Source organism: Fringilla coelebs (genome assembly GCF_963513975.1).
Source record: "Fringilla coelebs genome assembly, chromosome: 17".
In the NCBI taxonomy this organism is placed as follows: Eukaryota; Metazoa; Chordata; class Aves; order Passeriformes; family Fringillidae; genus Fringilla; species Fringilla coelebs.
In genome coordinates, this window is record NC_140043.1 from 8,531,046 (window position 1) to 9,684,478 (window position 1,153,433).

At 46.1% G+C, this 1,153,433-nt stretch overlaps 7 protein-coding genes across 24 annotated transcripts; 3 read left to right on the forward strand and 4 right to left on the reverse strand.

Moving 5' to 3' along the window:
* Positions 1-2,404: 2,404 nt before the first annotated feature.
* ZDHHC8 (zDHHC palmitoyltransferase 8) lies at positions 2,405-113,049 on the forward strand. Of its 3 annotated transcripts, XR_014616584.1 has the most exons (12): positions 2,405-2,595; positions 87,593-87,714; positions 91,037-91,194; positions 94,564-94,736; positions 95,929-96,031; positions 99,280-99,371; positions 101,015-101,147; positions 102,013-102,130; positions 102,850-102,959; positions 105,809-106,845; positions 108,197-111,605; positions 112,273-113,049. XR_014616584.1 is itself a non-coding variant. In XM_084217213.1 (11 exons), exons 1-11 carry the CDS (start codon positions 2,492-2,494, stop codon positions 108,366-108,368), a joined length of 2,385 nt encoding a protein of 794 aa, XP_084073339.1. In that variant the 5' UTR covers positions 2,405-2,491; the 3' UTR covers positions 108,369-113,049. The 3 variants fall into 3 exon arrangements, 2 of the variants coding, with proteins under 2 accessions (XP_084073339.1, XP_084073338.1); XM_084217213.1 differs by having other exon boundaries at positions 100,952-101,147; positions 108,197-113,049; XM_084217212.1 differs by having other exon boundaries at positions 108,197-113,049.
* Positions 113,050-242,050: 129,001 nt separating this feature from the next.
* On the forward strand, positions 242,051-251,197 carry PGAM5 (PGAM family member 5, mitochondrial serine/threonine protein phosphatase). Of its 2 annotated transcripts, none has more exons than XM_084217241.1 (6): positions 242,051-242,344; positions 245,331-245,509; positions 246,734-246,859; positions 247,254-247,342; positions 247,645-247,778; positions 249,579-251,197. In XM_084217241.1, exons 1-6 carry the CDS (start codon positions 242,088-242,090, stop codon positions 249,727-249,729), a joined length of 936 nt encoding a protein of 311 aa, XP_084073367.1. In that variant the 5' UTR covers positions 242,051-242,087; the 3' UTR covers positions 249,730-251,197. The 2 variants fall into 2 exon arrangements, with proteins under 2 accessions (XP_084073367.1, XP_084073368.1); XM_084217242.1 differs by having other exon boundaries at positions 247,648-247,778.
* A 521-nt stretch (positions 251,198-251,718) lies between these two features.
* ANKLE2 (ankyrin repeat and LEM domain containing 2) lies at positions 251,719-268,686 on the reverse strand. Of its 2 annotated transcripts, none has more exons than XM_084217614.1 (13): positions 268,382-268,686; positions 264,525-264,956; positions 263,435-263,575; positions 262,338-262,531; positions 261,319-261,507; positions 260,892-261,014; positions 260,486-260,552; positions 259,674-259,855; positions 258,168-258,274; positions 257,134-257,327; positions 255,895-256,543; positions 255,637-255,768; positions 251,719-254,836 (listed from the first exon to the last, which is right to left on the reverse strand). In XM_084217614.1, the coding sequence occupies exons 1-13, from the start codon at positions 268,644-268,646 to the stop codon at positions 254,617-254,619; spliced, it is 2,895 nt and encodes a 964-aa protein (XP_084073740.1). In that variant the 5' UTR covers positions 268,647-268,686; the 3' UTR covers positions 251,719-254,616. The 2 variants fall into 2 exon arrangements, with proteins under 2 accessions (XP_084073740.1, XP_084073739.1); XM_084217613.1 differs by having other exon boundaries at positions 263,384-263,575.
* A 938-nt stretch (positions 268,687-269,624) lies between these two features.
* Positions 269,625-294,260, reverse strand: GOLGA3 (golgin A3). 3 transcript variants are annotated; one of them, XM_084217415.1, is made up of 24 exons: positions 294,126-294,260; positions 292,095-292,447; positions 289,186-289,344; positions 288,081-288,193; positions 286,922-287,613; positions 285,608-285,719; positions 284,894-285,200; positions 284,094-284,296; positions 283,704-283,841; positions 282,591-282,752; positions 281,439-281,807; positions 281,026-281,103; positions 279,830-280,093; positions 279,254-279,348; positions 278,878-279,094; positions 278,149-278,292; positions 277,321-277,518; positions 276,728-276,844; positions 276,351-276,490; positions 275,434-275,566; positions 275,120-275,242; positions 274,580-274,744; positions 274,213-274,373; positions 269,625-273,754 (listed from the first exon to the last, which is right to left on the reverse strand). In XM_084217415.1, the coding sequence occupies exons 2-24, from the start codon at positions 292,222-292,224 to the stop codon at positions 273,547-273,549; spliced, it is 4,428 nt and encodes a 1,475-aa protein (XP_084073541.1). In that variant the 5' UTR covers positions 292,225-292,447; positions 294,126-294,260; the 3' UTR covers positions 269,625-273,546. The 3 variants fall into 3 exon arrangements, with proteins under 3 accessions (XP_084073541.1, XP_084073540.1, XP_084073542.1); XM_084217414.1 differs by having other exon boundaries at positions 289,063-289,344; XM_084217416.1 differs by lacking the exon at positions 289,186-289,344.
* Positions 294,261-300,545: 6,285 nt separating this feature from the next.
* Positions 300,546-331,791, forward strand: LOC311160491 (uncharacterized protein). 2 transcript variants are annotated; one of them, XM_084217317.1, is made up of 8 exons: positions 300,546-300,679; positions 317,876-318,870; positions 322,762-322,786; positions 322,916-322,963; positions 323,064-323,166; positions 324,379-324,542; positions 328,306-328,545; positions 329,160-331,791. In XM_084217317.1, the coding sequence occupies exons 1-8, from the start codon at positions 300,602-300,604 to the stop codon at positions 329,898-329,900; spliced, it is 2,394 nt and encodes a 797-aa protein (XP_084073443.1). In that variant the 5' UTR covers positions 300,546-300,601; the 3' UTR covers positions 329,901-331,791. The 2 variants fall into 2 exon arrangements, with proteins under 2 accessions (XP_084073443.1, XP_084073444.1); XM_084217318.1 differs by lacking the exon at positions 322,762-322,786 and having other exon boundaries at positions 322,912-322,963.
* Positions 331,792-335,410: 3,619 nt separating this feature from the next.
* On the reverse strand, positions 335,411-356,574 carry CHFR (checkpoint with forkhead and ring finger domains). Of its 5 annotated transcripts, none has more exons than XM_084217150.1 (18): positions 356,531-356,574; positions 355,999-356,146; positions 354,102-354,201; positions 349,302-349,411; positions 347,674-347,733; positions 347,306-347,518; positions 346,395-346,562; positions 345,946-346,102; positions 345,565-345,719; positions 344,905-345,067; positions 343,987-344,129; positions 343,372-343,491; positions 342,985-343,068; positions 342,200-342,270; positions 341,506-341,593; positions 341,231-341,338; positions 340,251-340,323; positions 335,411-338,139 (listed from the first exon to the last, which is right to left on the reverse strand). In XM_084217150.1, exons 2-18 carry the CDS (start codon positions 356,132-356,134, stop codon positions 338,097-338,099), a joined length of 1,992 nt encoding a protein of 663 aa, XP_084073276.1. In that variant the 5' UTR covers positions 356,135-356,146; positions 356,531-356,574; the 3' UTR covers positions 335,411-338,096. The 5 variants fall into 5 exon arrangements, with proteins under 5 accessions (XP_084073276.1, XP_084073273.1, XP_084073275.1 ...); XM_084217147.1 differs by having other exon boundaries at positions 346,395-346,610; XM_084217149.1 differs by lacking the exon at positions 356,531-356,574 and adding an exon at positions 356,436-356,530 and having other exon boundaries at positions 346,395-346,610.
* Positions 356,575-388,691: 32,117 nt separating this feature from the next.
* FBRSL1 (fibrosin like 1) lies at positions 388,692-888,149 on the reverse strand. Of its 7 annotated transcripts, none has more exons than XM_084216904.1 (20): positions 887,473-888,149; positions 753,678-753,878; positions 669,976-670,077; positions 659,196-659,231; positions 557,818-557,847; positions 483,104-483,157; positions 443,826-443,871; positions 415,510-415,906; positions 413,671-413,924; positions 408,915-409,129; positions 406,761-406,811; positions 405,737-405,832; positions 402,493-402,564; positions 401,912-401,941; positions 400,994-401,065; positions 399,600-399,732; positions 396,404-396,481; positions 394,896-394,979; positions 393,641-393,881; positions 388,692-391,660 (listed from the first exon to the last, which is right to left on the reverse strand). In XM_084216904.1, exons 1-20 carry the CDS (start codon positions 887,764-887,766, stop codon positions 390,427-390,429), a joined length of 3,720 nt encoding a protein of 1,239 aa, XP_084073030.1. In that variant the 5' UTR covers positions 887,767-888,149; the 3' UTR covers positions 388,692-390,426. The 7 variants fall into 7 exon arrangements, with proteins under 7 accessions (XP_084073030.1, XP_084073029.1, XP_084073032.1 ...); XM_084216903.1 differs by having other exon boundaries at positions 408,894-409,129; XM_084216906.1 differs by lacking the exon at positions 408,915-409,129 and adding an exon at positions 409,221-409,381.
* Between the last annotated feature and the right edge of the window lie 265,284 nt (positions 888,150-1,153,433).

Genomic DNA, 1,153,433 nt, shown 5'->3' on the forward strand with positions numbered 1-1,153,433 from the left:
GGGTTGATACAGAAAGATTGGATCAGCATCAGTGTGTCAGAGTGATGAAGGGAAAACCATTCTGAGGAGTGGAATGAGCAGAAGTGCTGAATCCTCCCGACTTGCAAAGCTGTCTTTGAGAAGCAGACTTTCTAGAGAGGAAAGAGTCCTTAGGGGAAAATGCAATTGAAAATAATGAGGTGCAGAGGAGGCATAGTCTCCTTAAGAATAACTCCATAATTCACATGAGAGAATGTTACTGTCCCAGAAAGGCTTCGTCTTTAAAAAGAATGAAATTTAAATAAATCATCAGACTCCACATATGTATCTTAAAATGAACTTGTGCCTGTTGCTTCCCAGCTCATGCTAGAAATTTGACAGGATGCTTTTGTGGCTCACCTAGAAAGGAAACTTGGAGGTCTGTGCTAGAAATGCAGGTATGACTGTCACTTGGGAGAGAACTTTTTAACTATTTTTCAAGACCTAAGAAATGCATTTGAGTAAATCTCATGCTGTCCATTACAGAACATTCATCCAACTTCATGAACAGTCTATAATGCTGCTTAGGATAACATTTTCTAGATTAAAATAAAAGTATCACTAGAAAATTGTCTAGAGTTCTGTTTGCAACTTAAATTCTTTACCCAGACAGTTGCTTGAGTGGGAAGGAGGAAGATGATTAAAGTGATGTAAGTGATGAAGTCTCTGCTTTTGTCAAGTAAGTGGTGCTAAATTTGTGGCCCAGAGCATTAGGTGTGCTCCTGAATGGATCTTCCAGCCCAGTTTTGTTGAAAAGAGACCCAGTTGATTCCTGGGAGACCACTCAGGAATACACATCAAACCTGGTAAGTGGAGGTGATGAGATTTGCTCCCAGGTGTGCCTTTGATCAGATTTAACATGCTCATGCAGCTGCACCTGAAGCCTTTCAGCTTTGTACAGAGAGCCTGGTTCGGCATAAAATTGTTGACCTTTTGGTTAGTTACAGGGGATTTGAGAATAAATAATTCCAATAAGCTGGGATGACAAGGAGTAGTGAAGCATAGGAAAGAAACATTCAGTCCCCAAGCATGCAAAAATTAACTAACTTTAGGTAGATGTTTTCTTTCCTGTTCCTTTTGGATTAGACTTTTTTTTTTTTTTTTTTTTTGTGAAGCAGGGCAGTTGTTAGCAAAAGCTGGGATTTCACATAGCCATATATCCTCAGGCTGGAACTTGCTGGCTTTGCTTTCTGCTAAAGCTGATGCTCAAAATTTGGGGTTTTGTTTGGTTTGCGGTTATGGGGGTATTTTTTTGCAAACTGCAAAGTTGGGGACCCTTACAGATTTTTGGTCACGTTTTACTTGTTCTGCTCTTAAGAGTTTTAGGGCTGTGAAACTAATCAAGTCTCTTAAAATGAGAAATGATAAATGTCCTTTCTGAACAGCACTGCAGTGTATGCCTTCTAGGGCAAGCTTGCTTTTAACAACACCCAGCAGATGCTGCAAATGTGGCTTTTGTGTTAGGCAGGGGTTGCTTTATCTGCATGTTGGCAGTTGCAGAAAAGGGATTAGCTGAGAAAGAAAGCAGGAGGGAGGGAGGAGGATGTATGCAGCTCCTGGTCTTGATTTCTAAACTTCCAAGTGGCCTTGAACCCTTCTTCCCATCTGAGGGTTTCCTTGAGACAGGCGAGCTGCTGGGTGGTGTCCCCGAGTGAACACAGGAGCCATTCTCACTGCTCTTGGGAAAGCTGATTCGGTGAACTGTCTGTTGTTACCTTAAATTACCTCTTCTGTCTGCCTCCTGATGCTAACGCATAGATTTTAAAAGAACAGAGTATAGTGTAATTTCAGTTATTTTTGCACTCAGTTATGGATCTTGGAATCAGCTAGATTTGGCAGAGCACAGCAGTTCTGCTGTGACTCTGGATGTAGCAGAATGAAAAGTAGGGGTTATTCCCTGATCGAACACGGCAGGATTCGTCTGCAGCTGGCCCTGTCCTGCAGGGCCGCGCTCGGAGCCGCTCCCTGCGCGGACCCCGCAGCGCTCCGCGGGTGCTGCGGCGGTGCCGCGTCCGCAGCCCCCTCTAGAGCCCCGCTGTTCAGGGAGCTGCTACAGGAGCTTCGGCGTCCCACACAGCGCACTGTGGAGCTCACTGCATTGCCATTTTTCTTTCGGGGGGGGTGGGGGGGTGGGGTGGTGTTTGTCTTGCAGAAATAATAGAATTGGGGCCCCCCCGTCCGCAGGGGCTGCCCCGCTGCGAGCGGCCCGAGCAGCAGCGACTCGGCCGCCCTTCCGCGGGGCTATGCGCCCCGCTCCCGTCTCCCCGCAGCGCTACCTTAAGGGGCTGGTTGACATCAGCCGAGTGGGCTGGGCGGTGTGGGTGGGATTTCCTGTGCTGGAGGTCAGCTGCTCCCGTCCCTCTCCCGTCCCTCCCAGCCGCCCGGGTCCCGCTCTCCCCGCGCCGGAGGGACCCGCATCCTCCCGGCTCCCTCCTCTCGGGTTGGATTTACATAGTGATGTGTAAACTACAGGATGCCCAGCAGCACTGGAAAGAGGTTTAAACCTACGAAATACATCCCGGTCTCCACAGCAGCTGCCTTATTAGTGGGTTCGACTACTTTATTTTTTGTTTTCACGTAAGTACCGCTCTGGCGGAGGGGGGGCCCGGGCTGGGGCCGCCCGGCCCGGCGGGGGGAGGCGGCTGGGCTTGACAGTCCTCCAGGCCCTGCCACTGCTGGTCCTGCTCCCTCCTGCTGTCCCTGCCCGGCTTTGCTTTGCAGAGGCTCAAGATCTCTCCCTATCATAAAATGTGCCTGATAGTCAGATCCACCATTTCATGGCACGTAAAGCCCCGTCAGCCTCCCGCAGCTGCCGGCTGTGGGCATCAGAGATGCCAGAGCCCCGCAGCCCCTCTGCCCGTTTGTGCAGGGCTGGTGTACGGGAGGGAAATGCAGCCCCAGCCGCCCCGCTGCCGGCAGGCGTGAATCCAGCCTGTGTCTCAGCTGGCCGGAGTCTCTGTGCTCCAGGAGGGAGAGCTGGCCTCTCCGTCAGTCTCTTAGTGTCTCAGGGTTTATCCGGCACAGCCTTTTGAAGTGGAAGGAATCCTATTCTGAGCATTACCGATTTTACATATTTTTATGTAACTGTTCCTGAAAGCTTGAGGACCTAATGAACAAATTTACATTTGCTCGGAGGAAAGAAGAGGAAACTTTTCCCCTCTCTGTTTCTTCTTCTCTCATCCCCTTCTCCTTTAATTGCGGAATGGAGCTGTGGCTGTCGGCTTGCAGCTCTCCTGTAGTTATATTAATATGTGAGTGCTGTAGTGCTTCGGCTGTTTCCCTCTCCATACACTCGAGTTCTGTAGCTCGCTAACCGTTCCTGTGTGGGGGTAGCGGCACCCTCCCTGCAGAAGTGTCCGTGTTTCTAGAGATGCTACAAAACTGTGTTCTGAAAGGAGCTTAGACTAAGCTGCCTTTGGGAAGGTGAAAACATGGCTAAAACATATAAAGATTTATTGTTTCACTTATTTTGGAACTCTGTTTTCCTTGTTTTGCCGTTGCTATTTTTTAACTGAGCTTAGTGAAGCTGTTGGAAGCAGAAGGTTCTATAAGAGTGGGAGTATGTGTCTGTGTCATTATCTTTTGTGGTTTGGCTGTGATATGATTCTCGATGTTTCAAAATGCTTGTCACTGGTATGGTAATCTCAATGTAGGATTTCAGAATAAAACGTAAATGTTGTTTTGTCTAACAGTTTCTTAAATCAGAACGGATTTTGACACTGAGTTTTGCTCTTGATTTAATGTGCGTTGATTTTTTTTCCTTGCTTGTTTTCCGTGCATTTGATATAGTTTGGTGCTCACAGGCAAACACAGGACAGAAGTTCGCTTTTGTGATGAACTTGGTTGACACTGGAGTGGTGAATATTAAATGGGGAAAAAAAAAAGGTGCCTTTATGCCAGCATTTATTTTTCCGGCTCCTTGAGGAATGGATGTATGCTAAGGTTGTTTTGGAAGCTGTATGTTTGTTTTCATATGATACTTCCAGTGTAGAGCTGCAATAGTGATGTAAGACTTTCCTGGTAACATAGTTGTTGTTGAAACATCCTTTTGGCAGCAGGACATCAACTGAGATGTTAGTTTTACAATTTGTACAGAAGAAACAATTGCCTCTAATCTATTACCGAATCTGAAACTTCACTCTGCTCCCTCTGTTATCAGTGAATAATTACATGCAAAATGAAGTATTTTAAGGATCTCTCCATATTGTAACTTGGCCTGTGTATCTTGAAGTGCTAGTAAATTTTTCGAGGATTGTCCCAAACATACGTTCTCTGCTGCTGCCAAGTCTTGTGTGTAATAAAAGTAACACATAATTGAGCAACTGTTGTCAGGCAGAGTCTGAAGTCCTGTCCATTCAAAAATACTCAGATGAATTTGTATGGGATTGGTGCTGTTTTTCATGCTGAGCAGTGTTAGTAAAATCTATCTTTGTTGTGAAATCAAAGCAAGCCATATGCATGCGATTAGTTTCTTTTGTGTGGCAGTGGGTTTTTTTCCCCTTTCCTGAGAATTTCCATTTTTTATCTTTTTCCACAGGCAATGTTTTATCTCCTGAAGATCTTTTTGTGGTAATATGTTATTAAAGGCTGAAATAGACCTGAATTTTCAGGTGTGTTGATTTGTTCAACTCGTTTGGTGTTGGATAGAGCTCTGATATGCAGCGGTTGAAACACTGGCCTAAAATTGTTTTAGCAATTTTAGCAGTGCTTTTGATACAATCCATGCTTACTTGTCATAGCACAAGAACTTAATCAGATGAAGATTTACATGTGTGTTTATTAATTACTTATTTGTGTCATTAAGCTCTAAGGCTGCTGTGTCTGTTAATGAAGTAACCTGTGTATAAGCACATGAATCTGATGGGATTCCTGTCAAATTTTGGGTGCAGATCACCTCAGCGGGATGTCAGGGATTAGAGCAACTTCAGCACAGTGGAATTGAATAATAGAGGATAATATATGTGGAAAAATTTGATAATAACTATTTTTAAACCACTTACTGAATAGAAGAAATAAGCTTTTTAGGGCACTGGAAATATTTCTGAGTAACACGTACAAAAACAGCCTCTGACTTGGTTTTTTCTTTAGACACGTTTGTGGTCTCATGCCACACATTATGAGTGTCTTCTGCTGGATGAAAAGCTCTTTGAACTTGAAGGCCAGGGTTAGCTTTTTAGCAATGTGGTCTTTATTTTTAGCTTTTTTTCCAAACACCTTTGCTAAAAAGCAGCGCATAAAGAGTGTTTGAAGTACACAGTGTCTGCTATTAGTTCATCATGGTACTGATCACTGGTACTGTTATGCTTTAGAAAAATTCCATTTTAGATTCTCCTTTTTTTTCTTTTTTCCCCTTAGCTGACTATTTAGGATTCCCTGTATCACTGCTATATTTCTTCTGGTTTCATGAGGGGGAACTAAACTACTTAGCTATCAAGATTATTGCCTGGAAAAGCAACTAAATATTGGAGTTGTATTATTGCAGGCTTTTAGCACTCCATGTGTGTTCCTTCACTAATAAATACAGTGTTTGAGTAGGTGGTCTAATTTGTCACAGTGGGAGAGTAAATAAGCATTAACTCTAAGCATTATGAAGGAACTTATCAATAATGTTGTATAGAATGATTAAGTTAATTTACTTATATGAGCAAATCAAATGGTGTAATGAAGGAAGAACTAATTCTTCTTAACATAGAACAAATCCAGTGATTCAGTTCTAGCAAACCTGAACTTATTTCTACTAAAATAATTTTTTCTTCATAGTTCTCATAAGACGTTTGGTTAGAGGTAGCAATTTTACCTATTTCAGTGAAGTCTGGGCTCTTATGCCTTGGACTACAAAGTGCTGTGATGTAAACCTAATTATGTTCATTCAAAGACCCTGAGTTTCAAGAACTTCTCACCTTATTTTTGGCTGTACAACTCTAGTGTTAGTAGAGAATGCAGCTTAATTATCAGCAAGCAGAATGTCACCTGTGAACAGTTGCAATCAGTGATCTAAAAGGACTCTTCCAACATAAATGAGTCTATAATTATTCTGGAGCTAATAATTCTCTTCACCTGCTTAAATTGGCTACTTGCAGTAGGTGTTGGTGCTGAGAACTTCTGAGGTAGTTCAGCAGCTGCAATGCTTGTGTCTGGAGATTACATAGCCAGCTGAAAGCATATGGTTTTAAGGGGAAACTGTGGCTCATTTTAGTAAGGAGAAAAATGCTCATCATTCTCTCACTGAATATTGTAGGCCTGAAGTTTCTCATAAAATACCCATTTTCAGACTATTTTCTGTAGCATGCAGCCTCTTGAGCATCTTTGAAATACAGTGGAAACATGTAATTCATAACAAAGGTCTAGGTGCCACTACTTCTTTGATATAATGGTAGCAACACTGCTGTATATTATTTCTTTAAATGGGATAATAAAATGGGTAATTTTCTGGGTGAAGCGAAAGCACAAATAAGGTGAAAACTCATTCAGTCAGTACTGAAAATATGAACAACTTTGTTCTTAAGAGTCATAATGGGAGATAATCATGGATATACACCACAGACATCTGCAGTTGGCACTCTGATGCAGTCTGTAGCACAGGGAGTCTAATACTAATAACCTGCAGGTAACAATTGAGCAGTGATAAGTTGGTGTAGAAGAGCAACTGAATTTGAAGTCGCAGTAGGGATAGGGAGAAAATAGAGAACTAGCCTAAACCTGTGCTGTTCAGGTGTCAGAAGGAGGAAGAATGTCTGGCAGACTGTGCTCCATAGCAGGGCTGCTGGATTTACCTTAACAGGGCGGAAAGCTTGGCTTTGGTTGATGAATATTTAAAGAAAAATTGGTGCTCCCCCTACATTTGTATATCATATTACTGCATTTCATGAACTAGAAAGACTCAGCATTTCTGTAGTTAGACATGTATGAATCCAGATGCACTTATGATGCATTCACCCCTTAAATCATAAGCACTACCCCCTTCCTGCAGTTATTTGATCCTGCACTGGAACAGCCTTAAAATAAACAGGTAACAGCACTTAAAGTTTAAAACTATCATAACCAACCTGGATTATTTAATGAAAATATGGTGATATGTGTACCTAGAGTTCTTGAACTATCTGCTAGATCTTTTCCTCCCATGACTTGCATATATTCACAAAGGGAAAAACACAGTCTGCTGTTTTCACTTGGGTTTGTTAAGTCACTAGCAAAGGCCAAGCTAATAGAAGATCATCTTTGCTTTAGTGAATTTGATTTGTATCCAAAGATGTTTTCCTTGCCTAAAGTATTTAGTTCCAGATGTGCAGATGTTCTCTTCTGCCAGTTCAGTGTTCTGATTTCAGTTAGATCAAATGATAAAATGTGATTTAAAATGTATATTGCAGATGTTATGGAGCTTCATCTGTAACACAGGTGTGTTTTATACCAGCCTAGAGGAAATAGAACTGAATGCTGAGAAGTAGATGCACAATAAAGAAAATAAAGATAAAACAATCTGAGCTACAATTTTATCTTGATATGCTGGTGGTCAGCATGAATTCTGCCTTAGAGTGTGGTCTTACATCCATCTTACAGTTTGGCTTCTGCCCAATAACTTGCTGAAGGCTGCTTGTGGATTTGGGAGAGCTCTGGTGGCAGTTGCTTGTGCTGTGTGATGCCAGAAGCTCCAGGTGCTGTGGTCTGTATGAGAGCACATGGAAACACTGCCACTCCACAAATCCACTTCCCCCATCCTAACCAGATAGTCATATCAGATATCCTTGGCATTCTGAAAACTTTGGAGCACAAAGCTCCTCTACCTTGTCTGTTTCTAGCTAGGAGTCCATATGATAGTGGTAATGCTAATTATGAAACAGAACAAATTCCCCCCTCCTTGAGTATTCTCTCCACACCATTCTTCACTATTTGTAATATTAATGTATTTCTGATTTTTCTTTTTTGCTTTCCATATGGCAAACAAAGAAATCACTGGAACTAGTAGGGAACAACTTCACTGACAGCCATGCAGGTGACACTGTACAGGGGAAAAAGAATGTGCAAAAAAGTGTGGATTGGTTTAAGCAGGTGAATTTTAAAACTGACTTCACAGTCACATACTGATTTCAAGCAGTGCAGTTTGGCCTCCTGAGATACCTTAACATTTTCCATGTTAAATGCATTTTTAATGGCAGGTTTTTCCTGTCCCCTCTGCCTGCAGTCCAAAAGAGGCAATGCTTGCCTGTTTGACCTGAGTCATCTCAGTTGTCATGTCTGTAATCTTCTGAAAAATATTTACTTAGGTTATGACAAAGAAATGTCCTTTTAATCCATGGCAATTTCATCTTGCTATAAAATTTTTAGAAATAGAATCTAGACAAACTTGTCAGTCTAGATAAGACGGGCAGTCTCAACAGGAAAATATATTTAACTGAAGTGTGAAAAGTTTGTTTTTTTTTTTCAATGCCATAAGAAGCCTCAGTTTTACTACTTTTTCGCTAGATAATTTTATGATCTTTGCTTCCAAGGGCAGTGATCTTTGCTTCCAACAGCAAAGTTGGCAATACAGGGCCTTTCTGAAAGCTATTAAAATTCATTCCTTTAGGAAAAAACTTGATATTTCGTATTTTATTCTTCCTGTAGTTTGAGAAAGTAAAAAGGAGAATCATGTTTGTTGAGGGCAGTAAATGGCTACCCATGTTCAGCTGTGGATGCAGAGCTTTCTGCAGCCACTGCAGTGGCATTTCAGTGCTCACTGTAGATCCACTTTGAAAAAGGCAGAAGAGCTACTGGAATGGAAGTTATTGCTGTACATGGGCTACAGCTGTAGTCAGTGTGTGATTTATGCCAGCAGCAACCTCCTTTCTATTTTTCCTAATAAGCAGAGATTAAGGTCATATGGAAATAGGAATGAGAGTGTCTCAGTTAGATTAGTGTGGGCCTCTCAGCCTTTGTACAAGAATATACAAGCAATTTTTCTTTTTTGTCTAAAGTCCTTTTCAAGATGCTAATTTAAATACTGTCCTTGTTTGTCCAATATGCTACATGTGTATCCTTTTATAAATAGAAACAATCTCTACAAGATTGTTCAAGCTCAATTGGTTTGTTAGTAATGGCAACTAAGGAATGTTATTGCCAAAACCACAAAACTTAAACTGAGAGATAAATACATGTGGCGACCTTGGAGATCTGATTTTTGAGATTCATTACCTGGGATAGTCACTAATTATACACATAACATTATTGTGTAAACAACTTATTCTGCTACTACCTTCTTCTCAGCTGAAATCAGCTGTAGGGCCCTGTGGTGTGGGCATCTCTGGGGGACCTGTGAGAGATGACCTGGAGCGGGGTTTCTGTGCTCATGTAGTGTATAAGCTACAAGGAAACTTTTCAAGGCCATGAGCTTTATTCAGTTTGCATTGGAAGACGTCTGAAATACTGCAGTAAAGTGGTGTAAGCCAATTTAGAGCATGAAGGAGATGCACACTGGAGTGGGAGAGAAGTATTGTAAAGCTACATGAGGTACACTTGTGTAATCAGTGCAGAAGTAGAACACTGATTTACTGTCCTTTGGTTCAAGCCAGTAGATACAACACTTATTTCTCTATAATCCAAGAGTAATGTTCAATTTGGCTGCACTGCTACAGAGGTACTATTAGTTGATCATTTGTCACTGGGAGCAGCTAATGAAATTGAGAGAAAGAGGCATGGAGGTCGAGACAGTTTTTAATGGAAATTCTGTATTGTTTTTTTACAAAGAATACCATAGATTGGAAAAACCTACTCAGCCTTGATCTTATTTTACCATGGAGAGGCAATTTTAGAAATCCTTGTTTGGTGATTGGAAAAATTAATTCCAGTGAGTACACCACAGTGTAGTGTCTACTACATAAATCTTCAGCCAGTAATCTGTATCCAGAAAGAGGATTTAATTAGTCACTGATTGGTTTTTCGCAGTTACTAATGCAATTTAGCTAGACTAGCTTCAAAGCTGTCCAAAGTGCCTAAAATTCTGCACTCTAAACTATTGTGCAAACACTAGTGAGTAACCTGATTCTTTGTTTTTCTCAGGATGGATATTATGGAATAAACTGTACAGTAACCCATATTTAGATATTGCAGTGTTGCCATGGTTCTTTGTGGAAGTGTAAACACAGAATTTGTGCACTTCAAATGTGAAATCCTTATGAAATACCTGTACTCTGCTGCTGTGTGTTGAGATCATCCAGCAACAGAAGACAGGGGTGCCAGGTGCAAGAAAAATCTCTCTTGAATTTGAAATGCAAACACCAAAGCAGTTGCTTCCAGTGTACGTGTGCACCATGAAATGACTGCTCTCCAGAAAAGTTTGGTACACTCTTAGACTAAAGTAATTGCAGAATATTCTTAAATGAACAAATTACTTTTTAAGTTGGAGCCCAACAAAGCAAACTTGAGACTGCTTAAATATATAAGGACCTTCATAAATAAAGCCAGACAAAGCATTACTCTCCAAGGATTCTTAAAACTAAATTGGCATTTACATTAGCTCTTATTCATGTCTTCAGGGAAATAATGTAATGTAATATCTATATCAACACAATTTAAGTACAGTTCTGGGAATAAGGAAAGCTTGGACATTTCTATAAACAAGCATAATTTTAATTTAAACTTGGGTCAATCATAGAAATGCTTCAAAATTGAAAAGTTCAGCTTAAAAGTTTTCTGCTAACTATGATCCCAGTCAGCAAGGAGAGGTAGGTATTTTGTTATGGAAAAACAATTCCTCTCCCCCTTTTCAGCCAGTTCAGTTTCAAAAGTTATTTAGGATTATTTTCATTGTGTAGAACTTTCAGTTCTTCCTTATGAGTGAGATCTCATTTTGCATGTTTAGCTTTCTCTGAAGATTAATGTTTGCCCCAGCAATAAGACTCTCCAGATGTGTTATGATCTAATAATGCTGTGGTTAACCCTTGTCTGCTGTCAGCAGCTTGCTGAACCACCTCCTGTGTTTTACCAAGCCCCAGCATTTGATGATGCAGTTTCCTGGCTCCAAGCAGCAGGAGCCATGAATTGTGTAGGTGGGCAGCTCTCCCTCCATGGGGCTTGTCTGGGCTGAGAGCCACTGCCTTAAGACTTCCCTGTGGAACCACACTGTTAACTTGGCTTATCCTCCAATATTCCAAGGCACAATGATGGAGCAGGGTCTTGAGGCTGTCTTTATGGTCACCTTCATGTTCTCAGACAAGTGGCTTTGACCAGGAACTCTAGATCTCTAGGTTCTTGTCTAATTTCTCTGCTGTGTGCTGCCTAAGTCTCACATCTTTCTTTTCTATTTGAAGCTGGCTTTGCACATACTGTATCTTGTGTAAATGGCTAATGAGTCTTTGTGGTGAAAACAGTAAGAGCATCAAGAGGCGCTAGATTTTTTTTTTAGTTACTAGGTTTTGAGAATTCTGTACAAAGAAGTATATAAAATGGCTGTGTTCAGATACACAGTACAAGTCAAACAGAAGGAGGTATGAAGCCTCTGAATCTGATGACTTCTAAATCATGTATGGAAGTTGTAGTATCTGCAGCAACAAAGGAAATTAATATCTGCTACGGAAATTTCAGTACAAAGAGACAATGCAGGATTAAAATAACAGGACTTTCTGGGTGCAGCCATTGAGTCAATGTGATTTTTTTTTTTTTTTTTTTTAGTTGTGAAGCAAAACTTCAATCCATGTATAGATAGTTTTGTATCAGACATGAAATACCAGGTCCACCTCAGCTCCTCTTGGCAGAGCTCTGCTGAGAATGTTCCCTCATCTTACGAAATCTATTAATTTTGAAATCAAAGCCAGTCTGTATGAGCAGTGCTCTCAAGAATCTGGTGGACAGTGGAGGAGGACAGGCAGATTCAGGTTTTTATAATATTGGAAGGGTTGGTTCCTTGAAATTAAATGGTTCTCGTTGTGTCGTCTTTGTGTATTTTTAGAATAAGGCATTTGACAAATAGATTGCAATGATAATAAGATACAAGGTCTTTACATGTGGCATTGAAATTTGGTCTGATGATGATAACAAAAAATCAGGTTGGAAAAAATCTGCTTTCCTTCTCTGCTTCAGTTGAGAAGACTTTGCTGGGGCAAAGCTGTGTTACTCCTTAGGAAGTCTCCATCCCTACTGGTCTCTAGTAGTGCAACTTTTGAATAAGGTCATCAGTGCTATGATCCCTGTTCACTTCTTAAACTGAGGCAGAGAGGCACTGTACAACTGGAGTGCTGGTGCTTAGCAAGTTTTGCACAGATGTGCCCACTCCAGGATGAAGCCCAGGACTGAATGGAGATCATTCTTTCAGAGAGGACTTCTGAAGGTTTGCTTAATTCTACAGTTTCTACTCTATCTAATGTCATTTTGGGCCATCCATCAAGACTGTTTTGTTTCTTGAACACTGCATGAATGTATGAATAGAGAAATACATGTACTAAAGCTTTGTTGTCTCTCTTTAAAAGTTTAATAGTAACTTTGTAGTCTTTAAATTTTTATTTGTATGTGAGTCCAAAATGACTAGTTACTTTTGCGAGTAGTTTTTCTTGCATTGTATTACAATGACTAGTGGGAGAGAGCTAAACATGATATCTATGGTTTGAGAACTGAAAAATTAATGATTTCTCCTCTAGCCTGTTGTGTTTGATTTATAATTCATATCTGATAAGAGACATTCTCTTCTGAGCCAGCTATCATCTCTCCTTTTACATTTAGGTGGGGTATTTTTTAATTCTTCCTGTTGTGGGTGCTGGGGGGTTGTGAATTTTGTGCCCTAGAGTGCTCCTGAAGAAGGTTTCCAGACACACATTTTCTCCACCTCTCATTTCCCATGAGACTCTTTATCCTCTGTAGGATCTGGCCCCAGGGCTTGTGTTGACCCCAGACGTCACAGCTGCTGTCACAGCCCACTGCCATGACCCATGACTTTTAGCATAACTCAAGTACATGGTTTACCTTTCAGAGGCACTTGACAGCAGAAGGAAATGGAGAACTATGGGGGTTTTAAGTGTCCTGAGTAGCTGCTTCCAGCCACTCCACCTCTCAGGGAGAGGCATGGCTGAGGACTAAGCTATGAGCCCTTTACAGAACACATCTCTCACTTCCTGTGTTTGCTCCTTGCCATCACTCGGGATCTTCCTGGGCTTATCTGGCTGCATCTTGTCTGTCTCTTGTACTGTTGTGTTTTTTTTGCTGTTCTCTCTCTTGACTGGTGACCTCCGGTTCAGTCTGCTCAGGTGGATAGGGGCCTTTTGCCCAGTAGACACACAAAGGGTGATCCACTGCTTGTTTACCCTCTGAAATGCCAGAGTAGAGGGCTTACAAGATGCAATTCAAAATCTAACCCCATCTGTTGAGCTGGGATGACTTTTAGGGGTTGATGAAACAACTCTTCTGTATTGAAACTGTAAGTGCTCTCAGTGGGCCACTGTCTTTATTGTGACTCACGCATATTTGGCATCCTCTCAAGAAGCTGACCAATATTTCTATCTTCTTCCCCACTAAGAAGTTCTGTATTCTTTGTGAATTTATTTGCTCCAGAGCAGTAAGCTGAGTCGCTGGCTGGTCAAAAGGGAAAGAAATGTGTAGCAATTTGCCAGTTACATTGTCCTCCTCTGAACACAAGAGAGCCCTGTTTAGTGGAGTGAGGCACTGATCCTGCATTTTTGTGATTAATATGTTTCATGCTTTTGTTTGTGTCTTTGAGAGTGACGTTATTTATTTTTGTTGCTTCAACTGTTTTGGAAATGAGAAAAAGCTATTTTGAGTGTAATATCGACTTGGCATCATTAGAAAAGTATCTCTTCTTGCCAGTTTTTTTCTTGGTTCCCCTAGAAATACATTTCTTTTGGGCTGCTTCTGCCATTGTGTATGTTGTGATAAGTCTCCAAAGCAGCACACTATGCATGTGTGATGGATGGATGCTTGCATGTCTGATGAGGGATTGATTCCCCTGGGCATGTGAGTCCTGCCAACTCCTCAGTTAGAAAACTTGAGGTTTTAATATACATTCTGTCTTTTAGTCCCAGTTTGGCCTCTTCTTTTGGAAGGCATTTCTTTTCCTTTTAAATAAAAAAAGCTTAGAGTTATATTGAGCTAGTTAATTAAACAGCCTGCATCTAATTCAGATTTCTCCTCTTTGTTTCCTTCTCACTTTTTCTTAACTGTGCCTACTTAAATAACCTGATGAAGCTGTGTAAAAATTGCTGAGATGGGTTGAAGCCCATCTAAAGCTAGAACTTGAATCTGATCTCCTGACCTGCCCATTAAAATCTCACTGCAAAGTGACTACTCCAGGATTTTCAAGGGACTGCATGCTTGGTTTAGATCCCTTGGAGGGCTCTCGGTCCTCCTGGTTTGGCTGATTGTGTTCCTTCAGCAGCCTTTAGCATGCACATGTCCTGGGCTTTACCCTTCTGAAAGATGTCTGTGGCCCAAGGACAAGATCCTGTTCTGTAGCTCTGAAGGGATGAGTTTTTCAACAGGAGAAAAGAATAACATTCGTCAGCTTCCTCTTGGAAACATCTGAATCGTTTTGGTTAAAACTGTAATTGGGACAAATACTTTGCATGAAGGGCAGAGGTAGTAGAAAGGTTGTAGCCTAACAGTTAATTTGGCAAAGTGATTCAGAATGGAAAATATGCAATATTGCTTTATACCTGTGCCTTTTCAGTTCCATCAACAGATATTTAAACACATCCCATCAGCTTTTCCAGTGGCTGCTAGTCTTCAGATGCTTCTCTTTACTCCTTAGTTTTCAAGTTGGTCCTTCTAAATTTCAGGAAATACTGAGCTTTCCCTTTGAAAGCCAGCCCTCTTAAATCTGCTTCTTTCATGGGGTGGCAGTCTTAAAAATGTATTGTTTACTCTTTTTGTTCTTCTGAGTTCAGAAAACAGTGATTTTAAGCTAAATTATCTCTTTTAGAAGACATTTCAGACAATTTGCAGTCTGCACCCATTTAAGTGGTAGGGGGCTGGATGGAAAGACAGGAGAATATAAAATAGTGCTATTATGAATTATTGTGCAGTAGGCAAGGATTTCTTTCATTCCCTGCCCACCCCCCCTCCCCCCCGACCCCCCATCTTACGTATCTAAGGAAGAAGTTGCAGGGTGAGCAGGGATATTCTGATTTCCATGGCAGTGACACAGAAGGAATTTTCCATTTTCTCCAAGAGTACACAAACACTTCACTATCACTTTCCTGACATTACCTGTGATATTTTGAAGGCTATTGGAGGGAAGGTACATCAAGGGAGGCTTAGACTGCTGATTTTTACTCTGTATTTGCCTAGCCTTGACTGGGCCCATGTTTAGAAAGCAGAAACCTGTCAAAAGTCAATACATCTACACTGAATTTCCAAATTACTGTTAGTATTCTACATGCAGACTAGCTTTCTTTTTGTGCTTATTTACCTGTATCTTGGAAATAGCCTTCTAAAAATATTAGCAATAGATGAATACAGGATGAGTGCTGTGCTAGGCACACTTAAAATGCTCTCATGGATATCGAATCTAAAATTCTTTATTTTAAACTAAAGAGAAGGGAAACAAGTCAGAATCCCTAAGGGGAAAGTACTGCATGTTCAGGTCTCTTGTCATGGCCTATTTGATTTATAAATATAAAAAAATGTATGTGTTCTAGATCTGTGGCTGGTCCAATGTTCTTTGTTGTTCTCCCACAATGTGACAATCATCCAAAAAGCTTCTGTCCATGTGGATACCATGGGGCTTTAGGTGCATTATGATAGAAATGCTTATCTGGATATAAACTGTCAATCTCCATATTTGGGTGAGCCTTAAAGAAGGTTCAGGCACAATAAAATAGACTTGTTTAGTGACAGTTCAGCATCACTTCACTTGCCATGTATGATCACCCTATCAAGAGCTGCATCCTGCTGCGATGACAGTTTGCTGGAAACTCTCCACAGATTCATTGGAAGTTGGCTGAGCCCCAGCTCCACAAATTACTGGTCAGAAGAGACTGTTTGTAGGGCACAAATCTATCCAATTTGTAGTGTTGATTTGATTCTTTTTTTAATTAACACTTTAGAAGTGTGTCAACCGAGTGCCAAAAAGACAAAAAATGATCAGCTAAAACATTTTATTGCAGCATATGATGCTGTTCCATATTATTATGGAAACATGGCACTTAGATACAGCAATATTTTATTTCCTGTTACTTTTGTTCACTTTTTGGTCAGCAGTAATTTTAAATAAACAGTCTTCAAAACAGATGCTGGGGTTTTGCCCTTTTTCCTTTTTATTTCTTGCTTCTTATCCCCTTTCCCTGTATTCTCATTAAGGCCAGTATCTTATTGAATCTAAAGCTAAAAAGTTGAATTTTCCCTCGTTTAATTTTTTTTTTTTTGTAAGACTGCATTTTGTCTGGTGTTTCTGGCTCGATGAGGTGATTGACAGGAATAACATAAAGAGTACACTAGTCTGTAGTCCTTTGGAGATCCTGCAAGTACAGTCAGCATTAATAAAATCTGGCTGGCTGTTTTTTGATTAAATCATCTTTCTCTTTTTTTTTTTTTTCTTTGAAGTATAATTTTTTCCTTTTTTTTTTTTAAGCTGTTGTTTCCTCAGTGCTCTGTGTGAGACCTGTCACTCCTCCATGCATTCCTTGAGTCTTGGATTGTGAGGATAGTGAATGTCAGCATGAAAGATCAGAGCTGGTGTTGACAGCAGCTTCAATGCACCCTTGCTTATGTTTCCTATAGCATCACTGGTTTATAGTACAGATGCTGGAAATATTCTGTGCAGGGAGTCTGTTGCAGGTGCTGGAGCCATGGCTCCAGAGCAGAGTTAGTGCTGTGTGAGGGCGTCATGCTGCTCGCAGCCCAGCATGGAGCCCCCCGGGCCGGTTCCCATTCCGAGCTCTCCCTCTGCCCTGCCCTTCCCGGATGGCCTCGGCTGGCTGCGTGCCCACCCAGCCACTCTGGCACTCTCCCGCTCACAGGATAGAGAAAATGGGATGAAAAACCTCGTGGGTTGAGATAAAGACAGGGACGTCACTTACCAGTTGCCATCTCAGACAAAACAAACTCAGCTCAGGGAGAATTTATTTAATAATTTTTAAATTACATTTGGATGATAAAAAGCAAAGATAAAATCTAAACACCTTCCCCTCATACCCTGTTTTTTGCAAGCTCAGCTTCATTCCTCTATTCCCAACTCCTTTACCTCCTCCAGCCCCCGAGCGGGGCTGAAGGGAGGGGGAATGTGGGCTGTGGTCAGTCCGTCTCAGCCCCTCTCTTGCTCCAGGGTGGGCTCTCCATGGGCTGCGGTTCCCCTCAGGAAATACCCCCGGCTTCAGCACAGCCTCTGCCACAGGCTGCAGTGTGGATCTGCTCTGTGCTGGCTGCCAGGGAATCCAGCACAGCCACTCCCAGGGACATTCCTCACACTTTTCCCCTCACTCCAGGGACGTTCCTCACACTTTTCCCCTCACTCCATGCAGGTTTTGGCCTTTCCCGAGATGCCGCGGCCTGGCTGAGGGCTCCCCTCGCAGAGCCCCATCAGCCCTCAGCGTCTGGGAACAGGCACCCAAACCCCAAAGAGTAAACATTTCTACATACATGTTCCAGCAGTTCTACATTTAATGAGTCTTTATATACAGGAGAAGGAGACTGTTACCAAAAACTACGGATTTGACCTTCATCATCCCCACCTGTTCCTCAAGGTCAGTCAAACAAGTTGGGAGGAAAATGGATTTGCCCGTTTTTTCTGCCTGTGAATGACTTGTTTTTCAGTAGTGCTTAACAATCTCTCTTCAGGAAAATTGCTGAATGTCAGAGTGCAGCAATGGCTCACTCTGATTTATGAAATTCCTCAGAATTTCCATTGTGATTGTGTGAGTCATGTAAACGTGGCTTCTTTAGCTTGAGGATCCTCCATTTGCGTGTTCCGCTGTAGTTTCTCTGTCATGGTCTGGGCGTTGTTGGAGGCCAAGCACAGGACACAAAGCCCATCTGTTCTTGTGCTCTACAAGTTGCTGGTGAAGAGAGTTCACTGGTAGGAGGCTGTGGCTGAAAATGTCCCCCACCAGTGGAATTACACCAGGGGCTGGCAACAGGTAATTAATTCTGTGTAGCCTCACGAGCCAACTGCATTGCTGCTGAAAAGCCTTGTCTCTCCTGCTAATCCCAGAGAAAACTTGATGGGGTTAATTTTAACCCCTCTGAAATACTGGGGTTTGGTTATAGGGCTGAGATTTTTAGAGGAAACTTTCCAGAAAATAGCTGCCTCTTCTCTGGGGACTAAAAAAGGTTTTAAGATGTGGAAATTTCCCACACTAATATCTATGTAGTAGAAGGACAAAATGTGAAACATTTACCACAGGTTTACAGGGATATGTTGGATAACTTTGGCAGCTGTACCCTATTATTGGAGACTACATAGGAAGAGCCAAGGAGCAGTAATCATCTTCTGTCAATGTCAGGAAAAGTGACTAGGTCAGAAATTCTGAGAAATGAAGTTTCCAGAGCAGAAACACTAAAGCTTCAGCCCAGTTCGCAGTTGTCTCTTTTCCTGTCCTGAAGTACTCCATCATAATTGCCTTTGCTCATAATCCACCTGTCAAGAGATGACACTGTTATGCATTTAGCTCGGTAGTGTGACAGCAGTGCATTTTGCCCTGCCAGAGCAGAGGTGGCTTGTGCCCGTCTTCTAGTACTTGCTCAGGTCTACCAGTTTATTTCCCCCTAATTAAGAAATAATGCCAAACAGTAACACATTGTGTGTATACCAGATTGACTGTCCTTCCTGGGCCCCTTTAAAAATACTGGAGAACTGGTTTTAATGCCACTGTTTATTTTGGTACAGCATCTAGACTGCTGGAAGTATGTTTATAGCACAGCCTAACAGGCTGAGGCTCCTCTCTAAGATTTCAGTGCCTCATGGCTGGGTAGAAGAAGCCCGTGCACTCTAAATATGTATTTATGTCAGACTCTGGCTTGCAGTAATAGTTAATGCCACCTAAGCTAAGTTTGAGCAGCAGTTTTTCCTTAGCACATGATAGAGTGATCCTTGTTACTGTGGTACTCGTTAGTCAGACTTATCAACACCTGTGGTTGTGAACATCACCAGTTGCATTAGGTCATCTGTATTTAAGCTTGATGACTTGATGAGAAACCATTTTAACTTGCTTACTACCTGTACAGCATGAATTCCAAGTTAACTTTGAAATCTGCTTAATGTTTTAGATGTAAGAAATACAAGTATATTAAAATAGTGTTATCTACATTGAACTGAAGTTATAACTCTGCTGTGAGTGCCTGGAGTGAATATAAGTGAGATATAAGCTGCTCTTTACTGTGCTGGTGGCCTTTCAATCCACATTAATGCAGCGGGTTTAATCTCCTACTCTTCGCACTTTCTTTCTGAAAGGAAGTGCCTTTAGCTTGATGCACAAAGACTTCATTAACTTGAAGACAGTTTTGAAAATGTCTTATTTCTGATAGAAATATCTTCCACACAGGGAGAAAGATTGAAACATAAAATAAATTAAAAGTTTGCTTTGAAACTCAAGAATTATTCTCAACATTGAACAGATAATCCTGCAAAAGTGCAAGATTGGAGTTGTTTAAATCAAACTTGTTGCTTAAAGTCACAATTTGTTTCCAAATGGTTTAAAAGCCAGTTTGCCACATCTGCTCTCCCTGCCTATGTGAATATCCTCCTGCCCCAGTTACTCATGGCTGGCAAGGAGTTGGTGCTCACTATCACTTTTTTGTCCAGGCTCAGATCACTGAACTTGTCAACTCTTTCTCACAGCCTGGATGATACAGAAGAATGATCATCCTTTTCCCTTGCTGTCCCAAATTTAAAGCCACTGCAAAAGCTTTGCTGCAGCTGGTAGTTCACCGACATAGTATGGAGAATTTTGCTTCAGTGCCTGTTGGAACGAACCAAACTTTTCCAGTGTGCCTCTGAAAAGTGCCTCTCTTGTGTTCACTTTTAAAATCTCATCCAGTCCCAAAGCTAATATTAGCAATGAGCTTTAAAGGCTGACTGGAGAAGAAAATTGATTTGGAGTATAGAATAGCTCTTCTGTCAGTGTTTTGGCCAGCCCTCTGTACTATGGGCAGGAGTTAAATCTTTCTGAATTTCAAAAGAATGTAGGCATTTAAATGATTTACAGGTTATTAAAAACATTGTTATCATACCATGACAGCATTTTAATGAATTACTTTTTAAAATTACAACTGGAACTAATATCTGCTGGAGTAGGAGCTCCTTCAGTAAGTAGCAGAGTTGTTGCCAGGAATATATTGAGTATCTGAAGCCCAAATTGTATGTAGTGAGCCTAGTTGGCTCATTCAATAAGTTATTAGCATAAAAATCCTCCTGTAGCAGACTCATCCCGGGCTTTCGAAGAACATCCCTGTTCCTTATTGACAGAGTGAAGATTTTTTAAGCAGTTTGGGGGTTTGGGCAGAAATGTCCTTGTGCATGCTTTAGCAGCCCACTGTCTGTCTGGGGGTTTACAGTGCTCAGCTGTGTGCTGCAAAGTGCTCATCTTCCTCACCACGCTCCTTCCCCTTTCCTGTGCTGAAACTCAGAGAGGAGCAGCTTCTCGGAGGCACAGCCCTGGCTGGCACCTGCAGCACCTGCTGAAAGGAAGGACAATATTGCTAAGGGATGACTCACAGGAACCTTATACCTACTCTGTTACAAGCAGGAATTGCAGCTTCCTGAGGCAGACAAACATGATCCCTGTGTACCAAGTTGCATCTCAGGCTTCTGGCCTTTTCTGAGCACCTGGCAGTGCCCCAACCCTGTTGTCTCATTCTGGGGTGCACTGGACTATCCCTGCTTCACCTGAGTGGGCTTAAGCAGGTGAGACCCAAATGAATACATTTTGGGGAGGAGTGACTGGGAACCGGTGGATGTTTAATCTGTGCTTTTTCAACAGTACTGTTCCTCACAACAGTGGTTTTTGCTGGCTTATAGAACAAACCTGCACAGGAGAGAGGAGGGAGTGAGAGGTAAGGTAAATCTGAATGCTTTGGTCACTGTTGTGGATTTTCATTTAGCATTGGCAGTTTCAGAAAGGTGCTCAGGGGCTGGCAGGGAGACTTTGCTCCTCAGGAATGAGGCATGAGAGACCTTCATTTGAAGTCTTCGGGCAGGAAGAAAGCAAGTCTATCCTGCTGCCTCCTGTTTTGTTTCTGGAGTGAAATGTGATCCAGAGTGACCAGAGACAGGTGGGCAGTGTCAGAAGCCCAAAAGAAGGGGCTAATAAAAAATCAGATCCTAAGGCTTAAACATTTTTTTACACACATGCCAAGCTTTATAAAAAGCCTGTCCTTCATTAGCTATTTTAAAACACATTAGAAAAATGAAGTGACTCTCATGTGCCTGTTGGTGACTTCAATTCTTTCTGTATACAAGCAATTTCATTGATTTAAGGTAGTGCAAAAGACTATTTGAAATTTTAGTGGAACTGATGTGTCTCTTTGTGTCATACTGAAAGAATTATGAATACTTGAATGAGCAAGTAATGCAAAGGACTGAAGTTGTCATGGTATTTAACACAAGAAAGGAGGCCTAGTTACAATATGGGTATTTTGCATACCTGGTCTGTTACTAAACAGCAAATATGTACACAGAAGAAGTTAATTTTTTTTATTTGGCTCATTTTCTTTCACCTGCAAATAAAAGTGATAAACTGCACTACAATGATTACCAGTCCCATTCCTGTAGCTGTGTGAACAACTAATCTTTGTAAGGGGGTGCTAGCATGGATGGAGAGCAGTACTGGAAATTCTGTGTTGTAATCTGCAGCTTCTTTGATCACTGGTGTTTACCGCATGATTTTTATATTCTAGTTACAAAACTTGAAAATGCAAGTTCTCAAAAAGTTATGTTCTTAATGAAAAGTGCAATTCACTTGTTGGAAGTTTGTCCGTTCTTTTTATCTCCTCTGTGGTGAAAGGGAGTAAGTACTTGGCCTTGATAAACTCTTGTGCCAAACGTTCTTTTGAAAACAAAAAAGATATTATGGCCCATAGTTATTTTCAGCATAGCCTTGTTTGGAAAGCAAACAGAACTTCAAATTAAGTAATTCCTCTTCATAGATTAAAGACATGTGTGTCTTCTTCTCCCCTGTATATTGCTTTCTTGTTCAGTGCTTTAGCTTATACTAAACTCTCCAGAGCCAGGATGCTGTTGGGCTACTTAATGAAAATGGTTTTCATTGATTGCTGTGGAAAGAAAAGAACTAACTGGTTTAATTAACTCAAGACAATGCATATCTAGAAGAGTGACTATTGATCTGCATGTGTTTAATTAAAATAAAGGACTTGCAATTTTTGCAGACCTTGTCACCTCACTCTTTGAGTAGGACTTGAGAATCTGGGTGTGCCCTTTCACAGCAGCTCCATTTGCAGACCCTCAAACTGCAGCAGCTGGGACTGGCACCTGGGCATGAGGGAGCAGAGCACACAGCTCCAGAGAATCACAGCAGTGTGAAGTGATGCTGTAATTTCTGCTCTTTGTCCTCCCATTTGAGCAGCAAGCTTGTTTGGAAATGAGATGACTAAAGCTATAGGAAGCCGCTGTTTGTGCTATGTACTGCTTCTAAAATAGAACACTTTCAGAGGGGGAACCCTTCTGCCTGACATTCCCAGGTTTCTCATAGGTTAATGAGACAGGAGATCCAAGGTATTATTTAATGTCTATTTTTACTGGTTTTTAGCTTCTGTATTTATTTAGCTCTGTCAAAGTAGTGCAGATCACTTATCCAAATCAGAGCTTTCTGTGTTGCCACCAAGGCTTGCATTGGATCAAAAACTGCCCAGCTTTCTACTGCTGGACTAAAAATAGTTGTTGTAATGTAGTCCTCTTAAAAGCAAGTACTTTCAGATGCTTCTTAAGCCTTTGGTCAGTATTCCCTGTCTCTAAAACTTGCTTTCCTGCCTTCCATCTGGAAAGCTTCCAAAAGTAAGGAAACTGAACAAATAAAATATGTAGGCTATGATTCTAACTTTTGCTGGCCACTTTGGGTACTATGTCAATAGGAGGGAAAATACGGGAAAGCAAGACTTCAAGCAGTGAAATGGATTCTGACATGAGTGGAAGACAGAAGGAACCAGTGGAATTACTAAAAGCTGTGATAGTTTTTGGGACATTGTTTATGATTGTAGAAGGTGAGTTATCCTGTGCTGCTTCTGAAAAAGTTACCAGACCATACACCCTATGGCATTCCTTTACACCCATTGTGTGCCAGCACTGATGGTGGCTTTCATCAGCTGTGCTGTTGTGGTTCAGTTCCTGTGTAGCCAATAGCAGAGAGGGTTGGTTCTGTGCTCACTCTGCTCTTGGCATCAATTTTTTGTGAAACTGTGCCCTTAGTTTCCCTTGTGCATGAAATCACTGCTTTGAAATTTAAATTGCAGGTTGCAGTGTACCTTAATTGTAATTATCCCCAACATTTGCACTATGAGACCTTAGGTTTAGTTCTGTGAAATTTGCTGTTTGGGTGAAGAAATACACTTCACACCAAGGGGTTTTTGTGTGCTTCGGCTAAACCAGAATGATTAAAAAAAAAACCCGTTTTGCCTCTCAGAATCTTCAAGTTCAGCAGGACTAAACCTTAGAGACTTGAAATGGGACAGGATTGCTTTTGTGGTTGGACTTTTTCTGCCTCTACAAGAGCAGTGGGGTTTGTGTTCATGGGCAGAGTGCTACAGTCTCTTGATGTTCCCCCTCACAGAGCATGATCTGGTGCCTAGGGCCTCTGCCCTGCCCTGAGGAGGCAACTCTGCTCACTGAGGAGGAGACGTGGGACTCTTTACCCAGGTTTTGGATGCTGCAAGCAGCAGAAATGAGGGCAGAAGCAGATGTTTCAGAAATAGTTCTGTGTTTTCTCAGTGCTTCTAAGGTGGGCAGTGAGGGAGCTGGGTAGGGGAAGGCAAAGAGCCTGTGAGCTCCTGGGTGAACTGGTTTCAGTCATCTCACAGTGACTGCAGCCTTGTTTTGTTTGCAGAGCAGTGTCATCTTGACCTTCTAGCTCTGAGCAATGCCAAGTTCATGTTATGTTGGCAGTGCCCCTTTCACTGCCAATGTCCCTGAAAAGTCACGTTCTGGGGGACACGCAGGATCCCAGGTACCCATCTACGAAATCCAGCTGAGATGGAGAGATGATACTCCTGGGGTGTTAAAATGATAAATGCTGATGTTAGCAAAGCACTCATATGAGGTTAATTATAACAGAACATCCCAGAAGGAGAACAATTCTATATTGAGTACAGGATGTGCACGGCATGCAGTGAGGATGGCCCGAGGCCACATGTTGGCGGGGTACAGTGATCCTGAGCAGTACCTGCTCAGCCAGCATGCAGAGCAGCAGCAGCCCTCTAGGGAATACAGGCAATAAAGAGATTAAATTTGGCCCTCTTGTTAACATGCAAGTGGCTTTAAAGATTCATGGGCAGTTTTATTCCAGCAGTCCAATTTTCTGAACACTTGTCTTTATGCCAGCGTTGTCACTTTAATGTTTTTTAAAAATATGATGGTGAATATGAACTTCAGTGTCAAGTTGCAAAAGAAGTGTTGGGCTTGGGGCTGGTTTTTTCCTCACTCAGTTATTAGTCTGAGGAAGGTGAGAAAGACAATATTATATCTATAAAGTGGGAAAGCTTAAAGGTTATAAATAACTTGGGTTCCCTTGGATTGATCTGGATTGTTTCAATGCATTTTTCTTCTTTATTGTCAAAATCATCACAGCTGATCTTGGAGCAAGTAAAAGATGTTACTGCATGCAGAAATATTTGGAAAAACGCTTGCTTCCCCAGGAATTACAGTAAAGTCTATTAATCTTAGCCTACAGCCTATTTTTACAGATAGAATTATGGGTTTCAGTTTGTTGTGGTCACATTTCTGCAAGACTATCTTGGATGCTTCCATCTCCCACTTCTAAAAAGGGATCGTATGCTGTATTAAGCAGTATCATAAATACAAGTTTTATTTTTAAGAACAAAACCTTAGGCCTCCTTGCATTCTCCATGATGTTTAATATTTCACAAGTTTGACTCTTTTGCAATCCTTTATGAGTTTACAAGTTGTGGTTTTATGGATTAGAGTTCAAAAACTGGTGGATTTTTATAACTTCAAATAGATTGGGTGAAAGTAATTATTATTCTTTGAAATAATTACAAGCATGGCAACTATTTGAGGCAGAAATAACTGGGATTTCAAATTCTTATAGGCAAAGCTATTAATCCATCAAATAGATCAGTCCCTGATGGGAAGGGGAGAAGGAGTAATCACGATGTTTTTGTGGCACAATAAAACAAGGAAGATATTGTGTCCTAAAAGTCCTACTGCACAGATTTAAGATACCTTTTTTCCTCTACTACTTTTAAGGATTAGGGAAAAAGAAAAAGCCAAACTCTATGTCTCTCAGGCTTTGAGATAAGTATAAATAATTTCTTGTCTAAATGTAATTCCTACATTCTCTAAAAATCTTCAGAATTGTTTTTAGAATAAAAAAATGTAGTGTGTATGAGAAGATTAAACAGGCTAAAAATCTGGTAACATTCTGGGTTCCATGAAATTGCAATCTTTAAAAATGGCTAGGAAAGGAACTTTATTCCCACAGGGATCAAACTGGGCTTAGTAGCAGCAGTGGGAAGGGTGTACAGGAGTAGAGTGGGAGGACTTGCCTGCTGGGAAAGTGGTTACAATTTCAGTCTGGAATAGTATAATCAAAATTTCTTTATTCTATAGCAAGAAAGAAGCTTGGGAAGAAAAGAAATCAAATTGGTTTATATTTAGACTTCTTTATATCCTAATGTTTGTTGGTTTGCATTATGAGAGTTGTGGGTTTCTGTCTGTATTGACAGCTGTCGCCTCCGTGTCTCCTGGCCGCTTGAGCAACCAACCATCTTCTTAAAGCTTGTTCATTTCCCAGAGGGCAGGAGAAAATATTTGGACCATTTATTTTGAAAGATAATTATTGCTCTAAGCAACCGCTTAAAATTGACACTATTACATTGATTCGAGTGTAAACATATGAAAAATGTTATGATACTGAAAAAGAACATTTAGACTGAGAACGTCTGTTGTGAAACAGTCACAAGTTTTAAATCACTGTTGCTCTAGTAGGAGTCCTGTTTCTTTTCTCTGTAGGATTATGGGTAAAGAGTTCAAATTTTGATTGTTAGAACTTGAGCTAGAGGAACAGTTCAGGGAAGGATAATGTGGGATGACTTTTCTTGGAAATAAAAGTTCCAGAATGAAGCACAATATTCTGTAAGATGCCAAGCCACCCTTTCCATAGTTGTGGGATTTTTCAGTTCAACTTCTGTCAGGAGTTTGTTGTTAATCTACATTTCATATAAATGTTAAACCTGATTTGGCTTTAGCAAAAAAAAGCACGATGAGTTTTGGTCAATGTCAAGATGATCTCCAATACCAAGTTAAGCATGGCTTTGACTTCAGGAGGGTTTGTAATTGTTTCATGTGTTTATTGCTCATCCTCCTCCCTCTCATGTAATTTGTTTGTTGAAATGTAAAAGCCCTGTAAGTGTTGAATCATCTCACCAGAAAAAAAGCTATTCTAACCTCTTTCGACAGGGGAAGAGGAGGAAAAAGGAGGAAAAAGTCTGCATAGTCTACACTTAGGAAAGGATTTTTTTGGCAGACTTTGCAAATGGAAATTATGCACATGGATCCTTCTGTCTGCTTCCTTGTCTTTCCATGCTGGGTACTGTATGTGTAGAGTTGTTTTAAAGTTCAGCACTGCTTAACCCTCCCTGCCCCCAGTTATGCTTCTTTTCATTAAGTAATAATTTACAACAGGATACGATGAGGTTGTCCAGTCTGGCCACACCTAATCTGTGCAGGACACTGACTTCATTCACGGGTAGGTGTGGTGCTTGTTAGACAGTTTGTCACCGCACCCTGGAGTGTTTTATTGCAAACGTTAAGTGGTTCAGCTAAAGGAAACATCCCTTTTTCTAGCGGAAACAAATGGCAACTTTCTACCTCTAAAAGAACACATTCCAGGAATGTGTAGTGTAAAAATTTCACAGCCTGGAATAATCATTGGCCTTGTACCAAATATACAAAGAATTACATGGCTTTTTCCATTGAGTAACAGTATACTGCAATATTTTAAAATAATTATCTTGGTTTGTATGGTTGCAAATTTTAATCAGATCTTGTGTGGAATGGCTGAAAGGAGGGCTCATACTTATTTTCTTCGGCTGGCATGCAGAAAGGCTTATTTTATTGTGTGAACTTCTTTGTGGGCAATCCAGAAGGGAAACTGCAGAGCTTTAGAAGTGGAGATACTGTACTTTTTTAGCTGGTGGGTTGTTCATGACACAGAGCAACATTGGAGGGTAAAAACAAATAAAGCTTATGTGTATTTCTGGTGAATATCAATGTTAATTGGGGTTTGAGCATCAGTTCAGTTTACAACACTCTTTTGCTTGCTGTTAAAAGAAGCCTCTAACTTAATAAAAAATGATAAAAAGAAACCATTGTGCCTTGTAGAGCAACAGAAATGCCACTGATGAATGACCAGTCTGAGGTATTTTTAAATTCAGGCTTGCTGGAGGGAACTGAACTTGGAGTCACTTCCAAGTAATTAAATTAGAAGGAAAGACTTCTTTAAAAATCATGTAAGGGATGAACCATATTAAGATGTGCTAGTTTCTTACTGTGAATGCAGCTACGCTACTGAAATTATTTCCCCAGTTTATAACTAGGGGAATTGCTTAATACTAACCAGCTGGAGGTGTGATTTCCTGTAAAAGTAGGAGAGGACAGAAAATCTAGTTTAAAGCTGATTTGTGACCTTGAGGAAAACAAGATGAGACAAATGATAGAATTTCAGGAAGTGATGAGCTGCTCAGTCCAAGCACGTGGCCACCCACAGGAGGTGTTTTCCTCTGTCTTTTACTCGGTGCTTCATCCTGTCTTGTTGTAAGCCAATGCTGAGGTTCCAGAACAGTGCAGGGTAGCTGGGCAGCAAGAGTTTCAGTCTCCCTAAAGCAAACTCGCTGATCTCTATCTGAACTGAGTTTAAAGCATGATAGGTCGTTGGGGATAGAGGCACAACTAATAAAATTCCGTGAACTTGATAGTCCTGTGTTTGGAAAGAGGAATGAGAAGGGAATGACACTGTCTCACAAAGCTGAGCTGTGATGATGGTTGTCCTGGAAAATGTTGTGTCTTTGTAATAATTTTTAGAAGGGGCTGACAGCTTTGATGGCAGGGAAATCTTTCATTTCATTTATTGCTGTCATCAAAAATCTTTTGTTGATGCTATGCTAAAATATCCTTTCCCAAGTCCTTACATCTGTAGTCTCCTTTCCCCAAAAAAATTTGCACTGAAGAGAGAACATGCTAAACTGGACTGTCTTGCTGTTTGTCACAGATCAGTCCCATTTCCTAATTTTTTGCTTATAAAATGAGATGTAGAAGCCAAATATGTTTGCCATGCACATTTGGCATATTGAAGAGGCTATTTTTGTTCTGAGTGGAGGAGTATTAAGAAATCGTGATGGAAAATGTAGAGAGGCAGCAACACTGCAACTGCTTTGAGGCTCACTAGTAGCATCTATGTGCTGTTGATTTCTCTGCATTTATCTACGTAGTGATTGTGGTCACCACCATTCTAAAGCCTCCCTTTTCCTTGCAGTTAGTTTTTCCCAGCTGCCAAGCTATTTCATGTGTCCCTATCAATGGGAAATCCCTTTTCCTATGCAGAGAATATAAAAGAAGCCAAAGTCTCCTCCCCTTTCTTGCAGCCATGGGGTGATGTCCAGCTCTTATGCTTCACTTCTTCCGTCAGAGGAAGGAGGTCTCCTTCTCTGTGTGAGTCTGCCAGGCAGAGTCTGGGGAGGAGTACAGCAGAGGATCCTGAGAGGCATTCCCCTGGCCAGTTTTCTTTTCAGGAATCTTGAGGCTGGAGGAACTAAGCAAAAGATGATTGCATACACCTGGAAGATAAGATCTCTTGGGTGCTGTGTAGTATTTTGGATTACTGACATTTTTTTAATGCTGGAGGTCCTGTAATGCCTGAGTTTAGGGCAGTTTGATTAAAAAATGGACTCTTGACAAAGGTGTCTGTCTCCACATCACGTGTTTGGGCTGCCTACTTGTAAATCACAGACATTTCCTGAGCTACCAGTATTTAGGATAATTCATATCTTTCCCTTCTCTTTTTATTTTTATTTTTTTTTAAAAATCACTTTGTACATATTATTTTTCCATAAATTTAAAAATATTGTCTGGAGAGCAATAAACAAATTAGGGGCTTCTCTGTGCTTGTATACAGTAAGGCAGGAAATGAACCGCCTAAATGTGTGTGCAGGTGTGACCATAAAAATGCTAGAATGCTATTGTTCATTGGAAATGAGTTATTCTGGTGAAAACCCCGGAGTGCTGGAGTGGTTTGGAACCAAGAAAAAGCTGAACTTGGCAGGGCTGTGTTTTACAGACCCTATAGCCCTCCTTGCCCCTTCTCTGGCTTGTTTCTCATCTCTGGGTTACTGATGAAGATTTTTTCCCCTTGAGTTACTGAAAGTGGCATGGGCCAGAGAGCTCATCTTTCCTCTTCACTTGTGAATTTGCCTTATTAGGAGGTAGTCAGACAATTTTGTACAAGTGTGTGATTAACTTTGGACTCCCTTTTGTAATGCTTTTGTCTATAGAAACAATTAAACAATTCCTCAGGCACAAAAGAAGGAGAAGGACAGATGTGCTGTTTTCCTTTAGTCCTTTCCAGTGTGTGCCTAATTAAGAGTGTGACCAAAGCATTTTGCATTGCTGTTACACAGCCTAATTGTGGTAAGGGTCTGATTCTGGTTGCAGTGAAATGATCCCCCTAAAAAGCTGGCAAAAGCAGGCTGGCAGCATCTCCCGTTTAGACTTCAGGATTCTCTAGAAGACATTGCTGCTGGGCATGCTTCATTTTGCTTTGAGATCCTGCTGCCAGGCTGTTTCACCTTGCATCTTTCAATGGGAGAGCTTTAAACTGGTTTTAATACCTGCACAAATTGTGCAGGTAAGAAACTCTCCCTCTTTTTGAGGCTAAGACTGAATATTTTGTCCAAGGGAACAAGAGCTTTATAGCCAGAGCGGTTTCTCTGGCAGAGCTGTAGAAATAAGACAGCTTAGCAGCACTTTTTTTTTTTTTTTAAGTATGCTTTATAAAACATTTTGTGGAGGGAAACTTCACATCAGCAGAGATTTATCTTCCTCTAGGGGAAGGACTAGAGGCAGTGAAATATTTTGCTGCTTAATATCCAGTGGAAGAAATGGCTTCACTCTCATACTAATGATGTTGTGTTAGTATCACTGAGGTCATATACCTCTGTGCCAGCCAGTCCACTGGGCAAAGTTCATTGTGGGTTCTTATGGAAGCTAAACAGTGTTTTCTCTTTTGGGAGGATATTTTGTCTAGTCTTTGGCACTTGACTTTGTATTGGAAACATAACAGTTCCTTCCTAGTGCACACGTGTTTTACAGTAATATCCTATTCTTTAGGTATGGAGCACAAGAGTGTGTTTGCAGGAAAAGGCCCTGCTTCAGTAGGACTGTAAATTATGTGTAAAGGTTCATATGGGGAGGCTGCTTTTTCAAGATTTCTAACAGACCAATAGTTGTAAAGCTTTCTAAACAAATAAAAAGAAAGCCACTCTATATAAAGTGGAGCCTTTTGTCCAAGTTACTGCTTGGAGAAATGTTTCATTGGGATACTAATTTTAAAGGATTTTTACAATTCTAAGTTTTCAAAAATTTTATTTGTATTAATAAGTTCTTATTTATTGCTTCAATTTAATGGCAATGGTGCAGTCAATAGGCTTATAACAGTCCTGAAGAACAGATACACAAATATTTTTTTGTGTATTCCCAAGCTACAGTGAGGAGACACCAATGAATCACCCAGCAATTGCCTTGGTTGTTGCTTTTTCAGTAGGAACTTTGAGAATTTAGAAGCTGTCTGCCCTTACCAAGGAAAATATGTACTTTGAAAGCTCTTTTTGATCAGCAAATGGTGAGTTTGCTTTTGGCCCAATTAAAGGTCTGATCCAAAACCTACTGAATTTAGGTGGAATGATTCCAGTCATTTTGAAAGAGTTCTGGATCTGACCCATATTTTTAGCAAAGAGATGATGAAGGGTGGTGCCTCAGCATCTGTCAGTTCTATCTAGCAAGGCCACATCTGGGTTCTTTTGTAGCTTGCTTCTGCTTTATCTTGGTTCCACTCCTGTGGGCCAGGAGCCCAAGCTTCTGTTGTTTTTTATACTCACGTCCTTCCCCTCTTCTTGAACACCCATCATGAAGCAAGCAGGACAAAGTGCCGGTGTAAAAACCGTAAGATCTTCCAGACTCTGCATGTTTTGGCTTTCTTTGTGTGTTTTTCTTAAGTTTGTTTTTGCCAACATCTCCCTCCTGTGTCTCTCACATATTTACTGTTTTTCTGAGATACTGGAGGAGTGTTTCTAACAAAGAACAGCATAGATGTAGCTACAAAACTGGCAATATATTCCCTTGCTGGGGAAAAAAAACTATGAAATGGTTTGCCCAGATAGGATGTTAAGGGAATGATTTTTCCTTTTCCTTCATATCAGATTGTTTTGCAAGTATATTGTAAGTAGGAGGATGTGTTTAGGACACATGTTTTAGGAAACTGTTTTTGTACCCATGTAGGCCTGACTGACCAGGCCGATTTCATACTCTTGATATGCAGTCAAGTAGGTTTGGGTATGAATTTAGTGCATGTCTTCAATGTACATCTGAGAATTACAATTTCATAAGGTTTGAGTTGTATCACAGGTGGTGCTGGAACACTGGTGTATATTCTCACACATGTCATAACTATTTAAACAGTGTTGGGTGTAAAATTAGCTTACAGATGTGTTGGACTGGGGAATCAAGAGCTGCTGATGCCTCACTCTTCTGGCAGCCCTTGTGATCACTGTGCTTATATAATGCTCTTTGAGGGAGACACTGTTGCATAAACACCTCGGCATTGCCTTACTGAAGGTTGCTGCTTTTGAGCCACTCATTCTTAGTACCCTGCTCAAGAGTCTATTAGGCAGGATTAAGATGTGGCTTTGTACACTTGCCGTTCAGCTGCTGGGATGTTTGGAGGAGTCAGGTGGGAAGGAGGGGGACAGAATGCAGAAAAGATCAGAAAATAGCTGCAGGGAGAAATTACTGCAAATTCATAACTGTCAAAAACTGTCAAAACCTTTAAATAGCTTGCTGGGCCAATAAAACATCAGTAGAAATGCATTGCTGCAGAGCTCAGTTCCAGGCAGCCTCAGTATTACTAAGAATGAGGAGTGATCCTGTCTCTCATGTCTCTCTGTGACTTAAAAAAGATTGCTAGATCCATTGGTTGAGGTCTGAATGGGCTGTGAATAGGACACTGTTTCTTGTGGTGATGTTTCTGGAATTAAAACACTTAAGAAAATGTAATTTTGGATGCCTTTTGGCTTCCTGGGACTTGCTGCTATGCTTCAGTAAGGGTTTGAGGTAATTGGGTAGGGAGCTAGGAAAATGAACTTCTCTCTATAGTGTTTTCAATGGTTTATGCAGCATTAACATATATACATATACACATGCATATATATATGAAATATGTACATACGCACATATATATGTAAATAAAAACCTACCCATTATAGAAGTAGGACAATTATACTTAGTTCAGAAGAGTCAGCAGTTCAATTTTTTCCTCATCCTGTGCAGTTTCAAACCCATTAAGCAGGACCTGCATTTCTCTCTACTTTGTTTCTTCATTGCTGTGTTTGATCCAGCACAGTTTGTTGTTCCCTCCTTCTGCTGCACCTAAATGGTTTTTTAAAATAATTTGTGTATGAGGGATGTGTGAGTGAAAGCCATGTCCAAACAGGAGATAATGTTTTGAACTTTTCAGGTGTTGGACTAGTACATTGAAACTACTCCAGGATTTTGTTTGGTTTGGAAAAGGAAACTGTGGGGTTTTTTGCTCTTAGTAATAAAATCGCCAGGGTGAATTTTGATGGCTGAGGTCTGTTTTTCTGAGTTTAAGCATTCAGCCTGCGTAACTGAGATTTTTGCCAAGGCAGCTGGAGCTACTGTGTTGATCCTATGGAAAATTTTAAAGTGAGGCTGTACCAGCGTGTTACAGGTGTGTTCAGGGGCTCATCCTTTTGTAGTTTGACTTTGGTCCAGAGAGGCACAAGAAGATGTGGTGTCTGGACAATATGTTGGATAGGACTGAAAAAGCTCTAACACAATCATTATGTTACTGGACATAGCCAGTAAATGTTTCCAATATCTTTATTTTGGATTGTGCTACAAATTACTTGTTCTTTATGAGTGGAGCTAATTGGATCACTGAATGAGAAGGATGCAGAGAGAAAAGAGGAGTAACTAACAATACCCAAGTTGGCATGTGCTGTGGACTTGCTGTCTGGTCGAGGAAAGGAATGGAATCCATTGAATGGATGTGCACAAAGCTGTCTACCAGTGGCTGGGAGCTGGTTAACTGCTAATCCAGGAGCTGCATGCTGCTGGCTCTGAAGCTGCAGGCTTTGCTCGGCAAGCAGATTTTGAAAAGAATGGGACTCTTCTTGTGTCTTTGAGGATGGACACATGCTCTTTATCATGGCTATTCTGTACCAAGACTGAGAAGTCAATTCTGAAGGAGGAGAAGGAAATTTGAGCAGACTTGAACAGTGGTAGAAATGTAGGAGCTCTACCTGTGTAAAAGAAAGATTAGAGGACAGCATGCACCTGGAGCACTGCTTGGTGGTGTTCTTGATGAGGTAATTTATGGCTCTCCAGTCTATCAGCACATGCAATGGCCTTAGGGTTTAATTGTGCTCTACCTGGGGAAAAGGCAGGGCTTTGGTCAGACACTCAGCACAACCATAGTGAGAGGTCTGGGCTGTGCTGCTGGGGTCTACTGTCCTGTTCAGCTCTACTCTGAAATGGGCTGCTTGTAGCTGTAGAGGGAATAATTCATAGTGAGAGGGGATCTGGGAACAAGTTAGTTTAAACTCCTAAGCCATTCTTGTCCTATCCATGAGAAAGTGCTATTCAAGCTTCTGCAAGAATTGAAATTATTTATAAATAATAGGATAGAGTGGCTTAAATCAGAACATGTATTTCTGTGCTGACAATGCACAGCATCTGCTTCTGCTTTAAGCAGGGACTGAAGAGACTTGGCAAAAAAAAGCCTTTGGCATCACATGCAGGGGGAGCTAATAAAAGGCTATAAATCGAGCAAATATATGGGCCTCTTCACATTGACAGTTGCCTTTGAGAAAGTAATTAAGGATGGGGATGAAATTTTAAAGAAAACACATGCACTGGGAGACTGAGTGGATCTCAAACAACAGAAGAGCAAAGAATGTATCAGTACTTTCTTGTGGAGTATAAAATAACCAGCCTTTAGAGGTTGAGCTGGAAGTCAGAAATTTTGCCCCAGACTCTGGTGCCTAATTGAGGAATGGCTTAGCCTATGGTATGTCTTCCATTTCTGATGAATCTTTGAAGTGAACAGTGTTTCTGGATAAAACACATGGCATTTATGTTTCGACAGCAAAACAAATACCATGTATTCATATGCTTGGACACTAATCTTTTGAAGAGAAAAACAAAACCCAAACTCAGCCGTGATAAAATCTTGGCAGCAAAGTAGACCCAGATGAACTGCATTTTGTATGCAATACAAAAAAGCTTCAGTTTTTTCTTCCCCTTCCCTGGCTGACTGGCCTTAACACTTTCCAGTAGATAGTTTGCAGTTGCTTCCAGGTTATTTCACAGGCTGTAGTTATCTTTGTGATTACATTCAATATTTTGTCTGTGATAAAATTCCCCTGGTGATTTAAGGAGAGTCCATGAATGTGAGATGTTGCAGGACAACTAAGCAATAGAATTTTTAAAGAATCACTCTTGACTATGATTCAGCTTGTTTGCAATCTGTCCTAAAATACACCAGGACTGTATATGCTTCTGCGGTGGCTCAAAAGGGTATTGTTTCATGGGTAGTAATTTCAGGTGTGACTGCAATGAAGATGGTTGTACCAGACAAAGTTATAGTTAGAGAAAAATCTGCAAGATTGATTTCTCTTTTCTGCTTTGGCAAGAGTGTTTTTATTCAAGCAATAACTGAAATATTGTTGAGCAAATGTGAACTTCTCAGGATCAGTGAGAAGAAACGGTGATAGAGTGGGAAATGGCTCAAAGCCACCTCATGTTCTTTCCTGTATATCCCTGATACAATCAAGGCTTTGAGCTGAAGTCTTGGTTTCTAGAGGCAGGAGTTCTTCTAGAGGTCTTTTTCTGTAGTGAGCTTTTTCTCAGACTGCTGTGCAAGGCTGATGACATTCCAAGAAAAAAACCTGCGTTAAAAGAAGGCATCAACAACACTCATGCTTCTTTTAAAGTCTGGGTTCTGTTTCCTCAACTCTGCCATGTTTTAGCCCCATTATTTCCAGTGGGATTTAAATAGACTCTTCACTCTAACACAGGGCAGACTTGCTGGCCTTTGGTTAGCAAAAAGCAGGAGTTGAATTAATATCTTTTCTGACAGTACCTTGAGAATTTGAATAGCCATTAGCAATAAATGATTGGTAATTACTCTGGCTTCCTAACCTAGCAGAAACCCTGCTGCTGTATTAATCTCCTGGCTGTGGAATGCAGCAGAAAGGTGTTAGGCTGTGAAGGCTGCCCTGTGCAAACTTGAACCAAATCTCAGTCAATAGATGAGCATAACCAGCTGCTGCCTTTTGATCTGGAGAAATACAGGACTTCAGTGGCTCAATAGCATGTTATGCTCTCATTAGGTACCAAGTAATGTTATTTCTTCATCAGATTTCTGAAGAAGTTTCTAGTTTACACTGCTTAGTACCGGTCTAGGGAGAGATTTTGCAGGACTCCTGTATTTTCACACAGCTCTAGCCTGGGAGCTGCCACTCCAGAGATGTTTCAAAAGGAGCTCTTTTCAAAATGTGCCTTTATTGTGGTGGCAAGGTTCTGCAGAAGAGCTCAGGAAGGTGTATTAGTGGGAAGGATTTGGTTTAGAACTGCTGACCAGCTTCCCACTGTTTCAGATCTTAGTGTTCAGGAAATCAAATGTATGCTTTATGAGTTAGCACAATTGAAGCTGTATATAATTTTATAATGAACCATGTAATAAAGGAATGAAAGGTTTCATCTACAAGGAGTGCTATATTTAAAAGAAGGGCTTTTAGTCCATTTTAGTACATTGAAACAAACCTGTGGATACTTTTTAAATCTGCAAGCTTCATGCAAACATGCAGTTATGCTCTGTAGATCATTTGCTGGCCGGGGGTGTTTTTGCTAACACATTCAAGATGGGTGTTTGGCGGTGTTTACTTTGAACTGCCCGCACGGCTGAAAGGCCGAGTGCTTTGTTACACATCTCATACTGGGACTGCTCTCAGTGCTACCAGAGCCGTGTCAGCGTGTCAGTTTTTCTCTTGGTAAAGTTGCTAGTAAAAGTCTTGGAGCATGTTTTGGCCAACTAGAAAGTATTTGAAAATCTCATCCAAAAAACAGAATAGTGCAATCTGTTATTTTTGTGGGATGGTGGGTGGATTTACGATGCAGTTGAACCAAGTAAGATCATGCATAGGCTTCTGAGTCTCTGTAGTAATTCTGCTTCCCTCAGAGCTCAGCTTCTGTTTTGTCTTTTTGTAAACCTTCTCAAACAGTATGGATTTAAACCTGTTTCTGGAATTGAAATTATCAATTTAGATCTGGGAAAAGCTGATCTAACAGTAAATTGGTGTCAGTCACAGCCAATGTGTTCAGACCAAAGGCTCTGACTTATTTGCCTGCTGAGACCTGGACCATAGGGAATCCCAAGCACTGCAGAGCTGAATCAGTGATACACTGGAGTCATAACTCCAGAATTACTGCTTGCTTAGGTATCTGTATATAAAAATAAAGAGATTTAAACTTTTGAAGCAGATTAGAGTGAACTTTTAGGCTGTTTTTCGGTCATACTTACCAAGATGTCTGGGTAAGATTCTACAGAACATTTTATGTGCGTTTGGGCGATGGCAGAATAAATTCTTATAGTTCCATACTTTCTCCCCCCTCTCCCTACTCTCTGGACTTGAAATCTTGAAAAGTGCTCAATAAATTCTTATTAACATCTGAGATGTTCTAAAACTTAGTCCCAATTTCTGTGCTTCAGTCTTGTGGAGTACCCACAGCATGCATCAGTTTCTCCAGAGAGAATCTGTATCTCTGTACTCCATTCCTAAAAGAGTGTAAATCTGTTTCTGAATTCCATAAAATACCCAATGGGCTTTCCTTGACACTAAATATCGATCATACACGTAATTAAATATTCTATTTCTGGAGTTTAGATCTGAAACAGTATAGAACAGACTGCCTTAGTTTAGCATTCAAGTATTGAAAACTTGGCCTACATTTTGAAGCTGCAGGCCTTATTTCCCTAATATTTCCCACAAAATAATGCGATAACTTGGGCTTTTGAAGCATGTGATATAAGGTGTGATCAGATGCAGTCTGCCTAATGTTTGCTTACTTACCCCAGCTGTTTCCTTTCAGGGACAGGACACTGGTGGACCTAATTTCTCCTTCCCAAGAAGTGTGCCTACAAAATACAAAACTTCCTGCATTAGGTGATCTGCACAAAGTCTCTTGCCAGCAATGTCTAAATGTAAATGTAGAAATTGAGAATTCAGTAAGTCTTATTAGCTGAAAGCTGAAGTTTGTTATCCTATCAATAAAATAGGTTATACTCAACATAAAATTAGCTGTTACCAAGTGTGCCATGGTGCCACTTTTGAAGGAAATGCTTGTGGTAATTGACTGTTGATGTTCTGAATCAATCCTCTCCTTGTACCCCTCTTAAAGCACAAGAGAGAAAGGTCTGAAAAGGGAGGCAGCATTTAGTCAGGTGGACAGAGTTTACAGGATAGATACTGAAAATGGAACCAAAAATGAGAGACAAACACCTGAGAGATTTTCAGATGTTTATGTGGGTCCAGTAGGTGTTAGCACATTGTCCTGCTAAGCACAGATGAGTAGTAAACCCCATTCTTTCTACTCGCCACCTGTTTCTTTGAGGTTTCTTTTCTTCCTTCCTCCCTCCACTACAGGAAAAACCCAACTCTTTGTTGATGGAAGTACAGCAAATAGGAAGCATTATTTCCCCATTTTCCCAGGAGGTGATTTACTCATGAGCAGTAAAACCCCAAAGTGTCTGAACTGCAGGTTTACCCAGATCCCAGGGTTCAGTTCAGTCCTCATTTTGATTTGTAAAGAAAAGCAGTCTCTCGTGGAGAGGGTTAGGAGACATCCTGCCTTGCATGATCTTTCATAAGAATTGAGCTGCATTTGAAATACAAAACAGATGCATTTGAAATACAAAACATTCTCTCTTCAAAGTATCTTTTCAACTATGGATAAAAGTCAGCCCTGATGGGGTGGATTAGCTTTATCTAGAGTGAGATTCACTCTTCAGCTTAAATACTGGTTTTCATCTTCTCTGGACTTCCTGGGCTTCAAACTGAACTCAGAAGAAGAAGGATTTTGTATGGGTGGCTGCTGATTTATTTTACCTCCTCTTCAGAGCAAAGTGCCACCCTGTAAATTCAAGTGGATAGAAAGTGCATGGTGAATTGATTGTAATGGGGTGTTTTTCTGCTCTCTACTCTTTCTTCTGTGCCTGTGCAATCCAGCCAGGGTTGCAAGTGGTTCAGAACATGTCAGTTCCTAGATTCCATGGGGCATGAGGCAGCCAAGCAGATAGTACTTAAACCTACCCAGTGATTTGTATCCCCACTTAAACTGAAATTCTGAGTGTCAGGCCTTTAAGCTGGAAGTTGATCAAAAACACCTTTGTTTTCGTGTTAAGTTACAGTGTCAGTCTTACAGAGCTAAGTTTTTTCACCCCTAAAATGCAGGTGCTATGCATATAGACTTATATTTGAATTAATTGCTTCCATTTGTCATGTATTGGCTGTATGAGTCAACAACAAAAAAATAAAAGGACCTGTCCAAAGCCTTTAGGGAGCTCATTTAATGTCTAACATAAATATTGACTTACAGAAAGGCTTATCATTTACATTAAAGGGTGAGTATAAAATAACCAATAAACCATTTTCTAGAATTGTGATTCAGTGGCCAGCTAAAAGAACATAAGATTTTCATGGAGCTTGATGTTCTGCATCACAGGAACTAGAGGTCCCAGGGGTGGATTACATCTTTAATATGTGGGTCTGTGTTTGGTGCTGTTGGATATTGAGAGGGTAAAACAGTGAAAGAATGCAAAAGAAATATCACTAGTTCATGATCATTTGAAAATGGTCTAAAGTTTTGAGGGCCTGAATTTGACATTGTCCCTTTTTAAATCCTTTTATCCTCTATACAACAGGATAATTATCAATTATCCTGTGCCTAATAAGAGGTAGAATATGCTAAGCAGTACATAATCCTTGCTCTAAAGAATTGTTCTATGCTCAGTGGATGTAAGGCACCAAAGAGAGCCATGGGGGTGTCATTATGGATGCAAGAGGTGCAGTAGGTGGGATTTGAAGATGCACAAAGCACTGCAGATATAATGCAGAATAAGAAGCAATGCAATACGAGTAATTTGCACTAACAGATACCAATGGTCAGAATGTGCTGGTTTAGAGGCTCCAGAGTCATGGTGACACTGGCACAGAGGGTACCAACGTTTCAAGGTTCAGGGTACAAGAGGAGTGGAAGAAAAAAACCCTGTCTTTATAGGGGGAGCAAAAGTAGCTTAGTAAGCAAAACAGCTGCCAAGAAAAAATCCGTGACCGTCTCCTGCACGCTTGACTGCAGGTAAGAGGCAGCTCTGAGATTCCTTCAGAGAACAGGAATATCTCTGTATATTTTTAGCTGTCATAAATGGTGTTCAGGTGTGGTAGAACTGAAGGGGAAACAGCCAAAACAAAGAGATATTACAGACAGTTTTGAGCAATATGTAAATGGTTAAGCTGAGGGATAGACACTTAGAGAGGCTGTAAGGAACGAAGGCTTTGTAGTGGCTTGAGTGCTTTAAAACCATGGGGGAAAGAAGCAGCTGTGTTGTAATTGTTTATTAAGTAGAAACTGGCTGTTTGTAGTTACTACCTCTCAATTGAACTCTGCTTCCCAAAGACCTAAAAGCCATTGGAGCTTAGAGCACATGTCCTTCTGAGAGTTGGGAGCATTAGAGAGCAGTTGGAAGACAGTTTTGTCTGGGAGTCTGGGCAGAAGGAGGTCAGACTTGTGTTAGTCCCTGTCAGTGTGATACAGCTGCAATTGCTGTCTCTGCTGCACTTTTCAAATGGATCCCATCCCTGGGCTGTGTGGCCCAAGGTTGTGCACACAGTGCTTTTCCATTTGTGGTTCCACGAACAGCACTCTTTTTTAAAGCTGAAGGCAGAGATGAGTGAATGCAGCTCCAGATGGGAACTGACAAGTTTGAAAACATGTCAGCATGTGTATATTTTTAATTTCAAAGGCATCACGCTAGCATTAGAGTTGCTTTAATTCTAGAAGTAACTCTGTAGAACTATACAATTCCTAAACATCTCTGCCATAGAACAGGCATGTTGGCAAAAACACAAGCTCCTGTGAGCCAATTAATCTGTAATGAAGGTGAAATATTCTTATTCTGGTCTTTTGGACTGATCAGCCACTTATTGAGGATGTTGTTGTTTGGACTTACTCTGACATTACGTACATCAGTTGCAGAGAACTGAGGAGGAAAAATTTGTTATGGATACCTAAATAATCTTGGCTTTTGGAATTCAGTCCACAGAGTTCGGTAAGGTTGAAACTGAAGATTAATCTAAACAGATTCTATTAATAGTGGTGCTGCTAGGAGACTGAGCCTGAATTCTCTGTACAACAGCTGATGTGTGCTCTGAAATATGTTTGGTGTTGGTGCTTGAGATGTAGATTTGGAGGTGGGAAAGATTCTTAATGCAGGCTTTCCTCACATGGGGATTATTTTATTTCCTAATTGACTCTACAAAATGACATTGCTCTCCAAGGCCATTTTTTTGCCAGCAAGGATGCTCGAAGGGAATGGAGGGTGTGCCTTCACTTTTGATAATGGAAGTCAACATATTGGACTATTTACGGCTGCTTCTCACTTCCACTGTGCAAGACTGACACAATGAGCAGCAGCTCTGGAGGTCATATCTGCTGCGCCTTGTGTGTTGGCAGGAAGGCAGTGAAAGGCAAGATTGAGTGCCCAGTGTCTGTGGGTATTTGAGACCTTTGGGAATGCCAAAATGTAGGTTAGAGAGAGTTATGTAAACAAATAGACATCTGAGTTCAAACTTCCCTCCACACCTACACCCAACTTGCTGAGCTGTAAGCTAAAGTGGAATCTGAGTGCCTGATTCCTACACAACTTCTCTCCTGAGCTGGAAAATATTTGGTTAAATAAATTGTTAAATAGTGTCCTATTTCACAACAGAAAAAAGGATTTTTTTTTTAAATTTACATACCTAGAAAAATAGCTGATGCTGCTTCATCATGGCCTTCACTAACAATGGGTTTTGTTTCTTTGGTATAGTTTGTCAATGTCTCTGTATTGCTGCTCATGTGCCATAAATCTTATAACAGCAACCTGTGATAGTAACTGGTACAAAATGTCTGTGGGCTTAATCAGTGTCTCCATCAACTGCTTTCATCTCAGTGAAAAGAATAGAAGAGAAGAACAGAAATAGCCTCTGCTGTAGTGATAACCTGAGGTCCTGAGGCAGCCATTGCTTTCTGACCTGCTTGCACAGTTTCCTCCATAAGGAGACCCATTTCCAGAGCACAGCTTTGTTTAAGGTGTGTGGAAAGCCTGGAGGTGCTTGGTTAGTGGCCCCTGGCAATTGACCCTGGAGGTCTTTGCCTTTTCTGCTGGGATCATTTTATTGCCTTCCTGCCTGAGAACAACTGAGCTTTTAGTTCTGACACTTAAAGTGAGATTAGATGTTATATAAATGGCCCTTATATAAAATGCAATAGAATGGTAAAATTGCCTAATTACTAACACACAAAACAGACTACATAATTGCATAAGAAGTGAAAACTACAGATGTGAATACCTGGGCATGCTGTGTGGTGTTATTGTCGGAAGCCTAGTTAGAGTTTCTGGTCTTTTTTCATGGAAAATGTTTATTGAGCAAGTTCTAATCATCTAACTGTAGAAGAGATTAAACCAAAATTGACCTTAAAAGATAATAGAAACTACTAATATACTGTTAGGCCAGGTTTGAAATGACTTACTAAGGGCACGCTGTATCCAGGTGGGTTCTCTCTGATGGCAGGAACTAACCTGCCAGAGGTGTGGGGCTGGAAACCGCTGAATATTACAGTTAGAGCTTGCATGCTGCTGGGATGATTCAGATGTTGGTATTTCCCAACTTCGCAGATATCTGCAAATGTTACATTTTTACTTTCTGCTTTTAAAGAGACATTTCTATTGAGCAACTTCTTATCTCTCCTTACTATTTTTGGTATTCCAACCAATGATGCCCAGATTGAATTTGAATACTGTATAAGGCTGTTTACTCTATTTTGACTGCTTCCTAAGAAAATGCCAGGATTTTGCAATTGCCCTGTCAGCTGAATCATTTCTGAATTCATTGGTCAGCTTTCACGTTTGAGAAGAGAGCTGGAAGCCTGGAACAGCATTGCTCTTTCTGAAATGGAAGGGTGACACTAGTGAACATTTCTGCTCAGGAGGAAGCAGCAGCATTTACCTGTTGCACATCATTTGGCAGGAGCTGACCAGTGAGTTCATCAGTGTGGACAGGTCATCTTTACTTAGATTTGTCTCTTTATATATGAACTATATATACATATATCTCTAAAACAATGGGAAGAGCTGTAAGAAATACCTGAGCATGTCAAATGAGACCAAATGACAGAGAGGAGGCTACCTCAAACCTGAAACACATTTCTTCTGAAATATAGCTGTGATTCTTGGGTTGTTTTTCTTTGGGGCTCATCTCACTGCTTGAAGTCAAAGAAAACAAAGTGCTGTTTGATTTGATATTATTGCTAGGAGGAACTTCATGGGTCATCAAATCCAGCACTGTGAAAAACATGCATTCAACCAAAAGCACAGTTGATAGATGTACCTGCCCTTCATCTTGTGTCTTGAACTGCTTCAAATTTCTGGTAGCTCAGATGTCTTGCTTTGAATGAGAATGGAACATTTTACTGTTGGTGCTAAATTATGAGCTTGCTGGCTCTGTCTGCCCTGAGCTTTACTGTCAATGGCACAAGAATGCTGGAATGGATAAGAAGTGATGAATGAGTAGTTCTTAGGGGTTTTTTCCTAAGCATCTGCTGTTGGCTGCTGTCAGAGACAGGAGCCTGTGCCTGCTGAACTCATGCTCTGGTATCAAACAAGTGTTATTTTCTTAAGAATTTTGAAAATCCTCTCTCCCTCTGAAGCAGAAGAGGGGAAGGAGGGGGGTCTTGCATGACTGGGCTGCTGTAATGCATCATGCTCGGGCCAAGGAGGAGGAGGGCTACAATTCCAAACAAAGCATTCATGTTGGTTCATGCTGGCTGCCTTCACCCAAGGACTGATGGCTGCACATCGTTCCTGTCAGCCACGCTCCACTATCCCTTGGACTTTCTCAGGGAAGCAGCTTGGGCAAATGGTTTTTTCCTCCATCATGCTCAAGTGTCAGAGAATATCTGTGGAAATGGGAGGCTGGTCCATCACACTCATATTTTGAAGGAGACCTGGAAGATGTGCAGAGAGATGATCAGAGGTTCATTACACACCACCTTGGAAACAAAATGTTTGGTTTTATCTTTAACTTTGCAAAGCTGTCTCTGTCTTAGCCAGAGATTCTGTTGTTTTGTTTGAAAAGCATGACTGAATGTGAAAAAGACTGAATTGGGACTTGTGTATACAAGGTTTAAGACTGTAAATGATTGACTCTACCATCTAATATCTGAGTTTCTAGGGGGATCTCTAGATTTCACTTGTGCAAACGTGACCGGTTTGAACATCTGAAATTGCAAATAAACAAGTTAAGCTTGGTGCTATGAATAATAGTGTTTTCACCAGAAATCGTTTCTGAGTTTGCTGATTTATTGGTTCACTGCTCTTCCTCCCTCCTTGATTAATTTGAATGTCTGAAATTTCCTGACTTTAACATTCATGAATTTAAAAAACCTGATCTTACATACACTTGCACAGACACACACATGGGGTCACTTTATCTTTTGACATTAGAGCTTTGTGAGCAGTAAAAACATTGACATAATCCTGGTGCATCTGTTTCTAACTGGATGATGAGTCCACTGCTGATTTAATAAGGAAATAAAGGGAAGCAGTGTTTTGTATCTAATATCCAGAGTAGAGATGAGTAGAATAACCTCTCAATTAAACTTTTAATTTTTTTCCTTTGTAAATATTCCAGTTTAGTAGGTTTGGGTCTTAAACTTTTCCATTGCTCCTTAGGGGATTGCATTGGATGAGCCTTGGACAAGGAACATGTGATGCTTTTTAATATTGACAGGTCTTGAAAGCTCCTGAATAGATTAAATGTCTTTTTGCCTTCTTAGAGATGGCCTGCTTGCCCTTTTTAGAGTTTGGATTTAATCCAAGAAAAGGCTAGGACTTAGCTCAGCTGCAAACAAAACCTGACTACTGGCTCCTGAATTATGAATTGAAACTTCACATAATGGAAATTTGAGGCCCAGTAGTCTAAACATAAAAGTTGCCTTGCAGTATTGTTTTTGAATGAGTGCAGGTAGTTTTGCTGGGTTCTTTTCTGCATAGCTTTTGCTTCCCTTCCTGTTTCATTCTTACTTGTTTTAATACCTAATTGTAGGCATACAATATGTAATTAAGAGGCTCTGGTACAGGAAACTTTCAAAATGCATGTGAAATTTGGAAAACATAGCTCTTTAACTTAATGTTTAAAGATACAGTGTGATAAGGGTCTAAGGGAATGACTGCTAGATTAAGTAAATGTGTATATAAAATCCAGCTAGCTTTAATACCTTCTTGTCCCCTATAATGTTCAGGGGAGATTTTAATATTGATTTGGTATTCCCAAGTGCTAATTTTGGCTAGAAAATGTCAATATTAATTTAATTACTTAATGTTTCTATCCCTGTCATCATCATGGCCTTGAATTACTTCCTTTTCTTTCTCCACTCTCAAATTTAATATTGAAGTAACTCAATGCTTACTTCCTATTCAACCCTTACTAGAATGATACAGGTGTGCATGCCCACAAGTATACCTGAAAGTCTGTGCAGGATCTGGCACAGATGTAAACAAGGTACAGCTAAAAAGAACAATTATCTTATTTCACCATCTCTCACCCATGGGCATTCCCATATCCTTGTTGATTAAGTACATTTTTCTGAAAAGCTGATAGTTTTGATCTAAAGCCACCAAGTGAAGGATTTGATGTTTTACTTCTTGTTTTCTTCCAGTAATTAATTGGCCTCACCCATAAATTGATATCATATTTCTAATTTGTATTGCTTGAACTGTGCAGCAGCTTCTGGGACTGAGCTGTGTCAAGAGTCCTTTAGCATTCCTCAGGATTACTTCTTGCTGTTTATAATTGTCACTTCCCAAGAGAAAGCATGTTTAAAGCCTCCTGTAGAAACCTTTAGTTTCAACACAGATTTTTTTTCATGGTGGCTTCTTTTCTGCTACCTTCAATTTTCCAATGTAAATTTAAAAATTTGGATACTAAGACTTGAATGTAATACATCAGTGGTGCCACGGAATCACATCCTGACTTTCTGTTCCCTTATTTCAGAAAGCTGAAGGCTCTGTGAGTCATTTATTCATTGTGCTGAGGCAGTGGCTGCTCCTGAGTCACTCACCTGCCAGGATGCTGAAGTTCTTTAAGACATCCTCTTTCCTGGAGCAGTTGCCTCTGCTCTGTGTTACTAGAGGAGTAGCTCTGTCTCTGGCTTTGCCTGTTTTAACTGATATCGACTGAATATGTGCACATTTTTCTTTCTTCTTTATACTTTTATTTTTTTATTTCATTCTGCCAATTTCTGTGTTAGCAGAACATTTCTTCCAAGGAGTTGCTTATATCTAGACTTCAGCATTTTTATATATCTGCATGAGCATTTGACTAACTCTGATAAATGCAAAACCAAACTAAAGCAATTTCATTCCCCAGTGACTTTGTACTGTCAACTACTTTGAGATCTGTCAGTTAGCCAACCCTTAATCCATTTAACATGTGCTTTATTGACACGAGCCAAATTTGTAGTCAGAATATCATGTGGTGTAATTCATGTGCCTTGAAAGTCTTAAGTACTCAATCAACTCTACCAGCCAAACGTGTGATTTCAAATTCTGAAATCAGGTTTGTTTGAATATTGGTATCATAAACCCCTTGAGATTGCCATTAGTTGCATTCCTGTCCTTCATAGAAACCTATGCAAATTTTTCAGTTTCTGTCCATCACTGGTTTTGGACAAATGAGGTTCCAGTGGCCAAGGCATGAAGTTATCAGTCATTTCTTCTGGGAGCTGTGGAGAATTGTATCCAGTGAGATTTACATTTAAAAAGGTACTCATTACAGGCTGAGTATTGGTTAATGCTTTAAAAACTGCAAACAGACTGGAAAATTTGGAGCTGATATATTAAGTGTTGGGTGAGGAAAGTGTTTCAAATAGATCACAGGCTGCTGGCTTCCTTGGTGACTCTTGTAATTGTGCTTCTGTGTTCCAAGTGCCTGTCAGAGGTCAGCATCTCTGGGAACGACAGTGTTTGTACTTCATGTCTTTGTTTATACTTTGATTCACAAGTCTAGTTTCTTCTTGTTTTTTTTTCAGTGGAAAGGGATGTTGTTAATTAATGTTCCCAGATAGGAATGCCCATCATAGTTTAGCTAAATGTAGCATGCACTTCTTAATAGGAATGCTCATCACAGTTCAGCTAAAATTAATGTGCATTTCTTAAGTCTTAGAGCTTCTTGAGTGGACAAACTGGCCTGGCCTCGTGCCCAAAAAATTAAACTGGGGTTACTGCAGATTTCAGCTTGATCTCTTGCTTTAGATTCTCAAGTTCAGTGGCTGTTGCAGCAGCTTCCCAGGACCCAGTATCTTGGGAAGAGGATCTCACTGTTAACATCACACACTGAGGGTTTGGGAGGAGAAGCAGAGCTGATGTGATGAGAACTTTTCTGCTTGAAAAATAACATTGAGGAAGTTTCAGAATATTCAAGGGCTTCCCTCTTTGCAAATTTATATCACTTTACTGTAATTTCCAAAGAAGAATCTGTTACATTGTGGGAAGAACGTCATGGAGTTTAAAATCAAGTCTATTTTAGTTTTGCATAAATCCATCCCTACTAATCTTAATCTGCCTTTACTAATCTTGCTAACCTTCTGCACAATTGGAAAAGGCTGGTTTGAAATCAAAATTGTGCAAACTTGAGTCAAAACCCGCTTTCTGAAGCCAGCTGGTGTGCAGTCAGCACCCTTTACGTGCTTCTGATGGAGCTTCCGATAACTTGAATTATCCATGACTGATGTCTTTATCACAGCCTCCATGCTGTAAGGTGAGGGAGAGCCATCTGCTCACAGCAGGGTTAATCCAATTGATGGCCCATGAACACAAGCTGCTGCTTCATGGATCTGCCTCTCTGAGTGATGGGAGAGGCCGTTGCTGTCATATCACTGTAGAGACAGGCATGTGGCTCACTGCACTTGAAAAAAGTCCCCCAGGATCCCCAAGCTTTGTTTTCTACATCAGCAGCAAAAGAAACACTTGTTCAGGGTGTTCTCACCTACAGCTTGTACCTCAAGAAAACAAGGCTGGAACTAAAACCCATAGAATATGCTCAGTATTGAACCGTGGATTAAATCTGTTTTTGCTTAAGGAGTACAATAAATATTTATTTTGGGGAAATGGCAATGTCAGCAGAAGACTTAAATGCAAAAAAACAGTTTGAGATTTTTTTTTTCTTTTTCCTTTTAGTTCCTTTAAGCTTTTCCTTTAGGCTTTCGTTATTAACAATGAAATAGCAAACCTGCTCAAGGGCAGAATTGTGCTCTGAGAATCGTAAGTGTGGTTATAAAAACAATTTTTTTCCTCCATAGTATACCAGATAGCTTAAATTTTAACCCTGTAAAGCAGGATCCATGAACTGGGCCATATGAATTTTTGCTGATAAGGTTTTGAATTAATCCCATTTTGTAGAGACCTGTGGTTGCAGAAGCTTAAGGAAATTCATCACAGTTGCAGATTGTTTTCCAAGTAATATCCTCATGGACTATGAAGCCTATCATTTTATGATAAATGCATGAAGGTTTTGCTTAACTTCATTTTTGAGCCACTCCATCTCTAATCTCCCTTGCTCAGTTTTTAAGCAGGCTTTGGCAGTCTGGCTGAACTACAGTAGTGCTGACATTGAAATTGCACAGTACCAGTGGGGGGAGGGATGTTAGAGGAGGTTCACTGTAGACACAGCTTGGATTTTTCCTCCCCTTTGATACAGCTGAAACTCTTACTTCCTGCACAGACAAAGCAGTCAGCATGATTTTTGAATATTTGGGTGGAGGATAATATACAACGAAGTAATTCCGCTGTAATCCCTAAAGATGGGATAACAAATAACATCCCTGCTGTACAGGCAGCTAGAATTATTCAGAAGGTGTAAAAGGGCTTTAATGTTGTGAGGAGCTGCCTGTAAAGGGTGCTTTTGAGTAGGCACATTTGTAACTTTGCACATGAAGTCAGAGGCAGGCACAGACGAGGCTGCGGAGTTGTTTGCTGTGCTGAGGAGGTGACTAAGCATCTGCAGCTGCTGGCAGGTGAGCTCAGAGCTGCAGGTGGGGCTTCCAAGACCGCTCTGCAAAACAGGCATTTGCTCCCAGTGATGGGGCATTGTTAGCACTGCTAACAGTGTTCCAGTACAATCACTGTTTGAGATTACAGTATTAAGTAAATATTTTCCTTTATATTAGTGCTGTTATCTTTAATCTGCCTGGGTAAGGGGGAATGACAGTAGTTCTGGGAAGAGCTGTAGTGGGGAACTGGCTCTCGGGTATTCGGCTCAGGGCTGTTCTGCTCTGTGGGGCTGTGCCAGGGCTGAAACAGGGGCAGCAGGGGGATATTTGGGGCAGGATTTAAGCTGCCACTGCCAAAATCTGGGCCAAAGCATGAATGGCTTTGATAATCACCATTTGCATTTTAGGCATGGTTCCCCCTTGCTTATGTAGCAGCAGATACTAAAGTTTGAATTTCTGCAGGTTGAACTATTTTGAGATAACTGCAAAGGGGAGGGATTGTGTGAAGAGATACTGATATACTGTTCTTGTTTGTGAGTACACCTGAAGAGAGAACTGTCCAAACATTTTTTGTTATCTGTGGTCTGTGACATGAATTTGCATTACATATCTGTCTCTGAGGCAGATGACAAGCTTTTACTAAAAAAATTCCTAAAACCCCCCCCTCTGATTGTAACATGCATCCAAGTTAATGTTTGTTAAAAGTGATTGTTAGTTGTACAGAAATGTATTGGCCTGTTCCTCTTTTCCCAGTTTGGGTTTTACAGCCTGTGGTGTGGTGTTAAGCTGTGGCAGCGTGGGAAGCGAGCAGGGTGTTGGCAGGCAGGAGATCCATTCCCCATCCATTCAGAATCAGATGGCCCAAACCCACCCCAGGTTTATTCATCTTTTTACAGGCTTGTTCATATTTTTACAGGTTTCTTCCAATTCCTTACTTCTTACTGTCATCTAAGTTATTGCAGTTACAGTATGTAGGCTTATATGACAAATAGCAATGAAATGAAGTTATGCACAAGTGGGTGCTGTTAATTTCAGTAATAGTCGTTGAAAGGCTTTGAAAAAATTAAAAGGCTTGGGCTTTGTTTGTTTGGGTTTTTTTTTCCCTAAGAAGGTATAAATGAAAAGTGCACCTTCTAAACGATGGATGTGTGAATGATAAGAAGGTAATCTGATCTATAAATATAAATGGAATTTTGTCTACTGGCTTCAGTCCAAAAAGCAATAGGTTTAAAAATAATTTTAAATCAAAAACCCCTGCTTTAACTTGAAAGTAGTTTTTCCTCTGAACAGAATATTTCACAATGAATGACCAGAGAGGCTCTTGATGAGAATTGCTGTTTGACTGAGGAGCTCTGTGAGGCATGCAGATCTGGAAGTCGCAGCATACTATTCAACCCTTGTTGCCAAAGTTCTGCAGGCCAAATTATTCCCAGTATGACACCTAAAAACTTAATCTGTGTTGATGTGTATTTCCTCTTACAAGGCTCTTTTGCAGATATGAGTTCAGCTGTGCTGGGTCCACCTAGCCCTGTATCCTGTCTGTGACTGTAGCCAGTAGCAGTTGCCTGAAAAGGAGTGTTGGAACAAGCCAGATGAGATGCTTGGCCAAAATACTGTCCCTGATTCCAACAACTGCAGTCCAGAGTGCTCTTAAATCAGCAGTGGTGCCTTCTTTGCACAGTGCCAGCAAGGATCACAGAGTGTGTTGCAGAGAGTGCCCTGGCAGCACAGCTCATGCCAGGGCTGGGGCTGCCAGCTTTTGGCTCCTTGTGGGGAGGAGTCGGGAGATCCAGCCCCAGCTGTCTCCATGGAGAAGCTGTGCTGGTCCCCAGGTTGGGAGGGACAGTCTGCTCAGGTGAGCATATGGCTCCTTCCTCACCAGCAGGTCCTGGGCAGCAGTCCCACACCACAGCTACTCGGAGCAGGCCTGGGAAGGGAGTTTGCTTTCCTGAGCTCAAGCAATATTATGTTTTGGGCATAACTGAAGAATAATGGGTTCTTAGGCTAAATATTTTTTGTAATAAAGCTAAATAAGTTAAGAACACCTTCTGTAGTCAAAAACTATTCAGCTAAAGCAGAGAGTTTAAATATGCAGAGGAAAGCCTCCTCAAATAAAGTAAAGGGCAGCAGATGTTATTAGGACCTGTTTTACTATCACAGAAGTGCTGATCCCAACTCTCCATTGCATTTCTATGCTGGTGCTTTTCTTCCTGGGAAGGCTGTGAGGGTCATATGAACTGTGCTTCCTGCTAACAGCCCCACTGTTGAAAACTTAAGAGAGCTTTTCAATTTGCCAGACTTCTGGTGAAAGCCTCTGATCTGCGTTACACAATCGAGCCTCAGTTCGTGCCTGTCGGAGGCCGGTAGCTGGTAACATGTGGGCAGCTCCAGCCTGCCTCTGAAAGGTTTTGTTCAGTGTGTGCCTCTGCTCGGCCCCATCAGGCCCTTGTACTTTTCAAAATGTTAAGTACTCAGCTTTGCTCCAGTACATTATCTCACAAATCTTCTATTGTTTGGCCCTTTTCTGAAGAGCACATTATGTGTGGTGGCACGAACCAGGCCAAGTTGTGACTGCAATGCATGCAAAGGTGCTCTGGGCTGCAGCTGGTACCACCCACCATTGGGTGGTTTGGGACTGTCTGGGTTTGGGGGTGCTTTGAACTTGTTTTTCTTGGCCTAAACTTGTCAATGAAAGCATGAAGTACTTTGGCTTTTTTCAATGGGGACAAGCAGTGACAGGTACATAATGTTCTATTCTTAGAATTGTCAGATGGAAGGGAGCTAATATGATAGCCCATAATACTTCTGTGATCTTGAGAGATAGCTGTGCTTACGCATCTGATTTCCACTGGAGAGGGTTGGAGGAAAGTAAAACAATCCCTGTTAAGGCTCAAATCCAGTCTAGCTAAGCTGCAGAGTTTTCATCAAAGGCAGGAAACAGATGGATGGGCACAGCTGCAGGAGGAGCTGCAACTTCTCTGGAAAAACTACCCAGGCATATGCTGCAAGCAGGGACACCAGGCCAGCACTGCTGTTCTGCACAGGGCCTCAGCTCCGTGCCAGTGGATGGATGGTGCCACAGCCCCTGCAGCTCAGGGAGATGCCATTTTGGGGAGGAGCCTGCCTGGTGTTTCTCCCAGCGCTGTACACGCGCCTGTTTCCAGGATTTGCTTGCTGTAGTGGAGGAAAAGTGCATCAAAGACTTATTTATGTTTCCAAGTCTTACATCTCTGGAGTGCTGCAGGCCCAGTCCTAAGGAGCTCAGCCTTACCTCCTTTGCTGGAGCATCTCATTGCCCTGTGTCCCTGCTGGAGTGGACAGTTGCGTGATAAAGAGTTCTTGTACCTTGGTGGGCTCACAGAGACAACCAGAGAAGCCTCTGGGGTGAGCTGAGGTGTTGTTTCTTATGTTCTTTGTGAGACAGAAAAGAAAAGAAAGTCCAGCACCGTGTCCCTGGTGTGTGCCCAGCCACTCACCCAGAGCCAGTCTGACAGTCAGTCATCGCTCCTGTGAAAGATGACTCTGTGCATGTTCTTCATCTGGCACCTTCAGGCCTTGACTCCTCCTATTTACTTGGAAGGTGAAAATATTTAGATCTCTTCCAGAGCAGATCTGTCTTATTGTTATTTAGGAGCTTTCCTTTCTTAAGCAGTTTAGGTTTTTTCTTCTTTTGTGTCGTTTTTGCCAAAATCAAAGATTTTTCCAAGCAAGAAGCCTATGTAAGCACAACTGTGTAGTGGGGAGAACTTTTCTTAGCTTGCTTTCCCTTTTCTAAAGACAAAAGAGCCTTATTGAAATGTGCTTCCTTTCTGACTGCTAATGGCTTTTCCTTCCTTCCTCCTTGAAATGATCTTAACATTCTCCCATCCTGTTGGGTATAAATTTCAGCCTGGACTGTTTTCCCTGTTGAGGTGTTGAGTCACTGGCCTTGAATGGGAACCTGTGATGCATTAGGGAGAAGAGAGGGCTTGGGAAGAAAGAGTTTTTCCAGCAGTTTGGTGGTACATGGGATGAATTTTTTAAAAAACGAGGGTAAGGTGCTATTCATTTTAGCTTGGGGCTGCCCATATAGTCTTTTCCTGGTTTTATTTCTGCATGCTTTCTAATGATGGATCTGGATAAATTCCAGGACATAATACACAAAATACATAAAGGAAGAGCTGGTTCCTGCTCAATAACAAGGTTCCATTTTCATCTGTCTCAGGTTAAAGGAAAAAAATATGATGCCATATCACTCAAATCCATTTGTCTCCTGGAGGAATGATGCTGAAATCTTGTTTCAAAGGCTCTGTGTGGGAATTATGTCCTGGAGCCTGGATATTCTCCAAGGCTTAATTAAGCTTATTCATAGAAACCCTAAACTTTATGAACTGGACAGCAGACCTCTAAATTTGGCTCTAATTGCAGAGAGGGTATTGTTTCTGCACACTCTGATTAGCAACACTGAGCACAGACATACACTTTGGAATAATTAGTAAAATGGACAGGAATTAAATACAGCTTCCTATCTGTATTTTTCTCCCTTAAGTAAGGTTGTATTTTGTGTGGTGTTGCGTTGTGTCATGTGGGATGGATCTTCTCTCTCTGTCTTCCATCCAGAAATTCTTTCTGATCTAAAGTCCACAGTGGCAGATTTGAGACAAAAATCTGCATCTCCTCCCATATCTTATTGCTCTGCAAGATGTAGAAAACAAGGATGAGCAATGCCATTAAACCAGCAAGAGTAAGGTTAGGTTAGTGCCTCACATACACTTTTGATAATCTCAGAGAAATCTGAATCCAAATATCTTGTTTCTACTATTATCTATGCTTTGGAGGTTTCTTTTGCCCTTTTTTCCTTCCTTAAGCAATATGGATGAGAAATTGACTTCTAAAATCAAGACTCAAATTATTGTTGTAATTATTGTAAGGTATCTGAGCTTGTGTGAAAGCAAATTATTGTTCAGTTGGCTTAAGAAAAAAGGGTGGTTTTCTTCTTTGGTAAAAAAAGAGGTGAGACTTCAAAACCAGCTGAAACCAATGTGTACTGCTGCTTTCATGGATTTGCTTAGTTTGCAGTCCTCTCTCTGGAGAGCCAGCAGTGAAAAGGGTCACAAAAGTGGTTTAGAGGACTTTTTTGATGGTGTTTGAGGGGTTTTTTAATTGTTCTGCTTTAATTGCAGATCAGTTTATAAGAGATAAGACTCTTCAGTAATACTTCCTTTTTAGAAAGCTCCCATATAGGTGAAACTGAAGGGTTTGCTTGGGGTTTTTTAAGAACTCTACTTTGAAGGAATGTTTCCTTATTTTTGGTATAACTTAGGATTTATGTATCAGGAAATTTTTTTACAAATTTTCTCAGAGCATCTTAAATAAGTGTGAAAAAAAGGCTGAACAGAAGTATCATTTGGACAGAGTGAGTTGTATGCTTTGCTGTTGTCACAGTTTTGTCAGTGTTGGGGCAAATAGCAAAATGTCTTCTGTTCAGAATTTTGTCCACCCAGAATTCCACTCAGATTAGTTTTGAAACTTGCTGCTCAAAGGAATTTAAGAAAAAATATCCTATGTAAAATTTAAAAAAAATTTTGTAGTGTTAACAGATAGAAATGTTGATTGACTTTATTTTTTTCATGTAAGTCATAACATTTAGACATGTAAAAATATAAGTGCTTTTTAAAATGTAAAATAGCTCCATGAGACTGCCTAACTCTCTGTGCATGACATCTCCAGGCTGCTTAAGTACTGTTTGCTTTGTTAGTGAGATGAAACAAGGATTTGAGAATGAAAGACAGTCATGGTCTGGAGAAGAAATTGTTATCAGTGAAATTTGTCTCTTGGAGAATGAGGCTCTTAGAGCTGGAAACTTTGGCTTTGACATATTGGACATGTTTCCCACAGATGTGCAGGTCCTGTTCTGTTGACAAGGAGTCACTGTGGATTTCAGTGAGCTATTTCAGCTTCCATCCTGCTTGAAATTGTGCACCTTCCTCCTGTCTTGCTTGAATAATGAGGAAAGAACCACAGGCTGGAAAGCAGCTTAACTAATCCAGGTTAAAAAGGCTGCAGTTTGGGATAGCTGAGGTCTCCTTACTATGGCAATTGCCTACCCAATGTGTAAAGTGTCATTACAGCCTTCCCAAATCTTGTGGCTGCTGACCTGATACTGGAAGATTTTAAACATAGAACAAATATCATCATCATCTTTCATATCTCTGAAAGCAGCACTATGCTCTGTATCTTTTATGTTTGATCCTTGCAGGCACTTTGAATGTGTATCTTTTGCCCAGTATCCTGCTTTTGAATTTGCAGTGCAGTATCATAACACTCCATCATTCAGTGAAAGAGCCAGCTGTAGGATGAAGCCTAGGAAAAACCTCGGGGTTACACTCTCTGTCTGAGCTGCTTTAGAGATCAACCCAGCTGAATTCTAATGGAGAGAAGAAAGCTTCCCATGCTACATTTGTACTGTAAACATTTAGGGAGGTTTGTAAGAGTTGAAGTGTCCTTTAGGCTGGTGGTTCTGTTTTTATGAAAATTTTGTTTGTGAGAGCCCTTGAATACACACTAGGGAGGAAAGAGGTGAATAGAAGTAGACCATGGAATTCTGAATCTAGATAACATCATATATCAGGAGACTAAACTTTGTAATTAAATATTGAACAATTCTATCCAAGCCTTTTCACAGCTTACATTTGAAGTTCAGTAGTGTAGTGCTAGCCCATCTTGAATCATATGTCCATCAAAAAATTCAAGGTCAAGAAGGCTCAGATCTACCAATCAGTTCCTTTTTGGTTGAGAATGCTTGTAAGAAGGCTCTTATTTTTAGCGTCTGACATTGGAGATTGGAACTGGAGTGGATGGAGGGATGGAGGTCCTTACAAAAAACATCAGAACGAGCAACAAGGCTGCTTCCCTGAGGAAGGACACGATGGTCTTTGGCTGCCAGAGTCCTGGACAGCTGCTGGCTGAGCAGTGTCTGAGTGGAGTTCAATGCAGGTGCATTCCCATTCTTTTCTATGGGCAGAAGTAATTTCACCAAATCTAGGGTGATCTGGGTTCTTTCTCTGCCTTTTGGCTTAAGGCTGTAGTTATCTGTAAACTGAAAACACCATTGTAAAAATCCAAAATCACAATCCTCTGTAAGACGTCACCAACCTGTCTGTAAGGAGTGGCCATGTATGAGAGGGACAGGTCTGTCACCTGGGCAGGCAGCAGGGAAGTCTCACTGACTCCTTGGTTAACGGCAGCATCCTGAGATGTTGGGCTCATTAGGGACTCACTGCTAATTTGGTCAGGCCAGGGCTGCCAGGCTGCATTGTGTGGGGTTAAGCAGCGTGAATAGAGCCCCTAAGCAAAGCTGCTGGAATCTGCTTTTGTGCTCCCTCTGGATGCCTGTCCTCTGCTGTTGGCTTCTTTTCCAAGTGGCCACGTGGAGTTTTGGCACAGTGAGTGCTGTCCGTGGATGAGTTACAGATTGCAGAAGCAATCCAACTTGTGCTGAGAGGAGTTACCCAGCTTCTCTTCTCAGCTGCTTTTGCAGACATACACTTAAAATGTCAATTCACTACTTTGTGGGACTTAATTAAAAATGGATTAAGCCCTTTCTCTTTAAAACCCAATTTGAACTGCTATAGGTATTTTCCTTATCATCCCCGCTCACATGTGCTGGGCACTGCCTATATAGCAATTAAAGTTTGCATTTCTTTTCTACTGTCAAATGATAACCTTCCTCCCCTTCCCACATGCCATGGAGTGCTGCAGGTGGGTTTGCAGGTCTGACAGTTGTGCCTTCCAGTCCCTGGAGGAGCTGGGAGGTTGTGGACTGACCCTTTGGACCCAGGAGACTGGTGGTGGGGAAAACCTGCCCCATGCAGCCTGGCTGGGTGGGTGTGCTGGTTCTGTGTGTGCCTGGCTGGAGTGATTCCTCATGGGATTGTTGTGGAAGGTTGAGCAAGGAGAAGAGATTGTTTTCATCTCATAAAGGGAACAACCGGATTGTCTCACTGCTGCCTTTCGCCAGCGTGCGTCAGAATATTGTTAATTTAGGAGTTGGAACCCAGTGGAGGATTTTCTGATTCTCTACCATGTGTTTGCCTTTGTGACTCCAGTTTCTCTCTCATCCTTTGGGGATGTTTTCCCCTGACATCTTCAGCCTTACCAGAACTTATTTTTGTTTCTGCCAGAGAAAACACTGACATTAATAGTTTTTGGTAACCATTTTCTACATCTTCATCTGATCGATCTGATTATGTTAAGGCTGAGTCGAATACTCCCATTAAGAGTTTCAAATGCTCTCAGAACTGAAGCAGGAAGAGGTTTCCCAGGAGACTGACTGTGTGTGCCTGTGTGGAACAGTCTTGGTGGGGAACTGGCCCGCACAGTTCCCTGGCAGAGCAGCACAGCTCCAGCACTTTTGTCACCAGATACCTGGGCTGGGAATAGACACTTGCTGGGTCAGGCTTTTTTATCACACTGGAGGCTGCCCTGCCCTCCAGAAACAAGGGGAATTTATGCCTCTGCCTGTTCATGTACAGGGATATTGATATAATGCAGTGCCCCATTTTGGGAAGCAGTGTTTTTCCAAGGGTGGAAAAATGCTGGCTCTGTGGGAGGGAATACTTCTTGCAAACAAGCACTGAAATTCCTCATTTTACTTTAGTAGGGATTTCTATTAGAAAATAAGGCTGGAGGGGGGAAGTTTGGAATGATTCTGGGAAGCTTTGACTCAGAAAGGGGAGAATGATTCATATTATTACTGTTATTTATTAAGGAGAACAGACCATGAGCCTGATCTTTTACTTATCTTTGGAAACTTAAAGCACTTATGCAGTGACCCCAAAAGAGTTTGTGGGTTTGAACCAAGGTCTTTCAACATAAAAGCTAAATCCCAGCTGTGGGAGCTGGCCCACAACATTTTAAGAAGATTTATTTGTATTACCTCCATACTTGATAAGTATTTTAATATCCTCAGTGCATCCCTTCTCTGTTTGTGAAATGGGGTAGTAAATAAGGCTTGAAACCTGACCCTTTCTGGGCTGTGACAATGGTCAGTTTATCTCTGGTTATTGCTGGAGTCTTGATGGAAGGGGTCATTCATTTGAGAGTCAGTCTAGTTTTGATGGGGAGAATTTGATTACTGAGAAAAGCAATTTGTTTAGTAGCAACGTTTTTTGCCTTTTTAATTTGGAAATAAACATTTACTTCTCCAAAAATAACTTTGCTGTTAATAATCAAAACGTAAGATAATCAAAGGTATACGTTAGAAAGAAGGTTTTAAGCTCCATCTTAAGATAATATTGGGAACTGTGAGAAAATTTATATTTGTGCTTGTATTCTGGTACGATGAAAAAAAGATAAGTGCAACCTAAACAATGTTTTTATTATATTTGGCAAGAGGATTTAAATAAGGAAAAATCAAAACTTGACACAGTCTATGTCCTACTTGTAACTTCATTCTTGTACTTCAGAAGGTGGCATAACTTAATCTTCTAGCTAATTCCTTAGGTCAGTTCTTTAAAGAATCAATCAGACAAGGTTCTGTCTACTTTATGAAAATGGAAAGGCACTTGACTGTGGCCACACAGTTTTATCTTCTCCACTTCTCGTAACATACTGTACACCCCTAATACTTCTGGTTGTGCTGTCACTGGCTGAGAAGTTAAGAGAAAGTTTAAACTTGTAGGTTTTAACTTTTAGAGTTTGAGACTGGAACAAATATCTCCATTATCCTCCTGAAAAATCCTGTTAGCAAAGCAGTCCCATCATATCTGTTACTGGCTTGAATATTGCTTGTATTGTCTGTTAAAGTATAGCAGCTTAATCTCAGCAGAGATTGCGAAAGGATGCAGACTCTGCTAGCAAGAAAAAATGGATAGAAAGGACAAATTGTCACAGCAAGTATAGAAACTTGAACTTAGACTATTTTACTGTCTTGGGGAAGGCAGATATCCTCAGCTTCCACAACTGAATCAAACACTTCTGACCAACTCAGCATCAATCCCAGAAGGATTTCCTTACAGGCTCAAGAAAACTGACTTATGTCAATTGGAATAAACACACTGTGCAAAGTTAAGAGGTCTCCAAGGCTTTGGATAATCAACAGAAATCTTAATTATGTTCAACCCCAGATAAGAATTTATCAGTAATTACAGACATTTAGTTGACATGTAGGCAGTCCTGTGAGGTCATCAAAAAACATTTCTTGGCTCATATCTATTAGTGGAGTTGAAAGTTTTTTTTGCTTAAAGGTCCAAAGTAATGCCAGCCCCATGGCCGTGGAAGAGATGTGATAAGGCATTGAAAATCCATTAGTGTTTTCTTCATAAAGCTGCAAAATAAACACATTGAACTCTCCTGTAGTCAGTTTATGCCTGACATCATCTTGTCCTGTGTCCTGTCAGAGAGTCTGAGTAACTGCTGTGGTAGAAATAAGATCCTCAGTCAGGATTGTAAATACCTTCCAAAAGTGAACTCAAACAGAGAGCCATGCACTGGAGTACTGGAGTCTCTGGGTGCCATTACAGGGAGGGGCTGTGTGAGAACAAACATATGTCAGACATATTGTAGAGGCTTCCTCCTACTGGCCTTGGACTTTGTAGCTCCCTCAGGTTGCCAGAATTGAACACGGTGCAAAGTTTGTGGCTTTTGTGTCAGGTTTCTTAATGCAGTGCCTGATGTACAAAAACTGCAGCAAAATACAGGGATCTATAGTTACCCTACCACGTGGCCTGACTCCTGTCCTTGATTTGACCTCTGGAGCTCTCCTTGGCTATCCTCATCTCCCTCCCCAAATTAGCAATCTCTGCATAAAGAAAATGAGCATCAAGATCATTCCCAGCAAGAAGTATCCTCATAATAAGACCAAAGGCTCCATTTCATGGAAACATTTTGTGAGTCAGCATGCTGACTGAATCCACAGTTCAGGCAGTACATCCCAAAGATCATTATTAAGTAGTGTGGCTAAGAACTGTTTTCCTGGGAGTGATTTTGCTGCTTGGGCAAATCTCTCACAGGTGCAGCCTATTAGGAAGTCCAGACTGTTTCCTATAAACAAGCAAGAAAAACAATCCAAAGGACAGCAACGATCTCTTGCCTTGCCAGCAGGGAAAGTTCAAGAGAAGACTTGGACTTCAGTAGAAGTAGAATCTGGGGAGGGGGGGAATCCATAGTCTATAATGGGATTTTTGGAAGGAACCATTTATTCTGTACAAAATTGTCCAGTCAAAAGAGCTGATAAGTTTAAGAAACAAGCAGAAATACCCAAGGAAAAGCTCAGGCAACCCAGCCTGGTTATTGAATGGAATGCAGCCCTCTCTTTGTATGGTACAGGTGGGCCTGAGAAGAGATTTAAGTCATCTGCTGTGCAACATGCATACTTTGCCATAGCCAATTTCATCTGCAGGAGCCAACACTTATTGTTCAAGTGGGTTAACTCCAGCATTTGCAGTCTGTGAATGCAGCCCCGTTTTTCCTTTTTTTCCTTTTTTTTTTTTTTAATTGAAGATGACCAAAAGAACACAAATTATAGGGATCTTCCTCAACTGAGAGGCACAGAGTTTGGTAAGTAGATCTTTTTGAAAATTCCCTTAAGAACACCCCCAGCTTCAGCCCAGTGATACAACACTGATATGTTCCTCTTTTCTCCTAGGAATGAGAATTCAAGTACCAGCAAGAAGGTAAGCTGTGAGTTATTACAAATTTCACATCCATTCTAAAAAGATTCTTCCTAGAAACCCTTTGAATATGAAATTCAAGTACTGTTTGAAGTCACTTGTCTTGGAAAATTTTCTGGTCCTCTTTTCTACCCAGTTAATGTAGAATGTGATAATTTATTCTTTTGTTTCCTTGGCTGAGGGGAATTCAGTGTGTATTTTTGCTTCACCCCACTAGTTTGAGTGATTCATCTTGCCTTCCAAAGTGATTACATGTCCATCAATCCAACCACAAACCCCTTTTTGAAAACTCCTTGCTGCTGTTTTATGTACTGAATAAATCCCAGCCAGACTACCTCAAATATATGTTTCTGTGACACAATAAAATGATTGCAGGGATTATAGCTTTCTGTAGCTGCAACTGAGAGCTATTTCAGCATTGAGCAAATAAACCAAACAACCTTCCCATTCCCCACCCCACTCAGTAAAACCACTGCAGAGTGTGTATAATCTGTATTTCATCTTTTTCTGCAGCATCCAGAAGAGTCTGTGGAAGCAGCTACCTGGAGCAGCCCTCTCACTGTTTTCCACCTGCAGTCTCATGAGCCTTGTCTCCAAATAGCTGCACTGGGGCCCTTTCTCCTGGCACTGAGTACTCTGCGTGTTGTTAAACATTTTCCCATCTGGTTTGGCTCTACAAGGAATTTCTCCTGAACCCTGAAAGCAGTGAATTCTTTTGAATGAAAATGACCTGACTGAAGCAGAATGCAATTTCAAGAGTATTCCACATGTTAGTGCTATATCCTGGAAGCCTCCCTTCAGGATTAGTGGTTCCTCAAATGCTTCAATGGCCGGGGCTGGCAGGGCTCTCACAGGCAGAGCACCTCTCAGGTGGCCTCCTTAGCTCTCATTTTGCCTCAGGTTATTTTCCCTTCTCTTTTCTCAGAGCTGTCTTTCCTCATCAGCTCCTCTTCTTCCTCTTTTACTCGTGGGTGTTGCTCTTCAAGAGCAAATTCTCATTAACTTAAATCATGGTTGCTTTGGCTCCACATTCCGCTCTTTGTATTTCAGTATTACATTTCACTTGTTATGGTTTATTTTTAATCAAACCATTTCACATTACTTTTTGGGGCCACAGAAGTGTGTTTGACATGTTTAAGTCGCCACTGTGAGGTTCTTCTCCAAACAGAATTTAAACCATTATGTTGCAATCTGTACCAGAGCCTTTCTAGCAGCTGTGTTTATACAGTTTCTAGTAAAATGGGTCCCTGATTAGGATTTTTGAATAGCTCATTCACTGAAAAAATGGTGTTTTGAACTAGCTAAAGCTATTTTAAAAATGGGGATAATATATGATTAAAAGTTTTAGTTTGAAGGAATCAGTGGCAACACCCTGTCAAATTTTAGGCCCCAAACATCATCATCATTAGTATAATAAAGATTAAGTTACTGGATTTTAACTGGGCAAGAACAGGTTTTCTTTTGCTTGTTAAAAAAATTAACTGAAAAAGACATTTGTCACAGATTGAAATTTGTATGGTCAGTCACCCCAAAATTGTTGAAGTTTGGTACATTAGATGAAACTGAAGACAGGTTCTTTTTTTTGGAATTGTCAAGCAACAGTGATTTGAGGGCAACTTGATGCAGAATAGAAGCTGAACATGAGGCAGTTCTGGGGTTGCTCCACAGTTATCAAGACGAGCTGTCTGAAAAACCAAACCCCATCCTCAGCTGAGTGACACTGACACACAGAACAGACTCTGTGTGTTGGGCAGGTAGGTTTTCAGGAGCCTGTCTGCTCTTTCCGTGCCAGGCAACCTTCTCAGGAGGATGGAGAAGCAATGGCTGCTGTGGCAGCAGCAGTTTTCTGCAGGGAACCCTGCAGGCTCTTCCTCCCACTGGTGAGGCTGGGGGGAAGAGGTTCCTCATCTTTGTTATTCTCCACGGTGGAGGTGGCAGCTGCATTCCCACAATTCTGCAGGTTTGGTTGCTTGTGTTCATGCTGCAGACAGTGGCACTGTACAAAACCAGTAAGTGCACATTAGACAGGGAAACACAAGTGCTGCTTCTGCTCCATTAAACTGGAGCTCAGGATTAAAGGACAAAAAGCTACTTCGACTGACAAACTCCATATTTTAAATGTTTTTTAAATCGTAAACTAAGAGCAAAGATTTATAAGTTTGTGTCATGATCCATAAATCTAAATCTTGTCCTTTGACTCTAGACAAATGGCTTGTAGAGGAATTTGTAGTGGTTTGGATAAGTCTAGGTTTCAGCAGTCAGCCCTCTTAAGTCAGACATATATGAAACATCTGTGATTGTTTGAGGAATTTGGCAGACAATCATGTACTTAAATCACATTTTCCCCTTTGAAAGTTGGAAATGTCCATGTATAAATTAGACACACAAGCCACATAACTCTGCACTTGTGAATTAGACAAGGTATCAACCTGCTGTTATCTTGCAAATCCTACTGCAAGATAAGAGCAAGTTGATACCTTGCTATAGTGAAAGAGATCAGCTTAAAGTTCCTTAAAACTGTGTACCTTTTTTGTGCCCCAGAATAAAATCTAAGAGTTTTAAGGGAAGTTGCTGCTAAATGGCAGGCTACTTTAGTGTTCAGAATTTGCCAGTTAGCCAGAAGACTAAGACTGAAATCAAAAGGTTCTTTGAGTAAAATTATACAAACCCTCCTTTGCAGGCAGAATTGCTGAGTTATGTGTGTAGCTGTCACATGCTGGGCCCCTGAGTATATTCACCATGCAGTTGTGCAGAGTCTGTCTAGAATCATCTCGTCCTGTAATGAGATCATGTGAATTCAAAGCATATTAAACTTAATCCTAGTTTTCAGGATTATACCCTGTAAATTTAAAATTTAAAAAAGAGTATAAAAAACACATAATGTTCTTGACTGCTTACTATAAAAAATGGGGCCCAGCTCATTGTGAACCAGCTTTGGTTCTGCCACTGAAAGCAGAATTTGGTGAAGGGACTTCAGTGGGAGATTCAAGCTGATGTCTGGTGACCTTTGTCAAGCAGAACAAGTGATTGCTATGTTTGCTAGAATTGTATTAGTGCTGGATGCTTCTGGTACAGCCTGAGCAAACGAAGTTTAAAAGTCTGGCTGTCTATCAGCAAACTTTGCCTTTTGATTGAGTCTATGCTGCAGCATGGACCCTCCAGGCAGGAGTTGAGGCTCTGCTTTATTTGATGCCAGGTCCTTCAATAGTTCCAGAAAGTAATTTTGCTTGTAATAGAAACATATGATGAAAACAGACATAATCCTAAATAATGCGTTAAAATCAATTCCTGTGTGTCAGATTCCTGCATAGCAAATGTCCTTTGGTACACACAGGAATTGCCTGAACAACCCAAGGAAGAGGCTGTCACACACATACAGGCTGCACCTCTGTGAACTCCAGCTCTGGAATGACAAAGCAGAGCTATCAACTATTTAAGCTTAACCCAGCTCACAGTGGACACAGAGCCAAAACTAGGCAAGAGATCAGCCCCAAAAAAGAGAAGCCAAAATTTGCAGCTCATCATTGAATAACCTCGAAGAGCTAAAGGCTGCATGATTCTGATTTGACCACTTAAATGCTGTACATTTACTGTGGAAGTGCCCTTGGAAGCTTTGAGCTTGAGGATGTACAAGATTTCTTAGCAGCATTCAATGACCTGTCTTGTGTGATGCCAAGTCCTTCCATGTTCAGCTCCCTGCTTTATTCTAAGGATAAGCTTAGTTGGTTGCCAGTAGTCCTTCTGAGGCAAAGGTTTTTACTGTGCCTGATTGAGCAGCATCACACTGGAAGGAAAGAAGATGGAAGGATTGTCTTTCCCAAAACCATTGCTGGAACAAAAATTACCCACACTGGCTTCTGTATGTCATTGCTGTGGAAAACAGGCTTATTGTTTTCTTGCAGCTCTTTCTGCCACCTCCTTTACCCTTCTTTCCTTTCTGTCTTCTGTACTTTAGCCTCACTGTTCTCTCCTCTACATCTCTCCCAGTTTTCACCTACTGCTCCTTTACACATTTAATCCAAGGCAGTCAGTTTTAACTGGGGTTTTTGCTTTATTCCCTGGGAAACATCTGTATCCTTTCTGTTCCCTTCCCAAGGCCTTTTTTTAATGCCAGCACTGGTGCATCTCAGCCAGCTGCAAACTTCCTCCTCCTCCAGCTGAGCAAGAAGCTGACAGCAACAGACTGGGTGCCTGACTGGACTCAGCTGAGCATCTCCCTTTGGATATTCTTTGGTGGCTGCTGCCACGCACCCCACACCATGGCCCAGTTTCTCTCTCTGTGGTGGAGGTGGCAGGGAGGGTTGGCACAGAAAGTGCAAACCAACCTGGCATCTCCCACAACTGTATTTTTTTCCCCCCTGAAGAATATAGGTTTCCTTTTTTACCTGTTTGGAAGGTATTCTTGACATCTATGGGGTAATGCAGTGTAGTATTTCTCTTGCCAGCCTATCTGAACCATTTCAGGAGGTTGTGGCTGATTGGCAGCTGTCAGTCACTGGGTGTACATTGTCAGTGTTCTGCTTAGGCAGGCTGAATTGCCTGATACAGCTCTCTGGAATGTAGCAGGAGGCAGTGCAGCATTTTCATTTAATTGCTTGTGGAGATAGCTGCAGGATTGTGGTGTCAGAAAATATTGCTAAATCTCTGGGGATTTGGCATTTTGTTGCCACAATGAAGTCATAGTTGTCACAGTGGCTTAGTACAGCCACCAATATATATTCACTTATTTATGCAGCCTGACAATGTAGTGCAATAATAAAACACTCTATTTACATTTCTACAATTTGCATCCGTCTTCTAATGCTACTTTTATTATTCACTGTATTGTCTAAATGCATATTTCTTATATATGAAATTTATAAAGATGGTAAGAAGAGTTGTCAGTGAAGTCACATTTTGCAACCAGTCTTAAACATGATCCTACTTGTGGGTTTGTGTCTCTGCTGTTTTTATTACCTAAGCATTTCAGTTTTGGAAATCCATATTTATAAGGAATTTGTTCCACAGCTGAATTGCCATGGCATTGTTAATACCAAGATGACAAGTGGCCTGAAAATGAAGTGTTGAGCAAACACAAGCAGTTTCCACTTGAGCTCTTTTTGACTGTCCTGAAGCCCAGCCAGTCCATGTTGTGGAGCGTTTGCAAAGTAAGATTGATGCAGTGCAGAGCTGCTGCTGAGTTACCAGAAGGCAGTCATTTGAGACCAAAAAATGAGGTTCCTGTGTCTCCAACTCTCTCCCAGCCATCAGAAGTTTGCTTGCTTTGAGAATGTAAAGGTATCTGTTTTTCTGTGTGTCATGATTGAAGCCTCCATGTTCAGGGTTATGTTCACTATATGTAAAATATTAGCCTGCAGGAGGGATGGATTTTTCCAGTAGAAATTACCTTAGTTGCACAAGTGTGAAAAACACTTGCTCTGTATGGTGCTTTTGAAGATCCTTTTCTCACCCTGTATTTGTGTCTGTCTCTCTTGTCTCCAGTTAGATGTTTCACTTAAAGCATTATGGATGTCAGAAGAGCATCCATCCTGTGAGCAAGATGGAGAATATTCTAATTCCCCATGGTTTAGTCCCCATGTCTGTGGGACTAAACCATGAACTGAGCATCCCTGCCAGGTTGCTCAGTCATTCTGGCCCAAGCAGGACTGCTTACATGAGTAAAAAAATTCAATGTGATCTTGCAGTGCTGTTTAACAAAGTCCTGGGCACACTGGTCATGGTAGGGTGTTATTGGAGGAGATTTCCTCATGCTTATCTGTGCTTTTACTCCTTCCATTTGTCATTGCCTTGGTGCCTCTCACTTGTGGGTTTTTCTTTAGGAGGAGCTTTATGTCTCTGTTAGGATATATTTGTGAATTTACTGCTTTTTCTCACAGAACTTAAACTGGAGAGAGATTTTGAGTATGTCTTACAGAACAGATGTGAAATCCAAGCTAATCAAGCTAATCTGATAAAATAGGTTTTAGAATTAATCTAACATCAATCTGCTGGTCTGTAAAAAGCACACAGCAGCAATGCTTATTGTCCGTAGCCATAAGAGAGGGAGAAAAAAAGTCCACATGCATTCAGCTACTGCAGCAGCAAAGACTTTCCTTAGAACAGTGAACATGATAATCACAGTGCAGTGTGTTAGCCTAAACTTGCTAATAAAGGTTTGTGCTCAGACCCAGCCTCTCTGAGAGAGACTGAGCTGAAAATCATCCCTGGAAACCTGGCAGATTTGTGAGTTGGGTGAAGAGGAGATAAAATATGATTTTCAGGCTGTAATGAAAGATGGCTTTGGAGGACATGTGCATGTGCAAGGAGCCTGAGGGAGGAAGTGGAAGATAGGAAATTCTGCGTCTTTGAACACTGACAAATCACCTGGCTGTGCTTAATGATCTGACAGCATCTTCTCACCAGCTGCATCAACATTTGGGCTATTCATCACCTTTATAGATTCGCAGTATTAGGTAGCACAACTCTTCTATCAACACATGATTTTTCCTGCCTGGTGAGCTGCAGAAAAGCTTCTTACAGTTCCTTTGGTAGGGGAAGCACAGAAACAGGCAGGTAGTACTCCATGTCAGATTATGGGATTTATGTCTCTGAACCATTTCTGTCTGCCGCAACCATTTCAAGTTTGAGACATTGATTCCAGGAACTGGTATTTTGCTATTCAACATCAAAGATTTGGTCCAAGTTTTCTTCTTTGATCAAATTATTTATGTCTTCATAAACTTTCCTCTCAGTAAGACTTCCCAGTGTCCCCTGTGATGAGTTTAGGAATGACTGAAGATCATTAAAAAAACAAATGGAGAGGTTTTCATAGAGATAGCATTCGTTTGGGGAAGCAGTGATATCTTTACCATTTATTACTGGGAAGCAACTTTGTCATCACATTTGCTGGGAGACAGCTGTGTACAGCTGCTGGATGGAACTGGTTTTTGGAAAGCTGGTTTATGAGAAGTGACATTCGTCACTGATCCACTGAAGGGCATTGGTGCTGCCAAGACTAATGGGTACACTAATGGGTGAGATCAGCAACCCTATTGAAATAAAAAAGGAGAGGTCTTACAGTGTTTGGGGGTTGGATTTAATAACATTTTAAATGTTTTTGTATGAAGATGGTGTTGATGGTTCTGGTGGTGATGTTATATTGGTCCTAGATAGAAACGTAGATCATAGAATTTGGGAAAGATCTTCCAGCTCAAACAACAGACCCAGCCCCTGCTGTTTATAGTATGGAGTTTCTGTCCTGTTTCTCTAGCACAGCAATGATGAGAAGCCATTCAGGAGCATGTTCTGATTTGACTGTGCTTATGAGCTCTTTTGTTTCATTAATTTTATTTGCATATCTGAATTTGCCTAAGAGAGACCTACTAAGCAGTGTTTAAGTTAAACTTTAGCATTTGCCAGAATAAAAAGGAACATTGTACAACTGTTGACAAAAACTACCGTTTATGCGAGTATTAAAGAGGATTTTGGCATAACTAACACAGTACCCTATGCAAATATTCTTAGTTGAAAAGGAATTAATCCCTTTCCAAAGGGCCAGCACAAATCTTTCAATGGCACATAAGCTTGCTTTTGAAAGAGCAGGTGCTTAGCAAGCCCTGAGAATTCTGATTTCTGAACTGTACACTGCATTGACACATGCAAATACCTTAAAAACAAATTTCCAAACTCTTATTCTCTTACAAGTTTGCTATAAATTCTGTGTTTTGTGAATTTAGATGAAACTTATATGGCATTCAGAAATTCTGCAAGAGCAGGATCATGTCATTTTGGGACTGAGCAAAATCATCTTTAAGCTGGGGTCAAACCAAGCTGTAATTGAGGATTGGCCAGGTTCATTTGCCAGGATGCTCATTTTGATCATTCATAACAAGACACCCTTATTTTCTAAAAATCCTTTTGTTGGTGAAGAAGGCAGGTTCTGTTCTGTCCTCGAAGAAGGTGGCTTGGTGCCAGCGTTAGCAGCCAGCAATCCAAAGTGTTTTGTTTAATCACAAGATTAATTTTTCCTTTTATTGGCTTTTCCTTTCAATATCACCAAGCATGACATGTTGTAAAACAGAAACAGTGGTTGAACAAGGGTTGGCGAGCATCTCTAAGCCCCCTGGCTATGTTGATAGCAAAGTGAACATTTGGCTTGGTGTGCAGCCATTAGAGACTCCCAGGAAACCAAACTGGGAGAACTCTCCTGTCAAGGCATGGGCTGTGTGCCTGCTGAGGAAGGAGTGAAGGGGAAGCAAGAGCTATGCTGGGGCTCACATGCTTTTCCTCCTTTCACACTTCAAGCATCTGCAGTTTCAGTAGCACATCAGACACCTGAGTTTTTGTGCTGTAGATCCAGTCCATGGTTGGTCTGTGGTTCCATTAGAATGTATTTAGTTTAGCCTTAGTGTGACCATATGCAAGTTAACTTCTAAAAGGAAACGGCAGAGGATCCAAATCAAGTTAAAGATTTGTACTCATCCCACTGAATACCAGGACTTGTGCCTTGCATTGAATCATATAGGAAAAGAATTACTTTTTTTTTTTTCAGAAGGATGATGTTAGATTCAAAACTTCTTTATCCTCAGAGTTTTCAGCAGTGACTGGATTAGTGTATATTTGGTGTTCTGAGCCATCATGCAGAAATCTGGTCATGGGTGGGAATGCTTATGGTGGACAGGCTCTGTCTGTCTGCTCCTGTATCTGCAAACAACCATGTCTGTTCATCTTGATTCAGAGGACGCTGGTGGTCTTGGAATGGAAAATTTAGCACAGTTTGGTGTGAGTACAAGATTGGATAACTGCTTGGCAAAGAGCTGTGAGCTTCCAGAACCCTGCATTTTGAGGGTTATTAAATATTTTAAAACTTACATGCTCTGTCTTTCTATAGTCTGTATTATAACCTATGAATGAATATTGTGTCCCCAGTGGTCAAAGAGAGATGATAGAACTTTACTGAGTTTAGAGGAAGGTAAGTGTACCTTCAGGGTAGTGTCCCTTTCAATTAAGATTTCTGGTTTTGGATTTGACTTGCTTTACTGACATCTTCAGTATAATACCATGGATTTGCATGTACCTTTTCCAGCCAAATTTGATTTATTAGCTTTTCACAATCAAACAACAGGGCAAACAATAATGTTAATCTCCTGTATGAATAATACAGTGCTAAAGGATCAGGGATCACTTCATGGTACAGTCAGATGCTGCTGGTAATTTGTCGAGGTCAGGTTCTCCTGAAACAAAGGTTAAAGATTGCTGCCCTGACCTATGTCTGTTCCAAGTTCCTGTGCCACAAGAGCTGCTCCTGTCAGTTTTTTCTTCTGCTAGAGATCCTTCTGCAGTGAAGCTGTTCTGTGATTGATAATCTTGTGAAAAGATTTCAATAACTCTCAAGTAAAAATTTACAAATGTCCCTTTTTGGAACAGACACCATGTGGCAGCTCTCAAGGAAGAGACCTAATTTTTTGTTTCACGGATTAAACTTCTAAGCCCCAGTTTCCACTCTTTTGCCTGCTTTCTCCAGGAGCTGAGACTTGAGGGTGGGGGGATTATGTACTGTTAAGCATTTGTGTAAATATGAAACATTGACTGGAAATTGCAGGAGGAGACTGCAACCAAACAGCTGTCTTTGCAAATTTAATATTTATTGCAGAGTTAAACAAAATGCCTTATTGTTTAGAGCATTATTTGCCTTGGGCATTGGCTTAGACAGACGCGTTGGCTGAAAAGAATTTCCTAACTCCCTTTTCCACACAACAGAAGATTAAGTAGATAATAGCAACAATTGGCTGTTTTGATCTGGCCTTGACATATGTTCCAAGCATCTACTTCATGATTCAACTACATTATTTTTCTCTTTCATGGCTGCAGCATTTTACTCCTACTTTACCATTGCTGCCGCCTATGAGCCATCAGGGGCTTCTTTCTGAGCCTTATTTCTGGTCAGAAGTAAACAATTACAAAAGATTCTTGCTGCACAGTATGTAAATTCTTTATGCACAGGGAGTATTCCTGACACATTATTAGTATGCAAAGTTTTTCAGAGTTAAGAAAAAGCTCGATTGAATGAAACAAGTTCAAAAGTTAGAGGAATTGCACAAGGAAAAAGGCCCAGAAGAGTTGTGATGCTCCATGGTGATGGTAATGAAAGTTGGAGACAATGAACGGCAGAATATTTCTGTACAGAGCTTTTCCCTGAAGTTTCTCTGGCTGTCCTCATGCACCATCTCACTGTGTGCTAGGAGGAGGCTTCTGATCAGCAATATAAGTGGGTCACATAAGTTTCCTGCATCTTGCCAGGCCCCCAGGCAGCTGTATTCAAACCTTTTTCAAAATGCTTACTTGGTTTCTGAACAGAATTTATCAGCTGGCACAGAGCAGTGGTTTAACTAGTTCACTCCTTGATGCAAATGGAAGGTGTAGGAAAAGGTGCAGAAGTCCTGCTTTCCTTTCTGTGTGCTGCTCTGTAGACAGGTCCAGCTGGTACAGCAGGATGTTGGTGACAGTGCTGGTGCCCATCATCTCTAGAAGGCAAAGGTTTGAGACTTCTGCCCATCCTTTTGACCAGGCTCATGGCTGGCTCCAGCTGGTACTCAGCTCCAGCTGTGCTGGAAGGTAGTTTTTTAAATCCTGTGCTTGTACTACTTGGATCAGAAGGAAGGGATGCACTTATACCTAGGAAAAATTGTCTTCCTGTGTGCTTAGGCACCGTGTTAGTCTCTTAGTCTGTTTTATGTTATCAATGAATTGCAAAGTCCACATTGTAATTGGCTTAAATGTGAATATGGAGTAGAGTCGGACACAGTGGAGTTGCAGTGAGTGGTTGCCAAAGCTTTGAGGGGCCAGAGTTTGCAGCCACATTAAGACAGGACATAACTGGAAATATCTGAAAGTTGAGGGTGTATCTTTCCTTGACCCATTTTCCTCTCATACAGCTGTAGTGGCAGGAGATGGGGGAGCACTAAATGATTGTAATAGCCACAGCACTGTGTTTCTTTATGCTTATTTAGTTGCTCTGTCTGAGTCTCTGAGCAGTCTGCACACACTGCAGGCACTGCCCCTGTTTCAAACATGGTGTTTCAACACAGAGCACTCCGTGACCAAGAATTAAGGTCAGTTTTGCAGAATCTGCCACAGTGTGGAAGATGCTGAGCAGCAAACTAGTAGTGTTGCTTCAGTTACTGAAATTAAAATACTTAAGCAAACTGACTAAATAGGCTTCTGCATCTGCATTGCAGATTTGCACTGACCTGGTAGATCGATGTTGGGCTTGGCTGTGCTAATACAATTTTTCTACCAGACTGCAGTTAATTACCCAATACTGGCTGGCAGTGTCCACTTGTGAGGGTGTATCCACTCTGCAGAGATGGGATGCTTAAGGAGCAAAACGTTTCAAGGTGACTCTCACAGCCTGGCCTCCACTTGAGAGTGTTACAGTACAGGAGAGTCCATATAGCACTGGAGACAACAACATTGATTGGCTAAAATGTGACTGTATGGAACTGAAAATCGAGGGGAAGGTACAGTAACACAGTATTGTAGTGCTGGGTTCATGAGTATATAGAAAATGCCATCATAAAAGACAAAGGTAAAACATGTTTTTCCTATTCACTAGAAAAAGGACTTTGTGCCTACTGAAAAGTCCAGAAATTTCCAAACCTCAGAAGTTTCCAGAGAAATAATGAGCAAATTTATGTGTCCTTTGTGAAAACAGTTTTTGATCCAGGAGATGCTGTTCTTATTAAGCCTGTTAGTCTCTGTGAACTTCTGTGAAGTCACACTGCAGTTAGACTAGGTGTCAAGCCAAACACAACTGTTTGTAATATTGTTTGCACACAAAGCAAGGTGTGGTGCTAGAAGTAGTTTTCAGCACAAAAGCAAATAACAAACAATAGATTTCACTGGTAGAAAAAAAAGAATTTGATTGGTTCAGCCAACAACTTTGCTAGTTATTAAAAAAATAGCCTGAACAAACCCTGCCCTTTCCAATGGAGGTTATCCAACAAATCTTGTTATCAGTCTGCAAATCAACTTGACACAGTCATTGGTTCCTATAATTTGAGATCAGGTGGTAACTGCTGGATTTTAACTGGCTTAGGACCCACTAGCAGGGCCCCTTGGGACTGGCACTTTCACCATTTGCCATGGCTCCGAGAGGCAGCTGCAGGTCATTTACTCTGCCTCCTGAGTCACAGTCAGGGAACCCTTAATCCAAAACGAATGCTGGAAATTGTCCCCTGTGGACCTGGCAAAGTCATCCAAGCTGAAGACAGATGGGAAATTACAACAATTTGCAAGAGAGATGTTCCAGAGAGGTTCTGCTTTTCATGCTTTGTGCTCCTAACTCGGGGAGGGGGTGCTGGAGGTTTAACTCTCTTGCAGACACAGTGAGCCTGTGTGCAGAGTTTTCTGGAGCGTCCCGAGCTCCATGTGGTGTGTGTGTGCATCGTGGGGTGGTGGAAAAACAAGTCACACATTCTCTAGCCTGTCACCACGGGCTTTCTTCCTGTTTGAAGGGCGCTGAGCACTTCAAGTTCTTTTCTTTGTCACTGGATGTGCTGTTGTAAATGAGCAACACAAGGCTGTGTAATTTGAACAATTCAACGCCCGCGTGTTTGTGCAGGCGAGGGCTCGCAGTCAGATCAAACACGTAGGAAACAAAATCCTGGTAGAAAGGGAATCTGTTCTCCTTGGCTGCTCCTCCCCTCTGCCCAGGCAGCCCTTCTGCCAGAAGTGCACACCCAGGTTGGCTTTTCCGAAGGGCAGAGCTTTGCTGGGATGGTTTAACTGCATGGATACAGTTAAACCATCACTGAGAGGCCCCTCAGTGTCTGGAGCACTGGCACAGGGGCTCCAGTGGGAGCACACCCTCTGCACACGCTCTGCTTTTTCTACCTCTGTTAGGATGTTCTGAATTCACTTTAACCCCTTTTTTGTTTTGCTGGCACAAATTGTGAATAACTGAAAACATTTCCAGTTCAAGGCAGGGTTCTGCTGTCTTGGCATCTGTTCCTATTCAGAATGAGGATACTTGCGTTTTCTTGCTGGCTGTATTTACTGTATCTTTAGCATAACCATATCATTCTCTCTAGCTGTTATTTTTTTCCAACATCCACAAAAAGTCCCTGGTTAAACAAAGCCATGGTTATGTGAATTTGAGAGAAGCAAGGAATACCAAAGGAGCTGCTGCATAGCAGTTACTAAAGAAACAAGGCAGATGCATTTTCTTATCTTGCACACTTAAGACAACTAACATGGAGCTTTTATTTTCTTTCCTATAACCTTCTGAAGGAGGGCTGTGTTCTCTACAGCCTTTGCAAGCATGGAGTTTTGCAATTCAGAAATACTAACAATTCCTAAATAATTGTTAATTCAGCAAAGCTGATTGCTTTTGTTCATGGCAGGAAGGGATGCAGTCAGACCCCAACCTCCACATGTCCCAGGGACTGTGGTTTGCCTTGAGCTGTTGTGGGGAAGGAGAAGAGAAAATATGATGCTTTAGAAGTTAAATACAGAGTTAAACTGCTGTATGGCAGTGCTCCATTTTGAGGGAAAATACAAGATCCAAACAATCTTATGTTTAATTACAAAAAAATCAAAGCAAAGCACCATGAAAAGCAAGCACATTTGTTAACTTGTCAATGACTTGATGGATCTGGTATTGTAAAAAAAAATAAAACCTGCTGATATCTCTGTTTATTGTTGAACAGCAGGTGTTGAAGAGCTGATAAAATGAGTGTGTCAGTCATGTCCAAGGAATAAACAATGTTAAAGGCTCTTTTCCTCTCTGTAGTGTCTGGAAGCAGGCCTGTAAGCATAGCAGGATTATCACAGGCAAGAAGCTTTGGGAGGGCTATTGTGACAGAAGATGAGGAAGAGGATGGGCCCCACTCCTCACCTGCATCTCCATGCCCAGCCTGCAGCAGTGTGAATCTCTTGTTTAAGGATGTACCAGTCTCTTGCTGAGAGTCATTCATTTCAGCCATTCTTTTAGTAAATCTCTGTCCCTAGTAGGTGAACTTCTCTTGGGACAGGCTGTAATACTTTCCAGTTAATTTTTATTGACATATCTTTGTATTGTTTTAAATGGAAAACTTCCCAAAATTGCTGAAGTTAATGTGAAAAGTGAGGTGTTTCCAGAGGAAAAAAAAGTGCTGAATTTTTGAATATATAAACAAACTGGTGAAAAAAAAAAACCTCCCCACCCCCCACCAGGTCACTCAAAATACCTGACTGTGCTTCTTAAGGTAAATAAGCTTGCTTTTAGTCCATTGGGTGAGTGAGAAAAATATTATCTGGATGACTCAAATGTGCATCCTAGAATTAAAACATAAAAAGGCCACTCTTCTGGCTCTGAAAAAGAAATTGCTTTTCGTATTCACCAAAGGGTACTTCAGGGATTTAACTCCCCAGAACATGGTTCATTTCTACCTTGTTCTTGACCTGTGGAATCAGGTGCACTGTACTACAGTTTCAGAAATTACAAGTTTTCTTCAAAGTTTTTCTTACAGTATGAATTGCAGCTCTGTGCTTGTGTTTTCTAATTACTCTGATTTTCTTTTTTTTTTTATTTTGTCTCCCCAGTCAAAGGAGGTGATGGGGAAATTTCATCTTAGCAAGCTTTGCTTATGTCTCTGTGGCTGTTCTCCTGTGATGTGCTGTTCCACACTTCTCCTATCCACTGTGGCAGACTCATCTGCTTTTAAAGAGGAATGCAAAGGACAGTGAGGTATCCCAGAGTTAAAGAAGTTTTCTAGGATAAGCCAAAATTAATTTGCTGCTTGTTTATGACTTTCAGAAAATATTCAAGGAAGAAGGGACAGGAGGGATGAGGGATTCATTCAGAAAAACTGAACAATAAATTATTTTCATTGCACTGTGACAGCTGTTCAACAAGAAGTAAATGTTCATTTTTTTTCTGAAAAGCAGAATGATGTTCCCTACTCTTTAAGTTAAATCAAGGGAAAAAAACATTATGTAAGAACTTAACAAAGTTCAGGAGCAGCTGGTTATTTTAAAAGTACACATATTAATGCAAGCTATTGCCACTGGAAGCAAGGCTAGAACTCCAAAGACAAAGCATCCCACAGTTCAGATCTGTAGCCAGACCTCTTGCTCGAAAATTTGGCCTGGAAATTTCTCAACAGTTAAATCATAAGATGCTTGACACTCCTCATTCTGGTCCCAGCTGGGAATCTGGAAAGTGTAATGTTTAAGCTGAATATTCACTTTGATTCTTGGAAATGGGAACAAGTTTCATCAAGAAACTGCTTCTTTTTTTTATTTTTCTTTTCTTTTCCATCCCTGAATTGGTTGCCTATTGCATATCATTAGCAGATGGTGGCACATATGTAATTTCCATAGGCTTCTATTTTGGTATGGCATGGCTTCTATTTGGTATGCTAATTGTCCCATTTTGACTTGGGAGTATTAAGCTTTGTTAATGCATCTCAGGTAATTGCAATTAGCTCATGTTCCTGAATTATGGCCACAGAGTTGGAAGGGTCTTCATTCATCACATCCAGTGCATAACTGTACCTTTTTGGGTTACTCTGTGATTCTGCCGCAGAAACGCACCCCAAAATGACAGAACCCATGGGCTTTTAGTGAACACTGAGGGATTAATAGGGAAAACAGCTACCCTGTGTCCACTGCACTTTGTGAGCAAGCTATTCTTCTGCCTTTAAAAGTTCTGAGTTTGGGGGTATAGTCAATAATACAAAAGTGAAGCAGTGACACTTCCCCACCTTTGTGGCTGCTGGGGGGGATCCTTGCCTTGTGCACTTTGGAGTGGGATTGACAAGAAACAAATCTATATACCAGCCTGAATCCCATTTCCCTGTCTCTATACCAGCCTGAATCCCATTTCCCTGTCTCTGTAATTAAGATGCTATCCCCTCATAGGATGTTTGCTAAGAAAGTAATTTTGTTTTCTGTCAACCTGAATTGAATACCTGTGCTCCAGCACAAATATTGGAAGACTGGCTTTATATTTTGTCTAAGCTGACAGAGACACTTAGACCTAAGGTGGTGATACTGCTAGGTTTCATCATGTAAATGAAAAAAATTACTGTTAATGTGACAGTCACCGTGGTCTGTTTTAGGTTTTTATTGCTCCCCAAAAGCATTTTGGTTTTTGATGGGTTCTGTAATAAGATTTTCCCTGCAGGAGAAGCTGCCTCCAGAAGCCTGCCCTAATCCTGTTAGATGGTGAGCAGAGATGTTTCAGTCATTGATGTGCAGGCAGGGGAGTCTTGGGACAGTGATTTAATAGTTTGAGAAGGCTGTGACTGTTCTCCCTTAGTTATTCTTCTTGGTGTCTGTTGAGAGAATGCATGGAAGAGCCACAAGTCCTCTGCATGTGTCCTCTTTGCTGTGAGCCTGGGACATCTGTGTGCAGCTCTGCCCGTGGGCTTCCAGACCCGTGGAGGCACCTGAGAATGCCTTTGAGTGGCCGCACACCCAGGCTAAAGCAGCAGCTGCATCGTGCTGCTCTGCTGCAGGAGGGCGTGTGGGACTGCTCAGTCATTTGATTTAGAACAGGACAAAGAGGGAGAGAAGATGAAACAGTGTCTGAAAGTCAAGGAGATCCAAGGAGAGGAGAATAGTTCCACAGAGGGAAGGAAAAGGCAGATTTCTAGTAGGGATGTTTAGAAAAAGGCTCTTTTGACTCTGCTGCTGCCTGGGGGTGTCCTTCCCAAAATTAGAAAGGGGAATGAAGATGATGTTGTTACTGGGGGAGGGTGGAGATTGTGAGAACAAGCTGAGTTTGATGTGTTTCTTCATTTGATGAAAACAAATGAAGAAATGTGTTTAGTTTTGTAACATTTCCACCATGTTAGGCAGTGGAGTTGTGGTTTTGCACCCTTGGTTTGGTTTGAACTGCATATGTATTTCTCACTTGCAATATAATCTTACACATTTGCATGCAGGCTTGTGTGTCCCACTACCCTCTGCTGGAAGAAATGAAGATTTTTCAGCTCTGTCCTTGAGCCCCAAAACAGTCCCAGACCTCCAGCAGAAATGGGCTGGGAAGCAGTTGGGAAGACCCCTGTTCTGCCCTGCTGTTGCTGGCATGCACCCTGCAGGGAAGAGGTGTGGGGTATAAAAATGTGTAGCTGTGTTTCAGAACAGTGCATGGCCAGGAGAGGTGTGCACGTGGTGTCTGTGTAGCAAGGGGCTGAATGGATGGTGTGTCCTGGTCAGTTTTGTTACCTTGGCCATAAATGTTAGGTCTGTTCCAGTTCATGATTAAAGATGTTGCCAAAATAGGCTGAATCACTGATGATTCTCCTCTGATGTCCAGTTTCAAAAGGTGACTGGTACCTTCAAGCTGGTGGCTTGAAGAATGGGTTAAACATCCCAAAGCAGGTGGCCACAGGAGCACGTTCTTCCCAAATGCAAAGTTTTATATGTTGAAATGTGACAGTCTCTTATATTTTTTTTTCTTAAATCAGCTAAAATAATTTTGATTTTTCATTCCCTGCTTAAAATCTTAATATATTAAGGCTTTATACCTGCTGTGCAAATGTTCTTTTTCAGTGTAATGAGAATGAGGTATAAAAATGTCATGCTTCCAGTTCAGGTTTCCATAAAACCCCTTCAAGCTGATATTCCAGAGGGAAATTAAAGATGGGATTCTAAGAGAGACTTTTGTTTTATTATTATATATTTGCTTCAGTTCTTGATATATGAGAATGTTTACACTTTCTACCCTGTATTCTGTATCTATTTGCAATAGAGGTGCCTTTATCTCTTTGTTTTGTTCATCTCTTCTGTAAAACATGAAGTCCCTAATCATTTTGGTTCACACAGGGGAAGGCTGCAATAACTGGAGTAATTTTGCTGTTCCATGTGCCTAGAAATCTCAAAACAAGAGAGTTCAGATTGGAACTGGTTTCCTTTCCCCACATGGGCAAGTGACTGCATAGGTGAATGACCTCATGTAGCAGCTCTGAAGTATGTTATTCAGGCCATGGACAGGTATTGTTTCCAGATTTCAAAGGCAGTACAAGATCCAGACAGGTCTGCAAGAACCTCTGGTCTCAATTAGTTGTAAATTTCCTGAACAGCATTTTCCAGTCATGGAAGAAATGTAACTGTTATCACCCACCTGACAGGATTTTCCTGCCCCTCCATTGTCCAAGGCTCTGTAGTGCCCCAGCCCTGCAAAGAGCAGCTGGCAGATCTGCCAGAGCCAGCTGGGTTTGGGGTGCATTGGTACATTGGTACATTTGCCCTGCCAGTCTCCTGGGTGGTGGGGGCAGTGTCAGACCTCCCCTGCAGTGGATGGTCTGTCCTGTCCTTCCAGGGCTCGTCATGCAACATCCCTGGCAGGGCCAGCTGGGCTCTCACTGCTGGCTTTTGGAGGAGTGGCCCCTGTGGAGGAGGGATGGGATCCTCCAGTGAGGTATTCCCTGGCAGTGCCCACTGCCCCAGGCAGCCCTGTGACTGCACCCAGGACACCCAGCCTGCCCAGGATCAGCCTCAGACACCTGGGCTGGCGCTGCTGGTGTTCCTGCTTTTCTTCTTTTGCCCTGCATCTTTGAAAGCACATTGTGTTACTCTGTTCTCTGCTAATCCACCAAGGACATGATCACAGAGTTCAGAGCTCACACTGAATGCTTCTTATGCATATTGGCTGTTGTTAATTTAAGTGGCACATACTTTAATCTAATAGATGCTGTCTTTTAGTTAGGTAATTGCTCCAGTAGCTGTGAAGGGATGGTATCTTGTGAAGTTTAATTTCTTTCTACTGAGCTCATATGGAAAAGGAATATCTAAAAAATCAAATTAACTTTTCAACAAGGGTAATATAGACTGCCTTTTCACTGATGTCACCACCTCCCTCCTTATATCATAATATTTCTTGTTTTTCTCTCTCTCATCACCACATACTTAAAATGAGCTGCCTTGTTTCCCCCCCACTATCTCATGAATTCAAACACTGAATGTGTACTAGAAGTTCTGCCAGTCTGTGGTTGAGGAATACAGTGAGCAAGTGTACAAATCCTTTAGTGCCAGTAGCTGGGGTCACCTCAAGTGTGACTGAATTAGGCTGCTGGTAATTTAAATTTGTTTTAAAAAGCAACTGTGTAGCAGCAGCCCACCTCAGCTTTCCACATTGCTGGATTCATGTGTGTGTTGACAGGGATGAAGACAATAGAGAAACAGGAGAACGTCCTTCAGCCAGGGAGGAGCTATCCTGTGCCTTTTTTCCATCTTGGGGTCTGGCAAATGCAATTCCTTCTATCCACCAAAAAACTGTGTTACTGATTGCTGAGAGGTCTGGAAGGTCACGAGAGTCACTTGTGGTGACCAAATAAACCATGTTCTTCATTACTCAGGGAAATGGGATCTGGAGGACTCAGGATGAGGGGCTGTCCTTTTTAGCACTGCTGTAGTCAATGTGACATTCATTTCATAGTTCTGATGTTTACAAATTGGAAGCACAGGTTTACATTCCAAATGGTGTTTTCAAAAATGCTCAGAAAAACTCAGCTTGTGTAGTGTTGTGTGTCCCTTTCAGACACTGTCAGGTATTTTCTCCCCTCTCTGGACACTGGCCTGGGCAGCTGGACTGTCATTATTGCTGAAGTGGTGCACATGGGAACATAGGGCAGTGCAGCCTCATGCACTGAGAACTCTGCTGTGTTACAAATTACTGGTTCATACAGCATCTTGGAGATAATTCTCTGATTTCCCATTTAGCAAGATTTCCATGGCTTGATGACTCCTGTGACCTTTGGAATGGGCTGGAAGTCATTCAGCTCTTGCACTGCATCGATGCCTGTGGCCAGCCCCGTGCAGACAGGACAGCACAGGACTGTTACTGAGCTCCTTCTTTTGCTAACCAAGTGGATTTAAAACTTTCAGCGTGACAGGGCAACTAGTGTCTCTCCTGCTGTGGCTGTTTTGCAGTTAGTCCTTATTGCCTTTCTCTTCTGTCATGACCCAGCATCACCCATGTACTCAGCTCTCTTACTGGCTGCTGGAAAAAGCAGAGTTCATTTCCAGCTGCCCAGCATGGTATTAATAAAAGGTTGCTGCACGTCTGAGAAGCCCTGGATTACACTTGTCCTTGCCTCTTCCAGCTTATGTGGCATTTTAGCCTTTGCAAAGTCCAGGATTGAAAAAGCAAACAAAATGTGTTAGACTCTGGATTTGTGCGCTCCGTGTGCCTGCACCCAGAATCTGCTCTGATTTGCCCAAGCACTGGCAATTGGCTCCTTTCCTGAGGCACCAGAGCATTCTCTGCTGCTTGGAGTGATGCTGCTCACAGCCCATTAGACACTTGAAGTGCCATGAAGACCTACTGCCTCACTTTGCTGTGAGCATCATCCTTCTCCTCAGACAAAAATGTTCCTGTGTGCTCTGAAATGCAGCCTGGCTGTGCCCCAGATCAGTGTGCAGTGGATGCCTTCCATTTGAGGTGCAAACCAAGAGCTGGGCATTTCAAGTGCTGCTGCACTATTACAGCATATTCCTTTACAGGTACATCAAAACCTCTGTCCTGGACCTTCCTGTATGTCAGTAAGTGCAAACTGACTCTGAGTAGGGCCTTAGCTGCCTGCAGGACCGTGCACATTTCAAGCAGTGTGTAGAGCAGGATTTTGCTGGGTTGCTGTGTATTTGCAGGTGAGCCCAGCCCCTGCCTGCCCAAGCCCTGCTCTGAGCAGTGTGAGAGCAGCTCCTGGCAGTAGCCAATGGCTTGGCTACAACTGAAGTGGCTCTTTCAGGTTCCTGGACTCACTGAGTGTGCAGAGAGCATCTCTGCAAGGCCTGAGCACTGAGTCCAGCCCAGCCCAGGCCTATCTGCTGGCCATGCACACCATGTGAAGTCACACAGTGTCACACAGCACCTGCTGCCCACTGGCTGCAGGGTCAGCCTGTACCTGGACAATAGGTCTGGGGTGGCTGGACAGCTTCTGAATGTGAAGGTGATGGGTGAGTTTGCACCTGTGGTGGTCTCACTCAGATTGGGTTGTTGGTATTCTTGTTCCTTCTCTGTGTTTCTCCCACATTAGTTCACATGACAATACTGGCTTTTCTCAGATATTTGAAGACTGTTAAAAAAGGTAGGAAGGGAACAGGATCCAGAGCTTTCAGGCAGCTTTGTGAAAAGGGTAGATTGTGTTTTACTTTGGGGGTGATGTATAGCCCGGATAAGATTTTTCACCAAGGACCATTACATCTCAAGTTGGCTTTTTAATTGATTTAGCTCCTCTGATCTGTAAGTTGCCAGACATGAACCACTGGCCTTCGGATGGAGTCCAGAGTGTAATGGAAAGTTCACTGAAACCCCATCAGCTCTTGTTAAACCTGAGTGAATTCCAGCCCAGCACATTTCTGGTGAATAATTAAACACAGTTAAGCAGGTGATGGATTTGAACCTCTCTCTCTAGTGTTCATCTGTATTTCAGTGAGCAAGGGACTCATGAAATTAATGAGGTTTTTGGTGGTGGGATTTGGGGTGATTTTTTGCCTCTTCTGCTGGATAGCTGTACCTGAAAGCTCAGGGTAGATGTTTTGGTAGGTCCTGTTTATCACCAGTGTGAGCTGTTCTTTGTAGCAGTCAGCTCTCATCATTTACTGCTTTTCAGTAATAAATTTTCCAGTATTTACTTGTCCTTTTCCCATTTTTTGGTAACATTTGGATTTGTTATCCTTTACTTTGATATCACTTTCTGTCAGTAGAACTGCCATACTCACAGTGAGAGTGTAGTGCTATGGCAACGATGTATTATCTGCAGTCTTGCCAATGAGTAAGATATGGTGCAGAAATTAGTTCACTTATCAAAATCTGATGTGCAGAGCTGAGCAAAGAACCTGGCAGTCCAGAACCTCCTGCTATTTTCACAAGACCTGCTGTTCTGTTTCACATTGGTTATGACACTCACATAAATTCTCTCCTGACTGTTTCCAGTGATGCCTTGTTAAACCTACAGATGTCTCAGCACCTTGGAAAATATTTTTAGATGTACAATAATCTTCATGCTATCTTTGATAGTGACAAAAAATGGAAAATGAGCAATTTTTTTTTCTTCTGTAACTATTCCAGAAAGGTACTTTTCTGTAATGTCAGGGTAGGAAAAAATCATATAAATAGAAAAATCTCACCCAGACTGGGAAATGTGAGAAACGTTTTAGATTAACACCGCTAAAGACTAAGAGAGCTCTGCCCTTTTCTGCTCTGTGGTGCAGACTGGGCCATGCACAGCCTTCAGGATGTGTCTTGCACCTTCTCTGTTCCACATACAAACTGGTGGAATGGTCTTTAAAGTACAGTGTTTACATCCAACTCCAAACCCTTCTACAGTGTGGGTGTTCAGAATCAGACAGTTGACAGCCCTTTCATTTATGTTCCAGCGGGTGCAGTGCTGGTTGAGGGGGACTTTTGCCTCTGTGGACCTGTCCCTGCTCTAGTGGGTCCTCTCAGCCTTCCTGACTGCTTTGCCTTACAGGATAGGGCAGCTTTTGGAAAACCCAGGATATTGGTTCCAGCTCCTAGGGTTGATATTAGAAATGTTAAATCTTTGGTTAGATGATTAGGAATTGTTTATATGGATTTTACAGTGCAAACATCTTCTTAGCAGTCAGGGTTTGGCTAGAAACTCTTGGAAAGGAGTCAGGGACAGGCTTCTATGGTCTTTGGACATTGTTTGAAAGTTTCCAGTGTAATTAGTATTTGTTCTTAGTCAAATTATGTTTGCTTGTTGACCCCTCTTATCTAATTAGTCCCTACTTTGCTGAGCTGCTTCTACTTGCATGCACTGAATCAGCTATTCCACATTACTCTTTTACTACTGTAGTGGCAGAAGTACATTTGAGCTAAGAGATGCTTTCTTTTCTGTGTTGTCACCCCATGCCTTGTGATTCATGGAAAAATAAATTGTTTTGTTGTGCATCAGCCATCTGTTTGAGGCTGAGGGGAAGGATGTGTGGTAATCTCAGATCAAATATTAGGTGCAGCTGAGCAGCCATTTAAAACATCCTTGAGAGTCTTCTTGTTAGGGGTGGCTAAGTGTCCAAACTTGGATGCCCATCTCTTGAGGTTCCCACATCTCTGTGCACTGCACAAGCAGCTTCAGGAGAGGGCAGGGTTGTGACCTCCTGCCCCATGTCCTTCTCCTTGTCTCTGGCCTCCAAACATGCTCACAAGTGCTTGTGGTGCTGCAGGCAGATGTAAAATGAACCAGCCCCATTTGCTGGCTAAATCACAGACCCATCCTCACACCACTGCCCCATTCAGGGGAGGCTGCTGGGTGCCCAGAGCTGCCTCCAGGAAGACAAACACCACAGCCACCAGCCTGGCCCTGACAGAGATCTTTAAGACTTTCAGACTCTCTGCCCTGCCGTGGGGAAGGTGGTCTGACAGGGGTTTGGTCTCATTTGCAGAATATGTAACTGGGGTGGCTGGGGGGAGTAGGTGACTTTTGATGGCTTGTGGGCCAGTGTCAGAGCCAAGACTAGAACCTGGTTCTTAAAGTCCCAGGCTCCATTCTCTGTGGCCTACTGTCTCTCTAACAATGTTTTAATGAAAAATGCAAAATATTAATTTAGAGCAGGATTCAAGAAAAGTGTCGTATTCAATTATTTAATCATAGGTGAACTATAATTGTAAGACATAAACATGTCTTGCTACAAGCACCAGGCAAAAAAGCAGAAAGGATTATTTGTTGTTTAATTTAGCAGGGGAAGGCAGCTGATCATGCTAAGTCTATCTGACACCTAGCAAGTTGTGTGATCCTATTTGTTAATCTTTTTAACTTTCCGTTTTATTAGGATAGGGTTTCAAGAGCAAATAGGATAAATGAGATTAAATCTGTCGCCCTGAATTACTCTCCACTGAGTTATGAACAGAATCACTCTGTGTCAGAGAAGTATAATTATGAGGGAAATGTTGCCTGTGTAATTGTGTGCTTTGTTTGGGAAAATTTGAGATCTGTAATTATCCCCATGGTGGCATGTGCTGGCTCTGAACCTCTGCAGTAAACAAAGCCAAGGGAAGTTTCTCTTTGGAGCAGTCCTTGATGCAGTATGGCTGGTACCTGCAACATTACCCTGCAGGTCATCTGGTTCAAGGGAGGGATCCAAATTAACTTGGAATAGGACACACATTGTACAATTACTTTGTCTCAGAGAAAAATCTGGTGGTGCTCCATTAGGGGATTATACACTGGTCCTGGCTCTATGTAATTGATGTAGCCCTATAAAAGTTGTGGTACCTTTCTTGATATATAATTCTACTGTGAGATGAGTTGAAGACACAAAACTGTAGCCTCTTGAAATTTTGGGTTCACCAGCCAAAGAAAGTTTTACATCCCATGTGCTGTTTTCTGGATTCACAACAACTTCTGTTAGGAAAAAGAAAAGGTACAGTTCAACAATAATTATTCATATATAATAGGCACACTTGCTGCTGGAAGTAGATCTCCTGGAGAGAGAATATGCACAAAGTAAAAAGAAACTTGCTACAGGTCCTGCTTCAACACTTCTGCAGCTTTCTTCTTGAGGCAGAGGGGCAGAAGCCAGGCTTTCACATGATGGATTAGTGATAAAACAACCTGCAAGGCTCAGATCAGAATTTCTGTTCTTTTGCCCAGAATCATACTTGCATTAGTGTGGTGCAGGAAGGCTGCATCATTTTGGTGAATCCAATTGGAATTTTTTTTTTTCAGACCTCTTTACAGTTATGAGCCAGGATTGGATCTCCACATCTGTTTTTATTGGCCAGCCTAGTTTACAAATGAGGCCCCTTTTGTCCCATCTAATTTTATGTAATCTGTGATGCTGCATAACAATTCTGGGAAGAAGAAATGGAAGGATTGTGAACTGACCTTGTGGCTAGTATGTACAGTGACTCACTCTTTTCTTTATTTCAACTTCCGTGAAGTCTTTTCAGATACACTGTTTACCCATTGAATGAGCTGTGCAGTTTATCTTATGGCTAAAATTCTTCCTAATATTTTGATATATTTGTTGGGAACATGACAAAATAAATCACAGATGAGAATGTTAAAAAATGCTTGCATTAATCATCTGAGACAGTCTCTCTCATTATAATCTCGTTCAGAGTAACTAGTTATCTGTAAGAAAGGGTTTCCTGTCCCTTGATTTGCCAACCTACGTGACTTTACTGCCAAGGACATCTCTCCTCCATGCTTGACAAGCAATGGGTAACTTCATAATCTTTCTCTGTGTAGGCAATTTCTTCATGGGAAGAAATTAAGTCAGTCATGCCCATTACTGAATCTAATTTTACTATAATTTAGAGGGAAGAACTCTTCCCTGAGTAGAATTGATTTTATAACCGCTTACTTCAGGACTTATTTTGCTTTTCTCCGGAGGATGTGGCAGAAGCCGTTGTTAGTGGCAGGCCTGCAGTTTGCTTGGCAAGGTCACTGCAGCAGCACCTTTCCTGGCAAGTGAGAAACTTGTGCCTTGCTTTGGTTTGCAGTCATCAGCAGCTGCTCTGAGGCAAACTAAGCAAGGCAGCAAGTCAGTAGGAGCTCACTACTTGCTGAAATTCACCCTTTTGGGAAACAAGAGGTTCCTAGGGTAGGTACCTCCTGGAGTCAAGCTGTCTTTGGCTGTTTTTTTTACCTTCTCCCTCCAAGCCTGGAGGTTTGGCCCTGGCCACAGATGTGTCTTGCTCATGGCTTTACAATTCATTCACCCTGGGTAGGACTTGTCCATCTTCTCCTCAGTCCAGGCTAGGCTGAGTGGAGCACACACAAGGAAAGGTCCTTTTAAAACCTGTTTGCAGCAGTGCAGTGATAAAAGCCCAGCTGTGAAGAGGTGGGGAGTGCAAAACAATCTCCTTTTGCCTGCCCACAAAGAAACAGGAGAAGAAAACGTGGTGACTTCCTAACACTGGTCACAAGAGGATGTTTGACAGTGTCCTTCAAGGTCAGTAACACCATTGTCAGCTGTTCAGAACAGCCTCTTAGCAGCAAACCCAGTGCAAATTCGTGGAAGAAGGCTGCTTGCTTGTTGTTTTCTCCTTGTTTGCTCAGGCTTCAGCCTGGCAGACAATCAGACCCAACTGTAGATGTAATGCAGGCAAAATACCAGAAGACATGGGCCAGAGTGTGCTTTATGCTAATGGCAGCAGGCATTGCTGAATGTCTGCCTGCTCAGCAGCCTTGGAAGAGTCCTTGGCTGTCAAGACAAGTGGAAATCTAAGGAGCAACTCAGTGAGGGGTCTTTTTTTCAATTACATACTTTGACCCACATTCTTCCTTACTTATATTTGCAAGTATCATGAGATTGATCAGATTTTTCTCTTCAGTGGCCCTGTAACACCAAGCCTCCTCCTGCAGACAGGAGAAATGCATTTGGTGGGGTGTTCAGGGGTTGTGAATGGCTGAGTGAATGCACACTGCTTTTTATTTGGTGAAGCTGCCTGTAAGGCAGGCTCTTTTCTGCCTCATCATGCCCTTCTCTGCTGGTGGGAAGTGTTCTTTGCAGTTTGAACAATTTTCCTCTAATTAACAGGCATTTTCCAAACCCCTTCCCAAAGTCTCCTACTCCTTTACCCTTTATCCTCAATTCCTCTCAGTTACACTCACTGGGTAAGCAACAAATCTTTCTGGTGCTTCTGAACATTGTTCACATGGCATATGCCATCTACTTTCTTTTTGATATTGCATTTTCTGCTGACACCTGCAAAGCCTGGTCTGACAAAACTTTCCCTCAAGGAGAAGTTTTGTAGTGTTGGTTCTGAGTGTTAAAAACCATGGAAGCTTAGTGAGAAGCAAATGTGATTCTCTTTGCCCCTGCTTCGGGGATCAATAGTTTGAATCCTATTGTGCTTTACACCAGGGAAAATTGAAAGTAACCCGAGCTGCAACAAGGCAGTAGAGAAGGTAAAAGAATTGCAACAATGGGATGAAGCTGCTGCACAGAGTGGTAAAACGCCAGGTTGCAGATAAAGCAATAGGGTGGCAAAGCCCTGTGAGCCCTGTGAACAATCAGGGCTTTCTGTGCTCTGGCACAAAGCAGCTTTACAGAGGGTGTTGCAGTGATCACTGAAACTGGCTCTGTGGAAATTTCTGTTACATTGCAAATTCAGCCTTGCTGCATGGCTGGGCTGGCCCAGAGTACTTCTCTGTGTCATGGTAGTGAGTGGGAAGAAACCATAGGTTACAGCTGAAAGAGCCTTACCCATAACTCTTCTTCTCCACAGGTGCCCCTGGTTGACAAAAGCCATCTCCCCAGCCATCCCAGTGTACAATGGACTCGTCTTCTTGTTTGTGCTGGCAAACTTCAGCATGGCAACTTTCATGGACCCTGGAGTTTTCCCACGAGGTAACAGAAATGGAATGGTTGCAGGGGTGGGGGGAGGGGGGACATTGAAAGTCCAAGCCAAAGGAGGTGCCAGGTATCCAAACACACAAGTTGCTGATTAATCTTGTAGACTTTATTTATTTATTTACTATACTTGACTGTCATTAGGGGGTGGGATGGCAGTGAAATGCTGGGCACCCTCCAGCTCCCTTCTGAGCTCCTGGGTGTCCTCACACTTGCTCAGACTGGCGCTCGAGGGCACAGGGTTGTGTAGAATGGTTCTCCTTGGACAGCTCTCCTGAGTGATGTGATTTTGATTGCTATCCCCTCTGTCATGCTGGCACACTGGATTTAAGTCAATGTCTTCACAATAGGTAGCAGAGCATGGCAGAGGGGAGAGGCTAAACTTCCTGCAAGTTTCATCAAAGCAGTCCTTCCAGAATACCTTAAAAGAAATGCAGAAGCATTGAATGCTAGAACAGATAATGATTAAGGCTTGCCTTAGAGTGTCTAAAAATGTATACATTTAGAAAGATATTCCTGCTTAAATTAGTACTGATTCACAGCTGATTAAATAGGATAGAGATCACTCAGCTTTTGTAATGGGAACCACAGTGCAGCTATCTTTTTTAACACATCCTAATGAGAGAATTATCACCTCATTTTATCTGTCTTCCAATAATTATTCACATGCAGTTTGCAGCAGAGACTGCTCTAGGCAGTCTGTCTAAACCAATGGATCTGTGCTGTCTGCAAGCTGTGCTTCTTCACCTCTATTCACCAAGTTCAGTGTCTGTTTTGAATTGCTACCTGACAAGAGCAAGGTACCAGTCCTGCTGGTTTCCCTGAATAGCAAGGCCGGGCTTCTCCAGGTACCATGGTCTAATAATGAGCATCTCTCTGCCATTCCTCTCAGCTGAAGCTTCTGAACCCCTGATTAAGTGTTGCAGCACTCCAGTTAAGGAAATTATTGTGTGTAAAGGTGATCTAAGGCAGAGGCAAGATTCAATCACTTGTGTAAGATCAACTGATACACTATATAGGTACTTAAAGCTACAAAGGCTAGTGACTTTCAAAAGAACTTTTGCAGGTGGAGTTTTAAGGAGTTTCCTGGACTTGTTAGTTTCTTTATCTCAGCAGAGATAGCAGTGGTTAATTAAACATTAAATATTACCAGTCTGAGAATCCAGTGTTTGTGCAGGGCAGTTCCCTCAGAGCAGAGGTGGACATCACCAGGCCCTGCGAGTGATCAGTGCTGAGTGTATTGTCAGTTCATACCTCCCTCTGGGCTTCTCTAACTTCCTTTTGCAAACAAGTTCTTCATTTTGGACTTTGCATTTAAGGAAGAAACACATGGGGAGACCAAACAGAAACTTTCTCACCACCTTCCCTCCCATCCTATCTCCCTTTATACAAGGGAGTCAGAAGCAAACAGGAGTTCCTAAAGTTCACCCCTCTACTGTCTCTCACTTCATTTGTGGCCTTGGCCTTGCATCTCTGTGCCTGTTCCTTGTCAAGAAGATGCTGGGAGCAAGGGGAGAGAAAAGACATGGAATTCATCCTGGGAGGAGGCAATGGAGTAGGAGTTTAGATATGTGAAGGAAGCAAACTGATAAGGGAAAAAGATGGAAAAGACTATAAATACCAGTGCTGGGAGGAAAGAAGAGCAGATGTTATTTCAGATCACAAGTGTGCATGTGAAAAAAAGCTTATCACCACCCCACGCCACCCGCAGAGCTGCCAGCGCAAGGAGTTCAGGAATTGTAGGAGTGACTTAAAATGAATACACAATCACTCTATTTGCTTTCTGCTGTTGAAATTAGGTTCAGTCTTCTTGGTTTTCAAGCTTCTTAGCACATTTCTGATAGTTAGGAATTTACTTCAAAACCAAAACAACAAATAAGTAGTACAAAAGCTGAGACTCTAATGAAATCACACCATTCCTTAAGGAAGCCATCAAAAATCTGTTAGAAAAATATGAGACCTGGCTGCTCCATGTCAGTGGATCAGTGTATGAGAATCTGTGTAGTAAGATACATTCCTTTGTTAATGTATTCTTCTGCTCAGGTCTGTGGAAACTGGAAATAAGCACATTTCTAGCTATATTATATGAGCTTGCAGGTCTGGTAGATAGAACTTGGCCTGTGGGGGGAAATGATAAAAGTTGGGCTGCAGAAACCCAGCTTGTTGAAGAGGAACTTAATCAAACTCACAGCTCTGTTACTCATTTTTAATTTATTTTTTTTCTTAAATTTGTTGGCTCTCTGAATCTTTCTGGTATGAATCAGTATTGGCTCTGTGTGAGTGAATTTCTGGTAATACACCAGAATGAATGAGTAGGAAAGGAAGTATCAAGTAACTGAAATTGGGGCTGCCTTGAAAAATCTGATTTACAGTCTAGGCTGAGACTGGCAGTGTTTTTTGCTGGCTAATTATACCAACTACAATCAGCTTTCAGTATTTTTGATGTGGATCTGTTTTGTACAAACTCTGTTTGAATTTTGCAAAAGGAACATGTTTAAATGCATGTAGGTATATATAATATGCAGACTTTTTGTCAGCATAGTCAGATTTTTTATGAGAGCTTAAATGGTTTGACTGTTCTGACTGTTTTCATCTGCCTACATGTATTACACAGCTTGGGCAGGTTTATAATGGTATTGGAGAACCTAAAGACTGTATTTATAGAAGTGCCTAAGGGATTTAGAGTCTGGCTCTCTCTAAGAGTCCCACTGACTAGTTAGGAAGGAAAATTATAGGGAATGGTGCCAGTACAGCACTCAGCTTCCACACACAAACATTAATCCAGAGAATACTCTTGCAGATAAATACTGCAGCTGAGCCAGATCCTAAGCTCATCTAGGTGAAGGGAGAAATTCCCTCTGAAGTCAATGGAAATTGGATCATGATAACACATCTAGAGAAGATTTAATATAGAACTGCATGACACTAATTGATGCTCCTCTGGGACAACATTATCAAATTCCACCTAATTTGGAGCCAGTCAACCAATGCCAGCTGCACTATAATGTTTAACCAGGTGTTAAATAGATGTGAACTTCTTAGATTTTCTGTCAGGAGGAAACAAATAAAGATCACAGGAATCTAAAATAATATTTTTTCTTCCCAGTATATGTCTGTTATAGTTTGGGGTTCTTTTTGTGCGTTTATTTTTAAATGGACTCTTTTCTTAAACAGAGCAGAGGTGATAAACCATCTGTCCTCTGCACTGTCCCCAGTAAGGGCACTGTGCAGTGTCCCTGTGTCCCAGGCACTGACAGGATTAGCTCTTTTCTCCTTGCCCTGTGCTCCCTGCACTAACTCTGAGTTTTGCGTTGAGCAGCAGACGAGGATGAGGATAAGGACGACGACTTCCGCGCGCCGCTGTACAAGAACGTGGAGATCAAAGGAATCCAAGTACGGATGAAGTGGTGCGCCACCTGCCACTTCTACCGCCCGCCCCGCTGCTCCCACTGCAGCGTCTGCGACAACTGCGTGGAGGTAACGCGCCTGGGCTGCCCCACGGGCTCGGGGCTTGCCCCTGCTGCTGGGAACAGGCTGCTGGGCTGCCCCAGAGTTCCAGTTCTGGGCAGTTCACAGCTGGACTCCTGTCACCGGCCGGGGGTCCATGTACCAATCACAAACGGGACGGGACTGCTGAGGAGCGTGTCTTGAGCTGTTTTATTTCCTATCATCAGTCTCCTTACATGGTTATGACAATGGGAAGATGCCATCAGCTCATATTCTAGGCAGCAGACTAAGAACTTAATGTTACAACTTGCTTTATAAGTTTTTTGACTAATCACACGAAGCAAAAGCATATTGGGGAGTTCTGGGGAGTTCGCAGCTGGACTCCCACTGAGCGGTGCCATTCGAAGCACAGCCCTCAGTTCTGTGTGCTTGTTGTCAGCCCTGTCGCCAGTGGTGATTAAAATAAAAATTTATAATGCTGGCTGCATCTTCCTTGAAGTAGCTAAGGGATTTTGAATGTAAAAAAAGGAGTGAATGGGAGAGTTGGTGGAGAGTTCAAGAGAGCAAGAAATTCAGGGTGAACCATTTCAACTTGTCATGTATGAGTTTAAGGTTCATCATTTAATTTGGTGCAAACTGGTGACAGCATTAGTGGACAAGCAGAGAAGCCACAGTGGTGTGTGAGTTCAGGAGAGCAAAACTCAGAGTTCAGCAAATGGTTCTCCAGTCCATAGAAGGAGCCCATGACTTTGTCAACACCCCAGCTCAGAGCATGAGCTCATTCATGTTTCTAATGTTGATTGCTCTGAATTAGGGGACTTTCTTGATTCTTGTTACCCTTGGGGTCTTGGTGAGTCACACAGGATTTTTAAAAAATAACCCTAAACAGTAAGATGTGCTTTTGGGCTATAAGCATCTCCCAGACATGTAGGTACAGAGCACTGTATTCACAGCAGTGTATTGCCAGGGGACTTTTTATTGCTGAGCTAAAAATTCTACTTCTAAAGGATCGTTTCTGCTGCAAGGTCTATTTTTTTTTTTTAATAGAAAGATGAAATCTTAATATGTCTAAAATGTATTCAGCTGTGCCATTAAAATGAAAGAAATTACTAATCAGAAGGGGAAAAAATACCAGAGTCAGCTGGAACACTGTATACACTACCTTTGTCCTAATCCTCTTTGCCATAAGCAAGGGAATAGTCCCAAAGAGAGCAGCACAGTTAGTGAGAGAAAGGCTGCCTGGATTTATCTTGTGTCAGTCATATATCTAAGTTATAATTATCTGGAAGCAGTGCTAGTAACCATTGATAAATAGGACAAAGCTGTCCTGTTTTGGAAGGCTTTAGAAGGATGTGGGATTTTAGAAGCCTGAGAGTGAGGAGCTGCTAAGGTCCCTGGGTAGAGGGACGTAGCCACAGCTATTTGTAAGTTGTGACACACAGTTTGTTTAGACTGCTGTGAATTGTTGCATAGAGCTGGATTTTTGGTAGAAAACCTGAATCGTACGTTACAAGTTTTAAAACATAAATGTTTTCACTAATTCTAGGTTCTGAGGATTGTTTAGATGATGGTAAATTCTCAGTTGTCCCATGGAGTTTCTTTCTTCTGCCTTCCCCGGTGGCTCAGCATAAAAATTCATTTTCAGGAAATGAAGTTTTCTCAGAAAAAGATTGCTCAAAACTCAGTGGTATAAATGCTTGAAGTTTCATGCTGATGCAAGGCTTCCATGGGAGTCAGTTCTGCAGCAGAAATGAAAATGGGAGGGAATCCAAACTGAACCTGCATAAAATAGCAGAAGGCAAGGTGACTCTGGCTAGCTCTTCATAAGTTCTATTGATAGGTCAGTTGAATGTTCCCTGCTATTCTGGTGCACAAGTAAAGAGCTCTGCTTGTAATTAAATTACTACTGCTGTGGAGGAATGTAGGCAAAAAAATATTAATGACTTCTGAATCAATAAATCATGGCCTTAAACATGTTTTATTGATTCTTGTGATGCTTATTTCGCACTCACCTGTCATATTCTAGAAGAGCTTTGAGACAGTAACAGGAGTGACTCTTCTGGCTTTCCAGGTAGGATCCACTCAGGGTTGTAGTTCACATATTTTCACTGTCAGTCTAGAATGTACAATCAAAATTATTTTCCCAAATATAAAATTTTTGAACGAATTTGATAAAAATGAATAAACAGCAAAGCAGACAGCACTTGCAGAAATAAAACAAAACTTAAAGCATGCTGTTACCAGAGAGATCCAAAATGAATTTGTGACAAAAGTAGTCAGATTTTTGTTTCCTTGAGAAATGTTTGCAGTGAGTACTTACATAGTTTTGTAATTCATAGGTATTTTGGGCTGCATACAGCCAGATTTGCATAACAGACAGATGTTATGTCAGCATTTCAGATATAGCCTGAAATATTTATTCTTAATATATATTTATTCTTAATAATTCTTAATATTTAAGTTGCCCCTGTCATTTTCTAATGTGCTTTGAAAAAGCTCTAATCAGTTTTTTTGTATTTTGTAAATTTTTGGTAAATGCGTTGTACAAAACTGAGAAATACAAAACCCCCTGTGTCATCATTGAGCAGTGCTTAAAAATAGCATTGCCACAAAGTGAAGAATAAACAGTTCATTTGTCAGTGCAATGAATGTGTAATATCTGCTCTGAAGAACACAGAGGTAAGAAGGGTTTATTTCTTGCACCTGATCTTGTCTTCACGTCAGGAATAATCCCATTGGAGACAGTGGATTTACATGCTTACAAAACTGTGTAAAGGCTCTTGGAGGGTGTCTGTGGCTTGCCCTCATTATTAAATCTCCTGTTAAAAGGGATCTGACTTTGTGAGGGACTTTGGACTTGTGTCTGAGACAAATAGTTAGGTTTGGATTCATAACTTAATGGACCTGTGCATAACTTTGCCTCTGTCTGTTCCTGCTGTTCTTTTTCTTTGTGACCTGCTTGGTAAAAAGGTACTTTTGTGTTCAAAAAGGACTCATTGTTGAAAGTGGACTCATTCAGTGATAAATACTGAAACATGGGACAGGGCATTCTGCAGCACTATTGCATCTTCAAACCATTCTAGGCTATAATAACTTCATTGTAATTGACTCATGCTAAGGATGATAAAAATGAGGGCTCCTGCTGCTAGCAGATAAATGGCCTGTCCTTTATGTTTGATATATCCTCTCTTCAAACCCTATAAACACTCAAGTACCTCTCCATGGATAGAGAAACAACTCGGCCCTTAAAAGTCTTATAAAAGACAGTCAAGCATTTTGTAAAGCTGCAGAACTAGTCTGATGTAATTTTACATGACAGTGGTTCAGATTCATCTCTGAGGCAATGTATTTTCTTTCACTGTTTGGATATTTTTCCCTATCTCTCCCTTTCTTTACAAGGATTTTGACCATCACTGCCCATGGGTCAACAATTGCATAGGACGGAGGAACTACCGCTATTTTTTTCTCTTCTTGCTGTCCCTAAGTACACACATGGTTGGAGTGTTCACCTTTGGGCTCATCTTCGTCCTGAACCACATGGAAAAGCTGGGAGCAGCTCACACTACCATTACGTATCCTTCCTGCTGGTCTTTCCAGACTCAGGGTGAACTGAGGAAAATGGGCAAGAATGAATCTGAGTATTTGTCCTCCGGGAGCTGGTGGAGCCTCTCCTGATCCCCCACTGCTCTCCTCCTGTAAATGCTCAGTGCAGGTTTTCCTCTGTTCCCATTGTACCTGTGGGAGCATGGATTGCTCCAGAAACTGTAGGTGACCCTTTGTCTTTCTCAATCTTTGTCATGACAGCCCAGCAGAAGGATGAGCTGCCTCCCTGAATTTAACTTACAAGCAGGTGTAGCTCTCAACTGCTGCTTGCTGTATTTAAAATTCTGTTGCTGTGCTTTGGAGCAGAGTGTGCTTCTGGAAGTGTGTGCTTCTGGAAGTGTGTGCTCCTGGAAGTGTATGCTAGTGTAACACATGAATTGCTGGCTCTGATGGGGTGATACTACTCTTGATAGGTCAGTGCAGAATATTCTTTACAAGGTAGAAAGGTAGAGCCAGAATCACTGAGTTCACATTACTTTTTAACCATCTCAAGGGTGAGGACCCAGACTAGGAGCAGATGGACTTAACTTTGAGATGAAATTTAATTAGACCTTGCTAAAGGTGAGGAATACTCTGCACTCATGAGACCACATCTGGAGTGCTGTACCAACATCAGAAGGATGTGGAACTGCTGGAGCAAGTCTAGAGGAGGCCACGGAGGTGCTCAGAGAGTCCCTCTGCCCTGGAGACAGGCTAGGAGAGTTGATGTTGTTCAGGCTGGAGAAGAGAAGGCTGTAGGGAGTCCTGAGAGCCCTTTCCAGTGCCTAAAGGTGCTCCAGGGGAGCTGGAGAGGGACTTTGGACAAGGGTCTGGAGTGAAAGGAGGGGGAGCAGCTTCAACCTGAAAGAGGGCAGGTTTAGATGAGGTATTAGCGTGAAGTTCTTCACTATGAGGCCCTGGCACAGGTTGCCCAGAGAAGCTGTGGCTGCCCCTGCATCCCTAGAAGTGTCCAAGGCCAGGTTGGACAGGGCTTGGAGCAGCCTGGGATAATGAAATATGTCCTGACAACAGGGGAGTTGGAACTAGGTGATCTTTAGGGTCCCTTCTAACCCACACCATTCTATGACACTCCCCTCTTTTTTTTTCTCCTTTTCCTCTCCCTGTCTTTCACAGACCCTTTTTCCCTTCCCTCATCTCAGTTTCTTTAACTCTTGCATACAGAATGGCTGTCATGTGTGTGGCTGGGTTGTTCTTTATCCCAGTCATTGGTCTCACTGGCTTCCACATTGTCCTAGTGGCCCGAGGGCGCACCACCAATGAACAGGTAAGAAGCAATCCTTTCTATGGTGCTGAGGTGGGAAGTCAGCTTGGGTAAAGCTAAAGATGGTCCAAATCTTACCAGTAATGCTTTTATTGGAGCTTCTCTGAAGATCTAGGAAGGTTGCTTCTTTTTTTATTTTCAGATTTTTTTTTTTAATACACTGCAGGCAAAGATTTCCCTTTTTTGGCCACAGAGCATCACCCCAGGCTTATTTATTATTTAAAATCTACTCATGACCTTGAAATAGATTTTATGTGGTAAGTACCATCAACCCCAGAAGTTCAAACTTTATGAGTCAGACTGAACAACCCATAAGATTGTGTGAAACAGAAGGGAAAAGATTGAATCACTTGCCCTCTCTCCTGGTATTTTGAACTACCCCAGCAAGCCCTCACTGCCCATGATAGGGTCTGAGTTAGCTCTTTGTCTCCCTCTGGGTCTCTTGTTCTCATGCATATGAATTCACACACACAGAGTGCTGCTGGACCCAGCTTGCTCTGCTTCTCCAAACCAAGTGCCAACATGACACCTTGTGCCAAAAAGCCTGGAAAACTCCAGTTCCCCTGCAGTTGCTCAAATGTCCATGACCCACAGTCCCTGTGATTGATGCAGACCTGCATTCATGTGCACATTAATGGTGTGGCTGATAGAGATCAATGTGATGGGATCAATAACAGTTCACTGCCACCCCAAGGGACAGTTTGCAGGTGTGGCACTGGTCTCAGCCTTCATCCCAAGGCTCATGAATTCTGTGCATTCCAGTGCTTTATCCTTCTGCAGCTCCAGCTCCAAAGTGCCCCTCACATCTGGGGTTTTTTTTCACATTTTTCCCCACCACACTTCTTTTCCCCTGTGGTTTGGGGTTTTTTTTTCAGATGGGTTTTTGCTGCCCTTGCTCCCATGGGTGCCCTGCAGCTCCCACTGAGCTGTTTTAGCTGTCCTGGGGGCTGATGGCTCCATGCTGTGGAGCTGTCTGGCTCCTGGGCAGGCTGTGAATGATGAAAACATCTGTCTGAGGCCAGGCCCTCGTAAACTGAGATGACATTGTCTCCATCCCACAAGAGACAATAAAAACTCTTATCCAGAAGAGTGTGGGAGGTTTACATAAGCAAGGATTCTGAAGTCATCCTGAACAGTTGCCTAACATGGCCTTTGAACAAAGCAAGCTTCCATAGCTGCCATCTTCAAATGCTTTTCTCTGTCCTGCTCAGAATCATCTGCTCTTCATTTTAAAATTAATTTTGGCCAAGTATTAGATTTGATAGTGCTAACAATAGTAGCATGAAACACAGGGCATTTTGGTCTCATAGCCCAAATCGTGGTTTGCCTTAGGCTTGTCTTTGTGCAGTTATATAAACTCTCCATGAAAATTTTAGGCTCAAAAAGAAGGAAATCTTTAACTTTAAAAAATGTAAAATTTAACTTCATGTGTTTGTGGCTGCACTAGAATTTAGAAAGGTTGAGGATTTTTCTGTGATCAAAATAACCATTGGAAAATGTATCCTAGCTTGGTTTGGTTTCCTGAGCTACCAAGCCACTTGAGATTTATTACATCTTTCCATGCCATTTTGAAAATTAAATATAATCTGGTCTTAATTTCTGCTTAGTCATATGTAGGGGTTATCTGTAACTGAAGGATGGATGTTCCCAGCCCTGAGGTCCTTGCAGAGGAAGCATATCTATGTAATTAGGGCACCAGACCAGGAGAGATGCATGTGAGATCTGTTCCTGGCTTTGCCACTGTTCTAAAACATTCTCTTTTCTCCTGCAGTCTCAGTGCTGATTCTCTTTTCTCACACTGGTAGTTATCTACTGTCATCTTTGCAGTTGCAGACTTTCTTGTTCTCTTTCCCCAGTACATTTTATAGGCCAGTGGTGCAGACATTTTGGGATTTTTACTGTAAATTTTCAGTATTTACTTGTTCTGGAGTTTGTAAGTTCTGAGCATTCATAGTAGGCAGACTGTGATTGAAAAGTGCATAGTGGCTGGGTTTAGATGTTTACTGAGCTTTCTGAATGCCTCTGAAATTCTTTTATGGAATGAAAATAACCCATAACCCAACATCTGCTCATATCCTGGTATTTTTAGTTTCTGAATAGAGTAAATAAATACCCTTCCTTCTTAGACTGCTTTCTAGCAGTGATTTTCAAACTACTTTAGAAACCAAACTGATATAATTAGTACTGTAATCTGTGAGTTGGAGAAATTTTATTTTCATACTGTGTTTGAGAAAATGGGCACAGAGATCTGAAATGCTTTGCCAGCATCTGGCACAAGTCAGTGTGAGCCTAGGATTGAATGCAGACATGCCAAATGTCCCAGGCCAATGTTTTCATCAAAAGGTTGCTCTTTCAAATCTCAGAATTTTCAGCCTTTCTCTCTTGGCCTCTTAAAGAGCTTTATGTTATATCAACAAGGCCAGCATAATATATTGCAGAATCATTTAATTGTTGTTATTTTATGTGCAAGTTATTAAAGTATTTCTGGTGCTCTGTATACTTGTTGCTAGATCAGAACTATGAGCTGATTAAAATGCTTTACTTGCAAACAACAATAACAGTAATGCTTTTAATGGCAACTACTATTAATCTCCCTGGCTTTATTGGTATTTATCCCCATATGGTGACTTTTGAGCATGTGCCTGTAGAGTACAAACTCTTTATGATGCTTATGAAGCCTTGAATGGATCCTGCCAGTCTAATGAGGCTTGGCTTTTATTAAACCTGCTCATTTACAAGCAAACATTGTAATCACCAGGGAGTTCCTGGCACCCTCCCACATAAAGCAGTGGTTTGTACTGATTGCTGCTCAGGATGGGATCTGAGAGAGAGGAAACATTGCTCTCATCCAGCATTTGGGAACGGTGATTCGACTTTGCTGTTGGTTTGGAGGGGACTCACAAAGGCAGAGGAGGGGAAGTGATGGGAGTGAAAGAGACCAAAACAGGATGTCTGGCTGGGAGCAGACACAAATCCAGTGAAGGAGCAGCATGGAGAGGTGAACACATCACTTGGAACCCAGTCACATTCAGCAGTGTCCTTTTGGGAAGGATCTTGAATTGAGTGCCTCCTAGCTGGAATTAGCTGACAGAGGTGGTGTATTAGAGCTGGAGAGAAAAAGTGCAGCATTCAAAGAAAAACGATCTGTTTCGGAAGGACAGAAGGGTCAGACTTGTTCTTGGCTTTCTGAGGCTTGGATGATGACTTTTATATAACCAGAGGTTTGAGCACTGTCCTGAACATGTTTCCAGGTGACAGGGAAATTCCGTGGGGGAGTGAATCCTTTTACCCGCGGATGCTGTGGAAATGTGGAACATGTGCTCTGCAGCCCCTTGGCTCCCAGGTAAGAGAAATGCTCTCAGCTGGAATGAGGGAGCAAGAGTCCCTCTTGGGCCAGGGGAAGAAATGTGCTTGGCTGGGCTCACAAGCCAAGAATCATTGATGGAATAAGAGGAAAGCAAAGCAAAACAGTCCTGAAGGTAGAGCTCTGTGATAGCTGCTTTCCTGTTGCATGGCTGTAACCTGTAATTTACCACCCTTATCCCAGAAATATTTTTTTGGAATGAGCTTGTCAAATTATGTTGAGCTCATACCCCTTGTCTTCACCAGCTTGTTTATCCAGTGGATTTCAGTAACAAGGTAAATATCCATGTGTTATCATATTGCCCACACTACTTCTTACACTGTACAGGCAATGTCCAGTCTGCTGGGGAAAAGGAAGGAAGCTAAAATCAGCCTTTCTCCTTAAGACTTATCCTTCTGCAGCTCCAGCTCTAATTTAAGGCTGCTGTGGTTTTCAATCTCACTGGCACTTTCATTATCATAAAACAGATTATCAATGAGATCTACATCACGAAACTTGAGATTTTATTTATGGCTTTCTATTTTTGGGGAAATGGATTTATCATTTCACATTTTGAAATCAGGGTCTTAATGCAGTAGATCAGATGGACTATAAATAATTCTAGGTGCTGAGCTGTTCAGCCTGCAAACATGGTCATAATCTTACTACAAGACTTATTAGAGCCTTTTTAGGGTGTTGAACAATTCCAGACCCTGACGCTGTTATCTGCCTTTCCCCCCCCCTTTGTTATACAACAAATAATTCCTAAAGGACTGTTACATGTGTTAAAGACATTGGAGTAGCTGCTTCTCAAACCTTCCAAACATGAAAGTCAGGTCAAGGTGGATGAGAAGAGCTGGGTATTAAATACTGTGAGACACTTGTGTTAAGAGAGGGGTTGTGAGTGCCATCATCATGGCTATTCAGAGAATTGTAACAAACAGAACATTTGTGTTTTGTGATGACCTGTTCAGACTGTTCTCTATATTAAAGGCCCCTGAGCCATCACTACTAGAATGTCCTGTTCACTACATAAAACAGAGAAAGCTGGTGTGTGTATTGATATTTAGGCATTGTACAGACACTGGCTAATTGCACTTAGAGAATTCTATTCCACTGGAAGGAAATTAGATATCTAAAATCAGCCATTTCCTCTTAGATTTTTTGCTTCCTATAGACTTGGCAGTCTCTTTTGCCTCCATTTATTTGAACACTAAACATGCTACAGAAACAAGTCACCATGTGGTAAGTTAGAACTGGCAGCACATCATCTTCTCCATGGTAACTCCCCATGTGCTGGGTCTGGTTCCCCAGTCACTGACTCCCACCACAGGGCAGCTGTTTCATGTTAACTGGGATGATGTAGTCAGTCACTTCTGTTGGTGGCAGGCCTCTCTTGCTCTCTTCATGCTCTTGTCCATTAGTGCTTAAAAAATTGCAGATTTTTTTAATGCATCTTCTCCTTTCGCTCACTAATTTATTTTTTTTTATTGCTGCTTAATTATTACATACACTGAAATAAATGGAGATTCTTACCTAGATTCTGACACATTCTTAAATCATAACCTGGAAGTGGGAAGATTTTTAAGCCTTGTTCTTAAGTTACTGTTTATTTTAATGATGACTGTTGCACAATTCATTAGGTATGTGGTTGAGCCCAAGAAGAAGCAAGCTGTGAGTGTGAAGCCTCCTTTCCTGAGACCGGACTTGTCCGAGCGACAGATCACAGTGAAGATCAGCGACAACGGCATCCAGGCCAACCTCAACCGCAGCAAGGTGAGGGAATGTCCAAGCTCTGCTTTTGGTGGGCATGGATTGAGCATTATCAAGCCTGGGAATGAGTCTGTCATTGACAAATCTCTTTGAGATGATGCAGAAACTAGAGTCTGGGTCCTTGTCATATACTTCATGCTCTGAAAGTAGCCCAGGTTCAGTAACAGCAGCTCTTGATCCAGTAACAGGCAGCTCTGGCATGGAATCCCTCTGGGCTTCTTTTGGAAGAGTTGCCTGTTCTTTGCAGTAGTTATTTTCTGTCCCAAGAGCTGTCACCTCTTGGTGTTCAAATTAATTTTAATGAACCCTTGTACCCCCAGACCAGGTTAGCTGTTCTACTTCAGAGAATGCTCTGAGCTTCTAGGCTGCAGAAAGGCTTGTGGTCCAGGGCAAGGAATATTGACTCAGAAGCTGAGTTCTCTTCTCTTTTCAGTTTCTCCTGGCATGAATAACAGAGAAGGATTTATTTTGTCCCACAAAAAGTGGTGGATTCAAACGAAGCCAACTTGCAAGATTTTTGTGGATAGCTACTTCCTTTGGAAGTAACTTTGGATAGTTACCTGCTAAGAGCTACCTGGAAAGTTGCTGAAAAATGCTAGAAAGCACTATTGTCTTCTACCACGCACTAATTAGCATGATGATTATGGTACTTTGCCTGCCAAGCAGACCAGGATAGTGCATTTTAAATTCTACTGGCTATGACAATGCTAATTTTACACGTGACAGTCCTTGCCTGCAGTGGATGCTAAATCCTGTTTGTCATTATAGGTATAGTTAGTCCTGGTTCTTTGGTACCTCCAGCACTCTACCACACGCTGTTATTTAACCAAGTTTCATGTAATGATTGATTTTTTTGGATCTTTTTCAGTCTAAAATCAGCCTGGAAGGTCTGGAGGATAAGAGTATGGATGTGCAACCACCTCTCCCACCCAAAGGGGATCCAAGCAAGTACTCTGAGCTAAAAGGGCAGCTGGGCACCAGTGAAGGTATAGTTACATGATCAGTGTTTTATTTTTATTTATAAGAAACTCTTTTAGCCTTTTTAAAATGTTTCTTATATTCTTTCAAAACATGGGATCTGGGTGAAGGATTTTTTTCTATTTATAAGATTTGCAGACTAGGGGAACTAACAGCAGGAAAGGAAGAGAAACGCCAGCTTGAAGTGGTTTATTCAAGCCTAGTTTTAATTTTTCATGTCAGTTTGGCAGAGTTTATAAACTCTTTTAAACCCCTTCTTAAATCAAGTAAAAAAATAAAAACGTCTAAGGAATCTAAAGAACCAGAAATATTAGCATGACATTCTTAGGCATTGCAAACTGAATTATTTCATTCATAAAAATGTGAACTTTATGCTTGATACTATTAAAAAACCTTTTTTTTTTCAGACAGAACTAGTAGCTGAATTCATTACAAACATTCAGTATTTCAAATTAGGCAAAATTTCTACTCACCAAAACATGTCACCCCATTCAATATATTGTGTCTTGTTTCTTTTTCTCTGTAGATGGCTGATCTGGCAGCAATGTGCTGTTACTGCCATAGGGACCCCATTGATTTTGGTGGAATGCTACACAAAAGTACTGCAAGTTCTATTCTCTCCTGAACAGATCTGCTTGCAGAGCATGATGGATGGCAAGGAATTATGGCTGACAGATTTCTGTCCACACACATTTTAATAGAAAGTTGTTTTTCTTTTCTTTTGCAGAAGGTGGCCTCTCACCCAAACTTATCAGCCCTCCCACTCCTGCTATGTACAAATACCGACCAGCTTTCAGCAACAACCCCAAAGTCCACTACCACGCCACGGCCGAGCAGGTGAGCGAGCCCGCGAGTTTCTGCTCCCAGCTAGCACCAGGCAGTGTGGGGCTGAGGAGGAATTCACTGCAGGGCTCCAGTGAGTGTAAAAGTAAATAACAAAGCTTGGCACTGTTGTGTGACAGTGTATTATTTTCACTGTGCTCCTTATGGAAGCATGTCTGGTTTCACAGCTTCCCCCTGCTGACACGTCTGTCCCTCTGCCAGGCGTGCGCTGCCGCTGCTCCGGTGTCTCGGCCTGATCCTGGGGTGCTGAGAAGTGTCACCTCCCGTTGGCTTCTCCTGGCAGAGGTGCCAACTCACATTTCCTTTAGAGGGAGCTGGGCATGCTGAGTGCTTCTCTGGATCAGACCCTTTGGCCAACACTCAGTGTACTCACTGATTCCTTAAGATGTCAGCTTGCAGAATAGAAAGAACTTTTAAAGCATCCCGAGAGATATTTTAGTGAAAATTAACAGAGGACTCCTCATGTTGGATCTTCCTTAGCACCTATTCAGTGCATTTGGGTTATATGGAAAAAAACACCTTCCTAACTCTTGGCATCATTTTCACCTATCAAGAAAACTGAGGTCCAAACAATTAGACAGATTTGCTGTGGAATTTTGACAGTTTACTCTTTTGCTTAGAAGTTATGAAACTTATTTCTCATGGATTTATTGCAAATATTCCTTGGCCCCCCTGACCTGAAAACAGTATTTGGAAAATCACTGGTCTAACTTGTATATTTTCAATATATATCCAAGTCTTCCCACACCAGTGGAGACACCCTTAAAAAACACATACCACACACAGTGCAGTTTTCTTAAAATTAATTTATCAGGTCCTTCAGTATCACTCCTGGAATTACAAGAAGGGGGTTATAGGAAGGAGTATTATGAAAGAAGTAAGGAAAGGGAAATATGGTAGATAAAAATAGCAACACTGTAGTAAGACAGAATGTTCCTTATATGATGAGGAAAGCTTTTCTTGAATCCTTCTCATTTTGAAAAGAAAGATGGTGATGGATAGTGGAATTGCAGCTATGACCAAGTTTAAGTTTCAGTCTTGCTGCAGTAATGGTAAATCTTGTGCTCTGGATTTGTCCACTTAATGAAGAAATGAGTGGCTTATGAGAGGGAACACAAGAAAACAGTGTGTTCACTGTATCCAAAAAGTTTAATATCCTATCATTTTCATTTTATTGCATGAAAAATGGCTTGACATCCAGTTCAAAATAGTCTATTTACAGGCATCATCTAGCAATTTTGAGCTGTGGAAGCCACAGCATTCTGAGTCATAATGCCAAAAGTCAGAGAGCCAAGGAAGGTAGGCTTGTTGTGTTCATTCAGGGCACAGCCAGAGATGCAATATAGATACAGGGCAGCTTCTGATTAGGCCAGGGGACTGGGCAGTGCTGTGAAGTGATAACAGGGAACAGCACCTTCACTCTGAGGGTTGCTGTTTCAGTCTAACCCAGAAGAGTGCTGTTTGCTGTTGCTGACTGGTGTGCAAGCTCTGGGGCCTTGTTCAGTTTTATAGTAGTCACAACTCTCTAGTAGTCAGCTGGGAGTATCATAAAATGGGGTTCACGTGGTGAGCTGATAGGAGGGCATGGATTTGTCTGCCATGCCTAAGTGGGAGGTACAGGGGGAAAGAGACTGGGCTGTGTGAGGAATGCCATGCTGTCTGTTCTGTATCAGTTCTTCGGCCTGTCAGTGCAATTCTGCTTTTGAGCAGTGAAAGCTGCTAGGAAAGAGGCATTGGGACACAAGGAGAAGTGGCACAAATATACTTAAAAGCTACGTCATTGCTCTCATCCTCCTTTGCAGGCTGTCACTTGGTCTCCTTTTTCCAGAGAAGGCCAAATTTAGCACCAAGCTCTAGAAGAGAGTGAGCTGTTTTGCATATTTCTCTATCTTCTAGCTGAAAGGAAAAAGCTTTTTAAAAACATCCACAATAAATCAGGGGTTTGTCATTCAGTTTATTTTTTTCAATAGTTTTTCTTTAAAAGAAACTAAAGAACAAACTGTGCCAACTGCATTTCTGATTAAATATGTGACTGATAATAACTCTTTGTTTGCAGAGCCAGTGTAGCCAATTTATTGTGCATTATGGCAAACTCTTCCTTAAAAAGAACAGTGAAAACTATTTGCTTAGCACAGAATGGCATTTTAAGTGAACAGAACTCTGAGCAATTTTCACAGAGTAAAACAAAGTGAAGTCCTATCTGTTTTCAGAGCACATAAATAAACTATGGGCTTTGTTTCCTTTTCTGATGTGGCCACTTTCTCCTACACAGGCAATAAAAAAGAGAAAATTGCTTCATTTCATTGTCTAAATGGTGGGAAGGAGCCTCTCTGCTTTAATTAAGGTTAAGTGCCTAATTTTGAAGGCCTATGACCAGAAATTCAGAATTACTGAATATTCATAGTGCAGAGTAGAGTGGATAAGAGTGTGCAGGTCCCCAGCATGTTGAAATGAAGCTCAAAATATTTCTGTCTCAGCACACAAGACCAGGCATCCCACAACTCAAGAGCTATTTGTAGAAAATGTGAAGTGCAGTGCTTTTTCCAAGGACAGTATTATGAGATAACAATCTGATTTACCTTGACTGAGACTTGAGTCTCAGCTTGGGTCTCATTCAGTGTCCATGTATTAACTTATTTCTACTCAATATTATTTAGCAACTCCTTGGTTCCAAGGTGCTAATCCATATGTTGAACAGGAGTCAGGAGATTTTCTTGTAATGAACCTGGGCTGACAGTCAGAGGGAAGACCTTTAGCTCTGTCCTTCCCATGCACTCACTGAGAGACAAAACCTGTACTTACGTGTCACTGGCTTCTGTTTCTCACATTCACCTCTGTTTTAGATCACCTTGCAGGAGGGACACAGTCAAGGGGCTCTGATAGAAGAGGATGGCAGGAGCCTTGATTACCAGTCTGAACCCAGCTTGGACATCCCCAGCTACCGGAAGAGCTCCCTCCACAAGACCTATCAGTCTTCCCCACTCCAGATGGATTCCTTTGCCATCAATTCGCGATCCCTGAGCCTGAAATCTGCTGGCAGGAGAGGGACAGACAAAGTGCCCCTTCATCCAATAAAGTCCGAAGGAGCGGCTTCCACCCCTTACAAAAGCATCTTTTCTCCCAATTCCCTGTCAAACAGAAATGGGAGTCTTTCGTATGACAGTTTGCTGAACCCCATGTCTCCCTCGGGGAGGAAGTGCATTGCCCATTCTGCAGTCAGCTCTGTTGGGTACCACTCCCCATATTTGTCAGCCAAAATGTGCCACCTCCGGGGCAGCGAGCTGCAGCGCCAGCCCCCGCAGAGCTTCAGCCCGGTGCTGGGCAGCCCGGCCCCGCATCAGCGAGACCCCTCCCCGGTGCGCTATGATAACCTTTCCAAGACAATTATGGCATCCATCCAGGAAAGGAAAGAGATGGAAGAGAGGGAGAAGCTCCTCCACTCGCACCCTGACTCGGTGTTTGCAGACTCAGGTGTCTATGACACGCCCAGCTCCTACAGCCTTCAGCAAGTGAGCACACTCTCGGAAGACCCGCGCAGCATGGCCATGAGATACGGATCCAGGGACAATCTGATGGCTGCCACCAGCTTTAGCACAAGGAACCCTATACTGCAGTCCTCAGTGTCTTCACTCTCAAGTGCAATGACAAGAGCCCCAAGGACTTCCACAACCTCTCTGCAAGCTGACTTAGCCAATAATAATGTGCAGTCCCATCAAGCACTACAGGGCAGGGTGAGCAATGGCTCCTACAAATCCCCAGGCCACCAGGTCCCATCGTCCCCCACAGGGATGCCTAGGTCACCCTCTTACGGAGGCCCGAAGGCTGTGTCATTTGTAAACACTGTGGAAATTACAGAGGTGCAGTCAGTGGGAGCACAGAGGTATGTACTGCTTGAGGGGCTGAGAGCACTGGGAATCTGCTTGTGAGCAAGGGCTGGAGCTGGAGCTGTGCTGGAGGCACACCCTGATGAGGTGTTTGCTGTGGGCCATGATGGTGGGAGGTTTGTGGGCGCTCTTCAGTTCTGTCACACCCCCACAGTACCCTCATCATGACAAAATGTTTGCACTTCTGCTGTACCTTGAACTGCAGGTGGTCAGTTTTGCTGTAAATTCATAGTGATATGGTCATAGTCATAGCTGAACTAGGGAATTATTTCCAAGGTGTGAGGAAGATTATTCCTTCCCTTATGCACAAAAGGGTGTGACTGTTCTACTTTGTAGCCTGAAGGGAGGCTGACCCAGACATTGCGTGGATACAGAGGCAGAGCTGGGATCCTACTTGTGCAACATACTCTGCACTGAGGGAAACAGGCTGAGATCCTGGTCCTTGGCATTGACAGCTCTGTATTGAGCAGTGTTGAGTATCTGTAGTACAGAACTGCTGATAAAAGCACAGAGCTTCATGACATTACCTTAAGGCCTTGCTGCTTCCTTTCTTTCTATGAGAAAGCATGGAGAGAAAGGATTTGCTGTGCTGAAAGCCTCAGTAACTGCCACCTGAGCAAGATGCTCAGCTGCAGCTACTGCATGTGCTTCTGTTTTCCTTCTGGAAGCCATGGAGCTTGCAAAGCGTGAAGAGATCATGATCCTGCTGAGGATGCAGTATTTCAGCTTAGTTGGAACCTCAAGGGTGGCTCTTCAGAAATATCTAAGTTTCCTTTGTATCTGGTACTTACTGTGCTGTGCTGGCCTCTGGTTTAGATCCCAGGTTTCTCTCCCCTGTTATCCAACAGTTTTGGAAAACTTACTGAAATGTGGAAGAACTATTATTGTAGATCTCCTGAAGTTAAGTGCAAACAAGTTGTTTCAGAGATGAGCAATAAAGTTTTGTTTACCTGGATATTTAACTGGGAAATGTTTTTTCTGAGAATTTATTTCTGATTTTAAAACACAGTTTGGCTTAAGGTCAGTGGTGAGCAGTGGTAACAGTTAAACTCTCCTGCATCCTACATATGTCTATGCAATTAGTTTGGAACAACAAAGCATTTAAGCAAGTAATTAAATTTACAAATATTACTCAGGCGTGGTCCACTAACCTAATGGCCAAATTAATTCTCTCATTTCAGTGGCTTTTCATCAAATGCACTGGCTTCAACCAGCTTGCTCCCAGGCTTGAATATTTTGCAATGCTGGGAACTCAGGGTGACGGGGTAATTGTTTATTCTGAATGAAGCCATTCTGTATCACACTTTGTCACTAATATTGCATCTTTTCCTATTTCTTTTGATGCAGGGATGACATGCAGTTGAAGACACCTCACAGTAAAATAAATGGACAGCCAAAAGGAATAGCCAGGTTGGGTTCAACATCAAGTTCCCAGGGGACGCCAGTCAGCCCTGCTAGACACTCTAATGTTAAGAAGGTGTCTGGAGTTGGTGGAACAACCTATGAAATTTCAGTGTAAAATAAAATGAATTAAAAACAAAGAGCCATCCACTCAGCCAGCCATGAAGCTAGGAGCACTGTGAAGACTCAAACAACAACAAAGAAGGAGCAGCAGCAGTCGGCCACTCTCCTTTTCTTGTTTTGGGTTTGTTCTGTTTTCATCTTTCTCTTTTGGCCAAAAACCAGCTGCAGCCTTATTCTTGAGGGAATAATAAATTGTACAGTCTATCAGACTCTTCCTGAACCGACAGGCGGGAACTGGCTACGACCTAAGACCACACCGAGCGGAATTCCTTCCTGCAAGAGAGCGCTAAAGCCATTGTGCACGTGTCTGTCCAACCACTCTGTTGTGTACCAGTTGTGCTGTGAAACAGTTCAGTCAGTCCAGGATCAGTCAGTTATCCCATGCCCCTTCCCAGTTCTTCTGGCCAGCGATGTGTCTGGCAGGAGCCAGAGGACCAACTGCTGTTTTCCTGCTGACATGGAAAGTAGGGTTCCTGCGCTGGGCAGGAGCTTCTCCTCGTCCCCCGCGTGCTGCAGCTCAGGTTCCTCCTCCTGGGAAGGAACAAGGCAAGGCCACTTGGGCTGCAGACACCGTGTCTTCTTTAAAAGCCTCCCTGGTCCCAGATGGGGACAGGAGAAAGGATGGCAACAGCTTCTCCCTGTCTGCCATTGGCCTCCCTGTGTGTGAAGTTGTGTGTGTGTGTGTGCGTGTTTGTCTCCATGGAAAAGGACCGCAACACCGGCGAGGATCTGCCACTCTGACCTCCTGCTCCCTCTGGGTTTGAAAGGCTTCTCTGACCCAGCAACAAAACCAAGCAGATAAAAAAGGAAATGTTCAGATGGAAACATATTTTAAACAGCCATCAGCTGCTTTCCCTGCACCCTTCTTACCTGTTGGATTTAGGCAATAACAGAGTTTACTGCCTTGCCCTGGTGCCGTCAGTGTAATCCTGCAGCAAGGTTATCATAAGCTGTCGAATTTGCAGTGTGTGTAACTGAGCCAAGCGTGCATCTAAAGGATATAAATTTTCTGTCTGCCTAATTACTAGCACATTCCCTCTGGTCTTCAATACTGTTAGACAAAGGATTTTCAATTTGGGTATTTCCCCCCTGGGGAACAACTTTTTAAAATAATATCAATCAAATCTATTTAACATTCTGAGGTTTCTTTTTCCTGTCTCCAGAAAACACATTTACTTTGTTGGATTTAAAGACAACTTTACCATAAAAAACAAGAAAGGGGTGCATTACTTTTGTCAAAAATATGAGGACTCTGGAAAAGCTAATTTTGGGACAAATGGATTTTTATTTCTCTATTCCTTATCTCCTTTTCTTTACCATTCAGTTACCACCTCAGAAGTCAAAAGTACTGAGATCTGGACCAATGCTAACTTGCCAGATCATGTGTGCAATTAAGAATATCCTGAGCAACTGTTGCCAAAGTCACTAAAAATTATTATTTATCACTAAGCCAGTCAGCGTACAGGACCTCGACTTCCCACCTGGTTCTCTTGGTGAATAGTTTTGATTAGAGATCTAAATCCATCATTTTTCAGGATATTCGTTTCAAGGGTTAAATCCTCTTTAGTCCTTGACTATAATGGAAAGCTCTCCAGGTATTTGGTAGCAATTCAGAATGTGTTCATATTATCTTATTTGTTTTTGTGTATGTTAAGATTAATTATTCCAGAAGGCAAATATTGACCTTAATTTTGCCTGGTTACAATTTATATTTTGATTTGATGAATCTTGACATCTGCTGCAATACATGGTTATTATGTCCCTTGTATATCACATTATTTTTTGGAGACAAAGGTTGAAGAGAACAAGAAAGTTAATCATCTCTCTGTGTAAAGCTCTATGTTGCCTGAAGGAAGAAACGTGTAAAGCAATGCATCTGCAATAGGCTAAAGTTCTGAGAGAGTGAAGTAGAAGTCAGTGTGCATTTTATTGCCTTGGTGATATTTTAAATGCCTGGTGTAGGGATATTGCAGAGCAGAGAAGCAATAGTCTTTCTGTGCAGAATTGCTCACTGGCATGTAGAACATTGTCTTTAGTTGCAGGCACCATGGTACCAGAAGGATGCTGGCAAAATGGATCAGGTATAGATGGAGCAATATATATTAAAGAACTGGATGGGCTGGCTAATGAGAAGATTTAAAGGGCTAAAACATGCCACTGGCTAAGCAATGAAGTGGAAATTGAGTATCATCATTTTACAAATATTTAACTTAAAAGTTGTAAAACCAAAGGTAAATCCAAGGGTTGTCACTGGTAACCAATGGTCTACATTTAGAATGGGGCAGAAAAGAGGGAGAGGAAGGGGCAGTGAATAGTCTTCCAAGCAGAGTTTTGGACAAACTGTTTAGGACAGTCAAATTGCATTTGGACAAGTCATTAAAAAATTTCTGTGAGAGGTGAGTCTGTAGGGACAAGGGGTAGACCAGATGGCCTTACAGATTTCTTCCATCTTTAACTGTTATTAATCTGCAGTCTACCCTGATGTTAACTCCTCAGGAAGATGCAGTACTTCTTTAAGGACTGGAATTCACTCTGGTGCATAGAGTATCATAAAATTACTTGTTTTTAAAGTATCATGTATGCCATATGTAAGCCCTGAAAAAGAGGGGGTAGGAAACACATGGGATTAGGGAGTGAGACAAGGGCACATTTTATCATGTATCTTTGAATACGTACATGAAATTCATGCAAGCAAGGCTGAAAATTTGCACCAATGTAATATTTGAGATTTGCATCCCAGTGATGCTCCACTTTGATCGTTCTTTCTCTTGCATTTATAAATGAAAAAGCTACTGAGGAACTTGAAGGGCCAAAGAGCCTTTGAAGTTAACTACATTAGTTCATGAGAGAATTTCTCAGTAAGACTAAACACAGTATTGTGTGTATAAAGCACTAATATCCAGGGTTATTTTGACATAGTTCACAAGGGGTAAGGAGAAAAAAAGGATGCACTGTGTCAGTACAGGTTCAGCAGTAAGGATTATGTATTTTGTGAGTAGTTTTGCCCACAGTTGAGAGACATTCAACTTTTTCATAGGTTTACAATGGTACCAAAGTATTTTTTTTTTTCCTTTTGAGGTTTGCATTTAATTCAGTGCACATAGCCTGGAGTAAATGATTCAGATTTTCTGAAAGAATAATCTAAGCAGAACTGTTAACAGGAGATTGCATGCAGCAAATCCAGCCTCATTTCCATCCAAGGCACTGAACCTGCAGCTATTTACTCATAAATGTAAGTGTCTGTTCCATAGTTCCTGTTGTGGGACTGGGGAGCTATTTATTAAATCTAATTTTTGAGCAGAATCCAGCCCATATTAAAGCATAGTTCTTTAAGCAGTTTACAGATCAGCAGTAAGGTTCTTCTGTCAAGATACCCTGTTTTTACAGACACTGCAGGCCAAATCTTCAGCTTGTATAAATTAGTGTGGCTCCATGAAAGCTCATTTAATTGATGCTAATTTATAGTAGGTGGGGATCAGCCATGAAAATCCAGCACGAGTTAACACATCCTGTAAAGTAGCTTCTTTATTTTTGTCATGCTTATTTCATGTTTCAGAAGTCTTAAATATTTTCAACATGTTTTTATTTGTAGCTGTGGATTGTATTACTTATTTAAAAAAAAGCAATAGGTTTTTTTTTAGTTTACGCATCAGTTTTCATTGCATATTGCATTTTATTATTCATTTGTTCCCTGTTCATATGCTCCCATTTAGCCTCCAGGTTTTCATTGTAGTACTTTTCTGCCTTGAAAAGTTGGATCTCTATATCTTTAGTTGTATAATATATTGAGTATTATGGAATTAAATGTACCTTACTACATGGGTGGGAGAGAGAGAAAATATTTTTACTTGAAGCCTTAATATTTTCTTTTTTTACTACTTTGTTTGTTGACCTCATAGGAAAGTCTGAATAGCAAAGACTTTGAAACTCCGGGCCAAATACTGCACTGACAGACAACCAGCATTTGGCCCCCCTGTCAAAACTGGATGCAGACATAACCTGAAGTGAACAAGGGAAAAAGCCTCAGGGTGGCATATTTTCCTGAAGATCATTAATACAGCTTCTAAGCATGTCTGTAAGCAAGTACATTAAAGAAGTCTTCAAGTCTTGAATTTTTAAGGAAGGTGATAGCAGGAACTGCCCTAATATCTTACATCTGCTTTTTTGTTTTTTTTGGTTTTGTTTTGTTTTTTCTTTTTTTTTTCTTTTTTTTTTTTTTTTAATTAAGCAAAACAAATGTATTTACTCAGTTTGGTTCAGCCAGCTCGGGGGGTTGCACAGAGCTCTGTGTTGGTAGCCATGTGCAGCACATGAGCTGTGGGGTGTTGCTGTTCTCATTCTAACCAAGCGTGATGTTGTGTCAACTCAGCCCACGAGGATCCCTCCCGGGCCTTACAGTGGACGTTCCTCAGATGATGCCTACTCTCCTACAAGCCTAATATGGAAATTGCAATGTGGTTTTCTTTGGACTATATCTGTGGTCCAGACTAGAGATATATAGAGAGATATATATATAGTCAATATTTTTTTGTGTGTGCGGGAAAGATGGGGTCAAGCTTTTCTGTCTCTGACAGTCTGGAAAGTTAATGTTGAACCGTTTTTATGGTCTGTATTTCACCTGTTCTGCCACCTTGAATTGTTGGAATGTATCCGTGCAGGCTTTGTGGAGCTCTGTCTGTAACCTTTTTTGTGGCTCTCGTAATACATATATATTTTTTAAACCTTTGAGTCACTTCAGTATTTTCAAGTGTGTGTTTCTGCCTCAGCTGCATTCGTTTGCTGAGATGGTTCACGGTGCACTGCCATTTCTCACTTCCACTTGTGCAGAACCTGAACTGGAAGAGCAGAACTGGAAAGGCCAGTTCCAGTGCAAAGGAAGAAACTGACAAAATATTAAAAGAAGTGACTGCACGTTAAATCTCGTTTTCAAGATGCCTATGGTAGAGTAGGAGATATGGTGAGTCTTTAAAAGAGTGTCTCCCAGTTGTGACCAATGAATCATGTTTGGGAGGTCACAGCAAGTGATCCATGAAACAGCACTAAATGAAGTTTTCTGTACTGTTTGTTTAAGTTGTGGGGTTAGTAGGGGTCCTGTGGACCAGCACAGTTTTGAATCACTGCCACAGAGTAACTGGAAAAATTTTTATATTGGTATTTGTTGAATACATTCTGTCCAGGTCATGTGGGTTTAGAAATCCCAAACACGCGCAATTCTTAATCTGTCTTCATCTGTCTGTCTGTTTCTAGTCTTTGGAAATATGTCCATTTGATCTGTCAGACTGTCTTACAACACACACAGCTGCCAAGCCCTGCAGCTGCTGCAGGATTTCTGATGCCATAATTTGCATATATAGGCTAATTGCATTAAGCAAGGATCCATTCGAGCATGTTCATTATAAATGCCAGTCATATTTGTGTTCTGTTGTGTCTTCACGTGGCAGAGATTACCTTTTATATAAAATGGCCCAAACTGTAATCACCAGCCTCCCTGGATGTTGGCTACATCAAGCAGGATTATATAAGGCCATGATCTGTTTCAATACATTTTATTTAAAGATATCTTGCTTTACTGCAATCTCAGCTTTCCTCTCTCTAAGTAATGTGTAAATTATCCAAGTTTGGATTTCATTTTTTCATTGTTGCTATTTTTCATTCTGCAGGACAAGTTTAGGTTCACATTTTGGAACGTAATAAGGAGAGACAAAGGAAACCATTTATACAGGTGAATGTGTCTTTTAAAAAGAGAGAATCAGTTTTACAATAAATAGATTAGAATTACTGTCAAAATTGGTTTTGTTCATCTTGTCACAATAACTTGAAATTTAACATAAGGCTTATTTCACAGCTGATATCTCTAACCCTGAAACATTTTTTAAATGTTTAAAAACATTTCAAATTATATGAGGAAATATGATCTACTTTTACAGATTGAAACAGTCTTGGAGAAGTGATGGTACATTTTACAGTGCCTTATATATATGTGTATATATTTATATGTATATATATAATGCCTATATGTATATAATGTGTATGTAATTGTGTACATAGAGTCAGGTAAAACTAGTTACAGGTGTCTCTCTCTGATATATTTTAAATGGAACTGATCTGTCTTGATAGAAAAAAAATGGTTGTAGCAGCACCAAAATACAAAACCAAAATTACTTTTAAAAAATGTAAGCAAATAAAGTAGACTGGAAACAGTGTTTCTGCCAGCGGTTATGTTCCAGGCTATGGAAGACTGGTAGACAGACACACCATTTTAAGGGATATTCAGAGAGAAGGGAGGCAGTGCTAGAAGCTTGGAGAAAGTAGGGAATATATAAGAGCAACTTGCCTTAGAAGTTGTGTTGCCATCCTGTTCACCTTTTACATGTGTGGATTTTTCAGACAGTAATTTATAAAGCACTGACATAGCCTGTCCATTTGATATTGGATGTAGAATACCCCTGGCCTGGGATGGACAGTGAGCGCTGTGGGCAGTGCTGAGGTTTAATAACCTGTCTAGTCTGTGTTAAGAGATTCTGTCAATCTGCTCCTCATTAATGGAAGTAATTTCTGCCTTTGTGGGCCTGGGCCAGTTTGATCAGACTACATGGCAGAAGTGCACAACATGGGATAGGCAGCAGATTCTACCAGACCAGGAGCTTTTCTAGGGGTTTAGTTGCATTGTAGAAAAAAAGGAGAACCACAGGTAAGTCTTTTATTTTAAAAAATATCCCCTTTCTGAAATAAAATTCTTTTATGAACATTAGTAATTCAAAAACCTTTCTTTCAGCAGACTTGGTTTAGTATCTGCCATGTAAAAGCCATAAAGGCTGTGTGCTACCTTCTGAGATTTATTTCACACCTTTTAACTTCCAGCCTCCACATGAGGCTTGGACTATCCATCTATCTCTTCAATATGGGTAAGAGCACGATTTTCAAGGATTTATTTGAGCATTGTCTGTGTGTGTGTGTGTGAAACCCTCCCACTGAGTTCAGTGGTAACTGAAAGAAATAACGGGAAGAATATGTGTGGTTAGCCAGAGAAATGGCAATGCCTAGAACTCTAAGGGAAAAGTTGCTTTCCATACAAGTGAAGAACTGTCCTTTAGTTAGCACTGTTGTTTTGGAACTAAAGCATGCTCGTGGGTTTGGCTTGAATAGACCTTATCATGGCACACAGTCAGCCATGAGGACTCGAAGTAGGGCTTTCAGCATCAAAATCACAAGATTTGATACCCCAAATGAACACCTAAAATGAGAATTCCCAATTTCAGAATATCAATAACTTATCAAGCTCATGAGTGCCATGCCTAGTTCACACTGAAATCTTACTTCCCTGAAATCAGTGATAGTTTTTCCGTTAAGATTAATGGTCCCTCATTATACTTTACATGCCATTAGGAGTGGCACCCACAGGAATTTGCTCTCTGCTGTAGTTCATTGACATTAGGACGTCTTCAAGCCTCTGACTTGGAGCGAATCAAATACTTGCCATCTTTTTTTTTCTCACAACAGCACAAAGGGAAAAGTGGAATTTCATGAACACATCCCATTCTGGGATCAACTCTATTTTTAATGGAACTTCTGTCCCTACTCTACAGAACAGAGACAGTCTTCATAGAGGGATGTTGGAGTAGCATGCAGCAAGGAGGAATTTGGGATTAGTGATGGAGCAGCAGTGGGGGCTCTTCTGCCTTCTGGCTTGTCCTTGCCTGCAGTGTGCAGGGGAGTGGCTCCTGGGCAGTGCTTTCCTCCTACATTCACTGTTTCCATGGGTATCAGGTGGATGGCTCCTGGTGTGCCAGTTGCACACTTATATATCTTGAAAGCCTCTTGCAGTTATATAGGAGCAGAGCACATGGGGATCTTTGGGTCAGAGCTGACTGTGGAAGTTCATAAATTTGCATTATATTCTGGTTCTAGTCACGGGCCCAGGTGGTTTAGCAGAATACAGCTTTGCTGTCAGTTTTTTCTCTTGTACAATCATTGGAACAGATGGTGAAAGGATTGTTGAGGGTCTGTTTTAAATACAAGCAATGCTGCTTTTTCTTAGGAAAAGCTCTTGTAGAAATTGCAGTGTCTGAGTAAATTCAGTGAGTAACAGCATAATCCATTTTTTGCAGCCCGTATATTATGGATCCATCTGGCCTTGGGATCAGCCCTTAGTGTCTCATTGACAGATACCTAAAACAACAGACTTAAAAACAGAGAAGTGAGTAGTTATAAATAGCTGGTACTTGGTTATGACTGTGACATAGTGGAGACAAACTGCTCTGTTGTTGGCCACAATCTCCTCCATCAGAACTCACATGCTTTGCACGGCTGTTGTTGGGAACTTCTCAGCTTCCAGCTGTGACTCACAGTGACAGAGGTACCAGCCAGATGTTCTTTTCCAAACATGGGCTGCACGTGAGGCACAGGAATGGGCTTTGGGCCTTCTGGCAGCAGTTCCTGACTCCACTGCAGATTCCTGCTGCCTCTTTTGTCTTTCTGTGCCTCTTGGCTCCATGTTGGATGGGGATGTGACTTCCTGACTCACAAATGTGTTGTGTTTGTGAGAGGCTCAAGCCCTACTGTTCTGCAATCAGCTCTGTAACTGAAGACAGGCAGATGCCTCCCATAGGTATCCTGGAGCAGTAGGGCATATTTGGGGCACATTTAGCCTCAAATGAAAGCATCACTTAGGTAGTGTACTTGAGGAGGAAGTTTCTGGGTGTTTGTGATGGGTGTTTTTGACAATAATCTTGGTACTTTATGGTGATTGTGGCAAGCTGTTTTAGTAAACAGATAAAGACATTTCTGCCTTGATCCTTCCATTGACTCCCTGCATATTTCCCTATAATCCAAAGCCTCTGCACATTACCCACACAGCACAATCCTCATTCCAAGAGACCATATGCTTCATTGCCTTAAGCAATTCTGCTCTCCCCTGCCTGCTTCTTGGAGCAGTTGTACATATAATAATATCCAAAATGACTGAGCAGAAATGCAGTAAAAGAAATGGCTGTAGCTTGGGAGTGACCTCGAGAAGGGGGGACACTGTGATGTGCTGGTGAGGCACAGAACACATCAAGAGCTGAGTTCCACAGCCATTGACTTGTCGTGGGCAGCTGAGGAAACCCAGGCTTTCACATCTCTTGAGGGCAAGGACTGAGCTGCTGTGTTGCCGTATGAAAAATGTTACTAATTTTTTGTGTCTGTTTTAGTGTTGTACAGAAGTACTTATCCATTTATCTACACTGCCAGATTAACAGCACATAAAGCTTGTCAAAGAAGGAATAATGTCTATTAGTGTACAAAATTATTCCTTTTCTAGTATGGTCTTTCATTCAAGAAGCAGGAATAAGATGGAAATTATTAATTCCTGAGATTTTAATACAGGAAAGCACATCCTGATTTAGGGAATAGGAAAAAACAGGTGTGTCCAGGTATAAACAGAAGTCACATGAGTTTATTCTACTTTAAAGGCAAAAAAAAAATGTTTCCACTTATATTGAACCATAAAATAGCTACATTTTTTAAAACATGTAAAAACCTTCATATGAATCGATAGCATCGAAATTTAGTATATTTCTCCCTCAGTTTTAACAGAATTTTTAATATGGTTCCCTATGAATATTTTAATTTCTTTTTGATAATAATATTTTTATTATATGTACTCAAATTCTAGGGATGTTTATACAGCTTCTTTTTATGTATCTCTGAAGCCCTGGATGCTGCAGGACTGCATTTCAGCACTGTGACACAAATGAAGGTAATAGTCTTTTTTGGGTATAACAGACTTGAGGTGTGCTCTCTGCTTTTGGTTCAGTTCTATATGTATAAAAATATATATACACTCTGCTGCTATTATTAGCAATCCCCTGCATGGGTTGGGAAAGCAATGCTCTCCTTAGCCTGGGTTGACATTACTTGATTTTTGAAGCTGAGTTCCTTGGATGCTCCATGACTGCCTAATCTTAGGCTTAAGGATAAATTAATCACTTGAATCCTACAACTAGTGACTTGAATAACTTACACTAACGTGGTGGTCAGACTGGCTCAGTGCAGCAGGCTGATTTTCACCTGAGGGTCCTTAACATTTCCCTAGAAAATGCATGAATATATTAATGGAAATTCGATGGAATAAGTTCAGTAACATAATTTGGAAGAGAGGAAGAGCCACAATGCCATTTTTTCTGATCTATACCTATAGCAATTTCCAAGTTGTTACACTCACACACACACACACATAAATATACACATACATTTACATATATATGTATGTGCCCAGATATTTATAAAACCAACCACAGCCTTTCAATTGTGTGTGCTGTGATTCATCAGCAGCAATAGTTTTTGGCAGGGACATAATTTCAAATCTTCTGCTGAGGATGCCTGCCAAGACATTGTTGGACAGAGATAGGATGAGGAAAGTTATTTATAAATGGGGATAATTAGGTCCTGTGCTTATTAGTGTTGAGGATGAGACAGAAAGACGGCATGTGTAGTAATGAGTATTGTAATATGAGAAGATGCTCTCCATGATTTTCTAATTGTTGAGAGAAAAATTTTTTTTAAAAACCCTCTCAGGTGAAATAACATCATTATGTGCTGCTCCCAGCTATGAGATTCAGACTGGGAGTTTGGGTACTATGCTGTAGGAGAGGTCTCAGACTAATGGAAGCTTGGAATACTTCCACAGGATCCAGGTGCTGACTGTCATAACTGAAATGAGATTCTGTTTCCTCGGTCCTGGACTTCACAGTTTGTGTTCAGGCAAAAACAAACCCTGCTCAGACATAGGAACTGCATTAACTCCTTTTATGTGGAAGCAGTGCTCACAACCACACCATCAGGAGAGAGCACTGTGCTGCCTGGTGCTCTGCTCGTCACCTGTCAGCAGAGGCAAGGCTCTTGCTGTGTTCCAGCAGTCATGTAGATGTGTGTTACATCCCTTTTTTTCTTCAAGAGATACTGTCACTGGGACAAATTCACCTTTCCACCTCTCCCTAGAGGTATAAATCCAGTGAGCACACTGTGAAATTCCTCCCTGCAGGGTCTGGAGGGCACCTGTGCTCACACAGACTGCACAGCAGGCAGGACAATGCTCTCAGCCAGTTACTACAGAGAGTGGTCACACGGGGAGTCAGGAGAATAGCCATGAATATTAAAGATTTCTTAGCTCCTGGCTTTGCACCAAGCTTACTAGATAGCGTGACTAATGTGTAGGAGACACCTAAGCACACATATGTGTTGAAACAGTTGAATATCCCATTAACTTTTCTTACTTCCATTGGTCTCACAATGCTTGGGATTTTTATGGCCTGAAGTTCCTGCAGTCTCAAGTATATGGTTGCTTTGGGGGTTTCTGAGTTTTTCATTAGATGTGAGGGGAAGAAATAGTCTTCAGCATTGCAGAGAGAAACTTGAAATACAAAAATGGAGTCTCTCCAAAGGTCATTGTTTCCCTGCACAGTGTGGGTTTTTTTAAAATTCTGGCACAATACTGACAAGGTCCAGTGCCTTCAGAAAGATTATTCATGTATTTAAAGCTGGGTGCAGTGTAAGAAGTGCCTGGCTTGGCCTGGGCCTTGGTCTCTCTGAAGGGGGTGTGTTGGGAGAGCTTGTCTGGCTCGATCATTCTGCCCTGTGGCCAGCACAGAATGTCACCTCTGTGGCTGAGTATCTCCCAGGCTCTCCAGACCTGGAGCTAGCATTGCTTCCCCCAAAACTATTTCATCCCAGGGTTTTGCCTACACATCCTCAATGCAGCCTGTATGTGAAAACACTGCATTTAAATGCTGTTGCCAAAAAAAGAATCAGCAGGGTTTAGACAGCCTGTGCCAAGCTCATCCCTAGGGTGATTTTTTTGAAGTAAAGCAGGGAATATCTAAAACAGCTCCTGGCAGAGAGATAGGAAAGAATATTTGAGGGAGCTAGAATTTTGCCTTTGTATTTCTTGTAAAGCATTAAAAGGATCCTTAGAACTGGAAATCTCTTAAAGTGTGTAATTATGTACGTCATGGTGTCTCAGAAGGTTCTGCAGGCAGAGGACTCTCTTTCCTGCTAAGGAAATTTTGCAGAGCAGGCTTTTTTGTGGTTTGCAAGGGCACCTAAAAGCAGTGCTGGGTTTACAGACTGCAGGGCCTAAATATTAAATGCTCAGTAGTGACAGTTACTATCAAACACAATAGAAGCCAACACTGTCAAGACCATAACAGCTATTTATTTTTCTTTCTAAAACAGAGAAATAAAGGAAAACTGTGCAAAGGGAGATCAGTTGAACTCTGCAAAAGCAGCATGTGCTGTTGCAAAAGCAAATTCTTACTTGCTAATCAGGATTAGAAGAAATGCCTGAGTTGTTGCATTGTTGGGAGCTATCAGCAGCACCTGTGCTTCATTAGCAAAATCAAAGTTTACTGTTGTCTTAGATAAAAACATTGGGGGGGCAGGTGGTCCTTGAGGCAATAATATAAAATCCCCTTTTGTTTCGTGGAGAATGATTACAGTGAAATACTTTGCTTATGTTTCCATTCTTTAGACCATCTGTTTCAAATTAAACCCTTCTGGCAGGATACATCATCATTTATTAGAGCGTTACATTAGATAATGCAGTGTTAGTACGGCTGCTATAAACCCTCAGCTTCATGAGTGTGACTACAGGGACAGAACTGAGGTGTTTACTTAATGAAAGGGCCAGAGACTGTTAATAAAACTGGGTTTCCAGTTCAGAAATGCCTTTTTTTATAGGTCTTTCAGAATTACATTTCTGATGTGTCTTGATCTGCAACTCTGAATGCAGAGTGAAAACTTGTGGATTTAGATGACTGAAAGCAAAGGTACTGAGAAGGACTTGCCAGGAAGAAACTGTGAGACACCTAAGGCTGGAAACACAGTCCCTGCACATGATGGGGTGACAGCCATTTCCAGAAATCTCCAATGCCCTGTAGCATTCAAGGCACACCCCATGTGACTCTAGAGCACACAAAGATCTGGCAGGTAATACCCCCACATCTGAAGGAATTTTCCACATTTTAATTCTTGTTCTCTGTAGAAACTCTTTTTTTAAGCTTTCTGTCAGAGGCAAAGCTTTACATGCCCATAGACAGAAGACTGGCCTTGGTCCCACAACTGTCCTGTCCCTGCAGTCTCAACCATTTGGGGACAGTTTAAAAAAGACAAGACCTTGCAAGGAGACTTTTTTTTTAATTCTCAGTGCTAGTGTACTGAAGAGGCTCACTCACTCCTTACTAAAGGAGTAGGGAAAAGGATTCTGTCCCAGGAAATAAGAGCAGTTCTTTCTAGGTGTATTTAAGATATTTCAGTTTATGATGATGCCCACTGTTACTAAAAAAAATTGTTTCAATCTACTTCAGTTAGAAAGATGGTGACTCAGAGCAAAATTAAGAAATAGATTAATCATTCATGATATAAAGACTTTGTATGCTTTAGCTAAGGCAAAGCCTGCTTTTAAATATGCTTATAGAGAGTGTGCCTGGGGAAGAGGACATATCTTTCATCTTAAATGTGCTTCTCATTTATTTTTCCTGGTCAAAGTAAATCTGAAGAATCCTCTAGTAGATGATTCATACCACCTAGATTAAATTCAAGATCTGAATCACTGCTACAATATATATATGTAGAGTTTCTTTCATGCCACAATCTCCCAGAACTGCTGTATTTAATCAACACAGTATTTGTCCTGGTTACCCTTCAGCAATGCAGTCAGACACAGTCAGGAAGCCAGCATCTGCTTCAAAAATTATTTTTTTTTTATTTAATCAAATCATACTAACCAAAGTTGCTTAAAACTGATATTTTCTCTTGCTCCATTTAAAAAAAAAAAAAAGTGAACTTAAGTAGCATCATTTTATAACCCAAAAGTTTGGTGTATCATTTAAATGTTGCAGGATCTGAAGCAGGCCAGGATGACATCAGTATTTCCTTTAAGAAGGCCAGCAGTAAGAGTAAGTCCACAGTGTATGTCTGAATACATGTGGTTCAAGTGACATAATGTTAACTTTTTCCCTTTCTCTGTTGTTCTTTCGAGAATAAATTTACACTTTTTTGTTTTGTTTTTTTTTAATAGTGGGAAGGTGATACATGGTGAGTAAAAATTTTTGAGGTCACAGAAGAGGCTTTTCAAAACCACATTTTCCTTGTTTCAGATGTCCTTTTTATTACTCTGTTTTGTCTAAAAAAAATAAGCCTGAAAGTTCATAAACTTTGCTTGCCAGTTGTAGGCTAGAGACCTGCCCTTGCTCTCCCTGTAGCTAATGGTAAAACATCCAAACACTGACTCATCCCTGTGCTGATCCAAGTCCCATCCAGAGATGGATTGTTTGTATTCCTGGTGAAGTTAACCCCCAGGGCTGCTGTGGGCCTGCTTTAGCCACAGGGATTTTCTGTCTGCCAGGGGAAACCATTTATTTGGCCCCACCTGTGTTGACCTTTCTGAAACCTTTTTCTGGCTTTCTGACTTCTCTTTTCTTTGTTCTGGTCACAGCACAGTTCAGAGGCTGCCCTAACCTTGGGCATCCTCCTTGAAGGTATGTCTGCATCAAACCACAGAAATGGGATAAACCCCTGGGAATCATCCCTGAGGATTGGACCTATGGCATCAGTAGAACAAGCATTTACTGTTTTCACTAACAGAATAATTCCATTAGTGGGCATCAGTAGGTTGTTATCCTCTTAAATGGATTTTCTACTTACAGATGAAATACAACACAATAAAACTAGATTGAAATAGCAGCAATATAAATACATATAAAAAGAACAAAGAGCAAGAAGCTGGGTAGTTATTGATAGAACACAGGACTGTATATTCAAGCTAGTGGTAATCTTCAACAAATTATTTTTTAGGGTTTTTTTACCTAATTGATTTGCAAGTTTAAAAAAGTGGTAAACATAATGTAATTAATAACATTTTTGGACATACTGAGGAAAATCTAAGGTAATCTCAAAAGACTTTTGAACATAAATTGTCTAAGTGTTTAGTACCTAACCCAAGCAAAAATGAACTGCAGAATGGAGCCCAGGCACAGGAGATTCCTGATGGTGAAGTGTTAGTGCAGAAGAATGACAGCCAAAATACAGCACTGAGGCAAACAATCCATATTATCCATTTTCATTTTCTAGCATAATGAGATTGCCCAGATTTTCAGCAATACTTTTTTTTTCTGCTGGGGAAACAGTTTTGACTATTGCTTAATAGTCTGAAACTTTTCTATTGGTGAGCAGAGCTCAGCCCTGGTGCATTTGGTGACACTGTCATGCAGAAACTTGCCTGTGTTTGTTACTGACATTTTACCTCAAATGGCAGGTACCTGTGTGAGCAATGCACCTCGAATAGCACTGAAATTTCAAATGGAACCATATGATTTTAGAATTCAGTTCAAGCTACTGAGGGATTTATCAGGAATAGTTTTATTTGTCTGATCCAGCTTCAGCCTGTCCCAGTCCCCAAGTGAGCAATGGTGTCTGGTGCAGCCTTTTCCTTCTTTTGTGAGATGCTGGAGGTCAAATGGGATTCCAGGTAAAGGGTAGGATGGAGAGGAAGAGGTAGGACACAAGTAAGAGCATTTAATGGAGAATAAGTATTACTAGGGATAAAAGAGAAAAGGCATTATGAGAGAAAAAGATTTTGAAAGCATTTGTAGGACTTTGGGAGACTGAGACCTGGGACCATGATACTTTAGGAGGAATTGGATGTGAGGTTTTGAAACCAAACTTTTTTCTTCTGAGGTCTTGGTAAGAAAGAACATGCACAGTATAAATACACACACCTGCCTATATAATAAGATAAACTGAAGAAAAAAAATTAAATTACCATTTTAAAGCTATACAAGAAGAAACAGAAAGATGAGTATCTTAAATACAGAGAATGAGCAGGCAAGAAGGATAAAGGAGGGTGTGTAGCAGATTTTCATCATGGTCTGATTTACTTATGTGACCCCTGGGAGCCACTGTCGGTCTGTAAAGTACCCCAGAGCCAAAGGACCTGTGCTCCAGTCAGCACACTGCAGCTGCAAAGGGCATCCCAGGGGCATCGCAAAACTGCCACAACCTGGCCTCCTCGAGGGCTTTCTCCTTGGCCCCTGCCCTAACCCTAGGCTGATTGGCTGCCCTGCCTAGGGTTAGGGTTAGGGTTAGGGTTACGCCTAGGGGTCAGGCTTCCGCAAACTAAAAGGCCCAGGGCTCCGGGCACACTGCAGCTGCAAAGGGCATCCCAGGGGCATCGCAAAACTGCCACAACCTGGCCTCCTCGAGGGCTTTCTCCTTGGCCCCTGCCCTAACCCTAGGCTGATTGGCTGCCCTGCCTAGGGTTAGGGTTAGGGTTAGGGTTAGGGTTACGCCTAGGGGTCAGGCTTCCAGAAACTAAAAGGCCCAGGGCTCCGGGCACACTGCAGCTGCAAAGGGCATCCCAGGGGCATCGCAAAACTGCCACAACCTGGCCTCCTCGAGGGCTTTCTCCTTGGCCCCTGCCCTAACCCTAGGCTGATTGGCTGCCCTGCCTAGGGTTAGGGTTAGGGTTAGGGTTAGGGTTACGCCTAGGGGTCAGGCTTCCGCAAACTAAAAGGCCCAGGGCTCTGGGCACACTGCAGCTGCAAAGGGCATCCCAGGGGCATTGCAAAACTGCCACAACCTGGCCTCCTCGAGGGCTTTCTCTTTGGCCCCTGTCCTAACCCTAGGCTGATTGGCTGCCCTGCCTAGGGTTAGGGTTAGGGTTAGGGTTAGGGTTACGCCTAGGGGTCAGGCTTCCGCAAACTAAAAGGCCCAGGGCTCCGGGCACACTGCAGCTGCAAAGGGCATCCCAGGGGCATCGCAAAACTGCCACAACCTGGCCTCCTCGAGGGCTTTCTCCTTGGCCCCTGCCCTAACTAGGCTGATTGGCTGCCCTGCCTAGGGTTAGGGTTAGGGTTAGGGTTAGGGTTACGCCTAGGGGTCAGGCTTTTGCAAACTAAAAGGCCCAGGGCTCCGGGCACACTGCAGCTGCAAAGGGCATCCCAGGGGCATCGCAAAACTGCCACAACCTGGCCCCCTCGAGGGCTTTCTCCTTAGCCCCTGCCCTAACCCTAGGCTGATTGGCTGCCCTGCCTAGGGTTAGGGTTAGGGTTAGGGTTAGGGTTACGCCTAGGGGTCAGGCTTCCGCAAACTAAAAGGCCCAGGGCTCTGGGCACACTGCAGCTGCAAAGGGCATCCCAGGGGCATCGCAAAACTGCCACAACCTGGCCTCCTCGAGGGCTTTCTCCTTGGCCCCTGCCCTAACCCTAGGCTGATTGGCTGCCCTGCCTAGGGTTAGGGTTAGGGTTAGGGTTAGGGTTACGCCTAGGGGTCAGGCTTCCAGAAACTAAAAGGCCCAGGGCTCCGGGCACACTGCAGCTGCAAAGGGCATCCCAGGGGCATCGCAAAACTGCCACAACCTGGCCTCCTCGAGGGCTTTCTCCTTGGCCCCTGCCCTAACCCTAGGCTGATTGGCTGCCCTGCCTAGGGTTAGGGTTAGGGTTAGGGTTACGCCTAGGGGTCAGGCTTCCGCAAACTAAAAGGCCCAGGGCTCCGGGCACACTGCAGCTGCAAAAGGCATCCCAGGGGCATCGCAAAACTGCCACAACCTGGCCTCCTCGAGGGCTTTCTCCTTGGCCCCTGCCCTAACCCTAGGCTGATTGGCTGCCCTGCCTAGGGTTAGGGTTAGGGTTAGGGTTAGGGTTATGCCTAGGGGTCAGGCTTCCGCAAACTAAAAGGCCCAGGCCTCCGGGCACACTGCAGCTGCAAAGGGCATCCCAGGGGCATTGCAAAACTGCCACAACCTGGCCTCCTCGAGGGCTTTCTCTTTGGCCCCTGTCCTAACCCTAGGCTGATTGGCTGCCCTGCCTAGGGTTAGGGTTAGGGTTAGGGTTAGGGTTACGCCTAGGGGTCAGGCTTCCGCAAACTAAAAGGCCCAGGGCTCTGGGCACACTGCAGCTGCAAAGGGCATCCCAGGGGCATCGCAAAACTGCCACAACCTGGTCTCCTCGAGGGCTTTCTCCTTGGCCCCTGCCCTAACCCTAGGCTGATTGGCTGCCCTGCCTAGGGTTAGGGTTAGGGTTAGGGTTAGGGTTACGCCTAGGGGTCAGGCTTTTGCAAACTAAAAGGCCCAGGGCTCCGGGCACACTGCAGCTGCAAAGGGCATCCCAGGGGCATCGCAAAACTGCCACAACCTGGCCTCCTCGAGGGCTTTCTCCTTGGCCCCTGCCCTAACCCTAGGCTGATTGGCTGCCCTGCCTAGGGTTAGGGTTAGGGTTAGGGTTAGGGTTAGGGTTACGCCTAGGGGTCAGGCTTCCAGAAACTAAAAGGCCCAGGGCTCCGGGCACACTGCAGCTGCAAAGGGCATCCCAGGGGCATCGCAAAACTGCCACAACCTGGCCTCCTCGAGGGCTTTCTCCTTGGCCCCTGCCCTAACCCTAGGCTTATTGGCTGCCCTGCCTAGGGTTAGGGTTAGGGTTAGGGTTAGGGTTACACCTAGGGGTCAGGCTTCCAGAAACTAAAAGGCCCAGGGCTCCGGGCACACTGCAGCTGCAAAGGGCATCCCAGGGGCATTGCAAAACTGCCACAACCTGGCCTCCTCGAGGGCTTTCTCCTTGGCCCCCGCCCTAACCCTAGGCTGATTGGCTGCCCTGCCTAGGGTTAGGGTTAGGGTTAGGGTTAGGGTTACGCCTAGGGGTCAGGCTTCCAGAAACTAAAAGGCCCAGGGCTCCGGGCACACTGCAGCTGCAAAGGGCATCCCAGGGGCATTGCAAAACTGCCACAACCTGGCCTCCTCGAGGGCTTTCTCCTTGGCCCCTGCCCTAACCCTAGGCTGACTGGCTGCCCTGCCTAGGGTTAGGGTTAGGGTTAGGGTTACGCCTAGGGGTCAGGCTTCCGCAAACTAAAAGGCCCAGGGCTCCGGGCACACTGCAGCTGCAAAGGGCATCCCAGGGGCATCGCAAAACTGCCACAACCTGGCCTCCTCGAGGGCTTTCTCTTTGGCCCCTGCCCTAACCCTAGGCTGATTGGCTGCCCTGCCTAGGGTTAGGGTTAGGGTTAGGGTTAGGGTTAGGGTTAGGGTTACGCCTAGGGGTCAGGCTTCCGCAAACTAAAAGGCCCAGGGCTCTGGGCACACTGCAGCTGCAAAGGGCATCCCAGGGGCATCGCAAAACTGCCACAACCTGGCCTCCTTGAGGGCTTTCTCCTTGGCCCCTGCCCTAACCCTAGGCTGATTGGCTGCCCTGCCTAGGGTTAGGGTTAGGGTTACGCCTAGGGGTCAGGCTTCCAGAAACTAAAAGGCCCAGGGCTCCGGGCACACTGCAGCTGCAAAGGGCATCCCAGGGGCATCGCAAAACTGCCACAACCTGGCCTCCTCGAGGGCTTTCTCCTTGGCCCCTGCCCTAACCCTAGGCTGATTGGCTGCCCTGCCTAGGGTTAGGGTTAGGGTTAGGGTTACGCCTAGGGGTCAGGCTTCCGCAAACTAAAAGGCCCAGGGCTCCGGGCACACTGCAGCTGCAAAGGGCATCCCAGGGGCATCGCAAAACTGCCACAACCTGGCCTCCTCGAGGGCTTTCTCCTTGGCCCCTGCCCTAACCCTAGGCTGATTGGCTGCCCTGCCTAGGGTTAGGGTTAGGGTTAGGGTTAGGGTTACGCCTAGGGGTCAGGCTTCCGCAAACTAAAAGGCCCAGGGCTCCAGGCACACTGCAGCTGGAAATGGCATCCCAGGGGCATCGCAAAACTGCCACAACCTGGTCTCCTCGAGGGCTTTCTCCTTGGCCCCTGCCCTAACCCTAGGCTGATTGGCTGCCCTGCCTAGGGTTAGGGTTAGGGTTAGGGTCACGCCTAGGGGTCAGGCTTCCGCAAACTAAAAGGCCCAGGGCTCCGGGCACACTGCAGCTGCAAAGGGCATCCCAGGGGCATCGCAAAACTGCCACAACCTGGCCTCCTCGAGGGCTTTCTCCTTGGCCCCTGCCCTAACCCTAGGCTGATTGGCTGCCCTGCCTAGGGTTAGGGTTAGGGTTAGGGTTAGGGTTACGCCTAGGGGTCAGGCTTCCGCAAACTAAAAGGCCCAGGGCTCCGGGCACACTTCAGCTGCAAAGGGCATCCCAGGGGCATTGCAAAACTGCCACAACCTGGCCTCCTCGAGGGCTTTCTCTTTGGCCCCTTTCCTAACCCTAGGCTGATTGGCTGCCCTGCCTAGGGTTAGGGTTAGGGTTAGGGTTAGGGTTACGCCTAGGGGTCAGGCTTCCGCAAACTAAAAGGCCCAGGGCTCTGGGCACACTGCAGCTGCAAAGGGCATCCCAGGGGCATCGCAAAACTGCCACAACCTGGTCTCCTCGAGGGCTTTCTCCTTGGCCCCTGCCCTAACCCTAGGCTGATTGGCTGCCCTGCCTAGGGTTAGGGTTAGGGTTAGGGTTAGGGTTACGCCTAGGGGTCAGGCTTTTGCAAACTAAAAGGCCCAGGGCTCCGGGCACACTGCAGCTGCAAAGGGCATCCCAGGGGCATCGCAAAACTGCCACAACCTGGCCTCCTCGAGGGCTTTCTCCTTGGCCCCTGCCCTAACCCTAGGCTGATTGGCTGCCCTGCCTAGGGTTAGGGTTAGGGTTAGGGTTAGGGTTACGCCTAGGGGTCAGGCTTCCGCAAACTAAAAGGCCCAGGGCTCCGGGCACACTGCAGCTGCAAAGGGCATCCCAGGGGCATCGCAAAACTGCCACAACCTGGCCTCCTCGAGGGCTTTCTCCTTGGCCCCTGCCCTAACCCTAGGCTGATTGGCTGCCCTGCCTAGGGTTAGGGTTAGGGTTAGGGTTACGCCTAGGGGTCAGGCTTCCAGAAACTAAAAGGCCCAGGGCTCCGGGCACACTGCAGCTGCAAAGGGCATCCCAGGGGCATCGCAAAACTGCCACAACCTGGCCTCCTCGAGGGCTTTCTCCTTGGCCCCTGCCCTAACCCTAGGCTGATTGGCTGCCCTGCCTAGGGTTAGGGTTAGGGTTAGGGTTACGCCTAGGGGTCAGGCTTCCGCAAACTAAAAGGCCCAGGGCTCCGGGCACACTGCAGCTGCAAAAGGCATCCCAGGGGCATCGCAAAACTGCCACAACCTGGCCTCCTCGAGGGCTTTCTCCTTGGCCCCTGCCCTAACCCTAGGCTGATTGGCTGCCCTGCCTAGGGTTAGGGTTAGGGTTAGGGTTAGGGTTAGGGTTACGCCTAGGTGTCAGGCTTCCAGAAACTAAAAGGCCCAGGGCTCCGGGCACACTGCAGCTGCAAAGGGCATCCCAGGGGCATCGCAAACCTGCCACAACCTGGCCTCCTCGAGGGCTTTCTCCTTGGCCCCTGCCCTAACCCTAGGCTGATTGGCTGCCCTGCCTAGGGTTAGGGTTAGGGTTAGGGTTACGCCTAGGGGTCAGGCTTTTGCAAACTAAAAGGCCCAGGGCTCCGGGCACACTGCAGCTGCAAAGGGCATCCCAGGGGCATCGCAAAACTGCCACAACCTGGCCCCCTCGAGGGCTTTCTCCTTAGCCCCTGCCCTAACCCTAGGCTGATTGGCTGCCCTGCCTAGGGTTAGGGTTAGGGTTAGGGTTAGGGTTACGCCTAGGGGTCAGGCTTCCGCAAACTAAAAGGCCCAGGGCTCTGGGCACACTGCAGCTGCAAAGGGCATCCCAGGGGCATCGCAAAACTGCCACAACCTGGCCTCCTCGAGGGCTTTCTCCTTGGCCCCTGCCCTAACCCTAGGCTGATTGGCTGCCCTGCCTAGGGTTAGGGTTAGGGTTAGGGTTAGGGTTACGCCTAGGGGTCAGGCTTCCAGAAACTAAAAGGCCCAGGGCTCCGGGCACACTGCAGCTGCAAAGGGCATCCCAGGGGCATCGCAAAACTGCCACAACCTGGCCTCCTCGAGGGCTTTCTCCTTGGCCCCTGCCCTAACCCTAGGCTGATTGGCTGCCCTGCCTAGGGTTAGGGTTAGGGTTAGGGTTACGCCTAGGGGTCAGGCTTCCGCAAACTAAAAGGCCCAGGGCTCCGGGCACACTGCAGCTGCAAAAGGCATCCCAGGGGCATCGCAAAACTGCCACAACCTGGCCTCCTCGAGGGCTTTCTCCTTGGCCCCTGCCCTAACCCTAGGCTGATTGGCTGCCCTGCCTAGGGTTAGGGTTAGGGTTAGGGTTAGGGTTACGCCTAGGGGTCAGGCTTCCGCAAACTAAAAGGCCCAGGCCTCCGGGCACACTGCAGCTGCAAAGGGCATCCCAGGGGCATTGCAAAACTGCCACAACCTGGCCTCCTCGAGGGCTTTCTCTTTGGCCCCTGTCCTAACCCTAGGCTGATTGGCTGCCCTGCCTAGGGTTAGGGTTAGGGTTAGGGTTAGGGTTACGCCTAGGGGTCAGGCTTCCGCAAACTAAAAGGCCCAGGGCTCTGGGCACACTGCAGCTGCAAAGGGCATCCCAGGGGCATCGCAAAACTGCCACAACCTGGTCTCCTCGAGGGCTTTCTCCTTGGCCCCTGCCCTAACCCTAGGCTGATTGGCTGCCCTGCCTAGGGTTAGGGTTAGGGTTAGGGTTAGGGTTACGCCTAGGGGTCAGGCTTTTGCAAACTAAAAGGCCCAGGGCTCCGGGCACACTGCAGCTGCAAAGGGCATCCCAGGGGCATCGCAAAACTGCCACAACCTGGCCTCCTCGAGGGCTTTCTCCTTGGCCCCTGCCCTAACCCTAGGCTGATTGGCTGCCCTGCCTAGGGTTAGGGTTAGGGTTAGGGTTAGGGTTAGGGTTACGCCTAGGGGTCAGGCTTCCAGAAACTAAAAGGCCCAGGGCTCCGGGCACACTGCAGCTGCAAAGGGCATCCCAGGGGCATCGCAAAACTGCCACAACCTGGCCTCCTCGAGGGCTTTCTCCTTGGCCCCTGCCCTAACCCTAGGCTTATTGGCTGCCCTGCCTAGGGTTAGGGTTAGGGTTAGGGTTAGGGTTACACCTAGGGGTCAGGCTTCCAGAAACTAAAAGGCCCAGGGCTCCGGGCACACTGCAGCTGCAAAGGGCATCCCAGGGGCATTGCAAAACTGCCACAACCTGGCCTCCTCGAGGGCTTTCTCCTTGGCCCCCGCCCTAACCCTAGGCTGATTGGCTGCCCTGCCTAGGGTTAGGGTTAGGGTTAGGGTTAGGGTTACGCCTAGGGGTCAGGCTTCCGCAAACTAAAAGGCCCAGGGCTCCGGGCACACTGCAGCTGCAAAGGGCATCCCAGGGGCATCGCAAAACTGCCACAACCTGGCCTCCTCGAGGGCTTTCTCCTTGGCCCCTGCCCTAACCCTAGGCTGACTGGCTGCCCTGCCTAGGGTTAGGGTTAGGGTTAGGGTTACGCCTAGGGGTCAGGCTTCCGCAAACTAAAAGGCCCAGGGCTCCGGGCACACTGCAGCTGCAAAGGGCATCCCAGGGGCATCGCAAAACTGCCACAACCTGGCCTCCTCGAGGGCTTTCTCTTTGGCCCCTGCCCTAACCCTAGGCTGATTGGCTGCCCTGCCTAGGGTTAGGGTTAGGGTTAGGGTTAGGGTTAGGGTTAGGGTTACGCCTAGGGGTCAGGCTTCCGCAAACTAAAAGGCCCAGGGCTCTGGGCACACTGCAGCTGCAAAGGGCATCCCAGGGGCATCGCAAAACTGCCACAACCTGGCCTCCTCGAGGGCTTTCTCCTTGGCCCCTGCCCTAACCCTAGGCTGATTGGCTGCCCTGCCTAGGGTTAGGGTTAGGGTTACGCCTAGGGGTCAGGCTTCCAGAAACTAAAAGGCCCAGGGCTCCGGGCACACTGCAGCTGCAAAGGGCATCCCAGGGGCATCGCAAAACTGCCACAACCTGGCCTCCTCGAGGGCTTTCTCCTTGGCCCCTGCCCTAACCCTAGGCTGATTGGCTGCCCTGCCTAGGGTTAGGGTTAGGGTTAGGGTTACGCCTAGGGGTCAGGCTTCCGCAAACTAAAAGGCCCAGGGCTCCGGGCACACTGCAGCTGCAAAGGGCATCCCAGGGGCATCGCAAAACTGCCACAACCTGGCCTCCTCGAGGGCTTTCTCCTTGGCCCCTGCCCTAACCCTAGGCTGATTGGCTGCCCTGCCTAGGGTTAGGGTTAGGGTTAGGGTTAGGGTTACGCCTAGGGGTCAGGCTTCCGCAAACTAAAAGGCCCAGGGCTCCAGGCACACTGCAGCTGGAAATGGCATCCCAGGGGCATCGCAAAACTGCCACAACCTGGTCTCCTCGAGGGCTTTCTCCTTGGCCCCTGCCCTAACCCTAGGCTGATTGGCTGCCCTGCCTAGGGTTAGGGTTAGGGTTAGGGTCACGCCTAGGGGTCAGGCTTCCGCAAACTAAAAGGCCCAGGGCTCCGGGCACACTGCAGCTGCAAAGGGCATCCCAGGGGCATCGCAAAACTGCCACAACCTGGCCTCCTCGAGGGCTTTCTCCTTGGCCCCTGCCCTAACCCTAGGCTGATTGGCTGCCCTGCCTAGGGTTAGGGTTAGGGTTAGGGTTAGGGTTACGCCTAGGGGTCAGGCTTCCGCAAACTAAAAGGCCCAGGGCTCCGGGCACACTTCAGCTGCAAAGGGCATCCCAGGGGCATTGCAAAACTGCCACAACCTGGCCTCCTCGAGGGCTTTCTCTTTGGCCCCTGTCCTAACCCTAGGCTGATTGGCTGCCCTGCCTAGGGTTAGGGTTAGGGTTAGGGTTAGGGTTACGCCTAGGGGTCAGGCTTCCGCAAACTAAAAGGCCCAGGGCTCTGGGCACACTGCAGCTGCAAAGGGCATCCCAGGGGCATCGCAAAACTGCCACAACCTGGTCTCCTCGAGGGCTTTCTCCTTGGCCCCTGCCCTAACCCTAGGCTGATTGGCTGCCCTGCCTAGGGTTAGGGTTAGGGTTAGGGTTAGGGTTACGCCTAGGGGTCAGGCTTTTGCAAACTAAAAGGCCCAGGGCTCCGGGCACACTGCAGCTGCAAAGGGCATCCCAGGGGCATCGCAAAACTGCCACAACCTGGCCTCCTCGAGGGCTTTCTCCTTGGCCCCTGCCCTAACCCTAGGCTGATTGGCTGCCCTGCCTAGGGTTAGGGTTAGGGTTAGGGTTAGGGTTAGGGTTACGCCTAGGGGTCAGGCTTCCAGAAACTAAAAGGCCCAGGGCTCCGGGCACACTGCAGCTGCAAAGGGCATCCCAGGGGCATCGCAAAACTGCCACAACCTGGCCTCCTCGAGGGCTTTCTCCTTGGCCCCTGCCCTAACCCTAGGCTTATTGGCTGCCCTGCCTAGGGTTAGGGTTAGGGTTAGGGTTAGGGTTACACCTAGGGGTCAGGCTTCCAGAAACTAAAAGGCCCAGGGCTCCGGGCACACTGCAGCTGCAAAGGGCATCCCAGGGGCATTGCAAAACTGCCACAACCTGGCCTCCTCGAGGGCTTTCTCCTTGGCCCCCGCCCTAACCCTAGGCTGATTGGCTGCCCTGCCTAGGGTTAGGGTTAGGGTTAGGGTTAGGGTTACGCCTAGGGGTCAGGCTTCCGCAAACTAAAAGGCCCAGGGCTCCGGGCACACTGCAGCTGCAAAGGGCATCCCAGGGGCATCGCAAAACTGCCACAACCTGGCCTCCTCGAGGGCTTTCTCCTTGGCCCCTGCCCTAACCCTAGGCTGACTGGTTGCCCTGCCTAGGGTTAGGGTTAGGGTTAGGGTTACGCCTAGGGGTCAGGCTTCCGCAAACTAAAAGGCCCAGGGCTCCGGGCACACTGCAGCTGCAAAGGGCATCCCAGGGGCATCGCAAAACTGCCACAACCTGGCCTCCTCGAGGGCTTTCTCCTTGGCCCCTGCCCTAACCCTAGGCTGATTGGCTGCCCTGCCTAGGGTTAGGGTTAGGGTTAGGGTTAGGGTTAGGGTTACGCCTAGGGGTCAGGCTTCCGCAAACTAAAAGGCCCAGGGCTCCGGGCACACTGCAGCTGCAAAGGGCATCCCAGGGGCATCGCAAAACTGCCACAACCTGGCCTCCTCGAGGGCTTTCTCTTTGGCCCCTGCCCTAACCCTAGGCTGATTGGCTGCCCTGCCTAGGGTTAGGGTTAGGGTTAGGGTTAGGGTTAGGGTTAGGGTTACGCCTAGGGGTCAGGCTTCCGCAAACTAAAAGGCCCAGGGCTCTGGGCACACTGCAGCTGCAAAGGGCATCCCAGGGGCATCGCAAAACTGCCACAACCTGGCCTCCTCGAGGGCTTTCTCCTTGGCCCCTGCCCTAACCCTAGGCTGATTGGCTGCCCTGCCTAGGGTTACGGTTAGGGTTACGCCTAGGGGTCAGGCTTCCAGAAACTAAAAGGCCCAGGGCTCCGGGCACACTGCAGCTGCAAAGGGCATCCCAGGGGCATCGCAAAACTGCCACAACCTGGCCTCCTCGAGGGCTTTCTCCTTGGCCCCTGCCCTAACCCTAGGCTGATTGGCTGCCCTGCCTAGGGTTAGGGTTAGGGTTAGGGTTACGCCTAGGGGTCAGGCTTCCGCAAACTAAAAGGCCCAGGGCTCCGGGCACACTGCAGCTGCAAAGGGCATCCCAGGGGCATCGCAAAACTGCCACAACCTGGCCTCCTCGAGGGCTTTCTCCTTGGCCCCTGCCCTAACCCTAGGCTGATTGGCTGCCCTGCCTAGGGTTAGGGTTAGGGTTAGGGTTACGCCTAGGGGTCAGGCTTCCGCAAACTAAAAGGCCCAGGGCTCCAGGCACACTGCAGCTGGAAATGGCATCCCAGGGGCATCGCAAAACTGCCACAACCTGGTCTCCTCGAGGGCTTTCTCCTTGGCCCCTGCCCTAACCCTAGACTGATTGGCTGCCCTGCCTAGGGTTAGGGTTAGGGTTAGGGTTAGGGTCACGCCTAGGGGTCAGGCTTCCGCAAACTAAAAGGCCCAGGGCTCCGGGCACACTGCAGCTGCAAAGGGCATCCCAGGGGCATCGCAAAACTGCCACAACCTGGCCTCCTCGAGGGCTTTCTCCTTGGCCCCTGCCCTAACCCTAGGCTGATTGGCTGCCCTGCCTAGGGTTAGGGTTAGGGTTAGGGTTAGGGTTAGGGTTACGCCTAGGGGTCAGGCTTCCGCAAACTAAAAGGCCCAGGGCTCCGGGCACAATGCAGCTGCAAAGGGCATCCCAGGGGCATCGCAAAACTGCCACAACCTGGCCTCCTCGAGGGCTTTCTCCTTGGCCCCTGCCCTAACCCTAGGCTGATTGGCTGCCCTGCCTAGGGTTAGGGTTAGGGTTAGGGTTAGGGTTACGCCTAGGGGTCAGGCTTCCGCAAACTAAAAGGCCCAGGGCTCTGGGCACACTGCAGCTGCAAAGGGCATCCCAGGGGCATCGCAAAACTGCCACAACCTGGTCTCCTCGAGGGCTTTCTCCTTGGCCCCTGCCCTAACCCTAGGCTGATTGGCTGCCCTGCCTAGGGTTAGGGTTAGGGTTAGGGTTAGGGTTACGCCTAGGGGTCAGGCTTTTGCAAACTAAAAGGCCCAGGGCTCCGGGCACACTGCAGCTGCAAAGGGCATCCCAGGGGCATCGCAAAACTGCCACAACCTGGCCTCCTCGAGGGCTTTCTCCTTGGCCCCTGCCCTAACCCTAGGCTGATTGGCTGCCCTGCCTAGGGTTAGGGTTAGGGTTAGGGTTAGGGTTAGGGTTACGCCTAGGGGTCAGGCTTCCAGAAACTAAAAGGCCCAGGGCTCCGGGCACACTGCAGCTGCAAAGGGCATCCCAGGGGCATCGCAAAACTGCCACAACCTGGCCTCCTCGAGGGCTTTCTCCTTGGCCCCTGCCCTAACCCTAGGCTTATTGGCTGCCCTGCCTAGGGTTAGGGTTAGGGTTAGGGTTAGGGTTACACCTAGGGGTCAGGCTTCCAGAAACTAAAAGGCCCAGGGCTCCGGGCACACTGCAGCTGCAAAGGGCATCCCAGGGGCATTGCAAAACTGCCACAACCTGGCCTCCTCGAGGGCTTTCTCCTTGGCCCCTGCCCTAACCCTAGGCTGATTGGCTGCCCTGCCTAGGGTTAGGGTTAGGGTTAGGGTTAGGGTTACGCCTAGGGGTCAGGCTTCCGCAAACTAAAAGGCCCAGGGCTCCGGGCACACTGCAGCTGCAAAGGGCATCCCAGGGGCATCGCAAAACTGCCACAACCTGGCCTCCTCGAGGGCTTTCTCCTTGGCCCCTGCCCTAACCCTAGGCTGACTGGCTGCCCTGCCTAGGGTTAGGGTTAGGGTTAGGGTTACGCCTAGGGGTCAGGCTTCCGCAAACTAAAAGGCCCAGGGCTCCGGGCACACTGCAGCTGCAAAGGGCATCCCAGGGGCATCGCAAAACTGCCACAACCTGGCCTCCTCGAGGGCTTTCTCCTTGGCCCCTGCCCTAACCCTAGGCTGATTGGCTGCCCTGCCTAGGGTTAGGGTTAGGGTTAGGGTTAGGGTTACGCCTAGGGGTCAGGCTTCCGCAAACTAAAAGGCCCAGGGCTCCGGGCACACTGCAGCTGCAAAGGGCATCCCAGGGGCATCGCAAAACTGCCACAACCTGGCCTCCTCGAGGGCTTTCTCTTTGGCCCCTGCCCTAACCCTAGGCTGATTGGCTGCCCTGCCTAGGGTTAGGGTTAGGGTTAGGGTTAGGGTTAGGGTTACGCCTAGGGGTCAGGCTTCCGCAAACTAAAAGGCCCAGGGCTCTGGGCACACTGCAGCTGCAAAGGGCATCCCAGGGGCATCGCAAAACTGCCACAACCTGGCCTCCTCGAGGGCTTTCTCCTTGGCCCCTGCCCTAACCCTAGGCTGATTGGCTGCCCTGCCTAGGGTTAGGGTTAGGGTTACGCCTAGGGGTCAGGCTTCCAGAAACTAAAAGGCCCAGGGCTCCGGGCACACTGCAGCTGCAAAGGGCATCCCAGGGGCATCGCAAAACTGCCACAACCTGGCCTCCTCGAGGGCTTTCTCCTTGGCCCCTGCCCTAACCCTAGGCTGATTGGCTGCCCTGCCTAGGGTTAGGGTTAGGGTTAGGGTTACGCCTAGGGGTCAGGCTTCCGCAAACTAAAAGGCCCAGGGCTCCGGGCACACTGCAGCTGCAAAGGGCATCCCAGGGGCATCGCAAAACTGCCACAACCTGGCCTCCTCGAGGGCTTTCTCCTTGGCCCCTGCCCTAACCCTAGGCTGATTGGCTGCCCTGCCTAGGGTTAGGGTTAGGGTTAGGGTTAGGGTTACGCCTAGGGGTCAGGCTTCCGCAAACTAAAAGGCCCAGGGCTCCAGGCACACTGCAGCTGGAAATGGCATCCCAGGGGCATCGCAAAACTGCCACAACCTGGTCTCCTCGAGGGCTTTCTCCTTGGCCCCTGCCCTAACCCTAGGCTGATTGGCTGCCCTGCCTAGGGTTAGGGTTAGGGTTAGGGTTAGGGTTACACCTAGGGGTCAGGCTTCCAGAAACTAAAAGGCCCAGGGCTCCGGGCACACTGCAGCTGCAAAGGGCATCCCAGGGGCATCGCAAAACTGCCACAACCTGGCCTCCTCGAGGGCTTTCTCCTTGGCCCCTGCCCTAACCCTAGGCTGACTGGCTGCCCTGCCTAGGGTTAGGGTTAGGGTTAGGGTTACGCCTAGGGGTCAGGCTTCCGCAAACTAAAAGGCCCAGGGCTCCGGGCACACTGCAGCTGCAAAGGGCATCCCAGGGGCATTGCAAAACTGCCACAACCTGGCCTCCTCGAGGGCTTTCTCCTTGGCCCCTGCCCTAACCCTAGGCTGATTGGCTGCCCTGCCTAGGGTTAGGGTTAGGGTTAGGGTTAGGGTTACGCCTAGGGGTCAGGCTTCCGCAAACTAAAAGGCCCAGGGCTCCGGGCACACTGCAGCTGCAAAGGGCATCCCAGGGGCATTGCAAAACTGCCACAACCTGGCCTCCTCGAGGGCTTTCTCCTTGGCCCCCGCCCTAACCCTAGGCTGATTGGCTGCCCTGCCTAGGGTTAGGGTTAGGGTTAGGGTTAGGGTTACGCCTAGGGGTCAGGCTTCCGCAAACTAAAAGGCCCAGGGCTCCGGGCACACTGCAGCTGCAAAGGGCATCCCAGGGGCATCGCAAAACTGCCACAACCTGGCCTCCTCGAGGGCTTTCTCCTTGGCCCCTGCCCTAACCCTAGGCTGACTGGCTGCCCTGCCTAGGGTTAGGGTTAGGGTTAGGGTTACGCCTAGGGGTCAGGCTTCCGCAAACTAAAAGGCCCAGGGCTCCGGGCACACTGCAGCTGCAAAGGGCATCCCAGGGGCATCGCAAAACTGCCACAACCTGGCCTCCTCGAGGGCTTTCTCCTTGGCCCCTGCCCTAACCCTAGGCTGATTGGCTGCCCTGCCTAGGGTTAGGGTTAGGGTTAGGGTTAGGGTTACGCCTAGGGGGTCAGGCTTCCGCAAACTAAAAGGCCCAGGGCTCCGGGCACACTGCAGCTGCAAAGGGCATCCCAGGGGCATCGCAAAACTGCCACAACCTGGCCTCCTCGAGGGCTTTCTCTTTGGCCCCTGCCCTAACCCTAGGCTGATTGGCTGCCCTGCCTAGGGTTAGGGTTAGGGTTAGGGTTAGGGTTACGCCTAGGGGTCAGGCTTCCGCAAACTAAAAGGCCCAGGGCTCTGGGCACACTGCAGCTGCAAAGGGCATCCCAGGGGCATCGCAAAACTGCCACAACCTGGCCTCCTCGAGGGCTTTCTCCTTGGCCCCTGCCCTAACCCTAGGCTGATTGGCTGCCCTGCCTAGGGTTAGGGTTAGGGTTACGCCTAGGGGTCAGGCTTCCGCAAACTAAAAGGCCCAGGGCTCCGGGCACACTGCAGCTGCAAAGGGCATCCCAGGGGCATCGCAAAACTGCCACAACCTGGCCTCCTCGAGGGCTTTCTCCTTGGCCCCTGCCCTAACCCTAGGCTGATTGGCTGCCCTGCCTAGGGTTAGGGTTAGGGTTAGGGTTAGGGTTACGCCTAGGGGTCAGGCTTCCGCAAACTAAAAGGCCCAGGGCTCCAGGCACACTGCAGCTGGAAATGGCATCCCAGGGGCATCGCAAAACTGCCACAACCTGGTTTCCTCGAGGGCTTTCTCCTTGGCCCCTGCCCTAACCCTAGGCTGATTGGCTGCCCTGCCTAGGGTTAGGGTTAGGGTTAGGGTTAGGGTTAGGGTTACGCCTAGGGGTCAGGCTTCCGCAAACTAAAAGGCCCAGGGCTCTGGGCACACTGCAGCTGCAAAGGGCATCCCAGGGGCATTGCAAAACTGCCACAACCTGGCCTCCTCGAGGGCTTTCTCTTTGGCCCCTGTCCTAACCCTAGGCTGATTGGCTGCCCTGCCTAGGGTTAGGGTTAGGGTTAGGGTTACGCCTAGGGGTCAGGCTTGCAGAAACTAAAAGGCCCAGGGCTCCGGGCACACTGCAGCTGCAAAGGGCATCCCAGGGGCATTGCAAAACTGCCACAACCTGGCCTCCTCGAGGGCTTTCTCCTTGGCCCCTGCCCTAACCCTAGGCTGATTGGCTGCCCTGCCTAGGGTTAGGGTTAGGGTTAGGGTTAGGGTTAGGGTTACGCCTAGGGGTCAGGCTTCCGCAAACTAAAAGGCCCAGGGCTCCGGGCACACTGCAGCTGCAAAGGGCATCCCAGGGGCATCGCAAAACTGCCACAACCTGGCCTCCTCGAGGGCTTTCTCCTTGGCCCCTGCCCTAACCCTAGGCTGACTGGCTGCCCTGCCTAGGGTTAGGGTTAGGGTTAGGGTTACGCCTAGGGGTCAGGCTTCCGCAAACTAAAAGGCCCAGGGCTCCGGGCACACTGCAGCTGCAAAGGGCATCCCAGGGGCATCGCAAAACTGCCACAACCTGGCCTCCTCGAGGGCTTTCTCCTTGGCCCCTGCCCTAACCCTAGGCTGATTGGCTGCCCTGCCATGGTTAGGGTTAGGGTTAGGGTTAGGGTTACGCCTAGGGGTCAGGCTTCCGCAAACTAAAAGGCCCAGGGCTCCGGGCACACTGCAGCTGCAAAGGGCATCCCAGGGGCATCGCAAAACTGCCACAACCTGGCCTCCTCGAGGGCTTTCTCCTTGGCCCCTGCCCTAACCCTAGGCTGATTGGCTGCCCTGCCTAGGGTTAGGGTTAGGGTTAGGGTTACGCCTAGGGGTCAGGCTTCCGCAAACTAAAAGGCCCAGGGCTCTGGGCACACTGCAGCTGCAAAGGGCATCCCAGGGGCATCGCAAAACTGCCACAACCTGGTCTCCTCGAGGGCTTTCTCCTTGGCCCCTGCCCTAACCCTAGGCTGATTGGCTGCCCTGCCTAGGGTTAGGGTTAGGGTTAGGGTTAGGGTTACGCCTAGGGGTCAGGCTTCCGCAAACTAAAAGGCCCAGGGCTCCGGGCACACTGCAGCTGCAAAGGGCATCCCAGGGGCATCGCAAAACTGCCACAACCTGGCCTCCTTGAGGGCTTTCTCCTTGGCCCCTGCCCTAACCCTAGGCTGATTGGCTGCCCTGCCTAGGGTTAGGGTTAGGGTTAGGGTTAGGGTTAGGGTTAGGGTTACGCCTAGGGGTCAGGCTTCCAGAAACTAAAAGGCCCAGGGCTCCGGGCACACTGCAGCTGCAAAGGGCATCCCAGGGGCATCGCAAAACTGCCACAACCTGGCCTCCTTGAGGGCTTTCTCCTTGGCCCCTGCCCTAACCCTAGGCTGATTGTCTGCCCTGCCTAGGGTTAGGGTTAGGGTTAGGGTTAGGGTTACGCCTAGGGGTCAGGCTTCCAGAAACTAAAAGGCCCAGGGCTCCGGGCACACTGCAGCTGCAAAGGGCATCCCAGGGGCATTGCAAAACTGCCACAACCTGGCCTCCTCGAGGGCTTTCTCCTTGGCCCCTGCCCTAACCCTAGGCTGATTGGCTGCCCTGCCTAGGGTTAGGGTTAGGGTTAGGGTTACGCCTAAGGGTCAGGCTTCCGCAAACTAAAAGGCCCAGGACTCCGGGCACACTGCAGCTGCAAAGGGCATCCCAGGGGCATCGCAAAACTGCCACAACCTGGCCTCCTCGAGGGCTTTCTCCTTGGCCGCTGCCCTAACCCTAGGCTGATTGGCTGCCCTGCCTAGGGTTAGGGTTAGGGTTAGGGTTAGGGTTACGCCTAGGGGTCAGGCTTCCGTAAACTAAAAGGCCCAGGGCTCCGGGCACACTGCAGCTGCAAAGGGCATCCCAGGGGCATCGCAAAACTGCCACAACCTGGCCTCCTCGAGGGCTTTCTCCTTGGCCCCTGCCCTAACCCTAGGCTGATTGGCTGCCCTGCCTAGGGTTAGGGTTAGGGTTAGGGTTAGGGTTAGGGTTACGCCTAGGGGTCAGGCTTCCAGAAACTAAAAGGCCCAGGGCTCCGGGCACACTGCAGCTGCAAAGGGCATCCCAGGGGCATCACAAAACTGCCACAACCTGGCCCCCTCGAGGGCTTTCTCCTTAGCCCCTGCCCTAACCCTAGGCTGATTGGCTGCCCTGCCTAGGGTTAGGGTTAGGGTTAGGGTTACGCCTAGGGGTCAGGCTTCCGCAAACTAAAAGGCCCAGGGCTCTGGGCACACTGCAGCTGCAAAGGGCATCCCAGGGGCATCGCAAAACTGCCACAACCTGGTCTCCTCGAGGGCTTTCTCCTTGGCCCCTGCCCTAACCCTAGGCTGATTGGCTGCCCTGCCTAGGGTTAGGGTTAGGGTTAGGGTTAGGGTTACGCCTAGGGGTCAGGCTTTTGCAAACTAAAAGGCCCAGGGCTCCGGGCACACTGCAGCTGCAAAGGGCATCCCAGGGGCATCGCAAAACTGCCACAACCTGGCCTCCTCGAGGGCTTTCTCCTTGGCCCCTGCCCTAACCCTAGGCTGATTGGCTGCCCTGCCTAGGGTTAGGGTTAGGGTTAGGGTTAGGGTTACGCCTAGGGGTCAGGCTTCCAGAAACTAAAAGGCCCAGGGCTCCGGGCACACTGCAGCTGCAAAGGGCATCCCAGGGGCATCGCAAAACTGCCACAACCTGGCCTCCTCGAGGGCTTTCTCCTTGGCCCCTGCCCTAACCCTAGGCTGATTGGCTGCCCTGCCTAGGGTTAGGGTTAGGGTTAGGGTTACGCCTAGGGGTCAGGCTTCCGCAAACTAAAAGGCCCAGGGCTCCGGGCACACTGCAGCTGCAAAGGGCATCCCAGGGGCATTGCAAAACTGCCACAACCTGGCCTCCTCGAGGGCTTTCTCTTTGGCCCCTGTCCTAACCCTAGGCTGATTGGCTGCCCTGCCTAGGGTTAGGGTTAGGGTTAGGGTTACGCCTAGGGGTCAGGCTTCCGCAAACTAAAAGGCCCAGGGCTCCGGGCACACTGCAGCTGCAAAGGGCATCCCAGGGGCATCGCAAAACTGCCACAACCTGGCCTCCTTGAGGGCTTTCTCCTTGGCCCCTGCCCTAACCCTAGGCTGATTGGCTGCCCTGCCTAGGGTTAGGGTTAGGGTTAGGGTTACGCCTAAGCGTCAGGCTTCCGCAAACTAAAAGGCCCAGGGCTCCGGGCACACTGCAGCTGCAAAGGGCATCCCAGGGGCATTGCAAAACTGCCACAACCTGGCCTCCTCGAGGGCTTTCTCCTTGGCCCCTGCCCTAACCCTAGGCTGATTGGCTGCCCTGCCTAGGGTTAGGGTTAGGGTTAGGGTTAGGGTTACGCCTAGGGGTCAGGCTTCCGCAAACTAAAAGGCCCAGGGCTCCGGGCACACTGCAGCTGCAAAGGGCATCCCAGGGGCATCGCAAAACTGCCACAACCTGGCCTCCTCGAGGGCTTTCTCCTTGGCCCCTGCCCTAACCCTAGGCTGATTGGCTGCCCTGCCTAGGGTTAGGGTTAGGGTTACGCCTAGGGGTCAGGCTTCCGCAAACTAAAAGGCCCAGGGCTCTGGGCACACTGCAGCTGCAAAGGGCATCCCAGGGGCATCGCAAAACTGCCACAACCTGGCCTCCTCGAGGGCTTTCTCCTTGGCCCCTGCCCTAACCCTAGGCTGATTGGCTGCCCTGCCTAGGGTTAGGGTTAGGGTTACGCCTAGGGGTCAGGCTTCCGCAAACTAAAAGGCCCAGGGCTCCGGGCACACTGCAGCTGGAAATGGCATCCCAGGGGCATCGCAAAACTGCCACAACCTGGCCTCCTCGAGGGCTTTCTCCTTGGCCCCTGCCCTAACCCTAGGCTGATTGGCTGCCCTGCCTAGGGTTAGGGTTAGGGTTAGGGTTACGCCTAGGGGTCAGGCTTCCGCAAACTAAAAGGCCCAGGGCTCCAGGCACACTGCAGCTGGAAATGGCATCCCAGGGGCATCGCAAAACTGCCACAACCTGGTTTCCTCGAGGGCTTTCTCCTTGGCCCCTGCCCTAACCCTAGGCTGATTGGCTGCCCTGCCTAGGGTTAGGGTTAGGGTTAGGGTTAGGGTTAGGGTTAGGGTTACGCCTAGGGGTCAGGCTTCCGCAAACTAAAAGGCCCAGGGCTCTGGGCACACTGCAGCTGCAAAGGGCATCCCAGGGGCATTGCAAAACTGCCACAACCTGGCCTCCTCGAGGGCTTTCTCTTTGGCCCCTGTCCTAACCCTAGGCTGATTGGCTGCCCTGCCTAGGGTTAGGGTTAGGGTTAGGGTTACGCCTAGGGGTCAGGCTTGCAGAAACTAAAAGGCCCAGGGCTCCGGGCACACTGCAGCTGCAAAGGGCATCCCAGGGGCATTGCAAAACTGCCACAACCTGGCCTCCTCGAGGGCTTTCTCCTTGGCCCCTGCCCTAACCCTAGGCTGATTGGCTGCCCTGCCTAGGGTTAGGGTTAGGGTTAGGGTTAGGGTTACGCCTAGGGGTCAGGCTTCCGCAAACTAAAAGGCCCAGGGCTCCGGGCACACTGCAGCTGCAAAGGGCATCCCAGGGGCATCGCAAAACTGCCACAACCTGGCCTCCTCGAGGGCTTTCTCCTTGGCCCCTGCCCTAACCCTAGGCTGACTGGCTGCCCTGCCTAGGGTTAGGGTTAGGGTTAGGGTTACGCCTAGGGGTCAGGCTTCCGCAAACTAAAAGGCCCAGGGCTCCGGGCACACTGCAGCTGCAAAGGGCATCCCAGGGGCATCGCAAAACTGCCACAACCTGGCCTCCTCGAGGGCTTTCTCCTTGGCCCCTGCCCTAACCCTAGGCTGATTGGCTGCCCTGCCTAGGGTTAGGGTTAGGGTTAGGGTTACGCCTAGGGGTCAGGCTTCCGCAAACTAAAAGGCCCAGGGCTCTGGGCACACTGCAGCTGCAAAGGGCATCCCAGGGGCATCGCAAAACTGCCACAACCTGGTCTCCTCGAGGGCTTTCTCCTTGGCCCCTGCCCTAACCCTAGGCTGATTGGCTGCCCTGCCTAGGGTTAGGGTTAGGGTTAGGGTTAGGGTTACGCCTAGGGGTCAGGCTTCCGCAAACTAAAAGGCCCAGGGCTCCGGGCACACTGCAGCTGCAAAGGGCATCCCAGGGGCATCGCAAAACTGCCACAACCTGGCCTCCTTGAGGGCTTTCTCCTTGGCCCCTGCCCTAACCCTAGGCTGATTGGCTGCCCTGCCTAGGGTTAGGGTTAGGGTTAGGGTTAGGGTTAGGGTTAGGGTTACGCCTAGGGGTCAGGCTTCCAGAAACTAAAAGGCCCAGGGCTCCGGGCACACTGCAGCTGCAAAGGGCATCCCAGGGGCATTGCAAAACTGCCACAACCTGGCCTCCTCGAGGGCTTTCTCCTTGGCCCCTGCCCTAACCCTAGGCTGATTGGCTGCCCTGCCTAGGGTTAGGGTTAGGGTTAGGGTTACGCCTAAGGGTCAGGCTTCCGCAAACTAAAAGGCCCAGGGCTCCGGGCACACTGCAGCTGCAAAGGGCATCCCAGGGGCATTGCAAAACTGCCACAACCTGGCCTCCTCGAGGGCTTTCTCCTTGGCCCCTGCCCTAACCCTAGGCTGATTGGCTGCCCTGCCTAGGGTTAGGGTTAGGGTTAGGGTTAGGGTTACGCCTAGGGGTCAGGCTTCCGTAAACTAAAAGGCCCAGGGCTCCGGGCACACTGCAGCTGCAAAGGGCATCCCAGGGGCATCGCAAAACTGCCACAACCTGGCCTCCTCGAGGGCTTTCTCCTTGGCCCCTGCCCTAACCCTAGGCTGATTGGCTGCCCTGCCTAGGGTTAGGGTTAGGGTTAGGGTTAGGGTTACGCCTAGGGGTCAGGCTTCCAGAAACTAAAAGGCCCAGGGCTCCGGGCACACTGCAGCTGCAAAGGGCATCCCAGGGGCATCGCAAAACTGCCACAACCTGGCCTCCTCGAGGGCTTTCTCCTTGGCCCCTGCCCTAACCCTAGGCTGATTGGCTGCCCTGCCTAGGGTTAGGGTTAGGGTTAGGGTTACGCCTAGGGGTCAGGCTTCCGCAAACTAAAAGGCCCAGGGCTCCGGGCACACTGCAGCTGCAAAGGGCATCCCAGGGGCATTGCAAAACTGCCACAACCTGGCCTCCTCGAGGGCTTTCTCTTTGGCCCCTGTCCTAACCCTAGGCTGATTGGCTGCCCTGCCTAGGGTTAGGGTTAGGGTTAGGGTTACGCCTAGGGGTCAGGCTTCCGCAAACTAAAAGGCCCAGGGCTCCGGGCACACTGCAGCTGCAAAGGGCATCCCAGGGGCATCGCAAAACTGCCACAACCTGGCCTCCTTGAGGGCTTTCTCCTTGGCCCCTGCCCTAACCCTAGGCTGATTGGCTGCCCTGCCTAGGGTTAGGGTTAGGGTTAGGGTTACGCCTAAGGGTCAGGCTTCCGCAAACTAAAAGGCCCAGGGCTCCGGGCACACTGCAGCTGCAAAGGGCATCCCAGGGGCATTGCAAAACTGCCACAACCTGGCCTCCTCGAGGGCTTTCTCCTTGGCCCCTGCCCTAACCCTAGGCTGATTGGCTGCCCTGCCTAGGGTTAGGGTTAGGGTTAGGGTTAGGGTTAGGGTTACGCCTAGGGGTCAGGCTTCCAGAAACTAAAAGGCCCAGGGCTCCGGGCACACTGCAGCTGCAAAGGGCATCCCAGGGGCATCACAAAACTGCCACAACCTGGCCCCCTCGAGTGCTTTCTCCTTAGCCCCTGCCCTAACCCTAGGCTGATTGGCTGCCCTGCCTAGGGTTAGGGTTAGGGTTAGGGTTAGGGTTACGCCTTGGGGTCAGGCTTCCGCAAACTAAAAGGCCCAGGGCTCCGGGCACACTGCAGCTGCAAAGGGCATCCCAGGGGCATCGCAAAACTGCCACAACCTGGCCTCCTCGAGGGCTTTCTCCTTGGCCCCTGCCCTAACCCTAGGCTGATTGGCTGCCCTGCCTAGGGTTAGGGTTAGGGTTAGGGTTAGGGTTACGCCTAGGGGTCAGGCTTCCAGAAACTAAAAGGCCCAGGGCTCCGGGCACACTGCAGCTGCAAAGGGCATCCCAGGGGCATTGCAAAACTGCCACAACCTGGCCTCCTCGAGGGCTTTCTCCTTGGCCCCTGCCCTAACCCTAGGCTGATTGGCTGCCCTGCCTAGGGTTAGGGTTAGGGTTAGGGTTACGCCTAGGGGTCAGGCTTCCGTAAACTAAAAGGCCCAGGGCTCCGGGCACACTGCAGCTGCAAAGGGCATCCCAGGGGCATCGCAAAACTGCCACAACCTGGCCTCCTCGAGGGCTTTCTCCTTGGCCCCTGCCCTAACCCTAGGCTGATTGGCTGCCCTGCCTAGGGTTAGGGTTAGGGTTAGGGTTAGGGTTAGGGTTACGCCTAGGGGTCAGGCTTCCAGAAACTAAAAGGCCCAGGGCTCCGGGCACACTGCAGCTGCAAAGGGCATCCCAGGGGCATCACAAAACTGCCACAACCTGGCCCCCTCGAGGGCTTTCTCCTTAGCCCCTGCCCTAACCCTAGGCTGATTGGCTGCCCTGCCTAGGGTTAGGGTTAGGGTTAGGGTTAGGGTTACGCCTAGGGGTCAGGCTTCCGCAAACTAAAAGGCCCAGGGCTCCGGGCACACTGCAGCTGCAAAGGGCATCCCAGGGGCATCGCAAAACTGCCACAACCTGGCCTCCTCGAGGGCTTTCTCCTTGGCCCCTGCCCTAACCCTAGGCTGATTGGCTGCCCTGCCTGGGGTTAGGGTTAGGGTTAGGGTTACGCCTAGGGGTCAGGCTTCCGCAAACTAAAAGGCCCAGGGCTCCGGGCACACTGCAGCTGCAAAGGGCATCCCAGGGGCATTGCAAAACTGCCACAACCTGGCCTCCTCGAGGGCTTTCTCTTTGGCCCCTGTCCTAACCCTAGGCTGATTGGCTGCCCTGCCTAGGGTTAGGGTTAGGGTTAGGGTTACGCCTAGGGGTCAGGCTTCCGCAAACTAAAAGGCCCAGGGCTCCGGGCACACTGCAGCTGCAAAGGGCATCCCAGGGGCATCGCAAAACTGCCACAACCTGGCCTCCTTGAGGGCTTTCTCCTTGGCCCCTGCCCTAACCCTAGGCTGATTGGCTGCCCTGCCTAGGGTTAGGGTTAGGGTTAGGGTTACGCCTAGGGGTCAGGCTTCCGCAAACTAAAAGGCCCAGGGCTCCGGGCACACTGCAGCTGCAAAGGGCATCCCAGGGGCATCGCAAAACTGCCACAACCTGGCCTCCTCGAGGGCTTTCTCCTTGGCCCCTGCCCTAACCCTAGGCTGATTGTCTGCCCTGCCTAGGGTTAGGGTTAGGGTTAGGGTTAGGGTTACGCCTAGGGGTCAGGCTTCCAGAAACTAAAAGGCCCAGGGCTCCGGGCACACTGCAGCTGCAAAGGGCATCCCAGGGGCATTGCAAAACTGCCACAACCTGGCCTCCTCGAGGGCTTTCTCCTTGGCCCCTGCCCTAACCCTAGGCTGATTGGCTGCCCTGCCTAGGGTTAGGGTTAGGGTTAGGGTTACGCCTAAGGGTCAGGCTTCCGCAAACTAAAAGGCCCAGGGCTCCGGGCACACTGCAGCTGCAAAGGGCATCCCAGGGGCATCGCAAAACTGCCACAACCTGGCCTCCTCGAGGGCTTTCTCCTTGGCCCCTGCCCTAACCCTAGGCTGATTGGCTGCCCTGCCTAGGGTTAGGGTTAGGGTTAGGGTTAGGGTTACGCCTAGGGGTCAGGCTTCCGTAAACTAAAAGGCCCAGGGCTCCGGGCACACTGCAGCTGCAAAGGGCATCCCAGGGGCATCGCAAAACTGCCACAACCTGGCCTCCTCGAGGGCTTTCTCCTTGGCCCCTGCCCTAACCCTAGGCTGATTGGCTGCCCTGCCTAGGGTTAGGGTTAGGGTTAGGGTTAGGGTTAGGGTTACGCCTAGGGGTCAGGCTTCCAGAAACTAAAAGGCCCAGGGCTCCGGGCACACTGCAGCTGCAAAGGGCATCCCAGGGGCATCACAAAACTGCCACAACCTGGCCCCCTCGAGGGCTTTCTCCTTAGCCCCTGCCCTAACCCTAGGCTGATTGGCTGCCCTGCCTAGGGTTAGGGTTAGGGTTAGGGTTACGCCTAGGGGTCAGGCTTCCGCAAACTAAAAGGCCCAGGGCTCTGGGCACACTGCAGCTGCAAAGGGCATCCCAGGGGCATCGCAAAACTGCCACAACCTGGTCTCCTCGAGGGCTTTCTCCTTGGCCCCTGCCCTAACCCTAGGCTGATTGGCTGCCCTGCCTAGGGTTAGGGTTAGGGTTAGGGTTAGGGTTACGCCTAGGGGTCAGGCTTCCGCAAACTAAAAGGCCCAGGGCTCCGGGCACACTGCAGCTGCAAAGGGCATCCCAGGGGCATTGCAAAACTGCCACAACCTGGCCTCCTCGAGGGCTTTCTCTTTGGCCCCTGTCCTAACCCTAGGCTGATTGGCTGCCCTGCCTAGGGTTAGGGTTAGGGTTAGGGTTACGCCTAGGGGTCAGGCTTCCGCAAACTAAAAGGCCCAGGGCTCCGGGCACACTGCAGCTGCAAAGGGCATCCCAGGGGCATCGCAAAACTGCCACAACCTGGCCTCCTTGAGGGCTTTCTCCTTGGCCCCTGCCCTAACCCTAGGCTGATTGGCTGCCCTGCCTAGGGTTAGGGTTAGGGTTAGGGTTACGCCTAAGCGTCAGGCTTCCGCAAACTAAAAGGCCCAGGGCTCCGGGCACACTGCAGCTGCAAAGGGCATCCCAGGGGCATTGCAAAACTGCCACAACCTGGCCTCCTCGAGGGCTTTCTCCTTGGCCCCTGCCCTAACCCTAGGCTGATTGGCTGCCCTGCCTAGGGTTAGGGTTAGGGTTAGGGTTAGGGTTACGCCTAGGGGTCAGGCTTCCGCAAACTAAAAGGCCCAGGGCTCCGGGCACACTGCAGCTGCAAAGGGCATCCCAGGGGCATCGCAAAACTGCCACAACCTGGCCTCCTCGAGGGCTTTCTCCTTGGCCCCTGCCCTAACCCTAGGCTGATTGGCTGCCCTGCCTAGGGTTAGGGTTAGGGTTACGCCTAGGGGTCAGGCTTCCGCAAACTAAAAGGCCCAGGGCTCTGGGCACACTGCAGCTGCAAAGGGCATCCCAGGGGCATCGCAAAACTGCCACAACCTGGCCTCCTCGAGGGCTTTCTCCTTGGCCCCTGCCCTAACCCTAGGCTGATTGGCTGCCCTGCCTAGGGTTAGGGTTAGGGTTACGCCTAGGGGTCAGGCTTCCGCAAACTAAAAGGCCCAGGGCTCCGGGCACACTGCAGCTGCAAAGGGCATCCCAGGGGCATCGCAAAACTGCCACAACCTGGCCTCCTCGAGGGCTTTCTCCTTGGCCCCTGCCCTAACCCTAGGCTGATTGGCTGCCCTGCCTAGGGTTAGGGTTAGGGTTAGGGTTAGGGTTACGCCTAGGGGTCAGGCTTCCGCAAACTAAAAGGCCCAGGGCTCCAGGCACACTGCAGCTGGAAATGGCATCCCAGGGGCATCGCAAAACTGCCACAACCTGGTTTCCTCGAGGGCTTTCTCCTTGGCCCCTGCCCTAACCCTAGGCTGATTGGCTGCCCTGCCTAGGGTTAGGGTTAGGGTTAGGGTTAGGGTTAGGGTTACGCCTAGGGGTCAGGCTTCCGCAAACTAAAAGGCCCAGGGCTCTGGGCACACTGCAGCTGCAAAGGGCATCCCAGGGGCATTGCAAAACTGCCACAACCTGGCCTCCTCGAGGGCTTTCTCTTTGGCCCCTGTCCTAACCCTAGGCTGATTGGCTGCCCTGCCTAGGGTTAGGGTTAGGGTTAGGGTTACGCCTAGGGGTCAGGCTTGCAGAAACTAAAAGGCCCAGGGCTCCGGGCACACTGCAGCTGCAAAGGGCATCCCAGGGGCATTGCAAAACTGCCACAACCTGGCCTCCTCGAGGGCTTTCTCCTTGGCCCCTGCCCTAACCCTAGGCTGATTGGCTGCCCTGCCTAGGGTTAGGGTTAGGGTTAGGGTTAGGGTTAGGGTTACGCCTAGGGGTCAGGCTTCCGCAAACTAAAAGGCCCAGGGCTCCGGGCACACTGCAGCTGCAAAGGGCATCCCAGGGGCATCGCAAAACTGCCACAACCTGGCCTCCTCGAGGGCTTTCTCCTTGGCCCCTGCCCTAACCCTAGGCTGACTGGCTGCCCTGCCTAGGGTTAGGGTTAGGGTTAGGGTTACGCCTAGGGGTCAGGCTTCCGCAAACTAAAAGGCCCAGGGCTCCGGGCACACTGCAGCTGCAAAGGGCATCCCAGGGGCATCGCAAAACTGCCACAACCTGGCCTCCTCGAGGGCTTTCTCCTTGGCCCCTGCCCTAACCCTAGGCTGATTGGCTGCCCTGCCTAGGGTTAGGGTTAGGGTTAGGGTTACGCCTAGGGGTCAGGCTTCCGCAAACTAAAAGGCCCAGGGCTCCGGGCACACTGCAGCTGCAAAGGGCATCCCAGGGGCATCGCAAAACTGCCACAACCTGGCCTCCTTGAGGGCTTTCTCCTTGGCCCCTGCCCTAACCCTAGGCTGATTGGCTGCCCTGCCTAGGGTTAGGGTTAGGGTTAGGGTTAGGGTTAGGGTTAGGGTTACGCCTAGGGGTCAGGCTTCCAGAAACTAAAAGGCCCAGGGCTCCGGGCACACTGCAGCTGCAAAGGGCATCCCAGGGGCATCGCAAAACTGCCACAACCTGGCCTCCTTGAGGGCTTTCTCCTTGGCCCCTGCCCTAACCCTAGGCTGATTGTCTGCCCTGCCTAGGGTTAGGGTTAGGGTTAGGGTTAGGGTTAGGGTTACGCCTAGGGGTCAGGCTTCCAGAAACTAAAAGGCCCAGGGCTCCGGGCACACTGCAGCTGCAAAGGGCATCCCAGGGGCATTGCAAAACTGCCACAACCTGGCCTCCTCGAGGGCTTTCTCCTTGGCCCCTGCCCTAACCCTAGGCTGATTGGCTGCCCTGCCTAGGGTTAGGGTTAGGGTTAGGGTTACGCCTAAGGGTCAGGCTTCCGCAAACTAAAAGGCCCAGGGCTCCGGGCACACTGCAGCTGCAAAGGGCATCCCAGGGGCATCGCAAAACTGCCACAACCTGGCCTCCTCGAGGGCTTTCTCCTTGGCCCCTGCCCTAACCCTAGGCTGATTGGCTGCCCTGCCTAGGGTTAGGGTTAGGGTTAGGGTTAGGGTTACGCCTAGGGGTCAGGCTTCCGTAAACTAAAAGGCCCAGGGCTCCGGGCACACTGCAGCTGCAAAGGGCATCCCAGGGGCATTGCAAAACTGCCACAACCTGGCCTCCTCGAGGGCTTTCTCCTTGGCCCCTGCCCTAACCCTAGGCTGATTGGCTGCCCTGCCTAGGGTTAGGGTTAGGGTTAGGGTTAGGGTTAGGGTTAGGGTTACGCCTAGGGGTCAGGCTTCCAGAAACTAAAAGGCCCAGGGCTCCGGGCACACTGCAGCTGCAAAGGGCATCCCAGGGGCATCACAAAACTGCCACAACCTGGCCCCCTCGAGGGCTTTCTCCTTAGCCCCTGCCCTAACCCTAGGCTGATTGGCTGCCCTGCCTAGGGTTAGGGTTAGGGTTAGGGTTAGGGTTACGCCTAGGGGTCAGGCTTCCGCAAACTAAAAGGCCCAGGGCTCCGGGCACACTGCAGCTGCAAAGGGCATCCCAGGGGCATCGCAAAACTGCCACAACCTGGCCTCCTCGAGGGCTTTCTCCTTGGCCCCTGCCCTAACCCTAGGCTGATTGGCTGCCCTGCCTAGGGTTAGGGTTAGGGTTAGGGTTACGCCTAGGGGTCAGGCTTCCGCAAACTAAAAGGCCCAGGGCTCTGGGCACACTGCAGCTGCAAAGGGCATCCCAGGGGCATCGCAAAACTGCCACAACCTGGTCTCCTCGAGGGCTTTCTCCTTGGCCCCTGCCCTAACCCTAGGCTGATTGGCTGCCCTGCCTAGGGTTAGGGTTAGGGTTAGGGTTAGGGTTACGCCTAGGGGTCAGGCTTTTGCAAACTAAAAGGCCCAGGGCTCCGGGCACACTGCAGCTGCAAAGGGCATCCCAGGGGCATCGCAAAACTGCCACAACCTGGCCTCCTCGAGGGCTTTCTCCTTGGCCCCTGCCCTAACCCTAGGCTGATTGGCTGCCCTGCCTAGGGTTAGGGTTAGGGTTAGGGTTAGGGTTACGCCTAGGGGTCAGGCTTCCAGAAACTAAAAGGCCCAGGGCTCCGGGCACACTGCAGCTGCAAAGGGCATCCCAGGGGCATCGCAAAACTGCCACAACCTGGCCTCCTCGAGGGCTTTCTCTTTGGCCCCTGTCCTAACCCTAGGCTGATTGGCTGCCCTGCCTAGGGTTAGGGTTAGGGTTAGGGTTACGCCTAGGGGTCAGGCTTCCGCAAACTAAAAGGCCCAGGGCTCCGGGCACACTGCAGCTGCAAAGGGCATCCCAGGGGCATCGCAAAACTGCCACAACCTGGCCTCCTCGAGGGCTTTCTCCTTGGCCCCTGCCCTAACCCTAGGCTGATTGGCTGCCCTGCCTAGGGTTAGGGTTAGGGTTAGGGTTAGGGTTACGCCTAGGGGTCAGGCTTCCAGAAACTAAAAGGCCCAGGGCTCCGGGCACACTGCAGCTGCAAAGGGCATCCCAGGGGCATCGCAAAACTGCCACAACCTGGCCTCCTCGAGGGCTTTCTCCTTGGCTCCTGCCCTAACCCTAGGCTGATTGGCTGCCCTGCCTAGGGTTAGGGATAGGGTTAGGGTTAGGGTTACGCCTAGGGGTCAGGCTTCCAGAAACTAAAAGGCCCAGGGCTCCGGGCACACTGCAGCTGCAAAGGGCATCCCAGGGGCATTGCAAAACTGCCACAACCTGGCCTCCTCGAGGGCTTTCTCCTTGGCCCCTGCCCTAACCCTAGGCTGATTGGCTGCCCTGCCTAGGGTTAGGGTTAGGGTTAGGGTTACGCCTAGGGGTCAGGCTTCCGCAAAATAAAAGGCCCAGGGCTCCGGGCACACTGCAGCTGCAAAGGGCATCCCAGGGGCATTGCAAAACTGCCACAACCTGGCCTCCTCGAGGGCTTTCTCTTTGGCCCCTGTCCTAACCCTAGGCTGATTGGCTGCCCTGCCTAGGGTTAGGGTTAGGGTTAGGGTTAGGGTTAGGGTTACGCCTAGGGGTCAGGCTTCCGCAAACTAAAAGGCCCAGGGCTCCGGGCACACTGCAGCTGCAAAGGGCATCCCAGGGGCATCGCAAAACTGCCACAACCTGGCCTCCTTGAGGGCTTTCTCCTTGGCCCCTGCCCTAACCCTAGGCTGATTGGCTGCCCTGCCTAGGGTTAGGGTTAGGGTTAGGGTTACGCCTAGGGGTCAGGCTTCCAGAAACTAAAAGGCCCAGGGCTCCGGGCACACTGCAGCTGCAAAGGGCATCCCAGGGGCATCGCAAAACTGCCACAACCTGGCCTCCTCGAGGGCTTTCTCCTTGGCCCCTGCCCTAACCCTAGGCTGATTGGCTGCCCTGCCTAGGGTTAGGGTTAGGGTTAGGGTTAGGGTTACGCCTAGGGGTCAGGCTTCCAGAAACTAAAAGGCCCAGGGCTCCGGGCACACTGCAGCTGCAAAGGGCATCCCAGGGGCATCGCAAAACTGCCACAACCTGGCCTCCTCGAGGGCTTTCTCCTTGGCCCCTGCCCTAACCCTAGGCTGATTGGCTGCCCTGCCTAGGGTTAGGGTTAGGGTTAGGGTTACGCCTAGGGGTCAGGCTTCCGCAAACTAAAAGGCCCAGGGCTCCGGGCACACTGCAGCTGCAAAGGGCATCCCAGGGGCATTGCAAAACTGCCACAACCTGGCCTCCTCGAGGGCTTTCTCTTTGGCCCCTGTCCTAACCCTAGGCTGATTGGCTGCCCTGCCTAGGGTTAGGGTTAGGGTTAGGGTTAGGGTTACGCCTAGGGGTCAGGCTTCCGCAAACTAAAAGGCCCAGGGCTCCGGGCACACTGCAGCTGCAAAGGGCATCCCAGGGGCATCACAAAACTGCCACAACCTGGCCTCCTTGAGGGCTTTCTCCTTGGCCCCTGCCCTAACCCTAGGCTGATTGGCTGCCCTGCCTAGGGTTAGGGTTAGGGTTAGGGTTAGGGTTACGCCTAGGGGTCAGGCTTCCGCAAACTAAAAGGCCCAGGGCTCCGGGCACACTGCAGCTGCAAAGGGCATCCCAGGGGCATCGCAAAACTGCCACAACCTGGTCTCCTCGAGGGCTTTCTCCTTGGCCCCTGCCCTAACCCTAGGCTGATTGGCTGCCCTGCCTAGGGTTAGGGTTAGGGTTAGGGTTACGCCTAGGGGTCAGGCTTCCGCAAACTAAAAGGCCCAGGGCTCCGGGCACACTTCAGCTGCAAAGGGCATCCCAGGGGCATTGCAAAACTGCCACAACCTGGCCTCCTCGAGGGCTTTCTCTTTGGCCCCTGTCCTAACCCTAGGCTGATTGGCTGCCCTGCCTAGGGTTAGGGTTAGGGTTAGGGTTAGGGTTACGCCTAGGGGTCAGGCTTCCAGAAACTAAAAGGCCCAGGGCTCCGGGCACACTGCAGCTGCAAAGGGCATCCCAGGGGCATTGCAAAACTGCCACAACCTGGCCTCCTCGAGGGCTTTCTCCTTGGCCCCTGCCCTAACCCTAGGCTGATTGGCTGCCCTGCCTAGGGTTAGGGTTAGGGTTAGGGTTACGCCTAGGGGTCAGGCTTCCGCAAAATAAAAGGCCCAGGGCTCCGGGCACACTGCAGCTGCAAAGGGCATCCCAGGGGCATTGCAAAACTGCCACAACCTGGCCTCCTCGAGGGCTTTCTCTTTGGCCCCTGTCCTAACCCTAGGCTGATTGGCTGCCCTGCCTAGGGTTAGGGTTAGGGTTAGGGTTAGGGTTACGCCTAGGGGTCAGGCTTCCGCAAACTAAAAGGCCCAGGGCTCCGGGCACACTGCAGCTGCAAAGGGCATCCCAGGGGCATCGCAAAACTGCCACAACCTGGCCTCCTTGAGGGCTTTCTCCTTGGCCCCTGCCCTAACCCTAGGCTGATTGGCTGCCCTGCCTAGGGTTAGGGTTAGGGTTAGGGTTACGCCTAGGGGTCAGGCTTCCAGAAACTAAAAGGCCCAGGGCTCCGGGCACACTGCAGCTGCAAAGGGCATCCCAGGGGCATCGCAAAACTGCCACAACCTGGCCTCCTCGAGGGCTTTCTCCTTGGCCCCTGCCCTAACCCTAGGCTGATTGGCTGCCCTGCCTAGGGTTAGGGTTAGGGTTAGGGTTAGGGTTACGCCTAGGGGTCAGGCTTCCAGAAACTAAAAGGCCCAGGGCTCCGGGCACACTGCAGCTGCAAAGGGCATCCCAGGGGCATTGCAAAACTGCCACAACCTGGCCTCCTCGAGGGCTTTCTCCTTGGCCCCTGCCCTAACCCTAGGCTGATTGGCTGCCCTGCCTAGGGTTAGGGTTAGGGTTAGGGTTACGCCTAGGGGTCAGGCTTCCGCAAACTAAAAGGCCCAGGGCTCCGGGCACACTGCAGCTGCAAAGGGCATCCCAGGGGCATTGCAAAACTGCCACAACCTGGCCTCCTCGAGGGCTTTCTCTTTGGCCCCTGTCCTAACCCTAGGCTGATTGGCTGCCCTGCCTAGGGTTAGGGTTAGGGTTAGGGTTAGGGTTACGCCTAGGGGTCAGGCTTCCGCAAACTAAAAGGCCCAGGGCTCCGGGCACACTGCAGCTGCAAAGGGCATCCCAGGGGCATCACAAAACTGCCACAACCTGGCCTCCTTGAGGGCTTTCTCCTTGGCCCCTGCCCTAACCCTAGGCTGATTGGCTGCCCTGCCTAGGGTTAGGGTTAGGGTTAGGGTTAGGGTTACGCCTAGGGGTCAGGCTTCCGCAAACTAAAAGGCCCAGGGCTCCGGGCACACTGCAGCTGCAAAGGGCATCCCAGGGGCATCGCAAAACTGCCACAACCTGGTCTCCTCGAGGGCTTTCTCCTTGGCCCCTGCCCTAACCCTAGGCTGATTGGCTGCCCTGCCTAGGGTTAGGGTTAGGGTTAGGGTTACGCCTAGGGGTCAGGCTTCCGCAAACTAAAAGGCCCAGGGCTCCGGGCACACTTCAGCTGCAAAGGGCATCCCAGGGGCATTGCAAAACTGCCACAACCTGGCCTCCTCGAGGGCTTTCTCTTTGGCCCCTGTCCTAACCCTAGGCTGATTGGCTGCCCTGCCTAGGGTTAGGGTTAGGGTTAGGGTTAGGGTTACGCCTAGGGGTCAGGCTTCCAGAAACTAAAAGGCCCAGGGCTCCGGGCACACTGCAGCTGCAAAGGGCATCCCAGGGGCATCGCAAAACTGCCACAACCTGGCCTCCTCGAGGGCTTTCTCCTTGGCCCCTGTCCTAACCCTAGGCTGATTGGCTGCCCTGCCTAGGGTTAGGGTTAGGGTTAGGGTTAGGGTTACGCCTAGGGGTCAGGCTTCCGCAAACTAAAAGGCCCAGGGCTCCGGGCACACTGCAGCTGCAAAGGGCATCCCAGGGGCATCGCAAAACTGCCACAACCTGGCCTCCTTGAGGGCTTTCTCCTTGGCCCCTGCCCTAACCCTAGGCTGATTGGCTGCCCTGCCTAGGGTTAGGGTTAGGGTTAGGGTTACGCCTAGGGGTCAGGCTTCCGCAAACTAAAAGGCCCAGGGCTCCGGGCACACTGCAGCTGCAAAGGGCATCCCAGGGGCATCGCAAAACTGCCACAACCTGGCCTCCTCGAGGGCTTTCTCCTTGGCCCCTGCCCTAACCCTAGGCTGATTGGCTGCCCTGCCTAGGGTTAGGGTTAGGGTTAGGGTTACGCCTAGGGGTCAGGCTTCCGCAAACTAAAAGGCCCAGGGCTCCGGGCACACTGCAGCTGCAAAGGGCATCCCAGGGGCATCGCAAAACTGCCACAACCTGGCCTCCTCGAGGGCTTTCTCCTTGGCCCCTGCCCTAACCCTAGGCTGATTGGCTGCCCTGCCTAGGGTTAGGGTTAGGGTTAGGGTTACGCCTAGGTGTCAGGCTTCCAGAAACTAAAAGGCCCAGGGCTCCGGGCACACTGCAGCTGCAAAGGGCATCCCAGGGGCATCGCAAAACTGCCACAACCTGGCCTCCTCGAGGGCTTTCTCCTTGGCCCCTGTCCTAACCCTAGGCTGATTGGCTGCCCTGCCTAGGGTTAGGGTTAGGGTTAGGGTTACGCCTAGGGGTCAGGCTTCCAGAAACTAAAAGGCCCAGGGCTCCGGGCACACTGCAGCTGCAAAGGGCATCCCAGGGGCATCGCAAAACTGCCACAACCTGGTCTCCTCGAGGGCTTTCTCCTTGGCCCCTGCCCTAACCCTAGGCTGATTGGCTGCCCTGCCTAGGGTTAGGGTTAGGGTTAGGGTTAGGGTTACGCCTAGGGGTCAGGCTTCCGCAAACTAAAAGGCCCAGGGCTCCGGGCACACTTCAGCTGCAAAGGGCATCCCAGGGGCATCGCAAAACTGCCACAACCTGGCCTCCTCGAGGGCTTTCTCCTTGGCCACTGCCCTAACCCTAGGCTGACTGGCTGCCCTGCCTTGGGTTAGGATTAGGGTTAGGGTTACGCCTAGGGGTCAGGCTTCCGCAAACTAAAAGGCCCAGGGCTCCGGGCACACTGCAGCTGCAAAGGGCATCCCAGGGGCATTGCAAAACTGCCACAACCTGGCCTCCTCTGGGCTTTCTCCTTGGCCCCTGCCCTAACCCTAGGCTGATTGGCTGCCCTGCCTAGGGTTAGGGTTAGGGTTAGGGTTAGGGTTACGCCTAGGGGTCAGGCTTCCGCAAACTAAAAGGCCCAGGGCTCCGGGCACACTGCAGCTGGAAATGGCATCCCAGGGGCATCGCAAAACTGCCACAACCTGGCCTCCTCGAGGGCTTTCTCCTTGGCCCCTGCCCTAACCCTAGGCTGATTGGCTGCCCTGCCTAGGGTTAGGGTTAGGGTTAGGGTTACGCCTAGGGGTCAGGCTTCCGCAAACTAAAAGGCCCAGGGCTCCGGGCACACTTCAGCTGCAAAGGGCATCCCAGGGGCATTGCAAAACTGCCACAACCTGGCCTCCTCGAGGGCTTTCTCTTTGGCCCCTGTCCTAACCCTAGGCTGATTGGCTGCCCTGCCTAGGGTTAGGGTTAGGGTTAGGGTTAGGGTTACGCCTAGGGGTCAGGCTTCCAGAAACTAAAAGGCCCAGGGCTCCGGGCACACTGCAGCTGCAAAGGGCATCCCAGGGGCATCGCAAAACTGCCACAACCTGGCCTCCTCGAGGGCTTTCTCCTTGGCCCCTGTCCTAACCCTAGGCTGATTGGCTGCCCTGCCTAGGGTTAGGGTTAGGGTTAGGGTTAGGGTTAGGGTTACGCCTAGGGGTCAGGCTTCCGCAAACTAAAAGGCCCAGGGCTCCGGGCACACTGCAGCTGCAAAGGGCATCCCAGGGGCATCGCAAAACTGCCACAACCTGGCCTCCTTGAGGGCTTTCTCCTTGGCCCCTGCCCTAACCCTAGGCTTATTGGCTGCCCTGCCTAGGGTTAGGGTTAGGGTTAGGGTTACGCCTAGGGGTCAGGCTTCCGCAAACTAAAAGGCCCAGGGCTCCGGGCACACTGCAGCTGCAAAGGGCATCCCAGGGGCATCGCAAAACTGCCACAACCTGGCCTCCTCGAGGGCTTTCTCCTTGGCCCCTGCCCTAACCCTAGGCTGATTGGCTGCCCTGCCTAGCGTTAGGGTTAGGGTTAGGGTTACGCCTAGGTGTCAGGCTTCCAGAAACTAAAAGGCCCAGGGCTCCGGGCACACTGCAGCTGCAAAGGGCATCCCAGGGGCATCGCAAAACTGCCACAACCTGGCCTCCTCGAGGGCTTTCTCCTTGGCCCCTGCCCTAACCCTAGGCTGATTGGCTGCCCTGCCTAGGGTTAGGGTTAGGGTTAGGGTTACGCCTAGGTGTCAGGCTTCCAGAAACTAAAAGGCCCAGGGCTCCGGGCACACTGCAGCTGGAAATGGCATCCCAGGGGCATCGCAAAACTGCCACAACCTGGTTTCCTCGAGGGCTTTCTCCTTGGCCCCTGCCCTAACCCTAGGCTGATTGGCTGCCCTGCCTAGGGTTAGGGTTAGGGTTAGGGTTAGGGTTAGGGTTAGGGTTAGGGTTACGCCTAGGGGTCAGGCTTCCGCAAACTAAAAGGCCCAGGGCTCCGGGCACACTTCAGCTGCAAAGGGCATCCCAGGGGCATTGCAAAACTGCCACAACCTGGCCTCCTCGAGGGCTTTCTCTTTGGCCCCTGCCCTAACCCTAGGCTGATTGGCTGCCCTGCCTAGGGTTAGGGTTAGGGTTAGGGTTAGGGTTACGCCTAGGGGTCAGGCTTCCAGAAACTAAAAGGCCCAGGGCTCCGGGCACACTGCAGCTGCAAAGGGCATCCCAGGGGCATTGCAAAACTGCCACAACCTGGCCTCCTCGAGGGCTTTCTCCTTGGCCCCTGCCCTAACCCTAGGCTGATTGGCTGCCCTGCCTAGGGTTAGGGTTAGGGTTAGGGTTAGGGTTACGCCTAGGGGTCAGGCTTCCGCAAACTAAAAGGCCCAGGGCTCCGGGCACACTGCAGCTGCAAAGGGCATCCCAGGGGCATCGCAAAACTGCCACAACCTGGCCTCCTCGAGGGCTTTCTCCTTGGCCCCTGCCCTAACCCTAGGCTGACTGGCTGCCCTGCCTAGGGTTAGGGTTAGGGTTAGGGTTACGCCTAGGGGTCAGGCTTCCGCAAACTAAAAGGCCCAGGGCTCCGGGCACACTGCAGCTGCAAAGGGCATCCCAGGGGCATTGCAAAACTGCCACAACCTGGCCTCCTCGAGGGCTTTCTCCTTGGCCCCTGCCCTAACCCTAGGCTGATTGGCTGCCCTGCCTAGGGTTAGGGTTAGGGTTAGGGTTAGGGTTACGCCTAGGGGTCAGGCTTCCGCAAACTAAAAGGCCCAGGGCTCCGGGCACACTGCAGCTGCAAAGGGCATCCCAGGGGCATCGCAAAACTGCCACAACCTGGCCTCCTCGAGGGCTTTCTCCTTGGCCCCTGCCCTAACCCTAGGCTGATTGGCTGCCCTGCCTAGGGTTAGGGTTAGGGTTAGGGTTACGCCTAGGGGTCAGGCTTCCGCAAACTAAAAGGCCCAGGGCTCCGGGCACACTGCAGCTGCAAAGGGCATCCCAGGGGCATCGCAAAACTGCCACAACCTGGTCTCCTCGAGGGCTTTCTCCTTGGCCCCTGCCCTAACCCTAGGCTGATTGGCTGCCCTGCCTAGGGTTAGGGTTAGGGTTAGGGTTACGCCTAGGGGTCAGGCTTCCGTAAACTAAAAGGCCCAGGGCTCCGGGCACACTGCAGCTGCAAAGGGCATCCCAGGGGCATCGCAAAACTGCCACAACCTGGCCTCCTCGAGGGCTTTCTCCTTGGCCCCTGCCCTAACCCTAGGCTGATTGGCTGCCCTGCCTAGGGTTAGGGTTAGGGTTAGGGTTAGGGTTAGGGTTAGGGTTACGCCTAGGGGTCAGGCTTCCAGAAACTAAAAGGCCCAGGGCTCCGGGCACACTGCAGCTGCAAAGGGCATCCCAGGGGCATCACAAAACTGCCACAACCTGGCCCCCTCAAGGGCTTTCTCCTTAGCCCCTGCCCTAACCCTAGGCTGATTGGCTGCCCTGCCTAGGGTTAGGGTTAGGGTTAGGGTTAGGGTTACGCCTAGGGGTCAGGCTTCCAGAAACTAAAAGGCCCAGGGCTCCGGGCACACTGCAGCTGCAAAGGGCATCCCAGGGGCATTGCAAAACTGCCACAACCTGGCCTCCTCGAGGGCTTTCTCCTTGGCCCCTGCCCTAACCCTAGGCTGATTGGCTGCCCTGCCTAGGGTTAGGGTTAGGGTTAGGGTTACGCCTAGGGGTCAGGCTTCCGTAAACTAAAAGGCCCAGGGCTCCGGGCACACTGCAGCTGCAAAGGGCATCCCAGGGGCATCGCAAAACTGCCACAACCTGGCCTCCTCGAGGGCTTTCTCCTTGGCCCCTGCCCTAACCCTAGGCTGATTGGCTGCCCTGCCTAGGGTTAGGGTTAGGGTTAGGGTTAGGGTTAGGGTTAGGGTTACGCCTAGGGGTCAGGCTTCCGCAAACTAAAAGGCCCAGGGCTCCGGGCACACTGCAGCTGCAAAGGGCATCCCAGGGGCATCGCAAAACTGCCACAACCTGGCCTCCTCGAGGGCTTTCTCCTTGGCCCCTGCCCTAACCCTAGGCTGATTGGCTGCCCTGCCTAGGGTTAGGGTTAGGGTTAGGGTTAGGGTTACGCCTAGGGGTCAGGCTTCCAGAAACTAAAAGGCCCAGGGCTCCGGGCACACTGCAGCTGGAAATGGCATCCCAGGGGCATCGCAAAACTGCCACAACCTGGTTTCCTCGAGGGCTTTCTCCTTGGCCCCTGCCCTAACCCTAGGCTGATTGGCTGCCCTGCCTAGGGTTAGGGTTAGGGTTAGGGTTAGGGTTAGGGTTACGCCTAGGGGTCAGGCTTCCAGAAACTAAAAGGCCCAGGGCTCCGGGCACACTGCAGCTGCAAAGGGCATCCCAGGGGCATTGCAAAACTGCCACAACCTGGCCTCCTCGAGGGCTTTCTCCTTGGCCCCTGCCCTAACCCTAGGCTGATTGGCTGCCCTGCCTAGGGTTAGGGTTAGGGTTAGGGTTAGGGTTACGCCTAGGGGTCAGGCTTCCAGAAACTAAAAGGCCCAGGGCTCCGGGCACACTTCAGCTGCAAAGGGCATCCCAGGGGCATTGCAAAACTGCCACAACCTGGCCTCCTCGAGGGCTTTCTCTTTGGCCCCTGTCCTAACCCTAGGCTGATTGGCTGCCCTGCCTAGGGTTAGGGTTAGGGTTAGGGTTAGGGTTACGCCTAGGGGTCAGGCTTCCAGAAACTAAAAGGCCCAGGGCTCCGGGCACACTGCAGCTGCAAAGGGCATCCCAGGGGCATTGCAAAACTGCCACAACGTGGCCTCCTCGAGGGCTTTCTCCTTGGCCCCTGCCCTAACCCTAGGCTGATTGGCTGCCCTGCCTATGGTTAGGGTTAGGGTTAGGGTTAGGGTTACGCCTAGGGGTCAGGCTTCCGCAAACTAAAAGGCCCAGGGCTCCGGGCACACTGCAGCTGCAAAGGGCATCCCAGGGGCATCGCAAAACTGCCACAACCTGGCCTCCTCGAGGGCTTTCTCCTTGGCCCCTGCCCTAACCCTAGGCTGATTGGCTGCCCTGCCTAGGGTTAGGGTTAGGGTTAGGGTTAGGGTTAGGGTTACGCCTAGGGGTCAGGCTTCCGCAAACTAAAAGGCCCAGGGCTCCGGGCACACTGCAGCTGCAAAGGGCATCCCAGGGGCATTGCAAAACTGCCACAACCTGGCCTCCTCGAGGGCTTTCTCCTTGGCCCCTGCCCTAACCCTAGGCTGATTGGCTGCCCTGCCTAGGGTTAGGGTTAGGGTTAGGGTTAGGGTTAGGGTTACGCCTAGGGGTCAGGCTTCCAGAAACTAAAAGGCCCAGGGCTCCGGGCACACTGCAGCTGGAAATGGCATCCCAGGGGCATCGCAAAACTGCCACAACCTGGTTTCCTCGAGGGCTTTCTCCTTGGCCCCTGCCCTAACCCTAGGCTGATTGGCTGCCCTGCCTAGGGTTAGGGTTAGGGTTAGGGTTAGGGTTAGGGTTAGGGTTACGCCTAGGGGTCAGGCTTCCGCAAACTAAAAGGCCCAGGGCTCCGGGCACACTTCAGCTGCAAAGGGCATCCCAGGGGCATTGCAAAACTGCCACAACCTGGCCTCCTCGAGGGCTTTCTCTTTGGCCCCTGTCCTAACCCTAGGCTGATTGGCTGCCCTGCCTAGGGTTAGGGTTAGGGTTAGGGTTAGGGTTACGCCTAGGGGTCAGGCTTCCAGAAACTAAAAGGCCCAGGGCTCCGGGCACACTGCAGCTGCAAAGGGCATCCCAGGGGCATTGCAAAACTGCCACAACCTGGCCTCCTCGAGGGCTTTCTCCTTGGCCCCTGCCCTAACCCTAGGCTGATTGGCTGCCCTGCCTAGGGTTAGGGTTAGGGTTAGGGTTAGGGTTACGCCTAGGGGTCAGGCTTCCGCAAACTAAAAGGCCCAGGGCTCCGGGCACACTGCAGCTGCAAAGGGCATCCCAGGGGCATCGCAAAACTGCCACAACCTGGCCTCCTCGAGGGCTTTCTCCTTGGCCCCTGCCCTAACCCTAGGCTGACTGGCTGCCCTGCCTAGGGTTAGGGTTAGGGTTAGGGTTACGCCTAGGGGTCAGGCTTCCGCAAACTAAAAGGCCCAGGGCTCCGGGCACACTGCAGCTGCAAAGGGCATCCCAGGGGCATTGCAAAACTGCCACAACCTGGCCTCCTCGAGGGCTTTCTCCTTGGCCCCTGCCCTAACCCTAGGCTGATTGGCTGCCCTGCCATGGTTAGGGTTAGGGTTAGGGTTAGGGTTACGCCTAGGGGTCAGGCTTCCGCAAACTAAAAGGCCCAGGGCTCCGGGCACACTGCAGCTGCAAAGGGCATCCCAGGGGCATCGCAAAACTGCCACAACCTGGCCTCCTCGAGGGCTTTCTCCTTGGCCCCTGCCCTAACCCTAGGCTGATTGGCTGCCCTGCCTAGGGTTAGGGTTAGGGTTAGGGTTACGCCTAGGGGTCAGGCTTCCGCAAACTAAAAGGCCCAGGGCTCTGGGCACACTGCAGCTGCAAAGGGCATCCCAGGGGCATCGCAAAACTGCCACAACCTGGTCTCCTCGAGGGCTTTCTCCTTGGCCCCTGCCCTAACCCTAGGCTGATTGGCTGCCCTGCCTAGGGTTAGGGTTAGGGTTAGGGTTACGCCTAGGGGTCAGGCTTCCGTAAACTAAAAGGCCCAGGGCTCCGGGCACACTGCAGCTGCAAAGGGCATCCCAGGGGCATCGCAAAACTGCCACAACCTGGCCTCCTCGAGGGCTTTCTCCTTGGCCCCTGCCCTAACCCTAGGCTGATTGGCTGCCCTGCCTAGGGTTAGGGTTAGGGTTAGGGTTAGGGTTAGGGTTAGGGTTAGGGTTACGCCTAGGGGTCAGGCTTCCGCAAACTAAAAGGCCCAGGGCTCCGGGCACACTTCAGCTGCAAAGGGCATCCCAGGGGCATTGCAAAACTGCCACAACCTGGCCTCCTCGAGGGCTTTCTCCTTGGCCCCTGCCCTAACCCTAGGCTGATTGGCTGCCCTGCCTAGGGTTAGGGTTAGGGTTAGGGTTAGGGTTACGCCTAGGGGTCAGGCTTCCGCAAACTAAAAGGCCCAGGGCTCCGGGCACACTGCAGCTGCAAAGGGCATCCCAGGGGCATCGCAAAACTGCCACAACCTGGCCTCCTCGAGGGCTTTCTCCTTGGCCCCTGCCCTAACCCTAGGCTGACTGGCTGCCCTGCCTAGGGTTAGGGTTAGGGTTAGGGTTACGCCTAGGGGTCAGGCTTCCGCAAACTAAAAGGCCCAGGGCTCCGGGCACACTGCAGCTGCAAAGGGCATCCCAGGGGCATTGCAAAACTGCCACAACCTGGCCTCCTCGAGGGCTTTCTCCTTGGCCCCTGCCCTAACCCTAGGCTGATTGGCTGCCCTGCCATGGTTAGGGTTAGGGTTAGGGTTAGGGTTACGCCTAGGGGTCAGGCTTCCGCAAACTAAAAGGCCCAGGGCTCCGGGCACACTGCAGCTGCAAAGGGCATCCCAGGGGCATCGCAAAACTGCCACAACCTGGCCTCCTCGAGGGCTTTCTCCTTGGCCCCTGCCCTAACCCTAGGCTGATTGGCTGCCCTGCCTAGGGTTAGGGTTAGGGTTAGGGTTACGCCTAGGGGTCAGGCTTCCGTAAACTAAAAGGCCCAGGGCTCCGGGCACACTGCAGCTGCAAAGGGCATCCCAGGGGCATCGCAAAACTGCCACAACCTGGCCTCCTCGAGGGCTTTCTCCTTGGCCCCTGCCCTAACCCTAGGCTGATTGGCTGCCCTGCCTAGGGTTAGGGTTAGGGTTAGGGTTAGGGTTAGGGTTACGCCTAGGGGTCAGGCTTCCAGAAACTAAAAGGCCCAGGGCTCCGGGCACACTGCAGCTGCAAAGGGCATCCCAGGGGCATCACAAAACTGCCACAACCTGGCCCCCTCAAGGGCTTTCTCCTTAGCCCCTGCCCTAACCCTAGGCTGATTGGCTGCCCTGCCTAGGGTTAGGGTTAGGGTTAGGGTTAGGGTTACGCCTAGGGGTCAGGCTTCCGCAAACTAAAAGGCCCAGGGCTCCGGGCACACTGCAGCTGCAAAGGGCATCCCAGGGGCATTGCAAAACTGCCACAACCTGGCCTCCTCGAGGGCTTTCTCCTTGGCCCCTGCCCTAACCCTAGGCTGATTGGCTGCCCTGCCTAGGGTTAGGGTTAGGGTTAGGGTTACGCCTAGGGGTCAGGCTTCCAGAAACTAAAAGGCCCAGGGCTCCGGGCACACTGCAGCTGCAAAGGGCATCCCAGGGGCATCGCAAAACTGCCACAACCTGGCCTCCTCGAGGGCTTTCTCCTTGGCCCCTGCCCTAACCCTAGGCTGATTGGCTGCCCTGCCTAGGGTTAGGGTTAGGGTTAGGGTTAGGGTTAGGGTTACGCCTAGGGGTCAGGCTTCCAGAAACTAAAAGGCCCAGGGCTCCGGGCACACTGCAGCTGCAAAGGGCATCCCAGGGGCATCACAAAACTGCCACAACCTGGCCCCCTCAAGGGCTTTCTCCTTAGCCCCTGCCCTAACCCTAGGCTGATTGGCTGCCCTGCCTAGGGTTAGGGTTAGGGTTAGGGTTAGGGTTACGCCTAGGGGTCAGGCTTCCAGAAACTAAAAGGCCCAGGGCTCCGGGCACACTGCAGCTGCAAAGGGCATCCCAGGGGCATTGCAAAACTGCCACAAGCTGGCCTCCTCGAGGGCTTTCTCCTTGGCCCCTGCCCTAACCCTAGGCTGATTGGCTGCCCTGCCTAGGGTTAGGGTTAGGGTTAGGGTTAGGGTTAGGGTTAGGGTTAGGGTTACGCCTAGGGGTCAGGCTTCCGTAAACTAAAAGGCCCAGGGCTCCGGGCACACTGCAGCTGCAAAGGGCATCCCAGGGGCATCGCAAAACTGCCACAACCTGGCCTCCTCGAGGGCTTTCTCCTTGGCCCCTGCCCTAACCCTAGGCTGATTGGCTGCCCTGCCTAGGGTTAGGGTTAGGGTTAGGGTTAGGGTTACGCCTAGGGGTCAGGCTTCCAGAAACTAAAAGGCCCAGGGCTCCGGGCACACTGCAGCTGCAAAGTGCATCCCAGGGGCATCGCAAAACTGCCACAACCTGGCCTCCTCGAGGGCTTTCTCCTTGGCCCCTGCCCTAACCCTAGGCTGATTGGCTGCCCTGCCTAGGGTTAGGGTTAGGGTTAGGGTTACGCCTAGGGGTCAGGCTTCCGCAAACTAAAAGGCCCAGGGCTCTGGGCACACTGCAGCTGCAAAGGGCATCCCAGGGGCATCGCAAAACTGCCACAACCTGGCCTCCTCGAGGGCTTTCTCCTTGGCCCCTGCCCTAACCCTAGGCTGATTGGCTGCCCTGCCTAGGGTTAGGGTTAGGGTTAGGGTTAGGGTTAGGGTTACGCCTAGGGGTCAGGCTTCCAGAAACTAAAAGGCCCAGGGCTCCGGGCACACTGCAGCTGCAAAGGGCATCCCAGGGGCATCGCAAAACTGCCACAACCTGGCCTCCTCGAGGGCTTTCTCCTTGGCCCCTGCCCTAACCCTAGGCTGATTGGCTGCCCTGCCTAGGGTTAGGGTTAGGGTTAGGGTTAGGGTTACGCCTAGGGGTCAGGCTTCCAGAAACTAAAAGGCCCAGGGCTCCGGGCACACTGCAGCTGCAAAGGGCATCCCAGGGGCATCGCAAAACTGCCACAACCTGGCCTCCTCGAGGGCTTTCTCCTTGGCCCCTGCCCTAACCCTAGGCTGATTGGCTGCCCTGCCTAGGGTTAGGGTTAGGGTTAGGGTTAGGGTTACGCCTAGGGGTCAGGCTTCCAGAAACTAAAAGGCCCAGGGCTCCGGGCACACTGCAGCTGCAAAGGGCATCCCAGGGGCATTGCAAAACTGCCACAACCTGGCCTCCTTGAGGGCTTTCTCCTTGGCCCCTGCCCTAACCCTAGGCTGATTGGCTGCCCTGCCTAGGGTTAGGGTTAGGGTTAGGGTTAGGGTTACGCCTAGGGGTCAGGCTTCCGCAAACTAAAAGGCCCAGGGCTCCGGGCACACTGCAGCTGCAAAGGGCATCCCAGGGGCATTGCAAAACTGCCACAACCTGGCCTCCTCGAGGGCTTTCTCTTTGGCCCCTGTCCTAACCCTAGGCTGATTGGCTGCCCTGCCTAGGGTTAGGGTTAGGGTTAGGGTTAGGGTTACGCCTAGGGGTCAGGCTTCCGCAAACTAAAAGGCCCAGGGCTCCGGGCACACTGCAGCTGCAAAGGGCATCCCAGGGGCATCGCAAAACTGCCACAACCTGGCCTCCTCGAGGGCTTTCTCCTTGGCCCCTGCCCTAACCCTAGGCTGATTGGCTGCCCTGCCTAGGGTTAGGGTTAGGGTTAGGGTTAGGGTTACGCCTAGGGGTCAGGCTTCCGCAAACTAAAAGGCCCAGGGCTCCGGGCACACTGCAGCTGCAAAGGGCATCCCAGGGGCATAGCAAAACTGCCACAACCTGGCCTCCTCGAGGGCTTTCTCCTTGGCCCCTGCCCTAACCCTAGGCTGATTGGCTGCCCTGCCTAGGGTTAGGGTTAGGGTTAGGGTTACGCCTAGGGGTCAGGCTTCCGCAAACTAAAAGGCCCAGGGCTCCGGGCACACTGCAGCTGCAAAGGGCATCCCAGGGGCATCGCAAAACTGCCACAACCTGGCCTCCTTGAGGGCTTTCTCCTTGGCCCCTGCCCTAACCCTAGGCTGATTGGCTGCCCTGCCTAGGGTTAGGGTTAGGGTTAGGGTTACGCCTAAGGGTCAGGCTTCCGCAAACTAAAAGGCCCAGGGCTCCGGGCACACTGCAGCTGCAAAGGGCATCCCAGGGGCATCGCAAAACTGCCACAACCTGGCCTCCTCGAGGGCTTTCTCCTTGGCCCCTGCCCTAACCCTAGGCTGATTGGCTGCCCTGCCTAGGGTTAGGGTTAGGGTTAGGGTTAGGGTTACGCCTAGGGGTCAGGCTTCCGCAAACTAAAAGGCCCAGGGCTCCGGGCACACTGCAGCTGCAAAGGGCATCCCAGGGGCATCGCAAAACTGCCACAACCTGGCCTCCTCGAGGGCTTTCTCCTTGGCCCCTGCCCTAACCCTAGGCTGATTGGCTGCCCTGCCTAGGGTTAGGGTTAGGGTTAGGGTTAGGGTTACGCCTAGGGGTCAGGCTACCAGAAACTAAAAGGCCCAGGGCTCCGGGCACACTGCAGCTGCAAAGGGCATCCCAGGGGCATCGCAAAACTGCCACAACCTGGCCTCCTCGAGGGCTTTCTCCTTGGCCCCTGCCCTAACCCTAGGCTGATTGGCTGCCCTGCCTAGGGTTAGGGTTAGGGTTAGGGTTACGCCTAGGGGTCAGGCTTCCAGAAACTAAAAGGCCCAGGGCTCCGGGCACACTGCAGCTGCAAAGGGCATCCCAGGGGCATTGCAAAACTGCCACAACCTGGCCTCCTCGAGGGCTTTCTCCTTGGCCCCTGCCCTAACCCTAGGCTGATTGGCTGCCCTGCCTAGGGTTAGGGTTAGGGTTAGGGTTACGCCTAGGGGTCAGGCTTCCGCAAACTAAAAGGCCCAGGGCTCTGGGCACACTGCAGCTGCAAAGGGCATCCCAGGGGCATCGCAAAACTGCCACAACCTGGCCTCCTCGAGGGCTTTCTCCTTGGCCCCTGCCCTAACCCTAGGCTGATTGGCTGCCCTGCCTAGGGTTAGGGTTAGGGTTAGGGTTAGGGTTAGGGTTACGCCTAGGGGTCAGGCTTCCAGAAACTAAAAGGCCCAGGGCTCCGGGCACACTGCAGCTGCAAAGGGCATCCCAGGGGCATCGCAAAACTGCCACAACCTGGCCTCCTCGAGGGCTTTCTCCTTGGCCCCTGCCCTAACCCTAGGCTGATTGGCTGCCCTGCCTAGGGTTAGGGTTAGGGTTAGGGTTAGGGTTACGCCTAGGGGTCAGGCTTCCAGAAACTAAAAGGCCCAGGGCTCCGGGCACACTGCAGCTGCAAAGGGCATCCCAGGGGCATCGCAAAACTGCCACAACCTGGCCTCCTCGAGGGCTTTCTCCTTGGCCCCTGCCCTAACCCTAGGCTGATTGGCTGCCCTGCCTAGGGTTAGGGTTAGGGTTAGGGTTAGGGTTACGCCTAGGGGTCAGGCTTCCAGAAACTAAAAGGCCCAGGGCTCCGGGCACACTGCAGCTGCAAAGGGCATCCCAGGGGCATTGCAAAACTGCCACAACCTGGCCTCCTTGAGGGCTTTCTCCTTGGCCCCTGCCCTAACCCTAGGCTGATTGGCTGCCCTGCCTAGGGTTAGGGTTAGGGTTAGGGTTAGGGTTACGCCTAGGGGTCAGGCTTCCGCAAACTAAAAGGCCCAGGGCTCCGGGCACACTGCAGCTGCAAAGGGCATCCCAGGGGCATTGCAAAACTGCCACAACCTGGCCTCCTCGAGGGCTTTCTCTTTGGCCCCTGTCCTAACCCTAGGCTGATTGGCTGCCCTGCCTAGGGTTAGGGTTAGGGTTAGGGTTAGGGTTACGCCTAGGGGTCAGGCTTCCGCAAACTAAAAGGCCCAGGGCTCCGGGCACACTGCAGCTGCAAAGGGCATCCCAGGGGCATCGCAAAACTGCCACAACCTGGCCTCCTTGAGGGCTTTCTCCTTGGCCCCTGCCCTAACCCTAGGCTGATTGGCTGCCCTGCCTAGGGTTAGGGTTAGGGTTAGGGTTAGGGTTACGCCTAGGGGTCAGGCTTCCAGAAACTAAAAGGCCCAGGGCTCCGGGCACACTGCAGCTGCAAAGGGCATCCCAGGGGCATCGCAAAACTGCCACAACCTGGCCTCCTCGAGGGCTTTCTCCTTGGCCCCTGCCCTAACCCTAGGCTGATTGGCTGCCCTGCCTAGGGTTAGGGTTAGGGTTAGGGTTAGGGTTACGCCTAGGGGTCAGGCTTCCAGAAACTAAAAGGCCCAGGGCTCCGGGCACACTTCAGCTGCAAAGGGCATCCCAGGGGCATAGCAAAACTGCCACAACCTGGCCTCCTCGAGGGCTTTCTCCTTGGCCCCTGCCCTAACCCTAGGCTGATTGGCTGCCCTGCCTAGGGTTAGGGTTAGGGTTAGGGTTACGCCTAGGGGTCAGGCTTCCGCAAACTAAAAGGCCCAGGGCTCCGGGCACACTGCAGCTGCAAAGGGCATCCCAGGGGCATCGCAAAACTGCCACAACCTGGCCTCCTTGAGGGCTTTCTCCTTGGCCCCTGCCCTAACCCTAGGCTGATTGGCTGCCCTGCCTAGGGTTAGGGTTAGGGTTAGGGTTACGCCTAAGGGTCAGGCTTCCGCAAACTAAAAGGCCCAGGGCTCCGGGCACACTGCAGCTGCAAAGGGCATCCCAGGGGCATCGCAAAACTGCCACAACCTGGCCTCCTCGAGGGCTTTCTCCTTGGCCCCTGCCCTAACCCTAGGCTGATTGGCTGCCCTGCCTAGGGTTAGGGTTAGGGTTAGGGTTAGGGTTACGCCTAGGGGTCAGGCTTCCGCAAACTAAAAGGCCCAGGGCTCCGGGCACACTGCAGCTGCAAAGGGCATCCCAGGGGCATCGCAAAACTGCCACAACCTGGCCTCCTCGAGGGCTTTCTCCTTGGCCCCTGCCCTAACCCTAGGCTGATTGGCTGCCCTGCCTAGGGTTAGGGTTAGGGTTAGGGTTAGGGTTACGCCTAGGGGTCAGGCTACCAGAAACTAAAAGGCCCAGGGCTCCGGGCACACTGCAGCTGCAAAGGGCATCCCAGGGGCATCGCAAAACTGCCACAACCTGGCCTCCTCGAGGGCTTTCTCCTTGGCCCCTGCCCTAACCCTAGGCTGATTGGCTGCCCTGCCTAGGGTTAGGGTTAGGGTTAGGGTTACGCCTAGGGGTCAGGCTTCCAGAAACTAAAAGGCCCAGGGCTCCGGGCACACTGCAGCTGCAAAGGGCATCCCAGGGGCATTGCAAAACTGCCACAACCTGGCCTCCTCGAGGGCTTTCTCCTTGGCCCCTGCCCTAACCCTAGGCTGATTGGCTGCCCTGCCTAGGGTTAGGGTTAGGGTTAGGGTTACGCCTAGGGGTCAGGCTTCCGCAAACTAAAAGGCCCAGGGCTCTGGGCACACTGCAGCTGCAAAGGGCATCCCAGGGGCATCGCAAAACTGCCACAACCTGGCCTCCTCGAGGGCTTTCTCCTTGGCCCCTGCCCTAACCCTAGGCTGATTGGCTGCCCTGCCTAGGGTTAGGGTTAGGGTTAGGGTTAGGGTTAGGGTTACGCCTAGGGGTCAGGCTTCCAGAAACTAAAAGGCCCAGGGCTCCGGGCACACTGCAGCTGCAAAGGGCATCCCAGGGGCATCGCAAAACTGCCACAACCTGGCCTCCTCGAGGGCTTTCTCCTTGGCCCCTGCCCTAACCCTAGGCTGATTGGCTGCCCTGCCTAGGGTTAGGGTTAGGGTTAGGGTTAGGGTTACGCCTAGGGGTCAGGCTTCCAGAAACTAAAAGGCCCAGGGCTCCGGGCACACTGCAGCTGCAAAGGGCATCCCAGGGGCATCGCAAAACTGCCACAACCTGGCCTCCTCGAGGGCTTTCTCCTTGGCCCCTGCCCTAACCCTAGGCTGATTGGCTGCCCTGCCTAGGGTTAGGGTTAGGGTTAGGGTTAGGGTTACGCCTAGGGGTCAGGCTTCCAGAAACTAAAAGGCCCAGGGCTCCGGGCACACTGCAGCTGCAAAGGGCATCCCAGGGGCATTGCAAAACTGCCACAACCTGGCCTCCTTGAGGGCTTTCTCCTTGGCCCCTGCCCTAACCCTAGGCTGATTGGCTGCCCTGCCTAGGGTTAGGGTTAGGGTTAGGGTTAGGGTTACGCCTAGGGGTCAGGCTTCCGCAAACTAAAAGGCCCAGGGCTCCGGGCACACTGCAGCTGCAAAGGGCATCCCAGGGGCATTGCAAAACTGCCACAACCTGGCCTCCTCGAGGGCTTTCTCTTTGGCCCCTGTCCTAACCCTAGGCTGATTGGCTGCCCTGCCTAGGGTTAGGGTTAGGGTTAGGGTTAGGGTTACGCCTAGGGGTCAGGCTTCCGCAAACTAAAAGGCCCAGGGCTCCGGGCACACTGCAGCTGCAAAGGGCATCCCAGGGGCATCGCAAAACTGCCACAACCTGGCCTCCTTGAGGGCTTTCTCCTTGGCCCCTGCCCTAACCCTAGGCTGATTGGCTGCCCTGCCTAGGGTTAGGGTTAGGGTTAGGGTTAGGGTTACGCCTAGGGGTCAGGCTTCCAGAAACTAAAAGGCCCAGGGCTCCGGGCACACTGCAGCTGCAAAGGGCATCCCAGGGGCATCGCAAAACTGCCACAACCTGGCCTCCTCGAGGGCTTTCTCCTTGGCCCCTGCCCTAACCCTAGGCTGATTGGCTGCCCTGCCTAGGGTTAGGGTTAGGGTTAGGGTTAGGGTTACGCCTAGGGGTCAGGCTTCCAGAAACTAAAAGGCCCAGGGCTCCGGGCACACTTCAGCTGCAAAGGGCATCCCAGGGGCATTGCAAAACTGCCACAACCTGGCCTCCTCGAGGGCTTTCTCCTTGGCCCCTGCCCTAACCCTAGGCTGATTGGCTGCCCTGCCTAGGGTTAGGGTTAGGGTTACGCCTAGGGGTCAGGCTTCCGCAAACTAAAAGGCCCAGGGCTCCGGGCACACTGCAGCTGCAAAGGGCATCCCAGGGGCATCGCAAAACTGCCACAACCTGGCCTCCTCGAGGGCTTTCTCCTTGGCCCCTGCCCTAACCCTAGGCTGATTGGCTGCCCTGCCTAGGGTTAGGGTTAGGGTTAGGGTTAGGGTTACGCCTAGGGGTCAGGCTTCCAGAAACTAAAAGGCCCAGGGCTCCGGGCACACTGCAGCTGCAAAGGGCATCCCAGGGGCATCGCAAAACTGCCACAACCTGGCCTCCTCGAGGGCTTTCTCCTTGGCCCCTGCCCTAACCCTAGGCTGATTGGCTGCCCTGCCTAGGGTTAGGGTTAGGGTTAGGGTTACGCCTAGGGGTCAGGCTTCCAGAAACTAAAAGGCCCAGGGCTCCGGGCACACTGCAGCTGCAAAGGGCATCCCAGGGGCATTGCAAAACTGCCACAACCTGGCCTCCTCGAGGGCTTTCTCCTTGGCCCCTGCCCTAACCCTAGGCTGATTGGCTGCCCTGCCTAGGGTTAGGGTTAGGGTTAGGGTTACGCCTAGGGGTCAGGCTTCCGCAAACTAAAAGGCCCAGGGCTCCGGGCACACTGCAGCTGCAAAGGGCATCCCAGGGGCATTGCAAAACTGCCACAACCTGGCCTCCTCGAGGGCTTTCTCTTTGGCCCCTGTCCTAACCCTAGGCTGATTGGCTGCCCTGCCTAGGGTTAGGGTTAGGGTTAGGGTTAGGGTTACGCCTAGGGGTCAGGCTTCCGCAAACTAAAAGGCCCAGGGCTCCGGGCACACTGCAGCTGCAAAGGGCATCCCAGGGGCATCGCAAAACTGCCACAACCTGGCCTCCTTGAGGGCTTTCTCCTTGGCCCCTGCCCTAACCCTAGGCTGATTGGCTGCCCTCCCTAGGGTTAGGGTTAGGGTTAGGGTTAGGGTTACGCCTAGGTGTCAGGCTTCCAGAAACTAAAAGGCCCAGGGCTCCGGGCACACTGCAGCTGCAAAGGGCATCCCAGGGGCATCGCAAAACTGCCACAACCTGGCCTCCTCGAGGGCTTTCTCCTTGGCCCCTGCCCTAACCCTAGGCTGATTGGCTGCCCTGCCTAGGGTTAGGGTTAGGGTTAGGGTTACGCCTAGGGGTCAGGCTTCCAGAAACTAAAAGGCCCAGGGCTCCGGGCACACTTCAGCTGCAAAGGGCATCCCAGGGGCATTGCAAAACTGCCACAACCTGGCCTCCTCGAGGGCTTTCTCCTTGGCCCCTGCCCTAACCCTAGGCTGATTGGCTGCCCTGCCTAGGGTTAGGGTTAGGGTTAGGGTTACGCCTAGGGGTCAGGCTTCCGCAAACTAAAAGGCCCAGGGCTCCGGGCACACTGCAGCTGCAAAGGGCATCCCAGGGGCATCGCAAAACTGCCACAACCTGGCCTCCTTGAGGGCTTTCTCCTTGGCCCCTGCCCTAACCCTAGGCTGATTGGCTGCCCTGCCTAGGGTTAGGGTTAGGTTTAGGGTTACGCCTAAGGGTCAGGCTTCCGCAAACTAAAAGGCCCAGGGCTCCGGGCACACTGCAGCTGCAAAGGGCATCCCAGGGGCATCGCAAAACTGCCACAACCTGGCCTCCTCGAGGGCTTTCTCCTTGGCCCCTGCCCTAACCCTAGGCTGATTGGCTGCCCTGCCTAGGGTTAGGGTTAGGGTTAGGGTTAGGGTTACGCCTAGGGGTCAGGCTTCCGCAAACTAAAAGGCCCAGGGCTCCGGGCACACTGCAGCTGCAAAGGGCATCCCAGGGGCATCGCAAAACTGCCACAACCTGGCCTCCTCGAGGGCTTTCTCCTTGGCCCCTGCCCTAACCCTAGGCTGATTGGCTGCCCTGCCTAGGGTTAGGGTTAGGGTTAGGGTTAGGGTTAGGGTTACGCCTAGGGGTCAGGCTTCCAGAAACTAAAAGGCCCAGGGCTCCGGGCACACTGCAGCTGCAAAGGGCATCCCAGGGGCATCGCAAAACTGCCACAACCTGGCCTCCTCGAGGGCTTTCTCCTTGGCCCCTGCCCTAACCCTAGGCTGATTGGCTGCCCTGCCTAGTCTTAGGGTTAGGGTTAGGGTTACGCCTAGGGGTCAGGCTTCCAGAAACTAAAAGGCCCAGGGCTCCGGGCACACTGCAGCTGCAAAGGGCATCCCAGGGGCATTGCAAAACTGCCACAACCTGGCCTCCTCGAGGGCTTTCTCCTTGGCCCCTGCCCTAACCCTAGGCTGATTGGCTGCCCTGCCTAGGGTTAGGGTTAGGGTTAGGGTTACGCCTAGGGGTCAGGCTTCCGCAAACTAAAAGGCCCAGGGCTCCGGGCACACTGCAGCTGCAAAGGGCATCCCAGGGGCATCGCAAAACTGCCACAACCTGGCCTCCTTGAGGGCTTTCTCCTTGGCCCCTGCCCTAACCCTAGGCTGATTGGCTGCCCTGCCTAGGGTTAGGGTTAGGGTTAGGGTTAGGGTTACGCCTAAGGGTCAGGCTTCCGCAAACTAAAAGGCCCAGGGCTCCGGGCACACTGCAGCTGCAAAGGGCATCCCAGGGGCATCGCAAAACTGCCACAACCTGGCCTCCTCGAGGGCTTTCTCTTTGGCCCCTGCCCTAACCCTAGGCTGATTGGCTGCCCTGCCTAGGGTTAGGGTTAGGGTTAGGGTTAGGGTTAGGGTTACGCCTAGGGGTCAGGCTTCCGCAAACTAAAAGGCCCAGGGCTCCGGGCACACTGCAGCTGCAAAGGGCATCCCAGGGGCATCGCAAAACTGCCACAACCTGGCCTCCTCGAGGGCTTTCTCCTTGGCCCCTGCCCTAACCCTAGGCTGATTGGCTGCCCTGCCTAGAGTTAGGGTTAGGGTTAGGGTTAGGGTTACGCCTAGGGGTCAGGCTTCCAGAAACTAAAAGGCCCAGGGCTCCGGGCACACTGCAGCTGCAAAGGGCATCCCAGGGGCATCGCAAAACTGCCACAACCTGGCCTCCTCGAGGGCTTTCTCCTTGGCCCCTGCCCTAACCCTAGGCTGATTGGCTGCCCTGCCTAGGGTTAGGGTTAGGGTTAGGGTTAGGGTTACGCCTAGGGGTCAGGCTTCCGCAAACTAAAAGGCCCAGGGCTCCGGGCACACTGCAGCTGCAAAGGGCATCCCAGGGGCATCGCAAAACTGCCACAACCTGGCCTCCTCGAGGGCTTTCTCCTTGGCCCCTGCCCTAACCCTAGGCTGATTGGCTGCCCTGCCTAGGGTTAGGGTTAGGGTTAGGGTTAGGGTTACGCCTAGGGGTCAGGCTTCCGCAAACTAAAAGGCCCAGGGCTCCGGGCACACTGCAGCTGCAAAGGGCATCCCAGGGGCATCGCAAAACTGCCACAACCTGGCCTCCTCGAGGGCTTTCTCCTTGGCCCCTGCCCTAACCCTAGGCTGATTGGCTGCCCTGCCTAGGGTTAGGGTTAGGGTTAGGGTTACGCCTAAGGGTCAGGCTTCCGCAAACTAAAAGGCCCAGGGCTCCGGGCACACTGCAGCTGCAAAGGGCATCCCAGGGGCATCGCAAAACTGCCACAACCTGGCCTCCTCGAGGGCTTTCTCCTTGGCCCCTGCCCTAACCCTAGGCTGATTGGCTGCCCTGCCTAGGGTTAGGGTTAGGGTTAGGGTTAGGGTTACGCCTAGGGGTCAGGCTTCCGCAAACTAAAAGGCCCAGGGCTCCGGGCACACTGCAGCTGCAAAGGGCATCCCAGGGGCATTGCAAAACTGCCACAACCTGGCCTCCTCGAGGGCTTTCTCCTTGGCCCCTGCCCTAACCCTAGGCTGATTGGCTGCCCTGCCTAGGGTTAGGGTTAGGGTTAGGGTTACGCCTAGGGGTCAGGCTTCCAGAAACTAAAAGGCCCAGGGCTCCGGGCACACTGCAGCTGCAAAGGGCATCCCAGGGGCATCGCAAAACTGCCACAACCTGGCCTCCTCGAGGGCTTTCTCCTTGGCCCCTGCCCTAACCCTAGGCTGATTGGCTGCCCTGCCTAGGGTTAGGGTTAGGGTTAGGGTTAGGTTTACGCCTAGGGGTCAGGCTTCCGCAAACTAAAAGGCCCAGGGCTCCGGGCACACTGCAGCTGCAAAGGGCATCCCAGGGGCATCGCAAAACTGCCACAACCTGGCCTCCTCGAGGGCTTTCTCCTTGGCCCCTGCCCTAACCCTAGGCTGATTGGCTGCCCTGCCTAGGGTTAGGGTTAGGGTTAGGGTTACGCCTAGGGGTCAGGCTTCCGCAAACTAAAAGGCCCAGGGCTCCGGGCACACTGCAGCTGCAAAGGGCATCCCAGGGGCATCGCAAAACTGCCACAACCTGGCCTCCTCGAGGGCTTTCTCCTTGGCCCCTGCCCTAACCCTAGGCTGATTGGCTGCCCTGCCTAGGGTTAGGGTTAGGGTTAGGGTTAGGGTTACGCCTAGGGGTCAGGCTTCCAGAAACTAAAAGGCCCAGGGCTCCGGGCACACTGCAGCTGCAAAGGGCATCCCAGGGGCATTGCAAAACTGCCACAACCTGGCCTCCTCGAGGGCTTTCTCCTTGGCCCCTGCCCTAACCCTAGGCTGATTGGCTGCCCTGCCTAGGGTTAGGGTTAGGGTTAGGGTTAGGGTTACGCCTAGGGGTCAGGCTTCCAGAAACTAAAAGGCCCAGGGCTCCGGGCACACTGCAGCTGCAAAGGGCATCCCAGGGGCATTGCAAAACTGCCACAACCTGGCCTCCTCGAGGGCTTTCTCCTTGGCCCCTGCCCTAACCCTAGGCTGATTGGCTGCCCTGCCTAGGGTTAGGGTTAGGGTTAGGGTTACGCCTAGGGGTCAGGCTTCCAGAAACTAAAAGGCCCAGGGCTCCGGGCACACTGCAGCTGCAAAGGGCATCCCAGGGGCATCGCAAAACTGCCACAACCTGGCCTCCTCGAGGGCTTTCTCCTTGGCCCCTGCCCTAACCCTAGGCTGATTGGCTGCCCTGCCTAGGGTTAGGGTTAGGGTTAGGGTTAGGGTTACGCCTAGGGGTCAGGCTTCCGCAAACTAAAAGGCCCAGGGCTCTGGGCACACTGCAGCTGCAAAGGGCATCCCAGGGGCATCGCAAAACTGCCACAACCTGGCCTCCTCGAGGGCTTTCTCCTTGGCCCCTGCCCTAACCCTAGGCTGATTGGCTGCCCTGCCTAGGGTTAGGGTTAGGGTTAGGGTTACGCCTAGGGGTCAGGCTTCCGCAAACTAAAAGGCCCAGGGCTCCGGGCACACTGCAGCTGCAAAGGGCATCCCAGGGGCATCGCAAAACTGCCACAACCTGGCCTCCTCGAGGGCTTTCTCCTTGGCCCCTGCCCTAACCCTAGGCTGATTGGCTGCCCTGCCTAGGGTTAGGGTTAGGGTTAGGGTTAGGGTTACGCCTAGGGGTCAGGCTTCCAGAAACTAAAAGGCCCAGGGCTCCGGGCACACTGCAGCTGCAAAGGGCATCCCAGGGGCATCGCAAAACTGCCACAACCTGGCCTCCTCGAGGGCTTTCTCCTTGGCCCCTGCCCTAACCCTAGGCTGATTGGCTGCCCTGCCTAGGGTTAGGGTTAGGGTTAGGGTTAGGGTTACGCCTAGGGGTCAGGCTTCCAGAAACTAAAAGGCCCAGGGCTCCGGGCACACTTCAGCTGCAAAGGGCATCCCAGGGGCATTGCAAAACTGCCACAACCTGGCCTCCTCGAGGGCTTTCTCCTTGGCCCCTGCCCTAACCCTAGGCTGATTGGCTGCCCTGCCTAGGGTTAGGGTTAGGGTTAGGGTTACGCCTAGGGGTCAGGCTTCCGCAAACTAAAAGGCCCAGGGCTCCGGGCACACTGCAGCTGCAAAGGGCATCCCAGGGGCATCGCAAAACTGCCACAACCTGGCCTCCTCGAGGGCTTTCTCCTTGGCCCCTGCCCTAACCCTAGGCTGATTGGCTGCCCTGCCTAGGGTTAGGGTTAGGGTTAGGGTTAGGGTTACGCCTAGGGGTCAGGCTTCCAGAAACTAAAAGGCCCAGGGCTCCGGGCACACTGCAGCTGCAAAGGGCATCCCAGGGGCATAGCAAAACTGCCACAACCTGGCCTCCTCGAGGGCTTTCTCCTTGGCCCCTGCCCTAACCCTAGGCTGATTAGCTGCCCTGCCTAGGGTTAGGGTTAGGGTTAGGGTTACGCCTAGGGGTCAGGCTTCCGCAAACTAAAAGGCCCAGGGCTCCGGGCACACTGCAGCTGCAAAGGGCATCCCAGGGGCATTGCAAAACTGCCACAACCTGGCCTCCTCGAGGGCTTTCTCTTTGGCCCCTGTCCTAACCCTAGGCTGATTGGCTGCCCTGCCTAGGGTTAGGGTTAGGGTTAGGGTTACGCCTAGGGGTCAGGCTTCCGCAAACTAAAAGGCCCAGGGCTCCGGGCACACTTCAGCTGCAAAGGGCATCCCAGGGGCATTGCAAAACTGCCACAACCTGGCCTCCTCGAGGGCTTTCTCTTTGGCCCCTGTCCTAACCCTAGGCTGATTGGCTGCCCTGCCTAGGGTTAGGGTTAGGGTTAGGGTTAGGGTTACGCCTAGGGGTCAGGCTTCCAGAAACTAAAAGGCCCAGGGCTCCGGGCACACTGCAGCTGCAAAGGGCATCCCAGGGGCATTGCAAAACTGCCACAACCTGGCCTCCTCGAGGGCTTTCTCCTTGGCCCCTGCCCTAACCCTAGGCTGATTGGCTGCCCTGCCTAGGGTTAGGGTTAGGGTTAGGGTTAGGGTTACACCTAGGGGTCAGGCTTCCGCAAACTAAAAGGCCCAGGGCTCCGGGCACACTGCAGCTGCAAAGGGCATCCCAGGGGCATCGCAAAACTGCCACAACCTGGCCTCCTCGAGGGCTTTCTCCTTGGCCCCTGCCCTAACCCTAGGCTGACTGGCTGCCCTGCCTAGGGTTAGGGTTAGGGTTAGGGTTACGCCTAGGGGTCAGGCTTCCGCAAACTAAAAGGCCCAGGGCTCCGGGCACACTGCAGCTGCAAAGGGCATCCCAGGGGCATTGCAAAACTGCCACAACCTGGCCTCCTCGAGGGCTTTCTCCTTGGCCCCTGCCCTAACCCTAGGCTGATTGGCTGCCCTGCCATGGTTAGGGTTAGGGTTAGGGTTAGGGTTACGCCTAGGGGTCAGGCTTCCGCAAACTAAAAGGCCCAGGGCTCCGGGCACACTGCAGCTGCAAAGGGCATCCCAGGGGCATCGCAAAACTGCCACAACCTGGCCTCCTTGAGGGCTTTCTCCTTGGCCCCTGCCCTAACCCTAGGCTGATTGGCTGCCCTGCCTAGGGTTAGGGTTAGGGTTAGGGTTACGCCTAGGGGTCAGGCTTCCGCAAACTAAAAGGCCCAGGGCTCTGGGCACACTGCAGCTGCAAAGGGCATCCCAGGGGCATCGCAAAACTGCCACAACCTGGCCTCCTCGAGGGCTTTCTCCTTGGCCCCTGCCCTAACCCTAGGCTGATTGGCTGCCCTGCCTAGGGTTAGGGTTAGGGTTAGGGTTACGCCTAGGGGTCAGGCTTCCGTAAACTAAAAGGCCCAGGGCTCCGGGCACACTGCAGCTGCAAAGGGCATCCCAGGGGCATCGCAAAACTGCCACAACCTGGCCTCCTCGAGGGCTTTCTCCTTGGCCCCTGCCCTAACCCTAGGCTGATTGGCTGCCCTGCCTAGGGTTAGGGTTAGGGTTAGGGTTAGGGTTAGGGTTAGGGTTACGCCTAGGGGTCAGGCTTCCAGAAACTAAAAGGCCCAGGGCTCCGGGCACACTGCAGCTGCAAAGGGCATCCCAGGGGCATTGCAAAACTGCCACAACCTGGCCTCCTCGAGGGCTTTCTCCTTGGCCCCTGCCCTAACCCTAGGCTGATTGGCTGCCCTGCCTAGGGTTAGGGTTAGGGTTAGGGTTACGCCTAGGGGTCAGGCTTCCGTAAACTAAAAGGCCCAGGGCTCCGGGCACACTGCAGCTGCAAAGGGCATCCCAGGGGCATCGCAAAACTGCCACAACCTGGCCTCCTCGAGGGCTTTCTCCTTGGCCCCTGCCCTAACCCTAGGCTGATTGGCTGCCCTGCCTAGGGTTAGGGTTAGGGTTAGGGTTAGGGTTAGGGTTACGCCTAGGGGTCAGGCTTCCAGAAACTAAAAGGCCCAGGGCTCCGGGCACACTGCAGCTGCAAAGGGCATCCCAGGGGCATCGCAAAACTGCCACAACCTGGCCTCCTCGAGGGCTTTCTCCTTGGCCCCTGCCCTAACCCTAGGCTGATTGGCTGCCCTGCCTAGGGTTAGGGTTAGGGTTAGGGTTAGGGTTACGCCTAGGGGTCAGGCTTCCAGAAACTAAAAGGCCCAGGGCTCCGGGCACACTGCAGCTGCAAAGTGCATCCCAGGGGCATCGCAAAACTGCCACAACCTGGCCTCCTCGAGGGCTTTCTCCTTGGCCCCTGCCCTAACCCTAGGCTGATTGGCTGCCCTGCCTAGGGTTAGGGTTAGGGTTAGGGTTACGCCTAGGGGTCAGGCTTCCGCAAACTAAAAGGCCCAGGGCTCTGGGCACACTGCAGCTGCAAAGGGCATCCCAGGGGCATCGCAAAACTGCCACAACCTGGCCTCCTCGAGGGCTTTCTCCTTGGCCCCTGCCCTAACCCTAGGCTGATTGGCTGCCCTGCCTAGGGTTAGGGTTAGGGTTAGGGTTAGGGTTAGGGTTACGCCTAGGGGTCAGGCTTCCAGAAACTAAAAGGCCCAGGGCTCCGGGCACACTGCAGCTGCAAAGGGCATCCCAGGGGCATCGCAAAACTGCCACAACCTGGCCTCCTCGAGGGCTTTCTCCTTGGCCCCTGCCCTAACCCTAGGCTGATTGGCTGCCCTGCCTAGGGTTAGGGTTAGGGTTAGGGTTAGGGTTACGCCTAGGGGTCAGGCTTCCAGAAACTAAAAGGCCCAGGGCTCCGGGCACACTGCAGCTGCAAAGGGCATCCCAGGGGCATCGCAAAACTGCCACAACCTGGCCTCCTCGAGGGCTTTCTCCTTGGCCCCTGCCCTAACCCTAGGCTGATTGGCTGCCCTGCCTAGGGTTAGGGTTAGGGTTAGGGTTAGGGTTACGCCTAGGGGTCAGGCTTCCAGAAACTAAAAGGCCCAGGGCTCCGGGCACACTGCAGCTGCAAAGGGCATCCCAGGGGCATTGCAAAACTGCCACAACCTGGCCTCCTCGAGGGCTTTCTCCTTGGCCCCTGCCCTAACCCTAGGCTGATTGGCTGCCCTGCCTAGGGTTAGGGTTAGGGTTAGGGTTACGCCTAGGGGTCAGGCTTCCGCAAACTAAAAGGCCCAGGGCTCCGGGCACACTGCAGCTGCAAAGGGCATCCCAGGGGCATTGCAAAACTGCCACAACCTGGCCTCCTCGAGGGCTTTCTCTTTGGCCCCTGTCCTAACCCTAGGCTGATTGGCTGCCCTGCCTAGGGTTAGGGTTAGGGTTAGGGTTAGGGTTACGCCTAGGGGTCAGGCTTCCGCAAACTAAAAGGCCCAGGGCTCCGGGCACACTGCAGCTGCAAAGGGCATCCCAGGGGCATCGCAAAACTGCCACAACCTGGCCTCCTTGAGGGCTTTCTCCTTGGCCCCTGCCCTAACCCTAGGCTGATTGGCTGCCCTGCCTAGGGTTAGGGTTAGGGTTAGGGTTAGGGTTACGCCTAGGGGTCAGGCTTCCAGAAACTAAAAGGCCCAGGGCTCCGGGCACACTGCAGCTGCAAAGGGCATCCCAGGGGCATTGCAAAACTGCCACAACCTGGCCTCCTCGAGGGCTTTCTCCTTGGCCCCTGCCCTAACCCTAGGCTGATTGGCTGCCCTGCCTAGGGTTAGGGTTAGGGTTAGGGTTAGGGTTACGCCTAGGGGTCAGGCTTCCAGAAACTAAAAGGCCCAGGGCTCCGGGCACACTTCAGCTGCAAAGGGCATCCCAGGGGCATTGCAAAACTGCCACAACCTGGCCTCCTCGAGGGCTTTCTCCTTGGCCCCTGCCCTAACCCTAGGCTGATTGGCTGCCCTGCCTAGGGTTAGGGTTAGGGTTAGGGTTACGCCTAGGGGTCAGGCTTCCGCAAACTAAAAGGCCCAGGGCTCCGGGCACACTGCAGCTGCAAAGGGCATCCCAGGGGCATCGCAAAACTGCCACAACCTGGCCTCCTCGAGGGCTTTCTCCTTGGCCCCTGCCCTAACCCTAGGCTGATTGGCTGCCCTGCCTAGGGTTAGGGTTAGGGTTAGGGTTAGGGTTACGCCTAGGGGTCAGGCTTCCAGAAACTAAAAGGCCCAGGGCTCCGGGCACACTGCAGCTGCAAAGGGCATCCCAGGGGCATCGCAAAACTGCCACAACCTGGCCTCCTCGAGGGCTTTCTCCTTGGCCCCTGCCCTAACCCTAGGCTGATTGGCTGCCCTGCCTAGGGTTAGGGTTAGGGTTAGGGTTACGCCTAGGGGTCAGGCTTCCGCAAACTAAAAGGCCCAGGGCTCCGGGCACACTGCAGCTGCAAAGGGCATCCCAGGGGCATCGCAAAACTGCCACAACCTGGCCTCCTTGAGGGCTTTCTCCTTGGCCCCTGCCCTAACCCTAGGCTGATTGGCTGCCCTGCCTAGGGTTAGGGTTAGGGTTAGGGTTAGGGTTACGCCTAGGGGTCAGGCTTCCAGAAACTAAAAGGCCCAGGGCTCCGGGCACACTGCAGCTGCAAAGGGCATCCCAGGGGCATCGCAAAACTGCCACAACCTGGCCTCCTCGAGGGCTTTCTCCTTGGCCCCTGCCCTAACCCTAGGCTGATTGGCTGCCCTGCCTAGGGTTAGGGTTAGGGTTAGGGTTAGGGTTACGCCTAGGGGTCAGGCTTCCAGAAACTAAAAGGCCCAGGGCTCCGGGCACACTTCAGCTGCAAAGGGCATCCCAGGGGCATTGCAAAACTGCCACAACCTGGCCTCCTCGAGGGCTTTCTCCTTGGCCCCTGCCCTAACCCTAGGCTGATTGGCTGCCCTGCCTAGGGTTAGGGTTAGGGTTAGGGTTACGCCTAGGGGTCAGGCTTCCGCAAACTAAAAGGCCCAGGGCTCCGGGCACACTGCAGCTGCAAAGGGCATCCCAGGGGCATCGCAAAACTGCCACAACCTGGCCTCCTCAAGGGCTTTCTCCTTGGCCCCTGCCCTAACCCTAGGCTGATTGGCTGCCCTGCCTAGGGTTAGGGTTAGGGTTAGGGTTAGGGTTACGCCTAGGGGTCAGGCTTCCAGAAACTAAAAGGCCCAGGGCTCCGGGCACACTGCAGCTGCAAAGGGCATCCCAGGGGCATCGCAAAACTGCCACAACCTGGCCTCCTCGAGGGCTTTCTCCTTGGCCCCTGCCCTAACCCTAGGCTGATTGGCTGCCCTGCCTAGGGTTAGGGTTAGGGTTAGGGTTAGGGTTACGCCTAGGGGTCAGGCTTCCGCAAACTAAAAGGCCCAGGGCTCCGGGCACACTGCAGCTGCAAAGGGCATCCCAGGGGCATAGCAAAACTGCCACAACCTGGCCTCCTCGAGGGCTTTCTCCTTGGCCCCTGCCCTAACCCTAGGCTGATTGGCTGCCCTGCCTAGGGTTAGGGTTAGGGTTAGGGTTACGCCTAGGGGTCAGGCTTCCGCAAACTAAAAGGCCCAGGGCTCCGGGCACACTGCAGCTGCAAAGGGCATCCCAGGGGCATCGCAAAACTGCCACAACCTGGCCTCCTTGAGGGCTTTCTCCTTGGCCCCTGCCCTAACCCTAGGCTGATTGGCTGCCCTGCCTAGGGTTAGGGTTAGGGTTAGGGTTACGCCTAAGGGTCAGGCTTCCGCAAACTAAAAGGCCCAGGGCTCCGGGCACACTGCAGCTGCAAAGGGCATCCCAGGGGCATCGCAAAACTGCCACAACCTGGCCTCCTCGAGGGCTTTCTCCTTGGCCCCTGCCCTAACCCTAGGCTGATTGGCTGCCCTGCCTAGGGTTAGGGTTAGGGTTAGGGTTAGGGTTACGCCTAGGGGTCAGGCTTCCGCAAACTAAAAGGCCCAGGGCTCCGGGCACACTGCAGCTGCAAAGGGCATCCCAGGGGCATCGCAAAACTGCCACAACCTGGCCTCCTCGAGGGCTTTCTCCTTGGCCCCTGCCCTAACCCTAGGCTGATTGGCTGCCCTGCCTAGGGTTAGGGTTAGGGTTAGGGTTAGGGTTACGCCTAGGGGTCAGGCTACCAGAAACTAAAAGGCCCAGGGCTCCGGGCACACTGCAGCTGCAAAGGGCATCCCAGGGGCATCGCAAAACTGCCACAACCTGGCCTCCTCGAGGGCTTTCTCCTTGGCCCCTGCCCTAACCCTAGGCTGATTGGCTGCCCTGCCTAGGGTTAGGGTTAGGGTTAGGGTTACGCCTAGGGGTCAGGCTTCCAGAAACTAAAAGGCCCAGGGCTCCGGGCACACTGCAGCTGCAAAGGGCATCCCAGGGGCATTGCAAAACTGCCACAACCTGGCCTCCTCGAGGGCTTTCTCCTTGGCCCCTGCCCTAACCCTAGGCTGATTGGCTGCCCTGCCTAGGGTTAGGGTTAGGGTTAGGGTTACGCCTAGGGGTCAGGCTTCCGCAAACTAAAAGGCCCAGGGCTCCGGGCACACTGCAGCTGCAAAGGGCATCCCAGGGGCATTGCAAAACTGCCACAACCTGGCCTCCTCGAGGGCTTTCTCTTTGGCCCCTGTCCTAACCCTAGGCTGATTGGCTGCCCTGCCTAGGGTTAGGGTTAGGGTTAGGGTTAGGGTTACGCCTAGGGGTCAGGCTTCCGCAAACTAAAAGGCCCAGGGCTCCGGGCACACTGCAGCTGCAAAGGGCATCCCAGGGGCATCGCAAAACTGCCACAACCTGGCCTCCTTGAGGGCTTTCTCCTTGGCCCCTGCCCTAACCCTAGGCTGATTGGCTGCCCTGCCTAGGGTTATGGTTAGGGTTAGGGTTAGGGTTACGCCTAGGTGTCAGGCTTCCGCAAACTAAAAGGCCCAGGGCTCCGGGCACACTGCAGCTGCAAAGGGCATCCCAGGGGCATCGCAAAACTGCCACAACCTGGCCTCCTCGAGGGCTTTCTCCTTGGCCCCTGCCCTAACCCTAGGCTGATTGGCTGCCCTGCCTAGGGTTAGGGTTAGGGTTAGGGTTACGCCTAGGGGTCAGGCTTCCGCAAACTAAAAGGCCCAGGGCTCCGGGCACACTGCAGCTGCAAAGGGCATCCCAGGGGCATCGCAAAACTGCCACAACCTGGCCTCCTTGAGGGCTTTCTCCTTGGCCCCTGCCCTAACCCTAGGCTGATTGGCTGCCCTGCCTAGGGTTAGGGTTAGGTTTAGGGTTACGCCTAAGGGTCAGGCTTCCGCAAACTAAAAGGCCCAGGGCTCCGGGCACACTGCAGCTGCAAAGGGCATCCCAGGGGCATCGCAAAACTGCCACAACCTGGCCTCCTCGAGGGCTTTCTCCTTGGCCCCTGCCCTAACCCTAGGCTGATTGGCTGCCCTGCCTAGGGTTAGGGTTAGGGTTAGGGTTAGGGTTACGCCTAGGGGTCAGGCTTCCGCAAACTAAAAGGCCCAGGGCTCCGGGCACACTGCAGCTGCAAAGGGCATCCCAGGGGCATCGCAAAACTGCCACAACCTGGCCTCCTCGAGGGCTTTCTCCTTGGCCCCTGCCCTAACCCTAGGCTGATTGGCTGCCCTGCCTAGGGTTAGGGTTAGGGTTAGGGTTAGGGTTAGGGTTACGCCTAGGGGTCAGGCTTCCAGAAACTAAAAGGCCCAGGGCTCCGGGCACACTGCAGCTGCAAAGGGCATCCCAGGGGCATCGCAAAACTGCCACAACCTGGCCTCCTCGAGGGCTTTCTCCTTGGCCCCTGCCCTAACCCTAGGCTGATTGGCTGCCCTGCCTAGTCTTAGGGTTAGGGTTAGGGTTACGCCTAGGGGTCAGGCTTCCAGAAACTAAAAGGCCCAGGGCTCCGGGCACACTGCAGCTGCAAAGGGCATCCCAGGGGCATTGCAAAACTGCCACAACCTGGCCTCCTCGAGGGCTTTCTCCTTGGCCCCTGCCCTAACCCTAGGCTGATTGGCTGCCCTGCCTAGGGTTAGGGTTAGGGTTAGGGTTACGCCTAGGGGTCAGGCTTCCGCAAACTAAAAGGCCCAGGGCTCCGGGCACACTGCAGCTGCAAAGGGCATCCCAGGGGCATCGCAAAACTGCCACAACCTGGCCTCCTTGAGGGCTTTCTCCTTGGCCCCTGCCCTAACCCTAGGCTGATTGGCTGCCCTGCCTAGGGTTAGGGTTAGGGTTAGGGTTAGGGTTACGCCTAAGGGTCAGGCTTCCGCAAACTAAAAGGCCCAGGGCTCCGGGCACACTGCAGCTGCAAAGGGCATCCCAGGGGCATCGCAAAACTGCCACAACCTGGCCTCCTCGAGGGCTTTCTCTTTGGCCCCTGCCCTAACCCTAGGCTGATTGGCTGCCCTGCCTAGGGTTAGGGTTAGGGTTAGGGTTAGGGTTAGGGTTACGCCTAGGGGTCAGGCTTCCGCAAACTAAAAGGCCCAGGGCTCCGGGCACACTGCAGCTGCAAAGGGCATCCCAGGGGCATCGCAAAACTGCCACAACCTGGCCTCCTCGAGGGCTTTCTCCTTGGCCCCTGCCCTAACCCTAGGCTGATTGGCTGCCCTGCCTAGAGTTAGGGTTAGGGTTAGGGTTAGGGTTACGCCTAGGGGTCAGGCTTCCAGAAACTAAAAGGCCCAGGGCTCCGGGCACACTGCAGCTGCAAAGGGCATCCCAGGGGCATCGCAAAACTGCCACAACCTGGCCTCCTCGAGGGCTTTCTCCTTGGCCCCTGCCCTAACCCTAGGCTGATTGGCTGCCCTGCCTAGGGTTAGGGTTAGGGTTAGGGTTAGGGTTACGCCTAGGGGTCAGGCTTCCGCAAACTAAAAGGCCCAGGGCTCCGGGCACACTGCAGCTGCAAAGGGCATCCCAGGGGCATCGCAAAACTGCCACAACCTGGCCTCCTCGAGGGCTTTCTCCTTGGCCCCTGCCCTAACCCTAGGCTGATTGGCTGCCCTGCCTAGGGTTAGGGTTAGGGTTAGGGTTAGGGTTACGCCTAGGGGTCAGGCTTCCGCAAACTAAAAGGCCCAGGGCTCCGGGCACACTGCAGCTGCAAAGGGCATCCCAGGGGCATCGCAAAACTGCCACAACCTGGCCTCCTCGAGGGCTTTCTCCTTGGCCCCTGCCCTAACCCTAGGCTGATTGGCTGCCCTGCCTAGGGTTAGGGTTAGGGTTAGGGTTACGCCTAAGGGTCAGGCTTCCGCAAACTAAAAGGCCCAGGGCTCCGGGCACACTGCAGCTGCAAAGGGCATCCCAGGGGCATCGCAAAACTGCCACAACCTGGCCTCCTCGAGGGCTTTCTCCTTGGCCCCTGCCCTAACCCTAGGCTGATTGGCTGCCCTGCCTAGGGTTAGGGTTAGGGTTAGGGTTAGGGTTACGCCTAGGGGTCAGGCTTCCGCAAACTAAAAGGCCCAGGGCTCCGGGCACACTGCAGCTGCAAAGGGCATCCCAGGGGCATTGCAAAACTGCCACAACCTGGCCTCCTCGAGGGCTTTCTCCTTGGCCCCTGCCCTAACCCTAGGCTGATTGGCTGCCCTGCCTAGGGTTAGGGTTAGGGTTAGGGTTACGCCTAGGGGTCAGGCTTCCAGAAACTAAAAGGCCCAGGGCTCCGGGCACACTGCAGCTGCAAAGGGCATCCCAGGGGCATCGCAAAACTGCCACAACCTGGCCTCCTCGAGGGCTTTCTCCTTGGCCCCTGCCCTAACCCTAGGCTGATTGGCTGCCCTGCCTAGGGTTAGGGTTAGGGTTAGGGCTAGGTTTACGCCTAGGGGTCAGGCTTCCGCAAACTAAAAGGCCCAGGGCTCCGGGCACACTGCAGCTGCAAAGGGCATCCCAGGGGCATCGCAAAACTGCCACAACCTGGCCTCCTCGAGGGCTTTCTCCTTGGCCCCTGCCCTAACCCTAGGCTGATTGGCTGCCCTGCCTAGGGTTAGGGTTAGGGTTAGGGTTACGCCTAGGGGTCAGGCTTCCGCAAACTAAAAGGCCCAGGGCTCCGGGCACACTGCAGCTGCAAAGGGCATCCCAGGGGCATCGCAAAACTGCCACAACCTGGCCTCCTCGAGGGCTTTCTCCTTGGCCCCTGCCCTAACCCTAGGCTGATTGGCTGCCCTGCCTAGGGTTAGGGTTAGGGTTAGGGTTAGGGTTACGCCTAGGGGTCAGGCTTCCAGAAACTAAAAGGCCCAGGGCTCCGGGCACACTGCAGCTGCAAAGGGCATCCCAGGGGCATTGCAAAACTGCCACAACCTGGCCTCCTCGAGGGCTTTCTCCTTGGCCCCTGCCCTAACCCTAGGCTGATTGGCTGCCCTGCCTAGGGTTAGGGTTAGGGTTAGGGTTAGGGTTACGCCTAGGGGTCAGGCTTCCAGAAACTAAAAGGCCCAGGGCTCCGGGCACACTGCAGCTGCAAAGGGCATCCCAGGGGCATTGCAAAACTGCCACAACCTGGCCTCCTCGAGGGCTTTCTCCTTGGCCCCTGCCCTAACCCTAGGCTGATTGGCTGCCCTGCCTAGGGTTAGGGTTAGGGTTAGGGTTAGGGTTACGCCTAGGGGTCAGGCTTCCGCAAACTAAAAGGCCCAGGGCTCCGGGCACACTGCAGCTGCAAAGGGCATCCCAGGGGCATCGCAAAACTGCCACAACCTGGCCTCCTCGAGGGCTTTCTCCTTGGCCCCTGCCCTAACCCTAGGCTGATTGGCTGCCCTGCCTAGGGTTAGGGTTAGGGTTAGGGTTACGCCTAGGGGTCAGGCTTCCAGAAACTAAAAGGCCCAGGGCTCCGGGCACACTGCAGCTGCAAAGGGCATCCCAGGGGCATCGCAAAACTGCCACAACCTGGCCTCCTCGAGGGCTTTCTCCTTGGCCCCTGCCCTAACCCTAGGCTGATTGGCTGCCCTGCCTAGGGTTAGGGTTAGGGTTAGGGTTAGGGTTACGCCTAGGGGTCAGGCTTCCGCAAACTAAAAGGCCCAGGGCTCTGGGCACACTGCAGCTGCAAAGGGCATCCCAGGGGCATCGCAAAACTGCCACAACCTGGCCTCCTCGAGGGCTTTCTCCTTGGCCCCTGCCCTAACCCTAGGCTGATTGGCTGCCCTGCCTAGGGTTAGGGTTAGGGTTAGGGTTACGCCTAGGGGTCAGGCTTCCGCAAACTAAAAGGCCCAGGGCTCCGGGCACACTGCAGCTGCAAAGGGCATCCCAGGGGCATCGCAAAACTGCCACAACCTGGCCTCCTCGAGGGCTTTCTCCTTGGCCCCTGCCCTAACCCTAGGCTGATTGGCTGCCCTGCCTAGGGTTAGGGTTAGGGTTAGGGTTAGGGTTACGCCTAGGGGTCAGGCTTCCAGAAACTAAAAGGCCCAGGGCTCCGGGCACACTGCAGCTGCAAAGGGCATCCCAGGGGCATCGCAAAACTGCCACAACCTGGCCTCCTCGAGGGCTTTCTCCTTGGCCCCTGCCCTAACCCTAGGCTGATTGGCTGCCCTGCCTAGGGTTAGGGTTAGGGTTAGGGTTAGGGTTACGCCTAGGGGTCAGGCTTCCAGAAACTAAAAGGCCCAGGGCTCCGGGCACACTTCAGCTGCAAAGGGCATCCCAGGGGCATTGCAAAACTGCCACAACCTGGCCTCCTCGAGGGCTTTCTCCTTGGCCCCTGCCCTAACCCTAGGCTGATTGGCTGCCCTGCCTAGGGTTAGGGTTAGGGTTAGGGTTACGCCTAGGGGTCAGGCTTCCGCAAACTAAAAGGCCCAGGGCTCCGGGCACACTGCAGCTGCAAAGGGCATCCCAGGGGCATCGCAAAACTGCCACAACCTGGCCTCCTCGAGGGCTTTCTCCTTGGCCCCTGCCCTAACCCTAGGCTGATTGGCTGCCCTGCCTAGGGTTAGGGTTAGGGTTAGGGTTAGGGTTACGCCTAGGGGTCAGGCTTCCAGAAACTAAAAGGCCCAGGGCTCCGGGCACACTGCAGCTGCAAAGGGCATCCCAGGGGCATCGCAAAACTGCCACAACCTGGCCTCCTCGAGGGCTTTCTCCTTGGCCCCTGCCCTAACCCTAGGCTGATTGGCTGCCCTGCCTAGGGTTAGGGTTAGGGTTAGGGTTAGGGTTACGCCTAGGGGTCAGGCTTCCAGAAACTAAAAGGCCCAGGGCTCCGGGCACACTGCAGCTGCAAAGGGCATCCCAGGGGCATAGCAAAACTGCCACAACCTGGCCTCCTCGAGGGCTTTCTCCTTGGCCCCTGCCCTAACCCTAGGCTGATTGGCTGCCCTGCCTAGGGTTAGGGTTAGGGTTAGGGTTACGCCTAGGGGTCAGGCTTCCGCAAACTAAAAGGCCCAGGGCTCCGGGCACACTGCAGCTGCAAAGGGCATCCCAGGGGCATTGCAAAACTGCCACAACCTGGCCTCCTCGAGGGCTTTCTCTTTGGCCCCTGTCCTAACCCTAGGCTGATTGGCTGCCCTGCCTAGGGTTAGGGTTAGGGTTAGGGTTACGCCTAGGGGTCAGGCTTCCGCAAACTAAAAGGCCCAGGGCTCCGGGCACACTTCAGCTGCAAAGGGCATCCCAGGGGCATTGCAAAACTGCCACAACCTGGCCTCCTCGAGGGCTTTCTCTTTGGCCCCTGTCCTAACCCTAGGCTGATTGGCTGCCCTGCCTAGGGTTAGGGTTAGGGTTAGGGTTAGGGTTACGCCTAGGGGTCAGGCTTCCAGAAACTAAAAGGCCCAGGGCTCCGGGCACACTGCAGCTGCAAAGGGCATCCCAGGGGCATTGCAAAACTGCCACAACCTGGCCTCCTCGAGGGCTTTCTCCTTGGCCCCTGCCCTAACCCTAGGCTGATTGGCTGCCCTGCCTAGGGTTAGGGTTAGGGTTAGGGTTAGGGTTACGCCTAGGGGTCAGGCTTCCGCAAACTAAAAGGCCCAGGGCTCCGGGCACACTGCAGCTGCAAAGGGCATCCCAGGGGCATCGCAAAACTGCCACAACCTGGCCTCCTCGAGGGCTTTCTCCTTGGCCCCTGCCCTAACCCTAGGCTGACTGGCTGCCCTGCCTAGGGTTAGGGTTAGGGTTAGGGTTACGCCTAGGGGTCAGGCTTCCGCAAACTAAAAGGCCCAGGGCTCCGGGCACACTGCAGCTGCAAAGGGCATCCCAGGGGCATTGCAAAACTGCCACAACCTGGCCTCCTCGAGGGCTTTCTCCTTGGCCCCTGCCCTAACCCTAGGCTGATTGGCTGCCCTGCCATGGTTAGGGTTAGGGTTAGGGTTAGGGTTACGCCTAGGGGTCAGGCTTCCGCAAACTAAAAGGCCCAGGGCTCCGGGCACACTGCAGCTGCAAAGGGCATCCCAGGGGCATCGCAAAACTGCCACAACCTGGCCTCCTTGAGGGCTTTCTCCTTGGCCCCTGCCCTAACCCTAGGCTGATTGGCTGCCCTGCCTAGGGTTAGGGTTAGGGTTAGGGTTACGCCTAGGGGTCAGGCTTCCGCAAACTAAAAGGCCCAGGGCTCTGGGCACACTGCAGCTGCAAAGGGCATCCCAGGGGCATCGCAAAACTGCCACAACCTGGTCTCCTCGAGGGCTTTCTCCTTGGCCCCTGCCCTAACCCTAGGCTGATTGGCTGCCCTGCCTAGGGTTAGGGTTAGGGTTAGGGTTACGCCTAGGGGTCAGGCTTCCGTAAACTAAAAGGCCCAGGGCTCCGGGCACACTGCAGCTGCAAAGGGCATCCCAGGGGCATCGCAAAACTGCCACAACCTGGCCTCCTCGAGGGCTTTCTCCTTGGCCCCTGCCCTAACCCTAGGCTGATTGGCTGCCCTGCCTAGGGTTAGGGTTAGGGTTAGGGTTAGGGTTAGGGTTAGGGTTACGCCTAGGGGTCAGGCTTCCAGAAACTAAAAGGCCCAGGGCTCCGGGCACACTGCAGCTGCAAAGGGCATCCCAGGGGCATCACAAAACTGCCACAACCTGGCCCCCTCAAGGGCTTTCTCCTTAGCCCCTGCCCTAACCCTAGGCTGATTGGCTGCCCTGCCTAGGGTTAGGGTTAGGGTTAGGGTTAGGGTTACGCCTAGGGGTCAGGCTTCCAGAAACTAAAAGGCCCAGGGCTCCGGGCACACTGCAGCTGCAAAGGGCATCCCAGGGGCATTGCAAAACTGCCACAACCTGGCCTCCTCGAGGGCTTTCTCCTTGGCCCCTGCCCTAACCCTAGGCTGATTGGCTGCCCTGCCTAGGGTTAGGGTTAGGGTTAGGGTTACGCCTAGGGGTCAGGCTTCCGCAAACTAAAAGGCCCAGGGCTCCGGGCACACTGCAGCTGCAAAGGGCATCCCAGGGGCATCGCAAAACTGCCACAACCTGGCCTCCTCGAGGGCTTTCTCCTTGGCCCCTGCCCTAACCCTAGGCTGATTGGCTGCCCTGCCTAGGGTTAGGGTTAGGGTTAGGGTTAGGGTTAGGGTTACGCCTAGGGGTCAGGCTTCCAGAAACTAAAAGGCCCAGGGCTCCGGGCACACTGCAGCTGCAAAGGGCATCCCAGGGGCATCACAAAACTGCCACAACCTGGCCCCCTCAAGGGCTTTCTCCTTAGCCCCTGCCCTAACCCTAGGCTGATTGGCTGCCCTGCCTAGGGTTAGGGTTAGGGTTAGGGTTAGGGTTACGCCTAGGGGTCAGGCTTCCGCAAACTAAAAGGCCCAGGGCTCCGGGCACACTGCAGCTGCAAAGGGCATCCCAGGGGCATCGCAAAACTGCCACAACCTGGCCTCCTTGAGGGCTTTCTCCTTGGCCCCTGCCCTAACCCTAGGCTGATTGGCTGCCCTGCCTAGGGTTAGGGTTAAGGTTAGGGTTAGGGTTACGCCTAGGGGTCAGGCTTCCAGAAACTAAAAGGCCCAGGGCTCCGGGCACACTGCAGCTGCAAAGGGCATCCCAGGGGCATCGCAAAACTGCCACAACCTGGCCTCCTCGAGGGCTTTCTCCTTGGCCCCTGCCCTAACCCTAGGCTGATTGGCTGCCCTGCCTAGGGTTAGGGTTAGGGTTAGGGTTAGGGTTACGCCTAGGGGTCAGGCTTCCAGAAACTAAAAGGCCCAGGGCTCCGGGCACACTTCAGCTGCAAAGGGCATCCCAGGGGCATTGCAAAACTGCCACAACCTGGCCTCCTCGAGGGCTTTCTCCTTGGCCCCTGCCCTAACCCTAGGCTGATTGGCTGCCCTGCCTAGGGTTAGGGTTAGGGTTAGGGTTACGCCTAGGGGTCAGGCTTCCGCAAACTAAAAGGCCCAGGGCTCCGGGCACACTGCAGCTGCAAAGGGCATCCCAGGGGCATCGCAAAACTGCCACAACCTGGCCTCCTCGAGGGCTTTCTCCTTGGCCCCTGCCCTAACCCTAGGCTGATTGGCTGCCCTGCCTAGGGTTAGGGTTAGGGTTAGGGTTAGGGTTACGCCTAGGGGTCAGGCTTCCAGAAACTAAAAGGCCCAGGGCTCCGGGCACACTGCAGCTGCAAAGGGCATCCCAGGGGCATTGCAAAACTGCCACAACCTGGCCTCCTCGAGGGCTTTCTCCTTGGCCCCTGCCCTAACCCTAGGCTGATTGGCTGCCCTGCCTAGGGTTAGGGTTAGGGTTAGGGTTAGGGTTACGCCTAGGGGTCAGGCTTCCGCAAACTAAAAGGCCCAGGGCTCCGGGCACACTGCAGCTGCAAAGGGCATCCCAGGGGCATCGCAAAACTGCCACAACCTGGCCTCCTTGAGGGCTTTCTCCTTGGCCCCTGCCCTAACCCTAGGCTGATTGGCTGCCCTGCCTAGGGTTAGGGTTAGGGTTAGGGTTAGGGTTACGCCTAGGGGTCAGGCTTCCAGAAACTAAAAGGCCCAGGGCTCCGGGCACACTGCAGCTGCAAAGGGCATCCCAGGGGCATCGCAAAACTGCCACAACCTGGCCTCCTCGAGGGCTTTCTCCTTGGCCCCTGCCCTAACCCTAGGCTGATTGGCTGCCCTGCCTAGGGTTAGGGTTAGGGTTAGGGTTAGGGTTAGGGTTACGCCTAGGGGTCAGGCTTCCAGAAACTAAAAGGCCCAGGGCTCCGGGCACACTTCAGCTGCAAAGGGCATCCCAGGGGCATTGCAAAACTGCCACAACCTGGCCTCCTCGAGGGCTTTCTCCTTGGCCCCTGCCCTAACCCTAGGCTGATTGGCTGCCCTGCCTAGGGTTAGGGTTAGGGTTAGGGTTACGCCTAGGGGTCAGGCTTCCGCAAACTAAAAGGCCCAGGGCTCCGGGCACACTGCAGCTGCAAAGGGCATCCCAGGGGCATCGCAAAACTGCCACAACCTGGCCTCCTCGAGGGCTTTCTCCTTGGCCCCTGCCCTAACCCTAGGCTGATTGGCTGCCCTGCCTAGGGTTAGGGTTAGGGTTAGGGTTACGCCTAAGGGTCAGGCTTCCGCAAACTAAAAGGCCCAGGGCTCCGGGCACACTGCAGCTGCAAAGGGCATCCCAGGGGCATCGCAAAACTGCCACAACCTGGCCTCCTCGAGGGCTTTCTCCTTGGCCCCTGCCCTAACCCTAGGCTGATTGGCTGCCCTGCCTAGGGTTAGGGTTAGGGTTAGGGTTAGGGTTACGCCTAGGGGTCAGGCTTCCAGAAACTAAAAGGCCCAGGGCTCCGGGCACACTGCAGCTGCAAAGGGCATCCCAGGGGCATCGCAAAACTGCCACAACCTGGCCTCCTCGAGGGCTTTCTCCTTGGCCCCTGCCCTAACCCTAGGCTGATTGGCTGCCCTGCCTAGGGTTAGGGTTAGGGTTAGGGTTACGCCTAGGGGTCAGGCTTCCGCAAACTAAAAGGCCCAGGGCTCCGGGCACACTGCAGCTGCAAAGGGCATCCCAGGGGCATCGCAAAACTGCCACAACCTGGCCTCCTTGAGGGCTTTCTCCTTGGCCCCTGCCCTAACCCTAGGCTGATTGGCTGCCCTGCCTAGGGTTAGGGTTAGGGTTAGGGTTACGCCTAAGGGTCAGGCTTCCGCAAACTAAAAGGCCCAGGGCTCCGGGCACACTGCAGCTGCAAAGGGCATCCCAGGGGCATCGCAAAACTGCCACAACCTGGCCTCCTCGAGGGCTTTCTCCTTGGCCCCTGCCCTAACCCTAGGCTGATTGGCTGCCCTGCCTAGGGTTAGGGTTAGGGTTAGGGTTAGGGTTACGCCTAGGGGTCAGGCTTCCGCAAACTAAAAGGCCCAGGGCTCCGGGCACACTGCAGCTGCAAAGGGCATCCCAGGGGCATCGCAAAACTGCCACAACCTGGCCTCCTCGAGGGCTTTCTCCTTGGCCCCTGCCCTAACCCTAGGCTGATTGGCTGCCCTGCCTAGGGTTAGGGTTAGGGTTAGGGTTAGGGTTACGCCTAGGGGTCAGGCTTCCAGAAACTAAAAGGCCCAGGGCTCCGGGCACACTGCAGCTGCAAAGGGCATCCCAGGGGCATCGCAAAACTGCCACAACCTGGCCTCCTCGAGGGCTTTCTCCTTGGCCCCTGCCCTAACCCTAGGCTGATTGGCTGCCCTGCCTAGGGTTAGGGTTAGGGTTAGGGTTACGCCTAGGGGTCAGGCTTCCAGAAACTAAAAGGCCCAGGGCTCCGGGCACACTGCAGCTGCAAAGGGCATCCCAGGGGCATTGCAAAACTGCCACAACCTGGCCTCCTCGAGGGCTTTCTCCTTGGCCCCTGCCCTAACCCTAGGCTGATTGGCTGCCCTGCCTAGGGTTAGGGTTAGGGTTAGGGTTACGCCTAGGGGTCAGGCTTCCGCAAACTAAAAGGCCCAGGGCTCCGGGCACACTGCAGCTGCAAAGGGCATCCCAGGGGCATTGCAAAACTGCCACAACCTGGCCTCCTCGAGGGCTTTCTCTTTGGCCCCTGTCCTAACCCTAGGCTGATTGGCTGCCCTGCCTAGGGTTAGGGTTAGGGTTAGGGTTAGGGTTACGCCTAGGGGTCAGGCTTCCGCAAACTAAAAGGCCCAGGGCTCCGGGCACACTGCAGCTGCAAAGGGCATCCCAGGGGCATCGCAAAACTGCCACAACCTGGCCTCCTTGAGGGCTTTCTCCTTGGCCCCTGCCCTAACCCTAGGCTGATTGGCTGCCCTGCCTAGGGTTAGGGTTAGGGTTAGGGTTACGCCTAGGTGTCAGGCTTCCAGAAACTAAAAGGCCCAGGGCTCCAGGCACACTGCAGCTGCAAAGGGCATCCCAGGGGCATCGCAAAACTGCCACAACCTGGCCTCCTCGAGGGCTTTCTCCTTGGCCCCTGCCCTAACCCTAGGCTGATTGGCTGCCCTGCCTAGGGTTAGGGTTAGGATTAGGGTTACGCCTAGGGGTCAGGCTTCCAGAAACTAAAAGGCCCAGGGCTCCGGGCACACTTCAGCTGCAAAGGGCATCCCAGGGGCATTGCAAAACTGCCACAACCTGGCCTCCTCGAGGGCTTTCTCCTTGGCCCCTGCCCTAACCCTAGGCTGATTGGCTGCCCTGCCTAGGGTTAGGGTTAGGGTTAGGGTTACGCCTAGGGGTCAGGCTTCCGCAAACTAAAAGGCCCAGGGCTCCGGGCACACTGCAGCTGCAAAGGGCATCCCAGGGGCATCGCAAAACTGCCACAACCTGGCCTCCTCGAGGGCTTTCTCCTTGGCCCCTGCCCTAACCCTAGGCTGATTGGCTGCCCTGCCTAGGGTTAGGGTTAGGGTTAGGGTTAGGGTTACGCCTAGGGGTAAGGCTTCCGCAAACTAAAAGGCCCAGGGCTCCGGGCACACTGCAGCTGCAAAGGGCATCCCAGGGGCATCGCAAAACTGCCACAACCTGGCCTCCTCGAGGGCTTTCTCCTTGGCCCCTGCCCTAACCCTAGGCTGATTGGCTGCCCTGCCTAGGGTTAGGGTTAGGGTTAGGGTTAGGGTTAGGGTTACGCCTAGGGGTCAGGCTTCCAGAAACTAAAAGGCCCAGGGCTCCGGGCACACTGCAGCTGCAAAGGGCATCCCAGGGGCATCGCAAAACTGCCACAACCTGGCCTCCTCGAGGGCTTTCTCCTTGGCCCCTGCCCTAACCCTAGGCTGATTGGCTGCCCTGCCTAGTCTTAGGGTTAGGGTTAGGGTTACGCCTAGGGGTCAGGCTTCCAGAAACTAAAAGGCCCAGGGCTCCGGGCACACTGCAGCTGCAAAGGGCATCCCAGGGGCATTGCAAAACTGCCACAACCTGGCCTCCTCGAGGGCTTTCTCCTTGGCCCCTGCCCTAACCCTAGGCTGATTGGCTGCCCTGCCTAGGGTTAGGGTTAGGGTTAGGGTTACGCCTAGGGGTCAGGCTTCCGCAAACTAAAAGGCCCAGGGCTCCGGGCACACTGCAGCTGCAAAGGGCATCCCAGGGGCATCGCAAAACTGCCACAACCTGGCCTCCTTGAGGGCTTTCTCCTTGGCCCCTGCCCTAACCCTAGGCTGATTGGCTGCCCTGCCTAGGGTTAGGGTTAGGGTTAGGGTTAGGGTTACGCCTAAGGGTCAGGCTTCCGCAAACTAAAAGGCCCAGGGCTCCGGGCACACTGCAGCTGCAAAGGGCATCCCAGGGGCATCGCAAAACTGCCACAACCTGGCCTCCTCGAGGGCTTTCTCTTTGGCCCCTGCCCTAACCCTAGGCTGATTGGCTGCCCTGCCTAGGGTTAGGGTTAGGGTTAGGGTTAGGGTTAGGGTTACGCCTAGGGGTCAGGCTTCCGCAAACTAAAAGGCCCAGGGCTCCGGGCACACTGCAGCTGCAAAGGGCATCCCAGGGGCATCGCAAAACTGCCACAACCTGGCCTCCTCGAGGGCTTTCTCCTTGGCCCCTGCCCTAACCCTAGGCTGATTGGCTGCCCTGCCTAGAGTTAGGGTTAGGGTTAGGGTTAGGGTTACGCCTAGGGGTCAGGCTTCCAGAAACTAAAAGGCCCAGGGCTCCGGGCACACTGCAGCTGCAAAGGGCATCCCAGGGGCATCGCAAAACTGCCACAACCTGGCCTCCTCGAGGGCTTTCTCCTTGGCCCCTGCCCTAACCCTAGGCTGATTGGCTGCCCTGCCTAGGGTTAGGGTTAGGGTTAGGGTTAGGGTTAGGGTTACGCCTAGGGGTCAGGCTTCCGCAAACTAAAAGGCCCAGGGCTCCGGGCACACTGCAGCTGCAAAGGGCATCCCAGGGGCATCGCAAAACTGCCACAACCTGGCCTCCTCGAGGGCTTTCTCCTTGGCCCCTGCCCTAACCCTAGGCTGATTGGCTGCCCTGCCTAGGGTTAGGGTTAGGGTTAGGGTTAGGGTTACGCCTAGGGGTCAGGCTTCCGCAAACTAAAAGGCCCAGGGCTCCGGGCACACTGCAGCTGCAAAGGGCATCCCAGGGGCATCGCAAAACTGCCACAACCTGGCCTCCTCGAGGGCTTTCTCCTTGGCCCCTGCCCTAACCCTAGGCTGATTGGCTGCCCTGCCTAGGGTTAGGGTAAGGGTTAGGGTTACGCCTAAGGGTCAGGCTTCCGCAAACTAAAAGGCCCAGGGCTCCGGGCACACTGCAGCTGCAAAGGGCATCCCAGGGGCATCGCAAAACTGCCACAACCTGGCCTCCTCGAGGGCTTTCTCCTTGGCCCCTGCCCTAACCCTAGGCTGATTGGCTGCCCTGCCTAGGGTTAGGGTTAGGGTTAGGGTTAGGGTTACGCCTAGGGGTCAGGCTTCCGCAAACTAAAAGGCCCAGGGCTCCGGGCACACTGCAGCTGCAAAGGGCATCCCAGGGGCATCGCAAAACTGCCACAACCTGGCCTCCTCGAGGGCTTTCTCCTTGGCCCCTGCCCTAACCCTAGGCTGATTGGCTGCCCTGCCTAGGGTTAGGGTTAGGGTTAGGGTTACGCCTAGGGGTCAGGCTTCCAGAAACTAAAAGGCCCAGGGCTCCGGGCACACTGCAGCTGCAAAGGGCATCCCAGGGGCATCGCAAAACTGCCACAACCTGGCCTCCTCGAGGGCTTTCTCCTTGGCCCCTGCCCTAACCCTAGGCTGATTGGCTGCCCTGCCTAGGGTTAGGGTTAGGGTTAGGGTTAGGTTTACGCCTAGGGGTCAGGCTTCCGCAAACTAAAAGGCCCAGGGCTCCGGGCACACTGCAGCTGCAAAGGGCATCCCAGGGGCATCGCAAAACTGCCACAACCTGGCCTCCTCGAGGGCTTTCTCCTTGGCCCCTGCCCTAACCCTAGGCTGATTGGCTGCCCTGCCTAGGGTTAGGGTTAGGGTTAGGGTTACGCCTAGGGGTCAGGCTTCCGCAAACTAAAAGGCCCAGGGCTCCGGGCACACTGCAGCTGCAAAGGGCATCCCAGGGGCATCGCAAAACTGCCACAACCTGGCCTCCTCGAGGGCTTTCTCCTTGGCCCCTGCCCTAACCCTAGGCTGATTGGCTGCCCTGCCTACGGTTAGGGTTAGGGTTAGGGTTAGGGTTACGCCTAGGGGTCAGGCTTCCAGAAACTAAAAGGCCCAGGGCTCCGGGCACACTGCAGCTGCAAAGGGCATCCCAGGGGCATTGCAAAACTGCCACAACCTGGCCTCCTCGAGGGCTTTCTCCTTGGCCCCTGCCCTAACCCTAGGCTGATTGGCTGCCCTGCCTAGGGTTAGGGTTAGGGTTAGGGTTAGGGTTACGCCTAGGGGTCAGGCTTCCGCAAACTAAAAGGCCCAGGGCTCCGGGCACACTGCAGCTGCAAAGGGCATCCCAGGGGCATCGCAAAACTGCCACAACCTGGCCTCCTCGAGGGCTTTCTCCTTGGCCCCTGCCCTAACCCTAGGCTGATTGGCTGCCCTGCCTAGGGTTAGGGTTAGGGTTAGGGTTACGCCTAGGGGTCAGGCTTCCAGAAACTAAAAGGCCCAGGGCTCCGGGCACACTGCAGCTGCAAAGGGCATCCCAGGGGCATCGCAAAACTGCCACAACCTGGCCTCCTCGAGGGCTTTCTCCTTGGCCCCTGCCCTAACCCTAGGCTGATTGGCTGCCCTGCCTAGGGTTAGGGTTAGGGTTAGGGTTAGGGTTACGCCTAGGGGTCAGGCTTCCGCAAACTAAAAGGCCCAGGGCTCCGGGCACACTGCAGCTGCAAAGGGCATCCCAGGGGCATCGCAAAACTGCCACAACCTGGCCTCCTCGAGGGCTTTCTCCTTGGCCCCTGCCCTAACCCTAGGCTGATTGGCTGCCCTGCCTAGGGTTAGGGTTAGGGTTAGGGTTACGCCTAGGGGTCAGGCTTCCGCAAACTAAAAGGCCCAGGGCTCCGGGCACACTGCAGCTGCAAAGGGCATCCCAGGGGCATCGCAAAACTGCCACAACCTGGCCTCCTTGAGGGCTTTCTCCTTGGCCCCTGCCCTAACCCTAGGCTGATTGGCTGCCCTGCCTAGGGTTAGGGTTAGGGTTAGGGTTAGGGTTACGCCTAGGGGTCAGGCTTCCAGAAACTAAAAGGCCCAGGGCTCCGGGCACACTGCAGCTGCAAAGGGCATCCCAGGGGCATCGCAAAACTGCCACAACCTGGCCTCCTCGAGGGCTTTCTCCTTGGCCCCTGCCCTAACCCTAGGCTGATTGGCTGCCCTGCCTAGGGTTAGGATTAGGGTTAGGGTTAGGGTTACGCCTAGGGGTCAGGCTTCCAGAAACTAAAAGGCCCAGGGCTCCGGGCACACTTCAGCTGCAAAGGGCATCCCAGGGGCATTGCAAAACTGCCACAACCTGGCCTCCTCGAGGGCTTTCTCCTTGGCCCCTGCCCTAACCCTAGGCTGATTGGCTGCCCTGCCTAGGGTTAGGGTTAGGGTTAGGGTTACGCCTAGGGGTCAGGCTTCCAGAAACTAAAAGGCCCAGGGCTCCGGGCACACTGCAGCTGCAAAGGGCATCCCAGGGGCATCGCAAAACTGCCACAACCTGGCCTCCTCGAGGGCTTTCTCCTTGGCCCCTGCCCTAACCCTAGGGCTGATTGGCTGCCCTGCCTAGGGTTAGGGTTAGGGTTAGGGTTAGGGTTACGCCTAGGGGTCAGGCTTCCAGAAACTAAAAGGCCCAGGGCTCCGGGCACACTGCAGCTGCAAAGGGCATCCCAGGGGCATCGCAAAACTGCCACAACCTGGCCTCCTCGAGGGCTTTCTCCTTGGCCCCTGCCCTAACCCTAGGCTGATTGGCTGCCCTGCCTAGGGTTAGGGTTAGGGTTAGGGTTAGGGTTACGCCTAGGGGTCAGGCTTCCAGAAACTAAAAGGCCCAGGGCTCCGGGCACACTGCAGCTGCAAAGGGCATCCCAGGGGCATAGCAAAACTGCCACAACCTGGCCTCCTCGAGGGCTTTCTCCTTGGCCCCTGCCCTAACCCTAGGCTGATTAGCTGCCCTGCCTAGGGTTAGGGTTAGGGTTAGGGTTACGCCTAGGGGTCAGGCTTCCGCAAACTAAAAGGCCCAGGGCTCCGGGCACACTGCAGCTGCAAAGGGCATCCCAGGGGCATTGCAAAACTGCCACAACCTGGCCTCCTCGAGGGCTTTCTCTTTGGCCCCTGTCCTAACCCTAGGCTGATTGGCTGCCCTGCCTAGGGTTAGGGTTAGGGTTAGGGTTACGCCTAGGGGTCAGGCTTCCGCAAACTAAAAGGCCCAGGGCTCCGGGCACACTGCAGCTGCAAAGGGCATCCCAGGGGCATCGCAAAACTGCCACAACCTGGCCTCCTCGAGGGCTTTCTCCTTGGCCCCTGCCCTAACCCTAGGCTGATTGGCTGCCCTGCCTAGGGTTAGGGTTAGGGTTAGGGTTACGCCTAAGGGTCAGGCTTCCGCAAACTAAAAGGCCCAGGGCTCCGGGCACACTGCAGCTGCAAAGGGCATCCCAGGGGCATCGCAAAACTGCCACAACCTGGCCTCCTCGAGGGCTTTCTCCTTGGCCCCTGCCCTAACCCTAGGCTGATTGGCTGCCCTGCCTAGGGTTAGGGTTAGGGTTAGGGTTAGGGTTAGGGTTAGGGTTAGGGTTACGCCTAGGGGTCAGGCTTCCGCAAACTAAAAGGCCCAGGGCTCCGGGCACACTGCAGCTGCAAAGGGCATCCCAGGGGCATCGCAAAACTGCCACAACCTGGCCTCCTCGAGGGCTTTCTCCTTGGCCCCTGCCCTAACCCTAGGCTGATTGGCTGCCCTGCCTAGAGTTAGGGTTAGGGTTAGGGTTAGGGTTACGCCTAGGGGTCAGGCTTCCAGAAACTAAAAGGCCCAGGGCTCCGGGCACACTGCAGCTGCAAAGGGCATCCCAGGGGCATCGCAAAACTGCCACAACCTGGCCTCCTCGAGGGCTTTCTCCTTGGCCCCTGCCCTAACCCTAGGCTGATTGGCTGCCCTGCCTAGGGTTAGGGTTAGGGTTAGGGTTAGGGTTACGCCTAGGGGTCAGGCTTCCGCAAACTAAAAGGCCCAGGGCTCCGGGCACACTGCAGCTGCAAAGGGCATCCCAGGGGCATCGCAAAACTGCCACAACCTGGCCTCCTCGAGGGCTTTCTCCTTGGCCCCTGCCCTAACCCTAGGCTGATTGGCTGCCCTGCCTAGGGTTAGGGTTAGGGTTAGGGTTAGGGTTAGGGTTACGCCTAGGGGTCAGGCTTCCGCAAACTAAAAGGCCCAGGGCTCCGGGCACACTGCAGCTGCAAAGGGCATCCCAGGGGCATCGCAAAACTGCCACAACCTGGCCTCCTCGAGGGCTTTCTCCTTGGCCCCTGCCCTAACCCTAGGCTGATTGGCTGCCCTGCCTAGGGTTAGGGTTAGGGTTAGGGTTACGCCTAAGGGTCAGGCTTCCGCAAACTAAAAGGCCCAGGGCTCCGGGCACACTGCAGCTGCAAAGGGCATCCCAGGGGCATCGCAAAACTGCCACAACCTGGCCTCCTCGAGGGCTTTCTCCTTGGCCCCTGCCCTAACCCTAGGCTGATTGGCTGCCCTGCCTAGGGTTAGGGTTAGGGTTAGGGTTAGGGTTACGCCTAGGGGTCAGGCTTCCGCAAACTAAAAGGCCCAGGGCTCCGGGCACACTGCAGCTGCAAAGGGCATCCCAGGGGCATTGCAAAACTGCCACAACCTGGCCTCCTCGAGGGCTTTCTCCTTGGCCCCTGCCCTAACCCTAGGCTGATTGGCTGCCCTGCCTAGGGTTAGGGTTAGGGTTAGGGTTACGCCTAGGGGTCAGGCTTCCAGAAACTAAAAGGCCCAGGGCTCCGGGCACACTGCAGCTGCAAAGGGCATCCCAGGGGCATCGCAAAACTGCCACAACCTGGCCTCCTCGAGGGCTTTCTCCTTGGCCCCTGCCCTAACCCTAGGCTGATTGGCTGCCCTGCCTAGGGTTAGGGTTAGGGTTAGGGTTAGGTTTACGCCTAGGGGTCAGGCTTCCGCAAACTAAAAGGCCCAGGGCTCCGGGCACACTGCAGCTGCAAAGGGCATCCCAGGGGCATCGCAAAACTGCCACAACCTGGCCTCCTCGAGGGCTTTCTCCTTGGCCCCTGCCCTAACCCTAGGCTGATTGGCTGCCCTGCCTAGGGTTAGGGTTAGGGTTAGGGTTACGCCTAGGGGTCAGGCTTCCGCAAACTAAAAGGCCCAGGGCTCCGGGCACACTGCAGCTGCAAAGGGCATCCCAGGGGCATCGCAAAACTGCCACAACCTGGCCTCCTCGAGGGCTTTCTCCTTGGCCCCTGCCCTAACCCTAGGCTGATTGGCTGCCCTGCCTAGGGTTAGGGTTAGGGTTAGGGTTAGGGTTACGCCTAGGGGTCAGGCTTCCAGAAACTAAAAGGCCCAGGGCTCCGGGCACACTGCAGCTGCAAAGGGCATCCCAGGGGCATTGCAAAACTGCCACAACCTGGCCTCCTCGAGGGCTTTCTCCTTGGCCCCTGCCCTAACCCTAGGCTGATTGGCTGCCCTGCCTAGGGTTAGGGTTAGGGTTAGGGTTAGGGTTACGCCTAGGGGTCAGGCTTCCAGAAACTAAAAGGCCCAGGGCTCCGGGCACACTGCAGCTGCAAAGGGCATCCCAGGGGCATCGCAAAACTGCCACAACCTGGCCTCCTCGAGGGCTTTCTCCTTGGCCGCTGTCCTAACCCTAGGCTGATTGGCTGCCCTGCCTAGGGTTAGGGTTAGGGTTAGGGTTAGGGTTACGCCTAGGGGTCAGGCTTCCGCAAACTAAAAGGCCCAGGGCTCCGGGCACACTGCAGCTGCAAAGGGCATCCCAGGGGCATCGCAAAACTGCCACAACCTGGCCTCCTCGAGGGCTTTCTCCTTGGCCCCTGCCCTAACCCTAGGCTGATTGGCTGCCCTGCCTAGGGTTAGGGTTAGGGTTAGGGTTACGCCTAGGGGTCAGGCTTCCAGAAACTAAAAGGCCCAGGGCTCCGGGCACACTGCAGCTGCAAAGGGCATCCCAGGGGCATCGCAAAACTGCCACAACCTGGCCTCCTCGAGGGCTTTCTCCTTGGCCCCTGCCCTAACCCTAGGGCTGATTGGCTGCCCTGCCTAGGGTTAGGGTTAGGGTTAGGGTTAGGGTTACGCCTAGGGGTCAGGCTTCCAGAAACTAAAAGGCCCAGGGCTCCGGGCACACTGCAGCTGCAAAGGGCATCCCAGGGGCATCGCAAAACTGCCACAACCTGGCCTCCTCGAGGGCTTTCTCCTTGGCCCCTGCCCTAACCCTAGGCTGATTGGCTGCCCTGCCTAGGGTTAGGGTTAGGGTTAGGGTTAGGGTTACGCCTAGGGGTCAGGCTTCCAGAAACTAAAAGGCCCAGGGCTCCGGGCACACTGCAGCTGCAAAGGGCATCCCAGGGGCATAGCAAAACTGCCACAACCTGGCCTCCTCGAGGGCTTTCTCCTTGGCCCCTGCCCTAACCCTAGGCTGATTAGCTGCCCTGCCTAGGGTTAGGGTTAGGGTTAGGGTTACGCCTAGGGGTCAGGCTTCCGCAAACTAAAAGGCCCAGGGCTCCGGGCACACTGCAGCTGCAAAGGGCATCCCAGGGGCATTGCAAAACTGCCACAACCTGGCCTCCTCGAGGGCTTTCTCCTTGGCCCCTGCCCTAACCCTAGGCTGATTGGCTGCCCTGCCTAGGGTTAGGGTTAGGGTTAGGGTTAGGGTTACGCCTAGGGGTCAGGCTTCCGCAAACTAAAAGGCCCAGGGCTCCGGGCACACTGCAGCTGCAAAGGGCATCCCAGGGGCATCGCAAAACTGCCACAACCTGGCCTCCTCGAGGGCTTTCTCCTTGGCCCCTGCCCTAACCCTAGGCTGATTGGCTGCCCTGCCTAGGGTTAGGGTTAGGGTTAGGGTTACGCCTAAGGGTCAGGCTTCCGCAAACTAAAAGGCCCAGGGCTCCGGGCACACTGCAGCTGCAAAGGGCATCCCAGGGGCATCGCAAAACTGCCACAACCTGGCCTCCTCGAGGGCTTTCTCCTTGGCCCCTGCCCTAACCCTAGGCTGATTGGCTGCCCTGCCTAGGGTTAGGGTTAGGGTTAGGGTTAGGGTTACGCCTAGGGGTCAGGCTTCCGCAAACTAAAAGGCCCAGGGCTCCGGGCACACTGCAGCTGCAAAGGGCATCCCAGGGGCATTGCAAAACTGCCACAACCTGGCCTCCTCGAGGGCTTTCTCCTTGGCCCCTGCCCTAACCCTAGGCTGATTGGCTGCCCTGCCTAGGGTTAGGGTTAGGGTTAGGGTTACGCCTAGGGGTCAGGCTTCCAGAAACTAAAAGGCCCAGGGCTCCGGGCACACTGCAGCTGCAAAGGGCATCCCAGGGGCATCGCAAAACTGCCACAACCTGGCCTCCTCGAGGGCTTTCTCCTTGGCCCCTGCCCTAACCCTAGGCTGATTGGCTGCCCTGCCTAGGGTTAGGGTTAGGGTTAGGGTTAGGGTTAGGGTTACGCCTAGGGGTCAGGCTTCCAGAAACTAAAAGGCCCAGGGCTCCGGGCACACTGCAGCTGCAAAGGGCATCCCAGGGGCATCGCAAAACTGCCACAACCTGGCCTCCTCGAGGGCTTTCTCCTTGGCCCCTGCCCTAACCCTAGGCTGATTGGCTGCCCTGCCTAGGGTTAGGGTTAGGGTTAGGGTTACGCCTAGGGGTCAGGCTTCCGCAAACTAAAAGGCCCAGGGCTCCGGGCACACTGCAGCTGCAAAGGGCATCCCAGGGGCATCGCAAAACTGCCACAACCTGGCCTCCTCGAGGGCTTTCTCCTTGGCCCCTGCCCTAACCCTAGGCTGATTGGCTGCCCTGCCTAGGGTTAGGGTTAGGGTTAGGGTTAGGGTTACGCCTAGGGGTCAGGCTTCCAGAAACTAAAAGGCCCAGGGCTCCGGGCACACTGCAGCTGCAAAGGGCATCCCAGGGGCATTGCAAAACTGCCACAACCTGGCCTCCTCGAGGGCTTTCTCCTTGGCCCCTGCCCTAACCCTAGGCTGATTGGCTGCCCTGCCTAGGGTTAGGGTTAGGGTTAGGGTTAGGGTTACGCCTAGGGGTCAGGCTTCCAGAAACTAAAAGGCCCAGGGCTCCGGGCACACTGCAGCTGCAAAGGGCATCCCAGGGGCATTGCAAAACTGCCACAACCTGGCCTCCTCGAGGGCTTTCTCCTTGGCCGCTGTCCTAACCCTAGGCTGATTGGCTGCCCTGCCTAGGGTTAGGGTTAGGGTTAGGGTTAGGGTTACGCCTAGGGGTCAGGCTTCCGCAAACTAAAAGGCCCAGGGCTCCGGGCACACTGCAGCTGCAAAGGGCATCCCAGGGGCATCGCAAAACTGCCACAACCTGGCCTCCTCGAGGGCTTTCTCCTTGGCCCCTGCCCTAACCCTAGGCTGATTGGCTGCCCTGCCTAGGGTTAGGGTTAGGGTTAGGGTTACGCCTAGGGGTCAGGCTTCCAGAAACTAAAAGGCCCAGGGCTCCGGGCACACTGCAGCTGCAAAGGGCATCCCAGGGGCATCGCAAAACTGCCACAACCTGGCCTCCTCGAGGGCTTTCTCCTTGGCCCCTGCCCTAACCCTAGGCTGATTGGCTGCCCTGCCTAGGGTTAGGGTTAGGGTTAGGGTTAGGGTTACGCCTAGGGGTCAGGCTTCCGCAAACTAAAAGGCCCAGGGCTCCGGGCACACTGCAGCTGCAAAGGGCATCCCAGGGGCATCGCAAAACTGCCACAACCTGGCCTCCTCGAGGGCTTTCTCCTTGGCCCCTGCCCTAACCCTAGGCTGATTGGCTGCCCTGCCTAGGGTTAGGGTTAGGGTTAGGGTTACGCCTAGGGGTCAGGCTTCCGCAAACTAAAAGGCCCAGGGCTCCGGGCACACTGCAGCTGCAAAGGGCATCCCAGGGGCATCGCAAAACTGCCACAACCTGGCCTCCTTGAGGGCTTTCTCCTTGGCCCCTGCCCTAACCCTAGGCTGATTGGCTGCCCTGCCTAGGGTTAGGGTTAGGGTTAGGGTTAGGGTTACGCCTAGGGGTCAGGCTTCCAGAAACTAAAAGGCCCAGGGCTCCGGGCACACTGCAGCTGCAAAGGGCATCCCAGGGGCATCGCAAAACTGCCACAACCTGGCCTCCTCGAGGGCTTTCTCCTTGGCCCCTGCCCTAACCCTAGGGCTGATTGGCTGCCCTGCCTAGGGTTAGGGTTAGGGTTAGGGTTAGGGTTACGCCTAGGGGTCAGGCTTCCAGAAACTAAAAGGCCCAGGGCTCCGGGCACACTGCAGCTGCAAAGGGCATCCCAGGGGCATCGCAAAACTGCCACAACCTGGCCTCCTCGAGGGCTTTCTCCTTGGCCCCTGCCCTAACCCTAGGCTGATTGGCTGCCCTGCCTAGGGTTAGGGTTAGGGTTAGGGTTAGGGTTACGCCTAGGGGTCAGGCTTCCAGAAACTAAAAGGCCCAGGGCTCCGGGCACACTGCAGCTGCAAAGGGCATCCCAGGGGCATAGCAAAACTGCCACAACCTGGCCTCCTCGAGGGCTTTCTCCTTGGCCCCTGCCCTAACCCTAGGCTGATTAGCTGCCCTGCCTAGGGTTAGGGTTAGGGTTAGGGTTACGCCTAGGGGTCAGGCTTCCGCAAACTAAAAGGCCCAGGGCTCCGGGCACACTGCAGCTGCAAAGGGCATCCCAGGGGCATTGCAAAACTGCCACAACCTGGCCTCCTCGAGGGCTTTCTCTTTGGCCCCTGTCCTAACCCTAGGCTGATTGGCTGCCCTGCCTAGGGTTAGGGTTAGGGTTAGGGTTACGCCTAGGGGTCAGGCTTCCGCAAACTAAAAGGCCCAGGGCTCCGGGCACACTGCAGCTGCAAAGGGCATCCCAGGGGCATCGCAAAACTGCCACAACCTGGCCTCCTCGAGGGCTTTCTCCTTGGCCCCTGCCCTAACCCTAGGCTGATTGGCTGCCCTGCCTAGGGTTAGGGTTAGGGTTAGGGTTACGCCTAAGGGTCAGGCTTCCGCAAACTAAAAGGCCCAGGGCTCCGGGCACACTGCAGCTGCAAAGGGCATCCCAGGGGCATCGCAAAACTGCCACAACCTGGCCTCCTCGAGGGCTTTCTCCTTGGCCCCTGCCCTAACCCTAGGCTGATTGGCTGCCCTGCCTAGGGTTAGGGTTAGGGTTAGGGTTAGGGTTACGCCTAGGGGTCAGGCTTCCAGAAACTAAAAGGCCCAGGGCTCCGGGCACACTGCAGCTGCAAAGGGCATCCCAGGGGCATCGCAAAACTGCCACAACCTGGCCTCCTCGAGGGCTTTCTCCTTGGCCCCTGCCCTAACCCTAGGCTGATTGGCTGCCCTGCCTAGGGTTAGGGTTAGGGTTAGGGTTACGCCTAGGGGTCAGGCTTCCAGAAACTAAAAGGCCCAGGGCTCCGGGCACACTGCAGCTGCAAAGGGCATCCCAGGGGCATTGCAAAACTGCCACAACCTGGCCTCCTCGAGGGCTTTCTCCTTGGCCCCTGCCCTAACCCTAGGCTGATTGGCTGCCCTGCCTAGGGTTAGGGTTAGGGTTAGGGTTACGCCTAGGGGTCAGGCTTCTGCAAACTAAAAGGCCCAGGGCTCCGGGCACACTGCAGCTGCAAAGGGCATCCCAGGGGCATTGCAAAACTGCCACAACCTGGCCTCCTCGAGGGCTTTCTCTTTGGCCCCTGTCCTAACCCTAGGCTGATTGGCTGCCCTGCCTAGGGTTAGGGTTAGGGTTAGGGTTAGGGTTAGGGTTACGCCTAGGGGTCAGGCTTCTGCAAACTAAAAGGCCCAGGGCTCCGGGCACACTGCAGCTGCAAAGGGCATCCCAGGGGCATCGCAAAACTGCCACAACCTGGCCTCCTTGAGGGCTTTCTCCTTGGCCCCTGCCCTAACCCTAGGCTGATTGGCTGCCCTGCCTAGGGTTAGGGTTAGGGTTAGGGTTAGGGTTACGCCTAGGGGTCAGGCTTCCAGAAACTAAAAGGCCCAGGGCTCCGGGCACACTGCAGCTGCAAAGGGCATCCCAGGGGCATCGCAAAACTGCCACAACCTGGCCTCCTCGAGGGCTTTCTCCTTGGCCCCTGCCCTAACCCTAGGCTGATTGGCTGCCCTGCCTAGGGTTAGGGTTAGGGTTAGGGTTAGGGTTACGCCTAGGGGTCAGGCTTCCGCAAACTAAAAGGCCCAGGGCTCCGGGCTCACTTCAGCTGCAAAGGGCATCCCAGGGGCATTGCAAAACTGCCACAACCTGGCCTCCTCGAGGGCTTTCTCCTTGGCCCCTGCCCTAACCCTAGGCTGATTGGCTGCCCTGCCTAGGGTTAGGGTTAGGGTTAGGGTTACGCCTAGGGGTCAGGCTTCCGCAAACTAAAAGGCCCAGGGCTCCGGGCACACTGCAGCTGCAAAGGGCATCCCAGGGGCATCGCAAAACTGCCACAACCTGGCCTCCTCGAGGGCTTTCTCCTTGGCCCCTGCCCTAACCCTAGGCTGATTGGCTGCCCTGCCTAGGGTTAGGGTTAGGGTTAGGGTTAGGGTTACGCCTAGGGGTCAGGCTTCCAGAAACTAAAAGGCCCAGGGCTCCGGGCACACTGCAGCTGCAAAGGGCATCCCAGGGGCATTGCAAAACTGCCACAACCTGGCCTCCTCGAGGGCTTTCTCCTTGGCCCCTGCCCTAACCCTAGGCTGATTGGCTGCCCTGCCTACGGTTAGGGTTAGGGTTAGGGTTAGGGTTACGCCTAGGGGTCAGGCTTCCAGAAACTAAAAGGCCCAGGGCTCCGGGCACACTGCAGCTGCAAAGGGCATCCCAGGGGCATTGCAAAACTGCCACAACCTGGCCTCCTCGAGGGCTTTCTCCTTGGCCCCTGCCCTAACCCTAGGCTGATTGGCTGCCCTGCCTAGGGTTAGGGTTAGGGTTAGGGTTACGCCTAGGGGTCAGGCTTACGCAAACTAAAAGGCCCAGGGCTCCGGGCACACTGCAGCTGCAAAGGGCATCCCAGGGGCATCGCAAAACTGCCACAACCTGGCCTCCTCGAGGGCTTTCTCTTTGGCCCCTGTCCTAACCCTAGGCTGATTGGCTGCCCTGCCTAGGGTTAGGGTTAGGGTTAGGGTTAGGGTTAGGGTTACGCCTAGGGGTCAGGCTTCCGCAAACTAAAAGGCCCAGGGCTCCGGGCACACTGCAGCTGCAAAGGGCATCCCAGGGGCATCGCAAAACTGCCACAACCTGGCCTCCTTGAGGGCTTTCTCCTTGGCCCCTGCCCTAACCCTAGGCTGATTGGCTGCCCTGCCTAGGGTTAGGGTTAGGGTTAGGGTTAGGGTTACGCCTAGGGGTCAGGCTTCCAGAAACTAAAAGGCCCAGGGCTCCGGGCACACTGCAGCTGCAAAGGGCATCCCAGGGGCATCGCAAAACTGCCACAACCTGGCCTCCTCGAGGGCTTTCTCCTTGGCCCCTGCCCTAACCCTAGGCTGATTGGCTGCCCTGCCTAGGGTTAGGGTTAGGGTTAGGGTTACGCCTAGGGGTCAGGCTTCCAGAAACTAAAAGGCCCAGGGCTCCGGGCACACTGCAGCTGCAAAGGGCATCCCAGGGGCATTGCAAAACTGCCACAACCTGGTCTCCTCGAGGGCTTTCTCCTTGGCCCCTGCCCTAACCCTAGGCTGATTGGCTGCCCTGCCTAGGGTTAGGGTTAGGGTTAGGGTTACGCCTAGGGGTCAGGCTTCCGCAAACTAAAAGGCCCAGGGCTCCGGGCACACTGCAGCTGCAAAGGGCATCCCAGGGGCATCGCAAAACTGCCACAACCTGGCCTCCTTGAGGGCTTTCTCCTTGGCCCCTGCCCTAACCCTAGGCTGATTGGCTGCCCTGCCTAGGGTTAGGGTTAGGGTTAGGGTTAGGGTTACGCCTAGGGGTCAGGCTTCCGCAAACTAAAAGGCCCAGGGCTCCGGGCACACTGCAGCTGCAAAGGGCATCCCAGGGGCATCGCAAAACTGCCACAACCTGGCCTCCTCGAGGGCTTTCTCTTTGGCCCCTGCCCTAACCCTAGGCTGATTGGCTGCCCTGCCTAGGGTTAGGGTTAGGGTTAGGGTTAGGGTTAGGGTTACGCCTAGGGGTCAGGCTTCCGCAAACTAAAAGACCCAGGGCTCCGGGCACACTGCAGCTGCAAAGGGCATCCCAGGGGCATCGCAAAACTGCCACAACCTGGCCTCCTCGAGGGCTTTCTCCTTGGCCCCTGCCCTAACCCTAGGCTGATTGGCTGCCCTGCCTAGAGTTAGGGTTAGGGTTAGGGTTAGGGTTACGCCTAGGGGTCAGGCTTCCAGAAACTAAAAGGCCCAGGGCTCCGGGCACACTGCAGCTGCAAAGGGCATCCCAGGGGCATCGCAAAACTGCCACAACCTGGCCTCCTCGAGGGCTTTCTCCTTGGCCCCTGCCCTAACCCTAGGCTGATTGGCTGCCCTGCCTAGGGTTAGGGTTAGGGTTAGGGTTAGGGTTACGCCTAGGGGTCAGGCTTCCGCAAACTAAAAGGCCCAGGGCTCCGGGCACACTGCAGCTGCAAAGGGCATCCCAGGGGCATCGCAAAACTGCCACAACCTGGCCTCCTCGAGGGCTTTCTCCTTGGCCCCTGCCCTAACCCTAGGCTGATTGGCTGCCCTGCCTAGGGTTAGGGTTAGGGTTAGGGTTACGCCTAAGGGTCAGGCTTCCGCAAACTAAAAGGCCCAGGGCTCCGGGCACACTGCAGCTGCAAAGGGCATCCCAGGGGCATCGCAAAACTGCCACAACCTGGCCTCCTCGAGGGCTTTCTCCTTGGCCCCTGCCCTAACCCTAGGCTGATTGGCTGCCCTGCCTAGGGTTAGGGTTAGGGTTAGGGTTAGGGTTAGGGTTACGCCTAGGGGTCAGGCTTCCGCAAACTAAAAGGCCCAGGGCTCCGGGCACACTGCAGCTGCAAAGGGCATCCCAGGGGCATCGCAAAACTGCCACAACCTGGCCTCCTCGAGGGCTTTCTCCTTGGCCCCTGCCCTAACCCTAGGCTGATTGGCTGCCCTGCCTAGGGTTAGGGTTAGGGTTAGGGTTACGCCTAGGGGTCAGGCTTCCGCAAACTAAAAGGCCCAGGGCTCCGGGCACACTGCAGCTGCAAAGGGCATCCCAGGGGCATCGCAAAACTGCCACAACCTGGCCTCCTCGAGGGCTTTCTCCTTGGCCCCTGCCCTAACCCTAGGCTGATTGGCTGCCCTGCCTAGGGTTAGGGTTAGGGTTAGGGTTAGGGTTACGCCTAGGGGTCAGGCTTCCGCAAACTAAAAGGCCCAGGGCTCCGGGCACACTGCAGCTGCAAAGGGCATCCCAGGGGCATCGCAAAACTGCCACAACCTGGCCTCCTCGAGGGCTTTCTCCTTGGCCCCTGCCCTAACCCTAGGCTGATTGGCTGCCCTGCCTAGGGTTAGGGTTAGGGTTAGGGTTACGCCTAGGGGTCAGGCTTCCGCAAACTAAAAGGCCCAGGGCTCCGGGCACACTGCAGCTGCAAAGGGCATCCCAGGGGCATCGCAAAACTGCCACAACCTGGCCTCCTCGAGGGCTTTCTCCTTGGCCCCTGCCCTAACCCTAGGCTGATTGGCTGCCCTGCCTAGGGTTAGGGTTAGGGTTAGGGTTACGCCTAAGGGTCAGGCTTCCGCAAACTAAAAGGCCCAGGGCTCCGGGCACACTGCAGCTGCAAAGGGCATCCCAGGGGCATCGCAAAACTGCCACAACCTGGCCTCCTCGAGGGCTTTCTCCTTGGCCCCTGCCCTAACCCTAGGCTGATTGGCTGCCCTGCCTAGGGTTAGGGTTAGGGTTAGGGTTACGCCTAGGGGTCAGGCTTCCGCAAACTAAAAGGCCCAGGGCTCCGGGCACACTGCAGCTGCAAAGGGCATCCCAGGGGCATCGCAAAACTGCCACAACCTGGCCTCCTCGAGGGCTTTCTCCTTGGCCCCTGCCCTAACCCTAGGCTGATTGGCTGCCCTGCCTAGGGTTAGGGTTAGGGTTACGCCTAGGGGTCAGGCTTCCAGAAACTAAAAGGCCCAGGGCTCCGGGCACACTGCAGCTGCAAAGGGCATCCCAGGGGCATCGCAAAACTGCCACAACCTGGCCTCCTCGAGGGCTTTCTCCTTGGCCCCTGCCCTAACCCTAGGCTGATTGGCTGCCCTGCCTAGGGTTAGGGTTAGGGTTAGGGTTACGCCTAGGGGTCAGGCTTCCAGAAACTAAAAGGCCCAGGGCTCCGGGCACACTGCAGCTGCAAAGGGCATCCCAGGGGCATCGCAAAACTGCCACAACCTGGCCTCCTCGAGGGCTTTCTCCTTGGCCCCTGCCCTAACCCTAGGCTGATTGGCTGCCCTGCCTAGGGTTAGGGTTAGGGTTAGGGTTAGGGTTACGCCTAGGGGTCAGGCTTCCGCAAACTAAAAGGCCCAGGGCTCCGGGCACACTGCAGCTGGAAATGGCATCCCAGGGGCATCGCAAAACTGCCACAACCTGGTCTCCTCGAGGGCTTTCTCCTTGGCCCCTGCCCTAACCCTAGGCTGATTGGCTGCCCTGCCTAGGGTTAGGGTTAGGGTTAGGGTTAGGGTTACGCCTAGGGGTCAGGCTTCCGCAAACTAAAAGGCCCAGGGCTCCGGGCACACTTCAGCTGCAAAGGGCATCCCAGGGGCATCGCAAAACTGCCACAACCTGGCCTCCTCGAGGGCTTTCTCTTTGGCCCCTGTCCTAACCCTAGGCTGATTGGCTGCCCTGCCTAGGGTTAGGGTTAGGGTTAGGGTTACGCCTAGGGGTCAGGCTTCCGCAAACTAAAAGGCCCAGGGCTCCGGGCACACTGCAGCTGCAAAGGGCATCCCAGGGGCATCGCAAAACTGCCACAACCTGGCCTCCTCGAGGGCTTTCTCCTTGGCCCCTGCCCTAACCCTAGGCTGATTGGCTGCCCTGCCTAGGGTTAGGGTTAGGGTTAGGGTTAGGGTTACGCCTAGGGGTCAGGCTTCCAGAAACTAAAAGGCCCAGGGCTCCGGGCACACTGCAGCTGCAAAGGGCATCCCAGGGGCATCGCAAAACTGCCACAACCTGGCCTCCTCGAGGGCTTTCTCCTTGGCCCCTGCCCTAACCCTAGGCTGATTGGCTGCCCTGCCTACGGTTAGGGTTAGGGTTAGGGTTACGCCTAGGGGTCAGGCTTCCAGAAACTAAAAGGCCCAGGGCTCCGGGCACACTGCAGCTGCAAAGGGCATCCCAGGGGCATCGCAAAACTGCCACAACCTGGCCTCCTCGAGGGCTTTCTCCTTGGCCCCTGCCCTAACCCTAGGCTGATTGGCTGCCCTGCCTAGGGTTAGGGTTAGGGTTAGGGTTACGCCTAGGGGTCAGGCTTCCGCAAACTAAAAGGCCCAGGGCTCCGGGCACACTTCAGCTGCAAAGGGCATCCCAGGGGCATCGCAAAACTGCCACAACCTGGCCTCCTCGAGGGCTTTCTCCTTGGCCCCTGCCCTAACCCTAGGCTGATTGGCTGCCCTGCCTAGGGTTAGGGTTAGGGTTAGGGTTAGGGTTACGCCTAGGGGTCAGGCTTCCGCAAACTAAAAGGCCCAGGGCTCCGGGCACACTGCAGCTGCAAAGGGCATCCCAGGGGCATCGCAAAACTGCCACAACCTGGCCTCCTCGAGGGCTTTCTCCTTGGCCCCTGCCCTAACCCTAGGCTGATTGGCTGCCCTGCCTAGGGTTAGGGTTAGGGTTAGGGTTAGGGTTACGCCTAGGGGTCAGGCTTCCAGAAACTAAAAGGCCCAGGGCTCCGGGCACACTGCAGCTGCAAAGGGCATCCCAGGGGCATCGCAAAACTGCCACAACCTGGCCTCCTCGAGGGCTTTCTCCTTGGCCCCTGCCCTAACCCTAGGCTGATTGGCTGCCCTGCCTACGGTTAGGGTTAGGGTTAGGGTTACGCCTAGGGGTCAGGCTTCCAGAAACTAAAAGGCCCAGGGCTCCGGGCACACTGCAGCTGCAAAGGGCATCCCAGGGGCATCGCAAAACTGCCACAACCTGGCCTCCTCGAGGGCTTTCTCCTTGGCCCCTGCCCTAACCCTAGGCTGATTGGCTGCCCTGCCTAGGGTTAGGGTTAGGGTTAGGGTTAGGGTTACGCCTAGGGGTCAGGCTTCCGCAAACTAAAAGGCCCAGGGCTCCGGGCACACTGCAGCTGCAAAGGGCATCCCAGGGGCATCGCAAAACTGCCACAACCTGGCCTCCTCGAGGGCTTTCTCCTTGGCCCCTGCCCTAACCCTAGGCTGATTGGCTGCCCTGCCTAGGGTTAGGGTTAGGGTTAGGGTTAGGGTTACGCCTAGGGGTCAGGCTTCCGCAAACTAAAAGGCCCAGGGCTCCGGGCACACTTCAGCTGCAAAGGGCATCCCAGGGGCATCGCAAAACTGCCACAACCTGGCCTCCTCGAGGGCTTTCTCCTTGGCCCCTGCCCTAACCCTAGGCTGATTGGCTGCCCTGCCTAGGGTTAGGGTTAGGGTTAGGGTTAGGGTTACGCCTAGGGGTCAGGCTTCCGCAAACTAAAAGGCCCAGGGCTCCGGGCACACTGCAGCTGCAAAGGGCATCCCAGGGGCATCGCAAAACTGCCACAACCTGGCCTCCTCGAGGGCTTTCTCCTTGGCCCCTGCCCTAACCCTAGGCTGATTGGCTGCCCTGCCTAGGGTTAGGGTTAGGGTTAGGGTTAGGGTTACGCCTAGGGGTCAGGCTTCCAGAAACTAAAAGGCCCAGGGCTCCGGGCACACTGCAGCTGCAAAGGGCATCCCAGGGGCATCGCAAAACTGCCACAACCTGGCCTCCTCGAGGGCTTTCTCCTTGGCCCCTGCCCTAACCCTAGGCTGATTGGCTGCCCTGCCTACGGTTAGGGTTAGGGTTAGGGTTACGCCTAGGGGTCAGGCTTCCAGAAACTAAAAGGCCCAGGGCTCCGGGCACACTGCAGCTGCAAAGGGCATCCCAGGGGCATCGCAAAACTGCCACAACCTGGCCTCCTCGAGGGCTTTCTCCTTGGCCCCTGCCCTAACCCTAGGCTGATTGGCTGCCCTGCCTAGGGTTAGGGTTAGGGTTAGGGTTAGGGTTACGCCTAGGGGTCAGGCTTCCGCAAACTAAAAGGCCCAGGGCTCCGGGCACACTGCAGCTGCAAAGGGCATCCCAGGGGCATCGCAAAACTGCCACAACCTGGCCTCCTCGAGGGCTTTCTCCTTGGCCCCTGCCCTAACCCTAGGCTGATTGGCTGCCCTGCCTAGGGTTAGGGTTAGGGTTGGGGTTAGGGTTACGCCTAGGGGTCAGGCTTCCGCAAACTAAAAGGCCCAGGGCTCCGGGCACACTGCAGCTGCAAAGGGCATCCCAGGGGCATCGCAAAACTGCCACAACCTGGCCTCCTCGAGAGCTTTCTCCTTGGCCCCTGCCCTAACCCTAGGCTGATTGGCTGCCCTGCCTAGGGTTAGGGTTAGGGTTAGGGTTAGGGTTACGCCTAGGGGTCAGGCTTCCGCAAACTAAAAGGCCCAGGGCTCCGGGCACACTGCAGCTGGAAATGGCATCCCAGGGGCATCGCAAAACTGCCACAACCTGGTCTCCTCGAGGGCTTTCTCCTTGGCCCCTGCCCTAACCCTAGGCTGATTGGCTGCCCTGCCTAGGGTTAGGGTTAGGGTTAGGGTTACGCCTAGGGGTCAGGCTTCCGCAAACTAAAAGGCCCAGGGCTCCGGGCACACTGCAGCTGCAAAGGGCATCCCAGGGGCATTGCAAAACTGCCACAACCTGGCCTCCTCGAGGGCTTTCTCCTTGGCCCCTGTCCTAACCCTAGGCTGATTGGCTGCCCTGCCTAGGGTTAGGGTTAGGGTTAGGGTTAGGGTTACGCCTAGGGGTCAGGCTTCCAGAAACTAAAAGGCCCAGGGCTCCGGGCACACTGCAGCTGCAAAGGGCATCCCAGGGGCATTGCAAAACTGCCACAACCTGGCCTCCTCGAGGGCTTTCTCCTTGGCCCCTGTCCTAACCCTAGGCTGATTGGCTGCCCTGCCTAGGGTTAGGGTTAGGGTTAGGGTTAGGGTTACGCCTAGGGGTCAGGCTTCCGCAAACTAAAAGGCCCAGGGCTCCGGGCACACTGCAGCTGCAAAGGGCATCCCAGGGGCATCGCAAAACTGCCACAACCTGGCCTCCTCGAGGGCTTTCTCCTTGGCCCCTGCCCTAACCCTAGGCTGATTGGCTGCCCTGCCTAGGGTTAGGGTTAGGGTTAGGGTTACGCCTAGGGGTCAGGCTTCCGCAAACTAAAAGGCCCAGGGCTCCGGGCACACTGCAGCTGCAAAGGGCATCCCAGGGGCATCGCAAAACTGCCACAACCTGGCCTCCTCGAGGGCTTTCTCCTTGGCCCCTGCCCTAACCCTAGGCTGATTGGCTGCCCTGCCTAGGGTTAGGGTTAGGGTTAGGGTTAGGGTTACGCCTAGGGGTCAGGCTTCCAGAAACTAAAAGGCCCAGGGCTCCGGGCACACTGCAGCTGCAAAGGGCATCCCAGGGGCATCGCAAAACTGCCACAACCTGGCCTCCTCGAGGGCTTTCTCCTTGGCCCCTGCCCTAACCCTAGGCTGATTGGCTGCCCTGCCTACGGTTAGGGTTAGGGTTAGGGTTACGCCTAGGGGTCAGGCTTCCAGAAACTAAAAGGCCCAGGGCTCCGGGCACACTGCAGCTGCAAAGGGCATCCCAGGGGCATCGCAAAACTGCCACAACCTGGCCTCCTCGAGGGCTTTCTCCTTGGCCCCTGCCCTAACCCTAGGCTGATTGGCTGCCCTGCCTAGGGTTAGGGTTAGGGTTAGGGTTAGGGTTACGCCTAGGGGTCAGGCTTCCGCAAACTAAAAGGCCCAGGGCTCCGGGCACACTGCAGCTGCAAAGGGCATCCCAGGGGCATCGCAAAACTGCCACAACCTGGCCTCCTCGAGGGCTTTCTCCTTGGCCCCTGCCCTAACCCTAGGCTGATTGGCTGCCCTGCCTAGGGTTAGGGTTAGGATTAGGGTTAGGGTTACGCCTAGGGGTCAGGCTTGCAGAAACTAAAAGGCCCAGGGCTCCGGGCACACTGCAGCTGCAAAGGGCATCCCAGGGGCATCGCAAAACTGCCACAACCTGGCCTCCTCGAGAGCTTTCTCCTTGGCCCCTGCCCTAACCCTAGGCTGATTGGCTGCCCTGCCTAGGGTTAGGGTTAGGGTTAGGGTTAGGGTTACGCCTAGGGGTCAGGCTTCCGCAAACTAAAAGGCCCAGGGCTCCGGGCACACTGCAGCTGGAAATGGCATCCCAGGGGCATCGCAAAACTGCCACAACCTGGTCTCCTCGAGGGCTTTCTCCTTGGCCCCTGCCCTAACCCTAGGCTGATTGGCTGCCATGGTTAGGGTTAGGGTTAGGGTTAGGGTTACGCCTAGGGGTCAGGCTTCCGCAAACTAAAAGGCCCAGGGCTCCGGGCACACTGCAGCTGCAAAGGGCATCCCAGGGGCATTGCAAAACTGCCACAACCTGGCCTCCTCGAGGGCTTTCTCCTTGGCCCCTGCCCTAACCCTAGGCTGATTGGCTGCCCTGCCTAGGGTTAGGGTTAGGGTTAGGGTTAGGGTTACGCCTAGGGGTCAGGCTTCCGCAAACTAAAAGGCCCAGGGCTCCGGGCACACTGCAGCTGCAAAGGGCATCCCAGGGGCATCGCAAAACTGCCACAACCTGGCCTCCTCGAGGGCTTTCTCCTTGGCCCCTGCCCTAACCCTAGGCTGATTGGCTGCCCTGCCTAGGGTTAGGGTTAGGGTTAGGGTTACGCCTAGGGGTCAGGCTTCCGCAAACTAAAAGGCCCAGGGCTCCGGGCACACTGCAGCTGCAAAGGGCATCCCAGGGGCATTGCAAAACTGCCACAACCTGGCCTCCTCGAGGGCTTTCTCCTTGGCCCCTGTCCTAACCCTAGGCTGATTGGCTGCCCTGCCTAGGGTTAGGGTTAGGGTTAGGGTTAGGGTTACGCCTAGGGGTCAGGCTTCCAGAAACTAAAAGGCCCAGGGCTCCGGGCACACTGCAGCTGCAAAGGGCATCCCAGGGGCATTGCAAAACTGCCACAACCTGGCCTCCTCGAGGGCTTTCTCCTTGGCCCCTGTCCTAACCCTAGGCTGATTGGCTGCCCTGCCTAGGGTTAGGGTTAGGGTTAGGGTTAGGGTTACGCCTAGGGGTCAGGCTTCCGCAAACTAAAAGGCCCAGGGCTCCGGGCACACTGCAGCTGCAAAGGGCATCCCAGGGGCATCGCAAAACTGCCACAACCTGGCCTCCTCGAGGGCTTTCTCCTTGGCCCCTGCCCTAACCCTAGGCTGATTGGCTGCCCTGCCTAGGGTTAGGGTTAGGGTTAGGGTTACGCCTAGGGGTCAGGCTTCCGCAAACTAAAAGGCCCAGGGCTCCGGGCACACTGCAGCTGCAAAGGGCATCCCAGGGGCATCGCAAAACTGCCACAACCTGGCCTCCTCGAGGGCTTTCTCCTTGGCCCCTGCCCTAACCCTAGGCTGATTGGCTGCCCTGCCTAGGGTTAGGGTTAGGGTTAGGGTTAGGGTTACGCCTAGGGGTCAGGCTTCCAGAAACTAAAAGGCCCAGGGCTCCGGGCACACTGCAGCTGCAGAGGGCATCCCAGGGTCATCGCAAAACTGCCACAACCTGGCCTCCTCGAGGGCTTTCTCCTTGGCCCCTGCCCTAACCCTAGGCTGATTGGCTGCCCTGCCTACGGTTAGGGTTAGGGTTAGGGTTACGCCTAGGGGTCAGGCTTCCAGAAACTAAAAGGCCCAGGGCTCCGGGCACACTGCAGCTGCAAAGGGCATCCCAGGGGCATCGCAAAACTGCCACAACCTGGCCTCCTCGAGGGCTTTCTCCTTGGCCCCTGCCCTAACCCTAGGCTGATTGGCTGCCCTGCCTAGGGTTAGGGTTAGGGTTAGGGTTAGGGTTACGCCTAGGGGTCAGGCTTCCGCAAACTAAAAGGCCCAGGGCTCCGGGCACACTGCAGCTGCAAAGGGCATCCCAGGGGCATCGCAAAACTGCCACAACCTGGCCTCCTCGAGGGCTTTCTCCTTGGCCCCTGCCCTAACCCTAGGCTGATTGGCTGCCCTGCCTAGGGTTAGGGTTAGGATTAGGGTTAGGGTTACGCCTAGGGGTCAGGCTTGCAGAAACTAAAAGGCCCAGGGCTCCGGGCACACTGCAGCTGCAAAGGGCATCCCAGGGGCATCGCAAAACTGCCACAACCTGGCCTCCTCGAGAGCTTTCTCCTTGGCCCCTGCCCTAACCCTAGGCTGATTGGCTGCCCTGCCTAGGGTTAGGGTTAGGGTTAGGGTTAGGGTTACGCCTAGGGGTCAGGCTTCCGCAAACTAAAAGGCCCAGGGCTCCGGGCACACTGCAGCTGGAAATGGCATCCCAGGGGCATCGCAAAACTGCCACAACCTGGTCTCCTCGAGGGCTTTCTCCTTGGCCCCTGCCCTAACCCTAGGCTGATTGGCTGCCCTGCCTAGGGTTAGGGTTAGGGTTAGGGTTACGCCTAGGGGTCAGGCTTCCGCAAACTAAAAGGCCCAGGGCTCCGGGCACACTGCAGCTGCAAAGGGCATCCCAGGGGCATTGCAAAACTGCCACAACCTGGCCTCCTCGAGGGCTTTCTCCTTGGCCCCTGTCCTAACCCTAGGCTGATTGGCTGCCCTGCCTAGGGTTAGGGTTAGGGTTAGGGTTAGGGTTACGCCTAGGGGTCAGGCTTCCAGAAACTAAAAGGCCCAGGGCTCCGGGCACACTGCAGCTGCAAAGGGCATCCCAGGGGCATTGCAAAACTGCCACAACCTGGCCTCCTCGAGGGCTTTCTCCTTGGCCCCTGTCCTAACCCTAGGCTGATTGGCTGCCCTGCCTAGGGTTAGGGTTAGGGTTAGGGTTAGGGTTAGGGTTACGCCTAGGGGTCAGGCTTCCGCAAACTAAAAGGCCCAGGGCTCCGGGCACACTGCAGCTGCAAAGGGCATCCCAGGGGCATCGCAAAACTGCCACAACCTGGCCTCCTCGAGGGCTTTCTCCTTGGCCCCTGCCCTAACCCTAGGCTGATTGGCTGCCCTGCCTACGGTTAGGGTTAGGGTTAGGGTTACGCCTAGGGGTCAGGCTTCCAGAAACTAAAAGGCCCAGGGCTCCGGGCACACTGCAGCTGCAAAGGGCATCCCAGGGGCATCGCAAAACTGCCACAACCTGGCCTCCTCGAGGGCTTTCTCCTTGGCCCCTGCCCTAACCCTAGGCTGATTGGCTGCCCTGCCTAGGGTTAGGGTTAGGGTTAGGGTTAGGGTTACGCCTAGGGGTCAGGCTTCCGCAAACTAAAAGGCCCAGGGCTCCGGGCACACTGCAGCTGCAAAGGGCATCCCAGGGGCATCGCAAAACTGCCACAACCTGGCCTCCTCGAGGGCTTTCTCCTTGGCCCCTGCCCTAACCCTAGGCTGATTGGCTGCCCTGCCTAGGGTTAGGGTTAGGATTAGGGTTAGGGTTACGCCTAGGGGTCAGGCTTGCAGAAACTAAAAGGCCCAGGGCTCCGGGCACACTGCAGCTGCAAAGGGCATCCCAGGGGCATCGCAAAACTGCCACAACCTGGCCTCCTCGAGAGCTTTCTCCTTGGCCCCTGCCCTAACCCTAGGCTGATTGGCTGCCCTGCCTAGGGTTAGGGTTAGGGTTAGGGTTAGGGTTACGCCTAGGGGTCAGGCTTCCGCAAACTAAAAGGCCCAGGGCTCCGGGCACACTGCAGCTGGAAATGGCATCCCAGGGGCATCGCAAAACTGCCACAACCTGGTCTCCTCGAGGGCTTTCTCCTTGGCCCCTGCCCTAACCCTAGGCTGATTGGCTGCCATGGTTAGGGTTAGGGTTAGGGTTAGGGTTACGCCTAGGGGTCAGGCTTCCGCAAACTAAAAGGCCCAGGGCTCCGGGCACACTGCAGCTGCAAAGGGCATCCCAGGGGCATTGCAAAACTGCCACAACCTGGCCTCCTCGAGGGCTTTCTCCTTGGCCCCTGCCCTAACCCTAGGCTGATTGGCTGCCCTGCCTAGGGTTAGGGTTAGGGTTAGGGTTAGGGTTACGCCTAGGGGTCAGGCTTCCAGAAACTAAAAGGCCCAGGGCTCCGGGCACACTGCAGCTGCAAAGGGCATCCCAGGGGCATCGCAAAACTGCCACAACCTGGCCTCCTCGAGGGCTTTCTCCTTGGCCCCTGCCCTAACCCTAGGCTGATTGGCTGCCCTGCCTAGGGTTAGGGTTAGGGTTAGGGTTACGCCTAGGGGTCAGGCTTCCGCAAACTAAAAGGCCCAGGGCTCCGGGCACACTGCAGCTGCAAAGGGCATCCCAGGGGCATTGCAAAACTGCCACAACCTGGCCTCCTCGAGGGCTTTCTCCTTGGCCCCTGTCCTAACCCTAGGCTGATTGGCTGCCCTGCCTAGGGTTAGGGTTAGGGTTAGGGTTAGGGTTACGCCTAGGGGTCAGGCTTCCAGAAACTAAAAGGCCCAGGGCTCCGGGCACACTGCAGCTGCAAAGGGCATCCCAGGGGCATCGCAAAACTGCCACAACCTGGCCTCCTCGAGGGCTTTCTCCTTGGCCCCTGTCCTAACCCTAGGCTGATTGGCTGCCCTGCCTAGGGTTAGGGTTAGGGTTAGGGTTAGGGTTACGCCTAGGGGTCAGGCTTCCGCAAACTAAAAGGCCCAGGGCTCCGGGCACACTGCAGCTGCAAAGGGCATCCCAGGGGCATCGCAAAACTGCCACAACCTGGCCTCCTCGAGGGCTTTCTCCTTGGCCCCTGCCCTAACCCTAGGCTGATTGGCTGCCCTGCCTAGGGTTAGGGTTAGGGTTAGGGTTACGCCTAGGGGTCAGGCTTCCGCAAACTAAAAGGCCCAGGGCTCCGGGCACACTGCAGCTGCAAAGGGCATCCCAGGGGCATCGCAAAACTGCCACAACCTGGCCTCCTCGAGGGCTTTCTCCTTGGCCCCTGCCCTAACCCTAGGCTGATTGGCTGCCCTGCCTAGGGTTAGGGTTAGGGTTAGGGTTAGGGTTACGCCTAGGGGTCAGGCTTCCAGAAACTAAAAGGCCCAGGGCTCCGGGCACACTGCAGCTGCAGAGGGCATCCCAGGGGCATCGCAAAACTGCCACAACCTGGCCTCCTCGAGGGCTTTCTCCTTGGCCCCTGCCCTAACCCTAGGCTGATTGGCTGCCCTGCCTACGGTTAGGGTTAGGGTTAGGGTTACGCCTAGGGGTCAGGCTTCCAGAAACTAAAAGGCCCAGGGCTCCGGGCACACTGCAGCTGCAAAGGGCATCCCAGGGGCATCGCAAAACTGCCACAACCTGGCCTCCTCGAGGGCTTTCTCCTTGGCCCCTGCCCTAACCCTAGGCTGATTGGCTGCCCTGCCTAGGGTTAGGGTTAGGGTTAGGGTTAGGGTTACGCCTAGGGGTCAGGCTTCCGCAAACTAAAAGGCCCAGGGCTCCGGGCACACTGCAGCTGCAAAGGGCATCCCAGGGGCATCGCAAAACTGCCACAACCTGGCCTCCTCGAGGGCTTTCTCCTTGGCCCCTGCCCTAACCCTAGGCTGATTGGCTGCCCTGCCTAGGGTTAGGGTTAGGATTAGGGTTAGGGTTACGCCTAGGGGTCAGGCTTGCAGAAACTAAAAGGCCCAGGGCTCCGGGCACACTGCAGCTGCAAAGGGCATCCCAGGGGCATCGCAAAACTGCCACAACCTGGCCTCCTCGAGAGCTTTCTCCTTGGCCCCTGCCCTAACCCTAGGCTGATTGGCTGCCCTGCCTAGGGTTAGGGTTAGGGTTAGGGTTAGGGTTACGCCTAGGGGTCAGGCTTCCGCAAACTAAAAGGCCCAGGGCTCCGGGCACACTGCAGCTGGAAATGGCATCCCAGGGGCATCGCAAAACTGCCACAACCTGGTCTCCTCGAGGGCTTTCTCCTTGGCCCCTGCCCTAACCCTAGGCTGATTGGCTGCCCTGCCTAGGGTTAGGGTTAGGGTTAGGGTTACGCCTAGGGGTCAGGCTTCCGCAAACTAAAAGGCCCAGGGCTCCGGGCACACTGCAGCTGCAAAGGGCATCCCAGGGGCATTGCAAAACTGCCACAACCTGGCCTCCTCGAGGGCTTTCTCCTTGGCCCCTGTCCTAACCCTAGGCTGATTGGCTGCCCTGCCTAGGGTTAGGGTTAGGGTTAGGGTTAGGGTTACGCCTAGGGGTCAGGCTTCCAGAAACTAAAAGGCCCAGGGCTCCGGGCACACTGCAGCTGCAAAGGGCATCCCAGGGGCATTGCAAAACTGCCACAACCTGGCCTCCTCGAGGGCTTTCTCCTTGGCCCCTGCCCTAACCCTAGGCTGATTGGCTGCCCTGCCTAGGGTTAGGGTTAGGGTTAGGGTTACGCCTAGGGGTCAGGCTTCCAGAAACTAAAAGGCCCAGGGCTCCGGGCACACTGCAGCTGCAAAGGGCATCCCAGGGGCATCGCAAAACTGCCACAACCTGGCCTCCTCGAGGGCTTTCTCCTTGGCCCCTGCCCTAACCCTAGGCTGATTGGCTGCCCTGCCTAGGGTTAGGGTTAGGGTTAGGGTTAGGGTTACGCCTAGGGGTCAGGCTTCCGCAAACTAAAAGGCCCAGGGCTCCGGGCACACTGCAGCTGCAAAGGGCATCCCAGGGGCATCGCAAAACTGCCACAACCTGGCCTCCTCGAGGGCTTTCTCCTTGGCCCCTGCCCTAACCCTAGGCTGATTGGCTGCCCTGCCTAGGGTTAGGGTTAGGGTTAGGGTTACGCCTAGGGGTCAGGCTTCCGCAAACTAAAAGGCCCAGGGCTCCGGGCACACTTCAGCTGCAAAGGGCATCCCAGGGGCATTGCAAAACTGCCACAACCTGGCCTCCTCGAGGGCTTTCTCTTTGGCCCCTGTCCTAACCCTAGGCTGATTAGCTGCCCTGCCTAGGGTTAGGGTTAGGGTTACGCCTAGGGGTCAGGCTTCCAGAAACTAAAAGGCCCAGGGCTCCGGGCACACTGCAGCTGCAAACGGCATCCCAGGGCCATTGCAAAACTGCCACAACCTGGCCTCCTCGAGGGCTTTCTCCTTGGCCCCTGCCCTAACCCTAGGCTGATTGGCTGCCCTGCCTAGGGTTAGGGTTAGGGTTAGGGTTAGGGTTACGCCTAGGGGTCAGGCTTCCGCAAACTAAAAGGCCCAGGGCTCCGGGCACACTGCAGCTGCAAAGGGCATCCCAGGGGCATCGCAAAACTGCCACAACCTGGCCTCCTCGAGGGCTTTCTCCTTGGCCCCTGCCCTAACCCTAGGCTGATTGGCTGCCCTGCCTAGGGTTAGGGTTAGGGTTAGGGTTAGGGTTACGCCTAGGGGTCAGGCTTCCGCAAACTAAAAGGCCCAGGGCTCCGGGCACACTGCAGCTGCAAAGGGCATCCCAGGGGCATCGCAAAACTGCCACAACCTGGCCTCCTCGAGGGCTTTCTCCTTGGCCCCTGCCCTAACCCTAGGCTGATTGGCTGCCCTGCCTAGGGTTAGGGTTAGGGTTAGGGTTAGGGTTACGCCTAGGGGTCAGGCTTCCACAAACTAAAAGGCCTAGGGCTCCGGGCACACTGCAGCTGCAAAGGGCATCCCAGGGGCATCGCAAAACTGCCACAACCTGGCCTCCTCGAGGGCTTTCTCCTTGGCCCCTGCCCTAACCCTAGGCTGATTGGCTGCCCTGCCTAGGGTTAGGGTTAGGGTTAGGGTTAGGGTTACGCCTAGGGGTCAGGCTTCCGCAAACTAAAAGGCCCAGGGCTCCGGGCACACTGCAGCTGCAAAGGGCATCCCAGGGGCATTGCAAAACTGCCACAACCTGGCCTCCTCGAGGGCTTTCTCCTTGGCCCCTGCCCTAACCCTAGGCTGATTGGCTGCCCTGCCTAGGGTTAGGGTTAGGGTTAGGGTTAGGGTTACGCCTAGGGGTCAGGCTTCCAGAAACTAAAAGGCCCAGGGCTCCGGGCACACTGCAGCTGCAAAGGGCATCCCAGGGGCATTGCAAAACTGCCACAACCTGGCCTCCTCGAGGGCTTTCTCCTTGGCCCCTGTCCTAACCCTAGGCTGATTGGCTGCCCTGCCTAGGGTTAGGGTTAGGGTTAGGGTTAGGGTTAGGGTTAGGGTTACGCCTAGGGGTCAGGCTTCCGCAAACTAAAAGGCCCAGGGCTCCGGGCACACTGCAGCTGCAAAGGGCATCCCAGGGGCATCGCAAAACTGCCACAACCTGGCCTCCTCGAGGGCTTTCTCCTTGGCCCCTGCCCTAACCCTAGGCTGATTGGCTGCCCTGCCTACGGTTAGGGTTAGGGTTAGGGTTACGCCTAGGGGTCAGGCTTCCAGAAACTAAAAGGCCCAGGGCTCCGGGCACACTGCAGCTGCAAAGGGCATCCCAGGGGCATCGCAAAACTGCCACAACCTGGCCTCCTCGAGGGCTTTCTCCTTGGCCCCTGCCCTAACCCTAGGCTGATTGGCTGCCCTGCCTAGGGTTAGGGTTAGGGTTAGGGTTAGGGTTACGCCTAGGGGTCAGGCTTCCGCAAACTAAAAGGCCCAGGGCTCCGGGCACACTGCAGCTGCAAAGGGCATCCCAGGGGCATCGCAAAACTGCCACAACCTGGCCTCCTCGAGGGCTTTCTCCTTGGCCCCTGCCCTAACCCTAGGCTGATTGGCTGCCCTGCCTAGGGTTAGGGTTAGGATTAGGGTTAGGGTTACGCCTAGGGGTCAGGCTTGCAGAAACTAAAAGGCCCAGGGCTCCGGGCACACTGCAGCTGCAAAGGGCATCCCAGGGGCATCGCAAAACTGCCACAACCTGGCCTCCTCGAGAGCTTTCTCCTTGGCCCCTGCCCTAACCCTAGGCTGATTGGCTGCCCTGCCTAGGGTTAGGGTTAGGGTTAGGGTTAGGGTTACGCCTAGGGGTCAGGCTTCCGCAAACTAAAAGGCCCAGGGCTCCGGGCACACTGCAGCTGGAAATGGCATCCCAGGGGCATCGCAAAACTGCCACAACCTGGTCTCCTCGAGGGCTTTCTCCTTGGCCCCTGCCCTAACCCTAGGCTGATTGGCTGCCATGGTTAGGGTTAGGGTTAGGGTTAGGGTTACGCCTAGGGGTCAGGCTTCCGCAAACTAAAAGGCCCAGGGCTCCGGGCACACTGCAGCTGCAAAGGGCATCCCAGGGGCATTGCAAAACTGCCACAACCTGGCCTCCTCGAGGGCTTTCTCCTTGGCCCCTGCCCTAACCCTAGGCTGATTGGCTGCCCTGCCTAGGGTTAGGGTTAGGGTTAGGGTTAGGGTTACGCCTAGGGGTCAGGCTTCCAGAAACTAAAAGGCCCAGGGCTCCGGGCACACTGCAGCTGCAAAGGGCATCCCAGGGGCATCGCAAAACTGCCACAACCTGGCCTCCTCGAGGGCTTTCTCCTTGGCCCCTGCCCTAACCCTAGGCTGATTGGCTGCCCTGCCTAGGGTTAGGGTTAGGGTTAGGGTTACGCCTAGGGGTCAGGCTTCCGCAAACTAAAAGGCCCAGGGCTCCGGGCACACTGCAGCTGCAAAGGGCATCCCAGGGGCATTGCAAAACTGCCACAACCTGGCCTCCTCGAGGGCTTTCTCCTTGGCCCCTGTCCTAACCCTAGGCTGATTGGCTGCCCTGCCTAGGGTTAGGGTTAGGGTTAGGGTTAGGGTTACGCCTAGGGGTCAGGCTTCCAGAAACTAAAAGGCCCAGGGCTCCGGGCACACTGCAGCTGCAAAGGGCATCCCAGGGGCATTGCAAAACTGCCACAACCTGGCCTCCTCGAGGGCTTTCTCCTTGGCCCCTGTCCTAACCCTAGGCTGATTGGCTGCCCTGCCTAGGGTTAGGGTTAGGGTTAGGGTTAGGGTTACGCCTAGGGGTCAGGCTTCCGCAAACTAAAAGGCCCAGGGCTCCGGGCACACTGCAGCTGCAAAGGGCATCCCAGGGGCATCGCAAAACTGCCACAACCTGGCCTCCTCGAGGGCTTTCTCCTTGGCCCCTGCCCTAACCCTAGGCTGATTGGCTGCCCTGCCTAGGGTTAGGGTTAGGGTTAGGGTTACGCCTAGGGGTCAGGCTTCCGCAAACTAAAAGGCCCAGGGCTCCGGGCACACTGCAGCTGCAAAGGGCATCCCAGGGGCATCGCAAAACTGCCACAACCTGGCCTCCTCGAGGGCTTTCTCCTTGGCCCCTGCCCTAACCCTAGGCTGATTGGCTGCCCTGCCTAGGGTTAGGGTTAGGGTTAGGGTTAGGGTTACGCCTAGGGGTCAGGCTTCCAGAAACTAAAAGGCCCAGGGCTCCGGGCACACTGCAGCTGCAGAGGGCATCCCAGGGGCATCGCAAAACTGCCACAACCTGGCCTCCTCGAGGGCTTTCTCCTTGGCCCCTGCCCTAACCCTAGGCTGATTGGCTGCCCTGCCTAGGGTTAGGGTTAGGGTTAGGGTTACGCCTAGGGGTCAGGCTTCCAGAAACTAAAAGGCCCAGGGCTCCGGGCACACTGCAGCTGCAAAGGGCATCCCAGGGGCATCGCAAAACTGCCACAACCTGGCCTCCTCGAGGGCTTTCTCCTTGGCCCCTGCCCTAACCCTAGGCTGATTGGCTGCCCTGCCTAGGGTTAGGGTTAGGGTTAGGGTTAGGGTTACGCCTAGGGGTCAGGCTTCCGCAAACTAAAAGGCCCAGGGCTCCGGGCACACTGCAGCTGCAAAGGGCATCCCAGGGGCATCGCAAAACTGCCACAACCTGGCCTCCTCGAGGGCTTTCTCCTTGGCCCCTGCCCTAACCCTAGGCTGATTGGCTGCCCTGCCTAGGGTTAGGGTTAGGATTAGGGTTAGGGTTACGCCTAGGGGTCAGGCTTGCAGAAACTAAAAGGCCCAGGGCTCCGGGCACACTGCAGCTGCAAAGGGCATCCCAGGGGCATCGCAAAACTGCCACAACCTGGCCTCCTCGAGAGCTTTCTCCTTGGCCCCTGCCCTAACCCTAGGCTGATTGGCTGCCCTGCCTAGGGTTAGGGTTAGGGTTAGGGTTAGGGTTACGCCTAGGGGTCAGGCTTCCGCAAACTAAAAGGCCCAGGGCTCCGGGCACACTGCAGCTGGAAATGGCATCCCAGGGGCATCGCAAAACTGCCACAACCTGGTCTCCTCGAGGGCTTTCTCCTTGGCCCCTGCCCTAACCCTAGGCTGATTGGCTGCCCTGCCTAGGGTTAGGGTTAGGGTTAGGGTTACGCCTAGGGGTCAGGCTTCCGCAAACTAAAAGGCCCAGGGCTCCGGGCACACTGCAGCTGCAAAGGGCATCCCAGGGGCATTGCAAAACTGCCACAACCTGGCCTCCTCGAGGGCTTTCTCCTTGGCCCCTGTCCTAACCCTAGGCTGATTGGCTGCCCTGCCTAGGGTTAGGGTTAGGGTTAGGGTTAGGGTTACGCCTAGGGGTCAGGCTTCCAGAAACTAAAAGGCCCAGGGCTCCGGGCACACTGCAGCTGCAAAGGGCATCCCAGGGGCATTGCAAAACTGCCACAACCTGGCCTCCTCGAGGGCTTTCTCCTTGGCCCCTGTCCTAACCCTAGGCTGATTGGCTGCCCTGCCTAGGGTTAGGGTTAGGGTTAGGGTTAGGGTTAGGGTTACGCCTAGGGGTCAGGCTTCCGCAAACTAAAAGGCCCAGGGCTCCGGGCACACTGCAGCTGCAAAGGGCATCCCAGGGGCATCGCAAAACTGCCACAACCTGGCCTCCTCGAGGGCTTTCTCCTTGGCCCCTGCCCTAACCCTAGGCTGATTGGCTGCCCTGCCTAGGGTTAGGGTTAGGGTTAGGGTTACGCCTAGGGGTCAGGCTTCCAGAAACTAAAAGGCCCAGGGCTCCGGGCACACTGCAGCTGCAAAGGGCATCCCAGGGGCATCGCAAAACTGCCACAACCTGGCCTCCTCGAGGGCTTTCTCCTTGGCCCCTGCCCTAACCCTAGGCTGATTGGCTGCCCTGCCTAGGGTTAGGGTTAGGGTTAGGGTTAGGGTTACGCCTAGGGGTCAGGCTTCCGCAAACTAAAAGGCCCAGGGCTCCGGGCACACTGCAGCTGCAAAGGGCATCCCAGGGGCATCGCAAAACTGCCACAACCTGGCCTCCTCGAGGGCTTTCTCCTTGGCCCCTGCCCTAACCCTAGGCTGATTGGCTGCCCTGCCTAGGGTTAGGGTTAGGGTTAGGGTTACGCCTAGGGGTCAGGCTTCCGCAAACTAAAAGGCCCAGGGCTCCGGGCACACTTCAGCTGCAAAGGGCATCCCAGGGGCATTGCAAAACTGCCACAACCTGGCCTCCTCGAGGGCTTTCTCTTTGGCCCCTGTCCTAACCCTAGGCTGATTAGCTGCCCTGCCTAGGGTTAGGGTTAGGGTTACGCCTAGGGGTCAGGCTTCCAGAAACTAAAAGGCCCAGGGCTCCGGGCACACTGCAGCTGCAAACGGCATCCCAGGGCCATTGCAAAACTGCCACAACCTGGCCTCCTCGAGGGCTTTCTCCTTGGCCCCTGCCCTAACCCTAGGCTGATTGGCTGCCCTGCCTAGGGTTAGGGTTAGGGTTAGGGTTAGGGTTACGCCTAGGGGTCAGGCTTCCGCAAACTAAAAGGCCCAGGGCTCCGGGCACACTGCAGCTGCAAAGGGCATCCCAGGGGCATCGCAAAACTGCCACAACCTGGCCTCCTCGAGGGCTTTCTCCTTGGCCCCTGCCCTAACCCTAGGCTGATTGGCTGCCCTGCCTAGGGTTAGGGTTAGGGTTAGGGTTAGGGTTACGCCTAGGGGTCAGGCTTCCGCAAACTAAAAGGCCCAGGGCTCCGGGCACACTGCAGCTGCAAAGGGCATCCCAGGGGCATCGCAAAACTGCCACAACCTGGCCTCCTCGAGGGCTTTCTCCTTGGCCCCTGCCCTAACCCTAGGCTGATTGGCTGCCCTGCCTAGGGTTAGGGTTAGGGTTAGGGTTAGGGTTACGCCTAGGGGTCAGGCTTCCACAAACTAAAAGGCCTAGGGCTCCGGGCACACTGCAGCTGCAAAGGGCATCCCAGGGGCATCGCAAAACTGCCACAACCTGGCCTCCTCGAGGGCTTTCTCCTTGGCCCCTGCCCTAACCCTAGGCTGATTGGCTGCCCTGCCTAGGGTTAGGGTTAGGGTTAGGGTTAGGGTTACGCCTAGGGGTCAGGCTTCCGCAAACTAAAAGGCCCAGGGCTCCGGGCACACTGCAGCTGCAAAGGGCATCCCAGGGGCATTGCAAAACTGCCACAACCTGGCCTCCTCGAGGGCTTTCTCCTTGGCCCCTGCCCTAACCCTAGGCTGATTGGCTGCCCTGCCTAGGGTTAGGGTTAGGGTTAGGGTTAGGGTTACGCCTAGGGGTCAGGCTTCCAGAAACTAAAAGGCCCAGGGCTCCGGGCACACTGCAGCTGCAAAGGGCATCCCAGGGGCATTGCAAAACTGCCACAACCTGGCCTCCTCGAGGGCTTTCTCCTTGGCCCCTGTCCTAACCCTAGGCTGATTGGCTGCCCTGCCTAGGGTTAGGGTTAGGGTTAGGGTTAGGGTTACGCCTAGGGGTCAGGCTTCCAGAAACTAAAAGGCCCAGGGCTCCGGGCACACTGCAGCTGCAAAGGGCATCCCAGGGGCATCGCAAAACTGCCACAACCTGGCCTCCTCGAGGGCTTTCTCCTTGGCCCCTGCCCTAACCCTAGGCTGATTGGCTGCCCTGCCTAGGGTTAGGGTTAGGGTTAGGGTTAGGGTTACGCCTAGGGGTCAGGCTTCCAGAAACTAAAAGGCCCAGGGCTCCGGGCACACTGCAGCTGCAAAGGGCATCCCAGGGGCATCGCAAAACTGCCACAACCTGGCCTCCTCGAGGGCTTTCTCCTTGGCCCCTGCCCTAACCCTAGGCTGATTGGCTGCCCTGCCTAGGGTTAGGGTTAGGGTTAGGGTTAGGGTTACGCCTAGGGGTCAGGCTTCCGCAAACTAAAAGGCCCAGGGCTCCGGGCACACTGCAGCTGGAAATGGCATCCCAGGGGCATCGCAAAACTGCCACAACCTGGTCTCCTCGAGGGCTTTCTCCTTGGCCCCTGCCCTAACCCTAGGCTGATTGGCTGCCCTGCCTAGGGTTAGGGTTAGGGTTAGGGTTACGCCTAGGGGTCAGGCTTCCGCAAACTAAAAGGCCCAGGGCTCCGGGCACACTTCAGCTGCAAAGGGCATCCCAGGGGCATTGCAAAACTGCCACAACCTGGCCTCCTCGAGGGCTTTCTCTTTGGCCCCTGTCCTAACCCTAGGCTGATTAGCTGCCCTGCCTAGGGTTAGGGTTAGGGTTACGCCTAGGGGTCAGGCTTCCAGAAACTAAAAGGCCCAGGGCTCCAGGCACACTGCAGCTGCAAAGGGCATCCCAGGGGCATCGCAAAACTGCCACAACCTGGCCTCCTCGAGGGCTTTCTCCTTGGCCCCTGCCCTAACCCTAGGCTGATTGGCTGCCCTGCCTAGGGTTAGGGTTAGGGTTAGGGTTAGGGTTACGCCTAGGGGTCAGGCTTCCGCAAACTAAAAGGCCCAGGGCTCCGGGCACACTGCAGCTGGAAATGGCATCCCAGGGGCATCGCAAAACTGCCACAACCTGGCCTCCTCGAGGGCTTTCTCCTTGGCCCCTGCCCTAACCCTAGGCTGATTGGCTGCCCTGCCTAGGGTTAGGGTTAGGGTTAGGGTTAGGGTTACGCCTAGGGGTCAGGCTTCCGCAAACTAAAAGGCCCAGGGCTCCGGGCACACTGCAGCTGCAAAGGGCATCCCAGGGGCATCGCAAAACTGCCACAACCTGGCCTCCTCGAGGGCTTTCTCCTTGGCCACTGCCCTAACCCTAGGCTGACTGGCTGCCCTGCCTAGGGTTAGGATTAGGGTTAGGGTTACGCCTAGGGGTCAGGCTTCCGCAAACTAAAAGGCCCAGGGCTCCGGGCACACTGCAGCTGCAAAGGGCATCCCAGGGGCATCGCAAAACTGCCACAACCTGGCCTCCTCGAGGGCTTTCTCCTTGGCCCCTGCCCTAACCCTAGGCTGATTGGCTGCCCTGCCTAGGGTTAGGGTTAGGGTTAGGGTTAGGGTTACGCCTAGGGGTCAGGCTTCCGCAAACTAAAAGGCCCAGGGCTCCGAGCACACTGTAGCTGCAAAGGGCATCCCAGGGGCATCGCAAAACTGCCACAACCTGGCCTCCTCGAGGGCTTTCTCCTTGGCCCCTGCCCTAACCCTAGGCTGATTGGCTGCCCTGCCTAGGGTTAGGGTTAGGGTTAGGGTTAGGGTTACGCCTAGGGTTCAGGCTTCCGCAAACTAAAAGGCCCAGGGCTCCGGGCACACTGCAGCTGCAAAGGGCATCCCAGGGGCATTGCAAAACTGCCACAACCTGGCCTCCTCGAGGGCTTTCTCCTTGGCCCCTGCCCTAACCCTAGGCTGATTGGTTGCCCTGCCATGGTTAGGGTTAGGGTTAGGGTTAGGGTTACGCCTAGGGGTCAGGCTTCCGCAAACTAAAAGGCCCAGGGCTCCGGGCACACTGCAGCTGCAAAGGGCATCCCAGGGGCATTGCAAAACTGCCACAACCTGGCCTCCTCGAGGGCTTTCTCTTTGGCCCCTGTCCTAACCCTAGGCTGATTGGCTGCCCTGCCTAGGGTTAGGGTTAGGGTTAGGGTTAGGGTTACGCCTAGGGGTCAGGCTTCCAGAAACTAAAAGGCCCAGGGCTCCGGGCACACTGCAGCTGCAAAGGGCATCCCAGGGGCATCGCAAAACTGCCACAACCTGGCCTCCTCGAGGGCTTTCTCCTTGGCCCCTGCCCTAACCCTAGGCTGATTGGCTGCCCTGCCTAGGGTTAGGGTTAGGGTTAGGGTTAGGGTTACGCCTAGGGGTCAGGCTTCCGCAAACTAAAAGGCCTAGGGCTCCGGGCACACTGCAGCTGCAAAGGGCATCCCAGGGGCATCGCAAAACTGCCACAACCTGGCCTCCTCGAGGGCTTTCTCCTTAGCCCCTGCCCTAACCCTAGGCTGATTGGCTGCCCTGCCTAGGGTTAGGGTTAGGGTTAGGGTTAGGGTTACGCCTAGGGGTCAGGCTTCCGCAAACTAAAAGGCCCAGGGCTCCGGGCACACTGCAGCTGCAAAGGGCATCCCAGGGGCATTGCAAAACTGCCACAACCTGGCCTCCTCGAGGGCTTTCTCCTTGGCCCCTGCCCTAACCCTAGGCTGATTGGCTGCCCTGCCTAGGGTTAGGGTTAGGGTTAGGGTTACGCCTAGGGGTCAGGCTTCCAGAAACTAAAAGGCCCAGGGCTCCGGGCACACTGCAGCTGCAAAGGGCATCCCAGGGGCATTGCAAAACTGCCACAACCTGGCCTCCTCGAGGGCTTTCTCCTTGGCCCCTGCCCTAACCCTAGGCTGATTGGCTGCCCTGCCTAGGGTTAGGGTTAGGGTTAGGGTTAGGGTTAGGGTTACGCCTAGGGGTCAGGCTTCCGCAAACTAAAAGGCCCAGGGCTCCGGGCACACTGCAGCTGCAAAGGGCATCCCAGGGGCATTGCAAAACTGCCACAACCTGGCCTCCTCGAGGGCTTTCTCTTTGGCCCCTGTCCTAACCCTAGGCTGATTGGCTGCCCTGCCTAGGGTTAGGGTTAGGGTTAGGGTTACGCCTAGGGGTCAGGCTTCCAGAAACTAAAAGGCCCAGGGCTCCGGGCACACTGCAGCTGCAAAGGGCATCCCAGGGGCATCGCAAAACTGCCACAACCTGGCCTCCTCGAGGGCTTTCTCCTTGGCCCCTGCCCTAACCCTAGGCTGATTGGCTGCCCTGCCTACGGTTAGGGTTAGGGTTAGGGTTAGGGTTACGCCTAGGGGTCAGGCTTCCGCAAACTAAAAGGCCCAGGGCTCCGGGCACACTGCAGCTGCAAAGGGCATCCCAGGGGCATCGCAAAACTGCCACAACCTGGCCTCCTCGAGGGCTTTCTCCTTGGCCCCTGCCCTAACCCTAGGCTGATTGGCTGCCCTGCCTAGGGTTAGGGTTAGGGTTAGGGTTAGGGTTAGGGTTACGCCTAGGGGTCAGGCTTCCGCAAACTAAAAGGCCCAGGGCTCCGGGCACACTGCAGCTGCAAAGGGCATCCCAGGGGCATTGCAAAACTGCCACAACCTGGCCTCCTCGAGGGCTTTCTCCTTGGCCCCTGCCCTAACCCTAGGCTGATTGGCTGCCCTGCCTAGGGTTAGGGTTAGGGTTAGGGTTAGGGTTAGGGTTACGCCTAGGGGTCAGGCTTCCGCAAACTAAAAGGCCCAGGGCTCCGGGCACACTGCAGCTGCAAAGGGCATCCCAGGGGCATCGCAAAACTGCCACAACCTGGCCTCCTCGAGGGCTTTCTCCTTGGCCCCTGCCCTAACCCTAGGCTGATTGGCTGCCCTGCCTAGGGTTAGGGTTAGGGTTAGGGTTAGGGTCACGCCTAGGGGTCAGGCTTCCAGAAATTAAAAGGCCCAGGGCTCCGGGCACACTGCAGCTGCAAAGGGCATCCCAGGGGCATCGCAAAACTGCCACAACCTGGCCTCCTCGAGGGCTTTCTCCTTGGCCCCTGCCCTAACCCTAGGCTGATTGGCTGCCCTGCCTAGGGTTAGGGTTAGGGTTAGGGTTAGGGTTAGGGTTAGGGTTAGGGTTACGCCTAGGGGTCAGGCTTCCAGAAACTAAAAGGCCCAGGGCTCCGGGCACACTGCAGCTGCAAAGGGCATCCCAGGGGCATCGCAAAACTGCCACAACCTGGCCTCCTCGAGGGCTTTCTCCTTGGCCCCTGCCCTAACCCTAGGCTGATTGGCTGCCCTGCCTAGGGTTAGGGTTAGGGTTAGGGTTAGGGTTACGCCTAGGGGTCAGGCTTCCGCAAACTAAAAGGCCCAGGGCTCCGGGCACACTGCAGCTGGAAATGGCATCCCAGGGGCATCGCAAAACTGCCACAACCTGGTCTCCTCGAGGGCTTTCTCCTTGGCCCCTGCCCTAACCCTAGGCTGATTGGCTGCCCTGCCTAGGGTTAGGGTTAGGGTTAGGGTTACGCCTAGGGGTCAGGCTTCCGCAAACTAAAAGGCCCAGGGCTCCGGGCACACTTCAGCTGCAAAGGGCATCCCAGGGGCATTGCAAAACTGCCACAACCTGGCCTCCTCGAGGGCTTTCTCTTTGGCCCCTGTCCTAACCCTAGGCTGATTGGCTGCCCTGCCTAGGGTTAGGGTTAGGGTTAGGGTTACGCCTAGGGGTCAGGCTTCCAGAAACTAAAAGGCCCAGGGATCCGGGCACACTGCAGCTGCAAAGGGCATCCCAGGGGCATCGCAAAACTGCCACAACCTGGCCTCCTCGAGGGCTTTCTCCTTGGCCCCTGCCCTAACCCTAGGCTGATTGGCTGCCCTGCCTAGGGTTAGGGTTAGGGTTAGGGTTAGGGTTACGCCTAGGGGTCAGGCTTCCGCAAACTAAAAGGCCCAGGGCTCCGGGCACACTGCAGCTGCAAAGGGCATCCCAGGGGCATCGCAAAACTGCCACAACCTGGCCTCCTCGAGGGCTTTCTCCTTGGCCCCTGCCCTAACCCTAGGCTGATTGGCTGCCCTGCCTAGGGTTAGGGTTAGGGTTAGGGTTAGGGTTACGCCTAGGGGTCAGGCTTCCGCAAACTAAAAGGCCCAGGGCTCCGGGCACACTGCAGCTGCAAAGGGCATCCCAGGGGCATTGCAAAACTGCCACAACCTGGCCTCCTCGAGGGCTTTCTCTTTGGCCCCTGTCCTAACCCTAGGCTGATTGGCTGCCCTGCCTAGGGTTAGGGTTAGGGTTAGGGTTACGCCTAGGGGTCAGGCTTCCAGAAACTAAAAGGCCCAGGGCTCCGGGCACACTGCAGCTGCAAAGGGCATCCCAGGGGCATTGCAAAACTGCCACAACCTGGCCTCCTCGAGGGCTTTCTCCTTGGCCCCTGCCCTAACCCTAGGCTGATTGGCTGCCCTGCCTAGGGTTAGGGTTAGGGTTAGGGTTACGCCTAGGGGTCAGGCTTCCAGAAACTAAAAGGCCCAGGGCTCCGGGCACACTGCAGCTGCAAAGGGCATCCCAGGGGCATCGCAAAACTGCCACAACCTGGCCTCCTCGAGGGCTTTCTCCTTGGCCCCTGCCCTAACCCTAGGCTGATTGGCTGCCCTGCCTAGGGTTAGGGTTAGGGTTAGGGTTAGGGTTACGCCTAGGGGTCAGGCTTCCGCAAACTAAAAGGCCCAGGGCTCCGGGCACACTGCAGCTGCAAAGGGCATCCCAGGGGCATCGCAAAACTGCCACAACCTGGCCTCCTCGAGGGCTTTCTCCTTGGCCCCTGCCCTAACCCTAGGCTGATTGGCTGCCCTGCCTAGGGTTAGGGTTAGGGTTAGGGTTAGGGTTACGCCTAGGGATCAGGCTTCCGCAAACTAAAAGGCCCAGGGCTCCGGGCACACTGCAGCTGCAAAGGGCATCCCAGGGGCATCGCAAAACTGCCACAACCTGGCCTCCTCGAGGGCTTTCTCCTTGGCCCCTGCCCTAACCCTAGGCTGATTGGCTGCCCTGCCTAGGGTTAGGGTTAGGGTTAGGGTTAGGGTCACGCCTAGGGGTCAGGCTTCCAGAAACTAAAAGGCCCAGGGCTCCGGGCACACTGCAGCTGCAAAGGGCATCCCAGGGGCATCGCAAAACTGCCACAACCTGGCCTCCTCGAGGGTTTTCTCCTTGGCCCCTGCCCTAACCCTAGGCTGATTGGCTGCCCTGCCTAGGGTTAGGGTTAGGGTTAGGGTTAGGGTTAGGGTTACGCCTAGGGGTCAGGCTTCCAGAAACTAAAAGGCCCAGGGCTCCGGGCACACGGCAGCTGCAAAGGGCATCCCAGGGGCATCGCAAAACTGCCACAACCTGGCCTCCTCGAGGGCTTTCTCCTTGGCCCCTGCCCTAACCCTAGGCTGATTGGCTGCCCTGCCTAGGGTTAGGGTTAGGGTTAGGGTTACGCCTAGGGGTCAGGCTTCCGCAAACTAAAAGGCCCAGGGCTCCGGGCACACTGCAGCTGCAAAGGGCATCCCAGGGGCATCGCAAAACTGCCACAACCTGGCCTCCTCGAGGGCTTTCTCTTTGGCCCCTGCCCTAACCCTAGGCTGATTGGCTGCCCTGCCTAGGGTTAGGGTTAGGGTTAGGGTTAGGGTTACGCCTAGGGGTCAGGCTTCCGCAAACTAAAAGGCCCAGGGCTCTGGGCACACTGCAGCTGCAAAGGGCATCCCAGGGGCATCGCAAAACTGCCACAACCTGGTCTCCTCGAGGGCTTTCTCCTTGGCCCCTGCCCTAACCCTAGGCTGATTGGCTGCCCTGCCTAGGGTTAGGGTTAGGGTTAGGGTTAGGGTTAGGGTTACGCCTAGGGGTCAGGCTTCCGCAAACTAAAAGGCCCAGGGCTCCGGGCACACTGCAGCTGCAAAGGGCATCCCAGGGGCATCGCAAAACTGCCACAACCTGGCCTCCTCGAGGGCTTTCTCTTTGGCCCCTGCCCTAACCCTAGGCTGACTGGCTTCCCTGCCTAGGGTTAGGGTTAGGGTTAGGGTTACGCCTAGGGGTCAGGCTTCTGCAAACTAAAAGGCCCAGGGCTCCAGGCACACTACAGCTGCAAAGGGCATCCCAGGGGCATCGCAAAACTGCCACAACCTGGCCTCCTCGAGGGCTTTCTCTTTGGCCCCTGCCCTAACCCTAGGCTGATTGGCTGCCCTGCCTAGGGTTAGGGTTAGGGTTAGGGTTAGGGTTAGGGTTAGGGTTAGGGTTGCGCCTAGGGGTCAGGCTTCCGCAAACTAAAAGGCCCAGGGCTCTGGGCACACTGCAGCTGCAAAGGGCATCCCAGAGGCATTGCAAAACTGCCACAACCTGGTCTCCTCGAGGGCTTTCTCCTTGGCCCCTGCCCTAACCCTAGGCTGATTGGCTGCCCTGCCTAGGGTTAGGGTTAGGGTTAGGGTTACGCCTAGGGGTCAGGCTTCCGCAAACTAAAAGGCCCAGGGCTCCGGGCACACTGCAGCTGCAAAGGGCATCCCAGGGGCATCGCAAAACTGCCACAACCTGGCCTCCTCGAGGGCTTTCTCCTTGGCCCCTGCCCTAACCCTAGGCTGATTGGCTGCCCTGCCTAGGGTTAGGGTTAGGGTTACGCCTAGGGGTCAGGCTTCTGCAAACTAAAAGGCCCAGGGCTCCGGGCACACTGCAGCTGCAAAGGGCATCCCAGGGGCATCGCAAAACTGCCACAACCTGGCCTCCTCGAGGGCTTTCTCCTTGGCCCCTGCCCTAACCCTAGGCTGATTGGCTGCCCTGCCTAGGGTTAGGGTTAGGGTTAGGGTTACGCCTAGGGGTCAGGCTTCCGCAAACTAAAAGGCCCAGGGCTCCGGGCACACTGCAGCTGCAAAGGGCATCCCAGGGGCATTGCAAAACTGCCACAACCTGGCCTCCTCGAGGGCTTTCTCTTTGGCCCCTGCCCTAACCCTAGGCTGATTGGCTGCCCTGCCTAGGGTTAGGGTTAGGGTTAGGGTTAGGGTTACGCCTAGGGGTCAGGCTTCCGCAAACTAAAAGGCCCAGGGCTCCGGGCACACTGCAGCTGCAAAGGGCATCCCAGGGGCATCGCAAAACTGCCACAACCTGGCCTCCTCGAGGGCTTTCTCCTTGGCCCCTGCCCTAACCCTAGGCTGATTGGCTGCCCTGCCTAGGGTTAGGGTTAGGGTTAGGGTTACGCCTAGGGGTCAGGCTTCCGCAAACTAAAAGGCCCAGGGCTCCGGGCACACTGCAGCTGCAAAGGGCATCCCAGGGGCATCGCAAAACTGCCACAACCTGGTCTCCTCGAGGGCTTTCTCCTTGGCCCCTGCCCTAACCCTAGGCTGATAGGCCCAGCTCCCACCGTCTGCCCTCGTAAGAGAAGCTCCAGACCCCTCATCAACCTTGCGGCCTGTGCTGGACCCTCCTCAGCACTCCTGGTCTTTGTTGTACTGAGGAGCAGCTGGGCAGAGTTATAAGGCTGAGGGCTTAGAATTAAATATGACGGACTCGGCAGTGCCGGGTTAATGGTTGAACTCAACGTACAGGTCTTTTCCACCCTGAAGGATTGATTGATCACGGCATCAGGCGATTAAACCAGGCAGAGCTGGCGGGAATCCCCTGCCGAGCCCTACACGGTGACCCGCCTGGGGTGGAAACCGGTTTGGGAGCGGCCAGGCAGGACCAGCCCCTGAGCCCGGCCTGAGGCGGGTGCAGCTCCACGGGCACCGCGGCTGGGGCAGAGAGGGACGGGTCCGGGAGGGTCTGTGAGGGCCGGGGGTCGGTGGGCTCCGTGCCGCCCCGTACGCCCCGCTCGCGGAGGAATCTTGCCCCGCACCGCGCTCCGTCCGGGGCGGGGCGCAGCAGGGCGGGCTCGCCGGTGAGGGGCACGCGGCCGCCCCGCCATGTCGGTCCGCCGCGCCTTGGCGCTCGCCGCCTGCGGGCTGGCGGGCGGCTCCGTCCTGCTCTCCGCCGTCGTCGTGGGCAAGCAGCCGGCCCGCGGCGGTGGCGATAGCGAGCCGCGCCCGGGGGGCTCCGCCGTGCCCTCCGCCGCGCCGCCCGGCTTGCTGCTGCTGCCGCCCACCGCCTCCTGCCCGCCGACCGCCGGCTGGATCGAGAGACCCGCGGGCACCGGCAGCTACTGGGACAGCAACTGGGACAGGTGGGCGCGGCCGGGCTGCCGTGGCGGGGCCGCCTCCTCGCCCGGGGAGGTTGCGGCTGTGGTGAGGGGCCGGGGGGGATCCGGGGGGCGGCGGCAGCTGCCCTAAACCCCTCTCCGGAACCCCGGGGGGAGCGGGCTCGGGGCGGGGCAGGGTCCTTCAGGGGCCGGGAGGCCCCGGGTCCCCGCGGGAGCAGCCCCCGGCTCGACGGGACTCGTTTCCCGGTGAAATTCCGTGTGGTGACCCGCTCAGAGCAGAATCCAGCTGAAGTTCGTGAACACCCGTGGAGCGCTGGAGCTCTGGAGGGATGAGCGGGCGCTGGGTTTTGTTCAGACAGCTCGGAGATTTCCCCTGTGCAGATCCCTTTATTCTGATGCTTTCCGCCAGCAAGACTGCCAAGTCTCAGGCTTGTGATAAATGTAAGCTGGGCAGAAGCTTGCCTTTTTTATTTATTTTCCAGCCATGCCTCGATGCTGCTGTGTGTCTGCACCAGGGCTTTTCAGCAGCACTCCCTGTGGATGCCAGGCGTTCTCACGTGCTGGGCAGGCACGGGGCCTACTGCTCATGAAGCTGCCTGGGCTTAAATCCTTGTAAAGGCACTGTGGCTTTGAGCCTAACTCACTCGTGTTCTTCAGCGTTGAAACACATCCACACAAGGGTTGGCTACATCTTTTCTGAATCTTTAATTAGAACGTGCAGATATCTGCATGGAGCTTTGGCTCATTTGGCTTCAGTCTGGTAGAATTATCTCCCAGGGGAGACTTATGTCAGGCTTCAGTTTAATCATAGTAAATTCAAACCTAAGCACTAACAGATTTTTATTGTATAATGCATCATTTTGATTTTTGAGAGGCTGCAGGATTAAATGCTCATGTAAATATGGCTATGTACACTCCAGTGATAAAAATACCTTCATTAAATAAGGTTACAGCTGGTTACACAATTATACTGAGGGAGGTACTAAAGCTGCTTGTTTAACTGCAACTCCAGGCCTTCCTGGTTCTGCTAAATGGTTGATTTTCTTCAAGGATTCTACAGTACTTTCAGACTCGATTAATTTTTTTTAAACCAATCCAGGAAGTAGAGATTGTGCTTTAGCTTACAGAGCTGTCACCGCTGCCTGAGCAAACATGGCCAGATAATACTTCCTAGCAGGCCAGGATAGCCAATCACCATTTGTCACAGTGTGCAGACAGTGGCAGTGGAATATATTACTTACCACAGATCAATTTGTTTTCTGCTGCTTGTGGTCTACCAGTTGTGGCTTAGGTTGTGCCTGCTTGAAATCTTAATCTTGACTTTTGGATATTATTGGCAGAAGCATAGTTGTTAAATGGCTTATAAATATAATGAATATGTGACTACTGTTCTTTGGGGGCAGGGAATGTTTAGAAAATCAAGTCTTGAGCAGATAACTTGACACTACAATATTCTTAAAAACCAATGGCTTTTCAAGTTTGAAACAAACAAATGCAAATATCAAACTTGTTATTGGTCTGACAGGATATCACACGTGGAATGTTGGTCTGCCACTTGCACAGGAATTGTGCAGCTCAGTTCTCAGAGAGGACAGATCTGGTTTCATTCATGTGGAATATGTAATGGAATATGGCAGACACCAGATGATTTATTCCCCTTGCTGCTTTACTAATGTGCTTGAATTGATTTTAAAGATTTTTTTTTTTTGTTTTTGTATTGTATCTTGCCAGCAGTATAGTTTCCAGTGAATCAAAAGTATCCTGTGAAGTAGCAATAGAACTTCTTGTTACTGGCCTGTTGTTTCATTTTTAATGCCTTCCTGAGGAATTAACAGCTTGAGGACTGTGTAGAGCCTCATTGTCTGATGGAAATCACGTGTTCAGTAAAGCAAAATGGAGGCAGGAGGGCTTTGCACAGCCAGTCTTGCTGTGAGAAGTAGGTGTGGGAAACAATAATTTTCTGTGAACAAATTACTTTTTTCCAAACTGAATAAAAATTATTTTCCATTAAAAAAAATCTATCATCAAAGAAACAAGTTTAATACTGGAAGAAGTGAGTTGTGGTATGAATAAAATACACTCTGAGGTGGAGTGACATAGAAAAGGATTTGCATTAATGGGTGGAGGATCAGTGCAGAGAGGGGCCCAGACTAAGGTGGGAAGGTTTGGGCAGGGTTGGTGCTGATGGTGCAGGGTTGGTACTGGAGGTGGGAGATCTGTAGCACTAAACCTGTGATAGCAGAGAGAGGGGGAGATCCCTGTCCTCAGGAAGAACCAGGTCAGCTGTCTGGGTGATGTGCAGAGCAGGGTGCTTGTGTGCACTGTGACAAGTGGAAGAGAGATTAAAGTGGCATGAGGGGAGAGAGTGCTGAAAAGATGAAAGGATAAATAAATAAAACACTCCAGGCTGAAAAATATAAATTTTACTGGAGAGACCTGATGTGACCTAGTTTAAAGCAGAAAATAATTCTCAGTGTGCACTGAAGAAGGTTGGAGTCTTTCTAGGATGTTGTTGGGGGGGGTGATTTTTTAGTCATTTCATGTAAATGCGATTGATAAAGTACAAATTTTTTAGGTGTTATCACAGGGCTTTTTAGATATGAAGCATTTCTCTTCTTTAATGGTCAGCCAGCACCTTTTCCTCTTCTTGAGTATCCTTCCTGGTTAGTTTTTCTTGTCAAAAACCATCCTGTTACACCCTACAAGTTTTTCTGTTGCTCATTGCTTTTTTTTCCCCCAATAGTTAATTCAGGTGGTTAGCACTAAGTGACAAATTTACTTTTGTCAAGTTACACCGTTTAACCCATGATAATAACTTTTTTTTTCCATGCAGACATTTATTTTTACTTTTCACACAAGCGTTTGAATCAGTTTCATGATACAAGTGGCTAAACTGTCAGTTTTACTTCTTCAGCTATGTCTGGAATTAAGGCAAGACTACATATCTGTAAAAATCCTCTGCCTCTCAGTCTCCCCTATCTGAAATGACTCTTTAAATGTGTTTGTTTAGACGTGAACCACTGGCTCTTATCAACCTCAAAAAGAAAAATGAAGAAACCGGGGAAGAGGAGCTCGCCTCTCGCTTGGATCACTGCAGAGCAAAAGCCACCAGGCACATATTCCTGATCCGGCACTCCCAGTACCACCTGGATGGCCGGGCTGACAAGGACAGGACTCTGACCCCACTGGGTAGGTATCACCAGCAGCATCATGCTTTGCATCTTGAGGAAATGATTTTTTACCTGGTGTCAGTAACTTAGCACTGTTCTGGGTCTTGCTGCCAAACCTCAGTCTTACTTTCTATATTCTTTTGTGGCAGAAAGATGTCATGAATCAGTGTGTTTTCTTCAGTTTTGATCCAGACATTAAGATGTGATTTAGAGAGTTCTGAACACATTCCGTGGTAAAGAAGCTTGTCAAAGGAAATTCCAAATTATCTTAAGGTTGCTTTAGCAAACTTTCGTGCCAGCTGATGTAATTCCTAAGGGCTGTGGCTTTTAAACTTTATTTAGATGGATTTTCCTTGTGTTTCTCTTAACTTAATCTGCTGATTTATTAAAAAGAAAACGCCTCTGACTTTCAGCCGGATCGTTTATAATTAAATACATTGCACTTTTGTCACTGTTTCTGGGAGTACTGCTAATCACTTACATGAATTGAGGATAACCTTTGTCTGTGTTAATCTTAACTCACTGATCCTGTGACTAGGTCTCAGATGCTAATTAGTATTACTTTTAATAATGTACTTAAAAAGCAGCGAACACTTCCTTGATTATATATTTGCCAACACTGTTTTCAGAGGGGGAAAAATTATTACTGTGGACTTTTTTCCCACCCACATCTCAATTACTGGTGTGCAAACAGGAGTGAAATGCTAATTGCAGGCCTTAAGTGCTGTGGTAAACTGGTAACAAAGCATAATGTTAATCCTGTCTCATCCTGTGCCTTAAGTAAGTGACTTAACCTGTCTGTTGTCTTTTCACCTGCCTGCCTGAAAGGTGGGCTGAACCCTCCTGAGGCTGCCCATGTGCTGTGAACTGTGCCAAGCTGGTGTTGCCTTTATGAACAACAGCACATTCAGGCCTCAGGGGGATTGTTGCTTCCTGGGGATGGGGCTAGCAGTGATACTGAGTACTGAAGTGAACATTGCTGAGTAAGTGTTGGGTTTTGGGTTTTTTCCTAATTAAAACCAATAATTTTTTTCCTACTGATACAAGTAGGACTTGAAATTGTCCAACCAGTAAGCTTGGCCTGAGTAGTGGCTCTTCTGAAAATGTTTTCCAGTTGCTTTTTGAAAGGAAAAAGCCCAGCATCGATGTAGATCTTTTATGTCTGCTGGACAGCTCTCTTGGTAGTTTGTGTGAGTTCTAATGGGAGTGTCAACCAATTTATATAATGAATGTGCTTTTTAAGGTCGAGAGCAGGCTGAACTGACTGGACGCAGGCTGGCAAGCTTGGGATTAAAATTTGATCAGATTATCCACTCCTCTATGACTAGAGCAACTGAAACAACTGAAATTATAAGCAAACATCTCCCAGGTAAGAGACTTCCCTTAATTTTTCATTGTCTTCTGATTCTTAAAACTGCTTCCAGTAGAATTCTAAGCTTTTCCTTAAGGATGAGATGTTATTTTGCCATTTCCCAGCCCTGTGTCAATGTCTGTATTTATAAAGAAACCTACAGCTGTAATTCTGCTTGTTTCCAGTTTATCTTTAAAATACAAATACATTTTTTCAAAGTGTAACAGGCTGTTCTGTTCGGTTGGAATAAGTTCTCTTGCTGATGGCAAAACAGTTTTGTTGGAGAGTATCATGTTGGAGAGTAAACCTTCCTCAAAGAAAGACTGTGAAAAATGTATTGATTCTAGAGTTGTGGGGCTGTTTGTAATGGCACGTGAACAACTTGTTTCTGAATGTGTATCTAATATTTCAGGAGTTAAAAAAATCAGTACTGATCTGCTGAGAGAGGGAGCACCTATAGAACCAGACCCTCCAGTCTCCCACTGGAAACCAGAAGCTGTGGTAAGTTTTCCTTTAAAGTTTTTTTTTAATTTATGGTTTGGAGGTTTTTTCAGTATACTCTGTATGGGCAGTAGCAATAACTTGCAGTGTTTGAGCTGATGTTTGTTATCACAGCCCTTAGATAATTGCCTTCTTTCCTCCTCCTCAGTAAGTGTGCAGAACAGTTAAAATAACCTGCAGTCCTTGAGCATTAGTTCAGCCCCAAGTGTGCACCCAGTGACCAGGAGCTCTTGAGGAGGAGGCCCAGGGATGCAGGCAGTGCTGCTCTGAGCTGTGTGTAACTGTGAGCTCGGTGCCCTCAGCAGTATTACGAAGATGGTGCTCGGATTGAGGCTGCCTTTCGAAACTTCATCCATCGAGCTGACGCCAAGCAGGAGGAGGACAGCTACGAGATCTTCGTGTGCCACGCCAACGTCATCCGCTACATCGTCTGCAGGTACGGGCTGCCTGCTCGCTGGGGCTGCTCCAGGGAGGGCTCACTCCAGCTGGGCTGGCTTGTGCCACCACTGAGGGAGGAGATGAGTTGATTTCACTTCTTTGAAGTGTTGGAGATCAGTGCCTGCATTGTGAGCAGCTGCTTCTGCAACTTCATCAAGGTACATTTGATAGTTAGAACACTTTCATTCTAATTCTAAAGCAAAAGTGGCTAAGTTAGTGAAACTTCACCTTTTTTGTACATCTGGACAATTACTTTAATTACTATATGCTTCTGCTTCCATAAACTGAGGGTAGTGCCTGTTGGAAAGGATTACAAATAGATGCATTACTGAATGCATCTCTTTGAGGTGACATGAATTTGAGCTTACATAATTAAAGATTGATTCTGTTTTGGGAATTCTTTACGAATGGATATTTTTGAGTTATGTTGAAGTTGCATTAGTGTGTTTTTGCAGTACTGCATTAAAGGGAGAGAGGGAGAGTGGATCTTTCCGATAACATCAAGGTTGTTCGTAAAGGAGAAAACATTCTGGATCTTTGCCTGTCTCTGTATCCAGTCAGCTGAGTCTATTTTATTCCTCTTCCCCATCCACAAAGCACTGTCTGTAAGATAATTTGTCGTGAGCAGGACAGATGTGATTAAACTTTAATCTGATCAATACCTACAACAGTTTCAGTTAGCTTTATTTAGCTGAGCTAGGTAAATTCTAGCCTGTCTGCTCTGTGGGCTGCTTTAGAGCTTTTCAGAATTGCTATACTTGAAATTATTGATCAGGTAAACAGGCTATTCTTTCCTGTGCTAAAAAATACCACGTTGTTCTTGCCAAGGCTTTATCTGAAATACTTACATACCTTTTTTCTCTTTGCTGCTGCCTTCCTCTCCATTTTAATGTCTCTTCTGTGCCTTCGATTGCAGTCAATCTGATAGTACAATTTAACACAATCCATGTAATATTTCCTTCAAATCTAGCTTGGCTGTAGCTGGTATTTAATTTTTTGAGCTTTCTACAACTGTCATAAGAGCCAAAACGAAGTTATTGCTCAGTATCAGAGGCAAAAGCTGTTTGATGCAGCATGGTATTTTTTCCAGCTGTTTAATACAATTGATGGAGCTCCTGAGGTGGCTGAGTTAGGAAATTCAGAATGGCTGCAGACCAGCTGTGATGCTGTGTTTCTGTGGAAGGCACAATGTACATGTCCTTGTCCTTCCTGGGGAATGATGTAGCCCATTGAAAGTAATTCCAGTGAATTTCTTCCCTAGGCAGGTGCAGGCCACTGGAGGGAATCCTGTGTCACTGCCTTTGCTGTGGGGGTGTGGCCAAAATGGAGTGTGACAGTCACTGTTTGCCACACCCAGGTCCTCTCTGCTCAGGCAGCCCTTGGGTGCTGAGCCAGCTCTGCCTGTCCCACCTGCACAGGTGTTGTGGTGCTGCAGCCTCGCTGGGCCATCCCCTGCCCTGGCTGTGATGGGGCTGCTCAGAGCACTCCTGGCAGCCTCACTGTGTTGGAGCTGCTGCCTTCTGTCCACTTGAACTAATCCTGTCAGCAGTAATCACAGCCATCTGCTGGACTCTGCTTAGCCAAGGGCACTCTTGGCCCCAGTCCAGTTACCAAGCTGCAGTTTTACAAGGCTTTTTTTCCGAGGCTGACTGGGGGCATTGGTATGCAAGCTGTACAGTGCTCACCAATTTTGAGTTTCCCCCTCCGTCTCACCCTTATCTGGGACAGATGATGATGCTCTGAGGGCTTGTTAATCTAGCTGTTCATGAATTACTAATGTATGTGTTTTTGTCACCAGAGCACTGCAGTTCCCCCCAGAAGGTTGGCTGCGACTGTCTCTCAACAACGGCAGCATCACTCACTTGGTGATCCGGCCCAACGGCAGAGTGGCCCTTCGAACACTGGGTGACACAGGTTTCATGCCTCCAGACAAAATCACACGCACCTGAGTGAGCCAAATGGATGGAAGGCTGTCCAGGAGCTGCCTCTAGTCTCTTTGCACTAGCACATTCTGCTACAGTACCACTAGATTTTTATTACATTGGGGTGTGATGCTGTCTTAAAAATGTCCTTTAGCCCCATTCCTCCTTCATATTCATATCTGCCTTTCAGTCCGGAAATGAAGAAACCTTTGTAAGCCTGAACATGTCCAGTCCTTAAGTATTCCCCAAAACTCAAAGCTGAGCTGTGGAATACAGGTTGAATGTCTGCTCAGCAGTTGCAAGAGCACTGACTTTTCCCTCACCCCGCTGTGAATTTCTCTAACCAAAGCTTGCTCCTGTGGGTATTTTTCTTGTGCAGGAAAGCGACTGGTGTGGGAACAGCCTTGTATCACACTGCAGCTAAAAGAAAAGGTGAGCCAGCTTGTTCCAGCTCCTGCAGAAGTGACAAACAGGGAATTCTGCTGTCCAAAGGACAAAGGGATAAAGCTTCAGTTTTTGTAAGCTGTTGAGTGTGTATGTTGATGTTGTGTCATTGTTCCCCTCTGCCCCCAAAAAGCCCATGTAAACTGTGCCTGGAGGTTATGAGCATAAAGGAAAGAGGGTAAAAAAAACCATTTGCCTCAGAGCTGTGGTGCTAGAACTAACTGCTGCTTTTCTATTAAGTGTTCCACCATCCTCAGGATGTCCTTTAAGATGTTTTAAAGAATATTTTTCAGTCTTGTAAAGCCTTTAACCAAAACATGGTCTGGAGAAGTCTGTAGGGGTGAGGCCGTAGCAGTAAGATGGGAGGAAAGGAAAGCAGCAATCTTCTGTTACTGACATATTTTTGAGTGCTCTTTCCCATTGATTTGTCTTTGTTGATCCCTTACCTTCAGAGTAGAGCAATACCACCACTGAGTTCAGGGTAGTGATGCTGCAGGTCAGAGGTGCTGCAGCACTGAAGCAAACTGCTGTTGCCAGAATGGTGAGCAGGTGGCCATGGGGTGGCTGGTCTAGGGCGAGTGTGTAGGACAGGCATTGGGCAGAATGCTTCAAGGGCCTCCTTCATACAGCTCTGATGCTGCTGGGCTTCTGGGAGGGGAGGGCTCAGAAGCATTCTGAAGCTGGCTACCCTGAGCTGCTGTAGAAACTTGGCTCAGTTTATAGTAGGACAGCAGACATAACTACCTTGTTTGACAGATTCTCTGATCAATAAGGATGTTGATGAGATGCTGAGCTTACTCCTGTCAGAGCTGTATGAAGCATAATCAAGGCACACAGCCCATGGAGAAAAGGATTTAAGGTCTTAATACTGAACTGCTGCTACATCAGGAGAAGGTCAAGGGAACAGGGTAGGGAACTGATTACTGTGTAGTGTAAGGTGTGGGGGGCAAGAGGAAACCATCATGGATGTCTCTCATTGATGCAATGAGAATAATTTATCAGTTTTTGTCTATTAACTTTTTTTAAGGTTTTGAATAAAATACTTGGTTTGTCTGTCTTTCCTGTCTCTTCAGCTGAATGGCTGCATGGGCAGCTGTAGCAGGTGTGGCTGGAGCTCTGCAGGGACTGCTTGTGCAGAACCTGGTGTGTCCCACACTGCTCAGGGCAACAGCTCTTTCACCAACCACCTGAAAGGTAAAGTGGAGGTGGGAGCCAGAGCAGTTAATTGTCATCAGCCACAGAGCTGCCCAAGAGGGGAACTGCTGTAGCCAAAGCACAGCTAGTTGCAGGACTGTGTCACCACCATGAGGAACCAGCACCTGTAAGATGAAAATTCTGTGATTTTTTTAGTGTTGTGGGTGCACATGTACCCTCTCACACACATCCCCTGTGTGTGAATGAGCTCTCGGTGGGCAACCAGAGGACACAGCACCTCTTTGCACAGGTACAGAAATTAACAAGAGTTTCAGTGGCACTTAAGGTGGAAAGTGTGAAATTTAAAATTATGTCTTTTTTACCATAGTCTGAGTTCCTGTCTCTTCAACACTGTCATTCTCTTCTTTTAAGTCTTTGGTGGTGTGGTCCATTGTCACTGTGCACACACAAAAGCTGCAGGTATTGTACAAGCAAGGCCTGGACAAGCCAGTGAGTTGCCCTGTCATGCCCAGCTCCTGCTCCCCACATCCCATATTCAACACACCTATTCATTTCAGCTATTCATTTGATTTTAATAGAAAGTAGGATACTTCTGTATTTTTTACATGACACTTTACTAATTAAAAAACAACCAACAAAACCACAGCTATTTTGCACCTTTAAAAGTGAACTTTTGGCCAAGAAAACACAATTCAAGCACTATCACTCTGATTTAAAGTGTCTCCACAGGCTCAGTGTTGAAGGGCTTTCTTCACAAAATCACAAATGATCAAATTGCTGCATAAATTGCTATTTTTGTCATAGCTGAAGTAACACATTGTTAGAAAAATGACCTCTTAAGTGAAGTACAACTGGAGACTAATGCACATTATATAACACAGTTAAAAAAATACTCTTCCTGACTGCACCAAAACAACATTACAAAGTGGAAGGCAAGGGTGTGGTGGGTGTGTGGGGGGTGTCTGGCTACATGTACATACCACTAACATACATTTAAATATTAAAAAAAAAAAGCAAAGCATAATAAAAGTAAAAAGGACAAAGAATTACAGTGTTAGTATCAGTCTCCTGGCTCAGTAACAAACTCTTAGCAAAAGGGCAAGGCTGCTGTACCATAGCTGTGAAGGACCAGGGTGGAGAACAGCAGCTGCACCCACAGCAACTTACCCCAGCAGTTTGGCTCTAACATGGTATTAGGCAATTACATCAGCTGATCAATTTCTCCAGAATGATAAAGATGTAATTCACATTAAATTATTGAAAAAGCCCAACCACCCAGCAAAACAAAAAAAAAAGCCAATCAATCCTTTTGGAGTAAAACTCTTTGCATGTGGGATCTTAAAATATTTTGAAACCATGGAGCCTGCTACATAAAAATAAAAAATTAAAAAAACAACCCCACAAAAAACCCTTATTAAATAAGTCAGTTAACATACTTATTAGCAGAAGGTTATGTTTTTGGTTCTGGGTTTTTTTTTTTAAACACGTTTCCTAAAGTATGACACCCCCCAGGCCCCTGGTACTTGTCTGGAATATGACTGAATGAGAGGCATTTATGTAAAGTTTTTTTAAAGAATAATTTCTAAAAGAGGAGTCTCTCCCCCATGGAGAGCTGTTGCACCAAATAATCCAACTTAGAGACATTAAAAGACATCCTGTTCAGAAAGCCCAGAGAAAAACTTTTTTATCTGCCCATAGTAAGTGGATGCCACTTTTTTAAAAAACTTCCAAAAAAACCAAAAAATTTAATTAAAAAAATATATTACAAAAGGCACTACTGAGCTTGCAAAAGCATTAAGTGCAGTGTTTAGGTTTGTACCAATCACGAAGCTGTGAGGGTGCACAGTTTGTGTAGAACAGTCACTGCCGTGTGAGAGCCGCGGCTCTGGAATGGCCCCGAGGGGTGGGTGGGACCCCGGGGGAGGCCGGGCCGGCCCTCCCGCCTCCCACCCGTGTTTGCTCATCTTGGTGCCCTTCTCTTCCAGCCCTGCCAGTTGGCTCTGAGCTCTCACTGACTGGGAGGCACCAGCCCCTCCTAATCCATCCCTTCTCACCAGCACAGTCCTGCAGAACTTCATTTTCTGATCAGATTTATCTTGTAACAGTAGATAGGTCTTTTTTCTTTTTTTTCCTTTTTTTTTTTAACCTAGAGAGCTGTTTCTGGAAGCCTTTCATGCAACATTACAAGCACTAGGCTTGATATGGAAAACTCTCTGGAGTTTTGAAAAGCTTTCTTATTCTCAGCATCACGCTGTCAAAACAAGTCATTCTTACAGAAGGCTGCAGAATAAAATTATTGACTGCTGTAACAAAAACTCATTACCACATCAACACTAGAGACACAGTAAAAGCTCCGACTTCATAAAAATATTTTGTCCTTAGTCCTCTCTCTTTACAGCTGGGAAATAGCCACCTCCTGGGCCACTGGCTACCATGCTAATATATTACAAACCAGACCATTAAGATAAAGTATCTTGCTGGTAAATTTGCTGAGATTATTGCTGATGTGCTTTTGTGTAATAGCTATTCAAATCTGCTAGTGTTAATAGCTTCTCTGGGGAAAAAATAACCAGCTAATTTTTAAGGTTTTCCTTAAATCTTCCCACTACCACTAAAGGAATCCCAATAGTTTCTACAGTGCCCTGTTTTTAAAGCACTCAGTAGATCTCAGTGTCTGAAACGGCCTCAGAACAAGCAGAGACTCGAGGGTCTCTGTGCAGATCTGTGCACACACACACGGACAGACAGGTGAGGGTGGGTGTGGGTATCAACTGCCCAGCCCAGCTGGCTGGAAACACTCTGCTTCTGCACAGGGTCTCACATCCCTGCTCCACACTGCAAAGCTATCCTCGCATTCCCAGACATGTTTTAGGCTTTTCCCCCTGCAAGCAGGAGAACGTTTCACTTCCATCAATCTCCTCCCCCACATTCTATGCATTGCTGATGATGCATTTCCTCGACTATCCAAGGTCAAGAAAGGCAGTTGAGGGCTGTGTGTTCATTACAACGAGGATAAGTAGTGATAGCAATTACCACCATTGCTAAGGACAGTTCAGCCCACTGTGGTACTGGCAACAAGGGTTAATTCAGCTACTGGACAACTGCACTCACAAACTTCTTGCTTATCACCAGTAATAATCTACCTCGTACGTGGCATTAAGACATATACTCCAATGTTTAAACATACAGTTGTCCTCAACTGAGGAAAAATAAAATAGCTGAGTACAAACCTCATGTCACCTCAGTAACATTGTAGTTTTTCCTCCACTCTAACAATGAGAACAGAACTGAAGTCGCAGGATGAGGAGTTGCACTCTAGTGGGCAGGAGGCTCTGCGAAGTAGCGCAGGACGCAGGCGGGGCTGTAGCGCCCGGGGCTGCCGGGCTCCGGAGGGAAGGAGGCAGCGCTGCCGTGTTTCCCCGGACTTCCTGGGATGGGACTGTTTCTTCCTGAACTAGGATACACTGAAGCATTTGGAAGACCAGCAGCCATGGACTGGGACTGGAATCTTGCCTTCAACGCTGGACTTGGCCAACTGAAAGAAACCAGAAGTCATTGCACACGTTTTAAAGGAAACTGCAATAATGAGAGCAGCACTTTTAACTCAGAAACACTTTCGATCTCAGAACCAATGCACCAGCTGAGAAAGATCCTGTCTGGTAAGAGACAGGTCTGGAAGAAAAGAAGGAACAGGAAGAGCACGAAATATTTTTTATAGATTGTTGCCCAATATTCTATATATTCTAGATTCTATATAGATTGTGTTGCCCAAATCAGTAAGACATCGTCTCTTTCAAAATGGCCATGATGACAATGCCATCCTTCACATGAACAATTCTTTTGGACTGGGGTAAAAAAGGATAAAAATAAAAACACTAATAAAAAGATGCATAAAGATATTAAATTCACCTTAATATCCCTCAGCACAATCTAAGTACCACAAGGCAGCAAACAACATTCCTGCACTGCATCAACAACAGGGATGAATTACAAACCAACAGTACAAATATCACTGAGTCCAGTGAAGGATCCAAGTACCAAATCAGTAAAATGAGACACTGGCCAAGTGGAAAACAGTCAAGTCTGATTTTTCTGTGGAGACATGCTCAAGTTACTTGGGACAGCAGTAGAATGGAAAGAACATGACTGCAGCACCAGGAAACTCCTTATCAATAGACACCAGTCAAAAAAGGCTTTAATGATTAACTTCAGAACACAGTTAATTCTGCTGAATTTAAAATATGGGTTTAAGGGCAACAAGGCCTGAAATTCTGCTATTCAAACTGACCCACTAAAAATGTACTTAAGCTCCTGTGACTGAGTTTGCAGCAATACCTTTGCCTGTCAGATGAGGAGTAGGATTGCACTGCGTGTTTCCATTTGTAAATCATTGGGAATTTCTGGGGATCAATCTCCGCTCCTTCTATAGCTGCTAAGACATCACCATCCAGCTTCGAGGGCTGCTCCCTAGAATGGAAACAGAACTAGATGAAAAGAGAACCATGTATTTGTTAAGGCAATGAAACACCCCAGTTCCAAAACACAGCAAAGAGATTGTCTGTACAAGTAAGAGTTAAAAAAGACAATTCTTACCCAAGAAGAAATAACTTTAAATTGTCATTTGTGGGTGAACTCTTTGAAAGAAACTTCTGGGAAGAAAGTTCTTGACGTTGCTGTGGCTCCTTAGTCTGAATTCCAGATTCTCTGGACACTCTTTCCTTTTCTAATGATATTCTGTGGTCTGTCCTTAACTTGGTCTCTCCATGTTTTCCTGCAACACTTGGTTCAGCAGAGCACGTCTTGTCCAGAATTCCCTCATTGTCAGTTTTTTCAGTGATTTTATGAGATACTCCTGCAACCTCTTGTTCTTGGAATGACAGGCCTTCAAATTCTGACATCAAATTGGAAACAGGTGCCATGAGGCATTCTGACCCATCGTGCAGCTGCTTTCTGTCACTGATGAGCCTTTTACTGGACACAGGACTGCAAAACCCATTTTTGCTGGCAGCAGCCCCCTTCTCATAGTGCCGAGGGTGAGCTGAGGTCTCTATGATGTTTCCTGCACACTCCATAGACAGGATATCACACTCAGCATCTCCAATGGGCTCCTTGGACACCAGAGAGGGGCTGATATTTCGTGCTGCATTTTGTCTGTTTTTAATTTCTTCTAAGCTCATGTCATCATCATCCTCATCCAAAAATGCTCCAACAGAAATGGAATTGCAGGACTTTTTGCTTTTGCCTGTAAATAATTTTAACAAGAGCAACACATAAGAAGACATTAAACAGAATGTCAAGTACATAAGCTAGGAAAAACTGCACAATCCTTATGCCTTACTCTATTTCCTGAAGACACCTCTGACTATATGTAACAGCATGAACTAACCTGACTAAAGCTACAAAGGCAATATACACACATGGCAAGCAGTGGTTCAGAGTACAAAAGCTTTCCTGGGTTTTGCTTCTTGTGTCTTTTCAGGCTCAAAGTTGTAAAGAACTATTATTTTTAAAATGTTATTTATTCCATATCTGTGGATTACAAAATTCTATAAGATGAATGCCCAAATACTCTGAGTGAAAACATACTGAAGATAGAGGTTTTCTTACAGGGATTTCATCTGGGGACTACACTCAAACTACTTCACATGAAAGATAAAGTCTGTACTTCTACATTCACAGTTGGCTTTTTTTTTTTGATGCTGTACTCTCTGGATAACAGATGAATAATAGCAACCACACAGGTGAACACTGCTTCCCCTGAGCGCCAAGCTTTTTCTGCCTCTCTTCTCCCCAGGTACAACCCATTGTTCGCAGCATTTGCCCTGTTCTTACCAGAGGGATGTGGAGTTTTATATCTATTGCAGGTTTCATTTTCCCCTGTTTCTGGCTGAGCCTTTTCGCTCATTTCACGATGACTCAGGTACTCTTCTAATTTTCGCAGCCCCTCCTGGGAAGACAGATCAACAAAACAGCCCAGAAATTCCCAGTATTCAACCCACGGGAACCCCAGTTCATGAGCTAACTCCCTGCAATAAATAAAATAAAACGAATCATTTGTGAAGACATAAATATCAGTTTGACAACAACTTTTCTGATCACATTTTAACAGCTACAAACAGGAGCACAAACGAGCAACCAGGCAACACAATCCCACCACAACCAACAGTCTGCAAAAGCACGCACACATCCTTAGCAATCACAGTATCACCTCATTTGTTCTAGAGCATTTTTCACATTTCATCGACTATTTTTACAGTTGGCAGCATAAACATTGCTATCTTTAAGCTGATTTTATCTAGACATCAGACAGAGAAGAATCCCCACTGATACTGCATGCACCAGCTTTTTCTATTTGGGAATGGGAGAGGGAGGAGGGAGGGATTATTTTAAAGAATGAAATGCAGTCAGCTTTTAACAAAGTATTTTTTCATATGTTGCTGATAGAAGGTATTTTAGCTGCAAGAACACACCACACACACACAGCCTTTATAAAACAGCAAATTTGTATTTTTCATTCTGGTCCCTTTTAAGAATCCCTCACTTTCACAGAAGAAACAGGCTATGCATAATTTTTAAGTCTGACAAATGAGGCAAGTAAATGTCTGTGAAAAACATTCCATACATACCATCAATACCAGCTAAAATATCTCTATTGCCAAAGCTAAGAAAGCCAGATCTCACATTTTAACTATCTTATTTACACAAAAATACAGTAAATATCCAACTGCAAAATATTTCATTTAATATTTCTGCAGTAGCTTTTGCCCCAAGATATTGTGCAGTGAGTAATAACTGTACTCTCAGCACAGTCTTTTGCTTATACATGCTCTATTACGAAGTTTTTATATTGATAATCTTTTAGATACCTGCCAACTCTTTCAACACCTCTCTCCAGATCAGATTTCCTGACATTGTGAAAGAAGCCAGCTCTCTCTCGAGGTGGAGTCTTCCACAGCCTGCGAAATTCTTCAGCCTTTAAAAAACAGAAAGAAATTCAAAAACTATCCCTCACAGTGTGAACTCACTCAGTGCTGGCTACACATCTACCTACAGGCCTGGAAGATGTTCAGCTGTTTGCTGTCCACAAGTGCTGCTCAACTCCAGCCATGAAGGATCTCACACTGGATCTAAAGTTACTCCTTTCACTACTGGTGGTTACTCTGATCTCTTAACTGCTCATGAAGGAGAAGGACCATAATGTACAATCATCTAAAAATCAACTGCCCAGACACCACATCTGCCGGTTTTAATGTGTGTGCAGCAGGAAACAGAAGTGTCTTCTGATTTTGCCATGTCATTCTATTTAATTACAAATGCCTCCTGGTCATTGTTTTCTAGGATGCAAAGGGGATATATTTTATGTACAGACTTGCTACAATTATTAGAATAATTCTTGCTGTCTATTTTGAAGTTGGAATGCCTCAGGGGAAATTTTTTGCAAAATCCTGCACTTCACTTTATATGACAAAGATCACAACAATGACTAAGAATTACATTTAGACATTAAAAATAAATGTCAGCAATCAAAATTATGAACTGTTTACGCCCTAGATAATATTTTCTGGTGTATAAATTATATTTAAATTTCTGTCAGTTGAACAGAAAATTGATCAAGAACACTTAGGAGAAAAAGCATTAAGCATTTTGGCAGAACTCAGTCTTAAAGAATGCAACCATCAGTCCTCCACTGTATGTATTCACTGTTTCTATAGCTGTTATATCTGCAATATGTTCACATTAAATAAATGAGTCAAATAAACACCTGTAAGTTTGGAATATATTTAACAGATTTCTAAGTATTCCTTCTGAAAACTGAAGATTTTGCTTTTCCACTATACAGTCAATACATTTCCAAAACCATCCCAACACCTACTACTTAGTTGTCAGTTTTTCCATCTAGAAAAATATATTTAGGTTGATTCAACAAGCAGAGGTTAAAATCCAGTGGTAACTTCTAGAAATGAGATAACAAGGTTTTTAAACAGTTAAGTTTTTTAACAGTTAAGGTTTTTAAAACTGATTCATAGCTGCTCTGAAAGGCTTCGCTTCAGGTTCGAAAGTTACAGCAATTATCTATAAGAAATGAAAGGTTTGCCAAAGGTGTTCTTTGAATAGATTTCAAGAGGAAAAAGAAAACAATTTTTTACTGAACTTCTACTCTTCTTATTTACACCACATTTCTGTTTTCAGCAATAAAAAAAATATTTACATATTCTGTGCTTCTCCATGGAAGAAGATCCATCTCCTCAGCAAAGAGAGAGCCACAATCTGTACCAGTAGCAAGCTGCATCACGCAAGAACCCTGTGGGGATCTTCTTTATTCATAAAAAGGAGAAGCATAAGCATTGGAGTCCCAGGAGTTCTCTCCTTACCTTTGAGGGGCTCATGGGGCCTGCAAAAGCCCTGATGGACAGCACTGGGTCTTTGGGGCTGCCAGGATATTTAGGCCAAGTTCTCTGGGGGCCATCGTCCGTCTGGTCGGGCGACCACGGTGCCCCAATGACCGGAGCTGAGGAATTGTCTTCTGCCCTCAGGAGTGGGACATAATAGTGACCTAAAATAAATCATACAAATCAATCAGTTTGTTACTGCCTGCTGTTTCTCCCTGGACTACCAATGCACCCGCACACTGAACCATCTGACTTCACTTCATTCGTAAAACTACTTGTAATTCAGACTCACTGCTTCAGTGATTACAGATCACATTTTAGTGTAGGTTCCCTTTCCTTTCAAACACAGAAACACCTGCAATAATCCATAAAGCCCTTCCCTCAGGATCTTTAACATTTTTCACAACCTCCTTTTAGAAACACCCACATGACAAAACAGAGAAAGTTCTGTGCCAAGGAAATTATAAAATGACAGGACTCCTAAGCATGACAGATACACCTCTTGCCCTGCAAAAGGTTTTTGTTTCTTTTAGATTGAACACTCTGCTCCAGGCTTACTGAATCAGGGCCTGGCCTCCATTACAGAGCCATGAGGGCAACCTTGTGATCCATACATTCAGAGTTCTGGCTGTCATTTAAAAGACAAAAAGTTCACTGTCCCTGCTCAATGTTAGAATTTCCCTTCGGTTTTCAGAGCACTGTACAGCAGCATCATTTATGATACAGAACGCAAACAGGAGACAGCCAAGAGCCAAAATACATGCCTGATATAGTACAAAACTCTGCATACAGACCTTTCAAGTACTCTCTTATCTTTTCTTTCAATTCAGCAGATTTGTTCTTGCTTCTTTCACAAACTACCTGTTAACATAATTGTACTTGTTAGGGCAGTATAATAACCTCATTGCACACTGCTGTGTGTGCTCTTCCTGAACAATCACATTAATGGCTCCATCCCATCTCACCCAGTACTTTGAATTCATAGCAGACCAACTAAAATACATTCAACTCCATAAATTCTAAAACTTTTCCACAAACACAATCAACATAAAATATTCTTAATGTTATACAGAATTTATTCTTTTATTATTACACTAGCACCTTACTACAAGTCTTCCTTCTATGGTAGTCAGTAATGTCTGAATATGAAAAATGCTGATCAGGATAACAATTCTGGATTTGCTGTGGACATGGACTTACTTCTGCTGGAGTTTGATCATATTTGTTTCTTGGATTTTTTACAATGGCTGGGTGCGAGGTGAGCACGTTAACCACATCCACATTCCCAAACTTGCAAGCAAAATGCAATGGAGTATCAAACCACTGCAGTGGGAAAAAGGGAAAAATTCACAGGCACTTAGAAAAATTATAAAGTCAATACCACACATTTAATTTTGAGACTAAGGAAAGTAAATACATGTCATGACTAATTATCTCAGCTCTTAACAAATCTGTTCCCACCATAGTGCAGAATAATGATTACCAACCCCCACAGAACCCAGGGACAGCTCCCCTTCTGTTCTCTTTCAGTCTCCCTTACACATCCTTAACCCCTTCCAGTAATAATAACAATAACAATAATAATAATCATCATCATCATAAACAGGTAACCCCCCCCAAATCTTACCATTTTATCTGGGGTGTTCAGGTAAAGATCAACAATATAGTGGATGCGTTTCTTCAACATGACATCGTTATCATCTGGGTACATCAGCCGCATAAATTCTGGATTTTCCAGAGTGTCCAGCAATAACTGGCAGATAGCAGGCTGATTCTCCTTGGCAGCAACATGCATGACATTGTACCTACATCCTTCCTGAAAAAAAAGAGCAGTATTAAAATGAACCTCAGTCTAAATAGCTTTCTTACACCCAGAGATGTAACTGATTTAACTGTGAAAATACATGGGTTCCTACACTGAGTTTTATCTGGATATTTTTGTAAAGACTTATCTTTACACCCATATTATTCTCATAATTAATGAAATTATTCTTACACTCAGAGGCTTTATTTAAGGAAAAAATGTGTCAAAAAAGGTACACTGAGGTATTACACAATAAAGTAAGGTAGGAAGTTCAGTTTAGATACAGAGCAGGAAAATGGGTATAGACATAAAAAATTCAGCTGCTTTGCTATATTACATAAAGAATTCCAACAACTTCACAAAGCTGGTGCGATATAAGTTGAAGTAAGATAGTCAGTGTTTGCTAAATGGCACCTTATACATGGTTTTGGAATTTAATAGAGGTGCTTAGGTAAGCAATGCTGTAGGAACACCTAATTACAGCCTAGGCCCTACGCTGGTCCTTAAATTTAGTCTGTTTTAAAAAGATTGCAATAACTTGGAGGAGACCAAAGAATAAGAAGACAAGACTATTCTTGCACTACTGAATACAACTATTCCTCCCCTGAAGAACTGCACACTCAGTTCCTTTAGCTCTGCTGGAGCAAAGGGAGCTCTCAGGGTGACTTACAGAGAAGTGCCCCAGCAGCTGTCAATGAACAGAGAAACCCTGCACCGGGTGGAACAAGGTGTCCTGAAGGAGGAGCAGGAAACATCACTCCTTCCATTTCTGCTTTCGGGCCCCAAAGGCTACATCACTAAACCAGAACCCGGATTTGCCTGTTTTGTTGCTGGCTTTTCACCTGTACAATAGTTGGGTTGTCTCCTGACCCGATCAGGTAACGAGGGTTACTCCAAATAAGGTCTGAAAACGTTGCTGTGTCTCCCTTCTCCACAGCTTTCCGAAGTTTAGCTGTGAGATCTTGAGTCCGGGGACTTTTGTAGCTGTTGGCTCTCTCCTTATTCGCAGTGTCGCTCTCAGGGGAGCACAAACCATCTATCAAAACACAAATCACTCCTTTCTAGATACATTCTTCCCAGTGATCACCATCTGCACACCCAGGCCATGAAAATTATGCTTTTAATCTAAACCATGTATTAATTTGGCATCTTTAATATACAGGAGTAAGGAAACAACTCAATAACAAGACATTTAAATACACTAGTAGTTAGTAATAGGGAGGGAGAGGAAAATGATGAATCAACTTGTAAAACTGTTTCAGACTTTAATAGGGACTGGTAAACTCTGTAATTACCAGTCTTCTCTAATCCAAATTTAAAAGCAAAATTCAAAAAGAAACAACAATTTTCTGATTATTAAAATTGCTTCTGCAGTTCTGTAACTCCTAAATCACTTTAATCTAGCAACCGGGAACACTGTGAAATATGATCAGCGCTTACCATTTTATTTCTGCACTCACAAATTTACTTAAGAATTGAGTACAGTTTTAATATACTGTGCAATTTTATCAGCGTCTTACTAAACCTGAAAATCCTGAAGTCCATGAGTAAAATTAAATCCTAACAAATATGACCATGAATACTAAGTAAGGTATCCATGCAGACCATTACCTACATTTCAGCTTTGGAAGAGTAGCAATGGTATTTTACATTTAAAACATCTTCCACATTTTCAACATTTCTACACTTAAAATAAAAGTTATTTTAAACTTCAATTTATTCAGTTATTAGTGCATTGGTGTAAAAGTTACTAGTGTAGAAGTTATTTTAAACTTCAAATTTTTCTGTTATTAGTGTATTGGTAAGGCAGTTGTTGCTTCTCTCACAAAAAAAAAAAATCAATGCTGTCTATTGAATCTACTGTAGAGAGATGAAGTTCCTCACTTACCTCTGTTAAATGATCCCATTTTCACTGGAGACAAACATAAAGAGGACTTGCCTGGAGATGGGAAATAATCACAGATTCCTTTAGCAAATTTCTCAGCATCCTCTCTGTTTGTAAAAGCTTTAAAACGGGAACCCTTAATCATCTTAACAGCCTGGAGAGCTTCCTTTCTATCTTCATAAACATGTATTCTCTCTGCAACAAAGAACCACCAAAGTTACATTGTTTCAATAATCTCAGATTTCAATTCCTAGACAGATTACAGAATTCTTAAAACTATCATTCCAGCTTTGGTCTCAGATCATTTCTCTTCCAAACATGACATAAAGGTCAAAAGTTCTTTTCAATTCTGTCTCTTGGAAACTGAGTAGGAGCCTCCCACACTCTCCAGGTAATGTCAGGTGATCCCTGTACAGGGCTCAGCCATTCCCAACAATAAACACCCTTTTAAAGGATGGGCCACCTTCAACAAAGCATTTCACTTCCAGATGGAAAAGCAAACTCAGAACTTATTCACCCTGAATTACTTTTGATGCTGCCTTGTTCAGAAAGACCAACTTTGTAACTGATCCACAACTTTAAGATCTCTATAGAGAATCTCAGATAATAAACAAATTCATCTTCTCCTTTAAATGATATTGTTCAAATAAGGATATCTTAATGTATCTTTTCTTAGTAAGTATTCTTACTACTGTCTCAGAGGAAATAATCCTGTGCACTACTCTACTCCTGTCAGGAACAGAAAGGAAGATGTAAAAACTTTTAGAAGGGATCATTTAAGCTTCAACTGATGACAAAATCAATAGTTTTTTGATTGTTTATTTACAGGATTACTTTTTATTCTTGAGAGAGATTAAAGGCACAGGATGGATCCAAGAGTAACATTGACAAATAATTTTCTCCATCTGAGCTACACAGGGTAGAGGATCCTCACATGTAGGAACTGTAAGGGCAAACACCTGGAATGCCTTGAACTGTTGTTTCTTTGCCTCAGAATAAATACTATTTATAGGAACAAAGAAATACTTCAAACAATGCTTACAATACCAATGCAGTGGTGTTCAGAACACCTGTTACATAAAAGAACTCTATTCAGACATGACTAAAATGCCTATCCCTGGAAATAAGGGAAGTGAGTATTTACCATTCCTGGCCAATATGTCGTCATAAACTGGGCAAACACCATAGAACAGTGGAGGATCTCTGGATGGTGTCTGAGCAGTGATTTGTGACTCAGCACCACAGGCTGGAGCTGAACAGTTCATGTGTGTCACAGCATCTTCTTCTGGAGGGTTTAGGCCCACACAGTACCCAAAGTCTACCTCCTCAGAAGCACTCCCATGGCTGTTGTGATTCACTGGGACATTTCCAGCAGCCTCCTCTGACACAGCAGACCCTTCCTCCTCCAATGCTCCTTGCTGCTCCAACAGTGCCTGAGCCAATTTTTTTTCAAAAATAAACCTTGTAGTTGCAGTAATGGGCCCACATTTCAGTCCTGCTCTCACAATCTCTTCTCTAAGCTCATCGTGGCTGAGCTTCTTTAATCGGGATAATATTGTATCCATTGTTATTCCACCTACAGGAAAGGCAAAAAAGAGGAGAAAAACTGTAAAAACCAAAACTTCTGCTACTTAAATGCTGTATTAAAGCAAAGAAAAACATGCCTCTTAGCAATTTCTTACAATTCTGAAGAGATTCTTGCAGTGCAGAAAAAACAAAATATTTTTCAATTCAATGTTTTTAAGCTACCAGACCCATAGCAAGTTTACTTCCTCATCTCTTGACCACCTAAAAGAATATTTATGGCTTACATTTTGTTCTTGGTAGTCTTTTTTCAATTTCTTCTAGAGTGAAAATTCAATCTAGAGCATTTATTCATTAAAATTTACGACAGACTGAGAAATATTTGATTCCTGACAAGAAGGCACAAACTATTTGTGCAGTGCAATACAAGGACAGGAGCACCAGTCAGCCCCAAGACAAGAGGCTGCACCTCCAGCTAAAGGCACAGAACTATTTCTAGTATTTCCTCAGGACTTTCTGGCTGACACAAGTCATGGGGACAAGCACAACGCAGCAACCAGGGCAGGCTTTCTCTGGCTGTGATGCAAGGCTGGAAATATGTACACAGCATGTTGTTTCCCAGGCCTGTTTTGAGAGCAAACAGCCAGAAGACAAAAACAACTGATCTTTTCAGATCTCCCTCTCCAACAGAAAACAGAAGCTGGGAGAATTTCTCAATTTCCAAAGGAACATCCTTCTCTCTGCTATGATACAATTCCCCAGGCTCATGTCCCTCCATGTAATGCACACTGACAGCTTCCACACTGGTCAGCAAGAAGACACTAAAACCAAGCTGATGCCAACACAAAAACACAGCTGAAAAATACAGGATTTGGGCAGCTCAAAAACGTAAGAAGCTTTCACATTGTTTCATCAGTCCTGCAGCCATGTACCTGCAGGCAGGCTGTGACTCCCCTGGCACACACTGCTCAGGAAGGGAAGCTCCAGACAGGAATGATTCAGCTGTGCTATTCCCTCAGCTTGCCTTCACTCCTGCCTTGCACTGCCCCCTCCTCCACTGCTGAGCCATTTCATGAGCCTTGTTCTGCTTTGGACAGGGTGTATGGCCATTTTAGTCCTTTATTTTCAATTTTAGGTTTCATCCTCAGTTAGTGAAACTTAAGACTACTTTTCATGTATTAAAAAAAAAGCAAATGCACACAGCAAGTTTTTGTAGTTTTCAGAAGCAATCGATACAGCACCACATTAAGTTTCACTGACATCTGAGCTAGAACAAACACATTCCTAGTATTAAGAAACACTATGAAAATGTACTATATTCCAAACTTCAATAGTCCTTCAATTATTACAAGTCAACAGTCATGTGAGTTTGAGGGCTGTTTCCTTGGAGGGACATTTCCTTTGAGAGCTGTGTCTTTTTTTATGAAAATCTTATTTTGAATGCCTGTGGTTAGAGAGAAACATAACCTCAGCCCTGAACATTTCACAAGTAGTAACTGGAATCTCACTGAAACAATGGGAAATGAGAGTATTTCCAATTTAAAACCCCATCAAAGAGCAGCAGAGCCACAGCTGATGCTGCTGAGCCATTTCCCAAATGTATTGTAGCTCCCCTGTGACGCCTCAGCCTCCAAGCAACCTCACTGGTTCGATTATCTGACTTGTCTACAAGACTTCAACAACAGATATGAAAGATCCTCCTACTAGTTTTCAATTCTTAATCCTCTATTTTTTAAAATAAAATTTGATACTAGTATGTTTTAAGTAAGGGATGTGCCCCTAAGGTCAATTAAAATATCCAAACTTGCCATTCTGAGGATTTTCCTTTTGAGACTGCATAACTGTAAAATCACAAAAAAGATGAAAACTCAGCAGTGAGAAAGTTCATGGCAAAAACAGCTCAGTGAAAACACTCTGAGCAGTCAACATAATGCCTTAAAAGAATTAGCTGAGAAATACTCCTATTTTTAGGGTTCAGAACTAGCACACTCATTCTGCAGAAGAGCAGACCTGTAGATATATATAATTCATGTATGGAGAGCAAACAGGAACATGCAAAAATCCTTCCTGCCTTGTGGTTAAGCAAAAAAAAAATGCTGTGAGGGAGTGATTGCTCTGCTTTCTCATGTTTTGACAGAACCTGGTACCTAAATCTTAGTGCTCAAAATTTTGTCTGTTAAAAAAAACAAAGTTATTTATTTTGTGTGCCTATTACAACTCTGGCACAACTGAATCAAAATGAGATGGCAAAGCAAACCAGCAGCGAAGAATCAGGTTTAAGATTTGCTGTTAGTATGAAGAGTTTTCTACAGGGCATTTGGGGTGGAAAAGGGAAAACATTGTTGGAGTGAAAATACAGAACTCTCACAAAATCCATTTGTGTTCTGACAATAAGATTTCAGCTAATTTAGATAAGCATTATTGGTTTTTAATTTCATTACCTATTTTAATCTGTCCAAAACAAAATGTGTCACTTGCAAACCTTAGAAACAACAATTGCTCATATTGAGACAATCCTTCAACTGTTACGTGCAGGTGCAAAATGAGATTATTTGAACTGTAAAATGTATTATATAACTACAAATGATCCAGAGCACAGCCAGCACTGAGGTTGCTACCTCTTATAGTTCAGCATGTAAGGCCTTGCGAGTTACCTTTGCAAATATGAATAACTGCTTTAACAACATGTTCTAGGGTTCTTCCAAATCAATCAAAACCTGGAAGAATGGGCAAGAATTGTATTTTCCTTTATCTCACCGTGTCAGAATGAAACAGCAGAATCTGCTTCCAAAAAAAAAAATAAGACTAGACCCAAGACAGAATGAACGACTGACTTCTAAGGATGGCAGTATTATTTTACTCTACTACTCTCATTAAATCTTTTAATAAATGAGTAATATAAAAAAAGTACTCTTTGTGGCTGAGGTTGGTTTTTTTTATCTTTTTCCGAGGCAGGAATAGAGAACCATATCCTGTCTTCGGCTGTATTCGGCTGATAGGATTTGCATATGTTAGAGCAACCGTGGATCCGCGGTGGGGTGATTTGTCTGTACCGCCTGTGGGCAAATGAGCCACCACTCATGAACTACGTGGCTGAAAGGGAACTGCTAAACAAACTTGAAATAAGCCACGGGAAAAGAAAAAAGGGAGGGGGAAAAGGGACAACTTTTCAGGGAGGAGAAACGCACACCTAAGTCTAGACCCGGACGGGCAGGGCGCGGGAGGGGATGCGGGAGCAGCCGCAGCAGGGCCGCGGGAGCGGGGCCGGGCGGAGCCGCCTCTGCCGGAGCCGGCGGGGCCCGGCCGTGACAAAGCGGGAAGGGGAGCGGGGCGGCGAGCCGGGCCCGGCGGGGCCCGCGGACGCTGGGGAGGCGGGCAGGGCCGCGCGGCCTCCCCGGGCGGTGCCCGGTGCCCGCTCCCGGCCCTCCCGCGGGGCGAGGGCCAGCACCATCCCCCGGCCTCCCCCGAGTCTCTCACCTGGGCGGCTCCCGCTGCAGCGCTGGCTCCCCGCGGCGAGCGGCGCCGGGGCCGAGTGGGAAGCCGGGGACGCGATGGGGGTCGGGGAGGAGATGGCGGCCGCTGCCGCCCGGCGGCCGCCCGGCCTCCTGTCCCGCAGCCGCAGCAGCCAGCCCACGGCGCCGATGACGGCGCAGGCAGCCAGGAGCTCCCAGCACGGCCATCGGCCCCAGCCGGCTCCCCACAGCGAATCCCAGCCCCCGGCGGCCCCGACCCACCGCTCCATGCCCGGCCCGCGGCCCGCCCGCCGGCCGTGCCCGCACGCCCTCAGGGACGGTACCTCCGCGGCCTCGCGGCTTCCACCTCCTCCGCCCCGCGCCCGCCCCCCAACAGACGCGGCGGCGGCTCCGCCCGGCGCTGACGGGGCTCCGCCGCCTGCCTGGGCCTCGCCGTGGCCGCGGCTCCGCTCGGCCGCCGCTGCCGGGGAAGGGCGGGGAGGCCGGGGGAGCGCGGCGCCGCTGCTCCGGCCGAACACGCGGCGGGGCAGCCGCAGCTGCCGGGCGGGCGCCGCCCAAGGCCGGGACAGGCGGCTGGGTTTGAACTGCACCGGCCCTGGGGACTGGGAACACACGGGCACTTCCAGAGGCCGCCGTGGAAAGGTTCCGTCCGGGTATTAACGTTAAAATGCTGCGGCAGTCTCGTATGAGCCATGAGAGGTGGAAAACCAAGGAGCAGGAGGCCTCTAGTCCATGAGAACAGTTCCCTGCACAGATGAGAACCAGCCCTCCCAGCGAGTACAACATTCCTGCCTTGGGGGTACGGGCACCTGCACTATGTGCACTGCAGGCACTTGGTGGTTTTAAGTTGCTGTCCTTAGGAAAATAGTATTGCTTAACTCACACTGTTTAATATTGCAAGGAAGGTACAGGAATTTCTCTCTTCGTCGTTTTAATTGGGTAAATTAGAATGAAGATGACATTTCTGCATTGTTCCATTTTGTACACTCAAATTTCACAGGCTGACAAATTCAGGCCAAGGAATTGTGTTTCCTCCCTGATGAGTTCAGCTAACTGAGAAAAAGAAAATATAATGGAAATACAACACAATGAAGTTTAGATGTGTGAAAAATCAATACACAATAATAATGTCTTACAAAATAAGATCTTTTTTGTGGCTACACAGCATATTCAGGATCCCAACACAAAAATTACTGTCCAAAATTGAAGAGAAAATGGCAACTCTTTCGAAGCAGAAACAACATGGAGCCCTTTAGCAAAAATAGTTTATTGCACAAAACTTTTAAAGGAATCCCTATGCACATAATTTTTATAATCAACATGCTTTGTATGATCATAAACATTAATTGTACATAGTGTAACTCCTCCAGCCCCTGGGTTATCCATTCTTCAAGAACATGGAATTATTAACTTCTATCTTCACAAATACAGCCTAAGCAGACATTACTGAATGTCATACATGAAATAGAACCATTTCATTTACAATATCCAGAACATCTTTCCCTCCCCTAGAAATCTGTGCATCTGTATTGGAAATGAGGCTGCCCAAGATCCAAGTGTTGCTCATTAGTAGGAGGCAGAGTGATCAGATGACAGTTGATGAACATTAGTAATTCCTCTGGACAGCAATTGTTTTCACAGGAAAATACTTAAAGGCTCTGATCACAGCAACTCACATGCAACTATCCCACTTTCCCCACAAAGTTAATAAAATGTACATCACAAGCTTCTGCATCACCAGGAGTGAATTTGTCATCTTTAAGGTAAATTTATACTGGTAATACCACCTGTCCCCAGCACACCTTTGATGTTGTCACAGCTAACACTAAAATAGCTGTGCCTCTGCAGTTCTCTCCCCTAAGGAGGAAAATATAATCCATGACAATATGAACAGTAGAACATTCATCCTGGATATTACTTTACACATATCCCATAGATTTCTGCTAGGATAATGCCTGAATAAACACAATGGGATCAAATCCTCCTGCTGCATGAGTGGATAGGGGGCTCAGCTGATCCCAATACACTGCACAAATATTTCCAAGAAATCTGGAAGACAACAGAATGGAGCATTATGCAATATTCAGCAATGCCAGAGACTCAGTAACATTTTATTCTATTGTAGGGTTTGCTGGTCTTTGTTGTGATATTTATTTTAAATGCACAGTTATTCAAGAGCCCTCAAAAACTCAACAGCATGTGAAAAAATAATGCTGCACCATTTACCAGCTTTCAGCACTGGGGGAACATTCTCACATTGCAGTGACATTTCTCCTTCATTAACTAGATTTGGTTTAGTACGTAGCAACCACTGAAGAAACAGAAAATACATTCTATTGCAGTGCTTGAAAAAGTAAAATAAAATTTTAAGAGATTATTCTTCAGATTCTCCTGATTATTTGGCAGTGCTGTGACAGGCAGAGGGGAGACAATTTTCGTTCCTACAGCTAAGTTATTTTATTGCCTAGACAGCAGAGACCCAAAGCTTTGCAGACTGAGCATGCTCAGCCTCAGGGTGAGGCTTTTTAATAAAGCAGCAACTATTTCTCTCGGTCATGAAAATATAGCTGATGAGCTCCAAAGAAGTGGCCTTGCCTGTATCACACACTGCATGCTCCTTCTAGAAGACCTCCCAGTGACTTCTGTAACTTGACTTGGTACCTCACCAGATTGAGACCCACTAAATCTCCCTGTCCTTCATTTAAGTAAATGATATGGTGTTTGTAGAAAAAGCACATGGTGACTGTAACAGGACAATACCCAGAGTCTGGGTACTGCCAGCAGCAGTTGGGCCAATGCAGGAATCTGATCCACAACAGCTCCCTCATCCTTGGAAAGGGAAACACACATCTAAGGCTACTTGGTTGTGCAAGCTCAGATGTCTTCAGGAGCTAGTGAGAAACTGCAGCAGGAGGCAGAATGGACACAAAAAGGAGAGCTGACATTCAGAACAACTTCAAAAGTTTCTAAGAATTCTGGCTTCTTTAATACCAGATAAAACCTTTATCCATACAACCACTGCTGAACTAACAGATTAGAACATAGTGGATTCTGAACTGTAGGCAATGTATTTAATAAAGTGAACAGCAACATTAATGCTGCACAAGTAGTAGTTTAAATCCTGGACGTTTGGTAGTTTTCTTGTACTGAATATATTATTCATTACAGTTTATTTTCTTTCTTTAACAATACTGTGGTTTGGTTTTTTTCTTCTTTGAACTTAATATATAGGCAACTTCAAGAACATGACAAGAGCAAGATAATCAGTACCATTTACTCTACAAAGCAGACTGCAACAGTGTGCAGACATGTCTTAAGCTAGTTTGTAAAACTTTTGATTTTGAATTGTTTGGTAAATCCACCTGATGGGCATCTAATGCCGCATCAATGCATTTCTTCCTTTACCACCTGCAAAACCTTGACTGTCAGCATCACTTGACTTTGATCCCAATAAAATCTAAGTTAAAATCCAGTAGCTGCAGGACATGAAATCATTGAGTAAAAACATTTATAGTGCAAAGTGTTCAACTGGACTAGAGCTTGAAGTGGTAGCTATGAGAAATCAGACTTTGGATCAATATAGATGGGTTTGGGAGTTTTGGTTTTTTATTTTTCGCCTTACTGCTAAACAAAATGCAATATCCTTCCCTATCCTCTGCAACAACCAAACCCAAAAACAGTGACAGCCTATTTGGAAAACTACATGAACTAGAATTTTTTTTTCCAGCCTTTTAACCCACTTGTACTTCATAGGGTTTTGTTGGTTTTTTTTTTTGTGAAAACCAAACTACAATGGATATAACTGAACTTGTTTTAAGGACAAAAATATTCTAGTACATGAGTAACCACTAAATCTTCCAAATACCCCAACACTGAATTTTAGAGTGAGGAGAGGGCTGGCTTGTCACTGCACTATGAGCCACATGGGGCAACGGGACCAAAGATGAAGGAAACTAAAGTGAGCTGCCTTAAAAATAACTTAGTCAAGGTGCTCTGCAGAGGGACTGCCACAGTACCAACACTTCCATTCACTTTGGACACCTTGGAATAGAGGGTGAAAAAGTAGAGGGAGTGTGTGGGAGAAGATAAAGCTATTAAAAATAATAATTTTATAGGCATTATAATTATGTCTTTTAAAGTAAAAATAATTACATTTCTAAAAGCTCTGGCTTTAGGGGCTGATTTCCCTAAGCCATTTGTACAGTAAGTCAAAGAAAAGCAAACTTAAACATAACATTAAAACAATGACAGTAATAAAACCCCTCATTGTAGCCTTAACTTACAGTATATAAGCATATTAAACCAGATCTTCAAAGTCAGAAAATTATGATTTTTTTCTTATGTATATATATATATATATTTTACACACATACTTTCAAATGGGTGTCTACTTCAAAACTTGAAATAAAAAGGTGCAAAGTATTTGTGCAGTGAAGCAAAGCTCACTACTGGCCTGTGACTGTAAGAGAAAAACATCAGCAAATGTGCCAGGCAAATCTGCCAAAGATACCAACTGCTCTGTGTTGCTTGTCTTTACAGTCTTGTTTCTTCAGCTATAGGTCAGAGGTCATCTTCAAAACTGGAAATGGTTTACATTAACTTATTTTCCTTCAAATACAGATATCTATAACTTGCATTTCAAAAATAAGAGATTATAGGAGGGACAAGAGAATACTCAGCATATCCAGTTCTCAACCACTGCTAATGGCTGAACATGAGAACTTATTTTTCTCTGTAGTTTGGCTACAATCCAAGATGAGGGAAAAAAATACATCCTACTCCCACAAATTAAAAAAAAACAAAAACAAGAAAACCTAGATGTTACATAATTAACAGTAATTCCTTAACAAACTCATCCAGATTGAACAATTACATACTTGAAACTTGCTCCTCCTGACCTCATTTTAAATCTTCATCTCAATCTCTTACTAAACCCTCAAATGAGCTAGATTCACAACTTGGCAGTACTCAACATGACAGAATTGTTTCAAACCCTTAGAATAGCACATTCTGCATTTACTATTCCATCAGTTTCTCAAATCAGTGCCCTTTGCTTCTATAGGCAAAAGCACAACTCTGAACACCATTTAAAAAAATGAAATAAATAATTTTTATAAAGATTTGTTTATATACTTAAAGCAATAGGAAGAAAGACAACTGATAAGGAGGTTATAGTGTCAAAGCTTCCTTGTCACTAACACTACAATTCTCTTTCTTTTCATCTGCAGTAGGAGTCTCCTGCTGGTCTGATGCAGTTGTAGGACTTGTAGAAGTAAGGTCCATTAGCTTGCCCTCAATCTGAGTCCATGAAGACATTGATTCATGTACTGTGATGGTGTGTTCCTCCATCTGGCGCTGAAGGCTGTCCATTTCTTGCCTTTGGATGTATTGAGAACAAAAAAAGCCAAAATTAGCAAGCAGAAAACTGACTGCTAAAGGCAAGACCAAAAAATTACTTTTCTAATTCTTGATACCTACTCCAAGGCTACCTAAGATATAGCTGTATACTAGAGAGAGAAATCCATAAGCAGCTTAGGAACTGTCTTAAGAGCAAAACAAATACAATGTGCTTAATTAAAAAATATGAATAGCTGGTTTTGATTTTTTTTCTGCTGTGTACAATTCTGGATGGAAATTTTGTTTAGTTTATTGTAAAGTCTTCTTTCACTATGGCAGTGAGCATATAAGCAAGCACTTACAAAGAATATCCTACTGTCCTAAATATAGTCCCAATAAATAATTAATTTTACAAATCCTTTTTTCCTCATGGTGACAGCTGGTTTCCTGAAAACATTTTTGAGATTCCTTACTATGGTTTAAAACAACAGGCCATACTTTAGCTGCCGGAGACAGCTGTTCAGGTTCTTTAGAGGCTCCTTGCTCACAGCTGTTGGTTTCAGCAGTTCTTCCAGCAAGGCAGCAGGCACTGGACAATCAGGAATCTTGACTGGAGTCACTGGATTGGAAGAGTTATTCTCGCCTTTCAGTTCTTTCCTCTGGTTAAAGGAAAAAAAGGAGTCAGAAACACAATTTTATTTCATCAATATAATTTTTCCCACCTAGAAAGAGTCTCACATCACACTACTGGTGCACATCTGCACTAAGGAGCAGGAATCACAGGCACATTCATGTTAGGTTATTTAAGAGCATTAGCAGAGAACTTTCCTGTACTTTACGAAAATTATTCTTTCTATTTAAATACCTTCTTCATCTTGCCATGCTTCAGGTCCAACTTCAGCTGCTGGTTTTGCTGCAGCAGTGACTTCATGCTGTTCTTCAGTTCAGTCACTTTAGCCTGCAGCATAAACTTATCCTTCTGAGTCACTGACAGGTCTTCCCTCACCATCTCTAACTCAGTCTTGATGTTCTAAATGGGAAGAGAATCAATGTGATGTAGAGAAACAGCATAAAAATTCCAGCCAACTCATGTTTTTATAATCTTTTCAGTTTCCAGAGGAAACTAGAAGAAAAAAACAACCCACAACACTGTATGAAACTGTCTGCTGTTTGGAACAAATTTGCCAGATTTGGCAAATGGCAGAAAATCAGAGGTTAGGTTAAAAGAAAAGTCAGTAGCCTATTTTAATGGCATAGAGGTTGAAGAACTACAAAGGTAACAGCACAGTCAAAATACAAATTCAGAAAAAATTGTAATATGCTTTTAAAAAATAAAAATATAGTTTTAATTATTCCCCTACAGCAATCAAAATTTCCATCCATCAGAACTGGCCCGATTAAATACCTGCAAGACAACTTGTATCCCTTCTAACTCCTTGTGGCTGCGTTGTTCAGTCATGTCCAGCTGCTGCTTAAGTGTTTCAATTTCTCTTTCTTTTCGTTCTACTTCCCACTTCAGGTCTTCCACCTACCAGGGAAAAAAAAAAGATAATTGGAATTATCTACAGGTACAATCAACCACAAAATCCTAAATATTTATGTCTCATGAAAACCTTCTTAAGAAAACCTAGCAAAACCTTATTAAACATGCTGAATTAAAGACAAAATCATACAATGCAACAGAAATACAGATAAACACAGTAAGTGTTCACTTTTTACCTCTTGGCTTACTAGAGGCTGTTCACCAAGTTTGTCGGCCAGGTTTTTCTGCAGAACTTGGAGCTGAGATGTGGCTTCTGCCAGCTCTTGCTGGAACTGAGATACCTCCTGGGAATGTTTTTCATCCTCTATCCTGCACAGCAAGATTAACAGACACAGCAGTTACTCAATCTGTTCTTTAAAACACGAACTTCACTGGGTTAGCCAGTTAACTATAAATGACATGACTGTGCATGGAACCTGGTTAATCACAGCTTTGACTGAGGGCTTTGCCAACACATTCATAGAGCAAGAGTTAAATCACAAGAAGATTTTATGAAAGATATGTCTAAATATTAAATATTGAAAAAAATTTATGAAATTCTTGAGCACCAGTAATAGTCCAATTACAAACAACAGATTACACAGCAAAAAAAATAAAACCCTGTCAGCAATTTTGCTTTGCTTCTGGAGGAACAGACTTAAGCCTATATCCATTTTCATCTAGGTCTGTAATTTCTTATAATTTAAGAGAAAATTTTATATATGAGCAAACTGAATTTTAATACAATGTGGAACATAGAGAACTGATTTGATTTTTCACTATGTAGTTCCTCAGGGACGTAAAAGAGAAGAATAACAGTCTATATATAAAATGTTAATCCTTTCTAGCAATGTGAAATTGTAGAAGTGTATGGTGAAAGTGAAAAAAAAGCAGTTAGTGAAGCCTAAAAACAGTGTACCTCAGGTCTAACTGAATTATAAAGAGAGAAAAATGCAGGTATTTGCTCAGAGTCCAAACAAGCATCCATGGTCAGGTTCTGCTGAGGAACATTCACCATAATCCACCCCAAAGGGGCAAACCCAAAAATTCACTGATATATGGCTTTTTCAGAGGATTTGTTTTAATTACTGTTCTTTTTGAGACATTTACTTACTGCAGCTTGTCCACCTCAGCCTGCAGGGCCTGGACCAGCAGCTCTTTGGCCTGGAGCTCCTTCTTGATCTCACTGAGCTCCAGCATCGCTGCCCGGTGGTGTCGCCGGTTATGGGCTGCATCCGCTTTGGCTGCTGCTTCCTAACAAAAAGATGGACAAAAAGATGCAGATTTACTTTGTTTTTTCTCTGTGGGTGAATCAAAAAGGGAGCTTGACACAGGACAGAACAGAGGAGACATCAACTGATCTTTCAGCCACTAGCCATCCTGACAGACCCCCTTCAGGAAGCAGTATGTTACAAAGCATAGATTTCATTTCATGATACTTTTTAAATACTTTTAAATCACTTTGTAAGTAAATAAAAGATGAGCCATTACCTGCTTCTGAAGGTCTTTAACTTTTAACTTTTCCTTCTCTAGGGAAGCCTGTAAAGCTTGAATAAGTTGTTGCATTTGCTGATCCTCTTCCTCTTTCCGCTTTAGGACTGCCTGAACCTGTAACACATCACAAAAACAAATGCATGCTTTGTGTGGGCTCACTGGAAGCAGAGGAAATATAAACACAAGCCAATGCAGAGATTGCAGAAAAACTCTCTGTTGTTCACTGACCACTCTTTCTACACAGGACCTTCAACCTTACCAGTAGCTATGGTTAAAAGGTAGCCCATTGCCTATGTCTACATGAATGTACTGGAATGAAAAACTGTTTATCTCAATGAATTCATATGTAACACATAAGGATTTGGTATGTTCCAAATACCTACACTTTGCAAATATTGTAATGCAATTTTATTAATTTTTTTTTTAAAGAAAACTCTGTTTAGTGCCAAGTCCCACTTCTGCTCTCTTGTTCGACCCCCATATTGATGCTGTCACAACACACAGGGGACCCAGAGCTGGAGAAAATACAGCAACTTTGTATCACATGAGCCAATTCTCTTCTGAAGTTTGTACATCAAAAAGTGAAATACCTGTAGATTCAGTTGTACCAAGTCTGCCTCTCTTTTCGCTAATGCTGTCTCGAGGATATTATTGTGTTCCCGCAAAGCAGCGTTGGACTGGCTGAGACCTGTGAGCTTTCCACGTTCATGTTCCAGTTCAAGGGCCAACTTCTTATTCATTTCTTCTAAACGTTTTATCTTCTTCCTGAAGCCTCTAGATTCCTGAAGCTATAGTCAAAGAAAAACACAAATCAAACGAACATAACCAAACAGCTTCGCGCTACTATGATAAAAAATTGTGAGTTAAACTCATTAAATGTGTTGTTTTTCTAGAGTGGGATTTCTTTTTTCTTTTCTTTATTTCTTTTTTAAATGAACATTAAAAAATAAGTTCACTTTGGTATTTTTTCCTGTTGGAAGACTAAAATGCTTGCTAGAAACAAGAATCCAGGAGTACTGTTCAGGTGCAGACCCAGAGCAGTTGATATATGTAATTTTTTTGTGCCAATCTACAACTGAACCCTCAGCGTCACTGGGGACCCATGACTCCCAGCAGTTCCAAAAGCTAATGGTTTATGTATCCTCACTGTCTCATGACCAGACACAGCTGATATCTAATACAGGAGCCACTCTTCTCTTTCATCCTCTTTCCCTATAGGACAGGACAATGACTCATGAAACCACAAAGAACCAGCACAAGGCAACAAAATTTGCAAGTACCACTGACGTGATTTTTCCTATCCATGATTCTGATTTTCTCCACCATTGGAATAAAATTTTGGTACTAAAATTTTTCCCTGTTTTGCATGCACTTTTTACTGTCATATGCCCATCTACCAAGCAAATTCAAGCAATCACCTCATCCTCAAGTTCTAGCACTTTCTCTCTGTATTCTTCAAGCTCCTGGCCGGTCAGTGAAATCACTTCTTGCAACTCTTTTTCCAGCATCAACTTACTGCTGCTCACAGCTCGCAGTTCTGTCTTCAGAGCTTGGATCTTCTCCTAAAGACAAGGAGGTCACATGTGATTAGTGCATCACCCACCTTCAGGAGTCACTTCTGCTTTGGTTAAAAACCCTGCTTCTCTAGCAAATATGAAACAAGGTGCTAGTGTTTAATTTAAAGGTCTTGCTCAGAGTTTTCCACCTCTGTATCCAGTTACTGCTGCAGGTGTATTTGATATCTTGCTCCATTGGTTCAAGAAATTGGAGCTTCCCTTAGTAAATTAATTTTCTTGTTACAGGTCTAACATATATAAATAAGCTATGGCTATCTTGAAAAACTTTTAGCTGTCAATGAGAAAATAGCAGTAAGAGCTAGAATCTTGGAAAACTTTTAGATACTAACCCTTAAAAAAAAATCAAACAATTCCAGCAAAAAACCAACCAACAATAAAAATTTCATCAGTAAATCTAGCTTGCCAAATCACTTCTCTCAAACATAGTTAAAGAAGTTCTCAGTGCTCAGAACCCTGACACCATGCTCTTATCTAGCTTTATTTTCCAAGTATTTTCATGATTTCAGGGTGAAACAGTATTTCAAGACTTATAGCTCTGTCTTTGTACAATGTCAAAGGACATCTGCATACCTGAGCAATCTGGTCATTCCCGCCATCAGTAATTTGTGCTTTTAGTTTGCTCAGCTCTGCCTCAGCAGATTCCTTGGCAGTAAGAGATTCCTGCAGCCTCCGACTGAGAATGCTGACTGCATTCTCATAGGCTTTGTGTTTTGCTTTCATCTCTTTCTGAGCACTCGTCAGATCTGACCCGAGACGCTTCATTTTCTGTTTCTGCTCTGTAATGGCCCTGGTGTGAAAGGAAAAGAAAACACCAGGTAAAAACAAAAGCTGCTTGACAAATAGTACTACAAGATTTTTCACATGACCCAACGAAACCCAGCATCTGAAAGCCAAATATGAAAACCAAATGCTGTAGTTCTTTTGTCTGTGCTAGAAGAACACTTACTTTTTTGCTTCTTCTTGCATTTGTTCTACTTGTTGTTTTAATGCCTGATTTGCCTCAGCAAGAGATTCCATTTGTTCCTTATCAAACTGCAAAGACTTAACAGGAAGGAAAAGAAGAGTGTAAGAACAAAAGCATGTTTGCTGTGTATGTTTGATTATAAAAGAAAAATCATGAAATTTCAAAATTACTTCCATCTCTAAATATTCCAGTCCTCCATATTCTCTTTCCCTTTTATTTCCTCTTTAACTCTTTCCTTTGAGGCCACCACTGTTAACACATATGAAGAGTGTTTGGATCTTGTTCTCAGATGGAGTTCACTCTAGGACCAAGGAAACTGCTTCCACATCACTCTTCTACCACTCCTATAGTGCTTCTCCCCAGTTACTTACACGAGATGTTAGTGAGCACTCATGCATTTACAGAATTTTGGTAGGTATGTGTTGAACCTCTAGACTATTTTAAATATATAACCAAGAACATTAACTTGCAGGTGGTCATTCTGTTTCTTTACAAAGGTACCAGAAACAGCAGTGTATCCTGGATGCAACACTCTCCACAGCCTTACACCTTCCATACCTGCAGGCGTGTTTCCATATCATCTCGTTCTTTCTGCACTGACTGGAGGTGATTTTCTAATTCCACCATCTGCTGGTGAACCTGAGATACTTCCTTCTGTAGTTTTGAATGCTCAGATTCCAGTGACTGTTTCTCAATTTGGATTTTCAGCAGCTCTTGTTTTATCTCCTTCAGCTCCGAGTCCAGCCGCTTCTTTGTAGCTTTCAGCTCACTGATGAGCTGGTCCTTGGAACTCGCATCTCTTCGATAAGCTTCCACCATGACCTTGCACACAAGAGGAAAATGTCACCTCTGTTTCAGCTTTGCAAATTTCTGACTAATTTACTAGAAAGTATTTACTGATATTCTTTTAGTTTGAGGAGGTGGGGGTGTCATACAAACCAGCACCAGCTTCTGTAAGATATTTACTCTGGTTCAAAGGCTCAGATATCAAATAACAGTTCATATTAGCAGTTTATTAAATTAAATACCTCAGTGTTCTCTGCAGTAAGGGACACTCTTCTTCACATTCTTTGTGGAAACTGCATTATGTGCCACTTTTAAAAACCAAACTAATTGTAAAAAATTAACCATCCTACACACACAATTAGTAACTTTTGCCACGAGAAGAGAGCTTAACTATGACTGACAGTTCAAAAAGTCTTCCCAAACTTAAAAATAACCAGCTAAAACAAACTTTGACATTAGGTTAATAAGCAATCAAGCAGCAAATTAATGGTGCCACCTTATAAATAATGTGCAACACTAATGACATATCCATTTCAAATTATTGTTTCAAAACTGTGTAAATTCAGAATAAAATTTGCAGTAAAGCAGTTATTTACCATCGAATTACGGAAGCAACTGTTATTTTTCAAAGCTGCAAGGAAATGACAACACTTGAAGATTTACATGAGTGCTTTTGCAAAAGCAAACCTAACCAACAAATCAAAGACAGATTTTCTATGGTGGATCACTTGGCAAAGGCCGAAGCCCTATCAGAGCATGCATTTGTTGGTGGATCAGCTTTCACATCAGTTACAGATAGAAATTCAACTGAAAGTTACACATTTTCTGTATTTTAATGTCACAAAGTTCTGTGATACTAAAAATAGATTTAAATATCCCCAAAACCTTCCCAGAAGTACATGCCTTCACTGTAAAAAAAAGTGTATTCCTTGGGTTTATGTATCTGAAATTTCTTTGGTTTTACTTACCTTCTCCTTCAGGAACTGTTCCTTCACTTTTTGAAGCTGTTTTTTGAGGCTGGCATTTTCTTGTTGCAGATTTTCCACCTGCCAGAGGGGAAAAAAGCAAACATTGCTTTATGTGCCAAATGTCATATTATACCTGATTTCTTTGGTGAGCTTATTTGTCTGATTTGTAACAATTGCCTAATCTAACAAGGATCCTGTTTCTGACTAAGCGTCTCAGTGGTTAGATAACACAACATTTTATACAGAAATACACTCACCATGTCACCACACTATGAACCAAAGTACTGCATAAGAAAGATGTTTGGCCCACAGTGCCACAGAAAAGAGCACGCTACAAAATTACTACCCAAACTGTGACCTGTACTCCAAATTATTGTGTTTTAAAACTGGTAAGATTTCAGAAAGATCATTACCTGGCTTGACTTGACTGCCATTTCTTGCTTCAGCTGCTCCAAGATTTGTGATGTTACCTCTGTACCTTCTCCAAGGCGTGCTGCCCCTTCATCAAGTTGCTCTTTACTTGCTTTTGCTGTCTGCAGAGCCACCTCCAACACAATCTTCTCGTTCTGCAAATACTGGATTGTGTCATCTTTAGAAGCAGCATCACTCTGGAGCTCTTCTAGGCTGGCCTTCAGTTCATCATACTGTGTTTGCAGGTCATCCAGGGACTGCTCTTTGGTGTGCAGTGTCTCCTGGGTTAGAGTCAATTGCTTCATCAGGTCGAGGTGTTCTTGCTGCAAGGATTCAAGCTGCAGATCTCGCTGATGCAAAGTCAACTTGACCTGACAGGAAATATTTTAAAATTAAATTAATATAAAACAAAGGTTATCTTTGCAAAAGCACTTTAGTCAAAATCAAGTATTATAATTAATATTTCAGCCTGTAGGAGAAAATAGCAGAAGGTGAAAATATTTTTAACTTTCCAAGGCCCCTTGTATTTGCTCTGTTAATTGTATCGACTGCCTTGAGCAGCATCTGTTAGCTTACAGGCTAAGTAATGACCAGAATGACAAATCTAAAATATTCATAATATTCATTGTATTCAAAAGTTTTACTTGTTTTACTTGAAAAATGTGTCCACAGCAAATTCAGGTAAATTCAGCATTATTAATAATACCATATCATTACATGGAATATAGTACTGAGCTATCACATAACTCATGTCACTGCAGCCCTTGAGATGCTGCCTGCAGAAGGTTACAAGGTTAAAGCAGGGCTCTGTAAGTGTAAATGTATGTAATGATATCCTGACTACCTAACAACTTTGAACATGGATCTGTGGTTTTTGTCTATGCTTACAATAATCATATACTGAATTCACTAAAAAAAAAACAGGAACTGGCAAGACAGTAGTGATGAAATTTTTAAAAAGTATTATTACTGACATGGTCGGAAAAAAGACCTTTTCACCTGGAACAGAATGACTTCAGTAAGCACTTCATTTTTGCAGCAATCTTTCAGGTTTCAAAAAGAAGTTTAGAGGTCAGTATCAATTTACTACTGCTTTTTCTGCCAAATCAGTATTTCCCTTGGAATTCCTGGGAAGTTGATTAACAACAGTCTACCTGTTCCAATTCTTGCTCCAATGTCGCTGCAGAATCAGCCATTTTCTGGAGCTGTTCTTTCTCATCCTCAAATTCCTCTAGTTTTCTCTGCAAGTCTTCTTCCACCATGGTTTTAGCTTCCTGGATCTGCATGAAGGCAGCTTCCTGATCTAACATGTCAGCCTGCATAGAAAAAGCATGGAATCAACTACTACACTTTCAGTGGAGGGGAAGGAGTGGGAAAAAAATAGGAAAAGAGAAAAATAAGTTATCAAGAAAATTTGTAGAGAAAAAACACAAAAATAATTCTGATGTCTGCCTTACACACCTGTATGCCTTTACAGAAATCACTCATTCCTATACTTAAAACACCTTAGAATAATAGTGAATGTCTTGCATACTTGTGACAATCTGAATTCCAATTAAATAACACCTTGTCCTTTCTCTGTTGATGAGCAAGACATGAAGAAAAAGAATCTTTATTAAAATTAAGCTGTCTGGGAAAATTCTAAACCAGAAGGGACTCCCTGGATGCTGTAGCTACTCAGGAAACAGTCCTGTCATTTATACAAGCTGTCAGTACCACTGCAGATGGGTGCTTCCACTAACCTGCTGCTGCACTCTCCTTTGAGACTCAGAAGCAGGAACGTCACTGAAAATCAAGGGATTTTAAGGCTCTAAGAGCTTTGGAAGTCACTGTACTGCACTTCAGATTTTACCCAACTTTTCTTATTGGAGGGAAGGAAGGACAAACCTGGTTACCGAGCAATTTCGCACACTTAAAAATCACATTACTGATTTAGATTAACTTCCAATTAAGTTTTCTCTTGAACAAGTTCATGGATGGGCAAAGGACAACATTTAAATTTGCCTTCAAAGTTCAATTAAAAACAAATACCAGAACTGAAAATGCAAGTATCACCTTTGAATGAGAAATATATGGTCTTGTTCCCTCTTATTGGTCATAATGCCACGCAAATTTATTTGCTCTGAAATATTTACTGCTTTATAATGCAGGATTTGAACCAATTGGTGAGAATTCTATGTTACTTTGCCAGAATAACCTTGATTTTTCAAAATATAAATACACAACCTAGCCAGATCATAACTCATGAAAACCCTTTACAACCATACCTCAATATTTTGTAGTTGTGCTGCAATACGTTCCTTTTCTTTAATGGACCTGTGCTGGGTTTCAGTCAGCTGCTGAGACAGGGCCACATTCTCTAGTTTGAGATGTTCCAACATCCCTGCTTGAGTCATTTGCCCAGCCTAAAGGAAGGAAAAAAAATCACAGATAATGCCAACAGAATTTAAGAGTTTCAGGAAAAAAAACCAAACAAAAAAACAACAACATGTTGAAACTGTGTGTGCCTTATTTCAGCTACTACTTTCATAAAGTTGCACTGCAACTGAACTGCACTGGTGCAGTCAGGCCAGTGTAGAAGGCCACTAGGTTGTGTTGTGGATAAAACTGACAAAAACCAGATTCTCAGTTCTCCCATATGCCATAAATCACAATACCTGTATATTGGCCATCTCACTCTGCAGCCTGACACGGGCCTCCTGTGCCAGGACCAGCTGCTGCTGGTACCACTGCCTCACATTTTGGAGAGATGTGATTTCTGTTTCAGATGCCTTCAGCTTGTTGGTCAGTGTGGTCCGTTCCAGCTGCACCTTCTGAAGCTGGGTCTGCAAGGAAGCCAACTGCTGTCGCAGGTCATGAACTAGAAAAACAAAAATAAAGAGCTTGAACTAACACACCCCATTGTGCTATTTTGATGCACCCTTTTTCAAGGATTACTGCTGTATTTGTAATTTTATCTATTTTTCCTTAATTGTTGAACAAAAGCACATATGCCTAATTATAGATAGATTGGCTTTTCCTGCCAAAGTGCTAGAATCCAAAGTATCAGGTCATAAGCAGAATAAAATTAAACTAAATGAATCACTTCTGTAAGCATTCACAGTTCCTTAGAGGCAGAAAATATGAACTAACTGAAAATCAGGAAGTAGGTGACCTGGCACATAGAGTCATCATTACAAATCAGCATTTGTATAATTTTCCAAAAAAACAACTAGGCCCCTGTCTGGACTAAATATTTATGCCTCCCTCTCCAGGCTGGCAGTGGCAGCTTGCAAACTGTGACACTTCTGTGACACAAAATCAAAACCAAACATCTAGAATTGAGACCATTTTATTAGTATTATATCAAATAAACACAAGCTTAAATTTCTTCTTCTTCTTAGACTTCAGAATCAAGTTGAAATAAAATGACTTATGGAACAACAAATTTTAAAGACTAGCATTTTCATCATCCCACCTGTACTGTCTCTGGTGAGAACATTTTTTTGCATATCTTCAACCTTCTGCAGGAGTCTCTGGTACTGCTCCTCTGCTAACTGCAAATCATTGTTTGAAGAAGCCAAACTGGCATTCTTTGCTTCCAAGGCATTTTGCAGGTCAGCCATTGCTCGTTCCAGATCCCAGCAAGACTGCTTTAATGTGGCCACTTCTGAGCTCAGGGATTCCTGCTTCTGCTGGCTGTTTTGGCTGTGTTCCATCTGTGCCTGAAGCTTCATGTTCAAAGCTGCAAGTTGGGCTTGTAGCTCAGTCTTCTCTTTGAGAGCCTGAATGTGTCCAGAAAATCAAAATGCAGGAGTCTCATGAGAAAATATATTAGTGGCTGACTAAAAAAGATGCCCAGCAAAGTGGCTTTGATAAGGCAAAGACCAAAGGAGGTGCCTCATGCTCTGGAGCTGAGATACCCCATCTCTCTGTCCTTATCTCAACCCATGAGCCTTTCATTGCTGTTTCTTCTCTTCCCTGGCCAGCTGAGAAGGAGAGGGACTGAGCAGCTTTGGTGGACACCTGGCATCCAGCCAAGGTCAGCCCACCATGGCATTTTTGTAAGGTACCTCATTCAATAATGTTTTTACAAAACACAATTCCACAAGTAATGAGCAAGAGGTTCTTGAAAATTAATTAAAATCTCATTTTGATTTGCTGAATACAGAATTCCAAATTATTTTTCTACCTGATTAGCTTCTAGTGAGAGCGCTTCTAGTTGCCCTTCAAGTCTCATCTTCTCCTTCATAACCTGCAGCATCTCATCATGAGTTCCTGCGATAGAGCTTTCCATAGAAACACTGGAGAGAGAGAGACAGCACAAGCAGAGTTACAGGGATGGAATACAACACTTGTCTAGTTGAAGAAAAGTGACTCTGAAATTAAGAGGCACTCAGAATCCATGTGGATTAGACTGTAGGACATTTTTCTGATTTATGATAGATCCAGAACACAGTGTAATAACCTCTGTTAAAAAGAGAAAGAAATTATATTCATGTTAAGGTTTTATACTTTAGTCTCCTGTACTTGCAGCAACCAGAATCTAGTGCGGCACCATATATTTGTTATTTTTCAGAACTGCAATCATTGACTTCATCATATTCTGTATTTACAGATCCCATTTTAACCAGACAACTGGACATGATGCAATCACAAAACCTTTACAATTGTTCTCATAACTGTCTGCTTTAATGTGCCTGAGAAATGCCATCAGCTGCTGCAAAAGAAGGAATAACAGGTATTTGGCATAAGGAATTCTTTATGCTGATTCCTTGCTGTACAGCCAAGGCATCTGGAGAAAAAGATCTTTTCTCATTACCATAAGAAATAAATCTAAGCCAGAATAATCATTAACAACTGATTGTACACCTCAACATATCTGGGCATAACACTTCATTCCAATAATGTTGGGGGAAGTAATTTCAAAAGTAGGACATATAAAATATGCATCTGCAGACAACTGATAAAAAGCACACATTGTTAAGGGCTTCATCAGTTATGCACTTGCTTTCTGAATCAGTTTAATACCTGTCATATACACATAAGCTTGGGAAACTAAATCTCATTCTCAAAGGACTGAAGAGGATAAGATATCTAGGACACGACTCTTGGCATTTCTTAACTATGTGAGGTCTGAAAGGTACATGGATAGGTTAGGAAAAAAACAATACTAAATATCAATGGGACAGTCAAGTCTATACTTTCAGACTTTGTAGACAAAGGCTCATGAGTGATTCAGTGAATGAAGTCCTTCTATACAGACAGAAACAACTGCTTGCAGTACATTTAACACAGCCAGCGGCAAAAATACCTTTCTCTAAAGATACACTTAGTAAATAGGTACTCAAGTGAAATGACCTCTCAGATTCTTTTAGAATTCGTTAAGCTACTAACAGACTCAATAACTGTGTAAGTTAAAATTAGATCTAAAGTTAGTAGGAGAGAAAAGTAATAGACGGCCTATTCCAAGAAAATATCATTAACTAACAACAGATATCCTTACCTGCTAGAAATACTGTCTCTCCTGCTCCGTACCTCTCCATTAACTTCTTGCTCTTGGGCCTGGTGCTCCACTGCTGCAGCCTGCAGCACCTCACTGATGGAAGGAAACTGCCCCATTGCTTCAGGATGTATCTTCTGGCCATTGATTGTATATGGAGTGTCCTGTTTGCCTTCTCTATTCTGCAAACTGCTATACAGCCCTTTCCCTGACACACTGCTGTAGGTAGAGCTGTCACTCTCATTTCCATCCAGCCTCATTCCCACTTCACTCCCATCAATCTCTGAAATGCTGTCTCCTGCCAAGGAGGAATTCTCTACTCGATCATCCATGTCAGAGGGCAGACTGATCTCAGACACAACTGATGTTGGGCCACTTCTGCTTTGCATCAGAGCCCCCCCAGGTAAGTCAGTAGCCACAGAATTCCCAGTAGCATTTCGAGCATCTGAATCTTCAGTTCTGTAGTCAGCCAAGGACCGGATCTTGCTGGCCTTAGATTTTGAGCTTCTTCTTTCTTTTGAGGATGCTGGAAGTCCCAGGCTACCCAGCTTTGGCCCCCTGGGGACGCTGGTCCGCAAAAAGGAATATTCTTTAGTCATTGCTACAGTGCTGGCTCTTGGCAGGATTTCTGGATTTAACATCAGCTCAGGATCCAGGGTGCTGGAGGGACGGGTTTTGGATGTAGACTGACTCGACTAAAAGAAGCAGAGTCAACAATAAATTCCAGAATGTTAATTCTGAAATAGCATCAAAGACTTATTTTGCTGTAACTTAAGATATAAAGCTCTACACTTTTACACAGATATTAAACATATGTCCTTTCATAAACAAGGTAAATTATACCAGCAATGAACCCTATCACACTTCAGTATATAGATGTTGAAAATGTTCACATGAGACTCCAAAAGATAACTGAAAAATATAGGCGAAATTAACATTTAGGTTGCTTTAAGTTTGGTGTCTGTTTTGTCCTCCCCTATTTTAAGTAGCACAAAATGGTACATTACTGATAACAGAATCAAATTTTGCCTGTCCAGACGACAAAACTGCTTTCTCTCATTTGAGAACACTACTGAATGTTTTAATTCAGGGAACAGAAATGGTAAGCTTTTCAAGCTTCTCAACAAAACACAATCTAGAAGATGTGTTGTGTGGTACTCACTCTTTCTTGGTGTCTCTTCACTCGATATTGTTTGAGCTGCTCTTCCAGACGCCTTCTTGCCTGAAGTCTGATTTGTTCTTCATTTTCCAGGGGCAGTGAAGACTCTACTGAGCCTGTAAGGGAAAGACATCTTCACAGTCAAACAGAAAACTCCAACACAGGTAAAAGGGATGCAAAAGGTAAAAGCTCCTTCTACCATCAGCAACATGCTTCATGCTTAAGCAAGGAACAAAAGGAAAGCCCACTGACATGCACCTCAAATGACCCTCTTCAGTTACATCCTTGTGTAAGCACTGATAAAGCCTGTGGACTTCCACTGCTCAGTTTGCAAATGCTACTGTTCCTCCACAGATGGAGGAGATGACAAGAGATTATACAGCAAGAAAAAAAATATTGTTGGCACTTAATCTCACCTGTCCTGCATTTCTGACAGGACTAAAATTATAAAACTAAGCAGGGCCTACACAGTCCACTCATTCCCTACAAGTAGTGGAAAATGGTTCCCTAGATATATTTTCTTACCTTTTATTAACTCACATTAAACTTTAACTCACATTAAACCTTTCCCGTAGTAAGACTTTTAGACACCTTAATATAAAGGCTTTGCCTTCTCCCCCCCACTTCGTTGCTCTTCTCTCCTTTCCTTTTTTTCTTATCTTAAAATCACCTGGTTCTGCTGTTCTTTTTTTTTAATGTCACCTGTTACTCCTAAAAATCAAGAAGATTAGAATAGCTTCAGCCCCAGAAAGCATGAATTCCCCTCCAGTGAAGAGCCAGTTTTAAATGGTAAGGCACGTGCCTTAGCTGTAGCAGAGGGTGGTTTACTGAAAGAAAATGAATTGCAGTTCTAAGTAAAAGTTTACTGCAAAAATGAAGTTTAGTTCAAGCTTAAATGATGTTACAGAAGTCCAGAGCCAGGCTCAGAGTAAAAAGCTTTATGCAGCAAGAGAAAGCAGGGGCACCATCATAAACAGATGCTTACACAATTCAGTTTCTTGCATGGGAAGACTTAGTTTGAGAGACTGCAAAGCTTCTTTTCTAAGAGCTATGCCCTCAGCACTAGTTCCCTGAGACTTCCTTAGGCTGTCATGGAAACCAGTCACACCTGGGGATGACTCTTCACCCTGCTCACTGCTGGTAGGATCAAAAGACCCAGGAGAGTCAAGGCAGAGCGACTCTGGCCCATTCTGGCAGGCATCCACTTTGCTGTTTATCTCCAGACTTCCTTCTTCATTTGGCACTTCATTGATGTTATTACTGGTAGCTGGAAAAGAAAGTTTTACTGAGCTGCAACTTCAAGCCACTTAATTAATCTTCACAGCTCCTCCCAAATACAATACCAGCACTACTGCCTTTACACTGTATGAACATAGAAACTGCTATTGACAGCAACTGGCAGGAGACATTTCCTAGTGGATTTTTGATTCTTTATTTTAAAAGACCAGAACAAGTACTTTTCATTTGCTGTACTTGTTGCCCTCAAGCAGGACCTTAAAAGTCATCATAAAACATATCTTCAAAACTTCACAGAGGTTTTTAAATCTTGTTATGTTTAGAAGCATGAAGAGTGTAAGGAACTCTGAGGGACAATCTACTACAAGTAAGCCTCAGCAGCTGCAGGCCTGTGCTGAATGATTCAGCTCTTTGATGTGCAGCTGGGCACTGGGGAGGAAGCATCCACCATCCCCATTTCCAGCCTGGCCCAAGCAGTTTCTCTATTTTAAACTGAGCTTTTGTTTTTTCAAATAGGGTATCTTCATCAAAAGCACAGTAGCAAAGCTCATATGTATCAAAATAACAAACCTACCAATTAAAATGCAATTCAAGAACCACTTCAACACCAATTTTATGCCCACTTACTAGTATTTTTCTTTTCCAGCAGGAAAAATGCATATTCAAAACCAGATAAATGTTTCACAGGTTTATAGTCTGGATTTCTCATTTCTATTTAACTTTGCTGGGCACTACTAACATTTATGAACCTGCTGTTGCAAAAAAAACCATGTATCTAACTTTAATTACTATACACTTCAAATGAACAGAGCACTGAAACAGCCACTGCCTTTCTGTTCATTCTCCCACCATGTTATCACTGAAGTAACTGCAACTCTCTAGAATAATATGCAATATTTATATTTTTTTTCCTAAAGATGGTGGAAAATATTTAACATTTATGATGACAAAGTATTTGCAAGTGCAAAAAATTAAGTTCCCACCTCTGCAGTGCATCTTCCCTCAAGCCAGCTCAGTGTGAACCAGCATAGAGGAAACTGAATGAGATAACTGAATTTGGGTAGAAATAAAAAGTTTTTAGACTCAGGATGCCAGAACCCACCAGCCCTAAGATTTGAATAAAATACTTTTGAGAATCTTATTTGTCATGCAGACAACATTTCAGGCCATTTAGCCTAAATCACTTCTCTGATTTAGATCATCATGTTGTCACAAGAACAGTTGCAGACATGATGGAAGAGGTGAGTTCAACAAGGATGTAAAGGTGGACAGAGGGAAAGACTGCTTTTTAATGACTAACATTTTAAAACTAAACTATTAGCAAAACTGAAGTTGAAATAGGTGTCAGTGCTAAGAATAGCCACAAGAAGCCAAAAATAACAAGACAGCTCATACATTCAGAAATATTGTTTCTGCCCATCTCAGAAACTGCATCAGGTTTATACTTGATTCACATTTTTTCTTCCCAGCAGTGAGTGGTAAACATATACCAAAGTGATGCTGGAGCAAAATTCTGGATGAATGGTTTTCTGGTGACTTCCTGAGGCAAGGAGACACAATCTAAACACTCCTTGAACTAAAGAAATTTAAAGGCAGTAGTGTCAATACAGCTGCAGTCTTTTTATAACAATGGGCAAGGAGATGCAATTAGAATAGAAACAGTATAAAGACACACTGTCTAATTCTAAGTCACAATTTGATTGTCCAACACAGGAGATGACAGGAACGTGTGATCTCCAGCCTCAGAAAAGAGGAATGAATCATCACGCTCTGCCACTCTGTATCAGGCAGAGTAAGAAAAGCAAATTAAGTGTCAGGGCCTCCTCCCTGCTGCCTGTGACAAGGTGACAAACCTGTGGTACCCAACCTCACTACGTCACCTCCTTTTACACAAGGAACCACTGTGGTTTGGTGTATCTAGGCAGCCACAATGTACACACCTCTCCACCCAGCCACCCCCACATCCTTATACACCAACATATCCTTGGACTCCTGCCAGGAAAACATGGAGATTTCAATTCAGGGCAGGGAAAACACTTTCACAATGAAAGCAGTTAAATACTGGAATGGGCAGGGAGGCTGATGAACCTCCCTCTATAGACACTTTCAGAATTCAATAGGATGAGGGCCTGAGCAACCTGATCTTGCTCCAGAACTAGGTGTGCTCAGTGCAGCAGGTTGAACTAGATAGCCTGCACAGCTCTCTTCCAACTCAAGTTTGATTCTATAATCTACTCAGATAATGGACTCTAAATAGTTTCTCATAAACAGCTGCATGATTATTTTATTATAGAGCTTGTCTGCACATAAAAGTTACTTAGAGATAAACTGGAGAGTACACGCCAGCATCTCTTTCATAAAGGGAAGCAGAGCCAGACATTTTGGGTTTTGCCTGAGTGATTTAATTTATTAGGAAGATTTCTTCTGCCAGAATAAAGTACTCCAGTCATAAGTTTACTCTGGAACAGTCATTTCAGATCTGCTCATTCTAGAGAGCTTCAGGTGTACACTCTTGGAAACATTATCTGAAGACAGACTGATACCCTGAACAATAAATACTCACCTGATAGCTGATAGTATTTAAGCTAATAGTTTTGTTTTGCTTCCAGAAGAACAAGTTCTACAGCTAAAAATACAGTTCTACATGCACACAGAGCTATAGATTTCACCAAACGTGCTTAAAACTGCTGTACAAAAACTTCACTTGAACAACAAGACAGATGATTATATAAAAGCCTGGGTAAGACTAGGAGATTATTTGGTGCATATTAAAGAACTTACTGTTAATTTCATCTGTAGTAACTAGCTGTGACTTGGCTTTACAATCTGAAAGTTCTTCAGAGCTGCTGGGAGCCCCATTACTGCTTCTGCTCTCCAAGTTAACATCCTGCTGGTCAGATGAGGAGTCCATGGTAAAAATGATCCAGATCCCTGGAAAGTTCTTCTTCTCAACAATTTGCCACCAAGTGAACTACCAAGTCCTGTTTCTCTCCATCAGCAAGGACAGCATCAAGGTGTCACACAAGAGCACAGTTGTGAGCTGTAGAGCTGCTGGTGTGCAGCAGGCAGCTGCTAACTCCACATCATGGAAACAGCTGGCAGCCAAAGTCGCAATCACCAAGGAGCTGCATCCTCTAAAAACAAAATGTAGTGAATTTACAAACATTTACTGGAGCTCTGAAAAGATGAGTTAAAAATAACGTAGTGCCCACAGAGAACCAGGACATGCAGTAACAACAGAGACAATGAAATACAACCAGGTATCCATCTCTGGGGATAAAAAGTGATCTCTTTATGCTCACTGTTTTAGTAGCACTGATACACTGCAGAAGGATGCAACAGATATTTAGCAAGACAGCTGATTTAGAATCCTTGTCCCTTTTAATGGAAAGATCTCTTTGGCCTCTGCTTTAAGAACAAAGACAGTAACAGAGTAGTATTCTCCTCTGTAAATTACAGTATATATATGTAAACATACCATATATTTAATTTAAATATATATTTTGTTAAAATGAAGTATGGAATTCAGATTTAACTTTTTAAAAATTAAATTACATCATTACTGTTTACTTGTCTGCAGAATAACAAGTGTGAATCACTGTACAGACTCTGAACTATTCATTACAGCACAAGCTGGCAGTCAGAACATGGCCTGGACTGCAGCTAAACATTGCCTTCTCCTGTGACCAGCCAAGAAAAGGCTTTCAAAACACAGTTTATGGAATTTGCAAATGATTCTTGAGGTATTTAGATCTAACTTCTGAATACCTAATCTAACCTCTGGGGGTTGGAGAATGTCAAATCAGGAATATTTTGACTGCATTTTTACATGAACACAAACATTATGAACAACATTCCTTCCATATCTCCAGGGAGCACTTGTGTAACTGCTACTGTGCCACACTGCCGTGGTCACCCTGCAACACCACCATCACCTCCAAAATTAAACTGAAACAGCAAACAGCTCAGGACACACAGGAAAACACGGTTATGTAGGTGATCCTTACAGAAGTGAGCTGTGAAGGAGCCAGAAACCTGCAGCACCTTTCCAAAAGGGAAACCTCCCCCAAACAAAAAAATTAATACCTTCACTGTGATTAGTTACTAATTTTTTAAGATTTTCAGTATAATAAAGCTGTCAATAAAACTCCTAGAACTGCCACGGTACAGCAAACAGATGCTGTGTGACAGGTTACCAAGTGGAATCACAGACAAAAGGCAAGCAAGATTTTGGCTCCTTACACCTTGGCAAAATCCAGCCAACACGAGATGGTTTGTTGTCCTTGTCATAAAATGCGTTTAAATGATCAAGGTGATGAAGAATGGCTTTCTCCTGCGCAACCCATTCACAGTATTAAACGGAAGAGTATTCTGGCCTCCGAGTGCTTTTGTATCCCTGTGCTGTGCACAAGCAGACACACACACATATAAATGTTGGCACGCCACGGGAACACAGCAATAAGCTCCTATGGAGAGAGCTATATCAAAGTGACCGATTTTGCTTCAAACACGAACAGTAAGAACGACAGCGGGTCCCGGTCACAGACCGGGAGGCACCGGCAGACACGGCCGCGGGGTCTCTGTGCCGGGCACGTTCCTGGGCGCCAGTAGAAGCAGCGGGAGGCCCGGGGCCGCAGCCCATGGGGCCGGGCCGAGCCGGGCCGGGCCGGGCCGAGCCGAGCCGAGCCGGGCCGGGCCGGGCGGTTCCCCGGTCCCCCGGGCAGCCCCGAGTGCCCCGCGGCCTGCAGCGGCCCCCGCGCCCCCGCCCCGAGCCGCCCCCGCCGCCCCCCATCCCGGCCAGCCCCCGCAGACCTGAGGCCGCCCGCCCGGCGCCGGCTCCTGCCCGAGACGTGGCGCTGCCTGCGCCGGGAAGGGGCGGGCGGGGCGGTGCAGCGCGGTTCTCGCTCCGCCGCCGGCCCGGCGCTGCCGCCGCTGCCGAGCGCGGCCCCGCGCGGGCCCCACGGTTCTGCCCCCGTGCGCCGCCGGCCGCGGCCCCCGCCGGGCACAGTCGCGGCCGAGGCTAGGGCGCTCCGAGGCGGCGGCGGGGCCGCCGGGCCCGTGGAGAAGCGGCGGCTTTTCCGGACGGACCCTTCCGGCAGCGCACGGAGGGGACGGAGGCGCGGAGGGGGAGCGGCTCTCGGGCCGGGCCGCCTCAGTGCCCGCCCCGGGCCGTGCCAGGGCTCTCTGAGGGGCGGGGGCCTGACCGGCTGCTCCGTCGGGACCCTGGGGCCGGCACGTACGTGCGTAAATTAAGTTGTGCATGAATTAAAAATTAAAATTTCTTTGTGAAGGTGATGCGCCCCTCGCAGCTTTGTCTATCTGCATCATTCCTGTTCGTACATTAGCGTTGCCTTTTACGGGGTCTGAGTCTGGAGAATCCCGTAACATGTGTGTAAATGTCAGGTTTTCAGCGTTCCCGATGGTCCTTTCCTCATAAATCAGTCCTTAGAGTTTCCAGCGTCTTCCTGGAGCCGGGCATCCCACAAGTCCTTTGGGGTATTGGGAGCTGGAGCATCGGAGCACATAATTTCATAATGAAAACTACTGCTAACGTCATACTGCCGCCCTTAATATAATTGCCAGGTAAACAGTGTTCGCTTTGCCAGATATTCCTCTGTTATCAGCCTTTCCAAACTATCCTTATTATGAGCATGAATCCTCTGAGCTGTTTATCTAGGAAGAGGGGAGGCTGTTCCACAAGTCCAGAGAGTTGATAAACCAAAGCACCAGCATGTTGTTTGAACTGCAAACCTGTTAACCGAGCTCCTGGATCCTGCCAGCGACTGGGTGTTTTCCTGCACACATTACACAGCCCTCTAGGCATTATTTGGAAGAGACCATTACTTTAGGAAGTCAGGAAGAGGACTGTTCTCAAGTGCAAATGCGTGGATGTAAGAGAGGCTCCCAGCGTGATGATCAGAGGTATCAGATAAGTGGATCTGGATTCACAGGACAGCCTCCTGCTGTTCTGCTGCCAGATGCTGGTATGAAGGGGCAATCCCAGGCTGTGTCTCAACACCACTACTGAAGTTTGACCTTGGCTGCATGCACGTTTGGCGCTGAGCTCATAAACCATATGTGGGATTTGAATGTGTGTGAAGGGGAGCTGAGTGAAGGAGGCTCTGCTGAGATGTGAGAGGAAACCCTGAGAATTGCGTGCATGAACAAGTGTTCCAAAGCTTTAGCAGTGACCTTCACTGGGTACTCTTACACAGAAGATGTCAAAAACAATATGGTGAGGAAGACTTGAATGCTTGATCTTCATTTGATCTGGTTTTGATTTTCTTGTAAGAATGTAAAAGCTTGGAGTTTTGCCTCTCACAGAGAACTCAAAACCAGAAAACAATAACTAACAGAGAGCTCAATTGTTGAGTCACTGAAGTAGCTTTTCTCTTCAGTTGGAATATTTGTCTATGTTTGCTTCTTGACTTTGATCCCATCTCTCTAGAGCAATGTAATGCTTGGGTAAAGCTCCAAAGTATCTCTTTTTTACTTGCTACTCTGCCACATAGCACCAAAGCTCCAGCTACAGGAATAGCCTCTTGTTTGAAGACTATTGTCCAAGAATGGCACAAAGCTGCAACAGGCTTAACCAGTCTGCCTGAAAGAGAATCCTTCATACTGAAATCATCAGTAATGTAATTTTTAGGACAACAGAGGAATGTAGCGGTTTAAAAAGCCAGAAAAAATGTCAAACACTATCACAAATGAGGCCTTTAAGGGAGAGAATTCCTGTAAATTTGCAGGAGACAACTTGTATGAAGTGCAGTCTCTGTCTCCAACAGTGAAAGAGCCCATGGCTTATCCCAAAGCCTGTTAGAGTTCTTGTTGCTGAGCACTCTTTAATTCTTCAGGAAGAAAGATCAGAAGGTGCCACAACAAATTCTTTAACCACAGCCAGCTGCAGCATTCTCTCATCCTTCAACTATATTGCATACAGGAGCTGCCATGCTGCCTTCTCTCCAAGTGAGCTCTGTCACACCTTAATAGAAATTGTCTTTTTCAGGGCCTTGTTCCTAAAAGGGGAAGGGAAATTTATTCATCTTTCCTCTGAGGGAAAAAAAAAAAAAAGTGCAATTAAAGAGATGACCTAACAAAATTACCAGGGAATACTGGCCGCTTGTAGAGTTCCTGTCCAGCTGGCTAATTTTGTAACTCACTGCAGGAGAATTGCGCTATGAAAGAAGAGTCAGGAAGGAGAGAAAGGCTCCATACTCTGCAGGAGCAGAGGGTGGCACTCTCTGCACAGCACAAAGCCCATGGGTGCTGCTTTCCACTTACAGCTTTTATAGCTACAAACACGTTTTTCTAAATATTTCCTTAGAGAAGTTCTTGCTCTCTAGCCACTGGCAACACAATGTTCCAATTCCCTGTACTTACTGCATGTTTTTCTGCTTACATATTTCTGTTATTTGGTGTCACTCAGTCTGCAAAAAATTCATCAAAAAAGAAACCTGTGCTAACCACATATAAATAGCTCTATTACTGGCAGATTGCAATCAGACTCAGGCATCCAACTCGCCTCTCACACCCACTGAGGAAAAAGATGGTTTTATATTAAATACAGACAATGGAACTAGAATGCAGGTCTTCAGAAATATGCTTTATTAGACATTGCCTTAATATTTAATTTATGTATTTTATTTACCCATAAATTTTATTTATATGTGTGAAACATTTTTACAGCATTATACCTAAGCAATTTTTAGCATGTCTTTTCTAGCATGGATAAGTATTTAAAATGTTGCTTTCCTGACTCATTGCTATAAACAATGAAGACAGATGCAACTGTGGTATGTCTGATAAAACAAGAGAGCTCAGAATGGATTTAATCAACCTTTACTATACCTAAGAGAAGGCTGGGAAATCATAAAAAGCCATGTTGTGTAACCATAAGGTTTGCATATGGGAGCTCTTGCGTACAGAGAATAAACTAAGATTTAAGGACTTGTTACTGAAAGTATCTTGCCAATGCCCTCCTCCTGTTTAAATCTGGATTCAGTTTTGTCACACCAGCTGTTTTGAAAAACAGAAACTGCTAAGAACTGCATTCATTTCTGTGGGACATTCTACAATAGTCTCTCTGGGCGAGGAAAGTTACTTTTGGTATCAGGATGCCTTAATTTTCCTGGAAATTAATTCAGAAAGTTCTTTCCATGTATCTCTGTGTGTGTGGTGTAGAGAGAGTTGATGGAAATTACTGGGGTTTATTCCAAGCTTAGATTTCCCACAATAAATGATTTTTTGCTGCCAGTCTGGAAGCAGTAAATTTCTAGTTATTTTTTTTCCTGGAAATTACTTTCCCAGCCGGGAGCTACTGGTTAGGAAAGTGCTGCCATTACACACACAAGTCCTATCCACTAACTTCATAAATGTCACTATTCTACTGAAATTGGTGCTTGCTTCAGCATTTCAGGAGCTCTCAAAATGGCATGGTACAATAGGAAACATTATCCTTGGAAGGACTTTTCATGCTAAAAGAGCATGAAGACCTTGAAGTTTTCAATGGGGAGTCCAACACAGAGACATTTGCTTTCTTAAAGATGACTGTGGAAGAGGCTTGTTCAGGGATGTGAACAGTTGTTGCCCCTGTATCTCCCCTTCCCTGATATGTGGTGAGAATGGACTACAGCTCTGATCTGGGCTGTGTGGCAGCTCTGTGAGGTGTGGGGCTGTAGGGAGTGGGAGATGGGGAATAAAGATTAGGCAGGAAACAAAGCACCTTTTACCCTTCTGTCCTTTCTTGATCCTCCCAGTAAATCCTCCAGCTGCCTGCCACATCTGTCTAACAGGCAGCTGTGACACTGGGGGAAGGCAGCTCACCTGGAAGAGGTTGGCAGGTACCACTTGCAAGCCTGGCTTCGTGGTCATTGCCTCCAGTGGGCAGTCAGACACCTTTTGGACCCAGTCTTCTGTGCTGCCTGCTGTGGGAAGTTGTTCAAGCCCATAGAGAGTCCTCCTGCCTGCTCACAGAAGGAGATCATAAATATAAAACATAATCCTCATTAAAATATGGTTTGAAAGGGTCAACAACTTGAGCTGAAGATACTTTATGAGCAGACTACTGTACGTTTGATCCTTAATTCTAGATGCTAAGTCATTGCTGAGCCGTAGTGATGAAAAGTGGTGTGGACAGGTTCTGCTAGCAGAGGGATGCTGAGATAAGGGAACAAAGACATACTGACAGAGTTTGTGAGGCCAACAACAGGGCAAACACGAACATGAGAAATCAGCATACAGTTGTGTTTGTGCTACATGCCCAAGGTCTACAGCTTGGAATAGTAGTGTGGCCCACAGAGCACCTTCTTTGCCTCCAAAGGATTACGGGTGCATGCACTCAGATGACCCCTGAAAAGGAATCCAAATAACAGGGGTGTAAGATCCTTAAAAAGAGAGCTGCTAGACTTGGACTTGTTCTTTCCCTTTCATTTAGATATTTTTATATTATTATTCCAGCAGTGTCTGAGCAAAGAAGGGTTTTGAATGTACTTTTCTACCAGCTAGTCTTTTACTTACATCCTCAATAACTGTGCATCAGCATAAGGAAACAGGACATGGAATCTCTGCCTTTACTTCTTGTCACACTGAGCCTCATGTGGAAAAAAAGTAGATTTCTTGTTTCAGGGATTTTTCAAAGCTTAACAAACATTTGTGGTGACATTGCCCTGAGATTTAACCGTAAGTGTTGAGAAAAGCAATGTGCCTCAGTGCTATGCTACAGAGACCAGACTGCCCTTCAGGCAGAAGTGTTCTGCTCAGAAAAACCCTCCTGCCAAGGATGCCAAGTGTCCTGGGTTTTGTGTTTATTCAGAACAGATAAAATGTAGTTATAAATTCTCTGATATATGCTTTTTCATCTGACAGGTAAGTCAAAGAAATATTACCCGGGAGGAGCAAAATGTAAATTCAAGCGCAGGCAGTCACAGTAAATAACTGACAAGGTCAGAGCCCAGGAACGCCCTTTACAGGAGTTTGCCCTGAAAAAAGAAGGGTAAAATAAGAATTGGTCACGCAAAGAATTATTTGCATCTTCTGCTTTCAGTGCAAGAAGTATAAACAAGCCAATTAAACTATTGAGACATTCCTTATGTGTCTTTCCTTCTAAATGAGATATGTACATTTCCCAGGGAGGCAGCCTGGTCCTGGTGGGCAGTGAGCAGTCCTGTCCCTGAGCCTCCCTCAGCCTTAGGCTAATCACGTTGTTACTTTTTGTAGGTGCCTAGTAAAGGCTAACAGGCAGCTTCATCTCACGAGCACTGGAAGGATTAGGTGGAGATCTGTTTCACTTCTTTGGGATTCAGGCATTGTCTCCTACAATCAGGACATCAAACCCACGGAGCAGGTGAATGGCCTGGACTAGACATGGGGTCAGGGCTGGGATGCATTCAACACAAGACTGCATTTATGAAAACAGAAAGTTTTCTTTGACACCAGCCCTCTAACTTCATGCTTGTTATATGCATCCACTTGGACACCAACTGAAGGTGTTATCCATTTCTTCCCATTGAGTAAATTGTTGTCTGACACTCACTGCAGGATGTGGTGTGAATCAATGGGGTACAGAAGAGTGTAAACCAGAAAGCTGCAACGGAAGCAAGAAGTGTCCCTTGCCCTCCCATCACCCTCAGAAAGGTTAAGTGGCTGCTGTACCCTGACTCCTGGTTTTTGTGCAGGTCCTGTGCTTTGGGCTCCCCAGGATGCTCGTGAATATTCCTTTCCCGTCCCTTGCTTCGTGCTCAGATGAAGCCGGGGTGCTTTTAGCTAGGAAAGACCTGAGCCCTTTTCCTGTTTCCCATTCCTCTGTCCCTTCACTCCCCTGACTGGGCTGCAGGGTAGGGCAGGGGACTGGAGCAGCGGCCGGGTGCGCTGCCCAGGGCAGCCGCCCTCTCCAGTGCCTGCACCGCAGCCCCTCCATCTCCCACGGCCCCGGGGGCGAAACTTTTCCCGCAGGATCCGCTCCCGCCGCCGCTCGCAGGGGCTGAGGTGCCTCCAGCTCGGCGGTTCCCGAGCCCGCCGAGGATACAGCACCCCGGGGAGGGCTGCTCGGACCGCGCTACCCCCGCTGCCCCCCAGCCCGCTCCCCGCCCGGTCCCCGCCGAGCTCCGCGCCGCAGGTGACCCCCCGGGGGAGGGCAGGGGCCGGGAGCGGCCGGGGGAGGGGGCGAGGGGCGGGGAGGCCGGGCTCGGGGGGTCGCTGTCAGCGGCGCCGCTCGGGGCACGGCTCGGCGCGGCAGCTGCGCTGGCTGAGCGCGGCGCGGCACGGCTCGGCACGGCTCGGCACGGCGCGCCATGCTCCGCAGCGGCCCCGGCGCGGGGCTCGTCCTGGCGGCGGCCGCGGCGCTCTGCCTCGGCGGGGCGGGAGCCAAGGTAACCCCCGGCACCGGCGGCACCGGTCCCCGCCCGCACCGGGCAGGGCAGCGCGGCAGCGGCGAGCCCGACGGGGAGGGGGAGCCCCGGGAGCCCCGCCGGGAGGAGGGGAGGGACCGGCAGTCCCGGGGCGAGGGGTGCAGCAGAGCTGCCGGCAGCGCGGGTGAGGGGCGCGCCGGTGCTCCCGGGACCAGGGATGCGCCGCCGACACCGGCAGGAGAGATGCAGCGGGGCGGGCGCGGCTGTGGGTCCCTTCGGCTCCTGTCTCTCGGGGTTTGGGGTGTGGGGCTGGCCGGGGACTCGCCTCGGAGTGCGAGAGGCACCGCGAGACGGGATGCTCCGGGACTCCGGATCGGCCCCGCCGCTTCGGTACAGCCGGACCCGAAATCCGGTGAAAGCCCAGTGACGACGGATTCCCAGCAGAAATGAGAACACTTGCCCAAAGGCATCCCTGCCACGGGCACAGCCTGGCTCGGGGAGTCCAAACCAAATACCTCGCGCTGTTTTACTGTCACCGCTCATGTGCACCTCGGCTGTAGCAGGGGGAACAGGTAAACTCTGCGAGTGACAGGTACAGCTCCCAGGGCAGGGATCCGCGCAGAGCTGGGAGCAAGTGGGCACGGGGAGCTGAGAGAGCGGCGCCCGAGCTGCGGTGGAAAGGCAGAGGAGGAAACACGGAGCGCCCCACAACCAGGAGCAGCTGCAGAGCAGTCGCTCTGAGATTTGGGAAGGATGAGCAGTCCTGGTCCCGCTAAAGGGAGTGGGACTTTTCTATGGACCCTGACAGAGCCATGGTTTGACACCTCTAGTAGAGATTCTCAATTTTATAAAACATGAGCCACTAGAGTATAAGAAAATATTATTCCATACATTTATGTCTTGCTACATATTCATGTATATATAAAGAAAAAAAGTGTGGGGTTGCTTTCTTTGGTGGCAAACAGCATTATAATTCTGCCTGATAAAGTAATTCCCTGCCACAGCACACAAACACGCAGCAATGACTGTGGTTGAAATGAAGATGTTTTATCTCACTTTGGTATCCTAGTGAAGATAGCTACAGTGAGAACTTAATTAAGCCACATTTCTGGCTCTGAAACACTAACTTTACCAAGATCTATTGAATTCTATGGTTGTGGGGCTTTGTATTTTGTTTCTCTTTCAAGTCAGGATTGCATTGCAGAATGCAAGCTTACCCTCATCCAGTTGCATACCTCTCTTATTAAACTACATAACTTGCTTGCTTCCCTGAATTATTGCATCCTTCCTGTGCTGCTTTTCTTCTACCTTTGCCTGTACAGTTGTGAGGAGCAAGTACTGGCTGTGTGCTGTGCATTTGGGGGTGAAAGGCAATGGTGGGACTCTGAATGCATCAGCAAACTCTCTAATTTTTGCTAATTTTTCTCTAATGTTTCCTAGTCAACTTCAATTGTTCTCTAACTCTGAAATCAGGAGTCTTTGATTTCACACCAGGCAGTAACTGAACTAAAGTATTGACCAACAGCACCACAGAAAAGAAATTGCCTCTTCAATGAAGAAGCAGCAGTCTCCTGCCTGCTTTCCCCAACTTGACTTCTTGCTGTGTCAATTATTGTTTTGATCACGTTGTTTATAGGCTCTTAACATACTGGACAATTCCTTTTGCAGAATGAAAAGCATTTTCTATTGCTTATCTTCCTCAATGTGACGGGGAATTCTGTGTCCAAACAGACGTGTGTGTACATCTCTTGCTCCCTGTTTTTATTATTTCTTGGAGTAAGTTGCACTTGCTCTTCACTCATCAAGGACTGCACTGTGCTGCGTAGGCGTCACTATTTTTATCTTTTTGGCTACACTGATAGTGTTGCTATGCTAGTAAAGAAATATACATCCCACTCTAAGTTAGTGGTTCAAATGTAGTTCAGTTTATCAGTTGAAAAAAGGTATTCAACGATTTATGAGAAATTTTTTGTCTTCTGGCTTAGAGTTAGCAATGTAAACACATAACAGAAACTCCCCTGGCAAGGGCAAAGTCTGAATGAGATACAGGGAACTGAATTGTTCTTTTCATCCAAGAAGGTGGTCTCTGCCAGTAAGAGCTGAGAAAATTTGTGATGCTGTGAGGTAGCGTGGATGTTTGCAACATGTTTTGTGGCAAAGTAGAGCTCTCTCTGGAATCCTTCACCAAGTATTCCAGCAATTTAAAAGTAGGAGTTAGATCAAATGAAAGAAAATTTGAAGATAAGGTGCATGATGTTTCCTCCTTCGTGTCTGTATCAAATGGAACAAGATGTGCAGATAAGCGGCTTGTTTATCCTGAAGGAAGAATGTAAGCCTGATGAAAGAGTAACACAGTCAAAATTATGTCTCTGTATGTCCATTAAATATTATCTGTTTAATCAAATCCCTGTGGAGGAGTTCTCTATGCCAGTGCCATCCTTCATCTGGTATTCTTCTGTTCACTTGCGGGCTTAAAGAAAAAAAATCAAGCCTTTCTTGTTCTGTTTAAGAGAAGAAATCTTAGCAATCCTAGACCCTCCAGTGAAAGTCTTAGTCCTTTACCCAGCAAGAACTATGGCAAAATTCCTGCTGGTTTCAGAGGGAGCAGGATCCTTCCCAAGATCAGTGAAAGATTAAAAAAAAAATCAACTACTAAAATATGCACCTCAATTAGCAAAGAATGTGGCCTGATTAGTAAAGTGTATGAAATTTCAGCTATTAAATTCTACAGCCCTGATCAACAAAGCACGCTGCACATTTGGCAATGTATCCAGAATCTCAACTACTGTACTAGTCTCCTACCAGATCAACCAAGCATGCAGCTGAATCAGTAAATTATGCAACTGGAGCAGCAAAATATGCACTTCTGATTGGGGCAGGAGGATAGGGAAGGTCTCAAATGTTTTAAATTGGCGCACAATAGGTCTGTCAGTGGTCAGCATCTGCCTTGAGAAAAGTAGGGGCAAAATAAGTAACTTTTGCTAAGTCATTCTGGACCCTTGCTGGACTGGAAAAATATATTCCTCAAATAGCTCAGTGTTTGTTAGCAGCAGTCCCATTCTTTACCAGATGTACTGCACATCTGGTTCCAATCCCAGCAGCTGCCAGGTGTGGGGGTTATTTTAGTAACACTCTAATGGGATTTTTAGGTCCAGGTAGCTTTTGCTTTATTCCTCACTGTAAAGCACTGAGTATGCACACCAGGCTGTATTTCTGTCTCAAGAAATGAAGCCAGTCAAGACAAATAAGGCACCTTCAAAGAACCTGAAAGTTTTGTTGGCAGTGGACTTAATATCTATTAATCTCTTCACTGTTTGTGAAAGTACTTTGTGCTTGAGGAGCAGAGAAATGATAGGTCTTTCCTGTTTTCTTTGTATCTTGATTAATTGCCATAACTGCATCCTATTGTGTTTACAATGTGTTTTGGCAGATCAGATGTTTACCGTGCACAGAGTTTGGATGTTTGGCCAGTTTGGGGAGCAGCTACCTTTATATATTCTGAAGCAGTAGAGCTGTTTCTCCCTAGCCTGTGTGTATGTACTTTAAAAATCCAGTCACAGTGGTTGGTTCTGAACTTCAGAAGCTGTTTTTTCTTTAAATTATTAACTTTTCTTTATACAGAAGACCTGCAGGTTGTCATATTTTAATAAAGATGCAGTTTCAGGGTTTCTATAAACCACTTTTTGTTTTTTTTTTTTTTTTTTAATGTCTGGAAGTAAACAGTGTTAAACTGACTGGGCTCAAGGAAGGCGTGAGAATTGCTTTGTTTTATTGCACTGTTCACTTTAGTACCCAGGAGCCTGAAACATTATTTGAGTCTAAAAATTATCTGGACTTGGGGTTTTTTTTGTTGTTTTGGTTCATTTTTTTCTGACTTTGGTTCGGTTTTTCTTTTTTGTTGTTGATTTGCTGGGTTTTTTTAATCCACTAAATTTGGTTCATAAAGCTGGCTTGCATTGGATTTCTTACTTACCAAATTTCTGCCTCATTTCCAAGTCAGTTCAATGAATGATCCTATTTAGTTCTTTTTCCTGTTTAAAATATTTCCTACTGAGTCCAGAGCAGTGCCCTTAAAACATAATTGATTTGGGTCATTGAACCCTTATTTTTCATGCATGTTAGTTTACATCCCGCCACTGGTCTGACTGGTATTTAAATTAGAAAATTGCAGGCGGATTTCTTCTAGAGGCTAAAGTTCACATGGAGTCTCTGGCAAAATAAGATCCTGGAGTACATATCCCTGGAACTGGGCAATGATTTGTAACTCTTTTTTTAATTCTGTCTGGCCAGAGTGTTATAAATCTGGCGCTCGCTTGTTAGCGTCACGCTAAGCAGCAATAATGTCCACAGTGTTTTAGTCCTGATAATTCTAATTATGGAAGCACTGGAGGAGCTGAAAGCTGAGAAGATGGACAAGGCTGGCCTCAAGTCCTGCACAGCACAGGGGATTCTCTCTTTGTAGAGCTGAACCACAATTCTCTCATTCACCAAGGCCAGCAATGGAAGCAGCTGCCAAGGTAAGAGAAACAAGACAGTGGCAGAAGATTTCTGGAATTATGTGGGTAATCTTTGTGCAGAAGGAGCTAAAAGACTGTAGTGCTGGTAGAGATACCAACCATCCTTGGGGTGAAAACGCTGAAATATTTTTTTTTCCTTACTATCTAAGAGGCTGGAGCAAACAATCCTGTTGCACTGGTTTGCAAAGACCCAGCAAACAAACTTTCCTGTGGTAGCCAATAATTACTATTCTCTCCTCTGCTTTTTTTTTGTGTGACAGACCAGGAATGGTGGTAAAATATTCAGGTCTCTTTCTTCCTGCCTCCCTTTCTTCATTAAAAAAAAAGGAACTCATGGCATATTTTGTACCAGAGAGTGGCTCCCCAGCAGTAGTGTAGCTAGACCAGGTCTGGTACAGCAGTTCTTGCCAGTACACACTGTCCTCTGTATGCACTGATATCCCAGACCTATAAATGATAAATATTCAGCATGGTGCTTAGATACTTGCATGAGTATGGGATGTACTAAATAGAAAAGTCATCCTCTTGTACAAATTCATGGCAGGAGAAGGGTGGAGCAGGGACAAGGCACATTTCATTAATATGTGTAACAACTTTACAGCAGTAGGGAGAAGCCTGACTGTCAGCCTTGGTTTTCAAACTCACTGTAAGAACATTATCATTCCTCTCACAAGCTCTCAGCAGCAAATGGCCCCGTGGTCCATTCTGAATATCCTTACTCATGTCATTGCCAATAGAAAGGAGGTTCTAATTTTGAGAAGAGCAAAGGCTAATTTGCCTGTATTTCCTTTCTAGAGTTCTTGGAGCCCTACTGGAGCTCACAGAAGTCATCTGAGACTTCAGGAGGATGTAAATCAGGCCATAAGTACTGCTGGCTTGGATTAGTAATGATGTGCATTGAGGACAACATCTGTATTTGGGTTTGGGTGGAGCCCTTTCATGGTGGAAGAGTTGGTAATACTTTTACAGTACCTTTCATCAGAGCATTTCAGAGTTTCACAAATATCTAATTACAGAAACTATTAAACTAAGTGAAATCCTTGTTCCTGGGGGAGTACAGGCAGTACCATTATGCTTCAATAGAAAGCAGGGGTGGGTGGTGTTCAAAGTGGCAAAACAAAAGCAATTTTTCACATGCAAGCCATAACCTGCTACACTATCTCATTTTCATCCTGTGTTTTACTCCTCTCATTTCTTTATATTAGCAGCCAGGTTTCAACACCAAATGAGCTCAACAAAATGAGCTGCCACAAGCCTTCATTCAGAACTACTGTCAGCTCTTAGGAAGGGATTCTGGAAGTTCATCCATCTCTTACTGATCTGTTTTCAAAGTATTTATATTTCTTTATTCTGCTAAGGTGTAGCAGGACTTAGCTGGGGTCAGGTGACAAGGAGGCCAATAATGACAGATTCCTGGGCACAGGAGCTCTGGGATGATGTGCCTCTGAAAGTCCAGCCTGATCCAAATCCCAAGGAGTTGGTCATTTCCAAGGACAGCGTGCCTGCTGTGAACTGTGCTTCATTTGGGATTAGCAGTGGGAGATCTAATCCATTTATACTACTTAAGTCCATCTCTCTCCTGGTCTTGGTTAGTAAATATTCCAGTGTTTAGAGACTGAGTTTTTATTAAAGGGATTTTTTGACTGAAAATGTGAAGCCTTTACTGGTAGCACTGAGACTCAAAGCCCAGGCTGCCCATGCCCTTGGCTTCCTCCTGTGCTCCAGATCTGCATGGGTGGGCACTTCAGGTAAATCTGAGCCTTCACTATTTGAATATGAGGGCCCCAAGGAGCTGCTCATCAAGACTAACCTTAAATGAGAGCTTAGCAGGCTGAACACTTTGATTTGCCTCTAAAATCAACAGTAACTTATTCCAGGTTTCCTGGTTGGAATGTGAATGGGAAGAAGAAAGGATGTCTGCAAAGCAGATTTATTTAGGAAAACAAACTGCTCACTGGTTGGGACCCTGTAACAACAAACCCAGGCTAAGTTTTCCTCTGTCTGCAGTATCTGTGATACTTTTTTCAGCTTTCTCCCAACCCTCCCTGCTGTGCCCTCATGGTCTCTCCTTATGTGTAAGCAATAAAGTAAAATTTACAAGCATCCTCCTCTCTGAAATCCTGGCAAAGACAGAGTCTTGGAAATTTCCCTTTCCAGAGTGCACGAGAGGAGACTAATCCTGGGAGGAGAAGGTGGGGAGAAGTGCTGCTGTTTGTATTCCATCCAAAGCTAAGGATGAGCACTCAGATCATAGCAGACCCATGGATGCTCCAGCTCCAGCTGCAGCAATGGCTCATGTGGAAGCCCAGCTTAAAAGATTGCATGAAAGGGAGAAGGTTTTTCTTTGCTTGCATTTGAAAGATCCCTACCCATGTCTTCTGCAACCCCCCCCCCACCTGCTAGTGACATTTAGTGACACAACAACCTGGTTCCCAAAAGGCTGGGATAACAGCTCTGCAGCAGTAATGGTCACACAGAATATTTGCAGGTTTGGCATTCTCATATGGAATGTTTCTTTCTCCATATGTTTGTACAATAGGCTTCCAGCATGTGAAACATCTGAAGTGTCTGAATGAAACAACAGGGTCATGTGGCTGGAAGTGCAAACACAAACAGCTCTTCTTTTGCCAGGCCTGTTTACATGTACATGTGTGTGTTTTATTTGCTTTTAAAAATACAAGTTTATTTCCCAGGAAGTGGCCAGCAAATTTTGCCTGGGATTGCCTTTCAATTCTCCTTTCTCCTGTTTGTCCTTTCAAAATTAAACAGAGCAGCTCTGGGCACCTAAGGTGCATATGGATTTCATTATTTATATCTCCCCCAGGTATTTGGGAGGTGATATATATGAATTTGGGAACATTCATTTCACAGATTCCTATGGATATACATAACTTGTTCAAGGGTGTACAATTTTTATACTGAACTCCACAAATAAACTTTTGCTGCAGGACTATAGCTTTTGTTTTGTTATATATTCCATCTGGTTACCAAGCAGTAGAAAACAATCTGACCATGTTTTCTACTCTTTAATTTGAGCTGCTTTAAACGGCTCAATTTATAGAAAATGAAAACCAGATTGATCTTCTGGAAATTGCCCCATCACCCCTGCCAGTTCCCACCAACCCTATCATTTACTATTAATTTTTCTATGGTGTGTTGTGTACCCTTTGTTAATGAGAACTTGCTCCAGTAGAGAATAGACCTATGTGACCTATTAAAGCCCTGAAGCAAATGGCCATGGCATCTTGAACTCTTCATTACACTGCCTTACTTTTATTTACCATGGTCCCATCATATTCAGGATTATTTGCCTGAGGAGACACTCTAAATGATGCCTTTGTTTCTCTTTCTAAGGCTTTACATTTTTTTGTATGTTTGAATGAGGGTATTTTCTGAAAAAGGAACCCAACAAACTAGAACATGGATAGCAGCTTTGTGTAGATGAAGGATCTTATTTGATAGGGCATCTTGCATCTTTGTTGGAGAATCTCTATTTGTTTGCTGAGTGTCCAGTCACACGAGTTTGCTTTGTTTCCCCCCCCTGCAAGGATTAGTCTGAAAGGTCTACAAGAAAAGGCTGGGAATTCCAGCACTCCCTGGTGGATGTTATGTCAGATATGTTGTATGCTTCCTTGGGCATAAAAGCTGATGTTGTGATGAAAGGGGAGAGCCAATGTTCAGACTGCTCTCCTAGGGACATGGATCATATTTGTTGCAGGAGGAGAGCACAATAAATTTATGAGGCAGTTATGAGAGGTTTCTGCTTAAAATAGTTCTGCTTTATGGGTGTAATGGTTACAGTCCCCAAGGGAGCACTGCCTAACCAGGTGGGTCTTTCCAAGCACTGGATTTGCACATTTTTAATAGATTTTTCAAATCATTTGATAGAAAAACAATCTGGCTTTTGTCCTTTCAGACTGAAATGAGAAGAATGAAATTAATATTGTAATGTGGGACTGCAGTCAAGATAGAGAAATATTCAGAATAAGACCTGGCACTTAGTTTCTAGTAAAAGCACCTGATGTAAATGAAATTAAACAAAAAAAATGTCCTGTGCCTTGGCCTAGGTCTCTTCCAGAGCACTTCTATCTGTATTTCACACTCTACCAACATTTTATCCACTTCATAAGCATGTCTGCACCTTGACATGCAACAACTATTGAGTAATCAGTGAATGCTAGGATTACTCCTGTATGGCAACTTCAGTCTGAGAATCTGACAGGTGAAAAATGTACCCATGAGCTGCCAAGCCCAGAGAAAAACTATTCACCATAAGCATTTCTAGCTCTAAAAATATAGATCATAGCTGTAACTTGTGAGAGGTCTTGTAGGTGAATCCAACTCCATCCTAACTAGAGAATTGAAAGGGGAGAACTAAAACTTCTCCCTATTTGTGATCTGGTGGAAGAGAACAAGAATTCTTTTCAGTGTTCTGAGGCTTCACCTCTGAGCCCTTAGGTAGCTGAGTTAGCAATGAGCCTCCTGCAGTCCCACCTTTGCTGAGAGGGGACATCCTCTTCCAGAGGGCTCTTATGACCATCTCTAACTATTGCTCTGAATTTCCCTCTGTAGGAAAGAACTCTGGCTTCTGCCTGCAGAAGGAAATGAGCTAAATTAGCCAGCATTCCTTGCACCCAGGGCCGGGTGTTCCTCATCTAATACAGGAATCTTGCAGCAGATACTCAAAAAGGTCTGTGGCTGCTGCAGAAAAATCTTCCCACTGCTCATAACTGTGGTGTAGGTTGGCATCTCTGGCCTAATGAGGATGAACTGGTTTTCCTTCTCACCAGAGCCTCCCAAAAGCAGCAGAGCATTCTGCTGCCTTTACTCAGCATGCTCTGAAGGCAAGCACGAAATGTCAATGTATGCTCAGAGTGCATACATGCTGATCATGCTATGGAAAGCTGGGCTGTTCCATGGGTGATTGTTCACAAAACAGCCCCTGCTTGTGTCCCTGGGAACAAGCATTTTTTTGTTGTTTGGGAGCAAGCATCTCTGGAGTTAAATGAGGAGGGCTGTTGTTCTCCACAGTGCCTGGTGGTTGTCGGAGTGCCCGTGTTTGTTTTTTTGTATTTTTCCTTTTCCCCACCTCCTGCTCTGAGCGAGGATCAAGGAGGAGGGATGGTGACCTCATGGTGCAGTTATGCAATCTGCCAGAGCCAGGTATCAAAACACACTGCAGCTGTGGAGCTGGGACCTCGCTGTGGCTGGGGGCCCTGGCCTCCTGGCTCTAATGAGATCACTGACCTTCTCCTGCCACTTCTTCTGCAGCTGCTTTGATTCCCAGGGAGTTGTTGTGGCCATGCCTGCCTAACGGTTTGGAAAGCTGCTGCAGGGAATGCTGCATCCCCAGGCAGGCTCTGGGAGCTGGCCCTGGAGACCTGCAGCAGGTGAGGGTACCCTGAGCCCTGCCAGCCTCTTTCCATCCCAGCAGAGCTCATTTGCCTCCATCCAAGGGTATGAAAACATTCCTTCCCCCCTGATTATTCTTTTTTTGGTAGGAAGTGAGGAGAAGGTTGCCTGTTCTCCAGTGAAATAAAGCAGTGCCTTCCCAGCAGTCTTCTTGTGATGCTTGAGCTGCAGCAGAGTCACATATGGGAAGAATAAGAGAGAATAGCATGTCTGCAGTCTGAGGCATATTTGGGCCTCCAAGTCCTCAAGTCTCATTCAGACTTTGCATTCTTTGCTCTAATTGCTGAACTGCATTCCTGCTTCCCTCCCCTACTCTTCTAGCAGTATTTTTGTTTTCCTTGTCTCCTTCAGTAAGAGGCTTTCACAGCTTCCTTTCCTTCCTACCTGCATATTTGTTCTTTCCAAACGTCCTGCAAATTATTAAAACCAATATAAAACCCAGAGATAATTGTGAAAACAGGGCCCTGTGAAGCTGTCTGATATGTGCCAAGAAGAAATACAAGACAAGTCCATTTCCTGAAAATGGGATTTGCAGAGTGGAAATGTCACATCCATAATCACTTTCATGTGGTGGAACTGCTGCTGCCCACCACTAAAATAACAGAGCATCTGTTAAAAAATGTGGGTTTGGTTTTGCTTAAATCCAGCAGGTTGCACTCATTTAAAGAAGTATTAGGTCCTCATTTAAAAACAGGAGTGCAACTGCTCTGGTACCATAAATATATTAAAATGTATTATGGCACTCTGGTACCATAAATGTATTAAAGCAAATGTGTGCTCAGCCCAGCTTGAGCCCTGTTCAGAGCTTGTTTGTGTGAATGGCCCCAGGGAGCAAGGAGAACACACATGTGTGCAGGAGGTGGGTTTGTGTTGGCAGGGCAAGACCCCTCAGCAAGCAGGGTACTCTCAAAATTGATAGAAACTCTTTTGGAGATCAAGCTGGAAAATAATTACAAATAAAGACAAAAAAAAGGAGACAGGGGAAGCTAATAACCAAGCACAGTGTCAGCAATTTTTGTTGTGCTCTGTCCATGCCATGTCTGATCTGCTTGTGCTAACTCTGCTACTTTCCATCACCCAGAGACACTTGAGGAGCTGCCCTAACGTGGGATGAGAGAGTCTCCTTTTGCTGTTGCCTCTGCTTCAAACAGCAATTTGGCTTTTGGCAGGGAGGGAAGTGGTGATTCCAAGGCATTTCTAGGAACTCTTGTACTGCCAGGTGGAAAAAATAGGTTAGATGTGCTGCAGCTGTATCTAGTTCATTCTAATGGAAGAAAATAAACCTTGCATGCAATGATGAGCTGAAAATGCAAAATTAAATAGAGCACTAATTTTCCAAAGTCTCTGGTTTACTTTGTCCTGTGCTTGGAAAAGGTCCTGCCAGCTTTGCTACCAGCTTTGATCTCTAGATCAGTCAGCTAGCGAAGGAAATGTGGTCACTTCTTAAACCAACAGACTGGAGTTTTCTATCTCACTCTTGGGATAGTCTTTCCTCAGATCCTGCATTTGATGAGCATCCAAAAAGCTCAGACTTCCCTAGCTTGGAAATACTGTGAGAGGAAAACTTGGGGCTGTTGCTGGGAACCACAAGAATCGTATTTCTGGTACCTTGCAGGGAGTTCCAGCCATGTCAGCAAGTAAAGACTTGTCTTTATTTTGTTTTTCCCTTGCAAACTGGGATTGTGGAATGACAACTTTCCCTTTTTCCTTCTCATTTTCTTTTTAAAACCCCAAGTTTAGCATTTTCTCTCTGCTCTGGCTGAATGTTTGGGCCACTTCATATTTCATCCCAGGTGGCTGGCTCTGTTCAAATGTCCTCGGGAGCCCGAGTGATCTTTAACTTGGAATGAGCTTCCTATGTTTGCAGGGAAGAAGGGGGAAGTAGCTGGGATACCACACCTCTCCCTCTGTGTTTTGAGCAAAGATGTTGGTGTAGTCAGAGTTTTAAAGTTTGGGCAGGATAAATGTGAAGGAGCTGGTGAAGGAGCCTTGAGGCATTTCCAGCTCTTTGAAAGAAGCACACGTGTGTGTGCATGTGTGCACATAAGATGTTTTTAATTTTGGAGGGGTGAGTGATCCCAAATAAAGCTTGTTGAATTTTCATCCCACTGATGCTATGTTGAGCTCGGATGGCTAAATTTAATCATCTAGGCTGAACAATCTTGGATTCTAAGACTGCATCCATCTCTGTGCAGAAACAATTTGCTTACCCCTGTGGCTTCAGTGCAATCAGCTGCAGGCTGACCAGATAAGGCTGCTGTGGGATGCCCATACATTGTCCTGTTCTGGCTCTAGGATGTGCAGTGGATTTTGATTTTTAAATTAAGCAAAAAAAACCCTCTACCTGTAGAGGAGTTCTTTCTTTTCTATCTTAGAAGTGTTTAAGTAGTGGGGCTATTTTACAGGAAGGGACAAAACATAAAATAATCTTCTGATTCAAATCATGGGATCATAACCAAATATCCTGTCTTCACAAGGAGTTTTTAAAGGGCCTAAGGTCTGCATGAAAAGCTTCTGTCCTCACCTTACTCCAGTACTAGTTTATTTTTCCTTTCAAGCAAAGACCAAAAAGCCCTTTTATTTGGACAAGGAGTTAATACACATCTGTGCTTGAAAAGGCTAAGAAATGCAGCACTTCTTAATGTTCAGTCAGTTTGAAATATAGTGGATTATTCCTACGCTTGTTTCTAAAAAGAAGAGGAAGTGACATTTTTAAATCTGCCTGGAACTCGAAATACATGTGAGAAATGCAGAGAAGTTGAGATGTGCATAAAGCATTAATGAGGGCAAAGTGGGTTATGAACTTTGCACATCATTTCCTTGCAAGCCTGCAGCTGGGTACCTCTATTAGGTGAGTGTTTTGGCCCCAGGCATGTAGTGGAAATTCAGTGGCTCAGCTGTGTGTCTTCAGTTCCCTTTGCTGAGCTTTGACTCAGGGTATGCACCCCAAGAACTTGCTATTTCTTGGGTATTTTATAAAAGAAAACAAGCTACATTGAAACCCAGCCATGCCTGCTTGCTGTGGCTCAGGCAGAGGCTGGCACCCATCACTGAGGAGGCTGGGGGCCAGCTAGAGGCTGCCACAACTTGCCATTCATGGCTTTTTGTAAGACCTCTGCAGGTTCTGAGCATGAGCTGCTGCAAGAACTTATCCTGTCCTGGCAAAGTGAGGAGCTTGCTTCTGAGCATGCCTCTGGTCCTGCTTGTTTGGGAGTAATTGTGACTAAAGGGTGGTAATTATATTATTAAATTAAATTAATCTTGTAGAGAGTGGGATTCCCTTAGAATGTGTTGATCCCCTGACAGTATTCCTACAGGAAGAATGCAGAGGCTCCAGGCCTACATTTGTAGGTGTGGTGTGAGTGGAGAGCAGATTTAAGAGTTTTATTATATATCAGATGATGATAACTACTCTTCCCAGTGCATATTCTTGGGTGGGCCTTATGGTAAAATCCCATCTGGCCAAAACAATAATTTTCTCCTTTTTATGCATGGGAATTCTGCTTTTCATCAGTGCCTCCTACTTCTTAAGAGCTCTTTGATGCACAGAATCCAGTTTGAAGCAGGGACACAGTGGCTCTGTACTGCACTCCTCTATAACACAGCAGGGTCTTGGGGAGCTGGTGCTGCTCAGGAAGCAGCCCAGATCTGGTGTCTGCAGTGAGATTCCTGAGCAGTGTCCTGCAGTCACTTCTGGCCACATCTGTTCATGTGTAAGAAAACCTCCCTACAGCGGCATCACATGTGGGTTTGCTGCAGATGTGCTCCTCAGAGGGGAGCAGAGCATTCTCAGCTTCACTTCCACTGTCCCCTTTGAGGGACAGCCTCAAGGTCCTCCTTGTGCTCCTTAGCCCTGTGTTTCCTGGTGCCTTATGACTCCTTACACATGTGTATCTCAAAGAGCTCAAAGCTGATGCCAATATTAACTTCTCAGTCCAAACACCAGCACAGGAGGAGGTAAGTACATGACAATGGGGCATTTTTTAGTAATGGCACGAGATTTAAGCTTTTCAGAGGGCTGTGTAGTGTCAAAGGGGGAAATGCAACATCTTGGCATGTTCTGAAATGGCCAACCATTGTGTCTATGGCTGAGCAGCAGTAGCTGAGATTTGAGTCACTTCTAAACATACTAAATGCAGTTCCCCAGTTCCCCCAGTACAGAAAGCATTTGTCTGACCACGATGGACTGGAGATTCAGTTCAACACAACTGTTGGAAGTATTTGGAATCACTGGCCAGAGAGGAAAGTACTGGAAAGCAGAAAAACAGGACTGGTGATCTGGTTCTCCCTGCTCATAATTCACCTGATTGGTGTGGGCATATTTCAAGTGTTGTTTTTAAAAAGACAACAACATATCATTTGCAAAGATTAAAAATGTGCCAATTTTTTTTTTTTGCATGCATCTGTCAAAAGCCCACAAGTCTGTAGCTTGCTGCAGAAGGGAACATCTGTGTCTAATTGGCAGAACCCAGGGTTTATAATGGGTGATTCAAATGAACAAAACCATTTTGTCATTCAGTCAGTTGGGGATTATAAACTAATCAGAAATCCTTCCCCCTCCCCTTCCCTCAGATCTATCTTGCATTTCTGTCCCTTGTGGATTTTTTTTTTCCTGATCTCAGAGCAAGTCTTGAATCTTTTTGGTCTCACAAGCCATAATAAATCAAAAATTCCCCCACTGCCACAACCTTTCAGCCCTGTTTCTGGAATTCACACATTGCAGTTCCCTCTCTGCCCAGATTCGAGGGTGCAGGGCAGCTTTGGGGGTTTTTATTGTAGCCAGCTGGTGGCTCAAGAGGCACCTTGCATCTGAGACTCCTTGGATGTACAGAGAATGTGCAAGATATTCCTGCTCAGATGCTGACAGTTTGACAGATCTGAGTGAAAGGCAAGGCAGGAAAGGGAGCTTATCCTGAGGGTGGGGGCGAGGGATTTGGGGGGGATGCACTTCCCCATTCAGCACTCTGCTGCTGAATCCCACAGGACCCTCTGATCTGGTGGCTGCAGCTCTGGGGTGTTAACAAAGTCTCCTGGTAGTAGAGGAGGGGCTGTGAACGCCTCCAAGCGCCTTCTCAGTGTCTGAAAAAAGGCAACTGGATCGGTTCCCATATTCCCCAAAACAAAATCTCAGCCCTCAATCACTGCTAATTTAAGGAGGCTTGAGCCAATCTGTGATCCTCCCACATCCAGGAGTGCCACCCTGCCAGAGCAGCAGTGCTGGTGCACACTCTGCCTCCTAAACTGGGCACATATTGGAGTGCAAAAGTTGGGTGGTGTTTACTGTTTCTTGCTATGCAAATGCTTGTTTAAAAGTGAGCTCAGAAGATTCGTGTGGAACAAAGGCAAGACTGCACCAATATGCTGGGATGAAGGAAAGGAATACAAGAGAAGTAACAGAAAATCCCTCTATTCTTCTTCCAAGTGGAAGAGGCATCCTCTCCCTGAGGAAAGAGGAGCATATTCCCGGGAAATCAGCAAGTTTTCAGTAAAATCCAAGTGGCAACGACTGTGTCTATATTTCTGATGGGAATTAGTAAATGGATCTAACTGTTAGGACCTGTAGCCTCTTAAATTGACATAAAGTTTTGCTTGTTTCCCCTGGATTTTTACAATGAATTAACTAATACAGACTGAGCCCCAACATTTTGCCTCCTGGAGAAAAGATCAGTAAATTTCTATTAATATGTTTTGGTTTTACATGTGGGACTCCTAAGGCATTAGAGAGAGAATAATATGTGTGTGGCAATGATTGTGGTTTCTTTTCCACTTGAGACTTCCAGCCATAATCCAGCCCAGGTGCCTTAAATGAGCAGCCTGTAGTTTATGCCACTATAATTAACGTGGGCTTTGATTTAGATGACACTTTTACAAGTCAAATATTGGATTCCAAGTTGAATACAGAACAAAGTTTCCACCCATGTTGCTGTTTTGGTCCTTTTCTGTGGCCATCCTGCATCCACCCTGAAATCCCCCAGAGTATGAGCAGCACCTGCTGGAAAACAAAGGCTGTGCCTTGTAGAACAGGTCGGGCTTTTTGTTTCTATTTAGGAGCTTTTAACATTTGGCATTGCATTTTTTTCCTTTCCATTTCAATATGAGCCAAGGGGAGGGACCAAGAGAAAAAAAAATCTGGAGTATTTTGATCTTTGTGGCTTTATATGGACTTCATAATCTTCGTTTGTTCTACTGCCAAGTTCCTTTGTGTTTAAATAGATAACAGACCAAGACAACTAATCATTTCCAATAAAAAAACCACACCAAACCCAAACCCAAATTCTTTTCCAATTAATGCTCGTAAACCCATGCTCCTAGACCAGGCTTGTGACCTAAGCACTTCTGGGTTTTTTTCTTTCCCTTTTCAAAAGCAATTGCCTAAGGCACAGACTGGGCTCTGTGCTCTGCAAATTTATGAAAGAATCTTGAAAAAAGGCTCTGAGAGTGGCTTTGGAAGAAGATAGTTGTAAATATGATGTGCAAAAGCAGCCTGATGCACCTTTAGAAAAGCGCAGAATGGTGGTTTGGTGGTTTTTATGGCCACCATTTATGGACTTCCTTCCTCCTTGGAGGCTGGAGGCTATTTGTGGAGAAGGAAGAAATAGCAGATTTACATGGAACTGTCACTGTGTTATGTAAAATGCATGTCGGTTGCTGGTTTACTGGTGAGAGCTGATATCTGCTGTCACTATTTTGAGAGGCTTTGCACTTGAAAAAGAGACAATTTGCCCAATGAAAAGCAGCTACATTTTACTGAAGTAAATAAGGCTGAATGCCCTTGAAACAGAAGATGAGTTGGTTGGATGAATCATGGGTGATCATCAATGCAAAGGTTCTTTTTTTACATGAAAATGTTTTTGTAATGAAAATAACACAGAGTTTTAAATGCTGTGACACATTTTCCCTTTAGCTTCTTAAGATTTTTCTCACACAACCAAATGTTTAGGGCAATATATTTGTGTGGTCAAAAAGTTGTACGTTTGCCAACAGCACAAATTATCAGTAGTAGGAAGTGAGAATTATGTGAATTACTTATGTGGGTTATATTTCTCTTGGAGGTTGACCATCCAATATACACTTCCATAGTCTCTAAGAGTGGCTTCCCATATTAGATTGATGCACCACAAAGTAGGAGCTAAGACTTGCACAAGCTTAATGAATTTCCCTGTCTTGGGGGTATCTTAAACCAGTCTCTGAAGGGAAAAGAAAAGAGCTGGACCTTCCATTGGTCTGGCAGACTACATCCTGGGTGTAATCTGTGGCAAGATGTAAGATTCTTTGTTTTATCTCCCAGGTGTATTACTCCTGTGGTGCAGTGGTGGAATCAATGGAAAGAGGCCTGATTTTGTCACCAGGTTTTCCAAACAACTACTACCCAGGGACACACTGCGTCTGGCAGTTTTTCATTCCCATGAGGACCCATCTCATCTTGGAAATATTTGACTTTGACATTTTTGAGAGCTCTAGTGAAACTCCAACCCCCTGGGATGGCTTTTCAGCCCCTGCTACAACAGAAAATAAGGACATGCCTTCTCTTGAGGAAAACCTGGACTTTGCTGTCCACACCACAAAAGCCTCTCTCCGGAGCTCGGCGCCGAAGGTGGCTCAGAACCTGAGCAGCGCTGGAGACCAGTCAAAGGACCTTGCTGGCCACCTGGATGAACTTCCAGGAACCATCTCAAAAAAAAACGAAGCCAAACAAGCAGCTGAAGAAAACCAGTGGAAGCAGATGAAGGAACCCAAAGCGATTACCAAGGCTCAGCCAGAGGAGCTGCCATTCCCTGTGGCTGGAAGTGCCTCAATGCAGAGGCCAAACACCAGCGGCCTGGAAACACGAGGGGATTTGGAAGGGAAGATGTTGCTTGCCCACCTAGGTGCTGGTGAGAGAGATGAAGTCACAGCAGGGAGCTGGACTCTTCCCTCAACAGCACTGCCCATGGAAATCTCCTCCAGCCCTCAGCCAGCAGGGGATGTCTGTCCCCATGATGTGTTATACGTTTCTGATCTCATCACGTTTTCCTCTCGCTTCTGCGGCCCAAACTCCCCCGTGAACAAGACCATGGTGTTCGGGTCACCCCTGGAGATGGTCGAGGTCATCATGGAGCTGATCACCACCACGGACCGGGGCCGGGGCTTCGCGCTGCTCTTCGAGTACAGGAACATCAGCGAGCCCAGCCCCGTGGGGGCTGTCAGGCAGGAGAGGAAGGAGAACGTGATGCTGCTGGCAATTGGCACAGGGATTGTTGTCTTTGCTCTTGCCTTGCTCTCTGCCCTCTGCGTAGCTTGCAGGTAAGGTGATGCCAGAGCCTTGGAAGCATGTGATATTAGCCACGGGGAAATGACCACAAAAGGGATACAGTCACAGAGAAGAGTTACTGTCCTTTGCTCTGCTAACTCCTGCTGTCCTCCAAAGGTGGTGAAGTGGGTACAGAGGGAGTCAGTGCCCCCCACTGCTCCTGCCCTAGGCTCCTCAGTTTTCTTTCCTACTTCTACAACTCCTGTACCTTGGATTTATTTTCTTTTTCCTGCAGAAATGCCTGAATAGTCAGGACTTTCCTGGGCATTTTTTGTTTCAATGGCAGTGGTGTCTTTGAATCTCAGCTTTTGGCTGGTGGACAAAATCAGCAGAGAAAGATCACCCTCCCCTGAGTCTCCTGAGGACTGTGAGCTGACAGTCACTTCATCTTTTCACAGAGATCCCACAGTTTGGCTCTAACCAACCATCACTAGCACTCTGTAGAAAAGTAAATAACAACCAAAGTATTGCCACATAGAATTAAGATTTAAAAATATTTTCCCATCTGTAGCATATTTTATCCAAGAGACTGTGCAGAAATTCTAAATGCAGTGCATTCAGTGTGTTAGGAAGTCATCTGCACATCCCTTTGATGCTGGGGAAGAGCCCAGAGCCATGCTGCAGTAGCTCTCATTGTTCCCAAATGCAATCCAAAACAATCCAGTCAAATGAGCTGATGGTCAGGCTGGGTTGTGGATTTCCAGGTCCTGATGCTAACTAGTTAAATGCTAACAGTTACACAAGCATGCCTCTCTAGTCAATTGCTTTTCCTTTATGTATTTCTTTTCTCTATATCTATCCAAGGAACACTTCTCCGCCCCCCAGCATATGTTTGCATTTTTCTAACTCCCTAGTGAAAACATTTTTGTAGAAACCATGATTTATTTCTCTCCCTTCCAACAAATTCAAAACAGAGCCCTTTCTTCCCAGGTTTTTGTCAAAATAAACACCATTTTCCAAATGATAAAACATCAGGTAAACTGAAACAAGCAGTGCCCCTTGCAGGGCTCTGCTCTGGGTAGTGGCAGGAGTGTTCATTTCCCAGAGCCATCCAGCAGCTGCTCTGGTTTCTCCCTTCCTGCATCCCCTGCCTCATCCCGTGTGGATCCTCCAACCCCAGAGCTCAGCACTGCCCAGACACCCTCCACACTGGGGCTGGTTTGGCAGAGCACTTTGGTTTTCCTTGTCCTGATGGAGGCTGCACTTTAGCTCTGGCAGAATAAACACCAAGGGCAGGCCAATCACACTGGGCACCAGAGAACATGGGCACAGTGGTAAAGCTTAAATATCATCTCTGTTCTGTACATATAGAAATTCCTGCTTTAAGGGTCTGAGCTTTTTGTAGCTGCAAGAGTTAAATTTGCATGTACTACATTTAACTAACCTTTTTGTTTTTAAAGAGCTTGCAGAGCACTAATTTAGACCACAATTTTTTTGCTAGCTCTAAAGGAAAAAGTCTGGTGGAAAATGTCTTCCAGATACCAAATACTTTATTTTTATATCCTTGCCAATCTCCAAAAGAGACAGAAACAGGCTCCCTTTGCTATGGCAGCAGTCTGGGCTGATACACATGTTGAGTAGGCTGTTCTTGCTCCAATACCCCTATTTAATTTCACTGTAATGATCCATGAGCAGAGTATTATTCAACCCAAAAAGTGCACCAGCAATCTGAGGCTCCACTGGCTAAGGTTTCCCCGGCAAAACCTGTTTAGAAAGTCAGGCCATGCTGCTCACATTCACAGTCTGGCTTTCTATTTGTTAGATGTTTACAAAATAATGTTCTGCTCTTGCTGACCAACAGAAAAAACAGTCCACAGGCTGCAGCCCCACACAGCAATGTTTGTGTGTTCTGGTCGCTGGGAACACATCCTACAGGGGTCCCTATGGCACAGGATTAGGCTTGCTTCTTTTAACTCTGGCATTTATGCCTCTTCATTGCTATACAATTCTTTTTTTTTCTTTTTAAGAAGATATCTATACCTCAGCCAGCTATTGACTGAATATAAATAGAGTCTACCCCTACTCCTTTAGCCTCTTAACAGGGTGTTTTCTATCCCAGCCTCCTAGATTCCCTGCATGCTGTCCTTGGGAAGCTTTGATTACACCACTCTGTTTTTTATCAGACTTAGAGCTCTTAAGTGAGACCAGGTGAAAGTGATGCCATGACCTGTGCTGAGTTACCTCACCTGTGTTGCACTGGAAGAGTCTTTTCTCCCTCTTTACTGTGCTAACTGCTGCAAGGGTGTTGGTCTGTGGCCCCAGAACCACTGGCCCTGGCTGGAGCTTGCCTACAACGGGCAGCTGTGGGTTTTTAATGCAGCTCAGAATAAGACTGCTGAGGCCATTAAGCTCTAAGCATTAAACTTCTTTTAGATTGAGCCCATCAAGCTCTATTTTATGCTTCTTGTCCTAAATAGGGGCTTGAAATGAGGTGTCAAATGTGTATTAGCTGCAGTCTGTCCTCACTGCAGAAAATGTCAGGGTGGCACGGGGTGGGCTGAGGGGAGATGATGCTGCTTTACCAGTGCAGCACACTCAGAACTGGGACCAGCCCCCCGAGGCACAGGGACACTGTCCTGGCTGCACTGGGCACTGCAGAGGATGCCAAGAGGAACCTGGAAGCTCTTGGCCTTGTAAACTTGCCTTCAACTTTCTTTTCTCTTCATACTTTATTTATTCCTCTGGTACCAGGTTCAGCTGTTGATTTTTTTTTTTTCTTTCATTTCTATCTGCTGCTCTTGCTTAGCTAAAAGTAGCAGGCTCAGCCTTGCCAGGAGTAGAAATGGCCTGGGATGGGCTTGGCACCCACTGCCACTCCAGTGCACCAAGTCATCAGCAGTATCTGCTCAGGCTCATTGCATTGAGCAGGGCAAAGCTCTCTGGGGAAACTCCAAGTCTCTGCCACACTGCAGCTTTTGTTTTCTACTTGGGGAGGGAATGAAAGCTTCAGTTGTTAGTTGGCCAATAATTCTAATTACTTTTGGCCATGAAGCCTGGCTCGAGTAATGGGGGATTTTTTATTTTCTTTCCCAAGCCCCAGGAACAACAGATATGTCCATCTTATTTAATTTTAATCCTGTCCCATGCAGTCAAACTTTTGCTGTATGGTTGCAACCCATGAATTGCAGCTGCACTTTAGGTCTGCACAGCCTCCCAACCCTTGGGTGTGCAGTGACTCCATCAAGCCTTCAGTGTTGCCATCTCTCCCCACCCAAGCTGCCCTGCCAGTCACTGCCTGCTGCCCATCCATCACCTGGGGCAAGGATTTGCCTTTTCAATAACCTGGGTTGCATCCCATCAGTCAGTGCTTAATGCTCCCCTGAGCCCGCCCTGTCCCCTGGAGAACCATTGGGCACTTGTTTCAGTCATTATCAGGTCCACCACTGCTAGCCTTTCTTTGTGATGTCTTTAAGTCTTATTCGTCCAAAAGTTTATAACACTAGTTGTTTTGTAATCTCAGTTTGAGTAAAAATGTGAAAAAATGGCGAAGAACAGGCATGTGTCTCCCTTCAGCCAAGAGGCACGTTCATCCCATCATCATCTGCCACAGCACTGCCTTTCACTGAAACAGTCACACAAATGAGCAGCATCTGATGCTCTCTGCTTGCTAAATATAACCCAGTGTGCAGTATTAGCTGTGCAGATGAAATATTCTGTCTAGCAGGATAGGAGGGATGTCACTGCCCAGACTGAAGGATCTCAGTCCTGCTGTTCAGTCACTGATGTGAAAGAGCAGCTGCCAGGGGGGAGCCTGGTGGGACTTGGCACAGGTCTGAGCTCTGCTCCTGCTTTTGCAGTGAGCAGAGGAAGAAGATGACAGCTTCATCTCTACTTCAGCTGACTTTCCACCACATGAGCATATCATTTTCTCCCCTTGTTTACAGGCCTTGCTGCCTTGAGTCTTGGCAAGTATTTTGGATGCTCATAACCTGCCGGGTTCCCCTCGCAGGATGAGCAGAGCCGAGAACTTTCCTGCTGTGGATCTTTAACTCACTCCAGGGCTTGTTGTTGTTGTTGCTGTCTCTCCTTTCCAGGCAGAGAACGTGCCCCAAAAGGAGCTCATCCAACGCATGCAGTGACCAGGAGGTTAGTGCTAATGGCTTCAGCAATTTCTGTTTCTCTCTTTCATGTTGGCTGTTGCACTGTTTGTCTGACGATGTTTACTGGGGCATGTTCTGAGTTGTAGAACAGGATCCAGAACTCCACTGTCGATATCAATGAGCTCCAGCTGGTGGTGCCAAGCCGGGAGAATGAAAACAACAACCACTCTGTGAGCCGGGAGCAGGCGGGTGAGTGCGGGGCGTGGGCCAGGGCAGCCCCGGGCAGCTCCATCAGACCCTCCCTCCCGCAGCCCTGCCGCTGTCTGGCCCGGGCACAGCTGGAGAGCCGCTCCTCGGCAGAAAGGCTTTGTTGTGGGCACTGTCCCTTGCTGCCCCCCCCTCCCTGCTAGGGTAATTCCCCTGGCAAGGAGCTCATGGAAGCACAGCTCCAGCACGCTGCCAGCACAAGCTGTCACAGCACATGGCGCTGCAGAGACACTGGGTTAGCAGAGCAAACGCGTTGGGTTCAGGCTGCTACACACAACCTACACAGACCCATAAACTGGGGAGGAGATGCACCTGCCCTGGGCCTAACTCTGTCCAGAAAGGATGGGCTTTGCAGTGCTCAGTTGGTCTCTGGCCAAATCCAGCTCCCAGAGCTCCCTGTTTCTGTGGGTCTGTATGGATGGAGGGGCTTTGGGTGGTATTTACCTCACAGTGTCCTTCCAGGAAAAAGCATCCCAGCCAAGCTGCAGAGAATGTCACGTGCTGCAATTTTGAGTGACAACACATGAACTGTCCCAGTGCCCCTTTTGGTTAGTGGAGGCCAACGGGGAGGAACTTTCTGCCGTGTTGTGACACACCATCAGTTTCCCAGTGAGCCATCAGCCACTCCACACTCAGCTCTCACAAGGGTACCTCCACAAACAGCCAATTCTGTACTCCCAGCCATGACAGCTTTCCATCTCCTTCTTGAGGAGGTTGTGGGCAGAGTTCTCCTTGCCTGGACCAGAGGACAGGCCTTGGGGGCACATGCAGACACGCATCCCCCTCCATGGCAGTCCCTGGAGCATCAGGCTGCCTGTAGGAGCAGATTCACTGGGGTTTAACCAAAAACTACAGCTCCCAGTATTAGCAGGTAGGAGTAAATAAAAAAGAAATAATGAGTTGAGTGACTTTGTAAGTTTCTGATCTGCAGCACAACCTCATGTGTTTAACACAAGGAATTTCAGGTAATGACTGTTTTTATTAGAAAGCAGACCCAAGGGTGTTTCTCCTCTTTTGTTTTGTTTTTAAAAGCTTGCAGTTTCAGGAGAGCAAACTGTTGACTGGAACTTTGTTCTGGCTGGTGCAACAGCCAGCCAAAGGCTGTTCTAGATTGTCTGGTGAGGGAGGGAGAAGTTGGAAACAGATGTCTTGGACTCTTGCAGGCAATCTTTATTGATTTTCTTCCTTTCTCAGTCCCTTCCTGCAGAGGCAGCACAGAACGGTCTCCTCAGGACACTGACCCAGATGTGCCCTCCTCCATCTCTGCAGTGACCACGGAGACTGGGAGTGATGAAGTGTTTATCATTTCTGCTGGACCTGGGACCAGTGGGCTGAGCTTTACCACCTACAGGATACAGGTACATCCCCCAGCATCTCCAGCAGGCTGCAGGGTGTCCCTCTTGGACAGCAATGTCATACCTGTCCATTTTTGCCTAATGCCCATTTTCTAGAAAGGCAGACACTGAACCTCAAGCTGAGCTGCCATCAAATGAAGTGCACTGTGATCCCCTGAGCCAGCATCTCCCAAGCTTTGGGAAGAGCAAATGCAGAATCCTACTAGCAAATAATGGAGATGTTTGCCAGCAGACAGTAGGACCAACCTGCAGAAATGTTAATTGGCAAAGCTGATGTTCCATTAAAATTACCACCTGTAGCAACTGAGAGGTCTGAGAGTCAGACCTACCCCTGCCCACCACTCCAAGTGATCAGGGAAGTTACTGAGCTCCTCAGCTCTGCAGAAAGTGTCTCACCAAGCTGATGGCTCCAAAAAAATCAAATACTTCAAGTGAAAGCACTGAGGACCTCACAGATTCTCAGACAGAAACTTGGATTGATTTAACAGGTTGTCTCTTATTTTAGCTCTTTCCACTGGGCTCCTGGACCTTTATTTGTTCAGAAAGAGATGATGGCTCAGAAGCCTCAGGTCTGGCTGCCACCTCTTCAGCCTGGAGCGGGTGCAGACAGAGCACATCCATTGCAGGTGTCTGCTGAAGCCTTCCCCAGGTCAATACTCTCTTCTCCAGTGCCCTGTCTCTTTTTCCCACAAGAGGATAAACAACCAGCACAAGGAACTCACATGCCCAGGACAGGCTGTGTAATACTTCTGTCACAGTTTACAAAACAAAAGCATTCTGTATCCCTGCACTTGATTAGGAAATTAGCCAGGAGGCCAGGCTGGTCAGGATTTTCCTACACTGCTGTAAGACACGTGCTGAGCTTTGCCTCCAGCTGGCCACCCTGATGAAGAGAAAGAGGGAAAGAAGGGAAAACAACTCTGGAGCCTTCCCTTGCCTGAATGTGACCTTCTGTGGAGCAGGGCACTGGGAGTTATAGCCAGACTGGGCACCCTTGAACAAACCTGGTCCTTTCCAGAGCAGAGGGCTTCACCTGATGGCTGCCCCCCACACATCCAGCTTCCAGGCAGGAGGGAAAACCATTTTCCTGCCCCTTTTCCCCACTTTAGTCAGAAGGAACAAATACACATAACCACCCATTTCTATTCTGACACTGCTTCTGCAAGCAACCTTCAGAGGGCATTTATACATAAAAAAATAAAAGAGCATTAAAACAGTGAAAGTAACCCAAAGAATTAAACACATTATTAAGTCAGAAAGCATCCTCAGTGATGCCCATGCAGTGAGGCAATACTCCCAACCAAATTCCTCAAGGAACCGAGGGTGGAACCATGGCAGGACCTTTCTAAAGCCTGGGGTCTTTCCCCACAGCTGAAGACCATCCTCTCCAGGGCTGTGGAAATTGAGCACAGCAGACTAATTACAAACCTGCACTCACAGGGGTTCTCATCAGGCCACTTGATACTGAGGGCTCCTGGATGTCAGACGTGTTTACAGCTGCATTTTTAGGTGTGTATTTTTAGGGTGTGAAATGCTGCTGGCCAGCCAGGCTCCAGGCCCCACAGGGGATGTGGTGTGTGGCTTTGTGGCCAGCACTAGGCAGTGGGATGAGATATCTGCTGGAGCCCAGCCCGTTCCTTGGCAGGAGCTGAGCAGTTATCCCCTTGTGAAAACATGTGTGAAATCCTGAGCCTTCACAGTGCAGAAAATAATGCCAGCAGACTCACCTCATGCAAAATGCTTGACTAGAATTTGTTAAATTATAAGGAGCTTTCATTAAAAAAATTATCTCGACCTTTTCCCTGAGAAATTGCGTCTGGCTGCTTGGTCCTGTGCTGCCCACCGAGTGTGAGCTGAGCTCAGCTGGGCCTGAGCCAGAGATTAACTGGGTTCTGCTCTGCAGCTTTTCAAACCTATTTGAAGACATCAGTCCTGTGTTATGAGGGAAGAACTGGGAGAGCAAAGAACCCCTCTGCTTGTGACTGCTGTGAGGAAACAGAGGGTGGGCTGGCTTTTGGGGAGATTCCAGGTGTCCTCCAGGGGTCATGACTTGCTAAATCCCCTTTGGTTTAAGGCATCCTTCACCCTTTGGCTGACTTATGACCATGACTTCTGATTTCTGATCAGGCACTGCAAGTTTCAGATGCAAAGGTTGGAGTAAAGAGTATGATCATGGAAGTTTAACAAAAATTTCTTGCCAAAACATTTTCCAAAGTCTAGAAAATGCACTGTTCATCTTCCCAGTTACTTCCAGTGTACCCATCTCAAAACCAGAGGCTAATTTTTTCATCAGTTTGGAGGTAATTATAATAATATTAGAATAATAAATCCAAAAACAGCCTTAAGAGGCCACTAAGGAGAAGACAGCCAGCTTAAAAGTTATAAATAAAGATTGTCCCTTTAATAAAATCTTAGACTAGGAGCTTAATATTGAAATCAACTTATCCAGAGCCTGATGCCTCTCCTGGCTTCCTACTGAGTTTCTTTTTCTGATCTAGTGCTAATTTCTTGCCTCTCTGCCCATCCATTTCCAATATGACACATTCACTAAATAGTTTCTTTGATTTGCAGAAACTTGGGAGATTCAGATTCTCAGAAATAACAAATTACATGTTTCTGGTTTCTCAGGATTTTAAAATCCAGGACACTGTGGGATTTATTTCAGACACTCTTTAAGGACTGTGTAAACTTTGGAAATATGGATTTTGCATTCTTCTCGTGACAACCATATTCACACAGCTGAAAATTAAAAATATGCATAGAGTTGTGTAACAGGAGGCTTAAATAACAGGTGAAGTATTAGTAAGAAAGAAAGGAGATTCGTAGGAATGTCAGGAATGCTCTAACTTTCCTGGCTCTAAGCTTATATCAATATTAAGGACAAAAATTGTGATTTCAAATGCAACATCAGAACTTATAAAGTATGGAAGAGATGTTTGTCTATACTTTATTCCCATGTCTGATCAACTCTGCTCATTCACAGGGCTGGTGACAGCAGTTTAATGTAGTCTCACCTTCTGATGATGCCAATTTTACAGCTGTCTGGATGCCTTGTTCTACTCCTAAAGCATGTTGTCCACCTGAAGAGCATTTTTTATGTGAAATGCAAATCCCCTTGGCTCCAATCCAGGTCTTGTGCTTCTTGTTCTATTCAGCACAGACACTGAGAACAGATTATTTCCTTTCTCTTTATTTTTGATTATTTTTAATTCTTCCCTTACATAGGATAAAGAGCACCACTTACTTCAGTCTTTTCTCCAAAACTGTGAATTTCTGAGACTTCTGATTCTCCTCTTGCTTGCTTCTGGATTTCTTTCAGTAGGCTCCATCCTCCTTAAGTTTTATTTTCCCAGACAGACGCACCTGGAGCCTTCCAAGAGCCAAGCAGAGTGGAAGAATTCTGTTTTACACAGCGAAGTTTATGACTCTGATTTGTCAAATACTTCCAGTAAAATCAAGCTGTAGATATTTCATATATTTAGTGAGGGTTGTAGGACTATATCTTACATAACTGAAATTCCCCACTTCAGCTTTAAACCCAAAACTGGGGGAGCAAGGTAAAACTTTCCTCCAGGGAAGCCAGCGAGCTTCAGGCAGCACACAGGAAGAGAAATGATGAGAAGTTGCATTCCTGAGTCCTCTGAGAACGACTGAATCTGACTTGACTGTTAGCGCAAGTCTCTTGCACCAACAGCCTGCTTCCAAAGTGTTTTAAAAATGTTCTGATGAAAGACGCCTATAAATTATCTTTATTTACTCTTTTCAGGACAAAAACCTGAAAAGAAGCGTCACAAGCCCGGGCTCTGTGTCTGACTGGCTGAGCTCCCACCCTGCAGCTGCAGGGGCTGCAGAGAAGGGGAACGTGCAGCTGGAGAATCCCTGTCCGCGGCAGCGCACCTGGAGCGCCCGCACCTTCCACGACCTCCTGGCTCCAATACCGCAGCTGCAGAAGAAATGGTGCAGCTGGAGCACCAACAGCCCCTTCACAAAGCTGGTTGACAGCAGTGTGAGTCCTGCAGGGAGGGGAGGATGTCGGGGTCTCAGCTCCGGTATTTCCCACTGCTCACTGATGGAACACCGTTTCCCCTTGGCCAGGGCCTCGCCTCTCTGTCCTGCAGTGCAAACACATCTCAGTCCATCTCCCTCCGTGCATGGGAAAGTCTCTGGCCTGATTATATTGTAATTTAGCCAGGCTTTCCTAAAATATTTAGCAGCTGTATTTTCCAGCAGTTGGCACCTGGTTAAGAAATTATCCCCAGTCCAGAAGAACATTAAAAAAATGCCTTCAGACAAGATTATCTCGTTGAGTGTTCTGACATGTGTTTTTTTCCTCTGGTTATGCCTTGAATTTATTATAATTACTGTATTATTATTGCACTGCAAGGAATCCATAGGTGTGGCAGGGATATCTGGTCTCACTGACTGTAGTCATCAAACCAACAGCTTGTTACGAAGCTAATAAAGGATGTTTCTTCCTTTTTAAGGTAATAACGTAGGTTTTTGCTAAAGAATGCATCTTACCTCTAAAATAACCAGGAATTTTTAGTTCTCTCGGGATCAAAGTTTCGAGACAGAGCTGCTTTTCATGCATGTCTGCTAATTTTGTACTATTTTGTGCAGGGTTTTTCTACAGCTGCAAAACCCCAAGGTGTGCCAACCAGAAAGGTAATCTCAGCCACTGAGATAGAGGGAGCATCAGAGACTGTTTACTCTGATTCATCTGCCAGTAATGCCTCCTATCCCCTCACTCTGTCTGCACAGAGGCAGCGAAAGTTAACCGCCAGCAATTTGAAGAAATCCAGATTTGGGAACCCTTATTTTGGATTTTTAGCCAGTTCCCCTGACAGCAAACATATGAGGTCCTTGGATCCCTCAAGACATCTAGGGGCAGCATCTCCAGTTAACAGCCAAAGCCCCAAAAATCTTCTAGAGAGCTCAAACCCACTGAAAATCAACTTGGTCAACGGTTCAAAAACAAAGGAGCTTATGGTAGAAACAGATAAAAACAAACCAGTTTTTGTTATTTCTGAAGAAGGAGATGATCAGCAGCCTCTGGTCCTGGCAGAACACCTTAGTCAGTGTGGAGATCACCTGTCAGAGCAAAATGCTGTGTATGCTCCAGCTGTGCCAGAGAAACAGCCGGCGGTTCTGGCTGCGGAGAGGAACAGCTCTGCCCCCTTCCCACCGAGCCTTCCCCTGTGGGCTAAATCCCCCACGTCATACAAAGGTCATGGGAAGGCCCCCAGCTCCTCCAGGGACCAGCAGAGCTCAGCAGGTGGAGATGCCAACACTTCTGAGCCCTCACAGAACTGCGACACCCCCACCGCTCCCACGCTGTGCCAAGCTTCGGTCCAGCGATGAAGGTGGAAAGATTGAAACATCAGTTCCCAGAGCCAGAGGGAGCAGGGACATGAGCAGAGCAGAAGCTGTGCCCAGCAGCTGAGTGTGGCAGTCACATGTGGCAGCTTTGCTGAGAGCAGTCTTTGCTTCCCACACGTTGGGACTGAGATTACAAGGATACAAACCACAGCACATCACAGATGCCATCTCCCCTTCAGCTCACTAACCTCATCTCTCTTCTCCTGCATGAGACTTGGGTGTAGTTTGTACAAGAAAGCATCCTCTGAAAAGGTACTTCAGACTGCAGAACCCCTTTTCTGGGATGGGAATGAAAGTAGCCTGGGGCAGTCACACCATAGTTGATATCTGAAATGTAAATCAGTCCCCTGTCCCTGTGGCATCACTTGAGTCTTTCTGTTGGGAGCTCTGAGTTAGCTTCTGTTTATAGCTCTGCCTGTGCAATCCAAGCCTTGCCAAGCCAAGGGTAAGAATTCAATCATGCATGTTTGCATACAGTTTTGTAAACTTCATTTTAAGTATTTCATAACTTCTGCAGTCTAGCACAAAGCTTACCAAGCATTAGCAGCTCTAATATTAAAGAGCAAGATTATCTCCTCTCCTAACTCTTTAGAGAAGTGTACAGACAAGCTGAGCAACCCATAGCAGTTGCTTGTTCTATTAAAGTCTGATGTAGCTGTATCTTTGTTAGGTCTACATAGGCTTAGAACACCTCAGTCCACTACATTAAATGACTCCTCATGGCAACAGGAGCATGTGTACAAAAACACTGAAATACTAGGGATAGTCTTGGATATTTGCAGCTGCTCTGATCCTATATTCACCAGCTATTTATTGCTGGTAACGCACATTGACTAGAGAACTATTCCCCTTCCTTTAGCAGGCAAGACTTGAAAGACAAAATTAAGGTGGGGCAAACTTTGAGTGCTCACTTTCTTTAGAAATGAACCCTACGTGGCTGTGCCTCCCTGAGTAAAAATCCAGGGCATTCAATGGAACACTGAACCAAAGGGAAGCCTGCTAGTCCTATTGCCTTTAATAACTCCATCAGTACTTTAATTTCCTCCTGGTGATATTTTCCTATCTTTGCAAGAGACTCCTGCATGTTTGTCCCACAATTCAGAATTTTCTTTCTTAAATGAAACAATTCCCTCTGAAGCTGCATTTTGCAGCTGAGACAGCACATTGTTTTAAAGCAATAGTATGTCATAAAACAGGTGCCAGAAAGAAATCTCCTGCACAAGTCTTCCCCTGTATTAGCTGCAGTGTGCATCCAGTTATCTTAATCCTTCTCTGTGAAGGCATTTAAGACTGATTGCTGAAATATTTAACTGAATTATTTATGATTTCACCTGCTGTTACAGCTTCCATTTGCCACCATTAATGTCTGAGATATGCAACACAAGACTATAGGTTTTGCCTTATATTTTCTCTGAGTGTTTTCATGTCTACCTAGACATAGAAGCTGTGCAGCTGGTAGCAGTGGAAGCAAAAACACATTTGCCCTTTAGCAGTTGACTCAAACATGAACAGCAAACAAGTCTCTGCATTTATTATTTCCAGACTCTGTTCAGTGCCAAAGTCTGGCTCCATGTTGGTTGGTTCTTTTTTGGTGGGTATTTTTTGTTGTTGTCGTTTAAATTAATTCTACTTGATTCAAAGGGAAGAGATTAATATATTTATGGTTTTAAAAATATTTAGAAGTCTTCAGTACTCTAACAATAACTTCCACTGCATTAAATTCATATGCATCGTAATTTAATGTTCTGTTACTTATTACATTTCTAAAGTTTGAAATACTAGAATCTACTTTTGAAAAGTACTTGTGTTCAATTATTGACAATAGTTACATTTGAAGGGCTGGAAAAAGTGGCTTTTTCAATAAAAGCATGTTTAACCACTCATTTCTATGGTGTAACAACACTTAATTTGTTTTGCTGAAAGCCTGAGTCGTGCCTCAGAGCACCAGGAGAGCGTGTGGGTTACCCCAGTGGTGGCAGAAGAGCAGAAAAGCAAACAATCCTTTTTAGACCCTTCCCAATTTCTCCAAGACTGAAGATGAGGTGGTTGTTTACACCGACTCCTCCACTACCCGTTGTGTAACCAAGACCAGACTTTGCTCACCAGGTTTGTCTAACTGCTGCCAGAGGAGGTTTCTGTGGGAGTTTGTGTTTCCTTTCAGGTCCATCAGTGCCTGCTGCAGCAGCATATGGGCAAATTATTCACAGGACTGCACCAGACATCCTGGCTGCAGCATGGACTGTACACACACACACACACACACACATATATATACATACACACACATATATGTGGTGAGAGAGGCCCTGCTCCTGATGAACACGAAATATTGAACAGTGCTGCTTATTCTCAGAACAGAGATGATTTACCAGCTATTTAAAGGTGATGCCTTCTGGCACTAGAAGATGCTGAAGCCCAGTGCCTGCAGGTGGGTGCTGCAGGTACCCAGGGCAGACTTCAGTTCCTGACCTGCCTTTTGAAGTTTTTTTTGTTTGATTAGGGGTTTTTTGGATTTTTTTTTTTTTTTAGGCAGCTCACTAAAATTAACTGCTAAAAAGGTATTTGTGTTATATTTTGTACCTTTAAAGAATGTATAAAATATTTCCCTCCTCTTACAGCTAAAGCAACAGTTTTGAAGTTCTCATATTTTCATTTTTTCCCCCCCAGGAACACAAACACCTTCTACCTAAACTCTTCCAAAAAGTCACAGTGCAGAGTTAAGAAATTCTGAAAGCTCTGGGTGGAATAAAGCGCTTTAATACTCTCAGCTGTAAATATTGACTGGGATTAGTTTTTAAATAGTATTACTTATGGCATTTATTTTGTTCCTAACAGCTATTATTACTTTGGAGAGCTATGCTGCCACTTTTAGTGACAGAAAACCTCATCCCTCATGCATGGGCTTGGACTCAGTTTTACCCTTGTGCAGTGCAGGTTTGCTGCTGTGATTCTGTGTTCTGTTACCAAGCAGTGGGATGGGATGGGATGGGATAAGCACTCGAAACACTCACTGAAGAGGGGGGAAAAAATGTAAAAAAAACATTTCAGCCTAATTGAGTAATAGTCACCTTTATTTTTTTTTAAATTAATTATTCTCGCGTATACTAGTCAAACACTCTAGCCAATGTGTTAGGTAGGCTAAATGGGACAAAAATATGTGGGTATTCTCTATTTTTTCACTGTACAAACAGTGCTTCAAAATAAAAGCTTGAAGATCTACAAGCTGACAAGAATCTGGTGTGCTGAGGTTCTTACTGTCAGGTACTTGAACTGCTTGGGAACGGAGGCTCAAAGGGAAAACAACAGATTTAACATCCAGGTAATGCATCCTAACTTGGAAGATTCAGAATAGCATTTAGCAAGAAAAATCCACTTATAACTTCGTAGAAAAACATGAACTGAGGTTTCCTTTCAGAACTCTAACTTTTTGTTAAGAGCAGCTGGTTGCAATTCTTTCTACTCAGACCTGTTTTGTTGGGGTTTTTTCCCCTCAGGAGGGCGGCACATGAGCCCTAACAAAACACATTTGACTCAAACAGTCCAGTCAGTAGATTTTATTCTAAACAATTAAAGATTAATTTGAATTGCAAGGGAAAAGAAAAGGTAAGTCCTAAGCCAACACTTACCTAATGAAAGCAAGTGAAACTCAGCAGCACTGAAAAGAATACCCAACAGAGACTAAATACAGCTTTAACATATATTCATGGTCTGTCTAGAAATGTCTTTGATGTTAAACCTCATATGGCACACTTAGCATTTTTTATAATTCATTTCCTATGGAAACTAATGAGCTTAAGGGTGAAATTACCTCATTGAAAGTCAAAATGGAAGTGTGAAGAAAAGAAGGATGACCTGGAAAGCAGATTTAGAAGCAATCTTTGCATATTAAGCATTGCTGTGGGAAATAGTATAATTAGTTTTCTTCAGAACTTATTCCTTGGAATTGTATAAGTGGTATTTCAGCTCCCAAACATCATGCAGAAGGAATGTTAGATAAAATAGGTAGAAAAAATGCAAAATCCTCACATGTTCTTCAAATCAAGATGTTTTTTTCCTAACTTTCAGTGATTGTTGACTTATTTTTAAGTGGGCAGACCATAAAAAATAAGGCTCCTTTCCAGCAGACTTCTAAGGGGCCATAAGAAACCAGATTTTCAGAGCATAACTTGGAATAAGCATTTACTTCCCAAATTCCTAACTCCTTTTACTTGAACCAGCTTATTTCCCTAAGCTCCTGCTGCAGGCTAAACCATCTGCCCTACAGTTCTACCAAAGACCAGAAATTGGTACCAAATGCATGTGTTTTGTTTGGTGACTGAAAGAGCTAATGATTAACCTTGGACTGTAAAATACCAAGTTTCTCCTGTTCAATACAATGAAAAGTTTCAGAGTTTAAGCACAAATTATCCTGTAGAGTTTGAGTACCTGAGCCACTCCAGTGGCCATATGTTTGTTCCCTTCAATCCCACCAACAATTTTCTTTTTTCTTTATGCAGTAAGTGCTTGGAAGAGCTTTGGCTGTGCCAGACCTGATCTCTCAATAGTGCATTAATCCCAAAGCAGCAGCTTCCTCAAAATAAATTCGTTACAAGTCATTTGTGGACATAATGGAGTGTAAAACATTTAAATCCACCACTGCAAGTGCAAGGCCAGCCAAAATTTCCAGTTTTAAAGGCTATCAGCTCATCTTTCTGGTGCACAGAACGACACTATGTTTTCACTTTGACAATACTTAACCTGAGTTTGGGTTTCACTTAAATTTAGCCTGACAGCTGGTTGAAGAACATAGATTAGCTACAACATTAAAGGGAATCCAGCTTCAAGTACAGGAATGGCAGCAGCACAAAAATCCTGGGATGCTAAACTGCAACTTGAAGCTTAGCAACTCTGGCATCGCTGTCTTCCACCTCAGATACAACAGGGTGCAGGAAAATCCTCCTAATTACTCAGCAAGGCTAAAGTCCTGTGCAGAAAAAGTTGTACTAACAGTAGTCATTTGAAACCTTGTAATTTATAAGAATTAAATTGTAATAAAGATGAACACAGTATTACAGTAATTTTATCCAGGCTGCTGTTAAAAAGGTGGTAAAATACTTGTCACTTCAGTGTTTATGGTGCTGCAAGAAACTGAAATAGTACCTGCTTTTTAAAAAGTAGCAAGCTTTTTAATTTGTAAGCATCTTGAAGCCCTCTCACTTCCATTTAATGATCTTTTGCTCATACAATTTATTATACATCCTGTAGGGATACTGATGATCCTTTGCAGTATTATCTGACACTTTTAAGGAAGTTTGAGAATTATATAAAAACTCTTGTCATTTTCAGTTACTCCAAGTTCAGGGACGGTATTTGCTTGTAAAACCTCAACATTCAAATAACTAAAAGCTTCACTGAGTATTAGCAAGTGTTGCATACATCCATTTCTGTGGTGACACTAAGTGCCACAGAAGAAACACAAACAGACAACTTCAGTAGCTTTTTTTACTTTTTTTAATTAATAACTTCTTAGTTCAGGAAAAAAAAAATAAACCACAAAAGAGAACTGGAAGAACTACTCTCCACCTTCTTTATAAAAGAACTTTTCTCAAAGAGAGAGACTATATACCTTGGTCACCACTATGTCAAATCCTATCATCATCACCTTGGTTTCCACATCTATTCTACCACATTTCATGCTCAGCTTCCAAACATCTCTTATAAAGGAGGTGGGGATGTGCTTTAGACAGGTTAAAAATATGCTGCACCTTTAAAGTATTTAAACAATTACACCAAGCATAGTTCATACATTTATCACATTAACTATCACCTGGTAACCATACATTTAAAAAGGTCTAATGTAGAGTATGTAATACCCATGACAGATACTCTTACTTACTTAAGAGCATATAAAGATCAGGATTTATTCACCCTCCCCATCTGCAAGCCAATTTCTGATCTCTTCCTGGTACAATATAAATGACAAAAAAATCCCTTCATTCCATTGCACTACTGCAACCCTATATGCATAGAAAGGCAGATTAATTACCTGTGACAGGGAGAAGGAAGAGGGGTTTAGAAAAAGAATTTGAAGAACATCTACTGCACAGGTACTTTTGTTGTTAAGCACATAACTTCTGCTGTTGGGGTTTTTTTCCCCCATTTTTTTTTCTTATGGTCACACAATACACCCCTACACAAACATAACTTGAGTAAGTGCAAGTTACTCCTGACCAACAAAACAACTTCAGCACAAGAGGCTTGAACACCAGCACAGTGACAAGGCTGTGCTGAAAGCCCATCTGGGGTGTGGGAGTGGTGAATGAGAATGTAAAGCACATTTCTGCATATAATGTGCAAAGGCTTGATCTCCACAACTGCACTCAATTTGCTACATGCACAGCCAGAGATGAAATGAGATCAAAACCAGCTGGGAATGGTTGTCCTGAGAAGATCCAATAACCATTAAAAAATCTAAACATAAAATACAAATACAGAAGCAACAGAACATTGTTAATACTAAAAGACAGAAACACACTGTTGTTGTTAAAAGAAGTTTCAAGTAATATTCCAGATCCAATTTCAATCCTACTCACAGGAGAAAATGCCCAGAGATTAGGAAAAGAAGTCCACACCAAAGTGTATTTTTAATAGCATAAGGGCATGGTCAACAGACCCATCCTTGCAACAGGTATTTTTAAAAATAAAAAATCTAAACAGAAAGACATCATTCTAATTAGCATTCTTATTAAGATGTGCATTACTGGAAATAGTTGCTTAATTCACTGCAACCAGTAGACACGATGTGCTGCATCATTGTGCTCCATTATATCACAAGATACTGTGTGTACACTTTTTAACATCCAAGTATAAATCCTGCTCAGAAAATAAGGCATACTTAAAACAACATGGTCTCTACAGAGGTAACTTTGTAGGCTTTCTTCTCATTCTGCTTCACTCTTCTAGGTAGGATGAGAACAAAATTGGTCCCAGTCGAGGTTTGTCAACATTAGCAACCAGATTATGATGATATCAATTTGTAGGGAAGGGGGAAAGTTGGGATTGCTTTGTTTCTAATGACACTTGGGACAACTCCTGAATGAGCTCTGCAGAAGGCATGAAAATAAAATCTACATTTCCTATGTCAGTGACACCAGTGTGCCCCTTCATGATCCCTCTCTCCATCCCTATCCAGAAATGCCTCCATATTGCTACGATTTGTCCAAATTCACTCATTTTCTCTAAGATTGTTCCTTCCAGTAAAGCTGCTATATTCTGTTTTAAATTATAGCTTTTTCTACATTTTTACCAGTGTATGCATGCTAGAGAACAGCTGCATTGCAGAGGTACATATTTAGCACATGGTATCAAACCAAAAAAGAAATACAAAAAAAAAATGAACCAGTGTGTCCTACTGGCTGCTCTATGTCAAAAGCACTGTTTGGTCTTCTGATATAAAACACTACAGAAGTAATATTAGCAGATGTCTGTTCTGCTTCAAGTATTACCCCACCTTTAAACGTGATCTTCAAATTTTTGTGCAATTCTTTTTGTAATTTCACGTGAATAAAAACATCAACATGTCTAAACTAAGAAAGGAAACTGTACTACCTCCACTGTAACACTGCACATATGGTAGAAGCTTTAAGTTGAAACAGCTGTTTATTGGATGGATTTTTAAAAATGGAATATTAATGTGGTTTCTAGCCCAAATGCAATGGGTAGCAACAAAATATCGGACTACCGCAAAATGCAGTTACAAATATACACTGACAATATCCTTCTTAAATATTAATGGCTCTTGAAATACCCATCAGATACTTTTACAAAACTTCTCTATTTTAAGTCTAACGATTTTTCTTAGTTTCTTCACAAGTAGTGCAAATACACTCCTTATTCTTAGGTCATCCCAAGATATGGCTGGTTTTAGTGAGTGTGATTTGTTTGTGTTCTTCACTGAAGTGACACAGGGACACTGTAGGCATGAGCATGGAATGCAATGCTTGCTGGATTACCTTGAAAAAAAAAATCTACCTTATTCATGTACAGCTGTAAAATTCTACAAATTAAAACTTTCACATCAGGTACCTGATGGAAAAGTGATGATTCCCTGCTATGGGGGAACTGAGCAGATCCCCTGAAACCTTAAACTGTACAAGCAGTGTAACAGGTTTTTGTCCCCTCTCTACAGACTACAAGTTTTCAGTTCTTGAATCTTGTTTGCTCACAAATGTGATTGAATTTCCTAAAATAAAGAAAAACATAAGAATATTAAAATGTAACAAAGTTCTCACAAGTCAGGCAACAAAAGCAAGTCAGCATTTTGCACAGGGTATTTTAAATGTTAAACAGTCTAAAGCAGACCATTTACACACTAAAATCTCTTTTTCAGAACCTGTTTAGGTCATACTTTACTGTCATTTTGCACATAACAGGATTTTCAACATCTCTCCTGCCCAACCCTCATTAGTTTTATTATGCACACACAAAACCTGTTACTAAAAAGCATTCCTCTATACTTCTGCATACTTCAAACCCAGAAGGCAATTAAAACAGGAATTGGTGATTTAACTTTCCCCTGCAAGGTATTAGTAACTTTTAGTAGACAGCATTACACAAGTCATTAAGAACTAGAATTAACTAAGCTAATTTTATATTTCAACATAAACACATTCTCTTAGTGGCTTAGAATCTTCTGGAAAGAAAAAAGTTTTTCTCAGCCCATATTATGTAAGTTTTATGGGAATGGCAAATCTATCTTCATGGATTAAACAGATAACATAATTTAGTACCAAGCACTTCTTCCCACTTTTTAAAAACATTTCACTGTTCACTCCTTGTTTTTCTCTTGCTTGGACCATGTGGCCTCTCACACACAACTGAAACAGAAGTTGGGGTATTGAGCGTGTCCCTACATGTGGAGGAAATGGTGCAAAGGAGACCCTGAATTTCCCCCTCAGCTGGATTAGATCAAAGATCAGAAAAACCTTGCTCACATAATCTACCTACTTAGTAGAACAATTTAGCTCAATTTAAAAAATTAAAATATTATCTGGATATAAAGGAGTGGTATGACAGGACTGTTTGCTTTATGGATTTTGGGAACTAAGAGTAGCAGCCACTAAAGTTCTAGGAAGGATTAATGCTTGGGGGGAAAAAAGAAAGAAGGAAAAAAAGAAGGGAAAAAAGCCCTGAGTCATTTTTATTCTAGATGAAATTATCCACAACATGAACAAAGATGACTGGTGAGTACTTTGATATTGAATTAACGCTAACATTTCAAAACAAAATCTCCTCTGGGAACACAGCCTGTCCTATAATGTGAAGTTACAGATAGCAGTGGTACTTCAAATTACATCTGCAACTTAAATCCAGAATTATTTTTGAAAGCTATTTGGTAAAACCCTTGAATTTGTAAGAGACTGCAGATGAATATTTTACAAGTCTGTCTTATGATCTGCTTGCCTGAGCTGCACAGACTGGTTATTTTCAACCCACAGTACCTGAAATATTAAAGGAATTATGCTAAGCGGGTATGTACATTGCAACATTAGAAAGATACTGCAGAATCTTCTATTCATTAAGGCAATTTCTCAATAAGGGGTAACAGCTCCTCTATCTTAAATTACACTGAGAATTTAGAGAATTATTCATAAGGCAAGAAGGATTTTTCAACCCTCCCTGAAACCAGTTAGTTCTTAGGGAGAAAATTTTTGTTTTGTTTTATGAGTCTTTAATATTTGTCTTACTACATGTGCATCTTTTTATAAGAATAAAACTGCACTGGTGATCAGAGGCCTTGATATTTTTACTCAAGAAGCTTGATTTACTTTGGAAGGACATTTCTCACCAGATACCAGGAGTCCAAGGCTGGTATTAAAACTCTTGACAAGTAGAGGGTTAATCTCTTTTCAGGCTCAATATTTAATTTTTGAGGCATGCCAGATTCCTTGGGTCAGAGATGTAAGACCTAGAAACTCCTCAGGAACCTGCTGTGGCTTATGTTACATACTTCAAGCTGCTCCTGTTGCTAATTATTCCCACCAATTGATCCCTTCAATGGAAGCTGCACTTCACTAAAAGAATCCTTCCACCCCAGTGGGTGGAAAACCAGACTCAAGACGTGTCAGCCATGGGTTACATGAACTTACAAGTGCTGGCAGTGCCCTTGAGATGCACGGAGGGCTCATTTCAAAGTTGTGTTAAGAACAAAAATAACAGAAAATTCTCCAACGTTCACCCAATCCTGCTTTATGCTGCAAGTTCTGGCACTTGAAAGGCTGCATTTAGATTGTTGTTGGCTTGTTTTTTTTAGGGAACACAAAGCAAAACCACCTTCTAAAGTGTACAACTTACATGGCGTGGTGTGCTTTGACCTGAGTTCGACAGTTGCGTCCCCAGTAGCAATCAGGACGTGATGTGACAGTCACTACAAGAAGAGCAAATGAAATGCTGTATTTATTACAAAAGTCATTAAAGTGACCCAGATTATTAAGCCACTGCTAATGGTGGTTACTCATCAGAAACAACACATAATTGGCAAGAAATGACTGTAGAACTGTATTGTTTCACCGTTCTGGAAACAAAACAAACACTCTGTGAAGGACAAAAAACCATCAGGTTTTGATGTTAATGCAGACTTATGATGAAAGTATTTGGTTCTCAGTGCTGTCAACTGAAGTTTTACCATTTATTTTAATAGAGATAGACTTGATTAGACACTCAGCATTTGCCTAGATATATTTGCATACAAAAGAAACATGATTAATTTGGGTAGAGTTTGCTGCTTTCCCCCACCTTCACATACATTACAACTCAGCTGGCCAGCAGCTAAACTGAAAACCAATGCTTAGGGCAAACCAGGTACACAATTTTTTGCTCATTGTGCACAGCAGCACAAGCAGATTTCTCAACTTAAAACTGGGAAGCTGTTGCTAACAGCAAGAACTAAGTAATATTTAAAAGCAAACTTTTGGAACGGCTTCTGTCCCAAACAAAAATTTAATTACAGCAATTGGTTCCGATATTGCTAATTGGTTTATTATATTCTGATTTTACTGAATTCCTCTTTTCACTCTGCAGATATACTTATTCTACAGATGAGAAATGATACTGAAGGAAAAAGGTTCCATTAGGTAGTCTGAAAATAACTATACACAAGCTTAGCAGCCGACAAGTAAAGCAAGGAGCTAAGACATTAACCCTGCAACAAGATTTGCACTGGGCTACATGAAAGTACCAAAAGAACACCAATACAAAGATAAAACTCATGTTAACTCTTTAAATTACTTTTCCCTTCCTTACTGAGGGGAAAAGTAATTTAAAACAATCCCCACCTGGCAATTCAGCAACAGGAATATTCTGCCTGTACTGGTAGGCAAGTTCTCGAAAGCTGCGAAGGCCACAACAGTAGCAAAGCACTGTGTTCCCAGTAATTCTGTAATCTGGGGAGAAAACCAGTTTGTAAAAATGTAAGGCTTAATAAATCAGGTTTAACTAAAGAGCCAGGACTGCACTGGTTCTGGACACAGAACTCCAAACTTCTTGATAACATTGCTGAGTTATATCCAGACAAGGAGTCATGCACGTGCAAACTGAACACAACACATACCTGACAACATAAAAACTCCTCTTTGAAGAGCTAAGAGACTTTCATTTAACATATTTTTCCATGTCAGACCCCTGGATGCCAGGTAATCCTGAAAAGAGCAATTTAAGTGTTTAATCTAGAAAAATCTCCAATCTTAAAGAGTAAGCAAGCCATTTATTCTCAAATATTTCCAAATCTATCAGTAACCATATTTGCAGAATGGGTTTATGCTGATGACAAGTAAAAATTAAATACCTGTACATTAATTATCACAATACATTCAGACCACCTTCCACTAAGTATTTTTTTTTTCAGATCTCCACTTTTGCCAAAAGTTGTCAAATAGATTCATTCCAGTCACATTCTCATTTACATCAAATCCAGATTTCAGCCAGTTGACCTAATTTAGGCAACCCTGTTATAGTATGGGCAAAATATTTTCCATACGAGTTATTGTGAAATTTAACTTGTCTGGGACAAAATATTTAACAAGCATTGCTTTCCTGGCATGTTTTGATTGCATGACTTTTCTCTTAAATAGTATTTTGGATGGTCATTTGGAGCTCATTTAATCAGCCTTTTAGAATCAGGTTCTGCAAGTGACACAGTGCTGTCACTGTAACTATTAGGCAGCACATCACTTCCATTTCATCAGTGAGTACATCTTAAACTTTGTGCATTTGTTATTATCACACACAATGATTTTTAAACATACCTTTAGGATATCTGATTCATAGTGGTTGTTATTCAGGACGCCATCTAAACACTTATCACCAAGATTTATTTCTAAACAGAACAACAACAAGAAGAAAAGTTACTATTTCTTGCCCAAACCCTGTGGCCCTCACACATTTTCTGAAGGTTCTTCTTGTTTCCTGAAATAACATGCACAGGCTCATGTGAGCACCAAGTACATGACTGCATTCAACATGTGCTAATGCATGTGATTTGTAACTTCTAGTGGCACAGACAAGATACTGAGATTTTAAAATTTCAGCTTCAGTCCACAAACACTACCAAGCTGCACAAACCACCAGTGCTAATAAAGCATATTCTATTAGCTCCAAACTGCAGCCAAGCCGTTCCAACTGTTCTAATTTACTTTTTTAAATGTCAAAAACCTTGAGTTTCAGAAGTCTGCATGTTTAAGAGGGCAAGATTCTTTTCTAATCTAATACCATCAGATGTTCCGTGCTTTTGCACTGGTTTCTAAGATTCTCTTACTAGACTGAAATACACCATGGTTTTTTTATATTGGAAAAAATTGTGTTCAGCAAGTTCTAACCCCCATATTGTATGAAGACACAAAGTTAAATCCTCTCAAAGTTAAGACACATGACAGTTAAATTTTTTGTGTTTGTGATGTGAGGACACAGGCCTTGCTTTTTTTTGTATGACTGTGCTACAAACTAATCTGTCTCCTTAAGTAACCTAAAGTTCAAGACAGGCAGACATATGCAAAGTGAACAGGCTGATAAGCAAAAAACTACTCCACAGTACCACAGAATGGTGCCAAGCAGCCAAAACACGCCATGCGAGTGCAGCCCCAGTACAAGTGACAGAAGGGCTGCAGACAAACTGTGCCTGCAAAATAACAAAGAAAACCCTTGTAAGGACCTGAATAAAACAAAACTCAACAGTTACCATTCTCATAAATCAGCAACAACAGAGCCCTAATAAACTTGTTTTAAAAAAGGTACAACTTTCTCATTTATAATACGTTCTTTAAAGGACTAATAAATTCTTTACAGGAAGATTCTTGGATACTGTCACTACAAGCATCCAAATAAAGAAGATTCATACAAAAACCAGTCTTCCAAGTAAATTTAGGTTTAATAATAAATAAGGAGAGAGTTCTGTAGAAAATAAAATAAAAAGTGTACACACATTGCTGAGGAGCAACATGAGGATTCTGTTCACGCTCTGCTCTACGGTCAGGCATTGGCTGAAAGCAGCAGGTGCATATGACATGACTTCCTTGAGCAGGACACACATATTCCTGAACAGCTGGATGAGTTAAAAAGGAAAAAAAAAAAGATTGAACAGTTTACACAAGTGCAATTTGGATGAGGAATCTTAGTGAATATGAACAACATAAAAATCTTGAATTAAAAGCAACATTTTTACAAAGACTCTATGAAGCAGCAGAAAAATAGCATTCAGACTTCTGAACTGCACAGGTGTGTAAAATATTTCCATATATAGAACAGGTTAAGAACTTTTCAACCACCTCATCAACCATCAGCAACACATTTTGGACAATCACAGCCAAATGTTGTATTTGCAAAGACATTGGTGTGGAGTTGCTCTCACAGTCCTGTGAGAGGGAACTTGCTCAGGTCTAGCTTAGTTTATTGTTGTAGCACAGCTCATTGCTTAGCTCAGGGGAGGTGGAAATGATATTCAAGGGTCCCTTCCAACCCCAACCATTCTGTGATGCTGCCCTGAGTGTCTGAGTTGCAGTATTTTAGTGCTGCACTGCTGGGGCAATGTGACACTGACCTGCAGGGAAGTTGGCAGAGGTTGATGGAGCATCTCCCAGAGCCTGCATTCCTCCTGCCTCTGTCTCCTGGCCTGTGCCAGGCACAGTTGGAACAGAGTGTCTTCGGTACCCTGGGCACTGTCTGCATACTATATATGGTTGACTGAAAGAACAATATAAAATTATACCATACAAATGCAAATACAACTTAGGTCACTATGCTAGACAAGGTTGGTCAGACTCAAAGTTTAAATTTAGGATTTCCTCATTCAGTAACAGATGAAAGCTTATGTAACTCAGTACCTAGCTCTGCTGTAGCTGTGACAGATAAAAACTTTGGGTTTTGTAGTATTCCTCAAGAAGTTTTAAACAAAAGGTAAAGGGAAAAAAGAGCAATGTGACTGAGAGAGAGAGGAACAAAGCTGGAATAATTATCTACAAGAATTCTTCTGTTCCTCTGTAGACATTCAGCAAAAAATGTTTGCTGTTGAAAAGAAATAGGAGGTATTTTGGTACTTGGGAATTCCTAGAGTCAAGCATCAGCTGCTTTGGTACCATACACCAAGTGAAAGCAGCCACATAAGAAAGCACAATAATTGCAAACACATTCACAGGATCATGGACTGCTTTATCTCCCAGCCAGAAACCTGTCTTTTTTTATTGCACAATTCAACACAGAACTGTTGGTCACAAACTGAATCTTGCTGGATTTCCAGGAAGGTCTTATTTCTGCTGATTGCTCAAGGTTCAAAAGGATGGCCAGCAAACTACCAAGTTAATTACTGTCAAGAGTGAACTTAATCTGCAAACAGATTCTGACAATGACCATGGAAATACTATCAGGAATAAGAGCACTTGTGAAACTAGCTCACTTTGTGGGTCTGTGCATTCAAACATAGGCACATCTAATTCAGGACACAACTTAAAAACAGACATACCTGATATCTGAGGATTCACTATCTACATCAGACAACTCCAGTAAATCTTCAGAACTCCCCTCCTCATCTGAAAAGGATCTCCGCACCTTAGGCTGCAACATGTCTTGAGTAATTTTGTTTCTGGCATCCATGCTCCGAACATCCTCTTCATTGCGACATTTATCTGCCAGGAGAACCAAACTCAAATTTCAAAAGAGAAAATAACACCTCACATCCCTTATCTGCACTCTACTTTCTTAATGCAGTCACCATTATTGTGTTTTCATTTCCATAAGACTTGTTTTTAGATGAGAGAGTTGTAAATCATCTTAGTTAAATTTCACTCTCTATTAAAGAGGTCCAGTAGCAGGCAACTTAAGTTTTGTTTTCAAGAGGTCATAATCAAAGTTAATTAAATCTACATTCAAGTATGTTTTCAAAAGTATCCTTCCCATGATTAAGCAACAAATTAAAATGAAGCATTCTTAGCACATTATTAAATCACCTTCCACAGCTTATTATGTCATGTTAAATGCACTTGCTTTTCTGACAAGCCATGTCAGAGAAAACAGCAAGGCAAAAACCCACACAGGTATTTTATAGACAACAGTGTGTCCTGACATCAGTTATGCAGCTCATGTGAAATCCATTGGATTCTGCCACAGACACTGTTCAACTTGCCTGGATGCTGAATCAGATAAGCTTCAACCAAGTTGTTCAAAATGTGATTTTTACAAATACGTTCTACTGGACAACGACAAGTTGGACACAAAGAAGATCTTTCCATCCATCCTGAGTAGCAGGCAGCACAAAAAGTATGCATACAAGGCTGCAAGCTGGAAAACAAAGAAATGGAGTCAAAATACAAATCTTTATTTTTTTTCAGATACATCCACAACCCTGAAATACTATTTAGCATTGATTTGACTATCTACACAGGGTAGGAAAAGGAAAATCAAGAGGGCTTGTGAAAATGCTGATTATCCTGACCTCCTCAAACAGCTGTCACTGAATGTCTTGCATTATTACCACATGATTAAAGCTTTTGTCACTCTTACATACCTTACACAGTCATGCAGCAGTTCTTGGCAGATAATGCAAGTTAACGTCTCTTCCATCTTATCTGGTTTTACATTTGATGTTTTTGCATCTTCAGAGCCAATTTTAATTATACATTCACTTGGAGCTGCTGGTGAAAGATTTGGACAAGTATCTTCATCTACAAAGACAGAAGGAGATAGTTTTTAAAGCCTTTTTTAACTTATTTTTATTCAAGTATTAAAAAAATCCCTGAAAGATCTGCACTGATTGACTGTTTACTGGCAACAGTCCCAAAAGAGGTTCTTGCTTTACACACTACAGCTTCTGCTACTGAAGACATTATTTTCATGGGACAGAAATCAAGTAAGCGAGACATAAGAAACAAGCTGAAGGACTGATGACAGCTGTTGTACTTCAGTTTGGAGGGGTGGGGATAAGGGTTAAGATGCAGAATACTCTAGTATACTAGCCTCCTTTTAGTTTCTTCTTAGCAGGTTCCAAACCTTCCTCCTCCCCTGTTCTTTGAAAATCTGATTCTGCATTTTCTTTGTCAGTGATTTCTGGAGCAATTGCAGAAGCTTCAGCATTCACATCCACCTTTTCATGCTTGTTGTGCAGTGCTCTTACACACATGGATTCTAAGATGGGGAAAGCAGGCACAGGAGTGACAACTGAGGACTGTGACCCTGTAAAACAAAACCAGAAATATGAACATGGCTGCACACTGCTATGGGATGTATAAAAACAAAAGGTACTCAAACTGATGTGGCACACACATCAATCCAAACATCCAAATAGGAAAAAGTGGAGCAGAAAAGCAAAGTCTGCATAACTTACTAAACACACTCTGAACCAAATCTGCTAATTGGAAAACCTGGGGGAAAAAGCAACCCATTAGTTGTGTAACCCTACTTAAAATCCCCATTCCTATTTGAATTGGGAAGTATTTATTCTTAAGACTATTATCCACCCCAGGTCTTCCTGACAAAGATGCCAGGCCGGGGTTATGCAATACTGATCATACGTAACAGGTCGGGATCACAGCAAAGGGAAAGCTTTGTGTCCATAGGAGCCAAGGAGGTCCCAATGAACTGCTGACAAATGCATATAGGAATTCTCATAATTCCTTCACTTATCCATCAAGATTTATCCTGCCTGCCCATAGAGAGAAAGTTAAACTGCACATATCCACCTGATATTTTTACTAGAACTTTACAAAGCCAATTCTAGACTGAGATAGGGGTAAGAGATCAATCTGTTTAAGCTAAAATCTGTAGTAACAGTTGACGAGCTGGACTCAGTCATCCTGATGGATCCCCACCAAACTGAGCATACTCTATGATTGTATGATCAAACTTTAACTACTTGACCCAAGCCTCACCAGATGTAGACGGATTATCCTGCTGAACAGACGCAGACTCAACTGGAGAGGTAGGAGAAGCATTAAAGAGGTTTGATGTAGAAGTAGATGGCTGTGGTTCCTCATAGCAAGACTGAGTAGCTGACAGTGATGAGGTAATTTGGGTCTCATCATTACTTCTTCCTGTACTTGAGGTATCTTTGGTCACATGGCATTGGTTTTCTACATTAACTTCTACAGTTGGAAGGGGGGGAAAGGAAAGAAAAATATCTTTGTGACAGTCACCACATCATGGCTTCAAAATTCCAAGCAATCAAACTCTCTCAAGAGGGTTACATTAGTCATTGGAGCTTAAGCTCCTCACCATGGATCTCGAATTACTTCCTTACCTACTGGTTCTTGAGTTGCATCATATTTTGTGTTTAAGGATTCATAAAGATAAGCAACATCTGAAAGAGATTTAAAAATATTAATAATGCTCTTTAAACAAAAATTCACTTAATCCCACATAAACAACTTCTATTCACAAGTGGCTGCATCCCTAAAGTGTTTGACAATGGAAGAGGCAAATGAGGGGTCACCTCAATAGCACCATGTTAATACTCCTACTTAGGAGGCAATTAGGAGCAGCACAGCAAGATCTTTTCTTCCCAGGAAACCAGGCAGAGCAGCTTTTGTGTGACGTTTAACTTGTGCCAGCCATGGAACCAGAGGCTTAATCATTTCTTAAACCTGAAATCTGCTCTGTCAGAACAGACTGTATTTTTACTGATACTTGAATTAAAGTTCTTCGAAGAAGCTTATTATTTCTGAGCTCACTTCTCAACCTCTTCAATCAATATTATTTCATTTCTTCGTGAGATACATGAACTCTCAAAAACACACACTGGGACATGCCATAAGTTTCAGCCAGAAACTAATTTAAAATCTATTAATAAAACCAATTGGATAATATCCTTTTCTTTTAAATCTTACTTGAATTTAATATTGTTCCAAAAATTCCTCTACCTTGCTACCTTTTTGTCACCTCCAACCACCTACAAGCAAATAGGACTGTCTTAGTTTGCAGCAATCATTTTTCTGACCAGAAGTAAAAATATTGTCCCCTTCAGTAGGACTTAGAATGGCCAAACAGGCATGCCCTATCTAAATTTTTATCTGTGTTTGAAGATGGAAAAGCTGAAAAAGCAAATCTGGAGGCTTGGTAATTTAACTACTTATTAACCCAAATGAAAATCAGTGATTCAGTTCATTGCCTGGAAAATTCACCCAAGTGATTCATCTAAGTAGCACCAAGTGCAATAGTGCCAACTCAGAAAGGATTTGTGAGATAAACTCCACAGACAAAAAAATACAGTTTATCACTGCTTCATGTAGCATTTACACCAGACAGCATAAATCTGTCTGTATATAAATTAACAGCAATTTCATAAAGGAAGTATTTGAAGTGTGAGTATGTATCTAGAATTTTTAAATTAACAGTTTATATGTTTATTACTGTATGAAAACTGTAAATAAAGCATTGTTCCAGGTTTACCAATTCTACTTTTACTGTAGGGCTTTCCCCATCTCCCCCCCATTTTGCCTCTTCCCTCTTTAAAACAAAAAAAGCCAACCTACACACACAAAAAACCTACACACACAAAACAAAAAGCTTTTGCAGCCTTTCCTACTGGTGCTAAAAACTGCTTGACTGGGATATATAAAGTATCACTAACTACCCCAGCAATTTGACTTCTAAAAGAAGCACTGGACATGTGATTAGAACCTCATTACTTACCATTCCGAGCATTAGTTCTACCAAAATTACTTCTAGGCACATTTAAATTTCAGACAGTTGCTCAGATTCGTCTCTTTAAAAACTGCCACACCCATGACCTCTTCTCTAGAGACTTGTTTTTAAACACATGTCTCTTTAAAGCAGAACTACTCAATTTTATTATACTGATATTTCTTTTTCCTCATGACTCAAAAGAAAATGACTAAGCACACCATTTAAAAAATATTATTCACTTACTGTTCTCTGGCTCATTTTTTCTGTAAACAACATAGATCACATCCCCAGTCTGTAATGGGTATGTCTGCTTCTTAACCACTTTCAGTTTATTAATTACTGTTCCATTAGTACTGTAAAGAGAAAGAAAAGATAACTTAGCATAAATGCTTTCATAATTACACAGAAGAAGGGAGGGAAAACACAAGATACATTTAAAGAAAAAAAAACTATTGGCTGCCCCTAAAAATGTAAGTGGACTAAAAAATATTAAAAAAAAAAAAAAAGGAAGTGAAAAAAAGGAACTCTAGAAACAAAAAAATTCTGCCAAAGACCGAAATGCAGAGCTACGGGAACTTCAAAGCTCATTTGCACTATTGGTAAAGAGATGGCAGCTGACAGACAAAAGACCCCTGATATTTGGTTAATGTCTCCAAATAATCAGATGATTGTTTCTGTACAATAGTCTCTACCCTTTAAGTATAAAAGCAAAAGGCCAATACGAGTTCTATTCAAGAAGTCCCAGGCTGTGTTTTCCATTTAATACTGGAAATCCCCTGAGATGTTCTATGACAAAGGAACTTCCCCTGTACAGTCAGGGATGTCATGCAGCGTTAATTCTTTCGCCCCCTCCCTTCAAAAAGGAAAAGAACTGAAAATTGTGAGGTTACTTGGACTGTTTGGAATTTGAAAGTGAGAAGTTAACAAGGTGAAAAAAAGCGATAAATAACGAAAGATGAATTGGAATGAATTATTTTGATATTGATAAAATTTTCAATACTTGTATAAGAAATTAAACTAGGGAAAATGAACATGCAGAGCATTGCTGATTAATTTCTTAATACCCTTAACTATGGGTAATGTTGTATACACAAGCCATTAATGTTTTATAACCAAGTCAAGTTATTCAAGTACTGAATAATTCCAGCTCACTTGCAGTAAGCATCCTTCAGGGCTGCAGCCCTCTCGAATTTTAGACTTCTGCTACTCAAAATCTCAGCAATTGGTACCAAATATGAATGAACAGAAAATATCTGCTTTTCATCCTCTGCAGAGCAGCTGCAAGAAATAACAGCAAAGCTGTGCTGCCACCTCCTGGAGGCACGGCCCATGCCTAGGGCACCGCTGACTGTCCCTCACTGCAGGGGAGTTATTTGGAAATAAGAACCTTCCCCCTTCTCTTTTCTAACAGAAAAGTATGAATTCAAAGTCCAAAAGGAAAACCAAGCCCTTTGGAAGCACTACAGCAAGTCGTGATCAAGTTATTAGTTCTTGGTCTTGCTGCTGCAGCTGCTTCCACAGTCTATGTGGTTGAATCCAGCATAAATGAGGTGCTACTTTAAACTTTCAAGAAATAATAAAAAAAAAAATTTGGGCCACATTGATGAAACGTCAAGCTTCTTCTACAAGCAAGAAAACTCCTCATAGCTTATCCTTTTCCCCTCAGGCATACAGATGCTGACTAGGCTGAAAGACATAAGCACTGAAGAACCAGCAGAACAGAGGAATCATTAAATGATAGCCAAAGGTTAGCAATTAAGAGGAAAACAGAATTTTAGTCACTCTGTTAAAAGCAACACTGATTTTTTTACTTCATACTAATGGTAGTGGTAACACAATTTTTGCTTCAACATAATCTTTTTATCTCCTTCAATTGCCAAATAAATAGGTAAGTTTACACCAACCTCTGAAACCTGTCAGAGGTCCTTTAACAAACTACGAAATATCAAATTTGACCTCCTCAGTTTTCCAGAAGGCATCTCCCATCTGCCCCAAGTGTTCTAGACCTTCTTTTATAATAAATCAGCCAAATTCAAGTCAAACAAGACTTGTCTTTGACTGAACTTTAACTTCTACAGGCAATTCCTCACCCCAACATTTCACTAAACAAAGGGGGCAAATAATGTATTTTATGAAGTAACTCTGTCATGACTGCCAAGTTCCAAGATTATTCTGCAGGACAATAACACAAGGTATTTTTGGGGAAAGGAAAAAGCCCCAAACATCACACATCTAGTAACCACTCAGGCTTGGATTTACAAAGCAAGATGCAGAAATAGCTATGCAAGATCCTTTTCATCAAATTGACCACAGACAGCCAAATCTTTTCAGCTCTGTAGTTACACAGCCTTCAATGAGTGCTGACTAATGAATTATTTGGCACACATGGACCCAAATGAAATAGGAATAAATGGATATCACTTAACACAGAAAATCATAAGCTTTTCTTCAATGCATTAGTAAATGAAAGCAGTTGTATTTATCTCTTAACCAACAACCAAAGGGAAAAAATTATTCAGCTATCCCAGATAATTGTATCAGCGTTTCACTTCCAATTCCAGGCTTTATCATGAGGCTTTTAACAGATATGGTGACATTCCAGATTAATGTTGTGGGCAGACACACATGATAAATTATGACATTTATACATTCTTCTGATGGTTCAAATTAAGCTCCCCATAAAATAAGCAGAAAGTACAATGAGAATCCCAAATATGAAGGCCATTCATTAGGACTAGATATTAAATTGATGCCAACTGGCTGTACTATTTTTCAAGTAGAGAAGAAAAACAGCACTATCAGATATAAAATGTGTTGTGAAACTATGTCACAAAATGTTCCAATGTCACTTTTTTAATCAGTGAACGAAAAAAGTCAGGCCTTGACTCAATTCCAATGTGGTTGATGACTCTACAGTTTCATTAATGAACCATAAATTCTGTTTACTTCCCAATCCCATCTGCTGTGCAGAATTGATATGAACAGCTTCACTCAGAACAGGGCTACTTTTGAAGTAGATGAATGATCTATGTCTTGTAAGAAAGTTTCATATCCTTCCAAGAAAAATGCCAGTCTAATAATTCCTAATATTTATTTGCATCCATCCAGGAAAAGAATGTAGTTTATTTTGAAGCTTCTGGGTTAACAGTTATCTGATATTAAAGTGCATATAATCCTGAACACAATGTAAACTGAAATGAGTTTTGAATTCTATTAAGGTACAGAATCCCTTCTGTACTGTAATTCTCCACTCTCTTAATGCTGATAGACATAGTTTTGACTGGAGGGTGAGGAGAATTCAGTAGCAGAAGGGACACCAGCACCAACTGCAGATCAATCTCTGATCTACCCACAAAAAAGGAATATCTGCCTGCCTGTCATATGAGTATCAGCCTTGTCTAAAGAGTTTCCCAATCAGAAACATCACCTACTACTCAGAATCTTAAATGGAAAAAGCCTACAAAACAACAAGAAATTACACTAGTGGCCTTTAAAATTTCTTTTTCAAAATGGAGAATCTTACAACTGCTTTTACTGGGAGAAACCCAACTGCTGCCTGTGTGTTAGGTCAGCTTGTACAATTTGTTTTCTTTCAAGCAGTATAAAGCAACCACTGCATGGTTTGGAAAATAAAGCAGGAGCATATCCCAAAGAGGGTGAATCTGAGTATTTTATTTTACTATTTGCTAACTCTTGGCTTTTGTTACTTCCAAACTTTTATTTACTCAATAATTTTGAATGCTCTACACATTTTCTTTCACTTGCAAATTCTGGGTAATTCTTTTAAAGTACATTCAAGAACTCATTATGCTATCAGAAGACAAAGTGTTGGCTGTCTACATATATTTGATTATATTCTTTGGATCAGACACAACAGAGAAACAAAGTCCACTCAGTTTGACTGTCCCACACTCACTGCCTCCTTCAATGCATTCCTCTTCACCAGAAAAATCTGAGCTTGACCACAGCAATGCTTCCAAATTATTTTCCACTTCAGAGAAGAAAAAGCTGACCTTGCAGTATTTTTCTGTGACTCTGAGCATCTGTACTGCCAACTCAAACATTCAAGAACCATCTTCTTTCAGCCTGGTATTTTGGGACTCATCTGCTATTTGGCACAAACATTGGAAGACCCAGAAGAACCAGAAGGGTTTTCTGCAAGCAGTCATATCAAACCTGTTTGGTTTCTTGCTTCAGCAACTGGAGCCACACTTCAACTCAAAACAGGAAGAGCACTCCAGGGATTTACTCTTTGTTAGATACACAGAAGTGTAACAGGCACAAGCAGCCCCCTGGCAATGCTCCATGGTGGAGCCTTTCTGTTACACTACCTTGTTAGAAGCCACACCTTTTCATGAAAATACCATACACAAAATTAACATTAATTTGGCTTTGCTAGTTTTCAGCTGGCTGCACCTTCTGCCTCAGGGGGTGGGTAAGGGAAAAAATGTTTCTGCATCATGTACAATTTATTTAGCTTGTTCTATCATAACATTGGTCTAAACCAATTCTGCCATGGACAGTTGCTCAAGTGAGATTTATAGCTACACTCTGAGACTGCCAAGTTAGGCAAACATGGCTTGGTTTGTTGTCTGGAACATCCTGAAATTTAGGATTATACTGGAGAATGACAACTATAAACCTTTCCCAGACATCCCAGAGAATCTTTTTTCCCCAAAATTTTAGCATTCTGTCCCACAGCTTCTGGGAGTATAAACCCTGCAGGAATCTATCCTGGATATCCTGGATCAATCTCTAATTACAACCTTGAGGACGAGAGGGCATACACCCTTATCAGGTTTGCAGATGACAACAAAGCAGGGGTAGAGCTGCCATCAGGGGCACTTTGGCAGGCCAGCAGAACGTGCCCATGATGTACAAAGATAAAGAGAAAAGTCTCACACTTGAGGTTGTGAAGGATATCATGTTCAATCCCTGTTTCAACCCTGAAGGCAATTAAATATGTTATTATGGTGTCTCAGGGTTAGTATTACTTGCTGAGCTTTTGACAAAGTCCCTCCAAGAATATTCTGAGAAACCAACCTTGTATCTTCCAATGACACTTGACCAGACTCTTCATCCACTATGATTTTACAGTGATCTCCAGACACCAACTTGTTGCCAGGGAAAGATAAGTCACAGCCTTAAAAAGAAAGATTTTCCAGCAAGCTTAAGAATACACATTACACAGTCAGATCAGGATTCTACATGGCTATAAATGCAGCATAAACTGACTCATGTACATCTGCAGTAGTTAAAAACTTCTGCTGTCACACAGGCAGCAACACAGCCTAGTGTGAGACACAAGCGGTGACATAGCCCCATGTAACCATTTCAGCCATGTGAAGATGTTCCAGTTCCCTTTTTCCCACCAATCCTAGCCTTCAAAGATGGAAATCAAATCCAAATCACTCTGTTCTATAGTGCTACAGAAACATCCACACATCTGAGGTGCTCAATTTAACTCCTAAAGGCACACATATCACAGCACTCGGCTCTTTTTCCACATCATTGCTGTTTAATTGAATTTAACTTCTGTTTTATTCTGGTGTATTGGGAAGAAGTAGTAGGAGCAATTAACTGATTAAAAAAATATGTAAAAATTATTATCACTGTTCTATCTTACAGTCTTTTGTTTGTTTTGAAACAGGAAAGTTTTTCTCATCTCTACTGACAACATTATTATGTTAACAAAGCTGAAGAGAATTACAAATCCAGGACCAAGATTTAGGAATACACAAGAGAAGTCATGATGATGTGATTAAAACCTTCCTACCTCCAACTCAAAGGCTCTGAGAAAATCTTGTCTTTTTCCTCACTTTAACATTAAATATTCAAAGCAACACTCAAGGCTCTCCACTGATCTCTCACAAAGGACTCAAAGCACTAGCTTACACCAAAGTTCTAATTAACAACCATGATTCCCCTCCACCTATTCACACTGTGAATGAACTGATCTCAACAACAGATCCAGCAGGAAAGCAGCAAGCACTTCCTCATATTGCTTATAAAGTGACAATTTGAAATTCTAGTAACCATCAATTTAACTAATCCCTTAGCAAACAGCTATTGAAAGCTGTTTGCTACTGAACAAGAAAGATTTTACCTTTTTTTCTACCAGACAACACTCAAACAGACATCAGCTTGAAGAATGTGCCCACAGCTTAATGATAAGCAATCTCAATAGATATCACCAACTGTAAATTTGTAAAACATTTTTCCTACAAGACACGGCCTTTCTCAGAGAGCTATAGCATCTGGTGTTTGTTCACAACGATTTACAGGAAGTGACTGATCAGCCAAACAGCTTGAACTGACGAACAGGAAAAAGAAAATTAGCACTGTCAAGGCAGTGTAAAAGAAAGTTAAAATACTTCAGTCCTTGTCTCAAATACAGTGACCAGGAAATCCTTTAAAATAAAGCAAGCAGTACAAGTCCTAGACTCTGGGAATATAGCTTTCAAATCGAATCTCAGAGAAACTTTGAGTACTTGTTGGCAGTCTTTATAAGGCCAGAAGAATTAAGGGCTTTTATGTGGGTGTTTTCTTCTCTGTGAAGCCGAAGCGTTTTGCATTGCAGTTCCAACTTATTTTAACCACAGAAACGAAACTAGAATGTAAACAAGACTGAAGCACAGAAACTTCTGAATCAACAGTCGGGTTTCCTTATTTACAGAAACTGCCACAAACTACCTAAAAAGGCACACTGACTTTAAAACGTGTCACAAGTTACTGAAAAAGAAAAGGTCAGCATAAAACTACTTATTCACACAGCTAAGCGGTAAATTGGGAATACGGGGGTCTGGCAAGCACCTCCAACCGCTGGAAGCACCAAACCCAACTAGTTTCAGTCCACCTCCCAGCGCTGCCAAGGCCAGGAGGGGGGATGCTGCTGTCCCCGAACACCGCCCCAGGCCGGCGCAGCGCGTCCCAGTCCCACCTTTCTTCCGCCCAATGGTCCATTCTCTTTTCAGCAGCAGGACGTGCGGCTCTGCCTCATCAGCACCCAGCCGGATCAGCTTCCCCCAGGGCTGCGGCTGCTGCTGGCTCTGCTCGCCTCCTTCCGACCGCTCCATTTGGATTCACATCTGACAAAAACAAACAAAGCGAACCCAAACCCCATCACCACACGGCGCCCAGGGCGGAACAGCGCTCCCTGGCACCCCCGGGGCCGGGCCGGCGCTCCGCTGCCCCACAGCCCCTTCGCACCCCCGGGGCTGCCCCGGCCCCGCCGCTCCCTTTTGTGCGGCGCCGCAAAACCCTCCCTCCCCCTCGGCCCCCCGCAGCCAGCCCACCCCCTTCCCTGCGCCCCGACCCCGCAGGGCCGTTCCCCGCCCCACGGCGATCGAGCCGGGGGAGCCAGCGGACGCGGCCTACGTCCGTCCGCTGCCTTCCCTGGAGAGGGGCGGGGGCGGCCGACGACGCCCGGGGGAGCGGCAGCCCCGCGGCGCGGCCCGTCCCGGGCCCCTCACCCCAGCGCCGCGGCCCGGGCGGCTCCTGTCAACAGACATTGCCCCATCAGCTGATGCGGCCGGGGCGGGCCCGCGCGCCCATTGGCCGCCGTGCCGTGCGGGGCGGGCCTTCCGCCGCCCACAACCGAGCCGCGCCGCGCCGGCCGGAGCGCCGCCGATGCTGGTGAGGCCAGGCTGCGCGCCGCCCGTAGGAAAAAGCGAGGCTGCGAGGAATCTAAGGCGGCGGTGACGCCCCGGCGGCCATGTTGGGTTTGGGCGAACCCTTGGGTGTGGGCTAGTCCGCCGGCAGGAAAGGCCGTGCGCCGCCATCTTTATTACGGGCAGATCGGTCTCCTCACCACGACAGTCTCTGTGCTGGAAGCCGCCTGCGGTCGTTTCAACAGTGTCATCCACTAAAAAATTGTTATAGCTTAACTCTTGGATGTTGAGCACGCATTGGATTGCCAGCAGCAGTTAAATAAACAACACAACGTTATGTTCCAGGGCCAGGCTTTCAAAAGCCAACTCCGACTGAAGAAGGATCAGTGTCCACTGATGAAGGGGTCAGGCGTGCCGGGAGCGCCACCACATTTCCTCAGAGGACTCCTATAAAGTAATCCCTGGAGTTATCGGGGATACGAGCAGGGGTAATTTTGACTTGTCTCTGTCTTATCACATCGACTACCTCATTGCCATGTCCTACATTTGGGGGTCGTTTGTGTAAAACACTCTCACTGCTGTGCACTTGTAGATCTAGTCGTTTCTATGGGTTCTGTTCCTTTTCGTGGGACTATTGCACAGAGCTCCAGGCACACTGCAGCTGCCAAAGGCATCCCAAGGGGAACACAAAAGTGCCACAGCATGGCTTCCTCCACAGCTTTTTCCTCGGAATCAGCCTTAGCCCTAGCCTGCTTTTACTGCTTGACATTTCAGATTTTGATGTTTTTGGTGTCTTTTTCCCTTAGCATACTCAAGTTTCACAGTATTGCCACCCTGTTCAAATGTTCTGTGGCCAGTGCTAGAGGCAAAATTATTCAAATGTAGCAATGTTTGAATCTGAACTTTTAACTGATACCTACCAAAATATTTTTCTGCTGTCCCCATCACATGATCCCTGGGTCAGGAAAAATATATAATCCCACTTGAGTCGAAATCGATGCATGTACTTAAGAGCTTTGTGTTATTGACCTTAGTGTTTAACCCTTCCCTTAGTTAATATATTATGAAAAAAGTGTTCTTTCCCACCTGATTGTGTACATCCCTCCAAAAGTATTTGTCTGTCAAATATCCTGCTTTCAATATTGTCCTCACTTAGGAATAGAGCCTTTTATACGTTTTAAGAGAGGCACTTCAATGGAAGTTACAATCACTCAAAAGCATTTTCATGCTGCTTCTTTTTTATTACTGTTCTCAGTGACTGCTAATTGTTATCTCTGAGTGGCAGAGGAAAATACCAGCACACGGGAGATGCAACTAAACAACCCAACAACCAAATCTTTTTTGTAAACTGTAGCATTAGCTAAGAGAAGAAGTTGTTTTTTTATATTGTGGCAATGAGAAGACGTATTTTCCAAATATTCCTGCCAAGAGATCCCTCTGCAATCATACCAAGGAATTACTGCACCTTGGTGATAGCACAAAGCAAGCACACGATTGGTTCAGCTCCTGCAGCTCTCCCATAGTATCCATGTAAAAAGACAGCAAGTGAAACATACAGCTAGCTTAACGAGTCCTGTGTGGATAGGAGACTCAATTAAAATTAAATTATACAACAAATTAGGTTTTAAATGCTGCACTGCTTAGCCAGCCAGACAAATAATAATTAGAGATGTACTGATCTGCTGTGTGCAGTTGACTGCTGTAACTCCTCTCCATGTACACTCACCACACTTCCCTCCCAGCTCAGGGTAGTTTTATAGCACATTCCAAATAATCCATCTCTCAACAGCCCCATTTTGTATTTGTCAGCCTCGAGAGCTGGGCAGAATGGAGAGGATCTCTTTCTAGAGATCACCTTCCCCATCTGTTCCCTCAGTTAATATTTCTTTAGCAATATACCTCCTTCTCTTCTTTGTTCCTAGCTTTGTTCAAGCTCATTCTAGATGGAATTAATTTTCAGGTTCTGAACTGTGTAGGTACACATATACCAGGAGAAAAAGAAGCTACAAATATTATTTCTTTTTTCTCTACAAGTAGTGATACACAAGCCAGCAGTGTGAAAATACCCCATCATGGATGGAGGGGTACAAGCTAGAAACTCTGATACTCGTATCACCTCTGATACTGGTTCTAGCAAAAGAAATTTAGGACATCCTTACAAAGTACAATATAAAAAGGAGTTCACTTGAAAAGGACCTGAAGGCAGCTACTCAAATCCTACTCTAAATGTTCAAATGCATTTGTATTGCATTAATGTTTGAAGCTCTCTATCACCCTGTAGATAACATTCAGAAAGACTGGTGCTATTTCATTTTCTCCTCTTTTTTTTTTTTTCACCTCTGGAGAAAGCAATATCAAATTCTTAATATCAGAACTGGAAAAAGCAACTTGGAAAACATATTTCATTATTAAACTAATAACTATGTGTTCAGTATGGAAAATAAAATATTTAATATCATCCTAAGCCAGCAAGAGTAATGCTATCCCACAGCCGTCTTCAGCTATGTTTTCTGACCACTGGCCGCTTGTCTGTAGGTAAGGAAAAAACAATTTTGTAGTGCAAAAGAAAACATACCAAGGACATGCTTTTACTCAAGCATTTTCCCAAATACTGATAGCCCAGTCCTGCAGATAATCTATGTTCCTGCTATACTGTAAATGAGAATACACTATTAACATGAAGGGTTTTCCAAGTCAGGCAGCCAGCCCCAGATTGCTTCCTTATTATGTGGTAGAGAAAGGAAGGCAGCCAAAGACATCACATGAAAAGGACAGAAGAAAAGTGTCACTTATGTCCTTTTTCTTATGCTTTTCATCCAGATATCCATTACTGACCAGATATCCATTACTGCTAGTGTTTGGGACACTTTCAGAGTAAGGAAAACCAGCATTGAATTATCCATGAATTTCAAAGTTAAGCAGCAATGAGTCTAAGTACCTCCAAAGGAAGGACTGCCTGGGAAAATAAGAGGACCTTCCAGGAAAGCAAACAAAACCAACACACCAAAATCATGCATGGCTAATGAAGGAAGCAGGATGCAGTGCAGTTCCCAGGGAGAAGATACTCTCAGCAGGGACCACAGGTGAGTTTTGTTGCTGGGGCAGAAGGAGCTATGAGGAGAAGCTGGTCTGTGCTCAACTGGCAAACAGAGATCAAGAATAATGCAACTCTTGTTCACACTTCCCCAGTGAGCTTCACTGGATGCAGCGCTGATCAACAACACTCCCAGTTGTCTTTGAAACCACTTTGTAAATGCAGCCAGGCATTTCCCAAAGAGAAATAATAATAATAATAATTTAAAAGAAACCTTATTGACACTTAGAAATTGCTAACAACTATTTTGTTATATGTAGATGGAATTTTTAAGCTGTATGAATACACCTTTTGGCATTATTAACTCCCTTCTTCTCCCCAGGCTGGTGAGGGAAGGCAGTTCAAATTCTTGCCTTTGGCACTGTTTAGTTTCCAAACATCAAACTCTGAAGGTAGCTTGCAAGCCCCAGCAGATGGTCTATTCTGTCTAATAAAGAAAGCAATTCAACTTGATTTGAGCCTTAGGATTTCCAAGACACAGGTTTGGGTTTTTTTGCAGATCCAGGCTCAGCCCTACAGTAAAGTCTTCCCCCACCTTACCTGGCAGGACCCCACCCTAGCCACAAGAATATGGACTTACACTGACTCTCACTTTTCTTGGACCAGACTCACACAGACCTTTTGATTGGTTCTTCTTGTCATTTATCGGTGACAGTCCAAGTTTTCTTTTTGATCACGTAATTCAAGAAGTTTGAGAAATCCTCCAGCACTTCATCGGTAAATCTTAGACTGACATGTTTAGTCTAAGGAAGAAAAAAATTGCATGCATTATCTCAGGATGAAAACCTGCCTACAGAAAAATTACATTAGTATTTCTGCAAAGAATCCATAGAAAATTGGGAAAAAATTATGGTCTGGTTGCAGAATTGATTGCATCAAAGGGGGTTTTCAAAATATTTCTTTCCTTTGAGTGTTTTGAAATATACTTCCTCCAGGGGGTGCCAGATTAACACCACTGGAAAATAAAGTGTGAGTTATCCACACCAATGACAGAACTGTCCATCCTGCACATTTCAAAGTACCTCGTGAGTGATGCAGCCCTCCAGTCTGAGCCAAAGGTTTTAGTGTCCAGAGTGAAATTTTTCAGCTGTTCACTTGTAAAACTCTCTTGAAGTCAGAAACTGCTGACTGGTCCTACAATTAATGTCACACACATGTTCTGCCGAGTTCAGACAGGCTTCATCCCTCAGAAAAGAGCTTTAAGAGTGACTGAGTGGAGAAATACATCCATCTTAGCCTTTGAAAAAAAGAGACCTTGGGGAAGGAAGAAGTAACAAATGCAGTGGCAGCTGTATGTAGCTTCAACCAGGTTATGAATAAGGACAGAAACCTGGACGCAAGAACTGAAATGACACAGAAAAGCTGGAGAAAACATGGTCAGGAGTGTCATCAGGTTTTCTATAGGTCTGAAGGGAATGTCAGCTATGAGTAGGATGTCTGTAAATGTCATTAGAGCAGTGAAGAAGTTTCACTGGCTCAGAAAATAGAAATCTGTCACTTAAAACAGAAACTTTGCCTTGAACAGGCGAGTGCTTTACTCTTAGGGAAATTGATCTAATCACTATTTCCAGACAAAGGAGCAAGAAAAAAAGAAAAATTTTGAGAAGTCATATAATAATTTCAAAACCTTTTCAACATTTCACTGCTCATGTGTTTCTTTTATCCACACAGCAGCTAAAATAATCACATAGTCAAGCCATTCTGGTTCCCACATAAATATTACTGGAAAAGTGCCTGGTTATCTTGTACTTGACAGTAAAATCTCTGCTGAATAAGTATTTAAGGAGACAATTTCTGTGAGACTCCGATACTAAAAGACAAAATCTCTGATATATCCTTAATTTGACCTCTTGCAGTTTTACTTTTCTTACTTTGAGATTAGCAACAACAGTCAATGCTAGCAGTGAAAACCAACATAATTAATCCATAATATCATATAAGAGTGGACATTGTCAGAATGAAAGAAGACCCTGAATATTATATTAATCCATTATTAGAGGGATATTGGACCCAGGGCTGTCAGTTAACACCCTACTGAGATGCAGAAGAGATGCTTATTATTCCAAAAAATCACCTCTCTCAACTCTCAGCTGCTTTTGACAGTGGAGCTCCAGTGCAGTCAGTGATTGGCAACTTTGCATCAGCGAAAAATATAATCACTTGTGTAGACTTTGAATTGCTGTGGAAGCACAGCAAATTCATGAACCAAAGCCTTGAGTGCTGGGAGTGATTTCTGTGACTGTGCAGGGAGCTGTGCCTGGTGTAGGCACTGAAACAGAGACAACAGAAAATTAAAAATCACTTGCAGTACGTACCTGGAAGTCTAGTAATGGTTTTGGTAAATGATAACATGCCCTAAATAGCATGATCTTCAGACTAGACACTGTGATTAATGGAATATTTTACTTTATTCCTCATTTTCTCTCCATGCTATATTCTAGAGACACGTTTATATTTTTTGTTTGGCATTACCTTTGTAGATGCAGACTGATGTAGTTGGTTGTAAACTAACCTGGTTTACACTGAACTGAGACAGGGAAGGCTCTCTCTTCTATGTTCTGTACAGAAACAAAAGGTCCCATAACATCTTGTCTGGCTTATTATTGGCAGGGAGTCAACCCTGGGGGACGTGGCAACATTTTTTATTTGTTATTTGATTTCTTAAAAATCCCTGCTGTGGATATTAAGAGGAAATCGGCCATAATTCAGGAGCAGTAGTTCTGATGGACAGTGAGATGGAAGGCTTCATATTAAAGCCTTAGGAGGCCAAAAAGAAAATTGAAAATCTGGAAGTATTGGCTGATGGGCACTATACTTTCATTATAAAGAACACCAAGTTCTATAAACCTCTTGGCGGGAGGGATAAGAGCAGAATGAAAGCAGTGACCTTGAGATCAGTGTCAGGCTAGAGAATAGTAGGTTTACAACAAAGGCCAAGTAAAGGAGAGGAAGAGGAAATGCAGGTCAAGACATCATCTTCAACGTGGACCTCGTTCTTGGCCCTCCTGGTCAAAAGATGCCCGCATCTATAGTTTCTTTCTGTAAACCAAATTAGATACATACCTTCTCTCCATCCATGAAGCTAGAACCCATAATTTTGTTTTTTATGTTTATGTTTCTCTGTGCTTTGCATCTCCACTGCTGCATTATTCTCTCTGTTTTTGTCATTTGGTTTTTTGCCCCATTCCTTTTCCTAGCCAGTGGCCTGCTTTGACCAAATCACTTTCTATTTACAACCCTCCTTTGATTCACCATTCTTTAGTGCAGCACGGAAAAATTGAATTATCTTAATTTTCCAAGACCTGTTTTGACCCAAGTCTGTCCAGCCTATCATTTTAACTTCTAAGAGTCAAATCTCACCTCTTACCTGCTACCTTGTCAGTCTGTATCACCTCTTTGTTCCATTTTTCCACATTTCCTCCTAAGTCTGGTCTCAGTGTAAAGAAATGAAATTGTAGACCATTATTTGGGGTAGGCTTTGAGAAGCCAAAAAGCCTGTATTATCTGCTGGCTAAGTCTGAGGGCAACTGGCTGTGATTTATGGGGGTGTTGGAACACCCATAGCTCAACATCCACAGGCGCAGAGAGCATGGGACAACGTGTGTGTTGGCATACCATCACCATGTGGTTTTTCATATGTGAGCCCTGGCTACTTAAATAGCCTGCATTCAGCTTTGACAGACTGTAAAGTACTGGAAGTCACAATCCCAAAACATTGGTCTTGTTACTCGTTTTATGGCATTCTCATCTTTTACAGCAGTGTGTTTGTGGAGAAGCAATGGTTCAAGAGCTCACCTAAATCATTGGTTTGCAGTTTATGGTCTGCAGAGCCTGGCAAGCCCATGAAAAACTTCTAAATAATCTGAAAAAAAAGAAGTGATTGAGAAAAAGAAAATTCATATGCGCCAGACAGCAATCTACATATGTGAAATTCCTAAAGGAGTCTGCACTACTGCTGGAAATTTTTTAGGGGTCCACAAATCAAAAAAGGTTGAAAAACCACTGACCTAAATCTTCTCCTGCAACAGCAAATGGCCTAGAACTGCAGCAATATGAGAACTTGGCACTAAGAAATGGCATGACAGCTAAGCAGCACAAAATTGCTGCAGCTTCTCACAGATATAAGTGGAAGGGAATAGGACAGGCACATATCTGTTTTGCCTTTGTATTTGTTCAGGGATTAGTGTTAAAACAGACACAGAGAATAAAAAGGGCAGTCTGTCTTAATGCTAACTAAGTAATCTTAACTACAGATTATGGCATGCAACAAATTTGGAGATGGATATATTCCTTATATAGATTGGTCATTTCAAAGGGTGCACTTTCACTAATTTAAAAAATAAAATCAGACAAGCACAATCCCTATTAAGGCATCATGTCATTATTTCAGTGGATTCTCTGGAAATAAGCTTGTTTCTGTGCTAATTTTTCTTCTGGCAGAACCAATTCATTCTTGGCCTTTACAAGCTGGTCTTTTACATTTGATTCAAAATTGGATTTGGGCCTCTGGAGATATCTGATGTCAGCCTTCCTAATGTAGTGTCAACATGAAGACACAAAGAGATAAAAAGTCAGTTTCACTTAGAGTTTCCTTTTTCCAGGGTCTAATCTGGATTTTTCACTCTCTTTCACATTTGCAATGTGGATCATTGCATCTTCTTGTTGTGAGTCACATTAAGCAAGAGGGCAAGAGAGTGCTTAGCCAACCTCCCTGGTTTATAGGCAGGGTCACTAACACAGCTGGAACACATACTTATGCTTCATGATATCACCTCATAAAACGATCACATAGCAGACAAATTTTAAGTGCATATTGGAAAAGCAGAAACTCTGGGGTCAGGGTGGTGCAGAGTGGAGGAAGGGTAAATGTAGGCTACAATGAGAAATAATGAGACTCACTTTGCTGGAGGAAATGGTCAAACATTAGCATTTCAATAGAAGGGGTCAAACCATTTCATCCAATACAGGATGTCATTCCCTGCAGACCAAGCTAATACAACCCATAACATCTGTACTCTGTATCATACTTTTAAAATATGACATCCAAACTGTAGGTTACTCCCCACAAAGGCTTCTATTATCCGTCCTGCCTCCCTCCCTGGCCCAGCATGCAGTCTGTCCTCATTTGGATCATATGAATTAAACAACTAAAAAGGGGACAAAAAGGAAAAAGTGCAAGAACACAGAATATCTCAGAGGTGTTAAGGAAAACTGTGTAGGCACACAGCTCAGGTCTATCATAACACACACAGAGAAAGATTGAATTACAATTCTTTGGACAACCTTAGGTCTATCCCATCCAGGTAGGTTCATTTACTCTTTTCTTGGAAGGGCAAAAATGTTGTGACCAAAAAAAAAAAAACCACCCAACAAAAACCCCTAATAAAACCAGAACAAAAAACCCCAAACAAACCAGGACAAACCCCTCAAAATATAAAAAGCCAACCAAAAAGAACCCCAAGAAAACAAACAGAAAAACCAACCAAACCCTCTTCCCCCTACATTTCCCAATCTGCAGCACATTCATGGTTCCAAACAACTAGAGACTCAAATTTTGCTACCACCACCACCATTGCAGAGCAGAAAGTAGAGTTGCTTTTGCAGTGTCTTGCTTAGCATGCTATATTTCACAAAAGCAGTAGAGGAGATACTGTGTTCCAGGTCTCACATATGGCAATTGCAACAGAATTTTAGGCCACAGGTAGAACATCAACTTTCTACCATATTACCTGCCTCTTACCAAGGTAAGGGAAATCCTCATGTTCAGATGAGTTATACAGCTGTTCAGTTTTGCAGAAGCCTTGTGAATTTTCCTTGATGCTGTTTTCTCCTTTGCTTACACCAATGGATAATTTAACACCTTCTATTTCACTGTTTTCCCAGCAGTCGCTGCCCAACAGCACATCCTCCCATCAGCCTAGCAGTGTAAACCAGCCAAGAGCACATTAAACATTTGATTGGATTCAGCTGGATCTTTCTGCATTGTGGGAAGAGCAGAGAAGCATTTGAATAGAGTTTCTGGGTGTTGGTCTGGACATCCACATCAATCCCTTGCCAGAAAGAGAAAAAGCAGCATCACATTTTTCATAGTGCTTTTCTTTAGTGACATTTCCTTCCTTCCATTAAGCAAATGTCCAGGGGAGATAAATGAATTGCTTTGTATATCTAGAGGATCTTTGAAACCCTTGATCTAGCAAGAATGAAAAAAATAACAGGGTGTTGCCACATTTCTCTTCACAGCGAAAAGCAAGGCACAATTCTTCCCAAGAATATTTCTGGGTTTCACATTCTCTGAACCTCAGAGAAAGAAAAAAACAATTGTCTCATTTACTGCTCCTGTGTTGTTCACAAGTGGAATGCATGGTGGAAGATTGTTTACCTGAAGAGAATTGGTAGTTGGATTCTGGTGTGAGTGTTTCGATTCACTGACCAGTTGGATCCAGGTGTGTGTGTGTGTAAGGACTGTGGGCTGGCAGTCACGAGATTCTGGGCAGGGGAGTGCAGTTGAGTGCTTGGCAGATTCAGTTTAGATGTAATGTAATATAGTATAAAAAAGTAATTAATTAGCCTTCTGATAAGATGGAGTCCTCCCCATCATTCCTCTCCTTCATCAGGGGCAAAAATATCTACTGTAACAGGGAGCTGAATGGAGGAAGGAGATTTAAACACACAAATTCTCAGACAGAAAAAAAATAATAAAGAGCTAGAAAATGGAGGCATGCCACAAGAAAATAACTCAGACACAGGGATACTCCAAAATAACACAGTTGCTAGAGGAGAAAAAAACCAACACAAAGGGACCTCATGCAGCAAAGGAGAGTTGAGGTTCGGCAATGCTCAGAAATTTTAATACTGATGTGTAAAATTAAACCATGACAGCAGAACAGGCTTATCTGCAAGCGTCACGTTACTTCCCCTGGGATCACTACCTTCCCACTGGTGCTTCTGTCATCTTCTCCTCCCCCCTCCAAATCTCACTTGACCTGAATTCTCATGATTTGACTCCATAATCCTCTGGTTTCCACTGTATGCACACAAAAGATTATTGTACAAAAGCGAATTCCCAGGGCCTTGGGCTTTGCTTTCCATTTAGTTAAAGAATTATCCTACAGTAGTTTAGATGCTGGGAAACTTGTCCTGTAGATTATTGCCTACAGGGCAAATGCTGAGGAGGCTGCTAACGAGAGAACAGATGTTCAGTGGCTTATGAGCCTTGCTGAATGTAAATATCTTCAGCACACTGCCTGTCAATAAGCCTCTGCCTGAGAATCACAAACCTTATGGACAAAATTCACCCCCTCTTGTAAATGTATGGGCTTAGGCAGAATTACACTGAGGAAGAAGCTGTTCCTTCATCTGCACCAGAGAGCCAAAGTTTAAAAGCTTGTGTAGACATTGAGACTGAATGTCATGAAAAGTTAATATTTTTAAACAAAACGTTGTCTCTTTCCAAGAGAAAATGCAGCTCTTGGATCTGTTATGACACAGCAGGCCTAAAATAAACAGATTTTAGTGAAAAATTGATATGAGGGGTGAAAGATTTTACAGTGACTGGATTTCTAAAAGTTTGCCTGTCTCCATAAAAGGATTTTCTGCTTACAAGGCTTCAGTAGGTGATGTTTTTCCAGAGAGTAGTAACTTAAGGAGAGGTGGCTACCTCTGGACTCTCCTGAGCATCACTGTTCATCCCTGCATAGCCCTCTGTCTCCCCCTGTGACACCTGTAAGACCTTAGACAGACTTCGAGGCAAAATGTGGAAAGAGTTTAAGCCCCCTCTTCCCCCCAATCTTCAGAACACCTGCAAACATTCAGCTACCAAAACAGTACTGTTTTCTCCCTTTCATTGCCTGATGAGTGACCCTCAGAGCACATACACTCCTGTGAGGGCTGAATAACTGATCACAATCAGTTGATGCTTCTGAGCGGCTTTTTCTTTATGAGGTTTCCTGGCAGAAGACCAAGATATACAAGGAGGACTTTTGCCCTCAAGCTTCACCCCTTCCAGCCATCCTTCCTGGGCCAAGAGCAGGCTGATCTTGCTCTGCACCTCATCCATTGTACCTGCAGTGCTGCTGCCAGGACAGACACACAGGATCTGCACGAGGAGCAGGGTGGGACCCAACCTGCTCAGCCTGTCCTTCCCCTCACCTCCTCCCTGCAGGCAAACCACAGCTGGATCCTGGCTATTGAGGTGAACACCCCAATTCTCACCAGAACTGTCACCATTTATTGTTACTGGCCAAAGTCCTCTGCACCACCTCAATGCTCCTGCGGGCGCTAAACCTGCACCCACCCAGCCCTGCTTGGCACTGGGGCAGAGCAGGGCCACAGCAGCTAGGCTGGGGGTGGGTAGGTTAGAGGCACATGACCATGTAATACTCCATGAAAATACAGAAATATTCAGTACTTCAAACACTGCTGAACCTTACTTCAGTTGCTCCATTGTTAGGGTGAGCTTGTTAGTAGCTGTAACATTTTGCTCTGAAGCAAAGCTATTTGCACGTCTCTTAAGCCCTTCAGTGTCCGCGGGACAAAGCAGAATCTGTGGCAGGGCTGCACATGACTTGCTGAGTTTTGGCAGAGCAGCCTCAGATTTACGGGCCCGCCTTGCGCTTCCGCAGCCAAGGGAGTTACGGGCTTCGGGGCGAGCGGCCCGGGGCCACCTGTGCGATGCCTGCCGGCTGTCCTTGTGCTCCGGCGGCGCTAGATGGCAATGTGGGTCTTCAGCAGCCCTGGAACGGCAGCCTTGGGGGGGTGGGTACCCCTGGGCACCCCTGAGCATCACCGCGCATCCCTGCACGCTCCTCTGCATCCCGCCCTGTAACCCCCGCGAGAGCTCAGGCAAAACGTGGAAAGAAATGCTGCCTGGGTGGCTGTCATTGTCCTGTGCCTCCAACAGCTGCTTCACTTCCCAAATGAGATTTTATCCTTCTCTATCTCCGGAAAGAAAAGCTGCAGCAGGGCCCTTCAGCGCTGGCCGTGTGCCCGCCGAGGGGAGCAGCATCTCGCTGCCCCAACCTTACTGCTGGGGCCCACGGTGCCCATGGAAGACAGGATGGGGCACAAAACCCATGTGCCAGCATTGCATTTGTGCCCAAGTTGTCACCAGGACACAGATCTGCAGCTCTGGGGCCCCAGATAGGTGTCTGGGGCACACCAGCCTAGGCACCACCAAGCACTGCCACCACTAGCTTCCTTCTGCAGATTTTTCTGCCCAGAAAGGGTTAACATTTCCTTTCCTGAGTCCAGAATAACATTTCTGAGAGTTGATTTCTGGACATTTTATTAATCACCCTTAATCCAGTGAATTTTTCTTTAAAAGGAAAGCATTTTTCTTAATAAAAAGTCACAGACAAAGCCTTTTCTATTGTTGCCTTTGGATGGAGTTTTATGTCAGTCATGGGCAGGTTTTTAAGAGGAAATTTTCAGATGAATGATAAAGGACACCCTGAACTCTGCAAAACAGAGATGATCTGCCACTGGGTTTCTAGTTTCTCTTTAGTTTTTAGATCTGCCATGCCAAGGAACATTTCAGTTTCAGAATTAATGGGCTTATCCCTTACTTCTTAGGGTTGCCTTCCCTCTGAGTTCTCTCTGTGCCCATGGCACAGCTAGAATTAGCATTTCACAGCAAGAGCTGTGCTCTGCAGGAGTATGGGATGAACACTGGGCTGTCAGTCCATGCAGACAAACTCCCCAGCCTAATTTGTGCTGCCTGTTGCACCAGGGACTTACCATTAACTCCGTTGTCATTCCTTGTCTGCTTTAACATGATTGCTTTCAAGATTTCTCTCTCCAGGAAAACATCTGTGTTTTGGATTAGTTTTCCCTAGACAGATTTACTTACAGTTTTCCACATTAAATCTCCCTATTTTGTTGCTTTCTAGTCTATCTAGGTCCTTTTTTTGTTATTACTCCTCCAGGTGCATTAAAAAACCTCCCCATTTAGTGGAGTCAACAGAGTGCTCTGGTATCCCAATTTACTCTTTGTATTCAGCTATGAATGAATCACACATTCCTGGATGTCCTTCTTTAACACAGTGCATTCACTTCCTGCAGTCCTTTGTTTACAGTTCATGCTTTTGTCATCTGCATGACTGTGCCAATACCCAAAAGGATTTAAATTACTGTTTCCATCAGTCACATATGAAAAAGCTATAAAAACCAGAATAACTCCCCCAATTGTTCTGCTTATTAGCCATAATTACATTATCTTTTGAATGTTAAAAGATTTTCCTCTTAGTATCTGCATTATTTTACTAAATATAAGCTTACAGTAACTTCCAGATTACTTTTGATTCCTGTTTGAAAATTGTTTGGATATTTAATTTTCACCCTTTTTTCTGCCAGTATAATATCAATTGTCCGTTGCTTAGTGGTACCTAGCAAAAAAATATTATTTTGTCCTTTAATTCATGGATATAACATTATAAATTCGTGTGCCAGCATTGCTTACAGCCAGAGCTGCTTCCATTTCCCTCTGCTCTTTTTGTAATGGAGACAGACCCTACATCTTATGTTCACTCTTATCCCTGGTAGGTTTGCAATTTGAGCACTGCACTGTGATTTTTCTCCAAGGCCTCATTCTCTCAAGGCATTTCACTGCTCTTTCTTTTGAAAGCACTTGAGAGACAGGACACAGGTACTGTGTCCTTCTGATGAGTCACAGGAAGAGGATTTTTACCTCTTCTACAACTGGCTTCTTGGCCTATCAGGTTGTCATGAAAACCACAACAAGACTCCCCAGTTTGCAATACTTCTCCCCAAATTCAAGTACTCCATTGCTTTAATATCACCATGACACGATCCACTTCCTTCTGCAGGACTTTTAAATGTTCCCAAGATTCCTTTGTTCATTATTATTTTAAAGCTGAGCATGGGGTCAAGTAGCTCAGTTCCCAGCGTGCTTTCTGGATGATGTGGCCAAGACACTGGTGCCTTCTGCTGCCTACCACAGAGTGTGAATTCATCCTTCATGAGAGGGAGGATGGCAGTGCTCACCTAAAGACCTTGCTTACCCTGGTACTGATCTTGGAGGCTGTTGTGCTTTGCCTTATGCCCATTTTCTAGATGCTCCCACTCTTGCCCCCTTTATTTTCACTGTGGATGACAGTGAAGTGTGGGCACAGTGGAAGTTGAAGGTTCACTGTGATCATTTGCAAGAGCAATTAGCAAAAGCCTGTGCTAGTGCAGAGCCTGCACGGCATGACAGAGTGTAGGGCATGTTCTCCAAATCCCATCCCTGCTCCAGGCTGTGCAAAGTCCTGTAGGATCAGAACTCCCAGCTTAGCATTGCTGACAGGCAGACAAAGGCAGAGACAGACAGTCCTCATCCCTCATCCTTATTCAGCTGTCCCTCCTCCTCCTCCTCCCACCTGCGAGGCTTTTGCTGTTAGATCTTAGAGCATTCAGCTGTCTTCCACCTCCATCATTGCTTTGATAACTGATAGCAGGGAAGGTATTACTTAAAGAATCTGGGTGACTGTTAGCAAAATAAGCAGGAGATGAAAGATAAGGCAGTCTCCTTGGTGCGTAATTACCTTAAAGGAAGGTCTGTTTGCTAATACTGTTGTTTTGATGTGCTAAATAGCTTGGGCTTAACGCCCCAGCAGATACTAAAACTAACTAACTAATTCCCAGTGATGTCATCCCAAGATTACAGAGACTGGGGAGGTAAGGGAGGAGTATCCACACGGCAGTGGTGTGTAAGGAGTGCTCCCAAATCACCCGACGTGGCAGACAGGAGTCTCGTCTTCACAGACAGCTCTGCTGTCAGCACAGCAAAACCCCACCAAGCAATGCCTCCAGGGTGCCTCTCTCAGTCACCTACTCCCTTCCCACCAGCCTGCTCTTGAGGAGATACTCTCAGGTGTGCAGCAAGGAGAGCATTCACTCTGCAGTGCTCTGCCAGGGAGCTCTTCCTCCCCAGTTCTCCCCATAAGGGGGATTCTCTCCCTCTGCTCTGAACTGGGTTGGAAGGAGCTGCAGCTGGCTTGTAGGCAGCTGGGTTACCTGTGTGTGTGCATCATCTGAACTGTGTGTGATTGCAGGGTTCCTCTCTTTTTATTTAATTGTCTGCCTGGAAGGATCTTCTGACCTAATTATGCCCGCAGTTGTGTCACTTGGCTTGTCCTGCGTGCCGAGTGGCACCGCATGAGCGGGGCCCGCTGTGCACATGCTGGCACACAGCTGAGCTAATAGACACTGACAGTGGGTATCGGGCTTTTTAAGACTAAGAAGTCTCCTGGGGTGTCAGTAATCCCCTAGAGGTGCCATTAGCTTATGATAACCACACCTTTGAAATTGTTTTATTGCTTTAATAATGCGGTGGTGATGGAAAATGGGGAACATGCCACATTTATTATTTATGCTGGTAAAAGATGAAAGTTAGCAATTAGAAGCTTTAAACCACAGGTTCAGCAGAACTACATGACTTACATTTATTCCTTTTTGGACTGTGCACTCCAGCACTGGGATGCCCTTACTGTCCAGGTTAGTTATGTTGAGCTGCCTACAGAAACCACGGCAAATTGGCAGGGCCAGCACAATTAACATTGTAAGATGGATACACATCTCACTGCAGGGATGGGTGGAGATTTCCTGGTGGGGAGCTGTTGGAACAGTGCTTTATGATATCTGAACTAATCTTGTGCTATGATAATTCTGTCTTGCTTAAGTGCTTGCAGCCTCTCTGTGCTGCGCAGTCATGCTGTGGCAGCTGCTGTGTGCATCTGATCCAAACTCGCTGCTTCCCCACACACTTAATTGGTAAAATTGCCACATATTGTTTATAAAAAAGTGTGGAAAGAGTGAGCAGAATCTTGGTCCCAGGACTGTAGAGCAGTGGCTCTGCTGCCACACAGCTGGGAATCACACTCTGTCAGCTCAAAGCAACACAGAGAGGATGTATGTTGTACCATATGTGTCATGACACCTACATCTGGGTAGAGCAGCTCTACTGAAGTAAAAGAAGCTGGTGCAGTGCAGCTGATGACAGAATATAACATCAGGCCCTTCAAGGCTGCCATGCTTCCCAGGTGTGGCATTTTAACCTCAGCACCCAGAGAAAGGAACGCCAATACCACAGCAGAACTGAAGGGAAAGGTAGGAAAAGTTAGGCTTGTCATAAAAGAAACGTGCCAAGACAGCAACTGTCCGTGCCTGGAGCTGTAATGGAAGTGATTTCACTAATCTGCCTTGCAGGCCACTTTCTCATTCTGTGTGATCCTTCAGCGAGGCTGCAAGCGTGTTTGATCGCTTCACCTTAGGATCAAACAAGCAGAGGGCTGCCTGCGTGTTTTATCTGCAGCTGGCAGAAAATGGAGGTGAGAGAGAGCAAGCAAGTGAGTTTCTATTAAGAATAGAGAGATTAATGCACCCAAATTTAATTGGAATTGCACGAACAGGCAAGAGGTGTCAAGCTCTGAGTTCATGCATAGATTGTGTGGGTGTCCTATGTACTATATTTTCAACATCTGCAGCATGATTCTCTCTGCCTTGTACTTTGGTCCTTGCTGTGAGCTTTCATGTTGGTTGCTGATGTTGTACATCCTTATTTCTGTTGTACACCCTGGTGCCCTTTGCCTCGTTGCACTGCACCACTCCCACTGATGGGCTGTGTGCAGACAGAGGTGAGCCACGACCTTGTCCGTGACTTGGTTTCTTCTTGGCCCCAACAGCTTCAAAGTTATCAGTGTCACAGTCAGCCAGGACCTTGTCCATGACTTGGTTTCTTCTTGGCCCCAACAGCCTCAAAGTTATCAGTGTCACACCTATGCCCTTACCCCTTCCCTGAAGCAAACCCTGAAGCAAACTTAGGCCAGCAATAGGCTACGTCCAGAGCCTGGTATCGTGAGTGAGCAACACTGGAGTGCAGCACCTGGCTGTGCAGGGCAAAGCAGGACCCCTGAAGTCATTAACATCCTTCTATTAATTAGAATCCATGTTGCTCCTTTTGAAGGCTGATCCCACGGCCTAACACAGGAAGATTGCATTAGCAGCAGTCACTGGCGCCCACATTACTCAGGCAAGAAAAAACCGCTTATGCAGCCTGGGGTCCCAGCCTGCATCCCACACCTGACAAGCTCTCACTTTGCAGGACCAAATTCACTTTGTGTGTGCGTCTTTTTCTCCAAGCAAAGTCCTTAGGGCTGAACATCCCTTCCTAAAGAAAGTGCAGATGATTCCAGGCAGGCTGGTGAAGGGCTGGAGTTGGTGCAGTCAACACTGCAAGTGTGGGCTACTGCCACTTACAGAGGGAATTGGGTTTAGGCCCATCCACTACCCTCTCACATGAGCATCACCCTCTGACAAACCCCATGGTTCAGGTTATTCCTGTGAGGCTGGAGCTCAGCAATCCCCTTGGGCAAAGCTCAGCCGGGAAACAGGTTTTGTTTCTTTTCCTCAAGGTTGTTGTCAGCCTTGGCCACGCTCAGGGACCTTCCCTGGCAGCACCAGTGGGACAAGTAGCCCACCCTCACTCAGAGGATTGTGCTGTGCAAGGAAAAAATGTTTCTGGCTCTTCTCATGTGTATTTGGGGCAGAAAGAAGGTGTAGTTTAGATTAGAGCACTGCAGCTTTATCAGTGTTTATCAGTGTAGGAGTTCTGCTCCGTGTAGCATAACAGCCTCAAGTCCTTTTAAACCCTGACATCAATATGTGGTGATAAGATAACACTGGTTATCCTGTACTGGTTGCTCTAGATAAGATAAACCCTTTTATGCTTTAAAACTGGACTCAAAGTTTCTGCTATGTTTTCTTTTCCTTTTAATGTAGCAAACTCCAGAAACATTTTATTTCTAAGGGAGTTGTATTTGTTAAGAGCAGATAAAAATAGTACATATCATAAATGAGACTTTCCAAACTTGCCTGAGGAGCATGAAACATTTTCTTTCAAAGACTAAATAGAAATGAGCTAGTAGGAGGTAGATTTCAATGTCTTAGAAAATTGTTGGATTAATTAGAAGCTAAAATTATTCCAAGTAAATGGTCATGCCTACATTTATTTTGTCAGAAGTATGTCCACACAGTGATATTTCAGCAACAGTGGATGTTAATTTTAATTAACATGAAATAACTTTGGTAGTATTGCTTGAGACAGCAGTAGTTTGCATTTAAAGCTGGGACTGAATATCTCTGTGCAAGCTGGCATATCCATAAATCTACAGCACTGACTCTTCAAGTAGAGACAATATCTTCAGAGAATTTAGAGATACATCCATTCATTAGTGAGTTAAAATTAATAACTAGGTCCTCTATGAAATTTAGCACTTTAGTCTTGTTTGTCCCAAATGATTTTAACAATGGAATAACAGACTATTCACATTTTCCGTATAATTAAAATTAATTGAAATGACGTGCATTAGTTGTAATTAAGCTATGCAGCTAAGAGTGGTTGTATGTAATTGCTATGATTATATAGGCTACAAATAACCTCAAGGAATGAAAGTGGAGTTGTTATGACAGAAGAACTCAGCCTCTCAGCACCTTCCCATGACTGATGGTCTGCACAAGGGCAAGGATGTCTCTGGGACCAGGCAGTGCTCCATCAGGAGGGGATGCTCTGGGAGATGAGCTGGCTCAGCTGCCTCTGTTTTTAAGTTCATGTGAGTGCCCCAGTGGAGGGGGATAGAATATAAGAAAATAAAGATAGTATAGAAAGTAGTCTTACCCCTAAGGAGTTGCAGCTGGGCCAATTAGCGAAGATTAGGAACAGGCCTGACTTTACCAGGCCACAGCTGTAAGCAATGAGAAGAAGAGTGTTCTAGAAGACTGGGTTGGCTGGGTGAGAAGGGAACTGGAGTTGGTTGGCTGCTTGGTGAAGGTGAAAGTCAGTGCTCTGAGGAGCTGCCCATGAGAAACACCAAGAAGGTGTGGAACTTTTGCAATAAGGAGACAACAGAATGGAGCCCCTGCAATAAGAGGACAGTGCCCCAAACCTGAGCATTAAGGGCTGCCCCTTTCCTCAGCTTTAGGGTAGTACTAGTGAGGGGGATAAACTGAAGTGGGAATACAACCCCTGTAAAGCACTGCAGCCTTTGGCACAGGGTCTGGCATGGTCTATAAATCACTGAATTAGCTCCAAATTCAGCTCCACATTCACCAATCCGTCCCAGTTACATCAGGCATGCCCTTACCCCAGCACCAGGTGCACTGCAGGAGCTGTACAGCTCTCAGAGGGTGACCTGTGGCGGCAAACTCCTGGTTTTAGCTCCAGCGATTTCTTTGTCCCTCTGGAAATGTTCTGTGGCTGCAAAGCACCTCCAGTCCACTTTGTCCACCTGCTTCACACCAAAGCTGCCCACAGCAGGGCCAAAAAGGGTCAAGGAAACAAAACCCAACGTCCCCCACCATTCCATTGCTTGGAAAGCTCAGTCTGAAGTGATCAAGCCTAAACCACAATTCTGTAGGTCACTGCAGGGGGAGGCTGAGGTTGCTGGGGATGTCATACCCATAAAATCACCTTTTTGTTTGTTTGTTTGTGCTCTGCTTAGGCTTTTAGAGCAGTGTCTTTAAGATGTGGCTCAAATTGTGGGTTCCTACATTTTTAATGATTGTTTGGGGAATAACAATTCCCTTATATTTATTTTAGTTGTTTGTTTGAGTTTTTTCACTGCCTTGGAAATATTGAGCTTCATTTCATGGAAAACCCAGGGGGAAAAATATTTGTAGGGTTTTTGGTATGGGGATAAGCCCAAAGATTTGAAACAATGCTGCTGTAGTCTGCCCTCTTGCCACCTGTGCATGACAGGCCCCAGAATGCAGGGCTGTGTCATGTCTTGCAGGGTGTTAGAAAAATGAACATTTCAGCAAGGTTTTGGCCTCTACAGCACATGGGAGAGGGAGGGATTTGACTCTGCTCTGCCAGCTGTTCACGTGCCCCATCCCAAGGCAAAGCATCCCCCCCTAAAGCATTTGCCTGCTACAGCAGCAGGGCAGGTGCAAAAGTCTGTGCTCAACACACAGCAGGCAGCAGAGAATTATGAACTGCCCAAATTTCCCTTCTCAGAGTGCATTGGGAATGATTGACAGGGCTGCCAAGCAAAGCCTCTTGGAATGTGCAGCACATGGAAACATTCCTGGTAATTAATGGGGGATTGTGCTTTGGGCAAGTGGCTCCTGGAGCCTCTCCCACCCTGGGTCTGTCCCTAACTCGGGGCTGGCCTCTGCCAAGGAAGCTCTGTTTATTCCCAAACTCCAAACACTCCAGAGGAGGATGTAACCTTCAGGCAGCCACTTTGGCTAAAACCTCCTGGCATGCTTCAGCCTGCTCCATCATGAGATCCCAAGAATTCACTTCACAGCCCAACGCTGCAATATCAGTTTTATCCTTGAAAGACTCAGCTGTCTACCTTCAGGCTTAGCAACATGACTGCAAGGAAATATTTATTTACACATGGGTGTAAATTAGTGACAAGTGTGGCAATCTGGCTGATTTCCCTCTTATAATTTCTTTGATAATCTGCATCCTGTGAAGATTAGGGTACAGATTTGGACAGCCTAGGGGTAACCACATGGCCCATGTGTGCTTGCACTAGCATTGTTACCATGGGGAAGTAAAGTCTTTTAAAAAAAGAAAAAACAACCCAAAAAACCCACTTAAGATGGGCAGACCATGATATTGGTTGGGGGGTGGGTGAAAGAGTGCAGGAAAGTGAGAGAAACCATTAACATTTTGCACCATTAGTCAGGAGCCTGGAGACCTGCTGTAGCAAATAAAAACCCCATATAATTTAGTCAAGGGAATTCAGCCAAAAAAATTAGAAGTTCTTTTTTTTTAAATGTAATAACTTTTTACTCCATTTAATTTCTAGTTTAGCCATCTGAATAGATAATAGAAAAGTACTGTGAGCTAGGGAATAATCTGAACTGAGGGAGAGAAAAAAAAATGCTGAGAAACTTTCAGGCATGTTCACAAACAAGAGTCATCCAAGATACCAGAGAAACCAGGAGGCAAGTAAATCAGGAGAAAACCAGATCTTCCTTCCCATCCCAAGAAACACAAGGAACCTGCTGTGCATTTCCATCTGGCAGGAATGCAGACCAGCACAGGATCTGTGTACACAAGATCCCATCAGCAACCCCTGGGCTTGCAGGTTCGGTAACTCCCAGTCTCCAGCTATTGCTGCTGGAGAGATCAAGTCACAAACATGACAACGGGTTTTATTTTTATTTATTTATTCTGTTTAAAAGATAAAACACTAGCTTTTGTACAAGCTATTGTGTGGCTATACTCCCATCATTTTTGCTAATAAATATCTTGGAATGGATAATGATATCCTCATGATACTTTCTTATCCTCCTCAAAACATTGAATACTTAAGAGTAATCAAGAAGCCACAGCAACTGCTCCTGGCAGGAAGCTGCCAAGCTGTTATCCAGAAGCCTGACCAGCATTATTTGGAACAGATGCTCTTTCAGCTTTGTAATTTTCAGCCAAAAACAATGGCAGTAAGTGAAAGTAAAGCTGTGGGTCAAAGGAAGGCTAAACTGTATGAGAATCATGTGAAAATATTTTTGATTTCACACATCCTCTCATTTACAGCACATGCTTCTGAATGGTCCGTGGATGTTAACGTGCTGCTGCAGGTTTGACCTTCGTGTCCATGGCCTGGCTGTGCCAACAGCTGAGGAAGCACAGGGTCACTGTCCTGCTGGAGCCCTGGCACAGCCTGTGCCACAGGAGCAGCTCCTGTGCCTCCCCAGGCTGGGGATGGGCCACACCTGAGGCTGTTGCCACCTGCAACCCCGGCCAGCCCCTGGGAAGGGCACTGCCCGGCACTGTGTGCCAGGCAGGGGAATCTCCAGCCCTGCCTGTGAGGATGCAGGCACACAGGAGGGAGCTGCTGCCCCACGCAGCCTCTCAGCACCAGGAGCTCACCTGGCTCCAGGGAGGCAGCTCCCATCCTCAGGAGCTCCCAGGGACAGGGCACAGCACAGCCAAGCAGGATGGAGCTGTCGGTTGTTACGGCCAGGCAGGCAAAGCCTGGTCTCCCCAGCTGGATGAAGGCTCTGCTGGGCTCGTGCCGCTCCCTTCCTTTGCTAGGCAAGCTCAGTTTAACAGAGCTCAAGAAACAAGCAGGTCTCAGGAAATAAATGCTTTCAGTCTCTCTTTTTTATTGCCTGTAAAATAGCAGGAGGCTTTCAAAGCAACAGCAAATCCTGTTAAAAAAAGTAGAGAAAATTAAAGAAATGTTTCTTGTCTCAGATCCAGCCCTTTTCACCTTAACTTTCCATCATGGTACATAAAATTTTGTATATTTTGGCAGAGCAGAGAAATAACTTTTCCCCTTTCTCTTCCTTGCACAGCCCAGGAGCTCTGAGTGAGCTTTAAACCAGTTTTGCACAAACAGAGAACGGCCAAATAATAGAGCAAGAAAACAGCATTAAACTTTGTAGACAATCAACTTTATTCTGTGCACAGCAGCTAGTTTCTCCTGCTCTCAGCAGAAATAAAAAATTTACAAGTGTTCTGGGAAAGCATTAAAAACCAAACACATCCAGACAAAGTCTAGTGCAAACTACTTGGAAATAGATCTGTGCATCACCTCCTGAAAGGCTCATTCCAGCTGTGCTGGTGTAGCCAAGCTGACGGCAGCCAAAACAAATACACCCTGTGAGTTCAGGACGGGATTGGAGGGTTGAGATTTGGGTACCAGTCATCCTTGTCTCCCAGAGAGGCAGTCACAGTCCTCTGCTTGTGAGAATCTCCCCATGAAAGAAGTTTTCCACTTCATTCCTTGCACACTGGCACAGAGTAAGGACGCCCATATATTTGGGAGAAAGTGGAACCTCCTAGCTGCAGGAGGAAAAACCCAGCTACTGCAGAGAAGTGATCAAAGATAAGAGGGCAGGATGCATTCCCAGGCCCACACCCCAGCCCTTTCCACAGGGACCATATTAGGTTTGCTGTACGCTCTTATTGCACTGAATGTCATCTTCCAAGCATAGCAAATAACATTTTCATAAAGCACTGCTTTTAATCAAGCACAACCCTCACGTCCCCAAAGGAGCTATCTGGAGTCTATCCCTTTTCTCTACTGTTCTTTTTTGCCCCCTTTTAACTCCCTCCCTTAGAGGCTTGTGCCTGCAGCAAGGAGGGCTCCATGTGGTTCCCTTCGGAGCTCATTAACTCGGGTCCATCCATCAGGCCAGGAGTGTGAGCGGGAGCCGCACGGAGCCGGGGCCCCGCGGGGCTGTGGCACAGCCAGGCACGGGGCTGTCACACAGAGAGCTTTAATAACCCTGCTGAGATGGGGAAATGCAGCCTGGTGCCTGATTACACAGCCCCACGCAGGCTGGGACACTCGAGCAGGATGCCAGTCGTGATGGAGCAGTGGGATCCAGAGAGCCCCGTGCTTTCGCGGTAGATTAAAAACACTAAATTCAGTGCCATCCAGGCAGAGTGGGTTATTTGCATTCCCAGACACTGTTGCAGCTGGGGTTGGGTTTGAAACCACCTAAAATGCATTTCAGAACATCAGCCCAAAACAATGCTCTCATTACAGCAGTAATGGAGCCCTTCCCAAACCCCAGTCCATGACCTCCTGTGTGATCAGGAGTTGACTGGAAAGCAGCTTGTGTGGCTGAGGGTGAGACCAGCTCCCCAGAGTCAGACAGTGATTTCTTGCAGGCCAGATGCTTCCTATTCAACACAAAGAAAAAGCCTTCCCAATATGTTTGTTTCTTTATCAAGAACTAATGCTTGGAGTGAGGGGTTGAATCCCTTTTCATGGGCAGTTTGCAGCCTGTGAGTGCTCCTGAGCAGAAAGGCAGTGAGCCTGTACAGAGGATACACTGATGGCTGATGAGCACAGCCAGGCAGCACTGATATAAGCACACTCTTAGCTAAACACAGAGGGTTGCTGGCCAGATTTACCTGCCCTCCTGGCTGGCTCTGGGCAGAGCCCATCATCTCTGAATCTCCGAGCACAAGGATGGATCAGGAATGAAGTAGACTGAAGGCTTGTGCTCTTAGGTGCAAATGGTTCATTATGACCTTTTTCAGACTGTGCTGATGAGAGGAATCATTCTTCATTGATGAGAAATCCTGCATTTTCTTCTCTGGGAGAACACAGCTTTGTTCCCTTCCCCCATTTAATAATGCACAATTTATCAGGCTAAATTGGTGAGCCTGGTAGCAAGTGATTCAAATCAACTTCAGTGGCTATGAGCAATCACATGTACTTGAAGAAACCCACTTATGCCACTTTCAGTAAAACCTGAGGAAAGCTTGCTATGAATGCACTACCATATCCTATTAATGCTCAAGAAAACCCATTTAAATGAACCTCTAATGGCTGATTGAGACTTCTATAATGAAACTCCATAAAAAGTCAGCTCCTTCCTTCGGGCTGGGCATTCCAAGTGCCTCCATGGCTCTCTTGTTAGCTGTGGGTAGGAAAAACAAATGGATGGAAGCACAACTGTACTGTGGGCACAGAAAGGAGGGAAGGCTCCCTGCTTTTCCAGGGTTGACACTCTGAGCCTCACCAAGGAAGGCACAAGGTACTGTCTCACCTGCATCTCCTGATACTACAACAATCAATTTACCAGACTGTGATCACTGTGCTCTGAAGAGCTGCTCAGACCTTCCCCCTACACAAAGCACAAACTGCCTCCAGTCTATAAACCCCAATATTTCTCTGCTGGAAGAAAATTTTCTGTGTCTCCCCATATCCTATGTTAGCCCAGTGTTTTAAGCCTGCCCAAAATTGGAGAGGTTGCACAGGCTGAGGATGTGGAAAGAGAGGGGAAGACAGTCCCTGCCAACCCTTGTGTCCTGCTCCTTCCTGTCTTAGGGAGCATCCAGCAGGGATGGTCAGCAGGGACTGCTGTTACCCATAGCCTGGTCAGCATGCAGCAGGCTCCCCCACTCAGCAAAACAGGAAATAAATGGCCACAAACCTTTCCAAAGCATTTACATGCCATCCACACACCTCCCCTTCAGGGCAAGAAGACCCTAATGGGGAAACACCTACTTGTTCTAAGAAGGGGAGCTACTGTTCCCTCTCCATCCCTACAGACCCACCAGGCTTCTGATGCCTTCCAGGTGCCCCTGTTCTGGGCAGACTGGCCTTGCCAGCACCTGGGGGGGGGTTGGTTTGCCAGGCACTGTGCCTGCAGGCAGCTGGCAGAGGATCTGGAAAGCCTGGGCTGCAGCGTGAGCCTCCTCCAGAGCCTGGTCTGCCCGAGCCCTCCCTGGGCAGCAGCCACCAGCCCTGGTGTTCCTGAGGACTTGCACGGCCCTGCTGGAGTGTGGGTGGTCATCAGGACGGGGATGGGTCTTGCTGGGGCCCTCGAGCTGGAAAGGCCATGGGTGCCTCTGGAAAATGGGGACCGTCCTTCCATTGCTGCTTTTGTAGTAGCAACTGCTGTGCTGAGATAAAAGCTTTTGTTTGCCTTTTCTCTCCTACATTCCTAATCTCCCTCTGTGCTGGTCTCCCCTATAGTCCATCAAGCACTTTTAATCTCTAATTGCATATGACTGATGAGCCTGAACTCCATACACAGCGTTGCCAAGAACCACTTTTTCGGAGCCTGCTTTAGCTCTTTAGGCCAGTCATAACACACTGCAGGACCATTAAGAGTTTATAGTTTGTATACATAACACCCTGGGAGTACCAAAGGGTGGTTTATCCAAACAGAAAAGAATTGAGATGAATGAATGCAGAAATGACTTTTGGCCAGGAAATACTTTAATTTTAATTAGGGGGGAAGGGGGTGAGAGAGGAATGAAGAGGCTTTCTTCTCTCACAAAAGACAAGACTAATGAGTTTACAGCTGCAGGCGCTGACCTTGGAGCATCCCGTATAATGCTAGTGCTGAAATGTTTGGATGTGATGTTAGACCCGATAACCTTGCTTCTAAAAGGAAGAAATAAAGGGAAATGGCTGAATGGGGAGGGATTCATTTCATGGGGATGTACGGACATATTTATTTATTTTTCCCCCTCTTGCATTCCCGCTCAACAGCCTTTGGCGACACAGCCGTTCACCCAGCTGCTGAGCTTCATATGGGCCTCATCTCTTCTGAAGGAAAAAGAAGTCAGTTGTGGCAATTTTCCCATATTTAGGACTGTCCCTCATCCCAGAGCCTGTCTCACAAGTCCTCCCCTCTGGGGCCTGTGGCTGGAATGAATGGGGTGTCAGAGCCCGGGGGAACCCCACGCTCAGCAACCTGTGCACGAGGGAAGGTGCAGCCAGGGCTTCTGATGCAGTGGCTTGAAAAAGGCTGAGAGCCTGAGCCTATCCTTGGGCAGGGATGTTGTCACCTGCTTCAGCTGGTCACTGCTCTGTGGTGTGGGGGCCTGTGCTGGTGCCTGCAGTGCTGGGCTCACGGCTGTCTCCAGCCCAGGAGGCTCCTGCTCCTGCCTTGGCAGTGTCCCCGCTCTGCTGCCCTGTCCTGGAGAGCAGCAGGAGCAGAGCTTCTGCCACGGGGCTGAGCTGACACCAGCTGCCCATGGGGTGCTCCTGGGGCGGGTGCCAGGGCGGCAGGGATGTGTCCCTGGGCCTGCTGGGCTCTCCCTCCGTGGCTCACACATCTTCCAAAAGCTGCAGAGCTGCTGCTCCCACCCTCCCTGCCCAGCCTGCTCCTTCTGGGCTGGGGACCTCGGCTGTATTCTCCCTGCAGCTTCCAGGCATCCTGGCATCTCCTTCCTTCTTTCCCCAGAGCTCTTTCCATGGCCCTGTGAAGCATCATCTGGCCCTGTGGATCCTCCCATGGGTGCTCCCGTGCTACAGCCAGAGAGATTATTAAACTCTGAGTGTGAAGCTGCTGTGGCTGTGGAGCCAGCTTGGCCTCCAGGGAATCAACACCCCCTGCCCTGGGAGCTGGCAGCCAGACGGGCTGGAACAATAGCACAAGCTAACGGAGCAAAACAACCGTCGGTGTTTCCTATTAAAAGTATTTTTATGATGCTGATTATTATTAATATTATATAGGGGCTGTAATTTTCTCCCGACTCACTCCAACATCTCACAAAATAAACAGTTGCTGTATTATCCCCTTGTAAATGAGACCACAGGATTGTAAACTTTAATTTGTTACTTTTGGCTGCTCTCAGGTTTGGCAGACAATTAAACCAATTCATTAGTTCACAGAGGCACATTTTTGGCCGTGTCTGGCTGACTGTGAAGTCATCCAGTGAACACATTGAAGGCAGGGTGTAAAAAAACCTCGCTGTGCCTCTGCCACAAGATCTGTCAGTAATGGTCCAAACAGGCCACTGTGGGCTTTGCAGACCCAGGTGGGAGAGGGTGTCCCTGCTCCTGTGGCTCTGCTGGGCCCTGGGCATGGGCCATTAGCAGCCCAGTGCCCCTGTGTGCTGGCCACAGAATTCTGTATCTGACAGCAAAGTAGCTGCATCGTGCCTGAGGCTTAACCTTTAAATTCTGCAGAGCTGGACAAGTGAAACTCCACAGGACATGGCAGAAAATGCTGAGCTCTTGGAAAGGCTAATCTGGCCATGTGTGATCTCCAGAGCCAGCCCCAGCAGCTGAATTAATTCCTTCAATAGCTGGGCTGCTTTGGGTCCCTGCTTTCCCAGCTGCAGACACATGGCTAACCTGCAGAGCCCCACGACAGCAGAGCACAGCTTTTGGCCTTTTCAGGTATGTGCTGGGAGTTAAGGTGGGTTTCTTTTAAATGGAAGCTGTTACAGTGTTTTATGGTACTACCACCACCCCTGTCCAGAGTGGCTTAGTGCAAATCACCCCTCAGATGAGGTTCCCTTGTCAGACATTTTTCACTCTCTGTAGTTTCTTAGATGTCCATTAACAAACCAAAAATCCTGAACCATCTTAGTTTTGAAAAAAGCCTCATAAAATTAATCCCTTTTCCTTTGTTCCCTCCACAGGAGGAGGCTTTTTAATAGCATTCAAAAAGGAAGGAAAGATTTTTGAATACTGAAACCTAAAAGCTTCCCCAAACTAGTTCCTCACCATTGTGTTTTTCTCTGGCCAGCACTTTGAATCTGGATTTGCAGAATTCTTCTGCTTTGCAATTTCCTCTGAGTGATCCCACCACCACCAGTGTGTCTGGAGAACATCGCTGGGCTCTGGCCCTCCATCAGCTGGAAACGCTGGAGGGAAGGGAACGGAGCATTTTTGAAAAGCTGGTCACTTCCTTCAGTGTCTTGGCTGGTTTTTCCTGAAATAATAATAATAATAATAATAATAATAATAATAATAGTAGTAAATAATGTTTTTGATAAAACAGTGAGCAAATGCTGCAGAAGAGCTAATGATGACTTCGTATGTGATGGCAACTCCTCTGGAAAGCAGCTGCACAAACCTGCCCGCCCCGCTGAGCCGCAGTTGTTTTCTTCCAGGGTTCCTCCTGCCGCTGGTGTGTGACCAGATGTGGGTGTGAGCCGGGCCCCATCTCCTTTGGGTGTCACACACATCCTCTGCTCCTCAGACTGCTCTGGGGGGAGATGAAGGGCTTCACCCTGCTGCGGGCAGCTGCACCTCACTGCGTGAATTCCAATCAGGAGCCAGAGGAGGAGGAGGAGGACGAAGCTGGCTGGGTTTTGAGTCAAAAAAGAAGCCCTGTATTTTTCTCCTTTCAGCTATTTATCAAGGCTCAGTGCAAAGGGCCTGACACCCGGCCAGCAGAGCCCGGCTGCTGTGATGTGTGTGACACACGAGCGAGTAATGAGGGACCTTCTGCGGAACGGCCAATTGAGCAGCCGGTGCCTCCAACAGCTTCATCTCCCAGGGACGGCGGGTGGATCTCTATTTTGACACATCCTCGCTGAATGAGGAAGAGAACAAGCAGAAAATGGCTGATGATAAATGCAGCAATTAGGGAAGCTTAATGGAGCAGAAGGTTTTTTGTGAGAAGACAAAGGAATTGCCGTGCCGACACCTGCAAGGAGGTCCCAGCCGCTGCGCAGGGAGCCTCCAGCTGTGCCGCAGCAGCAGGGGCTGGGATGAGGGGAGCCGACCTTTTTACTTCACACACACATCCCTCAAAGGCTTTGGAAAAATATTTTCCAAGTTAAACTTCAAAACATCATTTGATTTTTCTTTCTCTCCATTATGTTCAGAAACGGGAGCCTGTAATTTAGGCCTGGTGTAGCCTTCCCCCACTCCTTGCTTTTTATTCAGTTTCACATAATACAGTGCGCTCCTAGGAAAGGCATTTTCCTGACAAAGTATTGATCTCGGTGCTGTGAGAGAGCCGTGGCCTCAGCAGGAGGATGTGTGCCATCTTGCTGGACACAAGTGGACAAGAAGTGGCTCCCTGGACAATGCTGCTTGCCCGCAGTGATGCCCAGCTTGAGGTGAGCCCATGACCTGCCCTGCTCTTCCCAAAGCAGCAGGCTAACCTCCTGAGTTAAGCCCTGGGCTACCAGCTCCCCCACATTTCAGCAAAAGTGCTAAATTTATTTACCCAAGCCCCCTTTCTCTATATTTCCTTAGCTGTTGGCTTTCTCCCCAGAGCCAGCTGCCTGTGCAAAGGGGCACCAGCAAGTACTGGGAGAGCTCTGCAAGGGGTGTTGGCATGGGGACACCCAGGTTTTGGTGACCAGTTTGGCCTCTCACAAGACCATTACCAAAATCCCCCAACACTGCAACACAACTATTTTCTTAAGACTTTGGCAAAAAGGAAAGGAATTTCCTGAGGTCCTGAGGGAGGTAAGGAAAAGTTTCCTTTTTTTTTTTTTGCTTGGCACACGCTAAGGAAAACACAAAAACACACATCTTGTTTTCCCCTCTGCTGACGGTTTCTCGGCTCCAGCCTGAGCTGCACAGCACTGATCTCTAGCCCTGCTCTCTCTCACTCTGGCACTTGCTGGGCTGCCCGAAGCACAGCTGGTGTGTCTCCCTCTTCCCTAAGCTCTCAGGACATTGCATTCCTGACCAGTTGGCTCCTTTTGCTTTCCCTCCTCTGGGCCCGGGCGGGGCTGGCGTTGCAGCCCTGACCCGAGTCCTTGGGCTCCCCTGCATCAACCCTCTGTTTGTCTGACTCCAGGTCACCAACAGCTAACTACATATTTATGGTATCTATATAGGCTGGAAAGGACAATTCCCATATGCTTATTTTAGGCAATAAAGCTGGGTTTTTAGGGAAGCACTAGATCTTTTTTGTCAAGGAACAGTTAATATTTTTGACAAGTGATCTGATGTGTTACAGCTTTACAGATTGGCTTCTTCCCTCACTCCCTGATATCCTGGTGGTCTATTTATTGACTGGGCCAAGAGTGACCCCCATTAATTGAAGCTGGTGCACCCATTTTCCATGGAGCCCCAACGGGCACGTGGCATTTTGGACAAAAGGTAATGTAAGTGCAACCACTGGTCTGCCTCCTTATGCCTTCCTGAGTATCTTTTTAAACACAGGTTGCCTGAGGCAAGCAATGAACCTTCCAAATCCCATCTTTTTCCTCCCACCCACTGTCATTTGTTTGCTAAATTCCACCCTTTTTTGGTGACTGAGGGAAGTCTTTAGGGAGAGAGCCAAAAGTAGAATAAAAATGGTGAAAACGGCACAAAATGAAAGCTGAACAGTGGCAGAAATGCATAAAGCCCAGGAAGTCCTTCTGTACCAGTTCTTTTAGCAGAAGGCAGCTCAGCTGGGGTGGCTTAAAGGAATAAGGCTGAATTAATTAGTTTCTCTGTTTAGGTAATAATACCATTAATCATGATGAACCATTTTGTGAGAAGGCTGATACTCAACACTGTGTAATTCTACAGGAATCCCACTGTAGTGCAGCATTATTGATGGGTCATCCTCCGAAGGCGTGAGAGCAATGCCTCCTAATACAGTAAATGGCAAACCACTGATTTTCTTTTAATATTCAGACCACCACAACATCAGTCATGATGAATTCTTCTGGCACCAGGGTGGCTGCAATAAGCAATGCTTCAGGAATGCCAGGGGAGCATAGCATTGATTTAATGCTCACTTTTAAAGTCATACACAGACCAAATGCTTCCAAAGGGTATGGCCCATTTCTGTATTTCTTTCTGAAGTTTGCAGTAACAACCTCCTTGCTCACAGGTACCTGCATTAGGAACATGCAGCTATGGACTCTAGCAGAGGTTAAGGGGGCTCATTGATGCAGATCCATGTCAGAAGTGGTGTCAAACAAGATCCCATGTTGGACACTGGCACCAGGAGAACTGCAATCCCCCTGAGCCAGCATTATGAATCTTTATGCTGAGTCCAACACACTTTTCACATCCACCATGTGTTCTATGTTCCTGCAATTTCAGCTGGGAGAGCAGGTGCTGATTTTTAATGCCTATTTTTGTTTTAAGCCTCCTTTCATCAGATTAAGGACCCTGCTATTTTATTTCATTTTATTTTTTCACGCTCAGTAATTTAGTCACACGCAGACTTAAGCCCAGGAGCTGTACCGTGCTGCTAAAGCCCCGTCAGCCGCGGAGCGCGAGGGGCACGGCTCCATCCCCCGCAGACAGCTCAGCCCAGGGAAAGGGTTGGGAAGCAAATGGGAGGTGCAGAGCAGCGCTGGAGGCGATAACCTTCCCGTGGTGATGCTGGCAGCAGGGTCCCTCCACAGGAGCTGCTGCACACCGGCCGTGCTTCCTTTGCTTGTCCTTCCTTCCCCCGGCAGGAGATGCTGGGTGAGCCCCGGGGACGCAGAGCCCGAGGTGCCCCTGGGCTGTGGGGTGGAGATGCTGCAGGGCTGGGGGCACTGCTCTGCTCTCCTCCCCAAACCCCCAAACCCCGACCTCTGTTCCTTCTGCTGGGAAGGATTCACGGGCAGAAGCAAATCCCTGTCCCAGCACCAGCCCCTTCCGCCAGCTGCCTCCTCCCAGCCGTCAATAAACCATTAGCCTCGAGTCAACAGCGCTGGCTACGACACACAAACACTCAACTGCCTTTTTCATCCAAAATCAATGTTGTATTTATCTTCATTGATCTACAAGGAAACTGAATGTTTAAAATTACAGGGGGTGCAGGGGGGAGGACGGGGAGGGGGGGGAAACAAGAGTTACAGAGCCAAGAAAATAGTAGCGGATGGCTGAATTAACTAGAGAGAAAAAGCCCAGGATATATAAAACATGGACACTGAAAAATAAAATAAGGGAAGGGGGGATGGTACAGCAAGTAAAACATGGCAAAATTTACATATGGATGAAAAGTAAAATTGGAAATAAAAAATAAATCATGCCAAAAAGCAGTTCAAGGCAGAACCACACTGAAACAAACATTTGCTTATGGTCTTCATGTACTATAGATAATATATCAGAATTTCTTTTTTTTTTTTTTAATCAACCATTAGACTTTTTTTTTTTGCACTCCTAAAATTCTACTTTGTCTTGTATACAGATTCCAATAAGAACACTGCACAATTAGCACAAGGGGTCCACGGAAAATTGTCCTTGCTTGCCAGCGATCCTGCCCACAACACAAAAAAAGAGAAAAAAAAAAGGAAAAAAAAATAAGGAAAGGGTCTGCCGCATGGTACTGTGCCAGTTCCATCTGCTTTTGCCAGCTTGAAAAGTAGGAAACCAAAATTCCCTTCCAGGAGCGTGTGTCTTTCTCTTTCCTTGACGAACTGTCCCTTGTGTTTGTACAAAAAAATTCAGTCTCTCTTTTTTTTTTTTTTTTTTTTGTTAAACACAAGCATCCTTCTTCCTGTTCACATGCCATTGCCATTCTGTCTCCAGAGTTGCGAGTTGGTTGTTTTTGGGTTGTTTTTTTTTTTTTTTAAATTTTTTTTTTTTAAAACCTTCCTCCCCCCAACATCCACTAAGACCTGCCTCCGAGTTCTTGCATAGTTGAAGTATATATGCCGTACTGAGCTTTCTGAGTGTGAATTTCTGACTGTGACAAGAGTATGAGTTGTAACCATGTTAACAAATAACCAGAGTGGTTCTAGAAACCATTTTTATAAAGTCTACCTATGTTAAGAATTTAATATTGGTGTACATTTATATTAACAGAATATTTACAGTTTGTTTTTTTTTTTTGTTTAAAACAAGAAGTCAAAAAAAATTCCTCTTAAATTTCTGCATAATATAATAAGGCAAAAAACAAACAGTTTTGTACATTATTATTATTATTAATATTTTAATATATATCTGTAACTTCGGTTCCAAAGTACCAAGGTAAGTGATCAATTGGCCTCAGAAGGGAACCTCACAGTGGACTGTAAAACTACAGTATTTCCATAAATAATACTTTTAAGAAACCCTGGGTATTTTTTTCTTAAGGATCTGAGGCCTTTAAAATGCAAATTTAACTAAAAACAAAAGCAAAATTTCTTCTTTTTTTAAGTGAATAAAGAGCACAAAATTAAAAAAAATACAAATCCATTAAAAATGTTTCTCACATTTGGGAAAAAATGTACAAACTTGATATTCTTAACTCATTTTTTTTTTTAGCACAGAAACAAAAAACAAAACCAAAAATCAATACCTATATATTAAATTCCCATTCTCAGCAACCTTCTTGTTGGAAAGTCCCCAACCCCGTTATTTATGGAAATGTGCTTAACTTCTACAAATTTTACATTAAAAAAAAAAAGTTTACAGCAGTGCATTTTGTAAAAGGTTTGTCGTTTTCTTTTTTTGTTGTTTTTTTTTCTTTTCCTGTTTGTGTTTTTTTTTGTTGTTGTTGTTTGCTTGTTTGTTTGCTTGCTTGTTTTTTTTTATGTACAGGTGAGTTTAAAATTCAATGTCGGGGACTATCGTGCCTCTACTTCTTTGGGGTTCCTAGAGGGGGAATAGTCCCTGGACTCTGAGTTTGTGAGTGGGGTAGTCCTGCGAGGGGAGGCAGGTCTGGTGCTGCTGGCTGGTACGAGAGGCGGCGGCGCGCTCAGCGCTGCGGTCGGCGGGTTCCTGTTCAAAATCCCGTTGTGCATGGCAGTGGATGGGCTCAGTCTGGGGTAATGCATCCCGCTCAAGTGAGGCATGAAGGATGGCACGTGTGCCAGGTGGCTTTCGATGGGGGACGAGTGCAAGTGGTGCATTCTGGCACGCTCAAGTTCTTCCCGTAAGTGCAAGCGCTCGCGCTCCTCCACTTGCCGCAACCGCTCCTGCTCTCGGCGGGCTTCCAGAAGGTTCTCGTGGTTGTAGTCGTGTGGTTCCCTGTCTCTGTAGGAACGCTCGTGGTCATAAAAGCCAGAGGTGGTAGGAAACCTATGGATAGGATCTGTCCGGAGCTGGAAGTCCATCCGACGGTGCAGGTCTAAGCTCCGGTAGGCATCTCGCAAGGGGTCCCTCATGGGGTCCCAGGAGAATCCGGGATGCGGCAGCCTCTCTCTTCCTGACAAAGGGTTCATGCCTATGAGCGGGGTCATCATCCTGCTGCGGTCCAGGACATTCATGTTGTTCATCTGGTGCACGCTGCCCATGGAGATGGGCATGGAGGCAGCCATCGAGTGAGGCAATGATAATCCATGGAGAGTGGGCGGTGGGGGATGCTCCACTGACCGGGAGTGCTGGGAAGGCTCAGACCCAACCACCAGCACATCGCTGTCTTCCTTCCTCTCCTCCTTGACTTTGATGTCATTCTTAATCTTCTGGAGGTCGCTGGGAAGCTCTGTCTTTCTCTCCATGTCCTTGCTCATTAGATTGGTAAGCTTCAGGCTCTCACTTAGTGCAGGTTTGCTGTATGGGGATACAGACTGGATTACTGGCTTTGTGTTGTCCTCAGAGGGTCTCTTATCATGGCTTGGAGTTTCCTTCACTGGGGAACGGCTCTCTTTGATCTTGTGTTCAGCTATGGGCGGCTCTCTCAGCCGGTCAGGGTGCTCCCTCTCGGGCTCCTTGGACCTCTCCCTGTCCCCGAGGCTGACCTGCCTGATGGGCTCGCTGGAGCTCTGGCTGTTGCTGCGGATGAGATTGCTGATCTGGTGCGTCACTGGGGCGGATGCCGGCGAGGATCTGTTCGAATGTCTGTTTTTATCCATGAGGTCTCTGTAAAAAGATAGAAGGCACATCCTTGGTTATGTGTGATGTTGGGCATGCTCAGTGCTGTGCCCAGTTGTACACTTTGAGATTGCTCAGGAAAGGATTTGGAAAGCTTTACAAACATCAGCTACAGCTGAATGCTATGGTAAGCAATATGCACAATCTGCCTTTACATACTTTAAAGACAAAAAAAGTTCAATGTTCACAAATGTAGGACTAAACTGGGGATGTGGCTGGAAGAATGCTATATTCACCCTAAGACCATTTCACTGAGAAATGTAAGGAAAGAAGAATTCTAGACAGCTTATTTTTCTTTTAAAAAAGCTTATTGTGTGCTCACGTATACATCTTGCTGCCAGGCAATGACCTTCTCAGCTGTAAAACTTGGGTTCCTTTCCTGAAACATGGATCCAGGCACACAAAACAGAAGCCTACAGAAATGTATGCATTCCAGTCTCATTGTCTGGAAGCAGCCATAAGGCGAAGCTGATTTTCCTACAGAACTGCAAGACTTCTTGTTGTCGGCAGTTCCTGTAGGTAAGCCAGATGCTTCAGGAGAAACACCCTTGAATCAGCCATGAACTGAGCAACTGAGCTGTGTTTCAAGAGGACCTGCTGCAATAAACAAGGGGTCTGATGACAACATCCATGGTTTAGAAAGAGAGGCACAAAGGTTTACATTTCCAATTGCACCTCTGCCTCTGAGCGAGCCAATTAGTCACAGTTAATCCCACCTTTTTAACGGGGGAATAAATAATGCTCACCTTCTAAAAGCACTTTGCTCTGAATGAGAGACACTTTAAATGCAAAATATGATCGTGTGATTGAGAGAACTGCATTATGCAGCTGAGAGACTCACTTTGCCTAAGTTTTATGTTGTGTTTGTTTTTGAGAGCTGTAAGACCTGAGTGCTGAAAGCTGGAGATGTTTTGGGGAGCTGTGTAGGTATTTATCCCTTATGATTACATTTGCTAACTGAGCTTTCTTCCTCTGTGGTATTCCTGATTGCTGGTCAAGGATGTGGTTTATTAAAACCATGGCCAAATAGGGATGCTGGGGACAGCTTAAGCTAAATTAATAGAAGTGTAATAGAGCTGTTAACCCCTGTGTGAACACTCCTGAGAGTAAAGTAACCTTGGTCTGCAAATGAATTCCATTAGAGCCAAGAAGGGATACCTTCCCTACCTGAAGGAAATCTGTGCAAGGATGTCAGACAATTTAACATGTAAAGCAAGAAGATTTTCAGCCTATTGCTTCCATATAATCTTGTTCACAGGTACTGCCTGAAGATCTCATTAAAAGCACTCCAGCAAACTATGAACCTCTATCACTAGTCAAGCACGCACATCTAAGCTTGCAGGTGGTTACTGCCTACAAAGAAGTAGCCTGTTGGAGACAACTGGGCTCTGAAATATAAAGGGCTTCACAGCTTCAAAATCATATAACTGGGAGCTAATGAAGTAGCTATAGCCCAGGTGATACAGGCCTGTCATCCTTAATCAGGATTTGCCCACAATGCAATTTTTTAAAATCAGTTTTGCTAATGGATTCCTGCACACTGCTCCAGATACAGGCATTTGCATTGTTATCTCCTTAATGTCCAGCTAACATTTGAATTCATCAGCATATCTGTACACTAATGAGAACTATGACTGCCTCCAAAGGACCCGTCACAATTCCAGAATACACGGCAATCCTAAAGCAGCTGCACTGAAAACAACCAAGTTTTCAGTGCACTGAAAACACAGCAACAGACTCAATTTCTCAGCCTGGTGTGATTTGTTAACTGACCAGCAGGGACTGGGTTACTGTATTTCCACAGAAGATAAGTCCTAAAAGGCAAAGAGGAATTTTTTTTGGTGTTGCCAGCACTTGTGCTTATCTGACGAAAAGACCTTTAAGGATCAGCAACATTTTAGGGAAACAGAAAAAACACAGAGGAAAAGCAGTCCCAGGAGGAAGTGGCCAGGAGCCCACAGTGCTCACCTCTCTTTGTCTCTGTCGTCCTTGCTCAGAGAAAGGTCCCTCTTGTCGGGCTCCCGCTCCCTGTCCCTGTCCCTGTCGTGGTTTGTCACCGAGGAGCTCCGCTCCGAATCCGAGGGCTTGGGCCACTGGGGAGGGGTTGGGAAGGACGGCGGGGTCCGGTGCAGTCTGTTCCATGGCTCGTGGGGGTTATTGAAATTCTGCAGGTTTGGGCCATCTTTGTGAGTAAAAATGTTGTTGTGAGCTAGAATAATGGCAGGGGGAGGAAGAGTTAAAAATAATTCAAAGCCAATCATTATACAGACATTTTTCACAATATTAGTCACAACCAGAGCTCTCCTTTTAAGGCTTTTTAATGGTGAGGGGGAGCCACTAGTGAGTGGAGACAGATAATTCCAACACTGGGTGTAAGATCCACCAGCTCTTTAAAGGCTGTTGTTGGAGGAAGCTTTATACATTTCAATAACTCGGAGACTAATGAAAATGCCCAGCTTCTCTTCTCCCCCCACCCCAGGCAAGGGCTCCAGCACAAAAGCAGTATTTTTCCTCAGCTCCTCTCTCTGGCAGAAACTTTAATTTGTGGTTAGTTACAAGCAATCAGCTGCCTGCAACTGAGGCTTCAGGGACTTTTTTTGTTGAAGAACCCAGACTATTTGGTGGTATGTATGTGTGTGTATAAACACAGAGCTTGGCTGTAGGCTTTTCAGAACAGTCACTCGATTTTCCTCCATCCATCTTCAGCTGATTCCTGTTGCACCATGAGATGCACAAGCATGCTCTCTTATGTGCTCTCTTATGTGTGGCTCTCAAGCATGTTTCACCTACAGGTAACATGTTTTTGAGGTAGAATTATTTTACACAGGTAATTTAAACTTCAGCCAACAGTTACAGATGACGTCTACACAATTTAGAAGTATCAATAGCTGCTCCACTGTGCATCTTCGCTGGTGAAGGGTGTTACTTCAGGTGCCCACAGGGTCCCAGAGCTCAGTGGGGTTTTGCAGCTCCAGTGCCTCTCTGAGCACTCAAGGTACCAACCCTCAGCAGTGAGGAGGCACAGGGCACAGCTACTGATCTCTGTGACATGCAGAAAAGCTCCCACCGCAGAGACCTGGAAATCTTAGGTGCAGTGTTTTCAGATAGGAGAATGGAGGTTAGGAATTAAACTTCTTTAAAAACTACCACCAGCTGCTGTAAATATTAGCATGTGGCTTTTCTGGAAGGGATGTTTGTCTGCAGTAACCCAGCCAGTACTTACTCAGAGCATGACTGCCTAATCCTCCAAAGGCATTGCTGCCTAAGTTCCCAAGGCCGCTGAAGGTGCTTGACCTGCTAAATGGATCTGGAAAGGCAAACAGGGATTTAGCAGGCATTTAGCCAAGAATGTTGGAGAATGAAACACACCCCTCCCCTTCTTAACGGTTTGAATCCAAGTAGGATTAGGCCAGACTTTAAGCTGATCCTTCTCATTGCAAGGTTCTTTGCACAGAAAATTCCCATCATGTTAAAATGGAGAAGGGATTCAGTGCTCACTCTGCAAACAGGTGCTGTAATAAACTTTTGTATGGGAGTCAGAAGTGAGTTAGAAATTAAGGTCTAATAGCTGAAATTAGGGTGGCTGCTGAGCTATAACTCTCTTTCCTTATCAGTACTAATAGTAGAAACATTGCAATTGCCTTGAAAGAAGAATCTCAGCAGGCCCCTAGGCCAGCACTGAGGAGATGACTGTCTTGTTTCTGCACTTTTTTTCCAGTAAAGGCACCCATCACCAGAAGAGGTTCCTCTCTGAGAGCACATAGCCCATCTCAGGTTTCCACACTCCAGAGACAGCTATGGGTTAAATCCTACCAGTGTACCTGTTTTCTTTCCTACTGGTCATCTCTAAACAACTCCTCCTCCTGCCCACTGGCTTTTTCACTGTCCCCTTCAAGCCTTTAACTTGCCATGTTACAGGAGGTAATGCTGCTCTCCACTTCCTCACAGATATCACATTTAAAATATCAAGGCAAATGGCACAAATAGCTTGTATCTTAAAGCAAACACTTATTTGCTTATTTAATTATTTAAAACAGTTCTTGCCCTTCCTCTTTGATCTGAAGTGGCTGAGTGACTCAGTAGAGATAGTTAATTTTGACAGAATGTTCAGGAATTGATGTAAATCTGGCTATTTGCAAGAGAAAAAAGTCTACTAGGTCATGTGGCATGCCACATTTACTGATTGGATGAATGTTACTAAAACATTAATCAACAGAGCTTGAACTTTAATTGGCAATGAGCTGCTTGTGAGCTTCTAAAATGAGGAAATTTGACAGAATCAGGCTCTACTTACTGCCAATTAGGAAACTGAAAGTCTGGCAAAATGTGAAGAACATCTACTTGCCAGGAACTGTTCCCTGAACTCTTTTAAAGAACCTAGTCAAGACCTTTCATAGGTGGAAAATGGTACAGGAGGAGCCCATTTTAAGCTGAGGCTTGTCTGAGGTATCTTTGCATAAATTTCCCCCATTTCTTCAGGCACATTCAGGAGCACAGGACTCTACAGGTCACATTTTGGCTCTGGTGCAGTGACAGATGTGACAGCTCTGCACTGCCCTCTCCTTTGGGGGACAGGGAGGGCCCGTGCTGGGAGCTGGCAGGGATGAGAAGCTGGCCAGCTTTGGGATCCTCGGGCACTTTAAGCCTTTTCTCTCCCCTAGTGCAGGACCACACTGAGAGCCAGGAAGGGGGCAGAGGTACAGAGGTGAAGGCAGGGCTCCTTACACTTACCTGCCAAGTGGTTTGTAGGCAGGAAGCTGCTGTGGTGAGGTGAGGGACCAAAAGGGGTGGTGGCTGGATGCGTCGCACCTGTGAGAACAAGGTCCCTTTTTAGTTCAGGGCAGGTGACTCCTTGTGTGCACAGAGCTCCTGGGCATCACACTCAAGAGTGATGGCCACATCACCACACTTAGACAACAAAGGCAGGGGAAGACCCCAAACCTTGGCTGAGTGAGCAACATGGATCTCCCTGAGAGCCCTACCAAGGAGTCCAACAGGGCACTGGGGGCAGGAGCAGACCTTGCACTGAGAGCTGCTGCTCACCTGCAGGGACAGGGAAGCCAAGCTCTTTGTGTGACATTTTCAGTCATTACTCCATGTTTACATGAAAAAGGGCCAGCCCAGGTTATGGGCCCAGCCAGAAGGTGCTCAGAGGTGACTGATCAGTCTGTGTGAACACCACTTAATGACAGACACACAGGGAACATCAGTCATGCTTCTCCCATGAGAGCTGCAGCTACACTCTCACCTCTGTCTCTGCATCCACAGGCTCCCCCCTGGTATTTTTTTCCCTTTTCTAGACACTGCTCATTGCCATGGTGCCACACTTCCTCGTGGGAAAGAACACCACTGCTGAGTATGCTGGATTACACCAGGCTGAGGAGATGGGAAGGAAGGGCTGAAACAAGCAGGTCTGCCCTGTATTTCAAGGAGGACCAGGCTCATGCAGGAAACTCTGCTCTCTTTTCAGAGCAGAAAATGAGTTTTTCTTCCTTGGCAGGCAGGCATGTGTGAATGTGAACAGGCTCACAACTTCAGAGTGAGAAGCACTGGTGTCACCTGTCACTGGGGTACTTGGTCAGCCTCTGACCTGGCCTTGCTTGGAGACAGAGCCCAACCCCTGATGGCTGCTGTGAAACACACTGCTGTGTCCAGAACATGAGCAAACTGTGAAAGCTGAGAGGGAGACAGAGCTCTGTGTCCCTCACCAGCCTGGGCACCTCAAACCCAAGCAGCCAGAAAATGAGTTGAAGAAACTTAAGAGAGACCACGGCAACGAGACCTATCCAGTACCTCTCTATAAACATTCTGACTGCTCCAATGCTTCAAGATGGATGGAGACTGTCATCTTTCTAATCCTTTAAGATTTCAGAAGGTGTATAATGGATGGGAGATTTCTTCAAAGGAGACGGCTTACAAACTCCACTACATGGGCTGATAATAAAAAATCCTCTGGAGGAAGCCAGGAGCAGCATTGCAGGCTGTCAGGCTGTTATTAAATAGACTGTCTGCCAGGCAGCACAGCATCCCTCCTGGAGACAGGTGGCCCTAAGATAACTTATGTCTCCCCCAGTAACCAGGCAATGCAGCAGAACCAATGATTCACACCCACTGCACACGTGCTCAGTAAGGTGAAAAGAATGCCTCAGATATTCCAGAGTAAAAGCTTTATTCCTCCAAGTATTCCAGCTGCAGTGTTTGCTCACACTGACAGCACTCTTTACCTGGATTTACTGTGTGATGGCTCTTGTGATTAATATACTCACAGACAAGTTGTTGTAAGGTTGTTTCTCTCTACTGAAAGTTTTCTATTAGTTTGCCTTCTTTAATGTTTCTATTTCATACTATTTTCCCTCTTGCTTTTACAAATACAAAGCAAGCCATGCTTGCATCTTTTAAGGGAAGATACTCCAGATACCAACTGGACTGGTGCTTTTCTGTCTGTTAGGGTAATTCTGTCCAGAACAGCCTACAGTAGCAAAACCAGATATGAAACAAGATTCTTGTGATGACAACACAGGACAGTGATAAGGAAACACCTGCCACAGGAAAACAGCCAGAGGTTTGTAAATAAGCAATGCTTATTTACAAGTAAATGCAATAAGTATCTTGGCTTTGTACTATCAAAACACCTTTCTAGAGACCAAAATACAGGGTAGCACCCTCCTATGTAGAGCTGGTAACAGCACTGATTACATGGGGTAGAAATGTGCATTTGATGCTTTCATTTCCATCCACAGACAGAGCAGAAAGACAGACTGAAGCACTGGTGGAGTTCCTGAAGGCTATTTGGCATCTGCATTTGAAACTCAGTTCTTAGAGAAATTTCAGCTCAATTGTCATCTGTGGCTTTTCTGTCATTTTTGGGACTGAGTTCAAAACTAAAGTCATTAATTTCCACAGGGTTGAACCAAGGCTGAATATGACCATGTCTGCACTGAGTTAAGGTGATTGTGCAATACTGCATCATAAAACCAGAGTAACATTAGGGAAGAAAATGACATTATTTTCCAATTAATTACATACATAAAGAGCTAAGTTACATCTCGTCAACTGATGCAGCTCATTCAGAATGCAGACTTTGGCATCTCAAACACAGACAGAAAACGTGAAGAAGTTGAGAAGAAAGTTAAGTTTGAGAATAAGAACAACATTTAGCATTTGGTAGACAGATGTCCACAGGAATCCATGCTGGCATCCTAGACCAGAATGGGAGAGCTGCAGTCTGCCATGGTCAGAGCCATCCTCAACAACACAGTGAAGGTTACTGTCCTTTGGTAATTGTGTAATTGTAATTACTCCTCCAACAGATTGGAAAACAATTGATCAGTGTAAACTGCATGTAATTATTTGGGGCTCTTTGTAAATTCAATATATGATTTTAAGCCCTGGACTTTGTTTAACTTTGTAGCACATAGAGGAATTTTCTATTTAAAGAACAAACACTTTTCAAATACACCTTCTGTGATATTTTCAATGCTGTTATTGAAGTTTTCCTTTTACAAAAACCCCTTGTTTTCAGAAAACAAACAGACACTTGGTGAGTGGAGGAGCTGAGAAGAATAACATGGCAAATATAAAAGCAAGAAAGAGACTGGGGCCACTTCCAATCCTGTGCAATGGAAACATTTTCAAGTGTTTTGTCAAAATCGCTTTAAAAAAAATCACTCTATAGCCTACCAATCAGGCAGATAAGAACCAGCTGCACACACAGGACTGTGAGCCAACTGCTGCAGCTCAGTGATGTGCAGAGGATCCTGCACTGGAGGGGGTGGCAGAGCCCTGGTCACAGCAGTGTCTTTGCACCCCTTGAACCAACCTTGCTTTTGTTTTTGAGGCATATGTAGCTGTAAAGTCATGCATGACATACACTGACTGTTTTTTGTTTTGTTTTATTTTTAATGAAGAAGGAATAATCTTCCCTTACCTGTGGTAGAAAACAGAGGCCTGGCAAGATCTTGTGGATAATGGAAGCCTGGAAACACTCCAGGGGCGGGAGGTCTGCTGAACAGGTCAAGTTTACCACCTATCTCTAGCTTGTGGGGATCCAGCTGCATTTGCTGTCAAATGATATAAAACAAATCTCATTACACACTTCCTTTTTGATGGGAAAACGAGAGAGGGAGTTAAAGCTCATTGCTCCTTAGCCCTGCCAGGAGCGTTAGTGACAGTGACAGCAGCGTCCCCGCTCACGCAGCGCAGCGTGGCCGTGCTCTGCCAGGCTCTGCAGGGCCACCCCACCCTGCAGCCTCTCAGCTGCTGCCCCATGCCAGGCTGAGGCCAGCAGGGAGCACCCAGCCTGCAGCAGGAACAGGACACCTGAGTGCATGGCACCCCAGGAGCAGCCGTGCTCTCCGCCTGACAAAAATGCTCTGCAGGCACAAAACTGCCGAGAGAAGCCTCGAGAGCTGGGTGATGGGCTCTGGGTGATGGGCTCTGGGTGATGGGCTGTCTGTTCTGCCTCTCCAGTTTGAGAGAGATGTGCCCATCCTGTGCCCTTCCTGCAGCCAGGACAGCTCAGTGTGCAGGCAAGGGGCAAAGGATGAAGGAAGCTATGAGGCTCCTGCAGAGACTGTTTTTATCCTTGCCCTGTAGAAGTGAGCATGGCCAGAACTGCACTCAGTCAGAGAAGCCTATGAATAGCTTACAGATTATGTATTTGCTTATAAAAATATATGGACATACACCCCTTTCAGAGGCACCTACTTAAGCAGAGAATAGCCTTCATTAATGGGAAAAAAAAAACTACTCTAGGAGCTGTGAAAAAATAAAATCTACACAAGTCCTTTTATCAGCTATTCTACCTGCCATAGGGAGTCTAAAGCCTGCAGCAGCACCCCAGGGTACCTACATCCTGTTACCTCTCGAGTGTTAAACCCCCTCCCTCTGCCCCCCATCACAGCAGCACAGGAAGCCCCACAACTTTTAACACTGATGTTATCAATCTACTCTGCTGCTCTCTGCTCTGTAATGTTCTTCACTGCATTGGCCATTTCATTACCTCCTCCACAGGAGGTACTAATGCAGATGGGAAGTGACATTAAATGTGCATGCTTTGTGAAAAAAAAAGATTGACTTGGGGAAATTACTCTGCCCTCACTTTCTTCCCCTCTTCCTGGCTGTACACCCTTCCACCCAGCTCCTCTGCCCTCAGATAAACTTTACAGTTGCTACAATAAATGTTAAAGGAGTGTAAGTATTAGTTAATCAATACAGGCAAGCTTGAGAATCACCACAGTAACTGCTTCCTGCCCATTGCTCACTCAAATACAATCTGTAAGCTGAAAGACCTGGCTTTGTTCCAGAAGCCATCTGAATTACCTTTATCTTTTGCTGGTGATGGTAGATCTGCCAGGCGATCTGTACATGAACCGCACACCACTTCCCGGGTTTCTGTAGTGGAAAGCACAAGAATTTAGATTAATTTATACGTTAGCAATCTACATCAGATAGAACATTTCATTTCCCTTGCTGTCAGCCAGGCAGCTAAGCAATGAGAAAGGCTGATTACTAAAACGGCACAATGGGTGATCAACATTTTCTGCTGTACTGCAGCAGATGATGTTTAAATTAAGAAGGAAACAGGAAGAATGTGGGATATCTTCCCCATCTCATGGACATCTGAGATCCTGCCTTGTTCTTTCCTACTTGCACTCCCCCCTTCCCAAACTGAAATGAATGGCAGCAAAGAACAGTATGCCATGCTTAAGAGAAAGCAACTAATGGCTGAGAGTTCTGTTTCTGAAAAGAGCCCTGTTCATTCACCCCTGCTGCACTGCAGGCTAAGTCATGCGTGGTTATTATGGCTACTGGCTTTTGGGGAGGGGAAGGGTAGGGACAAACAATCCCCAGGATGAGCAGTGCCACAGCTGAACAAGTCCCTATTTTCAGCTGAGCCATGGTACTCACTGTTCCACTGTTTATGTGGAACATCAGCACATTGACCTAAGCCACCACGAATCTGTTGGCTGGTGAATGTCTGCCCATGCTCCCAGTCATTTCTTTCTGTGACCCTCATTTCATACTGTGAACTATTAATGCACATAAATGGATGCAAAATAAGGCCGGGATTCAACCTAAATGCTATTAATCAGAAGTGGCAGAGAGCTAACTGACATTTTGCTTGAAGTAAAAGATGAGATTTTCTGCTGGACGTATTAAATTTCAAAAGCACATGCACAATATTCCAAGTGTCTGTGTATAAATATGTATATAAAATCCCCCACAAACCTTACTTACTCTTACTGGAGGCCTATAAGGGTCTGACACCTATGGAAAAAGCAGAAATAAAACAATCAGTCTTTCTAAAACTAGCCAATATACAGAAAGGTGGGGAACTTCCTTCCTCTGAACAAGTGAAAGTATTTAGAAAGCAACGTTCCAGAGAAGTCCCCTGTGACACAGGAAACCTAAAAGGCTTAAAGAAGGCTTAAAACTTCTCTTTCATTCCTTGAACCAAACTCAGCAGAATTTTATGATAAACAAAGCAGCTTGAACAGTGCCAGTGCTTTTCTGAACCTTGTAATTATTCTGAAATGGAGCGATGAAAGTACTCTCCAAGCAATACCTAGAGGAAATACATGGAAGGGGTTTCCTGCCCCATTTTCCTCTGACTTTTGAAAGAAGCCAATACATCCCTTTGAATTCATGACTGGTGGAGATTGCTGTCCCACCAGACAAAGACAACTTCTCTCCTCACTGCATGTTCCCAGTCTAGAAGGGCCAACTGACTCACCAGCTACTCTCGTTGTTTATCAGCAATCACTGTGTTTACTGTGCACCCAGATAAGCTGAAAAGAAGTTTATATATGGTTGCCTACCCCTGGAGTCTTCTGCAGCAGCGTATGGTGGACTGTGCCTGGTCTACCTGCTACATCAATAGGGTTTGAAGTCTGAAAGACAAGAAGAGAGCGTGAATAATACTGTATCACACCAGCAGTACATTTAACATCTTTATCTGATGTTAACAGCATTAATTAGTCCATGTTTGCACTGTGCTTCGAGCACGCATATTGCTACATTAGTGCTAAATGTTATCTCTTACTGACAGCCAACAGCATTTAACCACCATGTCATTTATTATTATTGAGCAGCAGTAACAGTGTTCCAGTAGCACCCTAAGCCCACTGAGATCACACCCCCTTGTGCAGTGCATGTGCATGGGAAGAGACAGTCCCTGCCCCCCCAGCTTATTCTTTAGCCAAAACAGGCCAGAGGTAGGAGAGAGAACAAGAGAGGTGGCCTGACTCCCTCCATTTTCCAGGCTTCAGACAGGAACAGAATAACCTGAGCATCCCAGTCCCACATTCCACACACTGGACCACGGCCCCTCTCTGACTGGGGCCGGGTAACACAATGCCTGAACCAACAACAGCCCATCCATTTGCTTCCACAAGGCAAAAAGGAGAAACCTTAGAAGGTGCTTGTGGGTCTTTCATAGCTTTGCATTGTTTACCCCATCATCTTCCAGCAAGAATTAAACACCTCATTGAAGGAATCCCTTCAATCTGTGGATCCCACCTGTTGTCCTGTCCTAATGATCCCCAAGAACTCATCCATCTCCTCACTCTGGCATTCTTCCATCTCCCACTCCCAGAGCAACTGCACCTGGTGTCTCTGCACAGCTAAGTGCAGAGGGGTTAAACCTCATTCCCCAAGAGATTATTTCACTCATGTTTTAGGTCAAATTATAGCAGATTTCAAACAGTACGAGTCATGAGTATAATCCTGGGTGTAGGAGGGAAGGTATGTTTTTTGTCTAAGGCTATGTAACTACCAGACTCATTAAAAAGTGAATTCTCATGAGTGTGTGTGTGTATGTGTAGGTAAGTCACTGCACTCCCCAGGCAGATTGGAGCTCTCAGGGCCTGTCTGACAGCTGAGGTAGATATAAGGTGGCAAATAAGTTACAGCTTTCATACAGGCAAGAGCTGAAAGATCACAACATGTTAACAGTATGGTGTCATCCTGTCCCTTCGTCCCCTGGAGAAAGACGTGGATGCTTCCTCCAGCAAAGTAAACTGAATACTTCTGACCTTTTCAAGTTCTTAGCTTGTGAGAAATGGCCTTGGGGAAACTCACTGAGAAATTTACCGTCAGCCTGGATTTATGTGCAGTGGACTCACACGCACAGCTGTAGGCAAATGACATGGGAAGGGGAAAAACAAAACCAAGATCTCTGCTTTGGAAAGCAAGAAGTGCAGGAGTCAGAGTGCTAAAGCCAAATCATCAGGTCTGTAGTGATTATGCAAGCTTTAGTCAAACAGCTTGGGAGGGAGAGACCATGGAAGAACGATGCAGTAAGGATGACTGGAGTGGCTTTGCCTAGAGTTCAGCTCTGCCTCCTCTGGGAAACTGGAAAGTAACTTGCCAAAGCAGCAGATACATTTTTCAACCTATCCCTCTCTTTTTCAGACGTTAGATTGCATGTAAATACTGCACTGTGCAAAGATCAAATTATGTCAGTGATTAACCACAGCACCAGAGTGTGACCTTGCACTGGTTAAACTCAAGCCAGCAAATGCTGGATGTATCTAAAATGAATTAAAAGGTAGTTATAACAACATTAAATACTGCTTAAAAATGTAAAGGGTCTGTGCTCACTTTTTCTTTCTCACAATATTCCCACAGCTCCTTTTCTTGGAAAATCAAGTTCACACCCTGAGTACCCAGGGTCTGTAGGGACTCCCTGTCATCCCTTGCAAGAGTAAGAACAATTAACACTGGCAGACAAATTCCATCAAGGGATGCCCATGTTCTGCCCATCTTGCTCCCTCTGCTTCCATGAACTGCTCCTTCTCTAGGCCTGCAGCCACCACATACAAAACTGCCTCTGAACAAAGCCATTTTAGAGACTTTGCTATTTGTAATGTATCCCTAAAACAAAATAATGCCAAGGATTCAGTGGGCACTGAGGAAATCCTCTGGCTTCCATTAAAAGCATTAAGTTAAGGGGGAAGGTTGCAAAAGGCCTTATTTGCAGTTGCTAATTACTGACTTCCACTGACATCAGTGAGACCCTCAGACCTGCCTGGTGTGGATATGGAAATCACCTTCCAAATGCAAACAGGAATGGCCTGGCTACAGTGCTGCTCCTTCAAGCCTTCTTACACACTAGCAGAGTTCTATGGAAATGCAGTTCAAGATAAGAAATCTCTAAAATCACAGCATGTGAGGAAGCTGAACATGTCACCTTACAAATAGAGTATGTGCTCCATTTTCAGACAAATGCTATATAGATACAATCCATTATTTCTTGTTTGGAGAGATTTAACAGTTTTGGTACATTTAAAAATAGTTAATAAAAATAAACACGTCTGGGAGGGGAAAAAAAAGGCAGTGCACACCACAGAATTTGCCAAAAAATGGGGGTTATGATGGCAACATTTCCAAATGCCAATCAGTGCTAGTTGTAATGACATGTTACAGCTGCAGTGCACCTTTCAAACACATTATCTCAAAGAAGCTTGCAGGCATTAATCAACCCGTATAAAACCCACTGCAAGATAACTTTATAGATGAGGAAGCTGAGGAACAGAAGGTTTAAGCAACTTGCCCAAGGTCAGACAGTGCTGGAGCTGGGAATAAAAATTCAGCTCCTTCAAATTGCTCTACCCATTTCCAGCAGTCTCTCCCTATTGTTCCCACACTTGTGCAGTCAAATTCTCTTTGTTTTTTCTGGGACTAAACACAGTTTATCTTTTGCAATCTCAGACCATTAGATTTATAAAATGATTTGGGACTCATCGGTCTATTATGAGCTGTAAATATTTCGATCAAAATAATGCACTTCACTGCATGTGTCTCCTCCAGTTTCAGCAGACCTCCCAAGTGAGCCACCACATCCTTTCCAAGGAAGGATCTGCAGTGCCAAGAGAAAATTTCTGCTAAAGTGTTGGCTGCTTTGTGCAGAGGATGCTCACAGTTCTGCGGGGTGATCCTTTCCAACCCTGTGCTGCACTTCTGCTAGTCAAATCATGTGCTGCAAAATCACCAGAGACAAGACTCTGAACACAGTTTCTCTCCCAGCAAAAGAACAAAGCCTTCAGAAGAAGAAGTTTGTACCTTCGGTTGAAATGCTCCCTGAAGTGACCCAAAGGGACCTGAATGTGGAAGCATGGGTGGCATTCCAGGCATTGCTGGAGGATAGGTTGGAAAGAACTACAAAAGAAAAAGAGATGCTTATGTCACAGGATGACTTGAACAATAATGGAGGTAGGTGCCAAGCCTGGCACATACAAAAATAGTACTGTGCTGAACAAATGCCACAGTGAAAATACACGATAAATTTGCTTTCAAAATTTTTAAGAGCAAAGCCAAAACTTGAAAAATGCACTCATCTGATAAATTTTCTAGATAGTGCTGAATGAGTGTGCCTTTAAAAATTGTGGACTATTGCAGGAAGCACAGAGCATAATTTGGAGTTTATGTTCACTTTCCATTAACTTTGCATTTTTCTGCCGTTGCAAACAAATCGATCCTGTTTTGAAATGTGACCTGCTTTAATTTTTAAAGCAGAAGGAACCACAAGATGCTGCACTGCACTCTAACCACAGGCACACCACCTTGTAAGTTGTGTAGGCTGGGTGAAATTTTGCTTAGGCCTCTCCTGAGCACACACAGAGCAGTTTTACAAGTCCCAAAACATGTAGTTTTTTTGTGCTTTGGAGCAGTGGGGAGCACCAGGAAGAAACCACCAGTCTGACTTACTCCTGTGACCTGAGCAAAACCTTGTGAAAGAGCCATGCACTCCGGGCTGCTGCACTGGGAGAAGCACCAGCTGCAAAGGTACTGCAGTGACCACTGACTGAGCAATTCCTGCGCATTCCCTGCCATCCCAGGCACAGCCATACAGAGCCGCAGCAGCAAAAATGCAGGAGACAGAGAATTAAAAAAAAAAAAATAAAGAAAAAAAGAAAAAAAAAAAAGCCCAAAGAAAACTTGGTACCTTAAAAACATAAAAAATCAAGAAGGAAAAAAGAGCTTTAGAAATGAATGGATCAAACCACTACTCATCAATTGAAAACAAGCAAAAGAAGAGCAAGCAGAACCATTAACAAAGAAACCAAGGAGGAAGGCGAGCACTCACGTTGGAATGTCGAAAGTAAGGGTTGTCTAATTTGGGAGCGTACTTGTCAAACTGGAAAGAAAAGAGAAAAAAAAAGGAAACAGGTGAGTTTGGTTTTGGCAGGAGCAGACACATCAGGATTTCAACACAGACAAATAATCATGGCCCGTGTGTAAGCGTTTAACAGAGCAGAACTGACTGGTTATTCCATACTCTCCCATCAGGGAGATGACTGATTTCCCCAGGATGACAGAGAGGAGCCCCCAGGCCACGCTGGGCACTGCCAAGGCTCACTGCAGAACCCTGTCCCAGGCACTGCATGACCAGGCTCCTGCTCTGGGAAGAGAGCAGTCCTGATACTGCAGCTCAGTGAAACACAGGGAAGTTCAGCTCCAGGTCCACAACTGGGATCTGCCCCTGGATTGCTGAACTAGATCACAGACTAGCAGGTAAGAAACATTTTCCATAAGACCCCAACATCTACCGTGGGGCAGCCAATTCCAATTCCCAGTTTCCTGGGTTCCTGTAAGCACTGAAATTCTTTGGAAAAGGGCTGATTTACTTTAGATACACAAATCTCGATATATTCGCCCTCCCCTGCAAAAGGGGGAGCTCCCCAGAGAAAAGGTGACTGTAAACTTTTTCCATTCCAGCACGGGGTTTTAACACCTCCATGTCTGTAGTCTGTGCCCTGTTTGTCCTGTACCATCTTGGAAGAAAACCCAAAGCACACACACATTGCATTTCTGAACAGTATGTACATTCTGCTGGGGAGGAGGGAATGGGAAGGAAGGCAGGGAAGGGAGCTGTAGGACCCCAGGAAAAGCTGCTTATTTGGCAAGTCAGCTGCTGTTTCACACTCCTCTATGTGCAGGAGAGTAGATTTGTAATTTCATTAATTACAGTTATTACTGGAGCCATGTCCCCTCCAGTGTAAATACCGTAAATTACCAAACACATGCAGCTGTAATTTCAACACTCTTCTCTGGTGTTAGGATTAGCAGACCTGATCTGGTGGAATATAAGATGTGACTGAAATATAACAAAAGAGCCTTGCAAGTTGGCTGTCATCAATGGCCATGGGTGGGAGGAGAGAGAGCTGTTCACAAGCTTGGGTATCACGGTTCTTAAATAACACAGGAGACTTCTGAGAAAAGATTCAGGATTGTTTTACACAGACCAAGCATAGAAGGGAAGGTGTTTACATGCAAGTACACTGAGCAAACACCTGGGGCTGGATTTTGGGGGGATGATATTGCTTTTAATTGTCTTGCTGCTAAGCAGATTACAACCCAGTAATGTCACTGAGCAGCCAGCAGTGGGAAAAAAAAGTGGGAAGCATTATGCTCCTTGAGTCCTTGGTAGTTCTTCCCAAAGGCTGCTTTTGCTAGCCTTAAACAGGGTTGCTTCTGCATTTTGGACACAGTGTGAAACTGAGAGGGGGAAAAAAGCTCAATCTTGTGCTTTCAATCTCACAAAGTAATTGCCAGAAATGGGGAGAGAGTGCATTTTAAAGTACTGACAAAATCCATTTGTAGCAGATCCCTAACAATTTTGTAACAGCTGCAGCAAAGTCCCATTGTGTTACAAGCAAATTCAATGACCAAATGCTTATTATGTGGCCAGGAGGATCTCTCCCAGCAGAACCAGCCACACACAAATTAGTTCTTGTTGATGTAATCAAGTAATAAAATGCCTAAATCAATACAGATCAGGTATTAGGAGGGAGGGACAGAACTGGTAACAGATGAGATGCTGTGCTGTGGTGAGAGCTCTGGGTAAGCCAGCGAGGTCTGCCCTTCACCCAGCAGTTGTGGAGACAGTGTCTGGGGCTGGCAGCCACCCATCCTGGTCGGTGTCATCTTTTGATGTGTCAAGGCGGGTGGCTCTGGGAAAGGGGAATAGAAATACACAGCAGGACACACAAAAAGGAAAATAAAGGGATTCTGGACTTGTCTCGTGGGTGCTGTATCTGCTCATGGGTGGCAGCACGGGGGACCAGGGGGCTCTGGGTGGAAAGGGGTCCCTCCGGGAGCGCTGGCCTCCAGGTGGGAAGGGCAGGGACAGCACCCCTGGCTGAAATGAAGAGGGCTGGGTTTTGTTTGACAAGAGCGGGTTAGGCTTTTTGACCAGAGATGCTCTACTTATCCTCACATTTTGGGCTGGGGTACGCACCATGGGAGGTGCAGAGGGCGGCATGAGCGGCGTCTGGGGCAAGCTGGATGGAAAAGGAGTGAATGTGTGCTGGTGGGTGTGTTGGTGCTGATGCGTGTGTTGGTGCTGGTGAAACTCCGCTCTCAGCAGCGGCACCGGGCCAAGTGAGGCAGCGGCCCGGTCCGAACTCTGAACCAAAAACCGGTTGTTCAGCTCTTGCCTGAGCAGTTCGTGATCTAGAGGAGAGAGAGAGAGAAAAAAAAAAGACACAGAGGCCCGTGGGCCTGTGAGTACCACAAAGACGGAGGAGAAAGAGTCAATATTCACCTGGCATTCCCTGTTTCTGCAGGTCATGCTGTGGTGGTTTTCTACGTGAGGACTCATTGGTGGAGGTAAGAGAGATGCCTGTGACAAAGTACCAATCAGAATCCCCGAATGAGGCTGGCAATACATGATTGGTTGGTTGAATGATATCAACAGGCTGGTATCTAAAGACAAGAGAGAACACCATGAGTCATCACAGCAGAAAACATCATCGGGGCTCGCTCGCCTCCGCCCCGCCGCCCGCCCGCCCGCGCCACCCGCCTCTCCTCCCCGGCTGCTGAGCCAGGCGTGTCTGGGAGCACGCCCCAGGGATCCAGCCTCACCCCTGGGTCACAGCCCAGGGATCCAGCCTCACCCCCGGGTCACAGCCCAGGGATCCAGCCTCACCCCTGGGAGCACGCCCCAGGGATCCAGCCTCACCTCTGGGAGCACGCCCCAGGGATCCAGCCTCACCCCTGGGAGCACGCCCCAGGGATCCAGCCTCACCACCCCTGGGTCACAGCCCAGGGATCCAGCCTCACCTCTGGGGTCACAGCCCAGGGATCCAGCCTCTCCCCTGGGAGCACAGCCCAGGGATCCAGCCTCACCCCTGGGGTCACAGCCCAGGGATCCAGCCTCACCCCTGGGTCACAGCCCAGGGATCCAGCCTCACCCCTGGGGTCACAGCCCAGGGATCCAGCCTCACCTCTGGGAGCACGCCCCAGGGATCCAGCCTCACCTCTGGGGTCACAGCCCAGGGATCCAGCCTCACCCCTGGGTCACAGCCCAGGGATCCAGCCTCACCTCTGGGGTCACAGCCCAAATTCATGGGAGCTGCACCTTCCCGCAGCACCGAGGTGCTGAGGAGTGCTCTGGAGGCTCACTTTGAAATGAGCAGTACTGATCTTCATCCTCTGGGTGTGTGACAGTCAGAGGCACACACACACACTGAGAACTGATGTGTGTTAAGCTCTGACATACAAGCACTTCACAGGTAAAATGTTGATAAGATCTGCAGTACAATGAGATAACTGTGTGTTTGGGTGGCTGGAAACTGTCTGCTCGGACATCCATCCCTGTGCCATCCATCCCTGTGCCATCCCCCCTCTTCTCAGCCCCAGGACATGCATGCAGAGACCAGAAACATCTGTCCTATAGATCAAGGCCTTCTCTGCAGTAAGGGTGTTTTGTGAGATCTTAAATAGCAAGCAGTCCTTTCCTCAATTTGTAACAAGCTGTGATTCTTGTTTCTTGTCGCTGCCTCCAGGCTTTTCTCCTCTGACAAAATACAGAGGAGGAATCAGTGGGGAGGGGGACAAACAGTGAAGTGGCTCACGATCTCATCAAGGTTGCAATGACTGCTGAAACAAAATGTTCCACCATATGATGTGGCCTCTTCTCAGCATCTTCCTCTGGAATAGCAACTTGCATTGAATGTGAATTGGTTCAGGGCAGGGGAAGACACCAGTGCTTTAGAAATGATGTTACTGAGGACAATAAGGACCAATGTCCACTTCTCCACAATGTCTGCTGGTGTAACAATTAAATCTATCTCTGGCTTTGCTTAAGAACTTCAAACAGGGATTAGCATCTAACATGTTATATATATATTTTTTAAGTGAAGACCAACCTGTGTCCCCAGCTGTGGATGACACACACCCAGTCCTGACTGATCTACTGGCTTCTGAATTTACATGAATCCAATTCTTTCACTGTAACAACCCCTTTAAACTACAGCTCTGAATATAAAGGGGCAAAAGAACACCTGCACTTTAAAGTTTTATTTCATGTTCTGCAGGGATTTCTTTCACTTCAATTTTTTACAGTAACATTAGAAATGTCTAAATCAATCACTTTCTGAAGTGACATGGTTAAGATCTTTAAAAACAGGCACTCTGATGGGGAACTTCAAGGTCTCTACTACCACTTAGAAGCCTACAATTGAAAGTCACATTTGAAAGCAAATTTTGGGTGCCTAAGTCATTTGCTTTTCAGTAATAAATGTACTGCTAAGAGCAGGTACTGTGTACTGCTATAATCCATATAATAATTAATACAAAAGCAGAAAGTATAGATATTTGTGATACTGAAGTCTAAGGCTCTGGAGCAAAAGAGTATATAATGGGTTCTCCTTGGATTGAGCAAATAAGAAAAAAAAAAACCATGGGCTGGAAGCACTTAGATCCAAAACCTAACCTCTTTAGAGAATATGAGCATGATTTCACGTGTGTGTGTGTGTGTTTACACTTTTAAATCTGGCATGGCTTAAGGAAACTGAATCCTTCTGTTAGCATCAAGATAATCCACTTTTCTGGAGGGAGAGATAAAAGCAAGTTGGCAGTTGTAAGTGCTCTGATATCCAATTTCTTTAAGAGACTGGAAGTCAGACTGATAGATTTGCAGCTGGCTCCAGCCCATAGCCCTCTACCACAACTTTGGCCTCCATCAGGAAAAGAAAAGGCCTGGAGATGTTTGGAGAAGCTGAGTGGCACTTGGAGGAGTGGCTGCTTCATAGTGAGGATGGAATTGCAAAGGAATAGCCAGCTCTGTGAGGGGCTCTGAGCAAGGTCTGGATCAGAACTAAGTTCTTGTACCTGCCAGCGATGTCAGGTGCAGTCACACAGTAACACACCCAGGGGCAGGGTGCTGACAGCCCCTGGGACCTGCCAACACTGTCCTGGGTGCACACACGAGCTGGGCAAGGCACAAAAACGTCACTCCTGCTCATGGTGCCCTCACCTTCAGGAGAGGAGAGACACAGACCACTGTCTCCTCTGGGTATCCCACATCAGGGCAGCCCTTGAGCAGACAGCAGAAGCCCAGCAAGGGTTGCTCCTAAGTTACTTGTATTAGCTTTAGGTTTCAAAAGGAAGAAATGCCACCAGAAGTGCATTCTTGTCTCACTCTTCAGGGCTGCTCAGCAAAATTGTTTGCTTTTAAGGAAGTTTTATGTGAATGACAACAGAAGCTCCTGGCTCTGCAGCACTCTGTATTGATTTTATGATGTGCCATTTTGCAGGCATTTCATATAGTGCAGACAAGAGGCATTTCACTGTCTGCAGGGTTAGACACCCAGACCTTTCCCTCCACTAACTTCGGCTTCTTCTACTTAAATTGCAGGAGAAATCCTTTTAGTAGGAGCAAGACTCTTACTGTTTCCTGGCAAGCTGCTGAATGTGAATAGGTCACTTGATCTTGCATCTCCTGAAGTTAATGGTGAAAACATACTTGCTTTCAGTGGCTGCAATATCATGCTTTTAGTGAGAGCTCTGCTATTTCCTTTTGCTATGCTTTCAAAGTCTCCATCACAGTAGTGCTTTGCCTTAAACAGGGGAAGCAATGAATAGGTCTCCCACAGCGCTGCCAACATCTTCCCAGCCATGTGGTTGAAATTCTAGATGGTGCCAGGGCTGGTGACAGCTGCCAGCTTTGGCCTATGTGGTCCTGTCTCTGGCAGGGAACCCAGAGCACTATCGTGGTTCTCAGAGCTCACTTTGGACCCATTCGTACTTTTGTTTTTTTCACTTAGAGAAGCAGTAATAAATAATGAGACATTATTTAGCTCCTGGAAGCAAAAAAGGGAGATGGAAGACCATCAGATTTTTCCACAGCAAATCTGTCATTTCCTTATTCCTTTAACTGACTTCATAGGAAACAGAGAGTGTGTTTTTTGCAAAATGCTTGTCCTGTTTAATCCCTGCTGAGTTAGTTGTGGATTCAAATGCCAGATCAAAAGGCGGCCCCAGCAAGTGAAAGTTGCTGGGAAGTCTCCAGCTGCCAGGGTCTCTTCCAGGGACAGCTGTAGGCTAATGGATAAGCTATAAACAGGGCATTTAGGGCAGAAGTGACAATAGAACGGGGGCCAGGGTGAACAAAGGAAACTTTTTAAAAGGATGCAAAGATAGTGAGAGTAGAACAGCAGAGCTTGTCAGCTGAGCTGTCTCTGACTCAGACTGAAAGGCCACGGAGCCATGGGCACAGAGCAGCTGCTGCAGGCAGAGGATCCTGCTCTGCCAGCAGGATGTGCTGCTGGTTGAAGGATCAGGCAGGGGATTCCGTGAGATTCAAGTGCTTGGTTAGAACAATTGTAGAAACAGTATTTCCTCATCAGTTCTAACAGCAGCACTTTTCTTCGGAGAGGGGAGAAGAGAAGGACAGAATGGCAAACTGTGCATCACTTCTCTGTTAATCTAAAAAATGTCTGATGACTGTGGAATGCCACACTGGACAACTCATGCCCTGAACAGGATTTTTTTTTTTTAAGCATTTGTTTTGAAGACTTCCTATAGTAAGTGATGCACCTACAATCTCTCATCTGGTAAAGCACGTCGAGGTCTCCCTCCTGTTCCACAAGCACTGTCACAGTTCCAGCACACACTGAGGGGTCTGTGCCAAGGGATTTCACCTGCCCACCAGCCAGCCCATGTCTGAACACCCTGCAGAGCATGCACGGCCTGGAGGAGGAGGCACCTACCGGCGGGGTGCCCTGGTATCACGAGGCTGTTGGTGGGTAGCGCTGGTGGAGGTGGCAGCGTGGGAGGGGTGGCGAACATGGCCGGATGGTGCTGGTGCTGGGCCTGCGATCTGAGAGAGAAGTGCGAGGTAGCAAGATTAGAGATGGAGAGGGGCAGAGCTGGGCCGGAGGAATGGTGTGCTGGGATCTGGGGAGACAGGGGCAGGTGCTTCGGGAGGCTGATGCTCGTTGCACTGCTAGCACTGCTGCTCCGGCTGCAGAGAGAGAGACGGGAGGGAGGGGAGACAGACAGACAGACAAAGAGTGTGTTACAATACAGGACTGAAAAGGTGCAAGAAATACACTACCAGAAACAACACAACTATGGAACATTGATCTCCCCAGGCTCATCCTTTGCTGGTCTTAATGGCAGTGGAGATAGTTAGTGATTCTTAATGAACGACTCCAACAGGGCAGAACGGGCCCTGGGCTCTCTGGAGGGACATCTCCTCCAGTGCTGCAATCCTCAGAGCTAGCTGTAAGTACTGATGAGGGCCACAGAGGCAGCTGGATCGTGCACCTTTATGGAGCCTCTGATGACCTTGCAGTGTCCATGTGGATCCCTGTGACCAGAGGACACAATGACACAAATTCCTTTTTCTGCTGCTCTGAATGTGCAGAGCTGCACAGTGACTGGGACCCTGCTGGATGTGCTGCACATGTGCTGTGCAGTTGTAGTCACACAAGCATGCAAATGCACACCGTGTTAATAATTTTTCTCATAGTAATTTGTAATTTACATCTTCTTCTATTCTTATTACTCCATTGCAAGTGATCTAAGTTTTGTGGGCTGAAACACACTATCACTGCAGATTAGTTTTGTAATTCCCACAATACTGAATATCTGTTGCAAGCTAAACCTCAGAGAGATCTTGAATAGCTTGAAATATTATTCACCATTTATACTATGGTGGCATTTACAAGATAAAACCACAACAGAGCTTAAGTATGCAGGATACTATGAAATACACATTAATGGCAGCTCTCTGTATTCATATTCTGACCTTTGTGCAGTCAAATATTATGCTTTAAATCAGTTTTCTCATCCTGTTTAAATTAGTCTAGCCCTTGCTTGGGAGGCAAGGCATGTTTTCTGTACCAGCAAAAAGACTATACAGGTTCCAGTTGACTGACTAAACTCTTTTCTCTAGAAACATTTTATCCGTATCATTTTCAACCACCCTCCTGACTGGATGGAGGCAATTTAAACAGCAGAGCTGAGCCTCCTGCAAGATCTGAACAGGTCAGATTGAAGAAGATTTTTCAGCCCACACGGGAGCCCTGGTCTCCAGGGACAGAGCATTTTCCAGTACAGATCACATGATATTCTGAGCTGGAAGGGACCCACAAGGACCAGAGTCCAAGACAGATATCCCTCTTTTGATGCTGGTGAGCCAAAAAACCTGAGAACCATGAGCAACGGAAGGATTTCTGAATATGGAACAAAGGTGTTGCTCAAACTCAAACCACCTTAAATTTCTGAGTCAACAACTAGCCAGCTCAGACAAGAGCAGGCAAAATTTTACTTGAAACTGGACTGAAAGGAACAGGTGCCTTTTTCCAGAAGGTGTGCATTTATCCCCTCAAATTGCAAATGCACTGCAATATTCAAATGCACTGATCCACCCCAGCTGGAAAAGCCAGCCTGGAGTCAGCCCATGAAGTCCAACACCCAAAGCTCAGACCATCCCACCCCAGGTGAGCGCTCACCTTGCCTCCCAGCAACTCCCACCCTCTGGAAACGAGCTTTAGCCCCGCAGCAGCCCGAAGATGACGCGAGCACCCCTTCCCCCTCCTAACCTGATGTTGTTGAGTCCGTTGTGGGCCACCTGGTGATGCACTTGGTAGTTGAGAGGCGGAGGGATGTGGCTCGGGGGCTGGCTGCGCAGCTCCGGGATCAGCTGGGGCTGCGACTGCGGCCGGGGCTGCGGCTGGGACTGCGGCCGGGGCTGCGGCTGGGGCGTGAGCCTGGGTGGTGCTGGTGCTGAAATCACTGGCTCCTTCTTCAGCAGGGGGCTCGCTCTGGCACTTGACGTGGGCGCTGAGGAAGTCGAGGTGACGACGGCAGCGACGGGCTGGGGGCTGGGGATGGACAGGGCGAAGGGCACCTCGGTGCTCAGCTCCCGGCTCCGCTCTAGCCCAGACACCTTTGGGACATTGGCTGCTTTCGCTTCTGGCTTGTCATTCAAGGTGGGACCTTGTGGAGCGACAAGAGAAAGAACAAAGCGCGTGCTGAAAGGTTTGTGTTTCTGTCTGTGCTGGGTAGAACATGTGCCTGGGAAAACACAAGTCATGTTTCAGCTCGTGGGAGCGCCGTGGGAGCGCTGCTGCTACAAGATGGATGTGTGTGTGAGTCTGTCCTTCCGCTGTCCTTGACTGGCCGGTCCACAGGACTTCCAGCATGTGTGCAAGAGACTTGGCTGTCGTTAAATGAATACATGCTAGAGAGAACACTTTGTGCTCTTCTTTGTGACTTCTTCAGGGGCCCGAGGTTATGTACAACAGGAGTGTGAACGTGTCTCCAGTTACTGCTACGGTATTTCCTGCTCAATGTAAGTTTCATGTTCATGCGACACAGACCTCATCATTAAGACATTTCATTTTCTCAATGCTCTTTCAAGGTAACCCACATTGGGTTTAGGCTCAACTCCAGCTCCAATGCACCAGGAGCCAAGCATCAATCCTTAATGATAACCCTACCTGTCTTCTAGGATGGAGACTACCTCTGTAGCCAAGGATGGGACAGCTCTGCAGACAGGCTGGGATGCAGCTGTACCCTGGCCACACACTTGTGTGGAAGAACAGAACAGAGAATGCTGGAAAAATCTGGTCAGAAGTTCAGTGGGCACCCAAATGTACTTCTGCTCACCCTGAACAGCACACATCTGTATGCTCAGCATGCTGAAACTATCAGGAATGCTACAACCTGGCAAAATGCACCTACAGAGAGAACTCCATGTGGAATTACTCCTTCTGTGGTGCCAAACCCTGCCATTTTTCATAATTAAGCTAAACAAAGCATCCCAAAGAGTTAAAAGGCTGGAAAGGAAAGAGGGAGGAAAGATGAGATATTTCAGATCAAGCAGTATCCAAAAGGCTGAAGACAACTGAAAAGACCAACATGAAAGCAACTCAACTCCCACTGTAACTCCCTTTTCACCCTCATCTGTGTATCCTTAAGTGCACACATACCCACAGCTACAAGAAAGGCTCTTCGTGGGCTACGAGGTGGTTGGTGTGTTTCACACACATCCCACTGTGCACACACAGCACCTCTGACTCTCAGGAGACACTTTTGTTACCCACCAAAACGTGCTGGCGGCTGCTGGCATTTCGCTGCCTTGCAGACACGCAGGAGATGCTACCTACACTCATTAACATGCTCCCACCATCCTCAGAAACAAATTCCACCTTTGAAATTCTCCCGTCTCATCAAAGGACCCAGCCAGTTCCTGATGTAGGAGGGTGTGGAAATAACACACAGCACACCCCACGAGCTAATTCTGGCCGTGCAGCAGCTCTGCCCCGTGTCTGTGAGCCAGGACAGAGCCCCCAGTGCCACCTGCACAGCCTGAGTGGTGCCACCGTGCTGGCATCAGGTGGGAGGAGGACGGCACTGAGTCAGAGCCTGCAGCACCCCAGCTCATGCTCTGTACCCAGAGTGCCCACGTGGGGATGGCATCTCCTCCCCTGAGATGAAAGGCAGCTTCCTTCCCACACTGCTTATGGCTCTGCCTGCGCTCTCACCACTGCACCATTCCCCTCAGCCATCACTCACTCAGCCCATCACTGTGTGTGCATAAATTCAGAATGCAAGGAGAGGGCGAATGGAAACATATGAGCTGTATTTATCAGCTGAAAATGTCTTGAGGTCTTGGGGCCTCAAACCCACAAGCAACAGGAACAGAAGCCTTTCCAAACACCAGTGTTTTGGCTGGCAACAAGTACTATCAACACTGTACTTTCCAGCACCTTATATATCTTTACAGGTTTGACACAATGTCTGGAGATCCTAAATTAATCTCTACAATAAATACAAGCCTCTCATTTCAGTGAATTTCTTTACCAAATATGAATTCATGCATCACAGGTAACCTGGTTGTGTGCTGTAGCTAGGCTTGGTTCCAATGCTATTCAGAATTTATTTTTGAAGTAAAATTCTCAATGCTTTTGCGCAACATTATTTTTTATAATATATTGGTAAATTTTCCTCAGTTTTTACTGCTAACAGTTGAAAAATTGTCATTGCCTAGTCAAGCCAGGGCTCCCCACACTGCATTTCGGAGCAAGTGTGTTCACAGCTGTAGATTCCACTATTTTTCAGGAGCTACCCATTAAAAGCAATTGGGTTTCATTCCTGAGCATAGGTTTCCTTCGAGCCCATTAGCTCTTTGCTTCCAACAGGCCTCCTCCTACAGAGTTAAACTTCATATTGTGTAATTATAGCAATGCAGACTAATGGTGTATATTCAAAACACACTGGCACCACGAAAGTTAGTTGAGTAAAAAGTCAATTAGATCCAAAACAAATCAATAAAGTCCCACATTAAAACCAGCTGTTTGACCAGTTTTATGTGCAACTATTGATTCCCTGTGGTTTCAGCATTAGTTCTCATTTGCAATTTTCTCAAAGCAAAAGCTCAGTCTCCCTTGCTGACTGAATTGACCAGCCAAGCCTGGTTGTGCTAGTTAGTACCAGGGGTACACAACTAATTCCTGCTGCCAACTTCCATCTCTCAGGATGTGGTACCACAATGTTTTTGCATTTCATTCTCCACAGCAATGAAAATATCCACATGCCAGTTTCCCCCTCGCCAGAAAACTACAGGCACGAGTGGGAGTATCTTCTCTCCTTTTGCAGCCATGTTGCACAAAAGCAGAATCACTGAGAAGGGAAAGATGTGATGTGAATACAAGGGCAAGAGAGGAAAAACATCTGAGAGAGCAGTCCCAAGCCTTCTCAGCCATACACAGGAAGGGGAGGATCCTGGTGTTTGGTGACTTTGTCATTTTTCCTCCTGATGGCTGCAATGCACGCATGGAAGTCTCTGAGCTGTCTTTCCTGAAATCCCTCAGAAAGTTCATCTCAATGATTTCATGAGGGATGTTGCCCATTCTGATCAGGATCCTGAACTCTGTAGTTTCTCTGCAGGATACTTGAATATGCCCCCTAAGAGAACTACACTCCTGCATGCCCAAGCTCTGACCAGCCTGACTGCTGCTCACATATGGAAATAACCCAAGGAAAGCAACCAAATACTCCCTTTTGTGCAAGCTGGATCAGGTTGCATTGAGATCCTTTCAGAAATTTCTGTTCTTGGGCTGCTAATCCAGCCCTCCTGAGCAGATGGACCCAGGGAGCTGAGCACAACTGCCCCAACAAAAACAAAGATCCACCCAACCACACCACAACGTTCTAGAGGCAAAAATGTGTTTATTTTTACCAAGTCCTAGAGTAATTTTCATGCTTAATGATAACAGGCTGAGCCAATTTGCCTAAGACTTGACAGTCAGCTCCAATAATTCAACCTTAATTAAACCTGAACGCATGTCAGTTCAGCTTGTCCCTTCACAGGAAATCTGACATTTGTAATGATTCATGTTCCAGCCATGCTATGGGAAGGCTGGATCACATCTGCCACTCTCCACTGTGCACAGCACTACCCCTTCTGAGCATGCCAACTTTTGTTTATTTTCTAACCAAACACCTTGGACTTCTTCCATTCAGAGGTTTTCTTAAATGAACAGACAGTGAAACATTGTCTTGATCTCACAGGGATGAATGATGACTGAGTGTGAGAGACAGGGAAGAAAAGGCTGAAACTGCTCTAACAAGAAAAAACCCCCAACAACCTGGGATTAGTAATTCTTGCCTCCCTGATGGACTAATTTGTTCATTTGGAGTGTTGCAGAAGGTTAAACCTCCCTACGTCCTGGGCTACATCCAATTCCAACTTCAACCGGTAAAGAAGAAAACGTAACAATTTTTAAAAGCACAGAGAGCTTTAGCTCCCGCTGTGTAAATCTGCAGAAACCAGAGGTAAAGTTTCAGGGAAACCCCGAAGTCACCAACAGCTTAAATTACTGCATAAATCCCCAAAGCTGAGAGACCATCAGCCAAGGTCCCCATCTAAAAGTTCCCTGAACTCTGGATCTGAGGCTGGAATAACCATGCATGCTGGAATAACCATCTGAGGCTGGAATCCCTCTGCCCATCCCCAAGGCTGCAGAGGGTGACATGCCTGCCAGTGTGTAACTACACGGCACTGCAGCCTAGGCACAATACAGAAAGTCCCAGACACAAATTAAACCTTTCTGTTACAGGAATTTGCTTTCAAGCTGATTAAGAGTAGCTCAAGTGCAAGGGATTAAACATGTAAAGGCTGCTTTGAGAACTCCAATAAGCAGTTACTGTGTTATACAAACAGTACTTAGGGCAACAGCAGTTCCAGCCCTGCCTCTTGCTCTTTGCAAGCTGCTGGTTGCTGCTGAAAGGGGACTGTCAACACACGTACAATGTGATTGGAAATAATCTAATCTTGCTTGCACGCCTTTCCTTTGTCTCTTGAAAAAAAGAAAAGTGGAGTCATTCAGACGTCTTTCTGCAGCCCCCCTCTGCAGTCTCCCTTGTTGCATTCAAACAGCAAGGGTGATGGGATGATGTGAGAAAGAAATTCCTCTCCTACATCCATCAATGACATCTTTACCAATGGCAATTTCCCAAGAAACACAACAACCACCATCTGTAGCCCATCTATCCGCCCTGTACATATCCTTGAAAACAGACACAGGCCAGACTGGCTATGGTGAACCCTGCTCCATATTCCAGCAAGAAATGCTAGAAAAGCAGCACCACAGGAATTACACATGGCAAGAAGCTGAGAATTTCAGAGCGAGCTGATGAGTCCCAGAGAAGAGTTTTGAAACATCAGCAAGGGGAAAGAGTAAAGAAGAGCAGGACTTTCCAGAAGGAGGTCAAAAAGAAGAAATAACTAAATAAATACTTTTTGTGGGTTTTGGGTTTTTTTTTAAAAAATAATTCTAAATTGAACTTTTAGGCTGCTGCATAATGTATTGTGGATATTGAACATATAATAAGCAGAAGAGAGAATAAAGCATTTTGCTTTGACAATGATAACACTGATGCTGGTAGAGTGCTTACAAGTGAAAATCAATATTTAAGTGCTATTTCTTTATCCCTGGATGGCTTTTGCTTTTATATAAATGGCTTTTTCATTGCATTTTAGGAGAGTAGCACTACTTAAGACTTTAAGAGATTAGGCTGTTTGCAAAGGTAAGGCAAGCAGAACTGCAGCACAGAAGCTCCCCAACAAAGGGAGCACAGAGTTCCTCCACCTATTCTAATGCAAATCAGCTCGAGATAAGACATAAAGACATGGGACTTGCACATAAAACTACCGTCTGGAAGGGTCCGTGGTGTGCAACACGATGATTTTTAACATTACTGAGAATCAAAGGCCAAGTTTCCATCACAACAGCAGTACGACACGTTAGGCTGTGTCAAAACAATGTTCTCCTCTGCCATGGGCTCCTGGTGGATTTTTCAGAAAAAATTCCAGTGTTTTCTCACAGAGAAAAGCAAACTGAGCGTGAGCACAAGCCCCTGTGCGCGGCTCTGAACCCGGGTGCTGAAGAGCTGGCCTTTGTTCCCGGTGTGGCTCCCACAGCATTCCCAAGAACAAGCGGGGAGCTCTTCCCAGCCGGCCGGGGCTCGTCCCCTATCGCTCAGCTCATTTGTCCAGAGCTGTCTGTCAGGGCACGTCGCCCGCTGCAATCTGAAACACCCTCCCAACAGCTGCCACTATCAATTACTCTCCCCGGCAGCCCTGACTATCAGGAAGAGAACTGGAGCGAGCACTTGCCAGTTTTAATAAACTGTGTTGCCCAAGTCATTTAACCTGCTAGATTGCTGTATGCTGGGGCTGTAACAAGCCTTCAGCTCTTCAACCTAGAAGAAAGCAACAGTGGCAAAAAGCTGTCAGCTCGGTCCTCAGAATTAACTTCCAAGGGTATCTTCCCCCACTCTCCCTCCCGAAGCACCCAAGTTTAAAAAGTGAAATATCTTCGAGTCATTTTCATAATGTCACGACACGGAGAGCAGCTCTCATTTTTATCACAGAGCCAGCAGCTCCCAAGAACGAAGGGCTGATGTGCTCCTCGATTTCCACATGTGGGGCACAGCTGGGCAGAGGGTTCCTCTCCCCTGCACAGGGACACATCCAGTGGGCACTCCCCAGAGCCAGCTCCAGGTCACCAACACCCAATGCTGATGAAACCCAAGGGCTTCAGGGTACCCCGACCACCTCCAGGGCTTTGCAGTCCCCCACTCTCAGTATAATTAAAGTTTCTCCCATGACCAAAACCTCAAGCACGGCAAATTTACATTTACTTTGATTCTTCCAGAACAGGTAGGAAAGATTCCTTAAAGAAATACCTATTTAAAATTAAAACACTTCCATCCAGATCAGTGTTTTCAGTCTGTGGCTCACATATATACCAAGATGTGTGTGAGTGTTAATCAAAAAGAAAAGGTCTGCCATGACTAGAATTTATTTGAACATAGGAATCTGCCGTCCAGCAGAAAGCTCACTGGACTCTACAAATCCAAAAGAAAATGCAAACACACCACACTGCATGCTTTCCTCAGCCAGCTCTGTAGATAAGAGCCTTTGTTGAGAAAGCTTGAAGCACAGAAAGCTTCCACCCCCTCCTGCAGAAGCTGAGGAGCAGCAGCAATAAGATCTATGGACTTGATGCCTATTTGCTGCTCTATGGTTCTTTAATGGGATGTTTTATTCCTAGAGATTTGGGAGCTTTCCATGCTCTATCGAGGCATGTTAGCTGTAAGCATGCATGATGACACACCAAAGCTGCAGGAGCTGAATGAAAATGGGTGCCAAACACAAGGATTGGGGCCACAGCACAAAGAAGAAGGATCACCATTCAAATCCCCCCAAAGTAAGTCACACTGCATTTTCCTAGCAATGCTGCTTCTGGCAATATCTCAATGCAAAGCTGGAACTGGATTTGCAGCTAAATCACCTACTGTGGATGCTGCCGTTGTAATGAGATTGAAAGTTTCATACAGGCTTTTTAATCCAGGGCTATAATGCTGGATGAAATGGGTTAAATCTCTTCAGCAATGCTCCTAAGCAGATGCTGAATGCCTACAAACCAGTGACGTAGGAGCCACTCTGCTTCTCTGGCCAGAAAACATTACTAAAGCTTCTTGTAGTTGTATACTAAAGGTGTGTTTGTCTTGTTCTGTTTTTAATGTGTGATGGCCCCTTGTACACCTGAGTGACAGACAGCAGCAAGGCAAGTCAATTATTCAGAAAGACACTCCCCCAATATGAAAGCAAGCAAGCACACATCCTCAACTCCAGCTGTAAGCTTTTTAACAGACAGAACTGTTATAAACCAAGGAATCTTTTGATTTTAATTAGGCAAACAAGGGCAAATAATAAACCATCAACTACTACATTACCAGAGAAAATGTACTACTTTTGCTGTTTGAAATCCATATCGATTCCCATCTAGCCTGTGAGTGAGTTATTAATCACTCCAATTAAATCATGAACACAGGTCTTTACACTGAAATTGAACCCCCACCAATAGATCGATAACTCAAACCTCCAAGAGCAATTACTGCTCAGCATAATAGAGCAGCTTGTAACACAGAGCTCCATGCAGACCACAATTCTCTCTGTCATATCCTTCACAGGCAGCGCAAACAAACTGGGAAAAGAAAGATTTTATAACTATTATTTTCAAAATAAACAGACATCTGCTTAGAGTTACCTAATCTCTCACATCACAGAGGCAGATCTGCCAAGGTCACATTGGAGACATGATTACATTTTTTCACAATTTGTTATTCTAGCAAAGCCCTGATAAGATTGAACTATTGAAGTTCACACTCTGGTTTAATTTCAAGAGGTTAAATGCCAAATCCTTTTCTTATTGCTACAAGGAAGGGATCTGCCAGGCTGCATAATACCCTGTGTGGGCTAAGACAACAATTTTGTTTCATCTGCACAGTCTTATGAAGGTTTTGATTCTTTTTTTAAAATGACATCAGAGAGCTCCAAGCTCCCAAAGAATGATTTAAAGTAAAATCAGAAAGCGAGACTGTTCCGGAGGAGCGTCAGTGACCTTTCGGATCTTCCAGCCTGGAGAAGTTAAGTCAACGTCTGGCTGAGAAAGCACACTTGCTAACCAAAACCAGAAAAAGGCAAGAAAGAACATTCTGAAAAACCAGATCATCTCTGCTGGGAACAGATGATTGTCCTAACCAGCCAAGCATATGCAGGGTCACAGAAATCCCCATCTCTGCCTTGGAAGACAACTGATGCCTGTCCTGATGCAAGGAAAGAACTGTCTGTGCTCAAGCTCTTGGCTCTCCGTCCTTTCCAGGTGAGATATGTTTTCCTGAGCATCCTTGCTTCTGACAGGCTGGCCCCTTCCCACAGCCCTGGAGCCCAATCCATCACCCTTCATTAGGGGAGCTATTGGCAGCCAGTTAGGTGGTGATGGACCCACACCACAGAGCTAATCAAGATGAGTTCATACCTCACCCTTCAGACCCTGCCTACCTGCTGCCCCTTGCTGCTGGCATGGAAAAATGGCACCAGACCAGGCACCACAAGAAAAGCAGCAGGCAGAGGGGCAGTGTTACTACTGGGGTCTCACCATGGCTTCCCACCACCAGGCAGATTTTACCAAAGGAAGGCAGAGGGATTATCTATTCCCCACTGCAGCAGAGCCAGAAAGAGCCCAAAAACTTTTCTTCCTCCCTAAAGGGCAGCAAACAGACCTGTTTAGAAGCAGTCCCAGTGAGAGTGATTTGAGTGAGGTCCATACCTGATGTTATGGCTGGAGCTGTGAGAATGCAAAGCTGTGCTGCAAGGAGACAGAGCCTCTGCTAAGCAGGAGCCAAGAGGAGAGACCGACCACGCACAAATTGGCAAAATCCCATCTTGTTTATTTGTTATGTCCAGCCCTCACAGCTCAGTAGCTGCTGTCACATTAGCACTAATATGATCATAATTTGTGAAAACAACACTTGAGGTCGAGTGCTTGTCAAGTGGGGCCACTGCTTTCCAGCCAGCAGCTCCCCATACCCTGCATTCTCCCACTGCCCTCCCTCTTCATTCCCAGGCACAAGGAGGCCCCTTTCAGGCAGGATCCCTCCATGGATTCTGAATCCATGCTGCTGCTAAATCCCTCCCATGGATCCAGTAGCAGCACATTACTGCCCTAAACCAACATGTTACCCATTTGCCTCCATTCTAACAGCAGCTGTGAAGTAACACCTCTTTCCATTAACTTGGTTGAGGATGTAGGGTCAAGATGAAGAGAAACTGGAAGAATTTTTCTGCAAGTCTAAAAGCAATTCTCTTTGCATGGTCAAAATCCAGCTACTGACCTGCTGGAATGGCATCTTACAAAAAAATTGAGATATTGAAACTAACAGACTAAATACATTCAAGAACATTTCCAGTTGCATCATGGATAATTAAAATATTTAAGGGACAAGCTGCAAGTTGTTAATCAGGGAACATTTATTTGAATGGTGTGTGCCCTTTGGATTTGGTCCCTATGGCAACCAAAAATTCACTCCAAAAGGATATGCTGTAAGAAGCATGTCAGGAGCTGCCTCAACATTTTAATTCACAGAGTGAGCAATGAATAAATCCAGCTACTGACAGCACAGCACAGGCAAAAAAAAATGTTTGTAAACAGCACCAGGAAGTCACAGATGGCCTTTTGCTTTTTAAGATTGAAAAAGTTCACTTCACCTTTAAACATGCCCACTATCAAGAAAACTGGACTGTGTTGCACATGAATCACAATTATTGACTGCTGATAACAGAAGTTCTAGAACAGAGGAGCTTTTCTTTAATTCAGTTCTCAATCCTTGGCTTTTTGTGATAGCGTTTGCACTCCTCACATTGGAAGGTGTTGCATCCTCTGAAAAATCTTTCTGTCCCACCTGGTTCAACAGGAACCACACTTAAGAGAACTCCACAGCATCTGAGGGATGGCTTTGCAGAATGCTCAAGAAGGAAAATGTGAGGGATGATTGGTTTTTCCTTCTAAACAGGAAAGAGTGGTTTGGTATGCAATAAGGGAAAGAAAAGAACACTTCACTGCACTGCAGAAGGCAAACTCCTTCAGCATGATCTCAGTGTGTGAAGTGCAGCTGCAAAGCTCCTTCCAGCTTTCTCCTTTGATGAAGTGTGAATTCTTCAATGGGCAGTAGAAATTCTGGAAATATTTTAGTGCTGGATATGCTGGAGGATAATGTATGATCTGGCATCTAGTGAGACCTAACAGAGGAACACTGTGCCGTGCACTGCAATGGAATCACACCCTATTAATGAAAAGGTACTCTTGAATCTCTTCTTGTGTGAGGCTTTATGGCTGTGGAAAAAAGTCTAATGAGGCTGGAGGGTGCAAGGCAGCACGGGTTGCTGCAATGCCAGCCTGGATGTGCAAAAAGCCTGGAACAGCCACTCAGCACTTGCCAAGCCAAATGTGTGCTCTACACTCCCCTTCCCACTGACTCCTTGAGGTCCCTTTACATCCACTGCAGTGGCCCTGCAAAGATCATCAAGCACAACAATTTCCAGAAGGCTGCTGGATGGAATCTGCTGCAGGTTGTCAAGGCCATGGAAAACCCTTGTGATCCTGACATGCACGAGACTGCTCACTGTAGTGAGGGAAGTTGTTCAGGAGAGTATTCACTGCCCTACTGACTGAGGCATTTGGCTTTCTTGGTGCCTGGGGTCTGCAGGAGCACAGCAGCACACAGCTCTGAGCTCTGCCACTTCCCAGGCAGAGCCACAGCTCTCACAATGCCCACGTTACCCTCTGAGCTGGAATTGGGCAGGCACTGCCACATCCACCCTCTGTGCCAGGACACAAACAGGTACAGGCTCAGACTTCTGCAAAGATAATCACAGGAACAGTCTGCTCTGAAACTGCTGCACAAATGAAAATTCATTTCAATATTGGGTGAAAGAAAAGAGACAAGTAAGTATGTGGGCTTAGCCTGCAGATACTTTTCCGAGACAGTAATTGCTGCATAATTCGTAATCTTGTTTTTACATGTTTGCCATGTGTACCAACAATCCCACTGAAATCACTCTAAATTTTTCCTTCAAGTCCTCTCCATGTCACAGTTTTTCCAAACTGCACACACACAAACATGCCTACAGTCCAGTACTAAGCAGTTACTTGGGTTTGGCAAATTCCTGTATTCCCAGATTCTTGCACATTAGAGAGGAAAGTGGGGTCTAAGCTAATTCTTGGGAGTTCCCACGAACTCCCCATTAGCACAGCAGACAACATCATTCACTCATTATATCTGTATTTCCTTTCAAGCAGTTCTTTGTGCAGTCAGAATTGAGAGTTGCATCTCTACCCAGAGCCACCTGGCTCCCCATCAGCCCCAGATCCCACAGGCTGGAGGAGTGCTGCCCTCTGCACGAGGCAGGGCTCAGAAATAGAAGTATTTGCAACTGACAGGAAATCTCAGCCCAGTAAGAAGCAATTCATAGCTCCTGTACCAAAGAGGCTCACAGGGAAGTGCAGTGATGCAGCTCCTCATCTCAGCCCTGCAGCAATGGTTTGAGGTATTTTTGCTCATATTAAACTAACTGGAGATGACATCCTAGATCCTTGCAGGGAGGGGAAATGCATTCCTTCTAATGGACCTCAAAATGGTTAATCAATTCAACGATTACAAATGAAATGCCTCATCTCCCAAGGGGCAGAATCCAAGGGCTGGTGCCACTGGTTTTGGTTTTGAGGACACAATATGGTTTTGTTTTTGAGGACAACACTCCAAAGTGCCAGCAGTTGGTTTCAGGGAAAACCACCTCCTCCCACATTAACATATTCATTTGCAAAATCCATCACATATGTTGCGTGCAAACTGGCTGAGAGTTGATTCAGCTCTGACAGCATGAGAGCCTCCAGCCCAAATATCTGAAAGTAATAAAATCCACACCATCCTCCTGATTCCTCACCCTACCAGAGAAGTGACCTATATTTGCTTTGCACTGTCAGTGCTCCCAGAAGACAGAAAATAGTAGCACTGGTCCATGCTGGGGTTGTGGACCTCAAAGTGGGGTAATTGTCACAAGAAAAACACAAACAACAGGGATTTTGTTACAGGTTATGCTCATGGCTAATGGCAATGGCTGGGGTGTCACATTCTACCTTATGGTCACTCCACAAACAGGAATTAGGCCAGGAGGGACAGAGCACCCATTATTGTATATATAGAGATGGGAAGCAGGGGAAATGATGCAACAATCTCTCACAGACAGCAAGTACTCCTGTGTTTTTAAGAGGGCTCTCCTCAGCCCTTTGTTTTGCAGGCAGCCTGGCTCTGAGCTGGGCTGTTCCCAACGAGCTCTCAGCCTGCCAGAGGCTCAGAGAACATGCTCTGAATGAGTATGTTTCTTCCCATGAATTTGTTAAAACCAAAGCCAGATTCTTCTTATGCTGGGTGCTGCATGTTTCTGAAAAATCCTGTCCTCTTTTAAGGCTGAACACAACCACGAGGGGTAGGAAAGAAGCAAAGATATTCCCCATTATGAAAGGAGGAAAAAGACACTGAGGGAGCAGTCAGCCTCTCCAATGCCACACCACATCTCTGGGGATTTAAAATTTTCTGCATCCACCAGATAAATCCACCTTCTCCCCCTGTTCCCACAGCAGCAGAGAACAACTCCCCAGTTACCAGAGCTGGATGCCAGTAAAGGTCTCCCTTTTCTTCCTTGTGTAAGGCATTTCCCTCCCCTTCATTTTATAAATTACCAGAACAGACATTTAAATGTTCAAGAATAATCTTAACAGAGTATTCATGCCTTGGGCATTTTCATGCTCTACAAGGAGTGAAACAAAAGGGCCTCATTTAATACCTCCCTACAGCATTCCCTATTCCTGCTCTTCCCTTGTGAATCTCTAAAGGCAAACTCTCAGTGGTTCAAGGCTCCCTGAATACCCCATCCCTCCCTTCTCCCTTTTTAAGATGAGCTTCTAAAGCAAATCTTGCTGGCTGACAGGAACAGGTGGTAGGAATCCTTCAAAAGGAGAGAAAAACCATTTGCAACCAATAAAAGGAGAGGAAAAGTCTGATCCCCGTGGTTTTACTGAGCAGCCCTGGGAGCTGCTCGGATGGCAGGCACATCCTGCTGCCCTGTGTGCTCTGTGCCCCCCTGGCACCCCAGCCCTGCAGCTGCAGGACAGGCAGGATGGACATCCCTGGGATGCCAGGGAGCAGGGTGGCTCTGCCTGCTTTACGGGGGATTTCAGGCACACTGCACAGTTCCAGAGCCTGATGGGACAGGCTAAGGGCTGAGCCTGTCTTCTGCCCAGGATTTGAGATCTAGCTTTACAAAACCAGCAAAAGCCTCTATCCTTTTCAAACATATAGAAACCATCCCAAGCTTGAAGAAAGTTTTGTGCTAGATCAAAAAGCCAGACCTGCAAAGCCCTCCTTGGGGCTTTGCTTTTATTCTTTAGCAAAACCCCTCTACAGTAACTTTCTGATCTTCAGCCTTGGAGAGAAACATCCCAATACACCTTAATCTCTTGCCTTATACTTGACAGGTAAAGAAGTCTGACTTGGAAAGGACCCCAGGACGTGGCTGGCAAAGGCTGGGCTCGCTGTGTGGCACTTGGAGACAGCAGCTCTCCTGGAAAGAACTGCAGCCCAGGACAGCAGCTCGCTCCCAGCTCCCCTCTCCAGCCCTGCCATCCGCCTTTCTCCTTCCCTTATTGTCAAAACGGATGAAGGGAGAGGCGACAAGCTGGAAAGGCTTGGCCAAGACTGGAGAGCAAGCTTTCAAAGCACCCCTGCTGTGCTCCAAAGTGCTGTTATGGCTGCTCCCTGTGTGCAGGGAATTAGGATACGGTCTCCAATCCAGCTAACAGCAAAGGAGGCAGAGGAATAGATGTGCTTTCTGCAGAGACCTCAGGTATTGCTTCTTTCCTGTATGTGCTGGCAAGCACAGGGTGCAAAAACATCCATGACCAGGAGCAAATGCTGGAATCCAGGTTTGTCTAGATGGGATCTAAGGGATACTTCACTATGGATGTGGCCAATGCAGTTGTTTGTTCAAGAGTTAAAAGGAAGGGGTATTTCTTCCTATGGAGGAAGATCAGGAAATTAAACCTGGACTTGACTCAGCTCTTCCTCCTTTCTCATATGGGTTTCTCTCCACAAAGAGGGGGTGGCAGTGGGTTTGAACGTTCTCCAGATTTGATTTCCCGTTCCTCCACAAGAAATGTATAGAGAAAAAGGTCTGAAGTCCTTGCAGTCTTCTACAGATATGTCACATTTAGAAGCTCTGGACTTCTCCCCGTACCTTTGGTTCTCCATACCAACTTTGCCTGTTCACAGCCTGGAGTTATGCCCACCCCACCCCATGCACTGCACATACATTTGGAGAAACTCCATCACTGACCAGCCTTTCAGCAGCCAGCCCCACAGCAGTGCCAGAAAGTCCATTGAGTTTTTAAGACTACAGAACCCAACACACTCCTTTTCACAGCCCAGAACAGCACTGCAGTATTTACATCCCTTCCAAAGAACCACAGAAACATTTATCACTGTATGGTCACGCTCTACTTGTCACACACCAGCGCTGGCATCCTGGAGAGGACTGCATTACAAACAAGCGCCCACCTCAAGTACCTTTGGGATATTCAGCATGTTGTGGCTGCACTGAATTGGTTTCTGACCAGAAAAGAGAACACTTTCTTCAATCACCCTGGAGAAATGTTTTCCTTATGGGCGAACTTCAGAAATATCCACCGCCTGATATCGAGGTTGGTTTTTCTAAGAGCTAAGGGTCGTAAAGTAGCCACGTGTTTAAACAAGAGGTCATTATCCACCAGCACCAGGGTTCAGTGCAAGCTTCTAAGCAAGAAGCAATTTGAAAATAGAGCTGTTAAAGCAGTAACAGTAATTTAGTGTAATTTAAGTTTCTGTTTTACTGATTTTTCTGGCTAAGATTCATAGTGCTATCAAATTAGCATCTGGTTATCTTGTTGAGGGGAGTGAAGTCAATAGTCTAACAGGCCCATTTTGCTTCTCTTTACTGCTGCAATTGTGTGACTTCATCAATACTAAGACCCAAAGGCAAAGGACAAGGACAGTGCCCTATGGCAGATGCCAAGCTCCTATTTTGTGTGTGATACAGCAGTCCAACAGATGAGATTTCAGACACAGCAATCAGAAGAAAATATTTCTACTCAAGATGCCATAATACCAATGGCTTAACAATAAACTTATTAGCTACCACCCAGTTAGGAAGTGAGATTTTTCAAAGGCATGAAGTCACCAAGAGATTGAGAGTTTGACCCAACCCTTTAAAAGCTTTGTAGCAGTTCACCTCCACCAAAACCTGGCAGCATTTCAGGACCAACAGTAGCATATAGCAACATTTGTTATTTGAGCAAACCTGCTCTCCTAACTCTTTGCAGAGAAATCTGCTTTACCCAGTACCAACCTCCTCAGTCTCTCCAGCTTCATCAACCCAGTGTGGTAAGAAGAGAAGCTCCTCCACACCCTTCCTTCCTCTCCCTCTCCTCCACCTCTGGACAGCACATTATTTTCAGTGTTGGTTTGTGCTGCCCTCGGCGTTCCACACTGCCAGACCGGTCAAACCCACAGATGGAAGGAAAGATGCCTTTCCAAGCCCACCTCTGGAAAGATGCAGATGTGGTAGGAAAAGCCCTGCAAGCTCCCCTTATTCCCTTTGAAACCCGAGGAGAAGAGATGAGCAGCACATTTGAAATTAATTACAGCAAAACCTACTGCATTGTTCTCTCCTCCCCTTCCTTTTCCCCTGACCCCCCCTCCTCGCAGAGCTTTCACTGGAACCTCTGTGGCCTGTATATTTTCCTAAAGTTGCCAGGGCCAAAATGGTACAGCTGAGACATTCACAGGAGTCAAAGAAAGTGCAGGCCCAGGTTAGTGCACAGGGGTACAATAGTTCCTTAAGAGCGAGCGTCTCCCCCGCCGCCGCCCCCCTCCTCCCAAACCTTCCGTCTCTAATGAACCTTTGGTGTCTGTCCACAAAAAACAAACATCAATCAGGCAACAGGCTGTTCCTTTTCCCCTGTTGCTAGTCTGAAATAACAGGCATCCCCCGCTGGGCTGGGAACGCCACTTCCCTCTCCAGCACACATACGGGATAATAAGGGGGAGGCGAAGGAGGGAGGAAAACCCGCTCCGAGGTGCCAGAATACACAGCGAGACGTGCCTCCCAGAGCCAGAGAAAACTTGGGAACACAACAGCTTTTGATTCCTCCTGCCCCACTGGGTACGTTAATTATTTAATAGTTGGCTTGTGAATTGGTGGTGGTGGTAGAAACAGGGGGGAAGGGAAATCAGCTTTTCCCCCCCGCCCCCAGTCGCCTGTGCTGGCAGAATTGTGCGCACACACAGACACACAGACACACAGACACACAGACACACGTGTGTGTGAGGCTTTGGGCACGCCTAGCAGCCTCCTCTGCACCCTGTCCTCTCTCCCCACCCACACAAGACCCTCCTTGTTGGCCTGTGACCACAATGGCCATAGAGAGCATGGGACAGCATCTGGATCAAATGATGCTCGGGGCAAAGAAAACCCATCTGCTCTCCCTTTGGAAGCAGATATTTTTCACTTATTATGCTTGGGGGAAGGGCACTTCGTAGTTTATATTGGATTTCGACAGAGTTGGAAATGGAGCTGCAAATCAAACAGAGATCAGCTTATGATTTGCAACCAGGGCTTTCTAGGTGTCTGAAGCAACACTTTGGAAGGAGCGTAGGGAAAAGGAGAATGTAACTACATCTCATTTGGATGGAGAGGACTCACAGATGTTAGGAATATTTTTGATCAACAGCTTTCCTGGCACTGATTGTGGTGGAATCCACAACCTTGACGGCTAGCTGAGTAAGAAAGTGCTGGCAAGCTCCTGACTGCATGCAGGCAATTTGCAATGCTGCCAGTCAATATTTCAGTGAAAACAAAATTGCAGGGATCATATTAAAAGAGAAGAAAACAGAAAATAAAACAAAACAAAATCCAGCCTTTCCTTTTAAAAGAAACTCTGACACAAACTGATGGGAAAGTCCCTTCCAAATCAAAATGCAGTCTTTGTTTGTTTAAAATTAACACGCTGTGATGGGAGCCCTGCCGTGAGCACGCAAAGGCAAGTCTGCCAGCAGCAACAGAAGCAGACACAGCAAGAAGTGGCTTTACACGGGGACACCTGGGTGGCATGTTTAGTACAGGCCTGCAGGAAATGATGCAGAAAGAGGTTTATAGTTGTGTCCATTTGGTGGAGGAAATGTATGCAGCAGGCAGGGGTCTGAGCCAAAACCCTAGACCCAGTTCTCTTCAATCTTTGGGAGGAGGGAATTGATGAGAGAAAAGGAGAGAGCTTCTCTGGCAGTGTTTTCAAGCTCTGGCTCTTCATGTAGCCATGATGGCCTATTAGTGTGAAGCAGTGGTATGACTGTGAGAGACTGCAAGCAGGGTAGCCTGGGCAGCATCTCTCACTGGGCAGCCTTGAGATGACTGACACGGACTCTCGGGGGCATCTGAACTCCTGGCACAGCTCACAGAGCCATCTGGAGTACCTTCAGAGGGCTCTGAATTACTCCCACCTGCGTGGCTGGCAAAAGGGTGCTCTGCTGCTCACAACCACTGAGTCAGGCCCTTTTCTGCCCTGGCCTCAGGACTAAGCTTGGCTGAGCGTGCTGCCAGTCAGTGGGGAGTCCCCAGATGTCTGCTGAAGGCAGCTTTACAGCACATACTGCTAGAATGACATAAAGAGCCCAGAGACTGGCCTGTAACACAAAAATATTTCAGGCCAAAAGGTACATTACACTCAGAGAACATTTTTGTTGATACAATGAAAGGCATACAATAATCTGCTCTAGTCTGGTTACTAAATTGATCAGTACAGAATGCAATGAACATATTCTAGTTGTTGGTTGCATATCTCTAGCTCAGTTTCAAAGGCTGGTTCAATAACAAAAATAATGACATGTTCATTAATGTATAAGCATTCAGTGCTCACCCTGTAAATTTCTTCCTCCAGCCATTAAGCCTGTATTAGATCAGGTTGTCTCTGCAGAGCTTGCACTGTGAGCACCTCTCCTGTGCCCAGAGAAGGCCAGCCATGCACCAAAGCAAGTGGCTGGGGACAGCTCAGCTGCTTGGAAGCCAAATCACACAATACTGAGAAACATTAAAATGCTGGCTGCTTCACCCAACAAGGCTGGCCCTTTTCTGCCACCCTGCCTTGCACGGAGCTTCCCAGGGAGCAGCTCTGGCTTTGCAAGCCAACACAGCTTGGGGTGGGTTTGCAAACTCTGATGTAAGCTTTGGTGATGCTGCCTGGTCCTGCACTTCCCAAGGTGTCCCAAGGATGAGGACTCATGGGACTGAAGGGACAAAGTAATCTTCCACAGTTTCACAGCATGGGACACGGAGCGTTCAGGCAGATCTCTCCCAAAACTGGATCATCAATAAATATGGAAATACAGAACAAACCTAGCAGACACCAGCAGCAGATGCAGGTTCATAGATGTCTGCTTATTACCAAGCCTCACTCCAGCTGAGACTTAAATAGGCTCCTTTATGCACAACGGGAGAGGGAGTGGAATTGAAGGAAACTGGCAATTACACAATTTTATTTCCCTGCTAGCCCGTTTGCGGTGCATCAGGTGGCTCTGCACTCACACACCAAAGGGGCTTGTGAGCACTAAGTGAAGCACAAAGCCAGCTTGATGCTCTGCTTTCACTGGGAGGAAGTTTCTGTGTGCTTTTCTGGATGTGGTGTGAAAGCACAGTGAACACATTATTTTGCATTATTTTGAAAGCACCACGAGTGCCTGAGACACAGGGACTTCCAGGCTTCACTGTGTCCCTTTCTGAGAAGGCTGCAAGCTCCCTTGAACGTGAGGATGCTCAGAAACAGATGCCAGGGTCTAAGTTTAACACCACACCACGATTTATCTGTATAGATGCATCTGCAATCTTCTTCCTTACCTTTTCTTACAAACAAACTTCCACTTTCTAAAATCTCCACCCTAACTCCAGTGGGGTTGACTGGCAAAGCACTGAACACATGACGTAGTGCTTGCTGATGAGCTTGGGTGCAATCACGCTCCCTCAGCTCTGCCACTCACTTTGCTGACATTTTTTAAGAATATATCTCCAAGAGGGCAAAACATCAATGTCCACTTCACTGGAGAGAGATCTGGAACTCTGACTATTCCCCTATGGATAGGCCTTTAAGAATTTATTAGTGATGAAACCAGTGTGTTTCTTCAGAAACTTAATAGGGTTCCATAAAATTACTTCAATAACTTTAAAAATTTAATGGTGAACAAGAACCTTTCCAAAGGCTTTTTGAACTGTCCGACAGAATCCCAGAGTGGGGATATAATTCTGCAATAAATTTTGCAGGATGGTTAAAAGATTTTAATTTCCTATTACCTCCTGCAGGTCTTTGCCATCCATTTAAAGCAAATACATTAAAAGCACTGTAGTCACTTTTCTCTCCCAGCGATTTACAAGAAAATATTTACTGTTTGGGGAAAAAACCCAACAAACTAGAACAAGTATCCTTTTCAGAAACACAGACACGCAAACACAAACACTCTGCCAAGTCCTGCTCTTATACACTGGTGTAAACCCAAATAAACACGGGGAAGTCAATGGAGTCAGTATGGCTTTACGTGGCTGAGCCGAGGCCGGGAGCCGGGGCCGAGTGCCCGGAGCAGCAGAGATGGAAGGAAAGCCTCATGCTGTGAGTCCCCAGGCAGCTCAGCAGCAACATTAACAGGCTCCACGGGGAATGTGTTCAGCCCTTGTTAGCAGGAAGGATGGCCAGAGAAGCGGGGAGGTGAGGGAAGCAGCGAGCACATGCGTGCACGGCTCACACGGTTATTAAAGAAGAAAACGGCAGGAACCCCATGGCTGAAAGCAAACCCCGAACCTGGCCTCCCTCCTCCCCTCCCACAGGACAGGAACAGAGAGCACCATCCCTCACAGCACTGCTTTCAAATGAAGCTAATACAGAAAAATCAAGCCCAAAGCAGAAACAGCATGAACTGCTAGAGGCTGATCAGGACAGCGGAGTCCTGTCTCAGCCCCAGCCCTGCCCCAGGAGGAAGGAAGGAAGGACTCAGCCTCCAGAGGGGCAGGAGAAGCAGTGACATGCTGACAGCATCCTCTGTTCCTGAGGTCTCTTGCTGGGACTTACAGACCTCGCCAGCGCTGCACACAAAAGAGTAGCCAGATCCATTTGCAATTAAACAGCACGCCCTGCTCTCATTGATCACTCCCACTGATTGCCCAGAAGGAAACACCAGCTGACCCGGGGTCAGACCCAGCTCCCCCCTCACCAGCACTGCCTTGTCAACCCCTGGTGGATGGCCAGGCTGCCCTGCTCTGTGCTGGTGACCTGCAGGGCGAGGGGCTGTCACAGAGCCCAGCACACGGTACCCTGTCATGGTACCCTGGGCTCCTGCAGCACAGGAACAGAGCTCAGGCTGCAGAGCAGCTGGGAAAGGGGCAGCACAGAGCACAAGCCCGGGCTGAGCAGTCTCAGGCTGGGCAGCTGAAGAGAGCAAGGACTCTCCTCTGCAAGGAGCAAGGCTGAGTTAAATCCTGGGGATGTGCTCAGACCCACACCAGACACCTCCCCTCATCCTGCACTGCTCGCCCCTTGGAAGGGCGAATCAGGTTTATACCCAGCGTTTAACTTTCTCAGAAACTGAAGCTTTACAAAATCTCCCATGAATAAAACATGTCTCTGAGGTATTTTAAAAGCAGAATTGAGAAGACCCAATGGTTTTGTGGGGGTTGCAACTGCTGCTCTTAACATCACCCCCCTACAGCATCCTTCTGTGCTGAAATGCAACCAGGGACCACAGCTGGAGACAGCACTGGGGCTTTACCCATTGGCTTTTGCTACTCGAGAAAAAAGAAAAACAAACTACAAACAAGGAGTAAAAAGATGGTATCTTTCAAACGACCTTTAAAAGCCCAGGCAATGTAAACTACTACAGGCACTTGGAGGGAATTTCTATCTTTTTCTTCTGATTTACAGTTTGATGGTCCTTTTATCTACTTTTACATGAACTGAGAAAAGCTAGAATGTGCCTACTCAATCAATATGAGCTTGTGCTGGCCCGTTCAGGATATATAATATTTTGCTTTTATAGTTTATTTTAAATAAAAAGTATAATTAAAGAAAATAAACCACCCACTTCATAACATTTATACAACGAAGACTTTATTTATTTTATTTACATTTTGGTGGGCAAGGCACAGCATGCTGTTAGCTTTCTGTGATACTTAACAAAGCCGCATTTGAAATTTCAAATCTTTAAGGAAATTAACAAATTCTGGGGAGGAAGGGCAGTTGAGCAAAGAGACTTCTTACATTACCCTAGATAATTGTGCATATATATGTTTCTGTGAGCCTCTCTCTACTCCAAAAACATATCCACGACTTGGAAGCTTTAAATCAAAAAGCAATTTCAGTCTGTAATTCTCAAATAAATAATTAAACACATTTTATCTCCTACAGTATTGCTTCTATTCATTCTAATCCCACTGACAGGAATGCAGCAACATACTCCACCACATCCTTAAAGTAAGAAAACAAAACACAAGATACCAACCAGAAGGCCTGGAAATGTTTATAATTCAACTTTTCAACTCTCCTGGATGCAGCCTGAAGCTACAAAGAAAGCTCTATGCTGGCTCAGTGCAAGGGGAGAAGCCTGGAGATGGCTGTGCAAACCATATGGCCACGGGTGCAAGCAGAGCCTGCTGGCCTGCACGAGGCAGCTCTCACTCTGGGAGGCACACAACACTCAGTTTGTGTCAAAGTTAATAAATTATCCACTTTTGCAGTCTGAGTTTTACCAAACTAACCGGACAGTGTGGTTACGGTGAACGGTCTCTTGCTTGTCCGTCATAATTTCACAGACAGCTGCTGCAGATAGGGATGGCTATAGCCAGCACTAATAAATACACACAAAATAGCTAACAGGGGAGACACAGAGTGCATTCCCAATCCCAAAGAGAAGGCTGAGCTCTGCAAAACTGGAAAACTACAGTACTAAAAGACTGCACTATTTTCTGTGTTTAGTTTTGATTTTAAATGTGGGCAACTGGCTGCGACTTGGGTGATTGTCTTGGTTGCCCATGCTTTTTGAAAATCAAAGTCCTCCTTCTCAGACCATTGTATAATTATGTTTATACACATGCAAGAAAGCTAATTCGCTTATCCTGGTGGCAAAATTAGATAGAACTTTCCAAAAGGGGATGCTGGGATGGGCTCACATACTGGATTTATCATTAAACTCAGGGTATCCAGTACTGTCAACTCCAGAAGCATTTACAGAACACAAACTATCTTTAAAACAAGGTTGCAACCAAATTATTTGGACTTCTTTATGACTGCCTGCTGGCTCTGAAGCACAGAAGAATCAAAAATTCTAGGCTTTTCTCTGTAGTTAGGAAGACTGAAGTCCTGCCTAAATAACGAAATTAAATCTTAGATTTTGGTACAATCCTCTGAGGGACTGTTTTTCATGAAAAAAACAGAGTCCTGTAAGCTTGTGATAAAATCACCAGAGATGCAGCATGGGGAGCAGGGCAGCTGCAGAGCATCCTGAGCACTGTATAAATCATAGCAATATGGTTGCTATCTAAATAAATGCATTACTTATTTATTATTACAGATGCTGCTGTGGAAATTTTTGCATGCCTGTAATCATGGTGGACTCTTGTCCAAAGCTTCAGCTGTAAATTATCATCCCCCTTAAGCTCCCTGGCTGCGCAGGTAATCAAGCACAAGATGGTGACCTCATCAAAATCTAAGCAGAACATGGGGATAAAACTGAGATCAAGAGACAGGATGCAGCTCAGATCCCACTGTGGACCCCACACAAGAAAACTGGGAAAATTTATGACATCTCTTTCCTGACCTCCATTCATGTAAAGCACAGCTGACTGCCTGGCGGGTGTGGTGAGACTCCGTTGCTCTGCCTGTGCAGACCTTGCAGTGGTGGAAAGCCCTCTCTCCTGGCACAGTAAGGCAAAGCCCCGAAGGAGAGGTGGACTTGATTACAGGAGATGCTGTCCCAGCCCAGACAGGGAGTCTCTGACCCTGACAACTGGAGACAGAGGGCCGGGGGACAGGACCAAGGCGTGCAGGCAAGCCCGGGAGACACTGGGCTCCTGACTGCCCTGTCAGTGCTGAGCATCCTCTGAGCTGTGCTGCTGCAAACCTGTGCCAAGCACGGTATTCTGAGCTCAGCTGCATTCAGGTTGTTTTCTGCTTCACCAGGCACTCACAGGTTCCTCCTGGAGAGCTGACTTGCTGCTCTCCCGTCCTGCTCCTGCCCCCCTTGCCCCTCCTCTCCCCTCTCACCCCATCTCACAGTAATAACCATCAGTTTTTAACAGCATGTCCTACACTGGAGGTTTTGTAGTTCCAGCTTTTAAAATGATTTAGTGTGACAGTTTAGTGCTGAATTAAAGAGAAAAAAAAAAAAAGAATAAGAAAAAGGAAGAGAAGAAGCAGAGAGAAAAAGGAGAGACAGTCCCCTTAAGGCAACAACATTATGGAGCAGTGATCTCAGAGGAACAAGGGTTTCTTCTCTGGTTCAGATGTGCTTGTCAGAGCTCAGTGTCGTCTCTGAACAAGAAATCTCTCTTGCTGGCCCAAGGCACAGTTTTGTGGTCAAGAGGACAGAAAATAAAGGGAGGGAACTTCAAAGAAGCATAAGCTGCATTAGCCCGCTGGGGCGGGTGGCTGCGGCACATCCCATGGCTGACAATTATGACCTGCATGCCGAGAAAGCTTGCCTCCCTCTTGTCAGAGGGATAAGACACAGGCTGTGAGCTTTAGAGCTTTGAGGATGTGTACAGTTCATGATGAAAGATAGCACTTCAAAGCCCTTTGCCTAGAAACCCAGGGAGAAGTAAGAGCGGAGGGTAAGCAATCTTTTTTCCTGGGGGGTGCATATGCGGGGGAAGGATAAGACTTACTTTCACTGTCATTTATTATTGCCATGAAAATGAAGCCTTGCACTGTTTATGGAATCTCTCATTAAAAGGATCTCTTGATAAATCGCTTGACAAACATTCATTAATTAAGTCTCTGAGCGCACTTGGCTGACAAGCATTAGTCTTCATTTTGCAGGAGAGGGAAATTGAGGCATGAAGCTCAGCGAGCCCCCAGCAGCCAGGGCAGGGCTGGGTCCTGGCCAGCCACTCTGTGCCACCAGACAGATGGATTACACTGCTCCCTCCGTGCCCAGCTTGGTTTGGATCCAAAGATAGGAGCGACATACTGTTCTCAGAAGACTTCAAAGCTCTTTTTCCCCTCACTGCTGCCCAGTGCCTCCCAGGGCTGCAGGGCAGACGGGGCTGTGCAGGTCTGGCTCCTCCATGGGCATCTCGTGCCCCAGGGGCTCCTGGACACCTCCTTCATCTCACAGGCACCTCCCCACCCACAGCCTGCCCGGGGTTATGAATGGAGAAACCCTGGCTGCTGCCCAGGCTCCACTTTTCGATGGAGGTTTTCCTCCCTGGAGCCTCTGACCCATCAAAGCAAGAAGAGAACAGCTCCTTTAACACATCCATTTCACTCTCACTGCTGCAGTGGCCTTGTGTTCAAACACTGGGGACTCAGCAGGTCACCTGGGCTGCAGCTGCAAGGCTACTGTGGTACAAACCTCTCCTGCTTTCCCTGGCATTCAGCAGCTCTGGAGCAAGGACTGGTGCAAGGAAGCTCGACTGCCTCCGGCCAGAGCCACGAGGGAAGCCCACAGCTGCAGGGAGCCAGCAGTGAGGACCCAACACTCAAGTCCAGCAAATACCAACTATCCTACCCCACACATTGAAAATATGATCACAGCAGGCAGGAAAAGGTCCTTGCAGTGACTTAGGGGTGTCTGTCCCTCTCACCTCCTCAGCCCCACAACTCATCTGACTATCAGCCCTCTGCCTCAGGCTCCTACCTGGAGACAGAGGGACAGATCTGGCTTTCACCTATGCTTCCCCTGGCTTTCCTGGTACTTGCCCTTCAGAAAAAGGAAGGGCTGGCTGGCAGATTCCTGTGAGAAAGGAGCTGCATGAGAGAGCAAACAGACCTTTATTATTTGTTTATTGATTTATTCTCCAGGAGGATGTAACACCCGGCCCTCGGCAGCAAATGCCCTTGTAACTCCGTACTGCAGCGACAAGTTGGCCAAACAAACACTTTTCGGCGTCAGAAAACAAAGACTGTCAGCAGAGCGGATCAGGGCTTCTCCGCTCTTACTTTTAATTATTATTTCCTCACACAGAGGATTTAATCTCCTCTTCTGCTGGAAGCTCAAAGTGCCCCATTCAGCCTATTTCACAGCTGTGACTCCTGAGGTCACCCCGGGTCAGGACACCTCTCTCTGCAGCATAATAGCGCCCGGTCCCCGAAGTGGACATGCCTGCCGTGCATCTGCTGCTGCAGATGAGCCGGTGTCAGCAGGAGGAGCACGGCCACCACCGTGGCCCCACCGGGGAGGGGGCAAAGGCAAACGTTACCCAGAGAGCCCCAGACAAAAGACGCTGCTCCTCCGGCCCTTTGTGGAGCTCTCAAATGTGGTCAAAGGTCACATTTTACAGCTGTTCCAGCCTCAAATAAGCGTAACCCGCCTATCTTAATACTTAATTGCATTGCTAAGCTGCTGATAAACTAGGACGGCATAAAACAAACACGCAGGGCCAAACACATCCCCAGGGAAAGTTTGTGGGAACAGAGGGACTTGCACCGAACAATGGGCCGGGAACACGGGGAGTTGCACCAGACAATGAATCCACTTTACGTGTTTTAGAAGCCTGGTTGCCCTCAATAAAAGCTGCAGCATGGATGCTGCACGTTTGCTAGCTAATATCTCCCCAAAAAGGCCGCCAGTGTTGACAAAAGAAGGGCACGGCGCGAATGCCCACGGGAGAGGATGAGCGCGTGCCGCGCCATGCGTGTGCCCATCAGGAAACTGCGCTGAGCTAATCCCCTCCCCACAGAGCCACCAGGGCTCCAGCCCTGCAGAACACGGCCTTAAATCAACGCTCTTATCTCACAAAAGGAATTTAAGTGCAATGCTTTGAAAGTCACTTTCTCCCGGCCATATGGCATCCCCGAGCCTGGTCGTGTAGGAGCGGCGTTCATTTGCATGTGCAAGAGACAAATCTGGCTCTTGCATTGCGGGAGTGATAACAGGGCGAGGGGTAAAATTTAGCACTGTTTGGGTTTCCGCACAGTATCTTTGCCGAGGAGTATTTCTCTCACCTATCAAGCCAAGTGCCAAATGCTGAGGTAGCCCCAGGAGAGCTTGCCCATGATGGCAGGCCGTGCCATAAGCATGGTACAGGGCCAGGGTAAAAGAGAAAACGAGATAAAACCCATGATCTGAACCCAAAGCTGGCAATGTCTACACCCACATTAAAGCAAACAGGAACAGGCTGAAATTATAGGGATATAAACAGCACTGAACACAAACTTCAAGACAGCAAATTCACAGGCATTCGCACATTTAACTTCCTGATAGGGAGGTATTTTGAAAACTCATGTTGCTGAGCTGCTCCGTGATATGAAGGGGTGGGGGATCTTGGGCTTCAGCACAAGGAGGAGCCAACAAAGCTGCTAACGCTTCAACATAAGCCTCTCCAGCAGATCTCTGTGCCAGGCATTATGCAGGATGGCAAGATTTTTGTTTTGCCGAGGCAGTGCCATATGGGCAATCTGGTTTGCCTTATCAGCAAGCCAAGTGAGAGAAGAGAAATGTTCTTCCCCACCATTTGTTTAAATTTCCCTCTTTCCCCCAGATAAAGCTGCATACTTTTGTAAAAATATCTACAAATGTAATAACATAATGGGCTTGTCATCGGTTTCCACATTTGGCATTGAAAATCTGCAAAGCTTGGAAAGAAAGAGAATTCCTAATAGTTACTGCTGCTGAAGAGCCCAGCTAAAAACTAGGCCTGGATCCAGGTGATGGAGCACACAACCACCAAAACGCCTTTCCATGTCCAGCACCTACTCCTACACAACTGCAAATTGTTCCTTTCTTGGCCCCACTGAAATAATGCAAGAAGTTTATTTCATCACTTCTTGTTGATGGGCCTCATCTCCCCTCTTTGGGGTATTTGCGTGCCCCTAACATCCACTACTGCTGTGAACTGATTTTATTTTGCAGCTCAGTGCAGAGGACGCTGCAGACAGCCACAAGCCCTGGCAATTAATTTGGAGCCAGGCAAACCTCCTAGCATGGCAGAGTGGAACCATTCCCAGCACAACATTTTCCACCGTGTAGCACAGTTTGCCTGTTTCTTTGGCATTTCTGCCCGGTATCCATCTCAGTGAGATTATCCCTGGGAACACACAGAGCAGAGCAGCCTGGTTTTATGGCTCTGCCGAGCCCTCAGAGGAGGGCTGGGCGTATTTAGAGATCTGTGGCTGTGCCCCCAAGGGGCTGTGGAAGGAGGCAGTCTCTTAGCAACACCCAGTGCCTCTCACAGGTGACTGTCATTAACAGCAGGAGCGGAGCTGCGCCGTGCTGAGCACCCTCCACCGTGTCCTGGAGAACCAACATGTACAGGCACAAATGCTCCGTGGGCACTGGCAGGGGAGGGATGTGCAAGCCCTTGTCAGGATGACACAGACAGCATTGAAATACTGATTTGTTTAAAAGAAACGAGGATTTGATTGTATTAGAGGGAGAAGCACATCCCCTACAGTAAGGAGTCCTTTGTCAGTAATCTCTCTCTCCTCCAAGACTCTTAATACAAATCTTACTGGAAGGGAAGAAGTCCCACCCCACACTGAGACAATGCAGCTCTAAATTTTAACTTAAATCATCACAAGCCTGTAAAGCTGATCTTTATGACAATGTGTGTGGCCGAGCTACAGGCTCTGGCAAAACTGATGTCCTGCTATTCGCACGACACGGGTTCGCAACCCAAATCTCTCGCTGTAAGATAAGGAAAGCATTTCTCCAGATCACTTACCTTTATTTGCTGCAGGGGAGAACAGCTTCTCAGAGCCTACAGAAGCCTGAAAAAGGAAGAGAAAGAGCGGGTGAATAATCGTGGGGGAGAAATTGGGAAGGCTTGCTCACAAAAACACAGCTCATAAAACAAGTGGGTTATCTGGAGACCTGCAGTTGCGCATTGCACCTGGAGGGTGCAATGTTGTGCCATTAAAGAACGAGCATGCATCCTGAGGAGATGAAAGCCAAGCAAGAGGACTGTCCTGATCTCACCCAACTACATCCTCCTGTCTCGTTTGTTTAAGGCAGCCATGCAATGCACAGCTATTTTATCCATGATTCCTCGTATAAAAACAAAACCAGTGAAACTGCTATCAAGCTGAAGGAAAAAAAAAAAAAAAGAAACCGAACCAAAACACATTTCAAAGGCTCTCTCACTGAAAATAAGCTCAATTCTTGCTGAACATGCAAAATGTAATTTGTGTATTGGAAACACAAGTTGCAACTGAACACATCTGTATGAAGGAGGGTGTTGTTCAATATTATGCCAAATGATAGGTACATGCTGCTATGCACTTAGTTGAGTATGAAACAAAACGACTTCCTCTTGGAAGAAGCCTGTATCCTTGCAGACTGGGTTGCACTATGCTGTCTGAACTTCACAGCAGTGTATTTGTGCTCCTCACAGCTCTGGGAAACAGTTAAAGAAATCCAATTAACCTAAACCTTGTAAACAGCTTCATGACAATCAGGGTCACTGGGTTACAGACAAGATGATAACGACAGACAGGGAAAAAAGTCCATTCATCGTAACTAAAGCTTTTATGAGTTAATTTGATGGCTTCCTTTCCTCCCCCCACTGATATCAAGCAGTCAACCGATTTCAGCATAAGCTTTTCCTCCTCGCTATCTGATAAAATAGCAAGCAGCCTCTCCAGAATCAAAGCTGGTCTGGGAGCAGGAGCACGATCAACATTACTACCATCTACAAGAAAGTACCATCAACGTGTAGGCACTGACTGCTGCATGAATAAAATGGGTGAAGTACAAAGCTGACAAGCAAAAGATACTGAGAGTGAAAAAAGCCTTTTTCCCCTGGCTCTGCTTTAAAAACAATTAATTAATTCAACACATGGCTGAAGTAAGTTGATTTTAGTTTTGATTTTATTGATTTTTATTCTAAGGTGCCTTGGGAGATTTGCATGATAAAGAGCACTACAAATTGTATCACATTGCTATATATTTTAAATGACGACTCAGAAGGAAAAAAACAAATAGTAAAATGCAAGAAGTTCTGCATGAGATATAGTAAGAAGCAAGAGTGATCCATTAATGTTACTTCTAAGAAAAGTGGCACTGCAAGCACTGAATGTCTTACTTAATGCAAATGTATAAAAAAGAGAGGGAAAACAACATGAAAAATAGGTTGAGGCTGAGACACATAAGAAAAAAATTCTGAATTATGTCCACGACAAAGCTGCACGTGTAGCTGTGGCATGTATGATCATTACACAGCTCAGCAAAAAGATCCTAAAATCTTAGGGAAAATCAGTTACCTGCACGATCCCTTCACTGCATGGATTAAAAAGAGGAAGAACCAGGATTAAACAACGTTTTGCCTAGGCTGGTTTGCAAAGAAAGTGTAACAGAGTCACAGAGCAGCAACAACAGTGGTGCATAAAATGTTTGACAGCCAACTCTGAATTTACAACCCATTGTTAGGAGATTTTTCACTTACAATCAACACCAAGTCACCACGGACGCAGAACACATCTGCAGGCTCTGGGAGCTCACCCGTGCTAGCAGCTCACACAAAGCCAGGGCTACTCTCAAAGCACTCCACGAGCCCTGGGACACGTGGCAGGTGGATAAATAAGATACCCCCATTTTACAGGCCATGAAACTTCGGCGTGGCTTGCACTAAAGCCCCGGCAGTAAATCGGCTGCTGAGCCACAAATCCTAAGTGCCGGGTCCAGATGCTGGGGTGTGCAGCCCTCCAGAGGAGCCTGCTTGGGAAGAACCCTTCCTGGGGAGCCAGCCACGGCCAGAGGCAGCCACCCCAGCTGGGAGAAGCTTTGTGCTTCCCCTGGTCTGGAGAGTCTGGGCTCACGGCCACCACTCTGTGTCGGCCACCAGCTCACTGCCGCCCGTGCCCCTCGGTACCGCGGGCTCGGCGCTCAGCCGGGAGCCAAAGATCTCAGAGCTACAGGTCCAGACTGTATAAAAACAACGTTTAAGGCAGTCAAGCCAGAAAATTCACTTTAAAGACCGAGTAAAGCAGTCGGATTACTGCTCAGTCTTCTGCTATCAGCATGTGCCGCCGCCTTCCACAATCAGAGTCAACATTTACAGAGCAGCGTTTTCAACATCGCAGCTTCAGTTCACAGACACAAACCTTCACACCTAGAGTTTACAGTAACTTTTGCTCTCACTTCTGGTGATTTCTAGCTCCAGATCTGAGCAGTTTTTGGCACGAGCACCATTCTGAAACAGTGAACGCCTGTGCTATAGGATATTCTGCGAGCTGCTGCAAAGGCAGGAGGGAAGCTGGGGGAGGAAGAGCCTGAATACATCATTCAGCCCTATCAGTCACCCTTTAAAGAAAGCGTACAATAAAACCTATGTGTCTGAGGGAGCCCACTAATGAGGGAAAAAATCCAGCAAACCGACACATCTGCTAAAACAAGTCCCCTCCCAAATAATTTGCATATGTTTAACAAGGGTTTTAAAAATAATATTAATAAAGTGGAAATCTTCCCTTGTGAACAAAACCAGGCATTTGGAGTCTTTTATGCTGAGTTCAAGCCATCACAGGAAATCACATGTTCTTTGATTGCAAAATGAAACTAAAAATTTCCTTTTTTCCCCCTCCTGTCGCCTCCTGCCTGTCTCCATCTGAAGGACCATTTCACAAACCCCTCAAGTTCCTTTTTGCTGCTGCACAAGGCAGCGAGACCTGCCCAGCCTGAAGCTCACAGACACGAGACACCTCCACCCTTCCCAGTTCACTGGCTGCTCATCTCCTTTGCCCCGGAGCACAGCCCCCAGCCACAGAACCCACCACGGGCTTGTGCTCGTAAAAATGCTGCTTGCACAGTCCCACCCTGTCCCCAGTAACATCTGTGGCACTTGAGGCATATCTGACATCTGTCCCCAGAGCAGCAGTTCCTGAGGTAATCCCATGTTGCTGAAATCCCCAAGACTCAGCACCCTTTAGATGACACCAAGCCTTCCAGCTCCCCTTTGTGGCCTATTCAATGAAGTTACCTATCCTTTGTCACCTTTTGATTTTCTTTCTTTTCTGCTCTAGACCTAAATGGGAAAATGCCTCCACCCAGTTCTGTGACAGCTTGAAACCAGGCTGAATGCACTGCAGAGGAAAATAACATTTCTGCCCTTTTCTGCTTTGTGGAGAGCAAGCAGAGGAGTGGTGCTGCAGTCCCTCCCCCTTCCTCCCCTTGAACCCAGCACATATAAACACTGATTCAATTTTCAGCACTAAAAGCTCAGCAAAGGCAGCTTTTTCCTCAAATGTGAGGTGGTAACCACAAAGGATGTAGCACACCCTCTCCAGTGAAGGTGAGCAGTGAGGCATAATGAAGTCCATGCCTCATCCATCCTGGTTCCCACCAACCCAAGGCAGCTGAAAGGTGCGAGAGCTCTTGCAGATTAATAATTGAATAGTTACATATAACAGAACAACATCATCTGACAAAGACAGCATTATAAATTATGTGGGGCCTCACAGCAATTACTTCTTTTTGTCCCCTTTATCTGTAGCCTATAAATGGCTAACAGGGACTAGAACTGCTCCTTATCACCAACAACAGAGGCTCTGTGGACCATCATGCCATCTCCTGGAGCACCAAATGCCAGATCCAAGCCTGAAACTCCAGGAGCCTGATAGCAAGACACTGGGAAACTGCTAATAAGCAGTTGTGGTTCACAAGGAACAAGCAAAGGAGTGTTAGGGACCTGGTATGTATGTCATGCACAGGGCAAAAGCCAAGCATTCCCTCCAAGTGAGTCCAGTACAGTAGGCAGAAGAAGGAGACACTAAAATCCAGTTTAAATTTTAGATCTGGATGGCTGCCTATCTACTAGACAGCCAAGAGCCAGCCTCAAGAGAGACTGTTTGCACAATTACTGAACTTAGCAAGCACTAAAAAGCTCACAAGAAAACCCTTCTCTGGGAGATTTCCAAACTAGAAGTGCTGGATACGCTCCAAGAAAGTTTTAGCATAAAGCATGGACAATACCTGAAAATTTTGGATCGATTTTCATTCTTTCCTTTGATCTGTATCCCTCGCTTTTACCAACCACTCCAATGCCACTTGATCGCTTGTCCAGCAGAGAATTTCAGCACGTCAGTACTGCTTCACTACTCTGCAGTTCACCCTGCAAGTCATTCATACCAGAACCCTCATCCAGTAATATGAGAACAATAACTAAAACAGGAAGGTATTGTTTGGGTTGTGATTCTTCTGTAGGAAATGGAAATTGATACATATGGAAAGGTGCAAGAGAAGCCTAGAAATAGCACACATGCACACAAAAACCCAAAGTAAAAAGTCCCCCTTAAGACCTACAAAGTACTCTACACATTTCAGGATATAGAAGCAGCCCATGGGTAACACTGCCTGCATTGTGAGGGGATGTTTCAAGGTAGCCTACAGTCTTTCCAAAACCTGCATTAGTTTTGGAGAGAAGCTCAGTCAGGAAGACAAAAGAAAAGTTAGACCTGCAATTCAGTAATTTTTGTGAACCTACTAGGAATATCCAGCTTTGTGGTACACAGCTGGCTGGGACACAGCACAGCCCAGCTGTGTGAGGGATTAAGCAAGAGGGAGCAGGACTTCTACAAATCCACACTGTGATTATCTTCCCACAGAATTTAGAGACTGGGCTTTCAAGAGGGCTCAGCACTCAGCAGCCGTCTTTGGGGCATCAGCCTGACTGGAGCTACTGGGTATAGAGCATTTCCAAAAACCCATTTAGAAACCTGAATGATGAAAAATCTGGTTACACCTGATAGTTGGGATCATTTATGAAATTCTGTCTGTTGACCTCCAGTGCAAATAAGGACTAATAATAAGTAAAGCAAGAGTATTCCCAAAGCAAGAGTCTCCACCTTTCCAGCAATCCTAAAGACACACTTGTACCTTCAGTTACACCATAACACATCACAGTGAAACACACAGCACAAACACCCCAAACCAGCAATTACTTATTGATATGGCAATGCCTTAAATGCCACAGATACCTCTAGTTCAATTATGATTCAAGGCCATCTCTGAGAGGTAGTGATGGTCTTCTGTATCTTTCATGAGTTTACTCTGTAGAAAGCTCACCAGAAACAAAATGTTTCTTGGATTGTACTTCCATACAGCAACACACGTCTTTAGGTTCCCACCTACATCCATTTAGCACAGACATATTCAGTAGTGCTCTGCTCCTGGAAGGGACTGTCACCGTGCACTCGCCTCTTTGTCACTTTTTCTTCCAAGCATGCTCATTTCTCTCGGCAGTTTATATAACCATGACTGTTTTTTCCAACAGCCCCTTTGAGAAGGTAGCACAGGTCTGGGAACACAGATTAAATGAGGCCATAGAGAGCCTAGAAGCAGAGCTCACTGGTCCTAACTCACCCCTGAATTACACTGACTTTACTCAATGGCAAGTGGAACAGGAGGCACTGAAGGAAACGCTGCATGGAGCCTGACTCAGCGCAGGGCAGTGAGGAACCCAGCTCATTGCTCCTCCACAAGTTCGACATCTTGTTTTGGTCCTCTTTGGCAAGACAGTGGTAAGCTTAAATTGACAATGCTTTGAACCCTGAGCGTGTTCCTCATCATTTTACAACCATTGTGGGACTGTACAAACCAGTTTCAATCGAGCAGCAGCAGCAGTAATTCCTAAACATGCTGCTGTGGGGTGTTATTGCACAGATGTGCCTCTTCCCTGACAAAGGGTGACTGAATCCTGACACAGAGGGACATCTGACCTACAGCATGTCTGCCATCAGAGCCTCGGGGCACAGGCCTGCTAACTCCTCTTCCCTCTCCCCTCAAAGCATCCTCCCCAGCCCCTGGGGAACGGCTGGAGCCCAGAGTTCTCCCCTTCCCATCCCCTCCATTAGCGATGCTTTATGATTCATCTTCCTCTGAGCAGTTGCTGTCTCCCAAAGGAAAAGATCAAACTCCCTCTCCTTCCCAGCTCAGCTCCAATAAATAAATAAATAGATACATGTACTGAAAAAAAAATTAGTGAAGGAGGAGAAGGGAGGAAGCTGGGGAGTTCCTGGACCTCACCTCGTCAGACAGCTGCAGAAGGTTCCTCAGTTGTTTCCAGAGACACCAAGAAGGAAAGAAAATTTCCAGCTGTCCCTCATTAAAACCAGCCAAAATACTTGCTTAATGTTAGTGTGCCTGTGTGTCCTAATTTAAATTAGGGTGCACTTGGTCTTTATCTCATGGTCTTCCTCCTGCAAACCTCAGCTCCCCAACCACTACCAAATCTACCTTTGCTTTACACTCTTGCTATTTTCCACTTTAACCAGCACTGATTTCCCCATAACACATGCTCATATGCTCTTGGGTCTATGAATGGCATCCAGAGGACAGTCCTTTCCCTGTGCCACTGGGTGAGGCTGCAGCTCTCAGTGTAAGCTGGAGGCAGTGATGTGTCTGTGTTCAAGGCAACTGATACACACCACAGCCAGGGAAACACAGTTCTCCATCACACACTGAGAAAAGGGCTTTGTGTGGTCTGCTTTAAAACACCCCAAACACCAGAGCCCTCATGCCTTTCTCAGAGAGCTGACTCCTTCCCAAAACAGACTTCAGCCTACACTTCCACATTCAAATTTTTTTCATTACCCAGACACTCACTTAGGCAAGCAGAGATTTGATTTATCTTTTGCTACAAATGTAAGGGAAAACCTACCTTCAGGTAGGAAAGGTTGGGAATGCTGTGTAACACACTGCTCCAGCAGTTTGTATTATTGTCATTACAGCTTGATCCTATCTAGTCAGCCCATCTATTTGGCGGGGATATGGCTTTTTATTTGCACTAAATCAGGGGGAACGGCGAGTGCTCTTTGCAGAACTATCTAAAACTTCTTATAATTCAAAGGCTGCACTGTGGGAAGAGCGATGGGGGAGAGCAGGGACTGTGCTGAGAATGACAGGTGGCAGACTGTTGTTTGGTACCTACCAAATTACTCTGCTGCTCCCAGGGCTGCCTTGGCATTTCATTATCCCAACTCTCTCCTGGAAGGATGCGGACATAAATTCACACCTCATGTCCTGGTTTCCGTCAAACTGAGTAAGAGTGCAAATGCTGGCACCAACTGGGAATGCCAAGCAGGGCTTGGCATGCTAGAACAAACTCTCAGCTGTGGTCTTTGCCAGCTACCTGCATTTATCATTGTAATGGCCTGCCAGACAGGACTTGGCAAGCGACGGAGGAGGGCGGGAGGAGGAGGGCCAGGCTCTGCACTGCCAAGCAATTCATTCCTGTAGCTCCTGCCATCACTGTACCAGCAGGGCAACCTTCATTTTATTTTATCTTTTAACCAATTATGTGTCACCCAAATCCCACCTGCAGCTTTCTCCAACACAAATGGCTATAAATCACAGTTCAGAGACCAAGAGGGTTTTGCAAGACATTTGATTTCATAAAAAGGTCACTGTCTGTCTGAGGATTGCTGCAGTTCAAAAATGAACTGAATAACAACCTGCATTGGCAGACAGGGAAGGAACTGCTTCCATCGTCTGTTGCATGTTGTCAGATAATGTTAGAACAATTAGGGAGGCCAACAATGGCAGGATCATTAGGATTCAGCTGAACCAAAGCACTGATAAAAATTCAGTGAAATATCTCCTCCTTTCAATTTTTGAAGAAAACATAATCAAATCAATAAAAAAGGGAAAATTGCATGAGCACACCAGAAACATTCAACATAACCTCCTCGAGCAGACAAATAGAATACATGCCTGTCATCACTGCAGCCTTCTCCAATCTGCCTGGGTATTCCAGAGCTTAACCCCCAGCTTTGCTATTTCTCAGAGCACTCAGCATGGTCTGCTCTCTCAGGAAAATGCTGTATTCTTGTTTTAAATCCATACACTGGATACATAGTGAACTCTGTATAGACTTTTATGTGAACCATACACACAGAGCAAACATTTAAGGGTGCTCAGAAATCGTCTGACACTAATGCTGTTCTGGACACCCTCAGTGTCCATCCCTTTCTTGCAGGTGACATGTCATACCAGGCAGCCCTGACAAACCAGCATCACATTCTCTGAAAAGCATCAGGTTAACTGCAGTGAGTACATGGCATTGTCCTCCTAGCCCAGACCATGGCACGTGACACACGGACATCCCTCTGTGACACACGGACATCCCTCTGACACAATTTCCCACTGTGGATGCAATCCTGACGTGGCCCTTTCCTGGGCCTGGGGGGTCAGGGAGCTTATCAGGAAAGCAGCTCTTGTCTGCTGCCATTGAAACTTGCTGTCTTACCCACAGCAACCTCAAAGGAGTGCCTCTGCAGAAGGCTCTTTTGTTGTTGTTGTTTCTAATTCACTGCTCCAAAATATTTCTTGGCTGCATCCCAGGGCTGAAGCCTTATCTGCCCATCCCCCCGGCAGACACACAGCAGCTGCAGAGGCTTATCACAGTTGCCTGTCCACTGAGTTTACAAATTAACACCCTATCGAGGCTGCACGAGGGCTGATTAATCAGAGAGAGGCAGTCTGAGGGCCTTTATCACCGTAAGCGGCTGCTGGGAGAGAAGTCACAAATCTCTCAGGAGGCCGGAGATGCCTTACAAATGAAAGAGCAGGAGGCCAGAGAGGAGGAGGGCCCAGTGGTAGGGGAAGCAGATATTTTAGAGATAGTGGTGGTGGAGGTAATGGAGCAGTGGGAAGGGGGGAGCTGCAGGCAAGTGCCAGTACATTATGACAGCTAAAAAAAAAAAAGATAATTAACAGCCTATACCTCATGATTCTAGCTTTCCCTCCCCGGGCTATAATTTAGCCTATTGCTCCTTTGCTCCAGAGGACAATAAACATTTATTATGTTAAACACATAACTGTGCTGCACAAAAGCACCGTTCTTTCCCAGGTCCACTCCTTGCACAGCTGTGCAACCCAGGAGGATGGGGCTGCTCAAGTGGGCTCCCCTTTCATGCAGAAGATCACTCAGCTTGGACACAAAGCACATCCCTGGCTTCACCCACAGCTGCAGCGTGCTGGATGTGTTCACAGTGAGTGTGAAGGCAAATCCCACGAGACTCAGAGCTCTTGGATGGGGCCACTGGCCCACCAGCAGCTGACAGCAGCGTCAGGATGTGCCCGGGCACGGGAGCACTGGCAGGCAGGAGCAGCTCCTGCAGAGATTGTGTGATTCAGGCAGGCTTCACCACCTAAGAAGTATCTCCTCTTTTTAATTCAGCAACCTTGCTAAGAGGTTCACTGGGAAATTTTCATTCCCACCAGAATTATGTGTAGGAGAGATTCCTGTTACAAGATGAATATTACAGTCATGTGAGCCATAGCAGAGCAGTGCCCTGCCCCCTCCGAGCACCTCGGCTGCTGTACGAGCACAGAGATTTAGGAGATTTGCCTCTGCTGGTGGGCTGTGCTTCAGGGATTGCTCTCCTCTGCTTCACTGCCAGTACCCCCTGCAGCCCTCCAGCTTTATTTTGCAGGACAATGCAAAATAATTATATAAGAACCAAGGGGACTCACACTAAAAAGATTTAAAATCTAATGCAACTTTAAAGGAAACCAATTTGGACATCTGTCTACATTTGTCAACATTAATTTCTAAATTAAAATTTTCAAGTTTAATCTTCGAGACCAAGGCACACAGCTGGATTTTTCCTTTGAAGTGTAAAATGTGTGGAAGCTGAGATTCCCATGCAGCAACACGACTCCGGAAGGTAAAATTTTAATAAAAATGTCAGCAACATGAAGACATTCATAAGCATACAGTGCAATCACCTCTTCTCCAGCACTTTCTGTTATCACACCAGTAAAGAATTAAACAAATACCCTCTGGATAAAAGTGTCATTCACTGCAGCTTTGCCACCAACAGTGCTGGGTGTGTGCATGATTTTGGGAAATGGCCATTCCCATTTTGCCCATGGAAACTGCAGAAATAGAGGGCTGCCACCTCCTAACTCAACATCTTCAGGCTAGCTCTTTTCAGACAGCACAGGAAAGCAAAATCAAACAGAAATGAATGATCATCTGCCTTCTCCTCCTCTCTTGATCCAATGAGGAAACTATTTCCCAAACCACCTGGATTATTGGTCTACGAACCCTTGCAGATGCCCAGTTTTAACACCATCCATTAGGTTAATTAGAACTGGGCAAGTAGATGCTGAGTATGAGTCCAGGAAAGGAACGACAGCTTTTTTATTTGAGAACTCCCTGCCAGGTTCTGTGAAGCAGACAGCTGCCCAAGGTCTCCTCGTGGCTCTCCTTCGCCAACAGACACCAGATTAATTTGAGCTGGACTGGACCCCCACTCATTATGCTCAGCAGACCCTGGGTAATCAGATGGAGAAGCTACAGGACTACAACACCTCCTGTCACCCCCATCACGTAACAGCAACTCTATCCATGAAGGAAGCATCAAACATTCATTAGGTAAACAATACCAATGCGGTAATCCCAAAACATGGTGAAATTCTAGCAGCTGTCTCTCTGGTCTTTATTAGATTGACTCTTTTAACCTCATTATCCAGTCTGCCCATCAACCCTTCTCCCTCTGTCTCAGGTCTTGTGTTTCTACATTTTAGGGGAAAAAAGTCCCAGTTGGACTGGCTGTTCCCACAGCTCTGTTCCCGCTGCTGGACACCCTCACCTACCACAGAAGGCACACCACAGGGCCACGTATTTAAAGACCCAAAAGAAGGGATTAGGAACACCTTAGAAAAGGACAGCATATAAATTTCCCTACAAATGGAGGCTTCAGAGGAAAAAAATATGGAAGGAAGCCTGTGGTTCACATCTGCAGAGCATCTGGCTTCCTATCCCTCACTCATTCAAGGGCAGTGAAGTGCACTCACCTACTTTCTACAGGAAAGGGTCACCAAGCTTTTCTCCTGTGCAAGTCAAGAAAGAAGCTCTCATTGTTGTACCTTGATTAAATATGGCATTAACTGACCTCATCTTCTGTATAAGAAGGTGGTGAATGGGGCAGTCCCCCATTTGCAGCCAACATATAATCTGTCTTCTCCAATTAGATACGCTTTGCAACAAGTGTGGTGGATCCATTTATTTCCATACTGCAATAATGCAGATAAATCCAACTTTGGCTCCAGTCCCACTGCTTTCAAAGCTGGGGCTCTGCATTTCCAATTGCTGCCCTTTCTTTTTTTTTTTTTTTCCCTTTTTCTCCCCCTTTCTGCTGCAAAATGTCACCAATTTACTTTAGCCTGGGGGCCCATTTCGAATTTTACCACCAATATACGAGAAATGCATTTTTCAAGCTGTTACCACTTAACTGTACTGATATCAGCCACTCAGGGGACACAATATTGTTTACACATCCTGCTCTATGGAATAAGCACGGATGCCAAAACTCTGCCTGGGTTGTGAAGGAGACGTTTACTCTCTGTTTTATGAGATTTCCTCGATTTGTGGCTGCCTCAATGGTCGTAAAAACAGCTGTAAATCAAAAGAGCACCACAAAATTGCAATAACAACTGTCGAACTCGGCTCTAAAAAGCATAACTCCCAGCACCAGAAGGTGGAAGGCTTTTCTCTGATTTAATACCAGGTGTGGGGGAGCCTGATGGAGCCTGTGTGCAGCCCTGTGTCTGCCCCCAGCCACCCCCACGAGCTCACCCAAACCCCTCTATTTTGGCTGCCCCCCTATCGCTCACCCCTCCTCTGCCCCACGGAGTTCCTTCCGGCCCCTTTCCTCCTCTTCTCTGGAAAACAGAAGTCTCTTTCAAATGCCTGGAGAACGCTTATACAAATACCTGCTGCATGCACAGCCCTGTTTAAAGCACTAAAACAGACAGAAAGGGAGCACGATGGCTTTAGCAGGTGACCTCAGCCTGTCACCTCGCTGCTGGCCTGCCCCCGAGAGCCCGAATTCCTGCACAGCATCCCAGCCCAGTTTTTAGGGAGTGGAGTGAAGGAGGAGAGGGCTGATGAGACATGAGTTATTAACGAGCTTCTTCTGGGAGCTGATTCGAGCTAAAATGGTTCCAGAACAGGCAGCTCCATTCGAGCCTCCAGCCAGGACTGGCCAAGCAGCAGATGCATGAATTCAAAGGTTTCTGTTACTCTGTGCCACTGGCTACAGTCCAAACCAAAGAGAGAGTTTCACCCGTGGGTAAAACAGCCTTCCTGGATTTTTCCATGCCCCATTCCAGTTGCTTTCACAAACAATCTTCTCATCCTTGTCTCCAAGAATCCTAAAAGACTCTCAGTTCCTGCATCTTGCCACCCCCCGCCATCTAAGACTAACTTGGCCAACAACAGACTCCCTTCAGCACCTCCCAGCTCTGAGAAACCAGCTGTGGCACCAACAGCCACACTGTAAACCCTGGGCCAACAGAGCTACCCAGGCTCTTTGTGCCCTCTGTCCAAAGCACAAAAAGCTTCCCTGGCCTCACCAGCCAGGCCTTCACTCTCTTTTTAAAACTTCCTCTTAAATCAAACTTCTTTCATGGCATTTAAACAACCCAACTTTCCCCATTACAGAAAGAGGTCTGTATGTGAGTAAGCCAAAGTATGTGAAGAAATGATGAGAGAAAGTCCATGGGAAGTAAGTTTAGCCAGTGCTCATCTCAGTTTTTATCGTCTGCAGCAGACTAAAATACACTCGAATTCCAGTGTGTTACTGTATCTCTGTCTGCCTGTGTGTTTTTTCAGATGCACATCCTAATTATGCTCTTCCAGCAAATGCCCTGTGGAGCAGCGTAGTAGAAGAGAAACCCTCTTTACAGTCACCACCATGCTGTGATCCATTCTGGACAGGAACTCCCCCCTGCATTTAGAGGACAATTTAATTTCCATGGCCCACTTGATGCAAAGGCAAAAGGATCTATATTCTTTTGTCTGAGCCCCACAAAGTGTCAGCCCTTCTTTCCCCATTCTTCTAGTAGATGTGTACTTTCACATTCTTGAGAAAATTCCCCATAGATGGGAACAGTCATTCACTTCCAATACATTATGCCTCCCTGCTATAATCTTTTCCTTCTTGTACAATGCCTCCTGACTTCCCTTTGACTCTTTTCTTTGCAATTTTTCCTTTATGAACACAATCAGAGAGACAAAACAAAAAAATGCCCCAAACCTAAATGGACAAAAAATGTCATTCAGAGCCTTTGCCAATGATGTTACTGGCAATTCCAGTTGAGAAACCATCTGTGCAGACATGAACCGATCTGACATAGGGAACAGCTAGTTTTATTTCAAAAAGCTGTGTGTTCCTAATGTTCTGGGTACAAGGACTCTACAGGCCAGCTGAAGCTAACAGGGTGAATATGTGATCAGCTACACCCAAGCAGCTCTTCCAAATTTATTTCTTTTGTATTACAGTGAGTATTTGGGTGGGGTTGCAAAAACTATTAAAGCAGTCAAATGCATACCATGCCAACTGCTGACCACAAAAACAGGCCATTTCCTCACGCACAAACTATAAGAAACATCTCCAGTAACTGGCCTGTATCAGGAACCAGCTATTTCCAACAAAAACATGGCTCTGCTCCACTTGGAGTCTGGTGGTTCTCAAGAAGGATGGAAGGCTGTAAGTGTAGATGCATGACTCGTACTGGGAAGGTGGTGTAGCAGGACATGCCATCTAACAGCAGCTGCTTTGATGAGGCATAATTGCAGGGCAATTACTAGGTTAATTTTCCATATATACCAGTACAATTTCACCCATAAAGTTTCATTTGCCCGCGGCGAGCGATAGATGTCTGTCTGTTTTGTGTTCTAAAACTCTCCACTGTGTTTGCTCACGGAGCTGGGAATGTGCACAGCACCACTGGTCAGGCTTTGCTCTTCTCCCTTCATGGTGATGTCTGAGGGGCAAATGTCTTTTCAGTCACTGACTAATGCTCGCCCTGCTCAGCCGCCAGCTGGAGAGCTTCCAGCACACTCACAGACGTGGCTTGCCTTGCTGATGCCACAAGCACGGCCATGGCTCTGGGCTCAAAAGCTGTCCAGTTGGAGGAGGAACATCAGTGCTGTGTGTTCAGCCATCTCTTTGCATGGGAGATGCTTTTGGAAGGAACAGGAGAGCAAGCTGTGCTCGACCCTTCCCTGGCTGACCATCTGCTCCTTGGCCAAGGCACCCACAGCTCCCTTCAGCTGTCAGGTCATTTACCCCCAGACATCTGCACCTCCAGGAGCTGAGTGCTGGGCTCCTGTGCCCTGGTCCTGCCTCATCTCCCTTTGGACTCTCTGTGGCTGAAGCCACTGCCCTTTCCCTGCCTCTCTTCCCAAGTCCCACAACCACTAACAGCTCATTTTACCAGAGTTTATTTCTAAACTGGAAGCACAAACGGAGCATTGTAAGAAACCTTTGTGATTTTAGCCCAGACATGACTGTGCTTGCTTAGTAAGGAGATGAAAAGCTTACAGTGAAGAAAGAGGCAGAATAATCCTGCATGTTAATACACAGTGACTAACACTTTCCTGGTGACAATCTCCTTGTAGTCTCTGCAGAGGGATGTGTGTAATGATCCTCCAGAGACACTATCTTGAAAATGCACAAAAGGCTCCCATCAGACCTCAGCATCTCCCGATTAACTTAGCAAGAGCAGTGGAAGGGACATCAATTTTCTAGAAAGTGCATTCAGAAAAGCACTTGATCAAATGCTTAGCTCCATGTATGTGCTTAATCTCACTGTAGCTGAAGCACTGTCCTAAACCAAAGCTTTGTTTATTCCTCCTGTGAAAGATAAAATGGTGGAAAGACCTCCAAAAAACAAAAATGTAGACCTGAACAGTCAACAGCTTAGAAAATTTCTGAATTTTTGTGGCTTTCAGCTTATCTGTAAAACAATTTGGAAGTGCTGACTCTGGCAAATTGGAGGAGGAAATAAATAGAAAATAAAGAAAAATAGCCAGAATGGATGAGGGTATGTTAACATAAACAAAGCCTAGGTTTGTGCAAAGCAAATATCTCTGTTGTTGAGTATAACCTTCCTGGGATTTCACTGTTTTTTTCCCTTTGCTCAAACAATACCAGATACACCTCGACGAATCTGGCATGCTGCAGCCAATCCATCAGCTTCTCTACATTGAGCAGACTGCAGAAAATGGAATTTTGCTTTCCCACTTGCCACCCATTTGTCTCACTGCTGCTGCTCCCCACGAACACGGTTGCAAGCCCTTGCCCTGTGCCCTGGCTGGTGCAGGCTCCTGGACGGGGAGCAGATGGCTGATGGAGCTGGGATGCTGCTGCCGGCGCACTCAGCGCTTCCCATCAGAGCCGGGTGCCTCCTGCCTAGCCCTGCAAGAGCACAAAGCAAACCCTGCAGCAGCGCTACGCCCACTCAGCCAAAGCCACTTTTTAAGCTCATTTAAAATATCTGTTTGACTAGGTACTTCTCAGAATAGGCACCTTTATGCACAAGTTAAATGAGAATAGCAAAAAATAATCTAAGGCACCTAAATAGTTTGGATTTTTAATTTCCCCCCCAAACATGGCTGTTGCAACTTCATCATTTTGGACAGCACAATTTTGTGCAAGACCATAAGCTCAATTCTACCCGATGAAGCTCCCCTCTGGCACAACCAAGGAAATGTTTGGTTTTCTACATCCAGCCCAAAGCTTTCAGGTCCCAAGACTTGCTGCTGTATGCAAGTAATGCAAGAAGTCAATCCCTATGCTTCTACCTTAATCTCCAGACATGTAATTCCAGAGCCCCAAGTCCTCCTCCTGCAACAGAGAGCAGCCTGAAGCATGTTCTGAGCTGGGTACTCACAAAGAACCACTGTGGGTTTTGTTGTCTTTATTATGAATACTTCAGGGCAATGACCACCTTTAATTTGCGCCTTCCAGAACATCAAACATGATATTAAAACCTCAGAAATAGTTGTGCTTGTGCATGATATCCTGAAGGCTTTTTTTCTCTAAACCACTTCCAGCATGTACAGACAAAAGAAATAATGTCATCCTGCTTCCAACACTCCCAGCCATCAGAGGCAACATTAACCATAACTTTGCTTCTGTTCCTCATGAGCGTTTCAGTGCATTACAAATAAGCACCTTATTCAAAGCTCTCTCCCCAATTTATTTCACTCCAAAAAAGGAGACAGATGGTAGAAGACAGAGGGTTTTACAGTAAGAGGGGTTGGATTTTTTTTTCCTCTTCATTTGTTCCCTGTGCTGTTTCTCATCCTTGGGGACCTGGAGTTTCTTTTGATAGCACTGTGCTGCCTAATAAACACGCATACAAGCACAGTCACAAGTATACATCTATCATCAAAGAGCCCTTCTTGTCTCCACTCCCCACAAAGTTGATTAATGATTACGTGTTTAACACATACATTATACATGGGAGGGGGAGACGAAGAGGGTAAATCCAAGCCCCTGTATACATTTACATATATTTACATACTCACATATAAAAAGCAGAGGAAAGCAAAAGAGGGCTATTCCCATTGGGACAAAAATCCATTTTGGTAAACAAACCTCCTAGCTCCCATTTTTCAAAATACAAAGGCAAAGGAAAGGCTTTACCTGGTCTAAGGGAGAAACTGAAGCTTGAGCAAGCAGCCTTGTTTGGTTCCTGCAGTTGAATCCCAACATGGAACTGATAACTGTGTTATCAGCAGTTGCATTACTTATGGTTTGTAAATGGGATCTAACAGCTGCAACCCAGTTTGAGAGAAAGGAAAGGGGTTTAAGTTTTAAACTATTAATTCATACAGTGAAAATCCAGTTCCTCTAGCAATAGATTAGGTAATTAATTCAATGAAACGGCACCTTTATGTACAAAGAAAAAACAGTCTGTCCTGGCAGAGCAGTCAATATCTAGAGATACTGGGAGCATTAATGGACTCAACACGGGGTGACCACAGATCAGCCACAAAGCCAGGCCTGACCCTCAAACACAGATGAAGAAGAGACATGGAAGGGTACAACACAGCAAACTTCTTTCTGCATCCTTCCAGGCCGAGCCAATCCCTGGACCTGGATAGCTGCCCTTGTAAAATAAAGCTGCCTGAAGGCTGCTTTAATCATGCTGACTGCCAGTGGTCTCAAGCAATTGTTCCAGCAGCTGGGGGAGCAGTGCCATGGTAAAGGACTCCCCTGACAAAGTCCCTTCTGGCAGCTGGGACAAAGCTGGCACTGAAGCTGCTATTGTGGCTCTCTGCTCCCCAAAGTGTCCCTGTGCAGAGTTAATCTCCCAGCCACCCGCTCTGCTGGCTTTCAGACATCTTTGCAAGGTTCAGATTTAAATGGGGCTCTCGTGGCACACCAGTGGCATTAACCTCTGCTGAACTGATCCATCCCAGCTTTCTGCTCCCCCAGCTGCAGCCACAGTGTAAGTGCTGGGGAAGACAAGGCGAGAGCAGCGGCCACTGACAATGTTTCTAAAACATATTTGACTAGTATCCATCCTAAAGAGTGGGAGGGATAAACTGAGGGATCAACTGGAAAAGAAAAGAAAACCTTCCATACACAAGGCTGGTCACAGTCCTAAGGCTGTGGCAGCTGGCCAGACAGAAAACACAACTACTTAGAAGGCACAAATAAGGAACCCTTTTTTTTTTTAAACTTCTTTTTTACTCTGTAACCTTTTGACTCTGAATCATGACCACTGACTCTATGACTTTACACTTTCTATTACAGTAAGGCTCAGGGCTGGCACTTACAGAGTCAGTTTCTTTCACCTGCTCATCCCTTACTCCAAATATAAACATTTTCTTTAGCTGTACAAGAGCGGAAGAGATTTGTCTTCAGTTTTTCAAACAGAAAAATTCACAACTCTTCTGGAAGTCCCAGCTAAGACACTCCATTGAAATTCAGGTAATTGCCAGCATTCATTGCCTCATCTGTATCCCTTCCTTTGCTCCCTGATCTCTCCAAGTCCTTGCAGACCAGGGTCTTTCAATACACTTCACCACACCACAAACTGAAGTGGATGCAGAGAATTGCCACAAACACATCCTAACACAAATCTGCAGCAACCACTGTAAAATATTCAGTTCTTTTGTGCTGAATTGAAGAGTCCAGGGTGGAACTGGAGTCATAAAGCATGGCAGCAAATCCTTCTGGTGTGCAAGGTCACCAAGCATGAACGTCAGCTATAGGGCCAGGGCTTGCATCAGGCACATGTGTTTTTAAGGGCCCATTTTATCACTGTCTCATAAACCTAAATATACTTCTTTTGCATTACTACTGCAGCATTTTGTGGTGGATATGTCACATCTACCGGGGCTGCAGCCAGGAGATCTAACCTTTATAACAGGGAAGTAATTAATGAAGAAATACAGCTCTATCAAAGCACTCTTTGTTCACCTCCACTAGTACAAACATACACCTGATCTCATCCAGTGCTTATCTGTTTCCCAAAACCATTTTCACACAATGGAAAGAAAAGCATGGTAAAACATAAAAAATACTAAGCTATCCTTTCCCAGAGGGAGTGAGCCATATCTGGCTTGTCTGAGTTCATATCCAGGTGGCCTCTGAACCAAAGCCAGACTTCTGAGATGACAGGTAAGAATTTAGACACTTTTGATTCTGAGACAGGGAAATGATCACATTAAAGGTGTCTCAAGCAAAATACCAGGTTCCTTCTGCCCCTCCTTGGCAGGTGGAAATCAGAGTGCTGCGTTCCAAAAGCAGCAGCCATGACCATGGGTTATGGCATCAAACATGAGTTAAGTGACCTATGGCTGAACACACTGCCTGCTTCATTATCTTGCCTATGCAAAGGGTTTGAAAAGCACTATAATCAAATTCACTTTTATCTTCCTTGCTTCTAGATTTCAAGTTCTTTTACTTCAAACCGACACTCACTCTGGAGGCTGTTCAACAATACATGGCTGAAGCCTCAAGACTCTCTGCTGTCTCCAGAGGCAAACCTCTTGCACAACTCTGGCAGCAGAAAAATGACTCAACTTGTAGACTCTGGGGACTTTGGGGTTGAAGAAACGACAAACCATGCATGAAAACACAGTGATCGCTCTTTGCACCTTTTAAAGCAGGGAGATATCACAGAACAAAACTGAGAGGCCAACAAGAGCCTCACTGAAGAGTGTGCAGGGCAAGGAAAGGACCACAGCTACCAAACAGGTACCAGCACTGCTGCACCTGGCCTGAAAACAGGGTCACACCTCCAGCCCAAACAAAATGACATTTTAAAATCAACGATACAGATTAAGGCACAGATGTCATGAAAATACGAGGCATGACTCCAAGATCTCCAAACACTGTTTGAAACAAAGATTTTGCTCTCTAGAGTAACTTTAGGGAGCTCTGTTGTACCATCTTGCTAAAACATAAAAACCATATAAAGCTGCAGGTGGGATAAGTGCCACATTCATCCTGCTGTTGGGTAGGTAGCCAGGAATGATGCCCCACAGCTAAGACATGTTTCAAGAGGCAGCAGTGAAAAGCAGGGCACTAGCAAGCAAAAGGGGTACATCAAGTTGATGCAGAGGAAAAAAATGGGTTTATCAGATTCAGGGTTTGGGATTATTTCACATTGTGCACAGAGGGAGGCTTGTGAGTTCACATCAAACACAAGGAAGTGATCCTTCCATGGTTTGGGATCTCCCCTTGGAGGGAGCGATGTGGGTGAGCCCAAGGTGACCAAGAGAAGTGTGTTCAACCCTTCCCCGGTGCCTGAGCCCAGCTTTGCAGGGAATGCCAGCAAAGGCATGGGAACAATGTGGTGTGCTGCCAGCGTGGCTGCACCTCTGCTCTCTTTAGCCATGAGAACCCCAGAGACTGCACAGGGACCTTCCTCACTACACAGAGACAAACGGAACGCACGAAAACACTGGCAGAGAAAAAAAACAACTGCCTCATGAGACAGCAGTTCCCCTGCTGTTAGTGCCTTGGGTGGGCAGTGAATCCAGTGCTCTGCACCAGAATGAAATGAAGCCAAGCCCGTAAGAAACACGGAGCATACAACGGAGCACTGCTGCTGAGATATCCAAGAGACCGAGCAAGGTTTAAAGCTCACAGATTAGAGCACAGTACAACAGTCAGCAAGGTACTCCAGTGCAGAAGTGACTCCAACCTTGACATTTTGACTTTGAAATTCCTGTTCAAATATGAGTTTCTCTACAGCTACAGAAGCAATGAAAAATGTCATAGCCATGTCTCAAAAAACCTCTAATCTGCAGCACAGAATCCTTTTTTCCCCACCATGTTTGTACAGAACCTAGTGTGGTGAAATCCTGGTCTGCCACTCAGGCCTTCAGGTACAACTAGAATGCAGAGAGTAATAAAAACACCCACCCTTGAAACAACAATCTGAAAAAAACATTGCCCTTGGTACTGCAGATACCCCTGTAATAATCTCCACCATAATCTGAAAATGTTACCATTGCACCAGGAAGTGCTGGAAATATTTAGTGCTACTGTTATCAACCTGGGTTTAGTTTCATTAGCAGCCCCGAGATGTGGCAATGAAGAACTCATTCAATTCTCTGTCTCTGCCAGTGGTACCCTTCATGGGCTCATGGAAAGCACACATAAACCCGTTATCTCTGACAGGAGTGGACACATGTGTGCATGTCCCAGATTTGCAAATTGCATTGCAGCGAATGCAGCCCTTCATGTCACTCAACTGCATGGCTTAGAATTTTACATTTTAATTTTTTTGATGTCTGGGGAGATTAAAATGAGAACTGGCAGCATGTGCAAGGGATACTGCACTTTGAATGCCTTATCTATAGCGATTCAGGCTTCCCGGAGCTCCAGATGAAGCAGGTTTTTCACGATGGAAGAAACCACATTACATCGCTCCCTAGGAAGTGAAACAAAACAATAAAGGACGGTTAATCTCTTCTCTAATTCTGCTCTGTGGGACAACTCCTTCAGCAAGCAGCGCCTGGCTGTATCTACCTGGGAGGGGGTCATTTCACTTCGGCTTCCTCTTCTGCTTCCCTCTGTCCCTGGGAGCGCTCTGTCTCCCCGCTGCATCTTTCAATGGCTTTATCAGAGCTTGCACCAACTCAAGCGTGAGAAGTAGCTCTGGGCCCAGCAGGGAGAGGTGGGGGAGTGTGTCTGTGTGTGCCGCGGGGGGGTGGGGGGAGAGAGGGGAAGACGAGGGAGGAAATGTTATTCTGTCCTTTGTCTTTTCAACAATTTCTTTTTAATGCAACTTGCAGAGCAGCATATAATTAGGGGTCTTGCAGAGCAGGCTTAAACTCAGGAGTAACCCTTCTAACGACCTCGGGAAGGGATAATCAGGTGCGCGGCTGCGGGGCGCAGCACGGCTCCCCACCCGCCGCGCCGCTCGGCCTCGTAATTAGAAGCCTCCACACTCCGCTGCATAAAGGCAGATTGCAAGGACAGCGTGAAGCCCTTGTTTGAAGCTGGGGGCACAAAGATTGCAGTGCCTCTGATGGATGGAGACAAAGACTCCGGTACTGGAACGCTTCCAGCAGCCTCCGAACGCTCGCTGCGTTTCTGATGGACATTTTCAGGATTTCTTAGAGCGGCGAGGTTTATTCTCCCGCTCCCCGCCGACCCCCCCCTCGCCTCAGAATTCCTCCACAGCTCCCTAAGCCAGGGATGTGGATGTGCCACTGCGTCTGCACATGTCTCCAGAGATGCTTCCGTGGTTGTGTTATGAGAAAAATGCATTGCCCCCTTTCCTCCATCTATTTTTGTTAGTTCTCATTCCTGAGACTCTTTAAGAATGCTCAGAACATGGGGCTCCATCCAATCCCCCCCAAAAAAATTCCCAAGCTGGAATGGTGTTTTAGCCAAGTTCACACTGATTTGAAACTGTGGTAGCAAGTACTATGTTTAAGTTGTAGCTGATGTTAGCGTAATTCCCCTCAACACTCTAGCATGAATAAAAAAAAAAAAACCCTTCTTAAAATCACTTTTCTCTTTGCTGATCACAACTTGCTTTTCTCTGTTTACATAACTTTAAGCACGGGACTAAATGAAAATTGACACTGCAGTGTATCCTAGCTACAAGAAGGAAAGAGGAGGAGGATGAAAAGGATGGAGGACAAGACCTTTGGGTGAGAAGAATCTAAGAGAGTGAGGGCAGTGTCAGTCTGTGTCATGTAGCCTGTTATAAAACAGTCACTGACTTCTATTTTACCCCTATTTCACCACCTTTTTGCATCTTCTGAGCTGCTGCCATGGCTTGTTTGTGGGTTCCTCTGCACCTGACCCTCCCCAGCAACGCTGCAGCAGCAAAGCAAACGAGAGAAAACCAAACAGCTCAGGCAACTTGAACACAGCACAGCAACAGACTGACAAAAAGCAGCAAAGCCAAAAGTACTTGAATAACAAAACTGAGGGAAAAAACCCCAGTAGAGCCACTCAGAAATTGTGAATTGCCAGACAAGCTCCCTTGGAAATCCAAGAGTATAAGAGGCAGGTTCAGGGAAAAGCAATATCCATAAGGCAACACAGTGCCAGTGGTTTTTTCCCTCTATTTATAATGACAAGTTAACAGGGGCTGGGATAGAACAAAACATGGAAGATTTTCATAGGAAAAATCAGGACACTGTGCCAAGGATGGCTGCCCTGAACTCGAGTTAGCCATGAACTCACATTTGTAGGCACTTAAAACCTAGCAGGATCATTAACAAGCTAACAAGAACCACCAGCAAAAGGAACATAACCTGGATTCACTAAAGTGTTTCATTCTGAAGGATGAAAGGGCAAAGGCATTCAGACACTGAGTTGCCACAGCTAAAAAAATCTAACAAAAGATGCTGCGATGCACACTACCCTACCTTTTCCATACCAGCACAAATGCTGCTACATCAAAGTGGTCTCCATCCTATTGCCAGTCTGCCTGTCTTGTGCTCTCCCCTCTGTTCAAAAAGCACAGTAATTTCCTCAGTGCTACAACATCCCCCCAAAAACCAGACTGGAACAAACACTGTACAGCTCAGCTCAAGAATTTCCTTTGTCCCTCTGCACAGACTCATTGAACCCCTGAGCTCCATGATCAGCCCACTGCTCTTTGGAAATCAGCAGTTTCAAGGCAGCAAGGCAACTTTAGAGTGTGGGATCTGCAAGGACATCTCGACTCGTGACTGTTTCTCATTCACCAGGGTTTGAGGAGATACACTATGGGTAATCCTGATTTGGCAGTTCATGCCAACCTTGAACTCTGCACTGGTTTTGCTTTGGTTGGCAGCACACAGGGACAAACCTGTTTACGCCTTCTCTCTGAAACGAACTGACAAGCTTCAAATCCACTTTTATGCTGGTTGTATCACGTATTTCAGCAGAGAGGAGCATGGTTTCATCACACGGCAGATCTGCTCTACTTTTTCCACAGCAAGATGCGTCGTCACCTGAACAAATCCTTTCACCAGATCTTTCTGGGGAACTGATGATGAATACAAATTTGAGGAACTACAAAGAGGCAAGCTGTGGAGAGCTTTTGAATGTTTACGAGCTGATCCAGATCTGTGGCATTCAGAAACTGCGTAAAACCACCTTCACTTCTTCCAACTTCCCATGCTACAAACAGTTTGCATAAACTGCTTCATAGATGTTAAATTTACCTAAGAAAGCACCTCTGCCAGCACCTTTCTTCCAGCCCAGCTCACCCTCCCTGCAGCTCTGTTCCCAGGAGGACATGCAGTGAATCCCATCAAAGCAGAGGGAGAGCCCAGCCTGGCCATGGAGCGCACAGCCCATTTTGGCACGGTCACAGGAAAGGCTCCTGCCCGCTGCAGAGGGGCAGGGGAGCAGTCCTTCTCTCCTAAGCCCTGGCTTGTGGGCTCCCAGAAGAGCAGGCCTGCCCGTGCTGCCAGCAGTGAAGCCATGCAGACGGAGCTGGCACGGCTCCTGGTGGCCTTGGAGATGCGGCTCCTCGGCATCAGGCGGAGCTGGACCAGATCAGGCACGGAGGAGAACAGAGAGGGAACAAGAGATTCCAGAGGGCTCTTCTGCCTCTGAATCTCGTTACTGTTGACTCCTTTACTGTGATTAACTCCTTGACATCCTCCTCCTGTGACAAGTGGGGGAGGACAGGCTGAACTCAGTGATTAATTTATCAGTGAATTGCCTCCTTCCCTTTCAAACCTCGCCCCCACTGATGATCTTTATGATTTAGCACTACCTCATGAGGGGTTTACAGCCTGATACAGGTTTGGCAGTTGTCACTTCACCACTGAGAAACTCCATTTGGGACACTGTATGTTCCTTCAACAGACCTGGTGGCAATAGTTTGCAAGCTTCAGCTACCCCACAAGCTCTGCATGAGGAAAAGAAATCCTCTCCTCCTGAACCTCTTGCTCAAATGACAGTAATTAGGGAATCTCATCACTCTAGACCTGGAGAGGGAGGGGACTTTCATGGTAATTGGAGACATTATATGAAGCCACACTGTGCTTATAAAAAAAAGAAGAGTAAAACCACACACAGAGGAAACCAGCCCCCTTCTCCCAACCTGGCTGGCATTTCCTGAATAAACTGCCTTTTTTCAGGCACATCGTGTGCTTTTTAATACTGGAGACTACTGGAAGGACTCCTGCAGCCTGATTAAGTGTAATGCAGTGTAAAAAAATAGGAAGGAGGGGGAAAACCCTTGGAAAGGCAATCGAAGTGAAAAATCTATCAACAGCACAGGGGCTCCAGTGGAGCCAGGAGTCCTGTTCTGAACATGCTCTGACTTCCCAGTCGTTTGCTCTGCCGGACACTCCGGGGACCCCAGCACAGCAAACTACAATTTCTAGTAAATATATCCCAGGGACACAATTAGTTTTTCAGCTGGGGGCATGATAAATTGGTCATGCATAATTCAAGGCCAGCACAGGCTGAGTATAAACTGCTCGGTGGCGGATTCCAGCTCCCTGACAGGAGAATGCAAATGCGCTGCTGCCTGCACCTCCCTGCCTGCTCCCCTGCCCAAAGACCACTCCAGCCCTTCCTCTGTGCATCTCTGGGTGATTCTAATTTCACAGCCATGTATCCATCACTGTCCAGGGGCCTTTTGGGACCCAATGCACATTGTTATCACAACAAGTACCACTCTCTGCTCGATCTACTCTGTTTTTTCCATATGCAGACACAAGAGAATGGTTTTGGCACAGAAAGAGGCCGAGGGACTGTGTGGTCTATTGTCAGCACTAGATGGCCTGGGGCAAGTAATTTCCAATCTGCTTCAGTGTTCCCATCTACACAATGGAGATAATTCCAACCACGCAACTGCAGAGTTAGGGAGACACGCTCAGTTTGGAGGCTGATAAAGGTCTGAGAGATCCTGAGGATGTGCAGCCTCACAAACAACAGTGCCGAGTTCTCTGAGCTTGTTTCAGGTATCTAAATAAATACATCTGCCTGCTCAAAGCAGGAACACAGGAGAACTTGCTTCACGGAAGCTGGCTTAGTGATACATGAAGTGAAAACTCCAAAGAAACTTTGGGAGGCCTTCAGAATGATGTCCTCAAATTTATCACTGCATTCCAGTGCACACTGGAAAATTCTGCTAGAAAAATGATTACACATACATTCTCAGATACAGCTACGTAACTGAAGGCTGACAGACACATTTCACCAGCTGCAGTTTTCCCATCTACCAAAATCATGAAACCACTTCTCTGGATTCATTGCCATTTTCTGGCATTTTAAGTCCAGCTTGTGGAAAATATTCTCAAAAAGCAGGGTTGAAATGGAACAGGGCATTAATAAAGAAAAATTTTGTTTAATTTTGGCTGTGTGTCTGCAGATACAAAAGCCCTTTAGTTTCATAGTCAGTTGCACATACCCAAAGAGGTGAGTTTGATTTATCTAATAGTGAAAATAATCCAGGTCTGTCTGTTTATTTTAACAGAAATACTCTTTAGGTTTTTTTCTGAGCATGACTCTCTTGCATAGAGCTGGGTTTTCCTTGAATGAGAGAAATAAAATGCAAGCAGAGATACAGAGGGTACAAATCCATGGAGCATAAACATTAACCATGGTTAAGAGTGAACATCCTCGTGAACTTCAGTCACACTATTCTGCCAGTATCAAAGTAACCCTATTATTGAGACCAGGAAAAAACCAAACAGTAACAGTAAGGATACCTTGTTCTTCCAATTTATTTTTAAACAAGCACTTCTTATCCAAGGACCCTTTTGGCAAGACCACCACAGAGGCAATCTCAGTGCTCAGTTCACTGCAACCCTGCTTTGAAAGGGCTTGTGCCCTCTGTCATCCTCTTGTAAGAGATGCTCTCTGAGCTCTGGTGACCAAGCAACATGCCACCTCCTGACATCCTTTGTGGAGAGGGTAAGAAGTCTAATGCAGCTGAACATTTCACTCAGTTTTTCCCTTCCTAACTAAACCAGTGTGCACATATACACACATAATTATCTGAAAAGCTATTACAAAAGTAGGTTGGCCAGACTAAATTTTATTTTGGACTAGATTAACTAAATTAGTGCTTCAGAAATAAATCACATATTTTACTGAATTTCCAGAGTTTTGATTCAGCAAGCCTGTCTTGTCTGGACACCTTAAGCCCAGAAAGAGATCCTTCAGTGACAAACCATTTATGAGGCTGAATTACAGGACAAGGGCAGGACTGAATGTGAAGACTGGATTTTGGTCCCAGAAGGTTTTTTAGTCACTAAGAATATGAAGCTCTGACAGCTTCTGATGTTTGCCAGCAGACTTTTGAGGAGCTGGTGAGTGCAACAATTTCACCAACAATTTCAAGTGATGCCAAACTAAATTCTGGGCTGGAGTTTAAGCCATTACAGAGCAGGAGCTCAGGGTGAACTGAAGGATCAAATCCCTCACTCTTGGTAAGAAAAACACTTCCTGCAAGACACCAAGCCCTTCCTTTCCCAATTAAACAAAAAAATATACAAACCTTTTAAAATTTAAATAGTGTTTCAAAGGTCAGCTCTGTTCACATCAGCCCACAGGGATTACATTAACAAAAAACTCCACTATGAACAAATTTTTTTTACTTAGTGAAAACAGCAAGAACAAAATAGTGCTAATGAGGATTGTTCTTTTTACACACATTGGTAGGCTTTTTATCTTCACACACCAAAGTCTTTTCCATCAAAATTTCCTGGCACACATGGCACACTAATTGTTGTCCCAGCTATAAGGGCTGTGCATCTCACAGCAACTCATTGAAACACAGAATGGTTTGGGTTGGAAGGGACTTGAAAGCCCATTTAGTTCCAACCCCTTTGCCATGGGCAGGGACATCTTCCACTAGACCACACTGTTCCAAGCCCCATCCAGCCTGGCTTTGAACACTTAATTCCACCTGTAGAAAAAATGTGTGCTCTCAGCTGGGCAAGGTAAAAAGAGCAAGGAGGAAGCTTCGAGATGCCACAGCAACACAACACTCCTCTGGGATAACCACTGCAGAAGAGTGTCCATAAATATATATGGTAATCCAGGGAGCAGCAATACCTGTGTAGTCACCATCCTGCAGACAGAATTCTGCATTTCATTTACACAGCTCATATCTACAACACACAGTAAGCGGAGCCTCCCAGGCATTTACAAGGCTAGAAAATTAAAACTGCAGTTTGGTCCGAAATACTAAAGAACCCTTGGTAGTTTCATGGAGCCAAGAGCCTCTGAGAGAGGCTGAACCAGCAATTCCTTCCTGAGCTTCCACTGGAAAAAGATTAGAAGAACATTACATATAATATACCCATATGCTTTGTTTTGCTTGCTTTTTGTTTTGCCTTTTAAGAAACTTCCCCTCCAGAATATTAAAAGTAACAAATTTTAAAATTTTTTAACAAACACTAACCTCAGATCATTAGCCAACCTGGCAACAGACCAGAGAAAATTTATAGCCGACGTGCAACATCAGCTTTCATCCAGAAATGCTAATTTCAGTAAAATGAATAGTGTGTGGGCTTTTCATACTGCTTTGCATTTGGCTCCTCACAGCCCTGTTTAAAGCCTGGGAACCGGCCATATAGTTAAACTGCACAGATGTTCAACAATCTGTACTTGTGTTAATTACCCTAATGTGAGCAGAAACTCAACAGATCCCTGCTAATGAAGGAGAAAGTTTTCCAGTGTGACTACCGTATGTTTCATTGTCACTGTATTACCAAGCTTCTCCCCCTCCTTCCCCTGCCCCCCCAGCTCCCATTCTCTGCAGCTCCTTTGCATTCACATCACCCTCCTACCTCAGCATGCATGAATTGGACCAACTAATGACTGTGTATTCGCAACATGGCAGACACCATTAGGCTGATCGGAGGTGCGGCTGCTGAATTTTAACAGGCGCTTTTAAACAAGGTAAGAAAAACAGATTCATCACGCTCCCCCCACTCTCTCATCCCCACCCATCTGCCATTCTTCTGCCCTTGCCACGGCTCAGAAACACTCACGAAGCGCAAACACGCTTCCCCCTCCATAAAACACGGCGGGCGTAAAAAGCAATGCAAATAGATGTTGCTGGGCAATTACTGGGGGTGGGAGCCCGGAGCTGGGTGCATCTGGGAGGCCAGGCTGACGAGGAGGAAGGCTGGCAGCAGGGACTGGAGGGAGCAGCAGAAGGAGCCCAGCGGCTGCTCCTGCCAGGGAGGGAGAGCAGCAAGGAGAATGTTCATCTGCGCCCAGGAGGTAAGGCAGGGCTCTAAAGGGCAGGATGGGAAGGGTAAGGCAACGCTCAAGTGATCAGTGCTGCCAGCAGCAATGAGCCAATACTGCTGTGCAACTTAACCCAGCATTCAAACGTACTCGACCTCCGAAGAACTGCCTTTCCCACTGAGGTTCTCACTTTCTCCTCCAGCGTCTGTCTGCTCCGCTCCCTGCTGCCAATCATCACCTCCAGCCACCTCTCTCAAAGCAATCTGCTCAGCAAGCAGCAGGCAAAGGGGGCTGGGGAAGGGCAACTGACTTGTCCCAGTGAGCCCCAGGTGACCCCTGAATGATACCAGCCCTGGCCTGAGCAGGGGTTGGCATCTCCCAGGTGCCACCACTTCACAGCCAGGCCAGCAAATTGTGTTACAATGACCCCCACGGGAACAAATGTACTCGCCGTGCTTGACTTGACTGGCAGACTCCCACCACAGAGGAGGGGGGCAGGCAGTCAACTTTGCTCATTTATTAGATCCACCCTGCTAGGTCAGCCTCTTTGTTGTGCACAGAGCCAACGACTGCAGGCTCGGAGATGGGGCAGCAGCTGCCATCCAGAGAGCTCAGCATGTTTCACCCACGCCGTTCCAGCCCTCTGCTCAGGACGGGGCACTCGCTGCCAGCTCTCCACCCCACAGAGCTCCAGCTCCTCTCTAAAACCTTGTTCTTCGTGAATTGAGGAGACGGAGGAGAAACGGCGCACAAAAAGGTGGGGAGGGGATCCAGCATCACCCAGAAAGAGGTGAAAATTATTTAGAGAGCACTTGGCTCCTTTCTCCTACCTCTTCATCATTAGCACTGGAAGCAACACAGCTGTCTAATGGCAACTTCAGACACCCATGGGCCAGCAAAGCGACATTTTCCACACTTAAATAACACTGAGCTGATTTAATTACTGCACTTAATAGTAACAAAAGATGTCTCAATTTAATCTTCAAATGGCCCTCCAAGATCAAAACACAGCTGGCTGGATAACAAGATGGCCTAGGCCAGCAAACAAGTAGGTCCAATTTGTTCAAGAGCTGCATCCACTCCTGGGTATGAAAGGCCAAGGAACACTTGTGTGTCGAACGAATCAAAGGAAGCAGAGCTCCCATCGCCCCCTCCCTCCCTCCCCGACTTCTGCTACACAGAGGAAAAATAAAAAGGCAGCTGATTCACGGGCAAAGAAATGCAACATGATAAAAGAACAAATGATTATGTTTGGGAGAGGAAGAAAAGAAGGAAGAATCAAGATTTAACAGGTTTTGCTTTTATAATCCTTCAAGATGATTAGGAATGAATGAATCAGATTAAAATCACATGGAGACAAAGGGAGGTCTCTAACTCTTTTGTTTTTCTTTCCATACTGGACAGAAGGAGATGGCTCATTAAGGAAAGCCCTCAAGACAAAGCTACAGTGAGGAACAACCAATCTTCTTTTTTGAACAAGAAAAGTAGGGAAAAATTAACCATTTACTTCTAATATTCTCTGATGGTCCATACTGGGCTGTGATTGTTACTTTTTGCAAACTATTCTAAGAAATATCCCTCTCTTGGGCAGCTTTCAATGCATACTCCTGCTGAGACAAGGGCCAGGCCTCTCCAGGCACCTCCCAGAAATTTTCAAGCTTTTTTGCACGTTCCATTACAGCTAAACACAGAAAGGTTACGGCCAATCTTTCTGCCACTGCAACATTTCTGTGATCCTGAGTGGCAGGGAAGTCTAAATAAGCTCTCATCATACACCTGGGATGTAGCTTTGCAACACCCCCTTCCAGCTACTGAGAGCAACACCACTGGTACACAGCTCACATTTTGGACCTAATTTTAGCACTAATTAAAAACAAGTTTGCTATAAACCAGGCTGTTGAGCTTTGTGGGGGTACTCTGGATGACCAACAGACTGTGGGATATTGTTGCTGAAAGCTTAGAAAGTTTTCTCTAGCAATTTTTCCTTAACTTTTTCTCTTGATGGAGAACTAGGATGAGGCAACTAAAGTGTAACAATTTTCTTGGAGCCCTGGATCATGTTTCTGGGGAATATGGTTTCCTTGGGTTTTGCTTTTCATTAAATACAGAGCTTATTTCATTAACAGCAGTTCTTGAGCAACAGATGATGTCATTGGCCACTGCACCATGAATGTGGAAGATGGGATATGGGGAAATTCCCTCCAGCTCTGGTAACTCCCCCCTCCTCTTGCTGGACTGTGACATGACAGAGGAAGATAACACCCATTTTACAGCAATCAGAGCCAGACAAACCACTGGTTTGCTCGAACACCCTGGCAGGGATGAGACATCTGATCAGAGTCACTGATGCAGAAGGGGCTGGGAGAGGTCCTGTGGCTCTGTCTCCTCCTCAACAGGGCTAAATCTATGTTCAGTCGGGTTTTAAAGGGCCTGGGTTATCTGAGTCTGCATGCAAAAAATTTCAGACTAACTCCCTCACTGTTTATTTAACTACCTTTCTTTCCCAGTGACTTTGACCCTGGACAGCCCTGTATTTTCAAGACCCCGTTATTTTGCAATAAACTACTGAAGAAATATTCATTGCTTCAATTTACAACCTCCCTACTGATCTCTGTTCGAACCTTCATACTTCAAACTAGCTGGGTTCAGACACCTGAATGGCAAGTACGAGTAAAATTTCTCATCTCTCTGCCCAATTGGTTTCATTTAAGCATGACTGAATCTCATCTTAAAGCCACTTTCCCAATCAGTTTAAGTTCTAGATCAGTAGCAAGAGATCTCGAGGAGGCACTCGCTGCTCAAGCTTGAGCAAGTGCATGTTTCCAGTTTGCATGTTTGTTTAAGTAAGTGACAAAGATGGAGGGACCAAAAGCAATTCCCTTAACTAGAATTCACAAGTGCAACCAAGTAGAAAATCTCCCGCCTGCCCGTGAGGAGGGAGTCAGAGCTTCTCAAAGGCTGAAAGACGGCTCCGCTCAATGCCCGGCACAAAGCGCCAAGCGCGGAATCCTGACCCCGCTGGAGTCAGCAGCGAAATTCCCAGAGATTTCCTCAGGGCCAGGATGCTCAAACCTGTTCAGACAATTCACAAACCACCATTTCAAGGGCACACCTTCGCACGAGATTCCCAAGGGCCTTTTGAGTTTTGACTTAAATGCTTGGATTATTTTTACAATTCCAGTTATGGGTTCTTTGTTCGCAGGGAGTTAAGCAATACAAAGAACACAGCGAGAGAACAATGAAGGCATTACCATGCATGATTTGTCTTAAAAAAAATTCTTCTTCTTTTCATGAAGTTATAGATCCAATTTCAGTCTTTATTATCACTTTGCCATGTGAGAAAGTGGTTCTTAATTTTAATAAAGGAAGGGAGCTTCATATTTCAACAAGAGCTTAAATGCTTCCTGCAATACAGGAGGTGGAAAGCTCTTTTGCTAACAGTTACCGCAGGCCAGATTTATGGAGGGAAAGGGAAATAATCTGCCTACCCCAAGTAAATAAACCCTGTCTAGGACATACCTAACAGTGGGCAGTAGCCCAAAGACATCTTGTCCGATGAGATCATTTCTGCCCCCTCCATTTTAAGGGAAATTAAGAGCTTGCTCTGCCAAGCACATATTAACATTTCACTTATCGCTAAACTCGGGGTCCAAGCAAGTACATATGCTACTGCAGACTGTGGTGCACAACTGGGCTGATAAAGATCTTTCCACCATGTTAACCCATCTGGAGAAAGAACCATATATGCAGCTTTCACTGAGATTAATAGATAATTATCTTCCTCAAATCTACTTTGCCCTCAGAAAGGAGCCTGCAGTATATCTAAGGAGGTTCTCATCTAAAACTTAAATGTATTCTATTTCATGTGAAGAATGACAAGTTTAACCCAATTCACAAAGGCTTGTGTAGTTTACCTTTGAAAAAATGCTGCTAGTGGCCCACTGTTCCACTGCATGCTACCATAGCAATTTTAAATCAGAAATGCTAGTTGGGTTTGGCCAGCCAAACCTTCAGAGCTATTCCAGTTTGAAATCTACTATGGAAATTTCTTTCTCCCCAAACATGACCAATAGCCCTATTATTTTACAGCCTTTCCCATCAGACCCTGTTTACGTTAGCACTGGAGCCATAATACCAAAATCCGTCTTTAAATATGGTCCTCACTGGTAAAAAGTAAATATAGCTTTGCAAAATTGTTTTTAAATTTTGTTCCATCTCTGATCTGGCAAACTAAATGAAGCCAGTTGTAACCTCAGTACCAAAAATCTGGTTTAAACACAGCCCATGCTGGAAGTGAAATAAAAATTTGATGCAACACACATTACTTAGATGATCTATGACTCAACTTGGGCCGTGACCAAAAGACCTGACCTGGGCTGCAGCTACACGTTCATCCAAACCAACAGGACTGTGGACAGTGCCAATACTCCCATTTTCCACTCGAGAACCTCCAGATGCACAGCCAGGTGAGGTGCCTTGCCCATCAAGGGCATGCTGGAGAGGAGCACACAGCACAGATGGGTGACCTGGCCACGGGGACACCCCATCTGGGTGCTTTTCATACTGCATCAGCACAGAGGGGCAATATGGTATTTGTTTCATGTGTTATTCATTATTAATTCCACACTCTGAATCTCTGTACAAGGGGAAAAGCAAACCCTAAGAAACTGGGCCATGTATGGAACACAGTCCTACTCAGAGAGGACTAACAAGAAAGTCAGTAAGACACCTCCTAGCAAATTTCAAGCCAGAGCCAAAGAGAGGAATGGAGAAAAAGCAGCAACAACTAGCATTTTTATCTTCCAACCTGCTTGCATACAACTCCCAGCAAAGGGATTTAGCTGTGATAAAAAGGGCTGCAAGACACCAAAGGGAGATATGGTGGTTTACGATTCTTTCCAGGTAGCTGAGTACGAAATCCCTGCCCCTTCTTCTCCTGGGGCCATTCATCTTCCCCAGGTGATGGAAAGCCAATCTCCCAGCAGGTGGGCCTGCTCTCACAGACCTTAATGCCTAATTGCCACAAATCAATTCCAACCTTGATGCTCAGGCTGCTGCTACCCCATCCCCATTTCCAACCCTTTCTCCTCACACTGACTGCAGCCTGGGATCCTCTCGTGTTACTAAATCCACCTTTGGACGCAGCACCCAGGAAAAGCAAAGCTCCAGACACTGCTGACTGTGTCCAGTGCCGTGAGCTGACCTTACACAAGAACAGTCTCAAAAAAAAAAAAAAAATCTCTGTGTCCCTGTGCACGTGTGCACACACACATGCCTTCTATTTTATTTTTTTGTTCAACTGGAATTAATCAGGAATGATAAACACTGTTTGTTTCCTGAAAGCAGCAGTGGGGGGATGAAATACGCCTCTTAAGCTTATCAGCTTCAGCACCACTGAAGAGAAAGCTGGCTTCTAAGCCCAGGGATAATGGGCTGTCCTTTCAGGAAGGTATCAGAGGTCTCAGGAGAGGGAGGCAGCACAATGGTGTGACCTTCAGCTAATAAAGCCCACCCTAGAGTCCAAAGAAGCTTGGGGAATATTGACAAAAGTTCATATTTACAACAGCCTGGACCCTTTCCAGATACCATTACCAGTCTAGAGAGCAGCAGCCTCTGTATGTACACTCACACAGGCTTTTATTCTGCCTCCTCCTTTCTTTCTTTGTTCCCATGCTGGCAAAAAAAAAAAAAAATTAGTCAGAAGATGGCAATTCTTCTGCTAACAAGGCTCCAGCAGCATCCTTCTTAAAGAAGAGAATTATTTAAAACTTCAGTTTCAACCTCAGCCCTACCCTCTACTTGAAGGAAACTCAAGGCCTCTTGCAAGGATTCTTGGTGCATCATCATGCTCATCAGGAAGAAAGCATATGTGTTTTTGTGGAAAATCTGCTGATTTATTTATAATTCTTTAAACAAAAAGGCAGCCAACATATTGTAAAATGAGAATGTTGTAGGGTTTTTCTTCAAATAGGCACTGGCAATCAATGCAGCCCGTCAGAAATACACGCCCAAAGCATTTTCAGGCAGAAACTGATCCCCCCCAGTCTGCCTTGTGGTTGGCAAAATGACGTTCAGCCCATAACTAGAGTGCACAGGCATGACTGGAATACAAATAACAATAATATTTTAAAAATTGTTCATACAGTGAAAAAAGCCCATTTCAAAACATAAGAACTGTTTGAAGCTGGAGTTTCATTTTTCTGCCTCCTAAAATAGTTCCAAAACAAATATATAAAAAAAAAGGTTTGGAGGAAATCTGTTTTCAAGGGTAATTTCACTGAAATCAATATTAAATCTCAAAACATTTAATGGAAATAACATCTTCAGTGACAGAACTATTCTGACCGCACTTTCCAGTCCAGCTATATGCCAGGCTGCCATTTTTATTTATCTGCTTCATAATTCATCTTTGCCATCCTGAAACTAATCCTGTTAGGGATCAAAAGGGATCCAAAAACTGGAACAGGTTAGAACTTACCCCAATAACATCTTCTAAAAGATGCCTCTGTATCGTGGTGGTCTCGTTTGCCATGCCAGTATTTGACAGGCAGGAAGAGGGCTGAACAAACATCTCTGAAGACCACACACTTCTCACTTTTGCAGCTTTTTTCCCCAATGAAGAACATGCTCCCACCAAGTGCTACAGTTACATCAGCCACACAGGCTCACAAGCAGTTTTCCAATTTCCCAGAGTTATGGCCAAGCAGGCATTTTATCCTTTCTCCTTAATCCCATCCAACCATATTTGCTATCAGGAGAGTTCAGGTGATGGATTGCAGCCTGTCTGAATCCAAAGTAGTCAAATTAGCTATTAATGTTGTGCTTAATGTGCTCACACAAACAAGGTCATTGGTTGCATCGAGACTAATAGAAGATGACACACACTGGGACTGCACAGCCCAGGGGGCTGCAAACAGGATGAAAAAGTCTTTGGTTTATTGCCACTACTTCAAAATCAAGCCTGATGCTACAGACATCCTGCCCGTGCTCAGCAGTGCAGCTGGGATCCACTCACAGCACAAACCCAGGGCAGGAGCACTCGGTCCTCCATCACCTCAGACAGAGGTGCTGTTGGCTCAGCTGCAGCCACATTTTGATCCCTGTCAATATTAACCATCCTTCCTCCTGGCCCCCAAACACTGCTCCAAATTACATTCACCCTCCCCCTTGAGATGAGCTGACAAAATCCATCAGCAGCGAGCAGCACCGACCTCAGGAAGTGGTGTGACATACCCAAAGAAAAACAGAAAGAGTTAACAGTGCCATCAAAAAGATGAAGCCATGTTCATCTTGGAAAAATACCAGCTAATTCACCTGTGGGGAAATACTCCTCAGAACAAGTAGGAAAAGTGAAAGGTATTGGGCTCCTCCAGCAGCAACCTGGAGCCCACTAGGGCAAAACACCCATTACCAGCCCACCTGAGGGCACAGGGACACAGAGGAGACTGCTCAAGCAAAGTAAAACACCATTTTCTATGAAGAAGAGAAGGTGCTACACATGATACCATGAAACACTTGGAATCAGTTTCTATTTCTCTACACACGATTTCAAAGATGAGAGGTGACATCTCCTGGCTGCCACCAGAGCCCTCTCTCAGGGCTTTTCATTGCCTAAACCTCTACACCAGCACTGTTTTAATAACTATAACAGTGAGTTCCTATTGAGAAGCTCCAGAAACAACTATGTCTGGTAGTAATCATTATACCTGTTTTCCATGGCAGAACCCCCTGGCTCTCAGGAAACCATGGGATATTAAGTGTATCCCAGAGAAACAGACAGATCCAGGACACGTCTTCTGCTGCAGTGGATGGGCAGCTGCTCTGAACTGCTGCCCTCTCTACTTCCAAACCACAAATGCTCAGAAAATGCCTTGCTTTTAGGGTATAATTTTAATAATGAATATTGGAGTTATAAGGCTGAAAAAGCAAGCTCCATTCTGAGAGGGTGTAATAATCCCACCTGTGCCTGTTCCCAGCACGCTCTCCTTGAAGCACAAAAATGGGAAGCATAAATGGCCTGCTTGTGATGCTACATTATATGGCACAAGGCTTTGTCTTCCTTGAGTGAAGAGGTGAAAGACAAAAAAAGAAAAAAAACAGGGCTTGAAACAGCAAAGAATTAAGCCTTAATATCAGCCAAGCTGGTGACTGGATCTCGGTAGCCTGTTTCCCTCTGAATTTCTCCTTGCTGCTGTGACGTGCTCACACTTAAAATTTTCCCCTGAGCAACTGCCTGACTAAAATACAGCACACCCTTACCATAAAGCCCTTTGTTAAAACATCTTTGCCATAAAGCTGCAAAACCTTGGCTCCCAAGTACATTAAATCGTTATAAACCTGCCTTCGTTTTAACCGCGCAGTATTTCAAAACACAAAGCGCTTCTTCTGAGAGACAGCACTTTAATGAGGAGAGGGGTAAAATATATAAACCAAACCTCATTATAGCATAATTTCCAGGAGACAAGCATGCTGTTATAAAAGGAATCCATGGCAATAGCATTTCACATAGCTTGAAGATTTAATACTTTTAAACAGCCACCGCTACTTTCAGCCTTTGGTGGTGTTTTGTTTTGAACGCAAGAGAAACAACCAAAATTATGGGTCCGCTGTCAGCTATGTATTTTATATTCTGTAAATTGTTGCAAATGGTGAATTCAACTCTAAGGCACACTCAAAAAATGTAACTGAGTCAGTAAGAGACTCACTACAAGTTACTGTGTATACTTTTTCCTTTAAACTTCTGCATTCTTAAAGGTTGTTGCTTTAAACACCATGATGCATACCCATGGACAGGGTAAATTACCCAAACCAGATCCAATCCATACTGGATTGAAAGTATTTATAATGACACAGTTTGCTCATGTGTTTAACAGTGAAGCCAAAGAAACCTATCACAGTACAAGAAAAATCTGGAGTATTAACAGACAAATGAAAGTAATGGATATAACGCCATTTAATACCACCTGTCAGATAAATCAGGGTAACTGGCACATCAAAGGGACTGCAATTAGTTTCCAAAAATGAGAATACTCATTTTTCTTGAAATCTGAAACTTGATTGCTTTCTACAAAATGACAAGTGGATCAGCCTCCCTCAGCCAACGAGAAAAATGTTACTGGAGAAAACTGTTCTTCCTAAGAACAAATTATCTATCAAAGGAGCCTCCTGAATTACACTGGTCTACAAGACTTTTAAACTTAATCTAATAAGAATTGCCATTATTGATTACAGTTCTTCCGCATTAGTCTTCCAGTTGTAACTTCTGAAATGAAAGCTTAGCAATGATTAGGTATTTACTACAGTCAGTAGAGAAAAATAGTGAAGAAAAAGATGACTGTAAAGGCCATCAAAGGAACAATGTACCTCCTTTTTTTTTTTTTTTTTTTGAGAGAAGGAAAAGAAAACAAGCAAAAAACTCCAACCCCCGCCCCCCAAATAATCCCATCCCAAACCCAACAACAAGCAAGGGGAGATGCACTTCATGGCAGCTTTGACTTAAAGCACATGTAACACTGATTGATGGATACTGAAAGCAGAGACACCTGTGGAAAATTAAAACCCAAGCAAGCACCAAAATTGGGACAGGTTTTTTTATGTTTCTGGCTCCTACTTTAGAAAACTACTCAAGAAGGATCAGAATTTCAGGAAATGATAATTCTAGCTACTGTCACAGATCTGGGTCAACAGCAGGGTAAAAGTTGACCTGTAATTGATGCCTATAACCTGGTTAGGATAAGCATTTCCTCTTATCTCTTTGCTGCGGCTTATGACGAATGATGTTCTGGACTGAAGGGTGCTTATGCTCCCTGATTACCAGAAGGTTCAACACTTACTACATGGCTACAGAGATGGAGTGGCACTTCTGACTGCAGCTCTCAGAGAGGCATCTGAACAGAACACAACACACCAACCCTTTTCCTAAATCCAACATCAATGATTTTTCCACTGAAGTCCTGTTTCTGAGGTACTTCTTACAATTTTCATTTTTACTGATGTGACTCTTGTTTCCAGGTTTAGAGCAAAAGGATAATAGATTCCTCCTTCACCATCATCACTCTCTTGTAAATCACTAGAGATGTCTGCAGCTCTTACCAACTTTAGCATGGCAGAAGACAGCAGGCTGGACAAGTCTGAGGCAGCATGTCAGGACACAAATGGTAACAGGATGTTTGGTGTTAAGGTAACCCAGCCTAGCACGTGCCTTCCCCTAGCTCAACTTTAATATTTTTCTGCTTGGCTGTGCAACTAAACCTCGAGGAAGAAGACAGCTGCAAGCAACTGCACATGCTACTTCTGTTCTACAATCTTCCCACTTCCTCCATTGACAGCTGAGGGTTTGGGGTGCTAGAAACAAGAAGACTTATCACAAATGTGCAATGAGACCCTGAGCTAACGGGTTAGCTGACATGGAACTGTTAACAGTGAATTGGCTTGGAGACAGTGGGGAAAAAAAAAAGGGGGGGGAAAAAAAGGGAGACAGAGTGAGAGAGACAGAGACAGCAACCAATTCAGCTGCAAGAAATCAAGCTAAATCAGTCCCAAGTGCCCATGTTGGAGAGACTTGATCTCATACCTTGCTTGTTATCAAGGCACTCCTGATACGAGTCAGCTCCAGTTCCGTTGCGGTCTACAGACAAAACAAAAAGTTTCATTCATATCGAACATAAATATTAGAAACGTCTCAAATGGCAGCCCTGCTGGAGCAACACGTTAGGTGCAAACAGCACTGCTGCCTTCGGAGGCCACGCTGGCTGGCTGACAGAACCTGTGAGTGCTCACAGACAAGGTACAACAGACTGACACCAACCCACTGGGAGGAACGTAACTTCTTCCAGTCCTGGCAGGAGGGGCTCCCAGCCCTGCCCTGCCCGTCTGTCTGCACACTGCTGATGGCAAAGGGAAGGGGGTTACAGCTCCAGCTGCTCTGAGTTCCTTAAGCACATGGAGGATGGAATACTTGGAGTTAAATCCATCACTGCAGTGTTCTCCGTAGGCCCTATTAAAGCACTGGTTTGAACCAGCAGAACTCAAACTACAGTCTGGAACAGACTTCTCTGTGGCTGGTGGTGCTGTGGTCCTTCTTGGGTTTTGGCTGCTACATCACATTAAAGACAGCTGAAGATACAAGAGCACGCTTTCCAAACGCTACTGTTCCATGGATGCAATGTTACTGTAGGTACCACTGGGGTTATCTGACCCAGCAGCAGCAGAGGAGCTGGTCTGTGCCGTGAAAACAGAGAGAAGCTAAGACTCTGGTGCTCTTGTGTGCTCCACACAGAGAAGAAAACAGACAGCTCCCAAACACAAGTGTGGTCACATGTCTCACATCCAGCATGGATATCACCCAACAAAGCCCTTCATCTGCATTAGAGGTGCAGTTAGATCTCAGCACCTGTGTATAAAAATGTAACCTGCAGGTTAGCAGAATCAGGTTACAACGTGGTTTGACCTCAAATGCAAACCAAAGAATTTTCCATCACAGTTTCTGCTCCTGCTTTACAATTCAGTTCAATCACAAAAAATGCCTGGATGGTCCTTGAAAAAAAAAATTAAATACATCTGTAAACCCAGGTAAACGAATGCTCTTTCAGCAGCTTACATGCACCTTACACACCGTGTTACACATGAGGACTAAAGCCACTGAGCCCATGAGGTGTCTGCACAACCTCAAAAAGTGAGGTTTTCTACACCACACGTCTAAGAATGCACCTGGTGCTAAAATCAGTCCTGTGTATAATTACCAAAACACTGGATCAGGTCACCCATGGCACATGCTCCTACCATAGCAACCCCAATGGCACTGGAGACAGCTCCTCTCCTAGAACAGATCCAAGAGGTGACCACCATTAATGAAGGAGCCACTCCACCAGGCTGGCCAGCTATCCATAGCAGTATTTCAGCATCACCATCCAGGGAAGCAGCACAACAACATGTTAATTTCTTTCTAAATATGCTGTTTAGGGCCAGAAGTTTACAAATATTGTTCATAAGAGAAAAAAAAGACAGTTAGGAGAACCCTGCCACCCAGGCACCTACAAACAACTGCATTTCTATACCTCCAACAAGCACTGGTCCCTGAGTATGAGGGCTTGCTGGCACTGCCCCTGTGTGCCAAACACATTCCCTCATCAGCTGCCCCTCTTATCTTTGCTCAACCATCAACTGGTGATGGCTCCTTGAAGAGGAAGAGATCCAGATCCCAGTTAAAAGGCTTCACATTCAGCAATAGTATTTAATGAACAAAGAAGCAAAAATTGAAGTTGTCCCACTGTTTGTGTTGTGTAAATCGCAGATAATAGATCTCCCTAATCCTAATGAGGCCTTCCTATTAAAATCTTTATTAGCTTTCAGTTCTGCAGATTGCCCAAAGGCTCATCAGTTTCCCTATCTCTCAGTACCAAGATCTGCTTTAACTTTTACAAATAGCTCTAAGATATTTCTCAGCTTATCAGCATTGCCAAGCAGTCTGTCTTATCATTACTATTGCAGATAAAATAAATGAGCTCACGATGATATGAATAATGGCATTTTCTGTAGGCTGGTTTCCCATTACATTTTCAACAGATTGTAAACTTAAGCACAAAAGAGAGAAAAAATAAAAAAGAACACAGTATGTGTGTATGGGGGGTGAAGAGCGGCTTTTTTTTTTTCCTTGCCATTTTACCTTCAGTGCCTTAGAGCACAGGCTGCATTTTTAAGCTCACCTGATGAGAGCTAGTAATTAATTTTGAAAGGGAGCAGAAACACCTCAGCTCTGCTTTCTCTGAAGACCAAAACCCCAGTTACTTCTGGGATGTTTTTTCAGCTGCATTTATTGGAGAGAAGCAAGGGCTAAACCACGCTCTGCCTAATGAAGCCATCTTCATTAGCTCGCTCCTTTCCCTCGCAGCCTAGGAATACCAGTCAGATTGGGAATTGAAATCATGAAAAGCAACAGAACTGCATGTGAATTAAAAGCCTAAGCTACAAAGGTCTCCGACGGCTGCTGGGGGCTGATTAGCGGGAGGCGCGCGTGGCAGCGCTGCGGCACAGAGCGAATTTCGGATGGAGGCGAAGCGTCCGCGGGCGAGCCCGGAGCTCGCACGGCTCTGCCTTCCCCGACAGCCAGCAGGGAGGTCATGGCTCTGGCAACCATTTTCTGCCTGGTCCCTGCAGCAAGCACTACAGGGTTAAACGCTTTTCCGCTCTCCCCCCCCCCAAATTCCTCGCCCTGTCACTGTATCAAGGTTATCTATTATTGGCAGTGACAGGTGAAAATTAATCTCCTAATTATTTCTTGCTGCGTAATCTGCACTGGAGGAGTAACGTAAAAGGATTACAGTACACCCTCTACGGAAGGCTTTGCTAGAAAGCCAATCATCCAGGGAGATAGAGGGGATGTGGGAAAGAGATATTTATGACGGATTTCCAACCATTTTGAAGGTGGAATGCGCTGTAACTTTATAACCGACAGCTCTGGAGTGAGGATATTCTTGCAGGTATCTTAATAGCCTAAACACTTCTTATTGTTGATTCCTCCAGGAAAAAAACCCCTAAGATTTATATCCATTATTGTCCCTGATTCTCCTCTGGAATAGCAGTAACTGCAGGAACAGCATCCATGTACAGATGTTTTTTACCCCCCACAGAAACATTATGGCAAACAATGCACCCAGACTGCTTCAACCCAATATTAAAAATCTTGCAGCTACCTTCCACAGCAATTTAACTGTAACACTTTTTCCACAGGAACAAAAGCTAGACTGTGTAGTTGCAAAAATAAAAGCATCTTTTAAAAAAATCTCATTTTGTAAGCAAGCTAGAAATATCTTTGGTAACAACACAAACAGCCACCTTGAAATGCTGGCTTCGTGTAAACTCCAGCTCTCCTCTTACCACCCACCAGAAAAGAAGGTTTATTTTTATAGTATTCAAGATCACACATTTATCTTTAACCCTTCCCATGCAGCCATACAAGGCACAAATGGGTGTTTTCAAGAACCTATTTGTCTATGTCCATGCCAACAGCACCATTCTAGTTGAAGTTTCCAAGAACAATCAATCACAGGTTGTGCTCAAAATTACATTAGCTACCTTGAGAGATGCTGTCACTACCTGTGCCTCTGAGATGGTTAATGCAGGGGTCCCTGTCTGTGAAGCCCTAACAGGACAGGCAGCAAGGAAAATCACCACTTGCAATCAAGTCCTGACATCACGCTTATCTTCCATTTCCTTGATGGCAATGGTGCAGAAACAGTTTCTACGTGGTGCAGAAACATCACTATTTCCTTTATGCAAACTCTCAGTGATTAAATCCAGCACCATGCTCCTAATTCTTGGAAAGCCAAGCCCTGACACAAGCCTAGACAGTAAGACACATGTCAGTAGTGAGTGGCCAGTGCTGTGGTTTGTGCTTCCATGGACCAGGATCTCACAGCTGAGGACAGGTAAGTGACACAGGTGAGAACAGGTAAGCGACACAGGTGACAGTGTCCCGAACCAGGGCAGGGTCTCATGGCTGAGGACAGGTAAATGACACAGGTGACAGTGCCCCGAGCCGGGGCAGGGTCTCGCAGCTGAGGACAGGTAAGTGTCGCAGCTGAGGACAGGTAAGTGACACAGCTGAGGACAGGTAAGTGACACAGGTGCCACCGCCCCGAGCTGGCGCAGCCCCCGCGGCCGGGGCGGTGCTGGGGGCGCACCTGGGCGCAGTGCGCGCCCGCGGCCACACGGTGGCGCAGCCGCGCTCCGAGCGCGCCCGGCCCCGCACCTGAACCCCCAAAAACCCCAAAAACCCCAAAAACCCCAAACCCCCGCAGCCCGGGCTGCGTCCACCAGGGACCCACCCCCGACACCGCCAGGGCTCACTGCGCCCCCACAACCCGACTGCTAGAGGGAGCCGCCGAGCTGGAACGCATTTGCAACTCCAGGGAGAGAAGCTGGCCGAGCCATCTGAAAGGCGGGTAAAATCACCACCGCTCGAGGTTTTAAATGAGCAGCTCAAATTAGGCAAATTCCCCAGCAGTGACAGAGGTGCTAAGGTTGTTCACCTTTTCCTCTGTTGGTTTTAACACCTCTGGGCCAGGCTGTGGCTCCTGGAGCCTCCCTGGACTCCGAGCATCAACAGTGCTGAAGGGCAGGTGTGTGGAAATGGATTATTTACCTCCTTAAGGCAGCTGCTACTAAAAGAGTGAGACTCTATTGAAGTAACTTTTAACAAACGCTTGCTTCTCCATCTGAAAGACAACTCCTAGGTGATCCTGAGGATATCACAAAGACTCTGAAAATATGTGTTTTGCTGAATCCACACATCACCTATACATGTTTCTATATATTTCATTTTCATCAGCATGAGGGTAAGGCAATTTGAGTTTCCCCCATTAGGCTAGCGATTTACTTCTCCTCAGGACCTATTTTCAATAGACAAACAGAAATAATTTAACAAAGCCTAGAACAAAACATAAGCCCTTAATGGTTTACCCTTGGTGTTAAGTAAATGAGGAAATTATTCACTGGCATCTCTCATTCTGCGGATGTTTCAATCTTAGAGTTACCTAATCTCTTACACAGTAGTTATGAGAACAAAAGAAATGTGTATAGAGGCAAAGCAACCCACCTACTAACATATCAGTACTACTTCTAACAAGCCTGTTTCCCAGTAATATGTTTTCCTGATGGAAATCTGAAGAACAAATTCCTATCCATAGGCATTTTCCCCAAATGCTCCATCATCAACCTCATTATGCGATACAGAAATTCTCCCAAGGGATATTATGTAATGGCAATCCCTCCTTCCTCCCCCTAAGGAGTATATTTCTCATTACATCTCCTAGTAATTGATCAGTCTAGGAAATCATTTCTGGTAAAACCATATGTTTCTTTACCTAGTTTAGAATTTCCATCTTTATTCAGAAGGGAAAAAAAAACCAACTTCCAGGAGATCCTAAAATTTCCATTTCTGATGAGTGATGCCAATCCCTCCTCAAACATGCTATTAAGCAAGGAGTAACACATTCTTATACCTGCCTGACCTCAGATCTTGCAAATTCATAAAGTCATTAAAATTAAGCATCTTGTATTTCCTAACTTGATGATACAAATAATTTTATTTGAATGGATTTTAAAAGATTGTTTCATATTCCAGTGTATCCAGACACCATAAGCCCAAGATATTGTGGGTAATTCAACATAAGGATGCAGGGAATCGAGGAATAAAAAAGAAAAAAAAGAAAGAAAGAAAATATTTAAGGCAGAAAATGACACACACATCTAGGCTCTCCAAAAGTGCCCTGCAGCACAGACCAGCCAGCTGAAGAATGCAGCCCTTTTCCCTGCCACTTCTGTGAACATATCACCACCAAACATCCCACCAGGTTTTACTTTAAAAAGCAACAGCAAACACTAATATTTATACCCCTTGTTCAGAGTTAACACTTCAAGATGGCACATTCTTGAAAATCAGAGGAAAATAAGTATCAACTTCTGCTAAATATCTGTAGTTTGTCACTGGAACCAGAGACACACTCCAATCCCTTTTTAAACTTCAAAATACCAGAGCTACGTGTGACACTGCTATTTGATTTAGCCAGCCCAGGCCACAAGGTCCAGCAGATGACTGCATGTCCTGATAGAATAACACTGGGATATATTTTACTGCTTCGTTTGTTTATGAGAACAGACTGCCCCTCTCAGATAAACAAGGCTTAAGGTTTCACTCAGAATAGCCCACCTTCCAAACAAAATAAAATTTAAAAAAAACCTCACTGTATACTAGTGAAAACTTGGTATCCAGCTAAATAAAATACTGCCTGCCTTGTCTTATAGCATTAATCTCCACTGGAAAAGAAAATCAGGCATCTCAAGCTGGTGCCTTTTGGCTTTAGCACAGGGCAGTTTTAGCGAACTGCTGTCAGCAAAGAAGGAAATTCTTGAAGAGAGCATTAGGAGCCTGCCACTTGTGGGAAGTTAATGCCGTGTGTATAATTCAAGCAGCTCACCCTTGTAAGTCTGTATGTGGGGAAAATCGGATTTATACATAAACATAAACCTCTGAAGTAAATTCTGATCAGGGATGACCAAAGATTTAACTCGCTAGAAAGAAGAATGGTAAGACTCTGTTTTCCTGTAATACCTTGGCAGCCTTTTCCAGTTGAGCAAGGCTTTCTTTCAAGAATTGATAACGAAGTAAATAATTCCACTTTCTGCGGCACAGGGGAGACCAGTTAAGGACGCTCTCCAAGACCCAAAGCAATCATTCAGAACAGTAACTTACATAACAAGAAATTATCTTTGTTACAAAATTAGGTTAAAAGGACCTCAGATACTGTAACGTTACAAAAAATCAGGACATGCCTTGAGAAGATTAGCTGCCAAGCAGCCTCCTGAGATAAATTCGCAACTTCAAGAAGATTTTACAAGCCTAAAAACCAGTTTGAATTCCAGAGAGAAAAACAAGCCTTTGCCATTTAAAAAGGTCCTTCTTTCCTTCCCTCTGCCCTCACCTTATTCCCGAGCTCTTTCTCCAAACCATCTTTAGTAAACCAGTGACCTGGAAATCTTATTTCGCCTCCCCCTCCCCTTCTCAAATTTGTCACTTTAAACATACAAGGTTTAATTTCTTAATTGGATTAAATTTTTCATTCAAGCTAAGCAGAGGGGCCCCGCAGCAGGCGCGGGGAGGGGAGAGGAGCCCGGCAGCCCCGCACCCCGCGATCCAGCCTGGCCCGCACAACCTGCCCGGTCCGGGAGCGGCGGCCAAAAGACACAGGAGGAAAAAAAAAAAAAATCCACGACGACCATTTTCAGACTTGCTATTCCTTGCGAGTAGAGGGGCTGTGGCCGCACCGAAGGGGTTAAACCGCCGGGCACGGATTTTTGAGTTTGTTACCGTTTTCAACAGCCAGAAATCCCAGACCAACACCGGCCTCATCCGGCAGCCGGCTACAGCGCCAGCCAGCCAGCAACACCCGACAGAGCCAAGTCGCGATATTCCGCTCAAGGGGACCACGGAGAGGCGCAGGGAGCCGCGCTGCGGGGCCGGCACGGCCACGGCCACCCGCGGGTGGGTGCGAGCAGCCGCGTCCGCCGGGTCACCCGCGCTGCCCCGGCTCCGGAGCTGCCGCCCGGAGAAGGCAGAGCTTCAATATTTGTTATTCACCCTCCCCGCTCCCGCGAGGGTGGGAAGGGGGATGCGGTCGCACTGGAGGAATGTGCGAAATGGGGTGAAAGAAAGGAAAAGAAAAAAAAAAAAAAAAAAAAAAAAAGCAGCTCGGGAGCGCATCGCATCCAAGCAGCTCCGCGCTGCTGCGCCTCTTTCTTGTCTTCCGTTTTATTTAAACACACCCAGTTTCTCCCGCAAAAAAACCTCCACAATTCTGCTCGGAGAGCTCCTCGGTTCGCCTCCGGGAATGGGCAACGAGCGGCTCCTGCTCCTGCTCCTCCGCATCCCGCCCCCCGCTCGGGAGAACGCGGAGCGAACCACCCCAAGGAAGCCACCGGGGCTGGCGGGGGCCGGCAGCGCGGCCGGGAAAACCGAAGCAACCTCTCCGGCTGCACCGAAAACGGCGCAAGAGGGAAAGAAGAAAAAGAGAAACACACAGAGACCGCACGCACGGAGCCACCACCACACCGGCGGGAAGCACGGCGATTTCCTCCCCTCGGCTGACCGCAAAGCCGCCAGCTCCCCGGCTGGAAAACACTTCCCCCGCCGAGGAACGGGGCTCGGGGAGGGGACCAGAAGTCCCCGGGGTGGGGGGTCCCCGGCCCGGAGGGCTCCCACCCGCCCGCCGCTACTCACCGCGCGGCGCGCAGACCATGGCGAGCCCCGCCGGCCCGCCGGGCCCCCGCGGGATGATCCTCCGGGCGCGGCCGGGCGGGCGCGGCGCGGAGCGGAGCCGCTCGGGGCCCCCCCGCAGCGGCACAACGCGGCTCCCGGCCCGGAGGTGCCCCGGGGGTCCCGCCGGCCCCCGCCTCCTCCTCCCGCCGCGGTCCTCCGCCACTCGCTCCTTCCCTCCGCTCTTCCTGGGGCTGCAGGCACAGCGTCTCCTCGCTTTTTTTCCTTCTTATTATTTTTTTACCCCTTGTTTGTGTTTTTTTTTTTTTTCTTCTCTCCCCCCGGTCGAACCCGAGGCTCAAAGTTTGCGCCCCCGCGCCCGCTCAGCTCCGGAGCCGCCGCGCAGACGGCGCTACGGGTCCATCACCCGCGGGGCCAAAAACACACGAAGGGGTGAAAAGCCCACAGACGCACCAAAAAAAGGCAAAAACACAGCAAAAAAAAAAAAAAAAAAAAAAGCAAGCGACCCAGGCAGCGGCTCCGGCCGGCATCCGAGGAGGGGAACAGAGAAACGCTCAGCTCCGCATGCAGCGCCAGCCCGGCCCCATCCAGGGGCTTCCCCCGGCGGCGGGTTTCTTTCTTTCTTTCTTTCTTTTCGTGGTTCACGCCTCGGTAGCCATTATTCCCAAGCATGGACGGGGAGGCACCGCGCCGAGCCCGCTCCGCTCCGCGGCGGCGGTGCCGCTCCCCGGGCGCTCCGCGGCGCGACTGCTCCGCGCGGCCGCAGCCGCCGCGCCCCGCCCCGCGCCCGCCCGCCCGCGCCGCGGGGCCAATCCGCCCGCGAGACGCGCGGCCCCGCGCCGCGCCCGCGCGCGCGCCCGCCGCGCCCCGGCCCCGCCCCGCCCCGCCGCGGGGGCGCGCGGGACCCGCCGTCGGGGCAGCGGGCGCGGGGCGCGCGCCGCGGGAGCGCGCGGGCGGGGGACGCGAGAGGGGAGAGAGTGAGCCCGAGTTCAGCGCGGGTGCGCGAACGGCGGTGACCGTGAGCGTGTGCAGCAGCGCCCGCTCCGTGCCCCGCGGCTGTCTGGGCGCGCACACGTGCGCAGGTGTGCAGGGGCCGTGCGGACACGGCCCACGTCCAGGTGCACGGGGTGTGTCTGCGTGGCAGGTGTGCGTGAGCCGTGGATGCGATCTCTGTATGTGCGCCGTCCTTGTGTGCACTGTAGGCGTGCACAGTCTGTGTCCATGTGTGCACAGTCTGTGTCCGTGTGTGCACAGTCTGTGTCCTTGTGTGCAGTGTGTCCGTGTGCACAGTCTGTGTCCGTGTGTGCACAGTCTGTGTCCGTGTGTGCACTGTAGGCGTGCACAGTCTGTGTCCGTGTGTGCAGTCTGTGTCCGTGTGTGCAGTCTGTGTCTGTGTGCACAGTCTGTGTCCATGTGTGCACAGTCTGTGTCCGTGTGTGCAGTCTCTGTGTGTGCATGGTCTGTGGCTCCTGCAGTGTGTGTGCCGTGTCTGTGCGCGCAGCCAGTGTGTGCACACCTGTGTGTGTGTGTGTGTGTGTGCACACAGCGCTGTCTGGGTGTGTGCACACTCCACTGTCTGTGTGTGTGTGTGTACTCCGCTGTCTGGGTGTGTGCACAGTCTCTGAGCTTTCTGCCTGTGTGCGCACGGTCGAAGGGTGCGTGAAGCGTGTCAGCGCTCTCTGAATGCCCTGGTGTGTGCATCCCTCGTGTGCGTGTGTGTGCACGCTCCCTCCCCCCCACCAGCCTGTGGATGGGCTGAGGTTGGGCTCCTTTCCCTCTGTTTTCCATGTTAGTTGCAGTCTCCTGTGTCCCTGAGCTGCATTTGGACCCCGAGGGGATTTGGTTCCGGGCAGAGGGAGAAGAGAAAAGCAAAGGAAATGTTTAATCGTGATTAACCTTCCCCATTGCAAAACAGTTGTTAGTAGGTATATTTAAAATATAATTACTATTGCCGTGATTCACAGGTGCTTTAATAAATGGTTAATCAATGGCCACAGGGCCGGCAATCCCCGCTGCCTGACACGCCTGGTTAGCACCTGCTGCAGTAAACGTGATCCATGGGGATGGGGACAGCCCCTGCCCTCCTGTACCCGTGTGGGATGGGGGTGTCACACCCATGAACGTCCAGCACAGCCCCTGCTCACTCAGCCTGCACCCCAACAGCCTGTTCTGCACCCTAACACCCTGCCCTGCCCTGCTGGCCCTCACTCAGCAGGAATGTGGGGTGTCCCCAAATGGCCCCAGCACTGTGACTGCCTCTGGGGTCGGGGAAAGGAGCTGCCCGAGCCTGGTCTTCAGCTGGCCAGAGAAATTATCTGAAAATCTTCAGGGAGAAAGGCGGTAAACATCTGTATACTATTAAATCCATTAGATGTGTTCATTATTTTATATTGATTGGTATATCACTACACAAAGTTAATATATTATGATTATTAGTATATTGTTAAATCATTAAATACGACAGCAGACGCAATAAATAATTTCCAGGGGATCTCAGCTGACATTTAGAAATTGATGGGTATGTTTTTCCCTTTGCATCCTGGCTGGCTGCAGGACTGCAGCGACGCTCTGGCTGCTCTGACTGATCTCATTCCCCGGCTTTCCTCTGCAAGTGAAGGCAGCAGAAAGAGCCTGCTCTGCCATGCCCAAGTTTGCATTTTAAAAGATGAAGCTGAATTAATACGAGCCCCAAAGAAACCTGTTGGACGAGGATATTCAAACCGCTTGCGTGAAACAGGGAGCAACAAGAAGGATCCACACTGGAGGCTGTACCTCGGTGTTGCTCATGGTGAAGAACACCCTCTTGCAACACCAACAGGATTTTCATGTGAAAACGCAAGGATGGAGCTGCCCTTGTGTCAGGAGAGCTGCCACCTGCCTCCTGCAGGTACCCACCCTGACTGGGGAGCACAGGAGCGTCCCCAAACCATCAGCCCAGACTGCAGGTCACGGGGGGGTTGTGGATTTATGGCACAGCTCCTCACGAAGCAGCAGATGTTGGAGAGCATGCACATCTGTATCTTTACAGCAGGGGAGCTGGATGCCAATCAGGGTTAATTCGGGATAAATTTACAAGAGCTCACAGCATGACCCAAGGTACCTCTTTATTGGCCTACTGCAGGCCTGCTAAATGCATTGGCCGACTACCACGCATTAAAGCCACATGAGCTTGTATGTTCAAAATGTATTTTACAGGAAGACACAGGGATAGAAGAAGGAGGAGAGCCTGTGTCACAAATGACATCCAGATGTGAAAACACTGTAAATACAAACATCAAAAGGCTCACCCCTCCACATTCTGCAAAGACAACATTGGAGAAAGGACTTGCTGCATTTAAACAAATATTCTCGGCAAGGAAGCCAAGGAGCCTGCTGTCCCTGGTGCACAGCAAACCCCCACGGATCCGAGTGGGAATTAGCCATTTGTCAAGGCAAATATGCAGCAAATATTATGCCATCCTCCAGACAGTTCAACCTTGGATCAGGGGCAAGAAACAGGATGGAAGGGAAGGTGTTTTGCTAAGAGGACCAGAAGTTTAAATCTAATGACTCAAATCTGAAAACTGCACTCGGGAAAGCTGTGATTATTTAGACAAAGTCTCCAGGGCTATGACATACTTCTTACTAGAATTGATACCATTCAGGGACACGACTTAAGCCTTGCAGTTGCATGAAATAACTAAATAAACAGGTGCCTTTTTAAGCCTCCTTATTTGCTTCAGTGAAGATACAACTGGAGTGATAGCCTAGAAAATCAGGGATATCTGGTAAACCACTCAGTAACATTGTTTTAAGAAGATGTGAGAAATGAAACCCTTGAGAGGGTTCTGAAGAGCTCCAAATCTCTGTTTGCATGGACCTATAGAGGAACTGGCAGTGAGTCCCCACCAGTGAAGGACAAGTGTTCCTGGAGCCAAGGACTCATCCCATCACTCACCTGCCACACCATCCCTTCCCCTTCTTGCCTGCTTCTGACTGCAGTAGAACACAATGGGGAGCAGAGGTGGCTTGAAGCAGCACAGAATTAACCTAAAGTAGCATCAATGGCAGGGGAAACCACTTAACACCCTTCCAGAAAGGCGGGGATTGGTGGCTAAGTGCACAAAGGGTGCAATATCAGATGCTCATTCTGTGTTCTCGGTTCAGCCCTCGAATGTGCAAACCACGATGACAACATTGGGTGTTACTTGCTTGAACTCTGAGAGCACCACGGCCAGGCACGGGGCTGGGGTGATGTGAAAGCCACGCTGAGATGGGGTGTATTCTTGTTTTCTCGGGTTTTCAAGATGCTATCTTGAGCACCAACACCTTACACACAGCGTGAGCAGACCACACGAGGGACTCCACACCGAGCTGGTGCTGCGTGCTGGGACGCCAGGGTGTGGGGCCAGCGTGATTGTTCTCAGAGATGAGATGGGATGAGATAGGCTGGGGCTATTGTTTTCACTCAGGCCTGACTCAAGGCTGCAGGATCACAGCCATCCACTCCACCAGCATATCTGTCTCAAGTGGAGAGCTCTCCCTAGAGACAGGATCCATCAGACCAGACCGATGCTTGAAGAGAGCACGGAAGACTCTCACCCCGAGACAGAGCACACTTCTTATTTTGGAGCTAAAAGCTTCAAGCAGTTTGATACTGGCAGTGCTGACAACAGAGAAAGCACTTAACCATTGTGTTGCATAAAGATATCATGAGGAAATCAGGATTATACAGCAGAGAGAGTAGAAAAACACTCAGGAAGAGCTTGGATAAACTCCGGGCGAGATTCAATAACAGATGCTGCCTCCTCCTGCATTGTGTGTCCCCACCTGGGCTTCTGCTGGGAGGCAGCCGGAGAGGAGCTTTATTGAATCTGTTATTGAGCCTGCTCCCAGGCTGGGGCTGTGCTAGGTACCCTCACAGGGCCTACAGCACAAGTGAAGTTACACAGGAATTTGCAGTGCAACTGTTCAAATGTGCTCTGATTTGCCTCAAAGCCGCTGTGTGAGGGGTGAGGGGGTGCGGCGGGGCTGAGGAGTGCCGGGGCTGTGCAGACAACACCGGGGCAGGACTGCAGCTCTCCATCCATCCATCCATCCATCCATCCATCCATCCATCCATCCATCCATCCATCCATCCATCCATCCACCCATCCATCTATCCATCCATCCATCCCAGAGCCTGCCGATGACACACAGCTCCTCTCCCAGGCCCAGCAACACTCCAGAACTATTTAGCCATTGGAGGATCACATTACATGCAAAATCTATAGCTGCTCAAGAGCTTAACTTTGACATACAGTTTTTGCTGAACAGAAGAGGGAGGGGAAGTCTGAAACTGTCTAAACAAAAGAATGTTTTTTTCCATTGCACTTTCAAATGTTCATAAACTGAACAGAATACATTTAGAGACGGCCCTTCGCCTCGGGGCATCCAAGGCTATGGCTCCAATTAAAGAGAACAAGGATACAGGAGGTGGTACCTCCAGTCTGATTGCTCTCGCCTGGGGCAGCTAAGCCTCATGAATAAACACTGTTGACTCTAACTCTCAACAAAACAATTACACGTTTGTTTTTAGAATACATTTTCTTAGCCTTTCCACTTGCAATTTTTGCTACTATAAACTAGCCAGGACAAGAATAAATACCTTTGTGATTCTCTAAACATCCTTGTAATTGCAGTGCTTCACTCATGAATGTGTATTTCGACATCAGAAAAGATCCTGAGCGATAAGACAAAATGTTTCTTTGAAGTAACCTTTCAGAATTAGATGCAAAATATTTACAGCTAATTATTATTACAAGAACTCCTGTACACACACTGCCAGCCACAGGAGTGAAAACCTTATGTGCAAATCCAGTTACCTTTGAAGAACAAAACCACAAGGAGACGGGTGAGACTTGTATTTTTCTGGACTCTTGCCAAGCATGGTGCAGCCCCCGGGGTTCCCCATCTCCCCATGGATCTGCCAGCCCTCACAGACCTCCCTCCTGGCAAACCATCCCCAAAGGGATGCTCCTGAGACACTGGGGTGCTTCCACACCTACAAAGTGCTGGCTCAGCTACCTCCTGGATGCAAATGAAAGGAGTGGCAGGGTTTCTACTGCTGGGAGAGTCTAAACAGAACAGGTAGTGGATGGGTCGTCACTGGAGACCCTACACAGCTGCCAGAGCAGCCAGGACAGAACCTGGAGCTTTCACAAGGACAGAAGAAGACAGCTCCAGCCAGCCCTTCCTTGGCTCAGATTACTTGTAAAGATGGGTGCAGAAGCAAGCAGAACTCTGGTTTCCTGCTGAGGATAGTGATGGAAGGGGAATAATTATTGACTCAACTTTTAGAGGATTTTTTTCCAGAAAGCCAACCTATTGCTGCAAAGGAACAACCAACCACCAACCACCATTTCAAAATGTTAAACTTCTTAGCACAAAAAATTTTGGCCAATAAATAACACTTTTGTGTTTTTTTCTTTAGAAATGCTTCCAAACTGGGTTATTATCCTCCTTCTCACTGCTAGTGTGAGGATGTGAGAACACGGAATGGGAAAGAAAGGGAGAGCCTGCTACCCTGTGGATTTGGGAGAGACTCAAGCTATCCTTCACAATGCTTGTTCCACGTTCCAAGGCAGACTACAAGAGATGTTGCCTGCTCCTATATGTTATTTATACATTGTGTTAAGCAACAATGTGCAAATGAGCTGGAGTACAACACGTCAGACACGGCAAGATGTTGCAGTGCAGTACAACAGAGCAGAACACAGGGAAGTGACTCTCCCTATGAGGTCCTGGATCCTAGGAGTGTTTATACTCCATTGGATAATTGGGAGCACAGCCAGCTCATCCTAAAATATACAGCATGAGTATGGTTAGGCATCGCATCTGTAACATATACAACTTTAGATGTCAAAGCATCTTTGTTTGAAGTCAACAGCAATAAAAACTACATTTGTACGAGAGCTTAGCATGTGGGAATACATATTGCTAAACCAGGATGTTAACACATGGCCCTCCCCAGTTGGCTGCTGCCAAAAGTATGCCTTTCAAAATTGGGATCAGCATGCCAATAATCTGTAGGATATTTTAAAACTTGGAGACATCTAAAGCTATCATCCTGTATTGGAGAAAACTCTTTTTTGGGCACATTTACCTTTGGTAGAAACTGGCATAACTCCCTCTGCTTGGAAAGATTTGGGTCCTTAGCATATATGGACATGTTATGTGTAAAAAAACACAGAAGGATTTTTCTATCCTGTTTCATTTTGCAGAAACTTTGCTCAGTCACTTAGTGTCAAATTATTCACTCGTGTATGTGAAACTTTCAAATGTACACAAACTTTCAAATTAATACAAACCTATCTTTCAAGGTTGCTATCTTGCTATTATTTCATTAAAGCACACCAAAATTACACTAGAACTCTGTAAGCTTATGGGATTTCTATGAATTTCCTTTCTGTATATTAAACTTTAAACAAATATTATGATTGTATTCCAAAGGCTTGAATGGGCTGATGATTTTGAAAGTGCTACTTTGGCATCACTGTACAGCTCCATTCTTTCATGTATGTTTTGTTGTAACACAAAGAAGCTCTATTTATGAAAAGCCAGTCTTAAATCTATAGTTTGTGAAGCCATAATTTGTGGTTGCAATTGTGGTTAATTTAACAAAGCAAGCCTTTTGGTTCACAGTGCACCATACTTACTATTTTTCATAAACTATCAGAGCAAAAAAAAACCCCTTCAACATGTCAGATATATGATGATCCAGCAATGTTGCAATTTTCCAACTCCTATTTTGTGGTATACCATATTATATGCACAGGAATGCTACATAATTTATTCTGGAGCACAGCCCTGTAATTATTGCTGGCAAACTACTAATTACATACCGCCATCAAATCTAACCATTTTCCCAATAAAAAAAACCCTACTTTCGTGTGGAATACAGCAAATCCAGCCCTGAGTGTACGCATGTTTTTATTTTAACACGCATGCCATATGGTATTGATCCTCCACTCACATATACTTCACCTAAAAAATCTGTACTGGCTACGGGATTCTGCAGGCTTTGTGCTGTGGCACGATGCCATGCAGCAGAAAAGGTCTCAGCTCTGGTTCTGCACCAGCATCTTCCCCCTTCTGAGGGCCAAACCTCTCAGCTCACACGATTTCTGGCTTGGTCTAAGTCAAATTCAGGCTCTGCTACAAAATGGGAGTCTAGAGCTTGAGTTCCCCAGACTACAGGACTGGGGTGTTTGGAATTTTAGCACCAGTTCATCTTTTAAAGCTACAATATGGCTCTGCTTGTGGGTCCCCCCCACGAGTACAGTGGCTAGCCCTGTCAGCTGGCCACAAACCCGCTCTCTGCATCCCAAGGAGCTCTATGAGCCGTGGCACATTTCAATTGCAGAACTGCACAGCTTTGAGATGCTTCTGGGGAAAAAAGGGAGGGATTGTGGGGAAGAGGGAGCACGCAACAAAATTCCCCAAAGATACTGCCCTACATACACTGACATTTCCAGAAATTGGCCAGCCTGCAGAAGCCCCAGTGCTCCCATGCAGCACGGGCAGAGAAGCAGCAGGGACATATTGAAATTTGGATTTCAGCGTTTCTGCTCGAGTCTGTGCGTGCCCGGCACGCTCAGGGGGCTCAGGGCACGGCTGTCCCGAGCCCAGGCTGCCGTGGGCTGCCAGAGCAGCTGGGAAGAGTGGTGCTGCAGCTTCCCAGGAAAACACAGGGCGAGGTGGGAGCTGCCTGCAGCGCTGCAGGGAGCCAATTACGGATGGGAGGCTCCAGGCTGCTCTGCTCGCCCGCAGCATCTGCCCGAGCGGCTGCGGGGCTCCTGCGCTCACAGACGGCAGCAGGGTCACCTGCAGGGACGTGGCGAGGCCAGCACAGCTCAGCAGCACGGGGCAGATGGGGCCGTGGCTGCAGGAGCTGCTCTCCCCAAGCAGCATTCCCTGGAGGGCATCCCAAAAGCTCTGGGCAGCCAAGGGCAGGGGGAGAAGCCCAACTGGCATCAGCTTCTACTGCATCATTTTCATTTGTTCACAGAACCCCCTCCCAGCTTGGGGGGCTATTCTGTCCCCCAACATGACTTCCCTGGGCTCCATCCTCCTGAGCAGTGCCTTTCTGACTTGGCAATCAAAACACCTGTGAGACTTGCTCCTTTTTTAAAAACATGACAAACGGCGTAGGTATGTGAGACAATTTTCTTAGTCTTTCTCCATTTTCTCCTATTCTCCAAACTGCAGTCAGAACTGGCTGTGGAGCAAACCCCCTCTCTCACTTGTCTGAAGGTCTGGAGCGCTGCAAGGAGCTTGTTGCACACTTTGATGATAATGTGTGAAATGAAGCAGCCAGGGGCGCTTGTGAAGGATGTCAGAAAAATCCCACTGGAGCACAGTAACCCCAGCGCCTCCGTGGCAGCACAGGGCACGGGCTGCCAGCACAGGGCTGCAAAGAGCTGCAAAATCTGGCCCAGTTCTGGTAAAACATGGACTATTTGCTTAAGTTTCTGGCATTTGCTCCGCAGTATCCTTAGCAGCTTTAACAAGAATAAAGCGTGCTTTGCATGCCAAGCAAGTTGGCTGATCTTAGTCGTGGCCTTGGTCAAACACAAGGAGTTGCTTGACAAGAAAGAACTGCCACTAAAAACATTAAAAAATGTTAACAGAACTCGGAGCTTGCAAGCTTAGTGTTGCACCTGAAGCCTGAAGGTCTTTGGGAACTACCCTCAACATTCATCTCAGCAGTTTCCAGGCACCAACACTCCTTTTTCCTCTTTATATCTCTGTTCTTATTTATTTCACAGCTACAGAAATGGTCTGTTTAAAAGAAAAAAAAAAAAAAAGTGACAGGTATAAGACTCAGCTCATATGGATAACTCTGGAAAAAGAGATTTTCTTCCCTGAGACTACTTTCAGGTTTGCTGCTATCAGCCGAGGATTAGTCAGCTAACATGGCATCTCTGTTGACATACATTTTCTCCCCACAGCTAAGACAGCTTAACTACTTTATGCTCCAGAATACTGCAATGGTTAACCAGATATTTTCCAAAAAAATAAAAGCATCTCGTACTTATTAAATTGTAATTCTGCTTTTAGTATTGAACTGGGATCCACAGACAAAGAAATAAGCACCTGAACACCCTTTTGCCTCTAAAATATGCACAACTGAAAAGCTTGAAATATGGTTAAATAAATAAATGAACAGAAGAAGTTGTTTGGCCATTCTCACAAGAGCACAGAATCCATTTAAAATCTTGCATAAGTTTTCTTCTTCAGCACATACACATTACAAGGATTAAACAGAAAGGGAAACTCAGAGCTTTAGACACACTTTGTGTCTCAATACCAACTGCAGCACCAGCTTCTCTGTAAGGATTATCAAGGCTACAGCCCCATGCAGCTGTCAGTCCCTGGGGCTGTAATTCAGCTATCCTGCTCTCACTCTATCCATCACATTTACACAAATCCCCAAGGTGGACTGCCTTCTAAATGTCTTTACCTTGTGCATTATCCTGGGGCTTAACAATCCAATATTGGTGCAGCCAAGGATAATTACTCTCCATTGATGATAAAACACCCTGAATCCTGTCAGGCATGGCAATTTGCATCTTACAGTGCTGAGGATCAATAGATACAACAAAGGAGTGAAACCTGATTAGATACTGCTGCCTCTCAATGGAAAGGGAAGAGCTGATTGTTTTGCAGGGTTGAAGTCCTGGTTAAAAGGGAAACAGAGGTCTCCCATTACAACACAGTCCCCAAGCCTGCTGTTCACCTAGAAACTGCTGCAGGGAGTTTGAGACTCCAGGAGAAAGTAGTTGAATGAACAACCAGGTCTTAGAGACTCCTGGTAAAAAAGGAGAGTTATTTACTTGGGCCAGCAGGGCTCATGCAGCTTCACTGGAAGCCAAGAGAATACAGAGGGTGTGGATTGTCTGGAGCTCCAAGAGGTTCTGCTTCCAGCCTGGTTTTATAGATTCACAGCATAAAGAGGACAAGTAACTTGTTCACACACTGCTTCAATAATGAGCCTGGAAATTGGCTACTGGCTCTGCAGACAGATCTCTTTCTGAGGAATCCTCTAGGAGTGTGGGCTCAGCCAAGAGCTCCTCCCCTGTCGAGGCAACAGAAATGTCATATATATTTAAAATAAGGGATTGCTGGATTTTCCAACCACAATTAACCAGGTAAGCAGATGCATGAAGGTGGAGGTGGAATAAAAAATTATCCCAACAGTCTTCATTCTTCTGACACTAATCTAAGACTGAATCTGATCGAAGATAAGAAGCGTGGTGGGTGAACTTCGGTTCCCACATTTAATCTAGAGAGACATCACAAGCTTCCTCCTCTTCAAGTCTTTATTTGGAGGCCAGTAACACATTGACAGAAACCCATGGTTTGGCTGACAGCACTGCTGGGCTGCAGGCAGGGAATGCATTCCCATTTGGACGTGATTCTCCACCACTGACACTCCCTGGGCTCAGCTGTGCCCATCTCCCACAGCCTGCCCAGATTAGTGATACCAAAGCTCAGCACCAAGAGCTCCCAGAAAGGATGTAGCTAACTGTGTTAAATCTGGGGTTTTATTTGGTTTCTGGTGGCAGAGCCACATTAAACAGGGACTGCATGTCTCCATGTTCTTGCTTGACTGGAAGAATCGCAGAGATTTCTTCCATGGAAATTAGTCAGCAAAGGAAAAGCTGAATTTGGGGGATTCCCAACCATGTGAAAGATAATGTTTTACAAAAGGCCTCAAAATGTGCAGAAAATAAAACTACATCGAGAAAAGAGCTGGACACAATCTTTTCAGAATGCGTGCTCTGAGGCTGATGAAGGGCTCAAAGCAAGAGAGAAGGAAAACAGAGAAAAAGAGAAAAACTCTTCAGAAACCAGCTGGGAATAGTCTGTTCTTATCAAAACACGTTGCTGACACAGACCTGTCACGGAGCCAACATCTGCTCCCAACTCTCAGAGTCAGTCCGAGCAGGCTGAGCGTCTCTTGCGCAGGAACACCAGGAGCTGACTTGGCACGACGGACGTAAATGAGAGGAGCTTCTGAAAGCACCAGTGAGCAAAACGGGAAGGAAACTTGTTCCTTTGATGAGAAACCTTTTTATTTTGACCTACAGGCAAACTTGCAGATTTTTTTCCTGCAGAAAGGCATCTCTTCCAACATGGGAAATGAGAAAAAAAGCCTGATTCTGGACATCTGACGCATATGGTAGTGTCTGCTAAAGCCAACGGGGGGTTGCATATGGCAAGCCTGGAAACCTGAGGCTCATTAACATTATGGCATTGGATTATCACTATTTTATGGTCATAAGGATCTGTCTCTTTCATCCTGATGCCTGCTGAGTGATAGTAGATTCAGATGCCCCACATTAACCCCTAAGAGTAAATATAGTATCGGTGAGACGTACCAAGCCCACATCTAAAATCCTTTGTCTCCACTCGTGCAGTGGAGTAGAAACATGCTTTCCCAGCCTGATCTCCTCCTGAAACCTATCCCAACCCTTAAAGGCTTTCACTCCTCCTGCCTTCTTCAACCTCCAGCATTTTTGGGGTACTGGAGAAGATTTGCAAACAGTCTGAGACAGCATGGCTGTAGAACAGATGGCAGCTCTCCCACCTGGGGCGAGACACCACGCAACATCCGTTGGATTCTCACACGAGCATCCAGCTCCTGGCACTGCTGAGCCTCTGCAGCAGCACTCGGAGTCTCTCCTGCCTTGTGGGAACCCAGCTCTCCTCACAGGGAAAGGGACGTTATGATGGTTTCCCATCTGTCAGTGCAAACTGAAATGTAACTTTGTATTGGGCTCTCCACTCTGCACTCAGCCATGGAAGATTTAGAGCTCGCTGTTCTGTACTTGAAATGGGAAATTGGAGTGGAGCTGCTGAGTCATGAGAACAGGGGGCTTCTATTGCCAGCCGTTTCTCCCTGGAGAAAACCTCTAATCCTCTCTGCTGCACCTGGGTGCTATTGATTCCTCAGGATTCTTGCACGCTCACACAGCCTCTGACTGTCAGAGGTGCATTGATTTGTTCAGCAGTGGAGAACAGAATGGATATAATGGAGGTGATTTTTAAGGTGATGATTGCTACGGGTGGGTGAAAATAAAAGCATATTAAATAAGGAGCCATTAGAGCTTAAAACTGAGCAGTCTGCTCCTGCCCTCTGAAAGGAGGATGATAACACTGTCACATGCTCCAAGAACAGGTGAGCAGGAGCCTAATGAATTCACAGGGTGTAATAATCCTGGTGGAAACTGGCTCAAAATGCCCTTGTGGTAATAATGCATCCTCTTGCACCACAGTGCACTCAAGGACATTGTCCTCACCTGAATGATGTTGTGTGTGGAAGAAAACAGGAGGAGAACATAAATGTAGGAACCTTGTACACAGCCACGACCAAGTCCCAAATGAGAGCATCCTATTGAAGACAATGATGCTGAACCTTTGAAAACAAACGTAAACCTGCAGGTCAGTTTGCCAGGAAAGTTTCTGGTGATCGTTAACTGCTCCTTGCAATTGGAAGGGAGAGGAAAAGGGCCAGGGTAAAGACCTATTTCCTTGTCATTTCATCACATCACTCTTCATATAAGCACCCTGCTGACCAGCCTTCTCCCAGAACTTCTCAGCGATTAGCACCATGCTGTTTCTTACAGTGAATTTCAACAAGAGTAGCACAAAGCTATCAGCAGGGACTTCAGTGATCAGAAACTGCTCGGCCAATTTTCACTATCATTTTTTCAATGTCAAACAAATGCCTATTGTCACCAGGCCTGCTCCTGTGGCATGTTGAGAGCTTCTGCAAATTGCAGAGCCCCCTGTCTCTGATTTTAAATCCCTAAAATGTTAGCTCCCACCTCATGACTAACAGATGAGCAAAGGACAGGGAGCCAGGAGCTGCTGGGGGTAATTCTGGCTATTGATGCACAGCATAAAATCCTGGGTACCCTGCCCTGCCTCAACCTTCCCTGCCTGCACAAGAGGGATGGAAAATACCAGTATCTGCCACGAGGCAAAGGGAAGACAAGTTTTTTAAAGATGCAAAGTGCTAATTACTAGTTCAGAAAACAAGTCTTGGCACTGGAATTAGAAGTAGCAGAACTATGTGAGCTGCTGTTGCACCAAAGACAACAGGCCTGCAACAGAGACTTCCCTATGATCCTGTGCTTGTGAGATCCCCATCAGCTGTGATGGGAATGTTGCACACTGGTGGGATGTCATCATTCAGCCACAGGACTCTGGTGGAAGTGGAAAGAGAAGAGCAGGCAGGCTATGAAGTGCATAACCCTGATTTAATGCCATTAATGCAATTTGATAATTAGCAGAGGTATTATAGGCCTTACAGGAAAACAAGAGAAAGAGAGATGGATTCAAGCAAATAAAGATTATGTTTTAGAGCTTCCTCCAGCCTGCAGATTTCTTTTCAACAGCACATATAGAGCATTTTTTCTTGCAGCAGCCACTGTAGGGGCCAGGGCATTGTATAACAAGAAGAATGGCCAAACACAATTTTAATGTGTCTAGTAAGGCAGAATGCAATACTTATATATATCAGAACAAGCAATGTGCCAAAGTGCCTGATGATAAGGAAGAAATGTGTCCTCGATCAAGAAAAACCAGTTTAATGTGCACACTGGGAGCAGAGTATTACACAGATACAGCTTTCTCCTGGCCATGTGAATTTAAGGAACCCCTGCTGGTAACTGAGATTCCTTGCAGACAATCAGACCAGAAGCAAAATGTTATAAATTCTTAAGGTACCGTATGACGCGAGATACAGCCTCACATTTTATACAAAACCAAGAAGGGGAAGATAGCATGTAAGCATCTGAACTCCCATACAACAAATGCCATTTCAAGCATCATTTATTATGCTGCCTTTCACAGACTTTTACAATCCTCAATATGGTTAGCAATTTCAGCTGACTCGTAAAGCGGTTTTAAAATTCATCACTGAAAAGAATGTTTATCTCTGTGTTTCCTCCAGTTCAGGAGTAAAATTAGACTCTTAAAACCTGGGGATGGTGTGTCTTTAATTTTGTTTAGAACAGAAAATAACTGTGATATGAAAGGTTTAATGAGGTTAGAAATCTAAAAGGAAATGGAGTGGGAATAGATTATCAAGAGAAATAAAGCCAACCGCTGGAGAGTACACTAATATTAAATATTAGGTTTCTAAACCAAATATATATAATCCATTTAGGGACTTAATGGTGGTTCTCAGAAGCACATTTATCTACAGCTTATGGTTCAACAACCAATATTATAACTCCATTTGTCATTGTTAGGCGAGGGGGATGGATGTCGGGAGGCGAGGGTCAGCACACGAGGCGGAGCTCGGGACACGCCCTGGGGGAAGAGCTCACCTGCACACTTCTGCCTCCACACTCAGGACCTGCCCTGGAAACATCTCCTTACAAAAATACTCCCACTTTCCTTTTCCTCAGGAAGAACAAAGGCAACACATTCAAGCAGGGATTTGTCTTAAATTAGGCTTTATACCCATTTTTCATTTAGAAAGATACTTACACGAGTGCCTAACTAAATGTGGGATTACGCACTTGATTAAAATTAGCGACATGCTTAAACTACTTGATGAATTGGGTCATTAGATACCTAAGTCAATACGAGATAAGGAGCTCTGAAAATCAAGACAAATTGAAAACTCAAAAATGGATTTTGGTTCTTAGCTTTTTACACCTATACTAATGAATTTACAGTAGAGGCCAAGATTTAACTAAACCTCCTGATATCAACACCCAAAATGAAATCCCTGCTCAGGAAACACCTGCTCCCTTTCTGGCTCTGCTGGGGCTCCCTGGGTAGGGATGTGACCAGCTGTGGGACAGCTCTGCCCTCTGCAACTCCACTCAAGCAGCTGCAGAAAAAAACTTCCACCATTAAGAATAAGAGATTTAGGAGTATTTAGGGGAAAAATAGAGAAAGATGCATGACTTGTATGACTTGTCACACTTCCATTTTAGAAAAAAGCCACAAGAGCCTTGTGTGGAGACAGCAGCTACCTGGCAACATGGAGGGAGAGCTGCTGGGTGACCTGCAGCTCCTGATTACTTTAACCCCTCCGTGCCACCACAAGCATAGGGTCAGGTTTAAGGCAGAGGTGAATTATTTTGTTGTTCTAAATAGTTGGACAGAACACACAGCCTCTGCAGTGGCCTTTTTGTGAGGGCTGTGTGCCAGAACTCTGTCCTTCTGCCGCAGTTCCATCTGCTGGCCAAACACCAGGCACCCTCTGCCTCCCTCCACATCCTGCCTTGCTCCATCCCATCAAAGAAGAAGGAGGCTGGTGCTCCATTTGACACTTGGGACCACTGTGTTATTTTGGTTATTCTTTGTGTTTTCCCTGTCTTTTCCTTTCTGAAAGCATGCCTGCTGTCAGGGACCCACCACTTCCAAGTGAGCGCTCTGCCTGCCAGCTCCAGGCTTCTGGATGCAGCCAGCAGCTCTCTGAGGACTCCCAGACAAGCTTCCTTTCTCTTTTCACAGGACAGGAGGGAAGCTGAGCTGGGAGGATGACACAGTAGGAAACAGAAGTGCGCTCCTTTCTCTTGAAAGGCTCCAAATCTGCTCCCTCTCCAGCCCCAAAGCGCTTCTTGCGCCAAGTCCTGGTTGACTGAAGTCTTGAAATGTCACCAAGAAGTGGAGAAAGCCAAAGGAAAACACTTGTTTGAAGTGGTCAAAATGAAGAAAAACATACTCCACTACAAACAACACTTGGCTAATTCCAGCTCCAATGCTTTTTTGCTATCAATGAAATTCTGAGGAAACAGGGACTTCAGGCAGCACCATATGTTGGCTATCACTCTGCTCAGGCTGGGTATTAGTGGGTTTTTACTACTAACACCATCAATAACAGCAACTGAATTAGCTGTAAGAGTCAGAAATCCATCTTTTGAGTGGTATGACCAAATTCTTTCACATAATTTGCCTGACTGACAGAAAAATATGTTGCTAGTGTCAAACAAGTCTGGAAACTTAAAATGTTTTTAATTCTGCAAAAAAATAATGCAGAGCTTCTTGACTCTAGAGAGCTTCAAACCAAGACCTCAGTTCAGAAAAGCGCTAATTCTGATGTCTGAGCTGAAATCAGCTCTTGCTGAACGAAACCTGCAAAGCTTTCTTTACAGCAAACACAAGGAAGCAGTTTTTCCACATTGACATGTCATTAAATTGTGGAATTCACTGCCACAGGATGTTGCAGAGGCCAAAAATATAAAGGAGTTCAAAAAAAGATTAGACAAATGCACGGGGGATAAGTCCACCAGTGGCAATTAAACACAATGGTGGGGATGCGACCTCTGGCTCAGGAAGTTCCTGAAGTGCCGATGGCCAGACGGGAGGAGAGGCTGGGGCAAGGTTCACAGTCCTGCTTCTCACACTCCCTCCCAAGCCTCTCCTGCAGACCACTGCTGGAGCAGGGATTTCTGTGCTAGACAAACTAGCCCCATATGGTGATTCCTCTGATCTCCACAACATTTGCTCTAAAATTTGTTGCAAAGCCGGGAATTTGGTCACGTGCAGAATGCTGCCATTTTTTTTCCCCCCGAATTCTTCACAGTTCTCAATAAAAGACAAGCTTTACTAATCGTTTCAGTGACAAAATATCTCACACTTCTTGCCATCCCAGTTCAAAAAGAAGATCCAAATAAGATATTAAACTGAATAAATTGTTTATTCCTATGGGCATCGTGCAGCTGCTCTATTACTGTGATCAAATTCTGGTGAAACAGCTGAACATATTCAGCAGAGTTTTTTGACTCTTATTCCTCTAAGTAATTTAAACAATGCTGTGTCCAAATGTCTTGCAAAAGTAGAATTATTATGGCATTTTATGCAGGAGGAGTTTGCTTCAATAGGATGCAGATGAACAGGGACATAATTCTGAGGTCTAGATCTCCTTCTCTGACTTATATTCACAGTGCAATTCTTAAGTCTTATGATTGTTGTTGTTTTTCTTGAAGCCCATCTCTAAGTGTAATTCTGTGGGAATCTCGGTGTTCAATGAAACAGAAAATGATAAATTTCTAGCACTGTGAAGCTTAAAAATGTGATCTAAATGCATTCCCTCATCACCCAAAGGCTGGGGTAAGGCAGAGAAAAAGACCTTATTTAAAAACCAAGACATTCCTGTTAAAAACAAAACATTTTCTAGGAAATGTGATGTTTGAGGAAGTGACTGAAATCTATTTATCAGACTCAACTGAGTCCCACATTGCAAGCACCCAGATGTAACTTAAATTTCATATTCTGTGAACTCCAAAATGGCACAAGTTCTTAATCCCATTCTTTAGTCTCACATCTCAGTTACAAAGCATAGCCCAGATTTGGAATTAACCTGTGTAAGTTTCCTACAAGACATAATGAAAACATCATGATCCAAAATCCTTGGTTAACAGTTAGCCAAAGCCATCTAATTAATTAAATAGCCCAATTCACAATAACATCCTGTCTGTGTACAAATTTCCACTGTTTTAAAAAACAATTTTGCTAATGCATGGCAAAACTTAGATCAGTTGTTTCAAATTCAATTTGATTTAAGCCTAGGCAAATTTAAATTAAGATCTAGATAAATCTATTTAATCCTGGTTTAAAAGGGAAGAAGAAAGTCTATGCTGAGTTTTGCATAGTTTAAGCTCAATGATTTAAGTCCTGTCCTTACTTAGAGACTAGTACAACTGTGAATACAAACAGTGCCTAAGTCAGATTTATTTTACTTCTCAGCACTTGTAAAAGTAATTCTTAGAAAAGATTTTTTTTTTAAAAATCAAAGGCTCATTTGTGCTTTTATTGTTACCTTGTGCTGTACAAAGATGGTCCAAAACATTTTTTAACAATACATGTATATACCTACTGAGATTTTATCCACTGTACTTCTTACATAAGAACTTTCAGCAGCACAAAGCCTAAACAGCTTGAGTAAAACTATTTTATTCTTTTAAGCTTTCCATCTGATGATCCTTCCTGGTCATGTAATTCCATGGATTCCATAAGTCCTTAGTAGTCAGCTGGACAATGCACGACTAGCAGAAAATTTACAGATCAAACCAAGATTTACAGACCAAACAGAACCCCTAACTCCCCCAGTCAGCCCTGGGCTATCTTCATAAATCACAGGAAAACACTTAAGCCTCTTTTTTTCTTTTTTAAAGCTACCACCTATAAACAACACCACCATTTGTTCCTTTCAGTTTCTATTAGTCATAAATTTTGCAAAATTAAAGAAAAGGCATGAGCAGGGCCTGAGTATGGAAGCCAATTTGAAGACAGACATCAAGATGAATGCTAACACAGCACCAAGTTCCACACCATCAGCATATTCTTTAAGTAGATCTAAATTATTTTTCAGTGCTGTTTTACTCAATTTGTTGCATCAGGTTTAGTTGTTTTCAGGTCAGATACCATCAACCATTTGGTAATTGAACACCTCCTTAATTTCAATCAGAGCCATGCTATGCTAATGCAATTCTAGCTGGTTTAATTTGTTGTTTTTCCCTAATTTGCTTTTAGTCTTCTAGTCCCACAAAAAGTCTGTAAGACATTAACATTTCTTCTCATCCCTGTCAGCTGGGAACATACTGGAATCTGTAAGAAGTTATCCACCCTGAGCTCAAAAGCACCAGAAATCACTGTGGTGACCCCAGCAAAAGCCAAGGAGAGGCAGTGGTCCCCAACAAACCTCTCCCTCTGGTTTTCTCTTTTTTCTTGTCCCCTCATGGGGCACTTTAATTTATTTGGAGGCAAGGGGAAGGCAGGAAGAGGGTTGTTCAGTGTTTTTTAAGAAAAGTTTTGCTTCCAACCCATGGCAGCTTCCATTAGAAGAGAAACAAAGAGAATGAGCAGATCCTGTTGTGGTGACGTAAAGCCTGAGAGATATTTCAGGGTCACCAGCTATCTCATATAGACAACATCTGGCAAAGCCATCCAGCAGCAATATGGATACCAGCCCCAGGAAATACTACTACACATAGCCAGGAAAAAAATATACTATTCTGGGTTTTATATTTTAAAAAGAAATCTTTCTTTTTAAAGAAGAAAAAAGTGACATATCCACAAACGGCAGCGGAGACTTCCCGGCGCAGGCAGTGATAGATGAGGACTTTTGCTCGCTCTCAGATGCATGGGAGAGAATAGTTTTTTGTGTTAAGAGATCATTACAGCTTCAGCCCTCCTACTGCACAGTTTCCTCTGAAATCAGGGGCAAGATTAAATCTGTTGTAGCAGAGCGCTCTGTAATGGCTCTGACAGACGTTGTTTTTCCTCGGCCTCACATCTGGGACTTAACCAGCAGAGCGCTTGAAACCAACCAGGTCAGCTCTTTAGTTGAGTTTCGTGTCTAATCAGCCAGGAAGGCTGAGGCCTCAGGTCACACATGGAAATCACTAGAGCTATTTAAGTCGCCAGAGGTTATTAATAAATCTCCCACTATTTCCTTAAGTAAATAATTGGAGGCCCATCTTTCAAACAAGTTATGTCTGGCCATGTTATGGTACCAATTTTATCCTTCCTTTTTTCCCTTCACCAAGCAGGAAGAACAAATCTCTGGTGACAACAATGGCAAAACTGTGAATTATAAACATCCATGTGTCTCTCATTTGAATGCCTCCTCAAGTTTCCTTGACAGCTGGAGGAGAGAGAGGCTCTTAGCCTGAGCCACTGAAACTGCTCTTGCACCAGCAGAGACTTTGGGGGAAAGCTGTGCAGCTCTGGCTGAAACAGGAGCCCTGCTCTCTCCATTAGGTGCAGTCAGGTAGCCAAGTTCAGGTCTTTCTGGGCTGCCACCAGGGAGATGAGGGGAAAAGCCTGACTGTGAAACAAGGCTAGAGGCAGAGCTCTGGGGGTTCTGGAAAGGAGGAGAGGAGCTGAGGGAGATGGGGCTTGCGGTGCCACATCCTCCCTTCAAGCCATGCACAAGGAGCTGCACCCAGGCTTGACACACACAGGTCCTGGGAGACCCACAGCCACTTGTCCCAGGGCCAAACTCACCCACACTGCAATGGACAAGCCCTGCTTTAGCAGAGCCCCAGACTTTCCTGGACATGCTCCTCTTTCAGCTTTGGAAATAACATTTGCTCACCCTAAGGTCAGTATGCAGTTCTCACACACAGAGATTAACACCAGCCCTGACCACTGGCCATTGTTAAACTGCACCAGCAATCCTCTGCAGGACATTTCTGCAGCAGGACTTCTGCTCACCCCTTCTCTGACAGAAAAACCCAACACGAGATGGCTCCTGCTGCCCCTCCTGCCCTGCCCACCAAGCTACTGCATCGGGTTCCTTGCAGGTCTCGGGGATATTTATGGCAGCTGTGATAACCCCAAAGCATCTTCCAGCTGCCAGATGCCTTCCACCTCTGGGCTGAATTATGGGTTGTCTTTGAACTTCTTTCAAGATGATGCAGAGTCTCAGGCATCAGGAGTACAGAATGGGTGCTTTAAATGAAGTGAAAGACCGCATGGAAACAAGTGTCTTGTGCAATTATATGTGTACACAAATATATCCGTCCTTTTACAGCAAATAATCTCTAATTTGCCTCTGAACAAAGAACACCAGCTCCATCCTTCAAATCACATCAGCAGCCAGCAGGTTAATAACATCACAACCCTCACACACATGAAACTATTTTTAACTTGCAATAAAACCCTTTCTCCCCCATTTTTTAGAAAATGGAGGATCTGCTCCCTCTCATAACCACACATTTATTTTTTTTGTAATCTAAAAAACATTCATACTTGAATAGTGTTTTCTTTCTTTCTTTCTTAGCTTTTTCCTTCTCTCTTTCTTTTCCTCTTTCTCTCTTTCCTTCCCTCACTCTTGCAAAGATTAATGCTTCCAATCTAAACCCCAGCCTTTCTGAGGGAGGATTCTCCTCACTCCATCATCGCTTTGCAGCATTTCTAACAGGGGCTATCGACTTAATTAACTCTAACTTTAGGTCTGAATCTCCCAATGGAAAGCAAATGTGAGCTGGAGCTGCCTTAGCCAAGCACTGCCTTCCAAGCAAGCAGCACTGAAATATAATCCTCCCGTGCCTGCAGAGAAAGGTGGAGGCAGAAGCAGCCCTACCTTTGGGGCGTGCTCAGGCTGCAGGAGAGCACGTCAGGGCTGGACCCCAGGAGTCCCCAGGCAGGCTGGCAGAGATTTGGGGGCCCTGGCAGCACAGCTTTGTTCCAAAAGTGACATATTGAGGCTGTGTGAGCGGGGATGTGTGGGTGGGGGAACGGGGGGAGAGGTGCAGGTAGTGCAGCGCTCCGGCACCCGGGCTGTCGCCCAGGCATCACTGATGTGGGCACTGGAGGGAGTTGCTTGCCAATCCTTCTGGCAGAAGAAAAATTGCTACAGATGGCAACTGCCAGCAGGGAACGAACAGCAAAAACAGAGGAATTCATGACAGAAATTATGGAGAGGAAGAGGGAGAAAAGCGTTTCCAATGTACTCGTTTCGTCTTTTCAGTTAAAGGAAAACCTGTTATCAAGAGCCCAAATGAGCAGCTCCACTAAAGCTGAGGGTGGAAATCACTACAGAGCCATCAGAGCCATGGAATGCCTTCAATTAAAAATTTACCACGTGTTTACACAGGCAGCACACCCATGTAATATGTATATTTGCTTGCCAAGATGTGCATGCACCTAATGAACGACAGTATTTAGGCACATACGTATTTTTGTGTCTGTGGCTCAGGAACTAGGTTGAAGACAAGCAAAACCTATGGAATTTGCACATCTTTCTGTGTGACAGAAGCTGTCAAAAGAAGATGTTTGCTGTCCTATTCACTTAAAAGAGCAAAAGTAAGGAGCGGGAAAGAAAAAAAAAAAGAAAGAAAAAAATACAGCAAGCAGAAACACTTAAAATGAGTTACTGTGTCTGGTCACTCAATCCTTTAAGCCCTGCCAACACTTTTCTGTGATTAGTTAGTAAATCTGACAAGGCCTGCGTTTGTTCACAGCTTATTGACAGAACTGTATTGATAAAGCAATATCCAAGCCTGGGGAAAGAAAGCCCTCAATCTCATTTTACTTTCTCAAGTCTTTATTGCACAAAGGTGTTTTTCCTGGATGAATTCATTTTCCTGAAACTAAATTTTGAATTTTCTCAGAATGCAGCAGCTCTTATATCATCGCTTAATAATTATTTATTGACTGGGTAGCCATTAAACACAGGAGAGAAAAACATGTCACACGAATTTATTTGTGCAGATTTCTGACCTGATGATGCAGGGACATTTGTTCAGAGATCATGAGAGGCAGAACAGCGGTAGCTGTGGGGGTGATAATTTTTCCATCCCCCAGAGACATCCTGTGCTTTCCTGTTCCCCATGCCCCCACTCATCCTGAGGTTCTTCCTAAAACCAACCCCAGACTCCCCTGGAGGTTTGTGTCGTGGGCATTGCATCCTGCATGAAGCTCCTGATGGGGTCCCTTGAGGACCCATTAGTGCTGCTCATAAATTAGACAGATGGGGTTTGCCCTGACCCAGCTGCAGCAGGTTTCCTCTGGAGGGGATGGCTCCCACCCCATGCAGAGGGGACTGCATTTCCAAGAGTAGGAGCAAGCACTGGGATATGAAAAAGCAGGAATGGACAGGATTAAACCAGTGATGATTTCGTGTTAAACCCACATATATTACTGAAGCCTAATTGCAGCATTTCACATCCAGTTAAATTTTATGAGCTTGATGCATCTGGAGTATCAATAAAGAAGTGGCAGTGTGGGATTGTTCAACTGGTGCAACCCAAAATGCAGAGAAATGGTCTCAGTAACAACCACTGGATACAAACACCATCAGAGAGCAAGAAGTGGTGAAACAACTTTGCTCCAAGAGGCTGAAGAAGACACCAAACACTTATTATTATGTGCTCCTGCTGGAGACTGTTCAGTTTAAAGAGATCTAACAGCCACTGCTGAAGCTGGTAGTTGAAAGAAATTGTTGAAAAAAACCCCTATTTGTTGGTGTTTCATTTACTTTTTCTCTTTCTCTTTTCTGTGGGTAGTGGAAATTGGCAGATATAAGCCAGCAAAGAAGTGGAACATCATCACCGAAACACAGAGTGATAGGGAAAATCCCTTTATCATTTGAGTTAAACCATCACCAGATATCAATGAAACATATCACAAAAGCCTATTTAGGCTTTCTTGGCATTACAAATCCAGAGTGTTCTCTGGGCTCCTCTGCAATTGCTATTGATTATGACTTTAAAACTAAAAAAGTCCTCCTTGCTTACAATAAAAAAAAAACCCCAAAAAAACCACACTCCTTCCAAACACAAAATAAAGTAGTTTTCAAAAATGGGCTGAAAAAAGGTACACACATATCTTCAAAGGCTATTTTCACTACTGCAAGCATGCACATAGTAAGTCTTCTAAAATTCATGAAGGAAAGAATAAGTAGGAGAAATTATAACCAGTTGAAAAATGAGCTGTGCTAGGAAGAGGCTAATAAAGCATATATACTTCAAGGGGTGACATGTTTATTACTAATAATCTCTAACAACATTGTCCCTTTATTCACCAGTGTTGTATTAATAAGGAAAGTAGTTGAGAACCTACAGATGTTACATGTGTTTTGAAAGGATTAGTTCACGTACCAATGACTTTCTGCAGAAAATGCAAGTGTTACTACAGCTGTGTTGCCCTGGGCTCCTGCAACTCCAATTCAGCAGTGAAACTGGAGAAAGGAGCCACCTCCAAGGGTGTGCTCACAGTGAGTGCTGAGATGTGGCAGAGCTCAGCACTGCTCTCCCTCCCCAGGTGCTGCTTCCTCAGGAGCAGATTCCCTTCTGGCTGAGTCCTGCTGATCCTCTCCAAAGTCTGTCAGGAGAGAGGTCACGGCAGGCTGGAGACACGACTTGGCCATGTGGGGTCTCAGTAGTTTTCTTATTAATACAACACTGGTGAGATGCCACAGCTCTTGCTTAAGCCAAGCAGGGTTGCAGTCTCACAATTCTCATTTTGACAGTAAACAAAGAGCCTGGCCCTCTGTGGTAGGGATCTGGGGATGACTTATTGTTAGAGCTGGATGTTGGAAATGATTGCTGTGGCAATACTTTGTTCTGCATCGAATGCCATTTCATAACACAATCAGCTCAACCCCACCACAAACATGGATTATGCTCTCTTCAGGAGAGATCTGAAGAGTTTGCCAAATGATGTTTTACATCAGTTACCTCCAGTCTAGTCTGCTGCTTCATGCACAGCTGGACTGGACAGAAGTTGGTATCTGAAAAGTCTGCAGCAGCACTGTGGCATTAAAACCAGAGCAGGCTTCTCCACTGCAGCCATTTCTGAGCAATATAAATCTGAATCTCCTCGCTACCAGCTTTTCAAAATACCTTCAGATTTAGATTTCCTGAAGCAATTCACCATTATGGTAAAAGACTCAACATTCTTGCTTTTTAGAAAGTTTGAAGAGTGCAGACTCCAGGAAGTGGAAAGTCTGGTTCCATCAAAGTCTCTCCATATGGCTCTGGACACAAATCTCAGAATCACAATTTCTAAGAACAAAAATGGTACTGTAGTCCAGTGTCCCTGAATTTCTGGATATACTTCTTGAAAGCTCTCTGGCCCAGCTTGGAGAGGAGCACTTGCAAGCCCCCAATGGTCACAGCAGAATCGAGCGCTCAACAATCTTACCACCGGGTATTTTAGAGGACAGCTCTAAAATTCAATTTCTTTTTGTTTCTTGTCAGTCCTTGCTTTTCACTACATTCTTTGCTGACACACCTATGCCATTCTAAAACTTAAGTAGCTTAATCTCCATCCAGGGTGCATCCACACTGCAGACCAGACAGACACAGGCAGTGCACACCTGCACCGCAAAGCGCATCTAGCGAAATGCGCCAGGCCACCGTCATTATATGCTCAACCACGAGCTCTGCTTATAACAATAAATATTCACTAATTGGTAACATAATTATTCACAATGCAAGGAGGAGGAGGGCTGCAGAGAGGAAAAATGTGCCCCTTTTATTTTCACAGTCTCTCTGAAGCCATGACACATCTACACATTTTCCTACCACATGTGCTGATCTAGAACTAAGGACGAGATGGATGCTGAAGAGAGCCATTTTCATCATCCCTGGAGAGATTTGTAAAACAAGAGGGAGGGTTTCTTATTCCCCTCTCACTGAAAGAAGCATTGGCTCCTTTCCACTTCCAATTTCACCATGGCTGCACACGACTAAACATCCATTTTGACACTAATGTGGAGTGGTGCTCTCTGCTAGGCTGGGTCAGCCAGCTCGCCTGCCTGGCTGGCCAAGTGATTGTAAAATCAGTAATGGTATATTTTACACCCCATATTTCTTAAAAAACATAATTACTAGTGAAATTATTCTTTTTTTACTCTAGGATTTTTTTCTTTTATTTTTTTTTTCCGAAGACACATCTGCTCGCTCCCTCATAACATTCAAAATGAAGTCAGAAACTTGCACATATGTGGCTGTGTGTGCTTTCTCCTCCAACCAGAAATGACAAAGCAGAGTTTGGCAAGGCAATAAAGGAATGGCCACAAATCAGCCAGGATTATCTGACTTCCTTTAAGAAAGCCATAAATTGTTTACAGCAGCATTGGTCTTTAATGGCAGAATGGGGCGTGATGGAGGAGAAAGCTTTAATCTAACAATTTCAACACATTGCCAAAGTCCTTTCCTGTAGTTTACAATAAAAAAACCTCCAAAGCATCTAACTTATGTTGGCTGGACTTTTTAATTTCAGGGAAAAGATCCTTCCCATGCTCCCTTCTCCTTCAATACAGAAATAGACTAGAGTGTAATGAGCTTAAGTTTTAAAGCATTAGGCATTTGACAAAAATGCTTGCAAAGATTTTAGCACCAGAAAACCTCTAGAGAAACTGGACAGAGCCTGGGATAATACACAACAGACTCTTCCAAGCTTAATGCACTGGGAATTGGAAGTGCATTAGGATTTTGGCTGCAGCTGGGCTTTTTACGGCCACTGGATTCTCGGCACCACTGCTGCTAATATTACATAGGTGAGGGGACATGGAGACAGACAGCTTGCTGTGATTGCCACTCACTGTACACCACAAAACAGCTCCTAACAGGAGAAAGCAGCAGTCTAAAAAAAATGATGCTTTGGAAATGGAGGAAATCTGCACAGTTCCTGTATATGAATTTCCAACACTTCCTCCTTGTCCCCACAGTGCAAATCTACATTCAAAGTTGTTTGGGCTTCTCCCTTTGCTCTTGTCCTAGAGGGCAATTGTGAAATCCAGAACCATCACTGGAATTTGGACAATGAATATTCGTAAAGTTTGAAGGTGCCCATAGTGGCATTTTTAGAGATAGGGTCTATGTCTCCTGTATTTCTTTGTATGTTTTGCACTTCAGGGCTATTACTCAGATGGCACCATCGTGCAACGTGCATCTAGCACAAAAAATGCAAACTTCTCCATGGCCTGGTATGGAAGTTCTCTACATCTTTTCCTTCTGGGATCATCCCTGCCGTGGTACTGGTACCTCTTCGTTCACATGCCACTTTTGGAAAATGCATTTATGCTGCAAAACTGATGTAAATAAATACAGCAGAGCTCACATGGTTTGAAGAGTTTGTAAACAGAAAATATCCATTCCAGACTACTGGCTTCTGAGAACTGGAATGTTTCCAAATCTATTTATCACATCACTTTATAGAAGCTCTTTCCTCCCTCCTCTTGATATTTCAGAAATTTATTTGCCTCCCATTATAAAAATAAATACAAGTGCTTTCCCTCCCCAATGCCCAAACAGTAATTAGTTATAATGATTGTTATTTATGTTGTGGCAGTGCTGTGGAGCCCCAGACAGAGGCAGGGACCCGATATGGTTACATGTTTATAATCCCTCCTCTACATGCTACTTAACAGCATATTGCTTAAAAGCCAGTGAAAGCAATTTCTTCAAGTATCACAAAGGAGACTGCCAGCAAAGTTTCCCCAAAGCTTTGGATAAAATTCCCATGAAACTGAGTGGTTCCCTAAACTGCAACTCCAGCTCTAGTGAGAGCCAGTCATCCGAGCTGAATTTTTTGTTTGGCTGAAAGCAAGCTCACAAGGCTGAAGTACAAAAAGGCAAATGTACAGTCTTTCCAGGGCAAGAGGGAAACCATTCCCCTGTTGAAAAGCTTTTCTTTAATAATTAGGGCTGAAAAATTACTTGTATTTTCCCATGCACTGATGAGAAAGTTATAGGAAGGAAGGAAATGCAGGAAGATCTGAACAGCACAGAAGCATAGGATGAAGTACTTTTATGGATAATTGCCATGCAACTCTCTCTATTTTGTTCCTGGTGCTTAGATATTATTAAGTAAAACTAATTAGAAATGCAATAGATAAATGTACTTTGAATTCTTCATATCCTCTAAGTGGTTCCAGTACCACCCATCAGGGACTCTGTGTTTGCTGGGTAGGCAAATGATTTTCTCATAAAAAGCTGGATGACTCTTACCATGGATCATTTTCTCCTTTAACCTGCTCTATTACTGCTCCTCCTCTCCTCCTCCTCCAAAGTGAAATATAATATCCATCAGTGGAGTAATGATTCCTGAACTAGAGACACAAGTAAAAAGCAAACCCCCCTCCCCAAGCCCTCAGTGCAGAAGGCTTGATGAGCACAGCTAGTTAGCCCTGTCTCTAATTAATGCATTTTGCTTTTCCTGCCAGGTGTGGCCCTGTTTCTCACTCACTGGTTTCCCTCCCCAACAATTTACTCTTAAAAACAGAAACAAGCAATGGAAACAGAACCTGTAAAATACAAATAATGGAGCACATCAGTGCTGTTGTTTTGGGTTTTTTTTCCTTGCTGCTCAAGAACTTTAAAGAGGTTTGGGGGAAAAAAAAAAAGCAACAACAAACCACAAAAAAATCCCAACCAAAACAAAAACCTTTCCACTAAGTAATTGAGTCTGCACTCTTGTATCAGACATTCAATGCTAATTTGGAGTCCTGTCTTATCGCATTACAGACAAACACAGGGCCCCTTACATCAAGTGCAACAAAATAGCTACACTCGGCATTATTAATGAAGTAGATGGATTAATTTCCTATTTATGAGAAGCTAACCAACTGGCTAGCTTGCTGACAGCACTATTAATGATCCTTAATGCCCCACAGGCGGTAATGGGTCCCGCTGGGAGATCTAGGAGCGCTGCAATTTGTATTGAGGATTTAGACATAACAAAAAAAAAAAAAAGAAAAAAAAAAGGAAAAAAAAAAAAGGAAAAAAAAAAGCCCTCCTGGGAGCAGGCAGTTGATCAGCGGGCGCCCCGGCGGAACACAGCAGACAAATAATAAATGACAGCCTTGCGATTAAATCAAACCTTCTACTTTAAGTGTTAAAGTGTCTGACTGTCACTAACAATCTAGTGGTTGTTAAAGCCTCCCGGGGCCGCCAGGAACAGAGGCAGTGAGCTGGAAGGTAAAAGGGGGGCGAGCGGCCACGGCAGCAGCAGGAGCCCTGCTGCCTTGGGAAGGGAAGCTGCTGCAAGGCAGGAATTCACACAGCCACCGAGCCCCAGCTCTGCTTTTTGAGGTACCACAGACCCAGGGCATGGGACCCCCAAAAGTTGACATGAGCCTTAGAAGGAAGATTTTACCTGGGAATGAGACAGTCTAGAGATTCCCTACCCCCAGCTCTCCAGCCCTGCTTACGGTGGACTCACAGCCCAGTGGGAGTGGGAGTCCCACATAAAACATCATGTTTGTTGTAAATGAACATCTTGGCTGCTGCTATCTAGGAATTTTAGTTTCCATTCATCTGCCTGTGCATGCAGGATGGAAACCAGAGGGTCATGTTTCTAGATTCAAAGGGGACAGGTCGAGGTGTGAACAGAAGTCCTGGGGGCAACATGGATTTCATTCACTTAGTCTTTCTGATAAATACAGCCATACACACTCTATCTTCCTTATATTTAGTTTCCTTGCTGCCCTAGACCGATCACATCCTGAAGCTGGGTGACAGCTTGGAGAAATCCCAATGCCTTCTCTTCTGGAGATCCATGTTCAGAGATAGAGATGAAACAGGAAAGTAGGTGAGATGGAAATAAGCACTGAAAAGGTCCTTTGCCCATCGCCCTCTATCAAAACACCAAAGCAAGAGCCGAGGCTTAATGAGTTACGGAGGCACAAAGCCAACATTTTGTACTGTAAGAATAGTCTCCTTTCTCTTTGTCATCTTCTCTCCGTGCCATGACCAAGTGTGGGCTTCTGTCTTCTTAGATCTTCTCCCACCCCACTTAAAAGTCCAGAGCTACACATAATTAAGGTGAGTAACATGAAGATTTCAAACAAGGTTAATCTATCTTTAAAGAAACATTTAGATTATCAAGGGGAGCTGGATGTTGTATACCTGCCATCAGCAGTAATAGAAATAAATTCTTATAATCCAACTCAGGTAATGTCAAATTCCTTCTAGGTGCTTAGTAAAAGCTCTGAGGAAGATTTATGGCTCCTATAAGGTTTTACAGGCACTTAAAGGTGGCCATGACACAGAGAAGCCATGTAGTGGATCCATAGGGGAGCCCTTTATACAGCACATAGCTGCAAGGAAGAGCAGACCAGGAGAGGGAACTCCAAACTCCAAGAACCCATCAAGGGTGTGGGATGATATCTGGTCTGCTGTCCTGCAAGAAACTCTCATGCAATTTATATCATCACCATAGCTTGACAGTGCAGCATGGGGAGAGAACCATAAATATTCAGCTCATAGATATCAATCAATTTTATTAGCAATCCATGTGTGTTTTCTGGCAGAATCAGTATTTTTCAAATACAACATCATAACAGGTTGTTGAAGAGAACCCACTGGAAAACACAGCAGCCAATTGGAATTTCTTCCCCTTATGTGAGCTTCAGTAAAGAACAGGTAATAGAAAAAATACAGTGCATGATGGGGAGCTCTGGTGAGCACTGGCTGCCAAGAAGGTAGTATGGACAGAACCACACTTATTTATCTATCAATTCATACAAGCTGCTCTGCTATAGCCTCTGGGTGGGGAAGCATTGATTTTTAAACATCACAAGCTAAAGAACAACGGATCTGACAAAATGTCAGCGTGGAACAGAGGCCTCCTGATGCAGGAAAGGCAATGCACTGCCTTTGCCCTCAGGCAGAAGCCTCAGTCCAAAGTGTGAGAGATGTGCCCAGAGGCACTGGAGGGCAAGAGGAGGGTGCTGGGGGCTGAAGCTGCCCATCAGACCACAATCAGGGCTTGTCATGGGGGCAGCAAGCAGGAGTGGCAATTCTGGCTTTCCTGGCTCCATGTCGGACGCCACCTGAATCAATGCCCTGCCCCAAAGGGCACAGGCAGGACTGGGCAGTGCCAGAGCAGTGAGGGGTCCCTGGGAGGTGGTGGAAGCACCAGCACTGGAGGACAAGGGCCTCTGAGTGGCTGTAGGGAGGACACAAGTTTTGGGCAATGGTCAACAACTGCCCATCAGCTTTATGAGCCTAATTAGGAGCTCCAGTTTCTCCTGGTAAGACCACCAAGTTTTGCTTTGGCAGGTCATCACCTTTGGACACGTGGATCGCTGAAGGCAGGGCTGCACATATGTCAGATGACAACAAAGCCATTACGTACACAGAAAATGCTCTTCATAAGGCACCTTCCTCCCATTCATCACACAAAGAATTAAGACATACTGGTAATTTCTTTAGCTGTCCCCTCCTGTCTTCCTCACGCTGGCACAAAATTGGATCCTGAGCCTTGTTTGCTTGATCACGCTTCCCCTCCTCCAACCTGTCCTCACCCCTTGCACCTCCAACCAATTTGCCCCCACCATCCTCGCTTGGATGGGGAAGGCAAAAAATAATAGTGACAGCCCCCAGGGGAAAGCCAAGGGGCCCCTGCAAAGTGCACTGCGAAAAGGAGCGCGCCTGCTCACTCATCACATTTCGCATTCGTTCTGCCACTCGCTGTCAAATTAAAACGTGGCCAACAACTCATTTCTCCTGCTCTCACAGTTACAAATTAGTCCATTAAGCTGTCTGCAGCAAGCCTTTTTTCCTCTTCCCAGTAATGGCCTCCGAGAATTCCTTCATAATCGCCAAGTCCTCCTGGGATGCCCACCGAAAGCAGATGGAGAAGCTCCCGGGTAATACAAGGCACTTTTTAATGGCACAACATGCTGTGGGTCTTTTTTTATTTTGGTTTTTTTTTTTTTTTTTAATGTCCCTGTTCTCCCTTCATCATCTTTCCCCCGTCCCTGCTTTCTTCCACCAGGATGATTAGGAATTGAAAAAAATAAATAAAAGCAAGTGTGGACGGAGGGGCGCGGATGCTCCCGCGCAGAGGCTGACAGCTACAGGAAGGAGTGTGGGGGGGAATCAGCTTCAACTCCCTAATTAAAACCTCCTAATTGAATTATCTTTATTGAAAAATTAGATCTTCCATTGGAAGCGTAGAGATCTGGGAAGACAGACGACCAAGTCCTCCTGTAGATGACTAATCTGTTTCATTTATTGTGCCTCCTCCTCCCCAGGCAGAGGCTGCACAGATGACGACCGTCTCTTCCGCGGGCCAGACCTGTCGCAGAGCGAATCGCTCCTGACAGAACAAGTTGCTTAATGCAGAATCCCCTCTCTTAAGGGATGTTTTGGAGAGCCAAAAGGACTTGAGTGTTATTAGCAAGTAAAGGGCTAGTACCTGCTGGGAGTTTGTCTTTATTTATTTAAAAGAGCATCTTAGAAAGTGAGGCTGTTACAGCAGCTTGTTTGTGCAGGTGGCACAGGGAAGGGACTGACGACCCCAGCTTTGGTGAGGGTTCTGTAACCCCCACAAAGCTGCTGTGTATAGAAACATGGCATTTAAAATAAGGCAAACAACATTTTCTGTACATTGCTGATGCACAGGAAAAAAATACACTCGCTAAATACAGCCAGCTGGAATCATGCTGTGTGTTAAATAATAGCAGCTCCAGAGAGATCTTTCCTGTCCACTTGTTAACCCAAAGTTAGTCCTGGAGATGCTGCTCTGCTCACCCACAGCCCATGGTGGTGAGCACCTGGACTGGAACACGGCTGCGCCCAGCTGGGACCTGTTCTGAGCTGGCATTGGGGCCCATTCCCAGCACAGAGCTCGGGAGCCTCCTGCCCTGATCACAGCAGCTCTGAGGGCATCAACTTCCACACTGCCCTGTGCTGAAGAGCCTGGCCAGGAGGATGTGAGGCTTTATACTGCTCAAGAAGAAAAAACTTTTGGGGAACTTGGTCCTTCCTTTCCAAGTCACTGACATAAATTGAGTTCAGCCTCTATTTGATGTTCACGTGAGAAGAAGAGAAGAGGCTGTGAGAAGAGGCTGGATCCACCCCACATGCAGCATTCACCTCCCAAAACCACTGCTGGCCTTTGATGGAAGCCTCTGAAGACAGAAGCAAGATTAGTGGTGTGTGAGAAGAGCCTATGCTAATTCATTTTTTACTTTTTCAAAACAAGCTCTTCTCAGTAAGAACTACCAGAGGTATGTTGGCAATCCTTGTTTCCAATGAACCACCAAAGGGGTAGATAACACAAATCCATCTTTGCTTGTTTGCCTTCCTCCCTTTCTCCCAACAAATCAGAAGACTGGCTTCAAACTTGGAAAATGAAAACCTAATTAAATAAATACAGTGGGCATTCCTTCTATTTGCTGATTTTGCAGTGGGGTCACCCCTATTGCCAAATCTCCTTAGTGGCTGCATGGGTTAATTCATCCTTTGTAGCAAAGCTGCAGATTTCCAGGAGCTGTGCCTTTAAGGACACATTCTGCAGCACAGTTATAAGGTTTGGTGACACTCCAGTAGTCCCTCTTCAGCCTCCTCCCACACCAAGCAAAATTCAGCGACTCGGCTGTCACCCTGCCGCTCTGCTCCCCGCTCTGTGTGAGTGACAGGCATGCTGTGCTCTCCCCATCCTGGGGAGCAGCCAAAGTATTCATGGATCTCATTGCTAGACAGGCTGTGATAAGGCTGTTTTCATGGCTACACACCCCGCAGACAGGCATAAAGAGAAACAAGAAGGCGGCAAGGCAGAGTGAAGTCCTCTCGACACCTTTAGGAGATGCTGTGTGCTGGAGGGTGAGGGAGGCTCTCCATGGGCAGGAGCTGTGTGTGAATGTATGGATGTCGAGGTGGGGAGGGGAAGGAATAAACCAGTTTCCTGGAAGTGAAGAAAAATTGGCTGTCTTTGCAAGTCTGAGGCCAGCTGGGAATACAGAGGCGTGATTCAACTTTTTGTTTAAAGAAAAGCCACTCCAAGTGGCAGAAATATCCCGAAAAACCCACAAGCAGCCCGAGCCCAAAACCCCAAAGTCCTGCAGCAGGAGAAGGAAAAACACAACTTTCTCTAAACACAGACAAGTCAATATGAATAAAAAGTGTCCTTCATGCATCATAAATTATTACTTTGGGAAGAAAACAGACAGTTTTTCTTTGAACAGGAATATACAAATATTCCCACTGGCAGAACACAAAAAAGGAGGAAGACTGCAAGCAGATCACTGCACCCTTGAATTTTCTTACTGCTATCTGCTCATTTATCCTCTTTTCACAACATAGACTTCCTGATTGTATTATGTTTATAGCAAATATGAGACAACATCCCTAGGCTTTTTCATAGTGTTCTTTTCTTGTTTTTACAGTAAATTCTGTGAAAGAAAGAACTTTTATCTTCCCTATTTACATGTGTACTCTAGACAAAGACAACAGCTAGAAGAAATCAGCCAGTAGCAAGAAATGCCATAGTGTTTAGTAGAAGGTGAGGGAAATAGGTACATGTAAGCTTGGACAAAGCAGGAAAATATCCATCCATGTGGGCTCTGATTTTGGTGCAGACAGCTAGAGAAGGCTTGGCCAGCATTAAAACAAATTCAGTGGCATTTGCAAGGAAGTCTGCTAGCTCTTCTCTATTTCTGTTGCACTGTTGTCCCAAAATATAATGAGAAGAGACATGCTACTGGAAATGCTAGTTCAAATAAAAAGAAATCTCAATCATTGACACTAGGGTAGTACAGATGCTCATTTTTAAGCTCCTGCCATATTTAAAATTGTACGAAAAATCCAAGTTAATCAACTGAAGTCCCACTCACTTTCTGTAGGAGTCAAATTAACACCTTTGCCTTGGCCAAGCAAGAAGGACTCTGGTTTAGTTGCTTGTGACAGCAATTGTGCACACTGATCTATTTGCATACACATCTTTTTTAACTGGCTCACTGCTCTGTTTAAAACATTTCCTTGAAATAACCTTGAACCTACAGCATACGTGCAGCGTGCATGCCCAGATATAAATGCATGTGTGAGCTCAGTGTTATCGTTATAAAAATATTTCAGCAGAGTTGTGCTACAGTTAAGCATCAAAACTCCAGAGCTTATGATTTTATTTCACTTCTTGGGGCAATTTCTGAGAAATACTTCAGTATTTTTAACAGTAGATATACTAGAGACCATATACACCACTGCTGGCCTCTTGCTTCCATAAATCTTTCAAAACCAATATTTATACTCCCATGAAGGAGTGCTGGCTGCTTATTTTCCATCTCCGTAAAAGTGGCCAGATCAATAGCTCTGTGTATGTTACTTGGAAACATGTCACAGCAGCCTCTAAAACCTCTTTTTCCTTTGTCTGAAATTGATTTCTGTAATATGCAAATATTAAGAAAAAGGAAGCTTTAAGTTTCCTCTTAGGATCCTTTGTGAATCCTTTGGTATCCAGACACCACTCCGACGGAAAATTAAAACCTGCCAGCAGTTTACCGTCTCCCCTGAGCGCCAGCCGTGCTGTGATCCTAACACTTTGCTCCAAGCTATGAAATCCTGAAATTTGCATATTCTTCACTTTGGGATTGTTTCAGGAAAAAGGTAAAAACACCACGGAGCTGCCTGCCCGCAAAAACAGCTCTCTCCTCCGACAACCTTCCTCCCTCTGAAGATGACAAAAGAGGAGCAGGAGGATTTCCTCTGCTCCTCTATGCCAGTGGAATGATAACACCACTCACTCTCTTGCTTTAGATGTTGCTGCACACCCAATTTTTTAGTTAATATGCAGGATCAGGAAAATTAAACTTGTGTTATGGGCTCTTACTTTGAGAGGGAGCAAAGAGATGTGCTATTCACTGGAGCTTTTTTGTGAGAGACTTGATCACCCCCCTCCCTTTTTTTTTCCCAGCACAGCTTGAGCCCTGAAGCTTTTATTAAAAAATAAAAAAGGGGAAAAAAACCCCAAACCAAGCAGTGTACAAAAGTGGGGGGAGTAGAGAAGGTTTAACAAGCTCCAAGTCATAGATTATAAGCCTCTGCTAAAAATTTATGGCTGTTTGGATCTTTGCCACACTGAACAGATTGGCAAGCTGATCAGAATCGCAGCAGGCTGCCTAATGAGTCCCACACAATTTTTCACCCCATATTTTTCCAATAAAAAAGCAGTTAAATACCAACCGCAGCCACAGCAGAGCCTGCCATCTGGCTGCTTTTTTCTCCAGCCATCATTAAAATGGTTCTTGGCAGTTTACACCTCGCTTTTTTTCTGTACAGATGTGGAACGAATTTTCTGACAACCCTTGGATGAAACAGGGGGCTTTATTGAGCTTTACAGATTAACTGCCTAACTTCTGGTCCTAATTTTAAGTGTCTTAGCACACCGGAGGCATCATTTTAAGTGAGCTAATTGTACGGATCTGAGCCCACCAGCAACATTTGGTTAAGTTAAAGTGAGATTCAAAATCAACATTTCGAGGAGCTGCGCAACCCACGCCACCACGGTCACCAACATCCAGCCCGTGCTGTGAGTTCACAGGGATTAAAAATAATAACTACAGGCACAGTGTTTGAAAGTGTCTGAAGAGGAAACCAAAGACTTATGGCTGAAACCCATTCATTGCAGCCAAATGAGTACGAGCAGCTTTAGTTTTTGTTCTTTGCTTTGCAGCAGTTTGGTCAGGGCTGTGAGGAGCCCTGTATTTGTGGTGACTCCACTGACCTGGCACAGAGCAATGAAGCTGCAGCCCTGGGTGTCTGGTCAGATGAGTTTGAGCCACTTGCAAGCAGCTCCCCTGGAAGATGAGAGTGAGCAGAAGGAGAAGAAAGCTGATTTTGGGGGCACAGTGTTTACACACTGAACATCTATTTTTTATAATCCGTGTTCGAAAACAGAAATGCAAAGCAAAGGTCTTTTAGAAACCTGGAAAAATCAAAATATAGGCAAGAAGCACGTTTAAAAACTGCTTGTGGGCCAAAGAGAAGCAGGACAGGCTGGAGATGGACGCAAGTGGCTGAATGTCTCTGGACAGTTTTGATTGATGCAGTCTGCGAGGCCGGGCAGTCTGGGGGATGGGAGCAGCAGGGCAGCCAGCTGAAGTGCAGCTAAGATGCTTTGAAAACACTGTCTCAGTCTTTCCCTAATGACTTGTCAAGACCACAAAAGAAGCAGTAGAAGTGCAGGGCCTGGTGCCCAGGTCCTCTGAGGGCAAAGCTGGAGGGCTGTCAGACCCCTCTTTCTCCCAAAAGGATGACAAACAGCAGCAGAACATCAAGGAGGCTTTTTATGGTTTCACTCTCCTTCGCATCCCTAGCACAGATTATTACTTATGCCAATCATCTTATAATGACCAGTGGATTTAAAAAATGAATAATTTATAGGAATGTTGATAACATTTATTTGTTTTCAGCAAGGACTTCATAGAATCATAGAAATGCAGTACAGAAAGGGACCTTAAAAGGTCATTCTAGACCCCCTGCTTTGAAAGAGATTATGTGCATAATAATGTAAATGACCCTATAACTGTACTCCAGAATCAACATTTTCATTAAGAAATATATTGCCCTTGCAATCCTACTGGTTGGGTGGATAACCTTGGAGCACAAGCTGACGCAACCACGGCTATCCAGGCTGGAAACAGGCGGGAACAGCGACCCTGAGACAGCACGAGCGGGCATTTATTCAGAAACCTACCAAGCACAGGCTGGAGATGAATACAACTGGCTGACTGTGCAATGATAGCTTTAATTAATTTACACTTCTGTGGCTGACCAAAAAGGATGGCAGTTTTGGGGGACAGGAGCAGCAGAGCAGTCAGGTGCAGCTGCGAGTTGCTGTGTTGGAGATGAAGGGTTCCACATTCGTGCTCTGCTGCTGAAGTCATCCTTGGCCCCCAAACTGTGATGTGCCCTATCCCCATTACTGGAAATGGCTGTGCAAATTGCTGATGAAAAAGAGGAAAAAAATTACCTCCATCTCTTTAGTGGGTGCTGAAAGCTCCAATTTATCTCCTACCGATCGACCTAAAACACCAGTTCACCCTAAAAGCACTGATGTACTTTCAATGCACAACCCTGCAGCCCGCTGCAAACCTCATGGCAGTAATAAAAAGAATTGACTTGATCATCAGTAGTCAGGTCAGACAGTTCTGGGGTTCCAAGCTCTATAATTTGGGCCCGGTGTGCAGGCTAGGGTAAAGGAGCTGGTTTTACAGCAAAGTAAATTAAAGACTAACCAAATCTGTCAGAGTAACTTTTTTTTTTTACTGTTACACTTCTGGTAAATTTTGCTTCTAAGAACTATTACTGTATGAAGAGTTATTCACATACACACTGCCTTGACATTTGCACTTTTTTATATAAACATTTTTACAATATTCCATTACCACAGAACGCACCAGCTAATAGCCAAATCCCTAAAGCTGCTAACAATCAAGGCTGGCTCAGAGTCGCCTCTGAATAACTTCCATTTCTTCAATGCTTTTGCACAGCAGGATTGCTAATAAACAATTGGGCAGTAAAACTACAAGTCAGCCAGTACTGCCTCTGCCTTCTCCAGTTCAGGGAATTGCTCTAATACAATGTGGAAATATATCCTGTGACCAAGCAGCCTCTGGGAATTCTTACATTTCAGGTTGGATTGTCTTCATTTGGGTTATTTTGGGATATCCACAAAAATGAATCCCAATTCCCTTTCCCTCGCTCTCTACCCCCCACAGTCATACACTCCACCAAGCAAAACATTCTAGCTACTTAAAATGTGGTCAGGGAATAAACTATTTCAAGGAAAAAAAAAAAAACCCAGTCTCATCTTAAATGGTTTCCATCCAATCAAACAATTTAGCCCAGAGGCTAAAATGATTTAGCCCTTACACAAGTCTCACACAAGAACGTTTGCATAACTTACTGAGCTTTCTCTGCCCCGTGGAGAGTTCTCAGCCCCCTGAGAAGACACAAAGGTAACTGTGCATTTGATCCAAGGCCAGTTTTCATTCTATTTAGGACTCACCTAAACTGCAGGTCTGCTGGGTTACCTGTGTACAGCAAAATGTGTTCCACAGGTCCATCAACCACCACATCCTCTGTGGGGCAGCCCCAGTTGCATTTTCCAGCAATGAAAAGCAGGAGCAAGAGCTTCCAAACAAAGCAGGGGCAAGGTGCTAAAGAGCAGGTGTATCTTCATGCAGAAACCCTGACTACAGCGGCACTGGTCAACCACATCACTATGGAACATTCCAAAATTCACATTTTAGGCTTTCATGCTTGTTTCAGATTTGCAGTGTGCTTTATTTTTCTTGCTTATAATGGCTGTCAGTGTAACCAACATGCAGCCTTTACAGATAATGTTCTTATGGTGAGTCTCAAAACTAGTTTTAAAGTTATTAATGTTCCTTTCCTCCTCACTATTTTTAAGGGTTTATATGTTAGATTTGAGATTTCAGCTCTAGGCAGAAATATGGTGTAAACTGATGCTAAAATTTTTCCCCTTAATCCTATTAAAAATAAATTTGCTTTATTGCAATGGCACAAGAAAATTCACAGTGAAAAAGGTAAGAAATGGATTAGGAGTATTTTCAAGTCAATAATTTTCACTAAAAAATAATATATTGAAACCACATTTTATTCCTAAGAAACAAGGCTTTGCTTTTGTCACTCAAAAATCTCAGCTCTTCAAATCCATGGGACGTGTGTGAAAAAAGGAAAGTAAATAAGCAGAGAGGCTCTGGAGCTCTAAACAGAAGAGCTGGGCTCAGAATCTTACAGCCAGCCACTTGGATGTCTTGGGGTTATATAGTTTGAATTCCACATTTATAGGCATCAGCAGGAGTTTTGCCAATGACTTAACTGACTTTTATGCTATAAAGCTAGAATGATCCATTTTGATTAACTGCTCTGACCTCCTGCATAACACAGGCTTACAGCACAGGGCCAAGATTTCATCCCAAATCTGGACAGAAAAGAGATGCACAACATATGAGTCAGCAGGACAAGCACAACAATTTTAATTTTAAAATGCCAGATCGTGCTGGCAGGGGAAAACAGGGTGGATGATGGACAGTTCTGGATACTGAGAGGTTTCTTGAAATATTGGGAGATACTTGGCTATGTCAAGCAAGCTGACTGAGCTAGCTTTCATCTCTTGTTTTTAATTATCTTTACTCTTTCAGAATTTCCTTGTTGTGTTAAAAGTTGTCCTGGTGCAAGCCTCCTCCCCAGATCTAATCTCTTTGCTTGAGGCAACTGGGGCAGGGTTATTTTGACACGCAAACGAAGAGGACATATGTTGCATGCAAATGAAAGGGCCACAGCTCAGAGCAGACAGATTTTTTTTTTTTTCCCCTGCCCCAGGCACTTCTGTTGTTGCTTAACAGGATTTCCTGGGGATCTAGATCAACACTTTCACAACAGGGTCTCTAAAGCCTGGCTCCCCCACCCAGCCCTCCAAGGGCAGCCTGGGGAGGGGGTCAGGGCCAGCCCAGCCAGGGTTCCTGCCTTTGCAGGGGGAAGGACAGGGAGCTGCTGCTGGCTGCAAAGGCTCAGCCCCACCGAGCACTGAGCTCACCTTGAGCCAGGCTGACTTGAGAGATTTGCCTGGGGAAAAGCTGGCCCAAGGCCACCAGCCTGGGCAGCCTCAATCGCCATTTGTTGTTCTCAGGTATTAACGTTGGAAAATTGGCTACTGTGCACTGGCAGTAACTTCTCAATGTTATTTAATACATGTTATTGTATTCACATTGTAAAGGGCCCACACCCTGTTCTGATTCAAGACTTAGATACAGAGTCATTATGGTGCTATAAACACCACTTTTAAAAGCCTGGCTATGTATTGACACAGATTTTAGTATGTGCAGAACAGACTCTCAAAACCACTCTCAAACATTGTGATGACATTTTACACTGGGCTCATGTGTCCCCAGGATGGCATTAAATGAAATAGGACCGTGAAAACTATGGAACAGCAAAGATTTGTGCAAAAAAAATCCAGCTTCAGAGATAAGAAATCAAGGCAACCTGGAGAGAAGGCCAGGTCCTGCGCTTGATCCGTCATCTTTGCTTGCCAAGATTGTAACAGACATCCAAGAGTGAATGTCACCAGGGGAAACGTTTGAGAACTTGCCTTTTGCTACTAAGGAAGGTGCTTAAATTTCAAAATGCCAAAATGGTAGGCTGTCCATACCCAGACAAAAGTACTGAATACATGAATATTTAAAAAAAGAAAAAAAAAAAGAAGATAGTCTCAAAACACTTGGCACAAATCACACCATTCATTGCAAGGAATCACTTCTGGCCAAGCTATCCCCATGGGCTTCGAGGGCTGTCAGCAAGAGCACAACCAGAATGAACTTGCAGGTCCCTCCCTTTGGCGGGTCTGCTCCAGCCAGGACGGGACTGCTGGCTGCCAGGGATGGGGCTGGCTTTTTCAGGATTAGCTAATTATATCAAAATACTTGTCCACCACCTTCAATAAGGCAGACTTGGAACAGAAGCAGAGGAAGAAAGTCTTACAGATGGTACTGTCACTTGGCAGCTTACAACAAGGCTTGGGTGCCCTCTTGACCTTTGCTGGCTCTCCCCAGAGAGCAACCCCACAGGCACAGGCAAGAGCAAGTCAGATGGGGTCAACAGATGGCTGAGAATATGGTGCACATTAACACACATTCTTCATGAGCCTGTCTCTGTCCCAGGAATAAGCAGGAGAGGGATTTGGCCCCAGAGCATTCAGCAAAGCCATGGTCAATACTGCGCTGAAACCCCTACTGGCATCCACGAGGCAGAGAAGTGAGTGCTTGCTGCCAGAGTAAAATATCTCATTCTTAATGCACTATGGCATTGCTTTTGTGGTTTTGAGAAAGGCACGTTATATTCTCTCAAAATGTGCTAGGAAAACCCCTGGTGCATGATGTGTGTACAAATGGATGCTGCAGCGTCAAACCGTGCACGTGGGCGACTTGATAATCAAATAATTTGCCTTGACGCCTCTCTAAAAAGACATCATTGTCCCTCTAATTTTGATTCCTTGTAAATAATCAATCAATTAGCTAATCTGCTCAAATGCTCCCCCCCCACCCCTTTATGTTTTCAATTAAAAGTGTGAAAGGCAAGTGCAGACAGATTTACATGATGTGCAAGAGGCAGCAATGGGTATTTTTTCACTGATCTTATCGGGTGCCCTTTAAGTACACTTGGGGTTTCTTGTGATCTTGGCTGCTAAGCAATTCTGAGCGTTCATTTCTTTTCCTGATGGAAGACATGTCTTTATGAGGCTGTCTTTTGTAAAACTCCATATACAGGATATCCAGCAAACTACTTAGGAAATGGTATTTTCCTTTCAAAAGCCTACCTGTGTTTTCCTGAAACTCTCAGAATGTGCAAACTGATCCTTCTGAGACTATTCTGATTTGGCAGGACTTATGCAACTTTTGTAGAGATAGCAAAAGGCATTTGTCTTCCACAGGGCTAAATCCTGGCCAAATTTCACATCCTTGCTTCAAAGTATGCAAGTGTGCAAGTTCTCTAGCAAACTATTTGCAAGCACTTACAGCACGACCAGACCAATTTATTTCACCCTACCTTGTTTTTTTTAGGCAGCCAAATCTTTCTATTTGAACTTTCAAAGAAAAGGAAATCAGCTGCAGGCAGACACATGACATGGAAAATTTCAGCTCCAACAGTTAAAGTTTGGCAAAGCTACAGGCAATTGTCAACAGCCCTGCAAGGGATGTGCCAGACAATCCCCACACCGGGCTGGGCTTCCAGCTCCACCTGCAGCCTGGCCAGGAAGGCATGGACATGGTGTCAGCTCTGTGCCCTCTCCAGGCAGCTCTTCAGAATGGGTCAGGAGCAGTGATTTGTGGTGTGCTTTGGGAGTGCACTGCTGACAGCGTGGAGGCTGGAGTGTAGAAGGCACAGCCTTACAGCTGGGGGGCTTTTACAGCAAGGGAAGATGGATCAGTCATGGAACACTTGAAAGACTCACCCATTATTCATACAGATTTGGAGTCTACTTTAGACGTTTTAGGTGACACTTGTTGCAATACAATGTTTACATATAATCTTCAATTGTATCTTCAATCAAAAGGAAATGTTAATTCCTCAAACTGTGAAATAACAAATCAGGATCTTGCCAAGATAAAAAATCAAACAAAGAAAATGAATTAGAACAACACAAAACTGAGCAGCAACTGGAAAGGCACAACACTTTTCCTCAAGCCAAAGGCTTACTCATGTATATCATATGAAATAATTCTTTCAGGAACTGGCCAAATTTTCAAAATTGAACACCATCAAGCTTCTTAATAAATGTTATCCTTCTCTAAGTGGCGAGGATATACTTTCTTAGCATAAAGCATTAGTGATCACACTTCTCTCTGTTTTTCAGATGAGAGGTGGCATTGCCCCATGGACTAAAAATGGCAAAGCAGGTAAGGGCATTCACATCCCTGTGGGGTTATTAATTCCTGGGAGCACTGAGGCAATGCCACACTCACTTATTTCTGCTACATAACTACCCTAACATCCTTTCTGTGACACAATCATTGCACTGGAGCTAGAAAGTGCCACTACTGCCCTCAGAACAACAGTCAGACACCTCACTTATTTCCAGAGAAAACCTAGCTGCAAGGGAGGGGGGGGATCTGTAGGAATTTTAATGCACCAAGATCTCACCTTTGGTATCATTTTCCCCTAATAAAACAGGGATGATCACACTTGCATATCTGTTAGAGTGGGACAAGGACAAGTTAATGTGCGTTCCGCATTCTGAATGTGGAGCATAATAAGTGCATGAATTATTTATGTGTATAAATTTAAACTCTTTGATTGAAATGTAAGACTGGTTGATTAGAAATAAACTTCCTTCATCTTTGATACCTAGATGCTCTGCCACAGGAGCTTTAAACAGTGTGGGCTCCCTCACTACGGGTTGCACGTTCCCATCCCCTCTTCAGTGCCAGCACTGGAATTCATGAAATAACACAGAAATCCAGAGCTGTCCCAGATGAAGAGAAGACAAACAAAAGTACCCCAAACCTCCAACTTTTCAGCTAGCTGAGTTTCCTGGAGCGGCTCACTGCACAAACAGAGTGGTGGCAGTGCCAGAGGGAACATGTGGCTGCAACTTAGGGGCCATCAGACCTCACACCAGGTTAAACACCAGACATTAGCACATCCACCTCCTCCTAGAAATGCTTGCTTTTTCCTGAAAACATGTCTCTGTTTCTCTAGTTCTCTCTCCCAGTAGTACAGTAGCTTAACAGAGGCCCATCAGTGATCTCCTGCACTTAATATTTAAACCACCTCCTTTAATAATCTGAAGAAAGGAGAAAGTCCCAGACAATTAAGTGACACAGTGATTTGTTATCAGGGGTCTCAAAGGCAGAGCTGCAAGAATAAGAAATATGTATTGAGAAAACAAAGTGACACAACTAACAATACTCTGTGTAGATAAGGCCTCTCAATTAAATGTGTTCTCTTGCTGGTGTGGATGTAAGTCAGAGCTTTCACAGCTTTTTCCTCCAGACACCAGGCAGGAATCAACTAAAATGTAGCTTCCTGTAAGAAAGGCATAACCCCTCATCTGAAAAAGTGACCTCTCATTACCCCTTGGGCAGCAAGTTTTCCTGCAAGTTCAGATCCCGTTGATAGGATTTATTTCCTCAGTACAGCACTAAAAGCAGTACCTGAGTGCCCATCCTGCCAGAGCAACATGCTCAGTGAGGGATTATAAGCAATTTTGTAATTTTGCCTGTTTTAGTTGCAGATGCTGAACAGAGAGTTTGTATATAATATGAAAAGGAGTAAGAGAACATCAATTATTAATGCAGCCTCATGAAGCAATTAATTTGCCGGGTCATTAACTCACCATCTACACAGAATTCTAAAATCCCATGGCAGCAAAATGCTGGTCTGAGTATGGCTGAAGGCATTTCTGTGTGGGGCAGCATCTCCAAAGCCCAAGGCCAGGAGCTGCAGGATTTTGTGGTAAACCTGCTGCTATGAACCACATGAATTGTAATGACATTTATTCCAGGAGATGTGCATGACCACCTCAGCAGAGATCCCCATCCATCACTCCTCTGCTTTGCTTACAACTTTCCTCATTAATCTCAATGCATATTTAATTCCAGTTCAGTCAGTCCATGCTTTACAGTAACCAGAGATGCCATACTGGGTTCATCTTTTGTTTCCAAAATACATTTGGCTCACTGTTTTTAAGCAACACAAGTGGCATTTGTGCACCAGCACACCAGACTGGACTTCTAATACACGTTAGGTCTTTCAGAACAGCTCTGCAGCACAGCCAACACCACCCAGAGCTGCTGGTGTCATTGTGATAGCTGAAATATTTATTTTTTTAAAATTATTTTTCAAAAAAGTTACGGTCTTCACACTTTCCTTTGCACAAGGTAAGACATGCTGTCTTCCCTCTACCTAAGGCAGCTTTCCCTCCCAGCCATTATCAATAATCACCGTTCCAGCAGACTGATGCATATGCTGGCTGGCTCTGCCACATTAAGTCTCTCTCTGCTGGAAGAGGCATTAATTATAAGCAGGCAAGAAGAAACTTCTGCAGCATTGATGGCTGCTCTGCTGGGTGCTTTTCCTTGTACTAAGCTTGTTTTCATTAACTTTCCAAATAAATGATAAAAGGCACAGGCATGGGCAACAGAAAGACAAAGCCACAATCAATGGAGGAGCTGGCTGGCTGCCGGTGTGTGTGTGAGGAAGCTTTGTTTGGATCCGTGCAAGCGCACACACACACAGCCCTTCCTGCCGAGCAGTTTAACTAATCCAACCAGGAGTATAAAATATCAGCTCACTGGGAACTCCAGCACTTGGCTGCATTCTTGGTGTCGTGGTTCCAAGCTAAAAGCAAACTTGCACAGCAAACTTCGTGTTCTGTCTGCAGGCTTGGTAAGAATCAGCCTACAGAGAGGTGAATCAATGCATTCTGCTCTTACTGAAATGCAATTCTGACAACTCTGAGGGTTTTAATATAAAATACTGATGACTGTTATATTGATTATGTTGATTAAAATTGTGATTATTAATCGTGCTGAATAATTACCACATTTTATATACACGTTAGAGTTCAGAGCATGGGCCACAAAAGAGACTTCCCTCCAAGTGCTGCCCAGAGAGCAAAAAGAATATCTGACTAAAGTTCTGCTTTAAAAGTTCTAAGTTTACAAGTTTTAAAGGAGTGCTGTGCTCGAGCAGGAGTCACAGCTTCCACAGGCAACTGCAAACTAATCCTCCAGACCTCACAGATAGGTTAAAGAAAACCTACTGCACCTGTCAGCAGAAACATTCAAAAGAAAATTAAAAAACATACCCCCAGTCCAATGTGTCGTTCTAAATAATGATTTTTAAGAAAAATCCCATTATTTTCTGGAGCCTGACTCATGATTTTTAAACGTTTGGGGTTTGCCAAACTGCTGGTATAAATCTGGAACCGCTCCACCGACGCCACTGAAACTGCACCGATGTAAAAATGGCATCAGGGAGAACAGAAACAGGCTGAGAGAATTGGACAGCTGTGACCACTAACACAGCCTGCACATTAGGAAAGATCAAAGACTAATTTTTACAAAACATTTTGGCTTGTTTTTTATTTTACTGAATTAGGGTAAAACATGGCTCACATTTGCTCTCAGTAGCTTGACAGGCTAAAAATTCTTCCCTGACTTTTGGACACAGCATAGTACCAATGGATATTTAGCCAGCTATTTTTCTGAGAGGTATTTTTATCTCCTGTTAGGAGGCTTCAATCACTCAAAATACAAGATTATCCTTCCTCCCAACTGCATGACTGTGGTGAGGATGCCATGGCAGATAAACACAACCTTCTGGTCCAAAGTCCCACCCTGCTCCTGGACTTCATTATTCAGAAACATCCCCATCCTCCTGGCAAGGGGAACAAAGACCAACAATAACGCCTCTAAAGGTTAAACACATGAACCTTTCGTCATGTAGAAAAAGGGGAGGAAAAAGCACAGGCATTGGAGAGCACTACAAATCAGGGCAACTGACTGCTCAGCAGAAACAGAGGGCAAAGGGTGGGTGCACCATTATCCAGCAGGGACTGTGCTCTCCAGATCCACTGTTCACACCCATCTGCAGAGAAAACAACCATCATCCTCAAAAGCCCCTCAGAGCTGGCAATTTTTAGGCACAGCCTCTGTATCAGGAAATGCCTGATCTTGGCAGCAGGCGTGTTACTGATAGGAATGATAAACCAGCAGGGTTATATGAACATGTTTCTCTCCAAGGACAGAAGAAAAGGAAAGCTAAAATCTCCAAGGCCCTTTTGAGGGAATAATCATAAAAGCTACAGACTGGATTTCCCAGTTTTTTTGTATCATGATTAAATCTGTTTCTAGCATTACACCTTTAAGAAAGATCAAAGGGAGGCAGTGAGGGAAGGAGGCGCACAATGACTTCCACTAATTGAAGCAAGCTGAAGCCTCCAGCACCTTCTGGGTTTTCCAAAGTTTCCCCCTCTATCTCAGCATTTCCTCTGCCCCCCCTGCGGCCTCCCTGCCCCAGCCTCTGCAAAAGCATCCAGATGACTGACACAACAGAGATGCCTTTTATAGCAGCCTGGGTACAGAAGCAGGAACAAAACCATCCCAAATCTCACTATAATCACTGGCAGAAACTCACTGCAGTTCTTCCATTGTTTCACTTACATGACTCCTCTTTTCTGTCTTGAAGAAAGGACATCCAGGTTTAGAAACTCTTAACAACTTATGTGTATTAATGCCAGGAACACTCATCCCAGTAACAAAACCTATCAAAGCAAAGCTGTACTGGGGAAAAAAACCTAGCTTCTCAGCATAACTGTATGTGCAGCAGGAGTTTTTACCAACCTCCTCCTACCCCAGACCAACCTAATTAAGCTGCTAGAACTTGTAGTGTAGAGATAACCACGGCATCCCAAGTGGGGCTGTGTAATAACCTGACTCTGACTGAAGCGCGATAACGCCGAGAGCGTCGTGGATTCTGCACTCAGCCAAACAAACGCTCCTGGACACCCCTGTCCTCACCATCTACCTTCTCCAGTGCCTCTGCTTCCTTCTCTCATCCATCTGTGTCTTCACTATAAGCTCTAGGGGAACTCCTGGGAGGTGCTGGCTTCACAGGAGAGGCTGTGAGCCAGGGTCTGCACCCACCTCTATGGAGGCTGCAATTCCATCCACTCATCCCTTGCACAGGAGCAAGGAAGAGAGCTGCTTGTAAATGCCTCCAAGGGTCAAGTGCAACTTTGCCTTTGATGCTTAATAAAGTTTTGAAATCAAAACCACCATGTAAATGTTGTTCTTATCATCGGGTAGGTGTGCTCTGGTTTTCTTCCAAGGGAGCTCAGCTGCTGAAAGTGGCTGGTGCTACAAGAAGGTCTTGGATGTTCGACGTTCAACTTTGCAGGGAGTAGACTGACATAAGAGCTTGGCACACAGCAATGAAAGAGGATGCAATCTGATTTGGCAAATTAGCCCCTGGGATGATGCAGTTGCCATATGTACCTAGGTGCCAAATTTCAAATGGAGCAGAGTGACCTGACCCTGACCTTTAGCTCTGAGCGCTAAATTCCCTCTCCAGGGAGCCTCTCTAGCCTGAAGCGTGTTTCAAAGCTGTGAAGAGAAAAAATGTATTCACCTGGGGGATATTTACAGCAGAACATTTGTTTTCACTTATGCTGAAATCTAAGGAGAGTTTTGGTAGAGTCCCTGCATGTCATTCATTCCATCAACAGGTTTTGCAGCTCTTCTTATGCAGGTGCCTGAGCCCTGTGCAAATCTCTCTGGCTGACCACAAGTATCTGATGAAATCTCTGTTCTAGACAATAATTTCCTCAATTTGGGGTTTTTCAAACAGAAGCATACATTGTCTTCTTTCTCCCTGTTTACCAAAGACACTGCAGGACAAGATAAGGAGGCCACCAGCTACAAAAATTCACCATTCTTAATAAATACACTGAAGAAGTTTACAAGAAGTATCGTAAATAACTTAACCCACACTTTTGAGAAGCTAAGTGTTTTGTTTATTTTGGGGTTTTTTTAATCATGGCACTGCAAACTAGTAGTTAACGTGCTAATTAAAAGCAATTGCCTAATGGGTCATCAGGCAGCAAGTAAGACAGGTTGGAAGGAAGAATGAATGTTAACTAGAGGTAATGCTCAGAACTTTCTGAGCATCAGACCAGTGTTATGGCACCCAAAATACAGGTATGGTAAAGAAAGGCAAAGGAAGGCAAGCAAAGATTCAAAGACAAGGCAGATTAGTTGAAATAGTTATACAACTCAAAACAACTTTAGAACTTTACAGATCAGCTTAGTGATGAAATGTCACAAAAAGCATCCTCCATGTGGACATGCTTTCACTTGGCTTTTGGCTTTATCATTTAAGTTGACTTGCATTAAATTTTCTGAGTCTGGTATGGACACAGAGCCAGAGATCATCTCAAACACGCCTGCTCTTCTGGAAAGCAGTGTCAGTTCTAGAAAAAATCACCTTACTTTTGGCCAGTCCACTCAAATATTGATGATTTGTAAACTTATCCAAGCACTCTTTCAGACAGGTTGGCATGAAAGAGATTGTGGAAGAATTCAGAGCAAAGCTGAGAAGAGCTGCATGCAGCGTTATGGGCCATGTAGTAGCTTTGGAAAAGGCAGCAGTACAGATGAGCCAGGCCTCCATCTAGTCAGCTAGCAGAAATACATCTTTATTTCAAGGAACTGAGTCACTTCTGAAATGCACCATTTGTTTAAATTACAGGAAATAAAGGTTTACAGTCAGGGACGAGCTTGGCAAACCTTGTTAAGAAAAAACAATGGTTTGTACCATCTGCAGAACCTGATCTCTGGAAGGCTGATACATCCCTAAAAGCAGCAGCAAAAGATGAGAGAAGGCTTTGCTAAACTTGTGTTCCTATCCAAGTTTCACATAGAGAACATCTGTTTGCACCCAACAACACACACAGGCATTTGATAAACACTTTCTTGCTTCTCACTTTAGGATGGCTCTCTAGCTCATACAAAATGTAACACTGCTTTTTATATAGTCTCACTCGTTTCAAGTACCATAAAACCAGGCATGAAAAAAGCAAATGCTTAAAGATGCAAAGTAAAGCATTTCAAAAAAATCTGGGGGAAAAAACACTTTGGGTTGTCCATGCAATCTTAGTTTAGCTCCCTTTTGCACACATGCTTTAGTTGTGTTTTGTTTTCAAAATCTGGCTCCCACATTTGCTCAGCAATCCCTTCACAGGCTCTGGTTCCCCAGCACCACATCAGGCCCACACCTCCACCCTGCAGCACCTGTCATCTTCTTCCACACTGCTGGATGCCAACAGGAAAAGCTGTAAGTGTAAACGGATGTGCTTTTGCCTCTACCATATTCACTGCTCCAGATCTTTGCTGGCAGCAAGGAGAGCTGAGTGGAAGATCTCACTCTGCTGAAGTGTTTCAGCTGAAATTCACCCAAATAATTCTGTCTGAAGAAGACTCTCAATATGGAAATTCACAATGACAAAGTCAGGGCAGATTGTAAGCGTGTAAAAGCAGGGCTTCATGGTACAAATTGTAGGATAACCTTGACATCTGGCTTTCCTTCCCATCCTGTTTAAAGGAGGGTGGAAGAGACCTCTGTGTTCTGTGACTTTGAGCAGAATGAAGAGAACATGTCTCCAAAGCTATTCCAAAGTAAACAAGGATAATTTGTGTATCCAGGATGACAGCAAAGCTTACCAGTGAGAAGCTTCAAGCAGAGAATGAAGTCAGCTGCACATGACAGAGACAAATGCTGTTTCAAGGAAAAAAAATTTTGCAGAGATTGGACAATATTTCCATGCTCATTTTGCCTTTAGAAAATAACCCTGAACTTTAGACTTACAAGAACACACTGAGAGACAAGCATCTTTTACCTTGCCTTGGCAGCTTCAGAAGAATGCTAGGAATAAATCATAGGAACAAACAAAATAGTCATAAAACCCCCTTGCTGCATGACACAGACTGGAGCAGAGGATGTACTCAGACAGTGATTCATGAGCAATGCTCCTGAAACTGCTATTGTGTCATTTCCCAACACCTCCCAGTTCCTACCAGCAGGCTAAAGCAGCAATTAAAGAAGTGGGAGTGCCCTGCAAGCCTTCCCTGTCTGTAACAGGCCCACATCCAGCTATTTATTAGGTAATCCAATTACTATGATGTGACCTCCCTTCATGCATAAGTGTCTAGTCAGGCTGCAGGACAGCCTACCAACCTGGGTGTTTTCCTTGGGACACAAGCTTCTCTTCCTCTAATAACAGAGCTGTTACAAGGCACAGCTACTGCACACAAGACTGCTCCTCCCCTGCATCTCCTCTCATCCTTTTCCAGGTCTCTGGAGAGCCAAGCCACAGTGGGAACAGGTTGAGACCAGTCTCCTGCACCCACTTCTTGGACCATGCTCTCTTCCTTGCAGCTGGGAGGAGCTTCCCACTGACCCCTACAGATCTGCCTCCTCAAAATTATCCTCCTCAACATTACCTTGATGGCAATGCCATGGACAGCTGTTGGGCATTCCAGGTCTGACAGAGCCACTCCTCTCCTTGTTGGCTCATGGGACCTCTTCAGAGCCCATGCACACTCTGCCTTCTGCCTTCTCCCTGACCTAAATATCCTAGTGAGGATGTGGTCCTTGGCAGAGCTCCAGGGGGCTTTGATACAACACACAGCCTATTTCAACACCACCAAGAGAGACATCTTTGGAAAGGAGTGACAAAGCTGCACCACTGACTATCACCACCCAGGAAAGGGACACTGAAGAACCTGGATTCCTGGCCAGGGTGTGAGGCAAGTCCCTGTTCATACTCCATTTGAAACAGGCTTTTTCAAGGGATGCAGGGGTTTTGCTTGGAACTAAGCCAAGGGAGGACCTTGGGCTGTATCCATTGACCTCTGATGACAGAGATTAGATAACAAGTGAATGGAAGTACTTTCAGCAGTGGTGCTGTGTGCTGAGAGACATAATAAAGAGCATGTATCATGGCAATACTCAGCATATGTAATTCCCTGGAGAGACTACCCAGTGAGAAAAAAAGGCTTTGGTATGTCCCTGTTCTTACACTGATTTTCCTGACTTTTCTGAAGGAGGGAATACTTTCCAGCTCACTCCTGCTCTGAAAAATGCTACAGCCTCTGCAAACTCCAGAAGAAAACTGCAGTTCTGGATGCTCAAGGGTCACTTCAAATCACCCTTTATTTCCTTTGATTCAATGTTTTTCACACTATGCTCTAACATGAAATATCTGATAATGGGAGAAGCAAAAGTTAGAGGCATAGGAGAGGAAGATAAGCAGGTGGAAGAGCAGGAACACACCTCTGGCCAAGCGAAAATGATTAATTCAAAAGCACTAAGGGAGTTTCTACACGGAATAGATCACAGGCAACACCCAAGCCACAGGTACAGAGCCTAAAGCTCCTCTCCCTGCTCTGTGTCTCCTTCCCCCTGTGCAGGCAGAGGCAGCTGCTATGAGGAACAAGGGATGTCTCTTCCCTGTGTGAAGCTTTCCTGAGCCCTGGAAACACCAGAGAGGCCTTGGTGGAGCAGCTGATGTGGACAGGAATCCCAGCAATCACATCCCGGCGGTGGCTTCAATGCGACTCCCGCAGCTCTGTACCAGAGCCACCGGCAAGGATCACCCAGGACAATTTAATTATGTGTGAAAACAGCTGCACAGCTTTATGGGGCTTTAGGGTTGTTGTTCTTTGGATAGGAGGGGGAAAGGAGAGGCAATCAGACATGGAGGGAGCTGGCTGGGAAGGACCTGTGATGGCAGGGAAACACCCGGTCATACACACGAGCGGAAGATTAAGGGCTGATAAACACAAAGCCAGTTTTACCCAAAGGCTCTGCTTTTTCATGACTTGTCACCTGGAATGGGGTCAGAGTGACCTGCTGCACCCCACATCCCCAGTGCCATAAGGGATGACTGCTCATCTCCTGCACACACCTTCCTCCAGAGGAAAGCCAGCTTCCCTACTGCTCACCCGTGCACCCACGCTAAAGGAACACGATGGCCTAAGGGACAGCGAGGTGCATTCCTGCTGGGACCAGCTGGAATCTTGGTCATACTTAAATGGAACAGGATTTTATTGCTGCCTTTGAACAGGCCAGAGATTCACCCATGAGAATACAGTGTCTGGAGAACAGAAGGTAACAAGGTCCGAGGAAAAAATACACATTGTCTTTTAGACCTTTTCCCTCCTTGATTCCATTAAAAGGTCCCCGTGCCTTGTAAAATATCTGTAGAGGAAAACAAACCACCACAGAAAATACTTCTCTGGGTATTACTTTCCTCAGGCACGATGAGAGCTCATCAATGCAGTCTGTAAGCTGTTTAATTTAAGGACTCCACCAAACATGTCTCACACAAAAATTACAATACATGTGGTATTTGTTTGTTTTTGTTTTTATTTCAATTTTATTTCTGGATTCTACTTTGCTCTGTAAGCTATTTTTCTTGCATGACAAGCAATATCCAGTTATTCATGCGCTGCCTTTTTTGTTTTAAGGTTTGACATCTTGCCCAAATCGAAGACAGCAAGATGCTTCCTAGAGGTTCTCCTAGCTTCAGTGAGGTCTCCCACACTTCTGGCTTTTAAAAACTAGTACATACTAAACCTAATACACATAAAACCAAGGCACAGAGTTAGTGACACCAGCCACAATTTCCATTCCACATGTGTGCATGCTCTCTGTCCATGCACAGTGGTGCTTCCAACCTGAAAACAATGCATTCAAGGAAAGAAATATGGATTTGTGTGATGGGATTTCCAATGGAGCCTCAAGGACTTTGGTATCCCTAGACTATAAAGAAAGTCCAGAGAACAGAATGCTTAACATCTCCAGCCTCCTTTGAATTCCCTTACTGAATGAAGAATAAAGAAAGCAGGAATCCACTAATTAAAGAGAAATGGGGCTTATTTGTCTTGGTTTCTGAAGTCACAGTTCTCCACTTCTGAAAACACAAGTTTCTCACCAGTTCTTTTCTGCCCTAGGGCTGTGACCTAAGCAGCTTAAATGATACACAGATTTTGGTCAAAATCTGCTCCTTATTTACTGGACTTCAAATGTGCAAGCAATTACTGAATGGGTCTCGTTTATTGAATAAAAGTATTTAGGCATTATGTTTACAAAGGCCTAGAAACATTAAAATCTAGTGAAAAACAATTACTTTTACAGAATACATCTGCAAGCAATATGAAGTCATTTTGTTTTTGTAAATTTCTCCGTAATAGACTTATTGTTGATGTGGAAAATGTTCACATTGCAGCAGTGAATAATTTTGAAATGCCAAACTTAATAAAGGAGAAATTATTGCAAATAATATCAGCCCTTAAAGGGAAAAAAAAAAAAAAAGTCAAAATACCAGTGGTTTCCTGACTAGTCAATCCTCTTCAGATTGGCAGAACCTCTTCAGACTAATCAGGAAGAGTTAGACAAATAGTTACTTTATTATAGAGGCTGTCAAATAAATCAGAATCTGGCAAGCAACTGTTTTTGAGCCCTGCAGCCGGGCTGGCTTCTTTTCCTGTAAACCCAAGGCAGTTACAACAGACCCACGGATGTGTGTGTGTGTGTTTGTCTGCAGAGCAACGTGGAGGCTTCAGCCTCTCAACAAAACTTCTTCCAAATCTGGGCCAGCATTTTTCTTGGCTTCCTCAGGTTTTGTTGTGGAACATGGCTGAGAGAAGAAATGTTTTCTAACCAATTAATTCAAGTCACTGCTGTTATTTTTAATGGAGAGCTCTGAAGCTCAGCTCACAAAGGGTAATGAGAAAATAATGTTTTAAACAACATCATCAGAGGAATTAGGCCATGGACTTGAACTACATTATCCAGTTCTCACCGCAGAGTTGTTCTGCCCCCCCAATGTTTGCTCTTTACAATGGCAGGCTGAATGGGAATTGTGCCTAAGGTACAAGCCTGAGACACAGCCACGGCTCAAGGTCAGAGAACAGCGAGTTTCAGCACTCAGCCACAAGAAATGGCTCTTGTGCTGCTACAGCCCCGACTCCAAGCAGATCCCAGTGCCCCTGGGCTGTGTGTGCTTGGGAGGGAGTGAAAAACGAGATCTGGTTTTAGCAGGGCACTAGGGCACAGGCTTAATCCACTTCTCCCAGCTCTCCAAGTATTTAAACTGATGCAGAGGAGGCTTGGGTACATGATTAGCATTGCTCAGTCATTCTGCTGAACAGAGGGAAGAAGAGTAACTACACTGAGAGGTAACAACATCACCTTTCCTACCTCCATTCAATCCCTTTTCGTGTTGTTTATCTGCCTTGGACCGCATTTACTTGAAAGAACCAGGCAAGGCAGAGGGAAGGCAAACAGGAGACAGGGTAGGGAGGGAGAAGAAAGTTTGAAATTATCAGACAGAATGGATTTAATGATCACTGGGGCTTACAGGCCTGTTTGAAATATTTTCAAGCACTGCTACTTTACCAAATATATCCACCAGCTGAACAGCCAAGAACTGTAGCTGGAAACTGCAGAATTGCCCAGGCAAGAACTGTCCTTCCTCCTATCTCCTTTACATCCATGGCAATGCAAACTGGCAGCACTGACAAACCAATTCAACACCAGTGATCATACAGACTAAGAAGGTGGGATATAATAACTTTTGAAGCTAATAAGATGGCTTTAAAAGATCCTTTTTTTTTTTTTTTTGCACTAGATCACATTAAAAGCAAGTAGCACAGACAGACTTGCACCTGCTTCCAGATGAAAGTGGTAGCTAGTGCAGTGCTATTCTTAATATGAATTAACTTCTGATACACATCTGCTTTAGTTCTAATTGACTTTATAGTGCTACTAAAAATAACTGGCAGGCATACTTCTCCCCTTGCCTCTATCTCAATATGGATCCTCTCTTATGGATCCTAAAATGCAACACTCGCCATAAATACAATCACTAACGGCACACCATCCTATATATAACATTTTTTAGGTTTTGTGGGGAAGAGCCACGGGCTGGTCCTTGAAGGCAGCCTGTCTCATAGAGAAAACCACCAGCAAGAGATTGGCATCTCACAGCCCAGGGCCAACAACACAGGCAGAGCAGAGGAGGTGCCACTGATGCTGTCAGACAAAAACTGAGAGATGGGAAAAGGACAAGAAACTCATGTTTCACAAAAGAAAAGGAGACTAAAAATACAAGGATAGGCAGGAGACCTTTTTGGTAGGATATATGTTGTTTTATGAGAACAAGCTCAATAATCACAGTACAAAAAATCTTATTTCCTTCAGCTTCACCTTCTGCAGGCAGGGTGAGGTTATCTACAAATTTGAAGGGGTGAAAATGGCTGCAGTCACTCAGTAACTGGGATCTGAGTGTCCATAATATATAGTGACATGTATAGCACATGTTGGTCACTTCAGCCACCTTTGTGGCAATTAATAAAAAGAACAGACACCTTAAAATCTTTGTTGGTTACCAAAGGTTACTCTGTGCTTTTATCATTGCATGATAATTGAGTTTATATATGAATGGGATCCCCTTCAATTTTAGGCTAATATTCTTTTATATTTATAATATTCAGGATAGCGACACATGCTTGATTACCTTTAAAACACTTATCATGATTCCATTTAAAAATAAATGAATCCCATTTAAAAGTGACTTGTCCCCATCTTCTAGTATTTATGGACAAGGACATATGGGGCTGATTTCCCTCATTATTAAGAAGCACGTCTGAGGCTTAAATCATTTAAATTATTCATTGACAGCAATTGGGCTACTCATACAAACTCCTACTTACAGAGGGAGTCCCACTGATAGACCAGTCAAGTGGGTGAGGATGGCTGAACAGATTTTGGGATGCACAGAGCATCCACAGACGCTGCTGACTATGATTAGGGTGAGGAGCACTTTTGAAAATGGGGCCCCACCTCCACTAATTAATGTAATTTAGCTGAGACTTTCAGCATGCTTGTTCTGAATGACTTTTTCTTCACAGGTCACCATGACTGAGGTCCTGAGGGGTGATCAGCAGCAGCTGGAGGAACAGGAGTGACTGTGCATCAATTACCTCAACAAATGTCTGTTAGCAGACATTTCTAGAGCACTGGGTTAGGTGGGGCTTCCCTTTTTGGTGTGGCCTCACAGTGATCCTGAGAGCAGCCAGACACAAGGTCTGGACATCTCTGCCCAACCTGGGCTGTGAAAGATTTCACCAAGAACAAAGCCAGTTCTAAGCAAATAAAGAAAACCATCTCCAAGCAGCAGAAAATGCCCATCTCCAGTGTGAATTTTCCTCTTCCTGCAATGCTGAAATCAGAGAGAGGAGATGGATAAATCAACTGCTGAGCTCGGACTGTAACAGCCCAAATAACAAAGGCTGTAAGCATTTAAAATTCTGCTTTGAAGAGACTTTCCAGCCTATCACAGACTGCTGTGCTCTCTCCACCTCAGCACTGGAGGACCTTGAGCTAACTGCTAGCATGTTTCCAACCAGTGCAGTCAGTGAGAGAACAGGAATCATCCTTCATGGAGAAAAAGAAAAGTTATTGTTATTCTTTGCAACGTTTTCTTTTTAATTAAAAAGACATGTTTCTTGCTCTCCTCAGAATGAGCCAAAGGAACATTCTCAGTTGTTTTCAGGTCACATTATATTGCACATATTGCAGCTGATTTCACAGCTATGTGGGCAAATTACTATTTTTCAGCACAACTAAATCATTATCAAGGTAAAAGCAGACAGTGAGCACCACCAACACCTAGAGGTACAATATATTTTAGGAAAACATGGTCTAGCTCTTGGAGGAAGACACTTTGGTATTTCAGCCATTTCTCTATTCCCTGCCCAGCCCCAACTCTGATCCCCAGCATATCCTGGACTTTGTTCCTATATGTGATCTTGATGGTAAAGATATTTTTTTGTTTCTGTTTCCCCTAAGAAAGGCAAAAAAGGTTAGTAAGTCTTTAAACTCTCAGTTCTTATGGCTGTTAATATTTCACATTGCCAGCAGGGAAAGGAATTAAAACTGCCAGTAGCTATCCAGATAGATTTTAAAATCCCCTTCCCTCCCCCTTCTCTCTGTCTCCCTCAGCTTCAGAGGATATTTTCCCCGCAAATTGGTTTTAAATTAAGGAAGGTGATGAAGGCAATGTGCCGTCTCAGCATTTTCCCAGGTGCACTTAATCTAATTTCATTAAGGAGATCAGGACAGATGATCGCTACAGTTGAAACATTAAGTCTGTCCATTTTTGTATAAAAAAACCATTAAGTCTGTCAAAGTGTCGGCGGGTGGGCTGTTTATTATTGGAGATGAAGGCACGCTTTGCTTCCCCAATAAACTGTCAGGAGTAGTAAACCACAAATTAAGTCAGCTGCTGCCAAAGATTTAGGCAAAGATCTCCAACTAATTTTGACACAGGTGTGGCAAAGGCCAAGGAAAGGCTTGGAAACCTTGGAAACTGAGCCTGCAATGTGGGATATTTCAATCTGACCATCCAAGAGTGGAAGACTGGGCATCAGTGGGTGTAATCAAGACCTGCTGATGCTTCTGACACTCCAGACACAGAGCTGATGGGAGCTGTGCTGCACCACGTGCCCCAGAGCACAACCTGAAGAGTTCACCTTAAGCAGACAAGAACTCATAAAAGCTTCATTCAAGCCACTGCTCTGTTTTGCACTTATGCACAACTTTGCCTGAATGTACATTCCTCAGACAGTCATACGGGTATCAAACAAAACTAGAGCAAACTCATGAAAATGCAGAAACTTTGGAAGACCAAGAGCTGTACAAAACCAAATGTGAGTCATTTGGAGAATATTTTCCTTCTCAAGAAAAATGCAGCTGGGTAGAACTCACAGCTAAAGACCACCAGAAAACATTAAAAAGTATGAAGTATTATCTGGAATTACACAATCTTTGCAGTACACACAGAGAAACTAATAATGACTAATATGGAATCAGAAGTGACATCCTAACTTGAATTTCGTGATGAGAGGAAAGTACCAGGTTTGCAGATAATGTGCTTTGAGGATCAAGGCTGGGCAGGGCAGAGGAAGGTTCCTTTTCCCACTCCAGGTGCAGCCAGGGCAGGAACAGAGCCCGCTTGAGCCGTATCCTTTATTCCTGCCCGGGGGACACGATGCTGCACACTGTGCCCTTCTGTGTTACCTAACCTGGCAAATGACTTTGGAATACAGGAATGAGAAACTCTGCAAGCCAAAGGAGGGCCTGCAATTGTGGCTATTGGAGCATGCATCCTCCAGAATCCTCATCTCCTTGGCATCTTTACGGTTAATTATATCATTCGATTTAATTAATTGGATTGCCCAACTCAGTTGCCAATTCCTATCACCAGCCCACTCTGTTATGTTCTATCACCTTCCAAGGAGTTCCTGCTATTGCACAGGCAGCCCTCTGGACTCAGACTACCTTACAATGTTAGAATGGTTTTTCTTGATGTGGGCAGACAGCTGTACACAACTGCTCTCTTCTCTGTTGCCTCACATCTGAAAAGTTTCTCCACAAGGTCCCTGTTAAGATAAGAAAATGCTCCTGGATGGGGAACTGGAACAGGGAGATGTTAAACAATGGAGAAAGCAGGGAGCCAGGGGCATGCTGACTGCCAGCAACAGAACTGGTATTATCCTGCTGTGCCCAAGAGCTCTACATAAGATCTTATCAAGCCTTTTAGGTGAATTGATGATGGATTCTTTTTCAGCAAACTAGAAGGCTCTTCTCATTGTTTGCTCTGAAAACTCTTTTCTACATTTTCAAGAATGTGTATGGGCACCACAGACTGTGATGACTCAGCTTGTTATATACAGACTAATGTACTTAAAAATTGAGTTTTTGTCTGGATAAGAAAAAAACACAAAATATCAGTAGGAGGGGAGCACATTGGCGATGAAGCTTTGACTCTGTTTCATTTTTTAACTGCATTCTTGCTTTATTTAAATATAAAGGTCAAGAAGGGCTATTATTACTAATAATATTTACCAGAGCTGTAGTTGAGAAGCACAACTTGGAAAGCTCCTCTCCCTCTGGAAGGACTTGCAGGGCTTAACTCAGCTGCCCCAAGTCTCAGTGGGAACCTTTGTGTCTGCTCCCTGCACATGGTGGGTGGAAGGATGGAAGCCCAGGGCATGCCAAGCCTCTCCCCCATCTGGCATTTCCCAAAGAGCAACTGAGTGAACTGGGTATGCAGTGGGCTTAGAGGATGCTATTTTTCTAGTAAATCTATTCATGGAGAATGTTGAAATAAAACAAATTCACTGAGTGGTGAATTTTTGTCTTCCTGTACTGGCAACAAGATTACATTTGCCTGTTTATAGCACCCAAATCTTTCAAGGGCTACAAGGTTATTTTAAATTCAATATTTTGATATTGTTTAAAAAGCAGATCTGTTTTTAATAACAACACACAGATTGTCTGTAAAACAGAGGCTTTCTTCCATTAGGAGAACTAACAGTCTTTACCCAGTTATTACTGTATGGGAGAGAGTTTTCTCACTATTTTTCACTTTGTATCACTGGGTTTTCTGTCTGTAAGAAACGAACCTCAGCAGAAGCACTGATTCTGTGCATGTATGTGCATGCACATGCATGTATGCAACACTCCTGCAGGATGCCAGAGCCCAGCCACCCACTTCCACAAGGACACTCAGCACTGCTGTCCATAAGCCAGAGCATCCTATGGTAAAAACCACTTCAGCTCTGCCTGAGAACCCAGCTGGGAAGTAACTGGCAAATGGAGATGTCTCACTATTAGCCACAGCTGAGAACTGTCACAGGCTGAAGTGCAATGCTAACAGAAGTGCAAATACTGCCATGTGAAAGCCCTCAGTTCAATTCCATGTTTGATCTTTCCCTTCTGCTGCAACCGGTATGAATCTCAATTTCTGGGAAAGTACCAAGTTGAATTTCTCAGAGAAAAGGACAATCAAATGATGGACAAAACCAGTCTGGGGATCTGGGTCTGGGTAGGCTTCAAAACCAGCAAATAACAGATTACCTAAAGTGGGAAGTAAACCTCCAGCCTCCCAAAACCACATCAGATGGAACCCACCTTTTCCATGGCCAGATAAAATGCAATGAGCAGAGGAAGAGAAGCCTTCAGCAATGGCTGAAGGGGGCTTTTCTTATTGCTGGGTAATCTCATACACAAACAGAGTGACCATTCCTGCTAGAGCAACTCTTGGGCCTCTCTTCATTATTGCATCCCCTTCTCCTGCTGCCTGAACTATGATTTTTCCTGTGGGCTTGTGGATATCCTTTCAAGGTCAACACAGCTGAAACAACTGATAATTTCACCCCCCAGATCTTCCATACAGTTTATTCTTCTCATTGCTTCTACTCTTATCACCTCCATCTCTCACTCAAGCCCACAGTTCTCAGCACTCTCTTTGACTCACAATACTCCTGACATCAAAATATTCAACCTATGTTTCAACTCCTGTGTATCCTTGTTCTCTGTAACATAATGGGCATCCTCTGTTTATCTACACAGCTTCATTCTTGGTCAAGCTACACCACCCTTCCTTTACCATTTTGTCTTTCCTTTGGTGACAGCAGACGTAACTGTGTCCTTGTGCCAAAGAAAAGTTGCTGCAAGACCATTTTCCTAATCTGTGGCTTTGCTTCCTACACAGCTTCTCACTTCCTGAATGGCAAACTAGCACTCTTTGTGTTTTGACTCTTTCACAGCTTACTTCTTCTTCCCAACGCTGACATTCAGCATTGCTGCAAACTTCCATCTCTCACTGGTCTGATTCCATCACCCCCTTGGCAAACTTTCAAATGAGCACCTCCTCACTACTCACCACTGTGCCTTTTGCTACAGAGAATAACTTCCCATTCATGGCCAGAAAGCTACCTGACTTTCCCTCTCAAATGCCTCCTAAAACATTAATACCTACACATACCCCCTTTGGATTAATGCCTACAAAATCAAAGCTGGACAACAACGAGGCTGCTGGCATACCAAACAGTGCTGCTGTTGACAGTGTCCCCCCACTCACCTGGGTCCCTTTTCCCTCATCTAATCCTTAAGCCATGAGCTGTTCTGTGTTTCCACAGCACACAGCAGGGTGGGAACCCAGCCCCAGGTGGAGGGATCACAGCCCCACCGCGCTGCTCCCCTCCCATCTATCCCAGGCTAAACTGCACCTGCTCTCCTGGGGCTGCCAACTTCCAGGCACCTCCTGGGACGCTGGGATTAGCAAACTACAGCATGGCAAGGCTGATTCACTTTGCCACAAGCACAGCCTAAGGAACTCACTGGGCTGCTGCAGAAAGTTGTGAGAAAAAAAATGACTTCAAAAGTTTTTGGCTCCACCTTGGATTTAACTTTGCCTGTCTCAGAAGTTGCTTGCTATAGCTTCAACACAAACTACAGAATGAATATACAGTAAATACTGACTGAACTTACAAATACAGTTCCATTTTTTGCACATCTTACTTAGCACCACATTAAATGAAGAATGCTTGATATCTAACCCCTGATTTGGAGAGCTCACTTACATGGCGGGGCCATGTAATTAAGCTGACAACCCACAATTTCACACAGAGCAGACAGAAGTCCAAGACTGAAAGAACATGAACACTTTTAAAGAAAGAAACAGGCGCCTTTTAAATGCAATCTTGAACACTGTTATTAAAAAAATGAGAGCAACATTTTGGAGTAACGAGCAGAGATTACTCATTCCCTTGTTTTACACAAGTTGACTTTTGGCTTTCTGCAGAACACCATTTAACAGAGCACATTACCAAGCTGCTAGCCACTTTTCACAGTGATGCTAAAGCAGGTAAGAGACAATAAGTGGAACTGTTGATGGTTTATATTACTCTATTATGTTAATGTTCACTAAAGTATGCCATAAGCTCTCTCATTACATGTGTATAAACCAATTCTCTGTGGTGTTATTCCTGTGCTAAATGCTATAACTACATAAATCTTGAATTAATGGAGACTTTATAGTTCCTGAAAATGAAGGGTAATTGCTATCTGTTAATGCTGTTGTTGCTATTAAAGGAAGTATATATTTTCAGTAACAATGTTTATGGACCGTGAGCTTCACATCTCAGCTAGTGCACGGAGAAGAGACAGTGTAATACAAGCATCAGACTGACTCCCTTTCTCTCCCTCCTCCCTCTCAAAAAGCACAGTATCATTTCCACAGCTTCAGCAAGCAGCACTGCAACCCTCCCCACAGCTGCAGAGCCCGGACCAATGTCCTTCACTGAGCACAGAGTACAGAAACAGGATTTGCATTTCCATCTCGGGGAGCGCATGATTTGCTAAGTTTCTCGCTTGGTTAAATGGCTGGACAGCTCACTTTATTAGTTTGGGTATCTCAAACAGTTCTGTGAGAAGCACATGGTGACAGAATGATAGGTGTGAGAAAGTATCATCCCACTTACTTCCTCTGAGATTTCAGCAGTGATGCAGAAGTGAAAGGCTATACTTGGCCAGAGACAGTTCTCAGAAAGTAGATGGGATTGACAAGTCCCCTGCCTTGAGCTCCTCTTCTCCAATTATTAAAAACAGCAGCGCAATGTTTGGAAACACTCACAATCTGCTGTGAAACTGTACCTTGCACTAAAGTAATGGCTCCTCTTTCTGATACACTGTACATGTGACTGACTATGCTCAATTGCTTTTCTCCCCTGGAGCCCTGCGCAAGGAAAAAAACCAAACCATCAGGAGTGTGTTTATATTTTACAATGCAGTGAAGGTAAAACCTTAATTTTACCCTAACATCTATGTTTGAAAACATTAGGAGCTCAATAGCCCATACACCCATGAACAAAATAAATAGTGGATAATTGCTAGCATGGTACAGAGAGAGAAGTAGGAGGTGGAAAATTTCAGTTTTGCTTCTAGCTCAGTCGCTGACTCAGTTTGTACTTGAACACAAACTTTTTTTGTCTGCCTTCCTCGTGAGTTTTATGCAGGCAACACTGACCCGCTGTTTATGACTAACAAAAAATGTTATGCAAATCAAAAGTACATTAGTAATTCCTGCCCTGCCCTTCCTTAGTGCCAGCATGTGTAGGTGTACCTTGAAAAAGCTGGTTCTTGCTGACCAGGCAGCATTGCTCTGCAGCAGTGGGGAAAGAAGCCAATCCATCACGTAATTTGGGAAGGCTGGTGCTGGGCTAGGCACTGTGCTGAATCCTCCACCTGGCTGCAACAGCCTGGAGCATTAGCAGGAGACACATTTTGCCATCACAGGGAGCAGGAAAATGAGTGTGGTCCCTCAGGACAGTTGCACCAAAATTTTTACAGCTCTTGGTTGCATCAGTCAGGTTAAGTTTTAGCCAAACACTGAGTGAGTTTCCAGGGGAGTGCAGAATGTCAGGTATCAACAGAGCGAGCCAGGCTGCCCCTGTGCTCCCCAACTGCAAGGCAATGTTGCAAATACATTATCCCCATGAAAGGTTTGAAGCATCTTCACTTCAACCCTGGTGAGTTTATGTGCATGTGCCCACATCTTTGCTGACAAGAAAAACAACCCCACTTGATTCCAGAGACCTATTTAACAGGACTGTGTCATGTTTCACATCTCTGCAGATCAGGCAAGAGATAGAAAGATGATGATCTTGTGCTGCTCTCCTTATGAAGAAAAGAATTGTTATTATTAAGGCAGAGTCATCTTAAGGAGAAGGTAGCTGGGAAATAGGTGAGCCTAGAAAGTCAAATTACAGTTACAGAAATGTAAAGAAATGTCATATTAATGGCAAGGAACACTATAATAGCCTTTCATTTGCTGTAAAGGACAGCAAGTTACCAGCCAAACACAATGCAGCTTCCTCTGAAGGTAACCTCAGATCCCACATTCTGAAAGCTAATCAATGTTGTTCAGATTTCAATTTCTTCTCTACAAGGTGAAGTCAAACCTAATCTAACAAACGTCAGTCTCAGATGTAATGCCGCTAGCTGGGTCTACCAGTGTAATTTAGATAATCATTAATAGCATAGCTGTATAATAAAACTACATGTCACTTACAACTTCATCTGAGGTTTGACTGGCAGATCTTTAAACAGTTTTCTAAGTGATTGCTTTTACTTCCTTTGATTGGGCAGTCTGAGAAACGTTTTAACCCCATGGTATCTAAGCTTTTAGGGAACAATATTTCACCCTCACCACCCCTGCTGTCAGCTCTGCTGCTGTGTAACCTTGTAAGAAAAAGAACTTGGGGAGAGGGGTGGTTTCAGTAAGAGACTTTATACATATATACTCAAATAAATTTAAAATAATATAAAATAAAATATGTACAGTATCTTTCATTCAACACACGATTTAAATGTTTCTCTTCAATCAAGCTGTCGTCTTAAAACACAGCTTGCCATACTCCAAGAATATTTAGTATCTCATGTTATTTTTAAAAGAAGAAGTTGAAGGAACCCTAGTGTTTCTAAAGCTCCAACAGTACTAACAAAAAGCTTTCAGAGTAGTCTCTTGAACTCATGGTAACCTCGGCTGCAGCCGGGTGTGCTGCTGAGGACACAGGGCTACCTGAAGTCAGCCTTTACTTGTGTAATGCTGATCCAGGAGAAAACTCTGTGCCACAGCTTCTCATCAATGAATGCAAGAGACTGGACAGCCAAAATGTAAGAAAGATTTGATGAAGAGCTGACCTGAGACTGACAGGTTTGATCTGCCAGAAGCTGGCACGGAATACCCAAGTCTTTTATATATTTGATGTTCAAAAGCATGGTGCCACTGGCACTACACAGTGGGACTTGTCTGTTTTCCTTGCAGAGGTGAACAAGAAATCCCCATGCACAAACTACAACCTTTCAATGACCAACCTCAGTATTCAAAAGAAGGTCAGAAAAATCATTGCTCTGTGATAAATATGCATGCAACATGACAAAACACTCCTTGACAGTTACCACACTGCCTTGGGAGGGCAGGTCCCATCTTCTACCTGATTACAAAGCTGACATCTTCAAAGGTTACTATATATAAAATATTGGCTCCTGACAAGTTATCAGTGGAAACTTCCTCTGAAACAGCACTAATGCTGTAACTCAGGTCTCACAAAATGCTCACATAATAATCAATAAAGACTATTATGTTAACAGGACTCTCTTTCCTCTAAATAGAAGCTAGCGAAGATCACAGAGTTGCTGATCTGATGATTTTTCATTCAATTGTAGATATTTTTAAATTTGACATGAAGACTGGAGGAAAATGTTATTTTCAAATTCGTTCTTATTTTGAGTATCAGGGAATTTCCAAGCATATGAAATATGAAAATTCAGTCTTACCTTATCGTCAATATCGCTCTCGCTGTCACACTGTGGATTAGAGAGAGAGAAAAAAAGATTTTGAGAAACACCTTTATGTATAGGGATCTTTTGCATCATCCTCTTAAATCTTTAGGATAGCTGTTTATGATGTTCACAGTTCAATGAAACACACTTCTGATGGCTGCAGTAATGCCTTTTACATTGCTAGCATAAACCAGACAAAGCCAGATCCTCTCTTATACAAATTTATCGTGTACTCTTTCTTGGATGGGGGAAAGCAAACTTGAAACAAAAAAGACAATCAGTGATCCATTATAACAACCACTGTAACACGAGTACCACAACAAAAAGCATGCCTTTTTATCATCCCAAATCATGGAATATATAGTAACAGTTTTGCATTGCTTCACCTTGATAAGCACTTTGTCATCTAACAAGGAAACTGTGAAACTGGCAATCAATTTCTAATTTAATGAGTGGTACCAAGAATAGTAATTAAAATACATCATAAATTCTGGTACATTTTTTAGTTTGAATGAGATCACGATCCCAGGAGGAAGTGTTTACTTAAAGAGTTTTGGAGTGCAATCTCTTTCAGGCTCTGAAAATGAAATGCTGTATTTTCACAGCACAAATGATGGAAAGATAACTTGAGCACTGAACATTTCAGGACAGGCACATCTTGCTGGCTGGAGTTCAGAAAGATTTACAGTTGGGAGCAGCAGTAAATCCCTTGGTGCTTGTTATGCTGACAGAAGTGGTCAGTGTGTTCTGTAGCCTTGGTGGCCAATATGAATTTTCTCCTTCAGCCAACTGCTGATGGGGATGGCCTGGTGGGTTTCTGTAACTGGCATCACCCTACAGAATTCACTGGGTCATCAAGAGGGGACTCTGCAAGCCAGCAGTGACAACCTCCAAACGTGGAAATGGTCCATGAGAACACACATGATTTGGTGTCATGAATGTAAAAGGAGGAATAGAACTGTTGGGTCGTTTTGTCCAGATTTCCTCCTGGAGTGGGGAAGAGGGATCTTTCCTGTCACATTCTTTTATCCTCAAGTCACACAGCAGAAATTTCAGCTGTTACATTCTTAATTTTCTGCTGATTTATGAGAGAATATTTGATCTCTTCTTCTTCTATTTGAACCTTTTCTTTTTAAATTCTCTGGAACACACCAAGCACACAAACATGCCCAATATATTGGGAGGAATCTCCCACAGTGATTCTTCAGTGAAGAGTGTTCAGCTTCCCAACTGACACCTTATTCCCATTTTACTGCAGTGAAAATGCAGCTTGGTTTAAGGATTCTGTTTTTCTATAGTCTTGACTAAGCAGAACTCTTTTTCTTTCAACAGGAAACCCTTTTACACTGCCCCACATGATCCATGTTTTTCACAGAGAAATCTGACTGTTTAGCAGGATGTGCACAGATCTAATTGTATGTGTAACCATTCTGGAAAAGAAAGAACCTGAAGAAAAATGGAAGAAGTCATAGGACACTGCCTTGCAGGGGCCAGGAGCTGAGTGGGCAAGTTCTACAGGGAAAACCAGAGCTACTACCATCAAACTGCACAAAGTCCCAGCCAACTGCTTTGTAGTAGGCAAGAACATCAGGCAGCCATGTCTTTAGTAAATACCTTGCCATAAGCCATTTGTGCCTTTTTTGTGACTTTTATTCCGTCACTGACCTTTATGAAAATTATTATATAAAACACAGTTTCTGGTTTTTTTTTCACAAACCAAAAGCAAAATCAATCCTGATAAATCACCATGAGCAGCCATCTGCTGACTTCCCCAAACCACAAACAATTAGAAGTGCCTGCTCTGGGCTTGGAATGGGACTAATTGTCCATCACATTGAGACATGATGAGACAGGTTTGCTGGGCAAAGGCTGCCCCAGTACCTGCTGCATCTGTGCCTGCCCAGGACAGCGATAACTCACGCTGACAGAGCAACACATTCATCACAGCTGAGCTGGGCTGGGGGGAGATGCAGCCACAGCAATCCACTTCTTATTATTTACATGCTCCTGAGAAACACTGGCTGAGGGGAGGGAGCCTTTCACCTCACCCAGGGGGAGCTCAAATCAAGCCCTAATGCTACAGGGACTGTGCATTCCCCCAAATTATTGGCATAATGGAGTGGGTCACAAGGACCTTGTTATTTTACCCTTTAAAGCCTGTCTACACTGAAGTATCCTAAGTTACCATTTTAATCTTGGTGCTCATTCACATGAACACTCATATTTTAGAGGGAGAATATTTTAATCTTCACATGAACGCTCATATTTTAGAGGGAGAATATTTTAATCTTCACATGAACGCTCATATTTTAGAGGGAGAATATTTTGACTCTGTGATTCATCGTTCAGACTAAAGCATGTTACAGCAGAATTACACCTATTGCAAGAATGGCATAAAAATAAGTAAGGACACTCAGCCATGGGTTTCTTCTTGGGCAATATCAACACAAATTTCAATTCCAACAGGGGCTTAAAAATTATACACTGCAGCAATAAAATAACCAAATAAATTAAACTTTGAGATCCATTGACTAGAAAGCATTCAAAATTATCACTAAATCTCAGATACTTTTGCCTATGAGTCCTGGCTCAATAAAACCTCAGTACTGTAAGCATTACCAAATTTAGAAAAATATTCAAGATGTAAACAATTTTTTTGAACTTTAGTAACCATTATTATTCAAATACAAGGTAGTATTTTAGTCTTCTCTGGTTTTGTAACAAAACCTAATTCTTACTGCATTATGACACTACAAAAAAAGACAAGAGGGTTTTTCTTGTTGAAAACAGATTTTACCTCCAAAATTTCTATACCTATAATGAGTATAAAAGCCTTACAGATGGTTTACATTACTAAAAGGTGCAGAACTGCTTTATTTAGGCGCCTAATTTTGCTTTGTACCAATATGCAACTTTGTCTCATCTAGATAAGTGAAAGTTGCAAAAAGCCAGTGAACCATCAAATCCACATGCTAGATTTTATAAACAGACATATGAATGAAGCAAACATCTGCTCTCTGAGGATACATTTTTCCCCATTCAGGATCTGTAAAGACTTCATAATTAATTGCTTTTAAAATGGAAAAGACAGCAAAGAATTTTGTTTCATTTTAGCTTACATCTTCCTTACTTTAATCATGATTGCATCAGTCTGGAAACTGCAGAAGGCAGCAGGGCTGTGGATGTGAATGTGGCTCCGTGTGGACACAGAGCCTCCTGTGAAGCTGTGACTGCAAGATGAGTGGTTTGAAAACTGCATTTGTGGCAGTGAGTTGCCCAATTTCTTGTTTGCCTTGTGCAAGCAAATCCTCTGCCCCCTCTGTAGGATCACTCACGCACACTCTGTCCCTTCTATTGGCTCCTACCTGGCTTTAAACCCCCAAAACACTTATCTTAATCCACGTGAGAATGTTCAAAACTGGCCTACAGGATCAGAGATCGTGGGGAAGAATCAACACATTGATATTTATAAAATTTGGATTTCTGCTTAATGTACAAGAAAATAAAAACTCGAGACTCATGGCTACCAACCTATGCTAACCTCCCACTGACCCCTGAAGAAAACATAACCAGCTTTGGTGGAAAAGCCCCCAAGCTTCAGAATTCCCACAGGTTTTCTTAGTTTCATGTAAAAGGAACAGGCTCCCACCCTTGCACCAAGAAACAGGAACCCAGGGGCTGCTGAACGAGCAACAGCGCAGAAAAACCAAGGCCAGCAAAACCAGACGGGTCCAGACAGAGCAGTGAAAAGCAGAAGCACTGCTGACCCCTGTCCCCTGTGCATGTTGAAAAGCCCCAGTTTGGAAGGGCTGGTTCAGTTTTTGTGGGAACTCCTTCAGCCTCACACGCCCGCTCTCCCCCAGCCTCCTCCTCCTCAGCCCTGCCTGCAGAGCCCCGGCTCAGCACAGAGGCTGAGGCAGGGACCTTCCATCCCTGGGATGCTGGGATGAATAATGCAGTCATGGGAGAAACTCTGCTTTGGCCACAGAGGGGTTTCTGTGCATTAAAAGCCAACTTATCCCCAGTGAGGAGGAGGAGGAGGAGGCCATGCTGCGAAGGCTGAGGCCACCACCCGGCCAGGCTCACCTCCCACGCTGCTGTTGTTGAGGGACAAAAGCCCTTGTCAAAACAAAAAAAAAGTTAAAGAAAATGTGGAGAATGGCAACTGTTGAAAGCAACGGGGGCTCATTGAAAGACAAAAGCCTCAATTACCTGGATTTTTCTAAAGTCCTGTTAACACTCCTGGTCTATAAGCAGGACTGTAAACAGCCATTGTAAGGGGTTCATAAAGGCTCCTAAGGGGATTATTCACTGGGTTGTGCCAATTGCACCTCAATTCCACCAAGAATGTTTGCAAAGGCGACCCCTAATTGCACGGCTTTTTGGAAACAATTTCTTGCAGTGCCAGATTCCAGTCAGAAGGAAGGCTCCCATGAGGTGAGGCTCAGCAGGACAACACCAAACTCAGGAATCACAGATGGAGCACCCATGTGTGTTGACTGGGCCCTGTAGTTTCTCATTTTTTGATCCCTAGGGTGAATCTCTCTTTTCAAGGCTCCTCTCCCTCATGGCTTTCCAACCAGGCAAGGAGCTGTGATGTGTTCCATGACCTCCTACAAACCACCTCAAGAGGGGACAAAGATGGACTTACAGCTACTGTACAACAGGCAACAGCATATTTGGCAAAGGACCTTCTCTTACCATTAGACTGGCATTGAGCTCCTTGCAAGCTGTATTAAAACTGTACTGTGATTCTCACTGTTTTCTGGTGGGTTTAGGAATCAGGAGAATGTCCTTCGACTCTTTTCTTACCCCCAGTGTTTTAACTACTACATCATCCAGCTTTTCCTCACATAATAAAAACTCTGCATTGATTAACTGACATCACATAGTCATGTGAAGTGTCTCATAGCAGGAATAAGAGCTTCAAGAAATGGAAACAAAACCAACCAAGTCTCCTAACACTGCAACAAGACTGGCAATACCTGGATGCTATGTCATGATGGGTGCAGAGAAATACAGTTATTTCAAATGGAGCCACTTCCTCCAAGCTTTTGAGAAGTCACCTCAGCTTATCCACACAAACATGGTTATCTCCTACTTCACCCAAACCCAGTGGTTTTTGATTTAGTTTGTGCCTACACAGTCCCAAGACTGTGGGACCTGTTGTGCCAGACACTGCACAGCACAGGAGTTACTGCCCAGACAGGCTTGTTTTATTCCTCTCCACATAAACACACATACCTATAGATATTATTTATATTATGATCAAGCAGAGGGTGATAGACATCTAAGCTAGCCATGTGAAGAAACAGATCCCAGCCCGGAGGGACCTGCAATCTAAGCAGTCTACCGGCAACTAGAGCTGTCTGGGGAAGGGCAAGAGAGGAGAGGAGGCAAAAATATTAAATATACTGCCTATAACATCACAATGAAAGCTGGCAGGGTAGAGTATGTACGTGGAAAGTTGCACAGAATATCTGAACAGGGCAGACTCCTATGCAGCCTGCACACCCACAGCCATGTCACCGCTATCTTATTATTTCCAACCATATTCAGTTACTGAATTTTCTTTTAATAGCGAGACTTGGGGAAGTACTAAGCTTAAATCCCAGGTTGTGAAGGTTTCTTTTAAAGGCTGGAGTAAAATCAAGCCTGTTTTTGGAGCCCTCCCTTCTCGGTGCCCTCTGAGCTGACTTCCCCGGAGCAGCGGCGGCGCGCACGGATGCGCGCTTGGGTGTGCAGGGGAGGGTGTTGTTTCCTATTAAGTCTGGCATCAGATTCATGTCTGCAGGGGCTTGCTTAAGATGATAGGAAGAGAGAGTTTTATCATGAGCCAGACTGACAGAAAAGCTTGCTAATGGGACTTGAGGCATACACAGGAAAGAAAGTGCCAAAACATTAAGCTACCGCCAAGTGTCAGAGGGCCACTGATTTATTGCAGCAATTTTGCCACTGTGTCCTTTATAAGGTCCCACAAGTCCTTCCTCCTGGCAAGAAGCTGTGAGCTGCTGCAGCTCGGGGAGAAGTTTAGATCCAGAGCACAGAAAGTGTCCAAGCGAAAGGCGGGGGCCGGGGGGAGGACGGAAATCGAATGTTGACTTGAACTTGCCCCAGGCAGCAGAGTCCTCTTAGCTCCACTGCCTCCCTGACAGCTTGATGAAATGAGTCAGGGCCTCCCCATGGCTAGACCAGCTCAGGCTTCCAAGTGCCGGGGTAGAGCTGTAAGAAACAGATTGAGCCTCAGGGCAGCAATTTTTTTTTTTTTTCCCTTTCTCTCCTCAGCATTTGGCTGGGGGAAGGGGGAGGTTATGAGCACTACAGATGTATAGGCTGAGCCTTTGTCTGCAGAGGGGGAGGGCGAGGGGGAGAGAGAAGAACAGCAAGAGAGTATTAGCTATGGCAGCTGAGAATAGCCCAGAGCACTATAACTAATTTTGAGGGGCAGTGATGCATTGTATGGGCTATGTGCTGTTTGGTCTGAGGGGGCCCCTGTTGTGAAGCAGCAATCAAGAGGACATTTTGTTAAGTGACCAACAGCTGTCATCTGCAAGCCTGGAGTGGGGAAGGAGGGAGCAAGGGGAAGGGAAAAGGGGAAAGGGAAAAAAAAAGCATTTGTCCCTTGGAGGCAGAGCACATTAATCCACCAATCTGCCACAGCTTTAACTCTAAACGTGCTTGGTGCCTCCAAAGACTGGAGCTCCACTCCATCAGCCACCTGGAGAGATGGGCACCTCCTGCCCTGCTCCAGCCTGCCGGATGCAGGGAGCTTCTCTACCTCTGTGGGTTGAGAAACTGACGCTAAAAATACTGTTTAAGTCTCTTTTCATTCCATAAAATTGAGTTGATCTGCTGCAGCTTAGGGTCAATCCCTCAAGGACTGTTTTTCCCCCCTTCCCTTTTTCATAGCACTCATAAATTAATCAGGAAGACCCTGACTAAGTCATTTCATGCTGTACAACATAAAAGAAAGTCCCCTGATGATCCATGCAAGGATCTATTAAAAGCGGGAGGAGGGAGGGAGGAAGGGTTAGGGAAGAGGGAGAAAAGGGAGGGGGGGAAGGAAAAAATCTCAACCTTTTTGATATTTTAGGATAAAAGCTGGAGGACTTTGTTACGAATTCTAGCCAACATCAAAACACCTTAAATAATTCAAAGAACATGTTAAAGGGAAGAAACTGAATGTTGCTCTGATGTTCAGTTGATGCAACGCAGAATATTACCCAAAACAGCACAGCCTGTTAAGGGAGACAGCAGCCTTGAGCATTTCAGTTCTTTAGAAAAATGTCAGAACCTGTAAAAATCATAATTTCCAGCAACTTTTTTTTTTTTTTTTTTTTTTTTTTTGCATGATATAAACTCAGCGAGACTGAAATGTAGGTTTCTGACAAGCTGTTAACAAGACAACTTTAGAAATCTGTCTGGAGCTCTCAGGGAGATGGGCTGCCATTTCACTGCTTCGAAGAAGTTCATGACATGACAAGCAAAAATCAGGGAACAGAGACCTAAAAACCACGGTGTAATTTTCATTTGCTTCTGTCGTGAAAGAATTCAAGCAGAAATATTAGAAGGCTGCACAACTAAAAAAGCCAGGAACTGGAAAATCATTGCTGTGGTTTGACAAGCACATCTTTTATGCTGAAAATGGTTTCCTTATTATTATACCTATACACAGGAAAGCACTTTGGAGAAAAAGGGATGATCACAAATTATTCCTTGAGATCTACAAAATAAGATCTACAGCTGCCTGCTTTCCAGCCAAGTCTAAAAATTACCTAGTTCAAGGGAGAGAGTGACCAACCCATCTCGAAAAAGCTGTAAGAGCCACCAGATTTCTCTTCATTTCCCACATCCTTGCCCTTCCCCCCCAATAGGAAAGGTAAAAAGATCTTTCCATAGTGCAGACTTTTACTGGAGCCTACACAGATGGATGTTGCTACCTAAATGCTTCATAAAGGCACATTCATTAAAAATAGAAAAGTCAGCATCCAATGCCATCGACACACAGGAGTTTGGTACCACACTCAGGAGAGGCCTCCTGGCTGGTTTACCATATTACACCTCCTGCTTCAGGCCTAAATATACCAGTAGAGTGCATTGCCATAATTTTTGGATGAATTCATGATGCTCTTTCCAGAATCAATCTATTCTACTCAATGGTCAGTAAAAAGTAGATCAATCAATCGATCGATCGATCAATGTACCTATCTATCCCCTTATAGTACACTTCTTTCAATATATAGTTTCCCTCACTTTCTCTTTCACTATTTGGACTTAATTCTAAGTATGTAATGGTAGGCTGATGCAGCTGCCTGGAAGTCAATTTACTGACTGTGATTGACTCATTATCTATGGTTGCAGAATCTCAGCACCCTTGGGAAAGCTTGGGAAACCCAACATACAATTTTATACTTAATTTCAGCCCGTATTTCCCAAGAAGGAGAGTGATGGGACAATGCAGGAGGTAATTTCCACTCGTACTGTCTACGACTACACCAAAGGGTAATGTGAATTATGGACCACACTTAGGCCAGCGTTTGCAGGGATCACACAAATCACAATCTGAAGCTTTTTCACCTCTTTCCTGTCTCTCCTTGTTTCCACACCATCTCTGGTGGTGCACCCACAGCCACACTTGGGTAATTGAAAGAAGAGTGCACACAGAGTTGAGTGGTTGATGCTGCATTTCACCAATTTACCAAACAGAGGAAACTCTGACAAGAAAAGGGATGCAGCCTGCTTCTCTTCTGAAGTGCTCACAAGCTCCTTTCACTCTTCCCTGGCTTGGGCATTGTGTCACCTGTCACTCATTTCCTTTTCATTAGACAGACACTCTTGGAAACATTACAGAAGCTGTATATGGGTTTTCACTAAGGAACCAAAGAAACACCCATTACTTTCTAATTCTCTAGTTTTAGGCTATGACTAACACCGTGTGCTTGTAAGAGATGTCTTGCCTTGCTGCCTCCCCTTTACCACAAGCCTCCTGGCTCACCTGGACCCCTGCCCCAGCTGCTTTGGTCCCTCATGCTCTCCTGGGAAGAGCAGAAACCAAGATGGGATTTGCAGTGGCTCACTGCACAGAGCAACTTTAATTTTGTTTAATGCAAGGATGCCTAGATGATACGTCCAAGAGAAGAAAAATGGCTTAAAGCCATTATTTATAACAATGAGAGGCTGCTGCTGTTTGGAGAGGGGGCTATAAGCTTTCTCTAAAATTAAGGAGTTCAGGACTTAATATGGATATAGACAAAAGCCACTTTAACCATAATGATCTGTCTAGTAATTCCCCATTTACTATAAACATCAGTTTTCTTCTATTTGGATTGCAAATCTAGTCTATTGCTCTGCCATGTCCACGTCACTGTGGAGTCACCAGAAACTACTGGGCCAGTACAAAACAACAGAATTTGTTAAAGAACTCTCCTCTAATGGAAAGCATTTAGTTATTCTCAGCTATGTGACTCCATGCTATGTGACTCTGTTTGGGAGCTCCATTTACATATTTATTTAGTAGGGAACATGCATGGCTGTCTTCCCTCCGTGCAGAACCATTATGAGCTGCAGGAAGCTGTTAGAGAGGATTTCAGCATGGAACTCAGGAGGAAAGGCATTTCCAAATACCTCCCTGTCCTGCTTAATGACAGCCACCCTCTGGAATCAGGGTGATTGATTTCTGGTTATGAAACTTGCTGTGGTTTCTTACAGCTCATTCACAGGAATGCTTATTTCATTTATACATTTAATGTCTTGGTGTATATATTTACACAGACACACTTTTTCTCATGCTGCCAACTTCCTTTCCTCCTTACTTAGAATACACCAGGTTATGCATGAACCCATCTGAGAACCCTAAAGTTCTCCCACAGGTATATCACAGCTTTTTGCATTCAAATTCAAGCTGAGGGCCCAAAAATGTCTAACATGAGCACTCAGAAGAGGGGACCAATTTTAGAACCAGAACTGACATGACTCAGGTATGAAGGCAAATCTCTTCTGTGCCTTAGGCTGGAGCTGGCAGGAGGAGTGGCTGATGCCAGGCTGAGTTCAGGTGGGTGAAGCTGGGCTGACCAGCTGCACACCTGGAAACACCCCACCACTATCCTGGTAAATAGAATATTTTAGAGCACTGTTTAATGAGGGATTCTGGCCATGGAAAACAATGTTAAAGCACCTACTGTGTTCTCAAAATACATTAATTCAGTGAAAAGAACTTCAGCTCATTCTTCACTTAATGAATATATGAAGGTTATGTGAATCAGCTGCTTTGTTTTGCCTTTAGTCACTAAAAGTCCCTGTTGCTGTCAGGGACAAGATTAACTATACTTATATATAATTAATGTAATAATTAATGTTATTTAATTCCACTGCTATTTAACTCATAGCAAGGTTTATGTTGTTGTGGGTAAAAAATATTAAGCTTACTATAGCCACCATTACTGTTTGCATTATTGAACATTAAAATTCAAATCTGGTAAAATATTTAGCACAAGAATTGAGCCATCTACAGAAGGCCTGTTCCTCCAAGGAAACCCAGAGCACGTGCCTACAGATTTCAATCACTGCTTTCAAAATAAACATTAAGGGATGGCTGCCACACTCACCACAGGTGAACTACCCTGGAACAAAGAAATTCACCAAGAGAGAAATAAAAAAGATTTTAAATGAGAAAACTAAAAACCACCTCGGCACACCCCCACACCCCCAATATCCAGCAGCTGTCATAAGCATTAATACAATGCAAATTGAGTCTACTCTTTTTCTTTCATTCCATTTAGATCTTAGAAATATTAAAGTAGATAAGTCTTGGACGTGAAGGACAAGCTTTGCCTAGGACATACATTTGGGCATCTTCACTGGAATTTAAGGAATATAGCAGAGACTTCAAGCTAATTTGATAAGAAAATAACAACTTGGTTATTCACTCTTACAGAATTATGCCACATCAAAGCTCAGCACTGATGACCACCTATATGTCTAATCCAGACTTGAGCAATTAGAGAATAAAAGAAAGAGAAAACCTCAACAGGAGAGGAAAGAAGAGAAAAAGAACATACTGAAGAGTAAAAATGGAAAAAAACAACTTAGTGCTCTGTGGACCAGTAATGAGATGGGGCTACCAACACTGCTGGGAATGGACTCTATCACCTTTCATTAGCACTAAGAGGAAATAATAATTAGCTGGAACAAGCTATTATGCATTTGTCACAGAGTCAGAACACAATGAATTATACAAACCTTTTATTTTCCAGTAAGTTATGATGAACAGAGGCAAATGTGAAATCTATTTGAAGAACTGGAAAATACCTTGACCAAGATATTTTAACCCCTCTCAGTTTGTGTGCAGTCACAGGCAAGTTTTCCTGCTCCATGGGCAGCTGTGGCACAGTGGGCTGTTCTTTTTTCACTTGTGAATGTTGCTGTATCAGCTGTGATACACCAACCAGCCACACTCAGCCATAAAATGCATAAACAGCAACTCAGGATAATGCTATTATTAGTATGTGTCCCTACTGCATATCCAATAACAACAGGGGCTTTCACAGGCTGCAGAGCAATCAGGTGTCTTTAAATATGCTTTAAAGCCTCTTCATGGAGGGAGTGAGTGAGGGAGGGGAAGTTCTTTTCAGAGCTTATGCGAAGTACTTGCACAGGTAACTGAAGGCTCAAGAGCTTCTGGGCAGCTTTTGGAAGCACAGGCTGAGAATGACAGTGCTAATAATCAATGTAATCAATGTACAGCAAAAAATATTCTTTTAAATTCACAGCTAATACTTGTTCATGAAGCAGAAGCAGTATTCAAAACAAACCACTGTGTTAGCTCAGCTGGCTAATGAATAATTGCCACAATTACAAAAACAAATCTTTGTTTTCAATTTTCAGTAAGCAGAGCTTTAGAAGAACAAACTGCTCTTGAAAGCATGATAGTTTTTTTTTTCCCTAAAAAAGGAAAGAAAGAAATCCTTCCTAGCAACTGCAATTATGATACTTTCATGTCAAATGAATTATATTCCAGAAAATAAATCTTTCTAAGATGCACAAGAGGGTTATCTGGCTCCAGTCAGACTTATGCATTACTGGTTTTATATGTTGTACTCTACTTGATTAATATAGGTAATCAAATTATACTGCCTTCCACTGTGCTCTCAAATTCAAGGCTATAATGTTTTCAATGACAAAGTTCATAGAGTTGTATAAAAATGTACCTCATGCTGTACCAGCCCTTTATTGCTGTAGTAAAACACCACTTTCAATTTAGTAATAAGTGATATAAAACAGAGTGTCTTGATTGGCAGGGTCGTATTCATTATGCAGTGCCCTACGACACAGCACAGTTCCCAGTGAAAATTTAAGGACAGAATCTCCCATAATCTCAGATGTTGATACTGAAGGGAATTAATGATTCCTTTCTCATGAGTTCTCCAAAGGAAGGAGAAGAAATTGAACAGAAACACACACACACAGAGGTGTGGATGGAAAGGAGAAAGGGGCAGGAATGGGCTCATCACAACCTCCTGGCTCTCTTGCACCAGAGCCAATCCTACACTGTTGCTTCCCACCTGGAATAAGAAAAGGGAAGAGAAAATGACATAAAAAGAGGAAGCATGACACTCAGGATAGCAGCAAATATTGGAGAAATCTTCCTGGCTCTTCCAGGGGCCTGACCAGTGACCAGAAGAAGCGATTCTGAGTGTTTAACTTGAGGGGCCTTAATGAAGTTGTGTTATCAAGTGCTCTTCACTTTATGAACATCAGGATTCTCTAAAGAGCTGTAAATTAGCCTGTCAAAACCGGTAACATCTTAACTTTGCAGCTATCTTTGAATATGTAAATTGTAACCCTTCCCTTCCTTCTTCTCCCTTCCATAAATCAGGAATAATTTACCTTATCTGTGAACAAACCAACCAATCTGTGGATTCCACAGAGGCCAAGTATTCTGGTGAGCCTTGTCATCACTGTGAACACTATCTAGAGGAGCAAGAATTATAAAGCCATTTTCTGTTGAACTAAATGGCAGAGATATTGTCAGCTGGTATCTTTTCTAAGCATGTACAGCGAGCAAATGATATGATCAGGAAAGACAACTCTTGGAGTCAGGAATTAGTGATGTTATCTCAGTTTTGTTTCCTTGGCAACTTGACCTTTCATAATTTGCCCAAAGGCAAAATATGGGCAGCATATCCCTTTCAAATCATACCTCAATAATCTTCTGATTAAAAGCATCACCAGAATGTGGCCTTGCCATAAGATGGAGAATTAACGACTCTCTACTAAATGATCCACTGATGTTGAATCTAATTTAAGTAGCCTTGCAAGAATATTTAACACTTAATGATAGGCTCTGTATTAGAGTAGGTTTAATCTAGGATGCAGCCACAGATGTCATAAGAAGGAATTAATCAGCATTGCTTCCACTAAAACAGAAATGCAAAATTGCTGAACAGAATGTATTAGAAACAGATTAAAGAACTGGGACTTAAAACATAAAAGAAAGAGAGCTGATACCACCCTCAGAGAGCTAATTTTAAATACAGGAAAACTTAATTCGCCTTTAACTGAGGAATTGGGGTGTTTGAAGTTACTAAAGAGAAGCTTGCGTTATCAAGAAGCAAAGAAAGGCAGATAGTCTTTTCCTTCATCAATTAAAAATGAAAGCCCAACCCAAATATTAATGCCTGCCTTAAAATCCCAGCAAAATGAAGTTACTGATGCTCTTGGGACTATTGCTGCATCCCACATGATGCTCTGTGCTCAACGGAGTGCTGTGAAAGTTTTATTGGTTTGAAGAACTCCTGCCTAATTTAGATAAGTTACCTTTCAGAAAAGCAAATGTTGGCAAAAGAGAAACAGACCCTATGGTTATTGAAATGTGTGCACTTGGGGGAAATAGGAAATACTGGGTTTGAAAGTTCACCCTAAATGCCCAGTACTGACAGAACTTGCCCATCCAAAAGTCTGTGCAAAGATCTTCATTACAATCAGTTGTTGTTGCATCATTCAATTCATGTTCTCCCCTGTTCTTTGAGGACCTGATGCTGCCCACAGGGTTTTTGCTGCCCAGTGTCTTTCATTACAGAAGACATGTTAAAGCATAAAGGCAGAAGGGAGCACAGAGCATCACTTCAGAGCATTCATACAGCACAAGTCATTACATTTCAGACAGTAACTCTCCTCTGTTCTTGATCTGAAGATATTCAGAGTCAATCCCCTAATCATATGAATCTTTAGAAGCACATGTCATGGATTAAAAATTGCATTCTTAAAACTTTTTAGTTACAGTTAACGGTCCTGGTAATGACATGGAAAACCTCAGTTCAGCACAATTTTCTCCTGAAAATATCAAGGTGTGTGCTGAATATTCCAATGGCCTGATTCAACAAGTCCAATTCCTGATTTAGTATCATAGCTATTAAATGGTTTTGGGCTCACTTGAGTGGCCCTTCCTTGAAAAATTATGGAACAATCTAGCTTTGGTCCCAAATTTCATTCTCAGCCTAACAGAACACACAAATAATCTCAGTGCTTGTTCCCAAATGAATGTAAAACTTATATAAAGCTTTGATCTCGATGGAAGAATCCATCAGGACTTCCCATTTGTCTCCCTAATTACTTGCTTTGATGCTCATGGCTTGCAATCAGGCATTAGTTAATGTCCTGGGGTTGCCATGGCTACCATCAGCGAAGCAGAGTGAGCCACGGCTCTGCACATCAGCCACCTTTGCTCCAGCTCTGCCTCCCTTCCCCAGCTGCTGCTCCTCCACCAGGGATGGTGGAAGGTTCTCCTGAGCTGAGCCAGAGTTAATAAAATAATTCCAGTTCACGTTACTGCAAATGTTGCTGGTAACATCCACGTCACCCTTCTCTCTGCTGCTCCTGTGCTGGAGGTCTGGAAAGCACTGAGGTGGTCAGAAGACAAGAGTGCAAGCAAGGACTGGATTCACTTCCTAACTTGAACCACAGATTGCCAAGTGGTTCTGAACCTTGATTTTCCTGATTCTTGGAGGACAACAGTGATGCATCTTTCACCCCACAGCCCTGTTTTGAGAGCACAGTGCTAAGAGAAAAGGAGCAATCATATTCAATTTTCATGAAAAATTTGCTTTAAGTGAGTTCCCTATATTTTTACGACTTTCTGGTTATCTAAAGACCTTTCATTAAACCTCTACACTTCTTTTTTAATAAAGGACACCGAATAAGTAATGACGCATAATATACTTCAACATTACTAGTAATTGCTCATTGAAAATAAGAAATGAGAAGGCACTTTCTTAATTTGCTTATCTGATGACCTCTAAAGACAATGACACACATGATAAACCCACAGTGTGATGTATTTCCTCATTTATTGTATTGACCTGATTTAATGTAATATCCAGAAATGCAGTACTAACCTATTAAGTGTCAACAAAAGTTATATTTTGCTCTGAAGAGTATTTGTAACTTAAGTCCACACAAAAATTTTTGTACTTTGTGCAATTCACAGAATTGCACAAAGTTCACAGAAGTTTTCAGCACAATCTGTTCTCAGAAATTTCCATTCTGAAAAGGATGACAAACAAATGAAATATATGAGTGGGAACCATCATCCTACCATATTTCAAATAACTAACCAAGGATGACTGAAAAATTCCTACAGCAACAACACAATGCTGCTTATTTCAGTTATTAGGAAGATAGATTACTTCAATACTCTGTTCCTGCCAAAGTCTTATGCATTTTTTTAAGTGTATGAACTCTAAATCTTTTTTGTTCTGAATACAGTATTTTCCTCTGGGAGGTATAGTACATGGTAAGTATGAAAAGTTAACATGTAATTAGCAGGGTAATGTCTAAGCAAATTGCATCATGCTGGAGTTAATAGGGGTTCAGATCAGAAATATTCCTCTGAGCACAGGCAGCAGGAATTACAAGTTTCTATAATGCTCAGTCACCTGAAAACCTTCAGGATCCTAAAGCACCTGCCAAACACTCTGGCACCTCAGATGCTCTGCTGCTCTTTACCAGCCTGTGGGGTGTTCAGCACAGCTCCACAAGGATTTCTCCTGAAGTCTGGGAATCATTTGGACACAGCTTTTGTAACAAGCAAATGGTTGGTGGGATGGTGGGAAATGACAGCACTCACAGGCTACAGGACCCGGCTCTCAATATTTACCCACACTGTGACACCAGGACACTCTGATTAGATGCCCTCTTGCTCATTTCCCTCACAATTAAATTCACTCATTTTACTTGAGGAGTGACTTTTAAAAATAAATCTACTGCATTTTTATTTTTGGTAGATGCTGTAGTTAAGTCCCGCCTGACAAGATGTGAACCAGAAGCATTGCACAAGTAACAGGGTTGCATTTGTAACTCTCAGCCCAGCACAGTGCCAGTGCTCTCTCTGAACCCACCAGTACTGGTATCCTAACAAATTCTTACTATTTCATTTGGAAACAAATAGCAAGGAGCAAGAGAGAGATTCCATATGAATTAAATGGGCTTAGGGAAGAAGAATCAATTTGGGCACAAACACTACATGGTGTATTTTTTAAATTAAACCAATGCTACATTCTACTCAGCAACTCCAGGACCTACAACATGACAGAAAACAGCTCAGTGAAGCAACAATCAGAAGAAGCAGAAATCAGAGTGAACAGATTAGAGCAATCATAATGGGACAATCCATAGACATAAGGACAGTCATTTTTCAAATGACTACTGATAGTGCCAAACGTTAAAGACAAGGAAGAAAAGCAGTAGGAGCTATTTTGAGACAACTGCCTTTCTTCTAAAGAACACAACACTGAGGAGCTTTGGATTCATCTCTCCAATATCATGGCTCATAGTATGATGGCTGTAACACACAGCACATGAGAGAGAATACATAAGCCAACATAAAATTCAGCGTGATTAATATATGATTAGTTCATGTTTGCACAATGCTTTGAAGATGTAAAGTGCTAATTAGAATTTCTGGCTCAGGCTGACTGATGCCCCAATGCAATCCAGATCAGTTAATAAGAAACTGCAGAAGTTTAAACTATCTGCCCAAAGACTGAAGAACCCACGAGATGTAAGGAAATACTTTAAATTTCAAGTGAATAAACAAATGTATAAAAGGGAGAGAGGAGTATTCAATGTCCCAGTGAAGATATTCAAGATAGATAGATTAAAATACTTAAGACAGAAAGATGGAGCTCATAATTATTTGAAAAACACTGTTTTACCTCCCTCTACCATCAACAGATATACTCCCATTGGTTTGTGAGATACAGAGATATCTCAGGAATCAGTAAACATTTGCTGAACTTCAAAAATCTAATGGCCTTAGTGGAACATAAACAAATATCTTCCCAAGAGTTGTTCTGTAGCAACGAGAATGAGAAAAAAAATTTAGTCTGACACGTACAAGGAAAAAAAATAGATGTACCCTCAGAATGGAGAGTGGAAAAAGAGAAAAAAGAAAGGAAGAGATTCCTGCCCAGCTTTCATCAGAAATTCTGAAACTGGACTTCAATAAGGGGGTAGAGAATGACATCTGTATTAGAGGAACAGTGTGTGGCAGAATATGTAAAATCATTTCCAGCCAAAAGGCCGTCCCAGTCCATCACTCTCGTGGGACCAACGCAGAGCCCGGGATCAAACCAGAATGCCATCCAACAGAGAGATGTTGACTCTGCTACTGATCTGGCCTTTTCCTGCTTAATTAAAGCCACTGAACACTCGAGCTGGAAACCTGTAATCCCCATTAAAGTGCCATTTTAGCAGTAGGTGATCAGACCTTTCAAGCTACACTAAGTAATTATGCTAGCAGGAACCACGAGTAGTATAAATGTGGCCACGGGAAGGCTCTTAATGCCCAATCTGGTAACCTCTGAGGATTACCAGGCAAACTAGTACCTGCAGCTCCAGCTATGTCTGAATGGAGCCTGAGGTCCCAGGAGGCAGCTGTATCCAGTGCAATGCAGGGAGCTCGTGTGGCTCTAATCCCATAAAAGTACTGAGCAAGATTGGGTAACCACATCTGCGGGAGCAGGCACTGCATGTCGTGGTTTGAAATAAAATAAAGATGAAATGTACCAAAACAGTAGCACAAAACTGGAAATACTCAGTGTGTGAATGTTTACTTTTGAACTCCATTATGATGCAGAAATAGACATGGGGAGTGTCAGAGAACAAAAACAGGGTTTTTTTAATGGAATAAGAAACGTGACCTAGGAAAGTCCCAGTAATACAAAAACCATGCAGAATTAAAACCACTACAGATGCATCACAGTTGCTCCTCAAGCTTAGCAAAATCTCTGTGACCTGATGTCAAAAATAATATTTGGGGACCAGGGAAAGTGGGGTCCCCTAGTGATGCCTCATGGTTGGAAGACAGATTGACATGACGCAGAAATCACATTAAACCACTCATTCTCCAGTGCCTGACTTACTGAAAAGAACTGAGGCAGAAGAAAGACAAAACAAAGCAAACCTCCTAATTACTGTTAAAATGAAACAAAGGCACTTTCTTATTATGCAGGATGCACATTTGTCTGTAGTGGGCTCTTGTAGAGGTCTAGGACTATCACTCACATAATGTATGAAAAGATGTAATCCCTAGGTATATACAAATCTTTGCCAAGTGTTTTTAAAGCTAGAGTCTGTAGCAACACATATTTTGCAGCAAATATTTAGAATGAAATATTTCATAAAGTACTTCAGCACTTCTTTGAGTGTTTAATTTATCTGACATAAAAGAACAAGAGTGTATAGCATTTTCCTGTAAGTGGATGTAAAATACGCATTGCATGGATCCCTATAATTAAAAAAACAGCAAATCATTGTCATTAATGCACAAGCAAGATCATAAATGAATACATTATTAAGTCCTACTGAATTAATGTTTAACTGCAATAGAGTTGAAATTGAATGAGGCAATTAATCAGAGTAAGAACTGGAGAAAAAAAAAAAAAAGCCACATCTGTCTCACTTTGAATACATTGAGCAAAACGACCTTCAAAACGGCACTGCCAATCACACCACGCCGCCCACTGATTTGACAGCCTTGGTGCCACCACAGAGAGAAAGTTTAGTCAGTGTAACAGAGACAAGCTTTCCATCTGAGTCACTTCATGGGTACATCTCACCCTGAGGGAATAAAACATTATGTCTCAAGGGTCTTATTTCATAAAATCATGAATGTTCAGATGGTGAAGATCATGCTGGTTATAAATGTGAACTACATCTGCTCAAAGTCACCAGAAAATGAAACTGGGGGAGTTGACATACATTAATGATAATTTTTACAGGCTTAATGCTCTTCAACATCTAGGGGAGGCTAAAAAAAAATAATGTTCAGAAGCTTTTGTTCCGTGGATTGTGCTTTGATCAACTAAAATACATTAATTTAAATCTCCCTTCATCAGTTTTCAACTCCGTAGTGGAATTTTCTTTAACGGGTTAATTAAACTCCATCAGGTTCTTAACTGTTGAAAAGTCTTAGTTCAATTTATTTGAGAGTTTAAGGAGGAGTAAAATGATAATACTAATGATGATAATGACCCTTATCCTAGCTAAAGCTTTTTGCACTTCCCATGTAGAACAGTGTCTATTGTTCACCAGTCCTACCTCTGACAGATCGGTAGGGATATGTACTTTTCTTCCGTGTAACATATTATGAATATTAAACAATATTTTAAAAGAAAAATCCATTGGTATTTTTGTAGCAAGTTCTTAAGCAATAATTATCTTTGAATAAAGATTTTTTTTTCCACCCTCAATGCAAATGAACTGCAAATTTTCCAAGCCACAATTGTTTTACTACATTGCATTGATGGAGCGACTGGCATGAAGGTAAATCAGCACACTCCCTTCCCTTTCAGCAGCAATAAGGACTAGGTTCAGGATTTTCTGGTTAAAAAAAAAGGATTTCTCAGATACTCATTAATAAAGCAGCTAATAATTAGGAGTTAGGAAAGTTTGCCAGAGAGCTGAGGAGTGGTTAACCTGCAGGAACTATCAGTGAGTGTATTAAAGACATCATATTACTTTACAATGCAAAATAATTCGTCATTTATCACAATATATTGTTTTTTGCTCCAAACAAAAGCCAAGTCAGGCTATACTGTTATCTCTCCATTAACATTTTGCAACCACACGTTTGCCCACAGTGCCAGAAACGGGTCCTGGAGGTCAACATGACTGGATCTGTACAGCACCTCGGTTCAGCAGGGGGAAGTTGGGGTCTCAAAGTCACTGCCACAGGCTAGGAGGGAGGTCAGCAAAACTAAAAGTTCATTTCAGCTACTGTAGAAAGCCTGAGGAATACAGACCTCACATGCCTTCTCTCTGGTCCTGTTTATTAATGAGTATGGATCAGAGAAGGCCCTGGGAAGCATCAGGTCTCCTTTCCTGAGAAAAGTGACAGCTGGCATGTGCCAAAGCTCTCACTGGATAAACATGATTCCCTTAAAGGACAGGGAACAATACTCTTCCATATTTTAGGGGCATTTAGACAATTTCCCAGGAAGTATTTTCAGGCTGGCAATCTTTTCTTGGGATACCAGTGTGAGATCTCGGCATGAGCTGTGACACAGGGTGAGGCTTTGGAGGAGCACAGCAGGATGGAGCCATTGCTGCTGGAGCAGGAGAGTTTCAGTCTCAGCTGCCAGGTCCAAGATACTGTGGCTTGTATTAAACCCCCCACAACAAAAGAGTTTCTCAGCACCTAAACACCAAGGAGGGCATTGATGCTGCCAACTACCTGCAGGGATAGTTAACCCATCCTGCCTCATGGGAAGATGCAGGATTCAAGGCTGAATCCTGACCTGATCAGAGCCAGTGCTGTGTGTTTTGTTGGCTGCCATGATGCTGGGATCTGTAATAGAAAGGGTGAGTGAGGAAGAAGGAAGAGAAAGAGGAGAGCACGAGTGGGGGCTTCACTGGCACACACAAACCCAAAAGATAAAATCAACACAGCAATTAGGCTTCAACAGAAACAAGACAGTTCTTTTTGTTTTGGTTTGGGTTTTTTTTTTTTCCTCCAGTGTGAATGTTAATTACCGTGCCTTACAGCAGAGATAACGAGAGGGTTTTACTGCCTAGCATTTTTCAAACAAAGACATGAAAAATTCATGAGCAGGGAAGACCTTGGTGTTGAGCTTCAGTTTTCTTGTCAAATATTTCAGCTCCGGAGGTCCTTGGGAAGGTTACACAGCAATATTCAAGTCTAAAGGATGCCTGTCAGCTGGATCTAAAAGGAACAGGAGTTTTATAGGCTGCATGTGACCTTGTCAACGTATTTTCACTGGCCAGCGGTGTCTTCCAGCATCATTCACTCAGTTTACAATAAAAGAGAACACTGAAATGGCTGTTCTGCTAAGGGCACAGCACTCTCTACACCAACCTGTCCAAAACACAGCAGCTAAGATGGTTCATCTGGTGTCATGAAATGCTGATGTCTGCATATTGCTCTGAAAATGGTCCAAATGTACCTTTGTGCTGACAATCAGATATTGGGCTCCAGGGAAACTTTGTCTGTCACAAAAAAAATTTATCAGGACTCTATGCTGTCCAAAATGTCACCTTTTAAATGGGAAGCAAGATCCCACTATGTCTGGCATGGCTTCTAAGAAGATCTAAACCCTCTTTTCAAGTAACTGGCTTTAGACACACGAATGCTTTGCAAGTTGGCTGCACCTTTATTAAAACTCAGCTGAGGTGTTTTTTTCCTTAAGATTACAAAAGGAATTGCTGTTTGCTGACATGTAGGTCAGGCATAGATCAAGTGTGAGGAGAACAAGGCTGTTTAGTGGACTAACAAGAAACAAGTGTAACACAAAAGCTTTTGGGATCATGTGAAACTCCCTCCCTTCCCTTCCCTAATCAAATTCACCACAGCAGAAGCAGGAATTTGACGAGGCCTTCAAAGTCTGAACCTCTCAGTGTTTTCTTTCCTTGTTAGTTTAATAAAGAGAAACCCCTCAGGTGAGTCACCAAGAATCACTCTTCAAATGGAAAACTTCCCTAATCCATGTTCCTGTGCTTTTAAAAATTATTCTGCATCAAAGTTCTCAACATACCACCTCTTCCAGAACAGGTTGTTGGACAAAGACAAGCCAACAGCCTCACCACAGTCTGAGTGCCCTACCTGTGCTGATCTCACAAAAACACCACACATCAGTAGCATGGAACATGCTGCAAGAAGAGATGCCTCAATTATGAATTTGAGGTAATTTCTTAATTAATCTCACTTCCCAGAAAGCTTTTTTGGCAAGTAGGCAGATTTAACATATGCTTAAGTCTCTGAACTTAGGCAAGAACCTTCAGCTAAAAATATTACTAAACAAGGAAAAGCCTCTCATAATCATGGCAGCGTGTTTAAGATCTCAGTGGAGCCAAAACTTCACAAATGTACACTCATTCTCTCCCACAGCACTGTTTTGAAGCTAGACTCCTCCTCAGAACCCCAAATTTCCTGATCTGAATGGTTTGCAGAATGGTTTGTACCTGTGTTAGGCACAGTTTCACAGGTAACACCATATTGCTGCTTGTGACTGTAAAGGCTGGGAGGCATTTCTCTTGCTAGTGTTGGTGCCACTAAACCCAGAAGGGGTTTGGCAGTCACAGAGGTACTTATCAGAATTTTCTAATAATGATACTGGAATTGGAAGGCAACACTTGATTAGGTTTCTCAGTCCTGAGCCTTCAGGAGTAAAGCTGCAGCCCATCAGTTAAAGCAGAAGACTCTGAATACTCATGAGCAATGCAGTCAAATCCCCCAAACTGTCTGCCACCAAAATCAGGAAGTTTTAAGTTTCCAAGAACTACAAACCCCTACAAGCAGCAACTCTTCAGCCAATATACTTTCTCCTTCACATCTGCTAAGATTTTACTCAACCATTGCCATCATGTCTCTGCCCAGGAAGAAATGGGATTCAACTTCTCCTCTAAAAGCAAAAAGTTATTAAGAATACTAAGTCTTTGTTTTACAATTAAGTGACAGGAAAGAATGCTAGCAGCTTCTTTCTCTTCTTTTATAAACTGTTGCTGATGAGTGCCATCCTGGCCTTTGAAAGATAATCTGTTGATGTTTAGAGGAAACACAGTAAACAAGAGATGAAAAGTCAAAGGCAGAGTAAATAAACACACTGGCTTCATCAATTCTGTATCTTAGCTGGGTGATAAAGAAGATGCAGTGCCTTTAACCTCAGCATGCCTCTCTCAAGCACCAACACTGCCCTGTGTGACAGCCACAGGCTGTGAGCTAACCACACTGAGCTCCCACATCCCGCCCCAGGGCACGCAGCCCTCCAGCCCCTCTCAGCTCCTCTGGCTGCAGCAAGGCACAGCACTGCTCTTCCCAGCTGCTCTTCTCCATCCTTTGCTCCCTGGCTGCACTCCTCTGAGCAAACAATCTTCTCCTTCTTGGGACGTGTATTTTTGTTGCAGGAAGTATCTTTCAGAGATTTGCCTTCCTGGCAAAATTGTGAGGATGGATTCTCAGCTGCATTCTAAATCTGCTGGGAACAGTGAGTGGGGATAGACAGCTGATGTAAAATTACCAATTTTGCTGTTCTAAAGCTGACACTGTACTCACTGTGTCTTTTGGACAGCCTACACTTGCAAATCCCATCCACACACGGCTGTTTCAGTGCTTGGTAGACACATGGAGAATTCAGCACTGGGTGTGGAACATTTTGGAAGTTTCTGCTCCCAGTCTGAGCCTGACTCCAGCATGACTAGCAGAGAACTACTTTGTGACTGCTAAGAGAACAACTGGCCTGTTAAAAACCAGTAGAATTCAAAATCCATTTGCTGCTCTTGTGACCTGAGCTTGCACCTCTTCATCATGCAACACTGTGGTGACCCGCAAATGAAAAAGAAAAATAAATATACCTCCATAATAATTTCTGAGTCTGCACTGGGGAGCAACAAGGCAGGGTTCAGGTGTCAATCCTGCACTGATGCCGAATTTCCTCTCTCTCTGAGGTTACTGAGATCCTGACCAACTTCCTTCTGAAATGAGTGTTTGGGCTCCACCACTCACTTTCAGTATCAGTGAGCACGAATCCTTCACAAACCATTTTGTTTCAGTCTTCACTCCTGCCAAGTGCCTTCTTTTTCTGTTTGCTTTATATCCAACAAAGCTGTCGCTTCCCCTGCCTGTTCCTCCCTTGCACTCCTGTTCCTGCCATGGTGGGAAGTGCTGTCTCTCATTTCAGATCACCACAACGTTGCAGGTGAAATCTGTTAGAACACAGAGCAGCTCATGCACAAAGAGGTTCTGACTAGAGACAAGTGTCCTGTAGGTTTTCATATCAGTATCTCAGCTGGACCAATTTGTATTTGGTTTGTGCTCTAGAGCTCCTCACAGAGAAAATAATGGAGCAAATGAGGGCAGGTTTTGTCCATTGCTGCTGGCCCAAAACATTCATCAAGCTTGAGCTGCAGACCCAGCAACTGCACCACTTTGCTTTGTTTTAAATAAGAAAATGTCTCTATGTGAGTCACCAGCACTACCAGCATGACCAATTTGGTTTCTACTTTACCAGACATCCTGTAACTAAACCTCCAAGGGAGAAGACAAACCTAATGACTGCATATAAAAGAGTGGATCCCTCATGTTTTCCCCAGATTGTCCTGGAAACAGAGAGCTTGAGCTGAAACAGTGCTAGTAATGGCCTTGAGAAAAATTAAAATGTTCTTGTATTCAAAAAGTAAACAGGGAACTTAAAACTGGCCTATCATTTGCCATGGAAAAGGGATTTACTTTAGGTATAAGGGGAACTTCCATGGTACCAAACCACAGATACTCTGTCTCTGCCTATAGCTTTAGACATCTCTGCTTGTGTATTTTTAAATTACTACCCAGCACATTTATTTTTCTGCTTTGGGTCCAATCTTCAAGATAAAGTCTGATTGAAGAGACAGAACTTAGAAAGGACAAATCCTTTACCAAAGAGAAGAAGATTTAAAGCACGTCTGCTCCCAGATTTCTTTCCTCTAGGAGGTTTATTTCTGTTTATTACTTCCTAATATCTTTAAACTCCGTTGATATCTTACCTTGACATTTTAAAGATCTATGTTTAAAATAAGATCTGTCTCTACTAGTAATGCAAATAAGATTCAGAATCGCAGATTGATCTCCAGGGAAGCGTGCCCACGTCCCCAAGACACGAGACACCTCTGTCCCCCTGGGGCCACGGTGGCTGCAGTTAAACCCTAAATAGCTGGGGCAGTTTCAGGTCCCAGCCGAGGCTCTGGGTTATGACTGAGCGCCCCAGCAGCACCTGCACGTCCCAGGCTCCGCTACCGCTCGCTCTCTCGCTTTCATGAGAACCAAAATTCAGCCTCCTACACAGCCACCACAAAGAGGAAACTCGACACAGACGCAGCCAAATCAGTCGTGGCCGATGGTTTAGCAGAGGGGAATGTACCAGGCAAAGCCACCAGAGCAGTGACTAATCTGCTGGGTGAAACGTGGCCAACCTCCAGCATCCTGAGCTGTGAAATCACGGCGTCCTCCACCCCAGGCTGATTTGCCCGAGAAAATAACGCAGCTGCAGGGTCAGTTTTATCATGGCTTAAGCTCTTTTCCTGCTGAGCTTAATAAAAGATGGAGAGTGCTCAAGTGATTGAGGCATCTCTTACAGTGGGTTGGTGACTCATCTGGGTTTAGAAAGAATTCAGGGTTTTTCCTTGCTCACAGGCCTGTATTTCAAACAGTGTTTTCTTTTGACTATTCTTGTTTTCATTTCATCTGGTTTCCATTGAGTAAAATTAGAAGCATAAAGCTTAAACTATATTGTGGACTGGTGAAACATTCAAACACACAGAGGAGTTTGTATTGAATGCAGGCCATTTGCTGAGGCTCATTATCAGCTGAGCATCGCCTAACGAAGCTGCCAGATTAACTGTCCTCAGCCATGCAACAGGAGAACATTTCCCTTGTCTCCAGCTGCCTATCCAGGATTTTTTCATTCATAGATGTGGCTTATAGCTACATATAGAGACGACTAGACACAAGAGCTCAGAGGCACAGGTGGGCTGCTTTGGTTGTTGTGAATGTAATCCTGAAGGAACCTTTGAGCATTTGATACTTGCTATTCACCAGCATCAGAAACATGGCAAGGCACAGGTAACACAAAAGGAAAGTGTATTTGGCAATAACAGTAAAGGGAATAAAGTAGATTTGTTTTCAACACACTGAAAAATAAAGCAACTTTCTGGAGTTTAGAGACATGGCTCCTCCAAAATCCAGATGCTAGATCATCTTCATACTGAGCTAAATGGTCTCAGCTCATCCCCATATTCAGATGCCAGAACCTAAACCCTAGATCCATGTAATTCACTGGAAAGGAGACTGAAAAAGACTTAAATAAGAGACCCCAACCAGTATTACTGCCTTCCTCATGTTAAGCATTTGAAAAAGCCTACTCTGTAAGCATTGAATACAAACTTTGTGGCAAACTCATCTGAGACTTTACCAACCTGTAAGACTGCACTTGTGTGCCTTCTACTGAACTTCTTCAGGGTCCCATTAATGGAAAAATGGCTGAAAATTGGATTCATTAATCCCTGTAGGCTGCAGAAAACTCATCTTGTTGAGAGAGCTTTGTGCTGCTGCAGGTAACCATGTACCCATTTGGGAAAAGAAAAGCCAAAGAAGAAATCCAACATGACTGCTCAGATACTTGTCTCAGCCATGGCAGCACTCTGCAGGATTTGCTCAGCAGTCCATGGCCTAGCAAAGCCCAAAGGAAACCTTGCAAAAGAGCACCTGAGATGTTTCAGTCATGGTGGTTTTCTTAATTTTTGTCCTGTAATTGACATCACAAACCTGGAACCTTCCTACTGCTAGTGGTGGAAGTTGCTCTTTTACCAAAATATTGTATCATTTTTGACATAAGCAGTATGGGAATTCTGTAATAGAGATCTATATTCCCAGGCTGCTTTTAGATTGGGTTAGCAAACAATGTATGAATGCTGAACTATTCCAACAGATCTACTATTCCCACTCTTCTGAGAATAACAGCAAAAAATGCAGTTAGGCAGGCAAAATCCTGTTTTCTATACAAAAAAACCCTGTAATGAAGAAACACTTTTTTTTTTTTTAAAGGCTCTGGATTAAGTCTCAAAAACCATCCTATCAACACAATATAAACATTCTTGCTAATTAGGAAGAACTTCTTATCTATTTGAAGAGAACTAAGACTGTGGTCCACATTACCACACTATTAGGAAGGACGTTGTGCCATGATTTCCACATGGGAATGCTTTTTTTTCTTAATAACACCACAACACTTCTTTAAAATGGCGTGACAAGTGTCATGGCTCTTAACAACACTTTGTTATCTGAGCAGCTGGCTTTGGGAAGGAGATGTGGCACCAGGAACTCGGGCGGCAGAAGCAGCCTGTCAATCACGGGCACATCCCGTAGCCATCGCTCCATCTTTGTCATAACTCGCCCTTGCCCTGTTTTGAAAGAAGGCAAAGGACTGGAATCTGTTATTTAGATGGTATCTGACAAGTCTGTTTAACATTCAAGCCGTTCTCCAGGGAATCAGGGCTCTGGGATCCACCACAGCCACTGAGTCCCCGGGGAGCTGCTGGGCCGGCCGCTCACCGGGGTCACAGCTCTGCCTTGGCCACAGATTGAGAGGAGCCAAGTGCAGGCATACAGCTGAACTCATTATTGTATTTTAAATGTTTCAGGAACCTCAAAAACACATTAAGTAATGCAATAATAAAACTCTCAGTGAACCTGTGCAATAAAATCCATCAACAGAGGAGATGGGTAATATAATCTCTTTAGAAAAAAAAAATCCTCCGCTCTATGCCTGAATTACCTTGTGCACCACAAGATAGAGGATTTAGACTATGGCAACGGACTGAAATCTCTCTTCAGGGACATCCTTCTCATAATTGTACATTCATGCCTCTCTCCCCAGTAGTAGCCTAAATACAATTTACCGTTGCACACATTTTTATAGGGTTTCTGCAAATCCGCCACTTTATTACCACCCCGGTTATAAGGGGCCACACGGCAATTCCTAAGGGTTCACTAACTGAGCAAGATATTAAGCTTGAATAAAAAGAATCAAAAACGTCTATCTGCAATTTATAGTTCTCTATAAAGGACCTTGGGGAACCGCAATTTGAAGGTGAAAAGTAAATGGAAAGCAGATTTCAGCTGAAAAATTCCATATGATCGATGGAAGACTTACTGAGAATTATCCAGAGAGGTTTTTAAGGTGTGCTAGAGGTAAAAACATCCAACTCCAAATTACACACAAGACACACAACATCCCGCTGTGGATACATCTGATTAATCAGGTCTATTCAGAGCTCGGTAACAGCTGCCTTCTTTATGCACATCTCGTGAAAGCAACCCTATTTTACACCTTTCTTCAGAAGAAAGAAAGGTAAAAAGAAGATTTGAAAACCCCTGTGAGACCTCAGAGTGCCTATCACACTCCCAGTTTGTCTGTGAGATCCTGAGGTGCAGAGGGGAAATCTCAGCTCTGAACCAAGCCATGACCCCTTGGGACAGGAGCAACTGACCTAACTCAGCTGTGCCTTGCTTTCCCTCCTGGTGAGAGAGGGAGTTTCAGATCTTTCACCATTTCTATGTTTTCTGAAGCTGGCATGAAAATGCTATAGGAATGAAAGCTATTATATCAGTGTTTTTTGTCTTCCTAAAGTTATAAGGACAATAACATACAGTCGCTGTGACATCTAATTATAACTAGCAAAAATGGAGAGAAAAACTACGCAGTTAATTATAATTACCAACAGAAATTAGGAACAAATTCAAGTATTTAATATGAGCAAAAAGAAGTGAAGTGTAGATAATGTGGCAGATGCATGCTCGTGCCAGACTCAGAAGGTCTGAACGTGGCAGTCCATCACTAACACCATAATACCTTGTAACACTTGAAAATCAAGATCGGATGTTTTAGTGAAAGATAAACTATCTCTAGTGCTCCAACACCCCTTCACGTTTGGCTGAGTGCAGCCCCCCCTGGAGCACATGAGGAACCAGGAATGGAGTCCTGATAAATGGTTCTTACTTCTGAAGAGAGGGGCCAAAGCCTCTGCTACCTCATTCCTCAGCTGCAAAGCACCCAGTGGTGTGCTTGGCCCACTGAACTGATGGAATGGAATGTGCCTACAGGAATGAATCTGCACTCAAATGGTTTTTTTTTCCCTGATCCCAGCCACTGCTGCAGTACAGGATCTGGTAGGATGGAAGGATGGGATATTTCCAGGCAGTGAACTTCCTTGTTGATGAGAAGCAAAATATTTATCTCTGAATCTTTGGCAATTTTTTGAATGGTGTCTTAATCCCCAGAATCTGTGGAATCTGAAACACTGACATATGGTAATTAACCCTCTTTTCATCTCTTTTTGATTCAATTGCACAGGATAAGTATAGTAATGCATAACAGGTGGGAAAAATCTGTATTTATTTATTTATTTTTGCTTTGAGGTGATGGAGATAAAAATCATAGACTGCATTTGATGCAGAATCAAATGAAGACGTGGTGCACTCAGGCTGCTGCATATCCATTCTGCCATGATGTTTTTATTAGTTCTCCTCCTAAGGCTACTGTTGGGTGCAGGAATAATGGCTCAGAAGCTGGGCTGTGAAGGTGACACTCTCCTGCATGTGCTGTGACCTTTATGCTGATGCTCTGGACAGCAGCACAGCTCCACCAAGTCACTTCCCATTATTTATGACAATTTGAGCCTTAATAAATCAGGCTCAGAGACAGTGTGATTTCCCAGCTAAGGAAATGCATACAAGGAGGAGGTAGGTGCAATCAAATGTCTTGGGAGTCCATGGATGATGGGCTATTAGAGGAAGATGTGTGGGGAGGCAACCTTGGTTTTACATTGGCAGACTTTCAGTGGAGGTTTTTTCTGGAATTCACATTCCCTGCTGGCGCTTGGTTCGTCATCCAACCCTCCTTCCTCCTCCTCCTCCTCTCCCATCCTGCTTCCCCCCTCAGCTATCAAGAAGGCTCTTGGCAAAGTCTGTCTCTAATATGTGCTTGCATATGGCAGAACATCTATCTGGATGGAAGCAACCACACATTAATGTATAACACAAATAATGAACAATGATTCATCTGAACAGGCTCGATAGGAAGGGCTGCTTTTTTCAAATCTGGGCCTCAGTGAAGCTTTGAAGGATAATTTCCACTAAAAATTGGATCAAGTCCATCAAGAAGAACACAAATCCCTGTTTCCTCCAGATTGTTTCACTCGATTCACTAAAATGTTTATTCTACACTCAGAAAAAAGTTGCTGGAATTTCTAAACTGCATTAAAATTAATCCTTTGCTTCTTTACAGTTGCCTTTTTCAGTGCTTCCTTTGTTCCAAGCTGGCGCTTACAGGAGCTTTCATAACCAGCAGGCAATCACATACATCCTTCCTGTTTGCAGTTTTTACTGTACTTTACACAAACAAAAAATGTGGAACAGTCCAAAGTACATCTCAGACATCTGAGAAAGAAGAAGGTAAATGCTGCTAACAGTTCCCAGCAGAAGACAAGACGAGGACAAAGCCACCTAAGACTTGAAATGGAGCTGCCTTATTAACTCACATGTACCTTGTGAAAATAAGCTCATGGGATAACCCAGCAAGACTCACACAACCCCACAGTGCTGCTGAAGCACAGATCTGCTCTGAAGGGACCATTCAAACACCAGGATAGTGGCCTTACCAAGGGAGGTGGGAATTAGTACACAGAAATCCCATGCCAGATGATAAAAGCATTGGTCCTGGCACCTAGGAAAGGACAAGGCTTGCCCTACAGCATATCTAACAAATTAATATGTAGAACACCAGAAACCTCCACTCCCTGCAGTGCTTTTCAGCTATCTGGCCTGTATTAGGCTCTAATTCCAAGTGAGTTTTAATTAAAGACTCTTTCCAGTGCATACCTCCAGCAGGTTGGAATAGCTTGATTTCAAGGTACTGGACAGCCATGGGAAATGGCCAGTGGCCAGTGACACTTTTCTGTCCCTCTCCTTAACACATGGAGACCAGATTCAGAGAAAGAGCAGCGAGTCACACAAACGTCCTTCCCCATCAGCTGACACTGAAAACAGACACCCCCCTCTGCAGAGAGCACCCCAGGATGGTGAACAAACCCTTATTACCTTTTGTGAACCTGTGTCTCATCAAAATTTAAGCAGACACGTTGTCACACTTCAAAAACATCCTATTTCCTGCCAATGAAATGGAATTGCTGCTTAATGCTCTCCAGCAGTATTTGTTACAGAGCAAGGGGCCGGCTCTGGTACCCTACAAAACACACTCACTTCCCAACAGCCCTGTGCATCTGAAAATAGACAGGGCTCAGGTGTTTCTACTACAATGCCATGAGAAAAACCTTGTCTACATGAGCATTTGATTTAGTTAGCCCTGGTGCAGCTGCAGGACAGAATATTCAAGCGTGCAGGGGCCTTTGAGGAAAAAAGAAGCTGTATGGTTTTATGTACCTATCTCTGATACACATCAGTGGGAAAGGACTGGCTGATTGCTACAGCTTGAAAGAGAGAAAATACCTTTAGTTGCATCCTTATCCTTCTACCTACTGACTCACCCATCTACCTGTCTGGTGATACAATGGGAAAAAATACTTCATCATTTGCCCTTGCCCAAGCTTTGGCTACGTGCCACACCAAATACCACAAAAGACATTTGCTGCTCCAGAGCTAAAGAGGCAGCAGGGAATGGCCATGTGCAGGGTTGTAGAAGCCTTGGAAGTGGAGCTGAAGGCTCTCAGTCCTGCTCTTCTGACAGACCCACCACCACCACTTCATGGCCAGTGCTTCAGAGATGGCTGCTCATTCTTTATGGGACAAGAGCAGCAAGTACAGAGGCATGGAAAGAAGATTGATGCCAGGGTGTACTAAGCACCTGGATGGAAAGCAGCATCAGAGAGCAAAACTGCCTTTGCTCTTGCAGGAAAGACTGAAATTACTGTCCTGCCAATGAACAAGGTTTGCTGCCACACAGCTACTGCTTGACCATCAGCCACTTATTGCCTGGGGAAGTGGTGGAATTGCCATCCCTGGAGATATTAAAATATGTGTGGATATGGACTTGAGTCATGGTTTAGTGGTGAACATTTGGTGGTGGTGCTACATGGATGGCTGACTTGATGATCTTGGAGGTCTTTTCATACCTTAACAATCCTGTGATTTCTATACTTTACTCTCTTTGGAGGAGGGGAACAATCCTTTAATTATGGAAAACAACAGTTAAAATGTCTTTGTAAAAATAGGGGAAGAATAATAATTCATAAATGTATGAAATGTTACACAGTTGCAGTGGACTAGAGACAATTCTTTGTTAAGAGGCTGCAATGGGAACAATATGCAGTCTGGATGCCTTTTTTCTTTTTATTGTTTATTGCTTAAATGAATGATGTTCATAAGGTTTCCCACAGCCCCACAGAGTACTGACTGATATCAGTGCCAGCCACACAGGTCAATAAAGAGAATTTCTCTATTACCACAATGATTCATGAAAGTCATTACTCCCACTTTGACTTGCTTCCCAAAAAAATCTGCATGTAGCAGCACACTTGCCAAATGCTCTGTGTGTGCTCTTGGTGAAACTGGTGCAGACGTGCTTTTGTGAAACAGGACTGGAAATACTGAGAAATGTGGAGGACACAGAGCACAGGCAATCTCTGAGGATAATTTTTGTGCTGCTGGACCGAGCAGGAGCAGCTGCACAGCGGGGTCTAATGGCTCCCCACTCTGTCACACCTCCTGCCATGAGGAACACACAGAGATGGGATGCAGTCAAGTGCCCCTGAGGAGCTCTTGGCTCTGTCTCCAGCCCTGCTTCAGGATTTCTCTGAGAAAAACCATCTCTACACAGCTGGAACCCAGACCCTGCCCACCACGCCCAACATCTCTGTCTGTCTCACACACACTCAGGCTTACTTTCTTTTTTCCTGCTGGCAGGAGACACCTTATCTAGAAGGTTATGCATTACTGTGATACATTTGCTTTTGAAGTACTGAGTGGCTTTTAGAGTCTGGCATTTTGAACTTTCAGGAGGAAGAATGTTACTCTCACAGCAAACTTTGAAGTCTGTTTCCTGAACACATTAACTGTTTACTCTCTTTTTCTCTCTCTTGGCCACTTTAGGCTCCTCTAGAGTAAACACAGTCCTCAGACCTGAAAAATCTTATCATCCAGGTATCAAATAACATCCTAAACACAAGAAATTAACCCACCTATTCAAAACACATGCAGCCTGAGAGAGGAATGACACCACATCTGTAATAGGGGCCACAGTCCCCTCTTCACATACTTGTCATTTACATTCTGTGGATGTGGCATCTTTTGCCAGTTTTAAATGCACATCATAAGAAGCAAAAGCAATCACCAAATATTCTTCCTTTCCCAAATCTCCTCAACACAAGCAAATCTGGATCTCAACTCCTCTTTCAAGGCCAAGCATTTTGGTTCCTGATCATCACCTGCGTCCTGCGGATTTTTAACAAAAGCTTAGTTGTGTGTTTAAAACCTACAACTGCAAAAAGAAAAAAAAAAGACCACATCAAAGAAATCTTTGGCTGTATTTGTGTATTCAAACACTTCCAAAAAAACTAGGTCATAATTTCATATTCAGTTACACAATCACTAAATCCAGCAACGACTACAGAAGAACCTGATCCTGTAATTTATTCTATTCCAAACATAAGTTTAGGATAACAAAGATTCGGCCTGATAACTTCCCTCATTTAATGCAATTCTTTGTCATGAAAACAGAAACAAAAACAAGTTCTTTGCGTTAGGCTGTGTTGTCAATTTAAATACCTTTGAAAAGGCTTTTGTGGTTGAGTGACCTGGGCTGTCTACGTGCTCAAAACAACCAGCCCTCCATTAAAGAACAAAGAAAAGTATGCTTTACTTTTCATCTGATAAACTTACATCCTGATCTTAATTGGTAAGACTATTTTGCAAAATTTGACTTCTTTTGCATTAAAGAAACAAAATTTCTGACTAGAGTTTATTTAAAACCATCGATTTAGAAGATACTAATGTTAACAAGCATAAACCTGCAAAACTCCACCCAACACAGACAGTGGAGTTTTGTCAGTGAGTCACCCACTCCTCCTTAGCAGAATTAAAATATATATGGATTCTTTAGCTTCTTTGCAGTAAAACACATTCAAAACAAGTGCTCATAAACATTTCTCAGTTTCTGCTTCAACCTGATCGTCTGCTTCTTGCTATCCTTCTAAGAAACAGGAGGAAGAGACTTGCTCAACTCACTGAAAACAAATGGCTTTTGCATAACTGTAACTTCAAGAGAAAACCAGCGACAAAATCACCCCACAGAAGCCTGGGTGGTGGTGTAAGCCAGGCAAATCCTCGTGCTGCAGTAAATGTCTGAGCTGAGGATGCAGCAGAAGAGCACAGCAGAGAAGACACAAGCCCACCTTGCTCATACTCATTCCCTCTTTTCCCTCTGCCACAAGTGCAGGCAATGAGAATTAATCAAGGAAACACATGTACCCAAGATCTCCCTCTGGAGTGCCTTGATCTTAGGAGTACATTCCTTCCACATGTGTATCTTCTCAATCTCACCATATTGTTTTCCCTGTGAAAGCTTATGAGAACATTCTGTGCCTTCTTTTTGCTCCCACCCTTCCCAGGAAAAGAGACATCCAAGAATCTCAGAGCTTTTGAGCTCATACTTGCCCTCCACATTTGGGCAGGATTCCTGCTGCTGATTCAGGAGCTTCAGAAGATGGAAACTAGAATTATATATCTTTTCATATGCTGGACACAAGGGCTTCTTTGCTTTAATCCAAAACCAGGGCCACAATGATTTTAAGCTAATCACTGTTGTTTCAAAATTTCCTTCATTGGGCTTGAAGAGATTTATTGGTAGTATAATTGTTTTTATCCCTGGATGAACAGAAAACTTAACAAGAAATAGTGAGATGGTAAAACTGGACCAATTCAGAAATCTGGTGCAAGATGATGGGTCACTGCTGCTGCTGAAATATGAAAAAGGAGAAAGAAAACCAGTGGATTTGAACCATCCTGAGGACAAGGCTGGAAGCAGCTGTGATATGCAGTATGCACAGGAGAGGAAGCCAAAAATTATCTTTCTAGCTATCCTCACAGAACACTCCCTGCCCCATTCCCTGGCCTAGCTGCTGTGCTTCAGCACTGCTCAGAGTCTTCTGAGCATGAACTGGCCAAACCCAAGTTACCAGGCTCACAAGACTGAAAGAATAAAATTACCTGGTTTGGGTTATACATAAAGTGTGAAAGGAACTGGTTCCATCTGGCGCTGAAAACTACTTTTTTTATGAAAGAATATTCTGTACTTTACTATGTTGGCTTAAAACTCCCCAAAGCTCTCAGCCACCTGTATTTGATCACCTGCAGCCTGACTGCGAGCTGGCTGCTCAGCATCCCTCGTCCAAACACGCTCCCCGTGCTCAGCCTGCTCTCACACCCACAAGCCCCCATTTCACACCTCCATGGCTGCTCTCTGAGTCACAGGGATCACTTTTGTCCCAAAGTTTAAACATTTGCTTGAAAAATCGGGATGTGAAAAAATGGCAAAAAGAAATAATTAAGAACTGGCTTGAGAACCGGGAATTCTACACTCGCAAATGCTGCGCTGGCTTGCCTGGTTTTTCTTAAAAAGCCATCCCCTCTGCCCCGAGAATGTGGTTTTCCTGGAAGGAGACTTGGAGGGCTGCTTCCTCTTCCAGAGCCTCAGTGCCACCAGTGCTGGTGGCTGCTGCTCCTTTGCAAGGTGACAGCCCCGTCCCCGTCCCGTCCCCGCGCGCCAGACGCCGCCGCGCTCAGCCTGCCTTGGCCTCTGGCCTAGAACCTGCTCTCGGCTCCCTGGCTGCCATTTGGCATGTTTGGTCTATTTCTGCTTTAACTCCTTTTCCTTTCTTAGAACATTTTCCAGGCTGGGAAATTCGATCGAGGCTGCCCCCAGTGGCTCGGCTGCCAGCAGGGAGGTTTGCCAGCCCGGAGCTGGCAGGGTGAGAATTGGACGCTTCCGCTGCCGGCTCCTCGAGGACCTCGTGCCCCCAGCTCGGCCTGGGCACTGCTGCCATGGCACTGAGGATATGGGGGGTCTCTGCCTCCCCACTGCCCCCAGGGAACACGGCCAGGAGCCCTGGTTTTTCAGCAACTTGGCTATTCCAGGCAATGACAGCAGTCACCAACTGAGAGGCGCAAGGTAAAAACATATTAAAGGCAGATGGGACACGTTCTTTTGCCTTGAAGAGGCTGTTCAAGACTCAGCACCATTGAATAAATGTCCAAAAGGTGGAAATAAACCCAAAAGGTCTCCAATGTGTCACATGCCCCCATTACTTCACCTCCAAGGTGCCACCACTTTGGTGGTTTTGCTGACATAGAAAGCTTGGACACTTTGTACGTGAATGTCTCTCTTTTCCTATGGAAGTTCTACACTGCACACAAAAGGTAAAAACCTGGGGTGGAATCGAGGCAGTGCCAAAGGACAAGGTCACGAGGGAAGGGAAGCTGGACTGCAGTTTCAATGCTGCCATGTAGGTCACAGAACTGACAGCACATTAGGCATGAGGAGTATGGCTCTCAAAAATCCCTAGTAATACAAAATATTGGAATTTGTCCCTTTGGCAAGAGAACTTACTGTAAGAACATCAAAATCTTCGATTTAAATGAAGTTTCCATACAATTTTGAATCAAGTTCAAAGCCCTGGACCTTATTGCTACGGCACTCCCCGGCTTACCTCCAAGTTATCTAAGAGATTATTGAGTGCTCTGGGATGACAAAGAAAATGTTGACATATTTACAGTTAGCTTTCTATAACTTTTAAGTTATGGAATTGATGTCTGGTATCTGCAGACAATGTGCATGATACAGACACTGAAAAAAAGGTATTTGCTCATTTGCTCCGTAGACCTTTCACTGCAAGCATCCAAGATATAAATAAAAGCTACAAATATTATTTCACTCCCAATACAATTATTTACGTTCCCCTACACAGCCTAATAACAAACATATTTCTTTCCAGCCAAGAGAGATCTCAAGTGGTTTAAGGGCTATGCTGCTTTTATCAGAATGGCAAAATGAGCTGCAGCCGTGTCGTAGTGCAGACCCAGCCAGGATAACCCTGTGGGTTATTAGAAGAGTTATAAATACATTTAGACCACACAAAATCCATGTGTGTGTGGATTTCTCTTTTGAAGAAAAAGAGAAACAGACAATAAGTTTGGAAGGCCCAAGATGAGAACTGAGTTTCTTTCCTGTGACTGAGACAGCTCAGGAGAGTGCGTGGTTCATCAGGAGGGTTTGTCCTGGGGATGCTCCCCTGGGAACAGGCCAGGTCACCACATCTGCATCTTTCCTAACATGCTCATTTGCTGGATTTCCTTTGGAAAAACCCTGGTGTGGCATTGCTGGCCCTTCTGCTACTGGTCCCTGGGAGGGGAGTCTCCTCCACAGAGAAAGGTGACATTCCCACCTCCTGCAGGAACAACCTGTGTAAGGTAACTGCTGTGACACAAGAAGCAAATACCACTTTTTCTGCTTAAGCCATGAGCTGTTGCCTATCTTGCTTTAACTGTGTGAGGAGCAAGAGAATTTAAAATAAATGACTGAAAAGCTTTTTACTTTTCTCACAGAAAAAAAAAAGCCAAAATAAAAGCCCTGAACACCAACAGTTTGACAGCAAGAGTAACCTCCAGTTCAGTGTCAGCTTTAATGGAAGAGAAAACATAAGGAAACGTTTTCATTTTGAAGGTCCCAAGAGACTCTTCCAAACAATACCAAGAAAAAACATTGCAGAAGTGCCAAGAATCAGGGGAGTGCTCCATTTACTTATTTTTATGGTCAGTCACTGATCATGCTGATATTTGTCTTTGGCTCTGAAATCTTAGCTGTGTTAAAATAAAGATAATACACAACTCAGGGTAAATCCAAAAACAAACTGAGACATTCACAGAACTACTGTTGCTATCTCTGAATGCTGATTTGTAGCTGATATTTTATATTTTTACCTTACAGATTTCTAGGACAGTGATATCTTTCTGTATATTCCATGCAGTGGATAATTTTCTGTTAGATTTCCTATGCAAGTAGCTAAAACACTTATTCTTTTGCCAGAAGAACAAATCTCAATTTATATATTTAAACCATCAAAATGCTTACTATAAATTGTAAGACTCTCAGTGGCATAAAAAGGCTTCCAATATAGTATAGGATGCCACAAAACAGAAAAAAGTAAAGGCAAGAGGCCAAATAAAAATACTCCCAGGTTTCCACAGGGTCCTTCAGACTATGGCATTTACATACCTTCAGACAACAGCCAGCACTGGAATTATCTTTAAGATATCAGCTGTCTCACTTGCTCAAGCTTCCTCAAACATTCCACCTCTGCAGTGCCTGGGAAAGCCACAGACCCTGGGGTGGTGGCCAGTGGCCAGTGGGGTGAGTTACAGAGGCAAAGCCTGCACAGCAAATGGGCTCTCCCCTCATACCTGGTCATGCATTCTACAAAAATCACTATTTCCACTGTACTGCTGTCCCTTGGAGCAATGGGGGAGATCTACCAGAGCTCAGATTAGTTACCACCTACTGAACAAAGCACTCAAGGTGGCACACTGCTCACTGCTGAACTGAAGAGCTCTATTCTAATTTTACAGTGTTCCTTAGACGAAGCATCTCATGGTATCTCAGTGACTCTGTCTGGGTTTATTTGATGCTGCCAAATTTCCTCCTCCAATCCTGTCTATCTCCTCTCTCACTGGCCTCTGTATTAATGAGACTGAGCTAACAGATTGTGGCATGTCAACATGCTGAGCTGACATCCTGCTGCCCCCTCCGTGCCTGTCTGACTTTTAAGCTTTTTCTTTCCATTTCCCTTCTGGATTATGTGTAACATGCTCTGTAGTCCAGGAATGCCTCTTGCTTTGGCTGCCTTGCCTCTCTTTTTGGCATGCTCACGGAGCCACAGGGAATCTTGCTGAGGCCGGCTAAGTCACATGTTTGCCCTTTAATGAACATTTAAAAGAAAGCAGAATCTCTGCCATTTTGATGTTTCTATTAATACAGGCCACAAGAAAGCTCAGGTTCCTGCTACGAAGATCACAAAAAAAAAAAACCCAAAGGCTTCTGTAGCAGCTGATGCAGAAGGGCTTGATCATATTGCAAAGAAAAGATCAATTATCAGGCAGTACAGAGCACGTGCTCAGTTTAAATTTGTTCAGCACAGCAATTTGGTAAATTTTGCTGTCGCTTTCTGGCATTTCTGAGCTTTGTCTTGAATGACCTTTACTTAAGGATTTATTTTCACTCACTGAACTAAAGATGCTCAGCACAATGGAAAGATGTCTTTGGGAAGTCACTTTATGGGATGAGATTAGGAGCTGAAACAGTGACATTCCTTCATAACCCTTTCCTCCCTTCTCTTGGATCCAACAAAGGGGGAGAACACTTGGGGAATTATAACTTGCTTTTCCACAGAATTCCACAGAATAATTACAGGGGAATTGTAACTTGCCCCACACAGGGACATCTCTTCTGGAGAGCAGCAAATGCAGGTGTGCAAAGACCAGGGGGAGGCAGGGAGAGGGAAGGACAACATCCCCAGCATCTCAATTTCAGCTACAAACACATCCAGGAAACTCCAACTCCCTCTCTCTAACAGTGATTTGCTGTGTAAAAAGCAACCACCAAACCAAAAATATGACCGCGTTCAGCTGGAGTGACCTTTGCAAGAAATGTAGGGGAAGAGAAAAGAGCAGAATCCTTCCTTCCAAGGGAGGATTGTGAATTGTCTCCCAACTGCACTCCTGAGCGTGAATCAATTTTCTTCCAGTCGATAACTAGTGCAAAGGTTCTAACCTTCATTTGTGCTCCAAATACTCAATCGGGGATGTAGAACACATACCAATTAAGCAATTCAGCTAAAATAAGAAGGCCGTGAACCAACATCGTTGCTGCAGCTGCCCCTGAGGGATCGAGGGTTAGCAGCTTGGGGAAAAGGTAATTTATTGAGCTTAATACTCTGCGAAATGTTCTCATGATAATAAGATTGTAAGATCGTTTTAATATCTGAAGTCATGTTGAAAAGGTCATTTCTCACTTTTTACGCCTACCTAAGTCATGTAAATTAGAGCTACTCAAACAGAGTTGAGGATGTTTGCAGCCTAAGTTTTTCTACGTTTTTGGATGACAGAGAAAAATGTCAGTAATCCCATGTGGTGGACACAACCAGCCAGTGACCATGAGTTTTAGAATAGCAACAGAAATGGAAGCAGCTACTTTTGCTCTGCATAAGGCCAGCATTTCATCTTTGACCTAGCTGTAGCTATACTAATCAGACTTTTGTCCTCCTTTTTAATGTTGTGATTTGTTAAAAAGTTATTTCAAACACACTACATGTAATCTGAAAGGGGAGGGAAATACAGTTGATGTCTTTGCCAGAAGTTTTATAACCCAGGGAAATGGGACATTGGCAATTTCACAAAGTACTTGCCTCTTTCCCAACATGCTTTTTTCCACAAGAGAATTAACTTGGAGATTCTTTTTTCTTTCCTTTTTTTAAAATGCTTTCTAGGCAGAAACTTTGTAGACTTTGCCTCCACATCTCCCAGCCAACACTCCTAAATCACAACTTGCAGCTGCCCTTGCTATTGCAGCCTCAGAGCCTCCATTTGGCAGAGCACCAGCATCATGCCAGGATGTGATGTTTCTGTGATGTGCACAATTACCCAACAGGGATGGAGCAGAGATCCCCAAACGCATTTCACTAAGGCCCCTGAATCATATTTGAAACCAAGTCTTCAAAATTTATAACAGCATTAGGCTATCTAGGCCCTTAGTTTCATTTATGTTTTGAAGCTTCAAATCCATCACACAATGGAGCTAAACGAGGGCATTATTCAGAGCAGTAATGCACTTGATCCCATGGAGGCTAAATGATAGAAATCCCATCCTGCTCTCTTCTTTTATTTTCCAGCATCTCCTTTCCTCCTCATCTTTCAGCCCCAACTCTCGTCCTTTACACAGCCACTATAAAAAACAACCCTCCCAGGGAAACCTCCCTTGCCACCCCCTTCCTAATAATTTTTCCATCTCCTTTCTGCTGAACGACTGCCCCATTTGTGACTCCTCACTGGTCAGGCCACAAGCTTTTCAGAGGAAAAGTCTCCTGTTTTTCTCTGCTTGGCAGTGTGCTCCAGAGGTGCTATGCAAACGATTTATTATAACAGATTATGGCCCAGAGTAATTTAATAGACTGGAAAGCCCAGCTGAGGAGAGCCAGCCATTCAGCATTCACAAAGCGTGCCACGCTTGTATTTTTCAATACATAATACATAAATCTCTCTGCTGCTGTGGCTCTGTTTTCAGATTTGCTGGGTTTAGTATGTGAAAATTTTCCGACTATTTATCAGCTTGATCTTCTCTGTCAGCCTTTATCATCCCTTACAGTCCTCCTGAAAACTCCCTGAAACAGAGAGATCAAGGCAGCTGCCAAACAATGTCACAGCCTTCCAGGGGTAGGGCTCTGCAGAGGGCTGCACCCCTTCAGGACAAAACTGTCACCCTTATTATGATACCAGCAATAATAACAACAACATCTAGCTGAACCACTCTATCTCAGCAGAAAATCTGGGAGGAAGAAGAAACGTCTGCATGCTTGGCTTCCTTGGTTAGGTCCAAAGGGTTGGGGGCAAGACACTTGGGAAAAAAGAATGCCCCTCTGACATTTGGGGGATTCACTTAGGACAACTCTTCCATGATAATGCTTCACCCCATTATGATCTGCTCTGCTATTAATTGGCCACACCTAATAACAAGCCTGCCAGGAATTTGCCAGTTCCCGTGAGAGCCCTTAGCTGACAAGAAGTTCATGCCAACATCCAGGTAACACCCTCCTCCCCAGCTCATCAATGCTCACTTTGCTTTTCAGGCTCAGTTTTGCTATGGAACACGGCATCCAGCTAGAAAGCTTTTCCACTATGAACTGTGCTTTCAAGGAAGGTGATTCACAAATGAAAGATGGAAAATATAGTCCTGAAAAAATGAGAAAATGGCGATCCTGAGCAAAAGTGAGAGAAGTTTTCATTTGGCCAATGGATTGAAGGTTAAACCTGAAACCTGCCTTTCACTTGGTTAGATAAATGTGAGAGTGCATTTGCATGCAAGGCAAAAGAACCACAAGGAGCTGCAGTGTCCTCAACGAGAGGTTCCAATTTGGATGTTGAATTCTCCTAACAGACCATCACAGAAAACTCTTGAGCACTGGTGCTTACAGGGTTCTCTCCTCCTTTGCCCCTCTCCTCAGCAGCTACCGAGCAAGTGAAGTTTCCAAAACACGAGCAGAACTTACGCAACTGTGAAACAATAAATCACGTTTGCCTCGCCTTGGCAGTCTGTCTGCTTTGCAAATTTGCACCCTGCTCGGGATGAATGTGGCTGTAGGTATTTCATGGGCAGAGCCAAGCAGTGGTTAACGGGAAACCTGCTGTCTGCTCCTTCCAGCACGTGCCAGGCACTGCAGCCTGAGCATTAATAGATGATGAATTGCTATTTGGGAGAAATATGTTTTACATATAGCTTCATATGCGTTCATAAAGAAAGGCTGAAACCTGTTAATTCCCGGCATTTATGCCTTCAGCCAATTTAAAAAATTCCTGCACAGTTTTGGAGGAGCCAATATTTCCTTGTAGACTGGAAAAATCTCCGCAAAAGGGAAAAATAAACCCTTGAAGTACATGAACAGTACAAATTACAGAATACATATTCTGCAATTCTCTACAACTTATCTGGAATGCTACTTAAAAAAAAGGGTGAGGGTATAAGGTTACATGGAAAAAAACATACACCTTTCACACATGTTTTTTTAGTCAGCATTTTTGTAGGGACTTTTGCAGCATACATAAAGAAAGTGCAGAGAAAGGCAAGGTATTTCAAATAGTATCATTCTTTTCATTAAGATCACTCTTTCCTCTAATTCTTTTTATAACAACAGCAAAGTCTCTTCCTGAGTTTTTATAGGTTTGGTATGGCACAATCTCTCAACAACTAAAAACAATAAGTGATGGTCTAGTGGAGTTACTGCAGTCAACATAGAAAAGGAATGTTTATTGCCCAATTAGTGACTTCAAGGAATGCCAGGTCTGTGAGAGACAATGAAGACAGGATTCATCTGGCTATTGTAGCTCCAGGCGCCTGGTTCCTAACTCTGGCCAGTCCTTCCTATAGCCCCAGCCCTCCTCAGGATCAATAAAAGGATGAGGCCACATCCAGCTGGATTGTGAGCGCTAGAAAACCACAGCCACACCACCAGCCAAGCCCTTCCATGCTCCAGCGTCTCACAACACAGCAGCAGCTACGTGGCAAACTTCTGCACGTTACACACAGATGGGTTTTAAATAAAAGCACACACCAAACCAGATCTCCAAGAAACTCTGCTCCCAGGAGGCCATCCAGAGCCAACCTAGGATGCTGGAGGGAAGAGCCTGGTGCTCTCCTTCACAGACCACTCAGCCCTTTGCTAACTGATGCCTGTACAGAGCACAGCCAAGAAAGCAACCATAGACAGTGCTGAATCTGGAAAACGTGAAGCATGAAAGAAGTGTTTAACTTCATATATTCAAGCAGATCAAAGATTTATAACTCAAACTTTCTACGCATCAAACTTTGCAGCTGTTCCCTTTATCAGCTCACTAGGAAAAAGTCTCTGTGGATTGGTGCCATTCTTCGTAAAACCTCAATTGCTCTGCAATAAAAGAGGTCTAATTTTTACAGCACAGTTCTGCTTATATTTAGTATCAACATCTGACCACAAGTGCCAAATATAAAAGTTACTGGGACTCACTTTAATTGCGTTTCATGCTCTCTTTGTGCACCAAATCCTTTAGCCTTAGTCAGTGAACTCTCAGGCAGCTGACATTTGCATCTACCAGTAAATACTTAACTTCCCTTCAATGCAGGAACCCAGCACTAACTTCCATTGCTTTAGACTGGAACCAAAATGTTCTTCACATAAAAAATTCCATGTGCAATATTACACGACGAGAACACTGTTCTACCTCGGCTGTCCTCCCTTTAAAATTTTCTCTAAAGCAAGAATAAACATATTAAAAAATGCACCAATTCCTTTCCTTCTGGCTCTTCTCCTCTTGAGGAGTTCTCAAAGCCAATTAAGACATCATTAAACAGGCAGGCCCAGCAGTGGAAGGCAGAGCACCATGGAGCACCTACAGCAGGACTGCAGCCGCTCGTTAGCGGCCGTCATCCCAATTAAGGACATTCACTGTTAGAGCTGCATGGCAACTGCAATCCTTTTGGCATTCAGGACTGTGTGACCCTGGCAGGGATGAGGGTGCTGTGATCCTGTTTGGGAGTGCAAATTAAGCTTCCTACAGTTGGGTGCAAACAGGGTTTCCATTAACTTCTTCCTTTCCCAATATTTAGTTTAACTACCTGTGTTAGAGCCAGGGGGACTTTTACTGCTAAGAACATTCATTTGCAGGCCCATCTCTTGCCCAAATACCTAAAGTAGTAGAGCAATAGTTTCATGTTAATGCACATCTTGGTTAAATAAACCAGTTTTCCAGGCTGCTGGGTTTTCATTTACATTTCTGGTAGATTAGTCTGAGCTGTGGAACTGAACACCACTATACCAGGAAATGGGAAGAGGTAAATCAGTCCTTTCTTGCACAGCTTCCCACCTAAGGGCCAACTGGCTCCACCAAGTCTCAGCTACTTGAGTTGCCCATGAACCTCTCTGCTTCTGGGGGCAGCACACAAGCCCCCTTAGCCATGGAATACAGGCACCACCCTCAGCTAATGAGATATACTGGGGCTCATTCCCTGGGATGTTTATCCAACCTACCTGAGGCAGCAACCAAGAGGGAAAAAAAAAAAAAAAGAATGATAATAAAAGGTTGATTAATTATGTGCAATAACTGGGACAGCATATCATGAAAATTCCATTCTTGTTTACTCAGCTAATTCACTTTTTATGAGTGTTTAGGCTTTAAAGCAAAACAAAGCACTAATTACCCAATTAACGAGCAATTAAGTTACTGCAGCCTAATAGCCTGTACAGTGGCTGCCTTTATGAGTCTGATGGTGAGTTAGAGACCCATTAAACAAATTTATACACAGCTGTAGCAAACATTACATTTCCAGAGATGTTACATTACATGCTAATATTTTCACAGCCTTGAAACATCATTCACTGGTTTAGTGAATAGTTTGCCAGTTTACTCAGCCAAGCTCTGACAAAGGGAAGGTCTCTCACGTTGTACCAGCAGCTACAACCCAGGGATGGATGAGAAGTGGATCTCTGTATTTCAAAGCCTTCTTGAAAAATCAGGTGGCTTTCAACCAAGGTGAGTAACACGAGCCTTAAAATTTTAAATTTTGCCTTAATTTAGGAAGAAATCACAATTCAGTCATTTTCAACAAATAATTGCAACTTATTTCAGGAGTCTATGCTGCTTTCTGCAGCAGGTGACATTGTACTGGAAGTTTTAGGTTGGCAACTGGGTTGTGAAGATGAGGACATTTTACTGTGTGGAGAGACAAGATGTTTCTGCAAACTCCTGTGGGACAGATGGGATTGCCTGTGACGAAGCACTGCAGCCCTGAATGATGGTGCAGTATTAGAAGCAAGCCCTCCCCTCCTGCACACTGAGCAGCCACAAAGCATAGTGGCATGAAAGCTAAGGAAGAGTTTGGTCTTAGCTCCAGCGCTCTCTTCCCTTCAATGACTGCATCAAACCCACCATATTATATCTGTATTTCAGCGTGGTTCAATTTTCACATCAATAATGGGTGTATCTTTTAGTGCAATTTTGATTGCATGGAGAAAAAGCTCTATTTGTAAAGCAACCATTTCATCACAGTTTAAGAAAATATATTTTTTTCTGAGTGAAACTAAATGAAACTCAAAATAGATCGATCATTTCTTTCTGCCCATATGAGACAGGTTTCCATTTATCTACCAGCACACAAAAAAACCTCAGTTCACCTCTTTCACAGGCATAGTAACACTTCAAAGCACAGGCTGCACTACGTAAATAAGGACTGTTTCACAGACCAAAATCATGTGAGCAGTGCAGTATTTCCCTACCAGGCTGCTGCATTTCCCCAGGAACTCCATGGAAACATGCTGTAAGCAGTAAAGATTATTGGGTACAGTGGTGGCCTGACTTTAACCTGATATTAAAGACAAGCCTTTGCTTGGAAGTCCAGGAGCTGGGAGTATATATTTTTTCAAACCTTCAAGCTGACAAAGACAAGCCATCACAGTCCCACTGAATTCCACCAAGGTCTGGTTCCTGTATGTTGGGTAATAAATACGAGACACACCTGTGCTAACAAATGCAAAAGCATGAGGAGACCTCATCTGTCCTATGGATAAACAGAGCTCTGCTCATATCCTGTCCCCAGACACTTCCCCAAGCAGAATTGCTAAGGAGGCCCCATTGCCTTTGGCCTGTGCTTAGAGTTCCTTCTTGTGTAAATTCTCTGATATCTAATAAGGTGTAAGCTTAAGCGTCAACATTTTCCCTATGGGAATACTGAAGATGTGTTCTTTTCTTTTTTGTCCCCCCCAAACACTGTAAGTTTACTGGGTTTGAGATATTTATTGTTCCATCAAATTTGATAGACCAACTCTCTGATGGGATTTAAAAAATTATTAGAATGGGGAAGTACAAACACACACACACACACAAGGACATGTGATCTCACAGATTGTGCTTTCTTAGGAAACCAGGCTAAACGAGAAAAGCAACCATCTCCTCTGGTGGTAGATGGCTGCACGGATAACTGTATCAAGGCAGGTTTTGTAAGGTATTTAAAACCAGCATGGCATGGAAGAAGTATAGAAAAACATCAAGAGCAACAGCACAAAGCCAGAACAACCCTCTTTTTTTGATCATAAACAGTGTAGGAAGGTAAATGGTCAGCCAAAATGAAAAATGTGGAAAACAAACCTAAGGGCAAAAAATAAGACTCAAAGCAACTACAGCTCACCTAAATAGGGACATATTTTAATCATGTCTTTATTAATGCTTTCTTAAAAACTTCATCACCCATCAGCCACTCAAACTGGCAGCCCAGCAGCATCTGGTTTTGATTGAATAATGTCTCCCAATTTATCTTTAGTCTTTCATTTTTTAATTTTAATTTTTATTAAAGAAAAGGTCTTACCTGGCCTGTTTTGTATTGTTCTCTCTGCTCTCTTTTTTTTTAATCTAAAGTAATTTCAAAGAGTGAGCGTCAGATATCAAACCCAATATCCTTTTTCTCATTAGCACTTTTCCCGTGCAGACCTTCAAATGTGGTAATAATTAATGAGTCTGTGTCAGAAAATGAATAAAAGATGGCTCAGATGCTTCACTGTTCAGGGCTGACCTTTAGCTGAGTCTACTGTATTAATATATTCTTGTGTTGTCAGACTCAAAGAGCTAACTGCCTTATGAATTATTTATCAACACAAAAAGTCTTAACCAGAAACAGTGTTAACATTAATTTCTAACCCTCTGTGTCACAGCAAAGCCTGCCTGCACTGCATAATTGAATTTTAGTTTTAGACAAGCAATCAAAGCACAAGTCACTGTTGTTGTAAGTGTGGCTGCCTATGATAGCAAGAGGAACGGCTGCTCTTTTTGCACATCTGGTGCATTACAGGCAGCTCAGGTTTCTGTGAGCAGTAAGCCTGACTGCAGACGAACGTGGAATGGGTTTGCAGGGATGAGGAGAGCTGTGGCTCCCTCCTTGCCAGCACACTTCTGGATGCTGAGCTGCTTTTTACCCTGCTATGCCATTTCTGAGCGGGGCTGGCACGGAGGCGCGAAGCCTTCTCTGCTCTGGGCACCCTCACCCAGGGGGAATGGGGCTGGCAAGACTCTGCTGGCTCTTGGTTTTGCTCTTCCACCTGGTCTCTCCCAGATGAGAGTCCATCTATCTCCCTGCTCTCCCCTGTGTGCTCCCCAAATGCAGGAGCTTCCAGAGCCCCATCAATTGCAGCTGCTGGAGAAATGGGTTTCAACTGCTATCCCCAGCCAATTCTGAGTAACTGGCAAATTGATTTACAGGTTAGGCTTAATTTGTATCACACCAACCCTACTAAGGCTAAGATTCAAGGGCTCAGTCAGGACTTAAGGGCTGCAATCACAGCTCTTCCCGGCAGGAGAGTCTTGGGAAATTATGCTTGTGCTGGACCAAGAGCAGAGATGTAACAGCACATGTGTAGGAGGGAAATGCCTCTATTCCCGGGTGGAACACATCAGCCTGTGCTCACAGCTCCTGGAAAAGCAGCACCAGTCCAGTACCTTTTTTTTAGTTCACACTCAGTGACTGAGGTTTGTTCATCCCTGAAGAAACAGTTCAGAGATTACCAACAGAGCATGAGGGCCTTAAAGAAATGAGACATGGCTTTAAGCTCTAAATCCTGCAACAACTCAGCCAAAGAGCAGCTTTGGTAGCTTTCTCCCTCTGTTCTCAGAGTCAGCAAGGGCAAAAAGAGAATTAAATCCCTTTGGCTCGTTCCCATCTAAGTAAAGAATGAAGGGGGAACTCCTTAGTCCTACAAGATCTCTTCTCTTACTTTTCCTGGGAGCTTAAACCCGGAGGCTGAAAGAACCAAGAAAGGCCAGCAGAGAGAGAAGCTGCTGCTGCTGGACCTCCGTAGGAACTCAGGTCTCAGCAGGGATGATGGAGAAGCACCAAGAGCTCAGACAAATGACTGTGCAGCTGAGGAGAGGAAGACAGACACCCTGAGAAGCACAAATGCTGCAGCTCCTTCAAGGGAGAGTAACCCCACCCAAAGAGGAAAAGGAAAGCAGTCCTGTCATTCAGCTGGGCACCACTCAGTGCCTGACACGGGGAAGGAGTTCGACTGTGTTTGCAAAACCTGCTGTGGCCTCACGCTGAACCCAGCTCCTGCTGGGAATGCTGGGATCCAGAACAAAACCCCTGAACTACAGGTACACTGACTCTGAGGAGAAAAAGCTGTTTCTACAAAGCTACCAGCAGGATCTGGATGCTTAGTTCAAATGAATGGAAACTGGGTGCCTTAATCCCCGAGAGCTTTGTGAAATTTTAATAAAGAAGATCCCTACTGTCTCCAAAGTGAGGAACGAGCACTTCCCCTTACCTAATGACTGACTTGGTAATCAAAGGTTTGCTCTTCCCAGGAGCTGTGTGCATCACGCCTTTGCAACAAGAAAGCAGACGAGTGTTTTAATCTGAGCTGAAAAGTGCTGAGCTTTGCGGGTGTTAGGCTGTGTGATTCTGGGTTTTCCATCCAAGACTGCCAGCCAAGTTTCAATGGAAAACAAGACACAACATTTTTCAACACTCTGCTAACTCTTCTTAAGACTAATCTTTTATAGGCGCTGGGATCTTCAGAGCAGATTATTTTCTGTAGTTGTTTTTATTTTTACTCTGGAGCCCATGATGGAATAAATCAGTCTTTGCCAAACCAGATACTTTTCTTTGGCAGACATTTGCATATTAAATCTAAAATTGTTTGCCGTGACACAGTGAAAAGCAATTCTTGAAAGCCACTTCACATCCTTCCTGCAAGATCTCACTAGCACCTCTGTAAGTAACACCAACCTGTTTTTTTGGAGGCCTGATAACCTGGCACATTCAGCTGTTCCTTGTACTCTTAGTGCTCCAAGCAAAATCGATGATCAAAGGTCTGGAAGACACGCACTCCTGCAGTAAATCCCCAAGACAGCTCAGGTCTCCCTTCAATTTGGTATTTATTAGCTTTTTCCCCAAATACAGCACAAGATGGTGACGACTAATTCCCATCTGTACACGCCTGCTCCCAAGCTATGGAAAATGACTCTACAGGCCAACTGGAAGCTGAATAGTTTATCCACGAGCCAAACAAGCGAGATTTAAGGATGAGTGATACGCTGGGATTGACTCTTTGCCCCGGCAAAGGCTCTGGGAGGGTACATCCTCTGCAGCACGTTGGCAAACAGATGGAAACAGCCCCCTGCTTTATGGCTGTTGCACCAGCACGGTGACCTGCTCCGGATCCTGCCGCTTCCCATGTCCCAAACTCTCTCTGTTGGTTGTATAAAATATGTTACAATTGGGGATATATATATTTTTTTAATCTTCCACTTCAATATACCAGACTAAGCTAGTAAAAAAATGAGACGGTCATGCTCTTTTAAAATAACAAAACACCCACCCTGGCAGTTATGACATAACCCGGCAGATTTTTCTTGTTACTTTGCTGTTTTAAGTGCCTCACTCAATGTGAATCCAATTACCAAGGCCTTTGTTTTCCCTAACAAAGGGACTGTGTTTCGGGGCTCCGACTCATCTGGCTTTAATCATCTCTCATGAGGGGAGCTCGCTAACAACCACCTTGGGATACCTTTTATGACAGATTTGGGAAGGCGCATGAAAGAGGGGGTGGTTGGAAGAAAAAGGAGATGAGGTAGATCCCCTGCTCCCTTTTTTTGTTGTTTTTTTTTTTTGACAAGTGCATAGGCTTTCCACAGCGCTCCAGTAAACTCGAGCATGACATACCCCCGGCCATGGATGGAAGTGATTTTAGAGTGGCTATTTTTTTGGACTGAACTGTGGTTTATTTTAGAAGTCTCCAAGGTATTCTGAAAGAAGGAAGGAAGGGAAAAAGCCCAGCTCTGGATCTTCCCTGGCCCATGTGGCTGAAAATTACCCATTTTACTACAACGCAGGCCTGTGCCAGTTGGCCAGTCTGGACAGACATGTTTTCTTTTCCCTTTTAGGCTTATTCTATAACAGATTTTTCCTCATAAAAGTTACAACTGGTGCAGCTCCTCTCAAGTTTGGAAAGCAAAACTTTTGAAATCCATAGGACTCAATTCATGTGGCTGAGCACCAGAGACCCTTCGAGCGACACGAGGAACGAAACTTTGCTGTGGTAGAAAATGGGAATTTCATCCTCTCCCCCCTCATTGCAGGAGGCAATCATGGTTGCTCAAGTCACGCTTTAAAAGTAATCATTTCAATACCAGACTAGTAAACAAAGTCTTATTCCATCCTGAAATGTTGTATTTAAAAGGGAAAACCCTTCCCCAAAGCAATCTCTCCCTGCTAATTGCAGTGTAAAAGACCATCAAACATACTGTAAGTACTTTTTTCTCAATGTTGCATGGAAAATTTACAGTGCAATTTCCCTTGCATTCAATAACCAGCACAAGGACTAGTGTTAAGCCTAGAAAAGCTTGTTTTAATCACATATTAATATCAGTTGCTTTGCTTTCATTGAGTTTAATAAATTTTTTGAGCTGGCTACAGCAACTCCCAAATACCTGATAGGGAAAAGTACTTAAGGTTTCTGGGTCAATCCTTTTACACTGCACGTGACAAGGACAGGAATCTGCCAATTATCCCTTCTCTCAGCATTTTGGTAACTCCAGTAAATGGTCACACAAAGTCTCCTGAAGGCTGGTCTATTGTCTCAAAGGTTCCTGGCTGTTGCAGCACTTGCTCTCAGAGCCTGCTGTCCCCCTTGTGTACTGGGGGAAAAAAAGAAATACCCAGCTGCAATGGTAAAAAAAAAAAAAGGGGGGGAGTACAGTAGAGAACTATCCAACTTTGATGAGAATCCCAAATGTTTCCTGAAGGCCCACAAAATTAGAAGAATGAGGCAAACAGTGAGAAGTAGCAGACTCCAGGCTCTACCAGCCAGCTTTGGGTTTTGACCAGATAAACTGGGATTTTTGGCAAGAGCTTCTCCCTGCAGTGTTCACAGCACCCCAGCTCTGGACAGGACCATCTAGTTCCCCCCTTTCTCTTAGGAGAATCACCTCTCCTGTGCTCTTTGCTGGAAGGATGGTGACCTACCCCAGCACCTCTGCTTTTTCCAAAAGCTTTGGAAAGCCTTTCATGCATTCAGTTTGCCTCTGCCTTTGAGAAATCATTTTAGATTAATACAACCATTCCACAAACACAGGGCAGAATTTCTGCTCTGGGACAGTCTACTCACAGTTTCTTTTTTTGGGGTTGGAAAACAACACACAGACCTGTACCAGGCACAGCACTGCACTGACAACCCCACACAAATCACAAGAGCTACTGTGTTAGGCTAATGTGGGCAATGACCCAGGCAACATGATTTACCAGAACAGTAACTATCATACATTTCATGTTGATTTACTAAGTCCTTACATGAGTGCTGCTGGAACTAAAACTTACACTGGATGTTGCAGAACTCAAATGAGAATTGTTTTGGTCTACTCAGAGTGCAAGGGCATCCCCAGGGCAGGTCTCCAGCTGAAGCCCCTCCACTCCAGACCCTTCCTCCTAACTGATCCCAAATGTCCACTGTGTGTTAAATACAAAGGCAACTTGGTGAATCACAGACAAAAAATCAGCATGTTCCCCCAGAGGAAAAGGTTCACCTAGCTATGAGCTTTCCCACCAGCTTAAAAAGTCTGCTGAAATGAGATTGCTTGGCCAGACTTGCAGTAATGCAAAGGGATCTTCAAAATTAGCTCTGAAGATTCAGTAGCTGAGAAACATTCAGTGACCATGAGCTGATGGATGCAGTTGCAGGTTTCCTGATGCTTCAGCCAAGACTTCAGGAGACCACACTGCTTGCCACTGCTTATTAATATTATTATTTACTATTACACAAGCTAATCTGCTAAGATTCACTGGATTAGCTTTCATTTTAAGAATTTTAGCTTCTCTTCTTGAGAAACTTATCTGCAGGGCTAAAAGAACCCCAACATTGCTCCACAGTACAAAAACAAAACCCTGGGATACCAAGAGTTTACCTAAGATTTTGATTAAAGTTCCTACACGTCCATCTCTCTTGGTTTTGCCCTAACCCCCTGTCCTTGTAAACATCAACTGGACAGAGGAACCATCTGGGCACAAGGTAGCTATGCCTTGGTTTTGTGGGTATTTTACTATACAGAAAGATCAATGCAGTTTCTCTGTAAAACACTAATCATTCCAACTCTCACTATGAATAATTAAGAGCATTAATCATATTTCAGGCAAATATTTCCATACAGTTTATTAATATATGCCAATCAGAGCAGAAAGACCAGTAATAACTGAGATCCTAAGCCCTACTAAAAGCAGCTTTTTAAGACATACTGTGGTTCCAGATGTTTTGCACAGCTATTTATTTAGCTTGTAAACAAGCCACCAAAAACATTCCACATAATGATGGGAGAACCGCAATTACATTGTTGTGGGGATTTACAAAGAGCTCGGCATACTTTTGTGATTTAGAGAAGAGAAATCTCTCATTCTTTCTGAGAGCTGATTTCCAGATTTATGTCTGTGCTGTGAAGTGCCCTGGGAATCATTAAAATGGTGACAAAGAAAAGTGATTTTCTTTATTAAAAGAGGAATGAAGGAGGGGAGGGTGAAAGAAGAGAAGCCTCCCTGCTCTCCCCCACAACAGATTACTTTCCTCCTTGTCACGAAATTTATGTGGAGTCAAATGATCGTGAAGCAGCACTGATACTCTTTTGCTTCGATTTTAATGCATATTTATTTACAACAAATTGCTAGAACAGCTGCACTCCAGTCTGTCCTATGACAAACTCTATCCTCTGCCTTCCCAGGCCCTGCTCAAGGAATGGCACCAGCAGCGTGCCCACCCCACAGCCTCTTGCCCACAGGGTACCTTTATGGTGCTGGGGCTAAAAACTGGAGAAGTGGCACAAAACTCACTGCACACCACGGGAGGCTCTTGCTCCCTTGCTGCCACATCCCTGCTGGGGTGACCCCAGCTGCTCCTCGCTCAAACCCCCATCCAACCTGGCCTTGGACACCTCCAGGGACGAGGCAGCTGCTCGGGGCAACCTGCTCCAGTGCCCCAGCACCCTCATCACAGGGAGGAGTTTCTTCTGTGTATCAGTGAATGCTCCAGAGAGCAGAGCCCAGCTGCCCTGGGGCCAGTGGCAGAGTTTGTGGATACACAAACCACCGGCTGGGACACACTGTGCTGTCACCCAGAGCATATTTCATTTCGAGTGTTCAACAGGCAGCTACAGCTTTTAACTGATTCTGATTTGAGCTGCCCGGTGAAAATGGAAATTTCTATATGCCACTAGCAGCTCCCTGAGCTGCAAAGACCTCATGATCACCTTATCTCATTTTGTCGTTTGTAATACTAGCTAATTGCTCCAAGCCAAGCTGAGTTCAGCCTTCATCTCCAGGTGCTCTCTTTGGTCCTGCAAAGGGTCACTTCAGTTCAATGTTCAAACCTTATTCTACTTCAACAGCACAAAAAATAAAACCAGATATCCTCTATAGAAAAAAGACCAAAGAACGAAATCAGCATTTTCAGCATTTCATAGATTTGCTGCTTTCATTCAAATCCAGCCCAATGGCTGTGACTCCAGCCTCAGCTCTGGGAAATGCTCCTGTTTATGCTCCAAGTCACACGTGGTGATGCCACAGCTCACCTTTGTGCCCTGACCCTGCCTGCCCCTGCCAGCAAGGGGGGACAGCCCATCCTCAAACCCTGCCCCGGGGTCAGGATCTAAAGGCAGCCACCTCCAAAAACAAACGCTGCTAAATCCTGCTTACAAGGACACAAAGGTGCCTTTTTGAGTCTGGTTTTTTTTGAGCTATTTCAGTAAAATACTTTTATAACTCCTGGCTATGTGGTGATAGCTGAAGGTGAAGATTTTAATCTTGACAAGGGTGCAGAGCCCCAGGGCAGGACAGCTGCTGAGCTGCAGGTGACCTGTCCCAGGGCTGGGGCTGACCTGAGCCTGGCACCCTGCAGGGCATGTCCCTGTGTCCCTGTGTCCCTGTGTCCCCAGCCAGCACTCACTGCACAGGTAAATCCCGAGCCTGCTGTGGTAAATTAATGAAGAAGTGACATCCCCACCATAATTCCTAGGGAGAGAGCGATGAGAGGCCTTAAACGTGATTGCTTTCCATCTGTATATGTGCTTAAAGACTGTAAAATAAATTAATGGGGAAATCTAAAACATAATGATAAGGATTCCCCACTGAACAGGTGTTTTTTCCATCCATGAAATTACAAGTTGCCAAGAAAAGACATGGGCCCAGCTCAGCTTTATTTCAATCTCAGCTCCTTCTGTTAAAATAATAACAGGCTTTATGTTCCTGAAGCTGTAATTAAACAAGTGCTTTGCAAGGAAGACCTACAGCTTGTTGTACTGGAAATAAAAGGGAAGCTACAGCAAACTGCTTGGATTGGTCATTCCCACTTCTTCTCCCTGCCTCCTGATGTGACTTCCTAGACCAAGATCTCATTTCATGCTGCTGGGTTTATTGGTTTGCCATCATACTGTTCCCTCCCCTCCTTTTTTAAATGGAAAATATGTATCATTGAAGTACATTTAAAATCCAGCCAGAACACACAAACTAGAAATAAAGTAGGTCCTCCAAGAGCTGCACAGACAGTTTCTGCCTCCAGTATCTGACAGGGACACCCAAACAACTTGTGCACAGCACTGAGCATCCTTCCAGTCACTCAGAGTGTAAATGATGAATTCTGCTCTCAAACATGTAACATAATGTATGGTGTGAAAAAAGAGAAAACCCACGAGTGCTGTCGCTGCATATTTATGATATAAAATAAGAATTAGCATATGGGAGAGCTCTAAAGGGAAAACAGAGCACAATTTTCTTCAAATTTAGGACAATTGGATCAGTCTTAGAATCCAAGACTTCCAAGGGAAACATGCATTTTTACTAAGCCAGAAGTCAATTAACCTGTCTATAAACCCTTTAAATAAAAGATTCCCCCTTCACCATGCATGACAGGAAAATAATAACATAAAGCAAGATGCAATTGAACTTAGGATTTTTAGTTTAAAAATATAATTTGGGAAAGAAGATAAGGAGGATTTTTTGACTCCTCTGCCCATCCACTTTTCTAAGGAAATATACTTATGAAGCAACAATTAAACAGAAAGAACACAGGCTATAAAGTGATGATAATTTAAGCAGCTACAGTGAAATCTTTACTTGCTTGCTGAGTGCAGAGCTGCACATCACCAAATTAAACATATTTATGACTGGAACACTCTACTAATACGTGCAGCTGACCTACAAACATCTTGCTCAACGGAGACTCTAATTATTAAGGTTTATATGATTTAGCAATACGATTGGAATGCAGAACAGTTTAACACTGTGTGAAGAAAGTGGCAGAGAGTTCCTGAAACACTGGGAGCCCATGGCTGTGGAGGGGAGAGATCATTCCACCAGCCTTGACCCCCAGGCAGGACTGACCCCCACCCCCAGTTGGGTTCAAAGTCTTGTGTGGGAATGTTCTGCAGCCCTTTCTGACAATATCCCAGAAATAAAACCAGAAACAGCACGGACTGCTGCAGCATGAGCACAGCCAAGGCTCTGCAGGCAGGGATGGAAAGCAGCACATCCACTGCAGACTCCAGCTAAGGAAACACCACCACAGGCAAGAAAACCATCACCCAAACCAAAACCCAGGACTGGTCCAGGTAAATTCCACATCTGCTATGTGCAGGTTTCCTCCACCACTGGGCAAAAGGCAGAGGGCAGGCCCTTGATCTGGACAATGTACGGTCCTACAGGGCACATGAACGTACAGACTTCAGTGAAACACTGATGAAATGAGCCCTGCCTGCTTGCTGCAACTCTGCCATTTCAGAGTGCACAGAAAACCACTGGAAGTTTTAAAAATATTCTCTTCTGGTGCTTCCTTAAAGACCCACAGCACAAGGAATTTCCCCCTCTCTGACTGTATCTTAATTGTTGCCCAAATTGTTTCCTAACAGATATCTACATGCAAATGTAATGTTTTGGTTTTATCTTTCAGCTCCAAGATAAGGCTTCAAATTAAAATGGAAGGGTTGTGTTCCAGACTTCAAGAAGTGAGGTATAAATAACGTGGGGGTAATTAGCAGCGTGCTGATAGGTGCTGGCACCACAAAGCCAACCCTGCTGCACTCTGTGCTTGGTGAGAGCTCCTGGGCTGCACAGAGCACCCTGCTCCTGACCAGCCCTCCAGAGAGGAGCACTGATATTTGTGAGGGCCACAACAGGGGAGATGGAAACAAAGGTCCCACAGGCTGATAAATGCTCAGCATCGTGGAGGAAAAGGCATCAGGAGGCCAACAGTGAATTTATCAAAGGTCCCTGCAAGCTTTGCCCACTTGGAAAGGCAGGGCAGGCTCTTGCCAGATGGGAGGAGAGGAGGAGAGCTACTCCAACTCTATAATTTAATGTTGTCTTTTTCAATAAAAGTTAAAGATACTTGGAAGCTCAGGGTACATAAATGTTGGAATTTATAGCTGTCTCAGAGACAGCTGCATGACATACAGTTCAACGGGAAGGCCACCACAATTAGGCTTCCAGGATTATTTTATTGGAGGAAGGGGGTGATAGGCACTGTTTAGAAAGTGGGAAGCAACAGAGAACAAAGTCTGTGTTTGGAATCATTTTACAAGCCTATGCAAGGATAAGGTGCACACACAGGCAGCTCCTCTGAGCAGGGAGAGTCCCTTGGAGAGCGTGACAAGGGAGGGGAAGCAAGGCAGTGTTTGTTGTTCTAAAAACACAGTTTTCTGTGGCAGGATTATCACTCTTTTCTTGAGGTGTCCATTAGAAAGACCTGCACTGCCAGACTCCCTCGGGAGGGTCAGGCACAGCACAGCCACGTTCCTTCTCTGGTGCCTGCAGAGGGAACACAGCGTGCTGCAAAGCATTTAGGAACCTCCAGAAGAGCACAATGTACAATGAAAAGCATGTGGGTCACATAAAATAATTAATTGATAGAAAGTTGTCTTTGTAAAACTCACCCCCCCCTTCCTCTCTCCCCCCAAAAAGCACTTTGCAAATACTGCCAGGATGTGCACAGGAGGTCAGGAGGCACAGATGGTGAGCACCCTGTCTGAGGTCACACTGGGAAGATTTTATAGTGTTTGCAACTGGGGAAACACAGAAGTGAACACCAAGATAAAGACTGTGTATGCAGGACTGGGTGTCTGACGAGTTTGCATGTTTAACTTTACTTTATTGATTTTCATAATTCCATTAAATTAAATTTATATTCCTTTATGTATCTAGCTATACAACTTTAAGTACATTATAATGGAGTGCTACCTGCATCAGTTCAGTGCTCCAGATCCCACACCAGCAATAAGGGGAGGGAGAAGCTATCATGGCCAGGGAGGAGTGTGGTTGAAAAGCTTTTTTTTTGGAAAATAGCTATTTCAGCATGCATAACAAGTACTTTCTGTGTCACTTAACGCTAAGCCACTTCCCTGTCCATGCTAGGATAATTATTCTGTTTTCATGAAGAGCTGAGCCCTCACAGATTGAGGCCAAGTTGAGAGAGCTTTGAAGAATGTGGCACACGTTCTGCCTGGAGTTTGTGTGAAATACCTAATGCCTTTTGAGAACACAGAACCACCTAGCAAGGGAAAAACGTGAGCTCCCACGTGATAAATTAAGCTGCATCTGCTTTTGCTTCTCCATATTTTTTTTTCAATAAGACTGGAGGTGCTTGAACACAATAAGCTCATCCCATTTACCTGTTCCTAAGCTGCACTCAGCAGGAAGTTTGACACTTCTGCTCCAGACCTAAAGAAGGGCTTGTCTGTTCTCTCCAGCTACAGCAGTTTGTCCAATGAACTTTGTCTAGGTACCTCACCTCTACAATAACCTTTCCTGAGAAAGCTTTTTACTGACATCTCAATGGTAGGCAAAGGGAGAAAAGGATAAAGCTGCAGCTACTGACTTTTAGAGGAAAGAATTGCACAATCAATTTTAGAGAGAAAAAAAAAAAAAAGGTCAGGATTAAGCTAGCAGGGCTTCAAATCTAAGAGCTGATTTGTGGTTAAACATTATCATCAAGAGATGGTGACAGGTCTGTCCTCTGAGTGAAGTATCACACCCCTGATCTCGTCCTCAGCTGCACCAAGGCCATCCCTGCCACACTGAACATCTTCCTTATTTTAACTCTGTTTTTCATAATCATCATCCACATGTGATAACAACTCTATTTGTCCATAAAACAGGATTAGTCTTATCAGCCCTCCTTTGAATCTAATTGATGTGATAATACTTGCAGCATGTTTTGTCTCATTACCTATAAAGGTAAGAAAGAAACCAGGATGACTGAGAGCAGCTCCCAGCACCAATGCTTTTTGGTTCTCCCACAAAAGAAGCACTGGCAGAAATTTCACTCAGCACATGTGAAATTTAAGGGAGGAGTAAATGAATTGCTCTTTTATCATGTCTTATTAAGAATGCTCAGTATATAATCCATTCTTCAAATTATGCTCTGTTGAAACAGTCAGATAATCATATTAAAAAGGTGAATGGAAGAGGAGAGCAGCACAGTTAGTACCTGTCACTTTAGTAAAAGCAGATGTAGGCATGCATAATACATTTGTTTCTTAACCAGGACTCTAAAATAGTGTCTTTTAGAGCCTTACATTTCACTAAGTAATACCATGTACTGTGATAACACACTGTAACATTCCTCAAACTGCTGTCACAAATGGAAACTAGAGCTCTTAAATATTGAAGAAAAAATTGGCTACTGTACTGCAGTAGCTTTTCTTCAGTCCCCCACCCCAGATCATGGCAATATGAGGAGGCAGCAAGGCACTGGGGGAGAGAAAAGAGCTCACAGAAGGTCACATGAATGCAATGGCACCATGGAAAAAGCACTTCCAGTCATTTGAAAACAGAAATTTCAAAGCTGGAATAAAATATCTTCACCTTTCATTGATATACAAGTATCAAACAGTAAAGTACACCTACATAATATGTATTCTGCAGCTTTATTTTTATCACAGGGTTCTTCTTGCTGAATGCACAAACTGCTTTGCCTCTGCTGTCATGATTTATTTTATCACCCCAAAACCCCATACAAGGGAATCTTCTGTCTGCCATTTGACAAGCTGTGGGCTCTATTTATTTCCCACTACAGCCCAGCACAAGGATGGAGTGCTGTTCCTCCATCCAGGAGACCCAGGCTGAGCTTTGTGACTCTCTGGTCTCTTCTCATTTCTGCATTTCTCCATGTGAGCACCTGCCATGGTCCTGCTGATGCTCAGCACAAAGGGTCACCCAGTGACTTCACCCTTTCTGCCTCTCCCCAACAGATTACTTCAGCCAGTCTTTACCCAGCTGGCTAATGAAGAGCTGCCTTGCACTGAGGTGCTGGATCTTTTTAACAAGAAAACACATTCAAGCCTTACACATTGGCTAAAACTCCGCTCACTGTGCAATGCCACAGCTCTCACTGTGCAAGTGAAGATTTTATAATGTGATTTCTCACCTACGTCCTCAGAACATCTGGTTTAGGAAGCAAGTGTACTTTCCAGTGCTTACAGGAACGTTCTGACACCAAAAGGAAAAACAAGCATTCCCTTATAAAAGTTAAGGACTCCCCAGATTTTTAAATTTCTCACTTTGCATGTTCCATCCAGGCTTTCCTTATGTCTTTGCACCTTCCAACGGCAGAGTTCCCTCTCCCACACTTTGATTCTGACTGAGACAGCACTTGGTTCTTATCCTACTTCAAGAACTTTCTTTAAATGATCACTGAATCATGAAATATCATTTCTGCCAGTCCTGAGTACTGCACTGTAGTATTCCCACCAGATTTGCTTATCGAAGGTCATAAACCTCACACTGCTGCTAATAACAGCAGCAGCTCTGTGCTATTTTTCTGTCAAAATTCTGTATGCAGCTGCTGGCTGCAGTTAAACTTCTGATCCCATTTACAGTAGATAACAATGTGATGCCATTTCACCTGGAAACAGCTGTTCAAGTGCTGATGTTTTGGGGCAACTTTTTTTAAATTTAGCTTATTTCTCTTTTCCAAAGAAAAAGCTTCTTTAGTTACAGCTCTGAAGTGGGAGTCTGGACTTTTGGTTCCTGTTCCAGTGCTGCTCAAATCACAAATTTCCACGCCAAGGACCTGTGGTTGTAGCACTAAGGTTATCTACATACAGAACATATGCATTACCATGTAGATTTGACATGTGCAAGTATACCCATGTGAACTCAGACACACAAAGCTGGCAGGTTAGAAACAAAGCTATTTGTCTTTTTTTGTCTAAATCATTGACAAACCTCCTTAAGAAGTCGCCAGTAAGACAAGTAAGCTAATCAGTCCACTGCTAGTATTAAGTCTAAAACAATCTCCAGCTGAAATGTGATTAATCCATGCATGACAGCTTAAAGGTCAAAGCTAGAATGCAGAGCTTCTTGACTGCAAAGAAAGAACTGACTTATTTTTATCTCTTCTTTAAAAATTACAGCAGCCATGAAGTGGCTCAAGGAGCAGAGTAATGAACGTCATAAACCTGCCTCATAAAAATGGCATTCATGCAGTAATACAGCAGGTCAGATGAGCAGGGAACATTTCATTAAAAATTCCCCTTCTTGCCTACCCAAGAGAGACTTAAAACTAATCATATAAAATGGCTGAGTGACACCATTAACGAGCATTAATATTTTAAAGCTTTAATAGTACAACAGAGCTAGGCTGTTACATCAAAATTATACAACCTTATTAGACAGTGCACTTGGCTGCATTGTACTTGAACTGTCACTACCTCTGATTGGAAATATTAAGGTGGCCATGAACCACAGCACAAACACCTTGTTGACTGTCCATACTTTGAAGATTTGGTAGTTTCCTCACATAAGCTAAATTCTGGATGATTTTGTGAAGAACAAGCTGATTTATCTTACCCATACCAAAGGAGGGAGACCTTTACTGTGAGAAATGGGAAAGGTTGCTTTCAGAAAGCTGTTCATTTTAAAAGGTGCTGATTAGAATTCAGATTCTTGTGACCTGGATCACAGTTTTGTACAGAATCAGCACGACCATGTGAGTAGAAAAACATCTAAACTTTCCTTCAGCAGCAAGATTTGAAAGGGAAGATTGGAGAAAGCAGAGAGACTAGAATATGAGACAAAGGTAAATGTCACCCATACCACTCTCCTGGGGACAACTAAGGATGTAGTTGACAAGGTCAACTAAAGCCTTCATTGGGGATTACCTGTGGCCACACAGAGTAATTTTGTGAGTTACAACCATTCACTTCATAAACAACAGTTTCCAACTTTGCCTCTTTTCCTTGTGGCAAGATCAAATCTCAATCATAGCTTCTGTACGTGAAACACATGGAAGGGAGGGAGAGGAGATACAGACAAATAGAAGGCTTAAAAGAAGTAATTTATCAATATTTTATGAGCAGTGTAGATCCTAGGAAACCTCCCAAATGTATGAAATGCTCAGGGCCTCCACTGGAGCTCTCTTCCATGATGTTGCACTTCTAAGCACACACAGAGCTAGTGGCAACTAGCACTGCTCCTCTTTTAAACTTTAATGACTTGTAGGACAGTAATTAACCAACTGTGACCAATAACAGAGCCTTACACTGCAGCCTTAGCAAGCATCCTACTTTAGGATCATCTGAAAGATCAGCAAAGTTATCATTTAAGAGAACCTCTTAATTACTCTGGCATCATAATGAATGTTTCTGATAGGCACCCAGCTGTTTTGTTTCCTCTTGCATGGAGGCAGAGAAATGAATTGTTCAACAACTGCCTGAGTGATAAGACACTGGTATTCTTAAGATTGAAGAGATAATGTTGATGACTGTGAGCTATTTCCCTCTCCTAAATGCTATAATTTTAGTGAGCAATTCAAGAAAGGATTTCTCAGACAAAAGAGAAATGGAAGAGTTGGCTCAGTGTTGGTTACTTAGGCAATGTTTATAGTAAATTGATGCTGTGATTTTCAAGGAGAAAAGAGATTTAAGAAAACTGCAGTAATCCAGTACTTGACAGGCTTGTCTTTGCTAAATACCGCACATAATTTTCATCAACACAGCTTTCTACACTTCACGAATGTGGAAATTGAAAGAAATACTAATATCTCACATCTATGAATGCTGTTTGGCTCAGGTAACAAATTTTCTTGGCCATATGTAATTACAGATTACCAGTTCTTGAGTCTGTTGAAGGAATCACATCTAACAGCATCCCTCTCAAAATGCAGGAGCATCTGACAACACGACAATTCACGGGATCGGGCAATAAAATGATGGAAAACCAAAGATGCTGCAAGAGGCCTTTCCTCAAAACAGAGCAGACAATAAAACCAGGAAATGGGCAGCAGTAAAAGTGGGTTATAGGGCTTATATTCAGTCCCATATTTTCAGCACACACCTGTGGCAGCCTCACAAAATTCTATTCCTTTGCTCATCCATAACAGGCGAGCTGGACACATACACATAATGCTGCAATATCTTTGTCTTCTGTTGCCAAATCATGAGCATTAACATCAGTCTTAGTTAAGACCAGCTGGCTGGGCCATACATTTTCAGCTCAATACACTGATGGAAAAAACTTACAGCAATGATGTATCACTGTGACGTGTGAGCAGGCACTGCATGACAGAGAAGGAGAGAATCCATCATTTTGTGTCCAGCAGCTTTGACACTGCTCAAAGACCACGGTCAGCAACAGACCTTCCTGAATTACAATCATGCTGCTCAACTGGAGAGAATCAAACAGCAAAAATAATTAGGGAACTGAAGCAACCTCTCCATGACTTATGACAGAATGAAGTGAAGGAGAAGGCCTCGACGGCAACAGCCATGCAAAAATGCCACGCTGGAGGGGAAGAGTGTTGTCATTAAATCATGTTAAGAAAAACTACAACTAACAATATACTGAAACATAGCCACCTAAAGAGGGGAAACATTAAATCTGTTCTTCTGGCTTGTCTGCAATGGAAAAATACTAAGATTCATTAAATAAATTACAATTTAGAGCAACTGCAGGAGTTCAGCAACCTTCCCAGGGGAATGCAGAAAGGCTGCTGCTGCTTTGGCCACCCAGCTGCATGCACCCAGCTGGGCACAGTCTGATCACCTGCAATGGGACAAACTCAAACAAACTGTCTTTTCCATCTCTATTTTCCACCATTATTTGAAATTCAAATCTGACTTGCCTGTAAATAACCTCTCTCCCAGCTAGAAAATAAAAAATCATAGAAAACAGAACTTTTCATTTATGACTGCTTTAGGATTCAGACTCCCCTGGGCTTTGTGTACTTGGTTACACAAGAAAGCTGCAAAAGCAAAGAGAAACTGCTGCTAAGTGAGCTGACAGTAGCTCCACTCAAACGTCAAAAGGAACATAATTGATAGGACTGTTTGGAAGCACACAGGCTGAGAAGTATCTTTGACAACTGAAACTGTGCTAGAAATATGTAGTAATTTGCCAGATAGAGTTTACAACCCATAATCATTTCAGAAGTTCCTCTTTTTCAGTAGAGCTTGACTGAAAATTAGTACAAGACCCGCAGGGAGCAAACATCCATTATTAGTAGCACATAAGTGTAGGGTAATTGCCACAAAGCAGGAGCATGGCTGCTTTGAACTGCTCCAGGGGATGAGGGAGGTGGGGTAGGACACCTGAATTCGGGAACCAGTGCAAAATGCCTGGCTTTAAATATGACATTTCGGCCCCTGCCAGGCTTGCCCTGTGTCACTGATGGATTTGCTAAGCAGCTGCTCCTCACAATTCTCCCCCACACCTCCAGGTTCTCTATGCCCTGTCTGGTAAAGGAGAAATGGGAAATCAAAAAGAGAGCAAAGGGGCAGCAGAGAAAACAGGCAAACATAAAAATGCCAGGGCTTTTATCGAGTGTGCAGACTTTGGGAATCATGGCATCTCACAGAGGGTGGGGATGTGGTTTCAGTCAGCCTCAGCAGACTCTGCTCGTCACACAAATGCAGAGTAATTTCAATTGTTGTCATAGGGGCACAGTCTTCCTTGCTCTTCAAAATACTTACAGAATAATGCAGGAAAAGAAATCTTTCTCTGTCCTCTTTTTGCTTTTTAAAGTACTCATCAGGTTAACTGAGGAAAGATGCACTTCAATCTGATGTACACCCTCAAAAGGATTAAAAAAACAGAAGGGAGAGAAAGTCACCACAGCCCTGCTGCTGTTAACCAGGTCCAGTTTATGGCATTTCCAGCTTAAGCCTGTGTTTTATACCACATATTCTGAAAGGCCCTCAACACTTCCCCGTCCCAATTTCACTTTTGCGTCTCTTGCTTTGTTCCTAAACCAAGTGACAAGAAAACACAAGGATGGTTTCAGTGATAGAATCATTATGGATGGTATTGCTTAAAAAAAAAAAGGCAAAAAAAAAAAGCACTGAACTGTTCACTTGCCTGAATAATTACTGAGGATGAAGAATCCCCTTTGTGGGATCTGTTCTCTGTGGTGGTGAGGACAGGAGGCAGAGACAGTCTATCAATCAAGTCAGACAGAAAGTGTCTGTCCTTTTTTATTCAAAAAGGATTTTGCATTTCCAAGTGTGTTGCTCCAGTGTAATGAAACCAGCGGCTGCGAGCTCCCATGTAGCACTCCAGCTCCGTGCAAGGACATGCAAAGCCTTCCAGCCTTTTACACAATTTATTTCTTTATCTAATAAATCAAGTCAGGCCTTTTTGAGTAAAGCATCACTCCTTGTGAAGGAGTGAAGAACCGCCTCATTTGACAGTGCAAGGAAGGGGAAAAAACCTAATGGGGGAGCCAGCTTCATTTCAAGGTGACACTAAGCAGAGGAGGAGGAGAGGCAGCAGATTGGTATTCTGCGAGGCTCCACGCAGGCGTTGGACAAGAGATTCCTCTGAATTGAGGGAGTCTCACTCCATTAATTCAAAAACCGATTGAGGTGGAGGGAAAGTAGAGCAATATGCATTATGTATTTGTTACAAAACTATTGTGTCAAAGCAATATTTAGTGGTAAATTATGGCACTATCAGGAGTAGGATGCCACATACATAAATCAATTTGTCTCCTCTGCTGGCAGGAGTGTGACAAAAAGATAAGAGCTCATCAGTGCCATTATTTCCCTGGGCTGGAGGAGGAGAAAGGACGAGGGGGTGGGGAGGAGCTGCTGGGAGAGCCCAACATGCCAGGGATTGTAAGTGACAAAAGGAGAAAGGCCTTTAACTTTGAGAAGCAGAGTTAAGATGCTATCGCCAAGTTAAAACAAAGAAACCAAACCCCCACTAAGGGAAGCTTGTTTAGTACAAATAAACTTGACTGGTCCCCACAGGAGAGGGAAGGGGAGGACAGAGACAGACTACTCAGTCATCCTCATTTATTTTCCTAAAGTCAGCTTGAAAAATTGATAAAAATTGGAACAATAATATTTTCTGTGGCAGAAGGATGAAATAAAAAGAGGCTTTATTAGAATAAAGGGAAGTACAACTAGCGGCCTGCTAAATGGTAATTACGCCTTTATGGAAATATCCTGTTAATTACTAGGTCATTTTTTGTTTTACAATTGAGTTGTCAATTTGCAGTTAATTTAGGCCATGCCAGTCTAATAGCTATTTACAGATCACACAATTGCCTATACGGGAGGAGCATGTGGCCTCCGGGCAACAGATGCCATTTTGGGAGAGCTGGAGGTAAAGTATCATTGAACAAATGCAAGCCATCAACCCAAGGCGGCTCCAGAGGGGGGACACGGCACAATAACAATAAACACAGCGAGTGCAGTGACAGAGAGGCTTCTTCACTTCACTTAGTGCTCAGTTTATGGTAATCAGATAGAGCAGCATGGTAGAGAAGCTATTAAATAAAATCATAATTATCCTTCTCTTTAACAGCACCAAGCAGTTGTTAGCTCTTCTCTAAACAAAACACATCTGAAGTTGCAAACCCAAAATAAGGGCACTAAAAGCTGCTGAGACACCACCACAATCTGTGGGGAGATTTGCATTAGCTTGGCCCTGAGACAGGTGACAGCATCCTGCTCCTGGCACCTGCCTGGCACAGGTGCCTTCACACGGGGTGATGGGCACAGAGCAATAGGATGAGAGCCAGAGATGTGGCTGGGAGGTGACAGCTGAAATGGCTCAGAACTGCCAGCCAGGTCACCATGAAAGCCTGGGCCAAATGATCCATTTGCCACAGCACCAGGGAGCATCACCACCACTGAGCTCTGGGCTGCAGAATGAAGGGCACACCAAGTGTCTCCTGAAATTGCTTTCCTCTCTGAAAAGACAAAGATGCTTGAGGCATCCATAGGGACTACATCTACAAGCTAGGGACTACATCTACAAGCCATTTAGAAATGTAAAACACAACCCCAATACTCAATGCTTGCCAACAGGCTCGCTCCCCTGTCCCCAAATACAGCTTTACATATTCCAAAGGGTAAATCACTACCCTGTGCCCATGTAATGGCTGTAAACAAAAAAGCCCCTTATTGTCCTGTCATAAACTTCAAGGAAGCCCAAGAGTTCCTCCAGATGTTCCCTTCCTCAATGTCTTTGAGGGACAATGAAAACATGGAAACACGTTTTATTGCTCAGTCCCAGCTTTCAATTTTTCAGGAATTTAAGACAAGTGAAGTGAGATGGTTTCTCGTCAACATCTGTTTGAATAAAAGGGATCTCACGCACCACATTTCACATGGAGAACTTTTCCTAAGACCTCCTGAGGTGCTGTCATGTATATTAAAAGTTAAAGCTCTGGTTTTGTTTGATAAAGCGAAGTAAGGGGCTCTATTCTTAGTAACATGTTGAGGCAACAACATAAATAGTCTTGACAAGCTGTTCCACTTCCAGCTTAGTCCAAAGCATGATATCAACTTCCCATAATAACTACAAATGGAAGTAATGAAGGGCAGAGAGGAAAAATACAAAATAAAATACAACAAACAACTCAAGCAGATTAGCAGGCACTTTATGAAATTATCAGTTTGCAACAGTATAAACAATTTTAAGTCAATTTATAAAAAATATTCCCAGAAGGCAATCAAGTAAATCAGGTAATTATATCCTGTAAAGGGAGATAACATCAGGAAAATTAGAAACACTTCTGCACATAAATCAGAGGAAGGAAAGCCTTCACACTTCATTTACTCATTATCACATTTTATGTATTTCTTTGCAGAAGACAGGGAGCTGGCATGGTTAATGTTGGCTGCTGGGTGCCCCAATTATCATCTGTACTTATGGAAATGGCTTGAGGTCAGCTTACATAATGTTGTCAATCAACAAAACATGGAAAAATTGACAGACAGATGATGGAAGAAAGTGACAAGACCTTATTCCATAGGAATAGGAGTTTACATGTGAATACTGACACTGGGAGAGAGGCTGGGAGTGCAAATTAGAGCCTTGATGAGGCAGGATTGAATGTTTTGGAGGAGCTTGGGATCTCAGGCTCCTAATTTCACTTCAAGTCCTGTCAGCAGCACCTGCACTGTGTCATTTCTCTCCCTCTACCTCCAGTCAATCATGGCACATCTCCATGCCTTTTAGTAACCATAACCATGGGGAATTACTGTTTCCCTTCTCACCAGAAAAAGAACATCAGTGTCATGTATCTAAAATGTAGCTCTCCACTCAGCTGAACTGCTAAGCCTCTATTTAAAGTTAGGCACACGCTTAAATTTCATTAAAATTAACAGGACTTAAAGTGCCTGGAGCCAAGAATGTTTTAAGTGCTTTGTTGAATAAGAATGTACTTAAGCAAATGCTTAAATGCTTCCATGAATTGGTGTCAAACTTATATTAAATCAGAGTCCTTGCTGGTTTTATATCAGTGTGTCACAAGTCATGAAGAAGAGAGAGTGTTTAACCAAATCTTCCATTTTTTTTCCTTAGGATACATAAGAGTTGTCCTATTTCCTGCTGCAAGCAAAATATATAAGAAATGTCAATGGGGAATTACTAGTTGCTGAAGCATCTCTAAGATATTATGGCAGATAAGCCTTTTAGTAGTTAATATTCGTCCCCAGCCACATCCCTGCTTTATAGATTATAATTTCTCTTTAATAAAGGAAAACCCTAAATCCCGCAGCTTCAGCTGGAGATGGATTTTCATTTATTTGGTTGCAAGAAACCAAATTAAGAAAATTACTTTCTAACTAATTTTATAGTGCTAAAAAACATCTGATCATATGCTGGGGAAAAGCTTCAAGCTTTCTGGACGAAGCTGTTAAGACATGAGTAATAATTGGAAATTTACTGTGCATAAATCTTGATGAAATTAAACTGCATTTAAGTATGTTCTATAAAAACCAGGTCAAATGGCAAATGACAAATGCCCTGTGTCACTTGGTGCAGGGAAAGGTATTGCAGAAAATCAGAATAACTAATTCTTCCAAGCACTAAGCACAGGCAAAACCGTATTTTTCCTTGTGTACAAGAAATCTAAGCATTAAGTTGCTTAGATTTATTTCTTTATTAATTTTATTTCTTTCTTTATTTATTCTAGTTCTTTATTTATTTTAAGTTGCTTAGATATATTCCTCTATCATTCCTGACTCATACTCAGCTCTGGAGGGAAATGGCTGGAGCTGCACATGGCACAGGAGGACAGGAGACACAGCCTCCCTAACAACATCCTCACTGTGATTACCCAGTGCTCCCAGACTTCAGCAAATCAGCCCAAGTGCTCTTCACACTGAGCTAGGACTCAGTTACACTGAAATTATTCCACAATCATTTTCATAGCTTGGTCCAGACTCTTGACTGGTGTGAGCAAGAGACAAGACAGCTCAGTTATCCCCGCTGCTGACCTGCCCTACTGCACAAAGCCCAGAATCTCCCAAGGATTCCCATATAACTTGCAGATAATGTACAGGTGCAGTGCAAACCAAAACCCAAACATTTACAGCAGAGGTTTAAAGTAATAACTAAAAAGGAGAAGCTCCTGGTCAACTCCCATGGACTAGGATTTTACTGACATCTGCAAAGCATTACCACTACAAAACAAATATTCTGAACACAGACATCTCTCTCCTTAAGAGAAAAAAATAGTTACATTTTTAGAAAGGACAAAAAGATAATTCAATCATGAGCTACCATCCTTCTAAAGACTGTCACAGTACATTAAAACAATAGAAAACTATAAATGTGATAATCAAATGTTTTTATAAGTTAATAATTTCGGCTTACAGGACCATTTTTTCACTGGTGAAAGCTGCCACACTCAGTTGAAATCAATGGAGCTATGACAATTTACTCCAGCTAAAGGTCTGGCCCACTGGTTTTTGAAATTTAAGCTGAATTGGAGGAAGAAAGCATAAATTTACAAGCAAAAAAGATTGAGAGAGGCAATGAACCATCCTGACCTTTACTTTCCAAGTCACACACCAGAGAGCACAGCCCAGAATAAGGCAATGGAGAAGAACCTGTGCTCTTCATTTACTTCACTTGCACAGCTTGCATCATCAACCTCAGCTCAGCATTAAGTTACAAAGCCATCTTTCTAGAAATCCCCAGTCAGAACGATGGAAGTCGGGACATGGGAATACCAGAAAATGAAAGAGAGGGCACGGGGGAAGAAAATCAACTACCAGCATGAGACACACCTGCATTTTGATGGAAAAGACAATGAAGCTGTGACCTGCACCTTCTTCACTGATGGACTGAGGGCAGAGAAGGGCCAGGCCAAGGACATGGCTCAGAGACTGACCTGGGCTTTGTTTCCTGCAGCCCTACTGCTGACCCAGTCCTGGAGCTGAGCTGCAGGGGAGGGAAGAAGGCTTGGCAAATTCTGTGGACATAGCTCAGACTTCAGCATGAAACAAAAATAGTCTGAGTTAGCATGAAAGGGAAGGTAATTCCCAAGGAAAACATTCATACTGTCCTTTGATGAGATTATGCAGCAAGTATCTACTCGTAGGTATGTGTTAAATACCACTAGTTTCTCCTTCACAATATGTTGCATTTACTCCTGTGCAGCTAAAAACAAAAACCCTGCTGATCCAAACCCTTTCAAGTAGTGTCTGTTGTGTTTCTTGTTGCTACTATTTATCCAGTAATACTTTGCCATAGCAATCAGGCAAATTTGTAATGGAAAGTGTCTAAGAAACCCCATGGAGACTGGCCCAGAGCCCTGTCCCTGCTCTCCCAGCAGCTTGGGTGCCCACCCAACTGCAAGGCATTATCATTATTATTATTATTATTATTATTTTAATCTAGAGAAAAGGAAGATAGGACTGATGCTATTGATCAGCCCAACAGACCATCAAGACCTACCAGATACGTCTGCTGCTAATCTGTAATTTCTGGTTCACAGGAAGGTAACTGCACATGACGTATGTGCCATTCATCTCTGATAATGTGCTGAGAATAATTAGCTTGTGACATTTCTTTGTTCCAACTTATCTTTGTGTCTCTGCCTATCTCTATTTCCTTTTCTGAGGCATCCTTTTAGACTACCCTATTTCTGATATTTATTTGCCATGAGCACACTATTGGCAGGCATTGTTAACTTTAAGGCACCAAGAAGAAAGAGCTCTGTGCTATCTGAATTATTTGTCGTATTTCTTGGCTGAATGTGGGTGTTTAAAAAAATATATTTCAGAGCATCAAACAGGAGAGAGAAGGATGAGTTACCTGAAAAGACTTTATAAGGGGTTTGGGATTTAGTAACATCTGCTCGCGAGGAGACTGCAGATCTTTTAGGGAAAGTTGGAAAGCAGCAGCCAAGCCTGTGAATTGCACATTATACCCTCGTGAATACAGACAGCTTTGTGGAAACAGAACATCCTGTCAGCAAGGCTATTTGACAGCCTCAGGTAGCACTTGCTAACAAGGATAATCTTTATTTATTTATTTTCACAGAAACTCATTTTTGTGATTACTCCAAACCAAAGTGAGATTTTGGGATTGAGTTTGAGAACTATTATCAAGCGCTGCACAAATGCAGGGACTCTTCCTGGAAGGTCATGGCTCAGTGAAACAGGGAACCAATTATACACCTGCTCCCACACTGTGTGCTCAGGCTACACAGAGATACAATGACAGTTTCTTCCTGTAAAAATTGTGGGGAAATCAGACCTGGGAACAGAAATCACTGTGCCTTTAGACAAACAGGGCTGCAGTTCCCTGGACCAAACTGTTCAAGTCTTGTTTTCTTTAGGGGAAAGGATGGGCCCTGCAGCTTCCCCTGGGGTCAGTGCTGCTGCAGACCCAGGAGAGAAGGAATACACAGCTCTTGCTGTACCAATGAGAAAATGGCTCCGGCTCCAGACTGAAACGTGTCTTGGTGACATGAAACAGCAGCTCTCATGGCCTTCTGCCCAATTATTCATCAGCACCTACCACCAACCGAGCTGGTCAAAGGCTGCCTCCGACTGTTTGTTGTCCTCCAAGAAGTCAGCAGCAGGGCGCCGCTTTTACACTCCAGGTTAGGTTTCCTCTCCCATCTGGCCTCTGCTACGTCTTCAGAGAGAAGATTTCATTTACAGGCTCTCTGCCACGAAGGAAGGAAACAGCCTGCTACTTCTGTTCTCTGCAGGGATGATGATACAGCATGCCTGCATGCCTGCTCTCTAACTGTCTGCTATGCCTTTGTGGCACACACAGAAAAAGCCTATTGACTGCCACTGCCTAGTAAAAATACTCAAGAGAAAAACAACTCTCTTTTTCTCCCATGAATATGCTGCTCTTGAGGTCTCACTTGGATTCAAATTGGTATTTTCAGAGGGAGCACACTGGCATGGCCAATGGGAATGGAGAAATACAAGACTCCCTGTTACTTGCAATTCAGCTTTGTATGGAAGAGATGAACACAAGTTTTTCCTTGTGTTCTCTTCAGTCCAAGGGACTCCATCATGGTCAAGAAGACAGCAAATGCTGCTGCTCATTCTTTTTCATTCTTATTTCCTCTGAAAAACACTTTTAATCATCACGTTGCAACTCAGTACCCTGGATAAGAAGAAGGGGAGGAAAGAAGATCTCCTGCCAGTGAGGATTTCATGCATATGGTACAGCCCCATCACAGATCTCCTAAGGAACCGGCACGATGTCCCTGTGGACATCAGACAGCTGTGATCCTCTCCCATCCTTTTCAGTTCAAAGTGTGTGAATCTCTCCCCTCAGCTACAGCTTCCCATGGCTCTGATCCACGGCACCAAATTCACATATGCATCCTGCTCCATTTAAGACAAAGGGATTTTAATGATTAAAGTTGCCAGAATGTAGCAAAGGATGTTAATCATTTTCCCAAGAAACTGAGCCAGAAAATCTAACATTTATGGTTTGAATTCAGGTTTGGGCTTGTGGATTTTTTTAGCCCTCCCTCAGGCCTGAAACCCTTGAACAGTCCTTTATCCTCAGCTGAGCTGGGGCGCCTGCTGTAAGCCATCAGCTCCCTCCCTCCTCCTTCCACTTCCACTGTCTCCTTTTAATCGCACCAAATCCCTTTGGCACTTGCCTCAGGGTAGTACATAACTCTGCAGGAATTCCATTGTCATGTAGCATTAATTTAATGTCCACTTATTACAAAGTGTTATGGAGAAATAATACACTGCTCCTGGATGAATTAGAAACCTGCCTGCATAAGGAAGATGCCGTTTTGCAAGGTGCTGCCTATTGTTCAGCATCTTCGGCTCTGCAGAAGGAAAGAGCTGCTTGTTTTGACAAGCAACTGAAATTTCTGTTTGCTGCTTTAACAGCAATGCTTTAACTGTCATTCTGGAAGGATAGAAATGTTCTGTAGTTCAAAACACACTTTTCAAGGATTGATTTGGACACACTAACTTGCCTGGTTTTATATCTATATCTATCTCTCTATCTATCTATCTATCTATCTATCTATCTATCTATCTATCTGTATTTAAATGTCAAATTAGCATGCAAGTTTAATTTTCTTGCCTTGGCTGAGAAAGGATTTTAGGGCACAGGACCCAGCAGCACTTTAGGCCAGACTGTTAGATGACTAAAGGGCAGCCTGCAGCTCTCAATTTTATTTTCCTTTAAAAGACAGCTCCCACCATCACATTTTAATAAATGTCCTTAGTCAAAACAGGTAACTGGGAGAGTATAATAGCTGTGCTAGTCCATGGCTCCAGGAGCAGGAGAGCCCTGCCACCAGCACACACCTCACCCACAGCTAGCCAGGAACACCAACCTCAGCTGCAACTCCTCCTCTGCTGGCAGAAATGGAGCTGCCCACTCAGTGGGTGCACATCCACCTGTGAGGGCTGTAAGAACTGCCCTGGATCATCATTTCTGGACCAGATTTGGAGGTTATTTGGTTCCTGGATGACACTGATATTAACTTCTCATCTGTGCTCCACGTGCACTGGCACAAGAAAAGCAGATCCTGGTACCTCTCTAACCATAAGCAAACAATTATTAAAAGATCCTAATGTCTCTGGCAGCCAGTTTGAGGAATGTCAGGATTACCAGTGGAAGTTCAGCAGAACTGAAGAGGACAATGCAGTCCTAAACAACACAGGACCCAGCAGCTCATGCAAGTGTGATCGTTCCACACTGCCACAATCAACACAGTTACTAAAAACAACAGGAACACAAAAATAACCAAATCCACAGGCAACATCTAAATAAATACAACTGAGGGAGCACTGAAGTTGCTGCAACAATGCTCCTTCATCCTGTATTTTCCGGTTTTTATTTGCAATATCGCCAACAATGTGAATTTCACAACAACAGGCAGGAGACTGGGATCCTGCCAGTTAGAGGACTTCCATTTTTGATGCTATGAGATATAACCAAGTCTCAAGTTTTTTGCATTAACATGCCCGAGTTTGAAAGCTGGAAGTGCTTTTCTAAAGCAAAAGTCTTTTAATGATCAGCATTTCAGGATGTCACGGGATGAAGAACAATAATCACACAGCAAACTCGCCACACTGGCTTCCAGTGTCCCCTCTTGTGCCTATCAACTCCTTGGTTTAGTCTCAAAGCTATGGAACAGAAATGAAAAACCACGAACAGAAGCAGGAACTAATTTAATGTCAATTTGTATTTAACCCCATGGGTCAGTGCAGAGGAGAGGAGACTGCAGGCATCACCCACTGGGACACAGCAGAGCACGAGTAATGTAGCATCTGTTCACAGCAGGGATATGTGGCTTTGGTGGCACTTAAGTCATTTTGCTTCCAAAAAACTAGGAATAATTTTTTGTCTTGTTCCAAAGATCATCATTTCACACATAATTTTAAGGTGTTTTAACTTAATGAAGTCAATGGTGTGAATAATTAAAGTTACCTGATAAAAGAGAAATCCAAAACCACTTTCCTCCCAAGTCTGAAGCAGTTACAGGATATTAATTAAAAAGTAACCAGAGGAAAAAAAAAATTACATTACTCTCAGATAAAACTCCCTGAATATGAAGGGCTGAAGTGTAACTAAGAAGATCCAGGCAAGACAAGGCAGGTAGCTCACTAGAATAGTTTTTGGACAATAAAAAGAAGTGCTGGAAATGCACTGCCTGCAACTTTGCTGACACCGTGACAATGACAAAGAGCATATGTCTGTTTAGCTTGAATGAAAGCTCTGTACAGACTGATGGTAAATAGATGGTTGTCTGAACAATTAAATCAGGGGCAATCATGACCAAACCCTCTGCCAAAGTTAAAGCAGGATGAGACAGACAATCAGCCCCTCTCAGCACTCCCCTCCTGAGCATTTTGCTGGGGGGATGCAATTCCTCTGCCCCACAGCCACAGCAGAGAGCAGAGCATGGAGAGGTGATGGACTGACCATGGTGTGGGGACAATCCCACACAATGGAGTTTGTCTGTCTCTGCCACCTGCCACAGCCTCTCTTCTTGCTGGTGCACCAGCTTTCCTCTAACTTAGGCACTTGACCATGGAAATAAATTCCTGCCCAGATCCCTGCCAGGTCTGATGGTAGCACAGCTATCCCTGTGCACTGGCTGCATCCCAGCAGCACGCTGAGCCTGGGCAAAGCCCTGTCCCCAGGGAAGGCAGGGGCATCTGGGGAGGCTTTCAGGCTCTCACAGCAGCAGGATTTGGAAAGAGTGTCTCGACTGACAGCTTCAGATGCTCACTGACAACTTACAGCGGCGTATGGCAACAATCCACCAGCACAAACCCGATGCTGCAAGTTATCACAACTATTTAGAGATGAGTGGCAGCCAGGAGAGCTCCCAGCAGAAGGGAGGAGGTAAGGGAAGGTTCTACAATGAGAGAGAAAACACAAGATGGGGAAACAGAAAAGGAAAACAAAAAGATATTCCAGTCTGTTTTATCTCCTCTGTTATGACTGTTACCTCTTCCTTCTAAAAATGCAGCAGGCTGTCAGAGACTCATAACTTACTGGGTCTGAGGGAACTGAGGGAGATCTGTGTAAGTCACCAGGCACCAGGGTATGTGCACACAAGCTGCTGAGGACCAACAGCTCTGCTTGATCTACATGGGAGAATTCCCATTCTATCACAGGGAAGGAGGTACTGTTTGGGAGCTTGTTCCTGTTCTAAATTGAAGAGACAGTTTCACCCTAACCTAAAGACCCACTCAAAACGTTTTAGGAGTCCATCTCCATTTGGCTTCTGCTATCACTGAGTAAAACAGCCCACACAGGAGCAGGAGTGAACTGGAGAAGCAGAGAAGCTGATGGCAGTGGCTCTGGCCAGCAGCCAGGGAGATGAATTCTCTGTCTCACCTTACCAATTTTCTGCTGTTATTGCAGGACTCTCTACATCACACATGCCTTGTGCTCCACCAGTTGTACCTTGGCAATGCAGAATTCACACCTTTTTTAAAGGTCAGTCTCTAATGGTGCAGCTGCGCAGCTGTAACTGTAATGGTGCACAGAAGGTCCACAGTGTTCTCCAAAGAGAGTAAATAGCAGCCAAAACTAAATATTTCAGAGTTCAAAATAAATTATCTTCTTCCATACTCACTGGGCTACAGTCCAGTAAAGTCTTTTTTCAACTTGAATTCAATACAAGACTCTGCAGTGGCTTTTTCAGCACATCTTGAAAGCACATGGGTACTTGCCAGAGCAGTCTGCTCCCATGCATTCCCTGTGTAATAATTTCTTTCTAGTATAGATCACCCCATAAATGTATTTTTCAGTGCTACAAGGCAAGATTCTGATCTCAGTCACGCTGCTGTAAATCTGTTATAATTCCACAATCTAGCCTTTAGCATTTTTAATTTCTAAGAATGCCACTGGGGTATATTTACTTCCTATTTTCTACAGCCTGTTAGGTGAGAATTATAGTCATGTTGTCCAAAGCACACTCTAATCTTATATGCATCCATTAGTGGCTAAAGAAAAAATAATCAGACTGTCCAATCAGGCTAACAGATAACACACAAGCCATCATTTACCTGTTATCCCTTTCTGCAATATTGTGATTTCCACTTGGCCCCAGGGTAATATACTATCGGTATTAGCAATTTTCCTTGTAAATTAATCAGAACCACCTAGCAAATAATTACAAACTTCTCTTCCAAATCTATTATCTTCAAGTTTAAATGTGGGCAGATGGTAGGCCTTAGGGCATGTTTTATTCCAGGTATGGAATTAATTGATGATTTCTCACATTATAAACAGAGAACTTCAAATTATTGTTAAACCTCTAATTTTTTTCCCTCTCATCCTATTAACGTTCATCCTAGGTAAATGTCTGCCAGCAATGAAATGTGCATTTTAAATACTTGGCCAATTTTGATTCAGGTGTGAGAATCACAAGGTTCCTTCTCATCAGCACACTGATATTCAAAGCTTCTCTGTAACACTCATCCATTGAAAGGTAAAACTTAATTTATTCCTCAGGCTGCCTGCCCTTAAGTGGAGTTGGACACTTTTCTAAATAGGACTTTGACATGCACAGTAGTTTCAAAATATAAATAGTCTAAGACATTTGGGTTTGAAAAATAAATTTTTCCTTCAAATTGATGCCCTAGAGCTGAAAACTGATTACTTATTAATTAATTAAGCTTTCAATGAGCACAGGATCTTTGGAAGACCAGAGGGGGAGGGGAACTTGTGGAATACCTGGCCCAACACACACATGAAATATCTGACCTTTATGATTTAGGCAGCCTCTTCTCATTAAGCCAACAAACTGAGATACCACCGCCCTTCAAAGCAGCATGTAAAGAGAGGTTCATGCAAAAAGCTTCTCCTGTTTGACAGGTTCTGACTCTCAAGGGTAGACACTCAGGGACCTGGGAGTCCCCACTCAATTTGAACACCCACCTATCACAGAGTTCTACAATTAGGTTTGCCTCACAGGCAATAGCATTGTTCTGCATCATTTAAAGCCACCAGATCAACTAAAACAGTTTTGTAATTAAGAATGGGTCATGCTCAATACCCTTCCCTCAGAACAGTGTGGTACTTGCTATTCTTCACTACTCATAAAATGGGGATATTAAAAAAAACAAAACTAATGTCTGTTGCCTAGACCTTGAGCATCAGTGCTATTGTCAGCTTAGATATACCTATTGTATCCTAAATAAAATGAATGTGAGCAGATCACAGGCAGCCAGGAGCCAGTATGGACACAGAAATACTTTATTTTTAAACCTTATTATTATTTGTCTTACTCTATGCAGAGATGTAAGAAATAAATAAGCACCTCTTTATAAATCACAGCCACACAACAAAGCACTGAGAGTTGAATTCATTGCTTCCTTCCTTTATTATTTTTCTTTATGACTTCCTCATTTGGAACTTCTCCTATTTCATCACTCACATGAATAAAAACGATCTTATGCAATCATACATCACATTTCCCACTCTTTCCTGGAAGGAGGGGGAGGAAACCGGCTCAAAACAACTGAAACAATCAGAGAGAATTTCCCAGTTGAGACAAGTGGCAAATGTGTAGCCAGCACAGTGTCCCACTCACTGTCATCTCCCTACAACAGCCTACCAGCTCTGCACATGGGAATCCTAAACTCCTACTACAGCCAAGGAGAAACCCAGCAGAACAGCTCTTGGAGAGCATTTGTTCTTAGACATTTTCAAGAACTACGTCAGTATTAATAAAAAGCCTGGGTAAGAGAGATGGTGTGAATGCAAAGCTTTGTTCTGGCTTTTCACTCAAGGAATGCCCACTCTTTCTCAGCAATTCATGATCAGCAAAACAAAATCAGAACAACTAACTGGGTAAAAGACAAAAAGACAAACAGCTTTTAATAATGTAGAAAGTCGATCACAGTGCACTCCCAAGACCAAGATCCAAAGCCTCATATCCAGCAAACAAACCACCATGGGTGTGTTAATAGAAGGTTCCTGATGCACAAGGAACATGATTCATTTTAAACAAGTCACTTCACTGACAAAGGTTCTCAGGAGCAATAAGTCATGTCAGAACGCCCAACCTTTTCCTCACTCCTGTCTACAACTCTAGGTGTTTTAAGAGAAGCCCTAATTTCAGAAGCTTAGGAAGCTCATCTTGAAGTACCTGGAGCTGTAGGTGGGAGGGAGGGACTGTTTGGCAGTCAAAATTGTTCCTGGTAGCCAAAACAAGAAGCTGTCTTTGCAAACAGGAGGTACTGGGCAAAATGGGAAGGGTACTACAGAAACACTCACGTAATGCTGCTCAAAGCAACAGCCTGAAGCTGCACAACCAGACACATCTCCCAGTGAGAGTGGTGAAGAATTCTGTGATGGCAAATAACTGCTTACCAAGCTGACTGTGTATCCCAAAGGGTTGGGGAAGGATGCCTAAAGAACTAGAGTTTAAAAGCAGGCAAGCAAGGAGATCAGGGTTTCCATAGATCAAATTCAACTTCCTTGAACAGGAAAAAAACTGATTTTGTTTATTTAAGTAATGAAGCTTCTACTGTCCCTCCTGTCCTCTTCACTGATCATAACTGTTTAGGTAATGCTTGGACAGGGAAAGAGAGATATAACCAGAAACCATGGACTGCATTCTCCCAGCAACACATTAGGCTCTTTGAAGAAAACCAGGAACATTTAATAATTCCTTTTTAAATTAAAAAGAAGGATGGATGCAACTTAATTCCATGATTGAAGGGTTAATTTTATGCATGATAAAAATAAGTTTTATGTTTTACCATGCACACCCAATCCCTATAATCTGGTCATAAATAAAAGGGCTGGTGATAAGGAAAGCTGCAGGCAGGAGAGCAACTCACCATCTTTAATGGGCAGTTATATGACATGCTGCTAGTACATTGGCAGTAAATCAGCAGAAACATCTTTTATAGAGTTCTAGTTTTTATGATGTCATTAACTTTCCTCCTTATACTTAAGGGATAATGAAATAAAGTCATGAGGAGGGATCAAAGGATGAGCCCGAACTGTGTAGTTTGAAACAGCCACAGGGGAATGAATTTTGCCCACGCTTTCCTGCAGACATTTTGAGGGCAGAGAGCAGTGAAGAGTGGAGGAGGCAAGACAGACCACAAAACTTTTGGCAAACCCTGAATATCACACATATTAATGAGCTGTTTTATGAGAAGAGTTCTTTAAGCAATATTCCTGTGGCTTCAAAACACTGCAATTTAGCAATAATTTAAACACACGAGGTGGTGGGATCCACGCCATGTTGAAAGAAATGGCAAGGCAGGCTGAAAGATCAGCACACCCATACTGCAAAGATCACAGGCACAACAACACTGTCTCATCCTCTTGTGTAACCAGCAACGCTGAGCAGGTGCCATCAGCAGGGTAATGTACAGCACCCAACAGCCACTGCACACCAGTCAGCTAAGGCAGTAGTAATGGGAACACTTGTGAACCATTTAGGTCAACTCAGGCATCCATCTAACACAAATGGAAGAAAATGTTGCCAGTGGATCTGTATCTAATTTTAAAAAATAAAGCAAACCTCCTCCCTGTCACTGTGATTAAAATCCTTCCATGGGGTACCTATCAGGCAAGCCTTAAAAAGCAGGACAAAGATTCTAGGTTTAGCTGATAAAATGACAGCCAAATCTAAAAATTGGTATGAAGAACAATTTCTTGATTTCCTGATCATTCCTTACTCTCATTTATACACAAAAAAGAGGAAATGTTGTGTCTTGCCCTGAAGTTACCCAGCACTGGCTGTTTCTTAACACACAAATTACATGTAGCTCAGGTCTCCTCCTCCTTACAGCCCACTGTTTTCTTTCACTTGCTTTGCATAACTCTGTTTAGTGGATTTTGCCAAGGAAATGAAGATGGAGAAGTTAATTAGCCCATCTTAGGGATCTGCACGAGCACGTGGGAAGCTTGAGGTCAGCGCATCTGTCTGCAAACACAGTGGTCAATTAGCACCAAGAACATTTATCAACAAGTGCCGTTCCATTTTCCACAAGCAACCTTTCAGCAAACTCCCAGCTACATTGTGCAGCGAGGCTCAGACGTGTTAGTTAAGATTCTGGAGGCTGCTCTCCCCAAGCACCGACTCCACTCATCTTCCCATTCAAATTGAAGCTGTCTTTTGTCTGATGTATGCACGCAGCGGGGCGATGGAAAAGGAACCCATCCTGGCTGCCAGGGAATAATAATGGCTGTGTCAGTGTGCCTGTCCATCTCCTGCCTGAGCATCTCTCACGTGCTCCCCATCTTCCTCACAACTGCAGCTGCGATGGAAGCTCAGCCCTGACAAGGCAGAAGGGAAGCTCCTCTCTGGTGGTATTAAGAGGAAAGGGAGGGAATGCAGGAGCTAATTGTGCACACTGCAACTCCTTCTGAAAATAGGAAACTGAGTTATCTCAGTGTTTCTTATAGGGCTTTATGCATTCAAACTTCTCTAAATGAGGAGCTACACCATGCATTACGCATCGCCATAGAGATGATTGTATACCATTACCCAAAATTGAACTGAGTCTGTTCAACCTACCCTGCACTCCAATTTGTCACAGAAACAGTTTCCCTGGCCCATTCATGTAATGAATGTGGATATGAAGTTAATGCCAAGGAAGATAAGCACCCTCAGGGTTATTTAAGCCTACCCTTCTCTGTCATTCCCTGCAATATTTCTTAGGCAGCATTATATAGGAGTTTTTTTTAAAAAAGGAGCAGAAGTGGAGACAGGGTAGTGGCACATCATTCAGATCTGATGCCAGCATTTACAGTGACCTTGCTGGGTGGAAACTATTTCACTGTTACCTATTTCAAACTCCAACAGGACCAATCTTAAAATGTTTTGTTTTTAGAGAAGATTCTGAAGGACATAGCACAAAAGCATACTTTGTCAGGCCAATATCACTCCTGTTTCTACAGAAAACTTCTCAAATTCTTCATATAAATCACATCCATCCAGCGAAGTGTGAAAGCAGACCAGGTTCTACAAAGCAACAAGTCATATTTCAGAAGCTCTGTGCTTTGTTAGGGCACTCTGGATGAAGTCCTGCTGGGGTGAAAGGCTCAGCACCCATGAATACCATTCAGGTGAGAATTTAACTCTCTCACTTGTCCCTTTTAGCTTCAACACAGCCATACAGGCAACAAGGCAAAGTAAAGCCCAGTCTAGTGACTGCAGCAGACTCAGAGAGGAGTCTCAGCTCAGCCAGCCTTCCCAGCCATTGCTGAAGTCCATCATCACATTCCACCCTGAGACGATGCCAACACTGCAAAATTTTGCAGGATTCTCCATCACTGAAGCAGCAGTGGTGCCTGTGTGCTGGATCAAGCCTGTACTTGGAAGGCAGCAGCGGGATTTAGGTGCCTTGAGATGCAAGGCTTGTAAGCTGGGAGGTTAAAAGCAGCATTAGAGAATTAGGTGTCCAATTCCCACTGAGAACTACGGGTAATTAGTATCTACAATAATACAAAGACTCATGCAATTAGTATGCAAAGATGCTTGTGCAGAGGGCAGGCTGGCTGAGATTTAATTTTTAGGGTTTCCACAGCAATTTTATTTGTGACCTAACACTTGATTTTTACCTTCAATCTTCCTCTGTATCCCACCTACCCTATCCTTACGGCACAAGCCAGCAAGATTACAAACCAGGGCTTATCTACAAAGAGCGTTGTCCCTCAATTTAAATTGCAATGGTTTCTTCTTTGAAGGATTGCTAAGTGGCAAGAACAAAACCTATGACTGTCAGGCTCTAAGCATCACAATTTCTTATGGCTTTACAGCAGAACATTAGGACAGGATGAAGAATTAGCTGTGTCAAGGAGAAAATTTGCTACTGTCAAATTTGTTTAGTTATTCGGAGTTACAAATATGATTTGCTGCTACCAAAAAATCAACTAGGCTATATTAAAAGCGTAATTTGATACCCGGCTATAAATCTCTTTAATAAAGGTGTGGTGGAAATGATGTTATCCATATATAAAGATTAATCTCTATTTAAATATATATAAATTCAGGAAGCTGAACGATGCCAAAGCTGAGAGGTGTCTTCTGAAGTGCGAAGGTGCTTTGTTACTCCTGGTAAATGCCAATTCTTCTTGCTGCCGCTTGGTTGTACTTTACATTTAACCACACAGTCCTATTTATTATTCTCACTCTGAACTTTCACGGCATCCCTTTCATCACTTAAATTCCCCCTTTCGAAACAAACATCTATTTGAACAAAAACAGTCTTTAAAATAAAAAAAAAAAAAAAAAAGAAAAAAAAAAAAAAAGAAAAGAATCAAAGCATTTTTAGTGAAATGAAGTTTTCTGGACTGAATTACCCAGCCTACACCATAGCATGCTCAGCCAGTGGAAATTATTTAGGAACAAGCGAGGGATGGGGCCGGAGGCCCGGGGCCTTTATCTGGGGGATGATTGATGCGCGGCGGGCCCCGCTGCGGCCAACAGCCATTTTTATCTGTTGCCAGCAGCAACAGGCCCGGGGCGCAGCGTGAGGCCCGCGGGCGGCGGGGCGCGGCAGCGGCCCGCACACAGGGACACACAAACGGCCTTTTCAGCCGGACAGCTCTCGTGGGGGGCTCTGACATAAAGGGCCCTTTGCAAAGGCTGGAATTGTCAGCCCTTTGATGGCCGCATGCTGGGCCATTAGCTTCTGTTACTAATTTGCGGTGCATGTGAGAGGGCAGAGCGGCGGGAACACCTGCGAGCGGCTCGGGCGCATTGTGGGACGGGTTTTGTCGGGAGAGACGAGGAATAAAGGACGAGGCATAACCCTTCCCTCTAAAGGGCAGATGACACAGGCTATTATCGTTTCCAGCCATCAAAAGGACGGCTCTGAAGTAACATCAAGCCGTCTAACTCAAACCTGGAAAGGCAAAGGAGCTAGGGAAATTCAGAGTTAACAAGGGGCCAGCTGTAACACAATGTGCCGGGCTTCTGCAGGAACCTTCGGGGGAGAGGCACCCTTACACACCAGGGTACTGGAGAACGGCACAGAGAATTCAAGGATAAACCATCATCCGTGGTTGTACCGGGTCTGAGAGCCCACATCTGCTCGAGCTCCTGTGTGCAAAACATCTAAGGGGGAAAACAGCAGTGAAGATGGGGGTGTTCATGGCAGATGTCAGCCCTGGCTAGAAGTGGCAGAAATGCCACTTAGGAGAGCACACAGAATTCAAGGATAAACCATCATCTGTGGTTGTTCTGATTCTGAAAGCCCACAACTGCTCAAGCTCCTGTGTGCAAAACATAAGGGGGAAAATAGTAGTGAAGATGGGGATGTCCATGGCAGATGCCAGAAATGGAAGAAATGCCACTTGGAACTGCTCGGTTAACTTCTAAACCCAGAGATTCCTGCACGCCGAACACAATATGACATTTTTCCACCAGCAATCCCATAGAGCATCAAAGCTTCCACACAAGTGGGCCAGTGAACACGCCCAGAAGGTCTCCCTGCCCCACGCATGAGCTCAGCTGAGGCACAGCAAACAGCACGCCCCAGATCCCAGAGCGAGATTACGGCAGCGCTGGGAATACAGCGCAGACCTCCTGTCTCCTCCTCCTGGCTTTGAACACAAAACCTCGCTTCCTTTGTTGGTTAATATTCAGGATGCAGAAATTACAAGCATTCAAGGCTGAAACTTTAAAGATTAATATAAAAGCAACTTTTGTATTACATTTGTGCAAGCAACCAGAAAAGTACATATTGTAAAATAATCCACAAGTTGTACTACTGTGGGCCACTGCAGTGACTAATGAACATGTTAACTTTCAGGCTGAGTTTTGCTGGAAAGCAATTTTTCCCACCAAATTACAAAGTCTACTTGAGTAAAAGAATAATTTACAACTCTCACAGCACCATGGTGTCACAAAAACACCACTCCAGCAAAATTAAATAGGCGTCAGAAAGCACCACAATATCCAAACAAATCCAACCCCAACTCCAGTCAGAAGGAATAAAATCCACTGCGGTAGACAGAGTCTGCACTGACGCTGAAGACATACTTTTATTGAAAAAAATTTCTGTAAAACATGGTTTGCACAGTCTGTATTCAAGCTACAGCAGAGCCAGGAGCCAAAAACGGGGCCCCACTGCTTTAAGCTACTGGTTTTCAGCCCTGGGACATGAGACCTCCAGCTTTGCTGAGTACTTCTTAAATGAGCTGTAAAAAGGTAGCTAAGAAAAGCAAGCCTGTGGTCAAAATGGCTTTGCATTCATAATATAGGGCTCTGCAACTTTAGTGGTGTTTTTCTTAGGTTGTTTGCAAATTGGAAGAGGTTGAAAACCACCAGCAAGACTCCAAGTGAAGTATGAGAGAAACCTACCATTATAAAAGAGGTTTGGGTAAAATGGCAGCAGACTTTGACCAAACTGAAACCCAAATAAATATTATAAACACACTACTATGAGTCTGGAATCAGAAAATCCCATCAGCAAGGCTCCAGGAAGTTCTGAATCTTGCTCCTCACCATTAACTTTAATTATGAGTCTTTCCTACCTGTGCTTCCAGCTTCATAGCAATTGAACACATTTAAATGTCTGAAAACCTCAAATCATGGGATCTTGATCAAACCACTGTAAGTTTATTTTCAATGACATCTTTGCCATAAGTTTCACAGCCACCAATTAGAATTCATTCCTTTTAAAGCAAATTCTGACAAAATCAATCAACTTGAGAAGGTACTGGTGAGTGAAAAACACCACACTCAGTAAAGCCACAAGTCACAGCCACGCTGTGGTCCTGCTGAGCTGACAAAGACCCACTCCCTTCTCCAGATAGTGTTTTCTTGGGATTCCTGCAATTTTCTACTGCTGTCATTGACAGAGATGAAAATCCTACTGTTCTCCCACTCATTGTCCAAGGCCAGTGAGGTAAAGAGCTACCTGAACAGAATACCCACAAGGATGTTTGCTCAAGGCAGACAGATCAGAGATAAGATTTTGGTCAGATCAGGTGTACACCGTCCCATAATGTGAAGCAGAAACTAGTCCTTTGAGGATCTTTCTTTTACACTCCATTTCTCAAGTAAAACAAAGGAAAAAACCTCTAAAATCTCTTTCTTTGTCCCCCCAAACCTCTAGATAAACCAGTTGGTAGTGCTAAATGTGCTGTTCAGAGGCTGAACCATTCACACACCTCACAGTGATCATCCTGTCGGCCCCACAGCTCAGAGTTGTCAGGCAGCCCCCAAAGCAGCTTTGATTCTGTACGTTACTCAATCCCTCCACACAACCATCTTCTGCTCTCTTTCCCTGGCTGTCCAGTATAGCATTGAAGAAAATGAATGTGAAAGCGTCCTTCTAATTTTTGTCTCTCTTTGGAGAACCTGCCTTCCCCTTTGATCTCCCCATGAGCCTGTTTCCATGGGTGACCCAACCACCTGAACAAAAACTTTGAAGCACAAGTCACTGAGGCAGCATGTCAGAGCGCTTTGGGCCAACAAGATGGGCACCATGCCCATCTCTAGTTAAAAACACGCCAAACTCCTCCTTTCTAAACTCCAGATCAATCTAAAGTTCGCTTACATTGCTCTTCATGCATGTTTGAACACATCTTCTTCATTTAAACTGCATTGCCTAAAAGAAATTCCATTATTTTGATCATTTCTCTGCAGTAGTACTGGAAACTGCTGAGGAACTGATTTCCTTTAGATTTTCCTTTACATTTCCATTTTTCCTTTTACATTTGCAAATTTCATTATTCAGTTCTAAAAGCCAACTATCACATCAATTCTGCCAACCCAACAGCTCATTGGCCATCATTCAACTGAGGAACTCAACAGAAACACTTTCCAAAATCCCTGGGCTGAGCTGCTGCTTCCCCCTATCCCCAAGATGATTTAAAACCCCCTGGATGAGGGATGAAGTCGGGCCTGACAGGCCACTCTGCCCACACCTGTGCTCGTTGCACCAGCCAGGTGGGGCCCATCAGTGCTGCAGAGGGTATGTGTCAGCTTGTGCTAACATCCTTCAGATAAAACCATTATCTTTACATCATTCACTGGCCTTTATACAAATAAAGTCTCTGAACTAAAGCACTTCTGCAGAACCAATTTTTTCTGGTGTTGATAATGAAGGCTTAGGCTTTTATTTCCCTCATAAATGTGTACTTTATTTCCAGGAAGGAAGGAAAGAAAAGAAAGGAAAGGAACAAAAAAGGAAGGGCCTTTTTTCTCAGTAACCATTGTAATTTCCTTGAAATATCAATTAATTCTTACCCTTCCTTCTCACATGTGACCAGATATATGTATCTGTGAGAACAGCCCATTTAATTCCCTCTATGCAAATGCTCTAAATAAGATCCATGAATAAAATTCATATAATGAAGCTGATTCTGGCACGCCTGAAAAAGTTCTACTTGTTAGGAAAAATATTTGAAGAATGATGTACTGTGAGAAGTACCATTATTTGTGAGTTCCGAAATGCAAATATGCAAATACAGACACAATATATTTTTAAAATAAACAAAGTCTTAAATAGCTGCCCAAAAATAATGCAGCCAGGCTTGAGAAATAGATGTAGATATGAAAGTCATAATTATCCTGCAGTAGGACTAATCTAAAGAGATTAGCTAGAAACAGAAAAAGAACGAAAACAAGGGAAGTGACAAACACATGAGATGCAGCATTTGGTTTCAAAGTGGGCCAGGTGGCTTCCTTGGCACTCTGGCAGCAGGGAATTCTTCAGACTCTCAGCACATTCCAAGGGCAGAGATGCAGCCTGCCCCAGCTCCAGCCCATTGGATGGGCACAGGTTCAGGGATCATTCTCCCTGTCCTTTAAAAGCAGCTGGATTGGAATACAACCACAGAGACCTTCATACTACCCTGCTGCCTTGCAAATCTGGGCAATAAGTCATGCCACTCCAGGTTGCAAGCTAATCTGAATTAGGCATCTGATATTCTAGTTGCAGCCATCACACAATCTCCAGGAGAGCAAGACTCCTGGAGCAGGGATATGCCTCAGGTCAGGATGAGCAGTAGGGAGTACTTGGAGAGAGCCACCAGGGCCAAAGGAAATGCCAAGGAGCATTTGGCTCTGTAGCTTCACAGAGGCATGGTCTGCTGTCACCAGAGCTGGTGACTCCTGCTCTAATGCCAGTGCCTTGCCCTCTGAGGTTCAACCATCCCATCCCTTGGAACCCACTCTGGGGCAATTTCAGATATTGTCAGTCCCTGTTGCTGCCAGCCTATACAAACAGGAAAGGACACTGACCTGGTATTATCCAAGACAAAGGGCTGGGAAGTAGAGAAAAAAAGGGGAAGGAAAAAATAATAAAATAGTTCAGTTTGTGAACCACATGTTTCAAGAATGAAACCTTCTCCGCTCGTCCCTTCAGGTGCTCTCCATCCCCCAGCCTTCAAACGGGCATGTTCTGCTGCAGCAATGAGCTTCACAAGGTCTGGTGTTCTAGGAAGGGCAGTGGTTTAGCCACCTCCTCAGTGTTCTGCACAACAATTAGTAGGAGGTTCGTTGCTATACATCAAAGATGTAGTCTGGCTGTGGATAATTTTTCATAGAACTCTTAAAAGTGGTGAGTTAAAAGCATTTATCAGAAAAACCAGTGTAACAACAACAAAACCTGCAAAAAATAAAACACAAGAAACCAGCCACTCAGGCACACACACAAGCTTCCAGACATTTAATTACAAAATAAATGCATATGACAGACATCAACAAGCCTACAGGAAGATTCCTGCTTCAGTATTCAATGCAGCCTCAATAAATATTTCAAGGTTTCAAATGGATGCTTTGCAATAGCACAGTTTCCATTTGCACAAGTGCCAGAAGGAAGAATTCAAAACAGGCTTAAAGCAAAACCAGAGTATTTTCCTGTAAAACTTTAATTGGGAAACTGACACTATATAATCTGTACATCATTGCCTTCGAGCTGTTGTTAAAAAATTAAAGCTGTATCAAAAGAACTGCTTTGTTAAATTAACATGTTATGCATACCAGACATAATCTGCAGCAGGAAAGGAAATAGCTTTGAGTTCAAAATGCACTGATTGCTGTGGCTGTCATTGACAGAGGCTGAGCCAAACAACGTCAGCAAACTAAAGCATCTCTCATGCCTCCAGTATGGACACACGCCCTTACAAACACCCAGTCCTGATTTCAAAACGTGGACAAAAGCAGAGTTTCATCATGGTGACTGTCACAGCTACAAATCACACATTGTATTGTATGAATTCAGTTTTGAGATGTGCAGGTATGGGGTGAGGCTGTGCTGATGCAGCCTGGCTGCTAAGCCCACCTTTGCTATAATTCCAAGGCCAGCAGTGAGGAAGAGGCTGGAATGCCCAGGGCTGGTGTGAGGGGCATGAGGGCTCTGGACCAGCCACAGGAGCCTCTCTCGTATGGAAAAAGACCTCCCAGCCCCTTGCTCCAGCAGCACAGCCACTACCAGGACAGACACCTACAACATGGGGAGCTTGGCTGCAAGCTGTGGCCTGGGACAGAAGCTGAGAGGCGTGGTTTGAAGAGAGGGGTGATCAGACGGGACATGGGACAAGCAGCTCCTTGTGTTTTAGGCACAAGACAAAAAAAAAATAGGTGGATCTTCTGAACTACCTCACCTATTTCAGAATGTACTCAGTAAAACACTCTCCCATCTACACACCTCAAGAAAAGATCTGAGTACCACTACCCCATTTTAAGGCTAGAGGCACTGAAGCTCAGAGGAACCAAGGGTCTTTGAAAGAACAAATTTAAAATCTCATTTACTTAAGGTTTCTCTCTGAAATCCATTCTGATGCTGAAGTCTGCTCAGCAAACACATGCCAAAAAAAACCCCAAGTGCCCAAAGTCATCCCCAGGATATGACCACGTCTCTGTTTAACCTTTGCAAGCCTTTGTCACAGTCACCATCGCTTTGGCTTCAGATCAATCCAGGCTCATCAAACAAGCTACACTTTGAAAAGTGATTCATCACTTTGCATGCCCAAACTCCTGACAACATGACAGACTCAAAGAGGCCAAGTTTTCTAAAAATACAGAGCACGCTTCCTCAGAAAAGCCCGGTTCTCTCACATGTTTCAAGTTGTTCACCTCTGAATTTGAAGTGCCAAAGTAATTTTGGAAGATCTGAACGATAATGTTTCCTCAGTAAGAATTTACAGCTCTGCACACAACGGGCTGTACTTCACTCTGTGCACTGGGAGTCTGAGGCAGTGCTGTGGTCTGCAGTGGTGAAGGCGGGTTAACAGTTTTGAGGCTTTCAAGATAAGCAAAATTTCCCTTGACGTTGTAAACTCTTCAGGTGGTTAGAGACAACAGTTTCTGCTTTTTTGATGTCTTCTCAGAAAAGAGCTCACATAATTTTATCAGTTTCTGGGGTGACCATCAGATAACCAAGCTATTCCTGCCGGAACCACTCAATGCATCTCCCCCTTCCTGTCACTGGCAATCCACAAGACGACCAGGGGATTCGAGCTAACCACAGGGCTCACAACTTAACTGATTAAGTAGGTGGGAACTGATGCCAGCTCAGCTCAAAGTGTCTGTCTCTGCTAACCAGAAGTCGGCCACAAGCTGCGGAGGGGAATGACCACAGATAACACACTGATACTGAAACCGTTTGGTGAAGCTGCAGCTTCCTGTTCAAGTGCTCTCGCAATCTCTTCGAAATGAATCTTCAGCAGGAAACTGGCTGCAGTTAAATGGGCTGTTTGGGTCGTCGTGTGGCGTCTGTTGCTGCCTCTTGTTTTCAAGGGACCATTTATTATTCTCTCCTGCCCTCTTCCCCAGCTTTCTAGAAATGAACTGAATTAGGGTTCCTCAGACAACAAGTCCTTAGAGGAAAGGAATGATACTTAGGCAAAGGCTGAGAGCACCCTGCACCGTTACAGCTCAATGCCTGCCAGTTATACAGTGCTCTGTAGCCTCGGGCATCTCCACTGTGACATCCTAATCTTCCCGACTAGAGCTGTTTTCTCTTAAACTAGGATGCTACTAGATGCTATTAAGCAGCTTTGGAAGAGACATGAATACATGGGGAAAATGTGTTCTAATGCGTTCTGTGAACTGGTTTGATCTAACTTTAGTCACGAGCCTTATAACCCTGCTTGTGTCAACACCTGCTCATATTTTGCTATGAGGAATGCTTGCAGAGAAAGCCTTTTAGACAAGTGATTTTTGAGATCAAATTTTGAATCTTTGGTTCATTACAAGTACCCCACTAAGTTTAGCTTCTCAGTGTTCAATGCTGCTGCTACCCTGCAGGAGATGGCAGAATTTCATCAGTCCACTAAAAACACATATATGCTTTACCCAACTCAAATACAACATTTTTTCCCTTTGGTGATTACCAACTGGTCTGAGAATGCTGCTGCACAAGTTCAAAGCACACACTACACAGTCTGTACCATCCCTCATCTACAGCACTTTAATTGCTACAGGATGTCCAAAAATTGTCCTGCTTTGATTAGCTGATTTCAAGGGCAGCATGAACCATTTCAACCCCATGTCCAGAAATCCCAAGAACCGCACATGATAGCTTCTTAATCAACTCCAAAATTTCTTATTGTTTATAGATAACAAAGTACCAGTCTAAAAAAACTGAACTGAGGTTTGCAAGTACCCAGCAGCTACATCTAGCATCTTCCCAAAAACTGCCATTGTTGAGGGTTTCTGGTGAACACATGTGGTGAATTAATCAGACAAGAAAATTCCTCAGGATACTACTACACATCTAGGCTGTAAGTGTTCAGGCACACAAAGTCTTATCCATCATATAGCACAGAGATGAAACACAGACAGTAAAGGTATGAATCAGGCTACATTCCTGTAGAAAGCACTGTAGCCATGTCCACAGTGATGTAACTGTGTGCCAATTTTCCATCATTCTGGTTGCAAAACTCTAAATATTCACAACCAGAAGCACGGCATCTGGAAAGTATGTATAAATAAAGCAGTTAATTCCATTAAAATCTAGATGTGATATCACTTGAGGGTGTAACTCAGCAGCACTGTGTAAGGATCGCTAGTGCTTGCTGGATTTTTTATTATATTTTTGAAACATACTAACTCCATAATCAAAAGCAATTTTGAGCACAAAACTGACCTCAAGGTCACAAGACTCTATGGCAGACTGTTCCCTTTCATTGGAAGTACATTGTACAGCCAGGACGTCAGCACATCCACACCGGATGGGCCACAGGCTAATTAAAAAGCAGCTTTGGTGGTTGTATCTGTTCCTAGAGCAGGCTAGTAAACCAAACTTTATAACAAGCAATGAAACTGAAGGTGCTACAGAAGCAGACAATTCCCACAAAAACAAAGCAGAGCTCAGAGTGATGAACAATTGTTTTACTCAACCTCAATGCCTTTGAGTTTCTGACCTGTGACGAGCTGAGAAAAGAGAGAACAGCTACAATCACCTGAAAACTATGCTGAAACACAAGGTATTCCAAACTGGAACTCAAATATTTCTTCATGAAACTAAGTATCATTGACCAAAGGGTTTTAAAACAAATTTTGGATACAGCAGTGCTTGAATTTCAGAATTAAACCATTGCATCTCTAAAGATATTCAATAAAACAAAGGGACAGGGAACAAGCAGAGAGTATTTGGCTTTACCACTTGCCAAATAGTATTGCAAAGACCTCTCACCCCAGTGTGATTCCTATCTCACACCCATTCCTATCTCACATCCTATCTCACACCGTGGATTCATTGACATTTCTGCCCTTGCCTTGCATTCCCTGACTTTCTAGAACAGCAGTTGGTCCTTCTGCATCATATAGGAAAGCTCTTACAGTTTCATTTATTTATTTGCTATAAAAAAGAGAAAGGACACCTTCTAAAATGTGACCAGCAGGTCATGGTAACTGGGGCTTGTGTTGACCATGAGTAGCTGTGATGCTGAAATGCTGAGGTAGCAGGAAGTTAAAACACTGACCCTATGTAGAAAACATCTCACAGGGTTTCCATCTGAATGCTCCTCTTCCAGCCATGCAAGCGCTGCAGATCAGAAAGTTGCTCTTCACCAATTGTTCTGCTGTTGCAGCAGGAGCTGAACAGTTCCTGAAAAGGCAGCCCAGAACCCCAGGCTCCTGCCTGAGCCACCTGCACAGGGACACCAGCACAGAGCCCCTCTGTTTTCTCACCCCACAAGGGATGGAGGAGAGCTGCCTTCCCACTGCAGAGGAACCACATGCCCCAGTATATTCACATTTTAGCAGCCAGCTCGATCGCATCCAGGCTGAAACACGAAGTGAGGAGAGAAACCTCAGCCTACAGCAGATTTCCACCCATTTGCAGCTTTCACAGCAGAGCCCCCACACCTTCAGCATGTTATCAAAAGTTTTCTTTGGTGTGAGAGCTGACTTAGGGTTGCATCTGTTGTTTTGCTAAATTAAAGTTGCATTTTTGCCTTCTGTTAGGACAGGAAAGAAACTAAAGATCTCTCTCGCCTATAATAACAAATCCCAATTTAAAAATAAAGGTGACAAGGAAGAAATACAAGTGATGAAATTGAGTAAAATCCACCAACCTACAGGAAACCTTCCCTAGTCTCTGGATGTGCAGTGACTAGTTTTACCATCACCCAAACAACTTACCCTCCCTAGACTATTTTATTTCAATATAGTTTAACATAGGGAAAACCATTTTGGGACTGATAAGCAATCAGAGTATTCCACTGAGCTACACAATTAAATATTTATGATGCTTCAAGATGACAGGCAGTGTTCTCTAATGCCAATAACACCCACAAAGTTGATGCAATCGATCCCTTTTCCTTGATCTCTCTTGTTCACCAACTATCAAGGCCAACAAAACATGTTCATCTTTTATTTCTACAATAGCATTCTGCAGTGGCACCATTATTTCCTCTGCTTCTCCCCTTACATGACATGGTTTTGGGTGCAGTGAAATATGAGACAAAACAAGAGTGTGTGATCCCTTTTTCCACCCACCCCCGTGAGTTTCCTCTGAGGAACCTCTACCAGAGCACCGAGCACAACAAGCACCAGTGCATGGGCAGCCCTCAGAAATGGACTATTTTAACCCTCTCTGTAACTACAAAACACCAGAACTGCCCATTCTCACTGCACAAGACTATCAGAGAATTAAACAAAAATCAAAAGCAAATCCCCCAAGAGGCCCCACACTTAACCCCTGCTCACTGTGGTAGTTAGGTAAGGAGCCTTGATCCTAATCAGCCGTCTGCTTTAATCATCTTTTTGTTGGCTTTGGTAAAGGGAAAGGAAAGAGAGTTAAAACAAGGCAAGGGATTCTACGAAAAGAGAGTCATGAGAGCAAACAACAATGTGAAAACAGCTGAGACAGACAAGCAAATACCCTGCCCTGCTACACAAAGAAAGCTCCAGCACGCATATGACACAACTGCTCCAGGACAGTCTTAATCAAAAAGGTCCAGAAATAAAGACCAGATATTCTCAAAATCCTCTGCCTTTCCTCTTCAGCAGGATGTAATCCTTTCCAGGCTGGTGAATTCAAGATGGATTTAGGACAAGTTTTCATTTTAGCGTGCAAGGCCGGTGACAGCGAGGTTACCCCAGCCCAAAAGCCAAGGAGCACTGGGAATTTCGGGGGATGCATCTGGTTAACAATAGTGCCTTTCTAGTCAGATTAGAGCTCTGCTCCCCCCCAGTGCCCCGAGCCGAGGGCAGCGGCAGGGAGATTAAAAACACGGGCAAAAATCACACACAAGTCATATGTCCCGTCCCTGGAGGGGCTCGCGGTGTCAGCTGGCTGCGCCTCCTGCAGCTGGGGGGTTTATGGAAATCAGGATCAGCCCGTCCCTGCTCCGGCCACAGGGACAAAGGGGCACCACTGCTGAGCCTCCGAGGCAGCCCCTCTGCCAAGGCCACTGCTCAGGCAGGGGGAAACTCAGACAGAGAGGGCCCTTTGTGCTTGCTTATGGCTGTGGAGATGAGTGAAAATCCATGGGACTTTTCATCCTAATTAAAAGCAGAGGTCATCTAAGAAGAAACAGACTTTCAGAAAAGGGAACTTCTAAAGGAAAATGTGTTGTAAGGAAGTTCATGGACTTCAATATTTGTAAAGCTGAAGTATGTAGTTTATTTATGTTTGTACTTCTGCTTAAGCTTTTCATGGGACGTTTCAAAAACCCTCAAAAGAGCTCCCACGGATCTGGAATAATATGTGTACTAATTACTCAGCTCAATTTGAGCTCATGGCTTATGGGACAGTCCCTGGAGCCAAGGGTCCAGCTCCTCAGCTGGCTTACAGCAACCTGGCTCCATCCCACACAGCACTAAGAGCAAACAAAACTCTATTTATTCAGTGACCTCAGCCTGTCCAGGTGAATTCAAGCATGGGGATAGTTTTTGTGAAGTGAGGCTATTTAGGAACATGGGAAAAGAAAACCAGCAGAAGTCAAATGCTTTGGACTGATACCCACCATTTTATTCCTGGCTCTCTAAAACTCCGGGTATCTTACAGGGAAAACTTCTTTCAAAATAATTAATGCTTCTATTCCATATTATTTTTCTCTCTCTTAAAATCCTTTGTGCTGTCATTGCACTTGCAGGCCACATGACTTTTTTATAGTCCCTTTTTCTTTTCTCTGTCTTCAAAGAAGACAGAGGATTGTTTCACCAGAAGGGACCTATCTGCCATTCTTTTTCTTGTCCAGAAGAAAAAGACAATTAGAGTCCCTCTCTTATGCTTGGCATCATGGCAAAAGGAGACTGATACTTATTTTGAAATTAATACTCCTTTATTCATAAATCTTGTCTAGAAAGTCTTGCTCACATTGCCAGCCCACAGGCACACTATTGTAGGAAATACATATTAAATTCAGTTTTATCATTTACCTTTGGCTTCAGCTCAAGGAGTTTTAGAGTCATAACAAGAGCCCTGTTTCCAATATTGATTTTTGGCACAGAAAAATGCTAATTTATCAGAGGTCCTAAAATACAATGAATTTTCCAGCCCAGCCAAGAAATGTTACCCACCTACAGAAGATATTTTTCATTAGTGTGTGACAGAGCAGCAGGTGGAAAAACCCTGTTTGTCACAATTCCAACGTGCCTCTGGTCACCGAGCGTGCTTCCACACCATGAGGGAAGCATGCTCAGGAATTCCCAAACAGAAGTATGACATGCTTCATTGCAATAATTTTTTTATCTTCATGTAGAAATGTATCCTTCTCAGGACATCAGTTTCTCCATGGCCATCTCAAAGATGTCAAGGTATACAATCATCCCAGGGATCCATGTGGGAAATGGTACTGACTCAAGGTCTGAACAGAAAAGATGCTGTTGAAGGTACTTTTCCAAGTGATAATTTGGTTCCAACCTTACAGCACAAGAACATCCTGGAAGCACAGAGTGGACTGGGGAATGCTGCTGGTGAGATCTCCAGTGAGCCCCTGTAACCACTGCACCGAAGGCACGAACCTGTCCATGCTCACACCAAGGATTTCTGGCCTGAGAGCAGCCTCCTGAGCAGGCACCATCTGCTTCAGGGTTTCACAGACCTGCACTGAGCTGGCACAAAACTGAGAGAGGCCATGAGAAGAGCTTTACAGGGGATATAAACCTGCAGAGTCAACAGTTCCTCTGCTGATGATTTTCCAGCACTTTGCAGCCATTTGTACCTGTCCTCCCTCCTACTGAGGTGGGCACTATCTCTGTGCTGCAAACCAGGGGAATGCAGCTCAGAACTGGCTGTCCCAGCAAGTGCACTCATGGGCACGAGCCAAAGAGATCTGACAGGGGCAGGGTGGTTGTGGGCAGCTCTTTTGGGCAGCAGCCCCACTGTACAGCAACACTGAGCACACAGCACTGGAGAGGAGTCCTGCATGGCTGTAAAGATCTTTGCCAGCAAAGATCCAAACTGGCTGGAAAGCCAATTCCAAAAATGAACATGATCATTTGAGAGAGCAGCCAGGAAGGGGCAGACTGGGGTCCAGGCAGACAGTGCAGTGGGCTCAGGGTGCTCAAAGCCTACGCAGCACTTGCCTGAGTCACCTCAGGTTCAGCTTCACCCGGGGGATGAGATAACTGTTCTCATGCTACATCACCCAGCACGAGGAATGAAGGTTGCAGATAGCACTGAGCTGACTCTGGAGGACCCAAGAGTCTCTGCAAGCCTTATGGTGTTCTGCACATTTCTCTCTATCCACAAGCTCCAGCCTGAGTTATCTGAGACACTGGTTTCCTGCGCTCAACAAGGAAGATGTAAAATCAACAGAATTTGATCAGCTGCCAGGGATTTGACTAGGCTACAAAGACTTTGATATTTTACAGAAGCTCAGAATAAAAATCAGCTGCTGCTGTAGCCAAGTGTACGTTACTGTTTTTATTTAAAAAAAAAAAATAACAAACCCTTTCAAGAACAAATAAAACCAAACAAAGACATCTCATCCTCCTGTACTTTTGTTCCAAGGCACACTCAGACAGGTTGGCTCACTGGCTATCCATTTGCCATATGCTTTCAAGTTTATTCTTTCATTCACTCCCATATTTTAGCCCCTTCCAGTTCAGAAGATGAACAGCTGCACAGATGCTCTATAAATAAACTACATAATTTATTGGAAGACGTTTTTTGTTTATTTTTTCAAGCTACCACATATTCCCCAGCTCTATCCTTTTCCATCCTCTCTAAAAAACTGAGTCAAATTCAGCTGCAGCTTGTCTCTACCGTGTGCTCAACCTTATAAACAACTGCAACTTTTTAGCCATTGATAAGAAACTGTATGAATTATCTTATATTCAGGGTAACTACTTTATAACTATGTTTGATTCTAAGTTAACTACCAGAAAAAAACTTGACAAACATCCACAGGGTGGATATGTATCAGTGATGTATAGAAACCTCAACTAGTTCTAACTCTGATTCTCTGTGTACTTTTTAACAAATCAGTGCATTTTCAGGTAGACAGGCCTCTCATCCTGTAACCAAAAAGAGAATCTGTTTTGTCTGCTCAGAAGACAGACAGACCTCTCTGACTAAGATCACTAATCTCGTTTGTGCATGCAGGAAATGTGACAAATGGCTGGAGTAGTTTATCACACAAATGTAACCATCAAGTCATAGAGGGAATGAGATATTAACCTCCATAAACAAACTCGTGTCCATTTCTCAGCACAGAGGAAGTATACATTTAATGAGATAAGGATATGAAACACATGCTGCTGAGGAGAGAGAGAGCTTGCAGCAGCAGTACAGACACAGAAATGTCTCATCCTATCCCAGTAAAAGTTAACACCATTTGAAAAGTAATTTTGTGAAACAGTGTTTTAAGAGATTTTGTCCGTGGTATGTACAGCAGACTCTGAAACTATGTGCCAGGTCACTGTTACTGCTGGTTTGGAGGCTCAAATTAAATCTAGGTGCAACTGGAGTTCATCAGATATAACTTCAATGAGACCAAAATTTCACAGCTATTGCAAGCATGCTCCTTATTTAGGCACCTAAAGTTCCATGGGAAGCCTGAAGTCAAGGAAGTTGCTGGAATATCCACCCCTCAGCAGTTAGTTATTTAGACACTTGCATTTAGTTTTCTTCCTGCCTCTAGCTCCAGAGTCTGCACTTTATGGATGAGGTATTTGCTAAGGTTTTTCACCAATGAGCCTGCTCTGACTGCCTGGACGGGCCTTGATGGCTCAGCTGGATGAGCCAAACCTTGGACTGAGATTTTTTCATGCAAGACTCCTACTGTAGGTTTTAAGTTCTCTCTTGGCAAATGCTCATTTCCTTAAAATGTGCATTTTCTACAAATGCTTCTGAAATCAAACATCTCTGCAAGGACAGCTGACGCAAGTGAATGGAGAAGAGTGAGGATTCAGAACGAGGTAATTAAAATTGAGCACGCACAAAATAGTTTGTGGTATTTAAACAGCTGCTGATGGAACCCAGTACAAGAACTTCACCAAGTAACGATACAGATCATCATTCCACAAGTCTTCCACAACACAAGCCATCAGCACAGCTATCAGGGGGAACACCCAGCACAGCAGTGTCTCCAGCATTCCTCCTGCTGCCACCGCTTTCACCATGTCTGGGGAACAACCCATCCCATGTAAACCGGGGCAGAGCCAAAACAGTGACTTAATGTTTCATAGACAGCTGCTTTCGTGAGAAAATGAGAACTGCTATAGATGCTATGGACAAGTCCTGATGTGGGGCCAGTTGTCTGGATCTGGTGGTTTGAACATCTATGTGCCACCTGCAAGAATCAGCTTCCCATGGGACTTTGGGCCAGTGGGAGTCTGACTTTTGCTAAATCCACTCAGAGCAGTGTCAGAGTCTTGGGGGAAACAGCCAGCCTCAAGAGCTGTCACATGGTGGGGCAGAAGGCAGTTTAACAGGGAAAATGACAATCCATAAAGAAAAGCAATGCCATTTCACACTACTCATGGTCTCAAAATACTGCCCTGGCATGCAGAAAGCGCTTACCTCCCTTGAGAAGTTATGGGTTGGCAAAATAAGAGAACTTTGTCCCCACACATGCACAGAGAAGGAGCTAGTAATTTTCTCAAAATCATTTCTCTGAGAAACAAAAGTAAATTTCTGAATAGCCAGCAATGGAAGAAAACAGTCCTATGATTTATTGGCCTTGAGACTCTGAGAAGAATTCTTTGGCCTTTTTCCATTACGATTTTGCAACCTATGTTATAGCCACTGGGAAATTGTTTAGTTCCCAAACCAGGACCTCAGTCATAAAATCTGTGAAGATGATTCATTATTATTTATGTGGTGCCATGGGCATGCATGGCATTTTACAGACAAATAGAAGATAAAGCATCTGCTTTTAGAAGCTTAGGTGAATCTGATTCTCCAAGTGTATGGAAAGCAGCATTTAATGGGTCCTAGAGCAAACATTCCTCATCCCTCAAGGAATTAAGAAACGATACTCACCTGGAATACTGGAGGATATTTAGTAAACATGTAACTACTGTCTAAAAATTGGTGACATAATTTCATTAAAACTGTGTGAGACTTTTCAAGTCGTATGTTATTTTGTAATGGTTTTATGATGAAAATGTACTTAATCTTGTATTATGAATTTCTGATAATATGCATGATAGCATGGGACAGTGTTGCTATGAAACTGGACCATAAATTCTGCACTGCCTGGCAATTTTTTCTCTTTGTGCACGGGGTAGAAGCTCAGCAAGTTCCATCACCCTAAACTTACAACATAAATTATTGAAAGTAAATAATTCTGGTGATTATAGTAAAAAGAAATGTGTTCCAGGCCTCCACATCAACTTCCAAGTACATAAAATCCACCCTTGTTCTGGTTCTACAGAGAATGAGCAGCTTTAGCTCTTGGTATGAAACAGTTTGGGACCACTCACCTAGAAGGCAAAACTTTATCATGGTAGAGGTTGTGAAAACAGCAATTACTGTCAATCAGTGTAGGCAGGAGTTGTTTGCTGGACTGAGACATCCATGTTAGATTTGCATACACCTTCATCTAGAACCTCTGCACTCTGCATGACTTACTGTCTGAACAAGTATCATATCTCCCCACCATACATTTGTTTTGAGAGTCAGATATAATGTGATTCCAGGAATTTTCATGTTGACTTTGCTAAGCCTCTCACACCCTCTCCTATTTCTGTATTACTCAGTCATGTCTGTGCCTGCCTTTTTGGACAGCTGAGCAGAAAATGCACCCAAAACAAACAAATTAATCCACCTCTATATGAAGAAATGTCATTATTGCACACACAAATAAGGTACATATGAACAGAAAAGGACAATTAAACATGTCTGGTACATTGCACACACAGGCAGACGTGTCCTGACCCTGTAACACCACCCTCGAACATTGTGGCACTCCTGTGAAGGAAACATCAGCAACACCCTCCCCTGAAAACAAGCGAGTTTTGTAACTCAGAGGCTTGTAAATAAGAGAATATTGACCTTCTTGTTGTTCACAATGGTGAGGGCTGCAATTCTGTGTAAAATGGGAGTAACTGTGTATTTAATACACAAATGAAAATGTGTATGGGGGAGGGAGGAGAGGAGGGAAGCATCTCCTGCTGGTGTTGAAAACTCTCTCTACTCAGGTCTTGTAATTCTCCAGCGGTGACTATCTAGCTGCAATACACCATCAACTGACCAAAAAACCCCTCCCTATAAGTATAATAATAAATTAAGAAGCCCCCAGGCTCTTAATGTACTCCCACACGTCAGGGCTGTCCCCCTGCCAGGTGCATGACAGCCCTGTGCTCTCACCCTGTTTCTGTTCTGCATTTCTTCCATGTCAGTGGCTGTGCAATAGGTAGTGTAAACCTCTGCAATCAACATCAACAGAAGTGAAAGAATTAGCTGTAAAATGACTTACGGAGTAGCCTCTTCCTGAAAGCGATTGAGCAGAACTCTGTGGGAGGAAACAATATGCCACAGTAAGTAATGCAAGAGATTCTGTGTAATGTAAGATAAGAATAATTTTGCTATTCCCTCCCCCAGCCCAGTATTCCTTAGGGGAAAACTCCACAACCTCAAACGATCTCCTGATACTCTGTGTGCTGCCACAGGAGTAACAGGCAGAGAGCACTTCCAGGTGAGGGCTCTGGGGCTATTTCAGGCAGGGTTTCATAGGCCAGAGCAGGGATTCAACAGCTCCTCCCGACCAAGGTAAAAGCTCTCAGCATGGGGCACGTCTTCACAGCAGCAGGACACACACTTTGAACCATCCCTCTTCAGGACGTGATGGCGCCTTCCTGGGAACAGCACGCACATGTAAGGATGCTCCAGATCCAGGCTTGCACATTTTGCCTCATCGACTCCAACTCTCAATCATGTAACCAAATATCCCACTTTCCATTCCCCTCCATGAATCTGTGAGCCTCCAGCCTTCACTGCTGCAGCATTACCATATGACAACTCTATCTGAAATAACAATAGCAGCGAAGCACTAATTTATCATCTCTCGGAGCTTTAATAAGCACTCTGTCCCTTTTGAATAAGTTAAATTACATTGTTTACTCCTGCTCTTCATTTCAGCTCCTCCTGCTCCTTTCTCTACCACATCCTTACCTCTTTCACACGCTGCCAAATCATTTGGTTCTTTTCCTTCTCATTACACCAGCTCCAGTCACTTGGATCCCTTTCCTCTCTCTACGACCAAAGACTGTCGAGCTGCTGGGTTTTTGCTGGCAGTGGCTTTCTCCAAGCAGCTAAATGAATTCCACCTCTAGCTCCAGCTGCTGCTATATGCCTTCTTTTCGGAAATTAAAAAGGAGCCAGGAATACACAACACCACATAGCCCAGCAAGTACTCTGCAGGCCAATTTCCAAGTGTGATTTATTATCATGATGCCCTCACTACATGATTTTATTAAACAAGATCCAGGGAGTCTTAGCAGTCCTGTTTCTAAGACTGATGTTCTAGTGGGTACCAAAAATACCGAATTGTTGCAGGCTGATGGTGAGGATTATTTTGTCTTTTTGCAGCAGTGCCAGAAGTTATCACGTTACTAAATCAGCACAGCACAATACCCCAAAGAGATTGATGCAAACTGATTGCAAATACTTGTCATTTTTCACCAGCAAGATAACAGTCCCTTTGTACTAGCAGTTTGAAAGCCTTTTGATCAGAGGATACCTAGATATACACAGGAAACCTTTTCCAGACTCCTGCTCTCAGTGGAAGATGCAATTGTCTTGTTGCTCTGCCCATGCAAGCTCCGTGCCGCTGGCTTGCACCTGCCTCTGACACCAGACAGGCAATTCTCCAGCCAAGTGCCCATGGAGAAAAGCTCCCAAAGCAAAGAGACAAGAACAAAGTCCTACAATTATGTGGCTGTGGGAGGAGGGCTCCCTGTTAACCGTCTCACCAGCTGGCACAGGAACGAGGGTGCCAGACAGAAGGAAAGATGTGACCCAGCTCTTACACACAGGTCTGCAGCCAAGGAGTGACTGGGTGCCAGTCCCCACCCCTGGCATGCTACACCTGCACCTCTGTCCTGCTGTAGCTCCAGAGACCTCTGTGCTGCTGGAAAGGGACAGCTTCCACAGGGGAGCCTGAGGCAGCAACAACACTGATTAGAGCATCTGAATCCCCACCTTCTGCATACTGAACACAGATTTGGCCACTGCCTTCAAACAGTACAAAAAAAAGTTGGGATTTACTCATAAACCTCCTAAATATAAACTGCCCAGAAATAAAGTTACAGACCAGTGAAATGAAGGACAGTGGCATTTACCTCTATTTTTGAGAAACTATGACAAACTTATCCCTCTCTCTACATACTCTGTACCCCAAAGTACTCATGGAATTCTGCCTTGTATAGAAAGGTTAATAACAATATCCTGCTATCTACATAAGTATGTCAAACAGCTGAACACAATTATGTGTTCCAACACTTTGGAGAGCTTGACCAGGCAGTTCACCTAAAGTAAACACAGAAATGACGAGGAGGCAAATTACCTGCTTGGAAAGGCGGGAGGAGGAAAGGAAAAAGGGTGGAAGTTCTCACTCCAGCCCTCCATCAACTGAGATTTAACCAAGAATGACAAGGTCTAACAAATTGGAAATAATAACCAAAAACAGAAACAAGAGGTTTCATTAGAAGCTTCTCCCTAGGGAAATGGCCTCAGAGCATTTTCACTCTCACAGTTATTTTCCATCTTTGAGCTTTGCGCACACGCAAAATGTTTACCAAGGATTCAGCAGACTTTTGGACAATAAACTCAAGCACACTAACAACAGACCTGCTTTTCTTAAGACAACTTTCAGGCATCCCAAGCTGTCCAAGAACCCCAGGAATCTGCAGACCGCTGATTTAAAACCACTGAGTAGAAAACAATAAAAACAGTTGTTGGGTAAAGTGCTACCTCAGAAATAATGAAAACTGAATGGCAATTGACTCTGGTATTTTTCACATCCAAGAGCCTCTTCTCTCTTAAAAGTTTTAACATCAAATTTCCTGAAAAATCAGTGGTGAAAAAGGGTGGGGTTTTTCCCCTCCCTCAGAATTTTTCTTGCATATATAAAATTAGTAACTGGTGAATACTTTGGAGTCAACTCGTAAAATCTTTTCCAACAATTCGGTTTATGCACAACCATGCCCCATTCTCTCCAGGGCTGTTTGCATGCATTTTTCTGCACATCTAACAAACCACTATTGCTTTTTTGGTTAGCTGCAGCTCTTTAGGCAAATCCATACCAATTGTCACATGTAGCAATTCTGAAAAAAACCAGCTAAGATCAGCTACGAGTGCCAGAGCAGAACAGTTTGCATGCAGCTGTGATGGATGCTCCTAAAGAAAAAAATCTTTGGGGGTTAATACAAACACAGCTCAGTCCGTATGTCTCTATATCAAGATCAAATAATGAGAAAAGTAATCAATTGTGGCTGCAAATATAAGAAATCTTAGTGGAAGTTTAACTTGGCATCTACCCAACGCTGAAGAAACCTCCTTTCGCAGTGAATGAGTGCTTGTCTGGCAGGAGTAATTACTGGGGCAAGCCTTCAGCTGGAACAACTTACCCAGGCTCTTACCTACAAGGACAGGAGCACTTACATGGAGGGCTGTCAGACAACTCTCACTCTCCAAGAGGCTATTTGCTGGCTTGGTCAATTTTCTCCTTGTCAGAAGGGCTTCAAGCAGCAGGGGACGATGGTGCCTGTGGTACCCAGCCAGCCACATTCCTGTTGGTGCTGCTCCCACCAGCACAGCACCTGCCTGGGACCCCTGGGAGCTCACCTGAGACTGAAACCCAAACCAGCTGCAATGCAGGCACCCCAGAAAGCTCAGCTCTGGCCTCAAACACTGCCTGGAGAAACCATGGCAGGCAGGGAGAGGGGTGACAAGCACACGTTCAAAGCCAGGACTGTGACCCCACCCAGCCAGACACTGAATCCCAGACCTCTGGCTCCAGCTGCACAGCAACCCTGAGCAGAGCCTCAGGGAGGGCAGCAGCCTCTCTCCCTGCTGAGCACCAGATTTTGCCTCTTCCAGGGCTGTCTGGAATACCCAGCCTTCCTAGGGGAGACTGTTATTAGTTAGGGGCAAAAAACTGTGCATTTAATGATGCAGAAGTGGAGCTGCACTGCTAGGTGGCATTTGTGCATAAAGATAAATGGCTTATAATATTTTGCAGATGATGTGCTCTTTCACAACTAAAGATTTTTGGTTCCTTTTAAGCCCAAGGTTAAAAACAAAACCAGACAGCACAGACAAGACATTTCAGTTATGTCACAGAGTGAATTATTTCTACCCTGGGATAGCTCTCGTGTTAATTACAGTGGATATAAAAAAATACACCTTTCTGGAAGGCAAAGGCAAAATCTTACTACTCTAATACTCCCCCACTGATGTCCTTGAGAGCTTGAGTTACACTCCTATCTGCAACTGTATTTAAAAGATTTCTTTCTTTCTTTGTGATAAAAATGGCAACTGCAATTTAGAAGAGAAAATAATGAGAAAAATCTCACCAATAACCTGCAGCAGGTTTTCCAAGATTGTCTATTAAATTGACAGAAAAAGTTATTTCCCTTATATAAATAAAAGCATGGCCTTCCACTGCTCTCATGATGCAAAAGAAATTAAGACACCCTCTGTTCAGTTTCTTAAAGCTATTGGGTTACTTATTGAACTTGAAAGACAGCAGGAAGGGCTTTAAAATCCAGTAATAATCAAGGTAAAAGGGCACCTCGAGCCAATTCCCCACTCTCAATGGGTCAGGCAGGTTTCAAGTTGGATCTTTTGTGTCCTTGACATAAAACCTAGCTACAAGGGGATTAGTTAAAAGCAGGTGATGGCAGCACAACCACAAAACTAGGTCATTTGTAGTGCTCCCTTCCATCCTCTTTGGCTAAAGGACACAAATTAACATATTCCAGAAATGTCAAGCGTTCATTCCTGCTTTTACGACACATGCCATTTCACTGGCTGACACCAGGAGTGTATCAAGGACCTCCAAATCAGCTGTTGAAATGGCTCTTTTCAGCCAGTAGCTATTCCCATGTGCCACAGGACAGTCCCCAAAACCAGCCTCCAACCACTACTGTTCATGGCATCCTTGTGTAAGTGTAGACACTGAGACAGGGAGAGACTCAAATGTGCCCAGTGGCACCTGGAGCCCCCAGCAGAGGAGGGAACTGAGGCAGAATTCCCAGCTCCTACTTGGTACCAAATCCCAGGCCCAAACTTACCACATGGCTCAGTGCTGCAAACGCCTGATTTGCTCGGTTAGCACTCAGCAGAGGTAATCAACAGTATGTACAGAGAGATCTGATTTTGAATTCTGCTTTATAGCATTGCAGGATGACACTCACCTCAGCTGTACCCACCTTCCACTCTCCCAATTCCACAGTCAGAGAGGGCAAAGTTGCATGTGTTTACCCTCCCCTTGGTCATTTATAGAGCATTCAACAACAGAATATGGGTTCAGCTTAGAATACTGGGGAAGTCTCATATTTCCTTCCCAAACAAGCACCTTATAAAGCTCAAATATCTTGGAATGAGAAGGGTAAGTGGAGAGGAGGGCAGAAAGAGCCAAGGGCAGGAGATATCCCAGACCTTAACACAGAGACCCTTAATGCAATTAATTTCCACAGCCACACTCCTGGCAGCTGATACAATGAGTTCAATTGACATGGCAAAGGTCACCAGTGCATCTGATGTTCGCTGAGATTAGAACCTGCACCTGACAAGATAACCACAACACGTGATGAACCATCTGCAAGTCCTGCAATGCTTGCATGTGCTCCTTCTGGAATTCACTGACTTTATTCTGCTGGATAAACAGAGAGTGTGATGCTTAGAAACACTGCAAAACCAGTCTGGTATGATATCAAACTACACAAGGTCTGAACATCTGTAACTGGCTTGGTAAGCTACAGAACAGCTTCCACACAAGACACTTTTATTCCTACAGCTGATGGCTGCAGACAGCAGAAGGAAAGATGCCCACTGACCAGGAATGAACAAACTGAGTGCAGTTAGACAGGAACAACAGAAAAGACCTCACAGAAATGCACAGAACCTACAAGAGTGCTGCTCCTGTTCAAACCATCACCTCTGCCAGCTTCACAAAACTCCTCCAGACTTTCTTTCTTCCTAAGCATCCTGCACTGAAACTTCATTAGAACCTAATTTCCATGCAAGGATTTGGGGTTTTGTGGGACACAGAGAAAAGCAGACAGCATGCTGAAGGGATGGGAATTTTTGTCTCCAGAATAATGGGATTTGCAAGGTTTCATGATCCTTCCATGTATATTCAAACCAGTTTCCCAGGAGTCATGGTTTGTGGAAGGGGTGTTAAAACTGTCCTGTTGCTACTCTTTTTGACTAGGATGGTCTTACTCCGCTCTTCAAACTGCAGATCAGATCCTAGTGCGTCACACATGGGGAACAACGGACAGCACATGCCACAAAGAGTTTGCAGCCCACACACTACCACCCCAGGCCTTCCAAAAACTCCTTCAAATGTGCTCTGTGACACCCCTGACCACGGCTCTGTGGTCCCACTGCCACCCTGCCAGAGCCAAGACCAGACATCCCACAGGCACCAAAGTTTACAGTGCGGATAAATGTGGAGACGTGGTGTGACTGTGGTTCAATTCTCACTTCAGAGGTTCAGAGGCTCATCTGATTGTGCTTCTGGCGAGGTACTTCAGCCTGAGGCACACAGGAGGGACCTCCAGCTTTGTACCTTGCTGCTGCTCTAATCCCTGTGCCCCAGGAGGGGAAGCGTGGTACGGCGAGTGGGAAAGAAGGGGGAGACAGTGCCTGTCATGGCACACAAAGAAAAGCAGATCACAGTGAACTGCCTGAATTAGAAATCACAGAAGTTATTTTGTATTCATCTACCAGAGAGAGAATTTTATATCTAGCCTATACAATATGCTAAACACTTATCAAAGAACATTTAGAGGCAGGAAAATCTTTGCATTTCCTAAAAGACTGCTTTTCGTTTATTATGTTTAAAGAAAAACAAACAAACATATGAGGACAGGATGATGAAAAATTAGAAAAGAGAGCCTGGGGGATGAGAGGAAAAGGCTCTCAACAACTTAGTAGCAGTGCTTGCTGGTTTTATGCACAGCTGAAGCCGATCCCTTGAAAAGGAGAGTTTTGACTCTTAAGTGGCCAGCACCTCTTGCAACATATTTCCTAATCAGCGAGTATTTATGGTCGATATTTTATATTTCCAATTTCCCCCTAAGGGCTCCTGAGAAAGCAGCACACCTGCCAACCTTTTCAGCTGGGCCAATAATTGCCAATTTGCTCTTTGCCTTAGTATATCACTCAATTTAGCCCTGGCTGTGCCCTGCATACATCCTCATTCATCTCTGTGCCCCCATGACAATTAGAGTGTTAGCTTCAGCTAACTAGGGCAACTATTCTACTAGGGTTGGAAGACAATTATTAGTCTATTTTCCCATCTTGTGGCAACAAAATTGAGAATCCATGACAATTACATTCAGCAATTCTGCACTCTGCCGCCTGTTCCCCCTCCTTGCCCCCACCTTCCGAATATTTCAAATTATCACAGCTCTACTACCACATTCAAATTTTCCATGTTCACAGGGAGTGAGGCTTCTATTTAAATGATAATGAGGGACGATCCATTCAATTTAGTGAGGGAGAAAATCCATTAAAAAGCAGGCAGTTCTTAAGCTGATGGGTCAAGAAAAAGATAAAAACCCTTTTTTCAGGCCATTATACAAGGCTCTGTGTGGATTTTTGGACTGTTCAGGACATCAGAAAAGATTAGGACAATTATGGAACATGGGGAAAACCAAAACAAAATGCCCAAGCTTTCCACTTTTACTTGGGTCAACACAACAAAATAGTAATATGGCTTATCTGGCTCTTAATTCTCTGGCAACTTCCAATTACCTCACACTGAAAGGCAGCAGAGGAAAATCCCATTTTGGAGAAAGGCTGTTGACTGTTTTGGTTGTAGAAGACCTGAGAGTACATGTGTAACAAGGATGTTAGCTCTGTAGTAGTTTTTAAGGGAATTTTACATCAACACTGGGAACATAAGCAAGTGGCAGATTCCCATCTCCTCTCTGCACCACAAAACCTGAGCTAAAACTTCACTGTTTTTCTGCTCTGAAGTTTCATCATCCCAAAGAAGAGCCCAGCCTCAACAAATCAAACCTCTGCAGCCAGAGATGATTTCACTAAATCATAATAAGCATTTTTTCCCCCCAGTGACCCATAATAAATGGCACTCGGTGTAATGTCTGGAAAGACTTACTATACAAGCCAGACAATTACTGTCTCACCATGAAATTGTATCATTCTCTCCCCACAGAATTTTCACTTGTGGCAAGGAAGGAGCGAAATGCTCTGGGTTTCATAGTGGATGAACCAATGGCTGTTTGTGTGTGTGTGTGCACAATATAATCAATCATTTGCCTCAGTTTTCTTTAGAGTGCAATTATTTCACGACAGACCAGGCCACCTCTTGACTTCACGGTCCATTAGAGACTAATGACATGCATTAATGTAAATAAAGAACAACTTGCTGGCATCCCACTGAACAAGTCACCTCAAGAAACAAATGGCACAGAGGGGCTAAGCCATTCAGAACAGCACCTCTGAAAGGGGGACCAGTGGAGCTGGAGGGAGGATCTAGTGCTTCTGAGGTGGCACCACTACAGCTGACACTTTGATAGGCACATTCCCCACCATACCTGCTCCGTGCTACCCTACAGCAGCCAGACCTGTCACCTCCTGCCTCATTCACTCCATTGTTCACCCCACTTAGTGGGGAAAGGCAGCACAGAGGGCATTCCTGAAGGCCAAATTCACCAAGGAACAGCAGGAGAGTGAGAAACAGCCCAGGTGCCTCCTGCTGCAGAGCATTTATTTATCTGCAGGGACACTGCCAGGTGCTGGAGCCTCTGTAACCACCAGCCTTGAGGAAACACCATCCCTGCCTTCCCTGGATATCCTGACTGCCCTGTGCTCCTGATCCTGAGGACATGGAAGGAGCTGTTTAAACTGTGTGCTGGGACACACAGTCGCAGAGCCAACAGGGACCAAGCATGCTGGACAGAAAATCCTGCAGGAATCAACACTCAGTAGAATGTTGTCTCCTCTCCCTTTCCCTGCTCCCTCTCTACAGTGAGAGATCCAGTCTGCTTCCTCATCCCTTTGCACAGAAATGGGGAAAACCATCTGACTGCACCCCTGGGACTTCCTAAGACTTTGAGACAGTCGCTAAACAGGCTACAGAACATGTACCAGGACGTGAGGCAGTGTTATATGTAATTAAAGCTAAATTGCACTCATCAAATAACGAACGAAGAGCATTCGGCGATTCATGAACCTTACTTTTCAAACTGTTTAATTACTAATTTGAAAAATTCTCATTTGCGATGGGTCGCCAGGTCACGAGAGCAGCTTCAGCAGAGCTCTGAAGTGTGCCCCGGCCTCCAGGCACTGCCCAAACGTCTCCTCTGACTAAAAAAGAACAGAGTGCCTATTTCCCACTGAATTTCACTAGCTGCTGAACAGGCTTTGAAGATTTTGCAGGAATTAGGCACTCGGAGTCAACTCCTACAGGCTCAGCCTGCAACTTTGGGGGCAAAGGGAAAGGAGGAGAAATACTGGAAGTGCATCAGCTTAACAAGAAAAGTCTCCAGGACCACTTAACGCTTTGACCTAAGCTAATGGCTAAGCTGGAATATGTTATTCCTTCCCTGCAGCCCCACTCTACAGCTACAGTGCAGCTCCCAGGCTCTCCTGCTCACACTCCCGTCAGGAGCGGCCGAGGGGAGGGGAAGCAGAGCATCCCATCGGTGTGGATGTGGGATATTTTAGGTGTACCCAAAATCCCCACCGTTACTGACTGTAACACAGCCCAAGATGTCCCACAGCAAGGGGGTTTGTCCCGGGGCCCCCCCGGCTGCCTGGCCCCAGGGCGGTGCGTGGGCTGGCAGCGCTGGAAGCAGATCACAGGACATGTTATTTTTCTCTTCCTCCCACTGCGTCGGCTGTTTACAGCGCCCCATTCACACTCCAAACATGTAGAGAGAATTTTCCCCCATCACATTTCCCTGTCAGAGCTGTCAAGCTGAATCCCGCTTTAATCTGCCAAAAGCACTTTTCTGCTGACATTTTTAATAAATACTTTCAGCTTTTAAACACATTTGTGGGAGCCATTTTTTTCCCCTTTTTCTCCCTTTTCCTCCTGTAGAACGGGCTCTGAAAGCCTTAATAGCAAATACATTACACTTATCAAAGGCTTTCCCCCCCTCTTCCTTTCGCATCCTGAAGCGGAGGTAGTGTTTTCAATTTTAAAGCTAAATTAACTGTCCAATTGAATTTAGCTGGTGTGAGCCGTTTTCTGTGACAGGTTTTAGTTATGAAGCATATTTTACATTAATAGAACTCAACATGAAAACCACTCGCTCTGGGATTTCTGTGGCTTGCCATTGAAATGGCAAATTTAATATTTCAGACATGCTCGTGCCAGCGTTTGATTATTGTTCTTCATTTAAATCTCTCCTAACGGGAAAGGTCCTAATTAGTAAAAAATCATGTTTTAATGAAGGCGAAATGCTAATTGCTAACACAAAAAGCCTTCGTATAAAATTATCCCAGCACTGCCATTGATTTCTTGGTGACTCAAAAGCCCATTTGTGTGTTTACACACTAAGGCACCATTTGCTTTTGTTTTATCATAACATTTCACTCAATGTACCATCGAATTTCCTGAGAGAAAGACAGCTTTCCCCCAAAACCCTCTCGTATCTTGGCGGCAGGAAGCATAAAATTAGATGAACTAACTTTGCACCCAAACTACGTGATTACGTGCAGCAGTTAAACCCAAAGATGCCGTAAAAAGCTTTTTAACACAACTTCTTTGAAAAACACAAAACAAACCATCAAGCCATTTTTCCCCAAGGAATAACAATTCCATTTTGTTTTCCCATCTCTGATCTTTCGCTTATCATATTATTTGCACCATGATTATAGTGTTTGCAAGGCAGCTCAACCACTTACGCCGTAACACTCAATCATGACATAAAAAAAAGTTATTACACAGTGACCTCTGGATGCCAACATTTGTTCAGCAAGATTTATGAAAAGCCATGTCAGCAGCGGGAATTGCTGCAATGAAGCGATGCTTTCTCCTGAACGGTACTTACATCACTGAGACGGTCCCTTGAGCTGCTCCGCTGAGAGCTTGTGGCCTCCCTGATGCTGTCTTCCTCGCTATTTCTGCCACTTCTGCTTGTAGGGACCTTCATCTAGAGGGAGAAGAAGGAGGGGGAAAAAGGAGATTTTCAAGCACGGCTCTGTGCCACCTGTTCCCGAGGTTGTCAGTCAATGTTTCACTCCCACGCCCACGGCACCGTGGGAGGGATGGAATGCAGGGGGCTCCTCTGCAGTTGTGCTTGGCCACCTGTGTCCACATTGCTTTTCACCAGCGTGGCAGGGAAGGTGCTTTTGGCACTCCTGGAAGCAGGCGAGGCTGGGCCAAAGTGCTCGGGCCTGACACGAGGCGGGAGCGGACGGACAGACAGACAGACCCCCTTCACTCCGCTCCCAGCACTCCTCAGCTGGGACACTGCTGGGGCTGCCTGACCCACCCAGGTCATCATTCCCAGCCCAGAGATGTGCCCTGGGGCCACCCCAGGGACTGCACTGAGAGGTCATGATGGCCACCGAGGGACACTTGCTGAAACAACTGCTTCAGACACTACACAGAACTGGGAGCACATCAGGATTAACTCTTAGAGCCAAGGCTGGTGCTTTGACTGCTCCATCATCCCACTCCCTTCACCTGAAGCTGTGCTTGTGTTTGGACAGAAGTGAGAGAGCCAACGTTTGAAATCACAGCAACTTTCCTCTCACATCTGCAAAGAGTATTACAGGGGGAGGAGAGGGGTAGGATAGATGTCATTCACAGCTTCATTCCTGGGCTCATTTACTAACAAATTATTCTAATTCCCTCGTGAAATATTGGGTGGAAAGAAGTGTTTAATTTATTAATAGGTTCTATTCATATCAGTTTGGTTCCATTTAAATTACACCATTTAAAATGTCGGCTTGTACAAATTGGTATTTTTAATGGCAATAAAATCCCTTTGTTTCTTGCTGTTCTGTTCCATGGTGGTGCTGGTGGCCAGCAGGGTTTGCTCCTGGTGCTGCTGTAACCCTTGCAGCCCTGCCCCTGTGGCCCTGGGCACACTGGACACGCTGTCACCACGAGGGCACAGCAATCTGAGTGCTGAGAGCACTGATCACTGCACTCCATGGATGTTTGACAGTGCTGCCAGCTAAGTGCCCCACAGTCTGTCAATATTTTAATGAAATGTTCAGGGTGCTATGTGGAGAATGAGCTCCAGTTCTCATCCAGAGTGCACAGCCCTGTATGGGCATGGGTAGCAGAAGTAAAAGGAAGAGAAATAGAAAGAAAATATCATGCTCATTAGATTTCTGATTAATGTCCTTGCTCTGCATGCCTTTCTGCCACCCTACACCTCAGCAATACACTTTCTTCTGCAGGATAAGACTTTTAGACACATCTGACAGAAATCAACATTTTTTTCATGGCCACCTCATCATACAACCACCATTCTCAGTGCAGTGCCCTGTCTCACTTCTTGTCCACTACCTTTCAAATATGCTGCCCACCTGAAAACTTGAAAGACCAGTATTTCATCTTGGCTCCTATGTCAAAATGTTCAAAAGCACAGCACAGCAATGAGAGGTAATCCCTGCTAGGATCTGCTAGAGGCATTCCCAACAACAGGGAGCTTGCATTTGCAACTATCCACACCATGTATCAAGGCAAGAAATAATCCACTTGAAGTTCATGATGTTCAATCCATATTGTCTGTTTCCTTAATAGCTAGGTCAAAAACATCAAAAAGTGAAATCTAACTATACTACATCAATATTGGCCATAAGCCATCAAATTTTAAATTCCACATATAATTAAGTAAATTTGGTAAGACTTTTTTTCCTAAATACATTAAATGATTGTCATTCACTTATTTTACTCTTTTTGAGGTCTTTATTAAGCAATTACTACTTCAGCTATGCCATTATCTTGCCTAGGATTGATGCCAAGCCAGTAAGACAAATGGTAATACCCCATTAATTACAGCCTTTAGTAACACTAGCACTCCAGCCTTCTTCTGTCATCTGGGTCTTTCTACACTTACTGAAAACCCAACTCCGCTGGTTTCGAGTCATCAGCCAGCTCTTCTGAAACTCTTGGATGTAAAGTATCTGACCTGCCAATTTCAATCCTTCCAGACACAGCAGGTGCTTTGTTTCGCCCTGAAATCGGAGCCATTTAACCATCACAGGGCAGAATTACAATTTCCCTAAGACAGTACAGAAATGCCCATTGAATTCTGCAGCTTTCTGATTTCTGATCCACGACCTTCTCCCTCCCACCTAGGAACACATCAAAGGCTGTCAAAATTATTACACTTCTGACCTAAACAACTCCTAGACAGCTGCAAATTAATGGAAAAATAAATTATGCCATTCCAAATCCTTTCACCTTCCCAAGTGCAAATGGTTGCTAGAATTAATTCAAAAGGACTAAATTGCCAGCTGTTTAAAGTTAGCACAGACTCACCCAACCTGTTACCAGACTGGATCCTTTTGCTGCTTTTCTTGAGTTACAGTCAGCTCCAAACACCACCTGTTTCTTTTCTCCACATTTCATTAAAGGAAAACTACACCTACACACACAGTAACAAATTGAGACAATTTGACCTGACAAGGTCTTGCACAGGCAAGCAAATTAGAAGCATCACTGCTGCCATTAACCTTTCCAAGTAAATATCAATTATTAAACTTGCTGCACTACCTCTGTCCCCAGTTTGCTGCTGTGAATTAAGAGGGTCATCAGCCTTTTTGACAGATCTTGTTCATTTACACCTGCTGCCTGCCAGCAGGGGAGCCCGCACACCCGCAGCCCCAGCGCTCAGCCAAGCTGCCTTAATTCATCAGTAATTACCCTAATGAGCCACATGCAGGACCCAAGGAGGAGGACAAGTTGTTCTGCTAAATGGATGCATTGGTTTCAGGGGCACTCTCGGCAGACCTGGGTATTAGCAAACTGGCCAAAAGCTTCTTTCCCAAAGTTGCCACCGGCTCAGCTGCTTGATTTCTAGTGATTTTCTCTGGGTGTTTTTGCTTGAGTTCCAGAAATTCCTCCTGACCACGTTCTCTGATCGAGTTTTACTACAAAACCTAGTATTCCTCTCCTTTGGAAAAAGTCCTTGCTGTTCCAGAGGCAAAGTGGGCTCCTGGCCCTGCTCCCAGCCTGGGGATGTCACCTCCAGCTCAGCCCAGACCCAAGCAACCAACTCCCCAAATCCACAGGCAAAACACTCTACATCCTCTCACAAACACATTCCCAGGGACTTCCAGAGGCATTAATGCAACACCTCAGGTGGAGGAGCCAAACATCCCATCTAAAACTCGAGCAGCCCATTTTGATTGCCCAGGGTATTTACACACAGTGGCAAAGTCCTGCAGCAACCAGAATTGCATATGCCATTCAACATTACAGGCTGCTCTCCCCTAAAATCCAATGCTCTTGAGACACATGTTGTGTGTCCCATCCCTCTGCATTACCCACTGAGTGTACTTGGGCAAAAACAATCCTGGGGATGGATTTGCCCCGTGTGAGGCAGGACTAATCCAAACTGGAACTGGAGGGTTCCAGCCAGTGTAACAGAGCCAAATCAAAGCCTGGGGAACAGCAGGAGGAAGTGCATGGGGCAAACCTGAGTGTGTTTGATAGTTGCCCATAGTTTGCCTCAAAGTGTTTTGGCAGCCATCTGAGAAGCCAAATGTCTCAAAACAACCCCGATGCCCAAAGCCCTGCGGAGAGGGGCTTGGAAAGGGGCTCCTCAGCCTCGTTTCCTGAGGGCTGGAGGTGGGAGGGAATCTTGTCTTACACAAAGACTGACTACTGTGTCACTTCAGGAGAGCAAAGCTGGAAGAAAATAAAAAGGCACATGAGGACAAGTGAAGCTATTTGTAAATTTATCTCTTCCAAACCCTAAGGCAGCAAAACATCGATGTCCATGCATATGAACTGAAACACTGAATAGCTGCTGAAGTTTTACTCCAGCAGAGCCTGTTTCATTGTTGAAGGGAATTCTCCAAAATCATTAATTAAACCCAAAGCTGCTTAAAAACCAGACCAGTGCAGTCTCCTGCAAGATAAATAACAGCCCCGAGTCACCACACACCGCAGAGCAAAGCTGGTGGCAGGCAATCCTGGCTCTCTGCAGTCAGCTTGCAGCAGGAAGGACAGATCTGTGTTTGGGAACGGGGAAGGGACCACTGCCAGCTCAGTGGGAGCGGGCCAGGGCTGCAGGCAGGGAAGGACTGGGGGCAGGTACAGAGGGTTTGTGAGGCCATGATCAATTTGCATCCTGCAGGTGCTCATGGACAGTCCCAAGCCACGCTCGGAGCCAAGAATTATGAACCTTGCGCTGTTGGACATCATGTAGCATGATTAAATATCATAACTCAACCCAGTAATAACTCCAGCTCTGCTATCCTGGAAGGCTGTTGCCTTTCCATCTCTCCCATCCAACTTCCCCCTCCCTACTTCTTCCTGTGGGGTGGAGGAATATATGAATGGGCAGAATGGGCCTCGCTTCCCTAAAAGGGCTTTTTCATTACCACTATGTTGGCTCTCAGCCCCCGCTTTTTAATCATAATAGATCAGCCTGCTCTCCATTTACTTAAGCTTTTCCTATGTCAGAGGGAAGCACGTTTTTATTTGGCACACCTATTTTCACATCGTGGGCACGCTGCCCCTGCTCATTATTAATAAATACACTTCGATTTATCACAAGCTCCATTTGAGTGCCACGGGGAGCCTGGGGCAAAAGGAGACAAATTCTTTTCTTAAGTTGTTCTGAAAGGTGCTGGGCTTGCCGACCCTCACCCCCATTAACCCAGCACAGCTAGTGTGCTCCTACTGGGAGCTCCACGGCCTGTGCAGCGGCAGACTCGGACTGATCTTGTGCCATCTCAATATATTTGTTCATTATCTTGCGCACACACAGAAGCATTTGGAAATGTACTCGGGGCACAGGCCAAATTGAATCATCTGCCTTCATTTTCCACACGATCTGAAGCTACAGCTGCTACAACAGGCTGTGGGATTTTTATTTTCCTTCCCCAACAGTTTTTTTTCCCCTCGCTCTTAAAGTCGCAGCGGTCTCATTTGAAACCCCTCGCTGTTGCTTGGGTTTGTATCTGCATAAAACGGGTCTTGCATACACACAGGGTGGGAAAAGAAATTCCCAGCAATCTCTGTCTGCACAGTTCTGAAGGAAAGACAGAAAGCAGAAGCCTCAGGGAGAGACATAATGAAGGTATTAATCTCAGACATGCCTGTTCTGGTGGCTCAGATGGGTCTATTAATCCACTAATCCTGTCACCTCTGCCAGTGGACAGGCACCAGCAGGAATGGCACCCACTGACTTCGTGCTGCGCTCTGGAGCCAGGAATGGTCCAGGAAAACAAAGCTGCCCTTCCAGATCAGAAGGGCAAAGAGCTCCACACAGCACTGAGCCACGTTACTGCCTTTCAGGAACACATTAACTTTGAGAAGAAAGTTTAATTCCTGTTTAAAGTTCTGCAAGATCCACTTTCATTTGTCTTGAGAGAGAGGACAGACCAAACACAGCCTTTGGATTTCCATGCTACTGACTTCATGGTAAATCGATTTTGGCAGGAGCCACTTGGAGATAAGTGGGTAGAGCTGAGAGGCGTCCAAGTCCCAGAGTTTAGGTCCAAGCTTTCAGATCACCAGAGACACGGATGAATCAACCTTATCACGCTCATCTATCTAAACTAATGCTGCTGAACACCACTTTACATCTCATCAGCAGGTAATGACTTTATCATCAGCTCTGCCAAAGGACCCTTTTCCAACTCTTTCTACAGGGTTGAAGAAAATTTTCCTGCAGGTAACAAACATCATTCATCAAAGATCATGATTTCCTACAGCTACAAGAATTGATAACACCGACTGTTCCAAAAACTTATCAAAAGCACTGGTATGGCCTGTCCCCTTCCCAATAAAGGATGAAAAGGATGCTTAAACAATATTTTGGGGGACTTTTTGTGCTAACATTTGCTTGCATTGTATTACGAAGTCCCAGATAAGCTCATGTTTCTCTGGTAGACTATCAGCAGTAGCAGCTTTCTGCAGCAGGAGACAGTAAACTGCCTTAATAAATACAAATGGACAATTTAATTAAAATATATTGGAGACTTGGAAAAAGTACTATTTGTGGATGAAACAGTCTGTTAAGGGACTGCACTCAGGTCTTACTCAGTGTATTCTAGGCAGACAACAATAAGTGGCAGTGAAAAAGTGCACAGAGCTCTACCCCAATGATTAAAGACCAGCCAAAATTATAAACGTCTGCTTTCCAGAAAGTGGTGGTGGGGGGGAAGTCACCCAGTTGCCTCTGGTTTTAATATTTGAAACAAAACAAGCCATTTGGCTTTAAAAATGTACTTCTTTAAACCTGAAAAGACCCACGTATCAAAACAAGGTGGAATCAGCTAAACACATTACTTCTGATTTGTTTCCTTGAAAATCCAGCCTTAATGCATTCTAACAAAATTTATCTATCCCAAGCATACCTCATAATGAGATCAACTGGGAAAAATATCAAGCTTGTTTGTATATTTTATACTTGCTCTAACTTGGCAGTTTGGAGATTATGTATTCCCTAGGTCCCTCCTTAAATCGTTTCACACGCTACAATTTGATTTTCTTTGCTTGCCCTTTTCCACAATTTTTTTTGATACATTTTATTGAGTTCTGGCTCAGAGGGAAACGTTTCCTTTGAATTAAGGGTGCAATCATTTTTTCTCCCCTCTAAATAAGGACATATGGTGTAGAAAGCAATATTATGGTTTGAGTATTTTATGATTGAAGTAGGGCTCATTTAAAAAAAAATGACAGTAGCATCAGGTTGGACTGGAGTAGCTTTTCTAATTGGGTGGTGCTGCTGTGGATACTGTGATGGGCTATCCTGGCCATAACTCATTTTAAACAGGACATGTCCGTTTTTACTTACTGTGATGAAGAAGCAAAGAGCAGCAGTGTTATGATACTGAAGGAAAATTGTCTTCTTTTTGACTCTCAGTTCCATGATATTTCCAAGGTTAGTGTTTGCACATTTACCTGCTATGCAGACTACTGGCTCCCTAATCCTGGTTTACCAGCTTCTTTTGGCCGATTTACATCAATAGCCTGTGCTGCAGTCAAGAAGTCTGTAACACAGTGGTTCGTTTTCACCTCTCCCTGGGATGCAGAGAACTTGAATTGATGCTAGCAAAAGATTTCTGAGCTTAGACTGAGTCAGCTGCTCAAGCAAGGCAAGTACAACAACTTCCCCTAAATAAAAAGTATTATCAGTGAAAAACCAAAATATTCAAAAGCCACTGATAATTTCTCAGGGACATGAGCAACATTAACTACTCCCTACCAACCTAACTTTCCATCTTAACGCTTGCAACCAGACATTTCTAAGAGTGAATGAAACCCAAGCTCCTTCGGTCTGGGCAGCTGCCCTTGCAGTTTTTGGAAGAACTGCCTGGTGCTGTGATGAGCCAGGACAGCATCCTGCAGAGAGCTCAGCTTCAGCTCTCTGGGAGACACTTGTGCAGACCTGGTGCCACTTCTGACTGGGGAGGAACTCTGTCTGACCTCACGGCTCCCGCGAGGTGCCACGGAAAGAGCAGGCTAGCGCCCTGGGGGCCTGGAGAAGCCTTTCTCCCCCGTGCCCAGCACACGAGTGGAGCAGCAGGGCTGGCTTTTCTGCAGCTCTGGAGCTGCTGCAGTGATTTTTCACAGCTTCTGGGCTGGCAGGTGGCCCCGGCTGCGGAGCGGAGCCGGCACCGCTTCCCCAGCACGGCCGCGCTCTCAGGAGCAGGAGCCTCGCTGCCATGTGAGAGCTAATGCTTATTTTGGAAAAAAGCTGGTGCTTAAGCAGGCAAAACTGCTCGATTTTACAGCTGCCATCAGGCCTGCATAGCAAACTGCACTCTGCATGCCCCCAGCCGCACTTGGCAGATGGCAGCAGACAGCTGGGAGAATCTGGCTTTGACATACGTCAGTGACAAACTGTGTCAGCCCAGACCCGCTCAGGTTACAGCCAGGCAGCGTGTGTGCCCGAGCAGGACTGGCACTGCCCAGGGGGAAACAGCATTCCCAACCTTAACTCCAACTGCCTTCCGCAACAGGGCACGCAGAGGAGCCCTTGGGGCGGGCTGCACCAGCCAGGAGGGCAGCACAGGGGCATGGATTGGGTCTGCGTGGCAGAGTCTTGGTGGCAGGGTGTCTGCTGTCCCCTGTGTCCCGTGGAGACAATGCCAGCTGGCTCCATTGCTGCCAAAGCCAGGCCCAGCAGCAATGGTGGCAGCACTTCTGGAACAGCACAGCCAAGAAGGGGACAAAGATGCTGCACAGTCAGAGAGAGGAGTGAGAATACGTGAGAGAAACAGCCCTGTAGTCACCAAATCACTGAAGGAAGAGGAGGAGGAGCTCAAGGCAGCAGAGATGTTACCCTAGAGCCTGTGGTGAAGATCACAATGAGGGGACAGGTCTCAGGGAGGAGCATCCAATAAACAGCCCATGAGAGAACTGAAAGCTTCTGAGCCTCTCAGAGCTGAAAGCCTCCGTGCCTCTTGGAAATAAGATTTGTAGCTTCAAGTTTCACATAAAGATGATTTGGACCTGTGACTCTCGGTTATAAAATGCCATCCAATATGCATCAAATAGAAAATTGATTTGGCACGGGGTTTTTTTGGTAATGGGAAAGAAATGGATACACTGAAGATGAGCTCAGAACTCTTAGAGCAGATGCATCAAGTGTTACCAATCTGGTGCAGTGGACCATAGCAAAAGGATCACTGTAGGGGAAGTAGCTCCAAGCAGGACAGGGATGATTGACTAAGCATCCACTTAGCAAGGAGAGAGCCGTGTTCAGCTGGAGCCAGCGGGCTAAATTGGACCGAGCTCACACGGTGCTTTTAAACACCATGTAGGAGGCAATCAGAATTGACAGCTTTAACATTGCTGCCATCTATGCATACAGATACCATCTATTAAAGGCTAATATCAACAGCTGTGATGTTCAAAGCAAAAGCAGATTTAATATACATATTAAATTGTCCAAAGCTGCAGGAGATGTTTCAAAATATATTAGGAAATTCCACCAAGAAAAAGATCTCTGTATATTACAGTAGTTCTCTTCTGGTAATGCTACTCCACAAAACTGAGGACTTTGATTGCAATGTGAAAGGTGATGATAACCTTCAAAAGTGATTTTAGTAAAAGAAGATCCCAAAAAGCAAGGTAAACTTATTTATTACTAATTATGTCAAACAAAGCATTCAGTGCAGTTCAGCCTCAACCTTGGGAAGAAAACAGAAATTCCCCAGCCTTCTGATAGCTAAAGGAAGAGATCAGACATTTGCCAAGAACAAAGTCCAGACCTGTGGCACAAGTATAGAACGAGAGATCATGTCACACAGATGTTTCAGCTGATCTTGGAATACCCACTGAGAAAACAGTCAAAAGACAAGTATTGGAGACATATCCCAGAAGAGCAACCAGGCCTGGCTGGGCTGCTATAGGCACAGTGCTGTGATACCAGGCTTGAGCAGCAGAAGAAAAGAAAACCAGAACTGGAGTAAATTGACTCAAATTATTTCAACAAGGTTTTCTGGAAAAATCATCTTCTTGAATAAGCTTGATTTCATTTCTTCAAAGATTTTGGCTGAAAAGGAAACTGGATAAATGTGATTCATTTAGGATTCTAGATGCCCTCATACTGATAAAGTTAGTGCTATATAAATATCAATAAAGCATGTTTTAAGTGGAGACCAGATCAGCTGGGTTCTCAGAAAGCAGTGTCAATAAATAAACATTAATGTTTGCTACAGAAGGTAAAAGGATTTAAACAAGGTTTGAAGCTATTCAATAGTCACATCAATATCTGAGAAAAAATGTTATCAAAACCACTGCAGATAAAATTCATAGGTACCTATGATACCTTTTTAGAATAAATAAGGAAGAGGAGGGGAAGGCAGCAGCTTGAATTCTGTGGAAAACACACCTCAGGAGAAATAAAAACATATCCCAAAGCAGGGCTGCACTGTGGTCATGAGGAATGAGAGCAGCTCCTGCAGAGGAGAGGCTGTGCTGCCAAACAGAGCCTGTGGGGAAAGGCTGGGAGGTGACACTAGTGAGTCCTTATGGCCTTGAGTATAATGCTACACCCAAAGGGAACTACTCCAACCCCTCAGCAAGGCAAGAGAGGCCACTTTCTCTTGGATACAGCCCTGACAGGAATGATTTTGGAAGGTCCTCAGCCTCCCCAGTGCACCAGCAAGGCACAGCTCTACTGAGCAGACAGCCCATGGTGGGTACTGCAAAGCCATGGGACAAACCTGGAGAGTTGGCCTGAGCTGAGACCAAATGGTGTCCTGAGCTGAGAGACCAACTGAGCCATCATTAAAAAAAGCAGAACTTGCCAGCAGCTGTCCAGGTGTGAGGCACTGCAGGTCTCTCCTGACCCAGAGCTGGGCACAAAAGCTGCCCCCTGATGCTGCCCAACACTGAAGGCAGCCTGCAAAGCCCTTTGGGCTCTTGTCCACAATTGAAGGCAGAGACAAAAACACCCACATTCTTGCTCAACAATTCACTCAGCCCCTGAAGTGTCCCATGTGAAAAAGCTGTGCTTAGTACAGTTGGGTTTCAAATTCATTGCTAGGACTCTGAGGCACCACAATAACACAATTAAAACACCACCAGATGTGTGTCATATAATACATGTTAAAAAAAGAAAAGACATACTGTGTGCAGATACAACAACAATTTGCCGTTCAAATTAATTCAGGAATCAGTACCATCCCTATAAACCCAATATATAAAACATATGCTACTGTAGGCATGCATAAATTGCATGCATTTTTATCCAGATAAAGCCACACGTGCAACTAATAAACCAAAGTGAAAAAAAAGAAAAGAAACAAAGTAAATAAATAAATGCAAAGGCTGCCTAGGGAATAATGAATTTTGCAGAAACTGCTGCCAAAGATCACAGCGCTGAGCAGAGCCCCAGCCGGGCTGGTCCCTACCCCCAGCAGGACAGGCACAGCCTGGCCCTGGGCCATGGGAGCAGGCAGTTCCCATGGAGCAGAGATGGACCCCAAACCAGTTCTCCATGGACCCCAAACCAGTTCTCCATGGACCCCAAACCAGTTCTCCATGGACCCCAAACCAGTTCTCCTGCCCAGCCCTGGGTTAGGCTGCAGTGGCACAGCTCAAACCACAGCAGAGCCTGCCCTGTGCCCAGATCTGGCTGGCACTGGGGTTTTCAGCCATCCCAGACCAGCCCACTGCCACCTCCCTGTTAGAGCTGACAACCCCTAAAACCCAGAGCAAGGCTCCATCCTCACAGCAGCTGGGGGAGCTGCTGGCATTAAAGGCAAGAAGAGAGCCACCACTGCAGTGTGGAAGGAACTGGAGGCTGGCACAGGGGGAGCGTAGCAAAGCAGAGACAATTCCCATGCACACCACCATGAGTAGCTTCATTCCAGCTCCTACCTTGCTCAAGCCAGACCTACAATTTGCTTTTATTACTAATTCAAGCTCTACAAAGCCCCTCCTTGAACTCTGTCTAGGCTTTTGGGATCTGTCCTTTCCCTGGCAGAGGTCTCTGTCCCACAGCCAGCTGTCCCTGTCTCCCAGAGGCACTGGAGAGCTGAGCACAGCTGCTTCTGTTCAACAAGAGCCAGAGCCATTTTCATCTGCACCAGCAGATGAACCGAGGAAACTCTGGCAAAAATCAGAGCAAACCTCACACCTCTGCAGCTCTGGACTTGAAACAGAGACAACCTGAAACATCACTGCACGGCTGGTTGTGATCATCCATTGTGATCAGTCACAACTTTGGAGCTGTCAAGGAAACTTTCAGTAAGGCCACGAGCTCCTAAACCATCAGTTTTCTGATTTGAGAAAAGTGTTGAAACTACCAGAGCAAGCACAGCCAGCTCCTCAAGGAAACACAGAAGCAATTTCCTCTAACTGCCCAGGGGACATCCTGTTTGCTGATTGACATCCTGAAGAAAACAAAAATCTCAGAATAATTAGAGGCTAAGCAACTAAGGTGAAACCCTTTGGTAATTTTCAGTCCTGGTAACTAAAAAGGGGTGACAATTATTTTAGCTAATGACCACTGAACTTGGAGATTAATGCTCACAGCTGAGGAAGGGAAAGCAGCTCTTTAGAAGGCAGCACTGCTGTCAGGCTGAGCCCAGAGCTCCTTGAAATAACTGGTGGGTACTTGATACCTTCAAGGGACACAGGGCACTTCCCAAACATGCAAAGAACTAAAACCAGCACCAAAAGCTCAGTGCAGATGGGCTGGGATCCTGCCCTACCTTCTTCCCACAGATTCCAGTAGTTTATGGTAGAGAAAAATCCTTGTTGTTGGCCCTGGCTGTACTGTCATGATGTGCAGCACAGGAGTGGCTTGGCAGTAGCTACACATTCCCTAAAACAGTGCTTTTTTTACCATTTCTCAGTCACAAAAGGACTGGCTGACACTCTGTAGCTTTGATACAGCTGAAAGGGCAAACTGCAGAGGAAGACACCAGGCAGACACTGAGGGTTATCCAGCTGGCCTGAATTGCTCCCTGTGAGTTTAGACAGCCTCTCCTCACCAATTCTGCAGAGAAAAATGTAACTGGTGCCTTCCAGAAAGGGGCCAGGCTGTGCTGGGGATGAGCTGGGTCCAGAGGAGGGGAAGCCTGTCTAAGGCAGGCTCAGAGAAATGTGACCCATTGCACCTGCACTGTTCCACAGAGGGCACAAAGGCTAGCCAAAGCCCAAAATAAACAAGACCACTAGTTCAACTAAAAGCCTGATTTGAAGCTGATTTAAAGCATTGTAAATGCTTGTCAAGTTTTAAGCCAAACCTTCATTTTGATCAGGTTAAATAAGTTATCAATCAGTTTAACCTGAGCTGGAACAAGGAGCTTCTGAAATGAAATTAAAGTAACAGCCCAGTTAATTGAGCCTGCTGCAGCCCTTCCCATAAGGATGGCCTGAGCTTCAGGAAATGCTCATCTTCCTTGTCACATTTGGTGCAGAAAGGTATTTTAAACAGCAATAAGCATCTGCTTTCCCTGCTTGTTCAGTGGGAAAGTCTAGAATTATATACACAGCACCTTAGAGGATGCTGTAATAGCAAGATGCATTTATTAATGATCCTACTAATGTTTCCTGAGAGCATCTCCAAATACTCTGCAAATACCCATCAAATTTAAATAGCAGGGATGTGCAGAGGGTAGTGTTCTCATCCCTTCTCGGAAGGGATGAAAAGACCAGATGACTTTGGGAACATCAAGCAATGAACCTGGAATAAGGCTGGGACTACAACTACAGAGAAAAGCAGGATGGCTAAAAGCACTGCAGCTTTTAACAGCAACCATCTTGCATCTTAACCACAAGATCATTCTCCCTGGGTGACATGTAAGCAAATATTTCTTAAAATGAAAGCATAATGTTAATAGAGTAGAGATTGCTGAGAAAGCAAAAAAAAAAAAAAAGGAATTGCTTTCTTGGATACTACATGGAAACCCTACACCTCCACAGGAAATATTTCAGTAAAAAGAGACACAGAGTTACAGCATGAAAAAATGAAGCCACCAGATAAGGGAGGTTTTGTGAAAAGGGGATAAGGGAGCATGGCCTTTGCTGCTGGGAAGATTTGGTGGGATTCAGGATGCTTTTGATACAGGGGTCAGTGAGGTCTCACTGTGGCACAAAGATCTGAGTGCTGCCCAAGGCAGGAGGCTTCCAAGCACTTGGATACAGATCTGGGCAATGACCAAGGTCTGTCTCACCACGGGATCTTTAACAGCAGCACTGGGGCCCTGAACCAGGGGGAACAAACTGAAAGGCTCAATGCACAGACCAGAAGTCAGGAAAAGGACTTCTCTGAACTGTAGCTCCTCCTGCAAGAGCAAGTGTGGGAGAAGGAAGAAAGCCCAAAATAACAAAACTCATGAAGGCTCTATGGGTAGAGCTAAATAACCAGGTAATTATCCAGATTTTATGGCTCCTTTGTTGCTGCCTGCAGATGATGAGAAAGAGAACAATAGAAGTAGCAAGCAGGGATGGCCAAAGCCTCTAAAATATTGATGCAGCAATTGAACATTTCTTCTGGAGATGTGAAACTGGTCTCACATGGAGCTTTTGTGCTAATAGTTGTCTCAGTCAAGATGCAAATTCTTTATAACAATACACATCCAGATACCACTGCAGTGTAAATACCCCTGCTCAAAACACTTTGCATCTTACTGCTGCTCACTGCTGTACCTGGCAGCTTCCTATTTAAATCAGGATTACTTGCTAAAGGAAACCATTAGCAGAGGGCTAAAGGAAACAATCTTATTCACTGAACCAACACTGTTGTCTCAGCAAAACAAAGCAATTAACATCTGAGTTCACAGGAAAATATATTAGCACAACAGATGCATGTGCATGTATTTTGGCCCTTTGGTAAAATGTGCTGTTTTGGGGCCAGATGTTTCTGCTCATGCCAAAGAAGAATCCAGCTGCATCAAGCTGTGAATATTTCTTCTGATCTGTCAAAATCTGCTATGAACTAGAAGAGAAAAAAACAGTACTGAAGTTTGAAATAGAAGTCTGTTTTCCACTGGGGATTTTACCACCATCTGTATTTTAAAAGCTTTAGTACAACTTGACAGAGCCTGAAAGAGTTTGCAGCACAATAGGTACAGCACATTGAAATACCATTCAAGTAAGGTTTCTGGTAGAGTTGAAACATATGGTAAAAGACTAGTTTTATGCATTTTTCCCCTTAAAAATCAATTTATACTTATTAGTTGGATTTACAACATGTTTAAATTGTAGGGCCTTTTTTGAAATGTGCTGCCATTATGAGCTGAACTCTCATTATTGAGATGATAGAACAATATTGAATTACTGGGCAAACAAGGTCCTTTTTCAAAAACACCACAGCAATTGCTTTTCTCACGGTTTCTAAAACCAGGTGTTGTTTTTCCTTGCATTAATAGAATTACTATGGATTTGCACTGATGCAAGAGTAAAAATCATATCATTTTACCAAAGCCATAAAACAGGAGCCAAAATGGAAACAGAACAGCTAAGCAGAAAACATGAAAGCATCTCGTAATGCCATTAAGTTCACAAACTACAACAGATTTGGTGTTGTCCCTCCTAAAAATCATCCACCCAGCAGGACCAGCACGTTCCCACCTCAGACCACCTGTGCAAAAGCCTGTAACTCATCTCACAGAAGCCTCTGTTGTTTTATCCCCCTAAACCATCTCCTTCTCCCCAGGGACGGTGCAGGGGCAGGAGCAGCCTCCAACAGGGATAACTGGCTGCACCATTATTTTCTGGCAAGTCTAAAACTGAGATTTTCTAACCACAACTTAACTCCTACAGGCATTGAGATTCCAATCTCTCCTGGTCTATCCCCAAAATTTCAGCCTTAACAAAAAAATTAAAGCTTCTGAAGCAGACAAACATATATGGTAGAGTGCAAATGGAGCAGAATGTAGCTGGGTATGTCTGAACTGAACTCAGTTTTCCATTCTGCTCCTCTCAGCTCTCCACATTCATCTGCCAGCAGCCAGGCAGCTGTGCTGCCTTCCAGGTGTGCAGCACAGCTTTGCCACTGACAGGGTTATCTATTTTACAAAGAATTATGCTGGCAGTGAAAATCACAGTAGAATTGTTTTGAAAGAAGCAAGCCTCAGATGGACAATTTAGATTTCACAGAAGTTGAAAAAGGATTTGCAGGTTCAAATTATTAATCAACACCCTGCCAGGCAGGGGCCAAGAGCAATCTGCTGGTGCTGAGTTTTCTTGGACTTAGACTGTAAAATCTGGATTTTAGATTGGCTCGGTGAGGAGAAGGTTTTTTGTGCCTACAGCCCTTTTGCTTCTGCAATATCCAGGCAATATGGATCCCTGGCTTTTAGGGGCAAATATGAACTTAGGAATGGTGGGGTAAATTCTTCAAGGAAATTAGGGATTTGGAGGACACAGTGCACACGACAAGGTTACCTCCCTGTTGTTAAAATCATGTTGCAGCTGTAACAAGACAGTATAAACTGCCCCTGGGGTCACATGGGGCCTTTCCTTTGTTAGCAAGAAATGTGGGAAAAACTGCCCAGAACAAAGCAGGTGCTCATGGAGAGTCCAACCTTTTGCTGTAACATTTCATCTCTCCCCCATGCCAATCAGGATGGCACAGGCTGCTCTGGAAGGAGGAATTTAATTGTAATAAGCACCTAGCAGAGTGTAACAATGGCTAATCACAGAGAAGCACACAGTGGGTGCCTCCAGTCACATCAGGCTACCTTCAGCATCCTTCTGGCTTTACCTGTCAAGTTACATGCCTTCAAAATTCTTCAGGGCCAAACTTAAAATAAAAAGGTGGTGGTGGGGGGAGAAGAGATAGGGGAAAAAGGGAAATTATCCATTAACCATTGTAAAGAAAATGCTAACTAATGCTCTTCTGCAAACAAAAATGTAAAGCAGGTAGAGAGACAGTCCACCATGAGCTGCCTGATGCTATAAGCACCATCACTATCTCCTGGGGAACAGCCTCTGACAGCAGTGAGCAGCTCCTCCTGCTCCCACACCTAAAGGCCCTGAGTGTGCAGGGTTGGATGTCTCAGGTGCCAGCAGGACAAGGGCAGGGGAAGGTGAATGGACAGGACAGGACAGCACGTGAGCCAGAGAGCACCTGGTCCAGCTCTCCCCTCTCCTGCACATCTCTATCACAAACAAGTGTTGCAAGATGAAAATTGGGAGCTTGAGGCCAAAATCAAAATAGAAAAAAGAGGATATGCTCCCACAGACCTTTGCAGAAAGCAGTGATTTTATTTTTATTTTATGTTTTTCTTAAATGTGTCTCAGAGAGGCTGTCCACAGAAGCATCACACCCCAGCTCCTGTTGCACTACATCATAATGCTGCTTGTTTCCTCCTGCCAGCTACTCATCAAGGGTTACCACCAGCACAGCCCTCTGTTCTTTCAGATCTAGTCAGAAGGCAAATTAGTTGCAGCCTGATGGGGGAGTGCTAAATTTTTCATTACAATCTTTCTCTGGAGGTTTGGTGTTTAATAATTTGTACTGTATAAAATTTCACATATGGGAAAACATGGCACCACACAGCCTCTCCAGATGCCGTTTTTTTTTCCTTGCTGCTAATCATGTGAGCCCCCCAGCTAAAGAAGTGGATTTAGGGCATAATTAAAGCTTTATACTTTAATAGTAATATGGGTAAAGCTCAGTTTTATTTTTGAGAGGAACACGCCGCATTTGTAAATTCCCATTTCACTGAGGATCAGTTTTCACACAGGCTTTGCACCCGGGCTGCTTTGTTGCTGATATACCACGGAAGATAAACCATGTAAGCAGCTCGTGGTGCTGGGAAAGGCACACACCCCTGCTCAGCCACTGCAGAGGCTCTTTAATTCCTTATCATCAATCCCAGAGCAGTGGTGGCTGTACAAGGGACAGCTCTGAGGAGCCTTCACATCATCTGCTCTGGTTTCCATCACATCATTTGGCAGGGGAGTCTCTCAGGTTGGTCAAATGAACTTCTAACTTCTGGAAGTTTTAGCTACAGCCCTAAGCAGAGCTGAAGTGATTTAAATTTGCTGCTGCTCTCCTAGAAGCCAGCACCCTCCTTCCCTCCCCACAGGGCTGCTGCTGCTGTCGTGTGTGGGAATGCTGAGCCCTCTCCCAGCTTCCCAGCCCTGCTTCCTCCCCTGTTCCTGATGAGAACAGCAACCTGGAGCATGCTTTTGGGATGAGCCACAGCTGCACACAGAGCACAAGGCTCTCCTGCTGGCTGAGAGCCCTGACAGCCCCACTGTGCAGTGGGACCCAAGCAGGGGACAGACAGGAGGGGCAGTGAAAGGGAAGAAGAGGTGCTGGCAGAAAGGCAGGGGACATTCCTTGCATGGCTGAGACAGGAATAGTTGTGCCATGATCAGCATTCTGGGGACTAATTTTAATTATTTGTTGAATTTTGGAGTATAATCCCCTTAAAAAGAAGCACCCTAGGGATTATGCTTCCAGGATGGCAACTTGGTATTTTAAATCCTTTCCCTCTTCTCCTAAACATCCTCCTAAGTAAATTCAGAAAATGCAGAGAGGTGTACAATGATCACCTTTCAGAATATGGTTTTAATTCAGTCCAGGTTCCTCCCATCTGCTCAAGAGATCTACACACTGCCTTAGAATGAAGTCCTTTGGTGCTATCAAGGATTTCTGATTTCCCAGAGGAATACCAGGTGATAAAGAGCCAGTTCCAACCAGCATGGTAAAAATCTACACTGCTCTTTGACAAACCTTGTGCTCCAACAGAAAGCAGAGATTCCAGCTTTGCCATTAAACATCTCTGTGCCCCTCCGTGGTGGTTGAAAGCCAGGTTTTACTCTACCAATCTGTAGCAATGCTGGATATGGTAAAGTAAAACTGTTACCATGGATAAACACCTACTCAGCTCTCAGAGCCTGCAGTATGCTGGCAAATAAATCAAATGACCTCGAACTGAGAAATAATGACCTTGGAAGTGGGAGCTTATTTCTGTTTTTATCCATCTTTACTATCACAGCTTAAACTAAATCAACCATGCATTTTTTTAAGATCCATATTGTATCCTTCCAAATCTGTCTGAGAATGCTGAAGTCTTGAAACACTCTTTGTTGAAATGAAGAGCTTCTTACAGGTCAGACTTTTACTTGCTCTGTAACTGGTTATGTGTGTTAAATCAGTACAACCAAGCTCAGTGAACCTTCTTGGTGGCCGTGAGACTTCCAACATAAAACTGTGGTAACAGAATTTAAATATAGGGAAGGAATGTAAGTACTTAAAAGTGGTTTTTAAATGCCTTTGAGTTCCAGTTTCACTGACAAGCCTGGGTCCTGGTGGGTGAAGGCTCTCAGCTCCGTGGTGCTGTGTTTTTCACCACAGCTCCACGAGGGTCTGACTGGTGCCCAGCTGTGAGTGGCAGTGCACTGTACCTGCTCACAGAGCAAAGTGACCTTGAGGAGCCTCACTCATGTCCAACACTCACTTCCAGGAATTCCCTGGGCAGGAAAATACACATATGGAGAGATAATAGAGGCAAAGCCTCCATGTCAAAGAGCAGATTGGACTCTTGCCATCAGGGCTGTGACAGCAATCCCTAATTCTCCAGGACATCTGCTTATCCAGCAGAACACAAGCTGTCTGTCCAGCAGCCAGGGCAGCACAGTGGCTGGCAAACAGGCAGAGTCAAGTTCTACCCCAGCTCTGACATCAGGCACATTCATCTCCACTATCATCCTCCCTCCCTCCTTTTTTTTTTTTTTTTCCCTCCCTAAATAGAAGCCAGTTCTACATAATGTCATTATGCTCAGCTTGTGAGGCTGAGTTTATCTGTGACTGCCAAAAGCACTGTAATCTTCAGCACCAAGTATGATTGCTCTGTCATCATGCATCTCCACAGATAGCAGTGCTCAGGGCATCCTCAGGATGGGGAGAGGTCAGAGCACTGATGTTAAACCTGGGAGGCCTGAGAGCTAAAGGACGAGCTGCAATATCAGTTTTTGCCAGAGGAAACTCATCCATGTTCTGATTTGTCAGGAGAAGGATTTCTATCAACTTATAGCAGATAAGGAACATGGGAAATAAATACCTAAGTCAGAACTTACTAATGGGTATTATTTCTCAGATAGTAGCAAGTTAATGCTATATAGCTAGGCAACAAAGCCATCCCGTCCTTGATAAAGGCATAAACACATTAAAGGAATAATCCCTGTGTGACATGAGGTTACTTGTGCATTCATAAAATTTTCACTGCTTCTGCCAGTATTGCCTTTTAAAAATCACTGCTCTGTCCCAGCTTGATCAAGCCCTGCAGCCCATGATCTGCTTCTCCTCCAATATGCACAAACATGCAGAGAATCCCATTATAAATCCTTTTTTAAAGGAGAAATAGAAGCCTCTCGTATCACAGACAAACCAGCACTGACCTAATTTCAGTGGTTCCACATTATTTCCAGTATCAATTTATCCATCAGTTACACTCTGCCAGCAAACACCAGGGTCATACTTTGCTCCCCAGGCCCAGCTCAGAGAAGGAAGAGAGCTTTATTCACTGCCTTAGGGACACTGAGAAAACTTGCAGAGGATCCAAACCAGAAATGCAAATTCTCATTATAAAATAGTTTAAGATATTCTTTTTCATAAAAGAATTAAGACCATAATTATCTTTCATTACAGAAACACATATTTAGCACATTAAGACCTCTTGAAGGGACAAGGTATTTTCTAAACTCCTGTGCAACAAGACAATTCAAAAACTGACCATTTACAAGGTTTAGGCTCTCTCCTCGTTAGTTATTGCAAAATATCAAATTGATTCATTAGTGGCATGCACATTTAAAACAAGCACCCTGCTTCCTTAGAAGTTCCAGAAAGCCACACAAGTAATAAGCCAAGATTCACACATCAGGATCTGATTGTCAGAGCTCTGCTAACATCACTGACTGGTTCAATTCTAGAGGGACAGTAATGAAAAGAGAAGCCAAAACAAGGGCTCATCATCACAATACAGAGGATTACATAGAAGAGCATTATTGTGAAGCACTTTTTTCTTCTCTAAGGATGATTAAGAAAAAATAAAAATAGGGAAATTAACATTCCATTGTCTGTATGTAAAATGGAGAGAGGGGAAAAGAAGGCTATGGCTGAAAAATGCATTGCCATCTCCATCTGCAATCCCTCCACCTCCCTGAAAACAATGATATCTTGGGGCAGAAGAGAAACTTCTGTTGAAATGTCACAGCAAATGGTTTTACAAGCTCCATGTTGCTTTATCAACTATTAGCAAATCACTTCAATGGGAAAATTTACCCCAACCTGTATGAATTGCCTCATTTTAGGCAAACTCTGAATGATAGTGGTTTACTGAACAGAAAATGTAAGTGATCTAACATTGAATATGACTCCCTCTTTCAATAAATAAACTGCTAAAAACAAAGCACTGATGCCAGTTTGTAAGATTTAATGAATATGCAGAGTGGTAAATTAATAGGCCGTGCCCCAGAGCTGCTTATTTAGAATTCTGCTGTTATAATAAAATTAGGTAAGCATCCAATGAAACCTCAGGACCCTGGGCTGGTGCCATCTAATTGAAGTTTACAACTTTATTGGAGATTCCTTGCATCTTATATATTTGCTTTGCAGAGCTCAATAGCTGGTGGCCTTGGCTCTAACTTAATTACAAAGCAGAAAGGAAGGTTGTGTCAGCATGATAACATTTGGCTGGGCTGAAATGTCTGTTTCAGGCATATTTCACCTGTTCTCATCTTGATTTAAGTGGACTAATAGGTACTAATCACAGAGAAGAACTGGGTTTTTAAACTGAAGACAGGAAATTAAAGGGTCAGGTCCTGCATGCCTTTGATCACAGTGAGAGCAGAGCGGGCGGCACCAGCGCCCATCCAGCAGATAAGGACAGACCAGGCTGTGAGTCACAATCAACAGAGCCAGGAGGGCAGCAAGCCCAGGGGAAGCCTTGTGAGCAACCACAAACAAGCCTGGAGACGTCCTGAGGAGGAGAAAACATCGGGGTACACAGAGTGAAAGCAAAAGGGGTAAAGTGGCAGGTGAAAATGGGGATTCCAGCCCCCTGCCCACAGCCAGTTCTCTCCAGGACCGAAGGAGAACAGATTTCACCTGGGCCCTGTTGCAAGGGGCAGGAGGGATTGGTGGGAGAGCCTGAGGCAGTGCACACCCACAGCTTTCACGTGTATTTTTCCACAGTGTAACAATAATCTGACGGAAAGACTTGATTGGCAGATGCCAAGTAAAACACTTCAAAAAGATTTTAAAAGCCACAGGAAAGCAAGACTGTGTAACTTTCTAAAAGATAAGATGGAGCATGTTCACTATAAACAAACCCACCTCCACATCCCACACAGACATGCACCGTGTGGCAGTCCATTAACACTCAGTGTTCCACTGATTAAAAAGAAAATTTAATACATCTGTCAGAACACAGAGACAGAATAAATATCCTTATCGTTCCATTTACTGTAAATAATACTTAAGTGCAAGTCAAATATTAGCTATATTCAGCACAGCATCATAACAAAACAGGCACTGCTAACATTATGGTCCCAAACTGTGTTACTTGTAATTAACATCTGACATATATCTGCTTTTGCAATCACCCATTACTGATTAAATGACAAGGCACAATGTCAGATGCATAATCTGATTGGTTAGTACTCAGTTACCAAGGTGTTACATTTGGAAATTGCCTGTGAATTGATTTCTTTTATTGAATTAATAAGTGTTATCATACTGTACAGAAGGCAAAATTGCTACTGAATGTGAGCGATAACATATAATTACAGAAAATCAAATCCTAATCTGCAGAGCCAAGCCAGGTGTCAACATTTTAATTGTAGTTGGGGAAGCACAGTAACACCACAGAGCAGGGGGAGGATGGGAAGAAATCTCTCAAGTGCAGGAAGAAATACATTGCATAAAGAACCAACTTTAGTTAGGCATGACAGCAACCATGAGGGATGCCAACCACTTGTGTCCAGAAAAATTAGATTTAATTTTTCATTTTTGACTATAACCCCACATGCTGGGACACCTGACTGTCATGCAGACCCTAATCTATTTGTCAGTATCTTAAAATTTGCATTTTGGGGAGAAGGTTTATGAAAGATTTTAGGAGATACACGCATAAAATATGGAAATCATGCACTTCCACTATTCGTACCCTAAAAACAAAATCCTTACTGTCCCCAGAAAGATCAAGTCCTTTTGAGATCATATCACAAGTTTCTGCTATGAATAAAACCACAGAGGTTTTATTAATTTTAGTAGCTTTACACACTTTTGGAGTGAAAAATGCCTCTTCATGCCATTTCCTAGTTGCTGTCCCTGTTAGCCTGCAAACACTGCACTAATGCAGCTACTGGCAATGAAATTGATGATGTTAAATTGGTGTGACCCCGCTGCATGGACACTCTCAAATTAGCTGGTTCCAATACATTTGATCAATCTCAGCCACTCCTAAACCAATTGGAGTGGTCATGCTAAGGAGCTGCACCACTTTAACCACACGTACTCAGAAAATGATGGTGCTGAATTGCTGCCATTTCTTTGGCTTAAGAGACCTCAGAGAGCCCTGGGGTTTGAGCCATTCCAGCCAGCACAACCAGCTCAGCAGGCTGGGACTCTCACTCATCACTGCACATCCAAACCCTTGCCATATTCCCCTGTCCAGGCACACTGTGAAATTCCAGTCCCAAACATCTCCAGCTCTTGCTCTTGGAGCTGTTGCCTTCCCACCAGGAGCACCCAGACTCCTTCTCCCAGCCCACCCCAGAGCTGTGCTGCTGTTCCTCCCGACACAGCTGCTCTCAGTCAGGCACAGGCTGCCAGCTTCTCCTGCCCTGAAGGTCTCTCCCTTTGGCAATCTGGGATTTCTGTCCTTTGGAAAAGGACCTGGCTAGGCACGAGGTGGGGGGCACAGACAGCACCAGGGGCAAATGACAAAGCTTGCTCCAAAGACCACACCACTCCCCTACTGCACCACAGCCAGCTCCTAATTTGCAAAACATCTGTTCAAATCATCAGATTTTTCTTTTGTTCAGGGATAAAGAGGAGAGGTTAAGTCATCCTGTTGGCATACAGAGAGAGAAGTTAAGCCCCATGCTGCTACCACCCAGCTGGCAAGGTACCTTGGCAGCAGGGTGGCATATAAACATTTTACATGAAGCTCCTTCCAAATTGATTCCTCTTATGCTTCTGTTTTCAGGGTAATAGTGAAAGTTTCATTCTTGAGTTACAAACCCCTGGGCTTAGCTGTGAGATGACCAGGCCAGCAAGCGTCTTCCCAGCTCAGTTACACTGCTGGGCATGGCTTTGTGTCTCAAGATCCACAAGTGCATCTGGCACACACAGTTGCCCAGGGTGGTGAGGAAAACCAGCAATCTAGGCAACACTATCCAGCTTGATGAAGTGAGGAGCCTGGGTAAGCAAAATTTTGGTTAAGTACAAACAAGCCACGGTTGCACAGAAAAGGGAGAGAGCTGCACCTTGCCAGCCTGAATGCATCTTAATTCTGTACATTGGCCAGTCTTCCAGACACTAATAAAGTTGTTGGAAGAAAAGAAAAACCCAAACAAACACTTATTACTGGAGCTGAAGTAAGGTATTTTTAAAAGAAAATTTCTACAACATGAGATGTATAACTTGGCTCTACAGTGATCACTGTGGGGGAAAATAACTGGTAGGAGTTGCTATATGCCTGAAGAATGTGAATTCTGGAGAGCAGGAGGAACCAGACTCACAGGAGAAGTCTGAACTGCTACAACAGGGAAAATCCAGCCATATGGAAGAGAAGCCTTCTTTCAAATACTTTCTTCCTGCAGTTAAAGGCGGTGCTGGGGAGCAGGACTGCAGGAGAGTGAAAGGCTGCATCGATTGAGATGAACTGCACCACCCTGGAGCCTTTGCTGCGACGAGCAGCAGCATGACCTCCACGCAGGAGCTCCGGAACAACCACAAGCAGCTAATTGGGTTTCCTTTCCAGTCACTCAATTTACAGCCACTTCCTGACCTCAGCTTTACAACATTTGGAGCCTTGGTGGTTTAATGAGCTCAAATTCCTGCTTTTCCACAAATGGAACCTGCCCAGGTACGTTTCTCTATCTCTCCTAGGCTGTGGCCACCGCAGAGCAGCAGCAGTTGCTTGCTGCTCCCCAGCCAACCCATTTTTTTTTGGAAACCATGGGGAGGATGCTGCTTCTCCTGCTCCTTGCCTGGAAGAGCATGGGGAGTGGTCAGACAGAGCAGCACCAGGCTGCCCCACGCCAAAGGAACACCTCACCCTGGCCTGATGCACTTCTTCCACTCCAAGGAGACGGAGCCATAACAGCCCAGACGTGACAGTCCCACGGCAGCTCTAGGTGATGTGAGCTATAAACCATCCAATTCCCACTCCTCTCTTTGCCCCCAGCCATATGTTCCCACCTTCTCTCTTGCACCCCTACCTTTATGACTAAGTGGTGAGACAACTCAGGGAATTAGCCCAAAAAAAAGTGTTTTTTTTTTTTTCCTCATCGTGTTAGCTTTTGGCTGGTTGAGCTGTCACCAGCAGTTATGAACACTTGGCTGAGGGAGAGGGAACATGTGGCCAGAAGCATCAGGGAGGGAGCTGGAGACCCCTCTGCCTGTAAGATGGGACCATGCTGGAAGCACAGCAAAGGGAAAGCTCTGCCTGCCCTGCTCTACAGGGATCTTGCAAAGTTCAGAGGAGGATGAGGCTGGAACCCAACCAGGTCGTTTAGAAAGTATGATGTGAAATAGACAATGAGCTGTTTTCTGCAATAATTACTTTGAATTTTGCTGTGCAAAACCACAGTCACAGCTACTCCAGATCTTGCTGTTCTGTGGGAGAGATTCCCAGGATGCTTCCCCCTTCAATAATCTCCAGTATATTGCTGCAACTGACTTGGGCACCTACTTAATCTGTGACCTTACAGCTCCTGTCAAGCAGACTGTGACCCTCTCTAGACTTGTATTATCCATTACCAAATTTTCATTTTTATTAAACTCAGCTGAGACTTTCTCCCTTTTCCTCTAGGAAGCATGAATTCTCTTTTGTCATTTATTCCACAAATGATTTATACCGAGAGCCTGTCAACTATAGGAGGTACTTGCTTGTGCTTACTATACCTGCAAGTAGCTCTGTCCTTTCTGGGTCATTACTAATAAAGCACTTATCCCTCATACAAGCACAAATGCCTCCCTGTGCTCTCACAGGTATTTATCTGAGCACTTCAGAGTCCTCAGTGGATTTATCCTCACAGTGCTCTGGCGAGCTGGGCACTGACGTGATTTCTGTTAGGCAGATAAAGAACGGGGCTTGGAGACCGAATTCAGCTCTTGCTGCTCCAAGGAGACAATCTCCTGATTCAGGATGCTGTAACCACCGATGATTCTGCCTCTTGGGACAGCAGGAAACTGCTCCTGGTTCATCCCACGTTCCCTCCTTTACCAGACAGCCCCACTCCAGCAGAGTGCTGCTGCTCCAGCCTGCAGGAGAAGCCTTCAGCCTGGGGCCATTTCTTATTGTTGAAGTGCTTATGAAAGAGAGCATCAAACCCCCACCTCCCAGCCTTCGTGACCCAAATCATCACCCTCCATCCTGGCTCCCCATTCACAGATGACTCATGAGATGAAGTCTCCCTGCTGCTCAGCACCATCACTCCGCAGCCAGCCACATTTCATGAACAACAGTAAAACAAATATATTTGTCTTGCAACTACGGTGCCAAGACAAGCAAGGAGCAAAGCTGGGGGCCAACTGTAACACCACAGATTTTGGCAGTCAGCCCTCTTTCCAGCTCCTTATATATTTTTGTCCCAACTTTCCACCTAGGTCTCCCTCTTTTTGGTATTTCTGGGCAGATCATAACACCCACCAAAGAGCAACAAACGCCTGCGTGGCTCAGGGCTCGCCCTTGATGAATGAAGGCATCTCCACACTCTCTCCTCTCCCACTCTTTCCAGCACCACTTTATCACAGGCAAGGCTGACAAACCTGTTGCTGCTGTGTTTCTCTTTTAAACCCTAAAGCCAACTGGCAAACTAGAATTTAACCACACAGCTGCTGAATGCAGTTACATTAATACACGGTGGCCAAACAAAACATTGCTTTTAAAATGCAATTTGTGCTTGGCACTGGACACATTGGGAAAATTCAGAGCAAGCTGCACTACAGACCAGCTCGTAACCCTATGCAGAAAGTGCTTTGATGCCCCCAATTTACATCTGACAGCCTTAATGCATTTTGGAAAGAGGCAGGAGAGTAGAAAACCCCTGCACTAATCACAACTGATGTATAAAAACTCTTTTTTGTATCTACTCGGTTGTAAAATTCTACGTGTGCACACACCCCATTTTCCAAAATCTAAAAAAAAAAAATCACAGCAAGATGGTGTAAAAAAAATTGAGAAATTCTGGAAAGTTATACTTATTAGCCTGAGAAGTTCTCCTTTATTGATGCAAAATATACCTTGCAGTTTTCTGGTGGCATGGGGGGAAAGGAAGGTGTAACAAAAAGCTTTCACCTGTGATTGTCCTGCCTGACCCTTACCCTGCTGTACTGAGCTGCAGCTGTGCCCATCTGCACAGGTATTTATGGTCAATCTCTTGCAGACAGAATGCATATTTCCCCAGCACAGTAAAAGTTAGTTCAAAGCAGGCTGCTCCCATTGAAGTCCATAGGAGATTTTTTTCCTCCATCAATGTGAGCAGGAGTTGGGCTGGGCTCACTGAGACAGTTTGCTCCAGGAAAATCCTCACTTGTTGATTAGGGCTCAGCAGGAATAAACACAAAGAATATTTTATTTTCATTGGTAACTCCCATTCCCCAAATAATTTGAAATTAATCCTCCAATTTAATTTCAAGCTGCTTTTCTGCTCTGCTTGGTTGCTGAAGGAGAAAAGATTCTGGAGCAAGCAGCACAGGTGAATCACATTTGCTCAACATTTTCAGCATTAAATAATCTGCACATAACTCAGGCTCACTCGAATGGTACACTGCACTGACCTGACATAAAATATAGCTCTGCTAAGCCAAAAAAGATAAAACAGGGATACCTTCATATTTAAAGGAGAAACAGTGAAGGATTTCAGACTTTAACGAGATACAGATGCCGACCACTGAATGAATCACTCTGCCCATAATTAAAGAGTCCTCTGATGTCTGAAGACTCTTCCTGTCATGAAAACTCTTGGATGCCATTTCATCTCCATCCTAAGCCTGATTTCAGACTGAAAGAGGGGAATCCAAATGTTGATGTCACCCCAGACACCACTTATATTCTCCATTTCCCTTTTGAAGAACTTGGTATTAATTTCTGTCTATTCGGGTTTTATGTTTTTATAGGTCTTCAGGCACCCTTAGAGCTAGACAGGAGATATGAAAAATCAACAATGAACCAAGGAATTTCCAAGCACCGTGCTTCAGCATTTCATGCAAACCAGCATTTAAACCAGGGATTTAACCAGCATTTAAATAAGGGATCTCTTTCACTAACCCACGGTATGAAATCAGAAAATTCTACTTTCATGTACAAGAACAAAACAAAAACATTTGACAGTTTTGTTGATGTTTCAACTGTAACAATTTAAGGATCCCAGGCAAGTGAAAGTCACAAGAAGTTGGAGCTTTATTACTATTTCTATGCAGCTGGGGGTAAAAATAAAAAGAAAGGAAGAAGCAGTGTCCAGATACCCAGCATTTACATGATAAATGTAAAGCTTTACAGATAAGCTTGTGTCTTACCTGATAACTCACATGCTCAAAAAAAACCCTTTTTTTTTGCCAATTAGGTTGGAATTCTCTCTTTTCACTTACTTACCATTACTACTCCCTGGGCATGAATAAATCTTTCAGCTTTTCTGCTATGAGGTAAAAGAATGATTTAAAAAATAATAAATAAATCACTCTGAAATATCACCTGAGGGTCCTCTTGCTTCACTGCAGCTGCAGGCTCCCCAGGGAAGCTGCCCTCCTGCTGCAGATTTCTCCTCGTGTCTCCTCTGGCAGCCTCTATCCTCCCTGAACAGTGATGCTCAGAATGAAACTGCTGCACCCACCACCAGAACTGAAAAAAGGGAACTAAATGCTTTGAGTACTTTATAGAGAACCATATTTCCATTTCCTGATGACTTTCCCCCCCCACAAGAAGATGCCATTGCAGATCCCAGTGAGCAAGCTCCTGTAAACCCCAAACCCTCCACTCACGCTTCATTTTAGCATTTCTGGTAGAAGAAGCACCTGACCTGACCACTTCTGGTCTTTTACAGTTCATTGCTCCTTTGCTGAGCTGGAGCCCACCTTTTTCAGCCCTTTTCTATTATTTCAGGTCCCCTGGACCCTGGTCCTGAACTTGGCCGTGCTTGTCTCAGCTTGGCACGACCTGCAGGGCAGCTGTGATCACCAGAGTGTCTTCCAAGTGTTAATGGAGATGGAGAATGCTGAGGGAGCTCCACCTCTTCCAGGGACTGCTGCCTTCCATGTGCTTAGAAACAACTTCATCATCTTTATCATACTCTCCTGAAGAATATTCCCTAGGCATTACAGGCTTCTCAGCCCACAGCTCCTCCCTTCCTCCCTTTTTGAAAGATATCCCATTCAATTTTCTTTTCTGCAGTCTTCTCAAGCCTCATTTGTCCTCCACAGATTTTCAAAGATTATCACTAATGGCACTGAAATCACTTAAGCCAGTTTCCTAACTATCTGGAGCCGAATTCCTCCAGGCTCTGCTAAGCATTCAAACCTGTTCCTTCCCTCTTTTCTGAGAGCGTGCTGGCTGCAGCTGAGCCTCTCAGGAAGAACAGAAGGAATAAAAAAGTCATTTGGTACTTCTGCTTTCTCACTTCCATCTTCTGAGAGCTTTTCCTTTCCACTGAGCACTGGACTAACTCATTCCCTGGCCCAGCTCTTGCTGCAAACACATTCATGGAAACCCCTCTGGCTGCCCTTTTTGTCTTTTGCCAATTGTGGCTCATTTGGACCTTGGCTTCTCAATTTTCTTTGCATGTTCATGATAAAATTATTCTCAATAGCTCTACCTACTCTCCAATATTTTTATGTTGCTTTTGAGTTTCAGGTCATTAAAGACCCTGTGATTCAGCTAAAGTAATCTTTTACTATGTTTCCCATCTGTCCTCTCTATTAAGGGAGTTCTACTTGTGCATTGAATTTGCTTCTCTAAGAAACCTTTAACCCTCCCAAACTTCCTCTTCACTCAGAGCAGCTTGCCAAGACTGCAGCTCTGAGCTGACTGAAATCCACTTCCCCAAAACCCATTGTCTTCCCCATTGCTCTCCCTACTTTCCTTCTTAATAATCAGCAGTCTGGCAATCCAGAAATGTTTTTGTTTTAGAAAGGCCATTCAGCCCAGGTGGACTCATTTCCTAAATTTCCCATGGACTGAATTCCACTTACAGATCAGTTTGCATCTGTTCTGCTTTGGGTTCTGGAGATGAACAAAGGTGTACTTCACACTTAAAAGAAATTTTCTTGCCAAAGCATCACAGCCAAACCTGCCCTGCTACAAAGCATCACCCCAAAATAGAGGGAATGGCAAAGAATGAAGGGAGAGGGATAAAAAAAAAATCAGATTTTTCTGGAAGGACAGACAACACATCCTCCAGAGCATCTGAATCTTCAGCTCAGTGTCCTTAGCAAAGGCTGCAGAATCCGCCTTGCTGCTGGCAGAAGATATAATGAAGGATTTAAGTACAGGTTGTAAAATTCTATGTGCTGTCCTAGATAATTTATACCCTTCCAAATGATGCCTCTCCATTCCTCGGATACAGGAGATCACCCTGGAGGAGTCAGCCCTGACCCCAGTCCTTTCAACATCCTCTCTCTGCACAGGGGAAACTTACATCCTGCACTCGATGGGAAACAGTGACTGAGACAGAGGAGCTCAGAAAGAACAAATATTTTTATAGCAGCCCCCAAATACTTCCAGCAGGATGGGGAGAAGACAGCATGTACAAGGGAGCCATTGAAAGCAGCACTGCTCCTGACATGTGCTTGGGAAGATATCTGTTATCTGGGGTTTGCCAGCTGGCTCCTGTGTGCACAGCATCACCCTGCCCTCAGCTCTGTTTGCTTTGCCCTTCCCTCTATTGCAGTCTTTGCCCTGCACAAAACCCCTCCTGCTGTCAGCTGGGATTCTGCAGCCCCACGGGAAGCACAGGCACCCCAAACCATCCCCCAGCAGATGAACACTGCCCTGAGAGGGAAGCAAACTCTCTAGCCAGGTCTGGGTTAATCCCACCGTCCCTGCCAACACCAAATCTGTCGATGGTTGCCTTTTGCAACTCCACATGGAGCATCCCTGGGAGCACCTGCACCCCATCTCCAGCTCCACCTCATCCTCCAGCAAAGCTGATTCTCCTGCCCCACTCCTGAAGGCCACTCATCACCCAGAAGGAATCTTCCCTGACCCTTGCAGACAAGCAGGAGACATCAGGATTAACAGAGTGTAAGCATGGTGCGAACAATGAGTTACCCACAACCCGTTCCACACTACCAGCTGAATTTCTGGCTGCTCCCCATTGGTCCATACAGCTTCTCTGAATGTCTTAAGCTTCATCTTGAGACAGTTGAGTCCTTGCTCCTGTTACAATCTTTGGCCAAACTCCGCTCCTAAGAACATCTGGACACTGTCAATTTGCCCTCTCATGCAAATTAGGACTATTACATTCCCTCACAGAAGCTGCATTTCTTCAATTAATTTGCTTTTACCCAACTACTTGCACCTCCATCAAACACCCTAAGCTCTCTGTATCAATATTTGAGTTGCCAGTTTATTTTTCTTTCTAGCTTGTTTCCATTTATGGTGTGCTTCTCCATTTAATATTAAATCGACAGTGACAGATCACCACCCTTTTTCTAAATTCACTAAATGGTTTAATAATATAATTTTGAGAAACAGATTTGTGCCTCGCACGCACACACCAAGGCAAAATAAAGATGACAGCGCATTTGAACAAGGCAGCAATAAAACAGTGATAGTAATAAAGAATAAAAATGCTATATCAGGTTGCCATGGGAACCAGCATTCAAGGACTCCAGGTAACGTTGTAAAACATGCCACTGAGCATAAAGCAGCTAAGCAGGTTAAGAGGTTATTTATTAGGCTGCGACACGTTGCGCAGTGCCCTCTGGTGAGAGCGCAACAGAGGCACAAAGGGGCTCAGAACCAGGCACAAGACCCAAGGGTTTGTGCCCCAGAGCATCACCCAGGAACCAGCAGCCTGGGAAGGAGTGGCACAGCCACTGAGCACAGTCAGGCTGGAGCAGAGCAGGGGTGACACCAGGACACGCAGCCACAGCCGCTCTGGTTTGCCTCCTGTCCCAGCCACGAGCACCACGGCACTGGGGGAGCCACCAAGGGCTCCAGGAATCATCTCCACGGTGGGATGTGCCAGCCTGCCCGAGGGCTGCCCCTCCTGCTGAGGGTTATGGGCCAGCTGAGATGAAAGCCACAGCAGGTATGATCACAGCCAGCCAGCACAATCCTTGGGCACAGCGTGTTTTCTCAAGGACTCAGAGTGGAACTTGTTCCATGCCCAGAAATGTCACTAAAATTAGCAGCAGCTCCCCACGTGGAGGGGTTCCAAACCCAGGCTCAGAGCCCCTGGAGCTCAGGGACAGGCACCACCTCATGAGGAGCACAGAGAAATGACTCAACAGGGTAAGGAGCCCATGTGCAAACAACAAAAAACCAATCAGTAATTCAATCCAACTCAAGGTTAAACCAGCCTGAGCTGTCCCGAACTACACAAGACAAAAAGACAGAGATGCCAATCAAAGACAAGACGTTCTTGAGCATCTTGACAAGGCAGAACAGCCCTTATGCACAGCAGAGGATGCTGCAAAGCCTTTTGAGCGCCATGTGCTCCCCTGCACCCTCTCCATGATCTCCAGGCTCACGGGATGTGTGGCTGATGGCCATGCCCATGACTGCCAACAGCAGACACAAAGCCAATTTCCAGGTACCATTAATTAACATTAGGCATTTATCTGGGGGAGCAGAATAGACTGCTTACCAACATCACAGCACAGGGTTTTCTTTTTTCCCACAGGCCTTTCTGTAGGGAAATCAATACAAAATCTAGTTAAATCATTCTGAATAAACACTGTTAACGTTTTGTATAGATTGGCTCCTCCAAAACTGAATCAGAGCTAACACCACCCTGATCCATCATCCTTCCTGCTACACCTAAAATAATAGAAATCGTAACAGAGGCAGGATGATTTTTAAGTCTGCCAAAACCTGCTAAACACAAGGCATGGCTGGATTAGCTTTTTCTATTAGCAGAGCCTATTTAGCCCAATATTCTGCAGTGCTTTCCATGCAGCTTTCCTGTTGGGATGAGGGTCAGTGCATGCCCAGCCTGCCAGCACTACTCTGCCTGCAGCCAGCTCCCAAACCCCCCACAGCAGCAGATTTGGATTTGTCTTTAAACTGCAGGAATACTGCTGGGAGGTGGAGGGGGGCTGGAATATGAAACCCATCTCTCCTTGTTTTCCCCTGCACCATTAAAGCTGTCAATTCAATTCTCCTCCCACTAAGTGGCACCAATGCACCGCAAACCACAACGAAAACATCTGTACAGACAGCTTATAAATAAATATTCCCCTGTCTTCCTGAGCCTGGCCCGCAGCAGGGGAAATCAAACAAGCAGGGGCTGCATGCAGGAAGGGCTGGTGGAGCTGCCATGGGCCAGCTCTGCCCCAGCACAGCCCTCCAGGTATGGCTCTCCTCCCTCATAAAACCTTTAATTACCTTTCCATGAAGGAAACACAGCTTACAGGGACACAAGGAAAGGGAAAAAGTCAAAGAGGTAATGTTGTGTTAGTTGCACACCCAATACCTGCTCTCTCTTTGAGCAGACAGTAGCAGACATTGAAACCCATGGAGTGTTGAGCCAAACCCAACCCAGGGCTGAACTGCATACAATCCACACCACAAATCCCACCCTGAATGCCAGGCACTGCAGTTTTGCTTCCAGACAGCCCTTGTGAGGCCCTTTTGTTCAGGAGAGCTGTAAGGACTGCCCTGAGCTCCTGGCTGAATCACCAGAGGCTCTGCCCAGCAAAGCCCAACACTTGTGTTTCTGGACAGCAGGTATGTGGGGCAGAAACAGCTTTGCTGGAAATCAAATCTGCTGTAAAAAACCAGATCTATGGCTCAAACTTACTGTAGCTGGGAAAAGGTTATGAAATAACAAGACCCATTTCTGCTAACCATCAGGCAGGCACAGAAACTAGAAGGGAAAAATGTCTAGCAAATATCTTTTCACCAGTGCTCTTGAGAGAAGTGGCAATTGGCCAAAAACACCAGTACAAACGCCAGCAATGAGCAGTTTGGGACATGACAGCTTCCCTTGTCATGGCCTGTCCTTTGGAGGAGAGATGCCCACAGTCCCTCCAAAGCGTGGAAACAAAGCTGTGTGTTGAGCAAAGAGCTGAGCAGTGCCTGGACAGGAGGAGCAGGGCCCAGCACAATGGACAATGGTCTCAGTGGTTTCACCACCATCGGCCTCACATTTGCTCCAGCTGAAAGCTGCTAGAAGACAGCAGCTCTCTAAAACATTCCCAGGCAGGCCAGCCTGGCCAGACACAGAGCCCAGTGCTGGAAGCTGACAGACACTGACTCCTCCAGCCTAGAACTGCCTGTGGCTGACAGCCACCACACTGCAGACCAGACATACCAATCTGCCCTCCGAAATTAGCAATATGCAGTGGCCACAGAGGAATAACTTGCCTTCATCTACAGCAGAGCTGAACAACCACAATCACCACCTTTTCATACAGCAAGTCTGAGCAGTTATCCCTAAGGGGAAGAAGATATCCCTAAGGAGAGGGGAAAAGAGTTCACAGGCACCTCCTGAGTTTGTTTTTAAAACAACACTCACAGATGTAGGACTGACATTAAACCTCCTGTGCACTGAAACCAAAACAGGGAATAAAAGAATCCCCTTGGTCTTCAAGCATCCCAAATATGCTGCAATGAGCACTGGGGCATCAAGTCACTGGCCAGGCATGTTGACTTGCTTCTTTATGCTCCCTCCACCTTTCCCCATGCAATATCCAACAGCAGATTATTCTGTTGTTTGCAGTAGACTGGAGTAATTAAGCTTAACCCTAGTCCTGTGGGAGTCCCAGAGAAGGTTAGTGATCCACAGGCATGACACGCTGTTATTTATAGCTGATTAAGTTCTATTTATCTACATTTAAATGTTGCAGGAGATGGGAAGAGATCCCAAAACACATCTGTGTCTTATTAGAAACACCAGCTGTGTGTGGTAGCTTAAAGTTTGCCTTCCTTGAGAGGTTATAAGGAAAAGAAAAACCAACCCTGAATAACTCAAATTCTTCACTGTAGCTAAATAAATTGGTGTGGTTTAGTCATAATCTTCAAGATGTAAGCCTGCCATCCCATGCAACTGACCTGCTTCTGGGGTCAAACTCGAACCCAAAATTAGCCAGGCTGCTTTGAAGCTGCTCTGAGCACTGTAATTGCATTTAGTTTTTACTGTAAGACTGTTCATGTCTTAAGAGACATGAGAAAGGTGACCAGCAGGTCACAAACCAGATCTTCAGAGGCATAACTTCTGAGCCTCTATGCATTTTGTAACAGCACTGTGGTTTCACTAGTTAGACCTTCCTCATGTAAATGCTCCATTTTCACACACACAGAGGAAGACAAGCAAACTGAGGGGATGCAGTTCTGTCACCACCCTTTCCTCCAGACAGATCTGGTGCTAGGGCCCACAGCAACCACTGAGACTGGAATTAAAACCTTTGTGCAATTGGAGTTACTGCCTTTTTGGTGGTAGAGAACAGTAAGAGAATTACTTGCATGTAGGATATGCAAAGAGTTTAATTAATAGTATCATCATAACTCAGGGTCAGGCTCTGAAGAAGTGACACCACTGTCTTGTCACTATTTTCACCAAATCACAGAGGTAATGCAGAGTTTACCTACTAATTCCCAAAGCAAAATGTACTGAAGGAAGCAGTAAGCTTACTCTCCTTCTGTAAAAAGATAGCAACAGGGGGATAGAGCAGGAACATCCAGCCCTTGTGGCTGCAGTACTGTAACTCTCCCTAGGATGCTTCTTAAGAACCACAAGATTGACATATCACCTTTGCCTTTTCCCACTGCAAACCATTTGTGAGCTGCAAGACCTTTGTTGGTAAGTTCCAGCCCAGAAGAGCTGGCTGAGTTTCACTTTCAGCATCACCTGAAATGGAGCTGAGATTCAAAATGAAACTTTAAGGTAAAAAGCAAAACTTCTGAGTTTTGCAAAGAATGCTTTGAAATGTCTCACCTTGGCTTTGACACCTTCTTCATGCACAGGAACCAGTGAGATGTGTCCACAGGAGCTCTGTGAAACCATCTTGAAAGGAAAACCCACAAGGACCACATTCACCCAAGGCACTGCCTGCAATCTTCTGATGGACCATGTACTGTCAGTCACCCCAAACTGCAGCTCACTGTGCAACCCTCACCCACAGCTTGACCTGGGGGGGGAAAGCCACCCTGCTTTCCCTGTGCAAGCTCTCTCTGAGCTCCTGGCTCTGGGCATCCCCATGCAGTGCACAGCTCCTGGCTCTCCCCAGTCCCAGCCCACATTTACTCCAGGGATGCAGCCGTGGGCTGATGCTAACAGAGCGTTAAACCTCAAATTGGAACATGGCAGGAGCAAGCCTGGGATATTTCCAGTTTCCCCTAGGAAGGCAATGCTGCCAGCTCTTTGTTTTGTAGTGAGGCATGTGATAATTTGGCATCATCTTCTAAGTTCTGAAATTTGCTGGAACAAAAGAAATGTTGAGCTTTCATTAAGAGGAAAAAACAAAGTGTACAGTCTCAAGTCATAAACACAGACTTGCAAATACAGCCCATGAGTGCCTGAATACAATTAAGAAGACTCTAAACCAGTGCTCATTAAGTATCTCAGTTGCTGGATAGCTTATTTGTTCATTCTTATTATTTGATTAGATTTGATAACTCAAATAGTTTGGAGTGGTATTTCTGCTGTGGTTCATCTGCTACTAAATTCCTCTTTCACAGGCCTCCTTTACAACCCTAAGGAATTCAGGTTGGTCACCCTGCAGTGATATTTTAAAACTGATGTTTTGAGATATACTAATAAAGGGAATTACCAATCCCTTAAATTTCATTTACTGGTGTTTTTACATGACATGTTTCAGCAGTTGCAGGCAGGCGTGGGCATACATTCAGTAAATCAGCTGCCAGAAAAGTTCCTCCCATATGATAGGAAAATGAGAAGCATTTCAGTTTAAAAACAAAGGGAAAAAACCCAGCAAAAACAAAGCCAGCAATGGAGCAAAGTCTGGCTATTCCAGAGTACAGTTTCCCCTGGTACTTTGTGTTGCAATTATTGACATATCCCCAGATAGTCAAACTTATGTGGTCCAAAGTTTTGTTGAGAACTTTGTAGAACACGTTGTGCCTGAGCCAACTGGAGCAGACTTTGTGTGTTATCAGGCTGACCAGGGGACACACCAGATCTGCTACTAAAGGGGGGGAAAAAAAATCACTGAGCTACACAAACCACAACCAAATGCAAAACCAAATTCAAGCACAGTACAAGAAGCAGGTTTGAGTTGCAACCACCCTGACATGTCCAGACTCTCGGTTGGATGAACAGCACAAGTAACCAGGATCAGGAAGCACCAACACCTTCCACTTCTCTGTAACTACAGCTCCTGGCAGAGCCACATCTCATAACCCAGGACAAGAGTCTCTCCAGGTACACACAACAACAGCAGCAGGATGAATACCCATCTAACAGCTGCAGTATTTCTTCCTCATGCTTTTTTCATAATGTTTTAACTTTATCCTTTGGCTGGACAGGCTAAAAACACACGAGTACAGATGGAATGCCTGGATGCACTGCTTTACTATTAATCCTAATAAGAACAAGCAGAAATCCAAAAGCAAACACTACAAAGGGTTTTCACCACAAAAATTCAACCTCAATTTCCATTTTCTAACCATAGTCCTAACAACTTCAGAATTTTCCTTGTTGTACTTATGAGTTCCTCTGCTTCCTCCTTTCAAATTACATTTACACAAAAAACAAACCAATTTGAATTATTCTGGAAAACTAAGAAGCATATGCTTTCACATGTGCAAGAGCTGCTGATTGCTTAATTTATTAGAAGAAAAGCAGAACCAAAATACAGCCATACTGCCATACCATATAAATCACCTTCAATAGGAACTAGACAAAAACACCACACTGGTTTCTGTAGCCTTGTTTCTGTCCCATTCATTGCATGCAGATGGAATAAGTTCAACTGGAGGCTTGTTACTAGTCTCTATTTAAAAATACCTCCACAAAATCACAAAGCCCAAGAGATAATACAGTCAGACACAGCACATGAAGAACACAAACGTGCTGCCACAAGCACAGCACAGATTTTTAACTGCTGGTGTTTTACATCCCCAATGCACTGCTGTACAGGAACAGATTGTTACAGGAACTTTGGGGAAGAACCCAGCAGAAAGCTCCCCAGCCTTTTGTATGCCCACAGCCTGTCAAACTGCCCTGCTCGGAGCCTGCAGGGGGATAGAGAGGGGCAGCAGTACCTTGTTCTTCCTCTCTCCCTCAGCATCCACCTGCTCTCCTCAGCACGGATCCCCTCCTCTGGCACATGCACCCGTCCCCAGGAGCGCTCAGAAGAGGCTGCGTGGCTCAAAATAAGGAGGATCTAAACCAACAGCTCAAGCACTTAAACAAAAACATGAAACAAAAGGAGAGAAGGGGGGCGGAGGGAAAAAAAAAAAAAATGTAGTGGAATAAATCCAAGCATAGCTCTTGCAGCTCAGAGCCTCTGGCAAGTGCCAGCAGTTTCAAAAGAGCTGTAATCTCTAAACTCTTATCAAGGTTTTATCGCACTCCAGTTCTTATCTAAACCAAACAATCACTAGAACAGCAGCTGATAAGGCATCCTGACAAGGTAATTTCAGCAATTTAAATCCACTGCTACAGCCATCATACACTGAGAATATTTTAACACCCTTTCCAGTTTAACCTCTAATCTCTCTTCCTCTGTTCTTTCCAAACACAAGGCCAGTTTTTCTCTCCTGCAGCCAGGCACACTTCCTGCCAAGGCTGGTGTCACAGGCAGGTGCCCTTTGAGCCCTGCCCTCCGGTGTGCACAGCCCAGCCACCAACACCAGCTTGCTTCATCAAAAGGATCATTCTTTTCCCTCTGAATTCAAGTGGCCATTTTCCCCAGCTTGACAAAGGTCCCGTTAGAAGTGGTGGCTGCATGTGTCACAAGCTGCTGTGTGGGAGAGGAGAGGGGAATCAAAGGCAGCAAACACGAGGCAGGACCAGCCCCTGGCGTGACTGGGTGTAACACAGTAGAAATATGTTCTTTGTAGTCCCGTGGGATTTTCACCTAGAGCATCTCACCCACAAGGCAGGATTAGCTCAATGGCTCATCTTCCAAATCATTCACTGGCCAGAACACCCTGTGTCTCTTTTCACACTTGTGCTTTCAACAGACGTTTTACATCAGGCTAAACCTTGCCATTGGCACATCTGAAAGCATTTACTCATGCTAAATGTAGCTGGCAAATGACATACACAACCAAAACAAAACCAGCTACCTCCACTGGACAGAAGCATCAGTCCATCTGATGCAATTTCCTCTGCTGACTGGACGCTGCCTTGACACAATTCCTAATTATTTCTCTCTTTATGCTGCAGCAGAGAAGTGATATTAAGCCGCTGAGACATTGCTGTGACTCCAGTGCTAGGCAGCCTATAGCACATAATGTTTATGTACACAGCACAGGGCAGAGCAGCTTCAGAGCCACAGGAGTTTGCCCTGGGCTTCCCAGAGCTCCCAGAGGCTCAGCTCTTGTGCAATGGCCCTGGGCACACCCAGCACCTGCAAGTGCAGCAGAGCCACCAGAGTCACCCCAGTGACCAGAGAGAGCTCCTGGAGCAGCCTCTGGCCAGGGCCCTCCTGGGCTGCTGTCACTGAGCGAGCCAGGGGTGTTGTCTTCTTATGAACAGCAAGTGAACGGTGCAAACTAGAGAGATTGCTCAATTCCCTCAGGCTGACCTTCCAAAGTCAGGAAAGGGAATTCAAGATTTCTTGGTATATGCACACTGGGGGGGGGGGGGGGGGGGGGGGGGGGGGGGGGGGGGAAGAAATAAACCAGATGCTGCAAACCCCAAGAAATCCCTTTGCTAAAGATGGCAAATTATTTTACACCCTATTTCAAAACCTTTCTTCAATCAAAAGTTAATGATTCAAGAGACATGCAGGATGCAAACCCCCATTTTCCTCTATAAATCAGTGTCTGATGTGAAATGCAAACTAATTTGCCAACATTACAAGACTTAAATGTGGTTAAAGAAATAACAGAGTGTCTTCAGTTTTAATCAGAACATATCCTGAGTTCCAGAAAAAACATCCAGCACAGGTAGGAACAGAACCACAAATATAGCATGGTAGCCTTCATTAGCCCGAAGAGAGAGGAGTTCTTTCCTTTCTCTTACATTGTGAAAACCAGTATTTTTTTCATCCCTGAATACCTTTGACTGGCAAAGCATTGGGTCTCTTGCATCAAGGAAACCCACCAGTTTGATTCACTGGGCATGAAAACCTGGATGTGTATGAATATTGCTCTAAAGGAGGTGACATCAAGATCAGTTTGCATCAAAATACACATCATCCTTGTGTTCCACTTGCAAGGCTTTTTTGGGAGGTTATTTGGGCTGCACATTGTGTTCTAATAAGTTCCTTTTGTGTAATATTTGCAAGGGCCCAACTGCTCTGCTCCAAGGAGAAAGGAACATCCCAGCTCAACCTGTTTCTTCAGCCAACCTGAGTACACAGCGAGCTCCCCTGTGAAAGCACAGTTATGATGCAGCCACTCAGCATTTAAACATCCACTCCAACCCACCATAAACTGTCACTTCAGGCATTTATGGCAGACAGTAAACACATGCTTATCAGGGAACTGCACCCTGCAAGCTCAGCCAATGGAGCAGTATTTCTTATCAAATCAATGGCTTATCAGGGAACTTCACAAAAATAAAGGTTACACCATACTGTCTCCTCCTTTTCACCTCTGCTCCATCAAGATGTACAACTCCAATTAAAGCTACATTGCTCAGGCTTTGTAGATTTGCTTCCTCCTTGCCTGCCCTTGAAGGGAAAAGGCTGCCTTTAAAGCAGAGCACATGGAAACAATTCCCTGCCCAGCTGTGCTGAGCTGGACAAAGAGGCAGCGAGCCCGTGCCCACCTGCTCGGGTCGATGGCACTGGGGACTGCCCGTGTCCCTGGGCTGCTCCTGCACCCAGGGACAGCACCAAGGTCAAGGGCCCAGGAATCACTGCCAGGGCTCTGCACAGCCACTGCAGCACAGGGAGCCCACTGCTGCTGGTTGGAGGTGATTTGGTGAACTGAAGTAACAAGGGAAAGGAAACACCCGCAAAGAAACAGAAAAAAAACCCCCAGATTCCCTTTTAGTGGGAGCTGTCTGAAAATGTGAGGTCACGTTGCAGGAACAAGGGCATTCCTGAAGCAAGCAAAAGTGAGAATATTTGTTTGACCAATTATTAAAGCTCCTTCTGAAGCTACACTTCCTCACACAAAATGAGTTCTTCCTCCTTCTGTGGTTGCTCTGTCCCAAACCACAGCCTTACTCTCTTACTGGCAAAGTAACAACAGAATTAACTATTCCATATTTCCCTCAAACAGAATAGGTTGGATGCAACTCACTTAAATGAACTTAATTAACGATCTTCTAATTAACTGCTGTTAAACAGTTGATATCATTATTAGATCATCTTCCATCCCTAAGTTTACAGCAGAGGCACTGGAAAGCGCCCACAAAATCAGCAGCCAGATGGAGGCTGAGGAGCAGGTGTCTTGATGGTTATTCATGCTGTTACCTGAAACAATTGTTATTGCCTTCACACACTCACACATGAAAATTCCTAAATTGCAAAGGATCAGAAGAATTTCAGATGCTGAGCTGCTGAGCTGCCAAGCTGATCTTCATACTAACCAAAGACTTCTCTGCTTCAGGGAACAAGGCTGGTGAAGTTGCTCAACTCAAGAAAATGACCCTCTTGATTTATTTTTTTTAATTCAAATCAGGTTTTTCAGATTACAAAGCAGCAGTCAGTACTATCACAGTGAATAATGACTTTTTAAAAATTCAATAGAAGCGGCCCAACTACTCACTCACCACTTTACACTCTACAGTTCTGGTCAATCCAAACTTCTAATCTTGACATGTGACTGCTCCTTCTAAAAGCTCTAGCACATCAGATATAAATTAACCTGGAAAAAGGAATTTCCCTGTAAAGTGCTCTGCTCTTTCCCTCCACTTTTTACAAGATCTAAGAATAAAACACTTGGGGCCTATAATCTGTTGCTGACAACACTTGATTTTGCTGAGCTGTACAGTCTGGAACAAGAAACACTCATTTCTACCTAAGAGACAGAGGTGGATTTTCATCAGTATTATCCAAATTGCTGCAGCCTGAACTCCTCCTCGGATGACTAGGAATGCTTTCCATCTGCAAGAGCTTTCCTATTGATTAGCTGTTGCTTGGGTTTTCTTTGTGGAAATCTTTAAAAAAAGCTACTCATCTATTTTATCAATACTACTGACAACTTCATCATCAAGTGAAAAAAACATTAAAGCCCTCAAATTATTTTTTTTAACTTCTTTAAACCATTACTATATAAATCTGAACTGTCTTTATGGATTACCTATGCATGCTGTTGTTACCAAGCCAGGTTAAATTTAGTTCTAATGTAATGCATTTACTTCTCAGAGAACTCATAAACACAAACCCCCCTTGATAAGCAAGCAATAAAACCCTGTCCTTTATTGCCACCAAGGTAATTCCAACTTTAATATATCTATTATTTCAGTACTAAAATTATTTTGCTGCAGCAAATTGAATTCTTCATGAAGGAAATAAAAGAAAATGCATGAGAAATGCTGAAACAAAACCCAAGGTTCTGTGAGAGACTAGAGAACAGAAAATTTCAGAGAAATTGAAATTAGTACTGATATTACAAGAAAGAATAACTCAGAATAACATTACTTCTCACAGTGTTGCTGGGATCATTTGAAGAATGTCAAGACTAAGCATTTTCATACTGCACTTCATCTGAGACTACCAGAGAAGAGGCATTAAACAGTTCACTTCCACACTGCCTCAAGGACAGAATTCCCAGCTGCCAGCAAACCAACCTGCAGCAGGCAAAATGCTGCAAGTGGAACCTGAGGTCTTATTTCTGACTCACACTTTCTCACTGTTGCAAAATCCTTCTTTTTCCACAGCCTGGATCTGATTTGCAAATTACTCTTTTCCTAGCGTGCAAAAAAAATTGGGAATGGGGTTGAAAGATCATGGATAGTCCTGAGAATTTACTCAATTTTAGCAAAGATTTAGAAGGCAAGTCAACCATCTGCTCTATGTTAGAACAGCTGAGACTCAGAACTCTTGTTCCCCTTTGTGATCTGAACTCCACAGGCCCCAGAAATGTTTTCATTGACACCAATTTTGTATTCAGAGAGTCAGACCCCACCATCACCATCCTAAACCCCTGCTCAGTGCTTTGCACCACACAACAGTTTTTAATCAATACTAACATGACTCCCAAACTGATGGAGGATTTGGGAATGTGTGCAGAATCTCCCAGCAGAACATGAGTCTGCTGCCACTGAGCAGCTCAAGCTTCTCTTTCAGGTGCAGATCTGCCACAAGCAATTAGAAGTGTTTGCACTGTATTTCCACATCCCACTAAGATAACCAGAATGTTTCTCAGTAAAACCACGGACTGAAAACAGAACTGGGATCTCTAGAGTACAGCAGAGCGTTGTGTGCACCAACTACCAACCCAACAAAACCAAGTCAGTCGGAAAATAAGGAAAATAACAAGAAAAAAACCAAACTTCTATCTTCCACAATCTCAGCAGACTGAAATCAAAACATGGTGGCTGCACCCACACAACAGAGAAACTGAAGGGAAAGGCAGAACCAGAACTATTTCCTTCCTACCTCCCACCTTCAGCTGCCCCAGCTCCCCAGGTCTGTTTTCCCTGACTGCCATGGAAATCCCTCCTTGCCCAGCCCAGCCTGGCTGAAGCTCCCCCAGCACCAGGGGCTGTGATTATTTGGGCTGACACAACCCTGCAGGGCCCCCACCAGCCAGGGAACGTTTGTTCTGCACTGCAGTGAGAACAAGAAATGGTGGAAGTCACCAAGATGAGCAAAGAAAGAAAACTGTAGAACTGGAGAAGTGAAAGCTGCAGTGCAGGACAGCTAGAGAGGCAGGTTAATTATTAACCCTGAAGACTTACCATCCCCTAAATCTTTAAAAATGGTTAACTAGCAGAGCCACAGTAAGGAAAGTACACGGTTGGGTCTTCTTTCCATTTTGCAGAGGGGGAAACTGAGGTGAGGAATGAGCTCTGAAAGCCTCAGAGAAGAGCACAGCAAGATGAATAAAATGTGTCTGGCTCTGACCCTGCCTGCTAGACTGGCAGTGCTCTGCTCTGTTCATCCCTTCTCAACCTTCATCAGGAAAGTGAGTATCAGTATCTTTTAAGCAACAACATTCTTACTTGTGACTTGAAAAGCACTTGCTAGGAGGGAGAAAATAAAAAAAGCTGACCTTTGACATTATTGAAAGCTCAGTAAAAGGCAATAGGAAGCAAAATTGTATCGTGCACCAATAAACCGTAAATTATTTTATGATATGAGAGGTTACTTAATCTGAAACTATAACTATTAAGGAGAGTGATAAGAGATAAGGAAGGTAAAGACTCAGGGACTTTTCAGCCTCGTATCTTATCACTTCTGGTGTATTATTAACCAGCTTGATTCACAATATCCCAGTTACTTTGTGATCTTTCCACAGTTGAAAACTATTACCAAATGTGAAGTGTCCAGAACTTTGTTCAGTTGTGCTACTAAAACAATACAATCTTGTTTTTGATCATGCATTCAAGCTACAGTAGCACCAACACAGAGAGTTGTAAATCCTGTAGGTTTTTTTTTTCCTTAAGCCTGTGTAAACTTTGTTTTGATTTTACTCTGAAAAGGGCAGTATGAACACTTACTACTCCTCTCCAGTCAACACACTTTTTAATCCACTTTGCAAAGATTAGAAAACTGCTCTCTAATATATTGCTTTGCCATCTCTCTAACCAATTACACAAAGTTTTCCAGCAGGCATTGATTTATGTTAGATGTCCACAAGAATACTCACATTAATAAACCTGATTGTGTCTCTCACCACAGAAATTATTTAATGACAGAAGCACCATGATGCACATTCACCTGTACCCAAAGGAAATCAATTTACCAGCTGAACCACCCACCTGCTGTTAAATCTTTTATTTAGCTTGCATTGTTATTGATTTTAATTGAAAAAATCACAATTTGTCATAGCTTGTACTGCCTGAAAACTAAAAACTCTTTAATGTGCTGTTAAAACTGCAGGTTGTCTTGTCCACAGTGGAAGAGTAGTGCCCAACTCACAAACCTGCAATCACACTGCCCCTGTGATTGTTTTAGCTGCTGTAAACCATTGTGGTGGGATAAGGCAGCTCCAACTGGGGCTTGGAGAGAGCAAGATGTATTATTTTATTAAATGCAAGTCATCCTCCTCCCATCTAAATCCTCTATCTGGCCAAGATTTATTAATATCAAAAATCTCTCCACTTCAAGAGGTTAATGAGTGTAAAATATTGGTACCTACTACAACCTTAGGGAGGCAATTTTACAGGGACCTCAATGCAACACAAACCTACAGAGACCAGCAGTGTGGGATCTTCCCCAGGCTGCTGCTGCTCCTGCACCTCAGCAAAGGTGAAGGTGACAGCTAAAAAAAACCCCAAAACATGGAAGAAAAAGGCAAACCCAAACCTAAATCACTGAGAGAAAACCCAGTTGACTCTGATCCTAACCCACAGCTGGCATTAGGGAGAAGCCAGGTGGGAAGAGGCAGCAGGACCAGCTCAGTGCCTAAACAACACCTTGCTCCAGAACTGTGGGCAATAAATGCCCCTGTATAGCATGAAAGAGAAAACTCCTTCTGGAGGTGCCGATTAGGTGGCTATTTTTGGCCAACAAAGCAAGAATGTAATTTTCTCTGATGCCAAGAGTGCTGTGTTAAAGAAAAAGGCCAGGCAAATAAAATACAACCCGGTCTCTGCTCTTCTAGCACAAAGCTGTCTCCAGCCATTTTACATCTGGCAGCTGCTTGGCTGATCCTCGCCCATGCTGCCCAAAATTAGGTATTTCAACACGCTCTTATGTTGCAAACAACATTCAAAAGCTTTTCCTTTTGTTGCAACATTGAACCAAAACAAACTTTGAAATCGCAGAAGCTGCAACAAAGCAGCTTTGTCATTCCCCCAGTGATGGCAGAGGCACAGACACACTCAGGGCTGGAGGAGCCCTTTTTCAGGCAGTCCCTTCACACCCCCTGCCACCAGCAGCCTCCAGCACAAGGAGATGGGGGAAGCCTCAAACACTTTGTATTTCTCAAGGGAAAATAATACCCTGGTTTTCCCCACTGAAGGGTGGATGGGGAAAACCAACCTGTGAAGGTGGTTTGCAGGCAGCATTACACGTGCAAAGGCACAAACATTTCCCACCCACGGAGCTCACCCTCAACCCCCCTGTCCTGAGCAATTCTCCCATTTCTCTTATTGCATTTCTTGAAGTTCCACTGCCTGTAATTATGCAGCTAATACACAGAGATGGATCCATTCCATTGCCTCTTTAGATTGACAATAGGTATTTTATAAAAAACATTTTTAATGCAGCAGCAGAGGAGGCAGAGGGATGAGAATTGACCTGCTTAAATATTGCTGCTCCCCCAGCTACCTTTAGCTCTGCACAGCAATAACCATTACATCTATTTCTCTCTCTCTCCCTCTTGGTATAAATACTAATTTAGACCCAAAAGCCTGGTCAGATTTGAGTTGCTATTATATAACTTTTCATTTCACACACACACACACACCCACCTCACTGAAGCTGGGTTTTTCCTGTTGACAACAGCCCTAGGTGCTGTGTGTGTGGGGGGAATTACAGAACACCCACCTCTGCTCAGCTCCAGAACCTCTGCAGGGTTTCAGAAAAACAATTCTCTGCCAGACATTTCACCCAGCTGCCACCAGGAGAGCAGGGAGGCAGGAACCCTGAAAAGCTCTGTCAGCTCCCAGCACTTAATGCTCTCTGACAATGCCTGCCTGGAGCAAGTGGCTGTAAATAAGAGGCTATGAGACATTCTTCAGCTTGGAAAGAAACAAGGGGAAAACAGAGCTGGAAGTGTCCCTAGGCTTTCTAAAATGTAAAAAAAAAAAAAAAAGTCTCCAGCTTGAAAGAAATGAAAGATGGAAATCTCCCAGCATCCTGCAGCAGCAGCCAGATGGTGTTTCTTCACTTATGGAGGCCCACAAGAGCCATCTGAGCTAGAGGGCAAAGACAAACAAGCTGCTGTAATCACACAACTTACCAGCACCTGGCAGATAATAAATGCTACCACTTAACCAAACTAGAGGAAATAAGCTGCACTGTGCTCAAGAGCCTCAGCTAAAGGTAGCTACAGGGTGCCAGCCTGTAACAGCAACCCAGGGTGGTGCTCTTCGATACCCTTTCCTGTTATCTTGGCTAAGGAAACAACTGGGAGGTCTTCTGAAAACCACCAAAGTTAAGGATTTGGTCAGGAACCTTCTGCTTAAGAAATGTGACCAGTTCAGGACAGGAAATAAATATTTACCATTCCCATAAAGCCCCTGGCTGCTTTTTGAGCCCATGTGTCATGAGTGCTATCCAGTATCAAAGCACATAAGATATCCTGCTTTTTTAAATCTCACATAACCAGGAAAAGTAAAAATGTGAGTGGAGAAGGCAAAGACTGGAAATGAAGGGTCCCAGAGGAGCAAGCTGGACTAGCAGGAGACAGCAACAAGGTCTTAATCCAAAACAAGCCATGCCTGGGAATAGATTTGCTTCTCTTCTGTCCCTTCCATACCACCTCCCCCCTTGCTGTAGTTTGGTTACTGTTCTCTAACTTTGGTTATGGGAACTGTTCCCTCTTTTTCTGTTTCTGCAGCAAAGACAAAGCCTGCACTAGAGATGACCAGCCCCAAGGGCCTGTCCTCTGCAGCCAGAGGTTTCAGAGACAGCAGCCCTGCTCTGCACAGGTACTGCAGGATGCTGAAGTCACATTTACAGACAGCAGAGCACAGCAGGACGCCCAAAGGTGAGAATTTCCCTGACACAGCAGCGTGGGTGCCCACTGACCCAGCAGCAGACCCTCTGAGGGTCAGGCTCAGCCTCACCCTGCCTGCTGAATGGATCAGGGGCTGCTCAGCCAGGACTGCCAGCAGCAGGCTGAGCCAAGCAGTGCAGATGCTGGCACTCTGGGAGCTGGACTGCATCCACTGCCTCGCTCTCTCAGCCACTGCACAGCTGTCAGACACAACAGCCGTGGCCATAGCCGAGCTGGGGGAAGGATGGAGCCAGATACCCACACAGAAGTGTCTGTATTTTATAATCAACTCTGAGCCATATGTTGGGATTTACTCCACAAAAGCATTCAGAGATACTCTAGTGTGGAAATACAAACCAGCAAACTGAAGATGCTTCTTTGTGAGACTCATTTTTCACTGATGTTTTTTACCTACCTAAGCACACAGACAGCAAAATGATGCTGAAACTTCACCTAATTCCATTCTCAACAGGGAAGTAAATAACTTGAACTGAGGATGAACTCATGCTTAGTTGATTTAGAAAGTTATTAATTTATTGATATCTAGCTCAGCCTCTCCAAAACTAAGATTAAAACCTTAGTCCAAAGAGGGGCTCTGGGCCATGCACTGGGATGCTGGGAACAGGAGTGGGGACATAGCCCATACTTGATTAAAATGTGGGTTTCTTTCATTAAAACATCAGCTTCTAAGCACTAAATATTGCATGTTACCTTTATTCATCAGTCATGCTGAATCCAGAGAACACACAACACCAGCTGGAAGGCTTTACAGTTTTTGATTCATGCTGATGTGAAGAAAATCCACAGCATCCCCTCAGCATCCCTCACTTATGCAGCACATTTGCTTTTTTTAGTAGAAATTGTTTCTTGTTAGACACTGCTAGAAACAGCCCTGTGTTTTATGCTCCTGATTCAGGAGTACATTTCCTCTGCATTTCTGCATGCTCACAACTGGCAGCAACTACAGATTACTGCAAGCATTCTGCTCTGACCACTGCTTAAACAAATGTAGAACAAACCTAGACACCATTCCTGAAAAAAAGGCTTTCCTTTTTTCCTCCCTAGAACTCTCTACCCCCTCCCTGTTTTAAAGACCCACAGCTGAAGGTGGGCACAACCCCACCCTGGCCTGGGCATGGCAGCACTGGAGCTTTCCTTAAAAATAAACAAACAACAACGTAAAACCCACTGTGGAAGGGTGGCAGATTGCAGGTAACTGCCAGCTAAAGAGCAACGTGCTTATTTATTCCAGTTCAACACAAACCCAGCAGAAGCTTGGGGACAAGACAGTTGAGACAAAATGTCTCTGCACACATTTGAAAAACCTTATGAACTCTCTTTCTTTCTATGCAATCAGACTAATTACACTTGTGTAGAAGTCTAATTACACCTCTGCATCAGCTACCAGTGAAGTATTTCTTGGGTTATTTCTTGGGTTATTTCTAAACCAGCCTCATCCATTAAGTGACACTGTGTGTGTGTAGTCTCACTGCTCCAATTATGTACCTTGAGTCAGCCCCTGAAAATCCTCCTTGCTGCCAAAGATATCCTGCTGAAAAATGAAGGACGTTGGAGGTGGCTTGAAAAATACTTCCAGCATTAAAAACAAATGCTGTTATGCAAAGCCCTGCATTTTATTTAAATTTGTGCTGCTTGAGATGCAAACAAGATTCATTTCACTACATGGTTGTGCTATCCATTTATTAACTATTCTGCATAAAATCCATTTCTAAATAATTTCACCAAAGTTCATAAGCCATTTTAAAACTCAGAAACTGATGAAAAAGGAAATGATCCAGCAGTCACAAGCCTTGAACTAAAAGCCTGATGGAAATAATTTTATTTCTTAATTTAAACAGCATATGAAATTGGATTCAATCCCAAAATCATTGCATGCTCATTTTAATTAAAACTTATGAAGGTTATTGCAGTGGTTCTACTTTCAGAAGGAAGGAACTGAGTTTACTGCTGTAGTAGCCTATGACTAATATTTGGCAACAGACAACAAGTGAGGCACACAGAGCTGAGTTTCCACATTTTTACTTTGGTGATGCACACTTTGATATCCAAACCCTGCATTAACAGGCACTGTGACTTCAGCTGGTGATAGCTAAGCTACCTCCTCTATTTTCTAGGCATCAGTAGCTCAAGGTAAACATAAACCCCCCCTGCTATGGGCTGTGATTTGCTCATCAGCTCCCACCTCTCCCAGGGGATACTGACACACCACCCATAAATAACACTGACAGTAATGGGTGGTGCAGGGTGGGTGAGGTATTTTTTACACATTTATTTACTTATTATCAACATCCCCACTCTATTCAAGCAGGTTCCTGAGCAAAGCAGAGTACAGCTGTTGTCACATGCTCCAACACCCAGATCTAAGGACATGCTTACAGGAACAAGTGATTCTCCAAGCTCTTCCCAGAGCGCTATGAGGGGAAAGCCACATTCCTCACAGAGCTCAGCGGGGCACTCGAACCACTTGAGCTACAAGAGACACATTTGTGCCTTGCCTAGGTAAGCAAGAGAGCTGGAGGGTGCCTCTGCAGAGCTGTGTGCCCTTCTGTAAATCCAGGAGGATGGCTCTGGAGTCAGCTCAGAGTACCACACACTGCTGACACAGTGCCATCATCCCAAAGGCTTTGTGTCTCCTGCATCCCTCCTTGCCACTGAACTCCAGCACCAGCCTGTCCACAACCAACACACCTTGTATTTCCTTAACCACAGTGATTCAGAACACATTCTGCTTCTCTGTACCAGCACCTCTCTTTTCTTTCCACGCAGGTGAGCACTCACCCAGCACTGGTGCTGCTCTGCACGCTCTGTGGCACAGGACACCAGTGTCACTGACTGTCCCTGTCACTGCAGGGCCCCACTGCCTCAGCCAGGGCTGCTAACCACATGTCACAGGCTGATAAGGAAGTGAGTTTTTTGGGAGTTTGTGGTCAAAGCAATCAGTGTTGAGATTTGAATACTAGCACCGACTGAAGACATAAATACATTTTTGGGAACACAGGGGGTTAAAATATTAGCACCAAGCTGAACAGCTTCTGTCCACTCTCAACACCCCCCAGACTCCCCATAACCCATGCTTTATACTCCTTCATGTTGCAAAAACCCAAATTATACCATCACCCAGTATCTGTCTTGGAAAAGACCCACAGCCACAAAGTGATGCATTTATTCCATGTGTATTTGTGCTTACAGAACAGGAGGATGCCACAATGCCAATTCCCTCTCTCAAAGAAATTAATGGCGAGTGAAACAGCACAATGCTGAACTTGTGTGCTGTTCACTGAGCTGCAGCTCAGGAGGAAAAACAGACAAAAAGCAACAGAAGACTCAGCCATGAGCCCCTCTTTAAGCAAGTATTCTGTATGCAAATCAAATCCAACTGAAGATATCACTACAATGTTAATGAAACCCCGAGCACTGAAAAAATAAGTGTCAAGGGAGTGTAAATGCACATTTTGAAACCACAGTGTGCTATTACAGAAAACATCTTATGACTACCACGGTCACCTTCGCCCAACAGACTTTGCATAGCACAGAAACATTTGCCATCTGCAGTATTACTGAACAGGCATGTTCTCACTGCTCTATTAAAAAAGACTGAAGCTTTCCTCGCCTGGGTCAATAAGACAGCTGTTAAAAATCATATCAGGCTTTCAGAAATAGGGAGAGATCCTTTCAAGACCTGGTTTCTTCAAGTAACTTTGATTCCTCTGTGAATGAGCAGCTGGCTGTAGGCCAGAACCAGTGCTGCCAGTTCCCTTTTGCAGAACATTCCATTTGTACCTGGACCTGCAAGGAGCAGATTTAAAGATGATCTTGATCCTACATTAGCACTTCACTCCATGCACCATCAATAATCCCACTGAAATTACCACCTGGAAGGTAAACACTAGAGTAACTTCTGCAAGAATTCAGTGCTACACAAAGAGCTTCAATGGACAGGATTGCTGGGGCAGTGCCAGAAACAGAGGGACTTTCCTTTAACTCTTGGTTTGACTTAACATCCACCAAAAGCTCCACTTGTGTCAACTCTGAAGAGTGTAGGGTCATGCACCCGCCTCAAAATGCAAAAAGAGAGCCTCTCATGAGGCACTGACAGCTACCTCCCACCCTGGACAGGCTGAATGACTGTATCTGAAACTTTCAGAGTGAATGGGATGGATAATCAAATCCCAGAAATGATACAAAATCCTTGTGTAGCCTAGAGCCTCTGTGATACAATTATAAAATGAAGATTATTAAAAGATTAAAGTCAGGGGGCTGATTAGGGTAAAATATAGAAAAAAACTGTTTGCAAACTGCTTCAGCTAATGCATTTGAGGCTTTCCAGTGACTGAATAGGGGACAATAATGTTCCTTCTACAGCTGGTTTTGCAACCTCCTATGCTTCATAACCTGCTTTCTTTATAAAATGTCCTAAGCAGTGCTTTTTTACTAACAGTGCAACTTACCTTGCAAAATCCCTCAGAGAATAAGGACCAGCATTTGAGTAGTTTCTTCGTTCTAATGCAGCACAAAATGATCCACAACAAACAGCAGTAAATTTGCATGTCAGTGTGACAGCAGTGATCTCAAGAGCAGTGCCACAGAGCATGAACAAGTGGGTTTGTTTTCAGGGTTGGGCAAGTATGGTAAATCACCTCTGCAAAATGATGACTTTACAGGAACTTTGCTTTTAGGACAAAATCTCCATAAAATGTGCAACCTGGGTACAAATGCCAAGTGGGAACCTGCAGAATTCTTTCCTCTCTTCCCTGCTTGACCTCATTATCTGCTCAGAGCCCACTTAGCAGCTCAGTCTAACCACTGAAACCTCACAAATTAATAGCACTTACAAGAGTGCATGAACCATAAGTCACCTGGGGCAACCTTCCAACAAAAAGGAGCTGCCACAAAGTCTCACAGCACAGCCTGAAATGAGGTTATTCTAACAGCAAGGAAAAAAACCCTCTCAGAAAGCTTTTCCCAATTCTTACCAGCACCAATTTAAAATAAAGTTATTCACATTAAAATTAAGTGAGAAAACAAGGCTGGTTTGGCATACCAATAGCTTTCCTGAGCTCAGTGTTTCTGTTCAATAATCAGCAGCTTTAGAGGAGTTTAAGCATCTTGTTTTAACACTGCCCTGACAGTGAGGATCCGCCTGAGATGGTGCTTAAGCACTTCACCAGTGTGGGATAGGTCCATGGCACAGCTTTTCCCTCTGCTAATCCTTCAGGGTTTGCAAATACCAGTTCAACCAGCAGGAAACCAAATCCCCAGCTGGACTGGTTCTCAGCAGCTCTTCACATTCAACAACAAACACGGCCCCAGAGCCAGGCCAGGGCAAGAAGCAGAAGATGCTCCCCAACACAGGTATCAATAGGTAAAATATTATTGCAGAAACACCTGGCTCAGTGTATGTATAGAAAATAACTCAGGCTCCTGCAAAACCTTTGTATCTGCTCACCTTTGAAAGCCCAAACCAAAATCACAGCCTTCAGGATGCTGTCTCACTGTCTCCATCTCAACCAAACATTTCCCTCTCCTTTCTCTCTGCCTCCCCATCCTCATGTTTTGCTCCAGACCAATGGACATGAGCTGGGGTGACAACTCACATGCTGGTAGTAGGAATGCTCTATCACAAGCAAAGTCTGTTATTTCACTGTAAGAGGAAATTCCTAAAATTTAACTTCCTCATAAAGTTTATTTTTAATGACCAAACACTATCAAACATCATGTACACATGTACACAGCAGGAGTTCTTATTAGGAAAAAAAAAAGATCTTTGAAAAGAATCATGATCAAAATAATGAAGACTGCTGCATGAATTTTTATTTTCTTTCCTAAAGCACTGCTGAAATATGAAAAAAAACTCAAGCTTTTTAAAAAACAAACAAAACCAGGCACACCGAGAGTACATGGCATTCCTTTCTACCAGGATGGCCTCATTTCATCAGAAGATGGGAAGATGAAAAGCACTGGAAGGAAGAGACAAGAAAGTCTGACCTCAGCAAGTAGTGCACAGCCCCGAGCTCAGGCTGCCCTCGCCTCCCCAGCCAGGGGCAGTGACAGCAGCACATCCTGCCTGAGCCTTCAGGGATGTCAGAACTTGGAACTTCTTTGAGGAGGAATCCCATGCTGAAATACTGACAAAAGAGCAACCAAATGTGGCTTTTTAATCTGTTTCTTTGTGCACTGAGACAAGCAGTTGTTTCTCCATGCAGAAATACAGGAGTGAGGCGCAGAGATGAGAAACACCAGTGGATCAGCTGTCTGCAGGGACTGCTTATGCAGAGAATTTTGTTTGTTATACTTAGAAATCACCAACATGGGGAACAATAGGAAAGGAACATTCTGCCTCACATACAGCTCCCCAACTTGCTAATGAGACAAATTAACAAGGAGTCATTTCACAGCTCTATTCCACGACCCATGCTGAGGTTGCAAGGCAGTTCCCTCAGCTGAGCCTGCTTTCCTTTGCTGACTAAACATGCTCCAAATCCCTGGATCAATCCCTTGAATGTAGCCCTCCCACCAAGGTGTGAAGAAGGCAATGTGCTGCTTCTGCAGAAGAGCAGACCCTGTGCCTGCCCCCCTTCCCTGTGATCAGAAGCACTCCCTGTCCCTTTTCAGCAAACTCCAGTGTGCACTAAGAGGCCAAACCCTGCCCTGCTCCAGACCCCCCAGCAGCCTGTGACAAGGTTTGTGCCATGGTTTGTGCCATGCCATCACCTCTTGGCACTCTCCCCAAGCACACCCAATTAACCTTAATTGAGGCACCGAGCTGCTCCAGCTCTGCTTCTGCTGGGAGGGACAGGAGCTGGGCACTGCCAGCTGCTGCTTCTCCCCTTTGGAGGTGGAACTGGCTCATGCCTGGCATGCACCAACACAGAGCATCCAGAGTGGAAGAGGAAGGGCTGTGTGATGCTGGGACACCCTTCCTGAGGAGCTTTCAGCAGCCTGTGCCTTTTTACAGAAGCCCACCCTAAGTGCCTCCATTGACAATGCTATCCTGGGGCCAACCTGAGCACCAAATCCCTCTGAAAACATCACTGCCACTCTTACAAATGGACCAAGTATTGCTTAGAAATAAGCCTTATATTATTACAATATGAGACCTTTTCTTTTTTTAAATCTCAGTTTTCTGATTTATATTCATCACCTGGAAAGAGGAACATCAATCTGTAAGTTCCATGTTAGAACCGTGCATGGAAAAGCTGGAGGAAACTGGAGTGGATTAAAAAGTAACTATTACAAAGTCACTTAAACTCCCCACTTCTGAAGAAACCAAGAACCCTGCATTCATGGCATGTGAATTTGCATTTTGTCTGCAGCACACTTCTCCATTCCTACAACTCCTGAAAGGACACTCCTGAATGTCTGAATCCAAAAGTTGATGACAGGATGAAGTGCCAAAACAGACCAACCAACACCCAGTAACTAAGAAACCAAATACCATTAGGAGCATATGTATTGTGTAAATACTTCCTGTACACTCCACGTTTTGCCCAAGTACATCTTGCCAAGCACACACCACGCTCTAACAGGCAGTATGACATTTAACTGGTGGTAGGTTTCAGAGATAACAGCTCTACACCAAACAGAGGCGTTTCACACAGTTTAAAACCACCATTTCTTGCTGTAAATTGACACAGACAGAAATCATGCTGTCAGTTCAATGCATTGTTTGAGTTGGGCACCAAACCCCCGTTTCTGAATTCACAGAATTTTGGATGACGAGACTTAGCTCTGCATTTCTTCCGAAATCAAATCTGAAAAAAGGCCAAATGATTGCTGTGCACCTGAAACACCCAAATTTACTCAGAAATCCACCCAGAGCACCGGCAGGAGCGCAAGGTGGTAATTCAATGTATTAGGAGAAAGGAATGAATAATTCACTGGGTTTAGACAGTCAAAACTTAGCACTTTTGCTGAACTTTACCTCTGAGATTTTAGATTCACTCAAACCCAAACCACAGCTCAGCAGGTGCAAATTGATAAAAGCAGGGAGTTTGCATGACTCGCTTCTAACTGAAACTCCCATCTTTTTGCAAAGCGGCAGCTGTGGCAAGCGCTCCAAGAGAATAAATATTTATTCCTCCTTAAATAAAGCTGCCTTCCCACCCACTAGTGCAGGCAGAACAATCAAAGGCTTCTCAAGGACAATTATAGGAAAAACTCCTGCCTGCCAAAATCAAGCAGTGCCAGCAGAGTGAAACTTAGGACACTTGCTCCACAGCTCCTTTGACAAAAAAGGCTTCCGTTACAAATCCCAGAGGATTTCAAGCTTGTTTCATAGCCACAAGGATTATTTCCCTCCTTTCCTGGCCAGCTCTTCTTTCAGAATTCATCAATATCACTCCTTGCTGCTATATAACATCAACATGATGCATCATACAGCAGCTTCTCTTCCCAAGGGGCACAAACAGCACACCAGTACTAACCGTATTTTTAAAACCAGTTTAGCTATTTGCTCTGATTTCTGCTATTTTTATATCTCTGACTATTCATCTTCTAAAACAGTCTTTTGTGATGACAAATAACAAGATAGATCAATTCCTTTTTGCTCCAGATGTTAAGATAAATTACTTTAGATAAGAAACAGCCCTTGTCACTGAAATTGCTAAAGAAGCTCAGAACAAGAGTACTAACAGCTGAAACCTTGTACACTTAAGTTGATGTTTTTAATTGGATTTTTTTTGTTCTTTGTTTATTTTTTTCAATTGGATTTTTATTGTTCTCTGCTGATTTTTCTTGCTCGTGCTTCTGTGCACTTACAGATTGGAAGAGCAACACCCAGCTGGAGAAAGCGAACAGCTGAACTTGTGGAGCTGTATTTTTGCAAACAAATAGTTCCTTTCATGACAGTTTTGAACCACAGGACATGCATGTAGACGGAGCCTTCACTCTCCCTAAATGGGAAGGATTTCCAGGCTGCATGCAGCTTTGCAAGAGCAGCAGGAATGGACACTCACAGAACCCCATGAAACCTACAGGAAACGTCCCAGCTCTTGCCTCCTGACTCACTTTATGGACCTCACACCAATGTCCTCCTCCATCCTTGGAGCCCCCTCTGCACAGTCCCGTGAAGAAGCTGATGGGAGATGCAGAAGCAGCACTGGACTCAGCAGGAGAGAGCCCATCAACATTCATTCCTGCTGGGGCAGCCAGGAGAGCCCCAGGGCTCCCTGCAGGGCTGTGCAGTTTGGCACAGACACCACGTGTTTCATCAATGCTGCTCACATAAAACAAATAAGAATTCAATCAGGGCTACTGAAGGCTCCTTCCCATTTTATCCCTTTTTTGTTCACCAAGGGTGACGTTATCTGTGCAGGATTCAATCCAGATTCTTATCCTTCACGTGGCAATATTGCAAATGCAAATTCCTGTTTTCTGCTCACGAGGAGCAGAGCAGTGACTGAGCAGCCACACACACGTGATGTCGAGCCCTAATGAAATCCCAGACTGCTCCAATACCCTGTGACATGTTCAGACTGCAATCCCGACAGGGCATGTAATGGCAAAGGCAACTGCTGAGAGCATCCTGGACCACGTCCAGCCTCTTCCCCAGCAGAAGAGGGTGATTAGGCTTTCGGGTATGGTCTGGAAAGGCTCCCTCATGCAGGGTTTTCCCAGCAGAGGGCACTTTTGATTCACAGACCACTTCGGAAGCTGCTTTTTGTTCTTTTCCATCGCCATCTAAGAGAGCTGAAGCAGAGGTGGTGCTGTCTGCTTAAAAATAAAGACATCGCTGCTTTAGCTCCACTTTCCTGCCTCCCTCTCCCCTCCAACAAGTTTTATTAAGTTCTCATCTTTAATTCATGCCTGCAGCAGAGCTGATGTCACTTTTTTTTGCTATTAAAAAAGAATCCACGAAGCACAAGCCAAGCTTGCAGTGGTAATCTCACCTACTTTCCTTCTCTATTTTTATTTTCACTTCCAGTGATTTGTTAACATTCATTACCCTCAAAAACTGAAAAGGTATTCCAACAGAAACACAACTATAGCACTTGGAAAGGGAAAGCAAACAAACCACCTATTAGATTACATGCTCCATCCCCTGCAAAGGCAGGACACAACCCACCAGAGACATCTCGCAAATTAAACCCTCCAGCTGTCTGCAGGAAATTGCAGGGTGTTAGGGACCAGTGAAATAAACAGCTTAGCAACCACTAAGGTGAATTCCCCTTTGGGAAACTGTCGTTTCACAGTGGATGCAAAGTGAGAATGAGGGAGGATGTGTGATAAGACACTGCGTGGAGAAGAAATTTCCACCAAAAGCCTTGGGAGTTGAGATGTTTTCAACCGCTACAATAAAAAGCAATAACAACAACAACCAAAGAATGTCTGAATCAACTAACAGACACATCTGTTCTAGGTAAAACACTGGGATAACCAACCCCTGTGGTTTTGCCATAATTCTGCTTCGTTTGCATACAGCTGGGATGTGGGGGGTAGGTTGGCAGCACCGTGGAGCTGACTGAAGTCCTAGGACAGTAAAGATGCCAGGAGTGCTGTCCTGGGGTTTCCTGCCAGGAAATCCTGTGCCTGTGCCTACCAGAGCACTGTTCTGGAGACTAACAACTCAGCAGGGCTGGAACCTGGACTGGAACTCCACACCTGCCATTCCAGCCTCTTCCGAGAGCCCTGAGGAACCCGTGGGCAACAGGAATTCTGTGGAGTTGGTCAATGCCATGCTGCAGATGAAGAGAAGCTCATTGAGTAGTAAGCAGCCCAGCTGAACAAGGAATTTCCTCTATGATTTATGCAATTTAGAATCACTCTGGTTCCTCTTGGCTCACGGATGAACAGTTTTGTTTTTTCAGAAGTCAGAGCAGCGGGTGGTGTGGTCGTGTTGTGTAAGATAATACAAAGAGCAGAACAATTGCTGCCAAAGGAAAAGACACTGTATCACAGGCTTTGTGTTTTTTTTACCACGTTTTGTTGAGCAGGACTTCTTGCAGAATGACTTGTTTGTTTGTGTCATGTTTTACTGGAACATACGTTATTACCAACCAGCTTTCCAATCCAGGAGAAGCTGTCACAAACATGCTTAAATAAAGAGCAAGAAAGTAATTGAAGATCAAAGGGATTGTGTAATATTTGTGTAATAGTAGACTGGGGAGGAGGGGTATGAAAAAAAAATCAAACCCCAAAACCCAGAGACTGTTGCTTTTGAAGTAACAAAGAATCAACCCCAAATACGTCAACAGCTGCACTGAAGTCAACAGGGCTAAGCCACAGCAATTCCCCAAATATTTTCTTCACCTGCTGCAGGGAAGAGACACATTATTCAGCTTCTGCAGGGCAGGGAGCAGAATTGTACAAGGCAGCTGAGTTGAATAAAACAAAATTAAAAAAAAAATTAGGCCTTTTCCTTTGTTCGATACTTTGCCTTCAGGGCTTGGAACGGGATATTTAATTACATGATTCTGTATTATCTTTTCTATTATTTTATAGAAGCTGTAACTGTTGATAACAGATACTTGAAGTTACACCACACATCAATCCCATTCTGTGTAAAGCCCAGCACCAAAACATCTCCCAACATGAGCACCAGCTTGCAAATCATTAACAATTTGGGAAAAGAGGATATTTCCCTGTTGGCTGTTAATCAGTAGCAGGCCTGAACATATATCCAGTAGCAATCATCTTAAGAAAAAATACATGAAATCTGCAATAAAATGGTGTTTGGCTGGCTTCCAAATCCTACATAGTCCACAGGCACCTTTTCTGCTGCTTTCAGCATGCTCTGTACCACACAGCACCATGGGCTGTACTGATGGAGATGCACAAGAACCACTGGACTGTTTTATTGTCCTACCAAAAACAAAAAAACACCCAGAAAATCCTCACATCCACAAAATTCAGTTCACACACAACACACATATGAATATCTAAGCTACAAGAAAGCCTGGTGTCCATACCTGGATTGTGGAACTCAGGCCAGTGAGGCAACAAGGAACGAAGTGGTCCCAAGATTCATGGCACTAGGATGGGTACTTCAATACAGACATACCTGTCAGCTGCATGGTCCCACAAACTGCTCTGCCATCACCACTGAGGACACAGTGTTGGCACTATGGCCAGAAGGAATCTTTATCACACTACAGGCTTCTGGAGTGATAACAACAGCAAATTTTGTGCAAGAACAGTAAAAGAGTTTTTAGGAAACCTCCTAACACAACTTTCCGCCCCAAGCCCAATGCTCCTGCTTTGTTCTCCTTTTCCCTGAAAACGTGGCTTATCCCACCAGCTGGCCAGTGGTGCAGACTGAACAGAAGGAAAAATACATCTGATCTCAGCTGCTCCAGGACTGCAGCAGCCCAAAGACTTCAGCTGCTTCCACCTACCAGCAGCTTCCCCAGCAAAGGGAGAATGAAGGCATTTTGCATCTCTCCACAGCCCTAAAAGCTTCGTGCCACCACTGAGTTTTTGCTGAACAGACACCGTGCCAGGAAGTCAGTGCCTGTGAGCTCCTGCTTGTTTTCAGGCCTGGCAGTGATGGATTACATACAACCACGACTTGGGCACAAACCAGCTGTCTATCTGTCTTTTCCAAACATCTTGCTCCAGTTCCTGTGTTATAGAGGTGCCAATGCCTCGTTTCAGGATGCCTGCTGGATAAAGAGCACATATTTCTCTGAATATTTTACTGTCACACAGAGGGACTGGACTGGTTTTGTTTTTTTTAATGCTGTTGCTCATTCCCCAGCACACAGACACTGCGTGCAGGAGCACGCACACGAGTCCGAGCGCCAGCCACTCACCGCAGAGGACGTCTGGGAGAAAGGCTACAAACAGCAGCTAACTTGGGAGGGGGAAACAAAAATCACTACTTATTGAATTTAGGTTAGCAGCCACCAGAATGAAGCACTGAAGGTACTTTGAAAACCTTTCCTGTTTTGTGGGGAAAGCTGTGGTAACGCTACCGTGCTGTCCCGCAGTCAGAACAATTCCCAGGGAACAGCCTGGATCTGGCTGCAGCGCTGCCTACATAGCAAAAACAAAACCAAAACACAGATGAAAGATGTTTCCCCTCTTCTCTCCCTGAAGGGAAAAAAAAAATCTCAAAAACATCCTTCTTAGGTTGAAAAGGAGATCACAGGGAGGAAAACATGTAGGAGTCCAGACGAATGATAGAGCTGCAGACCAGGCACTGCTGCATCTGCTCCAGCTATACACAGTTGTTTAAGAAAAGCATTATGAATTTTTTCTCTCTCCTTAGATGTCTTGCCTGGATGCTTTAAAGCAGCCTCAGAGGAATGTGCTCTTGGGGCTGAATCCCATAGGAAATTATCCTTTGTGGTGGATGGTCTCCCCTTGGGGCCTGTCTGTGTGTTTTGCTTTCATGTAATCCTCCCACCTTGGTTTTCTAATGTAATGCTATCCACATTATTATAGCTCTTTGATACTCTCAAATGGTACTTACTCAGGCTGTCATATTTTCAGCTCTCCCAGACTAGGTCTGACTGGCTTGGATGGCCTGTGGCTCATGCCATAAATATTAAGTCACCAAAAAATACCATGGAGTGTTTGTGTGCCAGGGGCAGACATCACATACAGGAGAGCCCAGGCCCTTTGCTCCTTCCAAGTGGGATGTGCTCTACAAGAATAACAGAAACCTCAATCTCTCAGGGTTACTGACTAGCTTTTTGTCCTAGTTCCCTTTTTTTTTTACAACTTCTGCTCCAAGAAAGTTCAGCAGATTACGTGCAAATTTTTAAGACAGTTCCTGGGTTTTAGCTCAATTTTACCAACAGCCCAGCAGGTCCAGCACCCAGGACTCCCTCTACACTGCCTACCACCGAAGCTTTCTCAGAAGGCAGAATCTTCACTGCCACTACTGCTCTCATTTGCACAGAGCAGGGGTTTGTGGTTTCCTTTCCAGTTCCTCTGCGTCACCCAACCTCAGAGCTCGGTTTACATCACCTCTGTTGTCTCCCCGATGCACCACGGGAATTTAACCATCCAGCAAGCCTCCACTTGGAGCGTTCTCTTTTCTTCATTCTGGCATGAATTTACACCCTGACAAGTTGGATCTTTAATATCCCTCCTACACACACGCAGAGAGACAACTTCAGTCCCTCCCCCGCTCCCAGAGCGGATCCCCTTAAACACATGAATCAACGTTTACCCGCAGCTTTCCTACAGTGCTATCTAACTACAGCACTTATCACCATGTGGAGGAACAAACTCAAACACCACTGCATGCCTGACTGCTCTCCCGTGGTTTTGCTCTTCAAAGTTATCTCCACTCCTAATGCAGGCTCGCTGGCAGGGAGGAAATGCAGTCCACCAAAGCAGCTGAGCACGGGGGGATGGAGTCTGCTTCTAGCCCTCCAGGGAATCCAGCCCCACCACAAGCCTTCATCTGCAACACTGCAATAGGAACTTTTCTGCAGAAGCTGAAGAAAAGGTAAATTTTGTAGCCACTCTATTATTACCAAGAGTTTTGTCCTGCACTCAAGGTTTTCATCTAATGCAGGGCAACATTTCGCAAACACAAGGCTGATAAACTTCACTGCATCTGTGAAGAGGTGACAGTAACCATGCTTATTAATGGCATTAACAGCATTTACTCTTACCTTTCCCTGAGGAAGACACTCTTGGCAAAAAAAACCCCTCTGATCACATCCCAATTAACTTGGCCCACTGCTATATAAGCTTCACAGTTACAGATACATGAATTTCTAGCCTGAATTGTTCTAGCATTAAAAGATGCAGAGAAGAAATATCATCACTGCCCACCCTGCCACCTCTTTCATATATTATATTTCAGAATACATAATATATTCTTGTTATATTATTTAGATTATTATTTTAATTAAATACTAGAACAATCCACAGAATTGTTAATAGGAGTTAAGCAAAATGCTTTTTGCTTTTCCCTCTCTCCCTTCCCTAAGGAGGGCTGGCACAAAGGAGAAATGGCTCGGTTCCCTTTAGCAGATCTGTCCTGAGCTGGTGCTCCAACCCCGTGGTGTGGCAGCCATCCTCGGGCCATTTCACCAGAGCAGCGCTCCAAGAACAGCAGCACAGCAATTCTGCTTTGTCTTACTGTCAATTCTGTTGAAAAGCAGCAAAGTAGGAAGGTTTTGCTTCATTCTCCACTGCGCAGCAATAAATTGACATAGCACAGCTGCAGTCTGCTCAAGCTGAAGGAAGGAAGAAAACAATTTGGGGCTCACATCTGTGCAGAACTATTAAGAGAAGCCAGCCATCTCTGTTCCACCAAAGAACTGACCCAGCTATGCAGTTCACTTCTGCTGATGACATTAGGTTTAGGAAATGCTCAGCATGTTTATTTTGCAAACAGCCTTTTGCTTGGAAATTACAAAAGAATCAGAAGTGCCACTTGCTGTTAGACAACATTATAATGCAAAATGAAGCACAACCATTGTGACAGGAGAACACAGTCATTAGCTCAAGAGAGTTGGCAGTCTTCTGATATTTAGTAGATTTTTCTCAAATTCAACACCCTGGAGTCTTGGGATCTGAAAATCTAAATTTTCTTCCTTTCATAAAGCCTTTTAAGCAGCCCTCATAACTGCAGGATTTGAAAGTTACGTACCCAAATGGCAAGTATACAGATTTAAATATTTTATGCTGAAGTTTCATCTATTTTGAGGACAATATTATGATTCTGAACACTAGGTTTGATAACTCTGAACAACCAGCATACAGGACTTCCTAATCTCTAGATCACAACCCAAATCTTTCACTGGTTTATCTTTATAAAACAGTTTATGACTGCTTACAAAACAAAGTCACAGGAATTCTCAAAGCCATGTGCCTAACTCCCATTTTTGTTAGAGCTGCGCAATTGTGATGACTTGCCAGCAGTTGTGATTGATGTTAGAATAATGCAGAAATCACAATCAACTAATTCTTACATGATAAAATCGTCTTTTAAACTTTTTTAATCCATCTCTGATCTGAAAATACCTCTGTACTTTGAGGATATTCCCAAGGGCTTTGTCTGTGTTACTGTACAAGCACCCAGCAGTATTCTTGAAAAACTTCCTGCCTGGAAAATGTGTTTTCCAAATAGGGCCCCTGAGAAGAACACAGATGGATCCATGCAAAATCTGGTACTTCTGCAAGAAGCCAAATAGGACATGTCAAGTGGCAGAGGAACAAACAGAGATGGTCACATCCATGAAGGTGCACCAGCTAAAAACCACTGAAGACAACATAGGATTGGCCATCACTTACTGTCTTCATGCCTCACTTATCCTAGGATAACAAAAGTCAAAGAAACAAAGAAAGAAACCAAAACAAAGATAAATAATCCACGAGTTACTAGCTTGCAGTATATTTGGAGTGCCCACCCTTTCCAGTGATTTCCTGGGTTTGTGCAGCATATGGAATATCCTCCCTGGCCAGGCCACTGATGGGAAACATCAGCAAGCTGCCAGGAGTGAGATGAATGAAACTTAATGACAAATGGGGAAAAAGTCCAGACTATTGACTCTGGTTTCCTTCTGCCTGGCCCAGTTTGCCTGCACAGTGACAGTGCCTCAGCCCTGCTAGTGCTGCTCTCACTAATTAGATCTGCACGGCTAGAGTGGAACATATTAAGGTTAAGAAAAAAAATTACCCTCTGAACCCACTAGTACATATCCAGAGGAACTATTCATTTAAACTTCAACTTAAATACGTATTTATCTTTGTGCTCTGAAGTCCAATATACCTCATTTTCAATTTAACCTCTCCTCTTCTATGCTTTGTAGAAGTTGTACAAGATCATTTATGCAGAGACTTAATATTTATAAAAAATTCAAGCAATTGGAAGAGCCAACATTTCAAAGGGTCAGCAATCAATGCACACAACCCCCACTGCCCTTCCAGCTGGAGAGACAGAGACACAAGCTGCCAAGTGCATGTTAGGAGAGGTTCTGGATTTCACATCCCTGGCACGGAGAGAAGGGAAAGCTGCAAACAGGGGAGCACAGGTCAGACCCTCGGGCAATGTAAACTGTGAACATATCTCCTCTGACTGCAAGCAGCTCACAGTCAGTCTCCAGCACTCACTGGAGTCACTGGGGCAGCCTGCAAGGCAAAGCAGCTCGCAGGAGGAGGGGGCAGATGGGAAGCCATGGTGGGGAAACCCGGCATTCCAAGCTGGGAACAGTGATGGAGACCTGCCCTGCTCTCCTTCCCTGGAGCTCCTCCTCAACATGCTGATCTGTGCCTCCCTTCCCTTCCCTTCCCTTGGAGTTCTGCTCACCAGAGAGAGCACAGATCAGCTGATTGACCCACCCCCTCCTACATATTTTTATTTTAGGGTAAATCAGGGGTCCATCACCCAGAAATATCTTCCAAGTACAGACTTTTTTGCAGGCAGCATTCAGCCCATGGGTGCAGTTCTAAAGTCACCGCCTCTCCTCTGCTAAGCAGCACAGAGTAATTCAAAGCAAAAGCCCACCATGAAATCCCCACACAAACCTAACAAGGTACTCTCAAAACCTTCATTTTTCCAAGTCTGATTTTATAGCACTTTGACAGGGTCCAGAAACTGCCATCTGTACCCTTCATCCACCAACATCCACCATTTTCATTATTCTGTAATCTGACATGCAGATTTAATAGCTTTATATTAGGTGTGTCCTGAAGGGAGTCTGAAAGTCAAATTCCTGCTCCTAGCACATGGAAGGTTAGAGTGGTTCTTTTTATATCCTATCCCAGTCTCAGCAATATTGGAATATGTAATGGTCACAAAATGCCAACCTGCAACTCCTGTGTGCAATAGGAAGGTGTTATGCCTGGCTTTAGACATGGAACAGTTGTGAGCAAAGTACCTTAAATAACCTGCTGAAGGTCATATGTGGATCTAGAGATGACCCATACACCTTCTGCACCTCACTCGAGAAACCACCTTTCCTCCTGCTATGATTAAGGGGATTTTCATGTAGTATAAATCAGGGTGAAATATTTCTTTCCAGTGGAAAGGCCCCAAAACTACAGGCACACATAAACATCAACTTTTAATCATTTCAAGAAGCCTTGCTTAGAGGTAATATTGTAGCCTCTTACTTACAGTAGTAAGACATGGTATAAATATGCAATAGAACAAAATTACTTAATTAAGGAGGAAAGCAGCATATGAAATTCAGAGCGCCTGCCTCAAAATTAAAGATAAAACCATTTCAGCTTGACAAACAATACTAGAATTGTACCTTAGTAGAAGCTTTCTTAATTTCTTTGCATCCTCTTCTTCATTCCTTCTCCTTCCTATCGCACCCCAAATATCTTTTCTGTGCTGATATCCCCAGAGAGCTGTAAACTCTCATTGAAAGGCCAACCAAAAAAAATTGGAAAAAATACAAAGTGAAATTTCAAATACCAATTGCAAATATGAATATGTAACAGCATTTCCTTTTCTTGTTTGGATTTACACTGAGTAGAAATCCATTCCCTTTCCTGAAGGGAGCCGAGCGAGCTCTCAGTGTCATATGTGACAGCAATCATAAATTAATAAATGACAGGAAGTTTACAAAGCTTATATGCAATACTTTATCCTAAAGGTCTTTTCCAGTATCAATGGTTCTGTAAGGAAAGAAAAATTAAAGCAATATGCCCACTTTGTCTGAGCAATTGCCTGCCCCAAAGCTGTCCCTGCCAGGGCTGTGGCAGCTCTGGTGCTGCAGAGCATGTCAGGGCTCTTGTTGCCCAGAGCTTACTGAAGCTTTGCAGATGGGAGATAAGCAATACTTTATATTTCACTCAGATGTAGATTATGAGCCAGGGAAAAGAAAGCTTAAAAGGTGAACGGCTTCTTTTGGCATTAGCTGAAATCTCTGTATAGTCTCCAAAGAAAGCCGACAGCGAGGTCAAGCTACAGTATGGGAATTCTATAGTCAATAAAAAGCCCTGTTTTTTAAGCTCTGAGTCAGAAAAATTCAATGTGGATGACCACTTATTGAAAGGGTCATCATCCAACAGAGAGAAAATTGCTAGAGCAACAAAGAGCCCAGAAGTATTGCTCAGTTTATAGAAACCACAGAGAAGGATGAATTCTAAATCCGTCTCCTCCTAGTATTAATCTAGTTTGCTTCCAAGGATCAATCTATCCAGTAGAAACCTCATTGTGATGGTGCAATCAAGCTCCTTCTCCAAAATCTGAACTTGAACTACAAAACCAAACTGTTTTATCACTGCATGCTGACATTTACATATTTATTTAGCACTGAAAGCACAGCTCCAGCACTGCATTGACAACCAAGAAGGACAGATGGGGGTTCTTGTCCCAAGACAGAGTTTTGCTTTTTTCAATTTTCCTCCATGGAGCAACTTTACTTTAGCTATTCTCTGGGTGACTGCACTGTGTGTTGGCATTCTCAGGATGTTTACAGAAACAGAGCTGAGGAAGACCACTTAAGAGATTTCCTGGGGCCCTGAGGATTTCCCTCTCAGGGAGGAGTTTCAATGCACCTGTGTATTGACTGTGCCCATGAGGCTGCACCTGCACTGCCAGAGAAACATTGATCCTAACACAGAACTAACCTTGCCCAGGCACTCTCCTACCAAGAACATCAAAGCAACGCCTGAACAGGCTCCTCGTGGATCCTGTAGCAGGACCTTCCATGCATTAAATGACTCACTGTGAAACAAAGCCAGCTCAACAAGTCTTGTAGCACATTGTCCCACTGCAGTGAAATAAAAACCTCTTGTACCTGCAGGCAGAGATCCCTCCCCCACAAGAACAGCTTCCTGCAGCTGCCCCCCTTTCTGATTCTCATCCTCAAACCAGTTATATCCTCCTGCTCCTCACTCGCTCACACTCTGCTCCCAAAGCAAGGAATTTGCTTTGCTAATTAGCGCCATTAGGGAAGTTGGGGAACATGAAGCACAGATTAAAAAATTGTTCAGGCTGGGTTCTTAGCACTTCACCCTTGTGATATATCCGTGTTGTAAGCTCTGCACTGAACAGCACTTGACTCAGCCTCAGTTTGCAGCAGAGAGAAATTAATTGCAATCTAATAGGATTCAAATTGGTACAAGGGATGCCATCATTACGGGACAAGACAGAGTAAAAGCGCAGTACATTAGCAGCCAGCAAACGGCCCCGGTCAATGCAGTGGAACAGGCAACACCATGCCTCAGACATGATGGATTGAGACCTCAATAATTGTAATTTATTAGCTGGTGCTGCTGAACTGGCACAAGGACCAGGTGGGAACGGGCTGAACCTCGGCGGTGTTTGCGGAAGGAACAACATTCCTTCTGCAAGGTCTAACTTGAAATCATTTTGCGCTGAAGTGAAGATGTGTCACGGCTTAATTCAAGCAGCAGTTATGTGTACTGAAGGATGAAAGTGTAAATCAGCAGCAGACTGGGAAGCAGAAGGCTCCTGATATCAAATGTCAGTGGAGCTGCTCCCTTGCTTTGCAGCCTTTGACGAGTCACTCGAACCTCTGGTGCTCCAATGAGGGCAGGTACGGCACTGGGTCAGGAGCAGGATTCCACCACAGCCCACATTCATCCCCTGTGCTGATCTGAGGTAAACTGCCCTCCTTCCCTCACTGCATTTACGACTGGCACTGCAGTTAGTACACAGGCTGGCCCGTGGATATTTAGAGCCATGTGTGACAAACAGGCTTTATGTAATGAATTACGGTTAAGCTGCAAGAGTCAACCTGACAGAACGCATCCACACTCACACAAAGCCCAACTGTCCCCTTCCACATGAGCAGCTCCACGGGAACACGCAGGAAGCAAAGCCAAGGCTGGGCTGGGACATGGATGAATGCACCCAGATTTCCTTCCAGGTAGCACACATGAGGCAGCAGAGCCCAAGGCAGCCCAGGTTATCGAGGATCCCCATGGGCCTGCGTTCCTGCTCCTCCTCTCTGCTGAAGCCTATGCCACTGAACAGTCATCACTTGTTGCTAAATGAGGCAACCATTCCCATGCCTAGGAATGCCACACTCCCCATGGATTTTGCTGGGCAGGCAGAATTTTAAGAATTTGGAATATTTTGCAGTTAGTTTCAGCAAACAGAATGTAAGCCACCAACACCGGAGGTGCCAACACAACCCACCAGCAGCTGCTATTTCCCTCCCATCTTCTGGTAGGAAAAGTCTTTTGGATGCCAAACCCCCTGAAGCACAGATCTGCCACCCTCACACCCAGTTAGACCTTGACAGCTCCTTTTGCCACTTCCCACCTGAGGTCAGGGAGGAAAGCAAAGGGCTCCTGCACTCACTGCAGGAGGAACAGAAGAGCACACGAGAGGTGGAGGTCTGGGTCTCTGAGCTAAGGGCAACACAAACCCAAATGCCACTTCTGAGAAGAATAAAATAAATGAATTAACACTGAATTGCAGATTTTTTTTCCCCTTGGCAAGCCTGTTTAGCTCACTGCAATCAGCTCTATGTACATTTCATGCTCTAAGTTCATAATCAAGGGGGCTATTTCAGAGCAGTAGGTACATGAGCCCTATTTCAAGCTTCCTTAACTGGATCTATGCCTTCCTAAAGCTACCCAAGAAGCCAGTTACCAAGGACAGAAAACCACAAAATTACACATTCAGTACTTCTAACCAGCTCTTCACCCTAGAAGACTTTTAGAGGGTATATAATTAAGAAAAATAAAATGGTTAGGCTTAAAAACTGGCTCAGCAAGTTTGCTATCAAGATCCTTGCCTGGGTTTGTACTGTGGAAACACCCTCAGTACTCACACCTAGTTCTCAATCATGAGATGATGATTAATACCAGCATTAGATCATCCCCAGCAATTGCCAGAGCTTTCTGCAAGGTTCTTGCTGGATTAAATCATTGAATGGTGCTCAGCACCTCTAAGCAAGTCCTTGAAACCTGATGCTGGCATCCATCCTGGGCACCTGACCTGGCACATTCATCTGGCATGATGCAGAAATCCTGACTTGGACAGAATCACTTCTCTCATGTCCTCCATCTGAACCAGCTTGCTGTGCTCTGAGTCAGCTCTGAGCTGATGTGCCAGTGCTGTTTCCAAATCCAGACAAGTCTATGGATGATGAGGCTCCACGACTTAAGGCTGGTCCCTTACACCCTGCAAGACCCAGACTCCTACAGCAATGACCTCCTCTCTGCCTTCTTTAGGTTGAAAATACAGTGATTTATCTTTCTGTATGGCAATATAATAATCATCATGTCCCCTGCTATTTTTCTTCTGTGTATTGCAACCATTTTTAAAATGAAGTAAAAATTATTTTCTCCCCTTTACAGATAAGCAGCCACACAAAGGGTGCCTAAGCAATTAATCCTCTTGCCCAATAATCTAGCAGCACAACTTGGTAGCAGAAATCCTTTAAACTCAACAACTTTACTAACTAGCACTACTGGCAAGAATATGGCCTCTCCTCCTCTCCCAGACAGAGTTGTTTTTTGAGGAGAGCAAAGAGAAGGGGTTTTAAAATTATGTGTCTGCAGAGCCTGGAAACTTTAAAAAACCCAACTCAGATACCAAGTACTATCATGCTAGAGATCAAGATTCATATTCAATACAGAAATAAAAACAGCACATACAACTTAATTCCTTACAGAGTAACTACTAGGTAAAGACACTCTGATAGTGAAAAAGAATGTATCACTTACTTTATTTTAATTGCAATGTATATAGTTCAGCACTGGAAACAGCTTTTTTTGGACAGGTAGAAAGAAAAGATTGACTTCTGCTGATTAAATCCTAATTCTGTCAGAACAAGCTCCAAGTCAACAAGTGTGTCAATACCTAAGCAGGAATTAACTAAGGGCTCCCGTCTGTGTAGTTGTATGAACAGCCTTTGCTGCAGGAAGCAAGTGAAAAAGCCCTTCAGCTTTTTAGCAGGTTTAGCAGATCCACCTGAGGCTGTGGCAGCTCATCTCCACAGGTCCCTGAACAGCAGGATACACCTGATCAATGTGGGCCACGTGGTGCTGAGGGCTGCAAAAATCCTCTCCTTTTCTACAGCCTGCAAATGAACACAGCTGGAGCAGCAGAAATCCCTGTTATTGCCTATGGAAGTTACAGACATTCTGCCTAAATAAATAAATAATAACCATTAGGAAAACGAGCACATGATGCCACAGAAGGAAGCCTCTGGAATGATCAGAAATCCTATTTTGAGTCTCATTAATGGAGCACAACAAACATCTTAAAACAGCTTGTACATTTTATGTGCCTGGATCTATCAAACTAGAAGAAAGAGATTAATTCTAGTGAAAGGTGTCAGAATATGAAATTAGAAATTAGAGTAAACTTGATATGTGGGATTTGTGTAAATGCTGAAGGGAACAAGGGGCACATTGCATCAACAAGTCACTGGGATTCAGGCTCTCAACCAACTGAATCCTTAGGGGGGCAATTTCAGCCCCACCCAAGCTGGACTTGGACGCTTGCAGGGATGGGGCAGCCACAGCTCCTCTGGGCAGTCTGAGCCAGGGCCTCCCCACCCTCACAGGCACCAAACTCACAACAAGGTTTATCCTCTTCTGCATTTTTTAATTCATAGGAAGAACATGTAGATGTGTTCAGACTTCACAAGCACCAAGTCTCAAGCCACTGAAACACTCTCATAAAAAAATAATCATTTGTGATGACCAGCTATCATGGGACTGTAAATAAATTCCTATTCTTAAAGTACACTGGCAGGTCAGTAAATGCTGAGATCCAGAGTGGTGGTAATTGCATAACTGGAGAAAAGTTAAGAAAAGAATTCAATTCAAGCAGCTAAGACTCAAAAGCTGCAGCAATAAAAATGGATTTTTGAAATCATCTTTACAAAGCTATGCGATAGCTGGATGAACACAAAGCACTATAAAGATAGCTAATTGCTGAAAAATATTATTTCCCTGTTTCTTGGGTCAGTGAAACCTCTACTAACTACCAAAACATCTGCTTTAGGCTCTGCCTTAGGCTTATGCCTATTTGAGGTGGCCCAAGGTTATCAGACAACAATGCAGCTCCTACTAAAGAACACACACACAAAAAAACCCCACCAACACCAACAAAAAACCCCACCACAAACCATGCTGCTGTTTTGTTTTTTTCTCTGGGACAATGCAGACTTTATTACACCTGCTATTACAACGTGCCTATAACAATGTTCTCTAACAAGCAGCCCTAAGGTCAAATATGTTCCTTGATCAATTTACCAGAGGTCCCTGGTGCTGCTGCTGTGGGTAGACTGTCTGGGGAAAAAAAAATAATCCCTTTATTTCTTTGCTTCACTATAAGGAAAAAAAAAAACTGTCACAAAGACATTTTTCTTCTCCCTCTGCTCTTGACAAGTCAGGTAAACAGGGAGGAAATACCCAGCTGTAGGAGACCAGCATTTGTACAGGAATATAAAACCACACTGTTTATTCACTGAGCTCCTCCAAGCAGCAGGATGATTCAGAACAAGGCTATGGGGATTTGGAAGATGTCTTAGCAAAACACCTGCAGTACTTTGCATGAGGACAAATAAAAGTCACTCTGGATGTGAGAGTGGTGTGGTCCTCTCCTTACAGGAATTTACCAGTTCACTACATTGCTACAGTCAAATAACTCTGACAAGCAACAGCACTAATCCACAGATGCTCTGAGCAGCGCAGTCATCACTTTAACCCTCTCCTAGTTTTGTCAGTCAAGCTCTGACTGTTGGTCTGGTTTTGCTCAACACACCAGTACCAACCAATAAGCAATAACTCTACCCAGAAAAGCAGATTTGACGCTGGCAAACTTGCTACAGAAATCACTTCAGGCTTGCATCAAGCAGCAGGAAAGGAGTTGATCTCACTGGCCACAATGCTGAGTACCACTCTTACTCATGCCTGACTGCATGACTTTTGTTTCATGTGTTGTGATTTATTTATTTTCACTCTGGGTGATGGTTTGAGTCACAGACTGGTGGCAGCATTAAGGAGAACCATCCTGTTCAGCCCCCCAACCTGGGGTGAGCCTGGACTCCATGTGCCTCTGGTTATTTGTGGCTGATTCTAGGGATTGCTTTTGCTTGTTCCCATCACTCCTGAACAAACATGTTAATTCCTGCAAACAGCCCCTCTAAAAGACACCCCCCTCAAAAGAAAAAAAACCCCTTTGCTAATGGCCTATAATGGGTCTAAATAAAGCCTGAGCTGTTCCTTACTCATGCATAACTTCATTGCTTCTATTCCCTTCACACCCTGCCCGGTTGGCATAATTTGCAGAAGGGTTTTAGCATGGACAATTGAAACACCCACATGCTGCCTGAACTAAAAAGCTTAATCCTAGAGCCCCTTTCTTCCTGTGTGATAGCTGAACGTGGCTTTTATTTTGATTACACCAGTCCCATCTGCACTGTCAGTTCCAAACCATGAACACTGAACTCCAACCATACCCCCACACAGATCAGGACAGCATCTCGCCCACCACAATGGCAAGAGAAGGTTTAAAATTTGGCACAACTCCAACCATCACATTTCATATGGCCAGAATGGAAGTCCCCCTAAAACAGCAGATTCCACATGCAAAAACCCCTGTGTCACCACACCTGGTAACTAATTAGCACACACCTTGGTGCACTCAAAATCAGGACATTGACAAAGGATGAGCAGGGGCCACAAAGAAAAGTTGGTAGGTTCTTCCAAGACCACACATTCCCATTTGGGTGCCGTGCCCTGAAACAATTTTAATCCATCTTTCTCTTTAAGCAGAGACAGCTCTGCCGCTGACGATGATACGACAGTGACAAAGGAGGGCTGAAATTCAGACCCAAATTGTTATTCCCCTCAGCTAGGCAGTTATGCACAAGAAACACTGCTTGTAAACACTTCTTTGTCAAACACTCAATTACAAGCTGCTTTATGAACAAAATGAGGCAGTGGCAAGGAAAGTGAGAGACGAGAATAGGGAAGCAATCTCCAGTGGCTCCCAGGAGCATTCCAGGTGACACTGCCAGCCCCTCTGACAGAGGGCATGGACAGTGGTGGGAAAACACCAAACCCAGCTCTGCAGAATGGGGTTTGGGTTCTGAGGACCTCAGCTTTGTTCAGCTGTTATGGTTATTTCCTAGGCAGTAAGGAAAGAATAACTGCTTTATTTTTATACCGTCGCTTTTTGCAGTCTGAGCCAGGAAGAAGAGGAGCACATGTACAAATGTGGAACAAGTTCAAAGCCCTCAGTTCAGGCAACACTCTCAATATGACCTTTTTTGCCATCCCCATTTACACCTTTATACACTGAAATTGCTCCACAGGAGCTAAAAATCAACTGGAAACTGGAACATTCTTTTTTTTTATGTTAAAGCTGCAGATGTACTCCACAATGTCCAGCTGAGCTACTTCCAGCTCCCATCCTAAAAGGACTGAAGCTCTAACTCCAAAGAGATATTTCTGACTGACACTACAGCCAATAAACGTCATGTCAAGTTATAAAATATTGCCCTATGACCACTTGAAAGTTCTGAGAACCCACAGAAAAACAACTCCATGAGATCTAGTACCACCTTCCAGGAGGCTGCAATGTTACAGCAACACAGGGCTGTTCATCATGGCACTGCTACTCAGGCTGCCCTGGATAACACTCCCTACTTGATCCATTACCTCCTCCCTGGATTCTTTTAGCAACACTATTCCAGTGGATAAGATTTCCCCTGGAAAGAGGTTTTTTCCTTGTTTTTAAGTATTCAGTTCAATGAGTCAAGCAGAGCTGTAAGAGGAAATGTCAGAGAGCAAAGTGAAACCCATTGCTAATCTCCAACTTCAGCTGGCAATGGATCTGCAGATGAAGGAAGAATCAAGCCTGTGCTTCTCTCCCTACAGCTGAACTGAAACCCTCTAACCAGAACAAAGTGGAATGGGGAAGAAAAGGTGAAGATAAAAGATTTGGTTCTAAATTTAAAAACTTGCACTCATTTACATGATTAACTTTAGACATCAACATTCAGAATCCAGCACCTACCCAAAGAATACTTTGCTTTGTAATCTCAACAATTCCAGCAAAAAGCAGAAAAAAGCAAAATTGAAAGAAAGCTACAAGAAAAAAAAGCACCAATTTTTGCATATAACGATAACGAGAGTTTACAAGTGTAATTCCCAAATTTATCACATGAAACCTTGCTAGGATTTTTCAAAATAAATTAATTTCAAGACTCAACTTCAGAAAAATTTTGGAGTGCTAATAGCTGGAAAAACCTACATACAGACACAACATATTTCACCTCTTGAGTTAAAAGATACATACCCAACTACACCTTAGGACTCTCCCTACTAGTAAGTTTGGAAGAGCTTTAAATCTATCACAAATCCCTGCTGGCTTTACTTAATTTTGATGTTTCTTTAAGACAAAACATTAGGGAAAAGAGACTGATGCTGCCAAAACAATTGTGCAATGGCATTCACCTGAATAGCTACTAATAACCTTGCTTGAAGGAAAAATGCAAGTGCTTATTTTACCTAAGAGATGCCTTGGAACCAAAGATGTGCTCACTCAAGCTGTGTATGTTCTCAACAGCTCATGCAAACCATCCATCAGGCAGAAGTATGAAAATTATCTCCCTGAAGAATCCACCCAGAAAGAAGCTGAGGGATTTGGGTAACACTGCCTGAGGCTGCAGGTTGGGAGGGAGAGTGGCTGAGAGGTGGGACACAGCTCAGCTCTGAGAGGTGGAACACAGCTCAGCCCTGAGAGGCTTCCACAAGGACTGAGAGGTGGGACACAGCTCAGCCTTTAGAGGTGGAACACAGCTCAGCCTTTAGAGGCTTCCACAAGGAAAGCCAAGTCAGCTGGAGCAGTGCCACTGGATGACTTCAGGCAAGGACTGGCAGCTGCCAAAGCAATCCTGGCACACTGGGTACCCCAGCAGCCTCCTGCAGAAGCTGAGATCCACGGCCAGCAGTCAGCAAGGACAAGTTCTGCATGAGGAAAGTAGCAGTACCTCATGGAGAAGGTATTTATCCTGCCTCAACCACACTGGGATGTCATTTTGTTTGTTTGAAATCAGCTCAGATTTAGACTGGTGTGGAGCAGATGGTTTAGTCATCACACTGATAAGTGTGCTAGGAGAAGAATATTGGCTGTCTGCATCAACTGTGCTTGTTTCACACCAATAAAAATACCTGTGATCATCTCAAATATCACTGCAGACATGTGGTGCAAGCAGAGGCTACAATTAGGTAACAGATCCCAGCCTCTTCTGCAAAGTTAGCTAAAATACTGGGCAGCTAGTGCTTACATCAACATGAAGTAACCTTTTAGATGCTTCTTGTCCAAATCAGAAAAACAACATGCAAAAAGACTGTGGCTCCTTCAGGGTCCTAGCTCCTCCTGCAGCATCCACACTGAACCCAGGAATAATGTCTCTACACATCTCCCAGCACACCTGGAACATGGCCTGGCTCACAGCTGTGAAGGGATGTACAATCAACACCTCCAGCCAGGGCTCTGAATCTATTCAAATAGCCCACACTACTCCATTTCTCAACCTGCTAAAATCACAAGATCCAACAGAAATGCTTTATCTTGGTACTTTCCCAAAAAAAGACCCCACAAATAAAACAAAGTCAGAGGAAGGAAGAAGGAAAAGACAACAGTGCATTGTGTCAACCAATTATATTCAACAGAGAATAAGATACAAGTGGTTATAGCTTCCTGTAAATTACTTCATGTAATTAAATCCCCTTCTCTAAATTACAGACCATTTAGCTCTTCTTTTATAACAATGTAACCAATGACCACCACCAACCTTTTTTATAGCATCTAATGCCACATAAGTTGTTAGCAATGAAATTTCCTTTTTATTTCTCCCTTTCAAAAGAAGCTGCTGTAATGAGATTCATTCACAGCTACTTACAGACTGTCATCGAGAAGAGAGGATTGCCTTGTTTCCCTTTATTCTGCTCCTCTCCGAGGCTACATTTAAGCAAATGTGACCTAAAGCCATTATCAGTCATCTCAACGCAGGCAGAGAAGTGAAAGGTGACCAGCAAGAGTTTTAAAACATGGAGCTGATAACTGGTGTGATTCTCCACACACATAAAACATCACTTCCTAACACTGCACCAGCGTGGCTCAACCATCTTCCTACCACCTGAATCTCCTGACCTTCAAAGTCTTAACTTTGAAACCACCAGGAACATCAGGTTTGCAAGCCCCTCCTTGGTGGGGATGAGTCCTGCCTGATGGGAGCTGCTTCCCCTGGACTGCACCCTGTAGGGAGCTCCTAACAGAGTGCAAGTGCAGTTCAGAGCTCTGCTCAGCCACGCTGCCCTGGGGCTGCAGCTGCACTGGGGCTGCAGCTCCTGCCCCTGTTCCCATGGGGAACCCAGATGGAAGCCCCTGCAGCCAGCCCAGCACAGGCAGCACTGGGAGCATCCAGTGCTTTCACCACTGTGCTCTCCAAATCTGCTCCAAAGCATCCTAAGAGTGCCAGCAGCCATCTGCAGGCTGAGCACCCTGCTGCTGCCCAGATGCTGGGGAGGGGAGAGGTGAGTGGGGACAGACAGGGATTTTGGAGCAGAGGAAAAGCAGAGACAAAGAAAGCAGAAGGCAGTGCTGCAGGCAAAGCCTTGGGGTGTAGCTGTGAGCACAGCATGGTTGATGTGTAACAGCAGCAGGCTGATCCTTAAACACACAGCAGGGAGCAGAGTGCACTCACTGCAGCACTGCATCCCCATCCCCACGGCCCCCCAGCCCTGCCTGCTCTGACACCCAGGAACAAAGCCCCACTCCAGAAAAGCCCATGGCAGTGAAATGCTGGCCAGGTGAGCCAGCCCTGCCCAACCCAGCACAGGCAGCTGAGCCTGTCTGGAAGAATCAGGAGAGCTCTAGGAGCACTCACACTGGCAAGGGAGGGTCAGCTACAGAAGGGGAACCTACAGGTCCAAGTGCTTCACTATTCCGTGAAAAAGTCAAAGCCACATTCTCTTACAGATCACACTTCCAGCAGCCAAAACATGCTTTACAGCACTGTTCAAAAAATAATATTTGCAGTGTAGTAAAATCCAGCATATGATTCTGTTTCATTCTTCAGCATTAGTCTAAAAAGAATTGGACACCCCACAATTCTAATGAGCATGATCTCTTCAATTCATGTTTCCCTACCAGAACTGCAGAGGGTTTTGAAATACATTTTTTCTGGCTTAAGCAAAGGCTGCCTCCTGTCACAGTTCCCAGAGGGTTTATGGCACTGTTTTGCACTACTCCTGAAGCAGTGTGTTACAGAAATCTGTTATGGAAACTGTGCTGTAGCTCTCCAAAGGTGGCTGCAATCCCATGATGAAGTTATCTGTGCCACAGCTATAATGCAGACTTTAATGGTCTAGTGTTGGTACAGCATTTTAAACAAACTACACACACTGCTAAGTTCTCCCTCTGCTGCAGAGCGGGCTCTGCAGCCACTTCAAGAATCTTGATGAATTCTTGGATAAATCTAGCAAAAACAACAGCACTCCTTTGTAATAGCAGGGTTTCATTTGGGAAATAAACATCCACTTTTTATTTACAAAGGATTTTTCCTCCTCCTGCCACTGCTGTGCTATACCCACTGCTCCCCTCTACTCTGATCCAAAAAAACAGAATACCAAGTGCCTAACCAGGACTTAAAGCAGATTTTTAAATTAGTTCCTGACAGTGCAAACAGATTGCTATTGATTGAAATGAGGCTGATTTCAGGCCTTGGATTAGCAAACCTAATGCCTGGATGCTGTGCTGCCCATTTCAGTGCTCTGCACCGCTGCTCCCCAGCGGTTTCCCAGCAGCTGTGGAGCCTCTGCAGCCGCAGAGATGTGCCTGCAGCCCTGCTCAGCCCAAACAAGGGCTCCTCCCAAACCCCCGGGGCCAGGAGCCTGCCCTACACCCTCATCAGCAGCTCTGGAGCCAGCCAGGCTGTGCACAAGTTCAGGAGGGAGTTGGTGTTTGGGAAGGCTTTGCTGGAGCCCAGCACCACAGCTCACCCAGCCGGGTAACCTCCCCTCCGGATGGAACCAGAGCATGGGGACAGCCAACCCCTGGTTCTCCTGCCAAACCCTGGTTCTCCTGTCCAGACAGCCTGGCCAAACTCTGGGACACAGGCTGCACACAGGTAATGGCACTGCCTTATCAGCCCTGCTGTCCCAGCTTAAAAAAAATTGGTGCAAGAGCTTTCATGTCCGAATTGTACAGTCTTGTACTTACAAAGGTAGAAATGGATCCTGCTTTTAAGCAACGTTTTGCTGATTAAAAGAAAATGGACTTTTTTCCTCTTTCTTTGTTGTTTAGTTTCAAAGAAGGTTTAAATAACAATATCTGCTAACAAAAAAAGGGTAACATCAATTAGAAACAAAAAGAAACTAGTTTGTATAATTTCAGTGTTCAAAAGCAGTGAAATGCAAACACCAAAGCAGCACACACCAAACCAAACCAATCCCCAAAACCCACATTAAAGGCAACCTTTCTTCTTTTTCTTATTTTTTTCCCCTGTAAGCTGACTGCCTAGAATTCACTGGGTTTTAGTAGCTGAGATACTGAAGGTAACAGAGTAAGTTACTCTTATATCTAGACCCTCTTAGACACAATTCAGCTTCCAATGCTACATTATTAAGCCATGGAAGAACAGGCATATCCATGTCCTCTGGCTAAAGACAAAGACTCCAAAGGTTATTTTTCAGACTCACTCTCCCATGTGGCTGCTGAACCTCAGCTAAGAAAGGGACATTTCAGCCTCTGAACCGTGCACCACTAAGCACACACTGCCTCCAGCCCACCAGCGGCTTCACATCCAAGCATGATAAATACTATTTACCATTATCTGAAAAATACAAGTACAACTCCAGCAGCTACACAGTCCTATTGCCAGCACGAGCACTATGATGCCAAAGGAAATTTTGCACAGTATTTCATGATCCAGATGAGTTTCTAGACTGTTTGTCTCCACCTTGGGAAAGGCCCACACCACCATGCACAAATGGGGCCAAGGGTAGGTAAATGGTTTGAAAAGGAGCTATCAATTTTCACCTAGACATCAGAAGAAACAACGTGCATCCTGGATGGAAAAAATGACTTAGTGTATCACCTTTAGCTCAGATCAGCAGTAACCCAGAGCACAGCCCTCCTGGGGGGCAGGGAGGGTGTTATATCCCTTAATGAATGTTGGATAACGAGATGATGAGCACCACAGAGAAACCACATGAATAGGTAATCAAACTTGTTAATGCAATTTAGCAGTTCCAGTCCAGCAAGAGCCACGGCAACACGATCCATTAATCACCAGCAGCACTCAGCAGTTTGGGGAGGGCTGGGCAGTGGATGAGGCTGGGGAATTAGCTGTGCCTTCCCTCCCTCCAGGAAGCTCTGCTCAAGTCTCGGAGATGTCACGCCTCCGGAGCAACAGGACCGTGTTAACTCCCCTGCCCTCTCCTCCCAGGCTCCCAACCCAGCAGGCTATTTATGAGCACTAAATACTGCACCACCCTGCTCTCCTCAGCTTCTCTGAGACTCTCCCTCATCTCGGGTGATTTAAACAGTGGGTGAGAAAAGGAAGGAGGAGGTGTAAGACACTAATCTTCGTGACAAATGACTATCTGCAGAACACTGTGTTATTACAGCAGCATTTAACAGCTAAATATATTCAACACTCCATGATGCTCCCAAGCTGACTAAACAGAGAGCTTGAGGTTAAACTAACTGGAAATAACAGCAACTCTTTCCTATTAGCCCCAACTCTTTTCAGAAGGCGGTGATTGTACAGAAAGGGCAATGTGTCCTAAAGATCAGAAAAAAAGGGAAAAAAAACCAAAACCCCAACTATTCTGCATCCACGGTGCTCAGACATTCAGAGGAATAAGCAACTCCAAAAATAAACCAGAAAAGAGAAGAACAGCTCAGCTCAGGCTAATCAAAGACTGACTGAAAGTTCAAAGAGTGACTCCCCAAAAACTAGAACAACACAGGACACATAAGGGAGCACTGGAACTAAGGGGTTACATCATACATGTACCTCTTACTTAACCTAATCAAATTATACTTCCAACCCTTCAAATCCCTTCAAGGGGGTAACAGGCTGCTCTCCCTCACCAGAAAGCTCTGCAGTTGTGGTGGGGATTCCTTTCCCCCAGCCACTGGGTTAGCTTTGGACACGGCCTTTTGAGAAGGCAATGAACTCAACCTTAAGGAATGCTCCTGTGCTGGAGGCAGTCACAGCCTTGCAGAGGGGCTGGGTTTACTGCAGGCCACTCTGGCTACACCAAAATACACCACAGGTCTGAACACCTCCTCACTCCTTGACACACCTGATCCTGGTGACTGCAAGAGCTTTTGTTGATCCCCGCTGTGGAACCGCAGTTTGAAGTCAGCACCTTTCTCTGTGTGCATGTGTTGACAGCAGCCCCAAACTCTGACAAATCTTGGACAAAAGGACCATTTGAAATGCCTTTTTCTCCCTCTGCTTAGTTACAGCAAGAGATAAATGTGTTTGAATGATTTTTATACACAGTTGGGAGTAATAGGCTGGAAAGGACAGATTGGTTCTTGCAGCCCTCTCCCCATAGCCTGAGGTACAGAACAACCCAATATTCAGGAGCAATAGCAATCTGGATGCTTTGTCAAATGGAGTGAAGTATAAATCTAATTTTCTAAACAAAGCAGACAACCTGGCACTGAAATCAGCTTACCACTTTGCACCTCTCTACAAGGATTAGCAGAATGCCATAATTATAATGCCCAATTTGATTTATTAGAGGAGGATACACAGAAAAGATGACAATTCAGTATCATTGTGAAGAGAAGGGATGAGAGTAGAAGGAAAGCTTCAAATTGAACATTAATTTCTAAGCAACATCTCAATATAATTAGCATTAATTACAGTAAGCTATCCAAATGAGGTATAAACCTATGTTTAATAAGCCTGACATGCAAAATTCACCCCCCAAATTCCATGAAACTTAATATTACAGCAAATTTGTCCAGACAGCTTGGCAGGAAATGCCAGAATTCTAGGTGTGAACTTCGTGATTACTAAAAAGAAAGAAAAATTATTGAATTTGTCTATATCATTTGCATAATGAGTTTGAACTAAGAATAGCCTAGTTTATGTAGCTTAGATTTTGCTGCTACTTTCATCAAGTTTACAGACCTCCAAACTTGTCTGGTTTTCACAACTGTACCAGCTAGGATAATAGCAGGTATTCAAAAAAACCTCCCTTTCCAACAAGAGAGGAATTCTAAGTGTGACTTATTTAAAGAAGCACCATGTATTAATGAGTCACTCATCACAGGTTTTCTTTTATACCCTTTGTGCAAGCTCCTCACTCTTTTTAGAGTTTGTTACTTATCCTTACAGGTTAGAAAAAAATAAAATTAAACAATGGAAGCTGAATTCAGGTTTTTATAAATGCGGCAGCAAATCCCCTATTTAACCACTGATGGCAGCCAAATACTATTCAGAAAAAATAAGTAAAAACTTCCTCATTTTTCAAAGCTGAATTACCAATAAACTAAATATTTGGTAAACTAAGACAGCAGAGTATGAGAGAAATCAGAGTCTGCCAGTGCAACAAAACCTCTTACTCCAGAGGCTTCTGTGAAGGGCCATGAATTCCCTAGTGGACACAACTATGTGAAACAGAGTTTTAAATTTCATGCAGAAGATGTCTCTGTTAACAACCTTTTCCTCCTGCAGGAAGGGAGAACCTCCCCACTGTCTCACAAATCCACAACTATGCAAATCCCTGCCATGCACTGGATTTCCTGCAGTGTAACAGAACTGAAAAAACAACTTTCACCAGACCATGAGAAGCTCTAACTTAAAATGTGATGAGCCCTTCTAAACCAATATGCTGAAACACAAAAGAGTATGTGGTGAAGAAGTTAAAGGGGAGGGTTACATGGCACAACCTTCACCATATTTTCAAATGTTAAAGTATTGCAAGTCTGAAAAAACATTTCCAGTAACTGGACAATTCAATCTTTGGCTGTCTGGCACACACACAGGATTAGTGTCACAGAACAGAAGGTGGCTTGAGTGAAACAGCTCTTTTTCTGCTGGAGAAATGGAGAATAAAACCCACTTTTTCATCTTAGTGTGTTTCCTAGCTCGGAACAAATGCTGGAAGGTCAAGTACACTGGTGTTCCCACTGGCTGCCACTTGGCACCCTGCTAAGGACAACTGGGAAACTGGGAAAGTGTCCACGGAGAGATGCTGCTGTGCCATGGGGACTGCCAGCCCAGGAATGCACACCAAGTCACTAACAGCTCTCCCTGCTGAGCAGCATTAGTGATAAAGAGCCTGCCAGCCTCAGGGCCTTTCCTTTGTCACCTGCCCCTCTGAACACACCCTGGCTCAGATGGAGTCTCTGGAATAATTCCCTCCAGCATCACAACTCTTCATTCATTAATGCTCCAGCACATTTCAGAAGGGTACACAGGAAAGACTGCCCAGAGCACAGCTTCCTGCAAAATGACTTTCCACTTCTAAAATGCTCAAACAGTCTCTCCTCCTCAACACTCTGTTTTGGAGTAAGTCAAACTGCAGTCATGAGATGGACATAGAAATCTGCAACTTCCAGGTGCACACTGCCCAGCACAAATCCTCCAGAGGAGGTTGTGATCTGATGGAGGATTCCTGCTTGTGCTCAAGACCATCTCCTGTAGGAATCACTGCACTGTCTCAAAGCTGCAGGCACCAGGGAGATCTGCTCCCTCCTTCCTGTATTACCCAGGACACCTGGCTTCCACTTCAGCTTATGGAGCCTGACCTCAACACAGGATTTGTGCACAAGTCTTCCAAGAGGCATTGTTCCCACCAGCACAGGTAACCAGAGAAGCCAATTACAGGGACAGCTCACTTCCCAGCAAGGACAGCACTTCCCAGTGCCCAAGGCCAAGAGAGCCTCTTCAGGTGAGAAGTGTTTCCCTACCTGTTTGGACAGCTTCAAGGGGAGTTTCTTCTTCATCCTCTCCTTGCCTCTCTCTGCCTCTCTCTCGGAGCTCCCCGCGTCGTTGTTGTGGCCATTCTCACTTGGCTCAGCAGACACACAGTTCTCAGATTCTCTGGGTTTCTTGCCTGGATGCCTCTCCCATTTCTCCTTCCGCTCCTGAGGCTTTAGTGACATGTCCTTCTGTAAGGGAGATTAAAAAAGAGAATGGTAAATTCTTTATGTTCTTTGCAGCTACCTTTAAGCATTAAGCTGTATAAATATTGAATAAAAACACAAACAAGACAGTAGGTATCTTCCAGAGATGACTTAAGATGAATAATTAGGCATGCACAACACAAACAGTCATTTTAGATTAGATTAGGATGAATATTCTCCAGGCTATGTGTTTGATTAATTTCACTGATCCTGAAACTGGGTATGAAAATGAGCTCATTTCAGATTAACTCAGAAACCATACATCAGCAGCACATGAGCAAATCAGCATCCTGAAGGGAAGCCTTAAACTGTTCAACTGAAACAGAGGTGGGTTTTGTTTTGTTTCTGATCTGAGAAGTATCAGACCCCCCTTGGGGCTGACAGTCTCTGATTCACAGCAGCATTCATATGGAGAAAGGCACTTCTAAAGCCCTACCACAAATTCCCTGAGCCAGAGAGATCAATGGGATCCAAACACACAACAGAGGTTGAACGCTTCTGAGTGTTAAGTGTCTGCCCTGAACCAGGCTGCAGCACACCATCTAAGCACGGTTTAAAAGCAGGTATGTCATGTCAGAATGATTAACACTGCAAGTGAGATCAGAGAAGGGAATTACTCTGCTATCCCTGGCATCTCTGAGGACTGGAAGCTGAACTCCCAGTGACACTGTACCAAACTCTCTCTCTAGGCACACCGTGTGGAAAAGGAGTTGAAGAAATAATAGGACATTGGGTCACTACAGCTAGATACATTTTTCTCATATGTCTTTTCTTAACTGCTCAAGGATAAAAACTGAATTCTTATGGGAATGTTTTGCAGGATATCTATTCCAATCATTTTTTAAATGCGAGTGAAATAGATTAGGAAATGCCCTAAGAGCACTGCTTACTACGCCAAAACTCAGCCACAGATATTTTTCTAAACGCCTTCCTTTTGACTCAAGCAGTTACATGACAGGTATTTGTATCTTACATGAATGGAGATCACAATACAACTGCTCACATCAATGCACACACACCTCCAGTACTGCAAAAGAGCTCATGAAAATCATTAGCTCTCTAGTCTCTCAAAAACTGAAGCCCAACAAGAAAAGAAAATTAGGAACTGGAATGAAATGCCCTGCTGATTGCTCCAGATTACTTCCTCCCCCTCTCCTTTAATTAGTGAACTGACTGCCTCAATGTGCAACATGCTGATTCCACTCCAAATCACTCACTTGTTTAAAGTTACCCTTCCCTGGGAAGTGAGATGATGCACTGCCATTTTAGGGTCACAGACACATCTGAATTAGAACCAAGGCAATAAAATTCAGCTGTTTCAATTCCAGCCCAGGCTCCCAGAGGATCAGCCAGCACCCAACCTCTGTGCACCTTGCACAGGAGTCCTGGGGGGCTGGAGGCTCCTCTTAGGGATATATCAAGTTGACATACACAGATATATCAAGTTGAAAGGAAATAAAGATACAACTCTTCCACCAAAATGAAAATAACTAGCACTGTCTTGGAGGCACAGAACACACCAGAACACAGCTCAGCTTGCCAAGTCCATTACTAGGGAAAGAGCAAGGAAAATACCTGTCTGGCATTATTCTCCATGAATGATAAAGGAATACAAATCAGTGTCAACTCCTCACTTTGGTTTTTAAAGATAACACCTGAAAGCAGCAGTTCAAGATGCCAATTGAAGAAGGTCATATTGTGCTGTTTACTGGGGAGCTACTGAGATAAAAATCAAATTGCTAATCTTCAGTAACCAACCAAAAACTTGTCACGTGGAAATGGTGTCTGCTAACTGATATTCAGCAAAACATTAGAAACTGGAATCACCACAAGCATGCACTTCTTCACAAAGCCTGATGCAGCCTGAGATGTGGCAGCAGGTGCAAGGAAGATGCTGCATGAGGTGACATGGACCCCTGATGGGGGAGAAAGGAGGCTGGGGCAGGGAGTGCCACCATCTGAGAGCACCAGCAAATCATGCACTCCTGGCTGCAGGGGCAATATTCACTTCTAAGGATGCCTTCAAAGCCAATAAATTACCATTTTTGTTTAAACTCTATCTGGCTTCACACGGTGGTTGGGCCTCTGTTAATGCTTCAGGGAAAGTCTTCCCTTGGTACCCACAGCACATTCACTGCAGGTTTTCAGATGATTCCTTTCACCACAGCACTGGTGTGCAAATCTCTGTTTTTCTCCTTCCTGAATCCTACAAAATTCCCTACTTCCAAATGCAGCTTTTCATCCCTATTTTGTCTGGAGATTTAAGGCTTGTCTCATCGCTGAGCTACCAGCAAAATTAATTCATGAAATACAGCTATAGCTGGATCAAAGCCAAGGAAATAATTCATTCACTTGTAGTGCCATCCAAGAATCTCAAGCACTTTCCAAACAGCCGTGAATTAAGCCCCAAGGCTGCTCCTGCCTCCAGTGGGGGGACAGTGGGGGGAGACCTGGGGCAGCCAAGGGGACAAAGCCACGTTTGTGTGACAAGGAAACCCACTGCAGAGTCCCTGTTCTCCCTGCTCCAGCAGAGGACAGCCCACAGGAGTTTTCCTGGGAAGGCAGGACACTGAACACAGCATGTCCTTGCTGACAGAGGGTGACAGCAGGCTGTTCTCTGGGCTGCCAAAGGCAGACCTCTGCAGCCCCAGGCACGGAGCAGGAGGGGGCTAATGGGGTTTCTGTTCTTGCCTCCTTTGTTTCCTTTCTATTTCCTCTACTAAAAGAGCCTTCCAGTGATTGCTCTTTTACTAAAGTTTATGACCTCCAAGTTGGGGACCTCACTTAGCACAAGAGCTTACTATTTTTGGATGTGCATCTGGGCTTGTGCACAGGCAATTGCTGGAAAATTTAAGCACATCCAGAATATACAGTCCATCACGAGAGGGGACATTTATTGATGCACCTTGACTGACTTCAATCCAGAAATCCCAGCCTGCAGGTGAGCCTTCCCCCAAGGCAAGCCCAGGGCAGTGGATATTTTCACCCTCTGCACCTCAGGGAAATCCTGGAGATTCATTCACACAGCGACAGTACCCAAAGTCAACACAGGTCTTCACATCAGCCTTGTGGTTTCTGCCCACCCCAGGAGCCTGCAGACCTGCCCACCTTTGCTGTCACAGGTACAGTAAATCCCCTTGCCCAGGCCCATTTTCTCTTCTCAGTTCCAGAAACAAGGCTGCTAAATCCTTCTCCAGAATATAGAAAACTGCTCATTGCTTCCAGGACTGTCTCCTACCTGTCCTCACTTCAGAATTTCTCTGACACCTTCCAGGGCAGGCTGCAGCCTCTCCATCTGCAGCCCTTGTCTGTCTGGGCTGCAGACGGAGTGCAGATGGTTCCAATTGGCTGCATGGTTACAGATAAGGAAGAATTAGGCCTTTCTTCAGAGCCTCTTTCCTGGCAGTTCCTCCATGAAACAAACAGATTCTATCTTTATTTGTTTATGTGGATGTACAGACACCAAAGAGCCCTTCACCTGGAGATGGGGTTGTGGCACCTCCTCCAGCTCACACACCAGCAGCTCTGAAGATTCACTCACAAAGACCCTGGCAACCCAAGCTGGCCCTGCAACAGATTTTGGGAGTCCACAATAAAAACCTTTGTGGCTCTTTTTCCATCACTATCAGCCCAAGCTAGTTATGCAATTGCACCTCTGGTTGCAGCAGATCTGGCAGGAACCCTCAATCACTTGGAACACTCCATCCTGAAAAGCCATTTGCAGTCTCCAAAGACACTCAAGCTGCACACACTGCCCAGTTTATAAGTAAAGCTGGGAATGATGTGGGTGCACAGCCCTCAGCTCTGCAATGAGACTGATCTTACCCCTAAAATGCCACAGCAGGACACCTCTGCACAATGGACTCCACGTTTTCTGTGTGATCAGGAAACAATGATCAGCCCTGGAGGAGCCTGGCACAAGCTCACATCCCACAGCCATGCCCTGGCTGGAGTTATCACTGCCTGCGTGCTCAGCCCAGCTCAAACTCAGCCTTAATCCTCTGAATTTACACAGCTCTGGGATCTCAGAAAGCAGGGGAAGGCTGGGGCTGTAAATACCTTTCACACACAGGGAACACTTAAAGAACCTGAAGAAAACATCCAAAAGGCACACAGCCAGATGAAAACCCTCGAGTCTGCTGCTGGGATGCAGAGGGTAAAAATCACACCTACAGACAATAAAATAACTATCCTTAGCCCTGGAGCATCAGTTCAAAATGCAGCCCTGGTGCAAAATCCAGCCCATTAGGATCCCCATCCCCAGGGCCCATCGGACACTGGGCCAAGGACTGGTTACACTCCATCCCTGCCAGACTGCCTCTGCCAACTGCACAAGATTACATGGGCTGATTTCCCAGAAGGAAGGCAGCCTCCAGCTTCCCTCTCCACAGCACTTATTCCTTAAGTTGGGCAATGTGAAATATCCTCCTGAACATCAAACAGGAGAAGGACCCACACAAAGGAAATAAAACACACGGCTGCCTCTGAAACTGACCCTGCTTGCCCATGCTTCTGCCTCCAGCTTCTCTCAAAAAAATGCAATGGAAAAGCCCCTGAGGATCTGAGCACCATCTATCCTTGTATCAACTTTATCCTGCAATTGGCAGTAGGGCTGTCAATTGGTTAATAGTTCAGGGAGAGATCCGACTCTTATTTTTAAATAGGCTAATTTTGAAATATTCCTATTGACCTGATACTCAGTTTATAGAACAGCAGCACAGAAAGAATTGCTGACAATGTTCTCGTGCTTTCTAAGCAGAGAAAGCACATTACAAATACAGACAGGACCACTACTAACACAAACCTACTGTCCATTTATTTGCATAAAGGGGGCACAGGAGACAGGAATTCAAATGGAAAGATAATATTGCAGATATACAGGAGAAATGTACATGAAAGACTAACTTTAAAGTGTGGATTTGTCTGTAGAGAGAGAGAGAAACCACTGCAAGGACAGGAGCCAGCCCAAGAAGAGATGAATAGCCAACAGGCAAATGAAATGAGGTGAATAATAAGGAAAGAAAAAAGGGATGAAAAAGGAGCACTGAAGGGCATCAGGTAGGACTGAATGTGAACTCAGCAGGGTGAACAGGCAGCACACACAACTGGAGACCTTGCAGCCCAGGGCACTTTGGGGAGCAGGCTGCTGGCATGCCCAGCTGGATTCCCACCGATGGGAAAGTTCTCACTTCTCCTGTAATGTAACACACACTTGTTTGTTTTACTTTCCAGCCCTCTCTTCTCCCCCACTGCGAACTTCACTGCAAACATAACCCAAGGCCCCCCAGCCTCTCAGCCAAAGACACTAAAGCTGTTTTAAAAGGCAGAAACAAGAGTCTGGATTTGAAGTGACTTTTTTCCTTTGACCCGACATTCAAGCAGCGCAATCAATATCAATTAAAATGATTGCAAATGAAATCCTTGCTTGTTTAACCTTAGACTGCAATTCTCCTTTCACAGCTGACATATTCCAGATGAGTTTAGGTCCTGCTTTTTAAAATGCATCACATTTGCTCTGACCCTGTCACATGTTTAGCTCAAGAATAAGATGACTTTTTGACAAGACAGATTTGGAAATGTTAAGACATTTGAAGCTGACACTGGTTTGCAGGTTTATGATACATGACTTAACTTAAAAATACAAGTGGATGAACCAAGAAACTTACTGTAATTGAAACACTCAAATTTATTACCAGAGGATATCTTCCTGTCACCTATGAATAGCTGAAGAGCAAGCTGCCATACTCTGCTGAACGCCCACTTGTTATGTGTCCCAGGAATTAAGACCTTTGTTTCTAGGACTTCAAAGGCACAGCACCAAGTACAGAGAGCTTGGACAAATGTTACTTCAACAAAACATAGTCAAAAATTACAAAAAGGAAGGTCAGTTCACTGTTCTTTTAAATGCATTTCAATCCACGTTGAATTTACAAGGCTTTGATTGCTCTTTTTGTTTGCACATGACCTGAATAAATAATGATACAGTGCTGAGCAGTAATTGTTTTTAAATACTGAGGAGAAAGGGGGTGACACTGTTCCCTTCCTTTTCAGTTACTCAATGAAAAATCCAGTCCTCTCCATCCTAGTAGGAAGGAGGAGTAGGAAGGAGTAGGAAGTAGTAGGAAGTACCTGGAAACAGAGTGTTTAACACTCATTTAGGGGACAATAAAAGTAAGAATGCACACAGCAAACACCTTCAACTTTAGGGAGAGGGCAAGGAAATCTGCTTGTCCATGTTTTTGGTATAAACCCTTGTCCACCATCACCCATGGGGGAGGTGGATCCACAAAATTTGAAGCTGCTCCACGAGTTCCAGGGGCAGCCAGGAGTGGTTTCCTCCCTCTCCTCCAATTTCCTCCTCAGAGCCTGCAGGTGCCTGGCTGCAGAGAGCTGCACCATCCTCCCTGCTGCCTCCTCACAGACACTGCACAGCTATTAGGACTCCCACAGGTGCTTGCTGTCCATCAGAAAGGAAATGATCCCATTTGAAGCCATCAGTATTTCCTCCAGTGATGGCAGTAAATGCCCGACGAGCGCTCACAGAATTACTGTCAGCGGAAAGTGTGTCAGAGAGCAGGGGAGCTTAAATGATTGAAGGGAAGCTGGGGCACCATTTTCAGGTAGATGAAATGAGGCATATTGCAAGTGCAGCCTGCCCAGCTTTTACAGCCTGCAGGAGTGCTGAAAGGTGCTGCTGCCTGTGTACCAGCAGGCCACCCTGCCCAGCTTTCACTGCAGATAAAAAGGACATTTTGGCTGAAGCTGCTTTCAGCCAAGAGTGGGAGCTCAGACTGTTTGGTTTATGTAGCATACAAAGGAGCTGGGAAGTGTTTGTGCCTGTCAGACAGCACCTTCTCCAGCTGCCAGGTGTGAATGCTGAGCACATCCTTCCTGCAAGCTCCCATCCTCCCAGGAGTTTCTTCCCAAGGGACCCATCAGGAATGGCAGCACACTGCCCAGCATCCCACAAGTGACAGACTATGCAAAAACATCCCCATCTTGAAGAATGTGGCCTAGGGCCATCAGTCTCAAGTAACTTCCACGGGTACCCAGCCAGTAAGCTAAGTGACACAGTCAGGCACACACTGCAGGTCCAGTGTTTTGGGAAGACATTCCTCAAGTGTGCCAAAATCCAAGGACACTGCTGAGCCCTCACTGCTGACAGCCAGCAAACACATGCTTCTTGACAGAGCTGCCTTTAAACACTTAATCTGGATTCATTTCCCTCTCCCCAGATTATTCAAACAGGCACTCCTTGAATTCAAACAGCTCCCACCAAGTGGCAGAATCAGGACCTGGAGAAGCAGCTCCTTCCCTAAAGCCAGATGTGGCCATTTCATCCCTCTTTTCCAATCTGGCAGGGATGGCAACACAACCCCCAGTCCCAGCTGGCCCTAAGCTGCCAAAGGAAAAGGCATGAAGATCCTACCAAGACAAACTGGTACAGCAGCTGGATGCATTCATCATTACCAATTTTCAGCTAAGCTAGTCAGATAAAACCAGAAACACAATGCTGAGTAAAACTGCCTCCAGCCTATTTATTACTATAGACAGGAATGCTTAGAAATACCACATCTCTGTTTAAAATTAGAAACAAAAGGAGAAGACCCAACTGCTTCTACCTCTGCTGAGGGGGATGTCATGCTTCCATGAGCTGGACTCTGGAAATGGAGTTGAGCCAAGCTGAGGCTGGGCAGATGGACTGGACACATGGCTCATTTACCAAAGGCAGGGGCCTAAATTGCTCTCCTCCATCTATACTCCTGCATTTAAAGTGCTGATCTTCACAGTGTGAAATACACAACAACCACAGTGTGATTGTCCTGACCCCCATGGGAGCAGCTCCATATTGAGACTGAAAAGCTACAGCTATAACCTAAGGTAGCTGGTCATGACTTCAAGAACCTCAGCCTGATTTCTAAAGTAATTCAAGGCTTCCACCTGCTAAATACAAAGTTTTTCTCTATTTTTTAGGATTCCACCACACATTCCCTTCATGGCACATACTTTTAAAACACAGCCATGAAAAATGTGCTGCTCTCCAGGCAGCAGCACCTAGAGCATGGAAGCTCCAGACGAATCTCCCACACGGCGACAGCCTCGAACACATTCACTCCACCAGGACTGCAGACGTTTGGAGGCTCTGCTCCCAGCCTACACTCTTTATTCCCCCCCTCGGGAAGGGTGCAGTTCCCAGTGCTGCTGCAGAACAGAGGGTGAGCACTCAGCTCCAGCAGAGCAGGCTGTGAGCTCGGCACTGTGACACAGCCAGGAGAGGCGAGCGCTCGCTAACTCGCTCCTGCCAGCTCTGCTGCAGGGGTGAGAGTCTCCAGAAATAAAAACAGCCATATCCTGATCCCTGGGGCTGAGTTATAAATTAATTTATATTTAAGCACCATGACACTAGAGGCATTTTTTACCAACTCTGCAGTTGCCCTCAGTGGTAGGCAACAATTTTCAGTTCAGCTGTCATGAGCTCTAGAATGTGTATTCAATAATTAGTCCTCTGGTAGTTTTCTTCTGGCTGGGAAACAAAAGACAAGAAATAGAAATGGTTCAACAAGAGCAAATATGTAGAAGCCAGCCTCCTCCAGAAACAGCTGCCCATAGCACAGCACTGCAACCTAAGGGGAAAGCTCTGAGCAGGATGACTTCTAGCAGAGAGAGATGCCTTTCTAACTCTCCAAATGTCACATCTGCTGATGAAAAGCCCAGACAGTGCCTCTGTGCCTCCTTGGCCAGCCCTGCTCTGCCCCTGTGCTGCTGCAGAGATGCACTGAACAGTGCAGGCCTGCAGCTGCCAGGGTGGCCAGCAGAGATGCTCTCCCACATCCAGGGGCTGAGCACACCACGTGCTCCTGAGCAGCTCTTCTAACACCGGCTTGCTTGAACAAACAATGAGCAGCCAAATGTTTCAATATATCCTTAGGGCTTCCTAGAATAATTTCAAATAGTCTGATATCTGTGGCAGAGGCAAAACATTCATTTATATCCTAGGCAATTGCTGAGAAATGGGAAACACTATAGTAGCAGGCAATTTTAATGTGTTCTATGTTACAAAACATTTTCAGTCAGAGAGCTCAAAGGTCATTAATAGATTTTCATATGTTTACAGACAGCAGCAATTTCAAGCTCTGTAATTTTAAAACTGCATGTCAGTCTCTCAACTTCCAGCTGTTATTTTAACATTAGATAATGAACACAATGCAAAGGTTACACAATCACTTGAACCAGCTTATGCAGTAGATCCAGTCACACAAATAATTATTAAATTCTAATTACACATATATTATCACTCTTATTAGAACAGCAGGGCAAATCCTCTTTTACAGATAGATCAACAGTTTAGAAAAAGAGGCCAGCAAGGTTATGCTTTTAGAGCTGCTCTTCTCTCTCCCCCATCACCTAAAGCACTGCTGATTTACGAGTCTCAGAAATAACACCTTGTTAACACCTCACCAGTCAGTGCACATCCAGCCACCAGCTTCTCTTTTACTTAAGTCCTCTATAGATCCCTAATACAGACATTGATGCCTACATAAAATATTCATCCTTGATCAGAAGGACAAAAGAAAGCTTTAGTGGTTACCCAGTGTCCTGTTTAAATATGCTGCTTTTTCTTTATACTACTATTTTGGTACTGAGAAGACATCCTCCAAAACTTAGAGGTTTCTCCTAAGGAGAGTGCTGTTATCTAAGCTAAAGCTTTGCAAGACACCAGGGTCCCGTAACATAGATTTTTATTTTATTGTAATTTTGGAGCAGATGAAATTATTGAAATCATCTGACTCTTTTACCACGCAGCCAAATGAGCAAAATCACCCAGCTGGTGTCTCAGGGAAATTTTGGATGTGCACTAGCAAACTATCCTCTTACCACATAAGGAATTCAGCAGATTATGTTTTGCTCATCTCCCTCATTTTTCCCCCTCTCTATTCCCAGGCAGTGCAAAGTGTTACTCACTCTGGTTTATTCTGCCCCAATCCAGCTGTCAGTCACACAGCATGTAACCTCAATGGGAATTGAGGAATCTCATCCCCAAGACTCAGCTTTGAAGCAGGACAGACCAGCAATGTCCCTTTGTGTGGCTGAGTCTCCTGCAGTGACAGCAACGCTACCCTGGCAGAGTGATGTCTCTCTAATCCCCAGTGCATCCTCAGCCAGCCATGAATTTCACACTGGGAAATTCCAGGCTTTGACATTAAATAATTCCAGCTGGGATTTTCAAAGGATAAGAGATAGGAGTCCAATCCCATCACATTCCAATAGGAAGCCCTTAAGGTTTGGTTTATTTTCTTTTTAAGAAGGAAACCCATATTTCATTCTCATTTCCAGCCTGGTTTCCTCTGGGACGTGAAATTGAAAGCAAGAAAGGGAGGGCAAGTGCAGTGCTAATGGGAAGAGAGACTGACAAATGACACCACCAGATCTGGGTACATCAGCTTGCAACAGGCCGTGCAAGAGGGAGCAGATAAATCAGCACATCCATTACTGTTCCTGAGCAAAAGGAGCCTCTGTACTGTGCCTGGTCAGCCCCCCTTGCCATGAAGGAAGCAAACACCCACCGAGGACAGCAGACAATTAAAGCATAAAGGCAAACAAACCCAGCAAGCTGCAGGAGGAGAACATGTGCAGCGTGGGGGTGATGTGATGCACTCAGCCAAGCATGTCAGATAGAGCCCGGGGCAGGCAGAGCTGCCAGGACAAAGAGCCACTGCAGGGACAGAGCTCACACTGTCACTCACTCCAGCTCTCACCACATCCAGAGCCAGTGCTCCAGGTTTTCATCGGCTTTCACACTCTCTCCATCGTGTTCAGAGGACCTCAGCCTTCCCCCAGCCAAGAGGTGCTAAACTGTCTCTCTGCAACCGTTTCCTCAATTCCCACATTAAATTACAAGTTTCTCTTAATGCTTAGCTTTCAGGTACAGAAACATCTATCTGCACTTCCCAGACCCAAAACTGAAGCCTGGCTGGCTTGCAGGACATTTTTCTTCCTTTCTGGAACAAGACTTTGCCACTCAGAGACTAAGGAAAGGGGCATTTATGCAAAGTTTTCCATTTACTGGTAGCCCTCAACTTTGAAACACAATAGGGAATTAAAACATGGTACAGAGCAGCAACTTTCATCCCTGCTGACCCACTCAAACGAGTTAAGAGCACTTGAACATCTGATTCTTGTACACCTCAGAGTTCAACTTTGCCTCTCATTTACTCATTGTCAACAGTAAACATCACAGAGTGAGAAATACAGATGCAGCACACAGCATTTATTTGTTCAAACAGGCATAACCCTTTGGCAAGAACAAAAAACCCAGTCAATGTGAGAAGGTTAAGATGGAACAGATGCAAACAGACACTCTGGGGAACAGCCTGTATGGAAGCAGGGTTTCTTGTGATTACTTCTGTCTTGTAGTTCTTAATAAGCCACATCACAGCTGACATCTCCACCAGCTCTCTGCTTCCTTATGCAGATAACCAGAAACAGAAAAGCTGACATGGCAATTATATTGTACACACACAGTGCCTAACAACCCTACAACAGCACAAGCAACAGAGAACAAGCACACCTCACCTGTGAGACACTCGGGCTAAAAGTTGCTTTAAAACCTGCTCATAAAAGCAGGTAACGACACAAAGCACTTCCAAGATGACAAAGATCTATAAAAGCATTTTGCGACTCCTGTTTGTTAATAAAGCTCAGATCCCTGTGACCCAGGGCACTCCTGGTGCCCACAGCTCATCCCACCCGAGCAGCAGCACCTCAGCCAGCAGAGCAGGGAGATGCTGGGGTGCACCTGTGTCCCCTGGGTCACCTCCATCTGGAGAGGCTGTTGCTAAGAGACACAGTGCCAGGGGATGCAGAATCCTGCAGCTCTGCCCCCAAACCCAGTGGGGCACAGCGTCTCTCCTGGAGCCTCTGATAATCTCACTTTTGTGTGCACAGCAGCTCTTGTCAAGGAATTCAGGGAGCCCTATGATAGTAAAAACTGCTGATAAAAAGATAATATCAAGAGTACTCCGTTTCAAAAAGCTGATAGAAGGGCACAAGGGGAAATTTCACACATCAGAACAGAAGTGCTCACTAAAGCAGAAAGGGGTTTAAAAACACTGGGGTTTTGAGGTATTTGTTTCCAGCGAAGGATCTGGATTTCCCAAGTTCCCCCACTGTGACCGACTAAAATTGTAAGCATTAGTTCTCAAATTTCAGCAGAATCTGTAAAAGCAGGTGACTTTGCAAATATATCAGAGGCAAGTGTATTCTTAAACCTTGCAGATCTGGGCTGACAACAGAAAGGCTTTAAAAACCAGAAAGACCAGCTTCAGCGTGCACTCGTCCCACAGAAGGCAGCAACCCGGGGAGTGCAGGGCCATGTTAATTAACACGTGCTTAATGGCACTTAATTCCCCATCTCTCTCTCTCCACACGACTCTCTTATTGATACAGATGGGGTTTGTGGCTTTCACATCCCATTAGCAAAAGTCTGCCTCTAGGAAAGAAAAAATAAAAACACCCAAGAAAAAGCATGCTGAGAAGGTGAGGGAAAGTTCTTTCATAATTTATAAATAACATCACAGTTTGGCTTTTATCAAGCTTTTCTCATTAGCAATTCTTAAAGCTCAACACAAAGGGAATCAGCATTTTGACCTCTATTTTTACAGAATGAGAAATTAACAAATGCAAAGCAGCTTGCCCCAAATCAAACATCAGTTCTACATCTCCCAGCTCCTCATCATACTGTGCTGCAGGAGAACCAACAGTCAAACACTGTCAAAATCTCCTTCTGGCACTGGGAAGGGTTTCACGGTGGTGGTAGAGAACAGATTTCTCTAGGACACCCAGTATGTGCAAATGCAGATATTAGCTACAGAGTGGGCAACAGGTGGTATCTGAGCAGCTCCAACCTTAGATCCCTTGGAGTGTCTTAGATGAAATCAGCTTGAGAATAGCAAGGACAACACGATAAATATATTAAGTCAAGCTGTTTTCTAGCAGAGGAGCAGAGCTGGCAGCACTTCTTGGCTTTTGAAACACGACACATAACCTGGCCTTTCTAATGCAGTGCTTTGGATGGCACCCAAATCCAGCACCATCTGGCCAGCATGGGCATGTGTGTACAAAGAGGACAGAAGAGACTCCTGGCTGACAGATAAAGTGACATATCAGTGCAGCAGCACAGACTCCAAATCCCTTCAGCCTTTGCAAAGCCAGCTCAGCACACACCAAACACGGGGCCAGTTAAGTGACTTCAGGGCAGTAGAAGGGCTGAGAATTTCTCATAGATAAGATCCAGGTAAGCCTTTGTTTTGTTTGTAGAAAGCATTGCCAACAGTAAAAACAAACAAACAAACCCCACAAACAAAACCAAACAAAAAAGCAAAATGTTTTTCCTGGGGTAGGTTTGAAGCAGAGGGTATCACATTTCTTCTCCTGCACCAAAACTAATCCAAAAGTTTAAAAGTCCCATTTTTCCACCTCTATTTTCACATTCACTCTTGCAAGACATTCTCCTGGCATCACACAGCAGACAAAACCAACATTCCATGGCTTAGAACTTCTTACAGCTTGGCCTCCCAGCCGTGGCACAGGCCACTCCTTCCTTCTCTCCTGCTACCAGGATTCCGTGCACTAGATTGTTCTAGTTTCAGTTTCTAGCATTTCAGGGATGATTTGGCAATAAGGAAGTGAGAATTCTTAGGTAACAGCATGAACTGCAATCTGTTCAAGAGAACAAGTGGGATGTCTCATATCACATCTACCATCCAGTTCTGCATTCACCTACATGGTTTTGTGCAGCTGTGAACTCCACTGAGACAAGGAAAGTCACAGTGGTGGAGAGGAGAGAACAATCATCATCTTAGTTCTTGCCAACTCAAAAACCCCCAGGAATCACTGAGTAACCATACCAAATGCCTATCACAGTTTAAGAGAATCCAGACAACCTATCCACCTTTTAAAAACCCAGTGTTTTACGCGGAGTAGTCCAACCTTATTCTGAGGCTGACCTGTTAGCATTCATTCCCAGAGACCAGCTGGCTTTACAGAACAAGCCAATTATCCCTTCCTCAGTTTTGCAGTGCCAGCACAGTGCCCTCTCCCAGCTCCATCCCCTAAAGCCTGGCCGGGGCTTTCAGGATCAGCCTGAAAGGTGACAAGTGGTTCCAGAGCCAAGGGACATGGGGACACAGAGCCCAGCCTGCAGCCAGCGCTGTCCCCGGGCAAAGGCTCCATCCAGGCAAGCCCCACGGCTCTCAGCACACACTTGCTACTTCCCCTTATCTAATCTCACTTTCTGGTACTTGACACTATCGCAGGTCTGGCATTTAAAGCATCTGGGAGAAAAACAGCCCGCAGAAGCACCCGGGGAGATTAGGAGGAAGGTGCTAATTGTCTCTGTGGGCAGTGAGGAGGTGCAAGGGCCACGTCCCATCCCTGCCACCCATCCCAGCTGTGCCCAAACCTGCTGAGAATGACCTTGAGAAAGCTTTTTCCTTTACCAGGGGTGATGGAGGCACCCGTGAGACAACTCAGAATTCCTTCATCAGTCCCTGCAGCTGCAGCAGCACGAACATCTGGGCAGCAGCACTGGCACCAGGCAGGGACAGCTGAGCTTGGCAAGCAGGGGACCGGTGTCTGTGACTGCCCCAGCCAGCAAAGTCACTGCCAAGGTCTTTAACAAACGATATCCTGAGCTTCAGTTGAAACATGTTGTGGGATGAAGGAATGAAGAGACAGAAGACACAAAGAGGACCTGAAAATGACAGAGTAAGTCCCTTGTTTTGATATTTTAAGAGGATGCAAGGGATGCACAAGGAAAAAAAATCCCCCAAACAAAAAAAACAACCCACAAAACAGACCACTAAGTTCTGTTCAGGTTTTACATTTCTAAAACTTGATAAGTCAGGCTACTGATACAAAAACGCTGGTAGAAAACTCCCAATACATTAAAATCAGTCACAAAGCCCCTTACTTGCATTAAACCAACCTATTGCCTTCTGTACTTTTACACATCTAAACCAAAGCACTTCAGTTATAAAGCATTTTAAACCCCACCATTATCAATGAGCCACTAATTCCCAGGATCCTCTTTCACTTCTTGATTCTACAGAACCTCTAATTCTTTAGGGCTCTCCCATTCTTTGCCTTACCTTCCTCAACTGGTTCCCCTGTCCTTCGCTATTTGCTTCATTACAAACAGTTTGGAGGATTGGAAAGCACAGTATTTAACATTTTATAGAAACATCTGCCAACAGAGCTGCTAAACACTCTTGTAAGAGAGACAGAGATGTTTATTTAGACATGCTGCTGACGTTTCCTGTTGCATTTTGATCCTGAGGCATATGTAGTCCTTCCAAACAATTTAGCATGTACTGTGGAAGCACAGTTCTCAGAGAAGTGCAGCTGAAAGTAATTGAGATTGAAATTTCAGACCCATCGCAGGAAAACCATGAGCAGGGCTCCTCCCAAGGCTCCAGGCAGAAGCAGCACCTGGCAGAAAGGCAGGCAGGACACACCAGGAGCAAAGTCTGGGCTTTGGGCACATAATTTACTGGCTGGCTCGAGTGATGCTGGTCATGCTGGCTGATACCACAGGGCTGCCAAGTGCAGTGAGCTCCTTGCACAGCCCAAACTCCACCCGTGCAACGAAAGCTGCAGAATTCCCCCCAACACCGACACACCTGGGGCACTGCAGGTGTCCTGCCCTGGGTGCCACTGCCACCAGCAAGCACTGGTCACCGTGCTGAGCCAGCCCTGGGCACTGATGGCTGCAAAGGTGTGTCCTGAAAGCACCTGTCCCTGGCACCTCAGCCGGGTTGGATCACAGGAGAGCTCTGCCCTCCTGACAGAGCCCACCCAGCCCACAGCCCCTGGGTTCATCACCTGATGCATTACTGCAGACTATGAATTGATCACAGTGAAATCACCCTCAGCTGCTGCAGCAGAAACCCTCAGGGACAATGAACCCACATCCCTCATCTCTCTGCCCTTGCTTCTTATGTACTATAAGAGGAGGAACCCCTCATTACCGAGTTAAAACCATGATGCTGGGCTAGAGTTTTCAGACAGTGCTTAAGGAAGAGAGTGGTTTATCCCACATTCACTGAAGAAAAAAACCCTACAGTTGCAGCAATCTGAGGAAAAGGAGAGAATTCCAAACACTCTGCTTTTGACATCTGATCCCTAGAAGCAAAGGATAATACTTTCAACAACAGATTATAAATCTGTGTATACAGAACGGATTAATGCAGCGTGTTGGTTACAGAGATGAAGGAAACCTTAAAAAAAAAGAAGAAAAGGAGAACTGTAAATTCAAGCTAACCACACAAAAATTAAGGGTTTATTATAGGTAAAGACTCAAACAAGCCAGCAAAGTACTGCAGTGCACAAAAGGAAGAGGAAATAATCTACTCCAGCTGAACTTGCTCATTCAGACCTGTGGACTTCATTCTCCTCCTAAGAAAGACTTCTGCAAAAGTAGCTGATTTTACCTTGTGTTTGGGCTGACTAAACAGTGAGGAAACAGCATTTCATTGTTTTAAGACCCTCATAACTTCTCCATGGGGGAAAGTGGATCTTTGCCTGCAATGACTGACCCAGCAAAATAATGGATGTCACATACACTGTCTTTTCTTCTGATGCATGTTTTTAAGTTATTTGTGTAAATAACCATGCTGCTTGTCCCCATCTGGCTTCCATAGGGAAGCATTTTAACAAGGAAGAAAACAACCCCCCAAAACTGGAACACTGTGAAAACTTGCATTTTCTGCAACTATTTTCAACAAGAACCAGCCCAGGAATTTTCTTTCACTTGAGTCTCCTTTAGTAATGCTCATATTCTGCCTGTATTTGTGTGGAGCACATTAATTAAAAAAGAAATGGCACTGCTAGATCTAGCCATATGCTTATAATTACTCTGAAAGAAGTAGGTTTTTTTGGATTCTTCTTCTGGGTCCAGAGGTTTTAAATTCTTGATAAAGGTCAAATCATCTCATTCAGAAGTGATGATGAAGTTCCACCAGTGTTTGACTGAAAAAAAGGTCACCAAATCCAAGTGCTCTCAATATTCTTTAAATAAACTCATAAGCCTTTGCTCAAGTGTTAGGGGTATTTAAGGACACTACAGTAAAAATGTATATACTTTATTACTGCTCTTATCAGCCAGAGGTTGTATTAAGTGGCAAATCTGAATAAGAAACTCCTACCACTGCACCTTTTTCTAAGTTCCTTGTTCCACAAAAAATCTTGATGCTCTGAGTATGCCACGGTGACTTATGATTTTAGTGAATGGAAAGATACTAAGGAGAGGTAAAAGAATAAACAGAGCTCCATGTCTGAATCTCTTTATAACAGATTAAAAGGATTAACTAATAGCACCAACTCAGAGATTCCTAGCAATAATTAAAGAGCAAACAGTTTTAGAAGCAGCATGTGCACTCACTTCATAGCACCTGATGCACTTGCCTTTACAGCAATCAGTTCACATGTACTTCTACATTTTCCTTGTTTTGATCACAGACACCACCTGGAGCAGACAAACCCAGAGTATCAATTATCTGTTAAACAAATGAACTACAAATGAACCCAAGCTCAAGAAACACAGGACTGAAATTTCTTCTGTCCAACAACTAAAAGGGAAAACCTGGGTAGGTCAGTTCCTAAAGATCTGCAGCACACATCTGCAGTGAACCTTTGAGCCACAAAGACTTGCAAAGACTAAAGGCAGAGGGCACAAGTGATGAGGTTATAAACTGGTGATGTTTACAGGTTACAGATTAAACATGACTGAACTTCTGATCAGCATCAGAGCACTCTGATCCCAGTGAACCCGACACAAAACTGCAACTTCAAGTTGCCAACAAGCAACTTCCAAATCTGCTCTTCTTCTTCACTGCCCGGCACCAAGCATCTGGATTCATACCACAGGGTTAATTTACAAAGTGACAGGATTTAGGGATCTTGGAACAGCTCTGTGCTCACCCCCCTGCAGCAGAGGTGGTTGTGCCACAGAATTTTTAACAGAGCCAGTCAGTGCAACATACCTTCCCTTTCCTTGCTGCTTGATCCCCAGAATATCTCATTCTGGACCTCCCCATGATATTGAAGTGTATAACTTGAGGCTGCATGTACACTCACACACACAAAGTTATTCCCAGTCTTTAGCCAAGGTAGAAATAGGTAAGTCAGTGGAAGAGAAGTATGGAGAAGAAGAGGATGTAGATATTGGGAAGGGAATAGTAAAGGAAATAAAGTTCATTTTTCAAACGTCATTCTTTTGAGGACAGTGAAGTAGTTTGATGCACACATCCCCCTCCAGCCTTCATGCACTCTAAGGAAAAGAGATCTGGGCTCTCCAACGTTTGCCCACACAGAAATCTGCTGCTGAGCAGGCAGAAACACAGACCCCCGTGCAGGGACTGGGGCCAAGCACCCTCCATATCACCTCTCCAGCGGGAGACATCAGTGCTCCCACAGCTTCCACTCTGCTTGTCCCTAAAGCTCTTTCTGGCATGAATTATTTTAGGCACAATTGAAACGCCTGCCTCTGAAATCACTTCAAGCACACAGAAGCAGAAAGCCCCAAGCAGGCTCTCAGGTGAGGCACTCACTTGAAAGAGTGAGCAGCACACAAGGCACCTGCCAGCTGAATTATTCAGGAGCCTTGTGCATTTTCAACCACTGCTTATTGCTGCTGCTGCTGCACCCCTGCACCTTCAGGACAGATAACTCAGGGCTGGGCTCACACTGACAGAGAAAGAGAAAGATGCCTTTGTGGTAGAGCAGAGTCCCACCCACGTGGCAAGACTCAGGAGCTGAAGGACAGAAATACAATACTGTATATATCAAACAAAAGGGCACAAACACCATTGCAGGCTCGTAATGAGAGGCTGATTTCTTCCACAGCAAATTATAAATATATCAGCACCAACAGTTTATGCCCCCTATCCCCCCCCCCCCTTTTTTTAAACAATTTCTGCCAAATTTGGTGTTTATAAGAACAAGTGGTGGAAAATTCTTCAGAGCTTCATCTAGACACATTTCCCCATTCAGCCTTATTAAAACACATTCTCTAATTCAGCCTTGACTCAGGGAAGGTTTTGGACTGCCAGACGAGCCACACATCATTTGTAACATGGACAAAAATCCACTAAGAATTAGTCTAAAACCAAACTCATTTCCTTTACAGGCTTGGGCCAAGATTTGCATCAAAGTCTCTGGAGGCAAAAATCCTACAGCATTATAAAGCATCACTAGCTGCCTGTTTGCCTTCCTTGCATAGTTTCAGATTTCCTTGAAATCCATATCTGTGTAACACTAAAAAGTCAGTAGGATATTTCAGATTCAAGAGACAAGAGCAAAGGGTTGCTTTGAAGGTCTGTGAATTGAAAGTTTTGTACTGTTTGCATTCATCAGTGGATTTGTTGTAAAACAAAGTCCTGAAATGAATTCATAATCATTTAATCACAGCAGCTTTGATTCACCTCTCAGTCACAAAACACAAAGGTATGTCATGATTCTGTATTTCCAGGACGTAGAACATATTGAAATCCCTGGATAAGCATTAACACCATTTTATTTTGCTAACTGAACTAGTAATTTCACTTAGAAAACAGTCACAGGTGCAGTTTCACATCTCTGTATATTGTTTATAAGAGCGAGGGCACTTGCCAATATTAGCAAGTCTTTTTCATTTTATTTTATTTGCAAGGTTAAAAACTACCCTGGATATACACTAGGTAATAAATCTTAATAACTTCATCACCTAATTTATAAACCTCATATCTTTGCTCTACCCTTCAACTTCTGATGGGAGAACTGAGCCATACACAGACTACACCTGAAGCCCAGAATCACAGTTTGCAGAGATCCCACAGCAAGCCTTGCTCCTTGGGGCACTCTCTCCGAAAATCTGGCTCACATTTTACCCATCCTATTAGCTTAGGAGAGAAGGCCACCCCCAGCAACAAATTAAAGCTCAGCAGTAGAGGAACCCACTAAAATCAGGGAGCTGTTGTGAACGCTGCTGAGCAGCTCCAAGGCAGGGCCTGGCTGGGGCAGGGTGTGGCTGGGGGGTCCCAATTTTGGGTTTCTCTGGGTCTGGATTGAAGGCACTTGAGGTGGCAGTTCATGTTCAGACTCAAGTGTTTATTATTTCTTATCAGTAAAACAGCCTCACTACTGTGAGCTGGGCAGCTTTTCATTAGAAGGCACAGAATGGCCAACAATCTCTTGTCACAAGGTCTTTTAAGACTGAACTATCCAATTAAGAACTGACACCTGGATTATTTTCCCTTTTAACCCAATAACTGATCCCAAAGAGCTGCAATGGGGACTTTTCTGCCCAATTGCAAAATTCCACCCAAACCCATGAAGAAGGAGGAAGAAGAAGAAACCCAGGACGACACCCTGTGCCCTCCATCTTGCTTTATTCCACACACTAAAAATATAAAACACACATAACATACTAAAATCCCAAAACATACTAATTAATACTATTTCATAACATACTAAATTCCCAAAACCCCTCAATTTCTCACCAAGTGACACACCTCCACTACTCTCTATAATCTATTTCACACTTCTGTGGATTCTAGTCTATCTTGAAGTATAAAGTTTAGTCCTAGAAAGTTTAGTTTAGGAACTTTCTGCATGAATGAGGGTCCAAGTCAGTGCTCCCCTGGGGTTCAGGGCAGACAGAGGATGAGGATGGAGGATGGAGGATGGAAGGAGCAGGGAGGCTGGCAGCAGCGGGGTGGGCAGCAGAGGAGCAGCCAAGGCCAGGGTCCCCCTGCCAGCTCAGCGTTTCCCAAGCTGTCAGTGCCGAGGCTGCTGCTGTCACCGAGCCTCCCTGGTGCCATCAGACACCGTAGCAGGCCTGTCACAGCCACGGGGAGCGGGAGGCAGAGATGACAAATCGCAGGGAATTCGTGTCAACACAGCCGAGTGGCCCCAAGACAGACAGCTGGTGCGCGAATTCCAGCACAGACAGCATCCTTGGGAAACCATTCCAAGGCATTCTCAGCTCTCAACAACAGCCCTGGCTGCTAAAAATAGCCCGCTGGAGACTTGCTCCAGCATTAGCAACAGCGCTGGCTAAATTTGAGTCATGACCCACTTGGTGACATGTAAGCAAAACAAGCACAAAGCTCATCAAGAAGTGAGAGATTAGAGTGCTCAGAGCCCCAGCAATTTTCATGCGCCAATATCACAATGTTTTCTCGGCATCATCGATGCTGGTTGTTAATATATTCCCCCAAAAATCCTGGACAGGGAGGGAGGCAGGCAGGATCCTCTACAGCGAGGTCAAAAGCAAAAATTCAGGTAACTTTTCAGCAACAATATCAGTGTAGTTCAGTGCAAACCCTCCTCTCTCCCATGGCAGCTGCACAGGACAACCACGCTCTGCAGCCCCACTTCAAGAAAAGGAGGTATTTGAGCTTGCTGATCCATAACATTACAAGTTATTTTATGGGGCTATTGCACAGTTTCTCCTAAATCCTAAATCCAGGCAGGATCCTCTACAGCGAGGTCAAAAGCAAAAATTCAGGTAACTCTTCAGCAAAAATATCAGTGTAGTTCAGTGCAAACCCTCCTCACTGCCAACAAAGGGACCAATGCATCAAAGTGCCAGGTGTCCCCATCTCTCCCATTTCAGAAGCTCCAACAGAGCATTCATCAGTTCACAAAACATAACTGCAGCGTCAGGGAAAAAGCAGCAAACATTGCCTCCCCAATGGTTTTGAATCATGACAAGCAGAAGCATGACAGGGAAAGGGATCTGCCTCTCTCTGGTGTAGAACTAGCCTCAAAAATGCAGTTTTCCTAGCAAGAGCTGTAGCAGGATCTGCAAGTTGGAACTGTTTAAGATCTCTGAGAACAACATACAAAAATGGTAAGCACACAGAAAACTCTTCAAACTCACATACCTGGGCAGCAGCTTTCTCTCCTCAGGTGTAAATTAATTCCCAGACTGTTGTAAGAGAAAAATCTATGGCCTCAAAACTGCAGGTGCACTGCCATGACACAGGCCACCAAACTTATCTGAATGAATCCCAGACTCAAACACAGCCTCTTGTTTAGAAAGGTTCTGTTCAGAGATATCCAGGGATGGAGTCATCACAACCCTTGGTAAACTGCTACAGTCATTAATTATTCACCCCAGTAAAATTTTGCAGCTTATCTCTTGTCTAAAAGTATCAGTGTTAGAGCTTTCCAGCCACTGGATCTCCTTACAGTTTTGACTGCCAGACAGAAGAGCTCTCTATTATCAAATTTCTCTGCCCTGCACAGGCTGTTATAAATTGTAGCCATGTCACCCCTTGCCCTCCCTACAATAAAACAGACAGAGCTCCTGGAGTCCTTCCCTGCCAAACAGATTTTCTGAATCTTTAACAGTCCTCACGACACTTCTCTCCAAGTTTTTCAATTCTAACCAATGTTCTTGAACTGCAAGCATCAGGATGGAATACAGAATTCAGGCTGCACTTGTGTCAATGCCAAATAGAGGGCTATAACCACCTTGGACCTACTCTGCTCAGTACTTCCCTGTCTACATATTCAATCTTGGGCACAGTTAGGCTGGGAAAACTCCAGTTCAGATGGTTATCTGCCTTGAAAGCCAGCCTCTTTCAGGCTAGCCATTTCCCAGGAGACAGCTATCCCTCCTCCATCTCCTCATTATACCAGAAGGGCCCTCATTTTGTCTCTGGAGTATGGCATTTTATTGCATCAGAACACACTGTTCACAGAGCAATCCCAGTCACTCAGGCCCTGCCTTATCTTGCACTCCACCTAATCTGTGCGTTATCTGAGAGCTTTATGAGTAATGGTTTTATTTTTTCTGCTCCAGGTCACTGATTAAAAGAAGTTAAATAGTGCTATGCTAAGAACCTAGTACAAACATACCTTCTGGAGACTGCTTTTGTCTGCCTGGTTTTGAAACCTTCCAGTGGGACAGTTTGGAATGCAGCTCTCTTGCTGCTTCTGTTCAGTATCTGCACTAACAAATAATAATGCTGGGAGACAAAACCCCTCAACTCCAAAATATATCGAACCAAGCACCAGGGGCTTTCAGATCTCAGAGGAAAACAGAGCTCCCAGCTACCATGGAAATAACTTAAAGCCTGATCAGTGTCCAAGAGTGTCCACACTCATCTTCCTACAGGGTCCCTCTGGAGAGCAGAGCCGCACATTTGGGGGTGTCACAAACCTGCCAAGGGCTGGCAGCACACCCAGCAGAGGAAGGGAAAGCTCCTGCTCCCAGAGCAAACCCCTCAGGGTTGTGTAGGGTGGCCTTCTGAGATGACAGAAAGCAGGGCTGTGCCTCTGGGGCACAGAGCAGCTGGTCCCCTTGGCTCCTCTCAGTGGGGTCCCCAGTCCCACCATGACAGAATTAGACTATCTGTGATGGGAGGAGGTTTGAGAGCAATGAGAACCAGGCTCTCCAGAGGAGCAGGAGGCTGTGCCAGACCTGCCCCAGCCCTTGCACAGCACGAGCAGTGCCAGAGCTCAGGCAGCTCCTCCGTGAGCTCCAGCCTCACCCACCCGTGGCAGGACAACCACGCTCTGCAGCCCCACTTCAAGAAAAGGAGGCATTTGAGCTTGCTGATCTGTAACATTACAAGTTATTTCATGGGGTTATTGCACAGTTTCTTCTAAATCCTAGAGAACTGGAACGGGAGGTCATCCAGACTAGATGGTGAGTGATGAAATGCACTCCCCTCCTCCCCCATCTCCACAAAGCAATGTATCAGGAAACCAACCAGTATATCTACCTGCCACCAACCAGACTTCACATCCCCATTTTGTGCTGAAAATAGATCTCTCTGTATCAAAATACCGTAATTGCAAAGTCCTTCTGCTGCTCTGCAGGCTCTTTGAAAAGCCACAACCACAGCCAACGTCATGTTTCTGCAAGCCCTGCTGGAGATAAGTCCCTGACAGAGCTGCAAGCATGAGAAAAGGGATGCAAGGAATGCATCTGAATAATATCTAAATATACACAGCTGACTCCTCTGGGCCTAAAACCCAAAACTGATCCTGGTGGCAGCAGGGCACACCCCTGCTGTCCTCCCAGCAGCACCACCACACCTGCACAGCGCAGAAGGCAAGGCCAATTTGTCTCTTGCATCACTTCTTGCTCTCAATCAAAGCCAATTCTATTCTTTAAGAAATGCTCCTGATGGCACAAAACCATACATACCCTAACCTCTCAAATTACCCTGATCCTGGGCCACTCCAGCTCTAAGATCTGGAAACGACATACTTCAAAAATGCTGCTGAAAAGCCAGTGCAAGGAAAAATATGAAACATATTTCTGCTGCCTCTGGGAGCCACAAAGAAAGATGCCTACTTTCCACACTAGTGACACACTTTGAAAGGATTTCTGGTCTGGTGTCAAGTCTCACCTGCTCACAGGGACAACTCAGAAGTGAGGCACATCCTTTGACTTTTTTTTGTCCTTTAATGAATCACTAACAAGAGCAACTTCACCTGCAAAATAGTGAGGTTAGGACTTTCTGGTTCTTGTCAGTGCTGAGATTTATTCTCATCTAAAGATGAGAATAAAAGGCATAGAATTAAATTTAAGCGCAAAGAAAACCTAAGATTAGCTGCAGAACAGGTGTCTCTAAATCCCCTCATCTAAAGAAATTAAATCCATGCTTAGATTCCTCTTCCCAAAGAGCTGTAAAGATAGCCCTGGATAAACTTCCCAGGGGCGACAATCTGGAATTTCTCATAAGAACAGCATGATAAAGCTGTTAATGATAAATTCATGCAGAGGTGTAGGAAATCAATGTAAAATGGCAGTTTCATGGGCAACACTGCATATTACACAGCACTGAGAGCCTGAAAAGCACCTTATCCCCAGCACTGAGCACATCCCAAGGCTGAAGGAGGGTGCTGCTTTCCCTTGTACTTGGCAGGAACAGCCTGGGCAGGCAGGACTGGGAGCTTTCCTACAACATCCAGCCCTGGAGAAGCCGACAGCTCCCTCCTGTCAGTCCCACACAGCTCTGCAAGCAGCTGCAAACTCACCAGGGGTTTGTCCTCCTTAGGTTCTGCCCACCAAGGAAGGCACTTGGCACATCTGGCCGTGTCATTTCGTGTCACTAGAGCTGACAAGCCCCTTATCCTGCCTGGCAGGAACAACCACGAGGACTTCTTGAAGTGAATCTGCAACAAGACCAGGCAAAGCTCCTCCTGGTCTTCTCCTTTAGCTGCAGTAACAGCTCTGAGAACACCACAACTCCATGCCTTCCCCATGCAAAGTTTTTGCTGAAATGCTCCTGCAAATATAATTGACTCATCTCTGCAAAATGAGGTTCTCCATAAATTAATAAGAAGAACTATCATGAAAACTGTATAAATGAACTTTCTCGGTGCTTGCCAATGTTTTTAGCCATGCCAGTGTAAAGCATTTATCTTGTCTAGCAAAAGTTGGCAGGTTAAACCCAACCTAAACCCTTGAGAATGAGCAAATGCCTGCTGCCAGTCAAGTAGCCAAAGCACCAAATCATTAAGGGCAAGCATTCTCTCTTAATCATTTAACACTTCAAGGGAAACAATTAACGAGCCTCATTTCCCTGCAAGTGTCTCCCTCAAACTTTGCTGGAATTTGGCCTAGTGTCATCATTTCATCTTCAAAGACTCTTCCTTTCACTTCCATTGCCAACAGACTTCCCACTCCTCTCAATGTCTTTTCACTGGTCATTTGTTTCAAAACAAGAAGAAAAATCTCACAAAAAACCCAGGTAATGAGCCCCTAACACCTCATACTACTTTACTGTCTAGATCCTCAATAAATTGAAATCTGCACAATAAATTGAAAATTATACTGTATGGTGAGAGTAGTGCATTATCTACACAGCATAGGGAAAACCCATGAATAGAAAACTTACTCTGAAGAGAAGCAAGTGAAGAGTATCAAAAGCAGATCAAGTACAGCTCAACCAAGAAATACAATCTTTTCAAACTTTTGAAGAGAATTGGAGTGGCCATAAATATCTAGCTAATCAGGGCTTTAAACGGGATCTGTGCTCCTAACTGCTTCAAACTGCTAGGGAAAAAAAAATAATCTCTGAACGTCAACAGTGCCAAAATCTTCAAGAATTTTATATTTGCCCTGCTTATGCAAACGCCAGAAATTCTTACAACCATCCATTCCCCTTGCTCATAAATATTTATCTAGTTGGAGCCAAGTGCATAAATGATCCTTCTATCCTGCTTATGGCTGTTCTCCCTTTAATCCTTAATCCCTTTGCACTATCTTTCTTGTCTCTAACCTGCAGAGGACTCTGACTGTTTGCATTTAATTCTTCTTACACATGCCCTGGAGCACAAATGGCTTGTCAGGTTAAAGATAAAGCAAACATGCACTGCCACCAGTAGAGTAACCAGCCTTTTTGATATCAGAACACCTGCAGCCAAGGCAGGCTGGGGAAGGGAAGGATGAATAAATAAGTGATTTGGCTGACATCTCCCCACTCAGCAAACACACAGACTTTTCTAGGACAAACCTCTTGTCCACAATTCACCAATCCTGAAGTTGGTCCCCTTCCTCATTTTAATCTAATGCAGCAACACCAGGGATGGCACAGCCAGAGATAAACCTGAGAGATTATGTCTAAATTGCATCTTGAACAAGTGTGCAGGCAGAGCAGAGAAAGGAGAGGTGTTAAATCTGTAAGAGGTCACCAGTGAGAGGCTTGAAGCCATCGAGAGATGAGAAGGACCTGGACAGTGTTTCATCAGCATAGGCAGAAAGGTCAAGGCAGGGGAAGCACTTGGAAGAAACATTAGTATTTAGTCTTGGAGAGGGTCAGTGGAACAAAAAGACAAGGGTTTGTCAGAGTGAAGAGCTTTGGTTCCTCAACAAGCCCTTTCCATTTTCCTACTGATCTACATTTCCAACCACAAAGCCTTTCAGCACGTTGGAAACACACTGAAGGCAGTCCTCCATTTGAAACCCAAGGCACAGAGGAAGCCCCAGCAGTTCTCCCCAGTAACAACCACGTCTCATTAGTGCTGAGGAGCTGAGAGCTGCTCCCCTCCTTCCCTCCCTGCACTGTGAGCAGTGACCCTGGCAGCCTGACAGGACATTGCCCCAGGACACCTGCGGGAAGGCGCTGCCAAAGAAGAAAGTTGCCAATGCCCTGCCCACACTCACTCCTGGGACTGAGAGACCGTGGAATTTTTTAATGGGTGTTTCTTTCTGTTGTTCTTTCCAATCAATTTGTTACTCCTTTTCCTTCAAAACAGGAAAATTAAAGGTTTTGGAAAATTTATCTAAGCGTGTGAGTGCATCATCTGGCACAAGAGGCATTTGAGGGTAAGGATAACATTACACAGATCGTTGTGATGATCCTATGGAAGCACAATGTTTCCATCCTGAAATATCAGACATAAAAAATGCACCAGATTTTGACATAATTTGGAAAATATTTATCATTATTCCTCTTAAAAATCCTCCTTTAAATCAAAGCACACACACACACTCCTGCAGCCACAGAAAACCATAGCCAAAACAAGATAAAAAGTGATGGTCACTGGGAGTAAGTGAAACCCCTTTAACTGCAGGGGCCCCTGGACAGCAGGGCTGTATTTGCAAGCAACACCTCCAGTCACAGGCTGAGAGCTCTCAAACAGAGATTTGGAGTGAAAGTACACTCTTGATTCTCTGATATAATTAACATTGTTTGTCTCAGCAGCAGTAAAACCAGGCTTTTGCCTGTTAGCAAGATTTTGGCTATGCCCACTATTGTTTACTTGAATGGAAGGCTAAAGGGCTAACTGAAGCTTTTCTCCCTCTGTTGTGAGAATTTCAAATGCTGTGGAAAAAGTATCACTTGATAAACAAACCTTGTGAATTGACAAATATAAACCATACCCCTTGAAAAAAACCAAACAAACCTCCAGAAAACCAAACCTGATCTAAATATTTTCTTCCAGCGTTTCTCAAAAACTTCCAAACAAAGCACACAGCTGTCACTCAACATCTACTTATAAAAGTCTTTCTGAAGCCTTTATGAAAATGCATCCATGTGCCTACATCCATTATTGTATTTTTACAAGCCCTCTTGGAAACCTTAACCTTGAGTAAATAAATACATGAAAATGTCTCATTTTGGCAGCAGTGCTTGCTGCTGTTTGAGCCAGAGCAGAAGATGAAGCTGTGATGCACCTGATGAAGCCTGCAGGTAGGAGCAGAGAGGTGATGCCCAGAACAGGTAAGGCAGGGGTTCCAGAGGGTTCTGCAGACTGGCAAATACACGCTGGAGCAGAAGGGGTATGTTCTGATTGCTGCAACAAACCCACTTAAAGCTGCCAGAGCTGACCCAACACCTCTGTGCAGTCCACAAACTTGAGAGAATATCTAGTTAAAAACCTGCTGAGTTTTAACTCACTCTTGCTTGAATTTATACTTTTGTTTGAGTGCTGCTTCCTCCTCAAAGGTGCAGATTCAGGACTAGAGAGATTTAGGGTGAAAAATGGCTCGGTAAAGTCACCATGAGCATAGTGGATCAAGTCCTCTGCAATTACTGAGGTGCAGAGCCCACAGAGCAGATTTATCCCCACTGGGATCATGAGCATCAAACCCTCCCTGCAGTGGCCCCAAGGGCCAGCTTGGCCAAGCCCTGCCTCACACCTGAGACCCAAGGGCAGCAGCAGGACCCCAGCAGGATCCTGGAGTGCAGGAACTCATTGGGAAGGCAGAAGCAGCAGGTTTATTTACAGAGGCAGGACCTGCATGGAGAGAGATGCTAAAAGCTGGTAATTTGGGAAAGAAAAACAGCCCACAGAGAATTGGGACTTTGCAGAGGCATTTTTTCTTCTTTAACCAGTATCTGAAGTTACCTGTAATAAACCCAAAACAAAGGACTGCACAAACCTAATAATAAACCCTGACTTCACACAATTAAGCAGCTGCTAAGTCCTCCAGCACTTTCTAACTGGGTAAACACAAAGCACTAACTACTCTTGCCCTTATGCCTCAGACAGCTGGCACAGGAGTTCCCAGAGTTTAAGCCTCCTCTTTCATAGCCATGGCCCAAATTTGGGCCTTTTCTTTACATTTTTTGCTCCATATAGAAGCACTTTTTAAAATCACACATCCAGTGACCCCACTGAGCATCCTTTCACCGACACTTCATTACAGGCTGAAACAATCTGAGGATGGCCTGGTTACAAATTCACAAAGGACAAGGCACATCTGCTGCTTTAGCTACTCCCCCAGCCTGGTTATTAAAACTCCCAAAAGCTGAGAAGGCAAAGGTCCCAGGACACTGCCTGCCCACGGGAGCAGCATTTCTGTGTTCAAACACCACGCTCTGCACTCCATGCCTCCACCAGCTGCTTTCATTGAGATGCAGGTCACATTCACACAGACTAGAAAGCACCACAGACCTGTACAAATTGCCAACATGGGAATTCAGGTCCTTGAAACTCCTGCACTGCAGCCAATGAACAGTCTATAATTTCTCCATTAAATATTTAAACAATACTAACAATATTGCTATTAATAAATAAGAGTACCTTTCTCTTTTAGACCAGGTTCCTGATGTCTGGGATAACAGTGCTATAGATTTTTTTTAATACTTATTTTAAACAGACTGAAAAATCTATAAAGCGGCCATAGAATAATAAAGTTCAGTCTTCTGAGGAGACATGAATTTTCTTGTCAATCCACCAGTCGTACTTCATAGATGCTTGCAGCATTTCAGGAGTGGGGGAAGGAAATTCGGGGAAGAGCATCAGTTGAAACTGGTTTGCAATGGCAGATCAGAGAGCACACAAGGCAGCAGCAAAGAAACATATGTTTGAAACCAAGCCAAAAATCTGGCTTCCTTAAGAAGTGTAGGATGACAAGCCTCTTGTAGCCGTAATAGTAGGCTGAAAAGTGGGGGTGGAAAAATTCCCCTCTCTTCACGCAGAAGGCAAATTCTGTAACATCTACCTAACAGCACTTAATTTAGAACAGCTGAGGTTTGGAAAAAGCCTTCAAAACGACCCATTAAAGACAGTCAAAAGCTTCACACTTTAATGCTTTGGTATTGCAGTCTCTTCACTCACCACTGCTTTATGAGATATTTGGGGAAATGGTAAATAATACACTGGTATCAAAAGCCTGAAGCTCTTGGCAGAACAGACCCCCCTCCATTACTTGGTTGAGAGCTGATAAATGTCTGTGCCTTTCCTACATTAACATTTCCGTGGAATTAGGCACATGAAAATTGATGGCGATCAAAAGTTAATTACAGTGTTTATGTCAAAAATCAAAAGAGCAGAACGGTGACTTTTAGTTTGGGTGTTCCCTTCACCAAGCTCAGCTGCTTCCAGCAGAAGAGGCTCCCAGGGCATGGTATTTGCTCTTACCAGCAGGACTGATGGTCTGGTCTGTTCCATCCACAGTTCACAGCAGACTAATGGTACCAGCCTAGAGCTGAAAAATATTTTTATCACAGCAGTCCTTCTGCTGTCACCAAGAGAAACTCTGCATGCACCCAAGTACTGGGAAACTGTGTAGTCAGGAATAAAAATAATATTCCAAGAAAAAAAAAAAAAAAAGAAGAAAAATAAGGACAACAAAAAGACACAGAGGCAAGTTCCACTGTTTCAGATGGCAACAACTGCAATTCCCCGGGGGGCCCAAACCAACTTTGGCTGAGGTCATGTCCAACATCTGTAGACTTAGTAAAAGCTACTGCTTGGCTTTTTTTCCTGCTGCACACCCTCCTCCACCTTGAAACAGACTGTGCTGGTGATCAGTTTGGTGCCATTTGATGAAAAGATACTCCAGCAACTGGCTTGCCTAGCTGCTTATCCAGCAGCAAATGCCATATCTGTGGAGCACAAGAGAGCAGAAAGACATCTGCTCGCTTGACTCCAGTAGGTACAAGTGGCTCATTCTTGGGGACAGGCTTGTGCTTTCTCTGCCTGAGCTGCCTTGGCTGGATGGCTGAGCCCAATCCCTTTTTGCATATCAAGGAGTTGATTTCAGCAGGATTGCAGGCAATGCTCAGAGGTCCAAGGCTTGAGATGCTCCTGTGCACCTGCATGCAGCTCACAAATTGTTTGCTACCAGCACTGAACACACTGATGTATTTTTTGAAAAATGTTTTCCTTAGGATTTTTTCTCTTGGGAAGCTGGGAAGATTCAGCTTCTCTATGTTTTGCTCTTCTAGTATGTGATCTGGAGAACTGTTTATTCAGTATGTGAATTGTTTTTAATTAATGGTTAAACAGAAGTCCAGCTGTGTCGGGACTCTGGTCAGTTACAAGTTTTTATCATTCTTTGCTTTGCTAGCCTTCTGATGAAATCTTTTTCTTCTATTCTTTAGTATAGTTTCAATATATCATTTTCTTTTCATATAATATCATAAAATAATAAATCAGCCTTCTGAAACATGGAGTCAAGATTCTCATCTCTTCCCTCATCCTAGAAACCCTCAAACACCTCCACATTTAGTGACCCTGAATGAAGAACACAGCTACACAGGGAGTTCCTACATCCCACCCCCTTACCAGCTTTAGGACATCCACACAACTTTTGAAGGGACTTCAGAGCAAAAACAGTCACAGTTCTTTTAATAAAAAACCCCCACTGGATTACAGCCACCTCTCCAGTCCTGAATCCAGCTGCAGCTGTCATGGTTTTTCATGGATTAACATCCTTAAATAAAAATCCCAAAGCACTGAATGCCTAGAGGAGGCAGCTCCTCAGGTGGGAGGCAGTGCCCCTGTGCCAGGGATGGAACCCCACAGGAGGTTCTGCCTGGGCATTCCTGTTTCATCAGCCTGATCCACCCCCAAATCTGAAGATTTGCTTTTTAAAATGTGCTCAAGTTCTCAGCTTGCTGCTGCTCTCTGTGTTCCTTGAAGAACAATCAGCACTGCTGGCTATCTGTGGTTCAAGACTGCCCAAAAGCAGACAAATTATCCAGAAAGATTCTGTTTTCAGGTTAGCACTCAGGGAAATAAACAAGCAAAATGGAGAGAAAAGCAGAATTTTTATTTCTTCTAGACAGTAAAGCTTTCCACCAAGTGTCAGCAGTTCTGGGTTTGCAGGCTGTTGGAAAAAAAGGAAAAAGGAAAAAAAAAAGGCAAGCCAGCCTTAACTGTTTTTTCATGGCCTCAGTGAAAACACACATGCAAAATGAGACCAGAACTGAACTTGCCAGTGGTATTTCTCCATCCAAGAGATGGCCAGGATGAAGCCTGAAAATTGGGTCTTCATAAAGAAGAGTTTTCCACAACTGCCAATTGCCCCTACTTCAAATGAAAGCAGGTTTGAGAAAGCAAACACTGCTCTGCTATAGCAGGCACAGCTACTGCCAAAAATTAAGAGAAATCTTTTTTCTTAAATTAAAAGTGTTTCAGTCCTCACTGTATGGAAGCCAAAAGGAATGCAAATACAAGACAGGAGAGGAGTAAGAGCAACACTTCTTAATGGGAAAGGTTTTTTCCTTTTTTTTTTATTTTCCTGACATAGAGGCAATACCTTTTGGTACAAAATATACACAGACTGATTCTTAGAGGGGCTCCCTCCCCAGGAGCAGTGCAAGGAAATCTGGTTTACTCCTCATTTTTTAGGTGTGTTTTTCTTTTTAGACACAGTAACATTTCATCTGAATTTCAGCTTGCAAAGCTAATGTGCATGCTCAACTGCTGAATAATCCATGGATTTAAGTGTCCCTAAATACACAGTGAAAAGATGGATTACCCATTAGGATAAAATAATATACACAAGCCTCTAAATACACATGTACACTGTAATACACATTTTAAATAGTCTCTGTGTGTGAATTTAAATGATAATATGCATGCTAAAAAGTTTCAAAAGACATCTTGACAAAGAAGTCATTACCACTGTGTAAATAATACATCATTTCAAATAAATTCGCTGTACTCCCATGAAAGATTTTCTTTTGGTCAACATAAAAAGACTAAAAGAAATGAACACATATAAAATACAAATAGCACTGTGGGATCAGTTTCAATCTGTAGCACAGTGCACATGTGAGGGCAAGGGGTTATTAAGTTCCTAACTCAGCAGATTTCACATTCCTTCACTTCTGCCCAGAAATCTTAAAAAAAAAAATAAAAATAGGGCTTTATTGATTAATAAAGTGATAATTTACAGTCTTTGCAAAGTGTGGCCTCTTGCCAGCAGACATCTACAGAATTTTCACATCCATCCACTGCTCCACAGCACACACAAACTTGGGATTTTCAACTGGCTCTCATGGACCCTTGATAATTATCCACAAATTCTAGACCAAAAAGGCTCAGATGTTCCTTCCAGGCATGCATGGAAGAAACCCCATCCCCACTGCTGCCTGGAGGGAACAAACCCCAGCACTTGGGAGGAGGGAAGGTGTGATGCTTGAGAGACCAGTTTTAGGAGGATGAAAGAGCTATGCAAACCAGGGAAGTACTCAACACAAATGATCAGGTTTTACAGCTTTTTCAATTCCAATTTTCAATCCAGTCTGTTTGGTGTGCACAGTTTTGGCAAGTCTAAGTCTGGTATAATACACTGGAATATGCTACTAAAACTTCCTTTGCTGAGCAGGGAGGGAAACAAATCAGTTTTCTCCCTTTCAGGGATAGGACAGAGATGAAAACAGTGCCCTGGGGGAAAGGAATAGACAGAGCTGCTCCAACATGATCCTGCCCAGCTCAGCTCTGGCATCACAGGAACCTCTGCAGGGTTCAAAACTGCAGACTTTGTCCCAGGACCCTGACACAACCCCAGCCTGAAGTGGCATGTGCTTTTCCAATCAAGGTGTCCCTCGCCAGGAGATGTGCCTGTTGCTGCTGAAAGCTCAAGCCTGCAACTGTTTGGCTTCATTTTAATGCCTGCTCTGAAGTGAGTTTTCATTCTGCCTTTCCAAAAGTGATTCAAAGGAGAATAAAACCAATAGAAGCAGAGAAGAGCTGGTATGCCTTCTTCCAAGGGAAGCCAAAGAGTGACAAGCCCTTTGTTCTAAGCACTGCCTGTCACAATCTGCACTCTAAATTCTCCACTCTTGCCTGTGCCCTGCACTTGCTGTCAGCTCCCATGTCCCACTCCCAGCCATTATTCACATTTCCCATCAGCTCAGGGGGGAATCAGGGGAATCCCACTCCACCCAGGACCAGCATTACCTGCCCAGTGTTCCCCAAAGGGCTGCAGCACCTGAGCTTGGTGGGCAGGCAGCAGGAAAGGCTCTGTTCCCATTGGCAACCAAGGATGCCTTCCCTGCTGAGCAGGTGAGACAGATTCATCTAAACACATATCATATAATACCATTTGGTCTAATAGTCAGCAGCTGATTTCTTATTGCTGACCTAGCCTGAGTGCTCAGCCAGAGGAAACCCAGTGATCTCATAAGGACACATTAAAAAGCAAAACAACCAACAAAAAACACACCCAAAGATCCAGAAAATTTGGAGCATGGCAAAAGGAAAAACTGACACACAGTGTCTGCTCTGCAAATTATTTTCCAGTTGCCATTTCCCCTCGCCCCTCCCTGAAGACTCCCATGCAGTCTGTGCTGTTTGGGCTCCTGGAGCAGCCAGCCCCACACAGGAACACAACCCAGGAAAGCCCTTTATTCATAAAAAGCACTTATTTACAGCCCTGAGCAAACGCTCTGCAAGAATGTATTTGCCCACACAGCGCTGCTGAGAGGCACGGAATAAAGCGATTTTAAGGGCTCTTTAAACTGGAATGTAGACGTAGCAAAGGTGAGCTCAGGCTTTAGATTCAATAAGCTGCTGCTCCACTCTTCCCTCTTGACAGCTTGGCCTGAAACAATCCCAGGCAATTCCTCTAAGCCAAGCACAATTACTTTATGACACCATGCTTCAAACTGATTACAGCTGAGCAAACTCAGAGCTCCACTCCTCGCAGAGGGGAACGAGCCAGCGCTCCAAGCTCTCCATCAGCACAGGTTTGGGGGGTGCTGGGAGCATCCTCATCCTCTCTGGTGCTCCTGCAGCTGAGCTGGGAGCCAGCTGCTTGCCCAGGCTCAGCAGAGAGGCTGGGACTGCACCCTGCCACACACAAGGCAAACTCTGCAGCCTCTGCTGCTCCTGGCAGGGGAAAAGTGAAACCTCTCCTAGGAGTGAAAGGGCAAATGCAGAACAAGCAATTACAAGTGAGATTAGAAAGTAAAAGCTGAAACAGATGCCTTAAACCTTTGCCTACATTAGGTCACAAGCGTCAGCAATATTTTTTTCCACTTAAAGCCAACCTAAATTTGTTTATAAACAGAGTTCCAATATGCACCATTCATAACCCATGTGACTCTAATACTGTGACACCGCAAAAACAAAAGGTGATTCTTTTGCTAAAGCAACACTCCCCAGGAAATTCACACTTTAATCAGGTTCTACATTCTTTCCTTTGCTATTATTCATGTGTAATAGCAAACTTGTGTAATTTAACTTGAAAAAAAAAATCAACAAACCAAGATGCAACAAAAATTTGGTAAATTAAATAAATCATTAAGGGAATTTCTAAATCTCTGTTCAATGAAACATAATAAATTGGGTTGTTTCTGGTCTTAAATTGTTTTTGTAAATGAAAAGTGACTTCTGTTTTTTTACAGTTTTTTTATTGTTTCTGTAATTCTTAATGCAGCAAAGCTTTGCACAGAAAATTCAAACTCCTAAAGTACTCAAATTCCTGCTTAACCAGTTAGAAATCTGAAGTGCACAGGTCTCAATTGCACCCACTGAGCACTGCCAGGACCAGCCTGCAGCCTCCTCAGAGCTGGGTGAGAATGGGATGACCCAGCTGAGCCCTCTCTTGGGGGACAGCTGCTGTTTCTTCTGCAGAAGAAACTCTGAAAAATCTACATTCCCTCCTTCTACCTTAGTACATTGATGTCTTTGCAGGCAGAGCAGAAGAACAGAGTTATCCCAGCATCATCTCAGAGGTGCCACATGAATTCACTTTGGTCACCAGTTTGCTCTAAGAGATGACAGCAACCTGCAGCATTTCAGCTACACTATGATTCCTGCTGCAACTCTAGAAGCACACATTGCAATTGGGAAATTACTAATAAAATAAATAAATAGGGGGGGAGTTGCCCAAGGCTACACATCTTTCTACAAGCAGTAATATTTTTTAAATAATTTTTTTTGTGGTGCAAAACTCAAACAGTTTCTGCAGCCAGAATTGGTGAGTTGATAAAAGTAATAAATCACGAGCAGGATGAAACTTAAGCCTGCAAAACAAAAATAATTTCCATTTTCCATGAGGACAGGAACTTGCCATCTTTCCTCTCCAATTTTGACTTTTGTTCAGCATTGGAAGAATATCTCACTCCATATTCTACTGTTGGTTTTAGGCACCAAAGATTAATTGCTGGGTTTGTTTTTTTACAGCAACCATTTGTATGGATGCTTCCCCCTTTTGAGATGGAAAGCACAAAAGAAACTCACTTGATTCAGAGCTTGTCTTGTGCTGCTTCCCTTTATCCCTGGAATAATGTATTGTTTTTTTAAGCAAAGCAAACAGAGAGGATTTAGTAGAATACAATTTCTTTTGTTTTATTGCTCCATTAATTTTATTTATGTTCAAATATGCTGCTTTTATCAATTTGGTAGGAGCAAGGGAGATGCATCAGGAGGAAGGAACATGACTGTACTTCAGAATGAGGCACTGGGCAGAAGAGGAGCAGGAGATGCCTGAACCACCCTGGGTGATCAGTCATATTAATGCAGCACAGCCTTGATAGGCAGCAATTACAGGGTAACAGATAGCCCAGGCATTATTCAGAAATCTCCTGCAACCATATGTTTAGACCCCTGCCTTTACATCCCTTCCTGCAGATATACAGGCAAGCTATCATTATTTAGGAAACAAAAAAACAACCCAAACCTTCCTTAGCAGCGTATTTTGGATTTTCTAATCTGTGGCTCTTGAAAGTCTGCCTCTGCAGAAAGTCACCTGCTTCGCCAGTTGTTTCTTTACACTGTTAATTTTTGATCACTCAGCTGTGCCTCAGTCAGCAAAACAATAAATACTCTTAAGAAATTGAAACAATAACACCCCAATAAAACCTAATTGAAGACTAACTTTAAAAAATTCCAGAATCTAACAGCCAGTCTTGCTAACTGAGCCCACTGCACAGATCACTCCTGGGTCAACATTCCATCACAGAGTTTTTTCTGATGTGATGCAAAGGAAAAGCTGCTTTTTTACAGCAGCATCTTTTACAGAGTGAATTGGATAGAAAAGGCAAAGCACTTGGCTACAAGAAATGAATGATGATGGAAACCCAGCAAAAGGCCTTTCCTAATGACAAGATATTACTCCACAGGTTAATGAAAACCAAATACCAATTTAACATGCTAACCTTTGAGCAAATTGAGTTCAACTAATCAAGAGCCCTCCAAAAGGGTATTTTGAGCTAAGAGAAAAGACTGGAAAAATCATTTACATAAGATGGCTGGTAATGGTGCATTTAATGGCACTGGTGATAGGGAATTATACTAAGGAAATGAACACATCATGTATGACCTACTCCCTAAAGCATTTAATAGGATGTCTCCAAAGAGCCAAATTCTGCCCACTGGTAGTGAAACACAATTTCTGTTAAGGAGGAAGGCAGTAACAGACTCTTCCTCAGGACACCCCCTTCTCAGAACTTTAGACAGAAACAGTATCTACCATCAAACCCAGACTGGATAAAGGGGTCTCTACATCAATTTTGGTAACTAAAGGACAGTCCACCTCTGAACTGCAACTCCTCCAGCACAGAAGGATATTTATTACCCATGATCTCCTATTCTTTATGGACCCTTTATGTGAGGAGGATGGGACAACAATCTCTGAGTGCCTCTGGCTGAAGACTACTGGATAAATAAATCCTCCCACCATTCTTTTTAAAAGATTACCTTGACAGACTTGGGAAATACCCTGAGTTGTGCAGGCACACACAGGGCTGGGAATGTATCTGCCTTCATCTTGTCCTGAGCACCTTCTGAAGCTTTTTTTGAGGTCCATTTAGAATGGCTCAAGTACAAGGAAACAAACCTCCTTCATCCCTCTCAAAAATCAAAGGCGGTGCACTTATCAGAATTTTATACAAACAGGGGTATTTATATCTTTGGTAAGAAAAAAGTAACTCCCATAAAGATGAAAAGATGCAGCTGCCTTTCCGACCCCTAGGCACACACACAGGAATGGCATCAAGGGTTCTCCCCTGCTCTTTCCCTCCTGCTCCCACCAAGTCTCATAGCCCCAAAAACCAGATTTGAAAGTCTGCTTTGCACCACCACCTCCACCTATTCTGAAAATTACTGGGAACAATGCAGCAGTCCCCAGCTAAGCACCACACCTGTGATTTATCACTTACCACTCACACCGTGGCAACTGCAAGCTACGTATTCTTGTTTGTCAAACAAAACAGCATCAAATTACACAGCTGGGAATGTGTCCAGCATCTCATGACAATTCCAGGTCTTGATAGATCCAAGATGTTGCATTACAATAAAATCAGGACACATCTTTAGGAAATATACCTTAGAAGAGTATTAAGCTCTGCAATATATTGTTTTTTATAATTTCAGATAATGCAGCCCTTTTTGAGGAGGGCAGGCATTTCTTCCCTGAAGATTTCTGATACAGCAGGGAATAGCTGGCACTAACAAATGCTTGCTTTGGCCAAGGACACAACGCTGCTGGTTTGTACATTTGCTAATATTTTCAAACTCCTTAGAAATGACCTAACCCAGCAGGCACCTCTGGCCTGGCTGCACAGTGCTGTTGTCTTCAAGCACTCTCAGTCTGGCCAGACAAGTGCCCAGGGGAAGGACAAAGAGCCTGTCACCTAGATGGACATTAAATCAACAGATTACAGGAAATAATCTGTACAAATATAAGGGAGGCAGCTCTAACTGAGCACATTCAGTAAGACAATGTGAAGCCTTTGCCCAGGAGAGCATCAGTGAACAATGGGCTCCAAACCTACAACAAAAGCACTGCAGATACTCCACCCAGCAGCAGTGGTGTCTGTGCTCCAGGGACACTCCCAGCTCACTACATTTAAGCCTTTAATAAATTGGATTTTTTTTTTTTTTCATTTTAGAAAATGTCATCTGCTGATTTTCACTCTGGAGAAGTCCTGAACTATTGTAACAGCCACTAATGGATGAACTTTAGTGATTTCTTTAATTAGAGATATTCAGAGAAGTCATCAAAAAAGACACTAGACACAGGTACATTAAACTGCTTAAATCATCTTACATTTCAATGTATCATGCTGTAAGTTTATGAGTCAGACACCCTCCTCCCTTTCAGTTCAGCTAAAGTTTAAGTACTGTGATTCTTGCTGGCTGCACTGAAGGACTAACCCAAGACTTTTGGCTAACAGCTGCCCTTCAGTCTTTTCATTCTTCTCTTCATTACTCACTCCTGTCTCACTGCCTGAAAATAAGAATCACAATAGGAATCTGCAGTTTTCCAGTACTGGGAACCCTCACATTCCTTTGAAAAAAGATCCCATGGAAATGTGCCTGCAAGTTAATAAAAGACCCAAACCTTTTGTGGAACTATACCTTGCAGTTAAGGGATTCCATAATTAGAACATAATTACTGAGCCATATAATGTGTCAAATTATGGAGAATGACTATTTGTAAAGCTACAGATAAAGAGAAGAATTAATAAATCTGGAGCCACAGATAAAACCAATTAAACTGAAGTCCTTCCCTTCAGCATTCCTCTAACACTTTGGAGACCATCTCTGTACCCAGTACTAGTTTACATGCACAATTGCTGTGATAAAACTTTTACACTATACACACAGCATAAATCCCAGCAGTAAATAATTCAGTACAAGAAAGAGGGACAGCTGGTGCTGACAACACTACCAGCATCTTTGCTACTACATGACACACAGCCAGTTATGAGTGGAGTAAGATTATGGGGAAGACAACACAAATTTCAGGTGAAGATTGGAGTTGTTAAAGGATTTCACTTGTTAGTTGAATATGAGCCAGCATCCTTTAAAGCACTGTTCAAAATTAAACTACCTGTCTTCAAAACACACTGAGAATGTCTCTGCATAGAAATTCAAAGCACGCAAACAGCACATTGAAAACATGTAGGGAATGAAAACACTCCTCTTCCTTTGGTGTAAATCCTAAAACTCAGCTATTGCACAGAATAAAATGTAGGAATTCAGTCCAGCCTATCCTGTAATATATGGAAGAGTCCAGGAGAGGGTAAGAACCCACAAAGGCACAGCTCTGATGCCCTGCAGAGTGGGCACAGCTGGGGGGTCAGTGCCACAGACACCTCCTGCCTGTCCCCGAGGTCACAACAGACCTCAGCACAGTGAGGACACCCAGGGAAGCTCAGCAGAAACAATAAGGTATGCTAAGAACAGAAGGTTTAGAAACAGACCAAGAGGAAGCACTTATTTCAGGTTAGAAGCCATACACACACAGTTTAAATCATCACCCCTTAGTTCTTCTGATTTCTAGCTTCATCCCAAAAGAGAGCCTTTGCTCCTGTACATGCAGAATAAGAAATTTTTAAATTATATTTTCTTGCAAATGCACCTCTATTTTTCCCCTATTCCCCCAAAGCTCATTCAGTCACAAGAAGAAAATGTCACTTTTTGATCACACACAGGGCAGTGCTTTTCCTCACTCAGGAGAACAAAGTCACCAAGAGGTCTTGCAACTTCAAACAAAACCAGACCTCAGGCACCTGCTTTTCTCTGCCCCTTCCACACAACAGTACCATTCCTGTCTTGAAACAACTTCAGCAAGGCACCATCCTGCCAGAAACTGAAGGGGGTGACATTATAATTCTGTAAGGCACAGAGAAATACCAAGGAGCGAATTAAGTAAAGTACACTGAGAACATAGCTGGTGATGAATTAGGAAGCCACCATCTAAATTGGTACCAATAATTACAATCTCTTTCAAAGAATCTGAGGTGTGAGAGGCACTAATACAATTTTTTCCTGTACAATAATGTAACATTGACTTTTTTAACCAAAAGAAAGCAAACTGTCTGACCAAGTCAGAATATGAATTATGGCCACTTTAGAATCCCTGAATGTAACACCAGGCCACACCGCTCACATTGTGGCAAATTTAAATAAAGACAAATGCAGTCAATGTAATCTTTTAACTGAGCTGTGGGATTGGGAATCGATGGAAAAGGCTCCTAATCTCAGCACCTGACCCAGAGGCCTAACAGCAATATTTATCTAGAAGGACCAAGCAAAACAAACACCATGTAGATGTATGCAAAATATAAAGTTTTATTTATATGGCTGCTTTGAAAAGTACATTCATTGCTATTTACTACTTAAGAGATTATACTGACTTTTCAATATGAAAAAAACCTACAGCAAAGTCCCCCAAAATCCAAATATGTGTTAGCAATCCAAATATGTGGAAATGTGCTGGTGCAGTGTCCCTGAGCCACAGCAGCTGTGGGACAATCCCTGCCCAAGGGCTCTGGGCCAGCAGCACTTCTGGGCTCCCTACACTGCACAAGGTGGAGAAATCAAAGCCATTTATAGAAATGTTGAGTTTAAAAGCATTTTTTAAAATCTTTTCCTAAAGAGGTATTTCCGTGCTCTGCTGACCACTGTCATCTTCCCACACCTGAAACCCCCAGCACTGATTCTTGTTTTCAGAGAAGAATTCCTTCTCCAGTACCCACAAACAGCATGGGACATGGCAGAAAACGCTGAATAGTTCCCAGTTACTTCTAAAGGATCTTAGAAAATTCATGTATCCCAGGCCATAAAAATGCACTTCTCATCACTCTGGTTAGAATATCATCAAAACACCATTTGCCTTTTTACAAGCCCAATTAGCCCCCAGATCCCCTTCATGTCTCCAGCTTTTTCTGGCTGCTATCAGAAATCATTATATTTAAACCTGACACAGTTCACAAGGAAACCAGAATGGCTGAATCTTCATATTTATTAATATTGAATAAAGACATCAATACCTCAGCAGCACGTAGTTATTTAAGATTATCTGTTATCCTTATGCAGAAAGCAAATCTGCACCATACCAGAAACGTACATATGATCTACTACATTGCTGCTGAAATTCACATGACATTTAGATATTTTACTTAACGTGAGAAAAGCAGTGTTACAAGCTAAAGCAGTTAAATGTCTATTACACAACTTGTGCCATAATATAGTATCAAATTCAACAGCACTGAGCACACCCATCCAAGCTTGATTTATTGCAGCTAATTGCTAATTAGGGTTATTTTTGAAGCACTGCTGTTTGCATTGCACCAGATTTGCACTTGGGGAGGAAACAGGATTTACAAGGTCAGAATGAAGTTTAAACATTTGTATACAGACTGTTTCCCTCCCCTCAGTATTGCTGAAAGGTCTCAGCAATCTGAAGACAACAGTATTTACACATGTGATGTTATTAAAACCGGGCACTCCCAACTTTGTACAAAGCACTTATTAACATGCAAAAATTCAAAGTAGGATTGCAATTGTTGCCCAGACAACTTTCTAATTAAATAATGGCAGTAATATCACTGTGCTTCCATGTACTACATTAAAAATTGAACAGTGCTTCACTAATAATGCATTGGCCATTTGCATAATCTACAGACCCCGGCTGCCAGTATCAGCTACAGACCCTCACACCATTACCCACCAACACACCCATCCCACCCCCCTCCATGGCCAGCAGTTCCAAAGAGAAACACAGCACTAATTCATGGGGGCTCCTGCTTCCACCTCCTGCCCGTTCAGACCCATAGCTGGTAGCAGGATGATCCTCAAGATCAAAACTTGTCTTTTCTTTTAGAAACCAAACCCCTCTGCGGACTCTCCTACCCCCAGTCTGTCTGTCAACCTTTTCATTCCCCTAGCAGATTTCTGACTGGTGTTTCAGGCACCACAGGAGTGTCTGCAACCAAAACACATCACAGTAACTACAGCCCAAGCCCTGAGCTGCTGTGCTGGATGGATTCCCCAGTGCTCCTGCCATGCCTCGGCCAATACCCAACACAGCCACGTCCGTCTGTCCTGCAGGTGAGCTGTGCTGGGGCACAGAGAGAAGTCAGGAGGAATAATCCACCTTTCAAAACTCAACTACAGCTGTCAGTAACTATGAAAGCAACTGGCAGAGTGCTACAAAATTTGATCCCTTTAAAAAGAAATGTTTCAGCTTGGTTTTACCGGATACAGGACACTAACAGAGGCTGTGCAGAATTAACCAACTCCAGAAAGTATGCGGGCTGAGTGACCTCTAATCAGGAAAACATGACGTGCCTAGACTTACCAAAGGTTCCTCTTGAATTATGACCTCAGTTCAGATTTATTTTTATGATTTGCTATAACTCTTTCCAAATCTTCTCTAATCATTAGCTGTATCAGCAGTATGAGAGCCCTATGAAAAATAGCTCACTGTTATTTTTGGTTTCAAGAGACCAATTGCATTTCCAAATATACTGCTAGCATAATCCAGCCAGGCTGTGGTTTCATAAATCCAGAGAGTTTTCCTGGCATATTATCCCAGAGCCAATGACAGCTAGTAGAAAACCCCAGGGAATGGGGATTCACAGCTTTGACTTCATGAACTGTAGCACAGGGTCACGCTTCAATGTTAAAAAAAACAAAATGTGGTTCTTTCTATGCCTGCCCAAGGAGATGGTTCAGAGAATGTGTTTTCAGGAGGAATTAATAATGTGAGTCTGTCCCATGTCCCTGGAAACACATTCATATTTTGGCAGCATGAAGGAGCCTAAATGAAGGAGCTCCCAAAGTAGAGGGCTATGGAGACAGGATAAAGACACTTTTCCAGCCCCCAAACAGCATCAGATCTTCCCTTAGTGTGGGTACATCGTTCCCAGTTGTGTCTTAATGGAAAATCCACTTGCATCAGTGGACAGCTGCTTACAGAGCAGCTGTTCCTTCCTGTCCCCGCTCTGTTTCTAAAGGAAAGCACTTCTCCTTCCTCTCGTCCCCTGCCAGACTTGTGCAGGCACAAAGGGACTGCAGCACATGCCAAGGGTCAGAGCTCCTCACCCCAGACAGGAAGGGCTGCATGCCACAGGAGCTGGTGTTTTCCCCTGCATTACAGCACATGCCATACACACACGTTGCTGTTTTGGATAATCCTTTCCAGCCAACAGACGCTCTCAGAACCCTGCAATACAGCAAACTTGGCCTCCCCGCCGTTCAAGATGTTTCTCATCAGTTACTTCAGCTATTTCCAGTGTTGATCAGGATCTCAAGGCACAGAGATCCCCACACAACTCTGCAGGGGTAAAGCCCCACAGCTGGTCCCCTCCATAACCACCCTGCCCTGAGACAGCTCTGGACACGCTGTGGTCACTGGAGCTCCATCCTCGCCCTGAAAGGCAGACCATGGCTCCAGTCCCTCACAGCACAGAGAAGACTGGCTCAGAGGAGTACCCAGAGGACTTGCAAGGAGGTGGAACGGGTAGAGAAACAGATTGTAAGAAAAAGGTATTCCCTTGATTCAAGGAAAAAAGCCCAGCCTTGTTTGGAACTGTGAAGGAGGTCTTAAAACTCATTTACTTTTGCTTACTCCACTCTGCTGCACAAGTTCATACAGCATCCAGCAGCATGGACCTTTTTTACATCTTGTGGGCTTTGCTACAACATAAATGTTCAGACTCAGAGCAATTACTTCTGACTGCACTAATGAGACAAGCATGCTGTTTCTGTACTATATATATACATTATACACAAATTTCATTTAACAACTATCTTGGCTGTGATGTAAACCCATCCCTACTTAATTTATGTTTGCAAACATTTGGACTGAAAATTAAAATTAATAGAAAGCTAAAATAAATAAAGGAGCTCCTGCTGCTCTGTGTGAATGTTCAAGAAAGCAAAGTGCAGAAACACTTCCCCCAAGCAGAGAGTTTGCAGATTCCTGATTACTGAACAGCCCTGTCAGACACCACTGACTGACTTGGTGTGGGGGGTGACAGAAGGGGTGCAGAGAATAGAGGAATTTTCTCCTTTCATCAGGCAGTCCCTCTCTGTACAGAGCTGGGACTAATGCACGTAAATCCCTGGTTCATCGAGAAGTGAATAGACCTTTTGTCGCAGTCTATTACAGTTATAAAGATTCTGGCCACGCTCCTCTCTTACCACCACCATCCCCTCCACCAAAATGAAAGGTACAGCTTAAAAACACAGAGACAGATCAGGATTCAAAACACGCCAGAACAGCCTGGCTGCACGGAGGAGAAGAGAAAAAGCCCTGCCAGGCCCCCTTTCAGGGCCTTACGACAGCACTTTTGAGAAGTTTTGCTCAGGCAGCTGACATCCAGCTTTCGTCTTCTCCTGCAGATGCGCGGCTTTGGTGCACAATGGGCGCCTGCAGCCCTGGCGCTCCTCCAGGTCCCACTGTGTGACAGTAACAAAAGGCCAAGCTGGAAGCCCTCAGCTACAGCACAGCTCTAAATGATTTAGTGACCACGGCATCCAGACCTTGGCAGCAGCTGCTGCTTTAAAGGGACATTACCCAAGGAGTCAGTAAACCACAGAGGCTGGCGGTTTTTCACAGCGGATTTGAAAAGTTCTGTTCAAAACTGAAATGGTGCTGCCACGTTTCTTTAAAAATCCAAGGCAAAGAGCAGGGAGATGGGAGAGGACAGGCAGGGATTGTCATTGGAAGTTGTTAATGCAATGCCACAGCACCTAAAGACCATCCCTTACAGCATCCTCCTCTTAAGGACTTCAAGGCACTCTGCAAACATTAGTGATGGCAGCCTTCTATCTCCATAGCCATGTATTATTTTTCTTTTGAGTTAGAAAAATAAATCTGTGAAATTAAACCAGCCAATAGTGACCAGGACAACTTAGGCCCAGGATGACACTACATGGACACCTTTTCCCTTAAGAGTGTGGAGAAAATGACCTCTTGGCATACTACACCACATCACATTAGGTATTTTTGGTGCATAGTTGTACACCACTAGGATGCCACCAAAAGAGTTTTTACAGAGAATCTTCCACTAAATGCCATCTCCAGCTTGTGAAGGGGAGATATTTATGAGCAACAGCATGCTCACCACTGGAAATCAATGCATCCCACACCTCAACACATGTTGCCCTTGCAGAATTGTATCGTCAGCCCCTGCAGAGCCCCACAGCAGTTTCTGAGTGCCTGTTCCAGAAGAATATAGGCTAGAAGAGCTGGGCTGTTTTTTTACAGGGTACAAGAGCCAGGCAAATCCACAAATCCCTTCAAGCCCTGTTAGATATTTTACTTCCTTTCCAAGCCAGGGAATAGCTGAGCTTTTGCTACAAAACTTCTCACATGTATTAGAGGATTAATGAAAGTGGCAGCGAAAGCTTCCAAAAACAGCCAGTGAACACAAGGAGTGCTGTGCTCAGCATTCAGGTCCTTCTGCCCATCATTTCTTTTCCACCTTGTGATAACACACAGAGTGGAGGCTGTGGCACAAAGTGGGTCCTTGTTTAGCTCTGCAGACATGTCCTGACACCTTCCTTCTCCAAGGCCTCCCTGCAGCCACCCCTGGGCACAGTCACCCTGTGGTGATGATCCAGAGCTGCAGGTCCACACCTCTCTTGGTGGAGCTCCAAAAACAGGTGAGCCCAGCTTACTGCCAGAGCTCAGCTCTCCTGCTCTGAACCACCATGGTCTGTACATAAGTACAGCCTATGGCAACCCTGCAAGGCAACGGGGGGCAAATGAATAACCAAAAAAATCACCAAGGGTCTGGTGGCAAAGGGGAATCAGTATCTAGCTGCACCAAGTCCCATCAATAACTTAGGCCAAGAAATAAACATGTAAATAATAAAAAAAACCTCAAAAAATTTACATGAACAGTAACTACTGTGCAGCAAATACTCAAAATAATTTCTGTCAACAGAGTACTAATTAAGATGGATAAACACTCCTTTTGCTAATCTTCCTCCTCCCTCCAAAGCAATTTAGTTGCCCACAGGGAAAAAAAATGTACAAGAAGAGACTGATAAGAGAGACAAATCAAAAAGGTGCAAGTAGCTCTATATGCCAGAAGCAAGTAACAGCTCTGCTGGAAGGGGAAAAGGTACAATTTTATATTTCTCTGTGGAGTCTGAAAGTAATTTTAAAAGGACCTTTTAAAGCCATCCTTCACCACCTGCAGTCAAGCGGTCATTAAAAAAGACACACTGTAATCAAAGCACCCACTAACTGCCGAGAAACACGATTAATCCAGCAAGCAGCACTTCTCCATCCATTCCCAGGGAGGAAAATGGAGCTCCACTCACCTGGTGGGGTTTCAGCAAGAGCAGAGGTGGCGGGAGGGCAGTCAGGACGTGTCTGTGCAAACCCACAAACAATGGCAGATGTCACCAGGGCCCAGGGTGGCTCCTGTGCTCACACCTTGGGCCAGCTGCCTCGTCCCAGAGTTTGGGTGGCTGTGACAGCAGCCCATGAACAGAGTTTGGTTCTGCACCTGAGCTCTGCCGCGTTTCAGTCCACAGTATTGAAGTGGTGTCTTTGTCAATGACTCTAATGTGCAGGGAAGGGAAACCAGCAGGAGCTGGTACATGTTCCACAGGGCCTTTCCTGCTCAGAAGGGTGGGAGGGAGGGAGAAAACGCCTTTGCAAAACATATGGCTTGAGCAAGAAGGGGCAGTGAGTGCTCTGCTCTGCCAGCACACTGCTACACACCAGCAGACATCAGTGAGAGGCGGGCAGCACAGGAGCAAATCTGGTACCAGGAAATGTCACACAATATCAAACACATAGAACAAAAGAATGATTTCCTGCTCCCCCAATGGAATATATCCTATGCAGCCTTAGACTGTGCTCTAAAACACGACAGCTGCGTGTTCAACCCAGACATCATTGGCTTGGTAGGATTACAGATATTTTCTCCACCTCACTGTAACAAAGGTCAGATAAATGGGAGCAGCAAGACCAGGAGCACCAAGCTGGGAATTACAAATCAATGCATCTTCCACACTCCTGCTTGCCAGACACATCAGGAATGTAAGCAACTAAGAGCTGGAATGGAGAAAGGGGGAGAAAGGAGAAGGATTCACAACAGTTTTCAAGCAGTAATTTGTCTTTTAACAGTTCTGGATGGGGTGCTGACTGACCAGTCAAAGAGGTTTCCCCCTAAGCTTGGAGGGGAATAGGAACAGTGCAAGAAATCAAGAGCGAGGAAAACATTTTTAAAAAACCTATGTGAGGATCAGCAATTCTGCCTTGCTAAAGAAAATAATTTTTAGGTTGCACAAGTGCCTGTGACTTGAGGTAAGAGAGTCCAGCCTGATGCTCTTAACAATGCTACCAGCAGAAGTTGCTCCCACAGCACATGGACCAGATGTGCCAGCTGTTCCAAAGGGCTGGGGCTGTGGGAGGAAAGCCCTGCAGAGCATTTGGGTCACAGACAGTGCCTGCCTGCTGCCAGCCCCCGCTGCTGTTTGACGGGCAGTGTGGAACAGCAGGGCCATCGCTGGCATTGCAGGCATTTCTGCACTACGTGGGGCAAGAGACAGGTTTATCCAGGGCAATTTCACAGCATTCTCTTGCTCCATTTCCTGGTTGTTTTCCAGGTCCACTCTGTTCTGCTGTGAAAGCATTACATGCCTGTGATCATGGTGACAAGACAAACCATGACGGTAGTGCAGTTAAAGGCAGCAGGCTCTGCAAAAACAAGCAGACAGGTTTGCCTTGTTCTCAGCAGTCAGCTCCCAGTCCAGCTACCAAGACACAAAACGGGTTTCCAGGGATGGGGTGCCAGGTATCTCATGCCCTGCCAGTGACTCAGTTATCTATCTGCTTTGTACCACATTTACTTTTGTTTTACAAATGCAAAACTGGTTCTGAGCCCCTTCATGTTTACATGGAGAGAGGTAGAAAAGGCTTATTTTTAAGAGACTTTGGACTCATTTGGTAGAAGGACCATGACTGCTCCAGGTCCACAGTATTATGAAACTCTCATATATTTCCAGCATTTGCTAGGATCCCAGCCTGACTGCATCAGCTTAAACTCAGCTTGGAACACATGCAGAGACTCTCAACTCACCACCCACTCCCAGAGCTGAAAGGAGTGAGGACTCCAAAAGGTTGAACTGTAACAGGCAAATGTATTTTTAACAAATTCTGTTTCTATAAATATTACAAAGCTTTCTGCTCTTCGGAGGCTGCTCTGCTCCCAGTGCTGCTGACATTATGGTGACATTTAGGAGGCCTTCACGTTGCCTTACTGCCTTTCGTATGCTGGTTTTGTTCGAGGGATCAGAGAGACATATGAAGACACAAGGGCTGCTTATTCAAACCCTGCTCACTCGCTGACCTGCTGCTCAGGAGCACAAAGGGGCTCTCCATGTCAAGTGTGCTGCCTGCTGCCGTCTCCACAGCTCTGGAATGCATATAAATGCAAAGGACACTAACCCCGAGGTGCCACCAACAAGGCACAGGGGCGAAGGGATGGGGAATTCACTCCTGGAGCCTCATTAGTGCTTCACACAGCCCCAGCTGGGACGGTACCCAGTCCACACACCATAAACACTCTCCTTCCTTTATTAATTCCTGCACTTGCCCTCTCCTCTCCTTTATTTTCAAAGCTGTTTTCTCGGCATTCTGTGTCCTCCCCCTCCATTTCTCCACTTTCTTGCACTCTCTGGAGCCCGCTGCCAGCGCAGCATGAATGGCACCGAGCTGGCACGCGCCCCAGATGCTGACATCACCTCCTCTCCTGCCTCAGCCTCCAGATCCCACACCTAAACCCCAGCAGCCAATGCCCCTCTGCTGCCTCTCACCAGCTGCCAGCTTCAGATGGAGCTCTTCTGGGATTAAAAAATAGGGTGGGTACATAGAGAGAGGAAATATATACAAATATATATATACACATATATATACACACATATATACATATATACACACACACATATATGTGTGTGTGTGTATATAAGTAGGTATGTATGTATATGTATATATAACCCAGTAACACTTGGGTTAGGACCCTTTAGATACCATTTCACACACACTCCAGCCCAAAAAAACCTCTACCCATTAAGGTAGGAAATGACCCCTACGTACCTGAGCAGGTGCTAAGTGATTAAATGCTGCAATTGTTAAAAATCCAGCTAATAAAAGAAACAGGGAAATAAATAAATATCAGAAACTCTCTTAGTTATCTCCAGGATTCAGCTGTCCAGTCTCATTCAGGGTGAGCTGCCACTGAAATATCTAGTAACACTTCCAATTAAATTTAAGGTTACATGTTCTGCACATCACAAAAAATGCAGTATTGGTCATACACTGTACTGTTACCTTCTGGTTATTCTGAACAGAAATTACAGGGTGATACTCGGGGTGAAGAATCCACGCTCTCACTTAAGCAGAAGCTTAATTTTAGGGATGTAAAAAGCCCTTAAATAAACAGAACAGATCCAGGACTCACTGTACGGTGTGTTCCTTGGACTTTGTTTTATTTTATATAGGTATCTGCTGTTTTCTTACTAGGAAACTCCAACAGACTTCCTTTTCTTATTAGAGGCCATGAAAGCCTCGACAATGGTGGTGTTGCAGCTCTAACAGAATTCTCCCATTGGAGATAAAGAAAAAATAACACATCTCACTTCACTTTACACCAGCAAAAACAGTTTGAAGACTTGTTGGAACACTTTCCAAGATGATTTTGGCCTCCTATGACATTTAACATAGGTATTGTCATGCTAAGAGGATTGTGATTCACAAGAACTGCATACCTGAATAGGATCATCGCACAAAAATTTCCATCTACCTCAGAAAATTGCCCATTGCTTTTTGCAATTCAAATCCCGAGCACAAATACAGTTATTTAACCTTTCATCAAAATCTGCGAATATCTGATAATAACAAGCACAATCTATAAAGGCTTCAAGTCAACACCTTCTATAAGCAGATTCGTAAAGCAATAAATTTTCCATGACTTAACGATCAGCTTTGCCTATGAAAGCCAATGTTGTAATTCCCAATTGATTGTAGATGTTAATCTCACAAGACTCTTGTTCTTATGCTGTGATTTATTAGCTGAATTAATGACAGATTGCACTGTTTAAAACAAGCTGCTGCTTTACACAATAACCCAGGAAGCTCCATCCAACTGAGTCACGGGAAGGATGGCAGGAGGGTGGTGTGCAAGGTGAAACTGCTCACCCTACCTGAGCCAATTTGTCTGATTGCCTTTGAAATGCAGCACTAATTGTTTAACAATTAACCCTAGGACTGAACACCAGGAGAGCTGAATGGCAGCAGCTATTCAGGCTCTCTGCAGTTTGGGATTCACATCCAGTCTCTGCAATTCATTTACATTGAGGCATTTTGCTTTCTCATGGAAAACAAGAGAAGATTTCCCCAACCCCACCCTGCCACACACTCCTTTGGGTTTGAAGACATCGGAAAAGAAAAACCTCTTGTGCTTCCTGTATATATGTATGTGACTAGAGAGGAAAACTACAGAATAAGGACAGACCCAATTCCTCAGGCCTTATCTCACTGCTACCACAAAGCATATGGCATTATGTGCAATAAAAGTTAGACCCTTCTCTCCAGATTATGCATTCTCTACCTCTTCAGCCACAATTCTGGTGTATAGAGAACGTGCCACAAACATGCTGGAAACAATGCAGTCAGACAGAGAGCCAGCACGGGACAAGGACAGCTCCTGGGATAGCCTGGGTCTGCAGGTTTCACCAACTGTGATGTTGTAACAAACTCAGACCTGTCACTGTCAACTTTGCCACAGAGACCCAACACAGGGGATGGGAGTAGGAGCTATGAACTGGAGGGGACGTAACACAGGGACCAAACCCTATTATCTCAGGGCAAGCACTCAGAGCATTTCATTCTGTTGAGGGAGCCCCATGCTCGGCAGTAAATGGTTTCCCCCTTCATTTCCTCTCCTCAGAAGGGATCCCTGTGTTTTGCAATGAATTTCAACTCGCTTCTGTGATTTTTCTCAAGTGTTGCAGTGATGGGAGGCACTTCCTGAGCCGTGGAGAGCCGAGTGCTGCCAATTCCCAGGGAGCCATGGCTTGCAGCTCCCAGTTCCCACCGAGCCATGGCTCGCAGCTCCGCGCTCGCTCCCTCTTCCCGCGCCGCCCTGCCTGGCATATGCCGCTCCGTGCTGGGGCTCTGAGGTGAGCAGGAGTCGAGAATAAATAAGGAAAACCAAACAGAGAACCAAAAGTGATAGAAACGAGAGCAAGCTCCTGCTACTAAAGTGATTTCAGCTTTTATCATAAAAAAAAGAAAGGCCTAAAGCATGGGGGCTGGCAGGCTGAGCAGGAGCGCTCCCCTCCAGGATGCTGCAGGGCCGGCGCTGGGGCTGCTCAGCCATGGCCCGATGCTCCAGATGGAGCAGCACAGTTCAGTAGGTCAGAAGCCCCTTTTTGTCCTGCTTTTTGTCACTTTGGATTGGTTTCTTTTTGGATCCTTCATTTCCATAAGGGTTTAAGGCCATTACAGCTCTGTCCAGGCTGGCTCTTTCACTTGGGGCGTGGTGCACTTTCCTTAGGTGCATTATTTCTTATAACTACCATATTTCTTATAACTACCCTTTTAACACAACCAAACTAACAGTACATGCTTAACAATCTATCCACTACTTTACAACAGTTTCTAACCTATTTTTAAAAAGGATGGAGCCTTGCATCTTTTGAACAGGTGTAGCTCCCCAGCAGTCACCCTGAATCCCTGGGACCGCTGCTGTTATCGGTTTTCCAAAACTGGCCCCAGCCATCTGCTGGTGGTCAAGCTCCATGATGTGGCAATCAATTACAGCTGTTATCTTGTCCTAGCTTTGACAGATGTTCCTCTCTTTCATTGTACAGTAATTACTAGTGAGCTGCCAGCAGGCTTCACACTTTAATTGTGGCGCTAATTTGAGACAAAGAGAGGAAAAAATAGGGAGAGACAGACAGGGAAAGGCAAAAGCTAAGACAGCTTTGGAAATTGGAGCATCCAGGCATTAAACATGTCTTTACAAACAAGAGGTGAGGGAACCAGTTACCCCAATAAGACCTTAAAAAGCACCATCCAGCCACACCATGGCCTGTGGTCCTGCTTCCTTCCTCAGGGGGAAAGAGGGACACGTCCCTTTCCTTGCCAAACAGGCTATGCTAAAAATACCTGCCAGCCTTCTGGCAAAGCATGGCTTCACACTGCCACACAGCACAGTGCCAACCACCTCACAGGAGTGAAAATTGGATGGCTAAAAACACAGGGTGGGGTTTTGATTTGGGAAGGGGAGGTGCATGCTAAACCTTCCTGGAGAACAACAAATCAACTTAAATTACAACACAGATGAACTCTTACTGTAAAACACAAGCAAAAGCACTCCTTTGCCTTGCTAGAGAGTGAGAGTCACAGAGCACCTGCTCTGCAATCTGCTGTTCATGGAGAGCCTTTGGAGATGGGCAGGAGAGAACAAGTGCTGATGAGACCAGGAGCCAGCAAGGTTGGAAACCTGGCAACTCATTTCTTACGTAACCCCGGGCTCTAAAGAGTCTTCAGGAAAGGGACATGATTAGATTTATCCCTTTTCCTCTTGGCTGGTTTAGATGCAGCGTTTCAGTGCAATTTCTACAGCCATATTTTGTCTTAGTTTCTGTACACTCCCTAATGATGCACAGCCCATACCCCCATGAAAGGACTCTACAGTGATCATAACCACATGCAAAGCTCCACTGTAAAACCCTCAACAGCTGCTTTTTAATGACAGCAGTTTAAGAAGTGCTTATTTCCTCTATATAGACTGCAAGAGAATTTTTTCTTTTAAGGTGTTAAATAGTCAAAAGACTCTCTTTAAACAGGCTCCAGAAACCAAACATTAAACTTCCACTGGAATTCTGAACAATAAGCAGAAAAATATTCAATCCCTAAGAACAACTCTGCAGCAAGCTACAGACACCCTCCTACCAGATGCCCAAATCTGAATTAACTGTTTTCTTTACAATTTAATTCATAAAGGACAAATCTCTGCTGCTGAATATTTATTTAACCTTTCAGTAGCACTTAGGCTGTGGTTCTGTGATGTGCCTGGCAGTAACAGAGGCTCACAGCAGTTCCTGTCATGCTCTCCTCCCTTCCCTCTGCTGCCCACCCCATGCCCAGCCTCATGCCACTGGGAGCAACCTGTGCAAGTTGTGGCAGTACCATGATTTCAACATCCACTCAGACCAGGAAATGGAGAATGGCAGAAGGAATTAAAACCCTTATTTAACACAAAAAAAGGGGGGAGGAGGGAAAGAAAATGGGGGGAGGAGATGATCTTGCGCTGGCACTCAAACCGATATTTGGGTTTTGCAAAACACCTCACTGCCACCCCAGGATCAGCCAATTCCCTGAACTGGTGAAGGGGAGGGGAACCAAAGAGCTTCCACCAGTGTGGAAGAGCTCAGCCATGCCAGAAACCTTCAGCTGGCAGAGCACATCACATGTGTAGGAAGGAGAAACACAGAACTGCTCGGACCGGTATGACAGAGAGCTCCTCCATGCCCCCAGTTTAATTGGACACCATCAACTGCAGGCATCTGCACTGGAGCTCAGATTTCTGTGAGCTCTGATCCACTGATGCTTTCTGTTCAGAACCTGTTTGGTTTTACATGCTCTCAGATTTTACTTTTTAATGCCACTTACTGACTGTTCCATTATTTTATTTTTCTGTCCTGGTCTGAAGGAGTGTGTGTCGATTTCATGTTTTATTATTACCTTGCTGTTGGGAGAACTTCTGAGATCAAATGGTTGGAAAAATGTGTGAGGTTTTGGTGGCTGCTGAACACAACCAGCCTGGCTCCTGCCAAAAATGGCAGCATAAGTTAACTGTCTGGAATCACCACACAGCAGCTGTCAAGGCAAGAGAGGGGAAGGGACAGAGCTGTACATTTCTAACGTGTTTCTAACATTGTAAATAGCAGAAGCAGAGGTTTTACAGCAGCAGAACTATGTGGTTCACTGACCAATGATTTGAACTAGCTTCAAAGCAGGAACTGCCATTTATCTGGATAACTGCTTTTTGAAAAGGGACTTAGGGACAGTGCTGCAAACATCTGCCAGGCAGTGAGATGCTGCGCAGATGGACAAGAAAAGTGGGTTGACCAAAACTCACTAGGGTCTTGCTACCTGATAAAGTCAAGTCAATGACTTGGAAAGCAGTCTCACAGCATAACTACCTGGAATAAGCTTCACAGTCTGCTCATCTTAGTTGTCAATTTCTACACGTCCTAGAGGCAAACTGCCCTCTCCCTTTGACTCAAAGGACAAGTCCTCCTCTTAAGAGACAAATTTGTGGGGAAGTTGACACAACATGTTCCACGTCAAATGAAATTCTGGATCACATCCCCCCCATGCTACCTTGCCAATTATGAGCAAATACCACCTTTAAATCTCCAAATAACCCAGGAAACCAATTGCCCATGATCCCACTATAATTTTTCCTGGATATGTGTCCCATGATAATGTTCTAGCCAAGCAGCCAGCAAGGATCTCTCAGAATCCCACTGCTGCCACTCTTGTCTAGGACACCAAACCAGTACAGCAAGCACTACAAATTCAACTGCACTGCTCTCCCCAGACTGTATCCCCCAAAAGAGAGGCACATATTCCCCAGGGAGCAGATCCCAGGAGTCAGAGGGTGCTGACCTCTGAGCTCTGTCTCCACCACTAAGGACTGGTTAAATGCAAGGCAATCTCTCAACTGTCCTCAATGCTAAACAGGCAATTACTATGCTGATTGATTGATTACAATTCCCGGCCTAAATTCTATCAGGAGAGAAGGCAAACCACTCAGAGAACTAGAAGAATCACAGGCTAACTTCAGGCAAGTGCAGAGGTGGGTTTTTAGCAGTCTGAGTAACAGGCAAGTGGACTGGAGTCAAATCATTGCCCTGAGCAAACAGTCCTGAATGCTGAAGGATCCCTGAGCACAGAAAGGCTGGGCAGGGACTGCAAATCAGCCATGACCATGTCAGGCCATGACCTTTTGTGGGAAATTAACTGGAAGGAAAAAAAGGACAGAAAAAACGTCTCCTGAGCCTGACAGTCCCAAAGTACCACAGATGTGCACCCATTCCCTGCATTTACTGCTGTGGAAGCAGATTCACTCCTACAGGAACTACACCCCTTCCCTCTCCTGGCTACATTTCTTTTCTCTCTTCTATTTTTCCACATTGTACCACTGGCTTGAGTATCTCTGTGGTTTCCTTGATCAGCTATGGCCAGCAGCCATAGCTGCTGTCACAGGTATGGCACAGACAGTCTCAAACCTGCTGCCTTTTCCAGGAGGCACCGCAGCCTCCCAAACCCTGATGGGGCCCCACCAATTCTGAGACAAACAGCCCTGCTGTGTCCCTGCCAGGACCAGAGCCCTGGTTCAGTGTTCAGCACCTGCTGGGGTTTCACCTCACACCTCCACCTGCACCCACCACTGCTTTGAGCCTTCATTTCCCAGCACTGCTGCCCCTCCTTCCCTCCTGCTGGCACAGCCATGCCCAAGTGTCATCCCCAAACATAACCCCGGCTGTTTTTCCTCAAAAACTCCTTATTCCAGGTCAGACACTGCTCCAACTCACCTCCTACACCTTGCTGCCCACTGTTTCCCTGGCAGAGGAGGCAGAGTTGGGCACTGCCAGGGCTGTCCTGGGTGCCCAGGACACAGCTGGCCTCAGGCCAGGGCAGGAGCACCGGGCAGCCAAAATTCACTGGGGTCAGTGACCTGGGCACTGCTGCTGATGGGCACAGGGGGGTCAGGCTGAGCTCTCAGCTCCTCCCCAGCCCAAATGTGACACAGAGCTGTGCAGAACCCATCCAGGAGAGGTGCCCTGCCCTGGTCCCGGGCTCAGCCCAGCCTTATCTGACACTTCAAACACACCTGTCCAGCCAAGCCAACCAGACCAGCACAGCTCTCCACCCACCACCAGACACAAATGCTGAAGAAAACTTGGAGTGAGAGCCAGCCTTTGGTCCCTTGTACCAATCCCTTCTCATTCAAACACCAGCTCGAGGGGCAGGGACTCCCCTTCCCCAGCGCCCACCATGGCGTGTCCCCCGCACAGGACCCCACAACCACCCGTGCTGGCTTTGGAACCACATCCACAGCAAGAATGAGCTTCCAGTTCTTATGAAGGGCTCCCTCACACACAGCAGGGAAGCCTGTCAGAGCTGCTTCACCATGGGGCACTGCCATTGCCAGTCACCCTGCTGCCATTCAGCTGCAGCCACCCCAGGGCTGGGGATGCTGCAGTGATCGTGGCCACAGCTCCCTAAGGAGGGTTTGTGGGGAGAGGGAAGGGAGCAGAGGATGAACTCCACCTGCCAAAACTTTTAATTCCTTCTCACAGGATCAAGGCTGAAATGTTTGAAACAGTTTCTTAACAAAAACAGAAGAGGCTGTTGAAAAGAATAACATTATGACAGCTGCTGGGAAAGTCACCAGTGGGTGAACACCACTCACCTGCCATCCCATCCCTGCACCACTGCTTACAGGAAGGAAGGGGTTTTTATATCCTGAGCTCAGTCTGCACTTGTTATTTACCTTCCCCTTTCTCCCAAAGCCACCCTGGCTGGAGCTCACTGCTGTCCTGTTTGCAGCCTTCAGGATGGCTTTCACCAGCTGGAAAGGAGGCAGATTTGCCAGACACCATGCCACGTCTGTACTTCAGCACTGACCATCCTGTGGCCACAGAGACAGGCACAGAGAGGCTGACCTGCAGCCTTCACCTTGCACAGGCTCTGGCAACAAACATGAGACAGATACCTATTTAATTTCCTTTCAAGTACTGCTACGTGAATGGGAAGCTTAGTTGGATCAGACAAACTTTGTGACATGGAGAATTCTTTCCTGCCAAAACATTATCAAGTGGAAGGTGTTTTCTTCAGAAATCTGCACCCTCTTTTCAAGGCCAAAAGCTTTGCTGCTCTTACATTTTAGAACAGACAAAGTTTCCCCACAGAAGAGAAAACAAGCCTGTGCTTCATTACAGAAAAAAATAAACAGAGTTTCAAATGAAATTAAGTTAATTATGTACACCTAATGACAGGTATGTGCTTTTAAAACAACAGATGTTGCACAGATGTGGTTCAAGGTAAAGATGACAACAAAAGCTCTCCCGGTGCTTCAGAAAATGTTTCCACAGAGCACCCTGCACTGCACCACCTGTGCCTTCAACCAGCTGTCAAATCCTGTTTCTTACCCTGGTACAGCAAAACCTCCCTTGCCCTCTCCATGCACACCAACCTGCTTATGTCTGCTTACCTGGGGGTGGGAGGTGTTTGCCTTTAAACAGGCAGCACTGACAGACTTCCAAAAGATCATTTCCTGATCACCCCCACCGCCTCCAAGGTTATTCTACAAGTTTCACCTCATCACCATCTAGCTTGTGCACAGAAAGCAGAACACATCAGAAATCTCTGTCCTGCCTTGCATTTCCCCTTGGTCAAATATTTTTCAGGAAGTAGTAGATCTGGCCTGCAGGATATGAAAACCAAGGTCAACCACATCGCTAGATGGCTGGTAAGAAAAGAAAATAATAGCATGTCTGAAAGGGGGCCAAGAGAATTAATTTGAAGGGGAAGTTATTTAGGATGAAGCTTTACAAAAGGGGAAAAACAGAGCTATTATGTTTCACAAGACCATTGTCACAATGAAAGACACTGTGGCACTAAGATACACGCTAACAAGGGACATACACATTCCTAATAAACACATTTACATACTGTTGCATGTGGTAATTGCTTTTATTCTACAGTCACTGGCTACATTTCCAGATCCTTTGATTTCTGTCCAACACAAAACCCTAGCCTGCCCTTGCTCATGAATTTTGGAAGCCAGCATGAAAATATTCCAATGTGCAGAATGGGAGCTTGTACAAACGTGCCAGCAAAACGTAGCTCTGTGTGATCTGATGCATTATGAACATAATGCTTGCTTTTCTTTTAATGCACAGGAGCACACGGTCACTTCATGAATCATAGGAGAAGAAAGAACAAAGAGGAGAAAATACTGGGGGAGAGCACCTTAGAAGTCTGTAGTTTTAAAAGAGGATTTGAGGAACATTGTGACATTTCAACTTGCATTTGGCAAGATCAAGTTTGATTGCAGTTTATAGCAGCTCTCAGCAGTGCACTGGGAAAAACAGAGCCAACTGCTAGCAGGTGAGGAGGAGCAGAAGAAGAACAGATCAGGGCTGTAACTCTCCTCACTCTATCACAACTCTTCTCTGCCCCCTCACTGTTTGATCTCCCTGCTCTGCCGGACTCAAATAATTAACCGAGGGACCCAAGGCTGTGATGCTGCAGCAGCTCTGGGCTCCATCTTCCCCCCTCATCACCCAGACACCCAAGAGGAGCAGGCAGCAGCAGGTTTGGGGCCAGCAGGCTGGGATGTGTGCAGGCAGGCAGGAGCTCCATCCCTGCTGTCTCCCACCCCGAGCAGAGCGTCTCTCGCCAGGCCCTGGCTGGAGCTTGGTGCCTTTGCCTCTCTGCAGGCAGAGATCTCTGTACAGATGGCAGGACAGACAGCCCTGCTGCTGCTGCGAGGCTCTGCCAGCTCTCAGGAGGTGGCACCGAGGAAGGCATTAGCATGGAAGGGTCACCAAGATCAGTGCCCACTTCCCTGACCTCTGCCTCCTTCCAGAGACTGCTGGAAAGACTTGGGAGGAAGGGTGGTCTCCACCCCTGGATGCCACTATCCAAGTGTTTTAAAGATCTCCCCACATATCACGTGTCTGCTTGATGAATGATTTTTTTATCTCTGAACAGCTGTTTATCTCTTACTCCTTTCCCTGTCCATTCCTGTTGATTTAATTAGTGCTCCTCTCAACATTGTCCAAGGAAACCGATGGCTAGGGTGGTGACTGAAAGGTGCCGAGTAACTTGCACGACCATTTCCAGCTCAGATTCTTTGGAACACTGCTATCAGCCAGCCTTGCTTTACAACAAATTAGCAAAGCACATGAAAACGTTCAGCTCTTCAGAGGCACAGCCCAAATGTGCAATCTGAAGAGATGACACCCTTCCTCCAGCACCACTTGTGCTGCACTTCCTGCAGTCCTACACCCTAGTCCTGTTCCACCAGAACACAAATTAGACTGCACCACAAATAAACAGAAAAGCTCCACAGATTTTTCTTTGTTTATCCTCCACAACATCTGCCAGAGCCAAACGGGAAGATCGGGCTTTGGTTTCTACTGAGAGATACTAGAAGTCCTCCAGAGCTTGAAAATCACACAAGGGAAAAATCAGATTTTAAGGCACAATAAACATGTCTTCATGAGATATTAAAAACCCTAGCAAAATAAAAATAAATGTTCATGCAAACCAAACACCAGACATCATGCATTTCATCAGCTGTAAGCCCGCATGCCCAGGAGAAAAAAACATATGCAATCCTATGGAGTACCAGACTGGGTGTTCAGGCAAGGCAGCTGCTATTTGTGTCTCCACTCCCCAGCCTTTTTGGAAATGAAAATTATCCTTTCTTTCTCTTTCTCTCCCCACTCCCACTCCTAAACAAGTATTTCCCAACTCCCATTCCCCTTCACTATCTGGAAAACGAGGAAAATGAAACCAAATCCTTAAAAAGCCTCAACACCCAGTGACAAGACACACTGGTAAGACCCAGGTATTATCATTCAAACTAAGCTTATTTAGGCACTCAAGGATTATTTTTTTGGGGCAGATATAGTCAGATATCAAAAGCAGTCTTGAGAGAGCCCTACACTGCACCCACGCTGTGAATCTGTAAACTTTTTGGTAGCCATTTGCACATTATAAAAAACATGTTTTAAAAATCCTTGAAGATCAAAGCACACCAGAACAGAGTTTTAGATAAAAGCAAAGATAACATGGTCTAGAAATCCCTACAGTCAACCCAGCGGCTTTCATGACATTTTAGTCACATCTTTATTCCTTCCTACCTCAAAAACCCCAAAGGTCAATTTATTTAAATTGGTCAGAAATAAGCTGGAAAGTGAAAAAGACTAGAAGTAAATAGGGATTGACACAGAGTGCACCTAAAAGATACTTTTCAGAGAAAATACTTCTTCCTGTATTTGTCAAACACCTGAGGCATTAAATACTATTTCAAATAATTACCCAGGTAGGTTTGTAGAAGTCAGCTCAGGTGCATCAGTGACCAAGTGCTGCTTCCTTGCTCTATGATAAAATGCAAAATTGCTCACATGAACCAGAACTCTCATCTCCTACAACCCTTCCTGAGATACCAGTCTTCTGGACAGGTGGCAGAACAGAGCCTGAGCAGGCTATGCCAAGGGGCAGTGGTGGTGGATCACCCTGGGCTGGAGCACGATGTGCCATCTCTAAGGACACCAGGCAAAGCAGGTTCCCTTGCTGAAAAGCACTCACGGGAACAGAATGTTCTCTCCGTCACAAAGTACATCCAAATCAAATCATTTGCCTTAGATTCTTTCCAAAATCTGGCTCTGAACCACCATCAGGAGTGAAAAATGCTCCCAAACTCATTAATTTACAGCCCCGCATTCAAATTCAAAGTCCTATGGACAGCTACAAACAATCAGTCAAACAACATTACTTTGCATTAATCAAACCACTGTTGACACTTGACAGCAGTGAACACATGATTTGTCTAATCTGTTTTAATAGAGAACACTGTCAATTTACTAAAATTAGCTTATTGAGCTCTACAGGAAAGTATGATGTTCCTTAGAAACCTTCTGGATACCTTACAATTAATTCTGCTGCATTGCCAGCAGAATTCTTACCTTAGGTCCAGTAAAATAAAGAGACTTGCCCTGATTTCCAACACATTTACCTGAGACACAAAGGACACAACAGGAAAGCTCAGACATACAAACTAAAAGCCAGACACTCCATGGACCCATCAGCAGAGCATGCAGTATTTAAGAAAGCTATCTTAATACCTGATGGCCATTTTCACCAGTTTTAAAACTTCTCTTTGGCCCTTTTTACAACCTGGGACCCAATTTGCTGAAAATTCCTGCTCTGTAGATCAGCTTCCTGAAACACTCCAGGATTTGACCACCTAAACTAAACGCATGTGTTCCTGAACCATCTGTCACAGTCACAGGTCACTTCACAGCACTGGGTGGGACTGCAGAAAGCAGATGCCTGATGGTCTAGAGGAGAGCCATTCAAATGGGGCTGGGGATGGCCCAGGACAGGGCAGCAGGCACTCCCTGTGTTCTGTTCAGGATTGTGAGGCTTGGGGTACATGCAGCATGTACCATCAGCCATCTCCTGGCTGTTAGCCACCTTGCATTTTGTTGGGGTTATTTTTATTGCAGTAAGTAATACTTAATTTTTACCAGATGTTCATTCATCAGTATCCCCAGAGGCTGCTTCAAACACATTCATTTCTCCCTCAGCCTTTTCAAACCTATCAGCAACCCTTTCATTCCTCTCAGCCTTGCCACAAATCTGAAGCTGGAATGGATGAAAAGATGGTGGGGACAGCCTATCCCTCCCTGAGGGTACCAAGGCTGCGTCACTGCAGCCACCATCTGAGTCTCCACTGCATCCATTTCCAGTCTGCAGGATTTTGGTTACTTCTGGAAGAGTCTGTAAAAGGTAACTATGAACAACACAAGCCAATCACCAAGTAAGGTTCAGTTCCCTCCACTGGGAGCAGCACCTCAGTGGTTTCTTTTTACTGTATTTTTTTAAGGAAACTCAAGGAGAAAAATATTGAAAGCTACTCTTTCTTTTGTAACAGAAATGTCAAGAGGGCAGTGAAGCAGCCCCATGGGAGAGATGGCAAAACACAGGCCATACAAACCTTTTTCTTCTCTCTTGCTTTAAAGGTAAAGTGGGTGAACACACAGTGTTTCTCTTGGAAGTAATACCAGTTGGCTCAAGCTCTCCAAACATAAAATAACTGAGAAATGTATGCAAGTTGTACTATTACTTCAAATGCTTACAAGATGGCTGGGGTGCTGCTAGCCAAGTGTGTGGGTCATGTGGTGCTTTTATTTGCTAATGAACATTGAGGGTGGGTTGGCCCTGGGAACAAAAATCTGAGAAGAATCATAACTTGGCTCAGGGCATGCTCTGATAAATGCTGGGAACATGTATTTTAAAAGTCTGCTTGGAATAAAGCTTCCTCTCATACCAGGAATTCAGGCAGAGCTTTTCCCCACTCACCACCCCTGTGAAACTGGGGCACAGTTTCTATCTGCAAGCTGATTTAAGACATCACCCCTCCCCAGCAGACATGGAAAGAGGGATCTGTGCAGTCCTCAGGAGATGCATGAGAACACAGAGGTTTTCTCCCAGGCAGCCATCAGGGATTGCTACAGCAGCTGAAAAGCTCTGGTTAAGTCTGAAACCTCCACTCTGCAGCCCAGACTGGACACACAGCAATTCCACCCCACCCTGGACTGGGAGATCTGCACGTCTGTGCTGCTGAATTCACATTCTCACCCTCCAACTCCCTTCACTGTACCCTCCCCTCTTTCAACCTATTTTTCTTTTTAACTACTCAAGTTTGTTTAAACAAAAAGACACTCTTGGCCTCAAACATATTTCATGTTTTTTCCCATTCCCTCCTCTTGCCCTTTTCCCAGCAGAAATCACCCTCACGTGCAGGGTGTGCTCCATGTGAAGGAACTTCCCACTGCCCAAGCTCACCCCTCCCCACCAGGGCTTCAAATCCCAGGTTGAATGCTGCCCCTTGCACTGCAGCCAAGACTGAAGAGAGGAGGATCAAAGCAGCTGTGAATAAATAACACGAACAGTAACGGTGGTGTTATGAACATTCATTATTAATACATTTTATTTCTAAACCTCCATGACAGTCTAGACCACCCTGCAAAGATGAGGTACATCTGTTACTCTCTTCCCTGAAAGCAGTGTTAGAAGAGGCAGTGGATTTGGGAGATTTGGATGGTGTCAGCAGGCAGAAAATACCCCACTTTATTAGATAAACTCAGATTAACAACCCAGGCTGGCCACTGGTTCAGCAGGCAGCACAGTGAGGAGTCCAGGAACGAAAAAAGCTTCCTCCAAAGCATGGGGGCTCTAAGTGCTCTCTGAACTGAGGAATACAGTGTTTAACAACTAAAATTTAGGCTGGAGATGCCACCAGCCTAGTTTTGCTCAACTGCAGTGCACAATGCTGGACTTTCAAGAGACACTTATAAGCGTTAACATTTCAAAGCTTTCAAATATTTCTGGGCATAAAAAGTGATGAGCGGCAGGAAAGCACTGTGGTGAGGAGACAGATGATTTTAAGGTCTCACTGCTCTTGCAGCAGGGTGTTAACCACAGCCCAGCCTCAGCAGCTCGGTGCAGCCCGTGTCAGCCTGCTCTCCTGGCTGCACCCCTCCGTGCTGACCAGCTTTGCGGCCAAGCAGCAAAACCAGAGCGCCCGAGGACGCGCTCGGTGACACAGCCAGTGTCAGAGAGCAAAGGAAAATGGGTTCAAAAGCAGCCAGGTGGTTTTCCTTCCTGCTGCATGGCTGGGGCTGGGCATGGGCAGTGCTGGCCCCAGAGCCTCGGGGGGATCCGTGTGCCAGAGCTTTGGCTTCCACGGCCGGCTCTCACACCTGTGTCTGCCACGATGGATCACTGTGTGTGTGCCATTACACAGCCAAGGAAAGGCTCTTCTGCATCCTCCTCCTCCTCCTCAGGGCCACAAACTGCCTCCTCCCTTAGGGATTCCACAACCAGAATTCCATGGCCCTGGGTGTTCACAAGTTATATCTACTCTGGAAGGAAAGGATGCTCTTCTTGCCTTTAGAGCCCAGGCAGATCTGGGCTTCCAAGTCTCTTTCAGACACTTCTAAGAGGCACAAAACCCAAACAAAGCCAAGAAACTCAGAGACTTGACAGAAAAAATTCCAATTCAGAAGACAAGACAATACATTTGCTGGTACTATGAGCCCTTCACTTAAACATTTCCTCAAATAATTTTTTCCTACCTTCTGAAGGAAGAATAGAGAATACAGAATACCTTCTGCATTTTTTCTGTTTGAATGAAGGCCCTAGGAATATGCAAATGTGTAAACTGTTGGGAAAAGCTGTGATGTTAGTCATCACCTTACACTTAATTTCATCGAAAGGCAAACTGACATTTAAAAATGAAATACATACAGGCAGAATAAATTAGATAGAAAATACTGTAAACACTATTTAGACCAAACACTAATGGAAATGTTTTTCAACACAATTTTTAAAATAACTCCACTGTTATGGAAAAGCAATTAAGTTGTAGCTTCCTTCTCTACAACACAAAGTTAAAGACGGCTAAATTGATTTTTTCTGAATGTTTTTGATCCGTGACTTGTCAGCCAGTCATCAGTGAGGATGCAGAAAGCACTTCACATGTCTGTAAGACAAGAAGCCTTCTCTCAAGTACCAGAGACAAAACCAAGGCCCAGGGAGCTCCAGGCCATAACTTGGTTTGGACACAGACTTTCCTGGCAGGTGGAGGATAACTGGAAGGTTTGACCCAGCCCATGGTTCCACCTACTCAAACAGAAAGGTGGGATTTCTTCCAGTAACCACCTGCAGTCTCCTGTGCACAAGCTCTGAAAACACTTTAAAATGGTTTGAGCTTAGGTGGCCTCATAGGTGGGGATTGAGCTGGTTTAGAATGCCCAGTCAGAAAAAGGACTTTTGCATGTTCCTAAACCAGCTGTGTACATGCAGCTTGGGCAGCTGGAATGCAAAAAAAGCAGGATTCATCCCTAAACACTAACCAGCTTCAAAGTAAGGAAAAGAAGGTGCAGGCAGTAGGGGGAAACCAATGTTAAATTTTCATAATTTGCTATAACAGTTGATTGCAGTGATATAACTTTGTCTTTTTTTGAGCAACAAGCTGTCACCAGACGGAAAATGAAAAATTTCTGTAGAGAACAATACTGGAAGCATCTAACAGGCTTTTTTAAAATTGTGAATTCTGTTCACTGAAGTCTTACCTGAACTCACAAAGTTCATGGTAAGAGACCAAGTCCTGTACTCTGTGGAAGTATCACTGCTGTGTTAATGGATGATTGAAAACTGTGTTACCTGAAATAAACTTTACATTGTTGAATATTAGAGACAGCAAAGACTGGATCTACTTGTTCAGCACACACATAATTCTGACTGTGCAAAAATATTTCCCTGTCCTTTCAGAGCATCCTATGGCCAGTTTAGTAGCTGCTTTTAATCATCTTTGCCATTCTAACCCGTCCTTGCACTAATTCAAAGCACACAATCTTTTTCACGTCCCTTTTAAGGGGCTGCAAGTGGGATCCAGACAAGAATAGCTGAAATATAAAACAGATGCTTTAATGCTAGGGATCTTTAATGCTTCTGAGTTTTCACTACCATGTAATTTTAAGGGCTAATTATGAAATTACTGCCTGTGCTCAAAAGAATTCTCCTCCAAACCAACATGCAATCTCCTTTACCAACATCCAGGTCACCCACAGAGATATTTTAGCAGGGGTAACAGCCCCATGTTGAGCAGGCTTCTTGGCTAACCCTCACCCCCACATTATCTCAGTCCCAAAAGCAAGATGGCTTTGGGTAATTTTCAATCACTAAAGCTGAGACCAAACAGATGCCAGCCTGTGTCAGTATTACAGTAAGCATTATAACCCTTAGCACAAAATAGCAATAATGTGGTAGATGACATTGGCTTGTCTTCCTGGTGCTTGCATTTGAAGAAACCAAACTAAATAAAAATCCTCTTTCTTGAAATTGAACTTGACAGCCTTAATTTCTGGGCTGGTCTGATCTCCACTTTGTGGAGACACAGTTGGTGGGTTCACACCAAGGGAGCCAGCAGTTCTAACTCACATTCAGGAGGAGCTGGGGGAAATAAACTCAGTTTTACTTTATTTTCAAGCAAGCTGGAATATAGAAAAGCTTAAGAGTGGGATGGAAGGGAAAAAAACCTTGGCCTGCACCTTTACTTTGGGCTAAAAGACAGAGAACCTACAGGTCAAATGAACCTTCTGTGGTCTCACTCTCCATTCTCTGCCCCTGAGCTGGGATTCACTGAAGGCTTTACACCAAAATTTCTCAGCCTTCAGCTGCAGATGAATGATCCCTGTAAGAAATGCTCAAAATCACACTCTTATGATTAGGGACTTGTTTACTGCCCTTTTACTCAACTTTTAGGACCAGTCTGTGATCTGTAATCATAGTCTCAGTTAAAAGTTTTCAGTGAAAACATTTTTAACATCTCTGTTTTAACCAGTATAACTATACCCAGTCAGCCAGGCAATTGCTACCACAAACTTCACACTTCTGGCATTGAACCCAAGAGGTCCTTAATGCAGGTAGAGCCCAAAGATAATAACTCACAAAAAGTGCAAACCCAAGGACTCTGTAGGGGTTCATTAGCAGCCTGCTGCTTGCATCCAGCTCCTCGGAGCCAATACACACTTGCCAATCCCACTAACCCTAGGACCCTAGCAACCCAAACCACTCCATGATTCTATAAATGTAACAAAGGCAACCAACCATTCTGAATGCTCATATAAGTAAAATAAGCTGCAAAAATAAGGATTCCTTGGTCAGCCTCACTGTTCCATCTTCTTTTGGGATCTGTAATTACACTCCACCAGATGTGTGTGCAGTCGCTGTCACACTCACACTGCAAAGCAGCTAATTGTGTCAACAAAGATAAAGCTCACTTCCAGCCCTGGAGAGCTCTCACAAATACAGACTGATACAAGGGGGTGAGGGGAGGAAAGATCTGAAAGCTCAAAAAGTGACTGAATTTAGAAAATGCATACTTTCCAGTCTCAGGGTGCACGGCAACCCACAAAAACACATTTAGAAATTCAACCAAACACACAGAGGGGAGCAAAACTCACCCAGGTACAGCAACGTGTCATAAAATGAGTAATGGTTCCACTAAGACTCAATTGACAGCAAGACAATGACAAACAAAATATATTGCTTCATTTCATCTTTCCCTCCTGCTCCCTCAATAAATCCAAGGCAGGGAAAGCAAGCTTGGAAAGCATGGCTTGGTAACAGAGAACAATGGAAAAAAACAGCAGAATCAGAGGAAAACACACAACTAAGCAATGGAAATAAATTTAATTTTTATCTCTGCAAACCCACGATGGTGTGCACAGTCTGCTCACCCAAGGAAAACACCACCAGTGCATCCATCACCACATGGCTGTGAATGTCCTCCCCAAATCCAGAGTGAGCCATCTCTGCAGCTGGGGAAGATGGACAGGCTTCCCCACACTCACTGCACACAGCTACTCATGGGATTAGCTTGGAAAAGACCTTTAAGATATCACAGGTATTTTCCAAGTTCACTCTCTAACTTGTTCCATGTTGATTTACTCACACTGCTGTGTCTCAAAAGTTTCTTCTTGACCTTTTCCCTGACAGGATTTTTACAATTGTTGGTCAGCTTTTGCTCCATTAGAGCCCAAAATAATTTACTTTTTAATCAGATCACAGAGAATCCCTTTCTCATCCCAGGGATGAGGCTGTCCAAGAGAGTTACCAGTGTGCTGCTCTATTATAATTCTATTCTACCTTCAGGGAACAGACAGCTGAGTTGGGAACAGCTGTCCTTAGCCACATCACAGCTCCAAACTTCTCTCTGCCACCCCTGTTCCTTTGACATATTAAAAATGCTGCTCCTGCACATTCTGTGGTGTAGAATAGGGAGGGGGAAAAGCCACACTGAGCTTTCAATGGAAATTGTTGCAGTGCATTTGGCACGTGATGCTTTTGAAAGGGTCACAAAACAAAGCTAATCCATTGATTTCAACTTCCATCCAAGGGATTCTGCAGTAAACAAGTGCTGGTTGCAATTCACCATGAACTGAACATTAAGAAGTCCAGCAGGAAGGGACTACACTGTCACTCAGTTCCAGGCCACCCCAAGGGATGCACTTTCTCAACTGTTTTGGAGAAAAGTAAAAAATACCTTGTATGTTTTCTAGGAATAAAACTGAAAAGGTTTGTGTTTCTCTGTTTTCCTACAAACTCTAGCAGCAAAGGGGGAAAAAAAAAAATTCAACTTTCTACCTGCTCATCAATTTAATAAAATGTCAAAAACACACAGGATCACTTGAGCATGTGGATTTCACTCCATTATTATACCATATAATTTCAACAGCCTGTGGTTTTATTGTCCACAAAAAGCAATAACTTACTGAAGCGAAAACAACAGCAGTATTGCATTTGTGGTACAACACCCTCACAACCTTAAAGCTAAAACTTGTTTGTATTTCCTCGTGTGCAGAAGTCATCAAGGCTTTTTGGGACAATTTCCTTTTCTCAGGAAAGCGAACAGGTGACAACACAGCTTTATATGTAACTAAATAAAAACAAAAAGTCACCATACACATGACAGGAATTGCCTTATCTGAAATGACTCAGCTGTGACCTGCCAGAGGCCAGCCAGCACTGATACTGCTGCATCAAAACCAGATTTCATTCCTTCCCTTCCCTGTCCCACATATCTCTAATATTTATGGCCAGCCTGGTAATGGAGATTAGGCTATGACTTATCAGGCTGCAATAAGACATGTTAACATGGAATTATGGTCCTTTAGCATAACCACTAATGATGGGTAATGTTATTTACCTGAAGAAAGAAACATCACTGTCACAGCTGCAGCTCATTCTACTGAGTGTAATTTAGTTCAATCATTTATAAATGCCTGCCTTGCTTATACTTTCCATTTTAATTTCCTTGTACTCCTTGTACTAAATCTCACCATATTTAGAAAGACAGTTTGGATGTCCTACATAATAACCTAGGGATGGAACAAAAAGGAAAGCCTGGCACACTCCATTCAGCCCAAGTGAGTCCCATTAACCAGTCACATCAAGTCAAGGCTCACGGTGCAAACAGAGCCCACACCTGAGGCACAGCCTGTCCCGTGCCAGGCTCACCCCCACTCAGCAGTGTTTGCAGAACAGATGGACACACAACGTGTGCCAACAGCTCTGAGGGCACGCTTCAGCTCCCCAACTTTTTTTCCCCTCTCTTCCCTTTGCTCAAGGCAGCAAAATGATGCAGTGAAAGCTGCATGCTGCCCTGCAGCAATGGCACACGCAGCCACATGCACCATTCCTGACAAGTTCTGTCCTTCCTTCAATCCTTCAGCTGAACTCAGGACCCATGTCTTGCTCATCTCCCATAAAGGCAGCCAAACACCATTAAGAGAAAAGCACTGCCAAGCAGATCCGAGAGCTGTTGAGTCAGCCTCCCGAGCCCTCCAGCCTGGAGCATCTCTTCCCATCCCTCTGCCACAGGATGGTTTCCATCAACTGGGCCTGATTTGCAAAACAAGAAAACCATGGCAAATCACAATGTAACAATTATGCTTCTTATTAGAATCACAATTTCTCTCCCTCCTGTGGATTTTTTCCTCTCAGGCAATGCCAGTGCTTCAGAAAACCCTGCTTATGCTAACATGGCAAGCACTGGGGGGCTGCCCTGCAGCGCTGCTGTGAGATGTGCAAACCAGGTAAGCAGGCCAAAAGAGATTCATAATTATCTGGCATGATTAATACAGCAATTCTACAAACACCTCTAAAGAGTCTATTGTATTTTGAGGTCCAGCACAACAGGTTTCACAGGAGGAACAGGTGGACAAGGAGTTCTTCCATTAAAAAAGCACCTTGACGATGAGTAAAACGTGATAAAAACTTAAAAAAAGCCAATTAGATTTTTCTTTAACTCCTCTGGCCAATTTTGCTAGTGATTAACAAAAGCAGCCCTTCAGAAGCCTGCTCATTCACAAGCCCACTCATTTATTCTGTGTATGCATGATGTGATCTTGGCACATATGTAGACACTTGAAAAGAGATTATATTCATCCGCCAATATAGTTATGACTTTGCTAATATGTCTTTCCAGTCCAGGATATTTTTAAGCAATCTGAAGATTAATGAATCATAGTAAAGAAGAATGTTACTGTGCAGAATACATAAGGCATGAAAAAAGATGACAGACAGCTGAACAATTAATTTTGGATTACAATTAAGTGAGGACATTTTCTGAGAGCATTTGCTCAGAGAAGACATCACTGGGACTGTCGTCACGTTCTGTGACGTGGGCAACATCACTCAAACTAGGCAGGTTCACATAAACAGAAAATATCTGGTGAATTTTACAGCCTAAGCAAGTTAATCTTGCAGATAAAATATGAACAGGCAGAGAAGAAAACCTAATCCTCAAAACTGAATAAATTGCACACCTTAAAGCACAGACTGGATGTGTTTGAGCCTGAGCTGCTCATCCCATAGGCCTATTCTGCTAAAGCATAATTATCATCATACACCATCATCTCATGGGATTGCCCTGAAATGTTCTCAAAGTGGTTAGCAGAACTCTGGCTGTGCTAAATCATTTTCAAATTGGTGCTACTCTTACTGAGTAACTTATCATCTATTCAGAGAAGGGGAAAGTTAGATGGCTCTGTGTGACAATTTCCCATTTTACTTCAATTTAGTTAATACAGAGAGAAAAGAAGAGGGGTATTCAAAAGCTAAGGAATTTTAAAGAAAACAAAAACTGGATTACACCCATGAGATACTTAAAAGACAATACTGTAGTTTAAGCTCAGAATTGCAACATTCAAAGAAAAGCAGGCTGGAATAGACCAGGAAAAAAACCAGCTATGAGCCATTAAGTCAGAAGCAGCAAAGAAAAAAATGTGCATTGGAGACCTTTTAAATGACTTTACAAGTATTAATCCCTATTAACTATTAATTATGGGGCTGGAGTTTTTTTTCTGAAGTTTAACACAGGGTATAAAACACTGACCAACAAGGCTGCTCTGGCGGAGGAGAGGAAGTTTTGCACATGGTTTCTTTGCTTTTTCAGTGCCCCTGGTTTTCCCAGGCTGTTCTGGTGTTCAATCACCAGCCCTGGTGAACACACCTGGTACAACAGGAGGAAAGGGAGACACAAGTGCCTCTGATTACAAGTGCATGTAGAAGAAATAAGCTTTACAGAAAGGCACTGTTGTAGCTGAAAATAAATTCTGAATAAACAAGAGAGCTGCTAACTCGGGGTGAGAGCTCTGCACTACCTAGCAATGCTGCACCCAGGTTTACAGAACCATACATGAAAGGACAAACTCTCTTTAAGGACATGCCCTTTGAAATCCTAGTTTTACAAAACGCAGGGCAAAGATGCTCCTGAAAGAGATGAGTAAATGCCCATAGAAGAAGGGCCATTGTAGGGTTTTTTATTATTGTTACTGGAAGAGACTTTCAGCAACTGAGGGATTAATTCATCTGCTTTATGCATCCAATTTATTCACATACACATCATGTTTGTTCATTGCACCACTCTTTCAAACCACACACACACAAAATTCATTCCAAGCCTGAAACAACCCACCTCTGAGCAGATGCAAGACTTGTAAAAGATTAACAGGCACAACAAGCAATCTCGGCTGCAGGGGGAAAAATATCCCAGATAAATATTTCAGTGCTTTCATCCAACATCTGTCCTCTAGGCTGTGCTTGACAGAATGGCAAGGTGGCTGGGTTTGTGTGGTCAGGTTTGGCCCTGGAGGGGCTGGAGGTGCTGTAGGGGTGGTCCCTGTGAGGAGCTGGCAGAAGCTTCCCCCATGGCTCCAAGACAGACCCACCATGGCCAAGGCTGAGCCCATCTGTGACAGTGGGAGTGCCCCTGGGATGAGAATTTAAGAAGGAGAAAAGAAAACCTGAGCAAGTTTTTAGATTTGTGTTCATTTCTCACTACCCTACTTTGATTTGACTGGCAATAAATTAAACCAATTTCCCAAGTCGAGTCTCGTTTGCCTGTGATGGTAACTGCTGAGTGATCCCTCTGTCCTTATCTCAACCCACAAATCTTCTGCTGTACCTTCTCTTCCCTGGCCAGCTGAGGAGGTGAGTGACACCTGGCATCCAGCCAGGGCCAGCCCACCACACTGACAAAGATTAGCAGACATCTGCTCAACCAAAATCAGCTTGTTGGTGCAGTGCCAGCCAAGCACAGCATCTTGGAGTAGCTCAGCATCCTGCTGTGAGCCTGTGAAGACGTTCCAGTATTAGCTCCCCTCAAAATGCCTCCCCCAGAAGATAACAGCACGGGTGGGGTTTTGTGTTAATACAAAATCAGCTGGGATAATACATGTACACCACACTGGGAGCCTGCTTCCTAAGGGTGGGAGGCAAAGGGAGGCACAAATCCAGAGCTGCCTCACTTCTTGCTCTCACAGCCATTTGTGAAGGCAGCAAACTGCTGCAGCAGTGAGTCTCAGTGCCAGACAAACAAGGTTGCTTGGAAATGGCAGGAGCTTGTTTTTACTACCCTCCCTCCCAATGCTATAATATAGAAAGAACAGGTGAGTTTTAAACCACTTCACATGTATTCCAGTAAAAGGGAGATGTGGAAGGACATTGCTGCTAGAGGGAGATGCTGCAGGTTATATTTTACACGTGAAGTGAGTAAAAAGGGATCATTACCCCAGCAGTTTCCCTCTGCAAGAGGTTTTTGGGCACCACCGGCTGCCACTGCAGTTCATCCTTCCTCCCTCCCGGGAGGATGTTTGCTCACACCATGCCCACCTGCCCTTAGCACAGCAGTGCTCTCAAACATCTATCTCCAGCACAGAGGGACTGCTCAGGACTACCCCATGCCCTAAAAATAATGACCAGCTCCTTTTCAGGCAGGTCCCTGAGCAACACCAACCCCACTGCACACAGAGGAAAGCTGTAGGGCAGCCAAGCATTTCTGGGGCATAGCCCATGGCAGCTCCATTCACAACTCGACCTGGAATAAACTCAAAGCAAAATAAATAAAAGCCCAGGAAAAGCTCTGACCTCTTCCATTTTAAAAACAGTGTAGCATTGTGAGTGTTAGATAGCCTTGGAATCTGACAGGCTGCCAGGACACCCTCAAAGGAATCACTGCACTTGGGGTTTGCAACTCACCTCACCTGGCATGCCAGAGCACCAGGGAAGGGTTAAATGCTCTGCACTCCACTCCCAAATCCAGAGAGAGGTCACAGGTGCACTGCTGGCCCAAGGACAACCAGCAACAAGTCACTGTCACCCCCACACAAACATCTTCAGCTGCTACAACCCTACACAGAATCAGGTCTGCAAAACATCCACATTTTCCAGGGGTTTTTAAAACTCGTGTCACAAGCTCAACTGAGACCCCAAACACCTGCTTGGGAGAAGCAAGGGAGTAAAAGGAGGCATGCAAGCATGGCAGAGCTACTGGAAATGCCAAGGGGGAGCCTTTCAAAGCAGCTTCTGCCACCCAAGAATGGTGCTACCAGCCAGAGAAATAAAAGGCTGTTAAAACTTGGCAGGACCACTTATCCCTACTCCAGCATCAAATGACTTCTCGTGGCACCGCGTGACGCTTCCAGCATCTGTCACTCCAGAGCTGGGCTGGGGCACAGCTCTGGCTTGGGAGGAACATTCAAAGCCAAGGACTATCAACACACACCTTCATCACCTGGTGCCTCTCACCCAGCACAGCCTGAAGGGATTTCCCTGAAGCTGTGAGCAGCACAGGAGTACAATTACCCCAACAGCAGCCTGCCTCCCAGAAGAGCCTACCTGCTTTCCAACAGGCACTAAAAATAAAAATCATTTTCAGTGAGGCACCCAATGAACAAGCTGCCTTTTTTCTTAAATGAGAGCAATGAAGTACTTAGCATGTGTAACATTTAATAATATTTAAAATATAGAGGCAATAGCCAGGCTTTAACAGCTCAGAGCTGCCATTAAAATTAATAGGGCTACCTACTAATTACCTCTGAGGATCAGACCATTGGGTGCCTTGAGGATTTGCACTCCTCCTGTTTAACAACCTGCCTTAATCTCTGTTTTGTCTTCCTCACCATTTTTTAAAATAAGCATACAACATAATGCTCCTTTTTTGCCTTTTCTTTTTTTTCTTTTTTTTTTTTGAGCAGCTATATATTTCACACTGCCACCCACAAAACAAAGAAACCACCAGGCAGGACCACAAATGGTCACTCTGGCTGGACAAAGAGCGAGTCAGTGAGTCAACAGCCCCTGGCACACCTGTGCCTCGTGCAGAGACCAACATGAAGTGACACCAAAGGCCCAGGATTGCTGCCTCACAAGGATTCTACCTGGGAGCTCAGCCTGTGTGAACATTCAAACATTGCTCCCATCCTCCTGTGGGAAGCTTGAGAGTCCACATCATTAATTTGGCATCAAACCCAGAGCGCTTCCTCAACTCGCACTGCTGAACACAGCAGGTCTGATCTGCAGGAGCATCTCCATAATGGGAAAAGCTGCAGTGAGTTCACATAAAACAACTTAAAAGCCAAAGAAGGTCCCTTCCCAGAGCTGACAAATCCCAGCACTGGCTCCAGAGCACAGCACAAAGGGTGGTGGTGCCAGCCCTCAAACTCAACAAGCATCTCACAGCCAGAGCTCTGCACCTCCAAGGGGCAGACAGGTCTCCCCTTCTCTGGGAACTTCCAAATGAGGTTTCATACTTCACTCCCAGCAATTTCACTGAAAATTTAATTATATCTTTATCCAGTTAAGGTCTGGCACTTCATCTACGTGGAAGCCATATGTCAAAATACCCTGCTGGAAGTTCCCCACAGAAATAGCATGCAAAAGGGATTGCTTTCACGTCTGAGTGGCTCTCCTCCTGTTCAGGACAGGGCTATCATGTTTTCCATAACTTGCTCAGTTTATTGTCTGCAGTCAAACAGCACTGCTAGCATTGTTACTGCCAAGCAAACCATGATATTATTATTCTCCTGAGAGTTAATCCACAACTCACTGAAGACAATGGGAAGCCGCCCCTTTGCTTCTACAGGCTGCACGTCAGCTGGCTCAGCCACGCTGCTGGTTAAGTACACACTTAGGACATGAAAGTCATCACCAACACCAGGCAGAGAGGGCACACAGACAGCCAGCCCCAAGACAGCTTTGTGCTGCTTCCTCAGCCCACCCATGGATTTCTGTCAGGCACGAGGATTATGAGATCCCTCTCTTCACAGCGCTCATATTTGAATATTTTCAGCTCTCACAGATCAAGCCAAGCCTCTCGACAAACTGAGGGTTATTGTCTCCAGGCCAGGGCAGCGCTATCCAGCCCACAGAGTGAGGATCCTGCACCCTCCTGGGGACCAAATGGCTGAGGCTGTCCCCAGGGGAGCACCACAGGCATTTAGCAGCATCACTGGATTCATTAATTAAAGCCTTTGTGCAGAGTCACAGGGGAGCAAAAAGAAAACCTTCCAAGTTTTGCCATTGCTTCTCACTTCTGCCCTGCTAAGAGGCCACACCAGCATGTTTTAAGGCAGCAGGGAATATGCACATTTCCACCCTGAACCCTTTCCTGGCCATGCCACTCTCTTCAGAGCCACTTTTTTTCTACAAACCATCTTAAAGCACAGAAACACAAACTTTCTCCTTCAAACACAAAGACCAGCTGTCCCTCTGTCTGAAGTACACTTCCTTCTGTATTTTCCTATTATGTAAAAAAGGTGCAAGGAAATATTTAAAAGGCAGCAAATTAAAGACTTATAAAGGGAAAATTTCATGATCCCATGCAAAGCAAAGCCCATGAGACTTGATTCAGGGCGTGGAAAGTTTAGAAAAATTCTTTAAAAGACAGAATATTTATATCAACAAGAGCATCCAGATTTATAGCAGCAGGAAGGAAAGAAGAGGGGAACAGTATGCAGCAATGCTTGGAAGGAATATAAATCTGCCTGCTTCAAGAGCAATTTAAGCTCTGAACTTATATATAAATACAACAGTTGGAAAATTTCCGTGTCAACTCAGTCACTCCCTTCCCTCAATTGGTTTTATTTCTCCTTCAAACACCATGACAGCAGAGCTGTCCCTTCTCCCCTCTCTCCCCAAGCCCCTGCAGATGCTCCCACCTGCCCTGGGGATTTGGGGCACCCCATCCCCAAGCCCAGTGCTGGCTCAGGACACCCCAGGCTCAGACCTGCAGCACTTTCAGGCTGTGCCTGCCACCAGCACCACAGCAAACAGCACATGTACACTGTACAAGGCTGTGTACCTGCAGATGCAACTTTCCAGAAAATTCAGCAGCACTGCAATGAAAGGATCATTTTCAAAGCTTCAAATCCAGGTGCTTAGAGTTAATTAAGTCCATTATTTGACTTCAAAGGGAAAAAATACATTAAAAAAATCAAAACGAAAATAATTTTCTTTTCACAGCTAAAGCACTACAAAATCCATTTTATCTTTACATATCCACATCCTCTTTACAATATTTTTGAATGCTGGGCATGAAATCCTATTAATTTATAGGTACTATTAAAGGCATCTGAATTTAATATTCAAATGGCCAAGTCCTTATTTTCCTCTTTCTGTATCTGAGCAGAAAGCAAATGCCCCTCTCATGAAATGTGCCTAGTGAAAAGACAGCTAGGCAAGGCCAGCACCCATCTAGAGCACCCACTTGCCAGGATATTTAAACATCTATGACAATGTTCCTTCAACCCTAAAAGCTGCCCCCATCTCTGCCTTAACCCCCTCCTTTCTTGTGCCATGCAGTGGATTAATCATCCTCTGCTCCATGGAAGCCAAGGCACATCCCAGAGCCTCCTCCAAGCTCCCCAACTCAGAGGGGTCTGGCTTTCCACATCACTTTGTGGCTCAGCTGCTCCATACCATGGATCAGCCCTTCCACCCTCCCAGGAAAACCTCCATCTCCCCCCTCCCAGTTGAGCACCATGACTGAATTCCCCTTATGGATCCTAAATTCCTGTATTATCCAGTGACTGCATAATTATTGAGAGAAGATAGATGGGAGAAGGGATCCATAAATCTTTCATTTTTCTCAGGGAAATGAAACAACGCTGCAGGCAAACTTTCCACTGATGTTTTAGTTGCTTCATTGAAAGCAACTGTGTGTTTTCCTCAGACAGTTGTTTTGCATGATTCATTGTGAGGCCATTAAAACAACTGTACTCTTGAATTTTAAGACTGTTTGTGCTACCACACATAGCCATTCCCTCTCTTCTCTCTCCTCAGCACCCACAGCCCTTTCTTTTGCTTGCCTCAGTAAGATGAAAGAAAACAAGGCACAGGAGAAAAAGCACCCACACTGTCCCATCCATGAATCAGCCTGGCAGGATATAATTCTCACAAGGCAGGGAAGGGGGGGAAAATTCAGCTGCTGGCAAGTTTTCAGCAGCCAATATTCCTTAGAAACATATAGATTTGATTAAAAACGTTTGTTTTCTGTCCAAATCTGGTAGGAGAAAATGAATGGTGCTCTTTGTTAGCCATCAATCTTCCCCACTTGTCCATGTGCCAGATGGCACCGCACTTCATAGGAGGAGGAACAATAAGCAAAGACTCAGTTGTGCAGTAAGTTTGCTTATAATCATTTCATCTCAAACAAGCAAAAGGAGAATAAGGATGGAAAGATGTAAAGAAGACCATAAACTCAGCATTCATTCGCTTTATTTCTGCTTTTATAAATAAATCCCCACTCTTGACAATGCTAATTATTGACATCTCTGAAATTTTTATTCCCCCCACTGCATTTTGCATTTTTAAGAGAGTTTCAAATGGATCGTGACCAGCTTGTTATTAAACAGCAAAATGGAAATATTTGTAACCTGCAAGGGCAGCCTGACTCCTTTGGCACTGACAAATGCCCCTCTGCAAGCCCCAAGAGCTTCCCTGCTGCACAACTGAGACAGAAAGAGGGCGGGAGAGGAGCCGTGAGCAAGAAACCCACCCCAGCTCTGCCATTTCCCCTAAAACCACATCCAGGTCCCAGGTTTGGTTTGTCAAGACGGCTGTTAAAAACAAACAACCAGCATCTTTCAGTTTCTCAGAGAGAACTTCACATGTAAGTCACCGAGACCCTGAGGAGGAGCCCCACGGTGCCATTTCACAGAGTCACACTTCAGAGCAGAGCTGCGCCTGGAGATTTGATACTGCTCAACAGCATCTGCTGGTATTGTGCCAATAGCATATGCTGGGAGCAGATATGGATTCCAATGCCAGCAACAATATATATTTTAAACCCAGCTACAGAACAACACAGCAAGGGGAGCAGCGAGGCCTCTCGAGCGCGAAGCAGAGCCTGCCTGAACTCCCCCAGCCAACCTGCAGCCCAAAATTTACCTGCGGGTCTGTGATTAATGGGCAAGCAGAGCCACAAACAGCTACATCAGATCAGAGCCCAGGAGTCCAGAGGGAGTGGAAAATGAAGGGGTCTGCCCAAGCACAGGCTGCTGGAGAGCGGGAAGTTCCCTGGCTCTCACCAGCAGGATGCACAACTGGCTGCCTCTGCCAGCCCCAGCCCCATTGCTCTTTCCAGACCTGCTGCAAAACACCACCAAGGGGATGGCAAAGGGGCTGGCACACTGAGCTCAGAAACAGCTCAAGGATCACTGAGACATCTCAAGTGTGCAGAGAAGCATTTTGGTTTGGCTCTTCAGGTATCACAAAGATGAGACCCGCCGAACAAGGGGCTCTCGCAGAGAAGCTCTCACCCTTGTGTTTGTATGTTGGACATACACTCTCCCACTATGAGGATTTCGTTCAGTCACCCACATATTAAAGAAAAAAAATTAACATAAAATAAAATCCTTGAAAATTTTGGCCCTGTTGTCCCTGGCAGACGAAATAATCCTAGGAGAAAACATCACTGCCTCAGCTCTAACAGATCGGATTTAGACAGCCGGGATTCATTCTTTTGGCTCTGCTGTTGACCTACTGCTTCAGCCTATTCATCTCCCCTCTGTACTTCTGTTTGCTCATCTGCAAAATGAGCAAGATACTAATCTCCTGTTCAAAGCCTTTTAAAACTGTGGCTGGAATAGCTAAGTGCTGCCGGTGTGAAGAATCACATCGCTCCCAATCTTTTTTCCAGCTGTTAAGTAGTTAATTGCTCAATCTGAAGTGATCAGATGGTTTCCTCCTCCAACCAGTCCTTTCTATCAAACTGAGATCTTGACATATCACTGAAAACATCTTGCGGAATTAATGGTCTAATTTCTCTAACAAATGTATTCATTCCTCATCTGACAGTTTGGTGAGGTACAAAGCCAGGCAGGGAAAGAAGCTCTGGAAAAAAAGAAGTGGCAGTAATAACACACACACACACTCCCAAAAAAACCCCACAGAAACCAACTCACCTGGACACCAAAACGCCAAGAGAAATTACAGCTGCCTCATATGTTACAGATAACAGCAACAACCCCACGGTCACTGCATTATCCAGCACCAAACAATTTCATGCTCTGCAAGTACATCATGGGGGGGGAAAAAAGTCACAGAGAGCCTTGGCAACATCTTAAATGGAACAAAGTGAAAACCAGCCCGAGCTACAATGCGGGAGCTGTTCCTGCTCAAAGTAACTTAATCTTCTAATAGGGCTGTGTACTTTAAATGCACAGGAGGAAGGAGCTTTGAGGTATTATCTGCTGCAGGCAGAGGATCCGGGGTAAGCAATACTGGCTGCTGCTGCTCAGCTCAGTGCTGAGCACAAGGCACAGTCAGGGCTGGCAGCAGCTGCAGAAAGTAAACTATATACCAAGGGTCAGCATTTTGTGCTGTCTCATACAGGTTAAAATAAGTTGTTCTGATTGGTACAGACCCCGGTTTTAGGGGTGCAAACTTTGGGCCAGCTACAAGGCTCGCTGCACAGCCACGGTGTGTAGGTGCTCTCAGTAAAAACACACATAGACAGCACTGCCGGGTTTAAATGTCTTTTAAATGAAAAAGGCAGAACAGATGCGAGTGACAGAGGGAGTTTTTTTAGTCTTGTTGAAAACCTTGGTAAGGGAGGCACAGGGAGATTAACCTGTGAAACATCAGCGCTGAGAAGTGTATTTAAATCCCCATCTCACACATGTAATCAGCCTCTCTCTAGTCTATTGAGTCTGAAACTGAGCACTGCTCAACACAGATCGTGAGAGAGATTCAGTTTCCCAAGATACCACCTCATTTGCTATCCTCACACCAACAAAGCAGCAGCATCTCAGGCTTTCACACTAGTTGCTAGCATTCCCACAAAGGAGAAACTTTTTTTCTTTTTACACTAATTTAGTTTTAATAAGCTCAGTTGCCATTTCAGTTTCTCTGCGAGATACAAAGTTATCACAGGAGGCCTGGGAAATTATGCACCTTTAAGGATAAGGTGAACTTCAGACTTAAAAAAAAAAAAAAAAAAATCTTAAACCAAGATAAAGCGTTTTGCAGAGCAGAACTGCTGAAGACATTTAGTGTTACAGCGGGACCCCTCCCTCCTCCTGGAGCGTGAAAAGGAAAGTATCAAAGAGTGACAAACAGAGAAGAAAGGGAGTGTGCCTATCAGGCTGTCAATCTGCCAATAAATCCCAGCGCTCTGCTAATGCCTTCAGCTCCCCACACGTCTCACACTGTTTAAAGACACTGTGATGTGCACTCTGAAGAATTCAAGGAGGTGGAAGCAAAGCCCAAGGCCTTTATGCTTAACTGCTGAGGAAGAAAAGAGAAGAGAAGAGAACCCTCAGCAAGGAGGATTTAAGAGACTGCGGTGCTGAAGTGCACCTGCAGCCTCTCCCATTTATCACCTGCTTTTATAATTTATAGATTTGCACTTTTGCTGATGGGCTGATGTGGGGATATCTGTGCATGGCACAGGCTGAGGGAGTCAGACAATCACACCTGCCTGCCCAGTATTCACCAGCCTGGGAAAAAGGACGTGGTGAAAAAAGCCACCGCTGGACCACGAATTAAAAATTCGGGTTTATTTTTTTCTTGAGCGGAACAAAACGCACCAGATCCCACAACACTGAGCCCTGGGGGTGGAACTCTGCCTCATCCAGCTGACAGGGCTTGAAGCTGGCTTCAAAGCAGCACAGCTGATCAGAGCAGAATTCCCAAACCCACATGGCAGCGTTCCTGCTGTTCATCCGCAGCACCACCGCTGGCTCGCAGTGCCCAGCGAGGGCGAGACCTTGCTGCCTTTTGTTGTTCCACCAGACTTTTCATACTCCTTCCTAAGACTGAGCAGCCTGCTCCAGGGTGAGCCGGGCACCTGCCTCTGCAGGGCTGGATTAATAATCACAATAAGATATTTGTAAGGCTGGCTGAATGAACCATGTATCCCCCAACTCCAGTCCCTTGCATTTTCCATTCTAAATTTACCAAAAATAATTCAGTTCAGTCTTTCACAGCATATGTTAAGTACAGCACATGCTATATTTTTTAGCCCCTTATCCTTACTTTTAAGAAACTTATCAGAAATATTTCTGATTTTTAATTATTTTCTCTTTTTTACTGATTTTAAGTGGTACTTGTTTTTAAACACTATTCATTTTATTTTATTTTACATTTGTTTTTCTTTAAATCTATCTACATTTTTGAAGCTGGCCATTGACAGCCACCATGTACAACTCAGGCTATATAAAACATATACCATGCTGTGGTTTCTGCCCACTGCAGCCAGCACTGCTGGAACGTTCTCCAAGTACAACCCAAGTTTTCCCATGGAAAGTCTCCAGAGCAAGAAAAGCCAGGCAGCAATCAAACACCATTACAGCCAGACCCTTTGATATTTGCACGCTGTATCAAAGCCAAAGAACAATTCATTTAAAAATACCCACCGTGGGCTATTTTTAAATTAAATTTTAAATTTATAAAGCCACAGTAAGAAATTGAGATTTCTATTTTATGAGGTGTATTTTTAAATCATGGAAGCTGGGGAGGGGGTGGGGAGAATAAATTTCTCCATTTTAATAAGGATACAATTGTAACTGCCAGCAAGGCATTGCATTTGTCTGATGAGTCTCAGAGCAACCCTTAACCACCCTGCCCTTCCCGACATTGATGGATTGTGTAATTCCAGGAAGTAAAATATAATTATGGAGACAGATGAACAGACACCCAAGAAACAGCATAAAAAGGTATTGCATAGCCATAAAAAGCAGTATTTCATATATAACATTATTAAAACTAAGGAAATGTTATCTAAGCAAGTGTTATCTACTCTTCACCTACTCAAACTCAAAAGGAATAGGTGGAATTTTGTTCCATGCATGGTCTACCCAGAATTTATTTATACAGTCATTTTAGAGCAGTGTTTTAAGACACCTGTATCATTATGCAGATACACTGTATGAACTTCAAAAAAATAACAGATAGCAAAGCTGTCAGAATTTCTCTCTCCCCCCCAGCCAACCTCAGAACACCTTCTGCATTACCCCTGTGAGTGGTGATCAGGCTCCAGTTCCCATGAGGGCAGACAATGTCTTGGGAAAGCAGGAAATCCCAGGGGAGCACATCTCAGGCTACAGACACTTCCCAAAGGTAATTCCTGAACTGATTTCTAAGTGATGGCACACATTCCTTGGCAAGGCAGAGCACAAATATTTCCTGCATGCATGAATTGCTGGGAGCCACCACCAGCCTGCTGCTGCTCACTGTGACCTATTCAGTTTGCCAACCTTTCATCCCAGACTGTGAGCACTTTAAAACAGACAGTATTTGTTGCTCTTTTCCATCCCTTAATACAATAGGACTAATCCTTGTTCAACATTTAAAGGTGCTTCCAACAGGAATAATCTCCTCCTCAAAGCACAGTTGATTTTTACCCTAGCACAGGAGTTTTGATGTGAGTAGAAAAAAAATTTCCATTTTCTTACTAAAGAACTGGTCTATAAAGCTGAATTACAAAGTGCATTTTGCTGTCTGCATTTTTAATAGCCTTTAATAACTTACAGGGTAAAAGACCACTGAAGAAGGAAAAAAAAAACCTTGAAATAAAAAGACCCAAGCAGCAAACCAAGCGCCATGCACATATATCTTAAGTACACAGCCTCCCCTTTCAAATCACTTAAGAAAAATGGTTTGTAGACAGATGGTGTTTTCCCTGTCTTGACTCCAGTTCAAACCTCCTTTTTGGAGAGACCAAGTTTTCCACTGAACTGCACATTATACACCAACAAAGAATAAATAGGCTAAATATAGCTTGCAGCCAAATCGCTGCAGTCTTGCAATGCAGCATATTCCAGAGTCCTCTGAGGACAGCCAGCACGCTGGCAATGCAGCCTGCACTGTGCTTAGGTCCTCCACTTTATAAATCATTACCTCCACATCAGTCAGTGCCATCCCCTGCAGAGTGAAGCACACTGCTCTCAGAAGCAGAAGCACTGGGATATGGAGCCATCCCTCCTTGGCTGCCGTCTCCTTTGTTCTGTTCTCCCAGCCGGCAGTGCCTGACATTCGTTATCCCGGTGCTGCTCTCCGGGGAGCGGCACCATCAGGGGATGCCCATCCTCTCTGCAGCACACAGCCCGCTGATGGTGCGAGGAGCTGAAGGTGGGGAAGGCAGCTGCTGCTGATCTCACCTCTCAAAGCATCTCAGAGTGACAGCTGAGGCTGTCAGACACCAAGGATCAGCACTGCTGCTAAGAACCGAAGAAAAATCCCCAAACAACCACTGCATGCACTCAGAAACACTGCTCAGGGAAATGCAGAGTGTCCATGCACTTTTTGTGACGCTCCCCAAGAGGTGTGCATCTCTTTCCTCTCCCCTTAGGAAGCCCTGCTGAATTTGTGTTTTTCCAGCCTTGTCTTTTAAGTTTGTGGCAGCTTGTCTAAAGCACAGGTCACATTACACCATGCAGAGCACAGCACTTCTGCTCCACAAACAGCAAACTCATGTTGAGAGGTTTGGCCTCCTCCTGGTCCCCTCAGGGGCATTGTTGTTTGCTGCTCATTTTTTGGGGGGTAGCAGTTTGTTACATGACCAACTGGGAGCCACCTGAGCCCAGGTGAGCTGCTGCTTGTCAACACATTTATTTATTCAGGTTTTATTTTGGCAGGCGAGCTCCCTGTCGCGGTGGCAACACAGGAAAGGCTTATTGTTTTCCATGTTTACAAACAGCCCCTTCAGATCTCCCTTCCCTCTCTGTCCCCTGAGGTAATATGTATTGTAATAAATTCATAATTCGCATTAGGATGATTTAAACAGCTTTGGAGTGGCATGTTTTAGTGCCATGATTCAATTGTGCGCCTCTCACACTGACAGCCCCGCTCGCTGCAGCTCCCGCCCGCAGACGGGGATAAACAGGCAGGGAGAGCTACACCTCTTCCAGGAGAGGAATTTGGAACAACCTCATGTGATCCCTTCACCAAGGAGATGGGATAAACCTGCTGTCTCACTCCAAGCACGTTGGGGCTATAAAGCTTTCTGTTTGGGGCTGCTTTTGGGCAGTGATATCAAGCAGCAGCTTGTCGTCGCATTTATTATAAATTCCAACCATCCAGGCAAAAAATCCTAGCAGGTTTATTACCACCAAGCCTCCTTCAATCCATACACCATCTTGCAAGATGTTTGTAAAGGAAGGAAGGCTGGGTTGCCACAAGGGAGAAGGAGATAAAACTCTTTGTCAGAGGGAAATGCCCAGGAGTCACTCTCTTTGTTTAAGGATCTTGAGCAATGAAAATCCACTGACAAAACATCAGCACCGCTGCTGTTGTCACAACACAAGGAAACTGTCCTAGAGTGTGACAGCAAAAGCCGGCTTTTAAATATTATAACCACTGCCTGGAAAGGTAAACAGCTGTATGTAAATACATAATGGATTTTGGGTAACTGCTCAGTGTTTTCACCTTGTACCAACCCCAAACCGCTCTCTAAGTACTCACCAGCTGTTAGTCACTGCCTGCTCTCCCTGCAGAGGCAAGAATATGCAGATGAACAACAAAAGAATAAAAATCAATGTCACAGCTTTGCTTTGATGTTTTTAAAACTGCAAAACTCAGTACACATCCTTTCTATATTCATGTTGCAACTTTTGTAAGCCATGCTGGGGGAAGTATCAAAGCATCAGCAATTACAGTTGTGACAAGAAAACCATTATAAAAGGGTCACACTGTGATTAAAGCATATTTTGCTATTACAATCTGGATGTCTTTTTTTTGTTGTTTTTAATTAGGTGCATTCTAGTAAAGATTAAAAAGAAAAGTTTAATTTTCTTGTCCTAGCACCCAGCGTAGAAGATGCTGTAAAGATTTGCTCCATATGGTTGGACTCAATCTTGAAAGTCTTTTTCCACCTCAACCATGCTATGATACCCTACTTGAAGGCACTACATCAACTATGAGGATCACTGATACTTGGTGTTGGAAGTGCTTTTTTCCCTATTATCAGCCAAAGGAATCCCCTGCACTTCCACAGTCACAGAGGAACACGAGGAGCTGTCCCACCCTAACCCAGCCCCAGGTACTGTGTGACTAACAGAGGTTCATGTAGCAGCAGCTCACCCTGGAATTACCATCCCTGGCTTTTCTATCTCCTGCACATGTCTCAGGGGGCCTATTCTTTCCTGCATTCACTTTCTTTCTGACACACAGGACACACCATGTCCCAGCTGCAACCTCCCAGCCAAGTGCAGATCCAGCCTAGTGCTATTTGCTGGTTTTCCTATATCCCTCCTATCCCAGAGGATTTACCATCTCTGATCAATTATCACCAGCACCTTTTTCTGTCTTTGCCTGTGTCATAATTCCTCAGTTTGATTCTGTTTCCAGGCTCTGATCACAGAGTCTGGTGCTATTATGTTTTACCCTATTTCTGTTACACTCCTGCTCTACTCCAGATCAAACTGTCATTTTAAACGGCAAGAGCAACAAAATTCCTTACTGTACTGCAATCAGCCAACTACACAAAGATAAAACTAATCATTTAATAAGTCATCCTAGGGACTTTTTTCCATCTGTAGCAAAGGGCAGTAATACATGAGATCACCAATTAATCAGGCTCTAAGACATCATCTTTGCCCCTCTTTCAACCACGGACATACTGTTTTCCACTGTCTCACATATTGCTTAATACATTTATTCTAAATCCAGCTTCAGAATAATTTTAAATCCAGTCTTCAGAATGATTTCAATTACAGAATTCGTCTTTTCTCTGTTACAACCCTCACAGAGTTGAAGCACATCATACTTGAAAACACCAGGATGTGACAACCTTCAATTCCATTAATACTGAATAAAACACGGCCTCAATTTTTTTTCCTCCTCCTGGTTCCAGAATGGAGCCTGATAAACACAAGGGACTGCTCTGCCAGGGAAGCCATGCACAAAACTCTTTAGAACAGTGACAAACTTTTCATCCCTGAATCTCAGAAAATGCAAGGTAGATACTGTATTTTAGCACAATCCCCCAAAGCTCAGAGCAGGCTGTCAAACCATATTAGTACATATCTGCCTCATAACTCATTTGGGATGCACTCCTCAAAAATTCAAACCTCAGAACATATGTACCCATTGAGATAGGGCATAAAATTAAAAAAAAAAAATCGACAGAAAAGTCAACAACAGTTTATAAAGAAGGATTATGGATGCAAAGAGATTTGCATCTGATATATAACCAAATCCCAGTGATCTGGATTAAAGCAGGAAAGCCTCCTTTAGATACCCAGAAAGTCAGGGGGGGAAAAAAAGAACAATTAAAAATTCTACAGGGGCACAATTTAGCCCCTAATACAAAGCACAGTTTCATTATTCCAAAATAAAATTCAGTGGACACAATGCCTCCCATAATTTGAAAAAAGGTGCCTGGAAATGCCAGGAAATGAGAATTGGTTTATGCAAAGAAAATTAAGGAGATTACATGAGGTTGGGGAAGAAGGATAGGCCACACAGCCCTTTCTCCTTCCACCTTCTGGCATCTTCCGTTCCCAGAAAACCAAGCCAGAGCAGAGCAGAGGCTGGGGAAGAAAGGACCATAAATCTCCACACTGGAGCACTCCCCCACAAATTCCAGCTTTTCTCAGAAGCTGCATTTTGGCCAATTCCTCCACCAATAATTCAGCTCTGCTCAAAGGCAGGAGGTGCCCAGCAGAAGGAGGGTCAGGATGCAGAGCCCCCAGAGCCCCTGGCTGGCAGCAGTGCCCGAGCTGAGCTCTGCTCAGCAAACACGATGGCGCTCCCCCGTCAGCTCCCACTGCAAAGGGATGTTTTAATTAACACCGTGTCACGCAATAGAGAAAAAGCATATTTCGACCTGGATTAGCATATGCTTCACTTAACAATAATCACCACACTCACAAAGAGCCTGACAGCTAAAGTATACGCTGAGCTGGGCCTAAACAAGTTTCTGACATCAGCAAAAAATGTATGAATTAAGAAAAATATTGTCTGTAGCCGACTTTAATGCCTTTTAAAATCATGTCGCTGTTCCCACATGCTATGGAGAAGACTTCTATCCAACTCTTGTGGTGCAGACCAAAGCAAACCCTGAGTTTCCTTTAACAAACTGTATGCTCTGGAACAACTGGGGTTTTTTGTTGCCTAAGCAGAATAAAACTAGTTCCATCTGCACTGTAATGAAGAAAAGACTGCAGAGCTGGAATCCAAGGATGTCAATTGAGACTTTTTAAAGATACAAGGTCCTTTAAGCTGCTGCAATCTCCCCAGTGCCTGAGAAGGGGAGAGCTGTACAGGGCAGCTGAAGCAAACCTGAGCTCCAAATGCTCCCCTCTGTTTGACCGAGTACTTGGCTACCAAACAATTCATGAGCACACACTGAGCTTACAGAAAGGAAATACACTTATTTTCTGCTTGGCCAAATAGTGAATTAGAAGAGTTGGAAGTTATTTGATAATGGCAGCAACCAGTGCAGTTCTTAATCACTGACAGTAAAAGAGAGCTAAGTAAGCATCTTAAACCAGGAAATTCCCAATTCCATGCAAAAGAGGGAAAAAGAAAAAAAGAATCAATCTCAAGCTGTCATGATATCCCATTGTTCAGCACTGTTAGCATTAGGAAACAGTCCCAGGGGATTAAGGCAGCAGAGAACATGTAGTAGTTCCTGACTGCTAAGCAAATGCAGGCTGCCTGGTAACACATGGCACGGGGCTGTGATTAATCATTACGATGCGACAGAAGGCGAAGCACTGCGAGATAATGTCAGCAGCTGAACTGTGCCCTGCCTCTAATGACAAGTTGCTTATCCTAACATGCTCCACATTTGTATGACTAAGAAAGCATCCCCAGCTTGCTCAGCGCCTTCTGACCCACGGCCAAAGACTGGAGGATGCAGCCAGGGTGAGAGGGCAGGTAAAAGACTCAAGGCTCAGTTCTTGCAGGTCTGAAAGCATCTTTGATGCTTTGATCTTTGATGGGACTCTCCTGGTGTGGAGTGTTTCTCCAGAAAACCACTGGAAACCTTTCACACCCATGTCACACCACTAAAGGGGTTTCTCTGCATTTACAGCAACAGTATTTTTCCAGTTGGACTGCAATCGGTGGCAGCCTGTGTTGAAAGCAAAGGTGATGTTTTTTATTTCTACTTTATATCAAGAAGGAACCTAAGCTTCAGTACTTCCAGGAACCAACATCCACAAAATACCTTGCTAAAGAGCTTTCCCTGATACTCACTGAAACTAAAATTCAAGTGACCTCTGAAAACTGTGCAGGTGGTTTGATCTATTCCCAGAATTGATTAGTTTTTGTTGTTTTGCTTGGGTCTTAAGCACAAGAAAAATTCAAAAGCTCTGCACCATCAGCAAAGGAAGGAAGGAAAACCTATGGCATCCTTCATTCTGCCCACTGCCATGGGCCATTAATGAAGTTCTACTCTGCATTAACCAGCATTTCATGGGAACAATTATTTATTAAGGGTATGGACAATAGCATTGATTGTTACAAGTTTGATTGATTAAACAGACAAATTGGCACAGTTTCTCCCTCCCGGCCTGCCATATGTTTCTTCTTAAACATCTGGCAAAGTCTTTGTTTTTCCTTGAGTAACCTAACAGGTGTTGAACCAAATCCTCAATGCTTCAGTTTTCCCATTGGAAGCAGATGGGTGGAGGAGACACAAAAATACTGCATTTCCAACATCTCTCCTTCCTTCTTCTCTGTGGTGGCCTCACTAATAGGCTCAGTTTAAAAACAGCAGAGAGAATTTCAGATTCATCATTAAAGTGATCTTTTGATGTGGGGAAGACTTTACATCAAGACAAGGAAGTCAGACCTCGCTCCACTGATGCATTTTCCCTTGCTCCTTTTCACAGCACAAAGGACACAAAAACAAAGACTTTTACATCAGCCCTTCATACTGCTGTCATTAAAAACGTGTAACACTTTTACAACCCCCATCTGAAGGGGGTTATTTGTACCTTGCTCCTGGGTCTCTACAAGCCACAGTCACCAAGTGCCACAGCCAAGCTCTCTCTTCGAGTCCTGCGTTGGGCACTGCACCAAATTTGTAATTCAAGCTGAAAGCACAGAAACACAGGTGCCTAACACTGAGAGGGCACTCTTTATTTTGAAAAAATGCAGCACCACTTTAGCTAATTAGGTCTTATCTGTTTAAAGCTACAGGATAGTTTGATAACAATTAGGAAGGACTCCCAACAGGCTGCTGGGATCAAAGGCCCTTTCTGCTACGATGCTTAACAAGGAAATTAACACTTTTGCCAAGTAATTTGCACATGCTGCCAAAGTTGTTTTAACTTGCTGTAATATTTTAGCTTTAAATATGTACCTGCAGAGATGCTGCTTTAATTCAAGTGTTCTGTGTGCCAGCTACAAGCTCCCTACCACACCACCAGCTCCCATTTACTGCTAGAGAGGAGCTTCCACCAAGAGGATAACTTAAGTGCTTGTGTCTAGTCACTACAAGAGATAAAAAAAGACAACCAAGAAAAAGGAGTTTGGAGGCAAAAATTCCCTCACCATTTTCTTGTTCATGAAAACTAAGTGTTTCCAAAAGACTACCTGTGGTACCTCAATCCTTAATGCCACAAGAACTGTGATGTCAAGATGCCATGCAGGCTTGGAAAAGTCCAACTGGACTCTTCTGATGGATTTTTAATATTTGAGACTGGGGAGCAATCACAGCTCCAGAGAGCTGTAATGATGAATGGCTGAGGGACAGTGAATATAACGAGGGAAAAAACCAAATTGAACAGCTGTATTTTATAAAGAAACAATAAACCCATGCATAGCAGTTTTTCTTTTTTAATTCAGTGCAATGTTTAAAGAGACATTCTGATACCCAGTAAATTATGCTCACATATCCTCTGCTGATTACTCTTTAATAAGATCAAGCTTCCAGCAGAGCAGGGTATTCGTCTCCTGGCTCCCAGGGATGCAGGGCTGAGCAGCAGCACTCCCAGTTGGGTCCTGGTGTTCCTTGATTTGAGTCCATCATGCTGCTGCACCCTGGCAGAGCCACCCTGCTGTACCCTGAACCACGGGCATGGCACAGCCACTGCCCTTTGTGCTGCTGAGCAAACTGCAGGATTGATCCCTGAAGGAAGCCTTTCCCCAGCTGCTGCTGAGCAGAGATGATTCATTCATTCAGCATTACTCAGCTCAGGTTAACAGCCAAGAAGCCAGGGTTTATTGAGTGCACCAACTCAAAGCCAAAAAATTACATCTATTTCTAATAGTAAATCAAGAGCAGACCAAATTAAGAGACAACAGGACTGTGGCTAAAGCCAAGCAGTGAAATTTGGAGGACAGGGGACAGCCTGACACTGGTTTACTTCAATTTCCATCCATAAGGAGGGCAGTGATGGCTTTCCAAGGGTGAACACAGGAATGGCCTCCAGCCTCCACCATCAACTCACCCATGGCTACAGCATCACCCACCCAGCTTCTGACCAGGCAGTCTAGACAGAAAGGTTTCAGCTACCCATTGATCCTAATTAGACACTGGTCCTATTTCACTGAGACATTCCATCAGTGACCCTGTGGCACCAACAGCCCTGAGCTGGCAGCTCAGGAGAGCAGGAGTGCAACTTCTGCAGCACATCACTTTAAAGAGAGAAGATGAAGCGCCATCCTTGGATCTGCAGGCAAAGGGAAATCTGTTTTCAAATCTGGAACCACTAAATACAGACTCCCACCATGCAAACATACCACTTTCACGGACCAGACACTGGCAAAAAGCTCTTTATTTTTACCAGCACTTCTTTTGTTCTCCTTAGTAACTCAGGCACATCAGTCAGTGACCCACTGCAGCATTGAGCAGAACCAGCCAGGTCACAGCAAAGCCAGTGAGACACTCCCTGTGTCAGAGCCCTGGGCTGGAGCTGCAGAGGTGCAACAGCACAGAACCACATCCTGCCCTGCAGCAAACCCCACCACACTGCTGCCAGCTCCCAAAGCCACCTCCAGCCCTTCAAAGAAAGCTTCAAGTTCTCTACTGCTTTTAAACAGAGCTCATAAAGAGCACCAGGTCCTCAAGTTTTTCATCACATAAGCTTTGTGAATTTATTAGCACGACAGCAGACAGCATCAGACAGCATGAGAAAAGGAATTAAGAGTATTTGCAATCCTTTTGCAACTTCTGTTCAAATGTTGATCGTTACATGCCAAGAGACACACAGGGCTCAGCTTTACCTCGTTACAGGAGCCACTGTGCCCTCAAATCAAAGGCTAAAGGCTTAAATCAAAATCAGAGTACTGGGTGCTATAAAAAGGCTGGGGAACAAAAAATAACTTCTGACAAGTTCTAAGCAGACAAGGCCAGCAAAGAATAAGGAGACACGAGTAGCTGTCACGTACTTCTAATTTAACCTCAGGCAAATTGTTTACTTTTTCCTTCAATTTCCTATCTCTGAAATCTAACTGATAATACTGACTGCAGTCAGAGCTCCCGGCTCCAAGCCTTAGCCAATACACTCCATTTCTAAAAATGAAAAATAACATCAGTCAAGTAGCCACTCATATTTTTGGATACAAAAGTATCTGCTGATTAGTCAGGGTAACTCTTGAACTGCAAACCAGCGTTCTATTAGAAGAATTTTCTCCCTGAAGTTAATTATTAAACTGGACACAATAACCAAAAGTAGTATCTTATTTCAGAAGCAATATTTAATATTGCATACGAAGTGCAGGTACTTTCCCCAATCCTTAACTACAGCAGCATCTCTGACAAAAGCAGAGCACATCAATCTGCTGTTACACTGGAAAAGCTGCATTCTAGATTTGGCTCAATGCACACATCAGGAGACAGAGACTCAAATCACCAGAAACCTCACTCTTCAGATGCCTTGTTGGATTTCTGAGACTGAAGAGCTTTTTCTGGCTCATACATGTAGTAAGTGAAGTATAGCCAGGAAATTACTCACTTTTGAGGACAGGTCTTTTTTAACCCAAGCCAGAGAAGGTCTGGAGCTTTATTTCAGATGACAACCAATTAAAACCCAAACCAACCCTTCCCCAGCAGTTGCAAGAAGCCAACCCCAGAGCACAGTAACTGGAGCCAGTTTTGCAAGATACTTTCTGAAAAGGTGGAAATTTGGCTATGTTCCAAATCTAAATTTTTCCCCAGGTGCTCACAGGAAAATTGCAAGCACAGTGAGACAGGTGCCCCCCACCTCTGCAGAAAAGGGTTTTCTCCAACCCCTTGTACAGAGACACTCAATTTAGTACATTCACTCTACTTCAGTTTTGTCTCACTTCACTCCCAACAGTTTCTGTGTTACAGAAAACATCTCCTGTAGCCCTTCAAAATTAAGATGTTGTTAATGTTGTTACAGGTGTTAATTACTGGCACGGCACAGGTCACCTGCTGCAGTGGTCACAGGCTCTCCAGAGCAAAGATTAGAGTCAGTCAGAATAGGACAAAGGTTTTCCAAAGTCAGTTTGATTCACTTTCTCTTTAAAACCCTGGCTTAACACCAATGTTGAAAATAGCTGGGATTAACAGAGCAGAACTGTTCAATCGGGTACTGACAGTACCAAAAAAGTCACCAGAAACATTAGCTGAGAGTAAGAAGATAAACTTCTGGGAAATAAATCATATTTATTTCCTCAGAAGGCTCATTTCCATTTCTAACAAAAATAATTCACAGGGTAAGGAACACTCAGGTGCAGCCAAGTCTCACTGACTTCCCAAACCTACTGGTAGAGATTGAGGAGTCAGATTCAGCAGCAGGATCTAGCAGCACAAGATTCTGACCCTCACCTTCCACTGACTGGGAAAGGGGGAAGCCACACAGAAAATGGACTTCAAGAACAAAAAGGCAGTGGGGGGGATCCTTCTAGCATCCCAAACAGCTCAAACCCTTCCCTGCTGCACCACCACATCACTGGAGACAAGCACCCCATTACGGCTCCAAGAAATAAAGGGAAGTTTTACGAGTTCTGTGGTGGCAGGCAATGCAGTAAAGTGAAAAGCTGTTGTTGTGAGCCCTGGTGGAACCCTCAGCTTTCCCATTTGTGCCAGAAAAAGTAAGAGTTTAGACAAGCAGGCTTGGTGTGGTCATTAATCACCATCAGCAGCAGAGCAGGTTCCACACCAGAGGGATGACCAGGGAGGCAGAAGGGGAATTTCACTTGGAAGGAAAGGGACTGCCCAGACCACAAAAGGCAAGCAAAGAGGTACAAGGCAACAGGAGTAATTGAAATACAAGTGTCAAGTGAAAAAGCAAGCTTGAAGCCCAACAGAAAGTATAAAAGCACATTTTGAGCAGACACAGAATTGTGCTCAAGGACTGCACACCTTGTTTTCTGCTTGATCCAGAAACACACAATGCATCCCCACATTCGACCTGCGCAGTATTACTTTAAAACTGCTCCCACCAGTTAATTCTACAGCCAAAATCTCACCAGCCAGTTCTAATCCTTTTAAATGGTGGGGGATTTCTGCTGATCTTCTCTATCTAGGGATCAAACCAGCAATGCAGAAACAGAAAGGGGGAAAAAATGAGTTTAGTTTGATTTAGCACTGGGATATTTTGTATTGAGCAATGAAGCAAACGTGACATAGCTTTAAAATAAAATCCATAAAGCTCTTCACTGCAAGCAACTTGGGAAGCCTCCTCTAAGCATTAATAGGAGCAAAAGGATCTTATTGTACAAACCTTTCCCTTTATGCTTCCCCAGCTTGGGCTTACGTGAGCTTAGGAAATCCCTGCTAGAGACTTGGATAAAAGGTCTCATTTTCACACCATTTTCCACCTAGAAATGGTGCTAGAACATAAACCCATTCTGCTTCTACTGACAGCTCTGAACACCTCAGAAAGGGAAGCTCTGATATAAGAATACAATGCTGCCCACCCAGGACTGAGGCAGGCTGCAAAGGGGCAGGGTCCAGCATTGGCAATGGAGTTTCATTGTGGATATTTCAGCTCCAGATGCAGCAGAAACAACCCCAAGGCTCCCCCTTAAAACACTTCCAGATCTGTCAGTAACTTCTAGAGTGACTGGGCTTTTTTTTTCACGGATCTCCTGTGCACTGAAATGTCAAAATTGAAAATAATTGAGACCACATGAAATAAGTAGGATTTAATAACAACTGTCAAGAGAACAAAATTAATAGTCTTCCATTTCCACATTTCTATAACGAAAACTTTAATTTCTGGAAGAGCAGAGCCTCCCTGGTGTATCTGATCTGCTTCATTAGTCGCCAGTTTGGAATCGATGCGATCAGCCCATGGCAGGTTCTGTTATTTAAAGATGTGAATCAACACAGCAGCCAACGGTCCTGCTGAAGAACTCCAAGGTGCCAGGCACAGGAAAACACACATTAAAGTGCAACTTGACACGCTTGTCTCGTGGGACCTGTGGGTATTGCTGGTGAGGCAAGCCCGGCTGCAGCTGGACTTTGCCCACTGGCAGTTCAGAAGCCAACTGCCAAATCACTCCTGAGCTTTACTGACACTGCCCACTGGGCTCAAGTCTGACTGACAAACACTGCTCAGCTAGTTTGGGGATACACTTTTAAGTAATTACACAACCCCATAGACTCAATCTGAAATTCGGCTCCACAGTCCAAACTAGTTTGGTTTTTTTTTTTTAATGATACCGTTCCAAGAGTATGAGGACTTTGATGCAATTCAGCTGTGGGGAACAGCATGCCAGCAAAGCACATCTGTCACTAATAAAAATAACAAAATGGAGCCTGGGTAAGGCCTACCTGTACTACTGCATCAACTTCCACTCATTCCTACCAAGTCAGGCTATTAACAGCACTATCAATGCAACAATTAACTAAATATTTTTAACAGCTCTACTAGGAAGTTTACCAAACAAGCAATAAACTGTGCAAGGGCAGCTATTGTACCAGAGCAGCAGAAAAAAGCCTTAGAAAACACACATATTGCTGGTCACTATCATTTTTTTTGCGACTAACAGAGCTTCATTCATCACCAAAGTCATCCTCATGATGATTTGGGAAGCTCCCTCTCTCTCTTGGAGGGAACAGCACAGATATGAAGACTGCAATAACGCAGTGGAGGGGACAGTGATGGGCTGAGTGGAGTCAAAGCTCTGAGCCATGGGGCCATCAGGGAGCTGCAGCAGCCAAAATCACCCCTCTGAGATCTGGCAGGAATACAAACACTGAGGATGTTATTCAGAAGCAGCAAACTTTCATGCACTTACTGGGGTTGGAGTCAAGAGAGCTTGACATGTGTAACCTTGGGGAAAAGGGCACATGGCTCACCTGCTCTCCCCTGTAAGCCCAGCTGTGGGAATGGGGAGCAGCACAAGGGGAGCAGGATGTGCCTTCAGAGGAGGAGGTGGGAATGGCTCATTGCAGCTGAAGTCTCTCCCTGCACTCAGCTCACACCGCAGACTGTCACACACAACCTAACACCACCTGAATTTGAAATCAATTTCTCATTTGCAGCTCTCCTCTGACATTTCAAATTCTTATTTTTTCATCATGTGTAAAAGGCCAGTAATTGCACGAGGGAAATTCCACAACTGTGGGCATGGCAGAGAAATCAATTAAAATGTTCTAGTTTCATTTAGGGAAAAAGGGTCATTCTGCTTTAACCACCTTAGCACAGGAGTGGGTGCAGAAACCAAAGTAAACCCAGCAGGACAGATCGCTGCCAGCACAATGCAGCTGCCATCCAAAGCACTCCTAACTGAAATTTCTTTTCTTGTGAAGAGGTTTGGAGCACACAAATCAACAAAACATAACATTCTGCATCGATAAGAAATTTTTTTTGCATCTCCCAGCTGAGTTTCCAAGTCCCCCCATCAGACTGATTCATACACAGTAAAGCTAAACAGACTGAGAATTATGCCTGGCAATTCCACTTCCATCCCTTACGATATTCTTACTTCACTAGAAATACCACGTCTCTCAGGCATGCTTCTACCAATTTAGCTTCTTCCCCATAAACTGCAGGCAGAGAAGCACATTCACCCCCACCTGAAAGCAGAAATTCCCTGCAAGAGCTGGCAGTAGTGGGGTTTTGTTTGGTTTATGTGCACACGTGTGTAACCAAGCCATAAACAAGGGAGAGGGTTTGAACCTCTGGGAAGCCTTTCACATGGCTTTAGAAAACTACACACTGAGGAGCTGAAGCACAACCCCTGCACTTTGGGGTTAATCATCTTTCACTCCTTTTTGTCCATCACCTTTACTGTGCAGACCCTTGGGGCACAGCTCTTGGGGCTGTTGAGTAAAACAGAATTTAGCACAGCACTAACCTCACTGGGATCTCCCACAGCAACTAAATACTCCAGTATTTATTTATCCACTTAAATGTACATTTTGAGCCAGCATCTGCTTTAAGAGATATACACATATGCAAGTCAGCAGCAGGAAATTGGGTCTTCTGGGAGATCATTATCTCTCGGTGCTGGCAGAGAGAGGATCCTCTGAGAAAAGCACCAGATCCTACAGCATCATGCCAAGCACTGATGATGCTGGTGATGCACCCATACAAGAGGTGCCTCATTCCACCTGCACCGTTGTGATGAGCAGTAAGCAATGCCTGCTGCCCCCAGTCACATGTGAACACCTCCTCCTCCTCCCCACGCTGCAAACCCAGGACTCATCTGTGAGGAAACAGCTCCCTTCTCTCCCACTGCTTTGGATACAGGAACTGACTCATCTGTAGGGGGTTTTTACCCCCCCCTTTTCCCTCATTCCAATGCAAATATGAAAAATAATAGTCTTCGTTTCAATATTTAATCATATGCTTCATTTAATAATGAGTCCAAGAATAATTTAATCCTGGCTATCAACATAAAAGAGATATTGTTCTTTTTGCTTCATTATGTACTAAAATAAAACCCCCTCTGCTCTCCAACTTCTCACAGGCCAGAATTCTGCTCCTTCTAAAACACAAATTACTTTATAGATTTGATTGCACACACAACACCTTGACCTGCATTTGGAAAGGGACACGGGATGCTTCTCCTAGCAATTTCTCCTGCCTAATTACAAAAGCTGCCGTCTCCCTTGAATGAACAAACTCACTTATGAAACAGAGAGGGAGCTGACATTTCATGGCACATCGCCTCGTGCCTCACTGAAGAAAAACACATCACGTGCCACAGATTTCTGGAAGCATCACCACTCCCTTATGGTACATGATCTCTTGCCAGGAATAAATAGGACAGAGTCCAGCACTGGAATCACATAACATTTGGCTCACACATCATTTTTCTGTTACTGTGCATTATTATACCAAAGGCACCGTTCAGGTACTGGCCACTCTGGAAAAATCTCATTAGCTATGAAAAACCTAGACTTAAGTATGAGGTGATTAATAATCTGGAATGTCTTGCTTAGATACCCAGTGAAAACTTGAAAAGAGTCCAAACCTCTGAAGAGGGCAAGCACTTTTGCATTTTACCTTTGTGTGATTTAAATGATCCCCAAAACGTGCTCTTTCAAGGACAAACGGTGCCTGTTCTCTATACATTTGTTAATGCTTTAGAAATGGTCTCCAAATATTTTAAGCATCTATAAGGCACAGTAATGACAATGCTGCTGTTTTGCATTAACCATTTTAACAAAAAATACCTTGGCAATATTCACACACACAAACTCTCTGCTTTGTTTTTCTCTAAAGACCATTAACTTCAGCTCCTCCATCTTTTTCCACCTAAAACATTTCTGCTCAGTATTACATGTGTGCACTCCCACTCTTAAATCCTCCTTCCTCCTGTTTCTCATTGCACATACCTTCCTTTGGAAACATTAAGTAGGATTTATCACTTCTTTCTGGAAAAAGAAAGTGTTTAAAATTTGAATACAAGTCCTTCAGAGATAAAGCATCCCAGGTTAAATTTAATGATGTCCAGGGGAATACTATGCAAGTGATGAGCTGCCTGCTAATATGTCAGTGCTTTAGGGAAGAAAAATATCAATTAAATTTCATAGCATGCAACTACATACTGACCTTGAAAGCTATTTGTAACTTAGTTTAAACTTGAAAATTCATAGTCTAAGTCAGAACTTCTGCCCTAATTGGTTTTAACATCATTGAAGAAAGGCACAGTTCTGTAGAGACTACAGAAGTACTAAGGGAATCAATCTGGAGAAAAGAAGAATTCCCCCAAATCCTATTAAGTGTTTAACAATGACATTTGTGTGTGCATCTGGTCTCCTCCTGCCAATCTTGGGTTTTGGCCATTGCTTCAAGAGATATTGATAGTTCTATTTTCTTTCAGCCTTCTGATAATGCTAAAATAACCCAACAGTCATGATAGCCCAGTCTGCCAGCTCCACAGCAGTGCCCCCCCAGTGCCTGAGTGAGAATTTCTGTGACTGAGCAGTTTATTACCAAGAGAACAACAATCCAGCAGCAAGGGCCACACAGGAGAAAGAAATCTGCTATCACCAACTGCTCCACCACTCAAAGGGAACCCAAAAGGGAAATCTCTCACCTGCAACCAGACTTCATTTTAAAGCCTCTCCCAGCAGTGCCCTTTCCTAAGCAAGCTGCAATTCACACTGTGCCACATATTCCACTGCAATTCTGATGGCAGGGGGTAGCTTGGGGGGTTTTAAATTATTATTATTTTTATCTTCACTGACCTAGCTTCTCAGCCTGAGATTTCACCATCAGGAAGAAATGACAGTAGAATATGCACCTGTCTTTCCTACTACAGAGTTCAGGCAAAGGAAAAATCCCATATACTTATTCAGAATAAACATACTTAATTTCATCAAATACGTGTAAGCTGCATTTCCAAGCCACCAAACAGAAAAAGCAAAAGGAAATTATTGTGTATTTACCAAATATGTCTAGAAAAGCCCAGCTCCTTGCAGCTACAATCCAACTTGCCTTCTGAAGAAGTTTCCAGAGCACAGGCAGCAACAGCAGGACATAACACATGTGTCATTAGAGGACAGCCAAGCATGTCTTCTCACTCAATTCTTCTGGACTTTGTATTAGTAACAAAGGATTTTGAAATTCTTCCAACGTTCCTTGGAAGTTGAATTAAAATTTGCGATGCCTGAGCTGATGAAAAGGCACAATAGTGAAACAGCACAGCTCCTTCCCCTCAGCTAACAGCACTTATTCTGCCCAGAGTGAGGGGGGATCCATTTATTTACTCTGAGACTTAATGTGGTAACTTTTCAGGTGAGAATCTCATCTACATCACGACTAGCAGCTGGTCTGAACACCTGGTGGCCAGGAGAGCAGGCAGAGCCATTAGCCCATCAGGTAACCCTTGCAAGGGGGGTTTTCTTCCCTTTGCAGCAAGTGCAATGTAAAATCCTGCACAATTAACGAGTTGTCCAAGTCAGCTCTGAAATCCAGAGCTCTCTGAGATCTAGCTCAACTGATTTTGAAGTTAAAAAACATGAAGAAATAAGAGAGTTTTTCTGCTCAGGGCTCACAGACCCATTTATGTGAGACACTGCATGCCAGCTCAGCCTGTAGTTTAACAAACCTCTACCTGCACCAGACTGTGGTGAATTCTGCAGCAGCCTGAGGCACCTGGGGCATCCACATCCCATCAGACCCACAGCTATATACACAGAAATACACACACAGCTCTTGAAACATCCTGCAGAAGCCAAAGCATGAACTCTTCCTGCAGAACAGCCTGGGCTCTGTGTAACATATGAGGTTCCTTCACCATGAAATTTGCTCTCAGACTTCTTAAAGTCTGAGTAATTATTTGAAGAGCAAAGGACAAATCAGACAGCTCCTAGCATCGTGTTAAGGATCCCAGGAGCAACAGAGCAGCTCTTTATTCATGGAGTGTGAGCACCAGGGCTCAGCTCAGAGGGAAGCCTGTGAGCAGACAGAGCAGGAACCCATTAGACTGAAAAGAAATGCCAGAAATCCGCAGCAGAGGCGGAGGCAGATCCTCCTGGAGCACCAGTCCAGCCCAGCCCCAGATCCAGCAGCCCTCAGAAGGCTGTATCTTCCTTAAGTCTCTGTGTAAAGGGATCAAATGAGATGCTGAGGTTCAATGACACAGCCCAAAGGGAATTAAGGTCTGCCACGTCCCTGCTTAGAGGGGATAGAGATAAACCTGCAGAGAACTCTTACCTAGAGCAATGCCAACAGGCAAAGCTACCACACAGCTTTTGGGCTGCTGCAGCACTTTGGGAACAAGAATATTTCATGTGAGCAGCCTGCCTGGTGCAGACACACAGCAGGGCTCTCCTCTGAGTATTTCCTGCCCTGTTCAGGCTGTGGCCATGGAACAGCAGGATCACACAGGTGTTCCTGCCACAAGTCCTGCTGGCAGCACCTGGAGTCCAGCCTTGCTGACCCTCCAAGGTGAGGCTGCAACAGCTCCCACCTGGGGCTGAACCAGCTGTAAAACAGGAAAGTGGGAAATGGGCAGAGGAGGGGGATGCTAAGCACTAACAAGCCCAAGATAAGCTGTTTTTGTGGCAAAAACTTCTACAACATAGCATCTGATCACCTAGAGCTTTCCCTTCAGGATTGTTTCCACTGCCTCTGGCTCAGTGTGGCTTTGCTACACTGCCCAGCCATCAGCCTCCATGGAGAGTTCATTCCCTCATGGCCCAAAACTGGTATCAGGAGGGAATCTCACTCCCTCCCCAGCAAAAACAAAAGCCTCCCTGCAGCAGGAATCCAGTAAATTACACCCAGGGGTTTTCTTACACAGCTAGCTGTCTCTGGGATCAAACACTGGCATCTCAAAGGGGATATTTCTCTGGAGGCCACTTAACCCTTTGGAAGGGCTTTGGTTCAGGATATCTGGGCTGTCCTCAGCCTTGGAAGGTTGGTGGTAACAGCCTCAGGGATTTTTCCTCACCCTACACAGCCCAGGAGGGACAGACCCAGACCCTGCTCTTCAGCAGCACTTAAGAAGCACTTTCACCTCAGCAATAAAACATTTAAAGTCTGGTTGCTTCTAAAACACATATTCAAGTTCCAACCCCCTTCCCTAATTTGCCCAATCACATTATCAGTTTTACCACAACAGGAAAAAAACCCCACAAAAACAAAAACCCCTTTGAGCATTTCATAACTGGGTGGGGGTTTAGTATCACTAAAGCCTCTCACTGGTTTTCAATACAGCTTTATTTTAAGAAAGCATCTATTATATGAAGCTTGGGCTTTGGCAGGCGGAGCAGAAGCCTGGCCAGAGCAGAGGAGGAGGACAATACTCAAAGTGCACTATTATTGTGTCACTTTTTCATATTTCTTAATACCAACTTAGTGAAAAAGTTTACTACTTACTGGAAGTTACTTAGCATATGACTTCTACATTATTCTGCAGCCATGATACAGCCTCTCCCTTTCTATCCTCCTACACAGACTTAGTAGAAACATTTTCTAGCAGTTCATCTGAGCCAGCTATTTAGTTTTTGCTTGGCAATATTTTCAACTAGAGGCAGGTCCAGCCTCCAGGAAAACAAGTTATGCAGCAAGAGGGTGGGACACTATCAGAGAGCACATAATAAAGTAAATACTAAGTATGACCCACGAAAGGAAAACTAAGAGATATTGTTTCCATAACATTGTAAATTAAGTCATTGACACTGATGTAAAATGTGATATTCCTTGTGTGCTGTTTTTTATTCATGGGCCACAGAGCCAGGTCCAGAATAAAGTACCTTGTGAAGGGCCAACACCAAACCCAGCCATGACCCAACATCAAAACAGCAGCCCAGGAGGATTAAGGAAAGGATCCTCAACCCAGCTCATAAACCTTCCACTTAAGTCATGGAGTAGGAAAAACGTCATAGCCTTTTTTCCTCTGCTGCACTCAGGGTTCAATGGACCTAAAGCAGCTCCTCCATCAACCAGGGTCCTGCTGCTGTGGATGAAGAGATATTGCTGTGCATTTATTGATTAACTTCCACCCAGCCTTTTCCAGTTGCCTGAGAATCAATTTAATATCATTGCTGAAAGCAATAAGGATAAAAAAGCTGGATGGGTACAGCTTTTGATCTACACAGTTTTACCAGGCACCAGCAGCTAAAGCATTGCTGAGACTCTCCTTAAGACATTTTCCCCTCCTCGGAATTATTTTGCAGTTCATTCAATAAAGCAGCAAAATAATTTCCTGACAAACTAGGAAATGACCGTTGGACTGGATTCAAGAACTTCGGAAAATATTAGAAACAGAGATTTAACAGAAAGTGCTTGGATCCCACTGACCTTCCAGACAAGCCAGGCTGTCATTTCCTCAGCCATCAAACCCAACCTGCTCAAAGACCGGTGGCAGGGAAATAATCCTCGCTGTGAGTCACGTCCCACCGCCTTCCCCCTCAGCCTGAAGGGGTCACACACACAAAAACCCTCATCCACCGAGACCCTGCTGTAACACTGTGCTGCAGAAACCATGCCATTGGTAAAATGTGTATTTAAAAGTCTGAGTTGGGCAGAGAAGTCTCCCCAGAGTAGGTGGGCAGGGGAATCACACCACCGAGTTCAACCTGCCATGGCAGACAAGTTCCTTCACGTCCATGCCCACACTGGGAGCAGGAACAGCAGCTCACCCACACAGACTGCAGGCTCCCAGGAGAGCTGCCCCGTCTCCAGCAGCACAGCAAGCACAGCTGCAGACAAAGCTGCACCTCCCTGCCCCAGCCCAGCAGCCTCTGCTTCCCCAAACACAGAACTGCACCGCCCATGGGCAGTGCAAGGCCCCCCAAAAACAGCCCAAAACCAACACTGGGCAAGTTCCCCAATTATTAATGGTCCCTGCTGCTTCTCCAGAACACACACCTCTGACACCAAGGGAAAATCCCAACAAAAAATGAAATAAAACCCCCAAGAACCAAAACCAACACTGGGCAAGTTCCCCAATTATTAATGGTCCCTACTGCTTCTCCAGAACACACAGCACTGACACCAAGGGAAAATCCCAACAAAAAACAAAACCCCCAAGAACCCAGGCAGTCAAAGCTTTATTTTACCTGCTGCAAATTAAAAACAAGTGTTCCTACTTATTTCAGCTCTGGCAGCTTGCTCTCCATCTACTTTTGACTCAGAGCAGTGCCCAGACAAAGCAGTGTACCAGTGCTGCTCTGAGTTGAAGATTGCCTGATTATTATCTATTATTATAATTGATTTTAATCAATTATTGCCATAAGCTGGAGTTCATTGGGGTTCACTGCTCTGGGAGTGCTGCTGGAGGAAGGAGGGAAGGTGCTCTCAGAGAACACACAACCTCACTGTGTTTTCCTGCCAACACTCTGCACCATTTCTCAAAGTCTTCATTCCACCCTGAAAAGGCCCAAGAGTGCTTTGGGCAGTGGCCAGCAGAAAGGCTCCCCTCTGCTCAAGGAGTGGGTGAAGCTCCCTAAAGGGAATGAAAAGATTACACAGGCTCATTTATAATACTGCACCATGGTTTATTCCTCTTCAGGGAATAACTGCAATGTATGGCAAATTGACTTTTTTTTTTAAGAAGGCAAACCACATTCAAAGCTGTCACTGCCTGAAGGCTGCACTATGGACTTTGTGCAGGAGCAGGGGGAAACTCCTAAATCTAGGGTCTTGTGAATAAGAAATTAACTAAAAGCACTGCTGTGCAGTTTTCCTGAAGATTTTAGGGGGGTTTTGGCTAGCAAAATGTTAGTAGAATTTAAATTTAAAAAATGAGAACAGCATTAGCCTTGATCTAGCAGAGAGCCACAGCATGCTTCCAAGTATTTCCCCCAACCTCCCATGGGACTTCCCATTTCCTTAACTGTAAACATGTGAGAAGTCTCTGCACAACTGAACTAAAAGTAGTACATCTGCTTTCTCAACAGTTACATTTGCCTATTAAAATTTAAACCCAGTTCCTAAGTAGGTGAATATTTGTGTGCCCAGTCAGGAGCATTAGTTTCCCCTGCAAGCCCTTATTTCTGATCAGATGCTCCAAGAGGAACTGGGAACTGCTCAGCAAATTGTTCTTTCCAGAAATACACACCAACCATTTCCACCCAGAGATTCAATGTTTCCTTTAGAGAAGAAATAATTCAAAGGGTTTTATTTTTTTTAAGAAGGAAAAATCAATCATTTCAATATTTAAATTCTCAAGCTGCTGTTTGGTCCCACCAGCTGGGGGGTGGGACACATTTGAATTAACCAACTCAGTGAGCTGCTGCTACCTGGAATCTCAACTCTGGGACAGGTATGTGCATTGAAGGAAACACAGCAATGGATCATTTACTTCCTTCCCTTAGTTTACAAGCAGAGCAGTTTAAATAAAATGTGTGCATCAAACAAGTGTAGCTCCACCAGCACCTATGTGACCATAGTTGAGCAGGAGCCTCCAGGATTTAAAGGGTGTCATTCACAAGGTGAGACTTCCTAACCTTAGGAAAAATGCACATTAGAATCCCAGCACTAACACGAAGAGGACACTGTACAAACACTGCACTTCACTCTGCTGAAGCTGAAATCTCAGCTGAGATCTCACCCACACCAGCCACCAAGCCCACTCAGCAGTGCAGTGACCACCCAGTGACAAAAAGGAGATAATTTGAAACACCAGTTTTGCAGGAAGATGGTCATTACTGATTCTCACAGCTAGGGAGACAAAGAGAATAATTTGAGCCAAATACATCCTTAATTTTTCCCCCACTGAGATAAGATTACAATAGGCTTCCAATCTTTAGCTGCTCTATTTTGTGAGTTGCACATATGTGCTTTTTATTAGCCTTGGGCTTTGCAATTAGATGGATTTTCAGTACTTCCAGAAATGCTGCAGGATGACTGAGCTGCAGCTAATCTTTGCATCTCACTAAATGGGAATATGAAAAATGCAGTGGGGCTCTCCAGCACTACAGCCAATGCATCTCAATTCTGCACTTCCACCCAGAAATACAGGAATGCTGCATTTCACAGCTGAACTCTTACACAGGCACCAAAAAAGCAACCACAGCAGAAGGAGAAAACGAGTTATAATCATTGATTGTAGGGAGGAGAAGGAAAAATAACACAGACATTGCCTGCCAGGAGATGACCAATTTTCCAATAGTTCTGCCACACAGAAACTCTGTAGAGATGAGCTTTTGTTTTTTTTTTTTTTACTTTAAAACCATTACAGCAAAACAGAAGATTACAGCTGCAACAAGCTATCCCTTAACTCTAATTAGAAAGTATTTGTTGTCTGGATTTAAAACTTCCCAACGTGGTGTTAATGAACTGTAACACTGTAGCAAAAGGTATTAATAAACATGCCAGACTGTGGGTTAGATAACAGATCTCTGCTCCCAGTTCAGAGGATGCTGCTGGGGGAATTTTCTCTGCTGCTGCTTCAATGAAGAAACTGTAAAACAGGGAATTCAAGTATTTAAAGTGGAAGACTGAGGGAAACTATTTACCTTGCAAAATTATATTTAAACATCTACTCCATATTCTGAGAGAACTAAATTTCTTCTAATCTACAAACGAACACAAATTATGTTTTGGGGTTTTTTTCCTCCTGGAAAGAAAACAAGCAATAGAGCAATTGACAGGAAAGAGAACACAAGACAGTTTTAAAATTGTTTGGGGTTTTTTTTGTTGTTGCTTGTGTGTGGTTGGGTTTGTTTGCTTGTGTTTGAAAGGGGGGTTGGTTATTTTTCTTGTGGAGTTGATTTTTTAGTGAAACATTTATCTCCTTTTAAGATTCCAGAGAGAAGCAAACAAAAAGTGACTTTGAAAGTCACAGAGGCTGATGGGCAGTGTTGCCCTGAATTTTTAAGGTTTTCTAAGCCTTCTGATGTTTATATTTTTGTAACAATTTTTTCATACACTTTATGTAATTCACTTATTGTTTTGCATTCTTTTATAGAAGAGGAGAAATTTGATAGACTGTCGGATTGTCCAGTGTCATTGGAGAGGTGGCATTTTCACCCTCCAATCCACTGTCACTTTTGGAAATCTATAAATGTTGGAGTCAGAAAAATACAAGTCCCAGGGCCAGAGAAGTCCTCCAAACATCTGTGCAAAAGGAAAAGAAGGGGAAAAAACCAGGAGAGAGGAAAAGGAAAACCATTTACTGGTCACTGAATCCGAGCTGTAACCTGACCCTGCCTGCATCTTGCCACCAACAGCATTAACTACAAGCAGCTTCCATTCAGCAGCTCCTGCCAAAAATAAACAGTGCTGGCTTTCCTGGCTGCTTGCTTGGGTTTGCTCTCAGCGTTTTTCTTCTTGCTTCTTCTGGCTAATTGGGATACGCTACGTTTCCTCCAAGTAGTTTCTTAGTTTCTACCCACTGCATTACTAAAATTGGAGCAGTTTCTCACAGTAGAGAATGAAAATAAAAGCTGTTTGATCAAAGATGGCCACAGCAGGCAGCCTGGCGTTTTAGGGGAGAGATGGGAGGAGGGAAATGAGGGTTAGAACAGGTAGACAGCAGCTGCTGAAGGTGGTGAGGATGCTCTAAAGGTGTCACACCAAGACATTTACCCTCTGGAAAAAGAACTCCAGCAAACAACAGCACACACACTGGACCTGGTCTGAGTTGCAGCAGGCAAAAGGATTTAATAATGACCACGGCAAAGTAAGAATTAAGAAATACATGACCAGAGCTAAAGAGTATTTAGGAAACACCAACAATAAGCCCAACTGATTTAAGCTTTTGGACGAGCTTGCTTACACAGAACCTCCTTTCTTGCTTCCCCCAGACCCAGCAATGCAAGCAAACAAAAGAGGAAAGAGCAGTTTTGTCAGGCTAAACAGCATGTTTCTGACCCAGCCACTGAAAAATAAGTTCAAAGGCCCTTTAAAACTCCTATTTTAATATGCTGTAAGTAGCACTCTCTGCCTTCTAATTTGTTCAGCTCTTTGAAACACCTAATTTCCTCTGCACTGTCACTGCACAGCACTCTGAAGCCTCATGGAGCCCTGCCACTTGATTCAACACCAACAGTCACGTTTCAATAGGCAATTCCACTTGAAAGGTTATAAATGAAGAGAAAAAAGATGTCTTCAAACCAGAGAATGCAATGCAACACCGTTTATTTATATCCAATCCTCCTTTCTGTTGCTGGCTACTGTAGGCAGGCACAAGAGAAGGGCTGCTTTAAAGCTCAATAATTAATTCTAAGTGGTTTCAAAATGGCTAGAGATTTAAGGTAGACGAGATGCAACACTGGAATTAGAGTCAAGCTGCTGTGCTCTTTGCTCTGCTCTGGAATGCACTGTTTACTCTGGCACCGCACGAAATACATAATTGATTTCTCAAGGAAAAGAAATGAGAAAAAACAGCCCCATAAGCCTCATTATTCTATGAAACAAAAGTAAAAGGGCGTGTTCCAAGCCAAATCACAATTGTATTTCAGTAGGGTAGGAGAATTGGAACAGAATCATAATTTCATATTTATTAAAATTCATTTACTACAATTGCCATCAACAGGACCCCCAGGCTGCTAACAAGAATCTCCCTAGAGTCAGAAGCATCAACTTCTACAAGCATACTCAGATTTAAAGAAAAATTAAATTAAAAATAAATTTAATAATATGACTTTGGAGAACATTTATCATTCCCAACTGTGGGGATTTTTGAGTTCTGGGGATTTTTTTTTTCCCTTCCCAAACTTTCTCATTAAGATTTTGTGAAATTATAATGAAACCTGACAATAAACCACATGGTGCCTAAGCACACTCCCAAATTAGTCAGTTGGTAATTGCACCAGATACGCAGCAACAATTTGTGCATCCTCAGAGAGGAGTGCTGCTCTTCTTCCCAAGGGCAAGCAGGATTCCAGGGGGGTTTCAGGACATCCCTGAGACAGAGCAAAACACCAGGGGCAAGAAATGCAGCGTGCTGCTCATGGCTGGACAAAAAGAGGGGACTCACAATGCCATCAAACCTGCTGGGCACCTCCAGACCCAGCAGAGGAAGGGCAGGTCATGAGGAAGGTGAGGGACCCACCTGTGCTGCACCCCACAGACTGGCCCAATTTTGCACACACAAAACAAGAAAAATCAGTGTTTGTAGGTCAGCTGAGCCTCAGCACTATGAAGTGAGCCAAGGCCTTCAAATGTTCAAAAAAGAAAAGAAAGATCTGTGAAAATGCAAGCAAAGAAACACCACTGAAAATCCTACGACAGCAAATTAAAAACCAAACAAAACCCACAAATAAATGCAATTAAAGCAGAGAGCAACTACAATGCTAGCAAAGGGGAGGGGTCATAAGGAGAGGGACTTGTCACAGTCTTCATCTTTTTCATGTGCTCAGGAATAATTATTAAAGGCAGAACACAATGAGATCCAATTTGTCACACAACACCTGCAATCAACTGAGCGAAAAAAACTACATAAATAAAAGTCCAATCCAAAAAACACACTATTTTACTCATACATTGAAAAGTATACTTCATGATTGTTTAATTAAAGTCATTTTTAGCTTTGCATGGCTGCAATCACCAAACATTGTCTCCCTGTCAGCATTTGAGGGGCTAACATACTGTTGCCAACAATTAGCACAAATCTGGCTGACATTGTTTTCTCTAAAAATAAACCATGCATGTTAAGTAGCTTGAGAACAAACATGAAAACAAGATTTTAGGATAACATTTTTCTTCTCAGTGGAAACACAGTAGTGCAGGAAGTCCAAGTAATCACTTCAGGAACTAGTCAAGCCACCACTACACCTTTGCTGCTGGCGAAGCAGCACCAGGATATTTACTGGGGGTTCTGAACACCTGTGATTAACAAACCTTTCCAAACAGAGGGAAAAGATTAGGACCAGTGTCTTGGCCAAAATCCCAATTTCCTTTCTTTACCAGCAATGGTCTGAGCATGGGCATCATGGCAACAGAAGAGCGTGCAAGAAAACAACCTTTAGAAAAAGTTCTGTTCTTTTCTTTTGGAAAACTGACTTGTCTCTTAACTGGAGCCATCAAGAAGAACACAAACACCACCAGAAGCATGCAAGTCACTGGGCTGGGGAAGGCAGCAGTCATCTGAATTTGGAGCAGCTGAGAAGCAAGCATGCAAACACTTCCAAGGGCAGCTTTGTTCACTGCCCACCTTCAATTTTGGGAGCCAGCAGTTCACCCAGGGCACACACTCCACCCCAGATGTGGTTGCCCAACAAAGATGGTTAAATGTGACTCAGAGAACAGAGATGACTCTAATTCTCCTGAAGAAATACTGCATTTAAATACAGACTGAAACTGCCCAAAAGGGAAGAAAACAGTTTCTTATTGTTGTTTGCAGCCAGGGCTGTTCAAACTCCTGCACTGACAATAAAAATCATGAACCTACTCCAAGGACTGGAAGCAGATACATATTCCAGTTTTGAAGCCAACACATCTCCTTTCCTGTGCTTGTATGACACAGGGATTAGAAGAAAAAGTGACTTTGAGTGGCAGAGCAATAGGCAGGGTTCTCATCCATACTCTGACTATTCCCTCTCACACTAAGTTACACTCTGCCATTACAAAACTAATGCTGGAAACCTTAACCAGACTGAAGAAGTTAACATATTCTACTCAGTGGATAGCAAGTCTATGACTACTTATTTTATACCCTGTTCTCATCCCTGAAGGCTTTTATTCTCCAGAGCAAATTAATCAGGCAGCTTGCATTATATGTTCTTTCTCCAGGCCTGGCTCCTCTAGGCATCTCTATTGATCTTCACTCAGCAAGCCATTAGCAGGAGGTTTTGAAAATTTGCTGGTTTTACAGTTCCCAGAGAAAGCCAAGTCCAATTTAGGGGGATTGCCAGGTTAAGATCTGAGAGCTCAGTCCTTCAGGGGAAAGATCACCATTTCCCAAAACACTCAACAACACTCAAATCCTGCTCTGCTGTTCACTCTCATGTGCCTGTGCTTCTACTGCTCAGTGCTGCTGTCTGCTAAAGGAAGGCTTTTTCAGATGGTCAGGAAGGACAGAATTCAGAGAGAACAGACAAGTACCACATACCTAGAGGCAGCAAATAAGCCAGGGGAAAAACAGTCTATGAGATTGATGCAGAAAAAACAACAGGAGAAAGACATGGAGAGAGGGGTAGGAAGGTGACAATTTTTAATACATAACTGTAAGCTTTTGGACAAATTATTTTTCCCTTTGACTCCAAAAGGTTGTCTCTTCAATATACCTCTCCTGGGTTCCCATTTCCCCTGTAGTCCAATAAAGTCACAGTGGTAAAGAAAATTGGTGCACCTGCAATGTATTTTTGCCACATTTTTTGTCGTGTGTGTGAGATGACCTTTGTTCCTTCTTTTGTAAGTTGTTTTCCCTAGACATGCCTGAAAGCAACCCAAACTTAACCTGATCACCCATCCTTCCTATTAAATATCAGAGGAGACCCTGCCTGAGTGCTGAGCCCAGCAGAAGCCAGGCAGGCAGAGGGAAGTGCTGGCTGTCCCCAGGGCTCCCTGCACCACGAGCATGTGCACACTGCAATTCTGTTGTGCCAAGTCTCCAGCTGACTTTCACACTGTGCAGACATTATCCCCTGGCAAACAATGGGGCTCATTCTCCCACCCCTTCCTGCTGTACACCGTGTGTCCCCATGAATCCAGAGAGCACAAATGCCAGCCTGGGATAACGCTCTCTGCTCACAGCTTTCCCCAAAGCCAGGCTCACTGCTCGACCCATGCTACGTGAGCTGAGCCTGGCTGGGCATCCCCACACTCCTAGAGGGAAGAAAAGTGGTGGAATGGGGAAAAAGAAGTTTCTGCAATCAAAAAAAACCCTCTGGTTTAGACCTGAACTGGCCCAAAGTCCAGGAATGTAGAGATTTAAATCAACAAGTAAATGTATTTTAAATTATTTGCCCTTAGTGACATCTAGAATACCACACTAAAAACAACCTGAGTGTGTAATACCAGTGCCAACTGCTCCTCTCTTTCCCCCACACAGCACTGCATTGTATCCCAGCCCTGACTGCTATTCTGAAGAGTGCATGATTTTAAAACATCACCTCAGATTTGAGATTTGATTCCCTTACAGCTGCTGCAAGAGCACCAGGAGGGGCAGAGCTGTGTAACCAAGGCGGCCAAGCCCAGCAGCACAGCCGTGCCCCCAGCTCATGGCAAAACTTCTTTGTGGCCAGAGGAAACCAGGACACAGAGCCTGACTGCTCCTAGCACTAAGCCATACACTGAGGACAGATCTGCTCATCTACAGCTCAGCCTGAGGGACAGCAGCCACCAGGGGACCACTCCTCCCTCCTCGGCTTGCTGCACCTCACAGAGCTCCACCTGGAAAAGAAAAATTGCCCAGCACTGTGCTGCTGCTGGGGAGGCTGGCCAGGGGCTTCCCTGGAGCTCCAGCATGCCAGGACCAGCTCCACTTCTCCTTTTGGACTGCAGTGGGAATGTTTTATCCAGCAGGACCCAGGGATGAGTCAGTCCTGCCAGCCACTGAGCTCAGGGTGAAGGAGCTGATGGGTGTGGGGGTCCAGCACGGCTAGTTCTCCATCATTTCAGGATTCACTCCAGCTGGACTCCCTGCCCTTGTTTTCAGTCCCAGTGGGCCCAGGGGTGCCCCAGCACACCCAGGTGTGACTGGAGCCTCCCCAAGCCCAGCAGCACAGCCCTGGGGAGGCACGAGCAGACGGAGGAAGCACAGCCCTGCCATTTCCTGCAGTTTGCTGGGACACACTCAGCAAGCCACCAGCCCCAGCCTGGGGAGACAGTGCTGCAGCTCCTGCATCAGAGCCAGGAAACCCCAGCCACAGCTCAACTGTGGCTTTTCCAGCCCTCCTGAGAGTGAAGGGCTCAGGCTGTGTGTGATGCAAGCCCAGACTGGTCTGGCCATGCCACGGGGGTGATGACTGGCCCTGGCTGGTCAGCTCTGGCCAGAGGCTGAGTGGCATCACAACCAATTAATGTGGTTTAGAAACACGTCCACCCTGCACCTAACTCTCCACTGAAAGGAGGGGAAAAGAGAAATAAATAAAAAAGGAAGAAAGAAATAAAAAGGCAAAGTGCACCCTGTGTTCCCACTGCATGCATTTCCCCCAGCATGGTTGGGAAGGAAAGGCAGAATAAATCCCCTCCACAGGGGTATCCAAACTCAATTGACAGGGGAGAGAAATCTGTACCCAGGAGGAAATCAAGCTCTCTCCACTACAGACCCAATATAGATTGTGTAATGAGGTGCTTCCTTGCCCACACCACCACAAACACAAGCTGCCTGCAAGCAGAAAAATAAGTATATATAGTTTTCTTTAGAAATCCACCACCCATTTCACCTCCCCCTCACTTCAAGCAGTGAAAACAGCTTCTGTCCAACTGTCACGTGAGATTTAAGCAGAAATGACAAGAAAGGCAGCTTTGTGCAACTCTCCCTGCAGTTTTCCCATCTACAATGTACATGGAGAGATGGAGAATGCAACAAAATGCAGAGGAAAAAACAAAATGACCAAGTAACAATAATACTGAACATAATACAACCCTGCCACTGACCCACAGACCAGCCACCTGCTTCTCCATAACTAAGTATTCTGCTGCTTTTTACTGCAATTTATTGAAACAAAACCAACAAAATAACAGGAATACAGTCCCAAAGGAAAGCTTTCCCCTCTGCCACTGCAAAATCCCCTCTCTGGGCAATGACCTAGAGCTCTGGCAGGGTCTAGAGGCAGTGCCCTAGCCCAGACTCACCCTGATTTCATGTAAACACATCAATGCCATGCTATGGGTGTAATTCTCTTGTAAAGGGATGCAGAGCAGCCCTGGCAGCAATCACTGCAGCAGCTCCACACATAACTCTCCTGATTATCCCAGCTACAACCCTGTTAATGTGGCCCTCTGCTCCTTTTAAAGAAGCCTTTCACACACCTGCCTAAACCATGATTTGCTCCTTTTGCAAGATCTGAGGCTTGTACTAGACAACCTCTCTTAGGGGTATTGAACCCACACTGTGGGTTAAACGGTGCACCAGTGTGAATTCTGAGGAAGAAAATGCCTCACAGTCCTCATTATATGCATTACATTAGTTTGGGTGGGTTTGGTGTTGGGTGTTATCAGGGTTTTGGTTTTTTGTTAATATTTTAGTTTAGATTTTGATCCACCACTGAAAAGCTTTTCAGGACACCTGCCCTAGTGGCCCATTATTATTAAAAAGTCCCCTAAGCAGGTATGAAAAGCCTTTGAGATTTTCTGGCTCAAACCACAAGGGAATGATCAATGGCACAAGATGATGAGCTGTGTTTGTGGAAGGGGCTGGGAATGAAGAACACAACCCACAGACACACATCCAGAAATATCTAAATGTACAGTCTGGAGGAGAAATGATCTTTCAGTGTTTCATCTTTCCCCTTGTCGAAGATTAAATATCAGTTTTGAATCTTGTCACCAAAAACTTTAAGACAGTGGATCCATCAGAGAGAAGCAAAAAGATTATTATAACTAATAATCTCCAGTTATTAGTTATAAAATCATATCCCAAGGCTACCAAGCCAATTTCCCCCTCCAAAAATTCTTCATCATCCACACAAACCTCGTCCCCCTCCCCAATATTCCCAATATATACACAACATCCAGAAGAGCTGGCAGGTGGGAAAAACAAAGCAGGGCTGCTGTTGGACTTGGCAGAGCTCTGGAAGAGGAGTCAGAAATCCCAAGGGCAGATGCAGGGGAAGGGCTGTGCTCTGCAGGGCACTCTGACGTGCTGCAGCAATCCTGGTGTGATTCCAGAGCCATCAATCCAGGAGCCTGCTGCAGAGCCAAGCAGGGCAGGCAGCAGGGGCTGGGAGCAGGATGATCACCCAGAGCAGCCTACTGCCCTGCCAGGCTGCCGTCTGCACTTTCCAGCTGATTAAGCCCAAGGATTGGGGGGAATTTCACAAACTAAATCCTTAGAATATAGAAAAGGGAGGGGGAGGAGAGGACAGCAATGGCTGGAGGAGGTTCAGCAGCAAAAGATGCTTTTTCCTGTTAGAGCTACAAAAATTCACAGTGACTAAACAAGTGGAGAGAGGACCTTTTAGCAGGAACAGCTGAGAGACTGATTAGAGAATGAGAAAAAGACCATTTTTACAGAGTGAAAAGCTCTACCCCATGCAGCTATTTGTAGCTGGTAGAATACACTGGATTTCTTGCCTTTATCACCACAAACAAGAGGCTGTTTGTACTGTAAAGCTGCAAGTTACACGGCCAGTACCAATGTCTGTTCCTTTATACTTCATCCCCCAATTTTATCATAAGCAAACATGCAGCTTACAGTTGCCTATAAATTTCATCCTCAAACTCTTCAGAACAAAACACTGTGTACTTTAATCTTAATGTACTCCCTATCAAAAAGATCCTGCTTGCAGGGTTTACAACTACCAAGCAGTAAAGTACCAGGAGATAAGTTATCCTTGTTTTACAGAAGAAACAGAGGGACAGAGATTAAATAACTTATCTAGAGAGGGGGGAAAGTGACGTGCCCCAATTTTCAACTCTGATTTTTCCAGCTTTGCCCCAAGCTGTGCTGAAAGTGCTTTGGAAGGGCTCTTGAGAAGCTACTGCAGAGAAAATTATTTGCAGAAATTAAATTTCACGCCCAGTTTTAATAAATCTTACACCCTGATAATTCAATAAGCAGGATGTAAAAAAACTCTCAAGTTCAAACAGCTCAGAGAATTTCAAGCTAGATGTTTGTCCACCTGCAATTATTTTAATGGAAGGCTTTATGCAAGACCAGGATACTTCACAGGCGCTGCTCCACTCAAAAAAAAAAAAAAAAAAAAAAATACACAGTGCCATGAGTGCTCAATCCAAAAGAACAGGAGGAACAAGCAGGAGTTTACAAGCAACCTAAGACAGGTCCAACTATTTCAAGCACATAGAGGAGAGAAAGCACATTAGCTCACACATGATGTGCACCCACAGACACTTTATACTGATCATGTACTAGCTGGGACATGATGGAAACCAGGGAACTCCTTCAGCTCCCAATGGAATTGTGTAACACCAGGCAGGTGGATACAGCTGCCTCCCTGGAACCTGCCTTCAGTTTAACACAGAGCTGTCACAAGAAAATAAACACATAATTTCCTCAAAATACTTCTTAACATGCAATCTTCAATCCCTAAATGCTGAATGATTGACAAGGCATTGTTGCACAGACCCTTGAAAAGGTTATGTTTATAAAAACCTCTACCTCTCACCAAAAGAGGAAATGCTCAAGCAGTGTAAATTTGGTGTAGCAAGAAGCTTGCATACAGATTAGCCCATTTATTTGTTATGATGTTGCAAGATACTGTTTTATTAGCCTAATTTGTCTTTAGGAGCACTGGAGACCAAGGTAACTACAGCTGCATTGCTGGAGCCTCTATAAAAAAAGCCAGCCTTTGAAAAAGTATCTTCTTATTCTTGTACTTGCAACTCAGTTTTATTTGTTTTTTAAAAAGGCTGACTTATTTGAAGGAAATGAAGCTTTAAAAAGCTGGGTGGCTGTTGGCAAATATTTTATACCATTTCTCCACTTCAAAGACTGTTCATATCAGAGATTCTACAAAGTCCACAGCACGCTAAATTGACACAAATCCCCGACAGAAACAGAGCTTATGTGTAACCTACTAGTAAAATTCAGCTACCTGAATAATTAATATTCTTCAAATTAAGACTTCACTTAGCTCTCTAGGTGTACAATATTAAATATACTACCATTTGTTAATTTTCAGCTTCAGATCAAAGTCAGAGAGCCATGGCAATCTGGCACCAGAGAGGACAGAGTTTTGACACTTGTTTCAGTGAGGCACCGCTGGTCACTCCAAGCTGCTTCAGTTCATATTTCCTTCTTTCTTTCAGCTTTTTTAAAATTTTCCTCCTTTCACATCTCTTCTGAAATGCACTCCAGTGAGTTCCCAGCACTCAAACAATGTGTTCTTAAAAGGTGCAGCTAAAATGCCAAAACAAATGAAATCTGTGCTGCAGCTTCTATGGAGCTGGGACCACTTTACATCCTCTTGTCTGATATTAAAAACAAGCAAACAAAATCCACCAACCTACAAGAGTGAGCCATCTTGTTTCTTTCAAGTCTGAAGAAGCTCTGGGAGTGCAAAAACAAAGCAGCTAACAGTAATGAGTTACACAGAACCCCTCATCCATGTGTTTTGCTTCCAAGGGAGCAAGACGAAAACGCACCATCAGATCCACATGAAATTCTGCACCTAATCTGCAAACCAGTTACCATGACTGCACATGCAAATTGGTCAGATAAAAGCCAGTCAGAGGAATAATTGGCTATTTGGAGGTACAAAATGACTAATTTATCACAGCCACCACATAAGTGGGTTTTTTTTTTCCTCTGCTTCATAATTGCTCCACTTAATTCTCCAAGTCCAACCTGGTATTTCAGGTGCAATATGGTACAGTAAGTGCCAAAAGAGATCCAGATCCATCCAGATCCCCACCACTACTGTGACACAGGTCCAGACTCTCATCTGTGCCCCACAGTTCCTGGCAGGAAGTCAAGGCACAATCCTAAAGGTGACTGTAAAAAACCACCCATGCCCAGCAGCCTTGAACACTTCTTAGTAGGAACTGTGTCACCTCTGAAGAAGCCTGAGAAGCCACCAGAGCTGAAAAGCCCAGCGTGGGCTGCATCTCTGTGGTGTCACCACCACCACTTGTGAGCCTGAACCTCCTGAACAAAGAATCTCCAACAACCAACCTTCAGCATCATTCTCCTGATGCTGTTCAGACTGGGCTTTCTATAACTCATAAATTTGCACAACTCTCTTTTTCCTGCCTAGCAAAAACTGAGCACAAATATCAAACCCCATCAGCACCCAGTCTTCCAGTAACTACAACCAACTACAGCTTCATTCTAGGTGCTCACAACTAAGGCAGGAGCAGAGCATTATCATTTCTGTCCTCATCCAGGTGGTGATTGGGCATCAGTGACAAATAATGTCCTTTACTGGCAAACACAAAGATCAGAGAGGCTTCAACTTTAATGCTTCTTCTGCCTACTGAGATACCAACTATTCCTGCCAGAAGTATTGGTAATTTTCTTTTAAAACGTTCTTCCTGGGGTATGAAATTAATTCAACTAAGGCAGAATTGTAAAAGAATACAGGAGGCAAAGCAGAACAGATCTGTATAAAATCTGACACTGCAATGCTTAGACTTCAAGGATGCCATGGCATCAGGCTTTCTAATAAACACTTCATTCAAGCAGGAAAGCCAGCCTTAAATATTCTCTCCTTTAGGCACAGAGCAAATGCATCAGTTGCTAGTAATGATCTGTTTTCCCTGTACTTCAGACACTACCATCTGTGAATTGGGCCTAATATCTTGACACAGTAATTGTGAAGTCTTACATGGGAGCAGATACACCACTCATTCCTTCTGAGGTTTATAACAAAACATCATCCTCTGCATATTTTCAGCCCAATAAAAAAGCATATCAGCCTCCTTCCTGCATATCCTTCCTCCTTCCTGTACCTCTCATACCAAACCACAGCTGCAGGTAGGATGCAAAAGTGCATTTGTACATGCAAAACTGCAAGGGAAACCCGGGCAAAAAGACAGTTCTGTGCTCAAAACTATCATCTCATGATGAGATTACCATGGCAAGTTTGTGAGGTTTTATGGTTAAGTTTCAAGTCAGCCTTGTCCTCACTGGAGCTGGGAGTCTGTGGTGTAACCAAGTGTTCTTTCTCTTGCAGCTGGGGCCAGGAAAGCCCTTGGCTCCAGACAGGTCTCTCCCAGCTCTTCTGGCAGGTGCCTCCCCATCCCCTCTCCCCTTGTGCTCTCTGATGACTCCATGTGTGCTGCTGGAGATGGGATTTGGTGTGCTCAGGCTCAGGAGGAAAAACCCTCTGCCCAGATGTGCTAATCCCCTGTGGCAACCCACTTCACCACACATGACCCCCGATGGCAGGGCTTGACAAGGTCAGTGACTGCTGTGCCACAGAGGTTACTTATGCTCACTGAAGTCTCCAATGTGCACACAAGAAGGGCCCTCCCCCTCTTTTAGCACAATTAAATGCTTTTTATTGAGAAATTTGCACAATTTATGTGCAATTTTCTCCCCACACAACCAAGCTCCATTAAAGCCATTTTCACACAGCAGAGCCAGCATTTAGCTGGGCTCAAACACTGATCTTATCCTCCTGACACTTTCTTCAATCCCTCTGTGGGATTATAGCTGGGAAAATGACACTGATTAGAAGAGCTCCTTCTTCCCCCACTCTTTGGATCTAATATCCAATACAGGCTTTTCCTTAATACAACACATGCATGGGATACAGCACAGAAAGATAGGGGGAGAAAAAATAACAGAAGGCTAAAAAGGAAGAATTATGGTGTGAACAGAGCTACAAATGCCATTTACAGACTGAACTGCTCTTAACTTTCTGCCATCAAAAGGGTTAGATACCTCATCCAGTCCGAGCAACCAGCCAAGCACAAAAAAGCTTGTCTCCTCTTTCTCCCTGTCACATTGAAACTAATCACTGAAAACAAGGTAGAAACTGTGTTCTCACAGCAATTAACTTGCAAGTGAGGTTTTATCTTTCCCAGTAATCCCTTCTACCCTCAGCCACTCCCCACTACCCCACATATACCAACTTCAGAAGTTTAACCAAGACCAGAGTCCCTCTAGCACAACCATCATTCCACACCACCCATTTCAGCAGACTTGGAAGATGACCTGGAGCACAAGAAGAACATGTAGCTGCAATCCTGCTCCAAAGGCTCTGGCCATACTTGCAGGGTTTCTTTAATCAATACACATCTCCTCTGCATGCCCTCCTCCCCTGCATCCTGCCTGCCCCGTGCCAGAAGGGCATTTGCGTGGCTGTGCAGCCAGCCAGATCAAGGAACCAGGGAATTCGTTTTCCTGGCAGCATAAATGCTAGTGCTGGCACAAGGGAGGTAATCAGGACAAGCAGCCAGGGCAGGAAAGGACCATCCCCTTCAGCAAGAACACATACTTATGTCAGATTAAAGTGGTCACAGCCCCAGCTCCCTGCTCGCTCTCCCCCTGTTTCTGCAAGCGTGGGAATTACCCAGCAGCGTGGAAGATCAAGTTGTTTAGCTTTGCAAGAGGGTGTCCATCTAAGCACAGAGCTATTTTCACAGCTTGTTTTTTCTCTCACCAGCTTCTACCCCCTTTAAAAGCAAAAAAACCCAATTGAATGAAGGGATTTGGATGCCATCAGTCACCGTGTTCCTGTGGCCAGGGAGGGAGCGAAGGCCACGGGGCTGGGCTGCAGCAGCCCTGGGCTCCTAAATGGAAGGGTGCTAACATTTTCCTCTGGCAAGGTAAACAAACCCGGCAGTACAAAGATTGAATGACTCCATGGAACAAAAGGGAAAATAAGGTCAAACCAGGCAAAAAAAAAAAAAAAAAAAAAAAGAACAAGAAGCAAAAGAGATGAGAGAGATATGACAGATACAAACACACAGAGCAAAAGCCCCAAGAGGCTGCTCGTTAGCTCTGAAGCTGAGCACATGGAAAAAGAGAAGAATTTACTTCTTCCTCAACTGGAATGTTTGCATAATTGTCACTTTCAATTCTACATAATTCCCCTTTCTACACATTTGTTTCATGTCTAGGCCACCATGCATGAAATAAATCCCTGTCTCGGAGCACGGCCTGTCTGTGTGACTCAGGGTGCTAAGGAGATTGGGTTTCCCGTTTATTCCTGTGTCACATTCCAAGAAGGTGTGAACAGTGCTGTATCAGACTTAAAATATCAACCAAACAGATATCCACCTCGGCCAGGACCACTCTGCCTAAGCAAATTTTTCTAAAACCATAAAGCTAAGTGAGCATGGTATTAGTAAAGCATTAATTAAATACCATTTCCCCCCCTCCCTCCCTAGGACATGCTCCAAGTGTTCCCAAACAAATAATTCAGTCTGAACTTTAATGGTTATTTCTTCCCCCATCCCCAATTAAAATTACATGCATTCGCTTTTGGGAGAGGTTCAATTTTCTTCATATTTAGTGCTGATACCCAGGTGCCCTATTAAAAAAGCTAAATTATAAGCTCAGATATTGAAATATCAACACTAATTAGGTCTTTTAGACACACATTTTTAGATGCTGTTTAGAAAATCTACATTAAAAAGAGCAGGGGCAAAAAATGAACTTTCAAAATTAAAAGGAGCAGCACTGGGTAATTAGGCACCCAGATTCTCATCCTTTTTTTAACAATAGAGACAAACACCATTTCAGTGACCATAGTCTAAAGAGGACACAGTAGTATTTCTTTTTTGAGACAGAAGGAAGTAGAAAACAAAGTTCAACTGCTGCTAAGCAGAGGTGATATTTAAAGTTCATCCAACTTTATAGCTTGGCAATGTATCATTAGAAGAATGAGAAAGTCCAAAAACATTTTTGCACATCACAGCAAAGGTTTTACTTTGTAATTCAGCTACAACCCAAATTCTGACCTTCCTGAAAAGTACCTGCAAAAAGACATTCCAAAGGTTCTAGTTTGGCAGCTGCCTGGGAAGGCAGAACCCAAGGGATGCACCAGGTGGGAAAACCTCCACAGCCTATTTTTGTTCCTTTCACCAGCAGCAGGAACACATTGCAGGATACCAAAATTCACTCTTTTTGAAAAGGCTTGATGCCCATGAAGACACAAAGCCAGGTGATTTTTTCCCCCCATGTTTTCTCACCTGCAGAAGCACCCCAGTGAAGGTGCACTGCTGGGAGCTGCCACTGTCCCCAGGGAACACAGATTCCCATGGTGGGAAGGGACCCCCACACTCTCCCCACTTTCTGCTCCCTCACATCAAAATACCACTCTCACATCATGATTAATCTCCTCTTCACTCAACACAAGTGCTGGAATGCTCCTGTAAAATTGGTAAAAGAAGCTACACTTTGCATTTATCCCCCATGTCTGTATTCTAACTGCATGTTTTATGTGTCTGGCTTTATGCTTTAGGCACAGACCCATTATTCCTACAGTATTCAGCAGAGACTCAGTGAATAATCACATTCTGCTTATGTTCATAACATCATAAAGGTAATACTGGGAAAAAACACCAGTGACTTCATCTGCTAAACATACACAAACAGGGGAATGGGAATTTTAACACACATGAGCACAAAAGGAGGAAGACATGAAAGAACAAGGAGAATTCATTTTTTGTTTGAGACAAAAATCTATTCCCCCATCTCTTTTGTCCAGATAAGTGCACTGAACAGTGAAAATTCACCTGCAGGTAACTAGCAGATAATCAGAAGTACACAAAAGAACAAACCAAGGAGCACCCCAAGGGAAGACAAACTTTATTTGCCTGCAGGAAACACCAGAAGCTACCCATTTACCAGCCCTGATGCTGAAACATGCTCTGCATTACAGCATCTCACCACACTGCTCAAGACCACCCCAGGCACTGACCCCATCCCATGCCACAGGAGGACAGCAAACCAAATTAATTCCATTTTGGATGGCCAGCACATTGTACTTATGACAGATAAACACTCACAGTTTATGCTCTGTCCTTTTTCGGGTCAAATCAGTATTTTTGCAGGTTGCATCAACCTTACAATTATCATCAAACATGGCCCTGTTTGGGCCACAAGCTCCATGCCAAAACTCCACTGCAAACGTGCCACCAGGTGTGGTGTAGGATTGCAGACACCATATCAGCAAACAGCTATTTAGTAGCAGTCACAGTTAGCTGACCTTCAGGCAGAAACTCAGTAACCTGATGATGATGACATTGCTGGCCCTGGATTGTCTGCAGCATTTATTTTGGCAGTGGTAAAGAAAATCCAGGGATACATTTAGAGCAGGAAGCGCTGATCAGGAAAGTGGAGCCCTCGCTCCTGCCCGAGAGCCAGGCTCGAACAGCCTCCCCTGGAACACACACACCCCACCTGAGCAGCACAGCACCTCCCAATAGTCACAGGAAATAATATTAATGATCTTACAGTTCAGGAGCATGGCTGGCCTCAGAGCACAAGAGCTACAGTGTCTGGAGACCAGCAACTTTATAATTATAAAACCATGAGCATCTATCTCCTGAGCAGAGGAGAACCAGGCAACTCAGAGACTCCACAACCCATCCTTGTGTTCCTCAGGACATAACACAGCTGAAGGTAAGGAACCAAAGATGCTTTCTCTGGAAACAGCTTGGGTAAACTATTTCCATTTTTTCTCTTTTTGTTTTTTTTTTTTTTTTAATCCAACTTCAAAAATAATTCTTGGGAGCCTACCAAGCAAACCAACTGCATATAGCTGTTTGTCTGAGGCATCACCTGGGATTTACATTAGCTTGCACAGACCCAGTTACAGCAGTTCCATAACCTCTGGTTTGGAAACAGCCTGTCGTACCCCTGCCAAAACACAGGGTCATCTTCTAAGCTTGATGTTAACATGGGGCTCCTCTATCCAACAGCTGCTAAAAAGAGCATCTTTCCTTGCAAAAAGCCTCAAAGTTGTACAGGTGACTTAGTAATGAACATAGGAACTTTTTCTGATTGAGCCCTGCAACCACTTTTGCCTAGATGCAGCTAAAATTTTAATTTCCCAGTCACACCCTCTGTGTGACTTAGCATCTTCCAGCAACGTGGAAGAAAAGTCACAAATGAGTATGAAAAAGCTGTGTGAAACCAAGTTCCAGACCCTGTGCAGCCCCGAGGCTCTCACTCACGTCTCATCACCCCTCTTCCCAACACAAACAGCACTGCAAACACCAGTGCCTGTGTCCCTCACCCTGCAGCCACCTCCATAGCCAGGGACAGGAGCTGGGACACAGCTCAGCTGCACACTGCCAGTGAGAGCAGGCTGGGAACAAACCCCCAGGGCTCCCCTCTCTGCCAAACCCACCCCAGGGGCTGCCCAGGGAGTGGGAACAGGGCTCCAAGGGAGTTATCAGTTTGTTTGATGTAATCAACAACACTGCCATGTGCACACTGACACCAGTGTACAGATCTCTGTGGAGTTTGATGGATGAGCTGATGGCAGAAGAGTTATAAAATCCATCTGCTTGGAAAACCATTGTCATTTTCAGCTAAAAATCACACCAGCAACCTCGTATCACAACTTTGTGCTATTCAGTGCCAAACCAGAATACCAGACTAAGTTGTGGTGTTCTTTCCTGGGCAAATCTTGCAAAATATTCAGTAACTCAACACTAATAGCAGTATGACAGGGGTTTTTTTTCCCTTTTTTTAATGCACCAAGTGCTTCAGTTAAGCCTGAGGAAAAAATGGAAGGCGCTTTCTGCCTATCTTGCAACAAAACCTCTCTTGAGATATGTCTGTTCTGCATCAGGAGAGTTTCCTAGTAAATGCATGAATGAGTGCTGCTATGAGAAGCAAGATTATAAATCCAGAGCATCAGTAAGGACTGATGAAGCTTAGGGGAACTTAAGAAGGCTGAAGTCAAGGCTTGTATTTCAGCTCTGAGAGGAGAGCTGGAGCTCAGGAAAACCTCAGGCTGCATTTGCACCATTAGCAGTGCCCAGAGCAGGGCATGCCACAGGAAAGGCTCTCCCACAGCTGTGTGGGGCAGAGGAGAAACTTCCCTGGGAGTTTGTACAAGGAGATTTGGACACCAGAGGCTCTCCCATCACCTCCTGGTGATGCACAGGCACAGCACTCACGGCAGGGCTGGGGCAGTTCCAACACGTCACAGGGCTGAGAGGAGTTTCCCTGATGGCACATCCAGCTCCCACCAGGCAGTGGCACAGCCAGGGTGACACAGGCAGTGATGAAAGGACTCGCCCAGAGCTCCGTAAGAGGAAACTTGTGGCGGAGTCAGAAAGAAAACCCCGTTATCTCAACTTCCGGACCCCTCTGCTTAACCGCCAGACCACAAAACACTTTTATTGTAGGATAACATTTCAACAAATAGCTGTTTTCTCTTAGCACAAAACCCACTTTGCAGTTTTACTTTTAAAAATCCATTTTTACTCCAACTCCCTAAGACTTCAAGCCAGCCCTGTGACTTGGCATAAACAATTTCTCCCTCCTTTGCATGCCCCAGTTTTATTAAGTAATCCCCATAAAAGCAATTACTGAGCTTTGGATTGAAAAATAACTAGGGAAAAAAAAAAAAAAAGAGAGAGAGAGACAGCAAATTCTGCATATCTTTATTTGCATACGGATTCCCTCCCTCCCCCTTTCTAAGGCTTTTGCCATGAGGTCTTTTATGTCTCTTTCAATAATCATATAATTATATGATTCCTAAAGTACACGCTGGCAACACTTCAGGGGATTTTAGTCATTACAGGTGACAAGACTTTTCTCTCATGTCTAATGCTCGCTAGGATTTCCTTCCACTTCATTCACAGATAAGATGAAGAACCAAGTGACACCCAAAACGCTCTCACAGACAGATTTTGGGGGGATCAGCCCTTTTCCTTCTCCATTACAGATGCAAGGAAATGGGCAGAACTGAACTGGAATGAACTTCAATTGGAATGGAGCACTTTTTCAATTAAGCAGCCCATCATTTTTCCCAGGCCCTACATCCAACTATTTTAATGGCTTTCACATTTTTTTCTTTAATTTTACAATCTGAAAGAAATGCCAAGGTTCCATCAAGGACTGAGAATGCCATAATTCCATTTCTTCCAATGGCTGCAAGTTATTAACAAGATGTCAAAACATCATAATTATTTTATAGCAAGTATGACTGATTCCATAAACATCTCTTAGCTGCACACCATCCTGAGTCTCACTCCCCCTGAGTGCAGGTATGTGCTCAGGCTAAATGGAGTTAAGAGGCTGCACATCCTCTTCCACAGCATTACAAGAGATATTTAAGAGCCACCAAAACATCAACGGCAATAATGCATTTTATTACCTCATGCACTTGATGTCATTGTAAGCTTTGAGACATCGCTTTCCTTGAAATTCTTTGTGGGTTTTTGCTCCTCTCTACAAATAAGAGCTCCTAGGAAAGCAGCTGCAGCTTCAGTAAGGATGAGGAGGGGTTAAAGGAACAAGCTTGGTGTCCTTCAGCAGCCACCCAACAGCCAGCAGCTCTCAATTACCATTTGTTTCCCAACTTGGGCTGCTCCTAACTTCAGCATCTCTTCACTAAGTACAGGTTAGGTCAGGGACACCCTAGCACCAGAGTGAATCAATCTATATTTAAAAATGGGGGGGGGGGGAAACAGCAAAACACCAAACAATTACTGTCTTACTTTTCTGAAGCTAGAAAGAACATCTACTGAAGGGCAAGGTAACACAATGATATCAAACCACAAACACTATAAGCTTCACATTCAGACAGGCACAACTGCATCATGCAAATGTATTTTCTGAATTCCTCTCTATGACAACCTGCACAGAAGAGAGAGAGCAAGGCAGGCTGTGGGCAGAGGAGAGGAGCCCAAGCACAGCTCCTTGCCCTGCTGACCGTGCACGGCAGCCTCAAAATAGAACATTTAACTTCAAATTGCCACGTTTGTGTGGCACTATAGATAGCCATCACAAGATTAAAAAAGCTTTGCTCTGAGCACAAAGGAAGAGACAGGAATGGTGCCATAAGCCCATGTTTTGCAGCCAGTGGCGCAGGGAAATAATTTTGATCCCTTCAATCCCCTTATCCATGCCAACCACTGACCTTGCAGATGCAACTTTTGTTCAAGTTCAGTCCCTTTTTGGCTCCAAGCAAGACAGAGCTACAAAGGAAACACTCTCCATTCATCCTGGATCATCCAAGCACTGTGCACTCAGCTGCCCCACGCTCCTGTTAGCCAGGTAATTCTGCACTTCACATCCAGTCACTCAGTACAAAATAATTAAGCTGCAAAGGGTGACACTCACCTCTCTGCCTGTCACTGGGGCTGGGCACTGCTGGCCTGGCTGGTGCAGGTGGGAGCCCCACAGCTGGTGCAGTTTGTACCTGCCCAGCTTTCACAACTCTTGCACCAGAGGAACTGGACCGACAACTCCGCACAGGTCGGTTTTGCCTGGGCGGCTCGGGAGCCGGTTAACCCTCACCTCCATGTTCAATGTTCCTGGTTTGGAACAGAAAGACTGATTCTCCTTTCAGCATCAGAGCAGAATTCTTAATAGTTCATTAGTTTTCAGAAAGAGACTGTTTCTCAAGGAGATGGACCAGGGCTGGTAACACTGCGCTCCAACTCTTTTCTCTCTGAAGAGCATGGCTGGAACAGTCACAGCCCCTGTTGTGCTGAACACAGTAGAGCCAGGAGATATTTAAACAGCAAGAGCCTCTTCACCTACATAAAACTCTTTTATACATTTACCATGATAAACTGGAGGCATTAAAGTGCAGTGAATTGGAAATTGTTCTCACTTAGAGCTGGATGTTCACCTCCAACCGATACCAAGATGCACACCCTACGCACTGTATTTCAAATCTTTATTTTAAAAAAACCCAAAGTGCATCAAGCAGGAAACAGCGTTTCAGTTCTGCTGATACCGTTCTCTTTCGAGTACTTGCTGCAGCACCACAGACTACACAATATTCCCTCATCCTGCAGCACCAGGACAAAGCCCAGAGGCTGGAGAAGCCGAAGCAGTAAGCACATTCTGACAAGGCTGCACCCAGACAAGGTGCACACAAGTCTGGGATCTGTGTGCTTGCAAAGCCTGACACAGGGGAGCAGCCTGCTGTGGCTGTGCCTGGAGAATTCACACCTCACCCAAAAAAAGCAGGGAAGCAAAAGGGGGAAAAACCAAACCACCCCAAAACCTTTCTATCAACGTGTCTCCAGCCACAGTACTGCACCTCTGTACCAAAATGAATTTTTTCACAAGTGCAGTTGCATGACCATCAGCTCTTCTGCAGAGCAAGCAGGGATCTACCAAAGCAACAACATGAAACACCAGGCTGATCTCATCCTACCCAGCTCCCTTCTTCACTGCTATTTTCCCAGAAAGTAGCATTGTGACAGTCAGTCTCATTCTGTGAAATAACTGAGATAAACGATAAAAAGTGCATCTTCTTAGCATACTGAGAGGACAGTAAACTTTTCAGTTCTTACTCGGCATGAAGTCAAATGCACTACTGCAAGTAAACATTTATTATCTGAATGAAGTGGAACACTAGTTCTATTATGTTCTTTTTATTACAAAAAAAAAAAATCTTACCTGTGCAATAAAGAGTACCTTATTTTTTTTAAATAGTACAGATTCTAATTAATTTTAAAACTGAATATATCTTCTGAATTTCTTTGTGATGGTTGGTCTACTTGATATTTCAGCAAACTTGACCTTATGTTTTCCCTCAGGTATCAGAGTGCTCAAGAAAGCCTGAGCAGTTATACTATAGGAAACCACTTCGGAAAAATTGGTAGGATATTAAAAGGTCTTCCGAAACACCCAGACAGAATCAAGTGCAATTTGATTTAAAAATGAAACCTCAGGTAAGGATGAGGGTGACCTCTGAGCTTGGTTGGGATTTCCAAGCAATTTCCTCTCTTCAACACCCCTGCAGCCACTTTACGTGCACTAAAGGTGCCCTAACCTTGGCTGCAGGGGTGGCCCCGAGCAAGGGCTGCACTTGGCATGCACCCATCACTCCTTTAATCCTGGCAGAGAATCCCCCACCCAGCAGAAGAGCTGGATCCTTTCCCACCACAGCCCACCACTCCACCACGATCTGCAGGGAACATTGCTCCCCCCAGCTCCTGGCCCAGCTGAGCAGATTCTTCAGGCTTTCCAGAGCTCTCCCCCTCTGCTTTAATCACCTCTGATTTCTCAACAACAACAAAGATACCTTAAGTACCTGCTTCAGACAAGATGAAAAAAAAAAAAAAAAAAAAGAAAATCAACAGCTAGGAGAACAAATCAATGGAGACTAGCAAGCCTTCAGGAAAACCAAAAGGCATTTAGAGCCTTTAGAGCATCATCCAGAAAATCATTAGCTTTCCTGGGGTTAAAAGCACTTTTAAAGAGGAATAACTGGCCATCAGAAAAGCTAGCTTGATACACCATCACTTGACAATTAAGTAGAAGGAAAAAATACTTAAATATCTAGAAACTTGCTTTAAAACATAAGCTAGCTATGGAAAAATCTAAGCTGCAGAGCAGGCATAGAGAGAGATGGTGACAAATCAGAAGTTCCATCGCTAGGTCAGTGGAGCCAGCACAAAACCTTTGGAACAGGAAACTGCAGTTAAATACATTGGTTTTCTTATCAATGAGAGATCAGAGCAACAGCAACAGGACAGTGTACAGCACACATGTGAAAACAGCCTTATCAAGATGACAGCTGGAGAACTCATGGATTTTGTCCAGAAGTCTACTAGGAGCAATAGGCTCTCTAAACTCTGCTGCACCGAGGCAGGAGCAGCAGGGAAGGGGGCTGGAGGCAGCACTGCCAGAGCTCTGGATGCAAACAGGGAGAGGGGGTAAAGCATTCATCTCCTTGGGGCACAGCTGGGCCCCAGCTCAGCTTGTAAGGGCAGCATCTCCACTTCAACACCACGTGCACCAAGTCAAGGTCTGCCCCTTTTCAGCTCAGGGCTGCTTCTACACAACACTTCACACACGTCTGAGCAGGGATTCTCCACAAGATTCTATAAGCAGGTTAAACATTCCTCCAAAAAACCCACACACATACACACACACACACCCCTCAAGAAAGTTAAAATTTCCATTCAGGGCTCCAAAGCTGCGCTGGAATCTGTAAAAATGATAAACAACAGCCAAAAAGAAAACACAACCCCTTGTCTTTTCAACTACTTTGGGAGAACAATTGCTCTCAAAGATCGCATTCATTAACATTCTGATGAAGTTCCCTTTTAGCGCTGTTTTTCATACTTGAAAGGAACAGCTATGATCAGAGAGAGCCCTCAACTACCGACTCACTCATTTAGATTCTCTCGCTCTGATTCACCAATCACCTTCAAGAATAATTAGCAGCTTCATCTGAGTAATGAATATACACACATGCTCCCATCCACACCATTCATTCTGGAAGGAGGGCAGAAATCCCCCTTTCCTCAGCCCTGGAACAGCACCCATCTCCTGGGCAGCACCAGCACCTGGTGGCTTTTCCAGCAGCTGACAGTCTCACCCACCACCTCAAGCCAAGGGGTCAGAGCAAACTCCATTTCCAGGTGAAGTCCAAAGTCGTGGTGAGTGGCTGGGTAGTAAAAAAGCCCCAAATAAAACACCACTACACACACCAGCCATAACCTGTGTGAAACCTGAGCTGGATTTATACAGGAAGATCCAGGGCAAGGAAGAGAAAAGAGAAGTTTTAACTTCTTATATACAGAAAGAGGCTGCTGCTTGTGTGTCTGTGGGGCTTTTCTCTTTTCTTTTTTACTTAATTTAAAATATATATATAATCAACTCAGTCTTTATTTGGAAGATGGTAAGATAGGAGATAAATAAGTCACAAGTATCGCCACATGGTTTTCAGATGACAACTGCCAAAGGAAACATTGCCACATGAGTTAAAATCCAAAATGCTTCAAATTCACACCAGAGAGCTAAAGGAGACCTCAGAGCCATCCCTCAGTATTAACCTGAACTGCTCATACTCCCAGGTCAACACAAAGGAAGAATACATATATTTATTCTATAAAGCACCTTTTATTTACAGGAACACCAGCGGTGAGAATTTCCTGCAGTGGGGAAGGGGAATTCACAATATGGTGAGATACAAAGAAAAACAAACCAAAAACCACCTTACCTCTCCCAAATGATTTTACCATTAAGTTCTACCTAAACACTGAGAAATTTCATTTCCAAGGGGAAACCCAAGCCCTGGTTATTCTATCAGACAGTCAGAGACCATTGCAACATCAAGAAACAAACCAACCTGGAATACCATAATAAATTACTACATATGCAACAAAAGCGCCTGTTAAGGATTAAAAAAATTAAATAAAATACTTTTTTAGTTCAGTACTGTCCCTAAGCCACACACTCACTTCTACATTTTCTTCCCCCTCATGGGCATAGAAGGTTTCAATTCTTATTTATTTTTTAAAAAGCATTGCAGCAGATTTTAAATCCTCTTAAAAAATTAATGTACACCAAAATACAAATTTCCTCCAAAGCAGAAGAAAACCACCTGTTGCAGTCAAGTTCACCAGAGAACACAGCTCCACACCACACAACATGACCTTGCCATTTCCCTCATTTCCATGGGTATATACTGCTTTAAAGTGCTTTTGCCATGACCATCTCCTCGCCTTGCTGCTGCTGCATGACATCTGCCAAACATCACCCATGGTCCAAGGCAGTGCTGCAGGGGAAAATCCACACAATGTACAGGATTTTCTTCTTTTTAGTTTCACAGGGGTTTAGGAAATGCACACCATCATTACATCCAAGAATACAACCTTGAATGTAACACACCTGGTTGGTGTGAAACAGGTGAACTCTGCCCACACTTTTCCCTCTGAGGTGCCAACGACCCTGGCTGCAGAGGTGCACACATGTTGTTCTCTAACATGCTGGCAAATACACTAAATATCAATTAATTTCACGTGGTGTTCTCTTACATGTTGGTAAATAAGAGTAGAAATCAGTTAATTTCAGGAAAGCGTTCTAGCACGTGTTGGAAAATATACTAGAAATAGGTTAATTTCAGGTGGTATTCTCTGACATGTTGGTAAACACAGTAGATATCAGTTAATTTCAGGAAGCTGTTCTTGTACATGCTCGTAAACATAGTAGAAATGGGTTAATTTCAGGTGCTACTGAAGTTTTTGGCAAGAATTTTAAAGCGGATCATTTTGTAAAGACTTTTTTTTTTTCTTTTTAAAGAAAAACCAGAAGTGCTTCCACAAACAGAAGTACCTTGGGGTGGCAGATATTTAAGGTCACTTTTTACCCTTGTGTACCTTATTATCAAGGTTTGGCTGATTCAATAACAAGGCTCTCCCCATCTGAAAAGCCCAGAGTTTTCCCCGTCAGCCTGGAGGGACTGCACTATCATTTGAATTCTATTTCCTGATAATGTGCTCATCATGGTAGAAAATTTCTGCAGGAAGATGAATTTTACTTTCTTCCCTGACAGCTCAGTAGAGACTCAGGGGTTTAATTGGACCTATCTGCTGATGCATATTTGACTAAGAGCGTGCCCAAGAAAAAAAAAAAATAAGGTTATACAGACAGGTCTAGGGCTTGGTTTAGAGGCACACAGGAGCAGATTACCTGCTCATTATCAGTTCTGCGTACACAAAGTAGTCAGCTTTCCTGTCAGGACAACACCCCGCAAATGACAGCACAAAAAACCAAAAAACAGCCATCAGCAAGCTAACACAAACCTTCTTGCCTCTCCAACACCTGCACACCCAGAGCTGCTCAGGGACCGCTGGGCTGAATGTCCCCGCTGAGCAGGGCTCCCCCAGCAAGGGTCCTGCCACCAGGGCAGATGGCCAAGGCCACCTGTGACACCTCCACGGGCACACAGGGACCACCTCTGGGGCTCTGAGCAGTTGGTCCTACAGGCAAAAAACTCCAGACAAGCACGGTGCCACCAGAGGCCTGCAGGGCAAGAGGGGTGGGCTGGGGAGCAGCAAAGCCACGAACAAAATGGGACCTCAGAGTCTGAGCCAAAGACATTAAAGGTCCCAGGGCAAATCTGAGAATTCATTAGCCCACGCAGAACTCTCCACTGCTGTAAGACAGGTTAACAGATACACAAGTGGCAGGAAATCCAAAGCAGGGAGAGCACCCAAAACTTTGCCCACGTTTCCACCATGGTGTGTCAAAAAAAGTGGGCAAAAGCACCAGAATTGCTCATATTTACTGGGAATTCAAGTTCTTACACACAACAAGCAACTTGTGAGGTGCTTCCTCTCGACAACTCACTTCTTCCAATTGTACACAAACAAAACAAAAATCAAAAGCCAAAGTCATAGTTTGTCAATGCCCCTCTGAAAATATTAAATCTCCTGCTCTGCTTAACTTAGCTCAGACAAGGCAGGCAGTATTTGCTCAGCAAATATTGTTTGTAATAAGTTAGACAAGCAATATTTTTTGCCAGCCTATTAACACCAGAAAAATATGTACAGTCAACAAGAGATGAAGAATTTGTTCAATTACTTCAAAAATGGGAATTACAACCGAGGGATTATTATCCATTTAAACATCTCTTTTCCACAAAATGTCAAACACTAGCCATTTGCTAACAATCTCCGGAGACAGATAAAGTAACATTTTGGCAATGCAAACACAAACTCCCGAGCTGGAGGAGGGGGGAGAGGGAGGAAGGAGGGCGGGAGGGGGGAAGCTCCACCATTCACAACAATGCCGGACCATCCCAACACGCCAGGAATATTTTGCAGCCAATTAAAACCCCAAACAAACATTGGACTTGCCCGAAGTGATGGCGAACACCGGCCGGAGCCGGGCACAGGAGGGGACCGGGGGAGGGAAGGAGCAAGGAGAAGGGGGGGCAGCAAGTTGCCAGCGGAGCCGCGATCACCGGGGCTGGCCCGGCACCCTCCTGACCGCAGCCCCGGGATCCCCCCGGGCTGACACTAGGATTAATGCACGTTAATTGCTATTTGCAAAATTCAGCAGCCTGAAAGCGCCGCGCTTCCTTTCTCAAATCCTTTTTTTTTTTTTTTTCTCCCCCCTGTTCCTTTTCCCTTCCAACCACCACCCCCCTCCTCCCCGCCGCCCCAGCCCCCGCCCCGCGGGAGGGCAGAGCCCCCCGGCCCCCGGCGCTCTTACCTCCAGCGCTTCCAGGGTGTTGAAGCTGGCGATGGCGAAGCCATCGATCAGATCCTCTTCCTGGGAGCTGGACTCGCGGCGGCGGCGGCGCGGGGGCCGAGCGGCGCGGGCGGCGGGCGGCGGGCCCCGCGGGGCGGTGCAGTTCTGGCCGCCGTTCTCCTTGCCGGGGCTCGGCTCCTTCTCGGAGCCCGAGGAAGGGCTCTGGTTCCGCGGGTCGCGGGCCGCCGCCTCCCGCCGCCGCACGCGGTCCCGCTGCGACCTCGACCTCCGGCTCTGCCGGATTTTCCCATCCATCGCCGAAGAAGAAGCAAATTAAAAAAAATTTAAAAATAATAATAATAATAATTTTTTAAAAAATTTAAAAATGAAAATGAGAGGGCCAGGAGCGAGGGGGGGGTGGGTGGGAGTGGGGGGGGCGCGGGGGGAGAGAAAAGTCGCCCCCCTCCAACTCACCGCTTCCCCTCTCCAAACCCCGGAGCCCTTAAAAAATAATAGTAATAATTAAAAAAAAAAAAAATCAACAACAACAACAAAAAAATCCTGCTGTTCAGAGCCTCGGATCCAGGCGATGATAATCCACAGAGCAAGGCTGGGTGGCGGTGGCGGTGGGGCGAGCGGCACACACACACAAAAAATATTAAATCCACGGAATGACCTTGACAAATTTCCACCCCCCGCCTCCCCCCACCCCCCAAAAAAAGCAACGACGGGAAGAGGAGGGGAGGAAAAAAAAAAAAAAAAAAAAAAAAAAAAGAGAAGGGGGGGAAGATTTATCTGGATCAGGACGAGGACACCTCGGATTCACTCGGCGCGGAGGAGAGAGGCAGATCCAGGAGGCTCGACCCAGCTCGGGATAATCCAGGCGCGGCGCCCCCTCCCCGGGGGCAGCGCCGCTCCGGGGCCCCGCTCCGGCCGCCGCGCACCGCCGGGGGGGCCGCCGCCGCCGCCGCGCTCGCCGCCCAACTTTCTTGCCGCGGAACGAGCGAGACAATCCCTGGGCAGCCCCCGCCGCCGCCCGCCGCCGCCGCCGCCGCCCGCCGCCGCCGCCGACCCCTCCTCGCCGGGCGCCGCCGGCGGCTCGCAGCCCCCCGCCGGCGCGGCGCGGCGCCCCCGCCGCCGCCGCCCGCTGCCGGATGGCGCTCGCCCGCCCGCCCCAGCCCGGCCGCCCGCGGCGCGGCGCAGCCCCGGCCCCCAGAAGCCGCTCAGTCGGCGCTGCCCGGATGCCGCCCCATTCTCCCCGAGCTGGGACGCGGCGCTAGCACCGCCCGGCCGGCCGCGCATGAGCAGGGCTGCCAGCTGCGCGTCATTCCCCGGCGCAGGCCCGGCCGTGCCCCCGGCCCCCCCCCTTCCTCCTCCTCCTTCCCGCCCCGCCGCCGCCTCGCCTCCCCTCCGCGCGGGCCGGGGGCGCCGCCGCCCGCCCCAGACCCCGGGAAAAGTTTCCCCCGGCCCGGCTCCCGGCCCCGCGGCCGCCCTGCCCCGGGACACGGAGGGGGCAGCGCCGCGGGCCGGGACAGGGCATGGAGGGGCGAGCCGAGGGCATGGAGGGGAGCCGGGGACGGGGCACGAGCGGTGGGACCGGGGCTGAGCTGCGGGATGGGCTGGGGGTCAAACGATGAGCGCAGGGGCGAGGAGTGAACTGGGGGTCGGAGGGTGAGCCAGGGACAGGGAACGAGCTGCGGGAGGAGTTGAGGATTAAACGGTGAACCGAGGGTCAGGCTGAGGGATCGCTTGGGGGTTCAGGACAACTTGGGGAACGCAGGAAGGGCTGAGAGACATGGAGAGAGCCGAGGGATGAGCTAGGGAACAATCTGGGTGTCAAGGGACAAGTTGGGAAATGAGCTGGTGGTGAGGGTGCAGGACACAGGAGCTGGACTTCAGAGCTGTAGGTGGGACATGGAGCAGCGTCAGGGAACCGAGGGTTAAGGCTCACGGAGATGGAAGCAGGAGACCCTGTCCATTAGCCCCTGTCCATTAGCCCCTGCTCCCCATCCGTTCATCTGGCTGAGGTTTTACTCGGCTCTGCAATGTGAGAGGGGGCAGTTTCCTTTCTTGATTCCCTGCAGTTTCAGGCCTTCTCCTTTCTCCAGGATCACCTCCAGGCCAAAGGCTTGGTGCTCAGCATTCCCTTGGGACAGGGACTGCCTTGGTGGCCCACTCGACGGCTTTGCAGTGCCCAGTGCCAAGGACAGCACTGAGCAAGGTGTGCCTGAATCAGGGCTCCTGCACAGGGCTGCCCTACATATCACAATGGTAGCAGGACTTAATCCTCCTGTTATCATCTTTTATTGCACAAAGTCAGATATTGCAGCATGCTAACATCACTCCTGGGCGCTCTCTTCCTTGTGTGGGGCTGGCTTTGCTCCATTGGTCTGACTCACCGTAATTCCTTACTTCTTCAGCTGCTTTCACCTTCCCTGGGGGTAGCCGTTAGAAAGATGTGAAATAAAGTCTAAAGAAATCCATTGAGATTCATGTGTAAGGGAAAAACCCCCATGAAGGAGATTCAGAGTTAGTGGGAGCCGTGGAAGTGAGGAAGCAAAAAAAATCTCCTGCTATCTGTTCCCACTGTGTTCCAGCTCAGCCATCACCAGGGACGGTGGTTTCCTCAGGCTGGTGTCCCCAGAAGTGGCAGGCTGGCAGCTGATTGTCTAACAAACTCATCAAAGATTTCAATGTGGGCACTTCAATGCCCACTTTCCCACCGTTTTCTCATGTTCTTGATCTAATTGTAACAACAGTCAAAAAATTACCCTCCTTCCACCTGGCCCAAACAGGCTCTTTGAGGAGGGTTTCTGGTGTTTGGCAACAGCGTTGCCCTACCTTACTTAGACATGTGCTAAAACAAATATCATCCTCTTAAAATGTAGCATAGAAACGTCATTTAAATTTAAGCCATTTAAAACCAAAGGTAGAAATCCCATGTGTAGTGCAAAGCCTCTTAATGCAAATAGTCAGTCATGCATTGCATGCCTCAATCACACTCATATCGGTGTCATTTGTGTCCTAATAAAATCCTATAATCTTTTGCGTGCCAATTAAAGAAGGAAGATAGCTAAATCTAGCTGCTTCCTCGGGTAATTACAGGCTAGTGGGGAGCCAGACACTTATCTGCCCTGGGTTTTGCAGGACTGTGGATTTCCAAAGGGTATTTCCTCTCCTGTTTCATTAAGTGACTGTACAGTGTTTTTTAAATGTGTGGTATTTGAAAGGCACAACCAAGATCCTGGAGATGGGATGGGATGTTAATTAAAGGTCTCAGTTTAGATACACCTAGTTTAAAAATGGATGGGGTTTAACAACTGCATTTGCTTTTCCAGTATTTTAAGGGACACTTTCTAGAAACAAGCATTTGCACTGAGTTCACTAAATTACTTTTACACTGGTGAGCCTGTCCTTTTATTTACAAGGTAATTCCTATGTTGTTTATAAGTACATCATGAGGGTAAGTCATTAAAAAGATAAACTGGGGCATTTTTAACAGTTCCTCTTGCTAGGACTCATCTCACTCCCATTGTGCTATAGGCCCTTCATCATTAATATGCATTTCTAGTTCTCTTTTTTTCATTCACTTCCAAATTTGCTGACCAACAAGGACAATGGAAATTGCCTGTAAAGTTTCTTTCTTTATTTCCTGTCAGCAGGGTCATCAAGATTCTCGTCCCGTGTTTACGTACAGGAGTTTAATGTCACTGGGAGCATAAACCAAAGGTGCCTTCTGGGGAAAGTTGTGAATACCATTATTTTTTTCAATTAACTCCACAAATTCAGCAGCACTATGATTGTCCATAGTTTTTCTCATTTTTGTATATATATTTTTTCTTGTTGAAAGATGCAGCAGAAGGGTCATCCAAAGGAATTAACAAAATCAAACAGTCCACACGGGAAGGGATGCCTCTGCTTGAAACAGCTTCTCTGAATCAATCATGCCTTTCCTTCCACCAAGGCAATTTCGTGTTTTCAATAGAAGGCAGACCTACAGTGGTTTTGTTTCCCCCCAGCATCAAATGGCATTCCGTACAATGATATTCATCATGTTATAACTCTAGGTGAATGATAATGGATCAGAGGGAATGAAAACAGATGGATGTTAAAACAGACAATTCCCTGCCACAAACCTGGGAGCCCTCCACTGCTGCCTAGTCCATTCATTCAGTGGATAATTGTATTAGACATTCCAACAATAGAGAGGCCTTCTTCATTAATCCTGAATTTACTGAAAAGAAGCTTTGCAGACTATAGCTCTTTCGGTGCTTAGACAACATCAGGCAAAATTTACCACAGGCTTAAATGTCTAAAACTCAACTGGATAGAAACTAGCACAGAAAATTCCAAAAGCAAGAGAGATGGGTGAGCAGCACTGCAGGCAGGCAGGGGACATGAACAGAGCTGCAGCTCAGGTGATGCCGAGGAAATTTATATACTGAAAAGCTTTCCTCTGGCTGGAGTGCAGGCACAGCTGAACTGACCAGTCCTGGACCTGGGTTTGAGCTGATTGTCCCTTCCCAGCCTGCAGCTCGCCACATGAGCCAGTGAATGCCAATCCCTGCCATGTGATGGGGCACAACCGTTCTGTAACCCTGGTGTGCATCAGGTGACTGGGGCTAAGCAATACAGATCAGGTCTCTTACCAGCTGTCCTGCGAGTCAGACCTTGATTACAATATTGACATTAACATTTTAATCACATGCACGCTGCTGCGGATTTTAATGACAAACTTGCTATGCCTTTGCCTTTTGAGGATCAGAAATTGGACCCTGGTTCATAGCTGGAGTGAGTGTGGCATCAGAGCAGCAGCAGCCACAGCAGTAAACATGGCATTGCTCTTGCCACCAGCCTGCCCCTGGACATTAACCTTGCTGGCACTGAGCACCTCACTGGAACAGGGACTTTGTTCTCAATTACTCTGTTCCTGTGTCTGGGGCAGTACTGGAAGTTATGAAAAAGGAGAAAGGCGGTGCTTTTGTATCCTCTGTAGCCTGAGGCAATGTGAAAATCTACCCAATCCCCGTGTAACTATCATTTTCGATTCACAGGTACTTTAATCAGGGCAGAATAATCCAGAGACATTTCCTTCTTCCAGTGGAGCTGAGAGCAGGGTTGCTGCTATACTTTTTCTGCCCAGTGCCGTCAGAGTGAGGTGAAGAAAATTCAATGCAAATGAGAGTCATGCCCCAAATCTGTGTTGTTCCTCTCTCCCCAAACACGCTCCAGAATCTGTTGCAAATGCTGCAAGCTGAGTCTGCGAGGCTTTGCTTTGTTAAAGACTGTCATGTCCAAGGTGGAAGGACAACCAAAAGGTCACAATAAATAAACTGAATACAAAATTGCTTAAGGCAATAAAAGGAGACCACAGACTTTCATTACAGCTCTGACATGCACCAGGAGACACTTCAGGATGTTAAATAAGCTGGGGTTTGTGTCGATGGGCTTAGTTGTTTTCTGTTGTTTCTTTCCCTGCTACACCAAGACTTTGCCAAAACAATCAGGCCTTAACTGCTTGGTATCCCTTTCACAAACATGGGCTGCCTCTATCACTTGCTTTATCATGGTCATTTGCACTGAAAATACATAATCACTGTCAGAGTACAAAGAATCATTACGAATAATTAGTTACTTCCAATATGGCAAGTCAGTCTCATAAATCTTGAATATTTGGCTTTGGTTTTGGAAAGAGATTCCTTAATGGCTACACTTGTGAGACTCTGTTAATTGATATAAAATTGTATTCAAAATTAAATTTGTTTCAACAGATCTAAATCACCCCAATAAATCAGCTTCAGCCTATCTGCTCTAAGGGTTCAAGTACACTTTTTTTTTTTGCCTTTGGGAGAAACTGTGAGCTTGCAATCAATGCTTAGAGAGCTGCATCTGACCCTCCCCTTGTTGACTAATTGCTTCCATATGCTGACACGGGGTAATTTTGCTGGTCTGAGGAGTCATAAAGGAGGGGGTGGGAGGTGCAGCCCTTCTGCCCAGCCCAGCCCTCCTGCCAGGCTGCTGTGTGGGGAGCAGGGGCTTCTGTCCCAGCTCACCTCCTAGCCAGGGGGTGAGGGAGGAATTGCCTGCCTCTGTTCTGAATGGGTAAAGGAGAGGGAATTTTAATAAGAAAGAGAAGGAGTTCAAGTCTATCTGTAATAGTCAGATATTGAGGATTTATGCTATTATAGGTAATAGCAGTGTGAATGGTAGCTCTTATGATGCTTTTTTTCCTTCTTCAGAGAAACTGTCTTTTTCATCTGATATCATGGGTGAGAGAAGGTGAGAGTTAATAACAATAGCTTAATTTTACTTGACTGTATATACTCTATTTAGCTCCTGAAATTGTTTCAGGACAGGATGTTATTATCTTTATCCTTGCTTTAAACCACAGAAATGGAGCTCAAGAGACAAAAGCCCGGTGTTCCTCTCCCATAATGTCTTTAGTAGGTTGTATTCCTCACCTCTGCAGCAGTGAGCCCAAACACTTCCTGTGATCCCGTGTGGTAAAAATCTGAAGAATTCCTCATTTGCATCCTGTCTGCATTTGCTGTCTGTTATCTTAAATATCTCTCTAAATTTTTTTTTTCTTCTCCTCCAGAGATTCTTTTGTGCCTACTTCATCTCAGTGAGCTTTCCCCACCCCTCTCACAGCTGTCTTTCTGCCTGGCTGCTCTCCCTGGGGCGGCAGCCTGGGGAAGGGGATGCTCCATGTCTGGGATTTCCATGGCATGGGCAGCTCTGGGGAGGCTCTGAGCTCCTCTTGCCTCACCTGGGAAAAGCCTGCAGAGCACCCTGCCTGCTGTCAGGCCCTGCTAATGCTGTGTCTTGCTTGGCTAGGGATGCCTAAATCCTGTTGGGCTCAGTCATCTGTTTAATGATGCTTTTGCTGGCCTTTAGAACTTTGTGAGTGTGCAGCCACTGTTCTCACTGCTCGCTGTGTCCTGGTGCAGGGTGTTCAGGTCTGAGGAAAAGTCACAACCTTTTCAGTTTTATTGGGTGCAAATGTTAAAATTGTCCTTGAGTAAAAGTTGTTTCTGTTTCCAAGTGTCTCGTAGGTTGTGCTCAATTTATTCTTATATTTGTTAAAGCAATGTGTTTCATTTTAATCCCTCAGTGCATATTATTAACCAGCTAATGCTTCAAAGAAAGAAAAGGTTAAAAATTCCCAAATGAACAGGAAAGAACCTTCACCCACCCATCTTGGGAAACCTGAAGGTTAAGACTCTTGTGTCCTAAGCCTGGAAAGTGAGGGGAAAGCTAGTAACAACTGATTCAGAGAAGGTATATTTGGCAGTGTACAACTTGCAGACCTCTCCTAATAAAAGCTGGCAGGGTGTGCAAATGGAGCTCAGCACATGGTTGTGATAAACAGGTGCTGAGACATTTCTGCAGCATTTCTTCCACTAATATTTTGTCTCTTTAAAGCAATTGTCAGGAAGTTGTGTCATCTTAATTACAGAATCTGGGAGTGAGCTATTTACTAGTGGCTGTGTAAGTTGTTAATAAAGGCTTCCCTGCAGTGGGATTTTGGCTCTCTGTGTACCAGCAGCAGGCTAAGCACTGAGGGAGGCTGGCAAAATCACAATGATCCATAATTTACCCTGGGTCGAGTTACTGTTCATGGCAAGTAGATGAGCTGGACAAGTGTTAAACAGGGCTTCACCTTCACTGCTGTCCATGCCTATGAGGGGAAATTTATTCCCAGGATGGATGAGGCTTAACTAATTACTGTGCAGTTGTATGTCCTGATGTCTTTGGGTCACCAGACCAACTTTGCACGAGCAAAATCAGGAGTGGAATCAAAGAGAGAAGAATATAATAGTCAAAAGGATTGGCTTGACTGCCTGGAATAGTTTTGCAAAGAGAAAGGTAGAACTAGAAGTTAGATGAAAGGAAAGCAGGAAAGATGGGAATGGCTCTGTTAGAGTGAGTGTGTAATAAGGACTGAATTGTTATTAACACAGAGAATTTTTACATGCACCTTACAGTATTGCTAATCTTTTGTTGTCCTTCATCTGATTCGCTGGTTTAATTTCACTTCTGCAAATGTAGCAAGGAGCCTCAATTTATTGAGGGGGCTGTGAGGGCCTTTGGAAGGGAATGTATTGAATTTCAGAAAGCATTTTACAAGAAGGTAGTCTGCCACGGTCTTGTGCTGTAGGACTTCCTTTGGAAGCATATATTTCTCCCCCATAAGTCTTTTGAACAGTTTAATACCACACATGTTTCAAGAGAATGAAATCAATAACAATCTGTACCTTTCTAACCTGAAATGCAAGCTCTGCACGGCAGGAGATCAAGCTATGCAATTAACTGTTGTCCTTTCAAAGGAATTCTGACAGATATTTATAGTTTACTGTATTCCATTTTCCTGCCATTGGAATATAACAGTACAACTGAATGCAGCTGACTGGAACTATGAAATAATTATAGCAATAACTATTTCCTTCTCTACTGGGGAAATCTTGTAAAGTGCTGCATGTGGGAACTGCTGATGTTCTTGCCCCTCGAAATCCGGTCCTTACCTTCAGTTTATCGTGCATCCCTGGCTAAGTCACCCAAGAGAGAATTTTTGTTCCATTACCTTCAGCTTTTTCTAAAGTCATGTTCTGAGTCTCACGTTCATCTTGATGTGGAATGAATCAACACTGTAGAAATAAATGCACTTTAAAAAGCTTTCTATATCTGTGCACGGACAGTGTATGAAGTAGAAAGACCTCTCTGTAGTAAAATAAGTCATATCTTTGTGTGGGAGTTTGGAGCAGTCTATTAAGGGGAAACTATGCAATATTACCAGAAGTGAATAGATTGGCATTTGACTGCTAAGCACTTTGCAAATTTTGATATAAAGGCACTTATTTTATACCCTGAGCTGTCACTGTAACTTATGTGCTCGTGCTGGTGACTTAGTAGCATAATGACAGGCCATTGTTACTGAGCTAATTAGTTTTAAGCAATCTTTCCTAACAGTATGCTTGAGGATGACATTCATTTGCTGCAAACTTATGAGACGTTGATGCATCAGGAAAATAGTGATGCTGAATCTTTGTGGTGCCTCTCTTGCTGGCTCAGTATGAGTGTCTTATCAGGGGACAGTTGCTGTGTTGGACAGTTTAGATGCCTCTTGCCACTAGTAATACTCTCAGCTGTTTAGCTAAAGGCTGTAAACTTCCAGCTTTAGGGCTGTAAACCTGCAGAGGAACACTGCAGCTTCCAGCATATGGTGGGATTTAATCGTTGCTTTGCCACATGGCCATTTTCTGTCACTCTGGTTGAATGTCTGCAGATGCTTCCCAGGACTTTGCAAACCAGGATCAGACTCATCTGGTGCTTTGGGGAGCAGTGTGGAAGGGGATTGTGGTGTCATTTAAAAAACCCAGAAGTTCAGAGTAGGATAAGTAAAAGTGGAAAAGTCTCTTGAAAGAAAGTATTGGAATTATTTTCCTAACAATGTTCACCAGGGTATAGTAAAGAAAAACTCTCTAGATGCCCTCCATCTCTACCCACGTGGAATGGGCATGAAGTTAACCTCTCCTTCCAACATGAAAAGAATGAGAATAGGGAAGAGAAACTGTTCTCACTTAATTCTCACAGGTGGCACCGACAGCTTGTGGCTGTTGAGTAATACCGTATTGTGCAGCTGCCTTAGAAACTGGTGGTACTGAGTCATTCCCAGGTAATAATTTCGTTTTGGAGTCCCCCCAACTTGTATTAAGACTGTGTGGATAAGTGGTGGTACTGTAACACGAGGATAAATTCAACAATCACCCTCTCCCAAGTTTGCATTTCCAGGAGCTGTTGTCATAAATGTGCAGTCCTAGAAGGAAAGAAGTGAAGGAAATGGAGAATGTCCTCTAAATTAACCAGATCTGGGAGCTCCCCATGTTTTTCCTTAAGGGGCTCTGGAATGCAGCTGGCTGACCCTCTGGTGTAGTAAAACCCGAGTCTGCACCCCAACCTGTGTGACTCAGCCTCTGGAAGTTTGTGGGCAGAGGGCAGATTTGGGGTTTCTGCACAGGGAGCTCTGTGTGTGTGCAGATCAATACCAGAGCTGAGAACTCTCCTCCTGCAACGAGCAGTACATTATTTATGTGCTCCTCTCCTCTTTCCTGTGCATTATGTAAATACTCATCCAGGTCAAATTGGACTCAGCCACGTCTAATTTTGACTTTGGTTTATTTTTGCAATATCCAAGCAGAAATCATTCTAATGGTCTTCTGGAGGGGTCCTGAAGTTTTCTAAGACTTGGCATGGGCTTCAGGCAGAGTCCCTGTGTAGGCTCACAGCTGACTGTTGGAATCACAAGAGCTGGTGCTCTGTTGTTCCCAAGCCTTGCCCTCTCCTTTGCCCACAACAGGAATGTGAAAAAGGCCATGTCCTGTCCAGCCACTGCCCTCTGACCACAGCTGATGGTACTCATTCTGATAAGCAGCAGCAGCTTTTATTCCATTTATCCAACATTTTGTTAGCTTTGCATCCTCCACCCCACATCCTTGAGTTTTTCACTTTCTGTTTATGACTCTCTCAGTGAGTTTTTTTTTTTTCCAGTTCAGCTGGGAGCAGGGGATTTCTCTGGGAATGTTTCACAGCTTTCAATTTGTTTTGTGGTTTCAGCAGTCTGGTGTTGGTTGTTCGTATTTACTTACTTACAGCACTGCTGTATTTTTTCACCTGTCTGTAGATCTGGGGAAAAAAAGGTGCTTTGCTGGCAGTGTTGCCAACCAAAGTCTCTTGTTCCTCTGTGGTGAGAGCTGGGGCACTGCAAGGCTGCCACGATGTGCATGGGTGTGCCTGCTGAGCAGGGCAGCTATTAGTTCTGTGCATGATGATGGTTTCTGTGATGTGCATGACTTTCTCTGTTGGGAAATGAACTGTGAACACCTACTCATTTTTCATAGGCCAAATTACAGTGCTGTTTCTGCTCTCTGAATTGCCTACCCCTCAAAAAGAACGTCCCTAGGATCCTTTAGTGCAATGGTAATGAAATAGCTGGGGCTGAGCGGCTCTTCTGTTAGCAGGAGCCACCTCTATAAATTTAGCTATTTGCTTTCTGCCTGGCAGACTTCTGATGCACCTGATGTACTTCTTCACCCTTTTATTTTTTTTTACACTCGAGGTAGCCTTTGTGTGCTTGTTGCTCAAGCTTTAACTGTGATTAAACCAAAGGAAGATATTTTGGAGCCAGTCAAATTTTGCTTAGACTTCTGTGTCACTCTGAAAAGCTCAAAGGCAGCAGCTTAGAGAAAGCAAATTAAAGTAGACATTACTATTTTTTCTTGAGGGAAGGGGAAAAACATTACCAGTAGCATTGCTGCTAAAATAAATAATACAAATTCAGACCTTGGAAACAAAGGAGCACAACTCTCAAAGAATTCATTCCCAAGTCGGAATTCATATGCTTCCACACTTGCATCTTTGGATGATCGTTAAATTCTGTTTGTGCTTTCTAGTCTAAGAGTTCCCCAGTGGTACTTAACAGCTCCAATATTGGTGCATGAGGGTTTTTATATTTCCTTCTCCTCTAGTTTTGGGGTTATTCCTGAATTGGTCTAGCAGAAAAAAAAAAAAATATTAGTGGAGCTTTTGACTCTTGAGGTAGCAGGACATGGCCAGTAATAAACTTGTAGTGGAGCAGAGCCCAGCAGGTGGAGGGGACAGAGCCCTTGATGAAATGGGAGCTGTGGGATTGCGGGATCTGTCTCATCAAGCAACTGTCAGAGCCGCCTTCCTCCTCCAGGCTGACCATGGGGAATTCATGCCAGTGCATTACCTTCTCCCAGGGAATCAGGTGTGTGTCTGCATACAAAAATGCCTTCAGCCTCTCTCTGATTTTCCTAATGTTGCATCTCTGCCTATGTGTATACACAGCTGTCTTTTGTTGACTTCAGAAAATAAAAATCCATTTTTTTTCTCAGTCTTCTGAGGTTTGGCCACTGTGGTCAAAACTGTGAAAGGTTTTCCTTAAAATCGAGATTTCCAATGCAGCAGGACAGAAAGAATACTGCCAGACAGTCAATTTGAGCTTCAGAGCTGTGCAGGTACTTAGAAGTGCAATCCATCAGGTGCTCTGATCTACAAGTCTGGCTGAAATCTTGCAGCCGTCAGCATGACATTGCTCCCAGTCACATCAAGTGTGACGAATTGCTAATAGATGTTTTGAAAGGAGAACTTAAATTAGCTTCCCAAAATTCACCTCAAGAATACAGGGTCTGTCTGCAGCTTGGATGTTAAGGTATGATTTTAGCCTATTTTAAAAAGTCACTAACACCAGTGTTGTTTGGTTTTTTATTCCCCCCTCGCCCCCAAAGCTGCTATTTTAACTCGTGTTTAGCTGGCTGTTAAACAATCCTGTGTTCTGCCAGAGCAGACAAACTGTGTTGGCAGGTGACTAAGATCAGAAGGAAAACCAGCTACATTTCTTTCTTCTTGGTGGCTGTGGCTTTCAGTTCAGAGCAGAGGCAGGCGTGTCAGGCATGTAATGTGGGTGCTATAGGATGTGTGTAGGTCTCACGTCAGCTCCCATTAACCTCGCTTGTACACTGAGTTCAAAGTGAACTGCCACGTGATCAGCAGCGTGAACTCAAGCATTTGGTCATCCTGAGCAGGGAAAAAGAGCATGTTCTGATTCTGGACTCCTCCTGAGAGGGCAGAGGATGTTCATAATGTGCTTCCTCAAAGCAGAAAGAATTTGAGTTGGCATCTGCTGAGGGCAGAGTTCTTCACTGAGACAAAGTTGCTCAGCTTAATGCTGAGAAGCTGCCTCTGAAAAACAGATGAGGATGAAAAGGGGGATCATCCAAAAAGTAGTATGACTGTGGAAAAGCAAATTTCCAGAGAGGGTGGGTGTCCATATTTAGCTGTGCTGCAGCTAATGGGTTCTCATGGCCCAGGCTTGGGTCCCAAGCACGTGTGCCCTAAAGTCCAAGTGCCCATTACATGTCAGTCATTTCTTTGCCTCAGTTGTCTTTTCCCACTCGTTTGGGTTGCCAGTTCAGCAGGGAGCAGCTGCAGGGGACGGCAGGACAGAGTGCTGGAACTCAATTTTAAGTACTTGTTTTATGCTTTGCGAGAGCAGCTGGAGAGAAGGGATAAATTACTATAAATTGCCAGTCTATGCAAAAAGGTGTTTGCATAAATTATTGGAGAGCCCACTTGAACTTGTTGAGCAGTGCTCCCACCAGCATTAAGAGGTCACTTAACCCTCTGTGCAGCCCTGCAGCGGAGCCCAGTCATGCATTGCAGAATTCAATGAGTTCCACCATTTTTCTTCTGAGCCTTGCCCAGAACTGATGCAAAGTGACATCTGACAGCACAGGCAAAGCAGTGACAATGCTCTGAGACACTAATAATAGCTGTACAGCTAGAGCAGTTTTCCTCTATCCTTATTTTTTATTAGATTCTCCCCCCTTTGGTGAGGAAATGTTGTCATCCCTGGCACAGTTTATCCTTGGAAACCACCTTTGCTGAGCCATTTAATCACAAGGCTGGCTGCACAGTGGAGTCAATGTGCTAGGAATGCTCCCACCATAATCTCTTTAAAGAACAGCTGATACCTCATTGAGAACTTTGAAAAAAACCCACATTCCTCTTGGGTGATCCTTGCCAGAAGTTAGGAGCAGCGAGGGGTGCTGGGGGAGAGGCTGAATCATCTCTGGAACAGCGTGGCAGCAAACACCCCTAGAGAAGCAGGCTGCAAATCCTGTGCAGACTCCTCTTCCCCCCTCCATTTCCTTTGTTACTAAGGAGATTTACATTGAAACAAGCTCTGCAGGAATCCTCAGGTTCCTCGCAAGGAGATCTTAATATTTCTACTCATGTATAATTAGTAAAAGAGAGAGGATATTAGAAAGGCTTCCTTTGAGGGATTCTTGGGGCCAAGTTAGAGTAAAAAGGGAAAAATTATGAGTAGCCCTCAAAACCTCAATTGTGTGGCTGTGGTCAATTTGATGGGAATCCAAAGGCAATCCCAGGGGCAGAGCAGTAATGTGAGTTGCTTCACTAGGACAGAAGTAGATCAATCTTTGCTATTGTTTTGTATTTTTGTTTCCTGATCTCCTGCTGTCGTTATTTGCTCCTTGCACTCTTGCCTATTTCTGAAGGTTATTTATCTTCTTGTCTATTTATCTGTTGTTTATCTTTTGTTTAACTGTTGGAGTCAATGGTCTTAAAGGCTTTTTCCAACCTAAACAATTCTGTGATTTTATGATATCACCCTGCTGTACCAAAGTCGGCTGCAAGGCTGCAAAGAGCAAATGAGGTTCCAGGATGCCTGGATTTATTCAGAGTCAGGTGTTTTTAACCAGTGCTCCATGGATAGGGAAGACATGGGGCACTGATTTATTTTATTTTTTTTTGAGTGCTGGAATTGCAGGAAGGCATGGATGCCTAAGGAGGACCTTAAGGAAGAGTTTAGGCACCTAAATCCCAAAGGATAATCCTGACTGCTCCCCCTACTTCTGTAAGCAGCTGAGTATCACCACCAAGAGGGTTCCTTAGGTACTTAGAGCTCTCCTCTGCATGCCCAGAATTATCCAAGTCTTGTTGATGCTGACCTGCTCCAATCTGATCTCCCTCCTAAGCCTGTCCAGATTAACAGGCTGGGCTTTCTCCTGCCCCCTGTGAGGCCCTGCTGGTGGCACTGGCAGCTGCTAGGGACATTCCAGGGCAGGGGAAGAGTCAGGGACGTCCTGACATAAAATAGCACTGAATATTAACTGGCAAACAAGGGGTTGTTGTATGAGCACTGGGGGTTTGTCCAGTCCCGTGTGCTCCTCTGCTGCAGCAGTCTTGGCAGACTTTTCATTTTTGCTTTGCAAGAGTCTTGTCCCTCCCATCTCCCTGACATCCCTCTTGTCATTTCCCCTCTACCTCTGGCATCTTCATGCATCTCTGCCATTTCCCTGTTGTCTTCCCAGAGCCCCTACATTCAGCTGTGTCACAGCTTCTGCTTTCTCCTGTGTCCTCTGGCTACTGCTGGGAGGGATAAAGCTCGAGGGTGGGTTGTGGGGAGAAGTGTCTGTGCTGGGCAATGTGATATCCTGTGTGTGTTAGAGAAGTTCTGCATGCAAGGGAGTGCTGAGCACTTTTCCAGTGCCATCTGTCTGAGTCCACGTGGCCATGGGAGGTCTGGAGTTTCTTTCAAACTGAAGCAGTCTAAAGTAATTTTGATGCAAGGCGTAAATCGGCAGAATTTAGTGCGTACGGTGGGCAACATAGAAAATGCTTTGAGAATGGAATTGTTGGAGATTATTCAGTGTGAAGGTGAATGGAAAGAAAGCACAGAGAAGGGAGGAATTGGTAGGTTCCTGTAAAAGAGCAGCTGAAATCTTAGAATGATAGTTTCCTCCCACCTCAGCCCCCATCTCATCTGCTGGTGTCTTAGTGTGTATTCAGCAAGCTAACAGCATCAGGTCCTCTTTCACCTTGGCAGCACCACTGGTGATACTATTATCCACCTCTATGGTTACTGATTCTTTTTGCCAAGTGTTCCACACCAGTATTTTTTTCCCATGTTGATTATGCAGAATCTTCTGACCTTTAGAAATATGGCACTTCTGAGTGCTGCAGTGGAAACCAGCCTTTCCCTTTGCATCTCTCCTCAACTCCCTGAGCACTGCTATAAAACACACTTCTTTTTTTTTTTCCCCCCCTTCCAATATATTATATTCTTGTAGACTTAACCCTCAGGAAATCAACATCTGGTAGCAATTATTGTTCTTAAGCTGAGGTGGCTGAATCTCCTGCCTTACAGCAGTGAAGGTCTAGAATTCCTTCAGCATGGGGAGTCCATCAGCAAAGGCAGGAGCTTTCTGGGAGATGAGGACGTTGGCACACTTCCCAGCACCTGTTGGTAGCACAAAGGGGTATGTTACAGGCTGGGCTGTGCAAACCCAGGGTAAAGAAACACCATGAGGCCATTAAACACCCACTTGAAATTGCACCTTTGATCGAATTCCTCACCAAAGGCAGCATTGCCGCGCAGTCCCGTGTTCCTGCTTTGCAGATTACATCCCCAGATGTACAGCTCTCAGGGGACCAGAGGGGAAGGAATGTCATGCACACAATAGAGCTGGAAAAACCTTCTGTCTTAATGGTGTCCCATCAAATCTTATCTGATAACCTCTCCTTTTGAAAGTATGTGGAAAGCCAAAAATAAGAACAAAGCAAACCATAGACACAGACTTGCCCTGACCTGTCTTCTAGGCTGTATCTCTGTGGAGCTCTCCTTGCTTGCTCTACTTGTCTTGCTGTGACCTCTCTCTCTCATCTTGCTATCAAACTCACTTGCTGGTGTGAGAAGCTCCCCCTCCCTTCCTCCTTTCCTCCTTTCCAGCCTCTCCTGTTTGTAACAGCCTCCTCATGCTTGTCTGCCTTATCCACTTTGTCTAATATTTTCAGCAGAGATTAGAAATATCTTTTCTTCTGACTCTCAAAGTTCTGAATTCCTCTATCTTCCTGCCACTGCTTATCTTGGTGCTGTATTTTTAAACTCTAATACACTCCAGGATACGGTTGTCATCAGGGACACTTGAACAAAGTAAAAGTAGTGTAGCAACCTTCCAAAATTCTCAGCAGAAGTGCTTTGTCAAAATAAGAAAGTTCAAGGCATAAAAATCGATATCTGTATTTTTTTGTTGTTGTGTGGTGACAACATATGATAGCAGAATGATTTTGGAGCATGTTAACTGCGTTCAACCTCTGCCTGGGATATCCACAGCTGCTTTTGTGGTAAAATCTGTTCTGCTCTGACCCATCATGTATGGTATCACTTCTAGTTGGAGGCTTGCAGCAGGTAATTACCGTCAGTGTGGCAGGCAAAGGATTGCTGTTAGCCCAATCTTTCTGACTGCACGATGAGGTGCCCCAGCAGAGGAGGAACCATGGCTTGTAGCTGCTGTCAGACCAGGGAAATGAGCTCTGACTTCCCTATCCCAGCTAACAGCCAAGGCTGTGGGCATCCTTCCTCTCCTCTGGAGGTGTGAGGTTCTTCTCTGGCTGCTCACTGCCAGTGAATCCCTTGAATTCTTTGAGCTTAATGAAAAAGCCCTGAAATGCCTCAGTTTGCAGAGGGTAGAGAAGAGAAGTACCAGATCTTCTTGGCCTTCCACTGGGGAGGTTGCAAACAGTTTGTGCCACAGGCAGTTGAAAGTTTTACCCTAAAACCTTGGGCTGACACCCATGTGGCTTTGGAAGCCCCTACTGAATATAGACCCAGGTGTTCTCCATTTAAAACTTTCTGGTTGGTCCATAAGAGACCTTTGAGTGTTTTATCTGAAATGAGGGCCTGTCAGACATTGTGGGGGTGGTAAATAACTGTTTCCTTTATTACTGCTGCCCACTTGGGATCATGAGCTGCCATATTCAAAACAAGGTTATTTTCCTTCTCTTTGGTTTGCTGCTTTATACCTGCCCTGAAGACAGCTCTGAGATGCATATCTACCTTTTGAAACCATGCCCTTGCAGTGTCTGATGTTCATCTTCACATTGCAGAGCACACAGCTGTTTTCAGGGATTTTTCTAGGACTGGAGCATTAGCAGTGTGCAGCACAATGTCTGCACTCTAAGTTGTTTACAAAACCATTTTACTGTCTCTTCCCTTTATGTCTTGTGCTCGTCGTGAGTTCATCTCTCTCCTCATTTCAGGAGGCATTATTACCTTCTTTATGGAAGTGAAATACTTAAAAATGTGAAACTTGGCTGTTAGAGAATGGCAATGATGTTGTGCCTCTGTGGGCACCTAAAGAGCACCTCCCTTCCTCAGGGGGGAGGATGCCCAGTTCCAAAACTGGCAGCTCCTAATCAAGCAAGGGCCAAGCTTCCACCTGATGTTAACCCTGCAGCTCCAGTGAGACAATTGAACAAATCCTTTCTAGGAAATTAATTACTTCTTTTTTTTTTTTCCCTAACTGGTTTTATTTTAGGGATGGTAAGTTGTTGCTTTGCCATAGGGGGGAAAAAAAAATCAAAAGAAGAGGCACATGATTTCTGCTTCTTCTGAAATCACAGTTTTGTTATGCTGAATAGCTGCAAACTATTTGCATTACAATGTAGTGTAAATAAGAGATGCCACCAACTGAAGTGTAAACTGAGCAAAATGTGGGGAGCCCTCAGCACAACGGAATTTAAATGGTTCCAGGTGAGATTGGACAGAACTCCAGCTGACAACACAAGGTACTGGGGTTTGGATCTCAGATAAACCCTGTGGTCAGCAAAAGTCCTTACCCTAAGATGCTCAGATGATCTTAATTTTCAGTGTAAGTAATGTAATGTGTGTGGTGTAGGTGCCAAAACCGTCAGGCAAAGAGGATGGGAGGGAATATGAAACCCTGTAGAACAGGATTAGGCAGGATTAAAGTCTAAAATGATCATGCTGCACCATGTAGCAGATATTGCCACAGCCAGCTCAGTAAAACTCAGTGGGACACTTGACATTGCACATTTTCAAGCAGCAAGTCTTAAATCTATATTCATGTGGAATCTTCTGCACTCAGTCTGGTGGCAACAGGAACACGACACAGCTTCAGGTGCTGGCTCAGGGGAATAAAGCACAGGCTGCTGCCTTGCAGGGACAGATCTCTGCTAGGAAAATGGAAAGCAACTGAATGATGTATGTAATTATGTTTGTTTGCAGGGCTGTGTAATTTCTACAAACCCACTGAGAATCCCTTAAACCTGAGATTAAAACCAGCTATAGTTATATTTTTAACAACAGTTGTCTCTATATAATTATATGTACGTACATAGCAGCTGGTGTAATGGTGTAATACCTGCCAGTTCAACAGTCCAAAGCCCATAAACATTTACCTTTATAAATTAAATCACACACTTGAATACTTTGCTGGACAGGGAAGTACTTAAGCGTTTTCCTTCAATGTTGGGCTGAGTCAGGTCAGAATGAGTTAGAGTTCTTCCCATCTCCCTGTTGGTATGAAACTGCTCACCTTAGAGCTGGCCAGTGTCAAAAAGGTGCTCCAGAGATGTGTTCTTACATCAGCATTGTGTGCCATCAGAGGACCAGGATGCAGGATCTGTGCGGCAGAGCTGGCTGCAGTCTGGAGCTCTGAACCCGCCGTTCTTCAGCCTTTGCATCAAACAGATCTTTGAACTGCTGCAGGCTCCAACCTCTGCCAGCCCCTAACCATGAGGTAACCCTTTGCTAGGCCCGATATGAGTCATAGATGGGGAGGATATCTCTGATTTCCAATTAAAAAGAAAGAAATGGCGAAGCTCATAATTGTGAGCAAAAGGTCTCGGTGCGGTAATGGGAACCAGCTGGTGTGGCAGGCCATTGCAGGCTCAAACCTTTGTTCAAAACGTGGCCCCACCATTATCACGGCTGGAAACAGTCCTTGGTGCTGACACAGTAATGACAGCTTCATGTTTTAGACACATCTAATGGCACTAAGTCCTGATCTTAGCCGGCATTTATCAAGATAAGTCAGCCAGTCAGGCAAGAGCATGGTGGGCTGACTGTACTCCTTTTGATAACGACGTGCGTGTTTCCTCTCCTGGAAGAATAATGAACAGAATATGACTGTCAAAATATTTCTCTCTGGAGAGATTCCAAAATAACTGACACTTACATGAGCTCAGTACCATCAGCACTGTGAGCTTCCTCACAAACCTGGGAGAAGTGGAGCTGTGACCAAGAGACGTGAGGATTTATCCCCAAAGCCTGGGAGAATTGTGTTCTCACAAATCCCTGTTGTTCTCTCATGCAACTGGACCTCTCTTGGGAACAGCTTCACTTTCGTGGACACTGAACGAGTTAGTCCTTTAAAAGGACAATCCTGGTGATTTCAATGAGGTTGGTTCTCATGTAGCATTATCTCACACTTGCTTCATCTGGAATTTTTGCTAGAATTACCCAATCCAGCAGAGAGTCAGGCCCTGCAAGTTCAACTTCATAATTCTGGGATTTTCCTTTCTAATCTGACTGGGAAATAGCTCAGCTAATGACTTGTCTGCAGAACACAGTGCACACGCAGACTGATGCTGAGCTTAATGTGGTGCAGACAAGCCCCTCTCAGCTCCTCGCCTTTGAGAATTCTGGGAATTCACCTCGCCACCAAAGAGGCTCCTAACAGGAGCACTGGTTCTTTTAGGGAGAATCCATTAAAAAGGCATGGCTGGGAGTGCTGCTGAGCTTCTGCCTAACCCAAAGAGGAGTGTGGTGGGGCTGCCTGGAGCCAGCTGTGCTGCGTTGAGCTGGAGAGGGGCGATGGCCCGGGCGCCGGGATTGCTGCAGGGATGGAGCTGAGCATGGTAACGGCGGAGAAATGCTGCAGCACGGGTCAGGGCTGGAATGTGGGCACCAAGGGCTCACCCTGCACTGCAGGCCAGCTCATGCTGCTGATCAAACACCTCCTGCCAAGGTGGCACAACGCTCTCCAGCCTGGGCAGCGGGGAATTCGGAGAGCAGGGTGTGCAAGACTGGGTTAAGGTGAGTTTATTTAATTCTTTCAGATGTAGGTTTGTCCCTGTTCAGCTGTGATGAACTTGCTTTTTGCTGTCAGCAAAGGGCTGACACTCCTGCTGATGGAGTGACTCTTGTGTTTTTGCTGACCTCTGTTCCATGCTATTCACTGTAGTTTTCATGAGTTTTCTGTACGGGCAGCCAAGAAAGTGTCTGTAGCTGGGTTATGGGGTGTGTGTTTGTGTGTGCCTGTCAACTTTTCAGTTGCCAAAATCCCCCTTTTCCTGAGCTTCAGGGTTGTCTGGGGGATGCTAAAGATGACCAGGACAGCAGTAAAATAATATTTATAGAGCTGTGTGTTTGTGAAGGTGACTGTGGGTTTTCTAGGTAAATAGTGCTGGATTATGCAAAATACTGTGTATGTCCATCAAAATCCTCGTGTCATGGGGAATATCTCCCACACAGTTTTGTAGAGAGCTTCTTTTTAAATGCTGGTGGTAAACCTGTGATGCTACATTAGGCTTTTTTATAGCTTGCAAAGGTCCCTGATTGATTTTTCACACGTTTATTTCCACAGCAATAAGGTTTTACATACTGAAGTGTGGGAAGGAAATAAAAAAAAAATATTCACAGGATGTTGAATGTGTCTCAAAACCTGAGCCTAAATGTCTGTCCTTCAAAGGCTCTCAGCCTGGGGTAGTAAACTAGCCAGATGAGAGGTGGAAAGTTTGCACCTTCTCAAGTAAGGGATCACTCAATTTCCTCAAAGGTGAGGCAATTTGAGTGAATCCCTGATAAACCTGGTTCAATGCAGTGCTGGTGTCACACTGGCAGCAGGGCTTGGCTGTGCCTTGCTGCAGCACTGCCTGAATTGTCATTTTGTGCTGTTTCTGTGCCCTGGCAGGGCAGAGATAAGGGGCTGATTGGGTGTGTGGGAGAAGGGATCTGGTGATGCAGGCTCGGATCTGGTGCTCCTGCTGTGCCGCCTCAGCCAGCTCCAGCTGTGCTCTTCTGCGCTGTCCACTCAGGCTGGAAACCCCTCCAGCAGAATGGAAGGGAACACCTGATGGGAAACAAGTGACAGCTGTGACCCAGAACCCACCCCAGGAATTGTCCTTACAAGTTAAATTTCAGGGAGCTGCAAAGCCTTGATGAAGTTTAATGGGCTGTGGGCGGTTTTGTCATTTGCATAGCAGACGTGGTTATTGGGGATATTTCCTTCCATTCCTCACAGCAGCCTGTTGGAAGACTGGAGTCCAGCCTGGCTCTCTCAGAGCCTCTGAGTAAACAAACAAGCATGCATCCTACTTAAAAAAAACAGACTGGCAATTAAAAAAAGACATCTTGCCTTGTGCAAACAGGAAGGGCTGTAAAACACACTTTGCAGGGAGTCAGTGGAAATGCATTCAGTCTGGTTTATAATCACAGCACAATGAAATACCCAGAACATAAATAGCAAGAAATCAATTTTCCTTAGAAAAAGTAAAATAAAGAACATTAAATGATCATTTGACTAGATAACTGCAGTTTGCTTGGTGGTATAACTGTCATCTTGCCTGTGCACAATAATGGAATTAATGCAGAGGGGGTATGGTTTAGATGTCTCCTTCTTTACAGTGACAATAACTCCCTTGTTTTCTCTAGTGAGTAGATGTTTATATTCTAATTTTGTCTCTGCAGGCTACACAGAGCCTTAAACTTGCAAAAGGGATTTGTGAGCAGCCTGCTTGTCAAGAACAAATACTAGTCAAAAGAAATGTGTGACTTATTGACCTTGGGTTCACTGAACCTTCATCTTGATGCTTCCGTACCTCTAAGGAATCAGCTCCTCTGGAAATTAAAGTTCCCAGATTAGAATAGAAGCTTCAACAAAGGACCTGTGTGGCTTTACAAACACACATCGATTAGAGGACTTTGGAAGAGCTTTGTTAGAAAAGTGGAATTATGAAAAGCAAATGTTTGAGAGGTAAGAAACCAATTGAGGTCAAAGTTGATGAAAACCAGACTTTTGAAAATATAGAATTTCTTGTTTGCATTTTGGCTAAAAATCTTGACTCATTATCCTTACCTGTTACTTTGTTCCTTTGGAGGTGCAGTGACAGTGTCTGGCTGCCCTATTCATCTTGCCAAGATGGTGAGAGGCCATGACTTTCAGGAAGACTCTTTTGGTGTGCGCCCAATATTTGTGTTGTGTTATCCAGTTCAAATTTGTTTGTTGCATCTTCCAGGTTTTTATAAGCTTACAGAAATATTTCAAATTCCTACTCTTAATGTCTGTGTTTAATAATTACAAAGCCATGACATCTTTTTTTTGTTTTTCCAGTTCCTGAAGAAACATATCTCAAGAAAACAGCCCAAAGATTTCTATGCAATGTTAGACTTAACTTGGTGGTCAAACTTTTTGGAAGTGCAGAACCCCTCTCCAAGGCACCAGGGTGAGTCTTTATGCTAAGATGAAATTTATAACAGGTTAGTATTTCCTATACAGAACTATGTAGAGGAAGTGCCTTCTTCCACTGCAGAACAGTGTATTTGTGCACATGTGTGACCACGATGTGGATGTGTTAAATACTTCTGTTATGTGTGTACATATCCACAAAACCTGATGGAATGCTATTTAAAAGCATATATATGATAAAGTTACTTATGCTTTTCATATGCTCAGGAAACATGTTCTGTGTGGACAGTAGTTAATTTTTAAAAATCAATTTACTACATTGGTTCCAAGGTTTTAACACCTATGTATTTTACCTGTTTAATTACAGAGATATTTGTAGGATGAGAAAACTCAGAAAACTGAGAACTCGTTTTGCTTACCCCATAATCTGCAGTTTGCTTTGATGATAGTATGTCATAATTCCTCCTGTGTGCCAGTCAAAACAAAGACTTTGCCCTGTACACAAGCAGTTCTTGTTTGGATGGTTTTGGTATTTTGAAATGTGGAGTAAAATCCAAGACAGATTATTTCCCTTCCCATAGCTGAATAAGGATAAGGCTGAAAGTGTGAAGAATCTTCAGGCTTAAAGGAACAGAGGATCCAATCCCCTTAACACAGTGCCACTGTGACACTGGGCTGCGTAGTGGATGGTTTGAAAGCAAAAGTAGGAGGAAAAAAGCCCTCAAACCCTTTCAAACTGTCAACTTCTTTTTGCTGAAAGAGGGTTCTTCAAATGCTGTTACCAATGGAACTGGATGGAAAAATATTTCTCTAATATTTTGAAGCTTCTAGAGTTGGATTGCATTTTAGAAGTACTCATCAACAATATTTTCATATTTGTTTAACTACCTTACCCCTGGGGACTTGAATTATTTGGGTACTGGGTTTGTCCCACCATCAGGAGTTTGTTGTAATGGTACTGTTGAATTATGTGACTTTAACTGCAGTTGCTGTACTTATGTGCACTCACTGGTATCTTTCTGGCCAGAAGAATGCTTCAATTTTACCACTGAAACTTTTGAAACTTAGGTGGCTGGACAAAACAAAGTACTCCATGAAATCTTATATCACAAAACCTGACAGCAAATACTGTGAAATGCCATTTCCATGACTTGCTCACGACTCTGGTGCACTGCTGGAGCTGATTACTGCCTGTCTTTATACTCCTGCTGGAGGATCAGTTGTCTGAGCCTGAGATTATGCTCATGTTTAAAGACAAGCTCAAGGTTTCTGATTTGGGATATCAATTAGAAGGCAAGGAGAAGGGAAACATGCTTAGCTGCAAAGTTGGAGGGCAGCCACTTGCTGTGTGTGTGTTCCCAAAGCAGCGTGGGACCAGAGGGGGCTGGGGAAGGGCTGCCAGCTCAGGGGCTTTATCCTTCTCTGCCTTCTTGCAGCTTTCCTCTGCCAGCTGTTGAAGGTTCACTGTCCTACCTTGACAGCCAGTGGTTTCATTTGTCCTCTCTTGTCTGGGAAGCAGGAGTGATTTTTATTTTCTGATTTGGTTGAAAAGGCTTTGCAGGTATCAGGATTAACTATCCCTTTAGTGAGTCTGGTTTTGACATTACTGAACCCCAACCATCCAACCACTTGCTTTGCTCTTGAGTTCAGAAATTGCTGAGAATTAATTTTTAGGCTGAGATAGAGTTTTACAGCCTTCTAGAATTCTGAACTGAGATAATCCACTGGCTCAAGTAGAGGATAAGGAGAAGAATAGTGAATGGCCTCGGACAGGGCACACAGTGAAGCTTCCAGCAACGTTCCTGAAGTGCCTTGGGAGAGTTGGTGCTGGGCACACAGAGGAACCAGCTGCACTTAGTGCTGCCTGTGGTACCCAGGAACTGCACTGCTGTGAAGCTTGTAACCAGCCAGGCAGAGGTGAAAAAAGGTCAGGAAGAATCTTGCTGTTTCCAGTGTCTGTCAGTAAGTAATCATGCAGATAAAAATCACACCACACCCTCAGCTCAACAAAAAATTTATCTATATATCCATATAACATTACAATACAAGCCTCAGGGCATCTCTTGTCCTTATCTAAACAAAAGTCTTTTCTGGAAACCTTAGTCATGCAAGTTATGGCATGAAATCACCCTTTCAGCAGAAAAATGGTAATTTTGCATCTGGAGTCAAAGGAGGACTGGCTTGGTGTACAAAGCTATTATGTTTCTCAGATCCAATCACCCTCAGTAATTCAGGAGCAGCTCACAGATCAGTCTGTGAGGGTTTTTATTCAGTGCAGGTATGCATCCCACTGAACTGTGCCTGGGTTTTTCTTGGGGTCCTGCTGACACAGGAGCTCTGTGCAGTGTTATCTGCCCTCTCTGTGGAAAGCATAAGAAAAAATACAGACAAAAGAAATTAGATGTGAATGACCTGGCAAACAGATGCAAACCCACAACACTGGATCATTGTGCTGTCAACTAAAGTGAGGAGGAAAAAAAAAAAGGTTTTTCTAGGGAAAAGCAGGAGTCTGCTCGTTGAATGTGATTATCAGTTGCCACTTTTTTGCTTTCCAGATTTGGTGCAGATGTGCCTTCCCTCTGGTGTGCTGGGTGACTCTTCTGCTTCGTGACCCCAGTTGTGTGTGGGCAAACACAAAGGTGAAAAAGAGGAAGAGGGTGCTGTGTGCCCTGCTTGGGCAGTGTCTCTGGGCAGGCTGTGGAGGATGCAGGTAGGCAAGCAGATACAGCAATCTCCTGGGAGGCAAATCTGTGTGTGAGAGTCCTTTCCCAGCCAGAGAAACCTCTGTGGGCTCCTCAGTGTGTGTAGCATTAACTGGCACAGTTCACATTGAACAGGGTGTTAAAACAGTTCTTTAAAATAATTACACGTACTCATCCTTTTCTCTGTCTTCGTGCTTTAAAAATAATTTATTTGCCCTGATTAGTGCAGGTAAGACTCAGAACTGAGCTGAGCCTTCCTTTAGATAATCCTGCTCCCGGGGGGCTGCATTGTTCACCCCAGTCTGTTCAAGAGGCAGCTCAAGGGCTTGGTTTCCCTTCCTGACACCATTAAAATGAAGCCTGCAGCCTGTCCCCGTGTGGGTGGGGGGATGCTGGGCAGGGGGAAGGGGGCTGTGCCTGGGGGAGGAGTAGGAAACCCTCCTGGCTGGCTGGGAAAGAGAAGGGAAACAGAGCATGGGGTTGCTGTTGTCAGCAGTGGCTCTGTTACTTTTCCCCCTCCCTGGTACTTCTGCAGTGTGCATTACTCCCTGGAAAAGATCCTGTAGCATCAGCTCCCTCCCTGCTCCAGACAGATGATAACTGGTAAGCTTTGATTTCTTCCCTTAATTACAGTGTCTCAGTGCAAAACTTCAAGATGATCTTTAAAATACTGCTGATTATTAAGAATTGCACTCCCTGCTTGCAACGTTATTTCCTGACATTGCTTCTGACTTGCCTTTTTTACTTCTTGGAGAGGTGAAAAGCAGGCTTTTGTAGTTTTCCTCTTTAGACTTTAAATAATACTGTGTTGCTTCTGCTTTAATTTTAAATGTTTGCTTTCCCTCTCACTGGAGACCTGGTCTCCCACCCCCTCCCACAGTCCCCAAATGCAATGGGGGTTTTGAAAGTGCTGTTTGTTCTTCTCACTTCACTGTTTATGATGCTGGGCAGTGATGCATTCAGATTATCACAGCACGGGTAAAATAATACCCAGTTCTTCACTTACATCCTATTACTGCACCTCAGAGAGCTCTCTCACTTAGATTACTCAGGGGAAAGTCAATGACATACAGTCTTTTGATTTCAAATACAAATTGTTGTGTAGTGATTGAAAAGATACCCTAATTTATTTTGAAATGGCCTGTAATGTGCTGGTGCTTTTTTGATTGTTTTATTAGACTGTGATTTTTCCATCTAGCTTCTATTCCCAAAGCCTACCAAATGATCATGATTTACTTAGGACATCTGTTAAATGCTGGGCTGTCTGGGGAACAAAGCGAGGGAGCTGCAGTCCTGATGGGAATATTGAAGGCAAGCAGTGAAGCAGCCTGTGATCTCCCAACCACAGGGCAATTGGAGCCAAGCCTCACTGCAATCCCTCCAGCTTGCCTGGCTTTTGCACAGAAACGTGTGCATCTCCAGAAATGCTGTGATTAACTGCTGCTAATAAACAGATCCATCTCAAGACCATCTCAAGACATTCAGATCTACTGCTTTGATTTGGTTTTCTTTCCACAACAAGAACAAATCTGGAGCACTGACAGGATGCTGGGACCTGCTTGATTCCCCCACCCACAAATGCCGAGACATTTCTGTTTTCAGCTGTCATTATTAGTGTTTTCTCAGTTCTCCTCCCCTCCACCCCCAGTTGAGACCAGTGCTAAAAAGATTTTTTGATTCTTTGCTAGCAGTTGAAGCAAACCCTGCTGCATTTGAGCTTCCTCCTGCAGGACAGATTTACTCTCTGTGGTTACCCTGTGGTTGCCACATGTTAGTTACATTAAAGGCACTGCTCCCATATCTAATGAAACAGAAATCCATGAGATATATAAAAACATTCTACTATTTTCAAGAACATTTCCTGTTCTTCCCTCTCCCCTCAACAATTTCATTAATATGGGCTCAGTCTGTTGGAAGGGAGCTTTTTGTTAAAATAGGTCCACCCTGTTTGGCTCTCAGCAGTTGCAATCACCAGGAGCATGGAGGTGATGTTCCTGTTTAAAGAGGAGTGATGGATATTTATCTATGAAATATGAGCCAGTATCTAGGGCTCCTAATGATTTGATGGCATTGCAAAAAGCAGACTGTGAGTCAATACAAGTTTTACCTGTGCAAAGATGATTGAAATCTGTACAAAAAGGGACTTTTGGGTGAAATCTGTACAAAAAGGGACTTTTGGGTTTGATAGCATAGCCAGAGATAGTGAGATCTGCTCTGTTTGTCTGTTTGCACCTGAAGAACAAACTATAATCTGAAGAGGGGGCTAGAAAAAATACCCAGGACAATTTCTAAGTGTGTTGAAGCATCAATCCTCACAAAGTGTTAAAGGAAATGTATCACTTCAGCCACAAAACAAGCAGCACTCTCTTGGAGACTTGAAATGGCCTGTGCTTCTGCATTTATAAGTTTTATTGTTGTCATAATAGGAAGTTTAAGAGCACACAGGGCAGGAAAAAAAGTTGGTGTGGTTTTGTTTTTTTTTTTCCCTGCTTATAATTTTTCAAGTGGGTGGATCAACCCTGTGTAGGAGAGTTCAAATGACTGTGTGAGCTGGGAACTGGAGCTGGGAATTCTGTTTCCCTCCAAGTGCTTGAACTCTCCATAGAGTCAGATCATTTTGTATCTGGACTTCAATACAAGGTTTAGTCAGAGAGGATGGCAGCAGAACTTCATCATGAGTCATATTCTTAACCCTGCTCCAGAGGGCTCTTCTTTTCCTGCATTAATCTGTCTGTAGCTCCCTTGTCTGGCTCTCAGACCTGTTAGTTATTGCTGGTTTGGGTTCTTTCTAAATTAGTTTTTTTTTTCCCTGTGCTTTCAGTTCTTGTGGTGGTGGCATTTTCAGCCATTGCAGGATTTTTGTTACCTCTGCAGGGTAGCTCTGTCCTGTGCCATGCTCAAGCAGGTTACTTTCAGTCCTGAAGGGAAAGCTGCCTGGGAGGTTTCACATGAAGAAGCTGATCTAATTCCTTTGAGCTGGTAAAAGATTTCTGAGCTTTGAAACTTGCCAGCCTCTTCCTTACAAGTAATTCACGTCAATTCTGGAGCAAGGCAACAGTAATTTAAAGAGAGGATGATATCTGCAGGTCTGTGACCCGAGAGAAGCTCTTCCAGCAGTGGCTAGAAGTTTCTAAAATGAAATCCCAAACCCTGTGAGAGATCCCAGGCTTTGCTGCCAGCCTGAAACCTGAGTTAGGGTTTGGTAGGTCCATGAAACTTTCAAGAGAACCGTGGCCAGTTTTTGATTTCAGCTGAGTTTCGCAGCGGTGCCATAGGTTCATTTAAATGCTGAATATGTGGAAATGAGCTCCTCTCCTTCCATGTGAATGTTAATTTAGTACACTTTGTTTAGCTGCGATGGCAACACAGTTTTTGGAAGCGTTCTGTGTGCATTAGTCATCAATATCTGAGCCATGTTTCTATTGTGCTCATCTGCCAATGGTCCTAAAAAGCATCAGCAATTCATCTATTCCAGCTGGGACAAGAAAGCCTGACAAACTGCAGTGCTGCATTGAAAAGCAACTAAAAATGGAATCATAGGGCATGTTTATTGTATTTTCATGACTGCAGCAGTCAGGCACTGATTCTCCAGCACACTGCAGCATTTGGGATCACCGCTGTGGGCTGTCCTGTTCCATCCCACAGGATGAATCAGTTGGAGTCTCTGCAGCCCGTGTGGAGCACCCTCCACATCAGCACCCTCTGGTTGGTGCTGAGGGGGCAGAGAGCTGCCTGGCAGGGCGCTGCTTCTGCTCTGCTGCCAGGGTGGCAATTCCCCATGAAGGTGAGAGCTGGGGCTGCCACTGACAGGTTCAGACTAAGAGGATTACCCTGGGAGGTTCACCTGAGCTAGAACCTCATGAATTCAGCTTTGACTTCTGCTCTGGGAGCCTTGCCTGACCCTGTGCTCAGAGTGTTACCAGAGGTTTGGTTTCCATCCCCAGGGTGACCATGTTGTTTCTCCATCTGCCTGTTCTTTGTTTCTCTAATTAAACTGATGAGTGAGGATGGCCCTTAATCAATGAAACCAGAGAGGGGTCTCACAAAGCTAACTTTAGCTGGCTAGTTCCTTTTGGTGTCTGTATCTAACAGGCTTTTCCAGAGGCTGAATCAGGGCTGCTAAATGGCAATTCCTGCTCTGAATGCCTTGATTAAAGCTGCTCGTTATGAATCCCCCTTTTTCCTTCACACTTATGTCAAATGCCACATCTGCCTGGGTTTGGGGAGCTGTTACATTTTTGCCATCTGTGTTCAAGGCAGTCACCTTAGACAGAGATATGTGCACCCCACTGCAGCCTGTGCCCTGCCTGGTGCTCCTGCACTGGTGCCTGTGCTGCTGATCCTGCTGACCTGCTCTCAGATGAGGTGATTTATCTGCAATTTATCAAGAGGAAAACAAGGCATAAGACAATCCTGCAGAGCAGTGGTGCCCTGCATCTCCTCCTGGCTGGAAGTGCACTGGCTGGCTGCTCCATCACATGCTGGTGAGGAGGGGGACTGGCACTGGAAGGTTTTTAAGGTCAGCACCATCTATTCAGAGCAAGAAGAGGAGGTGTGACCTTTTTCAAATGGTAAGCTTTGTCAGCGCTCCCATTGGGATTTTCCCCCAGGTGACTGCTTAAATGTCACTTGTGGTAAGCCAGGGCATTGGAAGCACTGTGAACTTCCCTTTCTCCTTGGAGAGGCTGCACAGGGAGATTCTAATTAGCCACTAAACAGAGAACCTCCTATGCTTTCCTAAAGCCAAAAACATCAGAGAAGCGAATAGCAATGTATTTTTCATATCATCTCTGTTTTGTAAAAGCCACACTTCTTGAAGATGTCAGTTTCTTTAGCAATGAAAAACCCCTCCTGTATAGCTGCAATTAACACTGCAGCAATAACTCAGTGGCATACATTCCTCGTGTTTATTGATTAGTGAACAAGCCCCCTGGGGTTTACACTGCTTCCAACATATTTGGTTCCAGCTGAATACCTGCAGTGTGCATTGATCTAAGAGTGTGATTTCCCCGAAATATCAGCCGTCCTATTGCACCAGCCCTACATGTGCCGGTGTAGCTGCACAAAACAAGTGGCTGAGAATGAAAAATTGTGTGAAAAATGAAAGGGCACCTGTTCCAGGCTCTGCTGACATCCATGAGCTCTCGCTGTCACATTGAGGTTACACCTGCATAGCTCACTTGGCTCCAGCAGCGTGATTTCTGATTTGTATTTGCATGTATGAGGAGAAACTGAAGTCCCTCAGGGGTTTTGGCTGCTTAGGGCTTCAAAGAATCAGGTCCCTGCTGCAGAGAAGGACCAGATATCAAATGGATGCTCATTTCTTTACAGCTCTTGTTTTCTTTGTGTGCTACAGATCATTGCACAGGCATTTCCAGTATAGGTGTGGCTGCAGTAATTACTGCTTACTCTTTTGAAACCCGTGCTTACAAAACACAGCAGGCTGTGAAAGCAGATGAACAAGCTGTCCAGAAGGGCCCAGTGTGGCCAGCTGAAGTTCAAAGATTAGGAACAGAGGAATGAGTGGCTTGGCAAGACAAGGGCTTCAGCCAAACCTGTGCCTGGTGGGCCCTGGAGGGGCAGGTGAGCTCTGGCTGAGCTCTGCTGAAAGGACAGGGCAGGTGGCAGAGGGAGGCAGAGGGGACAGATGGATGTGAAGGAGAGGAAGGCTGCGGGGAGAGGGTGGTGCTGTAGGAGTAACGGGCTGGATGTGTTTCAGCTCATCAGCCTCTCATCTATTTTAAAGTTGATAATAAAGTATGAAATAGCGTGTGGCAGGCAGGATGGAGGTACAGACAAGCTTCCAAATCAGCATTTAGGGGCAGGGTAAAGTCTGCATTTCTATTCATAGCTGTGTAGCAGAAAAAGCAGAGGCTGCATGTGCAAGAGTGAGAAGAGCCTGATATGCAAACGAGGGAGCATTAATACACCAGAATTGGGGATTTCTTCTTTCAGCTGCATGCAGGGTTGGCTCCTACCAAGTATGAAGATTGCACACACACATCTGGCACAGCCTCTGCCAGGGTTTGCTCTGGAGGGTGATGCTGTGAGGGTCTGGCTGTCCTGTTCTCTGCAGAGCTGCTCCATCAGGGTGCCTGTGCCTGAGCTGCTGTAGCCCCACAGGGATGAGACCTTCACCTCTCAAGTTCTCCCCCAAACCTGCTTCTCTGTAATCTAAGGTGTCCCCTCCCTTTGCTCTTGAGGATGTGGTCTCACCATGGCTTTCTGCAGAGACCTGAAGAAATGTCCTGTTTCTAAAGTGAATTTTTTGGGGTTTTTTTTAATGCAGCCTTTCTTTATCTTGTGATATGTTTTAATGAACACTGCAGCAGCCATAGTGGAGAAAGCTGTGGCAGGACTGCAGATGAGTGTCTGAGGATGTTATTCTTGTTAAAAGGCAGGGCTGGGGCTCTGGTTGCAGGAGGCTTGGCTGCAGAAAGCAGGGAGGGCTTCACCCTGAGCTCCCTTAGCCCTGCTCACCCAGAGCAGTCCCAGCTGCTGTGCAGTAAGGAGCAGTCTCCAAGGTTCATTAGGCCCTCGCCTATTAAGGGCTTTAAAAACTCGGGTCAGGACCTTGAAACAGATCTGCAGGCTGGGACTGAGCGGAGAATGCGCAGCAAGGGGAGTTCTGGTTCAGCTCCAAGTGGATCAGTGCCTGTGGAGCAAACCCACCTGGAATTAATTGAAAGTGCTGGTGGCCACTTTTGGCAGAGAGGCAGGACCCAGCCTGGAGGCTGGGAAGGCTCTGCCCTCATCCCCTGGGCATGCTGCTGCAGCCTCTTGTGGGAGGTTTGTGCTGGCACTTCCCACACTGTGTGCGCTCGGTGAACTTTCATTTCCAGAGCTGTCAAGAAAAACTCTTTCCCTGTAATAACAGGCATGTTTTATTTGCTTGTAGTACGGTTGGATGTGTTTGTTTTAGATGCAATGAAGATTTCTTTTGTGACAATGAATGTGGTAAAACACTGGAATTCATGGCCCACGTTGATGGTGGATACACCATCCATGGGAACATCCAAGGTCAGGTTGTGTGGGGCTCTGAGGAACCTGATCTCATTGAGATCAATGCAAAGGGATTGGGCTACGTGATCTCTAAAGGTCTGATCCAACTCAAACTCTGCTATGATTTATTTTCACTCTAACCATGCAGCCCCAACAAGAAGGCACTGCTTAGAATGACAACAACTTCATAAATACAAACACGGCTTTTCTGCTCTTAGGTACCTCTCTCCCCACGTGGCAGAGTAATTGTGTGGGGTACAGGACTCTACTTGTTAAACCCACGGACATGAAGCTCACCAGAAAACTCTCAGGTTTGGCCAGGATTTTTAGGTGAATTCCAAATGTCATTAGGAGGATTTATGGGCTTGTGTCTGATGAACAATGTGCTTTGTTTCCTTTCTATTCTTTGGCTTATGAATATGAAAGAATATCTAGCTGATGAGGCCACTGATATTTTTGTACACAGAACAAAGTTGGGATGCTCTGAGTATTCATAAATGTAATCAAGAAGAATTATCCAGATGTCCTGTGCCTGTGTCATTTGGGAAGTACAACTAAGTACGGATAACAAAACCAATACATTGATTTTCTTGTTTGTTGTTTGTTTGGTTTTTTTCCTCCTGTTTTGTGTTGTACCACACAGGTATGGTGGCTTCCTCCTCGCAGCAAAGGAGGTAGGGACTATGTTCTTCAAGGGGAAATTCCAGTTTGGGATAATGCAAATGAAAACACCATGTGTGTCCTTTTTCATTCAAATTGCACACAAAAAAAATTGGTGATACGAGACATGAGCAAAGGCAGAAAGGAGCCTAGAGTCTTTAATCTTTAAAATCTATTTTACATGATTAAAAGGATCCTGCTTAGAGAAAAGCAAGACTGGCTATTTATATCTCCATTCTTCTCCCCACTGCTCCCCCTTTTTTTTTTTTTTTCCCAGAAAATGCTGCACAGTCTCACATCTGAAAGACCACGGCTGGCTGCCATTAATTTTAATGCTAAATCCTCATCAGCATTTCAAAACATTATGAAAATGTCTAAGAAACTGTCTTCTAGTAGCTTGAAAATATCGCAGGCAGCAGCCTAAATAATATTGTAAGTGCCCTGGTAAGTACAAGAGCACATGCTGGAAAGGAAAAGAGAAAAATAAAAGGCTTTAGACCACCAAGCACACGTCAGCTCCACAAAGCAGGCATAAATGGATTGCAGGATTTCATGGATGCTGAGAGTTTGAATTACTGGCTGAGCTACACCTCACAAACAGAAAATGTGGTTTTCTTTTTAAGAGAACGCATCAAATATTGAATGCTAGCTCGCTTGTCCACGGACAAGTACATAAATAACCTTACATGGAGGGTTCTGTTTAGGCTGACAAATGCAATTAAATGGATGGAATATGGCCAGGCCCCCCATATTAGTGCTCTGTTACACTGCATTGGTGAGGATGATGGATGCCAATTAAATTGAAATGAATGGTCATAGGTTAAACAAATGATGACTCTGATCAAAGCACTCCTCCTTCAGCAAGGCATTCAACCTGTCCTAAGCTTAAATACATGGTTTTAAATCCTGCTTAAAATTGAGCTTAAGTCATTTCCTGCTTAGGGAAGGGCTGGACCACGGATTTTTGGGTTATTTTTTTTTAGTTTGGAATAACTAGTCCATTATGTATATCCCAAATTTCACTGGGCTGTCAGGATGTGCTACTGCTGTCTCATGCTGCTTTGTGTTTCTGGTGCTCCAGTGGGCTTGGGGAGCTGAGTAGGGATTGCAAAAGCTCATGCTATTTGTGCTTTCTTTGATGGTGCTTTCACTGCAGCACTGCCCTGCAGTGGTTGGCAGTAGAGGCTGATGTATGACCCTTCTCTGGTGGTAGTAAGTGGGATGTTGCCAATTGAAAATTATTATCCATATCATTGGTTTTCCTTTAGTGAGTGTTTAAGTATTGCCACATCTTTCTGCTTTTAAAGTGGATTTTTCTATCCTTCTCTTTTTAAGAGGTTGCAAACCTAAAGCCCCATTTTAATAATTATTAAAAGTAGAAAAAAAAAGACATGCATTTTTTCAAGAGCAGAGAGCTAAGAAACCCTATTGTTTTTTTCCAGTTTGCATAGGAACTGGGACAAGGACTCTCCAAGCAAATAGAGTCAAAATGTCAGGGATTGCTGGGAAATCCCAGGGTCTGGGGGGGAGAAGTGTAGAGCTCAAAACAGAGGCACAGATATGAAACTTCCTCCAGCTCCTGTGCTGCTGCTTCTCTCTTTGATTAGACATCAAGTTGAAGTATCATCAACAGTGTGAATCCTGAAGAATACAAGAGAATGCACTTCAGGTTAGAAAGCCTGTCTTTTATTCAGATATTAAAAAAAGAAGAATCCACTAGACTATTCTTGAAATCCATCCCTGAGAGGGTTAGGCAGGGGCTGGAGGTGCACACAGGACATTTTTCACTGCCAGCTCCTTGCAGCCAAGGTGTGTTGTCAAGACCAGCCTGGAGGAGCTTCCCTCTCTCCTCCCTGTGGCTCTCCATGGTGACATCATTAATGCTGAAGGCTGTAATTGACCACAAAGCACAGACCTTTAGTCCCCTCCTGATCTTCCCCAGTGTTTATACACTGCTGGCCTGACCACACAGCAGCCTAATGAGCATTACACTTGACAAATATTGTCATGCCTAAACAGGAGATGGAGATTCTGCTAGGACAAGCAGCGAGCCCGGGGGCACGTCATGCTCAAATAGCAAAGTGAGGAATTAATATTAATTCTCTTCCACTCACTAGGGGCCTGATCCACATCCCTGATGTCAGTTAAGTCTTTCCCCTGTGAGCTTTGCTTCTCTCCTATGAAGCAGCACTTTAAAACAAAATACAACCAAGGAGTATAATAAGAAGTTTGGCAGTAAAAGCAGATGGTGCAGACTGTTTATCTGGGATCAGGACTGTTCCAGTACATGGACAAGGTACTGATCTGAGATGAAAAACACAGGTCCTGATTCCTTCTAGATTTTACTGTCTGGAGCCTTGATATATGTTGGATAGCTTTCCAAATTTCATGCGCTAGAGCAAGACATGGTGAGCAGTTTAGAAGAAATGAGAACCTGTGATTCTCTTTGTTGCCTGTTTGCCTGTTGTGTAAAGCTCTGTGTGGCTGCTGTATCCACTCTGGGAAAACTCCCCTCTCCCCACACTAGGGCTGCTCATAGATCCCCAGGAATTGTAGAACCTGTGCTGCTGAGTTGCCTTCTCCCTGCTACCTTATATTCATTTTTCTTGATTATAAACTGCATCAAAAGTTTTAATGACTTCTTCAGGTTTTCTTTCTAGGTGCTCTAGTTTATTTTTATTTTATATAATTTAAGATAGAGAGAAATTATTGCAAAACTAATGAGCTTAAAAATTATGCTTGTGTCTAAATATCTCCTTGGTCTGTTTTTCTGGTGGCTAAGCCTCACTGCAGTTTTTTTTCTTGTCATAACTTGCCATGATTTACTCAACTGCTGCCTCCTTTTTAATCTATTTCTGACAGAATCCTTAATATCAGGTAGAGTCAGATATTCCTGAAGCTTTGGGCTAAATTGTCTAACTTTGCAATGCAGCAGAGAAAGGTGGTGCCATGAGGAGGGGGTGGCTGTGTCTGCAGCCTGCTGCTGTGAGCTGGCACTGCCGGGGGGGGGGTGAGGGCTTTTTGCTTTGCTCAGGAATGTTCTAGCACTGATGTTTGCTCAGGAATGTTCTAGCACTGAGCACAGATGGGCTGGACTTGCCAGCCCTGGTCAGCTCTGCCCTGCCTGGCCCCGTGTGAGCGCAGATCTGGGGCCAGCAGCGCCTGGCTGTGGTTTGGAGTGCCTGGGTCTGTGTGTCTGTCTCAGGGCTGGTTTGTCACCTCTCCCCTGGTCTGAAGCACACAGCCCCGTGCTCTCGACCAGCTGCTGTGTGTGCTGACAGAGCCTGGCTCAGGGGGGATTTGGGGCACCCTCAGCTGCCTGAGCAGCTCCAGGCGGGCAGGGAGCACATTCCCAGCCAGCAGGGCAGCTCTGTGCTGGCTCTGTTTGCTGGAGCAGAGTGATCCTGCCAGACAAAGCACTGCTGGGCATTCCTGCCCCCGGATCCCCCTGCCTGGGGCAGCAGGAGGCAGCCAGCCCCTCTGGAGGGCAGGGAGCCACTGTGCCACCAGGCTGACCTGGAGTCCTTTGCAAGCCCGTGCTGCTGACAGGAGGTGATTTACTGGGACACACAGCCAGGGCCAAGTCAAACTGAGCTAGCTGAAGCAGCTGGATCTCAGAATAGGTCAGGCCTAAATGCAGCCTGGAGTATTTGGCGTGCCAAGGCTGTGGCTGCTGGTGCAGGGGGCAGCAGTGGAAGGCACAGTCCCGAGCCCCAGCAGGCACTCAGGCTGCCCTGGGGCTGCAGTGCTCCCCTGGCATCCCTGGCCACGTCCTCAGCCATTCTCCTCTGGGACAGATGTGATTCTTCACATTAGGATCTAATTCCGTGCTCAGAACATTTTGGGCTAAATGAAGGAAAAGAAGCAGTTTATCACCGAGGAGAGCCAGCACTCCTCCTTTGCAGGCTGTTGAGCAGCCCTGCTTCCTCCCCTGTGGGGATGTGCTGAGTGCTCCCAGCCCCCTGGGCCAGCCCCCAGAGCACACTTGGGGCTGGCAGTGAGCAGTAATTGAGCTGTGCATTGTCGCAGGACTGTCTTGATCCATGATGTTTGCTGTCAGGCAGATCCCAGTGGGAGCTGCTGCAGACATGTCAATGCTCTGCTTCCTCTGCAGAGAGGCTCCAAGCTGCCAGGGCAGTTTTTTATCTCAATATCACCTCGTTGCTTTCACCTGTGTGCTATTAAGCTGTTAATATATCAGGGAAAAAACTCATCCAGGCAAGAGTATTAGGGATACTTAAATGAGGTAGCAAAATATTATTGTTATTAAACGTTCCCACCAGATACTTGGACAGCTTGCTTTGCAACTGCAAAGCTAACATTTAATTACAGCAAGATATATATTCATAATGGATTGCAATTTACCAAAATACACAGAGGGCCCTGGATTTGTCAGTGTGCATTTGCTCTGCAAGAAATGCATCTCACTAAAAACCAGATGTCAAAATTAACAGTAGAGCTTTAGCAGTGCGGGGAGGGAAGCTGACATTTCCGAGCTGGCATTCCAGCTGTGTTAACAGCATCAGGGGCTCTGTGTCCTTAAACACAACGTTTAGCAGCAGAACTGCATTAATTTGTTGGAATTATAAGTGGTGGGAAATCACCTACACTGTGTTGGTGGCAACAATTGCAATCAAGAGAGATTCTGGATCCCCTCCTACGCCCCAAATATTTTTTTCCCTTTCCATTCACTTGCCGTGTTCCTGTCTAGAAAAATTGCAGGAGGTTGTAAAAATTAGTTCAGTTCTGAGGAAATTGCTGAGGATCATTGTCAGGGTCAAGATTTGGAGAGGCATGAAGGGGACAGGTGTTTGAAAGCTCTTGTAAATGTCTGAGTAACTGTTCTGAAATGTAAATTATTGATTCATATCCTCCTGTTTTTTAATGTGCTTTATCTTCCTGGTAATTTAACCTAGTTTCCAGAGTATTTTTATCTGTAGTTTTCTAGAACCTGTATTACCCATGTATTTTATCTCATCTCTTTCTCCTGTTCTTAGACGTTAGGTAGTGAGTCAGGGCACTGATTAGCTTGACTAATTTGTTGGCATAGTTTTCTGTCAGGGGAAAAAGGATGCACATTTTTAAAAGTGAAGATAATTAACTGTTGGAACAACACAAGCACCAGTGCCTCCTTCAGTGCTAGCAATAACAACATCAGGATGTATATTTTCCTAAGAAATGTCTCTGGTTTTCCACTGTCATTAATTTTTGGAAGCCCTGAGGCCTGTGCTACGTGGAAGATGGATGATGCTGATGGGCCATCATGTTTTGGGGCTTGGGCACTGTGTTCAGTTCTGCTCCTGGCAGGAAGGGATGGCAGAAAGGCTTTGGGGATGGGTTGCACATTCCCTGGAGGAACGTGCACTGTGGGGCTGGAGATCTGCATCCCAGGCCATGGAGGGGCAGGGCCACGAATTCCTTGTGCACTGCTGGGAAATCTTGGCTGCTGGGAGGCTCCTGGGCTCTGTAATCACTGATTGAAATGGGAATTGCAATCTCCAGAGCCTCTGATGGTGTTTGCTAGAGCAGGAGCCACACCGAGGGGCGCTGGTGTGGGATCCAGCTGCTCCAGGGAAGGGGGAATGAGCTGTGGGGACCCTGCTGCGGGGTCCTGGGGCATCATCCCCTCCCTGCTGGGCTGGGGGCTGCACAGGGGTGGCAGGGTGCTCCTGGGGGAGCTGATATCCCACTGATAACAGGGCTGGCCACTGGCATTTGAGCTGCCCAGCCTTGCTGGGTGGGGAGGCAGAGCTCCGTTTCACAGGCAGCAGAAGCCTTGGCTCACCTGTGGGCAAGGGAGATATTCAATTTCAAGGCAAGCTCATATTTCCTCTTTAAAATCCAGACACATAGAGATGGCTGTTGACCCCAGCAGCATTATGTGACCTTATCTACCACACAGATATTTTCCTGAGGTTTTCTATTAGAGAGGCAGGCTGGGGCTCCAGGGTGAGCGTGGGGGTGATGCTGAGGTTTGAACCCACCCACCCACTCTGAGCAGAGGTGGGGCACACCGGGTGCTCTGCCTGGCTGGCTGGGGAAGGCAAAGGGAGCAGCATCCAGAGGAAAACAGCTCCCTAAAGCCAGTGTAGAGATGCTCAGTAAATCACTTGAGTGTGATCTCGAGCATCTCTTGAAATGTTTTGCTGAAATGGGGCCCAGCAGAGGAAAAAGTCCTTGGGCAGATGACGGTGTATAAATACCTCTGGTGTGGGTGTAATTAAGGCCACAGCCCTGGCACATGAAGCAGTCAGCAATAAATAGGTTCCTGAATTAGAGAGAATCTCTGCTGTATTTCAGATGTGACTGTTTGAGTTACATGTATAAAATGGCCTTTGAAATAGCAGCTGTGTCTGTGTTATCTTCTTCTGAGAGATAAGCAATTATGAGAATGTTATAATGATTTCTTTAAAAAAATGGATTTAAACAGCAATTGCTTTTCAGTGCAGGAGATATTTAAACATCAGTACCTTGAATTGATTAAAAAGAGCTGTACTGATAATGCAATTTTGTAGCTTGTGATTTGCAGTGAGCAGTGCAATGAATCATGATGAAAGGCTGGAGAGGAGGTGTCTGATGGGACCTTGGGCCACTTTGGAGGCTCTGAGGTGCCGTGTTCATCTCCCAAAGGAAGCTGCACTTGGATCAAACTCCTCATTAGTGCTGGTGTGTGTTTAGTGGCAGGTGGTTGTTCATTAACAGTGAACATGGGAATACCTTGCCTTGCTGGAGGGCCTCTTAGGAGAGCCTTGTTTCTAAGGGATACTCTGCATTCTCCTGCACTCTGATGCCTTCTCTACTTGAAGGATTTTAAATATCACCCTTTTACAATTTCTATTTCTCCTGACTGTTTATTACTCAGAGTAATTACGTGTATTTTTCAGACTTTCTCAAATGCAAAATAGATTCCTTCCACTTGGATAGCTAACTGCTGCAAAACAGTCTCCCAGCTAACAGATAGTATCACTGCATTCTTGGGTCACAGAAGAATTTGTGTATCCTCCTTGAATCACGAGGCAATTTATTTATTCAAGCCCTCTTGGATTCTGTTCTCTTGCAGCACATAACTCTGGTGCTGGATGGGTAAGGAGCAGAGAGATGCTCACTGTTTGAGTGTGCTCATGTACCTCATGGGCAGTGGCAGGATGCTGTCAGCAGATAGAGCAGTTACCAAGGTGAGCTGGACTCTGTTCTTCTAATTCCTTTTTGCACTGTGTAAAAACCCAAGCAACAACAACAACAACAACAAACAACAGGAGGGGGGGAGGATGTTTCATTTCACTGAGCTACACTCTGAGCATCATTAATTTCACTTCTGCTCGAGGTGACACTTGGGTCTAGAATCCTTCTGTACCCTGGCTCCTGCAATTAGTCTGCTGCCTCCTCAATGGGGTCTCAACCATCTAAATCCTTGTCTTCGAGCAAGTACTGACAGCCCCCTCGTGTTAAGTTTTGTAAACACTAATTTGTGACATCTCCCGTGGCTTAAATCAAAGCACTCAAGTAAAAGTAATAATACCACTGTTAAAGGGAACGTTACAGAAGGAAATGCCTGTCACCTGATGCTAAATGGAAATGACACTGAGCATGTTTCAGGAGAGGCTCCTAATGAGGAGGCGCTGGGGAAGCAGCCCCGGGAATGCTGGGCTGGGAGGGGAGCAGGGCTGGTTTCCAGCCTCTCCTGCATTTCACTCAGGTGCCTGTGCAGGAGCAGTGCCCTGGCTGCTGGCAGCCTTTGTGTGATGGCCCTGTGAGATGCAGCGGTGCAGGGATGGCAGTGAGCCCTGCCTGTGCTCCGTGCTGCACACCAGTGTCCCCCTGTCCTGAAAAATGCACCTCACCACTCTCACTTGGAGCTGTGCTTAGACTAGAGAGCTCTTTTCCTATTTATCATTTGCCTCTCTATTTTTTTTTTTAATCCAGCCTTTCAGTCTTTCTTCCATAATCACATTGTACAGATTGAATGCATCTTTCCCCCCTTTTCCTTTGTAGTGCCCTGAACATTGTTGTTGTATTATATGAACTTTTCATGCCTGGCAATACTGGAAACAATAGGAGCCCTCGAACCCAAAACTGTGTGTCACACTTGGTAATTCTCAAAGAAACTTCTGTGAGCATTCACAGTACAACCATAATACAGACAGACTTTCCAGCAGGTAGCTGAGCTGGTTGTACCCATCTGCTGTGTTTGAGCCTGCTGAAGGGTAAAATAAACCTCTGCCAGCACACAAGAAGCCCAAACAAACTGGGAAAACATCAGATTATCAGTAAGAGAAACATCATGCTGTGTAAATTCCTATCCCATGAGAGGAGCAGGGAACAGGGGAAAATTCCTGAGGGTGTTGCCTGTGCATGAACTCTAGGCTGGGAGGGGATGGGTGTCAGCACTGGGTGCCTGCTGGGTCTCAGCAGCCTGAAAACTTGACAGGTGCTCTTGTGCTGAAGGGTTCTGCCTTCTTCCACAGGCATTTGTCTGGAACTGCACAATGCAAGGATGGTGTGGAGCACAGAACTGGAGTGGGAGGCAGAGAATGGAGACAGGAGGAGAGGTGATGCCCAGGGAGCAGCATGGACAGCTCAGCTGGAGCTGAGGGTGAGAAGTGAAGGCAGGAATACAAGAAGCACCTCTGCACCTGCAGTGGAGGAGGAGGTGCTGCTTTTTCTCCACATGACCCACGAGTGCCCTGTGGCTCCCAGAGACACTCAGGGCAGTGGGGCACTGGCACAGGTGACACTGGCACAGGTGGCACTGGCAGCACTGGCACAGGTGACACTGGCACAGGTGGCACTGGCAGCTCTTCTGGTGGATGCCCAGCAGCTTCCCTGGGTCAGCCCAGCTGCTCCAATTCCCCTCAGTAAGTGGGTTTGGGTCTGGCTCAGCTGGGGTGTAGAGCAGCAGTGCCCTACACTGCCCAGCTCCTCCCCTTCCTAGTGCTCATTAATCCTTTTTTCATAAAAGCATAGAATTAGTAAGGCTGGAATTAAATCTTTCCTCTGTCAAGAACGTTTCTAATGTCTTTTATTTCCTTTCTAATTTAATTTAACTGGAAAAAAAGCACTTTTTTATTTCCTCTCTTATTTCTCTATTCCTCTATGATTAGGGGAAACCCCATCTAGTAAGTTTAAATGCTTCTGCCATGGAAATATTTAGTACCAGCTCTGGCATATTTATGTTGGCTCCCTGATTAGACAATGTGCCAAGCTGTCCTTCGTGGCCTTAATTATCACAACTTCAGGCCAGCGTTGCCTGCTTACAGCATAATCCCACGGCCTAGAGTGAACCCTGAAAATGCTTAATTAAATGACATTCCACAACAGATTAAGGAGTCAGAAGCCCAAGATAAAGAAAAAGGGAGACTGTGACCATAGGAGTGGCAGGTGCTCTTCCTTCTCAGGATAATGCTCCTGACATGGACTGTTTAGTTTTGAGCACATTAGAAAAACCAATGTTATTTGGTAACAGTTTGGGGTCTTCTCTTTGTTTCTTGCGTTTTCAGTGGACAGCGGGTCAGAGAGGTCCTGCCTTGGGATGCAGAGTGAATAACACTGATTTTACACCAGCTGAGGATCTGCTCTGTGCTCAGATAATTTGTTTTGGGCACCTGGATGAGGCCAAAGTCAGTGGATGCTTTTGCAGTTCTGAAATCCAGAAGCGCTGGGGTCAGGTACCACAAATTTGCTGCCTTAAAATAACCTCTAAAAACCAACAAAATGAACAAAAAACCCCCCAAACAACAACAAAAAAAGCTACTAAAAACCCCCCAAAGCACAGCAACCCTTTCCCCCCCTGTAAAATGGGGTTATTCAGAGCAGGCAGGATCAGAGTGTGTCAGGGAGCCCTGCGGGAGCCAAAGCCCGCGTCCGACCGCCGGAGATCAGCACACAAATACAAACGCTGAGATAATGTTACAGAGCACAGATTAGGGCTCAAATCTTCTGCAAATCTGTTCAGAGCAAGGAAATGACAGCACGTGGGGCACGTGCAGCACACTGAGCACGTCTCATTCAGAGGCCCATCAGTAAAGGCAGTTATTGCTGTTATTGTGTTTTATCATATTATTCCTCAATTATTTGCTCCAGCAACTCTCTTGTCTTAGCTAAATAAACTGGCTGAGCAGAAGCTGACCTGATGTGATTTCTTCTTTGTGAGGAGAGTGGGCTGTGGCTGGGTGTCACGATGTTTCCAGGGGTTTGGTTTCTATGGTTTGTGTCCTTCTCCAGCTCTTTAATATAATTTCAGCAATTAAACTACAGGAGAAGGGAGTGAATTAAATGTCCCTGCTAACACAGGGACAGTCCTTAGGGGGGAACAAAATACAGAGGAGCTGAGTGAGGGTGGTGCCTGTGGTCAGGGGGAGGTGAAGTAGCCCCAGCCTAAATTCCAGTGTGTAGTTGTTACCCACAGTCCAAAATACACCCCATGCTTTGACACAAATGGGTGCACAGAAGCAAGGAATTTTTTTATATTTGATAACAGCAGCAAAGCACATTATTCCTAAACCCCATCAGCTAAGCTGTGCAAGAGACCATAGCACATCATTTCCCTATCTGTGAAATGGAGGCTTTTTTGCTGAGCTGGGCTATTCAAGTGATGAGTTTTTAGTGTGAGGGAGGCCTCTTGCTGCAGCTCAGAGGCTGCATGTGCTTAACCCTTCCCCTGTGGCCGCTCCTGCTGGGTGCAGAGCAGCAGCCTGAGCCTGTCCCAGCGTGGGACCAGCCCTGAGCATGATCCCCTCTCCTCTGAAATGCTTCTCAGAGCATCACCTGCCTGCCTGCTCCACCACCTCACCCAGCACACTGCACTCACCAACAGCAGCATTCATCATCCCTCTGGCAGCTCTCCTTCCTGCAAACAACAGGCAGAGGAGCTTTCAAGAAGGAAGTGAAAGCTGGCAGCAAAAACCTCTTTTTAGGTATTCCATGGAGGAATAACCCAGGGCAATATGTGAAGCAGAAGTATTTTTATTTACCTAGAGGTGTTCCATGCTTGCAGCCAACAGGACTGCACTGATTCCTGTTCAGAGCTTTGTATGTGATAAAAAGAACCACCTCCAATTCCTTTTCTTTATTCTATGAGAATTTGTCTTGTTCCAGTCTGAAGATGCAGTTCTGCAGGTGTTAGGGCATCCTCAGGGTCTCCCATCAAACCTCCAAGTGATCCAGGAGCTTGAAACTTCTGGATGCTTTGCTCTCCAGCTGGGTGCAAGGTCAGAGAGTCCAAAATTGGGGATTTTGCCCTGTTTGGTCCTCACGAGGCTTCTGTGTGTGCATATGTACAAACTGGGACCCCCCCAGCTGCTGCAAACCTTTGTGCAGGTGAAGCCCCAGCCTGAGCAGAGCCCAGCTGAAGGCTTTCTTTGTGGCTGGAGCAATATAAAAGTCTTTAGAGCCAGTCCTCAGCCTTGAAAGTGCTGCTTTGAAGTTTCTGGGCCTTCACATGTCCTCCAGACTTTCATTTTATGTACTGAGGGGTTTTTTTGTAGGTTTGTTTGGGTTTTTTTTAAGATTTCAGGTAAGATTTCAACAAGCTGGGGATGTATCAAAGTATAAAATACTTTGCTTGAGTCTTAATCAATCCAAACTGTTCTCTTAAGGAGGGAAAAGAAAGGCTGTTGAAGCTGGCCAGACACAAGGCAGCAGATGTTTCTCTTTAGTGTCAGAGCAGCAATCTTTATTAAATACCAAAGAAAGCCCTGTAAATCCAGGAAGGCAGTTGAGTCTGTGCTGAGGACACCTCTTCCTGAGGCCAAACAGCCTTTCCTGAGTAATTTGTTTTTCCTGCTGATCTTTCAGTGGTGTTTCTGCGACATAAAAGCAAAAGGGAAAAATGAATATTTAACAGTGGAAACAACCTTAATATTTCACTGTGGAAACAATCCAGTTTGAGCTTAAAAAGAGAAGGGAAAGGATGATGCTGGGATGATGCTGTTCCCACCTGTGCTGGCTCCTCCTTGGCACCAGGACTGAGGTGGGACCATCCCAGGGGACTCCTGGAGCTGCCCTGGGTGGAGCAGCTTTGTCTGGTCACTACACAGTTAATGTGCAGGCATATCCTCTCCCAAGAACATTCTGAGAGGGAGCAAACAGCTCATTCCTACTGCCTGGGAAGGGCAGAGCCAGGTCTCTGTAGGATGGAGAGAGCTCTTTCAGGGCTGTCTGCAGAGCTCTGCCCATAATGAGCCTGGTAGTTTTCATTAGCATTGCTAATGGCATCTTCCACTTTTAAGAAATAACAACAAGGTTTCATGAATTAATAAAAGGAAGATGGTGATTGACTGAACAAAGGGTGTGCCAGCCTGTGCAGCTGGTCTGCTTTAACTAGGTAATGTCCATAGATACGGTGTTAATTTAATTCTCAGTTGAAATACTCCAGAGGAAATGTCAGATCAATAATGTAGGAAAGGGCAAAGATTTGCTAAGCCTGGCTGGCTTGTGTATGTTAACTACCATGAGATAGATATGGATAAATGCTGAACATTAAGGTGAGTAATCACAACTGTCTTGGGTGTCTGAAAAAATTTTCTGCATAAACGCTGTACAAAACAAACATGTTTCAGGCAAGAGCCTGGGTAACAGGTTGTTATTTCATGCACAGCTCTGCAGTTTTAACATCCACGGGCTTGGTTTTCTTTTTTTTTTTCTGGAAGAGGGAAAAAGCTTCATTTCCAACATTGTCCATTCCTCCCTAGTGTGGGGCAGAATCCCTGCTCAGGGTCCTGCGCCAGCACATCTTCGTGCCTGCACACGTGTGGGTACCTGCTCTAGATCTTGGTGGTTTTAAATTCTGCTTTGCATCTGAATTTAACCTTTTACCACATTACTTGCGAGATTTCCACTGGACTGGGTGGCAAAGGTGCTTGAAAAGCAAATCCCATCTCTCCTTGTTAAGAAGCACTTCTGTTAGCAGGAGCTGTGCTCAGTTGTGGTCATGGCTGGCACGCTTTCATTGCAATGAAACAAGAACAGACACCTTTCATGGCCTTTGGGCCTAAATCTCAACTATTTGACAGTTGCACGGTAATTTTTCCATGCAGTCTTGGCTAAAGCACTCAGAAACCTTGAGGATTTCTTTATTTAAATAACACTATCTCCTCCAGCACTGAGAGCGAGGGCTCTCCCAGGACCCGCGTGCATGTGTGTGTGTGTGTGTGTGGAGTTTATGGGAACACTGTGATTTCAGAATTGCCAAAACAAACAACAGGTGCCTGTGTTATTTTGCAAGTAGGAGCTGCTCAAATATCAGACTTTGGCAGAGAAGAAGCTTCCTTACCACACTGATCTTACCCCAAAGGCCCCTGGGAACCTGGGTGGTGTATTTATGCTAAAGGATGCCGAGTTGGAAAATATTTTGAAATCACCTTTGATGAAGAAGTCTTTAAAGTGCCTTCCCAGCTACTTGTTCATCTGCCTAATTTCTGCTTTTAACAACAGTATGGATCAGTATCAGGTTTAAGTACAACTGGAGAAGGTGCAGGGTGACTCAGAGAATCCCATAATAGCCTTTTTCCTAGGGGCTTGGCTTTCCTTCTCCAGGGAACTGAGCATGGGTGTAGCTGCACTGAGGTCTGTACCAGCACAAACCTGTGGCTCAGGAGCAGGGTGGGATTGGGAGAAATGCTCTCACCAGTGCAGGGAGCCCTCCTGCAGGAGCTGTGCAGGTTGGGGGGGGAGTTCAGGCAGGGTTTGTCATGCTAAAGATGGGTGTGCTGTGGGAGTGAGACTGTGCAGAGCAGTCCTTCAAGTTCTTCCCTTCTCCAAGGGATACAGTCCCAGCTGTTGGCTTTTGTGGGATCTAGAGAAACCAAGGCCCTCCAAAGAACCAGCTCCTGCCTCAGGAGCCACCCACTCAATATTTGCCACATCATGGCACTGGTTCTGCAGCAAGGTGACAAGGGACAGGGTCTGTGCCCTGAGTGACAGGGAGCCCCTGCCCGGGCAGGACAGTGTGGGAGGTGTGTGCTGCTGCTTTGCAGAGAGCTGTGAGCAGCCCAGGGCCTCCATCCCCAGTGTCAACCAGCCTCTCACTGGGGCTTTTCCCAGCTGGGCTTTAAAAGGAGGAAAGAAAAGAGCTGACAGAGCTGGAACTGCTTTAAGGTGGAACTGAAACAATAGCTTGTGGCTGTCTGAATCAGTTCCCTTGTTCCATGAATTTGACTCAGAGCTGAGTATTTCAGAGCCTCAGAAAGAAAAGGCTTATTTCAATTTTGGTTCTAATAATGGGCAAAGGTCACAGCAGTTGGGAGGAGAGAGGAAATGAAAGGCATGGGCTTGGCTGTTTTCTCTGAACCAGCTTCACCCGTTCCTGGTTACCATCTCAGCAGAATAATAGCTGATCCTGAGCAAAGCCAAGAAATGAAATTAACACATGCAAAATTACATTACAGCCGTGTCAGGATCCTGCTGCCCAGCAGTGTGAGCAATGCCTCCTGCAGCACGTGGCAAGGGCAGCGCAGGAAAACCGATGGCTGGGAGCAGGGCACCCGGCTCTGCCAGGCACAGCCCATCCCTGCATCTCTGGGCTCTGGGGCACCTGCAGCCCTGCCCTTGGGGCTGGAGATGCTCTGCTACCCCTGCACCCACAGCTCAGCCTTCTCTCAGCCCCCACGCTGCTTTAATGCGCTGTAAATCCAAACCTGGAACCCGCCAGGAGCCTCGAGGCTGATGCTTGAGCTTCTCCAGGGACTTGGCCAGCCTTCAAGAGCAGAGCATAGCACACCATGAGAGCTGAATACCCAGCAGCAGCAGGCACTTCCCTGGCTCTGATCCCCTGGTCCAAGCCTATCTTGAGGGCTGGGTGCTCATCCCTGGAGGCTGGGGTGTCCCTGTGCCTTTGCTGGGCTGGGAGCACAGTGGGCGCCAGGAGCCCGGCAGGGCTGAGGGGATGATGGCAGGTGATGATGCAAACACTGGCTGTGGGGAGCCCTGGCCAGAATCTTCCACCTGCTCCTCCATTTGCAGCTCCAGGGGAGCCAGCAGCAGGGTCAGGCCTCACACAGCAGCTGGGAGCTGCTGAAATGTGCCAACACAGCCAGGGTGACCCCCGTGGCTCTGGTGCAAAGGCAGGTTTGCTCAGAGCTGGGAGATGAATATGACTATTCCCACGATGTGCTTAACAACATCATTTACTTCAGGGCTCTGGGGATGGTGCTGACACTTGCTTTAGCAGCTGAAGTGTTTAATGTGTTCTCCAAGGCACTCTCTAAACACATAGAGCTGAGTGACACAAATGTATTTGCAGAATGTTTTAGGGTTAGCACGCTCCAGAGCCATGCAATCAAAGGATGGTGAGCCAGGGAATGGTTCTTGGAGAGGATCATGATTCAGCAAGGGGTCGTGATTATTAAATACATCACAAGGCTCCCTCTTGGTATTTTTCATACCTTGTTCTCAAAGTATTACTCATATAATTTTCCCTCTGAAAGTTATTACAGGTGACTCACCTTTAGCTCGAGTGAGCAAACATGACCAAGTGTTTATTCTCTTCACAGCTGAGCAATTTTAAGCCCAGATTCTGACCTTAAAAAAGTCCCTGAGTGAGGCTGGTGGGTAAGACAGTACACCACTGGTCCCTGGAGCATCGTGACTCAGAGGCATATTTCTTATTAAAACGCTTCTGCTTTTAACTCGAGGCAGTCACATCTTGCTGACCGACATCCACCGTGAATTTCCCGTCCCACCCCGAGCAAGTGCTGGGCTGAGCTCCCACCAACTCCCCAGCTCCTTGCTGCTGCCAAAACCCATCAGCCTGCTGCTGTCCCACCCAAGTGCTGCAGGAAAATATGATAGGAAATGCCTATTTTCTTCCATAAGCAATTAATCTAAGTCAGGATGGGTCCCCTTGTTGCTCCAGGGGGGAAATAAAAATGAGCATCCCTGGTCTAGGGGGAGAACGGGGAGCAGGAGCTCAACTTCCCTCCATTGCTGCCCCATCTGAAGGCTGGTTTGGGTGAGATTTTCTCTTTGGATCAAGTTCTGTGTCTTTTTTTTTCCCCTTGGCACGTGAGAACAGCAATTTCACTTTGCAGTGACAGTTTAGGGAGGGCAGAGCATGTGCTGCTGTCCTGCCTGTGAAAGCCTCTTTGTTGCCTGCTGTTAATCTGAGCAGGTCTGCAGGCTCTCAGTGCTTTTGTCCCGAGTTTTGTTTTCTCTTTGGGTCTCACCACCAGCCCCACACGGTTTCCTGGCTGGCAGAATGATCTCTAAGCTCAGCAGACTGCAGGCTTGCAGCATGTCCAACGAGCAGGTGAGGGAAACCTCACACCCTGCCCGAGGAGAGCGCCTGCAAAGCAAAGGCTGGTGTCACAAACCCTCCTCTGGGCTATTTGCAGAGAGGAAGGGACTTTGGCAGGAGACCAAGAGTTCTGGGTCCTTGCATTGGTGTTTATTGCAGCAAGGAGAGAGAAAGGGAGAGCAGTGACCAGGCTGGGCTGGGCTCATCCCTGCGCCGAGGATCCCCCGAGAGCCCTGAGACACAGAAATGCATCCCGAGCTCAAACCCGTGTGAAAGTGGCTGGGAGGAGGCTCAGGCTTGGGAACTGGTGCCCTAAAAGCTTCTGAGCCTTGGCAGTCAGGTTTAATTATTAGCTAATTGCCTGGGATGTGTCTCATTTGTAACAAATGAGGAGAGGAAGGTTGTGAGGCTGTGGCTGGTGGAGGCAGAGCTGGTTAACTCCTGGTTCAGCTGGTAAAGGAGCTGTGATCCTGGTCTCTGGGAGGGGGCTCTGTGGTGTGGTGATGCCTAATTCAGGTGTGTGTCCACAAGAATTGGTGGGTGTCACCTGCAGGCTGTCAGCCACCAGCTTTTCTTGCTCAGGGACAAGGCTTTGGAGATTGCCTGCCACGGTGCTTCATGGGCTGATGGCCTCGGCAAGACAGCAGTCAGGTAACGTGTGTTACATCCTAGTAGCTTTATCACCTGGGAAATTGCCTTTTGTAGAGGGCTGGGGGGAATAAAGCAGAGTAACTGTGATTCTCAGGGCCCTAAACTCTGTGACAAAGCTCCTGCAGAGACACTGAAAATTTTTGTCAGGAAAATATCAGTAGCCTTAATCTCTCATTGCCTTCTTTTATAACACATGATTTAAAAACATACAAGTGTTATCTTTGTGTGATACAGGAAGCAGCCATGTAATATTGTCCCTCTGAAGATTGTGCTAGAGCTCACTATCTCTGCTCAAGTAGCTGCAAGGTCAAATCCCAGCTGATATCTCAGAGGAATTATAGAACAGATGTTAAGTTGAGCTTCTGATTTGGGATGTCCCTCCCCTGGCTGTGCCATAGATGCTTGTGATAGCAGCTAACCAAATTAATTTGTCTGTGCTCCCCTCCTGCCTTGTGAAATTGGGGTAACAGTGCTTTGTTATCTTGGAGATTCTGTGAGATCAGCCCAGTGATGAGGGAGTGATGATGGGATCCACACCAGAGCGTGAGGAAAGATGGGGGGGAAAGGAATCAACTGAGTTGAGGGTTGAAACACAGCAGTGTGGGTTTCAAAATCTGTAATTCTCTGGGAAAAACTGATTCATGGCTTTGGTGTTGCATCTCGGTGAGCAGAAATGTTTCAGTGGGGTGCTGAAATGCAATTAGCAGAATAATTCAGGTTGAACTGGCTCTGCCACCAGCTCCCAGAGCTGGTTCCCTGTGCTGTGTGCTCTGGGAAGGTGCAGAGCCCTGGAGCTCCTACTCTGCCCCCCTGCTCCCCAAATCAAGCAGTGTCAGTCCTAGGCACTCGGGGGAAGTGTTGGCCTCATCTGCTAACAGCTTTGGTCTCTCCATATCTGAGACAGGATTATTAATTCCTCCCAGGCTGGCTGAGGTTAATTGAGATTTGTGAGGTGCTGAGAAGGTGCAGCAATGAGCAGGGCAGAAATGTTGGTATTTGAGGGAAGATTTTTTTAAAAACAAGTCTGGAAATCATCAGAAAATAAAAAGAATAATTTTAGCAGTAATTTTTGGCAAAAAAAAAAATCGTACACTTTTAAACAAAACCCTCTGCTTTTACTCTTATCTGATGGCAAAGCAGATCAAACAGAACACTTTCTGACAAGGGTGATGCATTTGCCAGTTGGTTAAATGAACACCTGCAAGCCTTACCTTCAATATTTGCCTGTAGAGATGGCAGGGGACAGTGGCTGCCCGTGCCCAGGAGCTCTGCAGAGCCTGAATGAAAATGGGAAATCCCAGGAGGGCATGTCTACATTGATTTACCTCCATGGAAGTGGTGTTAGAAACCCAGAGAATGGGGTGTGCTGGGCTGGAGGACACTCAGCCAGCTCCCAGGGGGCAGAGGAACAGAGAACACATTGAAAATGCCAGTGGTATTCCATGAGGCTCTGGAGGGAGGTTCCTCCCCAGCAGGTCGGTGTCTCCCGGACAGGAGGTGCCCCAGAGCTGCCCTGCTGCTCCTCCTGACCCCCAGGCACCCTCATGAGCCTGGTGGTGAATTTCTGCTGCTTGAGACCTGGAGCACCCTTGGCCCTGTCTGTTCTTGCCCATCTCAGGAGCAGGGCCTGCACTGTGACTTTGTGCTTTGCTTCCTTGGTTCCTTTGGGATTTATTTTAAGGAAAGAGGATGCTTTTGATTTGGAACTCAGAGCCAGGTGTGCAAGTGAAAGGTTTGTGCCTGATAAGTGGCATTGAGGGCAGTGTGTGCCTGAGCTGCTGGTGTCAGGTTGTTTGAGATGTCCTTCAGGAGGGTAAGGATGAATTTGCACACACTGCTCTCTGTCTGCCTCTGGTTTGCTTTCTGTAAGAGAGGAGTGACACGAGATGGAAAGGTGAAATGGAAGCTGGGATGCTTGGAGCTCGTGCACCCCAAGTCCTTCTGCTATAATCTAATGGAAAGCAGCAGGGCAGGAGGTGCCAGCAGAAAATGCTTCTTGTCCTGGCTCTGTTCAGAACCGCTGGGTAGCTTTGGTTGATGTTTCACTGCTCCATCCTCCTGCCTCTGCTCCCTCAGTGGTCCTGTGCCTGTTCCCGTTTGTGTGGGGAAAGGGGAGTCCCCTCCTGATGTCTGAGGTTCCCATCACACTCCCTGTCCCACCCTAGCTTCACCCCACCCCAGTCCACCCTTCCCAGGGGCAAGGGTGCTCCTGTTCCCTCCCTGCACTGGTGATGTGCAGGACACAGCACCAATTGTTGGGGTGGCATCAGGTGAAGGGTGGAAGGCTCTCCCCAGCCTTGGGTGTGTGCTGCTGACCCTGTGTGGCTGTGCAGGCTCACAGCTGCAGTGGGGGTGCTTGGTCACAAGCAGGGCAGAGCTGGGATCAGCCCCTGGACATTTTGGGTCCCCTGTGAGTCCCTGGCTGGTGGAGCAGCACCTCCTGCCCCTGGGCTTGGGGCACTTGGCACTGTGAGACATCACTCCTGGGATGTTTGGTGACCTTGGGACAGCTCAGCAGAGGGCTGGCACCACATCCCTGGGGATTTCCCTGGGGTGGCACAGTCAGGAGAGCACCAGGCTTTGTGGGAAGGACTGGTGTCAGCAGCAGCAGCAGGGGCTGCAGGGCTGCCCAGCCAGCCTCATCTCATCCCTATTTCCTCCTCTTCAGTAGCACAAAATGAATCCCTCAGAAGTGAAGTTAACTAAATAAACAAATATGGAGCTATTTATTTTCTATTGTCAAAGAAATGCTGTGGGCTCAGGCGGGATTTTGTATTCGCTGTTCACATCTGCAGCCCTGCTGTGCTCGGGGTGGGGGAGAGACTATCCCTTTTATTTGCTCTGGCCTGGCCAGTAAATCAGATGGGAAGGATCCCACCCTGAAGCCACCCCTCTCCAAGCACTCTTCCATTTCTCCCCAGTCTGAAGGGAGTGGAGCTGCACCATCCACACAGTAAACACTGCAAGAAAAACAAATGCTTTTTCCTCTCTGGGTGGGGGGGAAGAGAGAAGAAAAGGCATTAGCAATGTCGTTTTTCCCTCCAAGCTAAAATAACACAGCAGTGAGAGCTAAGGATGCAGCTGTGGTTCAGAGGGGGGTTATTTTTATTTTTTTAATACACCACTGGGAGTTCAAACAACGTGTCAGTGATACGTTGCCTTTTGTAGAGAGCGGCTCCGTTGCCTCCACCCTCTTTGGGTTTCTTCTCTCTTTTTATTTTTTTTTTTTCTTTTTCATTTTCTTGAAGCATTTTACTCACCCTGTTGAACACATAGCTCATCTGGATAAAAGCCTCTGCTGTGACATCCACAGGCTGGATCTGCAGGGTTGTTTGTTTCAGAGCAATAGTCTGGGAGAATTTATTGAGCTGGCTTTGCCTCCCCCCACCTCCCGTGTAAATTAATGAAATGCATGTTCTGTGGCACTTGTTAAAAAGCAATAAATCCTTTCCTGCATTTATTGCTTTGAAGGTAAGGAAAAGAAGATGTGATTTAGTCTTGAGGTAGGGAGGCTGGAGATGCTCTGATTCCCCTGGTGCTCCGTCTCAAAGGTTAAGTGCCTTGTTTCAGGAGCCAAAGCAGCTTGAGAACCCAAAGATGCCCCTGGACCATGGTGGCCTGATGCTGAAGCCCCATCCCAGGTGCATTCAAATCCCATGCATTCATCTGGAGGCACCAGATCTCCTGGTAAATCCAGCCCCAGGCACACAGAGGTACTCCAGGAGCAGTGGAACAGGGGGGCTTTTGTGGGCTAAGTGCCTCTTCATGTCTATAGGCAGCCCTGTACATCTTGACACTCGGTGATTAGAGATGTTAGTCTGCACTTAACAGTGCCTGAGTATCTCTCAGTGCTTTGCAAATCCTGATTAAACAAACCTTAGGTAATGGCTTTTTGATTTTTTTTTTAATTTATTTTTTTAAAAATCCTTATATTGCCAGGATATGGTAAAGCTGCTTTCTTAATCTCTGAGCGTGCTGAACCCATGGCAGTGCTGCAAACAGAGCCAGGACCCTGGAGCTGAACCCAGCACAAGGGCTGGGCAGCTCCTGTCCCTCTCTCCCAGGGCCAGGGGCTGATGTGCCTGGGCAGTGACCTGGGCTTGTCCCTGTTCCCTGGGCTGGGAATGCCCCCAGGGCAGGGGACAGGGGGGAGACATCCCTGCAGCCCTGCTGGGGTCAGATCTGGGAGTGTGGCAGTGTTGGATTTGGGGGGTGCCCTGATGGATGAAAGAAGGAAGGATGAATCTGACTCCATGTTCTCAGAAGGCTGATTTATTATTTTATGATACTATAATATATTCAAGAATGCTATACTAAAGAATACAGGAAGGATGCTTACAGAATGCTAACAAGATAATAATGAAAACTCATTGCTCTTTCCAGAGCCCCAACACAGCTTGGCCCTGAATGGCCAAAGAGTGGAAACAACTCACAGCAGAATGCAGTGAAACAATCTCCAAACACGTTCCACATGTGAGCACAACACAGGAGAAGCAATTGAGGTAATATTTGTCTTCCTTTTTCTCTGAGGCTTCTCAGCATCCCAGGAGAAAACCCCTGGGCAAAGGGATTTTTCCAGAGGATGTGAATGCCACGTGGCAGCTCACACTGACAGAGCTCCTTGGTGGGACACACCTGTGGGGACAGGAGCTGCTGGCCCCTTGTGCAGGGGGAATTTATAGTCAGAGGGGAGATTTTGTGTCTCTGAGAATGCTCAGCAGGTGGGAGGCAGAGCAGGATGGTAGGGAGGAGAGTTTGTGACCACAAGCACAGCCTGTGCCTGCCCTGTGGCCTCTGCTGCACCATCAGCCTGAACCACACCAAAAATGAGCACAGACAGTCCCTCTGCCTGCCTCAGCCTGACCACCTTTCTCTCAGTCTTTGGCTTCATCTCCTGGCTGCCCAGAGGTGAGTGCAGCTCCATGGGCTGTGCCTGAGGGATGCCTTGGGGAGCACTGGTAATATTGGATCTTCCCAGTGGGACAGGACACAGAAGAGATGGGGACAGCATCCTGAGCAAGCCTGAGCCCTTGGGTGAGCCCTTGCTGCAGGGGCACTGTGGGAGGGCCATGTGAATTTAGGTCCCAGCAGGAATGGCTGGGAGGATGTGGTCAACAGGCACTCAGTGCTTCCTGTGAAACCACAAACCCCAAGGTGCTTCTGTTTTTCTCTGGAATCCTGCAAAACCAACCTGGCTCGTGGCATTGAATGAAACTGAGTTAAGGGCTGGGTGTATATACACCAAAAATTCTGGTGAGGGGTTCAGGTGCTGGGCTTGGAGGTGTTTTTTGGAGCACTGCAGGTTTTTCCTATTCCAGTCCTGTTGTGGCTCTGATGAGAACAGAAACAGTGACCTGGGCAGAGCTTGTTGGGCTCTCTCAGATTAGCTCAGAGTGGGTCCAGCAGAGTGGTGGGATCCCTGCCACACACATTAGATTAAACACTGAGAATAGATTAATTTCTTATCACTGCTTGCAGCATATCTTGCAACTGGGTTTTAAGTCCTCCTGTTGCAAAGTGCCCTTGGCACTGTAAAACGTGTGTATGTGCTGAAAAGAAGAGATCAGAACAAATGCCACCCTCTCACCACCACCAGTGCAGTTGGCACCAGCCCTTGGCAGTGAGGATCCTCCTCAGCACCCTCAGCAGCAGCTTCTACAAACGTGGGCTCTGTGCCCATAAGGGTCTGGGTTTCTCTTAGATCTGGTGATTTGGAAAGCACTCACTCACCCCTGGAAGCATCTTAATTCATGTTTCCCTGCAATGGAGCACCCACAGAAGGGATTTTCTCTCCTCCTCTGCATCAGAGAAAGCCTTAAATGGCCATGTGAGCTGCATGCTGCCTTTCCCTGCCAGCAACCCCTGATAGCAATCACAGCCCCGTGGTGTGTCCTTGGTGGCCGTGTGTCCTGCTGGGCTCACAGGGCTGGCTCTGCCCTGCAGCTGCAAGTTCAGCCTGGGGACAGATGCCAGCTCCAGCTGTGCCCTCTGGGGTGGCTGGGGATGTGTTCTGTCAGATGAAAAAGGGCTCCAGCGCAGCTCCAGGCACTGGCTGCTCCCAGAGGGGTTTGACTCAGTGTGAGGATGGGGTTTGGTGCTCAGTGGGGTTGGAGCAGTTAGTGGGGAGATGTCACCATATCACAGACATCACCCCTCATTGCATTCACAGGGGTCCCCAGACTAAGGGAGGAGTGATTGAATCTGGCTCTGTGTTCTTAGAAGGCTAATTGATTATTTTATGATACTATATTATATTAAAGAATAATGTACTAAATTATACTAAAGAATACAGAAAGGATTCTTGCAGAAGGCTAAAAGATAATAATGAAAACTCGTGACTCCTTTCAGAGCCCTGACACAGCTTGGCCAAAGAGTCAAAACAATTCACATGAAACCACTGAAACAGTCACCTGTTGGTAAACAATGTCTAAACACATCCCAAAGCAGCAAAACACAGGAGAAGCAAATCAGGTAATTGTTTTCTCTGAGGCTTTTCAGCTTCCCAGGAGCAGAATCCTGCGTGAAGGGACCTTTCCAGAAAATATAACTGTGACAACCCCTTGCCCAGGAGTTTGGGATGCACCAAACCCTGCTTGGCTCTGGGATCCCAGTGCCTGCTGCCCTTGGAGCCCCAGGCAGGACATCCCAGCAGAATTTGTCCCTCTTTAGGAGTGCTCTACACCCAGCAGCAATATGTGAAAACTCATTTGCTTTTTTTTTCTTTACCTATTTTATTTACTCTGGGAAAAGACCCATTCCTTGTATTTTTATGGAACAGTGGAGGCTAATTTTTAGCACCCGAGGCTTTAAAGCAAAATAAATAATAAAACCCAAAAAGGTTTATTTCTATTTCCAAAACATTCCTGTGTTTAATTCGGCAACATAAGTATAACTCTTGACTCTTTCTGTGAAACAAATTATTACCTGGTAACAGCAGGGAAAACCATTTCAAAATCTCTTCCAGGTATCCAGAAAATCACAAAGCAGAGTTAGAGCCTGAAACTGAAGCCCCAAACCACTTCTGAGTGGCAGGTTTAAAAGCAGCTGAGGTGAGAAGATGCCTGAACATGCATATTTTGTAGGTGGATAAGCAGCAATGAAGTGTGGTGTTTCCTGCCTTTTGGAAGGCTTTTAGTGGCTTGGCTGATCCTGATCTCCTGAGGTAATGAACAGGGATGGGAAATGGTGCCTGCAGCTGCAGGGGAGGAGTGGGAGAAAGGAGGAATAAATGAGCAGGGTTTAGAGGCTGGAGGTGTGTAGCTCCTGAAGGGCTCTGGGGGTTTTGGCTCTGCTGACCTGACAGCCCTGAGTGGTGCTCTGTGACCACCACAAACCCAGGGACAGCTGAGACCTAAAGGTCTGCTTTAAACCAAGCAAACATCACTGGCCTGATGCCTTCCCACATTTTTCTCCGAGGTGTAAAAGAGCTCTGAAGGCAATAATTTTATGATATTGTGGGCAAAAAGCAGGGGATGAGGATTTCCTCTTCACTCCTTTGCTATAGATGAACCAGAAGCTGTTTGCTCCAAGAATCCCCAAGTCCTGAGCAAACTTTTGATGGTTTCCCTCTGAAGCTTGAGCCTAAGATAGTTTTTACTGGGCTCCCCTCAGCCTCACCACAGACCAGCAGGAGGCTGCTGTGACAAACAGCACTGCCAAACCCTTCCTGGGGCTGCAGCCCCTAACCTTGGTCACCTGGCTGGAACCTGAGCTGCAGAATTTACAGTGGGCACAGTGATCTGCAGTGCCTGTGTCTTGTGGATTAAATATTCCAGGGGGAGAAATAGAACAGCTTTCTGAGCTGTTTGTCTCCAGCAGCTTCAGTTTGCTTCTTTTTTTTTTTTTTTTTTAATGCAAAGTTTGAGCTGTAGAAATAAAATTAACCTGGAGGTTGATTTGGTTTTTTTGGTTGTTTTTTTTGTTTTTTTTTTGTTTTGTTTCCCCCATCTTTTTGGCCTTTGGAGTGAGGGAGACCTGTATGCTTTGCCAAGGAAGATGGATGTTTGTCAGTGACACTTCCTATATCCTGTCCTTTGAGAGCCATTGATGACACTTGGGAATTGATGCCTTTGAACCCCAGGAATTAATGCCTCCCAGCTGTTCACAGCACAGATCAGTCCCTAGATTGCATGTTTTAACTAAATTGGTTACAAAGCAAATCTGTCTAAACTGGTGTGAGCCCCTTTGTGTGGACACTCCTAAATCAGTTTAAGAGTGGCTGGTATTGATTTTAACTTAATGTGGTTTGTTACTGAAGTAAGCTGGATCAATAGTGCTAAATAGGTGCCATTTCTTGTGTTGAATATGCTATGGAAAACATGCAAAGAAAAGATGAGCAGAAAGGGGAAAAGATTGAGTTTCTTCTTTTGTTGCTTCCCAGTGATGGTTTATCAGTTTTTATGGCCTCTTTGGGGATTTCCCCCCAAAAGATAATAAAGATTCCAAACCCACCTTAGCAGGGGATTTCTGGGAAGGCAAGCTTTGTTTCACTCATTTATCATGTTTACCTTTGAGCCAGGAGCCCATGCAGGAAACCAGCACCTAAAGTTTCCCAGGAGCTGCAGGGAGGATGCTCCATTGTTCATTTAGTGCCTGGGGCTGTGCTTTGCCATAGAATTTCAGCATGGCCCTGGGAAAGCCACCAGGAACCTCCATCTCAACATCCACAGGCCCTGATGGCTGTGTTTGGCCAATATTGAGATTCTCTTGCCCTGATGAAACGAGCAGGAGAGCACAGCAGTGCCTGTGAGGGTTTGTGCTCAGGCTTCCAGCCCTCCTGCCAGGAGATCTCTGCCCTGAGGTGAGCCAGAGCTGCAGGATCTGGGGTGTCCTCAGGGAAGATGGAGTGGGGGATGCTGTGATGAGAGAGAGCTGCCCAGCCTCCTTAGGTGAGCCAGAGGAGCAGATCTGGGGTATCCTCAGGAGAGATGGAGTGGGGGATGCTGTGATGAGAGAGAGCTGCCCAGCCTCCTCATTAGGACTCAGATTTACTGAATCCAATGAGATCCTTGCCCTCCAGCTCTCTGTGAGCACACTTAGCCCTTGCTGTCAGTGCCCTGGGTTTCCCCCTCATGCATTATGCACCAGCCTTGCTTCCTCCTGCCTCTGCTGGGCTCGGTGCTGTTATCACAGCCCTCTGAGTTCAGCTGTCAGTTGTGGATCCGTGCTGGCCATCGTGCTGAGTCCCTGCTGGCAGCAGCAAGAGCTTCCCTGCCCTGGCTGGAGGATGCCTGCAGTGCCCCAGGGCTGCTCCTTGGACATGGAGTCACAGCCAGCCTGGCCCCACACCCCTCCTGCTCTCTCAGCCTGTGCAGCAGGGGAAATCCAAATATCTGCACCACAGCACCTACACAGGACACCTCTGAACCTCTGGTTTCCAGTAGGTCTTGGACAGGTTTCCCTTTTCTCCCCCCTCTCCCAAACCTCACCCCTGAAAGACAGATGATGGAGATGCCCTCACACACTGGGCTCATTGCCATGCATATTGCAGTCAAAATCTCATTTTCATTCCAGAAACAAAAGGTCTGTCAGCTCGTTTAACTGCTCAGAAAACACCCAACAAGAAATAAAGCCCAATTAAGGAGGAAGAGAAGGAAGAGGCTCAGTGTAATAGATTGTTTTGGTAAGTGGTTTCGTCAGCTCCATTTGTGAGCTGCTGCTCTGTGACCCAGGGGCCAGGGCTGGTTTGGGGGCAGGCAGGGCTGGGGGCTGTGGAGGTGAGGATGGTCTGGCCCACCAGAGGCTGTGCCCCCAGACCCCAAACCCCATTTTTCCTGCCAAGGGGGCAGCAGGAGCTGGGGTGGTGCTGTTTGACATCCCTTTGTCTCCCTGGGGAGCTGGAGCTGCTCTGGATGCTCTGCCCAGGGAGCAGCAGCAGCAGGAGGAGGAGGACACTGTCACCAGGGCTGTGACCTTGCTGAGGACACCACCAGGCTGCTCCTGGGCATGGCCCCGTGCTTGCAGGTTTCTCACAAGCTTTCCCCTGACTTTTCTCTTCCCCTCAAGAGATGACCACTTCAAACAACGGTTCTGCTTTCTGATGCATTAAGACTTGGAAATTTGCCATCCATCACAGCTGTGTGTTTGAGCCTGTGTGATTATTTTGGGAAGTGAACCATGGTGATTTGTGTGTATGTGCTTTATTGGCGAGCAGGATGTTCCCTATCTACCTCTCCCTGGCTGTCTGCATTTGCATTGGTTAATAAAATGTCTGATGTTCAATGACTTTCTGATGGGTGAACAAGATTTGGCATACAGGATGTAGTAGCTTTTCAGGAAGGCTAAAATTTCATCCTGGGAGACTGAACCCTCTGTGGCAGCCATACACAATCCATAATAACAGAAGCTTTTAACCCATCCGTAATTGCTTTCATATAGAAAATGATTGCTGTAAGTTAACTTCATAATTCTAAATCAGTGGCTCTCAGTAGGAGTTCAGATGCTTTAATTTGCCCTGAATTATCTTTAACTCACAGGCAGTTCATCTATGCTCTTTTCTGATTATGTTCCTTGTCACTCTGACCCAAACTTTGTCTGTTTAATTTTTGTTTCCTCTTTCTGAAATTAGACCAATTTCCAGTGATATTCCACCAGTGGGGATGACAGTGAGTGGGTGAGGAGCTCCCACCTGCAAACCAGCCCAGGCTCTGAACCTGTCCTGTGCTGCTGATGTGGCCAGTTGGGGTTCTTGGGTTCTTCCTCTGGGTTGGAGGTGTGGGTACCCCAAGAGAGAGGGAGAGCCCCCCAAGCAAGGCCATCACAGGGGTGGTTCTGGGCTGGTTCATGATGCCTTGGTTCCCTTCCTCTGGCTGTGGGGAGGAGGGAAGGACACTGTGGGTGTCTCTGTGTGTACCCAGCACCTGGGCACGGTGTTTGATGGACTGGGATGGCACACACAGCACAGAGGTGGTGGCAGTCTGGGGCTGCCTCCCTGATGAGGATAAAGCTCCTGGCTGGGCTGTTTGGCAGTCCCAAAAGGAGCAGGGTGGCAGCAGGCAGCCTGTGTGATTTTGAGTGACAGCAGATGAAGGGGTTGCATTACGCCTTGTCTCTGGAACTGCACATCTGTGTCAGCTCCTTGCTAAATCAATAAACAGGATGCTGAAGGAAAAATACTTTCAGGCTTCTCGTGCCTTTATGCATCAAACTGATTGGGCAATGAGAAACTTGGGTGAGAGCAGGGATTCTGGTGGCTCTGGGCTGATGAACTTCTCGTCAAATCAAAGGTGAGGGCTGGCTCCTGGAAAGTGCTGGCAGGTTGTTCTCCTGGTTATGTGGATTCCCTTCCAGTGGTAGTTACTTAGCAGTTTGGATAGAAATCTTCAGCCTAGGAGCCTATGGTACAGCATCAAGAAGTGGAGAAAAATCACTTTGCATGTTCCAACAGACTAACAAATTACCTATGGAAATGCACTTGGGAATATTCCTCAGTAATTGGATTTCAGCTGTTGTTTCAGTGTATGTGCCCCCGGGCTGTGGAGGTAAAAGGACTCCACTGAAGTGCTTTGAAATGTTCTCTGGCACCTACAGAACGTGTTTACTATTAAAAAGTGAAACCTGCAAGTCAGAACGCTACTAAGTGCAGTTGAAAAACAAAATTGCCCCCCTGCAGCATAGCTGAGGGTGCTGAAGCATCTGGTTTATCCAGACAGTCTGTACCCAGAGACATTCCTGTGACTTGAGTGGAGAGGTCCTGTCTGTGTCTCCTGCCAGGCTAACACAGCTGTGTTGAGCAGCAGGGTGCAGAGCAGGAACCCAAGAACCACGGCTGCCTTGAGCTGGGCAGGCCACAGGGCTGGAGCAGGCTAAGAACCACCTAGGAGGCTTTGAAGGATGAACTCTCCTAGTTCTGCATCTCTTGGATGCACTGCTCCTGCCCCTGGAAACAAAAGTGCTCTTACAGGCTTGACATACAGAGAATTTGCTGCTTTTGAAGAGCAACAGCTCCTTAAAGTACCTGCAGGGTGTGTGGTGAAGAGGAGATGTGCTCTTGGGACACTGACCCTGGATGTCTGGCACCTTTTTCTTTCAATGCTGGTGACACCTCCAGTCCTGGCCTTGATGCTGAAACCACAGATGAAATAGGGAGTAACATCACATGATGACCACTGAGTTTGATACGGAAGAATTTGAAGTAAGTTGGATAGAATTGAGTCTGGATGCTGAGAAAAAATCCTTGAATTTGGGAGCAGAAGGGAAGCAAAGCCTTTTTCCTTAGTTGTACATATCATAAAGCTGAAGAGATGGTGGGGTTTTTTTGCTGTTATTGTTTTGGTTTTGGGTTTGTTTATTTTTTTCGGTTTGGTTTTTTTAAGTGGTGATCCCAGTTGTCCAAATTCTGATTCCCAGTGGCCACAAGCTGCAGTTGTCTGCTCACACTGGGTATCACTCAATCTTTACCAGTGGAGATGTATACTGAGATAAAAAGGACTAGACTTGCCCTTCAAGAGCTGTATGCGCAGTTCCAAATCGAACCACGAGTTTAAGACACAGCATCCTGAAAAGATGCTGATTTTGAAGTGGGAGGGCTCCCTCGGGAATCTCTCTTCAAGGGTCACCTTCAACTTGTTTTGCACAGAAACACATCTCTAGGATTCTACAGAGCAATAAAACCCGAACATCCCTAGCGTGACAAGCAGGACTTTGTTTTTCACAGGGTTTTTGAGTGTAAACCAGAAGTCATTATGTGTGTGTTACACGTGTTGAAGAGCAGGGAAATGGGATTTTCTCTTCTATTAAAACCGTGTTTAGCCAGCTGACTTACAGAGCTGAATTACACACCTGCCTGTGGGTCAGCCATAGGCAGAGACAACTGGAAGACCACCAGATTTACCTTTCCTCTCTGAAGCCACTGAAAGCCTCTCTGAAGCTATTGAAATCTCCACCTGAACTCTCCGGCTCTCCCTGCCCTTTGGCAGGAGCCGAGAGCAAACTTGGCCCCGCTTGGCTCCGTGGGAGCCACGGGGAGGGAAACAAATCTGCTGTGCCGAGCGAGGCAACCAGTTCTGTGGGTTTCTGAAGGCTGCAGCTGAGTGTTTTGACACGGCAGTCAGACAGAGTTAATCTCGGCGTGACCCCGCGCAGCGCGGCCGGGCTCGCTCCGCCGCTGGAGCACGTCCGTCTCCCGTTGTAGCGTTCGCGCTCCAGCGCCCCGGCTAATCAAGTGTAATATATCTCTGGCTAAAGCACACTCTCTGCTTTTCACAGCTATTTAAACAAAAAGCAGACCTCGGCGCGTCGGTTGCGTACACAAATCGCCGAAGGTTGCGGTTCCTGCGGTTGGGAAAGGAGTTGGATGGGCTGGGCTCGTTCCGGGGAGGAGGTGTGGGAAAGGTGTGGGAAATGCTCGCTTCTATCTGCCCAAATATGTGGAAAAAAACCACCCCAAAGCGTGCTTGGTGGCGTATCAAAGGCTTTGAGTTCTGATGGGGGATGGTTTGTGCATGGATATGGAGAAGAGCTGCTGGGTGTCATCCCAAAGGTTGTGTGTCCTGGTGGGGGGATGGCTGTGGGCCCAGGGTCCTGCACCAGGAGTTAGGAGAGGTGGGATAGCTCTGGGTGACACCAGGAGGATCTTGTACATCAGGAGGATCTTGTACAGGGGCTGCACAGGTTATCTGGGCTCAGTGCCTGGTGTTGATAAGCCTTTCCTGTAGCAAAGGGGGACAGTCACATTTGGGCAGGACAGCGAGCAACAAGTAGTAATAGCAATAGTATTGATTTAAATTGCTGGGCTTTTCTCTTTGGGTCTGTAAAATGTGCTGTCCACAGAGGTCCAAGGATAACTCTGTTGTCTCAAAGCAATCTCCCTTTGCAAATTCAGGAAGGCCCATTTGCTTTTGTTAGACTTATTCATCCCAGCTTTGATTGGAAGAAACTGGGGATGTTTTGACAAGAGGTATAGGAAGGGGTGCTCTGTTTTTCAAAGCTGAAACAGAGCATGTCCCTGTGCAAGGAAACCACAGGAGCCCTGATCTCAGATGATGGGGTGATGTGTGGGATGGAGCCTGGAGGTCCCTGAGGGGGAGCAGCATTTTGTCTTGGGCTCGTGTGGATGGTTTTGATGGCACCTGTGACTTTGGAAGGTGAGGCCAGGTGTTCACAGAACTTCCGTGGTAGCTCAGAACACATCCAGGAAGGAATAAATCATGCAGGAGATTAAACAAGAAATCCAAAGAAGAAAAAATGTGTTTCAGCATTGGTCCAAATCCTGGTTAGGCTTGCAAGTGAGGCAGTTGTGTCAGTAGTGCACAAAGCAGTCTGTGACTTCTACATTAAAGAGCTAAGTGATTTTAAAGGTTTATAAACACTGGACTGGATGACCTCTTGATACCCCATCAAGCTTTATATTTTCCTGTGCCACTTTGACAGTTTTCCCCCAAAGGATCCCAGATGCTTTCTCCTGTAATTTTCCTAGCCTCCTGTTTGATCTCCCTGGGATCTCAGTGTGGATTCATTGATGTGTCTCTGTTAAAATTCAACAAAGCTTCTGCTTGAGAACTCTATTTCACAGAGCAGCTCATCCTGTTGGATGGTGAAAAATTACACAGCTCAGGATAAAACACATCCCAACCCACCCCGAGCCTCAGCTGCCCGAGGTTCCTCCAGGCAGTACAATGTGCAACCCCACATAAACGCCTGTGTCAAAATAAGATCCTCAAATCTCCTTTGAATCCCAAGCCCATCACAAAGCCGGTCCCTGCCCTCTGCTCCTCCCTGCCCTCCCTGCAGCACACCGGGCTCTCCTGGGGGAGCCGGGGCGATGCTGCCCGCGGTTCGCAGAGCCCTGTGAAGGTGAGTGCCGGCGGTACCTGCGGGCTCATCGCCGGCGCTCATCGCCATGCGGGGCACGCTCGGAGAGCAGCTCGGTGTTAACTGTGCTGATAAATCTCCTGTAAAAACAACACTGCCGCGCCGCTAAAGCTCCCTCCGCCCGGGAGCATCCGAGCCCGGCACCAGCGCGGAGTGATGCTCGCCGTGCTGCCTGGAGGGACGGGGGGATCTGGGGACACCCCTGGCTCTGGCAGGAGGGACACGCAGCTCTGGGGTCTCTCAGCAAGGGCTGCCCACCCCACAATAACCATCTGAGCCCCAGGTTCCATAAATGCACCAAAAATATGCTGCTGGGTGTCACTGACATGTTCTATGAAAAATCTTTTCTCCTGAGAAGCTGGGAAGCTTCAGCTCCTCCATGTTTTGCTACTTTAGAATGTGATTAGAGAATTGTTTGCCCCACATCTGAAATTGTTTTGACTTGATGGCCAATCACAGGTCCAGCTGTGTCAAGTCTGTCACAAAATTTTATATCCATTCTTTTCTACCCTTCTGAAGTCTCCTTTCTCTTTCTTTAGTATAATTTCAGTACATAATTTTCTTTTAATATAATATATATCATAAAATAATAGATCAACCTTCTGAAACATAGAGTCAAAATTCTCATCTCTTCCATTGCCACAAATTCCACAGCTGGGAGCTGACTGGTGTTCACAGGAGGAGGAGGGCAGCCTGTAAATTGCTACAAGCAAGTTTGGGTTTTAGCAATGAGAAAAAAAATAAAGGTAGGGCATATTTTGAGTCTGTCTTCTGTGTTATGAAAGGTAATTGGACACCATTATAAAATCAAACAGCAATGGATAGGAAAGCAGCCATGCCAGCACTGGAACTGGGTGCCTGCCTTGTGCAGAGTGCTGCAACCTGTGCCCTCTGTTAAAGGCTCCAGTGTCTTTTAAATGTATTTACTTCTCCTAAAGATTTGAGTCCGACACAGCTTCAAAATAGGAGGTACCTGTTATTAAACTTTATTTTTCTTGTGACTTGCAGTAAGTTACTTCTCTTAAAAGAGATTGAAATTTCTCCTAGGGAAAAACCTCCGGATCAAAAAATAATTTAGGTTGCAAGGGCCCTCAAAAGGTCGCCAAGTCCAGCCTTTGCTGAAAGCAGGGCTGACCCCAAAGTTAGATTGGGTTGTGATTTAAATGTGATGACATTTATTGGTATAGTGATAATTGTGTAACTCTTGGGTGTCAATTTATGTTCAGCCTGGCTCTTCAGAGCAAAGGGATAACGGGAGGAAATGGACTGGGATTTTTGAGATTAAAGTCTGGGTAATAATCTAACCATCCCTGCCTTGGGATAAGTTTTTCCCAGCCTGGCACAAGGCAGGAGCTGAAGGTTGCTGTGCAGGGCAGGAGCCTGGGCCAGGCCCCAGATATGGACAAGGCCATTGGGACCCAAGGAGGCTCCTGAGATTGTCCCCAGGTCCATCCCTGTGCCAGGTTCAGCTGCCTACCCTGCCCTGGCAAAGCAAGGGACAGTTTTACCCTGTGCACAGTGACATCAGCCCAGCTCCTGCAGCTCTGCTGCATCCTCTCCTCTCCCAGACATGGGAGAGGAGCTGAGGAAGAACAGAGAAAGTTTTAGTTCAGCAAATCATTTCATTTGATGATTATTTATGAGCTAGATCAGAAGCTTATAACAGTAGCTCTTAAGAAAGAGTTCCTGGCTGCTGAGCAGTTGGCATAGTTGTCCTCTGAGAACATTAAATATGCATTTGCACAGGTGACTCTGGCTTCTTCCATTAACCCTTGCTTTCCAGCTTTCAGCCATTACTGCACTTTTTGCACACAAGCATGTTAATGCTTTGTAATTCTGCCCTGGGGATTGATTAGGAGTGCAGTGAGCATTAGGAGTGAGGTGCAGCAAGGGTTGTTTGTGTTGTCTCCCACTCAGCAGTCCTGCCCTTCTATTCTGAAAGCTTTCCCCCTCCAGCTGTATTTGTTGCTTGGGGATGGACACTTCTGCAGTGGGGCAGGACCAATGCAAGCTGCTCTTTGCTCCAAGTAAGGCAGCAAAACACCACCCCCCTGCCAGCAGCTGTCCTTGCTGCTCCTGCCACCTCTGGAATGTTTTTTCAAGATTTTTGCTGGGTTTTTCTGCTGATTTTTGCCACAGGAGGCATCCTCCTGGTCCCTCTCCAGGGAAGGAGCCTGCAGTCCTGCACACCCTCCCAGCTGCTCAGTGAGCATCCAGCAGCCACAGTGCACAAGGTGAGTGGGAGCACAAGGGGTTAATGCTGAATGCAGAAGGGCTGCAGGATCCTCTGCAGCTCTTGGGCAGGTTTGGCACTGTCACTTCATGGTGTCACTTGACAGTTCAAGCAAATGCAAGCAATGTTGCAAAGAAAAAAACAATTAGATTGGACAAGACTGGGGAACAACTTGACTTTGGAGTAATCTGTTGCAGGAAGGGAAAGTATTTAATTGCTGGCTTTTTGGCTTTTTGTTTAAAATCAGACACAGATTTCCAGCTCTTGTGTGGGAGTAGGCACCTTTCTGGTGTCCAATAATGGTTTGAATAAGTGAATATTTCCACAGCAGTGGAACTTGTTACTCAGCATGATCTGGGAAAAAATTACTGGGTTTCTTTAGTATTTAAGAACTCTGTACCAAGTTTCCTCACTAACCTGGGGAGCTGGGCAAATCTGAGCAGCAAACTTGCCTGGCTGCCTGCCTTCCTGTCTGTCTCCTGCTGCAGGGCTCAGAACCAGCTGCTGGTTTGCACCTTTGACTTCAGCTGAGTTTGACACAAAATCTTCTGATTACCATAGAAAGTTTGTGAGATTTTATTGTGTTTAAATCCAGTGGTTGTTCTTTTCTGGGACCATTTTGCACTTGGTGGCTACAGATATGCATTCCAGTTTCCAGGATCTGTAGTGAGGTGGGCACACTCACCACTTTTGTGCCTTCTCCAGGTACAGCTGCCCAGCTATGCTGTGTTACCTCTCCCACAGCTGCAAAACCCTGAAAAGACTCAGAATAAAATCCATTTGAAACCTAGAAATCCTCTACATTTCCTCCTTTTACCAAAAGCCTTCATGCAATGAGCTTTACTGTGTGGATCTACCAGGATGGGTTACAGCTCCAGTTTCCTTTAACATTGAATATTAGCATGTATTATTTATTTAGTGCAAACAATGCACTAAACTCAGTGTAGCTGTCTTAGTTATAAACCCCTGATTGTTATTTTTGTGGCTTCATATATCCAGAGTTTCTGATGCTCCAGTTTCCCACCCTTGACACATGGAATCTGCAAAGCTCTGGCAATATTTGCTAAAGGTGGGAAATTCAGTTGATGGATTTCAGGAGGACTGTACCTGAGTCACCCTGCCTGTAGGAATAGACTTGAATGGCACAGCTGTAGCACTTAGGTGCATTTCTTGGGGATGAAGGATTAACAGATGATGGATTAGGCAAATTAATCTCTGCTTTGTCGGGACTACATTACACAAAGTTCAATTTGGTTTGATGGATTAATTATTTATTATTTATTATTTGCTGTGGTGTGTCAGTAAGTGGCTCTTCCTAACGCGATGATGTATGGGAGCAGCCCATGCCTGAGCTGCAGTATATAAAGGTCGTGGTTTCTGTAATTAACCCCATTTTTCATGGACTTTTAATGCCAATACATTAATTTGTGCTGGTCTGGAATGTGACAAAGAAATGCCTTTCCTGGAGTTGGGTTTTCTTCAGCTCCAAACCGTAGGACTACGAGAGGAGTCTTTTGGGGTACAAGCACAGCTTTTCTTCAGCTGAATTTCTCTGACCCAGCAATATTTTCAGAGGGACAGAGAGGAATTAGGTGCCTGCAATGCCAGTTTTAAAAAGGAATATGAAGCAGGCTGATAGAGCAGCACAAACCTGGCAGTGCAAGGTGGGGTTGGCACCAAAGCCACTCTTAAATTTCTCCAAGGCCTCACGCTGAACCATTGCAAACAGATCTTTGCAGCAGAGCAACATCCAGGTTTTCCAGGCTGCAGGGCTGTGCAGCAGCTGTTTCAGTGGCTTTTCTAAGGTGTGATCCCATCTCCCACCCTCTGAGCTACCTGACTCCTCTCCTGCAGCCTGCTCATTCCTGCTGAGCTGGGTTCTCAGGATGTGCTTGGGGACGGCAGTTTCTCTGCAGGGACACCTCCCTGGATCGTGGCCAAGGCTTTGGAAACTGCTGCTCCCATCTCAAAGCCTCAAAGCCAGAGTGGAGTCCTGGAGGTGAGGTCACAGGGCTGCTCCAGGTGGGAGATATGCCCTTGCCTGGGTACCAGTGTCCATGTTCCCAAATAGCCCCAATGAACAGGAAAATGCTTTTTTTTCCCGGTGCAGGAGTTGGGGCCAGCCTCTCCTGAAGAGCCGAGGCTGCATGTGCAGCCCCATCTCCCCATCTGCCTGCCAGGGCAAGGAAGAGGCAGAGTCCTGCCTGCCTGGCTGCTCCTCACAGGCAGCAGCAGGTTCCCCTCTAAATTTCCCTGGCTCTGTGGCTTAAGTCAGAACCTTGGGGCTGGCAGATTGCCTGCTTAACGATACCATGGGCTAATCATTTACAGCAGAATGCAAAGGCAAAGAAGTGTGGTTTTAATCTTTACAAATGTATCTAGATAAGCCAGGAGACAGACTTATCTTTTGTGTTACAAGAATGGAGGGTAAAAAAATCCACACTGCAGAACGTTTCTGTAGCGTCCTTGGCCTTTTCTTCAGCCTTTGTCTTTTCCTCTGTATCTTGCACTGTTGAATTAATGGGATATGAACTCTGAATACTTAAGTGATTTATTCATTTTAATTAGCCTCCTAATAGCTTCTGGACAGTGATGGAACATAACGTCGGGGACCGGGCTGTTTACCTCCCAAAGCTCAGGGCGCCGTGAGTTCCCTGGGCGCAGTTCCTGCCCCGCCCGAGCTGCCGAGCAGCCTCTGGGACCGGAGGAGATTTGGGCAGGCTGCACGGAGGGAGGATGTGAACGGGAGGGGGTGGAGAAACACAGCTGCGTGTGGCGGTGCCTGGGAGCGCCTCCTCCTCCTCCTCCTGGGAGCCTCCCCATCGCCAGCGCTGAGCACGGGGGGATCCCTCGGGCTGAGCCGGGGGGATGCTCTGGGTGCAGGAATCACGGGTGGGATGCTCAGGATGCAGGAATCACGGGTGGGATGCTCTGGGTGCAGGAATCACGGGTGGGATGCTCTGGGATCACGGGTGGGATGCTCTGGGTGCAGGAATCACGGGTGGGATGCTCAGGATGCAGGAGTCACGGGTGGGATGCTCTGGGTGCAAGAATCAGGAGTGGGATGCTCAGGATGCAGGAGTCGTGGATGGGATGCTCTGGGTGCAGGAATCAGGGGTGGGATGCTCTGGAATCACGGGTGGGATGATCTGGGTGCAGGAATCACGGGTGGGATGCTCAGGATGCAGGAGTCGCGGGTGGGATGCTCAGGGTGCAGGAATCAGGGGTGGGATGCTCTGGAATCACGGGTGGGATGCTCTGGGTGCAAGAATCAGGGGTGGGATGCTCTGGAATCACGGGTGGGATGCTCAGGATGCAGGAGTCGCGGGTGGGATGCTCAGGGTGCAGGAATCAGGGGTGGGATGCTCTGGAATCACGGGTGAGATGCTCTAGGTGCAAGAATCATGGGTGGGATGCTCTGGGGGAGGATCACAGGTGGGATGCTCTGGGTGCAGGAATCAGGGGTGGGATGCTCTGGAATCATGGGTGGGATGCTCAGGATGCAGGAGGCACGGGTGGGATGCTCAGGGTGCGGGAGTCATGGGTGGGATGCTCTGGGTGCAGGAATCAGGGGTGGGATGCTCTGGAATCACGGGTGGGATGCTCTGGGTGAGTATCACAGCTGGGATGCTCAGGATGCAGGAATCACGGGTGGGATGCTCAGGAGAGGCTCCGGCCGGGCAGAGCTGGGGCAGACGGGCCCGTCTGGGTGGTGCCCGCATCCTCAGCAGCAGGAAGCGCACGGTGGAGGCTGGGGCCGGCGGGGTGAGGATGAGGAGCCGGCCGCTCCTGGCCTTCCCTGCGCGCACCGAGCTGTGAATGGGAGGGAATCGGGAGCGCTGGAGCAGCCGAGGCTGGGGGCAGAGATTCGCACCGCTCCCGTTTAGCGAAGCTGTGAAGGATGTGATAGATGAATCACTTTTGCATCAACCTTCTCTGCCTGAGATGTTGAGCTTCTCTGTACACAGCGTGTACTTGAGGAAAAGATAGAAGGGATGTTCTCTGAATCAGGGGAGAGGCTGACGCACAGAGACGTTTTCAGGGGAATAATTTACATATGCATTCCCTTTCTAAAAATATCAGTCACAGTATTGCCTCTATTTTTGCATGCAAGGCTCTCCAGGCTGGTTGATGGATAGAACTGGGAATTTGCACTTACGTGGACCCAAATACCAAAGGGCTGCTGGGATGAGAGCACGGGATGCCTTGTGCTTTGCTCAGGAGGCAGAGTGTGGAGCTGGCTGAGCTCCAGAGGGGTGAAAATGGGTGTGCTCAGGGTGACAGTGCCCCAGATGTCATCTGTGCATGGCCTCGTGAGTGTGGCCTGATGGACAAGGGGACAAATCAGTACTGGCCTGTTCCCTTCTGGAGAAGGAAGCTGACATGACTGAGCAGAAGGGGTCAGAGAAAAATGCGGGAATGCTTCATTTCCTTGTTCAATGGCTAAGAGAGAGGTGGTAAAAGTGGGTAGCACAGCACAGTGATTGTCCTGGAGGCTGGTGGGTAGCCATGGAAAGGCCTTTCCCATGGAAAAGCTGCTCCTGGCCTGAGCCCCGTGCTGAGGGACTGGAGGGATGTCAAGGCTTGGCTCTGGCCCTGCCTCCTGGCAGAGAGAGCAGAACTGAGTTTTCAGATGCTTTTGACATTGTCCTGCTCAGCTCCAGCAAAGCCAAAGATGAATTCCCTCTGACAGCAGTGGGAACACATCTGGGTCTGCCCTGAGCTCAAACCTGCTGGACTTTCACCTTGGTGGGGGAAGGCTGACGTGGGGCCAAGGCATATCCTGTCATTCCTTCCTTTGAAGTGTGTCTGGGAACCCCAACCAAAGAGCCTCAGTCTAAAGGGACAGGTCTGTCCCTAATGTCCTTCCTGGGGACTGCAGGATAACAACACCCACCCCCTGAGATCCTTAAGGCAGAACCTGTGTCTTGGCTCTGTAATAAATCAAGTAGCTCAATAGAAACACACATTTATCTTGAATTTCTATCGTGTAACATCCTACAGAAACAAAGTGGAGGAGTGCTTTGATGTCACTCCAACAGCCTTCTCCATCCCCATCTGGAATTTACCTTAACCTTTGCCTTGGGCCTGTTAGGGACTGGTGAGTAAAGAAAGGAAAAGGAGGAGGGGAAGTAAAGGTACAAACTGGCCATTAATACATGGAAGCTGGAAAGAAAACAGGCATTGCTGCCACCAGAGGGTTGAGGTTATGAAACAGCTGTGCAGCAACCCTGTGTCCGAGGGGTTTTATGATGGAAGCTGATAAATTTATGGAGGAGATGATACAGTCCAGACTTTGTGTTAGCAGGGACCAGACTCTCCCAGCAAACTGCTGGGAATTTGGTGAAGTCAGAGCCGTGCTGATATAAAAACTGTCCTTGTAACCCTGAGCAAAACCCACCCTTGGCCACAGCTCACTGCAATGACTGATCTGACGCAGGGCTGATGCTCCCCTGCAGTGTCACAGCATCCTCCTCAAACTGGGCACGCAGGGCTCTGACTAATGGGGACAGAACAAGCAAGGCTGCAGCTGAAACACCAGGAAAAAAATTTTTAAAGTGTTTTTTTTTTCTCTTTTTCTCTGTGGGTTTTGCTAGTACTCTCAGGAAGTCCCATTAACGCCCACTCACTCCAGTAAGACACATCATTTTGCACCTTATTGTGTCTTCTATGAAAAGCTGGTACTGAGGAAGCAGTCTTGTGCTTCTTTGAAATCGTCTGTCAGAAAAAAACATCACCCGGAACAAACAAACAACCGCAGCCTCCCCGAGCACGCCGAGATTGATTTGTAGCACTTTTCTCCCCCACCTTCCCTGTGCAGAAGTGTTTTGGCAAGTCGTGAAAAATCAGAACCCTTTCCTGTCAAATGCAATCTATTTCTGAGGGAAGCTGCACCGAGGGCTCCGGGTGGAGAGGAGGGCTCTGCCAAGGAGCTGAACAATTCCCATCGCAGGGATGCTCGTCCAGAAGAGCAAACTCAGCCAGGGAAGTGTTTTGCAGCCTGTGAACAAGGACAGGAGAGCAGTGAGGAGAGCTCGCTGTGCAGGCTGCAGAGAGAGCTCCGGGAAAGAGATGCCACACCAAATGTAATACAAATGGGAGACAACCTGCCTACTCATCCATATCTAGTATTTTTCTATGTGTTGCTGTTTTTTCTGCATCCCGTTAAGCTTTTTGATTTGTTTCCATCTGTTCGGTATAGATCACTTCTGCAGTTTACTTAAAACACAAATACCCTTTATGAATCTCTACAGATGGTTTTCAAAGACTTATAGAAAGACAAAGATAAGATCAAGAAAATCTTGAGTGTTTGCCTCAGGGGAAAAAAATGGGACAGTCGCTTTGCCTTGCAGCTGCAAGCCACGTCAAATCAGACACTTTGATATGTTTCATTTTCTGTCTGAAGTCTACATCTGAAAGGCAGCCTGGCTTATTTCAGTCAATGCACAATTTTGGTGAGTCGGGGCTCTTTCTCAGCTTCTAAAAAAGATGCTCATTTGCATCCTCGAACAAAGACAGCACTTTCCCCCCCTGCATTCCGTGTGTCTCCGCCAAAAACCAATCATGCTGCACAGCCTGTGTGGGTGTGTGGTTTTTTTGAGTGGTTCTCTCCGGCCTTGCTGCTCAAACTGCCGCAGGGATGGGGGCTCCTCCTTCCCCAGAGAGCCTCGTCCACTCTGGGCTGTTTGTCCTGGTTCTTGGTGGCTCGGGCAGAGCCCTGGGCAGGGGATGGTGCAGCCCCTGCATCCCGCTGTGGGATGCGCAGGGACTGTGCCATGCCCTGCAGGATGGGACTGGGAGCACTGGCAGAGGGAGCAGGAAAGGTGCAGCAGGAGGAGAGCACTGCTGGAGGACCCTGCTCTGTTCAGCTGCTCTTGGTGTCAACTTCTCCTCAAGCCACGGCTGTAACTGCATTAACTCTGCTGGCCTTGGAGATGCTAAACCCTGTGTCTGTTTGTGAGTTTAAAAACCCAATCATTTTCCACAGAAACCCCCTGAAGTTTGGTACCTGATACATTTCTGCTGCTACACCATTCTGCTTTAGACTCCTTGCTTGGGAGGGAGGGGAACTCACATTTCTTGGCTTTTCTTTTTAGCCCTGCTGGGTCCACCCCAAAGGCATTTGACATCAAAGATTTGACATTCAATAGACTCCAATGTGGGCTCTCAAAGATTGGCCAGAATCAAAATCCTTGCAGAATATTTGCAATAGAGACAGGGAACAATCTCAAAAAACCCACTCCACCTTAAATGCTCAGCATTACTTAGAGCTGATCAAAAAAAGAGCCAAGCCACCAACTTGCAGGAGACACACAGGTTAGCACTGGACTTTATGTGCAGAGACAAGGTGTGTATTGTTTGCCCAATTAAAGAGATAAAACCTGCAGACCACAGTCAGAGAAATGAGCTGTGAAATGAGTGATGACTGGCTGAACAGGCAGGTGCAGGCACAGAGGCGTATGCAAACTGTTCTACTTCTCTAAAGACACTTTTATTGCCTGATCATCAATTTACAGAACAGTTCAGTTGCTCCTTAACTGCCTTTGTGCTGGGCTCTCAGACAAACAGGACAAGGAGCAGCATCCCCCGTGCTTTTCTTGCCTTTTGGAGCAGGAATGACCATCAGGAGCAGAAAGGAGGTAAGAGAAAAATGGGAATGTCAGGGTTGTGCTGGGACACTGTGGTGGCACCTGTGGCAGTGCCCAGCCCAGGCTCAGTCAGTGGTGTTGGTGCTGCTGAGAGATTTCCTCCTCCCTGGGCATGTTCTCCACTGGGAGAAATGCATCCAGCCCTGAAATATGGGGATGTGAAGGGGATGCTCCCTGTGCCCTGCAGTCCCAGGCATAAGGAACTCAATTAGGGAGGAGGAATGAGCAGTTCAGCTGTTTTGTCTTGACCCCAGAAGAGAAATTTGAGAACAAAATGTTTAAAACTTACAATTCCTGTCCTACATTGATCCAGCCAGCTTTGTGTAAATGTGTGCTTGTACCAAGTATCACTGGACAGAAGATTGCAAACCTGGAACTGAACTTGGATTTGCCAGGGTTTTTTTGTGGGAGCTGCTCACTCCAGAGTGAGGAAAAAGGGATGTCTCCCATGTGTGCTGTGTGAGCAAGAGGTGGCATAAGCCAAAATGCTGAATTTATACCTTGGTATGATAGAAATATCAGCAAGTTCTATACAAATATGGGCACATATTCAGTGTAGCTCAGTGTGGTGCTAAAATGGTTTTATAGGGAAGTCAGAAGACAAGAATGTTTCTCTTGATCTTGAATGCTGAATTTGCAAATGAAGAAGTTTCCTCTTTCCAGCTTTCTTTGTCTTTGACTGTATGCTTCCTGCAAGAGTTTTACAGCCTGTAAAATCAAGCCTTTCCAATGAAGATCTAGGATTTGCCTCAAATGGACAATTTTATAGTTGGCATCAGAAGTGTGTGCTTCTAGAGATTAATAAATCTCATAAGCTCAGCTGTGAGACTTTAACAAGACAAGTTTGGGTTCATTACTGAACATTTACACCTGGAAATGATAACTCTATCAGAGTATTTTGCATCCAGGTAGTGAGTCTGGAACCAAATAATTGCTGGAAAGCTTCAAACTGCTTGAATGGGGCGTGAATTCCATGATGAATAACCTCATCTGATGAGACTTCTCAAGAAATAAGAAACTTCTCAATAAACAGCTTCAACTTGATTGTTAGCTGCTGAATTCAGCACTCCTGATCTCAAGTCATGGAGACAGATGCTTTTTAATCAAGAGGTTCAGGAAATCCTAAGTTCATAAAGCCAACACATCTGGTGGCTGTGCTTGTGATGGATTTCACACTCCAGCCTGGCTTGCTGACATTTGTCTCCAAACAAGATTCATTTCAAAAGCAAGGGTGAGAGCATGGCTGTGACAAATTGGTTATCAAATTAGACTGATTACAGACTTTTTTCTTTTTTTAACACCCATTCTGTGAAATTTCCTTTTCTCAGTCTTTAGAGAGACTCATACTAAAGCTTCAGATCTAAGCCCTGCCAAACCTCCAAGTTTTTTTCAGTTCTGCCCCCTCTCAATTTAAGAGAACTGTGGTTTCCTCCTGAAGAGACCCTCTCCTAAGTCAAGGCAGCAGAGCTGCTGGAAGCAATTCACTTCTGAGACAGGGAGAAGAAAGAGGGATGATCAGCCAAGATGAAATTCCAGGGGTTTTGTCCTTTGGCTTGCTGAACAAAGTTTTCTCATAGGACAAAGAAAGAAAGGAGTCCTGGCCACTGCCTGTGAGGGTTTTTAAATGGTGTGGATGAAGCAGGAGTTATTTTAGATAGATGAGTGTGTGCAAGTGTGCCCACGTGCAGGGTGCAGGGGAGGTCTCTAGAGACTGACACCCTAGGAAGGAGGGGAAATGCCAAATATTCATTGTCAAGTTAATGCCAGTTTTTAGTAGCTGTGTGATGGAAAAGAGAAAGTGTTGTCCTTGCCCTCTAAAGGGTTCTGTAACATCCACCCACCTGTCCCTCATATGCTTGTCCCTGTGAGCGGGGGAACAGCCCCCCAAATCCCCTGGAATGTCCTTGCCTGGGCACGGGGATGCAGGAGAATTCCATGAGGCCTCGGTGGACTGAAGTCTGTGGAAATGTGTCACATGTGGTGCCAAGCCTGTGGGAGGTCTGCTGTGATGTCCTTGTGTGTCACTCCAGGCAGAAGGGGGATTTTATGAAGTTCACTTTGGGAAGGACTGACCTCATTATCCCAAAGTAACAGCTGCTAAAGCACATGGACTGTCAGGACTCGCTCCTGGTTTCCAACATGCCTCTCATGCTGCATATTGTTGTTTTCTGAGAGCAGAGGAAAGGATGGAGAAGAGGGAAGACAAGTGGGACTGAATGTGGTACGGCCCTGTGACAACAACAGATCCTGGAACTGCTCAGTCTGGGAACTGGCCCTGGTGTAACCCAGCCCATACATCCACAGCAGTGACCCTGCACTTCCATGAGCTGGCCCTGATGTAACCCAGCCCATACATCCACAGCAGTGACCCTGCACTTCCATGAGCTGGCCCTGGTGTAACCCAGCCCATACATCCACAGCAGTGACCCTGCACTTCCATGGGCTGTCCCTGGTGTAACCCAGCCACAGCAGTGACCCTGCACTTCCATGGGCTGTCCCTGGTGTAACCCAGCCCATACATCCACAGCACTGACCCTGCACTTCCATGAGCTGTCCCTGGAGTAACCCAGCCCATACATCCACAGCACTTCCATTGCTATTTGTTAATTTTTTAAAAAATATGTCCATATGCAAAAGAGTCTCTGCTTCTGATATATCAAAACTGCCATCAAAATTAAGAAAATCCAAGCCCCCAACTTTCCTCTTGGCTCTCCCCACGCCTGGCTGTCATCCCTGCCCTGCACAAGAGCCTTTGGCAGTGACACACCGTGGCTGCTGCTCACTCCTCACCACGGCAGGCTCTGGATGGAGCTGAGTTACGACCACAGCTGCAAAGCACCGTATGGTGTTGATGATGTGGGGATGTGGTTCCCATAATGAATTCAATTAGAGGCTGTGTTAAAATGCACAGAGTGCAGCTCCACATCCCCCACTGCTCTCCCTGCTCCCGGCAGCTGTGTGCTGTTGACTCCGTGCCCTTCGCCTCGGAGGGTCGCCTCACCTTGTCTGTGCCTGTTCCCATCTGCTTCCCCCTGCCCTGGAAGGGCTGTAGCAAAGGGTGCAGACCCAGGGGAGGGTGAGCACAACAGGGCCTTGCTTGGAGGATGGAGGTGACCTTGTGCAGTAAAAGCAAGGCAACCCCAGCAAAGGGAGAAATGATGCATGTGGCTCCGTTGATATCAGAAGGCCAATTAATTACTTTATTATGCTATATTATTCTATGCTAATTAATTACTGTATTATACTATATTATTCTATACATTATATCTAAACTGAATCTGCACAAGCACTCAATTCCACTCAAATGACAGCATCTCGTGACTGCCAGCCCACAGTCCTTACACACACACACCTGGATCCAGCTGGTCAGTGAATCAAAGCACTCACACCAGAATCCAATTACCAATTCTCTTCAGGTAGACAATCTTCCACCATGCATTCCACCTGTGAACAGCAAGAGGAGCAGCAATTGAGCGAAGAATTGTTTTTTCATTCTCGGAGGTTCCTCGCTGCAATTCCCAGAAATATCCTTGGGAAGTTGTGCCTGGCTTTTCTCTGTGAAGGGAAATGCCACAGCCTTGTGTGGTGGAGAGGATGTTTGTGTTCTCAGCACTGCCAGATTAAGGATTTGGGAGCAGGCAGCAGTGAGTGTTAACTGGAGGCAAAATATTCATGCAGGGAGACAATTTGTGAGCTGAGATTTTAATTTTTGCCTTTCTATTCCTGACCTTAGCTATAGGGAATTGAGCAGAGCAGTCATCAGTTCCTCCCTCCACATGCCAGAACGCAGTTTTTGCAATCTACCCTGAGCTTTTAGGACCTCTGGGGAGTCCTCACAGCAGTGTTTGAAACAAGTCCCTCATGCATAAAGCAATCAGGTTTTTCCAGTCACCTTTTAGAAACCCCCTCTTGGTTCCCTGCTGGGTTGGGATGCTCTGCTGAGGGGCTGTGCCCCAGGGGGGAGAGAACAATAATAACACAACTGTTCTGTGATCACCTTCTCCTCCTTCACCATATGCACTTGTTCACCTGGTACAGGGGACTACCAGGGTTCAGGGGAAAAAAAAAAGGAATTGAAATCGAGTCCCACCACTGCAGCACAGGGATTTTGTGACACAGTAATAGATGGTGCTTGGAACACAGGTTCACTGTAGCTGCAAAAGGAGGAATGTGGGGCATGTGTATTTATTTTTAAGGAAGCAATAACGTACCTCGAAAGAAATGTTTTAAAATGTTCCAAAAATCCACCAGCTGTTTGCAATTTTGCTCAACTGCTAGAAATAAAATGCCAGTTGTGTGGCATGTTGCTGTAAGGAGTCAGCTCCTTCAAATGTCCTTCTGAGCCTTATTCAACAGCCACCCTCAGCTGAGAAATCTCTAACTTGAAAGATCATTTCCCCCCCTGTTACTGAACACGAGAATAACCTTTCACAGCATAAGTCTACCCTCCCACATATGAGCTCAGCCACTATTCCCTGAGCTCAGATTTCCTCAGAATTTCAGCTCTAACCTGAGTTCCTGGGTGATTTGTAGCAGGTCGCTTGATATCTGTCTTGGAAATGTTTTGGTGAGATGCAGTTGGATGAAAGATTGCTGTTTTCAAAGCATTAGCTTCAGCTGACCCACTGGAAGAGCTCATACTCCCAGTTTTGTTATTTTGCCTCCAGCAGTTCGCTTTATTGCGAGCTCTCGAAAAAATTCTCATCCTTAGGAAACATCTCCATTGGGTCAGACAGCAACTGAGCCTCAACCCAGCCAGATCCAGCAAGGCTGGGTCAGACAGAAACTGAGCCTCTTCCCAGCCAGACCCAGCAAGGCTGGGATTGCTCACACAGCAGGAATGTGGCCCTGGGAGCCCACTGCCCATCCAGCATGGGGAGCCTGGCCCTGTGCCCAGCATGAACTCAGCAGGGTTTACCTGGGGCTGAGCTGTGCCTTGCTCTCACAGGAGCTGGGCAGGGCTTTGGGCTGGGCCCCAGGGCTGACCTGACCTGGCTCCAGTTGCTTTTTCAGTTTCTTGCACCCAGTTGTGCAAGAAGCAGTATTAGGAAGGCAAGGTCTCCATCACTATGCTATAAAACAGGAGCAGAGTTGGTTTTTTCAGAAGCTTTGAGGGTGACTGGACTTGCCAAAGTCACACACTAGTCCTGCTGCCAGCCCCAGGTGACCCTGGGCAAACTGATTTTGGTGTTTGACGTGTCAGGTCTCTGCCTCAGCCCTGGTCCTGCACACATGCTGCAGGGATGCTATCCTAAATCTTCTCATGTGAATAAGCAAGGTTAAAGTGGTTTAACATGAGAATTTCTCACTCCAACAAATGCATTTCTTTCCCCTGGTCTGAATCATAGAGGGAAAAAAAAATTGTCAGCGTTTCAGCTAGCAAGGATATAAAGCTGGTATTATACCTCATAAAACAAGTGGTGCAAAGCAGAGCCCTGTATAACGCTGAGTGGGCAACTCTGCAGCTGAAGTGCAATAGATTATCTCAAGCTCAAGCAGTCAGGACCATCAGTCATGTGGTTTCCAAGAAACTGAAGATTTAGACAGAGAAACGACTGGCAGAGAGAAACTGTGACTATGTCAGGGAAAAAAAAAAGCACATTTAGTCAGATCTGCTAATTAACGTGGCCTGGGCATCACACTTCTAAAATAAAGGGGTTTTTTTCCTTATCCTAGGGAACTAGATCTGTGTGGTTTATCTAAATTCCTGTCTTGCCTCCAAAGATTCTGTGAGGAATATTGAATGAGAAGCAAGTTAAGCCCAGGCTGTAAGTGGCTGCCTTACAGGATTCCCAGGGCTCTGGGGCCCTTGGCTGCCAACCACCTCTCCTCTCCCCTTGCAGAGGCAGGCTGCTCAGCACAGCACAGCAGAAGAAAGGCTTTTCCCCTAACAATTAATTTGTGTGACAAGATGTGCTGGAAAGAAAAAAGCAGCAGGAGAAAGGAGTTTTCCTTTGTTGCTTGTTTATTCTTGAAGCACACCTGACACATTTGCTGGCTTCCTTCTGGATCTAATGCAAGAAATTGGCACAGCCTCACTGCTGTGGTTAATTTTAAATGCAACAAGATCATGCTACAGCACTTGACACATCTCTGAGAGCAACATCATGACACTGTTGACACTGAATGTTCACTAATGGCATCGGCTGCCAAACTCCGATGTAAAATGAGTGGGATAACAACAGCAGCATTTAAAAAACTTCATTCAAGGGAGCATTTAAAATTTTATCAGGCCTAACTGGCATGGTGGATTTGCAAATGTGGAGAATATCCAGTTTCCTTTGCTTACTCACAAGCTTCAGTTTGCAAGCCAAGTACAGCTCCATCCTCCAGGGCAGGGAAACCCAGAGGTGCAGCAGCCATCCAAACATCTGTCCTCACAGCATGTGGTGTCTGGCTGGACTCCTGCAAGGACAAACCCCTGGTATTTCTGGTTCTGAAGAAAAGCTTCGTTATTGGGTTATTAATGGCCCTAAAACGGTTGCGTGGATGAGTCAGAATGTAACCACTCCAGCTTTTCAGTCAATAAAATATCATATAATAAGGTGAAAATCAAAGTTCAATAAATAAATATGGCTGAGTTAATCATTAGCTAATGATCTGTTGGTGAGGATGTAAGCAGAAAAGAATTACTGGTTTTCTGTGTGATTGCTGTGAACATTTCTGCGTGTGGATGCAGTTATATTGGCTTAAATTTTATGCAAATACAACTTCATTCACACTTTTGCTAACACAAGCTACTTTCCTAAAAAGTGCTCTTATTTAAATATTTACACAAAAAAATCAGTGGGTTTTAAAACACATCCTTAGTTTGGACACTTTAAGTCACTCATTTAGATTGTCAGGACTGGGTATAAACAGGGCTCCTATTTTTGGAGATGGTGAGAAAAGAATTGTAGGGAAAATACTTTTTTTTTTTGTACTGATGTTTCAAATCCTGCTCCCTCCCAGCAGGGAACTATGGTGGAACTAATCAAAATGTTTGAGTCCCAATGGGTTCCCAGTATCTGTATGTCAGTGGCATTTGAAATTCAAACATTCTGAATGTTGAAATTTTTATTTGGGGATAGGTTATGGATTTTAATCTTTTTTAAGTGGTTTTACTCACAGAAATGGGGTTTGAAGGTCTTTCAGTAGTCTGGGGCCAAAGCAGAAGGGGAATTTATTATTCTCTCTGTTCAACCTGCAGTGGAAATCCTGAGTGGGGCTTTGCTGCACAACCTCAATGCAGTGATGATGATAATAAGTTCCTCCAGTTGTTAAGTACGGCTAATAAAGTTGAAAAACACCTTTTGAAAAATGATTAGGTAGATAATAAAGTATGTCAACTTGAAAATATGCATTCTTCATGTGATGACTGGAGATAGTTTATCACTTTGTGAGTGACACATCCATTTATAAATATTTATTCTCTCCAGTGGTACTGATAAATCTTTTGAGCCTATAAGCCCATTGATACATACACAGTAATATCATTTGTCTTTCCAATGCATTTTATTTATTATTGACTAATTGCCTGCCAGATTGTAAATATGATAGGGGTGGCATTGTGCTTTGATTAACTGTATGTTAAAGTACCCAGAGGAATTTAGTTCTAGCTCTGAGCAAAGACATCCAAGGCAATAAATTGTATATTTTGAAATCAGCTATGCAGTATGGAGCTGCAGCACTAGTTAAACAAGCTGAGCAGAGGCATTTTCCAGAGCAGTTTATTTTGATTAATGGGTTCCCAAAAGCCTCTTGCTGCTGTTTACAGTGGATTTGCTGTAATATTTACAATAAACTGGGGTAAGTCAAGAGAGTTTTAATGTACTTCGACAGGTTACTTGCACCTCACAAACCCAGGGCCAGGAGTGTGGTACAAACTCAAACAGGTAAATGTTTTGTCCTCTTTTTGGCACATGTGGGGATTTTTTCTTGTTCTTCCTCCTTCAACTCCACTCTCAGACATTTCCTTAGCTAAATGTTTAAAACTGGCTTAACACATCTTGAACCATCTCGGCGATGACTGGAGATAATTTATCACATTAGACCTGACACACCATTTATAAATATTTATTCTCTGTGGTGGCACTGATAAATGGGCTGAGCAGCGTCGGCAGAGGCTGGTGGAGCTGCTTCCCCCTGCCTGGTTCTCCTGGAGCACAGGGCTCTGCCACCAGCCCCTTCCTGGGCTGGCAGGGGCACAGCCCTGCTCTTGATCAACCCCACTTCCAACTGGGACACTCAGGACCTTGTTAACCAGCTGCTCTCAGGCACCCCTGGACTGACATACAAGGTTTTCAAGCTGCCAGAGCAGCAGTTTTGTGCTCTGGGCAGCCCTCAGTGCCCACCACAAACACACATGCTTGCTCAGCTCTTGGTTTTTGCCTCTTGAAGTCATAAGGGACAAATGTCACTGTCCTGCCCAAATAAAAATCCCTCTGTGGAATCTGGCTGCCTGAAACACGGTGCAGGATGAGGGGGTGTTAATGCTGGAGACCCTGCTGGCACTGCCAGCCCCTCCACTCACCCCCTCTTCCCTAAAAATTGAACCAGTCTGTCAGGCTGTACTTGTGCACCGTGTAATTTGACAGGAATTCTATTGTAATTAGCACCCACTAATCACTGCCAGCCATGTTAGTTAGCTAATTGTACCTTGGGCATTCAGAACCCAAGCAAACCCACAGCTCACACAGCATTTTGTTGAAATAGATGAAATAGCCAAAGGTGTGTGTTCTTGTGAGGGCTGTGGCTCCTCCTGAGCCCTGCAGAAACATCTTCCTTGGGGACTTCTGGACCTTCTCCACTGGTGCCATAGCTGGACCTGTGGGCAGGTGTGGATGGTGCAGGCAGGGCAGGGGGAACGTTGTGGGACTGGTGCCAGAAATCCCCAGGGTTGGAGAGTTCCAGAAGCAAAACTGAAAGCAGCAGCCCTTGACAGATGGGCCAAGTTAAGGAGGTATTTGGCATTTCCAACCAGGGGAAATGATCTTGTTCAGATTTTTTTTTAAATTCTGTTTTTAACACTTGTTTCTTTACAGTTAAAGAAACAGGGAGTGCCATCACCAAGGGCAGTGCAGCAGCCTTTCCTCCATGGAGGCAGAATAACCTAACTTTCTTTGATTTCCATTATGCTTTCCAGTGGATCTGAGATGTAATTAATTAATTGATTTTTGCTGCCAGTCCCCTAATTAACACTAAATAAAAATTCATGCCAGGGTTAATAGCTTTAAAGGTTGGAGGCAGGAGCTTCTGGTGCTCAGGTCTGTTGCCTGTCGAGCAGTGCATTTGGGTTATATTCCCTGCCATGCTTTTAATTCCTAATCAATTGAAAGTTAATTTTGTTCTTAACTGAAAGGGAGCCAGAAATAGGTTTCTGTTACACAACTGGTGCTGTTTTATGGCCTTACAGGGCAATATTCACAACAGTTACAGGACCACTGGGCAAACTGGGATAGCATGGTAAGGACACGACCCTGGTGGAATATGGTCCCCAAAGCAGTGAGATTTATACCTTGTGGTCCCAGTGCTTCCCATAAATGCTGCACTCTTTGCTCTCTAGTGTGCTGGAAAATTACCAACACTTGGTATTTGTATGATGCTTTGAAGCTCTGAAGTGCTGGTTAATTTTATGTGTGGCCAGTGGAATTTTACTTACATAAAGGTCAGGTTGTTTTTGTCCATTATCTCTTACTAGACAATAAATTTGAAAACTAGACAGAATTATTGAAAATATTGCTTTATGTGTTCATAAAATGAATTATCTGAACCATCTCATTTCCTCTCTAGAGCAGCTGCCTCAAAGACCTCCACTGAACCTGGGAAAGGTGGGCTGCTGGATTTTGGTGGTCTGTTAAACCCTTAAAAACATCTCCATGCAAATGATGAGAAAATTGATAAACCTTCTCTAGTTATCTTGAAAAATGGAAGAGAAATCAGAATGAAAGTTTCAATCTGACTGCTGCTTTCACTTTTATGCCCCTGTGGCAATTTGGCTCAACATTTTCCCTTCCCTGGACATGTGTGGTGCAATCCTAAAGGGCATCAGGAAATATTCAGAGCCAAGATCAAGAGTGAGACACGGCCCTGTTTGACAAAAATGAGGTTTGATAAAAACCTCTGCAGGCTGGCTATGAGATGGTGTATTCACATTCTTTTCTGCCAATGAAGAACTTGGTTTATGAAGTGGGATTGAAGCAGGTGAGGTAGGAATGTGTATGTCCAAGGCAAACATTCTGTAATTCCAATTGTTGTTCTTTGTGTTTGGGCAACCCCCTGAGAACATCCCTGCTCAACAGGGCTTTTCCTTCTCCTAGTTTTGGTTAGCAGTACTGTCCTCCTGAAATATGGAAGTGTTCATCTTGATAATTCCTCTTGCATTTTCCACTGCCTCCTGTTCTCACTTGCCCTCGTGCCACCACAGTGTGAGCAGCTGCTGTGCTGCACCTCAGTGCTCTCAGGGTGCCAGGGCTCAGACTGGTGACATGGTAAAGCAAGGGGGAAATTGAGCTAAAATCCCTCTGGCTGTCTCTTCTTTTTGTCTGTGTTTGGGCATTTGCAGCACTGAGGAGCCTGGAAAGAGAAAGGAGCATAAAAATGCCATTTCAAATAAGTGCATAAAATACTTTTTTTTTTCCCCAGTCCATGTCTCCTATGTTTTAAAATATTATTGGTATTTTTTAAGCTACAAGGTGGTGCAAGCTGCAAGGTGTTTGCCAGAGCACAGCAGGCTCTGTCTGAGCTGGGATCACTACAGCTAATCCCAGAGCATTCAACTCTGATTTTATCTTTTTGTTATCAACTTTGTTCTTTGATCCAACTGGAGTACCAGTTCTATTCTCTTCCTTTAATGATCTGCTTGCTGCTCATTTGCTTCTCTGCTCAAATCCCAAGCTCTGGATGCTGCCAGCCTTTAGCCCTGGCCACACTAATACATAATGCAGATGATAAAAGCCAGTGTAACAGAAAAGAGGTCCCAGGGAGAATACAAACCATGACAAAATAAGAAGGAAGCAGATGGTTAGGTATTAAACTGCAGTAATAAAATAACATCTGGCAGAATATCACACACACACACTGATGCCCATCTGAGGAGTGCACTGATTTAAGTAATATGTTTCTCATTTTGGTGCAATTAACACCAAAATTTGCATAGCAAACAGTGGCAGAGCACACAGAAACTTCTTTTGAGAAATAAAGTCCAAATATGTCTTTCCTACAAGGAGATTGGGCATGGCAGACACTGATGGATTTCTGTAGTGTGGGGTAAAGCAATTAATGAGTCATCCCTTCCTGCTGGCCAGAGGACCCATCACTCTGTTTACATGCAGCCTGGCAGATGTACTTGTTTGCAGGGCTGGAAATTAAAAGATAAAGGGGGAATAAAAGACTCAAGCACGTGGAGCATCACTCCTCCTCTGGCTGTACAGACTGGGTAGGTCCTTGAAACCCTGCAGAGGAAACCTGGCTGCCTCAGCTCCTCTCCCAAACTTCCCTCTGTGTGAGCCAGGGAAAGAGAAACCTTGGGGCTGCGTTTTTCAAGGGAAGTTGGAGGGAAGCTGAAATCCCCGAGTGGTTTGACGAGGCGCAGGCAGCCCCAGGTGCCCTGCAGGCAGGGAGGTGCTGCCTTCACACGCCCTGGCCTGCCCACAAACAGAGCCCAGGGCAGCCCAGCCTGATGGAAAAATGTTTATTTTGTGTGGCTGAGCACACTGGGGTGCTGGGGAGGGCACTGGGGGGCTGCAGGGCTGGCACCAGTGCAGGGCTGCTGGGAGCCGTGCTCTCCTTGGCCATGAGCTCAGGATGGGGCTGATCCATGGGGAAACCCTTCACCAGCGGTGTTCATAACACCCCAGCCACCAAATGTTGGAATGGGGGGTGTGTGAGGGCCCCCAGAGGGATCCTCTGGCTGTGAACACCTGCCCAGCCCTGGGGGACACCTCTGGCACCTCCTCACCCCACGCTGCACAGGACAGAGGGTTTGGACTCAGGGATGGAGAGCTCCTGCCCCTCCTGCCTGCTGGGAGCTGTGTCTGAGCACTTGGGGGGCTCCACAGCAGGATGTGGGGAGTGAACCCCCCTGGGGGGCTCCAGCAGAACACACAGAACTGGAAGCACCTGGTAAAATCAGTGCTCCATTCATCAAAAGCCCGTGCAATTGCCAGCAGGCTGCCAGTGTGTGACAGGACAGATGCCCTGTGCTCTGCTCCAGCCAAGGAAGAACTGCAGTTCCACTGCTCAGGGCTGGGCCACACTGCAGCCTGGCATGTGCTTCAGCAGAAATGACATTTCCTCCAGTCTGGCTTGGAATAAAAGCAGCTTTGTTTTGGAATTCCATAGGAAGCAGAGTTCTGAGAGAGAAAAGCATGGGAAGAGCTTAGCCTCCATCTACCTGCCTGTCCCTAGCAGGAGGGAGGTGGGTGGCAAATGTTTATCCTCAGCTCTACCATCAGGACAGATTTGACCATCTGAGCTGGGCCTGGCTGCTGGAAAATCCCATACACTGAATTTTCTCAGTGTAATTGGCTTTTGTGCTGCCCCAGCTGGCACAGCATCACCTGTCTGTGCAGGGCAGGCAGGATGGCCAAGCAGCAGCAGTATTCCAGGCAAGGGAAAGTGGATTCCTCTCTGTTTTGGTGTGTTCAGTGAAAGGCCTGATCTTGCTTCTTTTGAAAATGGTGACAATAGCCCCATTGATTTCCTTGGAAGAAAGGAGTGGGAACATGTCTAAAGTTCTTCTTCTTTCAACAAAGTGGAATAAAAGGGGTGCTTTCAACACACCTTGATTCCAATTCCTTCTGCCTTTTGTGCAGGGGTTATCTGCTGGAAGCCTGCATTGCCCCATGCACAGAGAGATCCAGATTTTGACATCAGCCCTGAATGCCATCACATTTGGAGTGAGAATGCAGTGATTCACTTCCCACCAGTGCAGCATTTAGATCATGTGGTATCTACTTTCCTATGGCAATATTTACAAGGAATAATAAGGATGCTTTCCTGGCAGCAGATCTAGGACACTCACAGGAAAAGCTGAGAGGTGAAAGCTAGAGGGGTATTTATGGGTGAAAAGAGTTGTTTGTATGAACAGAACTATGAACTACCACAGGACCTCTGAGGAATAAAAGGCAGAATTTTGCAGTTTTAGGGGCTGTGATGTGAACAGCAAGCTTTTTGCAGCAGTTAATTGTCTTGAAATCTGATTTCCAAAGGCGGCAGCCTTAATTTCATTTGTTCTTTGCTGGGGATCCCATGGGAGTGTGAGCTTCAGTCTCCAATAAATCAGGAGAGCAACATGCACTGTGGGCTGGCTCTCAGCTCACTGGGAATCTCTCCTTCCTCCTCACTGGGCTTTGCGTGGAGTCTTTAATTCTAAAATTGTTAAAATAGCCCTAATTCTTATTTCTGAGGAAGCAATGCTGCCAAAGCCAGGAAAAGAAGGAGAGCCCTGCACTTTGCCTGCTCCTGCCCCCAGACCACCTCCTCCAAACTGCAGAGCCCTTGGGGACGTGGCAGTTTGACCTCTGAGGAGCAGTGGTCGCAGGGTCTGGTGGTGCCAGGTATTCCCAAAACACCTGGCTGCACAGGCAGAGCAGGAGAACGAGCCAGCATCCTGCCCAGAACAGCTCCAACCAAATCTGTACAAGCAAATCCCTGACCCAGGGACCCCTGGAGTCAGTGAGCTCTTTTGGCTGCAGGATTTCACACTGAGCACATCACCTTTCCTTCTGCTGCCTTTCTGCTGGGTTTAACCATTCCACTGCAGTGCAAAATGGGGCTCTGGTGGTACCTGAGGAGCAGGTGGAGGGGTCAGTGTGGGAACATTTGCAGAAAAACTGCCTGCTCCAGCTCCTTTTACCAGCATTTTGCATTTCCCTGAGTTTCTTTCTGAAGATGGTGTGATTTCCTATGTGCTGCCTGTATTTTGCTTGCATTTCTCCTCTTCAGCCCCCCTCAGTGATATTCTGCTGCCTGCCTTCTCCACAGTAATAATAGCTGCAATATATTTAATAGCTACCCACTGCCAGCCTCTCTCAGCCTTCTCCATGGATTCCCCAAGGTACCAGATGCATAATGCATTTCCCAGCTAGAAATCAGACCTCTCCAGGATCTGCCCTCTCAAAAAAAAAACCAAAACCCTCCTTCCTGGCAGGTTCCCCAGCTCTGTGGGAATTAGCAGTGTGTGCAGAGGCACACAGAGGGGGTTTCCCTTCTCTGTTTGGGTGTGAAGTGCAAGGTGTGGAGCTACATCAGCTGCTGCAGACAATAAGGCTGCCCCACACCCAAAACTGTGTGTCCTCCCTGCAGGGTCCCTGATGGGACACCTCCTCCTGTCCCCAGCCATGCCAGCACTGAGGAGTGGAGCTGCAGGGATGGAGCTGGCTGATGGGAGGGAGGTTTTGTATCAGAAATAGGAAAATGCAGAAAACAGCACAGCCAAAGCCTAATTGCAGAAAATCTGTGAAATATTCCCAGAACTAATCCAACTAACCCAGGCTGACCTGTCAAAGGCCCTGGTCTGACCAGCTTTGCACTCTATCCTAAAAAAAATTCTGGATGTGTCAGCCATGAGGCATTACATTTAGCTTAAATTTTAATTTCTTCAGGAAGAAGCAGTTCATTATTTATTTGACTTTCTATACAAGCAAAGGATGATTTAAAGCAATTTGCTTGTATGAATTCCTGCACCTCCTGGTGTCCTTCAGGACAGGCTTGTTTTCAGAGGAAAAACTCATCAAATGGTTTGATGAAGGTTTAATAAAAAAAAAAAAAAAAGGAAAGAGCCATGGTAGAGCTGGGAAATGAACCCAGGAATGTTGACTTTGAACTACATGAAACCAGTTGCACTACAGTAGCATACTTGGTAGTTTTGCTTGGTTTTCAGCCACAGCTTTAAAGTTTGGCCAACAAAGTTAAGAAGTCAGGAAGGGGGTAATTTTTATTCCTCAGATGAGAAGACTGAGAAATCTAAAAGCCTGGTGCTCACAATAACTTATTATTGCTCTTTATTTGATGGAGTGACTCATATAGCACATAGCTTCAGGAGCAGGTTTGGGAAAAGCTATAGCTGAAAACACAGCCAGCTGTAAAAAGCTACCCATTTCCTACACAGCATCTACTTCAAAGAATAAAATAGATGTCTTCTCTTTTCTGTCCAAAAAGTCACTGCAGAAGCAGCTTTCTTTTGTTATCTCCCAATAAATGTGTCTCTGTAATAGTGGAATTTACTGCTGGGGGTGTGTGTTTCTCACCGCTGCTTCCCCTTACAAAGGAGCTAATCTATCTTGTGCTGGGAGAAGGCAAATGATGTCATGTTTCCTGTATTTCAGCCTACTTTCCAGCTGCTGCAGAAAGGCAGGGCTCGAGGTAAACACTTCAATCTGCAAGGGCAGAGCAGGAGCTGCTGCCTCTGCCTGGGCAGGGTGGGTGCTCCAGGAGCAGAACCACAGTCAGGGCATTTCTGGCACCTTCTGGCTCGGCTTTTCCCGCTGCTCCCCCCTCGATGGGCAGCCCAGGCACAGGGGATGGGTGGGAGGCAGCATTCCCAGCCCTGTGCCCCGCTCTGGTGGGGCTGGAGCTCTGCAAGTCGGGGCACTCTGCCTTGGCACAGCCCCATGCCCGGGGTTTGCAGAGCACTGCCTGAACTGGTTCTCCTTCCAGCAAGGGAGCCCTTGACATTCATTAAGGCTAAATCCACTCTCACATTTTAATCAATGAGATGGAAAAACAACAAAACAGGAATGCATAAGCAAGTCTGACTTCTTTTTTATCTTTTTTTTTTCCCCCTTTCTATCAGCAGTCTAACAAGCCCAGGGTAACACCAGGCAATTATCAGCGATGCAGATTGACTCATTATGCATGCGAAGGCCAGGCTGGTACCTGCCACATGCAATGACTCAATCCCTGTGCAGGTGCATGTGCAGCAGGGCCAGGGCAGCAGCTCAGCCCATCAGTCACTGCCCTGTGTCCCCAAGCAGTGCTGGTGGCCGTTCACCGTGCCCTCAGCCCTGCAGGGGGACACGGATGCTCCTTGGTGAGCTGGGACCCTCTGTGCTGGGTGACAGCAGGTTCTGCCACTCCAGAGGCAGTGTTGAAGGAGGGGTGCCATCCCCAGCCTGGCTTTTCCCCACTTACAGCACACCTTCCTCTGTGGATTTACCACCAACAGTGCCAGCCCTTCCCCAGGACTGCTGCCTGCAGCCCCACAGCTCTGCTGCCTGCAGCTTTCCACTCTGTAATTCTGCCCTTTGCCAGTGCACCAGCAGAATATGACTTTCTTCATATATTATACCTTGAGTGCAATACAAGAAAATAAAAATGAGTAACAGCTTGTTTCCCAGCCCTGGATGGAGTAAAAATTTTGATGAATGGGCAGACTACTTGCATGAAAAAGAGCATGAATAATTTGTAATGAATAATATTCAAGTGTTACTTTTTTTTTCCACTCATAAATTGCTTGCAAAATTTTCCCCCCCGAGCTGTTAGTCACCAGAGCAAATACAGAGCAGCTTGTTGGAAGCATTTGTTTTCTGCTGCTCTGAGGTGTGGTTAGGTGTACTGGTCACTCTGATGGATGGGGAAACTCATCCTGGCATGTTTCTTCAGGTGACACTTTGTGATTTCCAGAGCTTTGCATATATTTTTTGTCACAAGGAATGGCAGATGCTGAAAAAGCTGTTTGTTTGCTACTGTTAGTATTTTATAAATTATTTCTTCCACAGGTCTTAACCAATATTGGAGCTTGACAGAGACCTGGGTTAAGAATGAATTATGTTGTGAAAAATAGATGTAGATATTTATGCTGCTGGTGGACACTGCAGTCGAAGTTATTTTGGGATCTCTCCCCCACCTCTCCCATTTTCCAGTCCTTTTCCACTGACCTCTTCTAATCAGCTGAGATACTTCACCGTTTTCTTTTTTCCTTGAACTCAAAGCAGGATGAAGGAATGACCTCTCCTCCATGCACATGATTGCATTTTAAACTTTAATAGCTTCCATACCCTTTTCTAGGAGGTGCTCTGCTCAGCTGAAGCTCTGTACATTGCACTCACAGTCAGGGAGCAGCCAGAGGATGATGGCAAAGCAGAGTTTCTGTATCAGATCTCCTTCTGCATGATGGACACTTCAGATTGAAGCTACACTTGCTTCTAAGCTGAACATGTGAGGTTGAGGTTCATCTGATATTTATTGATATTATGCAGCTGTAAAGAGATCTGGTTAGTTGATGAAAAATTGGAGTGTAATGCAGTTAATGCTAATTAAGAGATATCTTAATAATGCACAGTGATTTCTTAATAGATGCCAAGAGAATAGGCTTAAGGGGAGATAGGGAAACACACCCACAGACCTGCTTGAGCTCTGTCACAATCCCTCCTCTGAGGTGCAGAGGAATGTTTCATTTCTGGGTGTGTGTGTCTGGCAATGGAAACCCAAGCAGCTGAGATTACACCGGTTCTGTTTATCCTAACCTGGATCTGGGATTTTTTGGATATTCCAAGTTTAATGGCTGATTTCCTCTTAGTAGATGGCTTGGATACACCAGGAATGGCCTGGGAAGAGTGGTTTGCTGACATGGAGCCCAGAATGGAGAAGTTAGAGCCCAAATTGCTTCCTGGCTGTGAGAAAGGTGATCAGCTCCTGGGTCGATAGCTCTGTTATGAACTTTGATGTTATGAACTTTGATGGGACAGTAGCTGTTCAAAGTGTGGGGAAAGGATGTGTGAGAAGTCTACAAAAATCAGAATAAGGGCTTTTAGCTTAGACATGTTGTCTTTTTCTCTCTTGGTGGAGTTGTTTCTACTCAGAGGTAATTACATCTAGGACAGGCATGAGCTGGAATCCAGCTTGAAACACTGGAGAGGGGAGCTGGTCCCCACAGACCCCTCCAGACCAGCTCTAAGAAGCAGCTGGCTTTGCTTCCAGCCCCAGCTGAGCTGTCACACCCCAGCCCTCCAGCAGCCCAGGGCTGCCTCTCCTTTTACAGCTGTTCCCTGATTCCATCAAGCACTTCAGCCCCTTGGGTTTGCCTCTGCTGTAAACCCAGCAGGGAGGGTGTGCTGGGGTGGGGAGTGAGGATGTGAGCTCACCCCACCTTCCAGTGTGAGAGCCCAGCACAGGGTGAGCAGCAGCAAACGATTCTGTGACCTCTGCTTCCTCTGCCAGCAGAGTTTGCATTGTGCAGCCATGAATGCATAATCCACTGCCACCCACCGGAAAATGCCCTGCTAGCAAGGCACAGACATCTCAGCACCGAGCTGCGGGAGGAAAGGAGGTGCTGGTAGGAGATTTAAAGACACAGCCCTGCAGGAGGGATGTGGGAGATGGATTCTGAGTGGGAATGGAGCAATATGCCTCTTTGGCTGGATTCTTTGCAAATTTTTTTTTCCTAATGCAAGCATTCAGCGCTACTGATGATTTTCCATCATTTCAAACCACCTTTACTTCTTGTTTCCTCCACAAAGCAAGAAGCAGAAGAGCTGAGCTACCCCTTGAGAAGACATGTCCCATCAGAGCTGTTCTGCCTTGTGATCCTGTATCCCTCACTGCTGGAGGAGCTCCAGTGTCACTCCCAGGCCTGGCTGAGGATGACATTCCTCCAGTGGCATTGCTACAGCAAAGGCAAGCTCCTTCAGTGTTTGCTGCAGAACAAGGCAATCCTCTCTGTTTGGAAGCATCCCTGTGTGCACTGAGACCTTGTCTTTGAGAGGTGATAATGTGAAAAGCATCCTGCCACGTTTTGCAGTGAGGATCTCTTTGCATTTGTTATCTGGGAGCTGTCCATCATTTCTAACACTGTGACTTCTGGGTGACTCTTCTGTGCTTCTCTCTGGCACTGTGTGCCAGCTTTGTGCCAATATTCTTGGATGACAGTTATGGAGGTCTAAATTCACCCCTCATTTCTGTTATATATTGCCTGTGATTTAAAGCCACTTAAATATATATTGCCTGTGATATAAAGTCACTTAATTGTCTTGTTCCTCATCTGTAACACAATACTGCATTTTTCCTCCCTGTCATCTGCCTGCTCCCTGGGGATCACATTGTGCTCCAGGCAGGGCTTTCTTGGGTGCAGGAGTCTCAGCAGACACTTTGGAACCAATAAAGTACTTTAGGTGACTAACTTCTGGATTTGGAACATACTTCAGTTTCCCCCAGTTCACTGCTAACCAGACTGAGATCTTCAGGAGATTTTCTGCACTATTTAAATCCCAAATTCTTGACTTCACTGATTTTTTGAGAATCTTGGCTCCTGGGTTCTCTGGACTTTTTTTGGTTTTTTTTGTCTTGTCTTTTAAAAGAACATCACTGGCAGCAGTGTAAAAAAAGATTCCTCCCCAGATGGCTGGAATCTGCTATGTCTTCAAATACAAAGAAATTTGGGCTGATATTGTGACTTTCTCCAGGCTCAACTCATCAGTCTTGTGCATGGGGATGTTCTGCTGTGCAGAACCAGCATTGGAGCCAGGAGAGAAGCTGCTTTTTCTGCCATAGCTTGGAGCAGAGAGTCCCTTGGAGCTGACACTGTCCACAAAAACTGAGTCTCAGCAGTTTCCTTTGGACTGCCTGCTGCTGTAGAGTTTGTATCTTAATACATATTTCTCTGTTTTTACCTGCTGCTACAACACATATATTGGGTATTAAGAAATTCCATCTGGGAAAAGTGATATATACATATTTAATGGAAGTATTTTAGAACCCATAAAAATCAAACCCTTCTGTTCAGGCATCCCTCTGTGTGCTCCAAAACTGTCACAAGAGTTAAAGCAAGTTATGTAGGCGTGATCTCCTGTATTAAAGGAGCTGCATTCACATCTTCCATTCTCAGCCTCCATCTCCTCCTATTCAATTTACAGTCTAGACTCTTTAAAAATGCCTTGTTATTGCTTGGCTTTTATTTTTTTTTTTTCCTGTGGGGAAAGGGCACTTGTGAGACAAAGCTCTCAACTGGAGATTACACAGAGTTGTTGCATGTTGGTGCATGATAACAGGAGAGGTTCCAGCAAGCCCCAATATATAATAAACTGCAAAGGCATAAATTGCATATGATTAAACCTTTGATGGTGGGCTGGTAGGAATTCCCAGTGCAGCGTGTCACGCTGCCTTTTACATCAGCCCTTACAAGAGCACTCCCAGACTTGTTGGCTCCAAGGGGTTAATTATACATCATGGATTAAAACAATGAAGGATGCTTGTTAATACTCAAATCACTGCATGGCAACCCTGGGTGACTCCCTCACCACTGCTGCCAATTTGCAACACTCACCTGGGGCAAGACAGGAAAAGCTTGTCATTTCTCACCCCTTCCTCTCCTCCTTGCTGGTTTTTTTTCTCCCTCCCCATCTGCAACATCAATTTGCTTGTCAAGGTAGGTGACAGGAGAAAAGCCTACCTGATTATTGGAATTGTAAGGTCAAAAGCAATTGGATCCATCTGCCATGGATGGCAATTTACAGCCAGTGCTGGCCCAGTGCACAGATGAGGGGCAGGTGAGGCAGGCAGGGCAGTGCTGATGGGAGGGATAAAGCAGGGAATGATAAAGAGGGGCAGAGAGGGGCTCTGGTTCCTTTCCTGGGGGTGAGGTGTCTCATCCCTGGGTTTGCAGTCAAAGCCTGGGTGATGTCCTCTGAGGAACCAAGGAGATGCTGATTGTTGTCCCCTCCATTTTTTCTTCTGACTCCAGAAATTTGAGTGCCAGAAGCCAGCACCAACTTCAGAGAGGAAGGTGAGATAATGTGTCTGTCTAAATGTTAGATGCTAAGTGGAGTTCTTACGCCATGAGGAACACTTCTAGAACATCTGAGCTCTCTCTTGTTGCAGAAGACTTTAACAAGCTAAGTTAACATCCACAAACCTGGGATGGAGTTATTCTTTCAGCAGTTGCAGGCTTTGTATTTTTGTTTTTCTAAATGATAGCTGGAATGAAATGAAACTCTCTGGCAACTCTACTCTCAGGTTTCCCTGCTGCTCTGGGTAAAACCCAGGCCACTGTATGATGACAAATCTGAATTTGTGCTCTTTGTTTGTCCTGTTAAGCTTTCCTGCCTTCAGCCTGAAGGTGCCAGCTGGTCTGAGTTAGTGAGGCTCTCTGAACACTCCAGCAGATTTTGTGCTGGGTGAAGCTGGGATGCTCCAGGTGAAGCTGGAGTTGAGTGATGCAGAAAACCTTGGTAACAAATGTTGCATCCAAGGCTTTTCTTTTTCCCTCCCTTGGGAGGGTGTGAGATTTGTCTGGAAATCTCCTGCCCTGGTCCTGAGGAGCCCCTCTGCTCTGGAGGCTGCTGCCTGTGCTGATGCCTGCTGGCTCTGGACAGCAGCGATTTTCCTTATGCACTGTACAGAGTGGCTCAGTGTTGGTGTCTGTGTGGCTCCAGCAGAGTGAATCAAGTGCCAGTGTGTGTGAGGATCCCAGGGAATAGCTGGGGAGCGAGAATTAATCTTCTGGAAGTCAAGCTAATTGAGCAGTGATGGTGTTTCTGTTTCCACATCCCCACGCAGCCTCTAATCCCTGCCAAAACCCTGGCAGAGCCTGTCTCACAGCCTTTGTACAGGCTGAAGGAATGTTTGATGGATTAAGGAAGGGGAAAAAAAAATCAACAAACAGAAAAAAACCCAACCAGGGGAGTAGCATATAGTAAATAAGACTTTGACCTTATCTCAAGTATTTCTGTGCACTGAATCTAGCCAAGGACTCTTGAATAAAACAAACCTGAAGTTTCTAGGTCAAGTAGGTTTTGAGATATGGCTCCAGGATAAATTGTTAGAGGAATATTTCAAAGGCTGAATTGCACCTCATTTTTCAGAGTCCCATATCTCACAAACACCTTGTCTGATCTGCCACAAACTTTGTCAATAAACTAAACCCTGACTACTGATTGTGTATGCAAAGTTGTGAGAAAAAAACCCTGCAGGAATCTTCACTCTTACCTTAAGCACCTCCCTTCCAGGATACAGCTCCCCCTCCCCTAAATATTGGCAGAGATTTTGGGGTTAATTAAAAAAAATCTGTAAATCCCAGAGTGGTTAGTGCTGAATGGAAAGGCATGGAGCTTGCTGTTTGCAGGTTCTTAATTGTGGAAACTGGGATAAATAGGAAGTTTGAAACTAAGCACTTTAAAGTTTCTTTATGTTGTGCATGAACCTCAGGGAAGTAAAAGTAGAGGAAGGAGAAAGCAAGGGGATTTGAGGCAGGAGCAACGGGTAAGTCTAGGACTTAGTGCCTAGTGTCATTCTCCATAGCTGCTATGGATAATTATTATTATAAATGCTCTCTGGGCATAATGGCTCTCTGGCAAATGCATTCTTGGAAGAAGGGCTTAAATAAATAAATCTCTGCTTCTATTTCAGAGTTGTGGATCAACATTTTTTGTTTGGTTTCCCCCATTTGTTCACAAAGACAAGACTTTTCCAGTGTCTGCTTTTAGATCCATGAGAGAGTTATTAGTTACTCTGGCACCACTATCCAGTAGCAATGGGACAATGATCCTGTATTTCCAGTAATTTGCTTTGTGATATTATAAGGATTCAAAGTATTTAATCATTTCATCACAGACTAAAGGATCTTTGCATGTCTATGCTTGTGATTATTTTTTCTTTTAGCACTGCTTCCTTCTAGTCTTCCTTTGGCTCCTAAGGAAATAAAGGAATCATAGATTTTCTTGTTCTTTATTGCTAGATCCTGCCTGGAGCCCCTCAGTTTTTCAGGGATAAAAATTTCAATTAAGTATGACAAAATTAACAGTTTCTCAGACTGAAGTATTTAATCCACCTTCTTCTGTGTGTGACACTTGTAATAAATACACAGAGAAATCACTGAGGAAATACCCACTTCACTGAAACATGAAGGAGGAATTTGGGATGTTCTCTTTTAAGATCTCAGTAATCTGTTAATATGTTTCGAGTCTACATTTCTAAAGAAACAAAAGTAACTGAGTTGTGGAAGTGTTTTCATGTGCGATTATTTCAGCACTTGCATTAACTCTCAAATTGAAATCCTATCCATCCTCATTATACAGATATAATCAATATCTGCAATTTAGAAGTTAGGGAATATCTTCATTAATATCCCCTGTTAAGTGGGCTTTAAAAGTCATTGCATTATTATCCAGCTATTATTTTGTCACAGTATGAGATTTAAAAGCAATTTTTCAGTGTGTTGCTATGCCTTGCTAACCCATACCAAGCTGATAAACACCTAAGAAATCAGTGAATAAACAAGCACTGCTTTAAATGCTTTTTTTATCAGACAGTATTTTTTTTCCAAGCTGCTGCCTAATAGCAGCACCTCTAAGAAGAGCTATCACTCCACATTTATTTAAAACACTGTTGTACCATTTTTTTTTTTAATGTGTGTTTCCTTTTCTCCCAGCTGAAGCTGCTGGGCTAACCCTGTCACTGCTGATCTCAGTGGTGCTCCAGGTGTGGAGGTGGGACACCAATACCAGCTCCTGGAGGAGCTGTGGAGCAGATCCAGGCTGTAAAACCACACTGTGGGCAATGTCTGCTCAGGAGATAAATGTGTGGGTGCTCAGGGCTCTCTCTGTGCTGCTGAGGTCCAGCTGTTGCAGGACTAGAAGTGAAAACCATGGGGGTGGATTGCAGGTGAGGGCTTTGAGCAGCTCACTTTGGGGTTTGCTGCTGCCACCCCAAGTCCCCTTCTGGCTCCCCCTGGGCTGCAGCAGTCACAGAGTGACCGTGTGTGGGAGCAGAGGGGGCTGTGCTGGCAGAGTGCATCTGGAAACTTGTGTGGGAAACTGTCCTGCACTGCTGGAGAGACCCAAGGAGACCCCTGATGGAGTGAGTGTGGGGTTTTCAGAGCTCTGCATGAGTGGGACTGCAGCGATGGCCCTATCCATCACAAGTCACAGCTCTTATCTCTGCAGTGCGTAAGAGATATGGTTTATTAAAAAGCTCTAGGTGATTATTTGTTTTTCTTCTCCTCTGCATATGTGTCAGGAGTTGCTTGGAGCAAGCTTTGTGTTTGTTGGTGGCATGTGAAACAGTATCTTCCAGGAAACTTCAGAAATATTTTATGAAGTGTAGTAATAAAAATAACCATGTGGTACAGCCCATGCAAAATAACACTTTTGGCTTGGAGCAGTGTGTGCAGTTTCTGTAGTGCACAACGCTTCCATGAGAAACACTTGCAGATGGATTTCATCTCCCTGGTATTTTAATATCCATTACTCAAGCCCAGAGAGCTTTCCTGGGGTGGGTGTAGGAGCAGCTCTCTGTGACAGACCCTTCCAGCTCGGATCAGGGCTGGCCCTGCCAGGTTGCATCCAGCTCTGTGCTCCTGGCTCTGCTCCTGCAGCTCCCAGCAGCCAGGCTGATCCCATTAACTGGGGGCTGTGGGGCCCCTCTGCAGGGCAGGGTGCTCCTGACAGCATGTGCAGGGCTGTGGGAAAACTGCTCCAGGCAGGGTGGGAAAATCCTGCAGGAGAGGCTTTGCTTCCCTCTACCAGAGGGATGGCCTGGACCACCTTTGAATAGAAAAAGATTAGAATAAACTCAAGATGTCTCAGCTCAGATATGGGGTTTGCTTTGTAGCTTCTGCTGCTGTGCCCAGTGAGGAGTTTGCTGCATGCTGGATAAGGATCCTCTTGTGGCAGCAAGTACCAGCTCTTGCTGCTGGTCTTTTGAGGTCTATGAGGTTTGACAGGATCTGAGCAAGGCTGGTATGCCCAAAGGACAAACTGGGCAGTTGTTCAGGGCTGGCATTTCTAGATCTGATGAGGGATTGCATGCAAATTACCACTAATAAATACTAATTACTGGGAGAGAACATATTTTGCTTGATTCCTTTTTGGCAGCTTGTGCAACTGTGCTTTTATATACCTGCTACTTGAAAGGTTTGATTTAAAAAATAAGAATCCTCTGTAATTACAATGGCTTTATTAAAGGTTGCAGGGCTTATATGATCTCTGTAGTAAAACTTTATGAATTCTTCTATCTAGATAGTGATCTCCTGGCTCTTGCTCCAAAAGAGCAGTGCAGGGTTTGCTAACCACTCATGGATTTATTTGCCAGCCTTTCCCAGTTTGGATCCCATGATTTCTAGTAACTGGAGCTGATGAGGGCTGAATATTTTTGCCCAGGATGTCCGTGGGTGGAAGCCCAATTATCAGCTTGACTTAGCCTTGCTGGTGACAGTGGAGGTGACTTCCCTCTGCACAGCTCAGTTTCCCATGATTTGCCTCATGAGCAGCTGGGACATCAGCTGAGTTTGAGCCAAACTGCAGAGGAGATTCCTCCTGGTCCTGGGCATGGCAAGGCAGCAAAGGGCATCCCTGAGATGAAAAAGGAGTAAGGACCTGCTGCTTGTGGTGCTGTGAGGAGCAGGAGGGGCACTGCAGGACCTTAAGCTCTAGTGGGTGTCAGGGGGCTGCTTCCAGCTCTGCTTTGGTGATTTCTGTGGCAAACCCAAGCCGTGGCTCTGCTCTAAGAGCTGGGATGACCCAGCTGTCTCAGCAGGTCAGACAAGCTGCCCCACAGTCCAAGTCCTTTTGTGCCCAGACTCAAAAGGATGATGAGATTTAGGTTCCCCTTTGGGGCACAATTGCTGTGCATCATCACCTCAGCATTGTGGGTGGGCAGGAGAAAAGTTCTGCTCCCAGCCTTCCATCACAGCCCCTTCTAAAAAAACCTCTGTGCCCCAAACTTGCTGTTTTTCTGTTTAACTGTGTGACCTGAGAGCGCCCCAGCTGTGCTGGCTTAACCGGGCTTATTTTTGTGGTCTGTTTGAGCAGTTATGTTTCCTTTTCATAACTCATCTGGAGGAACATCTGACTTGGTGAGGCTCTCTGTGGTGAGCTGCTCCTGGGCAGCTCTGCAGGCAGGTCACACGTTGTGTTTGGCAGGGCTGGCAGTGATGAACATGCCAGCAGCAGCCATCCAGAGCCTTGTGCCCATTTCCACTGCAGCTACAATCGCTGGCTCTGGGACAAGTTCCCCGTCCTGACTCATAGCTGCTGAGTCATTTTTTAATTTTATCTCCTTTTGAAGGGAAGTGGCACTTGGTCTCGGGTTTCTTATGTTATTATTTTTAATGTATGGCAAGGTTTAATAGCTTTTGGTTCACACTTTACTTTTGCTATTAACACTCTTCCAGTTTCAGGCTGGCTGCTGCAGCAGCACAATTGCATGTTGGGCTCTGAGCTGGGGTAATTTGTTGGAGTAACTTTGGAGTGTTTTGATATAGCAGATCCTGTGTGTCTTTCCTCATCTTTGGCCTATGATAGATAATCTGGGAAGATTTTTAAAACCTACAAAATGCATCCATCCCAAGCATGCAATCAAGGGACTTTTTTCTTTCTTTCTTGTGTCTCCCTTATGGGGTTCTGTGCTTGTTGGTCACACCAAGGTTTTGGCTTTTTTTTTTTTGCATTTTAGCAATGCTAACACCTTGTACATATTTCCTCTTAGAAGAATTACCCAGCTCATGCATGATCTTTTATATGCTTTGATTTATGGCAGTACTGATGGTGAATGGACCTCTCTGTGGTCAGTTGGGTGGGAGAAAGCAGTAAAGCCTTGCTCAGGTGAGCCTTGCCTGGTGATTTGGGGCACTGTCTTTCCATGATGCTGCATTACTGCCAGAGGATACAGTGCTGGAGCTCAGCAAGTGAGTGGAAACACTTTCTTGGTTCAATGAGCCCTGCATCAGGCACATAAAGCTCAGCAGCTCCAGGAAGCCACCACGGAATTTACCTCTGTAGCTCAACACGGTGTGTTTTTCAAATGGCAGCGGTTTTCTTCTTTTTGTTAGTGTTGGAGGCACAAGGCACTGAATTCTCACTCCCTTTGGGCTTGTAGCTGTGATAAGGTGTGTAGGTTTTACTGTTGCTCTCAGATAGCAGGTAAACCGCTCGAGATGCTTAAAACGGGAATATGCTAAGTATTCAGGAATGAAGAGCCCTGAGCTCCAGGGAAAGTGCTTGGGAAGTGGAATAATTCAGCGAGTGGCAGAGCCAGGGGCTGAGCCGTGCCCCAGCTTTACCGCAGAGCCATCTGTGGGCAGGATGAGCAGAGCGGTGCAAACAGCAGATGGAGGGGAGCGCAGATGGCAGCAGCCAAGGTGAGGCCGTGTGGGGGTGAGAGGACAGGCTGGCTCCTTCCCAAGGGACTTGGGTGCCTCCCAGACTACCCCAAGTTGTTAAAAGCCTGCCTTGGCTGCCAGCCTTGCTCCACAGAGCGGGTGCTGGAGGTGGGAGCAGGATCAGACCCTCCCTGCAGAGATCCCAGCCGGGCTCAGCGCCTCCCCAGCAGCGGGGCTGGAATGGCTCGGAAGGACCGGACCGGACCGTGCCTGTTCCTGTGCTCAGCACCGGAGCTGGAATGGCTCGGAAGGACCGGACCGGACCGTGCCTGTTCCTGTGCTGTGCTCAGCACTGAGGCTGGAATGGCTTGGAAGGACCGGACCGGACCGTGCCTGTGCTGTGCACAGCACCGGGGCTGGAATGGCTTGGAAGGACCGGACCGGACCGTGCCTGTGCTGTGCACAGCACCGGGGCTGGAATGGCTCGGAAGGACCGGACCGTGCCTGTGCTGTGCACAGCACCGGGGCTGGAATGGCTCGGATGGACCGGACCGTGCCTGTGCACAGCACCGGGGCTGGAATGGCTCGGATGGACCAGACCGGACCGTGCCTGTGCCGTGCTCAGCACCGGGGCTGGAATGGCTCGGAAGGACCGAACCGGACCGGACCGTGCCTGTGCCGTGCTCAGCACCGGGGCTGGAATGGCTCGGAAGGACCGAACCGGACCGGACCGTGCCTGTGCTGTGCTCAGCAGCGGGGCTGGAATGGCTCGGAAGGACCGGACCGGACCGTGCCTGTGCTGTGCACAGCACCGGGGCTGGAATGGCTCGGAAGGACCGAACCGGACCGGACCGTGCCTGTGCCGTGCTCAGCACCGGGGCTGGAATGGCTCGGATGGACCGGACCGGACCGAACCGTGTCTGTTCCTGTGCCGTGCTCAGCACCGGGGCTGGAATGGCTCGGATGGACCGGACCGGACCGTGCCTGTGCCGTGCTCAGCACCGGGGCTGGAATGGCTCGGATGGACCGGACCGGACCGTGCCTGTGCCGTGCTCAGCACCGGGGCTGGAATGGCTCGGAAGGACCGTGCCTGTGATTTGCACAGCGCCTGGCTCCCGGCCAGCAGCAGCAGCAGCTTTTCTTTCCTGGCTAATCGCTGATAAAACAGGAAGACCTTGATCATCCCTTTTGACATGAATAACGATGTTATCTCCTGTGATGTATGACCCAGAGCCAGATAACGTCCTCTGGCAGGCCTTTTTTCTCATGAGATGTAAAATACAATGATTATGTTACAAGGGGGAGATAAAGTGGCACAATCTTCACTAGTTCAAATAACTAATTGAAGCAGGAACTAGTGGAAATGGCTTCCTTTGTTCCCCAGCCATTGTTGATATAACAGTGCTTATAATGAAAGCTGAAACTGTTGCCCTCTTTTTCTTTTTTCTTCTTTTCCTTTTCTATTTTTTTCTTTTTCCTTTTCAACTCAAGTGCCTTCAGTTGTGTTTCCCCCTCCCTCTTTCCCCGGGGGAGCTGAGGACAGCGGTGATTTCTAGCAAGGGGTCCTGTTTTCCAGCAAGTCTTGTGTGTGAGTGTTAGGAGGATGAAATCAATAAGTAGCGCTCATTCTTTGTCTCCCTAGAGGACTTTTGAGAACAGAAAAATTTAGACCAGTGCTTTCTAAACCATAATTACACTTTTTTATTTTATTTGCTTTCTATGTTTGGTTTTTTTTTTTTTTTGAAAGCAACAAACCTAATTACCTGGCAGGAATGGTGGCTAAGGGTATATTGATATTTCGGTGAGTGTACAATGCTTACCACAACTGAGTTCAAATATTAAAAAAAAAAATAAAAATGGAGCAACCCAGCCTTAAAGCAGGCTGGTGTAAAAAGCAGGAGGGGTGAGAGCAGAGTTTCACACAGGGAGTGGTGCTCACAGTTATGGCACACAGTGATTAAAGGTGTTGGGAGGCTGCAGAGCTTGGTTTGATCACTAAAAAACCTGTGGTGCTTTTCCTCCCAGGTGGGGCAACTGAGCCTTTTTGAACCAAAACTGACTTCAAATGTGCAACAAGAATTCCTTGCTTTAAGAAGCCTGAACATATTCCTTAAAATGATTTAGTAATGTCCACACCACACACCACCAGCATTAAATATGAGCTTGCTATGGAAGGCTGAGGGTCTGCAGCTGTGGTGGGGGCTGCACTGCTGAGCAACAGGCTGTGCTCTGATGGCTTGATAACCTGCACAGATGAAGTCAATAGAGATGTATCCTGCCATGTGCCAGAGAGACACAGAGAATTTTAGAGACTTGCTCACATTCCTAGATGACTGTACCAGTTTTGTAGTGAAATTTAGACTTCAGCTCTCGTGATCCCATTACAGTGTCAAAGGTCTACCTGATGTCTCTCAGAATCACTAAGCTCTAATCTTATCAGTGTTCATTTTATGGCACTCGTGGCAAAACATCTGGTTTGTGTGATGCACACTCATTCCAGCTCTTTGTCCTTGGATTGTAGAGGCTGCAAAGCCAGGAGGTCTGCAGCTGGTTTTCCTTTCTTGGGTCCAGTCTTGTGAAGTTCAACTCCCACAAGCTCCCACAGCTGCAGAACCCAATAACCTTGACTTGACACCCAACAGGTGAGGTAAAGGTCACCCTCAGCTCTCTGAGTGTCTGGGCTTTGCAAGGCATTTGAAGGACCCAACTTTGTATTTCATTGACCATAAGATGGTTTGGGTTGCAAAGGACCTGAAAGATCATAGAGTTCCAATCCCCCTGCCATGGGCAGGAACAGCTTCCACTCGACCAGGTGCTGGAAGCTGGTGCCACTCAGGCTGTCCTTGGCTGATTTTTGGGTGCAGAATTTTCAGATGTTACTAGGTGCTGGGAAGATTTTGCCCACAGGTCACGTGTAATAGTGGAGCCTTTCATCTGACAGCTGGAGTTGTGGCCTCCCTGGTGGGAGATATGTGTTAGGGCTGCAGAAGGATGTTTTTCCTTGCAGATTTCACCTTTCACTTGCTTCCAGATGATGCTCTATGCGCTTTTTTTGGGTCAGTGCAGCAGCAGCCCTCCCTGAGCTGCTTTGGTATCCCTCAGCCTCCCTGCTGCAGAGATTGTGCACTTTGCCATCCTGAAGCAGATGCAGGACAGGCCAAACACTGAGTGGCTTCACTGTTTGCAGCTGAAGCTGTGCTCCCAAAACGCTGCAGAAGCAGTGTGAGGAAGCTCAGAGCTGGGTGCTATTTATGACTGAGCTCCTGTGTGACCTTGAGCAGCTCCCTGCACCTCTGAGCCCAGCCCTGCCTGCCCAGCTGCCGGGAGTGGGATGGGAACACCTCCTTCATTTGCAAGGGTATCGTGTGGTGCCATTTTGCAGCTAATTGAATGTAGGAAAAGAGGTTTTTTTTTCCCTCACATAAAGGCTGCCCTGCAATGATCTACCCTCCCAATGCTTCCGTGCAGGCTGGCCGTGTGGCTGAACTCCTTTGGCTTCTTTGTTCCCCGTAAGTGCAGGAGGAAATATTTGCAGAATTGGGACTCCTGTGAAAAGTTTTATGAGTTACCACATGGCCACTGTGCAAATCAATTACTGTAGTAGGTCTGTAATGAGACTAACCCACAAAACAGTTACTGATTCTACAGCAACTTGAGCAGATGCCAAAAAATGTGGCCAATAATTAGTGACGGCCTGACGGATCCAGGGTTTTCAGCAGCATTTGCTCAGTGCAGGGCTCACAACTCAGCAGATCCTGGAGATGGTCCTGCTTCTGAGGTCAGGTTAGCTGTTGTTTTTTTAAAATGTTTGGTTTGTGTCAGTCTTTTTCAGAAACGTGGTTTAAAACCTTTCAGGTGTAAGTATAAAGCTTAAAAGCTTTTCCACAGCTCCACCCTTAAGAATGGGTTTAATCCTTTTAACAAAGCTCTGATCTGACAGTTTATTTCGCTCTAGGCTTTAGCTTCAGTGGTTGCAGCCAAAACCTGACAAGTTCTTCTTGTTAATTCTGAATGTATTATCCAGTGACAAATGTATCTCCCACTTATATGTGACACTGAGAATGAAATGCATATGATCAAATTTCTTATAGCTGGAGTGGGGCTGGTTGTTAAGAACATCTCCATATCTTTGCAGTATGACAGTCAATCTAAACCCATTCTTTTTCAGCAGCATATCTCAGCCTAGTTTGGGATACTCATGATGGGTTGCAATCTGCTGCCATACTCTGCAAAGATTAAAGAAAGGCTAAAAATAAACCTGTCACTTTCCCTGGACACTTTCTTGTGAAATGCAGAGAGATACCTCACTAGAATGCAGAATAAATTCATATAGAATTTTTTATGCTGTGTTTTTTTTATGGACAGATGGAGTCAGTGTAGTTTCTGATTTCTCATTTCTAAATACAGTGGTGTTATGTACAGACTTCCACCTGAAATCTTATCTTGGAAGCCAAAAGAGAATGAAATAGATTTTTACAATAAAGCCAAAAAAGTCCTTAATTCTTTGAAGTTTGCCAATATACAGGACACATATAATGTATTTAATGAACTCTGCTCCGAAAGCATTGGCATGATGATGAAATCTATTTTCTGGAATGTAGTCTGTCTCAGGAGCTTGGGGTTTTTCTTTTTAAGACTGATCTTTTGGTAGTGTAGTAACACCTCAGGAGGAGAATGATGCCTGCGTGCCACGGACTGACAGCCAGATCCCTGCCACAGCCTGTGTGACCCTGCCCTGCCCTTAATCCCCCTTAAGCAGCTCTCCTCCTGCTGTACATCTGTGTTTGACTGGACACACAACCCACTGCTATTTCTGAGTCTCGTCGCTGCTCCTGTGCCTTCCTGAGGCTGCTGACTGCCAGGGATGCAAGGGATCCATCTCTTCTCAGTGTTTATCTGAAACCAGCTGCATTTTCCGGGTGACTGTCCCATTTCCTCTTACCCAAACCGTGCTGGGAGCTCTGTGGCGTTCGCAAATGGATGCATGAAGGAGGGATGGCGGTGGCAGGGAGAGGAATGGTCATGGCAAGGAGGGATGTTCATGGCTGGGGAGGGATGTTCATGGCTGGGGAGGGATGGCGGTGGCAAGGAGGGACGGTCATGGCAGGGAGGGACGGTCATGGCAAGGAGGGATGTTCATGGCAGGGAGGGATGGTCATGACAAGGAGGAATGGTGGTGGCAGGATGTCTCTGGGCAGGCTGTCCATGTCACCGCAGCCAGAGCGCGCGGGTGAGGGCGAAAGTCGATTTCCTGCTAAATTAGCGGGGCTGTTTCTCTAAGGAAGGTGGAATTTTAATGAAAGTGCTTATTAATGGATGAGCCCAGAGGGAAGTGGGTTTGTGGTGAGGCCCGAACTTTATAGGGAAAGCCTTGCCTCGTAAAAGGCCACAAAGGATCCTTGCAGGTCCGGGCTCAGCCTGCTCGGGAGCTGGCTGCTTGTACGGGGGACAGTCTTCCTTTTCCCATAAAACATGCATTAAGGGTGCCAACTAAGTTGGTTCTCTTTTATATCAGTCACAAAAACAGTAGGAGGTTTAGTTCCTGTCAAATTTTATGGGCCATTTACAAGGAGGCCTTCCCCAAAGTATTTCACAGGCCAAATAAAAATAAATGGCACTGAAAAAATTTTATAACACAATGCACGAACTGTTGTGGCAGTGGGAGAATGTGTGCTGGAGACCTCGTCTCCTTCCCCTGTGCAGAGGAATTAAAATGGAATTTTAATTGTTGTACCTTTTATAGGCTTTTTCATTTTCGAGCATTACTGTAGTCTCATGGTTGCCTTTGGAGGAAAGGGATTGTGACTTTGTACAGAGATGAGAAAATGTGATAGAGGTAAAGTTTCGTGGCCCTGGAGAGCGGCATCTGCCCTGCAGAGAGATGAGGAAAACCACAGGAGGTGGGGAGTGATGACTTGAAGAGCTGAGAGGGTGGTTGGATCTGGGGTTGACGTTGTCTGATATGTTTGGGCATCCTGTCTGAGAGCTCAGAGATGGGCAGAGAGAGGCAGACATGGACACTCGAGTGCTTATTGAGCCCCTTAGTCTGGGTTCTCTAAAAAAACTTAGCTTAAACTGGGGATTTGGTTCATGGTGATGTGGCTGTGCTGCTGCTGGGAAGATAGTTCATCCTGTAACTTCATTTTTCTGGTCAACACAGGAGGGCAAAGGGAAGGAGGCAGTTTTCCTCGATGCTAGGAACAGATAAAATATTCAGAGAGGAACGGTGTGGCTCAGCTTACAGTGAGAAGCCTGTGAGCAGGAGTAGCTGCAGTTCCCAGTTTACAAGCTACACTCTGTCAAGGGAGGGAAGCAGCACCTAAAAACCCACGTGGAGAGGGAGCAGCTCTGGGCAAGGCTTTTAATAGACATGGGTTGAGCAGTCTATGCTGCCAGGGCTGCTTCACAGCTCCCTCCCTGAACTGCTGAACTCTGCGTCTCAGTGCTGAGTTTACCACACCAACAGCTTTATCGGGGGAGTGAAACAACAGCTTGCTTCCATGGGAAGGAAGAGGAGCAACCTACCCCTCAGCAACCAAATGGGCAGCGAGCAAAGATGCTCTTGAAAGGGTTTCTCTTCCCCTCTCGTGTGTGTGTTCTTGGCAGCCCTGCACAGCAGAGGTCAGGGGTTCAGGCAGAAATGCCATCACACCGCTGCTGCTTCAGATTGCATGTTTGATAAAAGATTAACAGTCAAACTGCTGTTGCTTTGTTAATTATTTTTCCTCATGAAGGTGGGCTGGGGCCCAGAGGGATCTCCATCCTCAGGGATACTCAGGCTGACTTTGTGGTTGCTGTGGTGCTGTCTCTGTTCTGGTTCACAGTCGAGTTTCCAAACAGGACACGGCATTGAAAGGAGCCCCTGAGGTAAACAGAACTATAAACCAGTGATGTCGATAATTTGCATAACAATTACATGATTCCCCCTCCTCATGTACCTGTGGCTTCATGACTTTGAGCCATAACTTTAAGATAGGTTTACACTAACGCAGAAGATCTGAACGCTGTGAACACAAGTATCCAATTGCTCTCTAGTTTGGGTGTCAGGCTACAAAAAAAAAAAAACACCCAACTAGTAATGTAACACAAAAGGCATTGTACTTGAAGTGACTAACTCGATTCATTAAACTTTTAATTTGTGCTGGGTACCATCAAAGTAGCAAAAGTGTTGTTAATCTTCCCTCTCTGAATAAGTGCCTGCTAGCAGGGCGGTGTGAGGGAGGGAGATGCCTATTAAACGCTTTTAATTAAGTGAAAGTGTCAGTATTACCCAAGGAGAAAGTGCTGCCTTTTATTCTCTCCCGAGCACTGTCTGCTGGCAGACGTGTGGCAACGCCCTGTCTGCCCGAGCCCTGCTGGGGCTGCGGGAGCAGGGATGCTGCTCCAGGGATGTTCGCAGCCCTGCTGAGGCCACAGCCGGGTGTTACAGGTGTTTCATTTTGGGGCCGGCTGGGTGCTGAAGCCCAGGTGTGCTGCAGGCAGCCAGCTGCTGCTGGGGAGGAGTCAGAGAGCATCAGCAGCCTCCGAGCATCACCCAGGCTGATCCAGGTGTTCCCCAGCTCGCTGCAGGTGCAGGGAGATGGAGATGTTTGTTATCCTGCTGCTGCTCCTTCTCCTGCTGGGCTCACCGTCTCCCCGGCACTGATGGGCAGAAGAATGACATTTTCCACTCTCCAAGATAGTCAATATTAACAAACAGACAAGAATTTAGGGCTTCCTTCCATGCTCACACAGCTCCACTGATGAAAAAGGGCTGCCTGTAAAAGGAATTAGAACCAAACCTGCAAGAAGTGACTGGGTGGCAAGTTGCCTTCCTCTTCCTCACTCCCTGTGTGTTTGTGGGAGAAGAGTGATGCTTCTGCCTGGTTTTTTAGCCCTGTCTCCGTCTAACCAGCAATTTTGCCACAGCATCAACTCTTTTTGTTGGCTTTTTTTTTTTTTTTTGGTTTTTTCCCCCCTAATTTACAGCATATATAAATTGGAGGATGAGCAACATTACGACCCAGCAGATTTCCTCGTGAATGCTTTTGCTGCATCTCAGCTGGGTGCACCAGGGCTTGTGGTGGCCCTTGCACAGCATCTTCCTCCTGGGGAAGAACAGACCCCTTGATTGTGGTGTGCTGTGCTGAAAGCAACCAAATAACTCAAGGACCTTAATTTTGCAAGCTTTACTCTCACAGTTAGCTTTGTAATTAAAATGAGTCCAACAGGGTAAAAAAACCCCAACAACAAACAAAGAAAAAAAAAAAACCCAAACAAAACACAGCTCAAACCCAAGCTGAGCCAACCCAGCCCTCCAAAAAAACAAACTGCTGCTTTTACATAGGAATTATTTTTAACTGCATTTTCATTTTGCTGAAGTGTCTGGCAAAACTATTTGCTTGTCAGTAAATTGCTAAAAAGTTCTCTGCTGGCAGAATGAATTTAGTTGTGTGTGTATTTTAAGAAAAAGAGAGAGAAAAGTGATTTTTAATGAATTTTTTTTTTTTTACTGAAGGAGTTTTTCTCATCACAAACATTTGTGAATTTTGGGAGTTGATTGCTGAGCAGATTTATCAGGGCTTAGAGTCTAATAGAGGCCATAGGGTCAGGTTTTCCTATGTGACTCATCTCTCCTTCTCACAGGAAGCAATACCTTTAAGGCTTGTGCCCAACTGGGCAAGATCTGAGTAGGGCTGTTTGTGCTGTTACCAAAAAAAAAAAAACCAAACCCAAACACTTTGGAAGTTAATTTGAGTTAATATAATCTCAGTAATCACTGGATTTATTGCCCAGGAAAACTTAAGGCCTTTCAGTCTCTGCATTTGGCCAAAAGCTGAGCTCAGGGTTTGTGGGTTTTCCTGCTCTGTACCGACAGGCAGGTGCTAATCACTCCCATACAGCTGAGCTGGCCTCTTCTGTAAAACATTCCAGCTTTCCTCAGTGCCCTCTTGCATGCGCTGCTTTACGAGGAAACTGTAAATTCCAATTAAACCAGCGTGCAGTGTGTTATTTTCTTAGCTGATAGCAGAGTTGTTTTATGGAGGGAGCGCATTAATGAGATGCCTGGGGGTGGTGGCTCGTGGTGCCCTGCCCTTCTGTGCCTCGGGTTGTGCACAGATAGATGGGAACGTGCAGCTCTCATTGATAATCGGGCTGCAAAGGGCTCTGCTGAGTAATTGCAGCATTAGTCTTCTCTAAATGAAGCTTCAAAGTAATTTCGGTTTTTTATAATTACAGAGCCAGCGGACTGTAACAATTTCCAAATGTTTTGGAGATGATTTTAAAGCTGATCTGCAACGTGTGGTTAAGAGAAGTCTCAAAGACCCAGATCCTGTGCTTTTAAGGAAAACCCTGTTGGGGAAATCTGCACTGATGCATGTAAGATTTGCACTGACCCCAAACTGGCCTGGATAAAGTGACACCACCAAATGGGCTGGGGGAAAGAGGGAGAAGAGGTGCAGAGAGGATACACAGACATGGCCAGAGTTTTGATATTAGGAATACTATATTGACAATTTTGATGCAAGCTTTATTAGAAAAAAAGATAATTTCCCCCTTCCTTTTAATGTATCTCAGTGGATGATTTTGAAGCAAAGACCATTTCATTGAGTAAAACCCCTCATTTTTTAGGAGGTTTGGGTGGCTTTTTCTGTGCTCCATATGTAAAGGAGAGCTTGTGGATCAAGGCTTCAGGGGTAGTGAAGTGCTTACAGCTGGTGATGAGTACCTTAAGGGCATTCTCAAAAGCACCTGGACAAGTTGACTCATTCATTCTTGGTATTTGTACATAAATAAACCTGCAAACTGGGCCTGAGGGACTGCAGAGGGTGGCCATCACCTCAGTTGTCTCATTGTGGTGACCAAGGCTTAATGTCTTTCCCAGTAAAGCTTTCCATGGCTGGATATATTCATGTACTTGACATTCATCCAGTGAACAACCCTCCACTGCTTTTCAGGGATGTAAGGCTTCAATTACCACATCTAGGATTATAAAAAAGAGATTGTGATCTCCATTGTTTCTCAAACTGCCTGAAAGCTGTAGGAAATACTCTGGGAGAGAGCTTAGGAACCATTAGAAGAATACCTGGAAAAGAAGGGGGGAAAAATGATGTAACTGATTCTGGCCTGGCAGCTATTTAAATTAAGAGTCTGACATGGAGTGTGGGGAGGGAGTTGAGGAGGTTGCTGGCCAGCTCAAGGGAAGGAGATCAGGTTAAAAAATCTTTGCATTGGAAATAAAACATAGGAGTGGGACAAAGGAGTAACATGGAAATGGCAGCTGACTGCAGAACTAAGTACAACTAGCAAAAATTTGTTTTCTTCCCATCTTCCCGTTTTGAGGGTGTTATAGGAAGGCAGTGATACTAAGCTCTATTTCTCCTGCTTTGTGCACAACACCTTGAAAATCATGTGTGAAGTGCCTTTGCCTCCTTCTCTTCCAGTCCTCCTTGCCTACTGCATCTTGAAACTGGAACTCAGGGATACCATCCTGCTTCTCTGTGTATATTTTCAATGTGGAAAGAAACTTTTATTGGAAACAAGAGTCTTACTTAAAATAGGAGAGAGAGCATAGAATTTTTATCTTTTCATGAAGTAGATCCAAACCTTCAAAGTGTGTTGGTAATTGTGTTTATGGCTAAAAGATTGATTATTTAAGTCTGTGCTAGAGTATACTTTTTGCTATGAAGTAATGGCTCATGACAAACCAGTTCAGGAATGCTTTTGAGTTTTTCAGGAATTTTTTTAAGCTGGATGAGGAGGGAAGAGTGTGAGGCACTAAGTTTAGCATTTCAAAACATCTGGATCTGCTCTATGGTTTATTTTTTAATGTGTTTTCCATGAGTCTAGTTAAACAACCACATGGCTTGATGGCAAAATGAATGCAAGTGTAGTGTTTGGAAAGGGACCCTGGATGAAAGTTCCCTTGCTAACTAGAGTCAAGTATATGCTCTTGTTTCTGGTTAGGTTGTGTGGATTCAGAGAGAGCCCATCTTGGCTGCTGCTGCTCCTTTCCTCTGCCAAAAGCTGCTAAACATAAAGCAGGCAAAGGAAGTACTAAATTACAGAACACCTAATCTTTAGTCCTTTGTTTAATCTCAAATGAGTCTCCCAGATCTCATAACTAGAAATGGGGCCAGCACACAAGGCCAAGCACAAGATGCTCCAGAACCTGCACTGGAGCAGAGGATCTCCTGTGGCTGCAGGGGCAGAGGGGATGATTCCCAAAATGGCTTTTTTAGCTTGTGCTGAGAGCTGTGCTTCTGATGGGCTGCCACCACACCAGCCAAGGGTAGCTGGTGCTGGTCCCTGTTTAGCTGCTCTTAATTTTGGGCACACTGAAGGTTTTTGGTGGTTTTGGGTTTTTTTTTGTTTTGTTTTGTTTTGTTTTTATTTGGTTTGTATTAAAATAGATATGGTTGTGCTGCTGTGAAATTACTCACTGCTGATAGACACTGTCAGAGTTAAGGACCTAACTTAGCTCTGCTTGCAAGTGGTCTTTAGCCATTGCTCTTTGTCCTTCCCCTTGACATCCTTTTTCTCACATCTATTTCCCCCCCTTTTCCCTCCTCCAAGCATGTGTTTTTCTTCTGTTGCTGCTTTCATCTTGGCCCAAATGCTGCTGAGGCCCTGATGCTGCACTTGTGTCAGGAGAGTGGGGCTGGCTGAGGTACAGCTGGGGGCAGCTCTTGAGGACTCTGGGGTTCATCTCCACGAGAAATTTAGAGCCTTCCCTAAAAAGGTAAAAGGTAATGCCCTTTACAGGTTAAAGATAGGGTTTTTTGGTTTTACAGCATATGGCACTAAAAATTCTTGTTCTACCGATATGATTATGACAAATTATCCTCTCTGTTCTTTTTTTGGGTGATGCTGTTCTCTTAATCATCTCCTCCATTTTATGCATGTGCACACACATGCAAAACTTCAACTTCTGTTGAAGTCCTACCAGCTAAAAAGTGTGAGCTGCTGTTGGGTGCAACTTGGGTTTCTTTGTATCTCAATATGATTTGTAGAGGTCGTTCTGAAAGACCTGTACTTGCCCCAAAAGACTGGAAATTGTGTTGAATTGATCTGTAGGGAATTGATGCCTTGCAAAATGTTTGCAGGAAGGATTGGGTGGCAGGCTATGTGCAGGCAGCCAAGGGAAAAGATTAATTCCTCAGGAAGGAGAGGATGCAGCACCGAAGGAACAAAACAAAGGATGTTGAGGGAGAGGTGGGGGGCAGAAGGGTAGAGAAATTAATGTGCTGATACCCTAAAAGAAGCATTCTGAAGTATCTTCTGTGCTTCAAGGTTGCAGCCAGTCTATATGCCTGGAAAATAAGGGATGCTGGGGTGCAGATGTAAAAAAGGATGCTGGAGATGGAGCCAAGGATGCTGCTATTTGTCTTCAGTGACTCACACAGATTCTTGAGCTGAGGAGTTAGAAGGGTTAACCACTCTGTGTATTAAGGCTACAAAAAGCTTTTCAACCAGGAACATAAATTACTGAAGCTGCTATTCACAAAGACACATATGAGACATAAAACAACTGCCACAGCTTTTCACATGTCTTATTGTACTTCATCTCATGGTGATGACTGGAGTGCTCTGGGACTACTTTTCAAAGTATTCTCCTTTGTATCTCAAGAATGCACAATGGCTCAGCCTTGACATCCATCTTCATATGTAAGGAGACTGATAGGTCACCAGTGACACAGCTGCAAACATGTTATCAAGCATCTTCTGATTGCTTCCAAACAAGTGTTCCTGTCCTGAATAAGACAGACAGCATTTAGATGTTCCCTTCCTGATTATCTTACTAGATTTTTATTTACTCTGAATTATGGCAAAAACAATCACTACACACTTTTTTCCTACTTTGTGATTTGCAGGGAGTCAGTGTTTCCAGCGACTGCTGGATTCCCTCATTCCCAGGAGGGCCCTACTCTGAAGTGAATGTGCAGAAATCACAGTCCTAGAGAGCTGCTGAGGCCCAGCTCTGCAGAGATAATACTCAAAAAATCAGATATTAATGCACTTCTGTCCTCTCTGTTTGGAAGCAGCCAGATGCTGCCATGGTCTTTAGCAAGTTGAACTGAACAAACAGGAATTAACCTTGCTGGACCAGGATTTTTTGTTCCCTTCCCAGTTGCTACCTAGCCAGAGCAATCACCAGCTTGCCAGCCTTCTGCATGTCCTGCATTTATGGTTGGGAAGTTTCAAAGCTGGGGTGTGTGTGTGTGTGTGCAAAACTGCTGACCATCAAGCTGAGATCTGCTGGAAAATGGGTTCTGGGAAATCTTATGCCAAGAAGAAAAATATCTTAGTGAGTTTAATATTTAGCACTCAGCTAAAGAGCTCATAGCTCCCCTCGTGCCTCTGAGCTGAAAAGAAGCCCAGTCTCCTGGAGAAAGTGAAGTTAAAAGGCAGGGCAGGGCTCCTGGTTCTGTCTGCTTGGGTTTGTACCAACAGACACAAATTGTTGAGTTCACCTCTGGGTGTTTATCTCCTCTGTGCAGGCTGTTTGCTCTTGGTGCCTGGGAGGGCTGACAAGAGCAGGGTCTGCAGCAGGTTGGCTCTGGTGGCCTGGCTGGGCAGGGTGGGGTAGGGAAGGGCTCTGGGGGTGCCCAGCTGGCTCAGACCCAGACCTGCAGTGCTGAGCCTTAAGCAGGGCAACACTTGTGTGTAAATATTTGCTTTCTCAGGCCAGGAGCCCTGCAAGAAACAGGTCTGAGAGCACACAGACACATCCAGCCCTTGCAGCTCTGAGGCTGGTTGGCTCCAGCCATGCCCAGTTGTGCTTGTACTAATGTTAAGGATAAGCAGTAAGGTTTTGCCAGCCTCATCCCTCAGGCTAGCCCTGCTTTTAACAGCTCTGCAGTGAACTGTCCTTCCCCCACACCTTTTTTTTTTTTTTTTTCCCTTACCATGAAGTAAATCAAAACTGGGGTTAGCCACAGTTAAGTGACCATGAAATGCTCAGAGCTAATCCTAAGGCCCTGGTCCTTTCAGGCATTAGCCCTGCTGTGACTCTGTAGCAATCTCTTCTAGCTCTGCACTTTTCAAAATTACCTTACTCATGTCCAAACCCAGGATCAGAAGAGGTGCATTTACCCCCCTCACCAGTTCCCTCAGTCAGCTTCTGTGTATCTGCATGAACCAGGAACAAATCTCCCTCTTCCACCGTTTGCCCCAAGTTTTCCTCTCTCTGAAGTGAAGTATGGTATCACCTGCTGTCACAGATACACATCCAACAGTTTGAGTCCCTGGATGCAGCAGCTTCCCCAGCCCCAATGCTTGGATTCAGAGCCTGGTGTGGAGCACAGACAGATGACCTCTCCCTGCAGAATAAGCTTTTTATCTTTCCTATATTATTTCCTGTCTTAGGTGCTGATATGGCTCAGGCACAAACTGAACTCCAAAGTGCTGACACATTGCAAGGGTCAGTGTGAAATCTGTGTTTGCCCTCATCCTGGAGAGATCAGCTACTTGTTCACGTTGGTAACACATCTGCTTCTACAATTTTGGGTGGCAGAGCAGATTGTGTGGGTTTCTGCTCAGAGAGAGTTTCCAGCAAATTCCCCATGCTCTGCAATGCTCAGTGGTGAATTCTGCCTCTGTATCTCCCAGTATTTGATGACACAGTAAGTCTGAAACAATGACTCAAAGCTCACAGGTTTTCACTGTGGTGTTTGAGGATGAAAAACCTTGGGGGATGTTTTTGTCTTGCTTTCACTCAAGTGCAGAACCAGAGGATACAAAAAAATTATTAAATGTTGCTCTAGCTGTTGTTTGGAGTTTTGTGCCGCTGTCTGGGAGGAATTTCAAGCTGAGTAATGTTGAGATGGGGCAGGACAGTGCTGGTGTGTGACAGGGAAGGCTTTTTCACTTCCACAGTCAGATGCTCCCTGTCTGCAGGGGTGGCTGGTTCTCCAGGAGGATGATGAGGGATCACTGTGAGGAGCTCCTAAGAAGGCTGCTGAGTTAATGATCACAGAGTTGTAAAAGCCAGGGAGCGTTTCCACCATGCTGAGCACTGAGCTGAGGTGGCTTTTGGAACAGGCTCAGCTGGTAGTATGAGAACATGATGAAAATAAACAAGGTATTGTGTGGAGATTTGGTTAGGCAGTTGAAAGTCAATTCACCCACAATTCATCTGCTGCATTTGTGACAGAGGAATAAAATAAAATACCTTGAGAAAGAGCTTGGGGTCATTTTTTTTTTCTGGGCTAAAGAGACTAAATCAGAAGACTGTACCTTTCATGGAAGGCAGTCAAGCTCTTTTTCATCAAACATTTGGATGTCAACATGAGCAGCTTGAGCCTATGTAAGATTATAGACTTTTTCACGTGTCAGTCAAAATATCCTGGGGAGAAAAATGTCACATTCTTCCTCTGTGTTACTGGCACTCATGTTTTGTAAAACACATAGCTTTTTATTTAAAATAGATCTGCAGATATAAAAGCTGAACAGAAAGTATCAGGAAGTTGGCTGGTCTCTAGAAGAGATGCCTGCTGAGAATGTAAAATTAATTTGCTGCATGTGAAAAATGCTGGCAGTGGGGACAGATGACAGGGGAAGGTGTCTGAAAGAGAACAGCATGGGTATGTCTCCTCTCCTTGCAAAGCAAAATAGTCCAGTTCTGTTCACAAAGGCCTGTGTTCTGAGGAAAGCTGGTAACCTGATCTTTGCTCCTTTCAGACTCCTTTGCTGGCCTCCCTCTTCCAGCACAAAACACTTGTGTGTATCTTACATAAAGACAGAGGTGCTGTGTTTGTGAATGGCAGGTGCCTCCCTCAGCTGATGAACGATATTGCTGGTGTCTCTAAGGTGCTCAGGGCCTCTGGGTGATGTGTGATGTGTTTTCCTGTGTTTCACCCACAGAAGAACCCTTCTGCCTTGGTTCAGAAATCCATCTTGACAGAAGCAGAAAAAACGAGGCTGTTCTTGGGTGAATTATGTGTTCCTCCAATTACATAAACCAAAGCATCGAGTTTTTTCCACATGTGTGAGAAAATTGCACAAGGTGCTGAGGAGCACAGCAGAACCAGCACTGGCCTGTCCTCTCTGTCTTGTTCCTCTTGCACCCAGCTGCATTTGCCTCAGGTGAAGGGCTCTGCTGGTGCAGGATCTCTGTCAGGACATGGTTTGGTGCCAGAGGACAAAGATGTGCTTGTATCTCTGTGGTGCTCAGCTGAATTTCACTTCTTGCTTTTGCAGCAAGCCATGATTTCCCTGGTCTGCACCAGACTGACACACAGAAAATGTGGAGAGAAATGGGTGCTTAATTGCCAATTTGAGACGAGGAGGAGTAAGGAAAAGCACATCCCTATTTTGTTTCCAGAGGATTTGAGGTGCATGCTTCAACCCAGCCCCACCGGTGGGGTCTAGCCTGGAGGCAGGGAACCAGGAGATCCAAACTGTACTTTCAGGATCCTTAAGCCTTCTGGGCTGAACTGAACATTGCTTCAAATTGATTGTTAAATCAGGGAGTGTGGGCGTAGCTCATTCCATTATAATCCCCACAAATTGCTTTGTAATCGAAAGCTTTTGTTCCAGTGTCAAGTGGTTAAGCACCAAGTAAGAAGATCTATTTTACAAGACTAGACAAGATCTGACAGACAGCGGAAACTTAACTTTCAACAAATATAACAATCAACACGAGAGAACCAAAAGGTCCTCATTAAGCACTGCTGTTCTTAATTAATTGGTCCTTCAGATTTACTTCTTTAAAGCTGCTAACAGCCTTAAGCCTTTCCTAGATTAATTACAAAAGACGAGCAAATCACAATAATTAGTTTAGCCTCAGGCTCTCGCCAGGCCTCTGACCTATGTGTGTAGGTTTGCTCCATGCAGGGTAGGCTGGGGGATGCAATTTGCCTCCTTGTCTTGTTTCTGAATCAGAATTTCTGGCAGGAAGTGGTTTTTTTATTTTCCTCAGTTGTTGGAAAGTGTAATTTTCCTTCCCCTGATAGATTCTTGTCACTTAGTTTAAAATGATCCCTCTGCTGTAACGACTCCCACTTGGGCTGGAAACCCTCCTTCACCAACAACAGCTCAGTCAGTGATGATGACTTTCAAGGCTTGTAATTCTTGGCTTATGGGCCTACAGACTCGGGGAAGTATCATTAAAAATGAATCATGCTGCTCCCCCGGGGATGTGCCTGCTTCCTGGGATGCATGTTAATGTGAATCCATCACCCTCCCCTGCTGCAGAGGGCTGGGAAGTCACCCGTGTGCTGCAGGAGTGGATTCACAGAGCAACACGTGTGTGTTGTACCTGTGGATGCAGGGGGAGAGACTGTGTGTGCCTGGAGGAGCAGAGCTGTGGCTGCACCCATCCTGGTCTGATCCATCCTTTGATCTGTAACCCAGCCTTTTGGGGCTGTCCCTATTCCCCTCATCCTCCCATTTCACCCACCTTGATTTGGATGAGTGGTCACAGTGGAAAGGGAAAGTTTGCTTCCTGTGCCTCAGTTTCCCCATCTGTGGAATGGCACAGTACCATCCCCTGGAGATGAGCTGCATGTCTTGACTCACTCATTCTGTAAATTGCTTTGAGATCTTAGGCTGATGAGGAGATAAGGAGAAATTATTGCAGTTTGTGCTCTTGATTAGATAATCATCTGCTTAATTTCCTGTGAGTTCAATGAGGCACCTAAGAATTATGCTAAACTGTGGTTTAAGAAGTGACATCATCCCAGTGCTGTGCTGTTTGACAAAACCGAGTGTAGCCATGGATAACCACTAAAAAATGCTGTTCTGAGATAATCATCTGTGCCCCTCCACGGTGCCCTTCCCAGCAGGGAAATGAAGTGGGAGGTCCTGGGCTGAGGGCACATGGTCCTTCCACAAGCCTCAGCCCAGAAGCAGAGTGCAGCTTTGCTGCCAAAACGAGAGGGTTTTTCCACTGCAAAGGTTTTTTTTTCTAAGCACAGCAGTGCTGTGTTAGCATGATGTGCTGCTGGATATTTTCTTCCTGAAAATGAAGGGAGCATAAATTTTTCATTGAAGCTTTTGGGTTCCCTCTTCCCACTTATCTGCCCTCTGTCTCACTGCTGCTAGATGCAGGTTTAAAAGATGTATTTTTGTTTATTTTTTATTTTTAATGCTCTTAAGGTGTCTTATTTCAAGCCAGAACAGACACAGATGAGCTCCTGTGTGCTGAACTGCTGGGCATTGCTTTATTGCTACCTGGAAGCTGTAGAGTAGCATCAGCTCACTGCTGTGCCCCAGCTAATAAATCTGTGCTAGGTTTTTTGTTTTTTTTGCTGAAAAGATCCCATCTGCTCTGGCAAAAGTATACAAACCAGTGATTTTTTTTTTTTCACCCTAAATAGTGAGTAGCTACACTGAGGTGAATCCCCATTTGGCAGAGGCTTTGCTCACCTTCAGGACAGTTGGTATCAGTAATGCCACAGTCAGACATCAGGAGGGAATCCCAGCCCAGGCTGGCTGTTCCCCCTTCCCTCTGGCTCCACAGTCAAAATCCTGGCCAGTTAATCCATTTCCCTTTTATTGCTCTGACAAAAAGAAAAGGATCCTTATCTCTCTAAACTAGAAGTGGAATGGGAAGCAAGCAGAGGCCTTCCTCTTCCTTCTACTTATCATCTCTTTGTCCCTCTAAATTTGTCTCTGTCCCTGGACCTTAACCTCCCACTCCAAGGGCAGGACAGGGCAGGCTGATAAGCCCTCTCTGAATCCACTGGCATTGAAGCAATTATTCAGCAGCTGCAGCCCCTTGCAGCTGAGCAGAGATTGCCATCTCTGTTCATGGGAACACTGTCCTCTGCCTCCCTAGTGCATCCTGGCCTCCAGACCTTATTTATGGCACCTTCTGGCTGAGCTCCAAAAGGATGCACCTTGGGGATCTTTACTGTGGTTTCTTTGGGCTCTGTCCCCCAAACCAAGGTAATTCCTGTTCACAGGACAGCAGCACTCCTCACCCCAGAGAGCTGGTCCTGTGTGTTTGCTGTTCTTTGGGGATAAATGCAGTGTGACACAGGCAGATGAATGCTGCTGAGAGCTAATATTGCCTTAGTTAGCAGGCTCCATTCATAGCTAATTTAAATGCAGTTGGGGAAATGTGTCTGCAGTATTTCTATGGATTTTTTAAAAAATTATCTATTTATAGTTTCTAGGCAGAAATCATTGCAAAAAGCAGATTTTTACATTTTAAGTTTTGTAAAACTTAGCTTAGCCCAGAAGTGTGATTGGTCCCCAAGACTGAGAGTGCAACCTCAAATGCTTATTCAGCCTCTATTCAGAGTTGGAAAAAAACCTTTATGGGTGTTAGTTTCCTCTGCTTGGGGAAAGAAAAGCCCCGTGGGACTATGAAACACTTCAGCAGAGAGATTAAAAATATCAATATATACAGCAGAGAGTCAAAAAGCCACCAAAAACTTTTAAACCCAAAGCCCCTAGTGGTAGTGATGGTGATGGTGCTGGCAATGTGCAACTGACAGAAAATAAATGTGGTTTTGGAATGTTCTTTCCAAAAAAACAAAGAGCAGACTTCTGCTTTCATTTGCACCTGGCATGACCTAGACCTGTGTCTCTTTCAGTGGGGCAGCTCCCCTGGGAGTGAGGGATCCAGGAGGGGCTGGGGCAGGGGAGTGGAAGGATCAGGTCTTTTTCATTCTGAGGTATGGATTTAGCAATAGACAATAACGATTTCCCTTTAATATAAGCACCAGTAGGGGAAACAAAACAAACCCTTTGCCTCATTTCCTGTTGTGTTTTGAGGTTTTTTACCAACACTGAAAACCACAGTTTATTACGGGAAGTTTTAGTGGTCTGGGTCTGTCAGTGTTTTAAATCAGTATTTGGCATCAGCAAATGAGACACTTTTCCCTTGAAGTTGGAGGGCAGTCTCACTCTTTTATGTCTGTTTTGTTTGAGAAACAGTGCATTCCCATTTCTTGTCCAGTTCCTCATTTATAAGCACCGTGTAAAGCTTGCTAACAAAACCAGCAATGTTTTGAACAGTTTTCCTTCAAGCTGGAGGAATAACACTTCCCCATTAACCTGCTGCCTGCCAGGGCTGGGGAGTGTGGCAGTCACTGGTCTGCTGTCAGCTCAGTTTAATATCACAGCCTCTTTGCAGATGAGTTTTCATCAGTGAACTTGTTCTGGAGGAGATGTGATATGAGCTTGAGATGCTGGTAAGTTTTTATGGAGTGAGCAGGATTATCTGATCCATCTGGGATATGGGATGGAGTGTGAGGGGCTGTACACACACGTGGCTGACAGTGTGGTGTCCCCTCAAAACCCAGGAGGAGCAGGCAGGAAAGTGAAGCACAACTTTTTAGGTTTTACTCCCTGGTTCCCAGTCTTTAAAAGGAGTAGGGAGTGATGGTATTAATCTGATTTTGTGGAATATCCTGAGGTGCTCAGATAGGAATAAGGGCAGGAATGGCAGCAATGCCACAAGGCCACCTGGCTGTGTGTGTCCCTCTTTAGGGTGCTCCCCTCTGGGCAGTCAGGCTTCAGGCTGAGCCAGCCTCTGTGCCAGACTGCTGTGAGAGCTGTGCACGGTGAGGAGCCCTGATTTTATAGAGCATAGAACTGGCCTGCTCCCAGCATCATGCACATGGCCATGCAAAAGGCCACCACAAGGACTGACCCTGCTTTCCTGAAAGGAAAAATTTCCAGGAATTTTAGCTGGGAGGATCCCCAACCCTCTGGTTGGCCATGCCAGTAGAGAAGTGCTGAGACTGTCCCAGTTTAACTTCTGTTAAACTGAACACCCATGCAGGTGTAGAGGCAGTTCATCAGCTACACCACCTCACCCCTCACATCAAGCCCCATGGGACTATGAAACATTTCAGCAGAGAGATTAAAAATGTCAATATGTGCAGCAGAGAGTCAAGAAGCCACCAAAAGCTTTTAAACCCAAAACCCCCAGTGGTAATGATGGTGGTGCTGCCTCAGAAGAAGCTGTCTCTGGGTCAGAGCCTCCAGAAGTAGCGAGCTGAGAGTTGTTTAGAGAAGATGAAAGTGAGTGTTGCCTCCCTTTGGAGGAGCAGGCTCTGGAGAGAGGTGGCTTTGCTGCTGTCCTGTCTCTCCATGGAGACTGTGCAAGCCCCCAGGGAATGTGCTCTGCTGCCACGGGTTAAGTGTTTTAGAGGATGGGAGGCATAAAACAAACAGGCTGAGTGTTCCCATGTGCCCCAAGACCCATTTAATTCAGTAGCACAGAGAGAACTGTGCCTTGGCACCTTCCCCACCTCCACCAGCCTCTCACAGAAGGGATTAACACAGGATTTAATTAATAAACAGAGTGACTTTTCCTTTGGTGTTGTTTTTTTATTCCTTTAGCATGGTGTGTCCTGCCTGGGTTGCCCTGTGCTGCTCAGGCTAATGCCCCTGTACAGGTAGAGCCACACCTGGTTGTGCAGCCATGGCACATGAGTACAGCTCCAGCAATCCCACCTCACCTCCTGGAAGGGATGTGGCCAGTCTGCAGATGAGGAAGGCAGCAAACAGCAGGAGGGAAAGAAAGGTCACACTCTAAACCTCCTGCTTTCTGTGACACTTTTCTTTGATCTCTTTGCTTTAAAAGGGAATCATGCAAATTTATCACATCCCACACCCCTTGCAGTGGCAATAGGCTAAAAAACCCCTCAAGTTTTCCAGCTGAAACTTGCATGGTCCTTGGCTTTGGTGCCAGATAACATGTTGCTATGCCACACACTGCCAAGGAATCTGAGTGCAGGGACACTGAAGATGCCACACAGAAGGCTCTGCGTGCTTGCTGTGTTTTTCCATAGCAACAAACACGCCTGATTACAGCACATTCATGTGCTCTATATAATGAGTATCCCATAGGAAATTTATCACCCTGCATCCTGCATCACAATTAGAAATCAGATTGGGGCAACTGCAGCTAATTCCCCAGGCATGGGATGTGTTGGGTGTGGAGAGGGCAGTGGGGAGCACAGAGGGGAGGGTGAGAGGCAGCTCTGCTGAGTGCCTGGCCCTGATGCTTGTTGCCAAATTTCACAGCTAATTCTGGAATATTTGTGCTGTCCCTCCTGGCAGTCTGTGTGTGTGAGCGAGGAGAGGTCTTTTTGAGGGTTTTATTTTCTCTTGTTTAAAAATTAAAAAAAAAAAAACAACCAAACTTTCTAGCCTAATTTCTCTTCTAGTCCCCTCTGGCAGGGAGAAACTGAAACCAGCAGAATTTAGAGTTTAGTTCCATAGGCAAAGTGTGTTCTCTTGGGGGTTTCTGCTGTGGCTTGGTCCAATTGTTCCTGCCATATCACTTACAAATGTTCTTAACTACTTCAGACAAATTCAGCAGCGCTCTAATGAAAAAATAAAATACGTAGGCAAAGTTTCAGCTGGGAAAATTTAATAAAGAATTTTATTCACCTGACAAATCGAATCAATTTTCACCAAATAAGGCAACACTTGGCCTCAAGGCTAGGAGTTCACTGCGTGTGCAGTGTGTACATCCTTAGAGGTTCAATGGACTTGGGGTTTGTGGCTAGTGCTGAGTTCAAAATGAAATGTTACCAGCAGGTCAAAAGCTGTTTTGTAGCAGAGCAATTGTGTTAGGTGTTCATACAGTTCAGGCAGTGATGACAGCTATTAAGGTAGCTGCTTATATTTGCCATCAGCACTGCATTAAGGTTTTTTCTTATATGATGAGATCTGCTCAGATGCAGGTAATGAAATGATCTTTCTTTTCCATTAACCTGTGTCACTTCAGTTTATGAACAGTTGCTGCCCTTGACTGTAGCCTGACCTGAGCCCACAGGCTTTCCCTGTACCTCCAAGGACAGAATTTGGTCACCTTTGGTAAGTAGAATACAAAGGGGAGACACAAATATATACAATATTGAAGCCATGCATAAATATGCTAATAATTATGACTTTGTAGTTAAATCAACTGTCTTTGTACCCAGAGGTAATTTTCTGAGACCTCAGTGAGCTCATGGTCAGAAGTGGGTTGGAAATTGTGCAGAGGAGGGATTTTCCACGCTGAGATTTACCATGTTACATCACCTGCTGTTGCAGGGGCATGTGGGAGTGGATCAGGCACCCCAATGTCGGTGTCTCGTGACATTTTTGATGCTCCACAGCATTTGACACACGGCCATACTGCTGGAATCTAGGATTCAGGAGATCTGTGCCCATTACCACAGGCACAGTTGAATGTCAAAGTGGCAATAGATGCTTGTCAGCTACTTGAACTGCTCCCTTCTGCATAGAAATAATGATATTTATTCAACAAATGGGCTAATTTAATGCCCCAGAGATTGAACTGACTTGAGGCATGATACATTACATTTCAGTGAAATTATTTGGGATGGGCTCACAGAAGTTCACGAGGCTTCTAGTTCTTCCTGTCTGCTAAAAAAAACCACAGCAAACTGCTGCCAGATTGAAGTGCATTTTGCCTGGGTAATGGCTCTAAGTGATGCAGTTCCAGCCTTGTGAGAGTGTAATGTTTCAGACCACTGCTATGGAACAATGCCCTGTGTGTGTGTGAGGCAATCACTGAGACTTCTCTCATCTCAGTTTCCCCTTGCCTCCCCACTCAGACTTTGCCCAGGTTGGGAGTTGGGGCATGCAAAGGGCAGCCTGCACCCAACCTTTGCAGAGACACAAAGATTGCTGTGGCCACTTTGCTGTTTCAGGGGGGCTGGAGTGCACACAGAGCTCTCTCGCAGGTTGCTGTCATTATTGTGACTCTCATTGCAGTTTTCATCTTGGAAATGACTGATTCACGTGGTGGTTTGTGGTAACAGAAGCGAGGCCAGGTCTCTGGGGCTGGCATTGCAAATGCTCTGGTAAATGAGCTGTTCTTCATTTGCCATCAGTTGGGTTTTTTAGCTTAGACTCGCTCTGCTGACAGAGCACTCCTATCACAACAAGCACAGCACTTTGTTCCCCTATTCTCCAGTCTGCAACAAGGAAAATGCAGTAAGCCTCTTTACTCTTTTCCAGGAGAATGCCAGCATTTGTAAGAGTCCCACAGCTCCACAGCATTAATGAAATCACTGGATGGTGTACTATGAATTGAAGTGGCCAAAACATTCTGTTGTAACCTTTGAATTAAGTGCTGCTCATCACAGCCCAGAGGTGAGGCAGCTGGACAAATGGCCTGGCAGCCAGCCCAGATGCCCAGTGGGTACTTGCTGGGCTCCAAATGGTCAAATGTGAGCTCTTTGCCCAAATGTTCTGGCTGCAAAAGGCCCTGTTTCACAGTGGAAGCATTTTTCTGTCTCAGGAGAGGATGCTGCAGCAGTTCCTGTGCCATTTGTTACCTGCTCCCTCCCTGAAGCAGCCAGGTTAGGTGGAAGTGTGTTTTCATCAGGAGGAAAAGCTGCAGGGAATGCTGATGTCTTGTTTGGCAAGGGTGGAAAAGCAGAGGTTTTAGACAGGTCCTCAGGCAAGGGACAGTGGTTACAAGTGGCTGCCATGTGGAGGGGAAGAGTAATTTCCACCCCCAGGTTGTTTCCCATGGAGGGGGGTAACAGGCTCCCTCCTGTTTGTGTCAAACCTTGCTGTGATTTATTGTAACTGTACACAGCTTTAAAAGCTCTTCTTTCCACAATCCTGTGAAGCTGCAGGTAAATTTTATTCATTTTGGGGAGATTTACTTGATTACAGGCAACAGAAAGTCCATTCCTGTTGGTTGGCACACTTCCTGCCAAAGATCCAGGCAGTGAGACAGATCCCTGGGGGCTTTTCCAGCAGGTTTGTGCTGCAACTTGATCTGCTGAACTTGCAGTGACCGAGGGATTAACATCCCCAGTGCTGGCTGGGTTAGGTTTTCCTCTGGAAGGGAGGTGGTGCTCTTGTCAATAAAGCATGGGCAGGGTGTTCCAGTGGCATCCTGTGCTGGTTTAGGGTGGCTGGACTGACAGACCAGGTCCTTCAGCACTTTTTGTAGTGCCCATCCGGGCAGCAGAGCAGGTTTTAAAACCATCTCCACATGAAACAAGCTTGGTGCAGCAAGAATAGATCAGAGCAGGAAAAGAGAGCTGAGTAAGGAGGAGGGAATGGGAAATAGGCTGATGTGTCTTTGGAGGAAGGAAAAGGAATGTGTAAAACAGACACAGGAGCAGTAGATCAAAGTAGCCCAGTGGGAAGAGGAGAAGGAGCAAACTAGTTATTGCATGAACAAAAATATCATCATGGCTGAGACATGAAGGGAATGACAGGAGGAAAAGAACAGAGATTGAGAGTAAAAAGAAACATTTTCCTCTTAGAAAATAATAGAAGTGTAATAAAGGATGGGAGTGGGAGGTGAAAGGGAATTAGATGAAGAGAAGGAAGGCTGGAAATAAAGACATTCTAAAATGGTTGACTGTATGACCCCAGGGGAAGATCAGCAGCTCGGAGATGTATCTTGAAATTCACTTTGGGTATCACATCACAAAGCTCAAGCTCAGGCAGGAGCTCTTTTCTTTTGGGAAAGAACAACCCATGCCCACACGAATGTCAGATTGGTGTTGATGCAGGTGGGGGCTGAGAAGCAAGTTTGTGGCTGGAGCCCTGGAACAGGGCCTTGTTCAAGGGAAAGAAAAGAGCCCAGGGAAGCACAACCAAGCTGCTGTGGTTCAGTGAAGCAGGCAGCATGTGATGACATTTCCTTTAAAGCCTGCCTTGCCATGAGCTTGCTGCAGAGCAAGCCTGGCAGCAGAGCCGTGCTGGTCACACAGCGCCCTGTGGGATGTGCCTGGGCTCCCTGCCTGCACTGAGCTCTCACACAAACTCACTTCTAGCAGCTCCTCCCTGTCCTCCTCCCTCTGGCTGCGTGCCCAGGGTGGCCAGAGCCTGCCCTTGGGCACTGGAACTGCTCCTCCTGGTGCTGCCCACACCCTGCTGGCTCTTGGGGGGGATGTGTCCCTCCTTCCTTATCCTCAGTGCTCAGTGGAGCAGTTTGCTTCCTCCCCAGCTGTAAGTGGCATTGTTAGTTCTTTGGCTCTAATAATCTTCATTTGAAGCTCTAATGGATATCCACACAGATAACATGCTAATTTATTAGTTCAGCTCAACTGGGCTGCAGGATGAAAAATGATTGCAGAAGACTTTTAATAAAATTCAAAGGGATTTTATAGGTCTCAAGCCACTTTTAAAATGCAAGAGAAAGCCAAGAGTATTACTTTGTTAACCCACATAATTCTATCCTGCCTAATGAGGTCTGGAGCTAATCTTCAGTGCTCTGCCCTGGGATCAGAATTATTGGAGCAGGTAAACACTGCTAAGTACCACATTGCATCTCCGAGTTGGGCTGCTTTGTCACTGTGACTTTCTGTTCCTTCCTTTTTATGAACTTTTCATAAAGCCCAGAATAGAGATGGTTATGTAAAAACAAAGAGCTGGCTTCCTGTAGTGAGTGGCATGCAGCAGCCTCCTGTCCTCTGCTCTGCTGGGGTCGAGGCAGTGAAGGGCAGCACAGCGTGCTGGCTTGGGGAGAGCACAAGTCTTGACTTTCAGGCTGCTTTTCCAAAGGGATGGAGAGAGATCAGCCCATGACAGGCAGCACTCAGCTGTGAAACCCGTGCTGCAAGCTCAGCTTAGGCAGTGTAGTTCTTTTCCATGACAACTTCACATTTCTTACTCATTTTTGCAGAGCTATTTTGTGTTTGGGGGAAATGAAGGGTGGGCTCTGAGAGATACAGGAGAGAAATTATCTGCTTAAACCTGCTCAGGAGAGCAAATTCTTCTAATCTGAATGTGGAAAGACTGTTTATTCTCCCCTATATATATGTTTTGGTTTGGTTTTTTTCTGACAATCAATGCAGTTGGACAGAGTCAGTGTTAGAGGACAGAAAATATAGAGCAAGCCTGCCAATGATGGTAAACTGGTGACCCCACTTGATTCAGGGGAGTTACTCATCCACACCACCTCAGAACTTGCTTCCTATTTGAGAATCCACAATAAACCCTGTCCCTGTTAGTAGTATTTCAGCTCAGACCTTGCCTCTAAAACCAAACAAAGCATTAAAAGTCAGGCTTGTTGAAGGTTCCACAAGCTGGCCGTGCAATTCCCCACACCTGTATTGGTTGTGAGGAAAAATATTTTAATCTGAGTTAAAAACAAGGCAGTTGAACACCAGTTCTCAGAATGGTTTGGAGAAGATTTTCTGGTTTCCAGACAATTGCACTGTGTCACAGCAGGCTCTGCTTTGCTGTTTTCACAAGGTGTGCAAAGCCATAACCAAGCACAAAGCCAACCCCTGTGAGCCCAGAGTTTGTCACTGTGCTTACTAGCCTAATACATCAGCTTGGGTCCTGTGTCCAGGGCAGGTTTTGTTCAGATTTATAAGAATTATGACATTAGTAATCCTTTTCCTGAGGATGTCAGCAGTGCTTGTCACAGTCAGCAGCAAAGCCCAGTCTCAGATGTGGTTTGGATGCTGGAGAGTTTTGTCCAACCAAGGGAGCTGGTGATTCACTCTGCTCAGTGATTATAGTGTGACCTGGGGAACATTAGCCACAGTCAAAGCAGAGGAGGTTAAGGTGACCACTTACCAGGAAAATGTAGCTTTCAGGGTATAATCTGTTTACAAGCATTTAATTGCAGTAAATGAGCCAGGCAGAAGGTGAGGAGGATCTGAAACACAGAGGAATAATAAATTGACTCATGTTTATTTAAGCATTTATATCTTCTGAAGCTGGGCTTAGCCTGAGGATGCAAAGGGATTAAGGCATGCTTGCAAAGCCCCTTGTCTTCTGCATCCTACTTTTCCCCTATAATGCCAAATCCTCTATCCCTTTCCAGTGGGGTCTATGCACTTGTACATAATTTTTTTTTTTGCTTAGAATATTCTCCCCTGACATCTGCACTGTTCAGTCCTGTACATCTCACTCCCTCTCCCAACCTATTCCTTGTGTTTCAGTAAATGCTGCTTTTTCAAGCTGCTTTATCTTCCCCCACTTCCCTTTAATTTGAATTATCTGTCTCCATGCCTGAATGTGTAAACTGGGTTGTATCACTTCAGGCCAGCTGAAAGCTGTACTTTCCAGAAGGGTTCAATTAATTAAACAAATCTTAACCCCAATTTCATTTTGACCTAAGTTCTAAAATGCTTGACATAAAATGGATCATTTTCTGGAGTTTTCCTCTTGATGAATCTGCATTTAATATTAAACTAAAAATCCAAATTAGTTTTTTTTTTTCCTTGCAAAATGTCAACATTTCCATTTTGAAAAATGTTGAAACAAAATGTTCTGACACCTTGGAAAATCCATCTCCTCCCATACCAATTTACCATCCAAAAACCTATCATTAATGTTTTATCCATGAAAATAACCTAATCAGCAGTTGTAGAAAAGCTTCACTTCCCTTCAGTTCCACAGCTCATGGGATTGCAGGCCCACTTGCATTTTTGGATTGGGTGGAAGCCTGAGCTGGGTGCAGTGGGACATGATAAATGGGAGATGTCTCTCCCCTGGCAGGGTCACACCTTGCCTGGGGTGGCTCTTGCACCCCAGAGCAGTTGTTTTTGGAGGAGTGTGTGAGAGCTTCACCTGCATGGGAGTGATGATGGGATACACCTGGGCTGCCAGAGCCTGGTTTGGGTACCAGAGCCTGGTTTGGGTACCAGAGCCTGGTTTGGCTCAGTTTGGGCCATCCTGCCTGCCCTCCCTGGTGGTGCTGCAGGGTGTCCCCAGCTCTGCCATGTCCCCAGCCTGGGCTGGTCTGTGTTCACCCCACAGCCACAGAGGGTGGGCTGGGCTGCTCCTGCAGTTCCTTGCCTTTTACCTCATGGGCCCTTTGTTTCCCTGAGCATGGCCTTGCTGCTCCAGTCCCTGAAGATCTCTTAGCCCAATAAGAGACCCCCAGAAGTGTTTTACCTGTCCAGCTAGGAAAATATTGCTACCCTTGCTATCCTTTCTGGATGCAGAAAGGAAGTGCATTTTCCTACTTCTTGCTGATTTTCAGCAGTTTCCTTCATTTTTATGACTCATTATGGTTCTCATTTTCTGGTTATAGTCAAAGACTCTGCTTTCACTGTGATTCCCACATTCCCACAGCTGAAGAGCCCAGCATGGGCTGTGCTGCACTCTCTGCCCCCTCCCTCCATCCCAGGCTTCCCACGTGGCTCCTGCTGCTGTGCTGGGAGGGAGCCTGGCCTGAGCTGCTCAGGCACGCAGGGCACAAGGCAGCAGCTTGTCTTCCAGCGCCCCACAAGAGCTGTGTTTGCTGCCCAGCCAGCCCAGGGACGTGTCCTGGGCTCCTCTCTCCTCTCCAAGCCCCCTTTTGTCCCCAGGATGCGAGACAAAAGCGGAGCGAGCAGCGAGAGCTGTCGGCTGTGTTAGTTGTGATCCCATCAGCCCTGGTTATGATCTCATGATTCAAGTCTCTGCCATGGGGAGCAGCGGTGCTGCTGGGCTTGTTTTAACAAGCTCCTGCAGGATGGCTGCTGGAGGCAGTTCCACCAGAGAGGCAAAACCTCTGCTGGGGGAGCAGGGCAAGGTGACCTGCCAGGTGTCTTGTTCCTGAGATTTATCCCAGAGCAGGGCTGACTGCCTCCCTTGACGTTGTCCCTTGTGGTTTATGCTGTCTCTGCATCAATGAGGCTGGGAGGATGCTCCACTGAGGAGATTTCCTGGTGGTGTGTGTGACACAGACTGCCAGGGCCAGCATGCTGTGCATCCTGGCACCTACAACATGTGCATTGTGCTTAGGGTGGGTGTGTGCTTGTCCTGTCTGTCTCCATTTATTAATCCACAATATTTAACCATCACAAGCCCCCAGACAGCTTGTGGGACGTGGCTCTGCCAAATGTGCTCCATGCTGGCCAGTCAGAGCTGTGGTAGTACTATCCAGGGATGCAAAACATCAATCCCTGCAGTCTGTTCCCCATGTCTGCTGTCTCAAGCCTGGGGACTGTTCCAAAGTCTTGAGTTATCCCAGTGTTTAGTTCAGTTTCTATTAAAGCTCATGAAAAGATTCCCATAACTGCAACTGGACTTCCTCGTTTGACTTTCACTTTCTAAAACCAGATTAATTTCATGGGATCTGCAGTGGAAAACTCAGCTGTGCCAAGAAATGTAGACAGCTTTGCAGGAGCAGACATTTCAAATTGCTGGGCTGCAAACAACTTGGAGAAACTTGTAAAGCCATGTGAAATGAAAACAGTTTTCCAGTTAATCTGCCAGTTAAAAAAAAAAAATATTAAAAATGTCCCAGTGTTAAGAGGAACAGTTTTTTGGCTTGGGCTGTGATTTCAGTGGGTTTAAGATGATTTATGTGGGGGCTCCTGGAAAGTCTGTGCACTGTTTTGTACAGAGTTTGGTTCCTGTGCTGCTCCTTTGGTGTCCACTGTGCTCAGACAGAGCAGTGACCATCAGCTCCTGTGGGGTGGTTTCCTATTGGGGGTGAAGGTTGGGAAAAGATTTTTCTAGAGCAAAGTGTTCACGCAGGTTGGCATGCTTGCCATATAGAAAGGACAGTGCTTATAAAGGGAATTACCTGGGAAAGTGCAAAGTATGAATTTCAGAGCACTTTGTTCCCTGCTTTGCATCCTGTGGTGAAGCTGATGCTCCTCAAAAACCCTGGGCCAGGCAGGTGTGCCTGCAGGGCTGGTCTGGCTGCAGAGGTGACCCAGGTGTGCCTGCAGGGCTGGCCTGGCTGCAGAGGTGACCCAGGTGTGCCTGCAGGGCTGGTCTGGCTGCAGAGTGACCCAGGTGTGCCTGCAGGGCTGGTCTGGCTGCAGAGTGACCCAGGTGTGCCTGCAGGGCTGGTCTGGGTGCAGAGTGACCCAGGTGTGCCTGCAGGGCTGGCTCGTTCCTGGGTGCTGAAGTCCAAACTTGAGGTCTGCAGTGTCAAAGGGTAGGGCAGGGAAGGGAAGTGAAACAAAAAACCAGAAGCTGAGGGAGTGTTTTAAAGAATTGGTGTCTCTCTCATGATGCAAGGGCCATGACTGGGCTGAGGGCAGTGCCCTGCTCTGATTTCCCTGATTCCAGGATGTGACTTCTTTCAGTTCCTTCCAAACATTTGAGAATAGGGAAGAGTGCAGGAGGGCTGTGGTGGGCCTCAAGTTCACCTTCAGGAACAACTGCTTGGCCTGAGCTGGTCTGAAGTGCCCCTGTTGGATATGGCTGCCCTGCTCCCAGGAGGCAGAAACTTTCCAAATGCAGAGAAAGTTCATCTGAACAGCAAAAGGCTTGGGAAGACCATGTGTCCAAACTGGGTGATCATTTCCCATTGCCTTACAAGGTATGTGGGTGTAAGTGTAGAGTTAATTCCTGAGCTTTCATGTGATTCATTGGTGGGGTTTTAATTCTTCTTGTGAGCAAAGTCCCACAGCTGTACGTGGGGAAACTCAGCTGTGGTGCCTGGCACAGCACGGCTGTGACTTTGTCTCTCCATTTATGAAATAAAGGATAAGCAAAGGCTGTGAAGGAAAACTGTGCAAGAATTGGGCATTTTGTTATTTGAGTGTGTTTGAGAAAGGGAAGCAGTCTTTTGTCCCTGTGTAGTGGAGCCTTTGAGGATAGACACCTACCTAAAATAGGTAGAAGATTATTTTATATCTTCAGATATCCGTGCAAAGAGGTAGCAGGAGTAGCCCTGTGAAGGACAAAATTTAGAGGTGTCATTTCTCTCCTAGCAGACATCCAGTTTGCCTTCAAGTATTCCCCTAGCATTTACATGAGCACTTTCCCCTTTATTTATTTGTTTGTTTGTTTATTGTCTGCCTGATGGTTTCAGCCTTATCACAAAGAATGATAGCAGCACATCACAGTTGCTCTTGCAGTCCCAAGTAAGTAGTAAATAGCTCACTCAGAAAAAAAATAAATGCTACTTTTATCAGTCTGTCCATGGCACCCATATGTCCAATTTGGGACTGATCACTCAGGCAGAAAAGCTAATAGCACTAAGTATTCTGCTTTTAGACTCCACAGGCAGAGGCAGGTTATGTAACCTCTGTTTGCCCCACAAGCCTGGTATTGTGCTGCTTCATCCATTGCCAAATTTTGTTTTAAAGAGGAAGCAGATGTGGAGCACAATGAAGGGAACTGGATAAAGAATTTCAGGCCTCTAAATGTGAGCAGACCTAGCTTTCACCTTGTACACCACGGACCAGGCAAAATTCCTCTTGAAAATCTCTGTGTCAGACATGAGGAAGAGGAAATAAAGTAAAACAAAAATCCCATTGCCCAGAGTTTTGCTGTGCAAATTTCTTTGTAAAAATGAGAACATCTACAAGATTTGGCCCTGGCTCTCCTGACTGGTTAAATAGCTAAATAATCCCTACCTAGAGCCTTTGTTTCTGGATTTTGCTAGAGAGGGAGAGGTTCAAAGCTCCAGGTGTTTGCTGTTCCTAACAAGGGGCTATGGTTGGCTGGGGGTTTCTGTCTGCTCTTATGGACAGGGACTTTCATGGCTGTGGGCTGTCCAGAGCTCTCTCATGTGTTTCTTGGTCATTTAGTTTATTCACATGTGTTTGGGGTATTTTTAAGCTCTGAACTGACATGTGAGTCAGGTGGGAATTTACATTGTGGTGCTTAAAGAAAGGGAAAAAAATAGCAACAAAAGAAAGTCTGCTCTCAGCCCTGCTAGAAATTGAAGTAAATAATACACCTGTATCAGCAGTTTATTTGACAACATAACTACAGGTTGGTGACAACTGTAAAAAAAGAGGGGAAAAGACATTTTGGTTATATGTTAGCATCTCCAGGAATTAGGGGGGAAAAAATACCAGGAAAGTAGATATAGCCTGGATCTTTGTAAATGTTCTGTAACAGCACAGGGCTAAAATCTGTCAAGGTACTTGAAACCTAGGATTTAATTGACTTTATTATAACAGTATCACAATGCTGAGAGTAGGAAAATTCAGAGTGACAGGGGCTTCATAGCTCTACAAGAACCAGGGTGCTGCAGGAGGAGGCACAAAGACACAAGGTATGAGTTGAAAATATAAATGCTGTTTCCAGCTGTAATGATGCCCCAGAATTTCACCACGTGCAGAGCAGCGCTTGGGGTCGGTGGAGCTCCTCAGTAAGTGGCCAGACTGACCTGAACTGGTGGAAAATGAAACCCAACAGCCCAGACTATGGTAATTATAATGGTAATGATACCAAGAGAGGGGTTACTGGGGGCTGGGCTGCCCTTCCTGCAGGCTCAGGGCATCACTGCCCAAGGGAAGAGCAGCCTGAGCCCTCTGAGCTGCAGTGGCCACTGCTGAACTGAGGGCTCTGTGCTGGGCAAAGCTGTGTTCTGGCTCTTGCTGGAAGTGTGGAGACCTCCCTGAGCAGAGAGGAAGCCTTGCCAGCACCTGGCTGTCCTAAGCATCCATTTACAGAGCTGAAATCCCAGTTTAATTCCATAAGGGTGAGCGTAAGGTATTTTCAGTTTACCCATTCTGGACAACTTTTTGCTGCTGAAGTAGACAGAAGTGCTTTGTAGAGGTTTATAATAGCTCTCAACCTAAGTGTTTCTATTGGATTCAGAGAGCTAATTATCCCTTTAAAATGCCTTTCCAAATTTGTTTTCAGACTTCTCCTCCATTAAAACTGAACCCAGACTTGAGTGCCTCATGTATTTGTAACAGGTGCCATAGGACACCTTCTCAAAAAGGAACACCAGCCAACAGCTGATGCCACAAAGTCAAAGGCAGCATCTTGGGGATATTTAGTCTCTTTTTTGGCTGAGTATATTCTATTCCAGTAATGTTTCCCTCAGACTTTGTTGGTTTATTCTCCATTGGGCTAAATGGTTTGGATGTACTGAGGACCTGGCCTTTTCATATGGAAAAGAAAGATTTAGCACAAAGATTTATCTTCATGAGCTAGGGGAAAATTTCCTCCTTTTTGATGGACCCAGCCCTTTAAAGCCTCTGAAAGGAAACCAAATATCTTTAATTCCCAGGAGATATCTCAGAGGATCAGAGCTAAACCATTACTCTCTGAACTATTACACACAGAGACCTCTGCATGACCCTTTGTGTTTCAGAGTCTCAAGGCTGTGGATTCTCCAGAAGAACCTATTTCTTCTACAACCAGAGGCTGAACAAGAGTGCACATTATAGAAGTTTAAATAAACCCTGTAAGGTCATCTGCTGCTTAAATCCCTGCTCCCAGGTCTGTAGATATTTTTGCTTTGTTTCTGGGTGAGCTCAGAGTCCCAGTGCCAAAGGGCAACATGTAAATTGTGCTGTTATTCTGAAGCATGCAAGGTAATAAATGGTGCTGTCAATTGTTTTCACTCAAGTGACAGATTTATTCTCTTCAAAACCAATGACCAGGAATGGCTATTACTGCAAAAAATTCACTATGTATCATCTTGTGCCTGTTGTTTAACAAATAATGCTGAGTCTAATTGCCTTCCTCTGTGGCCAACTATCTATGAGCTAATGGGGTTTTTTTATTGAAGACGTGTAATTTACCATTGCTTTTGATGTGCCATCTGATTGAATGTCTCTGTGAATCACATCTGCAATCTAGCACTGCATGTCCCAAAGGAATACCCCTTATCCCATTGTTTTCTCATGATCTGGGTAAAAACAGTCTTGATTTTTATTTTTTTTTTTTTCTCTTAAACATGAACTATTAAGCTTCTGTTTCCCAGTTTCTAGTTTGATATTCCTGCTGCTGGCAGATGCACTAAAGTTTAATAAATCAGCTGCATGTGGGAATGTGTGATGTTTTATAGTACTAGAAATAGTGGGTTTAAATCTCAGTAGTACTTTTTCCAGAGTAAACATGGAATTAGCCTAGAATCTGATCCTGCAGCTCTGCCTAAACTCCCTTAGAATCTGACTGCAGCCCTTTTTGATAGCACCCTGTTTTTCAGCAAGAAAATTCTGCAGATTATACACTTTAGGATACAAACATTACTGCTCTTTAAAGATCTTTTTAGTGATTCAGCAATGCCTGTTTTTCTACACGTCTGTTCCATTTTTTTTTTCCAGTCAACATTGCAATGTTTGTAATGTTTTAGGAGGTTAGAAAATAGCTTCTAAAACTGTAAAGCTTACATAAAGCTTGCACTTCAACAGCATATTTTAGAAAGAGCTGATGGCAGACAAATGTTGAAGTTAAAGCCTTGCTTCCTTGGGAAACAATGCCAAAAAGAAGGTGATGGGGAGCAAAGGTAAAATTTCAAACACCTGTTGAGGTCTGTTGTGGTTGAGAATGCAGTGAAGTGGTCCCAAAAAGGTCATCAGAGATGTGAAGAGGTGACAGAGGCAGCTTGTGGGCCATCCTCTGCCCCAGGCGCTGCATTTCAGGACTCCCCTGTTACCAAGAACTGTAGAAATGCAAGTTTTGTGCTGGTGTGCTGGGCTGAATTAAACACACGGTGATTTATTCTAAAATGATTCTGAATGCTCAGATAGTTGAACTCTCCTCCTCACAAAGATGGCTGATACTGCTGGTGAAGGGATTTGTTGCTTTCAGTTGTGTTTTTATGGCAGTATCAAACTGGAGCAGTCATCCTGGTGGAAGTTACAGCAGTGTGACTTTTCCATGCAGATGAATTTTTAGCCAGGGATTTTATTCAAGGCTCCACTAATGGGCTTCCCTGAGCAGCAAAAGCCAAGGTCTGCTTTGCCAGGAGGGGGGTGTCAAGGAGGTGAAATGAGATGGGGAAATCAAAATAGGGGATACAGGCAGGCCAGGAGCTGTGAGTTGCCTTGCAGCCATTCAGAGGGCAGTGGAGGCACTGAGGGCAGTCCCAGTTATCCTTGGCTGGGAGTGGAGCCCTCCAGGAGAGGGATGCAGCCTGGCAGAGCAGCATCCCGAGGGGGCCCTGCTGGGATGCTCTCTCTGCACTCTGCTCTTCCCCACTCACAGCAATTTGCCAGCAAACCCCCAGCACAGATTGCTTTGTTCTGTTAAAACCAACATCCAGGAAATTCAGCTACAAACTTTTGCTATCACTTAGCTCTTATCTTGCTCTATTGCAATAACTATTTGATGACCTCAACAGAGGCCTTGAATCCAGTAATCGTTCTTCGAGTTTGCAACAAAATCCATTCTTTTTTTTCTAAACAACTAAAAGTTACAAGAAGTTGTCTTGGCCTTTTATCTGTTTTGACAAATGAGGGCCTAGACCTCCTCCTCTGCATGTTGATGTGCTCTTGCAGGGTCTGGCAGGAGGATGTGGCTTGGCTCTCCAGACTCCTGCCTCAGCTGGGACTCGCTGTCTCATGTAAAAAAGCAAAGGAGGGAATTGCATTCCTTGCCTGAAAGGAAACAGAGGCTGCTTGGTTTTTATCAGGCCTGCCACCAAGAGGTTCAGCTGGTTGATTTGCACAGATAATTTTTAGCTCCTGTTTACCCTGAACAGGAGTGATTTGGAGAGTAAATGATCTGAGTGATTCACTCATATTCACCCTGGTGTGTCAGCCCTGAGAAGCCAATGATGCTGGTACCTTTGTGCTCCAGCTGGGAGCCTCTGTTTGGTGTGGAATGGGTTAAATTTGCAGCCTGTGACTGCAAAGCATTTGTCTGAGGATTGGGAGTGTTCTTATCTTTACAGTGAAATATTATCCCTTCATGGTTAACAACCAGCAGCAAACCTGCTCATTGTGGAAGCAGTTTGGCATAATTAGCCGGTTAAAGAAGTCTGCCTATTGATTACCTGAACTAAATGACCCATAATTAAGAGCCCAACTGTGGAGCTAATCTATTTGGTGGTGTTTTCCTTCCCCTTACAGGTTTGGAACCGGCAGCTCTGTTGGCTGTCAGGTTGGTGAGGAGCCCCTGTGGGTGGTAATTGTGTCGGTGCATCCCAGGGGCTGAAATGCACACCCCGAAGGGTTACAGGGGGATGCTGGCACATTGCTGTCCCCTCTCAGACCTCAGAGTGTCCCCTCTCAGACCTGCTGGCTCTGGGAGGGCTTGCTGCCTTCCTCAGGGTTCACTGGAGCTGTCTGTTCCATGTCATACTGGATTTATGGGGTTTGGGGGAGCTGGCTCCATCCCTGCAAACAGGCACACGGGTGTGGGCTGTTGTGAGAGGGCCCTGTGTGCTGGAAAAGGGGACCCAGGCCAGGAGAAAGACAAAGCTGGGGCTGAAGTTGTGGGAAGCCATTTGTTTGGTTAGCTTGCAGTGTTGTTTCCTTGCAAAAAGTTGTCTATTTTTAGTTGCAATTTGTGTCTAGTGTGATGCATCGTTTCTATAAAATGTATTCAGACTGGAGTTTAACTTGGGTAGTTCAGAGGAGCTCCTGTTTATACCTGAATATTATTGAATCTCTCATTACCCTCTTTGTAAAATACCACTTTCTGCTCACACTCTTTCCCCTCTGTTTTACCAAAGATTATGCCAAAATGAGTTCATTGCTTTGTCCTCCCTTTGAGGCAATGTCATAAAAGCAGGATCACACTTTAGTGGTGACACCAGCCAGCCTGCACAGTCCCAGCTGGTACCAAGCTGCACCAGGCCAAGGGATTGATAACATTAAGCTACAGTTTCAAATAGTCACAAAGAAAACAATGGTTATTTTTTTGAAACTCAGCTCTTATCTGCCTCTTCTTCTCAATCAATCCTCCCCAAACCCACAAAAGTGGCAATCTGAACAGATTTGGTCTTGAAGAGTTTAAGGTTAAAGGACTTCTTAAGCACTACTCTTTCCTCTGCTGGACCCACTGAAATAATCAGGAAATATTTTCACTGACTTTACTGGGGGTTAGAATAGGCCACCCCAAAATCCTCATCCTCTCCTGCATCGTGGAAAGCAGGGAGTCAGTGGGCTATTTTCTTCCCCTAGCTGCAAGAAAGTCATGGTGCCATTCATATCACCTTGCCCCCCCCATAGCTGGAAATCCCTGGAGCAGCTCACACATTTATCTACCTGTTAAGCCCTTTGGAAGGAAGTGAATTAACTCCCTGCAGAGATGCCAGAGCTGCATGAAATCTCACCAGGATTCTCCTACACACATATGTCCAAACCCTCCAGGGAGGGATCAGACCCTGGGGAAGGCAGGGATCACTGAAATGCCTGGGCTGGCTTTGTGCCAGTGTCCTGTTGGGAAGAGGTGAGATGTCTCCTCTCCTCTTCTTGCTAGAGTGGTGGTTCTTGCTGTGTTGGCTCCTTTTTAAAAGTTTGGATTTGGTCAGTACCTCATAAGCACTTTTGCTTTGGCAGTGAGAGGGCAGCTGCTTCCAGAATCTTGCACAATCCCCAGCAAATCTTGAACTTGAAAGCTTTTATTATTTACATATATACATAATTATTATTAGATGTATATATAATATCTGCTTATTTAATGTACATATTATTAAAGAGTCTATGACTGTATCAGCAATTGCTTCTTAGCAGATCATGTTATGCTTCATGTGTCACCACAGAGGATGCAGATAATCTGAAAAGTGCCTTGCTTGCACACCAGAGCTTTAATAGCTATAACAAGACAATTAGTAGCTCGTTCCACTTGAACTTTAATGTAATAATTGGCAGTAAGTAATTCCCCTCTGATGTGATACACAGCCCGTGTTGTGAACAAATATCAGAGCACCTTTATTCCCTTTCCTGTGTAGGAAAGGGAAAATAAAAGTCACAGCTGCTGATTATGACCAAGGGGGTGGGTTTGGGGATGATGTTCCACAGTGGTGGATGTGGTGTGGGTGTTGGACATGGCCAGGAGCACTGGGAGGACTTCCACTGGATGTGATGTCCTGATCTCTGTGTCTCTGCATCTCTGGATGAGCGGGAATTATTGCACAGCTCCTCAGGGGAGGGGACACATTTATCCCAGGTGTGGTACTGAGAGGTGCAGATGAGGCTCTCTTTTCATTCTCCCTGCCCACAGAGAGACTGACTTTGAGAAAAGGGACATTTGGATAACAGACAGTCACTGAATCAGAGCTTTGGCAGAGGCCAGCACATCCTGGAGCAGAATAAGGATTGCTTCTTTCTCAGCATGACCCCAAACACTTCTGAATTTCCAAACATGTTTCTGATCCTCTCTTGCAGTGAGGTCAGTGGGGAAAAACAGGCTGTAATGCAGCTTTGTGATTTGAAGTGTGGTGTCTAAATTGTGCTCTAATGTATCAGGGAAAAGCATTTATTTCCCACAATAGATCAAGTGGATGCCAGCAGATTGCTCCTTGTGTGCCCAGGACCTGAGCCCCACTGCTTATGCCTGCTCCTGTTTTTCTGGAAAAAGCCCTGCTTGTGTCAGGAAAGCTCTTCCAGGCTGCCCTAATGATGTTCACATGAAAAGAAAAAGAGAGGGAGGGAGGAAACATCTTAACCCGTGTCGGGTATGATCTCTCCTGTGATCACATCCTGTCTGATCCTCCCTTCTGGGTCTCTGAAGTGTAGGTGGTTGGTGTGTGTTTTCTAGAGCTCTGTGTTCAGTTCTGTGCAGTGCATGGGTACAAAAGGCTGCTTACTATGGGAGTTTGTGATCTGGGGAAAACAGGAAATAACACTTGGGCAGTGCTACAGAAGATGAGTTTTCCCTGACCCCATGTTTTTGAACAGAGTCATTTGCAGTATTTTCTAGGATCAGACGTGTAATTAATGATTTATCCTAGTTCTTGCAGATTTTTATGATGTAAGCACCACGTAACTGTTTCCAACTCAGAAAGACAAGGGCTGTGTCTCCTAAACTTCTGAGGAGACAGTCAAATGTGCACAGTGATAGCAGTGAGAGAGGGCTGCCCATGGGTTGGTTATCTGACACATACCTGATGGTAATGCTGACAGGGAGCAGGGTCCCCAGTGCTGGTGTTGAGGGGGGACTCTTCTGGAGCCCCTGCTCAGAGGGGAGTGGGGACATTTTGCTCAGACCACAGTGAGGGAAAGGTGCTGACCTTGATGTGACAGGAGCTGGGGAATCTCAGGACCTCACCTCCAAGTCCTTCATGAGGAGATTCTCTGCTGTGCCGAGGCTGAAAACAGAAAATTCCTCTTCCAGCACAGGCAGGTGTTGGTGGAGGAGGTGTCTGTATCCAGTTGTCACACCCCTGGCAGGAGCAGCACTGCTGTCCTGGGCAGAGCTGCAGGCAGGGCATCCTCCCCTCCTGCTGGAGCAGTGCAGGCTGTGCTGGCAGATGGAGGACAAACCCCAGGGATTCCCTGAAATATTCCCCATCTGAGCATGGCAGGACCTGCAGTGCTTGGCAGTGGGTCAGGGGGGGACATCAGGTGTAGCAGTGAGCAGGGGAATGGGAAGAGGAATGTGCTGGGGGGCTCCAGGCACTGCTCTGCTTCCACCCAAATTCCTCTGGAAGCTGCATCTCCTGCCGCTCCTGTTCATAAAAAGCAAATGACTTCTCAGATTTATTAGTTACCTCCAGGTGCAATTTATCAATCCCAGGCTGGGCCCTGCCCAGGCAGCTGGGGAGAAGCTTGTGTCTTTGATTAATGTGCTCTCCCCCACAATGGTGGCAGATTTCTTACAGGGATTTAATTCTAAGAGATTCTTAAAAATAACAAGAAGCATATTCAGTGAGCTGTTTAAGAGGATGCAGAGCTGAAGCACGGTTCATTCTCTAAAGCTTTGAAGTATTTAGAGAAGGGGTTGAGGGAGACTTCGTGGAAGCTGGGAGGGTAAAGGAGGAACTTTAAAGGAGGGTGAATTGGAATGGGCATAAAAAGGAACAAGGACAACAGCTTGTAGGGAAAACAGGAGACTGAGGGGTTTTAAAGTAGAAATGAAACAATGGGAGTGAAATCTCAATAAGAATAAGCAAAAAATGTTAAAGACTGGGCTCTTGCAAACACAGGGGTTTCCTTTAGCCAACACAATTTTTGTGTCTGAAATTGTTGTGAAAGGGTAGAGGGAACTAAGCGGGAAAAATTAGAAAAGCTAGGAAGATAAGAGGAAAATGGGAAGCCCCCAAATCATGGGCTGCAGTTTGGAAAACCTCTGAGGCTTCACTGCAGCCATTCCCCTAAAGCATCAAGAGGATGCCTTTTCCCATCTTTATTTTCTTCACCTTTTAGCCACAGCTTAAAATGAAAACATTACATACAGACCTGCCTTTTGGAGACTGAGCCAACAAGAGCTCTTGATCTTTTGACCCTTCTCCACAGATGGAAATACATTAACTTCCCCCCCTTTTCAATGATGCCAAAGCTGTTTTCTCACAGTTCAGGGGCTGTGCTGGAAAGCAGTTTGGTGTTTTCCAGTGGGATGAGGATGCTGGTTCAGGATGGTTTGGAAAAACTCCACCAGCATCATCTTGTCCCCTCTGTACCTGAGCTGGCTGCTGACAGCCCTCCTAGGTGCAGCAGCTTAGATTTCAGTGTGACAAAGTGTTTTCACACCCTTTGGTAAGGAGGAACATCATAACCCAGTTAAAGGGCAGGATGCTCCAAGCTTTCAATGCATATTTATGCTGTCTATTTTAAGTATCTACTTTCAGATCTTTCTATATGGTCAGTGCAAAAAAAAAAAAAAAAAAAAAAAAAATCCCCATCTCTGGAAGGTGACTCATGACACCTAAAATAGACTCCTCTTCTCAGACATCCTCTCTCTGCACTAATTATAGCAGGAGGCTGGAGATGTTTAGCACAGTTTCAGCACGTGAAGGTTGATGCTGCAGGAGGGAGCAGCAATACCCCCTTTGCTTTCCCTGATGCAGTGAGCTGTGTGCAGGCTATCTGCTGCCCAGCTCCCTGGTTTGTGGCCCTCCTGCCCTGCTTCCCTTTGCTCCAGAGAAAGGTGCTGAAGCCCATGCAGGTACTCCCAGGCTGTACTCCCAGGCTGTCCAGGCTGATGATCTGCTCTGTCTCTGTTAATGCTGAGCATGGTAGAGGGAGTGTGGTCACAGTTCCCACCCAGGCCACACTGGGACTGCTGCAGGATGTTGTAGGAAGTGGGATGAGATGCCTGCAACTCCCTCTGGAGAGGAAACCCACTTGTGTGGTCTGCCCTTGTGTCACGGCAGCTGTGACAGGGCCAGGTTGGCTTTGAGAAGGGCACCCAGCCACAGGAACATGTGGGAGTTATCCCAAGGCTTGGGGCTGCCATTCCCTGACTTTCCTACCGATGGGAAAAAAGGAAAGCTGTAGCTGTGGGTGAGCATGGGGTGTGTTTGCCCCACCCTGTTCATCCTTCAGAGCAGGGCTCAGAGTGGCACAGCCTGGAGTTTCTCCCTCCCCTCACCCCCACTTTGCATAGCCATCTTTGGAGCCACAGTTGGAAATGAAGCCCAGAGTTGGCCATTCGTAAACCAAGCTGACAGGAAATTGCTGGCTTTGTGCTGAAGAAGTCATTACCTTAAGCTTTATTGCCGTGTGCAGAGTTTACTTGTGACAAAGTAAATGTGCAGAGATGTCTGTAAATAGGGCTGGGATATTGCTGCGTTAACAGCTCCTGGTGAGCCATCAATCAGCAGAGCAGTGTGGAAGGAACCATCAGCAGCCACTGCTGCAGACACAGAGCCTCTCACACTCTGCACCCTGGCTGGGCAAAGCTCCCTTCTCCTCTGCGTTTCAGAGGCTTTGCAGCCTTGATGTGTCACGGGAGAATCACAGAACCACAGACTGACTTGGCTGGAAGAGACCTTCAAGATCATCTTGTCCAACCCATGCCCTAAACACCTTAATTAAACCATGGCACCAAGTGCCATGTGATGCCACCTGGGAACAGAGGGCACTGGGCAATGCTGAAGGACCCACCTGGAAGAGCATGAGGTGTGATCTTCCTCTGCCACTTTGGCTGGAACAGCAGAGCTGGTGAGAGAGCCTGGTTTGAGTTTTGGTTCTGTCCAAAAGGGAGACAGCTTTGTCTCAGTAATGCCAACATAAATCTCATTTAAAATACAGGAGGCAGTGAGATGCACCACCCATGCTGCTTGAACTGCAGAAGCTGTGCTGGGGGGGAAGGAGATGTATTGAAAATAAGTTGGTGTCTCAGTGACTGGTGTGTGTCTAAGTGATCTTGGTGGTGCCTTGAAGGAGCATCTCCCCTCCTGCTGCTGCTCCCTGGTCACTGGGGAGGAGCTGCTGGCAGGCAGGCAGCTCTGGCTGTGGAGTGGCTGAGCTCTCCTCCAGCTCACAGAGCTCTGGCAAGTGGGAAATGGGGGTTTCTGCCTTATCTGTGTTTTCTCAGGGTGGCTCACAGCCTGCCTTAGTTGTCTGAGCACTTCAGGATGTCTGGAACTTTTTATTTATTTGCTTCTTCCCTCAGACTCAGCCCTCTACTCCTGATGCCATTTTGATTTTTGCCAGAATTGTGGCAGCCCAGTGCAAGCACACATTTCTGGTCTCTTCTGGCTTCTGCCACTTGCGGGAGTGATAAAGTCAGACAGGGAATAAAATCTCATCACTTGGGGGGTCACCAGAGGGGCAGCCTGGAGGAATTTTCCAGGCATTGGCTGTGCAGGGCTGGATTGTTGCAGCAGGGCTGCGAGGAGATCAGGAAAACTGTTCCCAGGGTTGGGGTCTGAGTGATCTGCAAAGATTCCTTCCCTTGAGGAATATCTAGTGCTGATTCTCAAGGCTGAGCTCACGTTGCAGCCTTTTGTTCAGTTGAGGTTACTCATAACATCTCTCTCCTTTACGTGGATGTTTATTTTTGCAAACCTTTGAGGAACTGAATTGTCTCTGAGGCTGTTATCTCTCTGTCAAATTTGGCTGAAATTGCTCAATGAGTTCAAAGTTGTTGAGGGAGACACAGCCAGTGTGAATGTATGAGCCATAGGAAATCAGACTGACAGGCTGAAATGAGAAACACTTTAAAACTGTCAAAACAAAAAGTCTTCCCAGTGGTCTGGCCTGACTTGTCCAGATTATTGGTTCCTAAAGCATCACCAGATCCTGCCAGCTACTTCCGAGCCTGAGGAGCTTCTGAGAGCCCCGCTTTGGAAAGCACAGCATTAACTCTGCTGACAGCAGAAAGGACCCTTGGTAATGATTAGCAAGAGATTTGCCACCAGCTTTTCTTGTGTCCTCTCAAGTCTGGGGAGTGGAAGCCCACACAAGATGCACACCTGTACCATCACCTACCACCCCGAGAGGTGATGGCACACCAGACTCACTGATCTGTGTGTCCTTTTGCCAAATGCCTTTGATGGAAAAGGGATCTGACACCAGTTAATTAGATGTAGGGACATTTTAGAAAAATAGTTGCAATAATGAATCTGCATTTACTGGTCCCTGCTGCTGCTCCAGGAATGCTATCAGAGCCCTTCACAGGATGGTTAATCTTTCAGCAAGTGCTTTGAGCGTTTTGTGCAGGGAGCTATGCACCATCAAAAAGAATGAATGACCCTGTTTCTCTTCCCTATCGTGGCTATCAACCAGAGCTGTCTTTGGCAGAGCTTCTAGGCTGATTTCTGGTTGAACATTAGAGGCAGAATTCATCTGTCCAAACGTAGACATCTAATTGTGAATGTCTACATCTGAGTTACTTGTCTAGACTCTTGTTTATAGGAAAGAAATGGGCACCCCAAGGACATGAGTCATTGTAGGCTAGAGTAAATGTCTAAAATAGGTCAGATGAATCATTCTGCAAATGGGCCCTTTTCTCTGCTGCGACTGTAAAGGGAGCCCAGAGTCATCATGAGGGGGACAGAGGTGCCTCTGAAGTACAAAGATGCATCCCAGCTCAGAAACATTTCTGGGAATGCACAGTCAGCTGCTCTTATGTTTGCACATTGTCCTGACATCCTCTGTCCTCTTCTTCTTGCTTCCCTTTATAGATTTACCTGAGGCTGAGATGCCATTTTATTGCTGTAGCTTCTACTGCAGCATGACTCCCAGGTACCTGCTTTTCCTTCCTCAGGCTCATCAGACTGGAGTCACCTTTGTTCCAGCCTATGTCTGGGCCTGGAGCTCTGCTTTACCCTCTGGTGAATCCCCCTTTCCAAAGGCACTGGAGCACAGCTGGGGACCTGCTTTCCCTGCAGTCAGTATGTTCCCTCTTCAGACCATCCACAAGAACCCCCTGCACACATCTCAGGTGCCTTTGTCTTCTCCAGGCCAGCACAACCTGCTCTGATTTACTCAAAATTTCCATAAACTTCTGGTAAGCTGGCAGAGTCCCTTCCTGGGCTTTGATTATTGCCTTTTTCCATCTGTGCTGTATCTGCTCTGGGTGGGCACTGCCACCTGAGAGGGACTCAGAGCAGCTCAGTGCCACCCCTGCTGAGAAGAATTGCCAGAACTGATGGTGCTGGTGCACAGTCTCTGCTGGGGGGTCGGGGTATCAGCCTCAAGCTCCTTCACAGATTTATTCCCATTTTATTTCTGTTTGCTGAACAAAAGAAATGTATAATACTTACAAATCCTTCCAAATAGGCTTGGAGCCTAGTTCTAGATGTAGTGTTATTTTAACAAAACCAGTGCTGTGCTGATAAATGGGATAGTGGGAGGAGGGAAGGAAACTATTTATAACACACAGTGCAGGAGATGAGGGAGGGAAGAAAACTGAAGAGTGCAGATAAGATTTTTGCTGCAGGTGTTTTCTCAAGTTTTGGCTTGGAGACAAAGGGAAACCCACAGACCATCCAGATAAGCCCATTAGGTTAGCTGAGCACTATTTCATTACTCAGTAGTGTTATCTAGGCCCTCTGGCCTCAACAAAATCCCAGCTTTATTCTTTCCTCAAATACAATTTTATTAAAAAATCCTCTCTGTGTGAGAGGACTTTTAAAAAAGCCTATTTTAAAAAATACATTAGAACATGGGAACTTTCAAATGCTGGCAAGCTGCACCCTTGTGTGAATGTGAATAGGACACAATGTGCCTGCTGTCTCTTGCCTCTGTGTTCCTGAGACTTCCCTTTTCTTTTCTCAGCTGGGACCAAGCCCTGCATCCACAGGTTTGGCTTTGGCCAGGTGAGATTCAGCTTCTGGAGCTGAGTGGGGCTGAGGGATGTGGGACCAGACCAGGGGTGCTGTGAATGCTCCTGAGGAGAGGAGAAATTGTCCTCTCCCCTGGACCTGAGGTATGAGGAGGTTGTGAGGCAGCAACCACTGCTCTGGGAAGCAGCTGGGACTGGGAGCTGGGGAGTGAGGGGCACCAGCCCTTCTGAGTGGGTTGGCTGAGTGTTTTAGAGGGGAACCCAGCTGATCTGCCTGGCAGGGAAGTTAAATTATGTCCCAAAATACACATGCTCCTGAGAACAGGGCATGCAGGAGCACCTGCTGGGGCTGAAAGCCAATGAACATGCAAACTGGAACCCCAGTGAGCCTCACTCTGCTCTGAACCATTCCCCACTAGGAAATTCCTGCCCACAGCAGCCTCTGTTTGCTCTGCAGAGCCTGGGCCATTTGGAGGTGGCTCTGTGGCAGGAGGTGCCCCAGGAGGCTGCTCCCTTCTCAGCATCACTGCTGACAGTAAACAGAGCAGGGATGATTCAGAGGTGCTTTCCCTTGCACCACAGAGCACACCACGTCAGGAATGAGTGAATCTCCTCGTGTTCCCTGAGTGCCTGAGGAGTGGCCAGGTCCTGTCTGGTTCTCAGTAGGCTGGCACCTGTGGCAGCTAGGGTCTGGAAAGGGCTGTCCTGACACTCTGACCAGACAGGCTGACCTCTGCCTGCAGTCCTGCCCACTGTAAGGTCATTCCTTTTGCTGGATGATGATGTCTGTGAGGACAGAACCTCTCTGCTCTTACACCGTTCCACTCCTCTTTGTCTAACTCAGCTCTTCTGATGCCTCACCGTCCCTCTGTGTTTTCTTCTCATATCCAGAGTTAACCTCACAGCTAAAGCTCAGCAAATCTCTTTAAATCCACTTGTTCCTGGAAGCTTTCCCCCTGCAATGATACCTGTGTGTGCCATTGTCCTGCAAATACCGAGTTAGAGATTTTCCCTGAGCTGAGATGTCATTACTAAAACCAAAGCAGATGGTAGAATGGGGTTGAGGTAATATTATGGAGATTTTCCCAAGGTGTCATGTATTTTCTGCAATTATGAAGCACTCAAATGACTCACATGAGGAGGCTACAAACCCTCCATCTTAGGAAGGTTTCGAAAAAGGGTAAATGTTTGTCAGGGATGACTTTGTTACCCAGACTTTCCCTGGGGAAGGCGATGAACTGTGTGGTTTTGTGAGGTCTAGTCCCAGGAAACCCAACCAAGAAACTTGCCAGATGCTGAAAGTGCTTGTAAGGTTTAGCAACGGAGAGGAAATGTTCAAAGAAAAAAACGTGTCTCAGATGCAGAGCTGCTTTCTCAGCAGTACTGCTGAGTTTGATTAGAACAAATCCTGCCACATTTGGCATTTGAAATGCTTGAGTAATAAATGACACCTACCTCTCAGGGCAGGAGGAAATCAGAGTGCAGAAGAAATCAGCCTCCTTGGGGCAGAGCACGTGGGAGTTTGCTTTGTATTGTCTGACCCACACTGGGGCCAAGTACAAACACCACTTGAAATTTGCTCCCAGCCTTTAGATATTTCTTAAAAACAAAAATGATATTAGAGGGGGAGCAGTGGCTAGGCTCAGTCTGATCCCAGGGTAATTTGCATTAAATGGTTCTCAATTCTTTCATTAATATTGTTCTCCTGCCTAGCCTGTGTGTGCTGCTCATTTCCTCTGCTGGAGGAGAGAGCAGCACATGGCAGCGGAAGCTGAGCCAGCCAATAAAAGTGATGTGGAAGAGGGAAAGAGAGGAATGTTACAAACAATCCCTGTTTTGGCTGATAAAGGCATCCTCAGGAAGCTTGCAAGTTGTAGGAGTCTGTCATTTTGCTGGGCTGGGGAGAGGAATGGAAAAAAAAAATATGCACAAAAAAGGCATTTCCCCATTTGATGCAATTTCCATAATATTCTGGTGCTCATTCTACTTTTGCACAATGTGAGGCAGAGATCCAGCTCTCCTCACCCAGGTCTGCTGGTGCTTTCAGAGGGATGCAGGATTGCAGTCTTCTCTTACTGTGGTCTCCAGCTGTGGGAAGCTGACCTGGAGTGAAGTGGGGGAAGAGGAAGCTGCTGCAGCTGGTGTAACCTTATTTTCCACATGGTTCTCTTTGCCCAAAACAGGTGCCACACTATCAGAAGGATGTCCTCTCTGAACTTCTGACATTATTTCACAGGCACAGACCGGCGTGGTCAGTGAAGTCACATCCTGGAGCGTCACGTTGTGCACCACAGCCGCATGCTGCCACGCCAAGAAGCCACCAGTGGAGCTCTCCGTGCAGCCCCCTTGGTGCCAGCCCCTCAGAGGGCAGGGCAGTGCCAGGGTGAGTGGTTTTCACCCAGCCCCCTGGTGCCAGCCCCTCAGAGGGCAGGGCAGTGCCAGGGTGAGGGATTTTCACCCACCCCAAACACCGTGAGCAGCGATGCCACGTGCAGCTGCATCATCAGAAATCCCCACCGAGGTCAGGGCGCAGCCAGAGCAGAGCTTTAAACGTTAAATGCTCTGTTTGTACACACCAGGGGCACTGTGCCAGGATGAATCCAAGCTGATTCTATCTCCAGCCCTGTCGGTGCCTTTCACAGCAACAGAAAACATTTCCCTCTGCTCGTCAGCGTGGATGCTGTGCTGAGGACAGCGGATGCTGTGCTGAGGACAGATGTGTCACATCTGTCACTGCACTGCCTCTCTGGCTGAGACACCACCAGGGTCCCCGAGCTCCCACTGCCACTTGGGGAAGATGCACAGCAGTCTCCAGTGGCCACACGGCTCACCTCAGCCTCCCTTGTCACCCGAGCGAGACAAAGGCGATTGGGAGGCACAGAAGAAAATAACAAACTGTTGACCACATCGTAAATCCAAAGACGTGGCAGTAACAGGGCTTTGCTCATTCATGCAGGAAATATTGTAAATGAAACTGCAGTGTTTGGATACAGCGGCTGCTGAGAAGGAAATCTCTTTTGGTAGCTTGCACCTGCTAGATACAAAGAAAAGAAGGGGACTGGATTTCTTAATTTTGCAGGAATCTATTTTTTTTTTCCAAAGACAGCATATTTATAACTCTAGTAAAACTGCAAAGCTTCTGTATAACAAAAAAAAACCTGCAAGAAGAAGAAGAAATTGATTTCTGGAACTGATCAGAGCAAAGCTCCTAATCTTTGCTCCTCTTCTACAGAATTGCTGCCTGGACACCTTCTCTATGGGCCCAGGACCTAATGCTTTTTCAGTCCATGCTGAATGGAATACTGTCAGGAAAGGGAAAGGATCCTAATTTATTCTCTTTCCTTGATTACAAAAAAAAATAGAAAAAGACAAAGATATTCAGATCCATTGTTCTCTCCTTTTCAGTGCTTCTCAGGTGACAGGAGAAAGTGAAGACCTGTAATCCCTGAACCAGGCATTTCACAATAGCAGTCCTCAGACAGGACTCAGGTGGGTCCAGAGGTGCAGAGATACGAGCTGCTGATCTTTTTACAAATCAGTCCCCTTGCTTTGTGATGTGCACTTGTAGCAGAGGGAATCCACCTATAGCTCACAGGCCTTGGGGCTTTAACTAGCAGAAGAAAAGTTCCAAGAAAGGCCCTGGAAGCACCTACAGAATCCCCTGAGATGCAACCCTGACTCAGACAAAGGTTTGGTCCCCAAAGAAGATTGAGAAGCTTTAAACTTAAAGAAAAAACCCAAACAAGCAATTGGATCAGGTTTTATTAGAATGAAACCAGAGATGTTAAACTTTGCAAGTGGAGCCAATGCAAAGCAGCTGTTTGCACCTTCCCTGCCCACAGGGCAGTCTTTGCACCCAGAACTGGATCCTCTGTGACCATCTGAGCTGCAATAGGGAGCTCCTGGTGGGAAAGGGGCACCATGATGGCACACTTAGGAGTAGGGTGCCTGGAAACTTGGCAGGAATCTCCTCTTCAGACTGGCAGGCGTCAGGCAGCAGCAAAAGAAGGGAAATGAGCGTCCAGGTTTGGCTGCTGTGGCTGCAGGTGAGTCAGCCAGGTACAATGGTCATGTCTCTGCCTCAGCTCTGTCCCCTTGCCTCTCTCCTGGCACCAAGGTCTCACAGATGCCTCCAGCAGTGCCTCTGGGTCTCAGATACCTATTTGTTAATAAGGCTAGAAGCTTTGAAAGCTTTGAAAGGTCCTGTCTGACTTAATCCCTATTGATCACAGAGCCTTGATGTGAAGGAATTTTAAATTTCCAGCTGCTGACTGTTTAACAACTTCTGACTTCAAAAGCTCTAGGAGCCTTTTCCTTTTAAATACACTTTCCACTTAAGGAAAATATAGTCAGCCCCTCATTAATGTGTACTTCTCCCATAATTACACAAGTGTTTGTAGTGCAAACACTCTGCTCTGTGCCATGTGCACATTCCTCATCCAGGAAATCAATAGGCAATAAGCAACATCCATTTCTGATCTTTATAGAAGTCATTTGCTACAAGGGCAACTTTTACTCAGTTTGGCAATGTAGATATAAAATAGATGATCTTTAAAAACGCCCAGGTCCCCTGAGCTGACAGCCCAGTCCCAGGGCATCTTTCCCAGTACCACCTGGGCAGCTGGGAGGGCTCCACTGCTCCAGGCCACTGGCACCTCCTGCCTCCCAGCTGGAACTGCCTGGGGGCTGAGAGCTGCCAGAGGGGCCTCTCCAGCACAGAGGGTGACAGTCTGAGTTACAGCCCTGAGTCAGGGAGCACGAAGGGACCTGGAAATGATTATGGAGCATACGGGGGAGCCTGAGCAGTGGAGAGACTGCAGAAACCATGCTGATCCCTGGGGAGCTCAAACCATATAATTTACACAGGTCTATGCCTGAACTTACCTTTACAGTCATGCTCTTGAAAAAGAGTTTACTTAAAAGAGAGGGGATACATAAATCTCTGGGGCTGAAAGAGCAGCAGAGCAGAGCCAGGTTTATAGGCAGAGATTTGCATGCCTTCAAATTCACACAGCCTTCCTGTGTGTTGCATGGCTGGGATGGAGGCAGTGAGGGGCTGGAAAATCTGTCAGCTCTGTCCTGCTCTGGTCTGAGCTCTGTGTGACTGCAGGGACCACAGGGTGAGGTGATGCTCAATAGAAATTAATGTGAGCAGGTGTTAGTGCCTGCAGGAGACAGAGTTATTCTAGATGCAAATGCTTGGGGGAGCATAAGGTTCTTGCATAAAACTGAGACTTGATACTTGTGAGGGTTTTGGGGTTTTTCTGGTTTTGTCAAAAAAGAAAAGGAACAATTCTCCCTTCCTCATGGCTCCCCTTCCCAGACCACTAGGGCAGCTGAAGAAAGTGAACTAAACATACATGCAAAGCATAATCTGCACCTTCCAGCTCCTGAAACTGGTGGAGCAGGGTCCCAGACACAACAGCTTTCTTCACTGGCCAGTTCTGACTCACCCTTCTTCTGCAGAAGCCATGAGACATAGTGAAACCCTGTGGTCTCAAACTGTTTACAAAATGTACAGGAAGGCACCAGTCCAACTAACTTAATGCTGGCTTTTGGCACTGAGACACACTCAGTTGTGCAGCCTGAGACAGAAAACCAAACTCTGTGGGTGGAGTGAACTGGGAAGCTGCACCAAGCTACCCAGGGCTGCATGCAAGCCTGGCACAGCCCTGGGCATGACAGGGAGCTCCAGCAACCCCAAATTGCACTTTTCTCTGAGGATGGCAGAGAGGACTGTCACTGAGCTGATACTCAGTTTTTTTCCCTCTGATTATGTTGTTTTCAGATCTATGTGAGCAAAAGGCAGTGGCACACAATCCAGAGGGCCTTCATCTCCGAAGCTGAATGCTGTGGTTCAGCAGGAAATGATTGCTGCACTGGGGAGAAACCTTCTGGAGTGACACTCTGGATTGTGCCCTCAGTGTACAGGGAGCTCTAGCCTCATCCCAGCTCAGTGCCAGGCCCTGCAGGGACCAGGCTGTCTGTGTGTGTGCACCCCTGCGCAGCAGCCATGCACAGCTCCTGCACTGCTGCCCAGCAGCTCTGCCCTCAAGGTCAAGGGTTTTTCCATCATGCAGCATTTTAATCTCCTTTGGATAGCTTTCAAAACCTGAGCTTGATGAAACTTTTGACAGGTAGTGAATAACAGGAGCATTATTAATGTATGTCAGATGGGACTGAAGCATTTCTTGTTTATCCTTCTAAAATGAAAAAATGGACTTCTTCTTTGACTTTGGTTTTGGTTTGTGCTGTAGATCCCCAAAGAAGAAAAGATCTCTGTAGCAAGTGTCTTATTAACAGAAAGCATCTGCAGCAGGAAGAACAATGTGTTCTGGCCCAAACTTGCAGCTGTGGCCACCAGCTGTGACAGCCCTCTTGCTCCAACTTTGTCTTTCCTGCATTATTTCAGAGGTAGCTTTAAAGAACTGAGAGGAGAGCCCAGGAGAGGCTGGTTTAGAAACAACCTGCTGCAATCTACAGAAAAACTTCTGGGTCTGTGAAGGGCTCCAGCAGCCCTGGGGATAACCTGACACTTGGCTCCAGGGCCCTTGCAGGCAAGCCAGGGAATGCAGGGAAAATCTGGGTATCTGGTGAGTGGAGATGTATTTAGTAGCAGGAATGAAGTGTGTGCCTTCCAATCACATAAATTATAAAGACTTTGGCCAGACTCTAGACATCCCACTGGAGATCATTACTGCTCTCTCCCTGTAACTTTGGGTCTTTCATACTTCAGTTTGATTTTAGCCATTGGGAAGTGTTCAGGGATCTTTGGCATGGGTTTTGTATGGCCATTTCCCAAAGAGCTGTCTGCTCCTCAGGTTTTCTGTGGCTGCTGGAGGCTCGTGCCAGCACTTCCAGTGCTGTCTTCTGGAGCAAGGGCTGCAAAGACCATTTGGCACTGACTGCAGATGGGAATGCCTTACTGTCTGCTGATGATTTGTCTGACCTGCTCCTCTGCTTTGTCCACAAGCTGCTGACTCTCCCCTAGGGAGCTAATTCAGAGCAGGTATCAGGAAGTTCTGCTCTCCTGGGGTCTCTATGCTGGTGGCCTGGCAGCTTGGGCTGAGAGGAAACAGTTGTCTGCACATTTTGGACTGCAGCTGCTCTTTACAGAGTTTGGGTGTTGTTTTGTTTGTGAGCTGGTCCTTGAATATTCTTAGGATAAAACATAATATAAATAAGTGAAAACACATTTGCCTGACCTCCACTCATATAAAACCTGCTGTGTATAGCTTTCTCTTACATAACCCACCTGACTCCAAGAACAAATGTCCCTAATTTCTTCTAGATGATAGGCTTTGTAGAGATTTAAAGGGCAATTTCTCTCTCCTTCTCTTAGCTCTCACAAAGTATTACAATAAGGAACTGCAGTGACAGACAATACTTAAAGGCATGGTTTAGAAGTGATTCATCTGTGAAACACGGTGTAGCATATTTTATTGTATTTTAGCTAGTAAAAGCTGTGCCTTCTAGCTCAGCTCTGTCATGCTGCATGGTAAATTACACTGATAGGAATCCCAGCCACACAGCTGAAAATAAGTACCCTCCATACAAGAGTTAATGTGCTAGATTTGTACTTAGACATGTATTTGTAAAATATTTAAGCTGCACGAGAAGGGAAGATGTGATTACAAGATCAGCAGCACAGGGCTGTCATATATTAAGGTTAAAGAACAATCATTAGGCTTTGGTGGAGGAAGGAAGCCCTTTGAGTGGGGAACAGCCTGGGTCTTGCATCTGCTGCCCCAGCTGGAAGGATGGTATTTTCACTGGTTTTGGGACCCTCTTATATCCTTGTCTTATGGTAGGAGAAGAGAGCTCCAGGAGCTGCCTTCTTGCGGCAGCACATGCTTTATGCCTGCTACCATCCAGGCAGAAAAGCACAGCTGATCTTCCCAAGTTTACAGCAGTACCTCATCATCCCAGGGCTGTGAGTGCCTTAAACACACACAGCACTTTTACAGGCTCTTCAGCATATCTGGGCAGAGCCTTGTAGCCTCTTGGCACAAAGCAGTTCAGTCTGTAGTGCAACAGCCTTCATGAAAGCAGAAAACCAGCAAAGGGGTCCTTATTGCACTGGGGTGATTTAGTCCTGCAGAGAGAAACATGCATCTCTGTGCTGTGACTGCCAGCCTTGAATCTCCTCTGCTCTTAGGTCTTATTTATTCTCCTAGTGCTAGCAGTTTTCCAGCCAAATGGAAAGGAGGACGTGTTCAGGTACTACAGTACAAGGTAAAGTATTGGAAATTTTTGATTGCTGATTCCTAAATCTCACCCAGTCTAATCACACCCAGTCTAAATAAGCTCCAATTCACTGAAGTGTTTTAGCAGCCTTCCCTTGACTTCACTGAGCTCTAAGCAGATGTTTAAACTTAAGTGCATGCTTGAGTTTTGCTGAATCATACAGCAATAAAATATGCAGAGCTGGTCTTTAATATAACCTCCTGATTCATGTGAAAACTGCACATTTCCCGCAAAGCCTCCTTCGAGTTAATTAATGAGCATTAAGGACTCACATTTTTCTAGCAAAGAAGGGCCCCAAGGGATCACAGCAATTTGTGTTCGTACCCTGAACGATCCCAGCACAATCTTCCCATGGAGACAAAGCCCTGAGCACTGCCTGTGTGATAACCAAGCACTTCCATTTGATGGATGGCTTTTGGCTGCCTCTGACACCCCCTGGGTCAGGCGGGAGGACCTGGCCTCTGACCTGTCCCTTTCATCCCCTCTGGCTGGAAGTGTGCCCACTGCATGGCTGATCTTTGGGGGGATGAGGGCAGTCTGCACCCTGGGAAAGCAAGGAGGGGAGTGGAGGGGCTGCCTCCTTGAATGTAAGTTCCCAACATTTCCTAAATCACACCAACTCCCCTTGCTGTTGTTACAGCCTTCTCCGCAAGCTTGACCAAAGGGGCCTGTGATCCGTGCCAACAGGACATGCCAGTCACAGGAAGCCCTGGCTGTAAATTTATTTTGGAGCAGAGCACAATGAATCAGAGCAGCTGGGTGTGACACAGGGAGGCAGACTAAGTGCCACTGGAGTCAGGGACTGCCAGCCCTATGGCAAAGCATCCCAGGGCCTCGTTAAGGTGGGACTCGGGTAGCCCCTGGCACAGGGGGGATGGGACACTCCCTCGGGACATAAAGACACAGATTCCCAAAGTGCCAGGAACAGAGCTGGAGCTGAGTGCTGCAATGCAATTTTCTTGATGACCACTTTATTTGTTTGGCAGCCAAGGCTTTACAGAAATGACCCTTGGTGGCTGTGAGCTCACAGCTCAGTGCTTTCAAGGAAGTCACAGGGAGGTCCAGGTTGGGGAGACCTCCTCCATTAGCAGATCATCCCATAAGGCCCATCCCTATAGACTGAACAAGCTCCATCTTAAAACTGCACAGGTTGGCTGAGGGGTTTTTTTGTCCTTGATATTTACTCCCCACTACTCTCCCAGGCCTGTTCCAGAAGCTTACTCTGCTGGTGAGAAACTGTTTAATTTCCACTCAGACTTATGTCAACATTGCCTGGTAGCTATTTCCCTTCTCTCTATTTATCCTCCTAGAAATCATTGCTTAGCCCCATTCCCAGCCCTGTGTGGTCCTCCTTCAGCTGGAAAAGCAGGGGAAAAGGAGGAGGTTGTTAAAGGAAGCACTGGGGCAATAAAATCAATGGTTGTGGTAAGATGTTTAGGAGGAGCGAGCCCAGCAAGGACACACACTCGGAATGCTGCTGGCAGGTGGGGCTGGGGGAGAGGGACGTCCCAGGGAAAGGAGCTGTCTGTTCTCAATGGGTGAGGACAGACCCTCAAACCAACTGTTCCAGCAAAGGAGTTAAGGATGTTCCAAATGTCTGCAGTTAGGAGGAGCAATAAGACAAAGTTGATCAGAAGGAGAATACTATGATATTTCATGAAGCACTGGGCCTGGACTTGAAACAGAGAAGTATGTTCATAGTTGTCAGCTATTTGGCCTGAGGAATGACACATTTCACCCTCTTTGTCCCCATAGGTGAAAAAACAGGATAATAATAGCCAGTCACCTCTCCCCAGGGTGTTGGGAGGGTCAACGTCTGTAAAGGGTGTGGGCCATTTAAAGCAATAAAGAAATATGAAGTAGCATTATTATTAACCTTCCTGTGCCTCAGTTCCTCATTTGTAAACTCTCACCCAGCACATTTTGATTGCTGTTTCCTCAGGGAGCTCTGCCCAAGGAGATCTCAGTTGGAGATGAGCTCTCCAGCTGCTGCCACTTGTAAACATGGCCCACTTGTCAAAGATGCTGGGACATGCTGAGATGGACCAGATCAAAATGTGAAGCTGATGATCAGAGCCCTCACAGGATTTATTTTTTGTTCTGTAATTGCTGAATTCTATTTACTTTTGCAGTGCCCTTCTATTACTTGTCTTCTCTTTATTTTCCAGTTGGTTTCTTATATGAGGTTCAAAATAAATGGAATGTTAAGGGAGTGCCTCGTAGAGGTGTCATTTCAGCCATCTCTGCAGTGGCATTTCCTATCCTTCAGGACAGCAGAGGTGAATCTCCCCTTTCAGCAGCACAATTTCAGGTATGTAACCATCTCTGAGCCACAGAGCTGGAAGTAAAAAAGGCAAGGCAGAGGGAAAAGGCTACAGGAGATGCAGGCCTGGGGTTAGAAAGCTGAGTAATGCTCCAGGCTTGTAGCTCCATGTTGATTTGCATGTCTTCACTGTGCTGCTGTAAGGAGGTGCAACTTTTCTTCTGCACATTTCCTAAAATATGGTGTTATTAATGTTTTCAGTTGGTTCAAAGTCTGGGGAAAGGTTTTGTGGGTGTCAGGTCTGTTTGTTTCTCTGCCTCATCTGAAGCCTGACTGCTCTCTTGCAGTGAAATGAGCCTTGTATTTGCTGAGCCGTGTGTCACTTCAGTTCTTCCCAAAACCTCCTTGCTGTCTTAATCTAGCAAAGTTGTTTTTCTTGAGCTTGGTTTGTTTGTCAAGTGAAGCATCATACATTGCCTGGAGCCAGGATGCAACTCTTGAAACCCAATAGTTTACAAGCTGCTTCTTCAGAAAGCTCAATTTACTTGGGATGAGTTATTCTGAAGTAATATTTTCTTTCCTGTTTATTTTTTCTGACAGATCTTCTGCTTTCCCCATGCCCTGTCACATTAAACCATTTATGCACAAAGTAAGCAGTTTGGGTTTGCCCTTGTGACTTTACTGGAACCAGTTGCTTATTCTTATCACAATTCTGCCAGCAAGTGCTTTTCTTTTCAGCAAAAGAAATTGCAAACTACCCACTGCAGCCACTGCCTTTCAGTGCAATTACAAGTGAAATCACATCCTAGTTTTAGGTTAATGGTTGGATATATGACTGCTGAAAGCTCTCTGAATTTCATCTTGTGAAATGCTGCAGTGTCCAGAGCGAGGTGCAAGTCTGAAGGAGAACACACCCTGTTCAGAGGGTCTTTCCTCAGAGGCTGATAAGGGTGGTGTCACCACCGACAAAAACACAAGATGCACTCAGCTGATGAAGAAAAACAAATCTTGAAATCCCACCAACTCATGGCTGAGTCTGCCCCCTCTTTCTTCCATGGGCTCACAGAAACATTTATTTCTTCTTTTGCAAGGGTGTTTGAAGCATTCTCTGAACAATAGTTTCTGTTCACTTTCGCAACGCTAGAAATAACTGGAAGACAATGCTTGGTTTGTTTTTATTTCCTCTAGATTGCCATATCCAAATGTCTCTTCAATCTATTATATCTTAATACTTAAGCAAAGAATTACTCATGGGACAAACTCTTTTTTTTTTTTTTTTCTTGAAGGCAGTCCCTGTTACTTCACAGCATGGAAACCAAGTGGGAAAGTAATCTATGCAAATTACATGTGCTTTTCTGGTTGAATCACGTTCCCTTCACTCACGGTAATGAGTCACTTGGCATAAAGTGGACTGTTACTATGAATGGAGAAAGCACATCAGGGCTCTGCTTCTCAAGAATTATTTCCACTTGCTGCATCTCATTTTGGCCTGGAACCACAAGGGGTGAGACTCTGCTGTCAGCTCCTCTGTACTTGGGGGACTGGAGCTCCTCAGATTTTCCCTGGTCCTAGATCTTGCTAACTGCTGGTGCTGAGGGTGGTGCCTCATGGGGGGTCATCAAAGCTGTCTCACACAGTTCCTAAATGCTGGTCACAGAGCCTTTTCCTGTAGTAATACTGAGACTAAGCCAACAACTGGCCTCGTTGAAGAGGAAGGCAGAAGTGAGTCCCATTCCATATGCGGTGTCTGAGAAGTGACTGCTCAAAATGCAGCCTGTCTGGCTGAGGGACTGACTCCTGCCAAGTCAGCTGCCATCTCAGAACCGGTCCTGTCTGTGTCAAGCAGGGCAACCTAAATCAAATTATCACTCTGGAAGATGTTTTTTCTTGTAGTTTTTCCTATATGGTAATTAACCCAGTGACCAGATGGTGAGGTCTGGTGCTTAGCCTGACAACACGGGTGCCACAGAGCTTGGATTTCTTGCTCTCAGCTTCATATAAGCACTACAGCAAAAGCAACTCCCATGGGCATGGCATGTTACACCTCCCCTGACCTTACACAGGCTTACATTGCTTTTTCTTGACTAGAATACATAATTCTTATTTATTTATTGTAATGGAAACAGACAACTGACACTGAAGTATTATGACACTGCTGATTGATAGGTGAATGACAAGCTGCAATGTCACTTTCTTACGAGAATAACCATCCTGAATTACAAGGGTAGTGAATTGAAACACATCCTTTAGAAAGATGCCTAATCCCATTTTTAAAACTCTGAGTGATGGTGAGCCTGCTATCTTGTCAAGTAAGGTCTTTAATTGCCCTCACTGCGAGGACAGTGCATCTTATATCAAGCTTGGTTTTAATCTAATGGCATTGACTTGCCTTGTGACCTTGGAGGAGAAGGGATGGATCAGTTGTTTAAGGCTAAATTGATCCTGGAATTTATGTATTAATACACTTGTTCTGCAGAGCCTCCAGAGTTGTTTTGAACAAGTGAACCCTGAGTGGAGTTTTAAGTTCAGGTCTTAATTTTTGTATGTGCTTTGTGAGTATCACTTTCCATTATTATTAGCCTGGGGTTTTAACTTTGTTGAGCAGCTGGCCTGGGCTTGGTCTGTGCAGTGGCAGGTAAGGCACTTGATCAAGCCTGTGACTCCTTTGTGCTTCCTGAGCTTTAGGAGGAGCAGTGGGGATGAGCCTCTGTGTACTTGTGAAGCTGTGATGTCATGGTGAACACCTGTAAACCCCGAAGAGAAGAAATGCCCCAGTTACGGTTTCACTGCAGCACTAAAGTGGTTGGAATACCCAGTGAGAAGAAACAAGTACAGTCTGAGTGACAGCCCAGGTGAACTGTCACACATCTGTCATCAGAGCAGCATTTAATTAATTAGGAGATAAATGACGATGCCATTAGGAGTGTATTGAGACCAGTGAGAAATGTTCCAGTGTTGACAGAAATCACATAAAATAGCAGTGACAGAAATAGCTTCTCAGGTCTACACTGCTTTTGACGTGTTACTGAACATTGGGGAGCCCCTAAGCTTTAAAGCAGCATCTCTCTACCCTGATCTAGACAAATTACTTTTGTACCACGATCTAAACAAACTCTGATCTCTTTGCTGCCGTTGAACTCACCTTGTCTGAAGCCTAATCTGACTACTTTATTCTACCTCTGTGCTGGGAATTCACTCTATCATTAGCATTTCAATCTATTTAATTCACTGAGGGTTGCTGAGCAATGTAACCGAATCCATGCTAAGCTACCACTGGCAATTTAGCTGTCAGATAGTCTCACCTTCTATTTTTAGTTGTACTCAAATTCCTTGCTTAAGGGGGTGCACCCTGAATTTCTGGATTAGCTTCCCCTGACCCCTCTATTGTATCACTGCCAGTCACGTTTAGGTTAGAGCCCTGTTTATGTTGTTCTGTTACACTAATTGCAGCTTGTCCAAGGTATGGACAGCATTCTGGGAGACTCTGTAGACAAACCAGTAACTCTGGGATTAAGCCCTCACATTTAGAGCTGAGAGAAGTCTGTAATAGTGCAGTGGAGAAAGTATTTGCTTGGGAGGCTTGTTAAACTGCAAAGCCAAGACCTCCAGAATCTTATAACCTAATTCTTCAGGCTAGATGGGCAGTCTCATCCTTGGCTCTCCATAAGGCATTCTGCAGTGCCAGATGCTTACACTTGAGTAGAGCAGGAATAGCATTGCCAAGGTTCATACCTTCAGAGACAGGAGGTTAGGTTAAGGCATGCAGCTGCACCATTTCTTTTCTAAAGAATTATTTCAAGCAGCTGTGCTCCCTGGCCTTCTGTGTCTTTTCAGTTATTTTCTCTTGCACAGATTCCACTACATCTTATTTTTATATTTATTTTCTCCTGGCACAGCTGTCTCCCCAAGCTTTGTGTTCTAATGACCTTCTTAGCAAGTACATATGCTGTGGTGTATATTTAGTTTTGAACCAGCTTATGGCTCTTCTTAGGTGCAATTCAGGGCAGGAAGTAATTTGTTCCTGTTAACAGAGCTGTGTACACATGCGTGCTCTCCCTGTGATAGTTACACTTTGGTTGCCTGTTGAACTCTGTATTCCAGTCACCTTGAAGTCTAATTTAAAAATTAGGCAATTAATGTGTATATCAAGATTTCAAGAAGCATCTTTCTACCCTGATCTAGACAAATTACTTTTAAACTTCAATCTAAACAAACTCTGATCTCTTTACTGCCCTTCCAATCTATAATAAATATGTATATAGGCAGAAAGCAGGCTTTATTGAGAGGAAAACAGGCTGACCATTTAAGGTGTAAAATTCTTGATCTGTCCTATAACTTTGTGGTCACTTCCCTTCTCTTCTTTTCTTCAGGCTTCAGCTGCCATGCAGCCTCTGAGTTCTGATGCTGTTTCCTGTGATAGACGCCCAGTGCATGCACCAGTGAGTCCTGCTGCCAGCTGGGCTGCCCTGTGAGGCTCCTCTGGGGGCTGATGCTCAGAGGTGAGTGATGCCAGACTGCCCTGCTTCCTCTGATTCCAGCTCTACCTGACACCAAATAAATATTTTCCTGCAAAGGAAAGTAAAGAGCTGTGGCTGCTCCCTAGGAAGGTCATGGCTAGGGATGAAACTGGAATGTTCATTGGGAGCCTCTGTAATATCCAATTCAGATTGCTGATGAATACATCCTGACTTTGGGCACATACCTCCTGTTAATACTAATGGGAATGTCACACATGAATGCTGGAGAATATTGCCCATTATTTTTGGTCTCAGAGCTCTGAGCTGAGAGATTCCCAGAGAAAAATGGCCATTTGCTGTATGTTTCAGGCTGCAATTCATTATATACAGTGCTCGGTGACTGTTATTTACCTTACAGAACTGTAATGTGATAAGAAGTCTATGTAAGCCACTTAATGGTCTGTCTACCTTAAAGAAAATGTGTACCTGATCAGCCTCTGATTTATGCCCCTTTCACCCCAGTGCAACTCTATTGGCTCCACTGGTGTTACCCCTGATTTATGCCAGTCTTAGATGGACTTCATGAGTTTATGTACTTTATGTGACTCATGTATGCGAGGAGAAATGTAGTCTAATAAAATATCTGGCTGTGCATTGTAGCTGCAGGTTCCTTGCAGGACTGTTAACAGGAGTACAACAGAACCATGCTCTGCTCCTCTGCAGTGCATAAATATTTCAAGGGGTTATATCCCATATCTACAGAGATATAACTTAATGGTCTCATATTTGACTAATGTGCTGTCTCACTGGCACAGTGTAAAGCTAGAGCAAGGCAGCAGGCAGGGCAAACCTGTGGAATGAGAATAAGAACTTGAAACTTGACTGTGGGCTTTTTTTTTCCACTTGGTAGCTGAAGTTCTTTGCTTAGAAACAAAGAATTTCCCACAGATTGTGTCCCCTCACTCGGAAAACAACAGTTCTTATCTCAATAATCTTGCTGCATCAGCACTTATCCTCTGGCTTTTGGGTAGGAAAACAGTCATTTTATGATGTTTATAATGCAGTAACAGCCACGTAGACACATAGTCTTAGATGCAGGACTCCTTATTCTAAAAAATGTGTAAACAGACCAGGAAACTGCTCTCTGGCTCAAAGATCCTGTGCTCCTGTTAATGAGGGCTTCTCTGATCACCATGGCAGCTTTTATCACCTGGCTCTGCCTGCAAGGAAAGTGATCATTCCTCTAATCTCTGGAGCTGGAGCATCAGTCTGAGCTCTGGTGAAGTTGTTGGGGTGATATCTATTACCTCTGCTGGATTCCAGGTCAGCTCACCTTCTCTGCTACTCCTGGCTCCTGATGGCCAGAGCTGACACCTGAGCCTGCTTTTAGTTGATCCTTGTTTCCTTCATCATCTTTCCTTTTAAAGTTTGCCTGCTTTGCTGTTAAGCTCTCAGACACATTTTCATCTAATGAATATGAGTGACAGGTACACTCAGGTGTAAAATACAGAGGCTGGGTGAACTCCTCAGGGAAAATGTCAAAACCTCTTTGAAACTAATTCTGTACTGCAGGGACAGCGTGACACCTACTTAAACCTCAGAAAGGTGCATTTTGGAGACATTAGTAATCCTAAACTTGTTTCCTAGTCTGCACAGGTTTGTGGACAGCCTTTGCCAAGTGGTTTGATGGGAAACTGAGAAACTCTCAGATTGTGCTGTACTATTTTACCAACTCTATTGACTTGTTACATTAAAAAAAAAAAAATTAAAGCTGCTAAGTTCTTAAAATGGAAAGTGCATCTTTCTTGGCATGGTAAACCAGCAAGCTGAAGGCTTGCTCTGCCTGCACATAGCTGTAATTTATGTTTATGCTCTTGTAAGGGGTCTGCTTGCCCTTGATGCCTGTGCCTAAATCCCATTATCATTAATAGGAGCTGAATGCAAGCAGGGAGGTTTAGCTGGAATATTAGGAAACATTTCTTCACTGGAAGGGTTGTCAAGAATTGGAGCAGACTGCCCAGGGAGGTGGTGGAGTCACCATCCCTAGAGGGATTTTAAGGATGTGTAGATGTGGTGCTTAAGGACATGGCTTAGTAGTGGCCTTGGTAGGGGGTTGGACCCGATGATAATACAAGTCTTTTCTAACCTAAAGGATTCCAAGATTAGCTGATGCTGAATTCCCTAAATGCTGCCTTGAGTTCTAAAGCCCAGACTGGGTCGCTGCCTCTGCAGCTGATCGGTGCCTCACCGCCCAGAGCTGCTCTCCTCCCCTCTGGCCACACAACAGCCAAAGAAGGCTTTCTCCAGGGCTGGAGCACTGCAGTCATCCTCCTGTTATGCAGGCTGGGGTTGTGCACAGGGGTGGCTGATGGGAGGTGTCTGCCTGCCTTGGAACAGCACCACAGGAAGGAGATTCATCGGCAAGGGATGTTTTCTGCTCAGCTCACACTGTAATGAGCCCAAGTCCCTGGGTGGAGAAAAGAGAGGTGACAGGAGGAGATGGGGAGATGGGAGGGGAACAACTTGTTTCAGGCAACAAATCAGTTGCTAACTCGGATCCAAAGCTATTTGCATCGATGATGTTGGCCCACGGTGTGCTGGAAATATAATGCACTCTGTAGACAGCTGCCCAAGGGAATGCTAATTAGCTGCCAGGCAATTAATAATTAATCAGACTTTTGTTCATTGTGAAGACAGTGTTTTCTTTGGCAGCTTCATAGTGTTCTGAGTTTGCCTTGCCTTTCTTTCACAGGCTGATATCATCGTGCTGGAACCAGGCTTTGCGGCGACATGCTTCTCCCTCCCTCTGGCATCCAGCTCGCCTGGCCACATGTGCAGCCCAGGCCACAACCTCGGCCTTGGCTGGGCTCTGATGGCCCATTTAACAGTCACAGGCTGGAGAGGGAGTTGCTGCTGTGCTATTTTTAACCAGCTGGACAGTTAAATAATTCAGAGGCAGACACACACAGAGTGGTCTGGGCTGTGCCTGGGATCTGGGAGGGGAGAAGAGCATTGTATCGACCCTGCTGGGCTCGCTTGACCTTATCAAGCATGGGTTCTCAAGCTCTTTAACACAAACACAAAACAAAAACCAAACTTTCAGAAGTGAAATCCCTGCCTCACTGACGTCAGTGGGATGCCTGGCTCTGATTGCAGTGCAGACTGGATCACACATAGCTGCAAGGCAAGAACTGTTCAGTATTTCCTTGCTTTCCAATCCTGCACAACTCTTTTTCCATGACAAACTTATGGTGAGTTGAGTCCAGAATGGGAAGTGTCAGAACTTCTGGGGGAAAAAAGGATTACTTTTAAGAAATTTCTTTCGAAACAGGATGCCGCATGTATAGCTACTCCTCCTGATTTTGGACTAAGAAGAGATCTACAGAAAAATATTTTCTCCCATCTCTCCAGCCCAGTTCCCCCCTCCAGCTGTCCTGTGGAGTACTCCACAGCTCAGTGGAAGGCTGACCCTCTCAGGGATGCCAGGGAGAGCTCAAGACCTGCCAGCAAACCTTCTCCAGCACAGAATTCCCACAAGGTATTCTGGCCTCCTTTGGGCATCCCCCTGCTCCAGTGTGGGGTCTTCCCCAGGCTACAGGTGAGCATCTGCTCTACCATGGACCTTTATGGGCTACATGTGAACAGCCTGCCTCACCACAGTCATCATTCATTATGGGATGCAGGGGAGTTTCTTACTCCAGTGCCTGGAGCATCTCCTCCCCCTTCACTGACCTTGGTGCCTACAGGGCTGTTTTTCTTGCTTCTTTCTCCAGCTGCAGTTGCACAGGCACTCCCACCCCCCATCCCTCTCCCCACCACCCCTTTTAAAATCCTCTTTTTAAGTCTCAGAGGCTTTACCACTGCTGCTGATGGGCTGGGCCTTGGCCAGAGGTGGGTCCGCCTTGGAGCCAGCTGGCTCCGACTCTGTCGGACACAGGGGAAGTTTCTGGCAGCTCCTCACAGAAGCCACCTCTGTAGCCCCCCCGCCACCAAAACCTTGTCATGCAAACCCAGTACACTTGTCCATCAAATAAAAGGCGCAAACTCAGTCTTTAGGCACGAGGGAATCCACAGAGGAGCTCAACTTTGAAAGACAAACGCGCAGCAAACCAGGCTTCACTGATCCTGCTGTTAATAGGGCTGCTTGTTTCCTTTGATTCCTGTGTGTTAGCTCAGCTGTGTTTTGGGACCGAACAAGATCTTTCCACTAGTTCAATTTCAAACACGTGGTAAATGACTCTGCGCCTGGAGCACCCAGGGTTCCCGGGTGGTCTCTGTGCAGACACCAGAGCTGTTCCTGCTGCCGAGATCAGGCAAAACACAGCCCCCTGTTCCAGCGTAACCAGCGCCCGCCGGAGCCCGGCTGATGCCGAGAGGAGGAGGAGGAGGTTGCGAGTCCCTTGTGCTTTCCACACTTAAGGTTCTTGCCGTGTCTCCACGACCCAAATCATCACGACATTTGCTAGCAGAGGCGTGTGAAGTCTTGTTACAAGAATGTGGCTTGTGATGATGCTCGGTGGCTCGAATGAATAATTTGTGGCCAGGGTGACTCAGGCAGTGAGGGCTGGCAGCCAGGAGCGGGCAGAGGAGCCAGGGGCTCAGCAGGCAGCACGTCCGGACAGCGTGTGCTGGGAGCACGGCGTGTCTGAAAGGCCAGCTGGGTAACCCGTCTTCCTGAGAGCCCATCAGGAGAATACCAGCAAGGAAAAAGGAATTTGGCCTCAGAGGTGTGTTTTTCTAGCCAAAAATTATAGGCAAGTGGGTGGGAAGGCCGGACATCAGAGTTCACGTTTGCACATGGAAGTGATAGTGCTTGGAAAATGTGACTCTGGGTTTATTCTCACTTCTTTTCTCCACAACTGAGCAATGCCTGTCTGTCCTTCCTTCTGAGCTTCAAGAAGACATTCCCTTGGGAGGCAAAAGCCCTGCTTGACTATGCATTCAAAATAGGATGCTATGCCCTGTACAGCGCAGAAGTTCAATTTTCAGATAATACAGAATTGGGATGTCTTATCTAATACTGCTGGCAGGCTCTCCTGAGAGTCCGCACAGCAAAATTTACCTGCTTAGTATGGTGAATTTAAATCACCAGAGCCACACCAGCAGAAATCTCCTGTGCAGAACCTCATTCTGGTCTAAAGTCCTTGAGTAATTATTCTGTAATAAAGTCACTTAAATTTTAGAATAGAGTGTCCATGTGGAGAAGTTATACAGGCACAGCTATAACAGATAATTATTTTGTTATAGCTATGTCAGTCAATTTCTCAAGGCATCAGTCACATGGGAAAGTTGAAATTATGTATTTTTTACAGTCTACGGCAATTCTTTATTTTTTAATGTCCATTAGTGCTTGACTAATGCTGAATGATAGTAGAAATTCTCCAGAACAAAGACAGTGCTCAGAGTTTCCTCGTGGTTATCAAAGGAATTTGGATCTATTCTGGTAAAACTAATATGTAATGAATTGGCAGTGATTGGGGGTTTATAGCTGAATTGACTGGGAATTATGAAACCACAGTTTACTAAATTCAACTGAAAGAGCTGAAACTCAGAAATTTGTAAAGTCCCTATTTATGTGCTAACAGTTTTCAAGATTTTTTAAGAGTACACACAAAACCAGATTAAGATACAAAATTCTCTTATTCCCACACAGTGCTGGACATTTCATATTTCAACACAGGACTTTATGACTAATCATACCAATTTTGAGGGTGTCTGAAACAGTTTCGTTTCTGAGTAAGTTTTTGTGAAGTCTATTCATTATGATTCACTGTTAACTGTGGTGGAGACAGTCCTTTAGGACCAAACTGTACCTGGGCAATGGCATATATGAGCTTTCTGTGGAGAGATGCCAGAGCTGGCTTGAGTCTGGAGATTAAAGCATAGCAAGAATTAGGAGCCTGGCTCCCCTCAGAGCTCTCTGTTGGAATGCTGGATGGAGCAAACAGGTGCCAACCGAATTTGTCACAGTCACATCTGGATCTGAGGTGAAGAGTTACCAGAAGAGGGAAGGCCAAAAATCTCAGTGCACCTGAATGCACCGTGTAGTTCCTGCAGGCCAGGCTGGGCACACAGCGAGCTGCCTGGGGAGCTGAGGCTCCTGCACAGCAAAGCAGAGCTGGTATGGGCTTAATAGAAAGCATGACTCAAAATGAAACCTGCTGATGGCTGCCAGCTCTCTTACAGCAAAATGGTACCTAATTACATGTATTACATCTCTCTTCCTGGAAAAGGGGCTGGATTTGAGGTGGAGGATGCCAACATGCATATCCAGGTGGAGATGCCAGCTGGGAGGTACACAGGGACAAGGACAGAGTGTGGTCTGTAGGGCCACAGCTGCAGGCACACTTGGGTACGTGGATGGCTTCTTGGTCCCATTGGTGTCCTTGTCTTGCCCATTCGTACCAAGGATGCTCCTCTGCCACCCTGCCAGAAGGAAAGGTCTCTCCTTACTCAGCACTTCTTGTTGTCACACAAGCCCTACTAGATCCAGAAGGATAGATCACCTCATTTGGATTTCAGTTTATCTCCATACATTCACCTCTTTGGTTCTCCATCTGAATTTGGTTTTTTTTAGGCCCATTTTGCACAGGGCACAAGGGTAAAAAAAGGACATCTGTTTCCAGGGCTGCAACACAAAGGCTTAATGTTTCAGAATAACTGGAGTTATAAACTGACGGGGCATTTAAAATGTTATCTAGTTCCAAACATCAAATGTTCAAATTCTGCCTTAAGGGGACATTAGCTGATTATCAAATCACAATGAGATTCTTATAACTTTATTTTAATAAACAGTTTTCATAAATGTTAACATTTTAATGGATGATTACATTCATATTTAGCTAGCAGATGCATTCGTGTTGATTGATGTTATTTCCGCGAATACCAAAGGAATTAAATAATGACTTGTCACTTATGGCAAAGAGCTGCTCTAGTACTTTTTCAAATAAACAACATTATTTGCGGTGCTTGATCAGATGGCGATGCCGGGGTCAGCTGTAGGTCCGAACTGCCGGGCAGCTCCCGATAGAGCGGGCAGACCCTACAGCAACACCCCAGACACAGGAGGACCGCGGGGAGCAGGGGAACCTCCTGCAGCCCTTTAGAGGCCGCCGTGCGCCCCTCGCCCGGCCGGGGCACGGCGGAGGGGCCAGCCCGGGTGGAGGGCGAGGGGCCGGGCCGGGAGGGCCGCGGTGGGCCCGGGGAGCGCGGCCCGGCCCGGCCCGGCCCAGTGCGGTGCTCTGTCCCCCTCTGGTGGCCGCCCCGGGCCGGCGGCTCTGCGGGACCCGCTGCGGGCTCCTGCCCCAGAGCCCCGGGCCGGCTGCGGGCTCCTGCCGCCCTGCGGGGCTGGCACTGTGCGGGACCCGCTGCGGACTGCCCCAGCCCGGGGCTCCTGCCGCCCTCAGGGGCCGCCCCGCACTCGGCTCCGCAGGCCGGGCAAGCGGCAAAGCCAAGGCACCTGTGGCCGGCGCCGCCGCGACCCGGGGTCGGGCAGCTGGGTCGGAGCTGCCTGGCAGGCACATGTGTTTCCAATAAAGAACAGATCTGGGGGTTTATGTGGCTTTGCAGAGCAGAGGTGGCTGAGGTGCGGCGGTACCAGAACTCCTGCAGCTGCCCACTGCCATGGCCAGCCCGCGTGGGGAGAAGGGACACAGAGCTCTGCCATGCAGGAGTTCCATGGCGGGGAAGGTGTGAAGAACCCTAGAGAGGGACTTCCATTGTGATGAAGGCATGCAGAACCTGTCCTGTGCGGGTTCTGCTGTGATGAAGCCCGCAGAGCCCCACTGTGAGTTCTTTGGGATGCAGGTCTGCAGAGCCCACTGTGTGATCCCTGTTTGATGAAGGTCTACAGAGCCTGCTGCAAGATCCCCATTGGGATGAAGGTCTGCAGAGCCTGCTGCAAGATCCCCATTGGGATGAAGGTCTGCAGAGCCTGCTGCAAGATCCCCATTGGGATGAAGGTCTGCAGAGCCCACTGTGTGACCTCTGCTGGGATAAAAGTCTGCAGAGCCCGCTGTGTGACCTCTGTTGGGTTGAAGGTCTGCAGAGCCCGCTGTGTGACCTCTGTTGGGTTGAAGATCTGCAGAGCCTGCTGTGTGATCCCGGTTGGGAGGAGGGCTGCAGAGCCCCACCACGAGGTATGTGGGGTCTGGGCTGTTTGCTCCCAATGCCCTAGGGAGTGCTGGAGGTTTTGTGGCGCTGGGTTAGCTGGGATGATGGTGGATGAGGAAGAGCTGTACTGGACATAACCTCTTTTAGGGTCAGTTCTTGATGGCTGACTTTTGGGCAGCTTGCCAGGAGAGCCTCCTGGTGTTTTGTCCTTCTGTGTTTCCTGGTGATTTTTTTTTTCAAGAGATCTGAAACAAACCCTTGATGCCCTGTGGTCCTTTTGGACCTTGGTGGCTCCTGTGTGCCCACACGGAGACAAGTGGCTGTGTCTTTAAGAGGCAGAATTAAGCAAGTGTGTTTTTTGCCTGCTTTCCAGAAGTAGTTATTAGGTTTGAAGGATTGGTTATCTGATCCAGCATGACAGATGGATGCAATGTTTTTGTCTATGATGACTAAACCTATAGAGATTGCATAAATAACTTCAAGGTACATGTTCTGATTTCATTGTAAGCGTGTTTACATGTAGGTGTATGTATATCCTTAAAAAAAACCCCAACGACAAAACCAACACAGAAAATCTCAGTGGTGATCCTCTGCCACAAATGGCTTGAAAACTTTGCCCTTATTGCGTCTGTGCCCTGATATCTATGAGTGTCTGTAACGTAGCTGTCAGTCTGCCGTCCATGAACTGAGACTTTCTGGAAGGCAGCTCCAAACTCATTCCAGCTTGTTTCCTGCAGAGATCCAGGAGGGGTCCAAATGCCAGCTGTGCTGTTTGCTGTCCCAGCCACACTGGCTCAGGGTGGGAGGCTCATTCATGGGGTGGCATGGTCCTGCCCCTGGCTGGCAGAGCCTGATATCTGGTACCCAGTTCTCTGCTGCAAATAGCTTGTGTTGCTTAAAGTATTCAAATCCCTCTAAAATGTCTGAAGTAGAAGATACAGCTTTGCATACACTGAAAGTACCCAGAGATGTTTGGTGAGTCCTGGTTGCATCCTCCTAGTTAGCAGCCTGGTTGTTTCCTGTGGGATTTTATTTTACCTCACTGTGGACCTGTGCATCTCATGCTTTTAAACATTTGACTCCTGTCATGTAACTCCTCTGCAGTTACACTAGTGTTATGTCTTTCTTTGGTAATACACCGTGGTGTTTCTGCTGCTCACTAAACTCGGGCACTATAGGTAGTGGCTGGATGTGAAGCTGTGTGCTTCTGGGTTTGCTTTGTGTTAAGCAGGGAAATTTCCTGGATCAGCAGGAAATCTTGGGCTGTTGTTGTCTGCTTTAATGAGAAAAGGTACCTACTAAGACCCCTGCTGAAAGCAGAGTACCCTAAAGCATGGTTCAATGATGAAGTGCTCTTGGGACAAACTGCAGAAACAGTCCAGGATCACTGAAGCAGTTCTTAATCTACTGCAAATCCCATCTAATGCTGGCAGGCTACAATTGCTGTGCTGCAGCTGCATTTCTGCAGTGGCAGGAATGTCCTGGGGGATTGAAATGTCCTTCTAAAGAGGTTCCCGGGCTGACTTCTGGGACCAGCTTCTGCCATTGCCTTTTTTTTGTAATCAACCACCTAAGCTGCTTGGAGGTTGTGCTGCATTACACTTTGAGCTAGTTCATAAACCAGTTCCTAAAACTGCTTATGAAATAGTTTGCCTGTGAGACCAGTTTCTATATAAACAGGTTTTACACATATTCTTGTGATGATGATGATGTCATAAGGCATCACTGAAGAACTTTACAAGAGTCATTAACAAGTCTTGACTGCTGATTTTAAATGGCTCTTTTAGTCATAAGGAAAGATAGGCTTTTTACTAGCTGATCAGGCTGTCAAGTCAATATGGTGTATGCATTGTGGTTTGTGTGTTTGGGTTTTTGTTTTACCCCTGAATGACTGTCCAAAAACAACCAGTGATACTGGATGGGGGAGAACAGCTGTTCAAGGGCAGCATGTTGGCCACCCATGACTTCCAGCAGACATGGATATGGGCTTTCTTAGGTGGTGGACAGAGTAAACTTTATATCCAAGTCAACCAAAATTAATTGCAAACTAAATTACAGCCTTTTAAAGGAAATCCAGCACTGAAAAAGGAGGCAAACAAAATCCCAACCAAAAGTCACAGGTCCCATAGCTAGACAGAGTATGGTGAAGATAAAACCTGGTGCTGCAGTCTGCTGTGGACAAAAGCAGGGTGGACAATTTGGCTGTGCTCGTTCTGGTGTACTTTTGAGGGTAGCAGGTGCCATTTTGATCTCAGACTTTCCTGTGAAAGCAAACATTATTAAACAAATGCTGGCCTGTATTTCTCCCATGCAGAAGTAGTCACGTTTTGGGCTCTCCAGAACGGCCACATGGCAGATCTGTCTGTGCCTTGGAGCCGTTTCTGATGGACGGTTTTATAAAAGCCAACTGCAGAACTCCAAACTATTTCCCACACACTTGAGAGGGATTAGCTAATGCTTCAGTGCCGTGCTTCAGTGATGAAGAACAATGTTGTCATATTGCTGGCAGAGTTAACTTTGGACTGGAAAATCCATTGAGCAGGGAGTATTATTGGTTCCTGGCTCTGCTGTACCATTTCATGGGTGCTCTTAGGCAATGATTGGCCCTAAGAGGGGATCCCAAAAGGATTTGTACAGAATGGAGATACAGCTCCAGTCCTCAAGATCTCTTCTCAGCTTCTGGCTGATCCTTATGATTCTGACACAAAGTGGTCTGTGGCTGGAAAACTTCCTGAAAGTGTGTGCAGACTTCTTTCTAAGAAACTGCTTTTACCACAGTGAGATGCTTTGTGCTCAGCCCCAACCTAAGGAAACTAAAAAAGTGAACCAGTTCCAGTCCTTGTACAAAGACTTACTACCCATGCTAAGCAGTAAGAGAAGGGAGGGTGGCAAGAAAAGAGGGTGCTAAGCACCCAGTCTTCTGGGAAGTGAATTTTGCAGAGAGAGGAAACAGGAGGGGAGGAATTGCTGTCCTACCAGCATTTGTCAACCAGAGGAGGGGTCCTCCCCTTAATCCAGAGGGGTCTGCTCTCTATGAAGCAGAGTGGCCCAGCTGACTCATGCCAGGACCCTTCCACTTCTTATTACCTGTGATTGCTTTCACTCCATAGTTTGTGTTGGCTGTTTTTGACATATTTCATGCTGGGAACTCCTCAGCCCGTGGTGGCCAGAGGTTAACTCAGCTGAGAGCTGGCTTCCACTGAAATGTGCCTACTTTCTCAAGACTAGGTTTGTGCTTTTAACAGATGTCTAATTCTCTTTTCCCTCTAGGCCAGGGAGGTTAATTGGAGGAAAGTGACTGTACATCGGGCCCAAGAGCCTCCTACAGAGATACTTGGCACAAATAAATCAGCCTATTTTTGATGAATAACAAGGCCCCAAAGGCTCTAGTTCTTGCTGCCTGCACAAATTGCAGGTATAAATTTCACAGCTGATCACAGGGACTCCAGAATTCAATTAACTCTCAGCTCATTTAAAAAAAAATGCTGCCTGCCTATTTAATTATGAGTGTCACTGATACTACACATGCTGTTCAGGAAAACTCCAATTAATAAAGCATTGCATCATTAATATGACTGACAGCATGAAGCCTGTGACTCTCTGAGGAGTCTGCCTTGACCCTCTGCAATGACAGACTTGGGATTTAATGGAAAGGAGAATCCTTTTCTTCAGGTTTGGGTGATGCTGAGGGAGCTCCATGCTTTGCAGGCTGTTCTGGATGCCCTGTTTTGTGGTTGGGATGTAATGCAGTGCTGGGAACTGATGATTTAGACCTTCTGGTACTTGGGTAAACTTCTAGGGTCTCTGATTGTGGGGATGGGGCTGCACAGAGACACATGGGGCAAAAATCTGCAAGGATTTTTGGAAGGAAGATGCGAAGATTAACGTGTAAGGCACGGTGAGAAGAAGACAGCAACATTCTTCATGCACTGCCTTTACCACATTAAAGCACAATTCACTGCCAGGAAGGGTGTTAACCAAAGCTGTACAAATAACCACATCTCTGCAGAATGTTTCATTTTCAAGTGTTCTTGATTTAAATTTAGCTCAGTCTCAAAGATCTATCAATAAACAGACACGTTTCATTTTGACTTTCTAACGTGTCTTTCATTTTCAGTCCAAATTGATCTGATCTGGTTATTCCATGCCTCTGCCTGTGCCTATCCTGCTTTTCTCTTGATTTCATACCTTGCAGGTTGTGTTATTTGAAATGGTCTCCATTTCTGCAGCTGTGTCCTTCCACTTCAGGAGGGTGTCTCTGCCAAATGGCTCTTACCACAACTGAAGTATCTGAGTGATACACAGAAGGTACTTGGCCTGTCTCCCAAACTGTGTCACTCTTTCCTCAGTCACTGTGTCCAACCCACAAGGATCACAGACTGGCATTTTCTTTATTTGTTCTACAGATCATGTCTAGTTAGCACCTCAGTTTTCTGAATAATACTGAATTCTGCTTTCTCTTCTTGCTACTGCTTTTTTTTTTTTCCCCTGAGCGGCTCTGTTCCTGACTACAGCAATCTTCTTCCCAGTAGTGGCAAAAACAATCTCTCTGCTCTAGCCCAGAGGCAGATGTCACCCCAGATTAGATGCCATGGCTCCATCTCTGCTCCAGTTCTTGCATCTTCCAGGGATTTCCACACTAGTCACTGGTACATTCAGGAAATGTATGTCTAGATGTTGTTGCAAAAAGCTGGTAGTCACTTTGATTGCCTCAGCTTTCTCCAGTCCTTTCATAAAGTGCTTGCCTTATTGCCCTGTTCTGAGTGCTGCTGTTCCCTCTTGTTTGTCAGAGCTGCAGCTGTTTGCCTGTTTGCCACATTTAAGTGGAATGTCTTCACCATTTGTGTTTAGGCACACGCTTGTGCTATCCATTAAATATCTGCAGGACCATCTCTCTTGTCCACAGTGTTATCCTAAGACCAAAACCATAAGAGAAGCTTTTCCACTCTCTCTCATGCCTCTGCCTTTCTGGTCCATCTCTAGCAGCTACTTCAGTGCTAGAAGAGCGAGTGGGTGTTTTGTTCGAGTTTATTTTTGCACAGTGAGTGGCTGCACAAGCCCTAGAGCTGTTCAAGGGCTGTAGCTAGACCAGTATTTCTGACACTAGTGAGAGTTCAGGTTTAAACCTATTCACTGCCATCCTAGGACTGCTCCTTTCATGCTACTCGCTTTCATTTTTTACTTACTTTGTTCCCCTGTTGCTTTATCTTAAACTGAAATAATCTGTCCTGGGCTTGAAGCTACCTGTCTGTCTTGTACAGCCTGAGGCTTAACAGGGCTCTTATTGATGGCATGGGGCCCTGGGCACTGCTGAAGCACAGCTCTTGGATCCAAACTCTGTAGCCTGCCCTCTGTGTGCAGGGCAAGCCTCCCCTGTCAGCAGGGCTGGTGCTTGGCTGTGACCAAACTCTCCTGGGACTTGGCTGAGCGAACTCTGGGAAGTGACTGTAACCCACCTGAACCAGCCAGGCATGGTGGCTGCTGCTTCAGCCCTCGGGTGGCAACTTCCAGTTCTCCTGCTGCAGCTGGGCAGGCCCTGGAGAGCATTGATTCCCACCTTGCTGTCTCAGCTGGGACTTGGTGGCTGTAGCAAGCTGCTCGTCTTGGACAAAGTGGCTGAGAGTTGATGGAGGCAAGGAATGCTTCTCATGAGAATGCTGAAGTTCTTCTTCTTGTGGGAAGAAAAACTATTTTCTCCCTATTTTCTAATTACTGGTTTTCACCTGCAAAATAAGGATATCCCTGTAAGCCTCATGAACTTTAATTGTGAATAGCAAGCGTAACAGTTCAGCAGTTGCCAGTGATTGAGGAGAACAGGGCTCAAGTCCTTGTTTTGACAGAAGTGTGATATTTTGGCTGCCTGTGGGAAGTCTTGCCAACTCTAGAACCTGTTCAAACAGTTCTGCAAAATTTTGATTGTTATGAAGTGAAACTGCAATGAAAAAAACCTGTGGCCGTGCTTCCTGACCAGCTGCAGCTGAGCATGGAGCTTTTTGCCATTGCTTGTCTTATGAGACTACAAGGCATTGACTTTCCTGCTGTTTGTCATCTTCTGGCCACCTGTGGGGATGAGGGCTGAGCAAAGGTTGTGACCCACTTTAATCTGTGCCCCTGGGCCAGCACTGAGTTAGCCAGTGGGGCTGTGATGTTTATCCAGCCTTTCTGCACATCCATCTGTCAGGAAGCATTGCTCACCTGCAGTGAAATTCCTTGTGATGCTGGAGGAAATGGAATGTGAGACTGCAGCACAGAGATGTGCAGGTAACAGGACCTCCCCCTGTGAAAGGCTGAAACCTTCCAAAACTCCTGCCTCTAGTTTTCCTGGCTTTGAAGTTGGACTCGTGTGCTAGCCTTGCAAAGGTGTCACTCATCCTGAAAGCAGATTTCCTACACCTAAAGGGCTCCTTCTCTCTTTGAAGGACACAAGCCCCAGTACAGCTGAAGATGACCCCCACACTGGCTGAAACTGTCATCCCATCTTTGTGGGCCCCGTCTTTGCTGGTGAATGAAGCTGTGGACAAGGTGCTACCCCTCTCAGCTGAGGCTGCTCCCTCACCAGAGTACCAAGTCCTTCAGCCCCCTTGGGATGACCCTGAGCTGCCTTGTTCCCTGCATTTGTCGGCCTCAGGGCAGCTTGTTCGCTTCACAAGGTACAGCCCTTTTCTCAGCACAGCCCACAGGCAAAAGGCAGGACTTTTATTTGTCTGAGAATAAAAAAAAATACATTAAAAACCTCTTTGTTCTCTGTATAATAAGCCTTGGCCCGAGGGAATTCAGGAGCCAACTTATGGCACTCATTGTGCATTTTAGGTCTCAGTCAACTGCTGGTGCAGGGACACCATGCTCACTTTCTCAGTTTTGTTGAATATGAGGTGGGGAGGATCCTGGGTGCTTCCCATCCATGAAACTGCTATGTATTCCTCTTATTGAAGGAATCTCCCCATGCTAGAGGGTGATCTGCAGCCTCCTGTTTGGAAGCCTTCCTTGTACAGCATGTGGGAGCATGTGGCTCAGCAGGGAATTGAGACCTGCAGCATCCTGGGGTTTCCCAGCTTGAGCTGCTGTAGAAATACAGCACTACAGTGTTCTCAGCACTGAGTAGAATCCTTAGCCCTGGCTTTTAGGGAACAGCAGTGACACATGCTATATCAAGAGCTGGTTGTAGCCTTTAACAGGCTGGGAGGGGATTCATACTCCACATCTAGATGGTTTTTTTCATGCTTCACACCCAGATGCTTTTTTCCTTTGGTTTGATGCTCTTTACTACCCCTGGTGAAATCCAAAGAACAGCAGGTCTGAGTACTATTGACCAAGTTCCACTGGAGCAACTCCTTTGTGACTGCATGTATGACTACAGCTGATAAGCACAGCGTAATAAGCTAGACTTGACCTAACCCCAGAAACCTGGGGTTCTGCTTTGGTTTGGCATCAAATGCAGAAGCTGATCTGAACCTGGAGGATGGGAGTCCAAAGCATGTGAGTTTCCTGGGGGGCTCCTAAAACTTCTGCTCCTGTGCTGAGCCTGATCTCCAGGTATTCACTTTTATTTTCAGCATCGGGTTCCAATCCCAGCCTGAAATCGGGTTTGAGTGGTTGAAGTATGACCTCTGTGTTCCCTGACTAGCTGCACACTTGGGCTCTGCATATATTTTTCTTTACCTATCTGCTTGTTCTAATTAGGATCAACCTCTAGATGAAATAAAACTGACTTGTCTACTTGCCCAAACTGTGAGGATTTGGGGTTCGAGTTTTGATGAAGTGTGGTGCATTTCTCTTTAATGTTTCCACAGCTCTGTAGTATCTGGCTTCATCTGGGATCAATAGCAAAGGTGCCAAAATAAAGCAGGAGTGGCTGGGGTTGGGATTTTCCAAGCCTCACAAAGAAAATAAGAAAGTAAGAGGGCCTGTTGTTAGCTGGAGTGTTTTCTTACATCACTGTGGAGCAATCTGCCTTGAGGGAATCCAGCGGTCCAGATCAGCACAGAGCATCTTTTTCCTTCCAGCCCTTTGGGAAGCTTTGTGAGGATAATCAAGGGACTTTATTTGAAATATTCATCTCTGTCTTTGAGGCATTTGGCCCCTTAGATAACTTGTTGAGGAAGGCACACAGTAAGATTTCTTTTTTTCCCCTTCTTCTTGTCTCTGGAGAGACAATGAAATAGCCACTGAGTCCCTCTGCTCTGAATGTGAGGTCACCCATTGTGGCTCCCAGGGAAGGTCCCAGCCCACAGAGATGTTGCTCAGGTGAAACCTAAATAACAATTACTGGCATTTGAGAATCATGCATCACTGCACCACTAGGTTGGTTGCCAACAAAAAATGCCATAATTTCTCTGAATATATGCTACATTTCTCTGAATTAAATTGTAACAGCAGTCCTTGATGGGTAGGAAGCTTACTTTGTTTTGTTGGTTGTAGTGCAGTGTTTAGAGTTAAAAAGAGCTCTCAGCTTTTCCACTCCCTTTTTCCTGGGCTGAAAGCAAACCTCCCTTCCACCACCCTGGCTGTGCCTTGGCTTGTGTTACCTGAAGAGTGCTGTTTTGGGAAGGTGGGTGTGTGTGCAGTCTCCTTGATGGGTTAAATAAATTGAATTCATCATATTACTCTCTTTTTTTTTGCCTGTTACTAGAGCTTGCTAAGCAGTCCCTAAAGATTGCAAGTAAATAAACTGCGTCAGGGCCTTATCTTGAACAAACTTGACTTTTTTCCTTTGCAGAAATTGCATACTGTAGTGTCAGCTTTGCAGGGGATGACAGAAACCAGGATCCCAAATTACCATGGCTTGTGGCTAATTCAAGTATTTCACTGTCAGCTGAAGCTGAATTTCCTCATATTCTAATTAGAAATCTTAGCTGGCTGGAAGATGGGATGGTTTCACTGGAAGCATTGGCAGTGCACCTAAATAAGCAGATTTTACATCCTGCTGCTTTCCCCCTATAGAATGTTATTAATTATTGTGCTGATATATAGGGAGTGGAGGAATATTGTCTTGCCCCTGCCAGCTGCAGAGGTGGGAAGCTGGGTTATGGTGCAGGCTTTGGGGCTCAGCCCTTTTCAGTGTTCTCACCTGTGGGAAGTTGGAACAAGTTAGCATCCCATGTCTGAAAAAACTGTTGGTATTAAACACACTGATTCAGGAGTATCTGGTAATATGGGATATGAAAGGGAGGTGACAATCCCTGTATTTCTCTCCAGCTTTTCTCCTCTGCAGGCTTTTGCTTTTCTGTTCAAAAAGGAATGTGAACTTTGCCACATACAACCAGAAATACTGGTTCAGCATGAGTTGCTGGGTCTTACCTGACTCTTTGGTTTTCTCACTCCAAGTCTTGGAGGTTGACCTTTCTCACAGAAATCTCAGCTTGTATTATTTTGACAGTTTAAATCCTATAGATTACTTTTGTGATCCAGTTTAGGTGCTTTGGTCCTCAAATTCAGTGACCAGTATCTTGATTTGGTGGTCATATGATTTTTTTTTTTTTCTTTCCACTCAATATCTCCTCACAGGTGGAGGACAACTATGCAGCCTTTAAAGGTGTATTAGCTTCTGCAAGACCTTTGAAAAGAGTGTATTAAATCAAATTGCATGAGTTGCTTTGCTTAAGGAAGGTTGTTCCCCCACACAGAGAGAGGTGAAGGAATGGGTGCTTGCAGGAGAAGCAGCAAGTCTCTGTAAGTCACCCAACAGCAAAGCTGAGGTGAAAACACCATCTGGTAATGATGGGTGTTTCTGCCAGACAAGGTAAAGTGAATATCTGCTTGAGTTACACAATATCTGGCTCAGTCATGCTGGTGGTGTTGCAAGCATATTCTTGAAAGCTGGACTTGGCACTGCTTGTTACCACCTCACCAACGTGACTTGGTGTGCTCTGGCTCTTGGCACTGCTACTGGAAATGGGGTGGAATAATACTGCACAGCAAATCTTTTAAAGCACAGTAAATATAGGAGGTGGAAAGGTCTTTAAATGGCTGATTGAACTTGTCTGGAACAGTCATGAAATTCTGCTTGGAGCCAGAGCAGGGTAAATAGTCTAGGTGTCCCTTTTTTCCCTCATTCATATGTATTTCTGGAGGGAAAAATAATTCAGAAATCTTTCAGACTAAACAAAACTCTTTGACCTCTTCTTATAGCCTTTCCTCTCCCCCTTTAAAAAAAAAACCTAACAGTTTGGTCATGCAATAATTCACAAAAGCTTTTTGCCTTGCCAAAATTATACACTCCACCCCCCACTCCCCTAAATTCACTCTGCTCCATTTAGTAGAGTTTGTTGGCAAAAAACTGACTTCATGCTGTGGAGAATATTTGTTTCTTAATAGAAGATGGAGCAGAAGTGGAATTGTGCTGGTTGTGTATATTTTGCCTTCTCAAGATTAGCCCCAAGCAATTATCTGACTATGGACTGTGCCAGAAAAACACAACAGAACAATTTTAGCAGTGCCAATGAAAACTCCAGAATGCGCCGCACTCAAGAGTGTAATTTTAGATTCTGTTTTCAAGTAGTATTTCTGTGACATCATTGACTTCAGGAAAAATAATACCCCAGGGCTTATTTTACAAACAGGATGGAGCTTTATGATTTGGCAGCTTTCTGTAGGCAGAAAGACAAATGTTCATCACTTACAAACCCCTCTATGACAACGGGCTTTGCTTCCTATCAGCAGTTAAAAGTAATGAGAAAAAGTAAAATCTGATGTGGAAAGGGAGTTGGTAAGCACCTGCCTGCTGCCCTGAGGGCAGGGATGCTCAGTCACCTCCAGGAGAACCTGAGCTGTGGGAAGATTTGTTCTGGGAGTGAGAGCACTTCTGGCTAAATCCTGTGTGTAGAATTGCCCCCGGCAAGATTTGGGAAATACAGTTGTTTCTACTTGTGCTGCCTCTGGTCTCAGCTCATGACACTGTCATACTCAAATCTGGTGTCAGGAAAGGAGGGCTCTGCTGGTCCCCTGAGCAGGCTCCAGCTGCCTCCTGGAGCTCTGTCGTTCACATGCAGCCTGTCTGGGGTGTGCTTGAGAGATCGGGAAGTGGTGAGGCTCCCTGTGTGCCTCAGCCAGAGCTCTGCCATCAGGAAATGCTTTGAATTTTGTCACCATTTCTTTTCAGAGTTTTCTGTTGATTCTAGGACTGGTAGGGGACTCCAAGTAACTGTCTGGTCTTATTTTCAGACCATGTGCACTTGGGCAATTCTTTGCAGACCTCCAAAGCTGAGGTGCCATGGCATCTCTTATTCACAAATTTTGTTCTTTCTGGTAGGAAAGGTTTTCTTCATTCTGACTCACATTTTCCTTTCTGTGTTCTGCACATGCATTGCAAATAGGAAAAGGATTTTGTTGCCTGCAAAAGTCGCTCTGTGTTTGACCCTTGCTGGGCCTTTCCATTCATCCCCACCCATTCTGGTTCTTTCCTGAGTAGTCTTTGCGCTGTCTTCCCCCCTCCTTTCTTTTCTCCTGTAGATATTTTAGAAAGCTCCCTTAGAACCTGCACCAGACACTTGCAGAAAAATTCAAAGTGAATTAAAGAAAAGATAATATCCATATCAGCCTTTTTCATACTGAAAGGCTCTGTAAGCTCAATGGGTGCCTTCGAGTCAGTGAAATAACTTGTTTCCCTTCAATAAAGATTTTCTTATTTAAAAAAAAGGGTTCTCTAGCCCTAGGGCAAACTATGGTGCAGCTTTCCTTCACCCTGTGCCTCCCAGCACATGCAAGTGGAAAACAGGTTATATTCACTGGGATGAATCAGTCGTGGCTTGAAGGCAAAGTGATGACACCAGCTCTGTTGGCAGCTGGTTGATTCAGCCTTCTCTCAGGAATCCAACAAGTTCATAGACTCAGTCAGATTGCACACAAATTTCTTTCACAATCAGCACCAGTGACCAACTGCAGTGCTCCCAGGGGGTGTTGGTGCATCTGGCACAGGATGGCTCTTCTGTTGCTCCACCACAATCCTGTTTGGCAAGTTTGGGCACAGCAGCCATGATCCGAATGAGTAGGCTCATTGTTTGCTGGAGTGGGGAGATGTAGGCATCAGGTTGCCTCTGATTGTGTGAACTAATAGCTCTGTTCCAGAAAACCACGTGTAACTCATGCTGATTTCCATGAAAGTGAGTAATTTGCTATGAGCATGAACCCTGTCAGAGGGGGGCTGTGTCTTCCCCTGAATATGTGCAATGTCCAAAAATCTTGGGCACTGTTATAATATAAATAACAGATCCTCATGGTCTCATCAGCTCCTAGACTCCCTGGGGAACCTTTGCATTCTTCTGTAAATATGAGCTTTGTGGGAGAAGTCTGATGCTCCACAAGCATGTGAGAATTTCCTTCCCAGTTGGCATGAAAAGACTATAAATCTGTGGAGACGCAAGCCCTTCCCCCTAGACCATCCTATAAAATTAATGGGTGTTCAGTTAAGCCAAAACAAAGAGTGGTTTCCCTCAGGCAAAGCTGTCTTTAAAAAAAAAAAAAAAAAAAAGGCGTTTTAGCATACAGATAGAAAACCTTGTTTAAATCCATGTTTAATAATGCAGTAAGTGTCCAGGGAAAGGAATTGTATTTCTTGCCCTGTTTTGGGCTTTCAGCTTCCTGGGAGTAAAGGTTGGAAAATAAACAAGGGCTGATGCTAATGGAGATTAAGGGTGACCTTGGCCTGTGGGGGTGACTTGCATGACCCTGTAGGGATTGAGTTGTTGGATAATGGAGACTTTCAGACTACCTCTGTCAGGCAGGGAGGTCAGCTGTGTCACTTTGACTGCAGTTTTTCTCTCTCCTTGCTCCCTACCTCCATGTTGTAGAGATCTTTTAAGGGACAGTGGCAGAGAGCTAAGAACAAGAAGTCATTGAAACTTCAGTTCTCCTCTAAAGTCCCTTTTGGCAAAGTGGTGGCAGCTGCCAGCATGGCAGTGTGGTTTTTTTCTGGTCAAATCCTGAAGAAGGTGATGGGAGGGTGGAGAGGTAACCACCTGCTCTGCCCCTCCCTGAAAACAGATAGCTGGCATCATCTCAAACTCATCTGGCATTGAATCCTTGCTATCTCTAAATTCTGGGGGAGAAACTGTGCATGCTTCTTCCTTTTCACTGTACCTGGTCTTATATTCCTCAGAGACCCAGAAAAAATCAAAAGATATAGATCTCACTGGTTAGAAAGTAGATGAGGCTGATAGCCCTCAGTGCAAAAAAAGCAATTGAAGAATATTTTAAGTTTGTATCACTGCTTGGCAAAGGAGTCAATGACGGCTGTCTCCAGCTTTGGTAGCAATGTGAAGCCTGCAAAATACAACCCACGCTGGGAGCTGAGATGCAAAATGCCTGCAAGCATATCTGGATATTGAAATGATAGGAGTTGTGAGTCGTCTCTTATGGTGTGGGTTTGTGTTTAATATCACAAGGAATTTTTTAAGCCTTTGTGTGAATTTTGTTTGGTTTTGGAATATTCAGGTCTAAGTGGATGTCCTGATGGAAAGGGGTTTTATTTATTTACACATTTTGGATAGGTGAAATAATGCCTTCTGGAGCTTCAGATACTTCTCAATAATTTATAGCAATCAAGAGGTACAAACAATTTCCTAATAGAACTAAAGGCAGCTTGAGGGCAGGTGGGAGCACAGTGAATGAGGAGGTAACTGCACCCAGAGGATCAGAGGCACAGCTGCATTTTGTGCTTGGTAATGCCCTGGGGATGTGATTATCTTTTGATAACAGAACTCCTGTGTGCCTCTCTGCCTGGCAAGGGTTGGGAAGGTGCTGGAACAGCTCTTCAGTGAGCAGGATTCCCTGCAGAGGATCCTTTTGAAAGCATTTGGGAACCTGAAACAGCTTTTTTATTGTCTGGAGGGGTCACAGTTCTGGAAAGCCCATCCTGTGACCCTGCTGCCTCTGCTGTGTGGGTGGGAGAGCACCACCATGGGGGGCTGCCTCATTCTCTTGCCTTCTCTCTTTTCTCCTGGTTACAAGAGGAGAAACTCGTCTGTTGTGCCTGGAGCCAGACAACTCCATTTTCTTATATGGTTGCCCTTGGGCCATTTCAATTCAAACCCCCTCTCTAGGTAGAGTGTGTGTGATGATTTTCTGCTCTTTCCCTCTCTCTCCATTTGCTCTGCAGCTGCTCTGAACACAGCTCGCTGCTGGAAGTAGTTGCTGAGAGCAACGTGATACAGCCAGGGTTTCATTTTTGCTGCTGTAACCTTCTGTACCCTGCTATTGATGGAGTTTTGATGTGTTTGACTCCAAGTATGGGATTCTTCACCTTCAGGCACCAGTCCTGCTGGATCCCAAATGTGCTAATGCTCATTTACAGCAACATCAATTGGCACATTGCGACGGAGCTTTGATCCTACAGCAAGGGCTTATCTGCTAAATGACTGCAAGGGTGTTAGTGTCCCTAAGGGTTAGGCTCAGCATATGCTTGCACAGGAAAAGGGCAGCTATCTGAAAATGTTTTTCAGTGTTTTCTTGGATAGGTTAAGAAGGGAGACAATGTTACACGCTGCTTTTGGAAGAAAAGAAAAGCCTTAAGCGCTCAATTTGTAACCCAAGGTTACAGATCCCTTTTTAGACAGCTCTGCTCACGATCCAGGGAGAGGAAGCGAGAGGTAAGGTCGTCTGCCTAATTTTCTTTTTTGTCATCCTCTTGCAGTGAGTTTTTGTGCTAGCCTGCAGACAGAGGGAAGAGCTGGGTGGGTGGTGATGAAACAATCATCACTTAAAACTATTTGCTGATAATGAGTCACTCTTCATGGAGTCCCAATCTGTTCTCCCTTCTGTCAAATACAAGTGCAGCAAGTCTGCCTGCTTTGCTGAAGAGTTTTACTGGTTTGGGTTTGGTTTTTTTTTTTCCCCTGAAAGATGGGTTCTAGCAGGAGGATTTGGCAAGAAGGATGAAAGAATGAAATGTGTTTGTGGGTGAATATTAATAAAGAGGTTTCTCTTTGTGCCAAACCTGAGGATGAACCTCCTAGCAGCTCAGATGAGGAGCTGGGAGGGTTATTTGCAGTCCACAGGCTCTCTCTTCTCGTGGCACAAGTCTTGCCAAGCCCCCATGGGTACTACACCTCAGCTAAAGTGCTGAAAGTGGAGTTTAAAGCAGAACCTTCAGCTCAGGTGGTGAGGCACAGGGTTTCTCCTGCTGATGGGATGGTATTTAAAAAGAACTAAAAAAGAGAAACCTAGGGATGACCCAGCATAAAATTAGGCCTGTGTGACCCAGGCCTAATAAAACAAAGCCTGCATGATCCCAACAGGCCCCTAGGCCTTTCCTTCTCCTGCAGTTCCCTTTGCAATGATTTATAGTGTTGATAGAAGTATCTTGATAAATGCCACCCTGTGTTAAGAGCTGTCTGGCTTGTGTTGTGTGAGGGTGGCTGTGATGTCTTGCCTGATATGATTCTTGGTATAATAGGCCAGTCCTGTGATTTTGATGAAAATTCAATTTTCTTATAACAAGGTTTAACAGAAAGTTTATTGAACTATTGATAATGGAGGATGCAATAGATACATGTCCCAGAGTTCATATATTGTAAGACATGAAAGCATACATTGCATTTTTATCACTGTCAAATTCAATTAAGGTTTTAATTATAAATCAAAAGAATTGGCCATTCAAGCATGGGAAATTATGATCAGGGAAAGGCTAAGCATTGGTTCTGGGTCAGACTGGACTTAAAAAAAACTGAAATCAAGAGAATTAAGGGTGTTTGGCATTTTTTCCCAGAACTACATGGACTTCTGCTATAGACTAAGGCATAAGTTTAGTTCAGTGGCCTGTGAAGTGAGTTGGGGGCTGGCAGTGAAGTGGGCCTGTGCTACAAGCTGAAATCATCTCTAGGAGCTCTGGGGCCTTCTTCCAACGTGTGAATGCATTGTTGTTAGTGCCAGAGGGATACACAGCTCTGCATCTGCCCTGTCACTATCCAGTGAAACCTTCCACCAGCATATTTTACTGCTTTTCAGTTCATCCTGATTGTAGTGAGCCTGCTTCAAACACAATAATCCTTCTTGCAGATCAGATATACAGTAATCCTCCTTTACAAGCAAGAGCACAATGGGCCTCTGCCGTCAGACATGATGTAATCCTGCTGCATCAGATAGAGAATTTCTTCCCTGTACCATATGAAACACTGTCCTCTGTCTTCTTACACCAGACTGCAGCCTTTTCCCATCAGGTGATTTTCCCATCCATGCACTGTGGTTCTTCTCTAGACTCTAAGCCATAAATTCCCATATTTCCTTGTCATACTCTGCTACAGCACAGACATTCCACGTCCCTGGGAATGGTAGCAATGGGTAAAATGGGAATTTCTACACTGTGATTGCATGTGATGTGTTCTTTTGGGTAGGGACTTCTCCTGTCTTCTGCTTGTGCAGGACCTAGAGCAGTTAGAGGCAGTGAACCCTGGGGAATATACAAACCAGCTGACTGCAGGCTCTCTTGCTTGCAATTCCCTGCACTGCAGAGGCCTTTTAAAAACTGTGCAGCTCATCTTGGAGCTCTGCTAAAAACAGGTGCTGTGGTTTTACCCCAGACACAGTGCAAATTGAGCAGCTGGCAGTTCTTCCAGCTGCACCTCCTCTTCTCCTGGTAGCTCAGGTTTGTTTGCATTGTCTTGCACAGACTGCTTTTAAATAATTTTTCTGCTGGGGATGATGCAGGAGAGTTGTCTTTTGTATGCATGTTCTCTTTAACCTTTCTCTAATCCTTCTTGTGGGTCCTGAGCATTGCAAATCCTCTTCCCTTCAAGTACAGACTCTGCTGGTTTCTTGACTGGGGAGGGGAGAAGAGGGAGATGCTGTCATGTGGAAGGAAAGGATGTATTCTATCGCTCTCTTAATCCTCCAGTCTGTTAGAAAGCAGCTCCACATCCTGCCTGATTGAATACCTGCCTCGTAATTCAATCTCGGAGTTCCGCTGCCATTCATAAATAGATTACAGTGCTGTGCTGCAGGGCTGAGCCAGGGTTTGTGTATTCCACCAGGCAACCCATGGCTGGGGGATTTACCCTCTGCTATGGGGAGATGGAGCAGCTGAGCAAGAACTGAGTTGGGGTGCTAGAGGGCAGGGATTGTCAGCTTTCTTGGCTTTGGTGCATGCACACCCAAATAGTCCCTTTATGTGATTTGGAGCCACACAGATATTTAGATATGGATGATGAGATGGCTGGTGTCTGTATCTGCTTTTAATTTGTCCTCTTAAGTAGATGTTTGGTGACTTGCACAGTTCTGACCCTCTACCTCCCCAGAAACTTGCTCAGCGAAACGTGGCTCAACTCCTGTGCTCTTCTGCTTTGACCACCCTGTGCAGTGTCCATCAACACTGGCTGGCACTTCTTGGGTGGCATCAACACACACTTCTGGCCTTGTGGGACAGAGGGTCTGTCTGATGTGGCTTTCTCACACATGGACAAGCTCCACTTCAGATTGTATGTTGCCACTTGGAGAGACAAAGTGATCTGTGTTTGCAAAGTGCGTGTCTCTGCGACCTGAGAGAGTGCAATTCAGAGCTGATAAGTAATAATCAGATAGACTTAGCAACCAAAGAACCTTCCAGGGTTTTGCTGGGATCAGAGCCATGAAATGGTGTTTGTTTGTGGACTTCTCTTGCATTTGTAGGATCTTGTGCTGTTCTAGGGCCGTGGCACAATGGACACGAGGAACTGAACAGGGGAAGCTGGTTATGTGGTGCTTTGTGCCTCTTGGGTTATGAAGTGGGAGATGTTCATTCCTGGAGCAGAAACTGGGTGGTTCCTTCTCAAGAAAGTTCTGCCAAGGCATCGTTGTGAGCAGAGTGAATGGATCTTGCTGCAGTGTAATTTTTTTTCCTGCTCTTTTTCTGTTCATTAAATGATATATATTCTCATGGAGGCTCTAAAATAAATTGTTGTTGCAGAAGCACCTTTTAAAACTTGTCAGCTGTGGGTTTTTTCCCCAGTACCTTTGCCTCTTAGGACCATAAATGGCTTCCTAAAGCAGGAAAAAACCATTATTAATTACACTGCCTAATGAACTCATTTGGCTTTCTGCCCAGCTTCCAAAAACAGCAGTAGCACCAGGCTGGATACTGTTGTCTGACTGTAATTATGTTTATATGGAAAGTTAATTTTTGTTTTCATAAATTGATTTGAGGCTTCTGGAAGCTATTTGGAGATAATTAACTTTGCCCACACAGACCTATATAAGGGCGTTTGTTTACAAGGTAGCGCTCGGTGCTGGAGCATGGAGGTAGGTTCCTGGGATCATCTGGAAATATTCAGTTAGCAGCTCAGGGCAGCTGTTTTCAGACACGATTCCCTCATTTTGGGCAGCAATAGCAGGCAAACACCACAGCCTTGAGATTTTTCAGGCTGGTAACAACCCTCAGGGTGGACCTGCAGTCCCTCGCTGCAATCCAAACGAGCCGCAATCCAAATAATTCAAACCTTGCAAAAGCTGGTGCTGGAATTACAAACTCCCTCAACGTGAACGACAAACCTGACAGTCCCAAATGGAAAAGGCCTGTAAGGAATGAGACCAGACCTCCACAAATAAGCAGTTGTGAGGCAAAAGCAGTTCCCATATATCTTTTATAATGGTGAGGATGGAGAACAGGCGGCAGCAGCGCCAGGTGATTTAATGGGGCCTTCACCAGCAGGATGCACGATGTGATGCTGCAGAAGTGACTTATTTGTTCAGTCACAGGCGTGTGTCTTTGGGTTTCTAGCCCCTGCAGTGAACTCTTCCTTCAAATCAATTCATTAATGAGCTAATTTATTATGCATGGAGATCCATTAGAGAAATGTGTAATAACCTGAGGATGCAGAGCCCTGCTCCCAGCACAGGGCTACTGAAGAACAAAAGAGGGAGGAAAAAGCAAGGGCTCCTGGCAGCTCTAAGCCTTTTTGGGAACTCTTGTCTGACCCCTTTAAAATGCAGGGGAATGCATAAAGTACTGTGGATTGTGTCTAATAGAGAAGTGGATGGCTTGGCTGAGTGCAGCAGCTTGTGTAGGTCAGTGCCCAGGGTGCTCCTTTTAAAGCTGCATTTTTAAAGTTCCTGTGTCAGTGCACCATGGGCTTTCTCCTTAGAGAAAAAAATTCCAACTCAGAGGCCTGAAAATGTACTAATTTCTTACTGCACACTTCAAAACCATGGACAAAGCTGCATCAGAAGGCCTTCAGGGCAGGTTGGTGTAAAATCTCTGCTTTTACTGGTGGAGGGGCTGGATGCTATTTAGCATTCATAATTTTGGGTCTGCAGAGGATGCTGTCTGTTCTGGTCTGTCTTGCTCTTAAGAATGACTTTTCTCAGCCCTTGCAGAAGGCTGATGTCCACACTGTAGCCAGACTGCCAGCAAGCCCATAAATTCCAGCTCTTCCTGTTTGAATCTTTGTGTTCCTGCCTCTTGAGCAAATCCCCAGGGCCAGTGTTTTGCAAGTTTTATCTAGTGTGTTGATCAGGATCAGGAAATTTCTACAGATTGAAGGTCAGCATGCTGGAACAACAGCCATGGGTGAGATCAGAGAAAAAAGGAACTTCCAGATGCTTGTGGTGTTTCATCTGGTAATCCTGTTGTTGTAAAAGAAGAAGCAAAGCAAAGTGTTAATAGAGATGTTACAGGTTTCCTAAAGTTGTTCTCCATCTTCCTGCTCTTCTTTTCCCCCCACTTCCCCTCTTATGCAGCAGCAGGGTTATGAGTTTTATTCCTGATTTGCTACTGCACTTTCTGTCAGTTAGACTTAAAGTCCAACCTCTTTTAACCTACATCTATGACTCTGAGAAAAAAAAGAGTATTTTTCTGTAGAGAAAACTTGCCCTTTTCCTTTTACTGATGGATATTCAAATCCCTGCTGGCCAACCCTCTTCTCAAATTCTTTCCTGGGATTAACCAGCACCTTCAGAGATGTGGCAGTTCAAGGCTGACAGCAGCTAAAGTGGAATTTCCTTTTGGATCCCATGGTTTGGACACCAGATGGTGAAATGGGTCGAGTGCACATGGGCACTTAAAGCACTAATGTTAAAACAAAAATCCTGGAAGCAGGTGTGGATGAAGGGCTGTGAATTGGAAGGGCTGCTCCTTCCTCCTCCATCTGCTGAGCTTTCCCAATGATAGGTGAAGGGTTTACCCTTCATCTCTCCAGTTGTTTGCTTCTGTATTTTATGGAGACTGTTTATTGTGCACTACAGGCTGCTCCATAGCTGTGTTCCCATGCCAACCATCCTGCAATATGGTGTACATGCTCAGTGAAACAAAGCAACTTTAATCCTCAACCTTTGGATGTCTCCTGCCCATCGGGGCCAAGCCTCCAAAGAGGAACCCTGCTGCTTTCAAAGTGGAGCTCCAGGTTCCACTTAATTGGGCCCAGTCATTAAAGGAAATTCAGTTTATGTCTACTGGGACTGTGAAGGGAGTAGATTTTTTAATAGCAAATATCTACAGTGTGTATTGGTTGTCCTCAGGTTAAAAAAAAAAAGCAAACTCTCAGCAGAGAAGAAATAATTCTAATTGCTTGCCGTTGGCAGAATGGCTGCCCTGCTCTTTAGAAGCTGTATTTATATCCTGTAAGAACCAGCTCATTAGCTCTATTGCTCACACAGATAATCAACAACATAATTAATAATTATTTATATGACACCTATGGCAGAGGGCTTGGGATCACACAACAAAACATCATTTCCTTATGATCACTCAGGCATTTCTAACTGTGTTTTTCCCCTTTTTTCTGTCTGTTCTTGACTTTCTCTGGCTTTTTGTGCCAGTTTTTAATGTTTGGCACAGGTTTTTTGGTTAACTTTCCACCAAGTGTGTTCCCAATTATAAACCTCTCTGAAGTCCCACTTGATTGACAGAATTTTTCAAGCACCACAACTTTGTCACCCTGTAGAGCAACCTGGATTGTTATGATCAGCTAATAGCTCTGTTGACTTCAGCTGCATTATTTGTCCTGATTTGTGGACTGACCCCTGTCTGCTCTTGGTTGTCAAAAAACAGATTTCTCTTGGTCAAGCACTCCTCCTGTTCTGCATTTTTCCAGGCCAAAGCAGGGCTGTGGGATGTCTGTCCTGGGGAGGACTTCAGAGCAGAGCATTCAGATGCTTTCTCCTGGGTGGGATTTTATCTATTTGAACACAAGATTTTATTCCCAGACAAAGCCAACCTTCTGCTAGGATTCCCTGGCAGGGCTTTGACTCACATTATGCAAGGCAGCTCCCATCCCCTGACCTGCAGGGTGACCCACAGGGCAGTTTTCATTGTGTTTTGCTAATCTGGGGAATTCTTGCAGCTGCTGGCATCAAGGGTGACATGCATCAGAAATCCTGCAGTCACATCCCATAAAGGCACTTCCCCTGCAGTGCTGTCAGCCTGAGCTTGTCAGGGCAGCAGGGACAGGTGTGGGACAGGACATGTGAGCCTTGATCCCTGCCCAGCACAGCAGAGAAGCTCCAGGAAAGAGGTAAAGCTGCTGTGAGCTGGGCACTTGGGACAGGCTGACACTGAGGAAGGTGAAGGGGCTCACTGGAGATGGGAAGGAGGGCAGGAAATCAGGGGGCACAAATGGGACATTTGTGAGGTGTAGCTCCTGCTGTAGAGACTCATTTCTTATGAACTTTGGAGAGCAGGTCAGGTGTCAAAATGCATTTGGGAGAATTTGCAGATGTGTTTTGGATGGGGAGAGAGGGGGGAGGAGCTGGTGTCTGACTGGGGGTGTTGCCCCTGTGCTGGAGGAAAGGTGTTCTTGCACAGAGCATCCTTGTACTGAAGGAGCAGAGGAATAGGGTGCATCTGAATAGGATTGCAGACAACAGGAGATCCTAAAGCAGGCTGCTGCTGAGCGAAGCAACCAAAAGGGAAAGAGGTGTGCCCTGCTGGTGGCACCTGCCTGCTGTGGGGAGGCCACTCTTGCCCTGTCCCCTCTCTGGGTGGCTGTCTGTGGAGTTGGGAGCCCAATGTGCCTTTGCCATATCTGTGAGCCTCAGCCTGAGGCTTGGAAACTGTTTGCTGGCATCAAGTGTTGCTAAGCAGATGGGCCTCTGCGTTTGTACCCACTCAGGTTTTTCAGAGAGGGTGGCTTTGGTGTGGCATTTCAGTTATTGTTGCCAGCACAGAAAAACAGAAGGAAAAGCATCTCCAGTTCTTTACCACCTGCATTCCCTTCCTCTTTGTGGCCCACATCCAACACCTAAGTAGGTGCTTGCCCACAAAATGCTCTGGGAGGAAAAGGAGAGAGAAAAAAAAGCCCCACCCAGGTTGACTGCAAGATGCAACAGGTGAAATTCTGATGTGAGGAAATACCAGAAAATCTTACCTAAGCAGGCTAAAAATACAGGAGGGTGGGGCAGCTGAGGTACTAGAGGGGAAACCTGAACTACTGAAGGAGCCTGTGAATGGTTTGAGTGGCCAAGGCATTTGCTGATGTCTCTCTCTGAGGGCAGGTACCAGCTGGGGTGTGTAGGGGATGGCAGCACAGAGGGACACGCCATCCAGCCCCTGCCCACAGAGCTGGGTGCTGCAGGGAGGCAGCTGGCTGGATTCTCCATGCCATTTTCCTTCTTCCTAGCAGGGCAAGGGCTCAGTCTGTTTCTGTGTTCTGAGTTTTATAACAAATGATATGTGGAGTGGTTTTTTGGTTAGCCACAAGGGTTCCATTTGAAGTGGGATACAGCAGTGAAGCTGCAACGAGTCTGTGGTGTCCTGTCCTCCTTCAGTGGAGTGAAAGAGTTAAGAACGATGCTTCAGAGTTAAAACATAAAAAATTATCCAAAGTGTTTTGAGAATTCTTACCTTCCCTCATTAAGTTTTCATCTCCTTGGTACTTGAGGCTTCTCCCCCTTGGTTAAGAAGATTATTGCCCCTGAAAAATGCATTTTGACAGATTGCCTAGGCCTCATTGGCTGATTGGATACAAGCTGACTCATTTCTCTCTGTCCCAGTGAGTGATCCATCTCTCTTACCCATTGATTTTTATTTCCTTGTGTCTTGAGATTTATGGAACTAGATGCATCAAAGCACAAATTCTGTTGCCAAATCCTTGAAAGATCAAAGTGGTTAGTATTTCACATCTTCAGCACCCTCTTCTTCTCCCTCTGTTCAGTAAGGAAAAATAAACCATTATGTGTTAAAAACATGCAGCGACAGATTTCTTCATCACCCAAAGGCTCTACATACCAAAACCAGTCTTTGTTGCTTTTTTGTGTGTCCATCCACCCCTTGCCATGGCAGTTAACACAATTCCATGGTTTGTGAGCTAAACAGGCACTGAGCATATGGGAGAATTGTGAGTTACATAATTTTCCTTTTTTTTCTTTTAAATGTAGATTTATTTTTTTTACCAGATCTCTAGCTGATGAAGAAAGAGACATATTGGGAAAGAAGGTGTGGGTGAAACAAGGACAACATTATCCTTGTGCTTGGCCACATGGGTAGGTTTGTTTTTGGAACGCCCTCTCTTGCAGATGATCTGCCCATAAGTATCTGTTGCGCTTTTTGGTGATATTTTCTCCTCAGCATTGTTTCTCCTGCCTCTAACATAAAAATGCTATGATTGTTTGTTTTTTTTTTTGGTTGATGTGTGACCACATTAAACGCATGAATCTTTTCTTCCCAAGGGGGATGAACAAGATATCTTCTCCCTCCTCCTTTGTTGTACCTACTTCCAATTACAGCACTGGGGTGGAGACCTTTTCTGGCTGTGTTGATGAACAGAACTCCTGTGTCACTACAGATGTTGCCAAGAAAGAGGCTGATTTAAGATATATTTTAGAATGTAAGTTCTGTCTGAGAAGTCTCACTATATTTCTGCTGCTTCTGGGAAATTTAGCTGCTGTGTTGCTGCTAGAGGAGTGAATGAACTCCCTTTATCTGATCCCCACCTCACCCTTCCTCAGTCCTTCATGGCAGCATCCAGTGAACACACTGTGCATAGCTGATGTCTGATATGTTCTGTTGGAAAGCTGAATGATGCATTGCATTGTTCAGCAAAAGCAGTTGCTGTGTTTATTGTGAATGTTTGGAGAAACAAAATCAATAACGTTTATGTAACACTCCTGTCATCCACTTCAGCCTCTCCCTTGTAACCGTGGATGCCTTTCCTGAAATGAGTAATGAAATGTATTTAATTGTTTGCTGTGATGGTCACAGGACAGCAGCTCCAAAGCTGTTCTGATCACCCCAATGTACAGTAAATACTCCAGCAATTTTCACGTGCAAATGAGCATAAATTAGTGCAGTGTCTTGTTTGTAAATGAGCACAAATAGCTGTGCTGGGTTCATATTTTTACTGTCAAGATTATTATCCCTCTGAAGGCATGGAGCTCTTGTTGCAGCTGTTTTACTGTGCATTCTGCAGAAAAGGTCCCTAGCTGAGCAGAGCAATCCTGTGCAAGGCAAGACAGTTGTGCTGGCACTGAATCATGGTGTGGCTTTTTTGATCTTTTGTGTGTGTTGTATTACATGCCTCAAAAAGATCATCTGCCTGTGTCACTTTAGACTTGCAGGGAGGAGGTGAGAAGTGGCTGCAGTTCTCACTGTCCTGCACAGAGAGGGCCCTGCTGGGCTCTCACAGTTCATCTCTGCTGTAACAGAGAGAAAATGATAAATAATTTTTTATTTCCCCATGAGGGAGGTTCACCTCCAATATTGTTCAATGGAAGTCTCTTTACTTAAAATATTAGAAATTTGTTTCAATCTCAACAATGTCACTGTAGATAGGGAGGAACTGATGTTGAGGTCATAGTTTACCAAGTGGATCTTTCCCCTAAAATAAATAGATCACCCATCTAGATGGGCTTTTTTTCAGTGACCTGTAATAAAGTGAAACTCCTTCATAAATGGTAATAAAGTGAAAGTCCTTCATAAATGAGTTAATGGGCTGGCATAGGTCAGTGATGTAGGCATGTCATGACTCTCAGCCTGCCCCTCAGTTGGCTTCCCTTGGTTTGCTGTGTGCCACAACCTGAAACCCACTGTGTAGCTCACCCTGAGCTCCAGTGACAGGTCAGGGAAGGCAAGGGATGAAATCAGATTACAAATATTCTTGGCAGTCCTCTCAGCTCTTTGAAGAGATTGCTGCTTGTCTCTTTACTACTCATTTTGTCTTCTGCTGCCGACTGCAGAGTAGGAGCTTCTGATTATTATAGAAAAGATGTGGGATTATCATACTGAAGCAACTAAAACAGTGAAACTTGTTCTTGGCGTGATCCAAAGCCTGTTAAAGCTGGTAACAATCTCTGCTTTCATTGCTCAGCCTTTCCTAACTCTGTCCTCCATAAGAAAAGCTGTGTTGGAACATCTGAAGAGCCTGGTGGGTGCGTGTAAAGAGCCACAGGCTAAACAAGTCTGTGCTGTATTTACCAGAGGCACTGAAGCTCCTGGTGTAACTTCAGTGCAGCCAAGCTGGCAGGAAGCAGCGTGCTTCCCTGGATTTGGGGGTCAGCTGGGCACTGTCCTGGGCTTCAGCCGCTGGGAGCTGGTGCTGGGCTGAGGGCAGAGTGCAGGATCACTGGCATTTGGGATATGCTGCACATCTGAGTCTGAGGGGGCCCAGGCAGCGTGTCCTGCTTGTAGTGCAGACAGTTCTGGCCTCCCTGATTGGAGGAGCTGCGGTCAGAGGGCTGGGGAACAGCAGTGCTGTGGCTGGAGGAGTGCTGGAATGCTGTCCCTGATTGCAGGCTGCAGCCCAGAATGAGGGGACTGTGTGGGAGAGAGAGCTCTGTGTCCTGTCTCTGCAGCTTCACCCCGAAGCTGTGATGGGCAATCCTACAATTCATTAAGTTAGCAATGTCCTTAATCACTTCCCAGGATACTACTTTTTCCTTGCCTTTCTCTTCCTGCTGAGGAGGTATCTTTCTCCTAAATGGGTTATGCTAAGAGTTTATCCCATCTGACTCAGCTCTATCCCCTACTTGGTCTGTTCTGAGTCAGTCCCCTCCTAGGAATGCTGTGATCATTGTTACAGTAGAGAGCTTTAACTCCAGCTGGACAAAGCTGGCAGCTTGGGGCTTGGAGTCATGTTGTCAGGGCTGTGAACACAGCAGGGTGGGAAGCTGTGCCAGGCATTGGGCTCTGCCCAGTGGTGCCAGTGAGGCTCAGCATGACTGGGAGCACCTTCCTGAGCTGCAGAGAGCCCTTACAGACCCCCATCCTGCTGCTGGGGGTGTCCCAGCCTAGGGGGTGTCTGTGCTGCTGGGTGGCTGCTCTGGAGCTGCAGGTCTGCACGGCACTGGAAGGGCCATCTCCACAGAGGGGTTGTGACAGAGAGGTGGCTGTGACACAAAATAATATTTGAGGCTGTGTGTGTGACAAGCTAAACCAGCCTAGGCTCATATTTGCTGAATTAGCTGCAGCACCTGAGGTGACTTCTCATGCTCCTGCACCATCTGTGGAAGGACAGGCTGAGCTGGGACAAAGCCAAGCAGCACAGCCAGCCTGTCCTCACTGCTGTGGCCACCAAGGTGAGTTTGTCCTGGATCAGCACAATGAGGAGAGCAGGGCTGAGGTAACAAAATCTCTAAAGAGCTCCCTTGCCCTGTGGGGAACTGAGCAGTCCTTGGCATTATTTTGTACAAAATACTGATCATGACAGCTCCTAACTGCCAGGGATTTTCAGAAGCCTCTGGGGATTTTGTGTGAACATCTGTTTTTTGTAAAGCAGTTCCTTCTAAGAGAACAGCCATGCAAACAAGCAATTCCTCAGTGTGTAGGATTTCAGTGCTTTAACTGCATTTGCCAGGTAAAATTCTCTGTTCTATGTGGGTACTGGAGAACACTTTTGAGACATTTCTTTCCTGCAATCTGTTCTTCCATGGATCTACAGCCTCCTGCTAGCCTTAGCTGCCTGACGTGTTACAGACTGTCACCTTAGCCTTCCTTAATAAAGATGTTCTTTGCCTGTTTGCTCATGGGTCTTCCCTGCCACTCCAGAGGTTTAAAAGAAAGAATGAGTTCAGGTTAAATTACATTAATGTGCAAATATGTACTGATTTCATCTACAGAACTCTCTTACAGCTTCCTCCATAAAGCTGTACAAACAGCAGTAATCCTTCCCTCCCTGGACCCAGCAGTCACCAACATTCTCACCCTGAGATGGTGAACTTCTGTGACACCAGAAAGTCTTGCCCATGGGTGTGTAATGCTCTTACTGGTGCTGCAGAGGTAGGTGTAAGGTGCTGGAAAAAATCTCATTCCGTGTTTCTCAGGCTTGCCCTTATCTACTCACTGAACACTGGGGCTTGGTGTCCCCTCCTTTGCTCCAGGTATCAGTATCCAGATGTGCAGGGGGGATGGTGATGAGTGAGGCAGAGCCCAGTTTAGCTGCTGAGATATTCTTTGATAGACAGCTTTCATGTCATAAAAGGCTTTTGGCATGTAGGAAAGGAGGAGCACCTCAAGGACACCGCTGCAACCTGACTTTCCTGCTGTGGCTTTCCAAAGCTGGGAGCAGCAGGTTAATTTACAGTGGCTCTCTTTGCCTGTGCTGCTCACCATCTGGCAGGGAACCCCTCTGCTCCTCCTGGCAACACACAACAGACAGGTACATCAAAACCAGGCTTCTGCAGAGGCAGGAACAGGTCCTTACTGAATGTACCTCAAAAACAAGGCTCTGTCCAAGGTTTATAGCAAATATGGCTTTCCTGAAATACAAGGCTGTGAGTAAAATAGGGACAGCAGTGGAGAGGATCACAAAGCACCTCCCTCTTGGTGTGGAAGCTGCTAAGGCTGTGCTTGCCAAGGCACAGGACTTGCTGTTGATCTCTGCAAAACCTGTTATGCCCTGGAGGCCTTTCATGTGTCTGTTTAATATTGCAATTACACTTGTGTCTTTGCAGGTGAAGGCCAGGGGCTTGTTGCACTGAACTTAATTATATTAGTACATGATTTCTCTTCTCCAAGCCTTCTTTAAAGGATGACTGTGTATTTCATCCTTGGTGCCTGAGGAAAAGGACTGCCTGCTAAAGATGTTTTTAATGATGGAGGTGAACAGTTCTTTAACAAGATGGGACCGTCCTTGCTGAGACACCAAAACTGGTGACAGCTTTAGCTTAGGCAGCCAAGTCAGGGAAATGAGCTTTGTAGATTTTAAGTTGTGGTGTCTTCTTGGAAGGTCCTGTTCTCTGGCTTGCTTTCCTCCAGTGCATGTGTTTGCAAGGCAGTGCAGTAAATCCCCTTAGAGGGAAAGCTGTAGGAGGGGATCACCTGAAGCCTAAGCTGTGTGGAATCCAGGATGAGGTATTTGTTTAAGCATCTCTGCTGTATTTGTCATGACCCTTGGCTTGCTTAGTGCTGCGTGTGACCCTGGTGGGTAAGAAAAGCCACTTTGTAAAGAAGTGCATTTCTGGAGAGCAGCAGAAAGATTCCCTCACAGTTTGGCTCTTGTATCTCTGCACAATCTGTAAGCTGGATAAAAGCCTTGGAGGAATGATTGTCTGAGCAAGATTGAATCTGGAAGAGAGGCTCATGGATCCCAGGAAGAAACTGGCTGTCAGAATGTAGTATTGACTTGAAGAAAGGAAGTCCTTGGAGGCACTATTGACTGTCATTACTGATGTAGTGGAGACTGCCTAAAGTGCCATTTCTTGAGAGTGGCATCATTTTTTTGCTGTACTTTTTTTCTTTTTTTGTCTCCTCCTTTTTGCTTTTGAAGAGGGTTGGCAGAAAAGCAACACGAGCACGTGTCATGAGTGAACTGACAGCACATGCTGAGCTGGAGCCTGCTGAGGGACTTCTTCTGAAATGAAGGGCAGAGAAGGGGTCCTGAGGGACTGGTTCCCCTCAGTGCATTCCAGCCTGGAGCTGGAAGTGTTTCCAGCCCTTGTTTGCAGAGAGCAAACTCTTCCCTGGACTCAGCCAAAGGCAGGAGCTGTGAGGCTTTTTCTTTCGCCTGCCCACATTAGATTTTGCCCTCAAAAGGGGAGCTTCCATTCAGGAGATGCAGTGCCAGGTCACAGAGAACCTGGGACAAACCTGGTGTCTGTGGCAGAAAATGTAGAGGGAGGAGGGTGAAGGATCTCAATATGAATTTGAGACTTGGCAGAAATAGCCCTAGGGAAAGTGAACACAGCTGCCTCCCTCCTGTTTGTCTCTGGTATTCCTCCACTTGCTCTCAAAGCTGGGCCTAAAACAATAGGGGGAAGAGCTCATGGCCCTTGGGAATGCTGGCTGTTCCCAACTCTTACAATTAGGCTGGGCAGAGCAGCACTAATTGAAACAAGGCTGTCCCAGCCCAAGGGGCCATCTTGGTTTTTGGGATGGAAATTTCAAAGCCACTTGGTGGACATGTACTTTTTCTTTTTAGTTGTTTTTATTTTTTTTCCCTGTGTTTGTTTTCTTTTTCTCTCCAAGGAGGCCTATCCATATTTCTTTGGTGGCATGCAAAATATGAATTTTAAGTTCTCTGGCTTTAGTAATTCATTTCCTGAATTTGAAAAATCCCTCTTTGCAAAAGTTAGTAATTTTTGGTTAGGGTTCTGTTTCCATTTGTCTGCTTTCAGACAACTCAACAACTGCTTCAGAACATAATGACTTTGGGCTGTGCATTCCACAAAGCTGTATCCAAAAAAATCCTTGAGAAGCACGTGGACATCTATTGGAGCCATACAGCAAAATTCCAGTTTCTCATGTTCTTTCCTAATGGCACAGTCTGAGGATAAGGAAAGGAATAATATAATAGGCTTGTGCATGTTGATACTTTCCTTATCCAGCATTTAGCTTTGTACTAAATAAATTCTAAAGTCCTTCACCCCATAAGGAGATGCCTTTGGGGACTGAGTACCTATTAGTAGCCTACTGACCTGTTCTGCTGTCCTCATCTAAAACTGGGGTAGGATGGCAATACCCAGTCAGCTACAAGCAATCTGTGCACACTGATAATTATTCTCAGGATGTTAGATAAAAACAGACATGCTCTATTCCCAAAACAATGTGGGAGGGATGGGAAAGGGTTGCTGCCCAGGCTGCTAGAGATAGTGGGTAGTGTGAGGATGAAAAGACAGGAGAGATTGAGAAAGGGTGATACAAGATCCCACCTCTTATCACAGATCCTCACTCTGGCTGGCACTGCTCCCAAGGGGCTCTGCCCCAGGGGGTGTCTGGCATTGTGGTGTGTCCCAGCTGAGTGTCTGGCTTTTCTCTCCCAAGGACACACTGGCTGGGATACTGAAGTGACTCAGTGTTTGGATGTCTGGACATGCTTTCAGGCAGAAGGTTTGCTGTGTTGTCCATGACTAAGATGGTTTTGGATAACCCTATTGTCCAGCTGCCTGGTTAAGGCTGAGCTGTAGGTAGTCTTTCTTTTGTTCATGTAAGGAGATGAAGGAAGCATTTTGAGGAGGCTGTTAAAATCACATTCTTGATTTGCAATGCTTTTTCTTCCCTTTTCTGCTTCCAAAAGGAAGATGCTGTTTTGGAAGTGATTTTATGCTTATCCTTGAAATCTCTTTTCCCTGTATTTCCCCATCTGGATGCAGTTAGGCTTTACATCCTCTTCCCTGTGACTCAGCATGCCCCGGTGGCCTCAACCCCCAAGGCTGTGCTCCAGGGCTCTCTTGGAAGCACCATCCCCTGTAGAGTGTGGCTTCCTGGCTGCTGCCATTTGGCTTGGGAAACTGGGTCTCCCCGACTTCAGCAGCTCTATCTTATCTTCAAGGTATCTCTCAAGGTTTTAACTCAAAGCCTTGGAAATGCTCTGGCATCCACATTATCTGCAGAGCTGGCTCTGCTGCCATGGCAGCTGAGATTGGCTGGACAGGATTTAAAAAAAACATAGTAGAACTATTTTGGTCCTAATTAGAAACACTGAGGAGAAAAGAATTGAGGAATATGTGTTGAAAACTGAGCCAGCTCTGCTCATGGCCTGTCTGGGAGTCAGAGGGACACTCAGAAGGATGTTGGGTCTCAGATTCTCTGGCAGGGGCTGTAGTGACCAGCCCAAGCTGAGCAGGGGTGGGTGGCTCTGTGGACAGGAACCAGGACACCCAAGTCTAAAGGAGTTTGTCAAGGTCAGAGAGTGGATTAGTGGCAGACTTGACCTGAGTCATCTGGAGCTCTTTTTTGGGGGGAGGTGGGCTCTGTTCCAGAGATGTCAGAAAGCAGACCCAGCATCTCATGGTGCTTCAGTCCTGGCTCTGGAGACAGAGAGGAGGCTGAGGCTTTGTGCCTGCTGAGGAGGAGCTGCTGAGCATGTTTTAACAGCACCCTGATACAAGGCACTTGATTCCCAGGGAAGTTTGCCAGAATCCTGGCAGTGACTGAAGGTAGGAGTGAAAGTAGGGATGGGGCTGTTTAAAACAGCTCTGCTGTTGCCTTCTGGAGAAGGTCACCAAAGGGAGGTGAAGTGGACATTTGCAGGAATTGGATACTTGACTCCCCTTTGTGTCTGAAAAATGTCCATTCTGATTCATTTTTCCCCTGAAGGGGAAAGCTGTGTGCTAGACTGTCCCATTACACTGCAGCAGACCCGGAGATCTAGTTAATTTAAGTGCCTCTTACTTCAGCTGAAACATATTTGCAATTGGAATACCATTCCTGCTCACTGAGCAGAGTCCTGGAAGCCACAGGCTTTTGTGTGAGAGATCCAATTAAAATGCAAAAAGAGAGATGAGGTGAGTAAAGCTCTCCCCACAAATTCTGGGGGGGATTTCCTGCGTGAGGCCAGCCTTGACCTTGAGCATTCCCAAGTCCTTTCCCTGGGATGCTGACCCAGTATTCATAAATCATTTGAAGCATGAAGTGATCTTTTTATTTAATAAATAATAAAAAAAAGTAATTGGATTGACATAAATTAAAGCTGAGTTAACCTGTCTGGAATAATTGGATTGGTAATAATGGGCAGCAGTGTGGATTGAAGTAGGTCACAGTTTAACCCGGAGGCCTGCAGAGGCTATTTTTTTTCCTACCCCTCCCATCCCTTGCCTCTTTTTTTTTCTTTTTTTACCCTCTGAGAGCACAAAGAAATGTGATGGGAGGTAGATAACCAGTGTATGCAGTGTGCACGGGGCTGCTCATATCTGGGGAATTGCTTTAGGGAAACTCCAGTTCCAAACTTGGATGTTCCTGAGAAAAATGTTCCCTGCTTCATTGCTGGGAAGTGACAGACAGCTGTGACAGAAGCTGTATTGTACATGGTTGCAGTGATAAATCATTTCACAGGGATTAACCCTCTATCCTTGCCATACTGCCCTTACATATCACTGACACAGAAAAGGCTGGAGGAGCTGCTCTTGAATCGGGGCTTTCCAGTGACAATGAAATCACTGGGGTTTGGGGTAGCTCTCTTCCATTATTAGCATATCTGTAAATGCCCCCCACCAGGTATTCTATGTATTTAAGTTTGACTGGACTCTTCTTGTGTCCCTGGGTGACAGCAACAGTGATAAATAACCATAGTGTTGAATAAGATCAGGAGTTTTTAACTCAAAGTAGCTTAAAGCTATTTTACATTGCTCTGCTTCTGACTTGAGACCTTCAACCCTCTTTGACTACTGATTAGAAATGAAGAGTACTGCTGAAGTCCATCCAAAAGGAGTCATTCCTCCAATCCCTTGAAAAATATCCCAGGCTTGGGAAGTAACTCTAGGATATTGCTTCAAAGCAGTTGCATGGTCCTCTCCCAAGACCTTGATTGGAAGCATGGCTGCATTTGACACCATATCCTTCACTCCAGCGAAATCCAAATCCATCCAGGCACAGATGTTGTGCTAAGCACATGAGAAATCTCATCTCCATTGGGATAAAAACATTTCCAAAGGAACCACTTCCCTCAGAGTGGCAAGAGGCCAAGAGTACCACTCAGGCAGCTGAAAAATGAGCTGTGTCGAAATCCTCTTGAGATGAAACCCTCCTCTGATCCTGAAGCAAGCAGGATATTGAGAATATGTGCTAAGGAAAGGTTCACATAGGAGAGGTTCATGTCCCTGTGGTGTGCCCTGGGAAGGGCTGTAGAAGTGGACATGCTGCAAACCATGCTGGAGGTGTGGAGCCAAGCAAGGATAAGGAGGCAGTCCAGCAAGACCAGGCCATTTGGGTCTTGTTTGCTCTATTCTGTAAGAAATTGGTGAGGGCTCTGTAGTTGCAATAGCTGCTTTGTTAGGTGAAGTTAACTGGACTGTGTTCAGTTCCTGCTGCCTTTCCAAAACTGCCTAAGTAGTTCTGATTGTCATGTGAAAACCACTTGCAGCAAATGGCAGATTTGGAGCAGTGGTTGGTGTAAAACGTGTCCTTAGCCATGCTGTATCACCTGCTTGGCAGGGAAAATAGGTTTGGAAGAATTACTTGCCACTCTAGAACTTTCTTTTTCAGCCACACCCTGACCCTGCTGGGCTCAGTGGTAAATTTCCTTGTGTTTTTAGCGGGACACTTGGTACAAGCAACAATTTTCTGTGAGCAGGCAAATGCATCCATAGCTGGAGCAGGGGCTGCCTGTCCGTGCTGTGCTGGGGCTGCCCCTCACTGCCCCATTGCACTCTGTGCTGGGCAGCTCCTGGGGGAGGGATCAGCAGTGCCTGTGCCCTGCCAGGACAAGGGAGGGCTGAGGGACAGGGAGCACTTCAGAGTCACCATCTGCTCAGGAGCAGTCCAGCTAGATGCTTTTCTTTGCCTAGAGCTGATGAAAAAGTCACAGCGTGGACTTAAATAATTAGGAGATGCCTGGCTTTGGAGCAGAGAGTCACTTCTTTCCCTGCTGACCTTGGCTGATTAGCAAATATTTGGTATTATTTGTAGAATCCTATCAAAGCAGCCCAGAGGTATTCATCTGCTTAAAAGCCTCTGGGAGATCTCTCTCCCCCATGGGGGTATTGCCCATCCTGGCTCTTCAAAGCACGTTTTTTGATGAGCTGACGGGAGATGCATGTTTAAGATCTTGTGGGTTTTTGATGCCTTTTTTTTTTTTTCTCTCCCCACCCCCTTTCAAAGAAGGGAGAAACTTAACATCACACTAGTCCCTTTGTGGCAGTTTGGAAGTTAAATTTACCAGGACCATTATCTTTAACAGCTGCTGCTGTCTGACAGATTGAGTTTATAGTCGGTCTTATAGGCACTAAAATCACTTTTATCCTTGTGGGTCCAATTTCAGAGCTATTCAATTTATTATCTCTAACAGCTTAACAGCTGTTCTCCCCACTCCCTCGTACCCCTCTGCCCCTCACTCCCCTCTGGCTCCCCAAAGCTCAAACCTAAGGGTCACCCCTTAATCCTGGAGGCAGGAGCAGGGATGTGCACATGCTCTTCCAGCAGCACCTGGAGCTTCACTGGAGACAGGCAGCCTCCACTGATGGAGGAGGGCCCTGCTCTGGCAGTTTTTCCATGCAGAGCACCAAGCCATGGCCGCAGCAATCTCACCAGAGCTGTTCCTTTCTCAGCACCTTGGCAGAGCAATCTCCGTGCCTCAGTTCCCTCCCAAGCAGAGATGTTAAAGCTTTGTCTCTTAACTGGTGATGCCACCCTGCACCTTGGCAGCAGTTAGTCAGCTGTGTTAATGGGCCAAAGGGAGGCTTGCTCTTGCTGCAATTACTCCCTGCTCAGCCATGGCACACGTTTCCCTCACCACCTTTCCCACTTGCCCCATCCTCTCATTTTTCTCGCCGCCCTGCAGAAGCATTGATTTATTGTGTGAGTAGACACTGTGATGATGAGATCTATTGTGAAAAATTGCTGAAAATTAGTACTGAGAATTCCAAGATGGATTTCCCTTATTTCCCTGTAATGGTGGTACATGATCTATTACACCTTGGCTGGGGCTAAGTTTCCCTGAAGTTAATGGGAGGCTTCCTGTTGACACGTGTAGTCTTCGGATCAGACCTGTGGAGTTTTGGCACTTGTCAAGCGATAGCAAAATCTCAGCAAGTCTTGTGGCACAAAGGAGACTATTCAGACCTGTCACTGAGTGTCTGCTTCATTCTTTTAATCTTCTCCTCGGTTCTATTCAAGTTCTTATGCTGCTCTTGTTCCAGTGGTGCCCGAGTGCCCTCCAATGGTGCTAATGCTCCCACAAAGAGATAATAATGATACCCGGCTGCTTCAGAGAGTCCCTTTCTGCTCTGCTTCATTTCCCTTCCACCTTGCAGACAGTCTGATTATACCCCGTGGCTATTCCTACTCTCTTGTCAGCTTCAGAAAAGAAGAAAGAAGTCATTAGAAACCAACAAAAATGTTAATTGTATCATAAATCTCTGAACAGAGCAGCATTTCAGCAGTTTATTCTGATATGGGTGTGTGGCACTGCAGCTAAATCTTCTTTTCCTTTTCCTGTAAGTCACTGAAAGGCTCAGAAAAGATGGAGGAGACAGCCTGGTTTGCCAAAGCTGTTTGCAACATCAAATAGGGCTGCACAGTTTCAGCATTTAAGCCTCAGACCTAATTTGGAAGAAATACTTAAAGAAGTACTGAATAAATTCTGTATGTTTTTTCTTTTTATTAGGCTGAAGTAAGTGTTTGCATGCTCTTTTTCAGGGTGTGTTTCAAGAATGGCTTTAAAGGCTTATGGCACTGAGAGCACATCCAGCACAGTAGCCCCACTTTAGAAGAGTTGGGCTGATGCATCTTCCTAGCAGTAACAGCGTGACCGTGTGGCCACGGGAATCACTCATTGTGCCAAAGAAACTGCTGAACTGGATTTTAAAAAAAGGGGTCTGGAGCTACAGCAAGGGGTGCTGGCCTTGGAATAAAGGCTCAGAGCAGAGGGTGCTGCCAGTTCTCCTTGCAGAGGCTGCTGGAGCATGGAAACAAGCTGGGGACCTTGGAGAGACCTTAATCCATGGTATAAGGGGTGTAACTGGGGGTGTATTGAAGGGAAATCTCTGAAAAGATTTCAGATGGATAAAATGGGTAAGTGTGATCTGCTCAAGCTCAGGGAGCATTGTTTGCTGTCAGCACTGGGATTATGGAAGTAGAGGAATGCCTTTCCTTCAGGCCAGTGTCCATCCAGAGCTCCCACCTGTGCTGGGACTGTCCTTAGGTGTGGCTGTAGTGAGGAGTCCAATCCAGCCTGTGCTGCCCCAGTTGAAGCAAATTACCACTGATGGATGACTTCAGCACAGACTTGGCAGAGCCAGGGGGATCTCGGGGCTCAGGAGTGGCACACACCTTGCAGACAGGTGGGTGGCAGCCCCAGGATGGGACTGCAAGGTCTGTGGAGAAGCACAGCCCCTGCTTCTGATGGGTTCAGGTCCAGCTGTTCTCCACCATGTGCACCACCAGGTCTGTGGATGTGCTTTGTGCTTCCATCCTTTTTACTTTCCCCCCTATTTCAATCCAGTTTGACTGTGGCTGGCCCCTGGTAGATGGGGAGGGAGGGAAGAGGAGGGTTAATCCAATCCTTTTATCTTGCCCTTTGTCTAATTAAAACCACAACAAATGGCACAGTTTAGGTTTAAATGTAATTGTGTTTAATGAAACATTAAGGGCAATTAAAGGAGTTACCGTGGCAGCCTCTCTATACCCTCCAGGGTTATAATGGTCTGATGAAGTGCTCGTACTGGCTCTCTTGGCAGGGGGCTGTTAATTGTGTTAGAAACTGATAGTGGTTTTCTTTTAATACTGAACTTTCTCTGGGTATCCATCTCACAGGCATTTGCTTGTGATCAGTCTCTGGAAGTTGGGAGCAGCACATTGGCGTGGTGGCTGCCCAGGAGGGTGGATGGGGCACTGGGGGTGCTGAGGCTTCCCCTCCCCTTGGCTGAGCCCTTGAGCTTTGGTCTGGACAGTCACTGGAGGCACCCACTGAAGCCCTGAGGCCTGAGTTCCCTTTCTGGCCTAATATTATGGTGGCTTTATTGTTCATGGGAGGCAATGCCTTCTGGGCTTTTGCCTGGGAAAGGTTGTCCTGATGTAGTCAAGTTTGAGAGTTGTCAGCAAAAGAGAAAATGTATTGTGCAAATTGAGATAATTCATGCTTGTAAATATTATATAGTTACTATCAACCTCAGACTTTTAGAAGAAGCACCTAGAGGTCATTGCTGGAGATTTCACAAACACAAAATCTGGCACCCTCCTCCTTAAAATGCAGCCTGGATTTAAAGCCAGTTCCTCACATTTCAACACTTTGACTCATGCTTGACTCATGCTGTTTTTAAAAGTACAGATGGGAGTTGGCAAGAGTGTGATAAACTGAGGCATGGAGGGAGAGCAAAGGCTGCTCCAGCACTGCCACTGAGGTCAGGCTTCCCCCACACCATCCCCAAAGGTAACCAGAGGGAGCCAGGAGCAGAGCCAGGAACAGGATGCCCAGCTCTAATCACTTTCCTGCATCTTGAAGAAATAAGCATTGCCAGGGCAGCAAAATAAATACCAGTTTAAAAAACTGTAAGTAGACTGCAAATAGTCCCCTTGCAGAAGAAATGGGGCAGACTGGGCTCCTTCTTTTTCTCTGCTGCCTCTGGATATAGAAGCTGTGGCTTGAAAACAAGGTTAGCTGCTTGCTCCTGAACATGGGGCAGGTTTGACAGCAGCTTTGTGGCAGCAAGGCTGCCTTCACTTCCCTGACAGCATGACTGCTCTGTAAATCTTAGTAAAAGATGTTACAGCAACACGTGTCCCCCAGAGACTGGGAGGGGAAGGCAATGATGTATGAGTGAAACCTGTCCCTACAGTCCTGCCATCTATTTCTCAAATCTTAAAAGAATGCTGCCACTGTGCTGCCTCCATTTATCTCAAATAAATATGGAGGGGAAACTTCTAAAATAAGATGCCTTTAAAATTTTTTTAAGGCAGAGGTTTTTTTTTAACACAAAAGACTTTTTTTCCCCCCTCTCTTCAGCACATTTTCCAGTTTCATAAATAAATAACTTAATGCACCTCCTTGTCTCCACTTGCTTCCTGCCCCATTGAGCGGGTGCTTCCTGAGGCCCTGGGGGGAGCCAGGCAGTTATCTCAGCCTCCAGCAGCTCCTCAGGATCCTCCAGCCTTGCCACAGCACAGGGGGAACACATGGACCCTTATCTCCATCTTGCAGGCCAGGAGCCAAAGCCTGTGGAGATCTGGGACTTTTTCATGCTCACTCAGGAAACGTGGGGTTGGTCAGCAGCTAAATCCTGTTCACTTTTTTGGGGGGTAGGGAATTGTGACTTGGACATAACAGCAACAACAACTGTATTTTTGGGTGGTGGCTTCCCTTACAGCCGCTGTGGACTGGCTGGCTGTGGGGGTTTGTTTTATTGGGGTGTGTTTGTGTGGCTGTGTGTGCCTCAGGTGACAGGTGCCTGTGGCATGTGGCAGTGCCACACAGCTCTTGGTGAGCCCAGTGTGCTGTGGTGAGGAGCTCTCAGTAACTTGTGCTGGTCCTCAGTGGTGGGATCCAAGCAAGGATCCTTCCTCTTCCCTGCTGTTGAGATAACCAAGGAGGGATATTTGGCACTGGTAGTATTTTACTGAAAAAGGTTTTTTTCCCCCTAAACCCAAAAGCATTCTGAAAGTGTTTCTACCTGAGATTTCTGTTCATTCTTTTCCAGACTTGGTGGCTGTTGGGTGCCCAGACTTGGTATCCCCCATGCCTACTTGTCCCTAGCAGTAGGAAATCAAGGAAAACAAAAGTGTTAACCTGCAGCTTTCCTGCCATGGCCCTTGGTGTGCTCTTGGGTAGGTCTGCCTGTGCCTTGAGGAGGTGTTTTGCATAGCAATATGAAGAGTTTTTCTCCTGTTTCCCCATCCTTTCATGCTTGAAGAGCTCTGTGGCAGCAAGAAATTGTCTCTAAGGAGGATTGATCTTGCCCTTCACAGGGATTAAGGGCCTCTCCTTGGTCTGGGATGAACTCCCTTGCTCCCAGGGAAGCTGCAGGGACTTCTGTGCTTCTCTGTGATTATTATTCTTTTTCTTCCCCCATTTGTGGATCCAGAAGGCTGTTCCACAAACTCCTCACCCTTTGTGCTCCAAGATCCCTCAGCCCACCTCTCCTTGCTCTTCCTTGGATCACTGCTCTCCTGATGATACTGGCCTGTAGAACAGTGGGCATGTGAAAAAGGGATAGGGAGGATAAATTAGACCATCCCCCCTCTGGGTACACTGATCCTCATCATCTCCACTGCCCCATCTCTGGCCATACAACATTTCTTCTCTGTGCTGCTGAAGTGGTGCTGCGGGAACAGGGACAGGGCATTCACACTGCTTAAGAAAAGCATAATGATTTAAGTTTTATTTAATTTAAACAATAAAATGGCCATTAAACAAGTTATGCATTGACCACCTTACCATGCCCTCTAGTGCTAATCCTGATTAAGTGTCTTTATTACTTGGCTCAGTTGGCCTTTTTTAAATGACAACGAAACACTTGATAGCATGAGTGCAAACTCTTTCCCTCTTGGCAATTATCTCCCTTCCTACTGAGTTTTGCAGGAGGAAGGAGAGGGGGAGAGGGAAGGAGAAGGGAGAGCTGGTTGGCCAGGGGAGAAATCCAGCAGCACCTGATCCGTTTATCACACAGATATGCCATAGTGGAGGCTTAATGGAGATTTAAATAATTCAGAGCACTCAGCCCCACTAAAGCTGTATAATGAGCCTGCTGCACTGTGAGCCACTGCTCGGCTGAGCATACGAGCAGGGAGGTCGTGTGGTTTTTCCATGCATAATTAAAGGGATAAAAGGGGATTTAGAGCAACAGTGTTACAATGAAGCATGCGGACAGAGGCTTCACTTTTATTTAACTTGGAAATGCCAAACTGTTTTTGACTTGCAGAATAAGCTTCCCTCTTTCCTTTTATCTTTTCTTTTTTAATATATAGAAAAAACATCTTTTTATTTATATTTCTCCCGTTCCTTACTGACCTGGCCCTGCTCCCCTCTGTCCCTTGAGCGTGGGGTTGTCTCTGAAGAGGATTCACAGTGATTCTTGTTGCACACTGGGACAGCAGCTCTCAGCTCTGTGGCTATTCAAGGTGGAACAAGCAGGCAAGAGCTGAGAAGCCTTTTCCGGCATGTTTCATGTTCCCTTTGTTTCTGCTGAAAGGAATGGCTCCAGATGAAGAGAAGGAAGATAGGAAGAATATTGAGTGTCACTTTAATGGTGTGATTTACCATTTCCACCATGCTGTTTACAAAATCTGGGGTAAAATATGCTGCCTGGATGAATGGGTCTGAGACAACTTGGTCATTCCTGGGTTTTATTGCTCTTTTCTGCTCCTCTGCCCTGTTCTTTCAGGAGCAACCAACCTTCACAGCCCCTGAGATGCTTTGTGGGGCACCTGGCTGCCTGCCTGCTGCACAGTGGACCAGGAGTGGTGTTTCTCACGCTGCCCTTAGCAGCTTGCTGCATCTGATCTGCCCCTCAGCCTGTGCTGTTGACAGAAGGAGAAAATGGCTTTGCATTGTCCTCCTCCTAGGAAATGGAAGAGGATGTTTCTGTGCTGAAAGTTGCTATCAACCATGTCTCAAAAACTGGGCAGGTCTGTGATGGTGGTGGTGGTGATAATGAACACATCTTTCATTAACCCCTTATCAATGGCCCAGTCTGCTGTGGGAGAGCTCCTCAAAGCAGACAGGTCTGGTTTCATCACAGCTCTTCCCAGCTTGAATGAGTCTCCCTGCACTTCCACCCGTGGAGTGGGGGCAAACTGGAGACAGCTCCAGTGGTCTAGAGGATCCTGAGGGGGCTGAGGAAGGGCAAGCATAAACTCACCTGTAGTAAGGTGTGGCCCCAGGTGAGCAAGGATGGTGAGCTCAGTTTGGCCTGGCTGCAAAATGGAAGTTTATGTTGTGAGTGGAGGTTAAAGGGACTCAAGGGACATTCAGGCTAGCAAAGCAAAGGCTGAGAGGATTCCTGCTGCTCCTTGTAGCCGGGGGGAGAACCATTCTTGCAGGTCAAGATCAAGACAAAACACAGAGTGGTGAGTGCCCAGTGGGAGCAGCAAGGTCTACAAACCCAGCTGGTTTTAAGGAGACGTGATAACTTGCAGAAAGGGATTCTAAGATGTTTCCACCTGCAGAGTACATGGATTATTAAATCAGGAGGTCCTTTCTGCCCTTTGATCCTTAGTAACCCCCTGGCCCAGGGCTGTGGGAGGTACTGCAGCAGCTCACGTGCACAAATGTGCCTGTATTCCTCAGGTCTGCCCTGCCTTCAGCACTGTCCCCAGGTAGAGCCTCAGAGCTGCTTGTAACTGTGATGTACAGCCAGGAGCACAAGCTGCTGCCACACTTAATCCCTAGAATTAATTCATTATTTTCCTTTAGATAAAGAAAACAAGAAGGAATCTGTGGCTACTGCATTCACCTTAATGGCACGTGTCTGTCAGTTATTTGTGGCTGGGTGGGAAGCCAGGGCTGCTGTGACATCCTGCACGGTCACTGTAATGGAAACATCCATCTTGTCTCCCTCAATGCACACTCTCCATTTAGGAATTTCGAAAACACTTCTGTCAAATATCACTCTCTGCACAATCCTGTTAGCAGGGCTGATGAATGGAGTCTCAAATTAAGACTGATCCCTCTGATAACCACAGTGCTGTAGGAGAGTCATCTGCTCAGTCAGAGCTATTTATTATATTTGATTAGCTGGGATGGCAATCTTCACAACCCACTGTAAATTCTATTAGGGGCACTCTGAGGCCCAGAAATGCAAATTAGACTTCCCAGCACACATATGCATACATATCACCTCTCTTTGCAAATGGGTAATTTCCTCACATTTATTTCAATGTTGTTACAAGAGAGATGTTGATGCCTTCCCTTTGCCAGGAGGGAAGGGAGAGGCATGAGGGGGATATTACTGGGTGGTCAGACAGCCCCACGTTCTCTTTACTCTTCATTGTGAGGCCCTGCCTGGCAGCAGCTCCAGCAGATGTGCTTTGTGAGCCCGTGGCCTTCTGCCTCCCAGCTCTCACTGGCCCATATCCTACGGGCATCCCCGTCCAAATGGTGCTCAGGAGCACAAGTCTGGACAATGCTGGAGGCCCTTCACTCTGTTTTGTTTCTCCTTTATTTGACCCAGACAGGCCCCACTCAGCTCCAGCTGGCTGCATGCCACCAGGTCAGGTTGGAAGCTCACAGCTGGCTGTCCCCTGGCACAGCAGTGGCCACAGCAGCAGCATAGGGTAGGTTTGCTGAAAGCTCCATCAATAATCACTGGTCAGGTGTTCTGAGGCCTGTGCATTAAAGGCACATTTTAATCAGATTGTTTTTGTGGATGGTGCTGGGGCAGGTCACTGAGGTGCCTTTGACTGCAGTGGGGGTGTGTCCTCTCAGGAAAGGAAGGCTCAATTCCCTGGGCAGCTCACAGAGTAGTGCATCCACAAGTTACATCTGTTTGTGCTGATTAATTCCACCAGTAACTGAAGGAATTTATTAAGGGCAAGCAAAGCAAAGGTTATTTGGGAGCTAACAAGTGGCACTGTAAGTGGTTTGCTTTCTTCTTTTGGTCATATTTTAATAATAATTTTCATAATGGCTCATTAATGTCTGCATTACATAATCATTTACTGATATACATCTAGTAGTGTACTAGCCATTGATCTGGGGGTTAGATTTATCAAAACTGGTTATTCTGTGAATAATAGGTTTTTAATAAATCCTTTTTTTAAAGGGTGACTAAACCTCTTAATAACACTGACATAAAATCTGATCTTTATCTTTTTCCCACCTTAAGTTCTTATACCTGTTCGGTAGGATGCTTACAACATGTGTCCCTTTGATGTGCTTCCCATTGTGTGTGTTTCCCTAGGATTTTTATTAGCACAAGCTGCTGCAATGCTGCATAGCTAAAAGGAAATCCTTATAGAGCTGAAGGTACCTGGCAGTGTATTTGAATCTTCTTAAGCAGTTAAAAAAAAATAATTCCCAACACGGTGAATGAAAATCTTATCTGGGCATGATAAGGATCCCTTGGTCCCTGTAATACAATGTAGTTTGTTTCTTCCAGCCTCACAAATGCTTTTGTTATCTTGGCTTTGATTTTTTTTCCTTCTCCCCTCTGTATTGCTTTGATTTTTTTATGTCCTCCCCTTTTCTCTTTCATCACTGTTGCTTGTAAATCCTTCCCTTGGTAGAGATTAGAGTAAGAATGAGTGATAGATGCTGTCAGGAACAGGAGCTAATTTTACCCCTGATAATGGCTCTGTGGTTTGTGCAGACTTTGCTGATGCAGACTCACACCTGGGGGCCCATCCTGTGTGTGCCCTGCTGGGCAGGATGGGCTCTGTCCTGGCAAAGCCTCACACTGGGAAGAGTCTCTGCCAGTGCTTCTCACCAGTGAAGAATTCCCCCCACGCCCACAAATACAGCAATTGCCATTTTGGGGTTTTCCATGAGGAGTGTTTTGCCTTCTGCACAAGAACGTGCATGTGGGAGTGGGAGAGGAGATGGTCTGGATTGGGTTCAGCCCCATGTCTGGGCAGAGGATTTCCCTGGCACCCACACAGCCCCCAGCCCAGCCAGGAGGATTTTGGGGTGTCATGGGCAGGTACCAGGGCAATGGCACTGGAAACCCAGGTAGTAACACCACCAAGCATTGCTCAGGGTGGCACTACTCCCTGCTGAGACCTCCTTTTGCTGTCAGTACCTGCACACTGCAGCTCTCCCTGGGAGCCACTCTTCAGACACTGGGCACTGGGAGCTCGGAGGCACTGCTGTCCCAGCCCTGTCTGCCCAGCAGAGTGGCCCAGTGCTCTGTGGATGAGCTCCCTGCTGCTGCTTCGTGCTCCTCTTGGGCCACCAGCAGGGAGGGAGTGCCAGGCCAGGGCTGACAGGAGATGCCCTAGCCCACATGTCAGGAGGGACCAGAGCTAGGAAGGAAGAGGGCTGCAGCAATCCTCAGCTTTGCTCTCAGTGTGGTAAGAGCACTGCTGGGCTGGCTCACCAGTGCCCTTGAGCAGCTCTTCCCTGGTCATGCCCTTCCTGGAGGATGGTGTTGAATTTGGCTCTGCTCTTTCTCTGCATTTCCCTGCAATCAGTCAACACTCAACAGTTCATTTTTCCTGGTGTTCTTACAAGGGACTGAGTTCTGGGAGGGGATTTGCACAGCAAATGAAAGATGGCTGAAAGGATGTAGGAAGTCTGAAGAAGTCTTGAAGAACAGCTGTCACAGCCAGACTCCAGTGCAGATGGCTGTGCTCTGCTCGTCTGGAATTGCAGCTGCAGTTCCCATGAGGGTAATTCCCTCCTCTGGCCTGTACTGGTGAGTTTGATTACTGTGGGTCATGTTCCAGCCCCAGAAGGGTTGCAGTGATCTTGGTTAATGCTTGGATAAAGGCTGGGAGGAATCTTTGCTTCATTTGGTGTGGCACAGTCACATGAAGCCTTTGCACCTTCTAACACCAGTAGCAGTGACTGAACAGGTCTAGTAAGGCAGCTCAGTGTGGTGCTGTCCCCTTTTTGCTGCTTCTGAAGCAGAGCCAGGCCATCACTTTATTTTGAAGTATTTCAGGTGTGGCAAGGTTTATTCTTCATGAAGCTGTTACTGGTTAGAGAGGTGGAGGAAGGAAAATGGTACAAAGCTGTGACACAGCTGGTCCAGCCCTGTTCCAATATGGGCTGGGAGCAGCTGATGGCCTCTGATTGCTAGTGTTTTTCCTAATTGTGGTTGGAGATAAATAGGGGGTGGATAGAGAGCAGATAGCATCTGTGAGGCCAAGTCTTCTGCTACTTGCAGGGTCTGTGGTAAGGAGAGCTCTGCTATGAAATAGTTTGTGCCTGTTGGGAGTGTTTGGGTGTTAATTCAGCGTGGTTTTGCTGCCTTTTGATGGGGTAATGGTAATCTGTGTAATTACAGGGTAGTTTCTCATTAATAACTGCTTCAGTCATTTCTCCCTCCTGCCTTCCCCACCAGTTTCTTTTCTTCTGCAACTTAGAATGATATTACTCATAGAATCATATGTATTTATTTTGTCTAATGGAAATCCATGCAGGGGGATGTAAATTAGGCACAGGACTTGAATGCTGTGATGAGTTGGTCACTGGTTCAGGCATCATTCACCCCTGCACTGTGGAGTCAAAGGGTGGCTGTGGGACAGGAGCTGCAGGTGCTTTCCAAGCCTCTGGTCTTATCAATTGCTCTCCTCACCCCTCTGGAGCACCACCAAAGGAAAGTGGGTTTGTGCACTTTTTGGTCTTATTGTTGTTGCTTTGGACCCAAACTTAGAATCATTTGTGTAAGATCACAGAGTCCCACTGTTAACCTAGCACTGCCAAGTCTTTCACTGAGGGAAATCCAGTTTTTGACCTCTTTGGCTATGCAGGCTCTTTTTTCCTGTGTAATGTTCTGTCCTTCATCTCCTTTCTTTTTTTAAATGGAATTTTTCCATTTTCAATCATATTTTCACAGTGAGCTGAAAAGGAAATCAAGAATCTGCCTAAACATTCATCATCTCTTTTCTTTTCAAAATAGCATTAGAAGTCAGGCCTGATTCAGGGCCGGTGCATTGAAAATTACACAACCCAGAGCTGAGAAATTGAAAAGTACTGTGAACATTGGTTTAAATTTTTAACCAAATTCCTGTCAGCTGCATTTCTTCCTTTTATATATTTTCCTTCTATTAATATTCTAGCGAATGGCTTTACAAGAAACAATGAATTTTAAACAAAGCATGGAGGACTTTTCCAGAGAATGAATTTCAAGTCATAGATGTGCATATTCTTGCTAGGCTCTGAGAGAAACCATCTTCTGCAGAACAGAGACATGACATTCATTCCTACATCCAAAACCAGCCAGAATATCCTATATTTTGAACACACCCAGCAAACAGCTTAGGAGAAGATGGGTATCTTCTTCTCTTGTTTTGCACCTGTAAAACCAAAAGAGAAGTGGAGACAGAATTCGTTGAATAATTTCTGAGGAAGAGACTTTCATGCAACTCAGTTTTTGTCATGAAAAAACTCAATATCCTGACAGATTCCAAAAGGGCTTTCTGTTTAGGAGGAAATGGTAGGGTGTCTTTCTTGTGAGCTCCTAGGTGACTTATGAAGCTAAAACCACGTTGTCTTCAGAGGTGCTCTGCACCTGCAGCTCCTCCTGGAGCGTGAATCAGGCTAGTGGCACAGACTCTGCTGTCATCTTGAGGGATCTCCTTTTTTTCCTTCTTTCTGGTTGTCTCCTGATGAACTTGGGCGTGTGTGGTTAGATTTTTCTGCTTGGTTTTCATTTCCTTTCTGCAGAGGAACAGTTTGTGGGTTTTACATCCTGCCTCTTCACCACAGGTTTGTAACAGATTGGTGTGGGGAGCCAGCCAGCATCCCCAAAGGCAGCAAATGAGCGAGCCTGAGGCTGCTCTGGTGGTCCTGGCACAGATGTTTCCAGCCATCACCCAGGCTTTATAATTCCCAAACATCCCTGAAGATAATGGTGTTCCCCTAAGGCAGGAGGTGTCTGAAAGGAGCGAGGGCACAGCTCGGCGGTGAGACTGTTAGGGAAGAAGAGCTGCTGAAAGTCATCTCCTGAAGCAGGAGGGCTGAGCTCACCTGCTGGCAGGCAGAGCAGTGGGACATCCTTCCCCAGAGCTCTGTGCCCTCTGCCTGAGCTGGAGACAAAAATAAGATGTCTTTAGCAGAACCATGGCCCCCATGAGTACAAACTTAGACCCAGCCCGTGAGATCCAGGGTGAAAGGGCGATGAGGAGAAGCAATTACATCCTGACACAGAAACAAATGGGAGAAGCTCAGTGCCAGTGTTCCAGTGCATGAGTTCACCCTGGGACTTGCAGGCCACTTGAGTTTTCTCTCTGGGCCACTCACCCCATGGTGCCTCTCCTGAGGCTGTGTGGTTGTTGACATTCACTGTTCAGCTCTCCCATGGAAGAGGCTGTGGGTGAACAGTCCAGGGTCCTCTGAGGGTCTCTGGGCTACAGAAGGTGCAGGTCTAACCTCCACTATCCATTGCCTTCCCAAGCTCTTCTTGTCTTCTTGAAATCAGGCACTGCTGCTAAGGAGAGAGGGGAAAGTTGTGTGGGAGGAAACCTTTCCTCTGCTTGAGGGATGAGCTGTCATGAATCTGTGTGAAACCAACTCTTTCTGGCTCTTGTGGGTGAATTTGGGCAACTCCCCCCTTCCTTTCTAAGCCCAGCCTGCCTCCTGGTGAGCCAGCCAGGACCAAATGCCCCATCCCCCCTGGCAGCAGAGGCAACCTGTGCTGATGTGATGCAGGTCCCACGCTGCTGTTCCATCCGATTTGCTGGGAGTCTCCTTGCTTTGAAGGCAGCCGCGGTGTTATCGTGTCAGAAGGTAATTAAATAGACCCCAATTCTTCTAATTACTGCTCTCTCCTCGGTACATGCCTGCATACAGGGGTGAAGTGAAGGGTATGGAAATAATCACTGACAGATCACAGCTGGAAATCCGTGGCACCTTGGATAAACACTGAAGCGAAGGCGCCGCGCGCAGCCCGGGCGGCTGGGCTCTGCAATTACTGCGAAATCTGTCTGAAGAGATTGGGGCATGCAACTGCAAAACAAGGCAGGCTCCCTCCTCCAGAGAGCAGGATGCAACAAGAGGCTGGCTGGTGGTGAGGAGAGGCGTACCTGAGACACAGAATGGGTTTTGTTGCTGTTGGCAGGAATCTTCAGCCAGGTGAAAGAAGCAGGTTAGTGAGATGCACCTCACTGCACAGGGGCAGCAAGGTGAAGGAGCACTGAGGTCTGGCAGCTTATTAGAGATACAGGTCACCATCACATCCCTTGGCATTGTTGTGCTGGTAGATGCTAGGAGGGTGGATAAGCCTGGGTTGGGTGTCTTGGTGCTTTCCTTGTCTGGAGATCAGAGCTGGAATGAGACAGAAGTGACACCAGGCCCTCCCATGTGCCATCCTTTATGCCAAGTGGTATGAGGTGATAAAAGCATCTTTGGCTTGCACCTGTGCAGCTGTTCCTCACATGAGGTGAAAATGTTGCTGCCTTTGAAGTTGTTGGAGGTTTTCCTCCTAAAAGTCAGGGAGAGGGGTTTCATCTACAGTCCAGCTCCTGGTGAGATGTTCCAAGGTGTTGGATCATAGAGAGTTGATTTGGCAAGGCACAGATGCTCCTGAAATATCTTGCTGCATACAACATGGTGTGCTGCTTCTTGTTGTCCCATATTTATGCTGCTGGTATGTGAATGCATTGCTATTGCAGAGCTGGTGGAGGCAGAATAAATGTTTCAAAGATATGACCAGAAGCATCTTCCTGGGGACTAAAGCCTGGTTGTTTGAGAGCCAATTCTGCTTTATTACCTTTCCCTTAATCTGCCATTCTGGTTCTAAAAAGGTCTCCTAATGCCTCATGGGGTTAATAAAGCAGGAGTGGAGGCAGGAGACTTCATTCTGAGTCCTGTGCAATTTATGGGCTGGGGAAGCTGCTGCCTGCCAGGCGTCCGGAAGGCAGCAGAGCCACGGTGCCAGCAAAGGCTGCATGCAGCTCCTCTGCTCTGCCCTGCCCAGGCACCAGCCACAGGGGAGTCTGAACATGTGGCTGTGGTGCTTAGAGAAGCAGAGAGAGAGCAAAAATGGGACTGTTTCCCCCATCTCCCTTTTATCTGTTGTTTTTTATAAAGGATCAGACCCTGATAAACACCCCTCTAATCTGTTGCCGTCTGGGTGAAGCTGTTTCCTCCTTTGGAAGATGAGAAAGCTTTTCTTTTTTTGTTTTGAGCTCTGGGAGTTAAAAACAGGGCAGTAACTGAGAGCCAGTGGTGCTGGAATGGGCAGTGAGGGCAGGTTCAGCTCCTGAGTTGCTGCCCAGCCTTGCCTGCAGGCTGGGTGGCCCAGGTCAAGGGCAGGAATCAGCTCAAGCTCTCACCTCTGGGCTGATTCCAAAGCCTGGGAGGGGTGGTACCAGCCTGGCATTCATGGATCGTGCTGGCAAAAGCAGTGCTCTTCTCTGTGGGATGCTGGTCTGCTTCCAGTGTTTCACAGGAGATGCTTCCTTCCCTGGGCTGCAGTCACATTGCCTTTTATTCTTCTGGGATTGGCATTACTCATGTCCTCAGAATCCACTTCCAGACAAAGCACACGGGGCACTTATGCAGGAAATTGTTCCAATTTTTGCCTTGTTTTTTGCTGTGTTGATTGTATTCTCTCCAGTGTTGTTTGCTTGAGGAAAGTGAAACACAGTACCTGAGCCTGAGGGGAAGCTTTCCAGAGCAGAGCTGTCTAATTCCCGTGGGAAGTCAGCTGGATACCATGCCTTGGAATCCTGCTAATCTTAATGGTCTCTGTGGGTTTAACCAGAGCTGATGGGATTAGGGCTTGTGCAGATCCTGTTGCTGTGTGCACAGCAGGGGCTTCTTTCACAAACCACCCCTGCTTCTTGATCCTGCACCCACCCCACCCCAGTGCATGGTCCCTGAGGAGCCTGCTCTCTTGGTGAAGGTTCTTCCTCCTCCAGAGAACCTTCTGGGATCAGGGTGAGGAATTCTGAAGTGGGAAGGGTCATGAAAGCCATCCCCACTTTTTAAAATAAAGCCCTTTTTGGAGCAGCACTGGTTCAAGTCATTTGGGGTTACACCAGTAGCTATGGCAAGAGAAGGAATGCTGCATTTTCTTTTTGCCACCACATCCCTCTCTGGTTTTCAGTCTGAAGGAAACAGCCTGATTGATGAGTGTCACAGGCCAGCTAGGACCCTGCAGGTGACCCTGAGTATCTTAGCACTATTGAAAGAATTCCACAGCATGGAAATAGCATGGAGACACAGAGAGAAAATAGCTTTAGCCTGTCTGACCCCTCACCCCCTGTCTAATTTTCATGGCTATTATTTACTGCTGCAAAATACTACATGCTTAAGTTATAAGCTGATTTTAAATCAAGGCAATTCCATGGCCATCTGTGGAACTACATCAATTTACACCTGCTGGCGATCTCAGCCAGTGTTGATATATCTTCTTGGCTTCCATAAAAAATGATTTTTTCAGAAGCTGACTTGTTAGCTAAAGAAGCAGCAATGATCTTTTAACAACGCTATTAGGCTGTTCAATGCAGCATTTTCATTGATCAATGTCCTTAATGTGGCAGAAGGATGGCTCCATTTTTCCATTACTTCTGTGCATCCAGCCTGGCCAGCCGAGCACTTTGGTGTGTGGCAAGCACTCCTGCTTACCAAAACCTGTTGTTAGGCTACAGACTGGTGTGCCCATGGCAATTGGAGGTTGAGGGTAGAGATTTCCAATTGTGGCTGCGTTTGTGCAGGAGCACAGAAGTAAAAGCAGCCATGGTGTGCTGACCCACCCAAAAGGGGAAGGAGGTGCTTCCTTCCCCACTCATGGGAACTCTTTTGTTTCTGCTGTCTCAAAACAGACAGGGATGAAGAGTGAATTTGGATGGGGAGAGAAACATTTGCAATAATGTCCCCTTGCCTTCCAGTGAAATGGAAAAATGTTTGGTATAAGTAAAGAAAAGGAGAGTTTTAATCGTTTTGGGCTGCCATTTCAGAGGTGATCAGTTCTCAGCAGACAGATTGTTTATCCTGTCTGGGCCTCCATTTACACACCAGCTAAATGGGTTTAATAATGGCTCCATCAAGGCCCTTATGACACTGATGTTCTCAAAGAGCTTTGAGGTCTTCCTTATGAGCACACAGCATGGGAACAAAGTGCTGCTGCCTTACAGCTGCTAAGCCACTTCTGCTTTTGGCTCCAAGGACTCTCAATTATTTCAAGATGCTGAGATGGGACTGTGTTCTGGTTCAGTGCAGTGCACGTGGACATCAGATATCCTCTTGTGTCAGAGCAAGAGGTTGTAGACAGCAAGTGTCTCTGAAAGGAAGTACTGCCTGTGCTCTCCAGGTACAGATCTCAGGGAAGCAGCTCTGTGCTTTGGGTTGGAGGCTGTGATTGGAGTGTAATGAGGCCCTCCACACTGGCAATGCATTGTGGTGATGCTGAATTTAATGGATTCCTTGGGGTCTCTGCACTCTTTCTGCAAACATTTCCTCCTCAGCCAGACGTTTAGAAAGCACTGTATATTTCCTCCACCCCTTTCCTGCTCTGCAAGCATGATTTTTATATGGATTTGATGGGTTTTGCTTAATGGTCTCTTCATGCTGTTTAAAGGATTTATGTGCCATGGGTTAATACACATTAGTATTGTCATGGATTTGTACCAAAAGAGCTTTTGTTCTCAGCCCTGGACTTTAGGAAGCCTCTTTGAGTAGCTCTCAAATGGTCTCTTGTACCTTGTTGCAAACAAGCTCATCTGACCCCTTCAGCTCTGAGGTCAGACCCAGAAGTAACAGCACCTTACAGTAATGCTGGGGTCCTGTTATGGGCAGCATGTCCTTAGATGGGGGCTTCACTCTTCAGTCAGTGAAATGCTGGCAGCCAGCAGTGATTGCAGAGAAGCCAGGTAACCCAGGAAAGTGAATGTGTGCTTACCAGGATCAGCAGCCAAGCTCTTGAGGCCTCAGCCCGTGGTAACATGTCCTTTCTCAAGCAGAGAGGAGTCGGCTGCCCACTTGCCAGTGCATCTTGAAACACTGGCAGGCTCCATCTATTTTTCTTCTCTTCATTCTCATCTTGTTCTTCTTTTTCCTCTCCTCCCAAATTTTCATGTCTTCAGGGAGAGCATTAACTGGTGTGAGGAGTGCCAGCAATACTCCAAAGGGTGTCCTTCCTTTCACAGCCTTGCCTCAATGCAGAGGAACATTTGCCTGCAGGTTGGGCAGTGATCTGCAGACCCATTAAGATTTGTCTGTTAACTCATGACAGCACTTTAAGCTGTTTCTTCATGTAGAAAAGGAATAGTGAGTGCTGGAGGGACTGAGTGAACCCAAAAGTTACAGATAGCTCTCAGAAAAGCTGGTGTCTGCAGGAGTCATCCATGGTCTCCTTGCCTCGGGCAGCAGAGCTGAGATTCTCTTTCCTGTGCCACCTGCTGACAGATGCAAATGGCAACTGTGTAGAAATAGCCTGGGGAATAGAAATTTTATATTTCTGCTCCAGATCTTGCAGAAAAGCTTTTGGATGGTGATCAGGGATTAGCTACCCTTATCATCCATCTGTCCTCAGCGCAATAACATATCAGAGCCTTGCTCTGACCAGCCTTGTTCATCAGCTGCAGGAGTGGCACTGCTCTGTAGTGGGACAGCCCCAGGGATCCAGATGAAGATGATCTGCTGGGAAGATGATTGTTGTTCCTGTCTTCTTCCACTCTTCTGCCCCTGTCTGCCTGGAGCTGTGCCCATGTCCTGAGTGTGGGACCATCTCCTGTCTGTCAGCTGATGCTGATAGTGAGGACAGGTGGCTTGCTCCAATGAGAAATCCAAATCTGTGTCTTTTGGGTTATTTGATTTTTAAATTAAAAGATGTAAGACTATATCTCCAAGTTTTCCCCAAATTTTACACCTGTAACTCCTCTTCACATGCTCTGCAGAGGAGCCCTGTGAAACTGGGTCCTCCTCTCCCATGTCTTGGTCATTCATTGTCTATTTTTGCAGCCTGGCTTAGTTAGAAGGTCCAGAGTTCTGGAGATGTGCCATGAAATCAGGAGCCCCTCTGAAGCCAGAGACTGACCAGGCCTGTGCAAATGGATGGAAAAAGGCTTGCAAAGTGGAGACAGTTTCTAGACAAAGGCGGCATGCAGTAATCCCTGAAGAGTAAATGGAAAACAGATTACGTTTGTTCTCAGATCTGTTCAATAATGGAGCAGCAGGCAGCTGCTGGCCTGCCTCCCCTGGGTCCCTGGCAGGAGCAGACAGCCACTACATTATTAATTGTCTGCTGCTGGCAGTCCAGCGGGACGCAGCGGGGCTTCTGGAGAGGAGCCTGAGCTTTGGGAAGCAGCCCCTTCCTCCTGCCTCCAGGGCTCTTGGAATAAATGTCTCTCTTCCCCTGAAAACTCCTCCTCGTGGCGTGGTGTCCACGTGGCTGTGGTCACAAGCACTGCTGCAGCCAGAGGGCAGGGAGCTCCCCCAGTGCTCCTCATTCACTGTGGCACTGTGTCACCTCCCTGCCACAGTGAAAGGGACTGCACAAAGCCAAGGCTGTAGCCCCGTCCTGTGTAGGGGAAAGTGAGGCACAGTTATGCTGTCACATGGACACAAGCCCCATGGATGTGCTGCACACATCCTCTCACAGTATTCTTCTTGTTAGAGCTTGTCTTGGGAGGAAATCTGGGGATGGTCACTGTCACGGGTGGTTTTTTAGCAGGGATGCACCAAATATTTTTTTTCAGCGTTCCAGTTTTAAACTGGGAAGTGTTTCCCTGCTCATGGCTCCAGGGCTCTCCCGGCCAATAGTTGGCCTAAAGAGTTCTTTCTTAGGCCACTGTTTTGCCTCTTGTCACCAAGCTTTTCTGCTTCATCTTTTGCTCCCATGCCCAAAATTTAGTCAACCAACTTTGGCTGCATAGGTGATTCTTGGTCTGACCTGCAACGTGGTTATGTGAAGGACAATTAATTTCAAATCTCCAGTCTGTAATGAGCATTAATTGCTTTATCTGTTTACCTTGAAACAATCCCTGCTCATCTTCCAGCCAAGGAGTGTGCCTTGGCCTCTGCCCTGATCTTTGTGGGAGCACTGGGTGCTCACCTGATTTAAAAGCTTGTTTTAACTGAGTACATAAGTCACACAGGGGAGTCTGTGACCCCAACATGACCTTAATTATTGAGTTAAAGGTCAAAACACACATTTGGTGACTTTCACATTTCTCCCCCAAAAAAGAAAAAGCTTTACTAGGAGACATCCAAACAGAACAATGAAAAATTGTTGTAGAAACTGAGTGTTCTTTGGCTTTTTCTTTTCTTGTGTCCTTTTCTGCTTATGCACAGTCCCTGAGCTGATAACAGTGGTGCATTTGTGTGAAGAATTCTTAATTTCCCTTCCTGCTACTGCTTTCTTTTCCTTTTTTTTTTTTAATTTGTACTTTTTCAATATAATATCGCCTCACAGTGGCATGCTTGATAATTTTTGCATGAAATTCTGGAAGATGCCTCCTGTGAAAGCTGGCCTTCTTTCAAGAAAATGTCTTGTTCTGGTCTTTTTGTTTATTTTGTTTGTTTTTTTTTAAAGTGAAACCAACAAAAGAAAATGTTATCTTTTCCTCTAGCACTCTGTGTAATTGGAATGTTGCTGCGCTCATAGTAGGGATGTGGACTGCCCTGGATTACAACTATACCCATGTGTATTTTTGACTGCTTCTCACCTAAGCAGTAGCTCACATTTAGAAAACCATCCATGGATTTTTTTTTTCCAGCTGGAAAAAAAACAGTTTTCTTCTTCTGTCTTTTAAAATTGAGAATGTTTTCCCTCCGGACAGGGATTTTCTTTCATTGTTGTGCTCCTTTCTCATCATGAAGTGACAGAACATATCCTGCTGCCTTTAGCAGAGCTGCACCCAGAGGGGAATCTGTTGGTAATCCATGCAGAGAGGATCACACCAAAGAAAGGTGATGGAGACCAAGTTATCAATGCCACCCTGGCAGCCTCAGAGGGCAGGGTTTGTCACCTGCAGTGTCTGAGGTTAACCCCCAAGATGCAGGACACATCCCACCAGAACAGGACAGGCCAGTGTCTGTGTGTCCTGGAACACCTACAGACAAGATTTTATCTGCTCTTTGTTTTTTTTTTTTCCTTGTTTCCTTGTGTGTTTTTTTCCTTTTTCCTCCAGTCTGCCATCAGTCTCTCGTGTCTGCAGCTTCCCTGCCGTGGAAGGGGAGGCAGAGTCAGGCTCTTTTTTTGGAAGGGGAAAGAGGATCACTGACCCCACGAGGATGCTTGTGTGCTTGAAAGAGATGTGCAAACCCATCAATGTCCCTGATCCTGAGTATGGACAATCCATACTCCTTTTTATTCTTTACTGGAAGGGTGCAGACTACAGAAATAGAAGTTAGAGCAGTTACACCCACTGAACAAAAATAGTCTGCTCTTCTAATAAGTACTACATTAATGACATGGTAAGAAAGCAAGGGCCACTCATTATTTTCAGCCCTGCTCCCACCCTGGACAGATTATTGGGCCCAAGCAGGAACTTTTTATGAGCAAAAGAGATTTTTACACAGCTCCCAGTCAACCCAGTGATGGGGAAGGGAAGAAGGAGGCAGCTCAAATGCTCAGTGCTGTGCATCTCCAGGGAGAAACAGTTAAATGGAGATATGAGGGCTTGCCTTGCTTCACAAGGAAATAGTCTCTTTTATGTGTATCTTGCCTGTGTTGATATTTGAAAGCTATTTTGGGCCACAACAGCAAATTTAATCCACAGTTTGTTCTCTCTCTAAAGTATTGTACCATAAAAACTCAGATCAATTTTGACAGCTCCAACTATTTAGATTGGAGAGGAAAGCCAAACAATGAATCACTCTGAATATTTACAGTTGAATTCATCCCAGGGTACCTGTACCCACCTCACTGAAATGAAAGCATTATCTGAGAGATGAGCAGACGCTTGGAGGCTCCCAGCTGTTTTCCCAGCTTGCATGGAGTGGTGTTCCCAGGGCTGGGAGGTGAGGGGCAATCCAGGGCTGATGGTGCAGAGGGGTTGATAAATTCAGAGTGGTGCACACACTCTCTTTGGGAGGCCTGGGGATTTATGCTGCACTTGATCTGCTGAGAGTCAAAGCACTTGAACCAGAGTAAATATAGCTTTCTCACTTCCCTGGAGCTGGCTGAAAATGTGGGAAAGTTGTGTTCACAAATAGTTACACAGTAGTCAATTTTCAACGGTCCACAGGAAAAAAAAAATCACAATGAAAAAAGCTCTCACAGTGAGTTATTGAATGAATTCTCTTGGATATCTTATCATGTTATAGCCTGTGGCTATGACTTGATATGCAGGAATCAGTGTTCAATTCTCAGCTCTGGTCCCTTCTTCCTGTGGTCTTTACCCAGGGTGCTCCATTTCCCTCCTGTCTCAGCTGGAAAATCTCTTTTCAGGTTTTTGCCTCTTGCCCATCACTGTAGCATCTTCCCCATTAAATTGATGGCAATTGCAAAGTCCTTTGCAGCTTTTATGGGCTTCATAATACTTCCTCCCAGGGAACTCAGCAGTCTATATTGGCTATCACTGTCGTCCTCTGAAATACTGCTGTCATTCACATATGTGAGGTCCCCAGTCCCAGGGGGGCTGCAGCCACTGTGCTAACTACAAATAAGTGCAGGGGTTGCTCTGCTGCTCAAATGTGGCTGTGTCCTGAATGCACAGAAGGAGCTGCATGGCCAAGTTACCAGCAAACAGCTTTTTGCTCATTTCTCTGAGGAGGTGACCAGAGACAGGTGGAACAATTCCTTTTACAGGCTTTGTACCCCTAATATGAGAGCAGGATATGCTGGAGTGCTGATTTTTGGCCAGGGTCTCAGGGCTGTATTAGGTGTTTAGTTGGATGTTTAGGTGTTGTGATTTGCTGTGTGAATTTTTTCTTCTCCTCATTTTTCTGCTTCTGTTTCCTCTCCCAGCCTGTCCCTGTGTGAGCCTCTTTGGGGTTGCCTCTGTTTGTGTCCATCAGTGTCTCAGTGTGGCCCTCTGAGGTCCCTGATACCTAAATACTTCTAAGCCCTGGCTTGAAAGAGTTGTGTAAGATCCTTCCATCTTGTTTCCTGTGTGGCTGGAGGCACATCTGCCCACAAAGCAGGGATTAGAATGGTTAAACTGTGAGCAGACAGACTGTGGGATGGACAATAGCAGCTTTTCCCTTAATCCAGTGCCTGCCTGCAGATGCCACGGATAGCACAGGCAGATGAAAGGAAAGGAAAGGTGGTGGGGGGGGAAATCCCTGAAAGCATGGCTGAATTACTGCTCTGCTTATTCTGCACTCTTTATGTGGAGAGAGGGACTTGTTCAACTTCCTTGTGTTGGTGGTTTATAGGAGCTCAAGTCTCACCTCTGCTCTAAAGTGCCAGAAGGGAGACATATACACCTTACCAGGAAATCATAAAAAGCACCAATAAAAGTCCTGTCTCTCCCCCAGTGTGGGGTGGGAGTGAGGGGAAGCATCAAAGCACCGTGGGCTGAGCAGGGCTGAGGGGTTTGGATGGGGAACAGGCAGGCAGTGATCCCACTCTGCAGAGCCTCTGTGGCAGTGCCAGCTGGAGGGTTGGTTGGAGGCTGGAGTGCCGGTTCCAGGCTCACTGGAAGCACTGTGGGGTGGATGTTGCACAGCTGGATCCCTCCCTGGGGGGGAAATGCCCCATGCCAACCACTGTGCCACTGAGAGCTGAGTGTGGAGGCAGTGGGAGATGCAGCCTCTGTTTCTCCTGTTTTCCAGGCTTGGAGCATCCCCTCTCCTTCTAACAGGTTTGGGGTGGTGGGGAGAGAGTTTCTGGTCTGTCACAGCCTCAGCAAAGGCAGCAAGTGAGCCTGGGGCTCCATGGTAGAAGGTGATCCCTTTTACCTTTCCACTTGCCCCACTGCTGCATTCATGGGGATCTCATGTGCCTTCCTGTGCCCTCCCAAAGGCAGCTGGAGAGAGGCAGAGAAGGGACAGACTTGTCACTGTCCCTGGGAGCCTCCCAGGCAGCACTGAAACGTGCACATGGCATCAGCACTGCCTGGAGCAGGGCAGGACGGGAGCAGTCCTGGGGATGGATGTCCCTGTGTCACTGTGCCTGGCAGGGTGGCACAGCTCCCTCACAATCTCGCTGTGCCAGGCAGCTCCTCTGGGCAGGGCTCACTGATGCTGGCATTGCATCCAGGGAAGAGCCCTGCTGTGTGGAGAGTAAACAAAATACTTAATTTACAGCCATTGATTTATGGTGCTGTTTGCTGAAATGATATTACAGTTGGCTGCAAACTGTTTTTCATCCTCTGATAGCGAGCTCCCATCACAACAGCGCTGCAGAAGCTCTTGCTGCCCACTGAGAGCAGTGCCAGCAGGAGGCTGGGAAATGCCAGCTGCAGCTGGAGAGGAGGGTCACAGCCTCAGCTGGCACAGGCCAGGGTAGCACTGCACCAGCTGGCACTGGAGGGGTTCTGCTCCTTGCACTAGCACAATGCACTTGCAGGCTGTGGGCTGAGAAAATTCAGTTTAACTCCTTTCTATTGATGGATATTAAGGGAAAATAATTGTCCTAAAGGCAAAGCAACCTGGAGGAAAAGGCATTTGTGTTTCTTTTGTTCAGCAGAGGTTCTCTTAGTCTCTCTGCTTAGTCCATGCCTGTTCCTTGTTATGTATTTCCAGTTTAGCCTGTCTGTCACTGAGGGAAGGACTCCATGAGCAGCATTTTTTGTTTCTAGTGCCCTCATCACTGTGGAATCCTAAACCTCTCGTCCATCCTGTGCATACAAATTAAATAAAGAAAAAAACCGACCCACTGTGTGTGGTTGGTGATCAAAGGTAGGGAGCTTGCAGCCCAACAGGCATTTAAAACAACAATTGAAATTCTCATTGATCTTTTATCATTGCTGGCTGAGCCTGCCAGCTCTCTGGAAAGCTGTGGTCTGTGTATTACATTTATTGTGGCTCCATTTGTGACAGCTTCTTGGAGAGAGGCAGGGAACTCGCGGGGCAAGCACTGGATGGTGGCCAGAGGAAGGCAATACACACCAGGAAGATGCTACAACTCATTCAGTGGAATTGTAGTGGCAGAAAAACAGTGGTGGTGGGAGAAAAGCTTGCTGAGGTCGGTGATGAGAGATGACTTGGCAAACAAGGGCCAATTTGGAGGCTGTTTCTTCTCCCTCTCCCTGCGTGGGCATTGCCCAGGTGTGTGGATCTGTGAAATGTGCTCTTGTGTGACATGATGGATTTGCCCTGAATGGCTCTGTAATGGGATACCTTGGAGAAAAATGGCTTTATCCTTTGAAGCACTCAGGGCTGGATTGCTCAGGGGAAGCCCTTGAGCTGCAGCTGCACTCACTGAGCACCCTCCTGTGAGTGAAACTGGGGGGCTGGCCAGTCAGACCCCCCCTGCCAGCAGCGCAAACTGGTGACAGCTCAGAGCCAACAACCCCAGCCAGTGGTTACTGCATTCTGCTGCCTTTTCATGGGTCTGGGCTTCACCCAGGAACTGATGGAGATGAACACCTGAGCATCAGGGTGTCCTTGGTGAGCGGAGGGGGGCTGCAGGACAGGCAGACCCCTTCCCTGGCTGCCTGTTGCCTGCAGCCTGCACACAGTGCTGGATCCACGTGTGGGTGGATTTATCACCAGGGCAGGATGCTACCTTGGCATTTAGTGCTGCAAAGCTCAGCTAGATAAATTACCTCATTGCCCAGCCCTGCCGGCGCTGCACGGGGGAGCAGGGAGGCAGCAAATGTCTCCTTGCCTGTCAGAAAGGGCTGCTGTGAGCCAGCCCCAGCAGGACTCCAGAAAGTGCTGTCCCCTGGATGCCTTTCCCTCCCTGGGAGGCAGGTTCATTAGGTGGAGAAGCTTTGTGGCAGCAGGGAGCCTGGCTGCTGCAGCCAGAGGATTGCCTGGCACTGGGCTGCTGCTCTTAAATCTCTGCCCTGTTAAACGGGATTGGCTTGTCTGAGAGCAGGCAGAATGCCCTCCTAGCACATGGGCATTAGTGAGAGAGGCTGAGGCTGCCAAGACATCATTGCTGATCATTAAGTGTGTTTATAAAGGCAAGGCCAGGAGCCAGGCAGGCCCTACTGATCCAGCCCCGCTGCTGCAGCACAGCCGTGGCAGTGGATGCAGCCTGGGCACTTCTTCCCCCGGCTAGATTAACTAATAAACTAAAAAAGGCTGATGTGAGTCAGGCCTGAGCACTGACTGTGCTGGCAGCACTCCTCACTGAGCTCCTGGAGTGTGCTGGCCACCACCAGAGCAGGGACAAGGTCCTGGTGCCCTCACAGGGAACAAGGCTGCACTGCCAGCACCAGTGCCATGGCACAGGGCAGCTGAGAGGGGCCTTTAGCCAGTGCACAGATCCTCTGCCTGCCCACCACGGTGCACAAAGTGCAAAGTTATTCCTTATCTCTTGGAAAAAGCGCTTGTTTCCCTCTGTGCCTGGCAATGGAAATGAAAAGCTCCTTGGTGGGGAGGTAGCGTGGCTCTGTGCTAACATCTGGGAGTGATGGATGGCACTCACAGAAAAGGTGTCACAACCCATCACATGCCTGAGTCGTGACAACAAAGGGGCTGCTCTTCCATGCCTGTCTTCTCTGCTCTGGCAGTGCTTGCACACATCGTTCCTGAGGTTGAGATCATTCATGCTGGAATAACTTATAAAGCATCAGTGTACCACTGGGATTTCAACTTCTCTTTCTCTGCAGCCTTAAAAGGAAGGAGCTAAAGGCAGGATACACAAACTGATGAAAATTACTGATTTTATTCACTATTTTTACCACACTTTTCCCCCAGAATAAAATTGTATCTGGGTGATTTAATAATCTTGAAGTATTCTGGGCGGGGAAGCAGAGCTGAAATGCAGTCAGCACTCAGCACTTCAGAGAACTGAGCTGTGTTTCTGGTGTCTAGGGACTGGTTTAGGATTGTAACTTGAGCTGATTAGACAACTGGCTCCAACACATTGCTCCTACCTCATTTTCTTCACATTTTTCATAGCAATATTTTTTCTGTAGGCAACGTAGTGTAAGCAGGTTCTATTCTCCTGGTTTCTATGAAGTAAACTTGCAGAAATGAGGAGCACAGGGATCTTTCCCCATCCCCACCTGAGCAGTGAAGGGGGACAGTATTTGCTGTACTTAGAGCATTTGGGGATGATATGGGGCCGAACATCCTTCCTGGAAAAGTGAATTTCTTCTGGTGGAGCCTTGTGGGATGCCAGGATCTAACTAAAGCTTCAGATCTCCTAATTTGCATCAAAAGAAATACAAAAAATAAACTCAGAGACTGCTGTCTCTTAGGCTGAGCTGGATGGTAGGTTTTGGGCAAGTGGGCTAGCAAGTCAGGAATCCAAGGCCAGCCCACCTTCATGGGCTCCCAGCCAAACCCAAGCTGTCATTTCCTCCTTCCTCTTGCAAGTGCTGTGTTCTGTCACTGCCTCTGCTGCTGAGCTGTGTTAAATGCTGCTGCTTCAGAGTGAATGGCTTGGCCTCTGCAGGGGGCAGGTAAAATATATGTTCTTCAAGAGACACTTGCTGCCAGCCACCTTCCCTGAAGGTGGACATTTGTTATTATCCCACGAAGGTGAAGGATGTGCTGCTGAGGGATGTAATTCACCCCAGCAGAAGCCTCCTGCCAGAGCCCTCATCCCTGTGCTGTGGCACAGGAGCAGGCACAGTCCTTGCTGTGGATAAGGAGCCTGAACCCACAGGCTCTTCTGGGTGGCATTGAAACATTGGCTGATGGGATAAAGAACCAAGGGTGTGCCTCAATCTGCCTGGCATGGCTGGCTCTCAGAGCCATCCTGCAGCAGGGACTTGTCAGGGTGATGGCAACTGAAAACCTCAAGGGCAGGTTTCATTGGGATGGCCATTCCTGCATGTCTGAATTGTATTTTAAAGTGTGGCTTCAGTGAAAAACTAACATCAGCACTCCTGCTCCACCACAATCTCTGTCTGCTTGATTAGTCGATAGGAAAATGATTAACTAGGAGATCATTTCCCATCATATGGGTTTTTTTTGTTGTTGTTGTTGTTTTATGGGGTTTTTTTCTTCCCAAAAGTCTGGGCCTTTAGATTATCCTGGCTCTCTCAAGGGCAAGCAGTTTCTGACGTCCTTGAGAGTAAATGCCAAACTGCTCAGGCTTGGCTGCAGTGCTGGCTGTATTTGCCAAGGACTTCAGAGCATGCCTGAAGAACAGAGAAGAGGGAAGAGGGAAAACAGACAAGTAATTCTGACACACTTTAGTATTCCTGGCGGTGCTGCTGCCATCAGCTGTTCTATCAGCTTTCACAGCCCATGCTATAATTAAGATCTGTCAACACTGATAAAAGGGAGAACATTCAGTCAACTAATTAAGTATCGCTTTAATACTCTAATATTTAAATTCAGGTTCCTAAATCAGCAGAATAATAAAATGTTTTATGTCTGCTTAAATGGCAAGGGAACAGGATGTGAATATCTCAATAGTGGATTTAATTATCAATCTGCCTTTCCCCCATGGAGCACAGGAGGTCTCGGTGCTGGTGCAGCAGAACCAGGATCCCTGGCAGCTGTGGGAGGAGAGTGCAGAGCTGGCTGGAGAGCAGGCCCTGGGCTGCAGGGAGCTGGGGAACCCTCCAGCATGGCTGGGGGGGCCAGGGCTTACAGCCAGCCTGGCTGGCATGCAGGTGTTTAGTGCTGAGAGATGTCCTTTCCAAATGTGCCAGGGCTGGGGATGGCTCTGCACACTGAGGAGCGGGCACTGAGACACAGCCATGGATCAGGGCATCAAGGGGAGCATCTGCAGTTGGGATGCTTTGCTGTATTGTCCAGATATGTGAAAAAAGCTGAGCAGGGAGCAGGCATTCAGTGGAGAAAATGCTTCAGCAGGCCTGGCTTCAATATTACCTTTCCTTTGTCCTTTTTGTGTTAGCTTGCTGTGAATATTTTAGTGAGCACGTTTACTGGCTGGAGTGTGTTCATGTGGAAGGGAAATATTTGTTCAATTAATCTCCAAGAGAACTGCAAACTGAGATATTTGAAGTATTTGCAGTAGAAACTTGATGGTGACTGCTGCACTCATCCTGGCAGGGAGCACAAGCAGCTCATGAGCACCACTAAACTGAGCAGGGGAACTGGGGTTGTGGTGAGGGGCTGCTGCTAATGATGGCCCAGGTCTGCTGGGGAGCTCTGGCCAGGCAGGGATGCAGGACCTGGAGTTCTTTTAAGATGTAAAGTTGTTCTCAGAAATTACATGGGATGGAAAAGGGCTTGGGCGGGGGGGGAGGGCAAAAAAAAAAAAAAATCAATTTGGAAAATCCAGCTTTGTTCACACATAATTTGCAAACTGGAAAAGAGGTGAAATTCATCAAGGAAATGAATCGTTACAAATGATTTGTTCAGCTGTTGTAGGGAGACGATTTATGAATATTGATCTATTTGTAATTGTGAATAACTCCCTGTGGAAGCTGTGTGCTGTAGAAGTGTTGGGTATCTGAAATTGACTGAGAAAGTGCATTTTTTTCAACATTGCAGTTACTCTAAAAGGCTTTAGTCAAGACTGCAGCCTCCTTGTGCTGTTATTTGTAGAGGTTACTGTAGGAATGAACGCTTGGCCAAAGAGTCTTCAGAAAATACCCTGGTTTCCATTTTCCAGCAGGGCCCCTGGAATACAAAATGACTTGCCCAAGGTCAATTAAAGTCTGTAGCAGACTTTGGGAAAGAATCATAGTTTATTTTGGTTTGCTTTGGTTTGTGGGAAATAGTCCCAGAGCAGGAATTATTGGCATGTCTCCTGCAGAAGCCCAGCTTCACAAAACTGGGGATTTTTATTGGAATGCTAGAGTTTTGAGGAGGTGGTGTGAAATCCTGTGTAATTCCCTTGCTCTGCAGGAAATGGAGTGTGGGTCACCCCCAACAGGCAGCTCAGCTGCCAGGGAAGTGTGGGAAGGTGGGATGGATGCACCTCACCCAGAGGGCAGGCATGGGCACCTGCAGGAGGTTTTTGGAACTGAGCAGTGAAGGAGAAAGCATCTCTGGGGCAGAACTGCCACAAGGATTCCCAGCACAGCACAAGGGCTGCTACCCTTCCTCCTTTCACAATTGTTCTCTGGGTGCTCTTGCCTGTGACTCTGCCATGGTGTGTTATAGCAGGTGATTTTCTGCTGTGCTGCCCAGCCCTGAGCATGCCACTTGCTAAGTGAAAAGGCATGACCAGCAAAAACATGGATTATTTGTTTTAAAAGAGAGAAATGTGGCAATTTTTCATACCCTGCAGTTCCTTCCTGACAACTCATCCTCCTGCATCACATTGCAGTGAGTGACAGCAACCAGAGGCTATTCATAAGGGTGGCATCTCCACATGTAATAATCATAATTACATGAAATAATAACTATCTAAAGGGCAGCTCAGTGAGTGACAAGCCAGAGAATATACCTTGACACCTGCCAAAGATGTACTAAACACACAGAGAAATTTTCCCCAGGATCCTGTCACTTTGTCAACTAACAGAACCAGCCAGAGTTAATAAAATTACTCCAACAAAGTCAGGCAGGGCTTTTTCCCTTGCTGTCAGAGCCTCAGGTTCACAGGTTCACAGAATCATTGAGGAGCCTGCTCTAGGTCTGGAAATGATCTTGTCATTACTATTTCTGGCTGTAATTAATTGGAGAAGTTTCTCTTCGTGGAGTTTAATCTGATAATTATTAAAGATAATAATTGATAAAGTGCAGGTGGCAGCAGGCTTGAGGGACCTGGCTAAAAAAACCCAAAACCTGGAAAGGTTTGACATTTCCTTTGCTACCATTGCTTCTGATATTTTATTCTACCTGTGTGTAAGGGCTGAACCCTGGGATGTGGAGCCCTGTGTGGCAGCTGATAACACTTACAGGCTTTATCCTGAGGTGCAGCAGCAGGTGATCTTACACTGTGCAGTGTCTAATCCTTTGTGTAAAGCAAACATGGAAATTATGGGGACAGACCTTCCTTCCTGACAAAATGGTTATGGAAAAGGGGGATAGAAGTGGGAAAGGTGTAGATAAAACATGGACCATTCCAATTAGAGTTAAGGGCATTGTGTCCCCCACACATTTTTTAAAAATCATCTGCGAGTTATCCCAATTAAAATGAAACAAAACCTGTTGGCTGAGTGCTAGCCTTCCTGCCCAAGCTCCCTGGCTTGTGCTGTGGGTGGGTTTGGAACAGATATTCCCAATCCCAAATATCTAACAGGAGTCAGAACCCTGGAGGTGGGACTGTGCTTCCCTTGCAGAGCGTGGGGAGCACTGCAGGAAGGGAAGATGCAGGGCTAGCTTTTGCAAGGCTCATTATAATTAGATTATGTGCATTCTGAGTGTCTCTTTAGTGCTGTTCTCAGACACTTAAATAGCAATTAGGATTGGTGGCAGGGCTATTTTTGTTCACTGTGGTTGTGGGATGTGGTGTCTGACCGTGTGTTCCATTGCCTGACACGGTCCCTCCTCTCCCTGGTTTGCTGTGTGCCCAACCTGTGCCTGTTTTTAGGTGCAAGGGGCAGCAGCAGTGCCCATGCAGCACAAAGAGAGAGGCACCTGTGTCCCCAGTGTGGGTGTCAGACATCTCAGCTGTGGCACAGCACGCGGGATGAAGTTGATGTGAGAGGTTTATTTATACTCCTGGCGGGATGCACCAGTGGTTTCCATGGGAATGGGAAGGGCTGCACAGTAGGATGGCTGCTCTTACTGCACATGATAGAGAGCTAATGGGGAGGGCTGCAGCCTCCCTGTGCCCTCATTAATCCAGCCCCCTGCCAGCTTCCCAGCCCTCCATACCCTGCCCCAGCCCTGCTGGGCAGGGCATGAGGTGAGAGGTGCAGTTTTTAGGAAACAAAAGCATGTTCCTGTGGCAGTGAAAGGGTAAAAATAAATTTTCAGTGCACCCTTTTTGGGGGTTATTAATTTGGATGAAGAGGGTTTATTTGTTCAGGTTTGTTCCTGTACTGAAAGCAGAACTGCAAGGGGAGTTTGCTTTGTTATCACTGGGTCTTGCTGCTGTGTGGCTGCCCAGAAAGCCGGGGGAGAGCACAGGTGGGTTTGGCATCAGCTGCCATGGGCTGGTGAAAGTTGTTTGTCCTCTGAAGGTGCAGCTGTCAGCCAAATCCTGCTCCTGCTGAATTCCCTGCAGGCATCTCCCAAGTCTACAGCACAATCTGCTCCATTCCTGCTTTTGCAGGGAAGGCATCCTAGAGGGAAGAAGTGGCCACAAACTGGACAGTTCCTGCATCCCTCCTCTAAATGCAGTGGCTGTAACAGCTCCCCTCTTGGTCCTCGGAGCTTTTGAGGGAAAGTACAGAGTTCACCCTTCCTTGCAGTCAGACACCATCCCACAGCTCAGGCTGGGCTCTGTGCAGGGCTCGGGGTGGCTGCACCTCGCCCACCCAGGACCAGCAGCCCTCCTGACAAGGGGAAGCTGCAGCCTCAGCTTTTCTTCTTGGTGGCTCTCTGGCTAAGCATCCCTGGGATGGTGTCAGGCAGAACCAAATCTCAATTACCCCACGTTTTCTCGGAGGGAGGGGATTTCTGGGAGCCTGTGGGTTTCTGGAGCCTCTGAGTGCCATCTGCTGGGCGAGGGGCTCTGGTCTGGGGGCTGTGGCTGCAGAGAAAACATCCACGGGGAAACACAGATTGGCAGGGAGAGGCCAAGGGCTGTTAATAATACAGTAGGTAGAGGAAAGCAGAGGATAGAACACACCAAAAATTGCATTCAGACAACATAGATGACAGTTATTTTGATTTGTAAATGTCTACCTAGTTGGAAAAGCTGCCATAAATAATACCCAGCTGTCAGGCTGTCCTGATGCACAGGCTGTGTGCTCAGGCGTGGTACTGATGGGGGCTATATTTTTCTCAGTGTATGTACAGGATAAACACACACTCTGCCTGCACATGTTTGTCATTGAGAAATCCCTGCTGCACCTGCCGTGTTCAGTCACTTGAGTCTTCAGAGGCAGCACGTTGTTGAATTTAATTTTTTTCCCTTATATAATTTTCCTTCTTCTCCCTCATCTAAGGCAAGAAAATCTCTCATCCCACAGCTCTGCTTCTGTTGTAACACAAATTGGCTGCTTGCTTTGGCTGTGCTGGAGCAGGTGGCAATCTCTGGGTACCCAGTGCTGCACTGTACCACTCATTTCTTCTCCCCAGGCTGGGGAAGCACATCAACCTGAGCCATTTCCAGGCAGGTACTTGGCTCCTGCCAAGATTTCACCTGCTTTTTGGATAAACAGAGCACTTCAGGGCTATCAATATTTATGGATTAATGTGTTTGAAGGCCGTGAGGGAGCGTTTATCACTATCCACTCTCCCCAGTGCAGGCTGTGGAACAGCCCAGCTCTCCAGCAGAGCCTGTAGCAGTGCAAACAAAACCTTCCTTGCTGTTGGTCTCAAGGGCAGTTTGGGGTATTGGGATCAATTCCTTGATTGGAGCAGGAACCAGCAACAAGGACAAGTGTTTCCTTGGTGGGGTTTGCCTGAATTTAAGCTTGCTGTCTCCTGATGTGATGAAGGCAAGCTGCCCACAACCACCCCTCAAAGGCTGCTCAGAGCTGCCAACTTTTTTCTCAGGGAGCAGCAGCAACCTGCAACCAAAACAAGGCTTCTGTCCAACAGCATCAAAGGGCTCCTGAAATTGCCTCCTGAAGGCGCTGGTTGGTGAGCTGGATTTATGTTCAGGTAGTTGGGTGAAAAGGAAGAGAGAGTGAGGAGGATTTTTGCTTTTCCTCATCAGCTCTGAGAATGCTCAGGAACGAGCCCAGCACCCTGAGAGAGTCACCTTAGCTCAGCTGTGTCCTGTGTTTAGAATGCCATAAATAAATAGCTGAAAAGTCATCTGAAGGTTTGGGATACTTTTGGGGGCAGCCCTGGATGGATTTATAGCTTCCTGTCAAGAACCACATGAGATTCGTGGCTTTGTGCAGCTTTGCTTGGATATTTGACTGAATTCTGCTTTGCATTCTGGGCTCAGACAGATTTGCAAGAGAAATCAGGGGGAGACAAAGTCTGCAGCTTGAACTGAGCACAAAGTTCACACACCCTGGGGGAGCAAAGCTGCTGGGTGTTTTGCACAGCTGTGACCTCCAGGCTTAGAAGGAAATTTCCCTGTTGAAGATGCACAAATCCTCTGTCCTTCATTCTAGGTGCAAACTGCTACCAGTAAATGCCACCTGCTGAAAATGCATATTGCACTGTGGCTGTGCTGTGCTTTGTGCCCTGTTTCAGCTGGCCAGCCCTCCTGGGATCACCAGGCAGAATTTGCTGTTAAATCATAGTGCCTTTGTGTTTTCTGTGCCCCGTGACTGATGTGTCTCATCGTGTCACAGAACTATATATAGCCTCTCCCTGCCAGCCCATGGAGGGGCTGCTGCTGGCTGTGTCACCTCAGGTCGGCTTAATTAACCCTGACATCATCCATTTTCATGGACAGAGATCCCATTCCCTGCTGCTTGTCAACAGCAGCAGCTCAGGGGTGAGTGCAGGCGGGAGGTGATGGGGAGGCTGTGTAAACACCATCGCTCTGCACCGAGCCAAGGCATTTCCAGTGCCTACTTAAAAGAGCAGAAGCCAACTTTTCATCTCCTTGTTTTTCTTAGGGCTTAGCAAGGAACCAGTAGGTTTGCAGCAGCTCTGATTACAAATATTTGCTCTTTTCTTTGGCCCCTGATGACTCTGCTGTTGGCTTGGTGACAGCATCTATCCAGTGCTGGTGCTCCAGCACTTGGCTGGGCTCTCCCAGAGCCAGGCTGTCCCCAGTGTAGGAACAACAAGGCTGGGATTCCCTTTGTAGGGGCTGTTTAGGGTGCAGTGTCAGCCAGGGAACAGGGGCTGAGGAGCCTGGAGCAGCTCCAGCTCTGACAGGCTGTAATTGCTCTCCCAAACCTCCTGCAAGGGTTAAGGACAAGGGGCAGCTCCAGCTCTGTAGCACCCCTTTGTCAGTAGGATCCCTCCCTGCAGCACTGCTGCTGTGCCTCCTGGGTCACAACTGCTCAAACTTGTGCTGCTCATCTCTCCTGGCATTGAGTGGCCTCTTTTGAGAGCAAAGGAAGATCTGTGCAGCTGCAGGGGGAGCTCAGGCAGCTGGGGCTGGGGTTTAGATCTGGGTTGGTTTGCTGAGTTGGCCCTAGCTTGCCTGGTTGACCCTGGGATAACTCCTGTAGCTGACCCTGCTCCGGCATTACTAAGCTGTAGCTTCAGACTTTCAAAAATAAGCTTTTTTTTTTAAAATTTGGAGCTCTTATTAATGGAAGCACAAGGGCTTCTGTTTTATTAGAAAATACTGCTGAAGAATGGCAAGGGGAGAGAGCATGAGAGATTAAGTCTACTCGTGGACTGGATCAGAGTATGATATTTTGTCTCCCACTGTGCTACCAGCTGTATTAGACAAAAATGTCAGAAATCCTGCAGCAGGCAATTAGAGCCCGATGTGGGCTGCTGCTGCCTGACCTCGGGTAGCCTGTGCTTGGTTTCTGTCTTGAAACAAGGAGTCTTTCTCCCAAAGCCCTTTGCCTCATGCTGTCTCATTAGAAGTCTGCACTGCCTCTGTGTCCCTCAGTATGACCCATGGAAAAGCTGGGGCAGGTGGGCAGAAGGAGAGAGCTCGGCAGTGGTGCTGGGCTGGCCCTGGGAGAGCAGGGGCTGGTGTCAGCTCACAGTGCTCCCCTTACTGTGCCTCAGCTGCATCTTCCTTTTCCTCAGGCTGCTGCACATGAGATTTATTCCTCCAGCCTCCACGCTGTGCATTAACTCTGCATTTTTTTGGCTGGAATATCATTTTGCTACTTCATGCTAATATTTTGTGAACTTCACCAGGCCTGCTATTTTTCTTTGATTTCTCTTTGCAACACTTTCCATTGTGGAATGATCCGAACTTAATTCATGTGCCATTTGTTCTGTGCACTACTTTCAGCACATTAATAAAAATAATTTAAATTGTATTAGGCTCCAGACAAATCCCTGTAGTATCCCCTGAGTATCTCCCTTCAAGCTGATGCATTTCTGGTCCTTATTTTTCCTTTGTTCCTCGTGCTTAAGGCAGTTTTATACAGGGATGGAGGTTTGTGTAGCTGAGCCAAACTGGAAGCTGATGAGTAATAAAAAATTGCTCTGCATTTTTGAAAAGAGGAGCAGAGTAAAATAGCTCAAGGTAAAAATAGCTGGCCCATGGTGCAGTCACTGAGCTCCAGAGGTATCAGTCCAGCACAGTTCTGTCCCTTTTTGCTGGCTCCATGTCCATGTGGCCACAAAGGGGAGCAGGGAACCACAGAGCTTGTGCCACCATCAGCCCCAAGCGTGGAGAAGTGCATTTTTCAATCAGCATGTTTTCTTTATTTTTACAATGTACTTCACAGAAAACTATTACACCTAATTTGTTCTGGATTACTACACAAGCAGCATCCAGATATCACTTGTCACCTTGGGAATAGCAGATGATACACAACCAAGCAGCAGCAGCATGCTGGGGCTGAAGGGCCTCATGCTTGTATGTTTTGTCTTCTTTTTGTTTCTAAATGTGACTTGCAGAATAAAAACACACAGATTTTAAGCAAGCACTTCCTTGCACAGATCTGTTTTGATTTAAAACATTGTGTGTTCCTTGAGAGGATCAACGTTATTTTGCTGCTCTTCTGATGCAGTGCCAGTAGTGTTTATTTTTTTAGCTGAAATTATTTCCTCAGCAGATTTGCTTTTGAAAGGACACTGCTTTGTGCATATCTTGTTTAAACCTAAGCTCATCTAGCTACTGTTCTTTTCTGGTAGATATCTTGCAGATGGGGAACAATATTATTGGAAGGCAAATGCTCATTTCCAAGCCATCTTAGAAGTACATCAAAATCTGTATGAATGAGGCTTGAAGCAAATGAACTTTGAAATCCTGGGTTTGATTATCTCAGAGAATCCCTGCTGAAACTAATAAGGCAGCATCATGCAAAAGACATTCCAGGCTCAACGTTACCAAGTATTAATTATTGTTATCTCTTTGCCAGCTGATAGCAGTGGCTGGAGCCCTGCAATTTAGCTTTCCATCAGAAAGAATGCTATTGGAACACAAGTTAAAAACAAAGCTCAGTGTAAACACACCAGACCTGAAACAAAAGCTGTCGTGGCTCACTGTGGCTCCTTCCCCAAACCACAGCCTGGTGTGCCTCTGCTTTAGAGTGGCTTTAAACCCACCCAGGCAGCAAACTGCTGCTGCTCCCCTGGCAGAAACTCTCCTTGGGCTGCTGGGGGTGAGGGGAGGCCAGAGGGTGGGCAGCTGCAAAGTTCCAGGTGTCTTTTCAAGTCTACCATGAGCACGTTGGATGACTTTGTACAACAGTGACATCTGGTGATACCCATCAATATTTTCTGTTTCACTCTGCTTTTAAAGAAGGTGGACTTAAAGTCTGCAAATTCCTCATTGCTTGAGAGGTCAGTTGGAGCAAGGCACTCGGCTGGGCTGCTCCTGGCAGGCAGCTTGCCCTGGTTTTGGCTTGGGAATGTGGGTGCTTCTTGGGCAAGGGCCATTGGAGGTGATAACACATCTTTCCTCTTTCCTATCTCAAAATGGCCTTGCTGTGCTGCTTGGTTTGCACAGGGATGTGATCTGGGGCACAGGATCTGCTTCCACCAAATGGTGCTGGAGAATGTTTACTGACTCTTCTGTCCACATTTGCCACAGAGATGTGTATTTCCTCTTTTCCTCCTTTCTTGCCAGTAATTGAAACCATTTTGAAATAAGGTTTCTATGGGTTGATTCAAATATGTGAATTGCAGGAAAGAAATCAGATTATTTTCCCCTTCAAGCGATTCTAAGCGATGTCTGGACCACCTCCCAGGATCAGTGCTTACCTGAACACTTGCTGCCTGCTGTTACATCTCTTGGAAAAAGAGAGAGCTGTGCTCCTCAGGACAGGGACTGGGTACTCTCCTGTGCTGCATCAAGCACTTAAATGATGCTTAACAAGAACTAATAAGAAAAATGATGCTTTGGATGTGCACACATGGGGGACAGCAGGAGAGGTCTGTGGTGAGGCTGAACTCAATTTCTTTATTATTAGATATTATACATGCACAATAAGCAGCCTTGGTGTGATTATTCCATACCTATTTCTTTCCAAAGAACTAAATCACCCCTTGGAGAGCAATAGGAAGATAATGTTTTCACACCATTAGTCAGATGCTAAAATACCAAGGCAGTTTTTCTTTTCCCTGGTAACATAAAACTAGAAACAGCAGTTAAACAGAAAGGTAACACCTTGTATGCCGCCCAAGGAGGTTTTTTTCAGTTCTGGAAACTTTGCTATAGGTGAAAGCTGCAGCCACTGAATGTTTGTCCCCAGAAAATCCTGATTTTTCAAAGTAATCCAGTTATGGTTGGACTCCTCACAGGGATTCCCTGCAGAGGCTTTTCAGTGAATTTTCATCAAGGACTAGAAACCTTCAGGCTTGCTTGGGGGAAGATGGGGAGAAAACTGATGCAGCCTCTTCCAAGAAACTCCTCATTTATGAAAGTCTGTCCTGCTGGGAGCTCTTGAGCATCCCCTTGGCTCCAGTTTACCTCACTGGCCGCAGTTCAGCTCTCCTGAGCTGGGGTCGAGGTGCTTTGGCAGGGCTGCCCTGAAGAGCTCTCACCCCCTGGGCCCCTCTGCCATCTCCAGCACCAGGGGACAGTGACTTTTTGTACAAGGAACCTTTGTAGCTGGATCTCCTCAGGAGCTGCTGCTGCTCCTGGGGCTGTCCCACAGCCTGTGCCTCCCTGGATTTCATCTCTGTAAACCCACTGCTCTGCTGGAAACCAAAAGTTCCCTCATAGTCCCTCAGGGATCCTTATTGACTTTTATGGTCTTTAAAAGACCTCTGCATGGATTTGTAATCATTCTACGTGTACGCCGAGAAACACTAACATAACTGGTAATTAATTTGTTTTAATTGTTTTTATATAATCCCCGCGAGCGACCTCATGTTTTGTTTTGCATCTGTTATGTTTCTGACTCAAATTTTAATGCCTTAATGGGAACAGTGCCAACTGCTGTTACTCTGAGCTATGAGCAATCTCCTGGCACACTTCCAGTCCTTTATTGTGGAACTAACTATACAGCACTGTAATTTAACTAGCAAAATGTGGCAAATCACTATTATTAATAACAATAAATCTATTTCTGCAGGTTGACAGCATTAAAATAACAAATTATTCTGCAAGGAAAGCTGGTAATTTTGGGTGCTTTCCACTGTGATCATTGCAGAAGTATAATATCCATTATTAAGAGCCTTTTGGTGTCTCATGAAGGAGCTGTTTGCACATGACAGTGCATCATGGTACTTGCTATGGGGGAGGATACAGAGGCCTTGACCATGGCTATTTCAGCAATTCATCATTTTAATTTAAATGTTAATGGCAGGATGGGGCAGGTTAGGGAAAATTGCTTTCCTCCCCTGCTTACCATTCCCACTTCCTTAATAATCTTGTCTCATTCAGTTAGTCAAACCTTAAAGCCCAAGATCTTAATTTCTGCTCCTCTCTTCCCTTCACTCTCTCCTGCTGTCTGCATTCCTGACTCCACAGTGCCCTGCAGCCCCCGAGGTTCAGCTGTGTGCTTGCTTTGGGCAGGGTTATCACTGTGAGAGCAGTGCCCAGCAGACATTGGTGGATAGGCACTCTGTGAGCTTGAACAGGAGATAAAACTCTGTGGAAATTAATGCCTGCCTCATAGGTTGTATGAGGCAAAAAGCATTCTTGTAGAGCCTGTCTGCAAAGTTACTGTTTGTCCAAGAATTTGTAACACACCCAGGGGTTTTATTCACTTTCTGATTGTTGTTTCAGGGTGGTTTTTATCCAAACCAGGACAGGTAATGGAGAGATTGTTAGTGGCCATTGCCTCAGCCCTTTGCTCATTTGTAGAAAGCTTCCAGCTGTCATTAATGAAGAGGGGATGGGAGACAGGAGTGCCTGCTGCTGCTTTCTGCCAGCTGATGAGTGTTCCCTTGCTCTGTGAGCTCTCCCAGCCTAAGTGGGCAGGTGTCCACAGGGGCTGGAGTGGAGCTGTGCTGGAGACCTGCCCAGTGTCTTCTGCAGTCTGTCATCTGCTGTCAGCTCCTCTCTAGGTGATACCAATAAACTCCTCTGCAGCTTCAGCACGGGCTATGGGAGAGGCTAACACGGGAGAGCTGCAACTCAGCTCTTCAAAATCCAGCCTCAGGCAGGGCAGCATATGCTCAGAACAACGTGGGGCAAGGGGGCAAGGGAAAAGTGCAGGAAGAATAAATACATGATGTGGAGATAACTGGATGTGGAAAAATAGGATGGGAATAGAAGCAAAAATATGTGTGGGGAGTGAAATTCTGGAGACACATGCAAAGTTGCTTGATAGAACTACAAGAAATGTCAGGAGCAGGGAATCAGGGAAGAGACCAGGGTCCCAGAATTTGGTCACCAGGTGTTTCCCTCTGCACCAGAGCCATGAGTGTGGAGGCAGGGTGCTGGGAAATCTTGGGTGAGCAGCAAAGTGGCCCAGCTTGTGAAGTGATGTTTGAACAGAGCAATAGTGGGTGTGAAGAAGGAGCAAAAACACCTGAAAATCTGTTCCTGGTGCAGCTGCAGAAGTGCAGAAGGTACAGAAGTCTCCATGGGGCAGTTTGCAGTGAGCTGCTGTGGTCCTGCCTAACTCCTGGCATGTGAAACAAGTGCTTCAGAGCTGCTGCAGCAGGGGATTGCTGCAGTGCTTTGGTCAGTGGTTTCCCTTATGTTTCTAGTTTCAGCATTGCAGGGGGAAGTGGGGAGACTGGCAATCAGCCTGACTCTGTGCTTGTTAAAGGTGGAGGGGATTCATTTCCTCACCCAGCTGGTGTGCAGAAGGATGGAGCCTGCCTACTCCTCCACTGTTAGGATGTCTGTGTGTGGATATTCTGTGTGTGGATAGCTGTGTGTGGTTATTCTGTGGGTGGATATTCAGTAGGTGGGTATCTGTGTGTGGGTATTCTGTGTGTGGATATTCCATGTGTACATGAGAGCTCCCCTGGCAGAGCTCAGCACCGCAGCTCCTCAGGCAGTCTCTCCGAGTGCTCAGTCCATTTTCCCAGCCTCTCCTGGTGCCCCAGTGGGCTGGGCAGGGTCTAATCCTGGCTGTGTGCAGCCAGGGCAGGTGTGGTGCCATCTGGAGCTGTTTGAAGGGGCAGCCCCTGGCTGTGAGCCAGCCCAAGCTGCCGGGCACACTGGGGTAATTCCAGCTTAGCCAGTGCTGCACCAGCTGCTGCTCTCCTGGGCAGCTCCAAGGGAGGCAGTAGGAATGGCTTTCTGAAGGAGTCAGAACAGCCACCCATTCTGCTTAAAAATAATAATTAAATACTAGTTTATTCTCTGTTATTCTTGTTCTTTGCATCCTACCCTTTGCTTTCAGCCAAAGATCCTGTGGCACTTGACCAACGAGAGGAAGGCACTTGACCCTTCTGAGTGTTTGCATCCTGTTGATTTGCAGCTAAATTCTTGGTCCAGCATGGTGGGCAGTGCTGACATCCCCTTGCTCCACCACTGGAGCATTCTGTTTGGTGCTCTACATTTTCTCTGAGGGTTTTTTGACTCGTTCAGCTTAGTTTCTGTTGCAAGTGATCCAAACAAAAAAAAACCAAAAACCTGAAAATTGTCCTTTTTGACACTTTGTTAGAAACTGCTCTGAGAGTGGTCATAAACAGACAGGGAGCACAAATGTGCAGTGGTGAGAAATGAACCACTGATCTGCACCTGTCTGGGAGTAGCTGCCATGGGTTGCAGCAGCCTAGTTGAAAGTGGAGGGGTGAGATAGCAATCGAAGTGATTAAAGGCTGGACTCTTTCATCTATAGATGCTTGAATAACTTTCCATTACTTTAAATTGGGTTGCAAATGAACATCCCCTTTGATCTATAATGGGACTTTCCAATCAGTGAGGCCTGAGCTCAAAACATGAAAAGCAGTTTACATTGATGAGAGCGGTAGGAAAGATCTGAACCCTGAAGAACAACCTGCTCCAGCACTGCTGGAGATTAAAGAAAAGTGGAGGTGGCTCTTTGGGAGGCAGGAGGGTCAGAGGGGATTGCCCAAGGGCAGAGACACTGCTGTGGTTATTAGTGACCCTGGTTCCAGGTTTAAATCACTGGTGAGAAGGTCTTAGCCAGGCTCCTGATTTGAAAGATGAGAGCATTTTGGGTGGACAAAATTACTGGTTTGTGGGTGGGGTCGGAACATTGGGTGGGTGTTTTCTGCTCATGCAGAACCAAAACAGGGGAAAAATAACCTATTTCTGCAGATGCTGACATTATATTGGCTTTATTGAAGAACAGTCGAGTACCTAAATAGTGTGGTTTATTTTATTGGTTGGTTCCTATCTAGATGATATTCCTTATCAGGTTTGACAGGTCGGCTCCTTGGCCTAAGTCACTTAACAGCATCTCTTTATTGCTGAGTTCCCAGCTTTTGTTGGTCTGTCTCACAGCCAGGGTGTTATCTAGCCTATGGAATTTGATTTATTTCTGTGCTGGCATGTCCAGAAGAATCCTTGTAAAGAAAACAAACTGCATGTCCCCTTCACAGGAGATCTTGGCTGCTATTTCTCTAGCCACTAAAAGCTTTATCACTCAGCCTTGTTATTACCATGCTAAACGGAACACTTCAGAGCTTAGCAGCTTAACAAGATAAAAACATGCTTTGTGGTTAATGTGGTTACTGCAGGCATGCACCGGGCCGGGAGGGGAGCTGCTCCCTTCCTGCTGGGGCAGCTGCACACTGCTGGGAAATGCCTGGCCTGATAAAACAGGCAATTCCAGACTGATAGTTCAGCTTTATCAGGCCAACGTGCTGCAGGCTGACCAGAGGGATAGGGAAGTGTCCCTTCCTCCCCTGCCAGCTGTCTGCCTCACTGGTGTCCAAAGCAGATCTGGGGCTGTTCCTCTAATTCTTCCTCCAGTCAGAGAAAGAATTGAGTGCAAGGGGGGTTTCCAGCTAACAGGGACAGACTGGGATTCCCCTTCTGATACCAAGTCTTGAAAATAATCCAAAAGGTCTTTTTCCCCTCTGAGTAGTGGTTGGCTTGTGTTGTCTGAAATGAGCAAATTTTGGAAACTTCCCTCTATGACTTGCTTTTTGGCAAGCTGTGACTTTGGGTACAAGGTGAAGGGAGATGTCTGGGTCCCCTATTGCTAGAACTTCACAAGTACCTAATTTCTGGTATTTCTTCTTCCCAGAGATCCAGTTTTACTTCTCAGAACACACACATTCTCCTGAAATACTCCTGAACTAAATTTGCAAAGTGTAGCTCTAAGAACCTTTTCATGTACCTTCCAGAATTTCTCAGTGTCTCTTGGTTTTATTTAAAGCATAGAAAAGACAATAATTAGACAAATCTGCAGATGATGCCCAAAGTCAGCTTTCTATCTTAAACCCAGAAAGCAGGACACCTTATGTTTTGTCTCTTCTGGTGCTGTTTGATTCAGTGTTTAGGAGGGATCTGATTTTTCTTACAAGAGCACAGTCAGTCCTTCTTCCTCCTTCCCCAAATTTCCTGGATGTGGCTCTCCCATGAGATCTTTTTCAACCCTCCTTGTCTTTTTATTGCTGTTGCTGTTAATTTTCCACTTTTATTGCCTCCTTTCTCATCCCTACACTTTGTTCTCTCTTTTTTGTGTGCTGAAGGATGAGCTGTCCTCCCACAGTGCAAACAAATTTACTATGCTGAGGCTCTTTGCTTAGACAAGGACCCATTTTTAACCAAATGTTTTGTAAGCAAAAAGAATATTCGTTTTCCAGGACACTGCTAACAAGGACATTTTTGTGGTTGTCATTGCTCAGTGACTTCATATCAGCTGGAATTTCTGTGAGCCCAAAGAGAGCCCAGACTGTTCATGGGCTGCACAGCACTGCTGCTCTGCTCTTGCCATCCCTTCTCAGCTTGGATTCAGGATCACCAAAAAATCCTGAGCCTGAGGATGGGAGGGGTGGTGACAAATTGTGCCACGTTGTGCAATGCCCCCATTTCGTGCACATACACCAACACCTTCCCCTGGGATCAAACACATCCACCAACACCAGCTCTTGGATCAAACACTGCTGCTCCTGCTGACAGCAGCAGAGAGTTCAGTATTATACAGAAGTGATGTTTGGGTGTTTGAATTAGCACTTGGAGCTACAGTTCAGTTTGCTGGGGAACATGTTTTTCATGCACACAGCATGCAATAAAAAAGCAGCTCAGCAGTTCCAGAGCACAGTTCCATCCCAGTGGGAAGGGCAATCTTTCACTCCCCAAATGCCCAGGCTCATTCCTAAAGGTTCCACTGTGGAAGGAGCAATAACCAATTAACAAATATTATTGATGTTTACACAGAAGGCAGTGTGTGTGCTCTAACCATCAGGAGCAGGTGTTGCAGGTAGGAAGAAAGGAATATTGATGAGCAACCTCTTGAATCTTCTGCCTTGTGACCTGTCTGGGAGCTTCAACTAAATTTGATTAGTGCAGCCATTAATTATCTGTTAGTGCTTTTGATGGCACTCCCTTATATAAACAGTTTATAAAGGGTATTCAGGTGTTTCATTACAGCTCCCATGCAGTGCCATGATCCTCCTCTCCTGTGGCTGGCCTTGCTGGGCTATCTCAAGCTCTGTGTGGTGGCCAGAGCTGCAGGCCAGTCCTTTGGGTGGTTACAGGACAGCATGGTACCATGTGGGAGATCCTTGGAATTATCCTGTGTTGTGTGGCAGGCTGCCTCTCTGTTCACTCACAATTGTACAGCTGCTGTGTTCAGAGCCTGGGGGTCCTAAAAACTCTGTTTGGTCAGTGATGGAGATATCTGCCTGCATAACCATGAGCCAGTTGGAGTGGGAGCACCCACAGCCCCCATTCCCTCCCAGGTGAGGAGGTGGTGAAGTGCTGGTGTTCCCCAAACCTGCCCAAAACCTTTCCCCAGCACTGTCAGGCTCACCCAGAGCTCTGCAGACCTGTTCCAGCCCTGGTGGCATCACACATGGGGAGTTTGGGGAGGGACATGCTCTGCTCATGGCTTGTGGCTCCAAAATTCACATTCACAGGTAGGTCCTGCCAGGGACGTGCTCACCAAATCAATATCTCCAGTTCATGCATTATGCAAATTGTTTGCAACACAGAAGTGCTTAAACAGCTGAAAAGATTTGAGTTTTGTGCACAATGTACACTTTGCTTTGCCTATACTCATAGCAACAGATCATACTTAAATTAAATAACTATGGAATGCAAATTGTAACACTAGTTGATTTGCAATATTTATGTAAGCCTCGCATTTTGTAAGTATTTGAATTTCATATCAGTTTTGCTTTGGCCACATTTTTCTATATACTCAGTGAAATTTGTCTCACTGGTTGAAAACAGAGCTGGTCTCTGTCTGCCTTTAGCTACAGAAAAATTATTTAGGTGCCCATGGAACCCCTTGCAGAGTCAGATGCTCACTCAGGGAGCATCCCAGTTAAGCATGCAGGAGGGCAGTCTTTGGCTGGGCACTGGCCTGGTATTGCAGGGGCTGAGGTTCAATTAGCAAGCCTGCATTTGAGACCTTTTCAGTGTCCCTTGTGATGTGCTAAAATTTCCATTTCAAGGTGCAGTCAGCTCACTGGGCTAAGCCAAGTGTGACTGTAAATTCTGTGATTGCTGTGAGCCCACCCCAGCTCCCATCTCCTGCCCACTGGAGGAGCACTCCAGGAGCCCCCCCAGGCACCTCCTTTCCCTGTGCTTCACTCCAGCTCACTCAGGGCCTCCAGGAGCTCCTGCAGTGAGCAGTGGGATGCATTCAGGTGGTGTTGAAGGTCTGGAAGTGCTTGGTGGCATGTCAAAAGGAGTTTTGAGTCAGAATTTCAGTATTTAATAAAACAGATTTCTCAGGACAGGAGGAAAAAAAAAAAGCAGCCAAAAATAATATAGTGAAATAATTGCTATCTCTGGAAGTTTCAATTATCAGTCAAAATATCCTGAAATCAAAACCTTACCGACATTCAGCCTCAATTATATAAAAACCATTGGGGATATGGAATATGTTCATATAAATGAGGTCTCTGATAACTGAGGGAATTTTCAATGTACTTAATGGATGTCAAGAGACTTGACCCTGTTTTGAATACCAAGGAGTTTTGGATAATTGAAGTTTGGATAATCTAGGTTGAACTGTAGAATTTAGCAAATTAAGATAACGTTGAGAATCCGTGCGAGTTAATTTTAGTCCTGACAAATGAAACCAGTTTAACTAGCTTGGAGACTGGAGCCAGCAGACAACACAGAGTGTGCCACAAGCTGCAGCTATCCCAGGCAGCATTAACCCTCTCCTGGCCAGCCCCTGCAAGGCCCTGTGTGCACAGATGAAGGATGGTTTGATCAGCACACGCTCTCAGGAGGGCTTTGGGCTGGTACCAGCACGGATTGTGTGATGAGGATTTGTGTCTGCTGAAGGGAGCAGGGCTCAGTGAATCCCTGCAGAACAGGGGGTGTGCAGGGGCTCTTGGGGAGGGTTTGGCTGATGAGACCCCAGTGCCAGGCAGAGAAGTGCAATCCTCCCAGCACTGCTGTCTGATGCCCCCAGAGCACACGTGCCTTCCTCTCCTCTCTTCCCCACCATTCCTCAACGTGCATATTTTAAATTAATATTTTAATGTATTTCTAGGTTTGCAGGAAGGAGGAGGAATAAATTATTCAAAATGAATTACAGTGGTTTAAGGATATAAGAGCTGTAAGGTTTGTGGGGAAACAGCCCAGCCTGCATTAAATCAGCTGACAGCTCTTACCCAGCTCTGATAAGCTGGCAGAAATGTCTTTATCTGACAGGTCTGAACAGACTCAGTGCCTGGAAGTTTATTTTCTCCTGTCTTGTCTTAACAAGAAGCAGTACCTCCTTCTCCTTAACACCTTTGGCTGGAGTACCAGACCCTGGAATATTTCAAGAGGGAACTGCCTGGGGGCAGGAGGGATATCCATGAAGTGACAGTCCAGGAGCTCCTGGGAGCTGTTGCTGATTTCTTGCTTAGCTGCAGCTCTTGTGCAAGGCAGCTGAGATCAGTAGGAGTTGTCCCCTAAACTTTTTAGCAACCTGGGTCTGAAATTTGCCTTTGACTGTAATGTTGAGGTGTTAATTCTTTTAACTGGCTGCAGAGGGAAAAACATTAGACAGTGTAGTGTACAGAGAGTATTTAAATGAGGATTATTTGAGAGGAAATTGAGCAATTTTGGACAGAAGCATGGATTAAGTATTTGGCCAGTACATTGCGGATCACAAACCCTCATCTTTCAAAAATATATTCTCATTTTTAATAGAAGCCCCTTTGGCAATAAGAGGGTGGTGACAGCGTGGTAAAGGGTCTTTGTGAACCTTTTCACTTGTCACAAGCTCCATGTGTCTGCAGAGTGTTTATCAGAGAGCAAAACTGCTACACAGCATCACTGAAGGATGCTCTGCAAGTGCTCTGTGTTGGTTTTATGACACTGGCAGCTGGAAACTCCAGATGACATGGGGCTCCACTGTGCTGGGATGTGTGCAACCCCATCACCTTAAAAAATAGCTAGACTAATGAAAGGATTGAATAATGAAAGATGGGAATGGAAGCTGTTGTGATATCAAGTGATACACATAAGGTTAAACATGAAACTGTAGAGAAAATTATCCTCCCCAGCTCTGTCCAGGGTTTTAAACTTGTTACTGTCCTCTCTTGGATCTCAATTCAAAACCCACTGCATTAGAGGGGAAGAAAAATTAGCCAAGAAGATTAATCCTACACTGAAGGAGCAAAAAATGCTCAGTTATGGAGAGACTGAAAGATAAGACACAGCAAAACTTCAAACAAGTGCTCTGGAGGATGCTATCCAGATAGCAGAGACTTGTTGGAGAACTGATAGGAGAGCAGTGTGTATCAAAGCACAGAGGGGAAACACCAGGGGTAGTTCAGATCAAATGTCAGGGGGGGGCTGCTTGAAAGGAGAAAAGTAGAAATAAAAGAAGCTGCATTAGTCTGCAGGGCTGTGATAGCTGGAAAGATATTCTCACCGTTACAGCTTTATTAGAGATAGCTTTCCTTGCAGACAACACCTAAAAAGGGAGACCAGACAATATCAGCTCTTCTTTTCTACTGCAGAATTGCCATAGAGAACCACAGGGAAAATGCCTGAGACCACGAGCTGTAAACAAGCTGAGCCACTGTCAGACTCAAAAATCAATGTTTTTTTAAAGTGTATGTTACAACCAACTTTGTTTACTTAATTGCAATAGAACATTGTATTTTCCTTAAGAGAAAATTGAGAAAACCCGGAGGGTGATTCAGTGGTTTGCAGTAAATAAACACAAATGTGAAATGGAACACTACCCGAATTACAAAAGCTAAGCACATGAAACACCTCCAGTGCAGACTTGTCACTCAAGTGCCAACTGTCAAGGGTTGGATACTTTTCATAAAGCATAGTTTTAGCCTTTATCTTAATGTCACTACTTTGTTATGATTGACCTTCTTCTGGCTGGAAGCCCACTTAAACTAAACAATGCTATTCTGTTCTGAAGAGGGTGAATAGAGAAAGCATTGTTACTTGGTAAAATGCCTTTGGACCGAGTCCCAGATGGGAAGGAAGTGCTGTAATTACTGTACTCAATACACAGCACTGGAGGGGCACCTAAGGCAACCAGTCTGCAGCAGGCAAGGAGCAATCCTACACCTCTGCTGGCTGGGAGGCTCCACTGACTGAGCAATTTTCATATTAGGATTTTATTTGTTCTGCTAAAGCAAAAAAATCTGTGCTTGATCACTGGAAATGAAGAATTCAAACCAGGCTCCCTAAGGAAATAGCAGAAAAGGCTTGAGAGCCTGCTCATGCCCCAGTGCCTTTTTGGGAATGGTGAGCACTAGGCTGGTTTATGTTCTTCTCTGCCTGTGGAAGGTTATCCATACCCTGCTCCAAATCCCACAAAATTTTCCAGTGATCACAACTCTATTAAATATAGTCTGTGCTATGAAATGTGTCTGGTCCCAATGCTAGAATCTCTGCTTTTGAACTTGTCATAAAGTAACATACAAATGGCATTTTAACATGTGTATTTATCATGACACACATTTCCCTGAACACTGTTTTTATGAAATAGCACAGGAAGCACATTCATTACAAAGCTTTGCAGTATTGTGATGAGAGACTTCTCTTTTAAGTGGAAAATGAACTCAGTTACACGATTGTCATTCAGTTTTATCTTAAAAGCATCTCAGCAGACAAGTGGGGAAGGTGAATTATTCCAGCTGCTGTATCTACTACCCATTGTGAGAGATGCTCTTTGCCATGCACAGCTCAGTCTTAATAGAAATGGGCAAAGGACATGGGAGGAATTATTATTGCTATTTTACACAGGGGGAGCACAGACATACAACTGCTTACAGTTGCTTGGGAGGCTTGACATAATCAGGAGCTGAGTGCAGCCTCCTGAGATGCAATCCAGGTGCTTTCCTGCCCAGAAAACACCTAAAACATGTCTTTGCCTTGTCTTATGGGGCTTGATCCCATTGAAGACCCAATCCAGGCTTCTCTTCAGGCACATATTTAGTTTTTTGGTACTCTGGTTGGTATTTTTGCTGCTGGTTTGTACCAGCCCCATGATGCCTTTCACTGGTGTGCTTGGGGTGGCTGATGGATTGGGCAGTTCTATTGGTCATATGCATTAACATTTATCTTGTGTTATCACCAGGGTCTGGCTATCCTTTGAAAAAGTATAAAAAGGTGGTTTGTAACCCTCACCTGTCCCTGGAATCAAGTGCTTCCCCATGCTCTGTAAATTCACCCTTCTGGTTGGAAATGTGAAGCAAAACCTGCAGGGGCTTTGCCCTGTTTTTCTGCAAAGTAGAACTTGAATGGGTCAACAGCAAAGAGCGTGTGACCCAGCTGAAAAGAGCTTCCCAACCAAAACACTTTTAATTTGACTGCAAAAAGTGTTGGGATCTAGTGAATATCTACAGCCCTTCCTAGGGAAAAACCAAAGTTGTGACCAAAGTGGTCACAACTCAGCTCAGGAGGAAGATATCCTGCCATGTGTGACATCCTCTGCCCTTTCTCATGCTGAATGCTTCGGCCTTTGCAGATGAAATTGATAGGTTCCTTATTAAAAACAAATATATATATATGAAAAAGAAAAAACCCTCCCTAATTCCCACTTGTTTTTCATGCAACTTTATCCTCTAGAAGCAACAGGGAAAGCCAGAAAACGCCATGTTTTGAATGGACATTTTGTTTCAATGTGAAAGAGGCGGCTCCAGCAGTTTTCTGGATCCCTGATGTGTTTCTGAATGGCATCCAAAGTTTGGGTCAGGATAGACAGGAAGCCAGATGGGGACATTTCTGTATTTTCTGAGTCAAATTGCTTCCCATGCTGTAAGGAGTTTTAGTCTCTGGAGAACCCAGCTGTGATGGAGTCTGAGCTTTTAATTCCTGTGATGCTGACAGATCTACCAGACACTGTGATGAAGACATGCTCATTGCCTGGAGGAGCAGGCAGTGCTATCCTGTGTGCTGGAAGGGGAGTTCACTCCTGGAAAATTTGTGTGAAGACAAATGTGTGGTCCAGCAGGAGTGAAGGGTTTGGTGCCATGTGCAGAAAGATGTATGTTTTCATGCATATGGTGATTATTTGAGGCAATCACTGGCTTAGTGCTTAGCTTTCCTTGGGGACTATTTTTTCATGATATCTGGTATTTTCCAAAGGCCTGTGTGCTTAGACAGAGGAGCTGGAAGTCAGCCATGGTGATCAAAATGAAATGGAAAAAGATGCAGGGTTTTCAGATTTACTTTTTGAGGATATTTATTTAAGCGTAGCTGCTCCACAGAGGTCATCCCTGCTGTGCACAGAGGCATTTTAGCAGGGAAGCATTCTACCAGCATGGCTGTGCTTTATTGCTGGTGGGATTATTATTAGATTAGGAGGAAGATTGCAGCTGAGGGAAGGGGGAGTTTGGTGGGATCTGAAATTTGGATAGATCTGAAGGGGACAACTCATTGCTTGAATTGCTGCTGGTAATGAAATTGCTCTTGACAAGTCAGAGGGAGCTGCTGGCCTCCCCTGTGCTCAGATTGCTCTTGGAGGAAGATGAGGGAAATCCAAAATTCATTGTTTTTGCAGAGGCTGCAGGTGGGTTCAACTCAAGCAGCAACGTGCAGAAAGGATGTCCCTGACAGCAATGCTGGGGGCATTCAGCACTTCCCTGGCAAATCCTGTCAGCCCAAACGAAGATGGAATTCATTGAAAACACTACAGAGAGTGAGGATTTGGTGCATTTCATGCCTGTCCTTTGCATTTCCATGGTGGGTGGCTTGCTGCCAGCTCTGCTCCCAAGCCCTGCTCCCAGCAGGTCCTGCCTGCCCCGGGCCAGCCCAGCAGGGGCAGCTCCCCTTGGCTCTGGATTTGTGGGCTTTGGAGAGCAGTGCTGGACTGGGGCAGTGCCAGGGATGAGAGGAGCAGCCCAAGATTCTCCCTCCTTCAGGTGCTGAGGGTTCTGGCAGAAATCTTGAGAATTCAGAGGTCTGAAAGCAGCAATTCAGTGAAAACTTTGAGAGCTTTGGAACACCACCTCCTGCTCCCTGGCTGTGACCTGTGAGGGGTTTGAGCTCTCAGGGCAGGGTGGATCCTCAGGGAACCACTGCTCCATCCCTGAGCAGTGCTGGAGCTGTGGGCAGCACATTGCCAGGCCCTTTCTTGGAGGCAGAGCCAGGCAGAGCTCTGGGTGACCCGCTCCAGCCCAAGCTAGAGGATTTGCCATTCACATTCCAGGCAGGGCAGGAAGATGACTGAATCCAACAACTTGCAAAATATTCTATCTCTTGCTAACAGATCCTCATGCAGAAAAAAAAAAAAAGAGTTTTTAATTACTGCCCCCTCTTTCTACACTGGTCCCTTACAAGCAGCTAATTCCTTTCCAATGGAGAGCACTGCAGACTGTGGGTTTTTTTTTTTCCCCTTCTCTTTTTCCCCCCCTAACCTACTTTAACTAATTTTCAGGATGCTGGCAATTGACATGCATTATTTATACTGCTGCAAACCTTGTATTTGGGATGAGAAATCCTACTGTCAGGCTTCCTGCTTCTAATAAGCATTCCTTTCAGTGCATGATCTCCTCTCAGAGCCCAGGGCTGCTCTTGCCAGGGACCCAGCTGGTGTTACTCGATGGCTCTGTGGCGTGGGGAGCCTGCCTGGCGCAGCAGATCTGCTGGCTCCTGTGCTGCTCATCAGCACAGAGACACAGGCTCCTGCCCCAGCAGAGGGAGGGGGGAGGCAGAGGCAGGAACCACCCTGGCATTGAGTGACACAGTCCCGATTTTCCGTGACCTGCTGTCTCGTGTTGCGACTCGAACCTGTGCAATCGGAATTTAAAACGCTTCCACCTTCCTCCCCCGCCTCCCAGTGTGGATGAAAACAGAAGGTGAAACGGGAGGACAGCCAGTGCAGCCCCTGGAACAAAATGCTTTGAGGTTCTCAAATCTGTCTCTGTCACACTGGATCAGTTGCCAGGGCCTGTGCTGCCACCTCTTTTTGTTCATTTGAAAGATAACTCATTCCTTAACAGCTGAAATGGCTTCTGACAAACCTCCCCTTTGAAAATTGTGCTCAAGGACACTGCTCTTCCACTGTTTGCACAGTCAAAATATTCTGGAGAGGATTTTTTTCCCCCCTCTCTTTTATCTGAGGCAGCATAATAAAATACCTTAGATAAACAAATTTATTCTTGGAGGGATGTTTATTAGGCGCTGGCAATCCCTATGATAAATAATTTCTCTGGGAGGGAAAAAAAAAACCTAAATAGAAAGTAGGCCAAGGAAATGATGTGAGTGCAGGGGATAAGGCAGGGGGTGGAGGATGCAGAGGCTCCTGTCAGCTCTGGGGGTCTCAGATGCTCCTGCAGTGCCATCTGCAGGGAAGCCCATGGAGAGGGGCACAGGGGCCTGGGGCAGGAGAAGGGCTCCCATATTTATCTGCTCATTTTCTGAGGGTTTGGGAAAAGCAGAGACAGCGTGTGGCACCAAATCCCACCGTGGGAGAGACTTTACAGACACCTGGTAGAGGGGCACACACAGCTTGGGCTGTGCATCACCAGCTGGGGCAGTGATGCAAGAAACCAAGCAATAATGTGTGAGAATTGCTGATCTTCTAGTGCAGACACCAAAGACAGATATCAAGCTGGGATGGGTGGGGAAAAATGGTTCATGTCAGTTTGAGACAGGTTTTTTGGTTTGTTTTCAGTTTTTTCAGTGAAATTTAAAACTTTCAGGTGAACCTGGAATGTTGATTAGGTCAAAAGATGAAGCAGTCTTATTTTGATATGGGGTTGTTTATCTTCTGCCTTTCCTCTTAATTTAGGTGGCTTTTAGTGTGAGGAAAAAAAAACACTTCAAACAGAGAAGCCAAAAAGTTTCTTTTTGAAAATATTATCACAGAATGATCTGAGTTGGAAGGGACCCACAAAGATCACTGAGTCCAACTCTTCTGTCAATGACCTTGGCATTATTAGCACCATGTTTAACCAGCTGAGCTGACTTCAGGGATACATTTCATCTTTCCCAAAATGAGGCCTTTGATTTTAACAGCCTTGTCCTGAGATGAAGTGTCTCAAACTCTTTTTTTTAGATTTCCTTCCTAGGAGCAGTCTCACATCCCTTCACCCTCTTTGCTAACAGCAACAACCATCCCCATAATTCATCTGCCATTCACTTGCATCTCTTTACAAATTGGTTTCTCAGCAATTTTCTGTTACACCTCTATTTGCTTGAATGAATACAACATTTTACTGGTAAAGAAGTGAGTTGCAAAGTGAAATATCCCAGATAATGTGTGTGGCAGTCCCCCTGAGGCTTGGCCCTTCATTGTGCCTTCCCACAGCCCCTCTTTCCCCAAGAGCTGCCCACACCAGCTCCTCAGTGAGTTAAAACCCAGCTCTCCTGTACCAGGGCTGCACGAGGATGTGATGCTCTGATTGTGGGAAGAAATTGGGTGAATTATTTCTTCTTTGAGAGGTGACTCTGCTAAATGGTGTTTGCTGCACAGCAGAGGTCAGCTCTGGCCGTGGAACACAGCCATGCTCCAGGGAATGTGAGAGGTGAAGAAATTCCTTTCAGTTTTACTGTTCATGACTGATCTGGAGGTTTCTGTGTAGTCTGTGGTTAGGAAGAGCTCCAGGCAGGTATTTTGTCATAGAAGAGATTGGTTAGGTTGATACAGAAGGTGTGAATTCCACAGAGGCTCAGATGAGCAGCACTAGGACTCAGTGCATTTTGGGATTTTCAGAGAGGCTGAAGGCATACCAAAATCCCACTGACTGCTTAAAGCCGTGCCTAAGCTTAAAGTACAAAAGGGAAGTGGCTTTGGCTGGAGGGAAAATCCAAATTTTCCAGAGAAGAAGATGAAGTCAGAATGCTTGTATCTGAGCAAAAGAGGAACAGGGGCTGACTTCTTTCAAATGCAGAGCAGTTTGCTTTATGCAGACAATATCTGGGGTTTCCTGTGGGTCAGGCTGGCACAGGTCCTCAGTGAAAGTGCAGTAGCAGCTCCTGCTGGTGAGCAGGCACAGCTCAGGAGGCAGCTCAGGCTGCTGAAATGCTGCTGGTGATGCCAGCCCTTTTGGAAGAGGGCTTTCTGTCTCCATGTGTATGAGAAGCAGTGGGAGGCTGTTATTGCTGCTGAGAGACTGCAGGCAATCTTAGTTCTTGGGAGTGTTTTGAACCTTCAGGTATTGAGGTGGAGAGGGAATGGAGAGAATCAGAAATGGAAGGAGATTAATTCTTGAAGCCTGTCTGCATTTTTTTACATAAATTCTGCTCCGCATCCAGACGTGTAAGGCACAGGCTACAAAAATCCCTGCTTCTGCTGTAGGCAGAGCAGAGGATAAATATATATGGATGAATAAACAAGGCAAGTAATCCAATCTCATTGCTAGTATTCAGTTCCTGCACTGTTGCTCTAGGCAACCAGCTTGAGTGGGGATATTGTCTATAACCTTAAAAACTGATTATAGGCTACTTCACTGCCTCATACGGTCTTAAAGAGGATTAGAAGAGAGTGTAAAGCTGGCTTAGGCACTATGTTAACAAAGCCTCAAAGGCATCTGCAGATTTCCTTGTTCATGAAGTGATTAACTTATTTAGTAACTGTGAAAAAATGTGCACATTGGGGGAGCCAGGCTGGTAATAATTAAGAGATGTAACTGTGCTGCCGTGAGCTGTGCTGGGGCTGGCAGCAATGCCTGTCCACACCAGCACTGCACTTTTGTATTTGCAGGGACCCCTGTGGCAGGCAGGAATGATGAATCTGATTCCATGTTCTCAGGAGGCTAATTTATTATTTTAAGATATTATATTATATTAAAGAATACTATGGTATACTAAAGAATACAGAAAGGATGCTTACAGAAGGCTAAAAAGTTAATAATGAAAACTCGTGTCTCTCTCCAGAGTCCCAGCAAAACAACTCCCAGCAGAACCCAATGGAACAATCACCTGTGGGTGAACAATCTCCAAACACATTCCAGATGAGCACAACACAGGAGAAGCAAATGAGATAAGAATTGTTTTCCTTTTCTCTGAGTCTTCTCAGCTTCCCAGGAGAGAAATCCTGGGCAAAGGGATTTTCCCAGAGGATGTAAATGCCACATGGCAGCACACCAGCCCAGCTGCCTCTCTGAGCTGGGGCTGCTCTGGCTGCAGGCTCAGCCAGGTTTCCCTGTGGTTTTTCAGTGGAGGAGGAGGATGTGCATGGGAGAAAGGAGGAGAGCCCCACTGGTGCCTTGCCCTGCTCTGCAGGGCTGTCCTGTGTCCTGACAGCTGTGTTTGGGTTCTGCCTGCACTGCAGCCAGTGGCTGAGGCATTTGGTGACCTGTGCCCATGGGGGGAAGCACACACCAGCACTTTGCTTCCTCCTTCAGCTGCTTTGAAAGGAAAGAATAAAAATGACACTGAAAAACAGCACCCTTATCCTAAGCAGGTTGAGGCAAACTGCAAGCGGCCACAGCCAGGGTGTCAGGTGATTGTAAGTGCAAGGTGAAGCCAATCCTGGTTTTGCTTCTTCACAATTTGACAGCAAATGCTTTTCTTTGATGATAATAAAGCCAGCAAGCTCAGCTGAGTGGGCTGGGATGGAGGCCCCCTGCCCCAGAGGATGCCTGGACCTCACACCAGGGTGGGGTGTCACAAGTGTTGAGTGCCCTGTCTCTGACAAATGAAGCTTCTAAAACTGAAAACATGCAAAAACGTTTGGGACAGGGGGATAGCTTGGCTTGTATCCATCGAGGAAGTAAAACAAATATAAGTGGTTTGAAATAATGACAAAACCAAGCCTTTGATTTCAGCAGATTCTCCCATTGTGAAAATCCTCAAACATCACAAAGGTGAATGAGAGATCTGAAAGACAAACACCATCACCAGTGTGATGGCCTCTGGTGGTGGTGTCAGTGGGTGGATTTGACATGGATCCTTCATTTTTGTCAGATAAAAGAACTCTTCTGTTGATGCACAGCCCACGTTTCATCTAATGCTTCTAATTTTCATTTTTCTCCCTGGGTCAATGTGTTGTTATTTAGTGAGATGATTTCATAAATTCCTACAGATCTTCCAGGAAAATCTGGATTAATGATGGGGAAAAAAAAAAAAAAGAGGAGATAAGAGAGTACCCTGTGTCTTTATAACACACTGTCAAGCTCTTTACCATCCCAAGCTTACATGTGTGTAAAGTGACAGGGGGATGAGATTTATGCCTTCAGAAGGAAAAGCAGAGACTCTGAAGGAGCTTCATAAGAACAGTTTCAAATCAGGAATGATTTAAACAGAGGGAATTTAATGCTGCATATTGAATTATCTGGGAAGGTCCAAGAGGTCTGTTAATAGTCCCCAAGATTTCTGCTAGTGGATGGAGATGTGTTTTATCTCAGTGGAATGGCGCTTTGTGTCTTCCATCTCTCCTCTTGTTTTCCTGTCATTGCTTCAACCCCAGGTAATGGATGGGATTTTCAAAGTCACACAGCCTTGACCTGTTTGCTTTGTCACCAAACTCAGCTCAAAAGCTGAAAACTCTGCCTGCCTTTCTATTTCTGGCTCTCCCAAGAGAGGGGAATTCATGAGAGTGAGTGGAAAGAACTATTGATTTAAGGAAAACAATTACAGCCATGTGTGTGTTTCCCCACTTAGCTTCTCCCAGGAAAATAGGTGCTTCCAAATGCTGCTCTTGTGTTAACAGCTCTTCTGAATCTGTCATTGTAGCTACCTGTGTTTCATTCAGCATCTTAGGAAGAGACCAAAATAGCATCTCATGGATGAAGAATGTCCATTTTAACCTCTACAAGTGTCAATTGTTTTAAATGTATATGCAGCACTTGGCATCAGGGCTTACTTACAGTTATTGACAGCATCCCTTACTACACTTGAAAATGCATTCTTAATACATGTTGGCTGGAAAACAGATTAAGTGCTTAGTAGTTCCAGTCCTATTTGCTTTTATTCCCTCCTCTCCTCTTTCTTGAACCACTGTGCATTAACAGTTTTCCCATAATGATGTAATTGTATCCACTTTCCATCCAACCAGAAATACTGAATATGTTTAGTGGCTCCCAGGGTTGGCATGAACTCATCTGGATTAGTTGATCTTCTTCTGGTAGGGCAAAGTGTCAGATTTTTCTATCTTGTTTCACAGGAGCTGTATTTATGTACAGCAAAGACCAGTCTGCTCCTTTCACACACATCTGGACAATGTCAAAAGGCAGTTTCTGTTTTGATTTGGTCTAAGAGGTGATGAGGCCAGGAGAGATTTCATCTCTCATGATCTGCTTGTGTGAGTCGTGTCCCTGGGGCTGATTTGGTTAGGATGCTGCTGGCAGAGTGTGCTGCCATGAGGGCTGGGGAGAATGCTCACATCAGGTAAGCTCCTCCACATGTCTCCTGAGGAATGGCTTCACAGATCTCTGGGCTTGCACTGGTGTGCTGCTCGGCACAGGGAGAAAGCTGCCAGTGGCCCTGATGTGTTTCATTATGAGAGTCCTGGAATAACACTTCAGGCCTGGTTCAAAGCCACATTTTTAATGAATGAGTAATCTTCTCTCTTCCTCTCTTTCTGAGCTGTTAGCTCCTCAGCACATGATGAGAAGAGGCAGGGCAGTTACTTCTCTTGCAGCTGGAGGGCTGAGCAGTGGATCCAGAGGAGCTGGTTGGATATGCCACCAGCCCCTTGAGCAGGGACAGAGACCCTGCTCCTTCCCTTTGAGAAAAACAGATGTGCTCCCTCCACCTGCAAGGAGAGCACCACTGTGAATCACTTCATCCCTGCTCCTCCTGAGGGTCATTTGTGCTGACTTTTGAAGCCATTCCATGGCTCAAACTCAGCCAACCATCCATGCTCTCCTTCAGCTGTGGATGGAGCTCTGGGGGGAGCTGGATACCCTCCAAAACAAACCCTTCCCCTGGTCCAGCCAGGCTGCAGCAGCTGTGGTGAGAGATGGGGAATGTTAACCACAGTGAGCTGGGCTGTGGCTGAGCACTGCCAGCTCCTCTGTGGGGCTGGGCTGGTGCTCCCCAGGCACAGCCATGGGGGCACAGCACGTGGGAAATGCTTCCTGTGCAAAATCCCTTATGAACTCAGAGTGAATTCCTGCACTTGCTTTGAATGTTCCATGGGAAAGAGCTGCAGCAGGACTATTTAGGAGGTGTGTTCTCTTCTAGCCATACTTTCACCTCTGTCTATCCTGTATTAGTGGAAATCTTTACATTGGCTCACTTGTGAGCTGTGGCAGCTCCCCAAGGAAAGGAGTTATTTCGGTAGCAGGGGTGTGCTTTGTGGCTGTGCTCAGTACCACTGAGAGCCAGGCTCTTCAGGCTGGGAGAGCTGCCCATCCTATGTGAGCAGGTAGAAGAATCTACTTTTGGGCCCCAGATGTGTGGGGAAGAAGGTCTGGATTTTTTCCATCTATAACAGGATGGCTTTTCGTGTGTCATTGGGCAAGTCATTCAATCTGCCTTTACAGCAGTGTCTATTACAATCTTTATCTGGTTTTGTCAGCCAAAAACATGTTCTTTAGGACAGGGGATTTCTTCCTATGTTTATCTGGAGTTGTGTCATAATTAGGGTCTCTGGGTATCGCCTTAATTCCCACTATAACATCACCAAATTATACTTGAATAAATTACACATCATGGATATTAAACGCTCAGCTCAGTTTCAGTGCAAAATAAAGAGCTCAAATGATGGTAACTTAAACTGGCAATAAAATCGCCAGCATTACACCCTTAAATACTTAATTTGCAAATGTTTAGAGAATTAGGCACCTGCTATAAATCTTTATTGTGGGCTTTGCACCCTGTTGGCAATCGGTGAGCTCTATCTCACTTCATTATGCATGAATGTGTAATTTTCCAAAAGCATAAACGTGGCCTCCAAGGGCAGGCACATTAATAGTGTTCCAATGAACCAATTTGTTTCCTCCCCAACATGTTTATCTCCCAGCTCTTGGTTGCCAGAGCCAGTGGAAAGGTTAATGGCTCACAGCTCCCTGGCAAATGATGCGCTGGTTTAACCTCTGCCAGGGCTGGATTTTTCATTGTCTTTAGCCCTCAGCCTGTGGCAAGTTAACAGCTGCACCCCGTGTGCTGGCTGGGATGGAAGAGGAGCTTCTTTAAATTATTGCACGTGCCCAGGATTAAATGGGTTCCTGTTTCCCTCTTGCTGATTGTGGCCCTGATTCACTGGGTACCCTTGTGCCTGCTTCAGCAGAGCCTTTGTGCCCTTTTAAACACACAAAGAGCCCCCAGAGCAGCTGGGGCTGGTCACCTGCCAAAAGTCAGGCAGCTCTGAGCTGAATTCATGCCCAGCATTCCCAAGTGGAAATACCTGGGCGGGTGTGAAAGGAATATACAGCCTGAAAGGTAATGCAGGTAAATGAAATGGTGGATGTGCCTTCAGTGCTGTCAGAACCACTGGGCAGCACAAGTTTGTGCTGAAGTTTGCATGTTTCAATATGAACAAGGCTCAGTTTTGACAAACGAGGGGCCAAGCCACATAGGGGGAAAAAAATTGTAAATTATTTTAATTTTAGGAATTTTGCTCCATTTGGATGAAAAATCAAATGAAATGTGCTTTTTTTCTTCCTGTGAAGAGGTCTCAGACCTAAGCTCTACTAGAATTTGTTTTCAGCCTCTCCAAAAATGAAGATCTTTCTTTAGGTGCTTTAACACAACTGGCAGTGTGGCATTTCAAGGCAACCTGAGTGAATCAGGAGCAGAGCCATGCTCAAGGATAATGCACCTCCTCAGGCACTCAAGATTTAAAAACTACAGCCCAATTAGAAATGCTCCAATTATTACTATTATTTGCTACTTAACAGCTGTCATTGGAGGCTCAGGACAGCTTTGTGCTGGATACTATGAGTACATAGAAGAAAAAGAAGAAGAAGAAGAAGAAAAAAATAACCTGAAGGCTCTTAAAATCTCTGCCTGAGAGACAAGAATAGATGCAACTGGCTGGGAAGCCAGAGGTGCTGGGAAATAGCTGTGGAACATTTCATCAGGTCTGAAAAGAATCCACTGTTGTCTAAATCTGGACTTTGAGCTATTACACGGAGTAAAGTAGCATTAAGTAGGCAGGAATGGCTGTCTTTGAGCAGAAGGGATATTTATTTCTAAGCTTGAGTAATAATTACCATGGCGAAGTCAATGAGTTTTAAAGGAAATGATTAGGCCACAATTACAGGGGTGGGATGAAAAGCCAAACCATGCAAGCTCCCTCTTCCTCCACTAACCTCTCCCTTTCTTTCCCCGCTGTCCACTTGCTGCTTACCCTGGAATTGCAATGAAAATTTAAGTGTAGCTAAATGTAGCCTTGCCCCCGGGAGAGGGAGTGGATCTGTCATCAGGGATCTGTCAGAGTCAATAACATTTCCCCCTGCAGCCCCGAGCCATGCCTCAAGATCTAACATTTCTGTCTGAATTATCAGCTAATGCTCTGACAAATTGCCTGTGATTTTCTTTTTTTCTCCCTGAGTGGATGTGCCTGCTCTGCAGATTAGGTAAACACGGCTGGGCTCTGGTGTGGAGCAGGGGCTGATGATTTCCAGCCAGACATTTCTGTCAAGCCGGGCTGGACACGCTGAGCCTGGCCTGGGAGATACCCACTGACCCTGCCAGCGTGGAACGATGGGGTTGGAAGGTCAGGACCTGACAGAGACTTGGAGTAACAGGGCTGGGAGTGAGGATTTGCTCCAACTCTACAGAACGGGTGAGTTGTAGCACAAACCGTGCTGCTAAAGTGGGCAGCGCTGCTGGATTCATCTACCTGGCAGAAGGAACAGCTGGCTGAGACACTGAGCTCAGCACAACTGCCACGAGCACTTGTGAAATGAAATCATCTTTGCCAGGAAAAGCTGTGGGAAATGCCCCCGAGGGGATTTGTTTCTCTGGCCACAAGGTTGCAGCGCCTCTTGGATGAAGGAAACCATCACCATCGCCTGCTCTGCTCCCAGCTGCTGGGATCCAAGTATCTCTGTGTGTGCCTGCTGTAAAGTGATTTTCCTTGGAGCATGAGCTGGGTTTGAAGCACTGTTGCTGCAGTGGCAGCCTGAAATACTGATGGGGAAGTAAGATCGTGAATGAGGGAGGGGCAGGAGGGATTCTCGGCTGAGCTGTCATCTTCAGGATTTACATTCCCTGTTGCAGAGTCTCTTCTGTGTCAGTCAGGTGGATACACATTCCCTGCCTGGCCTTTTCCCCATTCCTCTGTTCATGTGCAAACTCCAGACACCACCAACACCCTTTTCTCCTGCCTGAAGCAGCCACCCAGCCCCTCTGCCCTGCACAGGCCTTTCCAGAGCATTTCAAATTCCAGCTGCAAACATGCTTTGCCCAGCCCTTCCCTTGCTAGTTATTAAGTAACATGATATTATTATTGGCTCTGCTATGAAATATTTGGGAGTTGATCAACTCTGCAATCTTCCTTTAGGCTGAGAGTATTGCTTCCCCTAACCATCAGTAGGATTTGGGTGCTGGATCCCCTTAGGCTCCCTTTGCAAATTTCAGTTTTTTACAGGACAGTGGAGTAGCAGAAGGATGTTGGGATATGTGACATTTTCTAATCCTTCTTTGGAGTGCATCTAAAGGAAAATAAAACCTCTGGGAGGACAAGAGTTGTGGGACTAGAGACACACACACACTATAAAGTCACCAAGGTGCTTGAGAGATGAGCAGTGGCACCAACTAGAAATATTCCTGTATAG

Bases quoted from the DNA above. Each gene is read 5' to 3' on its own strand.
- FBRSL1 (XM_084216901.1), bottom strand. From the start codon at position 887,766: ATGGATGGGAAAATCCGGCAGAGCCGGAGGTCGAGGTCGCAGCGGGAC. The intron at 659,232-669,975 runs GTAAGTACCGTT...TTCCTCCCACAG, and splicing joins CAAGGGACCGTCTCAGTGAT to AGTTCTGCTCAATCGCTTTC. The intron at 405,833-406,760 runs GTGAGTGCTCGC...TTTCTTTTGTAG, and splicing joins CTTACTTTCGACATTCCAAC to TTCTTTCCAACCTATCCTCC.
- CHFR (XM_084217147.1), bottom strand. From the start codon at position 356,134: ATGGAGCGGTCGGAAGGAGGCGAGCAGAGCCAGCAGCAGCCGCAGCCC. The intron at 346,103-346,394 runs GCTAGTATACTA...CTGTCTTTGTAG, and splicing joins TAAGAAGAAACTAAAAGGAG to ATGAAGATACTTGTCCAAAT. The intron at 343,069-343,371 runs GTGTGTACACTT...GTTATTTTGCAG, and splicing joins TCATGTTGCTCCTCAGCAAT to GCACAGTTTGTCTGCAGCCC.
- LOC311160491 (XM_084217317.1), top strand. From the start codon at position 300,602: ATGCTCCGCAGCGGCCCCGGCGCGGGGCTCGTCCTGGCGGCGGCCGCG. The intron at 318,871-322,761 runs GTAAGGTGATGC...CCTTGTTTACAG, and splicing joins GCCCTCTGCGTAGCTTGCAG to GCCTTGCTGCCTTGAGTCTT. The intron at 322,787-322,915 runs GTATTTTGGATG...CTTTCCAGGCAG, and splicing joins GCTGCCTTGAGTCTTGGCAA to AGAACGTGCCCCAAAAGGAG.
- ANKLE2 (XM_084217613.1), bottom strand. From the start codon at position 268,646: ATGGAGCGGTGGGTCGGGGCCGCCGGGGGCTGGGATTCGCTGTGGGGA. The intron at 262,532-263,383 runs GTAAGTGAGGAA...GTGTTTTGATAG, and splicing joins AATGGGATCATTTAACAGAG to ATGGTTTGTGCTCCCCTGAG. The intron at 261,508-262,337 runs GTGAAAAGCCAG...CTTTTTTTTCAG, and splicing joins ACAACCCAACTATTGTACAG to GAAGGATGTAGGTACAATGT.
- PGAM5 (XM_084217241.1), top strand. From the start codon at position 242,088: ATGTCGGTCCGCCGCGCCTTGGCGCTCGCCGCCTGCGGGCTGGCGGGC. The intron at 242,345-245,330 runs GTGGGCGCGGCC...GTGTTTGTTTAG, and splicing joins TGGGACAGCAACTGGGACAG to ACGTGAACCACTGGCTCTTA. The intron at 247,779-249,578 runs GTACGGGCTGCC...TTTTGTCACCAG, and splicing joins ATCCGCTACATCGTCTGCAG to AGCACTGCAGTTCCCCCCAG.
- ZDHHC8 (XM_084217213.1), top strand. From the start codon at position 2,492: ATGCCCAGCAGCACTGGAAAGAGGTTTAAACCTACGAAATACATCCCG. The intron at 87,715-91,036 runs GTAACAGAAATG...TGCGTTGAGCAG, and splicing joins CCCTGGAGTTTTCCCACGAG to CAGACGAGGATGAGGATAAG. The intron at 101,148-102,012 runs GTGAGGGAATGT...GATCTTTTTCAG, and splicing joins CCAACCTCAACCGCAGCAAG to TCTAAAATCAGCCTGGAAGG.
- GOLGA3 (XM_084217414.1), bottom strand. From the start codon at position 292,224: ATGGACTCCTCATCTGACCAGCAGGATGTTAACTTGGAGAGCAGAAGC. The intron at 288,194-289,062 runs GTAAGCATCTGT...TTTCCCTTACAG, and splicing joins CATGCAAGAAACTGAATTGT to GCTCAGTAGAGTCTTCACTG. The intron at 281,808-282,590 runs GTAGACTGTTGT...ATTTCCTGTCAG, and splicing joins TGGAGCAAGAATTGGAACAG to GTCAAGTTGACTTTGCATCA.